The sequence below is a fragment of the Aspergillus chevalieri genome, chromosome 1, assembly GCF_016861735.1.
Source record: "Aspergillus chevalieri M1 DNA, chromosome 1, nearly complete sequence".
NCBI lineage: Eukaryota > Fungi > Ascomycota > Eurotiomycetes > Eurotiales > Aspergillaceae > Aspergillus > Aspergillus chevalieri.
In genome coordinates this window covers 4129993-5116745 of record NC_057362.1, presented here as the reverse complement: position 1 = coordinate 5116745, position 986753 = coordinate 4129993, and the positions used below count along the sequence as shown (strand labels likewise).

The window sequence follows — 986753 nt, the reverse complement described above, 5'->3', positions numbered from 1 at the left end:
GCATCTTATAGAGGATACCGTTGGGCTCAAGAACTTGACAAGTCTCTCTAGTGCACTCCGTAGTGACAGCAGCGAAAGAAGTTAAAAAAAAAATTGGGCATCGTCTAGCCAAATGTTGAGCCAGCACATCTGACCGCTGGCATCCCATAGTTGCCTCGTTTTATGGATAAGATATATTCAGGGCCTTGCCAAGGCCAACGGACATCTCCAGGGCAGCGACGACAGTTCAGCTCAGCAGAACGGACATACCCCTGAGTTTTAGCGCGGAGGATCGACACTGCACGAAGCGAAGGAATATTGACAAGAGGCACAGACCGGGTTAATATCCCCTCATCTGAATTGTGATATTAACTTGAGTCGCGATGATAGTAGAGGAAGGATCAGTACAGTAGGCGGTATGAACGGGCAAATTCACATGGGCGGTATGCTCGACAGACTACTTCCTGTTCAGTAATGGATTCATTATGACACGAGCTTGGAATCACTTTAGTCTCCTGTATGATGTCAGTGAGGAACCCACAGCTCTGTCAGCCCATGCACGCTATATGGGAGCGATCGTGTCGGATTATCCACTCATGAATGATGATGAACGGTCCCGATGCATGCGCATTAACCATTTGGTCTGCTTGCATGCCGCCGGCCGCTAATTAGGCTGTTATGGATCAAGTATCCGGAGTCTTCCGCCGCCAACCTGGCAGGATTATTGCCAGGTGTCGGTCATCGTATGCACTTGTACTCTGTACGGAGTAGTAAATGGCATCCCGAGTTATACGGAGTACAGCAGTGCCTCTCGGGAACTCGGTGGTTGCAAATGCCTCATGCTGAGACGAATCTGGTATGCCTATCGGTTGCCCTTATGCATTCTTCTGTTCACTCGCTTTTCTCTCTCTACACTACTGTACTACTGTATCTCGAGTTGGCACGGAGTTGCGAGAATTCAGGGTCAAATAGGGGGTAGGCACCGAGTAACTAAACTAACACTCCACTACCTCGAGCACAGTGTCTTGTCCCCTACTCCATACTACTCCATTCAGTAGGCAGGCTATCTGCTAAATGTCAGATTCTGAAACGCCGGAGGTGGATCCCCAAAGCCTCGCAACAGGAATGCACAGCCGCAGATTGTCACTGTCAGCGAGCATGCCTTTTTATGAATTGTTACAATTACAAAGTCTCGTTCTCGTTCTTTCCTGTCATGTCCATGAAAACAGGATAAACAGGATGATCCGTCAATGAGTTTCCATGACGCCATGACCCCGGGGCAAAGAAGAGGAGTAGAAGGATTCACCAGCCAGAATTCCCGGATCTGATCTCCAGAATGGGGGGAGAGGAGTTCTGAAAGGAATGAGGGGAGAACAGGACTCCGTACTCCGAAGTTCGCCAGAGAGTGAAACGGCATGGAAACGTTTATTATGTGCTGAAGATCGGGATGGTGAAATTGATTCAGAAACCCATAGTTCCAAAGTTTACTGTCTTGTTTATTGCATGGGCTAAACCTGTAGTGAATTTTTTTTTCAAGACCCAAAGTGGACCTCCGGATCTGGAGATTTGAAGAAATCAAACCCTTTTTTTTTTTCTGCCTTCTCCTTGGCACTTGTGATGGTTGTCGATATTATTTATTAAATCTGTCGCCTCTCGTGTTTATCCCATTCATTCCTTCAAGTTCAAGTCCTTCATCCTGACTACATACACTCACGCACTTGGCTATTCCACAACCAACTCGATCAATCCTTTACTGCCAACACATTCAAAGCCTCAACCTCCGCCACAGCCACATTTCCTTCCTTAGCCAGAACGAAATACTCTACACTCCGATACAAAAAACACCACATAACACCACATACAAAAACAAAGCAATATGAGTTCGCCATCAGTCCAAGTCCAACCCTCCGGCGCCACAGGCAACTCCGCCCCAGGCACAGCATCGAATTTTGACATTGTGCGCTGCTCGCGTTGCCAGCGATCGATGAGCCTGGAGAAAGACGAGAAGACACCGGGTGTGGTCCGATTCGGCATGAATTCCTATTACTGCAGTCGATGCGCCTCTATGGTCGGCTATCCCCGTTAAACAATGGAATTCGGCAATAGAGAATTGAGTGAAGGGAGGATGGTTATGAACAAAAATCCGACTGGCACACACTGATTTTTGCTGGTTATTACATTCATCTGTCTCGAGTCTCGACCACTTGTTTGGGTACATCTGTGCGGGCACAGATTTTTCACGTTTCTTTTTCGTTCGGGCATCGATCTCAGCGCGTTCCACGTTCCACACTACAACTACGATTGCGGGAGGGTACATATGAAAACTGACGATACGGTCGGTGTCTGAAAGAACTCGACAAGACACGGTCAATTTGGACATGATATGAAATTTGTGGTGGATGGAATCGAGGACTCGATGGGAATTTTTTTTTGGCATCTTTTTCCTTTTTTTTTTTTTAACAGCATATACCCATTTGTTCAATCGTTGTCATTGCATACTGGACATGTACCGAGTACGGGTCAGTGTTTGATTATTAGCGATCATTTCTAGCGGAATACCCAGTGAGCGTTGTTTCTCTACTCAAGAGTACTCTATTCTCAAGCTATGATAATACTATTGTTCCGTAACCGTGGATAAGGATGAACCATCGTCACTGCCGGACGGACGGACATGTCGATCATGATGTCTGTCTATCAGTCGGAGCCATTGAATAGGAGTCGAGGGTGAACCGTGTGGTTTCTGACTGACAGATGGGTCAAGATGAAACACTAGTTTAAGTCCACTAGTGGTTCTTGTACGGAGTAGTCAACAAAGTAAAGTAGCGAACTCCTTTCGACTACTCCGTACAAACCTTTGCTTGTATACAAATACCCCTCTATGCCCCTCCCCCTTTTACTAGTGATACTTGTGGTACAGACTATCCCCAGTATTTGATTAACAGAGATCACTGACCCCTTGGAGATCAGTGGAGATAGATTGTTCCTTCGCATCACTGACATAATGGAGCCGAGTGAACTTACGGGTACTCTATTGTACTTTGTACGGAGACTATCAACTGACTTCAGCTGAGTATAAATGCTTATATATACAAATGCAGAGGCAGTTACTAGTACTGGGATCGGACAGGGGTATGCATCTGACTGATCGTGTTGGTACAGATCCAATTCACATTGTTCAGAACAATATGATTCATACCCGATAATCAATAATATGATTATCCATGCCTGCACGACGGGGTTCATTTGGATTGTCCCTCGATTATTTCCCTCTGTACGAGGAGATCTGGCGGTGTGAGAGATCACGGCCACCATGCATCCCAACATCCCAGTCATTCCTTTTTGTAGTACTACAGATACTCCGTACAGCAAGCAGCAATGGCACGGAACACTAGGATTGAACCACACAGGCCTTCAAATTTCAATTCTTGGGACAGATCCGATCGATCCCTAATCAGGAACCATTCGTTGCTTTTGTATGATTTGTTATCTCCCGCAGGATCGCTGTATGATATATCCTAGGAGTGTCACCTACTTCCCATAACAATGCTACAGGACACAATAATATATTCAGCTCAGCAAGCCCATTTTTCCAGCCGCAGCGCAGACTGATATCAAATCGCAATGCAATTGCACCTGACACTGCCTCTTTATTCGTCAGCTGTTGTTGTTGAGCCGGGTTTTGCAACTGGGTTATTTCTTTTTCTTTCACTGCTCCGTTCCTTTTTAACCGCTGACAGCGGTTGCAACTGGGTCAATTGCTGATATTTGCTGTTATAAGTCTACGGTGTATTCTTGCATTACTGGGTCATATAACTCCGCTTTAGCTCATAATCTGTTCTTGTTCTTCATTATCCTTCTTGCATACCCTACGCTACAGCACTATGCCTACCCGCGAGAAATCACGCCCGAAACCTCGAGGATCCGACGAGGAATTTGTCCTCTTTCTTCAAGGGGTGAGCTAGCCTTGTGTTATCCTTCTCCGGAAGCCTTGCTGATGGAAGAAGATCCCAGCCCATTGCCGCTGGCAAGAACTCAAAGACCTCATCCGCCAGACAGCCGTTCATATCCGCCAGGCTGTGGTCTACGACGACAGTCATGGCTTTCCTACTGGGTTGGGACAGATAATCGTCAAGAATGAAGAGGAAGCGTGGAGGACTTATCGTGCGTTACCTCGTCTGTATACTGGTATACAGATTGACCGACGCTAACGCTGGTGTTTTCCGTATAGATCGACTGTCCGCCAACGGCTGGGAAGGACAGAGCATAGTCGTCACGCTCTCGAAAACCTGTGCCCCGACTCGTCCTATCGCAGGCCCTACCAGAGGTCCAGCGTGCGTGTTTCCTTCTGGTTATATGTCTGGCTACTCGACGCCGCCTCGTGTGACCCAGAATTTGGCCGCCCCCGGTTCTCCAGAGTAAGATGACAGGCTTCTTGATGCCTAAAGCAATTCTAATGAGATAGATCCCTATACCAGAGCCCAGAATACGCACCGATAATAGGCCTCCCTCAGCCACCGCCGTCATTCGTCCCCATGTTCCAAGACCCTCTATCTCCACCGACGGCTCCAGCTCCAGGTCCAGGTCCAGCCGTCGCCTGCGATTCTTCATTATACACCTTCATCCCTCCACCGACATACCAATTCCAACAAGTCCCTGAACCACTCGCACACGTCCCAGCGAAGCCTCTGTTCAACATCCCAAGCTACACCACCAACAACTTCTACACGAAATCCACCCGCCGCACAATTCTCGTCCAAAACCTCAGCGCAAACACAACACAAGCGAACCTGGCCTCTCTCTTCCAAGAAGCTGGTCCTATCGAGCGATGCCACTTCGACAGCACCACAACAACTTCCGCTTACACCCACCAGAAACAATCAGCCAGAATCACATTCACAACACCGGACTCCGCCAAACGCGCTGCCACACTATTCAACAACACCGCATTCATGGGGTCAAAGCGAATCCGCGTACGCATCGATCGAAACCCCAACCCCAACCCCAGCCTAGCACCGACCCCAGACTACAACCAGACCCCGACTGTGAATAATACAAGGACAACCAGCGCAGCAAGCACAAACTCAACAACACCCGCTTCAAGCCCTAGCCCTAGTCCTGGTCCTTACTCTTATTCATACGCTGGCCATAGCAGCGCTGGGACTAGTCCTGCGCATAGTGTTGCTGGCGGTTCTAGGCCTGCGTCGAAGGATGGACCTGCTCCGAGACAGTCGGTGGATAGGTGTCAGCCGTTGGTGGTGAATGGGTCTGGGGTTGGGAGGAATGCGGTTGCTGTTGTTGTTGGTTGATCCTTTCATATCGTGAAATTGAGAAGAAAACTTGAAAAGAAATTTACTTGTTTTTGTTGCATTTGTTAGACCATGGTTGGATGGACTGGGACTGGGACCGGGATGGTTTGGTTAGGTTAGGATATAGGTTAAGTTAATAGAACGCGTTGCTATTCGTCCTCTTAACACTCAGTAGCCATGCAATTGTCTAAATACATAAACCTCATCATATCATCTAGTCCCAAATCAGTCAGTCAAGTAATCATTCCTCATCAATCAATCAATCAAATCAGTAAACAGCGTCGCACATGCCATGTATGATAATAAAACAACGCCTCCAATGTAAATGTGTCAAAATAAATGCAATGTCAAGAAATCACAAACATAAATCATAATCATAACCCTGCAAAGCGGCTACTTAGCATGGTTCACCAACTCCGTATAAAGAGGACTGGGTATCTTGCGGACGATCAGGACGGTCAAGGCGATGATTTCCTTGGCGTCAAGGGGTGGGAATGAGCGTAGGATTTTGTTTGGACTATTCAGTATGTTGGTACCTGTTTTTTGGATCAAGGGGGAAAGAGACATACCTAGCGCTCTCGAGAATCGTATCCCTCATCCTAATCAACTGCGCAACAATACATAAAATATTCAAATGCGATCCGTACGCAAACAGAAAATCCCACAGATGAAGCACTTCAGGTAACGGAGGTGTGCACGCGCACAGCGTCAAAACAGACGGGAACGCGTACAGCTCTGCTTGCATCCCCTTGGAGAAGAGGTAGGCGGCTAATTTTGGCTCAACGACTTCCAGACACCGGTCGACAAGACGTAAGCCCCGATGGACGCCGTCCATTGCGCTGCGGATATATCCGGGACATTCGTGGGTGACAAAATGGTGAAAAAGCGCAAAGGCCTCAACTTCGCTGCGGGCGGCATAGAGGAACGGAGCACAGAGGACATTCATGCCCTGGACGTAGATGGCGGATTCGCTTACGTTTCCGCGAGCGTTGATATTATTGTTATTATCATTAGGAGTAGTAGCAGTAGAGGTAAAAGGAGTGGTGAGGGTGGTATTATTATCGACAAGGACAAATTCATCTTCGTCTTCTTCGGCGATGCGCGGCGGCGTTTTGATCAATGATTCCATTTCCCGTCTGCGAGACGAGGAAGGTCGTGACTTGCGACGGCGGTTGCCCTTCGCATCTTGGAGTTTCCACGCTACTGCGTTCAACAGTCGTATCAGACTCGCTTCCGTCACGCGCCGCTTGAACAGGGGATCCGTCGCCAGAGTGCGGAAGGTATCGTTGCGGATCTTGGTGTATGCCGGTGAACGGCCACGATGGATCAGAGAAAGATATTCATCTGTTGGAACGGGAGGGATATCGAGGAGGATGAGCCACAGGTATACCCGGTACGTTGACTATACGTCAGTCAGTCTTAGCCCGCATTTCATTTCATCGCCCAATCAATGTAGGGAACATACCATGCCATCAGCATCAGCTTCCACTCTCGTAGACAAAACCAAATACCTCAACTCCTGTAGCCCCTCTGCAAGATTCCCATCCTGTGGCCCATCTCTAAGATAGCTCTCCAAGAGTGACCTCTTCACCCCAATCCCCGACCCCGTCTTCCTAGCTGGTCGCCTCTTTCTCGGGACAGTAAGCGTTGCCTCCCGAGAGCCCGAATCACTATTCGACCGTCCCCGACCATGCGTCCGGATTCGAGCGGGTGATGCTAATTGCCGTTGCTGTTGTTGCTGGTGGTGTTGTTGCGTTGCTAGGGAGGATTCGTCGGTACCCGCGGCGGAAGTGATGGTTTGAAGGTCGGAAGACGTATTCGAAGAAAGTGTATGATGTGATTGTATCTTGCGCAGAGATCGCATCGTTCGCGGAGAGGGTGAGGGGGATGCGAGGGCAGCGAGGTTGAGCTGCGCTTGTGTTGTTGGGCGGGAGGTCATGTCGGTCGTTTTCGTTTAGTGCTTGTTTACCTCCTGTTACCTTTCAGATGTGTCGTTTCTTTAACGCAGATATAATCTTCTGGTGCTGCACCAGATGTAAAACATTTTCCTTGCAGTGCGTCGAGTATCAAAAAGTGCTGCAGGTTGGGTTCATAAGGCTGGTTAGGTGATGCAGAAGGAATGGAGAATTAATGGGATGGTGGGTATGCGGGACACGCGACGGACTATCGATAATAGAATGGTTTGGACATAGACATTTCATTTTGTTGATTATACTAGTAATTCATGGTATTCAGTTGAACCAACGTATAGAGGCGATCCCGAGACAGTTTGTCGCAGTTTCTGAGTTCACCAGCCTCCATCATTCAATCGTGCATCTATATATTCCCTACAATAGGCGCCCCAAGTATTGTATTGCAACATGAAATAAGTTAACCGCCAGTAATGTTCAATACCGCCCAACGCCATTATTCCAAGAAATAATAATAATAATAGAATATCCGTCCTATGCAATTCACGCAGTTTCAGCTTGCCGCCCATTCTCCGTCCCTCCCATGATCGAATCGACAAACTCCTGGTATTGAAACACTTCTCCTCGCTTCCCACCCCCTGCAGCCTTGGAGCTTTTCCCTCCAAAGACTCTGCGCCCGGTGTATCCACTCAACACCTCGTCTATTTCCCGTTCCGTAAGTGGGTGCTCCCCTTCTTCCGGCGAAGTGTGTAGCAGCGCATCCCGTAGTTCGTTCACGTCAACTTGACCGCTGTCGTCATCGTCAAAGGCGGCCAGGGCGTTAATGAGCTCCTGGCGTGATGACAGGGGGCTGACTAGGTCGGATAGTGTGTTTAAGAAGGTGGGAAAGTTGATCGTTTGAGGGCCGCCGGGTGGGAAGAATTGGGAGATCGCAGATGAATTCAAACCTAGATTGAAAGTAAGCCAGACAATTCTCGTATCTCGGATGTACTCCCAGTAGACATACCAATATTGACCAGCACATCAGCCACGTCTTCCCGGTTCACGGAACCATCATTATCCCGATCCAGTACCTGGAACGCCTCCCGTATCTCCCTTAATTGCGCCGGCGACAGGTTGGCTGCTGCGTCACTAGCTGCGTTCATCATGCTGTTGGACTTCCTGGTACTCAAGATCGGAGATGAACTGCCCAAATTGGCTCCCTTGGTTGGCGATGGAGGCAGTTCTCTGCTGAACTTGGGCGGAGGAATCGGCGCATCGTTAAGGTGATACCCTGGGGAATCTTCAGGGTCATCATCAATTGTGTATGACTGATTCAGTTTGCTGGGCGATGGGACCGGCGGGAGTCCTCGACCTGGGGAACTCCCGGGTGTGCTCGAACGACCCTGCGGCGGGGAATTTGGCGTTGAAGGTCGACGGAACGGCGAAGCTCGTGGGGAGCCAAACGACAGAGGAGAGGGCTTGAATGGTGTATTCGTAGGCATCTTGTGAAGTTCCCTTTAGCCAAACCGATGCTAGTATTGAAAGTCGGAACAACGTACTATGACATTAGATCTGGAGGTTCAGGTTCAAACAAATTGGAAACAGATCATATGCAGGTATATTCGAATGGCGCAGGATTAGTCTCGACTGTTCTTTTCTCCTAGCATCAAGCACATGCAGCAGTGTGATAGACAAGTTCACTCATAAGGCATGTATCCAAGTAAACAAACTCGGGATCCAGTCGGCCCGGCACCGGAGGCACGTGCGGGGAGCGGCTCTGCGATTCTCCTCGAGCTGCTTTCACGGATCCGATTTCTCCACGAGGAACAGCACAAACGGGGAACGGGATATTCCTATCATGAAAAGACCGGCATGATGTTTATTATCCGGGGATACTCGTCTGTCTCTGTACGCCCGCAGACGGCGCTTCCTGAGCAGACAGTCTTTGGCTGCACTGTCTGAGTCTGAGTCTCCCCCCGCTGTGGAGATTTGATGGTTGGTTGTGGCTTTTCTGGAAACCCCCTGAATTTCCCCCGTCGATCACCACCACCGAAACTTTGTGACCTTGGGCGAGTCGACATATAATTTCTGATTCATATCCTGGACTGGGAATGCATCAAACTGACCGACCTGTCTTCCTCTACTGTCACCAGCTCTGATTCAGGGTCTCCCGAAACCCTTGACCTGACTATGCGGTTGTTCCTGTGCTAGATCTACTACTGCCACGACGGAGTCCGATACCAGCATTCCTCTCTAACCCTCTTTTTGCTTTTCGAACAACTTCCTCAAATATGACGAGCACGCTGCCGTATCGACCATCCGATGATACACTCTCCGGATCCGGTGCGACGTCCAACCGGGCCAAACCAAGCGGGCTACCTCGACTGACTCCGTCCCCGTCCGTTCTCAAACGTTCCCCAAGCTCCCAAACGTTGTTGCGTCGTCCGTCCGAGAATGTATATGCGAATACCGTCGCAATCCCACAGAGCTCGAGGCCACGACGATGCAAATCACAATATCCGTTACACTCTCCCGAACGCCATGTAGAGTTCATTCTCGTGGCCTCCTTCCACATTGACCGCGGTCCGATCATGGAGCATCAGTATCCGGCTGCAATCAGTGGCGATGAGAGTATGTTGGCGGAACTTATGTTACCAGATCAGACCCACGTCAGAAGTCAGGATTGGACGATATTCTTCTTGCACAAGGATACAAGTGCAGACGACGATGATGAATCTCTGCACGAAAAGAAAAGGAGAAGGAATAAAGCAAACAAGTCAGATAATGGAGAGGATGACGGTTCAGATAATGGTTCGGCCGACGAGAGCAGTGATGATGAAGATGAAGGTGGTGAAGGGCCACCGCTGATGTATGTCCTGAATCTTGTGAATACAAAACAGGACAACACAGTCAAGCGGTATGCCCTTCCCGGTTACTGTTCTTAGTGGTAGAGCTAATGCGTTGCAGAGGTGCTGTTGTCAAAGCTATGGCGATCTGTACGCGACATTCATTCCTTCATATCTACAAGGTAAGCCTGCCATATCTCAGAAGCACGGGAAACGGTTCCAATTGACGAGTTAGCCTCTGCTCCTTTTGGCGCTGGATGATTATTTCAAGAACCCATACCCGGAAACACTGGCACGACTTTACGATGCTGTCAACTCCATGGACCTTTCATTGCTCCCGAAACTCTCCCTCCTCGAACGGCAAATATTACAAGCCACAAACACGAAGGATATGTTTATTGAGAAGTTTGAACAAATGGCACACCAACGTCTGGAGGAGGAGGGCGAAGCAGTTCCAGATGATGCCTCTCCGCCGTCGCCCAAGAAACTTGGACCTCGGTTCGCGCTTCCTCGAGATACCCACGAGTTCGAGTCCAAGGTGGTATACAATGACATTCCCATCCCCGTCAAAGTGCCTACGGTCATCTGGCCGGAGACGGTGGGCGATTTCTCTTTCATCAAGCTTATTCAGACTTTCGCCGCCCCTCATGCTACCTCGCCGCAACCATTTCCTCTTCATTCCCACTTGACGACGAGCGGCCCATTTACCCATCCGATTATTGTTCTGGTCAATGCAATGCTCACCCAGAAACGGGTCGTTTTCCTGGGCCATAACCGACCTTCAGGGGAGGTAGCTGAGGCAGTTCTTGCTGCTTGCGCTCTGGCATCAGGTGGAATTTTGCGAGGGTTCACGCGTCATGCATTCCCGTACACTGATCTGACAAAAATCGATGACCTTCTCAAGGTGCCTGGTTTTATTGCAGGTGTAACTAACCCTACTTTTGCCAACCATCCCGAATGGTGGGATCTTCTCTGTGACCTGCCCACAGGTCGAATGAAGATCAGTAGCCACATCGAGCCGGCACCGGTTACAGAAGGACTTTTGTTCTTCCAGCAACAGAGCCATTTTGTGAACAGCAGTTCAAGCTCACACTCAGACAGTGGTGATAACTTGTTTATGGAGGACATCCATCGCAGCATCACTAACCGCTATGGAGAAAATTCCATCCGAGCCAAGTGGCGTGCCTATATCATCAAGTTCACGCGCATGGCTGCAGCTTTCGAGGAAATGGTTTATGGAGCGTCGAATCTTTTCATAATCGGCCCGAACGAAGAATTGTCCCCAGACAGTCCGAGTAGCCAACAGGCGGATCCATTGGATCCGACGACGCTGCGGGGCCATGGTTATGTTTGGCCGAATGAAGCAATGAAGCAACGAGAACTGGCAGCATCCGTGTCGAGAATTGAAGGCTGGCGGACCACACGGTCCTATTATTCGTTTATCCAAGATATCGCAGCCTTGTACTATCCGGCGCGACCCATCCAAAAGCCAGATCTACACCACCATCACGATCGACTACGGTCCTTAAAGCTGTCGCACGCAGACGCAGGAGCCATCTACATCGCCTTTTCCCACGCCGTCAGGGATTACGCAGGGATCTGCCAACTCCTCACAGTGACGCCGGAAAGCCGGGCAGGCTTGTTCTACCTTAGCATGGGACTGTTCCATCCAGACCAGAACGTGCGTGAAGCCACGGTGGACCTATTGGAAAGAATCTCAGTTCACATGGCCGGACGGCATTTCTGGAACCAGCTTGGGCGGTTTGCGAAGCTGGCGTTTTTCCGTGTTAAACGCGAAAGGGATGCGTCGAGTCCTGTGTCAGCTGGATCTGGTTTCTCCTCTAAGGAACCCCAGAGTTTGATGGGGGTTGCCATGGGAGATGGACTTCGACGCAGCTAGTTGCGTGGCTTGTTTTGTCTTTTTTGAGCGTCTTTTACATACCCCTTGACGATATCGTAAACATCGAGCCATTTTGTGTGTTATACAGTTGGCATCTGCATTGCTTCTTACGTACTTTGGATATAGAGACCTTTGATTTAATGCGGTACGAATAATGGATGAAACTTGATTGAAAGGTTTGCATATTTTAAACATGCGCAAACTTTACAATTAGTATAATTGAGAAGAAGATAAATCGCTATCATAACCCATAACCATATCCATCACTCTTTTTCGAAGCGTCAAAGTACCAAAGCAAGCATGGCTCCCATCAACCAGGCCAAACCCGTACCACCCTCCAACGCCAACGCAGCACCCGACGTCTCAACCTTCTTCGCGGCCCCAACCGTAACATTCAAATCCGCAAAACCACTCCAACAATGCCTATCCACGACCCTCGCCGAAGGCAAATACGACTGCACAAGCGGCTGCCCATCAACCCTTGCAAACCCCTTGTACACACGCATAGTCTCCCACAGACACTTATTACACGTGGGGGTGTTATTATCCCAGCTCGCCTCATCATGTCCGTCGAGGGCATTTCCGAACGGGACAAAATACACGTCGTAGTCTGCAGAATTTGTCGAGTTTGTCGCAGCGTCGACGAAGCAGTAGTTATCCGTGGCGGGATTCTTGAGACACGAGGCGTGGTAGAGCGGTTCGTAGGATATCAGGTCGACATAAGCGTCTACGACATTCGGGTTGCCAAGTTTGTATTCCTGACCGCAGTTATCATCCTTGATCAGCTCCTTTGCCAAGGAGGAGAGTGTGCTGGTGCATTGCGAGACAGAGGCCGAGCAGGCAATGTCGAGGAGGTGCGATGTTGCTGTCGCAGAGTGCAGGGTGTAGAAGAAGGAGTTTGAGTTGCGGAGGAGGAGGGAGAGGGCGTGGCAGGATTGGAAGGAGGAGTCGGAGAGGAACTTGGTGAAGAACTTGGGGCAGGATTTCTTGGTGTAGTTTGTGCCCAGGCTTGTGTCGAAGGGGGTTGGGAGGTCTGTATCTGCTGTTGCTCGGGGGGTTATTGTGTTCTTCGTGTTGTCGTTGTCGTCGGCTGTGATGATTCCGTGGTGATGTTCAAAAGCACGTTCCAGCGATGTTGCAATCTCGGGATGATCGGTGATCTGCTGCTCTCCACTGAAGTCGCTACCATTGTGGACAACCGGGATGGCTGAAGAGATTGTCGCGATGATTAGGAGGAAGAAGTAGAGATAGGAGTAGGGCTGAGACATTGCGGAGTACTGGCAACCTGCCAAGATGTACAGGAGATTTTACAGAAAATAAAGAGCGAATAAACGAGTGACAAAGATAAACGAGTGACCGCCCAAAGGCTGGTGGTATTTCAAAGCGAGCGAACGACTGCAGGCATGGCAATCAATGAGTGGACTGGCTGGGGAGAGGACACAAGAAGAGCAGCACCCTTCCCACTTATTAGTAGAATTATATTCTTTCTTTGATGAAAGAGAGAGACGCGATTCAGGAGACACGAAGCAAAAGACAAAAAAAACGAACAAAAGCGACTATTTCTATTAATATCCGGCCGGAGATTAACAACAGCCCAAAAGAGCAAACGCAGCCAAAAGAAACTCTGACCATCCGTGGAATCAGTGCTCAGAGTCTGCTCTAGAGCCTATAATTACAGTGTTACCCGTGCATAGTACCAGGTGCTATGTCCATGAACGCCTGTTATTTCCGAAATGCAATAATTGCCTATAAACTGGCCTCTACTAGTTATACTCCTCCGTACTCCATACATACTAGTAATTCGGTAAATGCGCCGATTCATTGACAGGTCGCATAGTCTAGACCCGGCCAATCATCTTGCGGGGAATTTCTTTTCTGTCTATCAGCTTATGTAATGCCCCTCCATCCCGCAAGTTCAAATCCCACCGGTTCCATTACCGTTTACCATTATTTGTTCAAGTATCATTACTGCAAATCATTATGGCGTCGGATGCACTGGTCCCTGAGACGTCGGTGCTTGCGGTCGCGAGCCATGTAGGTCCATTCCTGTTTCTTGGCAAGGTGGTGCATACTGACAATCAATAGGTCGTGTATGGGTATGTCATATGCATGTGTTCTTTTTCAGCTTCCTATACTTGCTACTCCACCCTGCTGCTATTATGGACAGTCCTGATAGAGCTGTAGGTATGTTGGGAACAAAATCGCAACGATAGTCATGCAGTCTCTGGGTTGCGATGTCGCTGCTCTGAACACAGTCCATTTCAGTGAGTCTGATCTCCTTCGTATCTCAAATAATCCGGCTTACTGATAAACTAGGTAATCACACCGGCTATAGACAATTCAAAGGCACCCGGGCAACAGCCCAGGAGATCAGCGACCTCTACCAAGGCCTGTGCCAGAGCAATCTCACCGACTTTGACGTCATGTTGTCCGGGTATGCGCCCAGTGCTGCGGCCGTCGAGGCCGTGGGTGCTATCGGATTGGATCTGCAGCAGAAGGCCCAGAAGGCTCCAGGGTCGTTCTTTTGGGGTGAGTCTGACCATTCCCTTTGGGATATTTGGCTGAGCTGATGGGGCAGTGTTGGATCCCGTCATGGGTGACCAGGGCCGACTGTATGTCAATGATGATGTAGTGCCGGCTTATAAGAACATTATTCGTTATGCGGATTTGATTCTACCGAATCAATTCGAAGCAGAGTAAGCCTTGGCCCCCTTTGGATACATGGTAAAGTCTGACAATGAAAAGAGTCCTCTCCGGAATCAAGATCACCTCCCTCAAAACCCTCGCAGAAGCAATCACCGCAATTCACAAAACCTACTCCATTCCGCACATCATCATCACTTCCGTCCAGCTCTCCAAATTTACATCAGAAATCTCCTCATCACCAAACAGTCTCACCGTCATCGGCTCCACCACCCGTTCAGATGGTTCTCCCCGTCTCTTCCGCATTGATGTTCCCGCGCTTGACTGTTACTTTAGCGGCACGGGCGATATGTTCGCCGCTTTGACTGTTGCCCGTCTACGCGAGGCTGTTTTCGCAACTGGGCCTGACCTTCGGAATGTCAAGTCTTGGGTGTCGCCGGATGAGGTGGCTCCTACGGATCTCCCACTGGCCAGGTCTACTGTTAAGGTGTTGGAGAGCATGCACAGTGTGCTCGAGAAGACTCTTGAAGCTAGAGATGCAGAGTTGTACACTACTTCCTCGGACAGTGCAAGTGTCAGCGAAGAGGAGAAGCGGAAACAAGAGAATCTGCGACAGAGTAAGGCAGCTGAAGTGCGATTAGTAAGAAACGCACGGTTCCTCCGTGAACCAACAGCTAGTTTCCAAGCGCAGGAATGGAGGAAAGAGGATTTGCCGGAGTCACTTCAATAGAATCATGCATAAATAAAGCATAAGCATAATGCATATAGGAGGAAGGCATTGATACCCATTATTATCATTCACAAAGTCGTAAATCATCGACCATTTCTATACCCGTACCCATTTCAAACAATTAAGCACCAGTGCTTCCGAAACCACCCGCACCACGAACGCTCTCCTCCAATTCCTCAACGACCGTAACCTCAGGAGTATAAATCTGTCCCCGTTAGTATCGCCGCCTCATCATACATCATCCGAGAAAGAAAGAAAAAGAAACTCACCCTCTCCAAAACAAGCTGCGCAATCCTCTCCCCCTGCTTAACCGCAAAATCCACCTCGGAGAAGTTGAACAGCAACACCTTCACCTCACCCCGGTAATCAGCATCAATAACACCAGCCCCGGTATCAATAAAGTGCTTCGAAGCAAGTCCACTCCGCGGTGCCACGCGGCCGTCTACAGACATTAGCATTCCCTCTCAACTTTATCTCCTCTTTTTAACACGGGGAGGACATACAGCATCCCTCCGGCACAGCAATTGCAAGCCCCGTATCAACCAGCGCTTTCCCCTTGGCCGGAATCACAGTCTCCTTTGCACTGTAGATGTCGTATCCAGCCGCGAAAGCAGATCCGCGGGTCGGTGCTTGGGCGGTTTCGGTGAGTTTCTTGACAAAGAGGGGTGGGAGGGGTGTGGAGACAGAGGTGACGGCGGGAGCAGACATGTTCCCGTTGATGTTAGGTTTTGTTCGTTTGGCGAGAGGCGAGGCGGGTTGCGAGGGTGGTTCGTGGGTTGGTGCGCTTGTGTTGGTTGTGTTGGTTTCGGTGGTGGGAGGGGGAGTAGCCTCCTTGGTCATTGTCAATTCGAATTGTTCTATCAAAAGAGATCTGAGAAGGACTGACTGGTTATAGTGCAATTGCGGTGTGTTTTTCAATTGAACCTGCAGACGCGATCTGTATCAAGCACTTCGATAGACGCGTTGGCGGTGAGACGCGTAACCGCGTTAATAGGCTTGGCGTGTTTGAACCATTTGCCGTGAATGACTCAGCAGTATCTTCCCCAGCCGATCTCCGAGGTCTCCGCACTGGCTGTTCAGCCTCGGTTCGGTTGCTGCGTTGCCAGTTATCAGCTGGAATACCAGAGGCGTTGCCTCTTGCTTTTTCTATCGTTCATCATCAAGAGAAATACATTTATCCCAAATATAATTTAAGACTATCAAGAGGCACACAATGGCTGGAGAAGTGCGCCAACCAATCGATATCCCGTCTTTAGAGCGGTATCTGAACCAGAATGTTCCCGAAATTAAGACCCCATTAGATGTGAAGCAGGCAAGTCTAGCGCCAACCACCTAATGAATCACTCGACTAACAAGAACCCGTGCTATAGTTCAGCTTCGGCCAGTCGAACCCGACGTACCAAATTACCGGCGCCGACAAGCAACGATACGTCCTGCGGAAGAAGCCCCCAGGCAAGCTCCTCTCCAAGACAGCGCACAAGGTCGAGCGTGAATACAAGATCATCCATGCTTTGGGGCAGACAGATGTGCCGGTGCCAAAGGCGTATTGCCTATGTGAGGATGCGGATGTCATTGGGACACCGTTCTATATCATGGAGTTTCTGGACGGGCGCATGTTTACCGACCCTGCGATGCCGGGGGTAGGTGCAGAGGAACGGAATGCACTGTATGTTCGCATGCCATTGAAAAGGAGTGAAAATGGTTGCTAATTCGTTGCAGATGGCAAGATGCAGTCCGGACATTGGCCAAATTCCATCGAGTCGATCCCAAATCGGTCGGGTTGGAACGATTCGGAAAGCCATCTGGGTTCTATGACCGTCAGATTGCTACCTTCTCCGCCGTTTCCCGCGCGCAATCTCAAGCAGTGGATGTGGACACTAAGGAGCCTGTTGGAGAGCTACCGCACTTCACAGACATTGTGAGCTTCTTCTCCAACAAGTCCACTCAGCCGCGCGATCGAGGAACCTTGGTCCACGGCGACTACAAAATCGATAACTTGATCTTCCACAAGACTGAACCCAGAGTCATTGGTATCCTCGATTGGGAAATGGCGACAGTGGGACACCCCTTGTCAGACTTTTGCAACCTGACAAGCCCCTATTATATGGATGGCACGGATCATACGACTGAGACGTTCAAACCCGGGGTGATCCCTGGTCTGCCCATCCGCGAAGAGTGTGTGCGGTGGTATAGCGAATTGGCAGGCTGGGATCCGACACATGACATTCTCTGGGGCGACTCCTTCTTTAACTGGAGAAGCTCCGTGATCATGCAGGGGATCGCCGCGCGGTATGCCTTGAGACAGGCCAGTAGCGCCCGGGCTCAAGAGTATGCCAAAAAGACCAAGCCTTTTGCCCTGAATGCGTGGGAGCGAGTGAAACGGGCGCAAGAAGAGTCGCAGCAGAAGGGGAAGCTGTAGTTGACTGCAACCAATCGATGCTTTGTACATAGTCAGTTTCCAATCAATGATGCAAGCCCACTGTGTGTTATGCGCCATGATAATCTCGGACTCTTTCTCCGCGAGGTAGGTATGCGGAGAACCATCTGACCTGACTACTACTCTGTATATCCCTCATTGACGCAAGTGCAGAAACGAGAGGACACGAGTCAGTAATGCTTACCATGTCAATCATCCGTCTTATTTGATCATCTTGGCGTACTTGTACCATGTACTCCGTACTCCAACATGTAAGTACGGAGTACTCTCTAACCACCGGTTCTAATGACGATATCGTATGCGACAGTGCACAGATTACGGATATCCCGAACCAACCCTGCAGGACTTTGTCTGATTGAGTGCGGCTACCAAGACTCATCTCCATGTCGAGCGCATTCTGCAGACTTGGATACGGAGTACGGAGCAATTGTTTCCGTCCCACTTTTGGGTCCACCGTCAGCACATCCGTCACAGTGCAGGATGAACGGACAGCGCAATCACTGGATGAGAATGTACTGTACAGAGTAGCAAGTGGAATAATATTGCTTTGATGCACACATAGTCGCTCTCTTGTCGGAGATGTCCTGCCAAGAGTGCTTCCGTAGAATGTACTTCCATACAAGATCACGGGAGTACGAAGTACCAGAGTGTTCGCACAGGTACAATCTTCTGCAACATCAGCCAGCTAAGAATATATCACCACTGCACACAAGGTTGTACAACGGAGGATCATTGTCCGCACCCGTGAGATTTGCTTATCTGGAACGGGCCGCATTGCTTCTTTCTTTTCGTTTGCATCTTCTCTTTTTTCTCCCAAAAACCAAGGGAGGCTGGCCAGCTGGCCATCGGGAAAGGAAGGAATGTGACGATGCGATTGGACCACATTCTTCTTAGTCGGGGAAGCGGAAAGAAGCGGCGCTAAGGTGGATAGATTGAATGAGAACCCTGTCTGCTTTATGCAGTGTGACAACAAGTCCCTATGATGCTGTGGACCAGATCATGCGGTTTCGACGTATGAAATATCGGCCTACCTGTTTGGGATAGATTGACATTCCGGATGGATATTACGAGCGACTGGAGCGGGGAAGTTTCTGTCCGCCGTCAAACGGCAGTTTTTTTTTTTTTTCTTTTCCTTGGTCGATTATGTCCAGGATACGATATATTAGAGTCCTTGAGCAAAAAGATTGTTCGATGGACTAGACAGGGACAGTCATGGTATGGCAGGATATCTGTATGGGTTAGCTTAGAAAGGTCATGGTCCGTAGAATCCGAATCCGTAGCACGGACCGTTGAGAACGGCCTGAAGATATAAGCAGCTGAGACGGTCACTAGTGATTGACCCTTGTCGCGATGCAGATCATCGTACGCACGATAATAGAGGTCGCAGACTCCGGAATTGTTACTCTGCCCGTACTCCGCGAGAAAAAATGAGCGCGATAGTACAGCATTATCCCCGCCTCTTCATCATGGAGTGGGGGTTAGAGAGTCAGAATCCCTAGCTGGATGAATCCGTGAGTAAGTGTCTGCAACTCTCTTTGGACAGATTCCCAGCATGCAAGTGCGTAGTCATGGATAGAGTAGTAGCAGTGGTTGTAGAAAGCGTGGCTGTACAGAGCAAGGTAGCGGACGAATTCGCAAGTATTGACAAGGATGATGATAATAAGACAAACAGATACCACGCTGCAAAAAGGACCACAGCCTTGTTCTTTAATCGACGCTGACTGCGCTTGCATGGACGAAGCACGGACGTACTTGTAGAAGGAATCCTTGTCGCCTTAGGCACTAAGCGAAGGCATCCCACAACAACAGATCACAGAAAGATGGGGTATAAAGAAATGAAACCGATATACAGAGTGATGCTAGACTGAATCGAAAAATATGCATCTACCTGGGTTCTGGGACACGGTCGCCCATACTCTGTGTTCTGTGCCCTCTCAGAAAGAAGGACGGTTCAGTGCAGATGAATACTTCAGCCTCCTTTTCATTAGTAGCCAATTAAATATCAGGACTGCCAGAGCCGCACCCAACGTGCCTTGGCCGGTAAGTTTCCGGAGTCATGTCCCAACTCTGTGGCAAAGTCACGGTTTTGTGTGGCATTTTGATGTTGCTATCAAGTCAACCTTTGCCCTGATACTTGGCGTTATTGAACTGTCTCAAGTGCAGCTACGGAGTACTCCGTAGCAAGTCCAGGTCTGTGATGAATATGAGCGACTTACTCTGTATACCAGATGACGATGACCTGGTCTTGGACATCATATCCCTGACTCCAAGAAGACATGGCTAATACAACTCTTGCTGTACTTGTAGACCATATTTCTCAGGCCTCTCAGAATACTAGCCTGTCTGATCGCATGATCAACAGAGGATATAAATCCCGGCGTGTGACTTGGCAGTAGAGCGCCAAGGTGATCAGATCTAGGTGTTTTGAGAAGTATCATAGGCTCGCTTGGTGACAATCTTGAAAGCACATATTCATGCCTCCGAACATGAATTGAAATACTACCGTCTGTATATGTACTTTAGTGAGTGGCGGAACGCTGACTCTGTGCCGAAAGGTAATTTCGGTATGGTCAGTACCGTACCACAATCTGCCCGTCTCCACAGCCTTGACCGCCTGCCGGGATTAAGCCTCATCGCTTTCTCTCTCCGCGGGCGATTCTTCAATGATGGTTGTTATTATTATTTCTCCATCCGTCATCATCTGTTCTTTTCCCTCGATTATTATTATTACCCTTGCACATTCCTTCCGCTTCCTTTGTTGTATTCATCGTCATCCGTGGTTGTTGTCCCGGGCTTTTTATCCTTTTCTTTCCCACAACACCCGTCATCTGCGACCACGCGGATGGCCCGTTGAGCCTCATCCCGAGACTCTCCCCAGAGAAGCGGTTCTTCTCCATTCGAGCCGCACTGATTCCCACTCTCTCCTATTTAGGTGTGTGCTGAACTTTTTTTTTAATTCTTTCTTTCCTTAATTATGGATATTTCTGTGCTTTGTGGGCAAGACAAAAGGGCCAGCCCATGAAATTCCCCTATCGGATCACCTGATTTTGGTTGTCAACACTATCTTGCGTAGTGATTTATTCCCTTCCTGTTGAGCACATTTCCCCTCCCCCTTTGCCTTTGACCGGCAGCTGAGTTGTGAGCATGGAATGATGTGGAATTCTCTGTTCTTTGTCATGTCTGAGGCTGCCCAAAAAGCCCTTTGATCCACCCTCAACTCGTATTCCGGGCTGCACTAGAATCCTTTCGGGCTTTAAACCACGAAGCTCGCATCTGCCGTGATACATGCCACCTTTGTGTGTGTCGAAATGCCCAGCGAATCTACAGCTTGTTCTAATCCCATAAGCGGATTGTGCTTTCCACATTTCTATAATTCACTCGCGCAAGAACTAACGTGGACAGACAGGACACTTGGGAAGAACAGCCCAGTTGACGTGGCATTCAATCTTCGATGAGTCACGGTCTCCGACAAAATCTGTTACAGATCTGTGGGATTTCACCATTATCTGATCGATAAGAGCCAGAGAAGCGCCAGGAGAAGGAAAGCAAGCAGAGACTCTTAAGGGGTGGCGCACCTAATGCGCGTGAAACCACCGCCTTGATGTCCCACGCATATGATTCTGATGAGGGCGGCCGCTCTCCTGGTCTGGAGCCTTCAAAACCCGACTATGGGCTTGTTGATGAGCAGCCGCCTCCGTTCGTCGGGAATGATAAGGGAACGTCGCCAGACAGTTCCCGTAAGAGCCAGCCGAATCACTCTGAACCTGGTTTTAGCCATGGCAGTGCCGTGCTAATAGGTCAATTAGACGGAAATCGACCCGATATTAGAGAATATGAGCTCAGCCACCCATTTAAACGGGAGATCACGCCAGAAGAAGGGTTCAATCCGCAGAAGATTATTGCCAAGGGTGCATTGCAATTGCTGCAAAATGAACCGCCAGTGCCCAAGGACATTGCGCCCAATTATGATTTCCACCAGCAAGACAATCAAATCCGAGACACCAAAAGTGAGCAAGGACAGCAAGGACCACCTCCACAACTTCCACCGCCAGTGCCATCCATAGTCGGCCCTACAAGATTGCCACTTGAACTGAAAGCCTACTCCATGTTACAACCTTCGGAGACCGCGAGACACGATTTACTTCCCGCTATTCATCAACCACCTTCAGCGCTTCCAAAGTCACCGGAGAATCAACCAAGCCTACCGCCTCTACAATCCGCTTTGGGCGAACTCCCAAGCGTCAAGGAACCTCGGGTCAATGCCAGTGGTGCACCTTCTTACCCGCTTCATCCGGTCACAAATGGCCCGCCTCCACGGGTTGATATGCCGCGTGAACATCAGCTTCCGGGGCCTCCCCAAGTTCCTCTCAGTCCCTATTCACATTGGTCGCCCGCAAGCTCCAAGGATATATCAACCGTACCTTCACCCGTGTCGCATCCGCCCTGCCCGAGGCCTCCTCCGCACAAGTCCAACATACATTATGTTACTTCACCTTATGATGTACCGACGCAAACTGCGAAAAGCCCGGTAACATGTTACCCAACGCCCACAGACCCACCGACTGTTGGGTCATATGACAGGCCGTATAGTGATACGAATACTCCTTTGAATGGGGTTGCTACTGGCAGTTTCAAGTGCCACCATCCTGGATGTAACGCCCCGCCTTTTCAAACTCAGTATCTGTTGAAGTAAGTTATCGGTACTGCTGCCAATATGGCTGCTTTTGCTTACCAATTTCTTATCCAAACAGTTCTCATGCGAATGTACATTCGCAAGACCGTCCCCACTACTGTCCAGTTGAGGGATGCGTCAGAGGCCCTGGTGGTAAAGGGTTCAAACGCAAAAATGAAATGATTCGACATGGGCTAGTGCACAACTCCCCCGGGTATATATGTCCATTCTGTCCGGATCAGCAGCGCAAGTATCCACGACCTGATAATCTTCAAAGGTAATACTTGTCCCAGGAACGAGGAAGACAAAACTGGCTAATCGAAGAACAGACACGTCCGAGTTCACCATGTTGATAAGGACAAAGATGACCCCGAATTAAGACGGGTCTTAATGCAACGACCTGAAGGCAGCGGCCGAGGACGTCGTCGTCGGGCAAATAATTAAGCTTCTTGAAATGAACTGCTTATATTAATCATGCATCGCGATGCATTATTGCCAACTTACATGAAGATAACTTTCTCGGCACGGCCGGGAATGACGCGGTTATCTTCGAAGGATATCGATATATATTTTGCATATGGATTTATGAACCATCATGATTCGTTCCCCCTTTTAATGATACCAACGACACAAGAGTTATGATATGAGGTTTGATTTTCATTCGTTTGTTGTTATATAGTGTTACTGCTTCTGCTTCTCCATACTGGATTGAGCGTGGGATTCAAAAGGTCTGATTGACTCGAGGCCTATGGGCGTCATGTTTTCTGTCCTTACCTTTTACCTTTGTCTGATTTATGCGCTTTATTTTTATCTTTCATTTTCTTTCCTTGCATACACGGATTGGAAAGTCATGATTTTTTTTTTTAATATAATCGTAGCCTTGTTTCTGTCTATCAGGGGTACGAGTAACCTATTCCCAAATTGTCTATAGAGATCAAAAATCTCATCTAACGCCAACATAGTAACCAACATAGAGCGTGATCAAATATGAGCACTCCTCGACAAATGATCCGGCTCCGACAAGAGCGGAGTAATCAGACCAGGACCCCTCCGCTGATCCTTCTTCTCCACATCCCTGTAAAGAACGTAGTGTTGCACCATGAACAGCAAATCAAAAACAATCGAAACGTTAGACAAGAGGAGCTTGGCGGGGTTACCTGTGACGCCGCTCCAGTCCTGCGTGAAGCTCGAGTCGATCAACAGCTGGATGAGAGAGAGCACACCACCGGTGAAGTCCAATAGGATCATTTCGATGCGCCACCCGTCCGTGGACTTGCGTTTGTAGTTGAGCCATGCCTGGGGCACGTATTTGACGATGGTGATGAGTAGTTTCACGTAGGAAAGGGCGTACATCTATTCAGGTTTAGTACGAGTACTCGCGAGTACTCATCAGTCTTTTTCCTTGGCGGTAAAGGTACAGGTATAGGTACTGTAGGTACTTACCACGTCAATCCAAGCCCAGGTACGGGGGTCATATCCGCCATCCGGACTCGCAGCCAGAACAACCCCAATAACAACCCCCACGGCAACCAAACACCCCCAGAAAATCCCCTTGACCGGCTTACTCGCCCTCTGATGCCTCGAGACCTCAAACCCCCAGATCCTCGGGAAGAACTGCGAGTACAGCAACGAACTCAGGAAAACGGCATGCACCGCGAACGCCAAGTCATTGACGCGCACAGTCGGCTCTTCGGACTGCGGATGTCGGGCTGCATACTGGCTCCGTATCACAGGAGAGTAGAGAAAGGTGACTGTGTATACAGCGTAGGAGGCGAAGCCGAGGACATTGACGGTGGGGAAGTCGATGGCTAGACCGGTTGTTGAGCGGCGGCGGAAGTTGTCGATTGGTTGGGGGTAGAAGGATGCGGACCAGCAGAGCATACTGTGAGTTCATTGTGAGTAGGGCTTGATTTGGGGGATTGGAGTTTGGTTTGGTTGGTGGGAGCGTACTATATCCATCCTAGAAGGCTTTTGTTTGCTTATCAGTTGTATTCGCAGGGTTATGGATGGGACGGGACGTACCGGGATAGAGCCTTTATGAATATTTCATATTGGGATATCATGTTTGCAGGAGTAGCTCCTCTTCCTTTCGATATTGAAGGGAATTGAGGAATAAGGGTAAGAGCAAGAACAAGGAGAGGAGATATGTCGATGTCGTGGTGATGCGTTATCACGCAGTGTCGTTGCCAAATTAAGACTGATAAGATAAGCACGCGATCAGTCCCCAATTAGCAGGCGGTGCAGAGCCGCAGAATATGAGTCAGCGGCTGGTTGTCCTGGATATGTGTTGGCGCGCTAAACCGCAAACGGAAAACAGTTGATGCGCCGATCTGAGTGTCCCTGGCGGCTTTACGTGTTGGTCTCAGCCTCCTCTTTTTCTTCGGCCGTCGCGATCTCTCGCTGTTTATTCATCCTTTTTTGCCTTTTTTGAAAAACATTGCCGTTCGGACGGTGCTTGGTTCACTTTCACTTTGACAACTCATCACCCCCGTCTCACCCCCGCTTGTTTCGTCTACTATTCCCGGCGTTTAGGGCACTCTTTTCGTCAGCTACGTCCCTGGAGTTCGCGATCTCTTACCCTCCACATCAGTAATCACCATCGGCTGGCTACTGGAGTGCGCATACCGGATCGATCTACTCCGTTTTTTGTCAACGCATGGTGCATTCTTCGGAGGTGGGGATCGCATAGATCTCCTTCGGATTTCAACATTCCAGTTATCGAGATCGAAATCGTTTGAGGGAGATTTACGATTACGATTGATAAGAGGGCACCATGTCGCCCAATCCGGAGCTGTCTGCTCCTGGGAGCAGTACATACTCCTCGAATACTCTACACGTTGGTGATGGAACATGGGACTCGGGTCGGGATACATTTCTTTTGCCCAATTTGATGGGTCTGAATTTTGAAACAATGCAGTACAATGGTGGGTGCACGCGGACATTTTAGATGATTGGTATATATTTGACTGACTGCAGCAGGCATGGGAAATCGGTTTCGAGATATGCCCAATTACCGTACAATGATATGTGCCCATGGTGTTCTTGCGACGATCGCCTTTCTCGGCCTCGTTCCCGCATCCGTTCTAATCATACGATACTATTCGCGATGGAATCCATACTGGGCCTTCAAATTGCATGTGTGGTGTCAGGTTTTGACTTTGTTTATAAGCACCATTGTGTTTGTGCTCGGCTGGTTTGCTGTCGGGCCTGAACGGAGCTTGTCGAATCCTCACCATGGCATTGGATTGGCAATCTATGTGCTTGTCATTTTCCAGGTCATGTGGGGCTATCTGGTGCATAGGATTGAGCGGAACAAGAAGAGATACCATGTTCCCTTTAAGCTGGTTGTAAGTGCAGGCCTGGTTGTTCCATGCATTGATTTTCTCTTTGCTGACAGACGCTAGATCCATCGTTGGATCGGCCGTATTCTCGCTATCCTGGGTATCGTCCAGATACCATTGGGTCTCACTCTATACGGCTCGCCAAAAGTTTTCTTCATCCTGTTCGCAATCGCAGTCTTCACGCTCTTCGTCGCATTCTTCGTGCTGTCATACCTATATGATACAGAAGGTTATCCAGTGGTCAGCGAATACGATAGTCGGGCTAGCTATGTATCCGGGCCTTCAGCTTCCGAAGGACACCACCACGGCGGCAACCTTGGTCGAATGGCAGCCCTAGGAGCAGCAGGCGCTGGCTTGGCTCAGCTGTTCCGGCGACGCTCACAGAACAAAGGCAGAGAACACGATTATGATGACTCCCATACGTCGTACATGGACGAGAAGTACTCTGACGAAGAATCGCACCGTGACAGCGGTGGCTGGGGCAAGAAGCTACTCGAGCTAGGCGCAATTGGAGGTGCCGGCTTCCTCGCCAAAAAGTTCTTTGACAAGAGGCGCAACCGTGATGACGACACCGAGTCGGGGACTTATAGTCGAGCGCATACGCGAAGCGACAGCATGACCGAGGAGACGATGAGCAGAATGGAAGACGGCAGACGGCCAGAGCAAACTCACCGAACGCCTCTCTATCGACCACCAAGCAGGCCCCCGAGTCGACCACAAAGCCCTGGTTCCTCTTACTACAATAGCACCTACCTAACCGATCACGACCAGGACCGTCCAAACGCAGGCCGCAATGCGTTATTCGGAGCCGGTGCCCTAGGAGCACTCAAGAACCTCTTTGGCCGCAAGAGCAACGAGCAACGTCGTCTTGAAGAGATCCGTCGACAAGAGATGGAAGACGAGAGACTCGCGCGAGCAAACAGCAACCGACGCCGCTACACCGACCCACGACACAGAAGAGACGGCTTATACGCCGCAACTGACGTGACGTCCGATGTGACAAGACCACCACACGAGGAATCATTGCTCTCAGGACGCCCTCCCCGCCGCAACACCTACGACGGCCAACACTCCGACCTCCCACCCGCACCCCCCAGCCACCATCACGACATGCCCTCCGAAACAACCGGCTACGACTCTGAGCCCGGTGCCGCCCCAATCCCCATCCCAGGCCGCCAGCACCGCCGCAGCAACAGCCGCCAACACTCGGACCACACCCACGCCTCCTCCCCTCCAGTCTCCGTCGAACTGAAAATCCCCAGCGACGGCCGCCACGTCACTCTGCGGCGCCTCACAGAGGAAGAAGCCGCAGCCAACCGCGAAGCCCGCCGCCGCGAACGCCGCACCTCCCGCCGCCGCAACCAAAGCGCAAGCTCCCTCTCCGGCAACGAAGGCGGCAGCAACAACACCTGGCGCCGCGTCGAGGAAATCGAGCGCCAGCAGCAGGAGGAAATGGAGCGTCAGCAGGCCGCTGCAAGAGCAGCAGCAGCTGAGAATATACACTCCGCTGCTCCGAGCACGAATATTCCGCCGTCTTCGTATGCGCCACCGCATCCTTCGCGGATGAGCGGTGTTCCCCCTCCGCCGATGCGTCAGTCTCATCCTCCTTCGACGCTGCCATATGGGTCAGGGAGTTTTGCTTCGCCTGGTCCTGGGACGTTTACGGGGACGGAGGCTAGTGGGGATTATGCGAATAACCGCCGGCGGAGACGGGCTGAAAGAGCTAGGGCACGGGAGAGACAAAGTAGTGTGGACTTTGCTTAATTGTGGAAGTAAAGGTTCCTCTTTCCACCGGTTTTGCTCGTCTTACCCTAAGTTTCGCCTTATTTCCTTGTTGACACCTTGATATGCTGGGTGACCATGTTCTTCATGATGGACTGCAATTGAACATATGGGATGATGATGATGATTTCTTTTTCTGCTTTTCCTTTGTTTACTGGCGTGTTTTCCTTTATGACCTCGAACGTTTACTATCTGCTTTCTGTTAAAACTTTTTTGTATCACTTGCCATATGCCCTTGATCAGCAAAGATGAATACATCGAGTACAGTAATGAATATATTATTGTTTCCAAAGCTCTAATACTACATCTAACCAGAGTTGCGCTCCATGCGAAACGCCTTGAGCACCATGGCACGATATAGTTGTATATAAACTTGGCTATTTCCCGTCGAGTCAAAACCATGAGCGTGGCGTTCTCGGGCCTACCTTCCATCCAGAAGTCGCATTCAAACGAAGCTTGTCACACATCCATACGACCGTGATAACAAGTAAAACGAACAGCGCCGTAATAAATCTGACAATTGTCGTGAGACCTTTCGAAGATCCCAGACTTTGGGCGGTAGCAGTGATTAGAGAAATCGCGCGTAGCAACAAGACCGGCACAGCGAATCTCAGCCGTAATAGATTGACAGCATCGTCAACCGGAAAGCCCGAAATGACTCTTTGCTCACGGTTTGGAAAGTTCGAAGTCTTGAGTGGCGTTACTGACAATCGAAATCCCACTCGGAACAGAGAACTGGACTCCGACGATTGACCAGAATGCTCAAACTCATCTAGTGAGAAAGTAACCAAAGCAAGTTCGAAAACCTTCTTGCTGAGACATAGAAGTAAATTATCGCCCCGCTCATCACTCCTGTCCGTCTCTTGACCATCCAATGATCGATACTTCAAGCTTTCCCAACGAAGCGGTAATTTGTCCATCGTAGGAATAGGCATTGGAAAAGGTCTCTCCGGATCATCAATCAGTATCTGGTAAGTCTCCGCAGGAGTGCGATACGGGGCTGATCGTAGCGAAGGGCGCCAGATAATCTTCCTTGCTTGTCCTCGAGACCTACCAACCCCGGTACCCCCTTGTTTCCTCGTCGCTTGGTTAACATCCAAACAGATTTTGCGAGGTCTATAAGCACCAGAAGACAGCGGTAGTTTCGTATCCTGCTGGTCCTGTTCCGCACCCAGACCGGTGTATGTAGGGTATTGAGCATTCTCGGAAGGATTTGGCATAGTATCGAAAACAGTCGAGCCTGGAGCAATGAGGAACGACGGTTTTCGTGGCTTTGGCGGCTTCCATACTTCCGGGATACTGTTGAGACTGTGACTGTCGTAGCTGTCTTCCTTTAACCAGACTGGCTTCAAGTTGCTTGCTGTCCCTGAAGTGATGTCCAGCGAATCGAGGTCTAAGCGAAAGCGATTTGCACGATAGCTGACAGGCGACGGTGTTTTAAGACCGCTTGGTTCTTCCTTTGCATCGTAAGAGAAGGATTTGTCGATGGGGAGATCCGGTGATTTGCAGGGGGTGCTGTAGGCGCTAGAGACTGGCGGTGTGTTCGTTTCATTGCGCTCGTTTCTCTGTGCATCATTGTCTGCTTCTGATGCGTAGAGTCGTAATCTTCCAGGGGACACTCGAAGCTGCGTTTGAGCTTCGCTCAGAGAGCATTGGTGTAGGATGAGTCTCGAAGGCCGGGTGGGCGAGAACGGGCTTGACGGAGACGAAGGTGGATTCATCGTTTGGATGCCTGCTTTGACTCCAGTGAGTTAATACGAAAAAAGAAACAGAAAACAGAAATTGGTGGTTTCGTCTGGTGAATCTATCAACTGTTAGAAGGAAAAAGAGGGAGAATGAAAGATGAGGGGAAGTAGATCGAGGTGCACCATGTTAGGAAGGCGCAACCGTGGAATGTTAGAAAACCAAGAATCCGTACAAAAGCACAGAAGGAAAGTAAAAATAAGTAGACGTGACACAATTCTATTAGAGTAGCCTCTTAAGAGAATTGATTTAGTTCTACAAGTTCATGATCGAAGCTGCTGGATATGTACATCAAACATCTATTTCAGGAGAGACTGCAGGGTCTCCAGAACCTAGTAGCGTTGTCAGTATACGACAGAGATAAGTCTTTAGTCTAAAATGATCATACCTCAAGCTCAATCTTGGCCTCAGCAATGTCCTGCTCGCTGCCGTTACCGCCGGCAACCTTCTGCGCCTCAGCAACCTGAGCGCGGACAGCCTGTATTGAAATATACAATCAGCTTGGTCCTACAGGCAATTAGAAGTGGACAAATATAGAAAACTTACGTCAGCGCTGAACTGCTCAAGAGGGTAACCCTCGACGGCGTTGATGCTCAACTGAGAGTCAGGCTGGACAACGGCGAAACCACCGGAGACTAGAATAGCGACAAGTGTTAGCCCTGGGTACATCTCAATACCTAGCCGCGGCGCATTCGAATTCATTTTATCGCAAATCAAGGTCGAAAACTTGAATATCGGACATACGGAAGAACTTCTTGCTGGCGCCGCCCTCCTCCATAACCTCAACGAGACCGGGCTTGAGCTGCTCAATGGAGGGAACGTGGTTGGCGAGGACACCCATCTCACCAGACTCGGCGGGGATATTGACCTGGACACTGTTTCATCGGAAAGATTCATCAGTATACGTCTTCAAGTCGAAGATGTGGGGACCGAAAAAACATGGAGCGTGCGGGTCGAGGCAGGACGCAAGATTGACATACACGCCGGTCGAGTTGAAGATGGTCTAGTATCGCATATTCGTCAGTTAAAAGAACAATTGTCTTGCGAATGGTCCCGTGGGGACCCGGAGTTGTCGTACCTGGTGAGGGAGGGTCAGAGAAAGCTTGATCTTGTCCGACACGGCCTCAGCGTAGCCTCTGCGCTGGACAGGCATGCTGAAGACGGAGGGGCGGGCCCGGAGGGCAGAGCGAGCAAAACGGAAGGAGTTCATCTTGCAATAGACGGAAGCGCGGGGTGGTGAAGTTGTCCCTCGTGAAGCTGGGTTGAGGTGAAAGTCGCGAGGGTCGGATGCCGGTTGTTCCCTAGCGGCTCTGCGGTCACGTGCTGCGGAACTGCTTTGCGAACGTCGGATGGACTCACTTCAGTACGTACAAGTAGTACTACGATTCTGCTTAAATAATTACCGGGTGCTTTGACATACGACATAGCTGCAATGTGAAAGCGCGTAATATCTGGGAAGAATATATGCTATTACGCCCGACTGCCTTGTCTACGAAGCGGATGTTATGTCCCGACAGAGACGCATAATCAAGTCAATTGCCCTGGAGTTAAGAGTAATTGGAGTACCAGATTTCCGCCTGCGAAACGGCCACGACTGTTGGCTCAATTAAGTCTCCATCATGACAATCAGCAAAAAGTTGCATCGATCAATTCACGTGACATAATTTGATATCACGTGATTTTAACATAGATTGAGACCTCGGGTTCTTTTGCTCTTCTCTTAACAGATATTGCCTGCAGCTGGGCAAACGCTCTTCACGGCAAATCAGCACTATGAACTACAGTACGGAGTATGGAGTAGACTCTTAAGGACAGAGACAAAGCCAACGATGCCATGGCTCCAGATGCGCTTTGTCAGCATTGTCCCTCAAAGTTGGTCCAAAGTACAACTGTCAAAGACAGTATGAAAGAGTGCAGAAAATCAAGGGAGAGGAATATTCAAAAAGATTTAAAATACATCTCCATCTAGCAAAAGAACTAGAGTCAGAGAGTACTTGTACTCCGAGAATAGCACTGCATGACTGGCCTCTCCCACCCGCCGAAGCGTCCCCGTAAGCGAAATCCCACACAACGGCAGCCCTAGCCGAGCCGGACTTGGCTCGTCGGACCTTTTGCACAGCTGACGGAGAACCTCTTCGACAATCCGCCAATTCAACGTCCACTCTCCTCGTTGCGACACATTCCGTCAAAATGGCCAGTACGTGCGACCCTATCTGGATTACCCTATATCGAAATGCTGTTATGGGAATCTTTCGACAATGCGGTTTTTCTGAGGCGGAAGCGCTGACTTGACGTCCTTTTTTTGTGCAGAGTCCAAGAACGCATCGCAGCACCACAACAGCCAGAAGGCTCACCGTAACGGGTGCGTATACACATTTATTTGGTGTTGAAGATGGGTTTTCTGGGAATGGGAGGAGGGTATGATGTTGGGGTTTGGATGTTGGGGGATCCTTGGGGATGAACCCAAACCAACGCCTGCATGCAATACGCTTCTTTCTCTGAGGAAGACCAAACGAACGAGCAAAAAGAACAGCCCACTGATATCGACTCCCACAACAGTATCAAGAAGCCTAAGACCCAGCGTTACCCCTCGCTCAAGGGTGTCGACCCCAAGTTCCGCCGCAACCACCGCTACGCTCTCCACGGTACCATGAAGGCTCTGGTGCGTTGAACCTGATTCGCAATACCCATATCGATACAATTTCCGAGAGAACCGGCTAACAACCCCACAGAAGGAGCGCAAGGAGGGCAAGCGTGAGGTCGCATAAACGGGTATAAAAATAATGGAGAGCTACTTGGGTTGGTCATTTTAACGTGCGATGACAAAACACGTCGAACGTCATGTCGAATAGCCTGGCTGGTTTCGCGCGATGACGGTTAAATAAATTCATTATTTTTGTCTCGATGCCACGGCTTTTGAAAGGGGTAGCTGTTGCCTACACCTTGGTTCCTTTCTACGGTCAGGTAGAATCGCTTCCCACTATCAACAAAGAACCGGTTTTCTTCATTGGTTTTTTGATTCACTTGTTTTAGAGCAAGGCATATGTGTGTACAGCACCGCGTCATTTCAATGCGCGATTGCTGAAGGATTATCTAACGTGCCGAAATAAGACATGCCTCCAATTACCAAACACCCTTTGCCTACCCAATGGCCCCGGGGTGCATGGACGGAAGGCGACATCTGTAGATTATATAGCTTGGATTGTCATGATGAAGATAAATTAAAATAAATCTACCCCTTCCAAACAATCAGCTTCTTATCAAACCCACCACTAACAACCCACTCCTCTTTAACGCCCTCAACCTCAACCCATCCCGCCCAAATAGTCCTCACCTTACACCCAACATCATGCCCCATGTTCAACATACCCATAACCTTCCCCGTCCTTGCCTCAACCCCCCTCACCACCCCATCATCCCCATTAACCCAAACCCCAGACCCATCGGGCCTCCACACAACCTGCGGCGTCGAGTACGCCGTCTGCGGCGCAAACGTGTTCGCCTGAATTAGAATAGCCGCGTCTTCGCGGTTCTGGAGTGCCAGGGCCTCGAATGCTTGAGTGGCTTGGGTAATAGGTTCCATGGGTGGCTGGGGTTCGAATTCGGGGTTGAAGCTTTCTGCTGATGGGAAGAGCAATCGCACGATGATTGCTTTCATGTGCGGGAGGGATGATGTTGCGACTGCGAGGAGACCGGGGTCGTGTGGATGCAGGGCTAGGCTGGAGGGGGAAAACGTGACCCAGGCGTTGGAGTGAGGTGCCAGGTTCTGTTTTCCGAGTAGTCTGCATTCGTATGGTGTAGTCTGCCCCGTGGAATCAACTTGGTAGTAATAGAGATGCGTCGAGTCCCGTCTTGAAACAAGCAGCAGCGTATGTCCCAGATCAACATGCTTGACGAACAGCATAGTCTCCGGTTTAGTGTCCAGGTTGATGTACGCAACAGGCTGGTCCATAGCCACCTCCTCATCTCCTTCAGGGATGTTAAACTCATAAACGCAAATTTTCGAGTCCCAACCCGCAGTAGCAACCAACACCTTCCCCGAAGGATCCTCATGCGCAACAACCTTAACCGCATATTTCCCATGATCCTTCCTCTTCCCCAGAACCTCTTCCCCGCGCTGCAGAATAAGCTGGCCAGACATATTGGTCATGAAAACATATCTGCCATTGCGGACGGATACATAAGACAGAATGGGCGAGTCGGAGTGACCAGCAAAGGACTTGACGAGTTCATTCCCCTCGGCTGTCTTGAAGACATGGAGTTGTCTGTCTGCGCCTGTGGCGACTAGGCAGGGTGATGGGTTGTCATTTGTTTGTTGTTGCCATGGCTCAACAGATGCAGCTAGGAGGTTTGAGGATGTTGGTGTTTGGATGATTGTTGGTTTTGATGGTGCTGATGGAGTTAGTTATCTGTTCCTGTTCTCGGAAGAAGAGAAAAAAGACATACCTGGGACAGTCCATACATCCTTCTTCTCATCCTCGTTATATCGTTCGAAATTAACGCTTTTGTCGAATGCTTTCTTCTCTTCGAGCACTTCTTCGATGGTCCAGTCGTTTCCACTGTCGGTCTGCCCCACATCTGCTGATAGTCCCGCCTCGTGGATGAAAGTATTCAGGGTATCGCTGAAGTTGTTCGACCGCAGGAAGCGGGCGACTAGAGTACTAGCCAAAGAAGCTGATTGGGTCGTTGTAGCCATTGTTGTGGTTGGTTTGGGGAGTTTGATCTCAATCTAGGGAATTCTGGCCATAGGTCGGCCGGTCCAATCACGTTGACTGGACCAATTGCCTATTTGAAGCTATTCGCTGCAATGATATAAAAAAAAAATGGAATCAAAAATTCACGCTGGATATCGATTTAGGTATCTTTTCTTAGCAATAAAAGTAGAGATTATCAACATGATTATCTATGTTTTTTATGAATATCAACTCCGACCATGCCATGCCATGCCATATATCAAACTCAACCAAACATGTCCTCTGCCCTCCGTCTTGGGCCTCCTCGCCCTTCGATTCTGTTCGAAAACAGCTCCTTCCCGGCATTCGAGCTGTACGTGGACGGGAATAATTCCTTGACCGATGCTCCCTTGCCCTTTATCGACAGGCCATTGGAAGATCCACGGATTGAGAAGCCTTCGTCTCGCGCTGTCCCACGAATGCTGACACCACCGTTGTTGGAAGACTCAGGGAAGAGCTCGACGCCCCTGTTCCGTGAATCACCAACCGGAGCTGTGATTCTGCTCGACAGTGTCTCATCCGCGGCATCGATAGCGTCGGTCCGGCGGTGGTTGCTGACTTTGCTCGGGAAGAGTTCTTTCTTAAGGTAACTGTTTGTGGTTTTATTCGGGAAAAGCTCGCGTTCGTTGGATTCCGACTTGGTTGGGAAAAGCTCGCGTGCTTTTGATTTCGACTTGGCTGGGAAAAGTTCCTTCGCTCCGCTCCGACGGGGAGATCGCTCTCTGAATCGCCGTTCAGACCGATCCGATAGCAGTCGGTCACTCTCCAAGGTGTCTCGTCCGGGGGATGCACTGCGGTTTCGAAGACGGCCCGACGAACCCCCTTCGTCGGGGAACAGTTCGCGTCGCCCTCCACGTCTCCGCTCAGAATCACCAGCACCAGCACCAGAATCATCATACATGTCCGCGCTTATGAGCTCGTCATTATCACGGTCCCGCCGTCGTCGAAGCTCCCGACCGTCAAACCGTCTCCTCCTATAATCGCCATCACCGGAGTCCCCGCCTTGACGCCTCCTTTCTGAAAGTTCCATTCGCAACCTCTCCCGCGGGTCATGTTCCGGGTGCATAAGGTAGAACCGACTCGCTTCGTGCGCACGAGGCTTCTTCCGATCCGTTTTCACCGCTGCTCTCACCTGGAGGACAGAGTCGGGATGTGATGACAGGAGCTTGGCCGAACGCAGACGCAGAGGTAACGTGAATGTGTCCTCATCCTCCCCAACTTGTGTAAGGGCAGCTAACGCCTGGAGACCAACCTCCGGCGACGAGTAGATGATATTCGCGGACGTGTCATCGATCCATTCGATGCGGGTAGGCTGTTCGGTGGTGAAATGGTCGATGGCGAATTGTTTGATGTTATCTGTCGTTAGATCGTCGACGCCTCGGATGTGAACTTTTTCGTATTGCGCTTCTGCTGTTTGGGCGTCGAAAGCACCGTCATGGCCGAATGATGTTGTCGCCTCGGGCTCCTAGCAGAAGCGGCGGGGAGTTAGAAAAGTTCGACCGGGTTGGCGTCATATTCATATCGTGCGCACTCACAGCTTCAATTGGCTCTGGCTCTGGCTCTGGAAGGGGACCAAGATCGAGGTCCATATCAATGTCCATGTCCGTGTTGGCCGGAGCGGTGCCATTTGTTGCTTGTTGTTGTATGTCGGCGACCTCCATGATGGAGAATCCGCGTCGTAGAGAGAGTAGAAGTAGACCTTGATAATATAAGAAAAGTAATATGCTATTGAGTAGATGCCAAATGTAAAGCTCTGGGGAGGTGGGAAAGCAGGTGAGTTGTGACTGATGTTGATCGCGAACTCTGCGGCTCGCCTTTCAGACCGCCCGATTAGGAAAAGCGCGTGCGGAGTGACTTCAACGCCGTCAATCATCCTTCTTGGGCTCTTTTCTTCCATACAATCGAGAAAATCAACATAATGCGGCGAGGAAAAGTCTATAAACCACATTCGGAATCAGGAATGATGCATATATCAAGATGGCTACGTCTTCCGCAGGATCAGCTTCAAATTATTCAAAGTGAATGTTGGGAGTCCTCGACAAGATGTAGTATCAAAACTACCACATTTATTCAGTACTCCTCACAGCACTGTCTTTGGAGCTGGCCAGTATTTACTTCGGCATACACACTGTGGAAGTGAATGATGTAATATGAAGGGACAGCATTCAAAAGGATATTGAAACACTTCCACGGCAATACCTTGACATTATGTGATTGGCGTGGGAATATCTAAGTCCTTGACTATTCCCATGGCATGATCGTGGCCGGCAACCAACTCTGTGAAGACTACTACCGATTTGCTAAACTGCTTCACCCTAGGCAATGATTGTCTCAGTCACGGCACAGACATGGCAGACAGGCCTTTCCTCCCCACAAGGAAGTGGCTGGCGATAGTGATATTTCGATCTTGTGTGTACTGGTAGCTGATAGTTGAGCGGTGGATTGGTCAGCAAATCCTTGGCAAGTCGGACGAAACGAAGCTGAATAGCCTGTTGAAACAGTTCTCTTGAGATCTATTCTGAAGAGACTTTGCCGGGAACACACCACAGCTTGGTTTTTGGTTACCTCACGGAACGAGACTAGAGGAACTCGTTGGACCCTGGATAGGACGACAGAGACATGAGGCAACTCGGGAAAACACCCTACTAAATACTATGCTGGAGAAATTGAGGGCCCTGCGATCTCTCACGAGCACCGATCTGACATCCTGCTTTAACAGAGCCAAAGGCCACTCTATCTGCCGGGCAGACAGCATTTGGAGAATTCAAGACATTCTGGACCTCGGTTATTGTCCAGCCAATGCCTCTCCGAAGACATGGCCTCGCGGCTGGAGTACTTCATTCGAGAAAAAAAAAAAACTTTCTGGATCTTAATATGGGGTCACATCATATGGTGGTCCACAAGCATATGGTGCATATTTTGGAGGGCGCAAAATGTACCGAATAGAAAAAACTCAGGGGGGAAGGTAGCTTCAAATTTTGAGTTACCCGTTCTACGACAGATGGATTGACGGAGGAAGAAGTCAGAGAAAAGGTTCTCGTCAGCCTTTTTGAAATATACCATGACCTTGAATGGGACTTCGAGTCTTCATGAAGGGTCTTGTTACGCCTTGATAATTGGTCGGGCCTCCAGTACAGTCCAAAGGCGCCGACTCTTAGGGAGATGGCAGTCAATGATATAAATTTTACTAAAGTATGCTGAAAGTTCAGTTAGTCCTAGTACCCAGCGCTTGGTTTAGTACGGTGCAACAGGCATTGTGTTTGTTTTACTGCAATGATGGCGTCCTTCGCGTTTTCTATCCTGAACAGGTACAAACCTCGTCAAATCAATCACCCATAGAGGCGATGATCACATCCACGTTCAGGTCCAAAGGTTGGCCTAACTGGGTCTTTTCACTCTCCAGGGGCACTACGATTGACGTCAAAGTAGATGTTCGGAGACTGCGACCCTGCGATACCAACGGGATAGCTGCCAGTGAATCCCCTGTGTTCTTCGGAGAGGACGGATATGATCTTGTGCCAGATGCTCTGTCTTGTGTATATCGGATGAAGCCAACAGGAACTTTTGTAGTTTGAGCGGAAGCTTCCACAGGGTCATCGAATCCATAGAGTCGATGGCAGATACAGCGAATGGCGCAATATCCTGGGGAATGAGTGCAGCGTTCTCCGCACGATGCCCCAGGGCAGTGAACAAAATCTACGCGCGGCGCAAAAGCCGTGTCCAACCTATTTCCGAGCATCCAAAATGACTTGATTAACTAGCAGGAGAAAGACTTGAAAGCCTTCTCGGTGAGAAATGATTTCAATTCCGTTCAGTTGTGATCGGCTGCCACGCTGCAGGCAGTCAAACGAGTACCCTTCGTTCAATATGTCCCCCTAGATCTGCTTAACTTTTTTATAGTTTTTCCTTCGAAATATACCTTTATCCAGCCGATGGCCTAAAAGCATTTAAGCAGCATCTAGCATACTATCTAGCATATTCGAGAGAAGCTACATCTGTTCACAGTGTGGCAAAACCACGTCAATGCTGTGAGCGGCATATTTTACTGGTGCAATAGCACAATATTCTCTACTCAAGGAGTACAGACGCCATCACTATGGTAGACTTTGAGTCGATTGGTTGCCCATCTGGTGAAGTCTCTGATTTCGATGCGCTCCGAATCAGTTGGAAGGGACGATAAGTAGAACAGTAGAGATTGCTCAGTTCTCTAGGCGTGGGGCTATCTGATTGAGCGCCATAGGATGTTTAATCCATATCCTATTCCGGGAACGAGTCCTACGGATCCGTGCAATTGGCCTACTTGGAAGGTTATTTGCGTTCCTTTTGGACTATAGGGACAAGAAAAGATGCCGACATCCATTCTAGTTGTCAGTCTAAGTACCAGTTACAGTCATGTTATTGACATTAGTTACAACATTGTCAAGAATACAAGGATGAGCCTCCGTCATTGACTTGCCCTAAGCGAAGATATATATATATATGGAGTGCAAGCGAATGATTTGATGGACCGATTGATTTTGTCTATGGCACCCATGGTGAATACTGCGTGCTACCTGGCAATTGAGCATTACGCTGCCATACTTCTGGTAGTCCGAGCACTATCACACTTCCAGTCAGACGTCACTACCGCCATGACCTCTCGATCACGATCGAGCCACCCGATTAGTACATATTGCTTTTAGGAATGAGTCCAGACCAATGCCACCACCCTTTCTAGTACATTAATGACGTCTACAAACCCTGCATGTTCAGCTGAACCTCGCTTACATGCAAATTCAATAATATGCAGTAGTGCCTGTCCCAAACAGGAAAGAACTCAGCCGCGCCACAACAAAGCCACAAGTCACGCGTACTCAAGCCACAATCACCGAAAACGGAAAGACCAAAAATGAGCCCGTCGGAGGAACCGACAGGAGGAAAGGGATAGAATCCAACACGAACTTTACAACCACGCTTTTCCAACGGTCACGCGGCGGACAATAATGGGAGTCAGTCCACCTACCTTCTTTGTTCGTATCGCTTGAAAGGGGGCCATGATGAAGATGACGAGTATGGGGCCCCGTGAATTGGGTTCGCTTTCTCCGGCGATAAACCTCACACCTCAACCCGCCAAATTTCACTCCTCGCACTTCTAAACCGATTCTGGAAGGGGGCAAAAGGAAATTCTCATTAGTGAGTTTTCTGCTAGTTAGGGCGCAGGCTATGCTGTAAGGGAAATAAATTCCTTCTGGCCTCGCTGGCTGAGTCGGGGGTATGTGCAGTGCACGATCTTCAGCCCCGGCCGGGAATAGTTTCGAGATCTGAACCTGGTAACTGGGATTGATTAGGTTTTCCTTTTCTCTTTGTTATTTTCTTTTGTGAGGATAGGATTTATTCTGGTCTAGATTGGATCTGTAGATAGAAATTATTGATGCATGTCGTCTCGTGGTTATGGATGTCTTTTATGGCTGGCTAGCGCCATTTGCCCGAAAGAATGCTCAGGAAGACAGATAACGGAATTCACAGAGAGCACGCTCAACGCACCGAACAAATCCCGGAAAAACTCGCCTGACAGCGGGATATCCGTTTTCATCTTGCACGGACATCTGGATACGTAGACCACCGTGTACGGAGGAATCACGGCGTACCAGAGTACGGCAAGACATGTGGGACTGCTTTGCAACGCCCAGACATATGGGAGAGAAGCATTTCAGTAATCGGCGGTATCGAATTGGATACCAGATCTGGAGTGGTAGATGGAGCCCATCCCACAATAAACTCAATAGTTCGGTCGCAAGATGGAACGATCTGCAATGGGCATGAGGTTGTTGTGCGCGTTCGATGGGCCCGTCCCATGTCTTATGTCCCGAGCCAAGATCGAATGCTTCTGGGCTGGAGTAGCAATAGCTAGCTCCTGGGACGCTGGATGTGATGGGGTCAAATAACGAAACAATGTACAAGTCGCTACGAGATCGGATAATAATAGCACAAATAGATTAAGATAGTGTAGTCTATGGAGAAAGCACCAAAGTAGCGCAGTCATACCCTACCCTTCGTTAACAAAACAAATTGAGGCGTTATTAACATTTCCCAAGCTAATCCCCAAATAGGAAATCGGACGGATCACAGCCCGAGGAGAAGCCTCGGGAACCACCCGGAGACAAGGTCCCCGACGGGATACATATTGAATCCCGAACACTGTCAGGGATATGTACACAGAACAGATGCACGAGGAAGCTTGGTTGACCAGCACTCAAGGGCGATGACAGATGTGTTACTCCGCCTTGTACAGAGGTACAGGGCATAAGCATAAGCAAAAATGGACCGTTTACGAGAGACAGCGGAGGCCGAATCCTCGGAACCCCGCGCGAGGTACAGGCTGAGGTTGCACATACGGGAACATGCTCTATAGTTACTACTACGACTTCTTTGTTGGGGGTCCGCATTTTGCTGGAATAGGGAGATTACACATTTCAGTCTCATACAACGGGTGCGTGTCAAGTTTGCTGATGTGCATCAATCGTGGGGTCCACGTAATGGTTAACCTTGATGCTCCCTATACAGAACACTATGCGAATATTTGCCGTGAGTATGGGTCACCAGAATAGCCTAAACCTGTGTAAATAGCAAGCTAGGAGATTTTATTTATCAAGTTTCCTGGCTAACTAAATCTGCTACGGGGACGCTCGGGCCTTTGCCGTCTGTCTTTTGGCCCGACAGTCCGGAAACAACAGCCAACAGGCCCAGCAGACGCGAGAGAGCCGTTCGCTCCACTTTTTTTTTTTTTTCTTTTCTGTTCTGTCTGCGGTGCCGTTCACTGCCAGGGTCAGAGTATCAGCAGCATACGTAGTAAACCAAGTAAGCAGTCAGAAACGTGCTATTGCAGTTATACAACCTAAGATATAATATAAAATATACCCTGTCTATACAAGCATGCCCATGTCCCCATACATTCCTTGTCGAGATTGAATGTCATTGACAATGCCCGTAAGCGCTAAGCAGGGATTGACCCTGCAGGGCAACAAGGGTTCATCTCAAATACTTCCAGCGCCTCTGATTGGTCTGAAGTCCACCTTCGTTTCTCATGATCCATAGTGATCAGTCACTAGCTTGTAGTAGTTAAACGCGGGCGAATGACATAACGCGGTTTTATTCGGCGAATACATTGTATGAATACCGTATGTATTATACGGAGCGTGTCGTATCGTACTGATACATGGGTTCGTACCATGGGGGTGGGTCGCGAGGATCATGGCGTTGTGCCGGGATCGGGACCTTTTTCCTCAACAACGAAGGTAAGAAGAGAAATTCGACTTATTGAATCTTCAGCGACTCAGTGATCATACTATTGCCACATAGCATCATGGAAGAATTAATAAAGTAGAGAATCGCTCGGATACCCCATTCGGTAACGCACGAGCTATTCTCAGCTAGGAATTTATCTGTGTGTATGTGTACAAGCATGTGTATCTGTTACTCCGTATATCCTCCGAAATAGCAGTATTCAAATGTAGCAGTTACAAGGGACTCCATACAAGCGGGACAGTTGTGTCTTGGCCTGACATTTTGACAGACATGACATGTCCACGCGGGACATAAAACAGCTAACTAAACGTAACAACAAAACCTGCAAATTGCTCCATCCAAAACGTAGGACAGTTGAAACGACAGGCTGACAGACAACGACTCGGTCAGCGCCTCCGGGGCTCGCCTATCACTTTCTGTTTTCGGGAATCACAGAATTCCAAATACCTTAATTACCCAACCAATCAGGGACCGTGACCGGGGGAAAGGTTCGTCACATCGTTATCGTTCCCACTACTCTATCCGGAGTTTTCCATCGTCATCATCGTCATTTAATATATATTGTAGCGAGTTATGTTGTACTTAGCGATGTGGTGCGGGTTAGCATGCCGCCGGTCAGGGGCTGCGATGTACGGAGTATGTACCCTTTTTCCATCAACGTGGACTTGGTAGGATACCCTTGCTGTGCTGTACGTTTTAACTGTTGGACTACGTGGTCTTGTACATGACTCGTGTATGTACATAGGTGTTAGGCATGGAGGAATAAGCAATTAAGCCCAAGCCCAAGAGTATGGAGTCCCTATCCTGTATGCACATACTCCGTAGGAAGGTACGTGTCATTCAACGGTTTCAGTGGAGTCGCTAGATCCTTCTGCGGCGCAGCTGGGATCACCCAAATCGGAAAACCGCCAAGCCCATTGGTCGGAAGAATTAATATACTTCAGGTCGGAGGGAGACTAAGAATACTGTGGGATGCTCCGTAGTGACACGCTCGATTGCCGCACTGACGATGCTGTGCCGTATGACATTTAATTAATTTTTTATTAAGCGTTTTCTCGTTCAAGCTCGGTCTGGAGTAGCTGTGATGTTGACATTTTTAGCGCATCGCACTATTTACTTGTGCTCATTATGGACGAGGGGTCGGAGCCCGATAGCGTAACGCACGGATTACAGCCCACGATACAACAAGGATCATGCTTAATTGTCATTATCCCAGATGGCTTTCGTCACTGCGTACAATACTGCGCTAATTCGTATACACTAGTACCTGTCGAGCACGATTCTACCTCAGAAATCCTGGAGCTGAGCTAGCAGGGGTTCGGGAATGGGATGATGGATTAGGGACGGCAATTGGGATGGGATGAGATGGAGGGGCAAATCATGGATACTCCATACGGAATAACCCCTAATGATTGATCATTAGCTTTTCATGGCAGTTCTTCTGGTGTTCGGAGATCTACCAATCAGTGGCCTTGATCGAGGATCGCCGTAATCGCCTAGAGGACGGACGGTACAAAGTACACAGGACAACACCCAGGCACTACCTCCATGGCAACCAATAGACTTCGAAGCTATTGTTGTGACATTTTGACAGCAAAGCTACGGGGATGGAGTGGTCAGTCCTCAACAGCGTTTACTGTCAATTCGAGTTCAAATCGTGCACGTAGTCTAGACCCATGCACTCGATGCGAACTGAGTCAGTCAACTATGTACAGCGCTCACCGTAATATCATAGTCTAGAAATCACGCGACGGTAGCCATGCCAAAATGAGTCGTACAGCACTTGGGTTACCAATAGAGCAGAGAAAAATAAAAGAGGATGATCTGTGACCTGTCAAGCTTCTATCATGTTCCAGATGGGAAATGAGGCACCAGGACCACGCACCTGGAAATGGGAAACAATAATCATGCGATGATGACAATAGAGAATCATAATGGGTTTCAGGGAAAATGGGATGGGCGACGGGGGGAAGGGGAAAGGAAACGGTCAAGCGTGATGAGGCTGGCTGAATATTCATTATGTGCAGTATGGAGTATGGGTTGTGATATCCCAAGATCCTGGTATGTATATCGTAACTCGGGAATATGTACGTCTCCTTCTGTATAGAGTAAGACACAGCGAGCCTGATTTCGCTTGCGCTCATACCATGCACCGATTTAGTCTAAAATGCTTTGGATTCTAGGTACACTGACTCTGTCCTTGTATATACGCAAGTCAACCATACAGCCGTATCTCTCCTTGATCTGGAATCCCCACGTCGATCGTAGCCGTTTATAGGAAGTACCCAAAACTTAAAAGATTCCAAATTCCAAATCGCTTCTGGACGAATCACATCGCGCAATTCCCCAACGGCCCATGGGTTAGTGGGTCCATACCGATCTGAAAGGGAAAAAAAAATTACAGCCTCATCTTCCGTCCTCCTTCTTTGGGCTTCTTCGCCTCTCCTGAAATAATGACTTGAATGTGGCTAGCTGATAATACCTAGATCGAATGTTGATTGAAATATTACCAGAACAATGCGTAACTGATCAGTCATTCTTCAAGAGGCCCCGCCGAATATCTCGGTATGTCGTACTCTGTACTCCTGTACTCCATAGTGTGTACTATTTATTTTGTCTAGAATGGGCTTTTTTTTACTCCCACGACTCATGCGCACGCATGGTATTGGGTTTATTGGCTTCTCCTTTCCATGGTAAATTGAATTTGACATCCATGAATTGACCACCAGCAGGGCCGTTTCTGCCGCTCCCGTTGTCCTGTCAGGGCCTGAACTTTACCAGCATGGGCCACTCTGGACCCCGATGGATCCTGCTGGTTGGTTTATGGTTGGATTGCATAGTCGACTTGTGTAACTTTTTTTTATTTTTTTTTCACACCATTCCTAGTAATTCCTAGCAGCTGAAGAGATCAGTGTATCGCTACTCCATACATACTGAACCGAGCACTCCGTACAATGGAGATTCCATTACCCCTGTTGGGCCAGCACGATCTGACCCGTAAACCTGGTTCTTGACAACGAATCAATGGTCTCCTCCACACCAATCAATCTGCCACACGACCGGTCTGAATCCAGCGTAGTTTCCCCCCTATATCAGACCCGTGGTAAAATCGATAGTGGCAAATCTCCCCACGATTTGGCGAGTGCTATACTCAAATCAGATACTGCATAACAAGTTTTTTTTTTTTTTTTTTCACTGATAGTGGTGTTTTAGTGTTTTGATACTTTTTTAGGATACGAATCCACTCCACTATCCCACATACCGTAGTACCAGTGCACATAGCAAGGAGTATATTCAGAGTACAACTTCCCCAGTCAGGAAGGAAGCCAGTGTCTGTAGGGAACACTCTGGATGGCATCGCGCATGATTAGACTATTTAACTAACAGATGCTGATGGTCACCTGGTTTATGTTGGTGAATTAACAGGGATATCCCCACCGGTAACATACACCATATCAAACATACAATACGGAAAACATACCATACCGTACATACAGTATCAGTCCGAACTGTCAGCTCCGAGATCTTGGATCAGATCTTCCTTCATATAGCGTGGTGCACAGTGGAACCCTATTCCTTTTTTTTTTTTTTTTTGGACCCGTCTCCCTGGTCAATTTCTCGGGATGCGATACTACTTACCACTACTAGCGACTAATTCTGCTTGCTGTCGTCAGTCCCTCCTGACTGGCCCCATCGTATATCTACCGGACGGTAGCGGCGCGATCTTCGATTGATTCCCAAGTCCTCGGTTACGCTGGCCATTGCTTTTCTTCCTGTGCTTCCCTTCCTCCCTTTTTTTTTTTTAAATATTTTTTCAAGTTGATCATTCGCATAAATAATTTCGGTCTTCGCCGTCACCAGTCAAATCATCTCAAATCAAATCAGTCAATCTATCGATCCTCCCTCAATCGGTTTGTTGCTTTTTTGAATATTCATTATTTTTTTATTTCTTTTTTTTCTTTTCTTATTTAGGCGCGCCTGTACCGGTCCCTGCCGTCTATCTGTAAGTCAAGTCAGATCCGAACTTTCTTTTTAAACAGTGCCCACAATTATTTCCCCCGCCCTGTACCTTTTGGCAACCGGGTTTTCTTATTTAACTTTCTCTTGTCTCGCACTTCTGTCTCTTCTCATAATCCATCAATCTTCACTCTTCATTCTTCTTGACTCAAGTCTAACACTCCTCCATCAGACTTCAACCACCTCGACCACCTCATACTTCCTCAACCACCTCCACCTTCTATACCTTCAAACACACCGACCCACCCACCCACTTACACGATGGCTCAGACTCACCGTCGAGGTCCTTGGGTCCCCGAGGAGGACCAGTTGCTTGTCCAGTTGGTGCGCGAACAAGGCCCCAACAACTGGGTGCGCATCTCCCAGCACATGCACTACCGGTCTCCCAAGCAATGTCGGGAGCGCTTCCACCAGAACCTCAAACCTTCCTTGAACCGCGAGCCGATCTCCGCTGAAGAGGGCTTGTTGATCGAACGCATGGTGAACGACATGGGCAAGCGGTGGGCTGAGATTGCCCGCCGACTGGGCAACCGCAGTGACAATGCCGTCAAGAACTGGTGGAATGGCAGCATGAACCGCAAGCGGAGGGGTCTTTCGTCCTCTGCTACTACCACCACTTCCTTCTCTCGCACATCCTACAGCGGCCGAATCGAAGCACCATACCCGCGGGCTTCGACCATCAACAGCAGTCCCCTCAGCCGTCGCTTCTCTTCCACCTCGTCTTCCTACTCCACCGTCAACACTCCTAAGCAACTTTCGCCCATCTATACTCTTCCTTCCATCAACCGCCCCATCGAGACTCCTTTGACCTCGCCTGCGTTCTCGGAAACCTCCAATGCTCCCTCGCTGGTCTCGGATAACAACTCGATCTCTTCTGCTTCTCCCCGCACCGCCGCTTCCCCACAACTCCTGCCTCTTCCTATCGACATGCGCCAACACTACCACATGCGGCGCCAAAGTGTTTCGTCGCTGAACAGTACAGACGAAACCTATGCTACCGGATACCAAGGGCCCAAGGCTGTTGACAGCATTTCTGACATGACCCAAAAGTCCCGATGGATGCCCGAGCTCCCCAGCTGGCGCCAACACACTGCAGCGCTAACGCAGTCGTGGATTATGCCTCCAGAGGAGGTCCGCACACAACCATTGAAGATTGAGACCCAGACCGCAGAACGTGATTCGCGAATGGGTCTCAGCAACCTACTGAACTGAAGAAAAAGAGAGAAAAAAAAAAAAAACAGCGTTTCCTTTGTTCTGAATTTATTTTTACGCAATGATGTACACGCCACATTCCGACCCTGGTCTTTCTTTTACTGCACTATTTTTCCTTAACTGTCTTTCCTTTGTTTGAGTGTGTATATCTAATGTGTCTTGTTTATTCTCTGATTGCTTTTCCCCCGTCGATCCATTGCCACTGCGGGTCACGTGGTCACGACTATTTATTGCGTGGGGGGGTTCGGAGTTGTTTCGCCCCCTTTTGTTGTTGAGCGAAGAGCATTTACTGCAATTATGGGCATTGTTTTTGGAGATCAGGAGTGATGGTTTTTGTCTGGTTTAGAGAAAAGACCGCAAGTGATGGATATGATTTGTACATAGTTGCTTTCCTTTTGATTTGGATCGATGTGCTTGGACTTAATAATACCCCCATGAGTGTTGGTTGTTAATACAATTATTATGATCCTATTCTTTCCGTCTTAGTATTAGTGTCGGTTACCCATCACTTCTGGACTAAGTAGCAATAGTGCGATGCGGGTTCTGGAATTTGAAATACTTGTGTGCCGCACAATGATGTATACTAGTTTGCGCTGGACTCCTTTACGGAGATGAATTCCAACATTAATCTATCCCAATCTAAACAAATTGCAGGAACGGAATTGCTTTTTACCAACAATCCCATTATCTCGTACTCCATCTACTCCATACAGAATATGCGTACACAACTCAACAATTATCCTTATGCACCTGTATGCAGCATAATGCAAGATCCCCAACTACATATTGTGCTCCAAGTCTTAACTATGTAATCCCTGTCTTAGCAGCGTCGCTGTCGACAGCTAAACTAAATCATGTGAAACGGTCGCGCGGAGCGGTCTATCGCGAGTTCTCCGTGTGAGAGGCTCCGTACTTCGCTTAGAATATGCCTATAAGTAGCCCGATACGACAACCTCTTCATCTAGAAAATCGGTTTTACTACTAGGTAGAGTACGCACTCGTTGACCAGTGCATCGCCCCGGCCCAAATCTGGCCGGCCGTTGCGCGTATCGGGTGGTTCCGATCCCTGACATCACTCTACGATTTTGGATCCAAATTTTCAGAAAGGCGGGAAAAGGGAAAAACGAAAGAATTACTGGATTCGGTTACAGGTCGGTCGGCGTCGCGGCCAGGTCAGCTGAGCTGGAACTATGTACTAGTTAACCATGGTACGGAGTTATGTAGCTGTACTTATTGAGTAGGTGGATGGCTTTGGGTAGGTAGGTATTGCTACTTGTACTTGGTTGGCTACGATGTGGGATAGAGAATATGCAGAAGCAAAACTGACAGGGATTGCCTTGCATTCCATTGACTGTATTCGTAGTCCATCCCAGCTACCAGGCATCGCATCGGTATGTATCGTACGAAATAATACCGTACGTAAATACAGTACTCTGTATCATACCTCGGTTCGCAGTCGATCGATTCCAGCTCGAGCAAGAACGTTGAGATTCCCATGTTAAATTTTGATTGGTCCTCGGCCAATCTCGGTGCCCGTGCAGATCGCCGATTGCGCAGCGGTTACGGTACTGGTACCCGCCTTGCCGATCCGTGATCGTTGAACCTAACCAAGCCACGCCATGACTAAGACTCAGGGGTTGGAATTTTGGCAGTTGTCGGATTTTTGTTCATTTTATTCAGTGCAGTGTGGAAAAAGAAGCCTATTGTCTTTATTTTATTGTGATTGATCCGGTTGAGTGGTTCGGACTATGGCTGTGATTTTGTAAGGATTTGATACTGCGCTTGTTTACTGTTGATCCAGTCGGGTCCTCTATACGATGTCCAAATTAAGATAATTAATATACTTGCTGTTAATTAACAGCTTGGACCATGTCCATAATAGACATACGACGGGAGATACGGACGGACAGGGCGCGGCAACGGACAGATTCCTCGCTCTGACCACATGCAATTTCCTGTTCTGGATCTATTCAGCGAGTCTGACAACGTCGAGTACTCGATATTTGTCATGTTCTAGTCGTTATAATGAGGATAACAATAACGACCAGCTAGTTACTGACTATTCCTTTGGCGTGAACAGTAATACTCCCTATACTCTGTACTCCGTACTTTCTCCCTGTACATACACATACTCCATGAATGCATAACCACGTGGCCGCTGTCACATACCAGCCGTTGCAACCTTAACGTACAATACATGAAATACACCCTGTACAGTAAGTAATGATCAACGGTGAAACCTGCATAAGATTTGGAATAGAAGCGTTACATATGCAGGCGGAATAAGGTAAAAGCGATCTAACAAACCATATGCACAGCTAGCTTTCGGAGTCGCCGAACGTCGTCGATCAGCTTGCTTGTTACACCATCTTCTCTCTACTATGAAGTAAGTCGTCTATGCTATTTGATTCTACGAGTGTACTACCAGTGAGCATCAACTTATCGATCTATCCTCGCCTGCTTGCTTAGGTGTGTATGTAGTACAACACTGAATTCCAAATACTTGACGCCTGCCCTACCTGCCTATCCGGGAATACAAGTGCAAGTCATGCACATGCACACGCAGAGCACTTGTCACAGACCGCAGTGCATCCCGTTGCCGTCCGCTTATGCAGGTGCCTGTAGCTAAACGGGACTATCGGGTGGCTTTGGCGCTGGCGCCCAGGAACATGACATGCAACGGAGTTGACGGAGTATGGAATGTAGCACTGTACTTTGGGGGCTTGCGATATGCCGGATTTGATAATGGAGGGGACAAAGAAGTGGCTGTGTGTGATTGTCCAGCCGGGATTATCGATGATTGATAAGCATTTGTAGGGATGGCGTTGAGATGTGGCTGGATCTAGATCCCTTTGAGAGTCGTGCTCCATGCAGAGGAGAGGGGGGGGGGGCTAGGGCTTGAGCAGAGCTTGTTTTGGTGAGGTACAGATACTCGGTCAAATGAGCTTTGTTTGCATGCGCTGTGTCAATGGTGGTGTGCCCAAGTAACATACTAGAGTCTAGATGTATGGATTGGGTATGAAGTACAGTATTGCAGCATCTGATACGTGTAAAAGTCCCTTCTTGCTCATCGCGAACAAAGCACCGGATGACCTCATTCGTATGCAGTTCGATCAGGACGGACGATCCACGATAGACACAACACCGCAAGGTACCCGTCTACTCGTCTCGACCTTCTCAACTGGTGGCTGGGAGTCCCAACAGCATATCCTCGCTTCTCGTGCTACATCCATATAGACGCCGCCACCAAGCGCATCATTCAGATACTGCCCGGCCCAGTATATGCTTTCGTTCCTGCCGGACAGTCATCTGCAATGACACCATGGTCTGGATCTTGATTTTTCACGGGCATTCTTCTCTTTCCAGACATAAACCCGCGGATATATGTCACTCTGGCCTTCTCAGGCAACTGCAAGAGAGCGAGATGGCACTGTGTTGCTCGAGATGTGATGCATTCCCTCAAAAGAGCGCAGCATCACTGACAGGGACGCACCCTGCCAGACACGGAGAACATCTGTAAGTCCGGTACATTTGTATGCTGCATCATGCGGCGTTACAATGTCGTCGCCATCACTCAAGTCCACATATACCCTTGACCTTGATCACGGCAATTTGCCAGATTAGGAAAGTCATATCTTTCCACATCAAGTAAACAAAGCGATGCTGACAGACCCGACGACGACGCATCAAGTATCACTATTTCCTCTCCTTCTCGCATCTGCCCATGTCACAGTCCCAGCTAGTCCCAGCCAGTCCGAGAACGCTGTGCTGTGCTCGAATCCGACACATATGTCGCCGCGTACGTCTCAGGCGGTTTTAGAAGGCTGGTCTGGATCCAGATCACGAGACCGACACTTCATGCTGGCTTGCTTTTGTTGAATATGCAGTGCGACCGCATTGACTTTCTGATAAGATGCACTCTTGTTCGGTCAGGTGATCTTTGCTTTGTGCTAGGATGCATGCTGATGACGTGGGGTTTGAGGATTTTCGCTTGGGGGCCGTGCCTTGTGGGACAGTTTCGGTCCTATTCGCTATTCTGGGATAATGGTCGGTTTTTATTGAAATGTGCCGGGTAGGGTTGGTTTTCTTGGGCAATTGGTGCTTAATTACCTTGGGCCGTTTTGGAGCCCTATGTGCTTGCTCGGTTGTGATATTAGGAGTAGGGGCCTGTGGATTGGTTTGAATTTGGGTACAGTTGATTTTGGATACGGTAAAGTTAGTTTACCTCCCACCTAGGGGCGGTAAGACTGCATATGCAGTAATAGAACTGCGTGGACTCCAAGATGGAAATCAACCGACTTGCCGGAAGAGATATGCGTCGGTATACTGTGAGCTTTCTATTGCACCACCTTTCGAACAAATAGGGTGCTACACCTCTCCTATTCTGGGTGTCCAAATTGAGCTGCTTGCTTGTTAAGACTTAATCCATGAAAGGTTTGGAGCAGAGAATATCATCTCCCTATCAGGGGATCCCACAGGAAGATATACTTGCTGTGGAAGTACCTTGGTAAAGAGATTGACAAATCCGGTTTCGCACGCCAAGAAGTAAGGAAGAGAAGAACTGCTTGCACTGATCACAGAGGAATACCAAAAGGGTGTATCTGCATCGTCCAGAGGTTGTTGGATCCGATAGCTCCGTCAGATGATACCAAAGCGCAACTCTAATCCTGACAAGATGACATTTGATGTGTCGGTTGTCAAAAGCCTACTATATATGGTGGGTCAAAATCTGCTGCGACTATATCCATAGCTCAAGCAAAGATCAAAGTAATTCGTCCTCAACAGGTTTGGAGGGGTAACCACGAACTAAAGCTTCCAATCGAGCTTCTCTGATCTGGACCGCGCAGTTTTTTGACCTTACAAGTTCTCAGAGAAATAAACTACCAATTCCGGGAATCTATCCTGTACCTCCTCAACAGAGAGTTATCGCTGCAATCGCGGGATGCCCACACATCACTGACTGATGTCACAAAGTTCTTTTACCAGTGGCGGGTACGGAGTACATCTGTCCCAGATACCGAAGTGGTGTCTCACCGCGGGCAGGAATTCTTCAAGCTTTACCCAATGGGTCTCAAAAGTCCTTTGGCTCGAACCACGACTACATCAAGAACAGTATTAACTAAGTGAGTTAATCATCACAACTGTACAAGCTAACTTGCATGATTTTCCAGTATCCCGCATCCTCCCTGGCCCAGTTACTGACCCAAGCGCACAAGTCGCGGGAAATGGCCAGAATGGTATGATGATAGTTAAGAGGAGGGGAAGCCGGTCCAAATATTAGCAAGTTGTAGGATGAAGACAAGAGCAGTGGCTTCCGACAATTGGGCGCACCAATGCCGCTTCTGTTTCGTTCGTTCGCCTACACGGCACAGCAACCTTAATCTCCGTTGATATCTCTGTTATTAGAACGCTTTAACTGCTTAAACCTGGGTAAAAGATGAAATATAAGGGACCAATGGATTACGCACTGTGGTACGGCAACAAGAGAGTATGGAGGCAAACCTACTAGTCTTGAGACCAAAGCCAGGTGGAGCAACCGTTTGTGTCTCCCTCTTTACTTCACCTGTCCTCTTGAAAATATAGTAAGGAAGAAGCGAACGTTTTCACAAACCAACTTGTCATTAGGACTTGTCCCATTTCTAACGAACAGATAATGCACCGGGAACGACAGCATCAAACGCGCCTAATGGGCCAAAATGGATCATATGTTAATGATTTTAGACTTGACACATCTGCTGGAAATGCATGTAACGAGCTTGGGCTTGGCATCTACACAGGGGGAGTCCAGTTAGGCACTGAGTTATTGTTAGCCAGAGTCAGTGCATAGTGGTTTGTATACTTAAATTATACTTCCATATACTCTAATTGAGAAATACCACATAAGACGCCAATAAGATGAGTCTAAAAGCAATATTCAGGTCAAAGCCAAAAACAGGAATTCATATTCGTCATTTAAAGAGATAGAATATAGAATAGGTATGGAGAAAAATGAATCCTATCTTGACCAAGACTTGCATGGCTCAAAAGCAAGCTGAGGTTTCCGGACCTTCAGCATTATCTGGGCTCTCTCACCATCATCATCCTGACACCCGGGTCCCTTCGTGACAGCTTCGAGAACAGCCATTTTGATGGCTTCCAGCCCCTTTCGAGGGCAGCTAATACTCAAGCAGAGAAACTAAGCGCTACAATTATGGAGTATTCTGAGCTTCTACCCAGTCGTACCAGTAAGTGCTCATAGCAGTACTGTATTGGGACCAGAGTCAGCCCAGAGTTCAGCTATAATATACCATTTCAGCCAATGAACACGCGGGCATGACTGACTAATCGGACTAGAGTCAAGGGCCGTAATGAACCCAGAGTCAACTCTTCTTCAACTTTACTTCGCTTTCACTCACCTCAGGGCAATACCAGAAGATTCAAGCTCAGGTTCGCGGCATATGTCTCAACACCGACATTGCAAAACTTGAGCAGTGAATTGACACCGATTCGTCCACCCCGGTGGAAGACGGGGAGAAGCTGCCCTCGATCTCACTTCCACTCTCACGGATACCGGGTGTGCAAATTCGATACGTTGTCGGGAACGACGGCCAGAAGGATCATGTTTTTACTGTGGGCCGGGATAGTAATGTCGACCCGATAGAACCCCGGAACTGAGTCTCACTCGTCCATGGGTTGTGATCATGATGCTATGCTTGATTTCCATGATGGTTGCGGCTGCTTCTTCCATCGACGCTGCTATTGAACCTCAAGCCAGTCAAGGCTTTCATGTCAAAGATGAAGTTGGCACTCTAACGACCAGTATGTGTTTCCCTCCTTTCCTACTCCATATCTCTCTTTCAGACCCCTAACGGTTCTCAGGTTGCTATCTCTTTGGTTTCGCTATCGGATCCCTTCTGGCGGGTTCGTTCTCTGAAACCTTTAGCCGCAATATCGTATACATCGTATCGGGCGCTATCTTTATGATCTTCATCATGGCTAAAGCCTTGGCACCAAATAATGGCGCTGCCCTCGCTTTTCCGCTTTCTCGCAGCTTTCTTCGGCTCAACATTCCTGACCTGCGCCGGAGGCTCAATTGCCGACCTTTGGAGCCCCCTGGAAGCAAAATTCAGTCTGCCGTTCATGATGATCACTGCCTATGCCGGAGCAATGCTTGGGCCCGTGATTTCGGCCTACATGGGCGAGAGTCCCGTCATCAGCTGGCGATGGGTTGATTGGACCATGCCTATCTTCGCCGTTGTCGTGATGGCCTTGGTCTTGCTCTTTCAGCCTGAGGCTTATGAGCCATTTCTCCTCAGTTGGAAGGCTGCGCAGTTTCGCAAATCACGGGAGACAACCGATTCAAGACCGAGTCGGAAGCGACGCAAAACTCTTCTCTGTGGAATCGTCTTCGGACCAACATCTATCGACCATTCCTTTTCACATACACCGAACCGATCATCATGCTGTTTACCTTGTATTTGATCATCATCTACATAATTTTGTCAACTTTCTATGAGCAGATATCCCTACATCTTCCAAGAGATTTACGGAATCTCCCCGGGACTGACCAACGTACTGGGTGGCGCAGATTGTCGGTAATCTTTTTACTCTTCCCTTGATTCCCCTGTTATATTTCTGGATGAAGAAAGAGTTCCAAAAGGTTACGGCTGAGGGGAAAATCCTTGAAACCGGAAGTGTGTCTTTACTACTACTACTCCATGATGGGAGGTTCAATATTCCTTCCAGTCTCGCTCTTCTGGATGGGTTGGACTTGTTATGTATGCCTCACCCCGAATCCTCTAGATATTTTACTTTAGCTAACAAGCGATACAGTCCGACATAAGCATTTGGTCCCCCATTATCGGATCAGTATTCTTCGGATACGGCCTCATCATCGTCTTCACCAACACGTACCTCTACATCATCTTGGTGTACCAGATGTACTCCGCATCCGCCCTCAGCTTCATGACATTTGGCCGTTACATGGTCTCGGGGGCAATGACTGTTGGTGCAATTCCGATGTATCGCAATCTTGGGCCTCATTACGCACTGATCATCCTGGCTTGTATTGCCCCTGTGATGGCTCCTGTGCCTTTTCTTCTCTACCGATATGGTCATGTTATCCGACGGATGAGCAAGGGGGTCCAGAACAAGGATTGATTGGGATCATGCTATTCGATTCGGTGCAAGGCTAGATGTGATTGGCGTGCCGATTCTTGCAAGGGCCAAATAATGCCCGTTTAATATGTTTCCTTGGGACCAAGAAAATAGAAAACAAGATTGAAATACCAAAACTCGCTAATAATAGGAATTGCTTGCTTTGCCAGCAAACAAAAAGAAAGAAACATACAACAGCCGGGATTCGCTGGTGGTCGCTCACCCGACTACTAACCGGCCGGATGAGAGCGATTCCACCGCACCGTCGTGTTGATGAATTAACCACCTGGTAGACTAGGACTAGGACGGGGACAGGGCATGCGACACTATTGACGGATCCCGACAACGAGAACCACGTCCATGACTGGTATAACCGAATCAAGGAGCCCCAAGACTTAAACAGAGGATCACGACAACCCCGCGCCGGACGAACTGGGAATCCTCAACCATCCCGTACATATGACCGATGTCCCAGAGACCGGCGAGGGGGGGCTCTATCTGCGTGGAGAGCGCGTGGGAATGGGTACACAGAAATGCAGTTGGGTGAGAGTACATTGATCAGTTCAAGTTTGCTGAGGGCAGAGATAGGGCCAACCTGCATTGGGCCAATGCCAATTATGATGGCAAAGCAGAATTAAAGAATCGGAGCAGCCCACGAAGCCCATTGTCAGTACCCATTGGGAAAGTCGGGCCACAATGTAAGTCAAAAAAGCAAGGAATCATTATCATCATCATCAATTGTGACTGATTCATGTCCGTAGAGCTTCAAACTTATATGTAACTGGCTATGTCGGTTTCTTTTCTTTTCTTTTTTAAGACACTGACGATTGAAATCGGTCCAGCTTCCACTACTTCTGGGGCGGCTATAACCCAGGTCGCGATCCGGGCATGGACCGAATGATCATGTTGACGTGGACGCTACGCCGGGAGCTGGATGATCAAGTGGAGGAATTGAATAGTGTCATCCGAGAAGCCATGAGCGATGTCAATGGCGACAGGCGCACCGGTCAGGTGCACTGTGTCGATATCCATCGCGATTCGACGGCCACCGGTGGTGCGAGGAAAGGCCTTAGCACGTATAAAAGCGAAGCCGGCGCCTAGTCGAACAGCATGTTATTAATTGGAATGCGAGATTATTATTTACAGCCTGGCTTGTGATGGATGAGCGAACCAATTGACCGCCGCGGCTGAGAAGGTTGGGAGCTTCTCACTGTACTGATGTCCTTGATAAAATGAGGTGGGTGTTCAGTGATATGTTTTATATAATCAGGGCCAGGCAGGGTTTGGTACTCAGTAAAAGTGTCATGAGTCAAACGTGATTGATTCAATTAAATTTGCCCAAGCGCTCGAAACACAGACTTCGAAAAGGAATCCAATATAACTCATTAAGTCCTCAATAACTAACTTGGCACCGTCAGAGTGAAGCTCGCAGCTTTTCCCACTTTCCAAGAAACCTCTCCACAAACTTTGCTTTCTTCTCCTAGTATTGCTCCTTCGCGGCCAAATTCGCTTTTGAATCTGAAAGGGTGTCCGCCTTTAGGTAAAGCCCAAAGGAATACAGGTCAAGGAAAATCTGGGAACCCTTGGATCCCATGGAGTGCTTCCACTGCGGGATTTCGTCCCAGAAGGCCTCCCGAAGCTCGTCGGCCGCAGTTGCCCAGCTCTCTGACTTGGCTAATTCGAAAGTCGGTTCGATAAGAGCCGGAATGGTGATTAGGGCCGGGGCATGGCCAACAAATTCCCAGTTGATCATCCCCTTCAAAGTCGGTGTTAGTGATTCAGAGAATATTATGTTATGAAGACCAAGACCCCTATGCACGAGTGAGAGCTTAACATCCTCGCTGTGTATGCCATTTTTAGGCTTCTCTAGGAGAGACTCGCCAATACCGGCTGCAACTAAGTCAGCTAAACCCTGCATTGAGCTGCATGGTCTTACCAATCTTCACATCGCCCCTTTCAGTTATTAAAATATATTCACCTGTCAAGCCACCATGGCAGACGTCCAGGTCTTTGTGAAATTATCTGAGGCCTTCAAGGGTCTTCGAAAACGTCAGTTTAAGGCCTTTACATTTTTTTGTGGTTCATTTAGAGCTTACCGCCTGTTTAATTTCATTCAATGTGATCCCCCAATGTCCATAACAAAAGTAAACATTGCCTTTGGAACAAAAATTTCCCTGGCAATCAATAAGCTAGGGTGGGAAACTTGGGATAAATGATAAACAGGGATCTCTTTTCCTTCAGCATTGCAATGACTGATGTATCCAATTGGCGATCCATCTTGGAACTCAATGAAGTCAATTCCCCTCCATGAGCAGCCTAAACCGACAGACAGTCGATCATGCCGATCATATGGTGAGCCATGCTTAATGAATTCACATTTTCCATTGTCTTGCTGCACTAGAGTCGAGGAGAAGACTGTCCCGGGTATGATGGTTGACCTGCGAACAGGCAAGTCAAAATGTGGATCAAGCTTCTGTACTGGGGCCATCAGGGCAGCAAATATCCTTTTAGGCTTAGCCGATAGGCACCCAATCCATCCAACTATCCACGTCCACTAAAAAATTATGCAAGTCACGGGGATTACTATAATTAGTAAAAAGTTGAGTATTTCGGTAAATTTTTGGGTATACCCAAGGACAATTTCCAGGCCTATCGACTACACACCAAAATTCGCGCAAGGTCACGTGATACACTGCACAAACCCCGGAAACATTATTAAATATTCCAGAATTATCTGAAAGAATGCTATACGTACCTACTATAAAGTACAATATCGTGTTCCTCTGTCATGAGTTGTCACTGATGGATGTGTTCAGCGCTCATACCAGCGCTATTGAGCAAATGCATCCGGTGACCGGAACTGGGCATTTCCAGCTACTGGAAAAGGCTGCTGTCATTTTTGAATATGGATGCGGATATAATTCTATACGAGCCACAAGATCAGAAGAATGTATGTTTCCCGAAGAAGCTGCAGCCATTAAAGTCTCAGCATTCCTAGCCCTCTTGTCACTGCAAATTCCGATGTGTGGCAAAGCATTATGCTAAAAACAATGTGGAATGCAAGTAGACTTCTGCATGCAGTATTCTTTGCAGTATATGAATTCATATCATGGCCAATGTCTATAGAGTCATAAAAGCCCTCAATTGACTAGTTTGATTTACCTTAAAAACAGCATCAAATAATTCAAGTCATTCCACTTCGCCAACTTCTATACTTACCTCCCTTGTTCATTGTTGCCAAAGCGAAACAAGTATGTGTTAGATTTCTTCCAACAATTACCTTTTGACTAATCAACCTATACAGGTCAACATGTATTTCCGAACTGTGTCAATCTTAGCCGCTCTTATCGCTGCTGCTTCCGCAGCCCCTCCAGCGCACCCTCCAGCGCACCCAGTCCCGGCGCACCCTCCTCCAGCGCACCCTCTCCCTCCTTGCAAGCCTGGACACGCCTGGCCTGATCACCACGACTGCCACAGCTTCTTCGAGTGTGCCGCCGGGGGCGAGCCTGTTCGGAAAACATGCGGCCCCGGGGCTGCATACTGCTGGCAAGTTGGGGTTTGTGTCCCTGAGGAAAAAGTGCCAAGTTGCCCTAATGCAGGGCCTGCAGCCCTCCCTGGAGGCCATCGCCAACCTGGACCCAAGGGCCACCACTGAAGATGGCAGGGAAGATGATTTTGCAGTAATTTGTGATCCATGAAATGTTCCTCTATCACTTCTGAGCTGTTGATGGTTTGTCCTTGTTAATTTTTAGCGGGAATATGGTGGGTTTGTTCTGATGGTATTACCAATATGCCGTGCTTTAGGAGAGGCTTGATGTCTCGTTATCTGCAATCACTAGGATTGTATCTAACTGAAGTTGCTCCTTATGACGAGAAAGCAATCAACTACTCTTCTATATATGGTTTTCGCGCGTGTTTTGTCTACTCATGAATTGGTTATTGGTTTACTATGCCTACGTTATTGTCTTCTTCTAGTTCTCTTTGGCCCGTCACTCCGGTGTGACAAGGATTGTAACAGTTAGAAGATGTGAATATCTTCCTTCAAAATTACAAGGATTAAGTCATACACATGTTATAGTCAATATAGTAAAAGAAAGGCGAGAAGATATAGAAGAACTAAATTTTTGTAAGTATTGAAAAACCTCAGCCCGCCTTCGTCCTAACATTACGTGACTTACCAGAGGTGTGAAACGGATAGACCAATGAAGCGGGTTTTCTCCAACCACGATGCACACCAGGGGCGTCAAGAGAAGGAGAAAAAGCACTCGACGGTCTCGACGAGCACAATGTAATGGAAGTTGCCGACATGGGAGAAGCCCCGGAGGTCCTTGGGCTCCAACCGCACCTCCTCAAGAGTCCACCACCCACCAGCAACCACCAGAACAGATAAGACCGGTGACGCCAACGCAGGCTCAACACTTCCCTCACCCTTCCCCTGAGAACCAGCCTCTGCACATGCAGCCTGAACAGGATACCCCTCCTGCAAACCCAACCCACGAGTCCCCGGAAGCCAACTGTGCTTGGAGCTACAAAACCATGTGTCAGATACAGTGGCATCACACACAGCCCAGATAAAGGCTACAGGTGAAGAAGTCACAGGACTCATCTCTGTGGTTAGCCAGATGATCTCCATTTGGGAAGAGAAGAGCTTGCAAGGAGCTGCTTCCCTTGGCAAAGACATCAGGATCCTGGTCCTGAATTTCAGCAAAAACCTGGCAGAGGAACACACTGCTAGAAAGGAAGAGAATCAGCAACCCCCACCCTCCAAGCACAACAGCTATGCTGAGGCGACAAGAACCTCTCCTACCGGCCCCAAGACACACACCATACTGCCTGCGACCCCGTACAAGACACCACAACCAGAGAAACCCTCACGCATTTTCCTCCGCCCCCCAAAGACCACCCAAAAGTCAGATTTTGTGTGCGTCTGACGCGGTCGACCATTATCACGGAGAAGTAGCTCATGAATGCGGCCCGGCTGAGATAGCAGGCCTAGAGAAGGAGGAAGATGGAGCTGTAGAGTCCCAGGTCGTTGTACAGCATGAATTGGTAGTTGTTGACGACGAGTACGCCTCTCGACCGGCAGAGGAACTGTGTCAGAGAGCCGAACAGAAAGCGCTCTCGGTATGATGGGTAGCGGGAACCTTCCGGTCCTTTTCTGCAACTCTTTGTCGACGATGACCTTTGGGTCATCTGGTTCAATTCCTCGTGTGCGTCCAATGAGGAACATTGCAACATGCACCGAGCCACCCTGGACAGCACTCGATAAAGTGAATGTAAAAACTTGACATATAGCTATTCTCGTCAGGATGTCCGGGGAATGCCAACATACATGTCAACGCAGTCGGTTATTGAAGAATAGGGTTTGGGGATTAAGGTGTTCACCGCAGTGGGGTATGGGGTAAGTAATAAGGAACCCGGCATTTGCGGATCATGATTGACATGTCCGACATAAGCCAAGTCTTCATATGCAAATACAGTCTCTGATTTGACTGGGTGGCGGAAAGATGCAAATTGTACGATATACAGTGGCATACCCCAGCGTTTTGGCCCCGGAGATAAGAGCCAGGTATAAGTACATTTCCCCATTTCCCCAGACTTCCCCAACTTCGGGCCCTAGGACGTGCATCCGTCAATCGAAAATCATTAACATAATCCATAATAAATAAATAAACAGATAAACTTGACGCGACCAGAACACCAAACGGGGCGAGTGTCTCAATTGGGCAGTAACAATGCCTGCTTGGCCTTGACTTCTTGGTATTTCCTCCAAACACTTCCGTTCACTTCCTTCAGCGGGATATAGGCAGAATCGTAGTCGGGCCAAACCACCTTCTCGGAGCCGCCGCGCGTCTTACGGAGTCTTTCCTCCATGGACGTTCGCTTGGAAGCCCCCGTCCGAGGTGATCCAGAGGGAGGTGACATTGACATCATAATCATCAAGGTAGTCATGCCAGAAGAACCAGTTGTTGAAGAACTGTTCTTCCGATATTCTATGAGCTTTCTGGATCGTGATTTGAATCGGTATGAGCTCAGCCTTCTTGTCCACATTATTAAGACACAAAAGGATGGCATCAATCGCGGGGACGTTGTAGGTCCTGGGCACATATAAAGCCTTTTCATGCGAGAGGTTGTAGGACGGAAAATCTCGGAAGATGAACTGGGCATTGGCCCGATTATATCCAAACAGGAATTCCGGTGGTGACGATGGAGCGAAGGATGGCATTTTCAAGGAAATATCCGAGCACAGACAGGTTGCTGACGAGGTGCCCCATTGCTCTCATGCTATCTTCAATTGAAAATAGATACGTCCCGAGCGAAGCCAGCTCTTTAGTGACTGCTTCACGAACGGCGCCACAGATGCAATACCCAGTCCTATTTCTTTCATGGAAAACCGATGATCTACATGCTCTGGGTCAATATTATCGGGAACAGCTCTTTCAGTAATACAGGCTTTCACATATGATTGGTATCTATGGAATATTTAGCGTGCTATGATCAGTATTCGTAGCTGCAGAGGATCTACCTTGACCAATCCCATTCAGTGCACTTGTCTTTCATACGTCCTGTGAAGCGCTGTGCGTGTCGGATTATTCGACTAATCTTCTCGCAGGCGAGATTGAACTTGCCTCCTCTGATGCAGCTCACCAGCAACAATGGGTTACAGCCCGTGTAGTCCTCAACCTCATCCAGTGTGTAATCTCCAAGGGCCACGGCACTGTGGTGGCTCCACCAAGCGTCCATTTCAGCCTGCTCAAGCAGAGGAGGTCAGTTATATATTGAAAAGAAGTAGTGTCAGGTAATTGTAATCAACGTCAACTTACTCTAATGAACCCGCCATATACAGTGAATAGATCGTCATAATTCTGTCTGTGTCATGCGGTGGAAGAAGATGTTACTTCAAAGTGCCGAGTACTGTTTTCAACCCAGAGCGACATCTTTTGAGCCAACAGCGTACGTATGATTTTGTTGAAGCTTCATCTTCGTCATCTAGTCTTCGTCATCTAGGGCGTTCAGTTGGTCCATGACATATACAACGGAGGTGGACCAGTTATTGGCAATGAAATTGGCAACTTCATTCATGTCCTGCAGTTTAATAATTTCCTCGACCTTCTCAGGGAGATCACTCCAAGTAAACAGCAAGCATTTCTGCAGGTATCTCGTAGGATCTTTGAGGCATGTGCGGCAGTCTGGAAATTACACAACCCGATAGCCGTATGCCGTGAGAAAACATGTGAGGGTTGCAAGAAGGGTTGACTTCCTGTAGCCCATGAGGCCATATACCCAGACATTTGGATGGCCAAAACCCTCTGCCATTGAGTGGAAAGCATCAATGAGGCCAGAGAACACCTCCCGTCCCATGTAATGATAGTTTCCCTGGTCAATTGGAGCAATCTTATGTCTTCTTTCAAGGCTTCCCAATCATTCACTTTGCCATTCCATGTCAAATTTATTATAGTTGAGCAGCAGGGACTTCATTTACTCCTCTTATCACAACAGCATGATTCTCCTATACGTATTTATTATTCAGCAATTCAACACGTTGGCAAACGAATTTACAGAGCACCAATACATTCTCCCAGCGAAATTCGAAGGTTGGTACATCCCAGCAGACATTACACGTTGGTATAGTCTACCAAAAACGCCAATCATGAAGCGTTTTCCAAATGGAAATTCCGCTCTCAGGGCGTTTGAAAGTCTAGAGGCAATGACGGTACCCACCCACGATGCCGTCGTGGGCGTTGCCTTATTGTCGAATACTGGTACATTGTCTACATTGGTCTTAATACCTTGTCCGTTTCTCTTATATGTGATCCCATAGGAGCTTTCAGACTAACAGCCAAACAGAAAAGAACGCTACAAGAACACTTTATCCAGAATTGAGCTCAGCCGGGGATGACCCGCAATGGTATATTATCCTCGAATGAGAGGTATACGAGCCCTGAATTGCGCGACCCGTTTTCAGCGGAACATTTACTGCAGCTTTCGCGAACATGCGGATCTTCGACTGACGCATGACATGGAAAGTAAATAATATGATTTACTTTTTTCGAGATAATGGTAAAGGGATACTGTCCTCTTTATAACCTGAGATATTGTGCTTGAAATGAGCCTCTTCCATATCAAGAGGTTCCTCCTAGGTCGATTAGCTGCGCCGCCTTGTGATTTCTGTGAGATGGGTATTTACATTCAATTTTGATGCTGACGGGAAGTGGCCAAGGACAATGTTCACATCTACGTGGTCGCGCGCGAGGTAACACGCTTGCTGAAGGATTTCTTCTGAATGATGATGGCGCTGGTCGCTTCTTCAGGTTTGATTTGGTGGCTGACCCGCTTGATGTGGCAAACGCTTTCTTGGATAGCGATCTTGACAATGAAGTCTATGTGAAGATGCCTCCTGGTAGTCAGGCTAGCGTAACTAAGATTCTGGCCAGAGTTATGTCCACGACTACCGAAACTGTCGTTACGATTTCAACAGACCAGGGCGCATAGAGCATTAGGGTTTAGAAATGTGTCTCCCGACGTGCATTAACGCAGACTTTCTGTCAAATGCATCTTGAGAACCCAATCCAGGAGGATGGATTGAACAAGCGGTCTCCATAGTGGGAAAGAGATTCCTTAAACCAATCATCCGCCAGAATCTAGTCAACTGGACTTCTTCGCCCAGTTGAAGTTATCCCGCCGAGCACATTTCTTCCAGTCACACCGTCTCGTCTCGCGATAGAATCTCTCGAGTTCGCATCGGTCCGCTTGGTGCCGGATTCCCCCCCCCCCCCCAACATCTCCGTCTTGTTTTCGTGCTTGGAGACTGGCTTTGGAACGTATATCATTTCATGTCCCCTTCCAGTTCTCGACTGGCATGCTGCTCTCCTGCTCAAGCCAATGATCACGGGCTCAGTTCCATGCAGCTGGAGAACCTTTGGGTGGATTCGATATACTCAAGGGGGCATTGGAGACGTCGCGGTTTAACCAATATGAACACAGCTTGAACAGCGGCATTGTTGACAGAGTTCTATGATGCGCTGTCTTCTATATCCCATATCTCTAGCCGAAAAATGTGTTGGTACTCTGCGCAGCATCCTGTCCGCTTTGTGGCTTTGCAGTCTCAGACCTGGCAGATTTGCTATCCACACCTTGAACCGAAAAGTGGGCTATCTTCTACATGTGCATGACAAGGACACGACTATTACCACAGATAACGAGCTGTGCGTTGCATATCCTCTCTTGACGAACATTATCGTGTGGGTGAAAACGAATTTGCTCTTGAGCTTCGCAATACCAAATGACTGAACCTAGTGATCGAACTCAGACTGATCAAGTCAGAAAATCTGCTCATCCAAATCGCAAGGATAAAGCAAGTCTTGTCTGCCGAGATCTTGTACCATCCATCGATACTTGCAATCCAAGTCAGATAAAGACGGATACATTTTTACGCCCTAAACAAGGAGACGTACAATACATGCCGGTAAATGATCCTGGCTATGAAATTATCCATATTGAACCCACTCCAAAGTCAACCCTCGCTTCGAGGTGGGAGCGTCAGAGCTTAGCTAGAAACAACGGCTACCAGCGCTAACGGGAATCACCTCAATTGAGCCACAGTGCTCAGCTTCAATCTCCAGGAATACACCAGATTGTCTTGTCATCAGACAATGTCAGTGATTCAACAGGCCATTGCACGTCCAACTATGCACCACATATCATGCAAATTCGATCTCATTTACTCCCTGCCATATGTCACTCAGTCTGTTACTGAAAGATGGAATGTGGTATGTGTCTGCGCCTATCTTTCCATGCAACAGGATTTTAGGCATGCAAAAAGAGATACAAACGAGCTCGAATCCCGTATTGGGAAGTGGATTTTTATAAATAATAGTCGGTCTTCATATAATGCGTGGATGCTGGTGCTTGTACAATACAGGGAAATCACCCCTTCTATCCAATACGACATACAAGCCCAAGTACTTACACAAGTCAAATCCAAGCATTTATCCAAAAATGCAATGCAGAATACATCACATCTAAAAATCAAAGTAATCATACCAAAACGCCTACCCTACCAAGTCAAATCAAATCATGCTAGATAAACTATCCCAGGCCAGATTGGCTCGTCAACTCCGAGGTGTATCCAATTTCTGCGCCAAAACACCATTCCCCCTATCAAAAGAATCCCCAGAGTAGACCAACTTGCCCGGCCAAGAAATAACAAGATACAATGACGCCATATACCACATACCAATTTCAAAAAGGTAGATGAGAATCTCAAACCGTGTATGAATGACTCCCAATCGCCATAGCTACATGTTGAACACACCCAAGAACTCAAAACAAACTAACCAGAAAAAAGGAACAAAAAATAGAGGAAAGATGCTCAAGGGGTATAATCCAATGCCAATATCAATATACCAAGATCAAGTCAAGTCAAAATCTCATCATAACCAAATATCACCCTCCTCGCCCTCAACCCACCTCTTCCAAACCTGCTCATACGCATCCTCCAAATCGCGCACCCAACGCGCGGTATCAAACAGTCTGCTCCCTCTTCTTTCTGAGAAGATCATCTCGCGGAGGTCTGAAAGACGGCCTCTTGCGCGGCCGTTTCCGCCAGGCACGTACTGCGTGCTTGTGCATAGACGGATGGCTTTTTCTTCGTAGTCCTCGTCGGATGAAGCGATTAGTTCGGTTTGGGCTTGGCGGCCGAGGTCGGTGTTGGGGAGGGCGCTGCTGAGGATGCTGCTCGCCATGCGGGAGCACATTTTGTATTTATAGCGGGGGTATGTGAGGAGGGGGGTTCCGCTCCAGAGGACGTCAGTTGCTGTTGTGTGGGCGTTACATTCGGGGGTGTCGAGGAATAAGTCGAGGATCTTCGCTCGTGAAATGTGGGTGTTTTTGGGCGCCACATCTGTGAAGATGATTCGAGATGCAGTGTCTGGACCTGCCCAAGCAACAGCTAATTCCCGGAGATTCTGTTCTCCAGATTCGGGAAAGCGGAGCAGCCAGAGCACGGCATTGCGAATCTGTGCAAGTATACGGAGCCAAGTACGGAAAGTCGTTGGTTCAATCTGGTCTTGTTAGCTCTATTCAATCAATACAAACTGGGCGTACTCACTTTATACAACTGATTGAAGTTACCAAGAATAAGGACGTCATCCCTCAGATTAGGGAAGAGCTCCTTCCGCATCCGCCACCGCAACTCTTGCTCCTGATCCCAGTTCAGACCAGCCTCATGTGCATCCGGCGCACTTTGTCGGTGATCACAGCAGAAGAACGTATCACGGGTGTAGACAATCTTCTCCCCGTACACCCACCCTTCCATGTCTTCGCTATGATCCTCCTCAAGGAGCCGCTCCTCCATCAATGTCCTCCGTCTACCTGGGCTCAATGTCTCGGGGGGGATTGACAGTTCATCAGCAAGGATGTAGTCACACCACTCAGCACCAAGGGTACCTGCAAAACCCATGAAGGACATATGAATTGGTGCAGGTCTAGCGGCAAAGACCTCGTTTCGGGCACCCCGTGTGTACCCGTTGAGGTTGATGAGGATGTGAATTCCATCCTCAACGATCTGGTTGACAAGTCGATCAACCGGCCAGGCGCTGGCATCGTGGAAGACAGGTGCTTCCTTTTCAATTTGCTGACGATGAATGGACCGATCGCTTGGGGTGGTGGCGTAGCAGTACGCCTTCACCTTGGACGGATTATGCAGACCGAATACAGACTGCATCAAATGGGCAAGAGGGTGGTTGTTAAAGTCAGACGACACATACCCAACCTTAAGGTAGGGATTAGGCGGCGCTGGAGGCGGATAAACCGTGCCGGGAAGCCACGGTGCACGAAGGGTCGATGACGAGATACGAAGGCCGTTCCGCTGTGAGATTTGTCGCACCTGCTTCGCAGAAAGGGGGCAAGTAAACGTGTGGAACGGTAAGACGGTTGGCGCATTCGGCGCTGTAAGCCCGGCCGGGAGCTGGGGTCTTCTGTATTTGGTCCACGGATATTCCTTGCCATGAACGTAACGATCCTGGTACCACTGCCAAGTAAGCGAACGAATCGCACGCTCGACGAGCCGCACAATCCGGGATCCTTCCCATCTCTGGCCTGCCCATGCCTGCAGAATCGAAACCAGGGAGCCTTTCTGACCGGATGAGAGACGGTGACTGTCCACAGCTGGAGCCAGCTGCGCGCACAGTTGGTCCACCATACCCGGGGTCAGCAAGCCACGACCCCAGGTTTCACCCTCACGGAGTTGCCGATCCACAATATCAACCACGCGTTTAATCCAGCCAGCACCTGTATCAAGGTTGTACGCGTCACGCAGCATGCCCTGCTCATCGACATGCCATCGATCCCGGAAGCCATATCCATTGACGACGCCACCGCGACCAACCCAATTGCAGACCGAGTTCAGAGCATTGGCCAATCCGCACACTGCTTCCGCAAACTCGGGATTCACCTTCACAGCCCGCTTGTAATACACAATCGCATCGTTAACCCGACCAGCATCCTTGACCGCGTTCGCCAAGTTCGCCAAAGCAATGTCGAAGTTATTGTCACACGCAACAGCCTGTTCATACATTCGAATAGCTGCATGGAGCTGCCCGATGTCCTTGAGCAGACTACCAAGATTGGTATACAGATGCGCGTGCCGGGAATCAAGACGCAGTCCATAGTTGTAGTACGCCAGAGCAAGTGAAATGCCGCTTCCAGGAATCACACCGGGTATATCAGGGTGCTGAGTTTCTCCGCTGGAGCGAGCAGGGCTCTTCCCTGGGTTGTTTTGGATACCCGCAAGCAGGATCCCCACATTGTTAGCAGTCGACGGGCTTTGTTGAAGCGAGAGTGAAAGGTAGTAGAGCGCCAAGATGTCGCGCACGCCAGGAGCCGACCTTGGAGCTCCCGAAGAGGAGATACTAGACATGCCATCCTGGTAGATCTTTGCAAGGGAAAGCAGAGAGTTGCTGGTTGTCGAGATCGCAGCTTTCCGTGCAAGACCCTCCGCGACAAACTTGATCCCTGGCGGTGTACCGCACGGTGAGAAGACCAATTTTGACGTCTGAAGGGCCTTGTCGGGATACAGCAAGATCGTTTCCCCATTGTCATGCTGGCCCGACGGATAAGAACCATATGAGAAGGCAGCAAAGATTTGCTTGATAAGACCTCGAATGCCATGGAGTCTCCGCCCAGCCGCGATCAAGATTGCATCCTCAAAAGCCGCTGCGGCTCTCGCGTTATCACCCAGTGCATAAAGCATATTCCCCTTGGCGTGTACAAGGGCCAGTATTCTGCCATTGTCGGCACCGGGTATCGCATAGCCACTGGAGGCGAAACCCAACGGCCGGTTATCCGGAGCACATTGGTCGAACGAAGCAGGATGTCCAGTTGGATGTCCAAGGTCATTGTCGTAATCGAATGACGCCTTTTCATACATGCACATATCAGACGCACTTTCTGCATCACTCTCGGGCTCACTTGCATGCTCATCGGTCGTGAAACAGTCCCCGTCTTTCGGATGCCGCAGGGACGTTTGTACATAGTCGATGATGTTGACTGCTTCTTTGCCGCGGTGTGTGTTGCACAACAAGCCCACAAGGTGTTCCACGGCCTCAAAAAAGCTTGGGCGCAGCTTGACAGCACGTAGCCAGTGGTGCAACGCTTCTTCCCGGCGATCAAGGGCGAGAAGAGTCGCTGCAAGATTCGAGATAGCCTCAACATGCCTAGACACACAGAGTTAGTATATTATGTCAGATGCAGTACTACGCAGACCACTCACGTTGTATCTCTGGCCATAATCCTAGAGTACCATCTCATGGCCTTGTGATAGTCACCGAGACCATAAGCTAAGCAGCCTCCCAATAGCATTCCGTCGATCCATTCCCACCCACTTTCTATGCAAAGGTGGGACAGCATCTCAAGTGCTGATACAGCATTGGCGCTCGGGCTTTCATTGAAGGGGCCCGAGGGTAATCGGGAAACAGATGCCGTGAATCGTCCCGTATGGCGTAGTCTGTCGATCATCTGCATATCAGATGCGCCATATGGTTGCTGGAAATGGGGGCGACTCGCTTGCGAGAAATCTAGTCCAGGCTGACGGGGCGGTTTGGGGTAGATGCTGGGTTTCAGCAAGCGCTGATTTTGGACATCCCCAGTGTTGTTGGAGATGCTGTTCCGACGGGCCTGATGAATAGAAGCAAGAAGATCAACGTAAACACTGTGAGCCCACGATAGGACTTTCTCTTTGAACTCCGCATTTGTCGTCCGTGGATTGTGACCAGGCACTGGCTGCTGTAGGTTGGCCCACGGGGCGAATGGCTCATTGCTTGACGGATGCGAGGGGTAAGGTGCGGTATTCTGTCGTGAGTGACTTGGCAGGATCTGCTGATGAAGAGCAGAGTCAAGGGGTTTCTGGTCGGAGTAGCGCGGCGGAAAATTGCTTTTGACCGTAGAATCAAGATTCAGCATCCCTAAAGGTGCTGGGTTCCAGGCGACGGCTGCATCGGGGTGGTTTCCGGGGGGGATCGAATTTTGGGGGTTCAAAGATGGATCGTAGAATTGCATGTTCGGCTTCGCAAACGAGGCCGGGGAATTAAATCGTGAATCCCGTAGTGCCGCTGGACGATATGGGATGTACACCCCATCGGGCCAGTAGGGGCCATAGGGACCGCTGCCAGCAGATGCCGTTGGGCCGACGCATGGTTGGAGAGTAGCGGGTAGTACCGTAGGAACGTATGCACCATCGTGTAGATAGAACCGCTGTTGCTGCATGGGTAAAGTCTGATTGAGAATCGAGTCCATTCCAGGATCATAATTCAGCGAACGTACCCAGCCGGTTCCATTCGCATCCTGGGTCATATCTCCTGCAACTGCAACACCTCTGATCGCATCATTCTTGTTATATACGGGCGGAAAGTTCGAAGGCTTAGGTCGCGACGATTGATCCAGGACGGGTTGCTGCCAGTTGTCCATGGGGAAACCCGTCTGCGGGGAGAGGACCTGTCCCGCTTCCAACGACGACACCAAAATATGCTTGCTTGCCGGAGGCTGGATAGTGGTGTCCCCAGGGGTCCCATCATAGCCAGCTGAAAGCGTTCCATTTGGCGTTTTCCTCCTCAGGGCATGTTCACCGACGGAGGGGCTTGAGCTGGAAGTATTATCGCGCAGGTCGAGACGTTGGATAGGATGCGGGTATTGTAATCGAGTCCTAGGAACCGACTGGAGAGAATTCTTGGACGGATCATTTCGAGGGAGCGACGATGGAAAAGAGTTGAAGCCGTAGGACGAATTAAGGTTGCCCGGGGCGTGGTAATGGCTCATGTGATGATGTGGTTGAAGCGACGGGAAAGGCGCCACGGAAGGTAACATCTTGGCAACCTGAGTGGGGTAAATGCCTGTTCCTGCGTGTTCGCTTTTCACCAGATATAGAAAAGGGAAGGAAGGAGGGGGTTGAAAAAAGATTAAAAGAGGAAGAGAGTCAAGGAAACGAGTCGACGTCAACGGTTGAGGGGCGGTGGTATAATGGTGGTATTAAGTCGAGAACGAACAGGGGTATTTTCTCCGTTTCGAAATTCGATCCCTGCTGGTGAATCAACAAGAAGCATCCTCCTTGAAACGTTTCCGACACCTCATTATGGACCTGAACCAGGAACACTCGACATTCAACGGGACCCCCCACCACTGGTCCCCGGACGCGACATCAACACGAGCAGTGGTGGACGATTCAAAAAGGCCAAGCAACGACCAGACAGGGGTCGTGAGGAGGGATATAACGGTAAGGTAGCGGTGAGAATGTGAGCGATATGGTATCAGTTCGAGGACAGTCGAGATCGCTGGCGGTTCAGGGATAGAGGGGGTGTTTTCTAGAAAAGGGTGTACGACGCGCGAGAGGATGAAAGCCGTCCGAAGCGTTCCGTGTGTTCGTCGGAGGTGGCAGCGGGGAAGCAAGGGAGGAATAAAGGGATTAGGCCCGACAGACACAGCCCTAGTCAGTTTCTCGAGAGCAGCCCACACTAACGCAAGCGTCCGTCGCGATCAGTCGAATCCCGAATTTTGAGCTTGGCAGATATGCTGTGTCCAGTACAAACGGCGAACCAGAGAGCCGGCGCGAAATAGAGCGAGTAAACGATTCGATTTGGACAACCAAGATGTCCAGGACCAGGATCGCAGGGCTTTTTTTTCGCGATTCGGTGGGTTTCTTTGGGGTTCTATTTATCGATAAGATCGGACTGCATATAGGTTGACTCGAGGAATCCTGAAGAAAAACACAGGGAGACGGAAGAGACAGACTCGCGACGAGACCAGAAAAGAGATGAGATGAAAAGAGGAGAGAGTTTAAGTTGGGATCAGTAAGCGTGGGTATGCTGGTGAGGTGGAGAGAGGAGCCGAGACGCCAAACCACAAGCGTACTAGTGAGGAGTAAAAAAGAGATGGATTGATAGTGCCCTATTGCCAGCACACAAAAACATATGAGAATGCAAAGAAAAAGCAAGCCAACGGGGAGAAAAGTAAATGCAGACTCGAAGCGCGAATGAGAAGGATAGAAGAGGGAGTGTTGGGAAGTCTGGGGATGGGAAAAAAAAGAGATTAGAGTGGATGCATTGACAGGCCCAGCCGGAAACAACTGCGAATCGTCCAGCTCGACTCTGACGGTCTCTCCGTATTGTGGGGTCATCTGCGCTAGGGCCTTGGCGGGTTATTTTTATTCTTTTCAGTCCATAGTACTAGATAAGTACTGAGTACTTAGAGAAGAGTGTTTTTGTATCCATACTAGTATAATTCTATACGTTACTTGCTCTATAATTATACAAGTGATAATAGAAGACGAGAGAGTGTTACGGTACAAGTACAGGTCTCAACGTCACTGGTCTGGCGCGGATGGGGGGTGGGCCAGTGGGGAACGTTCGCCCGGTCAGGATCATCAATGGAAGATTTTGTATTATTCTGTTCCATGTCGAAGGAACACAGCGGTGAATGCTCTGGGAAATGAGCTGGCATAGATGTACATGTTCACTATGGCATTCTGTACAAGTATTTTGCAAGGTGTACATACATATATGTACTTATGCTATGTATGGGTATGGCACTCCAGGCATACTATGTACAGGTAGCAGCAATATTCCAGTAGAGGAAGACTTTTTGACTGAAAAAAAAAAAAAATGGGTATCTCGTACCATAGTCCACACGTGACCCACATGAAGATCGAACCGCCTCCACTCACCCGTACCTTGTCACCTCCCAGGGATAAGTGTCCTCGTACTACTAGTTACAGAGTATTCAATGCATCCTGTATAACGACCAACCGTTGCAGCTTCACCCTGTGTGTGTTATTGATGTGAGTGTGACCTGGCCCCTGTCTGGTCACATGCTAAGCGCTCGTATGCATTAATTCCGATCAGCCATAAGCCATACGAGGACGGCTCTGGATACAGGCACTCGCAGCTGAGCAATCAAGGGTCTCGACTGGGGTACAGACACGTGATGGTTACATAACACATTAGTGTTGGGTCTTGGCATCTTCGCCCTCACCTTTCAGATCGGGTTGCTCCATGCTAACAGTCATGATAGCCTCAATCAGGGCCTGTCCTTTGGGGCAGTTCCTCTTCCCAAAAACCAGATTTCGTCCCTTCTCTCTCTCACCACTACCAGGTCGAACCTTTTCTTCATCCACCTCTCCGCGTACGGCTTCCCTAGAGTCATCAGAACGGAGCATCCTGGATTACATGAACCAGAACAACTACGACAAATGGGGCTGGGTGATTTATCGCTGCACCTACAACGACGACGAAGCCTGGGCTCGATTCAAAGATACCGTGGGCCATCAAACACGTCAATCCATTGCCAAGTCAAAAGCACCTGAACTTGGCAACAAACTGGAGCTCACTTTTATCGAGAACCGCGGGACTCTGGACAATGCTCCCAAGGATCAGCTTCGCGCTCACTTCAATACATGGGCAGCTAAGGCGGTTCATACTGAGAATCCTCGACGGCCAAGAACGCTATATGACATCTATGGCATTCCAAGATACAACTACTTTGTTCATGTTGATGAGGGTGCCTTGCAGAGTGTAGTCTATCCTGGCCTACACAGTATTGGTTATGTGAATTTGGTCAAAGCTGACTGGGTACCCATGAGCGAACAACCAGCAGGTGGTAAGCTGTGTGATGAAGATGACTACTTTGAGGAAGAACAATATGAACCGATTGATGGGTGCTGCGAGGAGGATGTCGGTTGGATGAGACTGGCGGTGGAAAATCTAGGTGCAGGATTCTATGATTCTATGTTTTGCTTGGACGACATGTGGCATGTTTTTTATAAACGACCTCCAGAGGTTGTGCTTTATTAGTATGCGTATCCATACTAAGGCATAGCGAGCTAGTAGTAATAGGAGCAATGTACTCTCTAGCCCCTGAAACATAATTAATCCGATCACATGCCAAGCGCTGTTTACATGCGCCTCCCACGGTACTTCATCAGAGGAATCTGTCTTCGAAGTTGACTGATATCCCGCAGCACACTCTCAGCACTCTCAAGAAGACAGTTGTCTGAGCGCTGAAATCGCTCTTGGGCACAGTCCAGTCGGTCTCGAATTTATCACGCGCATATGTCGAAGCTTGTTCAAAGTAAAGATTGAAGGTGAAGCTCGGATACATACGAAATTCTTGCCAATGATCCGAAAAGCTATGGCTATACGCCAGTAACTTTCATCCTTCCAAGATTAATCCTTGGGTGTACAATTCGATGAGTCGCAACTGTTCTATCATTGACAGTTCCATTCACATTGAGACAAGGGGATGGTTGGTATATTCAAGTACTGCAACCATCTTTGCTAGCAGCGATATCGACCAATTTTGAAAAATTGGCCGTGTTAATCGGCGGTTGAAATATCTCTAGCTTTCCTTGAACAGCATTGACAGATGCTGTCCACAAACTGAAGTTATCTAGCTTTGTTCTCGCCTCAAAAATGCGTTGCGATGGCTGACGTAGGTCTGGAGACAGCGCTGAAACGCCAGGTAGTCCTGTATTACACACACTTTTCTCTGCTCGCAAACCACTTCCATATTAGGTTTCTACTCGGGAGATCTTACTCTGAACAATGATAGCTTTAATCAGGGCCGGTCCTTTTGGACAGCCGCTTTGGAATATTAGTTTCCGTCCTCCCTCCTTTCGCCAAGCTCGATAACGAGGCGCTTGCCATCTCTTCCCCCTCTCCCTCTGATAGCATCGTCTCGCAGTATCTGCGCTGGCATAAATGCGACAAATGGGGCTGGGTCATCTCTCGCTGTACCTACAACGACGACGGAGCATGGGCTTGATTCAAGGATATCCTGAACTGGCAGTCGCGTAAATCGCTATCTGAGCAACCACCTGAAGCCCATGAGAGCCTGGAACTTACTTTTATTGAAGATCGGGATACACTAGAGAACGCCACTAAAGACCAGCTGAGGCAGCTGATGTTGAGAATCCTCGACGGGTGAAAGCACTCATACTATGGACTTTATGGCGTCCCAAGATATAATTATTTTGCTCATGTTGATGATGATGCCCTGCGGAGTGTTTTATATAATGCTCCACAACCTCCTGGGCTTGATCTGGGCTGTGCTGGTTATGTGAATCTTGTCAAAGCGAATTGGGCTCCCATGAGTGAGAGTCTACTGGCTGCTGGGCACTTTCTCGAATACCTTGGCCAGACATATGAATTAATTGAGGGGTGCAGTAAGGAAGATGTTGGTTGGATGAGACTGGCGTCCGATAAATTTAGGAGCGGGCTTTTATGAGGCTATGCTTGGATGGGACGACACATGGTATGCCTTTTATAAACGGCCTCCGGAGATTGTGACTTGGTAGAATCTATACTTGAAATCACTTCAAAGTCACATCCACACCGATCTTTTCTAGTCCTCCCATGGATATTTCATGTCTGGAATCTGGTTTTCGAGTTCCAATAGATCCCTCTCTACACTTTCGCGAAGATAATTATCAGACGCTCTATATTGTCGTCGAGCGTAGTCAATTCGTCTTTGGAGCCAATTGCGCGCAAATTGCGAAACCTGTTCGAAGTAGTAGGGGTCTAGAGACTGTCAGATTTCCAAGAAACTCGTAAGTAAACCAGCGGAAACATACAGAATTCATTCCAATGGGCTGACAAACTGTGATTCCATGTCAATACTTCCAATCGCAGTCATTGAGATTCAGCAGACCTACCCATCACCACCTTGGGTGTGAAGTTCAATTAACCGCAAATCATCAAGAATACCACTGGCGACTGCATCCATGCGCTCCATCACCATAGGGTCCCGCAAATACTGAAACACCGCAACTGTCTGTAAAGATTCAAGCGTAAGTAACCCCCCAGTCCACACACAAAAAGACGAAAAGTCTCACATCACGAAGTGGCGCCATAAACGTCATCACGTCAAGTTCCGATCCATGCCTCCCAGCAGCCTGCCTAACATATCTCTCCCATACACTAACGTCAATTGGACTAGCAAAGCCCTCTAGTCTCCCCTTTATGGCGTTAACCGAGTCTCGAAGGAGGACGAAATGACTGGGGTTAGTATTCGAACCGATTCTTTCGAAAATGCGCTGCCCGGGCTGGCGAAGATCAGGTGAATTTGATGCCACGGGAGGTAACCCAGCAGGAAGACCAATAGCGTTGCCCCATACATTCTGCCAGAAAGGATCCGGAATCGCTCTGGTACGAGTGCGTCGCCCCTGCGGTACCGTGTCATCGACGGTCCGTATGGGCCTCGCTAAGGGGAGTCTGCCATGGTTTGCCGTTGCGGCAAATCGAGATACGATTAGTAACTATCAGGATTCAGCAAATATTCATCTCCCATCAAAGGATATTGGCTCTTACTGGCACAGGATGCTCAGTGTTACTCATAGCAGGAGGTGGATCGTTGATGTCGATATTCACCTGGTGCAGTCTGGGAGTCCCGCAAGTACGAGATCTAATGTCGAACCATCTATGCGCAAGACCTCGTAGATTCCGTCGAAGACGTCGCATATAATCCGTTGGTCCAGGATAGTACCTTGACCACTCGGTCATAACCAAGCCGGCCGTTAGCTTCCAGTGGAAATCTCTTGGATTTCCGCGCTTCTCGAATGTGTGCAGTTCCTGCCCGTTTTTATCTCGCGTTGATAAAGTGCCCACTGTGTCCAGTGAGTCGTCACAGAGGTTGTCTATGATGTTGCAACTTGTGATCTTGCAGGATATTTGTGGCGGTGGGGGCTTGGATACCTTGCAGCAGTTGGTTTTCTTTCGTCCCCCTATTGAGATGGTCAGGGATGCTAGGAGGATTGGGATTGGAGTTAAACATACACGAACATCTCATCCAGCCATCAGCATACCCATTGTTTAGAATTGCGACTTCGTCATCCTTGCATTTTGCGTCTGGACAATCTGGAAGGCTGCCTCGCCATGTGCAGTCGTGCAATAATGTATCAGAGGGACAGCAATATCTACCTGAATCTACTGTTAGTCTCCTTTCTCCGTGTTGCCGTGTCATTACTCACTGTGGGGATGGATGAGATTGCATCCATCTCGCGTTCTGGCAAGCTCCTTTTCGCCCGTTTTGCAGTCAGTGCCACTATAATCGCGTTAGTACCGCCCCAGGGAATATAGGGAGACTATTACCATTTTGTCCAATGACAGCCATGAGTAACTATTTCCCAGTTGCCAGCTTCGCAGCAGAATACTTTCGCTCCGCGGCTACATTTATGTGTGCTACTTTGAGCATGGAATCCACCGCCCCTGTACATCTATTACCACAGTTCGAGAAGACAAGCAAGGCAGCTCTTACCATGAGGACTTGAATAATGTGGATTCGCCAGCATGGCACTGCCCGTTGCAGTCGCCGCCACTACCACGCCCTGAGGAGTTAGCGGTCGTCGCGAATCAAAAAGTGTACAAGGAAATACGAACATGTACACGAATGTGGTGCAGAGCGTGTTGGGCAGCATATCAGTTTCCCTCCTGACTATACTCATTGTCAGCCAGCATATTTGATTGTCAGCAAAAACCGTGGGACACGTACCTTGCAGCCAGCCTTATCCCATCCCATCTTCTTATGGCCATTAGGGCATCGGACGATGTCAGGATCAACGCAGTCCTTCATCATTTCACAATCCTGGCCATTTTCTCCAACGTGATTCCGCACAATAGTAAGCTCCGACTGCTGAAGTGCTTTCGACGCAAGATCCGGATGAAACACCCTCTTCCCAGTAAATTCAGACATAGCACTATACTGTGAATTATCTGTATCAGAAGCCCAGATAAGCGAGCCCCCCATCCCAATACCATTCGCCCAATCAAGTTTCTGCTTAAACGTCTTTGCATCATCATACGAAACCCACTGGTTATTATCAAAAACGACATAATTCACCGCTGCATCCTCGTCATGAGTCGGCTTCAGAGCAGAGACTTGAGCTCCATCAGAGTCAATCGTCGGACGAGAAAGCTGGTTTATCATTGCCTGAATCTCATAGTGCATCAGAACTCCACTCGTCGCGGAGCATGGGCCTGGTTTTGCGCCGCCGCTAAACGGACATCCTGGTTTTGAGCATGTGGGGTCTGAGAGTTCGAAGGACCGGCCGTAGAAGCCGAAGCCTAGGGCTATTTGGGAGGGTTTTATGCCGACACGCCAGAGGAGGGATGCGGCTTTTTTGATGTCGGTTAGGTTGGTGTGGCCTTGGACGATGCTGCCGATGGGGTTGTTTGCGTCCCTAATCACATTAGTATGGGTTATCCTCTGAAGAGAGCATGATGGCTTACCAAACACCGTGTAGGTCGTAACTCATCAAGTTAGTCCAATCTGCATACTTCATCATGCCTGGCATATCGAACCATCGCAGATACCAGTACGAAGATGGGATCGTAAAAGATATTCCAAGCTCTCTAGGTGATGCATCAAACGTCGAACGAAGGGTCTTCATCAACGCAACAAAGTTCTTGGTGTCCTCTGGCTTTCCACCACGATCAGGCGCACCGGGATATTCCCAATCGATATCGAGTCTGTTGGTTAGCTTGCACCTCTACTGGCTTATTAGGATTATCAACACACCCATCAAACCCATAACGATTCAAAAACAGCACCGCCTTATCAGCAAACCTTTTCCTCTTCGCCTCTGTCGACGAAATATCACTGAAAATCGGCTGCGTGATGGTATCATTATCTGAGAAATCCCAACCCCCAACACTAACCCAGACCTTCAAGTTCTTGTTATACTGTTTCGTGTCAACTGTTTTCTGGAAGAGACTCTCAGGTATCTCATCCTTCATAGTCACCAGCTCATAAGACTTGGGGTCTATGTACGCAAACGCGTAGTTCAGATGCGTCATCTCAGTGACTGGGAGATCGCTGGGGGCGATTTGGTGACACTTTTTGTTGTGTGTCCAGGACTCGTAGTATCCGATTACTGACTTGTCAATGAATGTGCATTGAGTGTAGATATGTGGGTATGAGCACCTTTACTCTGCGTCTGCCCCTTCGCAGAGCCACCCGGCGGCTTCGGGTCCAACACGCAATTCGACTGACACTTGTGTTTTTTGGTGCAGAATTCCTACTCAAGTCAGCCCCTTCCCCAATCCCCCTCTTCATCCCGGAAAATAGAAAAAGACATACCTCCGTCGTCCCGCAAAACCCATACTGACTACAGCAAGTATTCAACGGACACTTCTTCCCCGCCGGCCTAGCATCCTTCCCACACTCCGCCACCGCATTGCAATTTGAGACGCAACCATCGCCGCAGTATGTCTTTCCGTACCCGCAGTTTCCGCTCGCGCCGCAGCATGCGCCGTTGGAGCAGGGGCGGCCGGGGCCGCAGGTATAGTCTTGCCGGCGGGTTAGGTTTGGGTGTGTGTATGAGGGGATGTCGTCGGGAATGAAAGTGTCTCTGGCTATGAGGATGTTTGGGGAGGGTTGTTTGGTGTTGTGGATTAGGAAGAATAGGAGAGTTAAGGGGAAGAGTACGATTGCGGTTTTTGTGAGCTTTTTCAGGGGGGTCATGTTGCTATTGTGCAGAGGATTTGGAATTGAGTAGTGCTGTTCTGTATGGACTTTGCGGAAAGTAATGGAGATGAGATATTATACTACGAGACGCCTTTCTGGATATGGCATGGTTATACGACGGCGATATTTGATACACAGCAACACTGAGGCTCATGGTGACTCTGGAAGCGGAGAATGTAGGGCAAAGACTGAAGCTCTGTCCAGGGGAGCTTGTAAATCTCACGGTATCACAGGACATGGCTCGCTTATCTGTAACCCTCAACCTTGATCTGTCTAGGTCCTCGTGCAGGGAAGCCTGAGCAACGGCATATCGATGTCCAATAAAGTATAGAAGTCGAACCAACTCAGTAAGCGGCACGTAGGCCGCTTACTATTTTCCTCCCCAATGTAACCATCCGCGGAAAGGCAGCAGTTACAGGTCATCGCACAGGAACGATCTATCATACGGTGTAAATCTCCCGGGGGATAAGCTGTACGCCCATGCATGTAACCCTATAGGGAGGAGAGTCTCATATCTATGAGCTGCTTAATGGATATACAGCATCTCATTCACTGTGCTCTCACTTACAATATTTTCAATTGACAAATACCTTATCAATCATGAAATTGATAGTCTCATTTCTCTTCGGCTCAGGCTTCTGGGTCCAAATTCTCAAAGCACAGGTCTTCGAAAATGGCAGGTTTTCCGTGGAGTACTCCGGCATCAGCGAAACCTGCAAACACGCTCTCAACACGACTGTGAAATGTCCTTCTTTTCTGGGAGATGTTTCAGAGGACAATCCTCGTTTAACTTCTGAGCAGTTGACTGAGCTGTGTACTTCGGGTTGTCAAACCTCGCTTACGGATGTGAGGAAGACGATTGCAAGTGGATGCGATAATACGGATGTTATTACTTTTGAGGGGGCGGACTGGCCTGGTAAGTTCTTTTTCTCTGATGACTTGAACGATAATATTGACCTTTGTAGCAACACTTATCATTGACCGCTTCTTGTATACATACCGTTTATCATGTCGAAAGGATTCGTCAGTTACCCTATTTCATAGAAAAGACAGATCCTGATAGATACAGCTCTACTGGCCGCTTCTGCGACGAAATCTTCACTTCATGGCTCAACCAATCTTACCTAACAGCACCCCAAAACTGCTCCGACTGCATGCTAGGCATGATGCAAAACCAACTCAACTCCCCCTTTGGCTACGACGACGAATTCGCAAGCGAGTTTAACTCAACCACAAAGAGCTGTACGGCAACAGGATACGCGTTCACATCGCCTGCGCCATACGCACTAAATTCATCTTCTACTGCTCCTTCTGATCCCAATCCTACTCCGCTTTGTGCGAACCCGTATCGTGTGCAGAAGAATGATACTTGTGAATCGATTGCGTTGGCGCATAATGTATCCACTAATGCACTTATTAGTGCTGGGGGTTTGAGTCCGGGTTGTGAGAACCTGCAGGTTGTGGGATCGATTTGCTTACCGGCGAAGTGTGATTTGTATCGAGTGGAGTATGACGAGAGCTGTGAGGATATTATCCAGAAACATCCTGGGTTGAGTGCGATGAATTTGCTCAATTGGAATCCTAACATCTACATGGTTTGTGGAAATATTCAAGCTCTTGTTGATACGTTAATTTGTGTTGGGTGAGTTTCAGCCATTCCTTGCACATATCCATGACCAGCCCTAACATGACCACCACAGACCCCCCGGCGGCCGCCTCCCCCAAAACACAACAACAACATCCACCCAACAACCGACAACCAGAGATCCCACTAGTATCCCCAAACCTACAAACGCACCCCCGGAAACCAACCCCCGGTGCGCAAAATGGTACGTGATCAAAGAAGGCGACTACTGTGACAAAATCTCCATCCGCAACGGCATCTCCCTAAAGGACTTTTTCTTCCTGAACCCGGAGGTGAACTCTACATGCGGAAACCTCATGCTTGATATCGCGTACTGCGTGCAGGCTGTCGGCGATATCTCGACGTATAAGGGGTATCCGACTACTAAGCCGGTGTACACTTTGCCGCCGATTTCGTATTCGACGACTACGGATGTGCTGCCGTCTGCGCCTGTGCCGCTCATTACACCGGTCACATCCCTCCCGCATGCATCGGGTACGAAAGCAGATTGTAAGGAATATGTGGAGTACTATCCCGTCCCGAGTCTGGAAGAGCGAGCTGCCGCGCAGAAAGCATTTGGGGTTACGGAGAGTATCAACAGTTGTGACTTTGTGTTGGCGAGCTATGAGGTGGATATAAAGGATTTCCTGGCGTGGAATCCGAGTTTGAGAGATGTGGAGCCTTGTATGTTGCAGAAGGGGTTTAGTTATTGTGCGGCGAATGTGACAGTTGGGAATACGACTAGTAGTTCAGGGAGCGGGAGCTCTGCGTTGCCTACCTTAATGCGGTTGGTTTATCATTGATAGGGCTGTATCTAACCTAGAAAATGTGATAAATGTATTTTTGATTCTAGCAAATGTATTGTGATTGCAGTAGTGTAGTTGATAAGACCTGATGGACATTTTAGCGATGGCATCAGCCATGCTCACGGGAAGCTGGGTCATGAATGTATTGCTGCGATAAACAAAAGACTTAGAGGAGGTCATCAATCCAGATTCGAATGTCAAAGCCTTTCGACTTTTGCTGGATTGATATCTTGTAAGTTCAGGACACTTGTATAGCAACCAGGAAAAGAGAAGAGCGAGTAGGGGAGTGAGAATAAAAGTGAGGTGGCATTGCCCATAGGAATAAAAGACATGACCTCTAAGCCTGTTTCAGTCAAATATCAATCTCACATAACTAAAATCACAGCAAATAATAAGTTGATGGGTGAATAATAGCGATGGGTTGAATATAAAGCAGTTTGATTGTCTATTTGGAGGAATCGCAGACTATCTTGTCAAAGATGCTCTAAGGCGACCATTCCATCCAATATTATCCACAATATCTTCAATATCAATTTGCTACTGCAGTTTAGAAAGAATATCGACATCGTTGAGTCACCTCTCTGATCCATAGTAGACTCGCGAGGCTGTGCCCCATGCAAGGCTATTCGTATAATTCCCTCTCATCCTCTCGCGCTATTCAAGCTTTCGAGAGAACAAATCGTCATGAGAAGAATTCATAATTACTATGCTCGGTCCGGAATATTGACAATGCAATCTGCGAATCCAAGTTGGGCTCGGTTAGAGCGAGTTATCTGGGAAGCGGCGTCGGGCATCCTCCATGGCGACCTGGAGCTGTTTGAAGTCGACTATGCGATTCTTAATGCCCTCATGTATATTCGAAGGATTTTAGATCCTACACTTGGAAGATGCCGGTCTGGCCCAATTGCTCAAGACATGCTATCCTGGTCTCGTTTTGACGGTTTGTAGCCAAGTCGGGGATGAAGGAATATGAAAGTGATTTATGACAGACTTGCCATGCAGAGCTTGCATAATGAAGATATACCTTGTATCATGGGTTAAAGAGGCCCAAAAGAGAGCTTGAGAAGAACAGCACTGAGAATTAAAGATAAATCAAAATTCTATGCAGTGTTTCCAACTAATGCTCAAATTCGCCCTTATCCAAAGACGTCCACAGAACCAAGGATCCAAACTCAGCAATGAGTGAATCTTTTTTCAATGGTCTCTGGCTCCAGATCTGGTGATTTACTCTACTCGGTAGGAAGTTTCCCGCTAAACCAAGGGAAATTGTCTTCACAAAATCAGTATCGTTTTTCTGTTTGCACTCCTTGCAATGCGAAATTGAACACGCATACTTTTTGGGTTCATGCTTCTGAATTTAGGCTTTCCGGGAATAAGGTCAGGAAAGTAAGGCCTGAACAACTTGACCAAGTGGTCATCAAACTTATCATTCTCTTCCTCATGCAGCCTCTGAACTCCATTTCTGATCCTGGAATAGCGACCTCGCTCAAGTCTGAACTGAAAGCATTAATAACAGGCATGACCTGCTTGATCATCTGGTAGTACATTTTCATTCCCATCGGGGCAGTGAGAATCGAGGCATCATTGCGCACAGGGAAACGCGTGGCTGTTGGTAGTACTTGGGCGTTGGTTATCCCGCTTAGAACCAATGCTTTCTCGAGCTCTTTCATCCGGTTCTCATTTGCTTGTTTTTCTTGCATGAGGTCTTTGATCAGGCCCTGCTAGTCGTCTATGTCGGATTTGTCGGACCGACTGTGACCGGCCACTGATAAACCTTGCTTCTTCTGCACTTAGAATGCGAAAGTTGAGATAAGGCAAAGGCGAAGCACTCACCTTCGAACCTCTCCCGCATACATAATGACATTGAGCATCAACAACATAGTCGACTTCAGCCGCTAGATATCTCCTTGAAGAACATCCGCTTTTCTCACCGCTCTGTCAATTCGGCTCAAGTCATATCCATCTTTGTTTTGTGGATTGCATCATCGGCTTTTTGGAAAGCTTTTGACATTCATTCAACACATCCTGGGCTGTATCCAGTACCTGCGGTGAGCACAGTTTTGCTTGGTCGTCTTGCCCCAAGGTGCTTCCTAACTGGTTTAGGGCATTGTATGTTAGGACGATGTCGCTGGAGATGGTTGGAATGTTTTGTTTTGCGTTTTTGACTCTGTGGTGGAAGTAATAGAGATTGATGGAGACTCTGGCGCCTATGTCAGCAATCTGGAGTATGCTGGCTACGATGCCGACACGGTAACTGTAAAATCTGCACTGAGGTCGACTTTCTGCAATATTTATATAGAGAGAGGAGAATTATATCAATAGCCTTGTCAGGGCTGTGCTCAGCGCGGCTGTGATGATTGACCGGGAAGATGCATGATGAGGGGAAGTCGGTCGTCGGCTTGAGTTGGTGAATATTGAGGGAAGTTGCCATCTACAGTTATGAACAAAACATAGAAGGCACAATATTCAAAATAATCCAATGATATTTTACTATCTCTACAAGCCTAAGCTTCATTATTCTGGGTAGCCTCTCATTGACCATGCCTTATCTCAAGGGCAAATCTGGCTACTTCTGCTCGTGACTCAGTGGAACTAAGAGCCTCAGCAGTGGAAAGCAAATTGAGGACGAGCTTGGGAAAGGCCGGATCTAGCTTGGTCCTCCCACGCATCCATCACCATCGTGAGAAAATGATGACGAGTCCCGTCCAAAACAACTAGCCAAGATCTGGATCATAGCCTCACGGCTGCGCCCCGCAAACAACTCGTATAACTCCCGCCCTCTTGAGCGCTCAACCCCAGCATGATAATCACTCGCAATCACCATGTCCGGTCTCGAAGCCGCTGGTGTCATAGCCAACATTCTGCAAATCGCTGAAATAGGCTTCAAACTCTCCGTCAGCCTCTACAACCTCTATCACAAACTCCAAAGCGCCAATCAGAACCTCCGATCCCTCTCGAGCGATATCTCATTAACATGCAATGTCCTGCAGCAATTAGGAAGTGCTCTCAAGCAAGATGAGCAGAAGAGGCTATGCTCGCCGCAAGCGCTGAGTACCGCGAAAGATGTGTTGGAAGAGTGTAAGCAGGCGTTTCAGAGGATTGATGATGCGGTTCGCGAATCGAGTGCATTACTGGGCATGAATCGGTTGGAGAGGGCGTTCAGGAGGTTTGCGTTTGTGTTGAAGGAGTCGGAGTTGGATGCGCTGCATGGGAATTTGGAGAGCTTGAAGTCGACGATGCTTTTGATGCTTAATGTTTTGATATATGCTGGGCAGATTCGCAGGTGGGTCTTATCGATCGAAAGTATGGCAAAGGATCAAGCGATGGCTAATGAAGCTACAGTCGATCAGCATCATCGGTTCTGCTAGTTCAGCAGGACCTGATCAAAGAACTTATACAAGAGAGACGAATCTACCAGATGCAAGAGTCCGAGCTTGCTAGCGCTCAGAATGCGACAGTACATGGTGATCATGGTCAACCGTACAATCAAGTTTCAAACCCCGACCTGAACCCGATAGTCGAAATGGAAAAATACTACCTCCTGATTCGGAGGATCTTTTCAGACATTGACGCCTGCAAGACTGATCTTGAGCGAGAGCGCTATCACAGAATCAGGAACGGTGTGGAATTACTACATTTGGGAGAGAATAACAAGTTTGATGCTGGTTTGGTTAAACAGCTTGAGTCACGCTTCCCTGATCTTATCCCTAGCAGGTATGTTTTCTTCCCCCTTGAGGTAAAACAGCAATCAGATGCTGATTCTGTGCAGTGCGGATTCCTTGCAACGCGAAACTGGTAACCCTCGCAAACGAGGGGCTGGCCATTCTACAGCAATGCCCATGGTAGCAAAAGAAAATGGACCACCAACTGACAGTTCCAAGAGGAAGAAAATCAGGAAACGCGTCAAGCAAGATCCGCTTGTTGCTGAGTTGATTATGGAGTGGACGACTTTGGATGAGCAAGAACTTGAGTAGACGGGGCGCTGGATGGAATCTTAAGGACTTGGAAAACACGATATTCGATGAAATCAATAATATATCACTATATAACTACAAGCCTACGATCTATCAAAGTATGTTGACCGAAAACATGGACCACTGTAACCACCAGGGCAAGCAAGCCTGCCACAGAGGTTACCGCGGTGAGTAGCGGGTCGGAGATTTATCTTCTTTGCGAAAAATAAGCCTATACCACGGGGGATAAAGGTCCAATCCAAGCCCGAAGGCGGGAAGGGACGGTAAGGGCCAGAGTGTGCAAAGGTTGGAACTGGGAAAGTTTGTCTCCGACACGGTTCAACTTGCACGGGGGCAGCAAGGAAACCATGAGAAGAGTTGATGGGATGATGGAAAGGGGAACAAAAAGGAAACGCGCCTGGAATTATTGTATCGGGAATCTGGAAGGTCATGACTTCGTAAAAACAACTTTTTGGTATCTCGTGTTTTGTGAAGGCAGTGTTCATATTCATCGTAACTAGCGCTGCGAGCAGCCTGAAAGCATGCCATCACAAACCAGACGAAAGACCACCGTTAATTAATTTACTCGGAGGGAACTGCAACCAATTAGAATCACAACCCTATAAACCGCGCAAGAGTCAAAACATACTATCAATCTCGCCAGCCTTGACGTCGTCAGAGACATCCTTGGGGCTGCGACCGTCAACACGGCAACCAACCGAGAAAGCGGTACCGAGGATCTCAAGGACGGTACCCTTGAGCTCCTTGGCCAGAGAACGGTGGCGCATGGTACGGGCGATCTCGATGATGTCGTCGAGAGGGATCGACTTGGTGTGCTTGATGTTCTTCTCCTTCTTGCGGTCACGAGGGGGCTCCTTGAGGGCCTTGATGACCAGAGAGGAAGCGGAGGGCACAACGGAGATGGCGGCCTGACGGTTCTGGATGGTGAGACGGACGGTCACACGGAGACCCTTCTGTAGAGCGCGAAGAGAGCGAATTAGTCTTTGTTCGTTCGTTCGTTCCTTTCGCGATCGGATTGCAGTGTCCTTACCCAGTCACCAGTGTTCTTGGCGATATCTTCACCGATCTTCTTGGGGGACAGACCGAGAGGACCGATCTTGGGAGCCAGAGCGGACTGGGCTCCGACCTCACCACCAGTCACACGCAGGTGACTAAACAATTGTTAGAAACAATTTTTCTTTCAAAAGACGCGATTTAATAGGATAGGGAATTTTGCACATACATGATCTTCACCTCATTGGGGTCGAACTTGGGAGCTACCCGGAGGTTACATGTCAGTCGCCAGCCATTATGAAGCCAAGGAGATGATACTTACGCATGGCGAGTGCGAAAGGTCGTCAATCGTCCTTGGAATTGTTGGTCGGGGTGGTATGCACGAGGAAAGAAAAGAAGTCCGTCGGAGCTTGAAAATGTTGGCGGATATTTAACTGGCTCCGCACCTCCACTAAGCGAGATCCAAATGCGGAATAGCCGCTAGGGCATATCGCCATCACATGATATTAGATTTCCAGATTAGGATATGATATAGGAATCGTTTCTAGACCGTTGATTTTACTTGAGTACTAGTTGCTATATCGCGAAACAAGAAATTAAAGAAAAGACTGAAATCACCGCTAAGAATACAAGCGACTGGAGAACTGATATTAGACCGCCCTTTACCTTCGTGATGGCCATTACCTCTTTCACATCTAGCTGGTTCCAGACACCGCGAGTCTATCAAAGCATGTTAGCATGGATCAGAATGAGTCTACGACTGACAAGCAACTTACTTCATCAAATGATCCATGAAGGTTTGCAAGGAGACATCGTCTGTGAAGATGGTCTGCGATGTCATGCCCCCGCCGTAACCTCCAGTGGTATGTGTGGTGGACGGGTTGAGCTTGGACAGAAGGAAACGTGCTTGAGAACCACCAGCATCGCAAACAATGAAACGAGGCAATGGGAAACGATCGGCAATGAGTTCCTGCGAGAAGAAACTGGTTAGCTTGTGACCCTAGAACTGGGAAAGACTTGGGGACATACCCTCGCGTCTTCCTTGGGTTGATCGAGAAGAACCTTCAGGTTCTCATAGCCCTCTTGTTCCTGGTACCCAGCCTTTCTCCATTCTGCAATGGTTTCACCGTGGAAAATGAGAATATGGAAGAAGGTGTCGAGGAGGAGGATGTGGGCAGGTTGGATAGAAGCAGAGTCTAGAAGAACCGGCTGGCTACCCTCGTGCTCCAAGGAGTACGAGTCCAGCGTGGGCTGAATCATAATGAGGGAATCGCCAGCATCTTCGTGGTTGATAACGTGTCTGTAGAATGCCGTCTCATCGGGGGAGTTGTTAAACACTTGCAAGAACTGGCTTCTGCGGAGATGGAACATGAATTGAGGGTATAGGGTGAAGTTCTTCTCCAACCGGAATGATGTCGGGTCATCCTTCCGGTAGTCTGCGAAGCGGGAGCACAGTCTGATGAGCATACGGTCAACCCATCTGAGCACGTCGGGGCCATCGTCGACCTCTGCCTTGAAGACAGCAATACGGGCCATAAGCACGGCAGCAGCCTCTTGGTCGAATGATTGTGCCAGTGTCGGGTCACCGGCCGGGCCACTCAAAGTCCGTGCAACGGTCGTAACTCTCAGGTGATAGTTCCCAGCAGCGTTTTGATAGTAGGTAAGGAATTGCATCATCCCGCGCTGAGGGCCCTGTTGCACAGCAGCAGGCCCACCTTGGTTCGCAATCTCGAAATAAATACCGTAGCTGGAAGCCGGGTCGATTCCGCACATCTTCCACGCGCATGTGTTACCAATTCCGCATTCCGTCTCGCCCACGGAACTCGACTTCTTGTTCAACGAAACGGCATGACCAATGAGGCCGGTAACCTTGAGTTCCTTGGTGGTGACCACTTCAAGGGCGGCGTTGAAGCCCATCAATAAGTTCTCGTTGGCATCCTTGTCGAAAACCCGGACAAATGATTGCTTGAATTGTGATGATGTGAAACTGTCCGTGAGGAGCATGTGACCACCAGTGTAGTTGGAAAGGTTCTTCATTTCCAAAAGACCAACTTGGTCAAGACATCCGGCGAAAATGTCGACAACATGGCCGTTGTTCGCAGCACGCTTTGCGAGGCTGTCGTAGAACTGCAATCAGTCAGTATGATGTGACGGTTTTGTCTGAAGTCAAGCCAAACCGTACCTTAACAGCCTTCTTGTAGTACTTGATGTTATCCCGGTCAATGTCGTGGTGAGATCGAATGGGTTCCTTCAATTCAGGACCAACAACGTTGCCCGGGCCTTCAGTCGCAGCACCGCTAGTAAAAAGCATAACACGACCACCGGTGTTCTGGAAGGACGTCTCGAGCAAGCTCACCGCAACGCTGAGAGCAACACCGGTACATCTAAGAGGACGCTTGTCGTTCGGAACGGGGAATGGGTCACGCTGGAGCTGCTCGAGGATATTGGTGATCTGGAATTCGGCCTGTTGGATCGGAAGGAGGAATCGCGCCGCTGCACCAAGAGGAGGACGAGCCGGTTGCGCGGGCATGTTGGGGCGCACTCCAGGGGCAGCCAAACCGAGCATCTCCTGGACCTGCTTTGCCGCATAGTCTTTGCTTCCCCGGAAGACGTAAGATTTGGCACATTCGGTGTAGCCAAGTTCGTGGATTTGCGCCTAGCCCCGAGTCAACATATCGCTCTCAAAACAGGGGTGTCCAGATAAGCCAATCCTACCATTGTACCATAGGTGATCAATCCAACCAGCGCATTTGCGGGCAGCAAGGACAAACTCATGATGAGCGAGTCCTTTAGGGCCTTCAAGCTGTCATCCTCTTGGCAAGTATCGACAACGTATACGAAGATCGGGGGTGCGGGAGCCGGGCGCGCCAGTTGGTACTCGATCGTCGTGCTCGATGGGTGAAGCTCCGGGGGAATCGCAGTCTCCGTGATATCCTTATAATGGGGAGGAAGAGGGTTGCGGCTAAGGCAGAACGGACAGATCCAAATGCGAGCTCGAACGTCGACATTGCTGTTGATTGCCTCGATCGTCAGTCAAAGAACAGGGAACCAGTCGCGGGGAGACGCAGCAGCACATACGCATAAGGGTTGAGAACAGCCCGACAGGGCGATTTACAAGTCACTGGTTCATATTGTAGCAATGGGGTGTCGGGCTTCTCCTTCAAGGGCGTATAAACGGCACCAATGGGGACAACTAATCGGGATGCTTCCTGAAGTAGGATTCAGTAAACAAGACCGCCAGACAGCCATTATACATCCAGGCACGAACCATGCGAGAACTGGGGAAAGTATTCCAGCTGAGTCTAATTCCATCGCGCTCCTCGATATCGCTCCATTGGTCCTTCAACGCCTCGTAGTCCATGCTGCTGGTTGATGAGCGTGTAACTGCGGTGATAAGAGAGGGGAACTGTTGTTCTGGGGTCGAGTCAAAGGGGAAGATCTCGTTCACTCCGTGCAATATATTATTCAAAAGTGTGTCAAGTTAGCATAATCCTGTCTCGAAACAGGCAACGCCAGTAGCTATAGTCCAGAGACTGGGCGTAGAATCCAGGGTGTACTCTATGTTGTGGGTGAACCTCCGCCGTGGCATAAGGCCAGGTTGCAGCGTCTTTGGTCACTATGCTCGGCCGCACCACTAGCGCCGCGGGCATTTAAATTTCGGCATTTCTCCCGCTAATTTTCTTCTTTCTTCATATTCTTCACAAAATATCAACGCCGACACACCCTACGTATAACGCTTCAGTCAAGCACCCCATGGTGAAGTTGTTGTCAGTCGGACGAAGAGAGACTCACCCGACGCTGGGCACCTGGGTTGGAAAGGTCGTTTTGATCCTTGAGGATGATCCGGGAATCAGCTGTGGTTACAAGTCTACGACTTCATAATTTTTTTCTTAGATATACCGTTCAAAGAAACAATTGTGCAGCTATATTCTTTCTTATTATACGTAATTGAGCTATACAAGAACCGATAATCGCTGAAACCCCGCGACGCCAAACCAAACGCCTGCCACCTGAGGTGGATGGAACCCAGAAAAGAACGTAGCCTCGTGGAACCGTGTCTGCTGCTTCTAAGCACTCTGAGGCGGAGCGTTTCTTCCCAACTGCTTCAAGAGGTAACTGCGCTTAAAATAGGTGTTGGGATGGACGATTGTGTCGAGATCCGTCTGGCTCCATGTCCCGTCATCCTTGACCTTCTTGATTTCCGATTTGTGTGTCCACTCGAAGACTCTGTTGCAAGCGATATGGTAGCGTGTCTTGCCAACGTCTTCCCGCACTCCTCGTAACACTTCCTTGTCGTTAACACCGGTGGCTTGAAGGAGGTTGATGAGATTGTCGACGGAGAAGTGACGGTACGGGCAACCGTGTGTCTGACCAGCGCCAGGATTGGTGTCGCTGAGGATCTTCTGGCACGAGTAAGGGGGGTATCCACGGCCTCTGCGGTTGACATCACCGCCAACATCACCATAAGCGTGCCGGACGTTGTACTTGTATCGGGAGTTGAACTCGTCGTCTGTGAAGCCCTTGAAGGACTGGCGCCAGAAAATGATACATTCCTCAAGCGACAGTCCAATACCCTTCAGGAACAGCGTATACTGAAGTCGACCAAAATGCTTCAAATGGTTGTTCTTGCGCAATGACATGTGTAGGCTGCGCATGCAAAGAGGGAAGTGTTGAGAGAGATGGTCAATGCTGCTAGCAGTAATTGGAGCTCCATCGACAAATCCCTCACCCTCCGAATACACTGACTCGGCACTTCCAAAGTTCTTCGAGAGGTGGTTTAGGATCGGGGTCAAACGGTCGTCTTCGTCCAAGCGCGGTAGGGCTCTACTTGTAAGCTGGAAAAGGTTAGCACTGTGCTAAGACGCAGTGTTGAGTAGACATACTTCAAGCGCACGTTCCAATCTAGCTGTGAACTCCGCAATGACCATACTCAACTGCTCCCTTCCAGGAACGTATGCCTTTCCCTTAGAAAGGAAGACGGCCCGCTTTTCAACCAATTCAGGAACTCTTTCCCAATCAACCTTATACCAAGTTTCCTCGTCAGCCCGGCGCAACCCCGGTGTTGCCTGCACCAACTTTTCAGACAGGGCACGTCGTTCGTCGTCACTGACAGGCTCCCAATCAAGACTTAGGCTCTCGATAAAGGCACGTCTCTCTCTGGAATCGTCGTGTTGGAAGCGGAATCGGAAAAGCATGGTTTCAGCTCGTGCGAACCGGCGACGGAGGTCCTCTGTACCCGAGAAGGCCAAACGGAGGATGAAATGCGAGTAGTGGTCTTTCTGGCGTTCCTTCTTCAATCGCGAGTCTGCGGGGCCGATCGACGAGGACGTGTTCGAGGAAAGAGGCAGGAACTTTTGGAGGAGAGGCTTGATATGTTCTTCGGTCTCGGCGGGCGTCTTATTCCGGTAGGAGCAGGCTTCAATTTCGGCCAGGACTTCACAATCATTCAGTCAGTTATGTACTCATATCAAAGCGGATCCCAACCTGCTTACTCTTTAATCTGTCGATAGCCCATTGCTCGAACTCTTCCAGCGTGATCTCTGCCGTTGGCGGGACGCCATAGAAATTCAATCGAAACGGGTAATCCTGCTGCTTGAATATCGGCGTTGCGAACTGCTTCTTCTTGTGATCCAGAGTCGTCCTCCGTTTAGGATCGATCCTATGGAAATCCTGCCGAATCATCTTGGCTTCCGTTCGTATAGTGCACGCCTCAAAATCGACCTGCTGTTCTGTTTTGCTAAATTTCCAGATCTTGAGTTAGATCCAGCATCTCCACGCCGACGCGAGACGCGCGCAGACACGCGCCCGCGGTGTAATTCACGTGACTTTACGGAGTTCAGCATTCTCACTAACCGAGGGACCACGGCGGATTACGGTAATTACGATGCGGAGAATCTAAATACAGGACCATACGGGCAGTAATACGACTGTCCAAGCACACCATTTGAAGTGTTGAATATGATTGCAATTGGTGAATTAGAGTAACACTGTAGAACCCTGACAGCCATCTGGGGGCCCTACTATGTACTTAAATACTACTATTGGCACCGAGCACTGCATGTGGTCTCGGTCAATGCCTCTCTAACTCACCGGCTTCCGAACACAGAATATCTCCAACCCCACAGAACCGCGTGCTTCCCCAATCTTTAACTTGTTGAACTGCGATAACGCTTATTAGCATAGGCTGTTGATCGCCTTTCTTGTGTTGCCCAATAGCTCGTTCTTCATTTCGGATCGCGAGGCCAAGATGGGGATTGAATAATTCCAGATACATATTTCATCTTCCCCACCTTCACACACATTGAACCGCCGATAACCACTGCAATTCAGCCTTTGCGCTTCGACATATATCACTAGATCTTATCGCGGACGATACTTGCTCGAGAATTTATATACTGAACGAAATGACATCCGCGACAAAGCAGCTCACCAAGGCTGCCCGCATCATCCTCGTCGGCGCCCCCGGCGTGGGGAAAGGAACACAAACCGAAAGACTCCTTTCACGATTCCCCCAATTAGCATCGATAAGCTCAGGCGACATCTTACGGGACAATGTGCGCAGGAAAACGCCATTGGGTATGTGTCCCAAAATATACTTCCGTCGCTCAATATCTCTGATCTAACAATGCACAGGCCTCAAAGCGGAGGCCGTCATGCAATCCGGCAACCTCGTCCCCGACTCAATGATGCTCGACCTGATCTCCTCCGAATTCAAGTCCAAGGGCTGGCTCCCAAACAACACTCTCTCGTCGCAACCCACCTCCATCTCCCCCAATGCCTCCTTCATACTCGATGGCTTCCCGCGGACCGTCGCGCAGGCCGGTAGCTTGGACAAGATCGTCCCCGTGAACTTCGTTGTGCACCTCCTCACACCGCCGTCTGTGATCCTCTCCCGAATAGCGTCGCGCTGGGTCCACGAGCCCTCAGGGAGGGTATACAATACTGGTTTCAACGCTCCCAAGGTTCCCGGGAAGGATGATGTGACGGGGGAACCATTGACGCAGAGACAGGATGACTCGATTGACACGTGGAAGCAGCGGTTGCAGAAGTTTGAGGAGACTAGCAAGGATTTGCTGGAGCATTACGACCGACAGGGGTGTTTATGGCGGGTTGAGGGGAATAGCAGTGATGAGATTTCGCCGAAGCTTTTTGCGGAGGTTGAGCGGAAGTTCTGCTAGTTTGGGGGTGCTTTGACTTGCGCTTTCTTGAACCTGTAATATTTTCTTGTCTATTGGCATTATGAATCGTCCTTTAGCAAGGCGCTCTTGGGACAATGGGATTACGTTGACATGGGACGGCTATGGGTTTGGGTGGAAAACTCTTTCGGGTGAAAGATTTTGGTTTATATTGCGTATAGAATGCTACTATACAATAAAGAGAAGATACATGGACAATCAACCTGTCATAATACATTGGCACCATTCTATGACTTCTATCACAAGCAAGGTCGTCACTCATATCATCATCAAATAGCTGTACAGTGTTGAATAGAACCAAAAGCAGCCAAAACAACCCAATCACCCCTACTTCCCTTTGTTTGCTTTCCCCTTCCCATTCTCTTTCTCTTTCTCATGTGTCACCTTAGCACCCCCCATCCTCGTCTTATAATCCCTCGGACTCTCCCAATCCTTCCCATCCGCGCTGAAATCCACCCACAGCCCCTTCTTCTTCCATTTCGCCCACCACTCTGCTTTCCGGTACTTATTTTCCATAGCCTCGCCACCAAACTCTGCCCCGAACTTCGCCTCGTACACAGTCGCTAGTCCGCGCTTCAGCATCTCATACGAGACGTCCCGTCTGCGGAACGGGATGGGGAAGTCTAGCGCGCGGCGCACGTAGACACTTGCGACGACGCGCTGGTATTGATCTTGGCGATGGACGTAGGCATGGACATTACGGTGAAGGAGGTAGGATGTTAACCAGGTATGTGCATCGCGGGCAAAGGGTTGTTCAGGGCGGCCGAAGTGGGAGAGTTCGGGGGCGTCAATGCCGGCTAGACGGACGTGCACCTACACCAGTCAGTAACCAGCTTCCAAACCAGTATTCCGCGAAATATGGAACAGGGTACCAAAAAAGAAAAAAAAAAAGAGAAAAAGGCAAGAAACGCACCGTCTTATCCCTCAGCTCCCTCTTCAGGGTCGGGACCTTCTTCCATGGCAACCACCCCCACCCTGTCAACTTCCCCCCAGGCGTATGATATAACCTGAAATTATCCCCATCGCCGACACTCGTCACCTGCCCATAAATACTCCTCCTCCTAAAAAACCACGGCGAGATCTTAGTAGCATCCGAGAAGCGGCGAAAGTAGCGGCGGTGAATGCGCACGAGAGCGAGGATCGATCCTGTTAGGATGAGCGTTGGGACGAGGGTTCTGGTTTCTGTGAATGCGGCCCAGTCGGTCGCGTTGAGTGAGGTATTCCAGTCTCGGGGTTTCGAAGGGGATGGTGAGGACGAGGACGACCAGAGCGTGGGGAAGTAGTGTTCCTGTTGTTGTTGATCGTTGTCCGGGTTCGGGTGCGATTTGTCGGAGGACCATGGCCATCGCATGGTGGCTCTTGTCCTCGTTTGGTATGAGAGTTGTGAGGGGTCCGATATATAAAATACCGGATTGTGTTGCAAATGGAGACTTGGTTGTTGGGGGTGTGTTGAGGTTATCGTGTTGCCTGTGAGGAAAATATATAAACGCAAGAGGATCGCGCTTTGCAGATCTTGGCAGTATGTACTACCACAGATTACAAATGAATGTAACATGGCAAAGGACAGAATTGGAATAAGATATTGGGAAAGGAAATGGAAGATATCAAAAAGTGGTAGCATACATGAATCTGGGTATTGAGCGAGTTGTGTTGAACGTATCAGCCTTACAACAAGGGTTACCCTAGTCCTCAGGAAAACAGGCATAAATATGGCATGTTAAATAAACATAGTGTCGAAGGATTATATACAAATGCAGATTTTGAAAGTCCATTTATATTTCCAGGTAGAGTATATGATGCGATTATATACCAGTACCATGCATCCTCACTTGCCTTGCAAAATCCTGGAGAAGATAGCTGTATTCTATCAAAGCCGTAACGAAAAGTGATAAGAAAACAGAACCAAGAAGATCATGTAACCCTTGCGCCGCAGACGAGCATAAAACAAAAGAAGCCAACATTAATCAAGTATAGTCGAACAGAATAAAAGACAGATTACCTCTATTTCAGTGTTGCCGGAAGGCTTGTCTTGGCCGTAGACGCGGCGCTGTCAATAGTCTTCTGTAGCTTCTTCTCCTTGAGATTGCGCAGGTAGGCAAAGAACATAATAAAGAAGAGCTCCATTCTATGCGCTGTTAGCAAGGTGTCGTAGCAAAGGTACTTCAAGTCAGCGAAACATACCTCTCCTTGGTCATCATCAAAAGACCCTGGACCAAGAGACCCTTCGTGATCTGGGGCCCAATGCCCTTGAAGAGTCCAATTGGCCCTTCTTTGTCGAGAATATAGCGCATTACTTCACCGAAGCTCTTGAATGGCTTGCCCTCCCGGCCCGGAGGAGGGCGAGACTGAAGGCCAACCTTGGCGACAATCAATGGCTGGGTTGCAATGGTTGCTAGTGACTTGGACAGTGCACCAAGGACTATACGGAACCTATTAGACTATGCATATGCACTGGCGGAAGTATGTTCAACTTACGGAAAGCCTCCCAGGGCTTGAGGTTGTTCTTTCCAGCGAAGAGAATGTCCTTCAGGCGCTGATAAGCACCATACGTAATCGCCGGGTTGACAACCAGGATCAAACTGGCCTTGAGGCCTCTCCAGAGACCAGAAACACCATCCTCACTGTCCACGACTTCCTTGCCAGTCTCCCAGAAACCTCTCTTGTCCTCCTTGGGCTGGGTCTGTTGCCTGGTGGTGATAACAGAGACGGGGATGGTGAAAATTTGGGCAATAGCACCCGCCACAGCACCAAGACTGAGCTCAGCAGCGGTTCCCGGGGGCTTGGGTACCTTATCCGATGCCATGTAGATGGTTCTCACGATGGTGTACCAGTAGAAGTAGGCGAAGTTGGTCGATGCGACACCCAGAAGCGATCCAGCAATTCCAGAATAGAGACCGCTGACACCTTCGCTATCCACGATCTTATTGATGGCGTCCATGGTCGACTTATATTGAACCGTATCGTCTGAGCTCTCGTTTTTGACTTGGACTTGGAGTTTCGTCTTAACACTGTCATCGCGGAAATCCATGAGTTAGCATGCTTTTCCATCATACCATAGTTTATGGCAAATTCATCACGAACAGATCAAGCGGATAGACCACGGCATTGGCAAGTACAGCACCCGTTGCACCCGCCACAGCGCTCTGCCAGGGGGACAGACGCATGGGTTTCGATTGACCCGTCATTCTTGGATCGAAGTGTATAGTAGTACAGCTTATAAGGTATAGAAGACAGAAAAAAAGAAGAACAAATGGCCACCGGGGTATAGAGAATGCAATTCGGTCTAGCCAGAGCCCTAGGAGAGGACGTCAAGGAAAAGGCCGAGTGGGGTCCTATAGAGACTAGTCGCAATTCCAACAAAAAAAGGTCGACAAAGGATACACTTGAATGCAATAGATATCAATGAAAAAGAAGTCACAGCAGTACACCCTACTGCGATCGTAAGGAGAGAAAAGAAAGGGAGAAGAATCATAGATTGTAGGTTCTTTACTTAGCACCTCGGCGCGGATATTCTGGAGCGCATGACGAAACAAGCCGAGGTCCAACTGGAAAAGTCCAGTCGATACCGTACTGTTACCGTACCGTCCGATACCAAATTACCATACGCCAGTCCCGTGTTTTCTCTCCGATTCGAGTAAGTCGTTCGCAATTCACCAACTGTCAGTGAACATACCTGCCTCCGGTACACATGTCGCTTGTCACTGTATAGCATAGAGCAAAAATAATAATACTAATAATAATAATAATAAGAGCTGACCTCGGACTAACTGCCTGACAGCAATTTCGGAGCGGTCTTCAACCGACGTCCGAGCACCAACCATGTTATTTGCTGCTTTAATCGACCGTTAGAAAGTGGAAGACTCCGATCCACGTTGTGTCCGATCAGCGTGGGGGTAAACACAGCGACAGATAGCGAGACCGAGTGAGAGGAAACCACCCAGAGTGCGAATATAGTGATGATCATCCTCGCTTCCTGACTACATACGTCAATCAATGCCACGATGTCGAGACCTAATGCTCCATCGCAAAAGTCTCTGGTGGCTCAAGCTCTGGTATTTCACCTATTCCTCTTTCCTAACTAGCTAAAGCCGAGACCCATCTTGCTGGTGAACCCTTGACTAACTGGTAGTTCTAGAAAGCTGAGCGGGATGTGTGCAATGCTAGCTCACAGAAGCAAGCTTTGGAGGCGGCCATTGAAGCCGCTGAGCAGTACATGAAGGCACTGAAACTGGCCGTATCTCCCAAAGATAAACAAGCATTGGACACAAAGTGCAAGGAATGGCTTACCAGGGCCGAGAGGATTAAAGGGGTTCGAGACTGGCAATCGGCAACTCCGGCGGATCAGAATGGCACACCAAGACTACAGCCACCGGTTTCTACACGGAAGCTCAGTACTCGTGAGGAAATCATTCTTCTCGAGGGAGCGAAACTGAACGGATTCATATTTCCGCCATGGGCAAGTGCCCCAAAGCCAGAGGAGTTCCAGCAAGATGGAGGAAAGCTGTTTCTGTATGGAAGCTAGTATTGCTGTCGAGTGGGCTGTCTTCTAATTGATCTCTAGGGACAAACCCGATCTTCACTTATCCAGCTCGCAAAGGGACATTTTTGCAGGTTGGAAACGACCTCAGGAACTACTGGCCATGAACTTTAGCAATAAAGAACACCCCTTGACCCCGACTATGTTTGTTTCAACAAAAACAGACCTCGTGCAGGACGTCTTAACAGACTGCTCGGTGGTTGCTAGTCTTTGCGCCACCACTTCGAGGTTAGAGCGTGGCCTAGACAAGGTACAATCCGTGCTTCGTTTAGTCTATCCGACAGTATCCGTTTACTAATTGTGAACAGCGATTCTCTCCAGTATCTTATCCTTTTGATGAACACGGAAATTCTCAAGAGACGCTTTCTGGAAAGTACATCTTTTGCTTTTACTTTAACGGATGCTTTCGAAAGGTGGTCATAGATGATCGCCTACCGGCATCCAAGACCTCGAGATCGCTTCACGTGGTTGACCGAAATAACTCAAACTTTCTATGGCCAGCTCTCGTGGAGAAGGCATATTTGAAGCTTCGCGGCGGTTATGACTTTCCTGGAAGCAACTCCGGTACCGACCTCTGGGTATTGACGGGATGGATTCCTGAGCAGGTCTTCCTCCACCAAGAGGATGTGACAGGCGAGCAACTCTGGAAGCGATTGCTCAAGGCCTTTCACTATGGTGATGTCCTTCTGACCATCGGCACCGGCGAATTGACCGAAAGGGAGCAGACTGAACTGGGCCTTGTTAGTGGACATGATTATGCCATTCTGGACATGAGAGAGTCGAGAGGACGGCGTCAGATGCTTGTGAAAAACCCGTGGGCGGGACCAAACACCGCGCGTGCACTCACGAGGACACGCAAGTCGTCAGATCCACGACACGATCCGCTTTCCCCGGGAACTTTCTGGATGGACCTCGACAGAGTCCTGCAACATTTCGAAAATTTGTACTTGAACTGGAATCCAGGGCTCTTCAACCATCGCGAGGATTTCCATTTCACTTGGGATCTTGCAAACGGGAAAGGGATCCCGGGTTGCTTCGTGAAGAACCCGCAGTTTGCAGTGTCTTCCGAGCTTGGAGGAACCGTCTGGTTGCTTTTAGGAAAACATTTCAAAACTAGTACAGGCTCTGAGACCCATGGAGAACTGGGTTTCATCAGCATATACGTCTTTAATGCGAACGGGCAAAGGGTCTCCCTAAGCGATGGCGCGCTCCACCGTGGCCCATACGTCGATTCGCCCAACACCCTCATGAGGCTTGAGATGCCGCCTTATACGACTTACACCGCGGTGGTCGCTGAGCAAGGTCTACCTGCCTTGAGCCAAAACTTTACCTTGTCCACGTTTTCTACCGCCCCCGCTAATATTGCTCAATCGAAAGAAAGACACACGTGCATGCGGAAGGTTCACGGAGCTTGGACGAGATCGACAGCAGGTGGAAATGCCGAATCCGCCAGATACCCACTCAACCCGCAATATGCCTTGCAAGTTCCGGAAATGACCGAGGTATCTATCCTCCTGGAATCCTCCGAGCCCGAACTAGCCACGCACGTCAAGCTTTTCTGGTCAAACGGGAAGCGCGTATCGAATGCCAAAAGCCGAGACATAATTGCAGACAGTGGAGATTATCGCCGGGGTTGTGCTCTCGCAGAAACGAGAGCTTTAGGCAAAGGACAGTACACCATCGTTTGCTCTACGTTTGCACCGAATCAGCTTGGCCGGTTTATGCTCTGGATTTCCTCTACTATCCCGTGCGAGGTGAGGCCACTTGCAGCGGAGGGAGCAGGTCAACGAGCAGTGCTCTCAGATGTTGGCATCTTACCGCCAGGAAAAGATCGGATGCTGGTTTCGTTGCAAACTCCGCGGATGACCCGGGTCAAACTTATCGCAAGAAGCAGACAGTCATTGATCGGAGATCGCGCGGTTGGCCCTTCGCCGATGCTGATGACGGTTGAACTTGGACAGGGCCCGTACAAGGAGACGTTGGCAGTCTCGGAGGACGGATCGTACAGTGATTCCTTGGCTGGAATACGGATTGAAGACCTCGACTTGCAACCGGGACTTGAACAGAAGGGAGGTGTTTGGATTGTGATTGAACGAATTGGTGGACCGGGAGGACAGGTGGAGGATCATTTGGAGGTGGAAGCTCTGGCTGAGGAAAGAGTTGAGATTGGAGAATGGATAGTTGAGGATGCTTGATTTTAGTACGATCTATGATATGGCGCTTTATTAGAATTTGGGATATAATTGGTACTAGCATGGCCTTTCGTTTATGAAAAATATCAACGGGAGTTACAATATTCAGCTATTTGTTATTATTCTGCTGTAGTTCGATTCCCGTGACAGGCTGCACGATGACACCGCGGCGATCGAGAGCTCGGCATCGTTGATTCCGCCCGAGAGCTCCATCCCCGCCATAGCTCTTCTTCAACCTGAACAGTTGCAGATATCTTTTCCCGGCACTTTCTTATACAGCCGCCCCTATGAATAATATTCCAGCCTCTTTAAGATCCGCAGACATCGGGCGCTTTGCTGCCAGAGCAGCCCAGGTTGAGCGGGTGAAGCCCGCCATTGCTTATTGGTGTGAGTACCTCAACGCCCCAGAACTTCATCGAACCAGTTCACTAACTATTGCTGGGTACAGGTAATTTCTGGATCGTAAACCAGATTATCGAAAAAGGCCTGCACACGGCAGACGACGAGACCAAGCTGTACACCACGAACCTCGTTGATAAGCTCGAACAAGTACGTTACGCATGCTCGATCGGTCGCTTGGGATGGGGATACTGATTCGGTCTGGTGATAGGTTAAAAGCGAGAATGCGGATAATGATACTATAACGGATAATGTGGCTGCACATGCCTACGTTGAGCAGTTTGCGCTGGAGGTCTTTAATCGTGCGGATACGACCATGGGCGCCAATAAGGTTACCAAGTACGTTTCTGCCACTATACCCGTGAAGACCACTTCCTAATTTGTGTGCAGACAAACGGCAGATACTTTTCAAGCCGCTGCTACATTCCTCGAACTGTGCCAGATCTGGAACGCCCCGGACGCCGAAACCGCCGCCAAAATCAAGTTCGCCAAATACCATGCAGTGAGGATAGTGAAAGCGATTAAGGCTGGCGAAGACCCGAATGCGACGAACCCGGTTAGACAACAAGAATGGGAGGATGTCGAGGAAGAGGGACCAGCCGAGCAGGATGTGCAGGCGTTCGATAAATCTGTTGCGCAACGAGCAGCGCAGCCATCTGTGGAGGATGCCCCTGATGAATCGACATCTGCATCGCCAAATCTCCCTTCCGCACCGCAAAACCTTCCTACTTCTTCATCGGCCGAGGAACCAGGTTTGAACCTGCCATCGGCGCCAGAGACATTTGGATCAACACCAAATCTTCCGGATACACCGTCGAACCTGGGGGTGTCTCAGCTGGCACCACCGCCGATATCGCCTTCGAACCCGCCAGACGTCCCTTATGATCCTAGCTCGTTCTACAATAAACCTCCTGCGAATGTTGTGACTCCCCCGCCTGCACAACCATCTCCGGGAATCCCTGCAGTATCACGCACAGTCCCGCAACCTGCTCCTGCGCCTGCGGCAGCTCCCGCACCCGTTCCTGCACCTGTGCCAATCCCTGCGGCAACACCTGCATCGGGACCGTCGTTGAACCTGCAAGATGCCGATGACCAGACCATTGCACTAGCGCAGAAGCATGCGCGGTGGGCTGTATCAGCGTTGACATTTGACGATGTCAACACAGCGATTAAGGAATTGAGGAACTCATTAAAATGCCTTGGGGCAGAATGATTTGTCGCTTGACATGGTTGGCTAAGTACGATTGTTGTGAGATCTAGCGATGTTATCTATTGCTTCTTGGATGTTGCTTTCATACCCTTAGTTCTCAATTATGAATGATGATTATGATTTATCCCCATAATGCGTACTTTGATAGTTTTGCATTGCATTCACTTGATGGTTTCGCTATATCAGTGTTGTAGCCGTCCACCAGAACCTCTTAACACTGACATTGGAGATATCTAGTGGCTCTTCACCAGACCCTTTTATCTCTACCTTCTACTCTGAATATCAGAGCTGCTTCACGGCAATGGTTACCGGAGTTACCTCTCTCTCTTCCCCAGTCCCTCTCAATATTCTTTTCGGCCTAACCATACTATTCCTACCGTCTCTCTACTTATATCTCTTGCCTCGATACCAACACCAACCCACCATGTCCAAATACGAACCCGCGCACCTCGATCTCCTCCCCTCAGAATCACAAACACAGCCCCAAGCATGCCCGACCACCCCATGAAACGCTTCCTCGACAATGGCGAGCTCACAATTCACAAGTGAGACAGCGAATTCACTCTCTTCCTGGACTTAGATGCTAAATATCACTACAAGTTCATCACAAAGTTCAACGACCATGTTCACGACAGGGGCTACGCGTGGCCGGATATGCTGGAGCAGGAGAATGAGCTGCGGTCTTGCGCGAGGGAGTTTGTGAAGAGGTATGAGAGGTTGTATTGGGGGAGCGAGGAGAATCGGAGGAAGTATCTTATGCCGGGTTCTTTTGTTGATTCGCCGGAGGCTATGGAGTATGTTGGTCTCTTCTGCGGTGCTGATAGTAGGGTAGGCTCTGACTAGAATACTGTAGGATTACCAGGGTTATCACGATTCTTCTGGAGAGAAAAGCGCGCAATATCCTCAAGGGCGGCGAGAAGTCCAAGAAGGTTAGTTTTCTCATCCCGCGAGAAAGCCCCGTGCTGACAGCGAAGGAATCGACCCGCGACAGCATCTTCCTCTCCTCGCCTCTACCCAAATCCGAGCCCCAATCGCCAACTTTCACCCTGTACGGGGGCAGCTCACCCCAAGCCCCTGGCATCCCTATCACCCGCGAGACGAGCGACAGACAGGTGAAGCGAAAGGCCTATGGCATATTCGAAACGCCGCCTCAAGTCCCGGTTAGCAATGGCGTGCAGATATCAAGCTCGAATAAAAGTCTCATTTCATTCTGCGGCATAGCTCTGCTCGATAAAGATGGACCTCTTCCCAAGAAACGACCCTCCGAGCCGCGCAGTGTATCGCCAACGCCCGCTCCCGCTGTGCATGTGATTGACGTGGACGTGAACGACATGCACGATGAGGAAAACGCCCCGAATATCCCTGACCGCAGCACTGTCCGGGAGGAATCTCAGACCATCTCTGTAGACAGTTCAGGAGACAAAGAGGACAGCAACATTAACACCAACACCAACGGCAATGACCAGCGCGCCTTTCACAAGCCTTACGCGTACAAATCCTCATTCCCCGTAAAGACCACGTTCCTGGTCTCCTCCAGCACACAACCCAGCATGGGTTCTGTCTGGGTTCCCTTCCGCGACTTTAACTCAGCCTCATTGTTGCTGTCCTATATGGCGGCTGAGTGTCACCCGGAGGATTGGCAGAGCCTAGATCTAGGTCAATCGCCGAGCAGGCAACCAAATAACGAGATTAGTCGCAATGGGGCTAGTTCATCGTCATCGCAGAATATCATTGCGGCGACCGTCAAGCTGGAATAGTCAGGTGTAGTGATCTGAGTGCGTCGCGGTAAGGACCAAGACTGTGGTTTTTATGCGTGAATTGCAGAAGGCGTGGGCGGTTGTCTCCTCGACCGCGTCGCAGCAAAAAAATTCGAATCCCAAGCCATGTACTCGGGATTTGAACGATGGGGGAGAGAAAGAGGAAGGTTTCAAGATCAGCGTCATGCTGCATATCGTGGGATAAAGAGCAGAGCAGAGCAGAGCAGCGGTGACCTATTTTTGGCTGCGTGTACGTCCCGCGTACCTGCGCACTGGGAATCTGGAGTCTTTGGGGGGTGAGGAAGACATAAATACGGTGGAAAGCTTGGTATGTATTGGTATGTTTTGCGCAAGCGGGAGGATGGCTAGGCTATCGTTTTTTTTTTCTGGTGAGCTTTGTCCTCTGTATGTACTCTGAATAATGCATTCGTACCCAGCACTGTCTTCTATACTACGGAATACTTAGAGTAGGTTCGGAATCCTCATGCGGAGCTTCCCATGAGCCACGGGACGAACCATGGGACACAGGTAAATCCCAGCCGGCTGAAATCCCCGAATCCTCGACGTCAGCATGTTCAGATCGGGGTTTTTCGGCTGGGGGGGGGGGGGGGGTGAAATGGCTTTGAAATAATGGATTTAGTAGGCCTTGGAGTGGACTGTGTCAATGGTGGCATCGCACGGTCAATGCCAGTGGTAGAGGACTCCGTATATTGCGAGCTGGACCGATTTCGGACCGAAAAAGAAATATCGTTCAATAGTGTGCTATGCGTGTGTCACTTTCTGACTGCTTCAGTTCGCGTTCAATTAATATCTAACCTCAAAAAGTACAAGTACTCCGGAGTGGGCGCCTCTTTGGTAGGGGACAATTGAGGGTCCAAACTCAAACTCAATGAATGGACCCGAAGATCATCGTCTTCATAATCCCATAATCCCCGGGACGATCGCATGCCCCTGCAAACAGCTCAGGACGGGGGACGGGGGACGGGGAACGGGGGACTCCGGAAAGGTGTTCGGTTATTAAGTGATCGTTGACAGAGATACACTACTCTGTACTCAAACCGAGCCAGCTTCTGTCGGTGAGCAAATCACTCAGCATTCCCTTATCGCCGAAATACTCTGTACCAACACCAGAGTTTGGCCGCCCCTCCTCACTTTCCTCATCCGTCCACTTGGACCGGGAGCTATGCCATCCCACAATGCACCGGCGTCCCTAAGAAACGGAGCCCGTCCCACAACGGGAGGAAAAAGAGGGGATGGTGCTTTGCAGGACCAGCGCAAGCGGCCGATGGAGGCCCATAACCGTAACTAGCCATTTGAAAATTCCAATTATTCAGGTCTTTTTGTTCTGCCGGTCATATTATTCGAACGGGAGCGCGCGAAATTGCAAACGGGATTTTCCACCGGCGAAATTTCTAGACGCGGCGCTAGGCTGAGATCGTTGGATTCTGAGCGGATCCTTCTTTCGTATTTTCTTTTTTTTTCTCTTCTGCCGCGGTTGTGTGCCCCTTTCTCCCACTTGCTTGTTCCTGATTATGAACAGTTCTTTGTCCTGACATGATATTCTGGAGGTGTTTTGCTTTCCCGTTCTACCGTCATGATTTCGGGGGATTGGCAGGGCCAAAGGTACTCTGTACAGACAACCTGTACTTTCTCAGAGGATCAACAGGGTAGGATAATGCTCTGTCCTCCGTACTCTCGGCGCTCGGAGCAATGGGACACGGCGAGTGAGTGAACGGCGTGTCCTAGTGAGAAAAGCGCACAGATTATCAATTGCCGAAAGTGGCAGTAGTTTTGCAGTCCGTAGTCATTGGTCATCAGTCAACGGCTGCTCTCGCACTTTTCTCGGACAACGGTTAGTTACTTCCTGGTAGCGCTGTTAAGGTTAACTCTCATCGCCATTCTTTGCTGGACTGCATCCGCCGGGCTGGGTCGATCTGTATGTGCAGTCTTACGGCGTTGTACGTAGTAAACGGAAGGTGTTTGTATGTATGCTGTGTGCTGTAGATACAGAGCACTTCATAGTAATGCTCAGTAATAGAGAGAATTGCTGACAGTATGTGTAACTTCCTGTTTCAACGGCGGGGGACCGGGCTTTTGACACGCACTGTCCATAAAAGCGTCCTTTAGTCTAGCATAACTTGCCTCTTTTCCTCTTCTGCTCCTCTCTTTCTCTCTCTCTCTCTCTTATTTCTTTTCTCTTAATTCTTTTCTCTCTCTTATTCCAAATTTCTCTCTCTACGCAATCCCACCTATACCCCCGAGCACTGTCGCGACTGATATCATCTTCATCGCGTATCCTCCTCTATACTCTTTCTCTATTTCCCCTATTCTCTCTCCCCTCCCCCTTTTTGTTCTCTTCGTCGTTTTTTTAAATCTCCCCGCATTCTTAACCAGCCAGGATTGTAAGCGCGGGGCGCAAGGCGACTTAGAAATAACCAGCAAGCTTACTACCAGTTGCCTTGTGCGAAGCAATTCGTCCAATTTACTCTATTCTCGCCACATCTACCTTCGATAATTTGCCATGGCTGAAGGAAAGAAACCAGCAGTCTTGATTGTCGGAGGATTGGGTACGGACTCTTCTTCCACTCTCAATTTCTTAGTGTGATGTGCTGGCTGACCTGAACTCTCCCCACAGGATTCATTGGTCGTCACTTCGCCCTGTACCTCCACCAAAACAATCTCGCATCGGAAGTCCGTCTCGTTGATAAGGTGCTACCTCAGCTGGCTTGGCTGGCACCCGAATTTCAGGAAGCCTGTTCCAAGGATAAGTTCGTTCAGGCCGATGCCAGTCGGGAACGTGAGTGGTACATCCTCCCCGATTTGCCGAGACGAATCAAACAAGGCTGATAAGGGCACCCATACGTTCAGAGCACTTCCCACGGATATTCGACCGAGCCAATGGCGAACAGTTCGACTACGTGATCAACTGTGGCGGCGAAACCAGACACTCCCAGCCCGATGACGTCTACGAGGTCCGTAGCTATGCCCTGGCCGTGGCACTAGGCAAGGAAGTCGCTCGTCGCGGGATCCGATCCTTCGTCGAATGCTCGACCGCCCATGTTTACAAGGGTGGAGCGACCCCGCGGAAAGAGGACGACAAGCTTCAGCCCTGGCACCGCTTGGCGAAGTGGAAAATGAAGGCTAGTGAGGAATTGAAGAAGATCCCTGGCCTCAATTACTGTCTTGTGCGCCTGCCCCACGTCTATGGTGAATACGACCATGGTTACTTCGCCATGGGTGTTTGCCTCGCACGCGTGTACTTGGATTTGCAGCGGGATTTGGAACTGCTCCACACCAAGGACTTGAAGGTCAACACTCTCTACGTTCAGGATGCTGCGAGTGCCTTGTGGAAGGCCGCTGAGTGGAGAGCCAGCACAACAGACTCCCCTCAAATGGCCTTCAACGTGGTCGACCATGGCGACACCCGTCAGGGTCATCTGGCAGAGGCCCTGGATGCCGTATTCGGACTCAAGTGTTCTTTCCTGGGCTCCGTGGCGTCCCAATTCGCCAAGTTGAACCTGGACGAAGTCGTCGATGACATGAACGAAGTCAGCTTGCAGGTCTGGGCTGAGTTACTTGAAAAGAAGGGCATTGAGCGCCCCGGCCCAATCAGCCCCTTCCTCGAACGCGACGTGCTTAAGGACCAGGACATGTCCATTGACGGCACGCTCTTCGAGATTACCACCGGCTGGAAGCCCAGCCGGGAACGATTCGACGCCGATGGTGTCCGCGCAATGGTCGAGAGTTACAAGCGCATGGGCTGGTGGCCATAGGCCGGACAAAAAAAATAAATCATAAACTTCTCAATCCCACAAAAAAAAAAAACCCAAAAAAGAGGTACTCTGGTCACGACAGCTTCACGAACCCCGTCATTCTTCATTCTCCTTCAGTTTTTACATGATCACGACATATACCCCACCGGAGTCGACCGATATGCATTCCTTCCTCCCCTTCGCGATGAATATCTCCTTTTTGTCCAGCATGAGCAGGGTTGGTGGGGTATATCATTTTGCATTTCTTCAACATCACCATCATCCATTTCATTCACCCTCCGGAGTCCGCCGAAATTCTTTGCTTATACCAACCAGTTCGATCGATTGATGTGAAAAAAAAAAAAATCGACCAAGTGTATAATTCATATGTAATTCACGTTTCCGGCTTTTGACTTCTCGGGGTTTGTCTTAGCATTGACATTGACTTGTCCTGTCTTATTATATCCCTGTGTTGCAATTTTTCATTGTTTTTATTTTCGGTGTTATATATTTTTCAAATTTTGGTCATGATTTGCATGTTTGTTCATATTAGTTTTTTAAACTTGACTTGAATATAAACTGCACATTGAGGCTTTTTGTTCAGATTCTTTCCTTGCAAGTATGGATGTCTATCGAGTAATGTTTCGAGAATACGTTATACACGTAGAGTTTCTATCCTGGAAGTGTTGAAATATCTCGATTTTCACGAAGCCTTAACCTTTTTTTGCTTATTTTTTTATCTTGTCCACCAATTCATCGGATCTAATCCCAATCGAATCCAATCCCTAGGAAGCAAAACAATACATACAAAGCGAAAAAGGAAACCGACCACCAATCACCAATTCTAAACAAGAATTGAATCGATAAAGGAATATGCTGCTATGCTATATACGGGTCATTTATCCATCTGTCCCACTCACCTTAACAGGCGAGCGAGCGGAAAAGGGAAAAGCGAGAAAAAACAAGCGAAGAAAATCAGTTGTATATGGTGTACATGTTGATGTGTTAAGGTCTGACGAAACGGTTAGAATTCCCAATCGCCTTCGACAGACTTGATGGCCCATTCGAATTTCTCGCGCAGGGACTTGGAAAAGAACTTCTCGATGGGGACGTTGAATTTCTTGGTGAAGACGGCTGTGAGACGAGGATCGATGTAGTTCTGTGTATGTTAAACAACGTCCTTCTTGTATCAATCAAGTAGGGAGACTTACGATCTTGGAAGTTCCCAGCGCAACCTCCTTGTTATCTTCCTTGTCCTGGGCTTGGACGGACATCGTCTCAACACGCTGGTCAATCTTGGTGATGGAAGTCTCGAGCTTGTCGACGCTAGGACTCTTGCCTTCCGCCTCGACCTTGCCAGTCTTGTTCTCCTTGGCGAATTTCTTCTCCATTTCCTTGGCGGCCTTGAGTCGCTCCTCGAGCTCGCTGGCCTTCATTTCCTTTTCGCCGTCGGCAGCGAGCTTCTCGTTGTCTTTTTCGAACTTCTTCTGAATCTTTTGCCGTTGTTCCTCAACCAGGAAGGCCTGGTGCTCCTTGATCCAATCCTGGTCGATGTCTTCGTCGATCTCGAAGAAGGCAGCCCCCTTCTTCTTTTTGAGAGTCGGGTCCAAATCGAGCATCATTTGCTTAAGTCGCCATTTCTGGTAGCGCATGCCCTTGATCTAGAGAGAGAATACCAGTTAGCATGTCGCAATGAACGAACCCTGGAGGAAAACCTACTCTTTCACTCATCTTCTCCATCTGCCCGGCGTGCGACGCAGCGACTGTCCGTTTGTGGTTACACAAAATGGCAACCTTGCGGTTCGCATCGTTGTACGCTTTGACCTTTTCGGCGACGGTACCCTCGGCCTTCATGTCTTTAAGCAGGGTCGCCATGGTGTGCGACGCGTTGTAAGTACGGAACACCTTGGCAGTCAAGCCAGGCATATAGTTCGAAAGATGCTTGTTGAGAGCGGACGTCTATCAGAAAGTTAGTTACTGACATCGTCAATTCGAATAAGGCGCAAACATACCGTTAGTCTATCGAAGATCTCATCACCATTCTTCTTCGGCGCCTTCTTGAAAATCTTCAGGTTTTTGAACACCTGATTGTCGACCTCGACTTCATCATAGAACCGGATACTGTCTTTACCCAAGAAGTCGAAAATGACCTTGTTTGGCGGCTTGAGGGTCACGTTCTCATATTTCAGAGAGCAGCAACCAACTGTCTCGGCCTCGTCTTCACCCTTCTCGTTACCAGCACGAAGCGCAAACTGGTCAATGAGATAAACCGCCGTAGCCTTTTGGCGCTCAACCATCAATTCGTTCTTAAGGTTCTTCTGGTAATCCTTGCGGATCTTATCGATATAATGCTTGAGCTCTCGGGCCTTTTCGAACTTCCGGAAATCGCTTTGGCCCTTGACATCGGAATTGGCTGCAAGCATCACGTATTTGTAGTTACCGTTGATGTTTTCCTGCCACATTGCGAGCCATGTGCCCTCTTGATCATGCTTCACCTCCTTCCAGCGATGACCCTCAGGTGGTGGGGGAACGGGGGCATGCTTGCCAATGTTGATCGTAATCTGTTCCGGTTGGACTCTGGTCTTCACGCGTCCAGTCTTGGGATGCTCGCCACGACCACGGAACAGACTTGGAGGTTCAACACGGAAGTTGCCCACTTTCTGCTTGCGGCCGTCCCATACGCAGTACTGGTAGGGGGCTTCTTCAGCGTCTTTCTCGGCCTTCAGCCGTTTCTTCTCTGCTGGAGGAAGATTTCTCTTCTCGTTGCGCTGCCCTTCATAGTATGCGAAGATGGGCTGAAAATCACATTTAGAGAAATCCTTGATATCGACCTTGTTGCCCTTGGAATCCTTTGCGCCACCGGTCTTCTTGAGGATATCCTTGAAGTCCATGAAGAAGTTCTTTTGAAAGGTCGGGTTCTCAACATGTTGTGTAGAGTTTAGCATGGTGCCAAAAAATCCGGCCACCTCCTCTGCTTCGGGTGCAAGAGTGATGGGAACACCGTCATACTTCATTTTGACGTTCTGAGGCAACGGCTGGTAGTCTGGAGGGAAAACGACACCGTTGTGCTCAAGGGTGGTCCATTTGACCGTACCATCACCCTTGGTAGGATCTTCCCACCATCTGTATTCTTCTTCCTCGCCGTCTTCGGCTTCGGCAGTCTCTTCCTTGACTGGAGTGGCCTTTCCTCTCTTGGCCGGAGACTTGGGCTCCGCCTTTACCTTCTTGGCGGCTGGTTTCTTAGCGGGTGCCTTCTCATCATCCGATTCCTTCTTGATGCCGTTGGCTTGTTTCTTGCGGCCGTTCGTTGCGCTAACAGCGGACTTGGCGGTGGTTTTCGCGGTGCCTGGCTTGCGACTGGCCTCTGCCGCCTTTTCCCCTTTCTGTTGAATCTTCTTCTTTTCAGAAGTAAGCTTCTTGTTGATGGGGACATCGGAATCGGATTCTTCGCCTATGGCTGTCTCTGAGGCTTTGGGGAGTTTCCTGCCATTGGCTGCTAGAGGAACGTCATCGTCCGTCTCCGGATCCTCGTGCTTCACTGACGTGCGGCGGCGCTTGCTCTACCGAACGGTTAGCCGTTGTAACCGAAAGCGACAGCAAGAGTGTCGCATAATATGGGAAACGAAGGGAAGGCATCCGCAAGGGGAAGGGCGCGTCGTACCAATGGTTGATCCTCCTCTTCGCTACTTTCCGGTTCCGCGTATGACTTCTGATCAACACTTGTCCGGCTCTTCCTTTTGCCGGCCAGAGCGTCGGATCCGGCATCATCCATTTCAGTGTCCTCGCTTTTGACCGGACCAAACCGAATCGAGATGCCAGGGTCGACATGACCATTTGCCTCAGTCGCGTCCTCCATCTTCACGTCATTGGGACCCTTGTCGGCATCTCCGGAGGGAGTAGGACCTAGAACCCATCAAACACGCAAATGGTCAACATTCGTCCAGGCTGGTAATTGGGGGATATGACGACATTCGGTAGATACTGAGGCGGAACAAGGCTGACAGTAATGCGCAACGTCGCGAAAGAAAGGCGACTAGCGCGTAAGCGGAAACCAGGACAACTTACCGGGCTTGCCATTCGTCTTCACTAACGGAGTGTCATCTTCAGAGGCACTCATGATTGCAGGCCGGAAGGCAGGGAAGTGTCGCGCTCGGGCGTAAGGATGTAGAGAGAATCGAGGTGGAGTGAAAGAGGGATTCGACAGTGGTCGCCTGCCAAGTCTGAGCACCCGAGCTGGCGCTTGAACGAACGATGAGGTCAAGGAGATATTGGCCAATGAAGAGGCAAAAACGAGACAATGGTGTCAAAAGGAAGGAGAAGACATATAAGTAGGCCAAAAAAAGGTGGTATAAGAAGCCAGCAGTGGCGAAAATGAGAGAGAATAAACAGAGAAAACAAAGCGAAAGAGAGAGAAGAGGGAGAAGAAAGGTTGGGGGTGAGGAGACAGAAGAAGGAATGGAATGGAAAACGAGGCCGGTCTTTTTGGAAGGCCTGAGGCGACTTTTTGCGACTCCGGGGTTTCTCCGGCCCGAGCTGAAGCTGACACCTGAAAAAAATTGCCTTGATGCCTGTAATACAAGGCAGGTATAGTTGCGTAACTGGTCTGTTCCGTCATACCCTCATAACATACCTGAATAGGCTTAGTGCGGCAATGTGCCGGCAGTCGGATGAACAGAAACAGGAGTTGAACGACTTCTTCCGTTTCTGCCCACTCGATTGACCTTTGCGGCCTTCCTGTCACCACAACTTGTTGACCTCTTTTCTCTTGGACTTTTCCCCCAGTCCGACTCTTCTTTCCATTGACAATGTTCTCCCGCGCCGCTGTTCGTCCGGCCGTCAAGGCCGGCAGTGCCGTTCTCACCCGGTAGGTCGTTGAACCTTTCTTCCGCTTGTCCACTCCACCACCACCACCAATTACCCCCCATATCGTTCGCACATACCAACCCAATTCCTGCTTCGAAAACCACATTAATATGCGGGAACATAATTGGGCTACTGAACTGGACAGGGATACTCAAGAATAAAATGGCTAATTATCTGGAAGCACTGCGCCCGCCAACGCCGCCAACTTCGCGACTCTGCGTGAAATTGAGGGCCGTCTCAAGTCGATTAAGAACATCGAGAAGATCACCAACACCATGAAGATCGTTGCCTCGACTCGTCTTACCCGTGCCCAGAAGGCCATGGACGAATCGCGTGTCTACGGTCAAACCTCCAACACTGTCTTCGAGAACGCCGAAACCAAGCCCCTCGAGGACAAGAAGACTTTGATCGTCGTCGCCAGCTCCGACAAGGGTCTCTGTGGTGGTATCCACTCCGGTCTGGCTAAGGCTACCCGCCGTATCCTGGGAGAGAACCCTAATGCCGAGATTGTTGTGCTCGGAGAGAAGGCCAAGGCCCAACTGGCCCGTACCAACCCCGAGCACATCGTTCTGAGCTTCGCCAACGTCTGCAAGGACATTCCCACCTTCGCTGATGCCCAGGCCATCGCCGACCAGATCGCCCTGCTGCCTGGCGAGTACGCTAGCGTCAAGGTCCTGTACAACCACTTCGTCAACGCTCAGAGCTACGAGCCTCAGACCATCGAGGCCTACTCTGAGGAAGCTATCACCCAGTCCCGTGAGTTCCCCTTGCAATTATTGCGGCCATTGCAATTTTAGTTAACGATTGATTGCGCAGCCAACATCTCTGCTTTCGAGGTTAACGACGAGGTCCTGGCCAACCTCCGCGAATACTCCCTTGCCAACAACCTGTTCTGGGCTATGGCTGAAGGCCACGCCTGCGAAATCTCGGTAAGTTTTCCTGTGATCAAATGAACTGAGAAAGCATTGTTACTAACTAGCTACAGGCTCGTCGTAACGCAATGGAGGCAAGTATCCCGGTGGCATGGAAATGCATTGACAGATGAACCAAACTAACCTAATTTTCTTTCTCGTACAGAACGCCTCGAAGAACGCTGGTGAGATGATCAACAAGTAAGCTCTGAAACCCTACTATTCAACTTTCGCAGGTTGCTAACCCTTCTGTAGGTTCCAGATCTTGTACAACCGTCAGCGTCAAGCCGCCATTACCGGTGAACTGGTTGAAATTATTACCGGTGCCACCGCCAGTGCTGACATGTAGAAGCTGTCATGATGCTTCTGTGGAGGAAAGTCGCCATGTGTGTAGACTTATCCGTGAATACCTAGACTTGTTCCAACATGTAAAATCAGACGAATTTACAATTTCTTTTGTTCTCTGTGATGTGACTTCTTGGGTATCCTGAACTGGCTCGATTCTGATCCAGCCCTATGTCCAGTATATCCAGTTTCATGTAAAAAGAATGAAAAATCAACGAAGTCCCATGTATATATGCTATTGAATGCCATTTGAATTCACAAGTCAGCGGCCTTGTAGGGCATTCACTGTCCAGTCAAACTCCCCTCTTTATTTCCCCGACAGGTTGTTTCTTTTCCTCTTGTCAACTCTCCTTTTGACAGCCCCCATTGTATCTCCTTGCCATCAGACAAATTCTTTAAACACAACTTTATGATTCCTTTGCTCTGACATCAGATTAACAGGGCATCATCAACTCAGCGTGGCAGCTCACTGTGTCTCAAGTCTTCGGGCACATTGCTATTGATAAAGAGTACTGTCCATAGCGCGAAATCATCTTTTACCCTCATCTCCTAACCTCCTTCTGTTCCAACAACAAGGAGTCTTGACTTTCGGTCTTCATGATGCCTACAACCGAAATAATCAATCACTACGAGGTCCTGGAGGTCCCTTTCCACGCAACCCTCAAGGACATCAACCATTCCTACAAACGACTCGCCTTGAAGCACCACCCAGACAAAGCGGTAGATGGCGACGTCGACAAGTTCCAACAGGTACGACCCTCATCCCTCCTGCCCATTCACCCATCAACCCTCAAAGCGAAAGCAACCCCTCAAGCCAAACCCAGTACTGACGAGAAATCATTTAGATCCAAGCAGCTGCCGAAACCCTCCGCGACCCCTACCGCCGCAAAAAACACGACCAGGACCTCCGCTCCCAACGCATCAGACAAGCCTATGCAGCAGGCCCCAATGCCGCAGGCCGTGGCGGCAGAGGCTTCTACACAAAATGGATGCCGCGCACCTTCGGGACGCAAAGTAAAGCGGAATTTCACTACATGTACAGCTATGCAAACAGCGTGCATATGAACCCTTACTCTAGGGAGTCGAGGGAGGAGATGGAGCGGATTGAGAGGGAGAAGAGAATTGATGAGATGTTGAGGGCGAGGGGACATGTTTCTGCTGAGGATGTGCTAAGGCAGTTTGAACAGAAGGGGAGGGAGGCTGAGGAGCAGCGGCCGGAGAAGAAGAGGAGGCATCAGGAGGCTTATAGGGCGGGGGTTGAGCGTGATCCGGATGAGTCTGAAGATGATGAGGGGCCGATTAAGGGAGAGGGTAAAGAGAAGTGTGCAGAGGAGACTAAAGAAGAGGATCATGGTGAGGAACAGAAGGTTGAACTTAAGGGGGAGTTTGGAGAACAGTATGAAGAGGAGCATGGAATCGAACATGGGGAGGAGCTTGGGCAGGATAAGAAGGTGCAGCAGGCTGAATCTTGCCCTGCATCACCTGTGGATGAAGCTGAACCCAAAGGCCATGGAAACGAGGAAGAAGACAACCGTTCCTCAAATTTCTCAGGAGAAGTGTCATCAGAGTATGGCACCGCACAAGAAAGCGAATACTTGCATTCCGACGAAGACGACGACAGTTCCTCCCACCACAAATCCACCATCGACGAAGACGATATCACCATGTTCTTTGACTGCGCCGAAGATAAATCCTCTCGAATCAACACTGCCGAAACCACCGATACCAACTCCTCCGAGGAAGAATCCGAAACGAGCGACGAGGAAGTCGAACATGAGGACAACCGCGTCAACGACTACAACTGCAAGTTCGCCAACACATCCAGCCTCCTGGGCCCCTTCATCCCGCACTTCATGGCCAAGCTCAACGACCCCAGCGGAAAGTACACAGAACAGGACCTTCAGATCGAACTCCGCGGCATAGTCATGGAAGCCTACTGCGGCTGGCTGAAGGATCAGTGTGCTACCTTTTCCGCTGCAAAGCCTCAGCCTGAGCCATCTCCTTTTACCGGTGCTTGTTTGCATCTCGGATATTGGAAGAAAGAGTTCGAGCGTCCCGAGTGTGAGGTGTGTCACCGGTGGAAGCCAATTTTCACGCTCATTTGTCCTGGTTGTGGAATCAAGGCGTGCGTGGGATGCAAGTTTCAGGGCTAGGAAAATAATTTGGGTTTTATCTGTCTTTTCGCTGGAGGAAATATGGATATGCCTTGGACTTTATAGGGTGGTTTTTCATTGTTCTGTCTTGCCATCTGGATTACAGGATTCGGCTTTTGATATTCTAAGTCTATTTTTACTAGTATTACGCAGGGTAGTCTAGAATAGGCTAGTATCTAGATATTTCAGAATCCGCAGGCTTAGTTATGCTACAAATCTACCGTAGGGTATACTCTATTTATCAAATCTAAATATAACAAGCTCGCGATTTCTATTTTCTCCAACCAAATACCTCTCATTCCCACAAATCCTACCCCCACCTGTAATCTCATATACCTCACCAGGCTTCAAAGTAACATCCGAAGACGGAGTTCTCACACTAAGGAACTCATTCAAAACAAAAGGCCACGCGAACGGGCTCAAATGAAGGCAGAAACCCACTTGAGCTTGTTCATCAATCGTCTCCGAGACGATCGTATACCAAGGCTCATCGCAAGCAGCAAAAGCAAGTGGTTTTGTTTGTAAGCCGTTGCTCCCACGATAGGGAGGGAATTTAACATCTGTTAATGTTCGTCTCAGACAGGGTCCTTCGCCAATTAAGGGGATACTGGTGATTTGCACTTCTGACGTCCATTCCGCCGGGCCAACGAGTCTGTCCATTGGTCCTGTGCAGATGTTCTCGGTGATTTCGATTGCTTGCGCGTCGCCTGTGACTTCTAGCCGTTGGATAGCTGGAAGGCCGCGCTGTCGCACGGAGAGAAAGCCTAGTTCTCTGAAACCCAGGCGGGTGACTTGTTCCGGGCCGGTGTCTTGACCGGGGACTCGTAGGCAGCCTGTCGGGTCTAGAGATGGTCGATATGAAGATGGTTTCGAGATATCCCATACCATGAGTGATTCGATGGGTGCGTCCTCATCTGCAGTGTATAAGCTGCGGTTGGGCTGCCATATGTATATCACGTAATGGGTTTTACTGTGGGAGGAAAAGAATCGATCTCGTTCGCTGAGCGGGTGGCCGAGGAACATAATCTTCCATTCATTCCGGGGTATCACTCTCCACCCACTGGTCGAATCTCCCTCTACGTCAAACGAGGAAGCAAAATGGCGATGTACACCGTCCGAGTCATTCAGCCAGTGGAAGGCTTTCGGCTCTGCCCATTCAACCACAAGGACCCGTTTCTGTAGACGCACTCTTCGTATCACCTTCCCCCTGATGATAAGCGGGACCATGAACCTCCTATCCGTCTCCAAGTCCACGAGCACCAGACAACGATCATCAGCGCTTAGAAGCACCAGCAGACCATCCTCATATGTCCATGAAGACTCGTAAAATAAATCGTCAACTCGCTGCATCAAGTGACTAGCATGGTTTTCCCACGGCTGCACCGGGAACCATTTTCTCTCGCCAGAGGCGCCGAAGTGATCGCTCAGTTTGAACTTCTGGGTCGATCTGGGATTGCCCCGAGCGAGATGGTCGTATCTGCAGGCTATGCGGTCGAATGTCGGGCGCCAGTAATCACCATCATCATCGACGTCCGTACACTCAGTATCCAGAGTTTGGTTATGTACTAGCTCCCGAACTTCCTTCGCCAACGGGAACCATTTCCGCATTAACGGAACCAGATTAGCAGGGTCTCTGAAGGCTTTGTTCCAGAAGCGAGATACACTGCGACAGCGGATGACATCTCGGGGCTCTAAGTAATCCAGGAGCATCCAGAATATTTCCCGGGGTAGGGTGGATATAGTATAATCCATTGGGGTGAAATCCATGGCGGGATCGGATTGGATCTATAGACAACGGTGGGTTCAAAGCTAGAGTAGAAATTGTGTATCATGTCGCAGCCCATGGCAGAATCATTGAGGGAGTCATTTAGCCTCCGTTTCACAATATATGTATGTGTTCGTTCCAAGCGAGGTACAGACGGGCAGGTGCGGGGACGACGACGACACGTGATGCATGCCCCGATTAGGATATGAGGCTTTTTTTGTCATTTTTGCTTATACGAGGTTGACTACTGTAGAACTTCTGTCAGGGTGCAGGGTCAGGTACAGATGTATATTAGGAATTGACAAACAAGATAAGTTACAGGTCAGACTATCTACAGGTGCATAGAGAACATGCAGCTCAAAGAGCTGCAACAGGATCAGTGCAGAGATAGTGATGAGAATTCAGATTGATAAATAGTCAGCCCCATTAGCATTGTGCACGCGAGTCATGGCTCGAACTTGGATGATTGAACACCCCGTATATTAAGAGCAAAAAAGAAAACATGAACCAAACCAGGGTCTCTTGATCACCTCGACAACAGATCATTGTCGCTTCAGGTCAATCCGAAGGTCTGCCCTGCAGCACGAGGCTGAGCAGCCTTGGTGAATCATGTCTAAGAGTATGTGATAAAATATCATAGATTTACCTATTCAACGTGGCGATCCCAGCACTGATCTTTGAAACGGAAACTTTGCTCTTCTAGCTCATGAGAAATGGAACCAAACACCGTGAGCCAATCGCCCTGGTCACCCTCATCGACCCAATCAATAAGCCAATCTTGGTATTGGCCATTTGGCAAGCTCAAGTACAATCAAATAGGAAGTCGTGAAAAAGACATCGAAGAATATGAACTTGGTGGGTTAGTATATTGGTCCTACTGAAAGAATTAAATCCTATTGAGACTAATCTACTACAGGGCCTGCCATTCTCTGGAAGAAGATGGCAACGAATCCAACACATTTCTGATACCACAATTTACCCCCTGTCTGCCTCAAAGTTTTGCCAATAGAGTACACCAGAGAAGAGGGCCAGCAGCGGGAATGGGTAATAGGTGTTCTCATTTGTGTATTTTGTGCTTCCATTATTCTTTTCTTGAACATCTCCCTGACCATTGCTGCGGTTGTCCATTCTTATTCAAAGTTTGAGGGCCAGGGGTTTATTTCTGCCATGCTTTACCACGGGGATTGTGACATTTCAAAAACTGGGTCCGTGGCCTGCATTTGCTGATAAACATCCTCAGTACAATTCTGTTGGCAGAAACTACATCTTTAAGTTCACCGTCTCTCCAAAATGTTGAAAATGCCCACACTCAGCAGAAGTGGCTCCATATTGGTATGTCTAGCACCAAGGATCTATATCTTGTTGGCTCGAGAAGATGTATATTACGGGTGATATTGCTGATTTCTTTGCCAATTCATTTAGTGTTAGCCTCAAATATCTCTTCCCTCATACCTAGTCTCTAACCGTGAAACTCAGGTACAATTCTGCTGTGTTTTCCGCTCTGGGCACACATGAATATGGTGTTGCCCTGGCATCTGCGGATTTTAACTTCAACAACCCGCCAAATAATGACTATGCAGGCTGCTCTGAGTAGGACTTTTAAATGAATGTGTCCACTTTCTACTCTGAGGTATCAAAATTTGAACGTCTTGGTACACAGAAATGCATCAATACCTACGCTGCCGACTACCTTTCAGAGAGGGAATTCATTCTCGTCACCAACAATATGAACGCGGATGATGCATCCTTGCGTTGGGTTGGTATGGGAAATTCACCACAGAAATACTTGTCAAATTCATTTTCATCGATATGTGAGAGTGAGCCGAGTTATCCTAACGTCACCTACAAGATAGACGACCTAACAAATTGTACGAGATATCCTTGTTTGAAGCATTACCTAGGCGAGCAATGCAAAGCGGAATGCCTTTGTGATTGCACCGCACTTTCCATACCTTGGTCAGCTCCTCTATTGAACATGGATCTTTCGTCGGATACTCCGTATGTCAGCTATAATGTCAGCGGAGACGGTGTAATGCCTGACCACACTACTTTCGGTGATAAGTCTGAGGACCTTTCGAGTCTCATTCATTTCTTACGAGGATATCCGCAGGCAAGCGAACTGCAACATTGTCTTAAAAATGTGATTCGCTGGAAGAACAGTTCATGGGCGGAGGATATTAGAATCCAGAATACAGGAATTGCGCATGCTCTGGAGACTGTGAACTCATCTTTCCCTGCCCTTTCGGTCGACCATTGCTTAAGCCAGGAAGTTGATGAAAGATGCCAACTGCTATTCAGTCTTTCTATATGCCTCACAATTATTATATGCAACATCATCAAGATTGCTTGTATGCTCATGACAGTCTATGATGATAGGAAGGAGATATTCTTGACAGTTGGGGATGCCATATCATCCTTTCTCAAAAGACCTGATCGGACAACTGAGCATAGGTCTTTATTGCCAAAGAGGAACATTTCAGAAAGGAGTCCCCAATGTTGGGAGAGGCCTGATAAAGAAAGATCACCACCTCAGCTTGCAACTTTCCGGTCTACAAAGAGAAGGTGAACAAGCGCTGCGGATGGTCCAAACGTAGGCGTGGTATCTGGCTTGTAGATGTTTCTCATTTCCTACTCTCTCCTCCCTCTTTTTTTTTTTTTTTTTGTTCCCCCCTGCAACTGACGAGTGCCTCTGACCTGTGCCCTGTACAGCTGCTTCCTACTCCTTGCGATGCCACTTACTTTCACTCTACTCAGCCTTACTAGCTTGACACGGAAAAGGAAAATATATCATTTCTGGCACTATTGGATTTGGGCTTTGGAAGTGTCACATCCTCTACAGTAATCAAGCTTTGTGACGATCCCAGCAACTGTTCAGGGATTATACCGATGGCCCTTCTTGCAAATACTCCGCAGGTCATTGTTTCAGTTGCGTACTTTTTCTACAACAGCATATTGACTGCCATGCTTCTCGCTGTCGAGTTCAATGACTACGCCGCGGAACGCAAACCACTGCGTGTCTCTTGGCCTAAAGGACACCAGCGCTCGACATATTTACCTCAGTCTCCCGTATCGATACAGTATTCCATTGCCGATTACCCACACAATACTATATTGGCTAGTATCCTAGAGCGTGTTTTTTGTGGAGGTTATCTTGTATGATATGACCGACAACCTAACCCCAGAACGTCTCATTGCATGCGGCCATTCGCCAATAGCCATCATATTTGCCGTTATTCTTGGTGCTTTAATGATGTTATAATTCTAGGCCTGGGATTCAAGCACTTCAAGAACAGTATGCCACTTGCCGGCAGTTGCAGCGCCGCGATTAGTGTAGCATGCCATCCTCCGCCTGGTGGCGGCGATGCACTCAAGCCTGTCATGTGGGGCGAAATGTTGAAGTCTCCGGTCAATAACAACCATACGAAGATCAGCTGTCAGGAAGATGATGGGGAGGACACGGTCCATACTGCATCTGGGTCGGGTACAAGAAGTGGCTCCGACGAGGAAAATCCAAACACGATTCATAGGCAAGGTAATAATTCTTACTTGCCGGGCAAAGAGAATGGATCTGAGTATGGTCATTGCAGCTTTTTTTTCGGCAGAAGTCACTGCCCCGAGCGCTGGGAAGCTATACCTTTGAGCATCCAATGGCCGACGAATAAACGGATCACTGGTGATAAGATATTTGAGTGGACATGGCAAGAATTTGAGAACTTTTTCTGAATAGTCTCTTTTGATAAACTCTATTGGCGTTCAAGACTGATAATGTGAATTTCCAATGCATCAATACCATACCAGACATTTGCAGATCTAGCTGTACTACTCTCTACAAAACCTGGAGGGCAGAAATTGCAGGAGGTTACACGCGACAGTCGTATTTGTTAAACGATCATTGTCTCATAGCTCATGGAAACACAGTGGTATTTCTAACAAAGCAAAATGCTAACTAGTCAAGACATCCACCTTAGTTTTCCCCTGCAGCTTGACGAGGATGAACCAGACACTCATATTCAGGCCAGACGAACCACGAACAAAATAAATCCCATTCCTGCTCTGGTCGCTTGAATTCGAAGTCAAAGGCACGGACAATCTGAGGAATCACCTTGCTCATTTCCAGTATGCTGATATTTTTGCCGATGCATGTACGAGAGCCAGCGCCAAACTGATAATCAATCAGTCAATTACACGTGATTCAGTATGCTTGGGCGTTGTTTTGCAGCAGGGGAGAAACCTACTGGAAAGAACATAGCCTCTCGCAATTTCGAGCCGTTGTCATGCTCGAGCCATCGCTCTGGCCGGAACTCGTATGGGTCTGGTCCATAAATCTTAGGGTCATAGTGCAAAACCCATGCATTTGCACCAACTTGGGTCTACGATATTTTGTCAACATTGCCAATGGCTGGTACATCATAGATGATTCTACTTACTCCAGCGGGAAAATAACGCCCTGCAAAATGTGCTCCTCCTTCCGGAACAGTTCTAGCTAGGATAGTTCCTACAGCAGGGTGCATCCTCAAAGCTTCCTTGATCACGGATTGAAGGTAGGGCATGTTTTGCGACTCCTTGAAGGTCACCGGGTCTGACACCTGACCGGTTGCTTGTCCTTGATCGATCTCTTGCCTCAGTTTGGCCAACTTTGTCGGGTTCCTGTAAATATAATACAATGCTGCACTCAGTGAGATCCCCGTGGTATCAGAGCCAGCGGCAATGTTGGCGCCACAAGAGTCAAGCACATTGATGCGGGTAAGTTTCTGAGCAGCTTCCTGCTCTAGGACCTTAGCGATGAATGGCTCGGAGCGTGGGTCACGCTTGTCTTTAAACCCGTCACTGCTGTGTTCCTCTATCTTCCTCACGAGGAGATCCTGGAGAAATCTTCCCGAGCCCTGCTTGCCGATGATGTCTGTGATCTTGACGAGTGCGCGGTGAACGTCCGGAATCAGTCCGTATTTTGCATGGTATACGAGTGAATCGCGGATTGTATCAATGAAGCCGGTGTTATCGCCTTCTCTTTCCATCATTCCAAAGTTCTCATCCACCTACAGCCATAAGCTTTCAGATCCATTTCGTTTTATTCCTCTGGACTTACCGTAATCTCCCCAATAACATCGAAAGCATAATACTGCATAAACTGCGGCACAGACACAGACCTCTCTTCCCTACCAATCTGTTCCAACTTCCTCAGACAAACCGCAGTCATCCGATCCACAGCAGACTCATAAGCCACCATAGTCGACATAGTATACAACGAAGCGACCTTCCGGCGTCTATCCGCATGATCTGCCATGTCCCGGACGGAGAAGATGTTGGTTTGGTGAGGGTTGCCGGAGGCCTCGTAGTACTCGGATTTGGGGAATTTGCTGCCGGGGGAGTAGATGAGTTTGACGTCTTCAGGGCGACTGAAGCTATAACGGTTTGGTGCTACTCGAACGACAGTACCTGACTCTTCTGTTAGTGGATGAGTCTCCTGTAAATAGCTGCGACGTACCATGCTTCTCATGTTGACGGACGAATTCCATATGCGAGTGTCCATGTTGAAGGACATGCAATTCCCAAAGCCTCGTAAAACGGGCCAAAGAAGGTCCTGGGATGGACCTCAACGGGGAGAAGAAGACATCATAGATGATCTGGGACACAAAGAATGCTGCGAACAAGCCCAAAACGGACCATAAAAGCTCCATTGTATTGAAAGTGCGATACCACCCTCAATCCCTTCGCCTTTAGAGAAGTTCTGCCCCTCCAGGGACCGCTTTGGGAGAAAGCCATGATTTATCAAACTGTATCGGCCCTCCACACTATATCGGATCCCCACTCGGTTCTCCACGTTTTGGACAAGAAATCCAGCGACGCTTCAATTATGGCCCCGAATCCGCTCGGGGAAATCGGACATACACCGTTTATTGCAAATACACCGACTCCGATTGTCCGTGTTCAAGATCGTCCTTGGCGTGAGGATCGCTTGACGGCATCGCCCGCAATAGGGCACTTGAGCGATGCTTGTTGGGTCCCAGAAGCCATAAAAAGAATGTATCACTGTTGATACCATGACGTGCAGAGACAGTTGATAATTTCGGAAAATATGAAGCTGAAATCATATAGTGTAGCTGGAGCATGAGGGGTGTCAATGTAAAGTACACTTTCGCAGGAACTTTCTTTCAATATGAATCGGTTTTTAATTTAAATAAAGCATATTAGGCTATTTCTAAGCTGCCAGTCCTCGGATGTGGTTAGATAGTTGTATGTAGGAAGACCATGAAATGCACAATGGTTGTATAGAAAGTCACATGCCAAGAGCTTCAGGCCACTTTGCCTTTTGCATCACCACAACACAAAAAACCTCATCTCGTCCACAAACAAATTTATTCTATAGCCAACTAAAATATCTTGCCTTCTGCTAGTACTGGCAAATTGAACAACAATGAAGCAGCCAATTCTCCTTGTCGCATCGCTGCTGGCCGCTCTCCCAGTCAGCGCCGATGGCATCTATACTAAGAAATCACCCGTGCTGCAGGTAAACCACAAGACATATAACCAGCTAATCGCTGATTCCAATCATACATCGGTAAGTCTCCCTTTCAATCGATCAATTGCGCAAATACTAACAGCCTGGCAGATCGTAGAGTAAGTTACCCCTCCTTCAATCTCCATCCCAAATTTAACATGTACAGATTCTACGCCCCCTGGTGTGGCCACTGCCAAAACCTCAAACCAGCCTATGAGAAAGCAGCCAAGAACCTAGACGGCCTGGCCAAAGTCGCAGCCATCAACTGCGATGATGACGACAACAAGCCTCTCTGCGGCCGGATGGGCGTGCAGGGTTTCCCAACCCTCAAGATCATGACTCCGTCCAGGAAATCAGGGAACCCTACGGTGGAAGACTACCAGGGTGCGCGGAGCGCAAAGGCGATTGTCGACGCGGTTGTGGATAGGATTCCGAACCATGTGAAGAGGCTTACGGACAAGGATTTGGATGCGTGGGTTGAGAAGGATGAGGAGCCGAAGGCAATTCTGTTTACGGAGAAAGGGACTACTAGTGCTCTTATTCGAGCTATTGCGATTGACTTCCTTGGGTCAATTAAGGTTGGGCAGGTCCGCAGTAAGGAAACCGGTGCGGTTGAGAAGTTTGGTATTGAGAACTTCCCTACGCTCGTGCTGCTTCCTGGTGGTAATAAGGAGCCTATTGTCTACGATGGCGAGTTGAAAAAGAAGCCAATCGTCGAGTTCCTTGGCCAGGTCGCCGCACCAAACCCGGATCCCGCTCCTGCAAAGGCCAAGGCCAAGTCATCTTCCAAGTCCAAATCCAGCAAATCCGCAGAGACTCAGTCTTCGACCGTCTACGATGACGAAGCAGAGAATCTCAAACCAACCGAATCCCCAGACCACAAGGTCATCCCGGACGACGCCAAAGAATCCAAACCCGCCAGCGTCCCCATCAAAACACCCGAGATCAAAACCCTTCCCACAATCGAAATCCTAGAGTCCCTCTGTCTGGGACCCAAATCCGGAACCTGTGTCCTCGCTCTTCTCCCAGAGCCTAAGGACCCTGACTCCGACCTCCCTAACCCGGCACAAACAGCTGTGTTAAGTCTGTCTGACATCGCGCACAAACACGCCCAGCGCCAAAGCAACCTCTTCCCGTTCTACAGTGTCCCGGCTATTAATACCGGTGGCAAGACTTTGCGCGCTGAATTGAGATTGCCAGGGGCTACGGAGACGGTTGAGATTATCGCGGTGAATGGCCGGAGGGGTTGGTGGAGGAGGTATGATAATTCCGAAAGCCAGGACTTTAGTGTTGTGTCTGTTGAGAAGTGGATTGATTCTATTCGGTTGGGTGATGGGAAGAAGGAGAAGTTGCCGGAGGGAGTTGTTGCTGGGAAAGAGGATGAGCATGACGAGCTGTAAAAGTGTCCACTGTTTGGGGGAAAGAGTACAGATCAAAGCGCTGCGCTTGGAATATCTAAATATTTTCATGCTGAATATCAAATAATACTAGAAAAATCTTATTTACAAGACACCCCAAAACACCATGACTGAATGCAACGTACAGCCCACAAATCAAACCGAAGTAAACAAGCTTTTTCTCTTAACCAATTCAATTAAAACCTCTTCTTCTTCCCCTCCGTGCCCTTCTTAATGATCTTCTGCCTCTTCGATTCAATCTCCGCATCGTAGATCTCCCGCGCAGACTCGCCCTTCTTCCGCTTAGACTGCTTCGCAGACTTCACGCTGACGGTCGATGCGCCTCCAGCGCGGACTTGCTTCTCAGCGTCTTCCCACGAAGCGCTACCGTTGTCAATCTCGTATCTGGAGACTGGGATCAGTTATTGTTCATTCTGATTTAAGATAGTGATGCGAAGCGAAGTCCAAATACAGGGAACAGAGTGGGAGGCTTACTTGTCAAGCGGCAGGGCATCAATCAGCGCCCTCTGCTTCTCACGCAGTTCATCGTCGATCTTCTCACCGCCTTCGCGGAGTTCATCTTCCAACCCGGTTTCCAGGGGCTTGAAGCGCTCATCGACGACTTCATCGTGTGCGTCGGGAGCCGGTGCCGAGATGGGGATTGCCTCCTTGGGCAGGGTATCGGCGACAGCACCCTCAACCAACGCGCGGAAGTACGTCGACATCTTGCGCATGATCTTCAGGAACATGGCAAGCAACTGCGACGAGGGGAGGTTCAGTTCCTTCTCGAGATCCTCGAGTTTCTTGCGCTGCAGGCCGATGGCCAGGAGGACGGATTGCTGGACGCCCGAAAGGCTGACCTTGCCGCCGAGACGGCCGGCGAAGTAATATTCAGCGATGGTTGGGACCATGTCGAGGATGACGTGGTAGTCGAGGAGATTGTTGGCGTAGCTGTCGAGACGCTTAAGGTCGAAGGGGGAGAAGGCGGCGTCGAGCTCAGCCTTTGTCAAGGGACGAGGGGCGATGGAGGGATCGAGTTTCTCGCCTGCGTTGGCAGATTCGCAAATACTGAGGGAGAGGACGGAAGGGAACTCGCGGAACTGGTAGGACAGCAGGGCGAGGAAGCGCTTGTGGTAGTCCCGTGCGAACGCGCCCAGCCAGCTGATGTCGCTGGATCCGGTGCTCAGACCGCGGAGCATCACGCAGGAGTGCTCGCCGGTGAGCTCGTTGGCAGTTTGGCGGAGGTAGACCGGGACGAAGGAGGAGCGTTTCCAGAATTTGTGGAGGGAGGGGGTAAGGCCGTAGCTGACGCCGATGTAGTCGAGGGTGTCTGGGCGGCGCTCGGTGAGCTTGCCGAAGAGGGGTGGCATGGTTTGGATGTCGCGGACGTGGACATTGTCGTCTAGGAGGTTGGAGTTCTCGAGCTCGGTGTCAGTTACTCGGACCATTTCTTCGGGCTGGTCGGTGACGTCCTCGTCCAGGCTGGTGAATTTGCCTTCGTAGAAGTCGACGAGGAGTTCGAGAGCGCGCGACCCGTAGCCCATGTTCAGGTATTCGGGGTTGGTTGCAATGCGGACAACTCGGGCACCGGAGAGACCGGCAAAGTCCTCGTCTTGGTACTGTTGGCTAACAAGCCAGGGAATCAAATCACCACCGGCTCTTTGGCCACGACTCAAGCTGTTCAGGACACTCTGGCGGCTGATGCGACCTTCAAGCGCAACCTGGATGACACAAAGGGGTTCCGGAAGTTTGGTAGCTTCCTCGTCGATCGGCGGTACAAGCACGTAGAGCTGGTGTGCTGGTGCATCACTCATGAGCTGAAGGTCATTAGGCGTGTTCTTGTAGTGACTAGCGACGTAGAGAGCCATCATTTGCTGCAGGAACTTCTCGGAGACAGGGTGGAAAGAGAAGAGGGTGTCTCGGTTGACCTGGAGCAGCTGACATTTCGAAGGGTGAGGGCATCCTTGGGTGTTCATCTTGGACTTGGGCAGAGTTGCATCAAGGCAAAGGACCTTGTTCAGCCACTTCTCGACAGAGTCGCCGGGGGCGTAACGGATGGGCTCGGACAATGTGATCTCCCTCAAGGAGCGTCCACCAAGACCCTTCTCTGCTCCCTTGGCTGCTTTCCCTGTAGATCGATCGGCGACATCGATATCTTCCTCTCCGTTTGCCTTCAAACCTCCTCTTGACTGCTCACGGAGCTGCTGGATCAGCTTCAGGGAGAGGGACCGGCCCGTTCCTTCGTAACCGTTGATGGTCGACGCCATGAAAACGAGGTATGGACCCATCAACTTCCGAACCAAAGGCAGGGGGATAGCGGCGGCTTCATCGATAACCAAGAGTTCGGCCTGGCCCAAGACATGCGCATCTTGAGGCTGGATGTACTGGATAGTCTGGCGGTGCTGGCGGTGGATGTTGACCCTGACAATGGCCTTGTTGAAGTCGGGGTTGGTGGATTGAAGAATAGTGTAGTCGACATGGTCGAGGTATCCCATAGCATCAAATCCCTTGAAGACAAATTCGAACAGGGTCTTCAAGTTCTCTGGGCTGGGCGAGGTAATGAAAATGTTGCTGTAACCGTGAGCAACTGCAGCCGCAATCGCAACACCAAGAGCAGCTGACTTTCCTCGACCTCTGGCAGCAGTCAGTGTAACAGTGTTCCGAAGCGTCTTCTCCGCAATCGCATCGACGAATGTGAGGAGCGCCTTGGCCTGGTCAACGGTCCGAGACAAACCGATCAATGAACCGACGGGCTGCGACTCTGCCAAGCTCTCCTTGATAGCCTTCAATTCCTTTTGTGTGCCCGATTTGGAAGGGTCGGTCGACTCCGCCGGGGGGAGCGGTTTCACGGACTTTCCTCCGGAAATAGGCAGGACGTTCAGCTCATCGTCGACGACCAAACACGAATCGCAGCTACCCAGGGACAGGATGAATCTCTCGTTGAAGCGCGCTACCACGTCGTCATGTGCCTCTGTCCTGTATCGCGAGTGGATATCCATCGATAATGTGTAAAGTTGCTTCAAGCTGTTCATGCTCTTCAAGAGCAGCAGGACGATACCTCCTCCCTCGACGGTCTCGACGGTGCGCGCAAGCAGGTTTGGTGTCATGGCTTCGAAATCTTGCAGAATACACATTCCATACGTATTTCCCAGAATCTTCTCGGTCTCCTTGTAGTAGACATAACGGATTTGGTTGAGGGTGATGAACAGTTCGAAAGGATCTTCCTGGTTCGGTTCTCTGATGCCGCGCTTGACCTCCTTCTTGATCTTTGCCTCACGCTTCTTCCGATGACTTGTGAATCCCAAAAGGTCCTTCTTATATGCCCACAGCACCGACTTGTTCTGCTTGACGTCTACGCTGGACATGATATAGTGCAGGTGCACGATCACATCCTTTGCGCGGTCTCCAACCACGACGAAGAAGCTCCGTTTCTTTTCCTGCACGCCATTTCGAATGAGCGCGGGAATGCGCGAATCGATCGCCTTGCGAGGCATGATTTCCGGAGTATCTCTGACCCTCGTAAGCCTGACTGGCTACGAGATATCTATCGTCGAGCTCGCGAAAAGTTCTTCGCCCGGGTCTTTCTCCGGGGACAATTCTTCCAGCGATACAGACCACCGGCCACAATTAGGTGCGTAAGTTGCAGCAATTGAATGAATAAGACGAAAGATATCCAGATCAAAAGACCGGCGGCTGGTCAAGAATGAAAGTGCTGAGCTTCTGGACCCTCAACCGACAAAAAAAAAAAAAAAAACGGCGCGATCAATCTGTCAATTTTTACCGCCTACTAATATAGTCACCGCCCAGGGCAGAAAGGATGACACGTGCCTCAAGCCCACATAAAGTATAGTCTATTCCAGAAACGGGAAAGCTAACCAAATCGGGATAGCAGTTCAAGATCCCGACCCCTTACCAATTCGGGAACACACTTTACTACTCTGTACGTACTCCTACATTTCAGCGCTTCGCGTTTTCCCTGTTTCGGTCCTCGTTTGGAACAGCCCACTGTGTAGTGAACAGAGAGGACAGAGAAGGAATGGCTATCTATCTAGCAGGCTTGCGGTCGTGATTGGACTGGGCATCCATAAGGGTTAGCCGTGCCTCTCACCACCCAACCGCCGACGATCTCACTATTCTGGCCGGTAATTACGGAGTACTGCTGCTTATCGACATGGAATCCGGGATATGGAGTTTTATCAGTTTTTCAGCTCAATTGCGCCTGTCGATTTCACCAGTCAAACGTTTGTTTCTGACGTATCCGTTGAAACAGGGAGTAACAAATATCGATCGCCCATTAACCAGCCATTGTGTTTATCATTTACTCGAAAGAGATTTACAGAGCTGCCAATCACTCGCGCTGTTGTCGTTGTGCGTTACGTGCTCTCCGCCCACTAATGGTATGGATTCTTATGCTATGACGGAGTATCATATCTTTGTTCTTCAACTATAGTACGAAGTAACTGACTACAGTAGAGTGCTGATAAACTTCTGCTGAGGCTATTTTTAACCGCCGTTTAATTCGCAGTGTCCCCGGCGTCACCACTCCGTCCCCCTGACGTCTCCACCTCCGATAGTCCAGACAAATTCCCGGAGAACTCTTTCACGCAGCGCAGTGACGCCCTTGGTGATTCGGTCGTTTCGGTCGCATTCAATCAGATTCGTTCACTTCACCGGCATTGTCTCTCCATTCTCTTTCCGCTCTTTGGCTTTTTCGCAACTCGTCGTCCGGTCCGTCCGCTGGGTTGTCGCGCACGCGGAGATACCATACTGTGAAGAGCACGGCACGGCATGTGGTGAACCAAATGGACAACGGCAACGCAGTGGGAAGGTTTTCGTTTCTGATTCGATTCACCGTGCCATAGCAGTCGTTTCAGATGGTCTCTTTATCGGCGGACACGGGGCTCAAGGCCTCTATGGGGTAATACTGCCTCTGTTGTTGCGATTTGCGATGAGAGACTCGGATGTCATGAAAGGCTTCTCTGGACAATTGGCTGATCAGATTCTATCCACAGAATCTTCCTTTTAAGCTGCACGTTTCTTACGACCACCTATGATACCACTTTCGTTTTTGGTGAGTAAAAGACCCAAGGTGCGGGGGAAGACATGACTGTCAGGCGTCAGGCGGCCAGCTAACGAATAATCCCATTGCTGAGCAGATCGTCCACTCAGTTCGATTGTGTTTGTGTGTCTACTATCTGGAATCTCTCTCATTATTCTAGGCAGATTCTTTCACCATATTCCGACATCGAAGTCCCTTTCGCAAAAAAGCCGATACTCCGTGATACCACTTGCCGAACCTGGTGAGAGTCCGCTGGAGGGATCCCTTTCGCCATCGAGTCCCATTAATACATCACTTCCTATCCCAAAGTCGCGCAAGTATGGCCAATGGATACGGATCGCCGCGGTGTCGGCCATTTGCTGTATACGGGTAGAGCTATATCGTCGGGTTACTATTCGCATCGAATGCGCGCCTACAGGATACGCAGTAAGTGTATCAACAAGGCCCGCAATAGACCATTGCTCATCTTGCTGTCCAGCACATAATTCCGTTCCTCGTTTCTCTGTACGATTACTGGCGCAACCAACGATCTCGACCGATTGGTCAACGGTCTTCCGACGATGACTTCGATGAGTCACCAACTGAACATCTTCGCAAAATAACTGCACTTTTTAAACGGGCTTACTTATATTTCAGCCGAACGCGCATAAGATATGTTATCCCTGCGGCTTTGCTCATGGTTGGCGGGATGATTACTTCGTCCTTCCACGATGGCATCGAATCGACACACATATGTCCTATAACATCCGGCCTAGGTCCACACTTGCGAGCACTTAGGGCTTTCAGTGCAATTCTCGATTCGGTGATATTGATTGCCGCTGCGGAAATGTTCCGGGAGGGGATTCGGACCCCAGAAGGGAAAAGGAAGCAGTCTCCTATTTCGTGGGGCTATTGCTTACTTGTGAGTCTAGTTTTTATTATTATTGTTATTATTATTATTCTTACTTGCAGGGTGTCTGACATTGATCCGCACAGGGAGTCGCTTTGTTCTGGTCGTTGACTGGCATTGGTTTGGCGAGAAGAAACCATGTTCCCATTCTTGATCCTGACACCCGTTATTTCCGGAGCGTTTTTGGACAGGCAATACTGGTAGTATTTCTGTTGGTATCTGCTTCTCAACTTGTAAGTCTGAAATCGCTCTTATTATGTACCATGCTGTTTGTGCTAATTGATGCAGCTTGCCTCCTATGGCATGGTAGGGATTTCGATCATGGCAGGCTTTATCGCTGGTTACTTTACATGGGCCTCAGCGTTGTTCAATGGACAAGAACCGTTTCCACTCCTTCCGCCTTCTCACGCTTTCATGGCCCTTGCTACCATATTTCTGGGAACGATGCTATTCCTCTGTGTGCGAACGGCTTCAGGGGAGGAACAGAAATCTCTCTGGGGATATAACATCTTCTTGCGGATCCTAGTCTCGATTATGGCTGGTATTGGACTCATTTTGGTCTTCAAACAGCCTGCCCTTGGCAGTCTACATCCGATTGATTTGCTTATATACGATGGTCGAGTCCATCATGACTCATGGCTTTCCCAGGCACGGGGAAGCAAAAATCTTGCAGGCGCTATGCAGGAATATCGCAGGCGATATAATCAGCATCCGCCACCGTAAGTGTTCAACTCACCGCAATCCGGCTTACTGTATTGACCCAAGACAGAGGATTCGACAAGTGGTATGAGTACGCAACGAAGCGGTCATCTGTTATCATTGACGACTTTGATCAAATATACGAGGACCTCCTTCCATTCCGCGCATTGTCACCTGAGCGATTGAGATCGCTTACGCATGAGATAGCTACAAATCCATTCAACGATGTCGGCGCAATCGCCATCCGTAATGGCTCTATTAACCTGCAGGTGGAAATCAAGCCCACGCACAGGTGGATGGTAGAGGGTGCCGCTAAGGTCATTGAACCATTCTCCCAATACCTCCCAGATATGGACCTGGTCTTCAACTTGAACGACGAGCCGCGCGTGGCCGTTCCATGGGGCAAAGCTGCCCAATTGAAAAGCCAAGGAAAATACCAGTCCTTTATCACCGAGAGCAACCTGGTCAAGGAGTGGTCAGCCGATCGTGATGCCGGATGGGGGCCTCTTGATCCAGCCGATCAAACGGGCTTCAGCATGTTTACAGACTTCTCATGGCAAAATGTTTACGATCGCTACGCCAGTGTTGCGTGTCCGCCGTCGTCCAAAGCACGGACTCAACGAATCTGGGATCGACACGGCATATGTTTGAGCTGCATTCGACCGCACTCGATGGGTCAATTCCCTGTGAGCTGGAATATCGCATCTGACATATGCCATCAGCCTGATCTTATATGGCTCCATGGCTTCATGCTCTCTCCGGCCTCCTTGAAAGTGTCACAAGACCTGGCACCGGTCTTCAGTCAAAGCAAGATATCCGGCTTCAATGACATCTTATTCCCAAGTCCATGGAACTACGTCGATAAAGTGAAATACGAACCATCGAAAGAGTTCCCGGACCCCAAGTACATGGACAAAGAAAACACCCTCTTCTGGATCGGCAGTACCTCCGAAGGAGTAAGCCGCAAAGGTGAATGGAAAGGCATGCCCCGCCAACGCCTAACACACCTAGTCAACAACAACACAAACCAAGTCTCCGTCCTCCTGCCCAGCCAAGACCCCGACACCTACTCCTACCAAATAATGCCCGGTAACGCCCCAGTCGAAAAACTCGGCCTAAGCGCCAACGTCCACCTCTCCGACGTCGTCCGCTGCGACGACTGCGGCGAACAACTCGATGAAATGCACACCGCTGAACACATCGAGTTCCAATCCCACTGGAACTACCGCTACCTCGTCGACCTCGACGGTGCGGGCTTCAGTGGCCGCTTCCTTCCGTTCCTCCGATCAAACAGTGTTCCCATGAAAACAGGGCTCTTCCGGCAATGGCTCGACTCCCGCATCACGTCCTGGCTGCACTACGTACCCCTTGACCTTCGTCTCCATGATGTCTGGAGTACACTGGCGTACTTCGCAGGTGTCAACGTGAGCGTGACAGACCCCGTAACCGGGAAGGAGAAGGTATGGATGGAACCGCATGATCTGCAGGGGAAATGGATTGCAGAGGAAGGGAGGAAATGGGCAAATAAGGCGCTGAGGAAGGAGGACATGGAGATTTATTTCTTCCGGTTGTTATTGGAATGGGGACGGTTGACGGATGATAAGAGGGATGTGCTTGGGTTTAAAATGTGATGATTTACGCTTTTTTATACGTGGGTTGGTGATTCTGAATACCCTTTTTCTTTTGGTTTGCTTTGCTTGTTTTGGTTATTTGTTTGCTATATATCGCAGATCTCATGCGTATAGTCGGGTGTATACGTTGATTCATTGATTGGTTTTAATATGCACATAACACGGTCATAAATTCACTCAAATTCCTACCTTGGCATGCATAAATAACGTAAAGCCACATACAGCTACAAAGCAATCCACACCTATGTACAAACAGGACAAGAAGGCACCCACCCAGACCCATCAGGGTTATAGAAATGCACCGGCTGATCCGCGCGACTCGCAACACTCCGCGACGGTCCCCCAATCGCAACAAGACACTCACGATGATACAAATGGCGACAGGAGAAGATAACAGCGGGACCAGGCGGTTCGGTATCAGGGTTTGGCGGCGGGAGGGTCTCGTCGTCGTCATTGACGACTGTTTTTTGATCATTCGAGGTCTGATTTGCTGCTGCTGCTGCGGCTGTGGCCGCGGCGATAGTTTGGGAAATGTGACGGTGATGCACGGCGGCTTTGCCCTTGCCCCGCTCGATGGCTGGGTCGTTTCGCACTGAGATCATTCTGTTCATTTTGAGTTGTGATTGCTCGGATTGTCGCTCTTCCCAGCTCTTCCAGTACTTCATGCCCAGGCCGGGGCCCCAGATCTTCTCGCGGCAGATCTCGCATGTTTGTCCGCGGGGCCGCCAGCCGCGTTGTCGGAGGCGGGTGACTTCGTCGACATGCACGAAGAGGTCGCGGTCGAGCATGCCGTTTGCCAATGACAGTAGAGATTTCTCGTACGTGTATGCAGAAAAGATGGAGGAGAGGACGGCGCGGAGTTCGAGGAGGGAGGGGGACCAGGATGCGGCGCGGGTGAGGAAGGAGCGCAGGATACGGAGGAAGGAGATGTCGTTTCGTTGGCTGCCGGGGATGGAGGGAGTGGGGGTTTTGGGAGTGGTGGGTGTTGTTGGCGTTGGTGTTGATGGGGATGTTGGAGAAGGGGAGGCGGAGGAGCCGCCTTTGACGGTGCTGGAGAGGAGCGCGGTGAAGATCTGTTGAACGAGGGTGCGGAATGAGGAGATTAGTTGTGCAGCATTGCTTCCGTATTGCGAGGGTGTTGGGGCTTGTTGGGCTTTGGTGTCGGCTAGGTCTTCTTGTGTGAGCAGAGTGAATACGTTGCTCGCTATCCGGACCACGGCCTCGATCAAGTCAAGCCAGAGACCCTCGTCAAATGATAAAGGCTGGTCTAGCCCAACCATGCTTCGTGTGCCGTTACTCTGGCCTCCGCCCAGTTGTCTAGCCGTTTTTGTCTGTCCCTGACACAGCCAAGTGCCTACCCGAGCATACTTGTTCAAAGACTCGACCAGGTCACTAATGGCCTCAGCCGTGCTCGCAGAGTCCGGACTTTCTCGTACACTCCGTAGGATCCCCACAAGTCCAGACTGCAGGGTTTCCAAATGCGCAAGAAGACGATCCATTGCACCGCGGACTTGTCCTTGTCTGGCTAGTAGAATTACCGCTGCATCCACGACGCCGCTTTCCTCCATAGGCGGGAGAAGTTCTTCGAGTCGCACGTCGCCGGTTTGCAAGTCGTCCACGAAATCTGCAACGTGCGACGGATTGTATTTGCAGAGTAGTTGCACGTACCGCTCCACCATCCAGGGCTCGGCGGCATCCGAACGTCTGGCTTCGACACCTCGCACCATCTGAGGTTCAATGATAACCACCAGATATTGATACTGCCGGTAGCTATCCTCCTCCAAAACGTGGAGAAACTTGTTATGTGTCTCTGGCGCAAGCTCCTGCATGGTCTGTGCAGCCTTAGTCACGTTAATTGCGGCAAGACTCTGTGCATTGTGCTGGACCACATCAACGACATCCCGTCTCTGCTTCTTGCCCAGACCCGATCCAGGCCGGAGGCAATCCTGAAGACAAGTAAATACCGCCTCCTGCTCGTTTGGATCCTCCAGGTACGTAAGTATCAACTGTGGGAACTGCTTCTCAGCGCGATATGTCGCTTTAAGAACACGGAAGAAACGCGCTTTTCGGAACAGCGGGATCAAACTCTGGATATCAGGCGGATGGTAAAAAGACAGCAAGTACTCAACACTAAGTTCACAGTCCTCGCCCATCTCAGGATTCGGGTAATGGCACAATCGCTCCAGAACGTTATGTAGCGTGGTTCCGGAAAGTAAGATGTACTGTGGGTATTTGGGAAGGTTGCGAGCAACAAACATGTCCAAGTAGATGGTATCAGAAGGCGTGAAAGACGACGACGCGGAACTCATAACCTGCAATAGAATCGTAATCAGGTACTGCCGGTTGATCGAGACGCCGACGCCCTGCGAAGACGCTGCTTCGTCCGGCTCCTGCTCGTTCAGGAAGCTGTCCTCGAACGCTTCGTTAAGCATACTCATGAAGCTGGGGGTATCGAATTGCAACATTTTCAGGAGGTCTAGGTACGAAGGGCTCCCTGAGAATAGATAATTGTACAGAGAATCCTTAGCCCGTGCAGACTCAGCCTCGTCCATGGCCTCTCCGGTCGGATATATGCGGCCAGTGAGGACAAAAGAGAGGTATGGGAACATTTTCACTGCGTTTGTGTATTGCTTGAGCACATCCGCAGACTCCCCGTTGGCAAATGACTCCACTGGCGGCGGTATCATTCCCAAGAGTTCCTGCAGCGGTCCGATGTATTCGCCCAGACAGCGGTTCCAGACGTATACATAAGCATCGTAGAGATTATACTGTTTGCATAGCGACGTAACTTGATCAATGTCCATCGTCGTGGTGTCCAACAGACAGATGATTTCCTCCAGACGACTCGCGCTGTGGTTCGTCGAGTAGTGGTTGATAAGCGCCTTCACAGCGGTAGGAGGCAGCGAGCGGACCGTTCCTTCAACGATGTATGACTCGAGAGCATCCAGGAAGATCCCCTGCGACTCATGTTCTTCATACCAGGTGAAAACCTCATCCCAGAGAAACTCTAATTCTTCCATACAGACACAAGCCGCAACAGAGGCCTCTGCGAGTTCTGCGAGTTGTTTACCCTCAAGTCGCTCATTATTCGCTTCCGCATTGCGGCCAAAGGCGTACTTGAGCGATGCGGAAATCATCTCCAACAGTCTCTCCCGAACAATCGGCTGTCTCAACGCGTCTTCTTCGGGAAGACCAACGGTGAGCTTTTCCGCACTGCCTTTAAAGTACGACGTTGCCAGCTTGATAGCTCCGATAAAGTCACCAGCTTCCATGAGAGCCAGTAATCTGTCCGCCCAATTCGACAGCGCACCCATCAATGTCTCATTATAGCCCAGCAGGAATAACCGGCCTTTGTACGAGCGGAAGCTCATGTAGAACGCATCAGCCACCACACCGTGCATGGAAGCATCCTCTTCGTGGAACTGCTCGACCAAGGAATGAAGCTGCCCGGAGAATAGATCTACATGGTAGATGTGTCTATTGAGAAGATCGATCGAGTCGGTTACGCGCATAGACCCATCTTCCAGTATAAGCAACTGCTGCGTAATCGTCAGCACAGCAAGGACCGAGCGACTTAGCCATTGAACCGCAACAATGGCCTCGTCGGCGACCCATCGACTGCGTGCTCTGAATGCGAGCTGGGGTGGCTGATCTCTAGATGGTGGTTCATCAGTTTCCATTTCCGAAACCTCAAGCACAGTCAACACGTTCGACCAACAATAGACGAGTTTCGTGTTCGAGATCTGCGCGTCTTTCCCTTTCAGTCGGATTGCCGGGAACCAGGCCAGTGCTCCCGTCATCGCACCATGAGCCGTAACCTCCTTCGGTCGTGGCGATTTATGCTGCGTTTGCGCCACGGGCGTTGTCGACACGATTACCAGAAGATATGGAGTAAGCATGGCGACCAAGCCCAGCGAGTCGGTGGGTTGCTCAACGTTGCCCAGTGGCAGGGGAGAGAAGGCGAGGACGGCGCTTGGTTTTCGCAGACGGCCAGCTTCTCCGATTGTCAGAGGATATCGGCCCAGAATGCGAGTGGTCTTCACGGTTCGTCCGACGGCACCCATACCCCGCGTAGCCAGGTGCGAAAAGGCCATCCCCCGCTTATCAGCCGACACCAGCGCCGTGCGCCTGGTACCCAGGAAACCAATGTGCACAACCGACAATCCGGATATGTGTCCATCCGAGGTTCGCGCATCAATTTGTTCTGAAGGGATGGGAGGGATCTGGAGGAACGGGCGCGCGGATCGTGAGATCTCCCAGGTGAATATGTCACCAGACGCATGGCCAGCCGCGACGGTCGAATGATCTGCCGAAAGAGCCAACGCCGTGATCGCGCCGCATTCGAGAGCCCTCGTGTTAGGGCCGATAATAGTCTTCAAGCTCTGCTGGTAATCAAACACCAAAATCACACCCTTTGACGTCCCGATCACGATGGACGTGGTGACCGCCATGCAAGTAGGATGGCCAAAGTTCCGCTTCCCGACCTCCGAAAACGCCTGTCCGGATATTTTCCGCAATCGAGTCCATCGTACCACATCCCAGGGGCCCTGCGGGTTTTCGTCGCCGGAATCTACCGTGCCCGGAGAAAGCTGGCTGACCAACGAGGAATGTCGCGAATGAATATATCCCAAATACGGCGACGATGTTCGCGAACCAAACGGTGATGAAGGGGAGGAGAGTCGCGACTGGAAGCGTAGATCGAAGGGACGATGGGAGGGGCTAGGACTGGCCCGGAGCGCGAGCAGATTGCCACTGGGCGAGGAGCGGAGGGAGCCCTGCGATGATCAGCGCGAAACACGCAAAGCAGAAAAATGAGATGAAAGTACCTGTAGAGACGGCGTATCATCCGGCGTAGAAGCAGTCTCATCGATACTCCCACGCAGCAGCTCCGGCCGGGGTGACGATGACAGGTCCACCGGCAGAGCTTCATCCTCTACCCCAGCCGTCTGCCCATGACCGTTCACCTCCGGTCCCGGTGACAGATCCTCCTCGACATGTGCGATTGAGCCATTATCGCGATTGACTGGCGATAGACCATTCACATTTCCATTCTGTCCGGGAGTAGCATCGTGCTGTGATTGGTCCTGCTCCTCATCTTGGCCCAGGTCGAGCTCATCCTCTCGTGCCCAGTCATGGCTGTCCTCGACCATGGAGCTCATCGGCGACAAGTTCGAATGACCATCGCCTTAACTCAACCTCTAATCCGAGAAATAACTATCAAAAGACAGCGACTGAAGGCGCTTGAAGGGAACGGCGAGGATGAGCGACGAGGTGGACAGGGCGGCGGGCGGTGATGTGGAGATGGAGATGGAGTCGGAAGATTAGATGGAGCCGTACCGACGGGGGATACTATTAATGTCCGAGTGAGTAGAATGGCATAGGCCGTGGGCTGATAGACTGGACTTGGCCAGAGGGTGTGGATTGTTCAGGTAAAGGCCAGAGCTGTCAGGAAAGCGGCATGCGGCTGTGCGGCAGTTAGTCGCAATTGGAGCAATAGACAACTGTGCTGTACAAGTATGTTGACGTCCGATCTTCTTTTTCTCGATTCTACTGCAGTTAAGTCACTTATGCTATCTAATCAGTTCTATATTGATCTCCATGGAGGTCACAGAATGCTGCATCGCATGGTTGCCGATATGTCAATGTCACATGATCGACACCTGAGGCAAGCACATATAGACGCAACCCTGAGTAGGATTCAAATAATAAGTTCATGACTTAGACACCCTTGAACATATGTGCTAAACCCATACCCATTTAAAAGCTTATATATGGCATGTGTCAAAATGTATCAGACTGGCAGATCATCTGATAAGACCGTATCAACACCTGAACACGTGCCAAGCACACCTTAGTATATCAGTCTCAGGGCATCCGGATCAGTACAACCAGACAAAGGCAAAACTTCAATATGTGTGACAGTCGCATGCGGCATCGTTCTTTGATGATAGTGAACGCCCAGGTGATTGCACAGTGTGACTATCCAATTCCCTTCAATATACGGAGTATATATATACCACCCTATCCCAAACCACAGAGTAACACTACAAATCAGATCTATATACCTCAAACTAGACCATAATGAAGTGCTTCATCTACCCAATCCTCTTCCTCCTCCTTATCCTAATAAATGCTCTCGACCCGCCTCTCCTGACCCTTCCCTACAGCAACCTAACCCTCCTCGGCGCCCATGACTCCCCCTTCATCGGCCCGCACCTAACCCAGAACCAAAACCTCAACGTAACCGCCCAACTCGACCTAGGCATCCGCTTCCTGCAGGGGCAGACGCACCGTGCCCCTGACGACGAAAACAGATTGCAGCTGTGCCACACGAGCTGTGTGTTGGAGGATGGGGGTTCGTTGGTGGATTTCTTGAGGATTGTGGGAGCGTGGCTAGAGAAGAATCCGGGAGAGATTGTGACATTGTTGTTGACGAATGGGGACCGAGTTGGGGTTGAGATGTTTGGGAGTGTTTTTAAGGAGGCGGGGTTGGATGGGTTGGTTTTTGTTCCTAGTGGTGGTGGGGGTGGGAATGGAGTGTTGCCGATGGATGAATGGCCGTCTGTGCAGGAGATGGTTGATATGGGGAAGAGATTGGTTGTTTTCCTAGGTACTTCTCCCATACCCTCTAATAGATGAATGCTAACGCAACAGACTACGGCGCAAACCCCTCCAGCATCCCCTACATCCTTGACGAATTCGCCTACTTCTTCGAAACCCCCTTCGGCGAAACAAATCCCTCCTTCCCGAACTGCTCCATCGACCGACCCCCCGGCGCCACCGCAGACAACCGCATGTACATCGTCAATCACTTCCTCAATGTAGGAATCCTGGGCATCAAGGTACCGGATCGGATCCGTGCACCGAGGACGAATGCTGTGCGCGGAAATGGGAGTATTGGGGCCCAGGCGGAGTTGTGTGAGGGTTTGCATGGAAGGGGGCCAAATGTGGTGTTGGTGGATTTTGTGGATCAGGGGGAAGTTATTGAGGCGCAAAGGGTGTTGAATGGGTTATGATGTTTTTTCAGGTTATAATCGTATCGTTCATAACAAGTGGCATGCGCTCTCATAAGCCTGGGCTACTAACTGTTTGAACCATAGTTCCCCAGGAATGACATGTAGCTAGCACCTCGGGATTATGGTCTGTAAGCCTGGGGAAGCGGTGATCAGACCAGCTGTAAAATTCTATTAGGCTCAGAAGACGAGGCTGAGGCTGTAAAGTGTGTCTATTATATGCAGTCATATATACACCTGACCAATCACAGGCCAAGCGGCTCAAAACAATCGTAAAACACGAGGCGAGGCTACTCCTCCAAATCAATTTGCATCTCACGTTCTAAACCAGTCAGCTGTCGCAATCCACAAGAAGGACGGAATACTTACCCCAAATCTTATTTGCCGACGCAACAATAATCTCCGCTTTGGCAAGTAACTTCGCAGAGTACCGCTCTGCCTCTGTTGGATGTAACTGGCTTTTCTGCGATTTCCGTGGGTTCACCTAATCTCATCAGCACTGTATCTCGTATTGACCGGACACCGAACATACCATCGTCAAGACCGGAACAAGATCCTTCGGATCTGCCTCCGCTAACGCCCTCAGCCCCTTAAACCCGTTCTCCCGCAACAGCCTCGCCGTCCACCCCTTAACATAAGTAACCTGTGCCATCTCCAAGAGATCTGCACATGCCCCTGCTTCCAGTCGATCACGCATATGGTCCAGGACAGCCGCTAGCATGCCCCAGTCCATGCGTTGACAGAACTTGACGATACCTGCGGCGAAGCCATGGCACTGCTGGGCTAGGGTTTGGACGGTACCGCGGGGGATGCGGTAGCGGGTAGCAATTGTGGAGAGAGGGACTTCGTTCGAGAGGTCGCGGAGTTGGAAGGCTGTGTAGGCGCGGCGGTAGATGCGGGCGACGTTGATCTGCTCAGGAGTGGTTTCTTTTAGGGTGGCACCGGATTGGACCCTGCAGGCGTGTTAGAAACTTGTTCTCGCAATGAGAGAAACACGAGGGAAGGATACGTACATGGTGTTGACAAAACCTGGCGAAACACCAACGAACTGCAGCGCACGAAGGCCACTCTCGTCAAGAAAATCCAACTGATCCCGGAATATCTGCCAATCGATTTGGGTGCTTGCCGCTACTTGCAGAGGGGTAAACATGTAGAAAATGTGCATATCGCCGTCCATAACGAAGGCCTGTAATGCTTTCTTTAGTTCTTCATATACGAACAGACCGTCTTCGGGTGCGAATGCGGATGCGACAACCGCTTGTCCAAGTTGTGTTGCCTCGTATGATTCGTCATCTGTGAGGCGCAGAAGTTTTTCATCGACTAGTTCTCGTAGTGCGGAATCCATGATGCTATATGCAATTTTCTTGTCCAATGTCCGGCAAAGGAGAGTGCATTTCACATATTCCTTAATTGCTTCGCAACCAGAAGCCAGCCTGGTTGCTACTGCTTCCAAAAGTGCCCTGAGCATGTAAGCAAAAGCCAGAAGAACATGTTAAAGGAGGATTACCTCTTGAGTCCCCGCTTCTCCGGAGCTAGACAGCTGGCGATGGCGGGCATATCAGCTTCCAACAGATCACATACGGCTTCTAAATCCGCTTTTCCACATATAAGGTACGTCTCTCCAGCTTCGTCCTTTCCTTTGCGTCCAGCGCGTCCACACATTTGTCGTCTATTCAGTTAGCCAAATGACATTCATTCGGGCGATTGAATACATACAACATTGCAGGGCCGACCAACTCGCGACCCATTCGTGCACCGTTTATGATGACTCTTCTTGCTGGGAGGTTGACGCCAGCCGCGAGACTGCACGTGGCGACGAGTACTTTCAAGGCACCTTGATCGTAAGCTTGAGCGATGGATTCTCGTTCTTCAGTCGTCATGCCCGCATCTAAACTTATCAGCTGATGATCACAAATATCCTGGCCAGATGCACGTACGATGAAAGCCAACTCCCTTGATGAGTGTAGTTTCAAGAGCCGGATCGAGACCACTTGGCAGACTGCGTAATTCAGCTAACAAGTCTAACCGTTTGCTCAACTCGGCTGGATCCACGTCAGTAGTTCCTGGCATAGCCTCGCCTATAATAGCCGCATGGAGCTGACAAGCTTGGCGACTGCCGCAGAACACCAACGCGCCGTATCCAGCAATGGCTGTGTGAACAGCTAAAGCGACCATTGAGTTTGTCATGGGATTCGAGAGTTCCCGGAACGTGGAACGCTCGATCATTCGGTGTGGGGGCATAGTCTTTGTCAGAGCTTCCGCTGACGCGGATCTTAGTTTGGAGATAGTCTGGAAGAGCTGTCTCGATGTTGCCGCTGGGTAGATCGCATTTTCGTAGATTAGATACTCGTCAATTGGAACTGGTCGATAAGTCGAGATGAAGAATTTGGCATTCATCCATTCTGCCAGCAATTCGGTGTTCTAGCCCATCAGCCATGTGTAGATTTCAATGAGAAGTTTATAGTCATACCGAAAGAGTGGCACTCATTCCGATTATCTGTATATCCTGTTGGAGCAATAGTAATTTGGTAACCATGAGTTCCAAAAGATAACCACGGTGTTCATCGTCCAGCATATGAAGCTCGTCCAGAACAACGACACCTAAATCGCCAATGCTGCATTCTTCGATGGCGGTATTGATCAAAGAATTGGCCTAGAATTGTTAGAACTGAATAAAATAGCGAGCATTTAGCCAACCTTTTCAATCGTGCAAACAGCAATATCCGTATCTGCCCAAGAGGCGGTGATCCTATTCCCACCAAAATAACCAGTAATACGGATAGACTTATGTTGCTTCTGCCAGTGCTTATAGGCCGGCTTCGTATCTGTATCATGATAATCAGGAACACGTTTGTCCACGTCCTGCACAATGCGCCGCAGCCACTTGAGCTTCTCCTGGACTAGAGCAACATAAGGCAATACCAAGATAGCTTTTTTGGACGGATTATCAATGATGCGTTTCAGCATCAAAACGTCGGCGACCAATGATTTTCCACCGCCAGTGGGAGCCGTGTAGACCAGGTGGCGCTCACCCGTCAGCAGCCCGTTGGCTAGTAGACAGGAAGCTTGCCATCCGTAGATACTGCTGACACCCAGGGCCGCGAAATTCGCGACCAATGATGATGGCAGACCATATCGGGAATCTTTGAGTGACAATAGCGGATTCTGGCTTGATGATGGGGGCGCCTGTTCCTCTATGCTGCGGTGGTCGTCCCCCGCTGCAGCAGTCATAGGATGGATCTCACTGGCGATCAGACGACCCCGTAATTGATCAACTGAGGGACGAGCAAAACCTACGGGAGGAGAAACTGAGGAAGCCTGATGATAGCCGGGATTTGGCTGATTGAAGGTATTCAGGCCATGATGGACGCCCGAGGTGGATGTCTTGGACGGCGGATCACCTGACGGGGACTCTGGAGGGCGCTTGTGACCTGCCAACGAAGGCACACTGTAAGCCTGTCTGCGCACGAGATCGATGGAGGTATTGAAGCCATGAGATTGAAATGGCTGTTGTGCCGACATGACGGAGGGGTGTTACTGGGTGCCTCCAGTACTATCGACAGGGAATCATTGCTATTTGCACTCTACCCTAGGAAGTACCACTTCCTCTCAAGAATAGATTTTAACCACTATTTCTTCAGTCCAAGTAATAACGATTCAGACCCCTCCATGGACGCGAACGCGGTGTACACTGACGGCCTCAGGCAATACTTACATAATCTGATATCTTCCAGCGAAGGTTCCTGGATCGTCGAAAAGCGGGCCAATCAGAAGCGTTGATCGGCAGGCGCGCTCCATCGGAATGGAAACGATCCAGCCGGTCGGACATGACACTTATTGGTAACAGAGCAGTGAGCACTCGTAGAATATACTTATATATAAGCGAAGAGACGAATAGTTGTACTTAGAGAGTTATCTAGATAGTCGGAGAATGGCACTGCCAGATATCTGCACAACACCCGCACGCTTCTCCATCGGGAGGTGGATCACATCCCTTGGCCCCTCACATCGTTATTGGAATGGTCTTGTAGAGATACTTTTGAGAATTTCTTTTTCTTCTTCCTTTTTCTTTTGCCCTTTTGTTGTTTTGAAGAGTTATTGATACAAGCAGCCAGCGTAGCTATTGAAATGTACCCCATACCCATACAATACGCAATAAATACAGGGGCTGACTAGGCATCATGACTTACTCTAAACGGACCGCAGACTATGATTGGCCGAGTCAATGGCGATAGGATCCAGATCCATGCCCGATTGGGTATAGAAAGACGGAGAGATTCTCGTAGCACGATTGGTAATGCCATTGTTGGGATAGTTTGGGAATTTAAATAGAAGAAGATTTAGGGAGAGTTAAGAGTGAGAATCTCCTAAAAGTATGCCAAAGTACACACGGAGTACTCCTGAGTGGTTCCGGCAGTCGTACATACAGGTGCAGTGCAGCCGGACAAATCAGGAATTTTCTACTGGTGGATCGAGTCGGTGGCTCGTAATTGTTCATTGTACAAGTGCGGATGCTAACAGAGCTGCATAATAAGATACGATACGGGCCATGGGTAAGCCACGGAATACTACTCCAGAGTAGTGTGGTAGAAAATGACTATCCAGTGGTGAATATCCCTCGGGTCGCTCGGTCCACCGTCCGGATTCCCTCGCGCTCGTTTGGAGGATGTGTCTTTTCCGCAGTGTAGATCACGACGTTGGTATTCAAAATATCACTCTTCCTCCAGAGTACATTTCCACGGAGAGTGCTCTGTTGTGTGCAGGGAATAGGAACATGTAGAAGGAGAGTTCTTGTATTACTCGGTAGAATAACTGCTGCTTCGTACTGGTACACGTACAATCCGGAGGTTGTCATATTAACCCATCGGGACTAACTTAGGGGCACACGACGGGTCGGAACATCCTGGAATAGGATATCTTGATGAATGCCTTCTTTGGGTCTCTTTCATTTCGCCTTCGCTCACTTCCACTTTTCACTTTCTTTCTTCCCTTTCATCTCTTCCATTTACAGTAACTCGACTCGATCCTGTATCTGGTCCCCGTCTAGTGTGGTTCTGCGCGTGTTTTTTTTTTTTTTTTTACTAGGCTTTTCCACCGCCGCTAAGGAACCGCATCATCATCATCACTCTATTCCTGTTTCTGACTGTCTTCTTTCCTCTCTTTCTCTCTCACACCTCTTGTCCCGTTGAATACCCAAGTCCCTTTTTCCTGTCTTTCCCTTCCGTATATTCATTGTACCTGCTAAAGCATATCCTCACATTCCTGTTTCCCCGATATTGCAAATCCACTTTCCCACCACCCAACATATCACCCTTGCCGAAAGGGAATCGAATTCCCTGCCCATAACGGTTTACTTCGATCCGGGGATCTCCTGCGGCCGAGATTTTTCCACTGACTTGCCTTCTTATCCTTTCACTTCCTCTTCTCATTTCCACTTCCTCCCTTTTTCCATTTTCTCTCACTGACTCGCCTCTCTTGTTCTTCCTTTTGTCACATTACTCGGCCAATCGCCGCTCCATGTCTTCTCTCGACGTCCGCTGCTAGTCTTTCTTTTTGTTCTTTTCAACCTGCCCTTCCCATGCGGGATCGTCCCGTCAACTGAGCTTTCTCGCATCTCCCGCGTCTATTCTTCTCTACTCGACTTTTGGTGTTTGTTTCCCCCATCGCAATCCGGACTACCAAACGCTTCCCACCTACCGGAAGTCTACTCCCTGTTTCTATTTTCTCTCTACTGTAGCGCCGGTTTTGGTGTTTTTCCTTTTTCATCTTCCCTTTCCCTTCGTCCACCTTGCTCTTCTTGTTTCTGCTTTTGGTGAGACCCTGTCATGTCCGCAGACAGCTCACCTCCCAACAAACTGCGGCAGCAACAGTCACAAGAGGGAGAGCAGCACAACGATCACCACGGGAAATTAAACAAGTCAGCTCAGCCCGCCACTACCACCACCACCACCACCACTACTGCTCAAGCTGCGAATGAATCGCAGCCTCAACCCATGACTGCCAGCGCATCACCCTCTGAGGCTCCGGCCTCAGAACAGCCGTCTAACTCTTCCGCCACTGCAGTTCCCTATGGCACGCGCTCGAGGGGTCGCAATGCGCCGCGTCCCAATTATGCAGAGGATCGCGACATTGACGTGGATCTGGAAGTCGCTCATCCCGCATCCTCCAAGTCGTCCAAACGCAGTGGTCCGGTGGCGCCAACCAGTAACGCCAATGGTTCCAGCAGCAAGCAACAGCAGCAGCACGACTCTGAAAAACCATCTTCGCGAAAAAATCCCGCGGCTTCAAACGGGGGGCCCCAGTCAGCAGCAGCCGCGGCCTCCGCCAAGGATTCCATCCCCGGCACTTCTTCCTTTTCCGCTAAAACAGAAGAGAGAGAGAGCAACGCCGCAACGTCAAATCCCTCGCGGAAGCGAAAGCAACCCGCCAACTCCCACGCGACCAATGCTAACGCCCCCAATGGTAACCCCGCCAAGAAGGTTTTTACCACTGCGCCTGGTTTCGTCCAGGGACAAACAGTATCTAACATGGTCCATTTTGAAAATCATGGCGCTAATCTCGTGGACGGTGTACTGACCGCCGACGACGGTGCCACCTACGCAGTCAATGGTAACCTTTTTTTTTCTTTTTTTCCCCTGTCCTTTTTGTATGAATAAATGCTAACTCATTATTAGACCATGTTTATCTCATTTGTGAACCACCCGGGGAGCCATATTATTTGGCGCGAATCATGGAATTCCTCCCCTCCAAAGATACGCCTTCGGGGCCGATCGAAGCGCTGCGAGTCAACTGGTATTATCGGCCGCGTGACATTCAACGGAGAGTTGCAGACACTCGGTTAGTGTTTGCATCCATGCATTCCGACACTTGCCCCCTTAGTTCATTACGCGGAAAATGCCAGATTCGGCATTTATCGGAGATCGAGAACTTTGACGAGTACCGCAAATCCCGGGATAGTTTCTGGTACGATAAAATGTTCGACCGCTACATTCATCGCTACTACGACGTCATTCCTACTAGTAAAGTTATCAACGTGCCCGCGAATGTCAAAAAGGTTCTGGACGACCGGTGGAAGTTTGTTCTGGTGGAAATCGGTAAGCGCAAGGAATTGACGGCTGCTGTCAAAACCTGCAAACGCTGTAGTCTCTATGCTGCAAAGTATGTATTTTCCTTCTTTCCTTCTTTTCTTTCTTAATTATCTTATTTTATTTACTAACGTTGTTTAGTACCGATTCGGTGGATTGTGCCGTTTGTCACAATACATACCACATGTATTGTGTACGGCCCGCATTAACCAAGAAACCGGCCCGTGGCTTCGCATGGGCCTGCGCCGCTTGTAGCCGTGCGCAGGAACGAAAATTGGAGGCTCGCCACACTTCCATGATCGGTGACACTCCGCCTGAAGGAGAGGAAGAGATTCCTGAGGAAGAGGAAGAGGACCCGAACGGTGTTGCCAATGGCACCAAGGGCAGCACGCCAGCGGCAGCCGAGGATGCAGCAATCCATCCGGCCACCGAGGAACAGACAGCACAGGCGCGGATGTGGCCTTTTCGGTACTTGGGTATTCATTGTGGGGTGGAAGATGTATTGGACTATGATGACCGGATATATCCGCGAGCCAGCTCTCGTCTTGGTCCTCGACACCAGGCTATGGTCAACCCATGGCCGGGGCGCCCTGTGGAGTATGTCAAGCCGACAGACATCAAGAAGAAATACTTGCAAAAGTCATCCAGCCGCAAGGATTCTAAGCTCGGAAAGGAAACTCTCGCGGCCATCGAAGCTGCCAGGCAGGAACTGGCCAACCGACCGAAATGGGTGATGGACGAACCAACTGGCTATGTCCGACGCGGGGAGGATGAGCCAGTAACGGTCAATGGAAAGTCAACCCGGACCTCTGAGTTGCTGTTCAAGATGCCTACCGCCAGTCAGATCCCATCGTCGTCGCGCGGAGAAGATGATGCTCCCGATTCGGACCTAAGCCCAGAAGAGCGCGAGAAGTTCATCGATGACTATATGGCACGTGCTAAGGAGATTGCTCCCACCATGGGACTCGAGAAGTGGTCCACCAACTTCCTGGACAAAGCCCTGGAGTTGCTCTACGCCCATAGTTTCGATGTGGATGCCGCGCTGGCCAAACTCAAGAAGTCTAACAAATACAAGGACCTCAAGGAACCTCATTTGCGCCCCGAAGAACTCAAGCTGTTTGAACAAGGCGTCAGCAAGTATGGATCGGAACTCCGCAACGTGACGAAGCATGTCAAGACCGTCCCACACTACCAGATCGTGCGGTTCTATTACGTTTGGAAGAAGAGCCCGCGCGGGAAACAGATCTGGGGCAACTATGAAGGGAGAAAGGGCAAGAAAGAAGCCAAGCGGGATCTGGCAGCCGCCAAACTGGCAGACGATGTGGCAGACGATCAGGATGATTCAGCGTTCGATGCGGATAAAGCGGCCGAAAAGAAACGTGGGTTTACATGCAAGTTCTGCCACACGCGGAATACGCGACAATGGCGCCGCGCACCAGCAGTGGCACCCGGCACGACCGTTCCCGCGGAAGCATCGTCCTCCAAAAAGGACAAGAGCTCTCAATTGATGGTGGCCCTTTGTCTACGATGCGCCCAGCTGTGGAGAAAATACGGCATCCAATGGGAGAATGTGGATGAAGTGGCCAGGAAAATTTCCCAAAGCGGTAACAAGTCATGGCGTCGACGAATGGATGAGGAGTTGCTGGTCCAACTTCTTATGACTTCCGAAACTCCGGTTACGATCAACAGTGGGACTGCAGCCGCCGCGGCCGCTCTTGGCGTCAATGTCAGTGAATCCACACCGCAGGCCCAGGAGCAACCATCGAAAAGAAAGGGTCACCATGTCAACGACAAGGAGAGCGCAGCCACCTCAACCGCCACGTCGGTGGAACCGGCGCCCGCGAAAAAGAAGAAGACGGCCGCGACCGAAAAGCCCGAGCCTCCGCCGATTATCCCCGATCCACCAAAGGCCCGAACGCTCCCGTGTGCTGTTTGCAACCGGATCGAGCCTGCGGGTAACGATCACCTGTCATGTCGCGATTGTCGCCTGACGGTACATCGCAATTGCTATGGTGTCAGTCCCACGCGCAACGGCGTCAAATGGCTGTGTGATATGTGCTCGAACGATCGCAGCCCGATGATTTCGACGTGTTACGAATGTGTTTTGTGCCCTGTGACTTGGACGGAACACGAGTTGATGGAGTCGCCTAAAGTCTCTCATAAAAAGAAGTCTGATCGTGACCGAGAAAAGGAGAGACTGGAGAAGGAGATGGTTCAGGAAGCCATCAAGCTCTACCGCCAACGACAGGAAGCTGTTGGTAAACCCGTCGGCCCTCGAGAGCCCTTGAAGCGGACGGTGGGCAACAATTGGGTGCATGTGATGTGTGCTATATGGACGCCGGAGATCAAGTTCGGGACCGCCAAGGAACTTGAGCCGGCTGAAGGCTTCGGTTTCATCCCCAGTGATAGGTACCGCGAGGTTTGCAAGATCTGCAAGTCCAACAAGGGCGCGTGCGTGTCGTGCCATCATAGTGGTTGTAACGCCCGATTCCACATTGGCTGTGCGTTCCAAGCGCAATACCGGTTTGGATTCGACATCACGCCCGTGAAGAGTTCCCGACGCGATTCCGTGAACAGCATGCGACTGGGACAGGAGACCGGGTCTGCAAGTGCTGCTATCTGGTGCCCTCATCACCAAGTGTCGGGTGCCGTTCACGATGTCGGCGAGATGACAGAAAAGGAGGGTGTTAATGCGCTGCAGCGATTTGTGCAAACTTACAAGCAGGCCGACCTGACGCTGACTGGAGCTGTTCGAAAAGCGGCGCATGTTCAGCAATCCATTGGAGCTTCACAACCTCTTGTGCTGGGTAGTGGACGACGCCCATCGGTCGCCAATGGTCCGGTCGTTAAAGAGGGTCATGAGGCGCCTGTGGACGAAATGGAGGTCGATTCCGAACCTCCAGCCCCATCGCGCCCAATTTCCGGGGACCTAGTGGAACGACATTGCATTCGCTGCTCGACGGCTTACAGCCCCAGATGGTGGTCTGTGGATAGATCGCGACGGATGACATTGATGGGTAGCCGCCCACCTTTGTTAAATGGGATTGGAATGGGTGGGCCGCCACCGTCCGCTATCAGCCCAACATACCATCAGGGTCCATACCCTCCGCCGCCCTATGGGCTGCCCATCGAACGAGATGAGCCGATATATGAATGTCACAGGTGCCACCAAAAGAGCCTTACGGCGCCAACCCCAGAGCCACGGCCTTCTGGCTATACGACGCCCACTCAACGACCGGTTTTGCCAACGCCTCGACTTGCCGAGTACAGCCATCCATACGCGACACCACATGCGCATCACCCGACACCTCTCCCTCCGACAGCATCTGCACCGCCGCAAATTCACCCCAGACCGGATTGGTACCCGGGTTATGATCATGGACCTGGTTACGGAGCACCCCCTACTGCACCACCGGCACCGCATCATCTCAACGGTTACCAAGCACCTCCACCTCCGCCTTCTTCGCACCCTTCTCATCCACCACCCCATGTTGCCGCTGGTCCACCGCCTCATTTCGCAAATGGAGTACCTCCACCGCCTCAACACTATGCTACGCATCAGAGTCCTTACGGTCCTGTACCAGCTCCGTCGCCACGTCAGACCCATGTGCCCGTGGCCGGTCCACGCCCGTACGCCTCGTCCGCGTCTCCTCCGGAAGTGCAGGCTACCATGGTACGCCATTCACCGCAGCACTCGATCAGCGCGTTGAACGGACCGCCGCCGCGGATATACTCTACAGATCGCGTTCTTAGTGCACCGGTGCTATCACCTTCGATGACGCAGGTGTCGCCAGCGGCTCCCCGAGTGGAGGATACACCGGTAACACTGCCGCCAACGAGCCGAGGCCGCCATAGCAGTATCAACGGGACCCCCGCGCCGCCATCAGGGGCGAGCGCGAGTCCATCGTTGAAGAACTTACTTTCTTAATTTTGATTACTTTTTGTGCATTTCATAAAGCATCTGGCTGTTTGGGCTTTTTGTTTGCTGTTTTTTTGTATGATACCTATCTACTTTAAATGCGACAAAACAGAAAAAGGAAAAGCACTCGGAAGGATTCTGCTTATGCAGTTTGTTGTTACGGGCATTTGACAGGGATTTTGAATTGGACGGGGACGGGGCGCACGAAGGTGCATTGGGCGGATTAATGCATATGTTACTCTTGGTTACTTATTGTACTCGGTAATTCCAGAAGGATTGTAGAAGCTTATATCACATGATGTGTTTGTGTTTGCTACCCCCACCACTGCATTGGTGTATATCATTGGGTACGTAGTTTCCTACATGCATACAAGTACATGATCGTCAAAACCAATATGCCAGAACCCCCTCCCAATCTCTCCACGCCCGAGGGCTGCTTCGCCACAACCGCCAAAAGAGCCTACTATCACTTCGACAACATCGTCATAAAAAGCACCCTCCGCCCCAGCGAATACATGACCACCCAGCGGGGAACCAAGCACGTCCCGCGTTTAAACAAAGAACGTTTCCAGAACGAGGCTGCTGCACTACGGTTCATACACCGCGTTTGTCCTGAGATCCCTGTTCCGAGGTTATACGGGGCGTTCGAGGTCGATGAGGGTTTTTTTTATTGATTACGGAGTATGTAACGGGCGTGGGCATGACAGGGTTCAGCAAGGGGGAGAAGAAAGTTGTTACTGAGGAATTGTTGCGGTACGTGGATATGCTTCATCGCATCAAATCGAAAACTACCGGTAACCCAGACCCCGAGGCAGAAGGTCCAGTCATCCCTCCCTACCGGGTTATGGCTGCAGATGATAGGAAAGACACTTGGCCACGCAAAACAAGTGACAAAGAGGAATACGTATTCTGCCACAACGACCTCTCACAAGCAAATGCCATCGTTGATGCGAAGACATTTCATGATCAAAGCGATCGTGGATTGGGAGTACGCGGGGTTCTGGCCAGAATGGTTCGAGATGCGCATTTGGAAGAGAGTTGGGCCGAGTGTGGCCCTGGAGAGGTTTGGGGAGAGGGATGATGGGCCGGAGGCGCTTGAGTTTCTTGATAGCTAGTCTCAAGTATACTTCGTAAATAGTATGGTGATGCTGAGCACTCGCATGCTCCGTACAGGGCTAATTGACGCGTGTCTATGGCCAGGATATAAGAACCGGGCAATGTGATAGGTGATGGCCACAAATGGAAACAGGAAAAATGAAATCATGGAGTTCACGCGCGAGGCTCGGCCAATCACGGAGCAGGGAAAGTTTGCCACGAGTGGGTTTTCCAGAAGGGTTGTCGAATATGCAAGCACTGTAGAGTAGTGCAGAATAGGTGTACTCCGGAGTACTCGTATGGGTACTGTATCTTACTAGGTAAAAAGAAAGGGAAGGATATATGGCATGGTATTTCTCAGAATTGTGTATACTTCGAACTCAAGTATAGGAAGCCTTCTAGAACGGCCCACACCTCCGCTCACGTACATAAGTAGTAGCATTTGTCTGCGTAGAGTGTAGTATGCGTAGTGGTATTGTACAGATAAATAAGTAGAGACATAATTATAGTATAGTATGATGCAGAATAGTATGATCAATAAGTACTACTGTGATACTCTGGTTATACAGGGAATGGTGGTACTGTGTTATGGGAATAAGGTAGCACTACTGTAGGACTGACTGTGGACTGCTTCCAGAAGGCGGCAGAACACAGCCCGGCGTCTTTTCTTTTTCTTCCTCTGATCGATTATATCATCGGAGGCTCTTTTCTCTCTCTGTACTCTACTCTATTCTTACTTGTACTCACTCATACCCATACTGTCCTGCTCTCTACTCTAGAGACATACTCATCCTCTCTTTCTCTCTCCCTCTCTCCCTCTCTCCCTCTCTTTCGCATCTCCTTTGTACATCACCTGACCACTTCTGCAACGCATCGCCAACCGGTCCACCATGACCATGGCCTAGTCCGTTTCTTTTCTTCGTTTCTTCTCTCTTCTCTTTTTATTCTCTATTTCTCTCTGTTCTCTATCATATCTTATTCTACTTATTATTCTACCATATCCATATCTCTTACATCACGTATAGTGGTGGCCATCATCGCATCGTGACATCGATCCGCCATCTCCGATTCGTATTCTCTCTTCTTGTACAGGTAGGTATCTTCTGTTCTCTCATTTATTGTGCTATATTGCTCCGGTTGTCTTGCATTCTCTTTGTGTGTCCTTGTCATTTCCTGTATCCTCAAGTCTCCCTCCTCCGTCAGCCCGCAGTGGCTACCCGCTGTCTCACCTGAAAAAGAAAAAGAATACTCCAATATCGACAAGAGACAGACACAGACAGACACACAAATAAGAACTGTCAGATTGGCGAGAACAGCCAGACAAAGCATTGTGGTCGAGACACAGGTTCTTGTCGAGGCCCGCCCCAATTTATGCGCTGGCCCCAGCGCCGGCTCTTCTCGCGCACTCCCTTTTCTCCTGTTCGCTCATTTCCCTCGTTCTCTTTCCTTCTCTACTCAAGCCACTCTTTGACGTCAATTTACATTCTTTTTGTTTCTGTCCTTCGTTTATACACTCTTTCTATTCTTTGCTTCAATTTTATCCGCAATTCCATTCGCTCTAATCGCCAATTCAACAGTACTACCCTCCTCGATCGGTGCTATAATTCCGTCTCGCTCGAACCTCCCATAGACACTCCTCTTCCCGACAACACCATATGAGACCGAGTCCAGATCCCTCTCTATTGTCGCTTCTTTTCTTCATCTTCGTGCGTCTCCGTGACCTGCCTGTTATCTGACAGTCTCGTGTGTCATTTCCTACTCTTCGATACGACTCGGCCCATACCTCGGACCTTCCCCGACCACCACCACCACCACCACCACCATCACCACCATGGATCGCGTCGAGTGTTCGGCCGTCTATATCGATGATCGTGTCAACTCGGAGGGTTGGGTTTCGCGGAGATTCTCCAGTGCCTCTGCTGTCGCGTCCGATTCCTCCATCTTATCCGATGTCCCTCAATCGCTGCGCTCCGATGTCCAATTATTATTACTCGTGTGCAAGAAAAGTAGGTTGCGATCCTATATGCAGGTGATCAATTGACTGACGTGGTGCGTTTCAATAATTTAGTCTATCTTTGCCGCTCCGGGACGTCCTTTGCGAATAAACTCGCAGAAATCGGCGAGTTCGGGGAAAATAACCACCCTGTGTTCGCCTTTTTCGACGTCGAACTAGGCAGAGAAGATTCCATCATCGCTCGCCGCAAGGCGAACCGAGCCTCGTGGCCCGATCTGGGGCCCCCCTCGCCCACCTCCCTGCGCCGCGGTTTCACCTTTTCGTCGCAATCGGAAGAATCTTACGGTCTGCAGTTATTATCCGGCCTTTCCTCCGATATCCAGCTGCAGGAGTCTCCGAGCCTCATCATACCCATTGCCATCCTGCGCACCTCCTGCGCGGAACACCCCGACCATGCCGTCGAACTGCAACAACAGAACCACCTCCTTCCCGACCCTCAACGAATCTCCAAATGCCTAGACGCCGGTGCCATCGACGTCTTGACTACGCCATTAGAAAAGGCCCGTGTACAAGGCCTGGTCGTACAGGCCTATCGCACCCAGAAAACTGCCCAGCGACAGCAATCACGCTTCCTTGCGCGCAGAAAATCGCGCAAGCATTCTTGGGTAGGGGTACATGATGAACAGCCATATGCTTATCTTCGAGAAGCAATGTACGTCCATCGTCCATATCTTTTTGAATCATGCTAACAATTCTCAAGGGTGTCCAAACTGATGAAAGGGATTTGCAATCCGGAAGAAACCATTGAAGACTTCCAGGACCGGTATGTCATGTCCATTCTCGTATCGCGCGTGATGCTAATGCCTCGTAGGGAACTGGATATCCGACCCGAACGAGAAGATTACGTCAAAGACCGCATTGGAAGTTGGGATTTTACGGCGCATGAGTTCACCGAAGATGAGCTTGTCTTTGGTGCCTGCGAGATGCTCCAGCATGCGTTCCGGATGCCAGAACTCGAACCGTGGCGGTTAAGTTCAACCGAACTACGAACGTTTCTCCTGGCCTGCCGTGCCGCCTACAATTCCTTCGTCCTTTACCACAATTTCCGACATGCCATTGATGTCCTACAATCGGTCTTTTGCTTCCTTCTCCATATTGGCGCGCTGCCTCCACATGCTCCGGTCGTGCAAAGTGGCGCCTCAAAATCTCCCATTGCTTCCCTCCTTTCTCCCTTTGATACCCTCACTCTGCTCATCTCCGCAATTGGCCACGACGTCGGACATCCGGGCGTTAACAACTTTTTCCTCGTCAAGTTGAACGCTCCTCTGGCACAGCTCTACAACGACAATTCCGTTCTGGAAGCGTTTCACTGCGCTGCGTTTTCGCAGATCCTCCGTCGTCATTGGCCCGCTGCGTTCAAAGACAAACAGCTACGAAAGTTGCTGATCAGTTCTATTCTCGCAACGGATATGGGTGTACATCAGAAGTTCATGGAACGGCTGGGGTCTCTGCAGGAGAAATTCCACGAGAACAACCGCAGCATTATCGGCTGGAAGTCTCAAGACATTGACATGTACAAGACGCTCCTCTGCGGTTTGTTGATCAAGTGTGCGGATATCAGCAACGTCGCCCGGCCGTGGGATGTGGCCGAACAATGGACCAAGATTCTGCAAGAGGAATTCGCAAACCAGGGTGAAATGGAGAGGGAAGTGGGCATGGAGACTGCGCTGTTCGGTGGTCCACCCGAACTGGGTAACACGTACAAGTTGGCGACTGGTCAGATTGGGTTCATGTCCATTTTTGCCGTTCCGCTGTTTGAAGGTGTTTCGGATATCCTTCCGCAGTTGAAGTTCACTGTCGAGCAAATTCGCAGCAATCAAAGTCGGTGGCATTATTTTGCGGACTTGGAGAAGCGGAAACAATCGCTTCATGATGGGCGACTGCTGGATGATGGCCACTCGCAGCGCTCTCCTCGTTCTCAGAGTCCGGCTGTTAGCTTTAAGACATCGCGTTCTGTGCAAGCGAAGGATGATGTGACCACACCGCAGCTGGCTGGAGAGGTTCTCGGAGCGGAGGCGGATGAAACAGAGGCTGCTGTCGCGGTAGTAGCAGCATCAGGGACCGTGGATGATAAACCGTCGGAAGAGGCAGAAGACTACTTCGGTCCATCTCCCATTTCATCAGTTCGTACCGCTTCACCAAGAGGGTATAATGAGAACACCATTAGCCCTGTGGTGTCTCCTGATACCCCAGGTCCGTCTATGGACATCACTGGCAGTCCGATGCCGCCTCCGGACGAGACCATTCAGAGATCTCCCGAGGATCCGGAATTCATATCTAGTCTGGCGAATGCCTCACGGCGCGGTTCGGGGGCTCAAAACAATGCCGATTATATGGAGCCGTTACCCGGTGCGGTTGATCGCAACCGCACACCGGCCGATCCGTCTGTTCTGGCAGCGTTGATCTTTGCCAATGCGTCCAAACATGATGGGGAGGCGCAGGATCCATCACGTTCGGGCGGTAGCGACGGTGACGGTGTTGATACGCCGTCAGGGGACCAACAACGGCCCGGTAGTTCTCGACATGGGCCTTTTTCCTTCCTAAACCGTCGCCGGCCTCATGCCAACACCAACTCGACAGGACGGACCTCGGGCCCGTCGACGTCGCAGCGGAACAGCTGTACGCGCACGCACAGCGTTAGCACATACAGCAACAACATGACTCCGATCTCACCCACGACGAACGCGACCAGCTTCCTCACGGTGGATAGCATGGACGATGATGACGACGATAAGAAGAGCGCGGGAAGCCTCAGTCGTAGCGAGCGTGAACCGGGTAGCAGTACGCGGCCATCAACCTCGGATCCATCGGCCGAGCCGGACAGCAAGGCCAGCGCAGACCCAGGCAGCCAGCTCTCTGCACCTGATAGCGGGCACAAGAGCAACTTCATGGCTAGTCTTATTGGAAGCCGGCCTAGCACGAGTCCACCACCGCAGTCCACAGCTACCACAAGGAGTATCGATGATCGTCGTCGCTCGCGTACGCCGCCGCCACAACTGTCGCAGCATCTCTCATGTTCCCGTTCGCCATCATCTCCTCATTCACCATCATCCCCTCATTCTCCTAATTCTCCTCATTCTCACGCTAATCAACATGGCGGGGAGCACCCGCCCCGCCGGTTACCGAAGAAACGGAGTCGACTCCGTTTGGCATTTTGGAGGCGCCGCAATCATCATTCTCATCAGCAAGAGCTGAGTGGTGAGACATAAGCATTTGACAGTTTTTATTTTGGTTCTAGTTTAATTCTTTCGAGGTGTTTGTGGATGCGAGGGGCGCAAAAAGAGATTTCTTTCGACATTAAAAAAAAGAAAAAAAGGAATTGGGTCATGGGCTCATGAATGGTTTATTTACATCGCTTGACGACATTGGATTCACGATGGATTGCATGATTTTTATGACCGGTGTGTTGCTTTGGTTAGTCGAGTCGAGTCTTGCCAGACTTGTACTCGACTTCCCCAAACTCATACCACAACCTTCCATTATCGTCTACTCGTTTACTTTCTTTTCTTTGTTCATCTTGTCTTTTCCTTCTCCATCTCTTTTCATCCTATCCTTATATTGCCTTGTCTTACGGAGACCAGTTGGATTAACCTAGGGGGGAACACAAATTAGACATGAAGGGCGTGCTTGGGCGTTTTTATACATTGTTTGCCTTGCTTCACTATTGACATTTGACATCTTATTCTAGCCATACCATAGTCAGTCCCTTTTTTCCTCCTTTATTGCTGTCTTACGTTCTTGTTTTATGTTATTTAGGGTGCATTTTTGGAGTGGCATTTTGATAGTTTGGCTGCCGGTAGGCAGGTGTTCAATATAGTTCTTTATTCTCCTCGCTGCTCTCTATTCTGATAGTGATATTTTCATCTTTGTAGAACTGCGGAATATCACTCCAAGTAGACTAGTAGTCCCTTTCTGGAAACGTGCCCTACCCTGTCATCAGGTGAATACAAGGCCGTTCGTGGTGACTTGCTCTTCTCTTTTTTTTGACTCCCCTACCTACACAAATCTTTCTATCTACCTATCCCAGGCGTCCTGCATAATCTTTGCTTACAGCCGCGCGTCCGCACCTTGTGCGCTCTGTTGATACGTTTCCGCTTCTACTCGTCCGCAAGACATGCTTATGACGAACGGAACCGTTAACCAATACCGCATTTCTTCGGTACGCCTTTTCTTTTGACCTGATTTTGCTCTATATACAAGAATAGGACTGTCTCCCTGCTTCTTTTCATGATCAGATCAGGTTCTGTATCAGGCTCAATGATTCAACCTGATCCATGAGATTTTTATTGCAAGGAGAGCTTAAAAAAAGTGTGCTCTCGGTGGGCCGAGGATCATACCGGTCTCGGTCTATCAGCATCATGCCCACCTCGACATCTCAGATACACCGAGGACATGGAACTCGCCCTGTCCTCCTATATTAACCAATGGAGCGCCTATCATTCTTTCGAACGGCTGATTCAGAAGTCCAGGGGTTGATAGCCTGCTGTGCAAATTCCGATATTCACAGGATTGATTTATGGGTATCCAGACACCTCCAATGAACAAACCCCCCCCGCCCCAAAAAAAAGGCAGATTGATGAAACGGTACTCGAATAGTTTCAGATTACGGCTCTACTTCCCTATTAATAGAAGCTGTGATCGTAATTGGTCTAACCCATTCGAGCAAATCCAAAAATCAAGATACACGTGATATCGAGGCCATTCCACGAGGTCGTTCGTTTTGCTTTTGGCGCTTTTGGCGCTGAACGTATGGAGAAAGAGATTTCGAAGTAGCTCGATACCTGGCTATCCTTATATGCGGCTTCTCGGGGGGGGGAAGCTATTAAGCTGTGAGTACCGGGAAATCGATCACATGGCTGGCTTTTTACATACATCCTTCCATCGAGTCATCTTCTAGTAGTTATGGCAGTGATGAGGACTCTCACAAGATTCATGACCAACAGAGATGCTGAAATTCTTGCAAGTGTCATTGGTGCCTCGGGATGATAGATTAACTGGATTGGGTCAAGCTTGGTGTGTCCCGGTCAGACATTATGTTCAGTCATGACAGCAAAGCTGTGACATTGTTCCATACACTCATTCCCGGTATCTACAAGTCCCATCCGGAATACATCCCGGATCACGTCTCTTCATTATCACCATGATGAGCTCCTGGATTGCGTATCTCAGTACTGCTTTGAACTAATACATGGTATTCTCATTGTAGGGGAAATTCTACGAGCGTGCCTGTGAGACTGGCAGAAGTGTCAGAAGACAGGCAAGCAGAAGTTTTCAAGCACCTTGTCATCGCTGCCGTCAATGGCACTCCCATGAAGAACGAGAGCCTCTCTACGAAATAATCTGGTACTTGGGGGATCTACAACCAACTTGTAACAGTTAAGCTGAGCCGCATTCGTATGTTCCGCACAGATATGCTCTTTTCCTACAGAAGTACGGTAAAACATGACTAACATAAAGGTCTGAACCAGAGAAAAGTACTCATGGCGGACTCGAATCTGCCCTTTTTGGGTCCAAGGGCTCATTTGGTAAAATAGGCAGATGCCGCGATATACAACGGAGCTCCCGGGGAGGAAAAATTGATACCACCAGTGATTGGCTGTGAGCATCGCCTGTAATAGCGAGGTCACCTACCATAAATACGACATTCAACTCGCCTCCGTCCTTCATACGCGCGATTTTAAAGTACGGCGCAGAAGGCAGAACTGCGAGTGAAATGGACATGAAAGAGCGTTTTGAGATAATCTGAGCAACAATGCGGTGAGAGCGTCTCGGCAGGCAAATGATCTTCTGAGATCATCCTCAAGTCCCTCATGTAGGAAACGATTTGATATATCCCAAGCGATATACCGCCTGGATGGAGCTAAATTTATCCAGATATCGCATTTTTCGATTGGACATCCTTCGTAATAACGTTAGGTCTGCAGAAAGATACAAAGGATTTCACATTCGCTATCCTGGTAATCAATAATCCTCCGTCCTGGGCCCGTGGAAGGATCTGTAATCCTTAACCGATTCAAATTGGAAGCTCCAAGGCGGTAATGTGCCATTTTGTGTTATCTATGCAATGTATGGTGACGCGATCACTTTTGGTTTGGCAACTACATGAGATATCAGTTACACTAGTACTAGTTAGCTACGCAAGGTAGGAGAACGGAAACTGGATAAACATGACTCTTGCTTAAGTCAGACCGAAGTGATCGATTCCTTGGTACAATCAGCGTCGACCAAGCTGCGAAAGAAGTGGTCATCATTCGAGCCTAGACTTACTTCTACATTCTGTTACCAAGCGAGAAAGAGCCGATGGCGTCCGGTTACTCACGCAGGATAATTGGACTCGACGAGATGTGAAAACTGCTGCGCACAACCCAGCCCTTGTGGCCAACTTCGGGATACGTCTCCTCGCGAAAAGGATTTAAGCAGTCAAAAAAACGCCTCGGGACTTCTTTTTTTCTTTTTTTCTTTTTTTCTTTTTTCTTTTTTCTTTTTTTCTTTTTTCTTTTTTCTTTTTTCCAGTTCCATTCCATGGATTATCCGGTTATGCGGCCATTGCTCTGCTTCAAGAGCGAGGTGGCTCAGATGCATTCAAACCGTGGTCTAAATATTGCGATGCAGCAGTACATAACGGCTCTCCGGAATTCAACCGGGGCCCAACTTGTATATGAAGCCACAACACGGAGATGAAGACATTAATGATGTTATTCGGAAAACACGGCCAGCCTCACATATAACCATCTTGACAATACTCCCCGAGGGGAAAATGTTCTACCAGATAGTTCTATAAATGATGGCCAATTTACAACTAGGAAAGAACACAAATGAGTCGTGAGTGCAACGCATGGAATGTTTCGCTATCATGTGCCGAACTTGAACGATCGACGCCTAAGCTGTGCGCAATTAATTGATAAAGCGGCGTGTATTCGCAGAAAAGCGATGCACGAAGTCGAGTCCGAGAAGGCCAAGATTTCACCCAAGAACGAGAAGATATACGCTGCAGGGCTTAACTGGCTGAAGCTGGATTTGGAGCATGTGCTTTTGCTCGTATTGGCCAGAAATGATGCGAGTATCGTTTGTGTTCCATCAAATATGCAACTCCTAGACAACTAACGCGTCTTGCTCTGCATAGGAATAAACATCTGTCGCAAAGGTTTTTATATCGGTCTCTCTACAATCATAGAAAACACCGAGATATGCTTCGATACTATGGACTCGGGCGCTCGTATTAAACGAGGCTTAAGTAACATGGATATTCATTCAATTATTCGACCCTTTGTAAAATTGGTAAGATCAATCGTCTTCCCTCATCGAGAAGAAGCCCACCGGACCATATCTTCGAATTTTCGGATTACGCTGTGGAAATCGGCGAGTACGATGCAGTGCTCCAAGTGTCTTACCCTACGACCCCAGAGAAGCCGCTAATTAGGAAAAGTACCGTGCGACACCGATGAGTCGTAGGCGGACCGTATTGAAATTTATGTCTTTAGTGGGCGAGATACTGCCTTCTACCGAAACCAGAGCCCGTGATATCTAATGCATCTTCAGCATTACTGTGACTTTGCAAGTTGATACCTTTAACTCCAGATACTAACAAGCGGCACACATTGTTCCTTTAAGCAAGGAATCCTATTACTTCAACTCAGAATAGGGATACGGACGATATGCCATTGCCCAGGATGTCGTGGAACCTCTATATTTCTGCTTCGTCATCACATTGGGGCAACAACCAATGTGCATTCTGAGCCTGACCGGCCAGAAGAAAATTCTCAAGTTGACCCTGTTGAGCAACACCTCAAACCTCAAGTTATCTCCGAGTGTGTATGAAGAGAATACCTTCGAGAGCGTGCGAATGACAGATAACTCGAATCACCCTCCCACCGCACAGCTACTAGATGCAAAAAAAGTTGTGATGCCTTTGTTGAAATCATCAAGTTCGTAAGAAAGCTCCTACACAAATAATAACACGGAGGTTATTCCTCTATATCGTTGAATGATTACTTAGTTGAGTGTCTTCCTCGACGTGGCATTCGATGTATATCCGAGGTTCCACATCAGCCCTCCACACCGGCGGCCCTCCACGAACTGCCCCGACGGGGGTACCCTGCTATTGTACTACAATCAGTTGCACAGCCCCATGAGGGGAATAAAAGATATAAAATAACTGCTTATGGCCATATCCCTCCGTATCACCTACGCACATCACCCACATCCCAAATATCCACAATGACCCACCCAGCCCTATACGTCGACGAAACCCTCACCTTCAAAGTCCTCCACACCCAAGAACCCCCTACCCCAGAAGATGGCGAACTGCTGATTGAAACACACTTCTCCGGCGCCAACCCCGCTGACATCAAGCATGCCACGGTCCTGGGTATCTACCCCACTGTTTTGGGGTATGATTTTTGCGGGAAAGTCGTACAGTCAGCGTCTGACAACAGCGCCTTTCAACCCGGTGACATCGTCGCCGGCTACACGCCTACTGGTATTGGTCGGAAAGCCAAATATGGTGCTCATCAGCGGCACATGATCTGTCCGGAGGATCTGGCGTTCAAGGTGCCGAGTAATCTGCCAAAACATCATGCTGCGACTTTGAGCGTTGTGGTTATGACGGCTGCAGATGCGTTGTATAATTTCTTTGGCTTTCCGCTCCCATCTCTGGATGAGGATGAGGGGAAGGGAAAAGTGGCCAGTCCGCTTCTGATCTGGGGCGCATCGAGTAGCGTCGGACTGGCTGCTGTGCAATTTGCGCGGGCGAGCGGTGTGCACCCGATCTACGTGACTGCATCGGCTGAGCGACATCCATTGCTATTGGAGTTGGGTGCTACGCAGTGCTTTAATTACAAGTCACCGACTGTCGTTGAGGATATCAAAACGGCACTACGCGAGTCTCAACAGGAACTCAAACACGCGTTTGACACAGTCGGAAGCAACAACTCCGCGAAACTCATGGCAGACTGCATCTCTCCGTCAAACGACACAATCCTCATCTCCGTCGTGTTTCAGGACGACCCCCGATTCAAAATGCCCTTCGCAGCGCCTGGCCAGGATGTGACTATCGAGCTACCCGGTACTCCTGGTAGGATTACTATCCCCGCGCGTCCGGAGGATTACCAGCACGCGCGGAATGCGTTTCTGTGGGCTATTGAGAATTATGGTGTGAAGTTTGAGATGCCTATGGTGAAGGTATTTGAGGGGAGCGCGGAGGCGTTGAAGGAATTGATGGCATTGGCAGGTCTCGGGAGCGGGTTTGGGAAGGTTGTTCTGAAGCATCCGTTACGGTAGGTATATTGTTTCTTATTTTATGTTCTTTTATGTACAGAGTGGAGATTATTGTATAGGGCCTGGACTTTACGTCGAGCACTTGAGGAATGGGTGTTCCATCAGTTCCTTTGCGGTCTTTCTTTCGGTTGGGATGAAGACAAGCACGCCCTTTACAAAATCTTAAAAATTTCAGCTTCTCTTCCTCGTCCAGAGAGGGGAGTGTATCTTCGAGTTTTCGAGATGGAATTAGGTAGTTGTATAGAAATTTGCCTGCTTGTGTTAACCGGACCTCTCATGAGCACCTATTCAAGTGACATCACTTACCATCTGAAAAACGGCCCATTGAGCATTGGCAATGCATTATGCACAACTGGTCCTTCCTAATGTCTTACTGCTAATGGGAACTCCTTCACGATCATCCTATCAGATGTCTCGACGAGTTCTTTAGGTGGTGGACAAGTAGAGCAATCATCTCCGCAAGATGGTCTCGTGCACAGTACGTGTCGTTGGGGATGTAATGTTCGAACAGTTCCGTTCGTTCGATGAAGTTCCATCTCTACGCAAGTACTTCGTAGTTCGAACTTTTTGTCTGGTTAAAAGGGTAAGGGACTTACAAGAGCACCCAACATCCATATATCAGAACTATGATCCCATCCACAGCCAAGTGTAGCTTCTGCTGGACGATTAGTGATCTGGTTGTTTGGGAAAGACAGCACGTTCACCCTTCTCAAGCCACATGGCCGATCCGAAGTCGACAATTTCAGGTGCCATGCTCTTGACATCTTCGAAGCTGTTCAAAAGTCCAAAGTCGTTGTCGCGCCTATAAACTGGACGGCCTGTAGAGTCAATTTTGTATTTTATTGTGTCTGAGATGTGCGTTGACGAATCTCTCGATAACGCCTTCGTTCTCGAAATTGATTAGGATGTTGTTGAGATATATGGCTATAAAGTCAATTCCCATCAACCGTAACCCAAGAAAAAAGGGAAAGACTCACCACCATGAGCAATCTTACAAATCGAATGCAAATATTCCAACCCCGAGAGTATTCCCATTAAATACGCCTTGATCAAAGGCAACGGAATGTTTCATCCACAAACCGTGTCTGGAAAAGCCAGAAAGGCTCTCTCATCGGTTCGTACACCAGGCAAAGATGGCTTTTTTCCTTGTCCTCTGGATGAGTAATCTCAAAGGACTCAAGATACGTCCAAACCGCCTCACAGCCTTCGTGCGAGGGGATCTTGTTTGGCGATATAATCTTCTAAGTCTCGCTCGTGCTCTGGAAAATCGGAACCACTGTTGCCGATCTTGAGGGCCACGTAGCGATTTCCTCGCCATCTGAATCTACACCGATTATTAGCAATCGAACCAACTCCGTCGTGAGTGACGGTAAGCATACCAATTCACATTCTTCACCAACCACACCGTCGAAATTGTCCCCCAGCCGAGTTTAACAAGCGCTTAGTACTTGCCATTTAGAATATCACAAGGCTTGACAGGGTAGAAGCTCTCGGAGTTGTAGAGGGGAAGTCTTTCCTCGTCTACGCGTTCATTCTGAAAGGTAGACGGGGGGATGAGGGAGGGTTAATAATTTTGTGCGGTGAGTGAAGAATGTTTGTCTTGGAATATGTCCGAATGTTATTCTTTGCATTTTGGCTTTCGATTGGATGGACAGGATAGACCTAGTTGGAGGGATGACATGATGGGATGTTTGCTGTACAAGTCATATGCTTCCTGAGTCATCCATGCATGAAGAGCAAACATTATCAACCGTTGGTGTTGAAATCATTCACCCTCGCCGTCATATACATACATCCGTTTAGAACCAAAGGCATATTTACTGACACTCCTCACAGCTCTCCTTTTCCTTCCCATGCACATTCGCATTGGCATTCCCACTCTCCATATCCTGACTCACCCCCGACACAGACCTTCTCTTTCCATCCGCACTCGTCTGCGTCTGAATCTGCGTCTGCGTAGGTACATTAGCCGCCCTCAGCGCCCGATCAGTATGTCCCAGCGAGCGCGAGGGGTCGACAATATTCCGCACCAGAGCTTTGAGTTGTTTTACCTCTGCTGCAGTTAGCACACTATTCAAACCGAGTAATCCGGAAGATAAAAGGGGAAGTACCTGGAAATCCCCCATTCGCCTTCCGATCCCAAAGCACCGTCTCGCTAGTCGTAAGCGTCTCATCAGAGGCATGGTACATGGTAACCGTGAAGACCCCGCCAGTGGAGGGGATTAGTGCGACTTCGCCGAGGTCAGTGTTGAAGGTTGAGAGGAGTTCTTGGGCGAACTTCGTTTTAATCAGCACCTGTGTTCTCTTGCACATTTGAATTATTTAGGGAGGTATACGTAGGCAGACCGCAACATCCATTTACACTGGGTGCAGTATTTGATGGTTATCCGGGGGAGATAGACGCGCTCGGCGGTGATGTTGTCGCTGCCGAGTTTTTGGTGCTGCTCTGTGGGCGTGCGTTGCTCGATTGGGGGCATTGGTTCTGTCATTTTGTCTATGATGTCTTTTGTGAATACTGGACTGATAATTCAGAGCTCGAAATTATTTGAGATGAGGCGGGATTATAAATGATGTCAGAGTAGTAGTTATTCTCCACTCCGCCTTATCGGGAATCCGACACCGGCAACGAAAAATTTATCTCCCTCAACAGTCATTCAAGATTATGTTCTGGGAAGTATTGCTTCAGCATAATAACCCTAATTACCATCAACACTAATTCTGTCTCAGTCTTGCGTGATTGCTAGCTTCTAGGATGGACGCAACTGCAGGAACACATCAAACATGAGGTTTCATACAACCACGCCATTAGTGCTCAAGCAGTAGACATTGAAAAGCATTGTATTTATACCGCAGTTTCGCAGTTAACCAGTCAGAAGCCACTGTCTCTTCTCCACGGCATTCACATATTCCAAGATACTGCTTCACTGCCTTGAAGAAAGAAGGATAGATCACTCAAATGGGCCCTTCTCTACTTCTTTCCTTCTCCCTTGTTCTCTCCTTCCAATCCACATCGCTCCATCTCAGAATGGATCGACCCCCAATCTCTGCACCGAATCCTAATCTGCTATGCCCAGATTACACAGCTTAACTAGCTGTACGCAAGCAGAGACAAGCTAATCACAAGACGAGACGGCAATCACAGCTGTCCTCCTTATCTGTCGCGTCCTCGAGAATCTCAGGATTCCTTAAGAACGATTACAACTTATGAATTGGAAAAAATATTCCTTACCACCTGGAAGAATGATTTTTTTGATACCTGTCCTCGAGGACTGTTGCAGCCTCGGAGCGAACAAAGCAAAATACACTCATTATTGCAGCAGTACAAGGCTGTGTCAGAGGACCTTTATGAGCTCAGCACAGGGCAGTCAAGCAGGAACCTCCGAGACGAGTCCGAGACTCGACTGAAGCGATGGCCAGAGAAATCTGGAATCTGGACGTGAATCAAGACTTCCTCCTGTGAGCATATACGAACACTACGCCGTACCGACTCTGGCTCGAGACGCTTCCGGCCTAGAATTACCAAGCAACCTCTACGAGGAAAACACCTTTGGAGATTGACACTGAAATGGATGATGTTAACCCGCACCAGACCATTGTCCTCGCGAGCCAGCTCCTAGACGCGAATGAACCGCGTGAGGCATCTTATCATGCAGTGTGCAGTTTATCTATATTGTACCAGAAAATTTGGAGTAAGCCAATTTTGTTGGTTAAAATGATAAAGCGCATGGAAGCCCAGGGCTTGGATGACGATGACGAGTGTGATCACAGCTGCTCCGAAAGGTGCCTGCGAGGAAATGTTCGAAGAGGGACTTCGGTGCGGCACAGGCTGCAAGGAACTTCCTTACTTTATGGGATACTGCATATAATTATTTCACTGCATGATAGTAAGTGTAGAGCAAAGTTGTTTCAGAAGCAAGGCTAGCAGATTGTAGGGTATGCGCTACCGGTACTCAACGATCCTGTTACCCAAGTGGGTACAGCAGTGGGAAGACACAAAAGAATACCATGGATCATATCAAGATTGAACCTTGCCTATACTCCCAGGATCTCTATTACAGGGACAGCCCAAGTGTCACACTTTGGGGTGTTATATGAATGTTCAGGCTTTGTAGATGATGTCAGCGGAAGTGGGCTGTATCGCAGCACATACTAGACTCGCATAACATTATTAGAGGTTATGTTAATCTATGTTACAAGAATTTTAATCCAGAATCGCACCGTCCCGAGGATCGCGGGAGACAATTTTGTTTCATCCTGATCCCATCGAAGTAGAAAAAGTAAGGTTGACATCACGGCAGGACAAAGACAAAGGACAGACACCAGAAACGAGATATCAATCGAAAATAACCAATACCAGAAAAAACCAAGGAAATAGAATGAAGACACAGTAAATCAGCGCATCCTCCAGTGCAGCGCGATAGACCGAACTAAAAATTAACAGCCATATTCACAGGTAAATGTCGGCCCGGCCCATGTAACCCAGCGCGCACTTGGCCTCACATTAATAACCCGGAATGCGCCGTCGCGCGATTTCCTTAATAAATAGGGGTATGAAACAAAAAGAAAAGTAAGAAAAGTAAAAGAAGATTAGGCGGAAGTAAGTCATGGCGATATAACGAGGACGGGAAATGAAAATCAGCGACGATGGACTGGCAGGTCGGATCCAGTCCATCCGAGCCAGAACGAGCATTGAGACGTCATGAGAAGCATTACATGACCGTGCAGCAGCCTCCCTGCTGCTGGGGAGCATAGGGGTCTTCGCGCTTGTCGACCTAGACACTATTAGACTGAAATCTCCTCGAGTATGGTAAAGACAATCGTACCTGACCCCATACGGAGGGAACCATAAAGTCGCGCGTGTTGTTGCAATAGTTAATCAACCTAGCGACGAGTTAGCTATCGGGTTTATCCGGTGACGTCGCATTGAATAGCCGCAGGACTTACGACATGGAAGCCTCGGAAACCTTGACTCGAGGACGGTCGAGGTCCTCCTTGAGACGAGCGTTGAGCTCTGTCAGTCGGCGGTACTTGAGGTCCGCGACGCTCTGCTTCTTGTTCTTGACGTCCCCCCCGGATCGCAATTCGTAAGCGGGCATTTTGGTTGGGTTGTGGAATTATGGTTTGCGAATAATCGTGGTATAAGGATAGGTGGTAAGATGTCGAGGGTAGTAGTAGTGGTGGTGGTGATAGTGGTGTGGTGCACAGTAAGGGGTGATTGGAGGATCGGATTGGAGATTCGCGCGCGTTTGAAACGGTCGGCTGGACGGAGAGCGTTGTGTGTGTGGAGAGCTTCTCAGGGAGGGAAAAGGACGGGCGCGACTGGCGGCAGCGGAAGAAGCGAATGGAATGAATAAAGGACAGTAATGTGTAAGATAGAGATGAAAGAAAAGGAGCGACGAGTGAGCAGAAGCACAAATTAGGAGAAAAAGAGAAGAGAAGAAAGAGGAGAAAGAAGGAGGAGAAAAAAGTTGGTCTGTGAGATCGAGTGGGAAATTAATACGCAGAGCCCCTGAACGAGAGTTTCTTCTATATGACTCCGCCGGGGATCACTCTGTGTCTTGTTCGCGCGCTTGATTGTACGAGTACTCGTACTTTATTCTGCTATGGAGTCTCTATAGAGTACAAGGAATAGCACTCGATTCGGAGTATATGCGTCAGAATACTCCTGCTCTCTTTATCCGTCGTGAACGCCTGGTCCGGAATTCACGTGACGCGCACCCGATATATCCATCCGGAAAGCCAAAAATGCGACGATAGCTCACAGAGTGTCGGTGATATATTACTTGCAGAATGCGACAATAATTCCATTGATGGGGATGAGGACGAATCATAAGAGACATACATCACTTGCAGGACAACGCAAGACAACGCAGAACGGGTTACGGTCCCGACTCCGACTCATCCGATGAGATGGATACGAGCACAGAATGAGACGAAAAGAGACTTAAGCACTCGAATCCTTATATTCCCCCAGCTTAAACAGCTTCTTTCCATTTTCCCTTCCAATCTTCACTCGATCAACCTCGTTTAACTCCGCCCCATCAAACCATTCACACCCATCCTCAAACCTCTCAAATGGGTAATCAATCGAGAACAAAACCCGATCCGCCCCAACCTCCGCCATACAAAAGTTCAACGTCGTCGTCGAGAAATGCCCCGACGTCGTAATCCACAGATTCTCCGCAAAATACTCTCGAATCGTCCTCTTACATGTCTCCCCCAGTCCCAGCACCTTCTTCCGATCTTCAAACCAGTGGTTAATCCGCCACATATCAAACGGGATATGCTCACCCAGATGGCCCAGGATCACCTGCAGACGGGGGTGTCTGTCGAAGACCCCGTTCGTCACCATCCCCAGGACATGTAGGCTGACGCCCTGCGCGAAGCTGAGCGGCGGGCCGATCAGCCACTTCCTGTCGGCCCAGAGCTTGTCGTAGATGGTTCCCGTAGGGTTGCGCGGGTGCAGGTAGAGGGGGACGTCGAGGTCGGTGCAGGTCTGCCAGAAGACGTCCCAGGATGGGTTGTCGTAGAAGATCAGGTCGTCACCGTCTGGGCCGGCGCGCTGGGTGTCATTTACGAGGGCGCCTTTAAAGTCGTATGTCTCCACACAGCGACGGAGTTCAGAAGCGGCTCGGGTGGGATCGTGCATGGACAGCGTCCTATAATTGCGTCAATACAGATACTTGTACAGTATCCCTATGGGGCTGCTGCAGGAGATGGACAGTCATACGCAAACGCCCCCAACCTATCCGGAGCCTTGCTAACACGCTCAGCGATGTAATCGTTGATCTCAACCGCCAAGGCGTGCGCCTCCTCCGGGTCCCAGATATCCTGCACACCCGGGGCCGTGTACGAAAGGATCTGATAGCCAACGCCGTGCTTATCGGCGTATTCGATCCGGAGCGTGTCGATATCCGTGATTTCTCGTACATGTTGCTCTGCGTCGGTGGAGAAAAGACTAGCCCACCAGCGAGTCTTTTCTTCAAAACGAGGCAGGGCAAAGGCTTCTTCGAGGGCGATTTTTCCGAGCATTGTGCAGACTTAGGTTGATCACAGCTAGACAAAGTTACTTTGTACAAAGAGCAGTTGTGCAGTACGAGAACAGCATTGTCTCCCTTTTTATACTTTTACAGAACGCTACGCACGCGCATTAGAATTTACAAACCACCACCACCACCACGGAAATATTCCATCCCCATAGCAAACACATTCATAATCAAAAGAGGAGAATGACCTCGGATACCACCTACCATGATATAATTGACGCAGTCAGTTTCCGTATAAATTGAGGCAAACCCGACCCGATATTCGTGCGGGTGCGGCCCGCGCACCGCTTATCGTCGGTGGATCAAGAGTCGATTATCTCAGTCGATTACAGAGTGCAGATTATTCCGTGCAGAACACGGAGAGTTTTGGTATGCCACATGCAGGCTATCAGGGTCGTGCGCGGGCCGCACACTGCGTGCTATGCTGCATGATGACGGTCCGGTGATTAAGTACTTCGGAGTAATATGAGACATGGAATGGGTATATAAGCCCCGAGTGTCCTGATGAAGAGTCATCTTCTTTCCATCTCATCATATTCTTTTCTTTTCTGAGAATCTTCTGCAAAACACAAAATGTCCAACTGGAAACGTCTCAACATCGGCGTGGTTGGCGGTGGCATCGGCGGCATGTCCGCTGCCATAGCCCTACGCCGCGCGGGTCACGCCGTCACCATCTACGAGAAGTCTGACTACGCCGGCGAAGTGGGCGCGTCTGTTTCCTGTGCTGCTAACGGAACAAGGTGGCTGCATGAATGGGGCGTTGATGTCGCCAAAGGTGACCCCGTTGTGTTGAAGAAGCTTATCAACCGTGACTGGAAGACTGGTGAGCCGGTCAGCGTGTATGATTTGGATGACTATGAGGAGCGGTGGGGGTATGTGTATAATATGTTTCACCGGCAGTATATGCATGCCATGTTGAAGGACTCTGCACTTGGTGAGGAGGGAGAGGGGACTCCAGCAGTGTTGAAGGTTAACCACCGGGTAAGTCAACCGCATCAAGAGGTGATTCGCACAGTACTAAACTCGTAGTGCCGTGATATCAACCTTCAAACCGGCGAGATAATATTCGAAAATGGAGCCATCGCTTACCACGACCTCATCGTCGGCGCAGACGGCATCGGCTCCGCCGTCCGCGGCATCCTAGGAATCCGCCCTGAAAAGAAACCCTCCGACCAGAGCTGCCTCCACGCCAACGTCACAACCGAAGAAGCCGTCAAGGCCGGCCTCGTCGACTACTCCCAAGATAGCGCACTTGAATACTGGGGCGGCCAGGAAGGCAAATGGGACAAAATTGTCCTCTCCCCTTGTAACGGCGGCAAGCTCCTCTCGTACTATTGCTTCTTCCCGCGCGAGCAAGGAGACTATACGAACCAGAGCTGGGGTGCAGAGAGTCGCAGCACGGATGAACTTCTGGCACCGTATCCGGCGCTTGATCGGCAGGTGTTTAGCCATCTGGCCATTGGAAAAGAGATTCAGCCGTGGCGGCTTTGGGTGCATGAGCCGTATCCGTATATTCAGCGGGGGAATGTCTGTCTTCTTGGGGATGCGGGGCACCCTATGATGCCGCATCAGAGTCAGGGGGCTTGTATGGCCATTGAGGATGCTGCTGCTTTGGGGATCTTGTTCAGCGGGAGATACTTCTCGGGGGATATCCGTCAGGCGCTTGCTGTTTATGAGGAGGTTCGGTTGCCCCGTGTCACCCGCGTGCAATCCGCTGCGGCTCGGGCTGCATACAATATCAACGAGCGAATTGGTAAGTCTCTGCCCTCGACTCGATATGAAAAGTCATGCTAACATGCTTCAGGTTTCTCATTCAACAAAGACATCCCCACCTACCGCGTCGAGGACCAGAAGAACGTGTTGACGATTGAGGAGATGAACGCGTAAGTACAATGCCCTCGTTACCATTCATCCTGCTCATACTGGTTTGTTTCCCAGGTACGACATGTACAAAGACATCGAGGAGAAGCTTGCGGTGAAGCAAGGCCAGCCGTACATGGGCAGTTTCCTATGCGGGCTGCCTCTTGGATTGGAGCTTCCAAGTGGTATAATTATTGGAGCAGCATGATGAGATGCAATGACTGTAAGATACCTGTGTAGATAGATAATGAGATTGTCGATATATAGCAACTGGCAACATGGCTTGTTTTAACAACCCCTGCCGGGATTGTAATCCTCATAATGCCACCAACGCAATTATGACGGACATGAGAATACCAGGTAGGTATAGACAGAGAGAAAGGAGTTACAGTCAAAAATAAACAAAATATCGTGTAGACCTTGTCAAGAAGTTGAAAGAATAATATCGTGGTCGTTTCACGTGACCATCGCTTATCGCCCCCGGCTCAGGTGATTCTCGCACAACGACGGCCGCCCGGCACTAATTCTTCCTCTTTGGCCCGACCGTCGCGTGGCAGCGTCATCTTTATTGAAATATTTAATACAGAAGACATAGCAAGGACTTATTGCGTCGCTTGTCGCCCTCGATTTTTTGCTGCCGCCCGCCCGCCGTTGACAGAAAAACCGCCAGCAAGAGGGTCGTTGGAAGTTTTTTTTTTTCGCCTTTGTGGATTCTACCGACTGCCCGCCGCCCAACGCCAGATTTCTTTTGACCCCAAGGGGTACCGCCCATCATGCCGCCGCCGCCGCATATCAAGCCCGAGAATATTCTCAAGGTATGGATTGGTTGGATAGGAAGATATAAAGAGGCGTGGGAGAGAAGAGTTGTGGCTGACGGATTTGTTGTATAGCGGGCTCAAGAACTCATCGCCGTGGGCCAGTCCCCTGCTGCCCTCAACGTCCTCCACGAACATGTCACCTCCAAGAGGACGCGCAGCAGCCCCATCGCCTCGCTCGAGCCGGTGATGTTGCTGTTCGTTGAACTCTGCGTCGATCTCCGTAAAGGAAAGGCTGCCAAGGATGGTCTCTACCAGTACAAGAACATTGCTCAGAACACCAATGTTGGAACTATCGAGGTACGGCTTAGATTATAAGGATACATACGTGGATGGAGCTGATTTGAATTATGTAGACCGTCCTGAAGAAGTTCATCGAACTCGCCGAAAAGAAGGTCACTGAGGCCCAGGCCAAGGCCGACGAGATTCAGTCTTCCCTCGAGTCTGCCGCTCCCTCGTCGAACGTTGAAGATCTCGAAGCCATCGAAACCCCCGAGACTATCCTGCTCGCCACCGTTTCCGGTGAGCAGTCCCGTGACCGCACTGACCGCGCTGTCGTGACTCCGTGGCTCAAGTTCCTGTGGGAAACCTACCGTACCGTTCTCGAGATCCTGAAAAACAATGCCCGTCTCGAGGTTATGTACCAGACCACCGCCCTGCAGGCCTTCCAGTTCTGTCTCAAGTACACCCGCAAGACTGAGTTCCGCCGTCTCTGTGAGCTCCTCCGGAACCACGTCCAGAACGCCGCCAAGTACTCTGCTCAAATGCACGCCATCAACCTGAGTGACCCCGACACGCTGCAGCGTCACCTCGACACTCGCTTCCAGCAGCTCAATGTCGCCGTCGAGTTGGAGCTCTGGCAGGAGGCTTTCCGCAGTATCGAGGATATCCACACCCTTCTGAGCCTGAGCAAGCGCCCCGCCAAGAACCTGATGATGGCGAACTACTACGAGAAGCTCGCCCGTATCTTCCTCGTTAGCGAGAACTACCTCTTCCACGCCGCTGCCTGGAACCGTTACTACAACCTTCTGCGTCAGTCTTCCGTGACCCTGGCTACTGGCCAAGGTAGCAAGAAGGACAACCCCTCCGTCTCTGAGGCCGACATGACCAAGGCCGCTTCTTTCGTCCTCCTGTCCGCTTTGGCTATTCCCGTTATTAGCACTTCTCGCTCTCGTGGTGCGTTGGTCGATGTTGACGAGGCCCGCAAGAACAAGAACACCCGTCTCACCAACTTGTTGGGTATGGCCACTCCCCCCTCTCGCTCTGTCCTCTTCCGTGATGCCCTTAACAAGGGCTTGCTCAGCCGTGCTCGCCCTGAGATTCGGGATCTGTACAACATCCTCGAGGTCGACTTCCACCCGCTCTCCATCTGCAAGAAGATCACCCCGATCCTCAAGCAGATCGGTGCTGATCCCGAGATGGAGAAGTACGTCCTGCCTTTGCAGCAGGTTATCCTTACCCGTCTCTTCCAGCAGCTCTCCCAGGTCTACGAGTCGGTCGAACTCAAGTTCGTCTATGAGCTCGCTCAGTTCCCCGACCCGTTCCAGGTCACTCCTTCCATGATTGAGAAGTTCATCATGAACGGTTGCAAGAAGGGAGACCTCGCCATCCGTGTGAACCATATCTCGGGTGTTCTCACCTTCGAGACTGATGTCTTCTCGTCCGCCAAGGCCCTGCACCACGGCAGCGCTGCCGGCTCCGCTGAGAACGAGGTTGGCTCCGTCCAGCGTCTGCAGAACACCCCCGCGGAGATCGCCCGTATGCAGCTCACCCGCCTCGCCAAGACCCTCCACGTTACCTGCATGTACGTCGACCCTGCTTACAACGAGGCCCGTGCGCAGGCCAAGCAGGCTGCCCAGGCCCGTGCTGAGGCTGGTCTGGCCAAGGAGCACGAGGAGACCTTGGCTCGCCGTGCCATTATCGAGAAGAAGAAGGAGGCCGCCACCGACGCCGTCCAGCGGAAGCAGCGTGAGGAGGAGACCCGCAAGCGTATCCGCACCCAGCAGATCCAGGAGGCTGAGAAGCAACGGTTGCTGGATGAGCAACGCGAGCGTGAAAAGAAGCGCCTCAAGGATGAGCAAGAGCGCATCCGCCAGCAGGAACTCAAGAAGCAGATCGACGAGCTTAAGACTGGTGTCAAGGGCATTGACCTTAGCGAAATCGACCTGCAAGATCTCGATGCTAACCGCCTGCGGGCCATGAAGTTGGCCCAGCTTGAGAAGGAGAAGAACGAGCTGAACGACAAGGTGCGCACCATTGGCAAGCGCATTGACCACTTGGAGCGTGCTTTCCGTCGCGAGGAACTCAAGCACATCCCCGAGGACTACGAGGCTCAGAAGAAGCGCGACTTGGAGTTGTACGAGGCCGTCAAGGCCGAGACTCTCCAGGAGGCTGAGCTCAAGCACAAGGAGGCCGTCGCTCTCAAGCACCGTCTCAGCCGTCTGGTCCCCCATTTCAGCAACTTCCGCAAGGAAGTCTCCGAGAAGCGCCACGAGGAGTTCGAGAAGCGTCGCAAGGGCGCCGAGAGAGAGTTTGAGGCCAAGAAGAACCAACGGATCAAGGAGGTCCGGGAGCGCCGCCGCCGTGAGCGTCTGGAGCGTGAGGCTGCCGAGCGCCAGCAGAAGGAAGAAGAGGAGCGCATCGCGCGCGAGGAGGAGGAGAGAACCGCCAAGGAGGAAGAGCGCAGACGCCGTCTCGCCGAAGAGAAGGCCAAGCGTGAGGAAGAGAGAAAGTTAGTTTTTCTTTACCCCAGATCCCAAACAGAAGACATGGCTAAAAGTCTTTACAGGAGACTTGATGAGACCGCCGCCCGCCAGAGGCAGCGTGAGGAAGAAGCAGAAGCCCGTCGTGCCCTTCGCAGAATGGAGCCTGCTGCTCCTGCTCCTCGTGCTGAGCCCGAACGTTCCGAACGTCCGCGTCTCAACCTCGCTCCTCGCACCGGTGGCGGACCCAGCTGGAGAGAGCGTCAAGCCGCCAAGGAAGCCGCTGGCGGCTCTGCAGCTCCGGCTCCGGCTCCCGCTGCTGAACAACCCAAAGAGGACGTCCCGCCTCTCCGGAAGACTGGCGGATACGTGCCTCCTCACCTGCGCGGTGCCGCAGCTTCAGCCGCTCCCCCCTCGAACGGTGCCCAGCTAGATCGTGAGCGTTACGTGCCCCGTCGTGCGGAAGCTCCTGCCCGCCCTCAACCATCAGACGAATCCAAGCCTTCGACCCAGAAGTGGACGCCCCGGTGGAGGCAGCAGCAATAGAGTTAACGTTGGTTTGCTTTGAGAACAGGTAGAAGGAAAAAGAAAAAGTTTCTTTCCTGTATGGCATCTCTCTTTACTTTAACCTTGTTGGCATAGTTCTTCTGTCCATTGTTACGTTACTTATTTCCTCTCTTTTATTTTATTCCTCCTCCCTTTGTTGTTATGAGTTGAAAATGAAAAGGGGAAAAGTTGACAGGGGTCTCAGTCCTCTGGGCTTTTTATGTCCCTTGATGTGATGATGTCTTCCTAGTTGCATGTCTCAGTAAATGAAGTTGTCATGTGTGGAGTGTTGTTGATGAACATAATGCCTTTTGATTCTTCCGGCCATTACTTCTTTGATTATACTTCTGGTTCATAGATTGCCATAATGATGATAGGTTGTTATTCATGTAACTCCAGATTCCCAATGCTAAAACAACTCGAATTTTGGTACAAAGAGATCCCCTTTCATTGACCTTCTGCGACAACATCTAGAGGACATCCTCCGGCCCAACCGGGAAATCCTCCCCATTCTCTCGAACATGCTCGAGGTTCTTATCGCGACTGCATGGTTTCCGCATATCATACGCATCCTCGCCCGTCTCAGACATCCCGCTAGGATCGTCACTGTAATAATTAACCACGCGACGGAACACAGAGTATCTATTTCAGTTGTCAGCAAGCGTCCACATAAAGCTGAAGGAAGTAACGCACCCCATTCCCTTATACATATCCACCGCGACCTTATTCCCAGCCCTCACGTACAAATCCACAAACCAAGCATCATTAATATCCGACCCCCGCTCAAGTCTCTCCGTGAGCCTTCGCGCGAAACCGAGCCTCCGCCAGGCAGGCGCAACAGTGAGGACGGTGATGTGCCCGTGCCAAGGGGTGTAGTGCTCGGAGTGGCGCATTGAAGGGTGTTGCTCTTCTAGTTTTCCCATGACTTTACCAATTCCGTTAGCACATTCCAATTCCAGTGTATTTATTGAGAAAAGGCGGGGAAGAGAGAGCGTACTGTATCCGGCAATGCCTTCCCCGCGGTCTTGGACGACGCTGAAGAGCGACGGCCACCGCATTAGGTAATTGAGGTAGAAACCGAGGTCATAGTTTTCGGTGAGGGGGTCGAGGTTTGTGAGGTTTAGGGAGAAGAGGTCCGTTGGGCTCATGCGACGGATGGAGGTCATTGTTGCGGGTTGGTTATTTTTGTTGTTGCGCGGATGCGTATTCGAGCGTGGGTTGGAGATATGGTTCATGCGACGTAAATAAACAATCGATCATCAAATGCAGGGGTATCAATATTCCAGACAAAGTAAAAACGCACCAAAAGAATGAAGATGCGAAGCTGGAGTCGACGAAAGCGGACACAAACTGCCCGAATCGACGATGGAAGCCATCATCATCGGCGGTGGGGTCGCTTTGGGGTTTTATCGGTCACGGGACCACCGTTTTCAGGCACTCCATCAGCCTCGCTTTCAGGGGACAGGCAAATAAAAACAAACGCTATTATTATTCGCCTAAAAGGGTCCTCCCAGTCCTCAATTATTTTGTCTGAACACCATTCGAGGACACGATTTGGCTTTCTGAACCTTTCTTAACCACAGTGTCTCCTGTTCACCTGCTGTGCCCCTATTATCGGCCATTGCGGAGTGACGTTTCACCACCAGAACTACATAAACAACTCCTTGCGCTGGACCCGATTCCACTCTTCTACTGGTTTTCTGGGATTCGTCGAATTACTCTCTTACCTCGTACCTGAAGAATTCCTCATTCAGGCCTCGTCAAGATCAACCTGCAGCATGCCACCGTCTCCCCTGGACATCCCTCACCGCCATACCGATACCAACGGCGACTTCGAGCCCCTCTCCCCCGGCACCTATGAAAACGGATTCCCTCACAGTTCCAGCCCTCCACCACGCACAGCAACACCTCCCACACCCGGCACGCCCCGCCAACAAGGCATGATGAACGTGAACGCCCCCCACCGCGGCTCCGTCGACGTCGACCTTACCGGCACCTCCGCAGATGCAGGCGGCGGTGCGGGCCTGGGCAACCTCGCAGATGAGCTGGCAGATGCATGGGAGGAAGAAGAGGGGTATGGATACGGGTATGGATATGCGTCAGGGCAGGAGACTGATAACGGCCCCGTGGATTTACAGCAGCAGGATGTGAGTGACGGGGAGGAGGATTATGATGTGGGAGGAGGTGCGAGGACGCCATCGTCGGGGTACTCAGTTGAGCATAATTCGTTGCATCCGCCGAGGCCGAAGGGGAGGAATGCGGCTCAGCGGCATAGGCGGCATGAGTCGCAGTATGATGGATCGGATTATGGGAATGATTCGGATCTAGAGGAGGCGGCGGATATATCGCCGAGTTTGGAGGGGCAGATGGCGGAAATTGAGAGTCTGGCGAGACGGGGGATGGAGAATAATGGCAGCGAGAACGACCATGTTATCAAGCGGGCTGTTGAAGCTCTTCGGGATTTGGGTGGTCAGAGTGGAATTGAGAATAATGCGATGCGGTATGTTCCTTCCCTTCCTCGCTTTGGCTCTACCGGGATGGATAAGATACTGACTTCTACAGACTCATCACAGCACACACCTCCATCACGTCGCATCTAACTCACCAAACCCGCACCCTCCAAACACTAACGCACCCGCTCCTCTTCTCGTCCTTTCCCCTCCTCTCCGAAGACGCCATCGACGCCCTCATCCCCTTAATCGACACCGAACTCCTCCCAAACCTCCCCTACCCCTTCCAAGGCCAAGCCCGCCATTCCTCAACCACAACCTCGACACCAGCAACATCCCGACCAGGCACCCCCCACTCACACTCACACTCACATTCCCGCTCTCACTCACAGCCACAATCACACCTTAACCCACTAACATCCCTCCAAACCCTCATCTCCCAAACCTCCGACCTCACACACTCCCTCCAAGGCCTCAGCGACACCCTCTACGAATCCCGCCAGTTAACATCTACTGCCTCGCGCCGTCTGCGCTCCGCACGCGAACTAGTCGCCGAGCTCCGCCGTGAGGAAGAAGGGCGCGAGGAAGGCTCACGGTGGCTTGAGCGCGGGGATTGGGATCGGAAGTTGAAGGAGAGAGAGGCGGGGAGGGAGTGCGGGGATGTGGTTAGTGGGTTTGAGGCTGTTTGTGGGGAGTGGAGGGAGAGGTTGTTTGGGGCTGGTGCGGGGGAGGTTGCTGCTGCTTGATTTTGGTTTTCTGGTCTGTATTGGTCTGCTGGTGATGTTGCGATGGAATACAGGACGGATGGATACCGGATACCTTGGATCGCGACATATACATACATACATGCGTGCACTGCTTGAGTATTTTTTTGAATTACATGCATACCCTTTACTGTATATAGATCTTTTATTTCTATGTTCTTGGTTTACTTCCTCGTTACGGAATTAGATCCAACCCAATTTTTTTGATGAACAAGTCAAGCTGAATTATGCATTCCATGCGATTTATGTATGTATGTATAGGATGCAATCCCAAATCGCTATCCCTCAAAACAGATATATGCAAAACAGATATATGCAAACCTGACCAAACCATTAAATCAAAACTTGCATGCTAATGCATAACCTCGTAGTCCATACTGAAACCTGGTATCATGAGCAGAACAACAAAACACATGCAAGAAAAGCAATAACTTTTAGGTATGCCCCGGATGCTGGAAACGATAACAAAAACGAGGAAAATTAGGCATTAGTAAAGGTGATAGTAAGGTTTGTTTCTTGCGATGCAAGAACTGTGGGGTTTTAGGTTTTTCTGTGGTCGAGCTTATGCTCGAGCCTTGAACGTGATTCCCGTGCGCATAAGTCGCAGCGTCACGAAAAACCCAGAAGCAGTGATGAGACAGCAAGCAGTGAACAGCTGCACACCCAGATACGACCCCGAGTCATTCAGAATAGCACCACCGATAGGAGTACCAATCAGCAATCCAATCGAGGTCACCGCAAAAACCATGCCCAGACGGGTTCCCAGTTCCCGGACGTCCTTGGTCATAGTGGCCATGACCACGGCAGGCAGAGAGACGAAACCACCAGAGCACAGACCGTACAAGACAGCCAGGACAATGATACCGGGGACATTGTGCACGCCAATCCAGGCAAAGGCCAGGATAGCAGTTGCTGTAGCGGCGGGAGTAAGCACGTTCAAAGGACCAGTGGAGTCAGCGACGAAGTTAGGGAAGATACGGCCGAATGTCGATCCGGCGTTGAGCATGGCGAGGAGGTAGAAGCCCAGTTTCGAGCCGACGATGCCCGTATCGATGGCGTAGGACTGGACGTAGAAGAGGAAGTTGTAGAAACCCATGAAACCCAGGAACATGGCGATGCAGAACATGACGAACTGGGGTTCCTTGAAGGCGGAGAGGATGAGAAGCTTGCGCTTCTCCTTGGGGGAGAATCGTAGTTTCATTGTGAGTTGGGAGATGCAGATGGTGCCCAGGCAGAGGAAGCCGACTGCGCGTGTTGCCCATGGGAATCCGACTTTCTGTTGCAGCTGGTTGAACATGATGGGGTAGATGACACCTCCGATACTGCTTCCAGAGGCTGCGATTCCGTTGGCCAGACCTCTTCTCTTCTTGAAGTATTGTGGTAGAATGGCGACGGACGGGACGAACAGACATCCACTGGAAAGCCCGATGACGACACCTTGTGCAAGGATCAAGTGCCAGTACTTGGAGGAGATACTGATCATCATCAAAGCGAACGGCATCATGATGTTGCCAAAGGTGATCAGATACCGGAAGTATCCAGCGTCGAAAAGCGGGCCAGTGACGACACCGAAAAGCATGAGAAGGAACGACTGCAACGATCCGATCCAGGCGATATCCGACGACGACATGTTCGAGAGGAGGTTCTGTTCGTAGTATGTTTGGAAAGCTCCCCATGTATTAATCACGCCCCTATACAATCAGTTTGTTAGTATACAAGTACTTCAGCAACCAGATCTGAGTCACATACCATGAGTTAAAGAACAGAAACCAGGAACCGAGCACTTGCATCCACGGCAGAAGGCCCGTATCGTAGACATGTTCTTCCTTTTCGTAAGGCTGCTGGCTTGTCTCGTTTTTCTCGATGTTGTCAGGAGAGGTCACGGCGGCCGACTGTTCAACGTCGACATTCGCACCCATCTTGTCCTGCCAAACTTGTCGTTTCTTTGCGAACTGAATGCTTCGTTGAAATAGCAGCCGTTTAGACGTTAACCCCAGATAACAGACAAACAGCAGACAACAGCGAACAACAGACAAAGAGAGAAGAAAATGAAATAAGAGAAAAAACTGCAAGCAGCTCTGACAAATCCACGGACCTAGCAGGACAAGCGGGGCCCTAAAAGGCTAAGCAGCGCAACTAACCATGGCTTTCCGACTTTTTCACCTTTTTCGGGGGTGTAAAACTATGCTGAAACGAGCGTCAGGTCCACTGATCATCTACAGATAAGTACTATAAGTAATATGTACTATGCTCTTCTGCTTGTGCTCTGCACTCTCTAGGGACTGGGCTATCTTGCTATGCTATATCTCTCGATGCCCGGAATACTCTGGCACCCAATGCACCCCGTATACCATACAATTCTGTACAGGTAGAACTCAGTGGGAGTCAACATTCTCGGTTATCTCGTAATCAGATGCAAAGCGTGCCGATAACCGATTACCCAGGCGGAGATAATAATTATTTTAGATCCATTCGGATTTTGTTCTACTAATTCCGATTTGGTTTTCTCCCCGAATTGCTGCTCTTCTCGGCGAAAGTATGGGTCTCGTTTCTGGGCGTCATAGCATGATTTGCTCGAAAAGAAAAACTCTAACGCATCCATGGATCTATGGAACGGAACGTCTCTGCTTTCCGTAGCCATGCCTGCATGGTCAAGGGACTGATTATCCTACGGAGTGCCGCTGGGGTTCCCCGGGATAGTAAATCTCTTAGCTGCTAGCATCAGTATCGTCGTCCTCTCTGTCACAATCATCGAGCCGAATGATCTGACGGAGATTTGTAGACCGCATACTTATTCTGTACGGAGTACTCTGCCTATAGTCCGGAGTACGGAGTAGAGGCCTCGGGACTTTGCAGCGCGCTAACTGCCGGCGGGCCGCACGTGCCTGGCTAGTCTGTTTTCGGAAGTTGCTCACCTACAGACTCATTTCCTGGCCATTCCAGCGTTGTACCGGTTTTGATATTGATCACTCCCTCAAACTACAATATTATTGGATTTAGCGGTATAGAGTATGTCGGTGTGCTGATGAGATGCGACAAGGTTCCCGGAAGTCTGGACTCGGAGAGACCATCCGCATAAGCAGCTGATTCGAACTGATGCTCATGAAAAGAAAGATCGTCTGGGATAGCCTATACAGAGTACAAGTCTACGGATACCCTGGGTATTTCTCACGTTATCAACACTCATTATAGCGAGATCGAGACATTCAACTAAGCCGTAGCGCAAACCAACATTTCCGACCATCCGAGCTGCGGCCCGGACCGGACCTACAAACAGCGTCACTGTCCTCAAGTTCTGGGACTATGCGTGAAACACAGTGGGGAGGTTAATGGCCAGTCCCAAACCAAGCCAAAGTAGAGCCCTAACATGAGAGCAATCTATAGGTGCATGGGTAGTTCTATCACGCTATATTGTAATTAATGAGAACTACTCCGTATATACAAACCACAGGATCATGTCCGATGCTCAGATACCTCTCTGCAGGGCGTGGGAATAATCGAATACTAAAGTTTGGACGGTGCGCCGCTTCGTGTTGATCAACGGTGTGCAAGCCAGGTTGCTAGTCCCTGGGTTTTCCGGTGATTTGACCGCCAAGTTGGGTATCCGTCTCCCAGTGCTGTCCCCATGGCGATATTGGCTATGGATTGTGGTCCGTATGTCACAGAACGCTCCAGGCCCTCGTGGTTGAGTATGGATGCGGATGTTCGTCGATTCTTAAATGCATGGCGCATAGCAAGATACTCCGTAGGATCATCAACGGACACAATCTGACCTCAAACCTCTCCTTTCTTCTTCACCTGGATTAGAGACGGTCTGTATTAACTTTTCATTTTCTATTCATTTTTTTCCAATTCTTCTTTTTTTTTTTCTAATGGTCTGCCCGACTCCCAAAACTCCAAACGCTATGCTCCAGATAAAGGAAAGATATGAACATACACACCAAACATGTCAAATCCCGAATAAGCCACCCGTGTCTTGCCAAATTAAAGCAATTCTTCACATGTCCAGTCCTCGTACCTAAGAAAGTCAGATAAAGCACCCTGGGTTCGAGCCAAACAAGCTTACCATCCATCTGGCAGATATCTCCTCACAATCAGAGGGATCTTCTTCTGGTTGAGTTCCTTAATAGCAATCTGCAGCGGGTCCGTTTCGCCTTCGAGGTCCACGAGCACGGGAGCATTCATACTGAGCACCTTATTAGCAAGAAACATTTCCCATCCGGTCCTATACCCAACGAACCTAATCTGCAAAGCCCTTGTACCCAAAACACGCGCTCTCTCGTACTTGGTCATGTACGGGGTAGTCGCCCGCTGCTCGTTAGGGACCTTCTTCTCCCGAGCTTGTTCCATGACCTTCCCCGAATAACCGGCATTGGGATCGCCTGAGACGACAACTTGGTCTCCGTTGACGTTTGGCGCATATGATTCGTAGCCTTCGCCCTCTTCCTGGCCCTCCATGTCCTCGGGGTTTACGAAATCTTCGGGCTCAAGGTCGTCGACCTCCTCCGCGGGCTCGTAGTCGTAACTAGACGCACGCAAGTCAGAAAAAAACCGAATCTCCCCATGACCTAAGAGGCAGTGAGACAGCGAGAGCTGTTCCCTCCAGAGTGCGAGGCTTGAAAAAAAGAAAGGTGGTCCTTACGTCTCCTCCTCATGGTCACCACCGTAGTCAGACATCGTGTCGGATTAATAGGTGGAAAAGCTCAATCGCAAGCTGCACAATAGTTCAATGGGTTCCTTTCGAGATTCTTCGTCCGCGAACGAGTCCAGTTCAACGAACGATGTTGCGACGGTCAATGGGTGAAGAATTCGCTGTCGCGACCACAAAAAGGCGGGCGGAAAAAGTTCCTGGGTCGAGCTAGTCCCGATCGGGATGGATCGGCTCACCGCCATGGCAGAACCTTTGATATCAGCAAAATTTACGATTTGGACTTCGATTATTTATTGATTTTTTTTTTCTCCGTCCTTCATGATACGGAGGATAGGAGGGCTCAATTGAGCCATGGGTCAGAAACGAAAGGCTTCTGCGGGAGCCTCGCCGCATTCAAAGAGGATACAAAAAGAGACTGTGCTGGACCACAATGGTAAGCTAGACTTATCTCTCTTTGGCAAAGAAAACATCTAATGAGATGAAATGATATGATAGATCCCATCTATGAGGAGACGCATCCCGATCCAGAGTACTTGTCTGAAAATGATAGCCAAAGCTTCGCCAGTGATATCCCGCTCGAAACCCCAGCGACACCAATCTCCGTGACGTCGAGCAGATATCCATCAGAACTCAAAACCCATCTCTGTCCCTATGAGGACTGTACAAAAGCATTCAACCGACCGGCACGACTCCAAGAGCATCTGCGCTCGCATAACAACGAGCGGCTTTTTACCTGCCCACAAGGTGGCTGCGACAAGACCTTCCTCCGAGCATCGCATCTCAATCACCACATCAAAAGCGCTCACACCGGTGTTCGAGACTACGTTTGCGATCGTCCAGGTTGTGGAAAGAGCTTCGTGACAGGCTCACGACTTCGTCGACATCTAGCAGCACACGATGGAAGAGACAAGTACCGCTGCACGGAGTATCCGCCTTGCAATGAGACGTTCCGGAAGCACACGACGCTCCAAAAACACATCATGACGGCGCATTTGAAACAGAAACCCTTTCCATGTCCGCATGTTGATGGAGCGACGGGGCAGAAATGTCCAATGGCGTTTGAGACGGCTGGACATCTCCGAGCGCACGAGAGCAGGCTTCATACGGAGAAACGGTTCACCTGCACGGAATGTTCTCAGCGAATGGACATCGGTCAGAACGAAAGCGACTCCGCTGTGACCTTTCCTACATACGCACTGCTACAAGCACACATTCGCACCGCCCACCCCCCACGATGTCCAAACTGTCTCGTCACCTGCTCTACATCCCGAGAACTGCGCCGCCATCTGGAAGTCGCCCACGGCGACGTCAGCGTCGAGGAACGAAAGGTCTTCCCGTGCACCATTCCTGGATGCGATCGCAGCTTCACGAAGAAAGGAAACCTAACCGTGCACATCCGAACCGTGCACGAGGGCGAGAAACGCTTCGCCTGTGGCGAGACCGATCTCTCCACGTCTAAGAAAGTCGCCGGCTGGGACGGCTTTGGCTGCGGAAAGCGATACGGCACGAAGCTCGCCCTGGAAGAGCATATCCGTACTGCGCATCTGGGCTTCCCGAATGCCAAAGCAGTACGCCGGCAGCGATTGGGCCAAGGGCAAAACCACAACCCCACGACCAACACCAACACCAACACCCCATCAACCCTAGCCGCGCTTACAGGCTCTGGATACGCGCAAGAAACAGGACGACACATCGCCTGCTTCATCGACTCGTGCGCGCACAGATTCCACCGCGATTACGATCTTTGGGTGCACATGGGCGGTAAACACGGTTGCTCGGAGGACGAGATTCGCGATCTCTTCCTACGACGAGCATTATTATCCACAAATGACGATGGCCAGCAGCAGCACGGCGCGGAGGTCTTCGGAATCTACGGATACGAGTTGGACCCTGATCCTTACGAGTCGTATATCCCTGCCCCTGCTCCCGGCGAAGCGATGCAGGACACACAAGATGCAAAAGATGAGATACCCCCTGATAATGACATGGCGCTTATTGACCCTGTTTTGGCGTACAACTTGATGAATTAGCTATTGCATGTGCAATGATCTTTCGGTCCGTGTTCAGTTTTCGTATATAGTCATATAATGCTTGACATAGACTTGTTTGAACTAACTACCTATCTACGCTGCCGTTTTGGAATATGTATCCAGCATGATTATGTTAGCTTGTTTTCGCGTTGTTCGAGTTAGTATGCCAGGCTTGACGTATAGATAGTCCAGGCTAGATCTGATCTGAGATTTTTCCAAATACTTGGTTCTATTTTAACATTTGAGCTTTCTCATCGTCAACCGGGTCTCTCGTCAGAGTAGTCATTACAACAATGAAGGAGGGAAAATACCTGACATCTTTATTGGGTTAGTCCCATGCCGTGCCATGAACCATTTCATGCTCCACGATCGACTTTGCCCTGGTGTAAATAAATATCAGGTTTCGAAGAAAAGTACAAAGAAAAATGGTATCTGTTTACATAAAAATATTCATGGAACCTGCTTTTCTGTTCTTCCATTCATATCCTTTTTCAAGTATGGACCGGTAACGAGACAATAACCGCCAATTTGATCTTCGAGCCTGAAAGATCTTCTTTCTAGAAAAAGCGAGTCCAAAACGCATCGCAATCAAGTGCGAAGAGAACATATCGTCGTCGACATGCCCTAGAAAAGCCGCAAAAAGATACCAAAGACAAAAAGCCCAGTCAAACGTATCCAATACGAAGACTACCGACAACGCGACGTCTTGGAATCGGAATAGGCCGAGAAAGAGGCAGAAGAGAAAGATGTTTGTTTTTCCCGACGATAGTGGCTTTCTTGAAGATCGAGCTTGAGTAGTCCTATACAATGCCGAATACCGATTTAGCCAGTCTGCTAGACACTCTTACTTACACAAGATATAGAAGGCGAGATGTTTACCGTGTAATCCAACTCCAGCCTCTTCTCAGCCATAACTTTTGAGCTCAATGTCATTTCAACCGACGCCTGCCCCAAATACTCCAAGACCTGTCCATCATGGTACGTCTTAACCTGTCCCTGGCTCATTCTCAAGCGACGATGGATAAGCGGAAGTTTCTGTGAAATCAAGGTAGCCGAGTCAGACCACTCCATCGAGGCAGCGCCAGATACCAAAGAGACACGGTCGTGGTCGTAGCTCAGATCCGCGATTGCAGAGAGATAGTCCGTATTCCTGCTCAGGACGGACTTGTCTGCGTGGGAAAAGGGCGTAGTGAGGCCGGACGTGATGCGTTCGTTGGGGATTCTGATCGCGGTGAAATGGTACAGGAGAGCGATGCGATCCCGGTCGGTGAGGTCCGTTGGTTTCTTAAGGGAGAAGGCGCGGACGATGTCGCAGAATAGATGCACGGCTGCTGCGCCGCGAGCGAGGCCTAGCCAGACTGCTATTTTCAGGATTAGGTCTAGTACGCTGCCTCGTAGCTCGGGACGGACCCAGTTGCACCAGGCTGTGGGCTGGGCGTCGGTGCGGCGGGGGAAATAGTCGGGGATGGGTTCGTGAAGCGGAGGGAGGAAGCCCAGAGTTCGCGCTCTGTGTGGGGAGGTCCGGATTAAGTGCGCTTTGTAGTATTGGTGGAAGGAGGTGAAGTGGAGGTCTGTTTTGAGAAATTCACCCCAGCCGAGAGAGGCTTTGCAGGCGTCGATGCGAAATTCGCGAATGCTGACTTCGGCTTTGTGGTCTTCGGGGGCAGTTTTGGGGGAGAATATGGTTCCTTATTTGTTAGAGGTAGCTTTACATAAGGTCAATAGGGTTAGCGTACTATCGTCATTGGCGTCCTGGATCTCAGCCGAGATTTCCTCCTTGAAGTGTTTAATGATGCGCATCGAGGTCTTCACCTGGTCGCACGAGTCATCAGGGTTGGTGAGTCGACTGCCAATCCAGTGGATCGGTCTGGGGTCATCTCCCCACAACGGCGAAAGCAGCTTTTTCAAAACTCCAAGCTCAGTCACGAACAGCCTATCATCGATACCACGAGCACGACCAATGCGATAGTATCTAGGAACCGGGTGTCTCTCGCACAACCACTTAAACATGGACAGCTGAAAGTACTCCGTCTGGTCCCAATCCTCAAGCAGAATGATCATGAGATGCGCATACGAGCCAGGAAACAAATCATGTCCAAGACGAGGAATCCATGTCTTCACATAATCCGGGAATGTAGCAGCGTCGAAACCCCTGGAGAAATTGGACACGAGCTCGCGGAGGCGCTGGGTGTCGTGCGCGGCGAGACGTTCTTCGCGGTCACGCTCGTCTAGGTCGAAGGGATCGGAGAAGACGGAGGTCGTGTCGTCGAAGGGATCCATCAGGCGCTCCTCGGGGGTGGGAAATCCTGACAAAGGGAAGATTTCCTCGGGCAAGGATTCTTCCATGGTGATGATTCCGCTGGGTTCCTAAAGGGGTAATGTGTTAGGGTTCTGGCGCGGGGCAGTTGTTTTGTTACATTTACCGTGAATACAAACAAAAGCAAGAATATTCCAAATATCAAGTAGGCGAAGAGTATCAAAACTGTCGAGAGCTTGCTGCTGGCAGCCCAGCGCTGAAATACGAGCATCCAAGTGCTTCTAGCGCAGCACTAACCAGGCCGGTTCAGACGAAAGCAAAGGAGAAGAGGAAGAGGGAGAATAGATATACATCGCCATGAGAAGATCCATGAGGGGGAGGGGTAAATCAAATGCTTATGCCTAGTGTAGTGAATGGAGTGCTCGAGTGAGCAGTGAATGCATCTCTAGAGTAGGGTAAGTAACAATGTCAAACGTTGAACCATTCGGGACGTTGGGTAGAAAGATGCTAGGGAGTAATTGGTACGACAGCTTCTGCCTGAATGTGTGACAGTCGATTTGCACCGTGAATCCATGAGTATAGCCCTATTGGTACTTGATTCGGCTTTGCATTTGCATCTGCATTCGTTCTCTCAGCTATTTTCATGAATATGTGTATAGGCCTGACTGATATTATCTAGCCGTTCCAACATCATTCGATCCATTCTAGCGAGATAATGGAATATAGATCCGTAGAATTAACTAGCATGAGCGAGCAGCGAAGCATAGACACAGATCAAATAAAATCACATGATAATATCACATGACCAGCTGATGAAGCGGCAAATCACAGCCACAGTTTTATGAGGAAGCTTCGTAGGCGAGCTTTGGTGCAAACAATAGAGTTGCCGTCGTGGCGTTCAATGGAGAAGCGATCGGCCGAGTGCGCGTCGGAGCTTTGCAGAATCTTCCGCTGCACGTATAGTACAGAGTACATGTATGGTAGAGTCAGGAGTATATGTGTACAAGTATGCTGGGTGCGTGTATTTGAGTTGACAGGCTGATATCGATCATAAGATCTGATACAGCTCATACAATCGCGTTGTCTGCGAGTGTCAGAAACTACTTTTCTTTGCCCCAGATGTATTACTATATTTGGCAACCGTGGAATGGGACGGTAATTACAGTACTGTATTGCAATACATCCTGATAAGGCGAGAATTCACATTCTTCGGATATCCATATACGAGAGTCCAAACTCTCGATGTATTGACTTCTACTTCTATTTTATAGAATATTCACTGTACTCCTGAGTAATAAATATCGTTACTCGCGGAAGAAAAAGCAAGTGAAACTGCGCAGTGCCGATCTCTAAACGACGCTAAAAAAACACTGTAGGATGACGCCAGCTTCCCCATAATACCGTACTTGTATACAAGTACTGGTAGAGATACATTCCGGCGGTTGCTGGTCAGCGGGAGTCATAACAACTCTTGTCATCTTTACACATACACTGTCTGTCTCTCTCTTCGTGTCTCTCATCTTACCAGGCAACCTTGGGAGACCTTGAAATAGACGGTCCCTGGAAACAGGCACTGCTGCGTCGGCCGTGTCACGTTCTACGGAGAAGACCCACGTTTACTTTTGCTTCATCTCCAACTCCATTTTCTCTTTTTCTCATCTCTCATCTTTCTCTCTGTTTGTTGAGATAATCTAGTAGTCTCCTCTACTGGAGATGCCTCATTTCTCACTGCTTATTCTTTCTCTCTGATTAACTCTCGTCCTCCATTCGACCGTTGATTTCGAGTGGTGTTGGGCGTCCGTCCGTCCTCCGCATTTCCTCCATCTCTTAACAAAGCGCAGTCTTAATCCTCCTTCGTTTCGCCATCATTACAGAAGTTCTACGCATACTCATATAGACTCGGGTTCAAGACAAATAGTCTTAGCAGGATCTGAGACTGTCGCCCGTTTCTGCAGCAAAAAAAAAAAAAAAAAGCACCGGCTGATCTATTAATATAACCTACGCTTCGCCTCCCACTTTCGCTGCTTCCTATAACGCCCCCTTCTTTCATTTCTTCTCGTCAAAAGACTTATAATATTTTCGTCGTGAACTAAATTTGGGTGCGGATTTTTTATCACTCAACTATATCCGAAGTATTGCGCAATAGTTGTCATTGGGAATCAGTGCTAGATTACTTTGAGATATCAAGCCACACATCATGGCTCGTTCGCGGGGTGAGTAAAATTGATCAAGTCTATAGGAATTTCTGCCGGAATGTGGACTGACCAATCTCTCCCTGCCGCAGTGATCTCGTTCATGTCTTCCTTGGGTCCGTCCCGCAGCAGTAACCAGGCCAATAGTCGCAAGCGCGATTCCTCTGCTTCGTTTACTTTAGAGTCACCATCGCTATCAGCTGCGAGCACCACTTCGCCAGATGCCCCGTCGCCGGTGGCCGAAGGTTCGTCGACAGGACCACTATCCAGAGCAGAGCGCCGTGCCTCTCGCCCGTCTTCAGCCGTCTTCTCGCACAAGCCCCCGCAATTGGACGTTTCGGGGGATACGCCTGCTGAAATCCAGCCGATCTTCGCTCTTTTAAACAGCCACGCCAACAAAATATACTACGAAGGTTATTTCCTCAAGCTGAATGATTTGGATACCCATGGCCGGCCTTGTCCCGACAGACAGTGGGTGGAATGTTATGCGCAACTGATTGGAACTGTTCTTTCGCTATGGAACGCCGCTGCGCTGGATGCAGCGCGAGATGGACAAGAGGTTCCTCCGACGTTCATCAACCTGGCTGATGCCTCGATCAAGATGGTGAGTCCCGATCATGTGATGTCTATTTGGCTGAAGACTGACAAGTAGTAGATCGAGACCCTGCCCATTAAAAATCAACAATCGCAGCCCTTGAAAAACGTACTGAGCCTGTGTTCCGCAGGTCAAAACCGATATCTTCTGCATTTCAACTCGTTCAATTCGTTAGTCCAATGGGCCTCTGCAATCCGGTTGGCAATGTTCGAGCATACCTCTCTCTACGAGGCGTATACCGGTTCCATCTTTGCAGGAAAAGGAAAAACACTCGCCAATGCCAATGCCATCTTGCAACAGACGCGATTCAAGCACGAAGACTGGGCTCGCGTGCGGTTTGGTGCTGGTACACCATGGCGGCGTTGCTGGTTCGTCGTGTCACCACCAGACGAGAAAGAGATACAAAAGGCACGCAAGACAATGAAGAGACGATCCGCCTATGATCGCTCGCCTCCTACGGTTAAAGGGAACATTAAGTTCTATGAGACCAAAAAGACCAAGAAGCAAAAGCCGATTGCCACCGTCACCAATGCCTACGCTGCCTATGCTATTTATCCCGAGTCTATCCAATTGATTGAGCAGTCCACGTTGGTCAAGATTGAAGGGCAGATTACAATCCATGCATCGTCCGAAGCGAGCACGGAAGGGTTTGTTTTTGTTATGCCCGAAACGCATCCGGCGGTGTCTGGCTTCGAGACGATGCTTCGCTTCCTTATTCCCACGTTCGACACTTTCAATCTCTACGGGCGGCCCAACCGTATTATAGCGGTCACAAATCACATCAAAAGTATCATGTTTGCTTTCCCCAGAAACCGTCGGCATGGTTACCTGGACAGCCTGGACATTGCAAATCTGATGCAGACCCCGGGTTGCCTGAACTGGGGTGAAGCGGAATGGAGGCAGCAGCTTAAAGAGGCGACTGCTCGTCGCATGGCCGCTGGCGGCGGTGGCAGCAGAAGCAGCAGTATCTCAAGCGAAAAACCGCGCTTTAGGGCTACCTTACCCAATCGACAGAGCACTATGCCCGTTGGTGGAACCCGCATGTTTTCTCCTCCTTCACATTTCCAACCAGCCTTAAACCAGTCCGTGGATAACATCATTCCCGAGGGATCACGAGAAGAGCCTGAATCCCCAAGCAACCATTCCCGGGCCCAGTCAGACACCGTTGGACTGTATGGTCACCTCGAACGGCCTCCGCGACTCCGCACAGATATGTCTCCAGCATCATCTGTTTACCATCTTGCAGAAGATGGCAGTGAACGGCCCGAGTCCAGCAACAATACCCGGAGTATCTCGGACAACGGACAGCAAGTTGATCCCCAAGCTGCAGCAGTTCGGGATGACCTCGTGTCTCCGTCCCCACCGGCACCTGTGTCGAGCCCTCCTGCGTTTACGCATGGACCGAACCACACGCCTTCAGTTCGGCCACGCCCGTCTGTTGATGCGAGAAAGGCCAGCCACCGCATGTCCAAAGCCACTTTTGCGCAGATGGCTGCTGCTAGTGGTGCCGGTTTAGCAGCCGGAAGGTCCACGACCAAGAGCACCGAGGACATGCGCCAACAAAATATGCCCGTCAATAATCCCTATGCTTCTGAACCTCGCGGTCTGGGTGTGTCTGATGTGAACTGGCGTGCCTCGAGCGAGGTGATCGCAGCTCCAAAATTCGTTGCGGCATCATCACCAAGCGCTAACCGTTCACCGGGTAGCACGCCATCGTCTGAACAATCATCTGCGCCATCGTCAATCAAAAACCGTCTGAGCTTGGACACCACCAAAGCAATTAAACGGAAACCCGTGGGTCAATCGCAGAGAGCGCAGTTTGGAGTCACCAGTCCGGTGGCTAGTACCGTGGGCGAGCCCAGTTATGATGATCTAAGACACACTGTCGACGAGGATGCACTGAACCAGGTCGGATTACTCCATGACCCCACGCCATCCCCCGCAAAGGATAGCAATCAGGATGAAGAAAGTGTCTACGACACTGTATATGATGATGCGTCAACGGTTTCTCCAGACTACGCCAGTACCCATGGGTCTGTTTACAGCAAGGCCTCATCTGTCCGACGCCCTCGGATGGGTGTGAAGAAGACAGTGGGAGGTGGCGAGCCGGAGAGAAACGTGGTTATTGGTGACGCCCAATACACTGTCGACCAACAACCATCCCAGTCCAACCCAGATATCCCACACGTGGACTTTGGGCCTACCATGACCTATCTCCCTACGACTGGTCGCCCGAGCACAGCAGACACATTAAAACAGTCTGGACACGAGCGTGGCGGCTCCGACTCTACGGAGAGAGGACGAATCAATGTGCCAACACATTCCGTGGATCTCTCCCATTCGAGAAATTCGAGTCGCGACGAACGTCGTCGAAGCGTCCCCTGGCAGCCTGGGATGCCAAATGGACGCCCTACCACCCCAGGCTCGAGCAGCACTCTTGCGTACGGACACGTTCCCACTTCTCCAGTGCATCCACGTCCCCAGAAACCCCCTGTGTCACCCAACTGGATGGCTCACTCCACCTCTAACATGCATCTGGTTCAGAACCAGCACCGGCCCCGTTCCCGCGGCGCTGGTGCCATGATGCCTCAGAATATTTCTCCCAACCTGTCCGCTCGCGAACAGGAGCACGTCGCACGCATGACCGGATCAGCCTTCTTCAACATGTCCTCATCTCGCCGACAACAACCACAAGCTGGTCCCAGAGGCCTCGTCGCAGAGATTGATGCTCGCGAGCGTCAGAAGAGGGGTCTGAAGGAGGGCATGTCGAACCACATGGTCCAGCATGCCATTGCCCAACGCCAACAGCACATGCAGTACCAACCGCAGCATGCTTCGTACTACGGAGGTGACGCTTACAGTAGCTACAACCTTCCGGCAGCTGGACATAGCCTTGGAGCGCTTAACCAGACGTACCGTGCTGATGAACCACGTCGGCAGACTTGGTACGGAAACGGGATGCAGCAGGCTGCGCCGGTTTACTACAGCCAAGGTCCTGGGCAATACACCAATATGCATTAACCTCTTCGTTCGATCTTATTATCTTTTCGATCTTTTCTACCCTGCTCCATCTTGATTATTTGTTTCCTTTGTTGCAGTGCTCCCTGGCGGATTTTATATATATCCTCTCATCTTTCACTTCACATCTCTTTCTAGCTTTTCTTTTCGTTTTCAATTCCCGGTGTCTCGAATTGCCCAAAACAAGCGTGTTTACTTTCGTTCACCAGACATTTGGTGTTAGAATAGGTCTGGCGTATCGGTGTCTGTTTTAACCCTCCTTTTGTTAGAATCTTCAATTGCAATCTTGCTCGATTGGGTGAAGAGAATGTTTCTTACCTGGACCACTTTTCCATAGAAACGTGAATATCGTACCCTAATGTATGAGATCACTAGACTTTGGCCTTGTAACTGATATACAATACGTTCCATAGCTATGAGAATCCGTAGAACTTTCAACTCAAATGCAAATGAATGCTAAACAACTTGATATGAAATAAAACACCGCAAACGCCTCGAGTCGAGTATCAAGCTTCCACAAACAGAAACTGCATATAAATTATGCTTCGCTTTTCTTTGTTTTCTCCAGCCCAAAACCCATTTAACTCGAATGAATCTTCTTCACCCTCATAGCCCCCTCATACAATCCCCGATCCACAGCCGCCGCAACAGTCAGCGTCCCGCCGATAATCGCACAAACACCAGTCAAGAAACCAGAGAACGTCTTCGTCCTCGCCTCCCGGTTGATAACTTTCATCGGGGAAATGTCATAGTTGAAGAACACGCCGGGGATGCCGCCCTGCGCGTGGATGCGCTCCTTGTGGCCTTCTGCCGCGTCGTTGCCGCCCATGAGTGCGCGCTTGTGCGATGTTACGGAGTACTGGTGCGTTTCAATAGAGCCCTGGTTGCCGTAGGCGAAGCCGTGCGTGCCCAGGGGGGCTTTGTCGTAGGTGTTGTGGATGGCGGAGGAGAGGAGGGGGTCCCAGCCGAGAGGGAGGTAGGAAGTTGAGACGACCTTGACGAAGTACATGAAGTTGTAGGCTGGTTCGTCGGTGATCTGCTTGGTGTTGTCGAGCGGGTTGGTGTGGTGGTGGTCTGTCCATTGCCAGCGGTCAGAGAGTTCGTCGGGGAGTTGGGGCCCGAAGCGGAGCTGGTGGATCTCGTGGGTCATGGTGTGGCGTTCGTTCTCGGGGAGGTCTTTTTCGAAGAAGTTCTCGAGGTCATGGGCGTGGATGTTACCGGAGGTGAAGCTGCGGCCGGGGGCGATGTGGAAGTTGCCGATGACTTTGTTGACGCGGATGACGCCTTCGAGGCGGCAGCCTTCGCGGCGCTGGGCGTTGATGCGCTCGGCGTAGCCTTCGCGGTCGCATTGTTCGATGTTCTCACCTTTGCCGAAGGCCCAGGATTTCTGCGCATAGGCTTCGCGGACCTCGTCGCAGGTGTTGCAACAGCCAGGTTTCATGACGCCCTCGGGGGCTGGCGCGCCGCCGCATTCGCCGCAGTAGTCAGGGGCGAGGTGTTTGGCGATTTCTTCTTGCGAGTGTCTGGATTGTCGTTAGACGGGTTTTATAAGGAATGGGATGGGGGAGGGACGTACAGGTCCAATGCCTGAACATCCAGGACTCGACCTCCCTCGGCCTGCGGGCTCAAGCGCACTTTGTTCACACCATGCGCAACGCCAACCTGCTGTTCGCCAGAGACATCCATCACATCAAGCGTAAGAAGTTCACATGGCAGCCGCGGAAATGTCACGTTCAGATGAATCTCCATTCTCTCCCCTATACCAGTATTAACCGAGGGTCGTCCATTCCAAGCATTATATCCAGAACCATACCTCGCGACTTATCAACCACTAGCTCAGGAAGAACCGTCACGCGCCTGTAGTCCACCCATTCTCCCCAAACCAACCACAGTATAACAAGCAGCGACGCTATGGTGACGATCCCGCCGGAAGTAGTGCGAATGCGAGCATCCTCGACGGTTTTGGCAAAGGCATCTAGCCTCGTGAAGCGCGATTTGGCAGGCATTTTCGAGATTAAGTGACGACCATAAGTGGAATTAAATGAGGGACAAGTAGTGTAGTCTGCAGATAGTGTCGAGTCGATCAGGTCCAGCCAGCGGCCCGCAAGGAACGACTATTTGTGTACAGATGACCTATTTTGGGTTAATTGGGTCCGTGACATGGAGCTTGGGACAATTGAGTGGTACACAGTTCACTTACACTGGCAACCACAGAGTAACAGCAGCTGCGTTGCTATCTCTGCTGATGTTTTAGAGGAATTGAACCAGCTGGCCTCAAAGTACGCGGAGTATGCGTACGTAGGCTGTATGTATGTAATGGTTTGTTTCGAATTGCCGCATCGCGTATTTGTATTACCGTCTCAGACAGAGGACATATTACAGGCTGTGATTGGCCAAAAGTACTCCGCCCCTCGATGCCTTACTGCCTGACATAAACTCACGTGTTTCAGGCAGCATCAGCGGCGATGACTCACGTGATGACCAATGCACGTCACTTTTTGCTTTTGCAGTCCTCGCTGGCCTCGTCCATTGTTCCTTTACCTCTTCATCCTCGACTTCGAGGTCAACGGCAGGCCTCGCTTTATATCTCCATTCTCGAGTCACTTCACCTTCATCGTCTTTCTTTATTTCCTGCGTCTCTCATTTTCTGAGGAGCCTCCATCAAGAACTCGAGGCGCAACTTCCGCTCCGCGAGTTTTTTTCCTTTTTTTTTTAATTTTTCTACTACCTTCTACCTACTCCCACAACGAAGACTCCCTCGATAACTTCCTTTATATCTCATCACTGCGACCTCTGAAACGGATAGCATGAGCAAAATGAAGGGCGGAAAAGGTTCTCGACGTTCTGGTGGGACGGATCGCGGAGGCATTCGCAAGCGGGGTGGTCCTACACGAGTTGATCGAGATGGTGATATGGATATGGATGCTGCTGGTGGAGGTGCTCGGGGTCGTGGCAAGAGAGCACGAGGCGATTCAGGCCGCCCCTCCGGCCCTCGGGCTCCTGCGGTCGATGCGATCCAGAAGGCGATCTCCGGCAACACCACCTCCCAGGTCAACATCCGACAGGGCGGCAAAGGAAGCAACCTCGAACAAGTCAGCATCCGTGGATGGAAACAAAGCAAGGCCGCCTCAAATCGCGACGGTGGCCACGAAAGCCTTATCACCTTCCTGGAGAAAAAAATCAATGCACCCGACTCGAAAGCTAGCTCGCGCGCAAGAATATCAAAGGTATGTGCAACATCACAACCATCAGCAGTCACCGACATGTATTCGCGACTTCGTCCTCTCCGATGTGTTCTCGTTTTCAGGGATGGAATAACTCCGAAACGACGATCGACACTCCCTGGGCTTTCTCGCGTTTGTTCTTTTGGGTGACTTTGCGGTTTCCAAGGTCTCCTTATGCCTTGCTAACGTTCAACTAAACTTAGTCGCGGATTGAGGGGGACACTCTAATTGTCTCGATCCGGCCGGATTTGCTGGACAGGATCCTTCATCTGAATGGTTTTTCTTTCGCTGGAGCTCCTCTCACGGTCGAGAAATTTGATGCGATGACGGATCAGCCTATGATTTCCGACATTGCGCAAAATGGAAGCTCCTCATCAGCCGCCGATACGAAAGCCAAATTATCGGCTATCCTCGCCAAACGTTATTTCCAAGATGCGAAATTACTCAACCTCTCGGCGCTCGGAACTGACCCTGACCTTATGGCTATGGGAATGTTCAACACCACATCTACCGAGTCCAAGTTCTTCCCGGCGCTGATGAAAATCTGGGAAATGAACTTTACCAACTCTGTTACGAAGCGAGAGGCCGTCAAGAGTGTTAGTTTGGCAGATAATCAGCTGGCCAATATCTCGGTGGTCACTACGCTCGCCCAAACATTCCCCGACTTAGAGAACCTCGACTTGTCGAGGAACGATTTCAAGGACGCACAAGCTCTTATCGCCTGGCGATGGAAATTCAGGAATCTTGAATTCCTCGATCTCACAGGGAATCCATTCAGTGCAGATCCCTCCTTCAAGGACACGATGCTCAAGTGGTATCCAAAGCTGCGAATCTTGAACAATACGGAAGTCCGCACGGCGGAGGAATTGGCTGCGCAAAAGAAGACGCCAATTCCCGTCCAACCGCCCTACTTCCAGGATCAGTCGCAGATTGCCGAAAACTTTGTCAGGGCATTTTTTGCCGGCTACGACACTAACCGTAGTGATCTCTTAAACAGCGTTTACGACCACAACTCCACCTTTTCATTAAACGTGAACGCGACTGCTCCGAGAGCCCAGCAAACCGAAACAGCAGGGTGGGACCCGTACATCAAGAAAAGCCGAAACCTCCTCAAAATCAATCATCTACCAGCTCGAATGTCTCGAGCCTACCAGGGCGTGGAAAAGATCCGTGAACTATGGAACTCGCTCCCGGCAACTCGGCATCCCGATATCGCGGCGCACCCAGAAGAATGGCTTATTGAATGTCATCCCATGCCGGGACTGCCTGATCCTGCTGGGCAAAGCGCCACAGGTGTTGGTGGTTTACTCATCCAGGTGCATGGAAAGTTCGAAGAAATGAGCACAGGGAAAGTGGAACTGCGCAGTTTCGACAGGACTTTTATTGTTGGCCCCGGGTCAGGTGCGGGTGGCATCAGGGTGAACAGTGATATCCTCTGCTTGCGGGCATACGGTGGACACGAAGCATGGGCTGTTGAAACTCCACCAGTGCCTCAATCGGTGCCTCAAGCAATGGCCCCAGTACCTCAAGTACCTCCAGTGCCTCAAGTGCCAGACGTCCAGGCCCCGACTCAATTGGTAGCACCACCCGCAACTCCGGCAGGCTATGGTATCCCAGCGCCTGGAAAGCCCGATGCGCAAGTACAACAAGAACAATTGGTGATGCAGATGAGCGCCAAGACGAATATGACTTTGCAGTACTCTGGAATGGCGCTTTCGGGCAATGGATGGAACGTGGAAGCTGCGTTGAAGAATTTCGAGGAACTTAAGGTTAGTTTAATGAATACATTCGAATCATGTCTATCATGCTAAGGAACCAAACAGGGACAAGGACAACTCCCACCGGATGCTTTCCTCCCTGGGACGGTTTAAGCCTCCTACATACTACTTCGTTCGATTTCGACGTTGAATATTCTCCTCTTTGCTTTACGGCAATGCTGCTTTCATTATACGGCAGCTCTCTACTACTTTTTTTTTTTTCCTTTTTGGGTTAGGATATATACGGAGTGACTTGCTTTGCATGGCTTTGGCGAATGGACGATGGCTTCTCAACTTGGAATTTACAATACTATTATTATCTCACTTCACACGGCCTCATGATCATGTCAATATAGATGGCTACCTTGTATCAATTGTACTAAACATTTTATCATCATTATCATCTTATTATTTATAGCGCTTCCATAGTAGAGTGTAGTTATATGTGGGAAGCTCATACAGTGACGGTTTCCACTGTGCCAAGCCTCCGTATTCCATCGCGTCGGAGCTCAAGTGCCCAACTTCCCCCTCGAGAACCTCTGCGGTGGCCGTCAATTCGTTCTATTGGCATATTTTTTCCTTTGGTTTGTCTCGCACACTATTCGTCGGAGCGAAGCAGCAAATATTGGGTCTTTATCGGCTCCGGAATCGCAGCGAGAGTGTCTAGCGTGTTCTCCGTACTCCGACGGAGCTACTAAATGGCATGTCTTCTACCACCGCAACCACCACCAACCATATGCCGTCGGACGAAGAACCGAGCCTTGATCCTCTAGATGCGGGTGAGATGCAGTTATTAATAAATCCGGGGTGCCATGGCTGATATGCTAATTACGACGAACCAGCCGACTACGACCCAATCGACCACCTAAACGCTATCTTCTCGCACCCCTCCACACTCTCATCCGTTTCCCGAGTCTCCCAAGCCCTCCAAACCTACGAAGATGAACTGGATGGCGATATCGGCTCCCTGGTGGAAGACCAGGTTACCTCCAACGCCGAAAGCGTGGAGCGCATCCAAGCAGCCAAAGCCGACCTGAGCGAGCTATTCAATAAGATTGACGACGTTCGCGACCGCGCATTGAAGACCGAACAGGCAATCACAGAGATGACCGCGGATATCAAGCAACTGGATAATGCGAAGAAGAATCTGACGCTGTCGATGACGGCACTGAAGCGGCTGCAAATGCTCACGACAGCATACGATCAGCTGCGCGCGCTGAGCCGGACGAGACAGTACCGTGACTGTGCGCAGCTTCTGCAGGCTGTTATCCAGCTCATGGCGCATTTTAAGTCATACCGGTCGATTGACCAGATTGCGCTACTGAGTAGGAATGTGGCGGATATACAACGGGAGTTGCTGGAGCAGGTTTGTGAGGACTTTGAGCTGGCGTTTGCCAAAGGCGAGGTCGGGCCGAAGAAGACGATATTGGCAGAGGGGTGCTTGGTTATTGATTCGCTTGGGGATTATGCGAGGGCGCGGCTTGTGACTTGGTACTGCAACTTCCAGCTGCGGGAGTATCGGCAGGTTTTTAGGAATAATGAGGAGGCTGGGTCTTTGGATAATATCTCGCGGAGATATTCGTGGTTTAAGCGGATTTTGAAGATTTATGATGAGGACTATGCTGGTATTTTCCCGGCTAGTTGGAAGGTTGATGAGATTCTGGCCAATGTTTTCTGTGAGGGGACTAGAGATGATTTCAAAGGTATTCTGTCCAGGTCGGTGCGGAATGGTCAGACTATCGACGTCAACCTGTTACTCTCGTGCTTACAAGAAACGCTGGACTTTGAGCACACACTGGAGCGCCGCTTTGTCAGTCCTCGGCCTTCCACTGATACCTTTGCCTCGAGCGAGGCACCTGTCTTCGGCCAAGCAATTTCGGAAGCTTTCGAGCCATACCTAAGCGTATGGGTGGAAGCTCAAGACAAGCAGCTGGCTGCCCTTATTCCGAAGTATCGACAACAACCCCTGAAACCCCCAGATGAGGAATTCGACTCTCACATTGTCATCTCCTCGTCCACCGAACTCTTCACCTTCTACAGACATGCATTACAGCAATGCGCCAAACTCTCCACAGGCGGCAGCCTTGCGGACTTGGGCGGAGTATTTGCGAAATATCTGGACCAATATGCGCAGCAAGTCCTTCTCTACTATATCAGCGAACGGCCCACAGGGCATACGCCTTCGAAGGTTCCGTCTCTAGAAGATCTTATTCTCGTTCTCAACACTGCGGACTACTGCTACACGACATGTACCCAGCTGGAGGAGAAGATTAAGGGCCGTTTGGACAAGAATCTGAAAGAGAAGGTTGATTTACAAAGCCAAGCTGATTCCTTCATGGGAATTGCCTCTGCAGCCGTACGGGGTCTTGTACGGCAGGTGGAAGTGGAAATGGAGCCTTGCTGGCGGGAGATGCGCAACACGCCTTGGAATCGTCTGGAGGCTGTTAGTGATGAGAGCTCTTACGTGGGACAGGTTCTGTCCAAGGCGAAGACGAAGGCTTCAGAGATTCTGGAGTTCTTGCATAAACAGCAATATGCAAGAGCTTTTACCGACCATCTCGTGGAGTTGATTTCGGGTCTGTTCATCACGATCGTCTTCCAAAGCAAGCCTATTTCGGAGACGGGGGCGGAACAGGTGAGTTTTCCAACGAGCTTGCGACTTGGAGATCCCAATACTTACGTGTATAGATGCTACTCGACTCATACACCCTCAAATCTGGCCTATCATCCCTCCTCCCATCGCCAGCCCCGGCAAGCTTCATCAAGCGCGTAAACTCCAGCTTCTCTAAAATTGAAGCCCTCCTCAAAACCGTCCAAGTCCACCCCTCACCCCCCGAAGCCCTCGTCCAAGCTTACCTGATCCACATTGCCGACCAAAACAACGCCAACTTCCGCAAGATCCTCGATATGAAAGGCATCCGCAGCCGTCAAGAGCAGAACCATCTCGTGGAACTCTTTCAGGTTCATCGTGCATCTGAACGTCACGCTCCGAATCTCCAACAGAGCAACCCCATCCTCGCTGCGCTACAGCCATCAGGTACATCTTCCTCTGGCTCTGTTTCTCAGGGCCTGGGCACCGCGTCTACCTCCCGGTTCGACCCTTCCATGCTCGGATCGGCTATTATCTCCGCTGCTAAAGATGGCGTTGACCGATTCGGTACACCTTCGAATGGTGGCGCCGGAGGTCCTGTAGCGTCTTCGTCCTCGGGGACTTTGTCTCCGTCTGGAGGGGACAGTAGCAACGAAGGGTATAGCTACGCTGGGAATCTGAATGAGAATCTGAATCTGAAGAATATTGGGAAGTTCTTCCGGAGAGATTTGGGTGGGTTTGGGGGGAGGTTTAGTGGGAGGGGCGGTGAGGATGGGGGTGGTTGATTTTGATGATTGTTATATAGACTCTTTTTATTTTTCCTTTCTAATGTGGTTCTTGTTCTATGCGCTCGTGTTTTTAGAGGCTTGGTCTTTAGCATGATATGGGTTTGATAGACTCCGTACATACAAGGGCACGTTTCTTGCTGTTCCCAAAAGCAGTACATAGTGAAACTTTATTAGGAAGATAGCGACGGCAAGGCTGAATTCAACTCTTTGAGGTAGATAAGTTCGCTAGCATGTTAATCAAGGCGCGTTGGTCTCTATCTTCCAATCCATAACCAACATTAATCTTTTACAACTGCATTTGCTTGATACAATGTCACCAAAGCCACTCGTACTCAGAAAATACAAAGCCCCCGATTACGAGTCGTTCCTCAACAAATGGGCCAACCGCAGTTTTCCTCTCCATCCGTCTTACTGCGGGGAGTGAGTGAGACGCATCTCATAACCCGATAGTCACACCGGAATTTGCTTAACATCATCATATTGCACTACTCATCCGAGCCCATAGCATACTTTTCCCAGTCAATTCGTAATCAACTCGTATCAGTTGACGCGCACCAGCCAATGATTGTCTAGAGTTAGACAGGTGATGTGTAATGCAACTCTACCTCACCAGACATATGTGCACCAGAAATCCACCGAACAGGTCTCCCAGAAATCACAGCAATCCTATTGCACCAGACAGCGATATCTAAGCCGCTCCGGCACCCCAAAATTACCATACTACAAGCAAACCAAACCAAAGCCCAGTATGCCAACGCTATATAGCAACGAAGCATCCGGTAACAGCTACAAAGCCCGCCTCCTAGCCTCATTCCTCGACATCCCACTCGACATAATTCAAGTCGACCTTCGCCACGGCGAGCAGCGAGGAGAGAAGTTCCTCTTCCTTAACCCCAAGGGCGAAGTCCCAACCCTAGTTGACGGGGACCTTGTCCTCACAGACTCCGCCGCAATCCTGGTCTATCTAGCGGGGAAGTACCACAACCCAGATGGCAATGGCTGGTGGTCCACGGACGTTATGGAACAAGCGCTCATCACAAACTGGCTCGCTTTCGCAGCTAGTTGAGTGCAGTATGGTGTTTTCACGGCACGCGCGATCGTGTCATTCGGCGGGGCATTTAACGGACTGGGAACTGCGAGTACCGAGCAGACGCTAAGGGAGGCGAAGATTCGCGGGGAGAAGTCATTGCAGATTCTAGATCAGCATTTGGAGAGTGTAGAGTGGTTGGTGTTGGAGCGGCCGACGATTGCGGATATTGCGGTCTTTCCGTATGTTGCGTTGGCGCCTATGGGCAATATTTCGCTTGAGCCTTTTGGGAACGTGAGGAGATGGATTGGACGGATTAGGGAGCTACCGCGGTTTATTCCTATTGATGGGTTGGATGATCCTTTGTATCGTAGGAGGGAGACGGACAGGCCTACATAGGGGAGACGGTCACAGGTACGGGAGTACGGTGTGGGAGTGTCGAATGATACGAGTTGATATATTCATGAATGTTGAGAACAATAAGATGGTTGGTTCAGGTTCAAATGAATAGTGTGAATTGTGAAATTCTAAAGAGCTACAATAAGCAAGACTACGTTAGCTCTAAGAGAGCTCGAAGTGCTGTAGACCAAGGCCATTGGATCGGTAACTGATCTTAAGAATTTCGTTAGCAATCATTCAATGCATTAAGTCAGAGTATGATGTGACAAAAGGTAGAATCAGTGCAAAGGAGTCAGCAAAAAATTAGAGTGTTGTTGTTGCGGTTTTTGTTCTTCAAAGCATCCCTTGGAAGGTATGCTACGAGTTAAAAAATTTCATCATTCCAATGCATGTGGTTGATTTGTGGTAAAGAAAGGAAAAAGGAATGCAAAACTCACCAACTTCATCAGACAAATGGAACGTATGTCTACGTCCACATCTAGATGAGTATCCGAGAAGGATTGTTGTATCCATGAACTTTTCCATTTCCAACCATTAACAGGTCATAAGAAAAATCTAATACATGGCAATCGTATTCCGTGAATCAGACGAGCGATACGCTTAGTCGAAAAGACCGAAGCCCATGTCCTCGTCAGACTCCTCTTCCTCCTCCTTCTTCTCCTCGGCGGCAGGGGCGTCACCGCCAGAGGGAGCGGCGGCAGCGGGAGCGGCAGCGGCATAGGCGTCAGGGTTGGCAATGCGGTCCTTGAGCTGCTCAATCTCGGGCCAGCTGTACTCAGTCTCGACGGCAACAGAGAGAACCTTCTTGTAGCCGTTGACAAGAGAGTGCATGACCGAGGGAAGGGTGGGGTAGTTGGTGGCCAGAGAGATGGTAGCAATACGCTGGATGGCCGAGGACAGAGTCTTGAGGAGCTGGTCCTCCTCAATGTCGAGGATGTCTGAGCTGAAGGTCTGGCCGTTGTCGTACACCTGGGCGACGGTCATACCGTAGGTGAAGGGCGAGATGTTCAGCAAGTTAAGGAGCGAAGCCTCAGAGGGTCCGACCTTGGTGCCAGCCTCAACGAGCTTGAGGTCCGAGGTAATTTCAATGGTACCACGAGCAATCTTGGTGGGGACACCGAGAGCCTGGAAGAAAGAGGTCTTACCCGGTTCCATACCAGTGTTACCGGCAGGAATCCAGACATCGCCAGGGGCAACAGCACCAGCACGAGCAGGGGCAGCCACACGGTTGGCGAGGATCTTGGTACGGGTCTCCTTGAGGTCACCGTTGGTGAAGATGAAACCAACGTTGCCTGCAAAAACCAGTCAGCCCAATTCCACCAAATTGATCGTAAACTATATCGCGACGCAGGAAACTCACCCTTAACGAAGGGAAGCAGACGCTCGTACTCCGGGTTCTCGGCAACGAAGCCCTTGATGGCACGGCGAACCTAAAATCACTGTCAATAGTTATTCCAGTACAACAGAGAACGAAAGCAAACTTACCATGGTGTTCTTACCCATCAAGACAACGCCCTCACCACGGAGACTCAGACGAATCTCGTGCATCTGCTGCGAGCTGACATTGTCGATACCGACAATGAAGACCGTCTTGTACTCATCAAGAAGGCTCTTGAGCTTCTCGAAGTAAGCGGTCTTGATAGCCGACTTGCCCCCCATGTCTCCTTATTTCGCTGAAGATAGGATGTTTAAGGGCAAGGAAATTAGTTTGAAAGTTGTTGATGTACGATGTCGAATCGTGACGTTGAAGTTCAAAGAAGGAAAGAAAAAAAGGAATTTTGACATTTTTGGGAAATCTTCTTGTGGCTTCGCCTAGCGAGCCGATCACGTGCTCCCCGCCCGCCAGCGGAGCCGCAAAAAGAAAAGGGCTTTACGGCGGCTGTATAGAGCCGTTTATGAGTGTTTGATTTGTTGCTTCTATTTTGTATGTCGGATGATTTTTATGAGAGCTAAATCATTGTCATTCCTGAATTCTCGATTTGCCTATTTCTGACTCGGTGGTATCCGGTCCTTTACTTGCACTATGGCCGGAAACTTCCAACACCCATTCCTTCGCATTCAGCACGTGGATAGACAGTCCACTGGCTCCCAGAACTTGCTTATCGCATCTTCTGGGCCGCGGCTTTATTCTTATGGTGCTGAAAGTGGAGAGCAGCTCGCCATTTGGCCCCGGAATGTAGATGCCGCGGAGGAGAATCAAGAGCCCCCAGAGAAGAAGCGAAGAGTCTCCAATTCTGAAGCGCCTGCAAATGAAGATTCGAAGTCTGTCGGAGAAGCTTGGAAATCTCTGGTTTCGATTACATGGTCGAGTATTCCCTTGCTGGTTGCTTCTTCTAGCGGCAAGCACGTGGTTGCCCTTACATCAGAAGACAAATGCATCCGTGTCTTCTCGGTAGGGGATGATGGTGACCTTGAGCAATTGAGTGCACGGTATGGAGATATTACTTTCAGTCACGTAGATTGAATGCTAACACTCTGGATAGAAACATGCCAAAGCGGCCATCCGCCATTGTCTTGGCTAACAACGATACTACCATTCTGTGTGGGGATAAATTTGGAGATGTTTACTCTTTGCCATTGATCCCCGGCGAAAAGCCAACAGCTATTCCATCCCGGCCAATTACCCAGACGAGGACCCAGCCCGCAGCGACATCCTTAACTGTGCACTCTAAGAAGAACTTGCAGGCTCTGGAACAGCAGAAACGGCAGTGGAATGAAGGATATAGACCAGAGGAGAAGACCGGGCCGGCATTCGAGCATCAAGTTCTGCTTGGTCATGTCTCTCTGCTGACGGATTTGATTTATGTTTCGTTGCCTGATAGCAAACGCTCTTATATCCTGACTGGAGACCGGGATGAACATATCCGGGTATCCCGTGGTCCTCCCCAAGCCCACGTCATTGAGAACTTCTGCTTGGGTCACACCTCATTTATCAGCAAGCTTTGCATTCCTCAGTGGGCGCCAGAATATCTCGTTTCTGGTGGCGGTGACAGCCACTTGCTCGTCTGGAAATGGGCAGAGAGTCAAATACTTCAAAAGGTTCTGTTGGTCGATAATGCTTCGGAAACTCCGGAGATCGCTGTTCGCGGCATCTGGGCTGTGTCTCTTGGAACATCAAATGTCATAATTGTTAGTCTTGAGGGGTGAGTGCTGTTCCATCTATCCTTAAAGATATATATCTAAACATCCATTACAGGTCCTCGCAACTTCTGTGCTATGTGCTGGAACCAGCCGGGACACTGAAAGCCCAGAACCCTATTCAGCTCTCTGGAAATGTTCTTGACCTGACAACAGCAAATGAGGCAATCTTTGTTTCTGTTGACGGCGTTCGCAAGACTGGATCGACCCAAGAATGGAGAGAAACTCCTGCTTCTCCCCAGACCCTCTTGGAAGCATTCCGCGTGAAGACTGGCTCAGAATCTCTGGAATGGGAGCCCATTCAAGAATTGGCGGAGGCGATCAACTCACAGGGCACTTCGGATATCATAGCAGCAGCAGCTGAAGGAAAGCATCGAAAGGAACTGGATGAGTCTACGTACAGCATGGCTAATCTTCGGAAGAGAAAAGGCGAAGATGATTGATGTGAAAAGAATGTGTACAATTGATTGCAATGATTAGGAAAATCTGTGTATAATAATCCATACCCTAAAAAAACATCACATCCTACAAGCTATGCAATTTTCTAGAATTACTTTGCGGGCAACATGCCGTAGAACGGACCCGCTGAGCGCCGGATGGGCCGAGACGCCGAGCTGATAAAATATCCCCGCCTCTCCAAAGTACTTTCGTTACAACGACAAACCATCCTCGTCAAAATGCAGAAACAATTCGAACCTCTCAAGAACGATCTCCTACTCAGAGCCGCAAGAGGTATTCGAATTGAAGCTTTCACCAATCATTGAGACAAACTGACGTAATTGCAGGCGAGAAAGTGGAACGCCCTCCGATATGGGTTATGCGGCAAGGTGAGTTTTCATCGACTCTGCTATCGATTTGAAAAGGCATGGAGGAAGAGACTGACACATTGGTGAATATACAGCTGGACGCTACCTCCCCGAGTACCATGAAGCCAAAGGCGGCCGCGATTTCTTCGAATGCTGCCGGACGCCCGAAGTTGCATCGGAGATTACCATCCAACCCGTTAGACGTTATGCCGGTCTGATCGATGCCGCCATTATCTTCTCGGATATCCTGGTAATTCCCCAGGCTATGGGAATGCAGGTCGAGATGGTGGATAAGAAGGGCCCTCATTTCCCCGACCCTCTCCAGTCGCCGGACGACGGTCAATACGGGAAGGTCATGAAGAAAGAGGTTAATGTCAAGGATGAGTTGGAATACGTATACAAGGCTATTACACTCACCCGGCACAAGCTGCAGGGTCAGGTGCCGCTAATCGGTTTCTGCGGTGCTCCCTGGACTCTGCTATGCTATATGGTTGAGGGCGGAGGAAGCAAGATGTTCGTCCAGGCCAAGACGTGGCTTTACAAGTATCCGCAGCAGTCGCAGGCATTACTGCAGAAGATTGCAGAGATCTGTGTGGAATACCTGGCTCTCCAGGTTTTGGCGGGAGCGCAATTGGTCCAGGTATTCGATTCGTGGGCTGGTGAGCTTTCTCCGGCCTCTTTCAAGAGCTTTGCTCTTCCGTATCTGCGGTATATCTCTGCCAACCTGCCGAAGAGGTTGAAGGAGATGGGATTGGAGCCGGTGCCGATGACGGTTTTCGCGAAGGGCGCTTGGTATGCGCTTGACGACCTTTGCGAGTCGGGCTACAACGTTGTTGGTCTCGACTGGCTACATGACCCGGCCGAGGCCTTCAAGATTGCGAATGGGCGTGTTACTATCCAGGGAAATGCTGACCCTGGCGTGCTCTATGGAGGCCGTCCGGCCATCGCGGAAGCCGTTAAGGCTATGGTTGATGGGTTCCAAAAGGGCAAACAAGGATGGATTGCTAACCTGGGACATGGTATGGCGCCCATTTATGTATATTCCACAAAAAGCTAATATATGCAGGTGTCACTCCGTTCGTTAAGCCGGATGACTTGAAGTTCTTCTTCGAAGAAATTCACCGGTTGACGACCTCATAAATCAATCGACCTTCATGCGAATGAGTACTTACAACGTCTGGATATTCCCTTTATGTACATGGCGGATGACCAAACTTTTTTCAATCACAACACCTACCTTGACCTGAACGACGAACGCCTGACCTAAACAGAGATATCCTCATTCCTAAAAATTTCGCGATTAGTACATTGCTGGGGCAACATGGTGAATCCGAGTTTAGAAGGATCACAAAAGGCCATTAGATCCTGTGACGTCTAGCAACTGGGAATTTCGAAAAAATATGGAAGACCTACCAGAGCCCAGGCTTCTCCTTGATGAACTTCTCCATCAAGTGCTTACACTCCTTATTATCCAACACCACAACCTCCCTACCCCGAGCGTGAAGATAATCCTCGCCACCAACAAAGTTCTTGTTCTCGCCGATAATCACCCGCTTCACCTTGTAGAGTAAACAGGCGCCGGTGCACATGTCACAGGGTGACAGGGTAGTATACATAGTAGCCCCCTCGTAGGCCGAAGCGGGCAGGCGGCCAGAGTTTTCAAGAGCGGACATCTCGGCCTACAAGTTTGACGTGAGCTTATTTTACGCCTTGCATGTAGAAAGGAAGGACTAACGTGCAGAATGGCACTTCCATTCTGAGCGCGCATGTTATGTCCCCTTCCAAGGATCTGGCCATCCTTGGAAACCAGCGCTGCGCCAATTGGCACACCACCCTCAGCGGCACCTTTCTTGGCCTCTTCAACGGCAGCGATAAAACCGGGGTCTTGGTCCATTGTGTTGATGATGTGGGAGTAAGTACAGAAATAAGTTGAGGGATCGAAGGTGAGAAAAGCAATCAAATCTACAGAATACAGATAACGCTAGATAACTACTCCATACTGTCATGACTAGCTCGTTTTACAGTCAAATTCCGTATGGCTCCGGATTCTGATAAGCGAGTGGTTAAGCGACGCCTTGGTGTCTGAGGCTTGAATACGGAAAATTTGTGCATAAAATCCCGCGCATAACAACTGAAGGACGCATTGCGGGCATTAACTTTATCTCTGGTATTGGCGCTAATTAAACTAAACTGACTAATATTGCCACTTAATACACCCTCCTATTCCATTGTTAGGCAAATTTTCCTTTAATATGATAGATCGAATTTCTATCAGATCTCTGCCTCTTCTCTGTGGAAGCGCATGGAAGAGAATACAATACCGTATTTTACCCGCCAACAGTAGGCAACTGCCACATGGAATACTGGAACCCTGTCACGGGCGCGTAATTACAAAGACCATTTGCCTCCATGGAAAGGCGGCGAAAGCGCTGGAAAGACGCAGAACCACATCGAAGACCGCCGGTACCAGCGCTCGGGCCATGGATTCGTTTCTGGACGGGCAATCGAAGCAGCCAGAATGCGCAGGTGAGAGAAGAAAGAGACGTGTTGGGTTTTTATGTGTTTTGAAATTGAGGGGGAGGAGAAGGTATTGGTATTGTTCTGAGGCGCTCTTTATATCGGGATTGCCCTTTCTTGTAGTTGTTTTAGACCATTTCTCGCTTCATCTTTATCTCCGGTATCTGGATTACCTACTGGTTGTGAAAGAAGCACGTATTACGACCTGACTTGGTGGTCCGTTGGTGCCTGACCCTGGTAATTAGGTTACCATATTTACAGGAGCCTGTATTACCAATACACCGCAGCCGCTGCCTATCGCCGCCGCGGTGATAATCGAAACATCTTCACAAAAGATCCTTCTTTCACCTTTTCCCCCATCTCCAATCCCACCCTCAAATATCAAAGTCGCTGGTCAAGAGACCAAGGCTGTTGTCTTATTCCTCCGGGCGTTTGATATCCTCTTCTGTTTTCCTTTTCGTCGTCCTTTTGCTTCGCACATTCCCGAAAAGTTCTTCGATTTCCCCTCTTTTCCGTCAGCTTTTAGACTAGACCCTCACAATGGTCAAGGACACCAAGCTTTATGACATTCTCGGGGTAAGGATCTTCTTGTTTCAAAGTTTTAGTTGGAGCGGTGAAACTGACAGGCTGGCGATCAGGTTCCCGAAACAGCCTCTGAGGCCCAGTTGAAGTCGGCTTACAAGAAGGGTGCTCTCAAGTACCACCCTGGTATGTTGGTCCCGGATCAAAGACGGGCTTCATTTTGGACTGACGATAACTTTGCGAACAGACAAGAACGCAGACAACCCCGAAGCCGCCGAGAAATTCAAGGAACTGTCCCACGCCTACGAGATTCTGTCGGATTCGGACAAGCGCGGCATCTATGATCAGCTCGGTGAAGAAGGTCTCGAGGGCGGTGGCGCCGGTGGTGGAATGGGCGCTGAGGATCTCTTCGCGCAGTTCTTCGGCGGCGGCGGCGGTCCGTTTGGCGGCATGTTCGGCGGTGGTATGCGGGACACTGGCCCGAAGAAGGCCCGTACCATCCACCACGTTCACAAGGTCAACCTGGAGGACATTTACCGCGGCAAGGTCTCGAAGCTGGCATTGCAGAAGTCTGTCATTTGCTCTGGCTGCGAGGGCCGCGGTGGTAAGGAAGGCGCCGTCAAGTCGTGTACCGGCTGCAATGGTTCTGGTATGAAGACCATGATGCGCCAGATGGGCCCCATGATCCAGCGCTTCCAGACCGTTTGCCCTGATTGTAACGGCGAGGGAGAGATGATCCGTGACAAGGACCGCTGCAAGAAGTGTAACGGTAAGAAGACTGTTGTTGAGCGCAAGGTGCTCCACGTCCACGTCGACAAGGGTATCAGGAACGGTCACAAGGTTGAGTTCCGCGGGGAGGGTGACCAGATCCCTGGTGTCATGGCCGGAGATGTTGTCTTCGAGATTGAGACCAAGCCCCACCCCCGGTTCCAGCGCAAGGATGACGACCTTTTCTACCAAGTTGAGATTGATCTTCTTACGGCTCTTGCTGGAGGCAGCTTCTCCGTTGAGCACCTTGACGACCGGTGGTTGAATGTGAACATCGCTCCTGGCGAGGTCGTCACTCCTGGTAAGTTTGCGTGAAGCTGTATGTGAGGAGAAATACAATGCTAACGGACATCTCCAGGCTCCATCAAGGTGATCCAGGGCCAGGGTATGCCTTCGTTCCGCCACCACGACCACGGTAACCTCTACATTCAATTTGACGTCAAATTCCCCGAGAAGGATCAGCTGCAGAACCTTCACCTCTTGGAGCAAGTCCTGCCTCCCCGCATGGAGCAGACCCACGCCCCCGCCGACGCCATGGTGGAAGACTTTGAGCCCGAGAACGTTGACTCGAGCGAGTACTCGCAGGCCCGGGCACAAGGTGCTGCCGGTGGCATGGATGAGGATGACGACGATGTTCCTCCGGGTGCTGAGCGGGTGCAGTGTGCTTCTCAGTAAACGACTCGATTTGGGACAGGATTTATGAAGTTGACGCTGCTGGGGCAAATGATGAAAGTTTATGATACCATTTCAGCCCCGGTGATTTTCTGGGTTTATTTTTTCTTTCCTTGCTTATGATTTGCTTTGCGCTGGCGTTCTTCATGAGATTTGGGAGATGACAATGGAATCTTTTTTCCTTTTTCCTGTTTCTTCCCCCATTCCTGTTATGATCTTTTTTTTTTTCTTCTGCTCTTTTAATTTATTCCCTTGCATAATGCGGTTGCTCATTGGGTTGCATGGGAATGGGGTTGAAGGTGATGAGATGAACGAGACCATGGTGGGAATTTCGTTAATTGTTTGAATGGGAATAGTATGGGCCGGAGCGTGTCGATGTTTATAGATCAATGAATTGGATTGCTTTGGATTTGCCTTGGAAGCAGAGCCCTCGAGCTCGAAATGTATAAAAGCAAAGTGGCAGAGGTCGGAATGCCGTAAGCGGGATTTGATGGTTTGGTTGAGAGTTGTTGTCTCAGATTAACCCTAAAACCAGGCCGAATGCAATGTTCGACCTGCGTTCCATGTTGAGTTCAATGCACCTCAGATTAACTACTACTGAGATATATTTATGCGAATTTGTATCAACTGACTGTTGGAGACGGTATTCTGAGTCTGCAGTCATCCATCGGTTACTCATGAGGTTCAAAGCACTGCACTTTCATGACCAGAGAGCCTTCTATCCGTATGCTCTCGCCTCTGATTTATGCCTGGTTCAGTTTCCCTCTATGCAGTCGAATCGTCCCCTTCCCAAGTCCGTGCACATTCCACTGAATTACCCTGGTAAATGAAGCTTTACTGCGCTGTTCAATCACCTGGGTCGAAGTAGCACGAAATAACAAGCCCAGCTGATACTATACCAACAGACGATGTAACCATGTCATCCTTCTCAATACTTGAACCGCTCGAGCCGCATCACTACTATGTGCAGGTGACCAGATCTAGAAGACGGTAGGTACATGGATTCACTTCCGTCCCGTGTACTTGTACGGAGTCGTACAAAATGATCGAGTATGAGGGATATATCTCTAGTGGTGTCCAGTCGAGTCCAGAGCCTTGGTCAGATCGTACGACCCTGCATGTAACAAGCTACTCTATGGAGTACGTTAAGCGAATATGCATGGTACTTTTGTAGAATGTGCTACGATATCCCTACTCCGTGAAATACTTCAACATTCTTTGCTTTTTCTTGTTCTTGTATTTGCACTCGCGTGATAGCAGGCCAAGCCAATGGTTAATGTAAACATAGCCTCATTGGTTACCCAATCTCTATACGGGCCCGTGAGTTTGGAAGCAAATAAGCGTAACTCTATATGAGATCATGGGGCCAAGAATGACATGACAGGACCTTGGATCCTTTTCATTTCCATAGTTAGTTGAGCCACAAAGCACGCACGGAGCACCCGGTAGATGTAAGTGAGGACGAAAAGAGGTGTCTCAACGAGAGATTGGCAGTGTCAATGCGAGAATTAAGGTTGAGTTCCTGCCAACGCTGCGGCAAGCCAACCCAAAGGGAGTAGGCCAAGCAGCGATAAAACGGATGATGTGATTTTGATCTGGATGGTGTTAGAGTGGGGTACATATTGTGTGATGCTGGAGATGCATGGATCTCTGTCTGTATGGATTGGAATACAGAGTGCAGATACGGGAATATTGAGCGAATATCATTTCAAATGGGAGAGTAATAGAGTCGTGACCAACACATTGATATACCTTAAACCAAGTAAGCTCAGCTACCCCGGACGTGCTCAAGGGCGAAAAGGGAACAAGACTTCCCAAAAAGGCAATCTTCAAGAACGCCCCACTGGCAGCCGTTCGCAGGTTTCACCATCGGTCAAAGCGATGGCGCGTTCTGACGCGGCTGTGATTGGCGCACAGCGATTAAAGGTGGAGGATCACTGCACGAGGCTTGTGGGGTAGCGCGGAGCTGGGTAGTTTTTGATTGGCCAGTGGGCAAGCCCTTACCCTAGCGGGTCTGGAACCGGAGATAGTGGCTTGGCGCTGACGGATAGAGTGACAGTTATACACGAGTACTTGTACACGCAGGAGCACATATCGAATGTATATATTTGTATGTATAGTAGTATCTAGTACGACTAGGGAATTAAATGTACGGAGTATTCTGTAGAGAATGTATAGTTAAGAATGCATAGTTAAAACACATGGACTGTACTACGGGACTGTCCCGAGATAAATAATTAACATCCACGGGCCCACGCCGTCGTCATCGGGCCCAGAACCTGCGGCAAATCCCAGACTTACTGCTAATTCTATCCTGACGATCCGTTTACTAGCAACTTGTCATCCGCATACGTACCTCTGCTTTATTTTTGACCAGCATTTCAACGTCTCGGCAACCTCTCGTTCAAAAACCGTCCTGTTCCTCTATTCTTTTCCTCTCAGTTTATCTTTCCATCTATCAGTCTGCGCATAGTCCGCGGCAAAATATCGGACTTCCTAGGGTATACAACGCCACCTCAGGAGCACGCTGGCTTTTCTTTTCATTTGCATATTACATCGTTTTGATTGCTTTCAATTCAAAAGTACAGGCCCTTGTACAGAAACAAACCCGGTGCTGCCATACCAGCTCGAGATCACGACATCGGGCTTGGCCTCCGATTGATTACATCCACTAGTCTATTTTTTCTCTTTCGCGATCTCGCCATGGGATTTATTTGAATATATCTTCCGCCATTGATATATACCCTTCGCCTCGACCTATATACGATTGATCACCATTTTCGCCTCTACCCCTTCTGGAAAGGGTTTTCTTCCTCAATTCTCCTCTACCCTCTAGAGGTCATTCGAGCCAGGCTGCGCCTTGTCCCATCCCCGTATCCCATCATGTCTAAAGACGACCTCAAGACCAAGATCGGCCATGGCCTGGCAAAAGGTCTTGGAATTCAAGTCGCCTATCGTGACCCTCTCAATGCCGACCAAGACCCGGTAACCCGGGGCGAGTCGACTTTTTCGGTTGGCACTATGGAAACCTACTCCTACCTCGAACCCGAACCTACATCTTACGAATGGATCAAAGAGCACACGCCCTCGTTGCGTGCCCTTGGTCTCTATGTCTACAGCCTCTTCCCTTTCTTGTCATGGATTACCCGGTATAACTGGCAATGGTTTATCGGAGACTTGGTGGCAGGTGTCACTGTCGGTTGTGTTGTCATTCCCCAGGGTATGGCTTACGCCAAACTGGCCGAATTGGATGTGCAATTCGGCCTCTACTCGTCCTTCATGGGTGTCTTGATTTACTGGTTCTTCGCTACCTCCAAGGATATCACCATCGGCCCCGTTGCTGTCTTGTCTACCGTCGTCGGTTCCGTCGTCCTCCAGGCTAAGGAAATCGAACCCGATATTGATGGCAACATCATTGCTTCCGCCATGGCCATTATCTGCGGTGCTATCGTCTGCTTCTTGGGTTTGGCCCGATTGGGTTTTATCGTTGATTTCATCCCTCTTCCCGCCATTTCGGCCTTCATGACCGGTTCCGCTCTCAATATCATCGCCGGCCAGGTCCAGAGCTTGCTTGGACAAACCGCGGATTTCAGTACTCGGGGTGCTACCTACAAAGTCATCATTGACACTCTCAAGTACCTTCCCAGCGCGAAGATCGACGCCGCCATGGGTGTTACTGCTCTTGCCATGTTGTATATCATCCGTTTCGCTTGCAACTACGGCGCCAAGAAGTACCCTCACCGGGCTAAGCTTTTCTTCTTCGCCGCCACTCTGCGCACCGTCTTTGTCATTCTGTTCTACACCATGATTAGTGCTGCGGTCAACCTGCACCGGAAAGACGATCCTTTGTTCAAGGTTATTGGCGAGGTTCCACGAGGTTTTCAGAACGCCGCTGTCCCCGTCGTCAACACCAGGATCATTAAGGCCTTCGCCAACCAACTTCCTGCTGCCGTCATTGTCCTCTTGATCGAACACATTGCCATTTCCAAGTCCTTTGGTCGTGTCAACAACTACACCATCGACCCTTCCCAGGAGATGGTTGCCATTGGTGTATCTAACCTGCTTGGTCCTTTCCTTGGTGCCTACCCCGCTACCGGTTCCTTCTCGCGTACCGCTATCAAGTCCAAGGCTGGTGTCCGGACTCCCCTTGCTGGTTGCATCACGGCCATTCTCGTCCTTATCGCTATCTACGCCCTGACGGCCGTTTTCTTCTACATCCCCAAATCGTCTCTGGCCGGTGTTATCATTCACGCTGTTGGTGACTTGATCACCCCTCCCAACACTGTTTACCAGTTCTGGCGCGTTTCACCCTTGGACGTTATTATCTTCTTTGTTGGTGTGTTTGTCTCCGTTTTCGCCACCATCGAAGACGGTATCTACTGCACTATTTGTATTTCGGCTGCGGTTCTGCTGTTCCGTGTGGCCAAGGCCCGCGGTCAGTTCATGGGCAGGGTGACTATCCACTCTGTTATTGGCGACCACCTCGTGGATCAACAAGGAAAGTATAGCCCCGTCAACGACCGTCCTTCCGATGAGCAAGACCAGTTGCACCGTTCGATCTTCCTTCCCATCAGCCACAACGACGGATCGAACCCCGAGGTCAATGTGGAACAGCCATTCCCTGGTATCTTCATCTACCGTTTCTCTGAAGGATTCAACTACCCTAACGCCAACCACTACACCGATTACCTGGTCCGGACCATTTTCTCGCAAACTCGCCGCACAAATCCCTTTGCCTACTCGAAGCCCGGTGACCGCCCGTGGAACGACCCAGGTCCGCGCAAGGGTAATGCGGCGCAAGATGAATCCCACCTGCCCCTTCTCCGCGCAGTTATCCTCGATTTCTCGTCCGTTAACAACGTCGACGTGACCTCCATCCAGAATCTCATAGACGTCCGCAACCAGCTCGACATGTACGCCGCCCCCGAGCGCGTCCAATGGCACTTTGCCCACATCAACAACCGCTGGACCAAGCGTGCCCTCGCCTCTGCCGGATTTGGTTTCCCTACCCCTGCCTCGGACGACGGCTTCCACCGCTGGAAACCCATTTTCAGCGTTGCCGAGATCGAGGGTAGCTCCTCCGCCGCTGCACACGCCGAGATCGTCAACAACCAACAAACGCAGCACACTGCCCCGACGCCCTCGAAAGGCGCAGACCTCGAACAGGGTCTCAAGGACGGATCTCACACCATCGAACACGAGACCACGCGTGACATCGAGGAGTCGTCTGACGGCAGCAGCAACAGCTCTAACGGGCTGCAGAAGGACCTTAAGTCTAGCAAGGCGTATCGCAGCCAGGGACCGCGCAAGGTGGCAATGGTGCAGGGTATCAACCGGCCATTCTTCCATATTGATTTGACCAGTGCACTGCAGAGCGCGCTGGCAAATACACCCGAAAGCAAACCGTACAACAAAGATGTTGTTGCTGACGATGCATGATCGATTGGTTCCCTGGTGGAGAAGGTCGATCTCATTCATCTTCTGTTGCTTTATGCTTTTTTCTTGACATGTATATCCTTTCTTCTCTTCTATTTTGCTTTACTTTTGAGCGATTTTGGATTCCACCATGGCTTGCATACGTTGTTTTAATGTTTTGCTAGGTATACCCCTGTTTGGATGGCCTTGGTTGGTTATGCTTTGTATATAGATAGACTTGACTTGATTATCCTCCTCTTTGGAGTACATAATAGACTACATCTATTCAATTCTTTTTCGTCAATTCCATACTTGGTCGTAGTTAGCTTCCATAAGAAACCCTTTAATCAGTGAATATCTTACTATGTCTCCATCATCAAGATTCATTTCTTCTTTCACTTACGTCCATCATTCTTCCAAAAACCAGGCTGCTGCATCACTTCCTCCAATACTTTCCAACTCTGCCCATCAGATACACGATTCTAACTTACCAGCTGCCAGTTCGAACGGCATGACCACAGGACCAACTTGTCCATCTCACGGGCTAACCAACATATCCTCCAAGAATTTCCTCTACAACTACACGACACGGTTACTCAACCCTTACGAACCCAAATGCTAACAGCAACGCCATTCTCACTAGGAATGAAATACCGGCAACAAGTCCCAGACAGAATAACTAGTTCCTAAACGATAAATCGGCAACAATATGCTTATCCTTCACGGCTATAAAGATTCATCTTACAATATGAGATGCGGTGGATAACAGCGAACCATTGAAAGGACGAAGAAGGGGTCCAACAAAGGAACCGATGATTGTCATGGCTCGGTATTCCGAATTAAGAAGACGGTTTTGTGAACGAAGAATACCTAGAAGGAGGCGCATGCAGAAACATGCATGTGGGGCTTTTAAGTTCTCCTGTTGGGGTTTCTCTTGAGAATGTCCCTCAAAAACTTGTCAACAAAGTATTGAAAGTTTCATTGACCACTCGACACTGGTGCTGGTGTCGTTTCCCTGAGAACTGTCGAATAATAGCATGATTGGGAGGGCCGAGGAGGGCTGTATGTCACATGCCCTCTAGTACCTTGCCTCCCCTCATCACAATCGGCCGATCTAATCATCTTATCCCTAAGTTATCTGTCCTTGCCGCCACTTTGATATGGTGCAAAAGACAGAAAGGCCAAGAAAGTTCACGAACCCAGATTATCTGTCTGAAAGAAGCTAACCATGTCGCACGGCATGATGGGATGTGTCTGCAAGTACAGAATACACCCAAGGATCATATTGTTATTGTGATCCACAATTGGATACTCACGGAGTATCTATTACCATACATGGTCGACTACTCGTCAGACCGACTCAAATGATGGTCGAGTTATCGGGCCTTGAAGACCATACGACCGGGAATCTATTGACAGATAAGCAAGAGATGATCATTTCCGTCGGTAGAACGAAACAACGTATAAGCAAAAGTATGTTTGTGGATTTTCAACGGACCTTCAGGAGATTCACAATCAATCTCATCCCATCAATGAAGGGCTGATATGATGATTCAACAGTGCTCCATTTAGTTTTCGACCATTCCACATGTGGCTTTATATCAAGCCAGTCGTGATATTTTCATCATAACATTTGATCTCAGCCCAATTGGCTTGCGCTTGCAGCTGGCAGTATTGCACACTTCAGTGCGCATATTGGACATGTACAGGCGTCAGCGGATGTTGTAACATGTATTGACAGCCAAGGAATAATGGGGAGTGGTTAGAACCCCGTGACGGAACTGCACTTGCAAAGAGGTCCTTATACCAGCTTTACATCAACTAGAAGTGATTGTGGGAAGCAACATTATACACATATGGCCAGTCAATGCAGTACACCGCATGCCTGATCACTTCATGCCCAGGAATTACAGGATCATGTTATCCCCTGAAAGATCATGCCTTGGGGTTGCAAGGACCATTGCTTTTTGAAAAGACTGATCTGCTGCTTGCTATATCAGTGTCTCTGATAAACCATTTTGCAAATGCCCTTGGAGCTGTCACTATGGGGCTTGACACAGGCAGCGACTGTTTTATCCGGAATTGTTCATAACGCCCACAAACAAACTGGCAAAATCGATACCATGTATGGAATTGCGACAAATGGGACAACCAAGTTTCTCAGAGCACGTGGAACTGTTCGTGGTTGATGCGACTGACTACTTCTGATGGTACAAGATTCCGGCTAAATGCCGAACGCTCGTCTATTTCGTCTGTTGTTGCCCCAAACTTTTTATACGACAACTAATCAGTTTCGAGTCAACTGGCATTATCTTAGGTGTGAGCACAGAAGCTTGTAGCGAACTGTGTTACGACAATCGAGCTAATCACGTGTACTCAGTTGGTATGGCTTACGTTTCTATCAGATGCACCGAATGTCGCTTTGGGTAGTCGGGCATGCTTGGGGAAGCTAAACGCCTATCATTATGGCACCATATACCTAATGCATTGCTGCTTTGTATTTTTCGCTAAACAAATGGCGCAGAAAGAATCTGAACCAAATAACACGACGATGCAGTTCATATTACACATGGATTAACCATGAAGCAAAGCCTTCAACCAGATAGATGTCCTACAAGCAACATAACCGAAAGCAAGTACATTCACTCACTCGATATTCAGTACCAAGGAGCTCAAATTACTCACCTAAGAGATCCACCAGAAGCTTTGCTCATGCTCCGTTGCTGATAGATGACTCTGGAAGTTAATGGCGCTGTACCTGCTAGCGCGAGAGCAGTTCATGCTCATGTGATATGACAGGTATGTCAGAAAATATCATCAGTATGCGTGAAATTAGTATCCTCAAAACAGCAATGTAATCCAAGCACACCAAATACAAATACATCATCTAAACCACTTGCCGAACCCAGTATCCCAATGTCTCAATCCCAGGCCACGTATCCCCTCATCCAGTAAAGACAATACAGACGAATCACCTAAGAACACCCCCCAAACCCGTCCACCCTAAAATAAACCCCGAAAGCGCCTCCCCAAGCACCCCACCCCCAAACCAAACATCCCTCCAAGCCCCCTTCCTCAACACCTTCCCCTGTCCCTGCGTCTTCCCTATCCTCCCATCCATCCTAATATCCTCAATCTCCCCACCCCCAGCACCCGGGAAAAACAACCCAGCGCCCTTTCCACCAGATCGATACAGAAGGAGAACGTGGAAGAAGCCGGAGACGATGATCGTGCCGAGGAAGTAGAATGCGAAGCCGGTGGAGGATTGGAGAGCGAGGATGCCCGCGGAGAGGCCGAGGAGGAAGGAGGTTAGGGAGTGGAGGTTTGAGAGGACCTTTTTTTGTAAGAGTGGTTAGTTGGGATGGTTTGGGGAGTTGGGGGTTGCACGGAGGGAGGGACGTACGCGGTTGTTGTGTTGGACGGATTCGGGGACGAGGGGGTTGATTAGGAGGGAGATTTCTTGTTTTGTTGGTGGCATTCTTTGTTTTGGTTCGTCGGTTTGTGTTCTTTTGTTGTTTCTGTTCTGTAGCTCTCGAGATGATCGGTTGGAAGTCGAGCGACGTCGGGTCTGGTAGGTCGAATGTATGCGCGCGTGGTATCAGGATGTTAATGTCAATCCAACCTGCTCTGTATATTATATATCTTCCTGTAAGATAGCAGTATGTATTGATAATGAGCGAGGAAGTGTGGTTGCTTGACTGCAAGGCCGGAGCTGCGGTGTCGTCGGAGTTGCGAGGTTGGCGGCCGGAACGGACCAATCAGATCACATGCAGCATCTGCCTACTATTACTGCCTACTACAGAGCAATTTACGAAGAACATGTTATACACCGATCCAAATCAATTACAATACCTCAGATCACATATCCTTACACTCATATCAATTGTAACATCACGGCATAGACATGGCCTGGTCCCCCATATCCAGTACATTGAGATCATCACCAGTCAACGGCAACTGACCAAAGTCCAATATAGTCAAAACATATAGATAAGTGAGACAAGTAGTAAGTACAAAGTTTTGTCCCTTTCGTCAGGAAGTAACCAAAAGAGAAGAAAACAGAAACTTGAATCAATTACTAAACAATTACCTTGTCAAGATTCCAATCAAATCGCTCATGGAGAATTATCGGATCCTGCCACTTATGTCCAAAGACAACTTGTCGTTAATGCAGTAAGAACGTTCAACAAAACAGCTGAGAAGAGAAGAGAAATGAATATATGCATTCAATCACGCAAGGTTCTCGAGTTTTCCATCCGCTTTGGCTTCGCGGACTTGTTCAAAGACCTGTGATGATATAGTCAGTTTCTGTTCGCTTTTAACAATTATTAGGAATCCTACCTTGAGCATCTTGTTCCGAGCACCCAGGGCGTTGACACCACGCTCTTCCAACGCCTTGTCATTGAGTTCAACCAGTTCGGTCCACTTGAGATCCTTCAAGTTATCGGTGTATTTATGCAAACGCAGAGACCTCAGCCAGCTGGGGATGTCCTTCAAGAGGTTCGGGTCAGTGGGGTCCTCCGGGGGCTTCGAGCTACCCCGGCGACCGCGTGGTGAGCGACCACGAGTAACCTCGGAGTGGTCGGACAGATATCCTTCGTGACCACCAAGGCCAAATTGTCCAATTCCAAGAGCACCCAATCCGTTACCCAAAAGAGCACTGTTGGGATCATAGGCCGTCAGGAATCCATTGTTCTGCGGTGACGTGAATCCCATAGGGCCAAGAGCGCCACCCTGCATGGCAATTCCGGGAGATGTAGGGCGCGAACGTCGCCCTGCCATGGCAGCTTGCTGTTGGGCCTGCAATGCAGCAAGCTGCTGAGGGTTCAAGAATTGCCCAGAAACGACGTTCGTTCCCGGAAGACCGGGACTGGCGAGGCCTTGCGACATGTTCTGGTTGTTGTTGTTGTTGGCATTCGTGTTCTTCCCTTGTCCATCGTTGGAGCGAGCCCGGCGGTATTTGCGGGCATCATCCAGCGCAATGCGATTGTTCACCGTAGACAAAGCAGCAAGCTTCATCGCGGTGGCGTTAGCCACCATATCAGCTTGCTGCTGAGGCTGCTGCTGTTGCTGGCCGCCAAAGGTGGCAGTCATAGGGGTGTTGGTCATGGATGCCCAGCTTGCATTTCCGACATTGTAAGGTGACAACAAAGGCGCTTCGATGTCAGGAGCAGGAATAGTGGCAGTCTGGGTGGTGGGCAGGGGAGATCGCAAGCCAGAAGAAGCGGACGGCTGGCTGAATTGCCCCATGGGCTGCTGACCAGACGAAGATTTGGGGCGAGCAATTGGCGGCTGGTCAGAGCCACCACGCTGAGTCCAGGGAGAAGAGGGCGGTTGGCCCAAGCCCTCATTGTTGTCTGGGGCGGAAATCGTAGGCGCAACAAACGACGTACGGTCCCCGAAAACAGCGCTGTTGCGGTTCGAGGGAGGAGCATTGCCAGTCTGCTGGGTAAACTCAGCCTTCTTCCGCGCAATGGCCGCAGCGGCATCCGGGAACATCGCATTGATGGTAGAGGAGTCGAGACCCGAGTTGCGCTTGGCACCTGGCGACGGCGGAGGACGGCCAAGGGAGCTACGCGAACTGTCGACGTTCAACTTCGACATAGCGTCATTCAGGCGGTTGGACATGGCATCTGCAGAGAATATCAGTCATCTGTCCAAATAAGCGGGAAGTGAACTCAACTCACCCTTTTCGCCAAAGTTGGCTGGCGACAACAAACCAGACATAGGGTGGCTCTTCGCCATCTGCTGCAGAACCTGGATGAAGAAACGAATCTGCACCTGGGTGGTCTGTTGCAACAGAGCGTACAGAGCAGCAGTCCTTTCAGCCTCGCTGAGGACCCGGAACCACTGCTCGATGGCACTGAGCTCATCCTTGAAATCCTGATCCAATGTAGCCGCCGCCATCTCTTCCAAAGTAGTCTCATACTGATCAATGTCGGCGAGCCACTGCTGCGACGCACGGTCTAGCGCATCCTCGTTGTTGCTTTGATTGTGGGACTGCTGGTTGTAGAAAACTTCCGACGACGGACGCATACTGCGGGAGGACAGAGGCGAGGGGAACCCGGACATATCGGCAGATGCTCGCAGCTGATGAGAGCCCAGGTTGCGAGCAGACGACGGCGGACGAAGGGTGGAATTGGACGCGTCAGGAGTGCTGTTGCGGTTGCCAATGATATGACTGGCCATGAAGGCGGATATCGATGGGATTCAATCGGAAAAGAGGTTCGATCGATCGGGATAATCGTGCGTCCTTCCTTTTCAAAACCGGCTCCGAGGTATAATAAATATCGATACAATATTACTGCAAAACACCTGCAGCTCCTGCTGAGTTTGCGTTGTTGTTGTGTGCGTGTGCGTGCGAAATCGAGTAGAAAGTTTATACCGAACGACAGCCTATGTCGACAAACAAAAATGCTGTATTTTCGAAATGGAATAAATGAAGGTCGGAAGCGAATTCCAAACGGCGCAAAGGATAACCAAAAAGAAGATATCTCTTGAGTAGAGAAACTCCGAGTAACCCAACCGCAACAGCTCTAGGCAAGATTCGAGATTGGGGGGAGAGGGGAGGCACAGACCAGTCCAGTGGCTGCACGACCTGAATCGACTGGCAAGAATAAGCTGGGAGGGAGAGTCAGTGGTGGCCACGAAGGCGTTGTCGTGTGCGTGAGTGGTGTGTAATTAGGAGGAGAGAGACTTGTGTGGCCGCTTCTTTTTTCCGTCTTTTTTTTCTGCAATTGCTTTTTAACGAAAGGATGTCAGAATCGACTGCGGAAGTGTGTCAAACACAGCAAGCAGAAGATCTGGAAGCATCAAAAGAATAAGAAAAAATAAAGAGAAGAAAAGAAAGAAGAGCAAAAAAAGGATAGGGGGGTAAGATGCGATGGATGGAGATGGGAGAAGAGGAGAGAGAGAATAAGAAGAAGAGACCAGAAGATCAAGAAGCGAAGGATCGGATTGAGACTTGGCCCGATTCGGCAACTCAGAGGTCACTGGACCACTCCAAACCTTTTCCTGTCTACTCAGCAGGCTGTCTATCACTGAATAGTTTCTTTAATCTATGCGATTTCTCATGAATAGTCTTTGTTCGCGACACCATTGACTTTTTTTTTTTCTTCTTCTTTTTTCTACGGGAAATACAGGCACATCCACGTTCTCCTCGTGCCTTGCTGGTACGTACTGCATAAAAATTTACGGCGAATACTGCTAATCTCGTGCTTAGAAGCAATACATAATTAATATTAATCGTCAAGGATAGAAAAGAAATAACCTGCGCAATGTTGTGATAGGCCACCTGCAGTCTGCTATGGACAGCGCTTGCAATAGATGACGCAGACAGTCGTCCAATGTAAATGAAGAGCTTCTTCTATTATTATATGCTGTCTCATTGGTGGTTATAAAGTATAAGACGCGTCGATATGGAACATCCAGATTGGGAATACCCGGAGCATCCTCTTACGGACGAGGTCCAGTACGCAGTGCAGGATAGCGAACAACCTGCTGCGGAAGATGAGTTCGACACATCGCTACTGGATCCCAGACTGTACGGAGGCTCGCTTCCCAATCCCTTGCAATACTCGGACCAACCAGCCGTCGAGGATGAATACTATGCTGAAGAATATCAGGCCGGGGATGACTCGGAAGAGGAATACGAGCTTTCCGGGGATGAGGACTCGTAAGTCGCATGTCTGAACTCCTTTACATTCCACGCTGACAAGGTACTAGGGAGGATGAAGAATCGCCTGATATGGTAGAGGAAGTCGCAGATTATGATGATGAATACGGCTCTCGCAGGCGTCGTCGTAGGGGTACCGGCAGGTTCTCAGGCCGGTATGGCGCCCGAGGTGGTAAGGGCATCAAAAGAGGACCGCGCAGACCTCTGGAACCCAGTACAGAGTTCAAAATGCTACATTCAGAAGCTACCTCTGCGTTCATTGACGGAGACTATGAACGTGCAGCAGAATTGGTGAAGCGCGCGATCCAGATCAACCCCGAAATGTTCGCCGCTCACTCCCTGCTGTCAGAAATCTTCCTGGCGCAGGGTGAAAAGGACAAAGCTTTAACCGCGCTTTTCAGCGGTGCTCACACGCGACCAAGGGATCCATCAGTCTGGGCCAAGGTCGCACGAATGGTCCTAGAACGTGCGGGCGACGATAGGCAGACAGCCTTGAATGATGCCCTCTATTGTTATAGTCGAGTAGTCGATATCGACCAGGGTAATCTGAATGCTCGGTTCCAGAGAGCGGCGCTCTATCGCGAGCTGGGTCATAATGGCCGGGCTGCAACAGACTATGAACGCGCCCTTAAGGACTCCCCGCACAATGTCAGGGCGCTTCGTCACCTTGCGGAAACGTACATTGATTTGAACAATGTACAGACAGCGTTTGACTATTGGTCTGAGAGTGTTGAGTACTATATGACAGTTGATCCAGACGAAGCTCCCGATTTCTCCTGGTCAGACGTCAATATCTACGCAGAGTTGTTTACCTACCTGGGCCGGTACGATGAGGGTCTCAAGGAGATTAAGTCATTGTGCAGGTGGCTTCTTGGTCGCGGTGATGATACAATGTGGGAAGACTTCCACGCAGACGATCGAGAATGGGATTCCAACGACTCCCCTCGACGTATCAAAACCGATGGCTACATTCCAAAGCAATGGCCACGAGACTCCTACGGTCTTGGCCTTCCGATCGAACTTCGAATCAAACTTGGTCTCTTCCGCTTGAGGATGGGATACGAACACAAGGACGAAGCATTGCACCACTTTGAATGGCTAAACCCAGAAGACAACGCCGAAGGCGCCCGACTTTACGATTACGGAGATCTCTTCCGAGAAGTCGCGGATGCCCTCAAAGAAGTTACCCTGTTTGAAGAAGCTCTTCGCTTCTACACGCCTCTCCAACATACAGGCGAGTATGCAGACGTCAGTTTCTTCATGGCCATGGGAGATTGCTATATGCGCCTCGGTAATCTCGAAGATGCAGAAAACTGTTACATCACAGTCGCAGAACACGACACCAGAAACGTGGACTCGCGCGCACAGCTGGCCAAGTTATACGAGAGTATCGGAATGACTGAACAGGCGCTCAAATATGTCAACGAAACGGTCCTTCTCGAGAGACAGGAGATGAGGAGTAATCGTCGCAGAAAAGACACCAGGCTAGAACAGCTCGCAAAGGAATTCAAAGCGGCAGAGATGGCCCCAGAAGAAGCTCCGGTTCCAAAAGAATATGAAGAGGAAACCCCAGAAGCCGAGGGGGTCGCTGCGACACTCACTGCTGCGCCAATTAGTAGGAAACAAGATGAAGAGGAAGTAGAAGGAGACCGGACAGAACATGTCCAGTACTTGTATTCAAAAATGCAAGTGTTTCATCCGCTGGTCAAAGAGGGCAATTTGGAAGCCACGGAAGACTGGTTGGATATTGCTGACGCTTTGCTGCGAGAGTTCCGGTCAAATCGGGTATTTTACCCGCTGCAACGACAGGTCTTCATGGGATATTCTAGAGAGGCGCAGAAAAAAGCTGGGAAGTCTCAGAGTCGGACACTCATGGATGAAATGGCTGAAATGGCAGGCCGTCTTCAGGAGTCTCTAGGTAAGAGCCATCCATAGTGATGTTGGTATTCCTCTAACAGGATCACAGGGAATGTTCCAGTCGAGCCGTTGCAGGATGCTATACCTACTGACTACCACGGAATTTCCTTCGACGATTGGCTCGACATGTTCCTCCAGTATGCTCTCCTCGTGGCAGAGCAGGGCGAACCCGAAGAAGCATACGAAGCCCTCGGGGCCGCAGCAGATGCAAGTGTCTGGTACAATTCCAAGCCCAAGACACGATTAATTCATGTCTGCTGGTTCAGTCAGTCTACTTCCACCCTTACTGCATTATTCAAACTAATTGAAAAAACAGCATGCGCCCTTCGCGTGCAAGACGAAGAAACTCTCGCCAACGAAGCCCGCTGGTTCATCAAAGAATACCAATTCGTAACAGACACCTACCGCCTCTTCTCCATGCTCAGCCATCTCAGCGGCGACCCGCACCGCTCCCTCTTCCACTCCTCCCCAAACATGAAATTCATGCTGCGTCAAATAAAAGCAATCGATTACACCCTCCCAGATAATAACCCACAAGTCAGACAGGGCAAAGCAGTTCGCGAATCCGTCTACCAAGAACGCGCATCACTCACCACCCGCGACGAATCCGGTGAGGCGATCCCAGCTGAGGAAATGGATGTCGCGCTGCTCGTGCTGTACGGACACATCTTATACTCGGGAAATAGCTTCTTCCCGGCGCTGAATTACTTCTTCCGCGCGTATGCGTTGGATGATGAGAATCCGGCTACACTTTTGTCTATCGCGCTGTGCTATATTCACCATTCGCTTAAGCGGCAGTCGGAGAATAGGCATTATCTTATCATGCAGGGTCTTGCGTTCATGCATGAGTACCGGCGCGTGCGTGAGAGGGAGGGGAGTCTTCAGCAGATGCAGGAGATGGAGTTTAATTTTGCTCGGGTGTGGCATATGCTTGGGCTGGCGCATTTGGCGGTGGAAGGGTATCATCGGGTGTTGGAGTTGGGAGAGCAGATACAGTATGCATATCGGAAGGCCGTTGAGGCTGCAAAGGGGGGTGATATGGTGATGCAGGATGCTGCTGCTGGTGTTGGTGCGGTAGCCACAAATACGCAATTCGTAGAGGACTTTTCTCGCGAAGCAGCGGTTGCATTGCAGATTATCTACTCACTTAGTGGTGACTTCGAATCCGCCAAAGATGTAACTGCGAAATGGCTTGTTATATAATCAATGCCCGCAATATTTGAATACAGATCTTTTGCAAAGTGCAAATCAGCCAGCAAACCCATAGTCCTTCCAATTCTCTTCCACCCTCTTCTGTACATCCGCAGGGAATGACCCCCGAAAAGACCCCTCCTCCCAACGCAACTCCCCATCTCCAAACTCACTAGCAAACATACAACACCTCACCACCTTCCGATGATGTCCGCTCCCCGTCTCAGGCTTAAACCCGTGCCCCATGTACGGGATAAGAGGAATATTCCCGTACTCTTCGAAAAGGAACTCGTTCGTAACAGCTTGACGCCGCGTAGCTTCAGCCCAGATTACGTCCTTCAAGTCGATAGGGTCGATATCCTCCCCGACCAGGTAGAGCTTGGGGATATACCAGCCAGGCTTGGAGCCGAAGACGACATGGCCGACTCTTATGCAGAAGTCTTTCATGTTCGTGCCTAATGCTCTGAGCTGTGTGAGATCGACCTGCAAGATGAACCAAGCACAGTGGGATTCAAAAGGGCACCAAGCAATTTTAATCGGAAGGCCAGCATTCTGACAGATAGTCAGCACTTCAGCTGCTATCATGGCACCCCAAACAGTATGATTCTCTTCAGTAGCTCGTCCAGCAACACAAACCGGCAGAACAGGATTCTGCCGGTAAGTAATAGCATTAACCCTTCGGCTCCTCAGGTGCAGTCTCCGTACTCGAAACCACCCCCTCAAGCTCGATCTCCGCGTCACCCGGAACCCGTATATCATTCGTTTCGCACTTAACAACCTCAACAGGCTTTCCTTCAACGCAGCGATGAAGTACGTCTCATTCGTCCATTGGGATATCGGCATTCCGCTAACCGTAATCGCAGCTGGGGGTATACCGAAGCATAACGCCCAAGGCATATCTTCTTTTTTGTCTTTCCACATCTGGTGGGTTACTCCTATATCCTGCTTGGGGATTACGGGGCTGACGAGTGAGCGTTTGCCGTGGACCATGCCTCAAGTGATTGACCAGTTCGTCCAGGCCATCTGGGGTTTGGACGATGTGCATGCCGAAGTTCTGCATAAACTTGCCGCCGTCATGCTGGTGAAGGATGGGACTGGGAGTGCAGTTAAACCAATATCATCACCGAATAACTTGTATTCTCTCACGGGTCCTGAGGGGACTTCTTTCGATAGTATGGGGGGGGGGCTTTTTTCTTCACATCGTTGATCTTCTGGATAATCACCTGGCCCGATGCGGTAGATAGGAGGCCAATAGACTTTGCAATCTGATCAAATTTCTGTCCGGGGACTTTACTTATGCCAACTGGTGCCCCGAGGATACGGAAGAGGCTGTTGTTCTTGGCTCTATCATGGCCCTTGAGGTTCTCGAATAAGGGAGTCTTCTCGTCATTCTCGTAGACTCTGCGGGTTATAGACCCTAACTCGAGGTGTGGATCAACTTCTTTAGTGATAGTGAGCACGTCGTTCTCGTCTTGCAGCTCTTGGAGGTATTGGCAGAAGCTTTTCGCGGCGGACTTATGGCCTTGAGGATGGGAGGTAGTAGCCAGTATCCGGGCTGAGAGATGGCGGATGGAGCGTTGTATGAGTGGCATACTAAGGATCGGGCTATATAAAATTGTAACAGTTGATATTAGAGCATTGTATTTTCTGATTTACCTGGGATAAGAATGATATGGTTTAATTTGGGGTACTTCGTGCTCTCGGCGGCATGAGAACATTTCCTAATCCGGTATACTGTGACATAATTCATTTCCAACCTCTCATACCCCAAATTGGGGCAGCATTTGACGGCGTTAGCAATCGCTATACCATAGTTACTCAGAGTTCAATTATCTATTAATTGATACGAGTATCAGACATAAAAACAGTACGCCAACGATGAAGACCGGTACATCCAGCGCCAAGGTTCATACCTCATCATGAGGCAACAGCTCAATTCCACCACAGATAAGAATAGCCAAAAGAACATCCCATTCCAACAGAAACATGCAAGATGTCCAGCTATGAGATGCACCTAGTAAGTCCACTCGGATATACCACCGAGAACTCACAAGTTAACAACACAAGCACGACACCCACCCCGACTACGACAACCTCCAACACCCAACCCAACACAACATAATCAACATCGGCCGCTTCACAACAACCCACAAACTAAACGAAAAAATTGTCCGCAAACTCCCCACCGACAAATCAAACCCCATAAACGTCCAAGCCCTCGACATCGAATCCCGCATCTACCATCATCTCGGTGAACACAAGCACATAGCGCGATGTCTACGGTGCTGCGAGGAGTATATTGATCTACGATATGAGCCATATGGGGATTTGCAGGCGTTTTTGAGGAGGGAAGGGGCCACTGGGAAGGTGGATGATGCGTTTAGGTATGGAGTTGCGAGGCAGACGATTGAGGCGGTTGCGTTTATTCATCAAAAGAACATCATTCATTCGGATCTGTCGGCAAGACAATTCCTCGTCGATGAAAAGAAAAACATCCGGTTGAGTGATTTTGGGGGATCGTCGTTACATGGCTCTGATGCTATGGTCATTGAGGGGCCTACGCATTACATGCCGAGGGGTGAGAGGGAGCCGAATAGTGTGCAGAGTGATATATTTGCGCTTGGGTCGACGCTTTATGAGATACTAGTTGGGAAAATGCCATACGAGGAGAAACCGGATGAGGACATTAGGAGGCTTTATTCAGAGAAAGTGTTTCCGTTAGATCAGATTGGGCATGAGGGATGGAGGGAGGCTGTGAGGAAATGTTGGATGGGGGAGTATAAATCTGCGGATTATGTGCTTAGAGATATGTCGAAGCATCATCATACTCTTACTAAGGAGCTTTCCAAGGTGAAGCATGCCCTTGAGGGTTGAATCAATATATTCGGATATCTACATCGACGTGCCTATATTCGACAGCAGACGCTATAGAATAGCAACCCCATTCGGAGGACTAGCAACGCCTCCAGGAACCTATCTCGTCAGCACATCAACAAAAGAGAGAGAAGAAAGGGTATACCTTCAACGGCACACTACTAAAGAAAAATGACCACCTCCCCTCCCCCTTACAAACCACACTCAACCTCTCCAAATCAAACAACTCCCCAATCGGCATCCCCCACCCCGCCAACAACCACTCGTGCAACCAAAACCTCTTATCCTGACATGGCCATGCCTCCATACTCGGCATATCCCCCGCCACAGCTGCAAACGCCGTCTCCCAAAGCCATCGTAACGTCTCCTCTGAGGACTCGAGTCCGATGGCGGGCGGCACAGGGATGTCTGCTAGGGCTTGGGCCTGGGAGTCTGAGAGATGAGTGTAGGCGCGGGTCCAGCCAGAGCGGATGAAGAGGATATCGCCTTCTTGTAGGGTTGTGCCTTGTGATTTTGCGATCTCTTGCAGAGTGGAGACTGTGATGGTTGTGGGTGTGAAGTGGTCGATGGGGATGTTGTTTGCGTCGGCCCAGGAGGCGTAGTCGAGGAGGACGCCGCGGCCGATGATGCCTCCTTTTTCAGCCCATGCTATGCACTGTCAGTATATATACGTCGCATATTGAATATATGCGGAAGGAGGCGGCACCATGAATCCCAATCCCCTTTCCCCCAAGCACATCCCCCAACGTCCTTCCACCGAAATAAACCCTCGCATCCTGATACGCATAATGCCGAAAACCATCCCACTGCGAACTGCTCTGCGTATTAAACTCCAACGTATCATCATTCACCTCCCTCGGCGCTTTATTCTTAATTGTCTGTTTGAACGGCGCGCGCCCAAAGCACGGTCTCGCCATCGCGTCCAGCGGCCAGTCTGTGGAGATACGGATTCCTTTCTGTATCTCTTGAGGAGCAGCGAGTGTCTTTTCTGGGGTTAGGAGGTTGAGCATTCCGCATTCGTCGGAAGGGCCGAAAAGGCCCCAGGCGTTGCCTGGGGGGCCGTCTTTCTGAAGGGGAAGGGAGTCGAAGGGGGGTTTGGGCATGATGTGTGGTACTGTTAGTGATTCGCGAGTCATTCAAGGATGCTAGCTGTAGATATAAATGGCTACGAGTTTATCTCTTCGGTATAAATAACCCCGGCTTTTTGAACTTTGGATGCGGGGGATCATCTCGGATATCATCATCGAAATCCGGAAATCCGAGATAACCCTAAGCTCGGATATATATACCCTTCCAGTAAGCGCTCTTGCAAAGATATACATACTATTATCACAGTCTTTCATTTGGTGAATTTAGACTCGATAAACTGGTTGCTGCTATGTTGGGGAAAAGACTGTTAGAGAAATGACTGCGTTCCCGAAGGGTGGGGAGGATGCTATGATTAGGGCTCCGATTGGGATGACTGAAAGGCCAAACAGGGGTACAGCAGCGATGATAGATTCAATTTGGTTATGAGAGAAAACATGGATATAGCGGAACTGTGACTAACAACAACTTGAGAATATCATGCTATCATGATCATGCTAGAGGCCAGGCTTCTCTGGCAATGTAAAGGACCTCACAGTCCTGATCTTCCTTCGAGAACATGAACATGTCGGTATCGTTCAGTAAAAACAATACAGTAGAGGCGATGCGCATACTCAGAAAGAGTGTCAGTTGAAGCCAATGATAGTGATGTGAAGAGTAATTACCTTGACGGGCTTTCGTCGGCCGTGAAACCATGAAATCCAAGATGATGTACTTTTCTATTTCCCTGGATTCTATCATGCTGTGGTACTGCCCTTAAGGTTCGAACCATTTCATATATTCCATCAGGTGATCACAGCCCCTTAGAAGTTCGAGGCCACAATTCTTCTGTTCGATAAAGAAGTCGATCATACCGCCGCCTTTGGTGGTTGCCCCAGTTGCAAACTCTGGGGAGAGCATAACATGGCCGTTGGGTATCGTTGAGTATCAGTATTAGGCAGCGATCAAATACTTTCTGATATTGATCTTCGACGGGAGATGTACTTGAGCCGGGGGCATCTGACAGCTGAGAGGGTCTGAAATGCCTGATGGCATCAATTGCTAGATCAAGTGGTCTACTGTGTTTGATTCCATTGTCGCGCTTTGCATCCATGTAGATGATGTTACCGTACCTAGATATCGGTTATCATTATCAGCGAGGCGGGAAAAAAAAAGGAGAGAAGGGGGGGGGGGGGCGCGGAACGGGCACCTACCACCAGTGTATTTGACTAGCAAATACATAGTGAGGTTCATCGTCTGATGTCCCTTCATGCAGCCATCCACTGCGACAAATGTATTCAAGAGCTTGTTTGAATCCCATATCTTCCTTGTTAGCTTCAGACTTCAAGAGACAATGGCAAAAAATAACCCTTCTAAAAACTCTGATTGCATCGCTCAACTGTGTCTCGTTGGATCTAGGCATGCCCCTAGCAAATGGCTGGTTAGAAAGGTGTTGGAAGAATAATCGAGGCCAGCCGAAGAGGATTCTAGCCATGGCCAGTCAATCAAGCATCCTGCCTTTCCACAGAATGTCGCGGATATCCTATTGGAAGATTCATGTGAGGGAATTCCATATCTGAATGATGAAAAAGAAAAAAAAAAAAGGCTACTATACTTACTGGTATACCACTTAGGGCACCTTGGAGGCTTATGAGTAATCCTATGTGCCCACCACTGAACGAAATCCAGTTCCTCCTTTACGTCCTCTGTCAAAGATGGATGTGGCTGCATTTGTTCTGTGATTAGTGTCACCACTTCCAGTGCTTTATCTCTGTCAAGCAGCAGATCAACTAATGTCAATAAAGATGCTTGAAACAAGTAATAATCTCCGACGTTTTCATCTGCTCATAGTGATTTCTGCTTCTCAGCAGCAAATATCAAGGGTGTCTTTGTATGCTTCTTTTCGCTGAAGCCCACAAAGCCCCAACCTGGTGAGCCGTCTGATGTGAAGAGTAGGATGTATTGGCTGACATGGCACTCAAGACGTTTGAAGAGATCCGCCCAAAGTGACGACTCTTGTGCCTCATCTATAATTAGGTAGGCCAGGTAGGTGAGCCGCTGATTACCATGAACGCCTGTTTCCTGCTCTAAGTATGCACCCCAGTTACCTTTTCCCCTAACCGTGCTCTCATCCCATTCTGTAATCATTCTGTAGGAACATAAACGGACCTTTCTTTGCCAGAACTCTCAAGTAACTATTGACCACAAGATTCATTTCAGTTGTTTTCCTAGAAGCTGGCGTGCCACCACTCGAATGATATGATAGTAATGGAGTCGATCTATCAACTCATTGATCAATTTCGTCCGAGGGTGAACCCAACTTGGAAGATCTATGGAAGAATGGGCTTACTTTCATGTACCTTTCAACAAGGAATGACTTATTGTAATGTATGATTATTCTCTTCGATCGATTATTGCCAGAAATGGTGTTATCAGAAGAAGCGTTGCCGGAGGGAGCAGAAGGGTCCGGGGAAGCTAATTTGTACAATAGCCATTGACCACAGGGCCTCACCTTATAGGAGATATGAGCAACTAACTATAGTCAAGGCGCGTGACTATTGGATGCCAGTATGCCTTACATATCTGAGCATCATTGAAATTCGAGTTGATGACTCCGGGGACGATTCCTTGCTTGCATGAACAACCGTAATCGCCATCTCCAAATGAACATGGACCTAGCATAATGAGAGCAGTGAATTGCCGTCTTGTGGCAGCAGCTAATGTAGGTGAGTCTGAGATGGGAGGCGAGGTGAAGATGGAGGGTAAAGGACTCTGACTCTGGTGAAGAGGATATCGAATCCATTTCGGGCATGTACGTTGGTGTCCAGCCAAATACAGCTATCCTATGAAATAAGCTGAGCCGTAAGGTGCTGATATAGCAAACAACGTCTGATGTTTCACATGACAGTTGGCAGGGATGATGGTCTCTTGCATTACTCTAGGATGCTCTGGGGGTAGCCCAGGACCCGGAGCAAGCTGGGGCTCTGTGGTGCGCGTCCTGGAGCGTTAAAGGACGAGAACCTCACAAAAGCCCATAACAGGTAATCCAGAGTAGCTCCTAGTTATGTGATAATAAGTGAAGGAAATGCGGACTATTATGAGTAGATAATATGAAATTCAATGCTAACGCTATGGTATCCTATGCATGATGTATATGATGAACGAAGTGCGAATTTGCCAACGACCCCATTCTATTTTGTCCAAGCCAAAACTCTACCCGCAAACTTACTCAGCTGGACCAACAGCATCTTCTTCACCGTAAATAGCATCGTCAAAGAAAACGGCAGATTGCCGTCGCATCTCCTCAAGTAACTGTCTACTTCCCCGACGGGGCGTGGGACTTGGAATACGAGAAGAACCAGTCGAGCCGCTTTCCGACGTCTCGACATACCGAGATTCATCCTTGTAGTTAGACCATCGCTCTGCAATTTTGCGGTTGACATGATTGACCATTGGATCGGCCGGTTCTTGCTCGCTCGACGTTTGACGGCGATGCAGGAGAGGGGACATTAACTGGTCACCGGTGCGAGAATGCTGCCGAAGTCCTTTGACGATCTCACCCTCGATTTTTAATCTGTTCTTGATGAATTGGATTTTCGGGAAGGCGCTTTGCTGACCCACATGGATCAGGCGTGCCAGGCGCTCAACGCTGGGATCGGAAAGAATATGGTAGAAGTCGGAGGGAATGCTCTTCGGCCAAATGGTGACGGTTCCGTTGAATTTCTGAAGCCAGATCTCGCTCCAGTCTTGGCCCATTGGGCGTGGCAGTAGCTCAAGGTGCCGGAGAACTCTAAGCCACTTGTTTAGGTCTAGCTTGATATACTGCTCAATAGCAGAGCCTAGGAAACCACCGCGCCATCCGCGACCCTTTCGATGGGTGACTGGTCGTCCCACTGATCCCCGAGAGCTGAAGAAAAAGAGATTAATGTGGGGATTAACCTAATTGCATGTTAGCCAATTCTCAATTTGACAATAAACCCGGGTTTCTTACCTGCGAAACGATGGTAAAGTTGACGTTGAAATGCAAATTCAATGCTTTGATCGGTATATCAGTCCGTAGGCTGCCATCCTTCCACTTGTGTCCAAAAGAGTACGGCGCAAGTGTGCCATCGCGCTTCTTGGTCATTAGGACCACAGGATTCAGAATACCAGGGACTGCCGCAGAAGCTAGCACGGCACTCCAAATGACACAATCGGGCGACGTGAGATAATTTGCAAGAATCGTAGGCGAGTGAGGGTCAGACGGCACACAGCTCACATTCAGAACACGTCCTGTTCTTTCATACGCTTCGCGAAACGTGGTAGAGCCTCTGCAGAACCAGCTGCATTGACGAGCCCAATCCAAAGTGTCGAACCGTGCACCGGTGCGCCACCAGCGGCGGAACCAAGTTGGAAAATTTTCGTGGCACGCTCTTATCCGATGAGCTAAGGCGGGAACAAGAAGTTGTTTCAACTCCTCATCTGTCCTTGTAGCGACCAATCCAGCGACCAGTGCGCCTCCTGAGGTTCCTGTGATGATCTCTGGAAGAACGCCATTTTCGAGCAATGCCTTGACCACACCGAAATGGTAGTACGCAAACGTAGCTCCCCCTGACAAGCAAAGCGCCGTGCGACCAAGATTTGTGTCCAAATGTTTAAAGTGCTGGTACTTCTCATCACTTGTAATCTGCTGGCTGTCCTCCACTAACCTGATACAAGCATTAACCTCGTCAACGTATTCCTGCACCAGATCCTTGGTCCCGGAGTACGTTTCACTGTACAACCGCGGGTTCTCAACCCCGGAGAAGTTGTTCTTGACACACGCTTCCAGAAGAATACACAGCTCTTCGATTGCAGACTCGCCCGTGCTCGTCTTCCCATTCTGCATCTCCCATTCCGCATCCTTCCTTGACTTCTTCAACTGTGCAACGACCTTGTTGATCGTAAGATGGTCGTAGTATGCGTATTCATCCACCTCCTTCCATCTCGCATTGCCCAGATACGCGTCAAGCGCTTGCGCGGCCTTCAACCAATCCGCATAATTCGTCTTCGTGGACAACTCGTGTCGTAGTCGTTGCCTTTTTCCCCTCCACGTAACCCACTGCTCATATATAAAGATATACCACCGCGTCAGAACGTATATAAAACTGAGCACGGAGATCCAGGCAAACACAGTGAAGAGAAACGGCCACTTCAACAGCGTGTAAAGAACCCCTTCCCTGGTCTCATCCTTGCTCCGTCGGGGCTTCCTACGTTTATTGTTTTTATTGTTCAATTTCCGGACTCGTTGGTTGATAGGTCGCCAATCGTTGATGGCGACCAGGGGAGAGGCTTCGGGGGCGTTTAACGCTTTCTCGAATTGTCGCAGATCATCGGGGTCGATGAATTCGTTGTCGTAGTCTGGTAGGGCGGAGGGATCGTAGGGATTGCGAGCGTCCGTTAATTTCTCCGCCGATGCCATTATTGTCGATGCATTGTAGTATTAATTGTAGAAAGAAGCCACAGTAAGTGAGAGTGCTGAGAATATGAGAACTCGATTGAGGTTGACAGGCACGACGTCATGCGCTTGTCAGCTTGGAAAGCGCTAAGCCACATTCCCAGCAAGTTGAGGACGGATATATGTGGCTGGTGTTAGCACTAGCCACACATGAAAACATTCGGCTACCCCGCGCTCACCGACGGTTTGTGAAACATCAATAACGCGGACAAAGCGGTTGCAGCGAACGGACAGCTAGGACGCAAGGTTTAGAAGCGAGACAATGCAACTATTCAGCGAAGTCAGACTCTGATGGTGGCGTCCACGCATGCATCGGCCGAAATTAGACTAGCAGACCGAGCACTCGGTGCTCCGACTGGCATTGAATTGGTTAGCGCTCGAAGGAGCCTTGGTATAGAATACCCCGAATGGAATACAAAAAATGAACAAACTTTTATGTCCATGTCGGTGAAGGCGAACAAAGAGAAATATCAAAATACCCGGCATGGGACGGCATAAATGTACCGTACCAAGATGGATGACGGATACGCTCGCAACACAGTAAATTGGGAAGATGACCTTGATGCAGCTGAATCGATGGCTTACTACATCTGGCATCCCGAGACGAATAAACCCTACGCGTTCTAGCCCATGCAAAGCTGCAATGACAAGCCCCCGATGCTCTCCCCGATCATGTCTCATTGAGTCCCAGCTCTCACTCAAACATCGTTGTCAGCTGGACCATAGAGATAAATGTGGTCGCGCAATCAATCCCTGGCCGTGCTCCCCTGGTCATCGGAGGCCCAGAGTATGCAAGAATTAAGTGAGATTGATATTGCATATACAGGAGTAAAGTCAGCCGTCGCTTCCTGGAAGCTTAAGATATTCGGTCTCTTGCAGTGAAGCATACTGTACCGATAGATTTGATGTTTCGCACGCCCTTCAATGGATGTTTAGTGTAATTGGCCAATGATAGTACATGACTACCCCACGATTAACATTGGTGGGGCTCCCTAGAATTTGATGTTGATATTGATTTCAGATAAGAGAGAAGCGGTCTTCAAAAGCATCGAATTCTGAATAAGAAGCAAACTACATCAATGGAGAAAGAAACAGGTCCGGACATGGACGGCTTGAAGATTGCTAACGTGCACCAATGTACTCCATATTTTAGCGTGAAAAGGCAACAGGGATTCAATGTATTCGATGATCGCAATGTCGTGCGATTATGTCAAAACTATGAGAAGCGACTTGTCTCGCATTTGCGTTGTCTTGCAGACACTACGAATATTACCACGAATCAGACAGACAAAGAACGCGCACATGGCAATATCCCTCATACAAGCATTCGTAGAATAAATCGCAACACACCATAACAGAAATAGAAACCAGCAACACAGATCAAAAAAGCCTGTTGCATTGCAGCAGCCACACGCGCAACCCTCAACTCACCCGCCCACCACCAAGCTACCAACAGCCGCCCAGATGTAAATGATTTTCCTAAACGGGTTTGGTTGAGTTGAACCGTGCTTCGTACAGTGGCGTAATACTAGCCCATAGCGCTAGTACTGCAGCGTGCAGGTGATGGGACGTAATAACCGATATGCCAGTGGGTATGTTGATAGGGTCAATTGCATAGACTATTCGGGCCGGGTGCATTGCGCTATACGCATTACTCGTATTTACCGGAGTTTGCTAGAAAAGAATTCTAGGTAAATTGTTCCCGTTTCAAGTTGATTCGATGGCGCACCCTTTCAATGACTTGAAACTTCTTGGTTATTCTGGTATGCATTGGCCTTTGTTCTTCGCCGTACTTGTACTCCGTATGTGCGTATGTACGTGCTCGCACTGACACATTTGGAGGCTCAAAATAAATTTTAAAATGGCGGGCCTCGTGTGATCCAAGCCACGCTTTGCATATCAAATGACCTCATCATCATCCCCAGTCACCGCGATTATTTTTATTTTTATATATGTAGCCTTATATCGTAAGCCTTATTATATACACCCCGTAGGAAGAATAGCCCTACCAATTATGCTGCGTAGTCGCGTTTTTCGAGTCATGGCTTGACTGCGATCAGACGGGAAAACGGTATCATGGCATTCGCGTCTTATCGATATCAGACGATTCGGCGTTCCCCACTATCAATCACTCGCACACCGCCTCTACTACTGTGTGTACTGACACTCGGCACCGGTACTGACACAACTCTGTTGATACGCTATTAACTACACTATCTATCTAGGCGGCAGCCCCTCCATCCCCAAGGGGGAAATCCTGGCATCATAGATCTTGTTGTTTCTACAATGACATGAACATGCCTGATCATACAATTGCCCCGCCATGTTCCTGTGACCGCCGGAAACGTCCACCATATGGTGGTTCGGATGACGTCCATACAAAGGCGCATAGAGCGGAAGTAAAATACGGTGTAGATAGGGTATGAACGGATGGTGGACGGAACCATAGATCGGGGCATCATCTCATCTTGCATCCATATCGTACCATGTTATGTTTTCCGTTCATACTACCGTGTCGGGAAAATCGGCGACAACCATGGATCGGAAGGTTCGGTATCCTTGGTTCAATCCTGTAGACAAGCTGTTTCGAATCTACAAGACTTGATCTTGCAGTAGGAATTGTATGATTCTGGAGTACGGAGGACAAGTAGGAGTTCAATCTATGTGAATGCATGTACGAGTATGCCGTACAGTAGCGCGCCGTAAAAATCGGATAAAGCCCACAAATTACAACAATTAGCGTCAATGCCATGTCACTGGAGGTTAAACCTACCCTCCATTCTTACCAACCGCTGACTCCGAGCCAATATGTATAGGGATGGATGGAGAATTCCTCAAGAGTCATTCAGTAGGCAATGACAGAAGCCAAGACTCACCTGACATTGATCATTTACTGATCGCCCACCCACTGTCCGTGCAGGGCGCTTAGATAATCCAATCCACTCCCGGTCCTCGGAGATCCCAAGCAGTCTCACGGACCAATCAGCGAAAGATCTGCGGCTCCCACCGTTACCGTAACTTTACCGTCGTACATGCAACCAATCAGAGGCGTTGGTGCTTGCAATGATATTGTGCTAATGGGATCATCGTCTCTTGGGTGTTATCAGGTGATGGTTTGTTTGTGTGGTTTTTTCTCCGATTTTTTTTTCCCTGCATGTCGTCTAATATTAGATTTTGTACATGGTTAACTAAAAGAAGCCCCCGCTGCAGCCCAGAAAATTAATGTGAAATTAATTAAAGTGCTAATTGACGAACATGGGTACATATGAAAATCAAGTCAAAAATGGAAACGTTTAAAGATTAGGTTAAAACTGGAGAGGGTTCCAGGTTTCCGTCCTCCCTGCGCTTATCGCGCGAAATAAAGGCTTTTATACTTCTCGCCGCTGGTAGGCCAGGAAGCTTCATCCGAATAGTTACTCTACGACCAGATAGAAGTGGTACTCCAGTCGACAGAAGCCAGTAGTGATTGTAATGACAGTCGCTCAATTGAAAACAGCAATGGCACGAAAAGCAAACATGCATATTCGTAACCGTACCTACTTGTAAGTCCATGAGTTCCGATGTCACAATACGAAATAATAGAACATGCTCATGAAGTACATGCAGTGTTCTTTGTCGGCAGCACCTAGCCCCTCGAGATTCCCGCGTAGTTGACTGCGGCACCGTTTCATCAAGCCTCTAGTGGCATGTTCTCCGGTGCTAAAGGAATTGGCCCGAACGCTAGTCGGGATATATGGCAGTCGGGTTAATGCATGGTCTTTTTGTTGTTCATCGTACCATTGCAATTCCTGCCTTTTCTTTTTATTGTAACGTTTTTCCCTACAGCGTTGTATAAGTGTGGTCTGTATCAGGGGCTGTCTTACTGAATGGTCCGACTTGACTTCGCTTACCCCGCGCATAATGTTTGATCAACACCGAGAATAACAGGCGGGGTAAGGTTGGGATTTGGACCAGGGTTAGAAAATACATAGTACGAATAGGACAATTGTACTTCGTAGTATAGAGTAGACACGGCATCTGTTCCGTGAGGTCAGAATTTAAATCTGTAGTTCGCCATGGATAGCATCCATTCCCTCGGGCCTGTACTTTGTACACTGTACGTATACACCAGGAACACCTTGAAACTCGATGGAACCGCAGCACTTTCTTATCGCATTCGATAGTCTCGTTACCTATAATGTACCCTGAACTGCACTTGTACACAGTTAGCGAAAAATGTACAGCCTCCGTACTCTGTACAGTTACGCAAGCAAGGATTTACGAGTACCCCTCCCTCTGCAGTGTCGATCTATCAGAGTGACCATTCAGATCCAGCCATGGTGGAATCATTCTTGCCGAGTTTGGAATTCAAAATATTCAAGTGTATCAGGGGGTATATTTTGTTAACAAGAACCGTTAAATGTCCGTCGTCCAGTGTACGGAGTATGGTGACTGTTGATTCTCTCTCGTCAACGCACATAAGCACGGTCGCCGTTGACATCAGAGGCAAACCGTAATCTCTTGGCCTATGTGCCATCCTCTATTTTTTTTTTTCCGAACTTCTATCCTGTACGACAGAGGGTGGTCGACTCGTTGGGTCACGTGGTAGTATTACCTTCCGTCCCGCAGCCGCAAGGGAAATAAATGTCACCAATGGACGTTGAAGACTCCGATAGATGGGATAGCGCTCACGAGTTGCGTAAAGTATGTACGGAGTAGACTTCGTGCAGGGTACTCCGAGTATTTATCTCTGGACCCACCCACACTTTACTTTTCCCAGACCCAAAGAATGACGCTTACTGGATGCACTAAAAAGGCGTTCCATTCGAGTAGCTGATATGACAATCCAAATGCCAACCAGAAGCCCACGATGAATCACTGAACCTTCTTTTTCCATTTTATCAATTGGGTCCTCAGCATGCCAGTAATTTCTCTGTATTTATCAAACAGTATCGGAGTATAATCAGGAGTATCATTCTGTGCATACTTCGTCCACTCTTTCTGCGTGCGCATGCTGTACTCTGTAGATAGGAGAGAAGGGAAAAAGAGTCACAGCAGCGCTAATCCACGCTAAACCCCTCCTACATAGTCGCCACCAAACCTGTTCTGGTATAGCGGCGCTGCAGTTTGTATGTATGTCTTCACAGCCTTTTCCTTTCTTTCCTCTTCGCTCGAGGACAGAATCGCGAATGGCGGGAAGGCCTGCACGAGGGAGAAGTCGAGTCAGGAATTAAGCGAGAACCAAGACATTTATATAATTCATGATCATAATCCAAATTCATATTAATTAAGGCCAGAATGATCCATCATCGGAGAACCCTGTCCTCAGCTGATTCGATCGTCTTTTTTTTTTTTTTTCCCTCCAGCAGCGCCTCGGGTGGTATTGCATCTGTAAAATTAAATACAGGCTCTATTATCAGTAGCTCCACTCTGGGACTCCCCCCGTGCCACCATTGCTGGGTCACATCTTCTGGTCCGCTGTTATCATTCCTTCCTACGCCCCCCAGGCAGCCTGTTATTAGTATTATTCTGATCCCTCTTTTCTCCTATCCTTCTATTCATTCATCGCATTTCCCGGTCTCCATCCTACGCCTCTCCCGCTCTATCCCACTGACTCTTTTCACACCGTCTATTTGAGAAGCTCTATCGATTCAGTAAGTAAAGAGATTTCATCCGAATTTGGAAGATCTCCGGCCATTCAGCACGCCTTGCGAACCGCTTCGTCCCTGACCAGTCACCTCGTTGTATACAAACACAGATATATATAAATTGATACCCTGTCTGGTATGTTCCTTTTCCTTTCCCCTGAGTCTTTCTTTTGATCCGTCGTGGGACAACCGACTTCTCTACGGAGGACAGTGTTGGGTGATTCTGGTACAACAAAAGTTCGATTTTGCAAAGAAAAAGAAGTCCTAGTTGCTAACCCTGGTCTCTTGTGTTCTTTCCACTGCAGGTCACATCGCGTCGCAAACCTGACTTTTTTCTGTCACCTCTTTTCCCTGCTCGTCCTCTTTCGCTTGTCTCCTTACAAGATGTCGACGCCCTTCTCTACCAGTTCTTGAGCGTCTCCCTTTCAGCCAGTTCGTCTGACTAGAGAATACTCCATCCGTCTCTGATAATTGGTTCCTCTCGGGTGAAAGCACCATCCGGAATGGAGAAACTAAACACTGAGGACGGACAACTCTTCATAAAGGTTGGTGGTTATCCTCTCAATACATTCGTGCTGATCCGGTATACTGATGGTTTGGTTCCTTGCTATTAGAATCTCGCCAGCTTCGTCCGCACCCATGAAAAGGCGCTAGCCAATGCCCTGCAGCTGAGACGCACACAATCCGCTCATGTCTCAACAACATCCTCCAGCTCGGGGGGTGCCCTCTCCTCGACCTCTTCGACTCTGGCATCAGCGTTGTCTTTTGGGGCATTGAAGCTTGGCTCCCAAGGCATCAAGCCCGCGAAACTTACACTGACCCCCCATCACCTGTTTTACCTCCTCTCCCGCTTCGAGGATCTCTCCATCTCCGTTGGTCCCATGAGTGTCCGACTGGAAAACATCCATAACGATGTATCCCAATCCTACGTCTCCTTCCTGAACAAGCCCCAACGGTCCAGAGGTGATAGAGACTCCATCCACTCAGTATCAAGTGTCCGTAGTGTCATGTCTGGTATGAGTGCCCTCTGGTCGTCATTTGGAATCTCCAAAGACTCCTCGACCAAATCCGAAAAAGCCAAGGCTGCCCTCGAAGCGGACCTCAAGTACCTCTACTCTGCTTTTACCAAGATACCCTGTTTGCGTTTAGCCCCTGACCACCGCGCCCGTCTTATCCGCGGTTATGAAGAATTCCCTTTTGACACGGCTGTGCCGCTCCATTCCTTCAAAAATTTGAGTGCGTTAGAAATTATTGATATAGACTACCGCTCCTTCTTTGGCTGGGATCGATTATCGGAGCAGCTGCGAACCCTGACGATCAAGAGAGCCAACCTCGAAGACCCTGCGGACCTGCTCACTGGCATCGTATTGGACGATATCGACAAGCGTCGTCGCCGGTCATCCAAAGCCCAGGGTCACTCCCCGACGCTGAGCTCCAGTGGAAATGGTCACTCCCAAATGGTCCGCCCTGAGTGGACCGGATCGCTTTCCGTTCCAAACTCCCCGGTCGCTGAGACGGCCCTTGGATCGAGCACGAGTCCGCAGGCAGCCTCTATGCTCCGTGTTGGGTCAGAAGGTTCCCAGGGCCGCACCCGCACTGAAAGCAATTCCCCAACACGTCCCGCCAGTTCGAGGCACTCGATCCAGCGCCATACCCGGCATTCGCGGATTAGGCGGACCGGTTCTGGTAGTTCTAATTCTAGCGAGAACTCGGGTCATTATCGAAGCTCGAGCTCCTCCAATCTCCTCCTCTCCACCACTCTTCCCCCCTCGAAATGGCGATTCCTCCGGCATCTGGGACTGCCGGATAACTCCCTGACAACCATCAGCACCAACAGTCTTGCCCCTGTAGCGAATACCCTGCATTCTCTGGATCTCTCATCGAATCTGTTCACCGATGTCCCCGACAGTTTAGCATCCCTGATCGCATTGCGAGCCCTAAACCTGTCGCATTGTATGATTGAATCCCTGCACTCCTTGTCCCGAAACCCTCTCCCCGCAATCACAGCCCTCAACCTCCGTGGCAACCGTCTCCGCTCGCTCGCGGGAATTGAACGTCTTCTTTCATTGGAAAGATTGGATCTGCGGGACAACCTGCTGACCGACCCAATGGAGATTGCCCGACTCACCTGTCTCCCTGAAATACGAGAGATCTGGATCTCGGGCAATCCATTTGTGAAGACATATTCCGGCAATCGTGTCGTTATTTTCAACCTGTTCCGCCGTACGCCGGGCTACTCGGTCGACATCATCATCGACGGGACCGGCCCTGGATACACGGAGAGGAAGCACTTGGTTGAACGAGTGGCGGAGCCGGAGGGCGCTCCGGTCATCCGGGCGCCTGTCGCGGACCATTCGGCGATTGTGAGCAAGTCCCCTAGCACTGCCGTGGCACAACAAGCGCCCGTCCCGGTTGCTCGACCGGGTCAAGCGCCGGAGGAAGTGCGAGGTAATGCATGCGACGTTGGAGCTCCGCGACGGAGGGCCAACCGACGACGAATCGTCGATGTGCCCAAAAACCACAAGGAGAAACCACTCAAGGATGGCAAAAGCGATTCAGGTACGACCGTGACTCCTGTCCTTTCCACCATCCAGCATGTCCAGGTACCCAATGAACCGCGACTTGCAGCGGCTTCAGACCGTCAATGGAAATCTGATGGTGGTTCCCAGGGCGGACATCACCAGTCCCAATCGAATCACGAGAGACCTGGTGATGCGGGCACGACGGCGCAAACGCCGCACCATGGTGCCGATTGGAACATGGAAGGGGACCTCTACATACGCCAACTTGAGGCTCTCCGTCAGGAGGTTTGGTTCAACGCGCTTGGTGATCGCAGCAGACCAAGGGAAGTCAGTATACCACGCACAGGAACGCCTCTGGACGAATCCACGAGGATTCCAGCGGACACTATCCCCAGGGCTTGCAGCAACCAGATTATCATTGGTGGTGACCGCACATAAAAAAAAAAAAAAGAGAAAGCATGATTGAGTTCGGGCCTTCAAGGCTACTTTGGCCGCCATTTTGGTTGGCCACAATTATATTTCCTTTTGGATATCTATTCCTCTTCCCGATCCAGGGCGTTGTTTACTGGTGACGGAAGTGCATTGTTTCAGGCGTTACACGAACATCCCAGATGCCGACTGGGTGGATGATCGTTATGACTTTTTTTTTTCCCCTATCTCTTTCGACCATTTCAGGCTGGTCCATATAATGGGAGGCATCGTGAAAGACCGTTGTTGTTGATATTTGATATTCCCCGTCTTTGTAGACTGTTTTGTATTGTTATTCATTGGCAGATACTGCGGCGTTATGGGTTACTATCTATTGGCGAGGCGTTTTGTTATTTCTTTTCATCTTCATTTTCTTCGACTTTTTGACCCCGCTCTTAATGACGCTTGTCTTGTTATGCCGAGATTGTGTCTTGTTTTGTGGCCAGTTGGTAGATGTCTGTTATGTTTCTACACGGATGGAAAAAAGGGCCGGATTTTGATTTCGGATATGAATGCATGCGACGAGATGATGGGAGTAACGTTTATATAGTGGAATGTGAGATATGCATGTTGATGAAGCATTGTCTTTCTACTCTGTACAAGTAACTATGTAGCCTCGCTGTCAGCAGAGCCGTTGAGATGCAGTCCTTCGGGGCGGGTTGCGCGTTCTGTCGTCGAGTGCCGACGTGCTCCTGCTGAGTTTGCAGAAGGATCGATCTTTCTCTGCTGCCAGATAATTCGTCTAACTGAATGCCTCTGTCTCTATTGTATCCTTCTCCTTTATTTAAGTAAACACTGCAGATAGTTATTTCTTCTCTACTGTTGAGCCTGGTGGTGGATTACTCTCCACCGCCCGCCCAATCCAGCGCCGCCCCAACTTCACTTTTCCCTCCTCGTGCTCTCGCTTTTTCTCCCTTTTTCTTTTCTTGCTTTTTTCCTCTTCGGATTCCGAGATCGAACCTGATTTTTAGTCGTCTGCCTGTGTTTATCTTGTCTGGTGAGCTTTTTTCAGGACCACCAGTAAGTGTCTATTATTCCCATTCGCGCCTCCGAGGGGGAAAAGAAAAACAAGAGGAAAAAAATTTCACCCACCTGGGGAGGGAAAAACTAAGGGAATCCCTTGATTGCCGACTCGCTTTCCTTTCTCCCTTTCACCACCACCTCATCCTAATCATCACAACACTATCAGCATCACCACAACTACTCCTACTGCTGCTGCTACTGTCATCTCCCCTCCTTCCTTTCTCGCCACTCCGAACTCACCTCCCGATTCTCGCCCACCGCCATCGGTGCCGCCGTCGTCGAGGTCCATCGCGTCCCCGTTGTCCGTTGTCATCAACTCATCGTCGCCAACTCTCTTACCACCACCACCGACGACGACCACAACAGCGACTCCTTATCGTCTGCCTCTGTCGCCTCTTCAGTTTCTCCTCTGTCTCGAGGTCTTCTTCTCCGAATTCATCCCAGACCGGGCGGGAGCCACACCCGGCAACAACACACCGTCCTGGTCATCGGCGCATCCCCACCGTCGTCGACGAGAAAATTTCATAACAAAAGAATTCCCTCTTTTGCATTTATTTGCATTTACTAGAGGCTGGTTTTCATCTTCACGTTATCTGGCGTAACTTGCCAGATCTCGAGTTTTCCTTTTTTTTTTTCTTTTCTTTTTTCTTCAGGGCCTTTGGGCCTGAATTCTTTTGTTTCGTTTTACTTGCATTCTTCCTCTAGAATCCTTGTTTGGTAAGTAGTGCAATCCCGTCTCTGCTTCCCTAGTCGCACTGAAAGAGGCACGAGAAAAATCTGTTAACGATTGGCATTGCTATCGCCTTTCTCCCTACTTGATCGCTTCTGATTGTTTCTAACCTCATCTTGATAGTCTATAGGCACCGCGTCATCTGTCATACCACGCCGACTTTTTCTTCGTCGCCAGTCGCCTCTGTTTTACTACCATCGTCTTTTTTGTTTTCCATTTTTTATTACTTTTTTGTTGTCCCATTAAAACCATATCGCCATGGCTGACCAGGAAGTGGATTTGGACTCGATCATTGACCGTTTGTTGGAGGTGAGGGGTAGCCGGCCTGGAAAGCAGGTTCAACTCTTGGAATCGGAGATTCGCTTTCTCTGCACTAAGGCGAGAGAAATCTTCATCTCTCAACCCATTCTGCTGGAGTTGGAAGCACCCATCAAGGTACATCATCCCTGTTCTGTTTTTTCAACACCCCCTTTTCCCGTCTACTCGGGGTCAGAGTGGCTGTGGGCTTGCTAACGAAATGGGTCCGTGCGACTAGATTTGCGGTGATATCCACGGCCAATACTACGATCTTCTGCGTCTCTTCGAATACGGTGGCTTCCCGCCGGAAGCCAACTACCTTTTCCTCGGTGACTACGTCGACCGTGGCAAGCAGTCCCTCGAAACCATCTGCCTTCTCCTCGCGTACAAGATCAAGTATCCTGAAAACTTCTTCGTTCTCCGTGGTAACCATGAGTGCGCCTCCATCAACCGAATCTACGGTTTCTATGATGAGTGCAAGCGGAGGTACAACATCAAGCTTTGGAAGACATTTACCGATTGCTTCAACTGCTTGCCCATTGCGGCCATTATCGATGAGAAGATCTTCACCATGCACGGTGGTCTCAGTCCCGACTTGAACTCGATGGAGCAGATCCGCCGTGTTATGCGTCCCACTGATGTGAGTTTCTTTCCTGTACATTGTTGTTGCACAGCACCCAAGTTTTCTTACTCCAAATACGGGGGAGAAAATAAATTCCTTTCGCCTGGCTCCTTGAAGCTCAAGGCTTGATCCGCTAACCGATGACCGATATAGATTCCTGACTGCGGTCTTCTCTGCGATCTGCTCTGGTCCGATCCCGACAAGGATATCACCGGTTGGAGCGAAAACGACCGCGGTGTATCATTCACGTTCGGTCCCGACGTCGTCTCGCGATTCCTGCAGAAACACGATATGGATTTGATATGCCGCGCCCATCAAGTCGTTGAGGATGGTTATGAGTTCTTCTCAAAACGACAACTCGTAACGCTGTTCAGCGCCCCCAACTACTGCGGAGAATTTGACAATGCTGGTGCGATGATGAGCGTCGATGAGAGTTTGCTTTGTTCGTTCCAGGTAGGTCGCAATCGCGTGCCTCAGTTGGGTCAGATCGCTAACATTCTCGACAGATCTTGAAACCAGCAGAAAAGAAACAAAAGTACGTCCACGGGGGCATGAGCTTCGGCAGGCCCATCACTCCTCCGCGAAAGCAAAAGAAGTAAGAATTCGTACGAGCTTTTCTTTTTTCCATGTGCAGCAGGTTCGGGCGGCGATAGAACATGTCAGCGATGTTTATCCCACAGCATCCACCACACGCGAGTCCACACAGTTTAGCGACACGAACGACGACATTCGAAAGGGACCCCATGTATTAGACGACGTTCGAGAGCAGACTCCCACGACAGCCACCGGAAGTTTCGTGAACATAAAAAGAAAAAGAGAAAAGAGGATACGCCGAGATTTCCCCTCCCCCCTCCCCCATGTGAAATTCCAGCGACGTTGAACTGTTTTGAGCGGAGTGCTTGTTTTCCCTTTTTCCTCTTATTATCTGGAACGGTACCATTATTCTGCTACTTGAAGGGGTTGGTCTTCTTTTTTTTCTTTTACATTTCGATTTATCCTTGATTATTTTTTTTTTCTTTCTTGTTTCTTTTTTCTGTTTTTCTCTTTTTCTTTTTCGTCCCCCTTCATTTTCCCTCTTGTTGTCCCGGATATCATTTGGAGACAGGAGGAAGGGAAAACGACGGGTTGCATCTGGTGTTGTTGCCTTTTTTCCCCTTTCTATTTAATCTTCCTGTGAGTGTAATGCCGAATTCAAAACGCAAGGAACATGTCTTTTGTCTCTTGTGTCTTTTCAGTACAGCAGCAGGCTTCTTGTCTGGATTCTACATACATACGCCATACGCCTGAAATAGTCCAGTCCAGTCGTTTTGACGAAATAACATTCGTTGTTCTTAGTATGAAGTCGATCAGGAAACAATTATTAATTGTACTGTTATGATTCGTTCGACCTTTGTATGGGGTATGGGGTATGTACAGGGGTCAGGGGAGGTCATTGCTTGCTTGCTTGCTTGCTTGGTCCCATAATGCCATTGTGCTCAGGACTTGATTTTGGTATCGAATCTTGTCTGCTTGGCTTGGCTATGTATGTGTGCGGATTGCATGCCATGCCATGCTATGTACGTCCCCTACTTACTGCGTATACTCGTACTTGTGCTAGCATAGCATAGCATAGCATAGCATAGCATACCGTTGGGAGATAAGGACAAGGTGAGGTGAGGGATGTTCAATCTGCAGAGTCCTGCTTTGTTCTAATGCTGTTCCAGAGACCGGAGTACCCCTGGTAGATATATCTCTGTAGACGCCAACCACAGCATGGTACTCTGCAATGACAATGTAATGTAGGAACAGAGACTAGACCCTTAGAACTATGAATTACTCTTATATTTCTAAATGAAAAAGAAAAGAAGAGAAACAACGAACATGACTCCCTAAAAAAAAAAAAAAAAGCTAACACATTGACATACATGCTCTAAAAAACAAATCCAGAACAAGGCTAATTTGGTCATTTACCAAAGCAGAAGCGAAAAAAGAAACAGAGCAAGTAACCCCCCAAAAACAGGAATCTTGAAAAAGCTGTTGAAAACTGCGGGGGTTGCATATGGCGTACGGCGTACGATGTATATTGACTTGGCTTGGCTTATTTTGTTGGGCTGTGTTGAGGGTATGAAAGGGTGGGTTGGATATATGGCATGGTATGAGGGGAGAGAAGCATCGGGATCGTTCAGACGTATTGAGAGAGCCATCTGATACCTTCACCGTATCCTGCAAAACGAAAGAAAAGAAATTAACCGCGAGTCCAACCATCTCAAGAACAAGGAATAAAGTGAACGTACCCTGCCTCATAACAACACTACACATAAAAACCTCAATCGGCCGGATGCCCTCCAACGGCACCTTACCCTTACCAGTAGTCTGGTATAGACCCAACTGATGTCTCAGCTCATCCTCGCTCACGGCACGCGGGTGGTCGATCTTGTTTCCGAGAACAAGGAAGGGGACCTTGGCGAGCTCCTCCATGGACAGGAGGGCGTCCAGCTCGGCCTTGGACTCGGGGAACCGCTCGTGGTCGCAGGAATCGACCAGGAAGACGATGCCGCTGACTTCGGGGAAGTAGTCCTTCCAGAGACGGCGGGCTGCGTATATTAATATTTGAGGATTTGTTGGAGGGAGGAGGGTAGGGACTCACCCTGCTGGTGACCACCAAGATCGAAAGTCGTAAACCGGTTGTTTCCGATAGCGAGTTCCTCCGATGCTGGACGTATGTCAGCCTGTGCATTCTTCCTTTCAAATATCCCATCCGGGGTATCCATCAAGTCCCGGGAAGCGAAAGTACATACTAGGGTGCGCGGTGGGCTGCAGAATTGCAACGCGATCGTTCTGTCCTCCAGTTAGCATTGTCCACACAATATATAATACCAGGAGAGAAAAGAAACTTACCTTCAGCATATGCAACAAGGTCGTCTTTCCGGCATTATCAAGACCGAGGAAGAGAAGCTTGGCGTGCTTGTTGAGAAGACCCAGCGAAGCCAAAAGGTCGTAGACTGATCGACAGATTCAGAAAATCAGCAAAACAAACTCATCAAACTACGATCCGATCGCAGTAATAGAATAGGAATGGACTATCAAGTCCCGAGTCGCAAACAGGACAAGAAACAAGACCAGCTGAAGAAATCCAGGCGCACTACTTACACCAGTTGATAATCCACATTGTGGGCTCTGGACTCGAAAAGAAAAAAAAGGGCTCAGGTAAAGAGCAGATATGTTAAGTATCAGATATAAACACTGAGAGGTTCCGAGAGCAAATGGAGAGCTGGCGAGAAGGAAGGCGAAAAGAAGCCAGGTTGCGGAGGGCGCTGAGGATGGGTTGACGTTGACGGTCCGATTCGCTTGCCCGACCGCTTGCTTATTTGGACTTAACCGGAAAGCAGGCCGAGTGGCAATCATTGCTATACACTACTCCGTATAGATAATATTACTATGCACTGGATGTCTTTACTGGAAATTATCACAAGTTAGGGGTATCTGTAATTCATTCAAGCGATGGTGGGTATATCTACAGCCCTCGACATCCAGCAAAAAAGGGCCCAGTCTCAACGGGTAAACACGAAAGGGGTACTCTAAAAACAGATGAGAAATATAAGCAAATATGTATAGTAGAAAGTAAACGATCGCCCTGTAAATGCAAGCAAAATGTCCTCTCTGAACAGTAAAGATTGATTCGCAAGAAAGAAGCAAAACAACCTCGACGATAGGGGATATATGACCAAGTAACGATAGCAATGCACAATCAAGAAAAGCGAGGGTAATCGGGAAAATTTTTGTTTTGACAAAAATAGTAGTAAAAAGAAAAAAAAAATTCTATGTACAAAAGAATGACTCGAATTCTATTCGGAAAGAGGGGGCTTAAACGGATAGGACGAGCTGGGCGTTCTCTCCAACGCCATAAGCTCTGCACCTCTCAGCAACTTCGAGGCCAAGCTCCTTCATCCGTTCAGCGCCTTTTCCGGGAATCGGTCGCCGCACCATCTGCTCTTTGGCAGCCCTGCGGCAGTGTTGACGCCAGAACTTTTCCTTTCGCTTCTGACGCTTTTTCTCGAGACCCTCGACAATGTCGATGGGCCCACGAGTGTGCACTTCACGTGTGCGAGACCCTTCGTGATCCGAAGAGTCATCTATGCCCGTCCACCGGGGACGCCATTCTTCTAAGCTAGCGAAGAAAGGGTTGGGAGTGCGAGGAAGCGACTTGGTCCGGGTCACGGATGGCCGCTGAACCAATTCACTGATGTTGACGCCCTGCGGGTGCATAACCGGGACCTCTTCTGAGGGCCTCCCGTCAATAGGAGACGGCAGCTTCAACTTCATGGCTGGGGGCGGCGGGGAGCGAAGACGCTTAGGCGAGGAGCGACCCTGACGAGGAGGCGGCGGCGAGACCATACGCTTGGGTGGAGGTGAGACCATCCGCTTGGAGGGAGAGAGACGGGGTGAGGTTCTCTGGCTCTGAGCGGCGCTAGAGCGGCCTCGAAAGGCTTCGTCCACTACCGACTCCTCCACCTCGTCTTCCTCGTCCTCATCTTGGTCTTCGGGATCAGAGGTGGGAAAGCTGGGGTCAATATCCTGGGGGATGACGACTTGCTTGGACAAGCGACGCTGCTCCATGCAGGACTTGTATGCAGCCTCTAGGGGACGATCCTCGTCCAACGTGCCACAGACGAAGTCCGTGCTGTCGGGGAGGTTCGGGGTGCCAGGGCGCATCCTAGGTGTTTTGGAAGATCGTCGACCAGGTTTCCCGGTCAGAGCCGGCGGCCAGTTTCGTTTCTCGTTATCGAAAGGCGAGTCATACGAGGCGTTCGACACTCTGCGATCCAAAGATTGACGAGGAATATCGATGGTTTGCGGGCTGGTCGCAGCTGTAGTAGTGCTCGGGGCCCAGAACTCATAATCCGAAGCAGCGTCACTGTCGTCTGAATCCGCGAAACCAGCCTCGTTGTCAGATTCGTTTCCATCGTCTGTATCCGAGTCATTGACAGTGGATGCATCCTCATCTTCGTCTGCAGAATCGTCGTCATCGTCCTCATCCTCATCGTCGTCGTCAAATTCATCCTCGTCTTCCAGGGCCTCTTGCTCCGCCTCTTCGCCAAGTTTCCTGATCGCATTTTCTTTCTTCATACAATCGCTCAAAGTGATCTTATTGGTATATTCACCAGCCTTGGCAACCCATTCGTCATCTTCCTCGACAGAGCTAGCGAACTCGTGGAAACGAGTCGCCTCCGACTCCTCAAACTTGCCCAGACCCCGGGTGGGAACGCCTCTCCGGTCTGTCGGCGTCAACTCCTGAGTGGACTCTGTCTGGGGAATGGCAACCGGTGCCGATGGCTCCTTTCCTGGCTGAGAGGCCCTGCGGGCGATAGGAGCAGGCGAGCATCGGGGTCTCGACCGGAAGGCTGTCTTGCGAACTGGCGAGCGCTCACGTGCGGGCTCAGGATTCCTTGAGGGACACACAAAGGTAAGGGTCGTCTTCCGCTTCACTGGCTCGGTGGGCGTAGGCTCGGAGTCCTTATTCTGCGCAATCAGCTTTGGCGGTGTAGAGGATTGCGGCTGTTGCTGTTGAGGCTTCTGCTGCCCCTCAGCCTTGCGACCACATGCAAAGCTAATGCACCTCTTGCGCCCGAGATTAGCCTCAACGGTACATTCACTGGGGTCGGCTGCAGCGTTTTTATTTGTCGTCGTCGATGGTCGTCTGCCTGTCAAGTGCGAAGGAGCGGGAGGACTAGGGGTGTTGGAGAGCGACGGGCTGGTCGTCATGCCGCCGTCACTGGTCAATTCGGCTGTCGAAACGCCGCTAACATTGCTTTGCGGGTAGGAACGGAAGGAGACGCGGTGACCGTAGGAAGGGTGAGGTTCTGTAGGTGAGAGTTCCGGGCTGTTCTTCAACGCACGGGTGAGGAGCGACTCTGGAACAGATGGGGACTTGACGTAGACGAGGGCATCGTCATCGTGGCCGTGCATTGGCACAGAAGGCAGAAAGCGATGATCGGGGGGTTCATCGACGTCCTCAGCCATATCTGTTGTATCTTGGCTTGCTGGCTTGTTGGACGAGTGTGGTGAGAGAAGCATCTTGACGATCTTGTGTATTGAGGAAAAAGGTCTGTCACCACCGCGGAAGTGTGCCATTCCTTCAGGTTATCGAGTCGACTCGCGTCACGACAATTAAATCGTTCGGAGCATAAGCCGAAAGGTATTACGAGGGAAAAAAAAAAAAAAAAGAACAATTAGAACAAAGAGATAATAGATCAAAGAGGAAGTAAGAAAGAAGACTCGAATAAGGTGAAAGGTGTGAAGTATGACGAAGGTGGTGGTGGTGGTGGGTGTGAATGGGAGGCGGATGGCGGAAAATAGAGTAGTAGTATCTTTGAATAAACGAAGACAAAAAAGATGCTCTCTCAAGACCGATCAAGGATGAAGAATCCAAACCGATCGACAGGGAGTGCGGAAGAAGTGGAAGTATTATAAAAAGAATGTCCCATAGAGGACGACGATGGTCATGATATACAGCACATGGCGTAGTTGCGCAGGAGGGAGAGGCAAAGTAAGGGCAGGAAAGTGACAAGAAAGTCGAGTATGCCCGCCAAGAGTAGGCGAAGCACGGCTCTTTTTTGGCCTGTGTAAGAAAATAAAAAAAGAAAAAAGAGGAATGGCGACTCAACGAGCGCCAGGAAGAGACGCGTCGAAGGAGTGCCCAAAGAACAGCTTATGGATGTGTTGGCAGAAGTGGATTGTAGAGAGGAGAGAGGAGAGGAGAGAAAGAGGAAAAGGAAAAGGGAAGAGGCAAAAGGCAAGAAAGAGAGAGGAAGGAATCAGAATTAGTATATGCTCGTTAACCACAAAGGCGGAGGTTTACTGTATGTAATTTTCGAGAGAAAAAAAAAATAAAAGAGGTTAGGCGTGTGTAATTTACAAAAACCTCGTGGTCAAGTCAAATTTACCGTCATCGAAATTGCCACACACAAATAGAATTCAAATTACAGTTTTTCTCGTCGTTTTCTGCAGTCAGTCAGTGTGTGTGACGCTCGGGCCAGTGACCCATAATGACCATACTAATTGGCCGATTGCCATTTCGGTTCCTGCGGTTACAGTACCGTACGGCTGAGTAAGTACAAAGTAAGTTAGTACCCGTACCCCGTACAGAGTGCAGGGAAACGGTAACAATGCATGGCAGGGAGAAAACAAAGTAAAAAATAGGAGTGGAAAAAAAAAATAAAACTGCAAGTAGCAAAGCAGAGCTGAGTCTAAAGGTAAAGGCAGAGCGATGTTCTGGCGTTGTTGGTGGAAATTCTCCTAGAACATGGACTGTCGGAGAAGACTATGAGGCATTTTGTTCTTAAAGGAAACCTGGGACCTACTCTGGAGTATAACTACGTGACGGGCTACTCGCTTCACTCAAAGGACCAGTCAAAGACACACACAATAATAATATCCCGTCTGACTGGCGAATAACTGCCCCCCGTTTCCCCTTAATAAGTCTGCATATTACCCCAAAATACGCGGGCCCCGGAGTACTTACGGAGAAAGAAAGTACGGAGTCCACCTCCCCAACCATGGATGGTTAGATTTTCGCTACCGCCAGGATAAAACGGCACAGGGCTTTTTCTCGTTGGCATTACTTTACTGGCACCACACAGATTATTTTCGAATGAGCTATACAAACTAACGTATTATCGGCAGGTCTACCACTGAGACAGCCGAGAGAAGAAAATGCGCCCATCAGTAGTAGGAAAGGAGGGCGAGAAACTCTATCCCACAGAAAAATTTGAAGCGCCTTGTGTGGGAATATGCCTTGGTGATAGGCCAAGAGCCATGCGCGCAGAGCGCGTGTATATCAATTGGATTAGACTTTTTGCAACTGACCCTCCTCATTTCGACTCCATAGTACAGAGTACAGAGTACACTTGATCTGCTCTCATGCTCGCTCTCAATTTGTTCAGAATGCTTGGTACTTGCTGCTCAACCGCTGCTTCTCTTGGCAACCTTGGCTGATTTCCCTTGCCTGCAGTTGAGTCTGGATTTGGAATGTTTAGATCTTGGCGGTTGAAGATAGCATGCGTGCTTACTGCTTGCAGAAGATAACGGCCTACTCTCAGTATGCTACAAAGTACCGATGATGCCGGTATATCAATTCTGGGGAGATCAATTGCATCTGTCAATCATGATAAATCCATCACTAATAAGAATGGACGGCTTTACATACATGTCACTTTGCTTGTTCCAAGATGCAGCAAAAGCAAAACCAAGACCCCGATAGGGCTATTCAGAACCCCAGCATTCTGGCCCATTGTGTAACCTGTTTTCGTATAGTGACTAGCTCGCTTGGCATCATTCTCAAGGTCTTAGGAGTGCTGCTTGTAGGAACATGTCTCCCCGGACTAAGAAAGGAATGCAAATTCTCACATTCCTCTTCTGACACTTCTGCGAGCGAAGTTCTCGACAACGCATCGAAATTTCTTGGAGAACTCCCTTGCTCCCAGAATTCCTGGGCTCTGGAGATAAAGATCTGATCTGGCATTGTGTGGAATGTGCAGTAGCCCCATACTCTACTCCGTACAAACTACAGTACGGAGAGTCGAGGCAAATCCCCCATACTACGGAGCACCCTATAGATGGCTTGTGCTTCAATAGATCGAACACAAAAACGACAAACAAGCAGATCGATCTCAGCCCATCTAATGCAAATAATCCAAACTAACGATTAAGTAGTACTTGTGCCTCCACTTTTTCACCCGCCGCTTTCGCTGTGGGTGCGCCACACCGATAGGATATTCACACCGATAGAATAATAATATCATATACCCTTATATGGATGTCTAATAACACATGTTATATTCATCGGTTTTTGTTTAAAATACTATCAATAGTTTCCTGGTCGGCATTTTCATCAATTCCCATCATCCATAGCTCCAATCGGTCATATCTGCGGTGAGTGGTGGCCAAAGAAGTCCTAATAGACTGTTCAAGTCGCCGCCCTTCCTTCTTTTCTTCTGCCTTCTTTCGGGCACCAATTCGCCTGTTGGCATCCTGCACTGATAGTACACCAGAGTGGCTAAGTCCAGGAACTTGTCGACGAGATTTTGGCTTAGATTGGTGTGCTGCAGCCTTGAGATATCGGTCCAACTCCATGGCTGTTTGATCACTGGATTCCGCCTGAGTTAGACCACCACTAAATATCCTCTCCAAACGCCTATTTAAGCCTGGTGATAAAGCAGCTAGATGACCATCAATCTTATCCAAGGATGCCCGAGCCTTAGAGATTTCTTTCCGGAGTTGCCTGATGGTTTTAGGAGAGCTCTGGGCGGAACCACTAGAGGTAGAGTCACCATCCCATATTTGTAGATCTGGAATGGGCTCTGCTTGTTTCTCCAGATCGTCCATAACAGGAGAGGGGTCAAAAGGGAAGACTCCACAATCTCTAAAGGCTGATTGGATAGTATGGGTCTTGAATGTCTCCTTCCGAATACCTGGTAGTACTGTAAGGAACTCCCGCTTCTCAAAATCACTCCATCCAAGTATAGCAGCCTCAGTGACAGCCTGCCCATGATAGTGTTTGTACTGTTTAAATGGCTTTCCATCTAAAGGCTGCAAAAAATGGGTTGCATGTGGTGGGAAGGAGTAGAGAAGAATCCGATTCTTCTCGCAGTATTCAATGAATTCATACGTGAGGTGAGATCCATGATTATCCATAAGAAGCAGCCGATAAACACCAGCCTATTTAAATAAGAAATAGTTAGCCTTGACTGCTATGTGATCAATAAAGAAAAGAGTCTAAACCCACACATCGCTGCTTAGTATGCTTGTCGAAATGTTTAATCCATTCAAAGGCTATTTCATCGGATATATAGCCATTTGGTGAGACGCCCAGTATCCAGTTTCCTGGCATATCTGAATGCGTATACCAGTCCTCTAGATGGCCCTTTCCCGGGAGAATGATGCAGGGAGGAAGGACCGATCCATCTGCAGAAATACACTCCACAACAGAGATTAAACCACGAGAAAAAGAGGCACCAGGATGTTGCGCTCTTGATGGATATTTAGTGATTACCACTTCTCCACGGCCCTGGCCCTCCATAAAGCCAATTTCATCGAAATTATAGAGGTCCTGGGGCTGGATCTGATACTGTTTAAGGAGGATCTCTAACCGATCATACCAGTTCTGAATTATCCCAAGATCCTGAGATTGTAGGCGCTTTGGATCCCTTGGCCTTTGTTTAAGCCGTGTATATTCAGGTCCTAAGCGTTCAAGAAAGCGATATGGCCATTCTTTGCTGACTTTTTGGGAGGGATAGTTGGGTCCGTATGGGCACGCTGTAGGATCAAGTTGGCACTTTTTTCTATCCTTTTAGCTGTTGGAGGCACTCCAGCTTGATCTAATCGCTCAATCCAGTGCTTGAGTGCATTCTCCTGATGCTTATCAAGTGCATAGTTAACTGGCTTGGTAGAATTTCGCCCAGGTAGCCCTTTGACGCGTCGAAGGAGCCGTTGGTAAGGCACATCAAATGCCTCTGCTAGAGGGCGAATTTTTTGTGATTTATCGCGTTCGTACGTGGCAATGGCATTTTTAATTTGTTCTTCGATATTTTCGCGTTCAGTAGGCATGGTAGACGATGTCTATTGAATAGTAAAGATGATGGGTATGATGAGATGGATTTTTATTCTATCGGTGTGAATATCCTATCGGTGTGGCGCACCCACAGCGAAAGCGGCGGGTGAAAAAGTGGAGGCACAAGTAGAGACTTTCTTTAGTTATTGATAATCGAAATGGAAGCTGTTTATTCTCCGGTCGTAATCGTAATACGCAAATTACAGAATACGAAGGAAGGAAGATATCTCGCGAAAAGTCGTCCAAGAGAGCAACAACAGCGCAGATCTGTCAATCCCAGTCCTCCGAAACAAAAAACTTGGGCATGAACTGTACGGAGTACGGAGTACAGAGTACATACTCTCGTAGCCACCAGGAACCGCAAGAGCAAAGGAATCGGACCCATGATCCAGGATGAACAAAACACCAGACCACGCTCCCGGCCCCCAAACCGTCATCCTTCACCCATTTGTCCATTCAACTGACGGACGCAACTGACTCGCCGCCTCAAGGCTGACGAAGACACTGCCCGATGATGAATGACAAGCGGTCAAGAGCGCCGATGGCCAAAAAGCCATGACCAAGAATAACAATGATAGACACACACACACAGACACACACACGCACTGACTTGGATCGGAATGGTTGGCTGGCTTCTCTAGCAAAGCGGGGTCTTTGGTTTCCTGCCGAACGTCTTCGCTTTTGTTTTACCTTTGTTCTATTCCAGTGGGATGGATGGGATGCATTTCGCGACGCGACAAAACATCATCGCAAGGCTTGATTTGATTCTATTGAGATGTTGAGGCTGGGATAAGCTTCGACTGAGTCAGGGATATCCCGGTAACTACCAGTAACTGCCGGTGTTGGTTTGGATCTGATATCGATATCTCCTCGGGGCGTCCTTGCTTGTATCTGGCAGTTTTACTACGAACACATGGTAGGAAGACCAGCGTGTAAATCGCCTTCAACGGAGAAGCTCGGACACCGACAATCGCATTGTGGACTCCTCACCTGAATTCTGATGAGCAACGAGGAGACGTTCAGCCATCTGGCACGAGAGCCGTACCCGTATGCGTGCTCCGTAGCCGTGGCGGGATATGCAATGTAATAGCAATAGCAAGTAGCTCTTCGTCCGTTCATCTGCCTCTACTCCGTAACAAGTACACTTATCGCATGCTCCCCGTACTCATGCAAGAGCTTTCCCCATTTCCTGTACAAGGGTACTTCTCCAGTTGGATTGTCAGTGGTGGATCTATAGCGTACTCCTCTGTCTGTTTCAAGAGGGCAAGCCGGTCGGGCTCCCGGTGAGCAAACTCGGGCATCGTGCATGCAACCATCAAAGTATGAGGCATTTAGTTCCCTTCTTTAATACTTCTTAGTAAGTAGGTGGTCACCTGCCATGTCGTTCTCCCCACCGCGACTGGAGAGTTCAGGTGTTTGGGATGCTGCATGAAAGGCCTGATTGGGAAAGTGTGGACTTGACATCTCGGGTATCGGATAGGCATGGACAGTTCACTCGACATGTTTCTGAGTTCTGATCCGGCGAGTTGGATCTTGCGTTCTCTCTCTGTGGGTGGGTGTGTGGAAATTTATCCGATTTTTTATCCTTTTTCTATCTTGCAGTAGTTACTTCGTACAGAGTATTACTATTTACCATTACTTGTACAGTCACACTCAGTTACCATCAATACCAGTCAGTAATATTTTCATATCCCCTTACCTCACACAAATCACCTCCGAGTATACATAACCTCAGCTCAAAACACAACACCACACCCGCCAAGACGTCAACACAACACCTAATCCCACACTCCCTCCCACAATACCCCATCCTCGTACATCATGATCTCCTGATCGACGAATAGCCTCGGACCAGAGTAAGCACAGGTAGCATTTCCGGCGGGAACCTACCTGCCTAGTCTACATTCCACGGGGAAGGAGAAGGTGGCAGGGGGGTACACAACGGACGCAAGGGAAAAGAAGAATAAAAACACACAGCCCAGCCTAGCCAAGAAACGATTAAGAAAGGAATAGTTCCGCCAAGGGGCCAAGAATCAGCCAAGAAGATAGAGCTTGGCGGGGGTGTACAGAACTATGCGGTGCTAGTGAGTGTGCTATGGAATGTTATGTTATGCTGCCAAGATCGATCTAGTAGTATGACCATGGTAGGCATCATTATAAATGTGTCCCGCTGAGTGTGTGTGTTTGTGTTCGTACTATATATGGCTATGCCATGTTATGCTATGCTTTGATACGTTCCTATTCCTGGTAACTTGGCGCCAAGGCTCACTCCGGGTTTCCTGGATCTGGATTTGAAATAACACTATCCAGAGCACAAATATGGGTGAAATGCACCGTCGATCCGCTGACCTTATTGTCAGAGGAAAAGGTCTTGGCGAAGAGTCATGATCCAGCGATTTATTCTTCAGCGGATTTGATAGCCTTCGTTTCTTGGCAAGTTGCTTTGGTTATGCTCATGTCAGACTCGATGGAACCGTGGTACATGGTGGTAGTATCTCAAATGTGAGGTCATATATACTTTTTTATCCCTGTATAGTTGTGTGAATAGGTTCGAGCCGTCCGCTAGTTGAATTTATTCGGGTTCGTGTTGTGTAAGATTGGATGATGGTATGCTACTTTAGATTTATTCGTACCGGTGGTGTATTGCAGTTTACACTGAACGGAAAATACAGATAGAGTACCATATAAGTAACCCCCACGTCAGATGAACATGAGGTCATGATAAGAGAGCTATTATTCATATGTCATCATCGATCACACACGCCTCCATCGGTTATCTTCGTAGATGCATGTGGCGCCTAAAATAGTAACTCCAAGAGGATGTGGGATGCGAGATCGTTTCAGATGGTCAATTGCATAGAGGACTATGCTCAACTGATGCTTGTATGAATGCAAATATAAATGCAAATAACGCCGTAACAATATGCAATACACTCCTCGCCGAACACCTGAAAGAATAGATAATTATACAAACGCCATTATTCGAAATTAAGCTGGGTTGCGTCTCGTATTAGCGCCCGGACCGGCCGGCGACGCTTCTGCTTCATTTGCCGCCATCCCCTGACAACAACGCCCTTGGCCCAAACTATCGGCTCCTCCATTTGTGCGACAACGGTGTACTGGCTGGAAATGTTGCTAGGGATCGCGACGGGCGAGAATCCCCCGCCAAGCTTACTGTACAACAGTAGCCGCCCGGGCTCCTTTGGAGGCGGACAGTAGTCGTGAGCAGAGGAATGCGACTGCACTGAGCGTGAAGTCACTGTTGACAATTGGCGATGTTGCGGTGGAGGTTGGTGTTACCAAGGTCGCTGCGATCGTTAGCTATGACTGCTTTAGTACTACGGAGAACGGATCGCGGGCTTACCGAATTGTGAGCTGCACCCCAGAGCCCGAAGACGAGAGGCCATTGTATCACCTCCGCTGTATTCAGCGTCTTTGCCGAGTATATAGCCCTGGTACTCATCGAGAATGCCTTCGTAGATCCGGCCATCCGCAAAGCTTGTACTGAAGTTATCCATGTGAACGCCTTTGAGCTGCGCCAAGAGAGACACCCATTGCTTCAGCAGCAGCACATATTCATCACTTGGCTCGTCTAATTCAGCGTCTGTAGCCTGTTCGTACCCGAATCGTGAAATAGCTTTCCGCTTGAGTCGCCCAATCTCTTGTCGGACATCTTTCCAGTCCACCAATCCGGGAAGTCCCCATTTGCTGACCAGTCTCCAAAGCAACGCAATGGTCTTCTCCCGATGACCGTCGACAATGTCCTCTGCAGCTACATCATGGATTAGCACATTAGTTCCGTTGTTGGATGCCAATGCGTTAAGCGCAACCTGCACATTGTACAGTTTAACCACTCGGCTCGTACACGGAAGCTTCAGGTGTGGCAACAGTGACCATTGCTCCTCATTCAAATGCGAAAAGGCCCCTTCATCTGGCAACGTCACAGTTGTGGTTGGTTCTCCATCGAAGTGGCCATAACAGTTGAGTAACAGCTCGGCAATTCGGGTTAACCTCACACCGTCTCTCACGTCTACGGCGAGGTTCCTGATGTGGTAATCATATTCTTCGATTTGCTGCTGCTCGTAAGACACTTGGCAATCTAGGTGCCCGAGCGATTTAATAATGTCGCCTGATGTCGGTAATAACAAACGCGCCAGGGCCTGAAGCACCGCAGCGGAAGACTTCAACGGCGATGACGTTACAAACAGACGGCGAGGAAGGGTCGTGCCGGAGCACATCCTAGCCTTGTCCAGCAGGACAATGATCATGATGCTGCGAAGGGTCGTGCGGCGATATGCGCGGCCGGCCGCGTCCGCTTCTTTGCCCGGCGTCTCCGCTCGCTGCACCATTTCCTCATTGCGCAGCAGGAAAGCTTCCAGAAAGCTCTCTATTCGCTTCTTCAAGATGTTTCCTTTGCCTGTCGTCGTGTATAGATGCCCGTCATCGTCATCGTTGGCAATTCTCCGACCAATAACAGTCTCCAGCGCAGCCCGCAAAGCCCGCAAATCATAGGTCTTCGTCCAAGTATCCAGAAATCTCCGCTTCAAACCGAGATCCTTTCTCAATCGCGACTCTCGTGCGAGAACGTTTTTGGGGATGCTCATGGCACCACTCATTAGCGACGCCTGGACTCGTCTGTAGAGCAGTGTAAATGGGTCATTCTGGTAGTGACCGAGAAGCTCGCGTCGGAGAGTAGCAGGGTCATCGGAACTTGCGTGGCCATCCGTTTGTTCGAACAGTTCATTAAGCGATTGAGTTATGACTACCTCTTGATGCGCCAGCCAGCTATCTTCGTATAATGCTGGGTTAGAAATGTTTTCTGTTAGTAGTGGGAACTGCTCATCTATTTTCTTCGCTTTGATGCTTGATACAGCAAGCTTGAGAGGCATCGTGTTCTTGGGCCGATTGAGAAAGTTCGACGTGGTTTGTTTCAACGCATCAGACCGGGTGCGCTCCTGGTCTGCCGGTTTTGGCTTGACAATGTCCTTTCCCTGACTCTTGTTGACTGCAGCTGGGCTCGTGTTGCTCTTGTCACCCAGCGCTGCCCTCGTTCGAGGCCTGGGCCGAGTCGCTGTACATAGGCCATCTGCTCGGTTCCCTCCAGATTTCAAGATGTTGCCAACTGCTTTTGACTTTGGTGGCTCAAACACAGGCATATCACGCTTAGAGCTCTTGTCCTTGCCATCGACGAGAACAGATCCAGGCGGAGTGTTCTCTTTTCCACCATTCTTCCCGGCAATATCAACTCGAATAGCACCTTCTTGGGCAATATTGTTGCTTGGTTGCAATGGTGTCTTCCGTGCAGAGCCTGCCATCGTTTTCTTCGCATGTCTTCTTCTCGCGATGCGCGCCTCCAAGCTATCGATCTCGGGGTCTTTGGGGATTTGACAATTGATAGTATTTGTCGTCTGCGATTTCAGTGGGCTAAACAGACCCATGAACACGCTCGCGACGGTCGTATCCTCAGTAGGTATGTAGACGGTTTCACGACGGACATCTTTTTTCAAGGCAGCGTCTTGCTCCAGGCCTCGCTCCTTCCCGTTGATCTGCATGAGCAGCTTCTTGTTGTCCTTCATCGCGTCCGCCTCTGCGCTTTTGTTTTGAGAATCAGACCGTCCCAGATGATGCGGGTTCGTAGATGATGGAGTCGTGGCGAAACTAACTTTCGGTCGAAACCTCTGTGCAGGCTGGGTAAGCAAGGAGGATTTGCAGTTGGAGGCACCCAGCATTGTTCTTGGCCTGTTAATCGATGGGGCTGGGCGTTCGCCACTATCATCATGGATCTGAAAAGACGAAACTGCCCCGGTCCTCCGCTTAGGTTTCGCTTGTGTAAGAACAGGTGCTTTGATTTCGGTTGTGAAGTCGAGGTTAGCGGTATCGTCGCAAGCATCAAGCCCATCTCGCCATAACCTGTCGAAAGTGTCGTGTCCATTACTGGATCTGGATGGACAAGGCGTCCCAACTTCGCCCAGGATACCAGACATCATAAGCGGTGGCAGTTAGTCTTTCTCTAGTCCATGTAGACCGCTCTTTCCTTTGAGTGGAGTGCGGTAGGAGGAGGGTGATAGACACAATCGAGGACAACTGAGTCAAGCTAACTCTGGTAGAGAGTTAATCATAAATAAAGCTGTTTAGGTACACTTTTGATCCAAGGAACGAAGTCGATCACGTTCGTCTGTTTCAAGAACGTGATGTTGACGGGCGATGGTTGCCGGTGCAACTGGTGGTGGGGCTGAGGAACCAAGGCATTAATTATGCCGTCACATGACTATGATGCGGCATCCTACAGTACAGTGTTTTGGACCATTTCTGTTCGATCCCATTAGGCACTATCTAGGAAAATAGCCCTTCGGCACTTAGGCAGTGAATAGTACTGGTCAGGTGGGCCTGGTCTCCTGGATTGCGTGCTTGTTCTCTACAGAATAATCCTCTGATACTCAGGATATATATACCACCAAGAATTCTATACTTCCTAACAAACCTACACTGGTTTCAACCAGTTCACGCACCAGGGCGTCCCAGCCCTTCAATCGTATACATCCTTCCTTTGCTACCCCCGTCATGCTGCCTCGAGCCGACTGACGGTGTCTCCAGATATTCTCTCCCTGCATCTGGCTCAACCGACAAAACAGGTCTGACCCGCACACAATCTGGAGAAAGATCTCCTTGATATTTGATACGTCTTCCGTTAGTGGCATTGCGCCGGTTATATCCTAAAAGACCAGGTTAGCAAGAGCTCAATAATAGGAAGAGTGGGGTACACTATACCTAAGTCTTGTCCGTCTGACCAGCCGCTCCGTGCTCTCACGGGCGCTATTCCAACATCTCGCTCAAGATCTTTATTTCGAGTAAAAGGCGTGGCTGTCCATCCCAACTCAGCGATGGAGCATTCTCATGACTTGTCTCTTTCTTCTTTGATCGACCTGGGTTCGAGGACGCATAATCAAACCCCAGAAGCCCTGCAATCGTTGCGATGATAAAAGCCATAAAGAGAACTGCCACAATGGCTGTGAGGCCGGCTTCAAAAAAGGCTTGGGCAAAGCGATCCATCCAGGAGAAATGCTTGTGATAGGACTCATCGTAGTCGAGGGCTAGAGGGGACGTTTATATAGCTCAGAAGTCGACTGATACGGCGCCAGTTCTTTCATTGAAAGAGTCATTGAAGTTAAACGTCCCTTTATATAATACTGTGGCTATTGTATCCATGTATTGTTTGCCATGCCACCAAAAAAAAAAAAAAAAAAGCTGTTGGGCGTTTATACGCTGTCAGATATCTAATATTGGTTGGCCGCGTTCTCGTTTGGCCGGGGTAGATGTATACCAGGAGGTTCTATATGGACAAACATTGTGGTTGTAGGTCTCTCAGCTTTTCAAAGGATGGCTGTACGGAGAGCACGTAGGAATAAGTGATTTCCATATAGTGAACTGTAGTATAAAATACAAATGATAGGTGACACGATGCTGGAAGCCATTATAGAACAAGGATATTAGCTTTTCCCACCGCGGTTACAGATTCTCAGTGGTATGTGATGTTTGCAGCATCTATGTGGCGCCGATGTCGTTAGGACACTGTACAGCAGTGCCTATGCAATTTCTGTTGTCCATGGCAGTGTATGAAGTGAGGCTCCCCTAATCGTATTAGGCTTAGCAGACGTGCTGCAGATGATCAGCATACCAGGGGTGACAGGTGGGATGCACTGGAGGGTGAAAACATGGGGTTATGCAAACTCTGACAGCATTACTATGGTTAAGCAATGGTCTAAAATATGTTCACTTGATCTGGTTCCTGGCTGGTCACAATATTCAGTTCCTCCTAGTTGGGATAACCTCCGTGAAAATATCCTCGGGATCCAGGTACCATGCGGGGAAGGGGATTCGTTGACGGTTAATCCAACGGATAACGGCCCATGTGAAATGAAATTTCTGTTCAATATGCATGCAGAGTGGGCATAAATAGAACGATCTCCTCGGTATGGAGTGTGCATTCGGCGGTATCTCCGGGTTCCGTAGAGCATTAAAAAGAATGAAATGCCCATGACCAGATCAGACCATCATCCAGCTTGGTAATTTAAAATGCTCATTCCATAAAATATAACATATTTCATACACTCGCTTTACTTGCATATTCATTCCTTTCGCATATGTCGAATCAATAATCACACACTCGCTTTCCTTTTCCGTGGGTCGCCACAAATAGTGTGGCTCAGCCTCACTATTCTGTTTCTTTGCCCCCTTCCCCGGAAACGACGATTACTACTACTACGGAGTCCATACGAGTACGACTATTATTACTTAGCTGTATGGCCAGACCATCAACGTGGCCCTCTTCTCATCATTTCGATCTGAGTCCATCTCGCTAGGTGTGTATACAAAACACTGCCAGGGACTGAAACTCCTTATATTACCTCATTTTACCCGTTGATATTTATCTGTCTGCCTGCCTGCACATCCTGCTAAATCGCGTCATCTCTTCTTCAGTGCTCGTTGCGGCAGCCCCCTTCCTCGCTGCTAAGCCGCCTCTCCGAATCTACCTCCACGCCCTTCTCCTGAAACTGATACGCCGTCGGGCCAGTGCGAGATGGACCATCAGTGACCAATTTGATTTTCTAAAACGTCCGATTCGTTCCTTAATTCCACCCTCGTTTCGCCATTACGGTTCGCAAGCTCTTGACAGCTGCTCTACACTTTATCGTGCTTATCGCTGGGTCAAAACGGAATGCACAAACATCATGGAATCCCTTGTGTATGAGAACTCGCCTTTGGCAGAATACCTCCAAGGTGAGTTCCCACTTGACTGCAATAGGTTTTTTGGAATATAAAGAGGCTGATATTGGGATAATGATATAGGAGAGGGTGAAAGCGACAATAACTGGCCGGTTGACTTCACAGAGAATGAGGATAGTGATATCGCAGATGCGACAATGGATTTTGCCCCTCGAGGGGCTTCGAAATTTCCACAGAGAATTCGCGATAAACTCCCAAATCCGCTAGATTCCAAAGTCGCGCACCGAAGTGAAGCATTGGGGAGATTCTATGACGCCTGCGCGGTATGACTTGCTGTTACCATTCATCTTCTACGAGGATATGCGAACTGACCTGTGCCATCTCTTCGACCTATAGTCCGCTTTAAATGCTCGCATCGGACAAAGCGACAACGCAAGGTTCCTCGAACAGTTCGGTTATGTGATCGTCGCGTCGCAGTTGTTGAACGAACATAGCGCCCCGTCATACACCTCCGCCGCAGATGTGCTGTCACATGCGCAACCCGCAGAACTCCCATCGCTTTCCACAACATTCGGTCTACAAGGTGCCATTGTCACAGGGGCGACTTCCTTTTCGATTGCATGGTTATTACACTGGAGCCGGCCTCGGTCGGGTACTGGCATAAACCCCCGGAAAGTGGGTATTCTTATGATCTTGGTGCCGGTTCTTGGAGTCTTGTTCTACGCTTTCGCGAAACGGCAGTGGCTCAAGTACCTGCGTCACCAAGCGGTTGATGCGGCTGCGAACTTCATCAGCAATGCGCAGGGCTTCGATTCGGCTGCCTCAGCATCAGTTGTTTTCATCCAAGAGGTTGAACTTGTCTCTAGGGGTTATCGCATGTAGGATTCATCTTCGCCTCCTAATCCAGCCGATATGGATGCTAATGTCGCTATAGAAGTACACCGATGCCCCCAATCAGCAGACTGGAGGATCAGGCTCAAATCCGACGATGCCTTCGACTCCGCCGGACGGTCTCTGAGTGTCTGTACTCAATGTTGGAACGATATATCCAGTCGCTACATATTTTACAACCGCTCACGGACGATGTAAATCTTGCTAGATACTACGACATCTACGATATCTCGCTGGAAGAACTTGCTGAAGCCGAGTCCAGCCTGGCTGAACGCTCGACGGATGATCAATACTCGTTGCGCGCCCTTCGAACTCTCTTCGGAAGACTGTATGGTATTAGGAAGAGTATCTTGTGCTGTCTGCTGGCTCTCAGTGCCGATGGTGGAGGTTCGGACATTGAGAGATGGAGCACAGCTGTGGAGCAGATGCGGAGTCTGGCTGATGTGACATCAAAAAACATCCGCAGGATGACCAATATCCTCAGTGAGGAAGACCGTGAGGTTATCCCTCCTTCGCCTCTACCCACAGCCTCCCCCAATAGGGACGCGCTTAAGGCGCAATATCGAAGACTCAATACTCTTTCACAAGGAATCCGGGCTTTGCATGCAAAAATGCACGTCATCCGTGAAGAGCCAACTTCCAATCTTGATGAAGCAGATACCAGCGAATTGGAGGCTACGCTTGTCGCGCAGTACGACTCAATCGGGACAGACATACGGGGTCTCCTCCAAGAATGGGAAGCCGGGAAGTCTGCCCTCGTCAACAGCTTCGATAGACAATCAGTCCTAGACCGCTACTCACGGCCATCGAGCACGTTGACGCCGTTGTCGCCAACCCCTAGTCTTAGCGGCGTAACAGCAGTCGAAGGAAGTCCGTCGGACGCGCTCAAGGCATTGACCGGCGAATCCCGCCCGGATATAAGCGTCACAGATGCTCCTGAGGAAGAGGAAATCTTTGAAGCCGTTGCACTTCCATCCCGCAGCAATAAACGGTCCTCTCTCAGCAGGGAAGAACGTATTGCACGTGTCAAGGAAGATCGAGCAAGACAAGCAGCCGCACAAGACCGGTCCACTGCCAACACTAGTATGCTGAGGGAGCTTGAAATGGTCATCAAGCAGAGACCTCATACGGCAGCCTCGAAGCGGGTCACGAGTATCTGATCCCGATGTTCTGCTCACATATGTTCTTATCGTTCACACCCTATATATATTTCCCTGGGTTTCTGTGCCATATGAAGCCATTGACCAAAATTTGCTGATTGATACCCGCATGTATAGAACGGACTGGCGTCGCTGGCGTTTAGCTGGTTTTCATTTACATTCTCACTTCTCTTCTATCTGTCTATATTCATTGATCCTACTTCTTCCTCCTTTTTTCTCGTCAAATTGCATTCTTGTACAGTCTGCTATGGATTGCATTGCTCTTGCCTTGTTTCAGTCGTTTACATTCCTTTTTCCTCTGCACTCATTGAGCGAAAACCTGTCTAATTTCCTTGTGTATATCGTGAAAATAGCTGGGTATCTTGTCTTTATAGATCATCACGGATGCTGGTAAATCAAAGTCATCTTGTCAGACTGTTCTGTGTTCTATCGAAATTTCAAGTTAGGCCCTGGCAAGGGGATATTGAATGCCTAAGGCACAAAACTACTCCAAGCGGTCATATCAGCCTCTGGCGCAACGCGACTGGACGCGTTTCGGTCCCCACCAAACCCTCGAACGCGAATTCACCTCGTTTCCTTTCTTCAATCTTTACACTTTTATAACCTCAACTTCCTCTACTGTGCGTTATCCTTCCTAGACCTATAAATCATCAAAAGATATCGATTAATAACTGTATAGCAGCTTCATTCCAGCATTCATCTGACGTCAATTAATTCCCACATTCTCGCTACACCCCTCTTTGTGATTTACCAGAACTCATATTCAATAGTGAGTGCCTTCGTTGCTGTTCTGCGTAAACGAGATTCTAACTGTTGCACAGTGTTAGAAGCACGCCTCGAACAAGCCAGTCTCCTCAAGCGCGTACGTCTACTCCAACGCATACTCTGGAATCCCAAAAGATGAATAATACTTACAATTGCTAGGTCGCCGACGCCATCAAAGACCTCGTCCAAGACTGCAACTTCGACTGCAATGACTCCGGAATCGCCCTCCAGGCCATGGACAACTCCCACGTTGCCCTGGTCTCCATGCTGCTCCGCGCCGAGGGCTTCTCCCCCTACCGCTGCGACCGTAACATCGCGCTGGGAATCAACCTGGTCTCGCTGACCAAAGTTCTGCGGGCCGCCCAGAACGAAGATATCCTGACGCTCAAGGCCGAGGACACCCCCGACGCGGTTAACCTCATGTTCGAGAGCCCGGAGACCGACCGGATAAGCGAGTATGATATCAAGTTGATGGACATCGACCAGGAGCACCTGGCTATTCCCGAGACAGAGTATGCGGCTACGGTTGAGATGCCGTCGGCGGAGTTCCAGCGGATTTGCAGGGATCTGAACCAGCTTTCTGAGTCGGGTACGTTCCTTTTCCCTCATTCCCTTTGATTCACAGTGTGACAGGCTTTGCTAACTCTGCTACCTGATAGTCGTCATCGAGGCTACTAAGGAAGGCGTCAAGTTCTCCTGCCAAGGTGACATTGGCACCGGTTCCGTGACCGTCCGTCAGCACACCAACGTCGAAAAGCCTGAGCAGAACGTCTCGATCGCACTCTCCGAACCCGTCGCTCTTACTTTCTCCCTCAAATATCTCGTCAACTTCTGCAAGGCTACAAATCTGTCTAACTCGGTGTCCCTGTGTCTGTCCCAGGAGGTTCCTCTGCTTGTCGAGTATGGTCTCGGAAGCGGTCACTTGAGATTCTACCTTGCTCCTAAGGTGAGATTTCCTCCAGATGTCTTCTAGGTGCTGAGCAGTAAAAGCTAACTTGTTATAGATTGGCGATGAGGAGTAAGATGATCACGATAAAGGCGACGAAAATGCTCAATAATAATGATAGGGGTGTGCGACGATTTTTCCGATATTTTCTCATTGTCGACTGGGCAAGGATTTTCATAGTTTCTTTATTCAAGCGATCTTAGTGATTTCAATATACCAAGCATGACTGGGCCTAGTCTAGTGGTGTTACGAGAATCTCCGTACTACGTAGACAGCGAGGAAGACAGCAAGAAATATTTGACGCCGGAAGTTGTATTGTGAATCATAGCTATCCTGATAGCTGCCCAGTCCCCATATACCAGTATTTTCCAGAGCCACCAAGGATCGACCACGGCAAATCGACCGAACCGCCCTAAGAGAAAACCCTCGACAGGCCCTCAAAAACCCTGTTCATTAGCCAAGGCCCATCAAGCCCTTTCCAGATCTCCCCCCACGACATATTCAAGGGAGGGAAGTATCACTGACCTAGAAAAAAAGAGATGAAGCGCCATCCCCACCAGAATAATCGGAATCGAATGATACCAATCCCCCTCCTTCCAAAAGGAAGAGGGAGCACGGTATGCTGCGTATTGCACTTAAGTGTCGCACGGCAAGAACCGCACACACAATCTTCGCAATGACTCTCCCATGGGGTATTTGAAGCCCCGATGTTTCTGATGCCAATTGCAGGTGTGGTTGTGAATTCACACCAGGCCCTCACGGGCAGTACCGGCTTTCTCCCTGAGGGGTCAAGCGGGTTACTGGGTGTGGGTTGAAGATTCCTCCGAATTTCTCATTTGCAATAAACTCGAATGTGAGCAGAACTCATCCCGAGGACAAGACAGGGCCTTGTCGTGTGTAGCAAAGAAACGCAGCATTGATGGGGATGGCGCTTGGAAAGGAAAAGAGAAGAAGAACCGAGGGGAAGAGAAATTTTGCTTTTGTGTCATGGTGCGGCCATGGGTTCACCGCCTTCCTGTTTCTGTTTCTGGAAAACTACCTGTTTTGGGGTTAGTGTGTTTTGGACGGTCGGCGGCTCGGCGCCTGACTCCTTTCCCGATGGAGGATCACTAGTTATGTTCACGACTCGTACTCGTGTGGTAACTCAGAATATCGTCAATTTGGACAGAGTACAGATCAGTAGAGATCTATTTGGTCAATCATAGTCGCTGAACAGTCGGGATATGGAGGGTATATATCAGGCAAATAGTACGGAGAGTCTTGACTCGATTCCTTCCATGCAAGGTGTCGGGCCGTAAATAGCACACGGTTTATTAGAGCCCCTTAGTGCAAGTGTCAGGAAAACAAAGCCCCCGCAGAGAGAGTATATCCGAGTAGGGCTCTAGGAAAGCAGTAATACCGAGTCACCATTTTGGCACGGAATGGCAACAGCAGTAATAATATAGGGATTTTTATTTGTTTCTCCGTGCCGCTGTGCCGTTCATCTGGTTATTCCGCATAGCACACAGGATTACTCCGGTTCACTACAAAGTCCAGATCTCCGGATAGTACTCCTTCAGGATATTCATGTACACGCAAATCGCCATCCTGAAAAGCTAATGGCCATATCCAAACCCTCTGGGAGTTCTGGCCCGTACAACAGTCTGGATGAATGTCCATCAATTTCCCGTCGCGGCGTGCCAGGGCTGGATCCACTCAGGAGAAACGATATTTGATTACGGGTTTCTTGGCTCTGTTGCGAGTCAACCGTGGATGCGACAGGCACAAAACAAGAGGTATGCCAGTCTCCTCTCAGGGCACTCAACGGTTTTCTGGTTCCAGCGGGGTGGAATTCCAGTCGAGAACTCGGTATTTATCGTCAGTTATCGTTTCTCATCTCATAATTCAATCCCATTCGTGGGAAGGTCAATCTTTTTGTATGCGTAGAGTAGACGATACAACCTGAACCGGCTGGGCAATTGCCAATCCCGCGCGGTGGTCAACTCCTCTCTGGCCAATTTCTCCGTCTCGTCAATCTCGCTCATTTTTTTTTTCTTTTCTCCTCTGCTTTACGGTTCTCTCTCCTCTCTCCGTCTTTCTCTTCCATTTTCTTACTTTTCACACATTTTTTCTACCATTGTCAGTCCTTCGTTTTTCCTTACCTACTTACCTCATTCGAATCGCTCGTTTCGTACTCGATCGTCTACGCACCCTACGTTGTTCCTATTTCCGTACTCCCTCGCTCCCTGTCTGTCTGCATGTGCGTCCTCAGCCTTACTCTGTACACCAATCTCCGTTCAAATCACCCAACGAACCGCAGCGTTTGATCGTTGGCTCAGCGCCTTTCGTACCGAGTCCTGAAATTGCCAGACGACCACACCGTTTCACGCGCTCTTGGCATTCCCGTCCTGATCGGCAACTAAGAAAACGACCAGAGAGGCTGAATTTCGGACAATAGAAACAGAACAAAAGAAGCAGGGAAGGGGAGATAAGCAGAGGTCCCAGGCCTGAGAGGCAACAGTGATCCCTTCTCTCCGCATTCTCTGGGTTTCCACATTTCCAAGGAGTAAGAGAGCTTGTTCTGTGGATAGGGACAGACAAGCGTGGAGCTGTCATTGTCTCAGATACCTTTGCAGCAGCAAACAATCGCGGCAATCTGACCTCCTGAAGGCGCTCTCCTTCCAGTCAGTCCTTCAAGAACCGGCGATCCAACGGTAGTCCCCTCTTAGTTGGCTGTTCCGGTGCTCCCGTCTGTTGCACACGACGCGACCCTTCGTTTCTTTCATTCACTCCCTCCTTTTTCCGAACCTACGGCATTCCCCGTTGCACACCGCCGCCCGGTGGTGAAACCGCCATATTGTATTCCAAGGCAGATCCTCTGGCGGACACAGGCTCCATCCTGGAGCCGATCGCCAAGATTTATTCTCACAATTCGCGGGCTTCTCTCCTCGGAGGGTCCTTTGATCCTTCGTTTCGGCGAGATACTGCTGGCGGTTTTCGACCGAGAGAAGGCTATGTCAACGTCCCGCCTCGTGAACGCAATCGCAAGATGTATGTTCCAAATTCGCTCTGGACGTGGTCCTTCGCCATCGTCACGCTCGTTCAGACTATCATCACCTTGGCTCTTGAGTGGTACGTCCTTCCCTTCATCTCTTTCCTTCATCGTGGATGATTACTAACTGGTGTCCCTCTGGTAGTTATGTCTTCGCCAACTTTCAACTTCAACTCAAACCAGAAGCCGACGGTGTCACCGCATCCAAAGCTATTCCGACGTTCTTGGCCCTGTATTGCTTCGGGTTCATCTACGAGCTGGTTCTCGTGTACGATGCACTGCGCATGAAGAATACCATTCAAATCATCGGGTTATGCGTTTGCAATATTGGTCTCTTGATCTATGGCGCTGTCCAAGTCCAGCAGATCAAAGAAGCAGTTAACAACGTCCTCGTCGTCAACCAGGTCATCAGCCCACTGGTATGGCCGGAAACAGAACCGTTCCTCATCATTATCCCATGTGTCGTGGCTATGGGGACTGCTTTGATGCTCATCGTTGCGTGGAAACTGTACGATGAGTTCGCGTGGTCTATCTACAAGCATATCAGCGCCGACCTGCGGATGAAGCGTCGGTATCTTACATACCAGGTTCGTTCATCAACTCAAGCCGGAGGAACTGTCGCACTGACCCTGCCTTAGATCTACATCGCGTTGCTCAAATTCGACTTTTTCTTCTTCCTCGGTTTTACGGTCCAATTTATGGTCATCGTGACAGGCAGACAGGATTCCGAGTTTGCCCTCACGTTGGCAGCTATTCCCGTGACGATATTGATTCTGGTGTGCGCGGCGATTTTTGTTCGAAGAGAGAGCACTGTGGGGATGATAATCACCATTGTAAGTGCCCTATATCTTCGCTCCGATTACAATCATCCTGACTGGCGTCTTAGCTCCTTTACTTTGCTGCCATGGCATACTTCCTATTCAAGCTCGTCCGAATGTACCAGCCCTACTTCTTTAAGGAATACCTCCCCGCTCGGCGATCTCTCACGTTCTTCGCCATCATCACCCTCGTTCTGATCGTGATGACCATCATCAATGCTTGCTTGTGCACGGCCAATTTCCATAAGGGCTTGAAGCCTCACATCAACAAAAAGAAGACTCGCGAAGAAGAGAAAACGACCGAGCTGTCCAGCAATGTCGCCGGTCAAATGCCTACGCGAATGATGATTGATTAAGCGAATTCTTTGAGCAGCAAACAGATACCCCTTGTTTCTCCTTTTCAGAATGGATCCTGGGACCACCTCTTTCCACTATATGATACCTTTTTAAGCGTTGTTCTTACCAATTTTTTTTTTTTTTGGTTGATTTTTGCTATTTAATTTCCAGGTTCTATATTATTCGTTTCGCAAATTTTCCTCCCTTTCCAAAGACACTGGCAGTCTTTGGAGACACGACATCACTCCCTCTACCTTTTCTTTCCTTTCTTGTCCTTCCTTTCAACCTGACTGGTTACGCTCAAAGTCACGAATGTGCATATATTTTTGTCATGTATACAAACTTTTACTGGTTAGCAAATAGACAAATGATACGAACGAGCTGGGTAGACATAGTAGTCGATCTAGGCGTACTTGAGTCATTGGGGGCGTTTTGTCATGACAACAGATTCGCTACCGGATTGAAGATGCACATACCCAGAAGACTTGAAGGATACGAATAGATTATTCCCTTTTTTTTTTTACGAGAAGACGCCCAGTTTTTATAAGTTAATCTGGTCTGGATCTTGAGATAAATACGGCAGTAGTATCGTGGTATTCAATACAAACTCTACGGTCTCTTATTGGCTTTATGAAGCTCGGGGTAGCCATCCGTGACCATACGTGACCATACGGAAACCGTGAGCGTGGCCTCTTTCTGGCAACTTTCCAACTTCATTTCCCCGATCAATTCGACCTTCTTTCTATCTTCAACCTCCTCTCTCTTCCTTTCTTCCTCCTGCCGGCCATTACCTTTTCAATTCGTCCTCTATAGTAATTGTCATCTTCAATTCACACTCTTTTTTTTCACCGTCTTTTACTCCTTCCTTCAACATAATGGTGAGTGCGACCAGATCATCCCAGGGAGGTGAGATCGACCTCAGTCGTCTCTCCTTCCATCATTGACACTTTCGCGTTCAAATACACCCCTCCCCCGCAAGAAAAAAAAATTGGCAATCGTCTAACTAATTCAACCAGGCCTCTCCCCGTCCCGCCTCTCCCCTGACCTCCGGCGCCGAATCCGGCCCCGACACCAAGTCCCCTGGCTCTGGCCCCGGTGCCTCTGGATCCGCCTCGTCCGTCAACCGTCCTGCCTCGCCCACTCCCCCCGGTGGTCCTCGCGCTGCTCTGCGTCGCCGCGCGGCTGCAGACCACAAGGAGTCTCTGCGGAATGCCAGGCCCAGCTCGACTCGCGCCGCAGGTGCCGGTGGTTCTTCGGGCACGATGCTCAAGCTTTATACGGATGAGAGCCCTGGGTTGAGGGTTGACCCTGTCGTCGTGTTGGTTCTTAGTCTTGGGTTTATCTTCTCTGTTGTGGGATTGCATGGTAAGATTTCATTCCATGCTGGAATTGGTTTTTTTTTTTTTTTTCCCAAGGATTTGGGCTAACTGACCACGTTGCAATAGTTATTGCCAAGATCACTCGCAAGTTCTCGTCGTGAGCGGGTTATAATCAGCGACTCGATTCGGCTCGTCTGAGATTATTGTTAGCCTTGCTGTTTGCCTAGCCATTCCGGGAATTGGTGGTTGGGTTTTTGACCTATGGCCCAACCCGGCCATCGCGAGGTCTCAGACGAACGAACATCCACCGACAAAACATCCTCTACTTCCTCTACCATTGAATTTCCTATACCCCTTTTTTCGTCTCTTCGCCGTTATTTTATACCGGAAAATCTCGAACGCGGTCACCAATTCGCAATCAATTTATTTGATTTTTCGCGAAATACGAGCGTTCCTTATCCATCTGCAGCATGGGTTTGGAGTGTTTTTTCTGTCGGTTATAGCAATTAATTGCTTTGTTATGTTACAAGTATGGGGAGTTGGGATGGAGAGTGCATTGTATAATAGTCTGTGTTTCTCCAATGGAATGACGTTATAGTATCCAAATTTCTGTGTCTGGACAAGATATGGAATATGTTTTTAAACGACGACTTAACATTGCGATAGCTACTTGTACGGAACCATACTATGTATATCTCTTCACACGCACGGCTCGAGGTTTCTCCAAATCAATCGAATTCTTCCCATCTGATATCCCATAAGGATTATTATAAGCAGCACAGCACTATAATTCACTGCACATTAGTGCCGAGTGAAGATTCCATCAGAGATACCGGAGACAGCTTACTCTATATATTTTTGTCGCCTTAGCCCCGGAATAAACTCATGGAGTATTCTCCACCAACAAAGCAAAGACGGCAAGACGACCCCTGGAGAAAGCTTACAAAAGACTTACATACAAGCCTGAGCTAATTCCTCCCGATAAATCGAAATCAATAATCTCTTCGCCCCCGGTCCGTCAACCGCTTATCTCGATAATCCGCCGCCGGGACCAATCGCCGCGATGATAAGCGACCATCAAAGATAAGAACGAAACAAGCCCTCCATCAACCAATGACAAGCCCCCAAACCTCCAAACGACGTCCTAATGATGGAGCAGAAGAGAGAAGGAGCTCGTTGGTGGTGGCTGTCTGGGGTTCCCGCAACCTTGAAGATGCTTGTCCTATTACAGAACGTGGTTCCTTATCAGGAGCGCGGCGTTGATCGCTTGTGGATTTCCTATCTTGACAGGGCAGGGACCCGTATATAGTCGGGATGAATGTCAAGATGATGATGCGAAATCGGAGGAGTGCTCCTTCTTTTTGTGAGGCTGGAGGGGGTATTTGTAGCTTGGTCTTCCTTGGAGTTTGAGATCAGTGGTATCGAGATCTGTTTTGGAGCGAAAACCATGGCGTCGAATGAGGTCAAGTTCGATGTGCCCCTTACGCAGGGCTTTGGATATGGTATTATCCTGGGTCTGGGATTTGCCTTTGCTTTGGTGATGATTTTTATTACTTGGGCGCTTAAAAGGTATGCCCTACTCTAAACGTTATACACATTTCGCTGACAGGGTGCAGATACCAACATGAAGTCCAAACATCTGAGATGTTCTCGACAGCCGGACGGTCCGTTAAGTCAGGGTTGGTTGCTGCTGCTGTCGTCAGTAGTTGGACTTGGGCTGCGACTCTTCTCCAATCCACTGCCGTGACATACAAGTATGGCATTTCGGGTCCATTCTACTATGCTTCAGGTGAGCTTTTACACCTGTCTCTCTATAGGGTGATGGAAGGCTTAACTGGCGCAGGCGCAACCGTCCAGATCATCCTGTTTACGACCCTAGCCATCGAACTCAAACGACGAGCTCCCAACGCCCACACCTTCCTCGAAGTCATCCACGCCCGATATGGAACACCCGTCCACGTCGTCTTCATCGTTTTTTGTCTAATGACCAACATTCTGGTCACCGCCATGTTGCTCACCGGCGGCTCTGCAGTCTTGACATCTTTGACGGGTGTTCATACCGTGGCAGCGTGCTTCCTTCTTCCGATTGGTGTTGTACTTTATACTCTGTTTGGAGGAATCAAGGCGACCTTCATCACGGACTACATGCATACTGTGGTCATTCTGGTAGTCATCTTCCTTTTTGCGTTCTCAGCCTATGCGACAAATGCGACCCTGGGATCGCCGGGGAGAGTATATGATGCATTGGTTGCTGCTGCTAAGCTTAACCCGGTTGAGGGCAACGCGGAGGGAAGTTATTTGACTATGCGGTCAAAGGAGGGTGGCATCTTTTGGATCATTAACTTGATTGGAAACTTTGGGTCAGCATATCGATGTCGATATAATTGTTCTGCAAATGCTGACCAGTGACAGAACCGTCTTCCTCGACAATGGATACTACAACAAAGCTATCGCCGCACACCCAGTCCATGCCTTTCCCGGATACGTCCTCGGTGGTCTCTGCTGGTTTGCCATCCCATGGCTATGCGCTACTACTATGGGAGTCTCTGCACTAGCCCTAGAAGGCAACCAGCGTCTGAGCTCCGAAGACGTGACTGCAGGTCTCGTGTTGCCCTTCGCCGCCGTCAAGTTACTAGGATACAGTGGCGCTGTTGCGACAACACTCATGATGTTCATGGCTGTGACGTCTGCATTCTCAGCGCAGCTGATCTCCGTTTCTTCCATACTGACTTACGACATCTACCAGGCCTACATCGAGCCTCATGCCAAGGGAAAGAAGCTGGTGTGGATTTCCCACATGGCATGCATTATATATGCGCTTGCCATGGCTGCGTTCGCGACAGGTCTTTACTACGCAGGAATTGGAATGGGCTATCTCTACCTGCTGATGGGAGTTATTATCTCCTCTGCCGTGTTCCCCGGTGCGATGACACTGCTCTGGAAGGGTCAAAACTGGATTGCTGCTGGTGTTTCGCCTGTTCTTGGGCTGGCCATATCGCTTATTGCTTGGCTTGTGACTACAAGGAGGCAGTATGGCAATTTGAACGTCACTACTACCGGAGAAAAGTGAGCTTGTCTTGATATATTTTCGATGATAGAAGCTTACAAGATTAGCTACCCAATGCTGGCTGGCAACGTCGCGGCCTTACTGTCTCCAGTGGTCATCTCCCCAATCCTAACCTACACCCTCGGCCCCCAAAACTACGACTACAAATCCATGCAAGCAATCCGGCAAGTCGACGACACAGAAGTCCTCGCAGCAGCACACGCCGACCGTGAATCCCTTCCACCAACCAACGTCCTCAACGCCGCCGACAAAACCAACCCAGCAATAACCTCACAAACTCAGCCCCAGATAAACCCCGAAGAAGAAGAAGAACGCAAACTCAACCGCGCAGCCCTCTACTCCCGAACCCTAACCATCTTCATGGTCCTCTGCTTCTTGATCCTCTGGCCGATCCCCATGTACGCGTCGTCGTACGTCTTCAGTAAGCCATTTTTCACGGGGTGGGTTGTTGTCGGGATTATGTGGCTGTTTGTGACGACAGGTGGGGTTGTGGTGTTTCCGCTTTGGGAGGGGAGGGATAGTATTGTGAGGACTGTGAGATTGATGGGGAGGGACTTCATGGGTATGAGCAGGAGGAAGCCTGTTGCTGATATTTCTGGGCTGGGGGAGGAGTCGGAGGAGGTTGTTGCCTATGGGAATGGGTTGATGGAGGGGACGGGGGATAAGAGGAAGGACGGGGGATAAGAGGAAGGACGGGGGATAAGAGGAAGGACGGGGAATGAAATGAGGTTATATTTGATTATGTTAGTATTTTAATGATGGACACGTTTATTGGTTTTCATACTATTCAATTGTCGCATGTGCTCTTGCTGAACGAGGCCTAGTTTGGGCTTGCTTAAGCTGGTCGCAGGTGCCGTTCCTCAACCTCAATTCTTGCCAAACTCGTCCTTTCACACGAGCTTCGTCTGGTGGCGTTAAGGATTATGAGGAGAGGGAGCGGATTACGGTTGTGAAGCTGGGAGAGAAGAATGAGATGCCGGAGCCGAGGACGCTTCCTGTTGCTGAGGCGGCTAATCTGCTTGTGGATATTGCGATGGGACACAGGGAATGGTAGCCAGATATAGAGAATTACAAGATAAATTCGATTGCTCTGAATACCTTAAGATATCAAATTGACTAGTATCCCAAACTAAAACTCCGAGAATCCCACAATTAAAAAAGCCAACAGAACAGAAACGAAAAGCAAATAAAAGACCCAGACGATCACTTCATGATCATCCGCTCACTTGTACCCGTAATTAGGAGGCTGCTCCTGTGGAGCTGGTGCTGCGCCAGTCGCTTGCGGCGGAGGATAGTAAGCCTGTGGTGGTGGATATGGGCCTGGTGGTAGATTTGCTGGAGGCCTTGTCTCGGGTGTGATATCAGGCCGGTCACTGAATGATATTAGTTCCTTTCTTCCCCTTTCCTTCCGGGGACGATGATTGATACGAACCGCAGGTCCTGGGTAAATCGACATGTGTAGCATGTGACTTCCTGGAGGGTGTTAGTCATGGCCTTGACTGGATTCGAGGATGTACGGTTTACACGGAGTACTTACCTTGTACTTATGCATTGCTAGAGGGATCACGGGCTTGGGAGAGGTCATGTCAGTAAGCTACCAGATCCAATAACGTAGAGATGCATACAATGAAGCAAATGGTGAAAAAAGGCCTGGAGAATTTGTTAATAAAAGATCGTCGTCTTTCTTATTTAGAGAACAACTCACCATCGAGTCAAACAGTGACCATTCCAGTGCTGACCTGTAGGCACATTAGCCGCCGATTCAGGTACCGAATACTCCGGACAAGGATAAACAACTCACAGTTGTAGCAATATGCCCTGACATTCTCATATCCCTCAAGCATAGAGGTGAACTCTGCACAACATTCGGTTAGCCCATGCCATCAACACACGGAATACTCCGTAGACATCTATACGGTGTACTCCAGAGTGGATAGATCTCATCGCGGTGGAGAGCACGGAGTTCAGGTACAGGAACGGGATGCGGTAAATAACACACCATGCGTTCCGAACGTAATGCAAATAGCCATGATCGAGACTCGGTAGCGATAACGGTCTTAGTGAGGAAATAGACTGATATTCAGGATACTCTGTCAACAGCGACTTTTGCCGTCTTTTTCAGAGGACGGAGTTAGTGACTAAAGAAGGGGTTGGCTCAAGGCAGGCGCTTTGTGAGGCGCCGCGTGACGTGTGGCGCTTGTGGCTTGGCACTTGGCGTGGCATAACTATGTTGACTATATACTATTACTGTATGCTATTCTTATGTTTACAGAGCATGGGTGTTCGTTCAGGGTTGGCTTAGATGGCAATCAATATTCGCGGGAGAGTAATCTTACTGGGGCTTACGCTTAGGAATGGAGGACCTTGTATGTGCTGGCATGGAGGAAAACCGACTAAATCGAGTCCACACTGTTTGCATGGCTATGGCAACTCTCTACCCAAAGGCAGTAAGATCGTTTACACATGTAGTCATGTCACTCGAATGTTTAAATTCGTAAACGCTTCAACAAGACAACCAAGAAATGAACAAGAGAAAGCGAAATAGAGGGAACCCGCTACCACAACGTAGAACGTCTCCAGGCCAAGTCAGCGGATAGCCCCCACGTCGCTCGTGTGTGTAGCAATCGAAGTATGTCGCCATAAGTTCCCCCTGGCGGTGAGATATATACGGGGTATATCATCTCCTGAGACCAGGCACAATGTCGTCTGACCTTGCGAATGAGATTTGAATGTGTGTAGTCGGTGTGTTTCTATTGTGTCTTGAAGAGCAGAATGGCGCAGTGCCCAAGGTAAAAGTAGATGAAGTGTTTCGTCTCTGCAATTTGGACGGTGTGGTTAGCAGGCGTTCTGGAAAGCTTTCGTCCCAATCGAGTAACTCACCATGCGTGACAAAACTGCCAAAGTTCCTTCCTACTACACAGTGCCATGTTGCTCCCTTGCGCGAGTCGAACTGTGATGTTGTGAGCGACGCGAACGACGAGAAGACAATGGGATGTGCGGACCTCTTTCTTGATGTACTGGGCGATGTCCTGGAATCTGTCAGCGCCTGTTCAATACACAGAAATGAACATTCAAGTAGAGTATCTCTTACTTTCTCAACGTGGTATTTGTCCATCGCCTCGATCGCTGAGAAATTAGTCGTTCGTCTCAACCCAGCTCGACCCGGAGGGTTTCCATACCAACTTCAACAGCCTCTTGTTGCATGTCCTCCGTCTATTGTCTAGTGAGCGCTATTGTTCTGAAATCGCCGTAGTGTATTCCTTACCATGTCGACGGACTTGATTTGCGCTATACATTCGTCAGTTTGGTTGTTTACTGGAAGGGCGACTCCTGATTTGGTACTCACGTTCCATCTTCTCCTTCTTATCCGTGGCCATATTTGTGAAATATCGTAGAGCAAGTTATATGGAGTTTAGATAGCAAAGAAATCAAGATATGCTTCAATCTTCAATGCAGTTCCTGTCGTACAGCGTCGTCATATGGTGGCCAGACGGAGTTGCGACAACAACATTGTCGGAGGCGATGCACGGGCCATGCCCACTTTGTCCTCACCGCCCTCGGCACTATTAAGACCCGCAGAAGAAAAAGAAGTAAAAAATTTTTTGGAACACTCTTGAGCATCTTCCATTTTTCTCCTCCATGGCACTGGAGAGATAATTGTGCCTCAGAATTTTCGTCATGGAGAGCTCAAGAGTATTTGTGTCTGGCCTTCCGCCGACATTCACCAATGATCAGCTTAAGAAGCACTTCGCAACTCGCTTCCATGTCACAGATGCCCATGTCTTGCCAAAGCGCAAGATCGGGTTTGTCGGGTTTAAGGACCCTGAGATGGCCAAGCAAGCTGCTGGCTATTTCAACAAAACCTATGTCAAAATGTCAAAGATCTCTGTAGAGATTGCTCGTCCTGTACGTCATTGCCCTGCGTTTGTCTCTGTTACAGTCTTTTTGCCATTGTGCACGCTGACCGATTAAGGTGGTCTTGAGACTGACCAAATTTGTTCTAGATCGATTCCAAACCTGATGCTAAGAGAGATGTCAAGGCTTCTGTGGCCAATGCTTCCACGGATGGAACTAACCTCAAGCGGAAACGTGACGAGGACCATGCCAAGCAAGATCCTCGACTGCAAGAGTATCTTTCAGTAATGCAGCATCCATCAAAGACGAAGACGTGGGCGAACGACGATATCCCCAGACCAGCTGAAGAACATGCACCAGCGCCCGAGCAGCCCGAGAAGGATCTTTCTCAGGATGCCGCCGCTTCGCAGAGGAAGAAGGCCAAGGTGGATGGCTCTGCGGAGGCCTCGCATGCACCCACGGAGCGGGAGCAGGCACAACCGGAACCGATGGTCGTTGACCAGAGTGGTAATGAGGAGAATGCTGAAAAAGAGCAGGACGCTTCTGAGACACCGGCCGAACCGGTATCCGACAGTGATTGGCTTCGTTCGAAGACAAGCCGTCTTCTTGGTCTTCTGGATGAGGATGAGCAGGCAGAGTTTGATGCGAAACCAGAGGAAAAGCCTGCTAGCCCTGTCACGGCGCGCGTTGACCAGAGCCCAATGCCTGGTGAGGAGGCAATCGAGGAGTCCGAGCCGCAGGACACGGAGATGGCACAGACAGAAGAGCAAGCAGAAGAGCACGATCCGAATGTCGAGCATGTTCGCAACTCTGCGCGTCTCTTTGTCAGAAACCTTCCCTACGATACCACTGAGGCGGATCTCGAGCCAACGTTTTCAACATTTGGCAAAATCGAAGAGGTTAGTTTTTTTTTTTTTTTTACTCACACCCCATACCTGGTACTCGTATACCAGGGTTGCTCAAATGATGATTCAACCTGATAGGGACATCAGATGCAAAAGCACATGATGGTAAACAGGAAGGAGAATTTTAGTAGATGCTCCGAAATCTGAAGAGCAATTCTGTACTTTGTTTTGCCAAATGTCGACAAGTCGATTTTCGGAAACTGATTACTGACGGTCACAGATTCACGTCGCTTTCGATACACGACAGTCCACCAGCAAGGGATTCGCTTATATTCAGTATTTCGACTCTGGTGCTGCTGTCGAGGCCTATAAGAACCTCGATGGAACAATCTTCCAAGGTCGTTTGTTGCATGTACTGCCAGCTGCCGCAAAGAAGACATACGAGATTGACGAAACGGAATTGTCCAAACTGCCGGTGAAGAGGCAAAAGCAAATAAAGCGAAAGATGGAAGCTTCATCAGCCTCATTTAGCTGGAACTCGCTTTACATGAACGTAAGTGTCTCTAGTTTATTATCTACATTCCGCCATGCTAATATGTTTTAACAGGCCGATTCTGTAATGTCTTCAGTTGCAGAGAGACTTGGAGTATCCAAAGCGGATCTCCTCGACCCCACGTCATCAGATGCTGCAGTGAAGCAAGCCCATGCTGAAACGCATGTCATCCAAGAGACCAAGGCTTATTTCACGGCAAACGGTGTCAACATCGAGGCTTTCAAACGGCGAGACCGTGGTAACACCGGCATCTTAGTAAAGAACTTCTCGTATGGTGTCAAGTCGGAGGAGCTCCGAAATCTGTTCGAGCCGTATGGTCAGATCGTCCGACTTTTGATGCCTCCCAGCGGCACAATAGCCATTGTCGAATTCGCTAGACCCGATGAAGCGCAGAAAGCGTTCAAGGGCCTTGCGTACCGGAGACTGGGCGAATCGATTCTCTTTCTTGAAAAAGCGCCCAAAGATCTCTTTGACGCGCCACCGTCTTCGCAGCTTCCCGCCGTTGAACCTAAGGGTGTGTCTCAGGGCTTCTCGACTGCGGATACTTTCGCGGCTGACGAGGTCGATGAATCTGTGCCAACTTCTACTCTCTTCGTAAAGAACCTTAACTTTGCTACGACTAATGATAAGTTTGTCGAGACGTTTCGGCCGCTGGACGGCTTTGTCTCGGCCAAGCTCAAAACGAAGCCCGATCCCAAGCGACCTGGACAGAAGCTTAGCATGGGCTTTGGCTTTGTTGATTTCCGAAGCAAGGAACAAGCTCAGGCTGCCCTGTCTGCGATGAATGGCTACACGCTTGACCAGCATCAACTGGTGATCCGGTTGTCGCACAAGGGCGTGGATGCCGCGGAGGAGAGGAGGCGCGAAGATACCGCCAAGAAGGTCGCCGCACGGAGAACCAAGATCATCATCAAGAACTTGCCGTTTCAAGCCTCGAAGAAGGATGTCAGGTCGCTTTTTGGGGCCTACGGGCAGCTTCGCTCTGTGCGGGTTCCCAAGAAGTTCGATCGGTCCGCTCGTGGTTTTGGTTTTGCTGACTTTGTAAGCGCTCGCGAGGCGGAAAATGCTATGGACGCATTGAAGAACACGCACTTGTTAGGTAGGAGACTGGTGTTGGAATTTGCCAACGAGGAGGCGATCGACCCCGAGGCGGAGATCCAACAGATCGAAAAGAAGGTAGGGGAGCAGCTGGACAGGGTCAAGCTCCAAAAGCTCACGGGCACCGGTCGGAAGAAGTTCACCGTAGGGGCTCAGGACCACGAGGAGACATGAAGTCCCTTTTCCCTTCACTCCTTGCGGATAAAGGAGCATCACCCAGCATGACCGCGTCGAACGGACTTGATACCCTTGGCCCCTTGCGTGGCAGGTCGGCCGCACGTTGCAATCGCTGTCAGTTGGATGTGCAGCCTCCTGCACAGGCCCGGTTATCGTGCATCAGCACTGCATCGTACCCTAACCGGGCCCGTGTTTCTATACTGCACATACTGCGTCAACCCAAATCAACGTCAAGAGGCGCCTTTTGTAAAGCTAGAGTTTTCTCCTTTCGAGTCTTGAGTAGGAACAGCAAATATAGGACCTAATACACGCAAAACCTGCATTCCAATGTTTTTGTCTTTGTTACTTCCAGACATTCTTCGTCTCGGCACCAGCATTCCTGGCAACCGTCCGTCGTCACTTTTCCTGCACCAATACTTTCTGCTCTGTTCCTGGTAGAGAAACGATGTTCGGTTCATGCATTGCAAAAATCTCCGAACAGCTTTTAACTGGATCGTGCCCCCCAATGGGCCCCTTGCATCCTGCTCGCTGGTTACCCTATCGTGCCTGTCCTCGACTCCTGATTCGTCGCGGCAAGGACGGACACTGTCTTCCTGTCCCTGTCACTGGGCTCGAGACGCGATATGTTGCGAAGGCGCGCGCCGTTAATGATGGAGGAGGATGCCCTTGGGGGCAGATGCTATCCAAACAAGCCAGCCAGTAATGTTACTAGGGCTACCTTGGCCCTCCCCTCCTCGAGGGCGAGGACTGTTTCCTATAAACACCATTGTCCGCTCCCGCATTCTCTTTTCCAGTTCTTGCATTCTCTCCAAGCATTTGCGTTCTTTATCTGTGGTGTGTTTGGTGACTGTGCTGCGTTCTTGCCAGGCCGTAAGCATCCGGCAGTCTTTCAACATCCTCCTTGGAATCTGTCATTCTTTTGTTGGATAACTATCCTTGGTGGTGGTCCGCTTCCCCATGGCTTCCGACTGGCACCCGGACTCTCTGGCCCAGAACCAGCCTGCTTTGGAGAGTGTTGGAGCAGCTCATGCGGATCGAGCTCTCCAGAACACCTCGGGCAACATACAGTCATATTCCGACAACCTTGCAGTACACCACAGCGATGCCGCTGGCCGTGACGAGCAGTTCCAACACCTGACGTACAAATATCCCCATCCGCCCCCAGCCCCGGCTCATCCAGTTCACGCTCCCGCCAACTTCCACCAGCAGCAGGCATTAGCGGCTCGGTTTCAAGCAAAGAAGCTTCGACGAATGAATTCCGTCGGTCCTGGTGCGGGTGGTGCTCGCCGGGCGAGGAGCTACCTCAAGTCTCAGAAGTACCTCGAGTATAGGGCACGGCCTCGGCGAGACACGGGCAAAGACGGGGAGGCAGTATGGTCAGATGAACTCGAGGATGCGTTTCAACAAGGTAAGTTTTTGCTTAACCCTGCAGATACATGGGACTACTTATACTAATAACGCCTTAGCCCTCGAGGCGAATCCTCCAATGGGACGACGCAAATGGTCTGAGCAGGGAAGGTCGCTTGGCCGCAATGAACTTATTGCCGAGTACATCTACAATCTCACTGGAAAGAGCAGAACCAGGAAGCAAGTTTCCAGTCACCTGCAAGTACTGGATTCGTTCCTGAAAGGTGACCCTGACTGTAAGTCTGTCGGTGTCTACTTGTCATGAAATAGGAAACTCATAGAATTACAGGGGAGAAACTTGTACGAGAGCAACCGTCAGATCGCACTGGTGGTACACCACAGCCAACCGGTCCCCAGTGGAGATCTTCGCTTCGATCCCCTGTGCCAAGCAGTTATCGTCCCCAAAGTCACAGCATCTACCACGACCCCTTGCGGCCGGTGCAGCCTTACCCTGGCGAGCTCCCCCCTCCGGCACACTTCACCCTGGGCTCAAATATTCACGAACCAGCGAATTCCCACACGGTCTACGGTTTCAACTTCGAAATGTGGGTGACCGCTCCTCACCAGGCGCACCAGATAGACAAGGCGTGGCACGAGTACACTCGCCTTCAAGGCGACCGGCACCGTCCAGGGGCTCCACCGATGCCTCTGGAAAACCTGTCGAGCTGGCGGACCGCGTTTCCGTACTTGTCATCGCTTAGCTCCGCTGACAGCGCCTTGGACTGTGACGTTATCTTGCTTGATGTCAGCCTCAAGCTTATGGACGATTTTCCTCCCCCTAGTTCACGGCTGGGGATCAATTTGAATCTGGACTTCGGCCACCCAATAGCGGGTGATATTTCGATGATTGGGCAGATGGGAAACTGGGTCTGCAGCACCTATATCTATGAGAACGGACAAACCGTCTTGGAGTCTCACCATGATCTTCCCAACCCCTCGTCAACGCAAGTGCAACCACTGTGTGAGTCGTCATGGTGGGCGAAGCGGTTTACCCAATTGACGCAGGATAAACGAATGGACGAAGATTCGGGGCGACACCATGCCACTGACGAGCGCACAAGACGGTATTTCCGCTCTCTGACAGCAGTGACGGAAATCCGGGCGACAACGCCCAACCGACGGATGTCCAACCAGCTCCATCCTCAAGGAGGCGAGGAAAAGAGAATGGCCATTGTACTTTGGAAATTTCGGCAAACACGACCGGGCGAGGTTGGGACGACCACATGGAAGAAGCTGGTCCCTCCGCCAGACCGCACTATTGCAAACAGTCCAAGAGCGGCGGCGGGGATCGATCTGCCCCCTCTTTCTCTGGACGGGCTTTCGATGCATAGGCCTGCTGCTACGAATGTCTACCAAGCCCCTGCTCCCCAGCCGCATGACTTGCTTCACGGCAACAGCTTGCCACAGCCCCACTGGAATATATACCAACCACCCCAAGAAATCGTCGGGAATATGTTCAACACGACAAACTCGTTCGACTTCCTGAACCCCATCAGCAGACCCGAGGACAGCCTTGCGGACAGACCGGCGGTGACATCAGTCCTCGATCCCTTCCCCGGTTTGCAACAATCGGAGACTAGTCAGTCAGCTAGCCTCAGCAGCTCTGATGCCCCCGTTATGCTGAACGCTCCTGATTACTCTCTACCTCAATCTCACCTTACGGGATACGGCATGGGCCATGAGAGCCATTACATCCACTCCCAACACCCTGTCAGCAACGTTCATGAAAGCAGCAAGTACCTGAACAGCATTCTCTCGCAGCCTATTGATGATATAGGCCATCACCATGCGTCGTGGGGCGCCCCATCAACATCGATCCCCGGTGACGTTGGAACGAGCAGCTATACCCACCTCCAGTTCCAGCCCTCCGACCATGAAGTGCCGGTATCCCGTGAATCATCGCACCAGGTCAACGGGCTTGAAGGTCTTGTGCCGCCGGAATGGTTGGAGAAGATGGTTTCTACTGACCCCGGCATGCATGGGGCAGGACCCGATCATGCCAATTCCTCCTATAATGAGAACATCGTGGAGGCGGTTTAATACGAAATACGAAATATACTAATGCAGGATAAGGCGATGTACCACTCTAATTCTTCGACGTTATAATCAATATTCGAAAAGTGTACTTTACTACTTACTATCCCTATTTGTTTCTTTCAATTCATCTTGGTTATGGAATTGGAGTTGACGGAGTGGGCGCAGATTATAGGGCCATGAGGGATGAGAAACTACCATGTTCATGTTGTACTGTATTGGATTTCCATGCCTTCTTTTTGCACTGTAGCATTTTCGTTGGATATAACAATGTTTAATTCGTAATGACCTTCAATCCTTGTGCGTTGGTACAGTACTTGTAGAACAATCGCTTTGTACGGATGCCAAGACCGGCGGAAAATGCCATCCTCTGCTCTCCAAATGAATGCACGAGTTTGCGATTAAAGAAAACACCAATTGACTAACTATGGCCGCTCCCCTCTCACGACTCGCAGCCCAGGCTGTGCACATTACGACAGACCCAATACCTCGCTCACTGACCGAGAGCAAACAGGTCCTTGCGGCGTTGCAGAAGTTCGGCGAGGTTGTCACCTTTCGCAACCTATGGGTATATATCCCTTCTACAATGTTGACAGTAGTTTCTAGTTGGACACTGGCTAATATAAAAGGACGGATCCAAACAGTACGACGCGAAGAACTCCTCTCCAGCACATGCCCGCCACACCGTCGCGATTTTCGAAACCCGCGATGCGGCCTCTCGCGCAATTGCGGCATCGCCGTTGACTATCCCTCTCCCACCTGCGAAAGCGAACTTGAACAAAACTACAACCACAAATATACCTACGTCCAATCCTCCCTTCTCCACCCCGGAGCAATCGCGGACCCGCTTTCTCAACTGTCGCATCCAGAAATCCCACCACAACCACGAGTCCGCCGTAAAGCGCAACCCCTACCACAGTTACTTCGAAGTCGACCGTGATACGACCCAGTATCGGGATTTGGTGAATTCGACGCAGATTCCACTTAGGGATCTGGCGGGTGGGTTCTTGGATAAGAAACAGGGGAAGAAGAGGATTTCTGTGGAGAATGAGAGGTGGGGGGCTACGTCTTTGTGGGGAATGTATGAGCAGGGGTTGAAGGCGGAGGAGAAGGTTGAGAATGGTAGTAATGATGGCTCGTCTTCGTCTGGGAAAGGTGAAAGACGGAGTGCTACAAAGGGAGGGTGAAGGATGGTGAGCTCAGTGAGTGGGTTATTGCCGCTTTCATGACGGTAACGCACTGTACCACGCTATGCCATGCCGTCTATTATATGATTACGATACACGCTCGTGGGTACATATTGCTTCCGCATGTTACCAATGGAGTATAAGAGCTCGTATCGACCCAAGGCTTCAGACCGGACAACGAAAGACTGGGATTTATTTACCTGGAACACCTGACGGAACCGAAGCCTAGCTGTATTGGATACGCACCGTTTGAGTGGTTTAATCCTACTGACGACTATATGATTTGGGAGCATATTGAGACTATGGGCAAGTTACCTGATGAATGGTAGTATAATTGGAGGCGTGGTTGGAGTGGTTTACTTAGGCGGCTGAAGCACCCTTAATATGTGAAGTGGGTAGGCCATTGCAGTACCGGTTTGATGATGGGGTGCAGCAGGGAGACTCTAAAATGGAGAGGAGGCGGCGGCTGCTATGTTTAGGATGACGTTGATGCTTCGGCCTGAGGAGAGGATAACTGCAGCGAATGGGATGCAGAGATGAGGTCTTCCTACACTGGGAGATATGTAAATAGTTACGCGACAGTTCGTCCTCTACGTTGCGAAAGAACTCGACTCTCAGATCCCGAAGAGCTAAATTACACATGAAGCTAGGGTATAAATGTAATAAGTATTTCGTATCATTGGTCGAGACATCAGATGCTTAGGTATAAGCTCATACGCGCACGAATGCTATTCAAGTCAGCAAACTATCCATCACCAAATAGTAAGAAAAGAGAGCAACTTACTAGCATCGATCTGCTTAATATGCGGTATCGCCAACCGCACCTTATTCCTATATACGGCCGGTCCTCTTGTTTGCAACGGATTACCCTCAAAGTAAACCGTCTCCAAATTCTTCTTCTCTCTCAGCTCGCGCTCGACCTCGTCGAAGTTCGATAATTGATTATTCGACGCCCATAGTTCCTCTAATTGCTCCAAGCTGGATAGGTGTTCGAGTTTGGAAACTTGGTTGTTTGAGAAGTCAAACACCCGCAGGGAAGTGTTGTTTTCTAGACCGCTGAGATCTATGATGGCGTTGTGGGAGACGTAGAGTTCTTCGAGCTTCTTGAGGGAGGAGAGGCCGGCAAGACTGGTGAGTCGGTTTGATTGGATAGAGAGGATTCGGAGGTTTGAGAGGTGGTCCAGGTTCTGCAAGCATCAGCATTGAGATCTGAGGTAATCTCCGATTGACACGTACCTTCATCTCGACGATTTTGTTCTTTCCAAGCCATAACTCCTCTAACGATTCTAATTTGTCGAGGTTCTCGATTTCCTAGATTGGTCAGCATGTGAGAGGCACATTAGCAAAAAGGGAAACGAACCCTGATCCTATTGCCACCGAGCTCAAGGTTCCTCAACTTCGTTAACGTGTCCAGCCCTTCAATCCTTTGAATCTTATTTTGCACGAAATAAATATCCGTTAACTTCGTCAGATGTGCCACGTTCTTGATATGCTTGATCTTATTGTAACTCAAGTCGAGACTGGTGAGATTATGGAAGTCATCCAAGCCCTTGATATGCGAAATGAGGTTATCGTAGAGATCGAGGTCGACCAAGTTCTTCGCGATTTCTGGAGGGAATGTGATTCGGTGGATTTGATTTTGACGGAGGCATATTCTCTATTCCAGGCAATTTGTTATTGACTGTTTTTCGATGCGCTTCGATTCGAGACATACCTCAACCTTAGGAAACCGTTCCAAATGCAATGCGGGGATCGAGCTTATGCGAGAATGTACGAGGTCGATTTGCTAGAGCACCCATAAGCTTGACTTTCCTTGTGCAGCACGGGCAAGATGCACCTACGTCGGTCTCCGGATCCTCATCTTCAAGTAAATCTGCACGAATCGTCAGCCCGCTCCATGCACCATCCACAATTCCAGGTACAATGACGTACCCTCATCGGCTTCGATTTCTTCAACAGGCGGCGCCTCAGGATCCGAATACTCGGGGTCCTCCAGAGCTTCCGGATTTGTGATTTCTGCGTGGGCTCCAACCCGTAGCTTTCCATCCCAGCCGTTGCTATCCTTCATGGTTTGTGAGGTGTATTTGTGCGTGGATTATTCGCAATCGGAGGGGCAGTGCGGACGTGACGTGACGGTGCGGGGAGCTTGAGGTTCGTACTTAAGTTGGAAACGAGGCGAAGTTGAAGAGGCAGTTGAGGAGCAGTTTAGCGAATATACGCGATTGGAAGATGTAACAAGTTCAACCTGTCTAAGACAGACGATAATGATAGGAGGAGCAACCGTCAATTTGGTGATATCTGTCGCGGAGTCGTTGGATATCACGTGACTATATGATCACTACAAAGTCACGTGACTTTATACCACGCCATGTTGGGAGTATGAACGGTTTTTCGAGTGCCACAAAAAAGATTGATCAGATAAGATTCTTTCTATTGATATCGAAGAATTATGTATACTACATCGGATATTAACTAAGATGAAGGACGAAATAAGTCACCTATTCTGGAGGAGTTCAAACATCTCCGATGGACCACTGCGGAGTCTAAGTCTATTCAGGAAGAGATGATTGCAGAATGCGTATCATATCTCGGGGATCCGTATGTCTTGTTTGGAAGCCGTGTTGCCCTAATGTCTTTATGGCGACTATGTATAAATATAACAATATGGCCTTCGGCTTGTCCCTTGTGATAGCAATTGATCGAGCAAGGAAGAGACACAATGGTGGCAGGTCTTTTTGTTGCCCTCTTGGGACTTTCAACTCCCCTAGTATCAGCTCTTGGCCCAGGCATTGAGCTCACCTACTCCTTGAGCCGCGCGACTCAGGGTATCAGCATCTCATCCGACGGCCGCAAGTTTCTCTCACAGCGCTACTCCACGAGCGACCCTCCGCAGGCTGTCGAGCTGCTTAACGACAACTCGACGAGACTCTATCCGAATGCTGCGTGGAACTCTTACAACTCCAGCAACCTGAACTCGAACCCTCGACAGACCTTTGTCAGTATCGACGGTGCGCGCATTGGACCTGATGGAAGATACTGGCTGGTTGATGGTGGATCGCAGGGGGTTAATGGTTCTTCCAAACTGGTTGGGGTGAACCTGACGACCGACGCCGTTGATAAGCTTTATTACCTGGATAGCATCATTGCGTCAAGCAGCAGCATTGATGATGTGCGATTCAATCCGGCTGGTGATGTCGCCTATCTCAGTGACACGGCTGGCGCGCTGTTGGTGCTGAACATGACCACAGGCCATGGCAAGCGCGTGCTTGCTAATGACGACTCAGCCACGGCCTGGTACCCCATGATGTACAACGGCACGCTGGTCCCCGGATACAGTCCCTCAGGCAGCACCCTTCAAGTTGGTCTGGACCAGATCGGAGTCTCCCCCGATGGCAACTACTTGTACTATCAACCCTGCAACGGTGGTCTCTACCGCGTCAAAACAGCCTATGTCGACGCAACACTGACAAACGCCACCCTGGCAACGACTCTTGGAGACTACGCTGAGCCCTTCGCCCTGACTCCCAGTACTGGCGGTACCACGATCGACGCAAACGGTAACATCTATGTTAGCGACACCAACTTGCTCGCCATCTGGAATGTCACCCTTGAGGGTCGCGCAACGATTCTCGTTCAGGACGATGATTTGCTCTGGACTGATTTTATGTGGATTACGGCTGACAAGAAGCTTTGGCTTCCTGCGTCCCAGATGCGTCCTGGTGCGAATGGCCTTATGGCAAAGGGTCCTAACTATGTCTTCACCTATCCTATCGAAGCAGGCCCTTCGCCTATTGATCATGCCTAGGCGGCTTGCTGTAGCTGTTCTGGAGGAACTCGGAGCTTGCTTTGTATAACTATATCACAGCTTCATGTATGCTAGCAGTTAACTTGTTGAAGTCATAGATTGAGCATTTCGGAAACCTGTTTATCGGGATGAATAGATGAATACATACATAAGGGTATCACCCTTTTCTGATACAACCAGAGACAGGATTATCGTTAAAGTCCCGATTGTGCATCTCACATGAATGAGACGGAAGTGAAAATGACGGCCAAGCCAGGTTTGGTCTCCAGCACCATGGCAATATTTCTCCATTACTTCGTAAATTTGTATTACAAAGTATAATACTATGCTGCCTGGTGTATTTTCAACGTTGAATGCCAATGATTAGTACTTAGGAGTACTTTCAAGCTTCCCCAGAGCACGGTTGACAGCCATGATGGCTATTTTAAGGAAAACTAAGTATATTGTGACCTTTTAAAAACCTCCATTTTCCACATTTGACTCCAGGCACATTTATCCTCTTCCAAAACAACGGTGATGTCCCTAAACACAGCAATGCGCGCCGTCCTTTGGACAGGAATCCCTTTCCAAATGAACGTAACTGACGTCCCAAATCCCACCATCCAGAACCAAACCGACGCCATCATAAAAGTCACCACAGCCGCTATCTGCGGAACAGAACTCCACACTTACCACGGGGTATACGGGAGTGGGACCGTCCCGTGGATCATGGGACATGAATGTATTGGTGTCGTCGATGAGATTGGGAGTGCGGTTGGCTCTGTAGATGTTGGGGATCGAGTTATTGTTCCTGATGCGACTTATGATGGATACGAGGGGTTTGGGGCTAGGGAAAATGTGGGATTTGGGTATGGGGTTGATTATGTGCTTGCCGGGGGTGGTTGTCAAGGTAGCACCGATGCCATTGGCCGTGTTTAACAGAGAGCTCTGAGCTAATCACTACCCCTGCTAGCTGAATACGTCCGCGTACCATTTGCTGATAACAATCTAATTCCTATCCCTGACACGAAAGACACCCAAGAACACCCTAGACAACGATTACCTCCTCGTGGGCGACATCTTCGCCAAAGCCTGGGCCGGCCTCGATTTTTCCGACTTTGAAACCGGCGATTCAGTCGCAGTATTTGGCTCCGGCCCTGTTGGCCTCCTAACCGCATACTCTGCCATACTCCGCGGGGCATCTGCAGTGTATGCAGTCGACCACGTTCCCGAGCGTCTGAGAATGGCAGAATCAATTGGTGCAATACCTATCAATTTCCGGGACTCTGATCCCGTAGGGCAGATACTGGACTACGAATCAAAAGGCGTAACACGCAGCATCGACTGCATCGGCTACGAAGCCGTTAACGCAGACCTCAAACACGAGCAAAATATCGTCACCAACAGCATGGTCTCCGTGACCGCGCAAGGAGGCGGTATCGGACTAATAGGCTAGTTCACTGCACCCGGGAACTCAAGCGGAATGCCTCCCGGAAGTACTATGTCGCCGACAATTGAGTTTCCCATCTCAGAATTCTTTGACAAGGGGTTGAGTATGCGTAGTGGAGCTGTGGATGTGCTGCCTTCGGCCCCGGCGCTGGTTGAGTTGATTGCAAGCGGGAAGGTAAGGCCGGGGCTTATTGTTAGCAGTGAGATTGGGGTTGAGGAGGTACCGGGGTATATGAGCGGTTTGATAGGCATCTGGAGACGAAGGTCATGATTCGGCTTGCGGAGGATTGATTATTCTCTGTCTGTAACAACAGTCTTAAAGCCATAGTAAGTCATATACTTGGGTTTACAGTATCTGCACTCTGTATATAACTCCCCCAGTCCAAAGTTTTCTCCCCTCTTTTCCTCCTCCAAGTCCCCGTTGAAACGAACAACTCCCCCGATCCCTTGAGCAACCATCCCCACTTCCTCACAAACGCCTCCGTCACCTCCCAATTCGACGGATCCCACGGTGATCCCCACACAAACAATGTCGCATTTGTATTTCTCGTATCCCAGAATGCCATAAGATCATGGCATAGTTCATCATCATCAAAATCACTGTTAGTAGCACAGGCGAGAATCAAAAGATCACGCATTCGCGGAAACGGAAAGAAATCCAGCCAGGGATGATGCGGGACAGTCCGCTGAATAGCCGTTGGCCGTAAACTCGGGGGAATACTCTCTTCCCCAGTCCCGTTCCCAGCTACAGGCTGAAGGAGGTTAAAGATCGAAACAGAATCATCACTTTTCATCCAATCCGAGTTCATCCCAAGTAGCTTTATATTCTCGTTAATAGCGCGGTGGACATTCAGCCGACTAAGGCTGATCAAGTGTTCCACTTGTGGATTGCCGTGGAGGTAGCTGTGACGGACCGTGGCTTCGAACCAGCGCTGGAAGGCTAGGGCGTTTGGTGGGGCATGGGCGCATTTGAGGATGTCTTCTTCTTCTTCTTTGTTTCCGTTGAATGGGATTACTTGGGATAGACTGGTGGGGTTTTCTTCTGGAAGGCTGATTCCTTTTCTCCTTAAACCTAGTTCCATGTTAGTGCCATTTATTCTAGAAGGTGCATAAAACTCACGATACGCCCTCTGATTCAGTCGGTTCTGCAACTTTCTCCTCTTTTTCTGATCTATAATCCCCCTCCAATCATCCTCGGGGTCCCGCATCTGATCTCGCGGATTAACATGCCCGGACTGTACCTGCGCGTCTGTATTTCCTCTTTGAGCAATCATTGTGATAATAGAAAACGCTCAGCTGACAGCAGGATCAAATTGCAACGAAGATGTGTGGAAAATCAGCATGGGGTCGATTGTAGTTTATGCAACTTGCTGACTTTGAAGCGCCATTGGTAATCGATTCCTTATTTGGTAAGTGGGTAGGCTAAGAGATTTAGCTATCAATAAGAGCGCTGTTATTGGATGATTGACTACGCTAATGCAAGATGCTTACGCGCTAAAATGATGTGGGTGCGGTTTATGGGTCTGCAGATTCGTCGGAGATACCGTGAAATCCGTGCCTGGCTTACAGAATAACTCCGGATTTGACTAAAAATACAGAAGTCTTATCCAGATAGCCCATCAACCATCGTCTCTGTCTTCTGTCCTCTACCCAACCAAAAATGACCGCCATCAACTCAGCAGCCTGGCTCCCCAGTCCCAAAACCAAACCCCTCTCCATCCAAACCGCACCCTACACCCCTCCAGGCCCCAACGAACTCCTCATCCGCAATGCCGCAGTCGCCATAAACCCCATCGACTGGCACCTCCAAACGAAAGCAACATTCCCCCTAACCTACCCCGCAATCCTCGGCCACGATGTCGCCGGCACAGTCGCCGAAGTCGGCTCCTCCGTCACGAACTTCAAGCCCGGTGATCGCGTCCTCGCGCACGCAATGAGCATGGCGACGCAAAGACCGCAGGATGGTGCATTTCAATTGTATACGACTGTGTTGGAGAATGTGGCGGCGCGGATTCCTGGGAGTCTGGGGTTTGAACAGGCGGTTGTGTTACCGTTGGGGGTATCGACTGCTGCAGCGGGGTTGTTTCAGAGAGATTTTTTGGGGCTGGGGTTGCCGAGTGTTGAGCCGGTGAAGACGGGGAAGACGGTGTTGGTTTGGGGTGGTGCGTCGAGTGTTGGGGTGAATGCGATTCAGTTGGCCGTTGCGGCTGGGTATGAAGTTGTTACGACGGCGTCGCCGAGGAATTTTGATCTTGTGAGGTCGCTAGGTGCGAGTGTGGTGTTTGATTATCGCATTGGGACGGTTGTCGGGGATCTCGTTACCGCATTGAAGGGAAAGGAACTTGCGGGTGTGTACGATACCATTCACACGGGAGGTGCGTTGCAGAATTGTCTGGCTGTCTTGGATAAACTGCAAACGCGCGTGATTGTTGTGACCGTGTGGCCTGTATCTGAGGACTTGAAGACGGAAGTGGAGGTCAAGTTTGTTTATGCAGTCAGTATCAAGGATAATGAGGTTGGTGGTGCAGTTTACAACGATTACTTGCCGCAGGCGCTGGAGAAGGGCAAGTTTGTTGCTGCTCCAGCGCCGCGGATGGTTGGAAAGGGACTCGAGGCCATTCAGATGGGGATTGACGAATGGGGGAAGGGTGTCTCCGCGGAGAAGATAGTTGTTAGTTTGTAGAATATACGTACGGAATACTACCCTGATACGGGAAGGGGAAGCAAAGAACTGGAGGGATCGCATTCTCCAATATGATAAACCATCTAGGTACATGACCAGCTTTATGATATGACCTGGTTACTCGTTGCGAACGAGCACACCTCTGTACCGCATCTTGCCCTCCCTCAGAATATTCATAGCCTCCTCGATCCCGGCAATGGTCAACGGAAAGGTCCTGACGGTAGGAGCAATGTTCTTCTTGGTAGCAAAATCAAGAAGGGTACGGATACTATTCCGCGAGGCGACCAAGGAGCCCTGAATACGAATCCCTTTGAAGCATAGCTCCAACGTGGGTATTTTCGAAAGCTCAAACGTAGCGGTCAATGGGTAGATGGTACTGGGCGTATCCATAAGGGTCAACAGACTATAAAACACCCAAGTGAGCCATGTTCCCTTCTACATCCAGGAAGAGAGAACACTAACGAAGAATAATCAACATCCCCACTCGCACAGAGCAACAGATGCTTTATAGGCCGAAATCCCTCCGGCGGTGCTCCACCCGAACGAAATACATGGTACTCCGACGCACCAAACTCCATAGCTTCCTGCCTCTTCATCTCAGAGGTAGAAAGCACAATGACGTAATATCCCAGCGCAGCAGCTAGCTTGATAGCTACATGACCCAGACCACCGACGCCCATGATGCCCACGCGGTCTGCAGCACGCATGCCGTATCTGGTCAGGGTAGTCCAAACCGTAGCAGCGGCACACATCAACGGAGCAGCGTGCACAAAGTCGAGTCCATCTGGGATACGGAAGACGCAGTTGGCGTCCCAGACGGCGCCGTAGCTAAAGCTCCCGTTGTCGAAGTCGTTCATGCCGTACTGTTTGACGTTTCGGCAGCACTGGTCCCAGTCTTTGGGTTGTGTTAGTATATCAACTACCGAACTTGCTGAGGGATGGGGGGCGGTACCTGTGACGCAGTTATCACAAGTAGAGCAGATACTATGTGTGAATCCAAATCCAACACGATCTCCAATCTTCACAGAGGTCACGCCAGGACCAACAGCTCTCACGAAGCCAACGCCCTCATGTCCGAGGACCTGGTTGCTCTTCAAGAAATGCTCGTCCGTTCCGCATATGCCAGAAGCCATGGTCTCGATAAAGACTTCATTGTGCTCGAGGGTTTTGGTGACAGTGTCGGCAATAACCCTGCCCTCAGGGGAACCACGGAAGACGTCGAATGTGATGCTCATATTGAGGTCCTTGAGAGAGTAAAGTGTGTAAAGGAATGGGAAGATGTAGGGAGCCGAAGGGACGACAGAATGACGCATTTATAGACCTTATTCGCGGAAGACCCGTCCTTGGGGCCGGAATACCCGTCCATCCGTTTCTCCTCTCGCCTTATGGAACTGAAATATGCCTCTCCGTCAAAGGGGACATGAAAGTGTCGGCATAGCATTCAAGAGGTCCGGTGGGCTGGCCGATCCCTGCTCATATTGACCAACCAGCAGAACAACATGTAGCCTCACAGCAATGGTGTCATTCGAAAGAAAAGCCCGCCCTTTCTCTTCCTCAGTTTTAGCGTTCTCTTTCCGTCAGTTGCTGATACTCTGTGGACTTGGAAGGATGGGATTATTTGCGACGTCGGGTTCTCCGTCACGAGGGACCCGCGCGTTTACATAAGGTCTGCCCTACCAGTTTGGATCAAGTAAAACTTTGAATATCGTAGTGTAATTGCAGATTAGAAATCGGGTATCGAGAAAGTCTCAATTCATGGAGTGGTCCAATTGGATGGACTTTCATTGGCGGAGACGGCGTTGGATGTTGGTTTGCCAGTTTTCAATGTCTGTGATGGCTAGTTGGGAGTATGGGGCATAGAGTCGGCCGACGCAGTATAGGACGCATTTGATCTCAGTATTGAATTTTGATAGCTCGAATAGGTGGGTTGCGCTGGTCATTCAACTCGCACTGCTCATCCATCAACCCAATCTGCCTGCCCAATAGAGCACTCAGCACCCGATCAACAGTGTAGATGCACCAGAAGATTATAGCCGCATTCCCTGACTCAAAGACAGACAGGTGACTACTCGAACATTGCGCTGTCTCGAGTTTGATGGGAGTTCCTTTGGCTGGGCATCGAGTAACTCAGGCGGAACCGCAAGATTTATCATTTGCTTCTGGATCAGGAGTATGAGAAATTTCCATCTGAACCTTCCGTCCCAGACCTGTTAGGACAAGTCTCGTGAAGAGTAACCTGCTAGACGGACCCAGGTATCGGAGGTCTACCCCGTTGACTGACTGAGACGAGCCCAATCTGGTCGGTGACATCGTGCAGTGAAGTGTCACCCTTGCTATGACCTCGGCTAGTGGTAGTAGCAGCTCTTTCAAGAGAACGAGGGGATTCAAGCGTCCTAGCGCCATTGACCATACGTTGATGGCTCTGCCCTCCGTCTACATCGACCCCCGGAGCATGTTCCTGGACAACAGACTAGCCATGCAACTTGTGCCTCAAGGTCGTGGATGTAACTGGACCGCGACAATCAATATGACACCGAACCCCACCAAGTCCACAAGTCACTTACTTTCGCAGGATATGGCGTCACGCGCCTTCTGGCAAAAGCTACAGGCTGGTATTCGGGCATCGTACAACTCATATCTGAGCATGTACAGGGGTATAAAGGCGTACCCTTATCTTCCGTTTCTAACAACGGACACACACCGCGCTGATTCGTGACCGTGTCTTAGCCCGGCATTGAGGGTGTTGTCATAGGCCCGTATCAGCCTCCATGCTAGTAACTCAGGTGTAAAATATTCACAGGTCTATTTGGAGGAACATATCAATATCAATCCTGTTCAAATACATGCTGAGATTCGACTGCATTTGTCAGCAGCCTAGTGGATCGGGTCTACTCCATACTCTATACATACATACAACAACTACTTTAGATCATATCCTATTCGACACAAGTATTAAGACACCAATAATGCTGTATTTGGAATGACGAACGCTTTTATGTACAGCACGTGCGCCGCACTAACCAAGTACATGTACATATAAGGGTCCCGACTTTCAAACATCCAGCCGAAGGCATGAGACAGTGCCCAAACCAGAGCCCGGACCAAGGATGTCAATGGCTAACCAAAACAAAAGAAGGAAACGGGATACTAGGGCAGTAACAGTGATTTGAATTCAAACACAAGGGGGAAATCAAGGAAATAAAAGGAAACAAGACAGCAATGTCGAGCCTCTCCAGGGCAGTGATTAAAAAGACCAAAAAGAAAGAATAAAGACAGAAAAGGAAAGTATAGAAGAGAATGTAAAACAGAGGAGCGTATACATGAGATCAGCATAAATGTAGGCTGATAACTAATACAGACGCCTGCAGGATGCAAAAGTAAAAAAGACAAGGGAATCTCGGGGCAAGGTATAACAAACATAAGGAAAAATCCAAGGAAATCAAGCAAAGAAAGGTTACAAAGAGTGCAAAGACAAGGTATCGACTCTCTAGGAGCACAGACAAAGGACCCGACAATTGATTGATGCAAAACGGTCAAGATCAATCTGGGAAAATGTCAGAAGATGCAACAAATACGCACGAATTGCTGACTGGAATCATTGGGATAATCGAGCAGGACCGGAGCAAGAAATCTTGCTTTTTCTTTTAGGAGAATTAAGCAGGGGAAAAGGGGAAAAGGAAAACGAGAAGCCAAGCCTGAGTCAGACTCAGTCAGATTCTCGCAGACAGAACAGAGAAAGAAAGTAAGTGGGATGGACGACGTTGAGACATCATAAGGAGATGTCAAGAACCAGACTGACATCTTGAACCTGGGTGCCAGCAAGATCTTCGAGAACAGGAATCAAATCGAGAAGCTCATTGTCGTGAGCATCAGAAAACCAGCTGCTGATGGGTATCGCATGTTGAGGATGGAAGATGTAAGAAGTCGGGGAATTGTCAATGATAATCGTCTCCCGAATATCACGCCCGATCTGGGAGAGATCCTTGACGTAGTTGCCCTGGTGATTGTAGCAACTGTCTCTGAATAACCGGTGGTGGACGACATTGTGAATGTCCAACTGGTCCAATAGAGGATCGCCGTATTTGGAGACAGATGCCGTAAAGACGACAACTTCGTATAATTCTCCCACTCGCTTCATGAACTGATCGACTCCAGGTCGCTTGATCACGTAGATGTTGTGGTATTGGCCTTCGATCTCTACCGGGATAGTAAAATCGGCGCGTTCGAGAACCTTGAAGCTACTGTGTACCAGTGTCTCGTCCAGATCGAGAACAAGACATTTCCGGTTCTGCAATGGAGGCACAGCGGGCGGCAACAGCCACTGCTGCTGAATGCCCTCTTGACTCGGGGGAGCCATCGGAGGTGGAGGTGGTGGTATTCCCATAGCTTCTTCGTCATGTGAATAATATTGAACTTCCTCTTTCGGATCGGTCTCAGCCAACGGTTTTGCCATTGCCTTGCTCGGATCCGCCACCGAGGAATCGTCTACGGATTGATCCCAAGTGACAGAAGGAGAGTGGACATGCTCCTCGGACTTCTGCGCAGGGCTTTCAACCTGTTCCGGCGCCGGGGCTGGCATCGGTGCCGCATCTTGGGATGCACTTGTCAAAGCTTGACCGTCGTGATCTTTCTGGACGGTCGCAGGACCATGATCGGGTTGAATTTGGTCGGAAGCCGGGGCCGTCTCATTGAATTGCGCATCTTTCTCTTGGAGCGCAGTATCGCGTTCTTCTTCAATTTGAGTTGGAGATTGATTGGAAGTCACGGTCGGGTTAGGCTTTTCTTCTCGATATTGATTTTGCTCCGTGGGTCCAGTTGTGCTCTGATCGGCAGGGGCGGGTTCCGTTTTCTCTGGCGTTGGCTGTCGGTTGGACAAAGATGGCCGCTTGATGGTCTTCTTAGCTGGAATGGCCGTGTCCTCCGAATCGACATTGGATGAGGAGCAGCAACTCAGGAAGGCAAAGATCCGGTAGGAAACCTTCTTCTTTTCCGGTTGGGGGGCTTCCGGACCGGTCGGTGTCTTCTGATTCTCCACGCTGGCCGAGTCTTGATTCTGCCGTCGAGACCTCCTGCTACTACCACTACTCCTGTCTCTCCGTCCCTTCAGGATGCTTCTCTTCGAGCCTCGCAATGTGTTCTCTGAATCATCATGGACCGTCTCCTGCGTCTTGTCGAGGGTTGAATGTTTGTCCACCTTGGACGAGCTCCGCGACGCAGCGGGCGCAAGCAGATGTTTCCTCGATCCATCGGCGAGATCTGCATTGGCGGTAGTACCGGAAGCTTCAGCAGATGCGACAGGGCCAGGGACCTGTTCGGAGGACTCCCCGGGATTGGGTTGCGAGAGCGATATATTGGTGTTATTCATCTGGATATGAGGCAGCGATGATTCAGGATCTAACGAGGGCGAAAGAAATAGGCGTCAGCAAACATTACCATCTATAACTAGTGAATAGAAGGAGACAAAGAAAAAAAGGGGAAAAACTGACTTTGTTGACCCGACGCGACAGACATGGATGCTTCTCCGTTGGCAGACTTCAGAGCGGAACCTCGCTCTGAGCTCCCTCCAAGCATTGAGGAATTGGCAGTAGCGGAGCGAAGATCACGAGAGGCGCGACGAGGTCAGCGGCCCAGGGGGGTGCGTGATGGCGTGGAGGAGAGATATAGCCACCAAGAGGGACCCGTCGAAAGACGTGAAGGAGGGACGAGGATAAGGGAGAGCAGCTGGTTCGGAGAATTGGGACGGCGGATGTGGTAGTTGTCGTGGTAGCAGTAGTGGTGGAAGTCACGCCTCCTGGACGAAAGTCCGGACCACCGCCTTTGGGACCAAGGCTCGTGCACGGCACCAAGAAAAAAGTTCGAAAAAAGAATCGAAGATAAAAGACGGATCGCAAGCGATTCTTAAGGTGCTGCAAGTGAAGTTCGAATGGAAGACGAAAAAAGAAATCAAAAGGGGAAGTAACCGGTCAGGACGAGATCATATGCAAATTGCGAGGCCAGCAGCGGCGGTCGTCGAGGTGGGAAGTCGATTAGACAGTCAGCAAGGTCACGTGGTCCCGCAGGGTTGATCCTTTGGAATGGTCTCCGTTTTATTTGAGCGGGAGCAATGGCCTGAACCTCGGTTTGGTCAAAAGAGGAGGGAAAAGGGGGAAGAACTAGATATGGAGTCAATACCCGTTAGAATCGACCACAATCATAGCAAATATTCAGATCAATGAAGGGGGAGGGAAAGAAGAGGAGAAGAAGAGCAAAAAAGAGGAGATGGCGGCAAATTCCAAGCGGAGAGGAATGCAGTGTTGATCTCTAGCAATGGATCGGGCAGCTTACTCTACGGGCAGACAGTGCTCCGTACTGCGATATAAATTTGAGATATAAACAAGGTGACAGCGACAGCGACGGTGACAGCGAGGATAAAGTAAGAAAATGAAACGGATTGGAAAATAAAAGATAAAAGGAAAGAGGACGAGGATTACGGGGGAAGCACACCCGGCGTTGGTCCAGACTCCAGACCAAAGGATGCCCAATGGAGCTTTGCCAGCTAAAGGATCACTGTACTTTCTTCAGGCAGGACAAAACAAGGCAAGCAGGTCTATTACTCGTACAGATATTGTTAAATATGAGTCTCTTGCTGGTGTGTGAGTCTTGTTTGATTATTGTTTTCCTGACATTTGTTTTGTGATTATGGTAGTAGGATGCTTCGACCTGCATGTATGGCGGATGTATGTATGCGTATGAAGGGCCGTGTACCGTGGTAATTCGGGTATTCCATGTGTAAATTATTATTAAAATTGACTTTCTTGAGCACAACTAAAGATATTTAATTGACAACTGAACTCCGTCCTCTATCGCCAATTGCCCATGTTTGCTTCGGAGATGGTGGTTGCCGAAGACATCTCATATGGGGTGCAAAGTACGGGGTGTTGTACCCCTGGAATTATTTAGAGACAACAGGGATAATGAGATCAGACAGCAACTTTGATATTCATTTTACTTGGTGCTTTGTGATATCCCCATACACCTCCTTCTCTACTCCGACAAGTGCAAATCATGCCATTGAATGCATTTCATGATCTCCAACTTCTCCAGTCTGATATTCATCCCTCGACCAATCAACCATGCTCTGCTGCGCCTTACCGCCTTCTTTTGGTATTTTGCCGGCAATAACGAATATAATTGGTGGTCAGTGCCAAGACTGCACTCTGTTGCCGCCCGGCGAAAGGTACAGGGCGCCAACTTCCTCGCTCTGATTGGTGGGTTTTACCTGGCCATAGTGCCAGGACCCACTTCGGGTTGCGCTAGGGCCACTCGGCCCAGGACGATCCCGGTTCTTTGTATTACGCCCTGCCGGTAACTTACAGTACGCAATACACGTGCAGATGTCACCTACAAGAAGAGATCGACTTTCCTCTTCACCTAATTATGCAGTGTACACCGTATAAAAATGCGTTTCGACTCGTGGCAGCCATGCGACAGTTCGTATACTCATACTTGCTAAAAACCAATCACAACCAGAAAGATCTTGTCGTAGCCGGTGCCCTAAATTAGAACTGGACCAGCAATCCTACAGTGCAGTGAATATGAGTTATGGCCAATCTGCTCTTCTGCAACTAGCATCCCTGCAACATTCACTTTGTCCCAAGCATAGGGTACTTACAGGGTGAATGTATGTACCGCATGGCTAGGGAATTCACAGATTTTACTCAGCGTGGCTCATACTCAGCCATGTTATGCATAGCAATTAGAATATACCAATGTGCAAGCCATAGCCCAGCGAGTTGCTGGCAATTTGTATTTGAACAAACAGCAAACAAAAGGTTTGAATATCTATTAATCTTGCGCTGCAACAAAATTCAATTTGACCAGAAATGGCGCGGCTCGCGCACATGATGACTATATGACAGCAATCAATTTGGCAGCGACATATCAGTATCTAACACAGCGGATTAAGCAAATGATGGGTGGCTTATATCGAAGCCCTACGCTTTCAATTATCTACAAAAAGGACTGGGGAATGATCAAATCTGCTTTTGGCCGCAGTGCAAGCTCCCCTTCAGTAGAAAGATTTAACAGCTTGCGCTCTACGAAAGCCCTGTAAGTCTCGATAAGTACGGCGTGTACTTGCACGGCAATCCGGTCGAGGACCGAAAGAATTTCTGGGCTGCGGTCTCCTTCATCAAGGGAAGAACACTCCCATTAGGATAGTGAAAACAGTACAAATGATAAAACAAGTTGTTGGAGCGAGAAAGAAAATGCACTGGCTCGCCTAGTTTTAGTATGACTTATCTGAAGGGAGCATTAGAAACAGGTGTTCCAGTTTGTCTGATAACAACCAATCCAGGCCTGAACATGACCGCAGTGATGACTACAACAGCTATAGGCTGAATGCTTGTCGAATTAATGGTCGACTAGATAGCTTCGGTCCCATTTGCGGCTCCTCTTTTGAAATCACTTACCCTAATTGAGATCCTTCGCGCAATGAAAACGATATTTTGGGCCGAAAATCAACGAAATGCTAACATACAATGAATTTTGCTGAGTTCTCTGGTAGTGCTGCCGGGATAGCATCTGTCAATTGTGGCATCACCAAGGATTCACTAATGAGCTCTCAGCTATATTGTGTTTCGATGAAGTGAGGATCCCCGTACGAGTTCAGAGAGGTAGACGATGATAGATGGTAGGTATGTTCATCATAGACGCCATATCGGTTGAGATAATAACAGTACCGTTCCTGCTTATGATATCCGGCATGGGTTAACCTCGTGATACGTTTTCTCATTCAGATACGAGTTGTTAACAAAGTACCTAAAGCTCCAGGGAAAAAAATTGAAAATTGGACCCAAGAGAATAAAAATGGCGCGACTTAGCAAGGTAAGAGTCTCATTTATTGCAGCTAGCACGGAGCTATTTGTCCTGAATAGCACTATTATGACTGTTGCAACACATTGCACCGAAGATCCGGATTTCTACGCATTCAATCATCGAGAAGCCCTTGGTAGTGGAAGTGGATAACTGCTGTGGTGTGTTTGAACCCATCATCTCTCCCACAGAAGATGAGACTGTTGACTTACTCTTTTAGGACTCATACAAACTGGCACAAATACGGGTATCAAACTTCTCCGTGTGGCTCTGTTGCCATGAAGAAACGTGCCACAGACGATGATTGCCCTTGTTTCATAACATGTTCCCATGTGTGCAGATATTCTCGTATCGTGGGTCCAAATCTTTAATTATGCCCAGTACTTTCCATACTCGTTTCGCGGTAATGATGAGCTACCGTACACAACTGATCGTTTCAAAACACAAGGACAAGCATCACTGATTTCACCAAATTTCCGGTCTCCAATAGTCCATTGATTATTTGATTCGAGAAGCTCCTTTTTTTCAACAACTTGCATGTTCGTCCTCAAGTACAGTGTGTACTTGCATAAGATCTCCTCAAAACAAAAGAAAAGAAGTTCTGGGCCGCAGCCTAGAGAAGGAAGATCGCGATATTTCGTCACAAATGATTGAGACTTAGGCGGAGGGGTTGGTTACATACGAAGTTGATCTCTCAGCGGTCAAATTAGCACCAAATGCCAGATACGCGAATGGCTTTAGCTGTCAATCTCCTAGTTAGATTCAACATTTTTTTGTGTACAACTGAAGCATGACATGCCCTCATGATCACTCTACGATTCGTAGCACGTGAGTTCTCCGCAATTGAGCCGAGGTATTCACATGAACGATGTCAGCATCAAAGTCCATCCCATGCTATGCCCAAACAACCATCTGCATTAGTCCGCCTTCATCTTCTTATTATTACTTGCGTCTGCTATTACTTGCTTGGATGAGCGATAGTTCTCTGAGGTCTCATCGCGGACACCACAACAACAACGCTTCTTTGCGCATCCCCTCATGGCCTTCGCCCCGGCCTAAAAGGATGCAAGCAAACTGCCCCAGAGGCAGTCTGTGATAAAGTCGCCTCAAGTCATTTCAAACACTTCCAATAATACTTGTACCACAGGGAACAAGATGGCCGCACAGTCCACGCTCCGGCCCAAACAAGACCGCCTCGCGACCCTCTTCACGCTTTACGTGGACCGCTTTCGGGCCCGACTACGCCGCTCCACAAAGACAACTAAATTCATCGCCACGGCTCTACTCCTTCTATCGATAGTCGGGTCTGGATATGGGGGTTATAACTGGTTTTGGGCGAGGGCCAAGGACCGCGCCCAGGGGAGACGACTGTTACGTCGGAATTCGGGCATTCGGGGCAAGGATGGTTCTCGTACCATTTACGTGCCTTATCGGAATTCTATGACCTCCAAGGTCAAGATCTATCCAACAAAGCCGACAACTTTCGATGCGCACCGGAGACTGTTCTTGAACCCGCCGGCGTCGGCTCGTGTCAGCGATGGGGAGGCAGCAAGTCAGATCCCGCCTCCGACGACGAAACCGGGCTTGAATCTTGCCTTCCTTCATCAGTTCCTCAGCCTGGGTAGTATCATGGTTCCAAGGTGGAATAGCAAGGAGACCGGTCTTTTGATGAGCCATGGTGTGTTTCTACTGCTAAGGACATATCTGTCGTTATTGATCGCAAGGCTGGATGGAGAGATCGTGCGCGATCTTGTCACGGGCAAGGGACGTGCTTTTATCTGGGGTATCTTCAAGTGGTGTGGCATTGGGACTTTTGCGTCATACACCAATGCTATGATAAAGTTCCTCCAGGCCAAGGTGGCGATCGCTTTCCGGACGCGTCTAACGAGATACATTCACGATCTTTATCTTACGGAAAACAGCAATTACTACAAGCTAATGAACCTTGATGGTGGCATTGGCCAGGGCGCGGACCAATTCATCACGCAGGATCTGACAGTCTTCTGTTCTGCGGCCGCTGCACTGTACTCGTCTATTGGGAAGCCGTTGGTGGATCTTTGCGTCTTTAATTACCAGCTCTATCGGTCTCTAGGACCGCTGGCTCTGAGCGGAATTGGTGCTGCTTATTTCAGTACAGCCACTGTCCTGCGTAAGCTGTCGCCGCCGTTTGGAAAGCTCAAGGCTGTCGAGGGTAAGAAGGAAGGTGACTTTAGAGGTCTGCATTCCCGACTACTCGCAAACGCGGAAGAGATTTCTTTTTACGGTGGTGCCGATGTAGAACGCTTATTCTTAACGCGGAGCTTTAAGGACCTCCAGCGATGGATGGAGGGTATCTATAGCCTCAGAATCCGGTATAACATGCTGGAGGATGTTATCTTGAAATACGCCTGGTCCGCCTTCGGATACCTGATGACTTCCTTGCCTGTTTTTCTTCCTGCGTGGGGCGGTCTCGGGGGCGAGATGGAAATGGTCGACGTGCCGGCAGCAATCGGTCGGGAACGTGGTCGCATGAAAGAATTTATCACCAACAAGCGTTTGATGCTCTCCTTGGCCGATGCAGGTGGCCGAATGATGTACAGCATCAAGGACATTTCAGAACTGGCAGGTTACACATCCCGTGTATATACCCTCATCTCTGCGCTGCACCGGGTCCATGCCAGCGCCTACTATCCTCCCCGGGGGTCTAGCGCAGAGCTCTACTCTCTAGCTGATGCTCAGGGAACCATTCACAACGGCTTTGATGGGGTTCGTCTGGAACAGGTTCCAGTTGTCGCTCCATCGCTTTACCCGCGCGGAGGTGATGAGCTCATCGAGTCGTTGTCATTCATCGTCCACTCTGGTGACCACCTCCTCATCTCAGGTGCTAACGGCGTTGGAAAGTCCGCTATCCCTCGTATTATTGCCGGTCTGTGGCCTGTATACCGCGGGCTGGTCAGTCGTCCTAGAGGATTTGGACTCGATGGCATCATGTTCCTTCCCCAACGCCCTTATCTCAGTGTCGGAACTCTACGCGACCAAGTCATCTACCCTCATACAGCGATTGACATGCAGGAGCGGGGCACAACAGATGCTGAACTCCAGAAGATTCTGGACGATGCTCGTCTCGGATACCTGCCCGCTCGCGAGGGGGGTTGGGACTCCCGTAAGGAATGGAAAGATGTCTTCAGCGGCGGCGAGAAGCAACGAATGGCCATTGCGAGATTGTTCTACCACGAACCACGATATGCCTTCCTCGATGAAGGCACCTCAGCTGTCTCGTCGGACGTCGAGGGCTTGCTCTATGAACAAGCCAAACATCACGGAATTACCCTGATTACGATCTCCACGCGCGCGTCCCTGAAGAAGTACCATACATATCACCTGGCGCTTGGTCTCGGGGAAGAGGAAGAGAACTGGAGATTCGAGCTGATTGGCACAGAGAAGGAGAAGCTGGGCGTTGAGAAAGAGTTGCAGGAGCTGCGGAAGCGTCTCGACAGGGTGGATGAGTGGAAGCAGCGGCGAGAGGACATTGAGAAGGAGCTGAATAGAGTCTGGGTTGAGGAGGGGGAGCTTGCTCCACCACCGTACGAGGAGGAAGTGAAGGAAGAGAATCAGACAGGAATTTAATGCACCAGAAGCATAGGGCTGGTTATAATTTTGGATAGCACATTTGCACATAGGAGTTGTTTATTCGCTTTGTGAGTTGAGTTGATATTACTATATTATACACCAACTATATCCCAATTTATTTCTTTTTATAATTCACAATTCCTCTAATCAACCATCAACTTGCCTTGTATGAAGTACTCCATTCACTTGCCCTCTATCGCTGTCACGGTCACATGACCATCCCCAGCAACGAGAAAGTCAACATCATTGTCAAAAGCCATACTTCCCACGCGTCAAAACCAACTCACAACAAAAATCACTCCTGAAAAACGAGTCTGAAGAAATTCTCAGTTTTTACACTACTTTCCAGAATCAAGTCGCTTCAATGGCCAGGTGATCCGTGCTGGAAAAGGTCAGCTCGCAATCCCTAGAAATCCCAGCGAGCTTTCCTTTCACTTTTCCGTTTACCTTTCTTCACTTCTTTACCAGATCACTCTCTTTCTTTGTTTTCTTGATTTTTTTGATACCTCAAAAGCACAGCATGTCTGCTCCGGAATCAATGTCCGAAGAGGATGAAAATACAATCGTGATCCCCATAGACCGGTCCTTCAGCGACGGCGACCCGGCACTATGGCCGAATGACCCCAAATATAAATTATGCAATGACAGCACTTATCGCGAGAAGCTTGCTGTGCTTTGGTTGAAGAAGATGGGGGCTTATGAAGAAGGTACTTCCCCCCCCCCTCCTTTTTTTTTCAGTGAAGGTGTTCACTGGTCTACAGGAATGAATTATAGTCTAGACAAACTCCCAGAAGGCTACGCCCTTCTTGAGAGACCTCGCATTGTCAATCCGGACATTGTAAGTTTTTGATTACGAATGTGCTCATGTCATATCTCAGTTTCTCATTCCTTCGTGGTATAGTATGACAGGTTCCTTTACGGCCATCCGGTTGGGCAGTATTTCCAGTCGACGATTCAATTCTTCCCCCATTTCTACTATCTGATGACGGGAGGAGCTACCCTGTGTAAATGCGCACTTTGTGAGAGATTGCAGAAGCAGAAAGCTCGTCGAGAAGGTTAGCATGCCGCGTCATGTTGAATTTGGTACTAGTACTGACTCCTATCGAATAGCGGGCATGCCACTTCGCGGTGGTCGACTACCAGGATCAAATTCCTCTCGAGGCTCGGGTACGAGCCCTCGGGGATCAAGTTTAGCTTCCCGTGGATCGGGTGTAGCCTCTCGAGGATCGGGTGTAGCCTCTCGAGGATCGGGTGTAGCCTCTCGAGGATCGGGTGTAGCCTCTCGAGGATCGGGTATAGCCTCTCGAGGATCGGGTATAGCCTCTCGGGGTAAGCTGCTTGCTAGAGCTGGTAGGATTGTAAGACAGCCGATCCGCCCTGTTGTTGATGGCGAAGGGCAAATCGACGTCTACAAGTTGGCTATTATGGAGCTCAAAGAGAATGGCCGGCTAGACAAGAAGATCAAGGAGAAGACCAGTATGGACTGGAGGGCTGAGAGAGAGAGACTCAGGGAATATCTCGAGAAGTTGGATCTGCAGCCTTCTTACATACCTCGGGCTGGTGAAATCGTTCTCTGGACATGTGAGCTTGATGGGGAACTACTGTGGAACTCAGAGACCTATCGCGTCGAAATATATTCTGCTGAGGAGAATAGATGGTTTGGGGTGCCGGAATGGCGAGCAGGAACCATTGGACAGGTTCCGGAAGATGATATCATGCTTCAAGACTTGGTCAAGACTACTCCGAAGGGAAAGGCAGTGAATTATTCGGGATTCCGCATCGAGACTTTTCCTGACCCTAACAGTAGCGATAAGAGCTACTCGTTGCAATCCAAATACGTTCCGCTACGGTGCATCAAGCCGTTTAATTCATTCGAGCTCTTTGTGCAGGGAATGCCACGCAAGGAGCTCCATCCATCCATTGAGAATGCCTTGACGGTCATGTCCTCATTCAGCTTGCTGGACAAGTACCATGTCAAAGGCACTTGGCCGAACGCATCTATATACTGCCGAGGGATCTTCATTGGCGCTGAGCTCTTAATTATCGGTGATGCCGTTCGACTGAAGCCAAAGGGTTACAACCCGAATAGCCTCCAGAGAGCAAGTGTGACAGACGTGATGGTCATTGACGAAATCCAAATGGAACTGATAAACTGCGAGGAAGACGTCAAATCCAGTCAGTTAGCAGAAGACTACCGCGTCCGCATCAGTGGTAAAATCTACACAACAAGCTCCGTCCGCGCACAAAAGGAAGCCGACGTCGCAAAACCTATCCACGGCTTATCCGAACAAGAAATCTCAAACACCTTCCAATACACCGACATGGGCGGCTACGGCAACTGGTACCATCTGTACACGGGCAAAACCGCCAAAGTCTCCCATGACATGATCCTCGGCCGCTGCTACGAACCCGACGCCATGCGTCTCCTCTTCGGCTCTCTCTCAATGAACCACGACTTGCACGGCGTGATTATGGCGCGGGAGTACTCAAGACAAGCCGACGACCGCATCCCTGAAGGCAAACAATGGTTCTGGGGCGACTTTCGCACGCAGACACTCGCCATCGACTCCCTCAACGGCGAGGACGTGGGCTACTACAGCGAAGCACGAGACATCAAGATGTGGCGCGCAAACCTCAAGATAATCGACGGCACAGCCTGTCCAGCAGATTACCGCGAAGCGAAACTCCCCGGCGAGGTAGGAAGGCCGTCTGCCAAGTCGCGGTCGAGCTTTGGAGAGGTTCGTAAGACTAGCTCATTAGTTAGTACGGGGTTGGGTGCTACGACTGATATAAGCAATACGGTTAGTTCTGCGGATGAAGGAGTTGCGCGTGAGGAGTCCTCGGAGGAGGATTTTACTGTTCCTATCCAGTATCTGCATGGTGGGACTGAGGAGACTGAGGAGACTGAGGAGGGGGATTATGTTCTTGAGAAAGAGAGGAAGGCGAAGCGGTCGAAACGTTGATCCTAGTGCTTGGGAGGCTGCCATAGAGCATTGTCTTTTGTTGAAGTGCATACTGTACATTACATATTCACTTTATCCTCTACTCTGGGAAAAGCATTCAATGTACAGTGGATTCTGGTTCATCATGGAAGGAAGGGACCTCGAGGCCTTTTCCAATTATCTATAATTGATTCTCTCATGTCCTTTATGAGATATCCAGACGCGCCCCCTGGAAGCTTGGGTCTAGCACTTCGTGCAGTTACAGACTTAGATCACTTGTTTATCATCCGCTTATTTATTTGCAAGATAGCAAGATATCTGCCAGCAAGAAACAAGATACACTTCAGCATGCGAGTGTCTACGACGTCTCCATGAGGGAGAAAAAAAAAAAAAGGGGGGGGGGTGTTCAACAAGAATGGTCCCGAGTTGCGAGGTGTCGAACAAAAAAGTTGGGATCTAAAATCTATCCGTATAAGGTGCCCGGCCATGCAACTCAAGTCAACCAATTTGGCGACTCTTGCAAACGTCCGAGACTCTCTTTGTATGAACAACATGATGCTATTCGATATAGCACTCAAAGAAGATCAACGAGAGATTTATAAACACCGTAGGCTCTGTGCCAGTCTACAACATTTCTCTGAGGAATCTTTATGCAGTTAATACTCCAATAATGGCATGAAACGGCATGACTCGAAAATACACTGACCATCACTAGATACCAACATTGAGCTAATGCAGATCTGTTTACCTGAAAGCCACACGACCAAAAAGCTACCAAAACAAAGATAGACCCTTAAAGCTCTGAACACGGACCCGATCTCATCAAAGTAAAAACAATTCCTCTTCGCGTCTCTAAGTCGATGCTGAAACTGCCTCGTGATAAGGGACGTTCAGAACCGACTGTGTTTGCTTCCTCGGAGCGCCAACGTCTTATCAACTCTAAACATTCCTTCGACATCATCGAATACGCGTGTCGAAAAATAAGAGCCATCGAGAACAGCTCCCAACTGCATGGATTACATCGCAAATTACCGCGAGGTGTGACCAATCGAATTACACGTCTCTGCGATAGAGTGCATGAAGGATTCATGGCTTGCAGTAATTCCAAAGGAATAAGCATTTTTTACTGGAGAGATCGATTCGAGCAAGCAGCCGAGTAACTTCCATCAGCTCAGCAGCGAGAATTCAACGCAGAGTTGCAAAGCAGCCTTGGGTGCAAACGCGGGCTATACATTGACCAGTGTTCTCAAGTTGAATGAACTCACTATAATCATAGAAGCGAAAGCTGTACTGTCACAGCTCATGTTCTAATAGTGGGGGAAAACAGAATAATCTTCTGACTACGGATGCCGAAAAGTATCTCCTTCTTGAGGGCCACAAAACGACACGACCAAGACGTTAAACTTGATACGACAAGGTTTCCAAGAATCATCTCCCGAACAAGGCGGGAAATACCGTCTTCAAAATTTCGGTTAGTCCTTTGACTGATTACAGATCAAGAGGGTTGAGTGAACAATGACAGTGAACGGGACGTTTTTGACCTTAAGGTCTGCCATTTTCCCTGGTGCACTGAGGATACATAGGACCTACTATATCAGCGCACTATAGGATATAGAAAGCATAACAAAACTAACATAGTAGCCTAGCATACTAGCCCATGACAATGTACAATAACCAATTATCTACTCTTCTCTAACATCAAACTAACTCAATAAGTCCTCTCAACGACCTCCCTCGCAAACTCCCCAAACACCTTACCTGAATCCACCTCCACAACCTCCCCCAAATTTGGCTGCGTAAACACAGCCAGCGTATTCCTCGCAATCCTCCCCTCTTCCCCTCTAGCCCCCTTGACAAAATGCGGCACAGCCCGAAACTTCCCCCGCGTAATCGACTGCAACGCCTCACCTGTCTGGAATGCAAGACAGTCCTTGGGGATGTTGACTTTGACAATTTGGTCTGTTCGCGAGCGGATGTACAGGCCTGCGCGGGGGTCTGGGGAGGTTATGAGTTCGGTGAGGGGTGGGGGTAAGGTTTCGTCGAGGAACATGGCTGATGTGAGGCCTGTAAGACAGCCATGGTCGAGGTGTGTTGCGCACCAGTCGTCGTCGTTGGCTTCGCTATCTTTAGTTTCATCCCCGCTGTTTGTATCATTGGAAGGATAGTAATGCAACAGCCGCGCCTTTGTCGTCAAACTCGTCCTAACAACCCTCTCCAAATAACCCCCCTGATACCCCTCAATCTCCGCCATCGCATACCGATCACAAGCCCTAGCAACCAGCGCCGCGGTGTCGATGATCGTCCTACACAGTTCCTCGACGCTCTCCCGGAACCGTGGCAGTCGCTCTGCAGCCGGCCAGATGTTGTCCGTCGTGTACTCGGACGCATCAGGGAAGCCGTCTGCGGGGGCGGACTGCAGGGTGGGGTTTTGGTAGAAGGCGCAGTTGATGTAGTAGGAGCCCTTCAGCGTGTCGAAGTGGCCGGAGCGGAGGGTTTCTTTGCCGCGGGACCAGCCGACGAGGTATTTCGCGGCTGGACTGGTGAGGGATTCTACTAATATTAGCTTTCCGAATACAGATAAGTAGGTGGTAGTGGGAAGTTACCTAGTTCGTCCTCAGGAAGAGCAGCGAGGGAGGATGCGTTCGAAAGTACCTCGGAGCGCAGTTGTTGGAATTTGGTATCGAGGTCTTTGACGATGATTATTCCTAGTGAGGAGGGGCCGAACGCTTCTGTCAGAGCGTCGAAGGAGACGGTGCCTGTGAATGGTCAGCATCTAGTCCGATGTACCGCTATGAAAAGTTTGCATACTCACCATCAACCAGTTCCTGAAGACTCACAGTTACCGCTTGGGCCTGGGATACCTCATTTAAACCCATTTTGTATGATTATAAGAATAATATTCAACAGACGAAGGATATAAAAGATAAGAAAATGAGGCCGGCTCCCCCGCAGACTTTGTTTGCAACGGCCCGCTCCGACGAGGTTATCATCGGCCTCTTGTATCACGATACAGCTATCTTCCCCGACTCATCTCTCAGAAACTGCGCAACCAAAACCTGCCCATCCCTTTTCGCAAGGACACCTGAATGCAGCGCATTTCTAATAACCCTGCGCTCTACATCCAACCCCAGTTCTCTGCAATGTCTCTCCAGCTGCTCTGCGTTACCCGCCGGGACCACTTCATCGGCACCAGCTTCTAGCATGAAGATCCTAGGTCGTTTGTGGTCTGCTGGGGCTTCTGCGATGCGCTGTGTCGATTGGAGACTGTCCCAGTGGGAGCGGACGAATGGGCTTAGGTAGCGATATGGATGCCATTTCTGGGGGTAGAAGGCGACGAGGAGATCGCGCATGTTTGTGAATGGTGTTTCGAGGATTAGGCCGGAGAGTACTACGCTTTCATCCTGGGGCGCGGGTTGTGACTGTGCTCGAAATGCATGTGGATCGTGTAGGTAGTTCGCTGTAAGGTTCGTAGCTACGCCCGCGCCGATACTCTGTCCCCATATCATAAGTTTCCGACGCCGCGGAGAATCACGAGAAAAGTATCTCTCCAGAACCCATGACAATGCAGCATCCGCATCTTGCTCAATCCCCTTCTGCGATGGGCTACCAGTTGATGTCCAGTAGCCGCGGTAAGAGACCGCCACAATGGTGATATTCTTCTTTAACCCATTTGCAATACTGAGCATGCCATCTCCATCTGCCATTCTCAAGACTCTTGAGAGATATGGTAACCTCGGTGGAAGTGAAGACGCGTTGCTGTATACCATCAGCTCCCAATCAACACCAAACATATAAATAGAGCCTTACCCTTGGAAATATAAAACCACTACATCCTCCCCTCCGTTTTCCACTTTACTCGTATCCTCATCTTTTGGGATTTCTCCTACGGCCAACGAAATCCTCGCCCCGTCACCCGTAACAAGCGAATCGTCTTTCCACTGCACAGGCCGACACTGCCCCGCATAATCGTCGATAGTCTCCGACCGCGAGTACGGCGGTATATTCGGCATGTAGATGATTTTGTTCTGGAGGGTGATCATCATGAGGCATTTGTAAGTCCAGAGGGTTAGGGATAGGCCTAGGAAGACGGCTGGTGGGAGAAGGATGTTGGAGACGTTTGTGGTGGTTAATTGTCGATAATGATACTTATGATAATAAAAATGACGGCGCGGAAGGATATTTGAGTTATGGAAGATTGATTTAGGGATTCGAAGGAGTCTAGTCATGGTGAAAGAGTTGATGACGATGGGAGATTGGTTGTATGTAGGTACATATCACGTGCATCATCACGGAGCCTTGCATAGTGAAGATTTGGCCTTACATACATAACCTCGTAAATGCAGTTTTTTACAACAGATCACGTAAAAATACACAGTACCATCCCAAGGAAACCCATCCTACGCCTCCGAAGCACCACCAGGCACAGCACCACCAGGCCGTCTAGTAACAACCCTCAAATTCCCAAACGTCAAAACATCCCCAATCCTCTTCGCTCCCGTAAAAAGCATAACAAGCCTATCAACACCGCATCCCCAGCCTCCCGTAGCCGGCAACCCCCACTCCATAGTCTCCAAATACGTTTCATCGATCTCGCCCTCCCCTTCCGCCTCCGCGGCTTTACTGTACCGCGCCTGCTCCTCGAACTTCCGCCGCTGCTCGAACGGCGAGTTCTCCTCCTCGTAAGTATTCACCATTTCGCGGCCTTCGATGAAGAGTTCGCCGCGCGCGGCGACGCGCTGGTTTGTGGTGGGGTGGGTGAAGGATTTGGAGAGCGGGGAGAGGCATTCTGGCGGGTTGATGATGAAGGTTGGGTTTGTGCAGTCTGGTTCGACGTAGGTGCTGCAGAGGGCGTCGAGAAGACGGGGAAGAGTTGGGTTTTCGGGGAGGGAAAGGGAGAGGTCGTGGAAGAGGGCGGTTGTTTGGGAGAGGGCATCTGGGGAGGAGAGGTTGGGGAGTTTGCGATTGATTTTCTCTTCGATGCCAGTTATGAAGTCGATTCGGTGGAAGGGGGTTGTAAAGTCGACTTCTGTTGGTTTTAGGGTGCCGTTTGAGTTGAGTTTGTGGATGTGGTTTGCCATGCCGGAGAGAAGGTTCTCGGTTGTTGACATGAGGTCTTCCAGGTTGGCGTAGGCGTGGTAGAATTCGCATGTTGTGAACTCGGGGTTGTGCGTTTTGTCGAGTCCTGCGACGTCACGTCAGTATCCACTCTATCACTAGGGTCTGGCATCAAAACGCACCCTCATTTCGGAACGAAGGGCCAATCTCAAATACCCGATCAAACCCTCCCACGACCATCCGCTTCAGCCACAGCTCCGGCGCAATTCTGAGAGATAATCGCCGTTCAGGAAACTCCGTAGCATTCGTATAGAAAGGACGGGCGACAGCACCGCCTGCAACCGAGCCAATAATTGGAGTACTGACTTCCATGAAAGACCGGTCGAGGAAGAACTGACGAAGGTACTGGATGATAGCGGACCGCGCTCTGATGATATCCGCCGTGCTGGGGTCTGCAAGGAACTGAACATGGCGAGCATAGGGAGAATTTTCGTGGCTTTTGGCGTCCAGCGGTACGTCGTGAAGACAAGGGGATAGCAACTGAGGCAGTTCCGTTGCAACCACGGTCAATTCTCCTCGTCCTGTCCGATGGGGTATACCTGTTATGGCTATGGTCGTTCAGCATGGCTGTCCATGGACAGTGGTGGCCATACATACAGAAAGCATCACCCCGCCTTAGCAGACGATAAAACCTCTTAAACTCTTCGGGGCTCGCCGTCTCCAACCGACGCTTATTGCACATAACTTGAACTTTTTGTCCATCTTGAACAACATCGAAGAATATCAATTTGTTCCCCGCAAGTCTATACGTGCGGATCCTACCTAACTAATCTAAGTATAGGAACTATGAATCACGAGGTAAGGCCGGCCTACCATGAACAACAACGCTGTCTTCTTCTACTGTTTGGTTATTTGCGAGGTGGCTGTATCGAGAACGGAACTCTGAACAGCTCACCGAGCGAGAGTCTGGTGCTAGACGGGGATACGGGTCAGGACAGGCATTTTGGATTTCTTGAAGGCGTTCTTTAAACGCTCGTTCTGGGGATGCAGTTGTTGTGCTGTTGCTGCTGCTATTCCTTATCCTTCCATTAAGGAGTTTAGTACTTGGGAATGTCCTCAAGGGACGAAGACAGCTGGCATGAAGGACCGACGACAAGCCTGCACTGAGCATTCATTATTAGCCAACAGTTCACTCAAGAGCGATGGCAGCAAAGATAGCAAAAGGCAGTCCTGTCAGAGAACAAAAGGGTAAGATTTAAAAGTACGTTCATTTGCCCTTGGGCATGACACTGCAGCGGTTCTGTTGCTTGGGTATGTTCATCATAGAAGATTGATTTGCACATTGAAACAGAAAAGAGGATGTCAATTCTTACCTTGATGAACCCCAACGAGGGCGAATCGAATGCATCTGGAAAGAATAAAATCCTACGAGTCACATTCCGGACATGAAGAGATATGTTTTGTGTGCGAAGAAAAGAGAAAGAAAAGAGAAATGAAAAATCGAGCCGAAGCTGGAGAAAAAAGAGATTTCCGGAGGCGGTGAGGGTCCTCAGTCCCGCCGACCTCACTCCGCCATCCTCAACTCCGAGAACGATACTCGATATTCTTATCTTTCAGGAGCTATTCAATTAACAAGAATATCATATTCCCGTCACAATGTCTTTCCTCTTCGGTGGTGCCCCCAAGATGTCCTCGGCAGAGAAGATTGCTGCCGCAGAGACCGAAGTCGAGATGGTCACGGACATGTTCAACCGGTGCGCTCAACTGCAATACCCATACGCATGAGGAGAGAATGCTGACTCCATTGGATAGTCTCACCGAATCCTGCACAAAGAAATGTATCCCCAACGACTACCGCGAAGGCGAGCTGAACAAGGGCGAGTCCGTCTGCCTCGACCGCTGCGTCGGCAAGTTCTTCGACGTCAACATCAAGGTCAGCGAGAAGATGCAGGGTGATGCCGCTGGCAGACAGGGCGGCATGGGTCTTGGAATGTAAGGGAATATCTGGCATAGAGGGCATGGCGAATGTTGGATGGGGAAAAACTTCCGTGGTTTAATGATATTACGGCCGTTATACTCGGACTGTCTGCTATGAGGAATTGCATTGGTACGGTTGGTTGACGGTTTCCAGTGCTATTGACTGGCAAGAAACCGCATTGTATCATTGATGGTTCATGTCTCGGGTTTTAAAAAGGTTATATTCTCTGAAATTATATGTACACTAGAATGTTACACGCTCATCTTTGGAGTCCTAAAAGTACAAGCATGATTATATCAAATCATTGCGTTGCGAACCCAGTCAGTCTACCGAACCATGAGAACCATGAATTGCTCTGTTTCTCTTCCTCGCCTTGAATTAGTGTCTTTACTCGCGCCTCCATCTCAATGATATGCCGTTCAAATTCCTCAACGCCGGATTCCACTTCCTCGACCTTGGACCCAAGGACGTTCAGCTCATAGTCGAGTTTGGCACCCTGGAGCTCCACTCTCTTCATGTAATCCGCAAGATACATGTGCTCATCCGTAAGGACGTCACTAGACTTGTCCCGGGTTTGCTGGAAATAGCCATGGTGCTCCAAATAAGCTGCATTGATATCTTCATGACGGTTGTAAAGTATTCGGTTCAGTTCGTCCACAGAGTCAACTTGTCTTTCGACCCAAGGGACGGTGTTTTGATCTAGGTCCAAGACTCTGGAGCAGAATATCCGTGCATCAGATGCACGTGTGTCTTCCTGAGAAATCGCTTCTTCGAAGGTGGCGTTGGGTTTGTCTTTCACGGACTGCTTACCTCCCACGCTTTCCCAGCCGAGGATAACCTCCTCAACAGTGCTGAATGACAGATGTCGGGGGAAATAGTTGTCCTTATGTCTGAAATCGTCCTCCGTTCTAAGATCGGTACAACTTTGGGGCCGCCGTAGGGTCATGAGCGCTTGTCGGGGTATCTGCTGGCCTCTATCATCCGAGGCATCACTAGATCGCGTTCTAAAAGGCATCAAGGTCTGTCCATCATCATCCGGAGGTTTCACTGGTGAGTCTAATCTCGGGGTTGACGCGACTGGTTCAACGGTGATCTCTGGAGGTTTGAGTTCGACCGACTTTCGCGGAAGTGATGATTCGGCTTGCTCTTCTTCGTAACGAGCTGTGTCCTCGAGTTGAATCCCGTCGACGGCTGTCTTCTGCACTTCGGATGCTTCGGTCTCGCTGTCTATCGGAGGAAGATAGGCAGCATCGCCAGCGAAGTCAGTTCCCTCCCTTGTCAACCGGTGGTGATGCGAGCGAAGGCCTGGTAATCCCACGGCATCCTTGAACCGGCCGAAACCTATTCGCGCATCCGAGACCTTGTCGCTGACACCCTTGAAGACCATCTTACTTAGATTCTGATCCTTCTCGTCCGGAACGCCTATCTGTTCAGGCGTTTTCATTGAATGCTCCGATGCTGGAAAAGAGCGATCCGTCGCGAGATCTTCATTTGAATGTCGCCTGCGAGTCGTCCAGATATAACGACCATGGTCATCTGTTGTGAACATCATGTCCGATGCTGGCGGACCACTTGAAAATCCATCATTAACACCACTCTTGCGCGGTTTCCCTCGCCATAACCATTTGGCTCTTTCACCTGTGACCAAATGCGGGAAGTTGTCAATATCGAGTGTTTCAATATCAGCAATACCAGCCTTGTCGCGTCCTCGCACCATGCCCATGACCATCTCCCCTCCTTGTCCGCTCAACTCTGCCATAGTTGACTTGACAGCGTCAGTCCATCCCTCTGCGTTTGCTGCCTTGGCCGTGACGCGATGTAATTTGTCCAAGGTTTGTCGGTCCAACCTCCTTGTTTTCTTCATCTTTTGTGATTTTTGAAATCGTCCAACTCCTCGCTTAAGGTTATGAATATCAAAAGCATCCTTTCCGACCGGTGCACCAAGAGCGTGAAGCCGATTCCGGGCACCTAGTAATGTGCCTAGCAAAGCGGCCACAGTGGTTGGCCCCATGACTCCATCATTAGGTTCAATATTATACAGATCAATTCCGATGTCGGTCCACCAGTCATTAATCGCTGTTTCAGTCACGTCGCAGAGTAGGCCATCCACATACTCTGGAGCCAATTTGTCAAACATCATCAACGCCATCTGGCACTGCTTGACCAGTTCCATGACCGCGCTGTAAAGAGCCACTCTTTCACTCGTCCGGTAAAGTTGGTGGAACTTCGCCTCAGTCGCTGGAGGCGGTTGTTGTAATCTCAGGCCTGCGCGCCCTGCACAGCCTAACCGTTTCAAATCCTCATTGACAATAAAATCATCTCGATGCTTCTTGAAATCCCCATCCGGTACGGGAATCACCGTGAGGGCAGACGGGAAGGTACTCAGGTCGGTAACCATGAGAGCTCCTAGTGGCGTCTCTATTCTTCGCGCATGACATTTGGTCACGGCACTGAAATATAGCTTTAGACGAGGAGACCATGTCGACTCATCCGTTGGGACACTTAGTATTCCCACCACGACCGTATGCGAAGGGTCTCCCGTATAGGTTGTGATAACGAATGTCGGATGAATCCTCGAACACGCCCATTGTTCCACAACGTAAACTTCATAACCTTGCAATGTCATCCGCCGGTGCAGTACGGTCGTCGAAGGGTCTTCTTCAAGGTAACGGAGGGCGACCGGATCAGTAAAGACGATTCGCTGATGATTGTGCAATGGTGGCAGCGGCGCATCAGAGTCCCCATTGGAATAAGACGGAATGTGCTTGGGACTGACGGTCGATTTGATGGACTCGCGAGGGGTCACTGTAGGAGGTGCGGTTGGCGCACCGTTCTGCGTAGCAGTTGGTGGCGGCATAGTAGACACGCAATATCACATAGGAAATGCTTCTTTTCAGACGGGGTTATCCAAGGGGTAGTCTCAAGATGATAAAAATGATCACCCAGCGCTCAAAGGAGAGATCCAGCTCTATAAAAGGAGAAAGAAACGCAAGTGCCCTTGACCCTCCTGAGGGTCACCTTGTACTGTTTGCCAGAGAACACGGTACGCAAGACATATCCGAGGCCCGATAGATCATAAACTGGATGGCCTTAGAAGTCGGGAAATTGGTGCAGCGATAGCAGAGATATAATAGTTGTCATGTCATCCTGAGAGCTGGTTGTATGGGAGAGAAAACATGAAAAGAAAGATGCCTGTGATCGAACAGCGCCTCGGCGACGTCACCAACAAGATGAAGAACAGAGCGGTGAGCACACTCGACAATGTGATTGGCCAGTAAGAAAACAGGGTCTTCATCATAGCACCAGACACACCGCTAAGCCTTGCTCTGCATCGAGAATGATCGGAAGATCGGAACAAAAGGCTAAAGTACAAACAAGTATTTGTTACATTTAAAGCAGTGCTACACTAGATAGATACGTAGTACGAAGTAGGAGACACCGTTCCCTTCTCTACAGGCCTCCGACCTGGGAGGCAACAGCAGTGAAAAGAAGACAGATCTTCCAAGCTCTCCATCCATCGGCGCAAGACCAAGGATGCTGGACTCCAAGACAAGCGAGGAGTCAGGGCAATAATGTTTCAAAAATTCCTGTCCGATCCGAAGACCAGGCAGAGCGGTCAAACTAGGTAGTTTTCAACTAGCAAAAACACAGTCTCGGACGAATCCTCACTGACATGTGTAAAACCCTTGCACTAGGATGGAGAAGAAAAGAAGAAAAGAAGTCAAACTGGACTTGGATGAGGCGCTTATTTATATCTTTGCCAAGACCAGGAAACGGCGCTAGTACAAGCGAGCCTCGTGCTAATATACTATTGGTCGACATTGTGAAGCTATTCCTGTTTGGGACATCCGATTGATTGCTTGCCACCAGAAGGAGTCATACAGACAACAGAGCGTACCATATGAGACACATAGTCCGGATGACTTGACTAGGATCATGTATGGAGTATTTGAGTACAAAGTAATTCCGGACTACCTGATGCTCGAATACTCCGGAGTACTCTGTACTCATGCATAGGGCGGAGGACTGAGCACAAAACAGCTTATCGCCAAGTACCTTCAGCTTCTTCACATCAACTCCGTAGCGACTAATAAACGGTTTCTCCGGATAGAGATCATCGTTCGTAGCGCCGTAAGAATGCACTCTGCAGAACTCTGTACCAAAACATCATGAGGGGTAGTATACCACCGCCCAAACCTGCACGTGACACATGGCGTAATGCTATCACCGGAATATGTGCCGCCCTCTCATTATCTGCTGATAGAAGCTGCTGCATGTCCCTCTGCCCGAATTGAACACTAATGACCGCTTGTGGTCTTCTGTGGGCTAACTCTCACTTAACTATCTTCATATTCCTCCTCCCAGTTGAAGCCATTTTGGAGCTTCCATATGGCTATCTCCATATCGGTTGATTATTGTCACTCCGCATCGGATTAAGAAGGCCCACCCTCGATCGAACGAATATGGACACCGTTCAAAAAGAGCACAACCGACTGCTCAAGAAGCTGAAAGGCTCGCAGAGTATTCAAAATGTGCAGTCTACGATAGACTTGCTTCAGTCGGCTCGGGATACGATCGCATCTGGTTTGTTCGCTCCGGAGTTGGAGGCCGGTGATATGCGCTGACATGAACTGTATAACAGATCCAACCCAGGCATCGATTACCATGGCGAAGCTCCAGGATCCTGTCAAATCATCATTCGATTCTATTAACGACAGTCTCAAAGAAAGTCATAGCAGTCTTAACAAATACAGCAAAGCGCTAGACAAGGTAAGGACACCACATGATATTTTGACCTGGGCATCGCTAACTTCTATAGTTCTTCAAAGACAGGCCACTTCCGAGCACCGAACATGACGCCCTTTCCTCCCAAGAACACCTGATTAATCGAGCCATCGCAATGCACCTTCTACGGGAAGGCCAGTTCTCTGTTGCTGCAACGTTCCTCTCCGAATTAGCCGAAACGAAATCCCGAAATTCACAACAGACGACAGAATATAAGCCCGCGAACGATGCGACGAGCCTCCTCGATATTGACGAAGCTCCGTCCGATCAAGTCCGGAAGCAGTTTGTCAAGATGTACAACATACTGCATGAGCTGAAGGAGAACAAGAACTTGCTGCCGGCCATCGAATGGACAAGGGAGAACAGAGACGCTCTTGAGACAAGGGGCAGCAACCTCGAATTCGACCTGTGTCGGCTACAATTCGTCTGGCTCTTTAACTGCGAACAATACCCCGGGGCACCCCTTTCGGCCGGACGGCAAGCGGCTCTGGAATATGCCAAGCGCGAGTTTCATGTCTTTTTGCCTCGATATATGCGGGAAGTGCAGCAATTGATAGGAGCGATGGCGTTTTGCCCGAACTTGCAAAGCTCACCTTACCGGAATATCTTCAATAATCCGACTGCCTGGAGCGACGTCTCCTTATCGTTCACGCGCGAGTTCTGCTCACTGATGGGCCTTTCGGCAGATTCGCCATTGTACATAGCTACTACTGCTGGTGCAATTGCTCTTCCAACGTTACTGAAGCTGCAGACAATCATGAAAGCCAAGCGGACCGAGTGGACAACGCAACATGAGTTGCCTGTGAGTATCCTATCCTGAGTTCTTCCTTCTGTCCAACGCTGCGGCTAACCTATTTCAGGTCGAAATCCCACTTCCACCATCGTATCTCTTCCATTCTATCTTTGTCTGTCCCGTGTCCAAAGAACAAGCCACTGACCAAAACCCGCCGATGATGATGCCTTGCGGGCATGTTATTGCAGAGGAGTCACTCAAGCGGCTGTGCAAGGGCAGCCGGTTCAAGTGTCCTTACTGTCCCAATGAGAGTCATCCTCGCGAAGCACGGAAGATATTCATGTAATGGCGCATCTTGGTTATGGCAAGGGCATACGGGGGGCTGCATACTCCTAGCCAGCATTCGAGAATTGCTATTGCGGTGTTATGGATTGGCGTATTGGGTTGGAATGGAGTTTTTGGTATATTATCACCTTACTGCACATAATAAATGTCCTTTCAACGGAGTACCAAGTGCTATGTACAGGAGTTCTTTGATGAAGTGACTCGTAACTTCCGAACATCCGGAATGGAACCCATCATATTTCCGTATGAGGAATCAGTTCGAGGGAGATATCTCCTTCTAATTGGCTTGCTGATCTCCGCTCCGGCCAAAATTCAAGCATCTCATTGGTAGATATCAATCCCGTGACCACGCGGCAATTTGGCGATGCACTTTACGCGTGAGATACAATCTTACGCGTCTTATCAGCTGCGAGAAATACATCGCTGCATGGAACACTGCTTGATCACGATGCTTCATGCATATAGGTATAGAGGAGAAATATGATGTAGGCAAATATTCAACTATTGTTCGCACGATGACTCGATGAGGGGTTCTTAAAGGAAAAACATGTTCCCTGCCGTTCGAGGACAAGGATCTTGGCTTCGGATACGTACGTTGTTTTGTAACTAGCAGTAATTACTGATAAACCTTTTGCCCCTGATTTTTCCAGGCTGTTCTTTTCTTTCGTCTTTTCTCTTTTCTTTCACAAGTACAGAGTGCACAAAACAGTTGTTCGAGGAAAGTAATAAGAAAGAAAAGAAAATGATCTCAACTAAGCGCCCACTGCCCCCAGAGAACACCTCCAAGTATCGCCCCGGCAAGACCTGCTCCCGAACTAGAAATCCCGTCCGAGAAGAACGAGAGTCCAGGCGACCAGAAAGGCGACACAAACCCAGTAGCCCACAGGATCGAAGGTACCCAACCTCCCACCTTTCCATTTCCAAGCAGAAAAGTGTTAACAGCATCCAGCCCCTCAGACTCCCCAATCGTAACCCTTAGCGTCGGTCCCGAAAAGCGCCTCTTCGCCTGCCACGAAGACGTCCTCTGCGCATCGCCGTACTTTGCAACCTTCTGTCGCGAGCGATTCGGTATTTCGGCAAGAGCCAAACGGATCGAGCTCCCTAATGAACAACCAGAGGTTCTATCATGTGTTCTGGAGTACCTGTACAGGGCCGACTATACGCCCAGACTAGTTCATAATGCGCGACGGGAGCAGTGGGAGCTGGAAGATATGGGGACAGACAGTGAGGGACAGAGCCATGGTGCTACGATGTTCCATCAGGCGGCTGGAGGTGTGATTTTGAGGGATACAGCTGTCTAGTAAGCTTCTCCTTCTCCCTGCTCCCTTCTATCAAGGAACCGATAGCTAACAGGAAGACAGCTGTGCCGCAGAAAAATACACTCTCGAGCCTCTAAAACGCCTCGCGCTACGCAAGCAGGGCCTCCACACGGGCATCCAATGCAGCACGATCCTCACCAGCGCGCGCTACGCCTACGCTAACACGCCCGATACCGAGTCGAAGCTTCGAGCGCACTATCTTGCGCTGATTATCCGGAGTCGGTCGACGTTTAAGAGGAGTGGGACTATGCAGATGCAGATGGAGGAGGGGGGAAAGTTGTTTTTTGATTTGTTTGTTGCGATGTGTAATCATATGGTTCGTATTCTCGTACTCTTGTTTCGTTTTGGGGTTATAATGAGGGTTTGCTGACTGACGGCGTTATAGGATGATCTTTCGGCTATGGCTAAGCGGGACCGTTGATAGACGGTGGAAGCTTGTTTATGATTTAAGGGTTTTATGTTGGTGTGGTTCGCTGCTTGTTCTCTTTTATTCCCCCCTCGCTTGTTGGGTCATGTTTAATACCTCTTTTGCCATGTTCTGTATAGTATATTTTGTATAGTATGTCTTGTATAATATGGGTTATTCTCTATCAGCTAGTATTATAATGATACGTTCGGGTGAATAACAGCAGAGACAGCAGCCTGCTACGTGTCTGTGCATGATTTAAAGAAGCGTCGGTGACCAGGGACAATAGTCGTGTATGGGGAACACATTATCAGATAGTACTGCTCTTGTCAATCCCATCGATGCTGCATCACCAATAGGTAGTTAGTGATACCGATTTTGATCCCGATGCAGCGCACTGAGCATATGACCCATAGTGTGTACGACGGCCATTGCATAAGTTATAAAGGCCAAGTATGTGTACCTTGTAGGTATATCTGGCGTGAACAAGTGCCTGGTCGCAAGTGGTGTTGCGCAGAAGCCGAGTATCTGCTTTACAAAATTCGTTGGGGACTTGTCTTGAAAGGCCCTAAACTCCTGTTCCAGGGAACGCAGTGCCACCCTTGCTCAGAACAACCATGCCGCGTTCACGTGCAATATAACCCTTCATAAGACCCTAATAGATGGTCAATGCTAAAGCATGTAGATCAGATGCTGCAAGACTCACCTTGTATATGAGATTCGACAGGAGACATTCAACTTCATCAATGTCGACGCGGACTCTGTCGGTTGCATGAGTACCAATCCTTACAGCTGCTGCAAATTCAGCGACAGGAACGCGGGTTCGTCGAATAGGAGGTTGATCATCTTTCGGTTCTTCAAAACCCCCTGCGACGAAGACCTTCCGAAATAGGTTCCGTAATGCGATATCGCGTCCCCTCTCAAGCGGGAGGTAGATACGTCTCTTGACAAACTCATCCTCCCCGGCAGACATGGCTGCATCAAAATTACCGAGGTCTCCATTCCTGATGCAGTCACAAAGTGGACGGAATAATTTCTCGAGCCGAGGGAATGGAGCAAGCAGTTCTTTGCTAGGCAGAGTATGTGTTGTGACGATATGACAAGGCACCAGATACATCAAGATCAATCTGTGCCAGTTAGAGAAGGAATAGATAAAAGACGAGTTTAGGGTGCTGACTCTCTGTTCTTGATTGCGTTCCAATGACATAGTTTCCACGCATGTGCCAGATGTTTCTCCGCCTGTCAATAGTTGTAAGAATCAGTGCCTCCACATAGTGTATGTACTCGTATATGCATACCTCTGCATAATCCTCATCCAAGAAGTGAATTACTCCGACATAATATTCGAAAGTAACGATGTGGGACTTAGGAAAAGCTTCCAATGGAGGAAGGTCTGCCGACGAAGCGTTCAGGGCGCGGAGTAAGCTCTTGCAGAGCCCAATCGAATTGAGCTACAGATAGAATTAGAAGTTTCCATCGTAGGCGAAGTGGTCATCTCGTACCTTGAAGTGTGTTTTGAATGTCAAACTAATCATGTTGTAGACACCCCATTTTCGCGATTCCTCGATACTAGGAGCCCTATCCGGGTCTCAGCAAAGAAACACAAGTAGCCGGATGACAGCTTACCTGTCATTGAGACAAATTGTGAAAAGCTTGTTAATCACACGAGCCGCCTCCTCAAGCTTTGCACTCTTCTCCGAGTCAAACGAGATATCATCTTGGAAACGATCGTTGAATGCAACCGAGCCTTGAGAAGCTAGTTCTGCGTCTGCTCTAATCGCGAACGTCCGGACGTATTTCCCAACGACATACAAGCATGGTATGGTCCACGCCTCAATACCTGCATTCGTGTAACCTCGGCCCAAGACACTGGATACCTGATTCCACGCATTGAATACTCCGACCCAGCTACCGCGTCCATCATCGAACTTCAGTATCTCCCCCGCAGCTTTCCAGTAGGCCGAGAAGATTTCGATCCACGCATTCTGTTCTTGTTTCGGAAGCTTCGGTCCATTGGCCTGGAAAAGAAGGTATCGAAGATCCGAATGAAGATTCGCGCCGTTGGAGCAAGCGTAGAACGACCGGAGACGATCGGGGTATTCGGGAGGTGCGACCGGTGTGAGGGAGGCTGCCAGGCGGGGACCCGATAATTCTTTATGGCCTTGCTTGAAGTCGTTGAAGATAGATGCCATTGTCGCGACTATTAGCGAAGATGACCAATTGTATCTGGTCACCCCAATAGCTACAGACCTGGAGACCTTCAATCGTCGAAGGCGGTGGAGGCGGGGAAAGATCGTTAGATAAGCAGATGGGGCTTGACAGCCCGTGATCAGCCGCTGTGGCTGAGCGACCGAAAGGGGAATAGGGCCAAAAAAACGCCGCTGGCCTCCACTCGCTTAGCTGAAGGGCGGCAACCCTAACCACAACAAGTTCACAAATCCTCAACTCCGGCAACCATAGTCCCCGGCACACCTTTCTCGCGACTAATCATCACAGCGTCGACAAAAGTAAGTGCTGCCTTTTGCTATTTTTGAAATTGAGGATTTGTTACTGACTTTAGATTGTCCAGATGGGTAAGTGAAATTTTTCAACCTGTCCCATCCCTTTTTCCCTTTCGATCGGCTGCGATGCGTTCCCCCCTGCGACGAATACGTTTGAAAAAAAAAATAAAAATAAAAGTGCTGGATGTTACCGGGTTCTCGAACGAATTTTGGAAGGTGGAAACTTGGTTTTTCGAATGAGTTTACAGGCTGATAATGGGGTGCTTGGGAGAACGAAATAATACGCATTTGGACCGAAAGTTTTCTTTCATCGCCTCATTCCGAATTATCGTGGAATCCGCAATTCGTGTGCATCATGTCGCACGCAGCCTACGCATCGATCAATCAGCTTTAAGCCGGAAAACACACAAGCCTCGAACGAACAATGACTGACTGGAGTGATTTATAGGGCGTCTCACGGAGTACCAGGTCATCGGGCGTCACTTGCCCACCGAGGCAAACCCCACGCCCAAGCTCTACCGCATGCGCATCTTTGCGCCCAACCCTGTCGTGGCCAAGTCCCGGTTCTGGTACTTCTTGACCCAGCTCCGCAAGGTCAAGAAGGCCAACGGTGAGATCGTCAGCCTCAATGTGGTATGTTTACGTTTTGTGGAGGTTCCTAAGTGGTGAGAGCGACACTCGCTGACTGCGTCCTCAGATCGCCGAGAAGCGCCCCACCAAGGTCAAGAACTTCGGTATTTGGCTCCGCTACGACTCGCGCTCCGGTACCCACAACATGTACAAGGAGTTCCGTGAGATGAGCCGTACCGACGCCGTTGAGGCCCTCTACCAGGACATGGCTGCCCGTCACCGTGCCCGTTTCGGCTCCATCAGCGTATGCATCCTATCCGACTCTCTGATTCCGAATCCACTGTCTAACCCGTTATCGCAATATAGATCCTCAAGGTCGTCGAGGTCGACAACGCCGAGAACATCCGCCGCCCCTACATCAAGCAGCTCCTCACCAAGGACCTCAAGTTCCCTCTGCCTCACCGCGCTGCCAAGCCTGCTGGCAAGAAGATCTTCGCCTACTCGCGGCCATCTACCTTCGCATAAATGTGATGTTAGGGGTTTTGGGAGTAGGAGTGTGTGGATGAACAATAATGATACAGCCATAGCATGCAATGAGGACATAAAGCACGCAGAGAACACAGCGTGTATTTACCACTCAGAAAATGGGAAGGATGGTTTTGATGTCACTCTAGTCCTCTGCAGCGACGGTTTTTCAAGTTTATATCACAAAAAACAAAACTTGGGGTTTCTTTTCTCGGTTCATGATTTTTCCCGGCCATGGTGTATACAATGTTTGAATGATGATGTAGCTTTTTTTCTCTTCTCTTCGATAAGTAGAGAGTAGATAGAGTGCAACCGTCTGTCTAGTTTGGCATGCGTGCCAGTTTTGCCCTGTATTTGCTTTTCCTTTCTTTTTTGCTTGTTCCCGTCAGCACTATGCCTTTAGTGGTACTATGGGCAAATGATATACATATGGAGCCTACGGGTATCTTCAACAAACATTTGCGAGATCTATCTACTTTGTTGCTTTGCAGACACATACGGCTACCGTAGTATTATTCATGGCGGATCTCCAGCATGCCATTGGCCGGCGCGCTGTTGGTGCTAGACAGCAGTGATATTCAGCGCCTCTTGTAGAACTATTGCCATCAACCCTCGTATTCTCTACAGGTACATATACATATTAAAAGATAGCTATCCGTATATTTATCGTACTTCATTGGCCTTGTTAGTAATATCGCGGAATTTCCCAGGTACCGATTGCGTCATTGGTCCCCGTCGGTCTTTCGGACGCCGAGCACCAGAGCCGCCCGCACAGGAATTTGTTCAACTTCATCCCTACTTCTTTCTTCTTCCTTCCTCTCATTCTCACTAATTGATACCTCCCCTTCCATTGACCATCAATTACACTTACAATGTTCGCACGTCAAGCTTTCAGGTGCTCGCAGTCCTTCAAGCAGGTAAGAAAGCTTCCCCTCTCTTATTTACTATTTGTCTCGCTCTTTGCCGGGGAGCATCCCATTTGAGGACCTCGGGATCGTGCTAAATCTCGTCGCAGGGTCTTCGCAAGTACTCTACTGAGGCCCCCAAGGGCAAGTCGTTGACTCCCATCTACCTCACCGTCGGTCTTGCGGGTGCCGGTATCGGATTCTACCGCTATAGCACCGGTGCTGCTACCGCTGAGTCCCCCAAGGACCGCCAGAAGGTTTTCGTCGGTGGTGACCAAGGATGGGTTGACCTGAAGCTCGCGGAAGTTGAGACTCTGAGCCACAACACCAAGCGTTTCCGCTTTGAGTTTGAGGACAAGGAGGCTGTTTCTGGCTTGAACGTTGCTTGTGGGTAGCCTGATTCTGACGTGTGGCCTCGCAAAGGATATATGTTAACTGGAAATACAGCTGCTCTTTTGGCCAAATTCAAGCCTGCTGGTGCTGAGAAGCCCGTTATCCGCCCTTACACCCCCACTAACGATGAGGGTAGGTCAAGCCATTCAGACTTTGTATGGAATTTGCACTAATAAATAAATCCCAGACAAACCCGGTGAGCTCGAATTCGTCATCAAGGCGTACCCCAACGGACCCATGTCGGAGCACTTCCACAGCTTGAACGTCGGCCAGCGCATGGAATTCAAGGGCCCCCTTCCCAAGTATCCCTGGGAGGCTAACAAGCACAACCACATCGCCTTGATCGCTGGTGGTACCGGTATTACTCCCATGTACCAGTTAGCTCGCCAGATCTTCAAGAACCCCGACGACAAGACCAAGGTTACTCTGGTGTTCGGTAACGTCAGCGAGGAAGACATCCTTCTGAAGAAGGAGCTCCAAGATCTCGAGAACACCTACCCTCAGCGCTTCAAGGCCTTCTACGTCCTGGACAACCCTCCCGAGGGCTGGACCGGCGGCAAGGGCTACATCACCAAGGACCTGCTGAAGACCGTCCTCCCCGAGCCCAAGGAGGACAATATCAAGCTCTTCGTCTGCGGACCTCCCGGCTTGTACAAGGCCATCAGTGGCACCAAGGTCAGCCCCAAGGACCAGGGCGAGTTGGATGGTGTCCTGAAGGAGCTTGGCTACAACAAGGACCAGGTCTTCAAGTTCTAAGCGAATTGATTACGTTTCATGGTTATGTGACATAGGAGCATGATGCTGTCAATTGAAAAGAAAGCATTGTTTTTTGGGCGGGCATGCGCCCGTGAAGTTGTACTATAGTGACCCGATATGACGCTGGATGGCGACAGTACCAAATGATATCCCTTCATTTTCAAACATTTGTTCTTTGCGCATGTGTTCTAAGACCTGCTGTATGTACCGGGGGTCCCGTATCATTGCACCACGGTACAAGCCCGTTCGCGGGGAAGCTATGCCAAAGTACGGGCAGCCCCCCCGCTACGGATGATGGTGACGCGTGGGATTTCTATGTACAAGTATATGCGTAGTGTGATACTTTTCTAACAGGTCATACAATTTGCTTGCTATTTCTTGTTGCTAATAGAATCAGTTGCTATGGTTATAAGTGATCCGGCGGGTCTCAAGCGCCGATATATATCTCGTCAACGCGGCAACATAGACGGCAACCCAGTAAGAATAAAACGGGACAATGAAGCATGATGTTATTGTTAATGGTTGAAGGCTTTCAACATGGTGAATGCCAAGCAGTAACCTTCTGTTTGACAGGTATGCGACAGACTCTAAATTGTTAGAACTTCAGAATTGGGCGCCTCAGTTGAAAGAAAAAATAGTGGTGGGCGTCAGCGGGAGCTCGCCTAAAGCTAGGTATTCACTGCCCCGAAAAAGCCGGTGGTTGGGCAGTCCTTAACCAGCTTAATCAAAGAATGCCCGAAGCCCAGGCCGACCGCCCCCCAAACCCACCAGCACCCTAGCGGCAGTTTGACGGCCGCCCCCTAAAAGACTAATAAGTCCCGAAAATTTCTTCTTTCTCTTCTCTTCTTCCATCTCCCACTTCCCTACGTTTTCGTTAAAACAACCCCCCAAAAATGGCCCCCAAGGAGGATAACAAGGCCACCGTGACCGTCAACATTGACGAGTTCACCAGGACTCGCGACAGTGTAAGTTTTTCTTTTATTTTCACTTGATTCGTCTTTTTTTCTCTGGTTTCTGGGTAAAATAAGAGTTTCTTTTCCCGCGCGTTCTCTCAGTAAACAGAGCTTTCTTTGGGCGGCCCTCCGCCCAGTGGCTTTACCTGCGTTTGGTTATGCACTCTGCATGTAGCATGTCATGCTTCCCATCTGGCTATTTTCCTTTTCTTATTCATGTTTATCATTGCGAACGCTTCCCTAAATTATTCTTTTCTGTACTTGACCATGTTCATCTGCGCGCTTCGCGTCGCGACCTCACGCATCGCCAGGTCCACTGTCTCCGTCACAACCCACCACAGCTAACACCACCAAATAGGTCCTCGTTAGCCTGACGCAACTCAACTCCGCAGTCGCAGACTTGTCGCGCGCCTACATTAACCACGCCAATACCGTCCTGGGTCGCAAGCCCGAGGACTTCGACCTGGGCATTATTAACAGCGGCATCACCAACGCCCTGTACCAAAATGGCATAATCACCCGTCCCTCCAGCCCCGGCGCCAAGTCCGAGGCTGGCGGTGACAAGAAGAAGCGCAAGCGTCACCACGACCCTAACGCCCCTAAGCGGGCCTTGACCCCGTACTTCTTGTACATGCAGCACAACCGGCCGCAGATCCAGAAGGAGCTCGGCGGTGACGGCGTCAAGCCCAAGGATGTTGCTGAAGAGGGTACTCGTCGTTGGGGGAACATGAGTGATGCTGAGAAATCTGTACGTTCTTTCTTAGATGGATCTAAACCATTGAGGATGATGCTAATTGATCGCACGCAGGTCTGGAAGAAAATCTATCTAGAGAATCTCGAAAAGTACCGCCAGCAAATGGATGAGTACAAGGCTCAGAAGGAGCAAAAGGCCCATGAGCATGACCAAGCGGCCAGCTCCCAGCTGCAGCAGGAGGCTATTGCCGAGCCGTCGCAGGCCGGTTCAGATGACGAGACTGATCAGTCCGAGGAGGAAGAGGGCGAAGAGGAAACCCCTCACCAGGCCCAGGCCGAGTCCGAGCCCGAGGAGGCTACTCCTGAACCCCCCAAGCAGCCATCGCCCCCGCGCAGTAGCAAGCAGCGTCGTCGCAGCGATGCCGCCAAGACCTCCAAAGCGGCTGAGGAGTCTCCCGTTGCGGCCAAGTCCCCCGAGAAGAAGAAGCGCACCAGTGCTCGCAAGGAGAAGGAGCAAGAGCCTCCTGCTTCTACTCGCAAGACTACCGAGACCAAGCGTCCTCGGAAGAAGAGAAAGAGCGATGCCGGCGACGAGTAATTTCGCCAATGATATAATTGAATCCTTGGTTAGTGGCTGCTTGGATGTACTATTGCTTATCAACATCTTGTGTTTTTATCTCGCGGGAGTTTCTGGGCGCAATGTAGTACTAGTTACTAGCGGTAGTTCGCAGAGAATCAAAAGTTGATGATGTCTGTCCCGAAAAGGAAATTGGTAACTCTTATCAATGACTAACGGCGATGAATTCGACGGCGGTTCTTATCAATTCGCATCGGCCAAATTCGGTGGAGCCTTTTTTTCTCGTGGATTCTTCAGTTCGTACCATGTATATAAGTCCGTGTCCGCTGTATATATCCTTGTAGTTAATAGTTTATTTGTCTCTTTTGCCGTCTCTTTCTATACATACCACTAACCTCTGTGCATACATTAATTGTGGAGTGCATTCACTGTACAGTGTACCCCACGTGACGCCAGCCAAGGATGCACCTCATCCCAAAAGAGGTACGTACTTGTGACATTCTCCTGTAAACATCTTCTATACTGACAAAATGAACAGCTGGACAAACTCACCATTTCCCATCTGGGATTTTTGGCCCAACGCCGTCTTGCGCGCGGCATTCGTCTCAATCATGCTGAAGCGGTGGTATGTGAACATTTTTCTACCCCTCCGAAGTCGGTGCTAAGTAGTACGCGGAAAGTAGGCCTTGATTTCGTCTAATCTACAAGAGGTACACCCCCTTCCCTTCCCTTTATTCAGAATTGAAGGAACAGAGTCTAATTGGTCAGCTCATTCGCGATGGCATCTACTCCGTCGCAGACCTCATGTCCATCGGCAAGACCATGCTAGGTCGCCGCCACGTCCTCCCCTCCGTAACCTCCACCCTAGTCGAGCTCCAAGTCGAAGGCACTTTTCCCACCGGTACATACCTCGTAACCGTGCATCACCCAGTCAGCAGCGATGATGGAGATCTTGAGAAAGCCCTGTACGGCAGTTTCCTGCCCGTCCCGCCAGCGGATGCGTTTCCCGATCCCGATCCGGAGGACTATCTACCCGAGAAGATGCCGGGTGCTGTGATTCCGGTGAAGAGCACGGGGGTTGTCCTGAATGAGGAAAGGAAGAGGATACGATTGAAGGTTATGAGTAAGGGAGATCGGCCGGTGCAGGTTGGATCGCATTATCATTTCGTCGAGGTGAATCCGCAATTGCACTTTGATCGGGTCAGGGCGTATGGTTATCGGCTTGATATTCCTGCTGGGACGTCGGTGCGGTTTGAGCCCGGGGATACTAAGACTGTTATACTGGTGGAGATTGGTGGACATCGGATTATTCGCGGGGGTAATTTCCTTGCTAACGGGACTGTCGACTTGAGTCGTGCGGACGAGATTGTGGCGCGGCTACAAGAGGCTGGGTTTGCGCATGCGCCTGAGCCTGAGGCGGATAATGCGCTGATGGCAACGCCTTGTATGATGGAACGCGAAGCATATGCGCGGATGTTTGGCCCTACGGCTGGCGACTTGGTGCGATTGGGATTGACGAACCTCTGGATTAAGGTGGAGAAGGATTTCACGGCATACGGCGAGGAATGCGCATTTGGAGGCGGTAAGACGCTGCGAGAGGGTATGGGACAGGCTTCTGCGCGGTCAGAAACGGAGTGCTTGGATACGGTGGTTACGAACGCTTTGATTGTGGACTGGTCGGGGATCTACAAGGCTGATATTGGAATTAAGAATGGCTTGATCGTCGGACTTGGCAAGGCTGGTAACCCGGACATTATGGACGGCGTTCATCCGGAGATGGTCGTGGGTGCTTCGACGGATGTGATTGCTGGAGAGAACAAGATCGTGACTGCAGGTGGTATCGACACGCATATCCATTTCATTTGCCCTCAGCAAGCGAATGAAGCGCTAGCATCGGGTATCACGACTTTCCTGGGTGGTGGAACCGGTCCATCCACTGGTTCGAATGCGACAACCTGCACACCAGGCTCAACACACCTGCGACAGATGATCGAAGCCACCGACTGTCTCCCCGTCAACATCGGCATCACGGGTAAAGGCAACGACAGCGGCCGAACAAGCATCGAAGAGCAGATCCGCGCCGGCGCAGCCGGTCTCAAACTCCACGAAGACTGGGGCTCCACACCAGCCGCCATCGACACCTGTCTCGAAGTCTGCGACGAGTACGACGTCCAATGCATGATCCACACCGACACACTCAACGAATCCGGCTTCGTCGAGGAGACGGTGAAGGCCTTCAAGAACCGTGTCATCCACACCTATCACACCGAAGGCGCTGGCGGCGGACACGCACCAGACATCATCTCTGTCGTGGAACATGACAACGTCCTCCCCAGTAGCACCAACCCTACCCGTCCATTCACAATGAACACACTCGATGAACACCTTGACATGCTCATGGTCTGTCACCACCTGTCCAAGAATATCCCCGAGGACGTGGCATTCGCGGAATCGCGCATTCGCGCCGAGACCATCGCCGCCGAAGACGTCTTACACGATCTGGGAGCCATCAGCATGATGTCCTCGGACTCGCAGGCCATGGGCCGCTGCGGCGAAGTCATCCTGCGCACCTGGCAAACAGCACACAAGAACAAAGCGCAGCGGGGACGATTGGCAGAAGATGAAGGCACGGAGGCGGATAACTTCCGCGTGAAGCGGTATGTCAGCAAGTATACGATCAATCCGGCGATCGCGCAGGGTATGTCGCATGTTATTGGAAGTGTGGAGGTGGGCAAGGTTGCGGATTTGGTGCTTTGGAGCCCGAGTTCGTTTGGAACGAAGCCTCTGCAGATTCTTAAGAGTGGGATGATTGCGGCTTCTATGATGGTATGTCCCCATCCTTACTCTTCATACTTTTGAGGAATGAATTTAGACTAACGATGTCAGGGTGACCCCAATGCCTCAATCCCAACCATCGAACCCATAATCATGCGTCCTCAATTCGCCGTAAGTCACCACTCACCCCCAATAAACCCTAACCCTCTCTTACAATGCTTGTAGTCCTTCCTTCCCAGCACCTCCATAATCTTCGTCTCCCAAGCCTCTATCGACACTAAAACCGTGCAATCCTACAAAATCCGCAAGCGCATCGAAGCAGTCAAGAACTGCCGCAACATCGGCAAACGCGACATGAAGTTCAACGACACCATGCCCAAGATGCACGTTGATCCCGAGAGTTACGTTGTCAAGGCGGATGGGGTGCCGTGTGTTGCGGGGCCTGCGGAGAGTTTGCCTTTGAGTCAGGACTTCTATGTTTACTGATGAATTGGATGTATGAGGGAGGTGTTTTTGCTTTCGGGTGGGTATATAATATGGGTATACTGGGTTTGTGCCCCTTCCCCCTGGGTCCCTGGGACGGAGTATATATGGGATAGTAGTGATCTGGTTACTGTACAGTACAGATGTTATCATGAATTGACGAATGTAACGTTTATTATGGTCATTACCATAGTCATTATCTAGATTATTATCATATCTCAATATGGTAGTGAAATCATAGCTCTATCTCCGGCTCAGTATGATTATTCCCCGCCGAAACAAGCGATATAGTATTCCACGCTTCATAGGTGTCTGCCTGTGCTGCTAGATACGCTGCCTTGCGACTGCGTCTGCGCGAAGTTGATGATTCCGCTGTTTTCGTCGTTTTTGGGTCATCCTGCTGTTCTAGATCCTGGGAAGAGAACGAAGCAAAGGTGGACTCGGAAATGGAGAGGGGATTTGTTTGTTGACTTTCAGTTTGGTGGGTGGTATCCGTGTCGAGGTCCATGGTGTCTGGGTTTGGAGGTGGAGGAGATGGGGACGGAGTGGTTGATGTTGGTAGGTGTGTTTCTATAATAATTTTGTTTTTGGAATCGCTGTTGTTTGCGTTTATGTCCTTGTTTTGCAGACCATCGTCTTCCTCTGTTGGCCATGATGATGGAAGTGGACCGAGGTGTGATGTGCCTAGCATGTTGGAGCGTAGAAAGTACCAAGCGCGACGGATTCCATCGCGCTTGGCTCGTTCAGTTTCAAGAGTTGGTTCAGGGACGATGAGGGGCTCGTTTGGATTGGTATTAACATGAGTTTCGTGGATCGTTTCCATGGATGAGGGAAGAAGTCCTCTTGATGACGATGAAGATGAGAAGTCTTTGGTGGAGTGTTTAACTGGGAAAGTTGATGGCTTTGGCCTTTTGACGTGTCTCTGGGTGCTGGCAAATGAATTGCTAAGGATAAAATCGCTATCCGCGAAGCTGGACTGTTGGCTTGCTTGCGGCGAGGATCCCTCATCGTAACGGGCTCTTTTCCTCGAACGAGGTAGCTCCTCGTCATTGGCGATTGCCTCCCGCATATGAGTATCGTGGGAGAAGTGGTCTCCAGAACAGAGGTGTCCGAAAAGGGACTGGATTGAGGTGCCATCATCCCAAGTTAGAGGGTCGGTTGTACAGGGGTAGACATCTTTGGGCCTGAATGCAGAGACCAGCTCGCATAGTTCGTTGTATGATGAATGGCGGGAGTAGGGAAATTGCTGTATCGGTTAGCTGGCGAGGAATGCAAGGGAACGGAATGACAACTCACTATGATGTTTGGAAGCCGGTTGCCTGCTTCGTCTTTCACGTCTGCAGACGAGCCTTTGTCCGTGTGGCCACGAGACAAGATGCTAATCAACTTCTCGAGAGGAATGTCCGTATCGTTTTTCATTCCGTAGTTATCCAGCGAGAGCGACTTGCTTTTCGATCGAAAGGCCGCGAATAGAGCATTCCTTGTCTGAGATAGCACCCGACTGTCATGAATTCGTTCCAGACACAACTTCTCCAACTTCTCTAATGAGGCCTGATCGGGCAGCTCAAGTTCATGCACTTGATAAAGATCGCCTGCTCCACCGCCAATACCAACCTCGGGCAACTGCGAACCATCCTGCAAACGGCCTACTATTGGTTCGATGTAGACCGTTTTCTCTGATCTGGCGATGGAGCAGGGTAAGTCACACTCGCAGCTGTGAATGCGCGAGTTTTCATCGTCAGTGAGACACCCTGGGACAAACCTGTTCCCAAGTTCAAAACCGCACAAAGCTGATACTTCGTTGCCACCGCGGGCGAGGCTGACAGATCGATAGAGTCCTAGTTGGTATCGATCCACGTGGATCTTTGTAATTAGTCAGAGCTCAGTTATAGTAAAGAAAGTACATACTTTGGCATTTAGAGCGGCGCTGAGAGCCATCCACACTTCTTCATAGCCAAACGTCCAAGCTCGGAAGTAAAAGACAGTGTCCTCCGGATAAGGGCTGACTTTTTGCAATAGCTCCGCCAGACCCTCAGCTTTGGATGGAAAATGATATTGGAGATTCTGTGCACGAGCAAAGGTAGTATCAAGGTATACCTTGTCCAGACGCTTTCCACCAAGTGCATATGGAACTAAGAGTGGGTTGCGGGCAAGACTGTTAACCCACCATGATTCCGCTATTTTGGTTAGCCACTGATATCTTATTGAAGGGCAGGGTCACATACCACGTATATCACCGGTATAGAGAATAGCTTTTTCATCGTCCTCTATGAGGAACATTACTGCACCAGTACAGTGGTTCGCATCAAAGAGAGTGACACGGATAGACAGCCGTGGCGTGAGTTCGATTTCCGTTGGTGTATTCAGTGGAATCGGCCTCTGCTTTGGTCAGTGATGTACTTCATCCTGTATGCTGGAGAAACCAACAAGAAGTTTGTATAGGTGCTTGTAATGCAGCCTCCTGGATTCTAGGATGCCCTTGTTAAAGTTCATACGGTGGGGATATTTTTCCATGCGTAAGAGCAGCTGTTCTGCATTAGCTCTGCGAGATAAATATATCAATTTATATAAGCATACCTCTCTTGTAGCTGCAGAGCAATAGATGAAAGGAGCACGGAAGGACTCCAGGCCCTGAAGATGGTCGCTGTGTACATGGCTGAGGAAGCAGGCAAGTGGCGGTGGCCTGTCTGGGTTTCTGCGAAAGTAGTCGACTAGCTGTTTAGCTTCGTTCAACTTTTATATGGAGCAGAGCTCACTTTGTATATAAGGAAATTCTATAAAGGTCAGTCTCGGGTCCGTTAAACTGGTAGTATGCTCTTACCTTGAACGATGCCATCAAATGTCGACATCGGTGTGACTGGGGGGTCTAACAGGACATGACCCTAGTTGATAATGATAGTATTTGACCGTATTCTGTATCTGACTATTACAGTACAAGTAGGATGGATGAGGCTCAAGAAAAGGTGAGCGGCGGATGGTATTGCACGTGACCGCATCGAAAAAGCTTCAAAGTTCCCTCTTTGGGAATTCTTAGCTGTAGACAGGTCAGAAAGCTACATACATACCGTCTCTTGAGAGAAGCAAACATGCCGATCTCACCGCAAGCTACAAGTCTATTGCTCTACTTTACTTCGATGATAATTAAACGGTGAACCAGACCACTTCCATTGACAACTAACAAGTACGAAGTTTTTTCTGGCCGGAGGAGAATCCGACTGGAAAACTGCATAACCCGCATTCTGACCAACACAGCTCACTTTTTTCTTGCCTCCTCCCACTTCAGCTCCTCCCGGCCATGCTGGCATCCACAAGTGGAAATGGCACTTTTCACATCTTTTTTCCAGCTGGCCCAGACGACCAAGTGGCCATGCGCTAGACCCGCCGGCCAGCGCTGAATCGGAGGACTTTTAGAGCCAGCCGGGGCGCGGCTGGACCGCCAATATTGAATCTGCGCGAATCGGAGGCATTGGATTATTTGATAGGACAAGACATTCGGCAATCATCATTCGCAGACGTGGGATTTCTCTCTATCCTTTTTTACATGCTGGCTGTGAGGGATGCGCTGGCCGGCATTCGACTCATTCTGCGCTATATATTGAATAAATCCCATCTGGAATATCATATCTGTCCTTCTGTCCTTCTGTCGTGTTTCTTTCTGCTTCAGATTGGCGGTTCGCATCAGTAATCAGCTGGAATCCCATGCGATGAACCTGTGAGATCTCTTCTCTTGCGCCTGTATGAAAGCGACCACGTCGGTATCGCAAATTTGAAGAACCATTGACATTGCGAATATTATTGAATTCCACCAAGTTCACTCCATTTATAAATATAAATATATATATATATATATATTTATATAAAGGTCCAGGTGTTTCGCCAGTGCTCCATCGCGAGTCGTTTAGCTGCCATTCAGTGGCCGAGGCTTTCACCCTTCCTGTCACCTCAGCGGCTTTTTTTTTTCCTTTTTCCCCTTGAGCTATTGGCATTATTTCTCTTTCTTTCTTTCCATATTCGACCCGTCTATAATAAACCTCTGAGACCGTCTCTTCTGTGTGGTTGTCCTTTCAGCTTGTCCCGCTGACTTCCCCAGATTTGACTATCGGTCGTTCTCCCCTTTCTGCATCCTTCTTCCTTAACCATCCCTCTTTCTCTCTTTAGAAAGGCCTGGGTTGCCTTCTCTGGAGTACTGGTTTTTTTTTTTTTTTTTGAATTACTTCCTCATATACTCTCTCCTCATTTCTTTTGAATTTGTTCCTCCCCTCGTTCATCTCTCTACTCTCTTCCCCTCTCGTTCTCCGCCCCGTCCACCATGCATAAACCATCCCTTGGCCAGATCGTCTACAACGCGATCTTCCCTCGTCCTCGCACCAGTGATCCTTCTTCATGGTCGGCGCACATAACTCGCAACCTAGTTCCCGAAGTCCGTATCGAAACTTCCACTTTTTACGGTTCGTTGGATTGCATTGAGGCCCAGTACCCGGGGTTGGATTATTCATATGGCCCCCATCGCATGCGCCTGGGTCGATTTCCCTGGCACCGCAGGTTGTTCCGGACTTTCGACGAGCTTCGTTTGACGGAAGCTGAGATCTCTTCTTTGTGTCGCTGGGAGGGCACCAAATCCGCGCGCGAGCGTTATGAGAAGGAAGCAGGGATCAAGGTTCAAGATACCACGGCCAACGGTGTTCGACCCGCGTCGCCCCGTCCCCTCCCATCCATCGAAGTTCATTACGAAGACGATACAGAATCCGCCGAGGACATTGAATCAATCACCGAATCCCAAAATGATATTATCATCACCGACACTGAGACCACCGGTGTGATCGACGATCGAGGGGTGGATTGTCCTGTGTCGCATCATATGTCAGAGGACGATTCCAGCGACGAGGAGATGGAGAGCTGCGGCGTGGAATTGAACCATCGTCTTTTGGCAGCGACGGCAGCGCGAGAACAAGGAGTCAATGTCCCGCTCGATGAAGACTGGGAGCAATGGCTGAAAGAAGCCGGCGAACGCGGTAGCTACGCCAACATGATCAACGCGATTCGTGCAAATCAACCACTGAGATTTGTGACTTATATCCCTCATTCTCCGCTGCCCCATTCAAGTCGGACCGGTGTCGCCGCGACATCAGCTCCATATCCGGGATCCTACATCCTTTCAGACCCGTCAGATCGATCAATCCTTCGACGTACCTCCGTGCACCCTCGAGCGCGGTGAAGTCTGGATATCGACAACGATTGCTCTCCTACTTTCCTGGCCCTACTCTCTTTTATTGCGATTCAACAGGCAGCGCCTGTTCTCCAGCCGTCATTTGATATGGCGGCGCTTTTCTTTCTTTCCTTTACTTCACAATCTCTTAGTATGAGATCTATTCCGGCGTTCCTCTGCATTTTACCAAATCCGATTTCTGGCTGTGTGGCTCTTTGCGTTCCTTGAGCATATTGCTGTCCTTTAAATACCCCTTCTTTCTCAATTCTTCGTTTGGTTTGGCCGTCTCGTTTTATCTTCAGATCTATTGTCAAATATAGCTATGGCTCAAACTTTTAACAACGCATAGAATGCTGTTGAGAGTTCTAATTAATTCCTTTTGCTAGTTATCTGCATAATTTCTAATTGCTAGCTTATCTCCGTTCTGATTCTCCGCCTGGGAGCTCCCCGCATATCTGCCGCAACCCCTACCAACTTCTTCACGTTACAGAGCCTCGCGCAATGACCATTACAAATACCATAATAAAGTGACAGTTGGTCCTGCTAGACTTACAACAATGATATTCACGTTGAATTCATTCCATAGCTTGCCATAGCTTATGCTGGAATCCAACTCAGATAACAGACCTTGAGCTTGTCCCGCACCATGATCAAAGCCATCTTCTACAGCAAATTCGATACCCAGGAGGGCAAGTCAACATTGTCAATTCTCGCAGTTGCAATCCTCATTAACACCAACAGGGCCCAAGGTCGTCCACCAAGTCCCCGATGGCGCCATCGTCCCCTCCGCGAACGCGCCCTCGCAACCCCTCTTTCTGACCTTCTCCGATATCTCCTTCTTCGTGATCCCACGCCAGGAACTCTGCGGAAACTTGATCCAGGTCTGCACGAACGGCCACCGCATCTTGGGCTATCCTATCTGCATCAAGTCGCAGCGATATGACCGCAATGAATTCATCTTCAACTTCTGTGTGGTGCTCGCGGAGGAGGAGGATTTCAGTACGTACAAGAGCGTGGTGCAGAAATTAGCAGATTTGATGCGGGAATTGGAGGAGCAGAGTGGATTTTTGTCAAGGGATCATTCGAAGAATGGAGAAGGAAAGGTTTATAGCTTGTGTGAGACTTTGATGGAGGATTTGAATAATTATTGCGAGAGTATGATTCCGATTGGTATGTGCACCGGCTTCCTTAGGCTGGCTGTTGGTTGCTAATGATGCGATGCAGACGATTTGAATACGCTGAATATCAAATTGTTCCCGGTTTATCCTGCTCCTCCGTCGGTTAAGGCGTGGCAGGTCCCCCTGTTTACCGTGCGGTATCAAGCGTTCATGGACGAGAATTGGGATCTTACCATGCAGCGCGTATGTACACTGCACTCTTATCAACGAATGAAGCTAACATCTCAGGTCGTTCCTTATATCAACGGTGTGAACAGCGTCCGCATCATCTCCATTCTTGCCGACACAGACTTCTCCCTCACCTGTCGCGCAATCAAACACTTACTCTACTACGGCTGCCTCCTACTCCTCGACATCTTCACCTTCTCCGCCATATACGCCCCGACGGCACAGTTCAGCTCCAGTATCGGCTCCGAGGAAAATATGCAGCGCGAATGTGCACGCTACGTGAACACCCTCTTCGCACCACAATTAGCACCCTCCCCAACAACACCAGGCCAAGCACCCGCAGCCCCCTGGTCCAGCGCTCGCAGCGACATCACCGGGCGACCAAGCAGCTCAGACACCACAGCCAGTGCAACAGGAACCGTCGTCACCGGCGGCGGCGGTGGAGGACCATTCCTCGACCCCGACGAAGTCTGGCCACCCATGGGCGACGATGCCCAACCGCCCAGCGATCCCAACGATCCATCCACTACCACAGAGAGCGCAATAGACAGATCACAACAGCACCAGGTCGTCGACGGCGTCGCTATCGTCGAGCTCTACGCAAGCCTGAAACAAGGCCAGAGCGTTAAACAATGGTACGCCCAGCACAGCCGGCAACTAGCATACATCGATATACGGCGCTTCATCACCTTTGGAATTATCAAGGGTTTCTTGTACCGCGTCCACAAATACGCGTATGCAACTGGATTCCCGAAGCATTCGCATCATCACAATCATCACCACCACCACCATCTCCCCAGCACCGGCACCAACAGCGGCTTCTCCTCACGAGGCCCAGGAACAGGCGCGAATACACCCAGTATATACGCTACGAGTGCAGGCGATAGCGAACCCCTCATTGGCCGACGAAGCGATGAGTACCAATACGGAACTTCTGCGCAGGGGAATCGGAGTTTCACATACGAAGAGGGTGAAGAAGAGGAGGATTTCATCGATGATAAGAGTTTATCAAGGTATTTGGATGGGATGCATTGTTTTGATCAGATTTGTACGGAGCTGGAGGTTGGTGAGAAGGTGTTGATGGCGAGGTTGAAGAGGTATCCCGGGGAGGTGTTGATTATACATCGGTAACTTGTTATTGGCATTGGGTTATGTAGATACTGAGATACCCTGATTCTTTCGAATGGATGGTTTGTATTGGTTGAGGTATAGAACAGCATAAAGTATAGTAATTTGAAAAGACCACCAACGCCGTCGCCAACCCATTCCGGCGTGTATACTCCGTTTATCATATCCATCGTCAAAGTTAAAGGCAAAAAATGCTGTACACGAGAAAGAGAATATACAAAGAGATGCAAAGAAATAACGAGTTACTCCTGCTCCTCATCCCACCCCTCAGCCTCCGCCTTCTCAAACTCCGCCATAACCCCCGGCTCAAAAACAGTCTCCCCAGCACCGGGAACACTCGTCTTACAATCCTGGAAAACAGGCCCAATGCAATCCTCCCACCGCTTTCTCCGATCCATAAGCGTCCGCGCTGCATCACCGATGGCAGGGCGCGCAGCGCCGATGTGCGCGCCACCGGCACCAGGCCGGTTTTTAGCCTGTGAGCCCTTTTTGCTCTTGCCGAGTGTGCGGCTGCGCTTCAGGTATGCTTGCTGGACCTGGGTGTCGAGGTCGTCGTGGATGGTGGTGTATTCTTGGTGGGCCATGCGTTCGCGGGCGATGTCGAGGATGCGGGCTTTGCGGGCGTTATTGATTATGATTTGTTTCTTGAGTTCACCTTGGAGGAGGCGGAGGCGTTGGGCTATGTCGTCGTCGTAGTGGGCGTCGTAGTCGGGGTTGTCGTCGGGCCCGATGAAGCCGACATGGCGTAGTTCTGCTTTGAGGCGTTCGTCGAGTTGGGCGTGGTCTAGTTTCGCTGCCGGGACTTTAAAGCCCGTTGGTGATGCGTCGGGGAAAGAGGTTGCTGAAGGTAGGGGTTTGTTCTCGGATTGTTCAGGGGCTAGGTTATCGAGGTCCATTGAATCGCCGCCGTTTAGCGCGCCATTGGTGGAGGGTTCCCCATTGACACCATTCGTGAGATTTTCGTCGGCCGGAGCGCGGTGCTCATATCGTAGAAGCGAATAGAGACGGCTGACCATTGGGCCAACCGATACCTGATCAGTTTCCGCAGTCTCATCTGTAACCTGGTCGATGCTGCCGCGGCCTTGGTTCAGTGGGAGACGGTCACTATCGCCGTTAGCCCTGTCGATGTTCATTGATCCGTCCTCTTCAGCCCAGATATCCTTATACTGTTTCTTTCCACGTGGGGGCATGATAAAAGGAGTTACACGATCGCCCTGTTTGGTTGTTAGCTTCAAATCTGCGCAAGAGCGGGAGATTTACTGACCTTCTCCTTGAGCCAAGCAATGTCCTCTTCCATTAATGGGCGCACAAAAGGTTCGATATACGCCTGGAAAGTGTTCGCGCTAACTTGGTTGGCCGGCTTAGCATTGCTAAAATCTTTGTCTGGCGGAGTGCCGGCCATCAGATGGCTTAAATCACTCCGAGGGAAAACAGCAACCGAGTATATCTCCTTCTTCGCATCGTCCGACATCTCAGGCGTTACCTCACGGATATGGTATATGGTCGGATCGTCGAATTTGATCGGATTCGGACCGAAGACCTGGACCTGGGGGACTGTCGGTGCTGGTTCGCGCTGATGTGAGTCTGCGCTGTGCTCAGAGCCAGGCGAGCCGGCTCCCGCGAGAGCTTCCGCGGTGGTCGTCGCAGCGTGTTCAGGGGACGTTCTTGAAGCAGGGGAAAGAGGGGAGCCCTCTGAAGCCGCATTCTTGGATCTCTTCGAGGCCGGAGAGGCCGCTGTAGAAAATTAGCATTCTGTATACACCATAGAGACAAATTCGCAACCGAGTGAATGCTTATCGATAGAACTCGAGGTAAAGATGATAGGCAGTGGATAGCAGAAGGGACATATTGAAAACATAGCAAGGTAAACTCACCACCCTCAATCTTGGTCTCAGCACCATCCTGACGAGCGACCTCATGCGCACCATGATTTAATGGACGTTCTTCCTTTGCGCTGCCTCCACGCTCCTTTCGCTTCTTCAATTTCCCACTTTTTATCGGTAAATCCTCATCGTCATCCACCTCGCGCTTCATCCTCGTACGTTCTCCGGAATCGCGATCCATTGGTTCGGGTTCTTCCGGCACATCCTTTCGTTTCTGAGACAGTTCTCGGATACCAGCATTGCAAACGTCTCCGCGTGTATCGGCCATTTGTGCGAGATTTTTGAGTTCTTCCACCAAGGATTCTAGCGACTTGGAGTCGGGGATGGGGCCGACTCCACCCATCCGCTCGAGGATCTCCGCATATTGCGACGACGGTATGAGTAGTTTGGAGAGGTCGCTGTCGACGTAGTAGGTAGGTGTAGGAGCCGACGCGGTTGGACCAGCGCTAAAACTGGAGCTTGGGGTCGTGTTGCGACTTCGCGAGGGGCGTGTTTCGCGACCTTTGCCTTTGCCTTTAGTCGCGGGCGCCATTGGGAAGGTCGATCACAGATGGAAGGAAAAAGGGACGAGAAGATATAGTATCCGCCGGGGGGGAGGTGCGATTTGAGAAGACGGGTGGGGTCGAGAAACAAATAGCTTAACGAAGGGTGTTATGTCGTGGAATGGTCGAGATCACAGGCACATGTTGTAGAGACAGGGAGCGAAGGCAATGTAGCCCTTATTCAGGAAGGAGTGAGCGAGAATGTAAAAAAAAAAAAATCAAAGCTACACCATCAGCTCAGGTACAGGTTACAGCTGTGTACAATATGGTTTTGATCAGAGAGTGTATGCGACTCGAGGTCGAAGCCAAACTTGGCCCAAAGAGGAAGAGAGAAGTTGGTGATAATTGCACGTGACATCACGTGATATAGATGAATCTGGAGAACCTGCATCATTGCCTTGTTTGTTTCAGTACAAACCAGGGAATTTGACAGTGAAGAATAATAGCTGATATAGAAGCTGACCTCGTGTAAATGGTGTGGTGTTACTACGTTGAGCTCCTCTAGCCCGCTGAAGAACCCCATACTAACCTCTGTAGGCCTACGTAGTATATGCAGCGCGAATCTGATACGTACAGGGCCGCCGCAGGCTCTGCAGTATATCATATCATACTATATCATATACAGGGGCATATAATGTCCTTCTTGCAATGTTCGACCGGATTCAGCCGCGGTATGCTGAAAACGTCAGTCCTTCGACTCCCTCTGCGAACGGCGCCCTCCTTCCGGATACAACCATGCATTGTGTGATCCCCTTGCGGTGCGAACAAGGGCTTCGTGCCAGCTTGATTCCCCTATCCGTGTGACATCCGGAGACGGATGCGTCCTGTCTGCAAGGCATTCTCTTTCTTTCTCTTCTTCTTTCTTCGACGGTTCTTCCTTTTCAAGGTGTTGCATTCCTCCCGAACTTCTAGGTATGGAAACAGTGGTCATGCTGGGTTTCAGCTTATCGCCGTTGGAGATTGATGCGGCATGGCTTGCTAGCTAGAGTCTTTAATACTCTGGTTCTCTCGTTACTCCTGCGAATGCAGGCAAATTTGTGCGTTTCGCTGCCTCGTTTTGGTTTCGATCATTATGTGTATGGAACCCTTCCCTGAAGCCATGGTTTGCCTGTCATTCCATCCCTTCGTCTGCTAAGAGATAATCATAATATCCATCTCTGATCCTTTATCGATACATCATTATCGCAGAGACTGACAATGGGTATAGCTGCCGATTCCCTCACCACGGCGGCCACGCTCTTTGCGGGCCCTGGGACGACAAATACAACACCATCCACCAATGTACGTGAGTTTATTTAACTTATTTTACTTTGATATCTGTGATGAAAGAAGACTAATATGGTGAATAAAACTCTCACTACAGAGTAGCCTGGATTTTCGTCTCGTGCTGAATGGCAACGTCCAGACGCTCTCCACGCATAACGCTCCGGAAAATGACCCGATCCAGGGATTACTCTTCGTCCCCAGCCTCAACCCCCATGATCCGTGTAACGATATAGCTGCGCCATTTGTCCCTCCCAATGTCACGCGGAAAGAAGACGTCTCGCCGTTTGGAAATCATTCCATCGCCTTGGCGCCATGGATATCCGTCGAATGCTCCCACTCGTTCCTAAAAGCTTCACGGCACGATGAACCCGATGCGTTGATATTCTTCCTGCCTACCCAAGACAATAAAGAGAAACCCCCTTCGCCAGATGATCCGACATGGGTTCTGGGCGACGGCGACGAATGGAAAAATCGAAATGAATATCCGGTATATGCGATTCCAGGACCGGATGGGGCGACGCTGATGCAGAGACTATCCTGGTATTCGGAGGATACGACTTTAACCTCTCCGCACGAAAATGACAGTAGTGCTGTTGCACCGCATCGGCACTATCATGAGGATGTGCGACTCTTTACGTTCATTGACCTGGGTAAGTCGTACCCGCCACGTTCTGAGTGATACACAAAACGGCAAGGGAAGTATAGGCAGCTGATATCTTGTCTAACCATGATTCTCTTTCTAGCCAAAAATGGTAAAAAGATGCCCAGTCTGTGGGGATTTGTCCTCGCTATCCTCGGCACTATATTAGTCCTCAGCATGCTCTTGCTGGTCTGCTATCAGATCGTGCAGAAAAGACGTCGACGACGTCTGCGACGAAGAATCGAAGCTGGCGATGCAGATCTTGAATCCCTTGGTCTTAACCAGATGAAAGTTCCACAAGAGATTGTGGACCAGCTCCCGAAATATACCTTTCCTGATGTCAACGCGCCGCCAGAGGCACTACTACCCAACAACACGCACTCGCACCACACGAAGTTCTTTTCCGACTGCCATGGATCAATAACTACCATTGAAGAAGAACCAGAAGACAGAGATGAGATTGACGCAGATCACGAACCTCATATCCAACGACCACAACCTGCCACCACCACTACTACCACCACCGCCAACACAACCACTACAACAGTAAACCAGCCAATATCAACTACACTTTCCGTAGACCGACTCAGCTACTCCCAAACCACATGCGCCATTTGCTTAGATGACTACGAGCCTGGACTGTCGATTGTACGAGAGATGCCGTGCGGGCATATCTTCGATGCACATTGCATCGATACGTTCCTGACGCAGAATAGCAGTCTATGTCCATTATGCAAGAAGAGTGTGCTGCCGTCGGGGACGCATCCTATACCCGTGACGAATATCATGGTTCAACGGGATTATATGCAGCGGAGGACGCGGTAATTTGTCATTCTGGTCTATCTGTAATTGTTCTTGATTGTGTTATGATACCCCTTAGCAATGTCATGTATCTTGTTGTATACATACAAGTTGCTCTTTCATGTAATGACTCGAAGCCGATGGTCAACATGCGAGTCGGCGTGACTTCGTAGTCAACAGAGTAACCTTGCTCTGTATAAGACCTATCCCGGCCGTTCTGTCTGACCTTGCCTGGGCCAGACTAAACCAGATAACGTCGGCTCAACACCCTCCCGAACCAATCTCCCTTGAAAGACAATCAAGCAAACTTATCATGCTTGCCCCTCACCCTAACATCCAACACCTCTTCATGGAAATTCCCCTCCCTCCTCGCCCTCCTCAACCTCTTCACCTCCGAATCCTCCAACCTCCTCCCCACAATCCCCTCTAACTCCTTCCGACTAATTTTCTCCATTGCCTTACTCTCCTTGTTCGCCTTAATGCGCGGTTTAAAGCGCGCCTGCATCCGGATGCGGATCGTTGTTTCGAAGGAGAGCGTGGTCGTGTCGCCGCGGATGTCGACACCGCCACCTTTATGTCCGGAGTCGCTTTCGCTAATCGAGAGGAAGGACTCTCTATCACCGCCGTGCGTTTGTAGTGCGAATGTACCGGGGAGGTCAGGAGAGGGGATGACGAGGAAGGATTCGCGGTGGGAGATGGCGGAGGATGTTGCGCTGGGAATGCCGTGGTTGTCGCAGCTTAGGTATCTGCTACCGTCAGTCTCCTATTTCCTATGTATATCGAGAAAAAAAAATACGAACCTTCCATGATGCCCCTTGAAGCTAAACCCCTCCGTCCCTGCGACTCTCGTCGCAACCCAGACCTGTCGCACATCATGCGGTTCCGCCGTCGCCGGATCGCCCTCGATCAAATTCTCCAATTCACTGGCGAAAACTTTTCCATTCGCATCGCTGGCGATACATGTAGGCTTCTCAGATGGTAATACTAGGACAATCGGACCGGCGAGGTCAGAGGGCGTGTCTGCTGAAACCCAGCTTTGGTCTTCTGTGTCTTCTTCCGCATCTTCGGGGCCTTGTTCAGAGTCCCTTGCGATCTTGGGCGGTTTGGGGGTGGAGGTGGAGGAGTCGTCGGTGCGGTGCTTGCGCTTTTTGGGCTTATCGCCTTTGAAGGTTAGTGGTTTGACCATTTTCTTTAATTGGCGTTGGTGGATGTGCTGTGTAGGTGAAGTGGTGACGGAGATGGGAAACGGTGATATCAGCGGAGATCTGTATTACTGCTATGGAATGCCTCAATCTCAACCCTCGACTAACTAGACTAATCAAAAACAATTGCAGCCTTAATGGCACTCTTTTTCCTCATCGCCTCCAAGCACTGCTCCCACTCCTCAATCTTGAAGACCTTATTCACAATCCCCTTCACCTTGACCTTGCCCGAATCCAAGTAATCAATCGCCGCCGGGAACTTGTTCATCTCCGAGAAGCTACCCACGATCGTGATTTCATCGCCAACTTTCCTCATCAGCACACTCAATCGTGAAAAAAGGAGTGAAAGGGAAACATACAAATCTTACTAGGCTTCCAAGCAACCCTCTCATTCTCCTTATAAACCCCGTACACAACCAATTTCCCACCACGCCGCACATAGTTAATCGCATCTTCAAGGACCCTAACACTCCCCGTCGCCTCGACAACAATGTCAAATCCATACGGATTATCAGCTTTTAACTGCTCGAATTGCGCGCTGGGGTTCTCGCGCGAGAGAGCGATGTACTCGTCTCCGGCCCCGAGTGACTTGGCCAGGTCCATTTTGAGACCTTCGGGGGCTGCGACGACCACGCGGCAGCCGCCGTTTAGGCGGAGGAGTTGGGCGAGGATCTTTTCGTCTCAGTGACTCTTCCAGTTATAGAGGAGAGAGGAGGGGAGATGGAAAAAGGGACGTACGAGACCAGTCGGTCCAGCCCCAAACAAGAGCACCGACGAGCCCATCTTCGGCGCAATCTTATCCAACCCATGCGCCGCGCACGAAGCAGGTTCCAGCAACGTCGCATCGACATCAGATAGATTCTTGATCTTGAAAACTCGCGCAGCTGCCAATTCCCCCTGTCAACCTTCCATCTGACAACACCGAGGAAGTAAGGACATACCAGGAAAAGCACAATACTCCGCAAATCCCCCATCTACATTAACCCCATGCGCCTGGAACTTCTCACAAAACAATTCCTCCCCGCGGCGACAATAAAAGCATACGCCGCATAGCTCAGAGTTATCAGCGACAACCCTGTCTCCGATTTCGAAGCCCGTGACATTGGGGCCGAGGGCCGCGACCTCGCCGACTGTTTCGTGGCCTGCTCACATTCGTTAACATCGTTCCCTTAAGAGAGAAGAGTCTAGAGGGAAGGGTACCGGGGATTACGGGGAACTTGGCGATGAATTCGCCCTCGTGGATGTGCAGGTCTGTGCCGCAGACGCCGCAGGCTTTGACCTTGATCTGTGCGGGCATACTGTTAGCCCTATCGCTGTTACATGTCCTGCATGAGTATAAGGAACGCACCAATACATCATTCTCCCGAAGCGTAGGGAGGGGAGCTTCGACGATACTATGCACTTCTGGCTTCTCGTATCTGTGGTCGTCAATCACATCTATACCAACCAACCATTAACTACACAAGACAGACAACGTACTTGAGAGCCTTCATAGTAAGAGGAAGACCCGTCGCCATACTTGCGAGCCAATTGATCCTGTTACTAAAAGATGATTTGCCAGAAGAAAGATGAAGATCGATTTCTATTCAATATTCAAGGATAGACAATATATACTCTACCCGGGGAATACAAAGCCTATAAATAACCATAATAGCCCCAGTCAAGATGGCAACAGCTGAACCTTTTCCTTGCGTCGATACCAAGATAAGACTGTGTACTGTGTACTGTGTACATGGTGGTGTACTCTGTACCGTGTGCCTGTACTCCGTCCGCGGCGCTCTATACTCCGGAGCCCCTATAACAACAAACATGACAGACGGGATGATAACCTCATCTGATTGATTGATCCCCGCCCTAGAAAGTCTTGGAATTGGACCGAATGGCATGATGTGTTTATTCTGGAGATTGCAATGTCGCAATTACTAGATGCAATCTACATACATACAAGTAGTCTTCCCACTCGGAATGCCGATCCTCGTCATTCCGTCCGAGTTGTGTGCATTAGGGCCGGCCCGAGAAGACAAAAACCACGCAAACCGGGACGCCGTATCATACAATTCCATACTTTGAATAAGAATGAAATTCCCTCATTGCTATAATCGGCTAGTGATACATCACTTCAACCCAAATCCCTCACTGTAAATCACCGCTTCCCACAGCATCCGCTCCAGCTTTTCCCGCGTGGGATATCGGTACAATCCCAACATATTGAAACATGTCCGTGCCACCGGATATCGCGGCGAGTCTTCTCCCAGGCACGCCAGTCGGATGCTCAGACTAGTCGCTCCCATCGCCGGAATTCGGTCACTACCTGTGATGAATGATAGGAGTTTCCGTTGCGCGGAGGGTTGCGTGTGCTCGAAGAATTCCCAAAACCACTGCACCACCGGCTCTGATTCCGGTTGTTTTGTTGGCCAGTTATCGTAGGTTGCCACAGCCCGGAGTGAGGTTACATCCAGCGGTTCTTCTGATCCGCGCACCAAGAGCTCGATCTCCTCGGGACGGAAGAGGGAAAGCGCATTGCCCCCGCAGACTGTAAAGAATCCTCGCCGGAAAGGCTGGAACTGTCGGGTCACAGTGGTGTCCAAAAGATATTGCACGTAGAGGTCTACAAACTCCCGTCGGTTCGCATTGGTCACCGGCCGCTTTTCACCTCCAGGGCAGAGAGGAACCTCGACTGTTTCCCCATAGCGGTCAACTTGCGCGACAAAGTCGTGGCAAAACGTCTCGGCCACATCACCTTCGAAATCCAACAAAGAGCGAAGGCCCCTCGCTAGAGCTGGCCGATATTCCCCCAGATCATCTAGCGTACACTTATAGCTGGACCGCGATGGCGTCGAAGTCGGAGGTGCGTTTGTTCCGCTCGGCTGCGGCGCGCCTGCCAAAAGCCTTTTGAAAGCGAATGGTGGGAGAGGAACGTCCAAGATAGTCGAGTTGTAGATGGCCAGCCCTAGCAAGACACCGACCAGGAAGAATTGCTCGGATGATTCGAAGCAATACGGGTTAAAGTAGCAATACTTGGAGTCCTCATCATAAATGAAGAGCCCTATCACCGCATTAGTGGCCACATATCCTAAGGTTAAAGATCGAACAAAGACGTACCATGGTTAGGGTCAAACACCTCCCGGACCAAGAGTAAAAACCATTCCTTACGAAGGCCTCCAGCATCAACACCTTCCTCACCAATGAACTCGATCCGCAGCCCCTTCTTAACCTCCTGTTGGGCAGACCATACGACTTCACTGACGCTCCGAAGGCTGTCTTCGACCAGGCAATCCCGACGTACCTTCAGTACTAGAAACTGGCTGACGGCCTTTCGGCTCAGAATGCTATTAAAGAAGGCTTCGCGCGCTTTTACCTCCATCTGTCGACGTGCATCATACTCCATGATATGGATCTTGGCCCAGATACTGAGGAAGAACGGATACTGGCAGAACGAGAACTTGGACATCTTGGTCTCCCAAGCCTCGAAGTCCGCCACTAAATCAGAGTAGTCCAACAACGTATTGTAGAACGAACTGATGGGAATGATATGGCCACGACGACTGGGTTGGTTTTTGCTCGCACTATCAAAGTCTTGATTTTCAGGCCTTCGATGCGTATGATTCGCTGTGAACAGTAACGACATAATTCGTGCTGCCACGCGAATCTGCCAATCATCCCCATACACCATTGGTTGGTCTTTCTTGTCATTTCCTGACTTGTTCTGGTTTCTTCCATTGATGGCAGCGTGTAGTTCCGCTGGCGTATTTCCATTGGGACTGGAGAAGCTGGGGATCAAACTGTTGCTATCGTCCTTCACAGACTCGCTGCGCTTACGTCCGTGTTGCCGGGTCAAGCGGTAAGTGACAAAACTGCCTATGAGCTCGACAAGTTTCTCGAACTGCCCCACCGAAAAACGTGAGAACCACGAGACCAGGTAATGATGACAATCATTAGGTAGGTTAGCCATCAAACCTAATATCCGCTTTACGATACCTGAATGCTGACCAGGGCCCCGGCTCCGATGCCTTGACGGATCTTTATGGGAAGATTGCTTCGTATCAGGAGGCCCCAGCCTTTGAGGATCTTTGCTGCCAGATGGTCTCCGTTCATCCCTATATGAACTGGAGGTCGGTCCTGACGAGGATGGGTGCAACAGAGGATTTGCCAAAAGAATGAGCAAAACCCGGGTATCTTCAGCCTTTTTCAATGGCCGCCGGGGTCGTTTGAGAAGATTCTCTGTGGCCTTGAGTAGGGTCCTTTGCAGATGGTACCGTGCTTCTGAAACTTCCCGTTCGACAAAGGCCAGATCCATGGATTCCCATCTCTTCTTCCTTACAGCATCGCCCTCGTCTGTTTCCGTCGGTTGCATAGCTGACCATTGCTCCACCCATGACGTTCCGGCCGTCATGATCAAGTGGTACCATTGTGAAACTTCCGCCCAATTGATTCGAGGGGTCCTGGAGCTAACCAGTCGATATGAACCGGAAGACTTGTCTTTGGAAGGTGGGCCGGGGCCATTAGCTCGAGCGCTGTCATGCATCCACCAAGACGAATTCTCTGCCAGGTCTCCAAGGAGGAGCGTCTTCGCATCAGGCTCAAACACCGCCTGAGTTTGGTGAGGGTTTGGTACTGTGCTTAATTCGGAAATCGGCTTGGCGAGGCTGCTTTCACCAGCTGGACGAGAAGGTGGTGGTGGCAGCTGTGGTGGTAATGTGATAAAGGATGCGTTTAGGCAGTCGCAGCCTTTGAACGAGGTAATGATGTAATCCTCGAGCGGCTTAAAAATCGACGGACGACTCGTGTGATCTTTGGCCTCTCGCGAGCGATCTGTTTTCGATGCACTTTGCACATCTGAGTTGGAACGAGCTCGTGGTTGAGAATCCCCATGGCTAGAGAATGGAGACAGATAAGAGGTTGGATAGCTAGATCCCTGCATCCCATCATTGGGTTTTGCCGGCACATTACTAGTGAGTCCCCTGGGACGAGATAGACCAGGATCTCGATTCGGTGACTGCCGTCTATCGCACAAAGGTCTGCCATTCAGATTTCCAATCGGAGGTGCCCTCGTCTCAGGCTCCAGAATCCGCCGAAGGTAACTCGAAACGCAATTATCGATGATGCCTTTCGTTCGATCGAGGGATAAGGGAAGTGCTAAATGGAGAAACAAATCAGCCTACCAACTGAGATGTGAGACGAGAACGTAGTATACCTTTCCTAAGAACAGCCGGATTCCCATCCTTGCCATGACCAGCATCGCCCGACTCCTTGTACGGTTCAAGATCATTCACCATCAAACACTCCGTGCACCGAAACGTCTTAAGACTATTCGGCCACCGCACTGTCGTACTACATGTCATGCACTTTCCCGTTACCAATTCCTCCCCACCAGGCGGCGGACGAGGCAGCGGTTTCCGGGGACTCGAAGAAAGCGGAGCCGGCGTGAAGGTAACCTCATCATCATCATCGGAATCCAAAAAATCCTTTTTCGAGATCGATTGGTTGCGCCGTTTGGTTATCCCCGAGAAGGGGTTATGGTTGAAGGGATGACTTATCGAGCGGGAATGGCCTCGTTGATGCGGCGGGGAAGCAAGCGGGCTTGTGCCATGGCTAGTGTTTGCGGCAGGCGACGGTAGGATGGGGATATCTTGGGGTATCGCACGCGGTGCACTCGTGGCAGGATTCGTGGTAGAGGAAGTCGATGAGGAGGGGAGACGGTTGGAGGGGGTGGAGATATTACGCGCAAACGACGACGGCATCGGGGCGCATTTGATCGTATCTGCTCAGACGAAGGTATGTCTATCAAGTCCTCGCACGATGGGATAGTATATACAGCGGATTAGTCGTATACTGTGATGAAAAGTCGTGAAGAAAGGAAGTGGGTGTCCGGAATTCTGCAGGTTATAAGGCAGACAAGTTGTAGATCAGGTGGGCGATAACCGGTTCCTGCCGGAGGAATGACCGTAAGACGAGAGATCGTATAGCCTCGCGAAAAGAATTGGCAGACAGTGAGAGAACAGTAAACGGGAAGCACACATGGAGAGAGTAGGAGAAGGAGAGAGAGAGAGATATGGATAGAATGAATGGATAATGGAGTCGAGAGTCCGCAACCAGCAAAAGTGGAAACTGCAACACTGCCCGAACGGGTTAAGCGGCAGTCACTAGTAGGTAGGCAATTGACAGCGATACTACTGTGCCAATCCAGGGGCAAGAATTCTAGATTCAAGTTTGACGATTGGAGAATGCTTCTTTTTGTTCCCATGGAACCCGACTCTGGGGACTATTGGAATGCTTCAATACTCGGTCACGTGGTTCTCTACAGCCCAACCCCGATGTCCTACTCTCCCATATTCCCGTACGTTGCATCCAACAGAACCAAAATAAAAAAGTCGTCATACTTCGTTATAATAAAACAAGATAGAGAAAAATTGGAATCCCTGTTCTTTTTTGGCTAACATCCGATTCAGAAGAATGGTTGCATTAGGCTCGCACCCTGATATCCACATGACATGATCATAGCAGCGAGTTGTGATTTGAAAAGAAACACACCCTCGAAAACAAAGCTTTTCCAACGCCAACCACCGTCCCCTTGATCAGCCCGATCAAGTTTAACGGTATCTCCAGTAAGACTGGGTGTTCTGGCGCTTCCAGGTGTGACGGCGGCCGGAGCGGGTGTTGTTGAAGAGGTGGCCCTTGTTGATACCACGCGACTTCTTGCCAGTCGAGGTGAGACCACGAGCCTCGCGGTGCTGTAGATAACTTATCAGTATTATTCCGTACTAAATTTCCTGGCGAGAAACAAACCTTGTGGACGGGCTTGGCGATCCAGTTGATGCGGGCATCGCGACGGATAGCCTTGTGCTGGGGGTCGACGAGGATAACCTCGTAGTACTTGTAGGTGGAGTCCTGGTTGATCCAGTAGGAGTTCAGGACACGCAAGTTGGCGCAGCGGCGGCCGACACGCTCCTCAGCGGTGGCACGGAGAGCGCGCTGGTACTTGAGCTGGTTGACACCCATGTTGGTAGGCTTACCTATATGGCCATTAGCTTCTGCCACCACTCTGGGCATTCAATGGGGAAACATACCGTAGGTGGCACCCTTGGGCACAGGCCTCTTACGGCCACCACGGCGGACACGGGCACGGTAGACAACATAGCCCTGCTTGGCCTTGTAGCCCAGACGACGAGCCTTGTCGGGGCGAGAAGGACGGGAAGCCCGGTGGATAGCGTTCAGTTGACGGAGCTATATTGATGCACTCTCAGCAAAGTTCAACGAGTGTATAGCAAGACACAACAAGCCAGCACTCCCGCACAGGACTCGTGTGCCACAGTTTTCATGGGCTTTGACATCTATCCGCCGGCGTCGTGTTCTCTTTCTCTCTCTTTTCGGGGATGATTGATCGAGCCGTCCAATGGAACCCCCCGTTCTTTTTCATTCGCAACGAACAAAAACGAATCAAGAGGTAGCCTATGGCATAGCACACGAGCACCCGGCGGGATGTTAAATGATCGATTAGGGGATTAGGGAAGGGCTTCTCACCTCCCAGCAACGAACACGCAACAGGAAGCGAATCACGTCGGACTGCTTCTTCTTCTGAATCTCTTCCACGTATTTGAGGGCACCCATCTTGAAAAATCCAACCGTTAGCTTTTTGCCCCGGTATCTCAATTCAGCCGTTCGTGACGAATTCGAATATCTTCGCTCGCAAATCGCAATCGGTAAAACGAATGTCGCCAGTCGAACAGTAACAAGCAGTGCAGGATTTAAACGTACCTTGTCGGCGTGGCTGGTCGGTTGGTTGTCGTAGTCGTCGCAGAAAAGTTGAGAAAAGATCTCTTTCAAGGAAGTTGTGTGTGGGACACTAAGCGATTAGGCGAGCCAATGGTCTCCACCGCCCGGCGGGTCAACCCTTGCTGCCTGAGGCCGTTAGTATCCACCTAAGGCATTAATTCGGACATAGTGGAGATAAGATCAAGGTACATAGTTCGCGACGCGTCCAAATAATACCACCATCAACAAACCCATTGCTTCTATTCCTCAGTATGGTGTCATTCGGCGCGGAAATCAGCGCAGGCAGAAACCCCAATCATGAGCTCACTCCTATCATTCGTGCTGCTATCCTCTCTGCCTCGATCTCGAAAAGTCACCAACCGAACTCGCAAAGAATTCAATGTCAGTCGATCAACAATCTACAAAACCCAAAAGAACTATATCGATCCAGTCGTCCTGAGAAACTGAGTCAATCAGCTCAGAGATATATACGTCAGACTGTTCGCCAGAATCCTGCAATAAGTATCAAAGTTGATGGCGAGCTGTCAGCATGAGGTTTCGGAGGCGACGATGAAGCGGGTTTCGAAAGGGGCTCGTCAAGATGTACAGGCCGAGAAAGATGCAGCAAAGGAGAAGTAGATGAACAATCCAAATGATACTGGGTTTACACATGATATAATTCACCGATTGTCTGCCTATGGAAGCCATCATATGTAAACAACTTGATGATGAGTGCTCCATCATGCTCTGTCCCAGACAAACCGTCGTTTATACGGTATTCTCAATGGTTTCCCATGCCGAGAATGCGCCCGTCACCCGCTTGGGTTTGGGCCCTGGCTGACTGTCAGCCACGGTGATAACGCTGCTTTGTTGGAATTCATTGCACAAGGGGCAGTTATCGAGGGCTGCGGGGTGTCGGTGAAAGCCGCTATCAGGAAGACGCTCGTTGATGCTCAGATTATATTGCCGGATAAGAAGGGAGCGGGAGAAGAGGATGACAAAGACACTAGAAATCTAGATGAATACTCTCCGTGCTACGTTGAATCCACGGAAAGCTCGGACCACCACGCCCATTCAGATCCGGACTCAGAGCCAGTCTTTTAAGTCGTTCAGATCCATTCTCTGGAGAGGATCGAGAGGAAGAGGAAGGTGAAAAAGTGATAATGAACTTGTAAGTCGTCATCTCAAATGTCATCTGAGAAATGCTAATACATAACCCCCAGGAATGGCCTCCCGAATTGCTCTATTTCCCCCACCAGCCCCTTATCTGCTGCGCTGCGCTAAAGGGCGACATATCGATCATGGAAACTCTCCTTGCCCACAGTGCATACCCAGACTCTTGCAACTTAATATATGAATCACCATTGATGATTGCATCCCGAGGAGGCCATGAAGATATTGTAAGGTTACTGCTGCAAAAAGGTGCTTTTGTGGATGCTCGGGATGATTTCCAACGCGGTGCTTTATCGTTCGCAAGAAAAGCATGAGCACTTGGGGCTTGTTAAAATTCTCCTAGAGCATAAAAGGTCGTTTTTGAATTATACTGGAGATTGTGATTAGAGTGATCTGCCAATTCTCCGGTATGATTTAGTTAGCTTATTATTGGAATCGTCAATGCAGACATATTGTTTGGGTTTCGGAATCTCTCAGGGAATGTACTCAGGGCTTGAGGAACATGATCATTTCGGCTTTTATAACCAATCAAAGTTCATGACAAGGAGTTACATCGTTGTTTCTTGTTAGAGCATACGTTACTATGATGGGTAATGTCATCCACTCTTATCTGCGGGGAGTCGCGGGGCTGAACATTAATGTTACCTAAAACAACACCTCCCGGAGACAGAAATACTGCTATACTCCCGTCAAGGCAGTGCTTAATTGTTCCATTCAAGGTCGAAAATGGCGCTCTCTTCAGTATCGGTGTTAGCAGCTATTGCTGTATCTCTACTTCTCTTCTACAAAGCCATCATATACCCCGTCTTCCTCTCCCCATTGTCCAAGATCCCGAACGCACACTGGTCTGTTCCGATAACGCCTGCTTGGATTCTCTGGAAGCGATTCAGAAGCCAGAATAACCGGACCACTCATGCAGCTCACAAAAGACTCGGTCCTATTGTCAGACTGGCACCAGCAGAAATCTCAATCAACTGCGTCGACGGCGGAATCAAGTCCGTCTATACCGGCGCATTTGAGAAACATGAATGGTATCCGAGGGTGTTCGGGTCATTTGGGTAAGGGAGACATCCCACCGTATTTCCGGTATAAATGTTAATGGGTGTCTACAGAACCATCAGCATGTTCACCATGACCGGGAACAAAGATCATTCATTCCGGAAGAGGATGCTGTCGAACATCTACAGCAAGTCGTTTCTGCAGTCATCGCCGCATATGCGACTGATCTCGGAGACCATGTTGTTTGAATGTTTCTTGCCTCTTATCCACGAAGCGGCAGTCTCAAACACCCCGATAGACATGCACGAGACCGGCCAGGCTCTGATTATGGACTTTGTTTCCGCGTATATCTTTGGTCTGGCAAATGGTACTAATTTCCTCGAGCACGAGTCCTACCGGCGTAAGATCCTCAGCCTGTATTTCTCCAGGAAGCCCTATGAATTCTATTACCAGGAGATCCCGAACCTGGTATCTTGGTTGCGTTCCTTTGGGGTCCGTTTGATACCAAGGTGGTGCGATGAGGCAAATGAAAGGCTTGATGCCTGGTGCTTAGAGCTGTGTGACAAGGCAGACCGGTCTGTCGGATCCACCAAATTGAAAGAAGAGCCGGTTGTCTTCAAGCGACTCAAGCAGAGCATCACGAAGCATCTACCGGAAGAAAAATATGATTCAGAGTCTCATGCAAACAGCGCCAAACAGCAACGCTTCGACATAGCAGCCGAGCTATATGATCAACTCACAGCTGGCTTTGAGACAAGCGCAGTGGCTCTGACATATCTCTTCTGGGAACTCAGCAAGAAACCTGATCTGCAGAAGGAGCTCCGTGAAGAATTCTTAACCTTAGATCCTAACATCACGTATCCTCGACCTACCGCTTCCAGAGAGCTACCATCGCCCAAGTCTATCGACTCTTTGCCTCTCCTTGAGGCAATCGTCACAGAGACACTGCGTATTCATGCACCGATTCCAGGAATTCAGCCTCGAGTGACCCCATATCCATCCTGTACTCTAGCCGGATATGACAGTATTCCTCCAAACACCCGAGTAAACGCCCAGGCATATTCGCTCCACCGCAACCCTGAGGTGTTCCCGGAGCCGGAGACGTGGGAACCCAAGAGGTGGCTTAATGACGCTAATTCTTCCGTTGATTTGGAGGAAAGGAAACGGTGGTTCTGGGCTTTTGGGAGCGGCGGAAGGATGTGTATTGGGAGTAATCTGGCTTTGCAGGGTATGTTATTCTGTGCTGTGACTGGAGAAGATGGTTGTGCTAATATCCGTGCAGAGATAAAGCTGGCCGTTGCTGCCATTTATACCAATTTTAGCACTGTCTTGATTGATGATGAGAACATTGAAGCGACTGACGCTTACACAGTGAAGCCAAAGGGGGATAAATTGATCCTGCGCTTCATGCCTCTCTAGTAATGAGATTATGTCTCGGTGTAGAACGCTGGATAGCCAATGACTTCTTGAAGATCATGGATTGAGCTTTTCAAACGTATCGCATATAATGTACAGACCAGCATATGGCAAAACATCCATATGCCCTCAAATCTAGAGCATAATCTTTTGATGTACCGTGAAAAAGGAATCCCAAACTCCGAAAATAAAACGTTCACCCTCCCCGCCATCCACTTAACCAAGAAGCATCGTAATGTAACCGTGGGTTCCGGGGAGCAATCCGACAAAAAGAATTCGTTTAACCAAGCTTGCCGTCCCTCTTCTGGGGTCCGACGACCTTCGGGTACATTCTCATAAGGTGGTAGTTGATGGTGTTCTTCTTCTCGCCATGCGATTTCTGTTCCCCCGAAAAATGGAATTAGCATATCCAATGTAATGTGTTCCATTAAATTCAGTAATACGCACCGGTTGATCCATACACTTCTTCAATTGTGATTCAATCGCCGCACAGTTCTCCGAACCGAACCCCGACGAAGCCCAACAGCCTATTGTCGCAAGTCAGCCCCATTGCATTCAACACAATATATCCTTTCCAAGCGCAACCCAATCACCAAGCGGGTGAGGTGTTTCGAGACGTACTTAGCATCGTAGACATCACAGTCACGCAGGGATTCTGCTCATGTTGGTTGGGACGGCGGACCCGGAGATGGGGAATCGTCTGCAAACGGACGGGGTTGAGACGGGTCGAGGCACCCTTGGCAGGCATGTTGGCGGTTATCGTCCGGCTCGACAGGAAACGAGGGGAAGTTGAGGGACAGCGACTACAGACAACCGGAAAAAAGCATCCAAATCAAAAGCGTCGGAAAGGCTTCGGAGATGCCAAGACATTGTCGGTGGCTGACATAAGCGGTTGTATAAGTTGCCGCTCGGAGCATAGCTCAACTCATTGAATTGCGCTTGACAGAGGCGAACCTTTGTTGTTTTTACTTTAGACGGAGCATCGTGGATATGAGTGCGAAGCATGTGTCTGTGTTGAATTTAACCAGGATTCCTGCCAGGTGCAGAGCTGTATATCAGCAGCGAACGACTTTCGTCCCGAGGAGCCTCTCTACATCAAACGTCCTGAAGCAGGACGGCAACAGCGAGAAGAAAGATGATTCATCCTCGCAAAATGAACCCCAGGAAGAGAGCGCCATGGTGCGGAGGCTGTCAGAAATGACAGAGGATGCAATGCTGGAAGGAGGTCGATCTGCGCGCAAGAATATACAGGAGGCGGGGTTTTCGGAGGATCTAAAGGCAAAGCTCGAGGAGAGACTTGCTGGGAGTACGTTCAGGAATGAGTATGCTGCTGCTCACTCCATTGTGGACATGCCGGTATGTTGCCTCAGATTACGGAAGTTATCTGGAATGATTGCTTACCGGTTCTTAGGAAAGCGCAGGACAAGGAACTCAAGATATCGCCGGATCCACGCCCTGGTCTGGAGCAGAGGAACTCCCCGACATCACTCTCCGAATGCTAGATGACGCGAAGCCGAAGCCAATCCGCACTCCCTATAAAATCCCCCAGCCAAATCCCGTCGACCTCCGCATCAGCCCCAAGCGCAAAGTCTCGCCCGGTGTCCGCATCGCAGAAGCCAAAGAGCGTACCGCCACTTACAACCTAAGCCAGAGTCCTGGTCTTACAGACAAAGAACGCCAAAAGGTACGGGAGGAGCTGCGCGAAAGATTCACGCCAGGTGCTCGACCAATGCCCGTGTCTCTTCAGGGCTTCGCGTCGCTTGCCAACGAACGGATCGAAGATGCCATCTCTCGTGGACAGTTCAGGAACATAAAGCGGGGCAAGGGTGTTAATACCGAAGTCGACCATAATGCAAACAATGCCTTCATGGATACAACAGAGTATCTCATGAACAAGATGATCCAGAGACAGGAGATCGTTCCGCCCTGGATTGAGAAGCAGCAAGAGCTCGCGAAGGAGGTAGATCGGTTCCGTCAGCGCTTGCGGGCTGACTGGAGGAGACATGCTGCGAGAATGATCGCAAGTGAGGGAGGGCCTTTAGGAGAGCAAATGAGGCGTGCTCGGGCACATGCTGCAGCAGAAGTTCGACTGGCTGAGAGGGCGAGGATCGAGAAATTTTTTCAGGAAGATAGCTCGGAACCCGAGACACAGTCAGTAACGGAACCGTCTTCTTCCACTCCAGAGACACAAGCCGAAAGGACTGATGACGAGAATCTACCACATTTACCCCCCCTCCGTGACCATCACTATCTCTCCATCGAACGCCCATACCACGAGGTCACAGTGAAGAATCTCAATGCACTAGCTCGCTCATACAACCTCCAAGCGCCTCCAGTCGCACAAAAACCCTACATCAACCTCGACCGCGAATTATCCTCCTGCTTTGCGGATGTAGCGCCAAGCCTGGCCGATGAAATCAAACGCAGGGCGATGGAGAGGGCACAAGGTCCCTCGACGATGGTCCATCAAAAGACGTCCTCGGTGATGGATTCGCTGAGTACTATGCAGACGTCTCATGTCTATGATGAGGATGAATCGAAGGGCTATGGGTTCAGAGAATTTTGGCGGGATTTGTTCTCGAAAAAGAATAGGTAGGCTTGGATTGTATATATGAATGGTTTGTACGATATGATTGATACACCGGACTAGATCCGCTGTATATTTGGAATATTATAGACAGGTGTACTAAGGATATCATAGTAATAGGAAATGAATCATGACATAAAATCGTCAACAGGATCCAAGCAATAATATCAATCAAGCCCGATGCTGCCGTTCCAGCCAGGAAGACACAATCATCGGAAGACTCTCCTCTATCATGACACTCTCCGAAACAATATCATCCTCCCCCAGCCAACGAGAAACGTCCCTCCAATCCATCCAAAGCGAATACGCTGCCCTAACCGAACAACAGAAACCAACACCAACCGCAACGGCCGCTACCACCTGCAGCAACACCAAGACCGAACCATTGAGTATCCCCAGTTGTCCGACATCCACAAGGGCTTGGAAAACAAGCAGAGAAAGCAGCAAGCCCGTAACGAGGGAGATAATAGCGATGCACGTTCGTATAGCATGTCCATCTCTGCGCTGCTTGCACTTTTCCATCCCATTCCCACGGATCCGGTTGTACGATACGGTATACCGTCTGAGAACCACCGGAAGACCAAAAGCGAGGACGACGAGGGATAACATAGCCAAGGCTGGTACTAAGGACGTAACCTGGGACGTAGGGCCAACATCACTGCCGGACGAAGACGACCGATCCCCTGATTGATCCCCTCCCTCCAGTCTTTCCGTATATCCATCGTCTCCGTCCCCCTCAACGAGTCCCCGCCGCTTCAAAGGAATGATAAAGTTATGCCAGGGAATCTTAGGAAAACCCCCATGCGGCCATCCAGCCTGGCCCATATCGGAGTCCCCGAACGGGAGGCGAGAAATGAGTTCGAGGTGACCGATCCAGATCTCGTTGATTGCGTTGCCGGGCTTGTAGTAGTCTTCTGATCTGACGCCGTGGATGACGGAGACTTTGTGGCCCATTTTGGTGGTGGTGTCGTGGAATGCGGGTGGGGATGGGGTTCGAGGCGAGAATGACTTCTGAGACAAGGTATGACAGTTACTTGGTTTGAACGCGTGACAGGTTATGGGCTGGGTTATCGATGTAGTCTGTCCCAGATCAGAGAAACGACGCCTGGTGCTCTGATTGGGGTTTTGTTTACGAGAATACAGGTTGGAATATCTATACATCGTGCCTTCTATATTTGGTTAGATTCAGGCATATAGTAATTAATGCCTTGTTTCAAGGCACATATATATCCAAATGCAGTTAGCGCATTTCTTGCCTACATGGCTATTCAAGCAAACCCTCTGAATCACAGCTTCAAAAGGACAGTTCCAAAGATGAGACCAAACATAAGGCCAGTGAATGAAAATATCGTAGTCGACGATTTCACGGCAAATTTAAACCCTGACGACGAGCATTACACTCACCGCCCGACTAGCTCGTCAATCGTCTTATATCATCGATATGGCATATGATCGGCTTCGCAATGGAATGAAAAGCATCCAAACGCTTTTCAAGTTCAATATACCGATGATCTTGCCCCGGAGCGGGTCATTCCATCTCGTTACCTCCCCAACGATGATTATCCAGGTGAATTGAAACCCCCAGCCCTTATCTCTTTCGTGCTCTTGCTAACGAGTTGAAGAGTATAGTTGGCTCCGCAGAAGATTACGAGGGCCAGCGAGAAGCAGCTTTATGATGACGGGACGGGCAAGAAGCAGTTGGGAGCGCACTTCAAGTCATTTTTTGATTCCCTCTCGTAAGTAATGACGAGGGGGAAGAAGACAATTCGGAGGATGAGGGTGACAACGATGACAATGATGATGCTGATGCCGCGGATGAAGACAAGTGCGAGCTGGTGTCGAAGGTCTGCCTGAGCGAGATGGTTCTTGTGCAATCTTCCAATGGGGTGATATGCACAGGCTGGCGCCCCAACCAGCTTTCACTTTGTAAGTTGGGCTTCCTTTCGTCATACCGTATTTGCCATGTCTGGTCTAATGATTTAGATGGGTGAACGAGCACCAGGTGAAATTCAAGATAGGTACGTCGGGAAAGCCCATCACTGTCAAAAACGACGGCAACATCTATATTGTCAAGGAGGTGGGGTTTCGTCGGCGCGAGCAGGCGAAGGTGCCCATCACCAACTACGACGTGAGAATCAGATCCGGGCAGGATGAGAGGAAGGACTGATACTTACATCTGCCTAGGCCAAACGCCGTGATGCTGGCGGTGTTAAAGCAAAAGGCTGGCCAGAAGGAGAAATTCACTTCTAGCTCAAGCCATGCCAAATTGCAGAGATGAGATATGGGAAAATAAAGAAGCATTCATCCTGTCGATCCATGGGACCCAGGTCCGTCTTCTGAGCGCTTTCGTGTCTGATTGTTGTATTTGTCCCTTTTCCATCCGTTCTTCTCTCCCTGTCTTTCTTTCTTCCTTATTCAATTAATTATTAATTATTTTTGTTTTATTTTCGTTTTTGCATTTTTGCCTTTTTGCTCATGACGTCGAACCATCCAATGTTGGCTTACCTCGCCTACCGTCCGTCGCGTGTCAGTGGCCAAAACCCGTGTGTGATGGGATGTGCCGTGCGTCAGCCCGGCGCGTATTGCACCAACGACACTCGCCGGAGCTGTGCTTGACGACTCGATGGCCCTCTCAGTGTCTGGCAATGCGTTCTCTCACATTATCACAGCCAATCGCTCCACAGTGACTTGGAGGTTATATCCTCTGTCATACGCGCCCCCCTCCAGGATGTTGTGTGCTGTTCACGTAGGGATTTGCGGCCTCGTTCCCAATGCTTTTTGTGCCCGTTGAGATTACCGGGTGATACTTAATCTCTCTTCTTCTGCGGATTACCCGTCCATAATGCACACATTTGTGTTGCTTGCGTTCCTGGCTTCTCGGGTCGTTGCGTCGTCGAGTATAAAGTCTATTCCTGCTGATCACAAGTTGGATCGGTCTCTTCTTGCTGCTCAAGTTGGTGGCCTCGTCGCAGCTTACGTGGGTTTCGTCGCGATTACTCTCTCTTTATTGCTCTTTGTGGGAAGACGTCTACGACGGACGGTGCACGCGTCGAACTATACGCTACAGGTGGAAATGATGAAGCCGTTCAAGCCTCCTTCCACCGTGGACCCTAGCCCTGTTACTCCTATCTCGCCCAGTCTGCCCAGTCCAAACCGGCCAAATGGTTTCAATCGATCGTGCAGTAGCCTTGGCAGAAGTGCTAGGACACTTGATCATCCATCCAACAGTGGCAGTGTGGCCACTATTGATGAAACGGTGGTCGCAACCGATCGACGTCGGGCACAAGAGCAGATGGAGATGCTATATGCTGCTGTGATGGAGTATGATGAACAGAAAGAGCTGGCCAAGGAAAGCGGCAGTAGTAGCGGCGGTCACAGTCATAACTACAGTTTGCAGTCACAGGAGAGTATAGTCACCAACCCGTTCACGGATCGTTCGTCGCGGATCCTCGAAGAGCCATCCCAGGCAAATGAAGTACTGGCCAGTCCACGATCGAGCAATTCTCGACTATCGCGGAGGCTTTCGTCGCTGTCTCTCTTTAGCTCGAACACACGCACGTCTGCGGGCTCGGGCAAAATTCGCTCACCACGGCTTCCTCTTCGGAAACTGTCCATCTCGTCTCCTTTGGCATCGCCAGATCCCACGACAAACACGTCGTATGGCGAGGATCAACCACCGTTGACACCTCGTCTGTACAACCCGCCACCTCCCCCAGCGCCCCCGATCCATGTCTCAGCTCCTCCTCCCGCAAAATCGTCAGGCATGAGACGAACACCAGCCCCTCCTCCGTTGAGTCTATCGGCTGCAAGCCATGCAGCATACTCGTCACGCCATGCGGGACCATCACAGGGCAGTTCATCGCTACCGTTCCGGGATGCCTATGGTCTGCAAAGCGCCCCGCCCACCAAGACGACGATCCTAGAACGCCCCGCGAAACAAATGAATGGACCTAGGACCGGAATGCCGACCCCATACAGTCCGTACATGCCATTCACACCGGTCACACCGTTGACGCCCAGTCGAATCGTGACGAAGCGAGAGCGGAAACGAGAGGGCAAGGAGAATGGGTTGCATGTTCTAAATGAGGACGATATGGTCAAGGATGATGGTGACATGTGGGGGTACTAATCCTGCCATACAATTGATTCTTTTAATTCACGTTTTTATATCCTGGCGTTATGGAGGTTGACGTTTTGATCTTATTGATTCCCCGGCATGCATAACGACCAAGCGTCTTCCAATCGGAGGATTTTTCTTATCTGCATACAAATATTACATTATTCCCGTTCCTGTACTCTGTAGATACTCTATCGCTTAGACATAGTAGTCTTTGGAGGCAACGAGTACTGTGGTCCGCCAAGGCTTATCTGTCGTCATTAGCAGCCTCAACCGCCGTCTTCGTCGCTGTTTCTTGCCGGATTCTTCCCCGATTCGTCTTTGGCCCTCCACGTTGACTAAAAGGAGAAAGAAAGACAGTCGATATAAATTGCTGAGTGCGTACTCCGTATTCATATATGCTGCCAAGTGCCCCGTTGTGTTTGCGCTTGTTCGCTGACTGGTGGTAGAAGAGGGAAGGAACGCCTCCGTCGATTTCTAGAAGAACAGCTGTCTTTGTCGAACTCTTCGCTTCTTTCTTTATTTTATTGCTCTCGTTTCTACCTACTATTATTCCAATTGACAGGAATCATGCCGCTTACTATCCTTTCACAAGCGCAGTTGCGATCTCTGCTGCTGTCGCTGACTCGCGAAGAGATCATTGAGCTGCAGCACAAGCTTGCAGAGTCATTGCGTGAATACAGTACCGGATCCCAAGAGCAGGGCTGTTCATCATCCTATCAGCCACCGAGAACTGCGATTACTCGAGCCAATGGCTGTACGACACTGTTTATGCCTGCGAGCACCGGCCAGACGATCGGGATGAAAATGATTTCACTAGACGACGCAGATAAGGCGGGATGTGCGGTGGAGAGCGGCTTGGAAACTTCCGAAAACGAAAAGGCCTCGACTCGGTCCCGGTCGCGCGCCGGTAGAGGCTCCATGGGTTCTACTTCTCAATCGTCCGACACGGATGCTCACTCGATTGCATCGTCGCAGGATGAAGATGACGGCGACAGTAGCAACGAGAATGACACTAATGGCTCGTCGAGCGGGCCGAGTCTCCGGTCGTCGATACAGTCAGGAACCGTCAACCAGCAGCCCATCCCGCCTAATGTGTCGGAGACGTTGGGAGCGTGGCCTGGGGCTGGTACCCGCGACACTTCACCACAAGGTAGTGTGACGTTGTTGGACGAAGAGAGTCTGCCGTTTGGATTGATCAATGCACATGAATTGACGCCCTTCCGCACGGCGCTGACGGCGCTCATGCTCTTCAACAAGCGGAACCGGGTGCGCACGCTGACTATTTTCGGGGCCGGCAAGCAGGCTTACTGGCACATTCGACTGGCGCTGACCCTGCGCGGATCTGAGATCAAGAAGGTGTACATAATCAACCGGTCGTTTGATCGAGCGGCTAGGCTCCTTCGGGACATTTACTCTCCAGAAAATGCTAGCTGGCGCGGGGACGTCAAGTTTTCGGCCGTCAGCAGTGAGTTTGGCAACTATACTCGCATTGTCGGGGACGCCGTTAACAAGGCCGATGCCATCTTCTGCTGCACTCCGTCCATCCAGCCTCTGTTCCCGGCCGAGCTGCTCACTTCCAACGAAGGTCGTCGCAAGGGCCGGTTCGTCAGCGCGATTGGATCGTACAAAGCACACATGGCAGAATTGCACCCGGACATCCTGCGTGACGAGGTAACGGTGCACACGTCACATCGCCATTTCCGCAGGCACGCCAAACGCAGCGGAGTCGTGGTGGTCGACAGTCTCGATGCCGCGCTCAAGGAAGCCGGCGAGCTCATCCAGGCGGATGTCAAGCCACACCAGGCCGTCGAACTGGGCGAACTGCTCATGGTGCGCGAGGCGTCTCGTCAGGACACGGGCGGCAAGGACGATACTAAAAGTCTGCGCGAATGGCTAGAACGGGGCAATGTGATCTACAAGAGTGTGGGATTGGGATTGATGGATTTGGTAACGGGAGGCGATCTGATCCGACTGGCTCGTGAGAGGAATTTGGGGACTACAGTGGAGGAGTTTTAGATGTGATTCAATCTATATTTCTTAGAATTGTATGAATAATGCGTGTCTACGAAGAGGGAAACTGGGAATAGCGTCAACTTTTCCCATTTTGTCACGCTGAGCGAACATGACATCAGACCCTCGCCTCTTGATTTTATCATCGTATAGACGAATTCAATTCAATCAGTCAATTCTCAATTCTCAATTGCATGACTTGAATCGTGCTCTGATGATTAAACACCCCACTGGCCGATCCCGAAGTGTCATATTGAAGGGGCCCATCATCCCACTTTCTCATCGCATAAAACCCCTCTTCCTCCTCTTTTCCTCCTCCCTTTTCTTTCGTCTATTTTTTCTGCAAATAAGTAAGAAAATCACTCTGCAAAATGCGCCACAGCACCTGCTACCTCCCAAATGGGCAGAGCTTCACTGTGACGCCCGTCTTCGGCGGCTTTAACTTCAAGAGCAACGACCTGACTCTCCACCACTCCGTCCTCCCCCCAGGATGGACCGTCGTCCTTTACACCCTCGATGAGGACGAAGCCTCCGAAAAGGAGGAAAAGGACCGCCAGCGCCGCTTCACAGACCCCACCCTCCGCAATGACTGCCTCCACATCGCATACACAGTCGACCCCTCCAGCGAAGACTTCAAACCCGCCAGTTCCCCGACGCGCCAGATCGCACTGCTTCTCTACATCACGCTATGGTGGTACTTCCACGAACAAGAGCCGGATCTGCATCTGCACACGGCGAATTCCGCGAAGACCCCGCTGTTGGGTAAGCCCAAGGGTGACTGGCGGATTAACATCAAGCGTGAGGGGATCTTCAAGAAGCGCAATTTGTTGCAGAAGCTTGAGCGCATGGGTCTAATTGCGACGGAAGATAGCTCTGTTGGGCTGGAGCCGAATGAGAACCAGGACTCTGGGGCTTGGGATAATATGTTTGTGAGCAGGAGGAGTTTCTGGCAGTTGGATCCGCGATTGTTCCTGTTTACGCTCGCGCCGGCGGGGATTCCGGCGTCGATTACGGGAACTGTACGGCAGCAGATCTCAGCGCCGACGACGGATGAGCAGGCGAGACTGGCGAAGGAGGGACCGTTTACATCGGGAAGCCATCTACCCACCTACTTCCCCCCGCCACCAACGCAGTATACCTTCACGAATGGCGTGAGACACCCGCTTCGTTCCCGGCCACCGCACCAAGGCGAAGTCGTCTATATCCGCTACATCCCAAGCGTGGGCCAATACCTCTCCTTCCGAGTCCCCTACTTCTCCCCCGCAAAACAGCCCCCGTCCCAATCCCAATCAGGAACCAATACCCCCTCCGGTTCCAACCACACCCATTCCCTCTCCTCCTCCTCCGCCATCGGCATGCAACAGCCCCAGCCCACAGATGGCCCAACGGACCTCGAAATCCTCCACAAATGGATGAACGACCCCCGCGTCAACGCCGCATGGGGCGAAGCAGGCCCCATCGAGCATCAGCAGGGATTCTTGCGCCACAACCTCACCTCGCGTCACAGCTTCCCGGTCTTCGGATGCTGGGACGGGAAGCCCTTCGGGTACTTTGAGATCTACTGGGCCAAGGAAGACCGATTGGGGCCGTTGCTGGGCGGTCTGGGTAATTATGATCGCGGGATTCATCTGCTTGTCGGGGAGCAGGAGTACCGGGGATCTCATCGGGTGAATATTTGGTTGAGTTCGTTGGTGCATTATGCTTGGTTGGCGGATTCCAGGACGGAGACGGTTTTGCTGGAGCCTAGGGTTGATAATGAGAAGTAGCCCTCCCCTCCCTATCTTCATTTCACGAGAAAGACGATGCTAAATATAACAGGGTCATAAGCTATCTGCAGAAATCAGGCTTCTACAAAGAAGGCGAGGTGACCTTTCCGCATAAACAGTCGGCTGTTATGAAAATCAAGCGTGATTCGTGGGAAGCGCCGGCCATCTAGTCGCTGTCTCTTAATGTACAAGTACTTCCTCCATATCGATCGACGATCAGCATAGAATGTATAGTCCTCTACGGAAAACACCCCCATCCAATCAACCAACCATTCCGCAGGTCTCGACCCGATGTACATGCGCATTCCTCGGAATACCCAACCCAGGATCCGCGTGGCTGTAACTGAAGCCCCATGCTGTTTTGTAACAGTGGCGCACGTCCAGCCGTCGACTGGAATGCTGTCCTTGCCATTCTGAAAACTCTATGTGGTCATCTCGCATACTGCATACTTGGAATGTCGGAGAATTGAAGATATCTATATTAAACTATCAATCGTCTTATAAATGCTATCGAGTTATTGTTAGTGAGTCATTCGATTAAGACTGTACCGTACATACGGATTTCATGAGCATGACAGACGAACGAAAGAGAGTAAGTGAAAAGAAAGACATAGCAAAGCGTAACATAGCATAGCATGTAGCGTATAGCAAAATCAATGACATGTAGGGAATCAATCATAACCAAAACAACGTCCACCAATCTCAACGCCGTCAATGCATGAAACAGATTTTGAATCAAGATAGAAAATAGGAAATAGGGTATTATAGATCATCAAGTCAGATCAATCTGAAAGCAAACATAATAAGACGAGACCAGCTCAGTAAAAGTAAAAAGACCGACACAAAAGAAACAGAACCTAAGTTCTCCCAATCCGTCCACCCATATACGAAGCAGACGCCAGGAATCTCGCAACGAGACCCGAACCCCCAGAGTGGTGACCAAGGCGCATCTTCTTGTTGCTCACGCCATCATTCGAAAGGGAGTGCGAGTGCGAGTGCGTCTTGACATCTGCCTTCTGGGACATGGTCACGTAGTTAGCGGTGCAGATATGGGGGCTGTTGCTGCTGTCTGCGACAATGACTTCGTCGGCCCCGTTGGATGAGCTTATCGATGCTGGTGTACCCCGCGAGGAAGTAGTCATGCTGGAAGCGCAGGAGCTAAGCGAGGTGAATGTCTCTGCGCGGGAGAGGGCAGGCACGTCCTTGATTGACGGGGGAGAAATGGAGCGGTTCGCACGCCGGTGCGTATACGGCGTTGCAACCATCGAGTGCCGCGAAGCAGGAGTGGGCGAGTGCTCAGTGTGTCGACGGGGACTGCCATTGCGAGACGATGTTGACGGAGTCTGATGACGAAGACTTTCAGGCGAGAGCTGCAGACGCGATTGTCTGTACAGCTCCTGCTGTCTCTTCTTCCTCTCATGCTCCTGAAGCTGGAACCGGCGACGAATCGGTCCCAGGAACGGCTCGAGGTGCTTGAACAGTTCATCTTCCGTAACACGAGTTTCCCAATCAAGTAGGAAGAGTAATTGCCGCTCCATAAGATTCACTTCGGGCAACGAGAATCCGAACCCATCATAACCCTTAACGACCGTGTACCTCGCCCAGTGCTTGTTCTTAGGACTCGAGTCGTTGAGGTTCTTCGCGGCCAGGATCAGACTGGCTAGGAAGATGCGGTGCACGGTGCAGCGCATGCCCTTGGCGACGGGTGGTAGGCGTGCGCGTAGACGCTCCAGGAAGACCAGGGAGGCCATAAGGGTAGGCACCTGGACCTGGGAGCGGGTGACGATGGAGGCGATAAAGGTTTCCACTGAGGGCAGCGGAGGCATGCCGCTGTTGTCCAGAGCATCGTCTGAGGGAGGTGTGCTGGGTGGTGTTGGTTGCTGAGGGCTTGCTGATGGTGATTCGCAGCGGATGACTTGTGATGCTTGATGGGCGAGATGGCAGACCATGTCGCGGGAGACAGGGAGCTTCACGAATTCGTTGAGGGCCGCTTGGTTAAGCGAGTTTAGGGTGGTGGGTTTGGGATCCATGGTGGTAGTGGTGGTTGAAGTATACGGATTCTGCTGGGTCATGGATGTAGGATGATAGATATAGATATGCCAACACGACGAAATATATAGCTCGACAGAGAGTGATGTATCACTTTTGCAGCGATTGTATGCAATGAGACGCGTTGTGTTAAGCGTGTTGTTTGGGGCTGTCAACACAATGTGCTTTGTCGGATTCAGCACAATCAACGCCTTCGGCTTTATTCAATAATGAATAGTTTCTTTATGGTTCCCGACCAGCAGGAAATAGTCGATTCAAACTGATAATCCGATAATGAACTCGAAGCGATGGAAAGCCGTAAGCAGGCAAAATGTAAGCAGTGTAAAGAGCGAGGGCAAACAGAGAAAAGAGGGGTATGTATAACCACAACGATTGATATCACTAGAAAAAAGAACCGAACAGAGAGACCGAAGAGAATGCATGGATGCTCTTATAAGACAGACATTCCTTCACAACGACGCGGGTGCATCGCAGGGCGGCTGGAGAGGCTGCAAGGACAGCGCCTGGCTGGCGACACGAAAATCGCAGCGGAAGCATGGATGAAGGGGGGATTGGCGCTGGAATGCATCCCTGTGTATACAGCACTATCGAATAGTTTGGTGTAGATAATCCCGCCACCTATTATGTGTACTCGCTCGATGCGGATATATGACTTCAATCCTTCTATTCTAGCATTTGTGATTGTTATCTATGCTATTGCAATTGATGCAATACCATTACACCTTCCCCTCCTATCCTATACTGTACCAGGAGTAAGTATCCAGGTCTATACATTCCTCCCTCTAACGCCCATCCAAGGACGCGACTCTCCTCTCTGCTCCCCTCTTTCATTACTCAGGCAGACGAATACTGCATTTGCTCAACTGATCTATATTTGTCTCATTCGTGCAACTAAGCGCCGTCTCTCCAGCGCGTACTATCCCGGCCCTCCGGCGCCTGGCCTGCTTCTAATTCGAGCTACTTTCTACCCAATGAGAGCGAACGTCATGAACTCAACATTCTTCTATGTACCCAGCGATCTGATTCATCGATCGGCCGCAACGGTCCGAGATTAGAGGCCGGCGCGTCGACTGTTTCGCATACACATCACCGGGCATGATCTAGTGGCCATCACGCAAAAGAAGCGTTTTTCGCAGGCGACTCGTGAGACGATCATCTCACCAATAGCTGTCCGTTCTTCATTAAGCTTTATTGCATTGGGGTGGCGGTACAAAGTACCCGTACTATGTATATACAAGTCTCACTCTCTCACATTCCACCTCCGTATGAAGCCAAGCGATCGCCACAAATAATTAGGCAGGAACCATTCAAGCGACAGTCACCGAGTAAGTGGATGTCGTGAACTTCGCGTCCGAGCCAGTGAATGGCTCCGTACCTGCCTGCAAATCCGTCAGGTACAGGCTCGACTGCAGACCCTGGTTCTGCTCCAGGTACTGGAAGAACTCCAACAAGTCACCCGAGAAGCTCTGGGCCTCCGACGAGGCAACAAAGCTGTACACTTGCATGTTGCCGTTCTTGCCCGACCACAGCTCGAACGAGGTTCCGCCAATCGTCGTGGTCGCGATGGACTGGCCTGTCGAGGAGATGGGGCCCGCGCCGCCCAGGGCAGCCAACCAGACCATGATCTCATACTCAGCGTCGCCGTCGGCGGACGAGGAGAGAAACATGTCATAGGCGACATCGGCCACGAGGTCAGAGCCGGTGTAGCTATTTCTGTCAGCTTTTCTTCCTTCTAATTGTTGCTTGCCGTTGCCTTACCTCCATTCCCACTTGGTGGTCATGCTCGACATGCTATCGAGCGTCTTTGCTTCGAACTGATAGGCCGCATTTGGGAAGCTCTTCACGGAGCCGTCGCCGCCTTCCCAGGACCAGGTTGCGTGCCATGAGATGGTGTCGCCGTTGACGGAGTCCAGCCCCGTGCACTGTGAACCATTGTCGGCGTTGTCCTTGCCCCAAGCATTGTTGTACAGAATGAAGTCGCCTTCGGTCGACTGGCTGTACTGGTCGCAGAGATCAGCCCGGCGGTTCAAGGAGTTGGGGATGACGGCCGCCGTGGTGAGCGAAAGGAGAGAAGTAAGAGCGACGATGGACTTCATTTTGTGAATGACGATACAAGAACCTGCTTGTGTTGACTGAATTCGAGGAAAAAGGAAAAATGAGCGTCTAGCAGAGCATTTATATCTTTTTTCAAGGAGCTCATCGGAACCAGGTATTTTAACCGGCTATCTTCATCCAATCTTGCTATCAATCAACTCGAGACTGCCCAATATAACCGACCCATCATGACACGGGATGAAACGGCGAACATTCTCGCGTTTCCTGGTTTGTTTGCTTTGAAGCTGTCAATATAGTGCAATATATTATCCGGCTTCATGAGTGCGGATTCTCCTGTTTCACACTAACCAAGAGCAACTGTTGGTCCGATGTTCTTTATGAATTAACCGGTGCTCTATGGAGACCTCTGTAGCTTTTATTAGCACTTCTGAAATCTTGATCTGTATCTTATAAAGTAGCAATCTGAAGCTTGTCTTCGGTAGCTCCAGGCTCCATAACCTCGGCTCGTTTCATCTCTATCGATCTCTATCGAAGCTCTACTGAAGACCCTCAGCATGACAGTAATTCTTGCTATGAGAATATCGCGACAATGAAGCCATGAACAGCGGAAAAAAAAAAAAAAGCTGAGCTGGCAGTCCAAATGGCAATGGTTGAGATGCTAGTTGAGAGGTGACCACCAATCAAGTGGCCTGAGCGGATGATTTTCTTACCGAGTTTCTTGCCGCCTCAACAATAACAGATCTTCTGTTTTTCTTTTCTATTTACCTCTACCTCTCCTCTTCTCTCTTTCATACCTCTCTGGAATATTAATTCAATTCCAACTTCGAAAATGCCCAAGGCTTCCCGTTCGCAGAGCAATGCAGCCAAGTCCTGCCGCTGCCTCTCCTTGCGCTGCTTGAGCATCCTCGCCATCTTCCTGGCTCTCTTTTCAGCTCTCTATTCCTATCTCAACGCACGTCTTGAGCAATTCTACATTTTCGAACCCGGTCAATTGCACGATCTCTCTCAGCGTGCCATTGCAGCTCACGGAAATGACACTCGCTCGGTTGTCAACTACATCGTCTCCGAGCTGGACGAGAAGGTTCCTAGCCAGTTCGTGAACAAGGAAGAAGAATGGGTTTTCAACAACGCCGGTGGTGCTATGGGTGCCATGTACATTATCCATGCCAGTAAGTTTCTTCTTTCTTCTTGCCCGTGTGTTGGTCCGGTTCCATGGATTAGAACCCACGGCCCTGGAAGCAAACCCGCGCATCCTTGGATCACAATCACTAACAGATCGCAATCGCAGGTATCACCGAATACCTGATAGTCTTTGGCACCGCCATCGGCACAGAAGGTCACACTGGCCGTCACACCGCCGACGACTACTTCAACATCCTCCAGGGCACCCAGCTCGCCTACGTCCCCGGATCCTACGAGCCCGAGGTCTACCCGCAGGGCACGGTGCACCACCTGCGCCGCGGCGAGGTCAAACAATACAAGATGGAGGAGTCGTGCTTTGCGCTTGAGTACGCGCGTGGATGGATCCCGCCCATGCTGTTCTTCGGATACGCGGACACCTTCTCGAGCACGCTTGACTTCCCGACTTTGTGGGCGACTTCGCGGATTACCGGTCGGGAAATGATTAAGAATTTGTTGCAGATGAAGCTGTAATGCGATTGCACAGGTTTATGAGTGGTTATGAGTTGTTATCTTGAGGAATGGTTCATTGGATATGTTGTCATGTATATTATGCATCGATGGCCTGGGTGCTATGGTATTTAATAATGTAATAGCAAAATGAACAGACGAATGTACACTTGACTTACTATATGCTGCCATTGCACAAAATTCGTGCTGAGTAAGCACAAACTTATGCAGACACAACAGCGGGGTCATCTTCTATCTTTTGATCTTCCCCAGAATTTTTTACTCACTCTGAATCATTATTACAACCACAAAACAGATTTAAAATGCCTCCATCCCTCTGCGCCAACTGCCAGACAGCCCGCGCCGTAATCATCCGGCCGAAAAACCGCCAAAAACTCTGCAAAACCTGCTTCCTGACCATCTTCGAAACCGAAGTCCACGAAACCATCACCTCTTCCTCCCTCTTCCACCGCAGCGAACGAGTCGCCATCGGCGCGTCCGGCGGAAAAGACAGCACAGTCCTCGCCTCTGTCTTGAAGACCCTGAATGAGCGCTACGATTACGGGTTACAGTTATGTCTGTTGTCGATCGACGAGGGGATTAAGGGTTATCGCGATGATAGTCTAGAGACCGTGAAACGCAACGCGGTGCAGTATGACATGCCCCTCGAGATTGTCGGATACGGGGAGTTATATGGGTGGACGATGGACCAGGTTGTCGCGCAGGTTGGCAAGAAGGGCAATTGCACGTACTGCGGTGTCTTCCGACGACAAGCGCTAGACCGCGGCGCTGCGAGACTGGGCATTAAGCATGTTGTAACGGGGCATAATGCGGATGACGTCGCGGAGACGGTCATGATGAACCTGTTGCGTGGTGATCTGCCGAGATTATCGCGGGGCACGAGTATTGTTACGGACTCTGGGGCGTCGGAGATTAAGCGCAGCAAGCCGCTCAAGTACGCTTATGAGAAGGAGATTGTGCTGTATGCGCATCATAAGAAGTTGGATTATTTCAGTACGGAGTGTATTTACTCGCCGGAAGCGTTTCGGGGGAGTGCAAGGACGTTGATTAAGGATTTGGAAAAGATTAGGCCGAGCTCGATTCTGGATATTGTGAAGAGTGGCGAGGATATGGCGCTGCTTGTTCCTCCGGAGGTTAATGGGGGGACCAAGAAACCCGCCGCCGCAGCTGTAGCAGCAGAGGACGATACACCTGGAGGCTGCGGTAGCCAAAACGGGCGCTCCAGCGGCGGCGAAATGGCCGAGATGGAGAAGAAACTCGCCGAAGATGAAATCGCAACATCCCGCGAAACGGAGATCCAGCTTCCAGCAGCAGCAGCGCCGAAGAAGAAGACCAAGAACCCCGATAAGAGCCGGACACCGAAGCAGGTGAAAGTGCAGTCTATGGGCAAGTGTGAGCGGTGCGGGTATATCTCGAGTCAGAAGATTTGCAAGGCCTGTTCGTTGCTGGAGGGCCTTAATAAGAATCGGCCCAAGACTGCCATTGAGGTTGGGGTTGGGATGGAGGATGAGGAGAGCAGTTCAACGCTTATGAGGCAGATGGAGCAGGTTCAGTTGACATCTGGTTAAGCCATTCTGCTTTTTTTCATTTGTCAGAAACTGGGCTTTTTTCGAGTCCATATCCATTCAACTATGGACAGAGCAGTTCACCACCGGACTGGCATATGAAAAGAACTGCATCAGGACTTGATACCATCAAGTCAGTCCAGCCAAATCCCACACAATGCGATATCCGTAACCATCGGATCAAGCAAGCAAACCAAAGCCACAGTCGAGCGAGAACTGCCTATATATCTGCATTGAAATCGGGACGGTCAAGATATGAATCTGCACTCGAATCTTCGATGCCAACAACCCAGAGCTAGCCATTGCCAACCTACATCATTAGATAGTGGATATTGATGGCAGATAATCATCAACGAGATAATGCATTCCTTTATGTCCGTACTCCAAGACATATCTGCTTTCACATGCAAATACATAACCAAAGAAACCCCATAAAAATTGATAAGAACATAATATAATACATGACCATAAAGAGGTATCCCAGCCCAAGCATTGATCAGTAGTACTTCAGCAACCATTATCCTGCAAACAGTATCCTCGCCGTCACCCCATAAACCTACCCGTTATCCCAAAATCACAAGATCATTTTTCTCCCCCACCAACAACCGGTAAATCCCACCCCACCCTCCTAGCCGTAAGCCTAATCCTCTCCTCCTCATCCATGCTCATCCCAGGATTATACCGTTCCAACAGCGTCGCATACGTCCTCTGCGCCCTCGCATAAACCGCCAACTGCTCCGCCTCCTGCAACCGTCCCTTCATCTTCTCCCATTCTTCCGTCTCATGTGTGTTTGGGTTTGTCGCGACGTTTGTGAATTGCGGCGTTGCCGCGGTGGCACGGAAGTGGTCGCGGAGGCGGGCGTGGAGGGGGGTTGTAGCGGTTGGGTTTGTTTTTGGGAGGGAGCGGCGCGGGTGTTCGCGGAGGAGGGCGCGGTAGGTCGAGCGGGCGTGCGGGGTTAGGGGCATTTTGGTATTTTCTTTTTGTGTGCTTTTCTGTTTTGTTTTGAGGTGAGGTTGACTGACTGTAAAGGGAGCGGGAGTTGAAGACGGAGAATGATCGGAGGTATTTATCACGTGATATGTACCCAGATGCAGTCCAGAGACTTACTGTCTTGTCTACCAGTTAGGTAATGCTGATTATTATGTATTCCATATGTACAAAGTACAATCGCTAAAACACTATCACCTCCCAAACGAAGAGCATAAAACCCATCCCATCGCGTCAAAAATCATATCGGCATCACAACTGTATGGTATAGATATGCGAAACTGAAACAAACCCGTCGCCGTCGCTTTAACTTTTCGTTGAAAGAAGTAAAATATGACAGTGAAAATACTGCTGGGGTAGATGAGGTAAAAAGAAGGGTAGGGTAGGGTAAAGGGGGAAAGGAAGGGGTCACGAGCGTAACCAGCCGAACTTCTTGCGTCCGGTTTCTCCACCGGCTGATGGTTCGACGTGCATGCTGCGCGCATACAGTTCCTGTATTTGTTAGTGACGATGTCAGAGAAGAAGGTTAGAGAAGGAGGTAGAAAGGTGGAGCATACCTCCTCATCACCAGCCAGTTTGATATCCAGAATCAACCGTTGGATGTCATCGTACCTGTGCATCTGGGAATACGGCGTCTTCTGACTCCGCTGGATGCACAACACGACTTCACCCATGACTTCAAACTTCTTCCAGTTGACCCGCGACTTGCCTTCGCCAATGAAGGTCTTGTTCCCTTCTTCGGCAGAAACGAGATCGCGACGGTGTAGTGGAAGAAATGGGATTCGTTCGGAGAATGAGTTGTCCCATGCCAGTCGGTAGGCAAAGTGGCTCTTCTGAGTTCCCATGAGGATAACCAGTCTCATGAAATCCTTTTGGACCTGGACGGGTACCTGGTCGCGGGTTTGCGAGAGTCGGTGGACCGGTGTACCGTTGATCCCGGCTATTACTGCTCCTAGGGAGTTGTAGTTGTTCAGACGGCGCAGTTTCTGACTGGTTAGTTTGCTGGTCGGGAAGAAAAATAATAGGGGAAACTCACCAACGCAATGTTCATGAACCTCTCCAGCGCCCTCGCCCGATGCTTAGGCTTGTCGCGAAGCAAAATCATGCTCGCAACAAAGAAAGCCAAATGATTAAACTGCTTAATCATTCGATTGACATTCTGCAGACTCTTAATCTTATCCTTGTCCGGCCCCGAGATGCTAACATGGCGCACAAGGTCCCGTGGCCGGAATGAATTGAACATAACCCAGTCGAGCCGTGTCAATTCCCGCGCAACGTCTTCGTCTGAAAAATCCATGAATTGCCGCCATATGATCTTGGAAATCGGAATCATTGGCGTAAGTTCCAGATGGTGAGCTTCTTTCTGTGCAGCCTCAGTACTCATTAGCGTAAAAGATTGGCTCACGATGCTGCCGGGCTTCTCAACCAGTGACGAGCTCGATGGTGGTCCAGACAGCTTCATTGATGGGTCCGTTAACCCCTCACTCAAATCCACCGCGCTAAGGTTGTAGATGGGATCTTCTTCTTCCTCCTCTTCCTCCTGCGGGGTAGGTGCTGGTGCGCCGAGGAAAGTCGATGGCGAGTTCCGACCCGAGCTGACCAACGGGGTATCCGGGATATTCAATTCTTCAATATCGGTGTCCGAAAATGGCCAGCCCACATCGTCATCTTCCGCCGGGATTTCAAGATATGAGCTAACCTCCTTCGCAGCAAACATGTAGAAATGGCTACGCTCTAGTGTCGAGACAAAATCAACTATCCGCTTCCGGGTACGGGGATGGGCCAAATCCCCTGGGTACTCCGACACCCATTGGGCCATGACATTTAGTAGCTGGAGCTGATCGGCAATGCGCGAGAGCTGGTCGGTATTGTTCTTTTCGTTCCGGTCGAACCGCTTAATCAGCGCATTGAGGAGCTGTGCAGGGGCCGCAAATTTGCGGTAAAGACACAAGAATATGGCCGCAAATTTTGAGTCCTGTCTTGACACCGGTTGCGACACCAGGCGATCAACGAGCTCGTCGAACGTGTAACCGACATCGCTGGAAGCCCCGTCGTTGCTCTTGTCCCTGCTCCCGTCAGGACTGGGCGGAGCACTCCGCGGTCCAACAATCTCCTCTTCCATAGCCAAGAAATTGTCGAAAGCATCCGAGCTACCACTGTTCCGCCACTCGGTATGTAGTCGTTGTTGTCGATTGAGATACTGATCCTTGTTGGGTGAATTCCCGTCCGAGGCCAAAGGGTCGTGCGGGTTCAATTGAGTCCCAGAAGGTGGAGTTTGCGGTCGCATAGGGTTCGAATTGCTCCGGGCGAACCTGGATAAGCCATGCGCATTATTTGAAACGGCGTTCGAGGTAGCACCGGTACTTGTAGCACCACTGCTAGTATTCAGCTGGTCCGTGGGCCCGCGGATCTCACCGCTTCCGTCTGCTCTTTGAGCTGGAGCAGTAGAACTAGTAGTTGTTGGGCCGCCAGCGGCTGCTTCTTGATTCGGACGAGCGTGATGAGGAAATCCGTGCGCGATGGGGGGATTCGCTTGCAACGAGGTTTGCGACGAGTTCCCTGTGACGGCTTTGTTTGCTTGGCCGTTATGCGAGAGCGCAATGTCTAGATCGAGGTGAAAGAACCGTCAGCACTATGATCAAATCCCTGAAGCTACGGGGATACAAATGGCTTTTAGTGTCGGGCCCATGCTGCACCACCACCACGTTTGATCGGTGGGCGAGACAAAGGGCCACGGTGCGCAGAGGGGCTTGGGGTTAGCTTCAGGCCGTGCCGCAGGTTAGCGCGACCATGGGTAGACCGCCAAAAAGGGGGGATTGTCCCAAGGTTCGCAACGAGCGTGAGAAGCTGCTTTTCTAGGAAAGACATGATGTATTGCGTGCGAGGTCGTAGATAAGGGCCAAAAAAAAAAAAAAAAAGACAAGCAAGCAATGCGGTCCAAATCTCCAGATTGCAAACCCGCGCGAAAGAACAGTACTTACCACGCTTATTGTTAACAACAGATCGCAACACCAGTGCTATACACATCTTTTGCGATCGCGGTGATTCCGGTGTTGCCTTGTGGATTTCATATCGTTCGAGGACAGGGTCACGGATCCCATTATGAGTTGGAATAACGTCGCTTTTGCTGGCAAGCACTACAAACGGAAGTGAAGAGGCAGCCACGGAATCTGCGAAGGCAAAATGATCCATCAATCAGCCACAGTACTCTTTGTTGACTCAAACGGTGGACAATGTGCAACACTCTGCCGGGGTAGGCAGATAACGGTAATATAGACGCACCTAATAGTTTCGCAGTTTCCGGGAAAGTCGACGGCTGGGTGATATCATGTAGGACGAGTACACCATCTATTGTAGGAGGAGCTGGGTCACTGCCAAAGCGAGGCCAGACAGGACCCTTGGGGTCAGGCATGATCTCCGTGGTTGACAGCTCCAATACGCGAACCAGATAGACGGATCCATCTAATGACATCTTCTTCGTTGTCTGTCGGCCCTTGAACGGCTGCCTCATATCTAGCGCACTGGTGATGAATGTCGTCTTGCCAGCCCCGTCACAACCGGCAACGGCAATTGTCACATGGGGAAGATCCGGCTTTACCAATGACTGTATCACCCCGAGATATCACAATTAGCCTAGATCCCCGTATGATACTCCTTCAATCCAAGTAAACCATACCTCGTCGCTCACACGCTGCGGGATGGCGGTGGGGCTCCCAGCAGTAGACAACATTTCCTCCTCCGGGACGGTTTGCTGTCGTACAAGTTTCTTCGGGCCGGCATCCTTGGTCGTCATAGATGTCATTTTCGAGGAAGAATCCAGTTGAAAGAGCGCCCCAACCGGAGCGGAATTGGTTCTGCTGGGGAGACTAGGACGTTGCGGAACGGAAACCGATGGCAGACCCTGGGCTTTGTCGCTGGAAGCACGCTCTCTCCGAATCTGCTGATAAGTCATGCTTGGGAGATAGCCCAAGGGGGAGGGATGACTGTGGCAAGTAGGAGAGAGAGGGTGGTAGGTGCTGGCAATAAACGATAGGTGGTATAGAGGAGAGTAATCTGCGCGGAACAGATGGACAGTGCGACGCCAGGGGAATCAATGGGAACGAAATCGAACGGCGAACAAAATCGGGAGGGCGCAAGTGGTGACTTGACTAGGTGAGAAATTGAGGCCCAACCGGCTTATCCATTGTCGCTCAAGAAATTTCCAACGTGGGAAGAGTTGAAGAGGGAGGAATATTCGCAGTAGTGGTAGCAGTAATAGAAGCAGTGGTTCTGAGCCGCAACTTTGTGGGATCAACCGGTCCCCGCGACTCGGGCTTTGATTTCTTTTTTCAGAGATTCTTTGACTGAAACTGAAAGAAGTCCGACGGGGAAACTGACGGGAAATGAAACAGAGTCAAGGTCAGCAATGAGCCGCAATTGAGCGAGACAAGCGGGAAGATGAAGTCTCACTGAGTCGGAAGCGAAAATGTACTCCGGACGCTGTCCCGGCACTGCACTCCGCAACGACAAATATGCAGTAATATAATGGCTGATAATGTAATAATAACAGCAAAAAAGTGAATATATAAATAAACCCGCTCTGAAGGAACGACGACAGGAAGGCAAATGGACAAATAGAAATACTGCACTGCAATAACAACAATAATAACATCCAGCTACTACTGTACTTGTTATCCCCACGGTGTGTCCGCCCCTACGGATCTTCGCGTGGAGCAAAATAAATGTTAAAGAAAGAGGAAAGTTGAGAGAATAAGGAAGGATATTCATGTGCTATACCAATAAAGATACGAAGGAAGGAAGTCTCCTTATGATGATACCCCGCCGCCCTTCACCAACCATATCTGCATAGTTAAGGCTAATATGTAGCAGGTGTACGGAGCAGGCTGAGAAAAAAAAAAAAAGAACATGATTGAGCTTTGGCTGAGATCGCCAGAGTTTCTTCGTCGTCAAGCATCCTCTTTCTTTCCCTCAGTCCGGACAAGATACTCCAGTGATGCTCCATCCTCGCTACTTGGTACGTGCATCTAAACGAGACTGCCTGCATATTCTCACTTGTCCACTGTCCACACAGAAAATCCGACTGTCCTGCGTGCTTTCACTTTGTTTGAACACCACTGCTCCGTCTTTCCGATTTATATAGACTCACAGTCATTGGCAGAGATGTTTGCTTGTCGGGAGCTGACGATGACCCTGTGAATTTTCTTTACTTTTTTTGCTCACCCGTTTTGAGAATCCTTTGCGGAATTTTTTTTCCCTCTCTTTCAAACTCTATTCCTCCCGAGTAGCAAATAAGAATGAAAAGAAAAAAAAAGTTCTCGTCTAATAATCTCCCAATCGCATTCGTTCCAATTAATGGACTGGCATACATCATAGTAACTTGAGTATGTACATGCTTGTACAGGGAGCAGGACACTCGGACCAGTTCGGGTTGGCCGCTGTATCTCTGAACACGCAGGATGCAGTACTAACTGTTCAAGTACTTCGTACTCTGGAGTGCTTTGGCGATTCCAAATCAGACAATCCATCACACGACTAACGAGTCAGAATCACTTATTCGGGGAATCCTCGACGGAGCACACCGCCGTCGTGATTGATGTCTAAAATCTAGCCGAAATCTCCAAAGACATGAGTTGGCCGAAACTGGGGCCATTTCTTTTCTTTCTAAGTGGGCGAAATCTATCCAGATCCAGGCCAGCCAACTGAACCGATCCCGAACCCATTTTTTCGAACAAGGAAACACTCTAATGCCGGGGTGGGTCGGGGAATACAAACCGGCAGAGAAGGCTCAGCTTGAGCAGAACTGGAATTGAGTCAATTGACAGCGGGCTGCCTGGCTTGGATTTGAGAGAATGTGGATCTGGATCCGAAATTTGGGGCTTGAAGATGTGTCGTGGCCTCTTCTTCATTTCCGTAGACACTGCCTTGACCCACGTTTTGTTTCTGTATTTTATGCGGGCTTTGCCGGTCTTTTGCTGTTGTGGCCTGTGTGCAAATAAAGCTTTACCAATGATCATCTTCAGAGCACATCTTCCGTAGCTTCATCAAATGTTGCCACCGCTCAGCAAACCCACATATAACGTAAATCCGCAGCAAAGCTGTCGCAGCTCGCCTTTGCCACCGGTCACTCCGTACCTGGAAAATAATAGCATGGCAGAGCTCTCCAACTGCCACGTGGTGATCGGAGTCCTGTAAAAAGAAACAACGTATCCCAGGGGTATCCATTTTCCTAATCCAGCCCCATCACGCCGGTTCCTGGGACAGCGACGGATCATCACCATTGCCACTGCCATTGACAAGCGCGACAAATCGCATGAACCCTTCCGCATCCTTCCCAATCTCCAGCCCAGTCTCACATCGTTCCCTATATTTCCTCACTTTCCCTAGACCCCGGTTGAACCCCTTCTCCCGGGTCCAAGGTCCCCGACTGCGATATCCTCCTCTCCCTCCTCTTGCATTCGCGCGTCCCCGGCCTGCCTGAGGTTGGTATTGGAGCTCGACCCATTCCTCCTCTAACGTGGTCTTGTACATATCGCGCAATTGCGCCCGAAGTTGGGGATACCGATTGAAGAGGGGTTCAAGGTCTGGCGATTTGAGCACTGCCGCTGGGTCGGGACGGTCGTCTTCATGCTTCTTTGATGCTGCGTCGTCGTTCGTGTCTGTTTCGGGTTGAGGAGGGTCATCGTTATCCGAGGGGGTCTGTTCCTGAGGCTTTGGTGTGCAGTATATCTTGTGCGATTGTGTGCAGCCAAGCGAGCAGCTGGTCGAGTTAGAGATGTCCCAAGGTACTGAATCTGAATTTTCTGCAAAATTGGTGAAGGAGACGTACCTCATGAGCCCGCAGGTAGGGCATCGATATTTGGATTGCTCCGAAGAACAAACCTCACAAGTAACCGCCATTTTGATGTCGAGCACTGATATGACTCCGTGGAGTGCTGGTTCGCGAAAGAAAAACCGCGTTGCTGCTTGTTAAATTCAGACCTGGCTGTCCATGTGCGTCAAAAGAAACCAGCAAAACCGGCTAGCTATGTAGTATCTAAGCTTGATGCCCTGCCGTCGAGATATCGTGCCAAAGTCCGAGCGTCAGAAATTAAGGTCCAGATCTTGGTTCCGCTTAAAAGAGGAATCTCTGCGATTATGTCACGTGAAGGATCGCAAAACATCGCCACCATTCGCCAATCGAGGATCGAGGGGAACTACGGGGTAAAACATACAGCGACAGGGATCAATTGAGTGATGTCTTTGGCCTGTTGACATAATTTTACGGGGTATGGAATGATGACCGATCTCCACCGTTTGAATCATGGGTGGTATTCCATTCAAATCAACCGGGTGCAATACCTGCCGGCGGAGGAAAGTCAAGGTGAGATTCCCCTGGACTACGGATTTATTTGCGGCGTTGCCGGTCTTAGATGCGCAGGACTAATAGTCAGTGTAGTGCGATGAGGCCAAGCCCGAATGTCTTCGGTGCGTCAAGAATGGCCATGTCTGCACCGGTTATGAAAGGCAGAGGGTGTTCATCCATAAGTCTGCTTCAACGGCCAAGGATTCGCAAAAGGTCGTCCAGAGGCCAAAAGAGAAGGAAATCGCGCAGAGGTCTGCTGGGGCAATAGTTGTGACCAATCCTATACAGCAGCTCCCTCGATTTAATGCTCGCCCCGAAGTGCGATCTCAATTATTGGCGTCTTTCATCAATAGTTTCCTACCCCCCGCGCAGTTCTTAAAGACTCATAAGAGTCTCTATGAGACTCTCCCAGACCTGGTCGGAGGCAGCCCGCTCCTGGATAGGGCAGTCATCTCGCTTTCCTCGGCATTTGTCGCAAAGAACAACCGTGACGATCGGTTGCTGCAGTACAGCACCAAGCTTTACAGCCAAGCAATGAAACTCCTCCATTCGAAGATCATGATGGGTAAGGGCTTGGGTAAGGACCTCTTATATACCACAATCATCTTTCAAGTATATGAAGTAAGTCGCGCGGGCTCGGGTTCTTGGTGTTGTTGCAAGGGTTGGTCGCTAATGATAAGCCAGTTGATCAATTGCTCTCCATCCGGATTTCCTGCATGGCTGGCCCATGTACAGGGAAGTAATGCCTTGATCAAGCAGTGCGATGGGCGAAGTAAGGAAGCTGTTGCTGAAAACCTATTCCTCCGTCAGCTCAGATTTGTCATTGTGGGTATTGTCATCTTTGTGTTTGCGGGTCGATGGCTAATCGTTATAGCTGTGCGATGCGATTGGGAAACGACAAGCAGCATGGCGCTATAACATCCCGACTCGATCTAGTGAGCCCCCGGGAGACAAAAACGCACTTCCACCTGAACCCATCGATATATTCCTCGACATATTGATCGAATGTACGGCTCTCATTGAGGAAGTAGACACTCTTCTGGACCAGGGATATATGGCTAGAGGCTCTCGACGAGTAGGAGAACGCTTGTTACACTCGTGTCTGTCGCTCGAGGACAGGCTGCACAATACTTGCATCTGGATGCAAGCCAAACTTGGTGTGCCGTCTTCACTCCCACGCGATGCCAGTATCCTAAAAGGATTTAGAACCGCCGTTCCAAAAGACTTCTTCCCCCGGCCTCTCAACTTCCCATCGCTCAGCTGTGCTGAATCACACCTGATTTATTGGACAACCCTTGTCTTGCTTTATCCCTTGATCAACCAACTGTTCGACTTCCTCAGCCCTGATTTCAGCCAGTCTGGAAGCCCTGTCTCCACAGCATCCCCATGTTATCCGTCCATCGAAACCGTCGAAACCCCGACCCCTCCTGCAGCCGATACACAGAACCGAGCCGACTTTATCGCTCTAACCGACGTCTATGCCACAGAAGTCTGCCGCGCCGCAGCATACTGCCTGCAACCAAGCATGAAAGCATTAGGCGGACAACTGCTCCTATCACCCTTAAGCCAGAGCACACAATTCTTCCAAGTCGAGCAGTCGAGCGAGAAGATAAAATGGTGTCAAGCGGTATTTATGTATCTGCCACAAGTGGGATTCGCCATCGGCGTGTTTCTGAAGGACATGGTCTGGCCACAGTATCGGTTGTCGCAGAAGAGGAAGTCGCCTAGTCCGCCTGAGCAAAATTCAAGATAATTCCTTGTTACAGTCATGTTGATGAGCGGTATTAACAGAATATAACAGCTGGTGAGGCATCTGCTGCATTTAGTTAACGGGAGTCGAAGTTGTTTTGATGGGTGTATGGGGTCTACGGGGTTGGTTTTAAACATGGCGTGGGTGGGTGGAGATGGGGATTGACACCTCGCACTCAGTGTCTAAACAGGGTTAGCTTAACATGGCTTGTGCGTGACTGACACCGGTATTTTTCGAAGTATGAGCGGATAAGCTGCCAATCAGTTTGATTCTAGTTGATTGTGTTTTTTGTTTCCTTAGTTTCTCTTGGGAGATATCATTTGCTGGAAAAGTTCAATATACTCCGTACCTATTATGTAACTGTACATAGCTCAGAGACCAAGGTATAGTGGATTGTGGATGCTCCATGTCCACCTTTATCAGATTTATGGCTAGAATAATAATAGTTTGTCTAAATCTGAGTACTAACCCATGCAAACCGGCCACATAATAGCGTCAACCCACCCTAGGAGTTTGTATCACATATCACTGCCGTAGTCAGACTCTATTCTACTTCCTGATCATCCAAGAGAAACACTCCTAAGTGGAGCATCGAGGTAAAACACGCTTCCTGCAGCTGGCACTCATGGCGTCTGTCATAGTCCCTGAGCACATCACGGATGGTAAGGCTGTCATTTTTAGAAACCTGCATTGCTGCAAAGCGTCTAGCGTAGAAGGTATCAATAGGAGCGAAAGCATCAATGAAGCGGAGGATCGCCTCTCGGTTTGAAGAACGCTTTGCCTCTAGCGAAGGCTCCCCTGCGCCATGCACATCATCAAGGAATGACTCCCACTCAACCATTCAGTGATGTCTTGTGGCCAAGGTGTGCGGACAAGGTTATTGTACCAGCACCGATGAAGCTTGCGAGCCCGGTCATAGGGAGTAGGTCTGAACTGGGCAGAGAGCGCCTTGAGTTTAAAGTGCACAGACCTTTCCACTGGATGAGGTACTGTTGCTCGGTAGCAAATGAGGCGTCAATGTAATAATCAATGCTCTCATAGTCATTCAGGATCTGATCGCCCCCCTATCTTCTTTCTCCCAGAAGAAGGCATCAGGTTCGTACTCGAGTTCTGCATCATTTTCGTAATCGCTCAATTGGGTGGGAAGGCTTGAATTCAGGGAGCTGTTCTGGTTTTTTCAAGAAAGAATCCATGTACTACCATCAATTATTTTCTTGGCCAGGCTGCGCAGGCCGGAGAATCAGAGACACCAGTTTCGGTCAGATAAGGATTTGGGCCGGAAATTCATTGCTCGATCGAATGATGGTTATTAAATGGCTTCAATGTATTGCGATGGAAATTAAAGAAGTTGAGGGCACAAAAGTGTATGGGTTGTGCTGTCCATCGGGAGATCATTTTTCAAAGAGGCCATTGTTACTCCGGGCTACGGGCGAGTTCTCAATGAGTTAGATGAATTGAAAAACGAGTTCCAGTTCGAGCTTTCGAGTTGAGTTGAACTCGACTCGTTTCGCGGTAGTAAATAGCATTGTTCTGATTGGCGCATTTGAATCCCGTTAGTCAGCATTAGATTCCCGCGGAATAGCCACTCACGTGGGATTTATTGCGTCAGAGTCCGGACAGGGCAAAAAATATCCTGAACTCACCCAACTCTCGCCTCAAAACAACTACTCATCAACTTTGTCACAAGTACATACAATCAAGATGCCAGTGAGCTCAGTATCCGGAATCATGCTCAGGCGGACAATCTTCAATACCAGACTGGCGGCCCAGCCGTGGAATGCCGCCGAGATGGCTTCCCGGTCGGTTAGAAGCCCTGCATTGGGCTCTTACAGAGCTGTCCACCAGTCGGCACGATTGCCTGCGATGACTGCCTCTGAGGCTCGACACAGACCGGCGCTGCGGCCCCGTCACCAGCCTGCCGCCCATTCCCGGGTTAATGGGCCCTCGCCGACTAGCAAGCGCACCATCTTTATTCAGACGGAGAACACACCCAACCCGGATGTAAGTTGTTAGCTTTGATTCTAACAATGGGAACTGTTGCTGATGAAGAGGCACTATTAGGCATTAAAATTCATTCCCAACCACCCCATTCTTCCCGAAGGTTTCCCGACTACATTTATCGAATACCTCTCTCCTCGGTCGACCGTTGCGCCTCCTCACCCCTCCCCACTGGCGGCACATTTGCTGAACGTCGACGGCGTCTCGTCCGTCTTCTATGGAAGCGACTTTATCACAGTGACCAAGGCGAGCGATGCGAACTGGGCGCACATCAAGCCGGAAGTGTTCAGCATGATCACACAAACCGTGACTTCCGGCGAGCCGATCGTCAACTTTGTGGAAAAGAGCGCTGCGGAACAAGGTCAGGAAGGCGGTGATGAAGAATCGCTGGCCTATAATGAGGATGAAGAGGAGGTTGTCAGCATGATCAAGGAGCTTTTGGAGACCCGGATTCGACCTGCGATCCAGGAAGACGGAGGCGACATTGAGCTTCGAGGCTTTGAGAATGGCATTGTCATGCTGAAGTTGCGGGGTGCATGTCGGACGTGCGACTCGAGTACAGTGACGTTGAAGAATGGCATTGAGTCGATGCTTATGCACTACGTATGTTTGTATCCTGATGGATACGGATGAATTCAGGCTAACAGATTGCAGATCGAGGAAGTCCAGGGTGTTGAGCAGGTCATGGATCAGGAGGAAGAGATTTCGATGCATGAATTTGCGCGTTTTGAGGAGAAGCTGCGCCAGCAGAAGGGGGCGGAGGCGACTGCGAGTACAGTAGGCAAAGGTAGCTTGGATACGGTGGCTTGATTCTCTCTCTCTTTTTTTTTTTTTTGTTTGTTTCATATGAAATATATACCACGTGAGGTTTTTGTTTAATCGGATAGAAAAATCACCAGACCAGTTGTACTATATTGAAGGAATCAACTGTCATACCCATTTATGCTACTTTTATGTGTATGGAATAACCGGGGCGCGGGCCATTCGCCGGGGATTGCATGAAGAAGCTGGTGCAGAGAAGAGGGGTAAGAGTGAATCACAAGAGACTCGGAACCAACTCTGATAGCAAACAATCCTTATAATCGCGTGCAATAAGACCAGGGTTCACTGATACATCAACCGGAGTCGCTCCAAAGAGAGTCTTTTTCCCCCGCCCCTTGAGCCAATGCAACTTGTTCACACAACGTCACAACTGTTTGCCCGGGGCGATCCGTGGACAGTGGCTGCCGACGTTACAAGCGTCCTGGGTAGATCCCGTGCTACTAGTACCATAGTATTTCGTACTCCGACACAGAAAGCAACAAGCTGGTAACCATGGGTCCGCGATGGCGATTATCATGGACTTATATTTGGGCACAGTGCATTGGGGATAATGTATCCCGACAGTATCGTATGGAGTACCGGCGAAAAGATGTTGTAAAGGAACGTAAAGGAAAAAGGCTGGACCGGGCTGGGCTGATTAGTCAGCTACACTAGAGCTTTCCCCGCAATTTGGTAATATACGGTCACATACGGTACGGATACGGCGTGGTACACAGTGGTACTCCGTACTAAGTGCATGGAGCTAGTTGGTAGTAAGGGAGGCAAAAGTACACCGATGGCATGACGTTCATGTACAGGCCAGAGAATGGATTATTTAACAAATTACTTGCAGAATTCTACATATAAGTTTCTGCTCTTCTAACGAACTCTCTCTGTGTCTCTGTATTGTACAAGAGTATAGGAACTCAGGTTCTGACCATTATTATCGACCTCGCTCGACCCGTGGCTCATCGTGTCTCCTCTTCGTGAACGAACTCTCTTCTCGCTGTACAACGTCTTCGTCGACTCTTTCTTTCTTTCTTTCTTCTTCTTTTTTTTTTTTTGCTCTTTACTTTATATACCACTCTCCTCCCCGTTTCTCCATCCAGCAATTTTCATCATCATCATCTGCAAGTACGCAGTACGGTTACATACAGTACCAGTACTACCCAACCACCACTCCCGATCGGACCCAGCGAAAGAGCTGCTGCGCCGCTCACTCCAACTCCGCACTCCCTCTCAAAAAGATCACTTTCCATCAGTGTCTTTTATTGTCTCGTCTTCTCTCAACTTTTTTTTTTTTTTCATTTCTCTCATTTCTTCCTTTTTAGATTTGTTTGCGCTTCAAGATGCGTCTCTTTTGAGGGTTGACCCTCGCCCCATTGATCAGACCACCAGTCCATTATCTTCTCAACGTCATCTAACTATCCCGTGGTCACGCTATCCGTTCTCTACAAGTCCGACAACGACTCTCCGGCGCTTAGTCGAACTCGATAGAATACGCTTTTCATTCTGGTCTTTGAATGGTATAGGACGGTAGAGATTGATAGATACCGGATATTCGAATACAAAGACGATCATCGAAGAAAATCCGGTCTCTATTACCGATTCATCCCATCTCGACTCTTTCACGCGACAACCACTACCTCGAATATCTTTGTTCGAACGGAAGCCTGGTCGCTTCTTTATCTCGATTTTTTTTTTCTTGCGATTTTTATGGGAAACGACGAACATTTTCTCTTTTGCGACTACTTGGGATATAGACCTAATAAAAGTTTCGACTAGACTGGTGAGTCTCGGGCGTATTCCAGGATGGGTTCAATTGACGACAGACAACTGACCGATTGGTATATGCTGATATAGACGCGATTACGAACCTACACTATTACTACACTGCTCTAAATTTGTTCAGGAACACCGTGATATCATCTATCTTTGTCTACGACGTGGTTGTCTATTTGACAATCTATATTCCGCGCTTCTGCTTTGAATCAACTTAGGTATGTATAGTCGTTTTCCTTTTTGCAGTATATCCGACAATTCTTTCATATCATTGCATCTGTTCGTTCAATTTACAATGCCGCTTGCCGCTTGAGTGCATCCACGGAACCAGACTACCAATGAAAGATCCCGGGCGGTTCTCCCATTCCTTTCTTCCCTTTGATACGACGCGAAAGGAAAAGCTACTCTTTTGTTTCCCCTGTTCGGTTGGTGCAAAGTCATTCAGGTCATTAAGGAGCGCATGTTTGCCACATCGTGGTGGCATGGTTGTATAGTTTCATTTCTCCAGCTCTCTCGTTGCCACTCCCGTTTTCACTTTCTCTCTACATCTATGCGCTCAATTCCATCATACCCTATTGTTTATGCTTCTGTTTCAGCCAAACTGACAGCTATCTGCATCGTGAAGTTATCCTGGCCTGTTTCTTTGCATGTTAGACTCAGGGCTTTGTGCTCCAATAGACCTCATCTTTAATCTGTTTGCTTTCTGTTTTCACTTGTTGCATTAATTCTGCAGCCTGATCAGCAGTGAATGTCTGTTGTTGTGCTTTTTTTTCTCCACATTTGACCTGAGAAAAAGATCACTCACACTCACCCACATTTTGCAGTTCCCCATACTTTTCCACTTTTCATGTTCTGACGTCAACACCCTCCAAAGGTAGGACAAAAAGAATTCAAGGTGAGTTCACACCGATTTTCTGGCTTTTTGATGCTTTGTCTATGTGTTTGTTTCTCCTCTTCTATTTCTTTTACTTCTATACGAATATCTGCAACTCTGGCTATGATATCGTATGACCTGGTCCTGGTCGCCAAACAAATAGCCCACCGTTACTAGTGCTTGCGGATTCTCCATGTTTTATTCAGTTGACGACCCCTCATCCAACCCACTTGCTAATGGCGGTATCTGCTGCAGTCAGGATTTGATTCTTATTAGCTCGTCACATCATGGCTGCCCCATCCAGCAAGCCTGTACAGGCGCCAAAATCCACTACCTCACCCGCTTCGTCCACCAATGCGACAGCTCGCCTCGAAAAGGCCCATCCAGGCGTTCGTCGCTCAACCCCCGACTCAGATGCTCTGGCTTCTTCGGATGATGATGGAGACCACTCTCAGCAGACGCAACCCCCGACCTCCTCTGTGTCCATCCCCAAGCCCGGTCGCCGTACGTCCTGGTTGAACGAAGTCCCTCCACACGTTACCCGCAAGTCTTCTTTGACAACTACTGCCCCTCTGTCGTCGGGAACCTCCAACCCAACTAGCCCCGCAACTGATCAGTCTGTGTGGAGCACGAGTCCAGGTTTGGGTGGCTCGATCGCGTGGAACCACGTTGGAGGTAGCTCATTCCCATGGGGTACGGGTATTTGGAATTCTGAGTCTCGCAAAGAACCACCCCCTCGCCTCTCAGAGATCGTTCCGTCTCCCACTACCTCGAATACTTATCTGGCGGATGAGTTATTGAGCCCGACCGCCCGCACTTCGTCCGGGGATGCGGGTATCCCATTTTCCATTCCTCTTCACCCAACTCCCAAGACCTACCGGTCCCAATCATACTCAGTGGGCCAACTGGACCCCGAATTTCTAACCCTGATGGCCAACAAGTCGGGAGCAGCTCAGGCGGCGCCGTATCCCAATGCGCGTCCTCGCAACAGTGTTAGCCAGCTGTCCGCCTTGCAGCATCGTTCATCGCGTCCCAGTCTTCTAGGTGAACTGGGCCACGACCCTGCTACGCTTGACCGTGTGCGTGAAGACGAAGATGATGAAGATGAGGGCAGCGCCAACGGCTCAGACGGCAGCATGAACTATACCGTCAACCAAGCGCGCACCATTGAGCAGCTTTCCAGGGAGAATGCCCTCTTGCGCCAGGCGGCTATGGACAACAGTATGAGGGACCGTCGCGGATCAACTGCATCTGCGAACGGTGGATATGCAGTTGGTGGCGCACCTCGTAACTTGCATGCTATTCGTGGAAACGTGCCTGAAGTGACAGATTTAGACGTTAACGAACTTGATGAGCTCCGCGCCATCCATGGATACAACAACCTTGGCGGTCCGAAGAGGCGCTTCTCCGAACACTCTGCTAATCTGGAAAAGCAGTTTTCTGGGCTTGCTCCTTTGGAAAACCGTGCTTTAGAAAATGTTCGAAAGGCTCATTGGCAGACTTCCCTTGGTTTTGACAGCATCCCAGAGATCCCCCAGAGTCGCCGCCACTCCTTTGCGGATATTCCCATGCGACACACCTCCATCAGCTCCGCTGCTGGTGATTCGCAGACCCCAGTGAACATTAGGACTGGATTAGGAGGCCCGGAGGACGAACACATCCATATCGCCGATGGTCCCCTTGTGAATGCCCCAGGACAGACCCGTGAGTACCACCAGAGCTCTTCCCAGATGGTCCCTTGTTTGAATCCCGAGGAGTTAGAGGAAATGAGATTGGAACAAATTCATTTACAAGCCCGTCAATTTGCAGCATCGTATTTTTCCCACGAGCAAAGCCTCCGCATGGCCGACGAGGCGCGTCACCCTACATCTCTACACTCGACCTACTCCCTCCCGCATCACGGCTATGGTCGCCACCAGCCCCCTCTTGCGCATTTCCACCAGAACCAGCTTCTCTACATTGTGACCTTCAAGTGTCACCGCGCGGATGTCTTTTACATTCAGGAAGACACCGGCCTTCAGGTGAAGCCGGGCGATCTGGTCATTGTCGAAGCGGACCGTGGCACGGACCTGGGAACCATCCAGCACGCCAACGTTTCGCTGCAAAAGGCCCGTGAGCTCAAGCAGCAGTACGCGGAAGAGCACTACAAGTGGTTGATGATGTTCTCTCGCCAGGGCCAGAATGGTGGTGCCAACGTCGTCGATTCGTCTGGAAACCTCCCCGGTCTGAATGGCAGAAGCGCTATTGGTGGCATGGGTCCTCATGGTTCTCACGGATCGCAGGAGGCGCCTGCTGACATCAAGCCGAAACTGATTAAGAGACTGGCCCAAAATCATGAGATTTTGACGCTTCGTGACAAGGAAGGGAACGAGGCGAAGGCCAAGCGGGTCTGCCAGCAGAAAGTTGTGGAGCACCGTCTTAATATGGAGATCTTGGATGCTGAATTCCAGATGTAAGTGTCTATTTTTGTGTCTTTTATTTCACGCTATGGGTTGCTAATATTGAATAGGGACTGGAAGAAGCTTACGTTCTATTACTTTGCGGACTCGTACATCAATTTCAACTCGCTTGTGACTGATCTTTTCAAGATCTACAAGACCAGAATCTGGATGTCGGCTATCAACCCCGCGTCGTTTGCTACTCCGCCTGGCGTTGGCTTGCCCTCTTCGGGTAGCATGAGCAATCCCCTGTACCAAGAGGCGCAACCAGACCGGCGTCATCAGCACGATGCACGCCCTTACGGCAATGGTCGAGACCGTGATTTCCTCGCCAACGAAATGCTGCGCAACCCTTACGCAGACAATTATCAGTCATTCGGCCAGGCCCCTCGCCATCCTGAAGCCGGCCTTGGTGGATTTGGCATGCAAGGCCAACCCGATCCGTTCTCCGCCTACGGCCCTACAGCCTATGGCCCGATGGAGACGGGGTTTGTCGACTATGCGGCTTCCCCTCGCATGCCTCCGGCCGCCGGTGACTGGACCAGCCGATTCCAGGGCCTGTCACTTGGCTCTTAAACGCTGACACACCCTCAGCACAACACATTTCCTTGTACAAATTGGCGTTTTATTTTGTGTGATATTCCTGGCTGTGCGGTGAGACAGGTACATGCTACTTATTAGAGATCTTTGGTTTGTCCTATTTTCTTTTTTATCTTTTTTAAACCTCTTTTAACTATTTTCGGCGTGGATGCGAAGCATTTGACCGGAAAGCTATTTCTTTGTATTAAATTCTTCCTGTTTTTCTTTTTTATTGTTTGTTTCCTTTTCTCTTTTCAGTTGCCACCCCCCTTCCCTCTTTTGTACCCCCCACTCATACGCACAGCACAACAACAAGAAGAAAGAAAGAAAGAAAGAAAGAAAGAAAGAAAGAAATTAGATGCTACTTTTTATCGTTTACGGGCTAGCAGATTCGGGTCTGTTATTATTTTTTTTTTTTTTGCAATGCCGATACCTAACTTAATAGACTGGACACGAAACGAATATACGGCTTGTTTTGTTTTCCTTTGCTTTATCGAGTCCCCTTCATGCGCGTGGCTATGTCTTTTCCAAGTTTTGTTTTTATTATGGGTTATGGATTCTAGATTTAAATTTGAAGAATTAGTTGGATGTTGTACTTTGATAATGCTGAAGACAGAATAGCACTCCGTAGACCAATATCAATGCAGCGGTTTTGCAGCCGAACATCTTTGCCATAGGTCGAACCTGTTCATGACCTTCTCCCAGTTCTTTCCTACTTTCAAGGTAGCATAATGGAGCATGGTGTATAGCCCATTGACTGCGATGTTCCTGCCCTATTCAAAGTCACGAATGCAAAGAAGTCAAGACACTAGAAAGCTCCCGGAGCATGGATAATCTAATATCCACGTCCATAAGCGCCTATGAATAAGCTGAAGCTCCGAACTTCATGTTACAACTCATCAACAGTCACAAGATGACAACCATCCCACCAAACGAAGAGCTATCTCCGTATTATACCATGTTTGAGTTCGCACCACAGGACTACCTTACAAACGTCGAAGGAGCCGTCCACGACCTCCCGCCTGAATACCCAGTCTACTACTTCTTCTACGGTATCTTAAAAACCCCCGCAACCCTGAAAAGAATTCTAGACCTCCCAGAAGGGGGAGAGCCAAAATTTCGACCCGCCAAGATCATCGGCTACGCGCTGGCTAAATGGGGAGACTATCCTGCTTTGATAGACGGTGAACAGGGACAGGTTGTCTCTGGGTCTGCATGGCTTGTACAGGATGTAGAACAGGCACGGAAGTTTGCGTATTATGAGACGAAGGCGTATAAGGTTTTCCCTTGTCGGATTCGCTTTACGGATGATGAAGCGCCGGAAGTGGTGTCTGGGAGGACGTTTTATGTATGCTGGGGATCAACAGACATTGCTGGAGCAGCGGTTTGATCGGAATCTTTGGGCTTTGCAGATGGTTGGGAGGTTGAGTTAGGGCTTGCAACTGTTTGTCTCACTGTTGAGTGACGTAGTTCAAATACACTTTACAGAGAGATAGAAAACTCTGTATAAACTGTAGTTACCTGCAGGGGGGGGGTGTCGTCTGTTTCCAGCGAGTGAATATGCTTCACGTCATGAAGAGCTTCTAATCCGCATTTGAGTTCGATTGCTCTTCCAACATCAGCAAAATGGACTCAGTCCCCAAGATCCAGAATGCGTTGAGGGTACGTATTTGAAAAAAAAAGGGGGGGGATACCAAATGACATTGACTGACAGAAACAGAGCCTATGGTGCTATATACGACTACCGTAAGAACACGCAAGGTCATTGTCCACAAAAGCCAAGTGATCAAATCAAGCGCCAGTCTCCATGACTTCGAAGCAAGCAACTTACAGTATATTGCCGAGCATCACAATTCCAATCCCGCGAGTCCATGAGTTCAAGCGAGATGAAAACGGGGCGCAGGTCATTTCCATGGATTGAATCCCAGGAACACATCTGGACAAGGCCTGGCCTAGCATGACCAGTCAACAGAAAAAGGACGCTGGCTCAAGAACTTCATGACTACATTCAGCAACTGCGCGACTTGAAAGGCGACTATATCCTCCGGGCGGTCTCATTACCTCTCGGTTATTCTTCCGTTGCACTATGGGGCTAAAGCTGTGGCCATGTCGTATTTGACCATTATATCCGATTAGTGCGGTTCTTACTGGTAGCGTGCCCTACATTTGTTTGTCTATACCCTTAGCAATGGCTGTGTACAGTTGTCTTGCCGTGAGGATTATTCCGGCGCGTTCAAATCAATACTCATTCAATCAATGACGACGCCTCTAGGTCCATCCCCGACTCCATCTCCGTCCTGGGTACAATACTCGTCGACTCTGCGATACTGCCTTGGACTAATGGAGGCCCGTTTGAGGAGTCTTAAGTCGAGAGGGTAAATAGCTTGATAAACATTTGAATGATGAATCTATTTAGAGATCTAACTGTTAGATGGGATTTGAACAGTATTTACAAGTTGAACAGTTTGAAGAATAACCAGTCAATCATGACGTCTCCAAGGAGCGTTTTTATCCAATCTCTCCCATCTTCGATCCCAACCCGTAACCACCTCATTCCGGGCATCATCATTCGAAATGGTCCAGAAAGGTTGCTGAGTCCTCAATTTTGAAGTAGTCGTAAGATCATCAGGCTCTGGACGCTCGTATCCCGAGAGCTCCAAGACCCTATCCGGGGTGGAGGGTGAGCTGTTCAGATCTGCATTCAGATCCAAGGCAAGACCATCCTTGTACCATTGACAAGAAGAACTGGCAAGGTCGTCCGAGGACGCAAAGTCAAGGCGGAAGACACCATCTACCACACCTACGTAGATCGTTGCTGATAATGCAGATGGGGAGGACATGGTGTATATCGGACCACGGTAGGAGGTGGGGTTGCCCCGGGAGCGCCCGCGGTTTGAACTTTTAAGTCCCGGAGGTGGATGGGATAAGAAAAGAGAGAAATCCTTCCTTGGGTACCTAAGCGAATCTTGAATCCCGTCCGTATTCATGTTGTCCGCGCTGGGCTCGACACTGGGATGCGAGAATGATGGATATCTTCCATTCAGATAGCTGTAGGGGTTGTGCATACGGAGATCGAAGAACTTGAGTACCGCATCGCCACCTGCACCGACGACAAAACGGTCGTGGCCAAATGGATGAACGCAATATATGGGGTTGTCATCCGTTGTGTCTCTGTACATGGCCTCGTATGGATTGCTTGTGCGAAGATCATGGAGTCTGAAGTTGTCAATTGCACGCTTTTATAGGACGTAAAGTGGAAAGGTTATTGCTGAAAACATACCTGACAGCCCTATCACCCCAAGTAGATAGGAAGACATCGCCCAGCCCTCCAGCTTGCCCAGTCAGTGGTGCGATAGCACTGACTTTATTGGTCTTCCGATTGAGACCAACTCGTTCCTCAAAGCCCAGAAATTCGGAGCCGATCTCCCGATATAGTGATACATTATCAGGCGTGATCGTGGAAATGGACAATGTGTTCTCGAGGCGCCCTGTGCCCACTGCTAACCGAGTCGGCGACAGGAATTTAGAATAGTTGTTGCGCGTGAGGCCTTCGCAGCCAAGCCGCGCAAAGGGGTAGACCTCGGGCTCGTCTGTCGTAGTGTGGTAAAGTGCAATGGAGCTATTCTCAAAGTGGGCAGCCAGAATAGGCTCCGGGCCATCACTAAGATCAATGCGTTCAAGCTCAGTTCCATGCGTCACAAACTCCTGTTCGTAGTCATGGGTTGCGTCGCCCGGCGAAATTGAGAGATGATGGAGCTCTCCACAAACACGACCAAAAATCAGATGCTCTTTGTCATCGGAACCTTGGAAATAGCGATCTGACTTGAGAAGGTGGAGACCACAGATATCATCGTAGCTGCTAACATGGTCCAAATCATTGAACACGACCCATTTGTCAGACGGGTGGGAACCGGTCTGTCTGACGCGGACGATAATTTCATCCGCAGCACCCCAGGCAAGAACCTCCTTGCGGTCTGGCCATAGATTACCATTCCAGACCTCATACGAGTCAATCGCAGGACGATACCCAAGGGTAGGAGTATCGGCTCTTGTGCCTCGGTGGGAACCGACTTTGATCGCATTCTGTGGCGGTACCACAAACCGACCTATCACCGCATGTTTATCGAGGGCTCGCGAGCGAGAACTCAAAGCACGGGAGGCATCTCGCCAAAATGGAGGTGTCTCTATCCAAGGGAAGCGAGTCTTCAAGAAGGCTCTGAATATTCGTGAATCCTCTGCCGCGATGAGCAGATGAAGATGTTGACATGTCTGGGAGAGGTTGGTCAAGCAGCTGACCGTCGGAAGGTGAAGTGCAATGTTGTAAATGATCTCTGCTGGTAGTTCCGTGAGCATTGCGACAATTGTTGCCCGGCCGGTGGCATAGAAATGACGTATGAGCAGATCTAGTGGAAGTAGGACGTCAGCGAGACTCTCGCAGATATCAAGTAATGGCGCAAGGGAAGAAAGCCGCAAACTTATATATTCTTGAGGTATAGAAGTAGATTTTGTCAAATGCTCGTACGGCAATTTCGATAGAGATCTGAATGTGGGATCAACCAGTGGCTAATGAGCCGTAAAACACAACCAGATATTCGCCTTGTAGCCAAGCCATGGCGTCTATTTATGGGACTCGGGTCTCGTATACGATAGACATTCTGAGAACGAGAGAAAATATACAAAAAAAGTTGAATTGGTCAATTCAATAGCCAGCCTCGAGATTTGATTCCTCATGTGGACTTATGTCATCCCTACCTTATCATCACATGATATCAAGCGATAAGGGTCTTCTATCTATGATAAGAGCGAATGTACCTGAGCTGAGCACAACAACCCTACGAGATATTCGCGATTTTTCCATAATACCACGCGTTACTTGCCATGCCAACCCACATATCCATCGCCGTCTACCGCGGCGACCCCATTGACACCGTCATGTTCCGACACACAGCGATCCATTTCACCTTTCCTGATGGACAACAAAGTGCAATGCACGTAGTCGGTGCACCGAGCATGTTCGACTTCGAAGAAGCAGAAGGTATAGATCCAACCAAAGTCACAGGTCTTGCGGGCCTCATCTATGTCGCAAGTGTACCAGATGTCATCGAAAGGACTTCGATCAAAGATGCCTGTGTCCGTACACCTGTGCGAAATGACCGTGAGCATCGGGATTGGAATTGTCAGAACTGGGTTGGAGAGGCTTTGACGGAATTGGTGGAGATTGGGTGTTTGACCCAGGAGGAACGGTCAGCGGCTCTTGATAAGATGATGGATGTTTGTCTTGAGGCTGCGGATGAGGACCTGGAGTGTAAGTACTTATCGTGCTCTTCATGGTGGGGAACAGCTCACTAATTCAATGTGCAGGAGAGGACGGTTCATGAGTTACGACTAGATGAAGGATATGACTTATACTTTCATGCGCATAATACCGAACAGCAGTGTTTTGATATAGCAGTTATAATCAGGTCATGAACTTTTGATTCTGTTAAGACTTATAATAAGACACCAAATAATAGGTTACAATAAAAGAAATGAGAAAAAGCCATAAAAGGAGAAACAAAAATGAAGTATGTAATTAGAAAGAAAGAAAATCCACCTTCAGCTCCATCTGCGCCTTGCTTGCCGATAAATTGAACAATACTATGAAAACCTGAATGAGAAAGATCTAACTCTATCTAAGCCGGTAAATCTTTTCTTTTTCAGTTTTTTAGACTGCCCGGAATGCACGCTGGCGATCGATGTATCATCGCAGAATGCAATTGGGCCACTTCTCGAATTTCCCTCGGAATCCATTAAGAAAACCATGGAAGACTGACTTAGTCCTCGAACTTGAAGGACTTTCCTCCGGTGATATCGATAGGACCACCGCGGTAAGAACCACGCTTCTTCTTATTCTTCTCTTTAGTGAATCCCTTGCCGCGAGTGACCGACAGGTCCTGGTAGGCCCTGTCTGCATAAGCGTAAGACATGTATGTGTTCGAGGGATGGTCGTGTGGCAGCTCGCTCAGGGCAGCGAGAGGGGTCTGGCGGGCACCGGTATGCTTTTTAGCAGAGTTGTTTCCAGTGACTGGGCTTGCCTTCGACGACGAAGTTTCCCGGGCATTTTCAATGGCCTTGTTGGCGGGCTTCTGCTCGTCAGAGTCCGAGTTTTGGAGGGTGTCGGAAGACTTTGATGACTCCGAAGACTTGTCGTCCTTCTTCTTGTTGTCAGAGGACTCATTGTCCGAAGAGTCATCATCAGAGGACGAAGAGCCAGACGAAGAGTCGCTAGAGCTGGAGCCTGACTCGGGCAAGGGTGTCTTGATAGCAGTCTTCAGAGTCTTCTTGTCGGCTTTCTTAGCGGAGCTCTTCTCAGAAGACGAAGAGTCGGAGGAATTGGAATCGGACGAATCGGACGAATCGGAATCGGTGTTAGAATCAGAATCAGAGGAATCAGAGGAGTCGGAGTCGGAGTCAGAGCCAGAATCAGAATCAGACGAATCAGAGGAGGAAGAAGAAGAATTGCTGTCACTCTCCGACGACGAAGAATCAGAGGAGTCAGAAGATTCGAGTTTTGCCTTCTTAGCCTTGGGGGCCTCCTTTTCTGATTCCGAGGAACTCGAGTCCAATTCTGAGGAACTGGACTCGGCCTTGCGCTTCATGCCGGTTGACTTAGGACCAGCGGCCGGAACATCGTCCTCGTCATCAGCGTCGCTATCGGAGCTCGAGGAAGAGGAAGAGGGAGAGGAAGACGACGAGCGGGAAGACTGCTTGGATTGCGCATCGCCCATTTCAACGTCCGAGTCGCTGGACTCATCGGAGCTGCTGTCGCTCTCACTAGAAGAGCTAGAGCTGGAGCTGGAGCTGGAGGACTCTTCCGACTTCTTGGTCCAATTGTGGAAGAGTTCGAGCAAAGACGGGGCCTTCTCCGAATCGGTCTGGGCAATTGACTTGTCGGCCTGCTCCTTTGCGAGAGCCTTACTCGTACTCTCGAAACCGTTTTCGGATAGGAACGTAGCGATAGAGGCGATTAATTGCGGAGGGGGGGGGGTCTATTGACAGAGGATTGTCAGTACCAACTACTCATTACTCTAGCTCAACCAACGCCTTTCGCAAAGACCTACCTTTTTGGTATTGGGAGACTTCTTCGGAGCCGAAGCTTTCTTGCCCTTGTGCGCTGCCATGGTCGAGTATCCTGCTTGAAATTGCTGTATTTCTGTTCGGCGTTCTCGTGAAGATAGAAAAAAAAAAAAAAAGCTGGAAGGCGCTAGTAAAAGCGGTCTGTGGATAATGTCTTTTTGATTGGTTATTCGGAAACGCTTGGCGCAGTACTCACGTGTCTGTGATAGTTAACTAACGTAACTACTGTTTATTCATGTTTGAGGCGTCATCATAGGACTCGAGGCCCTGGATTCAAGTACATAGTACAATTACTCTGTTTGGCTATGAAACATAATGGGTGATAGCCGGGCGTAAATCCATATTTGGCCAAGTGTGTCTGTATCAAGAAAGATCAAAGCAGAATCTAAAAAAAATTTGTTCTTTTCCTTTTTCTTTTCTTTTGGAGATATATATAACCAAAGGCATGCATGAAAATCACACATGAAAGTAGCATTTAAAATATAGAAGCAAGCCTTTTCCTTATGCAGTAGGCATAAACAAATTTACCAATGTTCGAGTAGCCTCAAAGCACCACGGCGGTACATTTGGCCTGGGCACGAGGCGTATTGGAAACGAGTATGCTCCGACCTTTGAATGGATTTGGTGACCCGGGATAGTCTGCAGAGAGTGTTCCTCCATCATTGCTGGATTCAAAAGATTCAAGTATAGCTTGGAAACCAAGATCCCGCCGTGCTTTGCGCCGAGGATTAGTTCTGAGCAAAGGAGAGACTTGTAGGATTGATTTACCCCGTGCAGCTATCATCACAAGGCATTATGATTTCACATCGTCGCGCCCAATCTTGTCCCTTGATAATCATTCCAGTTGCATGACAGCAATTAAGGATGAATAGCCAGTCACAGTCAGCGCGTGGAAGGCTGCGCTGTACCTCTTCTCAATTCAAAAATTGACCTGGTAGAGTACCGTTGGCTGCGAGTAAAGGCTTCCCCAATTCCGTGGCCGCAATAGTTTAAGAAGATTTTTCCTTCTTTTTGTCAAGGCTCCCTAGTATTCAGTGAGTTTGCTTAACAGCTCTGCCGTAGGATTCTCGTGCTTCTTCAAGAGAGGGAATGGAACAGCACCATAGTTATACGAGTTCTTGAAAACCCGCTCAACTTGTTCTGCTTTTGATTTCGGCCTTCGGATTCATCTTCTTCCCAGTAGATAGAGATGCGGAAGAGCCCATTGTGATCCTAGTAATCAGTATCTAGAAGTAGATGAATTAACGATTGCAGCCTAGGTCAGGCAGTGGTAGCTTCAGTACCATGATAAAAATATGAATCTACTAATCTCTGTATAATCCTCAGGCAGCTGTTCAAAGACAGTGTAACTATGCAATAGAGACGTTGATATTCCATGCGGCACTTTCCCCGAACAGCCACGCTATACCGCGTCGGGAAACCCACCCATTCTCCGTACGGAGCAGTGGCTCATGATCTAATCCGCACTTGACGACAACTTTCTCGCTGTGCCTACTCTCATCAAGCATTTAACCGTCTGTCTACCACGCGTTAATCGCTTTTAATCGCTTCCGCAGGGTGCTCTTACCACCGGAGTAACCCATTGTTTCTCAAAATCCCGTCTGCAAGGCCCGTTTTTCCGATTCTTCCGATGATGTCCCCTTGATCTTTGGCGGAGATCTCCTGAATGAACCAGGCCTGCGAGGAACACAAGAGATAAATTGCAATGATGAACGGCCAGCGCCCCCGGGGACCCCCTCCCGGCGATATGCCGCCGCCGCATCGAGAACCGCGTCGAGGTGATCCTCGCAGTGGTGGACCCGGAGATGCCAGCTTGTCGAGGGCCGAGAAATTCGAAGACGAGAAGAGACGAATTACGCAGAGCTGCTTTTCTAGAAAGGAAAGCGATGGTACTTGTATGTGGATAACGTTTACACCTTCCCCTTTTCAACAATGACAAGGTGTCATGCTTTGCTGCCCCGCGCTCCCAAGGATATAACTTGTCCCTTGCAAGGGAGATGGACGATTGAACTCTATTGTCTACATTTGATCGAGATAGCTTTGCGCCTACAGAGCTCTTTTACTAACTATCTTGCGATTTGGATCTGACAAACTGACTTCTCTCCTCAGTGGTCGAGTCCTATATAACACATGTGCGCATAACAGAAGATGCCGCATACCCTTCTACTCCTCCTCCCCCGAATTCGCCGTCCGAAAATAGAAAGGCTCGTGTGATCATTGTGGCCGTGAGAAGGTCGGGCAGAGTACGCATGCACAAGGGAAGGGAGAACAATGACGGGTCGTTTTCAATTGGAAAGACGTGGATGCTCGACGATCTCTCTGCGATCTTGTCATATTCTGCCTGGATGCCCTCAACACCATTAGAGCAGCAGCACAAACAGTGGGCTGGGAATGTTGGATTCGTGGTTACTATTGGAAAACCTTATTACTGGCACGCTAGGACCTCCAAGGAGAAGGAGTTCTTCATCGGCAGCCTGGTCAAAATTTACAGAAAGTACACTGGTGGTAAAGTTCCCAACCTTATAGGTTTCGATGACCGCGAACGCCAGATGCTTGTTGGGACTGCACCGGCAGGGCCTCCAGGTTCTTCAAGGGGTCCTGTGCCGCCACCTGTACGCCCGGAGGGACCGCCGTCTTCACACAGCAGTCGGCCCCAGTCGCCATACACGGGTCGAGCTCCTAGTCGCGATGGACCTCGAGAGCATAGACGGCCACCAGATGATCAGTCGCTACGAGCTCAGAAGAGTAGGGATCAGATGCAGAGACCTTCCACCGGCCAATCGGGCAAGGTTGCCACGCCTCCTCTTAGCCATCCGCCAGTCTTCCCTGAACAACCACCACCTCGTGCTGAGCGCCGCGCGGCCGATAGAGTACCCAAAACGCCACCAGTGCCAGCATACCAGGAGAAGAAATATAGGGACCCCGAAGAGAGCAGCTTGGCTAGTTCGCATTTCGACGCTCAGCCTCCGCCGTCGCGTGATGGGAGGATGCCGGAAGCAAGGCCATATCTTCGAACCCCAGGGTCGATTCCAAGTTCACCAGATGTCAAGCGCAGCACAGATGGTCTCCGACCGGCCACTCCAGGCTCTGTTTCAGGAGAGACTCGAAATATTCCACCAAGTCCTGCGAGCAGTCTGGGCCAGAAGTCACCTCTCAATGATGCGAACGATAAAGTGTCCATTCCAGAACCAAGCGGATTGTCCCGAGAAGTCGAGTCACCAAAAATCTCGACTGATATTCCTCCAATCGCTCCACTCGAGCCAGCGCCAGCAAACGACCATGCCACTAATGTGCCTGTGCAGACGACAGCAGCCGATCTTCCTCCAGTAGAGCCTGAGCCGAAGGAAGCTGCTCCAGAAGCAACTCCGCCGGTCGGACCTCCAGAGCCGGAGCCCCTGGAAGAGGAATCTGAGGCGCATCGTCCCGGACTTGGTCCGATGATTAAAAAGAAACAGACCAAGGATCTGGCAGGCGCTTTCCGGAAAGCTGCCACTGCATACGGAGCCTTTAAGCCGAGACCCGGGGGTGCTGGTGAGAGATTGATGGCTGCAGCCAAACAGCAAAGGGGCGATCCGGAGGAGCCGGACGGGATTACTGGTGTTGTTCCTGCTCCATCGCTCCGACCCAATGCAGCCACCCAGAGCCCAGTCAGTGAAGTTCCTTCAACACCAACACTTCAAACACCGGAGACTGAAGTGCCTCCTGTTTCAGTTAAGGAAACGCCACCTCCTCTGTCACCGGCCAGAGAGCCACCAACTCCGACGGTTGAGATTACGCAGGCTGTTGCCGAAGAGCCACCAACACCAACAATCGAAGTGCAAGAAGAGCCCAGAGATACTTCGCGGTCCACTGTGCAGGTTCCTGTCGATCAGAGATCGCGGTCAGCATCGCCATCTCCTCATGACCGTAACCGCCGGCGTCGTGAAGACAATACGATCAAGTATTGCCTGGCAATTGGAATTGATCCTAAAGTCCTGGACGGCCGTGGCGTCGACTTTGACGATATCTTGACTGATCTTGGCTGGAATGGGCGACTCAGTGATGAGAAGCGGATTGAGGATCTCGAAGCCGATGTCCGCCGTGAGATCGGACGAGTAGAAGCGACCAGCTGGTTGGGCAACCTTGAGCAGCAGGAAGGCAAGGTTGATCAGCTAGCCAAGCTGATTGACAAGACCATCGAAGAGTGCGATGAGCTAGACGGCCTTCTTACTTTGTACTCGCATGAACTTAACGTGAGCAACCTTTTTTCCCTTGACTTCCTTACGCTGCACAGTTCTAACAAAGGTTCAACAGACACTTAATGATGATGTGTCGTACATCGAGGCACAATCTCAAGGTTTGCAAGTTCAGACGGCTAACCAGAAGCTTCTACAAAACGAGCTACAAAACCTGTTGCGGACACTTTCCATCGCGCCATCTGAGTTGCGGTCATTGAAGGAGTCATCGCTTAGCAACCCATCAGGATTGAGGGACACCGAACTCGCTTTGTCGACACTATACAGAGCTATGCATACTATTGATTCTGATATTTGGCAGAACAAGCAGCGATTGGTCGATGCTGCTGGGCAGCACGGCAGTGTGGGAGTGTACGCGGACACAGAGATCGGGCAGATGCGCGCCATCAAGGAAAAGAAGGAGGAGTACCGCATCGAATCCCGGTCATTCTTGCAGCGACTTAGGCAGTTCATGGGTATTGCCTACAAGGTGGCCGAGCAAAAGAGGATTGATGCTGCTGCAGGCAGCCCGAAGGACCCTATGAAACTCAATAACAAGGCCCGCGATGCCTTCCGTCGCGAGTTGTGGGTGTACAACGCCTTGACACTTTTCGCGCGAGAAGTCAGTACATCAGAATGGAACGGATTGATGCAGCTGTATGAACAACAAGCCAAGGGACCGTACCAGGGAGAATTCCGTGACAATATCCAGGCGTGGAAGAAGGCTTCGAGAAAGCTCACCGGAGAAGAGCAGGAACTCCTCTTCACTCACCACGACAAGGAGAAAGAGAACCAGGGTGTTACTGGCATGGCGGCACGGAAATTAACAGTGAAGCGAGGCAAGACAATCAAGGCCGCAACAGGTCTCCGGCTTTCCTCTGGCGAGAAGCACCATGGGAAGATGGATCCGTGCGAAGTCTTCGCTGGTACGCTGCAAGAGACCTTGGACATGATTTGCGAAGAACAAAGTTTCCTTGTACACTTCTTCCATCTGGACTCGCTTTCCACTGTCGACTTCCCTGATCTAGTGGCTTCCGCTGCCCCTGGTGAGCGCAGATACCCGGACTTCAGCGTCAAACAGTCTCACGATCCCGATCGGGCTATGGCACGGAAGGTTGAACGCATCATGGACGAAATTTATTCCTTCTGGCCCAATGATATGCAGAACCTTGTGGATTGGGCCATCCAGGTTGATCCTTTGTAAGTGCCTTTTCCCGCTTCTGTTCAAGATGGATTGATCTAGCTAACGAAATCAATAGACAAGGGATTGGTATTCTGTTTGCGTTGGAGAAGTCAATGTCCGATCTTGATGATACGAACCAGGATTTCATCATCCATTCTCTCCAAAAGCTTCATTCCCGCTTGGTGGGACTGTTCAATCGATTTGTGGATGAACAGATCCGGGGCATCGAAGATACTAAGGTGAAGATCAACAAGCGAAAGGGAGTGATTTCATTCATGCGGGTCTTCCCCCACTTCTCTGCGGCAGTGGAGAGTATGCTGACACACCCATCGCAAGAGTTTTGCGATGTGCGGGTCAGCGTCAACGAGGCGTACAACCGCATCAACCGAGCTATGTGGGAGTCATTGAAGTTCATTGCTAAGGAGGCCCCTGGACCCCCAGGCGCTGCCGCAGTGGGTGGTGCCGGAGGTGATCCCGAGGACAAGGAAGCGCTCAACTACCACATCCTGCTGATCGAGAACATGAACCATTACATCGAGGAAGTGGATGTGCGGAACCTCCTGGTGCTGGAACAGTGGCGCGATCGGGCACACCAAGATCTTGCGGAGCACATGAAGCTCTACCTGGATGCCGTGATTCGACGACCGCTGGGAAAGCTACTGGAATTCGTGGAAACGGCAGAGAATCTGATGGCGACCAGCACAGATATTGCTAGCCGGCCTAGTCACTCGCGCTCCGTGGCGAAAAAGGTTCTGGCGACCTACGACACGAAGGAAATCCGACGCGGCATTGAATTGCTTAAGAAACGAGTAGAGAAGCATTTTGGTGATGCAGATGACCCGGGACTTAGCCGCAATCTGGTACTGAAGGTATTTGGGGAGTGCGAGCGCCGATATGAGGATGCACACGACCGCACGCGACGGCTGCTGGAGACGGTGTACGAGGGCCAGCTGGAGCAGGACTGGCGCAAGGAAGATGCAATTTCCATGTTCCGACGGACATAGTTTCTATAATTCTTTTCTTTTTTCTAATTTTTTTTTTCGTTCGAAAGTGCGAAGGCATTATGATACATTCATTGGGCGCATTGGACATGACTGGGATTATTGGATGCATTTTGTACACTGTAAGTATAGGTACGTATTCCAGACAGGACTCGTGTGATATAGGCCAGGTTCTACACCAATCAAGACGAAGAACATCTGGATCTGCAAAGAGGATTTCATAAACTACTCTGTTATTGCTCGTGTTCTGGACGATGGGGGACAGTGATTTGCCCGTGGTGGTTCAGGGGCAGCTGCTGGTCAGTGCGGATCATACATGGCCCTCATAGAAGACTAGTCCTGCGATATAAATACCATGATTGAAACAGAATCGCTAGAGCAGAAAAAAACAACAGAGAAGAAGAAACTAAGGGATAATCTGTACAGGAGAGGAACGTGGCTGCATCGAAATGCATCCGAATTGTATGGAGATTTGGTGGTGAGCAAATGGCTGGTTGATGCTGGCCAGCATACAATCCATGTTGCACACTTAATCTGAATAGAACAATAGAACGATAAATAGAGGCAAAGAATGGCTAAATATAAAACCGTTTCTAGTCTCCGAATCGACCGTTGGAATCCCAATTTGTTAGTTATTTGGGTTGGGGGTTTTTGTTGGCTTTCCATTCTGTTCCCATCCTTCGTCTTCTCTCTCCTTTCTCTCTCTTTTCTCTCCATTTCTTTCATCTTTTGATCTTCACTTTATTCTCTTCGTATTTTCTCTTTCTTTGTCTTTCATTATACATTTAGTCGGTACGTCCCTCTCCTTTTCTGCTCTCCTGCTTTCTCCACGGGTTCCTCGCAGTCTCCACCCAGCCGCTTCTAAGGGGCTCTGCGACGGTGATGGTGATGCTGCTAGAGACGCTGTGAGGACAGCGAGACCTTTGCCGGCATTCTGTTTCTTCAATGCTTTGGTCTTCTCACTAATACTGGTCATGATCTAGCTCGTTACTTTTATTCTCCGGTTCCTGACTCGCAAAGCTCGACCGCATTCCCCTTCCCTCCGTGCTCCCGCGACACGAAACGAACCCGATCTTCCTGCATGTAGCGATACCCCTCAGCTTGTCTCAACTTTCAGTTCTACTGTCCGTTCCTTTCTTCTTACGCAACTCACGGCCTACGGGACCCCTCCTCCCCCCTCCTTCCATTCCTTATATCGAACCGTGACGGACACTCTGCGGGGAGTCTACGAAACATAGTCGCAGAATATGCCCTGGCGGCCTCTGCCTCGAATCGCTTTCGCTGTCGCCATCTACCCATTTCAACCTTCCACTCCCGCCGACTTACCTCTGGAGCTGGGCGATGAACTCTACATAATCGAGCGCGGAGGTGTAGATGGAGAATGGTGTCGTGGCTATCTGGTGGCTCCGCCGTCCTTGCTGGCTGGTTTGTCCAGTACCAAGGGGCAGACACTCGAGGCTAGAGTCTTTTCTGGCATTTTCCCGCGCAATTGTGTTGAGATTCGAGAAGTTCTTGACGATAATGATATGCCCAGTCCGCGACTCAATGGGGAGCATAAGATTGGGGAGCCTCCACGGCAGCAGCAGCAACAAAAGCAACCGCAAGAACAGCAGCCGGTGAACGGAACCCGGGAGAAAGAGCAGAGAGATAGTCTACTAAGCTCGAACGATGACGACCAAGCGGTGACCGGCGAGGTATCGAACGTGGTCATCGCGAAGAAAGGAAAACCCTCACAAATCTTTATCACCAAGCTCGACGATGACAGTCAAGGGAGTCCCCGTTCGGCGAGCAGCACCTGGAAGGGTTCCCCGCTACCGTATACCCCCCTCCCCCGCGATCCTGATGCGCCCAAACCCGCTGCCCCTGTACCTATGCTCAAAATCGGCGATGAGACGCCCACTTCCCTGTCTGAACCGCTGGTCGACGAAATCGCTTCATGTCTCCGCGAATGGCATTCAACAAATCTGCATGAATTGCTCCTGGCACAGAAGTACAACTCTGTCGAGGAGCTATCGAATCTTGTTCGCGAGCTCGACTTCGCCCGACGGCAACTTCTTCACAATGTGCTTACTGGGCAGGAGAAGGAGGCGTTGCGGAATGAGATGGTCTGGAAACTGGTGCGCGGAAACAAGATGTTGAGCGGAGAGATTGTAGTCAGAGATCCTTTGCAGCGAGGCCGTCTCTTGACAGGCGAAGATTCAGCCGTGCATCTGGCAAAGCTACAATCGGAGATGTGCATGCTGGAGAGCAGCCCAATGCACCATTCTGACACGGCTGCTCTGCATCATCTGCTGCTGGAGGTCAATGCTGTCTCGGGCCATTCACCAGGTCCCGTCACGCTGGTGGCACAGCTGTGCTCCAAGTCATCGGATGCTAGTGCGCTGAAGCCTCTCTCGGAGACGTATTCTTTGGACATTCCGTCCCCGGACAAATTTGCTAGTATGGGGCAGAGCAGCAAGCTCAAGACTCTTTTCACCGAACTCTGTGCCACGGACCTGGGCGATGCGGCTGCTAATGGTAACAAGTTGTACTTGGTTATTTCCGCCCGCGCGCCAGAGACTCCATCGACTTTCAGCGGAATTTCACACCAGCCTCGTTCTTCCATGTCCAAAGATGAATCGTCGCTATCGGGGGCAGCTAGCAAACCACCTCAAGGGATCAATCACTCGGTGAAAGGCAGTCTGAAAACGCGACGCAGCATCATCTGGTCGTCTAAACCGAAAGGCATTCCCGGTGTTGACCCGCCCAAGGAGAGCCCCAAACCCCCACCGCAATCGGCAGGAAGTACCTCCAGCGCCAAGGACAGAACCACGACTCAGCCAGCGAAAGATGCCACGGCAATTCGCACGATTGGTGTTGGGCTTCTGGAGGTCTCTCAGGTCCTGCGGCAAGAAAAGGAGGCTGAGCACGTGGTTGTCAACATCTGGTCGCCGCTCCGGGATGGTGAAGAAGAAGGATTGTCTGAAGGGTTTGATGATTTGATCCGCACACTGCTACCCAGTCCCAGTGGGAAGTACATGCGGGCTCAGCGGGCGGCGCGATTACATCTCAATCTGCACCCGTTCGTGAGCACCGATGCGGATGACTTGGTTCGCAGGAACCCTACTATTATGCACAATGTTGTACAAACAAGACGGATGGGATTCTCCCAGGCCCCAACTACACCGCGGTCTGATATTTACGTGACCCTCACACAGGCTATCTTCCCTTCTGAAGCGCTTCTGTCACACCCGCATGCCGGCCAGGTGCCGGTTCCTACAAATACAGGCCTTCGTAACCTGCAGTTGACCCTGGAGGTACGGACAGCGTCTGGAGCGCGAGTCGACCGATGTGTTTACCCCTCGTCCTCGAGCAACACCGCGCACACAGCATGGCGCACGACTGTGTCTGAACGTGGCACGCCTTGGAACCAGACAATCCGACTCAATATTCCTTCCGATCAAATTCCTGGATCACATCTCGTGATGAGCGTTGCCGATGCACCCGAGTTTCCTTTTGCACTGGCGTGGATGCCGCTGTGGGAAGATCAAGCGTTCATGCGGGACGGCCCGCATTCTCTGGTCCTCCACGCTTATGACAAGCACACGTCAAACGTTGAGAATGGAAAAGGTGCCTACTTGTCTCTCCCATGGAATGCGCTTGGGAAGAATGAGTCTACCAAGGACGAAGCGGTGACTGGGCCCATGTCATCTTTGCGCCTGGAGACTTACCTTTGCAGCACCGAGTACTCTCAAGACCAAGCTATTCTGAGCCTGTTGCATTGGAGAGAACGACCTGTGGACGACATCCTGGATACCCTCCGGAGAGTGCTCTTCGTGCCTGAAATGGAGATTGTCAAGCAACTCAGTGGTGTCTTCGATTCACTCTTCGGCATTTTGGTTGAAAACGCAGGGAACGAGGAATATGAAGATCTTATTTTCCACGACCTTGTGACGGTACTTGGTATCGTCCATGACCGTCGGTTCAATTTGGGGCCGTTAGTCGACCACTATGCCGACAACCAATTCAATTTCCCATTCGTCACACCATGCCTCATCCGCAGCTACCTGCGTCTCCTTTGTGCCAACTCTGACCCCGAGCAGTCCCGAAATCTACGTTCCACTTTTAAGGTCGGACGGCATGTGCTTAAGTTCATCATCAACGCTCGGCAACAGCAGCAGGCCAAGGAAGAGGGTATTGGGATTACAAAGGTCGGATCGACTTTCAGCCGCGACATCCACACCATATTCCGATCGCTCGAGTCGCTGATGAAAAATCCGTCTCCCGCTATGGTTGGAAGCAAGACGCTTATCGTCCAGCACTTTCACACATGGCTCCCTGAGCTTTCCAAGGTGCTGCCCAAGGACGAGATGTTCATGCTCGCTCTTAGCTTCATGGACTCGTGCAAGGACGTTACCGGCATGTTGGTCCTCTACAAGCTGGTCCTGATTCAGCACTACACCCAGTTCGAGATCTTTGCTTCTGGGCAGGAACGAGAGAGTTTGATTTCCTGCTGTATCAGCTGGTTGGCTCCGTACTGGGGTGCAACTGGGCATGTTTCTGATCTATATCGGGATCAAGTTCGCCTGTGTTGCGCGATTGTCGCCCAGCTGTTGACAAAGCCGGAACCACAGTTGTACGAGTTCATGCCCAAGATCTTTGCATCGTATTGCTCCATTATCCCCGATGGTGTGGAGGAGACTGAATACTTGTCCCTGCTCTTCAGCAAGACCTTCCCGTTCCAGGTCAAAACGTGCAAGACGAAGCAAAAGTTCGACGAGGCTCTCGTGGAATTGGCGGCCGTCATGGCGGCTACGGCCAAGATCCCGAACCCGAAGCCGCTGGCGCTCAAGGACCTGGAACTTTCTACGTTCCTCACTCAGGCGTTCGAGGCGCACAATTCGATTCTGGACTGTGAAGCATACCCTGAAAGCTGGCTCAGTATGCATGTGTACAACCACCGCGCCACGGTGAAGAGTCTGGAGCATTTGGGCTCGATGATGATCGACAAATTTCTGCCAGCGCCTGATGATGCTGATACCTTCGACACTAAACTCTGGGAGTGCTACTTCATGACTCTGCTCAAGGTTGTTTCTAGTGATGCCTTGGCGCTGGAGACCTTCCCCGAACAGAAACGGCGTGCCGTGTGGAAGATCGCTGGCGATGTTCGAGAGCAAGGTGCAGATCTTTTGCATTCAAGTTGGGAAGCGATCGGCTGGGAAACAACGGACGAGGAGAGAGAACGGTACGGCTTGAGGAAGCTTGGTGGCTACCAGGTTCAATATGTTCCCAACCTTATCTACCCTATTATGGAGCTCTGCCTTAGCGTCCATGAAGGTCTGCGCCATGTTGCGGTCGAGCTCTTGCGAAGCATGATCCTGAGCGAATGGGATCTGAACCAGGACTTGTCTATCATCGAGACGGAGATCATCTCGAGTCTGGACAGTTTATTCAAGACCAAGCACATGAACGAAAGCATCCTCCAGAAACTGTTCGTTAGCGAGTTGCTCGGCCACTTCGAGGGATGCGAGACGTTTGATGAAGATCTTTCGAATGCAGTCAAGAGTCTCATCGCGACTGTTGATGAACTACTGGACCTGTTTGTTGCTTCTCAGAGTGGTTCCGTGACGGAAAGCTTCAATACGCTGAGATTGATGGAGTACATGAAAGACATGGGCCGAGAGGACATCTTCATCCGTTACGTTCATGAATTAGCCAATGCCCAGGCGGGTGCAGGGTACTCCACTGAGGCCGGTTTGGCTCTCCAATTCCACGCTGATTTGTACGATTGGGATCCCAACAAATACATTCCTGAGATCCTCAACCCTGCTTTCCCTGAGCAAAGCTCCTTCGAGCGAAAGGAATCCCTGTACTTCTCGATCATCCAGCACTTCGAAGATGCTAAGGCCTGGGCGCATGCTCTTGTTTGCTACAAGGAGCTGGCCCAGCAATACGAATACATCATGATGGACTTTGCCAAACTGTCGCGGGCGCAGGGCTCCATGGCCAAGATCTACGAGTACATTGCCAAGGAGGATAAACAGTTCAGTCGGTACTTCCGCGTCATCTACAAGGGGCTCGGTTTTGCACCTACCTTACGAGACAAGGAATACATCTTCGAATGCCTCCCAACCGAGCGGATGGCTACGTTCATCGATCGGATGCAACGGGAGCACCCGACAGCGCAGGTTATGTCATCGGGTGACATTCGCGATTACGAGGGCCAGTTCTTGCAGATTACTCCTGTCAGCCCTCAACGTGATATGAACCACCCTGTCTATCAGCGGACCAAGGTTCCTCAGTCTGTTAGGGAGCATCTGGTGATTTCTGAACCGTGCCGCTTCTCATCTACCCTGAGAAGACATGTCAACAGTGCGAATGTCGAAGAGCAATGGGTTGAGAAGGCCGTTTTCACTACCGCAGAGCCCTTCCCGAATATCTTGCGTAGGAGTGAGATTGTCTCCGTTGAGGAGGTCGCGTTGTCCCCATTGCAGACTGCACTGGAGCGGACATGGCGCAAGACACAAGAGCTGTCGCTGTTGTCACGTAAGGCGGCGGCCGGTGAAGACCCCAGCTTGACGAACCTGACAGAGGCACTTCAGCAATTGCTCGAAGTTAGCAGCTCGTCGCCTAGCTGTGTGGCGCTGTATCGTCAATTTCTGCCCGAAGCTTCTAAGAAGGATGAAGAAGGGGGTGATAGTGGGGACGAATCTGCTGAAGAAGACGCGACTGCAGAGACTCCCAAGCCTGTCGATCCCTTGGAAAGCGCTTTGGCCGTGGCGCTTATCGACCATGCCTGGGGTATCAAACAAGCTCTGTCCTTGTACGGCCGACCAGCATACCAGGCAACTCAGGCTGAGTTGATGCGCCGCTTTGAAGAGTCTTTCTCGCCGGAAATTGCATCTCTAGCACCAACTACTGTTCCGGAACCATCACCGTTGCCGTCTCAGCGCCAATCTCCGAACCCCATGGATTCCCGTCAGCAGCAGCCAGCAGGGCGGGTTAGTCCCGAGCAGGAGTTGATCCGGTCTTCGCGGGTTGGTCACAGCCGCAAGCACTCGACGAGACAATCTGTCAGTCATCGGATTGGCAGCATGAACCCGTTCAAGCGATCCCACCATGGAGCAACTGGCTCCGTTTCTACAGCAGTCGCTGAGACAAGGCAGGCGCTCGAAGGGAAGACAAATGGGATTTTGACTGAGCATGCGGAAGAAAACGGCGAGCCTGATAATGAGACTGCTACGATCAACAGCAGGACAACCAGTTATTCCCGGGAGACCCATTCCAAGCGCCGGAGCTTCTTTGGCGTTGACAAGCCTTACAAGCATGGCTCGTCGCTATCCATCGCCGCGGCCAGCATTACCACCGACGATGCACACAAGCACAGGAAGCAACCTTCACAAAGCACCTCTCGGGATACAGTGGCTAAGCCATCGCATGACATTCACATTCAGCCTGTAGCACAAAATGGCGGTCCCATGTCGCCTACCAGTCCACATGCTGGTTGGAGCACGATTCCCTCGGTGAGAGAGACGCCACGGCCGGCAACAGGACAACAGAGTGTCAACTCGATCAAGAGTCCCAAGAGTCCTACTTCGCCTAACGGTGCAGTGCATACCGGTGTCGGTGTCCGCGATTCTGTGATGAAGCGATTCAGTCTGCTCAAAGGAGTTGGACGGAAGAACAGCCGTCTTGATTTCAAGGCAGATACTCATGGTGGCTTGGTCCATGAAGAGTGAGGTCTTCTTTTTCTTCCTTTTATATGACAATTATTTCTTGCCTACATATCAATTGCCTCTCGTCTCCTCTATTGTTTATTGTTTAATGTCTGGACATTACCAATTCCCGTCAACGTTGGTTCTGGTTTGGTTTATTTACAAGCATTTCATTACCCCGTGTCTGTTGTCTTTCGCATTGTGGCGCTTTATCTTGTCATGGATGACATTCCTTTCTACTTTTCTCTTCTAATGTGATTCTTTCTGTCTGTTATGACAAAGGTCTCTTTCCTCAATGCTTGGACATTATATCCCTTTTGAAATTGTGGCGCTGATCGCAGCCGTTTCTTTTGTGTTTCACTGGTTTAATCTCTGTTGGTCTTATTGGATTCCTGTAAATTATTCAATTTATGCATTATACATATGTCAATCTATGGTGTCCTAGCTATGTAGCTATTCTACTCTGTACCTTGTAGATTATTGCCCCTCAACCGGCAAATCCAAATCCACTAACCAAGGCGCATTAACCGCATGATACCTAATCGTTACCACACTTGCATTTACAAACAACGTCTCCTCCCCAAACCTCAATCCCTTCCCCCCACCCTCGCTAGCATCAACATATAAGCACCTCTGCTCCAGCATATCCTCTGGATCGCCCCGAATCCCCTCCATCTTCTTCGTTTCCCAATCCATCCTCCCACCCCCATACGCTTCATGAATATGCCCAAACACATGCAACCTAGGCTTCGCGCGCGTTGTCGCCTTCAACAAGTGCTCACAACCAACATAACTCCCACTCGGAACCACCTCATCGTAAATCCCATATGGCGGGCCGTGCGTAAGCATGATATCCACCCCCGGATAACTGGGCACAGGATTCGGCGCTTGGACACCAAATTGTCCAACAGACACAGATGACTGGGGATTGTACCGGTCGATATGGCGCTCGTAGGGAAACGCCCATTGGCAAAATTCGGGGGTGTAGGGTGACGCATAGACCGTGAAGCGCGCGCCGTTGGACAATGTGAATGTGTACAGGCCTTCTTCTAAATATCTGATTCCGGCGGCGACTGCGTGGGGATTTGTGTAGAGGGCTTTGATCTCGGCGCAGTTCTCAAGTTGTCCATCCCCTCCCTCTTTACTGTCCAGCGCCGCTGTATACCCCAACTTCCGCTTGTGTCTCAAATACCCGACTTTATTGTAGTATTCCTCGTCAAGCGTGATATCGTGATTCCCTGCGATAACAATTTTTAGCTCCGCGTCTGCGTCTTTGAGCATCGCCAGCATTTCTTCGTGTTCACGTTTGTAGCCGACTTTGGTGATGTCGCCGGCGTGGAGGAGGACGTCGGCTTTCGGAAGCGGGGAGCGGTAGGCGGAGGATGTGGTTGACTGTGAGGGGGTCGGGGGGCTGGTATGGGTGTCGGAGAGGAGGAGGATGCGGGTCTTTCTCGTTTGAGGAGTCATCGTGGTTATGTTTCTTTGGTCGTTGGAGTAGGAAGGTGTCGGTGGTGTTGTCGTTGGCTGATAGTGGTATCGATATGGCTGATAGCGATAATGGGGTGGGTGTATGTGGGGTAGTTTATTTATAGGAGTAGTTTGCCTGGTGAGCAGAGGTAGCCTGGAGTGAAGATTCAGCATGAATTTAACAAGGCAAAAGAATTGAGAACTTATTGGGGACGAGGTGTCGAGTTGATCGAACATTCAGATGGTATACGCAATCCACGTGATGTCATACCGATCAGTCGACAATCTATAAAAAAGCTGTATTTGAATTGCCTATGCTATTTTTGTCTGTCAGCTAGGCAGTCGTTTCACTAAGAACATGTACAAAAGCTTCATCTAGTATCCTCAGGCCCTCCTCAATCTCCTCCGCAGAAACAGTAACTGGCGGCGCCAGACGAAAAACACCACCCATACCAGGCAAATTGACAATATTACAGGACAGTCCCCTTGCCATCGCCTGTTCTGAAACCGCCTGTCCAAGCTCTGGTCCGGGAGCCTTGGTCTGGGGATCAGAGATGATCTCGATACCTTGCAACAGACCCCGACCACGCACGTCGCCAATACACCAGTACTTCTCCTGAAGCTTCAAGAGACCACGACGTAACTGGTCCCCGCGATCTATAGCGCGTTCGCAGATATGATCCCGCTCCACGATTTCGAGGACTTTGTTTCCCACCGCCGCGGTCAAGGGATCGTTGAGATGCGTCGTGAGCCATAGAAACCCAGCCTCCTTGCAACCACGTTCGATCTCTGTGGTAGTACTGACACAAGCAAGCGGAAGACCACATCCCAGGGTCTTAGAGAGGGCAAGAATATCCGGGACAACGTCATCGTGCTCAAACGCGAACAAGCGTCCCGTACGACCGACCCCGGTTTGCGCTTCGTCCATGATAAGAAGCATATCGCGCTTCTTGCATTCAAGGCTCATGCGCTGCAGATATCCCGCTGGGAAGTCCAGGACACCGCCAGTGGAGAGAATAGGCTCCATGATAAATGCAGCCAGTGACCCCACGCTTTGTCTGTCAATCATCGACCAGCCAAATTCTAGCTCTGTTTCCCAGTCGTAAGAGCCGTCTGACTTCCGGAATGGAGAGCGGTACGCATAAGGTGCTGGGAAGGCGAGCTGGCCTGGCATGGCGGGCCCACCTTTTCTTCGACCGGCGGAGTAGGTCGCAGACCCGGCGCCTTGTGTTAGGCCATGGTAACTGGCTGCAAATGCAACGATCTCAAAATTACCGGTATAGCATTTAGCCATCTTGATAGCTGCTTCTATAGACTCAGACCCCGTGTTGAGGAAGAAAGATTTTTCAAGCGGTGCCGGAAGGAAGCGAGCGAGTCGTTCCGCTAGGTCCACGACAGGGTGCGTTATCATGTTGCTGAGCAGATGGTCGAGCTCTGCAGCATGCTTCTGGATGATTTCGACGATTTCGGGATGGGAATGGCCTAGGAGAGAGCTCATTTGGCCCGATGTAAAGTCGAGGATTTGGCGATTGTTGGCATCGTAGAGGCGGGTTCCTTTGGCCTTGGTGATTATCACAGGGGAGTAGGGAACACCAGTGCTCATTAGGTATTTATCTGCTCTGGAGAAGAATGTAGTAGCGTCTGATGAGGCCATGGTGCATGTCTTGTAGTCAAGTAATGGTGATAGTCTGAGGGGGAGGAAAGTGGAGAAAATATTACTCTAACAGGAGGCGGATCAAACAGTATTTATACGTATTTTCTAATAGATACATAATGCAGACTCTCTATCAGTCAATGAAAATTATTCCCGTTAGGGCTTCCGCGGAAGTCTTAACCAATCGCTGTGTACACCAGGTTGACCTCCGCGGAACAAGCTTTCCTTGATTTCAGCACAGTTTCCGTGAGAAGGCCAAAAGGGTCTCAAATGTGTTCGATGAAGGAAAGATGGCGAGTAACTCGATGACTACAGTCTGCAGAACATGGGAACACTGCCCGGGACAACAAAATGATAGCTTGTTTGGCCGTGTGCTCCCTCTCTCGACGCTTTCGTGTTCTCTCTTGCGTTGCTAGTGACAGCATCTTGAGAGCACTTTCTACTGGAACATGATAGATATGCATAAATGTTTCCGCAAGTGTCTTGTACCTAGAATTTGAGAAGCGCAATTTGGGGCCACATATAGTTGCCGTACGAAGAATCTGTAGAATCTGCTCTGAGAGTAGGCCTGCGGTGTAGATATACTATGACTCTCCTTATTTCAGCAACCTGTCTCAGTATTTATGAGCAAGTAATGGTTTTCTATGATGCTGAGGGCACCGATAGTTCCTCGCCGACTATCTCAGTGATAGCTGAGGGTTTAGTGACGAGACCTGTAATAGCGAATCCAATCATTTTGATCAGCTTATCTCCGATAGTTGAAAGCGTATATTTAGCTTTGTCGCGTTCATCGTGGAAATCTAGAAATAAAAGTCAAACCAGCGCTCATTGCAGCGATAACAGGAGTCCGCGTTGTCAACGCAAAGCCGTATGAAATCCCCGCACATAAAATTAATACACATCAGACAAGGCAAGTCCAGAGAGACAAGCCACATAACCGACAGTGAAGGGAATATTCGTCTGCTGATATTGAGGAGAAGGAGGGTAGTAGGGTTCAAACTATCGGGAGAGATCTTGAACAATCAATGTAAGCACTCTAGGAAATATCATATTGAACCCGGACAATCCATCCATATTCGTATTTTGCGCACTTGATGTCTCGGAATTTAACCTCACGGGTGGGGAGATTCTGTGCAAGCTCACGCATGATTCCGCTTGGCTTTCCCGGAAATTCCTCCAGTCTGCGGACCTTGCGTGTCCATTCTCCTGGACGCGACTTCCCTGTGAAAAATCACCTGTGCCTTCGCTTTTATAGAATAAGATCTTTTCCAAACTGGACTACCTGCTCCCTGATTAATGCTTTACGTATAGTGGTCAAAGTGGTTTTTCGTTCAACGCATCTCAGCAAGTTGCCTGCGTTCCGGTTTAGGACGTTTAACAGCCATGAGAGGCTCAGTTGCTTCTTTGAGGCTGACGTACCCAAACTCATCGCCTGATTTGATGACTTTTTCAAGGTATTTGGCGGTTGGCACAAGAGATTTAGTCCACACTACGCCGGCAGGTTAATCAATTTAGCGCAGCTCGGTTGTGTACAGGGGTACTTCAAATTGGAGCACTGCCAACAGAACATGAAAGCAGTAAGCGTCAACGCATGTGCCTCATAAAACTTTCCCATTCCAACAATTCTGGATTATGCCTTGCTTGAACCGAATATATGCCGGCGTTTGACAAACCGGAGTGTTGCCATTAAGTTTGTTGGCCGTAAATGGCTTGTAAGGATTTTGTCTTTTTATGACATCCATGGCATCCATTGTCAAGCCAGAAATATCAAGTGTCCTCTTGGACTCACACCGTTTGATTATTCCACGAGAACGAAGACTGTATTCAATTAGTCTATCAAGTGTTTCAAGTTTTTCTGTGTAACCAACACCAGGGTTGCTCGGCTTGAAGCTAGCCTTTTTGTAATGGTTCCAGTAGCTTCTCGTAAGAGACAATGTACTCAGTATAGTACATAAGCAATAAGATAGAATTGTAGAAATTGAATGTCAATGGGCGAGCTTCAGAGCTTGTCCATCGCATGCTGCTATGGATGAGAGAATTTCGCAACATCGTTCAAAAAAAGGGTTGTGTCAAAGACCTTCTAATGCATGAGCACTCTATAGAATATGTCACGCACAGAAGACAGAGATAGTGACCCAAGAAGTGTATGAGGTCGCAGATGATAACAATCGATAGATAAATATAGCGGAAGGACCGAAGAAGCTGGACTGCATTCACTATCTACCTACTTCTGTCGATTCACTACCATATAACTGAAGATATCCTTCTCAAACTTACCAAGATCTTGCGCGGAAAGCGAGATGCTCGACTCAAGCGTCAAACCTGGAATGACAGGCAATTCATCAAAAAGCAGTCCCAGTGAGAGAGACAAAGGAGCATCCGTGGCTTCATTGGCTGTGTTGTTAACCCGGATATGCTGCACACACTCTACCGTGTTGTCCTTTGATTGCCACACTTCGAACAAAAGCTCCTTGCTTTCTGTGCAGATGGCCATCAAGAGCGCAACCTTGGTCCCATGCGAATTTTCCAGCCATAGACGCGTATCCAACTGTAGCCTATGCAAGCAATCCATATCTCCTACCCCAACCACAAAAGAAGGATACTCATTGAGCGTCCTCGTTTGATATGGGAGATACGACAAGTCCGGCTGTATCTTCAGCTCCGGCAAAGACTGCATCGCCGCGCCTACTGACATGAGCACCTTTTCTTCGATCCCAAGCTCTGTAAGCTTAGTCAGAAAGGCATTGTGCAGCATGCCCTCAACAGTAGCATGTATATTGTCTCTGAACTTGATTATCATGGTTTCTTGCTCTCTGAAGAAGCGGACTCTTGGGGAATGAGGACGGATTTGCTCGCGCTTTTTGTTGAACTCTTGAAAAGACTTGTTGGTGACGTTCGTGATGGCAATGTACTGGGTGCCTCCCTCTATCACGTATTCCTGGAGTTTTGATTCGATGTGTTTGATGACATCGTTTACGTTGGTGTAGATGGCCCTGTCGTCAGAGTGGATTCTGTAAAGGTCAACTGGATGGATGTCCTGCATCTTGGTGGTTGATCGAGAATAATCTGCATAGAAGATGTGAGTTTCTCCTGTGTTAGTGTCGAGTGATGAAAGGATTTCTGTGTGAAAAGCGAAACGGGTTCTTTTACATTCCACGATTGCCTAGTCTCTTCCTGATCATAATGATGACTGGAAAATCACGTGTCATCCACAAATGGTAATGCTAGGGTTTTCTCCCCGCGGAGATTTCGGCCAATCGGCGTTGTGCCTTACTATCAACCTCCGCGGGGTTTCAACTCCATGGAGTAGTTATAGCACCTACTCTCCACCAATTCACCAATAAGCCCAATAAATATCAAAATGGAGACACCAGACCATAGTCAGTCAAATAAAAGTACGAGACCATACCGTTCGCGACTACAGCCAGCCTGCCACTCCTGCCGAAAACGCAAATCCCGATGCAAGACCACGGACTCCTCGAGCGCATGTGTTACATGCCAATTGCACGGGACGGAATGTGTCTATCCTCGGGTAACAGATGAGATTCCACAGCGGAGTCGTACACCGCGGACGTTGGCGGCCAAGGCGAGGCAGGATGGCGGTAATCGGCCAGCATCAACCCGGACCAGCCAGATACGGAGGACAGCTTCGAGCTCCAATTACAGTCCACAGCTGTTCCAACCACTTCCGGATACAGAAATTCACACTACTAATACGGCAGTAAGGCCTTCAGAGACATTAGGATCTTCTAAAGAGACCGGACAAGGCGGCCTATTCTCCAACTTCATGGGCATCGTGGCCGAGACCGGGGATGATAGCTCTCACATCGTCAGCCCGGCAGTCGCAAATGACAACGATGTTCTGGAAAGCTATCTATCTACAATACCCGGTGCTCGTAGGCGATGTCTGATCCGGCCTAGCTTCGACTCCGGAAGAGCTATCAAGCCGGTACTTTTCAATACCGTCTCGAGACGACCGCTAGGTATGAACACGAAGCAAACCCTAGCGGCAACGAAGTGCGAATATATTGAGAAATATCTCGAGCCGGGGGTGGCAGATGTTGTTGACTTGTAAGTATCAGCAAGTTGATGGTATGGGGCCAGTGTTCAAACATATATGGTGTAGGTTCTTCCAGAATGCAAACATATGTTTCCCGATATTCGACGAAGCATCCTTTCGAAACGCCTACCGCACGCATAAAGAAAAAATCTCACCAGCACTCCTTTGCAATCTATACGCCAATGCGTTAATCTACTGGGACAACTCACCCAGACTGCGCTCCGTTCGCTCACCTGATATCCGCTTCATCTGGAACCAAGCCAACGAGGCCCTCCATTCAGAGCTGTGGTTGTGCCCGGGGATATCAACAGTCATGGCAATTATCCTTAATGTCTGCGGCAGACCGAGTACCTCGATTTTTGGTAATGGAGGAATGATCGGGACGGCGGTTGCTTTGTGCAATGCATTGGGTCTCAACCGTGACCCTTCGAACTGGAATATATCACCGCTAGAGAAGAGGTTTCGGATCCGAATTTGGTGGTTGGTTAATGTGCATGACTCTTGGTATGTACTGCTGCTCACCATCATTTTTCCATCGTGCTCACTCAGTAGTACAGGTGCAGCTTAGCATATGGAACACCACCCCAAATCAACAGCGCACAACATGACGTCCCCTTCCCACGATTAGAGGACCTCTGTGAGGCCTCTTTCACATCAGAACGAAAAGCAGCAGCCTCCATATTCATCGCCCTAACGACCTTAACCGCCGTCCTGGGCCGCTACCTCGAACACATCTACCAAGTCTCCAAAACCAACCTCCCATATCCTCCGGAAATGCAATCTACTACATATTTCGAACATATCCTCAGCAAATGGGAAGAATCATTACCAGATGACATCCGCAGACTAGTCCTCCGCGGCACACATCTAAATGCACCAGGAGCAGCAAATTTCCGACTAGCTTATCTAGCAGTGAAGCTTCTCCTTCGACGCATCCAGCTTGACCTCGATACAAAAGACGCTGCCGTTCACGTTGAAGAAGACGCAACCACATCGCAATTTTATCTACAAGCCCAGCGAGCAGCTGAGGATATCGTACATCTAATCCAGGAACTAGACGAATCTCATTTCCGGGGGTTCTGGATCCCCGTTAATGCATTCTCGCTAACCTCAGCCACGACGTTTCTGCTACGCAGTGGTCTGCGAATGGGGACTTCCACGTTAAGCAGTCGTAACGCACCCCTAAGGATAGCCAGGGAGATGATCAACACACTACATTCCCATCGATTACATTTTTCGTGGGACCTTGCGGACCACTGTCTTGCTAGTTGTAGTGAATTGGTGGAGAAGATTAGTTCCGTTGAGGCAGGGGGTGATGGATTGGGGGATATGGGAATTTTGGACTTTGAGAATCAGGTTGATGTGGATTTATCGGCGTTGGAGGATTTTTTGGATGGGTTCCCGGGTTTTGTGGATGGGCTTGAGATGCCGATGCCTCTTTGATGTACATTATGCTAGACGAGGGCTGGGTGTGTTTTATTGGGGTCTTTCAGGCAGTCAGGCTGCTATTCTACTTAGGATGTATTCATATTGCCAGTTCGTAAAACAATGAATTCATACTAGAACAAGGAAAGACCCCCAGCAGTAAGGGCATGCAATTAACCGTCCATAGACCTTTTCCAAATTTTTTTGCCTTTAAACGTAAAAAACTAGGATCATTCCCATTGAATTGACAGCTCAGAGCTCTACAGACACGGATGCCCAGACCATAAAAATTTTCTGGAAAAAATTGCTGAAACTCCGAAACCACCCTTTTACAACGACCATTTCCATTTCCACTTTTTTACTTTCTGATCGCACGCTGGTAGAAAGCAAGCTCCTCACCCTCCAGGATGTATCCGTCGCAGCGACCGCTCTGGCCGGGGCGCGAGGCAACAACGGCGTACAGACGGCTGGACTCGAACTGTCTCTCGATGGTGGGCTCGACCTTGCCATGGTCAGCGAAGCGAGCAGCCTGCTTCTTCTGGACACTGTTGCTCTTCTTCTCCTCGGTGGTCTCAGTCTTGGCCTGGCGTCTCCGGCCGATGGGCTGGCCGTAGTGAGCCTCGTACCATTGTCTGAAGGGGGCGGCGTCAATCTGGACGATAGCCGACTTGGTGAGGGTGTTGGTACGGATCAATTCGTTGTTCGAAGGGTGGTACACGACACCAATGACACGGGTCTTGCGGGAGATGCCCTCAGATCCCCACGAGAAGTTACCGGAGTCGAGACGGAGGGCACGGAACTTCTGGTTACCACCACGGGTGCGGACAAGGTGGATTCTCTTGTTACCAAGACGGGTGTTGGAGGGCTGGCGACCCTTGTCGAACGCTCTGTATGTGGTCACCGGTAAGAATATGTTCTCTTCCATTTTGCTTCCAGTTTCCCTCCACTTCAAACGTGAACGAATCGGTTTCTGTCATACCTCTTCTTGCGGTAGAAGGCGCGCTTCGCACCGGTGGCCGAGCGCTTGTGACGCGAGTCGCGAGAAATACCCATGTTGGCGTTGTATGGAGGGGACTATTTCTTTTCGTCGGGAAGAATAATCGTTAGCGATATGAAACCAGACAGTAGAACAGAACGTAGTGACAACGGTTTTCTGTTCCGATGCTGCTGATTCGGATCCCGCCCAGTTCTCGATTAACCGTTATCTTTTTTTTTTTTTCGTTCTTCCTCGAGTATCGACAGATCAATTGCACAGGTAACGATCGCGTAGACAAGTTCTCATTCGAGAAGATGAAGAAGAAACGCAAGAGATGTGCTTGTTTCCCACCCTATCTCGCTAACGAAGGACCATGGCGCAAATCGAACAACCGAAAACCTCTCTCGACGGCCACACAACGGGATCGAAAAACCAGCAGAACAGAGCAAATAAAACCGGCAGCCACAGGAAATAAAAAAGAACTCACCTCTAATCCTGCAGCCTCACCAGGATCGCAGCGGCAAGTGTCGTTGGGTGGTCGGGGTGTTGGAGTGCTTGTCGTCGACGGTCGTGAATTTCGCAGTGTGGCTCGCTTGTCGAAGAGTTGCCCTACCCGATGTGCGCACTAGTCCCGATGCGGACTAGCACATCATGTGACTCGTTTGACTCCCTCGATAAGATAAGCTATCACTACACTACGGGGTATTTTCTTATTTGATTCTCATCATTGGCCGTTATTAATATGGAGTTCACTATCATCACAGACCCAATATTCACCTAATGCCATCACTTGCGATTCTCACGCTTCGTCTCCTCCTCCTTGACCATCCCCTTGATCCGTTGAAATGCCCCGAAGCCCTCAATAAACGTCGATGCCATCCATGCGAACCACAACCCCGAGAACAGAGGCACTCTATGAGGTCGCAGTCGCAAAAACGCCAACAATGCCGACTCCAACACATGAATCCCAACCATGGCGGGGAACAACAACGGCTGAATATCGTAGCAAAACTGCGTAAACGCGGGGACCTTCTCAAGCCCCAACAACTCGTAAATTATCGATCCGGGTAGGAAGTTGCTGCGCCGGACGAATCCAATATACGTAGCAAGACAAGTCACGAAGATGACAATTTGGAAGCCCTGGGGTGCTCGATACTCCTTGATGCCGATCTCTGACAGCCCCAGGCGCTGCAGGGAATCCTTGTACATGGCCACCACGCGTGAACGAGTGTCGGAGAAGTTCTTCATCGGCGGGTCAAAGGGGACACTGTAGCGGACACCACCGGCTGAGATGACTAGGTCTGAAAGACTGATATCCTCCAATCGAGCGGATTTGGCATCGCCGGCGGAAACGTGGCAGTATGCCTGGAGGTAGAGCACTAGCGAATCCTGGTGGTCCGCGTTCATGTGCTTGATGATGAAATCCTTGTTTCCGTTCAAGGCCATGGTGTATTTCAAGAATAGACCAGTTCGAGTACTACTACTTTCGCTCTCTCGTCTGCAATTCGGTCTCTGGATGGTGGGTGGATTCTGGTATTGTCACCGCGTTGCGTCCAGCGAAATGGATTCAGGTCATTGAGAAGTATATTTTCTTAGACGACAGCTTCTTGGAAAGTTGTGTTTTCCGGCAATGGACAAGAAACGAAGATGGTGGTAAGGGATCGCCTCCTATATCGGCATCGGCTCCGTCGATCAGCTAAACTCAAGCGATAACCTCGGTTTTCAAAGTGGACTCACTCTAACTGATGCACATGTGCTTCATGCCGTGCTTTCACTCTCTTTAGACGAATACCCACGACAGTTAATTTTGATGTTGCCGTAGCACTAGCTGGGGATATCAGGACAGAGATCCAGTCCACGTGAAAGTCGCATATCACGTGATTCTTATCCCTTCCCTTATTGGGATGAGACCGAGACCGATTCTTAATCCTCACCACCTCGATTCATCTCGAGTACGAACAAGCATTCAAGGATGTCACTACAGATTAGATTGCTGGCTAGGTAGGACTTTGTATTATCTGGTCTAGTTCAGTTAGGATACCTCCTGTTTTCTAGATTTTGAAGCCCTAATGATTATAACGAATAATATGCATAGCTTCATGAATACATGGTCTTTTGCGACCACCATAGTGTCGTTGATATAGTTGAGTTAGACAAATAGAAAGACTGCCCATTTTCTATCCTAGTTCGTAGTAGCTCCGTGCTCGAAATCCCATGTGAACCCGCTGAAAACGGTCGTTGAAATCAAAGAGCGAGTCCGGCTCATATCACACCGTTGGACCTTCGAAGGACAAAAGTCCGTCTCGTATTAGTAGGCCAGTTGATATTGATTGCAAGAGTTTCTGTGAAGCATGCGAGTAGTTCCTGAGGGAAGGCGAGGTTCCTTCGCACAATATCGCCTCGGACCCCAGCATGATCTTTGGAGAATATCTCGAAGCTACTTGTAGGGAGAACATTGGACTAATGTCCGAGCTTTATACTGTCTATTGGGTGTCACCCATGGAGTTGCCTTGAAATATCATGGTTTATGTTTGCATCGTCGCTTGAATAGACGAAGACCTCGTGAGCCCACTGCAAAGTTCTGTCCACCGTGTGACTGTAGAAAATGGGAATTGCCTCTACCGGTGAACATTGCTCAATAGATTCCTTTAGAAACAGATGTCGTGGAGTCTGAGTGTTGTCAATTACATGATCGTTTCAAGCGAGAAGGTCATTGTAACATACCGTAAAAATTCGCCCCCCCCCCCCCAAATTGACAAGAGGATATTCACCATCCTTCTGTTTAATGAATAAGTGGTGTTGTGGCATAATGGTGCTGCATTTGAAGACAGCGCGAAAGAACTCCTTTCACCCATGGGAACCCATAGAGGTCATATGGCCTCAAGCTCGAACATAAGCTCGCTTTGGTGGTAGCTATAAGCTCTGGGGTCTTGAAGTCATTCTGTGAGCCAGGGTTTCCGCATGACTAGATGAGTTGATTTCTCAAAAATACATGGCGTCCGCTTTTTCGCTGGACCGAATACCTCGCTCGCAGTCTGCGGTTGTGTCTGGAAGTGTGTTGAATCTCTCACAGTCGAGTGTGGAACTTCAAACGGGGCGAATGCGAATCTGATCAGACCCAGGATTGCGTTTGGAAGAGAAGATATATTCGTTCTCCTTCTATGGAGATTTTAGTTCATTCTCGATTGATAGCTTGTTCCTGTCACTTTTATGAGCGAGATATCACGAAAACACAGTATTGGCCTGGCAGATACCTTATTGCATGACGTAGAAGAAAGCATGAATGAAAAGCATGCAATTTTTGAATGAGGATAGTGTGAGGTTATCAGACTACATATACAGGGACTGGCAATGCACTAATTAATACCATTTACTCAATGTGCAGACGATGCAGTTATTTAGGCGAATATATTACATATACTCATCATTATCTCTAGCCACTAACAGAAGAAAAGACAAGACGGAGTTTATGAAAATATCATGAGAGAACAGTTGTTTTGCATCATGAACCGGGGCGTACACATTCATAATTCATGCACTACATTCCTCAGCATCTCATCCATCGGAAAATAAGTATTTTGAGCGACAATCCTTTGACATTAATGGAAGACTTACAGTAAAGCCAAAGTAATATCGCCATGAATCTGCGCCTTGAGCTCAACCTCAATATCTAGATTCAAATCCAACTTGAGTTTCATTCCTTCTTCATCATCTATGCTCTTCCCCTTCTTATGAGCAGCCTCAATGTTTCCCCCGGAGATATTGTTGCTGTTTATCAACTTTCCGTCTCTGCCTGTTTGATATGGCTGCATGGCATTGCCCTGGATGCCATTGTTGTCGGCATAGTCATCGTCGTCAGAGTACTCGTCGGAATACAGCTCGTCGGAGGTATAATCGTCATCAGAGTATTCTTCGTCATCGTCAACGTAGTCGTCTTTTTGTGTTCTGCGCTGTTGCTGCTGTTGTCTTCGCGACTGCGTTTGCTGGCTCAATTTTTGAGGCTGAGGTGCGAGTTCATCGTCGTCGGAGTATTCATAGCCATCGGTCTCATAATCAGCTTCGGAGTACTCCTCCGGCTGGAGGGTTGGCTGTTGTTGTTGTTCTTGTTGTCTTGTCTTCTCTGCTGCGGCCATTTTGGATACTGACTGGGATGTCGATTTGGTAATGACAGATGAAATAATATGTTATACAACAGTGAAGGAAGAATGCGATTGATGATAGAGGCCTTGATAGACGGAAGATATGTAATGAGTAGCAAATAATGTACACCAGATAACGACCGAAAGATTCCCAGGTGGGCAAGTGTACATTACTATAACCCGTCTAGAGGAACGACATCATTTCAACCGAAGCTCTGCCTCGACAATCCACATTTATGCCTATGACGTTGGCGGCGACAATAACATCTGGGGTCAATGTAAAATACAGAAGAAACATCACAGATCAGGCGACACTCCCGAGATCGTCATAGCCCAGCCAATACACCCGGTACTATTCTAAGATAGCCTACGCCATCACAAACCGGAAAATTTACCATTCTCGCTTGCATTTCCCGTTGTAGGGCGGCATTAATGAAACTGACCATGGTAATGCGTCGGTTGCGATAGGGCATGTTCCATGGATGGGCCGCCATGTGCCTGAGAACCGGCGTTTCCGCTGAGAATCGCAATGACTTCTGTTATAGACGGCATATTCTCTCACAATCCCGATGGTACCGACGATACCGTGCATTACGAATTCCGGGGTGGATAAGGATCCAAATCAAAGTTGAGATAGATTAATGGCGTCATTCCCTCAACGGCGCGTCAAAGTGGACCGACACGGCTCGATGCAAAATCCTCCGGTTCTACTTTGATTGGCCTTTGCATTCTTTACTCAATCATGCATCTTGTCTAATTATATTCAACTACTATATCCCAAATCAGATTGGTGGACGATCTTTCCAACGGCTTTGCGAGATAGAGAGCACGTCCCGTTCGGACGTCATACCGGGCCCTTGTTGACCCCATATCGAGCAAAAATCATATGGTTATGGCCAACTCAATGCCCGGTTCACATGTTTCAGATACCGCGATGACGCTTGTCTGTCTTGGGGGTCTGACGTCGGACGCTAAGATCTTGTCTCCATCCTTGCCTATAATATGCGGGTGATATAGGTGAATTGCTCTATACATTCTTTTCTTCTTTGAGAACATAAGGCCTCGCAATCGAGAACTAAGCACATATAACTTCTCTCATTTCTTTCTTCATGATGACAGATCAAGAAAACCAATATCAATCCCCCAACCCTAACCAGGGATCCCAGAACCAGGGCCAGAACCCCTCGGGAACACCTCAACAAGAGCAACCACAGCAAGCACCAGAGCCAACACAAAACACAGACACGCAAGAGAACCAAGAGTCTCAACCAGACACCGAAACAAAACAAGAACAATTAGAATCCGACCCGGAACCTGAACCTGAGCCTGAGCCTGAGCCTGAGCCACAACCCGAACCCGAGCAATCCCAACGCCGCAGAAAACCTCGCCCCCAACCACAATACAGACAAGACCCAGAAACCGAAAACATCGACCGCAGCGACATGAATGCACCTGTTGTAGCAGAACGCCCCCGTCGCCAACGTCGTTCTCGCCAACAACAGCAAAACGGCGGCGGGCCCCTCCCGGGTCTCGGGGGTGCAAACCAAGCAGGCGATCTTGTCCAGAACACCGCTGGGAATGCTGTGAACGGTGCGGGCAAGGCTGTTGGAGGTGTGTTAGGTGGTAATAGTGGGAAGGAGGAGAAGGAGGAGGGGAGGGATGAGCAGTTGCGGTTGAGGTTGGATCTGAATTTGGATATTGAGGTGCAGTTGAAGGCGAAGATTCATGGGGATTTGACCTTGGGTTTGCTGTCAGTATTTCTACCTCTTTTGTCGTATTTTTCTACTTGGGGGTTTGTGCTGACTTGCTTTCGTTTAGTAACTAATGAGTATCTGACTTACGACTTCGATTGGGTACATACGAGATGGGGCAGGATGTTGACTAGACTGGCATCCATTCTTATGTTTATTATAAGCACCTTGGATTCTTACGCAATGTATAGTATTGGCTACAATGATAATGACGTTGAACTTCATATAAATTCATCATCCTCTTCCTTGTATACCAACTCTAAATCCTATGCAACTGATAAAACAAAAGGATATCCCAAACGAAAAGGTATAAAGTAAACTAACAACCAAATATAACAAGATAAGAGGCGAATTCGCAAGGTAGTAAGCATATATCAACTCACACGACACGTCTAATCCCAACTCAATACCCAACTCACAAATCCAGGAAATCTGTAAGCGATTATAACCCGGCAATATACATCAATCCATATCCAACCGTAACGATAATGGCAAACGCCGCCAAACTCGACGGGATACCTCTTGTGAAGAAATGGCGGACCTTGAGGTATCGCTGGCCTGTTTGTGGGACTTCGGTCATGATGGCGGCTGTAATTTGTTAGTTAATCATATCCACACCAGCTAGAGGATTAAGGGACTAAGGGCCAAGACATACTCATATTCGGGAATCCACTGGTCGGCAACGCCATAGCCACCGAGCAGATCAAAGCACTCGCCATAACGAGCAGGTTCGGGTGTGGCTCATCCATGCTAACACCAATCTGCCTCACAAGCGGAAGCATAATGAGCGCCGCTACGGTATGTGAGATAAACGTAGCGACGACCAGAATCAAAGCCGCAAACACGATCAGTACACCATAGAGACTAAGGTGTTCGACGCGGGAGGTGATCTCCCCGGCCAGGGTGTGCAGAAGACCTGAAGAAGTGACTGATTTACCAAGACAGAGACCGCCGGCGGCGAGGATGATGATTGTCCAGAGGAAGTTGTTGAAATCTTCCTTTGTAAGAATCCCCGTACCGAAGAAGAGAACCATTGGGATGATGGCAATGACGCCCATGTCGCCAAAGACGTGCTCGAGTTGATGACTGACGCACCAGAGGGCGATAGTGATTATGGTGGTTATGGTGATGAAGTATTGCACGCCAGTGAAGCGGTCTTTCACGGCTTTGATAGGGACGATTGTTGTGCCGCGGCCAGGATGGAAGGTTACGAGGAGCAGGACCCAAACGCAGAGGATTGAGAGAATGCTCACGGGAATAGCGATGAAGAACCATGTCCCCCAGCTGATGCTCGGATGCATGTTCTGCAGGGCGATTATATTCTGCGGTGATGCGATGGGCGAAGCCATACCTCCAACGTTGGCGGCAAGGGCGATACCCAGCACCAAAGCTTTAGCGAAGTTCGAATCAGGAGGCAGGTTCCGCAGAAGAGGCTGAATGATCGAGTAACAGAGAACGGGCGACGCGACGTTGCTAATCCACATACTCAAGAACATGCTAACGAACATGTTCGTCAAAAGCACCACATGAGGCTTGGTTCCGGCTTTGCTCAGGACAAACATCGCCATCCGACGCGCAATATCGTACTTAGACAACGCAGCCGCAATGGTAAAACCACCAAGCAACAGCATAATGACCGGAGTCCACATGGAAGCAAACGCGGCGCTGGTCGCTTCTTTCGGACCCAATCGCTGGTGAGGCTTCTCATCCGAGGTCATGATACGGAGCAGGACAACGAGGAATGGGATGAGAAGCGACGTCACAAACAGAGGAACAACCTCTGTCGCCCACAAGAGACTGACGAAAATAAGCATGGCCAAGCAGTTCTGCTGCTCCGGTTTCTCCATGATAGGAACCGCGAGCAAGATGGCAAACACCACGAATATCAAAATAAGTGCCGCAAAACTCAAGCTGCACATCCATTGGGGGATATTGTAGCGGCCTAGAGGGGTGCTAACCTCCTTGGTCCGAATCTCCAGCTCATCACCCTGTCGCTGGGCTGCGGCTGGATCATCGTCCGCTCCTAAGAGGGTCCGGCGAATACCAACGTTCGCAGCCTGCGCCTTTCTCTCAATGCCAATCATCTCCCTCCAGACAGTATTCCTTTCCCAGATGACATGCTCCCGCAGATGCAAGCGGAGCTCCCGTCGCGCCAGCTGCAGGTTCCCTGTTGTGACCACATCCGCATAGATATGCTCAATGTGGTCGATCTTTCCTTTCAAGTCCTCAAGGACAGGATCGGTGAATGGATAGGCCGGAGAGACGGTAGAGTTCATGTAATCCCGTCGTAAGCTGCGGTCAAGAATCTTGTCGTACTTCTTCAACGCCTTCGAAAATCCAGTCCTGTTCAGCTGGATATACGATTTGAGCCCACAAAGACTGACATAAACATCGACCACCCGCTTCTTCAATAGGACCCCCGCGTTATGAAGCTCTTTAAGCTTGGGGTCCGACAAGAATTGATCATCCTGATCAAGCAGTCGACTAGACTGCATCATTCTCGAGTCTCCTAGAAACTGGGAGTCACCCAACTCGCTCGTATGGCCATCCCCGGGGTTCGTGGATTCCGCATACTGCGAACGCAATCTTCCTTGGGCCTCAGACGGAGCCTGATCGTCATCACTATCGGCATCATCATCTTCTTCGTCCCCGACAGTGTCTCTAATACCACTGCGACTCCGGTTATTGCGGAATATGCTGTCGGGTCGTCCGACACTCGAACGTCGAGCTTTGATCATGCTCTCGGTCACGGGATCTAGATTAACACCATCCGCCTGAGCAGCATAATTTTCCGCCTCTTTGGTGACATCCTCGACTTCATCGTAGATATCCGATTCCTTGAACTGGAAGAACGAGCATATTTTCTCCAATTCAGCATCGAGGGCTCGTCGGAATACCACGTCCGAATTCGACGAATTCGAATCGTTCAGTAACGGCGCGGATTCGGTATCAGTATATGGCTGGCCGTTTACTCGACGTGCTTCCTGTTCGAGCGAGTATATCCTGGTGGTCGATCCTGTAAGCTTCATGTCCCACCGCCGCATAGTGTACATTAGTTAACAAAAGGTGTAGCGGAATCAAACTCACAATTTCTTCAAATTACTATACGCAATATAATACGCACTCCAATCCGGAACCACATTGAACTGCAAGCTATGCGAGAACTTCATCGTGGGCTCCGTTCCGTCTCTGCGGTTTTGCTGCTGTTGTCGCAGTTGCTGTCGTTGTCGAAGAGCTTCACTCCAGTATTTCACCCGATCTGGTAAGAGATGCGGTAGCCGGAAGGTCTTTTCTTTCTCGTTTGAGCTCTCAAGGTTGCCTTCAAGCTCGGCCCAGCTGCCTAGTAATCTCCTATCAAGCGACCACCGGCCAATCGCCCGAGCTTCCCGAGTACCTCTTTCTGCTGGTGCTGGTGTTGGTCCCAACGGATCTGGCTCGTCTCGCAATAATTCCACTAACTCGATGCCCTCGTCAGAAACGTGGTCACGGTGGTTATCGAGGTCGTTGACGTCGTAGCGGTGACGGCGGTGGTGGTTGTCCGGCTCAGCGAAGGCACCCGTCGCAGACGCGATGTGTGCCACGTTTCGCCCGGCAGCATTCGACGACACGGTGTCGGATGAGCAGGAGTAAACGAATTGAAAGGGAAAGAGTGCAGAGAAAAAGACGGTGGGAGAGAAAGTGTGTACTTGTGGATGGAGAGTTGGCCGGGGTGGATGTAACTCGAATCACAAGGGTCGGTGCTTACTGTACTAATCTTGGCGTGAACACGCCAACCAGTGATGACAGTTCAGGAATGTGTTCAGCTAGTAATTATTGTTTAATGTATATTCATTTAAATGGCTATAACAAGCGCATATGACTGCAGTGCTTGTACGCAGTATATGCAGGTCCTGAGATCCTTGCTGCTACTACTCGGTATATGCGGACCATCGAAGAACTACAATGAAAAGTCAACATGGACTGTACAATGCACGTTTTGCTCAAGATGACCCTGGGACTAAAATTACACATAGAGAAAAACAGAAAAAAAACACAAACACCAGCAATTCCCCGTATATTCAAATAACATGACCATGACTTTCATACACCACCCATTTTATCTCCAACTTAACGCACCCTCTTTCCAAGATTGGCACGGCCTGCGACACCAAGCTTGTGCACTTGCTCGCGGCGATCCCACACACCGCTGCGGCCCTCTGCAACGGCCAGCAGTTCCTGAGCGACCCGATTGGCGAACTTGCTGTCGCGTCGCTTCTCCGAAGCATCGATGATCCATTGGATGGCGGTCCGGCGACGCTGTCTTTCCGACAGAGGCACGGGGATCTGGACGGCGGCACCACCACCAGCAATACCCTTCTGGTTACGGATCTTGATTAGAGGAGTAACAGAGTCCACGATCAGGGTCAGGTAAAGGACGGGATCGAGCGGCAGCTGAGGGGCGGGAGGGCCAGGGAGGAGGCGGCGTTTGGGGTTAACCTGAGGGGGAGAGGAGGTCCGCAGCGTATCCAAGATGTGGGCCATATTCTACCAAATTATTAGCCTTCCGCGCAGACAGATAGAACAGACTGTATGTATACCTTCTGAGCAAGACTCAGCTTTCCATCCTCCATAAGCAGTTTTGTGAACTGTTCCAAAAGCGGTTCATATCGTGATCGGAAGTTGTCGGTCTTAGCCAAGGGCTTTGGGGGAGAGAACTTGAGACCGGCGAGCTCGGCCGCCTGGAAATCAACATTGGCAACCATATCGGCAACGAGGGCAGCCGAGGCACCATCGGGGTTGGTGCCGTTCTTCTGTACATCCTGCAGACGACGAGTGGATGTCGAGAATGAGCGGCTGCCGGACGGTGTCTTCATCATATCCTGCATAACCTTGGGTGCATTCTTTCTGGCTTTTTCGTCGCGTTGGAGGATCTATAGAAATCATAGCTGGTCAGACAAAATGCATAATGGCAATATAGCAAAGAAATATACCTCCGAAATGGGAGTTCCCTGCTCCAATTCTGGCGTAGTCGGAATCCCATCACATCGCTTCTCCTTCGACATAATCCGGTCCGTCGCGGCGGCTTCCTCGCTCACATGAGGAAGCGCGTCCTCCGTGGGACCCTTCAGCCTATCTGCCTCCTCTGGTGTCTCCTGTTTCTTATCCGATCCCGACGAATTCCATCTTTTTTGTAGACCGACGGCGTTGCTAGACCGGTGCGGGAGGTTGGCGATAATACTCTGCCACGCGTTGACGGATGGGGTAGACGACGAGCGAAGGACAGGAATGGCCTTTCTGGCCGTGAAAAGATTGAGTCGCGGTGGCATCTTTCTGCTTCTTTTTTGACCGTCAATGGCAGTGATGATTGAATATTGAATCCCCGCCGAAATCGAGGCTGGTCACGGGACGACAATTTTCCGCTGAGTCATTAGTGCCAAGAATTTCTATAGGGCACTACTAAACCTACATCGTCTTTCTTCTAGTCCGTACTTCACTCCTTACCTCAAAATGATGGGCTTTCAGTATTCTTCTAATCTTCAAATATACTGATGAAATTGGAAACCGGCCCAGGTATCCTAGAAAAAGTCCCAGTATCATACGGATCAACCACTCTTCTCCCTATCTGTCTGATTCTTCATCTCCAACCGATCCTGCAAACCAAAACTCCCCTCACTAAGTAACGATGGATCTTCATCCCAAACAAATGTAGCCCCACGAACCCTAGTATCTGGTGCATTCTCAAGGTGCACGCAACAGCCCCTCAATCTATAGTTGTGCGACACATACTTCGCCAACCGATCCATCTCCTCTTTCGATGTCGCCTTGTAAGAACTTCTGAAACCCTTTGGTATGGAGTGTCATGACCTCCCACAATCGCTGGGAACTCGCTCCACATCTTTATCGGGTATTTGCCCATATAAGCAGCGTGAATTTCTGCTAGTTCTCCTGGAGGCAAGTCGAGGCTTTGGGCCAGGGTTAACGAATCCACCGGCCTGTCGTAGAAGAAATGGAAGGGCTTCGGGTCGTAGAGTCGGAATCTGGTTTTTTTTCTTTTTTCTTTTTGGCGTGCATGGATTTGTGGACGATAAGGGGGAGTGGTTTGTCATTTCCATCTTTTCGGTGGTCTGCAGACGCTATTTGATGAATTAGCTGAAGTACTCAGATGGGGTGTTGGATTTCGATATTACAATTCGAACGCCAACGGGCTCTGAACGTGAGATGTAGAAGAGATGGAGTAAGGACTGATGATATTTATCTACTTGATGGAAGATAGTTATGTGCATAGACATGTGACACTAAGCAAACAATATGCGCCAATACCACTAATATACCTGGCTGTTGTCTTTGCCAATTTACATGACACCGACATCCTTTCTGTAAAGTGTCAAACTATGTGACCAAAAACTCACCATCGCTTTCTTTTCTTTGCTTTTTTCTTAACTTTTGCCGCCTTGGCTAGCCTTGTGTTGGATTGTGGCGCTGCCATACAAGCTGGGGAGTTTCAGAAAGTAGGGGGTGTCCGGCTGTTTAGTCTTCTTTTCGAGCTGGTACATTACTTTACCGGGACAGACTTAAAAGCCACAGAAAAAAAAAAAAAAACTGAGATAATGAAGTACAGAGTAGATATGGAAGGCTTAAATCGTTTCACTGCTGATATGCAGTTGTTGTTGAGCTTTCACTGAGATGTCATGATCGTGATTCAAAATTCATATCCTGGTTGCCCCTCTTTCTCTCTTCCTTCCTATTCCTTTCCATCTTCAATAACACCCCCAAATCAAACCTCCCTTCCCTAAGCAGTCCCTCATCCGCATTCCAAACAAACACATACACAGAGCCCTCTCCCCACCCTTATCCCCAACATAAACCATAACCCCTTCTCCCGATACATCCCCGTCTTATTAAGTAGCTAGTTTCTTCTTACCTTCCTCGGACTTAACCTTATACGCCACGCCATCGATCCTCTTCCCCTCCGCAACCCCGTCCAAAACAGCTGGATAAGGTCCCCACATCTTCATTTTTGACCGACGATGTATGCAGGCCGGAGTTCAGGTTCGTGATCGAGGCCCAGGACGTGGCTGAGCATGGACAGATCTATGAGCGTGCCGTAGAAGAAATAGTATTTCTCAACGTAGGGTTTTGGTGCGAATTTGGCGGGATTGACGGAGTTCATGTTAAAGGTCATGAACTTGCGGTCCATGAGTGGGATGCTCTTGTCCTTGAGACTTTCGGGTTTCTTCTTCTTTCGGACTCGGCCATGTTGGCGACTCGGGTGTTGCGCTTGTGGACCCAGGAGGGAATTTCGAAGGGTTGTGTGTTTTCTGAGGTCTGGGGCAGTCTAGGGGTGTTCTTGTGGGTTTTTTGTCTATGGGATGCCTGCTTTTGCTGCTGTTATATTCCTGCCCGAAAATGTGTAATTTTTCCTCCTCTTTCATAACTCATGAATTAATGTTGTAAAGCATGTGACTCGAAAAAAGGTGGCATATGCCATGGTGATGACGCAAGTTAAGGGAATGTATTTCGAAAGGCTTGCCCTATACTCAGATTCGCTAGTGAACAGAAAATCAGAAATCCTCCAAAACTGATGCACATGCATCCAACATATACATACTAACACATCAAAGAAAGGAATCGCCAGCGACCAAAGCACTGCAGCGAGAATCAACTCGCGACAAAAGGAATCCAAAACGCGAATGAGCAGACTTCCCTCCCACAATAACCGAAGAATCCAAAGACGTAGGAGAAAAATGAAGGTAGGTGTATACGGTCATCAAAGATGTTTGGTTCACGATGTGTTCACGAGAGCATCCCCAACCGTATCACTGTCCGGGTAGACATAGAATGCAAGAGCAAGTATAATGTACATACCCAAGCACAGTCCACCCTCTAGATAGTTTGACTTGCCGTCCTGGATCAAGAAGGTCACGACCAAGCCCGAGATGAAGAAAGCGACGGTCTCGAAAGTCTGGAAGTGCAGCGTCAAAGGCACGTCGATAATCCAGCCAACAATGACCAGGAAGGGGGTGACGAAGAGAGCAATCTGCAAGCTGCTTCCAATGGCGACACCAATGGCCAAGTCCATCTTGTCCTTCCAGGCGACGACGACGGCCGTGACGTGTTCCGCAGCGTTGCCAACGATGGGGATGAGGACCAGACCGATGAAGGTCGGGGTCATGCCGGTCTTTTCAACGATGTCGTCGATGCTGTCGACCAAGTAATCAGCGCAGAGGGCAACCAGGATGGTCACGACTACCAACGCAACAGTGGCAGCCAAAGGACCCAGGACGCGTTCTTCCTGAGGCTCACGCGCCTCATTCTCTCCATCTTCCTGGCCTTCCATGTCGGCGGTGACTCCCTCGTTGACTTCTTCAAACAGGTAGGAGTGCGAGCGCAGCTGGAAGTAGAGGTACATGACGTAGAGAATCAGAAGGATAACAGCGGTTCCGTGAGAGACGACCAAGATGTTCTCCGTGCGCTTGGGTTGGTTCGACAACGACGAGTAAAGGGTAGCCGGGATAATAAGCGATGCTGAGGCGACAGTCATTAACGACGACATAGTCGAAGCCACAGTGCTGTTGAAGGTCTGCTCATGATACCGCAGACCACCAGCAAAAAAGCAGCAACCCAAAACCAGCAGAATATTTGACAGAATACTGCCCAGCATACTCGCCTGCACAACCCTCGTCTGACCGCGCGTCAAGGCGATAATACTAACAATAAGCTCAACGGCATTCCCAAACGTCGCGTTCATCAAACCACCCAGGGCCTGCCCCATCGTCGCGGCCAATTCCTCCGTCGCAAAACTCAACAGCGACGCCAGAGGAATAATCGCGAAGAAGTTCAGCGTAAACACAGCTGTGGCGTCCCATTTCAACACGCCCGCCATAATACCCAAGGGTACAAAGACAAGGAGCAGATTGACATAATCGCGCACGAGGGTCACCCATGTTAGATGCAGGACTCGCGACGGCCAGTGGGAGAGGTGACTGGCGACTTTGTATCGGTGGCTGTGTCCGTTAATATGGCCGTTGCCGTTGCCGTTGCCGTTTCCAAGGAGGGAGGTGTGTTCGTCGGAATCGCCGGAGTTGCTAAAGAAGGAGGGCATGGTGGTGGACTTCTTGGAACCCCAGGAGTGTCTGCGGAAGATAGAACGGAGTGGTGTGGACGCTGGAATTGGAGTCAATTAATACAATTGAGGCATATAATGGGTAGCACCGGACAGAGAAGGAATGAAATGGGCGTGCGTCGAAAGGGAAAGGAAGAGAAACGAGGAGTAAAGGAAGGTGGGTATAAAGGAAATAAAAGAGAAAGTCACTTACCCATGGAGACCAGGGATAGTCGATAGCAATCAAAGTAGCCAAGACTGAAACGAGGAATTAAGGACAAAATGAATAACGACGACCGTTCAGAGGGAGAAAAGAAGTTACAGTCAATTGGCTCCGGAACTGAACTTGATAGTTTATGATGTCGTACCGTGGCGCTCTTGAATTTGCACAGCCTCGTTTTGATTCCGGATCAGTGGGAATTGAATATCAGTGGGGCGATCTATTATATTTTTGATGATGAAGAATTGTTCAGAGCATTCAGCACCACGACGATTTATATGAGAAAGTAATGCAATGGACATTCTAGTCCCATGAATACAGTCAATACCTCACTGCACGCCGCAGTGCCCAACTCCTGAAAAGTGATTATCCCTGAATGTAACAGATTGAATCTCGACCTGCACTGCCACGCTCACTAACCACACCGAGCCAGCCACATGTCAAGGAATGCTGGTCCATGCACCAACAATGCATGCCAATAATGGCTAAAATGTTGGGGCACATATGCATTTCTGCAAGATCGGCTAAGACTACACCGTACTCAATATTTTGACAATAATCACGTAATACATTCAAGCCACCCAAATCTAACATAAGGAATCCCAGCCACGCCATGTATCGTATTGCTCAGCTCACCATCCCTGTTTACTCACGACATCCTCCCATACCTGTCACAGTCAGCCACAATCCACAGACATAAGCGTTAAGGAGACAAATACTCACCAGCCGCGAATGCCAAGTACCACGTACGACTGGCGCCTCCGTCAATTGAGGCGTAATCAAATCCATCGCGCGCAAAGTATTTCCACGAGGTAACTGGGTCGATCAACGCCAGGTTTGCATACAACACACCCTGCCAACCACCCTCAACTTTGTCTGCCGGAGTGCTGGCGTTCGATGCAAACAATGCGTTCCACTCCTCGGTCACGAATTTGCGGTTGCGTACGTACGATGACGCCGGGAGGAGGGGCAGCATATGAATTCTGCGCTAGTCAGCATACATCGCTGAATGGGCAAGGAAGCTCATCTTACCCATGAATGTACTCCATGTTGCCCCCAAAGTAGGTCGTGTGGTCCACCTTGTTCTCAAACAGAATACCAGTCACCTTGTTCGGGACAAACTCCGGCGGATGGTTAATATTCTCTTTCTCCAAAAGGAAGTAGTTTTGCAGACTGCGTCGCAAAACACCAAGCATCAAATTCCCACGCGCCTCCATACTCTTATCACCAATAGTCTTACCCCACATCTTGAGCGCGTAAGCAAACATCGTGTCTTCCGATGTCGACTCCTGGTCCTTGCCATCAAAAGACTCGAACAAGCCTTTGGCCCACGAGTGACCGTGGAACCAGTCAAACGCCCGCGAGAACGGGAAATTAGGGTCATCAGCCACCGGGTTGCTTGCATCCCGCACCAACGTGTTGATCCAATCTTTGCTGGTCTTCAGCCACTCGGGATCCAGCGTTCCGATAATGGCAGCAGCGTGGATGAAGTATCCGTAGTGAAAGTGGTGGTCATTGTACAGAGTGTTTCCAAAGTCTGCTCCAACATCGCCGCCATAGCTTGCAGATGATACGACGCCCTTCCACACGTTGTCGTATACCAGGGGAAATTGTTGACGGTTGTTGATAAACCGGGCGAAGCTCTTCTTCAGCTTATCGAGGGCATCAGCCGCAAGGCCCGGGTTTCCACCCAGTTCACTAACGGCGTAGATGACCGTAGCGAACTTGCTAAGTGCTTTACCGCTGAAATACATGCTGTTGAGGTCCGACTGCTTATCGATGTCCTCCCCAAGGTCCTTGGGCGCGATATCAAGGAGAACCTTTTTCGCCGATGGTGAAAGGTTGTTTCCATTCTGGACCCACGGAGCAAAGTCCATACTGATCGGCAGTTCTGACTCAATCAATGTCCATTGTTCGCCAATGACGGCCGTAGCGTTGCCTTTGGTGGTGGTCCGCAGTTGAATGCTGGTCAATCGGCCCTTGGTTGCATCATCGAACGATTCAACGTGATGAGGCAGCGCGAACATAATCAACGGCGTATCTTTAGCATATTTGCCCGCCTTTGCCCATCCCAGGTTGTATACTCCCGTATCCTGGGATACTGCCCCGGATAACACACCGTGGACTGCAAAAACACTGGCCGAGTTGTCATAGAGCTTTTCGCTGCTTGATCCTTGCGGGTTCTTCGCAACCTGAATCGTACCAGACCACCCCTGGGGGCCCCGCAGGTCAGTGTGCGAGTCAAGCTTGAAGTTGGGATCTTTGCCGTCGTCCGGAATAGCATAAATCAGCCACATATTGCCATCTTCCAGGTACGCTTGGTATTTGAAGATACCCGGCTTCGGGCTCCCTGCGGAAACGACCTTCTGGTATAGAACACCAGTCTGGACCAATGGTTGCAGATCAGTGTAGATTCCGGTCAAGAATCCCATGCCTTGAACGAGAGGGAAAGTAATGTTCTGGTGCGATCCGGGATGCGGGCGCAAGACAGCGTTAGCCGAAAATGGCTTTGGGTCTTCTGCCGTCAGAACCGTGCCGTCTCTCAATTCTGCTGCCGAAAGGATCATAGACTGGATTCCAACAGGATTCACATAGAAAGACACCGGGTGGCCTGGGATCTTATCATTGGGCGGACCCTCTGCCAGCACGTTCTTTTCGGTGTGCGAGACGGACATGCCATAGCTGCCAGCATTGCCGTTGCCCTTGGCCCACGCGATGTTGTACGGATGGGTAAATGTGCCGTTTGTTTGAGTTCCAAGGAACAGTCCGCTGTAAAACTTGTTTGTCTCTATTGGGTCCGTAGTGTTGCCCTAACCCATGTAAGTGATGTTGAACATCGAATACTGAGGGGAGGTTCTTACAATATTTGTCCTCGGTACTGGGTGGTCATCCCTGGCTATGATACTGCTCGGGATACCGCCAGTTGCGACTGGCAAGAAAACATCTTGTCCCTCCATTGATGGTCGTGGGAATCCAGTGGCTTTGGAACCTCCTTTCGTATGTGGCGCAGGCTCTCTTCCCTTCGGAGTTGACGAATACGATGGATTTCCGTGTTTTTCGGTGGTCGGTGCCAGCTTTGTGTTTTTTGTAGGCTCTGCGTTTTTGGTAGGCTCAGGCTTTTTGGTAGGGCCAGGATTTGAAATCGTTGTTTCTGGTGCAGTCGGTAGGCCTGTGATAGTAGGCTCTGCTGCTTGGAAACCACTGTCAGACAGAAACCAATCAATCAAGCCGTCAAATCCCAAATATGGCGTTCTCTCTGGTGAGACTCCACGAACGTCACGCTCAAGACTGGTTGGGTAGAACTGTGTTTTGTGTTAGTTCTGCGTTCATCGACAACCTAGAACACACTTACTCCTGTGGTCTCTGGAATGAGAAGTCTCCCGTTGTCTGGAGGATACTGGGTCTTGAATGAGGCGGTACTTGTCGGTTCCGTAACTGATCCCGTAGGTTTCGGAAAACATAAAGCTGTATCTGGTGCCAGAAGCCATATTAGCAGGGCCGTATAACCCCAATTCGCCTTCCTGTCCATTTTGGAGACCGTATCCGAGATTTATTCTGAAAACAATCAAAGCAAACAACAAATTTTCGCAATATTGAGGGGTTGGCCCAATATAAAGACCAACCGAGTAAGACAACAAAAGTAAATGAAAGACAGGGGAAAGCAATAATGTCTCAGAGAGCCCGAATAAACCAGCCAACGAGCACAAGCTAAGAAGAATGAAAGACCGAAATCAAGAACATGAAGTCTCAATTCGACACTTCCCACGAGGGTCCCAAAATGACAGGTTGAAGAAACGACAAAGTCCCACGAGGCCCAGAACAAAACCTGAGATGTCAGAAAGAAAAGTGAGAACTTACCGATGGCTGTCAACCAAATATAAACATTCCAGTCCGGTACTCGTTCAGGAATTCTCGATTAGTGAGCCAGGGTCACCGACGCGGCTCGGATACCAGGTGACAGGAAGGGTTTCGGGAAGGCAGAAACAGGTACACAGCAGATGCCGGCCTGAATCAAATGTCAGCACTGTAGGTCCCAAAGCAGAGGCATTTTTCATTTGCACGAGAAAAAGGGGACCCAGGGCAACAATGCAGGGTTGAGGAATGCTTACTCACCCTTGTGGTACTAGTAGATGGAGGAGTTCCCTACTATGACAGCGGAATCAACCGTTTATGAATGGGGCCCTCGACGTCAATGTCCAACATAAGACGATAATTATTCGAATCTGACTTGATCCCCTGACCACGATTCCGTCGTGGAAAGATATAGCGAGCGAAGGGGAAAGAGGGATGTTGGAGGGGATGTCGGGATTGCGTGTTGCCTATTGAGGTAAAAGTGACTAAACGCCCCACGTGATCGTCTACCCTGAGAGTCATGAATTTACTTTCCACTTGCTGTATCATATTGCCCGATATTGATCAAGAGCGAAGTCTATCTTGTCTCAATTTCTTGGTTGTTCCTGCCGCTACCAATTTCCATGGCTGGGTTGTTGCCGACGTGATAACATTCCATAGACCCGCGTCGGAATGTCCGATGATCTGGTAGCACGTGTAGTCTCTGACAGCCATGTGCCTTGCATTAGCCCTCTTTAACCTCGCTTGGGATGACGACGAGCATAAAAGAGTCCGGGGCGGCTGAACCTTACTGGATCCAAGACGTCGGATCTACGTTTCTGTGCTTCCTTCTCGTGCAACCATTGAAAGTCCCCGGAGAGGAAGAGGATATCCGGAGCAAATTACGTCTCTGGCCATGGTAAACTCGGCTCATAAGACTAAATCATCTACAAATTGAGCAATTAAGATTGGCCACATGTCGAACTGTCAGAATAAGAATCCGGGGTACCACCGGGGTCTCAAAACTTTTTATGACTCGATGCGCCGAGAATTACCTATGTATACAGACCACACCATCAACAGATATCCCAGAAACAAACGATGACGCGTCATCATAATGCCAATACACACGAAATTGAAAATGGAAAACAAAAAAAAAAACCCCATTCGTATCTATAACCATGCAACAAGAAACAATTGACATTGAAGGTTGGAAATATGTCGACCCCAGTCAAGCATGACCAATTCGAGATCAGACCATGGGCTTCTCCATGGGTTTGATGATACCCTGTTTGATCATGATGCGGGGCTTGGTGGCGTTCTGGACAGTCTCCTTGGTGGTCCATTCGGGACCGATGGGGAGACGCAGAGACCGTTCGTACTGCTGCTTGGTCTCGAACTGGTGAGGGAGTTGAGAAGCCATATACTTGTTGTTCTATAGCAAACTGTTAGCCTGTGATTTCACATGTAAAGTACGTAGATTCATTGAGCTTGGCTTACCTTCTTCTGGCGCTTCTCGTTGATAATGACCTTCGAGAGCTTCGCGTCCTTGCGCTGCTCAGGCTTCACGCCCTCAATTGTAGTAAGATTACGCTTTTGCCGTTTCTGTTGCTTCTTACTGACACCTTCGCCAGCCCAGCTTCCCCATCCGGGAAGCGTGTTGTCGACCACCTTGTCACCTTCGTCTTCGATGGTGTCTAGCTTTTCTTGCTCAAACTCCTGTACCACCTCGTCTCCGGCAAATGCCTTCTTCACGAGGTCATGGTTCTTCAGAAGGACCGGCACTTGGTCTTCGTCATCGCTGCCAGCATCTTCGGCTATTTGCGGCTTCTTAGCAGGTGGTGCCTTTGACTTCTGATCTTTGCTAACGTTGGAGGACTTGGGGGCGGGTGCGCGGGCGGGTGCGTCGTTGATCGAGATATCAACGGACTGGTTTGAGTCGTTGACATTCGCTTTCCGGTTAGTGCGGTTCGTCTGCACCAGCCATGGGTTCTCCTCCACTTCATCAACAGTTTCCTGCTGCTTCGAGGCGTTGTTTGAGATACGTGCAGGTGCTTCTTTCTTGGCTGGGCGTGCGGACGGCTTAGGCTTGCTGGTCTCCTGAGTCATCTCGGCTGCCCTTGACTCAACAGCATCTTCATCGTCCGAATCAGGTGCCTCTTCCAACTCATTCTTGCGGAATGGCTCCGGTTTTCGCTCTGGTTCCTCAGTCTTGCTCTGACCGAACTTCCGTCGGCCGACTTCCGACTCTGCCTCAGATTGTGACTCTTCACCACCTTGAAGGCCCCGACTTAGTTTCCGGAGCTCTGCGTCATTCTGTTCTTTACGTGCGGCATCCGCATTCTGCATGAACTTCATAGAGAGAAGCTTCGCATGTGGTCCTTTGTACTCTTCCCCTGCATCACCACCCTCGAGTGCAGAGATCTTCTTGCGGATCTTCTCCTTTTCAACATCAGAGCCATTTTCTGCCCAAGGATCCTCATCTTCAGATTCCGAGCTGGATGGATCCAGGTAGTCATCATCACCATTAGACACACGCTTGCCTTCAATCCTCTTCCGTAGTTCTTCTTCCTTCAATGCCTGACCAGCAGCGCCTAGACGGGCTTCCTCGTCCCAAGCTGTGCGGCCAGTTTGTCTGAGACTCTTCGCCCACTTGCTATCTTTGTGCTTCGAGCCCATGCGAGCCTCCGCTCGTTGCCGCTCCATCTTCTCCTTCTCTTCCTCGTCCAAGTCGACGCCAGCGTCAATAAGGGCCTGTCTTTCTTGCTGCTCCAGCCTTTCCCGCTCTTTCCGATGAACACGGCGGTAGGATTTACTTTTGATCTTCTTGATCCGCTTGGCACGTACTTCTTCCCGGAACATAAGTTCGCGGCGCTTGCGGAGCTCCGCTCTGCGAGCCCGGATCTCCTCGATGGGCAACTTCCGCCCCTCCAACTCCTCGAACTCCTTGACTTCATCTTCATTGGACTTTCCTTGTGTAGTTGCAAGACCACTCTCGACCAGGATGTTCTGGATGGTGGACTCAAGGTCGTTTTGTGGCTTAGGAGCGTCCAGTTTGTGTACCAGTTGTGCATCAGGGTTTGGAAGAGGGAAAACAAGGTGTTCAGCTCTCCGGTTCGCCTTGACAGTCTCAAGCCAGCGATCCATAGTCTCTTTGCTCTTCTCGTAAGCGGCTTCCCGATCCATTCGGTCCTGCTGGCGTTTAGGAGCGGGCGCATCCAATTTACCAGGAATACCAGATGACTGTTTATGATCGGTCGTGGAATCGACATGCTTCAATGAATTCTTCAGGCGGGAATCCGAAATCGAGGGTAGAAGGTCGGCCACGGTCAATTTCTTCGAGGATGTCAACCCGTATTCTGTAGGTTTGCTCTGTTCCTGCGCAGAACCTTTCTTTTTTGTTGGTTTGCTGGTGGCATCGGTCTCCATTGAATTTACAAAGTCTTGTAATCTCGAAAGGCCGTGTTCGTTTCCGACATCCGCATCGTCATCTGATACCGACAGGGCGTCGTCGTCTTCACTGGATTCATCGTCACTGTCTTCGTCTTGTGAGCCGGACTCCTCATCGTAGTCGTCAGTCGCGGCCTTCTTAGCCTTTGCGGCAGCCTTCTTGGCAGCTTCTTCCTCTGCTGCTGTGTTCATATCCCAAGCAGTCAGAAGATCGACGGCATCTTCTCCCAAGTCATCGTCCTCCTCATCGCCATCCTCTTCGTTATCGTTCATTTCTTCGTCCGACTCGTCGACATCCTCGGACAAATTGAGTTGGCGAGTCTTTTTCTCTTTCTTTTGTTTCGGATTCGGCTTCGACTTCGTGGTAGAGCTTCCGCGGAATGCGAAGCCCTCGAAAAGTTCATCATCACTCGAACCCATAGCCTCGTCACTATCCAGTTCCTCGTCATCATCACTGTCGACTTCGCCTATCTTCCACTCACGACCATCGGCATCGCTACCATCATTATCGCTCGAGTCGTCTTCGCCCGTTCTGCGACGCTTGGTATCCGGTCCGTCTGCGTCGTCTCGTTTGCGCTTAGAGAAATCGTCATCGTCGCCTACGCCTAGACGGCTTCGTCGGATCCGGGGGTCAATAGGGTATTCAGCCTCAGCGATGGCGAGCGCATCCAAGCCCTTTCCGGCCTTTCTCTTCGTGGTCTTGTTCTGCGACCTGTTCTGCGTCCTGCTCTGCTGCGAGTCTCGGTCTTTGGGGCCGCGCAACTGGGCCTGCTTGCGAGGCATGGTTGCGTTTCTTCTGAATTAATTAGATATGCTCTTCAGTGATACACTGAAATAAATCAAGAATAAAAACTTTTAAAACCGTGCATGCAATGACAGAGATGTAGAAAAGATGCGGAGTTGATTTTTTTTTTTTTACGGGCAGCGGAAAAAAAGTTCTCGGCGCGCCGAAGCTCACTAGCGCAGTCCAACTCTGGAAAAGACGGTCTTCCTCTCACCTCCGACACCACCCCTCGTTCGTCAATTACGCAGTATACTGTTTCTTCAGCAAGAGTCTGCTGAATTGCAGCCACGGTCAAAATGTTCAAGCCTTCGCAACCGATGATGGCGCGATTGCGCCTGACAACCAAGCAGGTCAACGGCGGCTACTACAAGGGAACTCGGAGCGGCTCGATGGGTTATTTCGCAAAGAACGGCTCTTATGTGATCGACTGGAAGAAAGTCCGGACATACGTTGTACCTGAAGACCTTGACCAGTTCAAAGTATGCCAGTCTTCCCCGGCTGTTCGGCAGCGCACAATGCGGGACCCGGTGGGATGGATGTGGACGTTGGGCTAACAGATGGAACTAGCTTACTCCGTTCGTGACCAAGGCCATGGCCCCGACGAAGAGCAGATACACCGCCGAGGTCGAGAAGGACGGCAAATTTGTTACACGAGAGAGGGCGTTTGGCGGAAAAGACTACCTCGAGTTATGGACATCGGATAATGGACAAGAGGTTCTTGAGATGGAGCGTCTTGAACGTGTGGAACCAGAGACGGAGCCCGCTCAATAGGCGGGCCTGTTATGAAGAGAATACGATGATGCTGAACGAGACTAAAAGGTTGGTACATCGCCCCGAAATAGCTTTGGACATCACTCTGACCGTGGCTACAGACTCGACTGTCCACATTATCATTCGTTTGGAATTCACCATGTTGACTAAACCCCCAGGATCACATGGCTTACCTTACCGTTTGTTTGCTCGCTGGTCGATCATATCTCATCTTCCGTGCACTATATGTACAGTATGTCTGGAAACGCGGCGCTTTGGACGACACGCTGCTTCTGCTGCTGGGTCCATCCTTGGCATTAAATGTGGAACAAGGCTGCCCAGATATCATATTAGGAGGGAAACTGACCTAGCTCGTGTACCTATGGTTGAGTCTTCGGACTATGGAGTATCAGCTTATGGCACAGTCGGCGTCAACTCCAGCCGTGATTTGTAATTTTAAATGACAGATACTTATGATAGAAATATTCAGCCCGAATTATCACCCTACTCGCTATCTTGGTCCCTATAGTGAATGCGTAAGCCCTCCTGCATGGTTTCACTGCAGTTATATATTTCCCCTGATAGAACTTCCTATGTCATCTGGTGCGTGGCACTAAATATACTATGTGTATTTCTGTGGCAATAACCTCCAATCGGAGTTGAAATGCGTGCACATAACTCACTGATCATGTGTATGTCATAGTCTGAATGTCGCCAGCTCTTCCACCACCAACTCTCTCTTTCGACTACAACCTTTTTTTTCCTCGTTGCCGCGTCCCTCTTGGCATGGAGGTGCGGTTTGACTTTTCTGCTACTTTCAACCTTCAGTGGCCTTTGCTTATCGACGTCCGAGCTCTGACTGGAGACAGGATATGTTTCAATCATTCACGGGCAACGCTCGCCGTCCGCGGCAGGTCAACCTCGGTGCCCGCAACACAAACCCATTCGCTGCCTTCCCCTCGGGACGAACTGGCCATGGCCCCGGCCCACAGAACACCCTTGCGATCGCCCAGCAGGAACGTTTAGCGAGACAACAGGAAAGGGATCGGTTAGGGGCAACCCGACTCGTACAGCGGGCATGGCGGGGCTATCGGAGCAGGAAGAACACACATGGCACGTGGAGGGTAGAATGGGATACTGTTGAACAGGAAAGGGCAGGGACTTCGCTACCGTTTGACGATGTGACAGGACAAGCGGGATTGGATGTTGAGGGGTCGGTCCCGTACGCATCGGCGGCCGGGTGTCTATCGCAGCTGAGACTCTTGGTCCAGTTTCTGGAACCCTGGGATAACGGTGATGTCGTGCGGTTGGTATACTTTGCCAACGCATTTCAGAAAACCTTGCACGAGATCCCGACAATTGCAACAGAGGGGGAATGGACTACTCCGCTTACGCGACTGGCAAAGGTGATTCTCCGGGTGCTGCGCTCGGCGCCATCGTCGAGGGTGCCGGCCTTCGCTTCGAGATATTTGCTGCAACTCCTGACTTTCCTTACAAACTTGATACCCAAGATGATGGCACTGCTCGCCCAAGAGTACTATTCTGTCATGTCCCTGTTGACGACAAACATCGAGCCCCTCCGTCGATCGAACCTATCTCCCGACCACCTTGTTCAAAGTGTCCTTGCTCTCCTTCGACCTATTACGTCCGAGACTCTCACTGCATACGAATGGTTTGCAAGGAACTATCTTGTTATTTCAGATTTACCTTCGTATTTAGGGACACTTGATGGATTGGCGAATAACATCAATTACAAACTGCTCACGTCGGCTTTGAGACCCCTGGATGCCCAGTTTAAGAGCCGTCTATCAAATGATAGGGATGTCGAGGCTCGACTCTGGCTACTCGCATACTTCATCTACTTCCATCGATACGCGTTGGGAAGCCAGGCGGGGGGGCATCAGGCACCGGAGCCTGGCTTTGTGAAGGTCGTCTCAGAATTGTTGAACTCGACAGCAGTACATGTCTCACAACGCCTGGAGCTGGAGGAAGCAGGTGACCTTGATGAAATTACGGCGAAAGAGCCACTGCCCCGGTTTGTCAAAGAGCAGCTATTCTGCCTTATCAATCAGAGCAACATCACTGGACTTCTGTCTCAGCTTCACTCAACACAAGGAGAATTGGCAAACGTTGACTCGGTCGCTTCTCACGAAGCCAAGACTCTTGCCACTTATGCTCTGACGCTCCTGAGAGTCTTTCCTCGACGTGGAGATGACATCCGCATGTGGCTCTACTTGGGTTCTGCTACGTCGGGTGAGTCAGGATCAAGGGTTCCAGCAATCAAGTATTTCTGGCATGCGTCGCGGTCTAGCAGGATATTTGCAGCGATTTGTCAAGATTCTACCAAGGTACTTCCTTTTTTGAAACCTACCAGCGAAGCGGATTCGAAATTTTCAGCAATCCCTCAGACTGAAAGGGACGAAGAATGGACGATTATCCTGCTTTTCCTTGAACTCTACACGTTTGTTCTGAAAGTAATGGACGACGACGAGTTTTTCTCCAGTGATTCCTCGTTCATAGCCTCTTCAAATACGAAGGTGTCATGGACCAAGGAAAGCGCTCTGCCGTTGAGGGAGATTAAAGACATGACCGTTTTCCTAAAGAACCTGGCTTTCACGTTGTACTGGAATTCAGCGGATCTAAACGAGGACGATACCAAGCAGTATGCTGGAGACATCCGAAGTTATTTCACTTCGTTAGCACCCCCGTCGGATCAGATTACTAGCACCAAGGATATTGAGATCAAGAACAAAGAAAAGGGTCTTCCTGGTGTCACAGGCATACCGCTTGACTATTTCAAGGGTCTTGTTACGGGATTGTTGAGAATGATCCACGAACGAGAGTATGTTTCATCTGATATGGTATTCCTTATGAACTGCTATGCTGACCTTTATTTTTCTAGCTCGAGACGCAAGTTCCTTCCCGATGACCATTGGTTGATGACGAATCGCTTCGATATGGAAGGTTTCATCCCGGCAGTCGTTGCAGAAGAAGAGAACCGGCATCAACTGCAAGATGACGAGGACGACGAGGATCAGGATGACTTGATGAACGAGACTTTTGAACCCTCTGGTTTAATTGGCACTGGCCGTGCTCAGCAGCCGCGACGTATCGAGGCTCTCAGACGCCGTCAGCAACAAGCCGCTCGCAGAAAGCAACTAGAATCAGTGGCACCTCGACTTGAGATACTTCGGAACATGCCGTTCTTCATTCCTTTCCCTACGAGAGTACAGGTCTTCCGGGAATTCATCCATCGAGACCAGATGCGCCGGAGGCACGGGGCTATTGATCCTGACATTTGGCGTATGACTGTTGCTCAGGCGTCAATGGGACGTATGGATGGTCGCGATCTAAGCCAGGATGTCCTGACCCGCCAACACGCAGATATTAAGCGCGAGAGCATTTTTGATGATGCTTATGATAAATTCTATGATCTGGGAGAAGGCCTGAAAGAGCCCATTCAGATTACCTTCATTGACAAATTCAACAACCCGGAAGCGGGAATCGATGGGGGTGGTGTGACCAAGGAGTTCTTGACTAGCGTTACTAACGAGGCCTTTAAATCGGACCAAGAGTTCCCTTTGTTTCAGGAGAACGATGACCACCTCCTGTACCCAAACCCCATGGCTGTTGAGCAGCGGAGAGAGTTGCTTCGACAGTCAGGATACCTGGAGCGCAGCACAGAGTGGAACGAACAGGTACGAGACTTGCTGCGACGGTATGAGTTCCTCGGGCGAGTTGTTGGAAAGTGTCTTTACGAGGGCATTCTTGTGGATGTTCACTTTGCGCCGTTTTTCCTGCTCAAGTGGGCTCTGACGGGCGGAACCGGTTCTGCACAGAAGGAATCGGCGTACCGAGCTAATCTCAACGACATGAAAGATCTTGACCAAGGTCTCTACCAAGGATTGGTAGGTCACAATTCTTCGTCTACATTGATCCCTATCCGTAACTAATCGCTTGTTCTTTTATAGTTGCAACTTAAGAACTATCCTGGCGACGTTGAGGACTTTGCGCTGAATTTTACCATCACTGATACCGTTTCCCTCCCGAGTTCTGGCAGCCGCACGATGACTCGCGACTTGAAAGCCAATGGATCGGATATCGCTGTTACGAACCAGAACCGACTGGTGTACATTTCGTATATTGCCCGGTACCGTCTTCAGGCACAACCAGCCCTTCAGACCAACGCATTTTTGCAAGGTCTTGGACAGATCATTCAACCCTCATGGCTATCTATGTTCAATCAGGCGGAGCTACAGACCTTGGTCAGCGGCGAGTCGGGTGATATCGATGTGGCAGACTTGCGACGCAACACCCTGTACGGAGGAGTGTATGTGATCGGAGACGATCAGCAAGAACACCCAACCATTAAGGTGTTCTGGGAGGTGATGTTCAACATGACGAACGAGGAGCGACAGAAGGTGTTGAAATTCGTGACCTCGACTCCGCGAGCACCACTTCTGGGTTTCAGTCATCTAAATCCCCGGTTCAGCATCCGCGACTCGAGTGAGGACCAGGAACGTCTTCCCAGCACCAGCACCTGCGTGAATCTGTTGAAGCTGCCGCGCTATTCCAATGCGGAGACGCTGCGGGAGAAACTTCTCTACGCGGTCAACTCGGGGGCTGGATTTGACCTGAGCTAACCGTTTTGCTTTTGCTCTTTCTTTTCTATATTGTTTGTTCTAAATACCCAGATGACTACTCGCATAGAGGTGGCGTTGTGCAGGCATTACTGGCATTGATACACTTGCATGAATAGTCATTATATGGACATTGACCATGCGTACATATAGTGAATATGTTCATTCTCATTCCCTCTCTGCATATACTGTGCCTTGTATAGTTATAGGGCTGTAAAACTCTGACGCTGAGTAATGACGTTGAAGCGGCGGGGCACACCTGCCTGATTTAGCCTAGGGCGGGCAGTTTTCCAGAAGCCCGTAAAGCGGCACTGGAATACTGCCGTTTCGGGCGGTGTCTTTTTTTTCTCTCCACCAAAACTTCTTTTTCTCACTTTTTTTCCCTTCCCTCTTAACCTCTCCTCTTCTGCATCTCTCTCAAAACCACTCCCTTTTCTTTCTTCTTTTTCTTCTTTCGAATCTTTATCGAAAAGAAAAATCCCCAAAAAAAACCGGAAAATCCAGAAAAAAAAGTGTCATTTGCTGACAAGCCCTTTTGATCCACGTCTGTGTCGACTTTCTGTGCGGTGAGTTCGCCCGCTTTCCTACTATCGCGTCTCTGCTTCCTTTTTTCCCAGCGTTTTGTTTTCTTTCCTGTGTTGTTGCTTGCGCCCGAGACTCGAGAATTGTTTATGGCGTTGTTCTGGAGGCTCTGCTGTGAGTCCTGAGTCTGTTAGAGCTGCACTGTTTGATTTGTTTGTGTCTGTTCTTTGGCTGGCGAAAACATCAGTTAAAAGGGATCTATACTGGCCTGTTGAAATCATTTATTCTCCTTCTGTCTTTTCTTACCGAGTCCGTTTCTTTGTGTGATTGTGCGAAAGAGCCCTGGATCAGTCCATTGCTCACACCTTCGATCTGTGACTGGAACACGAAAAAGAAACCTATTCACTTTCTCCATCCTGTGATTCTGTTGTTTCTCAATTTCCAATTTCTCCATTATATTGATACCTTCTTTCTTAGCAGTACCTATCGCAAAAATGTCTGCCGACGCTACCACCAACCCCGCCACTGACAACCCTGTCAACGGCACCCCCGAGACCGCTGCTCCTGCCTCCGAGACGACTGCGGCCGAAACCACCACCGTTGCCGCCAACCAGCCTCACTCGGCTTCCCTCTATGTGGGTGAACTCGACCCCTCGGTCACCGAGGCCATGCTCTACGAGCTCTTCTCCTCCATCGGCCAGGTCGCTTCCATCCGTGTGTGCCGCGATGCCGTCACCCGCCGCTCGCTCGGATACGCTTACGTTAACTACAACAACACCGCCGATGGTGAGCGCGCTCTCGAGGACCTCAACTACACCCTGATCAAGGGCAAGCCTTGCCGTATCATGTGGTCTCAGCGTGACCCCGCTCTCCGCAAGACTGGCCAGGGCAATGTCTTCATCAAGAACCTAGACAGCGCCATCGACAACAAGGCTCTCCACGATACTTTCGCCGCCTTTGGTAACATTCTGAGCTGCAAGGTCGCCCAGGATGAGTTCGCCAACTCCAAGGGCTACGGTTTCGTCCACTACGAGACCGCTGAGGCTGCCAACAACGCCATCAAGCACGTTAACGGCATGTTGCTCAACGACAAGAAGGTCTTCGTTGGTCACCACATCTCCAAGAAGGACCGCCAGAGCAAGTTCGAGGAGATGAAGGCCAACTTCACCAACATCTACATCAAGAACATCGACCAGGAGGTCTCTGACGAGGAGTTCCGCAACCTCTTTGAGAAATTCGGTGAGATCACCTCCGCCACTCTCAGCCGTGACCAGGAGGGCAAGAGCCGTGGTTTCGGTTTCGTCAACTTCTCGACCCATGAAAGTGCGCAGGCCGCCGTGGAAGAGATGAACGACAAGGAGGTCAAGAGCCAGAGGCTCTACGTTGGCCGTGCCCAGAAGAAGCACGAGCGTGAGGAGGAACTCCGCAGACAGTACGAAGCTGCCCGTCTGGAGAAGGCCTCCAAGTACCAGGGTGTCAACCTCTACGTCAAGAACCTAACGGACGACATTGATGACGAGAAGCTGCGCGAGCTCTTTGGCCCCTACGGTACCATCACCTCTGCTAAAGTGATGCGCGACGCCTCCAACGTCGAGCGCATCCAGTCCGAGGAGGAGAAGGAGGAGGGCAAGGAGAACGAGAAGGAGGCTGAGGCCGAGGCCGAGAAGCCCGCTGAGGAGCAGCCCGCTGAGGGTGAGGAGAAGCCCAAGAAGAAGACCTTTGGCAAGAGCAAGGGCTTCGGTTTCGTCTGCTTCAGCAGCCCCGACGAAGCCTCCAAGGCCGTCACCGAGATGAACCAGAGAATGGTCAACGGCAAGCCTCTCTACGTTGCCCTTGCTCAGCGCAAGGATGTCCGTAGAAGCCAGCTCGAGGCCAGCATCCAGGCTCGCAACACTATCAGACAACAGCAGGCCGCTGCTGCCGCTGGCATGCCCCAGCCTGTAAGTTTAAATACCCCTTGGATATTTCAACATAAACAACTGACCCGTCGACAGTACATGCAGCCCGCCGTCTTCTACGGTCCTGGCCAGCAGGGTTTCATCCCTGGCCAGCGTGGTGGATTGGCTTTCCCTCCCCAGCCCGGTATGGTTATGGGTATCCCCGGTGGACGTCCTGGCCAGTACCCTCCCTTCCCTCAGGGTGGTCGTGGCATGGGTCCCAACCAGCAGATCCCCCCCAACTTCGCTCAGGGTATCCCCATGGGCGCTATCCAGGGCCCTGGTGGCATTCCTAACGGCATGGCCTACCCCCAGGCTATGGCTCAGGTGCAGTTTGGCGGACGTGGTGGTGGTCGTGGTGGCCAGGTTCCTGGCATGCCTATGCGTGGTGGCTTCGGTGGCCGTGGTGGTCCCATGCAGGGCATGGGCCGTGGCGGTGGTCGTGGACAGAACGCCCCCGCTCAGCCCGCCGCTCAGCCCGAGGCCCCTGTCGCTGGCGGTTTGACCCCTCAGACTCTTGCTGCTGCTCCCGCCCCGCAACAGAAGCAGATGCTCGGCGAAGCTCTTTACCCCAAGATCCAGGCCCAGCAGCCTGAGCTGGCTGGTAAGGTCACTGGTATGCTTCTGGAGATGGACAACACTGAGCTTCTTGGCCTGTAAGTTTTGCTAAGTTTTGCCCATTGAAGTATCACTTTACGCGAAAATGATACTAATGATGTTTTAGGCTCGATGATGAGGAAGCTCTCCGCGCCAAGGTCGACGAGGCTCTCAGTGTTTACGACGAGTACATGAAGAACAAGGGCACTGAGGGTGAGGCTGGCGAGGCCAAGCCCCAGGAGGCTGCCCCTCAGGAGGGTGAAGAGAACAAGTCGTAAAGAGATTTACATGGACATGCCCGGCACGGAGATGTTGTTTCACGGTTGATGACTCTTTCTGGCTCCCCTTGATTTACGATTTTTCTTTTCTTCTTTCTATTTTTCCTTTTTTTACCATTTTACCCTTTTACCCCTTCTCTCCCGAACCTGATATCCCTCGGTTTCCTAAAAGTTCTTTCTTAGCGGTGTCTAGTGAACGACAGATCTGTTTCACATCCCTTAGCTTTTTCCTTTTTCTTTCCTTCTGTTCTTCAATTGCGTCCAGGATCGTCGGTAGCTTTTTCCACTCGAGGTGTGATGGATTTCTTGCAGGACGGCAAGGAGAGGAAGCATGGACAACGAGATTAAAAGGCATTGGGATCCAGCAAAAAAAAAAACCACGAAAAAAGACAAAGCAAAGATGGTCTTTCCCATGGGGAAGAGGGGGTTGTGGCGTTTCTCATTTCTATGCGTTTTATGGTCGTATCTTAGGTTGGGTATTTGACAGGAATGTAATATAGAGTTTATGTTTTCCTCGCGGGATTCCGTTTTTCTTTTGGTTTATCTTTCATGGGCAGCTGTAGTGTTACAATCTCAGTAACGAAGACATATTTCCCAACGCTCTCAATTCCAGTTGTCGGCATATCTGACGACATGGATATATATAAATGCCAAATGACCCCACGCGGATATGCGCAGCTTAAGAAGCTTATAAATAGCTCTTGACATTCAATCATGGTCATCAGATTTCATTATCTAACTAAATAAAATCTGACTGATATCGGATCCAGCATTCCTTGTCTTACGTGCGGGTTGGAATTCATGACCTTGCATATCCGGTAACCGCTATACCCTTACTCCACCTCAACAACCTCCTTCTCCTTCCCCTCAAACCCACTCAAAACATCATTCCGAATCGGCAATTTCTTCGACGCCCTCACAGCAGCCCTGATAGATGCCGATTCGCGGAAGATCTGATCGACTTCTTCCAGTGATCTGTTCTTGGTCTCCGGGTAGAAGAGGTAAACGGAGGGCGGAATGATGAGAGAAATAACGGCGTAGACGATGTAGTACTGATATCCGATTTGGGCGATCGCGGTGGGTGTTACCATTGCGACGACGAACATCCTGTATTATCAAAACAAAGCCCTTAGCCATGCTAAGATAAGAAAAGGGGAAGGAAGGAGGGTGTACCATAACCACTGATTCGCCGTCGAAATCGACTGCACAGCAACCCGGAGCCTGGCCGGTGCAACCTCGGCGGGATACAAAAAGTTCGCACCCAGAAAACCCAGCGGCAAGAAGAAGTTATACACAAACAGGAACAGCGCTGAGATGATCGACGCCGTATGATTCCCCACGAATGACGTCGAGACTGCCATCGCAACCATACACAGGCCCATGCCTCCACCACTGATCATGAACGCGGCACGACGTCCGATCCTGTCGATTATGAAGAATCCCACGAAGCAGGAGAGGAATTTCCATGTCAGCGCGCAGGCGGCGAGGATCTTGGCGAGAGTTGCACTGAGATCCAGATCGTCTTCAAATATTGTGGGTGTGTAAACGGAGATGAGGGTGCCGCCGCTCATTTGCTGGAAGAACTGGAGGGTCACGCAGAGAAGGAAGCGGTAAAGGAGTTTGTCTTCGTTTGCGGAGAAGACGTCTCGTAGGCGGATGGTGCCGTGAGACGATTCTTCCAGGGAGGTTTCGATTGAGTGAAGTTCTTGGAGGACTTCCGGGGAGGTTATGTCCTTTGCGCGTAGGCTGGCGAGGGATTGTTGGGCTGAGTCAGAGCGGTTGCGGAGAACTAGCCAGCGAGGGGATTCAGGGAGGAAGAAGATGCTAGCCATGATGGTGAAGGAGAATAAGGCTGGGATGGCTAGTGAGCCTCGCCAGGAGGCTGATTGCTCTTGGATATGGTAGAAGCCGAAATTCACCCATTGGGTCAGGGCGAACCCGAAGGCGATGAACATGCCGGTGAGGACGACGTTGCGTCCTCTTTTATTTGGTGGAGCGCATTCAGATTGCCAGACTGGCACCGTGGCAGCTAGCATCCCGACACCGAATCCTAGAATGACCCTGCCAACGGTGAATTGAGCCAGAGCATAAGCTGTACATTCCAACGCTTGTCCGATCAATGCAATGAGCGCCCCGGTGAAGATAGTGCGACGACGACCGAGAATATCACCAATCCAGGTGCAAATAAGAGATCCGAAAAGAGCACCGATCGTGTAAGAGGCAATCACCGCACCTTGCACTGTTGCATTGTGGGATTTCTGAGCCCCGGTCGTATTAACGGTATCGATTGCGGGAAATTGCCTGGTGCATGATGGAAAATCCACCAATCCTCCAACTCCAGATTGATTGTATCCGAAGAGAATGAATGACGGGCAAGCGACCAAGAAGATCTGGGCGATTCCGAGCCTTTCACCCTGCATATTTCCCATCGCTCGATCTTGTAAGGTTGAATCTCGCGTTTGATCTGAGAAATGTCAACTTCATGGCGAAGCATAGAAATAGACGGATCTGTCCCCAGTCTCGGTCAGTCACCGGACCCCGTATCGGCAATCACGGGGAAATTCGTCAATCTCGCACGAGGCCTGGGGATAAACACCCAAGTGTGGAGTCTAAGAATGCTTGTTCTATTACTTTGTTCGCAGAATGCAATCGCAATGTGGAGATTGGCTAGTAAATGCATCGGGTACTGTCCGCCGGAATCTGACCGAGCAAACAAGCTTTCATCCGGAGTGCGGAGGACGGAGTCGGAGAACAACTAGAAACTCGGGTATTGCTGTCCGAACAGATCGAAAAGCGAATCAAAATTCGATGGAGCCTGGAACAAATCCACCATGTTGAGGTCGAAATTTCCCACCCCGCTTAATCCCGGTCCTTGTCCGGGGTTGGAGGTCGTACCATCAGAGAAGTAAAAGAGACGATTGTTATCTGCTTCTGTGAAGCCATTGTCCGCAGTAGCAGCGTCTGCGGAGATAGAAGTGGGGTCGTACGAATTGACGAGTTCTTGATTCGGTTCCGGTGACTGAGAAACGGGATTGATTGTGGATTGTTGCTGCTGCTCCTCGAGATTGGGGTTAGGGACCAATGAAGGGCGCATCTGTTCTTGTCCGTCAGCGTAATATGAGGGATTATTGTCGAGTCTTCGCTTCTTGTTCGTATTGGTGGCTGATCCTTCGTCTTCAGCTCGGTGACGATACCCTTGCGGCTCCTGTGCCGACTGCCGTATATTACTAAATAGTAACGATAGTGCTGAATGGCAGTGCCTAGCTGTTTCCCATTGCGGAGACATAATATAGAGGAATTCCAAGCACTCATTTATCTCCCTGTTGTGGTTTGATGAGAATCATTACTAGAATGGATCATAACGCATGGGATGGACTTACTGTGAGCCCTTAGACAAGACATATTGCTTCAGTTGACAGGCAAAAGCGAGGACAAGGCCCGACATCCAAGCAGCAGAGAGAAAGCCAGGCCAGAACAGCTCCTGCTTTCCATCAACCTGGCTTCTCAAAGCCGCAAGAATTCCCCGAGCAGCTCCAATGCAGGTCTGTAGCGCAGAACAGAATTCCGGAGTAGATGGGGCAAGAGACAGGAAAGGCCGATTGATCAAGAGGATGAGATGTTGATAAAGTACAGTAAAAAATGGACCAAAGTCGAACGGCTTATCTGTGAGCGGCGATGCGGAAGACGGAGCGGCAGGAACGGTTGCGTCTGCTTTCGCAGGATTCCCTTGTAGTTCTCGTGGAAGGCTATTCCACCATCTATGGACGTCCGAAGCCAGAAAGAGAACAGAACTCCGCCGGATGGAGCGAACAAGGACTGATTTGTGAAATAGCTCCAGTGCTTGACCAGTGAGCTTTCCGGACTCCACGTAACTTGCTAGAGCAGCTTCCCTTTTGCGCTTGTCTTCTGTTTCCTGGTTTAACATCTTGTCCGGCCTTGTGCTTCGACTCGTGTTAGTTTCAGAAGGTGTCCTCCCAAATAAGAGTAAGCATTGGGTCCCATGAATCCCAGGAAGATGGATTTCTGGAGCCCCGGGAGGACAGACGTCGATATCTGAATCCTGAATACCAAGGGGCAGACCAAGAGCCTGACTCAGATACCGATCAATCGCATATGCACACCAGAATATCCTCTTACGTAGCTGCCTATCATGCGACGAGAGTTCCTTGTACCGGAACGGACAACGATGGAGTCCCGCGTGCAGCATGGATCGCAGGATGCAACCACCAACAGTCGACGCGGTTCGAAGCGACATTCTCGCGACCAGGTATAGCTGTGCTGCTAGTAGGGCTTGCAAGGAGGGAATATCATGCCTGCATGACAACGTACCCAGTAGGGGGTACATGCTACTGGGAGATTCGATTTGGGACTCCGGCGGCAGATGGAGATCAGGTCGCAGAAAACTTGCCAGGTTGAAGACACATTGAAAGATGGTAGTCCAACAAGCGTTTCGGTGATCAAGAAATGGCGTCTGGTTAGCGGCAGTAGTATCCGGCGCATCTTCCGAGTAAAGCAATTCCATAGCCTGCAAGAACGTCGGACCATGCAGAAAAGGGAACAGCGGATGCCAGACTTTGAAATACGTCATCATAAGCTCCTTTGCCATCCCAACCGGAGGAGCACTACCCAGATGTACAGACACTGCTGGTGCATATTTCCATGGGCTCATAGTCTCTGAGTCACCGGCCCTGGAAGGCGACGCTGCAGTTGAAGCCGGGGCATGGTGTTTATCCCGCGGCGAGTCTTCGCTGCCCACAAGCGTATCTTCCGGTTGAGGAAAGCCATGTCCAGATGGTGAAGATCCTGCAGATTGATTGAGATTCTGCGAAAAAGCCTGTCGGACTGTGTTGATGAAATAAACGCCACTGGAGCTGCCGACGAACTGGCTCTCTTCGTTGGAATGGGCTGTCAGGGAACCCGTTTCTGACGCACCAGGCACGAAATCCGACGATTCCATCCTGGAAGTAGCATAATGAGCAATGCAGATTTTCTTAAAGGTAGCTGTAGATAGAGAAAATAGTCTCATGAAACTGCGCGAATTGAAGTCGTGAAGATTTGGCGCTTAGTCAGCGGGTCGTTGACCAGGCTCAGATCTCCTCTAACCACTAACTGATTTCTCACAAATGAATGGGAATCACAGGCGAGCTGTGTACAATTACTATTTACTTGTACGGAAGCGTGGTAGCCGATGCATGCATGCAGGAAAACATCGTATATTGCCATCTTATCACCATGGAAATTCGATCACCATGCGGCCGTCCTGTACTTGGTTGGCCTCCATGAGGGCTATCATCTCGTTGATCTCTTCCAACCGAAACTTCCTCGGGTTAACCCTTGGAAGAATCTTCTTTCGAAGTGAGAAATCCAAGCATTTTTGTACTCCTGCTTGTCCGGTGGACCTGCATCCAATGATCCTGTTTCTTGTCAGTTAGAACTCGTACGAAGACAGCGTAGAAGAACATACTGAATCGCCTGGAAGGTAACTTGAAGAATAGGCAAAGGCAAAATCTCCAGAGGTATTCCAGCAGCAATTAGTTTCCCTTCCGGCTTGAGGATGCTCAGTCCCGCCTCATACGCAGCCGCAGCGCCGGCCGTCACAAGCGCAACATCAACAGTGCCACGTCCGCTCACTTGTGCGATCTTCTCCTTCAGAGCAACAGGGCTGAGGGAGTATGTGTTGATAACCCCATCCGCATATTCCTTACACGCCTGCAATTGGTCATCCCGCACGTCGAGTGCCAGCACCTTCGCTCCCAGCGCTTGGGCATATCGAACTGCTAGCTCTCCCAAGCCTCCTGCCCCGACAACCGCTACAGTCTCGCCGGGGCGGATATGAGCTCGCTCTAAACCATCCCAAACAGTAATCCCAGCACAGAACAGCGGCGACAGGGCTGCCGGCGGAGGGATCTCGACACTTGGGTCAACACCCGGGCGAGAAATCAGTGACGCACTCGCCGGGTCAATCAAGGTATACTCCGCAAAGTTTCCCGGACGAGTAATGCCTAATGACTCCCTAGTGGGACAGAAGTCCGGCCCGGCAGTCTTGCATTCGTTGCAATTCAAGCACATGTTGTGCCACAGGGATGCTCCGACAAGATCACCTTCATGGAATCCATACGGCGTTGCTTCGGGACCGAGTTTGTCGATGACAGAGACAGCTTCATGACCCAGGATAACGGGAAATATGTTCCTCACTTCGGCAGGCCCTTCGCCTGTTATGATGGTCAGGTCGGAATGGCATAGCGAGGCGGCTTTGACGCGAACTCGTATCTCGCGGCCGCTTGGTTCGGGAATGGGAATTTCCTCGATTACAAGGGGAGCTTTTGCCTGTTATTTGTTTTAGATATATTGACCTGTAAAAAAAAAGTAAAGGAAACACGCCTGCTTGCAGATTGCGGCCTTCATCATTCCGGCCATGGCGATTGAGTGCGATTGTTGAATGTAAACCGGGGGGGGCAGAATACGAGGTACAGCGGCCCTTCTTAAGAAAGAAACCAGATTTTTATAATCGGTTTTGTTAGAGGCCTTCTCTGTGGATACTTCGTATACGAGGAGGCCAATTGCAATGATGGGTTTCGTCTGGATGTCAGCAGTGCCACACGAAAGGATTATCGCCCCAGTTGTACAACGTAGGCGAATTGCAGCTTGGAAAGCCTTGTCATTTCTCATTTCTCATTTCTCATGTGTAACGATCTAAATCCATTTTATCTATGTGTTTTAAAATCCAGAAAGTAACCGCCCTCTATTGTACAGTAGATATGGTGAAACAGAAAATGAAGATGTCGTCTACGAGACAGTGCGGACGACGTCATCAATGGCCCTCGCGGTGTAGCACACGTTCTTGCTGTTCACTATAATAATTGTTAGGGGAAAGCTTATGCGACTGGATGATTGCTTGGACTTACAGCCAGACATGGAGATACGGCCGGATTGAAGCATGTAGATATGGTGGCGCTCGCGGATGGCAAGGGCTTGGCTCGCAGTCAATCCCGTGTACGTAAACATGCCAATCTAAACACAGTCAGTAACAGAGCCAAAATCATAATGGAAGATAAGCTCACCTGAGACAAAATGTGCTCCCATGTGCCCGGCGTACCCAAACGGATCAATTCATCGTACAAAGCCTGTCGCATTGCAATGATCCGTCCGCTCATGTGCTTCAAATCGCCATGCCACTTCTCCCTCAATTCCTTGGAACCAAGGACAGTCTTGACAATGTCCGATCCACCACGAGGCGCCATGCCGTACTCACTGCGAGCGAGAAGGTTGAGATTCGCCAGAACCGCCTGCGGGACCTTTCCAGTGTCACTGAGAGTCACGACATGCAACGCACCGGTACGCTGACCGTAAAGACCGAAGTTCTTGGAGAAAGACTGCGCGACGCAGAACTCGAGTTGGGGGCGGGATTGTAGGAAATGGCGAATAGCCCAAGCGTCCTCTTCGAGACTGCCGGATGCGAATCCCTGGTAAGCGAGGTCGAAGAACGGGAAAAGGCTCTTGGTCTGACAGAGGTTCGCCAGTTGCATCCACTGTTCTTTGCTCGGGTCAGCGCCAGTAGGGTTGTGGGCGCAGGCATGGAAGATTACAATGTCGCCTCCCTTGGCTTCGTTTGCAAGAAGTTGCACCGTCTCTCCGTAGTTGAAGCATTTGCCTTCGAAATCGTAATACGGATAGGTTTTGATCGGCACCTGCGCGAGCTCCCATATGGCGTGGTGGTTGCCCCAGGTGGGTTCGGGGATCCAAACAGTACGTGGCTTGAGAGAGCGCGCAAGGAATTCAGCACCCACTCGGTTCGCTCCAGTGCCAGAGACAGTCTGGATAGACACAATGCGGTCCTTGTCCCCGCGATGCAGACCCAGTTCATGCTCCTGGAAGCTGAAGGCTAAATCACGCGCCAAGGGAAGGAAGCCCAAGTCACCCTGAATGGTCAGATATTCGTGCCTTCCCTCGTCCCTCTCTTGATGCAACTGTGCCTCCGCCTCTTCAACGACGTTCAAAGGCCATGGGCCTCCATTTTCGGTACGATAGACGCCTATGCCCAAGTTGACCTTGTTGGGATGCGGGTCATTGAGGTATTCACTGTGCAGGGCGAACGGTTCGTCCTTGGGAAGGATAGAGAGAGAGTCAAAGCGAGATTCAGAAGTCGCAGCCTTGCCTAGAGAGTAAAGCTGCGGCGAGATAGGGCTGTCCTCGATCTGCGGTGCCATGGTGCTGGAATGAGTTTGAGAAACTTGTCAGTGGGAAGAGAAACGTTGAGGAGAGGAAACCTTTAGAGAATGCAGCCGGTATTTATAATCCTTATCGGAGGCTGCCATTCACTGGTCAATCGCGTCATATTATATTCACTGTCCACAAAGACAGTGAATGAAAAAAGAGAGACATCTGTTGCTTGGCCTAGGAGATGTTTGCATCAAACTGTCGTCCATGACGCCGACTCCACCATCCATGGCCGACATCGCAAGCATGTGGTACGTCATGTTTCGATCTGGATATTTGCTTATCGCGTACCTGCATGGAAAGAAAAAAGAAGCTGGCCGTATGCAGCTTTCCGAGTGTCAAACTGTTTCAGCGAATCCGTGCTGGATTCCGGAAATTTGATTCTTTTTCTTTATTTCAAATTATGAAAAAGGCGAAACATGCTTCAGAACAGACCGATTTTTATCTCCTGTCTGACTTCTGCTCAGACCGTATATTCTTCCGTGTTCGATCGCCAGATCTTGCATAGTGCAGGCTGTTCAGAACAGTGTAGGTACACCGACCGGCTGTCTAGACTCTGGGCAATCGTTATCCATGGAACGGCAGATGATGAGGCCCGTTCTTCTGTCAAAGCTTCCTCCTCGAGACTCCTTGTCTTCAAATGTCCGGTCTCCGTGGCGAATAAGTATCCTCGCCTGAAAGCGCCTGGAAACAACTATCAGAGCTCGTGAGAGATTTCCGAACAAGCATTTTATGTTGTCAAGGCAGAACATGGTCTTTCAGTGCTTGTTTTCGAGGGGTGAGATATTGGCGAGATAGGACATCACGGAGTATGTCTGGAAATGGAATCCGGTAAGTCAGCCCTGCTGTACAGCGTCACCATGATGCCCGGACATTATATATTGATAACATACCTAGAAACGCACCTTGATTAGGCAGGAGGCCGTTTCAATATTACTATCGGAAGGCTGGCTTCTGTTATACTATACAGAGGTTGAAGATGGAACCTGTGAAAATTTCTCGGTTAAACCTTCAGCCGACGTGCCGTTTTTGGCGTTACTACGACTTGACTTTATAATGCTGTCTTTCTCTACAGGGCATCTTTGGTAAAACTTGGATATACCAAGACAAAATCATGCCTCCCTCGAACGCGAAAAAGACGTCCCGGATCACAATTGCCTGCAACGCCTGTCGTTCGCGGAAGCAAAAGGTAAGCCTGTTGCAAGACGATTTGGGAATTGGATCTTTTGCTAATTTACTCATAGTGCAGCGGAGGAAAGTGAGTACTGGTATATCGATCACTCAAAATAGGCTATACTTACAGAGACAGGCCAGTTTGCACGCAATGTCTTGAACATAATCGCCCCTGTGATTGGCCGGAGCAGCTCAAACGGTACGCTCCAGTCGACAGGTAGTCGAGATCCGAAGACTGATCTAATGATTCGCAGAGGTCCCGCAAAAGGCTATATTGAAGTACTCGAAAATCGTCTACATGAAACCGAGACCGTGCTGTTAAAAGTGCTGTCGCAGATTTCGGATGCTCAATTGGCATCAACGCTGTCCCGAGATCAATCAAGCAACGCGAACGGCTATGCGCCTTTTTCGCGGCTGGGCAAAAAGGGAACTGAATATTGGATGCGGTATCCGTTGGTAACGGCTGAGAATGTTCGAGAATGGCAGCAGGATTGCACTCGGGAGATGTCTGGTTCGACAAATGAGCAGGGCAGAGTCCCGTCTGAGCCATCAACGAGTAATGCAATGAGCAAACACGCGCAAAGATACGAGTTAAATCAGAGCGATGTTGATGCTCGTGGTCGTTACGATGATTCTTTAGAATTCGAGCCCAGAACAGCTCCATCTGAGGCGTCTCTCACTGTACATACAGCTGCATCTCCACCCTTGCGTTTGCAAGAAAACCCAAGCACAGGCCAGTCTAGGAAACGTCAAAGAAGTACAGGAACATCATTGCATGAATCCTCACTACTAAATTCTCCGAGACAGGCAGGCACCCACCATACATCGCAAGAGCCCAGTTTATGGACCGGGGCTCCGCCAATCAAATTCCAGAAGCAATTTTTGTGGTGATGACAGCTCTACGGTTTCGTCTTTTCCTGATAGGAGACATGGCATCGCGGTACATGTCAACTTTTCACGCGAGAAATTTTAGCCGAGATGGTACACGTTCAACAGTTTTCTCTATATTTTAGTCCTTTGCAAGCCTCAGTCATTCGCCAATTGGAACAAATGTCATCTGTCACCGAACTCAGTCCGCGACGATCAAATTCATGTCGGGTTCAATCCGGTCCCACGACATGAGCCGCAAAGGGATCTTTGCGTTGTAAATACGAGGCATTCTAGCTGGCCCCTGCTATAAAATGCTAGTATTCTACCGTTCACCGGGTTGATAGTCAAAGGGCTCTCACAATGCCATTGAACAAGGTAAAGGACTAATCCGTGTCATACCACCACATCCTAACCCAATCCCAGATGATTATAGTCGGCGCAGGCCCCACCGGCCTAATCCTGGGCCTCCTCCGCGCCAAACAAGGGATCTACGTTGACCTCCTCGACGCCGGCGCAATACTCGACAAACAACCCCGCGCAGCACACTACGCCTCTCCCGCAGCCTACGATCTCGACCGTGCTGGCGTCCTCGACGATGTCACGGCCCGCGGGATCAATCACAAGAAAATGGTCTGGAGGAAGATCGACACGGAAGCAGTGGCTACTTTGCCTCTTGATCGTATGCCAAGGAGCGCAAACAACATTCGATGGTTGTGCTTCCATTGGGTCAATTGGGAGAGATTTTGTATGAGCATCTGCAGCGACAACCTACGGCAAGAGTGAGGTGGTCGCATAGGGTTGTTAAGGTGGGGCAGGATGGGGATAAGGCTTGGGTGGATGTTGAGACGGGAAATGGTAAGAACAGGTTCGAGGCGGATTACGTTCTTGGATGTGATGGGGCGAGTAGTACCGTGCGACGAGAGTTGTTCGGACCTGGGTATCCAGGCGAGACATTGAACGCACAACTCGTTGCTACAAATGTACGTTACTCTAACTCTCATCCACCCTAAGAATTTCTACTTGGCCGCCCGCATCACGAAAGATGGACTCTACCGTGTAACATACGGCGAAACCCCCAGCCTCACGCGCGAAGAATACATCGCCCGCCAACCGATGCGTTATCAGGAGATTCTCCCGGGAAGCCCCAAACCAGGTGACTACCAAATCACGAGTATCAGTCCGTATCAGATGCAGCAGCGGTGTACGCCATCGTTTCGAGTGGGTCGGGTGGTTTTTGCTGCAGATGCGGCGCATGTTTGTAATCCATTGTACATATTCCTTGGGACCCGGAAAACTGCAGATGCTAACTTGTGCAATAATAGCGGCGGTCTAGGTCTCGCCGGTGGCATCGCAGACGCAGGCAGTCTCTTCGACGCGCTAATGGGTATCCATCTGGGTCTGGCTGATGACGGCATCTTGGATAAATATAGTGAGATGCGGAGGAAGATTTGGAAGGATGTGATTGATCCCGCATCTAGAGAGCATTTTCGACGGCTGCGTGAGCGGGATGCAAACACAGCGCGAGAGAATGATGAATTTTTTAGGCTTTGTGTGAAGGCTGAGGGGGATGAGGTACTTGCGAGGGAATTGGCTATGGTAGGTTGATACTCCTTTGTTTGGTGTTGCTATCGTTAATGTGACTAGGGACTGGAGGTGCTCAGATATGACATGACCCAATACTATAGCAAGAAACAGGACAAAGTCAGCGTTAGGAGTAGGCTCTAACCATCTACACCGATAATTCGACCGTGGTTTAAAAAGTGTATAATCTATTCAATCTATACAAAAGGTATTAATGTTTAAAAACATACCATCGTCTGTCTCATTTACAGCATAGGCTTCAAGTCATCGGCAACCTTGAAAGGAGCAGCAGTCTTGCTGCGGATCTCATCAACCGAGACACCCTCAGCATGCTCGACGAGAGTCAACCCCTCAGTAGGGCTGACGTTGAAGACAGCCAGGTCGGTGATGATCTTCCACACGCAGCGGGGACCAGTAAGAGGGAAGGAGCATTCTGTATTACATTAGTTGGGAATTAGGGTGTGATGTGACACGATGAGGGGACTTACCAGGGAGGATCTTGGGGTTACCCTTCTTGTCGACGTGTTCCATGGTCACAACGACCCGGGTCTTCTCGGGGTTGGCGACCAGATCCATGGCGCCACCGACACCCTTGACCTTACCGGGGAGCATGAAGTTGGCGAGGTCTGCTGTCGTTAGGACTGATCAAATGGAAGAGACTCCAGGGTTACATACCTCCGTACTGGCTGACCTGCAGAGCACCAAGCATAGTGAGATCAATACGACCAGCGCGAATCATACCGAAACTCTCATGAGAGCCGAAAAGCGAAGCACCAGTGCCCAAAGTGACAGTCTCCTTGCCAGGGTTGATCAGGTCGGGGTCCTCCTCACCGGGCTGGGGGTAGCCACCCAGACCCAGGATACCGTTCTCGGCTTGAAGGACAACCTCGACACCCTCAGGGAGATATGAAGGAGCAATCAAAGGCATACCAATACCAAGGTTAACATACATTCCATCCTTGAATTCCTTAGCCGCACGCTTGACGATACGTTCCCGACGGGCAGTAGCATCACCAGAACCAGCCTTGAGCATCTCAGCGGGGTCCTTGGCAAAGGTAGCCTTCTCAATCATGGTCTTCTCAGTGCTCTGAACGACCTTGTTGACATAGATACCTTGCAAGTGGACATTTTCCGGAGCGATTTCACCGACGTCGACAACGTGTTCCGCTTCAACAATTGTAAACTTGGCGTTCTTCGCCATAGACTCGTTGAAGTTGTTCATAGCCTTGCGGAATTGGCAGTTACCCAGTTTGTCGGCCTTGTGCACCTTAACCAGTGCGTAGTCACCGAAGATAGCTTCTTCCAAAACGTATTCCTTGCCGTTGAAAACACGAGTTTCCTTGGGTTTGGACTTTTCCGCAACCGTTCCGTCCTTGTTATAACGCACGGGGAGTTCACCAGTTTGTATGATTGTTCCGTAAGCCGCAGGTGTATAGAATGCAGGGACACCGGCAGCACCAGAGGCACACTTCTCTGCAATGCTGCCTTGGGGAGTGAGTTCGAGGGAGAGGTCGCCGCTGAGATACATTTTCTCGAAGACTTTGTTTTCACCAATGAAGGACGCAATCATCTTGCTGATTTGACCAGTTTCGAGCAATTGCCCTGCATAAGTTAGTCTTCACTCTCTCTCACTATCTCCAATTCAAAGGTCACATTGACATACCGAGACCAGCACCGGGCATGCCCGCATTGTTCGAAACAACCGTAAGACCCTTAACCTCAGGACGATCACGCACCGCATTGATCAGGGTATTGGGAACACCGGAGAAGCCAAAACCACCAACCAGGAGGGTCGAGGAACCCTTCATGTCCTGGACGGCTTCGTTCGCGGAGGGGCATACTTTATCAATCCCACGTTTAGATGTTGACACGGAAAAATTCCGCCGCCAGAGCGGGCGGAATGCCGCAACTGCAGGGGACGGTCTCGTCATCCTGCAGTACTGTATTAGATGCTATATCAGAGGCAATTGAGATAATGAAGAGAAGAGAAGAGGAATTGAAGGTAAATTAAATCGAGAACCATATCGCCATTCGGCTACATCAGATAGAGAAGAGCCGACTAAGCGCTTATCCGGGCTGGTTATGGGACTGCTTTTTGCCGGTTCGGAAGCCGGTATTGTATTGTATTGTAAGCTATTTGTACGTTCATAAGATATCAGGGACATCTAAACTAGTAAATGCCAGTCAGATTATTTATTAGGTCTCTTTGACTCAATTTGATTAATATGGTCACTGCATAGATCGCGGTAATATCAGCGGAATAGCATCATGAGTGCTGTGCCTTGCAATAGACCTGTGTGTATCGTAATACCTTCCGATCGGGAAGCGCATCGGCAACAGACATTCGGCTTACCATCGGGACGAAATCGGCATAGACAATAGACCACAGGAGAGTACAGGGATAGTAGCAGTAGCATATGCTTGAGTGCTGCTACTGTATAAAGAGAGGAACGGTGTCATTGAGTATCTGCGCAATGCTATAGCTGCTTGTGTGCATCGTTTTAGAATTGTTCATCGTTATCAGATTAGATGTGGAGTTGATAATCCGGGGTACAAAGTAGAACTTCGGCGTAAACATCAATGGATGCTTTGTGCACAAGCATAGCGATAGTACTTCGGAGTACCATTTCACAACCACAGAGCACAAAAATGGCACAATTTCTGACACTTGCCTGGTACCTCCATATCGGCTCCAGCACCGGTAAAGAGCTCTCACGTGGGGCGGCCTAGTTGTATTTAAGCCCCACGCCACTCCGATCTCTCTTCCCTCCTCACCAGTTGTACACATACCCGCCACGAAAATGTTAATCAGAGGCGCCAAAGAAATTCTCACAAAGACACCACAAGATGTGGTCGTCCTGTCCTCCGTCCGCAGTCCCATCGGGCGCGCCTACAAGGGCGGCTTCAAAGACTCCTACCCCGAGGAAATCCTAATGCCCGTTATGCAAGCCGCCGTCAAGAAAGCCAACATCAACCCTGGCGATGTCAACGACGCTATGATCGGAAATGTCCTGGCTGAGCTGGGTTTCGCTAAGACTGGCCGCATGGCGCTCAACCACGCTGGTTTCCCTAACTCGACTACCTTCCATACCGTTAACCGTCAGTGCTCTAGCAGTTTGCAGGCATTGACGCATGTTGCGAACTCGATTTTGGTTGGACAGATTGATGTTGGTTTGGCTGGTGGTGTTGAGAGCATGACGCGGAATTACGCGACCCGGGCTATTCCTGTTGATATTTCGCCAGTGCTCAAGGACTCGCCGGTTAAGGATGCCAAGGACTGCATCCTTCCCATGTTGAAGACTTCGGAGAATGTTGCGGCACGGTACAATGTTGGTCGGAAGGAGCAGGACGAGTTCGCGGTGGAGAGTCAGCGACGGGCTAGTGAGGCGCAGAAGTCGGGACGGTTTGCGGATGAGATTGTCCCGATCAATGCGCGTCATATCAACCCGGAGACGAAGGAAGAGACAACCAAGCTGGTTGAGCATGACGAGGGTGTTCGCCATGGCGTGACTTACGAGAAGTTGTCGGGTCTCAAGGCTGTCCTTGAGGGAGGGGCCAGCACGGCTGGTAACTCGTATGTCCCTTACCGCATTTGAAGACTGGATGAAACTAACTAAATGAAAGGTCGCAAATTTCCGACGGTGCCTCGACAACCATCCTCGCTAGCCGCGCCTGGGCAGACGCCCACGGCTTGAAGCCCATTGCACGCTTCGCCGGTACTCAGGTGGCCGGCAACAACCCCGACGAAATGGGTATCTCGCCCGTTTTCGCTATCCGAAACCTCTACAGATACTGCGGCATTGAGCAGAGCGACGTTGGCATCTTCGAACTGAACGAAGCCTTCGCCAGCCAGAGCATCTACTGTGTGCGCGAGCTGGGCATCGACATGGCCAAGGTTAATCCCAACGGTGGTGCTATTGCCCTAGGTCACCCCATTGGTGCTACTGGTACCCGACAGGTTGCTACGTTGCTGGCGGAGATGCTGAAGCAGGATACTGAGATGGGTATTGTGAGCATGTGTGCTAGGTAAGCGCCCTGTATCAATTGCAGTGATGAAAACAGTGTATACTGACTTCTCTAGTACCGGAATGGGTGTAGCCTCGCTGTTCATCCGCGAGTAAACGATATAGATACTTGTACATAGGCATGACGATAATGATACCTGATCCACATAGCACCTGTCATTGTACCTATAAACCATCCTTCATTGCCAATCATAGTGCCATACTACTCCAAATACAGTTCCGCATACTCGGTCGTTCTCCGTAGGCCATTTTTCACCGCACGATGACAGCTCAGGCTCAGTTTTCTTTAATCTCTTAAACTGGACTTATTCTGGCCTTATACACCATTTCCTCGCAACGTCCTCGGCTATTATGTCAAATTTAGTAATCCTACGGTTCTTGCTGGCCTCGGTTATATCCGGTATCGTATGTAACTAGCTATACAGAAGCTTACATTACATATCCTTCAACTCTCCACATGAATATTATCGATCATTCCCGACAAGGCTAGCGCTGTACCGTAATGACGAGACCTGACCGTTTCTCAATCTGAACGCCAATCCTCCAACATTTACACGTTCTCCCCTCACTTTTTGTTCTTCACCTTTCTTCACCGTCGCTTTTCTGCTCATCTACTACTGATTATACTAATGTTTCAATTATCCACGATGCTTCCCATGCCTTGATCCAGTTTCTTTATCCTCCGCGGCGTCATGGTGTTGAAAAAGTGTACCATTTGTGATCGCCGGTTCAAGAAGACGGAGCATTTCAAGCGCCATGAACGGTCGCGTCAGTATTTGTTTAGGATTCTGAGTTGCGTGGTAGCTATATTTACTGACAGCTTGGTTAGATACGAACGAACGCCCGTACGAGTGCAATGTTTGCCATAAACGGTTCTCACGGAGGTGCGTCTCGAATCCTGACTTTCGGTCATTGCACGTGTCTGATTGAACGCTGGAGACAGTTCTAACACGTTGGACTTAGTGATGTCCTGAGTCGCCATGCCAAAGGGCATAATCCCCAGAACGCGAACGGACCGGGAAGGAAACCCTCCGCAGCCTCTGACCGCCGCCCTTCAACCATCACTGGAACCTCGCCCACCATCGCCCTCGATGATAATAGCCAGCAGCTACCTCATAGCACATCCACGAAAGGCGCAAACCAGTTCGCGAATGCACCAGTTACACCCCAAGAACTACCTCCTCTATCAGCGGCCACAGCCATCCCGCCTTCGTCCTTAGACTTCCTCGCAGATATCTCGGCCCATCAACATGCGCGAACCGAACCAGATGCCAATCCAATGATGGTGGATAACAGACAAGCCTATATGTCGTGGAATGGGGTAACACCGGAGCATTCTCACAATGAAGCTATGTTTGGCACCATACCCAATGATATCATGCAGCTGTGGCTGGAACCACGTGGGGATGCAAGTTCCCAGCATGGATCGTTGGATCTGATGCGGGATTCGAATCCTGGTCTGGCTGAGAATAACTTCTCCGTATATCCGGACCGTCAATATAGACCCTCCGCTGACAGCGTCAATTCCGAAAACATCCCCAATGAGCGCTTTGCCAAAGTACAGCGCTTCTGGCTTGCGCCATCCAATGCTGGGCGACGGCCGATGAACAACTTATGGGGAGATGTAGCTTGCAGTGACTTGGCAAATATATTCGCAGTGCCTACTGTTGATCTACTCGACAATCATTCAGATCGACTGCAGGGCTCGCGGTATGGGTTAGATGAGCAATGCAAGCAACGTCTTCAAGCAACATTTGGCCAATTGCCTTCCCAATCTCAGCAGAACAACCCTATCTCACCGACATCTTTGGATTCTACTATACGCACTATGCCATACTTTCCTCCCGCGGAAATCTTGGATATGGCGCTCGATCTTTACTTCCGCAACTTCCATCCGCTCATGCCTTTTGTTCATATCCCTACTTTTTCAGCGAAAAATACACGACTTCCGTTACTTTATGTGATGTGCTTCATTGGCATGATTATGCTGGGCACAAGAGGAACTACAAATTTTGTGATCAAGAACTTCCCATTTGTCCTCAATAGAGTAATGGCGGAATTGGGAAGATGCTCTAGTGGATTTGAGAACCTATTAGAGACGATATCGACATATGCAACTGTTCTTCTTTTCCTTAACCTTGCCGCAATGACCGGAGAAAAGGAACACCTCGAACAATGCCAGATGTTATACGTCAATCTACTCTCTACAGCACAGAGAGATGGGCTTTTTGCAGCGACCGAGGGCCAAATCTTGGACATGAGTCTGTTTGAGTCGATCGTTGACACAGATACCCGGTGGAAAGCTTGGAGTAGAGTGGAATCCGCGAAGAGGTTGATCACTGGGCTGTTGACTCTGGACTCTTGGTATTCTTCGTTCTTGAATACGAGTCCCATTATCGTCCCAGACTCAATTCAGTTCATTCTCCCATGCGATGAAGCGCTCTTCCAGGCATACGACTCGACGCGCTGGAATCAGCTAGTTCAAAGTGGGAAACGGATGTTGGCACCGACAGTGATGGCCCCATCAGAGGTGATTAATATTCCGACATTTGACAGCCCTATTGAAGATTTTAGCATGCATGGTATACTGGCCACAATCCAATTACGGCTTTCAGGCGCCTATCATCGTCTGCTATCCAACCGGGCAAACTATCCATTTGCACCCTGCCACACATACGCAATGGACGGTCGAGCCAGGTGCTTGCCCTCCCTGCAGCTTCAAGTAGTAAGCAAATACGGCGAAATACTGGAGCGGCTAAACCCCAATGCCGCCATCATGTGGCACAACATGTGCATGATGCTTACTGCAGATATTCAAATCTTCCACGTGGCCGCAGGACGTGCAGGTCCAGGGCCAGCCCGCCAAGCGCTCGACGATATCGCCGCTTGGTCGCAGACACCAGCAGCCCGGAGAGCATGCCTACACGCAGCACATATCTATAAAGCGATGATCAATCGCAAAGCATCAGATCACACGACATTCCATACCGTCTTCTCCCTTTTCTCAGCGGCCCTTGTGCTGGGCTTATACACATTCATGGTACCCAGTCCTAGCGAATCATCACAAGTAGGAACTGCCTCAATCGAGCTACTAGACGACGTCGACTGGCAGAAAGTGGGGACGGAAGGGTTTACAAGCTTCATGGAGCCGCGAGGCAGTTCGGCTCTCTCAGCCACCGATGACGCAGCTGTCAGCTTTATCCGGAACGGGGGTACAGTGTACCTTCGCGGGATACCGTTCCAAGGCGGGTACCAGTCTGCTCGACGCATTTTGCTGGATTATGCTGGCCTTTTGAAAGATACGGGGAAGTGGAGCGTGCGCAAGTTTTCGTATGTGCTTCATATCATGAGTGATGTTCTTATGGACGTGGAATGAGTCGTCGGTTCAGTTGGACCAGATGAAATTATATTCTTGTATATATAATTGAATGCGCTTATGGCGCATTATCTTTTTATGATTTAGTGATGTACAAAGTGTATGATACGGACATGGTCTGCTGTATATGATAGCGTTATCGATGAATGTTTACTCAATTATCAATGTACCAGAACCCAACGCCATAAAAAGCAGTCGGCTGCCATCCTACAAAAACGCAGAAATCATAACAAACTCCGATTCTCAACCCTCCTCCCCAAAACCTCCAACTCCTCATCCGACGCATTAACACTCAACGCATAACTCCCATCCTTCTCCAAAAACGTCGTCCCCCTCGGATCCCCCGCAAGAACACACCTCATCGATCCATCATCATGAAACGCCTTCGCATACCAACACGGCTCCTCAGTATCCGCATCATATATGCGCTTATCATCCCACGAGATCCCATAGTTCCCCGCACCCATAAAGTCAGGGTTGATGCTGATGCCATTGCACACGGCCTCGGGGATGTGCAGCACATCATGTAGGATGAGGGTGTAAGTGCTTGGATCCTTGGGGCTGCGCACGAGGTCTAGCTTGACGGTTCCGACGCCGAGGACTCGTGTGCGCCCGATTTTGCACGGTGCGCGACGGTAGGTGAGAAATGCAGAGCGGTTTTTGGCGTAGTGGTTCGTGCCGCCTACCATCATCCAGTCCCAGCAGCGTTGGCTGGAGGTATTGTTATGATTGTTACGGTTGCCGTTGCTGGTGGTGCTGGCGATGCTTTTGTTGTCGTCACTGGTGCATCCGTTGGTGCGGTTGTCGCTGTCATTGAAATTGTGGTTGTGATTTCGGGACTGGTGTGCTTGTTTCTGGCCATTGTGTCTTGCACGGCGCGATTTGCGTTGTTTCTTGCATTCGCTAAAGCCGCGATGGTGGTTGCTGATGTCGCTCATGGTGGCTTTATTTTGAGGATAACTAGAAGGGTGCAATAGGGTAGATTGAGAAGATGAAGTGATGTACTTCGTGGGCGTGCTAAGAAAACGGATTGAGAAGGCATATTGGGGCAGAAATGAGCGGAATTCGTAATTGAGGCGAGGATATGTCAGATCGTTGACGTGTGTCTCCCAATCGGCTGTCTTTTGCTGTGGACTCTGTCTGGTCGTTCCAAGCTTGGAGATTGTCTGGATGCGGGCGAGTGGATTTCTATTGGGTTTAGCGCCACTCCATGATCGACATAGCCTAGTCTCGGCGCCTCAGGCTACTATAATAGCTAACTAAAACTCCGTACGGTTACTCCGATTTGGTTCATCTTCTAGACAGGCTCTGTTCGGTAATAGTACAAGAAATAATAAACGGCCTATTCATATTGGGTCGAAGACTGGAAAGTAATGATATTGACATTGAGTACTATTTCAAACAAGTATCAGAACTCAAACATCAAGCAATGAAACGCAAGTAACCTCAGCTACCGAAGGTGCAGCTACAAACACGTCGCAGCGACAGGGAAGGTCCCTATCTTCGTAACTTCCTCGTATTATACTGCTGCGAACATATTCTCTGTTGTCGCTATCAGTAGTACCACTGCTGTGCTATCACTTTCAAAATCGACACCCCTCTCCTTTATGGAGCTTATGCATCTCTCAGCTATCCGGTTCGAGAAAATTCGCTAACTTTCTTAGTTCCTGCTATACCATGTCATTAATTCTTTTGATGGGTACCTCCACGGCCAGTAGCCGTTGTTGTGACTCGCGCACACTGGACATCAAGCCGTTTTTGAAGGGCCTTGAACAGACCCAACACGCCAAAAACGATAACTTTGAGAACGGGATGATTGCAAAGACACCCGGGAAATACCTGTACCCCCGCATCTCTCTTGCATTATGGCTGCTGCCAACATGTCTCCAGTCATCGATAGTGTTGATGCCATGGCAGTACTATCACTCTACAATTCAACCTTGTCCTCCTTCATAAGCTTATGTATCTCCTGATTTGAAACGAGTTCACCAGGGGTGACTTTATCACTATCTTCATAATGCGCAGGTGAGAACACCTCATCGACAGGCGATACTGATGCCCTGTAAGACCGTCTTTACTAGAACGAGGGCTAAAGAATTTGTTTAACTTTATGGACGCGGCTTCCAACTTCGCTGCCATAATCTCCTGTGTGGGGTAGCGCTATGGCTAGTAAGCCTTGCCGTGATTCCGCATTTATCATGGGGGATTTGAACAAGATCCAGCATGAGAAACATGCCGAGTTCAAGCAGCTGACATATTTAATGGACGAAGACAGGTTCTTTTGCTACCACACACATTTATAATGAATGCCTGTAATGTAAGACAGCTCTTCCGGGCACAATTGCATTATTTTTTTGGGGGGTAGAGGGGCGGGTAGTAATGCGAGAGTCGATATAATCTTCTTTAGGTGACCCGTCGGTAACATGAACGAGACTGCAGGCGTCTATGGTTCAGCAAATTTCTCGTCATAATCCGTATATGCGATGTTGTAGCCGTACAATAGCCATATCTCACTTGCAATCATAATAATAATGCCTGCGCTCGTCAACTCCGGAAAGGAGCTATCGCCGATCCGATTTGAGTAAAGGGCTGGAAAAAAAAAAAAAAAAAAGAGACATGCGAGCTGCATGAACGCCGGACACAGGACGGGAATAAGCAATCTGAAGCCGTTAGCCATGGAGACTGGAATTGAGACCTGTCCAGTGAGACGGCGCATAGTAGTTCTCATGAGATCGGCGACAATGCCAATTTCGTCCCGTTTGTCATCGTTCTTGTTCTTCGGCACCAGGACCCGGGATACATCCACTGGCAAACAAGAATGCAATCTTAATTTGTTTACTTAATTGAATGACGGCCAAGAACAGGCGCACGTCTCATCAGCATTGGTCGACCAACAACTGAAACCTGTCAATATCAATCACCAAGTTTCTGGCCGTTATCAGCTTCTCGATTCTCAAAATAATAGAGAAGCCAATTCCTTTCTTGACGCGATAAATAAACATGGAAAAGAAATGGGCACAGTGGATTGGCGGCATTGGTTTTCCGGATGATGTGTTGGACAGAGCCTGCTGGAATCAGAGATGGATGCTATATGTGTGATTCTGGCGTTGAAATGAAGTGAATTAATCTCCAAAAGCGTTTACATATTCTTTCATGTTGTCATAGTCAAGATTTAATGTTGTACTTTGGAAAAGTGAATGGAGTGCCACCGTCGTCAATGAGTTCTCAATGCCTCGAGCTACAAATGCCATAGCGCTTCTGAAGCAGTGAATGTAAAGGTCCTAATTGGTATCAAAAGCAGGAATTAGGGCCTATGAAAGTAAAAAATGTAGACCAGGAAATATTGGTATAAACGTTATCAATGTATCAACATGTATCTATGAGCCGGAGCCCAAATATTCATCTCCCATTCTCAATCAGCCGAGCTAATATTCCCAGATTCTCACGCTTAGCCCAAAATCTCAGCAGATAAGCCCCCCCAATCCCTCAAATACGTCACCCCCCGCGGATTTCCCTCAATAACAGCCCTACTGATCCCACCAATATATCTCCCATAAAACAACGGCTCCCCCGTGTACTTATCAGACACGCTATTGTCCCATATATCCACCAGCATGGAGTTATGCTGGCGCGCAAGCAAAGTGATGTTGATCCCGTTACAAATTGTCGTGGGCATATGCAGTACATTCTCCAGGACCAGGGTGTAAGTCTTTGGGTCTTTCGGGCCGCAGACCATCTCCAACTTCACAGTTCAAACGCCCAGGATAAGCGTTGGGCCGCTCGGAAAGGGAGATTGATTGATTTCACATGGGGCACGCTGGTAGGTGCTGAATGATGAGCGATTCTTGGTATAATGGCTTGTACCTGAGACCATTACCCAGTCCCAGCAGCGCGTGTTGTTTTTTTGTTCGCGCGGGGGGGTGGGTAGAGTTGGTGGTATTTTGGTAGTTCTCCTTTCGTTTTGCTTTACGGTTCTTTCGGCGACGATCCTTTTACTGCTCTTTGTGCTTTTGTAGCCACGGAAGTGCTCCCCGATTTCGCCCATGAGGATGGTTTGTTCTGTAAAGGTCGAAGTTTACAGTAATAATGGTACGAAGTGCTTCCAGTAGGCCTAGTGTCTTCAAATAAGCGGCTTCTCGAGACAGTAAGGCTGAAGTCACTCCTTGAGCAATGCAACTGTTTCAAAGTGACGGATATGTCAAGTTTTGAAGCTATCGTAGGTCGGAGGTCGTCTGAACGGACCGACGGGTCGGGTCTAACACCACCTCCAACCTATGAGTGGCTCAGGATACTGTTAAATACCATCCAGTTTCTGCCTTGCGTACCTCCAACAAATGAATCAGTAGACTAATATATCAAAATGTTGAACAGGCAAATGGAAAGGTGCTGCATGGGCCTGGCCTATAATCCCGCCATGTAGGGGGGTTCGTTAGTTCTGCCTAGCCAGGTTCGAACCCCTCCCTGCCTTTTTGCTTTCATTTTTGGTTTCTCATTTTTCTGATCTTTGATTCAAGTCCATATATGTTCATTCAAGGTATTATTTCCAAGCTTGTTTCTACCAGGAGCCGGTGGCAAATGTCCCACATGCGCTGAATTTTACTATGGATAATCTCATGAAGTGATATTATTATTATTATTATTATTATTATTGTTCGTACATGCATCTGTCAGCCCTATAGGCCGAGTGGCGGCAGGTCCTGCGGGGCGGCCGGGTAAGCCACCGTAGTGGTAATCGCTATGTACATCGTCGCTTTTCTACATACATCCTGATATGCTATTCCGCATGTTGTATGTCCCGTGCTACTGTTTTTGTACTGCTGTTCCCATGGCCACGAAGGTCCATGGGCCTGTTGGATACTATCTCGTTTCCTTCCCTACTTCTGCAAGCGTTTAACCTCGGCTGCACTATGCTGCCAGTTGCTTCGTGTCCGTTGTTGTGACTCGGTATGTGGTTGGTAGAGTCTGAGACTGGCTTAGGACGCCTGTGTCAAGCATAAAGCGCACTGCCTTTGGTACCAGGTCTGGCCGTGTTAGGTAGGCCCGGTAATCCAACTCCCGCCTTGACCCCTGTGTAAGATGGCACATCCGGGGGCCTGCCTGGTTTGTACAGTGGAGGAGAACATGGCGTATATCTTGACGACCACGTCCACAAGGTCATTCAGTTGATTCCATAGCGTTAAAGGTACCAAGATAACTAGCCAGCGCAATCTTCCCAGTTTGCATTTGAATGAGGACTGATGTGGCGGCTCTTTGTAGGCCTTGGTATAATTGCATGGGTGCTTTTGAGGGTTCTTTCCATAAACGACGGAGGGAGTTCCCGTGGGTGGAGGTAGCCCATTCAGACTTCCATGCGCTTGCTGCTTCTATGCGGAGGGCTCTTTGAGTGCTAGCCACGAGAGTGAGCTCCTCCACATAATTGGGTGCCGGGGAATTAGCAGCCTCTTTTGCAAGAGCCTCAGCACACTCATTGCCGTAGATGCCTTCATGACCTGGGAGCCAATACAGCTGTACATTCCAGTCGCGTTCCTGTAGGTGAGATGCAGTGCATGTAATCTCGCTCAGGATATATTGGCCAGAAGACCTTCCTGGAGCTGAACACGTTTGAATTGCCGCCTGATTGTCTGTAAAGATGATTGCTGTATAGGCCCGATGGGAACATTGTGATGTCGGTCCAAATATTTTGCATATTTGGGTGAGAGCCATCTCTATGCCTCGCAATTCCGCTGCATATACAGTATGAGTAGCTGGGGAGCCAATGTGAACTGCCTGGCGCCCTAGAGGTGAAACCACTGCTGCTCCAACTCCCTGTTCTGTCAAGCTGCCATCTGTGTATGCAATGATGTCAGCGCCGCTATGTAAGGCGGTTTGGTGAGCTGCTAAGGCATCTTCCTGAGTTTCTGCTATGTGGGATTCCAGGCCTGACCACCATGGTGAGGTCACATGTGGGTGTATAACCTCCAGTCTGTTCTGAGAGATCACAGTTCGCCGGCCCCATTGTTCTAGTGGTGATGTCAGGGGGTCTTGGTCTGGGTTGGTGAACCATCGCATGCGCCGCTCCTGTGCATTCCTTGGTGCTGGTCGTTGGCCAGAGCGGCGTATCTCAATGAGGGTGGCCATTAGGGGGAGGTGGCTATCCGGAGATATGATTCTTTAGCCGCGCGCTCCAGTGCAATCATTGGAGGAGGTATGTTGAGACATATCTCTAAAGCAGCTCGAGAGGTCGTTCTAAATGCGCCGGCAATCCTATAGAGGGCCTTGTGCTGGATAGATTCCATCGCTTTCCTAGCAGCATTTTCTGCCGCCGTGAAGCCCCATCCAGCCCGTATGAACCATGTGGAACTGGCAAAAGCGATCTGTGGCCATAAGACTGCTGTGTACATTTGGCGGAGATGGGATAGGGTGATACCCCAAGTTGATCCTGCTATGGAGCAAAGGGCTGCTATCATTTCAGTTGCTTTAACTTGGGCATGTTCAATTTGTTTCATGCCAGTGAGATGCTGGTCTAGCTGGACACCGAGGTAGTGAAGGGTAGGCACTGGCTTAACCTCTACCCCTTGCACTTTGACTGAAGCATTGGTTGAGCTCAAGGGTCTAGGAACGCGTCGGACCTTCCGCCACAGATGTATCAGACCATATTTTGCTGGGGCAAACTTGGAGGCATGTTGAGTTTCCCATTGTTCTGCTATTTTGTGTATTTGTTCAGGACGTCGGCAGTTAGCTGCAGCAGCTCAGCTCCAGACAAGTATGCACATATCATCAATGTAGCCAGTGACCATAGCTTTTCCAGGGTAAGCCTCATGTATTTGGTCGATTAAGTCTGCATTGTAGAACAGGTAAAGTATTGGAGAGAGAGGTGAGCCTTGGGGTATGCCAATATTTGTGGTAAACTGGCCTGTTGCACCCTCCATCAGTACAATATCTGTGATGCGGTGGTGTAGGAAGCTTGCTATCCAGTTGACAGCATTGATTGGAACCCTTCGTTTCCGGAGGTTATGGATCAAGCGTTTATGTGCAGCGTTGTCAAATGCACCACTAACATCCAGGGTGAGCAGTGTGGCTACCAATGCGCCAGTACGCCAGGATGCATGGACTCGTTCCAGCAGGAGGTGAATAGCATGTTTACATGATCCCCCTCTGCGGCCACCAATGTGGGTCTGTGGTAGGAGACTGTACACTTCAACCATGTAACTTATGCGGGTTGCGATAACTGCTTCTAGTGCTTTTCCAATTGTGTTCAGCAGTGCTATTGGTCTGTATGCCTTTGGATCTGCATAGTCCGGTTTGCCAGGCTTCCGCAGTACCACTGTAGTTGCTCATGAAGTGATAGTATCAGAACTCAAACACAATCAAACAAAAGTAGAAAATACCCTGTTCACTTCAATCACGACACTCGATGCTTAGTCTTCCGAAACAAGCTCTTCAAATCCTCATCCGTGGCATGAATACTCAACATATATACCGTTTCATCATCCATATATGTCTCCCCCTGCGGATCACCCGCAACAACAGCCCTAGCCAGACCGCAATATTTCTTTCCATAAAACAACGGCTCCTTTGTACGCGAGTCAAATACCCTCCTGTTCATCACATCATATTTGACGTGCAGTAAGGAAATACTGATTCCATTGCAGATCGCGGATGGTATGTGCAACACGTTCTCCAGAACAAGTGTGTAGGTTCTCGGATCATCGGGGCCGCGGATCATATTCAGCTTCACGGTTCCGATGCCCAGGACTTGGGTCACACCGGCGCCTGGGGAAGTAGAGAGAGTAGCCTGGCCGCGAGTGCGACGGTAGTCGCTGAATGACGAGCGGTTCCTGGCGTAGTGAGCGGAACCGCTAACCATCATCCAGTCCCAGCAGCGGCGGGTGTTCGGGGGTGTTCGAGGCGTCAGCTTTGTTGGTGTCTTAGTCTTCTGTTCTCCCTTACCCAGGTCTTGGTTTCTGTTGTTGACTGCGGGGTTGGGAGTAGGGGTGGTGGACGTGGTGTCATTCTGGCGGGTTGACCCTTGTTTCTTTAAAGCCTGCTGCTTCAGACGAATATCTTCTTGAAGTCGTTTGTACTCTCTGTAGGTCCGCCATAGCTTGCGTAGGCCCACCAGATCCTCAGTCGAAGCATGGATACTCAGGAATTTTATACCACCATCTGTCAAATACGTCTCCCCCTGCGGTCTGCCTGCAAGTACAACCCGGAACAGCCCGCAATAGCGCTCTCCATAAAACAATGGTTCCTTAGTACGCGAATCCCAGAACTTCATTCCCTGCATACCCAGCGAGCGACCCTCCTGAATCGAAAGCGTATCGATGCTAACCCCATTACAAATTGAGTCGGGAATGTGCAGCACATCATCCAGGACCAAGGTGTACGTCCTCGGATCATTTGGGGCACGGGTCACCTCCAGTTTCACGGTGCCGATGCCAGATACACGCACGGAGCCACCATAGAGGGAGTTTCTGATTTCACATCGTGTGCGACGGTAGTCGGTGAACGCAGAACGGTTTTTTGCGTAGTGGGTTGTACCCCCGACCAGCATCCAATCCCAGCAGCGGGTGCGTGGGGTGTTCTGGTTCTGGTTCTGGTTCTGGTTCTGGTTGTTGTTGGCTGTTGAAGGGTATGATATTCTGGCGGTTCAACTCCCTTACCTCTTTTTCGGCCTGTTGCTTCAGACGACGATCCCTTTGCTGTTTCTTGTGTGCTCTGTAGTCGCGATAATGTTCGCCGATTTCACCCATGGCGACGGTTTGTTTTGTATCTCTGAAGTAATGGGTGCAAAATTCTGCACCGGAATTTTCAGAGATCGACTTTAGTTCAGTGCCTCAGGCCACGAAGTTTCTGAAATAAGATCTATTCGCTCATGGAAGTACGTCAGAGGATTGTGTCAACTCGAAGGTGCAAACTAAAAAAAGTTAATGGCACTCTCCAGCCAGAAATATCTCTTGGTACGGATGAGTATTAGAGCTCCTATGCTATGGTATACATTAACAACGCGCTTATTAACCCTTTATTCATCATTCATATAAAGTCACAGTATTGGCTTGCACGGACAAATATAATTCAAGAAACGCTCAGTCCGAATCACGACCCTCAACCTGCTGTTGCAACATCTCCAGTTCCCTCACATGGAGCCCAAAAAGCTCAACATGCCGTATCCAACGCCCTCTGCCGAAGGCGGCTCTCCATGAGAAGCTCCTGCAAGCACCGCTCTGTAAAACCTGTGTATATTGTTCCATAAAACACGGTCCCAACATAATAATCCTTGAGTTGGCGTAGCTGATAGCATGCAGCTTGCTGTAGGAAGGTGAAGAGCGTTTTCTTCAGGAGAAGCGCATACATTCTCGGGTCCTCGGGGGCTCGCCAACTTGACTGCTCCACTCCCGAGCACTTCCACGGGTCCGCCTGGAGATGAAAGGGAAGCCGCCACCAGGGTATAGCATAGGGAATAAGCAGTTAGATAAATTAATCACACTTGTTCTTGTAGAAGACCCCGCTAAAGGCAGGTACGGCCAAGATGCCTCTCCAACAATCACTAATTATGGTATCCCAAATAGTCACTTATTTATTATAGTGTCTCAGGACATAATTCGTGCGGTATGGATGGTTTTATTTACAGAGTATCAAGAAAGTATGTATATGCAGTCAAGTAGCCGCCACCTATCTATACAGCAGACCCTCGACCATCTTTCCAATAGCAAGAGAGCTTGTTAACCCCGGGCTCTCAATTCCCAGCAGGTTAATAAACCCAGGGAAGCCCTCTTCCTCCTGTATAATGAAGTCCTGGAAACCCTTTCCTGTATTCACCGCGCCGCCGCGACCCAGTTTAGGCCGGATCCCGCAATAATCCAGATCAATGGCTTCTGGGTTGACGCGAGGAAGATAGGATAGGATCTCAGGTAACGCCTGCTGCAGTCGCGCCGGACTAGGTCTCAGGTCGGTCGGATCGTCCACCCATTCGACATCAGGACCAAAACGAATGCGACCACCCATGTCCAATGTAAGATGGGTTCCCAAACCGCCAGTACCAGGCAAAGTAGCCGGATACACCAGAACAGACGTTTTTGGTTGCGAGGCAGAGTAGGAGAAATAGGTGCCCTTAGCATAGTAGGGAATCCGGTGCCTCTCCTCCGGCAGAACCATATTGTTAATCCAGCACGCAGAGTTCCCTGCACTGTTGACCAATGTTTCCGCCGTGATGCTCGTCTCCTCTCCATCCGGCGAGACAGCCATAATCTTATACCCATTCCGACCACCATTCAACGCCTCGATTCCCGTCACGCTCGTCAGGAACGCGCAGTCACCTCCACGGTCCTCGAGGTCCCCTTGCAAGAAAGTCATCAGTGAGTGACTGTCGACAATTCCCGTTGTCGGACTCTCAACAATACCCGCCTCTGCGCGGACCTCTGGTTCTCTTCTTTGTGCTTCGTCGCGGCCCACAACCCGTGTCGGGACGCCAATGGTCTGCGCGTGTTCGTGGACGCGGAGAGATGCCTCCCATTGTTCTTCGGTTTGCGCGACGATCCACTTCCTGGTGTTAATGTGGGGAATTCCGCGTTTTGCGCACAGGTCGTACATCATCTGTTTTCCTTCGATACATAGCTTGGTCTTGAGGGAGTCGGCTCCGTAGTATAAGCCGGCATGAATGACCTGCAATAGACAACATCCGTGTCAGTATGCGCCTGCGCTTCTGACCAGAAAAAGGAAAACTGACCTCCGAATTCCGACTGCTCGTCTCTGTCCCAGGCGCATCATGTCGCTCCAGTAGAATAGTCGATGTCCCTTCCCTCGCGGCCAACTGGCGCGCAACTGCGAGACCTACAACACCTGCTCCAATAACCTTTCAAGTATAAGCGCATGGTCGCATGTGATTTGGGGAACCAGATTAACTGAATTCAGAAGTTTGGGAACAATGAGAAAAGAGGAGATAGGTACCGCATGGGTGACGTCCGCGGCGGCCGCTCTCGTGCTGGAGAAACAGCGATGCGAAGAGAACGACCGGGGAACTGAAAGACAGGCACGGGTCGCCATTTTTTAAAGGATGCAAGGTCTTTTTGTACGGGATTCGTGACTATGAGGAATTTTGAAAAAAAAAAAAGTTTCATTTGCACGGAAAAACACCAGGGTAGATGTTATTGCTCCCCGCAATGGCGACATCGGAACCCATAAATAAGCCAGTACTCTTACAGGTTACGTCCTACCAGGGGCATATACAACCGAGAAGAAACAACGACTTGTATCCAAATGTATTGTTGCAAATGTAGCTATATGTTAATTGGACATTGTCATCCCGCTTCAGCGCCCTGTGCGGGGTATGGGACCGATATTTACAGCAATACAAGTGTTATCGCTAAATGAAGAAGTCTATCAATGAATATATGCCGATAGCTAAAGACAAAATCGTATCTTAGAATAAGAAGAAGTCAGGACATACGCTCTAACCGCGTTTGCCAGAACTCTTGAGCATCTGCTCCAAATGCTAGAAAAGTCAGCACCGAAACGAAAGAAGATGAATAGGCGAAGACTGCTTACCTGTTTCTGCTCAGTCGCTAGTTTGCCTTGGGTATCCTGTGGCGTTGGTTAGAATCTTAGTAGAATAGAGGCTAACTGCTGCGGCACATACACTAATAATGGTGAGAATCAAAGAATAATTGTTGTAGAGAAACCGCTCTCTCCGTTTCGCGTCTCCGCCAGTCCGACTCAACTTCGCGAGAAGCGAATCAAACTCAGCAGTCAGTCGTCTCAGACTGTTGGACACCGGCTCGTCATCCCCAGCTTCGCTGCTGAGCACCAGGATTCCGTGCACTAGTTGGCCAAATCGCTGTGTAAGAAAATGAGGCGCTGTTGATCGGCTTAAATCATCGCCTCCTGCTAGGGAGAGGGCTGACACGGCACTCCGGCCTGTGTTTGCCGCCACTCGCTTGAGAGACTCATAGTGAGCGTCCATGATTACCTGGAAGCGTGGCCACAACTGCATGTTGATGCCGTTGATATATGAATCGGAAACGGGGACTTTGCGCCGCTGCAATTCGAAAGCTGCGTGCTGGTTGAGGCGAACACATAACAGCACGCCCAGCGAGTCCGTAGTCTGCTCGATCAATTGTTTTGTCATGCCGTACCCCAAATTGAAGACAGGTTCGAATATCTCCATGGCCTTGCGGGTAATTTGGTGGAAACTCAACGCCGAGAACATCTCGGTCATGAACGAATATTCAGCAGAAACGTTGTCCAAAATGGCAAGGTTGAAGTTGCGGAAGGGAACCTCTATCCCATGGAAGGCATTATCTTCCTCGGCTACATAAGAGGAAATAGCCATGGAATTGCCGTTCCGAAGAATGTCGATTCTCCGTCCTAAAGAAAATGGGTCGTGTGCTGCAGATCCAGCTCGGCCACCAGGAACGATATTTCCTGTCCTTTGCGCTGAGGGGTCTCCTCCAAGAACATCGTTCCGATCGCTAGGGTAAATCTTGATCTTCTCGAGCGCTAGAAGGTAACGGTTGAAATTCGACGAGTAGTACCACCTCATCGTGTTGGCGTATGCCTGCGTGAGCTCCCCTGCAAGTGTCGGATGAGCTCTTGATAAGTAGCTGTAGAGGTCCTTGAACCTAACCAGACGCTGTTGCTGGATCAATTGGGCATTGATATTCGGTGACCGCAACGCCCGGATCTGGGAAACGAGATAGTCTCTGATTCTTTCAACTGCCTGCGAGACATGAGCATTATTTCTTATGATAAATGGAAGAGTTGATTTACCTTGTTATTCAGATCGCTGAGAAGCGGACGAACATCATCGATGGACTTGGTGCTGCTAGAGCTGGATGCCTTTGCCTCTATACTTGCGGTTCGAGTCTCAACCTCGTTGAGAGCCTTGACCCAGTTGTCATCGATTGGACCTTCTGCAATAAGCCGAACCGCTTTTGGTGAGATACTGATTTCCTCTACAGCGGGCCCCATAAGCTGTTCTACGTTCCGCCTATTCGACAGCATGGCATTCAGCTGTATGGATCGAGTCTGGAGGCTTTCGATTTCCGCCGAGACACTCCCTAGTTCACTCTGGAAATCACTCAGATATGTCTCGACCGACTTGGATACATCGTCGCAGCCCGTGATCGCTAAGTGTAGTTCCTGGAACTTGTCCCTTTCCTTCTCGAATTGCTCGATCGTCTGAGCCCCAGCATCGGTGTTTTGAACCCTCCTCGGTCGGTGTTCGTCCTCCTTGGCGACGAATTCCTCAAGGCTAAGTTCCCCAAAGTCGATTATCTCTACCAGCTGTGAAGGCTTAACCTCCGGGTTCGATGCCGTTGCCTTAGCGGCGCTCTCCCCCTTTCGTTTGCTGAGAATACCATTCAGAACTTCGAGTGGATCGAGAACATCTGAGGGACGAGACTTGGTCGCATTCAGTCGTCCATTCGTATCGCGGGCCGTAGCAGGAAGGGACGTATTCGAATCATTCGGTGTCAACAATACTGATAAGGACGAGCCATGCCGATTCGAACCCGGACGGTTGTTCTGCGGTACTGGAGATAAATGAGAGGATCTTCGAGGGATAGGAGAGCTGCCGCGACTATCGAACCCAGGTCCAGGAGTCGAATTGCCTGAGATGCGGTCGAGCCACATAATGGGAGCGAGGTCAGCACGGGGAAGCGTGCAGGTACCGGACAGATTTCCCCGGCCTCATTTGAGACGCAATTGACCGATCGTACTACCCGGTGTCCGCAGCAACGTGGACACTTTCATTGGGGGAAGTTGAAAAAGCAGCCAAGCAGCGAATCACCGCATGAAATAATAACACACGGTCAACACATGAATATGGAGCTTCCTACTCCTACTCTACAATAACTGCCCGGCCATTCGTCACGAGACTATCGGAGACGGAGAATTAATATTCCGAAGCTAGACCCTATCAGGCTAGCGGGTCAGAAAAACCCCGCCACAACAAAAACCGCCTTTTTTTCGCAGTCGATTTGTCGATTTTTTTTCCTTTAATTTTTATCCTCCTCCGCTCTCTTTTGATATTTCAAGTCACTGTCATCCTTCTTCTTCCCTTCTTTTACCTTCTTTAAATCTACAAACACCAATCTTCACAATGGCTGACGAGGTATGTACCTCTTCTGAACCCCTGACTTTCTTGATAGAATCTCTTTCTGTGTTCTCGTTCGAGCCCCGCATCATCTTCCCCTCCTATTCTTGGCCACTTCTGAGCCTGGGAAGATGGTTGCACACACACGGAGACAGGGAAATGCCATTTCTTGATACCGTGGGATGAATGAGAATCGAATGGTATATGTTGTTTGATTCAGAACTTCAGAAAACTGACATGTGTGGGTATAGCACGAGACCTTCGAGTCCGCCGACGCTGGCGCGTCGACCACCTTCCCCATGCAGTGCTCTGCTCTGCGTAAGAACGGTCACGTTGTTATCAAGAACCGTCCCTGCAAGATTGTCGAGATGTCCACCTCCAAGACTGGCAAGCACGGTCACGCCAAGGTCCACTTGGTCGCCCTCGACATATTCACTGGCAAGAAGCTCGAAGATCTGTCCCCCTCCACCCACAACATGGACGTCCCCAAGGTCAACCGTAAGGAATACCAGCTTGTGAGTTGCCCCGGGAAATCGAACCGTCCAAGTGCAATTTACTTATGAGTCATGCAGCTCGACATCACCGACGATGGTTTCCTCTCTCTCATGAGGGATGACGGTGACACCAAGGATGATGTCAAGCTCCCTGAAGGTGAGCTTGGTGAGAGAATCCAGAAGATGTTCCGTGAGGAGGAGAAGGACCTCAGTAAGTAACTTGCTCTCTCGTTACTTTGGCTTAGTATCTGACTCGAAATTCTTTCTTCAGACGTCACCATCTTGACCTCCATGGGCGAGGAGTGCTGCATGGACGTCAAGGAGGCCCCTAAATAAATTCCTCTACGAATGCTTACGGATTTATTCGTTTTGTCGAACTTTGTTTTCCAAGGGAAATTCGCCAAGTGTCCTCAAGTTTGTGGATTACGACCCTTGAGTGCAGTCAGCGGCATGTCTGTTGTGTAACTCGTGTCCATTAATGATAGCCTTGGATGTGCATTGAAGCGACAGAGCATTAAAAAAGAATTGCTTTTTTTTTTCTGTTGGCAGCATCAGCGTGCGTTGTCAGAGAAATAGTTCTGAGTTCACGATTTTTTGACGAACAATAAAATCATTCAACGAACTCCTCCAGTTCAATATCTGTACTCCGTAGAGGCATGTACTCTGTAGACTCTAGACCCCGTAGATTGCAGATAAAGAGAGAATGCTTATCTATATACTCTTGAACTTTTTTTTTTTCCTTGTTTCAACCTTTCTCTGCTTCCGTGGCAAAGAACCATATGTCGGTTCAAGCGTATAGGAAAAAATTCTTTCCGGACACCAACCTATCACACACTGCATAATACTCACCACCACCATGCTGGATGTCTGATATCCAAATACCATGATCCACTGCGTAAATGGAATACACTATCACCCGAGGGGTCTGTGGGCAGGAAGGGTGCCGTGAGAGACGGTATTATCTCGACAACGGGCTCTGGTTCTGCCGGCGGGGTCACCAGCAAGAGGTACATCTATATCGGATTCTAGTTCCGACAACTGTCATTGAATATTATTGAATGCTGATCGTCCATTTAACCTTATTCAGGGCCGACAAGTCGAAGAAGATCCGGAAGATTATGGAGTACAGGGCAGGACGCACCGCGTGAAGAAAGATGTGGTTGAGAAGAGCCAGAAGAGTCCGTCCAGTGCCCTTTTCTTCGTTTCTGGTTAGTTACGTACTGATATTTGAAATAGCATATCGGGGCCAGAGGGCATACAGTCTCTTCTTGCAAATATACCAGTTGATCCTGTGGAAGCAGTCTCATGCCTTGGTTCATGACCGGGGTTTCCCTGCTCAGTTCGAGGTATACCATCAATGCTATACCCGAAAGAAATCAGCAAAGTCGGACTAACAGGCTTGCAGAATGTCATTCGTGATCTATGGGCTCTCCGTTTGGAAGGCTTCTCTAGCAAAATCAACACTAACATGTCTGAGACAGAGACCGAAGAACCGGAAGTCTTCAGCTCTCAGGCCGCCGACACTGACGATGAATCTGACAAGGCTTTCAAGCCCAGTGGAAAGCGCGTTCAATGGCCTCGATTGGTCGACTCGATTGCTCTCTGTTACATGGGTGCGCTGCTGATGAGGCTGCCTATTGGTATAGCCGACTTCCATAGGTTAATTTTCGTTTGACTCTGTGGATAGACTACTTTCTGACATGATGTTAGGATGGTGATGCAGGGAGACGTCCCATATCTTAGGATAATCAAAACCATTCCCCGTGAAATGCGAGACAAGCTTTCCCCGGAGTATCTTTCGCTTTTTGAAACTACGGTATGATTCCATAGCTTTGATGGTGTCCGTACAGACCTTCTGACAATCCAAAGAGATTACCAAAAGCAGAGCATTTTCACAAGGCGGCGTTGGAATTGATTCTCTTCTATCACCGTAGATCCGGCGTGCACTTCCCTCCTTTGAACGCTCCCCTCCTGCTCTTTCGATTCATCAAAAGACTTACACTCCCAAGTACGTCTCAATAACTTCAACATCTATTCTTGTTGCTAACGCGGTAACAGTTGACATATATCCCGCTGTAACGCAACTACAGAAACTCGTTGGGTTCACATTCACCTACCCACCAACCATCGCCGGTAAAAGACGGTCTCTTCATCTACCCGAAGTCCAAATGATGACCCTTATTGTCATCAGCACGAAGCTTCTTTTCCCATTCGACGACGTGAAACGATACCCAGAATCAGCTAGAGATCCTAGCACTCAGGCGATTGACTGGCAGCTTTGGGCGCAGGTTCAAAGACATTTTGATAATCGGGAGAAGTCTAGCGGCAGAATTGGGAAGGGCAATGAGGTGTTGGTTAACGAGAAAGACGTGTTCAGCATGACACCGAATCAGTTGGATGAGTACCTGGATTGGTACGAGAAAAGTTGGCTGGATAGCAGCAAAGGTAAGTTCATCCGCGATCTTGTATTCTTTGATTTCAACTAACTCTGGCCTCCGATAGGAGCCAATTCGCTAGCAGATCTGTTTCCACTCGGTCCAACAGGCGCGGAGAGTCAGCCTACCGCACCGCCATCAGAAGCAGACGATGAAGCGTCATTGGACTCGATGTTAGAAACAGTGACACGGCAGTTGAAGACCATGAAGGTTGTTGCAGACCCGGAGAGCGAAGTCCCGCGCCCGGGTTCATTTTACCCCCGTTATCGACTGGACACCGACCTCCCCGAGACGGTGAGGCCTTTCTACGAAACGGCTGCAAAGGTGGTCGGAATTCCTCTGTCTACCCTCGTCAAGACTGTATTCCAGACGGAAGTTAGGATGGGCCACTGGCAGGAAGACCGGAGACGTATGGAATATTATGGGGAAGTAATGGACATGGAATTTCCGGGGGATGCAGATGTAGACGACATAGAAGAAGCAGGAGAGATCGATGAATAGACATGCATACACTGAATTCGCACTACGAGTTTTCACTAAAGTTACTCATCTGTAGCAAATCCGTGTGACAGGAACATCAAACCAAAAACTTATCAATCAGCATCAAGGCCATGATAAAGATACGTAGTATGGAAACTGTGGAGAAGCCCAAGACGGCACTTGCGTCGGGGCGATGACCAAAGCGGAAGCAGTCTAGGGCTTAGGGTATCACCAGGTCGGTCCACCTTTGCTAAGCGAGAATTCCCTCAAATTACCAGTGTCTCTACGACGCCCGACCTTCCAGCGATCGTCAGCCAGCAACAACGAAAAATCGCAACCAGTACGTTTAATGAAGTCCCTTTTTACGGTTCCCGTTTGTTATGGAGAGAGATAAGCTGACAATATATTTTTCCCGGTTTTTACAGTGCAGATGTAGGTCTTTTTCCACCCACCCAAGCCCATCGAAAACGGTCCGCTCGGCAATAAAAAACGAACCGATCGAGAAAATATCTGGAATAATGAAATTCGAATCGAAAGGAAGGATGATGTGGCTGACATGATTTCTGAATCGCAGTTTCGTCAAGACCCTGACGGGTAAGACCATTACCCTCGACGTTGAGTCGAGCGACACCATCGACAACGTCAAGGCCAAGATCCAGGACAAGGAGGGTATCCCCCCGGACCAACAGCGTCTGATCTTCGCTGGTAAGCAGCTTGAGGATGGCCGCACCCTGAGCGACTACAACATCCAGAAGGTACGGGCTTCCCTTGAACAATGCGGATGAATGGGATATAAGCGCGCGGGTTCGCCACGGTTCGGATATACCAGAACTGTCGCGTTTTATGAAAGAAGAGACGGAATATATCTGGTCGTGATGGAATCGGTTGACTGACGGATGCTTTTTTGCGAATTTATAGGAGTCCACCCTTCACCTTGTCCTCCGTCTCCGTGGTGGTATCATCGAACCCTCCCTCAAGGCTCTCGCCTCCAAGTACAACTGCGAGAAGTCCATCTGCCGCAAGTGCTACGTACGTTCCTACCTCCCGATCCTCTGAACGGTTTCCGGATTTCACCAGATTACTGCATATGAAATCAGTTACTGACTTGTCGCGACTAATAGGCCCGTCTCCCCCCTCGTGCCACCAACTGCCGTAAGAAGAAGTGCGGTCACACCAACCAGCTCCGCCCCAAGAAGAAGCTCAAGTAAACGATTCGTTATTGTTACGGTTTTTCTGCGTTGCTGGAGAGAATGCCTGGTGGCCATGTATTCATTGCAACCTGGGAGAATAAAAAAGGCGTTGATATGATGAAATGTTATAGCCCAAGTTAAATACTTATTACTTGACTTCTCCTCGCAACGTCTTGCAATTGAATACATTGTAAAAAACTCCATTGCGCTCTTCATTTTCTTCCTAGGACAGGTATAGGTACAATATGAAAACAACCTACTTGACGGACTACTTGCTACCTGAGCAAGTCAAATGGAGGCGAGCAAATCCAGAAACGAGTGGAACTGATAGCGACATCCTCCGCTGGTCCTCTACATCATAAACATCCGCCTCTTGTCGTCACCATGGTCATCATCGTCGTGCTTGTTCTTCTTGGAGACGGGGCTTCCATGGCTGCGATTCAAATAGTTATTAATTAGTCTCTGTCCTCCCAGCCTGCAGAAAACGTTCCAGGACAGGGAAACTCACGCAAAGAAGAGGATCTTGATAGCAATCGCCAAACCCGCATGTAGCAGAATAACCAAAACCAGCAGAATCCTGCTCGCCTTGGCATCTGTAGCACTTAGGACGGGCCACAAGTTGCGCAGCAAGAAGAACACCGTCCAACCAAACCCAACCCCCACAAGAGCCCAGTTCAGCGCCGTCAACGGACTCCAACTGACCAGCGCAACAGCAATCCAAATCAAATTCGAGTATCCATACAAAGCCCAGCACTCGATCAAATCCGCAGTGGAGCTACCGAACCAGCGCAGCGCACCCCACAGCGCAATAGGCACAACACCCGTATACCCATAGATCAAACCGGCCGCGCCCGACAGAAGCGTAAAATCGTACTCGAAATGCTGGTCGTCGTTATTCGAGAGCCATTGCGAGATCGTACCCGTTAGGAAGAGAATCACAACTACCGTCGTAGCGATCCAGAACGGTCCATACAGGTCTGCGTTGCCTTCTAGGACGTCGAGGAAGTTGGTGCGCGGGTAAACTGCAGCGACGCAGCGGCGGAGGACCTCGTTCGTGTCGACGTCGAAGAATTGTGCGTAGTAGTGCAGCGACCACCAGCGGTGCTTGGAGGCGCTGCCACCGGGGGACCTGTCGCGGCCGCGGCCGTGCGAGGGGCCTGCTCCGCCGAGGAATGGTGCAGAGTCTTGTTGCGCTTTTGCGTTGCGTTGGTCGCTTTCAAAGTCTGTTCACGGTGATTGTTTAGCGCTGTTGTTAGGTATGATCGAGAGACAGTAACGTACTGGACGGATGGAATTCAAGGTCATCTTGGAGATCGGTATGCCCGAGGTCGCCCTATTGGATATAGCTCTGGTATCAGCAAGACTATTCATTCGAGAACAAGCAATGCGAATTATCTCACCTCTGCATCCACATCCACAACAACATCGTATCCCCGATTCGCCATTTTGGCTGATTCTGCTTGGATGTTAATGTAGCGACAAAAGCGACTGATAGTATGGGAGGGGAGGCTGTGGTACGGGGAAGATGTAAGAGTACACATCAGCGCGTGCCGTTATCAGCCACACACCAGCCACAATTTGCAATACGGAAACTTTGAGATTCAACGGCTTTATGGATTAGCCGCTCATAGCTATTTGTATTATTTGATAGAATGGCCAGATCAGAAATGTTAGCAAAGAATTTATTATTTTTTTTATTTGATCACACCTATATTACAAAGTCCTGTTGTATAGAACGGACAGTCCAGTCATTTTGACATGTTTTGGTTCGATAAGAAAAGAAATCAAATGGGCTATCTTAGAAGAAGCGATCCTGAAAAGCTGCCTTGAAGTTGCCGATGTACGACCAGATGGGTGCGTCCAATCCCTTCTTCCGTATCCAGATAGACACGGCACCAACGAAGACGGCGACGGCAACGGAGCCAATGGCCTTTCTGTGTGCCCACAAGAGCCCAAGTGCTTTCTTCCTCAGTTCGTCGTTTCGGAGCTGGCGTGTTTGTTGGTCAAATAGCTTTATCGCATCTTCCGCTTTCTGCTCCCGGAAAGGATGCCGAGAGCTCTTCAACACACTGCACGCCGGAATTTGCTTCCAGGCCCCGAAAGGCAATGATTCGGGTGGATAGTCGTTGAAAAGCTTCACGGCACTTTGGATGAGGCCGTCAAGGTTTAAGGGATATGGGAGTTTGGAAAGAGTGAAATGCAGCATCTCCGGCTCGTCAACCGGGATCTCTAACAGTTCCTTTTTGCGGGAGAGGATGATCGCTGCAAAGAGGTAGATCGGGACGACAGGTTCATGTGCGAGGAGGAAGTCGAAGAGACGGGCGATATCGCTGTACTCTTGGATATCGTGCGCATATAATGTAAGTGTAGCCGGGAGAGCGAAGAATGGTCTGACGTCCGAAAGATGCTGTCGCAAGCCTGGGTCCGCTCGTTCAATAATTGCTGGAATAATCTGCAGGTGTTTCAAGGATGGGTTGAGCGATGGAAGCATGTAATCTCGTATCCGGAAGAGAGAGACTTGGGTGACCGCTGGTGCTGCTTGCTTTTCTCCCAGTACCAGAAGCAAAACTTGTACAATGTCATGGTATCCCTGGAAATAGCAAAGATAGGGATAGTTCCGCAACACTTTCGTGATCACATTTGACAGTTCGTCTTTTTTTTTGGACAATTCTTCATCGGTGCCTGAATTTCCTGTTAGTATGTCACCTCTGGCATTTCGATACCAGGCACTTGGACACTAACCACTAGGGTAGTAGACAAATGACCGGTGTACGTCCAGTTGGACCTGGTCTTCATCTGCATGTCGTTGCAACTCGTTCCAATCCTTATTATCATCTCGTCTGCCTTGGTGGCACCGTAAGAGAATTGGCCCTGACCAATGTTACCACCTTGGACTCTGTCGCACCATAATGGCAGAAGCAAACTTACATGCTAACTGGCGCAGGTCATCCCGGAGGAAACCACCATCTGATCTCGCATATGAAACCAATGCGTCCAGGTCTCCCAAGTCGCATGCTCGCCGGATGGCATCCGCCTTCTCAGCCAGATGACTTTCGTCAAGCTCCTTTTGTAGTATCTCAGGTTCCTCATCCCGCGCGTCCATAAGGTGCTTTGATTCGTCATGGATGATGGCCTCTTTTGAACCGTTGTCGTTCTCATAGGTCGCTGTGGATGGATCCATTGCTGACACAAATCGGTATAAGGTCAAATATTGAGAGCCAGAAATTAATTTCCGGCCTGTGTTGTGGTGACAATTGTCTTTATAAGGCACGTTTTCTCATTCATGCATCAGATGGATAGTATGGAGTAGCTCCCACGGTACGGAGTAATCGACAAAGGATTCTTTCTTCTTCCTCTCTTTCAACCCATGCACAGCAAAGAAGGCTCTGAGAATCCTAAAACGACAGTTTTAATGTTTCAGCAGTCTGTTGTGTGACTTTCTGATTTGCTATCTGGCAAAGGTGAGGTTGATGGAAGTTCTTGGCCACTTCATCGCCGAAACGGGGTTGTTTTCTGCCTCAGGCCATAAATGTCCCGTGATTGCTGTGAACGCCGACCGCCCAACAAACAAGTCAATTCGCACGCTTCGGCTTCAGCTCAGCTTTCCCTCGAGGCAAGAAAAAGAAATAGTATCGGCAAGGACGGCTTTCAAAGTCGAGCCCTTGGCAGTTTGTTGGACATACACATCCGGGTTGTGGTTGCACAACAGAAACAACCATTGCAAGGCCATCCGTTAGAGCTGCCTGAATACAGAGGCGCATATACAAAATTGGAAATCGACATTTCTAGGGCTCGTTCTCTATTCAAGACTGATCATCAGATTCATCATTTCCTAGTTTGAACGGCTCCGTGACCCTGTCATTGAATATTGACGTCCGCATATACATCCAGGGCCAGTCTCCACATAGCAGCCAGTGTAACTGTTCTCTCTTCAAGGCTGGAGGTTCGTGGATCAAAGCTTCGTGATCTATAGTACATAGTCTAACACCGGAATACAGGCATTTTCCCATCTCGCATGGGCGTCTTTATTCCATTCTCGTGACTGGAAAGTGGGGTTCGAATCAGCCCAGCGACTCTACGGTGCACTTTCGCCTTTGCTGAACCTTAACGGGGCAATTGGCTTGTCAGCAGCCTTTGAAAGAATCGTGTTGATGCCACCCTAACCATGATCAAAAAGAGCTTGTCGGGTTTGCTTTTGCCATAGACTTTCCTTTTCTTCTCGTCTTTGCTGCTATTAGTGGGTGATTGATCGCCCTGGCTTCATACTTTCTTCACCTTGGACCATCAGCACCACATTCTGCATATATAATTATTGTGCCTTTTCTAAGTCTACGGCTGTGTATCTGACAGACTGGGGTGCATTCAGCTGTCAGTCTGCCGTGCTGTCCATTGTTTTGAACGTGACGCCCTTCATTCCAAAGAGCATTTGATAAGGTACCATGGCATCCCATCAAGATACAGATATCTTCATGGCCAATGCCCCATATGATATCAGGGAGTTTGTCAGACAACGGGAGTCCGAGAAGGGGCAGCTTTCCATTCCCTCCAAGCCAAGGGTTGGGCTGCTTTCGCATACAGTAGTGCCTAGTCCAACCATTCAATGGATACTACCAGCACATCTGAGGAGTCAGCGACACAATGATGTGGTCTTCGTCGGTGATCGTCACATACAAATTCGAGAAGCCGTTTCGGGGATCCATTTGGAAGATGTCACTTCGAAATCCGACTTCGATGCCCAGATTATGGCCGCAAAGGTGATCAACGTGGGCACGGAATTGCCATGGGAAACTCAGATGAAACAGGGTGCCGGTCATTTAGCAACAGATGAATCTCAGGATGATTTGCCTCCTCAGGTTTTGGTCATGAGTCTAGCCTCGAGAGAGCTGGTTTTCCTTTATTATTCGATAGCTGGCGAGGGCCAATTTGTCAGTTATCGACGGCCTTTGCCCAACGATGTCAATTTGTTCGAGCAGTTTGGGCGAAATGTCGCCGTGGAGCCACGGTAAGTTTTCCTTTCGAACATAGCAAGAACACTGCTCAATTTTCGCTAGGTCTCGCGCAATAGCAGTCAGCGCATCGTGTGATTACTTTGGCATCTTCATGCTCAAAGAACCACGAATCCTCCAGTCCCAGATGACAAACCATCAGCTGGATCCAATACTAAAGGTTTCTCTTGGATGACTCTGCCGCGTTCTCTTACCAAGAACGATTCTAATATCAATTCTCCCACAGGAACGGTTCTTCCGTGTCGACGGCGACATACTATTTATGGAATTCCTCTATCCCAAATCAGAAGGTGAGAACAAGATCATTCTACTGCTCCTAGTTGCCCAAAATCAGATTACCCATGCCATCTGCTACGAGTGGGATGCGAATATTCCTCTGCGAAATGCTCCACCACGGGTTACACGGAGGTTACTACCGTTTGAGGACAGACTGCCAACCATGGTCATCCCATTGACCAAAACGTCGTCGTTTATGCTCGTGACCCCTAGCTCAATGGCAGTCTACAAGAACAGGTTGGATCCTCGCAGGCAACCCAGCCGGTACCCATTGCCTATCTGTGATAAGCAAGCGCAACGGTCACCGCTCTGGACTCGATGGGCGAGACCTCTGCGCAACTGGATTTACAATCAGAAGCATGACGACATCTACCTGTGCCGTGAAGATGGCAGGATCTTCTACCTTGAAATCGGAAACGAGGGTGAAATCGAGAACCAAACCTTCCTTGGACTACTTGACTGCGACGTGGACGCGGCTTTCGATACGCTTGATATTGGGCACGAGGGTGGTGATCTTCTGCTAGCTGCAGGGAATATGGGCGACGGTGGATTATTTGTGCAAAAAGCGCGTGACCATCCGCGATGTGTCCAGAAGTTCATGAACTGGACCCCGGTGACAGATTCTGTGGTCGTCAAGTCCACAGCCCATGATTCCTTGGCGGCAGAAGTTGCCTGTGACCGATTGTTTGTAAGCTCTGCATCTACCTTTGGGAAAGGTGCAGTCTCTGAGCTTCGATATGGAATTGAGGCGCAGATTGGCCTGGCAGTGGCACTGGAGGGGCTATCCAGCACAAGAGACATATGGACCATGGCAGATAACGTAAATGGGGGAGTTTGCATTCTAACCACTGATCCTATTTCATCACTTCTTATCTATCTTCCCGCTGATTTCGGTGAGGAGATTTGCGCCATCGACGAGGAAGAATCAGGCCTAGACTTCTCATGCCAAACTTTGGCGGCAGGTTGCACTCAGTTTGGTGCAATTGTTCAAATAACTGAAAAAGCGGTGCATCTCGGGGCTGTTGCTGAATCTCCAGGTGTCCGCCATGGCTATGACCCTGCTGAAAGTGTTGCAACTGCAGCTATCAATGAATCGGCTGGGCTGGTTGCGAACGCTGTTCGTTCACATAAGGGGACACAACTTCACATTATCCGGATAAATTCGACGGGTAGCCAACACCAGCTGTCTGACATTGGTGCACGGATTTATGTCAATCATGAGCCTATTTCCATGTCCATTGAGCGCCTTGGCTTTTCTTGCTTTGCCTTCATAGGGACAGGTAGCGGAAAATTGCTGATCTACCGCGTTGTAGAGGAAACAATTACCTTCTTAATTGATATCGATATCAACGTGGAAGGGAGTGTCGACATTTCAAAGGCTATTGAGAGCCTCGCGATCATAAGCATTGCCACAGGTGATTCGTCAGAAAAGGCTATTCTATTCTGCGGTCTGCGAAGTGGAATTCTGGTCTCTTTGGCGGTGACCGTCGACAATGACAATATTAACTCGCCTATCAGTAAGTTCCGTGCGTCTGGTGTCAAAATGCATTGACTGACGAAATTTAAGGCATGCAGCAAGGCATTCCACAACGGCTGGGGCACACCTCCGTCAAGGTACAGAGCAAGGGAAATGCTGCATTATTGACATGTGGAGAGGGCTTCTGGCAGGTCTCACGTGTTGAAGATGGAGACCTACCTGAGTACACTCTACAACGAGTTTGGATCACTGACCAAAACAACGTAAGTCTTCTTAAGACCTTCCCGTATTGACCAAGGTGCCTGACTTTTTTGCAGCCCGCGTACTACCCGAAGAGCATCTACGGATTTACGACTAGCAATGTGGTCAATCCGAATATGGACGATGCCTTCAATTCACTTTTCTGCGTTGCAGATGAGCAATTGTTTATCTGTACACTGGACCGCGAGGCGAGGACAGTCCCACGACGAATTAATCTACCTGGAAGTGCCAACAAGCTGGCTTATTCAAAACACCTGAAGAGTCTTATTGTATCCTATACCCAGACTGAACTCGATACAAGCTTGGATCCTGTCAGACGTTCTACGCGTCCGATGCTTGAGTTTATTGACCCAGACTTTCAGGACTCAGCAATCAGCTTGCCTGGTACTGAAGATGGACCCCAATTATGGAGACCACAAGGAGCGGCTGGTGAGAAAATCACTTGTATTCTGGAGTGGACGCCTCGAAAAGGAGATGAAGAATACCATCTCATCGTTATCGGGACGGCCCGCAAGAATCAGCAGGAACGAGGCCGGGTCATCTTCCTGCAGACATCCCGGGATGCGTCCAATGCATCCCAGATCGAATGTTCTGTCAAATACGTACATAAGTTCGAGGGACCAGTATATGCCATTGCACCCTATGGTCCATTTACGTTAATGGTCTCGTCTGGTAATGAGATTATTCCATTGGAGCCCAAGTTCTCCCGAACACGATGGGGTCGAGCCGCAAGGTACTCAACAGTATCGCCGGCGATCTCTATATCAGCACACGAGCCATATGTGTACTTGTCGACAGCAAGAGAATCGCTTATGGTGCTCAAGGCCTCTGACGATAAATTGAGTATGTATGCGTACGACCGTCACCGACATGATGGGTTATCTCATGTTCACATTGGTGGGCCATTGAACCTCACCGTTGCCAGTAGCAGGGGCGGCACTGTCAGCGTGTTAACAGAGAGAGGAGTCACAGAAACAGACAAGATGATGCCACATTCTCTATGCGAGGCCCATCTTCCACTGTCCGTGATGAAACTAAGCCTTGGTTCCAAGCTGTCTCCTCTGAACTCTTCTTCGCGAGTACTCTACGGAAGCACAATCAACGGCACCACATACCGATTCTTGACTCTGGGGGAGAAAGACTGGCGACTCCTCCGTCTATTGCAGAACATGTGCGAGAAAGACCCTCGCATCTGTCCCTTCAAGCCAAAACGCAAGCGTCTACGCAATCCCGTGGAAAGCGAGTCTATCGAGTCTTCTCCTTCTCAGATGCATGTTGACGGTGACATTTTGAGTCGCTTGGTGGCCCACGGCGCTGGTTATCTGCATAGAATGCTGGTCTCTGGGGATCTCTACGATCCTTCTTCACACGATACCGGTACAATACAGGCTACTATGGAGCGGTTTTCTGTGTTGTCGGAGGATGTTCTGGGAAGGTCGACGAACCAGGTCGAGGCGGTTATGAAGTGGTTGAGGAATATGCTTCATATGCAATTCTAGTTCTACTCTTAGTGTAAAAAGTACATATAACAGCTGTCATTTGAATGAAGACGATATGTGAGTATTGTTTTGTGTCTAGTTCTTTTGCCCTGAGTTCGGAGTAGCAGAGAAATATATATGGCAGCATAAGCACACAACGTGCCAATATACCAGGACTTATTCTGCATTTTGTGCAAATGAACTATTTCTGTACCCGAGCAAGTAAATAAACCAATTAACCCATATATAAACCCCTGACACACGCAGTACCCCTGGTACTCCCCCATTATTCTACGTGAGCAATGTGGTGGCAACGGGCGGCGTACATAAGCAGCGCCAGCGGTCCCCCACCAAAAATCGCCGGCCCAAAATTCTCACGGACCACCGCCGTAAAAAAGCTCCTTCAACTCTCTCCAACCCCTCCAAAAGTCTGCCAGCCACCTGCAGTGAGGATATATATTTCCGGGGTGTAATTGTTACCTGAAATTTTGCTCTGTTCAGACCATTTTGGACGCCGCATCTTTGCCACTTGGCAGTCCACTTGCCGCAGGCGGAGACAAGGAAAACAATCGAGTATTGTTCGTGATACCCAGAGAGCTGAACGACGCATGTTTCATCCGTGGCAGGTTTTGATTAACGCTCAATCCGTTTGTTACAGGACTTGATTACCGTCCGACGATCACCGATTTAGAAAGAAAAGGAAAGGACAACACAACACCGCAATCATGGCGCCCAAGAAGAAGGGAAACAAGCGACAAGAAGAGGACTGGGAGGCAGAATTGGGTGAGGCCGCACCCGCTGCGCAGCCCCAGCCCGAGGAGCCTGCCGCCGATGGAGCAGAGGAAGAGACGGGTGGTGGCGGCGGTCTTCTCGCTGCGCTCCGGAAAAACAAGACCAAGAAAGCCAAGAAGGGGAAGCAGGTGAACGACTTCGTCGAGGGCGAAGACCCTACAGAGGAGGCAGATGGTGCTGCTGATCTGGCCAGCAAGGCACCGCAAGAAGGCTCCTTCGAGGATGAAGAAGAGGACGTTTTCGCTGGAAACCAGAAGAGCGCCAAGGCTGCCGCCGCCGCCGCAAAGGCTAAGAAGGCCGAGGAGCCTGAGGGGGGTGAGTTCCGTGTGAAGTCTAAGAAGGAGAAGGAGAAGGAAAAGAAGGAGAGAGAAAAGCAGCGTAAGAGGGAACAGGTAGGTTATCTTCCTGTCTTCTTTAATCGTGTCCCCGTGTGCATTGAAACTAATGTCTATCTCTTATTCCTAGGCCGCCGCTAAGAAGAAGCCTGGTGACAACAAGAAAGAGCCCGCTAAGCAAGCCCCTTCGCCCAAGGAAGAAGCCTCCCCAGAGCCCTCCCCCGCCGCTACTCCTGCCCCGGAACCCGCCGCCGGCGGCAAGAAGAAGAAGCTCCCCGCCCACCTGGTGGCTATTCAGAAGCAGCAGGAAGCCCTTCGAAAACAGCGTGAAGAGGAGGAGCGCATTCGCGCTGAAGAGAAGGCTCTGCTAGAGGAACAACGCATCCTTGATGAGGAAGAAGAGAGGAAGAAGGAGGAAGCTCGTCAGAAGAAGAAGGAGAAGGAGAAGGAAAAGAAGGAACAACTCAGACGTGAAGGCAAGCTCCTCAGCAAGGCCCAGAAGGAAGCTCAACAACGCAATGAAATGCGTATGAAGCAAATGCTTGCGGCTGGTGTGGGTACGGTTGCTGGTCTGGAAGCAAACCAGGCCGAGAAGAAGAGACCCGTTTACGACACCAAGAAGAAGAAGGGCCCGAAGAAGCAGGAAGAAGACCTTGAGGCTGCTGCTGCTCGTGCTAAGGCTCAGCGTGAAGCCGAGGAAGAGCGCCGCAAGAAGGAGGAAGAGGAGCGGAAGGCCAAGGAAGAAGCCGAGGCTGCTGCTGCTGCCGCACAAGAAGAAGAAAGTGAGGGCGAGGATTGGGAGAAGATGGCCGAGGCTGAAGATGTCAAGGACAGCTGGGATGCTCCCTCCGATGAAGAGGAGGAAAAGCCTGCTGCGAAGGAACCCGAGAAGCCCGCCGAGGCCGCCGCTCCCAAGAAAGCCGAACAGAAGGACGAATCCGAAAGCGAGTCGGAGTCGGAGTCGGAGTCGGACTCCGAGGACGAAGAACAGTCCGCTGCCCAGCGGGCCATTGCTCAACGGAAAGCCGAGGCTGCAGAGCGGAGAAAGAAGCAGCACGAGGAGGCCATGGCTGCCCGGTCGAAGGACAACCTCCGTTCCCCTATTTGCTGTATTCTTGGACATGTCGACACAGGAAAGACCAAGTTGCTGGACAAGATCCGTCAGACCAATGTCCAGGAAGGCGAAGCTGGTGGTATCACCCAGCAGATTGGTGCTACTTACTTCCCCGTTGATGCCCTCAAGACCAAGACTGCCGTCGTCAACAAGGATGGCAAGTTCGACTTCAAGATTCCTGGTCTGCTGATCATCGATACTCCTGGTCACGAGTCTTTCTCTAACTTGCGTTCTCGTGGTTCGTCTCTCTGTAACATTGCCATCCTGGTCGTCGATATTATGCACGGTCTCGAACCTCAGACTTTGGAGTCCATGAGATTGCTCCGTGACCGTCGGACGCCTTTCATCGTCGCTCTGAACAAGATTGACCGTCTGTATGGCTGGAAAAAGATCGACAACAACGGCTTCCAGGAAAGTTTGGCGATGCAGAACAAGGGTGTCCAGAACGAGTTCCGTAGCCGTCTCGACCACACCAAGCTTCTTTTCGCTGAACAGGGATTCAACTCGGAGCTCTTCTATGAGAACAAGTCGATGTCCCGGAACGTCTCCCTGGTCCCCACCTCGGCTCACACCGGTGAGGGTATCCCTGACATGTTGAAGCTGTTGACCACTTTGACCCAGGAGCGTATGACTAACGCTCTGATGTATCTCTCCGAGGTCGAGTGTACCGTCCTTGAAGTCAAGGTCATTGAGGGTCTCGGTACCACCATTGATGTTGTCCTCTCGAACGGCATTCTTCGCGAAGGTGATCGAATCGTACTGTGTGGTCTCAACGGGCCTATATCAACGAATATTCGAGCACTCTTGACACCAGCACCGCTCAAGGAACTTCGTCTGAAGTCGGCGTACGTTCACAACAAGGAGGTCAAAGCCTCCCTTGGTGTGAAGATCGCTGCCAACGACCTCGAACAGGCCATTGCTGGTTCTCGACTGATGGTCGTCGGACCTGATGATGACGAGGAGGACATCGAGGAAGAAGTCATGTCCGATCTGGAGCAACTGCTTAGCAAGGTCTCCAAGGACCAGCGTGGTGTCAGCGTCCAGGCTTCCACCCTTGGTTCGCTTGAAGCACTGCTGGAATTCCTTCGTGTGTCCAAGATTCCTGTTGCCAACATCTCCATTGGTCCTGTCTACAAGCGTGATGTGATGATGGCTGGAACCATGTTGGAGAAGGCTAAGGAGTTCGCGGTCATGCTGTGCTTCGATGTCAAGGTTGATAAAGAAGCGTATGCCTACGCTGAGGAAGTTGGCGTCAAGATCTTCACGGCCGACATTATTTACCACTTGTTCGACGACTTCACCAAGCACATGGCTGAACTGACTGAGCAACGTAAGGAGGAGAGCAAGCTGCTTGCTGTCTTCCCTTGCGTGCTCAAGCCCGTTGCTGTTTTCAACAAGAAGGACCCCATTGTCATTGGTGTCGACGTTATTGAGGGAAGTCTTCGGATGAACGCACCTCTTTGCGCCATCAAGACGAACGCAACTGGACAGAAGGAGATCATCGATATTGGCAGAGTGTAAGTCTTCTTTCTTTCTCGAATCTTTTAACAAGGCGCTAATTTGATACAGTGTGTCCATTGAGCGTGACCACAAGCCGGTCCAAATCACCAAGAGAGGGCAGCCTTCTGTTGCTGTCAAGATCGAGGGATCCAACCAGCCCATGTACGGCCGTCACCTCGAAGAGAAGGACCTCTTGTATTCGCGCATCTCGCGTGCCAGTATCGATACGCTCAAGGAGTTCTACCGATCCGACGTGTCGATGGAGGAATGGGCTCTTGTCAAGAAGCTCAAGCCCGTGTTCGAGATTCCTTGAACTGGTTTCACCGGTTCTTAAGTGGTGACTGGGGGAGATCCAAGACAACGATGCTGGACTTGTCCAGATCAAGTCGATTCACCCTTTGAAGGGGTGCACGGCAGTTGGTCGGATTTCCAAGCGCAGGGGTAGCCGACCCAGGAAAAGTTAGCGGGCGTGTTTTACACGTCCAGGGTAAATGAGACGATGACTCTGCCTCGATGGCAGGAACAAAAATGCAACTAGTTATTTTATTTGCGTCTTGCAAAAAGTCTTATGTCTGCATGAATGGCCACGACTTGCTTGATTAGATTTGTATACATGAACGTGGTCGATACCAGCTTGTTTGTTATTGTGATGGTTCAATGCGATGTTTTTCTCTTCCAAACTAGGTGCATATTATATAAAGTCGTAACTAGATCATCGACATTAGAATAAGTCATCAAACATTCGCTGTAAAAACAGAATCCGACGCAATCACCGCAATTATAGCAATCTATACGAGTTAGCCATCAATCAACGACATGAGTTGAAAGACAACATACCAAAGACAAGTCGACTCCGGGGGTGACAATGACATCCAAAACAGGGCGATAGTCCGCACGCGAACTGATTAAGGCCAACCTCTCGTTATGCTCGATGCTCTCGCGCACCTGGGCGACTTTGCGATCCCCATCGACGACGTCAAATAGCGCCAAAACATTTCCGTATTTCTCGATTTCCAACGAGAGCTTCTTATCATCCTCTTTCTTTGAGTCCGCAGCAGCAGCATTCCGCTCAATCCCAATACTAAAGCCCCCAAAAGGCTTATACCCAAGGGCCCGAATCCGATGCGATCCCGTCGCAAGCACTCCCCCATTACAACTACCATCCCCAAACCCACTACCACTACTACTGCTTGCACTGCTGCTACCAGGCTCAACCCCCGGCAACGTAACACACCACTTGTGCCTAAACTTGAACCAATTCCGATGCAGCTCGAATAGCGGTAGTCCCGAGGCATCGCGGAACTCGCGGCAACTTCTATTGCTGAATTTCCACCCCGTTACTGTGAACACTACTGCGCCTTCATTGTCTAGTATCTTGTATGCTTTTGAGGAATTGGAGTCGCCTTGCGGGTTGAGCGTGAGGACGGTTTTTGTGTCGGTGATGTATTCGCAGCGCAGGGCGATGGGGCGTTCGGGGGGTTTGAGAACGGAGCGGGCTTTGGGAACGGAGGAGCGCCGGGGGAGGAGGGATTGGGAGTAGGTGGACATTATGCTTTGCTTGTAATTAGTGGTAGAGGAGTGTTATGGATGTTAGGATGGTACGGAGTAGCGAGCAAGGGAGTAGTATGTAGTTGCGGGGAAACTTATGACGGCTTATGTAGCTATTTGTGCAGCATAACAGCTCACAGTGACGGTGACGGAATGCCAAGAATTGAGTTCAGCCCATGACGGACGTGAGCCCCGAAAATAAATTCTACTATAATTGGTTAGACTGGCAAATCTTCAAGGCGGATCCATAGGACTTGCCAGGAACCAACCACAGATGGCGATCTGATTGATGTGTCTACTGCATACAATCCGCGCAGTGCAGTCTTCACTCACAAACATTGACTAAGCTGACGCGTACTCATCGAGAAGCCTTGTCCAAATTTTCTGTCGATTCTTGTTCTTACCATGTTTTCCTCTCTCCGGTGACCCCGACAGAACCAGAACCATGCGCCGGTACTTGCGGAGGCTTAGATCGACTCCGGCCGTGGTGCTGCTCTTCCTCATCCTTCTTTTCCTTCTCCCTTATGACAACCAATTCAGCCCTCGAGCTGTGATTGTAAACGCAGTACCGGCTCTCTTCGAAAAACGTTGGTGGCTCATCAACACACCCGGTGCCTACCCGGTGGACTTCTCCCAAGACGTCGCGGTACTAGTCAAATCGGGCATTGGGACGAAAGAGCGGATTCCGTCTTGGCTACAAGCGCACGAGCACATGGAACTCTCCGACTTACTTCTTATCGGAGATTTTGCCACGTTGCCGGGGCAGGAGTACCAGTATCGTGACCAGCGATTGCCCGTGCATGATGTGCTGGCTTGGATGATTGGTAGGGGATATATGGCCGAGGACCTGGACCATCCGAGACTGCAGAAGTATTACAACTTGACGAGGGCTATTGGTCGTGAAGATATGGATGCTGCGCAGGAGATGTCTGGGTCTTTTGGGTGGGAGCTTGATGCGATGAAGGTACTTACCATCTACCGCGCATGTGTAAGCACTGTGCTAATTGCTTTGTCCAGTTCCTTTCCGGCATGGAACTCCTCTACAGTAGATTTCCTGATAAGAAATGGTACATCATGGTAGATGATGACACGTACCTTATACAGCCCTCCTTCAAGCGTCTCATCGAACACTTCAATCCTAACCGTGAACAATACCTCGGGAACCCGGTAGGCGGAGAGGACTGTCGCTTCGGCCATGGAGGATCATCCATAATTTTGTCGCACAGAGCCGTTAGTCATCTCACTTCCGACAGAGAGTACCTGGCTACGGCTTACCGGGAATCCCTGGACGAGACCTGGGGCGATAAGCGTCTGGCAGTTGCATTGAACCGATTGGAGATTTACATCTATGAAGAGTACGCTGCCTTTTTCAATGGCGAAAGACCTCATACATCCAAGATTACCAAGGAAAGACTTTGCACGCCGGTTCTCTCGTTTCATGGACTTTCGTCGTCCTCGGACATGCTCAGTGTCAGCCAGACCTTTGAGCATGTCACGGAGCAGGTTCTCTGGATCGACTTGTGGAACATCCCTATCAGTGACAAAAGTGACAATGCCCATCTACCCAAAGCTTCAACATCCCTCTTCGACGACCCAATGTATGACATTGGCCACGAGAACTGGGACTACGTCGGCCGACTAGACGAGTGGACGCAGTCAGTGGAAGACGTGTCCTCTGTCGAGGCATGCAAGCAGATCTGCCGCGAGGAGCGTCCGGGATTTTGTCTTGCGTGGACATGGGACTCGAATGAAAAGGAATGTCATATGAGTTGGTGGATAATCAAGGGGGATCAAGCTGAGGGAAGGACTTCGGGGCTGAATGTACCGGTTGTGAAGGGCCTTGTGAGGTCGTGCCGACCGTGATTCCTCTTTTCGTGTGCATACTACCTGTAATTATCTTTTATACTGTATACCAGAAAGTGTTCATACCAATACATAATACATAGGGGCGTATAATCTACAATACAAATTTGTGTAAAAAGCAGAGCCTCGTAACGACTTCCCCACAGTCTCCACCAGGGCTGACAAGACCCACCTGTCGCATGCTCAATAACCGTTTTAGGTATCTATATCGCTTCTTTTCTCAGTCCTTTATGCCACTTTTTTATGCAGTTTCCTTGTGCTATTCCCAGCACATACTGCTGCCTGCTATCAAACATATAAACAACTTAGCAGTAAAGCTCAACAACAAAAAGGGCGTGGAGCTCGGTAGGAAGAGCGTTTGTCTAGGTAGACACCAGGTCCGGGGTACGATCCCCTGCCTCTATTATTTTATTGGTTTTATTTTTGTACTGACACTTCTTCATTTTAGTATCATTCGCTTGCTCATCTGCTCATATAACCTCCCAGCTTTCCAGCTTGTTACTAGGACACACAAGGTCCATAGCAACTGCTCACGTCTATTGCCTCAAGCTCTTAACCTTTCGGTCGAAGATAAGAAACCCTCTTCTGTTTCATCCGAACAGTCAGCCTTCTTGAATTGAGCAGCCAACTATACGTTAGTACACGATCCCATTTCAAGTGAGTAGTCTCTAGATCGTCGTATAAATTATTGGCCTATCCGACATTTTGAAAAATTCTCGGCGCTCTCATTTGTTTTGTTTTGTTTTGTTTTGTTTTGTTTTGTTTTTTTTTGCGTGTTGAGCATAGTACGGACGGAACCAGAAGTGGGCACGAAATACCTTTTCCGTCCATAACTGGACTATGAACAGTCTGATTTGAGAGACCCTACAACAGGATGTTAAACCATATTGGTAACGGAACGGAATAGTTAGAGAGGCAAGAACCGACAACCCTATATATAGTTCCTCAGAGAAACTTCAGATTCGTGATCTTGATATTGGCGACACATTCAAACACCTTCTTTGACCATAAAAGGGAAAGCAGTGACACCCACAGTTAGCTGTTTTATTTTCCCTCAGAGAGGAAGCCGTACCAACTTTTGCTAAATTTTGTCTTGACCTCTCTTGACGATTGGATTACAATAGCTTTTGGTCTTCTCGCATCATCGAACAGATGAAAACATATTCCCCGGCGATGCAGTACAGCCAGTTGCAGGGGACCTTAAATATCATGCTGACTGGTAAAGAGGTGGCGGAGGATGCGACTGGGCAAATTCATGATTACTTAGTGAACTTGGAAGAGATTGCCAAGGCCATCACCAAAAATAAATTTGAGGAAAACCTGCAAGAGGCGAAGAGAGTGTGCAATGCGTCCGAGAGGAGAGACAGCTGTGCTCCTGGAATTCTGGAAGAGATGGAGAGAGACTGGGGAGTGGAGAATACATGGATGTTCTTCCACAGGGAAACCCGCTGGTCCATGTACTCTGCAGTTAGGAAGTCAGGGGAAGTCAGACGCCTAAGGATCGCATGTGATGAATTCACACCCGGGTTGGCCCCAGGTTATGTTGGATAGACTCGCCCACACTCCTGTTGGCGGATCCAAAGAAGTCTGGCCCACGGCCATTGACATCCGCTACTCAAACATTTAGTCATTAAGGATTCTGTTCCGGACATCGCACCTCTGTAAAGGGCCGAGACTCGCACTCGGGGGTGGGATACATTGGATCACAGCATGCTGCTTATGGACGCAAACCGCATCTTCACTCTATCCCCCACGCCACAAATGCCTTGCTCTGGCCCTGGCCCCCTCGCCACCACATGCAACACCAATGAAGAGGTGATCCTTTGACCATACAAAACACAGAGAGAGATACCACTCTCATCACCGCGACCCACGGAATAGCAAGCAAAAAACTTGTATGGACAACCGGTGAATACCAAGGGAGAAGAAAAACGTTTACCCAGACTTTTTTTTCCTAAAACGACTGCGCGACAAGGCCTTGCATCTAAAGGATTCGGCCAATTACGAAACATCGATGATAAATGCAGAGATACGAGCAGAATTGCTGTAGAAGCCCAAAAGAATGCAGGAAAAGAATTCTTTTCCACCAGTCAAGCAAGAGCGAAACATGAATTGATCTAAAGAGGATCCATAAACTCCAGCGACATTTCAAAGACGCACATGAAATGCCGCTATCCGCCGCAGATAACCGGGCCAACCAGTCTGTACACAAGACGGCTTTTTTTTTTTTTTTTACCAGAGGGGCTCACAGCAATGGGTATCACAGAATTAGAGACCACACTATGGGACGCAATGACTTTAGCTTTCTACTCATCCAACTTTCCGCATAGCACTGATTGCGTGCGAGGTCGTGTTTCTGTGATATATTACATGGACCCAGACTAGCCTAGCCAGCATCACAGGATGACCAACTTTGGAGCATGTTGCCCAATTCAAGACTGCGACTTAAGTCCCTAAATAACCATCAGCTGTATGGAGACGAGGTCCCTTTGTAACAGCGGGCTAGGGAAAAGAGCTGGTAGCATACTATCATCACATAACAGTTTGCCTTACATTCTTCAGTCAATGGCTTGCCAGACAAAATAAAACACCTGGTTGATGACCATCACCTTCGGTCGCGCCCTGGTTCATTGTTTGACCGTTGTATCTTGCATACACTGATGATCCCTAACAATCTTGAGATGGTAATAAATTCAAGCTGATCAATCTGACAGAGCTCCGATGTCTTGTTTTAGCCCCGCTCAGGGTGTTGACACCAGCTATAGAACACGCATTAGTATCATGGCCTTTCATCATGCGATAATTTGCTTCTTCCATGGGGAAATCTCAGAAGACTGCACTTGGCAACCTTCATGCTGCTGTCACCATGCGTGGCAACGATACTCACATGAGTCCATCACAAAGGAGGCAGAAAACTCTTAACACATACCACAGAATGCTTTGTCTGACGTACGATTGACAAGATGCTAGACGTACCATGGAGGAACTATGTACCTATGGACACAATGTGGTACTGGGGAATTGAGCAAGATTCACAGGTAGATGCCGGTCTCTATGGTTTTGCCCTAAGCAGAAGGGGCTCAATGGGCATTCAAGGTTGACAAAGAACCCATTACTGGAAACCATGCCTACCACTGACTCGAGTCTTGTTGATGAGAAGGGTTTTACTTTTAGAACTAATCCTCAATGTTTCAATTATAGTCGGAGAGTGGCGGGAGACGTATGATTTACTCCTTGGGGGGTTTGGATTAGGAAAATTTGAGGATGTTTACTCTCGAAGAACAAATATGGGATGTGCTGTCTTAAGGGACCATTACCATATCATAAAGCAGCTAGTTAGCCTAAATGGCCGACGCTTGCTAACTGCTTTCATTTTGATAGTATAATAATCGCATATGTACAATATCCCATCACCCCATCCCCTCAACTCAAACCCTTAATAGAAATCAATAATCTTCCCCCTCCCACTCCTCAACCTTCCCACCCCTCTTCACCCAATCCAACCAACTCCCATCATAAACCCCCACCCTATTAACATCATACCCCGCCTGCACAGCCAACTGCGCCGCCGCCCGCGCCCTAACCCCAGCCTTACAATAGAACACAATATCCCCCTCTCCCTCAACACCAGGCTTCGGGTATCCAAACCGCGTTTCGAACTCGTCGGGGGACAGGAATAGCGCGTCTGGTTGGGAGGCTAGCGGGACGGCGACGGCGGAGGGGAGAATGCCGCCTTTCAGTTCGGCGGGTTCGCGGACGTCGACGAGGATTAGGTTCTTTTGCGGGGTTTGGGAGGGGGAGTTAGGGGTGTCGGCAGGGAGGGAGGCATTAATCTTTTTGAATGTCAGTTTCTGTATTTAGTGTGTACTGGGGAAGGTGGGCGGGCGTACGTCTTCGAATTTCCATTGCTTCCAGCCCTGCTCGCTTTTGCCGCTGTTCCGGCGGGCAAATTCCTGGGGGGTGAAGTTGGGGCGCAAAGGCGCGAGCACACTTGTCCTCGATGATGTACAGAGAATCCTCTGTCCAGCACGGGTAGCTGTTAGCGCCAAAAACGGGCTTTTAATCTGCAATGTGATGCCGCTGCGGCGACAGATTTGAGCCGAGGAAGTTTGCGCCTGCTTGCTGAGGCAGGCGTTGAGGGTGGTGAAGGATCGTCGGAATGTTGGAGCGGACATTTTGGCGGAGAATTGTTCCGATTGACTAACAGATCAATTGTCTTGATCGTAATGCTTTTCGTTACTGGGAGATGAAGTTGATATATGCTTTGGGGGGTTCGGTTAAGATGGAGGTAATGTCAGGCTGCCGCAAGTTACCGCCTGCCAGACAAGGTAAATGGATGTCAAGATAGGTAGAAATTGGTCAAAGTCAATAACATATGTAAAAATCTAGATACAGGAAGGCATATTACAACACAATAACGCTTTTTTGGCGTGACAGAAACATGAAAAGCCTGCAATTATTATTAAATCTAAGTCGCGAGATCTAGAATGCAACGCCACCTTAAAAAAAAAAAAAGGGAATAAGAATGAAAATGAGAAAACGCTCCACTGACGATAACCAGTCGAGATGGACGATCCCACATGGGCCGTTGCAAAATCATACAGTTTCGGAAGTCCTGATCCCCAGTTAACAGTAGCTGGAAAAGAAGAAAAAATGAATAAAGAATAAAACCATCGCTATGTCAGGTCGCATCATCAAATCCCAAAGAAGACCCTAAATGGGCGGTAGTACTATAATCACGAGAAGGGAAAAAAGGTGTCATTGGTCGTTTCATCTCCAGCGTAGGAAAAGAACAACGGCGAGGAAAGTCTCACACCGTCTCAAGTGTCGCATTTCGGGTATCTTGGTTCCAACGTGAAATGCAACGCTTGATGCGAAACAGACCTCACCAGGCTGTTATTTGAGGGATAGAGAATGGAAGGTGTTTAGGAACGAGGACGGAAAGTGAGGAGACAGTCATCCTGGTAAATATTAGCAACTTGATTGATTGATGGAAACACAGAAGGGTGAACGTACCTGAGGGAAGATGGTGGCAAACACCTTGATTTCTTCGGACAGAGGAGTGGGGGTGTGCTCCCAATCCATCTCCATACTGGCCTTGCCAATCATAGCCATGAGGTTGAGAGTAGCGTAGTTCTGACCCAAGCAGTAGTGGGCTCCGGTGCCGAAAACCAGCCAGTTCTTGGACTGCTTCTCAGCAGTGCCAGTAACCCACCGGTCAGGGTCGAAAGAGTCTGCGTTGGGGTAGGCCTCTTCGTCGTGAAGAGCGGGCCAGATCGAAGGGATAACCATGCAGCCCTTGGACACGGTGATCTTGTCGGTGACGGGGAAGTCGCGCTTGGCCATGTAGGGAACCATGATGACGGGAGGACGGTAGCGGAGAGTTTCCTTGACGACGGCACGGGTGTAGGGAAGGTTGTCCAACAGATCCATCGAGAGGGGCACCGTGCGGTCACCGTTGCGAACGCGCAGGTTCTCCTCGCGAACCTTGTCCAGAACGTCGGGGCGGTCAGCCATAAGCTGGAACAACCAGGTGGAGGCGGCCGAAGTGGCATCCTGAGAGGCGAAGAGGAAAGTGAAGATAGTCTGGGCGATCTCGTAGTCGCTAAAGTCACGCAGAATTTGCGCAGGCTTCTCAGCGGGCTCACCTGCAGCAACCTTCGCACGGTAATTGGCGGAATCTTGCTGCGACTTGATCCAGGCGTCCATGATGCAGGAGATTTCACCGCCAGCAGCCATGCGCGCCTTACTCTTGGCGGCACACTTGGAAAACTCCTCCAGTACCATATCCGAAGCCTTCTTTCCATACCAGATCTTGGTGTACGGGAGAACGAAGGGGAAGTTGACCAATTCCAGCGCAGCCGTGATCAGGTAGTAATCATCGGCAATCTTCTGAATAGCCTCAGCGGTCATGTAGTGGCCGACAAAAGTGCGGCACGAAACAGCACACATGAGCTCACGGAACTCAGGCATCCAAGCGGTAGGCTCAAAGTTGGTCTCTTTGGACTTTTCGAGGAAGCGCTCGTAGTATTCGTTGTAGACCTCCTCCATGCGCGGGAGGTAGCAGCTGAGCGCGGCGCGCGTGAACAAGCCATTCAGACCCTTGCGGTATTCAACATGGTCTTTACCGTCCAAAAACACCCAGTTGGTCTTTCCGAGAAGCTTGTGGGCCGCATCGACGACACAGGGTTTGGCAAAGGCTGGCGAATTGAAGATTTTCCGGGAGGTGTCGCGAGTGGACGCGATAACGACGAATCTACGGTGATGGTCAGTTAGCTGGCACATACTAGCGATTTATTGTCGCAAACCAGTAGGGTGTCTTACTTGTGGAAGACGGAAACACAACTCAGCTCACCGCTATCCCATTTGGCTTTGTATTCGTGGAACTTGGGATTGACCGATTGAAGGAACGGGCCCATAAACGGGATCTTGAAAGCTGGACCGACAATGGAGCCTTTGAGGTAAAAGTATCGCACTGTAGGTTGACAGTTTTTAGATATGGTCGAGTTTTATCAACGCGACAAAAGATGGAGAAAAAAAAAAAGATGCTTACGTTGATCATAAACAACAGCACCAAGGAGCATTGTCAATAAGGCCTTCCAGACGGAGACGCCCTGGAACACAGAAGCGACCAGCCCCGAAGGCTCAAAGACCTTGGGGAAGATTGTGGCATCAGCGATAGGGGAGACAAAGCTCCCATTGACAGTAGCCATAACGGGCAGACCACAACACAACACGCTATTCCCGGGAGAGATGGAGTAAGGAGGAAGAGAAGGAAAAAAGAGAAGAAAGAAGAATGAGGAGAAGAGAGAAAAGGGAAAAGAGGAGAGAAGAGGAGAAGCAAAGGAATGAGGAGAGCGAGTGAAGTGAGTGAATGAATGAGGAAGAGTCGGAAAAGGGAGGAAGAAAGAAGATTCTCTGGGGGATCCTATTGGGGAATGGAGTGTATAGCACGTAATACCAATACGTACGGTAACACTCACCGTTGTAGCGGGCGGAGGGCCACGGATACAGTCAGCGATGCAGGTACCGTTCGATTAATAATCATACAGCGCCAATAACATTACTTTGAAAAAGAGACACAGATACAAAAAAAAAATCAGCCCTGGTGTGCGCGTCCTAAGCCGTGTTTCCAACAGGGTACAGCTAATACGGTAATTACGCTCTCAGGGACCGGGACGAAGAACACCCGGCCGTGTTCTGCGGTGGAGCTGCGAAATTAAACGGACGGAATGGCGCCCGGCGGTGTGTCTTGGCAGAAAAAAGAAAAAAAGGCAAGAGAACACCTGGGCGCATAGCATAGCATGAACCCCCTCACAACTCAGCATTATTCATGCATTGTCTGATGTAGATAGGGTTATGAAATGACCTACATTCAATTCATTCCGTTTAATAATAACACATGACGGCAATGGCCCGAACGAGCGGGTTAAGCCATCATCTGATTTGGCGCCAAGCTGACGTTTTGTTATCTGAGCTTCAAAAAAGCAGCTGATTCGGTTGTCCTCATCCCGATTGGTCAACTGCCCCACGCTACTTTCTTAAGGCTAACAGAATAGGGTCGTGGTCGGCACGTGCTTGTCACTTGCTGACTCATCGCTATGCTAGAATAACTAACTACATGAATCATGAATCCGACTTCACCGTCCAAAGCCAAACCAACCACGCCGGCTGCTCTTCTTCTCCTCCGGTGCCTCTTCGGCAGTCGTGCCCTGAGCCGGACCCTGATCCTCGCGTGGGTAGTCAATGTAGTTCCATGCAACATCCAGGAACAGTGGTTTCACCGGCACCGGTTGCAGTTGAGGGAGGGCAGGAACCAGATGACTGAGATCCAACCCATCACCAGAGTATTCATGCAGACGTTCAATCACAGGCCGCTCGCTAGCCAACTTGGACGCTTCTTCCTCTGACATCCGTTCCAAAGTGACCAGACCCCGGTACTGTGCGCCAAGGTCCCGGAGCGTGTTTGCGAGCGTTTGCGCTTGAGTACGGGAAACATCCAGTCGGGGTGGCCCCTCAACCTCCAATGTTTGAGTAGATGCGGCAGTCGATGCAAGTTTGAGAGCTTGTGCAAAGAGTGCCAGGGCTTCTTTCGATTTCCCGAGGAAGCCGTGAGATCGACCAATCGCAAGACACCTGTTTCAATGGTCAGAGAGAGTCTATCTCAGGGGGAAAGAGTAAGAAGATACCTTAAAGCCCGGAAGTAAGCCCGCTTGGTTTCCAATTCCGAAACAAGAGCGCTGTCAGCAACAACACCCGGAAGTTCAAACACAAAATCCAGACTCTGCAGCGTAGAGTCGTAGAGGACGACCCTCTCTCGCAGCTGTGTCAACTTCTTCCCATGGCTTTCCTCGCGTCGGCTATCGGCCTTGTTACCACGAGAGGCCTTCGTCAAGTTGGCGTCAGACGAAACATCATCCTGCTCCCCGCAAAGCACCCGATTGCGGCCAACGCGCCATCCTACCAGGGCATAGTTGACTGCGGTGCGAGTGATTTGCAGCGACTGCATCCTCTTATCACCAGGGTCAACTCCCTCACTGGTAAGATCATCAATGGCAGTCTTCGTGGCATCCACCGCATCCTGACTGGCGATGATTACATTATCATAAGCAGCAGCCTTGTCTTTATATGAAGCGGATTTGCCCGCAGGTTCTGCCAGCCATGCAGTAAGACGGGCTTCGGCTGCCGCAGCAGCAGCAAGTGCCTGGGAAATCGACGCATCCTCCAACGACACGGTTCGCGATCTCCATTCAATGGTTTCCGGGAGCTGTTGGACCTCTCCCTCAGCAGTCCGTCGGGTTCCTGCCGCATCCTCCTTCAGACAATTGGGATCGACTTTCTCCACTTCGGATCGAACTTCAGCATTCGATGGGAAATAATTGATAGCCAATGACGGAAGAGGCTTCGAGCGTGGGAGTTTCATCTGATACGCCGCATATCTGATACTAGGATCTACGGTACCGGAGAGAAGGTCTCGGAAAGCGTCCTTCTTGGCCATTTGACCAAGCATCGTATACACGATTCTCGCAACTGCGTAGTGTTGAAGGCACTGTTCCCATTTCCTTTTCTCCAAGTTCAGAGCTCCGCAAAGAGAAGCATAATACGCGCGCGCTTCAACAACATCGGTATCGGTAGCACCAGACGTGGACTGGTCTTGTAAAAGGTTGACGAGCTGCTCCGCATAGCTTGTGGCCTTGTTCAGTCGCGAGATGATGTGACGTCTAGCTGCACCGACGATTCCTTTTGCAGAAGGGTCCGCGGAGTGTGTGGATTTCACGTGCATTGCCTGTGCCCAGGCACGCTCCGAGCTGAGTAGTAAGAGATGCACGTAGCTTTAATACATACAGTCAGCACGGTTTCGATTTATATACTGAGCACATGAAGAAGGAAAAGGTAAGGACATACGTCACATTGTTTCCGATATCCTCTGCGCTCACTGGTGGTTTGGCGGTATATTTACGGCCTTTGGGGGTAGTCTGCCCGATCTTCTTGCGCAGCTTATGTAGTTTGCGCGTGGCGTGCGCTCGGTAGGCGTTGTAGTCCCCGACCACGAGAGACTCCTCTCTCTGATTGAAAACAAAGTCTGTAATCTCCATGCTGGCTTTGTTGTTGATTAAGAGCTGCTTGGGACACGGTGTCTGGCGGAGGGGACATGAAGTGGAAGTCCCCGGTCTCGGCCAAATAAATGCCCGGTCGCCGCTGCGGGAAACCTTAGTCTTTTTCCTGCCAGGCCTTCCCAAATCCCGTCTTTGACCATCAGTCATTACAATCATTGATATCTACTGCTTTCCTTGCTCTTCTGCTTGTTTATTGAGAAAGGCTTTGGGGTTTGAACATTGGTTGTTACGAATCCGCGGAGCTGGATCTGCGAGTAGAGCTCCCGCTCATATTTTTTCCCAGTGCGTCGCTTCTTCCTAAAATCACGAAAGCTCCAGCAACAAAGAATGAGCTGACTTTACTCATTGACTGCAGGCCGTCGGTAGACGATATGTTACGCAGTGTGATATATTTTGGGTGACTTCAGGGTATAACAGTCGAGGGTGATGCTTGAACGGGCTGCCGGATGCCTCGAGAACGCAGGACGGCGTTTCTTCCGGGATTCCAATGGCGCCATTCGACATTCAAGGTCACTATATCCTCTTATCGGGCACAATAACGGAGCGAGTGCAGATTTCCCTCCATGGCTTCTGGCCTTAGTACAGATTTCCGACCTGCGGGGCTCGCATAGTCTGGGCGCCACTTCAAATACACGAGCGCCGTTTCTCGACTTCCTCTACCCACCACAAACCGAGTCCTTTGCAGCCTCATGTTTATTTAACGCCTCGAAGAGAATTGGTTCGCGACGAAGGAGGAGAACGGTACCCGGCCTGTCCAGGGCTTACGTTTCAAAAAGTGCTAGTCGTTATCAGAGTGCCCAGGCGGGGCAGCGAGTGTTAGAGGAACATGAAAAGCCGGGTGGAGAAGACGAACGGGAACGCGCAAGGGACAGTCTTAGAGTGCTGTTCAACCAGCGGAGGCAGGGAGACTATGAAGAAGCTTGGACGCTATATGCAGTTGCCGGCCGGCCCCTCGATCTGAAATCGTCTCTTCTCGATTACCTTAGTCGTTCAGAACGGCCGCTCGACCGCAATCGGTTGAAACAGATATTTGACGAAATCCCTGTCGAACATCGCTCTGCCCACGATTACCTGCGCCTAGCTGAATCATGTGTGGCTGCTGGAACATTCCCGGATTTGAAGGGATTATGCCAGGAAGCTGTATCGAGTGGAGTGGGAAACCCATGCTTGGCTTTTACTATCGCGGCCTCAGTTAACAATGCGCAATGGGACATTGCTCATGAAATGTGGAATTCAAGGCCAAAATCCTTTGAGGACAAGCTGTCTCCCGACAATGAATGGTTGTGTTCCGTGATTTCCCAGGTGGATCTATCGTTATTCCTCAAGAATGCAGTTGGCCTAGCAGACTTTCTCAAAGGCCAAGGTGATGTTCGGCCTGCTCGCGAACTTGTGGGCATTCTTATTGACCATGCTTTCTCGTCATTGAGAGCCATCGAAAACACGTCCTCTAGAAATATTCTTCTCCTTCTACGCAGATACAAAGGACTCGGCATTGTTACCGCGGAGCATTTCTACAAATTGATTCAGACCTCCCAGTCTTCGGATCTTCGAACGACATTCATTCGGTCCATTGTCATTTACCGTACGTTCCGTTGGCAGCTGCCAGACAAGGTCCCCCCAGCGAAAATCATTCGTGCCATGATGAGGACTCTTGTGTCATTTAACATCACCAACGGTATGACGTATTTCATGGAGGAGTTCTCCCATTTCCATGGAAAACCTACTCCCGATGTGTATAAGAATGCTCTCGTTGCATTTTCAAGGGCCGGTGATGTCGCGAAAGTCCGCGAAGTCTTCGACAAGCTCGTGTCCGATCATGGACCGCCGCGCAGTCGCAGGCTGCTAACTCCGCTTCTTTACGTTCAGGCAAGGATTGGGAACGTTCGAGAGACCCGTCGGGAGTTTAACCGGATCCCAGAGGAATATGGCCTTCCGTTGAACACGGTGTGCTGGAATAATCTGCTCACTGCCCACGCGAATGCGGGCGATCCTAGCGGTGCTTTCCAAACTTTCGATGAAATGCTCAAAAGCGGAGTGGAACTGAACTCCCATACATTCGGTATTTTGATGGGCGTCTGTGCCAATAAAGGCGATATTGACAATGTGCGCCGTCTGCTAGCTATGGCCAAACAACGCCGGATGCAGATTACGGCTCCTATGATTGATCCAATCGTAGAGGCGTACTGCCGCAATGGAAAGTTTGACGTAGCTGAAAGCGTGGCCGAGACTTGCCTTGGCCTGGAAGTGCAGGGCTCGCGGGTACGGATGTGGAATATACTACTTTGGCACTACGCATTCAGACTCGACCTAGAAGCCGTTTCTCGAATCCGTTCGCGAATGGACAAGGCGGGACTTTTACCTGATGGCATGACATATGCCGCTTTGATGCTTAGCTTGGCGCTTATTGGCAAAACCGATTCTGCTCGCCGAATTTTCAGGTCTCTTCACCGAAATAAGCGCGTGCATGCAACCGAGTTTCATTATACTATCATCCTGTATGGTTACGTTCGAGAGCGGAATCGTGACATGGTACACATTGTTTTTCGTGAGATCAAGGAACGGTTCCAGCGACCGGGTTCCAGCTCAAGCCTTCTCTTCCTCAAGAACCAGCTTCAGAGAGACTTGCAATCCGTCAGGTCTGGTGGAAAGCCCGAGGAGAGTACCAGTGTACGCCTTGAAAACGCCGAAAAGTTCCTTGCTGAGACCATCGCGGACTTCGACACTACAAAACTGGCTACAAAGGAGCCAATGCCAGCCACTGGGAGACAATCCGCTATGGAAGCCTTCCCTAGTATGTTCTATGAATACGTCATGAATTCATATGGCACTAAGGGAGCGTCTCGGAAAGTACGGGAGTTATTCGACCAGTTCATCAGTCGGCAACAGACTTCACGCGCATCAGACAATGTGGAAGAACTTGCGCCTCTTCGCCTGCTTAACACCCTAATGCTCGCGCACTTGCGGGCTGACGAATATAAAGAAGTCGAGAAATGCTGGCGCTTGACGTTTCCTCGTGCGATCAAGTTGGCCACGCCTCTCGACATCGATGAATGGCTTTCTGCCCAATTGCCCCCGGCGGACAGCCTTGAACCTCCCCGTCCTTCTCTACCCCAGTCCCCACAAGGCAACCATGATTTGCTCGTGGATTCCGATGCTTCTGATTTGTCAGAGGAGCTCATCTCACAGAAAAACAGAATTCTCCCGTCTTATAAGTTCATGCTATCAAAACCGCTCTCTCTTTACTTACGTTCGTTGGCGTATCGCAATGAGGTCGAAAGGATTCCGGAAGTTGTGGCAGAAGTTGAGCGTGCAGGATTCAGCCTGTCCTCTTACAATTGGTCGAGTTATGTCCAGCTGCTCGCGACGTCTGCCAACCCGTCACGTCAAATTGAGGCGTTTGTCGTCTTTGAGGAGAAATTCATGCCTAATTTCCCGGGATGGAACTTTATTCGCCGTGGACTCAGCATCAAACCTTCAGGTGTTCCCCGGGCAATTGCACGGCTTGAGGAGCATAGATACGGGGGGCGTCGCGATCATCTCTTTAAAGAAGGGCGAATATATTGGAGTAAAATTCAGCCGGATTTCATGCATCCCACCTATATTTCCATGGTCTACCTCGCCTCTGCCCTCCTTGATTTTCGAGAGAGAAGTGTCGTCGAAGGAGGTGTTCAACTGCAGTCTTTGTATACCGAGGCCCCCAGAACTCTTGAGGCACTGGGTAACATGCCTTATCTCCGCGAGAAGTTCCAGGGTGTATTGCTCCGCTCTCGCCAACAGAAACCCGATAAAAGGAAAATTCCCCTTCAATGGGAGCCTTGGGTGTGGACTGGTGGTGTCCTTGATGTGGGAGGTCGTCCTAGATCTTCTGCTCTTGTTCTCTCCAGCGAAGCAGCGGCTAGAACCAGTACTGCTGGCGGATTAGATCAACACGTTACTGACACCAAGGCGAAAGCGAAGGCCTCCATCTCAGAGGAGGATGAACCTGAGGATTTCCCTCCTCCTAAGACTTTCGACCCTGAAGACGAGCACGACATCGAAACCGAAACAAGCTACGAAGAAACGAGCGGCCTTGTTGATCCCGATGATGAGTCACGGTATCTCAGAGAGCCTGATAACTTATATGTTTTCAGACTACCGATCGTGAAGGACGAGCAGGGTTCCAACGAGCTGGACGAGCCAGCAGAGGAATCAGCAGAAGAACCAGCAGATGGGCCAGCAGACGACGCATCAGAATACGATGCTGCGGAAGATGCTGAAAATGCTGAGGCAAACAACGAGGAGCAAGACCTCAAGCATACCGGAGAGAACGAGTCTGATGGACGGTCTTAGGTCTTGTATATTTTGTCTTTGAATTTCCAAATGTATAGATAGTCTTTTACATGTACGATCTACGTCCACTTTTTGTATAGTGCGCATTATTACGAAGCATGAAAAGCATAGAAGCATTATAGCGCGATGTATAGTAGACAGTCTTTATTCAATTGTTTTTTTGAGTCTCCTGAATCTTTTTCTTTTTAAGTTACTTTTCAAGCATCTCGCTGTAAATCACGTGCACCGTTGATTGGTATATTAGTCATCTATGAAAGGGCGCGCGACGCGTCCAGCGCCAAAAGACGCGTTCTAATTCTGCCCGATTGGGAAACGCGCGTCGCCGGCACCAAAAGAAAGATCCTCCGCTATCCCACTCCGCAGGGCAGCATAATTGCTATCACCCTTAACGACCCTAACATAAACTAAAACTATCACTATCTCCGGAAAAATCGGTAATCTGTCGCCTATTCCTCCATAGTCTCGACAACCACTTCCACCATGGACGACGGGGTGCAGCTCCGTGATGAGGCCGCTCAGGATCGAGTCCGAGCGGCCGTTGAGTTCCTTGATCCAAGTACGTTATTGTCTCTTGCTTTTACATTTGGTAGCTTTCCGCTAACTTGGAATTGCAACAGCCGATGCTAGAGCGCGCAGGTTCGTGAATTTACCATTGAGAAGCCCAAGTCCGGCGCCCTTGCTAACAAGCCGACAGTTATCGAGCGGATATTGTGTTGATGCTTAACCGGGGATTGCGTCGTCTTTTAGTATGAGGGCCTTACCTTAGGTATGGAGACTATGGTCAGCTAATTGGTTTTCTCTACAGGTTAGCATTGATGAAATCAGAGCGCATAACCGCGAACTTGCAGATGGGTAGGTGGTCACAATCTTTTCCTGCTATTTTTGACAGCTAGTGCTAACAACTATCGCCGATTAACAGGCTTCTCACCTCGCCCTTCGAATACTCGATAGCATTCGACAAAGCCCTGAAGGATGTAATCAAGACATTGCCGAACCGGCCATCAAGAGAAACGGGAGACGATGTGGTACGATATTCTCAGGCCCAGTGAACCAACGCATACAAACTTATAATTCTTTTCAGAACTATTACTGCGCATATGTCGGCGCATTCGGAGAATTCGCCTGCAATCCCAGAACGTTGGGGTCGATCCACCTGAACCGGATGATCTCGCTCGAGGGTATCGTTACGAAATGCTCGTTGGTCCGTCCAAAAATTATACAGAGTGTGCACTACAGCGAGAAGAAGGATAGGTTCTTGTCTAGGAGGTATAGGGATCAGACTATGACTGCTAGTGGGGCAACGAGTCTGAACGTCTACCCACAAGAAGATGATGAAAAGAATCCGGTATGCTCAGGTTGCAAAGTAAGGCACGTTGGCAATGGCTAATGGGCATTTTCCACCAGCTTATTACAGAGTACGGTTATTCGACGTACATGGACCACCAAACGATCTCTATCCAGGAAATGCCCGAGAGAGCACCAGCAGGCCAGCTTCCGCGCAGCGTCGATGTGATCCTTGACGACGATCTGGTCGACCGGGCTAAACCCGGTGACAGAATTCAATTGGTGGGAACCTATCGTACGCTGGGTAACCGAAACGCCGGGAATGGGTCGTCGACTTTCCGCACACTCGTCATGGCGAACAACATCATCCAATTGTCTTCGAAGTCCGGTGGTGGAATTGCACAGGCCACTATTACCGACACTGACATTCGGAATATTAACAAGATCTCCAAGAAGAAGAACGTTTTCGAGCTCCTTTCTCACTCCCTTGCACCGAGTATCTATGGACACGACTACGTCAAGAAGGCATTGCTGCTGATGTTGCTTGGTGGTATGGAAAAGAATTTGGACAACGGTACTCACCTGCGTGGTGACATTAACATCCTGATGGTCGGTGATCCGTCAACGGCCAAGTCGCAACTTCTTCGATTCGTGTTGAATACCGCTCCTCTCGCAATTGCCACAACTGGCCGAGGATCTTCCGGCGTTGGTTTGACTGCTGCTGTTACGTCCGACAAGGAGACCGGAGAGCGCAGATTGGAGGCTGGTGCAATGGTTCTCGGTGACCGTGGTGTAGTTTGCATTGATGAATTCGACAAGATGAGCGACGTCGACCGTGTGGCCATCCACGAAGTTATGGAACAGCAAACAGTTACCATCGCCAAGGCCGGTATCCACACAAGTTTGAACGCCCGGTGCAGCGTTTTGGCTGCCGCCAACCCTATCTACGGACAATATGATCCTCACAAGGATCCGCACAAGAACATTGCTTTGCCAGACTCCCTCCTGTCTCGTTTCGATTTGCTCTTCGTTATCACCGACGACATTGAAGACTCCAAGGACCGCATGGTCTCAGAGCACGTCTTGCGTATGCACCGCTATCGTCAGCCCGGTGTCGAGGAGGGCGTTCCTGTCCGGGAGCAGCTCAACCAGAGCCTGGGTGTTGGTCTCGAAGAGACCCAAGACTCAAACCAGCCCACTGATGTCTACGAAAAGTTCAACGTTATGCTTCACGCTGGCATTGCAAACATGAACAGAGACTCAGGCAAGAAGAATCTCGAAATTTTGAGCATCCCTTTCATTAAGAAGTACATTCAATACGCCAAGTCGAGAATAAAGCCTGTCTTGACCAAGGGAGCTGCGGACCACATTGTTGCGACATACTCTGCCCTGCGTAACGATGAACTCTCCGGCAATCAGCGCAGAACCTCCCCTATCACCGCTCGTACATTGGAAACGTTGATCCGTCTGTCCACAGCGCACGCCAAAGCACGACTGTCCAGCCGCGTCGATGAGAAAGATGCCAAGAGTGCTGAATCTATTTTGCGTTTCGCCATGTTTAAGGAAGTCGTTGAGGACGAGCGCCGAAAGAGAAGAAAGGTCACGACCTTTGACGATGACTCCGACTCCGACTCCAGTGATGAGGACTCTGACGACGATGACGAAACCCCAGCTACCACCACTCCTCGCAGCACCCGACGGGGTGGAACATTACGAACTCGCACACAAGCAACCCGCTCCAGCATCAACGACAACGCCGATGCAGAAGGCGAAGACATATCAGATGACGGCGACGGCTTATACGAAGCCAGCCCCCGCGGTCAACGGATGCGCTCGAGCCAGACCGGCCAGACACAGACACAACCTCAGTCTCAATCCCAGATGTCCGTGGCATCATCTCAGCCCGCATCGCAACTCATGTCAGACACATCGCAGTCCCAGAGCGCAGCAGCAGCATCGCAACCAATACAACCACCCCGTCTGACGATTTTCCGCCAGACTCTTGGTTCATTGATGGGATCACGGTTGTTTGCTGATGGCGACACGGCGGACGTTGAGGAGCTTATTGGGGCTGTGAACACTGCTGTGCGTACCGCGCCGGGCCTTGGTGAGGGCGCTGTATTCCAGAGACCTGAGGCGGTTCAAGCGCTGAAGGCTATGAATGAGATGAATCAGTTGATGTGAGTATTTTTTAGAACCTGCCCCATACCCTGATAGCGGCTGACATATCTTGATAGGTATCTTGAGGATGATGAGACGGTTTACCGAATTTGATTGATAATAGAATACGCCCTTCCTTTCTCATCATATAATTTAATTATTACTGAAGCTTCCTTCCTGTGCCCCGTGCACCCAATTCCCAGAGAAATGAGACTGGTCGTGGTGTCGGCTGGAAGATGAATGCCTGTAGCCCCGCTGACGAAATGAGAAATTCGGACGATCGCCTGTCACCCTTGTTCTGAGTTGACAATGGACATCATGGCCGTCCTCAGTCAAGAGAAAAAGCGCAAGCGCCGTCTTACAGTATAAATAGACGCGGTTAATTGCGCCTTGGTTCCGATCGTAGATCTGCTCTCCGTTTTGTCTTTGCACCACTAGCTCGTTCCTGTAGATCCCTCCACTGCGCGTGCCTCTGCAAACCATCTCGTTAACCAAACAACGTGTGAGGAAACAAGATTTGTTCGTGTGTATTGGGGACTGACGAACTTGGTTTCCTCCTGTTGAGACATTTGGCGTAAGAGAGTAGATTGGTTGCATATAAAATCACTGTCCGAAGCCCTGGTCTTAGCGTGGACAGTTTCTTCAGAAAAAGAGAATTTGAAAATGACTACATTCTACTTAGTTCTGCATCCGTCCAAGTCTAGCAGTTTCAACTCACTTTGAAGTATATCAATCTCATCTAGGATAGCAACGTTGTCCGCTTCGGAGGACATCTCTTGAATTGTGGTTTCCAGGCCGTCCAGGATAAGGTCGAATTCTTCAAAACAGTCACTTCTCTTCGCAAGACCCAGGTGGATGTAATTAAGTACACCTTGTTCTTGGATTCAAGAACCTAGTACAACCGATTCCACGGCGTTTCAGTCCCATCCCTGCGATTACGCATATCTCGAACAAGCACCACCAGCAAGTCTTCCAGGTCGTCAAGCCCGGTGAAGCTGTGGTGCTATTTACGCGCATAGTGATGGACTTCTGAATGCTGTCGACCAATTGAATAGGGAAACAGAGTCCATTGACGCTGATTGAGGTAACATCGTCCAAGACCAGAAATGAAGTAAATCCTAAGGTAGTCATAAGCTCACTACCCACAAAGGCAGTGAATGGAAGGAGTTTTGTTCCCATTCACCAGGACCGCGTAGGGTAGACAGCCCCTCCATCGCTCCTTCCCACTCGCACTTCTCACCCTTCCTACATTCTCATTTCACGCAGACAGCATGAAGGAAACGATGAAGCCGGAATGTTTCGGGAGCGATACCGACTGCGATTGGTGGTTTCTCGGATATTGCCAGCGTAGCGACAACCAGCACAGAGCAGGTATGTATGAGGGGCGGCGAAAAGCTCCGAATATCGAGCATGTACTTATAGTAAATAATGCTGATTATCATTGATTATTCTACCGACTGGGCTCCGTGCGTCACCTTAGACCCCCTTCCCAGTTCCCCTTCTTCAAAAAGAGCCTACCCTCAGACAACGAATAGATAACCAGCATGTATCAAATGAATACAGTCAGGGAGTGGTGGCATGTATTGGTCCCCAATGGAAACACGAATAGTCAACGTCCGAATAGCTATCCAACTGATCGAGTGTTGACAATAGAAGTTGGTCCGAAACAGATGTGGGCGAATCCTGGACTGCAACAGCGACACACACCTGGTTCGTATAACTAAAAGAGAAACGGATGGTGGTGCTTCCGGTATTGTAGGGGATGGGTTGCGGAGAAGGTAGGGCTGAGTCAGAACAGTGCAGTGGATGAAGAAATTAGGGACAAAAGCTCCAGATGGTGCTGGGAGAGGGACTTTTGCAGATATCATCAGGATCTTTTTGGCCGGAAGATGAGCAAGTCCATACCCAGTTTCCTTTCGCCAAGCATGTCTAGGGCCTTCCAGAAAAAGACCTAAAGGGGGTGTCAGGATATTCTCGTTTGAAGTTAGGCTGACGTCGTCCAATTTGTCATGTTGAGGGAACAAAGAAGAAGCATTCTGCAATCCTAGCCGCATGTGCTAGCCGCGCCAGACTATCGATATACGATTCTTATCCGCGCTCCGTGTTTGCCTTGCATCGTGCCTGCAGGCCTGAAGTTGAAGGGTGTGACGATGTTGCCATATGACCATATTGCTGCCTACAAAGTGAGAACAGATAGACCATCTACTAAGGACAAGAAACTGAGGAGTACGACTGATGGTGCATGGGTCTGTGCATGGCACGCCACGTTGTGGTTTGCTAACTCCTTCCCAATCGAGCCCGGCCGGGTTGAACCACAACCTCCTCTTTCTCTCTCTCTTTTTTTTTTTTTTTTAGAAAAAAAAATTCTTTCAGTCTGTCATTTCTTTCTTCACTCAACTATGTCTTCAAGTTCTGGTGATTGCTGTGAATGTGGCAATGGTCTCCTGAGCATCTGGATTGGCATGTGAATAAAGTGTCTGAACGGCGAATGTTGTGGTGTGGATTGCTGCGCCGTGGTGTTGTTGGATCAGGTCATCTCCCACGCCTAGGGCGCGGAGGCGGTCCTCGAGGTTGGTTTTGAGACCGCTGCAATGTCGAGTTTGGGGGCTTGCAGGAGACTTTTCGGAGCAGGTCTTGGATATTGTGTTCGTATTCTTTCTTGGGCACTGTGCTATCTGGGGCAAGTGGCTCGGGTGGGGTCTTTAGCCATTTGAACTGTATATAGGATGAAATACCCAGTATTACGGGGCTAGGGAAGCTAGAAGAGGATATGGGAAAGGACTGGCTCGGCTCCATGGCAATTCGAAGTTTTTATATTGTCAGCTGGACCATGATCTACACTAATTAGCTCTCATAGTGCTTGTGGGTGCATTTCCAGGTCCAGTTAAGTTAGTACATAGTACATACGATTCCAGAAGTCTATACAAGCTGGACAGGAAGACCCATGTTAAAATTAGTTCCATTATCTCAAATTAAACGTGTCACAGTGAAACCGCCTATATACCCCAGGCTGCTCAGTGATCTAAGGCATGCACATAAACATACAAAAAAAGAAAAGAAAAAAAAAGCATATTAGTATAACAATGGCTGCATGGAAAGACGGCCGTACATATGCACACGCAAAGAAGTGTCATCCTGCATTGCCCACTTCTCGAATCTCCGGAGGCACTCCCTCCCTGATTTGGGCCTGAGTTAAAGGCGACAGTCCATGAGGAGGAATAGTCTTGGAATTGCTCCTCTTTCGCCGCTCTGTGCCTGACGGCGTGGAGGACGGGGTTGTACTTCCTCGCCGCGGACGGCCGGTGGTGCCCGAGCGCGAGGGAGGACGCTCGTCCGCATCTACGGGAGTAGTGCTGCGAGAAGGCGTGCGCGAATGGGAATCCGAGCGTGTACCGCGACGCGTGGGAGATTTAAGGTTAGAACTCGAGCTATGATGATGGCGATGATACTGGGGCGTTCCCGTTGCTGCAGGCCGTCGACGCTGCTGCGACGGCGACGCAGGGGATGAAGACTTCCATGCAAAGCTCATCCACCAGAATCTAGCCTTATTTTGCTGTGCCTGTTGGCGCTCCCGCTCCTGCAGCTTTTGCCGCAGCTGCGCACGTCGTTCGTTTTCTTTATCCCAGAATTCCGCACGGTAGTCGTCCCAGTTCTCGCGGAACTCCGGAGAAAAAGACTTGGGCAAAAGGAGCAACCGAATATAGTCGCCTCCCGGGCTGAGGTCCTCCTCCACCAGTCCCGATTCATCGTCCACGCTGCTATAATACTGCGGGTAGTGCGGCCGACCCCCGCGCTTCTCGGATAGGTTTCGGTCAACGTAACGGAAATTTCCGGTTGGCGAAGGGAAGAACGGCGTCGAAAAAGGGAAGAGGAAGGACAGGTAGCCTAGTAGCTCCTGCCACCAGGGCCCGCGAATGACCACAATCTTAGTGTTCATCGTACGCAAGCCGCGGTTGGCGACGGCGAGCCAGCGCCGCGGCCAGCGAATTCCACGCTCCCATTGACCAGTACCCCAGACCAGTAGCGCTGTAACGATTCCTCCTAGCAAAGCGACCTTCTCACCCATCTCGACCACCCAGTATACGGATCCGCCCACGCCGCGGCCATCCTCTCGTGGCCGGAGGAACAATGCATAAGCAAAGTAGGTGATCCAGGCAGCCAGCAAAAGTAGGAAAAAAGTATTTTGCCGGCGACGTTCGCGTAATGCGAGATATTGAGCCCGTAGGGAGCTTTCGAGAATCAGAAGGTTCAGATAGATCTGAGGAGGGGAGGAAGGCAGGGTCGACAGCGGATCCGGCGGGGATGCCGGGGATGGCGATGATGAGGTGAGATCGGGCGATGCGGTGGGTGAGGATTGGGGAGCGAAGGATGACGAGTCGGATAGTTCGGAAGAGGATGAGGACGAAGGAGCTGGAGCTGAGTGTGTGTGATTAGAAGAGGGAGTAGATCCCTTGACCAACTGGTCGAGGTTGGCGGAAGTGGCCATTGTACAGCAGCAGCAGCAGCAGCAGCCGGGATGTTTGATTATAATGGACGGAATATAGAATCAAAGAGGGAACAGATAGAAGCACGGCCTTCGCGGCCAAATGCTATCTCATGGCATGGAAGAAAAGAGACAGAAAAAGGAAGAGAGCCTGTCCTTGAAAAAGAGTGGGAAGAGGAAAGGAGAAGAAGCCGAAACAGGCAAAAGATGAAGCTGTTGAGACGTCAAACAAGTACTGTTGCCATATGTTTTGCGGGGTCTTGATCTGTTTCTATCTCTATGCTACATACCCAGGGTATATATTTGTTTTCATACTGCTATATGTAATTGAATTATTCCTGTCCTGTATCGCTGTTCTGAATGTGACGTCGGATCAACGGTTTCTGTCGCGCCGCCAACAACTGACTTTCCAATTCCTGCCATCTTCCACTCTATTCCTCTCCGCCCCCTTGTATGAAATCTTCTTCGTGATTGCATCGAGTGACAGGAGGTCTCTTGCTCTCGCTGTCACTCTGCTCTTTTTCGCCGTGCGACAAAGTGTTCTCACTGCGACTTCCTTTGCTTACTCTGCAGGCCCGGCAGACCTCGTCCGTCGACTCGCCTCTTCGTCATTCCGCATCCTTCGCATCGTTCGGGCCAGTTCTTTCGCTGCGACAGTTATCCTCCATGGCGTCGGAATCGTTGGATTCATCGGAAAGTCATGCCCATAACCATGGCCGCCGCGACAGTACTCCGTATGCAGCTCGAGGTGGTCTGGCAGCGGGTTCGGGTTGGTTTCCCTTAGGATACAGAGAGGGCTTCAGTCAATGGGTACGTGCTTGTTTTTCGTGATGTGTCTGTAATACTTTATTATGGAATCAGGCAGTCACTGAAACTTACTGGGCTATCTCAGTGGGCTAGTATCCCGGCTGCTGTCGCAGAGCACAAGGTGCTCTCCCATCTACCGTACTTACAACGCACACCTCCGACACATCAGCAGACAGGTAAAACGACAGACGCGACGGATGGGACAGTCGACAGTTTGCAACATACAGATACCAGTCAGCAAAGCGAAGTGGCTGCCAGTTCCCTCGGTGATCCGTACGGTCCCCGTCGATGGAAGTCCAGCATGGTCGAGTTGAGCGGCAAGGATCGCGCGCTCAACGAATTCTCGGTTGAACGACTCGGGGAGGAGGCTGATCAACATTTGGTTATGCTGCATGGATATGGCGCTGGGCTGGGATTTTTCTATAAGAACTTCGAACCGTTGAGTCGGCTCAAAGGATGGCAACTACATGCACTGGACATGCTGGGCATGGGTCGTAGCACCCGTCCTCCATTCCGAATCAAGGCCAAAAAGCGGGAGGATGCGATCAAAGAGGCTGAGGACTGGTTTGTGGATGCTCTAGAGGAGTGGCGCATTAAGCGCAAGATCGAGCGCTTTACCCTTCTTGGCCACAGTCTTGGAGGATACATGGCCGTAGCCTATGCGCTCAAATACCCTGGTCGTCTGAACAAACTCATCCTTGCCTCACCCGTTGGTATCCCTGAAGATCCCCACGCTGTGACTGCTGAGATGCCATCAGAGTCGACTCTGCCCAGCGAGGTCACCCAGGATCAGCAGCGCACGACTACCGCAGCCGTCACCCCTCCTCTCCCGGGGGAACTACAGAAAGGTGATAACAATGTGCTTCTCAAGGGCCCCGTGAATGCTACGGGAGCCGCGGCCACGGCACCAGGCGCTCCACCTCGTCGAACGCTTCCCAAGTGGTTTGCCTACCTCTGGGACCAGAACATCTCACCTTTCACGCTCGTGCGCTGGGCAGGTCCCTTCGGACCGCGTATTGTCTCTGGTTGGACGTCGCGACGCTTTTCGCACCTCCCCGCCGAGGAGGCTAAGTCGTTACACGACTACTCCTACTCCATCTTCAGTCTTCGAGGCAGCGGAGAGTATGCACTGGCATACATTCTCGCCCCAGGAGCATTCGCTCGCAGTCCTTTGATCAGACGTATTCAGGACGTTGGACGACAGATGATTCAGCCTTCTTCATCCTCTCCGAACTGGGAACCGGCCGAAGTGACAGATGCCTCGCAGGCCCCATCTCCTGTGCCAGGCGCGAGCCAACCCAATGATGCGTCCACAGCCCGTGCCGCTAGCCAGTCTACGCTGGTCAAACGCGAGAACGGCATCCCAATCGTCTTCATGTACGGAGACCACGACTGGATGGATGCCGCAGGCGGGCTTGCAGCCAAACAAAAGATTGAAGAGGAGAGACGACGGATTCTACAGGATGCCACCGCGGAAGAACGCAAGGCAGATAATGGCTCAGCCAAGGTAGTTGTTATCAAGAGATCCGGGCACCATGTTTACCTCGACGGATATGAAGAGTTCAACAAGACGATCTTGGAGGAGATGGAGGATGTTAATCGGAGGGAGAGAGGTAGGAGACCATAAGTATAGATTGTACGATTTCAGGGAGACGATACATATGTGTTATGGTAATGAGTTGGAGTTGTAGTTTTGTTTATTTGGCTTTGGTCTGTTTCTATATGTGTACAGGATGCATACATAATAGAGGTGACAATAAATATGCTTCTACACAACATGCTGCATCCAACCCCTTTTTCAACCATCACTCTCGATCTCTTTTCCGTCTCACGTCAACAGGCGTTTCATCACCAAACTTAGCACAGCTTTCTAGCATGTACTCCTGCACTCCAACAGTCCTTGAGACTTAAGCACAGCCTCAACTGCAGGTATAAGGCTGTAAAGTTGATTCGTCGCCATGCTCTCTGACACAGGGTCCGAGTGCGATATTCCTTGCAAGCTGATCTGATTGTCCCTGAAGGCGCAGGCAAACTCTGTACACTGCATTCTCAGCCTTGTTTCATTGCTTCTCAGGCCACTGGTTCTTACACCCTCTGGTATGTCTTTTGCTCTCTCTGTATGCCTCCAAGGTTAATAACAATTCTGCTTCGGTCATTGCAACTTTTACTTCTTTCCAGATTGAGCTTGCGCTACGACAATGCGGCTTGACTGGGTGAACGATATCGCAACGGTTTATAGCTCTAGCCGCCCCAAGGCCACGCTGGAAACCAGCCCATCGCATCATGGGGACTTGAGTCCGCGACCGGCGTCGAAGAGGAATCACCAGACGATGCCATTACAACGAATGCGCCTCAAGGAATGCAGAAAGCCGAAGCAGTGGCATTAGTTTGGAGCAGGAAGGATGCTTACACAGCTTATGGCCTATAAGCCGATCAACTGCACTGCACTGCATGATCCGTTGACTGATCAATCTCTGCTACAGGATTTGCTTTTGTTCGATAATGCTTGTTCTGGAGTCGAATATCGACAGTACCACACCAACCTTTGACGCGACTGATTCGCAGGAGCAGACAATGTTAATCGTGCAGCAAGTGCTCAGAGAGGTTCTCAGATACTTGCAGCGCAGCTTCTCAACCTTTGGGGTCCAATGTAGGGTTCCATGATTTCCGGCTGCGTCTACCTGCTTGGAATCGTGGTCCTGACATCATGCAATGATTACACAACATATGCTGTCGGCGATACCTTCCGGACGCTTGGGTCTGAGACAATCAGCTGCATCCTCAGCATCTTCATCATTGATATCACTGAGGTCAGCCACAGAGGGCTTGCACTGGGCCTTACCGGCATCCCATCAATGATCAACCTTACCACCAAGCGAATAACCAGTGATCTATTTCTACAAGCGGTAAAGGATAACTGGTGCTTAACGTACGGGACTTGTGCCATCATAACACCCGTAACACCCTTTTCTTTAGTATGTGTCTTTCGGTTCTACTTGCAGGCGGCTAGGGCAAAGGGAGTTTATACACCAGCAAGATTCAGAGGCACTCAGTCAACTGCTCGTTATGTCTATGAAAGTGATTGTGCGTTTACCACATCGCTAATTGGCTTGACATTGCGTTTACAAGGCATCTAGTAACGGGATCTGTCCTACTTAAGGCGGTCTAGTTATATATTAATCCTATTATTTATCAATCTTGTGGGAAGTATCGACCACGTCACGTACGATTCTCCGCAATTCATCGCACTACTCATCATAGGGACTTATCTGTATGTGGGTTTTTCTTATGGGAAAGTTATGGTGCTCGGAATAGATTGCTTGACTGTGCAAGCCAGGGATCGCACTATTATCGGTGTTCTCATGTTCAACTTCATTCAGCAATTCTGTTTTCATCTTTATTGGCTTCTTATTCAAATGTTTGGCATTGTGGTCAAGGATCTCACAATATCAAACGCTCGCGATGTTGCCGACGTCGCCCCTGCTGTCGCGATATTGTCGAAGGCTGCTCTGTGTTGTCGTATACTCCATTCGGCGGTCTAAGGCTCTTTGCTTGTATTGTCTGCCTTTAATGATTCTCGGGTTCAGCCTAATGATCCACGTTGGTCAAAAAGGACGCAATTCGAGCATAGCATACATGATCCTGTGTGAACGTCGGGCTGGCCTTTGGAGCTCTGGAGGCCACCCAGACTTTGGCATTGACAGTGTCATCGAAGCGACAGTGTATTCCCATTGTGCTATTCTTGCTGAGCGCATGTTCCCTTGGCCGGGGCCAAAGTATCTGATGCAATTAACAGATCAATGTCTCTCCCCATTTTGCAAGACGTGCTCCCAGAGAATAACAAGTCTATCGCCCAGTCGCTCGTTGACGGTGGGATAAAGTGCAGACAGCATACCCTGTTGGGTCTGAGATGCGCACGGCTGTTTGAGTATGCATTGGGGATATGCATAGAACGGGTCTGCATATGCGCCATCGCTATCTCTCCTATTGAATTTGTAGCTATTGCCATCTGGAGAAACCACTATTTGAACGAGAAACAAAATAAAGGCGTGATGATCTAGACACAGCCTCATAGTTAACTTAGAATACGCATTATATATACCTCAGGCAACGATACAGAAATCACGTCACCGCCAACATCAACCATCTTCCAAAGCGCGTACAAAACTGATCTCAAGCGCTTCTAGCAAAACAAACGACCATGTCCCAAGGTGACAACCCCAGGAAAGAAACATACAATGACCATTTCCCCTGGGAATTAGGTGTCTATGATGCCCACTGCCACCCAACAGATACAATGGCCTCAATCGCCGAGATCCCGCAGATGAAAGCGAGGACGCTCACGGTTATGTCTACGCGCGGTGAGGACCAGGATCTTGTCTTCGATGTTGCCATAAATTTCTCAAAAGAGGATGGCAACAGCAATGTTGAGAACGAAAACTGCATCCTCCCATGCTTCGGCTGGCATCCATGGTTCTCATATCACATCCTCGACGACACCAACGCATCACCACCATCAACAACCGACGAAACAGACGAAGATCTGAAGAAAGCACACTACAAAAAAGTCCTCACCCCGTCCCCAAAAGACGACGAAACTGGTAATACTTTCATATCCTCCCTCCCACCCCCAAAACCCCTCTCCCACCTCCTCACCGAAACCCGTACCCGCCTAAGCACCCACCCAACTGCGCTCATTGGCGAAATAGGCCTCGACCGCGCCTTCCGCCTGCCCAACCCCTGGACAACTCAGGAAATCGAAACTCGCGATACAACTGTGACACCTGGGTCGCGGGAGGGACGGAAACTATCTCCGCACCGGGTACATCTGGAGCACCAGAAGGTCGTGCTGAGAGCTCAGTTACGGCTTGCGGGGGAGATGGGGAGGGCGGTGTCTGTGCATAGTGTGCAGGCGCATGGGGCTGTGTTTGATGTATTCAAGGAACTATGGAGAGGACATGAGAGGAGGATTCCGAGTAGGAAGGAGAGGAGGAGGAGGGGAAGTGTTGCTGGGGCACATGAGGAGAGTGAGGAGGAGGATGCCGCTAAGACATCTCAATCCAAAACAGAATCAGAAGAAAAGCATAAGAAGCCAGCGTTTCCCTTTCCGCCACGCATCTGCATGCACTCATACTCCGGTCCCGTGGAAGCAGTGAAGCAATTCCTGCATCCGGCCAACCCATCTGACGTCTATTTCTCGTTCTCGAATGTGATCAATTTCTCCGCACCGGGGGCTGGGAAGGCGATTGGTGTGGTTAAGACGCTGCCTGATGATAGGGTTCTTGTGGAGAGTGACTTGCACACGGCTGGGGAGGTGATGGATGGGCTTCTGGAGGATGTTGTAAGGAGGGTTTGTGAGATTCGGGGATGGGGGTTGGAGGAGGGGGTTAAGATTTTGGGAGAGAATTGGAGGAGGTTTGTTTACGGGTAGTGTTTATGGAGGGGTTGATGATGTTTATTACATATTCCCAGAACTTGTATTTATGGGAGCATTGCATATTAGGTATCTGTTGTGACGTTTTGGCGCCCCGCTAACCGCGCTTCTGCCGAGCCTTACCGCCTGCCGCCGACGGGAATACCATTGCCCTTTGCGGTATGACGCCTACCTACTGTGTCAGGGATAGCGCCGCATCACGCCGCTTTTAGGCCGCTCACATGCCGCCTCAACGCATCCGTTGCATCTATCAAAGCCCGACATATCTCCCTCAAAGGACCACGCACTTTCTCTTCCCTTTCCCTCCCTCCTGTCTGCCGAGCCCGGTGCACTGTTCTCTTACCAGGATGCCGCGTTACTTGACGATTGCCCTTTTCCAGTATGGCGCCGTCCACTCCCCTCGGGGTGGCCGACAGGAAATTCTGGAAGATTGAGACATTGAGACCTTGTTACTGTCGCTTCATTGGAAATTGACCTATCCACTTCAACGCTGATGCTGTGCTGCTGCTTACTATTGCAGTGATGGGCCCCTTCACGCGTCCGCCAGCTGATCAGCGACTTTTGAGTTGCTTCCAACCATGCCATCCTATTTGGACTTTTCCTTGAGGGCTTCTGGATCCTCAGCTGCCTTGCTTGTCGTCTCTTATCTGAAAATCTCATGATTGCTTCTTAAGCCAGGCTCCCAATATTCTACATGGGAAAGGCAACTTTCAGGTTATCTGGCTACCAGGTCTGGCTGTGAACCGGGTTGCGCCTTTCCCCCTCCACAGCCTTCTTTCAGCCCCACCAGGATCAATTCGTTTATGTATCCGTGCCCTGTTTACCAGCTAATAGTGAAATTGCTGCATCCTTTTCATATCAGCGTGTTTGAGATGCGAGGCTTGGAGCTGCAACGCGCAGATGCAATTGGCGCAGGGCACCAGAATCGGCCTCCAAGCATCACTAGTAGATGAAGATGGACACGTCAGCAGACTCAGAGAAGATTTTGAGGACAAGACAAATTTGCCTCATCACTTCTGCTGACGAGAAAGGCGGAATGGTGGGCTTGACGGACTGAGAGCAAATATAAGGAGGGCAATCGCGCCTGCAGAGGTTGCAAAATCTCAACTCAATTCTCCCACAACCAGCACTCTCCACTTCAGCTTCCACGGCCCTCCTCTTCCCTCTTTCCAATCACCTGTCTGTCATAATGTACCCCTAATAAATGCTTCAGGTTGGAGCATCATGAGCTCTATTATTATCATCGATTCTACAGTAATATTTGGAATCAGCTTTATTCCAGCACTAATTCAGATACGAGTATGGCGGCTGATTCCCCAGTGCCTTAAATAGACCCTGTATTTTACATGACGCGGGTGGGACCTCAACTTGCATATCTCACAAAACTGCTACACCCATGCTACCATTGAACAACTGGACGGTCCTGTCGTTGGTACCTATTCAGTGACTGACTGGGCATGTCTCTGCCTTGGGCACCATTGGCTTTCATTGCTTGTCTGTGCTTTGCCTGCGTTCATACGATTGGCTTTCACAGGGATATGAACAGGCTGGCTGCAGCGTGCTCCTTCCAATTGACCCCAGCCTAGGTGGCAGAGCTTATTGGCTTGCCTTGAAAAAAAAAAAAAAAAACCTCAATATTGATGTCCAAATTATTTATAACGGAAGACATCCCTGATATGCTGCGACATTCGTCAAGTTGCCCAACGAGTCAAGGCATTTGCACGAAGGTCTTGAAACATGGATAACTTTGCTGAGTAGAATATTGTCTATAAATCTACACAGAAACTAACAACTGTAGGGTTATTCGATCTCCAGAATTTCATTTTCTTGTTGGACATGATCATCGTAGGCTGTCAATACACGCTGGTCTTGTTCGAAATTTATCTTGCCCCTTGACGGCTCTCATTGATAATGGGTGCATGAAAGAGTCGCTGTCCTAAACTGCTATTATAGATGATTTGGAGGAGGAGATCATCTCATTTTGCGAGTTTGGTTATCAGGGAAAGTATACTACGCCTTGCCACAAAGACAATGAGAGTGGGGAAAATTTGAGTGCAGATGGTGAGCACTAGCCCCAAACACTAGCAGCCTGAAACCCGATCCTAATTCGCAGGTCAGGTCAGATGCAAACAAAAGAAAGTAAGCCAATGCCAGTGTCAGAGTCACATACCGTATCTACTTACCAATGGGGAAGGCTCTGTTAGCAAGAAAGATCGAAAAAAGAAGAAATCCAGTTATTTCTCACCTTCGCTAGAGATCGAGTACGCTAAATCAATCTACGTTGAAAGCCCCTATGATCGTTGAAGGGGTCAGTTCAGATCTCTTCGATTTGCTGGAAATGAAGCCTCTATTTCTTCTGACCTGGATCTTCTTGCTCATGCAAAGATATACATGTTTGCAACACGGTACCTTGTTGACTCACTGAGAGTTCAATGCCTGAAGTCACTTCAATATGATCTTTGCAATATCTTGGTCAACTCGCGAAGTGTATCTCACATCCTTGATCTGCTACAGTATATCTTCGAGCATACAGGCAGAGAAGAACCGGATGGTTGTCTTTCTCTCAGATACTTGGTCACTCACTATGCATCATGTGAGGCTCGGACCTTAATGGAGAACACTCACTTTCGACACCTTTTGGATGAGTAGGGGGAAATGGGTTCCAATCTCGTTGCAAAACTTGTTGCATGATGAGGTTTCTAGTATGTCAAATTCAAAAGATGCATGTCCGCACTATTATACTTGAAATCGCATTTGATGCCGTCTGATTTATTAGTCGGTGGTTGCAAAGCATTTGGGTATGGTTTCTTTCTTGTTGTATATTTTTACTGAAGGGAGGGGCTTGTTTTTATTCATTTCCCTGATATGGAGTGATACAGTATATGACTCCTCATCTGGATACCACTGCTTCGGTGAGGATACCCAGGGGCTTGCCCAGTGAGTATTTCTTATTGCATATCACTGCTCACTGAGCGCTTAGAGCCTCATGGCTCCATGGGTTGTTTTTTACCCGCCCTCTATTCTGTGCAGATAGTTCATAGACTTTTAAGTTGGCAGTTTGCTTCTTTGTACGGCTACACTTGTTTAAAAAAAAAAAAAAAAACTCTCAGATTGTCGCCCACCAAATGAAACCATTAAAGTCTACTGTTCCCCTGCGCCTGTATTTTCTAGCCTGAGTGCTCACATAATCGAGCATAGCAGATTTATCCTCTTCTGTATTGTCAATGGTACATGCAGGGTTGGATGGCGGCTGGTAATACTCTTTACAGGGGTTCCATGTTGCTTGTAATCTTCCTGCAAGCGTTGCAAGCATGGTAATCCCGGTTTCCCTTGCGGGATAATTGAACCCACTTGATGAACTCGTGGAACTTTGGGGCAGCAATGACCGGGACATGGTTTAAACCTCCTGGGCAGAAACGCGAATGAACAAGCGCTGAAAATTGAGCCATATGCTACCTCCACTCAAGCGAGTCAGGTGAAGGTTCCTGCAGGAGGACGTACATCTCTGACTCTACCAGGCATGGAAACGTTGGTAGCAGGCAAGTCGCAAACCTGGCGGGACTATCCTCCTCTCGGTCCGCGACTCCCAGCAGTGCAGATAGTGGAATATATGGCCACTCTGATAAGTTTCGCACCGAAGGCGAGAGCAATTCAGGATATGATGCTGCGGGTGGAAGCGGCGCTAGGCGAGTGAGCTCTGTGGAATAGAGAATGATGAACATAAGTGGGATGAAGACGGGTTGAAAGTTTGAATCGAGCGATTGGGCTGGTGGGACTTCATAGATGGGCGCACCGTGGCGGAGATTGTGTCGACCGCGATATTGGTGGGTCGAAGAGCTCTGGCGTCAGTTGGCGAAGCTTGTAGGGGACGGCGTGCCATGATCGTTGCTATGGAGGGGATGAGGCCATGTGATGTGAGTATGGTAATCACAAGAAGCTCAATGTCCTACGGCCGCCTGCTAATCATCACATCGTTAAATTAGATGTACTTTGAGCATGGCATCGATTGCTGGTCGTATTTAAAAATTAACCCCGAAATTAATAAAGACATAAAATTCATAAAACCAGTTTTGTAAAACCTTATTTACCGCCAAAATGCTATAAATGCGCGGTGCATTTGGTATGGTAACAGAAAAGTCCATACAACCAAGGTCTAAGACCAACACGCGCTATTATAATTAAAAGTGATCAATTGACAAGAATGAACGAGATTACCCATGCATCCACCCTCCATCCTGAAGAAGATCAGCCATCGGCATCTCCTGCCAATAAATCTGCCTCCACTCATCCTCCAACTCCGGAAGACCCTCGAAAGCCATAGGAACAGGTTGATCAGGGTCAGTGAACGAGAACAATTGTCTCCAATCCAGCAGTTCTCGTGAATGGTCGATCGGGTCAACAGGCGGTAGTGTTGTTGGCGGTGGAATCCAGTTGTCGAATTGTTGCGGTTGGTTTAATGTACTGCGTAGTTGGGATATGTCGGGTGTGGGAGGGGCAATGTTAGAGGGAGATTGTTCGGGGACGGGAGTGGAAAGAGCGTTGGGGTTGGTGTTTCGATTTCGTTCGTGCGATCCGCTGAATTGGCGAGGTCTTTCAGTTGTGGCTGTTCGTAAGTCTTCTTGGAGACGTTTAGAATCTTCGAACAAGCGGAGGATAGTGGCTGCATGAGCCCAATATTGAGAAAGCTCACGAAGCGAATGCGATGCTGAGTCGAAACGACGCAGTGCGTTGATTGCAAGAACCGGGTTGGAGAATCGGAGCTCCACCCGTACCTGGATCATGGCTGTAAAGAGGGTATGGACGCCAGAGTACCATAGGAGCTTCAAGCGGCTGTTAAGACGGAGTTCTTCGAAAATAGAAGCAATGACACCTGCAGCTGCACTGCAAATCTCTGCGTCATGAGGTCCATAGTCATCCGAATATGCTGATGCTCTTGGATGTGGTCGATGGAGAAGAATTAGAAAGTTGTTGTATGTTAAGTGAAGCATGGCAGACCACGGATCCATATCCGACGCACGAAGACGTAGGTTATCCGGCAGTTTTAGCGACCAATTCGCCAAAGCTTCGTCGGCTTCCTGGAGAGCCGCTTTGCGTCGTTCAGGGCTGACGCGCAGCCCGAATCGCTCACGTACGATGTGCGATATCATGATGCATAACTCTGAGAAATGGATCACGTACTCAATTTGAGCGTGGGATCCACAGCCTTCAAAATCGGCAGGGGTCAATGGAGACACATCAGAGTCCTCTAGATTGATAGCCTGTGGTCTACCATACGACAGCGATACCATGACGTCAAACTGTACCAAAATGTACCATAGCCTCCTCCACATGTGTCTATCTCGAGGAACGAATGTACTCGAGACAGGATTACGATGCATACCAAGGCCGGTTGCAATCCTAGCAGCGACACCAACCCAGTAATGTGCATTCGAAGCCACATCATCGTCGGCACTTTCCGTATGCCAGGTCATAAGAAGTGCAGCTTGAACCATAATGTCACGGTTGCGCTCAATTCGACTGTCAAACAGCCATTTTGTGCGGCGAAAGAATATCTCTTTGAGGGCATCTCGCTCAGCTTTCGGACGACTGACATGAGATCCTACCAGCAGAATGGCCTGTAAGAGTAGAACTGGTGGAGGATCTGCTGGATCTCGATTGCGATACTGGGCCATAAATAAATCCTCATCGATGATGGGATACCCCGGGTTGACGTATGTAAAATACGCCTGGACTAACTCATCCGCAAGAGCCTGCTCCGGTAAAGTCAGAGCGTCCATGACAAGCTGATCATGACCAATTTTCAGCTGTCGTCGCGGAATCTCATTCCCAGCAAAATGATACACATCGTCATCTTTATCCCGTTGCTGGCGAATCAAGAAGGACATGTTCGACAATTCATGTCCAACATAGATTGCCCGCACACCCCTCTGAATTTCCCGCCGCCCACTATCACCATCATCGATAAGATTCACCAACCGTTGCTCCAAGTCTGTATGGGCATCTGGATCACCCGCCGGGCCCGGAGTCGGTTGCTGCTGATACGCCTGACGCGCAGATATCGGAGAAGTCCCATGGTTATTATTGAATGCATTGGTATTTCCCGGCACGGGTGTTGTAAGAGTAGTCAGTTGCTGACCGGCGGAGTTCGGAGAGAGAGATTTCGCAGCAACCGATTCCGGTTCAGACATAGACGGCGGACGACAACGAATCGGGACGGGATCGAGAATCGAACGAGCGGCTAATCGCTTTTTCTTTTCATGGATACGGCAATCGGTCTTGCCAGAGGAACGACAGTTGGTGCAAGGTAGTCCGACTAAGCGGGCGTCGCATCGGACTTTGCGACGATGGCAGTGGACGCAAGCTGCGGAGGCTAAAGCGGAGATAGAAAGATATGTTAGTTGAAATACTGTTCTTGGGACTTTCTTTTGAAGGATCACAACTTCATACTCGACTTGCGCTTGGTCACGCCGTCACCGGAGGGCGGGCCGTTGTGCGCTGCGGGTGTCATCGCAAAAGCATGGGATTGTTGCAAGCGCGGATACTGGATGCTTCATCATGCAACACAGAGAGTTGGCTATTAGGAGCCAGCTGTAGAATAGCCAACTGTAGATTATGGAGTATATCGAGGCATGTCGGAAGCAAGCTGTGTAATACGAAGAGAAGAAGAAAAGGAAGAGGAAATCGAGGGTAGACATCGGCGATCAGCGCGGGACATCTGGGGTTGACTCACGTGCACTTGTGGAAATGCGTCGGGACCAATGCAACGTTCCGTATGCCGCGCCACTGTAAGATGGAGATAGAAGACTGTTAGGATGCAAGAGAAAGAACGGTAAAATTCACTGAAAACCATTGATAACATGTCGATAGCACGGCAGCCAATCAGATGACGCGCTGCAGCAGACCCGATAACAGCTATTGAAAAAAAAAAAAAAAGCCAAAGAGAGGATATCAAAAGACATAAAAAAAGACATGGAGAAGCTCAGTTGGACAATGAAGTCCTCGTATATGCCTCTATCTGTCAATCAAATATTTCCGACAAGAAAACCATTTGTAAGCCCTGGACATAATTACAGAAAAAAAAAAAAAACACCGACTCCGCACCCAAAGTACCCCGAGGTCGATTATTTTGTCTCTTTCAAACCATTGCGGGAAAAAGAAATTGACCCGAGCTGCTGTCTGAAGCGTAAAAGAAAAGGTATGCAGCCCTTATCGCATCCGTCGCTAACTCATAGAAACCCGTCGCATCATGCCGTCAGAACACTGCGTAGCAAGTAACCTCCGGAGACTAGTATATGACCCCCGCACAAGGCTCCAATCTATCTGCAGGGGTGTTCTGCGGATAACTGAGGCGTGCGCTGCCATGAGACACAGCCAGTTGGCCCCAGGAGAGCTGCTGGTTGATGTCAATGTCCCGCAGATGGCCTCGTTCGAACTAATAAGATTCTCCACCGGCTCCATTGTGAGGCATGGGTGGGTATCCGTAGGCCGCAGTGTCCTGCTCAGATGGATCGAGGGCTGGGTTGAGGATGCTATTGGCATTGTTGGTAGCATCGGGGAAGCTTCCCGAGGCGGCGGTACCAGGGCGTCCGGTTTGGGGAGCCGCACTGTAACCACTGCTCGGTGGCCGGCCCTGATTCTCTCCTCTTGCGGACTGGGTCTAGAAAGAGCGAACTAGTCAGAATCAAGCTTTTCTATATAATCGCTGGTAAAGCAAAGGTGGTATTTAAAGTTCTTACCTCGCGATACTTGGAAAGATAAATTTTGAGAGCCTCAGCATAGTTCTCAAACCCGAGCGACGTCATAGCGAACAGAATATCCTCGCCGTTAACGGTCTTGCGTTTCTCCTGCTGACATTTTTCGGAGGCTAGCAAACGCGTCAGTAACTTTGTCAAAGAAGCCAAAAGAAAGAGACCGGCTACCGACCTTCACTGGTGATAAATGAGATGAATTCGCTCACGCATTCTTGCATGCATTCCTTGGCCTCTTTTGCGATTTTCGCATTTTCAGGCAGAGCCGTCTTCATAATACGCGCAACTTGGAATAAGTGTCAGCATATTCAGGCGCAAGGAGAAGGATTTGTGGTGTTGTTGCGCGAAAAAACGGTAGTATCAGTGCTGACAGATAATTTCAAAACGACCTCGACGCGCGAATAAAAGAAATATGTCGCCAGAACGAATAGAAGCGCACGCGCTTAAAATCCATTCTCATCCAGACGTCTGTATGGAGGGACTAAGGAAATTAAAACGAGCAGTGCGCAAACAGCCGTCGCCCAGCAGTCGAACGTAAGGTACGCGCAAATCAGGGAGACCGGAAAGGCTGCAAGGAAAACGCAACTAACCATTTGCAATCGGGAGCCATCGGTCCTGCTCCTTCACCTCGAACTCTTGACCATGCGCTTGATCTGGATCCTTATCCATTTCTGCGTCTTCATTTGACTGCGCCTCCGGGTCCACCTCCGGTTCCTTCGAGGGAGAGGTCGACGACATGACTTTTCAGCTTTTGAATATAAAGATTTTCGGAAAACTCGGACGGATTAGGAGTGGGCTGTTTGATTGCTCTGCTGGCAGACCACGTCAGAGATGCGCGTGCGCGAAAGAATAGCCTGTGATTCCAAGCACTAGGATGTTTTGCGTCAGGGGGATGGATGGGGCAGTTCAGGGAAGATGCGCGTATCAGGCTGGGCAGCGACTCGCTTCACAGCAGCCTGAATGGATTGTGAAAGAGGGCAAAAGAGCAGTGATTAGTCGTGTGGGGGATTGACAAATGCGATGCCGATGCTGATGGGTGGATTGATTGGTATTGTGGCGATGAGCGCGCCAGTCATTTTATCCCAATTTTAGTGTAAAGAAGGATCCTTGGGGGTATATCTTCCAGCGATCAAAACAAAGGACTTGATACCCAGTCACACGGAGTATAGGGAAATTCAACGGGCGAATAAGATTGTATGGAACGGGAACAGAAGCACGTACACAAGAGAGTACCGAGTACCGCAGCAGTATAACGTCAACTATGCGCGCCCCCTGCTCGAATATCTGGACAGAAAAACGGGCGATAATGTAACGCGCGCAGTGGGTCAATAGTGTCAATATTGGTGGCACGTTGCGCAGAGCCAAAAAACCGAGAAACAAGCACGAGTTGACCAACGACAGAGAGGAAGCTTTGGGGGGGGGAGCAGGTCGCGTTGTCCACACAGAAGCGTTGCTGGCCGGTAAAAAAAACTGGAGGCCGCAATTGGCGAACCAGAGCAACAAGAGCCAGAAAGTGGTACGCGAGTCAATACAGCGCCCAATAAGACGGATATACAAACAACGCTCTGTTTGGTTCTTTGCGCGCAGTTCTAAGAGACGGATCTGATGAGGAAAGGATGATGATAGGATGGAAAGAGTCAAAAGAACTCCGGAGAATTAACAAGGCTATGATGGCGGCCTGAGGTGTCAATTACACCAGCCATACGCGTTTGTATCTTACGGATTACCTATTTGGGAATAAGCTCTTTGGGAATCGAGGGGTCACGGAACGAGATATGTATGTTACGGTAAGAAACGTGACCTTGAACTTGACAGCCTGAAACCGACCATATGGTTGTTTGTCATCAACTATCTGTTCATATTGACGCAACAAAGTGCGCCGCAAAAGTACATGGGACTGTTGCTTGGACCGTGTTCTGGACGATGCTCTCGTGCATGGCCGATAAGGCCGGACCCTGGTCTGTTCGGTACTCCTGGTTGCATACGTGAGAGGGCGAATGAGAACTATCAGATCGACTAATAAGTGCATACAGATGGATCTAATCTCAGAGATCACCTGCTGTTTGGGCAAACTTGACAAAGATACTACTGCATCAGGCATCGACTCCGTCTCCGCAGCCCAGAACAGGCCCCCATATATCTTACCGGACTAAGTTTGAGCTCGGCATGCTTTGGAAAAAGTACAAGGATGTGACAAAGGAAAACCATCGGAATCAGTCAAAAGTGGTTGGAGCGTGCTGCGGCAATATTTGCGCCCAAAACCAACCGGGGGTTCTCTTGGAACTGTATCCGAGATCCTGGTATGATCAATGGCTTCGATAGGACCATGTCTGGAGGCTTTTTATTTCGCATGGTTTACCTGGGACTTATCGACGCTGCCGGGAATCTGGGACCAATAGCAAACGGCATCTCTTTGTGGCGCAGTAGCTGACATGAAGGAATCCGAAGTAGAACCATGCTCCCTGTCAAATGTGTCATCCACCGGCTGTGATTTCCAAATTACAATGCGGGGATTTCCCGTCTATTGGCGCATCAGGCATATATCTCAAAGTCAACCGATGGATAGTCATATACGCAGTACGGACAAAGTACTTGACCTTGTTCGGTATCGAGCATGAGTATCACTGCCCAAGGCTCATATGACACAGGGCACCAATGCCAATGGACAGTTCGAGATTTCACTACTTGTCTTGCTTCCCAAAAAGACTTGATGTCCAGTAATTGATGCTAAAAGGCTTGGATAATGCCACCAATCAGATCTGTCTCCAACTAATTTGAAACCAGAATGTGGTCACAGCAGCCTTCCATGCATGGGCGTTATCCGGACCCGACACTGTTTGCCAACTCATTCGGACCTTACTATAGATTGCATTGAGGCACCTGTGACATTAGTACTAGTCAAAGGGAGCAAAGATACTGATGCCATATATAATTGGGATGTTTGATTGGTTACTAGTGAAGCTCTACATTGTTCGCCTCAGGCTGTTAAGTGTCGCCTGATATACTTGTCCAGTCTAGATCTATATATTTGGGCACAAGTGCATCTCAAAAACCTTCGCCTTATCGTTACAATCCTATCCTTGCACGCGCTCGCATCAACATGTCCAACCTGCTGACGTATGGAGTATCATGTCTGAGCCTTCCCCCCAAGTTCAAGGGTTTGGGCACGCCCGCGCTTTTGAACTTCATCGAAACGAAATAAGGCGAGGGCCAAGATGTTGAAAGTGATTCCAATGTTCAAGTTCTTTTGTGATTCCGGACACCCCATAACGCCGTTGCTGGTCTCAATCATACAGTGACCCAATGTGTGACTCGAAGAAGTACAATGAAGCGAGTTGCGATCATAACAAGAAAAACGTATTGTACCGTCTATGGCTGCACGACCTGAATGTTGTTCTTTTTCTGTAAAGCCAGCAGGTCAACATCACATCCTTCCGTAATACCATCTTGACTGTCGAGGTTAAACCTACCTTCCACTCATCCAGCTCTGTTTGCTTCGACTTGTACTGCTTCAGCATTTCCTCCAGCACTTGTTTCAATCCATCAGAGTTCGTTTTAAGGGCAGGGAGGACGTCTGAGATTGTGCGCTCGACCAGCACGCCGTTCACCATGCGGAAGCACTTTCGTTCTTTCGGGAGAGGTTCGAGGGTCTCAATGACAAGTCTAGGGAAATCAAGTATTAGCCCCGGAGTCAGGGAAGCCAACTGCTCGCGCAACCGATCTGTAGATACCGTGTCGTCACCAAGACCCCAAGAAGACTCACCTGTGCTCTTCTCCTTCTTGCTCCATATCACCAATCTTCTGTGCCATTTGTTGCAGCGTGTTCTTGAAGTTCGTGTATTGAAGCTGCAGCTCTGTTCACGGAGATTTAATCAGTCCCCGAAGCCCGTATGCCTCTACTCAAAATACCCAAGGGGAATAAACAAACCCTGCTGCTTCTTGGGGTTGATCTGCGGTTGGCTAGCCATGGTGTATTATTCAGTTATTTGCGGCGTGGAGCTGTCAACTGCGACGCGGGGCTTGATATCGGAGATGATGGAGGTCAACGAACTCGCCGGCGATGCCAAGGTTGGCCGATTCCACTGGAGGCGGTCGACAATGATATAAAAATTATACAGAACAAAGGTAAGTAAACAATTCCGAATAATAGAAGAGTGCAATATTGTCTCAAGAAAATAATATCCTTTTTGAGATCAAACCTCTATGTGTAAAAGTCGCACGTGACATTTATCATGTTTGCATTGTTTGCATATCAGCGATACGATATCAACTTCAACCTCCGAAGTTCATCACTTTTTCGGCGCAGACTATTAGTGGCCATTCTTGCCACCTGTATATCCTTCGTTTCCTCCGAATTAACATTTCACAACTATTCCTAATACTTCACCCACCATGGCTTCCGACGGCCCCCCAGCCAAGAGGCTGAAGAGCAACCTACCGCCACAGTTGCGCGACGCGAAGCGCAAAGACATTGACGACTGGGAAACCAATCGAATGCTCACATCAGGCGTTGCCCAACGACGAGATTACAATGGCGACTTTGTCCCCGAAGACGAAGAAGGAACCCGGGTCCACCTACTCGTCCACGACCTTCGACCGCCTTTCCTCGATGGCCGAACGATTTTCACAAAGCAGCTGGAGCCGGTCTCCGCTGTGCGCGATCCGCAGAGTGATATGGCTGTCTTTAGTCGGAAGGGGAGCAAGGTTGTCCGGGAACGGCGTCAGCAGAGAGAGCGGCAGAAGCAGGCTCAGGATGCTACTACTGTGGCGGGTACGGCGTTGGGGCATTTGATGGGAGTTAAGGAGGATGAAGGGGATAGTGCTGTCGCTATGCCCGTTGATGAGGAGTATAAGGGTGGGAATAAGTTTGCGCAGCATATGAAGAAGGATGAGGGGGGTCAGAGTGCGTTTAGTAAGAGCAAGACGCTGCGCGAACAGAGAGAGTTCTTGCCGGCTTTTGCAGTCCGTGAGGATCTATTACGGGTTATTCGTGATAACCAGGTTATTGTTGTTGTTGGTGAAACGGGCTCAGGAAAGACAACGCAATTAACACAATTCCTGCATGAGGACGGATACTCAAAGTTTGGTTTGATCGGGTGTACACAACCTCGCCGTGTGGCTGCTATGAGTGTCGCGAAACGTGTTAGTGAGGAAATGGAAGTGGATCTTGGCAGTTCTGTCGGATATGCAATTCGATTCGAGGATTGCACCAGCGATGAAACGGTCATCAAATATATGACGGATGGTGTCCTTCTACGAGAATCATTAGTTCAACCGGATCTCGACAAATATTCTTGCATTATTATGGACGAGGCACACGAGAGAGCATTGAACACCGATGTCCTGATGGGTCTTTTGAAAAAGGTCCTAACAAGAAGAAGGGATTTGAAGTTGATAGTCACATCAGCGACTATGAACGCGGAACGGTTTTCGCGCTTCTACGGCGGTGCGCCAGAATTCATCATCCCCGGGCGAACCTTCCCGGTTGATGTTCATTTCTCGCGCACCCCTTGTGAGGACTATGTCGACAGTGCAGTCAAGCAGGTCTTGGCTATCCATGTTTCGCAGGGACCAGGTGATATCCTTGTCTTTATGACAGGACAAGAAGACATTGAAGCGACGTGCGAGTTGGTTGATGAACGGCTGAAAATGTTGAATGACCCACCAAAGCTCAGCATCTTGCCCATATACAGTCAAATGCCGGCGGAGCAACAAGCGAAAATCTTCGAAAGAGCTGCCCCTGGTGTTCGCAAGGTGGTCGTCGCGACAAACATTGCTGAAACGAGCTTGACTGTCGACGGTATCATGTATGTCGTCGACTCTGGATACTCCAAATTGAAGGTCTACAACCCCCGGATGGGTATGGACACGCTTCAAATAACGCCGATCTCCCAAGCCAACGCCAACCAACGATCTGGAAGAGCGGGACGAACAGGCCCGGGAAAGGCCTACCGTTTATTCACAGAAATGGCGTATAAAAACGAACTCTACCTGCAGACGATTCCCGAAATCCAACGAACCAGTCTTTCCAACACAGTACTTCTCCTCAAGTCACTCGACGTGAAAGACCTCTTGGACTTCGATTTCATGGACCCCCCACCGCAAGAGACAATCACGACCTCCTTATTTGAACTCTGGTCTCTAGGAGCCTTAGATAACCTCGGAGACCTAACGCCACTAGGCCGCAAAATGACACCCTTCCCAATGGACCCACCCCTCGCCAAACTCCTCATCACAGCATCCTCAGAATACGAATGCAGCGAGGAAATGCTTACCATTGTCTCCATGCTCTCCGTCCCAAGCGTCTTCTACCGCCCCAAAGAACGCCAGGAAGAATCCGATGCCGCGCGCGAGAAGTTCTTCGTCCCTGAATCCGACCACCTAACCCTCCTGCATGTCTACACACAATGGAAGTCCAACGGCTACTCAGACTCATGGTGCAATAAGCACTTCCTGCATTCAAAGGCCCTGCGACGCGCGAAGGAAGTCCGTGAGCAGTTGCATGATATCATGGTTGCGCAGAAGATGCCGCTTGTCAGCTGCGGGACGGACTGGGATGTTGCTCGGAAATGTATCTGCTCTGGGTTCTATCATCAGGCTGCTAGGGTGAAGGGTATTGGGGAGTTTATTAATCTGCGGACGAGTGTGACTATGCAGCTTCATCCGACTAGTGCTCTGTACGGTCTTGGATATGTACCTGAGTACGTGGTGTATCACGAGTTGATTCTCACTGCGAAGGAGTACATGTCGACCGTCACTGCCGTGGATCCACACGTAAGTCATCTCCCCTCTCATCCTCTTACGCCCAATGCCTTGAACAATGACTGACATTCTTCAACAGTGGCTCGCCGAACTCGGTGGTGTCTTCTACTCCGTCAAAGAGAAAGGCTACTCGCAACGCGAACGCCGCGTCACAGAACTAGAATTCAACCGCCGCATGGAAATCGAGGCCCAAATCGCCGCGGACCGTGAGCGCGCCACCGCTGATAAACAGCGCGAACAGGAACGCAACGATCCCTCAAGACGAAAACGTGAGGTGGAGGTGGGTTCGTCAGTTGTGCGACGGCCTGGTGTCGGTGCTAGGAGGATTGGGGGGATTACTGCGTCGTCTTTGTCGTCTGGTGCTAGTGCTGGTGCTGGTCGGGGTGGAGGTGGAGGGAGTGTTGTGAAGAGGCCGCAGGTGAGGAAGAGGGGAGGAAGGGCATTCTAGGCATTCTCTTGTTAGACTCAAAAAAGTGCATAGATGTACACTGCATATACCTGTTCGGCGTTGGATATAAGGGTCCTCTGGATAGACAGAGGGTTATATGATTGCATGGCATTTAGCCGGAATTCATGACAACGCTTTTGATCCTCAATTGACATCTGACAGTGATATAACGCTCGTATGATACAAATCAATCAATGCGCAAAGCAAACGAAGAAGCCCGCGGGACGCTCATCAGACAGAACAGCAGGAACTCATGCATGAGACTTGAATCAACCAAACCCAAGCATAACCCTGCGACGAATTGACCTTATGCTTTCCATCCTACCATCTTGTCCAACCGCTTAGTTGATAAAGTTGACGCAGAAGAAATGCAAGATCACACTTCCGAAGACATAGTCCGCGAATGCCCTGCACCAGTTAGCAACATTCCTTACCTAACCTACCAAGGAAAAGAGAAAAGGAAGAACAAACCTCTCATGTGAAACCTCACCACCACTCTCTTCCTTCTCCTCCTCCGCAATCCTCACACTCTTCCCCTTCCCACCAGCCTTCCCACCCTTCCCATCATTACCACCACCACTAGTTTGCATCCTCAAACTCGCCGTGAGCACAAACTGCCCCACAGCCGCACAGAACCCACTCAGAAACGCATTAAACGGATAATTTCCCGCCAGCACACAGTACAGGAACTGCGATACCGCGACAACCGCCAGAAATCCCATGAAGGCGTCCAGCAGCATCGTGCGCTGCGGTGTAGTCGTGAGGTACTGGTTCAGCACATAGTGGGCGATTTCGAAAGGGGAGGAGTTGGATTTTAGGGTGGCTGGGCCGGAGGAGAGGGTAGAGGGTGTGGTGTTGGTGGTGGTTGTTGGGGGGGTGGATGGGGTTGTAGTTGCTGCTGCGTGTCGTTTCGGGGCCATTGCGGAGGTGCTGTTGTTGTTGGATTCGGGATGGAGGAGTTGTTTTCGATGGAAATAGATGAGTGCCAGTTGGAACTAGGAGCGGCAATAAGGTAAATTCGGGAATGAATTATGATCGAGACGCAGCAATTGGCGATGGTGTTAGCGTGGATGATGAGGTGTCGGAGGTGATAAAGCTACAGTGTACAATCTCCGAGATCACGTGGTTTCATCACACCCTTGATCACGATACACGCAAAATCGAAAACAAAGGTTCGAAAGTAATTTGAATGTTCTTGTTTTAAGTATATTGTCTATTTCAATAGGCTTGCTGAGACTTCGTCCAGAGGGGAGAAAGTGAGATGATTTTTTGCCGACGCGGATAGGAGTGTAATGATAGATGACAAAATGCGAGGGTATAGTACAGTGATGTGCCCCATAACCACAAGCCGTGGCATAAGATAAATATGAACGGACCTCACCAACATGTGGAATGTACAAGAAGCAAATATTCGCATAATTCGGGTTTGTACGTCGTTGAGGGGAGATCGAGGTATTATAGATTGATCATGAGATGGGAGATTATCGGCTTGGTCGTAACTTCGTAGTCGAGACGTGGTAGACACTCATGCGAGCCAGTCGGACATATTCCCAAACGGCTGACTATCCTGCGTTCTTTGCAGGTCCATCTGGAAGTCACGCATAACTTGATCCCATTCTTCCCAATTGAGTCGCGAATTCGACGGGACTTGTTGGTCGTCCATCGGTGCCATTGGGGCGTTTGGGATGCCAGCTGATGTGTCTGTCCTGATAACTGGTGACTGGGCCGTATGGTCAACAGCCAAAAAGTCCGTACCCGGAAAAAGATCGTTGATGACACCCATATCCCCCTTAGAGATATCGATATCACCAAGGCCCATGGCCGGCTGTTGATTATACGACACCTGCGACGGAGTAGGCATTGAAACCTGTGTGTCGAAAGGAGCTTCAATACGAGGCATGAATTGAGGAAGGCAAAGATTAGCACATCCCTGTCCCGATTGTGCTGGTGAGAATGTAGGGTCAGTTATCGCTGGACAAGCTGTTGGCTCAGTCTGCATTTCTTCCCGTTGTTTGGCCCGGACAGCAGCAGCTCGTTTCATCAACTTTGCTATTGGCCGCCACATCATGCCCTTCTTTTGCTTAGCATGCTGCTCTAACCTTCCATACACAGAATGCACTGCCAGCCACGCCCGATCGGTAATCGGACAAAGAGGACGGACACAAAGCTCGGATAGAATCAAAGCTATAGCATGCCAATGCTTGTAAGTGGTGAATAGCCAACCCCATTTGGACGTGTGCTCATTGTTTTCCAATAAGCGAGCAAATTCAATCACTTCGATTGAAGTAAAAAAGAGATTCTCTCGGGATGCACTTGATAATTTGGCCCCACGATCACCTCGGGTCATTGGATGATGGATGATAAGCCAAGTCTTCGCCAATATTAAGCGAGCAACAGTAGCGCAGACCCAATATATTGGAATATTCATATCACAATGTCTTAGATATCGCTCTTCCATGCGGTGGTTCACCGCTTGAAGCATGTTTCCACACGTATCAGGAGACGGTTGCGTATGTCCAAGGCGGTATCGGCCACCCGGACAATTATAGCTTACCCGACGAAGGACGGTGGTGATCTCAAAACGAACCAAAGAGAAGGTCATTTCTGAACAGCCTTCCCGCTCGACAGGAGGTTCCTGCATGTCAGGTGCTATATCATCGTCATTGACGTTCAGTGGGAGTCGAGTGTCGTACAGCTTTTCATGAAGTTGTGTATCAGTTCCGTGGTCTTCAGAAGTACAGATGTCCAACAAGCAGATGTGCCACCACAACCGTCGACGTATCTCTGTTTCGAAGGGTTTCAGACCGAAATTTGTGCCATCCCGATGCAGGCCAAGTCCTTGAGCGAGCCGAAGAACAACCGACGTCATGGCCCAGGCAAACTTCGTATCGTCCTCCCGACGCACACCGATAAGGAAAAGTACGGCTGCTTGGAGAAGCATCAAGTTTTGAGTATTCAGCAGATTCGCTTTGGACAATGCCTGTTCAACGGCAAACCGATAGCGGCTAACCACTGCTTCACGGCTTTCACCCAATTTCAATTGGCATTGTTCCTGCGACAGACTGACAGCGGTAACAAAGTATATCGTGACTACCAATGCCTCGGAATTTTTATCCAGGAGATCAGGATTCTGCGCGGGGCCATTGAAGAGGGTACTTAATGTAGGTCTGTGAAGAAGAGATATCACCGGTGCCACATTTTCCAGGTAGACATTCCAAAGAAAGGTAACCTGCTCTGGGGGTGGATGGTAACCCCTCAGGGAATGAGATAGCGAGTAGAAGCCAAATAAGAATCCGTCATGACCAGTCGAGCCTGTAGACGACTCCGGAGAAGGATAGTCTTCGTCTTCCGACGAAGAAGGATCAAGGATGTCCTGCAACTCCTCAATCTCGTCACCCATAGTTGCCCAAAACCGATTGCTCACATAACGACTCCGTCCTTCATCAATGACCAGCCGCCCAAATTCATTTTCCAGCTTCTGCGGTGCTAGCTTTGTGGGGTCTTGGTCAACCATAAACGGACACTCTTGGTGTTCTCCTCCCACAGCTTGTTCTTTGCCTTTCCCAATTGGCTGTGGTTGCTCGTTGGCTGCATTCGCGACACTTTCGACGGGAGACCGTGACGGAAGTGACACATTGTCGGTCTTATTATCCTTGATCTGCTCGATCATGCCCTCCAGACGCCTTAGCCGCGACAGTAATTCCGGGTCTTGTTGCCGTCTTTGCTTGCGGGGGGCTCTTCCGGGAGCAGGGAAGACGCATTCGATCCCCGCCTTCATGCAATTCGAGCATGGTGACCTTTTATTGCAGCGTACCTTTCTCCGGCGACATGTGACACAGCTATGCGAGTTTAAATGTTCGTGCGATGGTTGTGAAACAGCGCTGGGATTGGAGGCAACGTTATAGCTACCAGACAAGCTTCTGGGATGCAGTGGACCCGCGTTGGTGGGAGTTTGCGACGGAGGATTCAGAGGTGCGGATTCGAGTGGCTGGAATGGCATGATTGCAGATTATCTCCCTTCAGGTACATACTCCACGAAATTCCTGAACAAAGGAGCATTGAGAGACACAATCGAAAAACACAAGGCCGCGAAGAAAAGAAATTCTTATCAGATGCAAATCGCGGGTGCCGTCATCGAGTCATAACGGGGCGATGGGCGATGGGCGGTGAGCTGTGATTGGCTGGACTAAGGTGATGACTGATTGTTTCTTCTGGGCCCTCGAATAGTCTTGGCGTTTTTAGACGGATCCCCGGCCAGAAAGGGTAACTACCCGAACAATCATATTCACTCTTGATTACGCGTTGCAAAGTGAGTATATCTTACTTACTATGGATTCAGTACGTTCAATAGTTATATACTGTGCTGTTGTTGCTATGAATAAGGCTTCAGGGCTGATAAAGATATCACCGCTTCAGACGAGCCTCCAACAACACGGCCTGCTGCGATGACTCAACCTTGGCTTCTTCAGGCCTCCAAATATTGACCAGCTCAAACCCAGCCTCGCTCAGCAATGCCTTGAATTGCGCCTGCGTCCGCTCCAACGCCGCATACGAAGTCATCATCGCTAGATCCGCCACGACAGAACACAAGGACCGGTTTGTCTCCGGCACCAGAACCTCGTTGATCAGCAACAAAGAATCTGGAGTCATGGCCTCGCGGACTCGAGCCAGGATCTGAAGAGCCTGCATGTCAGGCCAATTGTGCAGGACTGTGCGCAAGTAGTATGCCTTCGCCCCCTTGACGGGCTGTTTGTCGAAGAAATTGTATCCTTGTACTTCGACCGGTGGCGTCGTGTCTTGGACTCCTTCAACAACTGCAGGCAAATCTTGTAGTATTATCTTTCCAGGCAAGTGAGGAAACTTGTCTCTGAAGGCGAGAGTATCCTCGCCCTTGCCACCGCCGATGTCGACCAACAAAGGAGCCGTTGAGTCTTCAACACGTAGTTTCTCCTTGACTGGAAAGAAGCTAAACCAACTCTGGCCCTTCCTTCGAAAAGGAGCAGTCATAGTAGTATTGAATGCTTTCTGATAGTATGGTTCTGATGACAGAAAGTCGAAATAGTGTGACTGAGTACCCATGGCGAACTGGAATGGACCGTCGTCCGCATCATCTGGACTCTTCCATCCTTTTTGTGCATAGAACTCGGGAAGCTTTGAGAGAATGGTAAGAAAGTGGGTTCTGTACCAGGTTAGTCGCGGAAAATAGTTCTGCGTGTCTGGAAGAAGCATGTACCCATGAATCACAACTGCTGCAAGAGGCGAGTTCGAGACGAAGGCTGCTGTCGATGGAGTTGAGATGAAAGAGTCTTTGGAGGCCTCTCGAACAATTCTCATAGTGGCCAAAAACTTCATGATACGTGCTGGTGAGCAAGTCAGTAAGTTATTCTCTAGCCTTATCAGATGCCGACAACTGCATACCCAGAAGCAACGGTTCTGCACCCGTTTCATCCGCAAGTTGCTGGACTTTGACCTCCCCATTCGTGCTCTCGTCTGACAACTTGACCACAGCATCGAATAGCTTTAAATCAATCCCCAACCGAAGCACAATCGCTTGAGGACTCTAGATGTTATCAATTATGCATATCTCGTATAATAGAGTCCAGCACACATACGGAGTAATACAACCGGGTGACAATATCCAAAGGTGTCTCATATGCACTCCGTAATGTCTCACAGGCCTGAAGCAGTTCCTTGCGTACGTTGTCGTCCACCTTGTTGGAATTGGTATTGGCAGCCGCCGTGTTGATAGACTCGATAAGTCTGGAGAGACTCATTGTTTCGGATAGTATACTTCTGGACAGTGATGATCGAATGTCAAGTGTATTTGTAGTTGAATCAAATGAAGCAGTGAAATGCCTCTTTTATAGTATCAATGGAATCCCAAAATCCCCGTGATATACCGAATAACCGTCTCTATACATGTTGGGTTATGCCCGAAGTTCGGATTATTGCTGATGAATAGACCGAGGTTGGTTTTGTTTATCCCCGTAATTCGGGGTATTCAATACCAGTACCGTAATTGGCTTCTATGCTTTAAAACATTGGCGATGGTGCAGTAATTCCTACTCGCACGAGTTAAGAGGACTATCATGAATATGAACACTCTGTGTGCCCATGTTGTACATCTGGGTCAAATTGTGACGAGAAAAGGAAGCATGCCATAATGTAGTACATATCACAGTTTTTATATATTAAAAAATCATCACTAATATGCATAATGAATAGTAGAAATAGATATCCAGCAACATTCTAAATACCAGCCTTGATAATATCCGCCGCACGCTCGGCAACCGCGTAGATGGTGCTCTGCAAATGTCCGCAGACCTGGAAAGGAAGAACAGAAGCATCAACGACGCGAACATTAGAAGTTCCATAGACCTTGAGCGACGTGTCAACAACTCCTCCAATTTCTTTTGGCATCATGGCTGCGGTAGAGATGGGGTGGAAGTTTGAACGGTCTATAATCAATGTTAGCTTATGACTCCGCAAACAGAAAATGGGTTGCACATACAGCCTGACTTGAGGAAGTCTGACCAAGCCGCATCAACAGCATCAGCAGAAACAGTGGATAATCCAGGGCTGATCTCAACCCCAACCTGGTCCGCGAACGGCTCGGTGCTGTACAACTCACGGATGAACCGAGACACCTGGACCTGAGACTGGAAGTCAAAGTCCAGCATGAAATACTTGGGGTCGATAGTGGCAGCAGCGGTGGGGTCCGCAGAGGAGATGTGGATGTTTCCGCGCGAGAAAGGGATAAGAGACCAGTATTCAGTGTCGAAGATGTCTCCAGATGGCTCGATCAGGACTTCGGCCACGGGGATCTTCGATTTGAAGATCAGATTCCACTGGATCCTGAAAAAACGCTCGAGATCGCTGGCCTTGGTGACGTTGCCGTTGGCCGAGGCGACCTTGGCAGCGTAGCTGGGCAGCTGCTTGTACAGACGAGCGCCGATTTGGGAGGAGGTGTTGGGGAAGAGCTGCGAGATAGTTGGGTACGAGATAAAGTCGGGGAGCTGGGTGTGATTCTTCTTGGAGTTGTATTCAATAGCGTTGTTCATTTGATCTTGCAGGTTTTCGCCGACGGTGGGGAGGTCGACCTTGGTCTTGATGCCGTACTTGGAAAGAATACTGTTTCATTATGAGCTTTAGAACTATTGCTTGGGGTTTGAAGACTCACGCTTTGTTTCCAATACCGGAAAGCTCGAGCAGAACAGGCGACTTCAATGATCCTGCGGAGAGAATGACCTCCCGGTTCGCACGAATGACCGTTGTGGTGCCGTTCGCCAGTATCACCTCGACGCCATCAGCAGTGACATCCTCATTATTCTTCCATGTCAATTTGTTGGCGTGCGCGTGGAGCAGGACATGCAAGTTCTTCCGAGACTGGTACGGGTAGTAGTAGGCGCGTGCAGCATCCTCACGAATGTTCAATTTCGAGTCCACGGTCATCGGGTAAAGACTGAATCCAACCATATCGCCTCCATTGAGATCCTGGTTGTAGGGAACCGGGACATCCAAGCTCTGGTACGTCTTGTTCAAAGTCTGTGCGAGACCATCGTTCTCTTCCGCAGGTGGCCAGCCAACCTTCAACGGGCCCTCGTATCCATGGGCAGCAGAATCGTAGGTGACGCCAGAGCCCTGCAGGAAGGAGTAATCACTAGGAACCTGGAAGCCTTCACTCTTCTTGAAGTATGGGAAAAGGGTCTCCCAGTTCCAACCCTTGTTCCCAATGGCCTCCCAGGCGTCAATCTGTGCATCTTGCGCACGAGCGTAAACCATGCCGTTGATAGTACTGGTTCCACCAAGGGCCTTCCCGGCTCGCAGTGTCTGTGGCGATCCTCCACCATACTCCTGGTCCACGGTTTGGTATGCCCAGTCTATAGTGGTGCCAAAGGCGTTGCCGTATCCTGTTGTGTCGGTCACATTGGTGTTGTTGTATACGGATCCTCCAGCTTCGATGACCAGCACGGAAGTGTTCCGATGTTCGGAGAGACGGTTGGCAACGACCAGACCGGCGGTACCTCCTCCAACGACGATGTAATCGTAGCTTGACTGGGTATTTTGTGCAACGCGCGCTGGAATGGCGGCTGCAAAGGGGAGAAGTGCGAGGCCAGCGAAGCTACGCATCTTGTGAGGCGAAGGGAAGAAAAAGGAAGAAATTGCTGGATGGATAAATGATAGGCTTCAGGAACAGGAACCCTGAGGGTTTATATACTCAAGAGATTGCCCAGCCCACGAAAACCATCGTAGGCCGTCGGCATGCCGATGCAAGAGAAACATCCGATCCGTAGAGAAAATTATCGGCCAACAGCCATCGAGCTCTAAGCCGTCACGGCATCAAAATATGGATCCGATGTCGGAAATGTAAGAGATAGCCAATCACCCAATCTATGTGGGACGCAGCTTAGATTGCTCAGTGGATCCGATGGGATGACAGACCCTGACAAATGCACTCTGGCTCTGCGGAAATCTTCCATATTGCCATGGCCAGATGCTTATATCAGAATTTATAAGAACAGTTACATCCCACACTAAGCTCATCAGGGACTAGGGCCAGTTGTGATAGGAATGTGGACCGATTCTGGAAATTCTCGGGAAAAAAGTGGGTTTGTCAGGAACCGATTTGAAACCGCCCCGAGAATGGAAATACATCTACGGAGCATGTCCAAATTCAGAATAGAGTAAAAACATTGGTAATAACGCAAGCGATTAGTTGATGATGTCCTATTGTATTTGATGTAATTCTACTTTCAAACTAATTTAGGTCACTGCTGCGACTTCCCTGGCTTCCTTGCACCAACGTAGTTCAGTATAGCGAGCGGACTTCATGTATTCCAAAGTAATTGGATCCTCCAGCCTGTTACTCTTCCGTATCTTCCAAAGCTTCTTAATCGCAGCCTCCACATCGCCTTCATTATACACAGCGAGGGCCATGGCGGCTGCCAGACATTGGGCGGGCTTGCGGTAGTATGGGGATTTCTTGCCGTTGGGATGGATCTCGACATGGAAGAGCCGAGACCCAGTTACCCTATCGAAGAAGTTCTTGAAAGTGGTAGTCTCATACTACTCAGCTACTCGGGAGCCGATGCATTCCTAAGATCTTCGCATACTGGTTGGCTTGTCTGTCCATTCATTTGGAGTCTGGATATCAAAAGTTGGCGCAATTGTAGCTTCTTTACATCATGCAGAGCACCATTGTAGAGTTCATTTGCAGAATGCATAAGAGCCTGGTGCTCCATGGCTTGTTCTCTGGGCTTGCATTGCAAGTATTGCCGGATCAAGTAATTCATGGTTGAAAAGAGCAGGCCCCGCCTCGTCCTTCCGTAGGTGCCCGTGACCTCTGGGAAATCCTCGTCGAGAATCATTGGATGCTGCTTCTTCCAGGCGAGTATTCTGGCGTCATTTGCGTCTACGTATCCTGTTTCAAACCTTTTTCGATCCCTCTTCGAATGGAGATCGGAGGCCGGCGCAGTCGGAAGCTTATCATAATTTTCCTTGTAGTTGTGGAGACTATACCCAGTCCTTTTCCAGAACTTTTCTTGTAACGTCAGGTCTGTAAAACAGGTGAAGATCCATAACATTGTTGAATTTTGACAGGCAGAGTTAGTACATCTCTGCTATCAATGCGGTTGTCAATTCACGATACTCTCTGGAGGCGCCTTCGTCTGGTAAAAGAATCTGAGCACTTTGATACAGTTGTCGACAAAAACAGATCCCCTGCGTGTCCCTGGCATTGAGACCAGGCGTAACTGAACGAGTCTTCTTCCGTTTCCGCTGCAGCGAGGATCACCGACTTCAAATCTCTGCCCTTGAACTCCGTCGTTTCGACCCAGTGACAGGAATAGTATGAATTCATGTAGATGGTAGTCTTGACGTTAGGATACTTCAAGAAGATGAATGTCATGTGAGATGGTTTCAAAAGCCGGTTATCTTCGAGCGTGCTTGTTACGTCGATACCAATGCACAAACCACCAGCGGAGTCAATCTCCATGAGAGAATATCATAATAAAGACTCTGTCATCAGACTTCGAGGCATTGGCCATAGACTATCTTCTGAGACTCGAATGAATTGCCATGAATGAGCCTATGCGTTCATCGAGATTGTACTGGTTTGGTTGGCTCTGTCGCGACTTTGTCTTGTCCGTATTTCTGCACGAGATATCAGGGGTCATCGATGTGATCCATTCTTAACCTGTTCCCACGCCTCCTAGAACGTGCATCCAAAGCTAAAAATCTGATATAATCCAACCGTTACCTAGCGAGTGACTTGCTGCAGTCGAAGCACCTGTAGACTCATCGACCCTAAAGACGGAAATAATCCGTGTTTGCGGCGTGACATTTGGGGGACTTTGCGTGTCCCTCGTTGGAATTGCAGGTTCAATCTTAAGCCGCTCTCTTGCTAATTTGGCTACATGCATGCGTCACCGGCTTTCTTCATGTTTCCGTGATTGATATGAAGCTCACTTATGGTATGTGCTCTATCAACATTATAATTTTCCATGAGCCGTCGCGTAAGATACTCGCTTTTTGCGCCTTCCATGCTGCGTTTATATTCTTTGTGCAAGTCATTCTGGTTATCGTCATTATCAAATTTCCTGCATTCCATCTCCGGGTCAGTTTGAATATTTTGGAAGCTGCATCTTTCGACAAGTCCGTCCGGCTATATTTTTAGGTCAACGGTATTTATACCACACAACAGGCCTATGTCCATGAAGCAGTTGAAGAACAGCTGACTTGTTTCTAGGGCCCTGTTTCTCGAATATCACTATATAAATCTCGCCATGTATGAACCAGCAGCTGGCGAAAGTTATCGAGATCCGGATGCAATCAGACAGCAATATTATACACTCCCAATGCCCGACGTCCAGCCCCACTCCACCCCGATTGGCACAATCCGTTTGGAAATCGCGATCAAGTGGATGACTGTAACACACCAACTCCTTAATTGCTTCATCAGCTGCAATACGGACACGATGAGACAGATCCCAAATCTAATCTACACGCGAGTTGGCACAGCAGCATTGTTTCTTTTAGAAATCCATGCCTCTGCAGTATCCAAAGACTTTGGGGTATTCCTTCAATCACAGGATGTCAAGGTTAATGTTTACCTGAATGCAATGGTGAAGAGACTAGCAGAGGCGAACGACGGTGGTACGCATGAAATACCTAGTCGCTGGTATCATGTTATAGCCGTCAAAGGCCGAGATTGGTACGCTCGATTCCAGAAAGAGCGAGTTCAACAAGACGCAGCATCGTGACCACAGTGAAGATAGGTCTTGTGTACATAGTTCAGGTCTCAATTCGATACACACTTCGTACTGCATCTGACCAGTCCGTTGTCGTCGAAATGTACGTGAAGTATATATTAGTATCCCGCAAGAGCTACATCAGGATAGGGCGCAAAGAGCTGTTTAAGGTTGCCCACTTCTAAATTTGCATGTGATATCACACTAGATATCAGACTTGGAATGCATTTCAGTGCTTCAATAATATCAATGCGATCCACATCTTGTCAATAGGTGCTCGGGATTAGACCCTATTCCGAAGGGGATTCGCACACCCCTCATGTTGACTGTGCGTAGCTATAAATGCCGACTCTGCGATTCTCCAGCAGCTATTTGCCGGAGAGGTCGAGTAATCTGCTTATTCAATTCTCTAAGCATCTTTGTGGTTGCTGCCATTGGGTTGCGCCGCTACACTCCAACCATGTCCATCTCCGCCTTTGACTCGCGAATCTTCCGCAATCTGTTCGGCACAGAGGAAATCCGTCGCATTTTCACCGATGAAGCCTACGCTCAATATCTCATTCACACTGAAGCGGCGTTGGCTCGTGCCGAGTCCATGGTCGGATTGATCCCTCGTGACGCCGGACCCGCCATCACGGCCGCCCTTGATACGGTCAAGTTAGAGTATAGTCAGACACCCCGGAATCACTTGGACGATACTGATGCGATATGCTTAGCTTCGAGAGGCTATCACAAGAGACCGAGATTGTGGGATACCCCGTTCTTCCGCTAGTCATGCAGTTGGTGCAGCACACCCCCGAAGCGATGGGGAAATACATCCATTGGGGTGCAACCACCCAGGACATCATGGACGTGGCCTCAATGCTGCAAATGAAGGAAGGATTGAAGTTGGTCGAGAGGGAACTAAATACACTCATTGAGATCCTGACCTCCTTGTCGGAAAAACATCGGGACACGTCAGTGGGCCATCCCCAGACATAAAAACGTCAGTTGCTAACCCTCATGCCATCCGGTTGTAGTCCAATGGCTGGTCGAACCCACCTCCAGCACGCTTTGCCCTGTACCTTTGGATACAAATGTGCCGTCTATCTTTCTAGTATTTTACGACACAAGGACCGACTTCAACAGCTACGAGAACGGTGCCTCTTAGTCCAGTTCGGAGGCGCGGCGGGCACGCTCGCCTCTTTGGGAACTGACGATAGTGGGCTACGCGTCCGAGCACAACTAGCCAAAGAATTAGGTCTAGAAGACCCCATAATTACATGGCACGTGGCTCGCGATAATATCGGGGAGGTCCTTGGATATCTGGCCCTGATTGGGGGAACGCTGGGGAAGATCGCCCTAGACCTCATCATTATGTCCTCGAACGAGATGGACGAGGTCTCGGAGCCGTTTGTGCCTCATCGCGGAGCATCTTCCACTATGCCGCAGAAGCGGAATCCGATCTCCAGTGAGGTCATCCTGGCTGCATCCAAGTTGCTGCGATCGCATGCCTCATTGGGGTTGGATGCTATGGCGGTGGACTTTGAGCGAGCGTCGGGTCCCTGGCATCTGGAATGGGCCGCCATCCCCGAAGCATTTACCGTGGCAGTGGGTGCGCTGTACCAGACCAACTTTGCTCTCGGAGGACTGGTGGTTAAAGAAGCCTCGATGATGAAGAATCTCCTTTTTACTAGAGGATTGATTGTTGGAGAAGCGGTAATGATGAGCCTAGGTGAGTTCATCGGTCGGCAACAGGCCCACGACGTAGTCTACAATGCATGCAAGACGGCTATAGAAGAGGACCAGGCATTATTGGATGTTCTCAAGGCGGATCCCAGAGTGGTGGAACACTTGGGAGAACACAAGTTGGCCCAGTTGTGTGATCCGTTGAATTATCTTGGGAGCTGCAAGTTGATGGTCGATAGAGTGGTCAATAAGGCCAAAGGAAATAGAGTATAACTCAAATTGAGACCAATGAATGAAATTTGCATCTGCAATTATTCAGTGTCTGCGTAGAGAGAATCCCTCCCATTTCCTCAGTTCTTCAAGATATCTACTCTCGACTATTTGAGTTTTCACAGGATGAATTTGCTTGTACGCTCCCCTGATCATACACGTTTTCGTGGATACTTCCCCATTTGGCTCAGTTGAGCAGGTTTGGGCAGGTCGGGGCATGCTGGTATGCCCAGTCAGGAATAGGTAGTCCGACTCCATGAAATCAACCCTACAAGGAATGCCCAACCCCAGATCTTGGTTCCCCGATGCAAAAGTTTTGATAGCCGTCATTGTGCGCTACAGTAGCACGTTTAGCACCCGTATTATTACCAATTCTAGCTTTACAAAACCTAGTCGCTTCTCCATTGAAAAAAGACTCGGATGCTGATATCAATTCGACTACCAGACAAAACAAGGAGCAGAACAGCTATGGCGCAGTGAAATAAATATTGCTGAATCTTGTAATAGATGGTATCAATCAACTGTACATCATGCCATCATATTACACCTTAATTCCTGCACCATTGTCCAAGTTGCCGTCGGCAATAATCATGCCCTTTACTTGCCTGCACCTCATCGCCGACGGGAGCAGGAAGCATAAGGACTGATGACTGCGTCTGCTATACCAAGATTATCATTTTGTTTCGCTTCTGTAATTGCTCGTGACCCAAAGCATACAGTGACAATGAGTTCAGCCAAACAAGACTTACTATATTAAAGCCATCACTGGCCTTGATGGTACTGGACTTTAACAGAATCCTGCTGAAGCTGGCTATTTGCTGACAGTCCTGGTCATTACAAATCTGTCATGCTTCTGGGGGTTTGTGAACTCAGAGTGCATGACATTCAACGCAGGCGACAGCTGAAAACCCTTAAACCCTTTACTCAAAGACTAGTCACGACGCACAATTACAATGTCAATGGGAAAAATATGTTGGTTATAAGTGAACCGAGATTCCGTGCCTTTTCTCCTTCTGCCAGCCCAGCAACCCCGCCGTCTCCCAGCCCTAACAATAGGGGGATGCTTACCCTTGATACTGCTCCTTCCAAACCACCAGCCAGTGACCAAATTATCACTCAGTTAACTGCGACAGTGAGTCAAGTCTAGCACATATAATGAGATTTGCTGTATAAAATTTATGACTGACACTGATGGCACCTACTGCATCAGCGTAGTCGCTGAGTGTTTGAGAAGTGTGATACTCGGAGGGAAAAGAACAAAGAAAATGAAAGAGACAGTAGAATGTGAAGAACACTAACAGTTCTTCAAAAGTAGTTTTTGAATTTAGTGATTGGTCTTCAATCAAGAATACATTTTTCACTTTACTCTCAACCTCAACATGCCGGGACATCTTCAAACCTTATTGTGCCAGGTGACAGCCCAATCATCAAGGATATTCAGGTTTTCTGGCCACTCATCCCGCCACTCGCTCAAGATACCTCCTCAGGGATGAGAAACTGTGGTATACAGAAGTTGTGGAACCACCATAAGTGATCAGTTCCCTGTATTCCCTACTTCACTCCAATCATTGATTCTAGATACCAGAGACCCCAAAGCAAAGAACTCATCCATTTCTCATTGCTTGCAATATAAAAACAAGGAAGTCTTGTCCAGCACTCGGCACTCCACCCCCAGATGCCGTTGACCTCCAAGGATGCTCACGAGTGCTCCAGCTCACACAACTGTGGTAAGCATATTATTTTGGACGGCGTTCTCAATGGGGTACATGTTACTGATGTGGACCAATCTCGGCTTCTATCAGTTCAGAACTGGCCCCGTCACCTGGGGATCCCCATCTTCTTTTCTCGTGTATTTGCATTATCTATCTTATTCATGCCCGAGTCTCCCCGATGACTAGTTCGACAGAATCGAGTATAGGCGGCGTCCGCCACTCTGGCAGCGCTCAAGGATGATACGGAAAATTCGACCCAGGCCCACCGAATCACCGCCATGCAGGTATCTCTGGAGGGAACCCGACACATAGCAGCGTCACTGTTGGATCTTCTCCGCATGGGCGAAGACCAATTGTTGTATCGTTTTGGTCTCTGCAACCTCCTCCAATTCTATCAACAAACGCCGGGCGGAAATCTGATCTCGGACTACTCAACTACGATATTCGAGTCTGGCTTGGGAATAGATTCGGAAACAGCTCGTATTCTGAGCGGAGCCACCCTGATCTGAATGTATCTTTCTTGCTTTATAGGGTTCTTTGCCATTGATCGATTTGGACGCCTCTTTGTGCTCCTATATTTCTTCTATCCGGAAGTAAGCTATCTCGGTTTCCCTGCCTGATTTTTGTTCAAAAACTGATTCTAGTAGACCACGAGGCGAAGCCTTGAAGACATCGTCCGAACGTTCCGTGACAGCCCGAGCGTGTTGTCTTGCGTCAAGTACATGAAGGAGACCGATCAGTCCGTTATGGGTGATATGGACGAAGAAAGGAAGGTGGTCGAGCATCGAGAGTCGGTGTAGCTAGTATTTGTTTCCTCATGACTTGGCGATTGTTTTCAAGATATATAGTTTGTTTCTAGCACACATTTGTACTTTCTTATCCTGTGTAGTTATTTGCTAAGTCTGCTTTCACATTTGCCTCTTGCAATATAATGCGTCTGGAAGATACTTATTATATCGTATATCACGTATGATTATCGAGTAGAACAAAGAGCACTTTATAGCATACAACCCAAGAGCCATGGCGGCGCTGGTCTACGCCTCGAGTTGCCATATCATCGGCGACATGGAGGAGACAGCAGAGGAGTTTATCATTGGCTGTCTAGCAGCAGAGGTCAATGAAGGTGTTCTCCACGCGGTGAGTGTGGTCAAGCGGATGAACGGACGATGTACGATGCCTTAGGGTCATATGATGCCTCAGGTTACAAAGAGCCGGAATAAGCGGTTATCCCGTTATCCCAACATCTAGCGATACACTCACGTCATCCATACCGAGGATATCGATCGCTGCGGTGATGCATCATGGTCCAGGTTTGGTACGTAGGGCCTCATTCCCTGTCTTACATCGGGGCTAATCATCTATATTCCCCCGAACAGTGACCGGTGCAGAGTGTAAGTCAAATACCGCTTAATATGGACTGCTCGGCATTGACATTCTTCTAGAAAACGGGTCAAATGTGACGGCCAACAACCGAAGGTAAGGCATTCTTTACTATCTACCTGCACACCTTATTCTAACTGGCTGGGGATGTAGTGTGGCAAGTGTGAACGCGCAGGCGTCGACTGCACCACGTCGGCCAAGCTGCGTCGCAAAACCACTCCTCGAGGGTACCTAACTTATTTTCCTAACCTGTTATTGATTTCGCAGAGTACTGAGCGTCTATTAGTTATGTTGAACCTACACGGGAAACTATCCAGCAGCTCAGGGGTGAGTTGCAAAGGGCCCACGATCAAGTACGCGATGTATCAGCGCAGGTGGAGGAATTGCGGGCCACCGTCGCCCGCCAGAATGAGGAACTAGAACAACTGAAGCAACTGAGTTCAAATATAAACAGGGTTCCATCATCTCACAAAGGCTCCTCCCAAGGCCCCGTGGTCGGTCACCTAGGACGGCTGGTCCTTGGGGACAGCAATGCGGAATTTTTTGCAGGTTCCACGACCGGCGTGCATTTCATACTATCGGCCCAACAGCAATACCAAAGACGCTTTCAATGTCCTGACCATTTCCCTGAAGGTATCTTCCGTCTGCATATTTTGAAAGTGTGTCATGGAAGGGTTCAAATGAGTCCGAGCGAGCCTTACCTGCACTGGATTGAGCCCCAGTTTTTGAATCTTCCAAAAATTGAATACGAATTCCTGTCTCAGCAAGATCTTACCTCTTTTGAAGCTGTCTTTGACCGGTTCCAACACTGTTGGGGCATGCTGTATCCAGTCCTCCTGTCAAAGCAATTTTTCGCGGCTCTAGACCAACTTTTCCGGGGTATCCGGACGTCTTCTGACGTCTCCTTCTTACTTCAAGTCTATGCATTGCTTGCCCTCGATGCGTTCAGTCATCATAGAACTCATTCCGGCGTCTTGCATCACACCTTGACACAGTCACATTATGACAGGATGTTGAGCGACCTCTTTGGACGAATGCCAAATCGCGGTGACCTCACAACCCTCCAGGCACTCTTGCTCTATCTGCTTTATCTACAGTCCACATCGCAGCACTCATTGGGCCTGCGAATCTGTGGGATGACGGTCAGGCTCGCCCAGTCGCTTGGCCTTCATCGTCATTCAAGACGCTTTCGCCATATTCTGGGTGAAACAGAGCTGCGTAAGCGGCTATGGTGGTGTGTGTATATACTTGATGTGTATGGACTTATTTTTCCCGCTTTCAATCATATCTGGTACTGACAGACATCAGGCAATCAAGTGTATTGTTCGGTCTACCACGGACTGTTCAGCACGCCGATGTCGACGTCGATCTACCTTTCAATGCTGATTTCGATGATCTGCACTGCGAGCAACTATCCTATCCTCTTCCCGGAGAGACGACCCGTGTGGAACCATTCATCCACTATATCCAACTCTCTCAACTATTGTCTCGCTGCTTGCAGCAGATGTACACAACGACGGACCGACGCGGTGCGGTCGGGAAGATTCAGCATCTGCAACGGGAGGTGGATGTGTGGGGGCAGAATGTTCAGTCTTCCCAGTCTGATATAGCTCTGATGGTAGACATAGGAAAGGATAGCTCTGGAGAGACGTCCAGATACATCTCGCTATGGCTTTCCTTGCTGGCGCAATTCACTAGCATCCTCATTCATCGCCCAGCCTTGACCTTTAGCCCGGAGGAGCCACAGTTTGGCAAAAGCCTGGATGTCTGTGTGGAGTCAGCATCACAGATCATCGCTTGCTTCGAAAATGGAAGGGACCATCACCTCTTGCCTCGAATGTGGCCAGCTGGGTATCATCTTTTGTTTCAAAGTGCTCTAATGTTGCTCTACAATTGCTGGGTTAGAGGACCGCAGGAGGCTTCTACATCACAGCCATCATCGCTGAATCTCGCCACTTCATCGGACTCAATGAAACCGGTTCAAACCGCTATAGAGCTTCTCAAGCCCAAGTCGACAACCGCCCACGATATAGCTTCAACACCGGGAGATTTGAATTCGGGATTATCACCAGAAGCGATAAGCGAGCTAAGCCAGGCCTCTTCCTTTCTACAACACTTGTACAATCAGTCTTTGTGGACTAACTCGAGAAGCATTGGACAACCGCTGTCTTTGGCACAGTCACCTAGCCTGCCTATATCGCATTCCATTTTCACTAGCTCGCCGGCGCAAACACCTCGCTCATTCGACTATTCCAGTGTGCTCGACCCGATGAGTATAGCGGCCGCTACGTGGACCCCTTTTTCAATTGATGAGGTAAATCAGATGGAGCCATTTGAATTCACGGATTCATTCTTAGTACCATGGGGGAATTGATTGGATATCTATGCTCTAACCCACCTATCTGATCACGAAGTAGCTCTCACATCAGATAGTCCATGTGAAAAAGGCGAAGTGTAAATAATCGCAGAAAACATGTACAATCATAGAGACTTGAGACCCAAAAGGGATAAATACCGTATTGTAACTACGATACAACCTTCCCCGCTGCTTTGAACCGCATCGGACTCAGACAAGTGACGAAATAAAGTCTTGTATACCTCAGGGGTATAGATCCTTAATGAGATAACCTATCACAAGTTCATTGACCCCTTAAACTGCTGGAGGTGCCCTGCGTGGATCAGAACAGCCCTACCGTCTCCTTGTTGTACTCGGAGTAGACGCTGTATCTCCGCGATTGACGTGACGGGGCGATTCTCGCTGCTTGCGGTGCCGAACTGAACCAACGCCTCCCGGTCGCAGACAACCACTACTATTCTTCCAACCAGGCCGTAGGGGTACGTCCTGAGAAATAAAAGAAAAACCACTTGAAAGGGCAGATCTTGTCCCTTCCCCATTGATCACTGGGCTAAAACAACCTCTTTGAATGTCCTAGGTATCGGCTATCTTTCTGCCTTCCGGTGGTTGGTCTACGGCCCCTTCTGTTCGCCCCCCTTTTCCAGAGGCGAGGCCGCGTGGCCAACGGTTCTATCCTCCGGAGATATCTTTCAGGCTGTCCGATGATTGCCATCAAGGACTGCACGGTCAGGTACAGACGGAGCCCGTCATAGCTCGTACCGGAACAAAAAAGCACGGATACCACCCGAACCGTGTACATTGGCACGGATGGTCAGCTACGGATCGCACCCGGAGGTAGACAAGGAACGAAAGAATATATTGCTTGCGCTTGATTGGAATTCGCATACGTTCCTTTACGTCCGCTACGCCCATGAATAATGACCTCTACCTCAAACGCCGCAACTGATCGGACCGTCGATTTGACTGCTCAGTCTGGGGATCCGCCGGGAGACGATGCGCAATTGCCAGGGAATAATGTCGATAATGAAAAGGAGAATGTGAATCCGCGCGATTGGATACCGGGATATAAGCCGGTTGCAGAGCAGGATGGACGGGACACGACACAGCAGGACGAGGTAGATGACTTTGGGCTTCCGATTCGAGCGCGCCCTCGGCCACCACCGCAGCCCGCAAGTGAAGCCTCGGATGATAATGAGACATTTCATGATGTGGAGAATAGCTCACTGGAAAAAGACGGCAACGCTCAGCTGGAACGTCAAGGGGGCCCAAAAGCTGCGGAGAACTCAGAACAACCAAACGAGCCAGAGAAAGAGTGTGAAGCTACTGCGCATAAGCCTGGGGCCTCTGGCGACTTAACACAAGGTAGTCAAGAGAGCCAAGCAGCACAATTGCCCGCTCAAGCGCCAGTATCGGACAAGAACGAATCTTCAGAGAAAGACCCCATCGTTTCACCACAAAATGAGACACCAGCCACCCCTAGCGCACCTACACAAGGTGTCCAAGACGCGAATGCCACGCCAAACGCAGAAAGCACCATTGCCCCCAAACCCGGAAGCCAACGTGAAAAACGCCCAAATCTCAAAGCTTCGGAATGGTCACATCAGCGACTTACCGCAGCGGGCCAAGACTCGGACGACGATGAGAGCGAGGAGGAAGATGAGGGTGAGTGGAAGGAAATGCCTGCCCTTGGGGAGTTCGACGAGTACGACGATTTTGGTCGGTTGCTTGCTCGAGGAGCCAAGAGACAGGAAGAAGAAGAATATGCACAAAAGGGTTATAGTGGCGCTGGCAAGGGCTACACTCGTGTCCAGCTCGACGAGGATGCCCAATCAGCGACAAGCTTGGACGAGGACACGAGCTACCTATTCAGAGAAGCAGCAGGCAACTCAGCCGGCGTAGAAGGAGAAGAGCTGCGCGATCCCGACAGTCAACTTCAGGCTACGAAAGACATCCTGACCGAAGGCCAAAGGATAGCATATGTCGGAGTAACAAGGCTGTCTATACACGAAATGTCATTAGATTTGGAGAATATACCCACGACTAAAGGCGCGAAAAAGGCATTGCAGAAGGGCAGAGACGCCACGAAGATGTGGGGACAAGCGATGATGGCACGGCTTTATGCGCACATGGAAATCGATGCAGCAGAGCAGATCATGATTGAGCAGTTGGCCCAACATGGCGTGCGGCCATTGGATCTTGTACCGCCGTTAATGCAAAATGCGCGAGTCAAGAACCCCATTGCAGAGGAAGACGATCCCTCACGCCAGTCTACATCCTCCGTTACCTCTCCCGGCGCTAAGGACAGTGAAAAAGGCAGTATCTCTACTGAAGTAAATCGAGATTCAGCGTCGACGTCCCCTCCTCCACCGTATGAGGCGACCAGCGGCGGAGATGACTTTCCAGAGGTTCAGTCCCCATCCGATATGCCAACATCGGCAAAGATCGATATCGACCTCCGATGGACAGTCCTTTGCGATCTCTTCTTGGTTTTGATTGCAGACTCAGCCTATGATTCTAGATCCCGGAGCTTGCTCGAGAGGGTTGGTCGAGCTATGGAAGTACCATGGCTTCAAATTACTAAGTTCGAGAAACGAGTGATGGATGCCCTTGAGATGCAGGAAGCAGAGAATAACCAGGAGCAATGGGACGAATCAGACCATATGGAGAAGCGTCGGAAGTCGGCCTTGAAGCGCAGATATATGGTCATGGGTCTGGCTACTGTAGGAGGTGGACTAGTCATTGGTCTCTCAGCTGGGTTGCTGGCGCCAGTCATCGGTGCCGGTCTTGCTGCTGGCTTTACTACAGTCGGGATCACAGGCACCAGTGCTTTCCTGGGAGGAGCAGGTGGTACGGCTTTGATCGCGTCCGGTGCTACATTGACTGGAGGCACAATCGGGCTGAGAGCTTCGCATCGCCGAACTGGCGCTGTCCGAACATTTGAATATCGGCCGCTCCACAATAACAAACGAGTCAATCTCATTATTACGGTGTCTGGTTGGATGACTGGCAAGGTTGATGATATACGGTTGCCCTACAGTACCGTCGACCCTATCATGGGTGATATATATTCCGTTTTATGGGAACCTGAAATGTTGCAAAGTATGGGTCAAACCATCAACATTCTGGCTACAGAGGTAAGTTCAATGGTTATGTGACATTCATTGGAAGTATGATCGTGGCTCACAATGCACCAGGCGTTGACCCAAGGTCTTCAACATGTTCTCGGAAGCACCGTTTTGGTAGCTCTTATGGCATCGCTACAACTGCCCCTTGTCCTTACAAAATTATCTTACCTGATCGATAACCCATGGAACGTCTCCTTGGCTCGTGCGAACGCAGCCGGGCTTATCATGGCCGATTCCCTAATGGACCGCAACCTGGGTAAAAGACCTGTAACCTTGCTCGGCTATTCACTTGGGGCGAGGGTCATCTTCTCATGCTTGAAGGAACTCGCAGATAAGGGAGCCCAAGGACTTGTCGAGAACGTCTACATGTTCGGATCACCAAACGTGGCAAACAAGGATGAGTACATCAAAGCTCGCAGCGTGGTCTCTGGGCGCTTCGTCAACGGCTACGCTTCCAACGACTGGATCTTGGGATATCTCTTCCGTGCGACAAGTGGTGGAATTATGCGTGTGGCCGGCCTTGCGCCAGTGGAAGGAATCCCTGGATTAGAGAATTTCGATGTGACCAAGTTGGTCAATGGACATATGGATTATCGCGCAGCAATGCCTCGGTTATTGAAAGAGGTTGGATGGGAAGTGCTCAGCGAGGAATTCGCCGAAATCGAAGACCCTGATCCGGAAAGCCATGGCGAGCGGCAGCGGGAGTTGATCCGGGAGATTGACGAAGCCCGCAAAGAAGCGGAGATGAAACCAGAGAAGAAGCGATTTGGACTGTTCAAGCGAGGGAAACTGGCGCAAAAGAAGGGTTGGGAGACATACGACGTCGAACGCAACAAGTCCATATCTCGAAGCTCGACTGACAGTTCCGGTACCGGGTCGGTTCTGTTTGACATTGATGCTATCAAAGCCGAACTGGCTTCGGAGGCCATTGAAGTTAAGCAGTTGGAGTCGACCCTTCCTCCGATGAAGTTAGATTTGAACTCTCCAACCGGATCTCCTACTACACCTTCATCCTCTGATGTGAAAGCGAAAGAGAAAGAAACTCCAAGCGCAGGACCAACTCAGTCAACACCAGAACCAGCTTCTAATCACAAGTCACCGCTGCCTGATTTGCTCTCTAATCCGCACGAGGAAGAGGGAATTGAAATGACCTTTGATACTTCCTACGACGAGGACACGCTACAACGTTCGCACTCTGCGTTCGAGCCAACACACGGCAGCAACCATGACCCATATCCTACGAGACCAGAATTGCGATCCTCTGCGACGATGCCAGTTGGTGCTGGTGCGGGCGTTGGCGCCGGCGTCGGTGCCAGTGCTCTGGGTGCGTTAGCCTTGGAACCTAATGCTTGGGCGGAGCATGATTTTGAGGGTGGCGAAGAAGGTGAAATGGAATTGAGCTTTGAGTGATCGTTTTACATTTCAAGATATACATCTGTTATATAAGGCACACGGTTTTCTACGGCGTTGTGGGGTTACGCTTGTTTGATGTACGTCTTGAAGCATGATGCTAACACTCAGTATTATATTATTTCGATTTTATTGTATCATTTCATGTCTTTGAGGTACTCCATAATGGCGTATAGAGTCGGAGAGTCGGCGCCGGATAGACTTGCGGCTTAGTAGAGACAGAGCTGGGCTTACCAGTAATCGACTAGTAGAGTATCGATTTCTCGCCTTTTTAACTTCAAAATTATAAGCTCAACCGAGATGATTTCCTCCATTTTCCCGTTTAACTCGGTCAAATCGCAATCTCGCCCGTTGAGCTGTCGGATCTGATCTGCCGCTGCGGAGAAACGCCTAGCTCGCGTGTCACGCGCGTTCTCTCTCGTCCCTCTCTACCTGCACAAGTCAGCCCTGCACAAGCCACACCTGAGGAGAGGCTGACTGAGCGTCATCTAAAACACTCTTCAAATCGTCAGATTTTTTCTGGCTTGTCCTACTTCTTTTGGTAGTCAGCGATAAGCACTAATCATTCCCAAGCTAGGTGAGACCGCGCGGTGCTCCGACAAAAGCACCCTACGGCAGTACTACGACCGAACTACGTCTCCTCGACCGGAAACCAGGTCTGTCAGCGGCTATCGAGCAATTGATTATTTTGCTCGGACCTTCAATACTCCGGTCCTCGTACGGCGTTGTTTCCGCGATCACCAGTCATTCACCATGGGGACCCGAACGAGACCAGACTCGAGCTTCTCAAGAAACTACCTTACGGCGAGGAACTTCACAGGCAAACATCTGTTGTCGACGTTCAATAACGAAACAAATAAGCTGCCCAAACCAGAGAGACCTGAACCCGGCATCGACGATGCACCGATTAGTTCCAGCGACGACGAAGTGGAAGCAGGAGATCAGGATAACGTCAATATATCAGACCTTGAGGAAGATAGGGAACTGAATACTCCAGTGAAACAGAGTCTGGAGGATAAACTCGCGGAGAGTAGTGCGCCGCGACGGAGTGGAAGGGCGTCGGTATCAAAGCAGGACGGAGGGGATAAACCGGAGGTATCGAGCTCTCAAGAAAAGAGCCGGGCGCGGACTTCGAGTGCTATAGAAGACCCTGAGACTTATTATCTTGAACTATGGGGCTCGTCACAGAACGGCAAGAGGCGGAAAAATGCCCAATTTTCGAGCCAGAGCAGATTTTCCAGTGGACCTTCATCTCAGGACAACAAGTCAGCATCGAAGCCCCAGAAGGACAAGAAAGGATACGTGAAGAAGTCTCCACAAGAGAAGAACAAAAAGAAAGAAGAAAGCAGCTTCCAGATGCCGAGGGAAATCGACATGTCTAGCCCGCCTCCGTCTAAGACTCGTGCGAATGGAAAGACCCCCGAGTTCAAGAATCCGCCCGCTCTTCCGAACGGCATCTCTTCGGATAATGAGCCTCAGTTTGCAGACGTTTTGGATTCATTGTCACAGGACGATGCATCACCGCTTAGCTCCCCGATCAGCACCCCGTCACCTCCATCATCAGCATTTAACTTCGAATTTTCGCAGGCAGATGAGGAGATCATGCAACCCAAAAAGGCTTTATGCCCTATGTGCAAGGAAGAAGTCGACCCCGAGGCTCTTATGAGATTCGAAACACAGCCAAAGCAACGATTCCGCGATCAAATGGGATTCTGTGAATCACACCAGACCTCTACAGCCGAGAAGGAATGGAAGAGCAAGGGGTACCCGAATATTGACTGGGATGCTTTTGATGAACGGATCCGTGGTCATTATGATGATCTGGCAAAACTCTTGGTTCCTGAGTGTTCGTCGTATTACAGGAACCTTCTTAACAGTGCTATGAAATCAGGGAAAGCGAAGAATTTCCGGCTTACTTTGTCCGGTGGTGGATTGGAGGATATTTCATGCGGCTACTATGGGACACGAGGATCTGGTAAAATGTACTGTTATATATCCTCAACTTCTACTTTCAGAACATGGCTAACATAGTGGATATAGGTTGCAAGCTGTGACTACACATTTTGCTCCTCAGCTACGTCGTCTCGCAGCCGCCGATCACATTGTCAAGACGGCTGGTGTTGCTGGCTACGCACAAGCTGTCCTTGTCCCAGAATTGGCAGTTCGACTCGTCAAGGAAAACATGAAAATCGACGACGACCAATCCGCTCGACAGATCCTACGTGACAGCATCGGTATTGGTGAGAAGTTGAACGCCCAATTGAACGACGTCATCCCAGTTCCCGAACTGGATGAGGATAAGGAGAACGTAGCCGCGTGAAAAAGCATTTATTGTTGTTGATTGAGCATATACCCCATTTTACGTTATTTTCATGGTTTGTCGTTAAATATCGGGACTCGGAAATCTTTTACTATCTTTGTCCGGTGGGCTTCTTCTAGCTAAGTGTATATAATTGCTTTCGAATCGCAGGATATGTCTATGGCCAATTGGGTGGATAGAGGATAAGTAAAGCAATTGAAGCAATTCCAGCTTCCTAAATCGTACACTCTAGAGTACGGAATATTCCGTCGAGCACGGACGGTAGTGATAACATTTGATAAGGCCGGATCACATCAGCGTCTCCGCATCTCCAACTCCTCCCAGCTCCGCCAGCTCTCTACTCCTTCAACTTCGTCTATGCAGTGCCATTTCAAGCCATTCATCTTTAAGCTGCTGTAAGTTTCTTTTCCAAGATGAAGGAGAAAAAGACGGCTCGTTTGGAGTCCTCGCCCCTCCTTCTTGTCCATGTCGCTCCGCAACAACAGCGATATCCCCACAATACCTTACGTCGTATCCTCGGTTTACTTCTCTCCATCGCTCTCGTTCTATTCCTGGTCCCGGATTCCTTTTGGTCCTATGTCCCTGGTTCTCGCTCAATTCCACACTCGTCATGGCCTCAGGGCTACGGCCTTTCCTACGAACAGCTGCAAGCAATCCTCACGAGCACTCCATCCGCGGTCAAGGCACGTGAATGGAGTTCGTACTACACGGCCGGTCCTCACCTCGCTGGAAAGAACCTGAGCCAGGCGCTCTGGACTCGCGAGAGATGGCAGGAATTTGGTGTCGAGGATACCATTATCGAGGCTTACGAGACCTACCTCAACTACCCGGTGGACCATCGCTTGGCACTACTAAAGAAGACCGAGACTGGCGCCACTGAGGTCACTTTCGAAGCGTCGTTGGAAGAAGATGTTCTTGAAGAGGACCACACGAGCGGTCTTCCCGAACGTGTGCCTACCTTCCACGGCTATTCGGCAAGCGGGAATGTCACTGCCCCGTTTGTTTTCGCCAACTTTGGCACATACGATGACTTTGAAGACCTTGTCAAGGCGAATGTCGATCTTGAAGGCAAAATTGCGATTGTCAAGTATGGTCGCATTTTCCGTGGCTTGAAGGTGAAGCGGGCGCAGGAGCTCGGTCTGGTCGGTGTGATTATGTACGATGACCCGCAGATGGATGGCGAAATCACAGAAGAAAATGGCTACAAAGCGTATCCCGAGGGTCCCGCCCGGAATCCTAGCGCTGTGCAACGGGGTAGTACGCAGTTCTTGAGTGAGTGCACCAGGACTCCTCAAGGTACTAGAGAACTATAAGCTAACAATACTGTCTGATACAAAGGCTTTGCTCCTGGTGATCCAACGACGCCTGGATATCCATCCAAACCTGGCTGTGAGCGTCAAGACCCACATGACTTTATTCCTTCGATTCCCTCCGTCCCAGTCTCCTACAAGGAAGTGTTGCCTCTCCTGAAGGCTCTCAATGGCCATGGACCTAAGGCATCGGACTTCAACCAATGGTGGCAGGGTGGTAGACTCGGTTACAAGGGCGTCGAATACAATATCGGACCTACTCCGGAAGACGTGGTCATCAATCTCTACAACCAGCAGGAATACGTGACGACTCCATTGTGGAACGTTATCGGTACTATCAAGGGTATTATTCCGGACGAGGTTGTGGTCCTGGGTAACCACCGTGATGCCTGGATTGCAGGTGGAGCTGGGGATCCGAACAGTGGTTCTGCCGTTCTTAATGAGGTGGTCCGCAGCTTTGGTGAGGCGCTCAAGGCAGGATGGAAGCCTCTGCGGACGATCGTCTTTGCCAGCTGGGATGGTGAAGAGTATGGATTGCTGGGTTCGACTGAGTGGGTGGAAGACAAGCTTTCTTGGCTCTCGAAGACGAATGTCGCATACCTCAACGTGGACGTTGCTGCTAGTGGCACTGATTTCAGTCCACGGGCAAGCCCGCTCTTGAACGACGTCATCTACGAAGTTACTGAACTAGTCCAGTCGCCCAACCAGACCGTTGAAGGCCAGACCATCCGGGACGTTTGGAATGGTAAAATTGCGACCATGGGTAGCGGAAGTGACTTCACTGCGTTCCAGGACTTTGCTGGTGTCGCCAGTTATGATCTGGGCTTCGGTCGTGGACCAAATGACCCGGTTTATCACTACCACTCCGACTACGACAGTTTCGACTGGATGGACCGCTTTGGCGACCCCGACTGGCTCTACCACGAAGCTGCCACCAAGCTGTGGGCGCTGTCTGCTGCCAAGATCGTCGAAACTCCTGTCCTGTCTCTCAATGCCAAGGAATACTCGCTTGGTTTGCAGACATATCTTGAAGCGGCCAAGAAGACCGTAAAGAACCTGCCGGTTGGTGCAGACTTTGACTTCGAGCCCCTGGACAACGCTATTGCACAATTCCAGGCCGTTGCCGCCGCGTTTGACGCGTACGCTGAGGGGTTGTCTTCCAAAATCGACGAGGATCTTCCTTGGTACCTGTGGTGGAAGAAGGCCCAATTGTTCCTGCAGATCCGCGCTGTGAACAACAGATACAGGGAGATCGAGCATCAATTCCTGTATCAACCGGGCCTTGATGGGCGCAACTGGTACAAGCACGTCGTGTTTGCGCCTGGTCTCTGGACTGGATATTCGGGCTCGACGTATCCTGGTTTGACGGAGAGTCTGGAGGCGGGAGATGTGGCTAACGCAAGGGTACGTATATACTCTTTTCTTGTTGATTTGAAAATTGCTAACAATGGTCTGCAGAAATGGAGCTTCATCATTGAAACGCGGATCCAGGCCGCCACTGAGCTGTTGCAGTAGAATATTGTTGCAATGCGCTTTCTTGATGTAAATGTGGAACGATTCAAACGATGGACTATAGCATGCATTCCCCTCGCGTCCTGTCTTTTGGGCAATTGAGATTTTGTTCATGATTAGTAGGAAATAACATTAAAATTGGTTTTTTTGTACATTTAGTAGCCATCCCATGGGACAATTCCGGCGAATCCACAGGAACACAACAGTATCCGCATGCGACAAATAGTTGGTCGCCTCGCTTAGTCTGATAGGCATACGTATATAGGCCACCAGGCCACCGATGCAATTATGAGTCTCTTGTAACCGTCAGGGCCGGGCCGATGGGTGAAATGCAGTCTAATCTTGTGGACCGATATCGACTCCGATTTGATGTTACGTCCGAGTGATCTTTTGATTTATCGCTCCTCTCCACTGTAACTCCGACTATCCGCTGACAAACCCTTGCGTTGACTCGAGCGCTCGTAAATATTTTCATCTTTTTTCTCTTCTCTTTCTCTCAAGCGCATATCAGCAAAAGTTCATGGTCTATCCGGCTTGTACTGGTTTAGTTGCTCCCTCCATGCCGACTTGAAATCTTTCTCTTTTTCGGCTCCAACAGGGTTAACCGAAAATGTTGGAGAGACGGCCGAAACTGCCCGTTCAGCAGCTAATTGTTCTCTGTATGTCTATAATATTATTTTCCTTTTGTCTTCGAGGCTAATAGTGTTGCAGCAATATGTCGTTTCGCGGAGCCTGTCGTCCTGACTTCGGTCTTGCCTTATCTTGTATGTCTTCGACCTTTGATTTTCATGACGATCCTCTTCCTAACACTCGAGTCGCAGCCTGAAATGGTCGAACACATGGGCATCCCCAAAAACGAAGTCGCAAAATGGGTCGGTATCACCTCCGCCATCACCGCCGTCTGCCAATGCGCCATGGCCGTTCCCTGGGGCACAGCCTCGGACTACATCGGCCGAAAACCCACCATCCTCGCCGGCCTCATGTTCACAATGATATTCTCGCTGGTATTCGGTTTCTCGCGGGACATGGCGACGTTACTCTGGGCCCGTGCGTTGTTGGGCTTGATGAACGGAAACGTTGGGATTATCCGAACAATGGTCGCGGAAATGGTTCCGGAAAAGGAATTGCAACCTCGGGCTTTTAGTGTTATGCCGCTTGTGTGGACGATAGGGACGATCTTTGGGCCGGCGTTTGGGGGGTCGTTGGCGAGGCCGGCGGAGAAACATCCGAGTATTTTTGGGGGATCGGAGTTTTGGGAGAAGTATCCGTTTCTGTTGCCGAATTTGGCGTCGGCGTGTCTTTTTGTTGTTGGGATTGCGACGGGGTTTTTGTTCTTGCGGGAAACTCTGCAGGCAAGGCGGGATAAACACGACTATGGTCTTTTACTGGGTCAGGTGTTGACGCGCCCATGCACTTCACGCAGAAAGACCATCAACTCTGAGGCCGAGGATGATGAGAGAACGGCTCTGCTTGGTGAAGATGATGACGACCAGGCAGTCAGACAACCGAAGCAGAAGCCCGCCAGGCGAACAAGTTGGCGCGAGGTCTTTTCCACCCAGTCCATTTTGGTTCTGATGGCCTACGGCATGCTGGCAATGCACAACATGGCCTTCGACTCGCTCCTCCCAGTATTCCTTCACTTCCCCGAGCAGGAAATGGACGGAAACCCAGATGTCCAATTGCCCTTCAAATTCATCGGCGGCTTCGGCGTGGACTCCCAAACAATCGGCTTCTTCTACACTCTGATCGGCATCTTCGGCATGTTCGTCCAATTCTTCTTCTTCCCCACCGTCGCAAAACGATACGGCGTCCTCAACATCACCAAACTAGTCTACCTTGCTTTCCCGGTCGTCTACTTCATAACGCCCTTTACAGCGCTCGTCCCATCTGCAATTCGCAATTACGTGGTGTTCCTACTTATGCTTACGAAACTGTCCGCGACGATTTTCAGCTTCCCGTGCTGCACGATCTTGCTTACGAATTCTGCATCGAGTCTTAGTATTCTGGGGACATTGAATGGAGTCGGGACGAGTGTTAGTGCGTTGGGGAGAGCGGTGGGACCGGCGATTGCGGGAGCCACGTTCTCGTTTGGGGTTAAGAGGGGATATGTTATTATCCCTTGGTGGACATTGTGTGTTATGGCTGCTTTGACGGCGGTGCCGACGTTCTGGATTGAGGAGACGGATGGGTTTAAGGGACATGATGCAGACGAAGATGATGACGATGCGGAAGAAGGGGATTCAGAATCTGGGGAGCATGACCATACAGATCAACAGCATAGGTGATGAGTACTGCTAATGATTGGCATGAGATTGGTCGCATTATCTTTTCACTTTGCACATCTGCAACGTGAGATGGCTGGGTCAACCTCATGTTGTGTTTTCATGATTGTTATGTTATGGAAGATTATGATATATTTAGTATATTTATTGAATAAAATATACTAACTATAAGATATAGTTAACTATTCTAGTACATTTATCAAGTTTCCTATCCGATACTGGTTATACTCCATTTAACGATGTGACGGTTAGCAGGCGGCTTAATATTGAACAAGGGTATGGCTTGCTTACTAGCCACTCTATAGGCTCTATAAAATATCTGAATGAGGAGGTAAAAGATACCAATCAACGATTAGACAGAGCATACGATCAACAAGAGTGTCAATATCCAAAGCAAACAGCTACAGCCTTGACCGACCAGCGGCGATGTCACCAGGTTTTCAAGATATCAAATTACGAGGGACAAAAGGACATCAATCCCAAACGAGTACTAGGAACATGCCGGTGGGTCTCACAGAATCCACAATATATTGGTTGGTGGGATAGCTGCGGCAATGACCTTCTCTGGATATCAGCCGACCCTGGTTGTGGGAAGTTTCTCCTAGCTAGATCACTTATTAATTGAGGACTTTAGAGTCTCGACTTCAACAGTGTCGGTTTGTTACTTCTTTTTCAAGGAGAATGAAGAGTAGGACAACCTTGCTACAGCACTGTGTGTTCATCAGCTTTTTAGCCGACAGCCAAACGCCTTACAACATGCAATACCATCATGGGAACAAAACGGGGACAAACTTCAGCACGAGGTACATCACACAAAACCATTTGTGTTCTTGACGCGCTTGACAATGTCGTATGGACGATCAGCAACAACTACTTCAGAAACTCAATGATTTATATAATCAGAGTGTGTATAAAACCAGAAAACTTGGTTGAAGTTGCTGGTTACGAGCCGTCCCTATGATGAGATTAAAACCAATTTCCGAGAGACCACGGATTCATTCCCACATATCCATCTGCAAGGCGAGCATGAGAATAACCAAATTTATAAGGAGGTCGATCTTGTGGTCAAAGTCAGAGTACAAGAGCTGGTTGAAACAACAAATCTCTCGCCTGAAGTGCAGCAGAAACTGTAGCAACAGATTCTTCAAATGGAACATCGCATATATCTCTGGTTACACATAGCTATCAATGACATCCGCTCTACATTTCAAAATAGCCTTCGACCAGCTGATGAGCCAATTCAACTTATACCTTCATCTGTGAACGCTGCTTATGCAAGAATCCTCGACCGTGTTCCGTCCAATCAAGTTGATACTGTTAAAAAGATTCTTGAGAGCATTGTTAGTGCGCGACGTCCCTTGACAATAGAGGAAATTGCCATGGCCTTGGGGTTGGCTACTAGACCTATATCAAGAAATATAGCAGAGGCTGGGCTAGATTCAACGGGTCTTGGCGATAAAATATGCCGATTGTGCGGGCTCTTTGTTTTCATCAATGATTCAAGGATCTACCTTATCCACCAGACAGCCAGGTAGTTTCTTCTCAGAAAGGAGGTTGCTAGTAATTCATGTTCTGTATACTCCTGATTTATTTGTGGCTATGTGCAGATGCCAAGACAGCTCGGTCTTTGAAGTTGGAAAAGGACAGGCAACGATCAGTGGCTGTAGCATGCCATTAGATTAGCAGGATTTCAAAAGATTGAAATTGTGCGGTGCTGCGTGATGTTGGGTGATGGCTCACCCTCTCTATTAGCGCACTCACCCAGACTCAACCCTGGTCGCGCGGCCAGAAGAAAGCAGCAAAGGATAGTTCTACAATATAAACTAGTACATACGACCATAGGGTGTGGAAAACAGGGCTTCCCGTCCGCTCAGCCGTACTTAAGCCACACGCCGGCCGGTTAGTAGTTGGGTGGGTGACCACCAGCGAATCCCGGCTGTTGTATGTTTTCCTCTTTTTTTTTTTTTTGCGCTCGAAACGAGCAGTATGCTAATTTAGCCACTGGCCAGTAGGCACGACAAAAAGAATATTTTTGTCTTACGTGCCGAGATCCAGGAGGCCTAGCTAATAAAACCCATGCGGTCAAAGTTCAGGGATCGAGATAAGTGACGAGTCCTGTGTACACTAAATTCACCCAAGCAAACCAACAAAGGTCTATCGTACCGACTTCCGGATGTTGAAGACAGCAAGACAAGAAGATCCCCTGATCACTGCAGAATGGATGGGATATATTTGTTGACTTCTAAAACAAAATAGAGCACATGGACTCTCTTAAATTCGACGTTATGCAACCCGGCTAGAGCAAACTATCATTTTGGAACATGCATTTTCATATCAAACACCCAAGCGCCATGAATGTAAACCCGAGATTCGAACGTCAAGAATCCTAACAATGGTTTCATGTACAGCCCCTCATAAAAAAGTTTTTTTGCCCTTGCTTAGATAGTGATCTTTGTCAAGGGTACCCGGCTGTCGAGGGCATGGACATACGTGTTGCAGTTGTTCGTCGCTGCATCATAGTGAGGATGATCCTTAACATATTGCTTGGCTATAATAGGCCGTTAACGTCCGTTCTAGGTAATCATCGGATGCATAGAAGATTGATCATTGGCAACTTACAGGTATCCCCCAGTTTCTTCACTACCTTCTCAGAAACCTCGCCCACAAAATGCAGATTTCTCTTATCCGAGGTAGGGTTCCACTTCTGCGTGGCATAAGTGATGGGGTGATCATTCCCGTCTTTGAACCCCAGGTCCCATTGCATGGATTCACCGAAGCCCAACTCCTCCTTCTTGTTCTTTCCACCACCCTTCGTAGTCTTCGTGACCTTGCCAACGCCGTAGTAGATATGCTGATAGCCAAGCTGCTTTCGTGCCTCGTTAATATGAGGTGCCTCCTCTTTTACTGGGGGCGACTTCAAAGTGTTGGTGATGTAGAAAGCATAGTATTTATTCGGTTGCAGGTTCTTGCCAACCTTTGCCACGGCCTTGTAGGTATTGCTTTCTGTTGTGGGGAGTTCTGTGCTGCCTTTTTCCTGACTTGTGGCAGGCTTTTTTGTACCTCGCTTGTCAAGTTCTCCGTCGTAGAAAGGCCGAGAGACAACTCCGTTTGGTACTGTGATAGCGCCGGGTTGGTCCAGGGGAATTGGGCTGGCGCCAACTCCAACCGAGAGAGCTGCCAGGAAGATAGAGAAAACAGTGGAAAACTTCATTTTGAGTCAATGTATTGAGTTATTATTGTGTTGGTGAGCAGTGAGGAAGTAGAGATGGCTGTCGATTGTAATGGCTTTATATCTTTTTCATTTGAGATAGACCCTGTTCACTTCAATTCTACTCCTGGCGCAAGGCATTCTCAAGGCTGCGGGCATTTGTTTGTGTGCTGTAGCGGTATTCAGTGTTTGAAGTCAGCCATACACCCTTCTCAAGATAAAATTTGTAGGGCAGATCCGGCCCCAAAAAGTGCCTGAATATGAAGGCCAAGCAAGGCAGATCGCAGCCTTTTGCACAGCCACCGCGGCTCATGAAACGCCAGATAAGATCATACAGATTTTATAATAGCTCCTTATCCTTGATCTAATTCCTGTCTCAGTATCTCAAACAGATATCTTCTTTTTTTTTTTTTAATACATTCTTAGCCATTTATACGATAGACACGCGACAATGACATCCAGCCCCCGGTTGAACTCTTGGATCGCAGAGGGTGCCATGGACCATAACTGCATCCTCCACCGAGTAGGCGAGAGGATGACGGATTTTGGAAATGCAAATGATGAGGAATTTGCTCAGCTCAATCAGAATTTCCAGTTATTCGGCGCAATTGACGACGGGACACCGCGTCTTGGCCAAACGGCCTTTTTGTCTTTCCTTCACAGCCACGGAGCGCTTCCTTCATCTCTTACAGAAGCAGGATCCATCCTGTACAACATCTTGCAGTACCTCTCACAAGCTCCCTTTTCTCATCGACAGCCACTGCCAGAAACTTTGACAGCTGAGGAGTTCCTTCGAGCTCTGACGTGGACCCACTATGAGAAAGCCTGCTGGGTCAACCGCGAGGGGAACTACTGCCGGGGGCGCACTCCAGCTGATCATCGTCGATTGCTTTTCCAGAGTCTCGCAACATATCGTGACAGCAGAAACACCCCCCTGGATGTGAAAAAGTGGCGACATCAGGCGGAGCGCAGAGCATTTGAGCTCCCAGATTCCCGTCACGCAGGGATTAATTGTGATGAGGATGGGGATGAAATGTACCATGATGTCTTGGATGTGGTCTTCTCAACTCAGCCAATAGTCAGCGAGGCCTTAGCACCGGTTGAACGGGATGAGTTTCGATCCATCGCCAAGGAGCTGCATGGGAACGATATTCGTCTTCATGAGCTTATGATTCCTCCTGGCAGACTTCATGCCTTGGTCAAATTGCTTCTTGTCGCTCGGTTTGGGCACTGTGGTATGCTTCCAGACGAGCAGCTCCCGGGGCTTGACTGTGTTGCAGGCTCTATTGTGAAATCATTTCATCGCATTACAGATTCAGGAATCACTTGGCCAATGTTTGATGAAGCTGCCAGAACAGTAGTATGTTAAACTTTTACAATCCTCCATAAAGAAGCACTGCTAACTCCCTTCCTTAGCCATTGCTTTTCGACACCCTTTATACTATATCATCCAACCTTTTGGGACAGCCGGAAACTTTTGCCGACCTTGAACAGGTCATCCCTGAGTCAGGAAAGATTCTTACATTTCCCAAGCTAGCCAAATTGGCTTCTGTGCTCGACTGCAATTTTGCCTGGGACGACCTTCGTCCCTTTTGCCAATACGACCCTGCCGACAACGCCAATACAGCCTCAAGCCTTGCCGCAGCCATTGGTACCTCAGAAGGTCCAATTCTTCTTCTTGTATCTGGCAAGATCTCACACGAAAGTGCAACCCAAAATGCTGTATTTGGGGCTTTTATTGCTAATACTACCTACGACGGCACTGAAATTCAGCCGAAGCCCCAGATAGACCAGGATAGTACTCTACTGTTTCAGCTGAGCCCCGTCCATGACATCTTCCGAGGCAATGTCGGATGGGCCGGTTGGTCGGTGGTCAGAGAAGAACTTTGCTTTGGGGAGAGAGACGGCGGCGTAGCATTGGTGTTTGCGAAGGACCTGAAGGGAGCGACAGTGGTGCACAGGCTAGATGGGGAAGATAAGGCTGTTTACAAACCAAGCAAATGGCGGGGCACTTGGAGTACACAGGTCGAAGTCAAGGCCATTGAGATTTGGAATCATCCATACTGATGTACTATAAGTGGTCAGATTCCTATTACTATAATAGTCTGCAGTAACTAATTCATATACCTTATCACGAATATTTTGGTTGAACTCAATAATGTCGTTTACCAGGCCAGTGAATGCAAGGGATTCAAGCAATTTCATCTCAGCTTCCATGATGCCTTCAACCTGCGAGCGTGTTCGCAACTCTCAGGATCGAGAGCCATTGAGCGGCCATTGAGCGGCCCTTGCCCATTTTCTTTCCTTTCCTTAACTGCAAGATATCCTTGTTCCACAACTTTATCTCAATGGCTTGGTAGAGCGTGGTCATGGTCTGTGGTGCACCTCCTGAACCCAATCCCTTGTACCAACTGTAGCATAGTGCATCTAGCTGAATCGGAATTTGCACAAGTTCCTGAATCACCCAATGGCTCTTAATAAATGCCCTGATTTCTTCCACTGTTGTTTGGTCCTTCACAACTTTAGCCAAATAGTCATGCACTTGGGCCGGTGTTACAGACCTTGTCGTGTCAGACTCACGTGATGACGCGGGGAGTTAAGAAAGAATTATTGGATGATGGTTGATGATGGATATGCAGGAAGCAACAGGGATCAAGTTGATATCCGAACAGGTCACGTGATATGGTATATGGTGTCGGAATATAGAGGTTCCTTACCGAACAATACCAACTGATGCCTGGTTGATGCCTGATTTATGTATCATCTGAACAGGCAGATCATTCATTCTTTTACCCAGTTAGCTGCTCTATTCACTACTAGGGCTCACAAGATCGCTTAATTAGGTCTACTAGATGGATATTCGCCTTATATAGTGTTCTAGATAGATCACGGCTAGAGAATCAGAGACCTTACCCTTATACGCCCGATACGTACTTTCGACCCTGACTAAGCCTTTGATTTCGACAGTTATGAGCCCGGATTGCCTCTAGAAAGTCGTTGAGAGCATATAAAACAGCTATAGGAAGTCTCCTACGCATATAGACGTCTTCCTGCGACCGCCGTACCGCTACCCCTGAACACATTCGGAAATCGCCTATTGAACTACACAACGCTGCGTGTTGTTCAAACGCCTGGATAGCAAACCGCTTCATTGCTACCCATTCGCTGCGAAGCTCTTAGCTTATAGAGCTTCATCCTGCTCCGAATACCCTCAGAGGGAACGCATCAGCACTTGCCTACGCTTCCACAATGTCCGAATACGCCAAGGTCTCCATCGTGCTGGCTAAGCCAGGCGATTGGTGGTTCTGGATAAAGCAAGTGGAAGATATAGCCACTGCCCGAAACATCTGGACGTATGTAAATCCAGATGGAAATACGCCTGAGCCTCAGCCTCCTACTCCACCTAGACCCCAAGACCTGGGAGCTGAAAATCTTCGTCAGCTTCATGATCAAGGCATAATGGATCTTTGGAGGGAATACCAACGCCAGTATGACTTCGACCTCCGACGCCATGATAAAAGTCGCAAAGACTTCTTAGCCCTTCGTACCACTATTCTTGAATCTATCCCTAGCAACCACAGATTGGGACTGGATTCAAACCTGTCTATCCGAGAGATCATTAGGACACTGCGTTCTAGTTTCCAACAGTCTGTGCAATCCCGATTCCTGGAGCTAAACCAGAAGTACGAGCTCCTCAAAGCGCCGAACAAGAATAAGTCAGTTGAAAAATGGTTTCAAGAATGGAGGGATTTCCTCACTGATGCAAGGAATTGTCCTAATTACGCTGTTAACAAGATGCAAGCCTTGATCCACTTCCACAGCGCTATTCAACCAATCATGCCTATGTTCGCCGCAATTAGGAGTGCCGCAACTATCAACTGCTCTGAGGATCAGATAGATTTATCAAACGAGATCCACCAGTTTGAGCAACAATATGCCATCCATAAGGCCCAATTCCCGAAACAGCACAACGCATTTGGTATTTTCCAGGGTCACTCTGAAGGAAACGGATCATCAAACAGCAAGGCTTCTAAACGCGCTGATAAACGGACCAACTGCTTATGTGGTGCCAACCACCGCTTCACTGGCTGCCCATACGTGAATCCTGCCTCAAGACCTGCTGGATGGACTCCTGATCCAGCTACACAAGCCAAATTCAATCAACCTAAGCACCCAGCACTTCAGGCTGCTTTGGATCATGCCCTTCAAGAGACTGGTAATAGTCAACTGCCTACTCCTGCACCCGCGCCGCAAGCAGGACCGCCACAAGGAAAAGTACATACATTAGCCCTCCATACCTCGCTTACTATTCCATCTTCATCTGTCTACGAACTCCGAGATAGCTGGATTGCAGATACAGGATCTGATGCGCATGTGTGCAACAATCTGAGCCGTTTTCAACATCTAGAGGAAGCTATGGATGGAAGTGTATTGCGATTTGGAAACAGTATGACGCCAATTTTGGGCTTTGGGACTGTTCTAATTTACGGAACTCTTCCTGAAGGCCAAGTGACGTTGAGACTGCAGGATGTCGCCTATGTGCCTGGCCTTCATACCAACACTGTATCCATGTACAAGGCAAAACAAGCAGGAATTTATTTGAATGGTAGACTCAATTGCCTTGAGGATGGCCAGGGCCAAATGATCTGTCAGCTGCATTCAAAGTATGCCCAAGATGTGATTGAATACAACCCACGAAGCCCTGCTGATGAGGCTCCTATCACTGCAAACACCTTCGCGACCGCCAAAGAAAGAAGTTCTAAGAAGTCAGAACTTCCTCCGCATTCAACTGCTGATGCTGAGCTATGGCATGCACGTTTAGCTCATGCAGGAACTGCTGCAGTTGATCACCTCACTGCTGCTACCGAGGGGGTCTCATTACCCCCATGTCGTCATAAAAATGTCTCTGCAAAGTGTGAAACATGCAACCTCGCTAAATCACAACGCCAGATCTCAAGAAGGTCTATTCCGCCAGCAAATGCTCCATGGGAGAAGGTCTATTTTGACTTCTTCAGCAACTCTCCTACTGCTTACAATGGAGATCGCTTTTGTCTGCACTTTATATGCAGCGCCACTGGTTGGCATATAGCTGTCACTATGCCAAACAAAGATCAAGTTCGCCTAATCAGAGCCTTTAAAGGATTGGTTCATTGGGCAAAGACACAGCTAAACACCACAGTCAAGGTTTTCTTCTCCGATAATGATGCTACTCTTGGCCTTGATTATGCCCTCTTTGCACAAAATGAAGGGATTCAGATTCTTCACTCAGCCCGCTATGCTGATTCGCAGCATGGCAAGCCTGAGAGAGCTGGGGGGGTGATTCTCATGAAGATGAGAGCCATGATGATTGCTGCTAGATTGCCCGAAGTGCTTTGGCCGCTCGCTGTGCAGGCTGCCACATATCTAATAAACCGAACACCTGCATGGATCGCCACCACTGATGGATCGCATGTTTGGACGACGCCACATGAACGCATGCTAGGCACAAAGCCAAATATAGCCAATCTTCGAGTTTTTGGGTGCCGTGCCTATGTCAGGGATGCACGGGTTCCCCAAGGTAGAAAGATGGCTCCTCGAGCCTGGATTGGCTACCTTGTTGGATTTATAGCTTCCAACATATGGCAGATATGGAGTCCACGCCATCAAGAGGTCTTCAATGAGCGAGATGTCGTCTTCGATGAATCTTTGTTTTTTGATCCAGATCTACCACCACCACAGGATATACCAGTTAACCTGCCACCGCAGGTAGTTGAGACGATTCAACTACCACCCGCTGTTCAAGAAGCCGATGCCGAGTTGGATGCTGAACCAACTTTTGATGATTTGTATGAAGGAAATCGCGAGACACGTCCTTCTATTCCACATACTGATTCACACACTGAACCGACTGTACATGCTGAATCCAATGAGGATTCATCTGACCCGAAATTGGATCACCATGATGTGTCACAGCTGCTTATGACACCAGATCATACGCCAATGCCTGATTCTCCACGGAATGATAGCCGAGTGGAAATTCCAGGCGCCTTTGGAGATTCATTGCCGACCTCACCTGAACCTGCTCAAATGGACGCTTTCTTCATCCCATCACCCAGCGATAGGGGTCCGCCTGATGGTGATGACGCTGATCCTGATGATGCAGCAGCACAACTGTCTTCTGAACTTGAAGAAAGCAGCAACCCACCAGCTGCTGTGGGGGGTGAAGTAGATCAGACAGATCAGCCTAGCCGAGGTCAAAACACTGCACCGCGAGCTAATGAGATCTCTGCGGATTTCAATCCCGGATCTATCGTCACCGGAAAGCGCAAGAGGAATCCAGTGGTCCGTGATGTCTTTGCTATGTGCCAGGGTTTCTCACTAGGATGGGAGAAAACACCAAGGCCCTTGAATTTGATGGATTCATTTTCAGATTCTATCCCGACAATTCGACTCCATCGCAAAGACCTGCCTGACGCTCCGAGGAATTATCGAGAAATGACAAAGAATCCGCTCAGCAAATGGTTCATTGATGCGATGGAATTGGAATTGAAGACACTAGAAGACAAGGGAACCTGGACCAAAGTACGAAGACCACATGACGCCTATGTGATCCCAACCATATGGGTATATGCATATAAATTTGATGATGAGGGGTTCCTTAAGAAAGTCAAAGCACGATTGTGTGTGCAAGGAAACAAGCAAGTGCTTACACATGCTGAGACTAGGGCTGCTACCCTAGCTGCCCGCTGCTTCCGAACCTTGATGGCACTCACTGCCGCATTTGGCCTGGATATGAAGCAGTTTGACGCCATCAATGCCTTTGTTAATAGCCGATTGGATGAGATGGTTTATGTGGAGATGCCACCTGGTAGATCACAACCTGGCTATGCTTTACAATTGCTTCGAGCTCTATACGGACTCCGTCGATCTCCACGATTATGGCAAAACGAATTGACCCAAACCTTACGCCAGATCGGACTAGAACCAGTCAATGAAGAACCATGCTTGTTTACAGGAAATGGAGTTATTCTATTGGTCTATGTTGACGATCTACTGTTTGTCTACCATCCAGACAAGACACAGGAAGCAGAACGAATCGCCTCTGCCTTGCAGGCACGATATGAGCTCCGCTATGAAGGAGAAGGCGATGTCTTCTTAGGCGTTAGGATTATCCAAGACCGGGTCAACCAAGTGGTTCATCTGAGCAATACTGACTATATAAAGAAGATTGTCAGTCGCTTCCATATGGAGGACAAACACGCCTTAACGCCTGCCGTCAAAGCGCTCACAACCTATAATGGCACTGCTTCTCTGAAAGATATACATCATTACCAACAAAAGATTGGATCAATCAACTATGCTGCGATAGCTACTCGTCCTGATGTTGCAAAGATAGCATCGCACTTGGCAACATTCATGACAAACCCTGGACCGGAGCACTTTGAGGCCGCTAACCGAGTCCTAGCCTATCTCAATTACACACAGAAAGTGGGAATCAAGTATTCAGCTACTGTGAATAGAGATGCCACTGATCCATCCGAATGCTTTGTTAACTCAAGTGACGCTGCTTTTGGTGATCATTCAGACCGTCATAGTTCTGAAGGCTATCTAGCCACCCTATATGGGGGTCCAATTGATTGGAGAGCATCCAAGCAAAAGACGATTACTACATCATCTACTGAAGCTGAACTCCTTGCTATTTCAGAAGCCGGCAAGACTTTGCAATGGTGGAAGCGCTTATTCAATGCCATTGGATTTGATCCCAAACATCAGCTATCTATCAAATGCGACAATATGCAGACTATTCGAATCCTTTGCAAGGATGATCCAGCCATTCAGACGAAGCTACGCCATGTTGATATTCATCAACACTGGCTCCGTCAAGAAACCCAGTCAAAACGCGTCCTCATTGATTGGATTCCAACCTCTCGTATGCCCGCTGATGGCCTGACGAAGATCATGACCGGCCAGCGATTTCACAACTTCATTCGATTGCTTGGGCTTACTGAATTCGTCTAAAACAGCCTGGCTTAGCAGCCAGCCTGGGGGGGTGTGTCGGAATATAGAGGTTCCTTACCGAACAATACCAACTGATGCCTGGTTGATGCCTGATTTATGTATCATCTGAACAGGCAGATCATTCATTCTTTTACCCAGTTAGCTGCTCTATTCACTACTAGGGCTCACAAGATCGCTTAATTAGGTCTACTAGATGGATATTCGCCTTATATAGTGTTCTAGATAGATCACGGCTAGAGAATCAGAGACCTTACCCTTATACGCCCGATACGTACTTTCGACCCTGACTAAGCCTTTGATTTCGACATATGGTATACGGTATACACCGTGGCACATGAGCTGGTATACAGGCCCAAGGATATATAAGGACGCTCATTCATGTACTTAGCTTAGTTCTTCGCGATCAATCTAGTTAATCAAGCATTGGTTACCTTCTAGTTTCTGACTCGTCCGCACTTAACCAACAACCCAGTATACGTACTCGGTTGGCCTTGTTTCTCTATTCGTTACCTTTACCGTTTCTACTTGTTGATTATCTTACGGAGCCTGGAGGGGGCGATATATCCATCGACGCATACGACTTACTGAACCGGACCCGGAGGGGCATTGAGCATACGGATATTTGGAAGACACTTAGGGTAAGTGTCCAGTCTCGAAATACAACTAACTAGAACCCTAGGTACGATACGAGGGAAGCCAGGTTGTGACAGCCGGGCGGAATCCAATTGTTTCCAATTCTACATCAAATAAATTCAAATTGGGCGAGCTCACTGCGTATGGCCGAAATGTAACAATGACATTCTGTTGATTTAACAGGTCCTTAAACTTTTCTTTTAGGTCAATTCCAGAAAACTGCCGCTCCCCAGAGATTTCATCAAGGCTGTCAAGGAGTAACAAAGTTCTCTGGTCGGTCGGGTCAAATATAGCCTCATGCAGAGCTGAAACTAGACAGTCTCGTTCACCTTGCAATGCAAAATATTCGCCGTGAAGCAGCTCATTCAAACTTTTTGTACCTTTGAGACTACGCAAAGGTATCCAGAGGATGCGGTCAAAGTACTCTGCCCATAGCTGAGCATGCAGAAAGTCATGGATGATCTTCTTGCACAAAGTTGTTTTCCCTACTCCTGCACGTCACCGTATTAAGATCCGCTTGGGTCGAGACTCGGTGCCATCAGGGCATTTCCGCTTTTCAAACAACTTAGGTAATTTCATGCTGTCGTCTGTATTCGATTTCTGAACATTCATGCGGCTGACAAGGGTAAAATCTGAAGGTCCTGTCTCTCTGTATCTTCTGATAATTGTTTGTCATTCTCCCATGTGTGCTTGATGATGGAGATGTTGATGCAACATTGGGCCATATCCAGTAGGGCTCCGGAAAGGCGTCTAATTTCAAGGCGCCCTCCTTTGCTGTAATATTCACGGAGCAGAAGATCAGCATAGAATATTTGGGCCTCTCTGCATATTGACCATGCTCTGTCTAACAGGCCTGTTGGAAGAGTGTCCATGCATAGGTATTGCACATTGAAGCGTTGTAGTTTACTGTGACATTTCTTGTTCTTCCATCGCCTAAAATAATGCTGTCTTTCCGCGATGAGACCTGTCCAGCGAGCCTGACCAAGTGTAGCAGCAACCAGTCGAATCCAAGCTTTGACATGTGAAGATTGCAATTTCCCTTGAGGAATGGTTTGTTTGATCTATAACTTGGGTTTTTACTGTTGGGTCTCCAATTTCCCAAGCATTTTCAAGTTGCGCATACAAACCGCACCAGAAATACTCTTCCTTATAGTACGGCTGCTTTTCTATGGAATGTTGCAACATTCGGAACGCTTGGGCTTCAATCAACAGGCCGGTGTACCGAAGAGCCACGTACCATCATTTGTTCTTTGATAAGTATCCCATGCTTCCAACCACATTTCATATGTCTTGGGATCCAGTGTAGGTGTCGTGAGTTGCATCAACCAAAGATTTGAAGAGAGTGAGCAACTTCATCACGTCAGGAGCAGCATCAACGATTTTCATTGGGTCCATTGTTGGAATGGCGCCAGTAATTTAGCCGTTGCCTGGATGAGTGTGCTGGTATGGAGCAGTAGTGCTTTGTAAGGAGTCAAGGACCCTCATCATCAGGTACATGACGTAGAGCTTCATATGCATATTATTGTTTAATCAAGTTTATTGTCCATACCGAGCCCTAGAGCTATGACAGACCATGATTCATGGACCCGAGGCCAGCAACTATTTTACAGTCTCTTGTCCCTAGCCTATCATGCAGATGCCAAGATTGCTTGGTGTTTTGAAGTTGGAAAAGGACAGGCAGCGATCAGTCATCGTAGCATGCCATTGGATTAGAAGTATTCCAAAGGATTGAGACTGCGGCGCTGCGCGATGTTGGGTGATGGTTCACACTCTCTATAGTGCATTCACCCAGGCTCACCCCTGGTGTCGTAGCAACAAATCAACCGGTGTTGCAATAAAAACTAGTACATACGACCATAGGGTGTGGAGAACAGGGCTTCCCGTCCGCTCAGCCGTACTTAAGCCACACGCCGGCCGGTTAGTAGTTGGGTGGGTGACCACCAGCGAATCCCGGCTGTTGTATGTTTGTATTTTTTCTTGCTAAGCTTTTTTTCTTTTTTCTTTTTCTCGGTTGTCGCTTTAAGGGTGGTTATGAGTAGGCGAGCATGGCCATGTGAGCTGAGAATCCCGTGCAATGCACAGAACCAGATCTGGAGGAATTTCATCAAAAGAATACTAGGACAGAATGAGAAAACAAAAGTTACCAAGCTCTTCCCAACAATTCTGGATAGCGATGCTATTCCTCACAAACAAGATCAAGTCTTTGATAACCTGGAGCCTTTGGTTGATGGACTCCCAGAGGCCAAGCCTGACTCCTTTGATGGAACGTCCTCGGCCCAAATGGACTCACACGTATTTCAGGAACTGAGTCGTTTCATAGTACCTTCTACATGGGATAGTGTGCCCGTACTCCCTAACTTTGCCCTTGATGCCAGTGGGTCCGGAAGGTTATCCAAGCGGCGAGCTCTCTATAACGGAACCTTAAGCCCCAGAGCAATACATCAAACACAGTATTGCCTTCAAGAGCCCTTATTTGATGGCAATGCTTACACTATATCTGTCACTTATTATGACGACATATTAAGGTTTTGCAACACACCCTAGTTTGCATACAGGATCGGCGCACTACTATACGAACCAAATTTATGCATGCTTATTAGATGACTTACGGTCTTTTAGACGGGGTCTTACGGCCCTACGCAACGCCAGATTATGGACAAAATAGCAAAGAGAAAAGTTTCTCGACACTGCAAAGCAGCCGGATAAATGTCACGACTCTCAGTCGATTGCCGTCATCTTCTGGAACCTCCAGTGACATATTGGCTGACTGTCAATCGGCCGACGGGATCGTTGAGTCCGATGTAACCACTACCAAGCAAAAGCTGCAAGAATTGGAAATGCAGCCGGCTAAAAGACTGAAAAGGCAATGAGCTGACGGTTGGAGGGGTCTGTAGGGGTCTGTAGGGGTCTGTCCCGTGTCGTCCAGTCTGCTTTTTTACTAAGCCGGATAGGTAGTTATACGTATGTATCGCATCGTTTACCTCATGGGTTCTGCATCTTCTACGTTCCTTACTGTAGATATCACTCGAGACGAATGTAGTATAAGGTATGATCAGGTGTGCTTAATTGAAGTCCTATTTGTTTGCACCTGCAGTACAGTCCCATCATGCCTCTACATCAAAGTAAATCATACGACCAACCCCAATAAACCAATCAAGCCCTCTTCCCCAAAACCTCCTTCCCAAAAACCACCACACCATACGTCGCCAAAATACTCAACCCAACCGGCACCATCTTACCTCCCGTCTTAATCGCCCTGGGCACCGAGCTACCACCCAACACCACCGACGCCAACAAACTAAGTTCTTCGCCGAGTGTATCGCCGTTCCGCAGCCGCGAGTAGCTGTACATGTAGAGCGCGCCAACGGAGAGGCCTGCTGCGATGGAGGGGATGGAGCCTGTGCGGGCGTAGCCGATTACGCCGCCGAGGGAGGTGAGGAGAGAAAGGGTTAGGGCGGAGTTTGTTGGGAGGGATTGTGGCTGAGACTGGCGGTGTGTTAGTTGGAGCTGAATTAAAAAAGGGCAGAGACTTACCATTTTGTGCTGTTGTATTCTTTTACACTCTTTGGATGAGGTTGAGGTAGAAGGGATCTACGATAAACAGTGGAAACGTGGAGAGTGTCATTGACGAAGATCGGATTAGTAATTACTGAGCTAAGCGGAGTTAACTAACGTTAGTTAGGGCATTTCCATTTTCGAAGTACTCCGTAGGTGCTGTGTATGGGATAGTGACTGCTCGCCTACCAGATATCTCTCACTCTTAAGTCATTCCTCCAAAAGAACAGGCACTCCTAACCGTCAGTTAATTTTACCAATGAACGCACTCTCGTCATTTGCTGTCTGTCTCCTGGCTAAAACTCTCGCGGACGCCATGTCGGTGCTGTCTCTATGCATGGTATACACTGAGTTCGTCAACCCAAGCCCCAATATCCTGCGCATGCCAACCTCGTTATCGCTTTAGAACCTGGTCGATATATCACTCTTAGGCCGATTAGACACGCATCTAGGACAACTCGCAGCCAGAAACCTTATCCTTCGCGGAGAAAGCCATGTTTGCGTGACAACTATGACAGATGTCAGCATATATGCTGATTACACACTCTGTTATGGTTCCGCTGTCCCAGGCACAAAATTATGAAGGTCGATCGAGTGTTGTCGAGGCAAAGCAGAAAACCAGTTTTAGGGCCGGCATCGGACAAGCTATCGAATATATATGTACATTGTGCGGTTATTGTTTCTGTCACCAAGCCTACCGTTTTGTGGTTGGACTTCAATGAGAGAGCCAGGTCCTATAAAAGACCCATCAAGGATTGCCAAGGCAATATACGGCATGGTGTCTGATGGAGTTAACTGGCAATTCTTTGCCTAGACGGCAATAATTTACAAAGCTCAGCTCGCCGATCAGGAATTCTAGAAGATGGCTGATAGAAGGTGTAAGTGCGATTCTGTTTAACATATTTGTTATTCTAATCACCACCAGCTACCGCTTCGTGGACGCGACAGTCTGCGCTGCATGCTTCCTCACTCCACGATTCCCAGCGACGGAAATAGAGCTTCGAGTCAGCATACCTCAATACCGTTTCTTTCTGGAACACTTATTTATTTTGTCATCTCCGGGTTTGATCAAATGCCAAAGGTTTCTTTTGAATTGCTTTTTATGACAGTTTACAGACACTTCAACGAGTTTGACTCTCTGCACCTCTCGACGGCATGCATTGGACATTAGACAGCATGATAAGTGAGCCGAGAGCCAGTTGACCCAACCATTGCAGTAGGATTCTTGAGACACAGATACGAAATTGACCAAATTGTTCTCATCATTTGATCGCCAGCATCATACGGGAGTGTCATTTAATCCAATGATATCACATTTGAGACGAGGGGGTATTACAGGAGCGGAAAAGTTATTAAACATTAGCATGTAAAAACTCAATCGCCCCCGGAAATCTCCACTGTATCCCCAAACTCCGCTACCAGTCAATCCAGTCGCCGAACTTAAAGAGGTCCTATCTTTAATTCCATGCCATTGTGTATGAGGCGAAACATAATGATAATATTTGGGGTGATAGTGCTCCATACTGGTTACTAGGGATGCTGCCTTTATACCATAACCGACTGCGACATTGCTAAGGCATCATTAAAGACCGAAGTTAACTACGTACCCGTACAGTCCAAACCAAAGCGTTTATTGCGTATCTTACAACAGTGCAATTCAGAGTATCATTCCGGTGGCCTACCTTTGCAACGCGAGATAAACTTACAGCTGAACGAAGCAAGCGACTCATGCATGCGATGCAGAAAGGTATGTGCAGGACTGTCTTCCCGATAGCAACGTAGTACTCGCACACTTCGAATAGATAAACGCAAAAAATGTTCGAATCTTCCTCCCATCGACGATCAGTCTCCTTCAGAAACAGTTGATGACCAACTCACCAGCGAACACTGATCATGGCCAGGTCTTTTTGTTCCTCGTCGGATCGATGTTTTTGGTCGCTCGGGTGAGAAAACGGTACATTGACTGGCAACGCCAGCGAGAATGATGGGGTTAAAGAGCCTGTTTCAAGAAGCTGAAGCAGCCTCTCTTGTTCTTCTCTTGCAAGCAGCACCGGGTTTCGCCAAACTACTGACAAATCAGGGCAGAAGGTAGACAGGAAACGGAAAAATAAACACACGCTCACATGAGTCCAGAGAAATATTAAATAGAGAAACAAGGAAAAGAAAAAGTCATAGCTAGAACTGACGTGTCGAACTTAGCTGGAGTCCGTGGTCCATCTCTGGTTCCGGCCAAGATCATGGACCGGTCATTGTATTTGAAAAAGTTCATCCACTTCCATAGTTATCTCGATTGACATCGATGCGATGTTTAATCCGTTGGATCGAGCGTCGTGTTATCCGTATCTCTTATAGTCCCGACGATTGTAGACGGGGGGGCCGTCTCCACTGTTGTCTCTCCCTGGCGGTTGGGAACGAATGCGTACCTTGACAACCCAGCCATCTTTTCCTCCGGACTGATCTCGTTATCAGAATACACCAATCGGGCTTGCTTCGACTTGTCTTTCTTGGTGGGTTTCTCCTCCGAAGCTTCTGCGGGCTTGGCGACTTGGTCGTCCGGGGCGGCTCCGGGCGTTGGTGTCTTTTCTGCACCGGACGCTCCAGGTGGTGTCGGCACAGGGTGGCCCATATGCATCTGCTGCATCTGGTAGGAATTGACCTGCGGAGCACCGAAACTGGGTCGTTGGGGGAGGCTGGGAGCTGTCGGAAGGCTACCGGACCGTGGCGTAAATCCTGGCGTAGTTTGCGGGGAGGCGATGTTCTGGGGTGCTTGCGGTTGCGGTTGTTGTTGTGAGAAGGGGGAAGGAGTAGGAGTCGTTCCAAAAGCCGGGAACGCTTGGCCAGGTGTTCCGGCTTGGAAGGACTGCGGAGTATATTGCGCTGGAAATTGCGGTTGGCCTCCAGGAGAGTAGTTCTGGTAGACCGGACTGGCTGTCTGCTGATAAGGCTGATTAGCAGTAGCAGTAGCAGCGGCGCCATACGGCTGCGGATATGAGAACTGCTGGTTGGCAACGGCGGGACTCTGCGGTGATTGACCCTGACAAGTCAGTATAACAGTATCTCGAAAGGCGGAGGTAAACTCACAAATCCACCCGTAGTAGGCGTTTGCCCAGCCCCAACCGGTGTGCCTTCAGCACTACTCCCGTTTATAGCCTCTGCCCGTTTCGCCCTATGCTCCGCCAAACGCTTCTTCATCTCCGATACACTCTCCACCTTCGGTTTCTTCGCCGACGGCTGGCCTGTTCCCGTTCCCGGCGGCGGGTTCCCCGTCACAGCCTGCCGTTCCGCCTCCGCCTGCTGGAACTGCGTCAAGACGCGCTGGTTATGGCTCTGGATGATGTCCTCGGGAACACCCTCCATACCGAAGATCTCAACGTCCAAACCCGACCGGTTGGGAAGCGCATTGTCGACAGCGGAAAGTTGTTCCTTGTGGACTTGGCTCATGTGCACCGAAAGTCCTAATTACGTAGTTGTTAGAACACGCTCACAATGAAGCCGGAAAGAAAGAGGGAAGGAAAAACCAACCTCCTGCCGTATTTAGCCTTCTTCCGCATCGTTCACATTTAAAGTGCTTTGCCTTCTGATGCGATATGAGAATCTTGAGATCTTCAAAGTCGCGCTCGCAGTAATAGCACCACGGGCGAGCCAGAAGCTCTTCGAGCGTCGGTCCTCGTCGCTTCTTTCCCATTGCGGTGGCGAGTCTTCCTTTTGTCTGAAGCCGAGCTTAAGTTTCGAGACAGACGGGGGTCGATGGTATGGTGCGATTGAGAGAGTACAGGGGCGGCCGTGACGTTCAACGCGTGGAGGAATCGGACTGAGTCGCAAAAGCGGATGGCGAATATCGATTGGAGTCACGTGATGATTACGTGATGCCATTGGCCCTAGTTAACTAGTTAGTAGTTATATAGAGAGGAAAATATCATCAATTTGCCTAAATTGGGTAGCCAGCCATATCGGCCTTGTGCAGTACAGATTGTTGACTTCCCAATATGATTTTCTCCGTCATGGTTTTGCTCCATCATGCTCCGGGAATTACTCAATTGGGCTTATTTCTCTAATCATTACTTTATTGATTTACTTGTCTCACAGAGCCTGGTGGGGGCGACATACCCAGCCACACAATATCAGTATGAATATTTGAACCTGCACGATTATTGGAACACCACACGGCATTGGCGGATACACAGTAAGTGCACCGCACTCTGAGACTTAGCTAACTAGAAATCTAACGTGTTATGGCATGCGCCGCACAGCCTCTCCTGCCCGATTCGTGATTCCTGCCTGATATATATGAGAGCAGTGTGGAGCCCCTGGATCTACATCCTAGTCTTTTGCTTTTAGTGCAGCGGTTCAGCTTCTGGATGCTGCCAGCGGTCGCGCCGTGACGTAAGGTGTCACGGGCTCGAACTGGTAGATACTAACGAAATGATATTCCTATCTGAACTAGTGTAGCCATCAACGAGAATTTCGAGTCTGAGAAGAAAAGAAGAGAAATCTAATCAGGCGATGAGCGGTCTTTATAGACATCTGTGCGACGAGAGTTAAGCCCTTGTTTGCCTACATTGCTTCTACGGCGCTGGTTTGTCAATATCGGCTGTTTGTATGGCGTTGAGCTGTCAAACTGTCCTTGTGCAGATACTGAAAGAATGTACCCAGCCATCAAAGAACTATTATCTCTGCCACATCATCCTAAAATTTGTAAGAGGGTAGCATTTGTGCAGGTATGGTAATATTTGTGCAGTGTGTGATGATGGTATTGTTGAAATGGAGCACCTCAACTAGTCAAAAACTGTAAATTGATGTTGCTTGAGGGAAAATTATCCCTGTTTATCTTAGACTCTCAAATGACAACATTGAGTATTTGCCCTGTTTATGAACAGTGAGGAACACCTGTTGTCTTTGCTCTGATCTCCCCTCTTCGTCGCATTGAGCAACCCTCCCTTCATTCACTGTTATCTCATCTTCATGCCTCATCTTCGTGTCTCAACCTCACGTCTTCTCTCCTCCAATTTTGCATCATCCCAGGAACTCCCTTAGTCTCATTTCATTTCATATTTCGCCACCACAGCAACTCTAACGCATTGCTGACGACAGGGTTTCGAAGAAGAAAAACAAGCCCGCCCCCAGCCGCTCCTCCAGCCGTCCACCCAGTGTCCAATCCAACTCCTGTAAGCCTGTCAGAGTTGGTGCTGTTATTCGACCCATCACCAGATCTTATCCCACGTCGTTTTTCTGCTAACGCAACCCTTATCAGCCTAGTTCTTGCATTACTGAGACCCATCCCAGCGGCAAAGCAGTACAGCTCGATAATACACGTACTCAACGCTGTCGGTGGCTTCCGTGTCGCGGGTTGGTATCGCAAAAAAAAAAAAAAAAAACAGGAAAAACAAGTGTACCATAAGGTGGTACCATAAGGTGGTCGGACTGGTCAAGGAGCAGAAGTGGGACAAAGCCGAAAATGCAGCAAAGGAATTCCCGTTTGCCCCCGGTTTTGCCGAGCTGGAAAATATTGATGGAATAGATTGAATGGGGACACTTTTTGTGAACGACTGATTCAGAGAACACTCATATTTATGGTTTTTTAAGATACCGAAATGAATTTCATTGGTGCGATGAATGGTGATTCGCTATCAACTTAACTGACTTAGTTACCCATGTTATCTGCTCAGTGAGCTAAAAGCGGCGAGGACTGAGCACTAACACGGAAAGAAAAAAGCGCCCAGAGCTCGAGAAAATCGATTTCGTATGTACAAACACAAGATTAAAGAAAACAATAATCAATACTACTACTCCCCCTTTTTTCTTTTTGATTTCAAGTGATAATCACTCACGCAGGCCGTCTATGCCCATGTCCCGGCGGCGGTAACCCAGCATTCCCAAACGGAATAAAAAATCTATCTGGCGGATATGGGGTTTGATATTGTGGTTGCGGTGGTGGTGGCTGGAAAGGGCCGGATGGGAAATGAGCTATCCCTCGAGGATCGATATGGCCAAATGGCGAATATGGTGTCGTGTAGCGAGGTGGATGCGGGGCGAGAGGGCCGCCGGGACCAAGAGCGTGACCGGCAGGCGCTGGGAGAGGGAAACCAGGGTTGGAAGCTGATGGGTGTGCTTTTGGATGCCCGTGTGGTGGTGGCGGTGGTGCTTGAGACGGTGTTGGTGCAGGGAGAGATGTTGGAGCTGCCGATGGCGCAGGACCAGGGCCTGGCGGCGGGCCTGGAAGAGCACGAACTGGTGCGGGACCTGGGGGTGGGCCTGGGGGTGGCAAGGGTGCCGGTGCGGGAGCAATACCCGGGTTGGCCATTGGAGGGTTGACACCAGGGACTGATGGTGACTTCTTCTTCCTGCCACCAATTTTCGGCGGTTGAACTGCTTTCTTGGCCGCTGCTGCCACGCGGTCAGCCTCGATCTCGTCCTTAGACCGCTTAGGCTGTCGGATACGGCCTGCTTGGTTGAACCGGGCCCAGTGGTTAAGCATGGCTTCTGTGCGTCTAGGATTCTTGGAGTTAGCAATCTTCTCGGCGCGAGCTCTTTCGCGCCGCTCCACCTCAGCAGGGTCAAGTTCATCCGGTAGTTCTGGTGTTGTGAAGGGTTTCGGAGGTTGCATGGTCACAAAACCCCCATTCGGCATGGGTTCGATGAACGCCAGCTGTGACGGACCAGGAGCGAGAGATGTCGGACGAGAAGAAGGTACTGGAGTGGCAGTGGGCGATCCTTGCTGCGGTGTCCCAATGGGCGTAGTGGTTGCTCGGCCTTTACCTCTACCACCCCGGGTATTACCACCTCTTGTCCCGCGAATAGCACCAGTACCTCTGCCTCTGCCACGAGTAGGTGCTTGACCGTCTGGGGTAGGTGTTTCAGAAGATACTCCTGGGGCTGTGCTTGCACCACCCCGGCCACGTCCACGTCCACGACCTTGTCCGCGTTGTCCACGACCACGACCAGTGCCCCTTGTGGATGTGGGCGTTGAGAATTCCTGGTCGTCCATTGCATCAAGCGCAGCACGGCCCCCACGTGTTTGCCGCTTCGTTGCAAGTTGTAGCTGTTCCTCTTCTTCCTCAGCGGCAGCTTGACGAGCTGCCTCATCAGCAGCCGCGGCCGCTTCCATTTCTTGCGCCTTGCGTGTCCGTGTGGCCTTAGAAGGTATATCTTCCGGAGGTGGATCCTGATACTTGGGAACGTATTCAATGCCAAACTTGCGGAGAGTACGCCATCCGTCAATGTTTGGCGTGGTGCCCGGCTCGACCTTGGCGGTCTTCATGGCCTTCCGTGCCTGAGTCGGGGTTGGCCGGAAACCACCTTGAATCCAAGGGTCCTGGTCCAAGCCTTTCTTGTGCTTGCTGGCATCATACTTGTATTGATAGAGCGTTGCCTCTTTCTTTGCAGCCGTGACATCGGGGTCCTCGACCTTCTTCCGCGGATCAGGAGCCAATTTCTCGTACTGTCCTGTAGACAGCTTGTACAGTCGATCCACAGCGAAGTACTCATCTTGCCATGTCGAAAGAGCACGCGCAACGTTTGCGGTGATGGCGTAGAGCTCCTCCGGCGAGCGCGTTTCAGGGTCACGCAGGTCGACCAGGAAATCCTCAATTGGGGTAAGTTCAAGAAATTTGCCTCGATCAACCCGCGCTTTCTTGTACGGATCCGGGCGTTCTGGTAGTTGCAACGAATTGCGCTTCTTGAAAGGCTTGGCCACTTTAAATGCATAATCCCAGTCCTGTTCCAGTTCGGTTGTGGTGTCATCATAGTTTCGGGAAAAGCTGCGAGCATCATGGATATCCCAGCGATTCAAAAGGCGCATTTCTGCTGACAGAAACTCTTGTTTGCCTCGGGGGATATTATCTTCTGCCCCAAAATCTACCTCGGAGCCGGTCGCGGTCGCGGTCTCGAGGACAGGGCCCTGGTCGTTGCCATCAACGTCTCCGCCGGCCTCTTCGCTGGGCTTGTCGAGATCTTCGACCATAGCATCGTCGTGTTCTGGCGCCTCGTCGCCATTAGCAACATCGTCATCTCCGTCAATGTCTTGCTGTTGCTCATCGTCTTCCTCATCAATGGGTTCATCATCAACATTTTCATCTCCCTCTGCCATTTCTTCGTCGGCCGCATCATCATGAGCTTCCGATGCCCTGGCGAGCTGCGGGTGCACAGTGGCAATGTGCTCTTTCAGACCATTTTCCTCATTTGATGCCTCAAAAAATTCACCACAGTCTGGACATTTGTCCTTGGACGCGACAGGCGCAGGAGACTGGGCAGTTGGTGTTGATGTTGATGGTGCATGCAATGGTTCGGAGAATTGTCGGCGCAGGGGAGAATCCTGGCCCGAAGTACGACTCTCCGCGTCAATATCACTTTGGGCGACGGGCGCCATAGTGATGCGGAGAATGAAAAGTAGAGAGGTGGAAAAAAAAAAATAGAAATGCCTCTCAAAAAAATATATAATGGCACACTCTACCCAGCAACTCAAAACACGGTAACAGCAGAGTCGGATCTATCAAAGCGTCAGTTCGGGTGGGAAAAGTTCGGTTGCAGCGCCAAGACTGTGTGTAGGAAAACCGTCGCCACGAGTGTTTAGGATGAAAAGAGACATATCGAAAGGAGAGGAAGAATAGTAAGAACAATCAACAGAACGATGTGAAATGAACAGAGGACATAACGTGCATTGGCATAAAAAGGAGCGTCCTCTGTAAAATTAAGAGAATGATAAAAGACTGATCAACCATGACATACCTCGAGAATGCAAACACGTCCGTTTAAATGAATGGAGAGAACGTGATTAGCAACACGATCAGTGACCTTTGGAGATCTATTCCCAATAAAGAGAGCCAGGGCTGATCCTGTAAGTCGGGAGAAAAGCTGATGGTGGAGGAAAAAGGCGAACAGGGTCCCAGGGATAAACCGTAGTAGTAAGCGTGACAGGAAAGCAGGAAATATAGAAGCAAAAACAAGAGATGATTGAATCTCCCAGACAAAAATTCGAATAAAGTCAAACAAATTAAGAGGCCTCTGCCAGAAAAGAAGAGGATTGAGGTGGTGGTTTGACGCCGAGGAAGCGTTCCTGGATGAGGATAATAGATGCACTTGTGCTCACGGTGGCCTCGACCTCCGGGTCCACGGAGAATCAGAAATAGAAATGATCAGAAGAAAAAAAAAAGGTGCAGGTAGAAATAAGGAGATGATTAAGTATAAAAAGGAAGGCCGCAGACTTGACAGGAGGAGGTGGAGGAGGAACTGGCAAAGAAGTATGTATGAAAAAGATCTGATTTACAGTAGTAGAAAAGAGGACGACGGGGATGGTCAGTGAGGACAGCGATACCTGGACAGTGCACGCACAGTATACACCACAATGACCCAGTATAAACTTGTCCTTTTGATTGAGACCAGCCTGATTGGCACTTTTTCTTTTCTCAGCCTGCCAGACTGGGAATGATTATTCGGTGGTGGTGTTGTTGTTGCTGTGTGCGGCGTCTGCTCTGTAGAGTTTAGATTACGCGCCCTTACCGTACCATACCGGGTGATCCACTCGGCAGGGCGAATCCGCTTCCCTGCGCCGCCGGAAAAAGACTGGTTCCGTGAGTAGAGCCAATCAGAACGAATGAAATTTACCATCAGGAGTACACGATATACAAAGGAAAGGAGATGGCAGTTCTTGATGTATTCGTGTTAAGCATGAGAGGTAAGGAATTATGCTGCTCATAATCCGAAAATTAGAAACCCCGTATCATTATGCAAGTGACAAGCATCGGAACAAAGACACTGCCAACTCAGACGACATCCTCCGGCATACTGTAATATATCGTATCAGCGTAACGCGATACCTGACATCATCCACTACATAGATCTGTATGCACTTCAATCGAAGTAGTACAAAGGCACACTGGCTTACATACAGCCATGTCTAATTCGACATACTCACCGTAGAATCCCCTACTCGTATCCGTTGGCGCCACCCGAAATGCAGCTTTCCGGACGTGACAGACCGGTAGTTCCTCACCCGGGAAGTTTTCATTCCTCTGCAACGAAAATGAGTCACGAAGTTCAGATGAAGGGATACCAAGGAAGGAGAAAAGGTGACATGAAGATCAGACAGATGCCGTCTAGTGAGGATAGTGTGTGTGCTGTGTGCTTGATAGGATAGCAGCGCTTGCGGCATAGGAGGCTCTATATATACAGGGTACAGGGATAACTGCAAAGCTCGGTGTGACCAGAGCATATATTGCACGATTGATGACTATATTGAGCAGCGTAGGCGATGTAAGTCCTCAATTCTTTGCTGCTCTCTATAGAGTAAACATGTGGGATACAACCTAAGGATTGTCTGAAAATAGACCAGGTTTGAGATTGCGAATACTTGCAGAGCTGTATTCCAGGTAGCTTAATTTAACTTAGTTATTTAATCTAAAAAGATTTACTTGCATTTTAATATTATTTCGATCTCATATCTGTGGTTCTATATTTATAAGGTGGAGCGTGCCATATGCCATTCAGATATACGAGCAGCTTTACCTACAATGATAAATAGCCATATCAAGGATTCAAGATATACTGTCCAAATGATTAAAATCAGATTGCAGATTGCCTAGTGATTTCACAAGACTGCGATAATATCCTCTCCATGTACAAGTATATACGTATCTGCATAGTTCACTGCAGGTCTTGGCACAGGTCACCCGTCTCCACCAAACAAGCACCCTTTGATTAACTCAACTGATACCTCGACATCCTCATCTTCAACTCCCATACATTGACAGAGAATTGTTTAACATGCCACCCAAAAACGCAAAGCCAACCAGCGATGAACTCCTCGCCCAATTCGATGACCTGGGCATCGATGCCAAGCCCGACGACCAGAAGCCCGCGCCCAAGCCGGCCGCTACCACGTCTACTGGACAGTCTGAGCAAGACATTCTAGCAGAGCTGGACAACCTAGCTGCCCAACGCCCGAGCAGCGGCCCCGGTACTCCCCGCCTGTCGTCTACGGAACCTCGATCATCCACCAGATCCCCCAGGCCCACGGGTCGCACCAGCGAAGACAAGCCCCCCGTCCGCAAGTCTGGGGAGAGTGGCCGCTCGTCGCGTACGGCGAACCGCAATGCGGCGCAGTCATTGTCGAGTACGGAGAAGACTGTGAATGAGGAAAGTTCGCAGAGTGTTAATAATGATGGCGGTTCTGGTGGTGGATGGTGGGGAGGTTTCTTTGCAACTGCCAATGCTGCGGTGAAGCAGGCTGCTTCTCAGGCTGAGGCTGCTGTTAAGGAAATTCAGCGGAACGAAGAGGCCCAGAGATGGGCTGAACAGGTGAAGGGGAATGTTGGGGCATTGAGGGAGCTGGGTAAGTGATTATGGGAGACAGTTCTGGGAAGCTGTACTGATTAGATCTCCATCTAGGTGGTGGACTCCGCGACATGGCTATCCCTACGGTAACTTCTCTTATCCACACGCTTGCGCCTCCGATCTCGTCCCACGAACAGCTCCAAATCCATGTGACCCACGATCTATCTGGATACCCCGTGGTCGACCCTTTGATTTACTCCGTCTTCTCGCGCGTAATGGCCCAGGTGGAGGGTGGTGACCTTCTTGTTCTCCAACGTGGACAGGAGTCCGCCCCAAAGCGCGGGCTTGACTTTGGCTATCAGTCCTCGCCCGCAGGCTGGCGGGACGGTCCTTGGTGGCGCACCGTTACCCCTGGAACCCCGCGCAGCATCTCCGCCGTGCCAGGCTCTGTCGAAGGCACCAAGCTCGCTCGTGCCAGTGCCGAATCCTACGGTACTGAATACTTTGCCGCCAAGGGTGGTATCGAAGAGGCAGCCAAGCAAGCAACCCAGGTGCTGAGTGAATCGAACCCCGTCCGCAGCAGTGATATCTTCCTGGCCATCCAGGCGATCAGCCAGGCTTCCTCGACCGAGCTCTTCCAGGCAGGGCCCACCACCGAAAAAGCAACCCCGCCGGGTGTGGTCGACGTGCCCGATGCGACTGAAGGAGAGATCTCCTTTGCGCTATACCTACACGACCCCATCCACGGCATTGCCTTCCACACCGTCTCCCAGGCTATCCCGCAGAAGTGGGTGGACTGGCTGGACTCTGCGTCTCCGGCCCAGGACCCCAGCGCGGAGGACGCGGATGCACCTCAGTTTGTAGTCCCCGAGGATATCGCAGGGATCATTGAGAGCGGTGGTGTCGACCCTCGCGAGTGGGTTTCTGAGTGGATTGAGGATACCCTTTCTTTGGCCGTTGGAGTCATTGCGCAGCGCTACGTTGCGCGCAGAATGGGTGTTGGCGAAGCCGGTGCAGCCAAGGGTAAGATGCGCGCAGAGCAAGCGTCCGTTGTCGACAGCAATGCGGGTGAAGCTGCCAGAGGCCTGTAATTTTTTTTTTGACTTGTGGATTTATGTTGGAACGTTTGTGATACACCGTTTACGTTATGCTTGTTTCAAATGCTACGGCAGACGATATCCAGATTGCTAAATAATGCAATAATGCAAGTTCATTAATCATGCTCCATACTTTTGCCTCGTTTTAGTATGCAGTGAACATGCAAAGGATAACTTTTGCGGGTATCTACAATCGACTTTCGTCAAGCAAGCAGTCCGTCAACGCGTCCATAATCAAGCATCAATATCCAAATGTCCCTCGAGACCAGGGACATGCCAGAAGTTCGCCAGCAGGGGAGTCACACTGGACCGTTAGCCGCACACACAAAAACGTAGTAAAAGTAGGAAGTAAACTCACCTAGTACACCCATCCAAAACAGTGTGCGCATCCGTCCCCTCCTCACTAGCTTGCAAAGCCTTCTTCATATCTGACAACTCAGCCGCCCATTTGAAGTTGCGCTGCTTCAGCGATCCCGATGTGCCACTGACAACCTTCTTAGTCTCAGTCTCAGCCTCAACATCATGCCCCGTCCCATTAACACCCTCCTCACCCTCCGCAATCTCCTTATACAAATACCCTTTTTGCCAATAATACGGCAAAGCTCGCGTATACCGCACCGGCCTCTCCTCCACATCCCCGCGCATAGGGATATTCAGGTTATACAACTCAACCCTTTCATCCCAATTCCGAACGAGATGGCCAACAACACGCACGCCCAACCGCGCAGCGGCTTCAATCACCTCTGCAGGCTGCGGATCCTTACTCCCGAAGGAGATCGCAATCCCGCGCTTCCCGCAGTTCGCAGCCTCCAGCGCACCACCGACTGTCCCGGAGGAAAGGTTGTAAATCGTCGACGCATTACGGCCGTGATTCGGTCCCGAAATGACAAGGTCGATGGGCCCGCGCTCGTCGGGGAAGAGGTTGAAGAGGCCTAGTTGGACGCAGCTGGCCGGTGTGCCGTTTTTGATCACCACCCATTCGGTCTCGTCGGTAGACGACTCGGGTGTTTCGTCCCAGGTACCATCGTTGCGAAAAGCGGAGGACGGAACGTAGGTTGCTTCGAGGGAGGCTTCGATTAAGTGCGCTTTACCGATCCACGAGCGCGAGGCTGCCGGGATTGCGACGGAGACGGTGTGGCCGGCCGCTTGGAGGGCGGAGACGAAGGGGTGGACGTAGGGAGAGAGACGGGCTGATGGGGGCCCATCGTCGTTAACGACCTGTTCGCATTAGTATTAGCATCCCTTTTTTTTTTTTAAGTCTCTCTGGCGCGCGGAGTCTACCTACCAGGATATGCATCTTGCGAACTGACCAGACACCGGAGTATGCTTGGCGAGGTGAAAAAAGAATCGAACTGAACTGAACAAAACAGTGCAGAGAACAAAGGCGCAAGTCTCACATCTTTATACGGGAGTGCATTCCTGGTATGTACCCTTCGTCCGTCCCGATCGCGAAGACATCCCGGAAGCCGTTGCGAAGTGCCATCGCTTTTGCTCGCGGTGAAGCTGTTTTTGGTTGCGGGGAGGTTTGAGGTTGGAGATGTATGTATGTATTGACGGTGTTAATACCGTGTATTACAACTTTTTGTTGGATGAATAAAGGTAAATGTATGGTAATGACAATATATTACCAGACCGCGGCAAACCAAAAAGAGTCTGCGGTGAAGTCGGGAATTGGGATCGGGAAAAGCTGGAGGCAAGCCGGAGATAATTATTATCGTGATTCAGAGACATTGGATTGAGAGATAGAGAGTCATAGTAAATACTCTGATGGTAGTAATATTCTAGGAGGGGTTAGTAGAGAACACAGAGTTGATCTACGGCAGCCCTACAGATCCATGTTCAGTAAACGAAAGCCAGTGAATCAAACGTAGCCCTACGAGTATGCCTATAAAACGTCATCCCGTCCACGTGGAGCCAACATGGCACTCCATCTTTCTTGCCTCGGCTTTTCTGTGCCATTTCTGGGTGCTATTACTTGAGGATAGCCAGCAATCCAGTGTTAGTATTACTTGAACTATACTGTTACTTATGTGCATACACTTACAAGTATGTTGTTGTCTTTTATCGCTGGGTTACAGTTGATGGCTAATCACTGGTTGCAAAGAGGTCGTAGACAAATTGAAGGCATTCGATGATTTCTTCATCAGTTCTTCTAATCCTCGTGCTGTAATAGGCCAAGAAGGTTCTCTTTGCACCTTATCAGGGAAGGCTTTCAGTAAATGGTACCGGCCGTAAGGTGTAGAGCACTTTTTGAATTGCTTTAGAAATCTCTGGGATGAGTGGTTCTATACACAACGCTTCAAACCATGAACTTCCTTGATGTCAGAACCGAAGAAGATGCGAGTCCAGTACCTTGGTTCCCAAATGATCTCTGGTCACGCAGTTATCCTTCTGAGACATGCAAAACATCCCAGAGAGCTTGGTAAGACGCTTCCAATTGGCCCAAAAATGTGCTGTGATGTTCTCTCCAATTGGCTTATTGTCTGCTATGGAGGGCATGATTTTGATTGTTGAGGCCAATTCGAACTCCTAGTGAGACCATATCTTTTGAATCTTGGTAAACGAGTACCATAGCAAGGGAGTCCAGTACAGGACTCAATCAATGATCGTTCTTGGATGAGAGTGGGATATCGTGGATGTCAGTGGAGACACCATGCGTGTCGCTCATCAACTGAATAAAGCATGACGCCATGTTGGGATACTCGGCTGCATTGGTGTATTCTGAAAACTTAATACCTTAATTTTAACAATTACCGAATGGGGCATCCCAAGGAACCAAAAGTTGACTTGACTCGAAGCAAGCCACTGCCGCTTTTGATTGTTAGGTTCGTTTTGAATATCCCGTGTAGAGACTTCGTTGTAGACTGCTCGTCAGACATCTATGTAGAGGGAACCGATTAGCATATGTTAGACATACATGGCGCAAGTATTACGTATTGCAGTTGTATTGTTGCCCTTGGCAGCCTACGTAGTACTTAAAATTTTCCCCCGGCTACTTCAAGATCCATACTTCAAAATGGCAGAACATTTGATTGGTTCAATCCAGGACCTCCGATCTAAATGTGAACCCTATGATTCTGCTTTTGATCCATTCAAGAATAAACATAAGAAGCTACCATCTTACCGCGTCGATCGAGCTCTTGGGGCCTTGGCCAATGTCCTTGTGTCCGAGAAATCCGAAGTGTTGCCGTTGTGGCGCGCATGACTCATGATAAACTCACCCTCACTATAACAGCAAATTCTTACCTGAAGGAGAAGATAATCAAGCATATCCAGCGTATATAGGATTGTCTGAGCTACCTTGGAGACGAATATGCTCGTATGTAACGACAGCAAAAGTGCCCTCAGACTTATGATGGCGATGATGAGGGAGGATGATGCTCCCCTCCAAAGCAATCAAAGGAGGGGGAGCTATTCAACGCCCAGAGGTTGATAGCCGAGGATTTCAAACGATAGTTACATGTATGAACACTCTTTGCAAAATCTACTGCAACATCTACATGGAGGGTTGCCAGGGAATACTGGATTTGAGTCTCTCAAGCTCGCCAAATAATAGATTACTCTCGAAAACAAACACACACACACACACACACACACACACACACACACACACACACACACACACACACACAGAGCAATCAGTAGATGAAATTGTCGAATGTCTTGATGATGTGGTTGAACTTTTTGCTGCCTCATCCAACAAGCTACCCCAAGGAGAAGATTTGGTGACTTCTCTCCAATTCTTGATATAATCGATATTTTAGTCAGTGACATGTTTGACAACTGTGCTGATGAACTTCATCATCTGGACTATTTTTCCAATTAGTTGAGTTGCCCATGGACATTTTGATTAAAGCTAATCAAGTACAAGTACCCAAGTAACTCGCTACTCCAGGAAATCACCTCTCTCACGAGCTCCATTGATATTTTACTCACATACAGTCTCTCGCAGCTGGAGCCTGAAGATTACCAGTAAATTGCAGAACCGGAATTTACATCTCAGATATCATATTGGGTCAAAGAAGGAAGTCCCGGGAACATGATGCAGCACTACCACATGAATCTGAATAGCGCGCTAGTCATCCCTGCACCTGTGCACTGTGAGTGTGCTCTCATATCATTTCTCCTGAGAAGGAATATCTCGCCTCCCCATTCCCTACATTGGAATTTCAAGGCTTCCATGTTTGCCCTGCTGGAAGTTTCTTGAGTGCCTGCGTAAGGACCTCAACATGAACTATCAAGTCCGAGGGACACATAACGAGAGCCATTCGCCATGGACGTATCCAGACATCATGGGGGGGGGGGGCACTTCTTTGTCCAGGCAAACAAAGAAAGTTCAAAATTCTTTCTATGGGGAAATTGCACGTCGATATACAGAGTGTGTCTTGAGAATCCGCCGGGAGAAAGAATGAGAAGCTGAGAAGGAAGAAATCGATATATTATTCGCCGAGATGCGTTCAAGCCACCGAGATACGTTCAAGGAAGCGACATGTGTGATATTCTGATTGAGTGTTGTGAAAATATATCTAGCAGCATTTGCATTGCAACTCAGATATAAGACAAAGAAAAAAGAAAAATAAAAGAGAAAACTCGGTACACAATGCCATTGTCCATGAACGCGCTGACCCACTCATCCGATTTTATGGAACTTTTCATAATTTTTCATAATGTAAAACAACCATTAAAGTCCGATACAAGGAGCTCCCGTGGCGCAATGGTAGCGCGCAAGACTTCTATATGGATTTCCGCACAGCGAGAAACCGGGCTATGAAAATAGTGCGGAATATATGTAATCTTGAGGCTGCGGGTTCGAGCCCCGCCGGGAGCTGACCAACATTCTTTGTGAGACTACAATTTTTTGATAATAGAGAGGAGAGAACGGTATGTATTTTTATTATTGCCATTTGGCTGTGACGAAGTAGTTGCTCGTTTTACTTCCAATTATTGCTTCAATAAATCCTTTCCATGTCTGCTCCGAAGCGCGGGGAAGTAGGGCTTATCAAAGGGACACGGAAGAATAGACGAAACATTAACCAGCATCGCATTAATCATTACGCTGCAGTGGACACCTTCCCAAAGAAAATGCCCAGCGTTCTCCCATCTCATATTGGCTGCTCGAAGCACTTGTGTTGCTTCTGGTTCACTCCACAATTTCGATGATGTACGCACTCCAGGATGCAAACCTTCAGTGATCGATTCTACGACTAGCCTTTTATCAACGCCAGTGAAAACTTCACCATCCGCATACGGGTGCGGCGATCTACATCGCGACATGTCGAACGGCATCATGGCCAGTTTAATTGGGGCAAATCATTACTCGGCTGACAAACCGGTGCTATGAAAATCTATCAACGTTGCGGAAGTATCTCAACGGTAATACAGCAAATACAAATTAGCGACCAGATGCTCAGTGCATGCTTCAGCTACCCAGCATTGGTACTGCTGCTTTTGCGTAGAGCTAGATTCTACCGTTATTTGACATTGGATCAATCGATATTGTGTTGTAGATCCCAACTCGATCCGCTGTTTATAGACGAGGATGTGATTTGGTTCAACGTTGGTGTCGATCAACGGGATCGACAGTCTTTGTTTCATGACTTGTAGAGAGGGCATAAATCAAATCAATACGAGTGTTTGATGGTTCGCGGAAGGCAATGCCCGAAATTAGCCGTCAGGAGTATAGTATTGGGAGTGGTGTTAGTATTGCCGGAGAAGGAGATGATTGGAGAGAAGGCACAAAGTTGCTTGCTCAGCCCTATCATATTTGAATGCTCGACGCGACATGGCTTGTTACTTTCACATCTTAATAATTTAGATTTTCATTCCAAGTCTAGTCCTGCATTTTCTTTAACCAAATTACACACCATGAAATGCCTCATAACGGAGGACCCCGAACGCAGGCGACCAACTAAATTAGTACACAGCGTGCAAACTAAAAATCTCCGCCATCGGGCAGATACAGATAATAATAAACCAGGTAATCTGGCATATTAAGGGTCTAGTGGCGCTCAGAGTTTGTTAGTGGCCTGCCGGAGATTGCATTTCATTCGTATTGTGAGTCGGGGCCAATGGCCGGTGGTCTGTCCGCATTCCTTCATTCACTTTCGCAAAGGGGCAATTTATGGCTTGTTTTTTAGCGTCGCGTTCTCCCTCGTGTCCGGCATTCTTTTCTTTGCTTTCTTTTTTGCTATAAAAATTTCCTTCGCTCAGTCTCTCCTTCTTAACCACTGTCGCTCTTTTAAACAGTCCTTACTTTCGGTCTTTACTGTCTCTCACTTCAGTCTTTCTTTCTCATCCGAGTCAATCGCTATCGTTTTCATCTCTCTATCTTCCACAGCAAAAAACACAATGCTCTTCACCAAGACCGCCATCCTCTCGGCCATGGCCGCCCTGGCCTCTGCCTACACGCAGCCGGACTACAACCAGTCCCCCTCGGGTAACGCCATCACCAAGCCCGGCCTCAACGACCTGGTGACCGCCGGCAAGCCCTACACCATTGAGTGGGATCCCACCACCGAGGGCCCCATCTCCCTGGTCCTCCTCCGCGGCCCCTCCACCAACGTCCAGCCCATCGACACTCTGGCCGAGTCCATTGACAACTCCGGCCACTTCGACTGGACCCCCAGCACGGACTTGGAGCCTGACACCACTCACTACGGTCTGATGCTCGTCGTCGAGGGCTCCGGCCAGTACCAGTACTCCACCCAGTTCGGCGTCAAGAACGAGGAGCACGGTGCCGCCTCTTCCTCCGCCGCCTCCAGCAGCACTCCCGCTACTACTGAGACTCCTGTGAGTAAGGGTGACGGACTCCACACCATCTATTCGACTGAGGAGTTTGTGACTACTAGATGCCCAAAGTGCTCTGCTGAGGCCTCTGCCGCGTCGGCCTCTGCCACCTCGACCTCTGCCACGCCTGCTACCACTCTCTCCAGCATCCCTGTCTCCGCGGGGACCAGCAGCACCGCTGTCTCGTCTTCCTCGGCCTCCGCGACTTCCTCCTCTTCTGTTGCCGCTGCTACTTCCACCAAGGCGTCTCCCAGTGACGCCGCTGCTGTTACCGGCTCTGACTCTGGCTCCGCTTCTGGCTCTGCTTCTTCCAGCGCTCCCACTTCTGTGTTCACTGGTGCTGCGGACCGCAACGCTGTTGGTCTGGGCGCCGTGGCTGCTGGTATGTTGGCTGTGTTTGCTTTCTAAGCGTGACACCGTGTGCGCGCGAGGTGGATTTTATGTGATAGATCTCTGATCTTTCTTTTTTCTATTCCATTCTTATTCCCCTATTTTAATTCTCTTCTTTTCTGTCAAGAACAGAGTCAATTGTGTTGAATAGTTGTGGTACGTGTTACTTGGATGGTTTGGAGAACCGTTGGGCAAAAATGGTAGACAGTTCAGTTACAATAACGAGGTTATGAAAATATCGACAACCCTAGCTTTTTCTTTTTTTTTTTTAAAAAAAAAAAATTTTTTTGCCTCTTTCCTCCGTAGTCTCTTTGTTCTTATCTTTCGCCACTCTTCGTTCTAATGGTCTCTGACTTAGTTCAACTAAACTAGGGCATGCTGCAAACCCCTAAAATAAGTTGGAACCCTGTCTTGTATACGAAGGATATGCCGTATTGACCCACATGCATTCCGTAGAAAAAAGTACACATTTAACCCGATCGGTTGGCCTGGTTGCCTGTCTGCCTAAAATCTCCACGGCGCACGTGACGTAGATAACGACAGAAATCTCCGATAAGGATTTTCAGCCAAACATCGGAACTTCACCAAAACGTTGTTTGTCATTGCTGCTGGCAGCTTGCGTTTTCTGCATTCTATATTGTTTCTTTATATTGAGTCCGTCAAAAGACAAAGACAAGAGAGAATGGCTCAGGGATTGCTTAAAAAGGCAAAGCCTAGCACCAAGTCCAAGCGGTAGGTTTTTTTTTTTTTTTTTCACCATCGAGCAGGAGCACGTTCTACCTCCGTCCACATATGCCATGCCATGCCATACTATACCCAATTGCTACCCACCATATGATATCTGCATACCAATCCCATCAAATAAAACATGCTAACGCAGTCCCAAAATCGCAGCCCCGCTGCTCTCGGCCCCAAGCCCGGTCCGCGCCAAATCGCACCTAAGAAGAATACGCTTGTTAAGCAGCAGAAGATGACCAGAGTACGCCTTCCCTCCCTGTCTTTCCATTTTATAGGGTTTTATAGGAATCGAAAGTGGACGGAAAACCCACGCAATCTATAAAGAACGGTGCTGATTGACGGGTAGAAACTCACGGCTGGATATACGGCGAAGACGGAGAGGAGTCTTGCGGCTAAGGCGGGGCATTTGGAGATGTTGGCTGGTGGGAAGAAGGATAAGAGGGATCAGAAGAAGTAGTTAGCTTTGTATACTTTGTATGGGGATGGTGTGGATATATGATACCCAGAGCGAAAATTGACCTTGAGCTGAATTAAACCGAGATTTATTTCTTCTATCCAAGTCGGGGCTGTACATGCTGCTTGTACAACAGACTGGGACCATGTATCAAATGTAGAATGTAAAATGTCAAATGTACAAACGCAAATCATAAATCATAACCAAAAATCCAAGACTCCATATCACGCTGTAGGGTATCTCATAATCCATCCATATCCATATCCATATCCAATCCATCCGCCATTTCCTTTGTGTTTTATGTGTTTTTACCGTAACTTCGAAATCTTACTGGGCACCCCAGCCTGCTCGATCAACTCCGATCCCCGTGCCATCCAGTTTTGGAATCCAGCGTCACTAGGATCCAATGGGAAATCGTCCCAAACCGCATTCTCCGAGTCTGCATACGTCGACCACGTCCCCTTGGGCACATCCGACGTCGACCACGAGGGCAACTTCGCAAGAACACACGTATAGTAGACATACAGAATCCGGCAAAGCAGTTCCACACGATCCACATAGTGCTGCTTGCTAGGGTCTGGCTCGCGACCTCCGTCACCCAGACGCTTCCACCACGAGACGCGCCAGCGGAGCGACAGGAGGATGTGGCCTAGTTCGGAGAGGAAGCGCAGGTGGGTTTCGTGGGAGATTTGCTTCCATTTGATATTGTAGAAGTCGCGCTCGAGTTTGCGGAAGCCTTCGACTTCGAGCATGCGGCAGAAGATGCGGGAGAGTTGGGCGGCGAGCAGGATCTCGCGCCGGTCCTCGGGGTTGTGGATGTCCATGGGGCGTTCTTGGCCGTTGGGGTCAAGGGGGACGAAGCTGTATGCTGCGCGGCTGGGCATGTTGTTCCACTGCGAGAGGAGGGACTGTTTTTGTTAAGACTATCGCTTTCTGGAGGGCATGGAAGGACTTACGTAAACGCTGTTGATGGGATCGCAATCCCTGACGCAGGTCAACCAGTTCTTCGATTTATCTTTCGACTCGACAATCCGTCGGTCAATGAACTCAAGGAAGCTCGACCGGTTGTTGCCATTGTATTCACTGAGACCCTTCAAGAACCTGTAGGTCTCTCCTAGGTCAAGGACGTAAAGTGACCCCCATGCTTGACTGGCACGGATGTTGAATCGCCCTTGGCGCTCGCCAAGGAACGACAGAAGAGAATTCAAATCGAACTCGCTGGGGATTTCCAGTCGTACGCGACCGGATCTATCCATTGTCGGGTGGTTGACGGCACGTTGCGCTATACAAATTAGTACTAGTCGTCGTAAGTTTTCAGGTGGGGAGACATACAGATGTAGTTGCACGTGCCATATTCAACGATATTAGCGAAACAAGCACGGGCGCAAGGCTGTTCATGGAGCGTAGGGCGGCAGGCATCACATGGGGAATGGCCATCGCACTGACAATTAGCAACTGCAATCATCACGAATATGAGGAATGTGGCATACCTTCCGCTTGTTCAATCGACACTGAACACAAGTATCCTTATTCTTCCTCCGCATACCAGCGTTCGCCCTTCCAGCCATCGACAGAGGTCCCTTCCGACGAGCACCACGGGGAGGCGACACGAAGTCTGCAGAAGCGATAGATCCGCCTTGACCGTCTTCCTGCACGATCTGCAACGGCTTAGGCTGACCCTGATCTATGGACATGTTTGAGCTGCGCGGCTTGCGCTTGCGTACTGTAGCCGCCGATTGCAAAGCAAGCGGCGTCCGATTGTTGGACGGTCGCTGTGCGCTAGATGATGCTCTGGACCTGGAGGGACCAGTGACAATGTACGAGTCGGCCGGGGTTTCACTGACCATGAACGCGGTCGTCTGCTGCGACTCGCCCGCGTGGTCCTTGACATTGTCCAGTTGTCGTTCCGCGAAGGTTGGGATCTCCTCGCTTGTTGCGGAGAACGACTCGTGGACTCCCGGCACATCGTCCGACACGGAAGAGCTCTCTGAATTGTATTGGAATCGGTCCTGTCCCTGAGCACTCGGATCCAGGGGCATCATGCCAAAGCCGGACGAGGCGGACATATCAGCGGGCAGCTGAGCTTCAAGGGTATCCAACCAGCGCGATTCAAGTGACCGCATCGAGCCGTGGAAGTCGCGCAATGGTCCCATGTCCTTCGAGGCCAACTGGGACTCCATCGAAAGAGGCATCTGCGGTTGCGGTAGATGAACATTTTCCGGTACGGCGTGGTTAGACGTCTCAGACCACGGCTCCGTAACAAGCGGATAAGTCGAAGGCGCATTGGGAAAGGGCATAAACTGCTCTGACTGGAACTCCGGGGACGAGAACCCTTGACCGTTGGACAGGTCCCCGACACCATCATCCACAATCACAGTATTGTTCGAGGCGGTCGATTCCTTCGCATATGGATACATCATAGACGGCGGCTCAACAGACATCGCAGCCGTAATCGGATTAAACAACTGAAACTGCGGCCATGATTCATCCAAGTGGAAATTATCATCGGCGGACGACGGAAGCGTGCGGGGGCTGACGGTGTTGCTGCTAACAGTGCCTTCGACAGCACCATCAGGAACGCTGAATTTCTCAGGCGAAGTCGAAGCAGAGGTCGAAGTCGAGTCTTGGTTACTACCACAGACATCCATCAGCATTGTCCTTGTCGCATTGAAATGACTCAATCAAGAGGATAGAAAATACCTGGGATGATGATGATGCAACCCATGTCCCATCAAAGGCGGCGCATTGGGATGACGCTTGCCAAGGGACCCCTGAAGAGCCCCCAAGTCCACCAGGTCTGCAGCATCAGCCTGACTCGAGTCTTGGCTGGTATCCCACTCGGGCGGATGTTCCCACGATGCAATGGAGAAAGCAGAATCGGATTGCCAGTTTTCGAGGATCTTGGGGTCGATGCCCGCAGTCGTACCGGCACTCCCGGAGTCCATACAGTGTAGATAGACGGCGTATAATGGTTATTGGAGCAAGATGAGGGATGAGGGGGTTGATAGTAGACAGGAGGAGGACCGCTTGAGCTGGCAGAAAAGGCTCTCAAGCGCGTCGATAGGCGATAGCGGATGGCGGTCGCGTCCGTTGTCCGGAGGGATGAGGAGGTCGATATATCGGTTACTGTTGAGCGATGACGGCAAAGTGGTGAAGGTGAAGACGAAAAGCTGAGCTGAGCTGATGATGATGGAGATGGAGATGGAGGTGGTGTTTTAATCAATGGCGTCTTGGTCGCAGGTGACCTGAGGACTCGGTTCCCCACCACGTGCACGCACTGGGTTTGTGTGTGTTTTACCAAATCATTTCCTTAATCTTATCTCTAAAAACTTTGCTTTTGCCTTTTTTATACCAAGGTCTTGGTCGGCCAATCAAAGCCCCTGCCCGCGTTAAAATATGGTAACATTTTGATTATCTGTTCATAACTTATGCTATGTATTATTACCTACGCTGTGCCTGTACTTGTACAAGTTATCTGTACCTGTCTAGCCTCATTGGGTACTTAGGGTCATCTGACCCCCAGAATAAGCAATAATGTAAAGCGATAATCATACAGGATTCGATGCCACTCGTATCGTATCCCAGCCGTGAGATTTGTAAAAAAGATTTGTTCTCGAAGATGCAGAAGCTTCATTGCGGCAGGTACGCTACGGAGCCTCGTACTCCGTCTAATATCACGTGATATTTGCGGGGTGTACCGTCGGCAAAGTTACTACTATGGTTTAAGTTCAGGTTCAGGGATCGTATTCCGTACCTGCAGAGTACAATGTTAATCCTCGAGAAAGCGCCAAAAAGCAGACACCCATAATGCACAATAACTGTTACCAGGGGTAAAAACAAGCAAAATCTCACAAGAGATCTTCCGCCACGCCCAGAAAATCTCGGTTATCATCGCTTATCCGCGCATACTCCAGCAAAAGCCGATATGTGTAAATCTGCATGTCCTCATGCCGGAGCACTTTCTCCGCCCACGCCTTGCCATCCAGCGCAATCTTCCGGGCAACCTCATCATGCCCAGTCCCGTTGGTATATCCAATAAAGTACTCCATGATGCCGTACATGTCCAGGTAAGTGGAGTCCATAGGAACAAAATGTGCCCAGGGGATGAGGCGGGAGTCGTGCCATTCGTTGTAGATGGTGGATTTGATGGGGAGCGAGGTTGAGAGTAAGAAGCCACGATATCGGCCGCTGAATGAGTTGCCGTCGATATCGGGGAGATATTTGTTCGCGTATTGCTCGCCCATGGGCATGCCCGGGGTTACTGCGAAATATGGATCTGTGTAGGTGCAATGTGGATCTGCGCCGTCGAACTCACAAGGTCCGCCTTCTTCATCGCAGGGGAAGCAGATTAGATGGACGAACCCTGAATCGACATGCTCGTTTAGGAAATCGGGTAGATGGCCTTCAAGACCAGAGGTCAAGTTGTAGTAGTCGTAGCTGGGAAGGATAAAATTCAAGAAGCGGGCGCTGTTCTGTTCCGCAGAAGCAACGGATGTCGCGTTCAACATGGCCAGTAGACGATGGCGCTGGAATCCAGTCCAGTTCTTAGGTCTATTCCGGCCTCCCGTTGCAGAACCACGCCAGGCAAGAACATCTTTCTTCAATTCCCACTCGCCCCCGTGCACATCTCCCCCCGAATACCACTCATTTTCAGCCCAGTACATCGCCGGTGGAATCAAGATCTCATTATTGACGCCAAGCTTGGACCCTCCAAATAGAGGAAACAGTTCACGTGTCGTCGATACGGACAAGGGCTCAATAAAGGTCCCAAACAGGGCCTGCAGTTCAGGCCGGAAACAAACGTCCTTGGCCTGGGTCCAGTTTCCTACATATCCATTCTCTGATTGCTGCATGAAATTGTCCATTCCCATTGACAAAGCCAGGTTTGTATCTGTAATCCGGCTACCATTGCGTGCTGGACTTTCTGGTGGACATCCGACACGAGCCATATCCCAGAAAGGACCATCAGCTGGGCCATAATACCTAGGCATGAACGGCTCGAACTGTTCCTCATCAGACAAGGCAATGTATTGTGTTCGAAGTCGTTTGGGATTCGAATCCATCATTTTATGTCGACTGGACCGTTCCTTTTCAACATATTCGCTTATCGTCTCCCACGGAGCGACAATCCTCGATTCATCCATGGAGTTAAACGGCATATCAAGATCCGGCAGATACCCCTCGACAGAACGGACAAGATCAAGCCACGCATCCAACCAGATCGAACCACCCCCTACAACAGCATCCGCGGTACGATTGCGAACCCTAATGCGCGGTTCGAAGCTCCTAGCCTGCCGTCGGAGTTCCTTCGGCTCAAGACCCCAAAATGGACTGAGATCATGGTAGATCTGATCGAAGAAGTCCTCAACTACCACCGCGTCCTTGGACTGGGCAAATTCGAACCACTCAGCAAACCCAGGTGGGGGATGTCGACCCCGACGACGACGGTATTCTTTGGCCGCCACCTTTGCGGTTTTTGTTTCTTTCTTCAACAGAGCGCTCCATTCTGCATTGGCATTTGCGACCAAGTCGTCGATAGGATGCCAAGAACCCTTGTTGTCGTTGCTAACCGGTACACCAACGCCATATTTCAACGGAACATTGCTGCGACCGGTATACAGCGACGAGAGACTAAACGTGTAAAAAGCAATCGAACAAACAGTCAAGAACGCAGCGAGATATAGTAAGCGCGTTAATGACGACGAGCGCCACAACCACAACATTCTGAACGAGCGGAGGTCTTGAAGATAGGAAAGTGAAAGTGACCTGGCCAGGTCTCTATTCAGCATTACGCTTTACCTATCTCGGATAGTTAGAGATCGGCACGTGCTAAATACGGGATTGATCTGCACCAACCAAACATGTCTGAGTTGTAGGGCCAAGGATAAGATGGCTACTACTCCGTACTCCGTACTGAGTGAATTGCACGACAATAAGAAGTAAAATCCAGCATGAATTCTTCACGGACAGACTGCGACATGAACACCAATAATGGAACTTCAATCCCATTCATAACTGGTAAGCGCATTCCACACACTCCACGTCTGGTGATCTATGGTAAGAAAATTACCACTGACAGATCCTCAAGTAACATGCACATTCCAAGGAGGAATTTTAGGCCAGATGTTTACAAGTGCGTTCGTTACACATTAATACTTTTACTCCTTACATAGAGAATCAAGGCGAATGTTCGCTATAGAGTAGCAATATCAACCTCCCTACTCCGTGCTCCGCCCAAAGTCCAGCGGAGCTCCTGCCCAGACAATCATAGCCCAGTGCCGAGCAGATCGTCCCTGTAAGCGCCGCGGCAATTGACCTTAGCGTTCGCCCCAAAAGCCTTATGTTTCAGTCCCTGAATTTTTCTTCCGACATTTGACCGATGCTGTTGCGAATTCGGAGAATTTTTTTGTATAGGGTTCCGTGGTTGGAGTGGTTGCATTGGGTTAGTTGGATGGGTGGGGAGGTTGTTACTAGGTCTTTTTGGGCGACATTGAGTAGAGGCCATGGTACAGAAGTCTGCGGAGTACGGTTGAGAATAATGAAGGTCAATAATTTGATTGATACAGTACAGTCTGATTTGATCAACATAGCACGATGCAGAAAAGGATACCTCGTTAAGATCATCCGGGAAAGACCCTTTAATCTTGGGACAAATCTCCAGTGGGAAAAGAGTACACCCTGCATAGAACATGAACAACTAAGCCGCTATATAGTAGTCGCGGCCGCCCGAGACTTTCTCAGTTGTTGCTGGTCGGTATGATATATCTTAGAGGTTGAGCTGTCGTCCGGGCGATGCGTGAAGAGAGTGGGATGCGGCTATCTGCACCATCCAATGAAGATCCGTTCATATAAGCAAGACCTTGAACACGAGTAAGGTCATCTTGGTGCCGGAACACGAGCCAGCATGTCGAAAACCAATACATATCGAAATAGGGCCTTGAACACGGGCAAGGTCACCTTATCAAATGCTTCCTTGGGATATTCTTGGACCTAAGCACGAGCCGGCATAACCGGAACGAGGTCATCGGTGGCGAGTATAGTTGGTAGGGTATTGTAGTTGCTGGTATATCCGCTCTCGTTCGTGGAAGAAAAGGTGCGGGTGCGGTGCTAATACTAATATTGGCATTCTGTTGATGTTCTTGATGTTGTTGCCGCTGATGTCGCCGCTGTCATTGCCGTTGCCGTTATTGTCATTATAGTAAAGTAATGCTGCCGCTGTCATGTCGTCTTTAGGCATAGTGAAGATTGGTTATTATCAGCATATAGTCATCGTATCAATCATAGCCTGCAGAGCCCTACCCATGCAAGGGCCAGAATAATCCATTTCCATGGGCGCTCCACTGTAGAGATCAAGGATACCCAGATAAGCTCTTCCTAAAAATCCAGCACCAGTGCTGGGATGCCCAAACACTCTGGAGAAAGAAGTCTCCTGGGCAAGTTTTGTCTGGCACACACACACACACACACTCTCTCTCTCTCTCTTGTAAAAGATTGCCGACCTCAGCTCCATTCACGCTTAATAATCCAGTAAGCAGAGCCTGGAGAATAGAGTGCTATCCAACAGTACTGTCCTCGTTTATTCAGAGTTGTTTGACGCTAAGCTGAGGAACTCGGCAAAGGACAGCCAGCAGATCATCCTCTGATAGGGCAGTTCGTTCGAGGCTGAGCTCTTGCAGTTGCCTGAAGATATTCATCGAAGCAAGCTGTCTCATAAATTTCTTTCCAAAGAACAAGTCGAAATATATCCGCAGCTTATGAAGAGATAAAGCGTGCTGGATAAGGGTTATCCCCAGTTCAACAATGGCCCTGGAGTTCATAGTGCAGTTGAGTGTCAATTCCTTCATGTGCACCATTGCAGAGACGAAATTTGTCTGCTCATGGAGAACTGGCAATAAAAGAAGACATTCGAGGGAAATCACGTCTAATCGTCGGTAAGAACTTCGACTTAGTCTAGTTGGGCAAGCGGCCCAGCAGGCACACGGGTCCGGCTGAACCGCCGTGTCTCGGAGATTTCTTTTTCCTGTAGCTCGCGGTTCGAGTCTCGATATACTCTTCTTTTTTACAAGCAGTTTTAATTCCGTCGTTTTTGACCCTCCGGGTAGGCGCACTGTGACTCAGGCTGCCAATATAGCAGCCTACCGTGTCCCAGGGTTTATTGTGTTTGTGTCTCGTAGGTTCGAATCCAACTTGGAGACAATAAGTGAGTTAGTTATAGTTTTTTATTAATTTATTCATTTATTTATTTTCTCTTTCTATTTGGAGGACCAGGGTAGTCAAGTAGCCCTAACAAAGACAGGGCTCGTCACAACCTTCTCTCCACTCCATTCCTGTCCAACGAAATAGATTGCACGCTCCTCGCCGCGCTCTGTAGTGAAAGAAACGCTTCCTTGAGCCCTACGCGACAAAGAGACTTCTGGAATAGCTTCCATACGAATGAATAATTCACATCCACCAGAGATTTCAATCGACTTTCCACCAGACGAAACGACCTCGTCCCAAGAAGCATCAAGCTGGAAGCTTGGCTGTGGTTTATGTGGATTTCCGGTTAGCGCGTCGCCAACCTTTACATATCCGCCGATAGTACCTTTGATCGAGATTTGGGATGGTAGGGTTGAGGCTGGATCGAAGTATACGTGCACGCCATCCACGTCTCCGCTAGTATGGCTGTGAAATGCAATAGATTGAGCATCTCTCTGCACCACTTGGTCTTCAGGGTTGTCTTCCAAGCCTCCAAATGGTTCGACTCTGGTGATGGCGCTTTGCGTTTCGATCGTGCCAGTCCAGATGGCTTCGCGATAGCGGTCGTATAATCTGGCTCCGCCCCAAGTTATCCTGAGGATCGTGGGTGTCTTCTCGGTTTCAGACCAGAGTCGGCGTTCCCATATCTTACCTGAAGCATCAAAGGCCTCAATTGAACAGAAGCCTCTGTCACCCAGGAAATGGTAGTCAAATTTTAAGGGCTCGTTGGCAGAATGGTCAATCTCATCTCCCTGAATCGCAGTGCCATTCTTGGTCGAGATCAAGCCAACGAGACGCTGACCCGTAGTTGCAAAGGTATGCCTCGCCCGCAAAGCCCGCGCAATGTCTGCTCTCTCGAGCTTCGAAGACAAGATCCCCGTGAGTCCTCCCCGGGTACCAAACACAGCGGATCCAGGAACACCCCCACCGCATCGTCCACGGTGCTCGTCGGAATTAGCACAAACACCCAATTTCCAGCCCCGTCGGACGGCGTCTTGAAGCAGCCATTCAAATTGACCCCATGCACTCCCGATTTCTACCAGTCGTTCAAGTTGTGGATGATGCCAGGCCAAATTACACCGCCGTCCACCAACATGCGGGATCAGAAGATGGCTATCCGCTGTATGTGCATACGTCGCGTACACTTCATCAAGTGGCCAAGCGCCAGGAACAAGATCCTTGGGACCATCCTCGGACCATTCAAAAGACCTCGCTACATTTCCATGGCTATCAAAAGGGAATTCAGGTGGATGAGTTGCTGGATCTGCCAGAAAGACGACGTTGTGGTCACCTCCAGCGGCGGAGTTCCCGCACCATTCTGTTCCCGGGAAGATTACAAATTGGCCTGGTTGGTTGAATGATTGAATGAGCTTTAGTGTGGATTCCCAGCGCTCTTCAGTGATTTGGAAGTCGTTCGCTGTGTAGCCCAGGACGTCTAGACCGGCGATTTCACGTCCGTAGGAGAAGTTATAGACTGAGGATCCCGTGCCAACTGTGTCATCGGAGTGGACGTGGAGATCTCCGAAAAGAATTTTGGGGATAGAAAGATTGGATAGCACCGTGAGGTGCGTTTGCTGCGATGCAATGGTGTCTGTGGCTGACCTAAGCTCGACATTGATCAAATAGTCCCCTTCTTTGTCGATGATGACATCCGAGAAAATGTTGTTCGTCCACCCGTCAGCAGTAGCTGCAGCTTTGTGCACAACCACTGGTGGATTGCTGTCATTGTTCCCTTGTTTTTCAATTTTCAGTTTCCAGTTTAGATCCGGGACATCACGAGTGACATTTCCCCAGATATCCTCGGAATGGACATGGATCGCAAACGGGGTACCGCTTTTGACAAGCCGCGGTGATATCGCTTTCACCTTTGCAGGCGCTCCTGGAATGATATCCCAAGATAAGTCCGGTGTAATTGGGGCAAAACGTCTTCAAACAGTTAGACAATTTGAGGCCTGTAAGACCGACATAATGCTACTTACGATGTCCCAACAGGATCAATATAAAACCGCCAACGAAATCCTGATTCAACAAACGTCTGCGCGCGAGTGCCTCTCGCGCCAAATCTGCGATCACCAAGACGGATAATAATTTGGTCCCCGGCATTGAGATAACCATCGTGAATGTCAATTATCACCGCTTTCTGAAATGGTCTCTCATGCCCCTTTTGATCAAAGCGGACACCTAAAGACTGCACAGTCGCTGGTTCCTGACCAGGTAGTAGGGGCTTGGGCACGTATTCCGCGCTGACATAGTTATCTTTCGTTCGATCAGATGTTTGGAAGAGAGTCCAGTCCTGTATTCAGGTTAATGGATTAATTGCATTGAGATAGACAGGTATGCTAACCGAGTAGAATTTAAACGTCCCCTTAATCCAAGCCCCATCAGCCAGACCCGATGCACCAACCTCGTAGACGATATTTATCTCCGTCCACTCTCCAGCCACAAGTGTCCTCACATCACTTGTCACAGTTCCCAGGAACGGTAGGGTTTTGGTGTACTCATAGTAGCCCTCGGGAGCATAATACGAGCCCACTATTTGATGTCGTTTTTCCGCGCTAAGGTATCGCATGCTACTCGTTTTCTCGCGTCTCAATGAGTTCTCCTTTCAGTGTCTTGATCTAGTCAGTAACTGGGGATAACGCACCATCTCATATGCGTCGTCGTTTTAGACGACAATGGCGTGATCGAGGTGATCATTGCGCAATCACGACATGGGTCTTGCTCGAGCGTTGAACCCTAATGCCAAGGTGTTAAGACACGCTGCTCCCTGTTGCCTTGAATATAAGGAGACAGGGAAAGGAGATGGGTTATGCTAAGCAGCTTATGTCAGGCAGAAGCAAGAAGGCTACCAATAGGCCAGTTACTAGAACAGAAACATTGGGGAGGTGCTCTGAGGCCCACGCGATAACCGGTTGAACTCACGTTCGATCCAACCTTCTTTTTCCTTTTCTTCTTATTTTTTATTGTATTTCTATCTTATCTTTCTATCTAGGGTATAGTTGTATAATTAACTTACGGATATCAGATGGATTCCCCACAAAACTGTTACCCCCACATGTAACTTACCGTCTTGGTGCAATACCTTCCCCTTTGGGAATAGTGGTCGATCACGTGTTACGCGGATCGGACGTCCCAGATCTGTTTGTCAAACGTCCAATTCTATTCCTTCTTTAACGCCAGTATCCGTGCAGAATATGGCAATATCTCGGAGCCCTTGGCAGCCGCGACCGCGACAGCGAAAACGCAATGGTCTAATTGCGTTGGGGCTCGTGACTATCTTCACATGGCTATTTTTTTCCCACTCCGGATCACGAACGCCATCACAAACATCATCATCACAGGCCAAACAGCATGACGATGCGCAGTACGATGGCAGCACGTCCGTAAACGGAGAGCTCTGGCAGACACTATACCCCTTCTTGACGGATTATGCCCCGCAATGTGATCCCCCGCTTCGGCAGGGCAGCGCAGAGTCCGTGACTTTCGATCCATCGAATGCGAAGCATCCACCCAAATTGTTGGACATGTCAGGGGAGAGCGTGGGCGCTATGAGAGAAGCGCATCGCTTGTTTGTCAAGGCTATTAAACGCGATATCCCGACGTTGCCGCATCAGCCAAGTACGCGCGGGTTGGTTTCGACGGCAGGTGGAGAATATCTGCCCGTATTGGTGGCTTCGCTCCGGATGCTGCGCAGAACTGGCACCAAGCTGCCCATGGAGGTCTTCCTGGCTCATTGGAATGAATATGAGGGGTATATCTGCAATGTGGTCCTCCCATCACTCAATGCGCGGTGCATCGTACTTTCGGAGATTCTCGACTCGATGCCGGGCAGTCACACCATGATCCAAAAGTTCCTGTACAAACCGCTTGCCATGCTTTTTTCTTCTTTTGAGGATATCCTATTCCTCGACGCAGATGCGTTTCCTATATATAACCCCGAAATCCTATTCAACAACGACCCATTCACCTCCAAAGGCCTAGTCACCTGGCCAGATTTTTGGGCCCCCACAACAGCTCATCAGTTCTACGAAATTATCTCTCAAGATAGACCAGCTCCGAATCTGCGCCAATCAACTGAATCAGGCGCAGTACTCATCTCCCGCAAAACCCATATCCACACCATCCTTCTCGCCACGTACTACAACTTCTGGGGTCCATCATATTACTACCAGATCTTCTCACAGGGCGCTTCCGGGGAAGGCGACAAAGAAACCTTCCTTGCTGCCGCTACAGCACTCAAACAACCATTCTACCAAGTCCGTCAACCCATCCGCGCGCTGGGCCGCCATACACGGAACGGGCTCGCCAGCTCAACAATGATCCAATACAACCCGATAGACGACTACTTGCTCATGACAAAGAAAAAGAACATCGGGGAAATCACAGCTCCTGTTCCATTCTTCGTTCATGCAAACAACCCCAAATTCAACCCCGCCACTATCTTTTGGGTCAACGGCCCCGTTATAAAAGAAGACGAGAGTTATACGCGCGCGTGGACCGCGCCAGAAGATGTGGTTGAGTCGTTTGGTACGGACCTCGAGCGGCATTACTGGACTGAGATCCGCTGGACGGGTTGTAGGCTTGAGGGGAAGTTGATCAGTTGGAGGGGGCAGACGGGCATTTGTGAGAGGCTGGAGGATTATTATAATTCAATATTTGCGTAGAATTTAGAGTACATATACCCTTTTATTGTACATATTCATTGTACCCGTTCCGTTGCTTTCGGCAACATAATGCAGCCGATTGCGACTACACCGGGACGACGACGATGGATACATTAGACGTGTGGTAGTAGTAAATAGAACTTATTCAACGCGATGCCACCCTTTTCCATGCCATTAATCAAAAGAAAAAAATTGAAAGTATACTACAGCCGAAATTCACCGGTCGGCGTGTGGCTTCGAGGTGCTGATCAGCACAGCCTCAGACTGCATATGTGCTTCCTATGAACTCTGACTCTTCAACTCAAGCTTATCCAATTCGTCTCCCTGTAAATACAAGCGCAATGGCTACAATCCTAACCGCCTGCACTGCTCAGGTGCCTGCGGCCGTGAGCTTCATTTGCCCTGTCCCCTCTGTCGCATGAGCGGATTTAACTTAGTCTAGGTCATTAACCACTTCCTGGAAGAAAGCCTCCAAGGCTGCCCATACGCCTTCGACCACTTCTGTATCCTCCAAACACCAAACCAAGCGGAAGTTGACAGAAAAGGAACCAAGCCAGACATCCAGGACTCCCCCAGTGGCTTTCAAGGCAAAACCGAGGATGGGAATCCGCCATCTCATCTACGAATGGATTTGAAAGAAATGGTCGGTCTGGTGGGATCGATGTTTTCATTAAATCACATCAGCATCCTTTCATATTTGTCAACTTTGATATCTGTCCTCTAATACTACCTTATACGGTGTGGTCTTGTATAATGAAACACACTACTTTTGGTAATTTTAGGACCGTTGCTTGCACAATGATTCGAACCGGACTAAGCTACTGAACGGACTTAATTTACAGGTATGTATAGACAGTATTGATGCCTCCGGTGATGACCGTCTTGACTGTCATGTAGTCCTCCACACCATACTTGCTACCCTCACGGCCCATGCCAGAATGCTTCACTCCGCCAAAACTGCATCATAAATTAGTACGTTTTAAATCTTGAGGTAAGGGTATCCTTGGCTTACGGTGCGGATGAGTCGGATATGACTCCGGTATTGAGGGCAACCATGCCAAACTCTAGTCTCTCTGTGACCCGGTGGGATCTAGCCAAGTCACTGGTCATAACATATGACGCCAGTCCGACATCGCAGTTGTTAGCCCGATTGATCACCTCATCCTCAGTCGAAAACTTGAATAGCGCTGCAAGAGGGCCAAAGGTCTCTTCACTAGCCACCTGCATTGTGTCGTTGACGTCGCCCAGGATGGTTAGCTCATGGAAGTTTTTTCCCAGGGATGGCAGTCGGTTGCCTCCAAGAAGCACTTTTGCTTTTTTGTTAACAGCGTCCTTGATATGTTCCTCCACCTTGGAAACACCGATGGTCATGGGCCCGTGGGTCACAGAGCCATCCTGAAGCCCATCACCCACATGGAACTTCTTCACTTCTTCCAAAAGTCTCTGACAGAATTCATTGTAGATCCCTTCCTGCACATACAGCCGGTTGGCACACACGCAAGTCTGCCCAGTCACTTTGAACTTGCTACCAAGTGCGCTAGCAACCGCCACCTCAAGATCAGCGTCATCAAAAACGATGAATGGAGCGTTACCTCCTAGCTCCAGGCTTAGCTTTTTCAATGTACCACTGGACTGCTGCATCAGAAGCTTGCCGACTCTTGTTGACCCAGTGAATGAAATTTTCTTGACGATATCTGACTCACACAATCCAAGACCGATCTGGGGAGTGTTTTCCAAAGCAGTCACCACATTCAAGGCTCCTCTGGGCAAACCTGCACGCTCACACAGCACAGCCAAAGCATTGGAAGAGAAGGGGGTAACTCCATCTGACTTGAGAATCACAGTGCATCCTGCAGCAAGGGCCGCAGCCACTTTCCGCGCTCCCATTGCAATAGGGAAGTTCCACGGGGTGATCAACCCACATACCCCAACTGGTTCCTTGATCACATGGGTCCGGCTGGTTGCATTGCTGTGGGGGATCACATCACCATAGAGCCGGGCAGCCTCTTCAGAAAACCATTCAAAGAAACTAGCTGCAAACAAAACCTCTCCCTCAGCGTCTGGCCTGGCCTTTCCATTCTCTGCTGTGATTATACGGCCAATGTCCACCTTGTTTTCCACCAAAAGATCGAAAACCTTGCGCAGAATTCGTCCGCGCTGCCGGCCGGAAAGGGCTTTCCATGTAGGGAGGGCATTTGATGCAGCTTGGATGGCGTCGCTCAAGTCGTCATTTGTTGATTCAGGGCAAGATCCAATGACTGCGTCCAAGGCCGGGTTCGTCACGTTGAAGGTTTTGTTCGATTTGGACGTAACCCATTGGCCGTTGATGTAGGATTTCTCAACGAAAAGGGCCGAGTCTTTCAAGGAAGATGAGAAAGAAGATGCCATTTTCGGGAATTGGGCGTCTCTTCGTTAATGCAAACAGATTTCACAATTCACTGGTTCTTCGACTTCAGAAGTCTGAAGAGGCCGCTCGGGGGAGGGGGGGGGGGGTCCGTTGAAATAACCCCAGGTATCCCGACATTCCCGCTTCTTTCTTTTCTTTTCCATCACGGGACGTGGAGAACTACCTCATTGCATGACCGCGGGAATCAAGATACTTCTGCGGCAATTTTCAAGAGGGGTTTCTTTACAAAAAGAAAGATTGTGCTTGAAGCCGCAATCCCTGTCCTCGGGATGATCGGGTTGGCCCGAGATCCCGAGATCCCGACGTCTCTCAACCGCCTCCGATTCTACCGCTCTGCTACTCCGCAATGCTCCATGTCTTCTCGCTCGCCTGGCTCTCTCCCCTGTCTTCCGGTCCCAGATCCAGCCCTCCTAGAGCCACATTCAGGGCAAATATACACGCGGTTCCTTGGCGTATGGGAGTACCGATTTGCATTCAGGCACAGAATCCGACGTCGTACACCGCACCTCCGCCAGCGTTCGTTCACTATGAATACCACGGCGCACGGCTCCAGCCCGTCCTCAGCTGGGCCAGTCAAGCTTTTTTCGATACTGAGAAATCAAAGCTAGTGGCTTAATGCTTGGCAGCTTAACATTCTTGTTACCATGAACCTTTTGCAACATAGTAGTAGCAGTAGTAACATTCATGCCCGTTCGGTGTATCGGGCCTAGATGCCGGATTCTATCTAGTCCTGCCCTAATCGGCCCGAGACGGGCAGCTTTGTAGACATATTCTATATCCTCTATAAGAGTATCTATATAGTAGTATGCACAGGATTAACGCATCAACAGATGAATCTGACAAGTGAAAATCTCAGTTTAGGGACATCTTTTGAATCGCTTTGCTCTTGCTTCGAATGACAGCTCCCTTCCAAAGCAGAATAGTAGGTGCCAAAGCCAACGCCAGCGCGATAAATGCGAGCAAGGAACTAGCCCACTGAAACCCAAGCCGGAGATACATTGGTTTTGCAGCCAGCGGCAGAAATGCTGCAAATGTATTCTCACCAAAGGCGACGGCTGCAATTGCACTGGCTGCATATCCGGAGTAGGAATCTGTGACATAGACGGCAGCAGCAATGACAATGCACATAATCCCAAATCCAATCAGCACCAACCCAATGGTCGGGACGATCCAATGAGTACCATTGACTGTAGTCCATCCATACATGAAAAGACCACCTGCAAGGCCGAAAACGGTACTCGGAATTGAGAGATGGAGGATACTCTCCGGTACTGGAACACCTGGTTTCTCAAGGTTGTGGGCTGCACTGCGAACGTATATTCTGTTCTGGTACAGAAATGCAACGATTCCTATAGCCTCTCCAAGTGCAAGCGCTGTTTGGACAAGGCCTCCACTGTAGGTTGGCCAGTCATAAACCACAGAATAGACAACGGGGACGGATTGGGTGGAAATAAAGACTAGACCGAATGAGAATGCAGACCAGGTTGTAAAGGAAGTTACCGTTGGCTCCGTGATTAACAACATTGCTGCCCGAGAAACAGTTTCCTTCAATTCTTCCAGGGCAGCAGTCTTGTCGGTGACTTTTTCAGTTTTGTTGAGCTTGGACAGAATGACTGAACCTCTGGTCTCTTTCAGTCCATAATACAGTACAGGAATGGTAGCACCGTTTATAATCAATTGTAGCCAGAATACCCTGTATTGATCAGCAATTTTTATCTATGCCCGATACAAATTTTTAGTCCACTTACCATCGCCAGTCCAGCGGTTTCAGTAGAGCGCCAAAAACGGGGCCAATGGTGACACCAAACATCAGGGTGAATGCATATAGGGTCAAGGGCAGAATCCTTTCCTGCACCGTGAAGAAGATATTTGCTGCAATTCCATCTGCCGCATTCTGAATTGTACCACCAAAGGCACCTGCAAAGGTACGGCAAACGACAAGTGTCGCAAAATTCGGAGCTACACACTGTGGGATAATAAAGATGACAAACAAGACGTAGGCGCTCTGTCCTAATTAGCCAGTACTCCTTGATTATTTGCAGTAGAGCTTTGTATACATACAAGATAACCAATCCGGAATCCGAATGTCTCCATCATTGGCAATGTGGCCAGTGGTACAATTGCTGCTGCGGCATTCCACGAGGTCACTGCAAAGAAGCTGTACTCAAAAAAGCCATTGCTAATATTGAACTCCTCCGACAAGGCATCTGTTACCGTTGTGAACGAGGTTGCGTTTATCCCGACCAGAATAGCCACCCAGTAAGCAACAGCCATGGTCATCCATTTTTTCCACAGAGGCCAATTATAGGGATTGCGAGGATCAGCATCGTAGGAGGGTTCAACCTCTGAAGCAATTTTAACTTCTTGCTCCTTCAAATCCAGAGGTTGCGAGGAGCTGGAATACGATTCGGCTGTCATTTGTTTCAATGCGACTATCCAGCTCACCTATGAAGAGGCAACTGTTCCGGTGAACTAAGAAGGGCGGGAAGGAAAAGTTTGCCAAAAATGCTGTGCAATTGTAAGCAGTATAGAAAGCAAAGCCCTGGAGAGAGAAGTTAGAAAAAAATCAAATAGAACAGTGGAAGAGTATAGAAGATTTAAAGAATGGTGTTTCCTGCCTAATAAGGAAGGCCAAATGAGAAGCATCCTGATTGGTCAGTGAGCCCCGGGCAGATCGATGCCCTAGTCGGATACAAATTGTCCATGATTGGCTACAAATGGATCACATCAGCAATTAGTTCTCGCTCTCCGTCGGTTGCCCTTATTCGATTGAAGCTTGTTTGTTTCTTTTTCTCGCCAAGGTTTCCTACACTACTACGGAGCACGTAGACATTTCTCCCCGACAATCCATGTAGGCGGAAAATAATAGAAGTATTTGAAGTTTCCGAAATAGGCCGAGAGTTCCTGGGAGGTCACTCCATTCTTGATGCATTTCTGACTCAACAACATAGCGATTCTCAACAGCGTGAGGCTAGTCACTCTTCGTGCTTAGATAAAGTGCGTCTTCAGTTTTCAATCACACGCCACTACAGGCCTGCTTCTCTGGACTCACACGGAGTTCGAGTTATCAGCGCAGGAAAAAGCAGCCGAACCCCCTGATTCCCTATAAGACACCATTATCCCAGTCACAGATCCATACGTTCCCGCAACCGTCAAAAAGCACCCTAGAACTATCAAAAAAATGCTGAAGCAGACCTTGAAAAACCAGCACCACCAATTGGGCGTCTCCTTTCCCTTGTGCCAGTTATCATACAACCACATGCAGCCCATGGGCTGGAAACATGTGAGCGTACCAAGCAAAGAGCCAACCAGCGAAACCAGTGAGTCGAAGACAGGAATGGCACTGGCAATTATGTATGCAATTGTAGTGACCCCGAAGGTACAGCTGAACCAAGCAATCCAGTGGGTTGGAGTGTTGCTGGATAAATGTCTCGAGCCGCGGAGGGCGTTCACAAATATGTATTTCGCTGGGATCTGTTTATACAAAAGGTGATTTGTTAGCTAATTTCTATTCCTTTTTTTTTTTTTTGGGATTATGATTGCAAATTTCTTTACATGTGTGATGATGGTTGCAGTAACAATCAACCCTGGCAATGCAAATCCATAAGAGATTTTCTTCACATTTCCGCCTGCTGAGCCAAGGGCTGGTGATGAGACATAAGAGCCACAGTAGTGGTAAATGACGCAGCCAATTATGATATATATTATGGCCAGAGTGGACTGGCAGATGAGCAGAGCATGAGTATACTGATGGGGATTGCGCATTTCGGACACAATTGAGAAAAAGCCCGGAGTACCAGAGAATGCGAAGACAATGGAAGATACAGCTGTGATAGCTGTGGTAAAGGACGGATTGCCAATGAGTTTGTAGTCAGAGACCCAGACAGTGTCAATCTGCGGTGCAGCAGCAGGGCGATCTTGGATGCCAACTGCAATGATGACAATGAAAACTGGAGGAATGTGAGAAATTGTGCCAAGGTTTGTGTACAGGAAAGCTTACCTGCAACAATGATACACGGCAGCCCAATCCATGCAAGCCAGGTGATTCGACCCAGTGTCCGAACACTGGCAAGACCAAATCCTATAACAGCGGAAATGGCGACAAATATAGCAGTGCATGCGCCGTGAGTCGAGACTGCATTGAGGCCAATCGATATCCCAAGAATACCCGCTCCAGCATCGAATATAAAATATGCGCAATGTCAGTAAGGCACTTCAGTATTCGAGAAGAGTAGGTGTACAGAAGCAGAATGCAGTCGCAAGAACCACACGGCCAACTTTGCCAAATATTAACCCCCCGGCGTCGTCGATACCGTATACTTCTGGATGGCGAATCTTGAAGGTTCCAACAACATAGTTGGTCCAGGTGGTAATGATAGCCACAGCGCATAGACAAATAACACCTGGTACCATACCCAAGACATTAAATGCAGCTGGAATAGAGAGGACACCTATGCCAAGCTGGGTCTTCAACATGAGAATAACAGTTCCAGTAAATCCCACCTAGTGAATTGTCAGATTCCTGGAAAGCTTTGAATGTAGGCGTAACCATACGTTGCGATAGTTAGGCCCTTCGTCTATGATGTCTCCAAAGACAGCGTCATAGGTTTCAATGTGCTCGCCACCCATATTTAGTCTCAGGTGCTTCGGTTGAATCCATTTTCGGAGTATGCAGAGAAGCGCTGAATAGCAGTTTCCAGGGATTAGCTGGAGGATGGGCCTTCTTATACCTGACATCTCTGGAAGCTTGACCAATGGGACATTCTCAAGTTCTCCTGAGTATACATTGATCCGGGCTGTCTAGTAGGTGTAGGGCAAGCCTAACGCGGCGCCCCGTATCTCCGTGTCTGTACAGTTGCCTGTGCGTTTGGAAGAGAGGAACGGGATCCTTAGCGTAGACAGGCTCCTTAGCGTTCCGGGGATTTCCTTTTTATAATAATAACCGCCAAGCCGAGGCTACCCTAATAGATGCTTCACTAGCCATTTCTGGGAAGACATCAGCTGGGGTCCGAAGAACCCGATATCTCTCTCCCCCATATTAGCCATGCCTTCTGTGTTATTTCGTTGAATGATAGGCAGTTAGATATGATTCTTTTGCTGGAGATAAATACTGAAAGTCAAACGTTCAACTCAATACCTACGTGTACAGTAAAATCTCGCTAGTCCAAAGTATTCTAGCGATGGAGGGGAGCGGGGTCCCTGAGACAAATATAATTGAGCCTACAAGCTAAACACATGACATGAAAGTCAATAGAATCAATTTCATGCTATCTTGTACATCGATAATTCACTTTGTCGCGGTAAAAGCTTGATTGAACACTTTCCGAATCCCTATCATGTCGGTTATGGCGCTCACCATGTGAAACCCTCTGTTGGCATACTCCCTCGCCTGCTCACCGGTATCGCAGTAAATCCCTGTAGCCTTACCAGCTGATTGCGCAGCATCGTGAATTGATTGAATGGCATCAACAAGCTCCGGATCCATCTGATCCGGACTAGAAATAGGACGGCCAATATTGATGCCAAGGTCAAAAGGGCCAATAAACAAAACATCAATGCCTGGAACAGCAGCAATTTCCTTTACATTCTCCAAGGCAGATTTCGTCTCGATCTGTACCGCTATAACCAGCGAGTCGTTGGCTTGCTGTGCATATTTCGCGCCGGTCAACTGTTTAACTTTCCCGCCGTGCGGATGCTGCTCAACAAGCTTCTCCACTGCAAGGAGACTCTCCAAACCTCGAGTTCCAACAGGTGGTAGCTTTGAGTACTGCACTATGTTCTTCGCATCTTGCACTGTCTCCAGAACGGGTACAAGGATTCCGTGCGCACCAGAATCCAGGGCACGCTTAATCATCCAGGACTGACCCTCGGGGACACGAACGATGGGGGAGACGCCGCAGGCTGCTGATGCGGCCACTATCTCGTGCATTGAATCGTCTGAAATGTTGCCGTGCTCTAAGTCGACAAGGAGCCAGTCGGGACTTGGTGACGATCGGCATATAACTCTGGCGAGGTTCGTGCCAGGGAGCATTTGCCAGGCTCCGAAGGCGGGTTCTCGTTTTCGGAGGGATTTCTGGAGACGATTTGCTGCTTGCATTGCGAGTGTTTTCAAGTCAATGGATTGGAAAAGGAGAGGAGAGTGAACAGAGAAGATAGACGATTGTGTAGGGGCTATGATGTTTGTCTGAGCTATCTCTGAAGGTAAGGGAATTTTTTAAAACGCGGAAAGTGTTTTCTTTATGAAAATGGAAATATTATAGATGTCCTCAATTATGGCTCTCGCTCTATAGTCGGCTGTATCGGGTCTAGCTTCGGATTGCCCGTCCGAAGCAGATAAGAGCTCCCACCAGTACGCTTGCCTTGTAAAAATTGGAGAAGACATTCGTGACCTCAAGCGGGGTTCGGATCTCGCATGAATCGGAATGGATTCTGGCTCTTGCTGAGTATTGGAAGGCGAGCTTTGATTCCGAGAATGTATACCAGGGGAAAAAAATCCCTCACATCCAAAGTCGTCTGCGAGCCTTCTTTCCCGCCGAACAGTATATATAGCATTTCCAATATTACATTTCTTCTTTATTTTACTACAATCTCATTCAAACCATAAATATCATTGGAACGACCATGCACTCTTCTGAACTTCGCGGAATTGCCACTGTCTTGCGTACCGCACGCACCAATCGGACACCTATCGATCCTCCCACGAAGTCATGGCCTACTCTCGACGCCGAGAGCGGCTTCGAAGTCCAGCGAATTGGTGCCGAAGAAGCTGTGAGAGAAGGTGACCGCCTGGTAGGGTACAAGCTGGGAAACATTGCAAAAGTTATGCAGGCGGCATTTGGCCTTGACCACCCCGATTATGGCTTTCTCCTTGCCAGTACCATGGTATACGAGGGAACAAACGTGGCTCGAAAGAACTACATCAAGCCATATGTTGAGCTGGAACCAGCGTTTGTTCTCAAAGGTCATTTGAAAGGTCCGAACGTCACCGTGGCAGATGTAATCAATGCCATTGATTACGCCCTTCCTGCAATTGAAATGATCGATTCGAGAGTGAGAAACTGGGAAATCGGTCTGGCAGATACCCTAGCGGACAATGGCTCTACTGGAACAATTATCCTGGGCAGCACCCCCAGACGACTGACGGATCTGAACCTGAGCAACACCCGGGGCACTCTTCATTTCAATGGTCGCGGGGTAGTATCGGGCAACACTGGGAACATTCTTGGGAATCCAATCTCCGCTGTTGCATGGCTGGTAAACCGGCTCAGTGCTTACAATATCGAGTTCAAGCCGGGACAGATCATCATGCCTGGTAGCTGTCTGGAGGCGACCCCGATGGAGGAATCCGGACACTGGTCTTGCACCTTTGAGGGCTGGGGAACTATTGAGTTTGACGTTATTTAGACCATCATAATCGTGTATATTATAGGTAGAATAAATCAGAATGAAGCATCTCCCCTAATATTCTAGCAATTGGCCTTTTTTTTTTTTTCCGGTTGAAGTTAAAAGGCGTAGCTGCATGAAGTTCCGATACTCCCGAGCGGAAAACTCGCGCTCGTTAGGGTTTCCGGGAATGACGAACTGATAGCCTCGGTCTGCTCTAGTCAGAATGGCAAGATTGAACATTGAAGTTCGAGGCGGAAAAAATTGCCTTCTTCCTTTGGCAAAACATGACAGCGAAGATAGAATTAATTGATATGCCGGTACTGTTGGATACATTTGGTCTTTTTGGCATAGCGCTGCAACCCCGGGGCACAGTAGATAGCTCATGCCTCACAGGCCCTGTCTGTCTTATTCCTTTCTCTATGCTAGTATCAAGTAGATAGTCTACTAATATATTGTTATTGATTGAGCTTGTCATGGAGTTTACGATTTCCCAATGAGACACAAAACAGATATACATTGTCTGACAGCTTAGTAGAAGCAGATTCCATCGCGTTGAAACTCAAAGCTAGATACATAAAATGGCAATCCAAGCAATGCAACAGGGTGGATAGATAATAGAAAATGTTACTCCAGGAGCTCCGCAATAGTAGACTCCAGGAACTCTTTCTGCTCAGTCAAGAACTTCTTAGCAGCCGCGGGGTCGAATGGACGGTTTGCTTGGTCCCGTCTTAGTTCCTGCTTTTGAAAAGCTCGGAATCGCTCTTGGAGAGTCTCGATTCGGTAACCCGTGTATTGGGCATATAGCTCCGACACATTGCTAATCGGACGCACCCCAGTAAGGACGCTCTCGTCCTTGACAAACGGGGACTTTGGTCGGAATGAGGTGATCATGCTGATACGTTCGCGACCACCGAGTGCTTTCAATGCTTGATGCTCAATGTATCTTCCTTGCATCACAACAGCAGTACCCTATTACATAGTTAGTAGATTTAATTATTATGATCCAGAACAGGAAACAACATACCATGGCAGGGCCGCGCACTTTCATAATCTCCCCGCTGGCTGTCTTCAGCGCAGTCTCTCCACCGGTCATGCCGGTGCAATCAGAAAGCATGGTCACACAGACAAATGGGTAGCTATCATGGTGCCATGCAAAAACAGGCAGACCATCGTCGTTCGGCGCGTCGTCCTTTTTGATTGTCACGGTTTGATCATTGACAGAAATGTTGATAGCGGCGATCTCATAATCCATAGCAGGAATGAGGTCGATGCCAGCCACTTCCGAGATTTTGGCAAGAGCCTCTGGAGAGTTCCATACATCGCAGGTAAATGGAGCTCGTCTGCTGAAGAGTCAGTTGAACTGGTGTTAAGTGAGTCAGGACCTAATTCGACTTACGCAGGGCCCATTCCCCTGATGGTGTTTTTCACAAAGGCTGACGTGTACCGACAATCTCGCAGGACTGGCTCGCTAAAAATTTCGGCTCTCATCTGCCTAATCGCTTCTGCAGTGAAGAGTTGGAAAGGCGCTGTCACTGCGTTGGGGGAAACGCCCCGCCCTTCAAAGCCAATCTCCTTCATTGTGTAGATCTTGCTAGGGAATTCGAAGCTAAGATGCTTCTGTGGATCGAAGGACTGCTTGTCTGCTATCTGAGCTTCGTCGAGTAAGAACTGAGGCAGGTTGTTGGTTGGACGAGCCGCTTTTTGCATCGTAGAATGGAGCACCTTGGGCGGAGCCATAGGTGTGATGGTTGCCGTCTGGGACATGGTTGTTGAGCAGGATGAAAGTCCTTTGATATGGAATCAAATAGATAGTCGATGGTCGTGAGCTGATGGCTCAAGTGGTCAGTGGAGATCTGGGACATGATATGGCTTAATATACCGTGACTTCTAAGGATGATCCGAAATGTCCCTTTGGTTGAACACTCAAAGAACCAACATGCCCTATTCCCGCCTGGCAACTCAAAGTACTTACATCGGGAACGGACCATAGTCGCGGACAAGTTCGTAACTTCACGACTCGCCTCATATCATCCGATGCCTCCGATCCTAGCATCAAATTTTCTTCTGGTTAATCAATGTATCGGGAACGACGGATCGCTCTTTCTTTTCTTTTTTTTTTTACGGGAGAGGAAAATAGGGCCTTTTTGGCGTGTTCTAATTCCGACAAACCTAAATGGTTGCCGGTAGTATGACAGACTACTCTGACGCCATCGTTGCAAGGGGCATGAAGTGAGAAATCTGCAAACCCCGTCTAATGGAATGGTTTCAAAAGTTTCACTTGGACAGTAGACTTTACGGAGAGTGCAGGGAATCTAGACAAGTCTGATCGACTCTTGTGAGGTGTTATTGGTCGCAGCCAACTGCACATAGTGATTACTCAAAGACTAGGTATAGAGAGCAGAATATCGACTAGGACTGTTTCCCAGTCATCTGCAGCCATATGGCAAGGGCAAATTTCGGCAACACCGTGTTACTGCTACTATTCACGACTTTCTACTAGCTGCCTTTATTGATATCTGCTTTCTATCCGTCTGGTCTATTTCCGTTAGATGTTCGGATTTCAGCCTCCCTATACCTTCCCATCCATTCTCCTTGTTGCTTTGGACGGTCCAGGGTGTCCTCTATTGCCTCTTCAGGGCTCAACAGTACCAGAGGATCTCGTGAACACATTTTCCTGTGTGGACTGAGGATTGTCGCGGATATCGGAACAACTGCGGGATGCTCTGACTGAAAGGACCCGAAGATTCCGAGATAAGCAGGGATCGGACGTATGCCCCGAGGCCTTATCGAGATCGATTGGCAGGAGACTGGACTCGATGATAACAGCCGGCCGAGCACGACGTTGGTTTGACATCGCCGCCATCTGGATAGGTGCTCGAGTATTGGCCCGCGTATTGCCACCAGTCGTGTCGTTTACTGCAGTGACATTGAACTATCGGGAGATTTTTTTATCAAGACGGGTAATTCATACCGTGTCGTGGAGGATATGCATCACCGCCAACTTCCTATGTTTTTGCGAATGGAATCATGTTGAATAAAGCGCCGCTCTCAAAGTCCACTAGTGCGATAATGAGTCGCCAAAGTGCGGAGTTAGATGCGGAGTTCCAAATGGACACTCCACGATGAGAGCCCTTGTCTCACCATAGAACCCCCACCTGACTGCTCTTTGAATTGTTTCTTCTCAGTAATCCTCGCTTTACCATTGCTGAAATAACAGAGATGCAAACCGAACGTCGAAAAGCAAAAAAGACCACAAACGCGTAAGCGACCCTCTGCCCATCTGATCATTCGGAACTATGAGGCATGACCTGAAAGGTTTGACAGGTGCATTGCCTGTCGGCACAGCAAAATCAAATGCTCTGGAAGGGAGCCATGCGATAACTGCCAGCGACGCTTGGTAAAATGCGAGTTTACGGAAGGGGTCAACAAAGTCATTGTATCAGAAAGGTATGCCCCATTTGTTCTCAATGTAATGATGCTCAACATGATGCCAATAGCGCAGATACCTTCGTGATTTAGAGAGGCAGGTCCAAGATCTTAAGTGTGCAGCTTCCACAGACAATATCTCTCCGCAGAGTGGAGCCAGGTGCAGTTGCACAGCTGATGCTGCAGGGATACCTTTCGATACTGCAGGGTCTCAATCGGAAGCTTCCTCATCGCCACAAGCAATTGGTTATGCGCGAAGCGTCTGGACAAGCCCGTTTACTTTACCGTCGACGACTATCAAGAATACTGAAAACAACAAAAGAAGTTGGAGTGAGTGAGCAATGCTTGTTCTTCCTGGTGTAGAATTGACGATGAAAACAGTTTGGCTAGCTCCGTCGTCAATGTGGTCGTTTACTGCTCGACTTACTGTCATGCTGACGGAGAAGTTGCACCATACGTTTCCCAATAATGCGCCTACTCTTTTAAAGAGGGAGGTCTATCCCCTTCGATGGACCTGTTGCGCTGTTGATGAACCACCCGATGTCAACGGCCTGCCATCCCTCGACTATGCTATGCATCTCGTCAATACAACAAAATTTCACTTGGGCCAGAATTATAGGCTCTTCAATGAAGATGTTTTCATCAGTCGCCTTCTGGGGTTCTATCATGGTGATGCTACGAAGATAGCAGCTGAAGATCGCCTATGGTTCATTCAACTTCTGTTAGTCTTCTCATTCGGGATTGCTTTCCGTTCAGGGTCGAAGAATTCTCGAGGTGCTCCAGGTTCAAGCTTCTTTATTCGTGCGATGTCTCTGATGCCAGATCATGCGTCACTTTGGAAATATAGTGTGCCAGCAATTGAGACTATGGCACTTGCCGGACTATATCTATACTCGGTTGGAGAAAGGGAGTCAGGACATATATATGCAAGTCTAACACTTTTGGTCTGACAATGACTCGCTGCTAACATTCCTCTTATATAGATTGGCCAGGCAGTGAGAATAGCGCAATTTGAAGGTTTGCACACTCATCTACCAGAGGATCAGCTTGGTGCTGAAACTATGTCCCGGTGTCGCAACCTGTGGTGGACTTTGTACACCATAGATAGCCACTTTTCCTCTTCTGTGGGACTGCCCACGACCACGCAGGACTGGAATATCAGCACCCCAATCAATCCGCCAAGCACATGCTCACACCAGGATGTCATTCTCAGCCTTCAAGTGAAGCTGTCACGCTTACAATCGTTTATCATTGCCAGTAAGTCTAAATACCAGTCCTAATTTCCTACCATGTGTCTCACACTCTGTATCTTAGCTGTATACAAGTCAGAAAAGACACAGCTGGGCGCGTTCCTTGAAACAACAAGATCAATATTACATACACTGGCGGGATATGCGGAGGAGGTTGAAAAAATAATCCACGCCAAGTTTCGAAATTCTGTTGACAGGACGCCTAATGGGACGCGACATATCACATTGCTATATCATCAGGTTGGTGTAAACCGATCCTACAACACTTCAGATTCTAATGTGATCCGCAAAATAGTGTGTGATCGCTGCAACCCGGCCACTTCTCTTATCCGTTCTCAAAGAGCGGCTAGACAGCCTTGACCACGAGACGGAGAACTGGCAAGACTTTCTAGTTTTGACAAAGACATTGATTTCCATCAGTATCAAATCGGCTGAGAAAGCTCTTCATATATTATCTGAGGATGATGGCCTTCTCGGTAAGGCAACGCTTGCCTCCCGTTGATATCGAAGAAAGGCAGCTGACTGATTATAGAGGTATTCCTGCCATACGACCTCGAATATACATACTCATCCAGCGTGCATCTGGCTATTGCGAATGCACTTTTTCCGAGTGTAGTCGATGGCCAAACATACAGCCAGAAAGCACATCTGATTCTTGATGAGATGATAAACAAAGGAAACAAGGTTGCTGAAGTGCGAAAAGCAGAACTGTCTCACCTTGAAAGCCTACTCTTAGAGCTTGCCGCGCGCGCAGAATTACAGGGATTTCAGCCTCTTACGCTATACAGCCCCAAGCAGTCAGGGACGACATCCAGAAACGACAGCATGGTGGAAGAACAACCAAATAGGGAACCTGTGGCTGATCATGATATGATGGTTACGCCAAACCCCGAGCCTCCACGGCCTAGAGAGGCGAGCCTGTCAGGTGACATTGAGTTTCTCAATGACATTGGCGTTTCTTCTTATGAGTTCTACAATATTGTGGATCAAATAGCCAACTCGGACCTGTCTTACAGTATACTAGATTCTGCACCGAACTGAGAAGAATCATGAACTATATTACGTATATATACAGTGAAATAAGATTGATTGCTCAGGTCACCCAATTCGATTTTACGCTTTCCGAGAGATTTCGTTTTGAATTTGCTGTTAAAGGCGCCATTGCAAAATAAGCACTCAGCAGAAGAGACGGGCCTTTAGTCTAACCCACCGTCTCCCTGGCTCTCATTCGCCCTCGGGTCTCCTGTTTCTATAAGCACCATTAGATAATTATCGCCTTGATAAATTGAATGCCAAAATATTTGCATCTTTTGTCACACAGTGGGTGTGCAGGACAATTGTGCGGAATGTTGATAAACCCAGTGATTTTCTAAATTATCAGGCGAGAAGTCCACCAAAGCCCCAGTCCATTGCCGTCCAGTCTAACTGACGCCCGGGAATGTCAAAGTCCATTCCCGTATCGATATCATGCCCTTCTGCGCCGTACAATAAGCCGAAGCCGTAGTCACCGAATCCCACTGGTGTCGACATGGGTAAATTGTCCATGCTCATACCCGAAGCAGGCCGTTCTTGTTCGTTATCTGCACGTTGGACATTTTGCGTCCTTTGCGCTATAATGTCTTTGACGAATGACACAATCCTTGGTACCGACAATTCACCTGAATTTCCAGAAATAGCCGCACGAGCATCCCAAGCCGGAAGAACAATCTTGGCAAAGATGTTGAGAAAGGGATTATCCCCTCCTTGGCCTAGAGGAATAATAACACGGGCGTCGAAATTTTCACTCATAGCCTGCCAGGCATCTTCAGCATATCTGCAGACAGGCCGTCGTCTCAGGTCTTGAAGAATGTGTATATATGCGGGGAATGGGAAGTAGAATCGAGTTAGCCACAGGTAGCCTTTGCTAAGAGGTGAATTTATGATTTTTGTGTCGGATGAAAGGATGCTGAGGGCATGGCAAAGGGCGACATCGCGTTGGGTATCGGTAAGATTCGTAGATGAGTTGGAGTATCTTAAGTAGTGCTCCAGGAGTCGATATTTAGCAAGATAGGTTCGCATCGTCCAGATCGTCATGTAGTGGAGGGGGTTCTCCGGATTACAGAACTTGAGGTATCTTTCCTCGACCATCCTCTCGAAAGTGTCCAGCTCGATGTCTTCGTGAATAGATCTTTGGTCCTGTAGATCATGCTTTGCAACAGGCAGACTGGCAAAACCAAGATGACCCCTGCTGCGGCCGACAAACTCGCCTATCTCACTGCGCACCACAACAAAAAGTACCTCGCTAGATGTACCCTGAGATGACGGTAGGTCTGTCATCTCCGGTCTTAGATCAGAATCATTTACGTTAAGAGGTATCCTGCAGTCCCATGTGGGTGCTAGCGCGACAGTCTTATAATCTGCTAGTTCGCTGATACGGGTATCGAAAAGTTTCATAGACCACCAGAGTCTGCGGCGCATCTCAGCCTCGAAAGGGGGGTGTTTGATACAAGCTGACTCGCTGTGAATGCCCATGCGGTATGCAATGCGTACCGCAACTCCGAACATGGACGATAGAGATCGAGGATCTGTACTGGATCCGACCGATATCTATACCAAATGAATCAGTAAGCATGTACAAGGCACTTGACATGGAGCATACCAGGAAGAGATAGAATGCAGTCAAGCATTCACGATCACTTGTTCGCAAATAACTACAGTTCAGCAGAGCTTGCTGACAACCAGTCTGGTATTTTGCCAAAAGATCATCCTTCGATGGACCGAACATGTTCTGGCATTCATCCACTGCGAGACTCATAATTGTCACAGAGTATATGCTGAACATAAGCGCCTCTAGTATAGGACTGATGTTCGTTAAATCACTAGCAGCTTCGATGATACGCCCCTGTAGGCTCGGAGTGTGGGTGACCTTGAGCAACGGATCAATGTTACCTAGGTAAGTCTGCCAGAGCTTGAATATCTGGACCGGCTCGGGATGAAGAGTAAAAAGCTCGACAGCTGTCCTGCGCGAGCCGAAAAGGAGGTTGTCGTTATCTGGGAATACTTGATCCCAGGCCTTTCGAAACCCGGTCTCACTCACGCTGTCGTGCGAGGATTGCCTCATGGCTTGCCAGATATCCTTGGCCTCAAGCAGGTCTCTAGGATTTCTAGATGCCACAGAAGGATGTGACTGATCATGCTCCGAGCCATAATCCCCCGTGTTAGGAGACTCCGACCCCTTCACCACATCACCATCACCATGAAGCGGCTTGAACTTAATACCATTCCGCCTTAATAAATCTTCGTATTTCCGAATACGATCAAGCAATTCTCGCTCCGGGAATCTTTGTCTCCGTCGACGAGGCGCGGCCGCAGGCACACATTGTACCCTGAATTTGGTGCAGTTGGCGCAGGGAAACTTGCGATCGCATTTGACCTTGCGCTGCTGACAAAGAATACATGCAAGGACTCGCTGGGGTCTCGAAGGAGACGAAGATGTGCCAGCGGTCGTGGACATGGCTGGAAAAGTGAGCAATGAGAGAGGATGTTGAAAGCTCGGGCGGTACTAACGCCCGAGAAGTTGGTCATGTGACCCTTCGGGCTTTAGTACAACCCGAAGTATTCTTCTACGGACCCGATATCAAAGATTTCTGAATAAGATTCCAGAATACGAAGATTTTTGGTGGTTATAAATAGGTTGTGGCTCTCCTTTATCCAGGATGGCAATTTATTCCTCCATACTAAAACCAAGAAGTGCCCCCAAACATCAAGTTCGATCTACCCATACTCCGTCTACAATTCACATCTTTGGTCCCAACCCATTATGTCCCCATATCAATCAAGGATCGCCATTATTGGCGCCGGCCCTGCTGGCCTGACTCTCGGTCTTCTCCTCCACAAGCGTGCTATCCCATTCACCATCTTCGAACTCCGCGAAAGGCCCACCGATGAAGAACTAGCCAAACCATCCGGGATGCTAGACCTCCACGAAGAATCGGGTCTCGCTGCTATCAGAGAATGCGGACTATTCGACCAATTCCTGCAGCTTACTGGCGAATGTGCAGAAGCGCAAAAGGTCGCAGATATGCATGGCAATATCCTCCATACGGATGACGGGGAGTTGAGTGAACGGCCGGAGATTTCCCGCCATGCACTCACGAAGCTCTTGGGCGATTCTTTACCGGTTGAAAATGTTAAATGGGGACATAAACTTCTCTCTGTTACCAACCTCACGGCAGCAGCCGGCAACGACACCGTGCTTGACTTTGGTCCCCATGGTAAATATGCGTTCGATCTAGTCATCGGAGCCGATGGTGCGTGGTCTCGAGTCCGCAACTTATTAACGGACGTGAAGCCGCATTATACAGGAACACAGAGCATCACCACAACTATTCACCATATCACGAACAAGTACCCGCACCTGGCAGCACTCGTCGGCCACGGCAGCTTCTCAGCACTAGGCCTCCGGCACGGCGTCATGGCGCAGCGTGGACCGCAGGACTCAGCCCGTATCTATATCTTCCTAACGACAGCGGACGAAAACTTCGCCATTTCATCAGGAATAGCAGGACAGACAGCCGCGGACGCCAAGAACCGTCTTCTAAGCGACGACACGCTGCTTGGTCGCTTTGGTCCCGTCATCAAGGAGCTAGTGAGAGTCGCGTGCGACGAGGAATCTATGGACAACCCGGGTGCGGCTGTGGACACCAAGCCGCTGTATACGCTGCCGATTGGGACTTTATGGGAGCATAACGATAGCGCAACGCTGATCGGGGATGCGGCGCATTTGATGTGTCCGTGGGCTGGCGAGGGTGTCAACCTAGCTATGTTGGACTCCCTCTTGCTATCCCGTGCTGTCATTAAGGCACATGAGACTGCCAGGCGTAATTCTGTCTTGTTCAAAGACACACTAGATGCATTGATGAAGGAGTTCGAGAAAGACATGGTGATGCGCTCGAAGGAAAAAGCGGAAGAGACATACAGCAACGGGCAAATGCTGTTTGGTGAGGACGGGGCGAAGGCTTTTGCTGATTTTTTCCTCGTGGTCTATCAGCACGTTGAGGGGTTCAGGCCACTTCCTAGGCAATTGTGAAGTTTGATGATGAGGTCGCGCTGCCAAATTCAATGCCAGATCCAACACATAAACTCAGTGTCTATCGGTCATTCGCCCAAGATACGTGTCCGGTGCGACACTAAAAACGACAGTCAATTCGAGCTCGGTGATCACCCTATCAGTCGTGTCCAGAATTAAGAGCTTGGTAGACATAGCAAAGCATCAAGCCTATGGCCAAGGTGAACTTGATCTCGGGGGGGGAGGGCGACGAGGCTTTGGTAATGGATATCAGGCGGATGAGAAAATAAGTGAGAATTGTTTGGACGTAGAGTTGGATACTTGTTGGCCAGTTCGATGGGAAGATGGTCCCGGGGAGATTCATGGCTGGTGTCCGGACAGAGGAATTTTAGAAGGATCTTTGGATATATTAAATAGATTTAGAATAATAACATTGTAAGTTTTTTGCATGAAGCCCTAAGATAATTGTTTAATGATTCAATGGTACTATCAAATACCTCGGAGTCATACTCGATCCCCTCCGTCCGATGGTCCACCCTCGGTTGCCCGAATAGGGGACATCTGAGTCACTTACACCCAGTATGTGCTTTAACCTTTGTATTTCCACGGTCACGCGTTCTCCATTCTCAATATTTGGAATCGGTATGCTGCGGTGAAATTCGATTGTGACCCTGTCTCTCTGCCACATAGCTACACACACATTCTTTCTGTGTCTTTTTATTACTGTTCTCCTGATTATGGTCAGCCGCTCAAGATCGAATATCCCATCTAAGCTCTTGCAGAAAGGATGTCCAAGCGCTGGCCAACTATTCAGTGCAAATCCATCACAGATTCCCTGACAAGGGGCGCCCAATCTTGCCTGATGTGGCAAGAATATGCGATGTAAATCTCAGCTTAGGCTACCCTCCCTGCTATCCTTCTCCTGCTGTTCGGTGTACTTTGTGATGATCTCTGCAGGCCGTTAAGAGACAAGTACAGACGCTTGCTAGAGAGTCATAGGTTCGACTATGTTCTCTCAATATGACATTCGTCTTGATTGAGCCGCTGAGTGTGAGAGTTGAAAGTATGTGCTCTGTGATCGTAAAGTATGGGTGATAAACGCCACAATGAAAATGTATGTTCTCGCCTTCTGCACTATAATTTATCAACGAGGACAAGACCCGCTACGGGGTCTTTACAGTCTCCATCATGAGCTCATTGCCTACAAGCAGTATGGCCTTTCTTATATGTAGACTAGAAGCTTTTTTCTCCAATGCCATCTGCAGAAAGCCTTCTGAAAGGTATCACTTAGCACATGCGTGCAGAATTGCTGCCACTTGTTCATTGGTAGTCATCATATGGGGGAGGATAGTCGATAGTCATCATTGGGCAGAGGGTTTGCTATAGCCATAGCCAGTCTTCGGTTTTCAGGAATGACTGGGCACGTTTTCTTTGTACAACCTCTGCTGTTGTGAAACCACCACAGGGCATCACTTCGTTTGGGGAGAAATCGTTTATCCCAATTCGGTTCCAGCACAACAAAAGTGCCATACTTGGATATGGCTTTTTGTTCGCATAAAGAGCAAACCTGTACCCATCAGAGCACAATCATACGATGTACAGCTGCGTATGACGCCTGGGCCTCTTCTCGGCGCATGTCGAAAATGAGAGCCGAACGGAACTAATATTCCTCGGAGTTGTTCCATATCTCTCTTATAAAGCGGACGCAGAGCCATATAGGCCAGGCATTTTGCTACCCCGTCCAGCACCATTTCTGTCATCCTGGCTTAGATTTGACACTTGCAAATTCGGATGTCATATTGATGAACGGCATAGGTTGCGAGGCATGATGTGGTAAATCTAATTAATGCCCAGAATATGTTAGTCGTGCAGTAAGTCATGAGCAGAAGAGGGTGTAGCTTCCTCAAGATCGGTATCTTTGCCATGACGATAGAGATGTGGTTGCAGAAAAGAAAAACGTGCAGCCCTAGTAAGTTTACCTCCAACAAATACTTCAACAACTCATTATTCACTACGCACATCAAGTCACTAAGTGAATACCAACAAATAACACATATAAACCCAGGGTATCATTCATTCATCGCTATTTACAACTAATGCCTAGGCCGCAATACACACCCTGCAAAGCTGTTACAACATAGCAAACTCACGGCTCCACCCAAGTAACGGTCTTCGTCTGCAAAAACTCCTCATATCCCTTTGTACCACCAAACCGTCCAAGCCCACTGCTCTTGTACCCACCATGCGGCAACACAGGTTCATCATGGATAGTCAACGAGTTAATATGCACAGCGCCAGACTCGATCTGTCTCGCCACGCGCAGTCCCCGGAAGAGGTTACCCGTGAACACCGCAGAGGTCAGGCCGTACTCGGAGTCATTGGCCAATGCGACAGCGTCGTCTTCGGTGTCGACTTCGATCAGGGAAACGGTGGGTCCGAAGGATTCTGTCGTGTAGAGGTCCATGTCCTTGGTGACGCCGTCCACAATCAGGGGCCTCATGCTGTAGGGGTTGGTTTCGAAGGCGGCGGGGTTGCCGAAGAGCACGGAGGCGCCCTTGGAGACGGCGTCCGCGACGAGTTTCTTGTTCCTTTCAACTGCGGCAGAGGCAACAAGGACGGGCGCGGGGGCGTGCTGGCCAAAGACCTTTTCGGCGGTTTCGGCGAGCAGTTGGCGGAATTGGCCTGCGATTGAGCGCTGGACGATGATGCGCTCCGTAGACATGCAGACTTGGCCGGACTGGAATCTGTCAGAATTATATTCACGTGTTGGTTGGGGTTGGGACACTCACATGCAAAAATGCACCCAACGTGCAAGCCATAGCGGCCTGCTCCATATTGGCATCATCCAAGACAACAGCCGCGGCCTTTCCACCCAACTCCAGCAGCACCGGCTTAATATATTTACCCGCAGTAGCAGCAACAATCGAACCAACATGGCTGCTTCCAGTAAAGTTGATCTTGCGCACAGCCGGGTGCGCGATAAGCGCATTGGTCACAGTCGCAGCATCAGAGGTCTTGTGGTAGACGACGTTCACGCAACCAGCGGGAAGACCAGCTTCCCGGTAGATATCGCCAAGAGCCCAGAAGCATTTGGGAGAGAGCTCAGAGCCTTTGAGGACGACAGTGTTTCCGGCTGCGAGGGGAAGGATAATGGAGCGGGTTCCGAGGATATACGGGGCGTTCCTGTCGTTTCGTCAGCGGGTCGGTCTCAAGTCTTAACAAGAGGGGAAATGTAACGTACCAAGGCGCAATCCCCAAAATCACACCATACGGCTCCTTAAAAACCATTGCCGTCTCCCCATTCTCCGACACAGACGGAACAGCACCCTCAATCGACGGAATCCTCCCCGCGGTATCCCTCATGAATGAAACACCCAAATCAAACGTCTTCTCCGAGAACAACCGCCCAGCACCCGTCTCCTCCATCTGGTACGCAATCAACTCCTCCTTCCGCGACTGCATGATATCCGCCGCGCGGAGCAGGATGTCGCGGCGGGCGTAGGGTGTAGTCTTGCTCCAGGGCGCAAAGGCAGCCTTGGCTGAGTCGACGGCGCGGATGGCATCGTCGACGGTGGCGCCGACGCAGAGGTCGGCTACTTGGTTGGTTCCGGGGTTGTGGACGCTGAATTGGTTGTCTGTTACGACGGATTGGTTGTTGATGAGAAGGGGAATAGGGGTTTTGCCGGTGCTGGTGGTGGAAGTGGTGATGGTGGCACCGTTGGGATTGCTGAGGGGGACGATGGTCATGTTGGATAGATGATTGCTGTATGATCAATGAGCAGGAAAGGCAGGATAGGACGAGGCTTATATATATACAAGCAGCAAAGCAAGGGCCAGAGGCGGACAGAGGGGAGAAGAAGAAAGTGGAAGGGGAGAAGAGAAGGGGGAAGGCCGATCGAAAAGTCCTTGACTCGTTGGGGTAAATTACTCCCACACTACTCCCCTTAAATACCCCCAGGGGCGTCGTCCTTTCTTCATACGTGTTGGAGAAAAGCTTGGCGCCTGGAACACCAAAATCAGCACCCAAGGAAAACACGTCTTTTTCACGCGTCATTTGACCGATAGGGGCCTCTAGGCACCTATAAACCACCATAGAGGCACAGGAACTCTGTGGTGGTGGTATATCGCACGCGTCACCCCCCGGAGTGGACAACGTGGCCTCCCAGTTCGCGGAAACAGAAGATATGCCAGTCACCCCAACGCCAATCCGTTGGCGATCTGGAAACATGATGCAACCTGAATTCAATGAAGGTAGCATGGAGAGTGCAAGCATGGATGAAAATGAGGGCCAGGAACACTGGCAAACCAGAGGATCCAGCAGGGCCCCCAGCCGGGCCCCCAGCCGGGCCAGTGAGGCCAGAAGCGGAATCAGGCAACGAAAGAGTCTACAAAAGACATTGATTGGAAGGCCAAAGCATCAAACCTCTTTACTAGATGTGAGCAAACACGCCCAGGTGTTGGTGGGTGCTTTGGAAGCAGCCCAGAACCAACAACAAGAAATGTTTCAAATGGTCCAGGAACAGGTACAGGCACACCTAGCAGAGGAGCTGTCCAACTGGAGAGCAGAACAGCAGGTTCATGAAGGACTCTATCTAGAGCGGGTCACAAAGCTGGAACTGGAAGTTAGCAAGCTTCGCACAGAGCTCACAGAAGCCCAGAACACTATCCAACGAATCAAACCAATGAAGCAAGACACACCAACAACAACCAATGCCCAATCAAGCCAAACGAACCAACACAATAGCAGCAAGGTCCCCAAGATAAGGGAAGCAACAAGCCAAAAGTCAAGGCAACAACCCACATTTGCAGACCTAGCTACGCTGCTTTCCACTAGACCTGGAGGGCAGGAATGGCAGGAGGTCACCAAAAAGCAGAAGAACCGGCAAATCCAAGCAGTTGCTGCAGTTAGCCAGCCTGATCCAACCAAGCTTAAGCCAGCCAAAGACACCCCCAAAGAGGCACGGAGATTCCTATTTCGCCGGGAGGGAGGCAAGGCTGCTGTCACAACCTGGCTTCTCTCGTATCGTACCTAGGGTTCTAGTTAGTTATATTTCGAGACTGGACACTTACCCTAAGTGTCTTCCAAGTAATCGTATGCTCAATGCCCCTCCGGGTCCGGTTCGGTATGTCGTATGCGTTGATGGGTATATCGCCCCCTCCAGGCTCCGTAAGATAATCAACAAATAGAAACGATAAAGGTAACGAATAGAGAAACAAGGCCAACCGAGTACGTATACTGGGTTGTTGGTTAAGTGCGGACGAGTCAGAAACTAGAAGGTAACCAATGCTTGATTAACTAGATTGATCGCGAAGAGCTAAGCTAAGTACATGAATGAGCGTCCTTATATATCTTTCCTCCATATACTATCCTTCTACCTTCAAGAGGTATATCCAGAGTATAGCCAATCAGTGCGTCGTACTTCATATACTCAGCGGTATACTTTTCCAAGTAGTCAGGACGGTATACAGTCACGTGATATGGTCGCTGATTATCATCCCGATCCCGGTTTTCCGTGCGACTATCCTAGTCCTTCCTGCGCCATTCTCTCATGAACTGATATCCAATGATTCTGTCTTGACCCCATACCATCACGTGAGGCTGATACGTTGGGTTCTGTAACAGCTGCCCCAAGATCAGAGAGAGAGGATATCATTCTGACCATCAACCAAGCAGTAGCAAAGGCACACTTCCCAGCATTCATCCGGGTAGTGGACGCAGGATATACCAACACTGGAGCGATCACAATCCTTTTGGAGAAAGGTACCCTAGGCTCTATGCTCCTACCTGACTATAAAGACCTATTGGTCACCGCAGCTCGGCAGGCGGATCCAGCAGTGATATCAGTCGAGCTACCTGAGCAATGGTACCGTGTCAAGGTCCATGGGGTCCCAATTAAACGTTATCTCACCTGTGGCCTGGCTCTGGCCCGTGAAGAGATTGAGCTGGGGACTGAATACCAGCTGAAGAGGAACCCAACATGGCTCCGGAGCTCAAAAGAGCTACACACCAGCAACCAAAAGTGCTCAACTATTGTTATTACAGTTGGCTCACTAGAGGAGGCTCGAAGGCTTCTTATCAACGGCATTCGCTTTGGGGGGTCCCGATATAAGACGGAGCAATACTGGGAAACAGGAGTGGATACAGTCTGCCCCAGGTGCTGCCAGCTAGGCCACCGAAGCTTCAAGGCCTGTGGTGACCACCCACCGTGCTGCTTTATATGCGCGGGGGCCCCATGAGGGCACTGAACATGTCTGCCGGGTGGTAGACTGCCCAGCCAAACCAGGAACCGCCTGTAAACACATCCCGGCCAAATGTGGCACCTGTGGAGGCCCACACCCCGCAACAGTAGGGAATTGCCCAGCCAAGCGAGCAGTGAGGAAGGAACTGAGAAAGAGAACTGTGGAATCTAAGGACATATCCCAACTGGCTGAGAGACCTCAGCAAATGACCAGTGTGGAACCAGCTATTCTGAGTTCACCAGGATTCGCTTTCAGTGTGGTCAACCGAAACCAGCACCAATCACGACCATGGAGCAGCTCAGCTCCTAACAGCCCCCAGACCCAGCGATATCTGGGGCCCAGCTTGACAACAGGCCAAGAGGACACTGAGATGAGGGGCACTGACACCCCAGGGCAGTCAATGGCCCACTAATGCGACTACTCCAACATAATTGCCGCAAGACTTATGCAGTCACTGTTGCGGCCTTGGAGGCAGGACTGGAGCTAGGGGTGGGACTAGCATGTCTACAGGAACCATATATTGATATGGAGTTCCGACATGGAGGATATCAGATATATTGGCCAGAAGCAGGATCTCTTCGAGACCGGCGAGTGGCAGTAGCAATCCGGCGGGATATATTGAATGAAATGATTGTGGAGGCCCGAACAGATCTCCTTGATCACCCATACCTCATGGTAATGGATGTATGGGAGTTAAATCGGGCCCGGGAAAAAGCACGAAGAACCAGGATAATCAACTGCTATGACAATTGGTTAGGAATCGGCCATTGTGTCACAACCTGGCTTCTCTCGTGTCGTACCTAGGGTTCTAGCTAGTTGTATTTCGAGACTGGACACTTACCCTAAGTGTCTCCCAAGTAATCGTATGCTCAATGCCCCTCCGGTCCGGTATGTCGTATGCGTTGATGGGTATATCGCCCCCTCCAGGCTCCGTAAGATAATCAACAAGTAGAAACGGTAAAGGTAATCGAATGGAGAAACAAGGCCAACCGAGTACGTATACTGGGTTGTTGGTTAAGTGCGGACGAGTCAGAAACTAGAAGGTAACCAATGCTGATTGACTTGTATTGATCGCGAAGAACTAAGCTAAGTACATGAATGAGTGTTCTTATATATCCTCCCTTTTCCTGGTATGATGTTTTCATAGTATACTTGTATACCTATACCAGGCTGATGGTATAACATCCGTCTTGTATATTAGTATACTCCTGTCGGAATATAGAGGTTCCTTACCGAACAATACCAACTGATGCCTGGCTGATGCCTGATTTATGTATCATCTGAACAGGCTGATCATTCATTCTTTTACCCAGTTAGCTGTTCTATTCACTACTAGGGCTCACAAGATCGCTTAATTAGGTCTACTAGATGGATATTCGCCTTATATAGTGTTATAGATAGATCACAGCTAGAGAATCAGAGACCTCAACCATATACGCTTGATACGTACTTTCGACCCTGACTAAGCTGTGATTCCAACAGTTATGAGCCCGGATTGCCTCTAGAAAGTCGTTGAGAGCATATAAAACAGCTATAGGAAGTCTCCTACGCATATAGACGTCTTCCTGCGACCGCCGTACCGCTACCCCTGAACACATTCGGAAATCGCCTATTGAACTACACAACGCTGCGTGTTGTTCAAACGCCTGGATAGCAAACCGCTTCATTGCTACCCATTCGCTGCGAAGCTCTTAGCTTATAGAGCTTCATCCTGCTCCGAATACCCTCAGAGGGAACGCATCAGCACTTGCCTACGCTTCCACAATGTCCGAATACGCCAAGGTCTCCATCGTGCTGGCTAAGCCAGGCGATTGGTGGTTCTGGATAAAGCAAGTGGAAGATATAGCCACTGCCCGAAACATCTGGACGTATGTAAATCCAGATGGAAATACGCCTGAGCCTCAGCCTCCTACTCCACCTAGACCCCAAGACCTGGGAGCTGAAAATCTTCGTCAGCTTCATGATCAAGGCATAATGGATCTTTGGAGGGAATACCAACGCCAGTATGACTTCGACCTCCGACGCCATGATAAAAGTCGCAAAGACTTCTTAGCCCTTCGTACCACTATTCTTGAATCTATCCCTAGCAACCACAGATTGGGACTGGATTCAAACCTGTCTATCCGAGAGATCATTAGGACACTACGTTCTAGTTTCCAGCAGTCCATTCAATCCCGATTCCTTGAGCTAAACCAGAAGTATGAGCTTCTCAAAACGCCGAACAAGAATAAGTCAGTTGAAAAATGGTTTCAAGAATGGAGGGACTTCCTTACAGATGCAAGGAATTGTCCAAATTACTCTGTTAACAAGATGCAAGCCTTGATCCACTTCCACAGCGCTATTCAACCAATCATGCCCATGTTCGCCGCAATTAGGAGTGCTGCAACTATCAACTGCTCTGAAGATCAGATAGATTTATCAAACGAAATCCATCAGTTCGAACAACAATACGCTATCCATAAGGCCCAATCCCCGAAACAGCACAATGCATTTGGCATCTTCCAGGGTCACACTGAAGGAAATGGATCATCGAACAGCAAGGCTCCTAAACGCGCTGATAAACGGACCAACTGCCTATGTGGCGCCAACCACCGCTTCACTGGCTGCCCATATGTGAATCCTGCCTCAAGACCTGCTGGATGGACTCCAGATCCAACCACACAAGCCAAATTCAGTCAACCTAAGCATCCAGCGCTTCAGGCTGCTTTGGACCGTGCTCATCAAGAAACTGGTAGTAATCATCCACCTGCTCCCGCGCCTGCCCCGCAAGCAGGGCCACCGCAAGGAAGAGTGCATACATTAGCTCTCCATACCTCACTTACTATTCCATCTTCACCTGTCTACGAACTCCGAGACAGCTGGATCGCAGATACAGGATCTGATGCGCATGTGTGCAACAATCTGAGTCGTTTTCAACATCTAGAGGAAGCTATGGATGGAAGTGTATTGCGATTTGGAAACAGTGTGACGCCAATTTTGGGCTTTGGGACAGTTCTGATTTATGGAACTCTTCCTGAAGGCCAAGTGACGCTGAGACTGCAGGATGTTGCCTACGTGCCTGGTCTTCATACCAATACTGTGTCCATGTACAAGGCAAAGCAAGCAGGAATCTATTTGAATGGTAGACTCAATTGTCTTGAGGATGGCCAGGGCCGAATGATCTGTCAGCTGCATTCAAAATACGCCCAGGATGTGATTGAATACAACCCACACAGCAACGCTGATGAGGCTCCTGTCACTGCTAACACCTTTGCATCCGCCAATGAAAGAAGTTATAAGAGGTCAGAACTTCCTCCGCATTCAACCGCAGATGCCGAGCTATGGCATGCACGCTTAGCACACGCAGGGACTGCTGCAGTTGATCACCTCACCACCGCTACTGAAGGGGTCTCATTACCCCCATGCCGTCATAAAAATATCTCTGCAAAGTGTGAGACTTGCAACCTCGCTAAATCACAACGCCAGATCTCAAGAAGGTCTATCCCGCCAGCAAACGCACCATGGGAGAAAGTCTATTTTGACTTCTTCAGCAACTCTCCAACTGCTTACAACGGAGATCGCTCTTGTCTGCACTTTATATGCAGCGCCACTGGTTGGCATATAGCTGTCACTATGCCAAACAAAGATCAAGTTCGCCTAATAAGAGCCTTTAAGGGATTGGTTCATTGGGCAAAGACACAACTCAACGCCACAGTCAAGGTTTTCTTCTCCGATAATGATGCTACTCTTGGCCTTGATTATGCCCTCTTTGCACAAAATGAAGGGATTCAGATTCTTCACTCAGCCCGCTATGCTGATTCGCAGCATGGCAAGCCTGAAAGGGCTGGGGGGGTGATTCTTATGAAGATGAGATCCATGATGATTGCTGCTAGATTGCCTGAAGTGCTTTGGCCGCTTGCAGCACAGGCTGCCACATATCTAATAAACCGAACGCCTGCATGGATCGCTACCACTGATGGATCACATGTTTGGACAACGCCACACGAACGCATGCTAGGCACAAAGCCGAATATAGCCAATCTTCGAGTATTTGGGTGTCGTGCCTATGTCAGAGTTGCACGAGTTCCCCAAGGTAGAAAGATGGCTCCGCGAGCCTGGATTGGCTACCTTGTTGGATTCATAGCTTCCAACATATGGCAAATATGGAGTCCACGCCATCAAGAGGTCTTCAATGAGCGAGATGTTGTGTTTGATGAATCGTTATTTTATGATCCAGATCTACCACCACCACAGGATACACCGATTAATTTGCCACCGCAGGTAGTTGAGACGATTCAGTTACCACCTGCTATCCGAGAAGCCGATGCTGAGTTGGATACCGAACCAACTTTTGGAGATTTGTATGAAGGAAATCATGAGACACGTCCTTCTATTTCGCATACTGATTCACATACCGAACCGACTTTACACGCTGAATCCAATGAGGATTCGTCTAACCACAAATTGGATCACCACAATGCCCATGACTTGGAACGAAATGATCTGCTGTCACAGCCGCTTATGACGCCAGATCATACGCCCATGCCTGAATCTCCACAAGGTGCCAGCCGAGCGGAGATAGAGCAGATTCCAGGTGCCTTTAGAGACTCATTGCCAGCCTCACCTGAACCTGCTCACATGGATTCTTTCTTCATCCCATCACCCAGCGATAGGGGTTCACCTGATGATGATGATGTCAACCCTGATGATGCAGCACAGCAACTGTCCTCTGAACTTGAAGAAAGCAGCAACCCACCAGCTGCTGCGGGGGGTGAAGTAGATCGGACAGATCAGCCTAGCCAAGGCCAGAACACTGCACCACGAGCTAATGAGATTTCTGCGGATTTCAATCCCAGATCTATCGTCACCGGAAAGCGCAAGAGGAATCCAGTGGTCCGCGATATCTTTGCCATGTGCCAGGGTTTCTCGCTAGGATGGGAGAAAACACCTAAGCCACTGAATTTGATGGATTCATCTTCAGATTCTATTCCAACAATTCGACTCCATCGCAAAGACCTGCCTGACGCTCCGAAGAATTATCGAGAAATGACAAAGAACCCGCTAAGCAAGTGGTTTGTCGATGCTATGGAACTGGAATTGAAGACACTAGAAAGCAAGGGAACCTGGACCAAAGTACAAAGACCAGATGACGCCTATGTGATCCCAACCATATGGGTATATGCATATAAATTTGATGATGAGGGGTTCCTTAAGAAAGTCAAAGCACGATTGTGCGTGCAAGGGAACAAGCAAGTGCTTACACATGCCGAGACTAGGGCTGCTACCCTAGCCGCCCGATGCTTCCGAACCTTGATGGCACTCACTGCCGCATTTGGCCTGGATATGAAGCAGTTTGACGCCATCAATGCCTTTGTTAATAGCCTATTGGACGAGGTGGTTTATGTGGAGATGCCACCTGGTAGATCACAACCTGGCTATGCTTTACGATTGCTCCGAGCTCTATACGGACTCCGTCGATCTCCACGATTATGGCAAAATGAATTGACCCAAACCTTACGCCAGATCGGACTAGAACCAGTCAATGAAGAACCATGCTTGTTTACAGGAAATGGAGTTATTTTATTGGTCTATGTTGACGATCTACTGTTTGTCTACCATCCAGACAAGACTCAGGAAGCAGAGCGGATCGCCTCTGCCTTGCAGGCACGATATGAACTCCGCTATGAAGGAGAAGGCGATGTCTTCTTAGGTGTTAGGATTATCCGCGACCGGGTCAATCAAGTGGTTCATCTAAGCAGCACCGACTATATAAAGAAAATTGTCAGTCGCTTCCATATGGAAGATAAACACGCCTCAACGCCTGCTGTCAAAGTGCTCACAACTTATGATGGCACTGCTTCTCTGAAAGATATACATCATTACCAGCAAAAGATTGGATCAATCAACTATGCTGCAATAGCTACTCGCCCTGATGTTGCAAAGATCGCATCGCATCTGGCTACATTCATGACAAACCCCGGACCAGAGCACTTTGATGCCGCTAATCAAGTCCTAGCCTATCTCAATTACACACAGAAAGTGGGACTCAGATATTCAGCTACTGCAAATAGAGATGCCACTGAGCCATCTGAATGCTTTGTTACCTCAAGCGACGCTGCTTTTGGCGATCATTCAGACCGCCATAGTTCTGAAGGCTATCTAGCTACCCTATATGGGGGCCCGATTGATTGGAGAGCATCCAAGCAAAAAACAATTACCACATCATCCACAGAAGCTGAACTCCTTGCTATTTCAGAAGCCGGCAAGACCCTGCAATGGTGGAAGCGCTTATTCAATGCCATTGGATTCGATCCTGAGCATCAGCTATCTATCAAATGCGACAACATGCAAACCATTCGAATTCTTTGCAAAGATGATCCAGTCATTCAGACAAAGCTACGCCATGTTGATATTCATCAACATTGGCTTCGTCAAGAAACCCAGTCAAAACGCGTCCTCATTGATTGGATTCCGACCACTCGCATGCCTGCTGATGGCCTGACGAAGATCATGACTGGCCAGCGATTCCACAACTTCATTCGATTGCTTGGGCTTACGGAATTCGTCTAAAAACAGACTGGCTTAGCAGCCAGCCTGGGGGGTGTGTCGGAATATAGAGGTTCCTTACCGAACAATACCAACTGATGCCTGGCTGATGCCTGATTTATGTATCATCTGAACAGGCTGATCATTCATTCTTTTACCCAGTTAGCTGTTCTATTCACTACTAGGGCTCACAAGATCGCTTAATTAGGTCTACTAGATGGATATTCGCCTTATATAGTGTTATAGATAGATCACAGCTAGAGAATCAGAGACCTCAACCATATACGCTTGATACGTACTTTCGACCCTGACTAAGCTGTGATTCCAACAACTCCTTGCATATCACGTGAAACACGTGATCATCAGGTGCCAACACGCCGAATATCAATTTGATCCCTGTTCCTTCTTGCATATTCTCCATGAGCTGTTATCCAATGAGCCTGTCTTAACTCTGTATCATCACGTGAGGCTGATACAGTGAGTTCTGTAACAGAAGGGACAACTACCCACCCTGGCTTTGTGGACACTGTGAGATGCTGGCAAGCTCTGAAATACACAAAGCCCAGAACAGCTACAACTACGCCAACCCTGCATGGACCCCAGGGGCAGCTAGCCAGCTCCCTTGAGGAAAAGGAGGCCCTAATTCGGGAAACAGCCTTCCCCCAGGTACCAGGAGATAGCCAGGAAGTTGAGATCTCCCAAGGGTCCTGGCATAGTCAGGTGGATGAAGAAATAGTGAGACATGCTCTGTTTCACCAGGCAGTACAGAAGGCTCCAGGAATCGATCGTTTGAATTTTCGAGCCCTCCGGCTTTTGTGGGAATGGGACAGCCCTAGAATTGTTGCTCTGGCCCGACAATGTTTCCGGTTGGGTCTACATCCACCAGTATGGAAGGTAGCGAAGGGTATTCTGTTAAGGAAACCTAATAAACCAGACTACACAGCTGTGAAGGCCTACCGGGTGATTAGCTTACTAAACTGCCTAGGGAAGGTGGTTGAAAAGATAGCGGCAGATGCTATTGCCCACCACTGTGAGACTATGGGAGTACTACACCTAGGACAGATGGGAAGTCGCAAGCAACGGAGTGCAATTGACGCAGTGGCATGTCTAATACAGAACACCCATGAAGCCTGGAAACTCCAACAACTTATGGGAGCACTATTCCTTGATGTGAAGGGAGCATTCGACCATGTGAACCCAAGCCGACTGATAGCCCGACTGATTGAATTCAACCTAGATGGGGATCTGATCCGATGGGTACAGTCCTTCTTGACCGACAGATGGGTGCAACTACAGATTGACAACACACAGTGCCCAGCACACCCAATTAACTCAGGGGTGCCACAGGGCTCGCCAGTGTCACCAATTCTCTTCATTATCTACCTCAGCGGTGTATTTGATGCAATTGAGAGGAGAGTGAATGGTATCCAGTGTCTCTCATTTGCAGACGACATAGGCCTGCTCGCTCCAGGATATTCAGTTAGAGAGGTCTGCAAGAAGCTGCAAGAAGCTGCCAAGGTGGCCATTGAGTGGGGGCATGGTAATGTGGTCCAGTTTGATGCGGGGAAAACAGAAGCAGTCCTACTTACTCGCAAACGGGGCCGGGAACTGAAAGATCAGATTCAACGAGCACAAGTGGAGGTAGATGGCCACTGTGTGCCCTTCAACTTAGAGGCAACGCGATGGCTTGGTGTCTGGCTTGATTCTGGGCTGAATCTCAAAGCCCACTATCAGACCTGTATGCGCAAGGCACGGGCTGCAGAAAACAGAGTACAACGCCTATGCCAGAGTCATGGACTGGCCCCAGGGCTAGCTCGTCAGGTTCAAGTAGCAGCAGTGCAATCAGTAGCTCTGTATGGAGCAGAGCTCTGGTGGCAGGGCCAGAAGGATCGGCTAGTGGGTATACAGCTCATGATCAATCGACAGGCCCGTGCAATTACCGGCATGTTGAAATCCACTCCTGTAGGGCCACTAGTTCATGAAGCGGGCCTGGCACCAGCAGAGGCCCTGTTGGAGGCTCGACAATTGAAATACACTACCCGGCTGCTCAGCTTACCGGAGAACCACCCAGCTAAGGAGATCCTCCCAGTGAGCTTCCGGGAAGGGGATCAGCACACCCAACCTGGGGAACAGACCCCAGGGAACCGACAATGGGCTGAGAGAAACAACCAAGGCCCATGGTCCCTGGGACAACACCTTGCTCGACAACTAGCCAATATTCTACCAGTGGACCCATCTGGGGGCTTTGAGAGCACAACACAGACAACCAGTAGCCAGTTTCCAGGCCAAATAGAGATGCTACCAGGTCCAGAGGCCCTAGCAGCGGCGCAATCTCTCCCTCCAGAGCTAGCAATCTGGTCAGATGGATCAAGATTAGAGAATGGCAAAAGCGGGGCAGGGATTGCTTGGCAAGAGCCAGGAGGAACATGGAGGACCCGGGGGTTCCCATTAGGCAAGGGATATGAGGTCTTTGATGCAGAGCTTCTGGGCGTTGTGCGAGCACTCCAGTTAGCAGAGAAAGTGGGGGATCAAAGACCAGTCACTATCCTGTTGGACTCCCAAGCTGCCATTGCAAGGATGCGACACACCCAGCCAGGTCCAGGCCAAGCATTAGTGATCCAAGCACATGCTATAGCCAAGAGACTACATGCCCGAGGTTGCCAAACCACTATCCAATGGGTGCCGGGACATGCAGGAATAGAAGGGAATGAGAGAGCTGACCAGGCAGCAAAACAGGCAGCCAGTAAGCCACCAGGAAGAGGCCCAAGAGAAATATCCCTGGCCTTCACCTGTAGAGCCCAAACAGAAGCCATTATAGCACAAAGGCAGAGATGGCTCAACAAAGAACTTGGACAGCGATCCCAACAAGGTCAACGAACATACAGGCCACAGAGGAACTGGCGGCTCGACCCGGCAGCTGCAATAGCTCCCAAACACCTAGCAAGCCGTTATTTTCAACTGAAGTCAGGACATGCCGCTATAGGAACATACCTACATCGGATCCAGGTCCGGGAGGATGCAACCTGTGAAGGATGCGGTATATCAAGGGAGACAATACACCATCTTCTCTTTGAGTGTCGGGAATGGCGACACCAACGAAACAGGCTCTACAAGGACCTAGAGACTGACGGAGTCTTGAGACCCACCACTGCAGAAGAATATCCACAAGGACGACTTTTAGGTGAGCCTAGAGCTACCAGAGCGCTGCTGCGATTCCTAGCCAGCACCAGCATAGCTCTACCCCGGGCGCACCTACGGCAGACGGCAGAAAGGGCCCAAAGAGATGACGAATGGGGACTGGAAGCATTGGAGGAAGCAGTTAGAACAGGAGAGGGGTAGCAGGGAGGGTAGCCCAAGGCTGAGAGTCAGCCTAGGCCACACCCATCTTGCTCCAAAACACAAGGAGAGCACTGTGCTCAAAAGCCCTGCGCATACAGGCGGTCTGGGGCGAGGAGAAGGATTGGAAAGATGTTAGAAGGGGGCTAACGCCTCAGGAACCTATGGGGACAAGAGACTGTAGAATAGCCACTGACCTCGAGTCCACGAATCATGGTCTATCATAGCTCTAGGGCTCGGTATGGACAATAAACTTGATTAAATAATAATAATAATTACTCCCACACTAATGGCTCTCAACACTCAATAAAAGTGATAACCATTGTGTTTGCTTACAGGTGAACTAATCGCTACTAAGTAGTAGCTCGTATTACTGTGGTTGCTGTATGCACTCAGGATGCACTGTACTCCGTATAAGTACTATGCATTCCCCACGGCAAATAAAGTTGACAGCAGCCGAGCGTTGCGCTAGTCCTTCCGTTCGGAACTCGGTTGTCAGAACTAACAAATAATACCTGGTGGCTGGCCATTCACCTCATTCAGTCTAATTACTCTGAACACTGTTTTGGAATGTTTCCCTTGTTAAGGGCATATAAATGTCTCTTGAACACAGAAAATAAGGTCAGGGATAATGCATTGATCCTGATGCTTCCACCAATACGAATAAAAGTGGCTCGTGTACCCCCACCTGTGTATTATGCAAATTCTCATTGGTTATGCTATACGACTTTTAATGCATCTTTCCATTTGGGGTAATCGGTTCAGATACTGTACAGGTTGAGTATTATGCTTCTACAATCACGACCAGAACAATAACGCTAAAAGAAAAACACCCGACGCCATGCTTTACTTTCAAAAAAAAACCATCTACTCCGCCCATATCTTCGTCTCCGTACCCGTATCCCCCTTTGATGCGCCCGTAAACGGACACACAGGGGACGGCGCTATCGAATGCGCAGACGGAGCAATACTACTCTTTAAACTCGACCGGTCGTCATCAATCGAGCTACCTGATGTACTCCCTTCCCCGAGAATCTTCTTATCGCCGAGGTACCCTTCTTTGTCGTCGAGGATAACCTCGGACATTTCGTCCGCGAATTCCTCGCCGTCGCGGACGCGCCATTTGGCAAAGAGGTCGTTCTGGATCCAGATAATCTTGTTGATTGCGCGGAGGAGAGCGGTTTTGCGTTGGAGGGAGAGACGGGGATGCGATATGAGGGCTTCGGTGAAGATATCTTGGATGTAGCCGAGGCAGGCGCCGATGTGGATGTATTCGACGTTGAGCTTGTATAACCGTTCTTGACCGCAGTGCATCATTCTAGTCAAGCGCCAGGGTCAGCCATGGTTGCACAAAGCAGGCATATTGTGATACTCACCCAACTTTATTCAGATACCGCCAGAATTCCATCTGTGTCGGGTCCGAGCAGATCTTGATCAAGTACCAGCGGAGGAACATCTTGCGCCGTTTGATCTGCGGGCTCTCCTCGTTGAAGAAGTCTTCGATGGGTTTTTCGTTCGAAGTGTCGTATGTCATGAAGACTCGTGCGGTAATGTCATGCTCGAGGAGTTTTTTATAGACCATGTTGACGACAGCAGGGATTAGTGCTTTGATGTATTTGTTTCCGGATTCGAGGGCCTCGATGTCATCTAGATGTTATTAGGATTGAGCCGTGAACCCTGTCAAAGAGAAAACATACCAGTGTTGAAGTCGAGAAAGCTTTTCAGATAATCAATTCGAGCTTCCAGTCGAGTATAGATGGCCTTCCGGCTGACATGCTTGATAGGCCGGTCCGAATCAAAAAGAGGGTTCATGGCGCAAACACAAATCAAAACAATGATCTAAACAAGGCCTTTTTTTTTTTTTTTCTCGCGAACCACCGGGGTTTTCAGGGTCTTCTTCCTTTGACTCGTGGTCGACAGGGTCTGGAATAGGAATCCGAAATACAGCGAACCAACAACCTTTATATATGGCATCCAAGACGGGAACACCCAGTCCACAAAACCGCAAGGCCACCGTCATCGTCAGCATCATCGTCACCCTCAATCACATCTCGCCCGACCCGGCTCCGATCTGAAGGTGGTCTGACTCGCTGAGGACGAGCATCTCCATCACCGAATTTGAAACACATAGTACCGTGGTCACCGGACGAAAAAGAAAAGCAACCCAGGCCGCCGATAACACCTAAAATGACAGGGATGGCATGTCCATCTATTTTCGTTCGAATCGGATTGGAGCGATCGGTCCACATACATACGGAGTAGTACAGTATACGGTTTGTATTAGCGATGGACGGGTTCCGAATGGCTAGACTCGGCCGAACTGGAACCGATCGATTTATGATGGCGCAGTCGATAACTACTAGTTAGTACTGGACGGAGTAGCTCCCGAGTCGAAAACTGCATATTCTCCGTACGGAGCACTATGTACGATTTATGAGGGAAACTAGTGGGCTCTCTCGTGCATTGATAGTTACGCTCCGTGTCTAGCGATAATAAAAAGTCAGGGACATGGGGCGGTCTCGGGTGCGTCCTTGAAACGTCCGTTGGACGTTAAGCCGCTGCCATTTTTATGTTTATTAATTGCCGTGACTTGGCCGGGACTCTTTAGGGGGGATACTGGGCGTCCATCGTCGATCATATATTGACCGAATTATATAGGAAATGACGCCTTAACGTCTGTCGCCAGTATATTATTACGGATTCAGTACTCCGTACTTCGTGCCAGATCCATATCTCCCGCGACAGCAAGAAACAATAGTTCATCCTGTGGAGATAGTAATCCGGTGGAATGATTGTGGAGACGGCTCACGAGAACACATACCAACCGTAGCAATATGCATTCATATGGCCTGATCGTGAAAAACTTTGAAAAAACCGGTTCTGTCGAATCCTTCAAACTGCACGATAATGGGGCAGGGAAAGACATTCCCGGGCATATCCTTTTTGGTTCTCGAGGCACTGGATGATGTTTCCGATCCGTCCTCCTCGGTACGGAGTACATAACCTTTGGATGAATAATTTATGCGACACATGTCAACCACACATCGTCTTCAGGGAGTGAGAAAATGACAGCCGTTGGTATCTCCACATATTCCCCTTCGCTTGCGATTCTGTTTCATCTCCATTGTTCATAACCTGGGTGCTTGTAGAGACATCTTGGGTTGTTCGAGAACGTCGGGCCATGGTGCTCCAGAACTTAGTGCGGAGATTTCTTCGGTTAGTCGTGTCGCATATCGAGTGTTTGTATGGTGCAGAATCGATCGATATCTATCAATTAGAATGGCCGTGATCTCGATCGAAAATGCACATCGCGATCCCTAATGTACCAACAATCCAAAAACCTGCCATGATCAAATTAAGTAACTAGCGCTGTGGCGTCAATGGCCGAAAAAAAAAAGCCATTCTGCGCGCTGAATGGCTCGGCCTTTGGAGTTTCTCAAAACCCGAACACGAGCGCCACATCTCTTTGTTCTTTCATTGCTTCAAGTGAGGAGAAAGCAGGAGACAAGATGCACCGCAACAACGCGCGCACCCAGTGACTGAATGCGCAGTGCGAATGCATCAGCCTTTGCCTGTCTGTCTTGTCTGGCCATAATATCCAATAATACCAATACCACTACGTCAAGAATAACATTGTGACCCAGTTCGGATATCCTATTGTATAAGCAGGAATGCAATTTGTTTCGCAGAGCGCATCCCGGCCCCCAGAAGCGAACATGGATGCTCCTCCCCCCGCGGCGGCGCAAGGTCCACTGGGCCCCAAGGCCCAATTGACCTGTGAAATGTGCAAGCGACGCAAGATTAAATGCGATAAGCTGCGTCCCTGCACGGCCTGTCGGAATGCAGGTACGATTTGTGTTCCTGTCGAGCGTGCGCGTCTCCCGCGAGGTCGGTCAGGGGGAAGGAAGAAGAAGAATATTGCTGCTGCAAATTCCAATGCCGAAGCCAGTGCCAGTGCGAATGTAAACCATGGACAGAGCGATGTGAATGGGAATGGCAATGGTGCCGACGATCTAAAAGAACGTGTGTCGATGCTGGAGCATACCGTTCAAGGCTTGGTGCATAGCGGGCAGGCGTCTTATGGTTCGGCTGAGGATGGAGGCATGTCGGTTCTTCCGGGGTTTTCGCTATGGGATGTTGGCATCGGGCTTGCCGAGAATCGCCTTCTCAATGAGAATAGCCAGCAGGTGAGTTGCCTTGACCCAATAATACTCCATACATCTCCGCTAACCTCTCGCAGACGGACAATCATGTGGATTCTTGGTTGAGCGGGATCTCTCCCATTCCCGAGCCAGAGGACTGGGACAAAGAGCTGCACCACCGTAGACAACTCATGTCGATATATATGGAGCGAGTGGACTCCTTCCTCCCTATCTTTCACTGCGCATCTCTTGGCGACTATCTCATTAGCAGAAAGCCATATCTTGATTATAATGTCGACCACCCGGCACCTGCAGCACTGGCTTGGGCTGTGCGCTACCTCGCTATCAGCAGTATCAGCGATGAACAGTGCTTCCAGATGTTCGAGGTGGGAAGACAATCCCTCCTTGCGAGATATCAGAAAACCACGCAGTCTGCACTGGAAAAGGCGGATTATATTAGCACGGATGATTTAACGACTTTGCAGGCGTTTGTGCTGTTTTTGGTATGATTTCCTTGGTTTTGCTGTATGAATCAGTGTCTCACGGGCTTGTAGTTAGCTATCCGCGCTCATGATCAGGGTCGACGAGCCTGGACGATGCTAAGTCTCGCGCTACGCATTGCCCAGTCTCTTTCCCTCCACGAGTCGGAACCCCCATTCCCGGTGAAACCGTTGGAGCGCGAGATGCGCCATCGCCTGTGGCATGTCATTGGCATCCTAGACATCCAAGCTGCTTTTGACCGAGGTTCCGAGCCAATGCTGCGATCGAACTGCTCCATGTCCGAGATATCATCGCCCAGCACAGGCGATCCCGACTCTCCTTTCTCCATAACGCAACCTGACGATGCCGCCACTCAGTTCCTGCACACAGACACAAGGTTCCTCGCCATCATGGCAGAAGCCCAATGTGCCTTCCGAGCTCTTGACGTATCAGAACTAAACGCCTCCGAGGTGGCCACGCCAACCAACTTCGACACCAAATCCCGCCAACACGTAGCAACAACCTTCCGACAAAAATCCCTCGCCCTCCTCCCAGACCCCCAATCAGAGCTCATCACAACAAATCTCGACTGGTGCCTGCGAAAACTAGTTAACATCGTCCACGCCTTCCTCCAACTGCTCTCCTTCCGCCCAATACGCAGCGGCAATAGAAATCCAGACTCTCCACCAGTAGCAATACCGCGCGGCTCAGGCCTGCTCCTCCTAACGGTCAAATTCCTGCAAGCGCTCGATCAATTCCGACACGACGAGCGCAGCGAGCCGTTCCGGTGGTTTATTCGACTATTCGTCCCCTGGCATGTGCTTGTTGTTGCGATTGACGAGGCGGATGCGTGTGAGGATGTGCTGTTAAGGCAGAACTGCCAGGCACTGATTGAGCGGTTTTTGGTCTCGTTTGAGGATATGTTGGCGGATGTGCATCGGGCGATGTTGCAGGGGTCTGTGGAGAGGTTGATGGCGTTTGGGTGGAATGTGCCGACTATGAATTCTTTGAGGGGCTCGTTTGGTGAGGGCCAAGATGTGTCGCCTAATTCGTGAGTTTGATGAGAAGAGGTATGCCCTTGCTCTCGTTAATATTTACCTATCTATGGATGTGACTTACTTACACGCTTGACCCAGATCCTGTAGTACATTTTCCCTTGCAATGCATAACGGAGGAGCAGAAATCAGTGGCTCCTGCCCAAAACAGCATACTCGGCCTTCCAATACCACGGCACAGACTGAAACAACAACCCCCTCAAAACCTTCCCCAACACAAACATCGGCCTCTCCGCCCTCTGACTCGACAATCCAATGCCAACGGCATTGTCCGCAAACTTCAACCCAGGAGCCAACTGCACAAACCCCTCTGCCAGATCCTCATAGGACACGGCGATATGCGCGAAAGCAGTGCTAATCACGCTTCCGGATGCTGCTTCTTTAAAGAGAACGGAGACGAGCGAGGGAGTAGCACAGAGCATCCGCTGCCGCTTTGATTAGGTCATCCTAGGGCCGCGCGAAGGCATGCCGGATCATCCAGTTTAGCAGCGTGGGACGGGTCGCTGCGAAGTGCGGGTTCCATGTCCCTGATGAGAGGAGCAGGAGGTGGGTGTTCTTTTTGGCTCTGATGATGAGGTTTTGAGCGACGATAACGCTGTTAGGATTGCTCGCGCTGTCTTGTAGCACGGTGACTCCAGGGATGTTCTCGTTTTCGCCGAGGATGCAGACGATCGTGTCTACCTGGACCAGACAATCGCGGATTAAAATCTTGTCGTTGAGACTGCCGTGGAAGATGGCCAGGTGTGGGTAGGAAGAGATGGATGGGAAGAGGGATTCAAGCTTTGTCCTGGAGCGAACGTAGACGTGGTTATCTATTTCTGCAGCGATTGGCTCCTGAAGTAGCTTGTGCAGGATTCGGCGGCCTGTACACCCCGTGGCGCCCAATAGGGCCAGGCGTCTTCGTTGAACTTTGCTCTCGGGTATGGGCTCCTTTATGGGTAGTATGGGAGGTGTCCGGAAATGAGGAACGTGATTGAAGATCCCAGGATATAAAGAATTCTTATTGTGTTGTGCTATTCCATATTTGCAATATAAGCCGACAAACACCGACAAGAGCCGATAGCTTCGCATGTCTAATTACAATTGTAATTCAGAATACGGAGAAGATAGTCTCTTGGGTAGCGAATTCTGGTCATCTCCAAATATTATAATTAAAAGAGTATATCATCGACTTTAAAAAGAGTAAGACATACATGTATACACGAAGTGCTGAGTGTTGCAGGCAACTCTTGCCACAAGTATCTATTGACGCAGGTTGATACATGTGTTATTAACATCCTATTAGGGTGAGTTAGTGCTCCTATTTTGATATAGTCGTCCATAAGAGTTCCATTTCCGCTGGATGATCGAACTATCAGATGCCAAGTTTAGTATGCCGGTTTTTGTCGGGTTTTGGCAACTTGCTTTTTTATATGCACTGCATGCACTCCGTAATGCAGTGTAACTTGAAATGTGAAATGCCCCTCTTCTATTTTCTTCTTTCTCCCCCACACTCTCGCCCTACCTCTTTTCGTCAATCGGTCAAAGAGGCTCGCATTCGAGATCATCCATCCCATAGTGCCGGAATCAACAATATCACAACCATGTCGAGTAACGAAAAAGCGGCAGCTTCGGCTGTACGCCTGCCACTGAGTACCGACTAAGGGCGCTGCGCCCTGGCCCGGTGCTTCAGGACGGCAAAAGCAATGAACGAGCAGAGACCCTGCGTCGGCTCCTTGAGAAGGGCCACGCCGCCGTGGGGCACTACTGCGCGAACCCAAGTTGATCCTTCATAGCCACCTACCTCATGCATGTTCCCATCCATTTCTGAGACATGACTATATTTTCCTGACAATTGCAGCTTCTAGGGTCGGCTTATTTTCTTGGTGCTGGCGTTGAACAGTTGGAAGAACTTTATAAGCATGAAATTTCAGACGCTAGTACCAATTGATGGGACTTTTGTCAGGGGCGCTGTCATCACAAGGGAGAACTGGAGGAAATTTCTAGGCTGGAAACCGTGCGTTTTCTAACTGATCTTCGTCGGCTCTCTCATGATAGTACGGTCATACTGTCGCTTATGTGGATTTCTTTGATCAGGAGGTTGAGCGCAATGATCGGGATTGGGAGAATGTGCTTCGAGATTATCTCTTCTCCGGACCAGAGTCTCTTATCAATGGCTTCATTGGCGGTCGTAAGCCAGAGATCCCTATCGAACCAGAGCGAGAAACTGGCAAGTCGAGACAGTTGGTCATCCTTTCATCCACCTCTCCTATGCCTGGGAATTGCAGTCGCCCACGGTGGCCACAGAAGCCTTGTCCTTGGGATGTACCGAGTACATCGAGCTGCATGGTCTTCTAGACCAATATCCCCCTGATAACTCGACATATAAATACACCAGTTTAGCAGATATCATTAAGCGCGTGCACGACGACAACCGCTTCAACGACCTATTCACAGACCCCAGCATCACCAACATGGGACCCTTGCTGCAAACCCGCTTCGAAGCGCTTCTGGAGCACTGGAACGCATGGCAAGTGACAGATCCTCTTCATCAACTAGAGCAATGCTGCGACGCATCCGTCCTGCTGGGTATTGGGGCCGGCGACCGAGAGCGCAAATTCGACTTCTTCCTGATACACACGATGAAGGTGGCGCACGGTCTCCGCATCCTGTGGCATTTATTCCCCGAAGATCAGCGGTCGTGTATATTGAGGCAATGCGCGCTGTTTGTTATCATGATATACATTTGTCAGCTTAGGCCTGCGTTCGGCGTTGGCATGATTGATTCAATCCAGACGGTCAAGCTGGATGATCATTGTTGGGAAGCAGTGATAGACCGGACCCTGAAGCACAGGTGGTTCAAGGACTCGCATTTCTTCAAGATTGTCCGTGCGCCAAAGGCGTTTGAAGACTTATGGGAAGAAAGGTGACTTCTATTTCAAGGCAGCTGTTAAGTTTCTTACTGAGTTCGATGCTTGGGAGGGATTCGGATTTGGTATTGAGGGCTTCGTACCGAGTCGCGATGGATATAGGCCTGAGTAACACCGCGGACTATGCCTCTGTATGGTAAAGTAGTGTCTTGTGCGCTGATAATCTGCCGCAGAGCGCGTGACAGGTCATATCACAACCAGGGTTGTTTCTCTGGACTGATCCGTAGAGCCGAAAATCACCGGTTTCAGTTTAACCAACAATCAACAAGTGTAACAAGTAAATGGTTACCTACAGAACAAGGACGTTCAGAAAGGGTGTGGATAGGTGGTGGGTGGTTATTGTCTGCATCCGGTAATACACGTGACTGTATACCACTCCCTTCCTTCGACGATACGAACCTCCACCACGAGGTTACCAGCTGACGTCTTCTCCTTCAATGATCCTTTGTCATCCCTGAAGAAAAAGTGCGGACTTCCGTTTGCAGCGCGTCCCACCAAACACGAATCTACAGAATGGCACATTCCAGGAATCACCCGACAGGGTGGGCTCCTGCTGTACTAAGCACCTCCTGTCAAGGGTGACATTGAGCCCCAGTCTAGTATACTACCATGTCCTTGCAAGTGGACTTACACGTACCCTTCCCCCCAGAAGACCCCTCCCCAGCCTGGTCGTCACTACCAAATAAGACAATTCCTAGCGGCAGGTGCGGTTCAATTGGCAATGGCACTGCTCCTTCCCTGATTGCGTGGAAATCTGACGGATGGGGAAGGCGCGTGCCTGTCAACATTCCTCGGACCTCGCGCCCGCCGTGATCTGAGATTTAATTCAACCTTACTCCACGATCGCTGCGTGGAACTGATCCAAGCTGCCATCGCCTTACTCCACGACAAGTGCTCCCTTCCTTTACCCAAGAGGAGGTAGTGCTCCTTTCCTCCACCGAGGCTTGGGACTCCATTGTTACATTCGTTATATATCCGTTGCTGCTTTTGTCCTGCTTTCAGCTTGGCTTACGTGCTTACCCCGGACGTGTGTTTCCAATCGGTCAGCCAGGCGAGCGTGTTGCTTCTCCGGAGTTTCGAAAACAGGCCGCATTTGGACGGACGGAACCCTGGTACTGCAGGTCTGCTTTGTCTAGATTCGACCGGCTGTCATCGTCGTTGTCCAGCGATTTTCCATTTAAGTCAGCGGATTCCTCGTTCGTTCGGTCTCACGATCATTCTCAATTCCGGTCGTTTTACACGTGCTTGGATCATTCGCCATGTTTGCCAAACTCTCGCGTAAGGCTCTCCTTACACTGTCTGCTCTAGCAGCAGTGACAGGTGCTATTCCTGTGGGTGTGCTGTAAGTTGCTCGTACGCTCTGGTTATTCCGTGGTTACTAACCCCCTGTCTTAGGGACGAGATTCATGCCCCCTCGGTTAACTACGACGCCGACAAGATTCGCGGCGTGAACATTGGCGGTTGGCTCGTGCTGGAACCATGGATTACCCCGTCTATCTTTGATGAAGTTGGAGACGCAGCCGTTGACGAGTGGACACTCACAAAGGTTCTGGGCAAGGAGGGTGCTAGGAACAGACTGTTGAAACACTGGGAGAGCTTCATCAGCCAGGCAGACTTTGATGAGATTGCCGCAGCTGGATTGACACACGTCAGGATTCCTGTTGGCTACTGGGCTGTCATCCCGCTCATCGATGAGCCCTATGTCAATGGTCAGCTGGACTTCCTTGACCAGGCGATTTTCTGGGCTCAGTCCGCTGGTCTCGAGGTGATAGTTGATCTTCATGGAGGTATGTTGACTTTCTTTCAGGCGCAATTGAATTGTGGCTGACGATATGCGATTAGCCCCGGGCTCTCAAAACGGATTCGACAACAGCGGCCGTAGAGGCCCTATCGAATGGCAACAAGGGGATACTGTTGAACGGACAACCGCCGCAATCCAGGCATTGATTGATCGATACAGTGAATATCCCAATGTCGTGTTCGAGGCTCTCAATGAGCCCAGCATCCCCGGTGGTGTGGACAGGGGCCTCTTGAGCCAGTACTACGGCGACTTCGAGCAGAGAGTTCATAAAGCGACGCCGGATGCTCCTTTGGTCTTGCACGATGGGTTCAACCCGGTGGACAGCTGGAACGGCTTCCTATCCGAGAATAACGTGGTCATCGATAACCATCACTATGAAGTTTTCGACAACTCGCTTCTGACACAGGACGTCAACACGCATGTCTCAAACGTCTGTGCGCATAGCTCTGGACAGCTCCAGAAGTCTGACAAGTGGGCTATCGTGGGTGAATGGACCGGTGCCATGACCGACTGCGCGAAATACCTCAATGGCAAGGGAGTCGGCGCTCGCTACGACGGTACCATGTCTGCTGACTTCAGCGCCGGTTCATGCGATGGCAAGTCTGTTGGCAATGTGGCCGACCTTTCCGACGAGGATAAGGTGAACACTCGTCGCTTCATTGAAGGCCAGCTGGATGCTTGGGAACAGAAGAGTGGCTGGGTGTTCTGGACGTGGAAGACCGAGGGTGCTCCTGAATGGGACATGAGGCAGTTGCTTGCCGAGGGTGTGTTCCCTCAACCTCTGGATGACCGAAAGTTCCCCGGTCAGTGCGGCTAAGCGGGGTGATGATAGATTTCAATTTTTTTTTCCATTCTTTCCATATCTCCGGTCTTTCTTTCGATGTTCCTTTCACGGCACCATGTGCCTATTATTACTTATTACTAGTGCCTTTTATATTCCCCGGAGCTTGATATTGGGTATTACTTTGTTTTAATCGTGATAGACGATAGATATACAGTCGAATTCATTATTTTTCATTATTTCATATCTATAGGGTATGTGTAATATGTAACTGATATCACTCATAACTTAGTAAATGCAGCAATCGAGTATCTCATCACATGCACCTGATGAAGCCCAAGCGTCGGCGAAATCAAAACAGCCCCAAGGCTCCAAAGGCCGCAACAACTTCACGATCAACATTCACCAGCCATTCCTCCTGAAACCGCTGCTCCCCACCACAAGCAACAATCAACGCATGCAGCTTTTGGCGGACAAAGTCCCTAATATTAATAGTATGAATAACATCCGAACTGTCCCATTGCCGTCTCCGCTCAATTTCCGGCGGCTCATTCTCAACATAAGTCCCGGGCTGCGGCTGATTCCAGAAAATCAAATAATCACCCGGCAAGCTAGGATCCTCCTCCGAGCCCTCCGCCAGCTCAGTGACGATATCCGTCCACACACTTAGGTACGATTGCAGGTGGTTCAGGATATAATGCGGCGGTTGGGCATCTGGGCCGTCTAGAGCGAGGAGTTGAGTGAGAGCCAGCGCGTGGAGTTTTTTCTGGTTCACGGAGCCGATGTTGTCGTAGTGCGAGAACCATTCTGTCAATATCCAGGTGAGCGTTGTTTCCTCGGAGGTTCCTGTTGTAGCTGCGGCCGCGGAGGCGAAGATCTTGGGGTTTGCGAGGGCCAGGCGTGCGAGGACGGAGAGGTAGTCTGTTTCAACCATGCCGTAGACTTGTGTTTGCTTGCGGTGGGGGCCGGTGGTTTGGCTTGCTTCGTAGGCGGAGTGTAGGCCTTGGAGGAGCCCCTCGAGGAAAGAGCTGTCGAGTAAGGAGCGCGCGATGACTTGGTATGTTGTTTCGCTGCTGGCGGGGTCGACGGTTTTCGCGCCGCGGATGAGGAGCTCTACGAGGCGGGGGACGGAGCCGAGGCGTTGCTTGGTGGTTGATTTGAGAAGGGATTCTAGGGAGGTGAGGAGGGGGAGGCGGGTGCGGTCGCTGAGGGCTTCTTGGGGGGCGAGCAGGATGTAGGATTCGGCGATTTGGAGGGCCATGGGGAAGCTGTCTGTTGCGTCTTCGAAGATTTGGAAGAGGGCGGGGAGGAGGGAGAGGAGCTCGGGGGATGCAGGGGCGGGGGTTTGGACCATGATTGAGGCCCAGAGTTCCAGGGCTTCTTCGAGGAGGTAGATTTGGGTTTCCTTGGCTCGTTAGTCTTGGTTTTCTTCACGGGTATAGAAGATACTTACAGAGCCTGGCTCGACTGAGCTGCGGATCAGAGGCAGGATAAGCGGGTGGTATTTGGCTGAGTCCTCCTTCAGCGAATCTATCAAAGATGAGAGTAGCGTAAGGATGGCCTGCTTCATCAGGTGTTCCTCTCCTGATTGTTCCCATAAAGGAGGCAGAAGTGCTAGAATCTGGTCCGAGAAGGGTGTGATCTGCAAAAGATTAGCATTATTGCACCAAGAGATATCCGAAGAGGGACACTTACATTATCCTCCATCTTGACTACTATAGCGCGAACCGTGTCCAGAAGCGCCATCCTGGTTTCGGGAAGCTCAACCTCTTGGATGAGAGCCATGAGGTCCGAAAGTATGGACGGTGCGTATGGTATGAACCCAGCGGGGGAAAACTCGTATGGGTCAAGGACACTTCGAAGTTGCCGGCCAGCGGAGACTCGTACGACAATATCGTTCAATGGGTCCTGTCTGCTAAGCAGGTATTGGAAGATCTGGTATATGGCGTTCCTGTTCAGTTCGTCCGGCTTCACGGGGACCCATTGGCCGAGTAAAATGGCAATCCTTCTCCGGAGAAGATTGTATCCCTGTTCCTGAATCTGTACTTCGGGTACAAGTGACGATTCCAAAAAGGCATTGAAATCCAGATGTCGGTCTAAACATGCTGCAGCCAATCCGATAGCCGAGTACAATGAGTCTTTCAGCAGAATATCACGATTCTCAGGGCTGGAAAAATTATAGAACACGCTCAGTAAACGAGGAATAAGCAGTTCTCTGAAATGAATGACGAGATCAAGGAAGAGTTTCTCGGAGCAGGAACGGATAGAAAATTCCCAAGCCTCAGCGATTTCGGCCTCTCTTTTCTCCCATTCTTCAGGCTCCTCTTCCCACTCTTGAAAGTCACCCTTCCTGAACCTGAAGAACTGGGTAACCAGGAGCTCCATGACGTTGACCACGAAGTCTGGCATGAAGAGCTGGACCTTAATAAGATCAACTGCCTGTTTCTTCTCTTCTTTATCTTGCGGTGTTTGGTACTTGAATGTCTGAACAGGGTTAAAAGCCATCTTCGCACAAGCTCTGATCAAGAGAAGTGCTCTGAGCCCGGTCCTTTCCATCAACGATTTCCCTTCAGCTTCAAGCTTCTCGTAGTCCTCCCCAAGCTTGACGACCAATGTCCAATAAGATTGCACAAGGACGATGCTATCTGGCAGCAAGGAGAAAGAAGCGGGATGGGTCTTGGCCATTTCAACGTGTAGTTTCGATAACTGTAGTAAATGTTTCTCGATCGCCCTGTGGAGCTGTTCAGGTAGTGTAGTGTGTCCCTGCACAAACGAGAGGAATCGGCTGAAATGGGAATGAGTGAGGCGCCAGAAGTCCTGGACCTCTTTATCGCGACTCGGATGTTCAAATCCAGCAATAATGAGCCGTCGAAGAACCTTCATAGAAACTAGACTTTGTTCAATTGTTTTCAGCAATGCCGCCTCATCAACACCTCCCTGCTCCAAAAAGGAACCCCACTCGTTCACCTTGTCCACGTATATGCTTCCCAGAAGATGGAATATCTCCGGAGAGGCCGACTGGAGGTGGGCGCGTGTTCTCTGCAAGCGTGCCGTAGACAGCTCCTTTATGATTTGTAAGAGGATGGTGAGGGTTCGCGGTAATTGCAATGGATTCGCGCCGGGCTGCGTAGAGGATCGAAGGAAAGCGATGATCGAAGACATGCCATCAGGCCTTTCAGAGTGTTAGCAAGCACCGGTTTAAGCATTTCTTACATATATTTTGCGTACCATTCTTGCGGGAATTCATAGCGAAAAACTTTCGCAAGCATCAATGCGTTATGAAGGGCAAGAACCGGGACGGGTTCAACGACGCCAGCTTGCAAAGCTCTAGTCTTGATGTGGTCTTTTTCTTCCTTTTTGATAGCACTTTTCCGGCGTTAGTCTTGAGACATATCGCATTATAGGTGTTTTGACGGTGCAAGCGTACTTGGTTGCGGTTTTGCGCCAGTATTTGTCGATTCCATTTTTCAATTGGATGATCGCGAGGTACCGGACTTCGAACGGGACAGAATAATCTAGGAAGATATCCTGAATAAGTTAGCAAGGCTTCTGGACGCCAAAAAAAAAAAAAACATTAATCCAACATAGGACCGGGCAACAAAAAAAAGAAGTACCTGAACGAACGAGTAGTAGTTTGCTTGTTTCTCCCAGTTCTGCAGCTGCTGGGCACCGGTCTGCACTTGCTGCTGCGTCGAACTAGCAGCCAACATGAGCGCATTGAGAACATTCTGCAAATCCAGGGGATTTGCCTCCCCAGATAGCTCAAATGCCATGATGAAGGCGCTCGGTGTTAGACTTGGGCGTCGAAGCTGCCGGGGATACTATTGAATCAATTCCAAGCAAGATCAGGACGCGTCGACGAGTTCAAAGTCCATGAGATATCCAAATTCGTTTTCGCAACCAATCGCAGCAAGCAAGATAGACTGCTGAGCTTCTGAATCAGCTGCTATCGGACTCTGTGTTATCGTTTTCTCAGCAAAGACTCCCCGCCTACCCCGTCGGAAGATCTCATTATTCCTTCTCCGAAGTACCCTAGGATCGAACCCTATCTAACTCCTCGATATGGAAGGCGGTGTGCATAGGGCTCTGCGCCGGATTGTAGATAGTGATGAAGTCATTGTTCTATGGCTGAAACCAGACCTTGGAAGAATAACCAGCTGTGCCATGGCGTACAAGTGGACCAGATCTGGAGTTTCTGCCCACTACGAACAGTGTCCAGATCATGACTCTGCTTTTCCGTGGACCCTTTCTGGGGCGCCAAACCTCCCAGATGGTGGGTAATTGACATCGCCATGATGTAGAATGATGCAACAACTCCCAGTGTCCCTGATGATGGGAAATGGCTCTGGCGAGCACCCATGGATATATTTAGCCTCTCAACAATGAACTACTCTCTCCTCTTCTTCACATTCAACTCATCTTCTCAACATCTTTCCTAACGACATCCCCGAATCTACACAAAAATGGTGGAATCTGATGCATTACGCATGGCTGCTCGCGCTGAGCAGGACCTCAACAGCTACCCGGCCAAGCAGGGTCTTGGGCCCAAGAGTGACTCGAGTATGTGTTCACGTACCTTCTTTCCTTCCTGAGGTGATACTAACCGCAACAGCCCTCGAGTCCGGCGTGAACGAGTTCGTCGACAAGAAGTTCCCTCAAGAAACAGGTGTCCGCACCGGTAGAGAGGCAGGCCCTACCGGCAGTGACAAGAAACCCATCCCTGAAGACGAAGGAGGCAGCCGTGATGACCGGGGCAGGTGAGTTACCCCCATACTACGCTCTATCTTATACAGGAAGCACAACATGCTAATGCCATCCGATCGTTGCAGATTGGCACCGGCTGGCGAATTCCAGGGTAAGGGAGGTCCCGAGGATAAGGCAAGGATCCAAGGGGAGCGTCGTCCTGGTGATCAAGACACGCTTAACCTGCAAGACTTGAAGCGCGAGGGTATCGCCAAATAGACATTATCCTACGATTATATGATAATAAGTGATGATGTTTAATGACTATATCTTGAGTACCATCTACATCGTATTGCGATATCAATCACCATCAATACCCCTTCTCAAGGCGAGGGTCTCGGTATCAATGCCTCTCGGGGCGAATGTGCCCTGGTTGAAGCCAGGTATCAGTACATCGGTCTTTGTATATCTCGCAACTATAATTGTATGGGCATATAGCCATAAGTACACAAACAGAATGCCTGCTCCTCTTGCAGCTATGCGGAATATTCTAGATAGTGTCTCCTTTATGCAATGTCCTAGAATATGGCCATGTCGCCCTCCTGTATTCTAGTTCTTATTATCATCTCAATCTATCATCATTTTCTCCATCCATCTAACATTTAGCCTCTGGCGTCATTTTTTTGTATTCTCCATCTTCCACGAATTGGTGGTTTAATTGTTAGCGCATTGCTATCACGACTGCCTTTGTTCTCGTTCATGTTCCACGCATGGGACGAAACAGCGCGGATATATATTTCAGGGCCTGCGCATGTTTTCAAATCTCGTTCGAGACCCAGCTGCCACAAAGCACCATGCGCAGCATCGAGAGTCAAAAATACAAAAATGAGAATGAAGTGGGAGATTGAAATAAGAAAGAAAGATAGATCCAAAGGAGGCATGTAGAAAGGTAAAAATAGATAAAAAGCAAAAAGAAATCTCCCCGACTGGGAATCGAACCCAGGTCTCCCGCGCTTGCAGTTGTTAAGCTGACAAGCGGAAATCATGACCACTAGACCATCGAGGATTTATTACTGATGAGAGTTCAACTTTATGGTTTCTATGACAAAAAAAATTGTACCCCTCGTTGCACGGAATAGCAGTGCATTGGATTCTATACAACACTGGTCGGACATCGAACAATACTTGTACTAATTTATTTAGTATCATTTTGATCGACCAGACAATTAATATAATAATGTACATTGGGAGGATAGTCAACAAGAGTAAAACAGGATGATTTCACGCTGGAAAAAACCAAAACGGTCCAACAGGGTATCGTTTCCAAAAACTGCAGAAAAGGGACCAAAAAATAAAACCAACCTTATTATATACAAGGCAAGGGGGTCCAAAAGAGTCGTCATGTCTATGCACTCCCATAACTACGGCCACTCAACTCAACAAACTCCTGTTCCTTCTGGCAGCTGGTACAGTATCGACCATACCACTGCTCAACGTCGTCTGTCAATTCGGCAAACACGGTGTCCACTTGCACCTTGGCCTCTTCATTCTCATTGTCTTTGCCAAGGAGAACCTCGACCTGGTGACAGCGTCGGATTTCCTGCCGGAGCCAACGCTCCCATTCGCTCTGGATGACTTCTCGTTCGATACTGTTCACCACGCGAAGAGCCACTAGGAGATTGTGCCGGTACGTGGCGAGACGTTCACGCGATTGCTGAATTCGTTTTGTTGCACTCTTGGTCACGGCGTCTCTGGGGCCTGTTGCTCCGAGGGAGAGCGGAGTCGCTTGGTCGCGCATCATTTGCTCGTGAAATGTAAAGAAGCAATCGCTGACATTTTCAGGGCTTTGTCCGATTGTAGAGTTGGCAATTGCTTCATCAATGTCTTTCAAATAGACCGCTTTGCTCATGACATTGTCCGGGTGAACCCCAAGACGCGCCATGAAGTTTCCTGCATTCCTCTCATGCCACCACTCATATGCAACTTGTGACGAATAGAGAGTATTAAAGAATACACTCGACAGCAACAGGAACAATATAACCTTGTTCGCATTCACAGTCTTCCACGTCCAGCGCAAAAAGGCGAATATCGACATGAACACTGACGAAATCGCGGTCTCCCCAAAGGAAGTGAACATCTCAAACAAAAGTTGAACCAGACTCCTTTGCTTTCGGGGCTTGCGAGGTTCCAAGGCCATGTTGGATCCATTTGGTGGCAATTCAGACGCCTGGTTCTGACGACCCACATGACCGAATACCGAAATGGCCTTCTTCGTGCGACCATGGGCGCCAAGTTTTCGCACTTGCTCGTTGACAAGATCAACGAGATCCAAGGCATCTTGCTCGAGATCGCCAATCGCTTGGTTATTGATGATACCTGGGACTATTAGCAACGATTCAGTCCCGAGTAAACACTAAACAAGGGCTCACCTTGCAAGCCGTAAGGAGTCCACAGCCACTCGACCTTGGTGTAGACAGCAAGTTTGCTCTTTGATTTAGAGATGAAGGTAATCACGACTTTGCTGACCAACCTAAACGAGCGTTTGAATGGCAGATGCCAGGGAGTTCGCTTATCAGTGACGACGTAACACAGATGGTCATTGAGCACATCGATAATTTGATAATCAGAGATTTCTATTCCTTCGGTCCGTCCTATCAAACAAGACGGTTAGCTGAAATGACCCCGAACGATTCAAGAGAAGATTTACCAATTAGGTCTGCCGTTTCTATTTGGAAGGTCAATTGCCGTCGTAGATGACGCGAATCATTGCTAACCCACGGCCCTTGTTTGATATCTTCAACCCTAGTTAGCCAAGTCCCGTATCTCACTCATGTTATTACAGCTTACCTCGAGCCTGCCTTTCATGTAAAAGCAGCTGCCAAACGCCGCTATTGTCACCAAAGAGGATATGAAACAACGCTTTAGCGCTGATGTCAAAGGTCCTCTCGGCCGCAAGCGTAAGGTTGCCTTGGGGCACGTAGTTCACCGGTTGGGTCGGTAATCTGACCTTCGCCACATCCCTACCGTTGCCAGCCTTTGGCGGGTTTATGTCCAGATCTTTTTCAATATATATTGGCGCTCGGAGTTCCTGTTTGGGTTTATGATCGATGGATCCATCGATGGCCCTGTCTGCACCAGTCATATCCTCCCAACTATCTGAGCTAGGGTCCCGTGCTGGTCCGTCAGACTCCATCTTCGTCAAAGTCTTGAGAATATCTTCCAATCCCAACGGCTCGACGGCTATCGAATCCTGAATCAAGAAATTGAGCCGCCTTTGAAGAAGTTTAAGCGGTTCCAGGAACGTCTTGACAGTGCCCCGACCAGGCGTGTCAGTCCCTATGGGAGGGACAAAATGAAGGAACAAGAAGTCGCAATCTCTTCCAGGAGCAGCAGTCACCTCTTTAATCGTATCCAAAGCAATGCTGGTAGTCAACACCAATCCGAAATAGTTGCTGTAGAAGTATATATTCTGATTTGTCACGTAGGCCCTTCCAGGGAATTCCTGCTGGTCATTGGGGCTCCATGTGGCTCTGAAAACCATAACCAAAGGCTCTTCTCGCTTAACATTAGGGAAGAACAACCGGAACTGAGCATCCTGGATCCTTAGCTGTAGAGGGTAGTAACTGGGGTGTTCAAACGCAGCGACCGGCTTTACAACAGTCGGTGAACTCCCATCAAGACTTAGAGTCTGCCTATGTCCGGGCCCATGTTTCGGCTTTGTAGATATTGGGGTATCCGCATCTGCGCCAGTATGCTTGGAAGAATCGCTCATAGCAGTAGACGGTGGCTGTATCTCCGGGCTAGATCCCGTACCATTCGGTTGACCTAGTCGTTCGTGTTCAAATCTGTTCACGAAGCCCCAGTTGGAACTGCCCCACAAATTCGCCATCAACCCACTAGGCATTCCTCCAGTGCTATCTGCTTGCCCTAGGCCAATTCCTCTTTCGTTGCTCACAATCACCGCAGCCTTGCTCATGCTTGTAGGAGCAGGCGGGTTTGCCAGTGTGAAAGGCGCAAGAGTTGTGTAAGGTGCGTTGCGATTAGACAGACTGCGATTGGTCAGGCTACGGCCCCTAGTCGAATCGCTATCTGGTACACCAATTGGCATAGAGGGAATAGCATTATGACTGGCAGTGATAAGGCTTGCTATGCCGCCTCCAACAGAGGGAAGAGGGCTAGCCGACTGCGCAGCGTTGTTTGACTTGCGATGAAGATCCAATTTCTGGATAAGCCGGGATGCATGCTCTCGTCCCGAATTCTCCGAATCAGGACCGGTAGACCGCCTGCTCCCAATTTCAGTGCTGGCTCTGAAGGCGAATGGTTCCCGTTCAGGCAGGGAAAGGATCCCACGATCAGACGAGCCTTGTTCATCGCCGCTGGGAGTGAGCGATTCAGATGGGTCTGCAGAAAACTCGGGGGCAGGGGGCTGCGAGATTGAAAACGCTGGATCTTGGACTGTCATCTTGCCCGAGACCGAAAGGTCGGTGCTTGCTGGGTTCTCCAAGGCCTTCCGTTTAGCAGCCTCAAAAGAAGAGATCCATTCCAAAAGCTCCTTCTGTGTCTCTGCCTGCAACATGATGCTGTTGCTCTTGGTCTTAACCTCGAAACAGAATCTTCGCTCCTCCTGAAAAGCCGGTCGAACGTTGCAAAGCAGGACGCCTATTCTTTCGCTCTCCTCTACGCCACCAGTCCGGGAACCTTGCACCAAACAACCGAAGATCCCATTCTTCAAGAAGACCCAGCGCTTTATCCAAGTCGTCCGGGTAGGTTTCCCTGTAAGTGTCCGGAGATTGACCCACCCCTGCTTTTCCGGTTTAGCTTCAGCGGTCATATTCTCTCCAGACAAAGGACGGGAGCCAAGATATGGAACCGTCGATATGGAGTAGTCTTCCAGCTCGCGAGATGGCCTAAATGCAGTCTCTGCAGTTTCCTCGATCTTGTCTCTAGCAGACAGTAGCTCCCGGCGAGACAGTTTCTCGCTTCCTTCCATTTCGTGTATCCAGCCCTTTATGCGATCCATCTCCTGACCCCATTTCCCAAAGTTTGCGCCGTTGTTGTTGTGCATGGTTTTGAACTCCCGCCATTGGTCGAATGAAACCCGAACCAGTAGTCTGTCGAGGGCGTTTCGCACTTGCGGAGCTCGTACGGAAAAGTCCAATGACGCCTTCAGATACGCTTTGCGGGCCTCGTGGAGTTGGAATGCATCTTCGCGTATGGCTGACGGCTCCTTCGACTTATTATGCGACGAATATCTGGAGTGGAGATAATCATATTGTTTCTGCGTCTGCTCGAGGATTCGGCGAGATTCCTTGAAACTTCTCAAGTCGTCCTGGATAAACCCCCTGATCGGCTCTGCAACAAACGTCTCTAGCTTCCTAGTACTGCTGACCAACCCATTCCAAAGATCTCTGGAGCCGTCACCACTCCTCCTCATCGACAGCAGAGTATAGTCATGGTCGAGGACAGCTTCGGACACGGCAACGGGATTTGTAGAATAGGAGAGAAAGCTCCCCACGGTACTCTCAAGGGCCGCAAGCTCAGAAGTGAGCTTCGAGGCGGATTTTGCGTAGCCATCAAGCCATCGTTCGAGGAACTCGATCTGGTCAGAAAAGTGCAAGGTAGTCGCTCGGAAGGTCGGGGAGTCGAGAGCAGCCTCCTTGAGCCCAACGGGACTAATAATCATTATTAGCGAGAACTTTTAAAAAATTTCTAGAAAAAAGGCCAAATGTTGTTCTTTCCCCTGAACTTACACCACGCTGACCAGCTTCCCGATTTGGGGCAATGGAACTTGCGGCTGGGTCGACATCTAGTGTATGCCTGCGGCCATACACTTGATGCGAATAGGGAAGATTGACGGTGAAAATGAATAAGCGAGTCGCCAATGGGATACACAATAGAATACTTGAATAGAATACAACAAAGCAATGTCCAAAAGGGGAGTTAGGGGCTGGCAGCTGTCATGGCTTAGGGAGCTTGGATCCTCCGCCGGCGCTTCTGGGGGCAATACTGAACACGCCGCTGATCTACCGCGACGTCAGTGACTCGGTTTTGGTGCCTGGTTTATCAGGCGGTGGGCATAGGGCGGTGAGGCATCGAGATTTTTCTCTGCCAGGAACAGCACTAGCACCGTCAATTTTTTTTTTCTTCGTCTTTGGTGCAATCAACATACAATTGTCGAAGACGAAACTTTCTGTTGTTCATTACTGCAGAGTTCCGTTTCCATTAGACGAACATGGAGCCTCCATCGAAAAAGGCGCGCAAGCTGCTCGACGACGACAGCGACTCCGGCAACGAGTCTGGCGGAGTTCCCATTGGCAAGCAGTCGGATGCAGACTCCTTCAAGATCAATGAGGACTATGCGCGTCGCTTTGAACATAACAAGAAGAGAGAGGAAATGCAGAAATGTATGTGGAGCAGTTCATAATCTACGTATATCCATTGGGAAACGGGCTGACATTGGCTGTTGCAGTGGAATCAAAATTCGGAAAAACCTCTTCTCTTGGAAAGCGCCGCGATCGTGATGAAGACGATGGATCTTCAGAGGAGTCATCGGATGATGAAGATGAAGACGACGATGCAGAACTTGCTACCGAGGCACTTGATGCCGAAATCAACGCGACCCTGAACGCGATTCGATCCAAAGACCCTCGAGTGTACGATTCGAACGTCACTTTCTACTCTCAACATGACGACACCCAGCCGGACACCTCGAAGAAGCAGGAGAAGCCTATGACACTGCGCGATTATCACCGGGAGAACTATCTGAGCGGTGCGACCCTGACAGAGGACAACGATGCACCTCAACCGCCCAAGACCTACGCTCAAGAACAAGAGGAATTGAAAGATGCGGTAATCAAGGAGATGCATGCAGCAGCGGATGATAAGGATGCGTCGGCTGACGAGGAGGACGGCGATGAAGACAATTTCCTAATTCGCAAGTCTGCTCCTGAGCCTGCACCAAAGCCGGAGGTCAAGTTGGACGTTGAGAATGCGGACAAGGATCCTGAGAACTTTCTGTCGAATTTCATGTCATCGAGGGCATGGATTCCCACAAACAGGGAGCTTCACCCATTCGAGTCGGAGGATGAGGACGAGGATGAGCGCGCAGAAGCATTCGAAGAAGCGTACAACTTCCGCTTCGAGGATCCAAACAAGGCCAACGAGAGGATCACTACCCATGCCCGTGATGCTACGAACCAGCAGTCTGTTCGCAGAGAAGAAAAGAGCAGCCGCAAGAAACATAGGGAAGCAGAGCGCTTAAGAAAGGAGGAGGAGAAGAAGGAGCGCGAAACCGAGAAGAACCGCCTTCGCAAGCTCAAGGTCGACCAGCTCCAGGAGAAGGTCAACCAGATTAAAGAAGTCGCTGGTTTCCGTGCCTCCAAGTTCACAGACGAAGATTGGGCTAAGTTCCTGGACGATGCTTGGGATGATAAGAACTGGGAACAAGAGATGCAAAGGCGCTTTGGTGAAGACTACTACGCCGAAGAAGAAGGAGCCGGGAGCGACGACGAGAGTGGAGGCAAGAAGAAAAAGCCCAAGAAGCCCACATGGGATGACGATATCGACATCACAGACATTGTTCCTGACTTCGATGCGGAGAACCCGAAACCTAGCATGGAAGAATCTGACGCTGAAATGGACGACGCCGCTGATGGCGAAGGATCATCAAGCAAAAAGAGCAAAGCCCAAGAGAAGCGGGACCAAAAGCGCGATGCCCGAAAAGAACGAATGCGCATCGAAGAGGCCGCAGACCGCAACCTGGACCTGGACATCAACCTCCTCCCTGGTGCGACCAAGAAGAACGCAACCCGGTTCCGCTACCGTGAAACGTCGCCGCAGAGCTTTGGTCTTAGCGCCCGGGATATTCTGATGGCCGACGATTCTCATCTAAACAAGTTCGCCGGTTTGAAGAAGCTGGCTTCGTTCCGGGAAGAAGAGAAGAAGCAGAAAGACCGCAAGAAGTTGGGCAAGAAGGCCCGAGTGAGGCAATGGCGGAAGGATACCTTTGGTAACGAAGAGGGCCCGGAGTTTACATTTGGCGGCGAGAAAGACGCAGCCAAGGAAGGGCAAAAGGGTGGTGATGTTGATATTCGTGAAGGTGGCAGAAAGAAGAAGAGAAGAAGGACCAAGAAGAACTGATTTGTCGTGTTTTGTATATTTATACCTCTGATCGTTCATAAATTAAAGCCTGATGTACTTTTCAAACCATGAATAATCCAGCTGAATCTGTGTTATAGCTGTATTGTTCTACAAAGCGTTCCAATTTGAATTGATTACCTTGCCCTTATCTTTACGGCTGAAAACTTGGCAAACGCGCCGTTGGATGCTCTGTTATCCGTGCGCTGCTAGAATCTGGGGCAGATCTTCTGGGCAATCAGACACATCCATTGACAGCTGGCGCGTGCAATACTATACTCTGTAATAAAACACAATGACAGCACTTGCAGCGCTATTAAAAATTTTTTTTTATTCAGATTGCTTGTACAAGATAGGTGCAAGGCAAGTAAGTGTTGACCTGCTATTCATTGCGCCGAATGCGGTAATCCTGGAATTCTTCGCACATCCGGATATACCGCATACTACTCTGTACAATGCCCTCGATATCGATAGTACAATACTACAGCGCAGAGTACTCTACATTGTTCGGCCCAGGGACAATCCTTTTGATATGTAGGCGTACAGATCTGTAGTAAACTAACGCTTTTGACAAGACCTGTGGAGCGTGGCAAGCAGTAGCCTGTAACCGGACATACGGAGTATACGGAAGTGGCAACGCAAACCTTTCGCGACAGGATTACTTGGAAAAAAAAAAAGGAGAGAATAGGAAGGAGAGAAAAGGTTCGACAAATCACCACACCGAAAGATTTTGTCCAAGGGTTTCTGTACGAGTGCATGAGCGCTCTGTATGTAGGTGCATATCGCGCACCATAAGCTTTGGGCTGCTTTCGGTGTTACAGAGGAGTAGGGAGATACACCCCTTATACAAGTACTCAGGGTCCTCATAAACCGGCCATTGTGTTCTCTTAACGCGATCAATGAAGAATTGGCACAGAATTGTTCCAAAATTGATACACATCTACTGTATTCAGGACTCTTGCTGCTACAAGTAGTAAGGCGTTCTGCTGTACCCCTCCAAGCACATGGAATCGGCATCAAGATCCGAAGTCCCGTGACACGCATGACCGGAGGCTGTCGGTATGGCGAAATCCGGCATTTCCTCTTGGAGAAGGCGTTGGAGTGAGTGTATCCTGTAAGCAAAAGTCATACATGTGTGGTCAATTGAAATGAAGGAATTATCGTATCCAATGGTCATGATCGATGGTGTTCAGCGATCCAAAGTTCTTGCTACCGGACACTCGGAGGAAACAATGGGAAAGGCTGGGATAATCCCCCGGTGTGGGCGCGCAATCGGTGGGCGGGCGGAGAGGCTTTACCGGGTGACAGCCCCGTAGAACAACAAGACTGGAGTGCATTTTTTTTTTTTTTGGTTGATATGAGAGTGATGAATGAGTTTCATGAATTTTGAGTGAATCCATGTATCAAAATCTCTCTATTATTATTCCACCGTTTGCTTGATACAGGTTGATACAAGTGGAAGTACAGTTGATACTTGCATCGGGAGATATCGGCTGCGTTGCCCGGGCCAGCACTAGCGCCGGAGTCGAAATTTTCTCCCTCTGTTTTGTTCTCGGACTAAACCTGTTTGGGTGTAGTGTGGCTCCGCTCGCTTCTTCCCGCTTACAAGAGCCCTTCGCTCGCTATTTTTTTTCCCTCCCTCTTTCTTTTTTTCTCTCCTCCCATCCCCTTTTGAAGTGTCTCTGTCTTGACCTTCATCTCTCCATCTCCCCTCTTTTTTCATTTCCTTTTATCACTTCCGTCATCATGGCCGACAAGAAGGGTGAGGTTAACCAGGGCGAGAAGTCCGTCCTCGGCATGCCCGTAAGTTGCTCCTCTATTGTGCTCTGCTGCTGAGCTGGTCGGTTTTTCTATTCGTGCCATCCCGGGTAGGACAGGGTCTTCTACAATACCTTTTAGGTCTGTAGAGACCATTGGATCTATCTGGGGCTGGAGAATAGGAATTGGCTAGTTGTGGTTAGCATACTTAACGCTTTGAACAACGCACTGATAAAATTTTCACAGGGTTTCGTCGTTGACTTCCTGAGTATGTTCCACTAAACTCCCACCATCAATAATCGATCGATATATACATTCGACCAAGCGACTCAATTCTGGAGAATCGTCGATCGAAACAGAATATACACTGAATTGATACTAACTGTCGCCTAGTGGGTGGTGTCTCCGCTGCCGTCTCCAAGACTGCTGCCGCCCCCATTGAGCGTATTAAGCTCCTCATCCAGAACCAGGATGAGATGCTTAAGGCTGGCCGTCTTGACCGTAAGTACTCCGGTATCGGTGACTGCTTCAAGCGTACCGCCGCTTCCGAGGGTGTCGTCTCCCTCTGGAGAGGTAACACCGCCAACGTCGTCCGTTACTTCCCCACTCAGGCTCTGAACTTCGCCTTCCGCGACACTTTCAAGTCGATGTTCGCCTACAAGCGTGAGCGTGACGGTTACGCCAAGTGGATGATGGGTAACCTTGCCTCCGGTGGTGTATGTTTCTCTGACCCCGTCTTTGGCATTTGAACAATCAGACTAATTTTGACACAGGCTGCTGGTGCCACTTCCCTCCTCTTCGTTTACTCTCTCGACTACGCCCGTACCCGTCTTGCCAACGACGCCAAGTCCGCCAAGGGCGGTGGTGAGCGTCAGTTCAACGGTCTCGTTGACGTCTACAAGAAGACTCTCGCCTCTGACGGTATTGCCGGTCTCTACCGTGGTTTCGGTCCCTCTGTTCTTGGAATCATCGTCTACCGTGGTCTCTACTTCGGCATGTACGACTCCATCAAGCCTGTTGTTCTCGTCGGTCCTCTTGAGGGTAACTTCCTTGCTTCGTTCTTGCTCGGCTGGTCTGTCACTACCGGTGCCGGTGTTGCCTCGTACCCTCTTGACACCATCCGTCGTCGTATGATGATGACCTCTGGTGAGGTATGTATCAATTATATAACCCTTTATCTCAATCAATTTCTAACATATTTTTCTACAGGCCGTCAAGTACAGCTCTTCCATGGATGCCGCCCGCCAGATTGTCGCCAAGGAGGGTACCAAGTCTCTCTTCAAGGGTGCTGGTGCTAACATCCTCCGTGGTGTCGCTGGTGCTGGTGTCCTGTCCATCTACGACCAGGCCCAGCTCCTCCTCTTCGGAAAGAAGTTCAAGTAAACGATTGATTAAGTTCGAATCGTTGCTGGGGAAGGGTATGTAAAATTGGCGTCTGGCGTAACTGCTAGGTGCTGAATGTTGTGTGGAGGTCTTGATAGAAATATCGATCAAGGGCGCTTTCGGGGTCTTGATCATAGAGCCATGTGACATTTCCTCTTGTACCCGTTGTACTTTACTACTGTCTGCAAGCAATTTTCCTTTTTTTCCTTCTGAATCTGTATTTTTCTCGGTATGCAATTAAAATCTGGGTTCAACTTGTCCTTCGAAGAGTTTTCACCAGCGTAGTGTGATTGGTGGGTTGGTGGTCACGTGCAAACATGTGTGATGACGTCGTATCATCTCGAGCTTTATCTACCTTGGCATTGCCTTCAAACATCCAGCTCTCCAACCATGACCCTAGTCTACACACCAGAAGGAGGTGGTGCAACTGAAGCCACAGCAACTCCATCTTCCAAGCCAGACAACGACCAAAAACAACAACTCCCCGCAACGACCTCCGTAACCGCAACCGTAACCGCTCCATCCTACTCCCCCATATACAGCGCCGCCCAGCCAGCCAGCATGTCCTCCCTGCCTGCGGCCACAGAATCTGTAAGGGGTCAGCAAGAGCCACAGACACAGCCGGAGTCACTTCCAGAACCAGAGCATTCAACATCCGTCTATACGCCGTCCGAGACAACGAACCCGACACCAGCTACGACAACGAGCTCTTCGCCTCCGCCGCAGCCTGGAGCTGTTCCTGTTGCTGGCGCGCAGGGACAGGGCTTTGGATACGGACAGAAAGAAGTGCAAGGACAGGGCGTTCCTCCGCCACCAAAAGTCGGAGAGGCTGTTGCACAGGGCGGTGTTGCTGAGGGTGCTACTCCTGCTGCGACTGCAACTGCGAGTCCGAACATCAACCCGGGCATCCAGTTTCCTACGCAGCCGTATGGCTATGGATATGGTTATGCCTCCCAGCAACAGTACCCGCAATTCCAACAACCACCCAACGCAACAACAACGCCCTACAACACCGTCTACCCTCGACACCCATCAATCTCGTACCAAACCCCTTACACCATCCCCAACAACAACAACATAATGCAAGACGAGCTAGATACCGGCGAAAAGGGACTTCTGGATATGGCGAAGGGGTGGATGCAGACTGCGGGCGAGAAACTGATACAGGTCGAGGCGGAGGTTTGGAGGAGGATTAATGAGGCTCATGATGGGGAGCAATAGTTTCTTTCCGGAATACGAATGGATTATGGGTTTGGGGTCTTGATCACGGATAAGAATAGGTATGGGTACGGTATGGGTATGGATTGTATATGTATTGCTGGAATACTGGCGTTCGCTATGGGTCGTTTACTCTGTATAAATAGTGGTATGAAACGGCTGTATTAATAGTAATGTCCAAATTGGCCAACCTAAAGGAATACTTTTCTAGAACACAACCGTGCATATTCATTCTATCTAAAGCCAGTCCTATTGGGTTAACCCCTGTATATCAGACGGTACAAGTACCACTCTTCTCTATGCGGTGGTATGATTGATGTACCCGTACAGTGGAGATCATACGCTGTACGCATCCACGAAAGGAAATCGCCACAGACAACCGAATAAACTCAGATATGCTTAATTATCCCTTTGCCCCTGATCTAGTGGATCTAGGATGGAAGTATGAGCTTTTGCCACCGGTGCGGAATATACGAAAACTGAATTCCTGAGTAGATGAGATATATATGTAAATTATGGGTATTAAATGCTATATGTATAACTATATTCAGTCATGAGATGACGTGCTTTCCACAAGTGCATGTGCAAAAGAGGAGATGTACCAAATCTGGTAAAATGCGAAAAAAAGTAACTGGCTTTATGCCAAAATGATCTGTTGAAGCCCTGAAAACATCCAAGGGCGCATCACACCCTGCTTCCCAAACCTAACGCCATCCGTCCAATCCCAATGCAATCCGTGCTAGCGGTCGATCCAGTCGATCCCTGCTCTTGAATATGTATGCTAGCGTCCTAAAAAAAAGACCAAACAAAACCAACGCCCGCCAATATGATCGTATCAAATTTACATAGAGCCAAGTCGTAAAAGTGCTTCCACGGCAGCACGCTCCTCGCGATCGCCAACGACACCCTCCGGTAGGGTGAATCCAAGTTGCTGGATAGGGATGTTGTTGGGGAGGGATTTGGCTAGGGTGGAGGGAGCAGGACCGCCACCACGCGGCTGCTGCTTCGCATCGAGGAATCCACCGCTGGCGTTCAGCGAGCGCGCACGGAGAGCATCAGCACCGATTTGCGCCCAGTCTTCTTCATCTGTCACGTCCTCCTCGCCCCAGTCTTCGTCCGGAATCTGGTCTTCCGGCGCCTCGGACGAGGAGGCGTATTCACGCTCGTCTCCATCGAGGGACATCTTGTCCGCTTCGTCTTCGAGCATGCTGACGTCCCTGTGTCGGCCGTAGTCCGCTCCCTCGGTATAAGAGAATACGGCGGAATCAGCAGCACTGGTTCCGTAGGGACTCCAGTTCTCTCTCCGGGAGGGGATCTGGACGCCACGTTGGTGGAAGGAGTTGGGAAGACTGGAGGGTGGCGATGGCTCGAGGTGTTGGTTGTGGCGGGATGGTTCGCCTCGTCGTCGTGCGTCCCAACGGCCCCATCCCACCTTCTCAAAAACGACATCGCCATCAGAAGCACTTCCTTGCTCACAGCCTCGGCCCTCGAGCGCGGCCACCACCAGTCTGCGGGCCTTTGCTGGAGGAATCCTGGAGAAACCAGGGACAGATGTAGTCAGATAGCCCATGACATGACGAATCGCCAAGGGGCCTTGGTGCAGCATGATCTCAGGCAAGTGGTGTTTGGCCAACATGCCCGGTGTGATAGCACCTGTGCTGTCCAGATCTCCGGCATCTCCCAGGTCGAGATCGGAGTCGGGGTGGGATGTGGCCAAGGGCGAGGTACTCGCGAGGTTGACGGACTGCTTGTGGCCAAAAGAGACGTGAGGACGGAGGGTAGGAGAGATTGAGTTGGGAGGAGTAGGCAGCATGACAGGGTGAGCGGTATCGCGAGCAGCGGTGAAGTCCGAACGAGGTTTGGGGATATCGACAGAAGCTGTCTTGCCAGCAAGAGCCATGGCGATGCTAGAGGGACCAGTTGGACGAGACATGATGTGTGTGAGAGTTGTATTCATGAGAGAGTGGTGGTGGCTAGGCTTTGGGGTTTCTTTTGGTTGAGGGTTGAGTCAGCACCGTATAGAACAAAGGGGGGGCGATTTGTCAACAAAGCAACCCTGGGGAGGTGTGAGGCATAAAATAAAGGAAGAAAGAGGAGAAAAACAGAGAAAACGACAGAAAAAAGGACCAAGCACGAATCGACTCACGTAACACTGGAGAGCGAAAAGAGGAGGAGCGATTTAATCAGCCGAGGCGAAGCTGACGGGAGGATGCGACGCGGGAGGTCAGACGAGGACTTCGGAGGTGAGTGTGGGAGTACTCTGTACGGAGTAAGGGATTTATTATAGAAGATTATAGAGAATATAGAGAGGTGTTAGAGAGATGCAAGAATAATAGAGAAATAGATCAGATGAAAAGGAGACCGAAAGAACACTTGTAGTTGCTCAGGCACAGGAATGCTGCAGGCCCAAACTAGTTTAGCGCGGTGAGTACATTCACCCCCCGCGCGGGTTATGGATGCTTTTTTATAAGTGTTCAGCTCGCTTGATATCGAGTTTCTGTGCGCGTTATTTCTTGATTTCCTATTGTTATCTGAAATGCAACTCTACACTATCTCTCCCCAGCCAACCGTCGCGGCGCGTGGGCCCCGTGATTGGCGTCGTGGAGACTCGCCCGGGTGGTCCCGGTTGGGTCTGTACCGGAGTGCATACTCCTACTCCGATGTACAGTACAGTCTATCTACTATGTGTGTACAGAGTAGTGTACAATCTATTGTAATATATAGAAGTATATAATAGATATATAAACAGATATATAGCAAGATGCCTCTGCTATTCTCACAAAACTATACATCCACTATCCGTGTAGTGTGTGCCCAGGGCAGAACCCTATTGTCAGCACGTGTTGGTCTCCCGAACACACATGCCCTCAATCACTGGCTGCCAGTTGACGGCTGACGTCACGGCATTCGCCAAGGAAGTCTCAACTTCATACGGCTGAACACACTCTGCACTCACTATGCAGTCACTCACTGTCTACAAGTAAAATCCAGCGGCCAGAGCACGAACTCTCACCCCGCAACTCCTGCCGCCAGGGTTGCATTTGCCGAGAATCCCACGAGATGACTTACAGCTGCATCACGGCATGATCCAATCCCAACGGAGGATCCCGTATCATGTCGAGTCCTCTGTAGATCTAAATGATAGTCACGTTACACTCTTTATCACCAACGCTCTTATCATCACGTGAAGATATATATCACGTGCCATGGTTTGCTTATCACCACTTGTGCAGGTATACATCCGATCTTATCGCTTCCGAAGCTCCCCCGGCCCGTCAACTTCTTCATCGGATCTTTTTCTGTTTCTCGCGCCTTTGCGGGGTTCCTTTTGCTCTTCTCGTTGCTTCAGTGGGTGCAATTTTGCCTCTGCTTTCCCTAAATGGCAACCCTTTCAATGGCCCGAGGACATCCACCCGATCCGACAAGGGCTCCGGGTGTTGACCTTCCACATATATATACCGCTCCAATTTCTTTTCATCCTTTAAAGTTATATAAAGGAAGAAAGGTGATAAGTGACAACTGATAATGGCCGATTTAGAATCATACTCCCCGACCCGCGAGGCGGGTCGCATCTTCTCCCTGCTATGCGACCAATCCGAACGCTTCAGTTTGCCTCCTCAAGTGGTTGAGAACCGGGACAAGGTCTCGTTCTACTCCTCCCACGACCAAATCTACTATCCAATTCCCTTCAAGGAGACCGAAACCTTGGCTGCGTTGAAAGGTGTTGAAGGTTCCGTGGCCGCAGCCCTAGCCGATTTGCGGTATGGCGCGCCGTCGCAGAATATCAGGGTTAGTTTGGAGAAGGCTACGGCGTTTGGTTGCCAGGCGTACATGGCCAAGTTGGATGGGTTGTCCAAGTTGGATCCTGCTGTTAAGGCTAGGTTGAAGGGTATGTGAAGCTATTCAGATGAAATGGGATTATAGCTGACTGGACAGACACGGATCTTTTGGCCGCACAGTCGAATGGGTACCGCCGTATGTCTGCCAACCTTTATCGCACCAAGAACCCTGGCGAGTTCTTCCACATTCACGGCTCACTGGAAGCTACGACGACATTGGATATGATTGGTTTGGAGGGTCATCGGCCAGATTTGACAGACTACGAGGAGATTATTAAAGTGATCGAGAGCCATGTGCAGAAATATGGGGCTGCAGAGCTGGAGGACATGAACCGGGAGAGGAGACAGGCTGGTGTGACGGCGTTCAAGCATGAGGACTTTGTCAAGACACCTCATGTAGGTCATCCAAGTGCCAAATATAGCTGGAGATACTAACGAGCATAGGGCCAAGTTAACATGCAAGAACCGTTCTGGAAGGTGTCACGCTTGCAGGGCGACATTCCTCCAACACCATTCCCCGCTGGCCGTTCCGGAAGTAAGAAGATTTTGGAAGGAATCAAAGTCTTGGAACTCTGCCGTATCATTGCCGGTCCGACTGTCACCCGGATTCTGAGCGAATACGGCGCCGATGTTTTGAAGATCACCAGCCCCAACCTGTCGGATGTCCCGTTCTTCCAGGTCGACGGAAACATGGGCAAGCATGCAGCCGACCTCGACTTGAAGTCAGAAGAAGGCCGACGCCAATTCGAAGAGCTCATCGCGGATGCTGACGTCGTTGTCGACGGGTATCGCCCTGGAGCTCTGGAGAAACTGGGCTACGGTCCGAATGCTCTTGCCGCTTTGGCTGAAAAGCGCGGCAAGGGTGTTGTGTACGTGAATGAGAACTGCTTTGGCTACGAGGGTGAATGGGCTGGACGACCGGGCTGGCAGCAGATTGCCGACTGCGTAAGTCTCTCAGAGAATCCTACCTGAATTATACTAACTAAACAGGTCACCGGCATTGCCTGGGCCCAAGGCCAATTCATGGGCCACCCCACCCCCATGGTCCCCCCATTCCCCATCTCCGACTACGGCACCGGCTGCATGGGCGCAATCGCAGCGCTGACGGGCCTCTACCACCGCGCCAAAACCGGCGGTTCCTACCACGGCAAAGCCTCCCTCATGCACTACGACCTCCTCCTCTTCGCCGTAGGCCAATACTCCGCCTCAATCCAGGAATCCATGCGCGCCGCGCAACCACCCGAGTTCTTCGCCCTTCGTCACTGTGACAGCGTCGACCGCATCTCATCCACCGTGCTGAAGATCATGCAGCAGCGGTTCCCGCATTTGTATGTGCCCGAGGTGCTTACGGAGAAGTGGCACTCGGAGGCGTACAAGGCGGATATCGAGGTTGTACGGCCGGTGACAGAGATTGAGGGGGTTGAGAATGTGTTTGAGCGGGGGAGTCGTCCGAATGGCGTGGATCGGGCGAGTTGGGAAGATTTTAGGAAGCAGGAGGGGGATTACAAGTATTGATTTCCGATCATTCGGATGCGGGTCTTATCTAGCAATAGCACTAGCATCTAAGGGGTATTGTATAGCATCTAGACATGATCCATGCTGCTGTAGCTGAATGCACTGTTTAATTCTCACATTCCTCTTTTTCAATATTACGGTGTAGTTCGCCAGGATAGTCGTGCTCTAAGTATCGTCGTCGGAATCTACTTGTAACCGTTGAGCCGGAACACTATCGGAAGCGAACAATTCTATCGGACCGAAGCCCCTCATTATATCATCGAGGATAAACACACGAGTACTACTTCGAAGTACATATACAAGTCTTTTATTTCTTAGATTCTCAATTCGCAATCTCAGAGACTGCCTCAGCACAAAAAGGGTAAGCCCAAATTCATAGAAATCACCGCAATTGACCTAAACCCCATAACTAACCACATCTATACAGACCCTTACATAAAAGGTCTATACAAGAGAAAAGAAAACAAGACAAAATGTCCTACGAAATCATCTCCAACCCCTCCGTCTCCCCCCAAACAACCTCCCGCATCCTCTCCTTCCTCTCCGCCTTCTACCAGACCAGTGACACCGAGTCCGCACACGACAGATACGTCTCCTCGTTCACCGACGATGCGACTCTGATTATGGGCTCGAAGAAGGCTGTTGGACGTGACGGTATCCCCTCCCTGTAATCTCTTCCTTATATTTATACTTAGGGCCAGCTAACGTAATCCAATCCGGTACAGAGATTCGAACGCTCCGCCACGGCCTCTGGACACACGTTGCGTCGCGGAAACACGCGCCTACGAAGGTGTTTTTCGGGGGCGAGGATGAGGTTATGTTGTATGGGACGGTGCAGTATGTGCTGCGGGCTGATGCGGAGAAGAATGAGGTTGAGGTGCCGTGGGCGGGGAGAGTTGTTTTTGCAATTGACGGGGAAGAGGTGAGGATGAAGTTTTATCAGGTTTATTTGGTACGTTGTCCCTTGTATAGTTGGTGTTTGAAGTTGGAGGTGCTAACTGATGACTTAGGATCCTTCGGCGCAATCGGGGAAGAAATAATTTACTGCATAGTTTACTAGGAAGTGTAGATAGACATACAATCATTGAATCGTACTCCCGTACATTGATTGGAAGCCCGGAAACACTATCATGATGAGTGCCCGGTTCTCCCAAGTCCTAGATTCGGAGATTCTCCCTCCCTAAACCAGTAGATGAAATTTGAGGATCGCTCAACCCAAGCACCCATCCATTTATTTCATTTCTCCCAGGATATTATGACGGAACGGAAAAAGGAAGAGGTAAAGGACATAAGGAAACACATGAAGAAGAGAGAAGAAAAGAGATGGCAAGAGAGATAAGGAATATGCAACTTTTTATAGAATTCGTGTTTTGCTTTCCTTTCCTTCTTTACTCGTCATCCTCCTCCTCCTCGTCAACGGTGGTCTTGGCAATACGGTCCAGATCCCGCTGGCCGCTCTCGGTGATGCGGCGGCCACCCTTGTCCTCGTCGTGCTCAAGGACACCAATCTTCTCAAGGGACTGCAGGACCTTACGGTCGACGGAGCCCGAGGCGTCGACGTGGTGGGCGGGGCGGTTGCCGCGGTTCTTGGTCGAGCCGTGGACCTTGCGGAGGCGGTTGACACCGACGGTCTTGCGGAGGTAGATGTGACGGGCGACGGCGGCGGCGCGGACGTAGTACCTATCATTTTTGTTAGGTGGCGGTGCGAGTTTGCTTTGGTTATATGGTATCGTACCAGTCGGCGTCCTGGGGAGGGAGCTCGTTCGAGGCAGAGGTCTTGACAGTGTCAACCCATCCGGGAATGGGGAGCTTTCCCTGACGCTTCAAGAACGCAGAGTAGGCAGAGATGAACTTCTGCGCCTGTTTGGAGAATATCCGTCAGCATGCGCCCTTCACTCCATAACTGTGTCTAATGTCCAATGCCCGATGTCCGATCGTGGTCTGGTCCTCTTGAGAAATGAAAGCGTTCCGATCGTCGAAAATCCAGTGAAGCCCTTGCACTTTGATGTTGTTCCTCCACACATATCGCAAATCCTTCTCTTAACATCCAATCCTTGCAGTGCCAAATTGCAGATATCGATGGCCGCTATCTAGACGATCCAAGTCGAATTGTGTCGCTTTCAATTCCTCCCCTCGCTCTCATAGCATTTCAACCTTAAATTCCATATCCACTCGTTTCGCTCGATCGTCCTTCCCATTCATCAAGAGGACCAAAACCACCAGACCCTAGACCAGACCGGACACACAAAACCGAAGCAACGACACGACTTACTTCCACATCGCGAACGGTGACACCACCCATTTTTGCAGGCGACTTGGTTGAACCTGGGGAGAAAGTTGAAGAGGTTGAAGCCGGAGGGATGGTCGTCGTCGGAGGGCGGGTTGGTCGAAAACCTCAAAAGGTGCGTTTCGTGTTTTCTCGGTTGCGCGAAAAGGGCGGCCGGTTCGCTCTGTGTGGGCGGGCTTTTTTCGCTTAGCCTGTTTGGGTTAGACTTACCCTAGTTGCCTGAGGCATAATTTCCCGATGTATGGACCGTACATACATACTACTACTGGGCACTCTGGAAAAGGTTTTATGATAAGTTATAGAAAGAGAAATGATTGTGAAATAGTAATATATATTGTACACTCTATCATAACTCATAACTAAAGACCACCAACGCCAGCCAATTACCACGAACCCGAAAGCATATGAAGTATGAACCTGACTATGAACCGAACTATGACTACAAAGTAGGCGCCCTCTTCAACCCAACACAATACCTCACAAACAACGTATCCAGAAAGTGCCCATGTCTAATTCCTGGCGGTCGCCTCCTCTCAAACTCATCAATCGCCTCCTGGACCCCAAACCCCCGTCTTTCAATCAAATAGCAAACAATCAAGAACCCGGTCCGATTAAACCCATAATGGCAATGCACGCCAACTACAGGACGGGGCAAATCTCGTTCACTTTCCGGACGTTTCTTGACAAGGTCCGTGATTTCGGCTTGCAGGCGATCGACCAGTGCGATGAAGTCCCGCGTCTCATCTGGTGTTGGCGGGATCTTGGAGACGGTGGGGTGCTTGTGGTAGTGGATGCCGCCCTTGTCAAGCGAGGCTGGGTTGTAAACGGGATTTTCGTGGGAGATGTCGATGACAGCGTAGATTTTGTTATGGTGTTGCTCGGAGAAGTGGACGGGGTTGTGTTGCTCGTCAACTTCGCGGAGCATTTTGAGGGCCACGAAGGTGTCTGCTAAAGGTTGCGAGACGGGGGGTACTTTCTTCCATTTGGCGACATTCTTGACGTCCCATTTGCCTGATGTGTTTAGATGGTGGAGTTGCCAGCCAAGGCTTAGGCGGTGGTCGATGTGCGAGACGAAGAAGTCTTGGATGATTCCGGAGACGGTGCGGTAGGTTGCGCGGTCATAGAGGAGGGCGTGGGAGGCTGGGGCTGGGAGAACTGCAGTCTTAACAGGACGTTTGCGCTTGCCCTCTGAGACTTTTTCAGATTCCTCTTCACCTCCGTATTCGACTTCGTGCGTTTGACCGTTAACAGGGATCTGGATTTGATCTTGGACCCTAGTAGCATCAGGTACGACACTGCTATCGGGCTCAATCTTCTCGTCTGGTTTGATATCTCCAAAGAACCGGAGAATCTTCTTCAATTCTGCCGCTTTGGTGACCGCGTCGGACTCACCAGCGATGAGCAGGACTGGAGATTGTATCCCCGCCCAGACCTCCTCTCCTGGCATACCTCCAATCGGCTTATCGTTCTCATACTGCTTTGGGAGTGTCCCCCACGCCATGCGCCTCCACACAGCGGTCTTGCTCTGCTTGTTAAAGCGGACTTGTAGTTCCCTAGTCTCCGGATCGGCATCAGGACCAACGAATCGAGTGACGCTGGCACTGTTAGGACCACCACGTCGATCCCAAGTACGCCACAGGTTAAAGATGGGGTTTGGAACGTAAAGTAGTCGGCGGAACATGGTAGTATCCTTGGGAGGTGGCGGAGATGCGCGGGGGCAAACGGAAATAGTGCCGATGATGTGCTCCTTGACCTGGGTTCCAATTGGGGATACAGACGAAGCCAGTAGCGCTGACAGAGAGCATCCCAGACTATGTGACACGAGCACAACTCCCTGGCCTGCTTCGACATCACGATGTTGCTCAATAGCAGTGGCAATTAGTTCCGCCAGTGCCTCAACCGTGTATGCATCCCAAGAAGTTGGCTCAAATGTCGACAAACCACATCCTGGAAGGTCAATTCCAAAGCAAGGTGCAATGTTTGTCAAGCTTGTGAGCAAATGATGGAACTGCGCCAGGGACCCGCCCAGGCCGTGCACAAACACAAGCATCGGAATTGGTGATGGTTTGGTAGGCAACTTGCTCATCTGCGGATGCGGACAGAAGAACGTCCTGATAGACGGATAAGTCGCAACGGATGTCGAGTAGGAGAGGTACGAAGAGTACTTCTTCAGGAGACCTGGGTCGGTGGTAAGGGCTGCTTTCGTTCAGTATCAGATCACAGCGCAATAACCAACACAAGAAATAAGACTGACCTTCCACCGATTGTTCACGGTGCTGACCCGTCGCATCCTTTTCAGAAAGAGAGCTATCCGTACCAGGGCGCAAAGACATATTGCTATCATACTCGTCCTCGTCAGAAGAGGACATGGCCCCAGCGGAGCTCTTTCGGTCATTTTTGCGAGCAGAACGACCAAAGCGCCTGCCACGGCCATCAGAGGGCGGCTGCACGCCCCTGCGCCGCAGCAGGGAAGACAAGAATCCACAGCCCGCCATTGCGACGAAGCACGTAGTCAGAAACACAACCTGGCTCCAGTTCACAGTGCCATTGCGATAACGGTCCAGTGTAGAAGAGATGACGGAATCCCAGATGCGCAACACACCCTTGACATCGGACGGGAAGGTAAAAGTACGAGATAGGGAGGAGGGAGACGGAGAGGTAGGAACCAACGAAGAACCACCGGTTGATCCCATGGCCGGGGACAGGTGAAAATAAGTTATATCTCGGGGACGATCAATCAGGCCCAGGTTTCCCGCGATCGCCTCCCCTTGCACAGTGGCCTTGGCCTCTGGCAGTAATCATGCGTTTCTCAGAAAAACAATACCCGGCACCACTAGCACACAGCGCACAACACTGGACAGTCGGTCAACTCCCTATCCAGCAGAGATCCGGATCCACCACGTCACCCAAAGTTCGGAAAGGCAATTTTCTCCAACAGGGATACCCCAAGCAATCGGAAGAGCGCCGTGGGACTTTGTTCTAGAAGTCCGAGCTTAACCCACGCGAGGCAAACGACGACGCTCTTTGGCCGAAAGTCAACGGGTTCAAACTCCTTTGGGCACGGAGGATAATCGAATGGATTATTGAAGCGACCAACAGATGGTGACTAGTGACTGGTATGCAACCGGACATGCAACTATTTGCGCATCACTTGTTTTCCGAACTGCGTTTCTGCCAATGAAAATAGCCGAATCGGCACGTTGGACGGTCGCTGGAGAGGATCTCGTCTGACAGTTCCACTCTGCACGTCGACGACTGAATAGTTGCAGTACTCTTAAAGATAGACGCAGGCAAGTGGTTTGTTGTTCGGTGTCTTGTTGCGATTCCGTGGTTGAGTCTTAGGAAGATTCGCGACAGGTCACAACGAAGCAAGACTTGGTTGTTTGATGGTTTTTTAATTGGCGATGCTGTATGAGATACACGACGTCAGCTTGTGATCAATAATAAAAGCTAGTATAGTTATGCGCTGGTCAAGCTGTCACCGTCGCAATGTAGGACAGGAAAATTTCTCCAAATAAGCTGGAGAAGCTGACCTGAGCTCACCAACTCAACCGTTTCGAAGCCGGATAACCTGGAATATAGTGCATTACCTTTTCTGAAGATGATCTTCAAAGGGTCACTTGGCAAGCCCAGCGAAATGCGAGTAGCGACTAGTGAGCAGGTGGTTGTATGGGGTAGAGTTGAATCTGCGGATGAATCATCACCGCCCACTCATAACGTCAGTCGGCAACCCGTGGACGGCGTTGGACATGCCGAAGAATTGGCTAGGATGAACCCGAGAATAGAATTGGAAGGAGAGCCAATGTGCTTCGGTAGACTTCCTGATTGGATCGAGATTGATTTACTGCTACGTTTTGCCTTATCTTTGGGTCTGTCCAGCTATAGTCTCCGTTCTGAGTACGTAACCTATGGCAGCATAAACCAACTGGTGAAACATGGATCCATGAATCGTTATCATTCCAACCTGTAGTACTCGTACAGTCTCAAAACAAATCCGTCATCGCACCATGCGATGCATCCCCAACCAACCGCGCATACTTCGCCAACACACCACGAGTAACATGCGGCACCGGGGGCTTCCACTCCCTCAAACGCTGCTGAATCTCCTCCTCAGACACATCCATGCTAAGCGAATTGCTCTCCGCATCGATCGTAACCACATCGCCATCGCGCACAACAGCAATCGGACCCCCAACCGCTGCCTCGGGCACAATATGCCCAACAATAAACCCGTGACTAGCCCCTGAGTACCGGCCGTCTGTGAGCAGGGCCACGTTCGTGAGCTTGGCTCCCATGAGTGCCGCGCTGGCTTTGAGCTGTTCCGGCATTCCTGGGCCGCCCTTGGGACCTTCGTAGCGGACGATGATCACTAGGTTCTCGCCCCGGGGGATCCTACCCTGGTTCAGGGCGTCGTTGAGTTGGTACTCTTTGTCGAATACGCGAGCTTTGCCTGTGAATCGGGTGCCCTCCTTGCCGGTGATCTTGGCTACGGCGCCACCGGGGGCTAGGTTGCCGCGTAGGATTTGCAGATGACCTGTCGTCTTGATGGGGTTGTCCAGTGGGCGGATGATGGCCTGGTCTTGCGGGAGGGATGGGTGGGATTCAACGTTCTGTGCTAATGTCTTGCCGGTTACAGTGGGGATGTCACCGTCGATGAGACCAGCGGCGATTAGCAGCTTCTGGACGGATGGAATGCCTCCAATGTCATAGAGATCTGCCATGTAATACTTCCCGCTGGGCGCAAGGTTAGCGATGAAAGGGATCTTGTTGCTAACACGCTGAATGTCATCGATAGTCATGTCCACGCCCGCAGTGCGAGCCATAGCAAGGAAGTGAAGCACGCCGTTGGTACTACCACCAAGAGCCATGGTCATAACAAGCGCGTTCTCGAACGACCGCTTCGTCAGCAGATCCCGGGGCTTGATGTTCCTCTCCAAGCATGCCTTGATGGCATCCGCAACCTTGACACACTCGCGCATCTTGGACGGAGATGTCGCTGGCGTGGACGACGACCCGGGAAGCGACAGACCCATCGACTCGATAGCCGTGGCCATAGTGTTGGCCGTGAACATACCGCCGCATGCTCCAGCACTGGGACAGGCATGTCTCTCCAGGTCATCCATAATCTCATCCTTGTTCTTGCTGGTGTCACCGCCGTCGTCGGGCTGGCGCAGAGTGTCATAGACATAAGCACCGGCGGCTTCAAAGCACGAAGAGACATTGATAGGTTTGCGAAGCAGGTCCGAGTATCCGATCTGGATTGTTCCACCATAGATCATGATAGACGGCCGGTTGTGTCGAGCCATACCCATCACCACACCGGGCATATTCTTGTCGCAACCGGGAATCGCAATACAAGCGTCATGGTACTGCGCGCAGGTAACCGTCTCGACACTATCGGCGATAATCTCACGAGTCTGCAGCGAGAATCTCATTCCTAATCCATCAGCCCTCATCCATCATTCGTATCTCCAGCCCGACTAACCTTCACTACCCATGGTAATCGCATCTGACACACCAATGGTGTTATACTGCCACCCAATCATGCCCTTCTCTGTCACAGACTTCTTCACCGTCTTGCCCATATCCAACAGATGCATATTACACGGGTTTCCCTCCCACCACACCGACGCAATGCCGACCTGGGGGCTCTTCGTCATAGCGTCTCGATCGGGGATTCCAGCAGCGAACAGCATTGCCTACCAGCAGTCTCGAATTAGCAATTGACCTGGAAACATAGGGCGAATGAATCATACTTGTGCACCGGGGAAGTCATGCCCCCGGGTAATAGTCGTAGAGTGTCTGTTCAACGCCGGCGAGCCATCCTCATGCTTCGCATCGTCGGGGAGACTGGGGAAGTCGATGTACTTGGCCTCACCCAGGGTACTCACCGTGGCTGGCCTGGAGGGATCCATGTTGTCAATTGTATCAATTGTAGTATACCACTGCCTGTGTGGAGATTGAGAAGTAGAAGCTGGGGAACGATCTGAAGAAAAGTAACGACTGTGCGGCGCAACTCCGACGATGAACCGAGAGCCCCTCCACAGTCAATCTCCGACGGATTCATCTCCGTGCGGGGGGATCAATGCTAAAGTGGCCCTGATTAGTAGCGGACAATCTCGAGCTTTTGATTGGATGATGGGTGTTTAGCCGGGATGTCAATGATGGAGTCGATTTTTCCATTCTGGGATAATGCTATTTACAGTAGATGACACTGCCAGTAGCACATTTGGAGCTATGCTAGAGAGTAGAACTGCCAATCATAGTAGAACGGAGGCGACATATACGTCATGCTGACTCCAGCCGTCACAGCCCTATATATGCCAACCGCTCAACACTGTATCTCTTCCACAATACAATCAGCCATAATCATAACAAGCAAAACAACAAGCAACATGTGTACATCCAACTACTACATCCCAACAGCCCAAGCCATCAGCATCCTAGGCTGTGCCCTCCTCTCAGGTACCGCCATACCCCATAACCCGCTCAACACCCCCCCAACCAAATCCATCTACTAACAAGCAACAGGCACCCTCCTCTCCCTCTCTCTCTTCACAATCCCAACCCTCACCCTCCCACCCCGACCATCACCCTCCTCCCCAATAAACATCCATCCAACCCCCTTTGCTCCACCCCCTCATCTAACCCACCAATGGCTCTATACCTACAAAAACACCCAACGTATTCTCTCCCCACTAGCCACAGTCACCTTCACAGGCTACACATACCTAGCCTGGTGTCTCCGGAACGACCCCACTGCACGAGGCAAATGGTATCTTCTCGCCTGCGCGGTGATGGTGGGTATGTTTTTCTGGAATCATGTGGTAATGAGGGGTGTTAATGGGAGGCTTGAGGGGCATGCGAGGAGGGATGATAAGGCGAGGGCGGAGGGGGCGGAGGGGATGAAGATGAGTGAGCAGGAAGTGGCGAAGAGAGGGAGGGAGGATACGAATGCGTCGAAGGGGTTGAGGTTGTGGATTTTGTTGAATGGGGTTATGGCGATGTTTCCATTGGGTGCGGCGGGGGTTGGGTTTTGTGCTGGGATGTAGGGTGGTGTGTTGGTTTTTGTGTGTATATGAATTAACTTGCGAAGGGCTGGCTGCTTGCTGAAAATGCAATAAATATTGGCCAGTGGAGGCAACAGAAGTTCAGTCTCAATCTCTATGTTCAGTTATATCATCTTGAAGTAATAAATACATTCCCCGAATAAAATGACAGATATTAAGTGGGTATCTCTGATAGCTCGTATGCCACCACAGTATAATGCATGAAAGATATTACGATCCAGGGCGAAACCGGCCAGCGAGCCCGTCGAGGTAAGCATGGACATCAAGGCAGAATCACATCCTAGCTCATGCCGCAGCGGCCTCATGATCATTCTCATCAACAGATTCCTTGTCGACCGATGTCCACTGCTTGGAACCCTCGAGCTCGTCCTGTTCCTCGGATGTATTCTTAGCATCCTCTTTTTCATCTATGGCAAAGCCAACAGCCTTTCCTGAAGTTGTTTGCGGACGCACTTCTTCGAGCACATCGCCATTCCACGGTTTGCATTTCTTCACAATCTCTCCGCAACGGAGGCAGACCCAGCCTTCTCCTTCTTCACCTTCCAGCTTCTGGACTAGACAAACAAAACAGTATAAGCAGCCGCAAGGAACTGTCTCGTAGGGATTGGTGATATCCGTTTGTGCAGAGCCAATCATTCCACCCGCCGATGCTGATGCTGCCATCACGTCACTCTCTGATGTGTTTGCTGGGTTCTGATCCTTGTAGCAGATGGCGCATGTCCTCTCGGGGAGGAATGCTAATTCACCTCGCTTCTCTTCGGGCTCATTGTCGTCACTGCTGGATTTGAGCGTTGCCTTTGTCTTCCGCCACGCTCTAGATAACCATCTGCGCCACCGGCTTATCCCGACAAGAGGTAGCAAGAAGAGGAGGAATTCGGTAAACGCGTGCCACACAAGCTGTCGATTCAGATATTCGAACGACACTTCGCGGCTGGCTTGGGCGGATGGGGGTGTTAAACGCATACGGAGGATTCGATCGATCAGAGTCCGGTACCGGCCGTTCACCAAGAACACGAGGAAGGAAACAAAGGCTGCGACCGAGTGTGTTGTCGAAACTAGATCCGTTATGCGCCCTAGAAACTGCACTCCCCGCGAGGGCTATATTCGTGAGCATGGGCACTAGAATATAGACGAATTGTAAAGGCTAACCTCTTCATAACCATCGCTTTGCCCGACCAGCCAACTCTCCCACTTATCCCACGCGTAACGACCGCCCACGGTGAGAAAACCATACAGACCCTTCTGCCATTTCGTCGGAGTAGAATGAATAGGACCCTTGCTGCGAACATCGATATACTTCAAGTCTTGTAAAGCGGCGCCGTAGGAAGCATCATGGTCCCATATCGAAAGCTTGAACAGGATGGCTCGGAGGACAAGCTGAATCTCATGCGACCAGTCTTCACGCAGATGAGGCTAATTAAGAAAACCAGTTAGCAATCAACATACCACCAAGGTCCTCAGAAAACGCAGATAAATACCCCGTAGTACTTCAACGCCTCTCCAACTTGCCCCTTGAGCAAGTCCAGCAATTCCTCATCCAACAGCTCGGCATCTACCTGTCCAACCCGAAAAGCCGGCCGATTCCCTTCACGGCCTGTCAGAGAACCCCATAACCAGCTAGCAGATAGAGGCAATCTGTTAAACGGAAAGGGGAGTCGTTGGATGGCGGCATTATTAACCGATGACGCCCGCTGCTGATCCGCAAACCGGGCGCGAGATTCCGTCTCACGCAGACGTCGGCGTTCTAGCACGCGCTGTTGAGCAGCAGCAAAGTTGGTCGAACTCATCGTAGGATCATCGTGCGATTCAATATCAGCAGCGGTAGAAGGAGGAAAATAGGAGGGGAAGGATTGAATCGAAGAAGTGAGGTATCGGTGTAGACGGAAAAGGAAGCGCTCGGGAATTGATAACGATCCGAGTTCCCCAGATCAGGCCGAGGTTGACGCGGCGCACGTGACTGTACTTTGTTTATGGAATAAACAACTCGTACAGTTCATGGAATATTAATAGTTGAGCATTGATAGAGTCTATTAATTGATATATTTGTATTGTTGTTGTTCTCAGGTTATCTTAACCGGTGTGGACGGATATAGTAATCTACGCTCTTGAGCTGAAGCATAGATGCTTTGGAAGAACCCAATTTTACGCCTGGGAAAAGATCAATTACACTAGGGCATACCTGATGGCTATTGTATGTATTATGATCTTAAGTGATTGACAGGTCTAGACTAAGTCGTCCATGCATCGCAAGTTATCCTCAATGATAGCACTGGTGCTCGGCTGACCTTTACGCCCGAGGTTCCTGCATAATGTACTCCGTACCTTATTTATGGCGATGGTCTCGAACAGCTGGACTTCTTGTTTATCCCTCGCCTGTATCTATAGCTATTCGAATTATATGAAGTGACCATATCCCGAATGCGATAGCGGATAAAGTCCGTTTTCTTACATCATAGACCCAAGGTTAGGATTATCAACTGATTCCCCAGGGGCAATAAGCAGATCAATAATATACATGGATGTCTGTATATGAATGAATTGGCTAGATCTGTCAGCCATCAGAATGCGCATCCAATCTCATACCGCACAAAGCACCAGCATCAGCCTTAGAAGAACGATACCACAAACACTACAACCCGGTTACCATCTCCCCCAACCCCCCAACGGCCTCAAACACAACCGCCTAATAATCGGCATGACCGGCGCAACCGGCGCCATATACGGCATCCGCGCCCTCCAATTCCTCCGAACCCTAGGCGTAGAAACCCACCTCATAATGTCCAAATAGGCGCACGCAACTATCAAATACGAAACCCCCTGGACTCCCGAATCCATCGCCAACCTCGCCACAGCCCGAAACTACTCCGTCGTGACCTCTCCGCGCCCATGAGCAGCGGCTCCTGGAAATCCGACGGGATGCTGATTGCGCCGTGCAGTGTGAAGACGCTTGCTGAGATCGGGGCAGGGTATGCGGAGGATTTGATATCGCGGAGTGCAGATGTCTGTATTAAGGAGAGGAGGCCGTTGGATTTGGGAGTTAGGGAGACGCCGTTGAGTGCGATTCATTTGGAGAATATGTTGGCGTTGGCGAGGCTGGCGGTTGTGAGTTTTCCGGCTGTGCCGGCGTTTTACACGAGGCCGAGGGCGTTGGATGATATTGTGGACCATAGTGCTGTGAGGATGATGGATTATTTTGGGATTGAGTTGGATGGGTTTATGCCTGGGGAGGGGAAGAGGGAGGGGTTTCAGAAGTAGCTTGCGTTTCTTGTGCGGTCCTTATATAGTTGGTGGCTAGGTAAAGTGTGTATATAGCAGACAGAAGGAATGGGCGAATTGAGTCTGTATATACCAATGGCAGAGTACATGTAGGCTGTGGTCATCTATTGCAATTTCGATGTTGTTTGTCAAATAATGTTGATTGTATGCAATTATGTACAAGTCGGCATGATCCCATGCCTATCACGCTATCTATAAATTTGTCTTATCTGGGTATCTTGTTAAGATGCCAAAATACCAAAAAGATATCACAAAGGAAAAGAAAAGAGAGCGATGCATATGTGCAGTTGAATGCTTGGCGCATATATATAGACTGACCACCATCGGTAGGGGCCCTTTTCTCCCAGCAATCGGACGGTCGCTTGAATTATTTTATCATTTCAATCATGATCGTCTTCCATGCATAATTTCGTGATCTCGAATTTGCTCATCCGAATCATGGTCGGATTCGCGAGACCGGGCAGCCGGGCCGGTCACGACGGGACGGTGGGACTATGCCAATGCTAGGGCTGCGGCACCACCAAATTTTCAGTTTCTGGAAAATTTCCAGACATGCAGATGCGGTAATACACATCCGCGTTTGGATATATGAGTAGTCGTGCATGTATGGAATCATTCAGCGTTCCGATCGAGCTGTTGCTGCAAGAACGCCCGGCCCTCGGCATTGACGAAACCTCCAAGTCCAAAGGCTGGAATGATTCGACACATGCGAATCAACGATGCACCGATCCAATCTCTGCTAACGCGGTTCAATCGGTCCTTCAGGGGGAGTGGTGATTGACGGTTATACAGATCCAGCCCGAAGAGATGGATGGGGGTGCTGATCAGTTGGATCGATGCGGGGATACCCAACTGCGCGATAAGAATCTTTAGATATTCCCTCGAGGCGATGGAATCCGGAATCCATGCTGAGGCCATTGCGGGCAAGCTGAAGGATCCGAAAATTGTTAGACCGTCGCGGAGAAGGAAGGCTGAATAGGTGGCCATGGGAATAGAGCGGCTGACGGACCGCACAATCTTGCTGGCCGGTGCACCGCCAGGCACGCTTTTGGCTTGGTTGGCTGTAGAAGAAGACGCATTTGTAGCTGCTTTGGCGGTAGTGGTGGCTGTAGTGTTGTTGCTGTTGTTGTGGCCGAACAGCTCGGCGAATTTGACGTCCTTCCAGATGCCGACGGAGGAGTTAACTAAGAATGTCGAGACGAAGGTCGTTGTCCCAGCTATCGCGTGGTCAATCTGGGGAAAGACTTGACTGAAAATCGTTTCTGACACATTGGCTGTTGCAAATGTCGCGGCATACAGAGACCAGACCAGCAGGCTCGGGCGTGATGTTAGGAACGTAGCGGGTTGAGTAATGGAATACCACAGGTGTCTGCGAAATGCAGGTAGGAGAGGTTGATTGTATGATGACTTCTCCACGACCAGTCTGCATTTCTGTATCAGCCGTGCCAACTCTTATCAATCATATCGATAAGAATTACCTGTCGAAAATCATCACTGCTGGAGTGATCAATGTTGCTGAACCAGCAGCAACAAGCGTGTCGGCCGCCAGCAATTCGGCCAGGCGATTCCGCTTAAAGCCAAATGGCAATGGTTGCTTGATATCCAGATCCTGTTCCATAGTTTCTTGCAAACGTGTGTATTCAACGATGTTCGCTCAGCCTTAGTGTAGTATCCGTATTATCATAGCCCAGAAGACGGGTTCTATCGCTTCGCTCCGTGTTCGTTTGCGCTTCCGATATATACGCCGAGTCGTCTCTTCGCGACTTATTTGTACATTCGCAATGTGCCGTGCTCAGTCGTTAAGGAAATGGAACGTCCCCTATTTCGTCATTAGATGCGGCCGTGGGGTTTAGGGTTACCGTATATAGTTCACCACTCACTCACCTTGGAAAGAGATGTACTTGGGACGAACTTGCAGAACTGAGAGATGAAATGGCTGCAACCTCGAGTAAGAGTGGATATGAAGCAGTAAAAATACCACCCACACGAAAAGAACACGCAGAACCCCGTCTACGCCCAACTATACATAATAATACAGCGGCCTCCGGGGAGTACACGATTTCGGCGGCTACAACCAATGGGAGCTAGTGACCGGGCCGGGAGGCCGGGAAAGTGATAGGCGCATCGACCGACACCGACAATTGGCTGGGCCCGGAGTAAAGATACAGGGCATTGCAGTTATCGGGGGCACATCAAAAAGACAGATGTAAGTGCGGCGTTGGTGAGGCAAAGCGGTCTCAAGATTGTCATTTGTTGGAGAGAACATCTCTTGTAGATTTCCCCACCGAAGGACTTGTCTGCAGTGCCTCCATGTTCGGCGCTGTACAACTCATGGACGTTCAACCCCCCCCAAGAAACCATGGGATAGGATCAAGATTATGCGACATTATGTATTCTAAGACAACGCACTCAACGTTGCAACCGTTTCAGGTCAGCAAACTTGCAACATGACAACACGGAGTAGTGAAGTGCCCGATGAGCAACCACGCGTCCTCGGCGAAAGTTCTTCTAAGCTTGCTCCGGATGATCATTGGATCCCAGAACAAAACGGGAGCGTCGGGTGAAAGAATAGGGAGCTGAAAAAAAAAGAACGAAAAAATGGATTGTAATAGGAACGCGATGGTCAAAAAGCGAAGAAAGAAAGAAAAAAAGGAAAAAAAAAGAACTCCCCGACTGGGAATCGAACCCAGGTCTCCCGCGCTTGCAGTTGTTAAGCTGACAAGCGGAAATCATGACCACTAGACCATCGAGGACTTGTTGTTAAACGGTTTTTAACTTTTAATCAATTAAGTTAATTTAGTTTAAACCCGTTTGTGATAAACGGTAATTGCAACTTCTCAGTAACATCCAGGTTCGGGAAGGATGATATAACTCAAATGGGAATTTTGAAGACGAGATGTAAGTGTATTTTGCGCCGGTACATGGGCCTGACGATATGTTTAATGCGAGAACGCAGATGAGTATGAGATTAAAGGTTTTGTGTATACCCCAGAAGGATTAACTAAAGGATGTCCTTAGTTAACAAACTACAAACGGAGTTAGTTCACTCTCCAGGGCCTGAGGAGGCTTACAACACGGTCCCCCCATTTGAGCGACGAAGAAAAACCGGTTATGTCCAAATCGGGCAGGTCCACGCTGCGCAACTTCAGCTCCCGTACCTTGCACCAATGTCTTTTACCAGATGGGTGATACGTGTCGCCTTTTCCTCCGATGCGAAAGCTGATGAGGACAAAGGGCACTGGCTTGAAAGGGATGAAGGGAAGCGAAATGGATTATTCAAATGCCTTCGGATGCTTCGCGATGGAAGCCAATTGTCTTCCTTCACAGCTTATAGCTCCATTCATTATCTAACTCAGTAGTATTACTGATTATCAACTTAATACACCTGCCTTTATCAGGCTTCCACTCATGCTCTCTCATTTCCCCATATCATTTATATTACATATTTCTTGTGCTATCATTGATCTTGTTTTCTTACAATGAAATAAGGTCTCTAATCCAACGCCAAGTACAGTATTGGTACAGCTCTTGACAGTTGAAGACCTGTTCAACTCAGAGAATATCAGGCTTTGGTTGGGATCATACTCATTATCCAGACTGAGTTTGCGGGTGACTAGCCCAACTATATCTTGCTGAGAGAGTCCTTTGCTCATTAGGGTTCCCCAAAGGGACCTACCGAATTTGTTCATGGGGCTCACCGAATCGGTTGATTGTCCAGTGTCGCTATGAAGCCCTTCGTACGCTTCATCCGCAAACGTACTTATCCAGTACTGATAAATATATTGGCTCGAACAAGTCTCTCGGCTGGGAAGGTTCCTTTTAACTCGGATCGAATTTCCGCTGCAGGAGCAAAACTGGTGACACGGGAAGTCGTGTCTAGGAGTCCGAATATCCTATACTGTCTACTCTTTATGAATAGATCTGCACACATCCAGACAGAAAACAACCACGGGCCCTGGCGAGTGGTCCATTGACGTTATGCCCTCCGATGAGGAAATACAATCTTTGGCAAAGCGTGGCGAGTCACGGGCATTCCGAGGATGGAATAACCTTAACCGGCCAGAATTGGATGGAATACGACAAGAACCGAGATAGATCATGATAATTGAGTGGGTAAGCAGCAAATGGGATGAGTGACATATGAATGAGGAAGGAGGCTGTTAGGGCTGTAGATAATTGTGCGGGTGGTGAATACGATGCGATTGCTACTCTGTAACCCTCTGCTTTCCAACACCGGGGTATGTATCCGTAAACGCCTATGATAAATGCTATTGAAATTTGAGATGCTTTTTCAATTCTGCCGAGGCTTCACAGCACCTTCCTGGACCACATAGTAAACCACAGTCCCATCACCGCCCATATTCCTGTCCACCATAGACAACAGCAACCGCTTCCCACCCCACTCCTTCGTAGCCCGTGCAGATTTCCGATACTCCAGGTACTCTGCAATCTTAGCCTCCTTCTCGTCCCTCGGCTGCGATCCCTCTCCTTCTCTCCCTCCCTCGGGAGCCAGCGAAGCCAAACCCTCATCGACCTGCGGTAACGAGTCAAAAACAGCCGCCATCTTCCGCAAACTCCACGACTGCCCTTCTACAGTGGGAAGAACAAACGTGCGCTCCGGATCAATGTCGTTATCGCGAAGACCGCGCTCGAGCATGAAGAGTTGTTCGTCGGGGTGGGTGTAGATTCTGTTCGGTGGGACACCGGATATCACGAAGGCGGTTGTGGCTGTTGATGATGCGTATGATACATCGGATGAGGTCGATGGTGCTTCCGGGAGGGAGAGACGGTGGATTTGGAGCGAGGTCCAGAGGTGTTGGTGCTGCAGATTGTGGAGGACTTGAAGGGTTGCTGCGGAGAGGGAAGTGGTGGGAGAGATGGCGGTGGAGATGAGTGTGGTCAGCGCGGAGGGCTCCGGGTATGTCTTAAGGTCATTCGAGGATGGTGGTGGTATTTCGCTTGTCATTTTGGTTGTCTGCTTTATTCTATTTTGATTCCTGGCGGAGGGCGATGCGGGCGATGCGAAGTAGGATGGTTGGACGATACTGTTGCTTAAAAATGCATAAGTATTAGTATGCAGGTTTCTTATAAAAATCATGGACGGTTTAGACCTCCTAAATGACTTACTTGATCCTTATAGAGACAAGAGACAAGACACTGATCAATTACAATCTTCAGTTCTGCGGAGAATATTGATTCGAGACAAACTCCGAGGGCGGTCAACACGGAATATTTCCAGTCGCATATCAAGGTGGGAAGAACACATATCCTCAACTCTGATCTTTTCAAATACCCACGGCGATTGCTAATTTCGATATTAACTGATAGCCCTTCGTCGCTCGAATTGCCCGACATTAACTGCTTGTCCAGAGGAACGCTCTTCTTGTCACCCGTTCTCCCTTGAGCGAAGTACCGTGTGCCGCATAGATGGCGCGACAGAAACAAACAGCGCCCCTACAGCGGTCAACGTCCTCGGAATTGATGCATATGCTTCCAGACGATTTCAAGGCCAATGGGCAAGCGAAGGAACGGAATGCCAGAGCCCAAAATACAGAAAAAGGCGCGGCGCATGATTCCGCGCAAGAGACTCCGGGGTTGATGCAGCTGGTGATTTGCGTTTTGGGAATCTACGCTTCATTGTACGTTCATCGCTCAAACGGATGGCACTGAAACAGTGTATACTGACGATTGAAGCCTTTCATGGGGTGTCCTGCAGGAAGCTATTACAACCGTCTCTTACCCCATCCGGCCGGCGAGCGCAATAGAGCACGAACCTCCCACGGAACGCTTTACCTTCTCGATCGTGCTGAACACAATACAGTCCTCCTTTGCTGCTATCACGGGCTTTCTCTACCTTACCTTCTCGACACCCAAGGGCCAAAAGGTTCCGTCGATCTTCCCGACTCGCAAGATCCTCTTCCCATTAATCCTCGTCAGCATCACCTCGTCTCTCGCATCGCCCTTTGGCTACGCCAGCCTGTCTCATATAGACTACCTGACTTTCATTCTCGCCAAATCGTGCAAACTTCTTCCGGTTATGTTTCTCAATTTGACCATATTCCGCAAGCGCTATCCGTTGTACAAATACTTGGTTGTCCTCGCGGTCACGCTCGGAGTCGCAACCTTCACCCTGCACCATCCTGGAACGAGCAAGAAGATGGCAGCAGCAGCAGAGAAGAACCAGTCGGGCTCCTCGCTGTGGGGGATATTCCTGCTCTCAATTAACCTACTTTTGGATGGCCTCACGAACACCACGCAAGACCACATCTTTACCTCCCCGCAGGTCTACACGCGTTTTACTGGGCCGCAAATGATGGTGGCGCAGAATGTCCTGTCCACTGCCCTGACCACTCTCTATCTGGGTATTATGCCGCACCTGTCTTCCAGCGGCATCCTTCATGCTATTCTCCCCTTCCCCATTCCGCCATCCACAGAGACGGAACTGTCGACCGCCATCTCGTTTCTGTCTCGGCATCCCGAAGCGCTGAAGAACGTGCTCGGATTTGCCGCTTGTGGTGCCATTGGCCAGCTGTTTATCTTCTATACGCTCTCGCGCTTCTCGTCCTTGCTTCTGGTTACCGTCACTGTTACGCGGAAGATGTTGACCATGCTCCTGAGTGTGTTCTGGTTCGGTCACTCGTTATCCGTTGGACAGTGGCTGGGAGTTGGACTTGTCTTTGGGGGCGTTGGCGCTGAAGCTGCCGTACAAAGGCAAGAGAAGAAAGCTAAAGAGCAAGCGAAGGCTCAGGCTAAAAAAGAATAATGACTTGCTTCCTTTCTCGGTATTGGTCTATTCTGTGTCAAGAAGACCCTTGAGACCCATATTTTGTCACTTATCCATATATATATATTTATTTAAATACACTTCTCTGAGATATCCAATACCTTTTTGTTTGAGTTTCATCATCTTTCATCATTTAAATACGCCTACTGCCTGCAATAAGTTATCAACCACCTTACGCGACAACCCTAAATTTACAAACTCCAAACAACCCTGGAGACCAAGGGCCAACTCAACAAACCCAAGATAGAGTCCGAGTTAAACAGAAGAACCCCATCGATAGGCTACCTATGGATGATCACGCGAAGAATGATTGAAGAACTGGGGGTCCTTGACCACGAACGAGGTTACCTTCCTAATCTCGTGGTACTTATCTATAACCGTTATTCATCCATATTATTCTAAAGATATCTGACAAAAGATTCTAGGTCGACTCTTAATAGTATCGTCAAGAACCGGCAAGGAGAGAACTTCAATTTAGTTCATATGCATATATTCAAATATACTCCTACTTTCGTCTCGTCATCTTTTGCCATCTTTATATGCTTGCTGCCGGCAATGAATTACCGCTCATATCTTACCACCATTCTGCGTCAAATTCACGTCCACCCATCAAACATCTACATTTCTTATTCCTAGTAACGAGGAACAACCCTCAGACCTCTAACGTTGAAAAGATAACGCCAGAGCTAATCGACAAACTGCGCGTTTTTCACCATGACAAAGGTCTACTTCCCCAATATCAAAATGAGTTGATGGCTACAACTGTCAACATCTTCCCTTCGGAGCTATAATCTAATAAGATACATATTTTCAGGTCAACTCCTCTAACCTCAACTGGCTAGAAGAAAACACCGAATACCTGGGGATCTCGGTCGAATACTGCACCAAGACGGATGAGTGCTGTGCTAGGTTTGCGAACTCTGCATCCCGTGCAGTCTATGCTAACGTGCTTTCGCGCTCTTTTCAGCGGGTAGCTAACAAATTGGAGGGCTCGGAGGAATTTTATGGGGTGGTGGGGATTGTAGGTGTTCTACGGTGTCAGATCGCCATGTCAAAGGAAGGAAACTACCTACTGACTTACTACAATTTTCCGTGTAGATAGCGGTCATACTATAAAGATGAATGCCGCACTTGTAGACTTCTCCCAGGAAAAGCCAATTATCGCACTAGTGGTCGGAGTGACAGTCTCTTGAGGTTCTTTTCAGAACAGCGAAGACAGATCCTTTCAAAGCCCTACGGCAAGACAGAAGCTGTGATAATAGCCAGAATATCCAAGAAACACCGTGACACCGAAACTGGGACCCCATGGGGCCTCGAAAGTGTCGATAACCTTGCCCAAAAGGTCAGGAACGGATCGCTTCCAGAACACATCGTACAGTACCAGATGATAAAATGTAGCCGCTTGTGAGCTGGTCTACTGTTTACATACATATGGCTTGAAGGCAGGGAGCGCTTCCTCCTCCCCGCACGCGCAGCCAAATTTCTTCTGGGAAAAAGGTTTGGGCCAGAGGGTCGTAGCATATTGATAAAATACTACAACGATTTGTTTGACATGGAATCAAAGCTGGCGATCCCAGGATATGGATTTCGCTTTCCGTTCAATAAAATTGTTGACGGATTGGATAATGCTATTCCTCAAGAAGAGCTGCGGAGGGCATCGCTGATTATGCAGCGGTATGGTGACTACTTGGATAGTTGGGTTCCCTGACCCTGCCTACCTCCAGACGGCTTCTTATGTTTCCTACTTTCTACTAGTTTGTTACTTTCTTGATTTGCTTCTGCTCGTTGTATTAGTGTTCGCATGCTTGAATAAAACAATCTACTTCCTCCCCTCAACCATAATAATATGATATCCAAACCCCGTCTTCACTTCCGCATACTTCGGACTCCCCGTCGAGCTGGGCTCAAGTTCATACGCCGTCTTCTCAAACGCACCATCCAAACTGCCCCGTGTTTTCCAGCCGAGAGAACCGCCTGCCACATTTATCAGCACACGCTCTTCTTGAATATACCAAAGGGCGGAATGAAGAGCGGGTGGTACTTGTACATACCCTGTCTAGCCTTATCCTCCGAAAACTCCCTCGCGACATCATCAAACTTGGACCCGTTGCGGAGCTTCTCTAGTGCTTCTTCCTTCTTGGAGTATTTTTCGCACTTCATTCCTATCAATTTCCATTCATATTCAAATTCTGTGGGGGATGGATGCACGTACAAGAATATGCCGAACGTTAATCGCAGTCGCAGGCTTCAAGCCACCACCACCACCACCTTTCCCTCCTTTGCCGGAGTCATCGTTATTGCCGCCTCCTTTGCCTTTGTTTTTTGCGCCCATTTTTGTATCTTTTTGAGGGATATGGAAGGGAAGGTTTGAATGAGGTTGTTGGTTTTTGATGTGGTAATACCGTGATTGATGATGGTTGGTGGTGGAACGGTTGGTGGGGGTGAGCGCCTCAGGCAGGAATGCAATAGGAGATCAGTTACTGAGACTCTTCGTTTGTTGTTTTGATAGCGAGGCTGCACGATGGACGATGGTATTGATTTTGATTTAGAGAATGCTAGGATCGCATCTCTACCAGGGACAGGATTCTATATAGCTGACTTCATCACGGAAGATGAAGAGGAATCCCTCATTCAAAAGGTATCTAACTTCCTTCCATTGATTTCCTAGTAGACATCATATCTAACTGACTACGAGATAAAATCCGTTCCCCGTCCCCGCTGGACATACCTCTCCCATCGTCGTCTCCAAAGCTGGCCATCAGCTCTAACAAAGTATAACGCCCTACTCGAATCGCCCTTACCACCATGGCTCATCTCGCCGATCGTCCAACCACGCTTCGACAAAATGGGTATTTTTGTTGACTCTCCACACGGCGCGCCTAATCACGTTCTGATCAATGAATACATGCCGGGGCAGGGCATTATGCCGCACGAAGATGGAAGCGCGTATTACCCGCTCGTGGCTACTGTTAGTCTTGGGGCGCCGATTGTGTTGGATTTGTATACAAAGCGGAAGAGCGAAGGCCAAGAGGGACAAGATGAGGATGGAGCAGAAGAACGGCGGCCGCAATTTCGTATTTTGCAGGAAAGACGTAGTCTGCTGGTTACCACAAGCGGACTTTATACGGACTTTCTGCACGGGATTGCGGAGTCGACGAGAGAGAAAGGGTTGGGGCCAGAGTCGGTGTGTAATTGGGACTTGTTGCGGGAGAAAGATCGGTATGAGAATGGGTGGTTCGACAGGGCGACGAGGATTAGCTTGACCTATCGGGATGTGATCAAGGTTGCCAAAGTGGGAAATAAATTCAAGTTCTTGAATGGGCGGTGAAAAAGCGGTGATGAACCGAAGCTATCTTCAATAGTTCTCTTTATTTCCCCACACACTTTATTAGTATGTTCCAGGAATCATCTTCCATTTTCCTCCCACCGAATCTTTGCCGAATTTCTGTATGTACCACTCCTTGCTGATCCCAGCAGTGACGCCTAGATTCACGGCAACGAAGGCTAGACACGAGAGAAGCGTTTTGTTAATCATCTCTCCCGATGGAGCGGCCAAAAACGCCAACGATAAGTATATACCACACTCAGCCGTGTAATGCGGCGAGACGATCATATGGAACAATGGGTGAGTTGGAAGGGTGTATTTCTTGAGCGAGAAAAGATAGTGGTGGCAGTCATGCTGGAGACCGGATGCGAGCAGGAACAAAGGCAGGCAGATAAACGTTCGTAGTGAAGGAACGTTGGTGATTTTGACTTGATCCAAGGTAAGCTCGTGAGATCGGAGGGCTCCTAGTAAACCAACGTCTTAGTTCGTGATGTAACCTCAAGTCCCGTATATTGTAATCCTACCTGCTCCCTCAATCCAAATCGCCACCGTCGCTGCAAGGTAAAACGAGATCCCTAGAAGCCAATGAACAAACCACATCCGAGACGCAGATGGCTTGAAAAAGAAACAGCACTCGGCAAGGCGTCTTGAACTATGTACGACCATCAAAACCCAGCACAAGATGGTCTGGTTCACAGACATGGAGCTCTGCAGATGTTCTGGACTGATTCTAGCTGTAATAGCCTGGAACACGGAACCTCGTAGGAGCAACTGGGCCAGCCAGAAGATCGACGATAGGATTGAGACCACATAGAACTGCGTGAAGTAGCTATGAGGTACCTGCAGACTCTGCAAGAAGTCGAGAGCACGCGTTATTAGGGAGGCTTTTGTGCCATTGCTGGACGGCTTTTCTTTCTCTGCGGTCGTTGATGACGACGAAGCTGCACGGGCGCCATAGGTGATGAAGCGGGCGCGCAGAGGAGCAAACAGGTTGAGGGTGAGAACCTGTAGGTCAATCCTTGATAAGCTGGTGCCAAATGGTTTTTGATATGATCTATAACGATCGAAGATCCTTATGATGGAGATAAATGATAGCGATTATGTTGCTATGACCGTACCGTGCAGGCTGCAAATAGGAAGAACGCTCTTAGGGCGTCGACAGCGTCTGAGTGCGTGGAGGCAAGAAAGCCGTCCACAAGCGCTGAGAGACGATCCATCCCGAAGATCCGTCTGCTAAGCAAGCGGCGCTGAGGTTGATGCAATGTGGGTGTTTGAATCGAGCACTATGCAGGAGAGAGGAGTTGAGGAAGAGGAGAACCTCGTATCTGGTGGTGTTGGCGGCGATGGCCACGTTCCGGTATGGCAATACGCGTAATTTACATAGCGATAAACAGCAGCTATAAGCCGCTCAAAACAATTCCCGTTTCATTTAGCTTATATTATTATCTATATTATCTACACAGAATACACCAGCATAGTAGTATCATATCATCTACCATATATAGAGGATTGATCAATGATATGGTGGTGACTGCATCACAATACATGATTGTATCAATATGACACAGATCACGAGCCGTGCTGTAATTTTGCCCTCACGCCGTCAGAGACTATTTTAGGCCAAAACGCCTCCAACCAAGGAAAGGAGGCGAGCTATCTGGATACGAATATCTCATTGGTTTAAATCAGAGATCGCTGGCCGCTAAGTGGGACTCGCAGCTTTTCGGGCGACCGGCTAGTCCGGATGTAGTAACGGCCGACCAATTATGACATGTGATTGGATAATGACTGGCTGGGCTGCCTTGTGGTGGCCTGACAAATTTGAGATACTAAAAACATTACGTTACATACAGTACAGATCACTACGCCGAGTATTCCCAGTAGATAAACCACATCAAAAAAGAGACAGAATCAACGAACAGAGAACACAACAAAAGAACCATAATAATAATGATCCCACAGATCAAGCATATTAAATCTATGCACCAATAGTGGTAGCGTATCAGGATTTGCAGTCGACCGCTGACTCCACCCACCGGCAGAATGCGCCAATCAGCAAGCGGGTGGCCAATACGTATCTTTTAGGGGAGGTCACTGACTTTCTCTTCGCGCTCTCTCTCTCTTCCTCTTCTCTTCGTTTCCTGTTCCATCGCTTCCTTCCACGTCCTCCTCTTTTCTCTCTCTCTCTCTCTCTCCTCTCCTCCTCTTATAACCTCCGTCTCTTAGTTCTTTATATCTTCCTTTTCTTATTCTCCCTCTCTTCCTTCTTCTCCTTTCTTCTCTTCCCATCCTCGACCTTCCGTTCTCATCATCTAAAGCTACTACCACGACGCCGTCATTCTTCTTGACCTCTTTTAACCACGATATCCTAAAACGTCTGTATCGTTCAATATCTGCCGTGTCTCATTACGCTCTCACGCCGTATCTGTCGACTTTCGCCATTGTTGCCTCATCATATCTCAGTCCAAAGCACGTGTACGACAAGCGTGGTCGAGTACCGGCGCCCGCGCATCTCTGCTGGTGCTTCTGATCACCACCTCTGCCTGCCACGGCCCCCCAAAATGACGAGCAGAATCCCCGGAACTCGACCGTTACCGCTATGAGTGATGTGGACACCATCTCTTCCCTACCAGCTGCCCTGGATGCCGGTCAAAGCGCTCTTGCAAACAACGTGAATAATCACCAGTCCCCTTCTGGTTCTTCATTCCCCAAGGAGGCGAACCCACAGTTGTTCCAACCCAAGGATTCGGATGTTGCCCCCAAGAGCAAGGTGGATTCTACCGACGAGGCCAATCAGCCATTAAGTCCAAAGGCTGACTCGGAGGCGGAAACCATAATCCAGTCGGGCCGTGAGTCTGTGTCGCCGGAGAAGAGGCGGAAATACATCAAACATGACCCGAAACGACATGATGAAGGAAACGACAAACTGGAAGAACCCGAGGAGGGTGAATTACCGCCTAATGATTTACAGGTGAGGAAAAGGAAGCGCTTGGGCGATGATGCCCATGACGTCCGCGATTTCGACCCTCGCCGGTCGAGGAGCCCCGCTCGGAGTCCCCGTGTCGCCAGAGAAGTGTCCCCGTCCGTGGTGAAGACAGAGAAGCCCGAGGATTTCCCATCGCTGCGAGCAAGCCGTGAGGATTCTGTACCTAGGTCCGAGAAACCTCGGATCTCGCGGAAGCGTAGCTTTAGCGAGAGTGTGGATGGTGACAGTGCCCGTCACAACCGTTCAGCTGCTAGGGATCTTCATGGGATTTCCTTACCCCCTCCAGCATCAAATGGCCGATCGGTTTCGCCCGTGCGCCCTTCTCATAAACGGACAGTCTCTGGCCCTCAACTGAGCGAGGCATCCAAGAAGAGGAAGGCACCCACCCCACTGACTGGTTTTTCGAGGCAAGGCTCAGAGGACCGGCAATCAGTCTCTTCTTCTACCAGTGGTTCCCCCATGCCCAGTGCTCATATCCGGAAGCTTACCTCGCTTGATGGCACCTCAGCATCCCCCGCAAGGACCCTGGGCCCGAAGAAGCAGCGTGATCAAAATGGCAGAACACGACTGGCACGTGCTTGCGCAGCGTCGGAGTTGGAAACGGCAATCGCTCGACACGCAGAACGCCCCGAGGATCTTAATGTGGCAGACAATGCAGGCAACACCCCGCTCCAGATTGCTGCTCTAGAAGGTTGCGCACCAATTGTGGAATTCCTTCTTAGCGTGGGTTGTGAAATCGACACGAAGAATATCGACAAGGATACCCCGTTGATTGATGCCGTGGAGAATGGACATTTGGATGTGGTCAAACTTCTCTTGGATGCCGGAGCGAACCCCCGTACGGTAAACGCGGAAGGCGATGAGCCATATGAGCTTGTTCCGTCGGATTGTGATGAGTACGATGAGATCCGTCGTGTTATCGCAGATGCCAAAGCCACACCACGAACTGCCCGACGGTCGGAAGAACGCAAGGATCCTCCATCGCAGCGTCCTTCTGCCACCAGTCCTCGAGACTCTCCACCGGTGCATGGAGGACGGAGCCCTCCGCTCTTCAGCGGCCATTCCACTACTAAACGGAGGACTGTTCGCAGCGAAGCGACTCGAAACGACTTGTTGTGGACAAAACCGACTTCTGAAAATCTCCAAGCGTTTGCTGCGAAAGGTGACATGGCTGGAGTCGTTACTATTCTCAATGTAGGACAGAAGGCGGATCCAGAGTCAATGATTGCGGCCGCGAAGGGTGGCCACGATGAAGTATTGTCTTTAATGTTGGGAATGGGATTTGCAGACCCTGACCCAAACCCTGTCACCTCATCCGGTCAAAAATCAGGATACAACACTCCAATGCTTGCTGCAATCGGGCGTGGTAACTTGGAAGTCATTAAGCTTCTTCTTGATCAGCCAGGTTTCAACCCAACACGTCGCCTTTTTCGCGACTGCACCTACTTTGACCTTTCTCGAGAACGCAAGGGGGAAAATTGGGAGGATGAGTATGAGCTCTTGAGGGACGCTTATGATGAATACTCTAGAAGAAAGTCACGCAAACCTGACCTTTCGTCGCCACGGCGGAAAGAGAATAAGCGACCTACGCGCAGGGAATCACGTTCCCCCATTCCTCGACCCAAGAGACTAGCCGGAAGTCCAACTCGCCGGGATTCTGCTCTCAAGGAAAAGCGACGGGATGGTGTTGCTCATCCCAAAGAAAAATCGTTAGCGGCTCGTTCCAAGGCTCCTCGGAGAGATAGCAGCGACAACGAGACCGATGGACGGTTAGAGTCACCCAGACGGAAACCACGAACATCATCAACCACGGACGGTGAATCTGGAACTACATCCCGTGGAGACGAGCAGCCGAAAAGGAGACGACTTATCCCCGGACGACCACCCCAGAGACGCCTCAGCGTTCTTTCATCGGATTCTGTGTCTTCTGGGCCGGAAGGCACAAAGCCTTCTGAAGCTGTGCTGTCTAAGCGAGGTCCGACATTGAAGCGTATTCGCTCCAGCGAAAGCCCTCCACGATCCCGAGATACCACAGACGTTGAAATCCATTATCCCGAAACGCAAAAGAAAAAGCGACGCGTTCTATCAGAAGATGGTGCGCCAAATGTCAGTAACGGAGCCGTTAAGAGAAGCCATGATGTCCCAGCGGATGTATCCAAGTCTCATGCTCCTCCAAGGAGTATCGAGGATAAGGATGATGATCTGCCTCGTGAACATGGACGTGCTGCATCCCAAAAACTAGGCCTAGCCTCGCAAAAGGGCGTTGCCGTCCCTAGAATATCCAGCAATGTTGTAAAAGAAGAACGAGACAGGCGTGACGTTCGTGACTTGGAGGAAATTCCCATGGAGGACTCAGTCAGCAAGCTAAGGAAGACCGAAGCCAAAGCGGAAGACGAACGTCGTCAGGCAGAGAAGATCAAAGCTGAAGAAGAGCGTGTTGCAACTGAAAAGCGACGTGCTGCCGAAGCGGAACAGGCTCATCAAGCCAGAGTGGAAGAAGATGAACGCGCTGCTTTCCTTGTCCAGGAGAAGGCCGAAGAGGATCGTAAACGGAAAGAGGCCGAGCACCGACGGCTCAAACAAGCGGAAGATGATCGCCAAAAACGACTCGAACATGAACGACTGCGTATGGTTAAACTGCGCAGAGAACAAGAGGAACAGGAACAACGGCGTCGAGACGCTCTTCCCAACAGGCTTCGGGTTGCAGCTGATCTGGTCGGGTCCAATGATCCCCGGGCGAAGAGCCATGCTTGGCTAAAGCGGTTTATGCCCTTGGTGACAGCACAAACGAAGCAGCTTGATCCCAACTGCGAGGCCGACGTGGCGAACGAGAAATGGATTCCGAATTATCTGGTCGCCCCTTTGCTGGCTACGAACGACCTTCAGCTTTCTCAATACGTCAGCTGGGAGAAACGCATCGTGACTCCGACCCAAAAGGGCAACCTCTGGCGTGTCACGCGACGAATGCTGGTTCCAGCGGATGACACCGAGCTAGCTGGCTCCATGGGACAGGTCATGCAGAAGGATTGCGCGACAAGACCAAAGTACTTCGAAATGGAACATGTATTCTGGGTTAAGGTAAGATTTCCTCCCCTTTTTTCGTGACTTTTTGGGTGTTGGATGCTAACATTCTCTAGCTTTCCGACTTCATGGACCTCGTTCCTCATATTCCGCACCTGCACGGACTTGACATCCAGTTTCTCCAGATGCATATCGACAAGGAGCCCTCGGCCGAAGAGCCAGTACCCAAGCCGCAGCCTAATGGGCATCATGTTCTAGAATCTCCGCACGTTAATGGTCTTTCCGCCGGCACCGGAAACCTACCTAACGGCTTTGGTCATGCACGACCAAGTACATACGTTTAATTCTTCGGCGTTTGCTTTCTTAGGAGTATCTTATTGACGGTGATGGAGCATAGCTTTGCGTGGTGTACAGCTGGATTGCTTTCCTTGATTGTATGACTATGATACCTCTGTTGTTGATGTGATGATGATTCTTGGCTAGCGATTATTGGATAGCCTTTGATTCAGGACAATCCATAATATTTGCTATCAATGTATGTTTCGTAGTCGTAACTGTTGTACTACCAAACACGATCACGTGGTGATTACATAAGTAGGGCACACGATTGCGGCGGAATTTTAGCGAGCGGAGGAAAAATCGCCAGAAAAATAGCTTCGACTCTCCGGCCTTCCAGACTCATAAGCCTCAGCATTGTCCACCACGACTCTTTGAGGAAAATCCGACAATAATCAACACTACAGACAAAATGGTGCGCCACCATACCCCTCTCAAATCCACCATCACCGCACAGCTCCTAACAGAATGAATTGAAACAGTCGGACGGAGAAGAGACCCAATCCAACCCCCCCGTCGCCGCCGAGGAGGTCGAGGTCAGCGCTGATGCCGGCACCTCCGGCCAGATGTCCGTCCTCGATGCTCTCAAGGGCGTTCTCCGCATCTCGCTGATCCACGACGGTCTTGCCCGTGGTCTCCGTGAGGCCGCCAAGACCCTTGACCGTCGCGAGGCGCACATGTGTGTGCTCAACGAAGGCTGCGAGGAGGAAGCTTACAAGAAGCTGGTTGTTGCGCTCTGCTCGGAGCACAAGATCCCCTTGATCAAGGTGCCTGATGGCAAGATGCTCGGCGAGTGGGTTGGTCTCTGTACGTGCTCCCTGTACCGCTGGAGGAGAATCGAGACCTTCGATATGTGAATTTTGTATGGATGGATTGGGCTAACAGGTTTACAGGCCAGCTCGACCGTGAGGGTAACGCCCGCAAGGTCGTCAACTGCTCTTGCGTTGTCGTCAAGGACTGGGGTGAGGAGTCGCAGGAGCGCTCTGTCCTCCTTAACTACTTCCAGACTGAGCAGTAAGCGCCTCGCTTGCTTGGCGGTGACTCGGTGGATTACGATGTGATGGGTTATGGATAATATGATGGGGTTGAGTGGGACTGGGATGGATTAGTTTTCAGGCTCGGTCCTATTTGGTTTTGTCCGTCTATAGCCCGTCTATCTAACATTGGGTTTGTGCGTGTCATGATGAGTGGCATTGCATGTCTTTTTACAACAAATCATTCATGATGAACGAATAAGTGCTCTATGGTTGTAGTGGAAGTAGAAAGAGTGATCCGTATATTCTAACCTAAAGTACACTATTTTTACCAGATGACCAAATATGTAAAAGAACGAACCTATAGCACAAAACACCGATATATGCAAAATGGCTAACTCCAATCCTTGCCTGTCCCTGACATGTAACGAACGCCTGAATATTGACGAAAAGAAAGAGGGTACTTATGTATAAGTAGTTATCGAAACTGGTACGATGGAAACACCATTTTGGTGTCCTCTGGCTTCAAAGATAATTGCTGATATGGTGAGCTCCCCGGATCATAGTAGAGGCCCTCGATGTGACCGGTCTCTCGGCAGAGGGAGATGTAGTAGAATCCGAAGATCGTGAGGCCTTGTCGGGAGTCGGTGGGGGTGATAAAACAGCGTTCTAGAAGACATACAGTAGTTAGCGCTGAAGATCTTAGGCAGACGTACGAGAAAGGGAAAAGGGAGCACACCTTTCCAACGCATCAAGATCCACCCCTTGGACAACTCCTCTGTGATCCACTTCCGGCTCACGAGGTTCCTGGTCATTTCTTCGTCTGTTAGGTTTTTGAATGGCTGCAGTTCTCGCCAGTATGTGCTGTCGATTTCGGCGTCTGCTTTGAAGTTTTTGGTCTCGAGGGTGTGCTTGTTGAAGTCGATAATTTCGCCTTCCAGGAAGGTGACAATGTGTGCGTCCTGAGAAGGTGAGGTCTTGTCGGGAATATTGTAGGCTTCCATTGTCCCGGACAAAGTCATGTCCTCGTGATTGATATCATGGATGGTGACTCGCACTGGCCAATTTTCATCTCTACTGTTCCCAAGACCGTACACGGTGTTGGCTAGATATCGACGACCGCTGGTGGTATACACATTTATCCGGCCACTATTCTCGCTGCTACCATTCACGATTATCGGGTCATTCGCAGAGGATTGCGGAGGACTGGATATGCGTTGTGGAAGGAGAGTGCCAGGACCAGTGGCGGCTGCTTTTTGTGACCCTGAGAATACCATTCCCGGTCTTAACCAGGAGCAATGCGGAGGCGGGTGTATTGACCCTATGTCTAAGATAAAGTCGTCGTCATCCAACGCCCACTGAGTAAACCCTCCTCCGGCTGCAGAAGTAACGCTCTCTTCGAGCGAGCTCGAGTCCCGCAGGCGCTCAAGGTACTTGATCGTCTCTGTTAACCGCGGGCTGGGTGGGTTATCTAGATGCATTTGCCGGTGGGCACTGATCCGCGCACGCAGATCATTGTGTGTGAGGATTCGATGTGTTTCACGACTCGTTGGGAGAAATCGATATGCCCTCGGCGTCGGTCCCTGGCGTTCTCGACTCTCCTCTGCATCCCGATCTGCTCGTTCCCGGTCAAGAAGATAATTCTGAAGTGTGCGAGTCCGTGAAAAGCGTGGTTGTCGTCTAACCGACTGTAACAAAGCTTCTGCCATCGACGTGGAAGGGTCTATCCGGTGGCGATCCCCTTCTGCAACGCCCTCGGCAAACGTTCGAGCGACGACCGAGTCTCGCTCTCGCTCTCGCTCTCGCGCATGATGTCTATGCCCAGGTTGGCGATCTGATAGCCGGCCAAACCACGACGAAAAACCTTCTGGCAGCGGATCGTAGGCCGGTTCATCGTTCTGCTCATCCTCCTCCGACCCAGGGGCCCATCCGTAAAGCGACCGTACGTTTGTACTCCGTCCTTCGTAGTTCGGCATATGGTTCGATTCGTCCCGTTGGCGTCGCACGATAGGTATCCGGCGGCTAAACTCTGACGATGTGCGCGGGCCATCGACATCCATGGGATCTGGATCAAACTCGGAGATATTGTGCTGTTGTTGCTGTCGCCGCCGGCGTTGGCGACTTAGCGAGGAAGAAGAGTCCGGGGAGGAGCGCACGCGAGACCGGAGGAAACTCACGTTATCATCGTGGGCATCGTTATCGATGGCCGGGGTAGGAAGGGTCGAGATAGGGATCGGAACAGAGCTTGACTGTTGAAACGACAAAGACGACGATGCTGGAGCCGCGGGCGATAAAGCGGGGGTATCTTGCTGCATTTTGTGGAGGTCAGGGGCAAGGAACAAAAAGCAATATATAAACGCGCAGGCAAACAGAAATAAGAAGCCGCTTAGACAGTAACAGAACAAGGATATGGATTCTGAGGCGCCCTTACCGACGGAGAGTTGGCAGGAGGCATGATCTTCTTCTCCTACGATGTTGTTCCTGCGGAGGTAAACCAGCGGAGGGAGTTTGGTGGCGACGGATGCATGCGATGGCGATGGCGACAGCGATAGAGAATATGCGATAAGAATAGGTAGTTGCGGCAATAATTGGTATAAAAGGATGGAAATAGAGAATATGAAGAAAGTAGAAGAGGTTAAGAGAAAGACTGAGGAGGAGAAACTCGAAAGATCAGATGAACGGCGGTTGATGGGAAGTGGGCGATTGAAGAGCTCCTCTCAGCCGGATTGATAATAACAAACACACACCGCAGTTGCGAGAGTCATGACTTGAGATTTCGCTAAACTCCTGGTTGTATTTGAAATTGGTTCTTGTTGCAAAGGAGATAAAGAAGAAGAGAAGAATTGGAGTTGAGGCTGAGTGGCAATGCAAGAGAGTGCGCCAAGAACAGACATGGCCAGAATAGGACGTTTTGAAGCTATTCAAAATGCACTTTGCCCATTGTATAGGGCACCTGATAACAAGGCTATTACTTTTTTACGGTAATTCCTATACTTTCCAGAAATTGATTGGACTCGTCATTATTACTGGACTTTACGCGCGGTGACTATCATCTCCATGGCATCCCACACACCGGAGGTATTCTCTACTCTATACGAATGGAATGAGAAGACGTCGGTAATTCGGCTGAATACACGCATAAAGCGGAGCAACTCCGACATTCTACCGGTTTTCGATATTAACATAGAGAGGACTATATAAGGTATCCCAGATTCCTCTGTTCTGCCCCGGACTTCATCTCCGTTTCCCCCGCATCACAACATACTACTACAATACTCCGGAGTATACCCAACATGGCCAAGATCAAGTCCATTGAATACTTCCGTGTCCTCCCCAGATGGATCTTCGTCAAAGTTACAGACGATGAAGGTCAGTATGGATGGGGCGAGAGTACGCTCGAAGGGCACACGGAGGCCATTGAGGGAACCCTCAACTCGTTGAGCAAGCGCTTCCAAGGCTATGAGGCAGAGTAAGTCACAATACCAGAACCAATCATGGAAAGACACTAATGGGCATTAGCAACATTGAACACATCTGGCAAATGGTCTGGCGTCTCGGTTTCTACCGCGGCGGTCCGGTCTTCATGTCCGCCATCTCTGGCATCGACATTGCCCTCTGGGACCTCAAGGGCCGTCGTCTGGGCGTCCCGATCTACCAGCTCCTAGGCGGAAGACTCCGCACCAAGGTCTCCGTCTACTCGTGGATAGGCGGGGACCGGCCAGCCGATGTGGAGGCCGCGGGAAAGGCCCGCTTAGCGCAGGGTTTCAAAGCCATCAAGATGAACGCCACCGAGGACATCAACTGGCTGGATTCACCGCACGCTCTGGATTCCAGCGTTGAGCGTTTGAAGACCGTTAAAGCGCTGGGTCTGGACGCGGCGCTGGATTTCCACGGGCGCTTGCATAAACCCATGGCGAAGCAGTTGGCGAAGGCGCTTGAGCCACACCGGCCGCTGTTTATCGAGGAGCCGTTGCTTTCTGAACACTCTGAGGCGATTAAGTTGTTGAGTACTCAGGTTTCGTGCCCCATTGCTCTGGGTGAGCGGTTGTACAGTCGCTGGGACGTGAAGCGGTTCCTGGAGGATGCGAGCATTGATGTCCTCCAGCCGGATATCAGTCACTGTGGTGGGATTTCGGAGATGCGGCGGATTGCGTCTATGGCGGAGACGTATGATGTTGCAATTGCGCCGCATTGTCCGTTGGGACCTATCGCGTTGGCGGCATGTATTCAGTGCGATCTAAATACGCCGAACTTTGTCATTCAGGAGATGAGTGTTGGTATGCACTATAACCTCGAGGCGGGTGAGTATGATATCACGAGTTATGTGAAGGATGCCACTGTGTTCGAGGTCAAAGATGGGTATATTGAGGCGTTGACGCGGCCTGGATTGGGTATTGAGGTTGATGAGGAGGTAGTGCGGCGTGTTGCGCAGACTACGCAGCCTTGGCCCTGTAAGGAATTCTATGGCCCTGATGGTAGTATCAGGGAGTGGTAGGCTCTAGATAGCTATAGTAATCGTGATCAGACATTAACGAGAGATGTTATGTACTGAGTAATAAATCACGCCTTCCGGGCAGCGTTGTGATCATCTGCCCGCTGGAGACACTCCAGAATCAGATTCCAAAAAGCATCCAAGTCCACTCCCCTCGGGATAGCAACCCCCTTTACTTCCGCGGGCGCAGCAATGGAGCGGCCAAGTTCGCCCGTGGTGGCCACATCCGTCCCATGGAGTCCATCCGTCACGATCTGAACGGAAAACCGCTCTCCACCGTTATCGTCGAACTTTATAACCTTGTCCGGATGCAGGCTTGCAAATACAGGGTTGAAGTTTGACAAGACTGCCGCAACAGCAAGAGGGTCGTGTAATGGAGGTCCTGAGCTCAGACCAAAAACAGTGTCGTAGGTCGCGGCGAAGAAGACAAGGAGATCATGGTAGAGTCGACGAAGAACGGTTGGGGGCGCTGATTGGTCGTCCGATCCGTGCAGGACGCGTGATTGCACAGTAGGAGAAGCGAGGACCTGGTGTGTCAGGTCGAGAGCCATGATAGCGGTCTTAGGGGCTACGATGGGATTGCTGAAGATGGACTGGGAAGCCTCTGGATCACACTGCATCGCAACGTTAGTGACTAACGGAAGGGGATGGAAAGGGCAGTACGTACGTAGATATTGAACTCCGCATATGGAGTAATGTTCCCGATCCTTGTATGTTCTCCCGGCAATCTGCTCATGGGAGCACTGGTGAATCCATTCCCAACCCCACCTCCCATAATAGTCAGACCTTGAATATGCTCTGCCACTTCAGGGAATGTCGCAAAAAGGAGAGCGACGTTAGTAAGGGTTCCGGTTGCGACCACCCACGGAGTTCCCTTGGGCTGCGCGAGAAGCGCATCGCGCATGGCAAGTATAGGATTCTTGTCCGTAATCGGTGGCACCGTAGCCTTTGGCAGAAGATCCGTGCCGTCGAGACCCGAGTCGCCTAGACAACATTAGTTAACAGCCGATGAGCCAAGATGGACCAGATTTTCGTACCATGAATGTTTGGGGCATGGATAGCAGGTCGACAGAAAGGCTTCTTACTGCCTGGATAGACAGGGATTTCTGGACGGCCAATGGCTTCGAGAATGCTGCCGGCGTTGGCGGTGGTATTCTCCAAAGATGCATTGCCATGGATGGTTGTAATGCCCAGAAGGTTCAAATACGGGTGATGAGCAGCAATCAGGATTGCAAATGCGTCCTATAGAGCAGAGAGCTCTGTTGTTAAGAACCAACCGTACGCGCTCATATGCCGGAAGATAACTCACATCGTGACCTAGAACAATGCTGTCAGTACCAGAATTAGCTTGAAGGGAGAGGGTCCTACGAACCAGGATCGCAATCCAACCACAGGGGGATGGGGGTAGGTGTCTCTGCCATACTGAAGTCCTTGATGCGCAATGTTTTCTGGCTTCTATCTATGCATTATGAGGGGAAGTCCTGATAAGCCTTATCGATTGCCAGCTCACAGCCCTATGCCCTAACTGCCCTATATGGATACCATCGTCATCCTATCCGTCGCCGTTGACCAACTCCAACTCTTTCTTGTCTCAGACATTCCTCACCGTATGTGATATTTTCTTCCGAGAATTATTTACACTACGATGAGATGACAAGCGACTCTCATCGCCCTGGTCTACACCCGCTTTCGCATCTCAAAGCTGGCCCGACGACCTCCAGCTCCAAATCGACCGCCCGACCTGCATCTTCGACTGCGCAGTCATCCCCTCAAACTTTCTCCCGACCACGTCTTTCAAAGTATAATTCTATTCGCGATGATAATTTAGACAAGATCAACGACAAAACAATCACAAAACTTATACGTCGTGTTCTTTGCCCCCAGGCGAACAGCTCTTCCTCCTTGGAGGAGCTTTTACCTCCCCTCACGAGCTCCAACGATGTAGACCATCAGCTCTACGCCATTATCGCTATCATTGTCAAGGAATTCATTTATTCGTGGTATACGAAGATAACGTCCGATCAGATCTTCGTCAATGAGCTTCTCCAGGTCATTGCGCATTGTACGCGTGCGCTCGAGCAACGGTTGCGACAAACTGATGTTTCCCAGCTGGTTCTGGATGAGATTCCTGCTCTTGTCGAAGCACATATAACCTGTAATGATAACATTTCTTTGTTAACTGGTTGCTCGGTCTATTTTGTATCATTGAAAAGAATACTAATTGCGTTCAAAACCTACAGCATACCGGCTGGCTAAACAACAATCGACCCCCTCTGGATTGCCAACATCGACTCGCACGATATATCATGCATTGAACCCACATCCGGGTCTCTCGCCCATTCCGGATCCTGCTCATCCCCAGAGTATTGCTGAGCAACATGAAAATGAAGCATCATACCGACAGTTACTGGTGTACGGGACGCTGGCTGTTCTTCTTCCCACGGAAGACCTTGAAAACAGCTGTCTGCGCACCTTGCTAGGTGACATTCTGGCGGATCTCATCTTGGGAAAAGAAGTGAGTGGAAGAATATGCGAGAGATGGTTCTTGTGGGAGACAATTGCAAAACTTGTCGAAGTCAGTCAGCAGAAGCCGCGCCATGACGACAAGAACAAAGCCCAGGGACAGCCAGAGGACCGATTGAGGAAATTCGGCTTACTCTCGACTGAGGAAGAAGACCGCGATTTGTCATACATTTCTCAATCTCGAATCTCCGTGTGGATCTGGAGTGTCCTTCAATACGTCTACGTAACTTTTCTTGCTCTACGTTTTATTGCGACGGGGTTATTTCGCGTTGCATCACGACCTCAATCCACTACTTCGCGAATAAAGAAGGCCTATACTCCAAGCGCGACTGCTAGTCCAGTCAATCAGCGTCCGGTACTGGACTTTCGGCTGTTTAGCATGGTGTCGGAGCTATTGGCAGTGCCCCAACGAATGCCATGGTTGGGAGGACTTTTGGCGCTCTTTCAACATCTGGTACTGGCGGGTCCAGGGAGATTAGGAGATGCTGACAGTGTCCTTGATAGGTGAGTACTATTTTTGCCCTAGTGACCTTCCGAATTTTGTCTAGCCCTTCTCAGCCAACCACTGCCTGTTCTCTGTCTCCCTTTCATTCTTTCATTCCCCTCACCCGGCGGTGGAGCAGCGGTACGGTTCGTCATCCGAACCCATGATCTACACGGCGCTGTCAAGTACGCCCTTTGTCTCCTCCAAGCAAGAAGACATCCCAGACGGCTGCAGGAGATGGCTGCATTGCTCGCATATGGCGTCGGTCACTTGATCTGACCATGACTGCACGGTTCATCCTGGGCGTCAGGGATGTGAGCACGCTCATTGGCCATACCGTTTGTGACCGGCGCGTACTGTTATGATACGGTACCCGTATGGTTAATAACTTACTGGTAACGATACCAGTAATTACCGTTCGGGCTTTCCGTCATTGTCTTTTCTGCTCCCCGATTGTGTCGGACAGACCGAACTCCAGTTTGAGCACAAAGACGGGGCCCCTGTCAATCAACCCATTTCGACTTTCTCCAACCTTTCCCCGATTGTCGCTCTTTTTGTCTGTGGATAATGCGGTCATACCTGACCTGGACCGGCCCTTGCCGTCTCTTTCTCCAGGTTCCCTTGGGCAAATCTCGCTTCCTGGTCTTCAGGGCTTCCATTGGCGCACAATGGGATGCCCAAAATCCACACACAAAGACGAATGAAAAATCCCTCTCTTTCTCAACCCTGCCACATTTACACACAGACATCCATACGGTCAGCACAGGCCAGGATGATACATAAAATGACTGGCGACGATCACCCACGCATCAGCGGGCAAACGGCCATGCGACTTGCAAAATTTTTCGCCGTGATAGGGCCGAAAATGGCCTTTTCGCACGAACCAGCCAATCAGCGAAATTCCTGCCGTACAGGGCTTTTTGGAATTCCGGTCTGGCCTGAAGCCCCGTCAAGGCTCACTAAACCGTCTTCGGCTATATGCACCACTACTATTGATGCTTCTTATCCTCGCTATCGCCCTGCCTCTTCTAGCCAAAGAATTCCCGGGCCATACATGACAAACAATGCGGTCGATCCGCCTGGATTTTGTCATCTCCAGTTATTGGAGCATCTACTCTCGCCGTTATGATTGGCTTAAAGCTCGTGGAGGTCTGGCCAAGCAGATCTCATTAGCTCCGTGCTCGCAAAAATCTTTTTCGCTCATGCTCGAGTCAGAAAGATGCATGTCGAGCCGCCCTCGCCGTCTCCACCTCCTGGGCTAAAGTACCGCTCTCGATCGATTTACCACACCGTCTTCATTGGCGCTGTTCATTTTCGCCGTTGATTTACTATTCAATAATTTTTTTTCTTTGCTTGCTAATCCTACCAATTCGCACTAGGTTCCTGTATGAGACCATTCAGGACTATGTGTTGACCCCCGCTCTGTTGCCCCGTCTGCTTCTCGCGTCGAGGACGGCGCTTTTTCCAGTAAATGTTCCTGCGCCGCAGGGAGCGGAGCCTGGTCGAGCAGTTCAGACCCCGTTATCAATGCATCCCCCTACGTCATCTGCAGCGGAGGGCGGCAATACCAACATTACTAACAAAGGGAATGCGAATACGTCGTCGGCCGAGAACACTGGCCCATCAGTACTGGAAATCGCTGCTATCAGGCGACATTGTGCGGTCAGCATCTTGGCATTGATTCCGCAGCCAGTTACGCGGCGATTATTTGGTGCTGCACACAATAGTAGTAATAATAACAACCGCCATACCATCTCGATCGATAATAACGATCAACTCAACGGCCACGGCTATAATAACGGTTATAGTGGGCACAATGGCACTACGAATGACTCGCAGAAGCGACAAAAGTCAGAGCCAACCGTTGGTGGATCTGACAAAGAAGAAACGATCCTCATTGCGGCCATTGAGAACGAACTGCTTGATCTGCTGGAAGATGAGTACTGTAATAAGCATCTTGTGTATTCGATTATTGAGACAGTTCTGGTTAGGCTTGTTCCTGAGTTGGGTGAACGGTCTGTTGGGGAGTTGTTAGAGGATCGCGGGGTCTTGTTTTCGAGTGTTTGATTACGTTGAGGTCCTCGGTTTATAGACATGTCCATACAGCGCATTATTAACTTTACTAGTTAACCTAACTAGTTGACTACATTTATTTTGTTTCTTAGTAAGCACTGCCGTTCCCTACCGCCGCATCGACATGACATCGACGCTAGACTTCCGCAAACGAACGCCAAGCTTTCCACCCAACACCAATCATCATGACGAAAAGTGAAATGTGAAAAAGGCAAATGGTGGAAGCGTTTACGCAAGGGTCGTACTTCGCAGGCCGGTACGTCGACCGGACATCGCGACAGGGAGAACGAAGACCAGAATGGGCGTGACGGCGACGGCCAACAACAAGACTCCTGCTTCGTAGCACAACGCAGCAAGACAGTTGTCAACACAACCACGCTCCACAGCAACAGGACAATTTATCATCATAGCAAGGCCCTCAAGAAGACAGTCCTCAACTCAAACACTCTCCGTCACAGCAACCGGGCCCTACCATTGAAAGACAACAGGCCGTTTCCCACCGTGCTCAGCCAGATGTTGATAAAGATAGGTCAGATAGCCGATACCTCCAGTTCCAGCTTGTATTGATATTATCCCAGTGAAATGAACCGACTCGACGAAGAGAGAACGCTCCGCCCTTCCGATCTTTTTCGTCAGCTAGCACGTTTCATGAGGGAAAAGGATGAACAATTGTTGATTAGGTTACCCGCTCACACCACCTGGGGCAACGGGTTTGTGCAGCGTATGAGTCTCTCAAAGACGGACGAACCGATATTTTAAAGCCTCCTGGGACGGGGAATAGAAGAGAGTTGTAACGAATGACACTCCAGCTGAACAAGGAACCCCCTGAGACCATTGCCAGCTGTCAATTAGGAGCAACATATCACTGTTGGAGGTGCGAGCTAAACCATCGACTCTGAACGAGGAGGGCCGCGAAGGACTCGGAAAGATGGCCCGCGACGTAGCCAAAGAACCGTTTTGAGAACCGTATGTGACCATTCGCTCAGAGTTGGCGGAAGGCCACCTTCCCCGAATGAGGGGAACCCTCACCCTGCGAGGTGTGGATGACATTAACACCGACCCAGCGTGTGAACTGGAAAATATTCCCATGCTGCTGGACACCGGCTGTCATAGGACTTGATAACGGACGACCTTCTGCCTGATTCATTCAAACAACATCTGAATGACCCTCTTCATGATCCATACAGAAATTTTGACGAAGAAAAAGGACTAATGACATTGCAAGTGAGTTGTGATGTCGCATTCACGAATGCTATGGTGTCTGTGGAAAGTATCACAGTCATTGTTCCTCGATGGATCATGCCCAACCAGAGGTCAGGGGGTTCTGTTCGGTCAGATTGGTTGTTTTGACAGACTGAACGTACAGTGCATGCCTCGCGAATTGTTGAAAACAAAAGGGGAGGCATCGAGGAGGGAATTTGGGGGGATATTCTGTTTAAAGAACATGTAGACATGGAACTCGAGGCGTATTCTATTCAAGGAGGATGTAGGAAGTGGATTGAAAGGCAGTCAACGTTTCTCAGAGTGCAATTTCATGATACCATGTCAAGAATCAGCATCACTAGTTGAGGAGTATACTTTCATTGTCCTTCGGTGTCGGATGGTAGAGAAGTTGTTTTCTAGGCCTTTTGTTCTTTTCAAGTACATGACAACTCAGCAGTCGGTGATAAGTGAAGGAAGTTTGTAGGGCATCAAAATTACCATTGATGATAGAACGCAAAAAAAAAAAAAAAGTCGAAATCTCAATCACAGATACCTAGGACTAGCAGATATCACGCATTGAGAAGAATCCCCAGAAGCAAATTCAGATGGGTTTAAGACCGCAGAAATTTCTTTTGGGATTGTGGCGGAGATGGTCTCCACAATGAAATCGCGTCTAATAATGACCATGAGCAGGTACTATACTCCGTATACGGGATTATTATATTAAAATCGCTGTCTCCAGTAATGCAGGGGAGATATAGGTATCTGCGAGGTGCCCTCGAAGGAATGCATAAGGAATGAAGCTAGCAGGGTTCGTTTTATTGGGGCTGGGATCGGGATGCGGTGCGGTGCTTAGGGCAGGGATACATCTCTATTCGAGACACGTTCGGGTCCGGAAGATTATGATTTACTTGAGTAAAGAGTTCAATTTAAATAAATCGACGTTTATTATGTGAAAATTAAGTGCTCGCGCTCCATAGTATATAATAACTCGGTGGCCGACATGAGGGGCAAAAAGAACGACACGAGAAAAAGAAATCATTCCTTTCGCTTCGCTTTGGTTTATCGACATAGACAAACAAGCGGTGTGAAATGGAAATTAATATGATGAAATGAAAGACAAAAAAAAAAAAAAGGACCTCCATTTTACTTTTCATTTTTCGTTCCCATCCAGGGTATCCATCCATATCCATATTCCATATCCGTACACGATTGTCGGGTCCATCAGTCCATTCATGGTTCAAACCCCGAACGGAAATGAAATGATGTAAAGATGCGATTGAAAACAAGCACAAGAATAGTCAAAAAAAAAAAAAAAAGGTTGTAAGCAAAGGACACATATATGCAAATCAACCCAGCCCCAGCCTCAGCGAAAGGCAGAATATCGGCAGTGTCAGAATGTCTCAGAAGAACGAATCGAATATCATGTTCGAGTCGCCGTCGCACCGCCGAGTCAGCCGCTTAAGCTTCGAAAACATGACGCCCCGTATGTGGTTCCAATCCATAAATCGACCATTATCGGGAAGCGTGACTCAGTTGCGCGCTTTTGGGAAAATATCGCATTTGCAGTAGCACGGGAGGATCAGTTTTCGGCCGGCTTTTTCTGCGGTTCCCCGAAAGGTTAAATTCAACGGCTGTCGTCCGTCTTTGTTGATTGGTTTTAACGAGACGGAGCTGCGTATGTATAGAGACAGAGATGTAATAGGAGAATTGAAGTGTGTAAAGTATGGTAAGGAACAGGGTGGAGAGAATGTAACAAATGGAAGTGCCTTCGCAGAAGGCGTATGTATATACGCGTACACAGAACAGAGCAGAACGGGAATGGGGAATAATAAACCGAAAAAACCAAAACACAAATCGAGAACCAAAACGAAGACCAGTAAACATGAGAAAGGGAATATGCAATGTTAGGTGCCAGCCCTAAACGAGACCATGGATGCTCCTCTTCCTATTCATTTGGGAGGCCGAATCGTCGTGTTCAATCCGAGTGAATCCGCCGGGAAGCATATGGGACTGGTTCTTAGCCAAGTCCAGTCGCTCCATCAACTTTCCCATAGTAAAGTATTCTTGCGCACACAGCCCTGTTGGTTGTTGTTGGAAGTAGTTCATAACCAGCTCCAGAGCCTGTCGCGCTTCATCCTGTGTGGGGGATCCAGGAGGGCTGATTGGCGAAACGGTGGCTGATTTGGAATAAATGGCCGGATAGATTGGTCTGGCCTTGATTTCAGGGTGACTGCGATTGCGCTTGACTGTATTTGAAAGGTCTGTGACATTGTTTGTGTTGTGCTCTTCGAAAGGCGATTCGAGAATCGGGAGGGATAGCGGATGGGGCTGAGCTTGTTCGAGGGGTGACTGTTGATGCTGCTGTTGCTCGGATATCATGTTAGGATCTACCGTGCCGAACGGAAAAGTTTCGCTCCTCGGTTTGTTGGCATCCGTGGCAGAGGAAAATGGATCCGACATCAAGGATGTTGGGCTAGTCACGCCAGGCGAGAGGGAAGATGCAGTCGTATCCGGGGAAGTCATAGCCTTGTTGTTTCTTTGGTATTCTGCCAGATCGGCGAGGCTCTCTGCCAGATTCGTCTTGATGTTCTCGTGACTCTGAGTGGGGGACAAGGACGTTGGTGAAATGAATCCGGTAGGCGAGGTGGGAGAAATCAAGGTAGGAGATTGCACGGCAGAAGCCAAAGCGGAGTTGATGCTGAGACGAGTTGGACTAGTCGAGTCACTCTTGGCGCTAGCAAAGGAACTCTTTCGAGACTTAGAGCCAAGAGTATGCTTTTGCTTGAATTTTTCGAGCCATCGCGTAGTCAAGACCTTCTCTTTCCCATCAGGGCTACCACAGGTGCTTGCGAAGAACATGGCTTTCTCCCGGATTTGCACATCAGTCAGAGGGAAACCTTGCTTTTGATAATTCCTGGCCCAGTTGGATAGGGCTTTTTCGATGTCGGGAACCCTTCATTTGGTGCGCTTAATGGGAGATCGTGTTGTATCCTCTGCATTCAGGTACTTCTCCTTTTGGCGCAGAACCTTGGAAACCGTACTTTAAGCTAATGTTAGATCATGTGCTTCTCTTTTGTAAGCGGAGATGACTCTACCTTCTTTCCACACCAAACAAGGCTAGTTATCATGTTAGTCATAGTCCAATTACAAGGGCAAGGTCAAGCTTACCTCCAATATCCGTCTGCTTCGCCGTCTTATGCTCCTCATGATAAAGACACATCCGTCGACGGTCCTCATCCGTAAGCGTCCTCCGCGGCGCAGCACTACTAGTCGACGACTTACGTCCCGACTGCTGAGGCGCAACCTGAGAAACACCAGGAAGAGCAGGATGCGACGAGAGACCAGAATCCGGGAAATGCGATTGCGTTGCGATCAAGCTGGGCCATTGGTGCGACGGGACGGTCAATGGCAGCGAGGCGTATGGCGGAGGTATTGACAGGCCGTATGATGAGTCCAAGGGCATGATGGGGTGAGAGCCATAGCCCATGCTGTGGAAATCAGGAAGGGTGGGCGAGTGCTGGGAGGAATTCATGTCTCCGACTTCCATCCAAGAGGGAGGGCCGAAGTTGTTGCTGCTGTTGTTGGTATTGCTGTTGGTATTTGACCCTTGGTGGTGGCGATCTGTGTCCATTGTTTGTTGTTTCTTTCTTTGAGAGAGAAGTCGCCGAGGGTTGTGAAGAAATCAAACAAAGAGTAGTGAACAATCGAGGAGGAAACGGGGTTATTCAAGGGTAGTGAGCAGGAAGGAAAGCAGATGTAAAGCTTTACGCTGCAGTGGACAGACCAAGATGCATATTCAAGCAAGCAATGAGAGAGAAAAGATGCAGGAAGGAATCCACAAAGTCCACCGATCTTGGAAGGATTGCAGATGGATTGAATCCCGTGAGAATAGTCCACTGCAGCTGAGAGGAAGAGAGGTAAAAAAAAAATGAGAAAGTAAGAAAGAAGAAGAGCGGAGGAAGGATGTAACTATACAAGAGGGCCTGCAGGAAGAGAAATCGGAGGCGAAAAAGAAGGGGAGCAAGCAGCACGACTCGGCGGGGCGTGCGGTACGTATCTGTATGTGTATGTATCTATACGTATGGTATTATGTATGATGATCAGAGGTCAGTACGTGTTAGGCCAGTACTTGGTACGAAGTAGACAGGATGGAGAAGGCATTGTCTGTAGTGTTGCGACTTGTGCTCTAATACGGTAATATTTACATACAGAGATACATACAGGCATACATAACCGGTACTGTACATGACAGCACGAGACAAGAAAAAAAAAAAAGAAAAACACAAAATCAAGCAGAGCAGAAAAGATGGGCGATACGGGCACTGATTGGCCAGAGCGTAGATTGGGGAGACGACTGGGGTCTTTTTTAGGTTGGAGAGGTCTAATCCAATCAGAGCGCGAATTGCATACTTGACTGAGATGGACTAGTCTGGTATTATCGGGATCTGTAAGACCCTGTTCGAGTACTTCGTACAGTATTAAGAGTAAAAAGAATAATGAGACAATGGACGGAATGAACTGAACGGAATATAAATTGGGTAGGCGACTCAATAGTCAATGGATGCCCGATCTTAGTGGAGCGGAGCCTTGAAAACTCTTCAAAGAGAAAAAAAGCAATGAGTCAAGTGAAGCGTTGAGGTCCGAATCTTTTTTTTACTAGCTATTGAGTAACTCGGGGCTACTGACAGATTCTTCACAAACGAACCAATTAACCCGTTCAAGCCGCGATCCTCCATTGCCGGACGGGGAAATCCTCCAGCAAGCCAAGACGCTGTTGGAGGATGGACGGAGAGCGGATCGATGAACCCGCTGAACCTAAAGGCGCATGACATCCTGATCTAGCCAGCCACAACGGTTGCCGTACTTGTACGCTACAAGTACAGGTACTCTACCATGTGAAAGACAGATCAGGGGAAGGAGACGGAGGATATCTGTACTCAGGAATCCAGCATCAGATGTAGATCTTGGTCTTCCGGATCTGTATCGGAGATGAGCAATACTCCGAGTACGTCGAATCTGACATTGGCATACAAGTACGGAGTACTCTGCTCTGTAGACTTTGTAGAATACTCCTCAGTACAGAATTTGTACATAACTCGTCAGCCGATCTGCATGTACTTTGTAACGCAAATGACAGTCCCAGATAGCCTCCAACCAATCACGACCCTCATCATGATTTCATTTTCGTTTTTGTTACATTGGTGCAGACCAGAACCACCAATCACCGGCCATAAGCGACCATAACTGTAATACATAGCGGTAACATTACCCAGACTAGAGAAGCTAGGACCCCCGGGTGCCCCACCCCACTGCGCAGACTCCACCAGGACCCACATCACGGCCCGGCACCCTAACCCAGTCAGTCTGTATGTACGTACAACTCCAGTTAATATCGAGAAAGGAGAGATTTACTTTTGACTCTGCCCGCAACTTAAGCAGATCGAGTTTGGGAGTTTTATTGGTTGGTGCAATTGGTCATTCGATTCGCAGTATCCTCTATGTGGAAGGAGTTGTATAGTCTTCCTGTTTTGAGTAATAGTTTTCTCTTTTACTTTGTACATACTGTACACACTCATAGTTACAGCAAAGAGAGTATTCATTGCGATGCGCAGATTCGACATCCAAGCACTCGAGCTACTCTGTACCCTGCACGCCCATCATGCATGTACAGCCTTACTCAAAATAACACTAGTACCAGTCGGGTAATACGCGAAAACGTGATCGCCCCGCTGTTCGGACTGCCACGAGGCCCTCTGGCGTATTACGTATCTAAAACCTAGTAGTATTTACCAGATGTTAAGATGCTATGAGTCAGTTCAATTGATCGACTAGCAGTTGAGAGTTACCTTGTAGATGAAGAAAAGAAAAGGATTGATAAGAATATGGAGTTAGGCATACCGGAAAAGAAATAAAGAAAAGCAAGCGTCAGGAGCATTGTAAGAAAGAGTAGCTGTCTTATCCGCCGGGAGCGCCAGAAGGAAGAATGGCTTTTCTTTTTTTTTTTTTCATATCCTCGCCCCGTTATTGACATGATCAATCTTTTCTTCTCAAAGTGACATCAAGAATTGAGGATCCTTTCCTATTTACATCTAAAAATGGAGGTGCCGTCCAGTCCGTATCAAAACCGCACTCATTCCGCCCGTTTATGTATTCCAAATCCACACCCCGCAATGCAAATGCAAATACCAATTCCCCAAACAAGCAGGTTGCAAGTAGTACAGCGATACCGTATTTGGCACTTATTCAAACACAGCTGTCAGGTACGCTGGGCTTACTGCAGAATCGATTTTGTCTTTCTTTGAGGTTGGGTAGACCAGCACTGGTATGCATAGATAGTCAAGCCGGTCGGTTAGGGTAAAATAGTCACGTACCCTGCTCTGCTCTGTATCAACAGAGTATCAGGGTTGTTACAATAGTATTGCTTCTTCTGTCGGCAGTCTCGGACTTGCGATATTCATCTACTTTTTCTTCCTTTTCTACGTATCGACAGACGTAAAGAACAAAAAACAAACCATGAAAGACGAGGGATTAGATCACGATACCCGGATAGATTAGCTCCGTCTCAATCTTGAGACTGCAGAGTGAATCTCAAATCGCCGGGTGCTCGTATCATACACACACCGTACTTACTGACGTTTTTTAAGATGAAGATTCAGTCGCACTGTGTGTTTGGTGGTCTTTGCTGAACGATCTTCGCGGAGCTGTCCATACTGCCGATGCGTAAGTCACGGGTATGCCGAAAAAGAAAGTTCTTTTTTCAAATCTCTTAGCCGGCAAACTAACAGCTGCATTAATTAAGCGAATGAAGGAGTAGAAGAGAAAAGGCCGAGTACAGAGGAAAACAAATACAAGCACACACAAGTAAAAAGTACAGGCGAAAGTAAGTAAGCACTATAGTCGCATCTTCAGCAGCCGACTCCATAAAGGGCAATGCAATTTCGCAAGCACCCGGCATCGGTGCCATGGCAGTCACCTGACACAAGAAAGAATTTTCATAATTCCAATTCTGCAGGGCTCTATGTGGAAATTCCTTCCTGGAAATGAAATCTGATTGATCGATTCCGGCTTAATATATTAGTGTGTGTTATTATATTAAATCAAGCATGGTTTGGTATAGGTCAATGGAGGTTGCATTACATTGCAGTGCATTGCATTAATCCATTTAATCCAGGTAAAGAGGCTGTGCATTAGCATAATACACCTGGTATTTATACGAGTATGGAGTAAATACGAGTAGTCCGTACATACACAGACCAGGATCACCAGTCTGTACAAGTACATGTACAAGTACAGGAACTCCGTACGATTATCCTTCGGGTAGATCGGCGTATTGCGGATGATGCTCAGTGATATCTCCGCACAGCTCCGTCTATACAGTACATACTTGTAACAACTCGGTACGGTACTGGTACATAACAATACAGAACAGGTCCTGTACGAGTACTACTGCCTATTAAGAATAGGATCATCTAGATAACCTACTAAACCGCCAATAGTCCACTTCCTGACAGCTCTCAAGCCCGCATAGGCCGCTTCTTAATGATGTGCCGTGTTAATCAAGGCAGGTCAGGCCATTTATTGATCTTAACTTGGAGGAGTATAGTTAGGGATATTATACGGAGTAGTATCTGTACATAGGACTCGATCAAGGAGTTATGCCATGTTCTCACTGGCCCCTAACTAACCCTGCTGCTTTTCAGCATAGATATTATTACTAATAGTACCAAGTACTACAACCTATCAAGTATTACTACCACTGGCAAACCGTGTTTTACACAAAGATTACACAAGAGCCGAGCCTATACTCGATCCTCGCACAGATTTCGAGTATCCTGGGTGTCATTGCAATATGGATGTCAGGGCACGACGGACCTGCCCCGAATCCCGATCTAGAAATCGAAACCTACGCGTCAGGATCAGACATGTCAATACAGCCGTTGATGATGGGCCCGGTCTAGAATTAGGGGCCCTTTCCTTTTTCCCTTTTCTTGCGTGGACGAGGCTGAGTCTGGATAAGGAGAAATCGTACGGAGTACTTGTATGGAGTAGAAGATGGATCCGATTGACTTTCAGAACTTTTGTTTCTCGTTTTCGTTTGGAAGCTATATATGGAAATCGAAGTCATTTGGTTTCTCAGATGACCTCAAAAGGAAAACACGCCAGTCCCTCAAACAAAAAAAAAAAAAGGGACGTTACGAATAAAAGACGACTGGACATAAGTACATACAAGTTAATTCATCATTTCAAATCATCCCTATCCCGAACAAGTAACTATGCCATGCCAGCTTGTTACTGGCTGCATAGATAACTCTCCCTGTTCCCCTCCTCATCAAACTCTGTCGCACTTTCTTTCTCGCCGAGATCAATCGCACAAGAGCCGGGCCTGCTGGGCGCTGAGGTTGGTCGAAGAATATATCCCGCGAGACACACCAGCACGGGTTCCCGGAGAATCTCCCTAGAGCGCGATTGGCCCGCGGCTCTCTCCGGGTTTTGGAAGGTCAATTTCGAGGTCTCCCTTTACCGCTTGATAATCGACACTGCGGCCAGTTAGCATCCTCTGTTTTACTGCTCGTGCATGGGATTACCCACCGATATCCTCATCAGCAAGTTCGTGCGTAAGTCCGACACGCTGCGGTTGGTGCTTGACCGAGCGTCCGTACACAATCGCTTGCTTGAACTGTTCCTTGATCGACCGATGGATGGAATTACACTAGCACGTAGTCAGTATTACTCATCACAAGAACCCCAAGCCGCGAGGTACGTACAAAGTCTTCGACTGTACAAGCATTGGCCCGAAGCACAACGGGTGCCGTGTAATCCGGCGCCTTGCCCTTGGGCTTGGTGTAAATTCTCCGCAAATTGAGCTTCTCCCACATCTGTTCCAACAATTCATCGACGTTCCAGCCGTGCTCGGAACTGATGGGGCAGGCGTTCGGAATACGGTAAAGAAGATCCAGCTCCTCGATTGTGATGGAGTCAATCTTGTTCAACGCATAAATTACGGGGATGTAGCTTCGGCTCTTGGCTTCCAGGACGTCAATCAGGTCGTCAATGGTGGCGTCGCAACGAATGGAGATATCGGCCGAGGAAATCTTATATTCGTTCATGACAGCTTTAATTTCCTGTGAGAAAGCGAATTAGCCGCTGCAAAACCCGCAAAACCCGCAAGAAATGAGCCACTTACGTCGTGATCAATATGGGTCAAGGGAACGGTGCTTGTAATTGCGATACCACCCTTGTCCTTCTTCTTGAAAACAATGTTGGGAGGCTGCTTGTTGATACGGATACCGAACCCTTCCAATTCGTTTTCAATAACCTTCTTGTCGACTAGAGGCTTGTTGACGTCGAGGACGATGAAGATAAGGTTGCACGTCTTCGACACCGCAATAACTTGCCGACCACGACCTTTACCATCCTTGGCACCCTGAATAATACCCGGAAGATCGAGAATCTGAATTTTGGCGCCATTGTACATCACTTGTCCAGGAACGGTAGTCAAAGTTGTGAATTCATAGGCGGCAGCTGCAAGACCTAGTCAGCTAACCCTACTTTCCGAATGAAAATACCGTTGTTTCGCACTAACCTTCGGAGTGCTGGCCTGTTAATCTACTCATCAGAGTACTCTTTCCGACGGACGGGAAGCCAATGAAACCGCTGTCCAGGTCAATATCGTTCGTTCGACTAATGCGGGAATTTCAGAAATGACCTACACACTCGCGACACCGGTGCGGGCAACATCGAAACCAGCTGAAAATCGCGCCCGTTAGCATATGATATCGGATATGTACAATGAGAAGCACGTACCGCCACCTCCTCCGCCGCCTCCGGACGGGGTCAAGAGTTCTCTCTTTAGCTTCGCCAGCTTAGCCTTCAACTGTCCTATACATCCCGTCAGCTACAATCCGGTTTTGTTCTTTTGAGTCCGTGCGCGCATACCCAAGTGGAAGGAGGTGTTCTTGTTCTTTTGAGTCCGAGCCATCTGCATAATAATTAGTACGCAAATTCTTATGCGCGCAATGGTCGAATCGCTTCGGCACGAACCTCGTCCTCGATTTGCTTGATCTATAGGAGAACATGGTGTTAGTCAAACTCCTCCTGCAATGCTTTTCGACATTCGGGCGACTGAAAAAAAGACGAGGTGAAAAAGAATGAGCAACCTACCTTATCCACAGTGGTCGACATCTTGACGGTATGGTACAAGGGTCACCCTCTGTCTCTCGTATACAAAGATGCGATAAATTTCTTTGACTCTTCAAAAGCTGGCTTGCAATGCTGCGCAGAGCCCGTACGTCAGTTTTCAAAAATGATATGGAAACTTTGATTGTGGCCGCCACTTCCATTCGCCGGTTTAGTCAGGCGGAGTGGCGTGCGTGCCTTGTCGCCTCAGGCTTCAAGGCCGCATCAGGCACCTTATCGCTTATCTTCGGATGGCGTGCGAAGTCGCCGTTCTCTCCTGAAGACGCCGACCCGATCGGACTTTTGCGATATACTTGCTGCTACATCTCCTACATTCTTTTAGCTGTATACTCTCAGGAGAATCTACACCGCATTCATTTGTCTGTATCACTGCTGGGGAAGGACCGGTGTGACGTATGTGCAATTTGATCCTCGATATAAAGCGCAATTGACCTTGTGGTCTGGCTCTTCGCAGTCCTTCTTTCCTTCCGTCCTTCTGCTCGATATACTCCGGACCGCGTTTATCGGCGATCTCATTCCTGAAGTACTACTCTATCGATAACCATAAATACCTCGAACATCTATACAACCTTGCGCGAAACACCTGAACTTATCAAGTCCCTACAACTGTTATCGTCTATCAACATGCCCTACATCAGCAACGGATCCGTGTCCCCTCCATCCATCCCGAACCAGAATCCTACTCCTCCCCCAGACACTGCTTTCGAGAAGCTCGTCCACGATCTTAGCGCCGCATTAGGGCCAAGCTCGGGGCTTGATTCGGATGATGTCGACCCACTCGACATCCAGCGCCTGATGGAGGACTATGCCTCGAATTCGGAAGAATGGGCACAATATGCTTTGGGGGATATCAGTCGGCCGTACACAAGGAACCTCATTGACGAGGGGAATGGGAAGAGTAACTTGGTAAGTGGCACTTGACGACCGAGGACCAGGTGGTTGAATCAGCTGTACCACTGGGTCACATGCTAATGCCTCGCTTTCACCAGCTTATCTTAGTTTGGAGTCCTGGGAAGAGTAGTGTAATCCACGATCATGCTAATGCGCATTGTGTCATGAAGGTAGGCATCGCTTGTCGAACTCAGAGCACCTTGGTCTAACTGACGTTTATAGATCCTCAAAGGGACCCTCCAAGAGACCCTCTATTCGTGGCCAGATCAGGAGAAGGTCGAACACGGACAAGTATCACCTCCACAGGTGAGGAGGGAGACTCTTTATGGCAAAGACCAAGTCACCTACATGTCCGATGAAGTACGTATCTCTACATCACTGGTATCTTAATTGAAAATTAACTTGGTCCAGTTGGGGCTTCACAAGATCTCCAACCCCGATCCGGACAACTTTGCCGTCTCATTACACTGTAAGTATTGCGTTTCTATCCATTTCCTGTCCGGTACTGACCGTTACAGTGTATACACCACCTTACGCTGCTTTACACGGTTGCTCCATCTTTGACGAAAAAACCGGCAAAGCAAAGCATATCAATCAGAATAACTTCTACTCGGTACGAGGAGTGCGAAGCTAGATGGATCGTGCCGCCTAACGATATTATCCGCCGACCACTTGATGTTGGCTACGGCTGTCCAGCGATTGAGCGCTCGACAGCTTCTTCGTGGACATGATTGGGAGACATGGAAGATTACGCCGTAACGACTTTCGTTTGCTGTGCTTGGCGAATATTCATTTGTATATGCTTATCTCTTGGATGGCGCAGTCACTGTTCAAGTGAAAGCAATTCTGTTGTGCATTATTCTTAATAGTTAGTTTTGCCTAGAATGGATACCCACCTTATCGATTCTCATCCCTTCATTGCCAAGTATTCTTATGTCACTTTGCAGGCCATATCTGACTAGTCCCATTTGCATGTCTCTGTTCCTACGTTTTTCCGGACTAGTCGTTTGCCTGTCTCTGGATACGGAAGGTTCCAGGATCAGGCAGATTCACAGCGGTACGATCACTAGGGCATAATTATCGCCGCCTTCTTCCTCAAACCATATCCCACGTTATATGGTTTTTATTGAATGTTTCAACTAGGCCACCTGATTATATATAACGTACTCCACATGCGAATGTAACACACGGGCGAATGTAACACGAAATCGCTCCGACGCGACTTCCGATTTCTACTACAAATTTCACCACACCCAACGATGCCTCAGAAACATGATGAAAGCCAAGTAATATTGGCCCTTCAAGCTATGCAAAATGATAAAAATCTAAGCGCTCGAGCCGCTGGCAGGATCTATCACGTGGATCATGTGAAGCTTAGTCGCCGCCGGCGTGGCATGCAATCACGATGCAATATATCAGCCAATTCACGGAAGCTCACTGATCTAGAGGAATCAACGATTGTCGAACACATACTTGATCTAGATTCCAAAGGGTTTCCTCCTCGGTTGTCTGGTGTGGAAGATATGGCCAACCGACTACCGACTACTCACAACGCGCGACGCGGGACGCGTTGGGGTAAACTGGGCTAGCACCTTTGTCAAACGGCACCCAGAGCTCACAACTCGTTTCAATCGGAAATATGACTATCAGAGGGCTCTATGCGAAGACCCAGAAGTTATTTGTCGTTGGTTTACACTTGTTCAAAACACAATTGCGAAGTATGGCATCCAGGAAGCAGATATCTATAACTTTGATGAAACTGGGTTTCAGATGGGAGTGATCTCGACTACAATGGTTGTCATAAGCTCTGAACAACATGGAAAGGCAAAAGCAAAACAGCCTGGCAATCTTGAACACTGCTGACGTCCTTACAAAAGGCACGAGGAAGATAATGCATAAGATGGATTTGATGGAAGCAGAGATTCATGATCTTCGGGCGGCAAACGAGGCCCTTAGCAAACGCCGGAGGGCTAAAAAAACACGTCTAAGGAAAGGAGGGTCGCTTTCAATACTGGAAGCTCAGGAATTAGGGGATCAAATGGAGGTTGAGGTGCAACTAAAGGAGGAAACACGCATTAGGGCTGGTCGGCGACCGCGGACTGAGACACGCGCGCGGCGCTGTGGCAATTGCGGAAAGGCCGGACACAATGCGCGTTCCTGTCAGATAGTAGTAGAGACGTCTGAGGAAGATGATTCTGAATAATTTTAATGGAATTTTAGTGCATTGGTGGAGATGTTGGAGTTAACATCGCGGCGGAGCGATTTCGTGTTACATTCGCCCGTGTGTTACATTCGCATGTGGAGTACGTTATTATTATTATTATTATTATTATTATTCATACACGCATCTGTCAGCCCTATAGGCCGAGTGGCGGCAGGTCCTGCGGGGCAGCCGGGTAAGCCGCCGTAATGGTAGTCTCTATGTACATCGTCGCCTTTATACACATATCCTGATATCTCATTCCGCTTGTTGTATATCCCGTGCTGCTGGTTTTCGTGCTGCTGTTCCCATGGCCACGAAGATCCATGGGATTGTTGGATACTGTCTCGTTTCCTTCCCTACTTCTGCAAGCGTGTAACCTCGGCTGTGCTATGTTGCCGGTTGCCCCAAGTCTGTTGTTGTGACTCGGTATGTGGTTGGTAGAGTTTGAAACTGGCCTAGGAGGCCTGTTTCAAGCATGAAGCGCACTGCTTTTGGTACCAGGTCTGGCTGTGTTAGGTAGGCCCGGTAATCCAGCTCCCGCCTTGATCCCTGTGTGAGATGGCGCATCCGGGGTCCTGCCTGGTTTGTACAGTGGAGAAGAACGTGGCGTATATCTTGAAGGCCACGTCCACAAGAGCATTCAGTTGATTCCATAGCGTTAAAGGTGCCAAGATAACTAGCCAGCGCAATCTTCCCAGTTTGCATTTGAATGAGGACTGATGTGGCGGCTCTTCGTAGGCCTTGATATAGTTGCATCGGTGCTTTTGAGGGTTCTTTCCATAGACGACGGAGGGAGTTCCCATGGGTGGAGGTAGCCCATTCAGACTTCCATGCACTTGCTGCTTCTATGCAGAGGGTTCTTCGGATGCTAGCTTTGAGAGTGAGCTCCTCCACACCGTTGGGGTTGGGTGCTGGGGAGTTAGCGGCTTCTTTTGCAAGAGCATCAGCATACTCATTGCCATAGATGCCTTCATGACCTGGGAGCCAATACAGCTGTATATCCCAGCCGCGCTCCTGTAGTTGAGATGCAGTGCGTGTAATCTTGCTCAGGATATATTGGCCAGAAGACCTTCCTGGAGCTGAACATGCTTGAATTGCCGCCTGATTGTCTGTAAAGATGATTGCTGTATAGGCCCGATGGGAACGTTGTGATGTCAGTCTGAACATGTTGCCTATTTGGGTGAGAGCCATCTCTATGCCTCGCAATTCCGCTGCATATACAGTATGAGTAGCTGGGAAGCCAATGTGAACTGCCTGGCGCCCTAGAGGTGAAACCACTGCTGCCCCAACTCCCTGTTCTGTCAAGCTGCCATCTGTGTATGCAATGATGTCAGCGCCGCTATGTACAGCGGCTTGGTGAGCTGTTAAGGCATCTTCCCGAGTTTCTGCTATGTGGGATTCCAGACCTGACCACCATAGAGGGGTCACATGTGGGTGTATAACCTCCAGTCTGTTCTGAGGGATTGCAATTCGCCGTCCCCACCGTTCTAGCGGTGATGTCAGAGGGTCGTGTTCTGGGGTGGTGGCCCATTGCATGTGTCGCCGTCGTTCCCATGCATTCCTTGGTGCTGGTCGTTGGCCAGAGTGGCGTATCTCAATGAGGGTGGCCATAAGGGGAGAGGTGGCTATCCGGAGATATGATTCTTTAGCCGCGCGTTCCAGTGCAATCATTGGAGGAAGTATGTTGAGACATATCTCTAAAGCAGCTCGAGAGGTTGTTCTGAATGCACCAGCAATCCTATAGAGGGCCTTGTGCTGGATAGATTCCAAGGCTTTCCTAGCAGCATTTTCTGCCGCCTTGAAGCCCCATCCAGCCCGTATGAACCATGTGGAACTGGCAAATGTGATCTGTGGCCACAACACTGCCGTGTACATTTGGCGGAGATGGGATAGGGTAATTCCCCAGGTTGAGCCTGCTATGGAGCGGAGCGCTGATTATATATATATATATATTCTCTTCTTTATTGACACTTCTCATGATCAACATCTTCACTATACTATACTTTATCCTGAAGCACCCAGTTTTCAAAAATCACCCAAAGCTTCAATGACGCCAATATGAATGCCAATAGCACGGAAAATTCTCGGTAAACCCTCTCTTCCTGTTTTTCCTGTTGACACTTTCCAGCTAACAGTGCCTGTTTCTAGTAGAGTTTCTCTTGCTATATAGTTTCCCGCTGCAAAAGAGACTGACTGCCAGACTGTGGACGGATCTGCTTGCCGACGTTTTTCATACGATACTCGATGAGAATGGATCGCTGCAACAACGATGGTGGAACTGTGCTACTTTTGTGCATTATATATACAACGTCTATATACAAGGGAATCATCTTCGCGGTGCGCGTTGTGGTCTGTTCGGCTGTTCGGCTAGGAGTGGTAACAATGTGGCCCTCAAGTTCGATCGCCTTGAAGATCCTCCCGGGGAGCTCGCAAGGGAATTGGGGAGGATGATGACATTCATAAGATCGAACTACTTGGTGGTTCTCTTACTCGTGTCTTCTAATGGTGCTGCACGCGCTCCCAAGGCGAAATGCTAGCGAACGCGATAGAGATCCTCTTCTTGGAAGCAGATGACAACCGACTCCAACATCGCTCAAAGCATACTCTGTGCGATATTATGCCCGGCGAAGTGACCACATACTGGAATTTACTTTTGAAGACGAATCACCGCGATCTGTTTGAATGGCCTGACATCGTGGGGACCGGGTGGGCCAGGCGTTTGCAACCTCTTGGAAGGCCAAGATGGTGTGTTGACTGGAGCCTCTGGGGGAGCCCTGTAACTGTTGTCGGCTAAGGCTAACTATAACTACTGGGCAGAAAGCGAGGACGGTGAGACACGTGACCCGCTGGGTACAGTTGTTTGTGATGAAAGTAACGATGGATTAATAGTCCCGGCAGGTGGATGAGATTCTGCGCTCTAAGTCAGGAACAAGGGATCTCCATGGATGGTTGCAGAGATCTCACTTTTACAGCACGATATGTCCGGCACACTGACCTCAAACCCACCAACCCAAAAAAAAAAATCTCCTCTTCCTCTCCTTTTTCACCTCCTTCTCCCCCTCCTCCCCCTGAATGGATATATAGTGCTGGTTATGCAGCCCAAGAGTTTTTTCAGCAAGTTCCTGCGAGGGAGTCTTCGCCAGTGTATGATAGTATTAGCCTATCTGGTAGCTAGGCGGTTTCGCTCCGCCCGTCATATGTTCCGTTCCGGGACCCCCGCGGCACGTGATCTTATTTGACACGTGACCGAATTTCCGACGTAAAATAGCAACTACTACTACTACTACTACCACTACTATTGCACTACTCATTCACTACTACACTACTACTCAACCATCGGTCACTTCCTCAGACGAGTAATGCCGCCTGTCACCAGGCACTCGGCCAAAGGCCACGCCTCAGGCGGTCCCCGCTACGGGGATAGCCCCCGGGAACAAGGCTTAGCCGCGCTAGTGAAAGCCCGCGAACACCGAAAACTCGAAAAGCCAGATAACCAGATGGAGGGAGGCACAGGCGAGCCAAATGCCTCGCCTCCACCCCCAACACCTCTGTTCATGGACTATGAAATGGCAACCCAGATGTCATCAGCTACGCCGGAGCCACAATGCCCAAACAAACAACTCGACTTTGAGCTTGGAAAAACCGCCAGCATCGCCCTACAAGCCCGGGCCAAAAAAGAAAAAGAGGAAGACAAGGAGATACTGGAGTTCCTCAACCTACTGGACAAGAAGCTCTCCTCTATGAAACAGAAAAGCCTCCCCAGGGCCTCCTCTTTTGGCAAGGCCCTCCAGACCTTCGTGCACAACTACTTCACCCAACCCGGTGCCAATGCAAATAACCAAGGCCACACAGCCAACCCAGCCCCAGCTACGCCCCCCAAAACATATGCAGACGCTATCCCCGCGCCCAAACTGAACAACACTACTGAAAAAAAACCTGTGGTCTCAGCCCCTAAGCCAGCAAGACCTCTTCGCCTTTTCCTTCGACTCCCAACAGACCACCCTGCCCGACATGCCAGCCCGCATGCGACTCTACAAAAGCTTCGCAGTAGCCTAGATCCAGCAGTCACTGACGCTATCAAGGAAATACAACATGTTCCCACAGGGCTCGCTATTGGGCCTAAAGATGTCCAAAATGCAGAGATCCTACTTGTCAATAAGGATGATATACAACAGGTAATCCAAGGCTCTAATGCTGAGTTAGAACAGAGATGGGCAATCTTTGTCATCCCCGGTGCCATCAAACAATACATTGGCTATGATGGTTCTGTTGTCACTATATCAGAGCAAGCAGCAAAGGAAGAATTTAAGCTGCAGACAGGCACCATGCCCCTAAAGCTACACTGGTCCAGGAAGAGCCAAGAACATTCTCTCAATACAGACAACACAGCAACAATGGTCCTGGCAGTGCCAGAGACTTCTGCCCCCAGGATCCCACCTTGGGTCCATTTTTTCGGCAAGAACCTCCGCATTAGGCGCAAGATCATAACCCCCAAAGTCCAACAATGTGCCCGGTGCTGGGACTACCATAACCCCCGGACCTGCACCCGACGACCCAAATGCCGGCTATGTGGAGCTAAAGACCACACTGAAGAGGGTCACAAAGAAAGCACCCAACAATGTGCCAACTGCCTAAGACCTGCTCCTGCTGACCATGCACATTGCCCTGTACGGCCGAGTATCAAGCAGGGCATTTTGGTCCGGGTTCCCAAGACACAGGTAACAGCTATTCGACGAATTGAATCTGGTCGACAACAAGTTCTGCCACCCAAAACTACAGAGGACAGCAACCAGGATAAACAAACAGGCACTGATGCCTCCTCTGTGAACCCTGCTGTGGAAGCAGTTCCCAGTCCCACATCACCCCAATGAGATATGACAAATCTCTCCCACAACTGCAGATCCTCCAGGTCAACGTGGCCCGGAGCCCATCCCCACATGAAGCCGCTCTGCAACTCGCTTTTGAACAAGGCTACCACATTGTTCTCATCCAAGAGCCTTGGATCTCCACCTTCCGCGCACGACGCCTCTCTAAACACCACCCTGCCTTCAAGCTATTCACACCAATAGAAGACTGGTCACACAAACCACGTACCCTTACATATACTCGCAAACATCCACAGCTTAAAGCAGAGCTTGTGCCATATGGCCCCCAACCCAGCCGGGACTTGACAGCAGTCCAGGTGGGTTCAGGAGACCAACAAGTGACACTAATGAATCTGTATAATGCTCCCCCTGGATCTGTGGATGCAGGGGAGGGGCTGAAGCACCTCCTAAGCCAGTCCCTCCCTACCAGGCCCTGTTTGGTTGCAGGGGATTTCAATCTCCACCACTCATCCTGGCAGACCAATACAATCAACTCAGCAGGAGCAGAGCATTTCCTGCAATGGGTAGATCATCAGGGGATGACCTTGATGCTCGAGCCAAACACCCCAACACATGATAACAACACCATTGACCTCACCTGGGCCAATAGGCCTCTGGTCTGCTTAGGAACACACACAGAGCCAGCACCAGGGTTCCCAGTCCTAGCAGACCACATAGCTCTGTCCACAACTGTCCATTGGCACCCTATCAACAACACAAAGCCTGTGCCGCCCCTCCGAATGGCCACCATGCAGGAAGACATCTTTCATTCAGTCATCCATAAGGAAGCAACAGCTTTGGGCAAACCGCCACCAGCACAGCTCGACCTCACACCTGAAGCTCTAGACCAGTACACCTCTGCAATCACACAAGTAATCACAAATGCCCTGGAAGCATCCACAAAAAGAGCCCATGCTCACCCATCAGGCCATAGATGGTGGAATGAGGACTGCCAGGATGCAACAGTGGCACTCCGAAGAGCCTCACGAGACCCAGATAGCCCCCCAACTGAATTAGAAATGGCACAACGAACCTTGCGCCGCACAGTACGCCAAGCAAAACGGCAATACTGGCGAACACAACTGGATAACTTCACTGACAGCCAGGATGTTTTCAGAGCAATCAAGTGGAATAGGACAGTGGGATCCTTCCCAATCCCACCTCTCAAGAATGGAGAAACAGTCCACACCACTCCTGATGCCAAAGCAGAGCTCCTGGTAAAAACCCTCCTCCAGAAGGCTGCCTGCGCAGATGACATCCCCTTTGACAATAGTGACAATCCGGAGGCAACCCTCCCCTTTCCAACCATCACATCTGGAGAAGCATACCAAGCTATCTTCCAAGCCAAGAGCAGCACACCTGGGCAAGACGAGATATCCAATGCAGTCCTGAAGAAGGCCTGGCCTGCTCTTGGCCCCCATATTTCAGCTCTGTACAAACATTGTGCTGCAACTGGATGGCACCCAACTCCCTTCCGACAAGCCCTGTTGATAGCCCTCCCCAAGCCAGGGAAGAAGGACTACAGTAGCCCACGCTCATACAGACTAATTGCTCTCCTCTCTACCTTGGGGAAAGGACTGGAACGCCTTATTGCCCGGAGATTAGCTTGGACAGCCATCAAACACAAGGTCCTCCACCCCCAACAATTTGGGGCCCTCCCCTGTGTCACAACCTGGCTTCTCTCGTATCGTACCTAGGGTTCTAGTTAGTTGTATTTCGAGACTGGACACTTACCCTAAGTGCCTCCCAAGTGATCGTATGCTCAATGCCCCTCCGGGTCCGGTCCGGTATGTCGTATGCGTTGATGGGTATGTCGCCCCCTCCAGGCTCCGTAAGATATTCAACAAGTAGAAACAGTAAAGGTAACGAATAGAGAAACAAGGCCAACCGAGTACGTATACTGGGTTGTTGGTTAAGTGCGGACGAGTCAGAAACTAGAAGGTAACCAATGCTGAATGACTTGTATTGATCGCGAAGGACTAAACTAAGTACATGAGTGAGCGTCCTTATATATCCTTTCCGATCATATCAGTGATCTGTCGCTTCATATCACTGATATGGTATTTCGTAGCCCTGCTATGTTGTTTCATATCATCGCTATGCGGAAACATATCACTGATATGCCGATCACGTGACATGGCCGTCAAATATCAGTCTGATCCCTGTTCTCTCCTGCATATCCACTAATAACTGTTATCCAATGATTCCCTCCTAACCTGGTATCATCACGTGAGGCTGATACGACAAGGTCTGTAACATTACCTCCCCCTCTTTCAGGCTTTCGTCCTCGAAAGTCATAAAGCTGCAGCATCCTACTGGTAAGCACCTGGCTGCCCAACTTTTTCTTATCCTTTGCTGATTTCAACATGTCATCCAGGGTTTCCAAAACCAAATCCTCTTCTGCCCGAAAGAACAAATTGTTGCGCAAGATTTCCGATAACGGTTTTGCTATGGTTTTTTCTTGTACTCGGTGTGCTCGTCTGGGTAAAACCTGCGTCAAATCCGATGATTCCGATCGTTGTAGCGAGTGTGTTAAGGAAGGCGGTCGTTCGCGTTGTGTTGAAATGAAACCTTCCTATTCTGATGCTGAATGGCGTCGTCTTGTTCGTGCTCAGCATTCCATCAAAGATGAAGAAGAGGCTCTTCTGGCGAAACTCCTTCGGTTGCGAAAGCAAGAGCGTTTGCTTAGGGAGCGTGCGAATGAATTTATTTCTCATGAATTCCAAGCGATTGAAGAATTGGAAGAACTAGAAAGAGAAGAAAAGAGAACTCATGAAGAACAAGGGAAACTTCAGAAACAAGGAGAGGATGTTGAGTATGACACTCAACTAGCACCAGCGTCTGATGATCCTAGTTTGGCTCAGATGATGAATTCCCCTTCCTTCTGGGAGAACTTCGACTCTGCTGTTGCTGGTGGTATTCCTTCACCAACTGGTGGCAACCAGTCAAGTTCGCAATAGGTTCCCATGTGTTCTCAGAGGTATCGTACCCTTTCCATTTGATCAGGTAACATGGTCGTCCATTGACTTGTCGGTAATCCAGAATTCGTTCAACTTCATATTCATCATCATCGCTTTCGATTTCGATGTTTTCTGTTGGTGTGGCGTTTTTTGGTGCTGGTTCCAATAGCGAGATGTGAAATACTGGGTGTATGCGCTTCATTGATTTTGGTAGTTTCAAGCGGTAATTCACTGGTCCTGTTTTTTCTTCAATGGTGAAAGGTCCAATCTTCTGGTGATCGAGCTTTTGACTTGGTCGTTTCGTTTTGATATTTCTGCGGAGCAGGAATACTTTCTCCCCCCTCTTCAAGGTAGGTCCCTCTCCATGGTGCTTGTCGTAATATATAGCCGCTCGTAGGTTCATGAAGTCAATATCTCTTGACAGTTGGTGGTGTAAGTTCTTCAGCTTTTGAACTGTCTCATTTGCCGCTTCTGATGTGGACTCCTGTGGTCGTGGTTTTTCATATAGCACTGGGTGGTATCCATAATTGGCGTAAAGTGGCGTCACTTTGAGTGTTGAGTGTTCTGCGTTGTTGTATGCAAACTGTGCCATGGGTAGGAATCTAACCCAATCATCTTGTTCATAGTTGATGTAGTGCCGTAGGTATTGCTCAATCGTTTGGTTGGTTCGTTCAGTTTGACCATTTGCTTGTGGGTGGTAGGCTGTGGTGAGGCGGTGTTCTATACCCATCAAGTTCGTGAGTGTCGTCCAGAATTTCGAGGTGAACAGCTTGTCTCTGTCTGATGTGATCTTTTGAGGCATTCCGTGGTTGGTAATGACATGCTTCAGGAATATCTGTGCCATATCTGCTGCGGTCATGGTTCCTTTGGCTGGTACCAAATGGATGTATTTGGTCATTCGGTCTGTGATGACTGTGATCGAGTCATATCCTTGTGATGTCGGTAACTGTGTGATGAAGTCGATGGTAACCCATTCCCATGGATGTGTTGGAGCATCTGGGGATTGCATTTTTCCGTAGGGTTGATGTCTTGCTGCCTTGTCGCGGATGCAAGTTTCACAGTTCTTCACATATTCTTGAACAACTTTTCGTGTGTTTGGGAAGTAGTAGTTTCTCATGATTTGTTCAGCTGTTTTCTCTGTTCCCAAATGTCCGTGGAGTGGAGTGTCATGGTGCATGCTGATGATCTCATTTCTCATGCTTTTTGGCACATAGATGAGATTGTGCAAGTACACTAATCCATTGTCATCAGTGGTCAATTTGTCATTTTCTGCTGAGTTTTCAATCATATCCTGGATCATTTTGTCTTTTTGTGTTTCTTCAACAATTTTCTTTTCCAAAGGTTCGTTTGAAGTATGCATTGTTGCTGCTAACACCTGGTGGTTATAGCTGATGGTTCCGTCTTCATTGGTTTTCAATATCGCTGGATTGATTGTTCGGTCTTTGATCTCATAGTCTGGTCGTCGACTGAGTGCGTCTGCTTGTCCATTCTCATTTCCTTTGCAGTGGATGATCTTGAAGTCATATTGCGATAGTACTTCAGCCCATCTGGCCTGTCTTCGTGTCAACTCTTTGGTTGTTGTGAAGAAGGTCAGGTTCTTGTGATCTGTTTTCACAAGTACAGTGTGTTGTGCTCCTTCCAAGTAAACTCTCCAAGTCTTGAATGCTACCACTATAGCTAGCAATTCTTTGTCATGGATGTCATAGTTCAACTCTGCTTGAACTAGTTTTCTTGAGTGGAATGCAACGGCTCGTGGTTTTCCATCTGGTCCTGGTTGAGTCATTCTCATACCAATGGCGTAGTCTGATGCATCTGTTTCAATTGTGGTTTCCTTTTCTGGGTTGAACTGCACAAGTGCTGGTGCAGATACAATTCTTTCCTTGGCTTGTTGAAATGCTTGTCGTTGTTCTGGTCCCCATTGGAACTCTTGTCCCTTTTTCAACAATTTGAACAGTGGCGTCATGAATTGTGAGTAGTCCTTCAAGAATCGTCGGTAGTAGTTCACAAGTCCTGTAAACTGTTGGATTTCCTTGGTGTTTTTCAGTTCTGGCCAATCCAATATTGCTTGGACTTTGTTCTTATCCATCTGGATTCCCTCTGTAGTGATCCAGTGTCCTAAGAACTCGGTTTCTTGAACATGGAATTCGCACTTTTTCAACTTCAATCGTAGCTTTGCTTCCTCAAGTTTTTGCAGTGCTTTCTTGACATGCTGCATGTGTTCTTCAAAGGTGTTGGAAAAGATCAGAATATCGTCAAGGTAGGCTATCACAAAGATATCGAGATACTCTCCGAATACCTCATTGATGAATCGTTGAAATGATGCTGGTGCGTTGGTAAGCCCAAATGGCATGACCAAATATTCATAATGCCCGTATTTTGTTCGAAAGGCTGTCTTCCATTCTTCTCCTTTTGCGATTCGTAGTCGGTTGTATGCGTCTGTCACATCAAGTTTTGTGAACCATTTCGCTCCTCTGATTCGATCTTGCATTTCATCAATTCGTGGTAATGGATGTCGGTCCTTAACAGTGATGGCATTGAGTGGTCGATAATCCACACATAATCGTAAGCTTCCATCCTTTTTTGGAACGAATAGGACTCCATGTCCTGCTGGTGATGTTGATGGTCGGATTGTTCCTTTCTCCAGTTGTTCATTGATGTATTCTCGTAATGCCTTTGACTCTTTTTCTGACATCGAGTATATTTTCTTGCATGTTGGTTCCTTCCCTTCCATAAGGGGCATTCGATGATTGTGTGGTCCATGGTCCGGTAGTTCAGGTTGTTCAGGCTGTTGGAACAAGTGCTGAAACTCGATATACTCCTGTGGAATCTGTGGTTCCTGAGTCGTCGCAGCTAGCTCCTTATGGTAGATCCATTCCCATGAGCTTAGCTCTGAGTCTGACGCTTCTTGGTTGCTATCAACTCTTTCTGAGCGATACTCCTCAACCGATGCTGATCTCTTGGATGTATCCTCGTCCCTCAAGTATTCGCAATACTTCTGGGTCGTGTCCGGTGCCCATCCGGGTAAATTCATCAGCCAATGTCGTTCTGAGGCCCTGGTGGCTGCTAAAACAATGTTCGTCGCTGTGTCATTCATTTCTCTGTTATTCAACCCACCTCTCGGTTGCTTCACGTATCTACCAGGTCTCCTGCCTGTAGATCGTGGTGAGGTCCCGGCCTCCCGTTGACTCGGTCCTTTCATTCTTGGGCAATCACAATTCACAAAGTTCATTTGTCCAGTTTTCCAGTTAATTTCCGGGTTGTGATTCCTGAGCCATGGAATCCCCAACACTATATCGTATTGTCCCAGCGGTGTCACGTCGAAATTGATCCTTTCTTCATGTTCCGCTACAGCCATAGGGACAAATCCCGATTCGACCGTCAGGTGGCTTCCCAAATTTTCACCATTCAGTCCTGAGATAGGCTCTGGCTGCGCCTTCTCAATTCCTAAGATCCCCAATTGTCGCTGGAATCTTGGATCCATGTAATTTCCAGTAGCTCCTGAGTCAACCATCACTCTGGCTAGTTGATTGAGAACTGGTGTCATAAACTTCAAGTGGTATCCTCGCTGTGTCGCTGATAGGCTCGCTTGCCATCTTGGTTGCCATAGACGTCGTGGACTTGGGTAGTAATCCTTGGGTTCAAAGTGAACTATGCAGTCGTCTTCATAACAAGCAGTCCAGTGCATACTTGAATGCTCTGGATGCAGTAGATATCCTCTGCATGCACAGTTCCAATCCCAACAAGGACAACTGTCGTCATATTTCCTAGGTCGTTCTGGGAAATAATGCGCCATTTTCTTCCGATCATAGTGTTTTCCACATGCATGGCTATAACACACAATCCAAGGTAATTGGTTGTGCTTTGGGTGCTCTCGATAGTGCACGCAGTCACACCAATCATACTTGCATGAGCTGTGGATGGGGCCTCGTAGTCGTTTGGTTGTAATGTCTCGTAAGTATCCCCATAGTTCTCCATTGTTCTGTCCACAGTAGTGGCATGTGTATGGATGCTGGTCGCATTTCCGTAAGTGTTCATCCCAAGTTTCATTCGTTCGTTCCCAACATTTCAGGTTCTGATGTGGGCAGTAGGTATTCAATTCATTGAATAATTCCTTCAATCCTTTAGAGAGCCTCTTGGGGTTCTCCTGGAGTGAGATAACAACATCATCAATGAAGTACGCGGCAACGTCGGTATTTGTTTCTTCGTCGGCTTTTCGTTGTTCCATATATCGCTTGGACCATAGCTGTTGCTTTGAGATAGGGCTATACACACTGGACTTTGTGTATCCCTCATTATCTTCTGCCAGATTCTGTTCTTCATGTTCTTCATTTTCGGGAGTTGCGTTCTGAGGTGTCTCTGGTATCTCATGGAGTTCCTCCACGTTGGGATCGTGGCCATTCCACTGAGCACCGTACTCTTCGTCAAGGAAATCATTAACTGGCCAATCTTGGTTGGGCAGTTCGCCGAGTGATTTCTCCTGAACTGGCTCGTTGATGGCTTTTTCGGACCCATCCGTCCTTATATGGGCTTTGTCGCTTCCGCTGTCGGATCCCACCATCCGTTCATTGGGCCAATATTCTTCTTCGCTTGAACTCATGATCTCATCAATTTCCTCTGTCGTGAGGGTTGTCTGTTCTTCCATCAACCTCCTCAATGGGCTCAGGTTGGGTACAATCATAGTTCTGGATCTCCATGGTCCTCCATGCTCATCCAAAGCCTCTTGCATGTGCCATCCAGAATCATTCGTTGCTCTGAGTTCAGGGTTCACAATTTCTGTGGTGTCATACGCTCCTCTCTCCTGGGTAGCGTGCAGTTGCTTATTATCGTTTCGTTGTTGCTGAGGCCTAACGTTCTGTCGTTGCCTGCATGCCTTCGTCATGTGGCCCGGCTTTCCACATGTGAAGCAAAGTTTCTCTTTCCTTCTTCGTTCTCTTTCCTTGTCGGATATGAAGGGCCTATGCTGTGTGGCATCCAGCTCCATTGGTCGTGGTCCATAGGGATCTTCATACCCTTGGCTTCGTGGTTGAGCTGGTCGTTTATCGTTCGATCGATAGTGGCTCGTTCGTGGGTTTCCTCTGAAGGTGTTTCCATATCTTGACTCCTTCTGTCTGACTCTAAGGTCATACAGGGTGTTGTCAATCTTGACGGCTCGTTCAAAGAGTTCGTTCAATGTTTTTGGTCGTTCCATCCAGACCAGTTTCTCCTGGATCTCCGGTTTCAACATTTCCTCGAATTTCGCAATGTACATCGTTTTATCCCAGTTCAGATGGGTGATGATCTGCTGGAAATCAGATACCAACTTGGCTACTGATCCTGTCTGTTTGAGTCGCCATAGCTTCCGTTCAGCGTTCCGTGTGGCGTCAATATCTCCAAATGTTCCCTGGAGTCGTTTCTTGAATTCAGTGAAGCTGCTGAAAACCTCAGTGGTATTGTCATTATGGTATTGTTCATCTTTCTCCTGGAAGTCGCGCAAGGTAGGTTCAAACCAATCAAATGCTGGTCCAGTTAAATAAGTTGCTGCAAGTAGGACTTTGTCGGATTCGAAGATGAGCTTGCTCCGGTTCATGCGGACATACAAGTCCAACTGAGTGATAAAGGGTCGCAACTTGTATCGGGTACCATCAAAGGGTTCCGGCGGTCGAACTTTGATAGCTTTGGCTGACTGTCGTTCTTCCAAAGTAGTGATGCTTTCCTGCAGCTGGCTAACCATTCCAAAGAGCTCTTCATAAGTCGGCGTTCGTCCTTCAGATCCGCGAGAGGATCTGGGAGTGGTGTTGCTGTTACTGTTGTTGGACATGGTTGCAGTTCGTGTTTTAAGTCAATATAGTCTCGAAACCTGACTCGTACTGACTGGCGATCAATGTGTCACAACCTGGCTTCTCTCGTATCGTACCTAGGGTTCTAGTTAGTTGTATTTCGAGACTGGACACTTACCCTAAGTGCCTCCCAAGTGATCGTATGCTCAATGCCCCTCCGGGTCCGGTCCGGTATGTCGTATGCGTTGATGGGTATGTCGCCCCCTCCAGGCTCCGTAAGATATTCAACAAGTAGAAACAGTAAAGGTAACGAATAGAGAAACAAGGCCAACCGAGTACGTATACTGGGTTGTTGGTTAAGTGCGGACGAGTCAGAAACTAGAAGGTAACCAATGCTGAATGACTTGTATTGATCGCGAAGGACTAAACTAAGTACATGAGTGAGCGTCCTTATATATCCTTTCCGATCATATCAGTGATCTGTCGCTTCATATCACTGATATGGTATTTCGTAGCCCTGCTATGTTGTTTCATATCATCGCTATGCGGAAACATATCACTGATATGCCGATCACGTGACATGGCCGTCAAATATCAGTCTGATCCCTGTTCTCTCCTGCATATCCACTAATAACTGTTATCCAATGATTCCCTCCTAACCTGGTATCATCACGTGAGGCTGATACGACAAGGTCTGTAACACCCTGCCGTTCAGCTACCGACCTGGCGGCAGCTTTGGTGCATGATATTGAAGAATCTTGGGCCCGGGGTCTCAGCGCCTCCATACTAACTCTGGATTTGAAAGGCGCATTTGATGCGGTCCTGTCAGGCAGGCTGAACCATCGACTCCGCAGACAAGGATGGCCTGCCACAGTGCTCCGCTGGGTGTCAAGCTTCACCCAAGACCGAACAGCAGCTATACAATTGGACGGGCATCAGAGCTCAACCTTTGCAGTCCCAGCAGGCTTGCCTCAGGGCTCCCCAGTCTCACCAATCCTGTTCATGCTGTACATTGAACCTGTCTTCAAGATAGGTCCAACAATCGCCCGCAGAGGTCGTTTTGGATATGCAGATGATATTTGCCAACTAGTTGTCAGCAAGTCCCTTGAAGAAAACACCACCAGGCTACAAAACATCACAACAGACCTGATAGCTTGGGGCCGTAGAGAAGGACTCACTTTTGACCTGGCTAAAACAGAGCTCCAGCATTTCACCAGAGGTTGGAAGAGGAACAACCCCACCTGCTCAATCCAAACCCCTGAGGGCACAGTGGAGATTAAACCTCCCCCTACTCAATGAGGCGACACGCTGGCTGGGAATCTGGTTTGACCGGAAGCTCAAATTCAGAATACATACCCAGACACTGGCAGCCAAGGCAAAACTGGCCGCTAATGGCATACAAGCCCTGGCCAACACTGTACGAGGAGTCAAAGCCCCCCTACTGCGGCAAGCAACAATTGCCTGTGTGGTCTCAGTCTTATGCTATGGGGCTGAGGCATGGTGGCCAGGACGGCACAGACCAAGGCAGAGCATTTCAGGTGAACAAAAACTGGTATCTAATGGGGTAGCTGCACAGCTAGCCTGCCTGGATCAGGTGCTCCGCAGTGCGCTCCTAGGGACCCTCCCAGTTTACAGGACCACCCAAACAGCAGCACTTCACCGGGAATCGGCTATACCGCCTGTGGAACTCCTCCTCAACCAGAGACGGCGCGGCCTAGAAGTCAGAGTTCAACAACTGGATGCCCGACACCCTCTGTACCGCCGGGCCATGCACCAAAAAAGCCGACACATCAAAACCCGCTTCCGCCGGGCCATCGACCCGGCAAACATCCATCTCGTTGAACAGATAGATCCACTACTGATGAGCCCCTGGGATATAAATCCAGAGCCCAAAGAGCGGCCAATTGCAATTCCGAAGACACAGTCCAAAGAAGCGTTTAAAAAGTGGCTAGAGAGCATCCCACCTTCAGCAATGGTCATATACACAGATGGGTCCAAAGAAAAGGAGGACACTGCTGCAGGCGCTGGCTGGGTAGGCTACTGGGGCACCAGTACGATCAAGATCCTCTGTGGGCACAGGAAGCTCCCCAACCAGGAGGTATTTGATGCAGAGGCCCACGCGGCCCTGCTTGGCCTACAGGCGGCCCTCAAAGACCCCAGAACCCGATACGCAACAGACATATACATCTGCCTAGACAACTTGGAAGCAGTACAGCAACTCCAAGGCCAACCCAAAGGATCAAGTCAATCAACATTCATGAACTTCCAAAAAGCCGCCCAGATTTGGCCACACTGCCCCAGAGCACCTGGCATACAATCAGGCACAGTACAGGTGAAATGGGTCCCTGGACACACAGGCATCAAAGGAAATGAAGAGGCGGATAAGGAGGCCAAGTTGGGCTGCCATGCTCCCTTTGAGTTCCCTCTACCACCTGCCTCAATAGCAGCCGCCAAGCGGGCAGCCCAGACAGTGCACTGGCAATGCTTTGCACAATTCTGGGCAGAGAAGGCCCCCAAACGATATAAGGACCTTGGTATAGGAATAGAGAAGCGGCCACCAGAGCTCCATCTTCCCCGAGCAGCTCTGGGCCGCCTCCTAGCAGCCAGAAGCGGGCACGGCGACTTTGCAGAGTACCATGAGCGCTTCAAACATGACAATGCCCTGTTGACATGCTCATGTGGCCGCAAAAAGGAGCCCTCCCACTTCTATTTCTGCCGAGAGGGTCGCAAAGCAGCGGCACATCCTTGGGGCCAACAACGAGTAGTGGATATCCTCACCAAAAAGACCGGTTTCACTGCATATGCAGATTGGCTGGATAGATCACATTTCTATACTGCCATCTGTAAACGCCATTAAGATGCTAAATGTGTCAAAGTTGGGAACCTCTAGGGCTTACCTCTGGTTCCCTCCTGTAACGGGCTAGGCCCGAAAGGCACCTCGAACCATAAATGGTTCTCGATTGAAGCTATTCACAAGAGCGTGCCGAAGTCAGGTGATCGTAGATCACCTGATCACGAGTATATAAATCCACCGCCAGCGTGTCTTTCTTTCTTTCTTTCTTTCCTTTCCCCAACGAGTTCTTTTGTACATATCTATATATTAGATAGCAAGGCTTCGGCCCATTACATTAGAACTCGTTCGCCCTCATCTATCTACTTATTTATTGAACAACGGATTACGCATCGGATTGAACGCGCAACGGATCGTACATCGCACACTGGACACACTGGACACACTGGACACACTGGAAACACTGGACACACTGGACACATTGAACGATTGGACATACCGGATAACTGGATACATTGGACATCGGATATCAGACATCGAAATTCACGGATAGTTGAGCTATTTACAAACAAATCAATAGTCAAGTCAGTCATATGACCACATTTTCAGCGGAAATCAGCGACCACGAGTCAAACGACCAAACCGACGGCAACATGGGAGACAATATACACTCAGGAGGGACCACCACTCCTGTCCCACAAGATCTTGTCGCAGTTATTGCAGGACTTCAACGACAACTGCAACAAATGGAAGAACGGCGGATTGAAGATCTTCGTCGTCTCAAAGAAGAGTTGACGAGCCCACCCAGAGAGCCCTTGCCACAACCGACTATTGAAGAGATAGCCCCCCAACCAATGGCGGACCCTGTTAGGAGACCTCGACCCAAGCTGACAGACCCAGAAGTCTTTGATGGTCGAAACCGAAGTCTCTACCGTCCGTTTCGAAGCAAGCTGCGCGCTAAACTTGAGGTCGATAAAGAAGCCTTGGGCAATGCCTATGATCGTATGTGGTATGCTTTTGGCCGTCTAACAGATGGGGCTGCTATGCAGGTGCTGCCCTGGATGGAGCGGTTTGCTAAGAAAGGAGCTACTGAGAGCCAGCTGGACGGAATGCTTGATCAAATGGACTTCATCTTTCTGGACCGGAATCTGGAGGAGAAGGCTGTACGAGACCTTGCAAGCTTGAAACAGAACAACAAGCCCTTCACAGTCTTTCTCACTGAGTTCAACCGACTACTCATGGAAGCTGATGGCCATAACTGGCCTGAAAACACAAAAAGGTCCTACCTAGACAATGCATTAAACCGTGAGATGAACACACGCCTTGAAACTGTTGAAAAGAAAAATGGATTTGAAGACTATTGCCGCCAGCTACAGCAGATTGCGGACCGGATGGAGAAGAACCAATTGCGGTACTCACGGAACAATAAGCATACCACCTCAACTTCTCCAGCTCACCCTGTGAATACCACCCGTGCTTCCTCTCCACCCCAAGATATGGACTGGGAACCCACAACAACAACTTCTGCACGCAGCCAACCTCGACGCGTGGCTAAGCATGTATCACGAGAAGAAATGGAACGCCGCAGACAAGAACGACGTTGCCTTCGTTGTGGTGACTCCACGCATTTTATCTCCCATTGCCCCTACGACAGTCCTAGGAACAGTACCCGCATGGCTCGCTCACACATTCATGGGCCGGAACTCGAAGATGAAGAAGAGCAGTTGAGGGAACAACCCAAGCTGGGAAAAGAATAGCTCCTGCAAAAAGTCTCTTGCAGGAGCACCACCAGCAGTTGATGGATCTACCTACATGGCGACCGGCCCCAGCAGCTCAGATAGACCTTCAGAAGGAGTGGAACGACTTCCGAAAAAGAGTCAAGTTTGACAGACCTGAATTCAGAGTATCCGCATTAGTCAATGGAGAACAGGTCAGCAGAACGTTAGTGGACACCGGTTGTACTACATATGGTATGGTTTCTGAGAATTTTACCCGAAAACATCAACTGGAGCGTGTAACCATCAAACCACGAACTATCGACGACTACAAGGGCCCAACGGATGATTGTATAAGGGAGGTAGCGAAAATCTCATTGAACGTGGGGGAAACCACCAAAACACTGCATGGCTGTATGTTGTTCCTAAACTGGGTAGGGGACTCGACATGATTTTAGGCCTTGCATGGATAGACGACCAACAAGTGTTTATCGACCCGAATGGTCCGAAATTGCGCTTCACAAATGGCATTGTTGTTAGCAGCATGGAAGATCAACCACAAATGGATATCCAGCCCATCGGGGCGAACGCTTTTGCACTATGGAACCGACAAAAGAAAAAGGACAGCAGCGTACAGATTTTCGCCGCAAGTTTAAAGGACATTGAGAAAGCATTACGACCCAAATTGCTGACAGACCCCCGCACCAAACTACCACCTCATTACCATAAATTCCTATCAGTATTTGACCGGAAGGAAGCTGACAAGCAACCACCATATCGAGGACCAAATATCGACCATAAGATTGAACTCAATAAGAACGCTGATGGAACGACCCCTGAACCTCCATGGGGCCCCCTTTATAATATGTCAAGGGATGAACTGCTTGTGCTACGGAAGACATTGACAGAGTTGTTGGAAAAGAACTTCATACGTGTTAGCAATTCGCCTGCTGCAGCACCTGTATTGCTTGTCAAGAAACCTGGTGGAGGCTTGCGATTTTGTGTTGACTACCGAGCACTGAACGCCATTACAAAGAAGGACCGCTACCCCCTACCACTAATTAATGAAACATTGGAAAGAATTGGGAAAGCAAAATGGTTCACCAAGTTGGATGTTATTGCTGCTTTTCACAAGATTCGTGTCGCTGCCGGCGATGAATGGTTGACCGCATTCCGAACTCGATTTGGGCTGTTTGAATGGCTTGTAACACCATTTGGACTAGCCAATGCACCGAGCACCTTCCAACGCTATGTTAATTGGGTCCTACGAGATTTCCTAGATGAATTTGCTTCTGCTTACCTTGACGACATCTTGATATTTACGGATGGAACATTGTCAGAGCATCAAGAGCATGTCTGCAAAGTATTAGGCCGTCTCCAAGAGGCTGGCTTACAGATTGATATTGATAAATGCGAATTTGAAGTGAAGTCAACAAAATATTTAGGATTCATTATTGAGGCAGGAAAAGGTGTCAGCATGGATCCAGCAAAGGTTGAAGCAATCATGAACTGGGCTGCCCCTACCACTGTGAAAGGTGTCAGGTCATTTTTGGGATTCGCGAACTTCTACAGACGTTTCATCCGAAACTATTCTGAACTTACAACTCCACTAACAGCGTTGACTCAAAAAGATAAACCCTTTGTGTGGGATGATAAATGCAAGGAAAGCTTCCAACAGTTAAAAAGGATGTTTACAACGGCACCAATCCTCATGCAATTTGATCCAGACCGCGAGACTGTCGTCGAGACTGACTCATCAGGGTGGGCCACTGGTGGCGTACTTTCACAGTATGATGATGATGGTGTATTACGACCTTGCGCGTACTTTTCCAAGAAAAACACTCCTGCAGAGTGCAACTACCAGATTCATGACAAGGAACTTTTGGCGATCATCAATGCATTGAAAGAGTGGGAATCAGAGCTCATATCAGTGGTAAATTTCCAGATACTGACAGACCATCGCAATCTCCGTTATTTTACTACCATGAGACGACTGAATGAGAGACAGATGAGATGGGCAGATCTATTGAGCCGATACAACTTCACACTTCATTACCGACCAGGGAAGCTTGCAGGGCGCCCTGATGCACTGTCTCGACGAGAGCAGGATGTTCCTGTATTGGGTGATGAACGGCTAAAGCATCGCGAACAACGACTATTCGATCCTGAGATCCTCAAGGACGGACCAGTGGAAGGAAGCAGCAAAAGAGGACTAGTTGAAGAACCCCATCCTATTAATGTGTCCCGGATCCTTCTAGCACCAGTCGGCATGGAGCCCTATAACAGTGAGCCAAGCGCACCTCAAGGATATGAACAGGCGAACGAACCTACCAATCTCAATAGTGAGCGACCATCGTTGGAAGAGCTACTGGATATGACTCTTGATGAACATTGGGCTCGGGTAGAGCCACTAGATGAAAAGTATGGTCGTATACGAGAAGCAGTGCAAGTAGGAGCACATCAATTCCCACGTGAACTGGGGATCAAAGCCTCAATCTCAGAATGCTCTATTGAACCGAACAACCGCTTGTGCTACCGAGGCCGGCGATGGGTCCCTGACATTGAATCTCTGAGGACAAGGTTGCTACAAGAAACACATGACTCAGTACTTACAGGCCATCCAGGGAGGAGCGCAATGTATGCTATCCTGGCACGAAGGGTCTACTGGCCTGCAATCTCTGAGGATGTCAGACGATTTGTACGGAACTGTGACAAATGCAGTGCCAACAATGTATGGAGAGACCGCCGACAAGGCCTACTGAAGCCTCTACCAATTCCAGACCGAAAATGGAGATATATTGCAATTGACTTCATCGAGAAGTTACCAATCTCAAATGGTTATGAAAACATCATGGTTATTGTCGATCGCCTTGGAAAAGGTGTCATCCCCATACCCTGTGAGAAGATCGACACCTACACAGTAGCACAGAAGCTTATTCAGAGTTTCATTGGCTATCATGGCATTCCAGCCAGTATTGTATCAGACAGAGGAAGACAATTCACCAATGAGATGTGGAAGCGTTTTTGTGAGCTACTGGGGATCAAACGACAATTATCAACTGCCTACCACGCTGAAACCGATGGCCAAACTGAGCGAATGAATGCTACTATTGAACTATTCTTGCGCTCATTCTGTGATCACACACAATCGAACTGGGCGTCATTGCTACCAATGGCACAGCTTGCAATATGCAGCCGGGATGCTGCCTCCACAGGTGTCAGTCCATTCTTCCTTGACCACGGCTACCACGTCGATCCCTTTCAGTTAGAAGAGGATGTTGAAATCAACCTTTCAGCACCAGACCTGGGCACCATGCGTGAACGAGGTGAACGAATTGCAGCCAAGCTAAGGGGAGCTCTTGACATCGCCACAACAGAACTGGCTGTCGCCCAACAGAAACAAGAAGACTATGCCAATCGTCAAAGAGATGTCGCCCCTGAATACCAGGTTGGGCAGAAAGTCTGGCTTGACCTGCGCAATATACAAACAGAACGCCCTAGCAAGAAACTGGGAAGCAGGCAGGCAAAATTTACTGTGTTGGAAAAGATTGGATCCCACGCCTACCGCCTCAACACACCAGGCACAATCCACAACGTGTTTCATACAGCGCTCCTCCGCCCAGCGGCAATGGATCCCTTCCCTAGCCAACGGAAAGATGACTACCAACCTCCTGCAGAAATGATCAATGGGAATGAAGAATATATGGTCGAACGAATACTAGATGAGCGTTTTCGACGGTGGGGACGAGGCGAAAGACATGAGTTTTTAGTCAAATACATTGGCTGGCAGGAACCGGAATGGAACGATGCGAGGAACATGGAGGATACCATAGCATTGGATGACTGGGAAACCTACAAAACGATGAATGGGATTGTTGTCCAATCGGCCTTGAGTATACCAAATGAGCCACCCCACGCCGGGGGGCGATCGCGGAGGCGACGAGGAAGGGGGGTAATGTAACGGGCTAGGCCCGAAAGGCACCTCGAACCATAAATGGTTCTCGATTGAAGCTATTCACAAGAGCGTGCCGAAGTCAGGTGATCGTAGATCACCTGATCACGAGTATATAAATCCACCGCCAGCGTGTCTTTCTTTCTTTCTTTCCTTTCCCCAACGAGTTCTTTTGTACATATCTATATATTAGATAGCAAGGCTTCGGCCCATTACACCTCCTCTCCTTTCCTCCTTCCCCTCCTCTTCCCCTTCTTCCCCCCCCCTCTTCTTCTCACTTCTCCTTGTTTCCATATCAAGAAAACTCGAAGATGCCTAGATTGCTTTTAACAGCTGTGAAAACCCAAGCAGCTCCCCGCGCGGGGAGCTACCTGTATTTAGATGATAGATGGTAGTTTAGCTAGGAGATAGGCAGTTCCGATCTGCCCGTCGTATGTCCCGCACCGGGACCAGGGCTTTTCCGCTTCCGAGGCTCCCAAGGAGCCGTGGAGGCGTGGAAAGACCCGACCCTCGACGTTAAATAGAGACACACACACACACACACTACTACTACTATTGGGTCGCAAAGCAGCGGCACATCCTTGGGGCCAACAACGAGTAGTGGATATCCTCACCAAAAAGACCGGTTTCACTGCATATGCAGATTGGCTGGATAGATCACATTTCTATACTGCCATCTGTAAACGCCATTAAGATGCTAAATGTGTCAGAGCTGGGAACCTCTAGGGCTTACCTCTGGCTCCCTCCTCTCCTTTCCTCCTTCCCCTCCTCTTCCCCTTCTTCCCTCCCTCTTTTTCTCACTTCTCCTTGTCTCAGTTTCCATATCAAGAAAACTCGAAGATGCCCAGTTTGCTTTTAACAGCTGTGAAAACCCAAGCAGCTCCCCGCGCGGGGAGCTACCTGTATTTAGATGATAGATGGTAGTTTAGCTAGGTGTGTGTGTGTGTGTGTGTGCTATTTAACGTCGGGGGGCGAGTCCTACCGTCGAGGCGGTGAGGCTCTGGTCCCGGAGCGGGACATACGACGGGCAGATCGGAACTGCCTGTTCGCTAGCTAAACTACCATCTATCATCTAAATACAGGTAGCCCCCCGCGCGGGGGGCTGCTTGGGTTTTCACAACTGTTAGACAGCGAATTGGGCGTCTTGGGGTTTCCTTAAGGAAATCAAGGGAAGGAAACCAGGAAAAAGGGGGGGATGAACAAAGGAAAATGGAGGAGAAAGAGAATAGGAGGGAGGGGGGGGAGGGAGCCAGAGGTAAGCCTAGAGGTTCCCAGGTTTGATGCACTCAGCATCCTAATGGCGTTTACAGATGGCTGTATAGAATTGTGATTTACCCAGCCAATCCGCATATGCAGTGAAACCGGTCTTTTTGGTGAGGATATCCACTACTCGTTGTTGGCCCCAAGGATGTGCCGCTGCTTTGCGACCGTCACGGCAGAAATAGAAGTGGGAGGGCTCCTTTTTGCGGCCACATGAGCATGTCAACAGGGCATTGTCATGTTTGAAGCGCTCATGGTACTCTGCAAAGTCGCCGTGCCCGCTTCTGGCTGCTAGGAGGCGGCCCAGAGCTGCTCGGGGAAGATGGAGCTCTGGTGGCCGCTTCTCTATTCCTATACCAAGGTCCTTATATCGTTTGGGGGCCTTCTCTGCCCAGAATTGTGCAAAGCATTGCCAGTGCACTGTCCAGGCTGCCCGCTTGGCGGTTGCTATTGAGGCAGGTGGTAGGGGGAGACCTGGGCGAGCCTGGCAGCCCTTCTTGGCCTCCTTATCTGCTTCTTCATTTCCTTTGATGCCTGAGTGTCCAGGTACCCATTTCACCTGCACCCTGTCTGGCTGTGTGTTTGGTGCTCTCAGGTAGAATGGCCATGTCCGGGCGGCTTCTTGAAACTGTTTAAAGACTGATTGGCTCGATCCTGTGGGTTGGCCCTGGGATTGGAGTTGTTGTACTGCTTCCAGGTTGTCCAAACAGATGTATAGGTTTGTGGAGTGCTGTGCATTGGGGTCCTTAAGAGCCATCAGCAGTCCAAGCAGGGCCCCTCTGGCCTCTGCATCAAAGACCTCATGGTTGGGGAGTTTCCTGTGTCCGCTGAAGATCTTGGTTTTGCAGGCACCCCAGTAGCCCACCCAGCCGGCTCCTGCAGCGTTACTGTCTTTTCCTTTTGATCCATCTGTATAGACGACCATCGATCGTGGTGGAATAGAAGTAAGCCACCTATGGAAATTCTCCTTGGCCTGTGCCCTATTGATTGCAGTTGGCTGCTCTTTGGGGATTGTGTTTCCATCCCAGGGGCTTGTCAGCAGCGGGTCTATCTGTTCAATGGTGTGAAAATTTGATGGGTCTAAGGCCCGGAGCAGGCGGGTGTTGATGTGGAAGCTTCTCTGGTGTGTGGCCCGGCGGTGTAGAGGATGTCGGGTGTCTAATTCATGTACTCTGATTGCCAGTCTGCGGCGTCTTTGATTGAGGAGCAGCTCCATTGGTGGGATGGCTGCTTCTCGATGCAGTACAGCTGTCTGTGTGGTCTTATAGACCGGGAGGACTTTTAACAGTGCACTGCGGAGCACCTGGTCCAGGCAGGCTAGTTGGATGGATGCCCTATTGGAGATGGGCTTTTGTCTGCCTGAGCTGTCTTGTGCTGGTCTATTCATTCCTGGCCACCATGCCTCTGCTCCATAGCATAGGACTGAGACCACACAAGCTATTGTTGCTTGTCGCAATAGTGGTGCCTTGACCCCTCGTACAGTGTTGGCCAGGGCTTGGATGCCTCCTGCTGCCTGTTTGGCCTTGCCTGTAGTTTAGCTAGGTGATAGGCAGTTCCGATCTGCCCGTCGTATGTCCCGCACCGGGACCAGGGCTTTTCCGCTTCCGAGGCTCCCAAGGAGCCGTGGAGGCGTGGAAAGACCCGACCCTCGACGTTAAATAGAGACACACACACACACACTATACTACTACTACTACTATGGATTAATAGTTGGTCCGATTACTGAAAGCGGCCTGATTACCGAAAACGGAAGAATCCTTGTACATAAATCGGGACATCATAGCCATACGCTTTAGATGGCTAAGCACTCATTCTATTATCAAGGTGTCTATAGATTTTAATATCATATCGTTCTAATTAAGACTCTTTGTCATATAACCTCGTGCAGTCCGAATTATCGACTCCCCGATTCCCCGATCCTGAGCTACCCGTTCTTTTCAGTTTGCTTTGTTGTTGATAGCAGTGTCTCCTCCTTTCCCCCTTTTCTTCTTTCCTCATGTTGATTATTCTCGTCAATAGCTACCTAGGTAGAACACATGAGTTGATGTTCTGTTATCCTGGCTGAGCTCCGTGACACATTGAGAAAATTTCTCTCAAGTAATTTAGATATCATTCATAAGCATCAGTATTCTCATTGTATCCGCCTTCATCGAGTGTCTCCGGATCCCCAGCACATCTCTCCCCATATTAAACAGCCTCTCAACTGCAACCTCCGAGGCTGGGATAGGTAGGAAATCCCGGGCAGCTGCAGCCATCTGAGGCAGTTCATCTTTATGTACGCCACCAATTGCAAAACCAATGTGGGTCTGTTGTATCAAGCACACTGACACAAGAGCTTTCAAAATACTGGCTAATATCAGAAGGTGGAGTTTTTGGTTGCAGTCGCTGAAGCATCCGAGATTCCACATTGCTGCGCTTGATTTCCGGAGTGGATGGTTGAGATATACCGTATCTTGGTGATTCACTCCCTATAAAAGGGTACCTTTGGTGGAGATTGTTATGGATGGCCTTTAAAATAGGGTCACTGTCACGGAGAGCAGGCGCTCACCAGCAGTATGATATGTTTGACTAATTTGGCCTTTTTGGCGTAGGACATTCACTGGGCCTCGCTTAAACCCCTTCGCACACACCATATAGCTCAGTGCTGGCAGGCCCAACCTCTTTCCTTTTCTTCATGTTAGTATTCTATCAGATAGTCTACCAATAGATTCATATTGCTCGAGATCGTCACAGTGAATTGGGCGCTGGCACAGCATACCACTAGAGGAAGCAAGACAACATGGACACACAAGATTTTGGCACGAGCGAGGCATTACCTAAAGATGTTTTATCTCTCATCCGTTGTCCAGGTCCTCCACTGCATCGTGCATCAGTCGGCCATAAAGGAGGTTGTCATATAATTGCCCTAGATTTATACTCCCAAAATATTTGAAACTCCAATTATTACTCGCTCGAAATGGTATTGACATGAACAACGCCGTTCCTGCTTCAAATAGCAGAATGAAATTCAACGATCTCCCATAAAATACCCAAGACTCGAATCGTCAAAACGTCATTCATTTGTTTTTGCCAGCAGGATGATACGCTCCGCCATCCCATTTATAGGCATACTCACCAACATCAAACCCCCGGGGCCCAACAGCATCCTTGCTGCCTTTTTTGCAGATATCTTTTTCCTCCTGAGGCGAGCCATGCTGAAGCGCATGACAATAAGGGCTGTAATCACAATTAGATTGACGTCGTCCTGAAGAATTATTGATGAGTCCTTACCCCAAGTTTCCATCCCACTTGTCAATCGTGAACCAACTCTTGTCTGAATCACAGCTGTTCTCTTCAATACCATGCCGCCTGTAGAATCCATTTATAGTGCCACCTTGCGAGTTCTGAGCGGCTTGATTGACAGGGATGAGGAACGAGCTTTAAACGGCAGTCTAGTCAGCATTTGTTCAAGCAAGGACTGTTGATTCTTAGACATACTTGTATCCTCCTTGCATAGTCGAAGCAAAGGGGAATTCTTCTGGAGAGACAAATTTTTGCTTGCTCCATGACAAATGGGCAGGCGGGACTTTGACCTCGGTGTCGTCCTTGTTCCGGAAAGGGCCATTGCCCCCATGGCCCTTTATTGATACGCCATTTTCCTTCCGGTTGTCATCAGCTTCCTCGCTGTTCTCGCGTCAGCTGCGAATGACTTAGAGTCAGATGTGTGCTCCATTTGATTCACTAGGTGACAATGTTTGACAGGAACTCACAATACAGTTGGTGCACCCGCGCACAAAATAGCCCAGCAGTCAGCATCAAAGGCTAGTCAGCTCTGCTTGTCGACATTCATAGTTCCCTTGATGGGGTTGTTCTCGCTGTTTCCAGGATTGGCGCGCTCAACGATATCCCGGGAATCGAGCTGGGCCGGGGCACCAAGTGCGTCCTGGCTACTGGTGAGGCACAGGGCTAGGGTAAAAAGAGGCTTTGAAATGTACATTGTGAAAGGTTGATGGTTGTTATTGCTCGTGTAAGTATAGAAGGTCTGGTATTCTGTAGATTTATTGATTTCATTTTCATGATGCCGCTCATCTTCTACATCTTATATCTTGTCCTCTTTTCACCTTGTCAGACTCGTAGGCTATCAGTGAGGCACATTTGATGTTGCCCAGGCTCTCCATCTTACGGCTCTACAGGGCAGGAAATGAAATCGCCCCATGATCAACACTCCACCTAGCATGCGCACAAGCCAGAAAATGAGACCGTAACAGTATAGTGAAAAGAATAATTCGAGAGGTGCGAGGCTTTGTGTATGTGAATTTGGGCCCGACAGTGATAATCGTGTATGCGATGCAAAGTACCACCTACCCAAAATAGTAAATGATCAATAATGCACTCCGCCTCCTTGAGCCTGATCAACACTGCCTCAGGCTGAGTTGACTTCCATTTGCTTCTAAAAAAAAAAAAAAAAAAGAGTAGTTAGGTTTGCATGTGTTTTCTTTAAGGTATCCATATCCATATCCACACTGCTTATTATCCATCAGCTCCAAGTTTACACAATATTTCTCCCATACAAGCAAGTATAATGGCTACAATTCTAACTGTCTGCACTGCTCAGGTGCCTGCAAACGTAAGCCGCCTCATTCTTCCTTTTCCATAACTTGATCTCTCCATTAGCGAAGTACGAGTCACGCTAACTTCAAGTTCAGGTCATCAACCACTTCCTAAAAGAAAGCCTCCAAGGCTCCCCATATGCTTTTGATCTTTTTTGCATCCTCCAAACAGCAAACCAAACAGAAGTTGACAGAAAGGGCACCAAACCAGACATTCAGGATTTCACCAGCGACTTCCAAGACAAAACAGAAGATGAAGTCCGTCATCTCATCCATGAATGGATTGAAAGAAATGGTCGATCCGGAGGTATTTCCAATCGCTGGATTGCTGTTCTAGACAGCAAGTCTATGGAGGATGAGACACTTCTGATGTATTATGCTACAAAGAAGTCATACTGGGATGAAACGCATGAGCAACTGGATGTGGATGCCAGTATCCCTGGCCATGCTAGGGTCTGCGAGGATGGGTATATCTGGTGGAAGTGGCGTGTTCCATTCCGATTTGGGTTTTATTTCTGGAACTCCATCACTAGCTGTGGTATGGAGGCGTTGGAGTTGTATTGTCGGCCTGAGTATCTTCATGCTGATGGGTCTGTGGATATGGATACTTGCAGTAAGATTATTGATGGAGATATTGAGGACCCGATGGGCAGGATGTAACTTACTTTCTTGTAAGCTAGATTGCCACAGGGCTAGCTTTTACAGAACTGAGACCTAACAGCAGAACTATATATTGCCTTTTCCAACATCTGGATGCTCGCAGTATTGCTCACGGAACTATAACACATGCGATAAACCAAAATGTAAGCCTATTTTCGCCGCATGTCATCCAAAGTCAATGTTGTCTACCGCAGTATCAAGTCTTCCAGTGTATCATCCATTAGTTCCTCAGTATGGGGCAGGCAAAGCGGGGGATGATCTGTTTTGTGGGGATTACAACGCCAGAAGTTATTTGTGTGGAAGGTGGGTAGGATTCGGGTGCAGTGTACTTAGAAGGAGAAGCAAGAGCAAGTGTGACAGTCTCATTCAATAATAATCTACTGGTAGACTATCTGACGAAATACTAACATGAAGGAAAGAAAAGACGCTGGGCCTGCCAGCGCTGAGCTATCTAGTGTGTGTGAGAAGTTCCTGCCCTATATCCAAACAGGTTGAAGTAATTAAACATGTCATGCCACTAGCGAGCGTCCATGCTCAGTAAATGCCCTACTCAGACAGGCCAAGGTAACCGAGCATGCTATGCATATAGCGAGCGTTCACGCTCTGTGACAGCAGGTGCAGATGCCAAGTAGTCTGATTTTTGAAGTTGGGAATTGTCACGGCGCTCTACTAGGATAATGGAACATCCAACTCATGAGTTCTACCTAGGTAGCTATCGACGAGAATAATCAGCATGAGGAAGGAAGAAAGGGGGTGACGCCGTATTTATCAACAAAGCAAACAACTGCATCTCACGTGATAGCCAGCCAACGTGGCCAGGCCGTCACAATATATAGTTATATCATATACAGGATACTGTTTGTTGCCTTATCACAATGCAAGAGGAACTCCAAGCCTGCAAAGTCAAGACCATCAACAAATTTATCTGTAGAGAAAATTGGACTACTTAAGCCCAGCAGATTGAATACCTTCACATCAACATATTTCTCGCGCGCCATATAGAAGTGTGTAAGACCATGGTCTTCATCACCCGCTTGATCTTCCCTGCCTGGGAAAACATCCATGACATTGTAGGAATACTGCCTAAAGATGTATTTTAGAAAGCACTCACAAATAGCCCTTTTTCATTCCAGACTGTCACGGCGCTCTACTAGGATGATGGAACGTCCAACTCATGGGTTCTACCTAGGTAGCTATCGACGAGAATAATCAACATGAGGAAGGAAGAAAGGAGGTAACGCCATATTTATCAACAAAGCAATAAAGCAAACAACCACACCTCACGTGATAATTAGCCAACGTGACCAGGCCGTCACACAGACGCAGTCTGAGCTCTTTATAGATGCATGACAACTGAGAAGCCCACTTAGCATGTTTTGGGAGTTGAGCGGCATTGATATAACCTATAGTTCCAGCCGAGCAGCGTCGCAGTCTTTTCTGCTAGTATGCATCCAAATCCAGAATATGTTGATTCAATAATCTGGAGTCCGGTCCTGGACTAGTCTCTAGCGCTTGTCATGAGTCCAGGGATGGAAAACCCGCATTGTGGATCTATATGTATTGGTGAGTAAAGATAATCTGGTAAACAAAACTGAGGGTTGGATGTAAAGAGCTGTGAGCAGTGTGCCCACATCCAAATTTGATAGAGCAGTTATCAAAATGCAAGATTGTGACGGCTCACATATGATAGCTCACATGGCGGTTCAACACTACGGCAATGGATGATACATCACAAACACCATCCAGTCATGTCGCCAACAATCCTCTTAAAACCTCTTCATGACCTAGATAGATTTCCTCCTCTTCTTTCTTCTCCAGATTCGATATTCTCGTCGATGGCTACAATAGTTTAGATAGGAATTCAGTTCGTTATTATCTACTATTCCGAGCCCGTGACAATGGGCTGGGCCTTGCCGCCATGCATCGTCTTCAAAGGATCAGTCCATATTGAGGGCTGGTATCAAGATTCGAAGCTACCACACAACTGGAGGATCGAAGTTAGTCCTAATGGATGGACATCAGACCAAATTGGACTCCGCTGGCTTCGAAAGGTCTTCATTCCTGAGACTACTAGCCGCACAACTGGAAAATACCGCCTCTTAATTCTAGATGGCCATGGTAGCCATCTAACCCCTGAATTCGATAAAGTATGCAGTGAGAACGATATCATTCCTATTTGTATGCCACCTCATTCATCGAATTATTGCTAGCCTCTTGATGTGAGCTGTTTTTCACCCTTAAAGGGAGCATACAGATCCTGGGTTGCAAATCGGATGCGGCAAGGTTTCAACCATATGGATAAACTTGACTTTCTTGAGGCGTATCCAGAAGCTCGGAAGCAAGAATTTACTCCGGATAATATCAAGAGTGGATTTAAAGCTACTGGCTTGGTTCCATTCAATCCAGAGGAGGTGCTTGGGCGTTTTACTGTCCAACTTAAGACCCCTACACCACCGGGCAGTCAGTCAACCAATTCAGCACCAACGACACCTTATAACTTGCGGCAACTGGAAAAGCAGGCATCTACAGTTAAAACTCTGCTTAAAAGGCATACAGGAAGCCCTATATCTCTTCTAGAAATGCGGTTGGACAAGATGATCAAAGGTCATGAAATGGCTTTAAATGAAGGTATTCTTGCTCGTCAAGAAATTCGGGAATTGCGAGCTTCACATGAAAAACAACTTCAAAAGCGCAAGAGATCTAGGAAGCAGATCACTGCTGGAGAAGGCCTTTCTATTCAGGAGGGTCAGGCTCTTGTACAGGGAAGGAGCCAGGAGGAAGAAGTCATGCCTACTACATCTACGGAACCAGCGCCCATGGCAGAATACCACTCTGCACGGGCACCACCACGATGTAGTGATCGCAATATTTTAGGACATAAACGGACTCATTGTCCTAATCGCAATGGTAATTAGATTTTATATAGAAATACATTTTTTTGGTGTTGAAAAGACTCTTGTTTTCTGACATAGGTCGGAAGTGCGCAGCTCGCTTGTGGATTACTACGGCGGACTGAAAGCGAGTTATGGCCAAAACCTTTTTTTTTCGAAAATGACTTATTGCCACAGGAAATACAAAATTCCACACATTCATATTAATTCATAATCGTTGTATAATTCCCAAGATTCTGCACACCTAGACAAACCTACCAAGACACTTCACCTGCGATAATTAACTCGTTAATGTGTATTTAACTCAACGATTGATTAATTTTGATGACTGGTGACAATTGAGTCGAATTAATAGTAGGTCTGATTAGTGAGGTGGGTAGATTCTTCATAAGGAGACACTGTAGTCATATGCTTTGGATTTGGATGGCTAAGCAGTCATTCGATTATCAATTACGGTGTATATAGTTAATATATCATTCTCTGTGATATAGAATTTCTCCTTCATATATAGCTTCCATGCAGTCCGGATTATTGACTCCCCGATCTTCACCTGAAGCTTCAATACATCCGACCTATCCACTTCAGATTTCTCGGTTAGATAATGCCAAGGCACTAGTATAATCTCACACTCAATCTCACACTCAATAAGTTTAGGGCTCAGGTAACTTAACAATCACACTCTACATGTATACACAATATGTCAGAGCCATGGACGCCATTCTGTCGCCGGAAAGAGCACTTTGAGCATGCTGTTCATTGTGCTGATGATATTTCATGTCCATATTGTGGTATGACAAACCCTGACACTTCTACTTCTCAGGACATTATTTTTCTACCACAGACACCTACCCAATCCTCTGGAAAGAGAAATACTCCAATTGAAATATCAAGCAGTCCTCCAGCACATCAAAGTACATCATCAACCTTTCCTCAGCTTGATCGAACTAGTGAGATTGCCCGGCAGCAGTCAATTCAGCGAACCCAACAAAGTACACAAATACGACCTCATGCTGGCTCTAAGATATTGTCAAGCCGTCCACAAGTAACACGAACACAAAGAACCCATTCAGCGCAACCTACTCTTCAAAAATTTGGTGTTACTGTTATTATCTATACTGGATTCCTATATGACTTTGATTTGGGATTTGGCGACCGGTGGAAATGCAGGAGTAAGTTAAAGAAAGCTGCAACATTGATTGTGATGTTTGATTGCTAATATATTCTCATTAACTATATTAGCATCTTTCGGAGCCTATTTGACACCTGCCGATACCTATGAGACAGAAGATGATCTTATTCCTATCCTTGCACGGAATTATCAACGATGGGATGATCTTCTTAGAAAATACAATCCAGTCAAGATTATGATTGCAAAGACATTTGAAAAGGGCATTGGACAGCCGCAGATTATACCAACAGATGCAATCAAATTGCCAGTTCCTCATATCTTGACTGAATGCTTTTCTGCAAACAAAATCTTTCTCTTTCTTGGCTGTGAAGAGGAGTTGTCTGATGTAGAGGATACTCAGGATACATCAATGAAGATTAAGAAAGAAAAGGGTCAAAAGGTTAAGGAAGAAAAGGGTCCTAAGATTAAGGTATAGGTCTCTATGTATTAATACTATCTTCATGCTAACACTACTTAGAAGGAGCAATCTATGCCTCAAAAACCCAGACAAACATATCAACGGAAGCGAAACCATTCCCAAGTATCCCCCCAATCAAGCCAAACAACACCACTACGATATGTACAACCTAGGGTTGCTCTTAACAGGAACAGCAAGAAATCTGAATCGCCAGAACATGTTAATGATTCAACTGAGGCTGAAGACCAAACCACTCTAGATGGGGTATATGCAGAGGAACAGGAGCTACTGGAGATACAGGAGCCAGAGGAACTTCATCTGGATGCTCCAGCTGGGCGTACTCGGCAACGGTTGCAACAAAATTAGCCTTTTGCAGAAATTGTAATCCTTAAAATTGACTATCCAAATCCCCAATGAAGTTATTATCATCTGCAGCTATGTCTTTTCCATCCCCAGTGATGTCAACACTATCAATATCATCTGGTTCTCTTCTAATCATGGTCATGTCCTGTTGTATTTCAGAGTTCCAATCCCATGCACCTGTTGGCTTTGTACATAATGAAAGGTGTGGCTCTAGCCCAGATGTAATATGTGTATTTAAAGCCTCACGAAGCCTTAAATATACCTGGCAATGTACTCTTGATCCATCAGGAAAGTATTCACTAGCATCAACTCTGGTATACCGGTGACCAAAAGCTGTTGTGACGGCCTGGTCACGTTGGTTGATTATCACGTGAGGTGTGGTTGTTTGCTTTATTGCTTTGTTGATAAATATGGCGTTACCTCCTTTCTTCCTTCCTCATGTTGATTATTCTCGTCGATAGCTACCTAGGTAGAACCCATGAGTTGGACGTTCCATCATCCTAGTAGAGCGCCGTGACATAATAATCAACATCCTCCTTTTATACCTTAGGGAGAGAAATACCAAAGGCTTCTCCCTTCAAGGGATTCGCTGGTGCCGCAGTTCGGGAGCTGGCCAGGCTATAACAGTGTCTCCATTCAAGTTTCCATCCTCAAGTTCATCCTCAAGTCAAGTCAAGCGCTGCTTCAGTTAAGTTTCTAGAGCTCAGGACTGAAACTTCTGTTGTTGGCATATTCAAGTTCAACTTTCAAGAAGTCCAGTGGTTGCGACTATGCTGGCACCCCTTCAAGTTCTCAAGACTTAAGTTTTTCAAGATTCAAGCTCACGATCCCTTTCTTAAAGATCATGGACCCCTTTCAAGAACTCCGAAACGAATTTTCTTCTACGATCCGCGCCCTCCAGAATGAAATCGAATCCGTCAAAAATGAACCCAAACCACTTCAACGACCAAAGCCATGCCTCCCTGATCCCGAGAAATTCAATGGCCAATCTTTGAAGTTTGATACCTGGCTTGCTTCGATGAAGGCTAAGCTTAGGATTGATGCTCCAGCTATTGGTGATGCAGTGGCTCAGTTCTACTATGTCTATCTGAATCTGGAAAGCAAAGTCCAAGCTCTAGTTCTTCCCCAGTTATCTTATGCAGAAGACACCAACACCTGGGATTACAACACCATCCTTGATCAACTATCTCTGGTTTATGACAACCCCAACAAGGTTCAAGAAGCTGAAGATTATCTACTAGTCCTAAAGCAGGATAGTGGTGAATCTGTGGCAGCCTACATCGCCAAGTTTGAGAGGATTCTTTATGAGGCAAAGGGCAAAGATTGGCCTGATGTCACCAAGATTTCAGCGTTCAGGAAAGGCCTCAATCCTACTCTCCGAGGACGTCTCAACCAGCAGTTGAATCTTCCAAAATCATACACTGATTTCCTTCGTGTGGTTCAACAATTGGGAAGTCATTCTTTCAGCTCAAATTCCACCAATGTTTCCCACTCTCAATCACACCAATCTGGCTCTCACACCAAGTCTGATCCTATGGACCTCAGCGTCATCAATATCAACTCCCTGTCAGCAGCGTCCACCTCCCTAGATGAAAGGAACAGACGACGACAACAAGGATCCTGTGTGAGATGTGGCTCCTCTGATCATTGGGTGAAGGATTGTTCCATGAAGGCACACAAGGAATCCAATAAAATATGGAACCAGCAGATGATTGCAAGGTTAGAGGCAAACCGTCTTGATGACCTTAATGATCTCGATGATTGATTTTTGGAGATGTTTGGACATGTTCATGTGTTTTTCTTTTTCAAGTGTCTCATGTATTGTTGCCTTCTCATGTTTTCTTACCTGTGGGTTGACCATGACATTGAGGACAATGCCTATTGAAGCCGGGGGGTAATGTGACGGCCTGGTCACGTTGGTTGATTATCACGTGAGGTGTGGTTGTTTGCTTTATTGCTTTGTTGATAAATATGGCGTTACCTCCTTTCTTCCTTCCTCATGTTGATTATTCTCGTCGATAGCTACCTAGGTAGAACCCATGAGTTGGACGTTCCATCATCCTAGTAGAGCGCCGTGACAGCTGTGAGCTTCTCATTACACCAGTTCTTTGTCTCTGATGGGAGGTATTCATTCAAATCTACTCTTTTAGTCAGTATATTTAGCAATAAGGTAGTTTGTGTACCATCATACCATAGCTTGCAGTTTGATCTGTCAGTTCTTGTAGTAACTGAGGATCAGGCTTCAATCCATAGTTCTGAATACAAGGATCTTGTGGATAGAAATAAAGCATAATGGGCTTTCCATGGACTGCATTTGGTCGATTAGGCTGCTTTCGGATAGTGTGCATATTCCACATTCGGGCAAAGGCCTGGACCTCTTGTCGGAGAATAGGAATATATATTGCAAGAAGAGCAATCTTGTCAGCCAGATTGTCAGGTTCAAACAAATGTTCACTATGCAATCTCTGGAAATAGTCCTACAATTATGAATCAAGTCAGTAACCTTGCAATCAATATAGCAATCAGAGTCAAACCCACCCTCCAGCGGAAAAGTAACCCTCCTGTTAACTGCCCCCACCAAGACTCAATTCTTTGATTCGCAGTACTAGTTCCATACCAGTAACAGTCTCTAAAAGAGATATCTGCAACATGTCTTTTCATAAAAGCATGTTGAGCAGCTGCAAGCAATGGTGTTTCTGTACCTCGATCTGATCGTATCCGCTGTGGGTGAACACCTTCCTTCTGGAGAGTTGTCAAGAATTGGACCAGAATACTGATAGCTGTACGGCCAGAAATGCCAATATAAATCCATGTGATGTATCGAGAATATGCATCAATAGCTGCATATATTTCAATGCCATAGAAATTTAGTTTGCAGTGACCATCGATTGACCATAACCAATTTGGACCAGGTACAATATACTCCCCACGATGACGCTGGAGATCATTTGCCCGACGGTATACTCCATCCGGATCTAGTTGCTTTACTGCTGCAAAGAGCCGATCCCTATTAGTTATAGTATTAGCACTCAAATTGGTCAATCTAACACTCAACCTAGCAGTTATTCTTACCTTGAGATGCAGTGCATCTGGTTTCGGAAATGACTGTAGAGATAGCCTCGTCCGTAACCCTCAATGGCACCCTTGTCAAGCTCCTTTTGAACTATATTCAAGAGCCTTTCATCTGCTTCTTCACGATTAAAGCGAGAGACTCGACGTGTAAGGCCTAACCGAGCACGGAGTACACTTAGACCATATGAGGATATCTGATAGCCCTCCTTCTCAAGGATATATATGATCTCCTTGTCACTGGCACAGTATTCAAAGAATAAAGCAGAAATTCGAGCGCGTAGTTGTGGTGTATCAGGTATTGGAAACCGTTGGGTACAGCCCCATTCCTTGAGGCGGCGGCGAACTGTACGGGCACTGGTTTTCATATTATATTTTTCATGAAGAATACCTTGGATATCATCAGGTGAGTATTGCTGGTGAAATAGCTCAATTATTTGATGTTTCCAATGATCAAGCGCAATTCCAGGGCGAGGCATAATAGGCAACTTGGTATATTATTGGTAGGTTCGCCGGAAAAAGTGTCACATTCAGTGTAGAAACTGATTGCTAGTCATTCCAAGATTCTGTCCAGCTGCCCTGGATATCCCTGTGGGTCATGTGCTCTCATTTAGCCGGATAGGCTAGTCTCCTTCAAGGAACCTGAACCCTAATCCTACTTCAGTATAGTAGAGTACACGTCCATTATCTTATCTAATATATATCGGCCTTTCTGTGCCTCAGTCCCTAGGAAAAGCTTTCAATCATGATAAAGATAATTCTAGCAACCAACCTAGCAAACATAAAAGCAGGAATATCTGAATACTATTTGGTAATGATGACAGAAAAACAAATCAAGGCAAAAGCTCTAGTAGCCCCATTACCTCATCGATAAGCCCTCCTGCATTTTCTGGTGCCTCCTTGTTTTGTATAATGTAGATTCCAAGTCGATAGAGTGCCTTTGCCTCTTCTTTAGATGCAAATCCCCAGAACTTTGCCAATGACTGGCAAGAGTATCCCTCCCACCAATCAGCTGGGCCAGGGAGAGTTGCCCATGGATTGGAACTGATACTACTCATTATTGACCATGCAGCGCGTTCCTCTTTCAAGAAGACCTTCTCTGGGAGAATGCTCTTGAGACAGAATGGTATGCCATTATAGTAGAGAGGGTCATGGCATGACTCCATCTTTCCAAGAATCTTCAATTTCATGTCAAGACTGGCCAGACTGCGTAGAAGGGAGAGTCGAAAGTGACCCCAAGTGATGGTATGCAGAGTTTTTATCAGCTGTCCTGTAGCTGATGATTGTGCCGCTTCAGCTTCCTTGGCAGTCTCAGTGGTCGGAATGGTCTCATGAGAAGCAATATCATCCAGCTGTGCATGATAACACAATTCTGTATCATTTTCAAAATCCACAGTCTCCCAGACACTACTGTCAATGCTCTCTCCTTCCAGCTGATCCAAGAAAAATTGGGCTGACTGGCCCTTTTCATATCTGTATCAAAAATTAGTTTTATTGCTAGGTTGACTGCAAGATTAACATACCGTTCCCTCATCACTTGATCTTTCAGTGAAATTTCTAATATTTCCTGTTCTTCCATAGTTGCTTCCTGCCAGCTAGTACTCGCCCGGAGTTTCAGACGGGCACTGACAAAGGCTGCCCTATCATTATTCTTCCGACGTATCACAGCCTTTTCACTGTCACTCTTGCTTGCCAGTAGTTCACGGCCTCGCATAGTGTGGGGATTCTTAGACAGGTCTTTGTCCTGCTTTCGCTTTTTGCCTGGATTCGCACCAGGTTTGGGGCCTGGGATTCCAGGTTTTCTGGTCATTATCTGTATAAGTCAGTATAAATCTCAGAGTCAACCTCACAGTCAACCTCACAGTCTAAGTTTTATCACGTTGATATGTTTCTTAGAAGAAGCGAATGGAAGGAGGAGAAGAGAAAAGAAAAGGAAGGGCTAAGGAATCAGTATTTGATGAGTCAAAAAAAGGGTCAGATGCCATAATTATGGAAAGTGAATCAAAAGTGAATACAAACCTCTGTTTAGAACACCTCTTTATTTTTTGTTCTTCTTCCTTTCCTTCTCAACTCTCTCCTCTTCTCATTATTTGCTTGAACAAGATTCTATCAAGTATCCATCAATTCAAACACCTCTATTCTTCACAAAAAAAAAAAAAAAATGGCTCGTGCCACTGCAACTGCTCGCAAATCAACTGGAGGAAGAGCTTCCCGCAAACGTTTGGGTGCAAAAGCAGCCAGAAAGACCCCAGCCAAGAAGAAGGGTACCAGAAAGTTCAAGCCTGGCAGTAAGTGAACTGTAAAGTTTATTGTGAAATCATTTTCATGCTAAGTAACCAAAAGCTATTGCTCTGCGTGAAATCCGTCGTTACCAGAAAGGCCATGAACTTTTGCTCCCCAAGACCCCCTTTCGACGTGTCGTGCAAGAGATCACCAGTGAGATGATGTTTGAAAAAGACTATCGCTTTCAGTCCAGCGCCCTGGACGCACTGCAAGAAATAAGTGAGGCGTTCCTTGTAAATGAATTTGAGAGTAAGTCATCTACTTATATTAGCAATCAATTTTGCAGTCAACTAACCATGTGTGCTAGTGACAAACCTATGTGCCATCCATGCCAGGCGTGTCACCATACAGGCTAGAGACATGCAGCTGGTCCGGCGACTGCGGAAGCATATGGGCCTAGATCCTGTTGGAACTGTGTAGTCCTTACGAAGAAGGGAGGATTCTACAAAGTACCGCACATAGCTCTTTTAATCGAAAATTTTCAGTTGCGGCTATATTACTAAGCATCTGGATAAGAGCGTGTGGAATTCAGCCTTTCCCGTAGTAATACATCAATACGGAATTTTACACGTTTTGGCCATAACTCGGTTTCAGTCCGCCGTAATTACGTTAATTGGCGACGGAAAGGACCAATGATTTTATCCCACTGACCAACTGGATGCAAGCTTCCTAATCTTGTAAGAAGATCATTTCAGACACCCCAATTGATCTGCTGCAGCAGAAATCAGAACCATAGAGCCCAGAAGACACAATGAGCCTCGATCTAAGCGATAAAATCATGGATCCCTCAGTCTCGATTCGGGCCGCTCCGTTTCCAACGAGAATGTACCTTGTATGCTATATGCTGTCATACTTGAGTGATCTACATAGGCGAATCGCCCGTACGGTATAACGTTAAATAGCACCCACTCATCGAATCGCCCAACTTGCGCATGGGCCTCGCTGGCTATGACCGCATAAGACGTGCATGCGGCGCTGTATCTTCTTGCTATGTTATTCGATGGGGAATACAGCTATGCAGCCAGCATTTCTTTACTAGGGTGAGTGCATAGTCAAGCCATGCGGCTTGCATTATTTTTGCCTTAGATGTCGTATTGCCGCAGCGCCTTTTGGTTTTGCATTCAAGTGGAAGGGTGCCAGATTGTCTATAAATATTCTTCTTTGACCAATAGCTTTCTCACCCGAAAATTTTTTCTATTGACTCCAAATAGGTCCTAGAGTATCATACTGCGCAGCTGTAATCGTGTCAAGCAGGGCAGTCTCCGAATTTCTCGACGGCTATCTTTTCTTCTTGCTGTGGGAGCCCAACAGGATACTTCATTGGTGGCCAAGTGAATAAACTGAGATAAGGACAATAGAATGTCAATGCCGCTGTTGAATTGGGATACGTCAAAGTGGTCGACAGCGGCGAGTTGGTGCTTATCTATGGTTAAAAGTGTCTCAGGCCTAAAAGGCGTCGAAGAGGTGAGCGTGAGCACAAACTGCTCAAACAAACCCCCACCCCCCTCTCCCCCCCAAATCCAGAGAATGAATTTGGTTCTTTGTTTCTGCTCACATATATCTCATTTTTCTCCAACATCTAACATTCCATTTGACAGGACCCCACCATGGCGAAGGACCCTATCCTTGAACTGGCCTTTAATCATGTTGTCTTGCCCCCAAAGCTCCCCGGGAAACAGGACAGTAATATTGAGGATGTCGACAAAAAACTGCTTTCACTTCTTTTGCGCGCAACCAATGCGATGAAATCTTGCGCTGAAGACAACGACCTTTTCATATGGCAGGATATCGAGAAAGCCCTACGGACCTGCGGGCTTGTGAACGAAGATAGATATATAAACCAAACGGCACTCATGAACATTTTCCGCCACTTTGAGGATCAAAATGCTGTCATCTTGTATATCACGGAGCAAAACGCCGGCCTTCTTATTCGATCTGTGGGGTAAGTGGAGATAAAAATTTGTTTTGGCCTGTCCTAACGGAGTGTGTATACAGTGAGGACGTCATTTTCGAAGCCTTCGAGGCTTCACCCACCACTGAGGAAACTCTGGCATCACAAGGAGCCATGCAATGGGATTTCCCCACCATTGCTGCATCCCTAAACCGTTCCGTATTTGAGAATCCTGTCTTTCAAAAGAATTTAGTCTCATTTCTTGAAAAGGCAAGTCTTGAGCCGCTGGATGAATTCGCAGCCAAGACCTTCAAAGCTGGCGTAAAGATCTCTGAAACCCGTGATACGGTTGACCCTACACTCATTACGAGCTTCCTCATGACCTTGTTGGAAGTCAACGGCAGCCGCATATATCCTCCCATTCTTCGGAAGCGCATCAAGGATGATGTGGTCTGGGATAATGCGGAACTGCCGTGGCGACGAAGTCCATTCTGGCTTACACTACGCGTTGCAGCTCAGCGCTTACTTTGCTTGAAAATGGGGGAGGAGAAGGGACGAGCGAATTACAAGTTCCTGATGTGTTGTGTTCTTGTGGAGCTGCTGCGAGACTCCATCAACCACCTGAGTGTCGAGTGGTGCACTATCCTCAGAGCCAAGTTATGCTGTCGTCTGGCCAAGTTGGAAAATGAGAAGAAGGCAGCTGCAAGTCTCTCTACTGCTTCTGTATATACCAAGCTTTTTGAAGACATTGGTCCCCTTTTTCGAAACACTATGGAGACTGTCACATCCGCGATTGAAGCCCAGTGGAACGCTTTCAAGGCGGAGTGTCAGCGCAAAATCCCACCCCTACCGCTGCGTGCTCAGAACAGTGAGCTCTACTTGACTCTTCCGAATTGCGGATCTTACCTCCAGGGAGTTCTTAACCAAGCTCGTCACCAGAGGTTGAGACCAGTGCTTGTCGATCCAGCTGCTCTTGGCCCCAATTCTAGCAAAACCACGACCGAATACTTCAGCTCCATGACTTCGCGTTATTCCGCGCTGGATGAATTGGAGATAAAAATCGAGTCTGCAGATTTTAGGGTCCCTAAATCCAAGGACATGTGTTCTCGGATTTGCAAGGATCTTGCTGCTGAGATCCGCGGTTATCTGGAAGCTGTCGGGGATACCTATGAAGGCAATCCAGAGCAAATGAGTACCTTCATTCTCAATGTATCTGAGCTATGGATGCGTATGGACAAATGTGCTACTGCTGTTCATCCGCTGCTGCTTGAGTATCACCCCTTCATCGAACCAGAAATACTCGACGTCTTGCTGCTATCACGTCTTCACGATATGCGTCGTCTTCAAGCCATTCAACAATATCTCCACGGCAGATGCCTTCAGGCTAAAATGCATATCAGTATCTTCGCGGAAACCCAAGCAAATTGCTTTGCTTCTCAGTATTTTATAAAGTGTGACAAATCTGAAAACATGGGGAAACTGTACGAGCTTCATGACCACATTGACGCTGCATCGACGAGAGCACGAGATTCCAAAGAGAAGGAGCTACAAAAAGTTAATCAGGAATATAGCGACCGCACAGAGAAGATGGTACAAATCCTCTGTACACAAAAGCGGCATCCAGATGGCTCACATGATATTCGAGGCTGCACGCACTGCTGGCATGTTCGCTCTCGCCGACGTCTGAAGATTCAAGTCCATGAAGATTTTCTGCCAAAAGATCCCTATCAAAGGCGTATAACTCTGTTTGAGCTTAAGCCTCCTCCGACGTTCTCAACTTATCGCAGTGCCACTTGGGAAATTATCAATTGTCTCTCTCCTAAAATTGCGTCAAAGCCCGACGAAGCACCGGAAGTACTCTTGGGTAGCTATTCTCAGCTCAAGATCTATAATATGAAAAGTGAAGCTTTTTCTTTGGCGTCAAAGACAAAATCTTATTTAGGGACTCATTACAATTTTAAAAAGCTGCCCGCTAGCGCCTCAAAAGTGCTATTGCCTTTGGGGCTGAAGTTCTCCTACTATGACTCGCGACGTGGTACCTGGGCCAAAGATTTCCCACAATCATTGAAATTAGCCCACCATTTTGCCATCAGTATCCCGAAAGAACTCGCGTTCTCAGGTCTTTACTCCTCGCCAAGTTTTGCGGCAGACGGAAACGGCCCTTCTTCATATGAGACCGTTGCGAGCATCGCGGAATGTCCACCGGAATTGACTGTCCACGAATACATTGCTCACCAGGGTCTAATGGCAGGAAGAAACAGACGGTGGCTCTCTATGCTTGCTGAAATGGCGTCGTCGAATGTCAATTTCAGTCTCCAGGACACCACGATCCTCTTCCATCATCTTGCCCTTCAAGCGGGGCCCAGACTGGGCCACGACGACTTACGGGCTGTTCATGTCATATTCAAAGATGTTGCATTTTGTTTGGCACTTTTTGACCAGATCGTGCGACACACGGAGGCTATTTCCGCGAATTGGCGTGAGATCAATTACATGGAAACTATGCTGACACTAACCATTCGACTGTGTATGCTGGGCTCCCGGAAACCATCCGCTCGAGCTAATCAGATTTTGTTGAAAATCCGTCTTACTACGCTCAATTGGATCAGTCGCCTTCGACAGGAGACAAGGACCACACAAGAGGCAGACGTTGCAGAGAGAACTGCGCGATACGGATTCATGTCAGCTTTGCTATGTCGCAGGACATTCGCACCCCAAGCATACAATGGCACAGAACTCGATTCGGAATCGTTCAAGTCTTTTGTGGAGGCCACGCTTGCCATGCAAGAGAATCTTGTCGTTGACTTGAGCCGGTTCTCGACAACGACGCGAAATATGCTGGTCCGCGATATCAAGATGGCCCATCGGATGAGGACTATGATACTTCGTTTAGCTGAGCGATACCCATCCAGCCTCCAGTCAGCGATTGACACTGTTTGGCCAAATCCAAACGATGCCCCTCGACAGTATACTAGTTGGTCTGTTCTGCCGCCACCATATGAATGGTGGATGACCTCGACAGTGCGAGCAACTACGAGATCTGCACCCCAGACAGTGCACTACCATCTTCTCGAGGGTCATCTTCTGATTGATAGCAAGCCACTTGGAAAGCTTCCTGCGGGAATAAGGGATTCGAGTATTTTGAAGAGTCTTTTTGGAAACCAGCGACTTGTTGCATTTCCATCAAGCCTACCAGGAATGAGCTACATGCTGGGGATCCCAAAAAATGGATATTACATTCATTTAGGATATCGAGGCCAGCAGCTAATTATTCAAGCTCAAGGAGCAACTACTCTGCTCGAGTTGATTCCCAAAGATGTCTTTGGCGACAAATTTAATTTCGACCTCCCGGGGTTTCTGATACAAGACTGCGTGCACTGGCTCGATTTGAATTCTGGAAATCTCGATGTTCGTCGCCAACCAGACATCTGGAAGAGCAAACCCAGCAACTGGATAATAAACATTCGTACTCGACAAGGGAAAAGACGAGATTCCTTTCTAGTCGACCCGCACAGCAAGACCTTTGAGTTAATGGCACAGATATTCCGTGATTTTGCGCCAGCGCATCTGTTGACGGTTTTTCAGCCTCGCGGAAAATTGGCGGTGGAATTGAAAACCATGGACCTCGACTTTTATGTCAACAATAATCACATGCTCCATTGCAGGAAGTTAGCGTCTGAGATCGATCCCGATCAAGATGTCGGTGCCTTATATGGTCTCCGAAGCATGATTGTTTTGAGAGATGCGGCCAATCCGCTGCAGCGCAGTGTCATCACGACGTTGGGAACTTTGCGATATCGACGTCATGGAGTACATGTCCATGTGAAGATGGAAAATGATGGAGATTATGCTAAGTACATGATTGACGACATACTGGGGCGATTGCACTGTCCGCCAGAGCCGCGCCTTCTATACAACAAAGCTCAGTTACATGCCTTCACATCCTTCATTCTCCCAGATCCTCTCACAGGTCGGACCGGGACTGAAGAGGCACTACGTTGCCTACAGTCGGGGTTATGTCAGCCATGGAATACCATAAATACCGGCTCTATACCAATTCTCAAGACAATAGCGAATTTGTCGCCACGGAGGCACTACTATCCCAAGGAATTGAAACGACAGCAAGTCGTCACCTGGGATCCGCATTTGACCGTTACCATTCAGCACGATGCGTTTAAGTTGGTTGTTGATTCAATCATGAAGAAGCTAGAGCGGCTCTCGTTATTCCAGGAAGATGTTTTAAAGGCTCATGATGAGGATGAAGTGTGGACGATTCCACACCTCCGTGAACGGGCCCACTGGCGTCGATCTATCTACGAGCGTCCAGAGATGATGGTTACTGCTGCCCTCGCGCCTGCTGACAGGAAATATGTGTCTCGAGGGGCGTTGAACCAGTCAAAACGGACATCCAAAGCTCGGGAGGTCCTGAAGTTACTTTGCTCACGGCCTAGGCTAATCAACACGACCACAAATCTGAAAGATATTTTACGGAAATGGCCCATAATCGGTGGTTATATCGGCGAGTTCGCGCCAAATCTTATCAGTGACTGTCTTGGGGCAGATTTGGGCGAGGAATGGGGTGGTCTGGTAAAGCTCTGCCAGAATTGCGAGCCAGAAGACGTGTACAACCTGATGTTTTGGGTGGGACTGATGGCGTTTCGCGAGAGTGTTGATATGCGAATACTAAAAACAGCTGTTTCCTTTTTCATTCTCAACGATCTCAAATACCTTGACCTCCCCAGATACGCTTCATTTGCCGGGCCTGAGATGGATAGGAGCATCACCGTACAAGATCTATCTAGCATGATCAGGCCCTATTGCAAGAAATATCAGAAGCCGCCAGTTCCCAGACGTTTAGTTAATTCTGTGAGATTTGAGACCGACAAAAATGATCACGAACAAAAATGCACCGACGAATCCATGGACTTTGCAAAGTTCTTGCTCAAGCAATGGCCGGCTCCTTTGCCTTTGAAAGCAGGCTTCGATGCAAAATACGTCGACTTGGATGATGCCCTGGAAGTGATTACGCCTTATTGGCAGAGAATATACACTGGCTTGCAGCTCTCAAGGCACGTCGCTGAGGTGCAAACGATTCTCAATCGGTACTTTGTCGCTAAAAACGCTAGTGATCCGGAATTGATTATCCCGGAATCGACAATATTTGGGCCACCACGGCGGGGGAATATAAAAGCGATCCCTCATTTGGGAAAAGATCTTTTCATTAAACCAGGCGAAAAAATTGGTAGAGTGCCTTTCAAGTTGCCGAGCATTGCAAAGCCCAAATTCGAGGAAATCAATCGCCGGGTTCACTATAAACTAAACAGGCAATTGAATGCACTGTCTACGGGAGTGAAGCCAGATTCGACGAGGGAAATTGCTGAGCTGGAGAGGATCATTGGTCGATTTCGCCATTCGGACTGTCCTGTGAGGTCGATATACGGCAACGACCTAGTCCAGAGCATCGATGCACTCAAGAAAATGAATAAAACCTTAACAGCGAAGCCTTTGGTGGATATCAACCTTGATTTCGAGATTGGTAAGGCTTATAGGGCTCTTGAACAACGCTACCAATCCCTAGTCAACGCACTTGTAGTTGATGATCCGAGATGCCCTTGGCTTTTTCAAGCAAATCTTTGTCCCTCCATGACGCCAATATCGCTACTTGAATACCTGCGGTCTAATTCCGATTTCTCCATTGGCAAATATATGAAGATAATGGTCTTTGAGTACGCCAAATCAATTGTCAAGGTGCAGCATCTGCTCCGGATGAAGGATGCCTTGCTGAAAAATGATGAGGGGAGGTTCAGACAAGAGTACAACAACCCCGGCCACGTTAATTGGGATCCATTCTTCTTCCCTGACTGGCTGCTTTTGGAAATTGACTCGAACATACAAATTCGAGAGGACCAAGTTACAGTCGCACTGGAAATGATCTCACCATCATCGGGCACCAATTCCGTTTTGCAGATGAACATGGGACAGGGGAAAACTTCAGTAATCACCCCAATGGTGGCATGTGTCCTTGCAGATAGGAAGAAGCTCACCAGGCTTCTGGTCCCCAAAGCGTTGCTGTCGCAGACGGCGCAAATCCTCCAATTGCGACTCGGTGGCCTTCTGGGCAGAGAAGTAACCCATGTACCGTTCACGCGTCGGACACCAACATCACAGCAACACATCCAGGAGTATCACAATCTTCACAAGCATATGATGCAGTCAGCCGGTATTATGCTGGCTGTACCAGAGCATGTCCTGTCCTTCAAACTGTGCGGTCTGCAGCGCTTGTCAGATTGCAAGGCCTCTGAAGCGCACCAGATGGTGGTCATCCAAGGGTGGATGGATCGGGTGTGCCGTGATATTTTGGATGAATGCGACTTTACCCTCGCTACAAATACTCAACTCATTTATCCAAGTGGTGCACAGTTAGCTGTTGATGGACACCCGCACAGATGGAAGGTTGCCGAGACAATACTTGGTTTGGTCGCACATCATCTGAGAGATCTGGCGCAGGAGTTCCCCCAGAGCATTGATGTGATAGAGCGAGAGGTTACGGAGTTTCCTGTTGTATACTTCCTGCGAAGTGATGTCGAAAATACTCTTATACAGAGACTTGTGGATGATATATGTGCCGGACGAACGTCTATAATTCCCACTCGAGACTGCACGAAGGAACAGCGGCAGGCAATCCGAGTCTTTATCTCACAGGAAATGGTGGAACGACATACCATCAACGTGGTCTCGCAATTATTCCCTGGTGCACCGAATACCAGAAAGATGGTTTATCTTTTGCGTGGTCTCCTCGTGCATGGCATCCTTCTTCTCTGTCTGAAGAGACGCTGGAACGTGCAGTACGGACTGCACCCTGGTCGAGACCCTGTAGCTGTTCCTTTCCATGCAAAAGGCGTTCCTTCCGAGCAAGCTGAATGGGGTCATCCCGATGTCGCCATCCTATTCACATGCCTTGCGTTCTACTATGAAGGACTGAACAAAAAGCAGCTTCGAGAAAGCCTACAAGCCGTTTTGAAGTCGGATGATCCTACTACCAAATATGACCAGTGGACGCAGGCCTCAGCCTCGCTTCCGGATGCCCTGCGCCACTGGAATATTATCAACGTTGACGATGAGGGACAGGTTGAAGAGATATGGCGCCATTTACGCTTTTCAACTGTCGTCATCAACCATTTCCTTAATCACACTGTTTTTCCAGGTCATGCAAAGCAGTTCAGCGTCAAACTCCAGGCATCTGGATGGGATGTCCCTCTGTTCTCCGTTAACAGACAGTGGGCAGATGAGACCGGTAACAGGCCGGGAATTACGACCGGTTTCAGTGGCACAAATGACAACAGGCGCCTACTTCCAATGACGATTGAACAGCATGACCTGCCGGGCCTATCGCATACCAATGCCGAAGTACTGACGTATCTTCTCCAGAGTAGAAATCGGGGCTATGTGTTGTTGGCCAAAAGACAATCCTCGGAGTTCGAGCTTCTTAAACATCTTTGTGAAAGGGAAACTCGTGTTCTCATCGACGCTGGTGCATTTATTCTGGAGATGGATAACCGGTCCTTGGCTAAGGCATGGCTGCGGGTGGATACTCAAGCCCAAGGGGCAGTCTATTTTGGACCTGATAACAAAGCCTGGGTTCAGTACCGGGCTGGTAATACGGTTCCATTAATTGCGACCCCCTTTGCGGAAAATTTGGACCATTGCTTGGTTTATTTGGATGAGGCGCATACTCGAGGCACGGATTTGAAGTTGCCGGCTGAAGCCAAGGGAGCATTAACGCTAGGTTTGAACCAGACAAAAGACCACACTGTGCAGGGTAAGTTACTCTAAAGTTCTTCGTGATAGAATGAGATACGTGCTAATGCATAGCAGCTGCGATGCGGATGCGTCAATTGGGAACAACGCAGTCCATAACCTTCATCGCGCCCCCGGAAGTCCACCAGAACATTTTGGACGTCTGCAAGAAGAGACCATCAGATAAACTCGACTCTACCCATGTGGTTACCTGGTTGCTCGATCAGACATGCACTAACAACCAGGATCTGCAACCACTTTACTTCGCACAAGGAAGGGACTTCTGTCGGCGTACCCAGGCGGGAAGGACATGGAACCAGTTCTTGTCTCAGGTCAAGCATCGAGACGCGTACATGGCAGTCTTGCAGCAAACAGAGCGACAAGGATTAGAAGAGCTATATGCAACGGAGGCCTCCTTTAATCTCACGGAGTTGAACTCCGGCTCCGTTACGTTATCTGGTGAACTCAGAGACTTTGAGAAAAATATTCAGTCCCAGCAGCATCAATCACAGCACTCCACCAGCTCAACTAAAAGCTCGGCTCTTGAAGAAGTCGAGCAAGAGCGGGAGGTTGCTTTCGAGATCGAAGAGGAGAGAGAAGTGCAGCGACCTTGCCGTCTTCCGGCCCTCAAATTTCCGGGTTTGCACAAATCAATCCGTGAATTTGTCGTTACTGGCTTCCTGGATGGGAAGGGAGGTTATTGCAAAGCATCTATGGCGCTGCATATGACCCAGTTGAGGCAGAAATACTGTATTCAGCCCTCTTCGTTGCTGCGTTGTCTCTACATTTCGCAGGAGTTCCTGAGGACGGTGAAGACTGCCAACAAAAGAATACTCGATGACTTCACGGTATAAAGCCCGTCTACCCTACAAGTTAAACATGCTAACGGCGACCAGCGGCCGGTGAACTGGGTCCTTTGGAGCACAGTGTCTGATACAGCACTCGTCATCATCCCAGAAGAAGCCGAACTCTTGATCCCCCTGCTCCGAACAATTGGGATGCCAGTCGTACACCTCCTAGTATATGCCGCGCCCGTCACCCGAAAAATGCAGGAGTTCAATCGTCTCGACTTTTACTCCATCCCCACTCTCCCGGAGGACTGGAAACCGCCAGCATGGTTACCCCTCGAACTCGGAATCCTTGGCGGACGACTTTACTTTGAATTCGCCGAATACCACCACATCCAAAGGAGTCTACTCTTTAGTACACAAAGAAATGAGTTTGGCAGGGATGAACACGAAGACGAAGATTCCCAGACCACAGCCAAAAACACCCTCGCCTTCCTTGGCGAATGGCTCTCCCTTCGTCGCCAGGGACAGGATATCACACAGACACCCATGGGATACGTTTGTCAGGGTTGGCAGCTGCGTGGTGATCATCCATTCTTTATGCAGAGACTCGTCAATATCAACGTTTTGAGTGACGGTCACGTTTTTCAATCAAGCAGCCAAAACGAGAGTGACATTGACAACGACGTTGAGAGTGAAGACGAGGATTTTTTCTTTAATGAGGAGGAAGGGAATGAGAATGAAGATACTGAATTGATGGAATAGTTTTTTTTTGGGGGGGGGGTTGTTTGCCTATTTGGTTTCCTGGCTTTGACAACTTGGCGTTGGCTACAGAAGACTGGGGTTACTTGTTGGAATATTATTTTCCCGTGTTGGAATTGTAAGACCATGTTATTACTCCATACTGCATGGGCAAGTGGCTCAGTGGTATGGAGACTGAGCCTGGCTAGTTGCCTTGTTTTACTTGTTTTGTTGCTAGATAACTTACTTCTTTAACTGAAGTGACCGGCCGGACGTGCCGCTCGCTCGGTGTCCGATTACGTTAAGGTATGGCCTTCCCAGCCGATGAATAGGTCAAAATCAATTATTGTGCGATCATAGACTGTACATTGTAAAGAACAAAAAGCGCTTTAAACCAGAATAGAGATTCGTCAACAATCACTGAGAATTGCTTGGATTACTCTTCATTACGATGGCACGAGTCCAGCACTCCAGCTTGGTGTTGACATTCTGATGCTAGCCTAGACCTCGAAATGGTCCGATTCAAGTTCCAAAGGTCGGAAGCTCGAACCTGAACCTGAGTCGGGTCGCGGCTCCATCAGGTTCGACTCAGGTTCGAACCTGACAGAAACTGATTTGCATAATTCTGCCAAGGGTTTCCTTTTTTGGTTGCATAAAAATGTTGATTCATCTAGATTTTTTACTGTAGTTTATCGCTGTTTTGGTCATTACGTCCAGGAACAGCGTAATGTAGCCATATTCCTTGTGAAATTATATGAAATAAGTCTGTATACAGAATACCTAGCGTAGGAAACATTATATCCGATTAGACTTAATGGCCCCCATCCTCTTAAAAGGTGATTCTAGTAGAAGTTGTCATTGACCTTCTATATGATGTAAAATATATAGTTATATGAGCTTCATTTTGCGAACCAAATGCGTCAATGTTTTCAATATTCCCAATGTAATTCAATAGTCACAATCGATGTGACGGTTCCGTTCAATATGAAGCTTATTGGTGAACTATCTGGCGAAATACTAGCATGAGGAGGAAAAGAAGAAAGAACGCCGTGCTTGCCAGCGCTCAACTATTTACTGTGCGAGGAGCCCTGGCCCTAAAGCAGAACAAAGAAATCAACACAAAGACATCAAACATGTCATGTGACTTAGCGAGCACTCATGCTCCGTAACATGTTGGGTATTGGGTATTGTTAGAGAGATATGCGAAATGCTAAGTACAATCAGAGGTTTTCAAACATAGATTTCCATAGGGGACCGGGGGTTATGACATCCAATGTTCAAGTACACTTGTGGAACCCTTTTTCTCCGCCTTCTTTCATAGAATTGTGGCACATGACGCCACAATAATGTAAATATGTGGGATAGACTTAAAGGGTGGGCTGAGGTCTGCGGTCGGGTGGCCTCAACTGTAATCTGTTCCCCCGTCAAGTTGATATTCTTAGTGATGAGGATCGATCGGATAAATGGTTGGCCCGAGTAGCAAGGTCAGGAGATTCTTACAGTCGACGTGGGCACACACACATATAGTAGATTAAGCACTCAATCAGCTACGTACGCGCACATACGTTCGATAGACAATATAACTCTACCTTCCGCCGGTCCTCTCCATACAGACCTCGTTAGTCCGGAATAAATCGACTCTCCGATTCCCCTCCGAGCTACAATCCGAGAGACCCCGCTTCACGACGGATAAATACGTGACTAATAACCATATACCATAGGCTTGGCATTGGTAGATGGTATACGACTACCACAATAACTACCATTGGGATGGTAGTCCCCTATGGTATACAGACCAGGAGATATATAAGGATGCTCATTCATTTACTTAGCTTAGTTCTTCGCGATCAATCTAGTTAATCAAGCATTGGTTACCTTCTAGTTTCTGACTCGTCCGCACTTAACCAACAACCCAGTATACGTACTTGGTTGGCCTTGTTTCTCTATTCGCTACCTTTACCATTTCTACTTGTTGATTGTCTTACGGAGCCTGGAGGGGGCGATATACCCATCAACGCATACGACATACCGAACCGGACCCGGAGGGGCACTGAGCATACGATTACTTGAGAGACACTTAGGGTAAGTGTCCAGTCTCGAAATACAACTAACTAGAACCCTAGGTACGACACGAGAGAGGCCAGGTTGTGACAGATACTACATTTGGCTGATGGGCAACAACACTTTTATAACACTTTGCCAGTATGGATCATTTACTGTTGTTATCCTAAGCAGTAAGGCTTGATGACAATTGGTTCCATGGCCTCAATGATTCCCACACGGCCTTGCTTGCTCCTAGGATTTTTCAGACTCCTTGGAGCTATTGCCTGGATCCTAAGATGACTGCTCCTGCTCTTGAGAGCTAGGAGCATACTCCCCAGACCTGTGGTAATCTCTGGAGCGAATTGAATCTTCACGGGAGCAGTTGGCATGGTAAGAAGCGGAGCAGCAGGAATGATGACCTCAATTCCCTGTTCCATGGATGGTGCCATCGCTATGTTGAGGGGGGGGGGGATCAAAGCGGTGACGGTCAAAAGTGCTACGAAGAAAAGTGGACACAGGTGAAACGCTAGCGCGGTGCGTTTTATTGAGGCTACCTTAGTCAGGCTACTCACCCTCTGCTCAATCTCTACTCAGTGATCAGCTCAGGCTGCTCAGGGCGTGCTCAGGGCATGCTCAGGTCTACGCAGTGAGCAAAAAGCGGCGAGGGGTGAGCACTAAAACGGAAAGGGAAGGCCTTTGAGCTGTCCAGAAAATCAAGTACGTATGTACCGAAAGGGATACTACGCTTTCCTCCGAGTATATTGTGCTACAGGAAGTCACATATGGATGATTGTCGCTGCCGTTACAGAATATTGACCAAGTATGATCAAACAGTATGTGTGCCTTGAACTACACCTTCAAGGCGTCGCCAGTATTGCATCATTACAAAGACCCCCATTGCACCGCCGAGTCCCTCAGCGTCCGAGAAGCGATCGTGTACAAGGCGTACCTGGCCGACAAAGGCGAAGGCGATTCAATATGCCCCATGAAAGTTGGATAAACCTTGTGAGTAATCGCTAACATCCCGGAGCCTTCATTTTACCTAATCCTAGCCATATTCTAGACCAATAGATCATGGAACCTGCCTGCAGCGGGTAGCAGGGAGCGACACTGAGGTTCACGACTGCAGCGTTTGTTCGCGGGTATGCCATATCTAGCATTGACATGTCCTCAATATGCTCAAGTATAATCAGTTGCGCGGTGCGAAACCCCCCGTTCTTCGTCACGATATTCAATGGATGAGATCCGTAGAATCCGGGGACAAGTAGTCCCACATGCTTAAGCTGTTAATCAGTCAAACAGCGTATCCACATGCGCTTCATGAGTATAGTCCCTATCCGTGAGACGGAACAGGCTCAGATACTCCTCATCATCAAAGTATAGCAGATTACCAACGTTCTCGGGAATAGACCCACAAGATCAGGACTTGCACTTAGGACTTGATTGACCATGACTTGTGAGTTATGGCTGTGTCCTACTTTTATCGGCGCTTCGATTTTCAAGGTGACAGTGCTTGGTCCCAGGGGTCCTCCGGGCAAGGGCGGATTCTTCAGACACCATTCTTCTGGAGTTGGGTCTTGCCGGTCCTCTTTCTCTGGGTTGAACAGTGAGCTCGAGGCCCCGTGGGTAAGGGTTTAGAGGCTTCATGTTCTGGTCTTTGAGTAGAGCATTTACTGCTAATTTCACTGCACATTGGTGAGGTTTGAAGTTTGCCTCGGATATTGAGATCAATGATGTAGGATGAAGGAAAGAGAACCGTCATGTGACTGCTGCTGTCTACTGCAGATACTCTGCAGAATGAGATAAGAGAGATCTACAAAGACTGAACGACCAGGGAGTACATATTACAAGCAAAATCAGCACCATTACATCGTTTTACTCAATGCTCAGACTGAAGACTAAGATAGGAATAGACGGCAGGCAGCAACACAATCCGAATCATGAATATCAATATCATCCCGTTCAATGAGTATATAAAACGCCGTAGCAATGTCTTTATCACAATCCAAATGGGTAATGTAAGCAAAGGGGAAAAGCAAACGGAACCCTCTTTTTCTCGTTTCGATAATCTCTTTTCCCATGCAATGGCAATGGCGCGAAGGGAACAGAAGAAGAAAGAAAATGGAAGGGAAGTAAAAATAACACATCCCGCTTATACTGCCTGGCGAGGAGAACGAAAAGGAAAAAGAAAAAGGGGAAATAGACATATGAAATAAAAGAAATTAAAGAGGAAAAAGAGGAAAGGAAAGAGAAGAAAAGACAACGCCCAGTCTATAAACATCAGCCGCAAAGCAGTCGCAAAACATGCAATGCACACCCGGGGGGAATCATCGCAGGACATGGCACCATCATCCAATCAATCACATCACAGAATCATAGAGAGAAACACATAAAGTCGAATTAACCAAAGGATAAACAGACTTTTTCATACCCATGTCTGTCGTGTCCTTTTTTTTTTACCTTTTTTTTTATTTTTTTTGTCGGGAAGACGGTCACCCAATCGTACTGTCTGACCGTTGGGCTTAGAATGGGAAGCCACCGAATCCACCACGAGGCTGGCCACCGCCGAAACCGCCGCCGGCAAATCCACCACCACCACCACCGTTCATCATGTTGAACAGGATGTTGGGGTCGATGTTGATATGGGTACCCCCCATACCACCCATACCTCCCATTCCGCCCATTCCGCCCATTCCTCCCATGCCGCCCATGCCACCCATGCCACCGCCAAACATGTCAGCAGGGTCGATGAGGTCGTCACCGTTGTCATAGGAGGCACGTTTTCTGTAGACAGGTATTAGCAAGTTGAATCATAAGATAAGGAATTGTAAGGATAACATACTGAGGATCGCTGAGGGTCTCATAGGCTTCACCAATCTCCTTGAACTTCTCATCACCGGCCTCACCGTCACGGTTCTTGTCAGGGTGGTACCTGACGGCCAGCTTACGGTAGGCCTTCTTTATATCCTGTTCCGAGGCGTCCTTCTCAATGCCAAGGATCTTGTAATAGTCTTTGCGCTGGGCCTTCTTGAGCTCGAGCTCAGCACGACGGATCTCCTCGTGGATGCCCTTCTCGCCTGGGTTGACTTCCGCAACGGCCTTGTAGTCCTGGAGAGCCTTCTCCCAGTTGCCAGAGGCACCGTGAGCCTTAGCACGCATCTTCTGGGCCTTGGTGTACCCGGGGTCGAGCTGCAGGGCTTCGTTGCAGTCGTTGACGGCGCTGTCATACTCCTTCAGGTTGATGTATGCCTGGGCACGGTTCTGCAAAATCTTGGAGTTCACGTCCTTGTTCTTCGAGTCAACGGACAGGGCTTGCGACCAGAGGTCAATGGCCTTGCGGTAGTCCTTGGCCTTGAAGGCGGCGTTTCCTTCTTCCTTGGTCCGGGTCAGTTTCTGCACCATACGCAGCATGACCATGGCCTTCTTCATGTCGGGGTCCAAGCCCAGGCAAATCTTGAGGTACTTGAGAGCCTGGTCGGTGTCACCCATGCCGTAGAAGGCCCGGGCGCGGATGAGCAGAGCATCGGGGTCCTGGTTGTTCTCCCGAAGCATGTTGATGGCAATATCCTGTGCCTTGCCATATGCGTTGTCGTTGGCCATTTTCAACTGTGCCTCTGCGGTGAGCAAGGTCCATTTCCGGGGCTCCTTGACACCGGCACCGAGCATCTGGCGGGCTTGGTCGAGACAGAAAATCATCATAGATACACCGCGGTCCTGAGTGAGAATCTCTTCGGCCTGGCTAATAAAACGCAGCATCTTCTCTGCGGGCGCACGATCGGCAGCCGAAGCAGGGGGTTGGATTTGCGAAAGAACATTCAGAGCCTCAGCGGGACGACCCAAGCTGGTCAAGATACGAGCCATACGGTACATGACCTTGGTGTTTGCCGGATCTAACTGCTTGGCTCGTTCAGCATCTTCCAGGGCCTCGAGGAAACGATTTGCTGCCATGTAAGCAGCAGCACGATTCGAAAGGAAGACGGGAGAGTTGGGTTCGATTTCGAGGGCTAAAGAGTCAGCACGGGGCACCAATCTCAAAGAATAAAACAGTACACACCCTTTGTGAATTCCTCGATGGCACGGCTGTAGTTCTTCTCCTTGAAGAACTTGTTTCCGGCCAACTTGAACGACTCCGCCTCACCACCAGAGCGGTGCGGCGGTGGAGTAGGGCTCTTCCCTGCGGAGCCATTGGCCCCGTTCTTGTTGTCGATGTCCATCGCGTTTACAGATTCGTCGCGGGCAGCAGCCATAGCCGACAGACGACGGAGCTCGTCAGGTGGAAGGTTCAACGGATGAATATCCTGGTGTCGGGAGTGGCGATTGGAAGCCGAGGAACGAGGCGAAAAGCTAAACCTCGAGGACGAAAAGGAAGGAGGAGGGGCTTTTTTAGGCGGATATGAGGAAGAACGACTATGCGCGTGTAAAGATTGAGAGCGAGATGCGGCGGTAGGTTTAGTGGGAGACGACCTATGGCGGGGGGAAGAGGTAGCCGATGTCGACGTAGGAGGGGAAGACGCCGGCGAGGGAGTAGCGGACGGAGAGACTGAGGAGGCGGAGTTGTGAGAACGCGAGTGAGCGTGATGAGAGACGGTCTTGTGCCTGGGAGGAAGACGATGGAGCGGCGGCGGCGGGGGTATTTCAGGTTCCGCAGTCGCAGTCGCAGTCGTACCAGAGGTAGAAGACGGAGGGTGGCGAGGCGACGAGGTACGGAGACTGGTCGCTCGATCAAAGGATTTCGGAGGTGGTGGCGGAGGAGAGTATGGAGGGGGACGAGACTGCGGGTGAGACTGAGGTTGAGACTGAGGTTGTGGTTGAGGAGCTGAAGCCTGTGGTGTAGGCTGTTGAGGATGAGGTTTGCGTTGAATATGATTCACCGGCGGAGGAGAGGAAGGTTGTTTAATAGGATTCACCGGAGGGATAACAGTATGCTTGGGTTTGCTCTTGCTCTTCTTCTCGTCTTTTCCCTTGTCTTTGGCCTTGAATTTGTCTCGTGAGAAGAAGTGAGGGAGAACCATTGGAAACTTTTTTTTCTTGTTTTTTTCGATCGAATCGGGACGAAGGCGGTGGAATTGTGCGGATGGCCGGAGTCGGTATACAGTGAGATATACGCAGTGTATAGCACGTTGTATAGCAAAAGAGCTCAAAAGAGACGGTGGGAGTAGTAAAAACACATTAATCCATGATCCAGTCAAATTTCAGGTCCAAATTTGGTGGTAATAGTTGTATATTTTGGTTGTTGTTGTTGTTGTTGTTGTGACGGTGGCAGTGGAAAGAGTTGAAAAACCAGACCGCTCATATAAACCCGGAAGACAGCTGATATATAACAGGAAATACCAATCTGAACTGTTCGCTGGCCCGTCGATCTATTCTGACAGGCCAGAATTAAGAATCAATAAGAAAACACGAGTGACGAAGAAGGAGAAGAAAAGACTGCAAGCAGAAGGGGAAAAAAAATCATGGAGGCTGGACGAGCTGCTGGTCTGTGTTTAGCGCAGTCACAGTGGGATTGTCGGGCCGTGTAAGTACTGGTTTTTTGGTATTTTACAGAGAAACTATTGGAATAATCATTTCTACTGCAGTATTCGATGTTTAGAGTGTAGTTTACAAGGTACATAGTAGTAGTACGTCCGTAGATGTGTGGCTATCCGAAGTCTGTACCAGAGTACGGGGTTCCGAAAGGACATCTGTACCGATGTTTGCTCCCAACAAAAGTCCAGCAATCAAACCATCAATCAAATCTGTCCCCCTATTACTCGTTCTCATCTTCCTCTTTAATAGTCTCCAGCGCGCGTCTCTCGCGTTGTCCATCATCACGTCCACCCCCCTCCCACGGACCACAACCATGACTAGTAGCAGCTGTACTCCGAGCAGTAGCAACATCATTCAACAGCCCATCAAGCCCAAGCTCCATCTCAGCTTCCCGGACCACACCCGCCGCCTCCCGCTTGATCCGGGCCTGACTCTGACCCGAAGACGCGAACTGCTGAACCAGCGGGGTGATGATGCAAGTGGTGTAGTCGCGTGTTGTCTGCTCCGTGAGTCGCGTGGTGATGGAGATCAGATCGTGCTCAATCTTGTCCAGCAGCTTGATCAATTCGGATTTAACTCGGTCGGTGCTGTGCTGGAAGAGCTCGATTCCGGTGCTTTGGGTACGGATGTGTTCTCGCATCCGGTGGAACATGCCGGAGCCTTTTTTTTTTTTTTTGTTAGTTTTCATTACTTTAACTTTAACGGTACAAGGGGGACAATAATATTACCATTTTCACAGGCGCATTTCAGGTACGCAGGATACAAGTATTCTTCCACGCCAACGGCAAATTCTCGGTTGATTCCGCGTTGCTTGCGTCTGGCTCTGTTGACCGCGTAAACCACATCTCTCTTCATTACCTTGTACTGGATCTTCCAAATATCTTTGAGCTCGTCCTTGATTTCGTCGGAGAGGACGATCTCGGCGGCTGAGGTCGCTTGGGCATGAAACGCCTGCAGATGAGTCTTCATCAACTGGGTGAACCAGTCGACTTCCTGTAAAATTTCAATTTCAAAAGCACTTTACAGGTTAGTTATTGTAGAGATAGCAGCTTAGGATAATTTACTTTTTCCAATCGTGCATCAACGGTTCGATGACAAGATTGGCCCTATACTGTTAGAATCGCCGGGACACCAGATATCAACGTAACTTACAACTCCTGGTTCCAGTTCTGTGGCAGTTAGCGTGGTCACTCGTCATCAGCGACATTAGGGACTAACATGGAATCGAAAAACACCCTGTCGGCAACAGACGGCTTTGTACGTGTTGTAGTTGAGGTCGTTCCAGTGCTTGACGGTCTCGTCGCATTTCTCGCTCGCCAGAGTCGAAGCATGGCCTGCGCCGTCAATTATGCCTTCGCCCAGTCTCGTCCAAATTCTGGTGACTTACCAAAATTTCGAATAACATTCAGAGTCAAAATATCGCAAATGCCCTGCATCAGTCCCTCACACGTCCTTTCCACCTCCTACAACGAACCGGTTAGCCACATCCTATCCCAACCACTCAAAACAGTAAAACGACATACCCTCTTAAAACTCTCCTCTGCAATATAAAACCTCGCCTCAATCTCAACCTTCTTCCCGTGCGAAATCATAACTCCATCCTCCGCCCCAGCCCACAACCCAATCGAACTCAACACCCTCCGCAAATGGAACAAGAACCTTAAGGCAGACGCCTCCCTCGCCTGCTCCGTCACCGCAATACAATGCGCTTGCAACTGAGAAATCTCCGTCTGCTCGAGAGCGTTGAACCCAGAGACGGGCGCTTCGCGACGCAGCCGGCCCTGGAGTTTCTGGTATGCGCGGGTTGAGACGCAGAAGACGGGAAGGTCTTGCTCGAGGGCGTGGTAGTAGCTAGGGTCCTGTACGGAGGTGGGTGGGTGTTGGAATGTGTTGTGGAAGGAGTGGATTCCGCGGGCGAAGTCGTGTTTGAGTTCTTTTTTCGAGTAGGCGTTGCGTGCTTGGATGCATTCGTGGATGAGGCTAGTTTGCAGGTCTTGAAGTTCGTGCTCTAGGGCTTCTTTTTGGGTTTCCTTGGCGTGGCGCTCGGTGGAGAGGGTTCGTTGGTGGTTGATGAGTTCTTTGCGGCGGTCATTGAGGGTGCGGACGTCGTCTTCTGAGACTGATCCCGAAGCAGAGCTTGAATCCGACTGCGCCCCAGAGGTATTGTCGAGAGCAGGCTGCTGCGCAGAAACAAAGCTGTCCCTCTTGCGCTTACCAGGCGAGCTACCCTGTGAACCACAACCACCATGCAAACCACCTTCAGAACAAACCTCGAGCTCCTCCAATCGCTCAGCAACATCCAAAATCTCACTCTTAACACCCACCAACCACTCCTCAAGCTCCCCAATCTCCTCCTCCAACCTGCCCAATCTCTCCTCCCCCAAGCCTGGCGACACCGAATCCCTCTTCAGCAGCGACTCCTGCACCTCACTCATAGAAACATCATCCGTCTTGGTACAAATGAACGTCAAGTCATTCGCAGCGCCGTCCATATGCAACTGCACCCGCATGTTCCGCCCCAATAAGTCCTGCGCGACTTTATCGTCGACGGCACGGTTGATCGGTGCAACGACCCAGTGCGCGCTGCATTTCTTCATGTACTCCTCTGCAACGGCAAAACGCGCGGCGTTGGAATCGAAGATGCCGGGGAGGTCGACTAGGGTTGCGCCAGTGGCGAGGGCGGGGGCTTTGGTATAGATTCGGACGACGCGGACGAGGGGCCAGTAGTTTGTTGTCGTGGTTTTGGTTTGGGTGTCAAAGGTTGTTCGCATGGGTGTTTTTCCTTGACCTGTATTGTTTGTGGCAGTGGTCTTGGGACGTTTGCTTTTACTGTCGGTGTACACGGCAAGGTCTCTCGCAAACGCCTTGGGATCATCACTTTCCACAACGACAGTCCGCCCAAGAACATCACAAACACCACCCTTGCTCAAAAGCTCCTTAACATCCAAGTTCTTAATCTCCTGCACATTCAACACCGGATATACGGCGCGAATCTTCTCCATAGCCACCGCAGCCTCAGAGTTCCTGGCCATCGCTTCACCACGAACACCTGAAAACGAAACCGAATTCTCACCATCATCCCTCAAATCCCCAATCAGCGCCCGAAGCTCCCTCTCCCATTCCCCTCTCTCAACAAACTCCACCTCCGCGCGATACTTCTTCCCAGAGCGATAATTATACGCAATCTCCGTCGCCACGGCCGTGGAGGCGCGCATGCAGTTCGTCCCCAGCAGATTCTCCTCGTCGATAATCGCGTTGATCAGCGAGGACTTGCCGGCGCCCGTGCTACCGACTATCCCGATGACAACTTTGGGAGGTGCGGCGTATGTTTTTATCTTGGTGATTTCGGAGAGCCAGTCGGAGACATCGCTGCTTTTGAGCTCGGTTTTTGAGTTGGTGAGGAAGGTGTGGAGGTGGGTGAGCGTTTGGACGCCTTTGGCGACGGCGATTTCGAGGCGGGAGAGCATGGGGTTTGTTGTGGCTTTGTGCCGGAGACAGGGTAGCGGTTCTTCTGTAGAAGGTGGCTGAGTGTCCATTTCGATGTCCTGGTCTTCGAGTTGAGGTTTGTCATCGACAATCACCCTTCGTCCGATACGTTTACCCAGCAAGGCGTCGAATGTAGTCACTGTCCTCATCAGCCTGCCATTAACTCACTATCTCTGTCAGAGATTTTGTGAATAAGAAAGAAACATACACGACATAGCCTCCTCACCCTGCACACCAACACCATCCCCCTTTCCTCTCGCCTGATAATACCCCGTATAAATTTCTATAAAGAAATCCTCACACTGTGACCCATCGATCGGCATTCCATGCTCCGCCAAATGACCCAGATACCGTGCTCTCTCGACGTAGATATCTTGCAGTCTGGGTGATATGTGCGACCACGACCGGTCAAAGGTTAGGGTTGAGGGTTCTGCCTCGCCTCGTTAACTATTTTGCTTTCGTAGAGTAGAAAGAGGGAAAAGGTACCTGTATCACTACCACAAGGATACCAAGCGCGGATATTCTGCTCAGATGTGTAGTGGAATCTAGCGATGTCTTGTTCCGTACTCGTGCTGGTTAGATTGCGCTGCGATGCGTGGGTTGGTGATAGATCCTTTTTTTTTTTTTATCGTCAGCGTTCGTTTCGCTCCATTTTATTTGTTTGCAGGTAGATGGCTAGGCGCACCTGGAGCTCAAAAGATCCAGGATCCAGATGCGGATCAATCTCTGATAGAGGCATATATTGTTCTGTATCCAACGAGCAGGGTGTAGAGGAAGGAGTACGTAGGAGAGGAGGAGAAATAGAGGCAAAGGAGGAATGAGAGGAGTAGTAGGAAGAATAGGAGCATGGTTTGTTTATTCTTTTCAATTCAGTGTCTGGTTTTGGCGTTGAATGGGTATAAGCCAGGTTTGTCGACGGAGATGTGTGTTGTAGTGAGGTGATGGTGGGAGAATGATAGAACAACAAGAACAAACATAAACATTGCAAATAGGTATCTCAACTAGAACTTAATGGAATATGATACAAAAGACAAATGCTGAAAACAAAAAAACCACCAATGCAACCAACCCAACCAAACGCCATTTCCATGCATATCATATACAAAGCACAATATCCAAATTAATACCAAGCCTGAGTACCAGGCGACCGATTCATCCGTCTCGCGACAGCACCCCATCTCGACACCTGTCCAGGACGACGATTCTGATACGGATACTGGCCGTGTGCCGACGACATCGGCTGCGCAGCGAGAATCCGATCATAGTAATGGCTCTCGTACGGAGGTGGCAGGTCATCACCGTCCATATACCGGTCACGATTCTGACTCTGGCTGTGACTCTGCCCTAAGCCCCGCGAGGCTGCGTGGTACGATTCTGCAGACTGGGACTGCGGGATTGAAAGCGCGGGTGCTGTGTTCCCCGGCGCATGGCGCTCCAGAGCAAGCCATGTCTTTTGGGCCTCGCACCAGACGAGGGTGTTTCTGCGTTGCGTGCCTGCGTGGTTTGCCAAATCCGACTCTGAGACGCGGTATCCGTTCGACGAGGACGAGGGCGGATGAAGGAGCCCTGGGGACTCGTCGTTGTAACTCCTCCGTCTGAACTGGTATGTCTCTGCATTCTGGTCTTGGCTTCGATGGTATCTGCGCAACGCGGTGGACCCGGAAGATGCCGGTCTAGGCGGGTAATCGTCATAATTGAGCGACGGTGTTTGCGGCCATGTCGATGTTGATGGGGTAGGGTCGAGGTGTATCCGAGGAATCTCCGTGCCACGCGGAGACCAAACGGAAGTACGGACATTAAAACTGGAATCTGGAAGTGGAGGACCTTCAAGCGATGAAAGATCCATGGTATATGTCTTAGTGGTATGAAAAATTGAAAGTGGATATATATTTGCGAACCATGGGAACGACCCTGCGCAGTCGCCGGGTGTCATATATATAGGAACGATGGTGAATGAACCGCGTGGAGTAAGGTAAGCAACATCGTATTCCAGAAAGAACGACACGACACCGTATTGAAGGCGGTGCCATGATCCTTTCATCCTTTGTCGGGCCTGAAGCCAATGCGTTGCCCAAATCGGTAAAAGGTCACCTTACACCTTTGTCAGGCTCTATTCTTTGAAGAAAACTACTGCAAGAAAAATTTCCTACATACTAGGGACAAACTAAATACGCCTAACCAATCAATGACGATCAAACAAAGGATTGCGGGCGAAATTTGTTGAAGATTCGGGCAAAAACCCTTGACACTGCCACGCGATATCCTAATGTTATCGCCCAAGCCTCGAGATCGTACTCGTTTAAGGTATACTAAGATCAGCCATAGCATCGTGATCATGAAGTAGGGCTGAATCACGGGGGCCAAATGTACGATGTGAGCAATATAATACATATATGGGTTCGTTCTGCCCCATGGAAGGATTGCTCTGCTCCACGGTGTTCGCTGGTCAGCCCAGCGGGGGAGACGAGGCGTTCCCTACGGACCCAACAGGCTTGTACAGTTCGAAGTACAGGCTACGAACTGGTCGCATATAGAGTCGTAAATAATTACAATGCATAGACTAAAGATAATATACTAAAACACGGAGCATCACAAAGGAAATAAAAAACTGGATTACTTCGAGAATTTGCACCAGATGTGAAAGCTTTCATGAGTTACATTAAATCGTACTCAGCCACCAAGCGCTTCACATTAATATAAACTCCGAAGCGATCCAGGAAGCCCAAGAATAAACAAAAAAGGTATAGAAGAAAGTAAAAAAAAGGGGATATAATGATTAACTCTCCCGAAAAACCACAAAACTAAATGACAAACCCCACGACGCTTCAACCATTCACACCAGTCCACCGGGGATCAAGTTGAACCCACCCAGGCAGTCAGAGCGACCGGGGCTACATTATACACAAGAAGGGAATAATTTAAGCCAGGAAGAAGGCCATGGCGGCGGCGGCACCAGCGAAACCGAAAGAGTTGCTGACGGAGCTGGCAGCACCGGTGAAGAGGGAAGAGGGAGCAGAGGTGGAGGCGGAGGCGGAGGCAGAGCCGCTGTTTCCGTTAGCATATATTCAATATAGATCAAGAATATTAAAGTGAATAGAGAGCTTACCTAGGGTTGCCGGCAGCACCCTGGCCAGAGGGAGCGGGGATCACGGGGACCGAGCTGGTACCCTTGGCGGCAGCACCAGAGGGACGGTTACCGGCGGGACCAGCGGGGGTGACGGGCACCTGAACAGTCGAGTAGGTGACGGTGGGGATGCAGGTGGTCACAGGGATAACCGAGGCGCTGCTGGTGGGGACCTGGACAGGCACAACGGGGCTGGAGGGACCGGCAGCAGGGCTGGAAGGAGCCGGGGCGGGGCTGCTGCTGGAGGGAGCCTCGACGGGAGCGACGGGGCTGCTGCTGGAAGCAGGAGCAGAGGGAGTGGCCACCGCGGGGACGGAAGAGGAGGTGACAGCCTCAACAGCCTGGGGAGTGGAAGTCTGACGGCTGGGGCAGTCGGTGACGGTGGGAGCGCACGAGGTGATGGTCACATCCTCGGTCGAGTAGACGGTCTCGAGGTCACCGTTGGGGAGAGCAGCGGCAATGCCGGCGAAGAGAGCAACGGAAGCAGCGGTGAAACGCATTTTGATTGATGTGGTTTTGGTTTTGTGGTTTTTAAATAGAATGTTAAAAGAGAGTGGAAGATAGTTGGGATATCAAAGGATTGATATAAAAGAGTGACTGACCGAAGTCGAACGAAGAGAGAACGGAGAGAGAAAGACTTTGATTTATGAGCTTGGGAGAGAACAAAAAGAAACGATGAGAAAACGGGATCCGGGGCCTCTTTGTATGGGTTGGGAGATTAGCCCTGAGGATCGGCAGTCGACAAAAATATCCTCAAAAAAGGAGAAGTGGAGCGGGGGTAGTCGGTAATACGGTGAGACAGTACTCCGTAGTCAATGGTCTGTGGCGAATGTAATACAATACACTATATTCATAGTGTGGGTTGATCCCGTCATTCGTTTACTGTTTTAGGAATCCGAGCTGACAACTTCCCGGCGTCTAGCCAATCGAGGTCTCATGGAACCCCTGAGTACACGTAGGTATGTATTGTAGACTACAGAGTACTCTGTAAGCATCTGTCTATGCGATATACTCCGGGATACTTGCACACTCATCATGTACCTACTATCTATTCTGTACTAGTACTACTATGCACTTTTCCCTGATAAACAAGTACCCCTGGCCAAGCCACACCGTTTCAGTTCCTGACCACCACACTTCCCCCACCAATCAGAGACATTGAGCATATGCGCGGTTTCTTGGCAGTGGGGCTGTTCCTGAAGCGTTAGACCACTCAAGCCTTTTAGAGTCCCGCGGTGGATTTATCACTACCAATGAGATAATGAAAGGTGGATACAGACCCACTTGTAACATTGGCGTGATACCAACTTTAGCCTCGTTCCTTTTTTCGGCTTTTTTAATTAATTATTCAGGATGATTCAATGCGGTTTTACCGGCCAAACAGAGCCCTGAACATGCCAATGCCATCTCTTTATCAAACCTTATGCATTGAACAGATTCATTGAATACTCCAGAGTAAGGAGTTCTATTTTCAGACTACTGTGCTTGTAGTGCTTGTCAAGTTCTAACACTGCCAATTTATGTACGGAACACATACACTTGTCATCGTATCGAGTACGATCCAACCACATGTTATCCGACACCCCGGAGGAACCACGGCAATTCTGCATCGCTGAAACTACTGTGAATGTCCAACTTTCCGAGGGAATCCCTCCGCAGGGTCCGAGCCACTGTGGCTAGTATCCTTTAGTCGCACTGAGGGATGATCTGTGGGCTCGTGCCCTTTCGGCATACCCTACGGAGTCCATCAGAACTAGTACTGAGTTCAAGTCGATATTCAGGAGTACGCAGTAGTATAGAGTACTCCGTAGAGCTGGTCCAGACTATCAGCTCTCTGATTATCAACTGTTCGACTATTAAACATTATATTCTATGGGGCTTCTTTTCGATGACTGGACTTGAAAGAAAGTATCAATTCTCGTACGGGGTACTATAAATACCGTCAGGGTCTCAGTCTTCGATGCTATTCTTAACCTCTCCTTTTCGGAGCTCTACACCTTGTATGGGGATAGGAGCTTCGGAGGACTCCAGAGTACGGAGTATCCCGACTATGCCACAGTATCCAATAGGCTGAACTCTGCGAACCTTGTCTTAACCTTTCAGAATGACTCTCTCTCGTCCTGATGTGTGCAGAATACGGAGAAATATTCGCTTCTAAGAGACTGAAGACTAGAGCCTCGGTCCACCGATCAACAGGGGAACTGTACAAGAGCAGCAGAGGATCCTGTAGATGCATATCCAGCATGAAGAACTGCACTCGGTAGATGTACGAGCTTAGCAGCATAGAGTTTGCATTTTGTATAGAGCAGAGTAGATTATGTTCTCCGTAGAGCAATGATGCATCCTCGACTCCGTATCCCGTTGAGCCCCGTAAGATATGCTAAAATATGCTCAAGATCTTTCCCTGCATAACACTAATGTCAGCTCTACTCTGGAGTAATGTTTCTGAGTCCATGTCTTATCTGTTTCTTTCTTTAGCATATGCAATCATCACAATGTCCCGTACTGTACATATATCCATCACTCTGGGTGCGATTGTGGCGCTTCACAGCCTCAACCGTCCAAACTGTCACTATTTTTGCTAACAGTGGGTCAAAGCTGTGCTGAACATGTCAACTCTGTATCTGAAGATAGAATATGATCGCATTTGATGCAATGCCATCTTGAATATATAACTACAAGTACAAGTACTGCTTGTATATGTCCAGTCAGTTACTCAGTAAATGTGATGCCTGCCAGTCTTTAGGCGCCTACAAACCGCCGCGGATCCACCCCGTGACCATTGAACACGCCATCCGCCATCAACAACCAACTTTTTTTTTTCTTTTCTCCTCACTCAACTCGGCTTTCGAAATTTCTCTCGTTTGGTGCCTTCGTTTCTATTAAATCCATCTCTAAAGGTGCGTTTTTAGCGAGGCTTCTTACTCGACAATGCGATGCTGACATCTCACAGCTGCCGCGTGTTCAGCCTGACCCCACGGCTACAGATCTCCTCACTCTCTCTCACTCTTTCCCCTCTCTTATTCAGTCGCTATTTCATAAACACCATCGCCAAAGTGTCCTCCAACAACACCGCCGATCTGGCTACTGCCGCTGATCCCAACGAGTTGTTTTTGCCTGGTGACAGGCAGAACAACCTCGTTGATAGTAATATGTCTTCCTCAACCGCCGCCGCACCTGTCCCTCTCCTCCGACCGCCCGTACCAGGAAGGAATCGCAGCAACAGCAATGCTCCCAAGCCCAAATTGACGTTGGGAATTCCGCCATCTCCCAACACTCGTCCTCTCGTTAATGGCAATCCTGTCCCTGCCAGCCAGGCGGCTCCGCCCCAAATCCAACCTCCTCGTCCCGCAAACCGCCCGGCGCCTCCGCAACTGCGACTCGCAACCCCAATGGGCAGCAGCTCTGAAGTACCACAAGAAATGCCTCGAATGGTCAACGGAAGACCTGCGCCGCCGCCTCTCGTGACTACCAATGTGAACGATGCGAACAATCATTCCGGCAATTACACCTACCTCGACGGGAAAGCCAGTGGCCCCGCCTCCGCTTCGTCGTCGAATTACTCGACCCTTTCATTCGCTATGGGTCTCCGTCAACCGCCTGGCGGTACACCAGATCCTTCGTCCGCCATAAGCTCCGTTTACTCTGATCGCGAAAACGGGGTACCAGAGCGCGACAACAGCAGCGTCAACGGGCTCATCCCCGATTTGGACAAGTTGAGTCTGGAGAAGGGCAGGCCCCTTGATGTTGATGATCTGGATGACGAAGGGTGGCTGGCCGCTAGTGAACAAAAGAAGATCGTCGAGCTGGGGAGTTTGGGTGAAGGTGCCGGTGGTGCAGTAACAAGGTGCAAACTCAAGGAGGGAAAGACTGTGTTTGCATTGAAGGTTGGTTGGATACCATCGCTTGGTTTCTACGTGCACATACTAATGAAACTAGATCATCACTACGGACCCGAACCCCGACGTCAAAAAGCAAATCGTTCGAGAACTCAATTTCAACAAACATTGCGCTTCGGATCACATCTGTCGCTACTACGGTGCATTTATGGACAAGTCGACTGGTACCATCTCGATCTCTATGGAATTTTGTGAAGGTGGGAGCTTGGACAGCATCTATAAGGAGGTCAGGAAGTTGGGTGGTCGCACTGGTGAAAAGGTGCTAGGCAAGGTGGCTGAAGGTGTTCTGAACGGTTTGACATATCTTCATGGGAGGAAAATCATTCATCGAGGTGCGTCCTCTTGTACCCAGAGACAACTTTGGCCATGACTAATTTGCGCAGATATCAAACCATCCAACATCCTCCTATGCCGAAACGGCCAAGTGAAGCTGTGCGACTTTGGAGTTAGCGGTGAATTCGGAACCAAGGGTGATGCCAACACGTTCATCGGAACCTCGTACTATATGGCACCGGAGCGAATCACCGGTCAATCTTATACCATCACATCCGACGTTTGGTCGCTCGGTGTAACCCTGCTCGAAGTCGCACAACATCGCTTCCCCTTCCCTGCCGACGGCACCGAGATGCAGCCTCGCGCCGGTTTGATCGACCTTCTGACCTATATCGTCCGCCAACCGATTCCCAAGTTGAAGGATGAACCGCAAAACGGTATCCGCTGGTCTGATAGTTTCAAATACTTTATTGAGTGCTGGTATGTATTGCGCAACCCCCCCCCTGGTTGAATAACTGAAGTCTGACCGATTTCAGTCTTGAGAAAGAGCCTCCCCGCAGAGCCACTCCTTGGCGGATGCTGGAACATCCCTGGATGGTGGACATGAAAGGCAAGAAAGTCAACATGGCCAACTTCCTGAAACAAGTGTGGGACTGGAAAGAGTAGAGATTCGACATGTCACTCTGCCCGTCTCAGCTTTACTGCATCACTTTTCTTTCGACCCCGTGCCCGATTTACGTTTCATCCCAGCGATGAAACTCCTTTTTTATCTCGATCCTTCCTATAATACTCTGCATATGTCACGGCCTCTCCTTTGATGTTCATACCTCACGACAAACGGCAGGCCCCATCGTTGACCCGGTCGTCAACCCAGCATGAATCGTGATACGACGACACTCCTTTACCATCACAGCGTCTGTTTCTTGTCATTCCTTTGAGGACGTGTTTTAGGACCATCATCATTTATCATCTCTTTCACGTCTTTCTTTGATTATATTGGGCGACTTTTTTACACATATCTCTTGCACTGCAACCTCATGTTCAGGACATGGTTTTAAAAGCAGGAAACGATCAGTGGTCAGCAGTGCTGCGAGCTGATGCAATTATTGTTGATTTTGTTTTTTGTTGGGTACATTAAGGTTCTGGAACTGGTTACATTCCGTGGTGTTGTTGATTTCCTCTGATTTGATTGTATCTTTTTTCTCATGCCATGTTGAGGTGCAGGACAGGTACATATATATGAATCTATTGCTTCTATATCTACTTGTATACATACATACTCCTCTGTTTGGTCTCGAGCCAGTGTTGAGAGTATGTATCGCCATACTGCGATGGGATGAGAGCATGGCGAGGTTGGTTGACTGAGAGTGGGATTCATGGATCAAGGCCAAGTATGCGTATAGTGGAGCAACTAGAACAGATCAAATACGCAGAGTGTATGGCTGAGCCTCATCATATTTGGTTGTACATATCCTTGTTGTCCACGAACCCTTTCATAGTTTCAAAAAGGTTACAGCAACCATTCTTCAAGTTGCATGATACACCACACATTATATCTTCATGAGTCTCAAGAATTCGGCTTGATGCACCTCTCTCCATGGCCTGCGCAACGCAATACGAAGAGCGTGCGGCGGAAAATTCATCTCAGAATATTCGGACTCGCCCTCGCCGAAGCATATACTTTCTAACCACTCCTTTCTTTGATAGCTTTCGTTCACACATCCCTATCCACCGTATTGACATCCACCGATTTCTCCCGTACATATATCCAGCGCTGCCAAGTACAGATCCTTGCAAATTGAATCAACCAACTGTACAGAACAATCCGGAGTCTGAGCCATCGAGAGAAGTTTGTTGAGGCCGAATTGCACACTTCGATTGGATCAATCAAGGGATCTGCTCATGGCAAGACAGACCGGTTGAATTGTTCATGAAAGTCAAACAGGAGCATGGCATTCCAGTCGAACACGAGGAGTACGCAGAGTTACTTAACCTGCTTAGACACTATCGCTATAACAGAATCAACTCATAATAATTTCTTTCTCATCGACCTCCGCAGGCTCCATGGAAGTCCTCCTGATGAATTGTGTGCGTGTTTTTGAGCTCCAGTATGGTGATCAATTTGATCAGTTCGCCTTGATCCGTGTACAACGACCACTGGGCGTCAAAACGACTCCGATCCACCGAGGCCGCAGACGAGGACCACGCCAGGCGGGGCAGATTTGCTGCAGTCTCAGATTTAACCGGGGTATCAGCTGAAGAAAAGTTGCACCCATCACATCTGCCTCTTTCTCGAGACAGTATGTGGCTCCAAGACAGACATGGCCATGCGCAGAGAGGGCTATTAGGGCCGGGCCGCGGCAAGAGTTTCGCCGTGGTATCTCAGAATTGCTCAGGTGCGCTGACACTCTGCATTCAGCTCTAATTACACCACCATGTGTCGTTCAGTGTTTCCATATTCTCGTATTAGCTAAGACATGAGTTGGCGATTGTTACAATGGTGAACGTGGAATTGCGATTGAGGGGACGAGAAACGCCGACACGTCATGCCTAAATTCTCAGATGTAGACAGGAAGTCTTCAGTTCTCTCTTTGAGATAACGAACTTCAGCTGTCCTTGACCCCATTTGCTTGAGTTGCGAAGCCCTAGATAGAGGATTTTGTGACATTGCATAAATAGTTCCTTTGAAATTGTTATCTTCCTTGGCTGGCTTGAATTCCCCTCTGGTGCTTTTTCCCCAGAGCGCTCTCAAGGACCATCAAATCTCAGTTGGTCATTGATCTTGGCTTACTCGTTGCGAAGAGAAGTACCTCCGGCTTGACTGGCTTGTCTACCTGTTGCTGCAGGAAATATTGATGTTGGAAGGATCACGAACGAACAAATCTATCTGTCTCTTTGCTCATTCGCAGCACTGAGCTCATTGACTTACTGACCCCAGAATGGTTCTCTTTCCATGGCGTGACATACAGACTCTGACCGTAAATCTCTCCGCAGGTTGTAAACCAGAGGGTACGCCTGGTACTCCAGTGTTGTTCCAAGCATCCGAATTCATTCCATTGTTTCCATAGAATCATGTTCCAGGGAGGTGCTTGGCTCATATCTGTGCGTGTCATGTCTCGAATGGTTGAATCGAGGGTGAAATCTGCAGGGCATCACAGGTGGGTAAACATCGTGGATCTCGCATGTGAAATATCATTGCGCTTGTCTTGCGCATTAGATTATCTTAATGCCGGTAAACAGCTGGATTTTGCAGGCAAAAGGGGGTTTTCTAAGCCACTAGGTCATACCGTCTGGCCAGCCAATTATTGATGCGGGAATGGTTTGAAACTGGCAACCTGTATCCACGGCTACTATTTTTGATAAGGCCTAGCCCATGTTGTAGAAAATGCGAAAAGCTTATTGTCACAATCTTCATATCTCCTCTCGACTGGGTACCCGTCTTCTCAACAGACGCCATTGCCTGATGTCTATACAGTCTTGGTTGATACAGAAGCAAAACGTATACCATAACCGGCAGGATGCAGTCGCAAGCGTAGCGCGTTGCCAGGTCGAATCTGAATCTTCAGATTTCTAGAAAGAGCAGTAGATCCTCTCTCTGATCTTTGTGGATAATCCAAGCTCATGGAAATCGAAAATGAACAATGCGTTCCAAACGAAGGCTCCTATGCTTGAGTGATGGGCTCGGGTGCTGGCTTTGAGATATCTGCTGGTGCAAGCCAACTATCTCTTTGGATAAAGAGAACGCAGACCCATGTAAACCACGAACTGTGCTATGACATCCTACACTATATCACCATTTTTAGCTTCGAGTACTATGAGTGAGTTAGCCTTTCATTGCGCGGTCGTCGCACCAACTGATGTGGTCTGCCTCTGGTTAGATAACTTTCCAAAGGCGTCTCACAATTCTTGAATCTCAGGTATTATCCGTAAGCGAAGAGCACATCCACGAAGCTCTGTGGCTTCTGGCTCAACATCTTCGACTTGGTGCAGCAGCACTAAGTCAATTGATTAGGCAGGCTGATTGCGTTTTTTTTTTTTTTTTTTGAGCTTGTTCCCACGGCGTCCCGGTATCAGGGCTAATCTGCTGATGATTGGAAAAGCATCATATGAGACTTCTGGTTTTGAATTTTTTTGGGGGGTTTTCAAACTCGATTATTAGGAATGCAGAACAATTGGGAACTGCCTCTAGAGTATTCGCTAAGAAGCGAGGAACAAGCCAGCGTCATATCACCCACTGAACGTAGAATGTTTCAAAGTTCTTCAATTCCAGATATCAACCCACCACATGGGTATACCCTCGAACGCGAGACAAAATGCATTGAAAGCGCCATCGCTGTCTTTGAGTTGAGGGTGGTCAGTAGCATAGGTGTTGGATTTGAGGGTGGTGAATGGTGATAGGAATGGAAAGAAGCCATAAGGCTTTTACCAGTGAATGCCTAGATTAACTGTCTTAGATTGACCACACGTTCTGGTAATGTTGAACGAACCTGGCCGCTACCTGCGTTAGGACCAGGCCTTTACAGATCAATAAAAGGGCAACCTTGAAATCAGAAAGCGGAGTATTAAAGATTGGAAATGTCTAATCCATATTCGTGCCTATTAAGCTCATCAATAAAATACAGGATGTATACATAGCACATAAAAGCCATTCCATAGCCAGAGTATATAAGATCCAATTCGCCCGTTTACCACGTCATGATCCTCATAAACCAAATAGACAAAAAGAAAAAAGATCACCGACTAACCGGCTGAGCTCCCAACACCCATCCAATCCCACTAGCCAATCCCCCAGTCACCATGTTACTAACAACATCTCTCTTGCGCATCCGGCCTTCGCTGTCTGCTTCATGGTCATCATCGCCGTTCTTATATTCATGACCCGCGGGACGAGATGTCGACGAGCCAGCCGCCGCCATCCCGCGGAGAGGAAGCGTGTTCTTGTGAAGGGCCATGGCGGCGCCCCGGGCGACTTCGAATAGTCCCATGGGGGCTTCTTCGTGTGAGCGATTTTGCTGTTGCTGTTGCTGGTAGGCTCGGGCACGTCTGGCGTGCTGCTGTTTTGTTTCGAGCGCGTCTTGTTCGCTGTCACTGGGGCCGAAGCCACCTGGGACCATGGAGACGGTGTCGCCCTTTGTGTCCCAGATTTCTTCTTCTTCGGTTTCTTGGGCACGGAGGACGTTCATTTCCTCGTCGCAGCGGCGCCAGGCGCCGAGGATTTCGGGGAGGGGGTCGGGGTATGGGACGAGGACTAATGCAAGGGAAAGGAGCTCCATGCGTTGGGAGAGCTGGTTAATTTGGGTTTGGAGGTTGGGAGATGATGAGGTGGAGGAGGAGCGGTGACGTCCTGCATTGTAGACTGCACGCCAGGAGATGTCGTCCTTGATAGAGGTGGAGGATGAGGAGGTTGGAGTAGCAAGGCGTGTGAAAATGTAGGAGTATGCGGTGCCAAGATCATCGGATGCGAGGGCAGAGGATATAGCTAGGGAAATGACACGTCGTTCGGCAATGACAGGCGCGTCCTCTTCAGAAATCGGAGTGTGCTCGTGCGAGTCACTGTCTGGTAGTATAGGCGGAAAACCTGCTGCAACAAGGTTTCGCCCAATAGAAAGAAGATCATCCAGATTCGTATACCCCTTAGGATTCTGATCGAGTACCTTTTCAATCAGAGATAGAGGGTCTTGGTGAATGCGGATGCTGACGGGTTGGAACGGAACCCCGTGTTGTAGTGTCAGTGAGTAGAATGACAAGGCATGTGTCGCTGAGATGAGAGCCTGAATCTGCTTGAATGATACAGAGTCGGGAAAGTGTGGCTGGAAAATTTGCAGGATATCGTAGGCCTTTTTCATTCCTCCTCGTGTTCGGTTACCATTACTGGCATTGTCGTAAGCCGTAGTGATGGCGTCCTTGACAGCGGCTTCAACCTGCGACGCTTGCAGTGGCGTCGTCAGATCTGTGTATATGTTCACAGCCAGCTTGTATTCTACGGGGATTAGTACCGATAGTTCCAAATTTTGTGAGCCGTGCTTACCCTTGACCTCCAGCAATGCCTTCAAAATTTCTGTCTCCACAACATCCCGCGGGACTCTCCAGAAAAGACCGTGGTAAGGTCGCTCCGTCTGCGCTTCTTCCACCTGCCAGTTGTGGAGCCAGAGTAATTGCTGGCGGATCTTCATCCAGTCGTGACCTGATCTCGCATTCCTTGTGGTAGAAGCTATGACGCTGCGCAGATCCAAAAGCTGCGCGTCCTCACTGTTATGGAGGCACATGTTTGCGGCTGCGCGACAGGTTACAGGGTGACCCAACTCGCTCAATATCTCAAGAGAAGAAAGGGTGGCGCTGAGGAATGATATCGAGGTGGCAGAGGGACGAGTAAGTGTGTTTGAAGACACTAATAAGGCATTCTGTAATAACGACGCTCTCGACGTCGACGCGATTGTATTCGTATCATAGGTAACCGTAGGAAGTGGTGAGTCGGGTATGGATCCTTCAAGACCCAGCCGCTGGGCGATTCGCGTGACGATTTGTACGCAACCTTCCAGGGTCGGCCTACTGGTATCAGAATTCGCATAAACCACGGCAAGACCGCTCTGGCCATGTCGGGCCTGCAAATCCGCCAGCTCATCATCCTGGTATTGCCCATTTACATCCCCATAACCTCCAAGGTCAACATCCTGAGGCCCATTCCAGTCAGTATAGGCACCCACAACACTTTCCAAATCTACCAGACTCCGCGACAACAGCCATTCGTTTACCGGTCCCCATGCAGCATGCGAAGCTGTCCGCGGCCGATACGGTTCCTGAGTAATCGTGACAGATTCACGCTCCGCTGCTTCATTGAGCCTCCGTCGTTTCGACCGATTGCTGCCGTGGATCCAAGGACCAATGAGCCCGCGCAAGTTCTTAACTAGATCCATGTTGTCGCTGTGAGATCCTGTCATCGAAAGGAGTACATTGACAGCCGTCTGATCGTCCATAGACTCAATCACATCCAGCGTGAACGACCCATCTTGGTCGGGATAGTATTCGTAGTTCAAGCGGAGTAAGGGTATCAGGCTGGATATGAGCCACGTGCGTAAGACCGGCGAGCGACCGTAGAAAGGCAATAGGAGATCGAGAATAAAGGGTTGAAGAGAGGTTTCGGCGTCTATCTTATGCGCGCGATGGATGAGAAATTGGGCCAAAAGGTCGGTAACGTCACTGTCGTCGTCGTCGCGATATTTCAGAGGCAGTAAACGAAGCTTCCGTACACGTTTCCTCGCAGCTGGTTCTGACAAATCCTTGACGGACGACAAATCAATATCGTCCTCCGACAGCGCAGAAAAAGACAAAGAAGTATCAACAAGCTCCTCAAGCACAGGCGTGTAGTGCTGAGGCTCTATACTCTCGGGAAGGAAGGTCAAAAGGAGACGTAGAACACGCTCTAAAGGAAGGTAACCGGGAAACTGTGCCTGGAGTCGCGGAAGGGCAGCAACCTGGCCGCTGGCACAAAGATGCGAGGCCAAAAGAATCGCGTGAGCACCAGACAGGCGCGCGAGCACGGCCATGTTGAATTAAATCGTAGACATTTGAGTATTGCTTGTAGGGGGCGATGTGGCCGGAGACGTCAAGCGGCGGACGCTCGGACCAATCAACAGCCGAACCTCCGTCCGCAATCCAACCTCAACTCCCTCTCTCACGCTTCCCGCGCTGAAAGACCCCTCCGCTGTTGACAGCTCTCCGTGTCTCTTCTCAGTTTCATTCATAATGGCATCTGGTTATGGTCTCAATGGCGGTATGTTGGGCTTCGTTTGTTTTACTCATGATCGATTTCCTTTTTTCAGCCGGTCCTAATGGCCGGATGTGCCGCCGTGCCGGCTTCTGTTTCTCCCCGACAAGCATCCTAGAGGCTAACAGTACGAATCATTAGGTCCTTCCCGCTGCTACGGTTTCTGGCAGGAGGTCCTCGGTTGCTACGTCGTCAATTCCGGTGAGGGCGAGACCGGCAAGAAGAAGTGCATGCCCGCATTGGAGGACTACTACGAGTGCCTGCACCACAGAAAAGAGGTACGCTCCGATATCTGGCCCGAATGAATAGAGATGGATCAATGGATACAATGCCCGTAGATGGCTCAAGATGGAAGATCCGGGGAACGCGGGGAAATGGACAATTTGTGCGGAATGGATTCTGACGACGGATGTGATTACAACAGGCTCTCCGCACGATGAAGATGCAGGCCGCCTACCGCAAGGCTGAAGCCGCACACCCCCGGGAGAACGCGCCCAAGGCGGAACAGATTCGCAGTCTGGGATTGTTAGGGAATGAAGAACAGACGGCAGATGTGTTGGCGAAGGCGTCATGAAGGATGCGCATACCCGGGATACTGTGGATTTGTTTCTTTATGATTGCGTGTCTTTGTTTTTTACTCCATGCCATGGATTATGGGACTGTATAGAATGGACTATTCAATTTCGAACTGCACGAGGTACTCTGTAGGGACTGGATATATATATCTGGGGCGATGTTACATTGCTGGTGATCAGCTGCGACCAGCAAGTTAATACGATTGCAATAATTGCTTAGATATTCTTTTCTAAGCCACTGTGGTATACTCCGTAGACATTGTACAAGTCGCTGCGCTGTAAACATCATGACGGCATCAGAAATACGTGAGGCCTGATTGGGACGTTGCTGGTTCCTTATGCCTAAGGCATAAATTAGACAACCTAAGGCAACAACATACTCGAAGTGTACAGTACGCTAGAGCTCCATGCGGCTGAACTTGGTGAGCTGAACAGACTAATCTTTGCTGGAGTATGTTCATGATTTCAGAGCAATGCATTTGACTATTTTCTGCAGGATAATCTTCAAGTATGCGTCCGTGCTGATGACTGGCAATATCTTGGCATGCAATGCTTCTTTTAAACAAACAGTGATAAACCTTACCTGTATATTTAATAGTACCCCGTACACTCATTAACTACAGAGCACTCTGGGTAATTAACAAACAAAAGTGAGCATAGGTCGATCACGACAGGGATGGTCACGTGCCACAGGAAAACCTTTACGGGGCGTGGGTCACACCTTACCCAAAGCAGACTAGCGCGCAGGGCCCAAACATGGCGCCGACGCAGGCCCCAATGATATAAACCCGGCGGCGTGACCTCGAACGGAGCAAGTCGTTGTTGACCTGCGCGCGCGTCTCTTGGCCGGTTTCCCTATTAACTTATCCCTGCCCGCTCTCTGCGTGATTTCACGGTGGTATTTTCCTCTCGTGTTATCATTGCTTATCTGGGCGTTGAATTTGTTCCTCCACTTTTTATTAAAAATTATTTTATTCCTTTAACCCCCTCGTTTCCGATGGCTGCGTCGTGGGTGTAACATCCCCGGTATACATACTTTCATACCATACATACGCTTACCTCCTACTGCTTTAGTGTCTCTTACTTAATCCTACGGACTGACTGACCCGTTGATTATCGGGAGGCACTTTTTGTTCGTTTCGTGTCTTTTTATTTTCTGATTGATACCCCGTTACTTCTGTCCTTGTAATATATTTGTTTTTTTTATGCTTGACTCGCAGTGACGACCATGACTTCCAGGTATGGCTTTTCCGTCCGTCCAATCCCGTTCTGCCGTCATGTCGCGCTAACCCGTTTCCGCTTAGACTCGATCGTCTCGTCACGTGAGTACCCGTCGCTCACCCTTTCCACAGCTGGCCAATCAGAATCCACTAACCACATGATCACAGATTACTCGAGACTGGCAGCACGCCGGTTATTCGCAACACAGCTGCCCAGCAACTGGCTGATGTCCAGAAACAGCATCCAGATGAGCTTTTCAACCTTCTTGGGCGCATCCTGCCATATCTCAGATCCAAGTCATGGGATACCCGGACAGCTTCCGCCAAGGCTATTGGCCTGATTGTCTCCAACGCCGAGGTCTTCGATCCCAACCAGGACGACGGCCAGGAGATCAAAAAGGCGGATGAGGATGTGGACGAGGTTGTGATAAAGTCAGAAGACCAGTCGCCTACAGATGATGGGTTGCTCCGGTTAGATCGCTTGGATCTTACCTCGATTCTCAGATGGGGCCACCGGTTACTGGGCAGCGCGGGCAAGGAGTACGAATACTCGTTGGCATCCATGGACCCGGCAACCCGGTTACAGCACCAGAAAAAGACACTCACCTCCCGTTTGGGACTCGCGGGCGAGTATATCGAGGAGGACCTGATTGACGACAATGATCTTGTCAACAAGCCAGCACCGACTCCCAAGATTGACACGAACGTCCCTACCCTCCCTAGAGACAACAGCTTGCAGAGTGCAGTCGCATCACCCAGTGAACCTGCTAACGGGGAAGAGGCCGGTCTGAGTAAACGGCAACTGAACCAGCTCAAACGGAAGAATAAGCAGAGTGCCAAGTTGGGAGCCAACAAAGTCCGCGTGGTTGATATTTCGTCCTCCCGGAAGCAGTCAGATAGCGCCCCTACTCCGACAGTGTCAACACCTCATCCGATCAAATCCGAAAGCAACGGGGAGGAGAAAAATGGCGACACCAAACCCGACTACTTCTCGCTCGATCGAAGTGGCGATGATGATGACTCGAAGATTGTCACGGAGTTCAAGGGCGTCGAAACACCGGAGAAGCCTCTATTGCAGCCGGAATTGGCGGAGGAGGGCACCCCAGTTGGATGGCCATTTGAGCATATGTGCGATTTCCTCATGATGGATATCTTTGATCCGAATTGGGAAGTCCGTCATGGTGCGGCTGTGGGTCTTAGAGAGGTTGTTCGAGTCCAAGGAGCCGGTGCTGGGCGTTTGCAGGGAAAGAGCCGAGTCGAGAACGATGTCTTAAATCGAAAGTGGCTGGATGATTTGGCGTGTCGCCTACTTTGTGTTCTCATGCTTGACCGCTTTGGTGACTACATTTCGGACAACGTTGTCGCTCCAATCCGGGAGACTGTTGGTCAAACACTGGGTGCGCTTTTGTCTCAATTACCCCCGCGATCCGTCGTCGCTGTTTACCAATGCTTATACCGGATCATCATGCAAACCGACGTGGGTCTCGAACGTCCCATCTGGGAAGTCTGCCATGGTGGAATGATTGGTTTGAGGTACTTGGTTGCCGTCCGCAAAGATCTGCTCGTGAAGGATTCCCAGCTTATGGATGGCATTCTGCAAGCCGTTATGAAAGGACTGGGCGATTACGATGACGATGTGCGTGCTGTCAGTGCAGCGACCCTCGTCCCCATGGCGGAGGAATTCGTTACGTCCCGCACAAGCTCGCTGGGCCTATTGATGCACATCGTCTGGGACTGTCTGTCGAACTTGCAGGACGATCTTAGTGCGAGCACAGGTTCCGTGATGGATCTTCTAGCGAAACTCTGCACATTCCGTGAAGTCCTTGACGCCATGAAAGCAAATGCAGCGGACAATCCAGAGTCTTCCTTTGGCAAACTGGTTCCCCGTCTATATCCCTTCCTCCGCCACACTATTACCAGCGTCCGTTCCGCTGTTCTCCGAGCTCTCATGACATTCTTGCAGCTGGAAGGTGAGGGCACAAACGACTGGGTAGACGGCAAAGCACTACGTCTGGTATTTCAAAACTTGCTAGTCGAGCGCAACGAGGGCGTTCTCAAGCAGTCTCTTCAGGTCTGGTCGGAATTGCTCAAGGCTCTTGAAACCCGTGGATGCTTCAAGTCAGAGACAGAGTTGTCAAGTAGCATTCAACCCCTCATCACATTAACAATGGGACCATTTGGTGTCCCTCGATACCCCATTCCTATGAACGCCTCGCTCTTTATCAAACCCTCCGGCTTGCCCTACCCGATGAGTGCCGCCGCTCCCGCAAAATCGTCTCCAAGCTCGAACAACACAGCTGCCGAGCCCAGGGGGCGTAAACGCAAACTCGAAAAGAAGGAAATACCCCCGCCACCTCCGACATCTTCAGCCCACAATGTTGATGGCCATATGCTTCAGGGTGATATTGACTTGGTCGGTGCGGATACGATGCTGCGATCCAAGATCTACGCGTCCAAGGCTCTTGGCGAGCTGCTGTTCTTCTGGGACAAATCTCAGCTCTCGAGTTTGTGGCATCCAGTCATAGAAGGTCTGGATCATTCCGCTTCTACCTCGCAGCTCTCAGCGGCTATGGTTGTGGAGGAGTATGCGCGATTCATGGGACCAAGCAGCAAGTACACCGAATCGATATGCGAGCGTGTGCGTCCGATTGTCGAGGGAGATCGCCCGGCGTGGTACAGCGATGTTGCTTGTTACCTTCATGTGGCGCGAGCTCAATGTCACTCTCTTCTCAGTGCATTCAGAGACCATGCTCATGTTCCATCATCGAAATTGCCTGTTCTGGCGGTGATTGTTCAAGGCGATACCGAAGCCGGTCCGAATGCTTTCTCTTTGGCTGATGCGGAGCGGGTTATCGGTCCTGATTTTGAGCGACTGAAGAAGGGCCTGGCGCCTGCTCAGCGCATTACGGCTCTTCAAGTTCTGAATGACACTCGCGCAACCACGGAATCTGCTATCAACGAGGCGAGAGATATCAGAGAACGGAGAGACTTGCGTATCCGGGCCGCGGCTGCGGGCGCGCTGGTCGCACTCCGCGATATCCCCAAGAAGCCTGGTCATATCATCAAGGGCATGATGGACAGCGTGAAGAAGGAAGAAAATGCCGAGTTACAGCAGCGCTCCGCTACCGCGGTTGCATCCTTGGTCGAGCACTACACAATGGCCGCAAAGCGTGGACCAGTCGACAAGGTCATCGGGAACTTGGTCAAATACTGCTGCGTCGACACTTCCGAAACCCCCGAATTCCACCACCACGCACATCTCGAGAAATCCATCTTATCACTCCGCAAGGAAGAAGACCGACGCGACCATCCCGATGCAGCCAAGTTCGAAAGAGAGGCCAGGGAAGCCCGGATTATGCGCAGAGGTGCAAAGGAGGCCCTCGAACAACTTACAGTCAACTTTGGTCCGGCACTTCTGGAGAAGGTTCCCAACCTCGCATCTTTGATCGAACGGCCGTTGAGAGATGCTCTTTCTGGGGAACTTCCGCAGAACATCCGCGATCCGGAGAACGAACTTGGTCAGGAGGTTGTCGATGGATTGTCCACTCTCCGTGCTCTATTGCCCAAGTTCGATACCGGTCTTTACCCATGGGTTATTGAGCTTTTGCCTATCGTTGTCAAGGCGCTGCAGTGCGAGTTGTCGGTTATCCGGTATGCTGCCGCCAAGTGCTTTGCCACGGCGTGTAGTGTCATGAACGTCGACGGTATGACGATGTTGGTTGAAAAGGTTCTTCCGTCTATCAACAATGCGTTGGATATACACCACCGACAAGGTGTGGTAGAATGCATTTATCACCTTATTCATGTCATGGAAGATGGAATCCTGCCTTATGTCATTTTCCTCGTCGTGCCCGTCCTCGGAAGAATGAGCGATTCCGACAACGATGTGCGCTTGTTGGCCACAACATCATTCGCAACGCTGGTCAAGCTTGTTCCCCTCGAAGCCGGTATCCCCGATCCCCCAGGCTTCTCCGAAGAAATGCTGAAGGGACGTGATCGGGAAAGAAAGTTCATGGCGCAGATGCTCGATGTCCGGAAGGTGGAAGAATTCAAGGTCCCTGTCGCGATCAAGGCAGAACTTAGACCTTACCAGCAAGAAGGTGTCAACTGGCTGGCGTTCCTCAACCGGTACAACCTCCACGGTATTCTGTGTGACGATATGGGTCTTGGCAAGACTCTGCAGACCATTTGTATCGTCGCTAGTGATCACCATATGCGAGCCGAGGAATTCGAACGCACACAGGCAAACGATGTTAGGAAATTGCCGTCTTTGATTATCTGCCCTCCATCACTGTCTGGACACTGGCAGCAAGAGGTCAAGCAATACGCTCCGTTCCTCAACTGTGTCGCTTATGTTGGTCCTCCCGCGGAGCGTTCGAGGCTGCAAGACGAACTGGCAAAGGCGGACGTCGTCGTAACTTCCTACGATATCTGCCGGAATGACAACGATGTGCTTAACCCGATCACCTGGAACTACTGTGTTCTGGATGAGGGTCACTTGATCAAGAATCCCAAGGCGAAGGTGACGTTAGCATTGAAGCGTCTTACGAGCAACCATCGCTTGGTTCTTTCTGGTACTCCGATCCAGAACAATGTCTTGGAATTGTGGTCGCTGTTTGATTTCCTGATGCCCGGGTTTCTGGGAACCGAGAAGGTCTTCTTGGAGCGGTTCGCGAAGCCTATTTCCGCCAGTCGGTTTAGCAAATCGTCCTCCAAAGAACAAGAAGCTGGAGCGTTGGCAGTCGAGGCTCTCCACAAACAAGTCCTCCCGTTCTTACTCCGTCGTTTGAAGGAGGAAGTCCTAAACGATCTGCCTCCCAAGATCATCCAGAACTACTACTGCGACCCCAGTGAACTCCAAAAGAGACTCTTCGAAGACTTCACCAAGAAAGAACAAAAAGAACTGCAGAATAAGGTCGGCAGCTCCGAAAAATCCGACAAGGAACACATCTTCCAAGCCCTGCAGTACATGCGCCGTCTCTGCAACTCGCCCGCTCTCGTCGTCAAAGAAGGCCACAAACAATACAACGAAGTCCAAACATACCTCACCAAGAAACAATCCCAAATTCGCGACGTCGCGCATGCCCCCAAACTTTCCGCCCTCCGCGATCTGCTCACCGACTGCGGCATCGGCATCAACCCACCCACAGAAGGCGAACTCAGCACCGGCGCCAGCTACGTCAGCCCCCACCGCGCCCTGGTCTTCTGCCAGATGAAGGAAATGCTGGACATCGTGCAAAGCGAAGTCTTCCGCAAACTGCTTCCCTCAGTGCAATACCTGCGTCTGGACGGTAGTGTCGAGGCCGCGAAGCGCCAGGACATTGTGAACAAGTTCAACTCAGATCCTAGCTACGATGTGCTGCTCTTGACGACGAGCGTTGGTGGTCTGGGACTGAATCTGACGGGCGCTGATACGGTGATTTTCGTGGAACATGATTGGAATCCGCAGAAAGATATCCAGGCCATGGACCGCGCTCACCGTATCGGTCAGAAGAAGGTCGTTAATGTCTACCGGTTGATTACGCGTGGTACCCTCGAGGAGAAGATTTTGAAGTACGCCCCTTCCCCATTCCCCACCCCTCAACCACTAGAATCGCAATTAACTAACAGTGAAAAAGTTTACAACGCTTCAAGATCGACGTCGCAAGCACAGTCGTCAACCAACAAAACGCCGGCCTCGGCTCCATGGACACAGACCAACTCCTCGATCTCTTCAACCTCGGCGAAACAGCGGAAAATGCCGAGAAACCCTCTGCAGACAGTACCGCCGCGGCAGGCAACGAAGTCGACATGGTTGACATCGATGGCGAGGTTAAGGAGAAGGGGAAGAAGGGGTGGTTGGATGATTTGGGAGAATTGTGGGATGAGAGGCAGTACCAGGAGGAGTATAATTTGGATTCGTTTTTGGCGAGTATGAAGGGGTGACCTCGTCTTTTCAACTCCAACGAATGGATTGGGTTGAGAGCGGAGGATGAAGAAAGAGGAAGAAAAAGAAATGATGCTTATGAAACGAATTGCAACTAATTCTAATTACAGCCCCGAGGATGAGCGAGGGCAGGGGAACAGAACTAATTACCAAGGACAAGAAAAAGAGATGGAAATGAAATGAATGTATGCCTCTGTGATGTCTTTTCTTGCTTTATCAGTGTATTTTTACTTTTTTACTCCTTTCCTTCCTATTCTTTGTACATAGGGTTTCCACGAAGATGAGCTTTTGCGAATGTTATGAATGGAATGTATTCTACCTGCAACCATTTCCTTCTTTTTGGTGTGATCATGTTAGTATAATCGACATCTACGAAAGACAAGACTCCATGTCGCAAAATAGCCTATATCATAACCATCCATCGAATAATTCAACAATTCAATAAGCCAAACCAGAATTCAATTCATCATACTCTGACATGCACAAGTGGTTATCAAGATTCGAATGTCGGCTCGACTCGATTCGTCTGGCAATCGAGGATCGACATCCCAAGACGAACAAAACAGCTAAAATTAACGAAAAGAAAAAAAAAAAAACGCCATCATCCCCGCATATCGGATGATATGACCCGTCCAAGCGCCTGCGGTTTCAAAAGAAAAAAAAATGAAAAAGAAGAAAAGCGAAAATGGTGATAGATACAATACAACGCACTCAGCCAAGCCCGATTCCTAAATGGGATGGACTGACCAGCGTTTCAGAAATGTGTGGAAATCTATGTGCAACTCCAGAAATGCAATCATGAATACCGAATTAACGATGCTTCGGCTGCGCCAACATATTCAAGCGACTGCTCGTCATAAATCGATTCTTCCTCATGCTCCCGGGCGTACCAGTACCAGTGCCGGTACGGCTCACGCTTCCAGGAGCGCCGCTGGGACGGCTAACCTTGCTGGCAGAGCGCAAAGGCGTACCCGCGGGGGCCTTGACAGGGCTAGGTGTCGGCGGTTGATGGCGTTTGACGGGGGTGTTGGGTTTGACGCGCTTTGCGCTGCGTTCGTCGGACGCGTTGGCGTTTGTGGTTGAGTCGGCTGGAGGGACGTTCTCGGTGTCTGCCTCGTCGGGTTCCACACGGTGGCGCTTTTTGTTGTTGATGCCGTGCATTACGCCCGGGACTTCTGGGATCAGGGACTTGTCTTCGGTGACAGTTGAGGGGCGGACGTGACGGATTGAGGGCGTGCCGGGGTTTGAAGTGGCGGCCTTTTCTGGAGTCAGGGCAGGAAGCGTAGGATAGGTGATGTCCGAAGCGGGACGTGTGGATGTAGGGATTTTAGACGGGGATGGCGAGGCGGGAGGCAGGTCGTTTGGAGATTTGACGCTGGGCGAGAAGCCGACGCGTTTCTTGGGCGAAGGCGTCTGTGCAACATCCTCCTTGTCACCCTCGCCGTGGATACCGCTGAACAGGAGATCGGGAGTAAAGTCCGGCGCCGCAGAGTGCGTTCCAGCAGCGATCTTGGCGGGGTCTTTCGAGAACAAAGGTTCACGACGACGGAGGATTGACTTGAGATTGGCGAAGCTGGGCAGGTTGGTCTTGAGGCGCGGGTTGAACTCAGTCTGAGGAGTACGCGGGGCAGCAAGAGGTTTGCTGACGGGAGACTGCGTTGGTCCCGGGATCATCGATGGCTTCTTGGGCGGCTTGACGCTAGCAGATGATGCACGAGCCATCGAAGATCTGGTGGGGGTCATCAAAGAGCCGCGGACAGCGGTACGGCGTCGCAAGGGATCGATAGTGCGTCTAGGAGTAGTGGCAGGTGCAGTAGTGGCCGGGGCATCCTCCTTGGATGGGCGACGAGTAGAAGCATCATCAGTCCTATCATGCTTGACACGCTTCGCACCAGCCGCAGGAGCAGGCGAAGGCTTGCAAAGCGTAGCTTTCGACGGCGTAGCCTTTGAAGGCGAGTTGTTCTGACTCTCAGACTCATCAAGGCGCGCCTTGGACTTGGTCCTCTTCAGGGTCTTAGTAGCATCCACCGGCTTGAAACGACCAGGCGCAGCTCTAAACGCAGACGCATGTCCAGCAATAGAATCCATCTTCTTAAACTCAGCCATGTGAGCATCATCGTACCGACCCGCTCTGCCCTTTGGCTGCGCGATCCTCCTATCGCCCTCATGCGTGTTGTCTCCAGACTGCTCCTGCGCTTGCTTGTCCTGTATCATCTGCGCCTTGATCCTCGCGACATCCTCACGCACACTCTCCATAAGCTTCTTCGCCTCATCACTGAGCTCGGACTCTTGACACGCAAACTTGAACTCGAATCCGGGCGTGCCGTACTGGCTAGCCGGAGAAGCCTTGGCTTTGGTAGGAGTATTCTCGACAACAGTATCCTTGACAACCTTTCCATTCGCGTCTTTCTTCACGGGGTTGAAGCCAAGGATTAATCCGGAGTCGACCTTCTTGGTTGTGCTTTGGTGCACCTTGCTTGGATGCATTTCGCCCATCGGGGGGCGCGTGGCGGCGGTGCTCGTGGGAGTTTTGTGTTCGCTAGGCTTCTTTTCGGACTTGGGTGTTTTGTTTGGTGTTTCATTCACGGTAGAGTTGCGAACTGGCGTCTTTTGGACGGGTTCTGGGGGTTGGGGTTCGTCGTGTTCCATGACTGGAGGTAGTTTCGTCTCGTTGTTGGTCGCGTTTTCGTTTTTGTAAATTTGAGGAACAGGTTCGGTCTGAGGCTCAGGTTCCTAGCAAAGAAACGCGATGAGAAAGATATCCAAGATGTTGAATGTCACAAGCAAGGGAAGGTAAACGAGTCTGACATCGTGTGGCATTCCTGATTACTCACCTCGGATGACCTGGCGCGTAAGCGAGCGGAACGGCGGACCGCCATAGCGAAATAAGTTTCAAGCAGTCTTTGTCGTGGAATAATAGTAGTGTAGTATGTAGAGGGGTGATTCACTGCGTGTTGTGGGAGATCCGAAAAGGGAGGCGAGTATAAACAAACACTGAGTATAATAGGCGGTGAGCGGTGATGTCAACTGAGGTCACTCTCCATCCGACTACTAAGGTCATTCTAGGGTACTTTCACTACAGGTGTATGAGTATGACTTCAACTATGAGGGGAAGAAACAAAATATGACAGTCTTGTTCTATGTCTAAACACCAAACGGATACGTCTCCCCCTTCCCCAACGGCGTCGCCGGCTGAATTCTCTCCAACTCGCGCACCGCCTGCGTTCGATCAAACCACACATACGCATCAAACTGATCCTGCAAAAACGCCTGCGAATAATGCGAAATCCGCTCTGTCTCCGGCCTATAAATCACCCCGATAAACCTCTCCAGCCGTAACGTCTCTGCCGCCATTGCCTCCCTCAGCGCGGGGTCGATCTTGTCTTGCCTGAGATCAAGGACGAAGCTGGGGATACCAGTCTGATGCGCGAGCATTTCCCAGGAGTCGTTGCGGGAAGGACGCACGTCCATGACTTCCATATCATCGTCCCATTCGTGCGCGGCAGCGACGGTACCCGTGTGTGTCCCGCAGCCGAGAATGGCGACGTGCTCGCGGCCGAAGTTCTCGCGGCACAATTGCCCGATGTTCAGCTCGTTGCGGCGGCTTCCCATGGATGTATAGCGTGCATCGCCAACGTGCGAGTTGTGCGCCCAGACAATCGCCTTGCCTGTGGGATTATGCTGGAACAGCCGCCGCAGTGTATCGAACATATGCGTATCGCGCAACGTCCACGACGTCGCGGAGCTATAGTACATAGCTTTATAGTACCGCTCCGCATCACGCACAACATACGCATTCTGCTCGCCACTATGGAACTCATCGCCATCGCGCTCCGCATTCTCCCTCGCATACTGCACCCGCCGCTCCAGAATATCCCTCAACATAGTCATAACCTGGCTCTCGCAATCCTGCAGCCCCCGTAACGAAGCCAGTCCATATGCCGTTGGATCATCAACCCACGGCTGCAGACACCCATACCGCCTGCGCGCGTCCTTGCCCGCCTGCGGATCAACATGATCCAGATAATCAATCACAGCCCGGATCGATGCCCCCATACTATACAAGTCCAGCCCGTAGAACCCCGCCTTCTGATTATCCGGCAGCTTTGAGTTCCGGTCCCGCATCCACTCACACAGATCCTGCATCTCGCGGTTGCGCCACATCCACGTCGGGAACCGCCCGAAGGGCTCGTAGTCTGTCGTGTGGCCGCCGACGCCGGCTTTAGGACCAGGTCGTTGGCGCACGTAGCGGTCGACGGCTTCCGCGTCGGGCCAGTCGGCTTCCACGGCGACCATTGTGTAGCCGTGCTGCGCGATGAGGCGCTTTGTGATTTCCGCACGCGCGGAGTAGAATTCCGAAGTTCCATGACTTCCATCGCCCAGTAGGACAACCTTGTACTTTGCAAAGTCGTCAAAATGAGAAGCGAAGCTGGGATCGCTGATAGCTGGTAGTGGCTGCGCGGCTGCGGTAAAGAGCTGCTGGATTTGGGCCATGTTTGTGGTGAATGTAGAAAGCCTAGACAAGCTAAAGGGGAGGCGCATTGAATTAGTACAGTATGAAATAAGTAGGCGGATAATGCAACACCGGCTAGAGGGATGGCTGCGTTATATCGTCGTAAAAAAACAATGAGATCACGCCCCCGTCAATCGCCCCAAAGTCATTATGACTTCAGTGCCTCTTTCATAAACCATACATAGTACCTCACCAACCACAACCATAGATAAAAAAGCATGCTCCTATCCAATCCACTCGGCAAACTCAAACCCCTATCACGTATCAAGCCCTACGCTCACACCCACCCCCGTTATCACCACCACCACTACTACAAAAGCCTGTATAAGAATAAAACAATGGCAACCCCAATCTACTCCCCTTCTCCGCGCCTCGACCGCTTCCAGCAATCCCTCGAATCCATCTACGGCCCCTTCTCCAGCATCCCAGACCCAAGCACATGGACACCGCCGCCCAAATCCGGCGGCCACCGCGGCCGCTACCTCTGGACAGATGCCTACGGCGTGCTGAACCTGCTCACCATGCACCGCGAGTACACGGCCACTCTGGACCTCACCACTAATACTTCCGAAAAGGAGAAGAACCGGTATCTCACGATGGCGGAGCGGTTGGTGGAGACGGTGCATGAGGTGCTCGGACGGACGAGGGATGGGAAGAGGCGCTTACCCGGCGCGAGCGAGGAGAATGTGGTTGGTGGGGGGTTGAGGATTGGGAAGGAGGAGGAGAGCGGGATGGATGGGGATGGGCAGTATCATCATTATTTGACGGTGTGGATGTTTGCTTTGAACAGGTTGTCCATGGCGACTGGAGACGGGAGGTATAATCGGCAGGCTGTGGCGCTGGCGAAGGCGATTCATCCGCGGTTCTTTGTGAATCGGAAATCGAGTCGGCCAAGGATGGTGTGGAAGATGGCGATGGATTTGTCGGCCCCGTTGGTACAGTCGGAGGGGAATTTGGATCCGATTGATGGGTTTGTTGTTTTTAGGCTTTTGCAGGCTGCTGCTGTGAAGTTTGATGGGGAGGAGAGTGAGGGGGTGTTGAGTGAGGAGATTGATGATTATCGAAGGGTGATGGCTCGTAAGGGAGAGCATTTTGTGTCGAGTGATCCGTTGGATTTGGGGATGACGCTTTGGACTGCGCATTGGTTTTCTGAGCGCGAGGAGTGGGCGGCTAGACTCGCGGGACGGTGTTTTGAGCAGCTTTGTATGCCCCTCCTTTCTTTTCCTTCCCCCATTTCTGCCATCCCAGCTAATGAAGTAGACGACCTCTTCGAAATAAACCGCTACCTTGAACGAAATGTCAAATACCGGCTCGCCTTCCGCGAATTCGGCACCGCTCTCGGCGCGCAGTGCCAGTCGCATCAATCCACCGAGAAAGACCGTGCCGTGGATCTTAAGAACTACGCCGATGCTATTATCACCGCGTGGGATCCGTATATGGAGTTGACGCTGGGGTCGGATTTGATGCATGATGATCTAAGGCCGATCACGAGGGTTATGTATGCCACTGCTTTGGTTCCGGGAGGTGAGTTCTTTCTTTCTATTGGAACATTGGAAATGCAGGGTTAGTATGCTGACTGATGTGTAGCTTTTCAATATGGGTATTTTGGTCCGGAGCCTAAGTCAACACTTGAGAAATAGCAATTGATTATGTTGAATGCTTATTGTACACGATTCATAGTAGACACAGGATCACCGTGAGCCTGTATATAGAAATGACTTCAAATATTAGCATGTGCACACCCACCCCATCGAAAGACTCACCATATATGTGCTCAAACACCCGGCATCCCAACAACATCCCTCCACGCCGGCACCTTTCTCGGCAGGAAGTAAATGCCATACAGCGTACCCAACGCAATCGTCAACCCAGACCACTGTCAAGTCAGCACCTCCATAACACCCAGTCGAGAGGGGAAAAAAAGGCAAAGCAAACCTTCTCCAACCACGTATGAAACCAAATCGCTGTCATAAACAACATCCACCACCCCAACCCCGCGACAGCAAGCACAAACCTCAACGCCCAAACGCGTCCTTGCTCAACATCCCCATCCTTCTCCTTCCCATCAGCCTCGTCTGTTGCAGACGATCCCAACCCCAACGCCCTCCCCAAAAACGAACCCGCAACACCAACTCCCTCAGCCCCCAACACCCCCGTGACAACAACCAACATAAAAACATGTCCACTAACATCATGCCCCCCGGCCCACTTCCCTCCAATAGCCTTACAAGCCGCCGCTGTCACCACACTCTCCAACGCTGCGACGTCTCCTGCGCCCGTAGCCGCCTGCGCAGCACCCGCAACACCACCAACAACGCGCTCACATCCACCGCCCGTAACCACAAAACTGCGATCGATCACCGGCGGCCCAAAGAACCACTGCGTCATCAGATACCAAGCCGTTGTCGCGAGTGCGTACCGCAAACACGCTTGGGCGATCCTCCTCGAGGAAGTGGCTGTTTGGCGATACGTTGGCTGCGAGATGAGCAGTGAGGCAAATGCGAGCGTGAGCCATAGCCAGCCGATTTTGACAAAGTAGACGTTGAAGATGTTGTCCTTGCGCGCGAAGTAGTTCACGGGGCTTTCTGGGGGCGAGGAGAGGTTGATGTCTGCTGCGAGCGAGGGGGCTAGTGGTGCTGGGTGGGCGTGGTTCGGGGCTCGGGCGGTTGGGGAGATGGAGGAGTAGACGGAGCCAATTAGGAGGGTTATTGGGTAGATTAGGAGGGCGATTTGGGGGAGTTGGTGGGAGGAGGCATGTGTTTTTGGTGGTGTTGAGGAAGGGGGTGATTTGTCGCGGGTGGTCATTGTTGTTCTGTCGTTCGTTTGGGTACGCGTGTTATTCTCGGTTGAGTGGGATAATTGAGTAAAGAGTTCATAAGAATTGGATAAGTGGTCGTGTTGGAGTGTATAGGTGTATAGGTGTAGAGGGATTGATGATTTTATCGTTGGCGGAGTGACGTTCTTTTCCAGGTTGTGATTCGGCCCGATCGGGAAAATGACGTCGCCGACAGCATGTGCAAATACAATACAATGTTCTACTTAACTATAAATAGAAGTGTATACAGTGTTAAGCAACAAGCCAGGATTATTGTATGAAATAATGTATTAAGCCAAGCATATACTACGGCTAATCATACTGTACATCAATCGTAAACCATAACTACTGCACCCTCGGCAGTGAAGCCCGCAGCGGCAGCTTGCGCGACGAGCTCCCTACAAACACCTTCTTAGGATACTGCGTAATAGCCCAGTCCTGCGCAGCAACGTCCCAATTGGCAAGGTCGCGACGGGTAAGCGTAGTCGACCACACGACTTCCTGCCCAGGCTGCAGTGTAATGCGGTCAAAGTTGCGCAGGACAACCTTGGGCTCGTTGGGGCCGCCCAGAGAGACGTACAGCTGAGGCACTTCGTCGCCGGCGAGCTTGCCCGTGTTTTTGATGGTCGCGGAGACGCGGAAGAGCTCGTCGTAGAGACCCGGGTTGCCGCCCTGGCCGCCGCTGGCGGGGAGACGGGGCTGGGCAGAGCCGTCCTGGGCGTTCTCGGGAATGTACTCGGAGGTCTCGAGGCCGTATTCGGGATCGTTGGCGGACTTCTTCAGGTCGGTGGAGTTCAGCCAGGGGTAGATGAACTTGGTGGTGCGGTCGAAGCCCTTGGGGAAGACGTAGTTCGAAGGCTTTCCGGCTTCGCCGAGAGTTTGTGCGGCGCTGGTTTTGCCGGTGGTGGGAACGTACTTGGAGGCGTTCAGGGCCTTGACGTGGAGGTTGGAGTACTTGAAGGTGGTGTAACTCAGACCATAGCCGAACTCGTAGATGGGGGTCTCGTTGTACTTGTCGAAGCGGCGGTAGTCAATGAATTGACCCTCGGTGAAGTCGACCTGGGGAGCACCGATGCCGTTATTTGTCTCGGTGAGGATCGGGGCACCGTATGCCTCGCGGCTCTTGCCCCAGGTGAAGGGGCTCTTGCCACCAGGGTTGACACGGCCGTAGAGAACGTTGGCAATGGCGTTTCCGGATTCCTGTCCAGGCAGACCAGCCCAAACGATGGCGGTGACGTTGGGGTTGTCATACCATTCGTCGATGACGACGGGTCCGACGGTGTGCATGATCACGATGGTGTTGTTGCAGTTCTCGCTGACAGTCTTGATGACGTTCTCGCCGTTCTTCCAGAGAGTGATGTTGTTGCGGTCACCCTCGTTGCCATCCACGACGAGGAAACCTTCACCAGCATCGGCATTCACAAAGACAAGAGAAACTTCGGCTTGAGAGGCGACGGAGGCCATCTGGTCCAAAGCCCAGTTGTCGGTGACGGCGAAGACGGGGTGCTTGACGTCCCGGTTGAGAATCTCGTTCTGGATAGCCTGCTCGGGAGTAACCAAGTACGGAAATTCGGCAGAACCGCTACCCCAGGCCATGGCAAGAGTACCCTTGTCGCATCCACGGTCCTCGCAGCCGTTGGCGCCTTGGGGGTTGGATCCAGCATCTTCACCCAGAATACCGACCACATCCTCGTCACCAGTCAAGGGGAGAGCACCCTCGTTCTTCAAGAGGACAGTGCTGGCTTCGCCAACCTCACGGATAATCTCGGAGTGGTTGCGCTGGACGTTGATGCGCTGGTTGACTTGCTTCCAGCCCTCCTGAACGGCGTAGTGGGCGTAGCTGTACTCGTCGGTGGTCCAGGAGCTGAAGTTGGGAGGCGTGCGCTGGCGATCACGGCCAACCTTGTAAAAAGCAGACATGATACGAACGGCCATATCGTCGACACGCCACTCGGGAACGGTACCGTTGAGAACAGCAACGGTTAGGTTGGAACCAAAGTACGACATACCATCGTCGAACGAGATATCACCGGGCATCGACATATCGGTACCAGCAAGGGTGGAGGCAACACCGCTGTGGTGAGCACCCCAGTCGGTCATAACGAATCCCTGGAAGCCGAGCTCGTGCTTGAGTAGCTTGTTCAGCAAGTGACTGTTCTGGCAACCGTAGCTGTTGTTGATCTGGTTGTACGAGCACATGACGGAACCAACACCAGCACGAACAGCATCGGCGAAAGGCCATAGGTAGAGCTCGTGCATGGTCTTATCGTCGATGTTGGAGCTGACCGTCTCAGTGATGTTGTAACCATAGTCGAGAGCCTCAGAAACCTGACGGAAATGCTCCTGCTCGTTACCGATGAAGTGCTTAGCAGTAGCAATGACACCGGCATCCTGAATACCCTTGATAGTCTCAGCCATGAGCACACCGGTCAGGACCGGATCGGGGGCGAAACCTTCCCAGTTGCGACCACCGTCGGGAGATCTGCCGATAGGGCCAGCAACGGGACCCAATTGGACGTCAATTCCTTTGTCGCTGTACTCCTGACCCATAGCCTCACCGCGGAGGTAGGCGAGCTTGCGGTCCCAGGTAGCAGCGACATTGAGGCCAGCGGGGAAGCCTGAGCTGTGGTCGCCGTAACGGATACCAAGAGGCGAGTCCTGCAGACATATACCCCAGATACCAAGTCTAGGAACACTACCAGTCTGACCAACACATTCTTCCAATTGCCAGCTATATCTGTATCAGCGATGATCCGATATCGTTGATTCTTGTGTAACGTACCCAGTACCAGTGGTCAAGTTGACCTTCTCAGCCAAAGTCATGTTGGAGACGATCTCAACGGCACGTTTGTACGCGTTGGACCAGTCGGCGGGTTGACCATCGGCCCATGGCGAGGGATAGTAGGGGGGAGAGTACGCAAGGTCCTAGATTTAGTTAGAATGTTAGACAGTCATTAAGCAGCGTTGAGATTGAGTATACCTTAGCCTGGGCTACCGAGGCCGTGGCCGCAACAAACTCCAACCAGCCGAGCTTCATTGTTGCGGAGAGAATTAAAAAAGCCGCAAAGGAGATGGATGAAGAACAAAGAGAAAGAGTGCCAGGAAAGCAGGGGACACAGGGGAATAAATAGTGCGGAACTCGCGGTCCAACAGTGGAATGCCTCCGGAAACCAAGAGATTCCCGTACTAGGCAGGAGCTAGAAGGGATGGTGAAGGCACCGGAAGGAGTGACGTGAGGTTGATGGACTAACACCAAGACATGCGGGATTAATCACATCCTGGGAGTAATTTTAGCATGTCTGCTGCTTAGTGAATACGAACTGTTTACCAACCGTAGTATCCCAGTACAAGTATATTCAGTATCTGTGTTTGTGGGGTTAATTACAGATCAAGGGGATCCCCGGTTTTGATCCCGGTATTACCGTACATCCACGGTTCTAACCACATAGGCACTACAGGCTTGCACTATTACAAACAGGCACAAATACTGTGAACATGGCAAATAGAATTAAGATAGTCATACTGTATGAGATACATCCCTATCAAGTACTCCCCATTCCTGTCTCATCCCTCACAGCCGTGCTATTCATATCCAAGTTACTCCGTACCGGCCAAGAATAAACATCCCCATTGAAGTAATTCCCGGCAGATATTCGGCTCAAATTGTATTCTTGAACCTGCGTGGGATCAAATAATCAAAGGTAGCACTCCGGAACACTCAACGGCTTGCCCTTGCAGCACCGTGGTACAGGCTCGGCACGACTATCACCTGACACTGGCCTAACCAGCACGGTTTAATTTCGATTGACTCAATCAGACCACGCTCAGTTGTGTGTGGGGAGATTCTGTGCTGTTTGAACAAGTACAATATGGCGAAGCTAAATGCGATCATCGAGACATTGCCGGTTCTGGTGCGCATGGCCCGAGCCAGTTACCGTATTGGGCTAAATTGACGCTACCTACACTTCCCGGACAGTGCTTGCTTGCACTGTTGTTGAGTATAGCCCATAGAATTCATACTCTCTCTTAATCACAGTCTCATTCAATACTTTGTCTGTATACCTCACATCATATTCCGGACTTCACCCGAAAAGCTTTCTCGTAAAACTGCAGATGCCGAAATTTAGCCACGCCTATATCGGCCGGGATTAAACGCACTTGCTGCACTCCAGCTCCCCGCATGAACCCGGAATTTCCCCGTGTTCTGCATCCAATCCCCATCCTCTCGCTTTTTCTCCGACGTCACTCCACACGACCATCTGTTAGGGTTCTCCAGACACTCACCACTTCGTATCTGGAATCGGCCTATTCCGGATCTCTCACCTACACTTGCCGTCATTCGGTCCCCTCACCGTACAGTATCCATTCTCAGTCTGCAATACATGCCCGACAAACTGGACTACTGCCTGAGTCAGTGAAAATTTTTCTACGTCGTTTCTCGGCAGATGAATCCAGTTACTTTCCTTCTCTGTGCGAAATGAGCACAGACACGGCCCGACTGTGTAGTCCGGGGACGAGAGTTTAATCACCCCTCCAGGCGAGAACATTCCTTTGGCGGTTTTCCGAGGGCCCGGTGGCATGTCGTTGTCCGATGTTTAGCCGTTGGCTGGGAATTTTATCCTCCGGGAGGACTGAATTGGGGATGTATACGATGAGGCCTGAACTCGGTAGTGGTGTGAGAATACGTCATGGTCTAAGAAGGAAAGCTGTTTCCATAGTATTCTGTACTCTAGAGAATCCTTTTGATCGCGTTTCAGTAGTAGAGGCTGTGTGCTGCTCTGTAATGTGAACCCAGGGCATGGAAGTCAGAGGATATCTGATTGGTGGCTTGCACTTATTATGATTGGCTTTTGCAGTTTCTCAGTTCGTCCTTTTGTCCTACCAGCATACTCCAGATTCTCCCTCATTGAGGTTCACAGTAATTGCTCACATCAGTGTCATTTATGTGAGTCTCTGCCCACGACCAGGAGAGTACATAGCAGGAGGGATCGTGTATCATGCTGCATTACCATGCGCCTTCTCAAAGGATGAAGACAATTTGGAGTCTTTGTTCTAACGGGCTGGTCTTCTGGAACGAGGAGCCACGCTATCTTTGAAGGTGTATCGTATTGTAGTAACTCCAGTATGAGTGGTGTACTCCTAGCCGCAGGGAGGAACTACATTTCCGCACAGGCCCAAATGGCAGTGCTCATAAAACCCCCATTTCAGACCAGCGCCGTAAATCTGATTTTGATAGCAATATTCAACATAAACCACAATCAGACCTATGACCCGTAAATCACGCTGGCCGCCCAGCCTGCAGAACCAAAACATTACCCACGAAGCGCGCTTCAGTCCGCACCATGACCTGCCCTACCGCGCCTAGCGCTACGCTTACGCCGTTGTGCTCGCAGCCTTCAATTTCTTCCTGCGATGGCGTCTCAGCCACGCGGCTGTTGCGCCGGCCTACGATGACCATGTTCCCTGCCTTGTGAGGGGACTGGCTCATTTCGTTTTGTACGGTGTGCACCGCCAATGTGGCCGGGTCGGTGTCGGGGTTGGGGTTTTTCGCACTTACACGCTTGAAGACCACGCGCGACGCAAGGGCCTCGGGAAGGGAATCGCGCATTATATTAAAGAATGTCGTGTCCGACTCGGCTTCGCTGGGCAAGGCTTTTTGCACAGTAGAGTATGAGCCGGGGCCGGCGGGATCGTCCGCCACCGAGGATGGCACGGCGAGGTGGACGATCGTGGCGGTCACCTGGTCGTTCCTGGCGAGTTGCAGGACGAAGCGCAGCGCGTAGCGGTCATCCTCGCCGCCTAGGAAGGGCAGCACTATGTGGTGCGACCGCGTGGCTGGTGGTGGGAGCACGCTGGTGTCCCACACGGAGCTCTGGACGCTCATCCCGCTAAGAGATGGCTTGCCCAGGAGAGCTGGGGGTTGCTTCCGGGTCATGGTGCGCTCGATGAGGACGCCCACGTTACACGTTGTCTGACGCAGGACGGTGGAGACGAAGTCTGCGAAGGGCGCGTTGGTGAACCGGTTGGCTTCGTCGATTCCCATTCCAAGCCCGCTCTGGTGTTCGGTCATTGTTCCTGTCTCGCTCCACGGGAGGAGGAGCAGGTCGGTTGATTCCTGGTGTGCCATGCCCACGACCGTGTCGGCGTATGAGTGCTCCGGCACGACTGACACTCCTGCCATGATGGAGAGGTTGTGCCACTGTCCGAAGGCACGGAAGGTGTTGATGACGGGGTCCCAGAGGGTGTATTCGTCGATCTTGGACACCTTCATGACACTGGAGTCTCGGTCGGTCAGTTCCATCAATCGCACACCGTGCACTTGAAGCTTGGGCGCTTCTTCCTCCTCTTCTTCCTCTGTCGCGGCAGATTCGTCAGCTGCGGGCTCCGGTGATGTCGCCTGCTTCTTCTTTTCGGGGTGCACCTTTGGCGCAGGAGGCTGGTCGTTAGGGCTGAGTAAAGCTGCCAATGTGCAGATGCTGGACAGTCCGTCCAGTCGCAGATAAACAAGCAGCTTGCGCACGGCGTTGGTCTTCAGCTGATCTTTTGCGGCTGCGACGCTGTCATGGCGACTGGCATCCTGGGCTGAGTTGCCGTTCCAGTCAATCTCTCCACGGCGCCAGCGCTCAACCTTGATCTGGTACCACTTGGGATACAGCAGTGTAGTCAGTGGGGTGGTCGCGAAGGTGGTCACAAGGGCCATGACAACGAACATGGTGAACGTGCGGGTACTGAGAATGTGTGCTTGTAATCCAATGTTCTGGACGATCGTTAGCCGGAATTAAGCCCGGAGCAGTTGGGGGGTCATACCAGGACAATCAGCTCGACCAATCCTTTACAACTCATGAGAACTCCAATGGAGAAGCTCTCGCGCCAGAGGAGTCCACACAGTCTGGACGCCAAAGCACCTCCCGCCACTTTGGCAATAAACGCAATCGCAATGATCCCAACGACATATCCCCAGACGGTCCCGTTGTCGAGCAATCCCAGATTGGTCTGCAGACCGGAAAGCGTGAAATACAATGGCAGGAACAAGGCAGCCACCAGGTCTTCGATCTTCTCGGTCAGCTTGATGGCAAAGCCGCCCTCGTGCGGGCAAAGAAGACCAATCAAGAACCCGCCAAAAATAGCATGCACGCCGATCACTTGAGTGAAAAAGGACGAGGCGAGCGCAATGAGTAACGTGAGCGCTACAACTGACTGGCTGGGACCCTTGGCCAAGCTCCCCGTCCTTTTCAGGAAACGCAGGAACAGAGGACGGAAAATCAGCAACAGAAACAAGACATAACCAACACAGACGAGCAGCACCCAAAGAGCTGTCAGCCCGGTTCCAGCATTGACCAGAGCGACGCAAAGGGCCAGCAGGATCCAGCCGACGACATCATTTCCTACGCCTGCAGAAAGCACGATCACACCAACATTGGTTCCTAGGAGTTTTAGCTCAGTCAGAATACGACAGAGCACCGGAAATGCCTGAACAAGTCAGCGCCCATGATTAGGAAGTTGGGAGCAGTGGGGGTGTACTACCGTAATGGCCATGGCGATACCAATGAACAGCAGATAGGTACCAAAGTTGATTTGGACGGTGTCAGGTTCGTCGCGAAAGGAGCTATACAGGCCATACGAGACGGCGCTTCCAAGGCCAAAGGGTAAGATCATGCCGGCCGCCGAGACGCTGGCCGCCACACGCCAATTACTGATGAGGAAGCGCAGGTCGGTCTCGAGGCCGACGAGGAAGAGAAAGAGGATCAAGCCCAGATTCGCGACGAGGTTGAGGTTGGGAATCGAGACTTCTGGAAAGATAGCATCTGTAAAACCGGGGATGCGACCGAAGACAGAGGGGCCCAGCAGCACGCCGGCAATGACTTCGGCGATGACTCGCGGCTGACGAATCTTGGAGAGGGGCCAGTGTAGTAGTCGACAGAAGATGATAATTATAGACGCCTAGCGAGGTTGGCGGGGGAGCTACCATGTCCCTAGTTAGTCCGGACTCACCTGGATGATGAAGATGACAATGGGATTCTTTTTATCGTAGTACGAGGGATTTCCTCCTTCGAGGATGCCGCCTTGTATGGGGACGACGGGTGAGTTGTTGGAGGACATGGCAGTCTACCCTCAGGACTGCAACAGTAGATATACCTTTTCGGACGAGGGTTAAAGGGGATATTAAACAATGGGAGCGGCGGAGATGAAAGATGTCAGTGCTGAAAACAGCTAGCGTGGCAGCTCCCGTTACGATGCCAAGTACGGCTATACACGCATTCTATTGACATTGTATCGACATATACATTTATTTATTGTTCATACACGCATCTGTCGGCCCTATAGGCCGTCGACATATACATATACACCCCTTTCCACTCATGTATAATTTACACACTCTATCCAAACATTGTCATCTCCCATTATACTCCAAGACGGAAAGATTATAGCATGACACCCTTGTTCTGTTGCTTGGTAACCCGGTAGTTCTTCCAGATACCGATGGCGGGAATCCCCAACGCCAGAATTGCAGTGGCAGCAATGGCGCCATATTTCTGGCTAGTTCCCCAGGCGTGATTGACAGCGTTGCGCTCAGGAGAGCCCAGCGGGTATTTCTGCTGAACCAAATAACCATCACCGGATATTTTCGCCGCCTGCGACTTCATGTCGTCCGGAAGGGCTGTCTGCAATGCTTCAATAAAGACGTTATTGTAGATGGCCGTCTGGACAGCAGCGCCCATGGAGTTACCCAAGCTGCTGAAGAGGCCGATCAGAGATAGCATCATAGGCACACCTCCACGGTCAGCGGAGGCCATGACGCCCATCTCGTTACCGATGACCAGGGTGCCACCCCCAAAAGCGATGAAGATCTGGCACATGATGACATAGTTAAGATCGCCTCCGCCCTCGCCGCGGAACTTGATCAACAAGCCAGCGCCCAGAATCAAGAGTGGGAGACCAAAGCACAGGCAAGTGTACTTGAAGTGCTTGGTCCAGCGGATCCAGACACCGACAACAACGCCCCAGAAGCATGAGCCCACGTTGTAGATCTGCGTCATGTAGCCGGCCATGGCCGAATTCAGGTTATATACAACCATGCAGAAGTAGAGGAAATATAGATCCCAACAACTGAAGCTGAAGTTCAGGATAAGAGAGCAGATGCAGGCACCCAGGACGGTGCGCTTCTTGAGCAATTCATAATCGATAAAATGTGCCCGGGCGAAGAACTTCTCCCAAGCAGCAAATAAGAGCAAAGTGAAGAACCCAACGACGATCATGGCGATGAAAGTGGCACTGTTGTAACCGGCTCGTCCGGCACTTGTCAAACTGAACGGCAGGAGAAGAAGGACCCAGCCAGCCATCAAGATAAGGGCACCGATAACTGATCATATTAGTATTTCTTTTTCTTTTTCAGCAAAAGACGAAAGATGCTGCATACCATCAAATTGATGAAAATAATGCACGATTGACTGGATAACGGACCGACCGCTACGCTCTTGCGTATATATGCCCAGCTTCATTCCTTTCTTCTCATAGTACTTGAACGCGATACCAAGAGGCAGGAAGACAAAAGGCATGATGATGCAGAACGCACCATAGGCCCAGCGCCATCCCCCCGTGCGCTCTACAAACGAGTTCCCCGCCAGCGGACCAGTAAACGCGGTGCAAATGAAAGGCGTAGACGCAAAGGCAAGAGTGAACGCTCGGTTTCGCAGACCAGACGTGTCGGCGACGAAAATTTGTAGAATGAGATATATCGCATCATATCCCACCAGGAAGAGCACATAGCCAGCTGCATAGGAGGAAGGACCATTGCAGGCAGCCAAGATAATCATACCTACAAGGTATACTATGACGGAGGCGCACAAGCCTTCAGCACGGCCCCAGAGGTTCAGGGTTTTGGCGACGGGCAGCTTGATCACACCACCGATGATGGTAGACAGGATGTTGGCAGTGCCAACTGCAGGGGCGGCCGAAAACCCGGCGAAGGCTCTGGCTTGGGCAATACCACTGATCGAGAACTGCAGGGCCAACATAAAGAACGATACCCAGATCCTATACTTGTCCCATAAAAGTAAGCCATGTCTCATGATACGACAGACAGGAAAAGAAGAAAAAGAAGAAAACAAACGGAAACTCACCATGCATAAATACCAATGAGCGCCTTTTTACTCCATACCAACGCAGCAGCTTCAGCTTTTTGCACACCCAAATCAGCGCCCTCAGTAACCTGGTCTGGGTGCAACTCGATTTCTCTCTCCGCCCGTGCCTCCAAACTTGATCGGTCATTTGAATCACTGTCTGGGTTTTTCGGTTCGCTTTCCCTGGGCTGCTGATCTTGATGCTCTGTGACCTCAAGACCGGACGCCACAATAGTGTTATTGCGGCCTCGAACCAAATCAAGGACACCCATGATGTGCGGCCAGGTGCAGATGTAGATGTCACTTTTCTTAATTAATGCGATCCGATTCCCCGAGAATGGAAGAAGTTCAGAGTGAGAAGAGAAAATAATTTCTGACAGAAGCCGGGGCAAGTGATGGCGCTTAGTGTCAATCCGAAGATGACAATCCCACGCGTTGTTAAGGGGTTGTCCTTAATTTGGTCAGCGAGAATAATTAGCGATATGGGTTTACAATTCCCCAGTTGAGATGGACATAAAGCCGTGATTGGACAAGACAGAGGCCGTGGGATGGGTTCACTCGGACTATCGGACTGCCCGAGGTCCCAATTTGTGTGTATCCGTGCTTCCTACGGTCGCATACACTTTGTTTGCTATCTGATAAGATCTGATTGATTGATTGTACTGATAATCATCTCTTCCCCAGTCTTTCCGGGCAACGATGTCAGATCCGGAGGCGAATTGTATGCTTACGGGGTCTGGCGGATCGTCGACCTGGCTACCGAAACGCCGCAGTTGCAACCGGGACTGTCCGATGATTCATTGATTAGTGCATACGACAGCTGTTGATTCTTATACCATTAACCTCACGTCACACTATGCAATGCTCAACCGGTCCTATCAAATGGATCCGATGATGGAGAGTATATCCCATCGGTGAACAGGCCAAAGGGGTCAAAGATTGTTTCGATGGTCCCAGCGGTAGACACTACTCCTTTTGCCCATCACATAATCTCACTATTTCACTTCACAAGCAACTCCTCATTCTGGACGTTTAATCAGACGGAGACAAGCCCCTTTCAGGGGAACGAACAGCGGACATGACCCACAGCCCGCTGGAGAGCGCTGGGCCGTGTCTGCTGTGCATTGACAGGGGCGATGTTCTTGGGCTTTCGATTTTCTATATCCCTGAAGGCTTGACGAATTGATTGAACTAGGCACGAGCCAATGACTCTCCAGTGAAGAAGCCATGCAAGGGGTTCGATCTGATTGGAGGCACCAACACGGTTGAGTAAGATGATCGATTCTGATGGTAGGAAAGTGACAGCAACGGCAAGCAGACATCAGTTAATTGCAACCATGCGCGGGCCTTCCCGGTGTTGACTCGAGGGCCAGCAGAATATCCGAGCCAATAATATGATATGACAGTATCAACCTCAGATCCCAGAATAGAATGGCGGCGCATCGACGCCGCTCCGGAGCCCAACGTACTGGGGAGTTGAAAGTGTATGACGTGTGATACAACTAGTTAGTCGTCAGTCTTCTCACTATTCTAGCTGAACAGCTCTAACAAAGATCTCAGCTGAGACATGGAGACTCTTTTAGCCGCATCAGGACGCTTCCCCGTCCATGGAGTGAGGAACGCTAAGAAGACATGCAAGCTGGATATGGGTCCATCATTCAAGTTCCAGCAGAGGGTCATATCCATTACTTCCCGGTTTACGCAAAGTTTGCTCCATGGAAATGTGATATGTCCAGGGGGTTGATGTGAAATGTGCAGGGGGCTGACCTGAATGGACCTTTTGGGTGGACCAGTGACTCATCCAGTGACAATCGAGTTCATCATAACGCCTTGACAGGAGTCATAGGCGATCTATCTCGTGAGAGGGAATTGTCAGGTCTAGGTTTAAAAAGGAGAGTATAAAGGGGTCGATAATTGTCCGAGTTGTTAAGAGTCATTCATCAAAGCCATTCACCAGATCAAACAAATCTCCCAGGAGACCTTACATCATCTCGTTATTCTCCAACACGCTGAACCCAAGCCAAGATGTCAAAGAAACTTGCCTTGTGGTCCTTCGAGGGAAAGGATCATAACCTAGAGTCCCTCGATTCGATGCCCCATCCAGACCATGGCCATGGGGGCGAAGGCGAAAAAGCGGAATCGATTTTTATGGATAACAAGGATCATCGTGAGCAGGTCCCTGAAGCTCAGTTCGCAGACGGTGGAACATATCGCTGTAAGTTGAACTTTTTTTCTTAATGTCCATTAGCAACAACAGCTGATGCTTTCCCCAAGCCATCGTCAAGATTCAGAGCCTCCTTCCTAGGACCGATCGGCACCTTGGTCGGCACGGCTGCGGGAGGAGTGCTCGGTGCCCTCTCCAGGCCGGAATCTTTTGATACCCACGAAAAAGAGAAAGAAGAGATCTACGAGACCGCTGCCCAGCGAGCCCTCCTTCTACCTTGCAATCCATCATCCGGCTGGACAGGTCCAGAGAGTTGGGTCAAGTCTTCAACAAGATGAAAGAGATTTGGAAGGAGAACCATGTGAAGGAAGTAGGCAACCTTCACTGTCTACTCAACCCAGTGCTTGCAGACAGCGTATTCCGCCTTGCTATTCAGAATTGGTATAAGGGGGTCGATCCCGACCCGGAATCCGAACCCGTCGAGTTCGGAAACCCAGAGTCCGAGGTTAACTCCGATAGGGCTGAATTTATCAGTGAACTCTTTGAGAAGAGCAAGGAGGAGTCTTTTAAGGATTGGATCGGCCCTCTTATGAAGCAGGCGATTATCAAGGCAAAACCACTTGTTTTTCAGACCCTCAAAAAGACTATTGATAAGATCATTAAGCAAATTGGAGAAGACAGTCCGAGGGTTTCCTGAGCAAGAAGGCACAGTCGAATCGGTTCTTGAACGTGCAATGCTTGCAGACTGTGCTCTTCAGGCTGTAGAGAAGCTCCCTAAGGCTACACTCCAGAAGCTGAAGCTCTTTCCCAACCATGACGGAGAGGAAGAGGGCATAATTGACTTTATTAAGACACACCCAGAGAATTGGCCCCATCGTTCTCAAGTACGGCAAACAAGCAATCAAGAAGGGTCTCCCACTGCTTCTTCGCGAGCTTGAAAAGCAACTCGAAGACAAGGACAAGGCAAAGGGTACACTTAGTGCACTTAACAGGAAGGTTTTCATGAATAATCAGGCCCATACTTCAATACTTCGATCAATACTGCAGCACGTCAAGAACCCACCAAGTTGAGTAATGGCGCTAGTATTTGGGACCCAACGTGCGACAACCCCGATGCCCTTTTCCTGAGCCAGAACCTCCGGTATCTCCCGATTCGAAATAGAAATAGCATGGATGGATTCTTCTTTGAATCAAACACCTACTCAACGCTGGACTTGGTGGTTAGCAAGCCTGGGAAGAGAGTTTGTTTCAACGATGATCAAGATGTTATTACTAGTTTAGGTCGATAGCTCGGAATATTTACAATGCATTGATTACTGTGGCTTATGCATATTTGTTCGACAAGTGTCTCGAGGGCGAGATGGAATGGAAGTTCTACAGGTTCAAAGAAAGTTATATTACTGCTTTGTTTCCCGACAGACAGGACGATCATATCGGCCAAGGAGACCAAAGAAGCAGGTAGAAGAAGGATTTATTTCTCTGTCAACTTATTCTTCTGTTTCTTAGTAGTAGAGACACTGTAAACTACTGGCACATCTGAGCAGGAAAGGATTCAGAAGATCGAGTGGACAATGTAAGACCATGTTTCTTGGTAGGGCTTGTGACCCGTTCGAGAAATATGCCGATGCAATGAATTGTTTTCTATTAGGTGACACCGTTACTGTGTATGAGACGAGTCCAATTGGTTGAGATCTTGTGTCACGGGCTCGGAATAGTAGATAGGGCCCTGGTGTGAAAGCTAACACCAGATGCCATTAATATAGGGTCCTCGACGACATCTTTGTCAACTAGGGAGGAACACATAATGAGGAAACTCCTAAATCTATAAGCTGTCCCGTCGAGTGAAAGGTGGCCATCAATAATCGGATTTGGCAAAAGACTCCGGATAAGACCTGGTCTTCAAGCCTGATGCGTACTGGCAGCTGGTAACAAATAAAAGAGAAGGCTGAACATATTGTGCGCTATACGTATAAAAAAAAAAACGAAAAATGTATGGCTTCTTTGAGTTGTGCTCAAATTCGCCTAGCACAAGATATTGGCGATTGATATGATTGGGCACCTGTTATGGCTCAGCGACTTAGCGCTGCTATTGACAAACGATGTGGCAAACGATGCCATACAGACAATCAAGACAAACGGTGGCTTAGCGACACTGCACAACCCCTATTGATTCTTTATCTAAATTGGCTTTTCTCCTTCTTTCCTTTTCTCCTCCAGATTCGATATTCTCTTTTATCTACTAGCTACCGAGCCCGTGACAGCACCATTGCGTACTTTTGTGGTTCGTTTTTCACAACGCGGGGTAGCTAAAATCAATTGATAAACGCTTTAAGTGTCTTACAATACCTCATACAAAGGACTTATTCGATCTGTGTTGCCATGACATGGTGTGGGATTTGCAGCCGTTCATTTGGCAGCGAGGAGGCCCTCGACCAGCATATCCGGGACTCGCCCGCGCATGGTCTGTCATATGATTGTGGGATCTGCAACCGTTGTTTGGCAGCCAGGAGATCCTTGACCAACATACTCGGTACTGGCATTGGCTCCAACCAAGCACTTACCGACCATAGGAAAGCGCCTGGCCAGGCCATATAGGCTATAACAGCTGATGCCACCAATTCCGAGATTGCTCATCTTCTCTTCAGAACTCTTATCGATGCCTTCGCTCCGAATAGTGGGAAGCCGAAATACTTGCGTCTCAATGTCAACAAGCCTATCCGTAAAGCTATCGATGGCAAAAGCTCGAAGACTATGAGAAAGTGGTGGACTTGGATGATAGTGGAGCTGCTAAAGTATTGGAGGATGGCGCTGAAGAGTATATCGAAGAGGTCAATGCTGACATCCAGAAGTGTATCGATGCCATTCTGGATAAGCATTAGGTTTCTTGATTTGCTCCTTTTGGTAAACTCTACTTATATTTGCCATTATACCCAAGGAAGATTGAACATGTCCATTTGACGAGCTTGAGATTCTCTTTGCTTTAATATGTTAATCAGTATCAACTCGACTACGGCGCATATTCATGTTGCTCATCGCACGTATTTGCATTCATTGTATCGTTCTGCGGCATGTGAATCATCCGTGTCAAGAAGCTAGAGTTATATTTGTCTTTCAGTTCCGTTTATGTGGCGCTGGTAGACCTCAATTGATAAATTCCTACTCCTATTTTTTATCTCTTCTCGAGAATTCCAACCACAGCGGCGCCGCGACCAGCGTAAATGCATCCACTTTACCATCCAGGAAAGTCTTTTCAGATTGCCCAGGCGCGAAAGAAATGTTGAACCGTGACAGCAGGTCTGCAGTGACGCGACGAATCTCCATCAGTGCCAGACGTCGCCCGACACAGGCGTATGATCCTATACTCATCAGCTTATACTCAAAATAACCGTGCGTAATAAGACACAAACCAGTCAAAAAAGGAATAAAGTTGGAACGATCCTTGACCAACTCCGGCTGCGTCGTCCATCTCTTGGGAATGAATTCATCTGGATGGTCAAAGGCACGTGGATCTAGGCATTTATTAGTAAGCAGTCCATTTAAATTAGGATCAGGGAGTACTTGCCTTGGAAGACAGTGTGAAGTGGAACTTGAACGAGTGTATGGCCTGGTATGTACGTCTCACCGACTGTGATACCTTCCGCGGGAGTAAGGCGTTGGACACCAGACGGGACGGCAGGGTGAAGACGGAGAGATTCATGGATGATGGCATCAAGTAAGTCAAGTTCGGCGAGGGAGTCGTCGTTGTGGTTGGAGAGTGCGTCTAGCTGTCGTTGGAGCTCTTCAGTGAGTTTCTTATTCCGGGCAAGATGGAAGAATAGATGAGTCATGGTAGCGGAGGTCGTGTCACTAGCTGAATTAGCATGTATAGGATAGTATCTATAGGCTATGTTTGAGGGTTACTTACCTCCCCGCCACAACAATCAAATACCCATCACCATGGAGGTTGAGCGTATCCTGCTGAGTCCGAGGCCCCTTGAGATACTCATCAAGGATCCAGGCGAAAACATCCCGACGATCTCCTTCTTTCCATGACTGAATGCAATTAGCGGATGCCTTTCAGTCAAATTTTGAGAAGATAACTACCTCAATTCGCTCCGTCATGCGATCCTCAATCCACTTCCAAAATGCCAGATGGTTAGCATTCACCAGCGGTGTCTTCGCAAACAATGGAAACAACCAGGGCTGGTGTTTGAGATAGCCAATCACACCCATATCAGTGCGAATTGTCCGGAGGAAATATGATTCCTTTCCATCACGGATCATATCAAAAGTTTTGCCAAATGCTAGATTGCCCATCACGTCGAAGGCATAGTAACTCAGCCATCGTGTGATGTCAATGGGCTGGTCAAGGTCGCGGTCAATCACATTGGCCAATTGATTCGAGTACATTTGCACAACGGGCTCGTAAGCGTGGAGGGCTAAAAGGGTTAGTTTGCTATACAGTGATTGCTTTATCCATAGACTCACCCTTAGTACTAAACCCCCGATCCCAGACCCTCCGTCGACGGGCGTGGACCTGTTTATCGCGCGAGAATGACAAAGAAACACGCGGGTCGAGCAGTGTATACCATGGTCCTTTGGTAACGGGTGATGCATTGCTGTAAATTGCTTTGACGGCGTCCGGATGGGTGATAGATAGCTCGGAGGGGCCTGTCAAGTTAATATTATGATGACTGCATTCAAGGAAGACATGATTACTCACCCACGCGTACAATGTCACCATATTCCCGGTGCAGAGCCTGTACCTCTTCATACAGATGCAAGTTCTTGGCCGACAGCCTCGTAAGGTAGAAATTGGACAGTCGTGCCAGGAATGGCCCGGGGAATTGGCATAGACGGTGGAAAAACCCACGGTAGACGAGCATGCTACTGTACAGCCCGAGTAGGTAGTAACCTCCAAGCTTGCAGATCAAAAGCGGCGAACAGCTTTGGATAATGCCATACTGTGCGCCTGCATTACCGATTGACAGCAAGAGCAGGTGGCACATGACAACAGAAGGCGATGATGTATCCCATTCTCCATGGCGAAAGACCAACAAGTGAAGGGAAATGCCTGTAACCACAGCAAGAGATGCCAGCGTATTGTCCATCTCGAGGTGATTCGGGATCACTTAGAGAAACGACACTTCAAACAGAACAAAAGTCAGAGCTGGGTCATCCAAAGAAAAATTGTAGGAGGATACCTTAGCCCTCGGCTCCAGAGAACTAAAGGCGACAAATCAGTTGTGGATTTTAGGTCAGCCAGCCACAACAGAAAAAAGAGAAAATTTGACAGTGGGAGCTGAGCGATGGAAAGTCGGTGTAAATTCTATGGTTCTATACATATGTGCATGGAGTATAGATTGGCACGAATATACCTCATCAGGCCAACATATAAAACTCTGTAGCATGCTCATAATCCCACCCACCCAATTCGATTTATGAATCGTGAATACAAATACGCAGTACAATATGGCTGCCTCAACCACTCTGGAAACCCGCTTGTTCATCAATGGAAGGGTATGTGCGGGGTAAATGCACTCCAAAGCTGAATCACTAACAAAAATTCAGTATGTCGACGCCAATTCCACAACTCGCCTCACCTGTCACAGCACCGTGAACGATGAAGAGATCGCCTCCGTTCATGTCGCCAATATTACCGATGTGGATGCCGCTGTGGACGCCGCTCAAGCAGCGTTCCCTGCTTGGTCACGACTGGACCCAGGCGAACGCGCTAAAGTGCTGCTCCGCTTTGCAGACCTGCTCGAGGAGCACGTTTCTGAAATCGCGTATCTTGAGGCTTTGTGCAATGTCAAGCCCGTGCGTCTCTTTCGCGAATACGAACTGCCCCAGGCGGTTGAGATCTTCCGATGTAGGCTTGCCTTATATTGCCTCAGTTTTGATAATGTACTAATGATACGGTCTAGACTATGCTGGGTGGTGTGGAAAACTCAGTGGAGAATCCTTTCCCGTGAGCAAAGGCTTTCTGAAGATTGTGCAACGAGAGCCGCTTGGGGTTTGCGCGGGCGTCACGGCATTCAATGCGCCGATCATGGGAATGGCGATGAAGGCGGCTCCAAGTCTCGCAGCTGAAAACACAATTATTCTCAAGGCGAGCGAGAAGTCTCCACTATCCACCCTGTATCTTGGGAAGCTTGCCACCGCCGCTGGAGTCCCATCAGGCGTGATGAATCTCCTCTCCGGCGATGGTGTTACCGGAAGCCTGCTAGCATCCCACATGGGTATCAACAAGATCTCCTTCACCGGCAGCGTGGGCACAGGACGCAAGATTGCCCAGGCAGCCCCACAGAGCAATTTTAAGCGAGTCTCCCTTGAGATGGGTGGCAAGAGTCCCAGCATTATCTTTCCAGACGCTGATCTAGACGAGGCAGTCAGTTGGTGTGTCAGAGGCATTCTTGTCCTGGCGGGACAGGTCTGCTTTGCCAGCTCTCGTGTATACGTGCACGAATCAATCAGGGAGGATGTGATCTCCCGGATGAAGGCCGCTTTTGCGGAAATCTCCGCTGTTGCGGGGAATCCTCTTGACGACGCGACTGAGTACCCCCCTTTGGTGGACCAGGCGCACTACCAGCGAGTAGCGAGCATGATTGAGCAAGGCAAGGCGGAAGCCACCTTAGTTGCTGGTGGAAATCGCCTGTTCAGCAAGGTGGGGCTGCCAGGTCATCGCTTCTCCTCAAACTTTAAGTTACTGACTCCTTCCCTAGGGTAACTGGATGCAGCCTAGTATCTTTGTGGACCCAAGTCCCAACGCAGCCATCAATGACGAAGAGGTCTTCGGTCCTGTGGTGGTGATCTCCGGGTTCATGGAGGAAAAGGAGGTCGTGGCTCTCGCTAACGATACTCCATTTGGATTATCTGGCGCGGTGTTTACGCAGAATCTGCAGCGTGGATTGCGGGTGGCGGGTGCCATTACTAGTGGAACGGTGTGCATTAATTGCTGTGCCATGTTGGATACGCAGGTGCCATTTCGTGGTTGGGGTCATAGTGGAGTGGGATCGGAGCTGGGCAAGGAGGGATTGCTGGAATACACACAGACGAAGACGGTGTTTGTGAGGTAGGTGAATCCAATCTAAATCGTTGAGGCTGGCTGACCTGTGGAGGATGGGTGAAAGTGGAGTGTAGAAACCGAGTGCAAGTGGATATTTCTTCAACTGGTCATGTACAGTCGTAAAAAACTCATGGTATCTATCTCTGAACAATACCATTGGCTTGAATAGCTCGAAGTGGGGCCCATAGCATCGACCTGGTGAATTCTGAATGTGACAAATAGTAGTACACCATACAATGAAAATACATGAGGATCAAAGTTCAATATATTATGCATCGGCTAACACAAGTCAAACGCTAGCAGAAGTCCCTGGCCAATGGTGTCTCAGTGCCTGGGGACAAAATGGAAAATTTTATTGGCTTGGAATCAAACCGATATCGCCCAAGTCTAATAATCTATCGCTGACGCTCATACATGACTGCCACCAAATCATCAAAAATTCCCCTGTTCAGACCCATGCTACCTATCTGCGTGATCTCTTCCTGCACAGTTGCATGTGCCGTCTTCGCATACTCCTGGTAAATCCGTGGAATCTGGAGGTCGGTCAAAACGTTGAGGACTTTCTTGACCTTAATGGGATTGTCACGGCCGTAGTTATCCTGTAGAATCGCCCACTGCGCCGGACTCGCCCGTACCAGCGCCTGTGTGATAGGCCACGTGCATTTTCCATCCTTAATATCGCGGCCAATTTCCTTGCCAAAACAGTGCAGCGTTCCAAAGCAGTCAAGATAATCGTCGTGGTACTGGTAGTCGCGGCCCAGGGGGATAGCGATCTTGCGGGTTTGCTCGATCGTCTCGGGCGTGGCAGCCCCTCCCAAATACAGACCCAGAAGGATGGGCGCATAGACAGTGTAAAAGGCAGTCTTGCTCTCGGCGATACGCTCACATTTGGCCACTGTAAACTTGCTCAGATCCACCTTGTCGCGCCGGGCGCTGATGAGATCCAGCATCTGACCTAGTTCCGTTTGAACGGTGGTCTCGTGGAAGAGTTCGACCAGGTTGGCGTAGTAAGGTAGGTGACCAAAGTATTGGCGCAGCAGGACGTACAACGTGCACTTAAGAAGACAGGCATCATTGATAGCAATCATGCCCACGTCCGGCACCATATGCCACGAAGGCCGGTCACGACGGTACTCGTCGCCATCCTCGATATCGTCGGCGACCAGGAGGGATGCTTGAAGCAGTTCGATCAGCCAGCCCAGCTTGGCGGCCTGCTCGTACTCATCTTTGGTGGGTTCACGGCCTAGAACGTGAGCGTAAGTGTTTATGACAGCCATGCCACGGAGACATTTTCCGCCAAGGACATTGTATTCCAAATTCTGAAGAGGTTAGACTCGAAGGAATTATAGCTGAAGACTAAACAGACCTTTCGTAGCCATTCGATTCCTTCGTTTGGGGTGTTGTATCCTTTGGCATGTTCCAGCATGTCCTGGACCAGTATAGGGTAGACGGATTCAAATCGAACTCTGTCCAAGTAGGCCATTTTTGTCCAAGTATTTGAAGATTAATAGATGGGCTAATTTCTGTCTGGCAAAAAATAGGTTTTATATGTGTCCAGAAGCAAGTAGTGGGTCATTGGGAGGCAGCGCTGAAGCGTGGCTGAAGCTGAACATTCAGCTAGAGAGTCTATTTCACCAGTACCGCTCACTGCATATCTCCCTCTCGTCTTGCTTCCCCTCGTTTTGCTCTTCCAATCTTGTATCATCCTTCAATTACCCCGTCTTGCCTCCATGATTGCTGGTCTTTCCAATTTTCGCGATGTCGGTGGCCTTCCCACACGAGCCGGCACCGTCCGACGGAACAGACTCTTCCGCAGTGCTCAGCCAGGACAGATCACCCCTGGAGGTACAGAGAGCCTCCGCCAGTTAGGCATCACCACGATGTTCGACCTGCGTTCCACGGTCGAGATATCCAACTATGACTTCATGCGAGTCAAAGATATTGATGGAATCCAAAGAGTTTCTGTCCCTATCTTCACCAACTCAGACACATCGCAACAAATATTAAAACGCAGGAATTACGCTTTAGGGCAGCCAGTAACTATCCCCTTCTCTTTCTTCGCCTCCTTATCCATTCACCAATCACAGCCATACTGACATCTTAGGGCTTCAAACAAGAATACCGAGGAATTCTGAAAAATGGTGGTTCTGCATTCACTCAAATCTTAAAGCACATTCGTGATCGTCCTTCCGACGCATGTCTCATTCACTGCTCGCTTGGTAGGGATCGAACTGGAGTCTTGATAGCACTTCTTCTTGCGCTGGTAGGCGTGGATGATGAGACAATCCTCGTTGATTATGAACGGTCCGAGGAAGGATTGGCAGGCTGGAGGCCAAAGCTAGAGAAGATCTTAGTTGCGGACGATCCTTGGTTGGGGGACAATCCAGATGCCTTGAATAATATGCTCAGTGCGAGGTGAGTCTATACATATTCTTGTTTGTTGAACGTTCATACTGACAGACGAGGAAAGGGGGTCAAACCTTCGTGGGACGCTGGAGTGGATGCGTACAGAATATGGAGGACCAGAGGGGTACATTAAAGAGGTGTGCGGCCTTACCGAGGGCGATTTGCAGTTAATAAAAGCTCATCTGGTTGATGGCCCGTGAGTGTTAGATTACCGTTGTCACATAGTCGATGCCATTAGATGTTCAGTATGTCCGATAATTGTTGAGATATAGTTACATAGTTATATTCAAGTAAAAACAATTCAGTGGCGACCCCCCCCCCTCCCCCACCTTCTGAGCGAGTTTCCGCACTGCGGAAAACTTGAATCTTATATTTAACTTCACGCAAAATCGATTGATACTACTTTCAACGTTGTTCTCCCCAGCTGTCGCTGACAATGGGGGATGCAAAGAAGAAAGGGGTGGTCGGAGCCGCATCTCCGTGGCCTAACCATTTGGTACAATCATAGAGACCACGACGAAAGCGCCCATGCAGCTGCCATCCTCGCAGAAACAGCAGAACTGAGGCAAATCGCTAACCGGACCCAGGGACTGCCGCCCAGGGATCTATTCATCCGGGTTTATGAGTTCGGTCGAAGACCTCGCAACAAAGGTGCGCGACCGCGCCAGCAACAACGGCAGAGAAGACCATGATGGCCAGCAGAAAGTGCTTCGACAGATCCAAAGTATGTTTGATAAGCAGACAAAGGAGATGAAAGCCCTACAATACTCAATGCAGCCCTCAAAAGTGATCAACAGTCCCCCAGCACCTAATCTTTCTGGCCATGCGAAATCATATTGGGATGTGACTCTTGTATATATGTGGGAAAGAGTAGTTGATTGGGTGGTCGGTCGTGCTGTAGTAGTAGTAGTAGTTGCTATTTAACGTCGAAAAAGAGGTGGACCGTGCGGTAATCACGATCATATATGGCGTACAGAAGATGGAGAGTTTAATATGCGCCGAAAGGAGTAATATTGAAGTCTATGGTAACCACACATAGAACAAGTGCTTGAGTGCTTGACTATCTAAATACGTGGAACTCTCAGTGCCCCAAGCACTGGTATTGCCCCAAGAGTACTCAGGCAGACTCGAAAGCAACGCAAAAGCTATACCCAGCGCCGTGGTCAAGAGTCTGATGACGAGCAAAGCCAGTACCACCCCAATGAAGACCCAATGGAGGAAGAACTGTGATCAATGATGGATCTTAAACGAATTCGAATCCTGCAGGCCAACTGCTGGAAATCACGTGAGAAAGTGATGGTATACCTCTTTGGTGAGAAAGAGGTGCGCGACCTAAGGATCCTGGCTATCCAGGAGCCCTATATTAACAGATACACAGACCAGGTAACCACATATTCACAGATGATTGGAAATCGCTTTCACCTCCTGATCAAACCTACTAGCAGGGACACTAATGTGGCTAATATGCCACGGGTATGCCTCTTTGTTAGCAAGGCACTGGATCCGACGAAGTGGGCGATCCAGCATCATCTTGACAAGAGACAAAGGCATGGCCACAGTGTCCGTCAGATTGGTGATGTCAGCGCAATGCCAGGGGGGGAGAAGGATTAGTGGTGAGGAGCAATACAAGGGAAAGCAGACATGGGTTGAAATCCTAGCGTGGTGCATTTTATTGAGGCTGCCTTACTCAGGTTGCTCACCCATCGGCTCACCTCCTGCTCAGTGATCAATTCAGGCTGCTCAGGGCGTGCTCAGGGCGTGCTCAGTGAGCCAAAAGCAGCGAGGGGCGAGCACCAAAACGGATAGGGAAAGTCTTCAATGTGTCGAGGAAATCAAGTACGTATGTATGCAATTCTGGCATATCTTGTGTAATATCGTACGGTACATAACGAACCAAGGTCAAGGAGTCATGTCTCCATTCATGAGGCGAATCAGAAATCTTGCTCTTTGTACCGCCTCTAAGACCCATCATTGCTCCAGCTCCATGTACCATAGCTGCCTATCCGTCTTTTGGTGAAGGACACAACGGACGACCGATGGAAGGATCTATTTCTGTTTTAATATTCTGAATGGAAAATTGTGATAGCGCCCACTCCGTCTAGGGCAGAGCATTATTCGTTTTTATTTGTTAATTTATCATTATTATTATTTTTCATGAAAGTAGGCGAAAAGTAGGAAGCATCCAAAAAGAGAAAGGTCAGCTATGACTACGAAAAGATATCAGGTGAATGAATTCTTCTCTAGACTAGGTACACTTGGGTTCAAGAACGGCGCCCGGGTCTTACACTTTCTGATTGTTTCCCAAGCCCTGTGCCAAGAGGCGCCAAACTACTTTGGCTGGCGCTCCGAATGGTCCGAGCTTATGTGTTGTATTTTACAGTATCAATACAGTCAAGTCTCACTATAACGGATCACCCCTATAGCGAATTCTGGCTATAACGAGCAGATTAGGCTGTCGAGACACGTTCGTTATAGCGAGACTTTACTGTATGTTCCATTACCACAATCATGGCCACAAATTTATCCAAAGTTCGACAGGAGCGGTCAAGCGACCGTACCAATGTGATTGGACGGGCTTGACGGCTACTTGGGCCGAGTCAGCCAGCAGAACCCATGAACCGTGGATGTGTCGTTCAGCAATTGTGGTCTACTGTTAGATTCTCTTATTAGAATAATGTATGGTTTCATGGTGAGATTTTCGCATGCATTCAGTTTTTCTCTAGACTGGAGATGATTCCGTAGTACGCATAGGCATGGTAAAAATGTCAAGGTCAATGATTAGTTAGTGACCATGTCCCCGCCTTCAGCTGCGCCAACACATCAGGGACCAATCTCAAAATCAAAGCAAGACCACGTCCACACCTGTTGAGAGACTGAATGTCCAACAAGTAACCATAAAAACTCTTTTTTATTCTTCTTGTGGAAGTGGACAGTCCAAAAACATTTTGAGATGCATCATTTGAAAAAGCTATTCAACCATGGTAAAGAGCAGAAAGGCAGTGGCCCCAACAGACCCAAGAAGGCCCAAAGCGCAAATCACCCGCCTCATCAACACAAGATTCAAGCAGACGACTGGGTGTCTAGATCCTCAGTATCAATACCAGCTCACCAACCCAACATAACAAAGATCAAGGGCTCTCCTCCCCCTCGAGACTTGTGGAAATCCGCCTATGATAAGCTCGACCAGAAGGAACAAGATATATTGTCAAAAATACCAGTTCTTACCCAACCAGGAATTGAGGAGAAGAAGCATAAAACAAAAGCTATCATTGACAAAGTTGTTGAGACGACAAAAGAGCAGTATGAGAAATACCAAGAGGGTGGTCTAAAAATTCAGAGGTCAACAGGCAATGATATTGACCTGAGGAAACTATCTCACAAGATAATCAATGCTGCGTTCTCCTTCAAGGAGATCATAAGCACTGTTGTTGGCTTTGATCCTACTCATCATGCAGCAAGCGCTTGGGCAGTTGTCTCAATTGGACTGACTGTAAGTCGTCACAAACATGCTTTTAAGAAATTGTAACTGACATGCACTTTTAATATAGATGGCCAAGAACAGTTCCGACCTGCATGATGCTTTATTTCAGTCTTCAGAGTACATGGCAGACATCCTTGCACGACATGCCTATATTGAAGAAAAGTTCTACCACCAATCTGGGGATTCTGGGCAGAATGCCCAGACTGGGCATGCCCTTGTTAAAGTTTACAAAGCGATTCTTCAGTATGCTGCAAAAGTGTTGGCCGCTCAAGACTCTAATGTTGGAAAGTGGATGCTGGACAGTGTTACTGGCATTACCAACCAAGATCTCATGGAGCTCAAGAAGTCTGTCAAAGACCAAGAGCAGGAGTTGCATCACTGTGTTGAACGTGAACAACATTTGCATCATAATGAACAAGCAGAGCAGCTTCTGACCCAAGGGGACCAAATAATGCGTTCCTTTCAAGCTCTCATCCAGAAGTTCAATTTACCTATTGCTGAAGGAGCATCTTATGACTCATTTGATAATCAACATGGAGAGAAGTGCCTTCCAGGGACCAGAAAGGAGCTTCATTGCCAGATTGCAAACTGGGCTGAAGAATTAGACAGTGAAGTTATATTCTGGTTGAATGGCATGGCAGGGACTGGAAAGTCCACCATTGCCCGGACAGTTGCACAGTCCTTTGATGAGAAGGGGCTCCTTGGGGCTAGCTTCTTCTTCAAACAGGGCGAAGCAGATCGGGGCAATGCCAAAAGATTTATATCAACCATCACAAGACAATTAATGACCAGTAACCGGGAACTAGCACATGGCATCTCAACAGCAATTGAGGATGATCCAGATCTTTCAACAAAAGCTCTCAGTCAACAATTTGACAAACTTCTCCTTCAGCCACTACTCAACTTAGAACTGAATGAGACTACATCTATGGTGATTGTGATTGACGCATTGGATGAGTGTGAAAAAGAAGGCGACATCAGGGTTATACTGCAGCTTTTGCCACAGTTGCGAAAAATCAAATCCATACGTCTGCATGTATTCCTGACAAGCCGACCAGAGCTTCCTATTCATCATGGTCTCAAGCAAAGTGATGATCATCAGGACCTAGTCCTTCATGAGCTTCCCAGTCCAGTGATTGAACATGACATACGTCTCTTCCTGGAGAACAGGTTTTCAACAATCAGCAAAAACAGAGAGATAAGAGACTGGCCTGGGAAAGAAACTATAGATGCATTGGTCAAGATGTCTTCTCCATTATTTATATTTGCAGCCACAATATGCCGCTTCATTGAGGAGGATTATGAGGTCCCAGAAGATCGTCTTGATGCAGTTTTCCAATATCCAGCATTGACATCTTCATCCCAGATGGAGAGGATTTACCTACCAGTATTGAACCATCATGTTAGCAAGTCGAGTGGGCTTATGAAGGACTTCCAGGATATAGTTGGAGTTATCATTCTTCTTGCTGCTCCACTCTCAGTTAAGGCTCTCTCACAGCTCATTGATATTTCAGAAAAAAAAGCCATTGCTCGATTGAGTGCATTCCACTCAGTCCTTAATGTCCCAGGAGATTTTGATACACCAGTTCGCATTCTGCATTTATCATTCCGGGAATTCCTTATTAACACAAAAAGTGACTTCCATGTGAATGAGACACAGACACACAAAAAAATAATGTTGCAGTGCCTCCGCATCATGAACTCCAGATTAAAACACAACATTTGCAGTCTATCAAGCTATGGAACATGTAACGGGCTAGGCCCGAAAGGCACCTCGAACCATAAATGGTTCTCGATTGAAGCTATTCACAAGAGCGTGCCGAAGTCAGGTGATCGTAGATCACCTGATCACGAGTATATAAATCCACCGCCAGCGTGTCTTTCTTTCTTTCTTTCTTTCCTTTCCCCAACGAGTTCTTTTGTACATATCTATATATTAGATAGCAAGGCTTCGGCCCATTACATTAGAACTCGTTCGCCCTCATCTATCTACTTATTTATTGAACAACGGATTACGCATCGGATTGAACGCGCAACGGATCGTACATCGCACACTGGACACACTGGACACACTGGACACACTGGAAACACTGGACACACTGGACACATTGAACGATTGGACATACCGGATAACTGGATACATTGGACATCGGATATCAGACATCGAAATTCACGGATAGTTGAGCTATTTACAAACAAATCAATAGTCAAGTCAGTCATATGACCACATTTTCAGCGGAAATCAGCGACCACGAGTCAAACGACCAAACCGACGGCAACATGGGAGACAATATACACTCAGGAGGGACCACCACTCCTGTCCCACAAGATCTTGTCGCAGTTATTGCAGGACTTCAACGACAACTGCAACAAATGGAAGAACGGCGGATTGAAGATCTTCGTCGTCTCAAAGAAGAGTTGACGAGCCCACCCAGAGAGCCCTTGCCACAACCGACTATTGAAGAGATAGCCCCCCAACCAATGGCGGACCCTGTTAGGAGACCTCGACCCAAGCTGACAGACCCAGAAGTCTTTGATGGTCGAAACCGAAGTCTCTACCGTCCGTTTCGAAGCAAGCTGCGCGCTAAACTTGAGGTCGATAAAGAAGCCTTGGGCAATGCCTATGATCGTATGTGGTATGCTTTTGGCCGTCTAACAGATGGGGCTGCTATGCAGGTGCTGCCCTGGATGGAGCGGTTTGCTAAGAAAGGAGCTACTGAGAGCCAGCTGGACGGAATGCTTGATCAAATGGACTTCATCTTTCTGGACCGGAATCTGGAGGAGAAGGCTGTACGAGACCTTGCAAGCTTGAAACAGAACAACAAGCCCTTCACAGTCTTTCTCACTGAGTTCAACCGACTACTCATGGAAGCTGATGGCCATAACTGGCCTGAAAACACAAAAAGGTCCTACCTAGACAATGCATTAAACCGTGAGATGAACACACGCCTTGAAACTGTTGAAAAGAAAAATGGATTTGAAGACTATTGCCGCCAGCTACAGCAGATTGCGGACCGGATGGAGAAGAACCAATTGCGGTACTCACGGAACAATAAGCATACCACCTCAACTTCTCCAGCTCACCCTGTGAATACCACCCGTGCTTCCTCTCCACCCCAAGATATGGACTGGGAACCCACAACAACAACTTCTGCACGCAGCCAACCTCGACGCGTGGCTAAGCATGTATCACGAGAAGAAATGGAACGCCGCAGACAAGAACGACGTTGCCTTCGTTGTGGTGACTCCACGCATTTTATCTCCCATTGCCCCTACGACAGTCCTAGGAACAGTACCCGCATGGCTCGCTCACACATTCATGGGCCGGAACTCGAAGATGAAGAAGAGCAGTTGAGGGAACAACCCAAGCTGGGAAAAGAATAGCTCCTGCAAAAAGTCTCTTGCAGGAGCACCACCAGCAGTTGATGGATCTACCTACATGGCGACCGGCCCCAGCAGCTCAGATAGACCTTCAGAAGGAGTGGAACGACTTCCGAAAAAGAGTCAAGTTTGACAGACCTGAATTCAGAGTATCCGCATTAGTCAATGGAGAACAGGTCAGCAGAACGTTAGTGGACACCGGTTGTACTACATATGGTATGGTTTCTGAGAATTTTACCCGAAAACATCAACTGGAGCGTGTAACCATCAAACCACGAACTATCGACGACTACAAGGGCCCAACGGATGATTGTATAAGGGAGGTAGCGAAAATCTCATTGAACGTGGGGGAAACCACCAAAACACTGCATGGCTGTATGTTGTTCCTAAACTGGGTAGGGGACTCGACATGATTTTAGGCCTTGCATGGATAGACGACCAACAAGTGTTTATCGACCCGAATGGTCCGAAATTGCGCTTCACAAATGGCATTGTTGTTAGCAGCATGGAAGATCAACCACAAATGGATATCCAGCCCATCGGGGCGAACGCTTTTGCACTATGGAACCGACAAAAGAAAAAGGACAGCAGCGTACAGATTTTCGCCGCAAGTTTAAAGGACATTGAGAAAGCATTACGACCCAAATTGCTGACAGACCCCCGCACCAAACTACCACCTCATTACCATAAATTCCTATCAGTATTTGACCGGAAGGAAGCTGACAAGCAACCACCATATCGAGGACCAAATATCGACCATAAGATTGAACTCAATAAGAACGCTGATGGAACGACCCCTGAACCTCCATGGGGCCCCCTTTATAATATGTCAAGGGATGAACTGCTTGTGCTACGGAAGACATTGACAGAGTTGTTGGAAAAGAACTTCATACGTGTTAGCAATTCGCCTGCTGCAGCACCTGTATTGCTTGTCAAGAAACCTGGTGGAGGCTTGCGATTTTGTGTTGACTACCGAGCACTGAACGCCATTACAAAGAAGGACCGCTACCCCCTACCACTAATTAATGAAACATTGGAAAGAATTGGGAAAGCAAAATGGTTCACCAAGTTGGATGTTATTGCTGCTTTTCACAAGATTCGTGTCGCTGCCGGCGATGAATGGTTGACCGCATTCCGAACTCGATTTGGGCTGTTTGAATGGCTTGTAACACCATTTGGACTAGCCAATGCACCGAGCACCTTCCAACGCTATGTTAATTGGGTCCTACGAGATTTCCTAGATGAATTTGCTTCTGCTTACCTTGACGACATCTTGATATTTACGGATGGAACATTGTCAGAGCATCAAGAGCATGTCTGCAAAGTATTAGGCCGTCTCCAAGAGGCTGGCTTACAGATTGATATTGATAAATGCGAATTTGAAGTGAAGTCAACAAAATATTTAGGATTCATTATTGAGGCAGGAAAAGGTGTCAGCATGGATCCAGCAAAGGTTGAAGCAATCATGAACTGGGCTGCCCCTACCACTGTGAAAGGTGTCAGGTCATTTTTGGGATTCGCGAACTTCTACAGACGTTTCATCCGAAACTATTCTGAACTTACAACTCCACTAACAGCGTTGACTCAAAAAGATAAACCCTTTGTGTGGGATGATAAATGCAAGGAAAGCTTCCAACAGTTAAAAAGGATGTTTACAACGGCACCAATCCTCATGCAATTTGATCCAGACCGCGAGACTGTCGTCGAGACTGACTCATCAGGGTGGGCCACTGGTGGCGTACTTTCACAGTATGATGATGATGGTGTATTACGACCTTGCGCGTACTTTTCCAAGAAAAACACTCCTGCAGAGTGCAACTACCAGATTCATGACAAGGAACTTTTGGCGATCATCAATGCATTGAAAGAGTGGGAATCAGAGCTCATATCAGTGGTAAATTTCCAGATACTGACAGACCATCGCAATCTCCGTTATTTTACTACCATGAGACGACTGAATGAGAGACAGATGAGATGGGCAGATCTATTGAGCCGATACAACTTCACACTTCATTACCGACCAGGGAAGCTTGCAGGGCGCCCTGATGCACTGTCTCGACGAGAGCAGGATGTTCCTGTATTGGGTGATGAACGGCTAAAGCATCGCGAACAACGACTATTCAATCCTGAGATCCTCAAGGACGGACCAGTGGAAGGAAGCAGCAAAAGAGGACTAGTTGAAGAACCCCATCCTATTAATGTGTCCCGGATCCTTCTAGCACCAGTTGGCATGGAGCCCTATAACAGTGAGCCAAGCGCACCTCAAGGATATGAACAGGCGAACGAACCTACCAATCTCAATAGTGAGCGACCATCGTTGGAAGAGCTACTGGATATGACTCTTGATGAACATTGGGCTCGGGTAGAGCCACTAGATGAAAAGTATGGTCGTATACGAGAAGCAGTGCAAGTAGGAGCACATCAATTCCCACGTGAACTGGGGATCAAAGCCTCAATCTCAGAATGCTCTATTGAACCGAACAACCGCTTGTGCTACCGAGGCCGGCGATGGGTCCCTGACATTGAATCTCTGAGGACAAGGTTGCTACAAGAAACACATGACTCAGTACTTACAGGCCATCCAGGGAGGAGCGCAATGTATGCTATCCTGGCACGAAGGGTCTACTGGCCTGCAATCTCTGAGGATGTCAGACGATTTGTACGGAACTGTGACAAATGCAGTGCCAACAATGTATGGAGAGACCGCCGACAAGGCCTACTGAAGCCTCTACCAATTCCAGACCGAAAATGGAGATATATTGCAATTGACTTCATCGAGAAGTTACCAACTTCAAATGGTTATGAAAACATCATGGTTATTGTCGATCGCCTCGGAAAAGGTGTCATCCCCATACCCTGTGAGAAGATCGACACCTACACAGTAGCACAGAAGCTTATTCAGAGTTTCATTGGCTATCATGGCATTCCAGCCAGTATTGTATCAGACAGAGGAAGACAATTCACCAATGAGATGTGGAAGCGTTTTTGTGAGCTACTGGGGATCAAACGACAATTATCAACTGCCTACCACGCTGAAACCGATGGCCAAACTGAGCGAATGAATGCTACTATTGAACTATTCTTGCGCTCATTCTGTGATCACACACAATCGAACTGGGCGTCATTGCTACCAATGGCACAGCTTGCAATATGCAGCCGGGATGCTGCCTCCACAGGTGTCAGTCCATTCTTCCTTGACCACGGCTACCACGTCGATCCCTTTCAGTTAGAAGAGGATGTTGAAATCAACCTTTCAGCACCAGACCTGGGCACCATGCGTGAACGAGGTGAACGAATTGCAGCCAAGCTAAGGGGAGCTCTTGACATCGCCACAACAGAACTGGCTGTCGCCCAGCAGAAACAAGAAGACTATGCCAATCGTCAAAGAGATGTCGCCCCTGAATACCAGGTTGGGCAGAAAGTCTGGCTTGACCTGCGCAATATACAAACAGAACGCCCTAGCAAGAAACTGGGAAGCAGGCAGGCAAAATTTACTGTGTTGGAAAAGATTGGATCCCACGCCTACCGCCTCAACACACCAGGCACAATCCACAACGTGTTTCATACAGCGCTCCTCCGCCCAGCGGCAATGGATCCCTTCCCTAGCCAACGGAAAGATGACTACCAACCTCCTGCAGAAATGATCAATGGGAATGAAGAATATATGGTCGAACGAATACTAGATGAGCGTTTTCGACGGTGGGGACGAGGCGAAAGACATGAGTTTTTAGTCAAATACATTGGCTGGCAGGAACCGGAATGGAACGATGCGAGGAACATGGAGGATACCATAGCATTGGATGACTGGGAAACCTACAAAACGATGAATGGGATTGTTGTCCAATCGGCCTTGAGTATACCAAATGAGCCACCCCACGCCGGGGGGCGATCGCGGAGGCGACGAGGAAGGGGGGTAATGTAACGGGCTAGGCCCGAAAGGCACCTCGAACCATAAATGGTTCTCGATTGAAGCTATTCACAAGAGCGTGCCGAAGTCAGGTGATCGTAGATCACCTGATCACGAGTATATAAATCCACCGCCAGCGTGTCTTTCTTTCTTTCTTTCTTTCCTTTCCCCAACGAGTTCTTTTGTACATATCTATATATTAGATAGCAAGGCTTCGGCCCATTACAGAACACAGCGCACAGAGATTGACCAGCAGGTCATCACTGAACATCTTCCACAAGACTTGCAATATTCCTGTCGTTACTGGGTATACCATCTAGAGCAGAGCAAGCATCTTTTTGCTGAAGAAGAAATCCTGGCTTTTCTAAAACAGCATTTCCTTCACTGGTTGGAAGCAATGAGTTTAATAGGTGCTCTGTCAGATGCTGTTGGCATTATAGATGCACTGCAGTTACATATGACAGTGAGTTTGAGCAACCCAGCCTGTATATTGACTAACATTGATTTTATAGAGCAACATGAGCTCTCAATTTTCAGAGTTTGTACATGATGCAAAACGATTTGTTCTCAAACATGCTCACATTATCAACACTGCTCCACTTCAACTGTACAGCTCTGGAATTGCATTCTCCCCCATGAAGAGTGTTATGAGAAATACATTTAAAGAAGATCGATCCAGATGGATACATAGCCTGCCACAAGTGGAAAATTCATGGAGTGCGGAACTACAGAACCTGGAGGGCCATTCAGGCTTGGTCTGCTCAGTGGCCTTCTCCCCAGATGGCCAGAGGGTGGTCTCAGGCTCTAGAGATCAAACTGTGAAGCTATGGGATGTGACGACCGGCGCAGAGGTGCAGAGCCTGGAGGGCCATTCAGACTCGGTCTGGTCGGTGGCCTTCTCCCCGGATGGCCAGAGGGTGGTCTCAGGCTCTGAAGATGGAACTGCGAAGCTATGGGATGTGACGACCGGCGCGGAGGTGCAGAGCCTGGAGGGCCATTCAGATCATGACTGTTCCCCAACTTCACATAAGTCTGGCTTTCAGATATCTGTAAACGCTGGCTGGGTAGCATTCAGAGGCGAAAAAGTATTATGGCTGCCTCTAGACTATCGTCAACCCAGCTGTTTTGCCATTAAAAATGATACCCTTTCTCTTGGGTATAGAGACGGGCGCGTTTTGATTCTGAGGTTTTGTGCACTTTTGGATTGACGTTTCTCCATACTATATTCTCTAATATCTAATCAAAAAGAGTCTGGGATAGATGGATCTTATATAGCTTTACTATTTGTCATGAAATCTTGAGCAGCTCTCCTTAGTTCTAACAGGTAGTGGCGAATCCCATCAACCTAAACAAAGTACCACCACGCCCATGACAGCGCACCGTTTGATACTGTACAAATACAATTTTGGAATATGGTTATTCCGCGTATTTACTATATACGGATTAGTGTGCCTTGGCTGGGGTTTGAGAAACAATCAAACAATTTGAGACCCGGGCGCCGGTTTTGAATCTGAGTGTAGACTAGCGATGAGGATATCAAATCTATACACCATAGTGACAAATACTAGCACCTCAAACTCACATCATGCCCCTGTTTCAGTTCCGGTAGAATTACATCAAAATCCAATAAATATGAGGTTTGCTATCGTCCCATGACAGGCGATGCCGCAGAACGACTAGAAGGTGAGGTACGTAACTGAAACGAAACCGGCAAATTATCTGACACAGTAGCAGTACCCTTCTCAGGAACCTATTCTAGATCCATATACAAAAGGAAAGGATCGAGTTACAACGGTTCATCCGTGATTGTAATGAAGTAGGTAATGTAGTAACAAGAATTAAGGGTCCAAAATGGATTTCTACCATATCAAAAATGACATGTACTATAATATTACGGTAAGTTATTCTGTCGCCATTACTTCCACCCTTGGAACATGCTGTTGAAATTGATTCTACCGGAGTACTATGTTTGTGTCGAAATCGATCAGAGATGCTACCAAAAGGCCATATGGGGAATCTCTGTTTTTCCTTTTTCTTTTCCGGACCATCTTGTTTCTTCAGCCAAAATGGCAAGTTCAGTTCTCAATCATACGTCGACGAAGATAGGAGAAGCTTGAAAGAGTAGTAATAGCCCTCTACAACCTGAAACGAGAAATGTTTTCCCGGAGACAAATGTAGATTGCTAATAATCACATCACTCAGGGCATTAAATATTAGTTCGTACAGGAATGCATATTATTCATTGTTAGACCCACATCTGCATGCTACTTCTGCACATTGCTGGATTAGGGTTGTTTCTGCTGCATGGGACCTGTCACGGCATATGGCACACAGAATGTAGGACAATCTCGGGTATATGGAACCGAACTACGCACGATTGGCAGGTACCTTTACACTTCACATGTGCTGTATCATTGCACTCCACTTATACAACTGGCTGAAATATGCATTGTACCGCCAAGTTGAATCAGCGCTATGGAGTTATCAGATCCACCATCAACGCGAACTTCTCATATCACCAACCGATATGTTGACTAGTTGGATTAATAACTGTTACTGCCGGGCTATGTGTATTAGAGCTTCATTATGAGTAGCGATCTATTTCAACTCTCGAAGTTGTAGTTGGGTTCATGGAGTATTCCCCCTCGAGTTAACTAGATGGATTTTACAAGTTTCTACTAACCAAATGTCAGTCAGTCATTAACCATTGACTCATGGCCGTATGTACAAGTGCACAGCCTTTTGGGCATCTGCGGGCCCAGTATCGACCCACCCAAAGGACAGTGTTCCATGCATGCATGAACGTCTCGTCCACACGTAGAACCGACTGCTTCCTCAGTAATGGCACTGGTATCGTAGCTATCCACAATCTACTCTGGTTGAAAGATAGGGCGCCATGTCCTCTTGCTTTGGCAGGCGTTGCCACCAACCTCGAAATCACCCACATTCTCTTCCGCACTCTTCTCACCGCGTTTGCCCCGACCAACGGACAGCAAAAATACTGGCGTTTCAATATTGAGGGAACGATTGAGGAAAAATATGATTACAAGGGCGTGGGAGAATTGGACGATGTCAAGGCTGTCAAAGAATTAGTGAAAAGGGCTGCGCGACTAATACCATCAAACGAGGATGACCTCCCTCTGGAGACATCATTGGTCATTCCCGACTCGTATGACGAACCTGATGAATCAGATAACATGTGAGGTCCATTGTGATAAAGAGCAACTTTCAGGCAATACCCTGCACTTCATATCGTGCCATCAGATTCCTCATGAACTAACAGTGCCAACATCTCATGCTAGTAGAAAGTGTACCCCAAGTCCTCTCATGTAAAGAACTGGCCGTCTGGGTACAGCCAGATGTCGAAGAACAGTCGCAAATGATCCTTGAATCAGGCTGGTCAGAAACTGGTTGCGTCTATCAATAAGCAGCGCTTTCGGAGTCCAGCCGGTCTTGATATGTGCACCGGTAGTCATCCTAAGTAAAATTAATATATGCTTATAGATACTATGAGAGTCCTTAATTCATACAATAAGTCAACCCTGTAGATAGTATGCAGTAGACAGTTTTATGGATCCTCATATATGAACAATATTTGTTCCTAATATTTCCTAGTATCTTGTCACAATGCATACTTACTATTGCCTATGAACTGCCCATCTGCCACTGTTATCAAAGCTACCAATGGCCGATAAAATCAGGCATGTGTCTCGGTTTTTCGCGCTGTAACGTCAAGCGTTCAATGACTCGCTTGTCTTCAAAGCGTCTATCCGTAAGGGCATGTATAATGAAAGTGGTAAGTAAACTCCCGCGCTTGATGATACATATGTTGCACCATCTCTGAAGTGTCACGATAGAATCCGATCAAAGTGGGACCTCGTGACTGTGAAGTAAATCTTTTTATCCGTCTACCGCATATCAACGGCTAAAAGCCCAGAGGCTCTGCAAAGGACGTGTCGTACCTGACTTCTACGGGACGATCACAAGCATACAGCTGGCAGTTTGGTCAGGTCTGGACATGTTTCTGGAAGATACGCTACCCAGTGGAGCATATTCCCGACATGCAGCAGATAGATCTCTCCAACTTCTCAAAGATCGTCTGAAGGCTTTCCGTAATATTCTCGATTATATGCACCAGGAAAGGTTCTGCATGGTGATTCGATGCCGAGGAACATGGTGGTCGCTGCAGATAGATGCCTGGATCGATTTTGACATGCGCAGACGTTTCCAGACGACTTCTCTTACCAGAACAGGAAATGGGGGTTAGAAATGAGAATGGATTGATAATGAATTTGTTGACATTTGGTGGATCTGCTCGTTTATGGCTTCAGCTTGGAGTATAGGCTGATCGTTATACCTACAGCCGAGGATCATGCAGATGGTTATAGTATTATGAGGACTCCGTTTTACTATCAAGCTAGAAACAACTAAACCTAAGAACAACTATCAGACTAGAAATCAATCGGAAACAAGGCTCGCTCTAACGGAATAACTTGCTTGTGGTTCAACCGTCAACAGAGAATGCGGGATTTGTGGCCAAATTTGACGACCTTACAAACACGATGGGTACCTCCAGGTAAGATGACATGCGACAAGCCGAACTCTTGGCAAAAAAAATAACCGTATAGGGAATTTCCGCGAAAAATAGCCAATTTGTCTGGGATATTAAAGTACTAAGGCGAATACGGGTTAGAGCCGCCACGGCTAAGCGAGGTTGGAGCTGATTGGGCGCCAAAGACTCCAGAATCCGCAACCGGGGACGAGAACAAGCAGTGCTAAGGAGACGATAAGAACAGTAATCACGACGAGGCTATACGGGGTACATATACGGGATGGTACTATGCTTTACCACGTAGCACGCCTGGTACTACCTAGCTCTAGTTGTACTATACCTATACTATATTATACTATATCTATACTTTTTGACTATGCTAGACTAAGCTATAACTATGATATAGTCATACTACAAGTACACCAGTGCATACCTCTATACTATTACAGAGACTGCACAATGCGGCAACACGCGGGGAAATCCTTTCACGCTTGGCATCTTGGCATCTTGGCGGATCTGGGCGGTCTTGGCATCTCGGAAAGCATGACGAATCCGGGGAGTGGAGAGAGATGAGGAGAGATGAGGAGAGACATAATCTGTTCCTCTTTTGCCCCTTCCGGCTCCCCACCGGAGAGCCCTCCTTCCCCATGACATCGAAGGCTTTTTTCCCGCCAAGGTGTCTACACACAGACCCTGGTCCTTTTGTTGATTTTTTGCCGACTCCGGCTCTTTCCGACGGCATAACTGACAGGATTTGGGAATAATTTGGTCTCCGTACAGGTACACCGATACACAGATGCACTATGACCAGGCTGTCAAAGGATCGAATTATTATGTTTTTGCCTGCCTGATTCATTTATTACCTACCGCACGGAGTACCCGGTCATTCTCTTTCCCCGGCATCGGGCACACCGGGCGTTTATCCCGGCCCGGAAGCCAAGAGCAAGACCGCATCCAGTGTGTGAAAGTTAGCCGAGAAATGGCCGTTTTAGGCCTGAGTCCGAAATGGCTCGATCCGTATAATGCCTTCCGTGCGCTGTGCCATGTGTGCACATGCACCTGTGTGTAATCATGGCTGTGTTCTCGTTCTGGGGTCATCGGGGTCGCCCCCGGAAGTCCCTGGTGCATTTCACCCGGATCCAATCAGCTGCTTTGCCAAACTGTTGGTTGTACACATTACCCGACCAAGAATAACTCTTAGCGATTCTTACATGATGCCATCCACCGAATCCTTTCAATCTTAGTTTCTTGGGTTCTGGGTCCAGCCAAGACACGCGCTCCGCCGCTAAGTCATGGGGGGGCGTGAATATGGAGAGCATATAAGAGATTGCTCCATCCGGGAGTAATCCACTCTCCTTTGTCTTTTCCTCTCCTCTGTGCTTTTTTGATTTCCTTCCATTGTCCTCATACCGTCAACATGTGGACGACCACCTCCGGTTTGAAAGGGCGGACGCTCCGGCTGAGCATCACCATCACCGCCGTCATGGGTTTCTCGCTCTTCGGCTACAATCAGGGCATGATGGCGGGCCTCCTCAATGGCAAAGAGTTTGTAAACTCCTTCCCAACCCTCAAAATGCCCGACAATGCGAGTGATTCCGAGGAGCACTATCTCAACGTCATCCGTGGTGCTGTCACATCCTGCTATGAGATTGGCTGTTTCTTCGGCGCGCTGTTCTCAATGTTCTTCGGCGAGAAACTCGGCCGCACTCGCCTGATCTTCTCTGGTGCCAGTGTCCTGACCATTGGTGCCTTGCTTACAACGGTCTGCTTTACTGGTAAGTGGGAACTCGGTCAGTTCGTCATCGGCCGTGTTGTATCGGGCATTGGAAACGGCATGAACACGGCCACAATCCCGGTCTGGCAGTCGGAGTGCTCCAGCGCTCACAATCGTGGCTTCCTGGTCTGTTTTGAGGGTGCGATGATCGCCGGTGGCACCTTCATTGCCTACTGGGTGGTCTTTGGTCTCTCCCACGCCGAGGATACCGTCCAGTGGCGATTCCCCGTGGCGCTCCAGATTTTCTTCGCTCTGATCGTGGCCAGTGGTGCCCTTATGTTCCCGGATTCTCCGTCGTGGTTTGTAAAGAGAGGACATGACAGGGAGGCCTGCGAAGTTCTCGCTAAGCTCAAGGGCTCCACTCCTGACTCCGATGACGTCCTTACCGACTTCAATTTCCTGAAGACGGACATGGAATCGTCGAAGAACGCGACATCAAGCTGGAAGACGGTATTCACATTCGGCAAGACTCAGGAATTCCAGCGTCTTCTTATTGGTTGCTCCGGTCAGTTCTTCCAGCAGTTCACCGGCTGTAACGCCGCCATCTACTACTCAACGCTGCTTTTCGAGGAAAACCTGAACATGGATTCATACTTGTCTCTGATCATGGGTGGTGTCTTCGCTACCGTTTACGCCCTTGCCACCATCCCGTCCTTCTTTATGATTGAAAAGGTCGGCCGTCGCAAACTGTACTTGATCGGTTTCCTGGGCCAGGGACTCAGCTTTGTCATCACATTCGCTTGCTTGATCAAACCCAACGAGGAGAACGCCAAGGGCGCTGCCGTTGGTATCTTCCTCTTCATCACTTTCTTCGCCTTCACCCTCTTGCCGCTGCCTTGGATTTACCCACCGGAGATCAATCCTCTCCGTACCCGTACAGTGGGCGCCGCGGCGTCGACATGCACCAACTGGATCTGCAACTTTGCCGTTGTTATGTTCACGCCGCTTTTCTCTAACGAAAGCGGATGGGGCGTTTATCTCTTCTTCGCACTGTTTAACTTTATCGGTTTTGCACTCGCCTATTTCTTCTATGTCGAGACGGCCGGCCGTGAGCTTGAGGAGATCGACATCGTCTACGCCAGGGCCCATATTGAAGGCAAGATGCCGTTCAGAGTCGCCAACGACATGCCCAAGCTCAGCTTCGAAGAGATCGTCCAACAGGCTCGCGAACTGGGCTTGGATACCAATGATCATGGCGCGCCTGAGAAGAACGAGCTCGGTCTCAGCAGTGACAATGGTCAGGAGGTCGAGGAGGTTCAGGAAAAGCGTTAAAAAGATAAATAATAAAACAAGAGCTGTGCTTCTGATTCAGTTGAAGCCATCCTCCTGGCGACGCGGGACATGGCTGGGTTGGCTCCTTTGGTGACGTGCTATAGCAGTGACGAAGGTGATAATGATGATGTTTGGAATGGATGGATGCTTTTTTTCTTTTCTTTCTTGGTCCTATTTTTTTTTTTTTATTTCTTTCTTTTGTTGTGAACATCTTAATACTACAGTTAGATAGTAGAACTGTTAGGAGTGCCCAGCTGGCATGTATAAATACCCGAGACAATAAATGTGGATGTTCCTTAGATTCCAATTATTCTTTTCCTCTTTCTCTTCTACTCTCTACTGTAGTTCCGATCGTAACTGAAAAATGCGGTCGGCAGCGGATATTTGTGAGATAGCATTATTTTTTAAAGCTAAGGAATATACAGCCTAAAGCTGCTGAATGCTGTCTGTTGTCTAATCCATGTACATGGCGAGTATCACGTCGCGCCCCGCAAGACTCCCTGGAGATATCTATATATCCTGCCCACCCCTCGTTCGCGTCGTTCAACCGTCCACCCCGGTGCTTGGAGTCGATGCCAATGACCAGTAGCCTCAGCAAGCTCGTGGCATAAAGAGGATTGAAATAGGCGGCACTGCGTGACACTCCAACTATAGTGCACTCACCGGGGCTCCTGAACCTCCCCGCCGGCGCCTGGTCGCGCACGACATTACCCTCTAACTTTCTCCGAAAGTGGCCAGAATCCTCTCCAACATAATGCCTAGCACATATGACCATAGGGTGTGGAAAACAGGGCTTCCCGTCCGCTCAGCCGTACTTAAGCCTAGGCTGCGGCAGCATCCAACAGATCATATGATATCCAACTATCACATCCGCAGCGATGAGACTTGGATGTCTAACTCGATCTGTTGGATATCTGTTGGATATTGTCGGAATCCATAGCTCGGAGGTGGACTATCTGAATTGCCAATTGTTTTGTATTAGTCAGCTTACCCCCATAACGTAATCGGACACCGAGCTGCGCGGTCGAAAGCCGCTTCTCCTGAATATGATCCCATATACTACTTTTCTACTGCCATATTCATCATGACTGAAATACCGAAGGAAAAACGTCTAGAATTGGCCATTGAGGCTTTTTATAAAGGCCAATTTCCGTCAAAAACGGCCTGTGCAAAAGCCTTTGATGTGCCTCCAAGGACCCTCATGAGTCATGACTCGCCTCGATGGGACTGTCTCTCGCCAACATACAATTGCAAATTGTCGCAAGCTATCAAATACTGAAGAAGAATCCCTTAAAAACTGGATTCTAGACATGGATAAACGTGGTCTACCGCTTCAAGTATCAAATGTACGCCATCTTGCTCAGCTTTTATTATCCGCGCGGTCTAAGCCATCAAAAGACATCTCCATCAGCGAGAAATGGGTCTCCCGATTTATTCAACGCCATCCTGAGCTCAAATTCAAATATACCCGCCAATATGACTATCAGCGTGTCAAATGTGAAGATCCGGAGCTTATAAAAGGCTGGTTTAATCGTGTTCAAGAGACTATCCTGAGATACGGCATTGCAGAGCAGGATATATACAATATGGATGAAACTGGCTTTCAAATGGGTGTGGCATCAACTGCAAAGGTTATTTGTGGATCAGAGACAAGAGATAGCCATGCCAAATCTATCCAGCCTGGAAATCGCGAGTGGATTACCATAATAATTGCCATAAATGCCTCTGGACATGCTCTACCTCCGCAAATCATTATGGCTGGGAAAAAGTATCAATCTCAGTGGTATTCAGCTATTCCAAAGGAATATAGAATCAGCTTGAGCGATGATGGCTGGACTAATGATATTCTGGGATTTGAATGGCTTCAGGAGATGTTTGAGAAGCATACTGCTTCTCAGACAGCTGGCAGATATCGTCTTTTAATTCTTGACGGCCATAGCAGTCATGCCACTGCTAGTTTTGATCAATTCTGCACTGAGAGAAGGATTATTCCATTATATATGCCTCCTCATTCATCTCATCTACTTCAACCGCTTGATATAAGCTGTTTTGCGCCATTCAAGCATTATTACGGCCAGAAAGTCAGAGAGATGGCAGAAAACGACATCCATGCCATTGATAAACAAGACTTCATATCTATCTACTCCAGCATCCATGGCCGTGCATTCTCTAAGGGCAATATATTGAGTGCATTTGCAGCTGCTGGTCTTATTCCTTTTAAACCAGAGAGGGTGCTTGCAAAACTCAACATCAAGACACCGACACCACCTTCTTCCTCATCCAGCAACCAATCCTTTTATTTATGAAGAACACCAGTCAATCTCCATCAGTTGAATCAACAGAAAAAGCAGATCCAAGAACTTCAAAGCCAATCCCTATCTTCAGTTGTTGCAGAGCAGATGCTTGAAAAGTTTATAAAGAGCACAGAAGTCGCAATGCAGGATGCTATTCTATTAAGACAAAGATTCCATCAGCTCCACACGTCAAATAAGCATCAGAAAGGGAAGAAGAATATGACACGAGCCTTTATTCAAGATGGAGGTAGCCTAACTGGCTCTGAAGGTCAGCAAAGGTTGATTGAGAGGGAGGCGATACAAGAGCCATCAACAAGGCCACGGCGGCCAGCACGATGCAGCAACTGCAATGAAGAAGGCCATAATAGGTTAAAATGTCCTGCTAAATAGTAGTAAATTTAATAGATCGAATACAGTTCAATGTGGCATTTATTTAACTAGGTTGATGAAATAATTCGTATAGAAGAGTTAGTTACTCGCCGCCGCCGCGCAGCTCGGTGTCCCGCCCTCTCCAAAGCGAGTTCTCTTGAAGCTTAATATCCAACAAGAGACTCCCACACCACCCTCGACATTCCATAGTGAGCTTCCCTTTGGAGCCAGGAAGACACCCATCAATATCTATCAACTGGAGCAGCAGAAGAAGCGGATTAAATTCATTAAAGGGGTTGTATCGCCGTCAGTGGTGGGAAAGGCTATGGAGAAGATAATTAAAAGTGCAGAAATGACTATGCAGAAGCCTTGCTTTTACGGCAAGAAATGAGCCACCTTCAGTCAGAAAACCAATATAGAAAGAGGAGAAGAGAGAGAACCAAGTAATTTATTCACATTGGAGGGAGTTTAACAGCTACAGAGGTTAGAGGGCTGGCTGCTCAAGAAGTTACTCAGAGAGAGGAACATGAGACATTCAAGGCCTCGCAGGCCACCAAAGTGAAGTAACTGTGATGCTGTTGGACATAATAGGCTAAAATGCACCATCAGATAATATAGTTATTTTTAAAGATAAAAAATAGCCAGTTTAGTGGTGATTAAAGGCGTCAAAACTCTTGGTGTTGAGCAGCGAGTATATCTCGTGGATTTCGGAGCCGCTCGGTAGTTGGCGCCGCTCGGTAGTGGGTTACGTTATGTTACGTGAACTTTGATGTTGGTTCTAGATCACAGTAACGACATCAAGAAGCAATAGTTGGGCTGCCGAAATCCATGTTTTTCTTGGAGCTTTCAGCATATTTAGTTTTTTTCAATCCCATACAACGAATGATCTTATCCCGGCTATTACATCCAAAAGTCAAGCGACTATTCCAGTCCGGCCTGAATTTACCGATCAATTCGACTCTCTTCCAACAGTTATGGCTGAAAGCATTACCCCCCTGAATCCTGGCGTCGTGCTTGGCCATCCCAATGTGGAGAGGAACTGGCCTAGGGAAGCTTCGAAACTTGCTGTCAACAGCTTTGACACCGGCGTATTTATTAATGAATTGGCGAATATTGAACTGTTGCCGGGGAAGCTCGAATCCCTCAGTGACGACGAGAAAAAAGCCTTCGCGCAAAACCCCGAGAATCTGAATTGGAAAGCCTCTGAACAAGGGCCTGCTCCAATTAAGGAAGGCACATATCGGGGGACTCAGCTGGCGCTAGTCAAGATCTATGATCTTATAGAACAGCGGTACTTTGTATCGAATCTCTTTTCGCTCCTCGGAGATAGCTAATGCGCTCGACAGTTTTTCATCCTTCATGGATACAGCCAACTTTGAACCTTTAGTTCCATCGCCTCTGACCCGAGAGCAGAAGCTCAAGTTTTTCGCCTTCACAGACAGCTCAGACAAATACCCACCGCATCTGAACCTTGCTGGCAATGCGGAAGCAGCAGAGATGGAGGAAGACGAGAACCACAAATCAACTCTTAGTCCAACAAAGATTTTTTCTTTGATGCGCCTGCTTCAGTTAAGCTCTCTCTTACCCGGCGTTGTACCAGACATCATAGGAGGTATTGGCCGGGGAGCCGCATGGGTTATATTTGGCTCTATGGACACACCCGATAAAGGGGAAAAACTCGCAGATGTAGAAAAGTTCAACAGGGATGCTCGCGGACGCTATAGGTTTCAGCGTAAAGATATATTCGATCTTCCCAACGTGGGCGATTTGAAAGATTGGTACAGCGATGCCCGGTTTGCCCAGCAGCATTTTACAGGGACCAATCCTACAACGATTGAACGGGCTTCAGATGATTGGCTTCAGCATTTTATCCAAGCCGCAAAAGCACCAGAGGATGCAGTGGCTAAGAAGACCATCGCCGATCTCAGTCGCAACTGTCGAGAGTCCTTGTACATGCAGGACTATAGCTACTTTCGCGAGGCTGCTGGGATGGACCCGACTGCTGTCATTAAATGTGAGTTCGATGAAAAAGATGACAAGGGCAAGACCACAAAAAGCTATCGGTACGGTTGCGCATCGGTGTGTCTTTTCTATCTCAATGAGAAAGGCCAGCTTTACCCGCTAGCTATTATCATCGACTGGCGAGGCAGTGCTGAGAGATCCGTGACGATCTACAACCGGGAATTGATCAAGCGGACGGACCTTCAGTCAGGAAGCGACAAGCATGACCCAAAACAGAAGATCACCGATGAGGCTGATGACTGGGCTTGGAGATACGGTAAATCCTCCCCCAAGTCACGTCCCTTACGTGGTGCGCTGACTTGTCGATTCCGATCTAGCCAAGACTTGTGTACAATGTAGTGACTGGCTTCGGCATGAAGTCACTGTGCACCTTGCTAATACTCATTTGGTTGAAGAGGCCGTTATCGTCGCCTCTAACCGACAACTCGATCCGGATCACCCTGTGATGAAGCTGCTCTATCCGCACTGGCAGAAGACCTTGGCACTCAATGCGGCTGCCCGAACCACTCTCGTTCCCCATATCATTATCAAATTAATCGGGTTTCCGGAAGAAGAAGCCTTCGCGTTTATACGGCACGCGTACAAGAACTTTGACTTCAAGAAACGCTACGTGCCAACAGATCTCAACGAACGTGGATTCCCTCCAGAGCAACTTGACGACCCGAAGTTTCACAACTACGCCTACGCCAGGTGCATCCACAGCATGTGGTATAAGATCAGGAACTTCGTGCATTATATGCTTGGGCTAGACTACTCAGGGCCTGATGCCGACAACCAAGTCCTGCACGACGAACGCATTCAGGCCTGGTCTGCAGAGATGCGGAGTCCCAAAGGTGCCGATTTGCCGTCCTTCCCGACCATCAGCACATTTGAGGAGCTGGTTGACTGTGTGACCATGTGTATTCACATCGCATCGCCACAGCATACGGCTGTCAATTATCTACAGAATTACTACCAGTCATTTGTGGTCAACAAACCCCCCTGTCTTTACGCTGAGCCTCCAGCCTCTCTGCAGGACCTGCTCGGCTATACCGAGCAACAGCTTGTCAAGGCGCTGCCTATGAACCACACTCGGGAATGGCTTCTTTCTTCGCATATCCCATACCTACTCAGCTTCAAACCGGGTGATAAAGAAAGCCTGATTGACTACGCTGCTTCAAAATATCATGTGTATGCCAACAAAACCTCACGGAAGGACCTATGCGTCGCATACGCAGCGGGACAGTTCTACGAGGCGCTCGTTGATAGCGCCAAGGAATTTAAGGATTTCGGACAAGCGACGGATGATTGGGGAACTATCCCGTACGAGGTGCTGAATCCCGAGTGGAATGCAGTGTCAATTTTGATTTAGCTATGTCAATATGACTGGCATGTATTCATCATCTTAATTCACCAGACACGGCTTGTTACGGGCCCCGGCAAGCCCCAGCTATCTACGAGACGTTCGCTCAATGATGGGCCACTGAGAGCTAACCAACAAATATCTGCCTACAACGAAGGACTAGATATAACAGGACACTCATTCCGGCATGTATTTGATTCTTCGTGATTAATTCCTAATCGTTACTCGTAAAACCACCTTTCGGACCTATACTGTTCACTTCAAGACTACCCACTCGTCCTCTGTACAAATATGTACATAGGGGAGCTATCTTAAGACAACTGACTTGGCATGATTTCTGCTATATTAAGGGTCTAGGCAAATCACTATCCTGCTGGACTCCCAAGCCGCCATTGCACGGCTACGACATACCTATCCAGGGCCAGGTCAAGCATTGATGATCGAATCACATGCTATAGCAAGAAATTACATGCCCAAGGTCATCAACTCACTATCCAATGGGTTCCGGGTGATGCAGGGGTAGAAGGAAATGAGAGAGCTGACCAGGCAGCAAAGCAGGCAGCCAGTAAGCCTCCGGGAAGAGGCCCAAGAGAGATCTCTCTGGCGTTTGCCTGTAGAGCCCGAACAGAAGCTGTTACAACACAGCAGCAGATATGGCTCACTAAGGAGCTCAGCCAGCGAACAAGGTCAACGAATATACAGGCCGCAGAAAAACTGGCGGCTTGACCCAATAGCTGCAATAGCTTCCAAGCACCTGGCAAGCCGCCGTAGGTAATCGCTATGTACATCGTCGCTCTCTACACATACCCTAATATGTTATTCCGCATGTTATATACATCACTTGCAACTCCTGTTTAGAGCTCGGCACCGCCCGCCCATGGGCGGTAGAAGGCCGCCTATTTTGGCCCATTTGGTGCATAATTTTCCTAATTCGGAAGCATAACTCGATGATTCAGCGGATAAATTAGTTACCTGTTTTCTATGCCGGTTCCAGTTTCGTCTATACCAATGTTGGTATTTATATACCACCACATTGAAATATAATGGCTAATGCTTGTATTCAGATTCTGCGTACATTTACTATACTAAACATCTTCTGGTTTCAAGGATAAATGATATTGGTGGTTAGTTATGTACTAGAGTGATAAAGATACTGAACTTCGCGCCGAAAGTATATTTTCACTATGGGTCTCTACCACCATCGTTCCATTCTAGAAATCAACATCAAAACCCTTAGTTATCCTAATTTTTCAATTGATTTGAATCGCTGATAGATAATTCAATATTAGAGATTCAAATTTATCACACCAAAAACTGTCCAAACACCTGTTTCTTTATCTCTTGACTTTGCACGTAAGGCAAATACCGAAAATTACTGATAAAAACGGCATAAATAATGCATGTCACGGGCTCCCTTATGTTTGCACTGTTTGACAGCCCGCCGGGCAGGGGAAGATCGCCCACTGCCCCATGGGCGGGCACGGGCTGAGCCCGGCCGGGTATGCCCAGGGCTGTGCCGAGGTCTACTCCTGTTATTATTCTTCTTCCCCGCGCACCCTTCGGCATATATTCCCATACGCAATCATGGTTTACGAATATTCGAAGATTACAACCATCGAGCATCTTCGAACTTTGTTTTTTTTTTTTTTGCCTTTTTTAGTTATTTGATTTTGCTGGCATTGCTGGGCTTAGAACAAGATAGATCTCGCCCACTGATACATGAACTCCATAAATATTTTCATATACTATAGATAGGGCGTTGATATATGTACTAGAAATGCGTCTATGGTTGCCAACACCTGATTCCTTGGCAGTGGCTGTGATATACGTGCGGCTGTGCCTCGTATATAATCATCCGCAGCCTTGTTTACGTTTAATAGACAAAGGCCTGCTATTTTCTTTGAAGAAACTTTGTTCTCGAAACATATCATATAAGTTATTTCGAAATATCGTCCTTACAGGTAAAACACCAACAAGATTGAAAACCAAGTGCATATACAATGAAGCGAGCAAGCATATCTATTCCCCCATTCCCCAATCACCGTCAATTTGGAGACAACCACCAAGAAACCATAACAGTCAAAGAGTGCGTGTCCCATCTGAAACTCCTCGCAGCAATTGCCAAACTGCGACACGACATCAGCACCAGCGACAGACTTTTCGGGATCAATGACAGCGAGGCTTGTGAATTTTCAGGAGAAAAGAGAAATCTCGCCAGGGCCAGGATCAGGGAGAAGAGGTGGGCAGTTTATGTGTCTAAAGCGGTGGATAGATTTATGGCCTGGTGGGAGAGTTGCGTGCCTGTTAGTGAAGGGACGGCGGAGATTTCTTGGACGGTTGATACATTACCACCACTTGGTGAGTCGTATTATCTCCGTATTGGTCTAAGTGTCTAACTATATTCTAGATGTACTCATGGTATGGCATTCGTACATGCTCCACCCCCGATCCCTTCTCGCGGACTGCATGCGGTTATCCAAAATGGGATTCTGGACTTCAGGACTACCCTGGGAAGCTGTAGAATCATGCATCGAAGAGAAAACATACCGCTACTACCTAGGAGACAAGGCAATCCGGCACTTCGAGGCCAAAACGGGCCATTCATGGGATAACCTCGAAGGCCCTCCTTCAAAGATACTAACGTGTCTACGGTGCAAAGGAAAGCTTGATGCGCCATGGACAACCGCGACGAGTATTGGTTGCGATCCTGATGTCGCCTTTGCCCATTGTACTGGATTCGCAGACAAGTCGTTCCGGGTTCAATGTCCGGCGTGCAAGTTTAGTATCACGCATGCCAACCTTCAAGTATCTTATTTCCGGCACGATATGAAAGCTTTGTTAAAAGATGGGACTCCCATGCCAGGCACGCTGCTCAGCTTGCGTGGTACTCCTGCAGAAAAGAGTAACCGGGATAGTTCGTTCCCCAATCGGCTTATTACGAATGGAATCAAAGTTGAGCTGCTGCAATTAACAGACCCCGCGGGGAGAGGGGACAACAGCATTGAAAGTATCCGCAATCTATTAGAACGGTCGTTGAAAAACCGCCGCTTGCTGCGCCAGGTGAACGAGACGGTTCTACCCACAGACCTTAGTAGCGCTGAGGGTATTTCTATCCGCCGGATGATGTCGAGTTACTGGGATAACGCATCACCGTTTTCGTTGGACTTAGTTGGGGCGGTTATCAGACAAGGAGCGTTCATCGAACAGATGGAGCAGCTCAACTGGATCCAGTCTCCAAGTCTTTTATCGATCTTAGCAAACCTTATCGAGAAATACGGCGTATTTTGGGACATCATGGTCAAAAACCCAGACCATGTTGTCGTCCCAACATTGGATGTTGATCTCGCCTGGCATACTCATCAGCTATCACCAGCTCGCTACTACGCATTCTCGACGAATCGAATCAAGAACACCTTGGTCAACCACGATGACAAGGTCGACGAGAACAAAATATCTGATGCCTTTGAATGGACGTCGAAGCAATATGAAAAGTTGACTGGCGGAAAGATCTACAGCGAATGTACCTGTTGGTACTGTGAAGCCGTCCGAGAATCCCAATTTCAAAGCTTGTCGTCTCTCACGTCGATATCATCTTCCTTGGCGGCACGGGCAAATGCTTCGAGCCTTGGTACTGATGTTCAAGGTGACACGAAACCTCATATTTCCTCCCACAATTCAGTCCACACTTTAGGCCAAGCCTCACCCCGTGCCTCAGAGATAAAAGCAGACAAGCTAAAAAAGAACTGGGAGAATGCAAGAAAACGGAACCAAAAAACATCTCGCAGGCTGAGCAGAGAGCCGGCAAGTCAAGAGGTTGAAATCCCATCCCAGGTCCGCATTTGGGGTGTCCTCTGCGATGCACCACAATATGGCTCCTACATGCGCGACCCGGGGGTTCATGGGGACATCTACCCGTTTGATCCCTTATACATGAATGTAGCACCAGGTGCGCCGGGGAACTGCGTTGCGGGGATAGGCCGAGAGAGCGTTGGGCGAGGTGGATGCGTGTCTGCGGCGACGAGGGATGAAGCGCCTGGGAAGTATCGCGGTGGCCGACCAGGCTTTTGTCAAGGCTTGGGCGGTATGGATTCAGGTGGAGGGGGGATGTTCTGAATATGCATGTCCGAACTCAAATAGGTTTTTATATAATTGTGTCAGGTACTTTAATTCCTAAATCCTAATACAAAAGATCCTATTAACAAAACATTACCCTGTCGAATTGGGTTAACATTTCCTAGTCCCATGGAGTTGGCCAGGTCTAACTCCAGCTTCTTAATCCCGCAAAGACCCTGATGAACTCATGTGGACATACAGCTTCAATACGAAGAGTAGTGTCTTGATTACTTTATTCCGGCCGTCTCGGAATCGAAACTTTTCTTGTATATTTAGATATGTAATATTCACTCATATAAACCTTCATGATGCTTCCCTAGACTAATCACCGGCAAGCCGCTGCTTCTCTGCGCTAGTATTCGGGGTTTATGGTGTTGTGTTGTGGCACATTTAAGCCACGTAGTTAACTAGTTAGTTAACTAGCTATAAACTCCCGAAACCGCGGGGTTACGCTTTACAGACTCATTCATCACATTTTTCCCCGCAGTCATCGCCAGCCAGTTCTCAGTTTCGCGTACTCAACCTGGAGTTAACCTTTACTCCGACCCGGGAAGTGTTGTGCAATGTCATCCCAGATCAGTTTGTCCGATTCCTTGAGTTGAACCAATTGCTTGTTCTCCAGAGAAGAGAACCGAACGCTTTTCGAAGATTGCCTTTCATTATCCTCAGCATGAGGAGATTCGATGTGGGTTGAATTTGATTGTGATGCAGCGAGTTTGGCAATAAGCGACTGGGAAAGGTCTACTCGATAGAAGATATCTGGACCACAAGCTCGCAGTGTGGGTTAACCTTGAATTGGTATCGGCTCACGTGCACAAAATCTGGAAGGGCTGATGCTACTTGCTGATTGTTATTCACTGTAGACAACACAGACGCAGATACCCTTCTTTGCTTCAAGCCATCTTCATCACTGGTCTTACGACAGACTGGCCGTTTCCGCCGTCTTGATGTATCTTGATGTACGCTTTTTTATCCAAGGCCGGCACTTTTGACTCTGAAATGTAGTCATCGCTTGAATCACCAGAGCTGGATGAGCCATCTACTTCCTGATTGTTGTGGCGCGGGATCTCACTTCAAACAGATTGACGTAAATTGTAGCGGAGGCGATGAATCTTTGCCTGTTCATCTGTATTGCTTGGTCAATGAACAGGGATCGCAACAGAAACCTGTGGGAAGGTTTTCAGGACGTTGCAGGTGGAGGGTGTGCTTGACTGGCGTACTGAGCTCTCTCGGCCACAGCAAGCGGTTGGAGATGTCTCATTGTCAATAGGTTGATAATCCTGGGTCCTCTTTGCAGCCGCGTCATCGGCTAATCCAGATTCATCTTTGATAGCGCCGCCACGTCAACCCGACAAATGAGGTGGGACTCGGAATACAAGTTATTGACGGGATGCCTCAGTGCGAAGAGTGCCAATAAGAATGGTTGTCGAAGACCAGATGATCCGGTGCTGCACAGCTCCACTAAGATGAATGGCCAGAAGGCAGGCAGGCTTGTCCTTTCATCTCCTCCCGAAGAGGAAAACGCAATGAATCTGACATCGAGCACGATGGGGAAGTCATCACAATCAGCAAGCGATAAAGTCGGTAAGCACGAAAAACGCGAAAAGGTCAGTGAATTTCGATCACCTAGGAGAAATTTTCGTAAAGGGCCTCGTCCTGTGCCAATAATATCCATCATTCGCTGGACACCGTGGGAGTACAGACTGTAGCGGATGAGATATTGGAAGGATCAGGGAAGGTCATGGGACCCCAAAAAGGGGGAGTAGGATCGAGTGCATCGATGTGTAGCTGCACCCCCTTCGGTGACCCTGAGCAGCACGCAGGGGAAATGAGGGAAGGTCGTGGGAGAAAGGAAGATGAAGTCGTGCACGTTGGTCGAGGAGGTCGAACGGTTTATGTAGTCCGAGGCGGTCGACCAAAAGCGGCGAGCATGCGCTATCCCCAAAGCGAACACACCATTTCCAATACTGACGCGCTAAACCAGATCGGAAGCGGCAGAACGGCCCAGGCGCGAGGCAGTAAAGCGCGGATTGGTGGCCGTTTCGGGCGCCCCGTTAACCATGTCATCGTATACTCACTGTACATCTCATGCCTTAGGATCAATCATCAGCAGTTATAACTAGTGGACATTTGTATATTGCTTAAATGGTCAGCTTGTGGTGATACTACTGCTGCTGCTATTGTACAGAGTCAGGACAAAGTCAGTGCTCAAGACAACAGGAACAGTGACTATCTGTCCCCCTATGTTCCGAATCTGTAGATTGGGATTCGTCACGGTGCCAGCCCTGGGTGTGAAGCAGGTTGCTCAGGTTCGGGGAATCGGAATTGATCCGGACTGTACGAGGATATACTGATGAGAAATTTTAATTACGCGGAAAGGTGATATAGAAAAGCCATTAGATTGGAAGGATTTCAAAGGATTGAGATTGTGCGGTGCTGCGCGATGTTGGGTGGTGGCTCACCCTCATCTATAGCGCACTCACCCAGGCTCACCCTGGTCGCGCGACCAAAAGAAGAGCTAAGAACCGCCTTGCAATAAAAACAGATACATACGACCATAGGGTGTGGAGAACAGGGCTTCCCGTCCGCTCAGCCGTACTTAAGCCACACGCCGGCCGGTTAGTAGTTGGGTGGGTGACCACCAGCGAATCCCGGCTGTTGTATGTTTTTGTTTTTTCTTTCTAAGCTTTCTTTTTTTTTTTTCTCGTTGTCGCTTTAAGGGTGGTTATGAGCAGGCGAGCATGGCCATGCAAAACAAGATCGCTTTCTCTGCGGCCTTGATTGTCCTCTTTATACTTATACTTGCCCTCGGTCCGTCAAGTCCACCTTTCCACCTTTCTCATCAGCAGAAGCAATGAGGCAAATTTCTCTCGTCCTGAAAATCTCATTTAAGACTGCTGATGCGTCTATTTTCATCTACTAGTGACTGCTGGAGGCTGAGATCCGGTGTCACGGAGCTCAGCCAGGTTAACGGAACATCAACTCATGTGTTCTACCTAGGTAGCTATCGACAAGAATAATTGACATGAGGAAGGAAGAAAGAAGACAACGCCGTATTCATCAACAAAGCAAATGTTGGAACCAAGGATGTAGTGGACATATGGCCAACCGACTACTCGCAACACGGGACGCGGGACGCGTTGTGGTAAACTGGGCTAATACTTTTGTCAAACGGTACCCAGAGCTCGTTCTAATCGGAATAATGACTTTTAGTAAAATCTATGCAAGGGCTCACAAGTTATTCGTCGTTGGTTTATGCTCATTCGAAGCATAATCGCGAAGTATGGCATCCAGGAAGCAGATATCTTAACTTCGAGGGAGCTGGATTTCAGATGGGAGTGATCTCAATTACAATGGTTGTTACAAGCTCCGAACAATATGGCAAAGCAAAAAAAAAAAAAAAAAAATAGCCTGGCAATCGCGAATGGGTCGTAGTGATCCAGGAATACATCCTTGCGAAAGGCATGACGAGGATAATGCATAAGATGGATTTTATGGAAGCAGAGATTCATGATCTTCGGGCAGCAAACGAAGGCCTTTGCAAAAGCCAGAGGGTTAAAAAAACATGTCTAAGCAAAGTAGGGTCGCTATCCACACAGGAATATCAGGAATTAGGAGATCAAATGGAGATTGAGGTGCAACCAATGGAGGAAATACATTAGGGCTGGTCGGCGACCGCGGACCGAGACACGCGCACGGCGCTGTGGCAATTGTGGAAAGGCCGGACACAATGCACGTTCCTGTCAGATAGTAGTAGAGATGTCTGAAGAAGGCGATTCTGAATAGTTTTAATGGAATTTTAGGTAGTGGTAGAAATGTTGGGGTTAAAGTCGCGGCGGAGCGATTTCGTGTGACATTCGCATGTGGGATACGTTAGCTATAAGTTACTAGTTTTTAGCCCTCCACGACCGATTATCATGTTGTTCTATGTGTTTTAGAGATTTCATTTTCACAGACAGGAATAACCATTGATTTTGTAATTTATGCGTATACATAGAATCATTACCACGTCTGTAAAATTTTCTTAGGTGTGTTCTCAAATGCGCTTAGTGGTTGAAAATGGTTCACCGCTTAACGTCACTCACAAGCGAGTTAGCTATAATTTGCTTATACAGTATCGCCGGGCTTTCTTTTCCGTATGGCATTGACCCATCCGACCGTCTTGAACCACAGCGAAGTGATTAACAAAGGCCAAAAATGATGCACGGGGGAAGCGACCATCCAGTAAAACTGATACACTCAATACAAGTAGCCCATTCCTGATTACCTGGCTGTATAACAAGGGTTTCCAGGAAGATCAGCTCTAGTAACACTTCAGCAGTAGCTACCAGGGCCATAGTGAATCGAGTTTTGTCAAAATGGTATTTATCTTCCATCGTAATGCCTTTTTGCATTATAGTAATGTGTACTTCTGAAGCAAATAATTAGGCTTTAAATATTATAATCACTTATTAACCGTCTTAGAAGTGATAAGAGCCAAAAGTGGAGGCACAAGTAGCTGGCCATTCTGGAACCAACACCAACATTGCTACCTTTTGCATCTCCTTGCAGGGGTGTTCATTCGGCCTCGAAGTTTGTGTCTGTATACGCTTTACTGTGTTTAGACCACACCGTCAATTGGCCGCTTAATCTTCTCGCTCTTGTGCTGGCTCTACCAGTTATGCTCTACTTATCTTCAGTCCATCGTTCGACTTGCCTTCATCAAACACCCCCCGCCTGCCATCATCCACAACCTCGTCTTTTCTGCGATGACCTCCTCATCTCCCAAAATCACTGCAAGGGAGCGTGTTCGCAACTTCCATAAGCCTGATAGTCAACCCTCGAGGACCGTACAAAGCTCAAGGAAGCCCAGACAAGCTAAACTCTATCAGGATCTGGCATGATTATATCATTGAGAAACGTGACCTATCGGTTGTAAGCTGAGCCCTTATGCTTTTTGGTATCACTCACAAATGGCTGGAGAATACTGATGATGTTGATTATCCCCTCCTGACCGTCTTCAGTGGTAAAGATTGCATCGTCAACCTTTTTCACAACATGGTAGTTTCTCAATTTCAACAGTTGGATATCCCGATGGTGTGTATCATAACCCTAATCCGGTCAATTCCTGACTTGGGCCGTCTTTCTGAAGGGGGAAAACCGGACCTTTGGTCTTGTCTTCAGAGACCCTTCTTTGTTTTCATCAGCAAATGCCTTCAATGCGCTTTCCGCACTTCCTTCTGCCTTCGGTAGAAACGTGGTCATGAATCTTTCAGAGGCCAATAATTGACGCCAATCTTCAGGTCTTTGGTCAATGCTCTCTCGCAGTAACTGAATTGTGGTGGCTCCGGAGCCCAAAGACCACCGCCGACATACGACGCTCCTGGATCCAGATGGATGTAGTAACATGCATATGGTCTCTGTCTACCCGTCCGCGAGAATGCCGCGGAAAAATGCGTCTAAAGGACAGTGGTGTCACAGGCTGCGCCTGTAGAATAAATGATATGTTATTCGGAGAGATGATCGGAGGGGTTACCAGACTACCTACCCCGCACGGCGTACATTTGTATATAAAGCTGTCCGATCGGACATCCGTTCTCCTGTTCTTCAACGAAATCTTTTGTGTGATAGCTAGTCATTAGCACTACGGGCTTAGCCCTTAACAAGTGGTGTTGAATCAGCACATAATCACTTCCCACGGCAAAGGAAATGCAACTAACCTTGTAGGGTCTCTGGTCCTTGCTGAAGCGAATGTCTCGATATATGCGAAATATAAAATCTTTGGGTGGTAGTTCAGGGATGTTGGAGTCGAAACCGATAACCTTGGGCGTTATGGTTTCTACAAAGGTCTCCCAATCTTTTAAGGCACGTCTGAACTCCTTCTCGTGACCTTCTGGTGTTAGTATAAGTCTATATCCCACTAGCCAGTACTTACTCTTGAACCAAGAACGTCTGTTATTGACCCTAAGGTCTTCCAGGTATAGCAAAGTATTCTTATGTATTTTGTGGTCTGCGTATTCAACACCATCGAGCGGACGTAACATTTCGTGAGGAATGATAGTAACCACCCTCTTCTTGTCTTCCTCTTCGTCCGTATCTTCTTCTTCCTCTTTGATATCTTTCTCGGACGCACTTATTTCTTCTTCATCGTCTTTCTCGCTCTCGGGGTCCTCCTCCTCGGACCTGTAGTCGTCATCTGTACTGTAGAACGCATTCTCATCAGTCCCATCCAACAAAGCATTTTCATCGTCAATGCAAGCTACAGCATTGAGCTTCCTAGGTATGTGGGAAATTCGCCGTGGTCGGCGCGGGTATTGCAGAGACGATGATGCGGCGCGCTTGCGGCTGGGCATTGCCGTCAGATTTTCGATTCTATTATTGGAATGCAGATTTGGCAACGCTTGGGAGCAGTATAGAAGATGAGTTAAAGAAGATATTGGTTTCTTTTTTTTTTTTTTCAGCGACATTCACTTTAGTAGTTTTGAGGAGCGAAGAACAACACGGCAGCATTATCCATATCCAAGTACCCACCCGCCAGGTATTTGGTCGCGTCTTTGGCAGTACCCTCTGTGGAGACTCTAGATTCATAGAGGATTGCTCTCGCTGATCTGCCGCCTTTAAGAGGCCATCCAATCACAATACTGGAGATGGAGTATAACCCACCACGCTAATGCATTATCTTCGCAAACTGGCTGAAAAAGGAAAGTGGGAGATGAGAACTCCTTGGCAACAGAATAGCACGATGGCGCTGGACGTTTCTTCGCGGCAATTATTAATGGCAGAAAATCGACACGCGGGCGGCCTTGCAATCCACGTGTAGACAATTAACTAACCGTAGTAATAAATGTTCACAGTACGTCCTGCACTAACTAGCCTTTTATGGGGCTATGTCAATCCCTCCGAGAAAAACGCCTATTTCTTATTGGCCACATCGCGAACCCAATCTTCTGTTGGTCTTCAGCTGAGGTGGTGCTATCAATATTCCTGCGCAGAAGTTCCCACTCTTCTGTATAGATACAGCTCCGCCATCTGCTTAGAAAACCACAAGGTTGCCTATGAAACAGGACTCTTAAGTCAATGATGCACCCTTTCCAGAGTTGGATTATAGCTCAGCAGGCTCCACTCTGTTTCCCTTAACTAAACCAGGCTGACAGTATAAAAACTCAATCCATAGCATTATGGGGGTGGCCCTACTATGCACCTCCACAGTATAAAGGGACAACAACACGCGAAATAATCAAGAATAATCAAAACAGTTCTGTTCTTACCAACATCTAGGAATCGTCTGCAAGCATGACTCCATCGATGAGACCATAAATTCACTCCGTCACCCCATCTGCGAAGGACAAGAGGCTCGTCCCACGGTGACACTTGGCGCTATCAATAGAGATGTTACGAAACCTACAAAATTCCCTCCTCTTTCTTATGAACAGTTGCTGTTTGCTGACTGCAACCTATTAAGGTCCTTTCCACCGCTCATGACTCGCTATCACGAGCTACAGGGTAAACTACCCCTTGTCCAAGCGTACCCACGCAGATTTGCCTCTCTTGATAAGGATCTATCGGATAAATAGTTGGCCCGAGTAGCGAGGTCAGGAGATTCTTATAGTCAACGTGTGCACCGGGCCACACATGGCGCCCATAACACGCCATTCAGTCAGAGGTATAGCCTCCGGCTCGGCCCTTCACCGGGGCCATCACCGGGCGCAAGTTATAACCGCATCTGCGAAGACCCACAGGCACCGTAAACCGAAAAAGCCAGATAAACAGACAGAAGGGGATCCAGGCGAGCCAAACGCCCCGCCTCCAGCTCCAACGCCTTCAAACATGGACATGGAGGTGGAAACTGAAGCCTCAATGACCACGCTAGAGCCCCAGAGCCCAAATGAGCAACTAGATCTCGAGCTCACAAAACACGCCAGCATCGCCCTACAAGCCCGGGCTGAGAGAGAAAAAGAAGAGGACAAGGAGATATTGGAGCTGCTAACTCTACTTGACAAAAAAGTCTCCTCTATGAAACAGAGAAGCCTAGACAGGGCCTCCTCTTTTGGCAATGCCCTCCAAAGCTTCGTGCACAACTATTTCACCCATTCCGGCACCAGTGCACGTGACCAAACCGCCACAGCCAACCAGGCCCCAGCTGGGGCTCCCCAAACATATGCAGCCACTGCCACCGAACCCAGTTCAGACAACAAAACTACAAGGAAACCCCATAACACACCCCCTAAGCCAGAAAGGCCCCTACGCCTTTTCCTCCGGCTCCCAACAGACCACCCAGCCCGTCACGCCAGCCCACATGTGGCACTACAAAAGCTACGCAGTAGCCTGGATCCAGCGGTCACTGCTACCATAAAAGAAATACAACATATTCCCACAGGACTCGCCATTGGACCTAAAGACGCCCAAAGCGGACAGATCCTGCTCAACAAAAAGGAGGAGATACAACAGGCAATCCAAGGCTCTAACGCAGAGCTAGAACAGAGATGGGCAATCTTTGTCATTCCCAGTGCCATCAAACAATACATTGGCTATGACGGTTCTATTGTCACTGTATCAGAGCAAGCAGCAAAGGAAGAATTCAAGCTGCAGACAGGCACCATGCCTCTAAAGCTACACTGGTCCAGGAAGAGCCAAGAACATTCTCTCAATACAGACAACACAGCAACAATGGTCCTGGCAGTGCCAGAGACCTCTGCCCCCAGGATCCCGCCTTGGATCCATTTTTTCGGCAAGAACCTCCGCATTAGGCGCAAGATCATAACCCCCAAAGTCCAACAATGTGCTGTTACAGACCTTGTCGTGTTAGACTCACGTGATGACGCGGGGAGTTAAGAAAGAACTATTGGATGATGGTTGATGATGGATATGCAGGAAGCAACAGGGATCAAGTTGATATCCGAACAGGTCACGTGATATGGTATATGGTATACGGCGCGGTATACAGGATGGTATATGGTATATGGTATATGGTATAAGGTATACACCGTGGCACATGAATCGGTATACAGACCAAAGGATATATAAGGACGCTCATTCATGTACTTAGCTTAGTTCTTCGCGATCAATCTAGTTAATCAAGCATTGGTTACCTTCTAGTTTCTGACTCGTCCGCACTTAACCAACAACCCAGTATACGTACTCGGTTGGCCTTGTTTCTCTATTCGTTACCTTTACTGTTTCTACTTGTTGAATATCTTACGGAGCCTGGAGGGGGCGACATACCCATCAACGCATACGACATACCGAACCGGACCCGGAGGGGCATTGAGCATACGATCACTTGGGAGACACTTAGGGTAAGTGTCCAGTCTCGAAATACAACTAACTAGAACCCTAGGTACGATACGAGAGAAGCCAGGTTGTGACACATTGATCGCCAGTCAGTACGAGTCAGGTTTCGAGACTATATTGACTTAAAACATGAACCGCAACCATGTCCAACAACAGTAACAGCAACACCACTCCCAGGTCCTCTCGTGGACCTGAGGGACGAACTCCGACTTATGAAGAGCTCTTTGGAATGGTTAGCCAGCTGCAGGAAAGCATCACTACTTTGGAAGAACGACAGTCAGCCAAAGCTATCAAAGTTCGACCGCCGGAACCCTTTGATGGTACCCGATACAAGTTGCGACCCTTTATCACTCAGTTGGACTTGTATGTCCGCATGAACCGGAGCAAGCTCATCTTCGAATCCAACAAAGTCCTACTTGCAGCAACTTATTTGACTGGACCAGCATTTGATTGGTTTGAACCTACCTTGCGCGATTTCCAGGAGAAGGATGAACAGTACCATAACGACAATACCACTGAGGTTTTCAGCAGCTTCCCTGAATTCAAGAAACGACTCCAGGGAACGTTTGGAGATATTGACGCCACGCGGAACGCTGAACGGAAGCTATGGCGACTCAAACAGACAGGATCAGTAGCCAAGTTGGTATCTGATTTCCAGCAAATCATCACCCACCTGAATTGGGATGAAACGATGTACATTGCGAAGTTCAAAGAAATGTTGAAACCAGAGATTCAGGAGAAACTGGTTTGGATGGAACGACCGACATCATTGAACGAACTCTTTGAACGAGCCGTGAAGATTGACAACACCCTGTATGACCTTAGAGTCAGACAGAAGGAGTCAAGATATGGGAACACCTTCAGAGGAAACCCACGAAAGAGCCACTATCAATCGAATGATAAACGACCAGCTCAACCACGAAGCCAAGGGTATGAAGATCCCTATGGACCACGACCGATGGAGTTGGACGCCACACAGCATAGGCCCTTCGTATCTGACAAGGAAAGAGAGCGAAGGAGGAAAGAGAAACTTTGCTTCACATGTGGAAAGCCGGGCCACATGACGAAGGCATGCAGGCAACGACAGAATGTTAGGCCTCAGCAACAACGAAATGATAACAAGCAATTGCACGCTACCCAGGAGAGAGGAGCGTATGACACCACAGGAATTGTGAACCCTGAACTCAGAGCAACGAATGATTCTGGATGGCACATGCAAGAGGCTTCGGATGAGCATGGAGGACCATGGAGATCCAGAACTATGATTGTACCCAACCTGAGCCCATTGAGGAGGTTGATGGAAGAACAGACGACCCTCACGACAGAGGAAATTGATGAAATCATGAGTTCAAGTGAAGATGAATATTGGCCCAAAGAACGGATGGTGGGATCCGACAGCGGAAGCAACAAAGCCCATATAAGGACGGATGGGTCCGAAAAAGCCATCAACAAGCCAGTTCAGGAGAAATCACTCAGCGAACTGCCCAACCAAGATTGGCCAGTTAATGATTTCCTTGACGAAGAGTACGGTACTCAGTGGAATGGCCACGATCCCAACGTGGAGGAACTCCATGAGATACCGGAGACACCTCAGAATGCAACTCCCGAAAATGATGAACAAGAAGAACAGAGTCTGGCAGAAGATAATGAGGGATACACGAAGTCCAGTGTGTATAGCCCTATCTCGAGACAACAGCTATGGTCCAAGCGATATACGGAACAACGAAAAGCCGATGAAGAAACAAATACCGACGTTGCCGCGTACTTCATTGATGATATAGTTATTTCACTCCAGGAGAACCCCAAGAGGCTCTCTAAAGGATTGAAGGAACTATTCAATGAATTGAACACGTATTGCCCACATCAGAACCTGAAATGTTGGGAACGAACGAACGAAACTTGGGATGAACACCTACGGAAATGCGACCAGCACCCATACACGTGCCACTACTGTGGACAGAACAATGGAGAACTATGGGGATACTTACAAGACATCACGACCAAACGACTACGAGGCCCCATCCACAGCTCATGCAAGTATGATTGGTGTGACTGTGTGCACTATCGAGAGCACCCAAAGCATAACCAATTACCTTGGATTGTGTGTTATAGCCATGCATGTGGAAAACACTATGATCGGAAGAAAATGGCGCATTATTTCCCAGAACGACCTAGGAAATATGACGACAGTTGTCCTTGTTGGGATTGGAACTGTGCATGCAGAGGATATCTACTGCATCCAGAGCATTCAAGTATGCACTGGACTGCTTGTTATGAAGACGACTGCATAGTTCACTTTGAACCCAAGGATTACTACCCAAGTCCACGACGTCTACGGCAACCAAGATGGCAAGCGAGCCTATCAGCGACACAGCGAGGATACCACTTGAAGTTTATGACACCAGTTCTCAATCAACTAGCCAGAGTGATGGTTGACTCAGGAGCTACTGGAAATTACATGGATCCAAGATTCCAGCGACAATTGGGGATCTTAGGAATTGAGAAGGCGCAGCCAGAGCCTATCTCAGGACTGAATGGTGAGAATTTGGGAAGCCACCTGACGGTCGAATCGGGATTTGTCCCTATGGCTGTAGCGGAACATGAAGAAAGGATCAATTTCGACGTGACACCGCTGGGACAATACGATATAGTGTTGGGGATTCCATGGCTCAGGAATCACAACCCGGAAATTAACTGGAAAACTGGACAAATGAACTTTGTGAATTGTGATTGCCCAAGAATGAAAGGACCGAGTCAACGGGAGGCCGGGACCTCACCACGATCTACAGGCAGGAGACCTGGTAGATACGTAAAGCAACCGAGAGGTGGGTTGAATAACAGAGAAATGAATGACACAGCAACGAACATTGTTTTAGCAGCCACCAGGGCCTCAGAACGACATTGGCTGATGAATTTACCCGGATGGGCACCGGACACGACCCAGAAGTATTGCGAATACTTGATGGATGAGGATACATCCAAGAGATCAGCATCGATTGAGGAGTATCGCTCAGGAAGAGTTGATAGCAACCAAGAAGCATCAGACTCAGAGCTAAGCTCATGGGAATGGATTGACCATAAGGAGCTAGCAGCAACGACTCAGGAACCACAGATTCCACAGGAGTATATTGAGTTTCAGCACTTGTTCAAGCAGCCCGAACGACCTGAACTACCAGACCACGGACCACACGATCATCACATACCCCTTATGGAAGGGAAGACACCGACATGCAAAAAGATTTACCCGATGTCAGAACGAGAATCGAAAATACTACGGGAATATATTGAAGAACAATTGGCGAAAGGATTCATCAGACCATCAACATCACCAGCAGGGCACGGAGTCCTATTTGTACCAAAAAAGGATGGAAGTCTACGACTATGCGCAGATTATCGACCACTCAACGCCATCACCATCAAGGATCGACATCCATTACCACGAGTTGATGAAATGCAAGACCGAATCAGAGGAGCAAAATGGTTCACCAAATTCGACCTTGTAGACGCCTACAATCGACTACGGATCGCCAGAGGAGAAGAATGGAAAACAACCATCAGAACGAAATATGGACATTATGAATATTTGGTCATGCCATTTGGGCTTACCAACGCACCAGCATCATTTCAACGATTCATCTATGATGTACTTGGAGTATATCTCGACATCTTCGTGATAGTCTACCTTGACGACATCTTGGTCTTCTCCAGCACCTTTGAAGAACATGTGCAGCATGTCAAGAAAGTACTGCAAAAACTTGAGGAAGCAAAGCTACGATTGAAGTTGAAGAAGTGTGAATTCCATGTTCAGGAAACTGAGTTCTTAGGACACTGGATCACTACAGAGGGAATACAGATGGATAAGAACAAAGTTCAAGCAATCTTGGATTGGCCAGAACTGAAGAACACCAAGGAAGTTCAGCAGTTTACAGGACTTGTGAACTACTACCGACGATTCTTGAAGGACTACTCACAATTCATGACGCCACTGTTCAAATTGTTGAAAAAGGGACAAGAGTTCCAATGGGGACCAGAACAACGACAAGCGTTTCAACAAGCCAAGGAAAGAATTGTATCTGCACCAGCACTAGTGCAGTTCGACCCAGAGAAGGAAACCACGATTGAAACAGATGCATCAGATTACGCCATTGGTATGAGAATGACTCAACCAGGACCAGATGGAAAACCACGAGCCGTTGCATTCCACTCAAGGAAACTAGTTCAAGCAGAGTTGAACTATGACATCCATGACAAAGAATTGCTAGCTATAGTGGTAGCATTCAAGACTTGGAGAGTATATTTGGAAGGAGCACAACACACTGTACTTGTGAAAACAGATCACAAGAACCTGACCTTCTTCACAACAACTAAAGAATTGACCCGAAGACAGGCCAGATGGGCTGAAATACTATCGCAATATGACTTCAAGATCATCCACTGCAAAGGAAATGAGAATGGACAAGCAGACGCACTCAGTCGACGACCAGACTATGAGATCAAAGACCGAACGATTAACCCAGCGATATTGAAAACCAACGAAGACGGAACCATCAGCTACAACCACCAGGTGTTAGCAGCGACAATGCACACCTCGAATGAACCTTTGGAAAGAAAAATTGTTGAAGAAACACGAAAAGATAAAATGATCCAGGTTATGATTGAAAACTCAGCAGAAAACAACAAATTGACCACTGATGACAATGGATTAGTGTACTTGCACAATCTCATCTATGTGCCAAAGAGCATGAGAAATGAGATCATCAGCATGCACCATGACACTCCACTCCACAGACATTTGGGAACAGAGAAAACAGCTGAACAAATCATGAGAAACTACTATTTCCCAAACACGCGAAAAGTTGTTCAAGAATATGTGAAGAACTGTGAAACTTGCATTCAAGATAAGGCAGCAAGACATCAACCCTACGGAAAAATGCAATCCCCGGATGCTCCAACACATCCATGGGAATGGGTTACCATCGACTTCATCACACAGTTACCGACATCACAAGGATATGACTCCATCACAGTCATCACAGACCGAATGACCAAATATATCCATTTGGTACCAGCCAAAGGAACCATGACCGCAGCAGATATGGCACAGATATTCCTGAAGCATGTCATTACCAACCATGGAATGCCTCAGAAGATCACATCAGACAGAGACAAGCTGTTCACTTCGAAATTCTGGACGACACTCACAAACTTGATGGGTATAGAGCACTGCCTCACCACAGCCTACCACCCACAAGCAAATGGTCAAACTGAACGAACCAACCAAACAATTGAGCAATACCTACGGCACTACATCAACTATGAACAAGATGATTGGGTTAGATTCCTACCCATGGCATAGTTTGCATACAACAACGCAGAACACTCAACACTCAAAGTAACGCCATTTTACGCCAATTATGGATACCACCCAGTGCTATATGAGAAACCACAACCACAAGAGTCCACATCAGAAACAGCAAATGAGACAGTCCAAAAGCTGAAGAACTTACACCACCAACTGTCAAGAGACATTGACTTCATGAACCTACGAGCGGCTATATATTACGACAAGCACCATGGAGAGGGACCTACCTTGAAGAGGGGGGAGAAAGTATTCCTGCTCCGCAGAAATATCAAAACGAAACGACCAAGTCAAAAGCTCGATCATCAGAAGATTGGACCTTTCACCATTGAAGAAAAAACAGGACCAGTGAATTACCGCTTGAAACTACCGAAATCAATGAAGCGCATACATCCAGTATTTCACATCTCGCTATTGGAACCAGCACCGAAAAACGCCATGCCAACAGAAAATATCGAAATCGAAAGCGATGATGATGAATATGAAGTTGAACGAATTCTGGATTACCGACAAGTCAATGGACGACCATGTTACCTGATCAAATGGAAAGGGTACGATACCTCTGAGAACACATGGGAACCTATTGCGAACTTGACTGGTTGCCACCAGTTGGTGAAGGAATACCACCAGCGACAGCAGAGTCGAAATTCTCCCAGAAGGAAGGGGAATTCAGCATCTGAGTCAAACTAGGATCATCAGACATTGATGCCAGTTGAGCATTGTACTCAACGTCCTTTCTTTGTTTCTGAAGATTCTCTTGCTCTTCACGAGCCTTACGTTCCTTTTCAAGACGTTCAGATTCCTCTTTTTCTCGACGTTCAAGATCTTCCAACTCTGCAATCTCCTTATAATCGCGAGCGATAAAATCACCGGCACGAGAACGAAGCAAAGACTCCTGACGCTCAAGACGCATCACCTTAGCCAGAGCATCTCGCCGTTCCTCAGCAATTTGTTGTTGAAGTTTCACCAGTCGCCGCCATTCAGCATCGGAATAAGTTGGTTTGGACATTTCGCACTTTACCCCACTACCACGAACACACTCGCTACAACGATCGGAACTCTCGGACTTGAAGCAGACCTTATGAAGACGCACACAACGATCGCAAGGGATAACCGCACGAAAACCTTCGGATTCAATACGTTGACGTAACACGTTCTTGCGCACTGCAGTTCTGGAGGACATAATGAATCAGCAAAAGAAGGTGAAAAGAAGTTGGGCAGCCAGGCGCTTACCTGAGGGATGCCGCAGCTTTATGACTTTCGAGGACGAAAGCCTGAAAGAGGGGGAGGTAATGTTACAGACCTTGCCGTATCAGCCTCACGTGATGATACAGGGTTAGGATGGAATCATTGGATAACAGTTGATGGTGGATATGCAGGAAGGAACAAGGATCAATTTGATATTTGGCAGACCTATCACGTGATCACCAGCGTATCCGGGATACGCCAAGAACTTATCATGGCTATGAAGAGAACATATCAACGACACGCTCGGAGCGTATCGAGGATCAGACCCGAGCATATCATGGATACGACCAGGAAGGATATATAAGGACACTCATTCATGTACTTAGCTTAGTTCTTCGCGATCAATTTTCAAGTCTTACAGCATTGGTTACCTTCTAGTTTCTGACTCGTCCGCACTTAACCAACAACCCAGTATACGTACTCGGTTGGCCTTGTTTCTCTATTCGTTACCTTTATCGTTTCTACTTGTTGACTATCTTACGGAGCCTGGAGGGGGCGATATACCCATCAACGCATACGACATACCGAACCGGACCCGGAGGGGCATTGAGCATACAATTACTTGGAAGACACTTAGGGTAATTGTCCAGTCTCGAAATATAACTAACTAGAACCCTAGGTACGATACGAGAGAAGCCAGGTTGTGACAACATGCTCATGCGGCCGCAGAAAAGAGCCTTCCCACTTCTATTTCTGCCGAGAGGGTCGCAAAGCAGTGGCACATCCATGGGGCCAACAGACTGTAGCAGACATCCTCACCAAAAAGACAGGATTCACTGCATATGCAGAATGGCTGGGAGAATCACTCTTCTATACAACCATCTGCAAACGCCATTAGGATGCTGAGCGCATCAAGCCTGGGAACCAATAGGCTTACCTCTGGCTCCCCTCCTTTTCCTCTTTCCCCCACTCTCCTTTATTCCTCCCCCTTTCTGTTCCTTTCTCTCCCTATTTCCTTCTCAGGAAAACCTGATATGCCCAGTCTGTTGCTTAGCAGCTGTGAATACCCAAGCAGCCCCCCGCGCGGGGGGCTACCTGTATTTAGATGATAGATGGTAGTTTAGCTAGAGAACAGGCAGTTCCGATCTGCCCGTCGTATGTCCCGCTCCGGGACCATGAGCCTCACCGCCCCGCGGAAAGGACTCGCCCCCGACGATAAATAGCACACACACACACACACACGCATATAGTAGATTAAGCACTCAATCAGCTACGTACGCGCAAATACGTTCGATAGACAATATAACTCTACCTTCCGTTAAGGGAATACACAGCTCGTAGTCTCTGCAGAACCTGATCTCGCAAAAGGCTATCGGAGCTCTTCAGCTCCGATCCGGCAGTGAGGAGCGGAAGAGACTGGAAGTTCAAATAATTCGAGGTCGTGGGAATCTCAAGGAGAAGATGCACAGTTTCCGTATCATATCGCTGGATTACGGTCTCCAAACTAAGCTCTTCCAAATCCGGATTAGTAAATAACTCGTTGTGTCCGCTGACTCGATAAAGAAATATGAGGCCGTGCTTCCGTAAAGCCTCGTACAGCCGCTCTAAGGAAGTGTTGGCAGAGCAGGCGTTCCAATTCAAGAGCTGCTGCTCCAACATGGCCTCCCGAGCATGACTGCGTTGCGGTGAGTGGAGGACCAGTCGACAGTAACGGCCCAATTCCGCCAATACGAAGAGAAGCTCTGTGCAATATCCGTACATTGGATGGTGCCATCGGCCCATTCTTCGGACAGCGACGGACAAGTCTATTGTGTTTAGCTCCTGCTCTTCGTCTGGGTCCAGAAGAAACGCAGTACACATATCCCAATAGAGATACGCCCCAAAACATAGTCGGGATAGGCTGTCATGCTCAGAAAGACAAGAAGTACGGCGAAGTAGTTTGCCAATCAGGATCCGAGCCGCAAGTAAGTGTTGCTTTCCAAAATCAGTCATGTCGTAATCAGCTCCGTGTGACAGTGCCAGTAGCATAACAGTAAGAAGAGATGCCTGTGGGGTTGTCTCCAACCGGCCTATCTCGTCTCGGAGGCATACCAGGGCTCTGCCTCTCTCTTCGAGGGCAATTATTGAAGCTTGCGCAGAGAAGTACTGTTCATGACGGGCGCTGATTGACTGGATTATATGCACCAATGCGCACGACTCTGTAATATATTCCAAGACAGGGAAAGAATAGGGGTTGTTATCGGGGTCGAGCACCATCATCTGGCTCACTCTTTCTAACCAATATTGGAAGAGCCGTCGGTTGATGATGGTGCCCATCCGGGACGAGACCCAGGCCGTCTCATATTGCCATGGCGTCAATCGCGGGGTCGAAGAGCAGATCAGACCTTGGCGCCAACAACGGAGGCATACTGGATATGTCTCGTCACATTTCACCCGCTTCGCTTTGCATTGCCGACAACCGAGTTTACTTTTCGATTTCTGCCTCGAATCAAGCAGCCGCTCCTGCAATGTCACGGGCGATGTTGCGTGCCCTGGCGAGCAGGTGATTGGTACGAAACGCACGCGGAAGAACGACATCTTCTCACCGAATGAGAGGTCCCATGCGATATTAAGTCCTCCTGCTCAGATCTCTCACCTATGATGGAAACGACCTTTTAGTGGGCAAGAGTAGTTGATTGGATGGGGTGGCCTATCGGCTCAACTAAACTATATAACTACCGGGCAGAAAGCGGGGGCGGTGAGACACGTGACCCACTGGGTACTGTCGGAATATAGAGGTTCCTTACCGAACGATACCAACTGATGCCTGATTAATGCCTCACTAATACCTTATGGCACAAGCAGCTTATTTACTCCTTTGCCCTTGATGCTATTAAAACCGCACAATCGCTTGATATACTCTATAAGGTAGTCAACGATCTTATATAGGATCCCAGATAGCTTCATTTTACAAGAATCAGAGACCTCGACCATATACGCTTGATAGTTACGTCCTTTGGACCCTGACTAAGCCGTGGTTCCGACAGCTGAATATCATCCCGATCCTCATTCCTCCGGTAACATCCTTGTTTCTTTCCTGCATCTTCATCGTAGTTTGCTATGCAATGATCCTACCTTGACTCCCTGCATCATCACGTGAGACTGATGCAGTAAGTGAAGCGGGGTCTCTCGGATCGTAGCTCAGAGGGGAAATCGGGAGTCGATTTATTCCGGACTAACGACAAAGCAGCTGCGGGTTACCCCACAATCAAAGCGCTGGTGGGGACCAGAGATTAGAGAGGCTCATAGAGCCTACAGTCAAGCAAGGCGAGCGTGGCAAGGACAACAAGTCTCTACAGCAGAACTAAGAGAGCTCTGGAATAGGTACTATCAAGCTATCCGACAAGCAAAGCGTACCTGTTGGGAAACCTTCCTGGAAGGGTCAACAGACCACCCAGGCCCTAGGGACACTGCCAGGTGCTGGAAAGCTCTGAACTACACAAAGCCCAGGACAGCCACAACAACACCAACGTTACATGGACCTCAAGGGCAGCTAGCCAGCTCCATTGAGGAAAAGGAGACCCTAATTCGGGAAACAGCCTTCCCCCAACACCAGGAGATAGCCAGGGAGTTGAGATCCCCCAAGGGTCCTGGCATAGCCAGGTAGATGAAGAGATAGTGAGACATGCTCTGTTTCACCAGGCAGTCCAGAAGGCTCCAGGAATCGATCGTTTGAATTTTCGAGCTCTCCGGCTCTTGTGGGAATGGGACAGCCCTAGAATTGTTGCTCTGGCCCGACAATGTTTCCAGTTGGGTCTACATCCACCAGTATGGAAGGTAGCGAAGGGTATTCTGTTAAGGAAACCTAATAAACCAGACTACACAGCTGTGAAGGCTTACCGGGTGATTAGCTTACTAAACTGCTTAGGGAAAGTGGTCGAGAAGGTAGCAGCAGATGCAATTGCCCGCCACTGTGAGACTATGGGAGTACTACACCCAGGACAGATGGGAAGTCGCAAGCAACGGAGTGCAATTGATGCAGTGGCATGTCTGATACAGAATACCCATGAAGCCTGGAAACTCCAGCAACTTGTGGGAGCACTATTTCTTGATGTGAAGGGAGCATTCGACCATGTGAACCCAAGCCAACTGATAGCCCGACTGATCAAATTCAACCTAGATGGGGATCTGATCCGATGGGTACAGTCCTTCTTGACTGACAGATGGGTACAGCTACAGATCGACAACACACAGTGCCCAGCACACCCAATTAACTCAGGGGTGCCACAGGGCTCACCAGTGTCACCGATTCTCTTCATTATCTACCTCAGCGGTGTATTTGATGTAGTTGAGAGGAGAGTGAATGGTATCCGGTGTCTCTCATTTGCAGATGACATAGGCCTGCTCGCTCCAGGATATTCAGTTAGAGAGGTCTGCAAGAAGCTGCAGGATGTCACGAGCTCAGAATAGTAGATAATAACGAAATGATATTCCTATCTAAACTATTGTAGCCATCGACGAGAATATCGAATCTGAAGAGGAAAAGAAAAGAAAGAAGAGTCTATTTACACAAAGAAGTCTTATATATGTGTCACAGGCTGCGCCTGTAGAATAAACGATATGTTATTTGGAGAGATGATCGGAGGGGTTACCAGGCTACCTACCCCGCACGGCGTACATTTGTATATAAAGCTGTCCGATCGGACATCTGTTCTCCTGTTCTTCAACGAAATCTTTTGTGTGATAGCTAGTCATTAGCACTACGGGCTTAGCCCATAACACAATCGGCAGATATAGGCTGCTGATCCTAGATGGACATAGCAGTCATGCTACAGCAGAATTTGACAGATTCTGTACGGAAAGGAAGATTATTCCATTATATATGCCTCCACATTCGTCTCATATTCTTCAGCCATTGGATGTGTCATGCTTTTCACCTCTGAAATATCTATACGGCCAGAGAACACAAGAGAAAATTCAGGATGAAGTCCACTCGATCGGGAAGGAGGATTTTCTTCATATTCATCCAGCAGTCCATCAAAAAGCTTTATCCTCATCAAATATTAGAAGTGGCTTTGCAGCAACTGGCTTGATTCCTTTTTCTCCAGAGAGAGTTCTCTCTAAGTTGAATATCCAACACAAGACGCCAACACCACCTTCTTCATCCCATAGCAATCAGTCCTTTGGAGCGGGGAAGACACCAGCCAATATATACGAATTGGAGAAGCAGAAACAGCGTATTGAATCTCTCAGAGGCGTTGTATCTCCATCCACAGTGGATGAGGCTATGAAGAAAGTGATCAAGGGCGCTGAAATGACTATGCAAAATGCCATTCTATTACAACAGCGAGTTGATAAGCTTCAGTCAGAAAATCAGTACAGGAAAACAAGAAGGGAAAGAGCCAGACAATTCATTAAAAACGGAGGGAGTTTAATGGTTGCTGAAGCTAGAAAGAAGGCTCAAGAGCAGAGAGAGGAAGAAGAACAGACAGAGAATCAGGTACAACAATCAAGGCCACGCAGGCCAACAAAATGCAGTAATTGTGGTGCTTTTGGTCATAATAGGCTTAGATGCCCTAGTAAATAGCTTCAGTCATTTTAGATAGAAATTAAATCCAATTTTGTGGTGGTAAGAAGCATTGAAAACTGCAGCGTTGAGAATTCGTAGAATTCGGAGCCACTCGGTGGTCGGCGCCGCTCGGTGGTCGATTACGTTAATATAAATGGGAGACAGGAAGATGGCAGGATGACTGGAAATTGAGGGACGAACATAGGAAGAGGCCACAATAAAAGAGTGGGCGCCATGGCAGCCTGGCCTCTAATACAGTGCCATGAGGCCATTTTCGGCGCCGTCACAGAATGGCGACTGCAGCCGTGATGGTGAAGCAAAAGGTGAGCCTTCATCAAAAGACCGAGGATGGGAACGCCCGCAGTGGCCCGTGGGAGCCCTGAAGCAAGGAGTCGGGGTCGGGGTGCGTGGTCGTAAACACACATGGCCGTGGTGAAAGGCATGAATCACGTGTTACCAAATGACGGCCGAAAATGGCAGCCATTTGGTAAACACAAATTGTCAGACTGCAAATTTGCGGATTTGCCGCAGCCTAATCACACTACATTCAGTTATCCCCACAGCCACATAAGCATAAGCGTAATCCCTGTTCCTAAAATTAACAACAGTTCATCTCTGGATTATTGGTGTCTGTTTGTCTCTCACCTAGACTGTACACTAATCTGTCAGCTCGCCCGCTGCAATCTTCGCATCCAACTCAGCGATTCTGTGGTCGAGTTCCTCACATATTTCGTCCGCTGCCACAGCAATGACAGTCCCATCAGGATTTTTTATATAGTGGCCATTATTAACAGGATACAAACTGGCAGCCGGGTTTGCCAGTTGGATTTTGGCAGCTTCATCAAGGGTAGTGAAGATGCAGACACCCTCAGGGATTGGGTCCTTGTAGCGAGTGGTTGACATTTCTGGATTCTTCTCACAGCAGAGATTGGGAACAAAATCAGTGATGGGCAACATAAAATGTAAAGAACAGCAATCCATCAATGCCCTTTTATAATACAGCATTGCATTCATGGACGTTATGTGATGTCAGCCCAGAGCCCAGTTCTACTTTTCAGGTGGCCTGAACTCTATTTCGAGTCCATGCCACCTGTGACGGCTTGACACATGAAGCCGCCATAGTGGCTGATATAAACAAACGCCGCTATCCAAGCAATGTGATAGCTCAACTGTGAGTCATTAGACGGCTCAACGCTGCAGTAACAATTGATACATCCAATCGCCGCTACTCGGGCAAGCAGCCATGCTGTCAACAAACCCATACAAGAAGCCCTTCACTACCTAGATAGACTTTCTCTTCTCTTCTCCAGATTCGATATTCTCGTCGATGGCTACAATAGTCTAGATAGGAGTTCAGTTCGTTATTATCTACTATTCCGAGCCCGTGACGCCTCCCAACGACTTGGTGGTCAGGTTCTCGGTGGTTGGTGGTTGCAGATGAGTGTTTTTTTTTTTTTTTGTTTTTTTTGCCGACAAATAATGTGAGAACTAGGCTACGCCTAGAGTAGTACTCGGAACAAGTCCTCGAAAGCACGTGGCAATTCTGCTGGATGCCCGATGCGTTGGGCATACATTTACGCGGACCTTTATATGCTAGCTTCCGACCTTAGCAGGCGTTCTTTCTTTCTTTCTTTCTTTCTCTCCCTATCGAATCCTTCCTGTATATGGCTAGATAATAGCTTTGGGGGTCTAGCCCCTTACAAATAACTCCCATGGGAGTCCCATGCCACTTCCGCTCCCATCAATGGGACTCGGGAGTACTCCCGTCTCCCGTCTACCCCACTCCCATAGGACCCCCATCACGGAACTCCCATGGGAGTTGTCAAGGTCTAACTCGCTTCACAGAGGGTAGGATATCCCGTAGCATACTTGTATATGCTCATTCTTCTAGAAGCTAAAGATTATGGTAGAGATATATGGATTCTGCTAAGCATCGCGCATGAAAGTGAGGGACTGCAAGAGCTGTATTCTGACTGCGGTCAGACCACCTCAACCATCATATGTCACGTGGCGCTCAGCTGAAGACGATCTCAGGCCAGGCTGGACAGAACTCGCCATTGTTCACTCCAAGGACAACAAAGGACATCGAAATGCAATGCCTGTCTCTTGCTTCGGAAAAAGCTTCATACAGAGCTTCAGAAGGATATTCCAAGAGAAACCTCCCGACAAGCCGGATGACAACCAATCGGATGATTGCTCGCCGAGCGCAGGATTGCCTGTTGTCACTCAAGTCGCTCCCCAGCAAGCAGAAGATCCATGGTTGAGAGCAGAATGGCAGCTCAAGCAGAATGAAACGACGAACAAAATTTTAACGGCATCTGTTGAAATCCTTGAAATCCACTTCGGACTGAACGTTCAGACACATGGGATAACCGGTCGGGAACTCTGTGGTTTCCTGGATACTAAAACTCGCGAGCTGGAAGAGAAAAAGTGGGTGGTTCGCTTTGGTGGTCACAAGCTCGGAGTTGAGGAACAGCTCACAAGAGCATTCCAAAATATCTTGATGGTCAAGGACGTGTATAATACGGCCGCTTCTGCAAGCCCGCCAGCTGCAATAGCCTGCGCCGGTGTTACTATTGGTCTTCTGGTAAGGCTTCTCTTGCCCCAGTCAATGTTGTCATTCAATTCTGAGTCATCCGTAGTTTGTTGTGCAAGCTTTCGAGCAACATGAATGTCTTCTACAAGGCATAGACTTGACTTCTGCTTTAATTCCTCGCCTCCATGCCATGGAAGACATTTACGCGCATTCCGATAAAAGTTCCAGCATTCATTTAGAGGAAAAATTCAAGGAAAACCTCCTCTCCTTATACTCGAAGATACTGGAGTTCCAGACTCGAGCGCTGTGCTATCTATATAAACACACCATCTCTCGAGTTTTCAGAGATATGTTCAAACAAGATGCGTGGGACGGTTTATTGAAGGACATCGAACGACTTGAACATTCAGCACAGAGTTTCACCTCCCTGATACGAGACGCAGACATCAGGCAAAAACTTGTTGAGATTCAAGATTCAGTCAATCAGAATCAGATCTGGAAACTCTCGTCAGATCGAGATGAGAGGATGAAAAACCTCTTCTACCGGCTCTACACCTGCCCTTACCGAGACCGCAAAGACCGGAATGATAAGCGCGTGCCTGGTACATGTGACTGGTTTACCAGCCATGACCAATTTCACAACTGGGAGCAGAGCAATCACTCCAGCCTTCTATGGGTTTCAGCCGATCCAGGGTGCGGGAAGTCAGTATTGACAAAGTACTTGGTTGATGAGTTCCTACCAAACCCTACAAGAACAGTTTGTTACTTCTTTTTCAAGGACGACTTCGCCGATCAGAAGTGCGCCTCGAACGCATTTGCCGCAATTTTACGCCAACTTTTCATGGCGCAGCCACATTTGCTATCTGATTTTGTCTTGAGAAAGCTGGATACCGACGGAGACAAGTTTATTCAATCCTTCAGTGACTTATGGGATATCTTGATGACCATTGCAACTGGGCAGAATGTTGGTGAAATCATCTGCGTCTTGGATGCCTTGGACGAGTGCCAACACGATGACCGCATGCAGCTCATTAAAGCTGTGAGAGACTTTTACTCGACTGACATCAAGAGGCACAATCTCAAGTTTCTTATCACGAGTAGGCCTTATGACCATATTCGCCGCGGTTTCCACAACCTGGAGGCTCGACTGCCCACAATCCATTTAAGCGGTGAAGGCGAAGTCGAGGTCGAGAAAATTTCAAGCGAGATAGACTTGGTCATCGAAAAGCGGGTTAGGGAGATCGGTGCGCAAAGGGGTCTAAAGTCCAATGAGCTCAAATCTCTTCAGAGACAGCTCACCTCTGTTCCCAATCGCACATATTTGTGGGTCAGCCTTACAATGAATGTTATCGAGAAAGACTTGATTGGAACCACAGACGGGGATATCCGTGACGTGATCCATCCTGTGCCCCAAGACGTCAACAAAGCGTATAACAGGATCCTGAATCGAAGTCCTAACCCTGAAAAGGCTAAGAGACTACTGCACATTATCACAGCGGCAAAACGACCGTTGTCTCTTGGAGAAGCTTCTGTGGCTTTGGCTTTTAGTGCAGGGTCCCATGATTCTATTGACGACATCTATGATCACATCGAAACGGACGACAAACGAATCCAAACGGCCATCAGAGATCTTTGTGGGCTCTTTCTGGTGGTCGTAGACTCGAATGTTTATTTTCTCCACCAGACCGCTAAGGAATTCTTATTGCAGAACAACTCTGCAAAAATTGTGGATTCTCAAAGCGGTGAATGGGAACATTCCTTACTGCCCGAAACATCTCACCGGATTCTCGCAGAAGCCTGCACATTATATTTGACTCAAAACATCACACAAGGCCCCTTCTGCACATTCCTGGACTATGCAGCACACAATTGGGTATTCCATTTTCGTGCAGCCAGCATACAAAGCAAGGATCCAGTGGTGAAACAAGGACTCATCCTCTGCGAACCGGGCTCAAAGATTTACGAGACATGGTCTAAGATGTTTGAAGCTCCAGACTTCATATACCTACGGAATCAAAGCTCCATTGTCATTGCATCCTATTTGGGGCTTGCAGCAGTTGTACATCGGCTCCTTGAGATTAGAAAAGTGGATTTGGACTCTAAGAATTTCATTAGAAAGAGACCTTTATCATGGGCAACGCTGCTTGGACATGAGGCAGTGGTGAAGCTGCTACTTGATTCTGGAAAAGTGGATGTCAACTCAAAGGATTCTGATGGTCAGACACCTTTATCAAGGGCAGCAAGATTTGGGCGTGAAGCGGTGGTGAAGCTGCTGCTTGATTCTGGAAAAGTGGATGTGGACTCAAAGAATTATTATGATCAGACACCTTTATCATGCGCAGCAAGATTTGGGCATGAAGCGGTGGTGAAGCTGCTACTTGATTCTGGAAAAGTGGATGTCAACTCAAAGGATTCTGATGGTCAGACACCTTTATCATGGGCAACGCTGCTTGGACATGAGGCAGTGGTGAAGCTGCTACTTGATTCTGGAAAAGTGGATGTCAACTCAAAGGATTCTGATGGTCAGACACCTTTATCATGCGCAGCAAGATTTGGGCATGGAGCGGTGGTGAAGCTGCTACTTGATTCTGGAAAAGTGGATGTCAACTCAAAGGATTCTGATGGTGAGACACCTTTATCATGCGCAGCAAGATTTGGGCATGAAGCGGTGGTGAAGCTGCTACTTGATTCTGGAAAAGTGGATGTCAGCCCAAAGAACTCTGATGGTTGAACACCTTCCAGCAGAGAACGGATTTGAAGCAGTGGTGAAGCTCCTCTGTAATGCTAAGGAAGGCGCATCTCAGTGGCGAACCACTAGGAAGTTGATACCAGTACATCATAGCCTCATAGGCGATAGGCAAATACTATTTATATACTGAGGACATGAATAGTTTGAATCTACATTCAGCTCGATGGTAGGAAGTTTATGCCAACATGTGAGGTTGCGTGAGCCCTCGAAGAAGCACTAAGTAGAAGAAAAGTATGCAAGTATGCATCTTTGCCGATGTCTGTTTCGGGAAACAGTATCGGAGGGGTCACAGTTGGCTCTTAAATTATTGAAAAGAGATTTCACTAGGTATTTATCAGTCACACTATGATGGATGTCGTAGGCCCCGGGCTTGGAAAGTCGTTATATAGAGCTCGCCATATAACACCGTGCAGATGGTATGCAGCTTTACAGACAGGTCTGCCATGACGAGTGTAATCTATATGCGAGAAGGTCTACAATGCCCCAATCTACGATTCCCGTGCGAAAGAAATCGAAGGGTTGTCCACTACAGTTACCAGTAGCCGCAATCTGAGTAGATAGATAAGTCACAGGCTCGGACTAGCAGATACTAACGAAATGATATTCCTATCTAAATTAGTGTAGCCATCGACGAGAATATCGAAGCGAAAGAATTTCTCTAAGGAAAAACCCGATCCGTCGCCCCAGACCTTGAAATTATTCGCTGGGAGCTATATTGCAACACAGAAGAACGTTCCTTCCCAGAAGTCAACTTGAACATAATCTAATCATTTTTATTTCTTGCTGGGAGCGAAAAACAAACCGAACACTGTTTCTTGACGTTAAGAAAGATGTTCTGAATGTATAAATACACAACGCCACCAACTTTTTATAGAGATGGAGTCCGCTGACACAACTTCAGTGTATACAGACCGAACTTCCGCGAAAGTATGGACTGTCTACCGAACCAGGAGAGCGGTCCCCCGTGACAGCCAAAGATATTGATTACCTTCTTTGCCATCTGCTCAAGAATGATGACCACGATTATTCACATGAACGAATGAGAGTTCAGATAGGTTCCGCACTGTCTCTATTCGCTGGCTCAAGGGGCAGGTGCAGCTGTTAAATCGAGCTCTTACCGTAATACAAATGAGTGTAAGTCATGTCCCCCTTAAAATTGTGTATTCCGGGGACACACAGCAATTCAGAAACGTTTCCACACACCGAACCAATCCATTGGTCGGCTACAATCACCTGATTTCGCTGATCTGATAGCGGACTTTGCTCCAACTTCAGGCATTGGCCCGTGAGATCGAAGGTTTCAGCTAAAAATCGCCCCCAAAAATATATACCATACCAAGCTGACTCATCCTATGCAGTCAGCGTCATTTTGGGGCTGTGGGAGGCGGGGAAGGGGGGGGCTTGTTCTTTCCTATACCATCTTATCTCGACACTATCTGACACCTCTCTACCATTCACTCTCTATAATGGCCGACTTCAGCCCCTTCTCCCTCAGTTCATTAGACCACGCCCTCTTGGCCGTATACATCCCCCAGAACCTGTGTTTCCGCACATCAGACCACCAACAATGCCTGTCGCGTCTACAGGCCGGCATCAACCTTTTGCTGACTCGTCTGCCCTTCCTTAGCGGGGAGATAGTCCCCCGGACTGACCATGGCGCCAAACCGGGCGAGCTGCGTGTCCAGCCGGGAAATACCTTTGATGCGATTCCCATGTTGACAATCAAGCATTTTACGGATGTCAGCCTGCCTCCAGTGCTTATTGGGGGAAGCAATTCATTGAAAACTGACCACGCCGTCGCGAGTCTTGACAGTCAGTTTTTTCCGCTGCCGCTAATCTTGCCCCCCTCGGAGCCACGACCGGTCATGCGCCTACAGGCAAATGTCGTGGCTGATGGGGTGATCCTGTCCATGGCCTTCAGTCACTCAGTTCTTGACGGAACGGGCACCGGTGTCGTTCACGAGATGCTGGCTGAGTGCTGTCGTGCGGCAGCAACAGATAGTCTACCATCCCTCCCGACCGATGGCGACGAAGAAGCTGCCTTGCGGAATCGTTTGACGACAGCCGGCGATGGGGGGCATCCGGAAATTGATCACTCGGGGGAGATTGGGCAGAGCTATGCATACGAGAGAAAAGAAGAAAACGAAGATTGCAAAGAAGGGGGCGAAGCTAGCAAACCAAAGTCAATACAGCTACTCGAGGCTGGCCTTCAGACGCGGGCGTTCATCTTCTCCCCGGAGAGGTTGGAGCGTCTTCGAAAGGCGTGTAGCGGGTTCTTGCCTCTCTTGTCCCACCTGTACAGCCAAACAGCAGACAGCACGAGGAAATGGCCCACGTTCCTCTCGTCCAACGATGTTCTTACCGCTCTGCTCGGGGTCTGTATCGAAAGGACACGGGGGAAGAGCGGCGTCGACGTCTCCTCTCCGTCTCGCCACATGACCTTCGCGGTCAACTTTCGCAACCGCCTTACGACACTTCCGGACCATTATCTAGGCAACGCGGTGTTCCCATCCCGAGTGTACTTCAGAATACCCGTCGATGAGCCTCCAAATCTTGACTCACTGGAGAATTTGATCGATTTGCACCGGCTTCAAGGATCTGGAATAGACGCCAGAAGTCTGTTAGAGATCGCCAACCAAGCCTTCCAATCCCGTGCTGGGATTCTGGCCTACGACGACGCATTTCTGCGCAGCTGGATGGCCTTTGTTACTATGCAGCCGGACTATGAGTCCATGAACCTGCGCTATGGAGACACCATCGCCTCTAGCTGGCGTGATTTGAAGATCAACTCGCTGGACTTTGGGCCTGGACTGGGCCAGGTTGACAACTTTGAGCTCAACATCGGCGTTGCCGACGGGGCGTGCACCGTAATGCCAGAGACAAGACTGGACCCTTTGGCGACAGCTCCGAAGGCGCCGTGGGATGTCCGCATTTCTCTCAAGACGCAGGAAATGGCGGCGTTTGAGCGAGACCTGCTGATCGATTGGTTGGCTGACAGGGTGGTATAAACTTACATACATCAAGATAATATATACATATGGGTGGAGTATAGAAGGATTCAAAGGAACGAATCATTTTATCAAAACTTCATCGATTCAGAACTATGTTTAGCGTTTGCCTTTTGTATTGTTTCTAGTATGCCACCTGGGCCATTACTGTATGTATTCATCGCAACAGACCTGAAACAAGGAGCTTTGGTGCGGGATACAATGACAACCAGGCTATATATTTGATAACAGCATAGTAGTTTCCTGCCCGCCATTTGACCAGAGAAAAGTGGGTGCTTTTTTGAAGTGCTTCAACCGATTCAACTGGCTATAGAAATAAACTACCATGCCTATTTGGTGGCCGCAATATTCCGGTGATTACGCATACTATTTTGCTGAGGCAGTCGTAGGTACACGCTATTTTGGTGTCCACTCATAAGCTCAACATGCAGAGGCTCTACTGGAGGCTCGACAGTTGAGATATACTACCCGGCTGCTCAACTTACCAGAGAACCACTCAGCCAAGAAGATCCTTCCAGTGAGCTTCCGAGAAGGATATCAACACGTCAGCCTGGGGAGCAGACCCTAGGGAACCCACAATGGGCTGAGAGAAACAACCGAGGCTCATGGTCCCCGGGACAACACCTCGCTCGACCATTAGCCAATATCCTCCAGCAGACCCATCCGAGGGCTTTGAAAGCACAATACAGATGACCAGTAGCCAGATCCCTGGCCAGCGTAGCTTTACCTCAGGGATATGTACAATGGGCTGTGGAAAGAGCCGGGAAAGAAAAGGAATGGGGACTGGAAGCATTGGAGGAAGCAAGTAGAAGAAGAGAAGGGTAGCAGGAGGGTAGCCTAAGCTGAGAGTCAGCTTAGGCCACACCCACCCTGCTCTGGAACACAAGGACAGCACTTTGCTCGAAAGTCCTGCGCACACAGGTGGTCTGGAGCGAGGAAAATGGTCAGAAAGGTTATAGAAGGGGGTGCCACCTCGGGAACTCGTAGGGACAAGAGGCCAAAAACAGCTACGAGCCTCGAGTTTATGGAATATGGTCTGTCATAGCTCTAGGGCTCGGTATGGACAATAAACCTTATTAAATAATAATAATATAATAATAATACCTTTTACTGCTTCTATCTTCCTACTAGACAGTCATCACTAGAGCTCCAGGTCGAGCTACATGCATTTACTAGATTTAAAATATACAGTTCTATACTGAACAGATGTTATCTGGCTTCAACAAGATTGCCTTAGCAATCATGTATAAAGGGGCAAGTCATACTATACAAGACATAAACGATTTTGGAAACAATAAATATTACCATGATTTGTATCATCATAAACGAAGACTAATCTTACAATATTATATATGGAACAACCCTCAAACGACATCATTTGTCTCCGCAGCCGCAGCCTCCCAATGAGTGTAGTATGTCCGGAGCAGCTCTCGCCTAGGCTTGACGTTCAAAATTTCCGGAGAGTCCGCCAACGCCCGGCGCAGATTTGTGGTTTCATACGTGGACATCCCGCCTGTGGTATCCCACCAGATCAGACTGTCCGCCAGTCGTTCTTGGAGCATCGGAGTCGCTACTTTCATACCCTGTTTGCCTCTTTCTCTAAAAATCTGCAGCCACTCGGCCGATGAGACTGCTCGCAGCGGACTAGGGCAGCAGTCGCTCAATAGCTCGAATGTATCAGCCATTGTGATGGTTTCATCTTGATCTGGGAGAACGACATTGAAGGCATGGCCGTGATTCTCTTGAGACTGGGAGATATGCAAGATTGCTGCACACACATAGTCGACTGGGACGATCTGGTTGCGTTGCGGAGGTGGGATGGGGAAAGCTCCGAGTTGGATGCAGTTGGTCATGAGGCGACTGAACAGGTCTTCAGGCTTGTCGACTCCTGTGCCGCTGTGACCCGTCACAAGCCCTGGGCGATAGATGGTTATAGGGAAGCCGTTGGCGATTGCATTCCACACAATACTCTCCGCAACAAGCTTGGTTCTGGTATATCCAACATGCAACTCAAAGAATTTGCGTTCAAGCATGACCCTTTCGTCCTCGGGGATAGTGCCACCGGAGAGATACGCTGAGGGACCGCACGCTGCGATACTAGAGCAGTAATTCAAAGGCTTCAGACGGCCAGCATTGACAAAGTCTAGCACATTGAGAAGTCCAGTGATATTAGCATCACGATGAGCAGAGTAAGGAAGGGTATAGTTGACATGGGCTGCAAGGTGGAAGACAACGCTCGATGTCTGAGCGTGGTGGTCGAAGTCTTCCTTTGACATTCCCAAGTTCGGATAGGCAATACTGCCAGGGACCACAGTGACCTTGCTCAGACCATCGAGGGGCAGGCTGTATCGGGAAAGTGTCTTTTCAATCCGCCGTTTGCCTGACTCGGGATCAGTTGTTCGAACCAGACAAGTGACGCTCTTTACTTGCGGGAGAGCAAGGAGATCCAATAGGAAAAATGCGCCCAAAAATCCTGTTGCACCAGTCAAGAAGATTCGCCCTTCGGATTCGGAGCACCAGTCAGGGATAGGTCCAGGAAGAGGTCGCAAGTCACTACCCAGCTTCATGTCCTCCAAACAAACTTCCAATTCATCCGGTTCAGCCGAGGATGGCGGGGTATTTGGACTGGAAACTTCTTCTCCATCACAGTGTTTCTTGCGCAGCGTCTTCACCGCAACAGTGGCAAGCCCTCCAACGGTGCCAGCATTCGATATCTCGACCAGGGAGATGTCGATGGCGGCGTTACGGCGAAACCAACTGCGAATTTCAATGCCCATTAATGAATCGATTGCAATATTGGCAAGCTCCTCTTTGCTCATGTCCTCCGAATAGGCAAGATGAGCAGCGACAACCTTACCCAACTCGACTGTAATCTTGTCATGGGTGGATTGCTCATCCAGCAATTTGGGATTTTGTTCAATTTCGTTCAGAAGGGAGCGTAACTCGTGGGACCTAGAGACAGTTGTTGCTTTGCCGCTTACAGCAGCATTCCGCCAACGGCTGAAACGACCCTCCTGCACCATAGGTTCCACACCGGGAGTCGCTGTTCCCATGCCCAAGAGGAGTTGCGATGAGTGGTGAGGGAATTGAGAGAACACGGAAATTTCTAAAGCTTGAAGTAGATTTCTTTCTCCGAGGATCTGACCATCGATGGTAGTGATGGCTTTCAACGTTTGTGGGCTTTGCTCAGCTGCGTAACCGATATCTCCCATGAAACCAATATCAAGTACACTTGCTGGTAGTCCTTGCGAGTGACGATATGTGACAAATGAGTCGAGGAACGTATTGGCTGCAGCGTAATTGGCCTGGCTGCCAAAACCCATGATACCTGTGACAGAACTGAAGAGAACAAAGAAGTCAAGTGGGATGTTGTGGAGCTCGAAATGGAGATTCCATGTTCCTTGAACCTTGGGCGCCAGGACGGCTGCCCATTCCTCGTAGGTCATTTTAGAGAACATTTGATCCCTGAGTACCATTGACATTTGGAGTACGCCTGCGATGGGGCGTTTTGCTGCAAAAAGAGCCCGCTGGACATCTCCATTGTTGGAAACATCACCAGTCACCACAGTCGCGCTGACCATGCCGTGGCTTTCCAGGTCTTTGATAAAGCCTTGAGCATCAGGCGACTGAGCACCGGACCGAGAGAGAAATATGAAATGGCGAGCGCCCTTTTCGACCATCCAGATACTCACAGCTCGACCAAGTCCTCCGAGCCCACCGATCAACAGGTAGGAGGCGTCCGATCTGAAGATTGAAACGGGGTCATGTATCTTGGTGATTGGCAGACTTTCTGGGTCCTCGGGCATTCTCACTACAATCTTCCCCATGTGCTGGCCCGTTTGCATGTGACGGAATGCTTTGACAATATCACAAGCGTCGAACACCGTCACCGGTCTGATTGGTGCCAATTTCCCCTGCTTGAAGTAATCGGCGAATTGATCAGCCAGGCTCCGTAGCGCCATCGGATTCTCAAGCGATAGCATTCTGAGATCCACGCTAGAGAAGGAACGGTGGTTGAGGAAGACATCCATGTCGAGTTTGCCGTGGCCCAAAAAGTCTCGCTTTCCGATTTCGACCATCTTGCCGAATCTGGCGACGCATTTCCACGAGGCATGAAGGAGTTCACCAGACAGAGAGTTCAGCACCAGATCAACACCGCGTCCATTTGTCGCCGTAAGCACGCCCTGCAAGAATGATGTGCTTCTGGAATCAAAGATATGGTCTGCTGGGATTTTCATGACATCAGTGAGATGGCGAACCTTATCACTTGTCCCAACCGTGGCGTATATTTCTGCCCCGATCATTCTACAAACCTGGATTGAAGCCAGTCCAACGCCTCCGCAAGCTGAGTGGATCAGGACCGATTGGCCCTTTTGGAGGTTTCCAACCGTGATCAGACAATATATCGCCGTGGCGAAAATAATTAATACGGCCGCCGCATCTTCCATGGACATTTCTCCGGGGAGATGATGGCAAAGAACAGCCGGGACCACTACTTTCGTGCTGAAGAGCCCATCAGTGAGACAAACGACTCTGTCGCCGACTCGCAAATGCTCAACAGACGATCCTACGCGGCGAACAATTCCACTGCCTTCGAAGCCCAACTGATCCGTATCTCCCAGAAAGCCCATGGTGATCATCATGTCCTGTGCAAGTTAGAAAGTGGCCAATGCTATACATGTTATAGAGCAAGCTCACCCGGAAATTTAAACCAACGTATTTTATATCCACTTCAACTTCATCTTCTTTCAATTCGGGTGGTGAGATTGGCGACATGGACATCGCCCACCGTAAAGAATCAAAAATTCCATTGAATTTGATATCCAATGACCTTGGTGCCGCTCGGTGTGGCAGGCCAGCCAGCTGTTGATCCAATGAAGACCATTGAAGCCTCGGCAAAAGAATCTTGCCATCCTGGAGAGCATATTCATAATCTGCATCCAGCCAGGGCCGATCGGATTGAACCCTCGAAGCCTCAAGGATCTTGAGAACGGAAGCGACGGCAATGCCATCAAACCGGTCAATTTCCATAGTCGCAAACTTGTGACCCAGTTCTGAACGCAGTGTTCGAGCCATCCCCAACACCAATGAAAAACGAGGATCTTCACAAGTGATTTGGACACTCCTTGTGATCCAAAGGAGATGATTACCAGCTAACTTAGATACGTAGCTTTGAAACAGCAAGAATTCATCGGCTGACAGGTGCTCGAAGAATGGGCCTTCAAGGTCGATGAGAGAAATAATATCCGACCCAGACCGGGGTGCGTCCTGCAATGTGTGCCATGTCACCGCATAGCCTGCAAGGGAAAGCGCTTTTTCGACCTCTCGGCCCCATTCTGAGATATGTGACAAATAGAGTAATCCAATTTGCCCCCCTTCCTTATTCATGTCGACAGTTTTGGCTCCCGACAGGAACACCCCTACGTGGCTCAAGCGTCTGTCATTGGCATATCGCACGGCGTCCACACCGGTGAAGTTTGCCTTGATCAACTCTTCATGCCACCGCTCTTCAGACAATGCTGGACCGTCAATGCGACCGTCATTCTCTCCGAGCCACCAGCCAGGCAAGACCCCCATGAGGAAATTGATCAAAGGAACATCCCCACTGAGCTCTTGCATGAGTAGACGTCCACCGGGGGCCAGAAGCTTGCGGACATTCTGTAGTGTGCTGGATATCTGAGGCGTTGCATGAAGCACATTGCCAGCTAGGATCAGATCATAGCTTTCCGGAGTAAAGCCCTGTCCTTCTGGATCGCGGGTGATATCAAGGGTTGCGTATTCGACGGCATCGTACTCTTGAAATCTCTCTTGAGCATCTCCTATAAAACCCGCCGATATGTCCGTGAATGTGTATTGGGAGTAAAGCCGGCCACTGGCTGGACTGAGAGCCTTGAGGGCAATCGCTGTCAAGCCACCGGTTCCAGCGCCAATCTCGAGGATCCGAAGCTTTGGATTGGATTGACCCAGTAATGCGAGGAAGTCTTCACAGGGTGAAGCCGTAGCCATGGCGTCAAAGAAATCTTTCATCCCATCATCCTGCATGAGGAGTTCGAGGGGACTGGTGCGACCTTCCAAAATGTCGTGCAGCGCAAAGCAGAGTCTTTCGGCGAGTCGGTGAGAAATCATCATCGCAGGATGGATTTCGCGCATTTCTTTGCGCAATGCATCGGCGTAGGGACCGTGATGGCCAAGGACAGAAACATCCACTTCCCTCATCTCCGGGACCAAATCAGATGACTGTTCCTGAATCTTATGATACAGATCTTTCAGCCAGGTGTGATATCTCTTGAGATGATCCGCGGTGGGAGTCGACTGCCTTGTGCGACGATATGCTTCAACCACATATCCACTCGTTGCCCTTGCCCCCAGCTGCCCGTTGAAAAGTGGTTCATGAGGTGGAAGCTGCTTTTCAAGGGGGATATAGTCAATATGTGGCATCCAGTGTACATTTGATGCCAGCAGCGCATTTGAGCCATCCGACTCAGAATCATGAATGCCGAAGAAGAAGGCCCCTTCCAAACGAAGATTCACCATACAGTCTGTGAAGAGAGTCGACGATCCTTGTATGGTACCACCGGTGGTCTCGCAGACAACGTTCAAGTCCATTGGCCCACGGCCTTCACTAATGTATAGAGACTCGATGGCAGTAGGAAGACACATCTTTGTCATTCGACGCGAGATGCCCTGTGTCGCTCCTATTATAAGGAGTTGCAGACATTCGTCAATCACGGTCGGATGGAGAGCATAGTAACTGCGGGGCGGCGGTTCACTTCCATGTACAACTGCAGAAGCCTGGAGAGTAGTTGGACTGGCGGTGATCTGCTCAAGTCCCCTGAAATGGGAGCTATAGTCCAAGCCACGTTTTTTCACCTCACGGTACCATTTGTCGGCGTCAACCTGACGGGAATAGATCTGCCTTCTGGGGACATCATGTTCCTGGTCAGGTCCTCCGCGAACCTGGCCGACGACATGTTTCTTCCATTTTCCGTTTTGATAGGCCGAAATGGTAAAGTCGAACCACACGGAGTCGACAAGATCTGTGAGTTTCACAGGTCGCAGATTTGTGAATATCTCTGCAGTGTCCTCTAGAATCAGTGCAGTTCGGATGAATACATTCCTCAGGGAGAAGTCCGTGGATCCAGTCAATTGCCGCACAGCTTCACCTGCCATGGCAAGATAACCAGCAGCAGGAAAGACAACATCAGTGCCAAGTACATGGCCCATCAACCACAAGACGTTTTCTATTTTCAGAACATTCCGCCAAGATGGCTCCAAATGGTTTGACTCGAGTGTCCGCGAGCCTAGCAACTCGTGGTGGGGAAATTGGCGATGTCTCCAGTCATGAACAATACGAGGCTCATCCCAATATATCTCGTTGTGCTGCCACGAATATGTGGGGAGTTCTGTCACGACCTTGCCTTGTGGAATGAGAGAATGAAGACTGATGGATGCACCGTGCGTGTAGAGGTTCCCAGCTGTGGCCAGAAGACTTCTCCATGGTTCTTTGCCTCTGACAATAGTCGGGATATAGCGGTGCTCTTTGGTATTAGCCTTGGCTAGTGACTGCCGGATAGGGCCAGACAGCGCTGAGTGTGGTCCAATCTCCAGGAAGAGCTTTGACTGGTCGTCGTCTTTCAGGATCCTTTCGATTGCTGTGTTGAAGAGGACGGGGGATTGAAGGTTTTTCCGCCAGTACCTGGGGCTCAGAGTTGACGGGTCCGATACGATGGTTCCGGAAACAGTAGAGTACATGGGGACCATTGAGGGCTGGTATGAGAAATAGGGAGAGACCATCTTCTCATACACTTCCCCAACGTCAGCCATGTGGTGTGAGTGGTAGGCCACATTCACGGCGAGTTTCCGGCAGAATGTACCCTGGTCGTCAGCATGGATATCATCCAAAACCTCATTGAGGGCATCGATGTCGCCTGATAGCGTGACAATATCCGGACTATTATCGCAGCCGATGACGACGCCCGGCTTCAGGAAACGCCGTGCCTTTTCGGAGCCAAGACCAACAGCTGCCATTCCACCCGGACGCTCAGAGGACAGATTCTTCATCGCTTGGCCACGGAAATAAGCGATGAGAATCGCCACCTTAGCGGATATTGCACCCGATGCATAGGCGGCTGCAATCTCTCCACTGGAATGCCCTACCACTGCATCAGGCGTAATACCCCAAGTCCGAAGAAGATTAACAAGAGCTATTTGAACGGCTGTACAGAGGGACTGTGCAAATTCCGCTTCTGCGACTCGACTTTCATCGTCGCATTTCAAAAGCTCGTCTAAATTTAAACATTATTAGATTTGGTCTTTTGATACAGAGTGCAAGCATACCTTCAATAGACCACAACGGTCTGCTCTCTAGCCCTTGTAAGACTCCATCCATCATCTGAATATCTTCCCGGAAGGTTTGGATTTGTTGGATCAGTTCCCTGCCCATTCCAGGCCACTGGGCACCTTGGCCGGTAAATGTGAAGATGATAGGTTCCTTGACAGACGTGGACCTTTCAAACGACGAGACTTTCCCGTCCCCGTCTGCGAGCGCAAATGCCCGATGCGCCATGTGTTCTCGTCTAAAACCCAAGGTATATGCAACGTCGCCCAAGGATGACTTTGCCGTCTCAAGATACTTCTGGAGATTCTCAATCTGGCCATTCAATGAATCTTTTGATTTTGCAGAGAGAACCAGAAGTCGGAGGCCCTGGTCATCTACATCTGTAGATATGGCATTCTGTTGCAGGGAAGAAGCAGAATCAAGGATAACCTGACAATGTTAACTTTTATACTTCAAATACAGAGATCCATGGGAGGCAAGTTACATGAGCATTTGTTCCGCCAATTCCGAATGAATTGATGCTTATTCTTTCGCTTCGGTCCGTTGGCCAAGGGGTAGGCTCCACGGCCACCTTCAACTTTGCCTTTTCAAACGGGACTGGTTGGTTTCGGTTAGTATTCAGACTTGTAGTTCTAAGCTAGCTGGGCTAGCAGGATGGCATACTGTTCGGATTTGGATTGTGGAAGTGAGCATTGGGCGGAATTGTCTTATTCTCCAGCGCCAAAACACTTTGTATAACACTCGTGATTGCAGATGCACCTTCGGCGTGTCCAACATTGGGTTTCACCTTTATTTTTCATTAGCCTATGGCGGGTTGCAAACGCTGGTCATGGTACATACCGCTGCAATGTGAATGCCTTTTTCCCCAAAAATCTTCGCCACAACAGATGTTTCTGCTACATCTCCGACAGTCGTCCCTGTGCCATGGCACTCGAATAACGCAGTTGATGACACTTCAAGTCCTGCCTTCCTATACGCTCTTCTGATCAACCTCTCTTGCGCTGCATGCCCAGGGGTTGAAATGGTAGGGGTCTTCCCATCGCAGTTTACCGCGCTGGAGCGAATAACAGCTCGGACAGGGTCACCATCCCGAAGAGCTTTATCCAAAGGCTTGATCAATATAGCATTGATGGCCTCTCCTCTTCCATAACCTTCTGCTGCCGCATCAAACGTCCTGCAAAGACCACTCTTTGATATCACCATATTATCTGACATTGATGTCGACATGGTTGGTGTAAAGATGAGATTGGTGCCTGCCACCAAGGCAGAAGAGCATTCACCAGAGTAGAGACCCTGGCAAGCCTCATGCAGTCCTACCATGGACGATGAGCAGGCTGTCTGAATCGTCACACTTGGGCCTCCAAGATCGTACTCATACGAAACACGGTTCGAGAGGGCATAGGGGCCGGCTCCAACAACCCGATACCGGTCATGATCCTGGGGGTCCCTTATCTTCACGTCCAGCCAATCCTCGCCAAAGACACCGACATAGCATCCGATGTTCTTTCCTCTCCATCCCGTTTGGCCCCCATTCTCCATACACTCCCAGGTAACCTCTAGTAACATTCTTTGTTGCGGATCAAGCTTTGCAGCCTCAATCTTACTGATCCCAAAAAACTCTGGGTCAAATCGCCTGATGTCATGTTCAAGGAAGTATCCGTTCTGTGTTCGAATCGCACCCGGTCTAGAGTCTTCATGAAAAGCATCAATGTTGTATCGGGTATCTGGAACTTTGCACATCCCATCGCGTTTATTGATCAAGAAGTCCCAGAATTCCTTCTCGCAGCTCACGCCCCCGGGCAGTCTCATGGCCATGCCCACAATTGCGATGGGGAAGGGAACGTGAGTGTCGTCGGTATCGGCGTCATCTGGATGGGGTGGGGTTCCCTCGTCGGTTTCGAAGTTGCTTGCAACAACATTTCCCGGTGTTTCATTCGATGATTGATTCAAAGGCACTTCCTGGGTGAGCGCATCACTGATAAATTCCCCCATTTCTGTGTTGTTCGTTCAGGGTGAAGAGCCGACAGGTGGGATAAGTGTGTGAAGGCAACACTGGAAATATCAGGAAGCGATGAAGAGGGTAGAAATTTTGACTTGTGAAAGTACCGGAAATATGGGCGATGCAACAAACCACAACAGATTAATATAGCTGTGAGTCTGTAGATCGGGTTCGGGAGAAAATCAACACACAAATTGAAATTGACTGGCTGCATCAACTCCGACTATGCAGGGCCTTCCCCACAGAGTCCCATTTTAATTAGCGTTCGTAACCTGGGCATCTCCACACACCATTCATATAGTAAAACCATTGCTTTTATCTACCGCATATCTCTGAATTATCACCAATTAGATGCAATCATCACTTTTGACAAGGGATTCCTTCCTATATACTATTTAGTCTAAATGCATATGCACCATGTAATAGTACTCTTTACATCTTTCAGCTGCTCATATTCCGACTGTCTATCACACACCGATGGTTTTTTAATCTCCGTGTTGGCGATGTTTGTATTAGTCTTATCGTATTGTTTCGCAATACCCAAAATTGTGTGTGTATGTGGAATCAGAAATTTCTCACTCTTGCATTCTAAACAAATTGACATAGAGTGGAAGATATCGCGGTACTGGTAAATCTCTCTACCCTCAAACGCGACACGCGGATGGATCGACGCATTATTGCTCTCGAGTTGACCCTTCACTTTGATGGTTAATGGTTCTAGGGACTCTATGTCGATCCCTCATTATTGAACTTTATGAAGAAAGTGAACAGCTTTCTTGACTAAATCTATGCTTACGCAGCTTTCAGCTTTCAGCTTTCAGAACTAGTTACGGCATGCATGTGGCTGGTGGGTACACTGGTCTTGTCGCTGGGCCTATTGAAGTGATATGTTGATTCACTTCTCTATCAATGGAAAGTCCACATTGATTGTACCGAATACTACTTATCGATGGCCCATTCTGTTGATTATTTGATCGGTCATTGGAGAGGACGCTGATGGTAACTGGTGGTTTACGTTGCGTCTGAAAAGGGAGGTCTAAGGGGGAATCGAGGGGAAACCTGCAGGTATGAACAGGTAACCTCTCTTTAAGTGGTTATGTTTGCTAATATTGTACTGGCGACGACAATCCTCGTTTCAATTGATGGCTAGTTATGATAAGATATTACAGGGTGAAGTAATCACGTTTCAATATTTACAGCCATGTGTTTCGAACTCTCGAAATTCAATTCATGGCCAAGAAATGGATAAGTATCAAACAGATCAATATCAAGCAACATCAAGAAGGCCTAGTAAAGCGAGCTCTTTCCGAAGACATCCTATATTCGAGCCTTATCTACTGTCATGTATCCGCCATGCCCCTCATCCAGCCGACAGGGTTCAGGAGAATTTCGCAATTGCCTTATCGAATTGGTCTCCGAGAGTCTTGATAGGGCCATCGAGTTCTGAATGGTTCGCTGCTGGAAGCTTCTGTTTAGACATGGTCTCAAAATGAACCGATTGACCAGCGAAGGTTCGTAAAAGGACTTCCGCGATCATGGTCAGACCCGCTTCGTCTATACTATCGGCCTTCATTAGGGTCAGCATATCATATTTTAGTCCGAGAGACTTGTCTTTCCCATACCTTTGAAGATACGGTGTTCAAAGCATCACCAACAAGCACATGCATATCATGGTAGTGGTCCAAGAAAGCCTGGACTTTATCCGCTGGGAGAGAATCCAAATCTGCAAGCTCTTTATTCGAGTTGGTGCTGCTCGTCAGGAGGCTGACCATATCGTAGCCGCAGGTCAAAATCTGCACGACGCCGCCGTTGAAAGACTGGAAACAGTCACGGGCGGAGGAGACTCGTTTTTGCAAATTCTCAAAGTTCGAGAAAACAGTGTCCGCGTTGGTGGCAGCCAAAGCAGCAGGGGCCAGAAGGGCCGATACCAGGACCTGTTTGACCAACATTGTAGAGGCAATTGTGGTGTTAAGTCTGGTGTACCTCGAGTGCAATCTGTTACCTTATGCTCTTATAAGGCCCCAGAGTATATCATGCCCAACCCATGACAGGGGAGGGGATAATCACCAGCTGCGTGGGTACGAAAAAGGAAATACGGTGGCACGCCAATAGTTCGGGTGATCACATCCCATCTTTTGCATAAGGAAAACCTAATCCCAGGCGCGCAGGATGATCGGAACCATTGACACCTTGATATTATCACCAAATGGTGTCTTTTTGAACGGGCAGTCAGCTGAAAACAGGTGGTATACGGACTACTGCTTGGATAGGAAAGTAGGATCCAAATAGGAGTGGAGCAAGTCCACTGTGGGGTAAACAGGGCAAACTATGTATTGAGCTGGACCAGGTCAAGTCCTCTGTGAGGTCTCCGGCTGAACGGAGAATCATCAAATTTATGAATGCTGCACACGATCATGTCTTGTCTTAGAGCACTACATCACTGTATCTGAATATGGTTCGTCATACAATGGCTATCCTGTACTTATTATCATAGAATAACCAGTACAACTGAAAATGTACTTGAACATAAATTTCATCCAAAGGTATTCTACTATATATTCTCAAAGTTGAAAAATCTGTCCCCGACCTGATAGATTTATAACTGATAGATTAGGACAGATGAGTAAGTGGGTCACCTCTCCGACCGCAGTTGTTAAATGAAGCAATCCAACCACAAAGAAAATATATTTTTACATAAAAACTAGTTAGACATAATTGCGATCAGGTCATTATCTTTGTGACAGTCCTATTCAATAAAATATATTGGTAGACTATCTCGCGAACTGCTAGCATGAGGAGGAAAGAAGAAAGAACGCTGTGCCTGCCAGCATATTGCCTAGATCACTTCCTATTTGAAATCTCTTTCTAATGTACCTGCCTATGAATCCTAGTGTTTTTCAGCAAGCAAAAAGCTGAAATTACATAGTTATAACTAGTTAGATTTTGCATAAAATATGCCTGTCATGGGGATTTCTATGTTTGTCTGTTTCTAAGACACTGTTCTTAACCGGACCACACTGGTGCAGTCCTAAGTGTCACGGGCTCGGAATAGTAGATAATAACGAAATGATATTCCTATCTAAACTATTGTAGCCATCGACGAGAATATCGAATCTGAAGAGGAAAAGAAAAGAAAGAAGAATCTATTTACACAAAGAAGTCTTATATATGGTTGTGTGTGGCCTCGCTAAGCAGCTGTTTGTCTCGATTGCTTTCATGGCATTGTTTGCCATGTTGACAATGAATGTTCATGAAGGCACTGAGCTGAGCCGTCACACTAAGGTCCCATTTGGAAGCTTAACTGTCCTCCTGGTTTCAAGCCCTCTGGTTTATTCTGCCCAATCTGCAAACAAGATAGATTTTTTCATAAACTGGCTGATATCCTTCGCTCTTTCTTCCTCCTCCTTGAACAGAGTCCATTCATCCGAGGTTTTCACTTGGCTCGGCTGGTAGGAAGTGGATTGCATCCAATATGGGCACTTTTTGATGACTGTAACTGCTTCTGTATGCGAAATCTGAACCATACCACACATAGCTTCAAGCAATCACTACAGTAAATCCGTATGTTGCGGTGCTTTAGCTCTGCATTACATAGTGCCTCCACACGAGCAGCTTAAGGGATGGCAGGTAGATCAGAAGTAGGATAGATTGGCAAGCACCGCCGGTTACATTCCAAGGACCATTCATAATAACGCCGCTGAATCGGTTTAGTGATATATCCAATCTTGATAAACCCTTTGTTGCCCTCAACCTCATATGCGTATACAAGACCTTCCGCTCGTTCTTCCTTTTTCAATGAGGTAAACATGATTCTCTGAATTTCGGTAACGGAGGACTTGTAATCATTCGGTCGCTCAGGCATGGAGATGATGTTGAACCGGGAAGTGTCATATTCCTCCAGAGCCGGCGTTAAATACCTCGAGCGACCTTGGACTGATGTTCTTGGGCTTTGTACACCCATTTCAGTATTTGTTCTGCCTGAGAGTGCTCTGTCTTCCTTACCAGGCTGGGTTATGTCTGGTGCTTTACCCTCAATAGACGTGATGATTTCTTCTGATGATGGCTGTGTTGAGTCCATCTTGCTGCGGATATGCATGATCGCTCGCTTCCAGGTTCCCACTTGTTTGAGACCTTGACTTTCGACGTGGTTATGACAGAACCTATTCTCTCTAAGAAATTGAAGAAATCTCTCAAGCTCATCATTGTCGATATAGCATTCTGGATTCATAATGTCCTTGATTGTTTTTGTACATCTCTGGACCTGTCGTCCACGAATTTTCCAGCAACAGGGTTCGTTCTTCCTGTTTATTTCAGCGCAGTAAACAGAGATTTCGCGCAAAACTTATTCAATCTGCTCCTCAACTGATGCATTATGTGTGAGATTGCCGTATCCAGGAGGAAAAGCTATTGCCCACTGGTCAATTCGATATCACCGATCTTTGTCACCCCGGTGGAGAACACAGTGTACAACTTTTGCCAGCTCATGGAGCTCGGTTCGGAGGTTCAGTGACGATTGTGTTAGGGATATCAGGGCCTCCAGCTTGGAGTTAACATTCGCTTCTTCGCATTTTACAGGCACCCTACAGGGGTTTCCTGTTGTTTTTGTACGGGATCCACATCTCCCATTCCCAAGATTCAAGCCAATCCTCAGGCTCTGAACATCCAACTGAGGCTTCTTTTCCAGCACGACATGTTGCACGTACCGCAGAGGACTTGGGCGGTGTGGTGAGCCGGGGAGGATCGGTGCTTGAGGAATCGAAAGTATCCTTAGAGTTTGTAGGTGGGTATCGTAACATCGATTCGGAGGCTATGTGTTCTTGCGTGTACAAGGGTGTGAATGTAAAGATCCTGGGAGATACAAGAAAGGTATAGCAAAAAAGTAATTGATGAATATCGGTCTACTAGACTGAACAGTATTTGACTGCTGGGCAGCATTCTGGGAGCTTTATCATCTCCTGCTTACGCTTGGAATAATGGAGTGGGGTATCGGCGATTAGCAGGATTTGTTGTCACGCAGGAGCCTGACTATGGAGGAAGTCGCAGCGCTGATATGCCATATAACCTGACAACAGAGCGCAGCTGCCGGAACAGAAGTCGAACTTTGGAAATTCAAGATGGATCTTCTTGGGTGGTGCCGAACAAATGAAAGGCTAAAATCATGAAGACCGACAATTTCAACGGTTGATTATATATCTTTGCGCCTTAATTACCGTCGCCCTGCAATAATGGCTTAGCTGATGAGGGTAGTGTCGAGTACCTTGTTGATTCTTTCTTCAGTCAATTTCTATAGTATCTACTTGACACAATCCGAGCTTTGGGCCATCCATGAGAGAAAAAGGCAAGAAGAGTTCGTTTTTCTTGTGCTCACTTACTTTGTCAAGGGGGCAAATCTGTTTGTGGCTATGTACAGATGCCAAGATAGCTCAGTGTTTTGAAGTTGGAAAACGAGTGCCAATTATCAGTCGCTTTAGCATGCCATGAGATTGGAAGGATTTCTGCGCGATGTTGGGTGATTGCTCACCCTCTCTATAGCGCACTCACCCAGGCTCACTCCTGGTCGCGACCAACAGCAACCAGCTAAGAATTACCTTGCAATGAAAACTAGCACATGCGACCATAGGGTGTGGAAAACAGGACTTCCCGTCCGCTCAGCCGTACTTAAGCCACCTAATCCGCACGGTCAATAGTTAAAAGAACCGTAACCTCAATATTTTTCTGGAACCAAGAAATGGGGCTGGTGTGGGGTGATAGGGTTGCGATGCAATAAGGAAGTCCTCGCACTGGGAGTGCTCAAAAGGAAAAAACGGGTTCATTATCATAGCCCAGCCAGGTCACCGTATGAGAGAATGCACACCTCGTCGTGAATGCATACCCACCTTCCTTCTAAGTAGCTAATATGTATATCCACCGATGTATACAGTCCGGGCTCCTTGGGCAATTTGGAGCCAAACACAGTAAGGAAATAGGTCAGGCAAAGCACTTAGGTCTCTGGGTAAATAGCAGCTAGAGGGCCTGGGCAGCCCCGGATTCTCAGGACTCTGAATGGAGCCGGGCCATGTACTCTGTACAATAACTTAGGTATCATGGTGGTTGCAGATGACGAGGCCTCGTTTTTTGGGTCGCGTGTCACGTTCCTGCTGATTAATGGCCTTGGCGGTCATGTGACTAAAATACAGACGGAAACGGCCTGTGTAAAGTTTCAGTCCGCGTCACTAATTTCAACTACCTTACATGACTTCCCTATCCATCGAAACGTCTATGGATTTAATAAAAACCAATGTACATGCGATTGGAATATAGATTCTAATCAATTGATTCAGAGGTGCTATATTTGGTACCTGTATGAGACAGCCAATAGCTACCTGAAGTTGTTTGCCGGCAAAAATATATATATTTGTTGCGGAATAAATTAGGGTCACAAATCTCACATATAGATTGTTCTTCAGCACTTGCTGGCTACTGATAAAAAGATACAATGGAAAAATAAAAGGCAGTGAGATGATGAAGGCTCAACATTACTATATAAACAGTTTCTGGATGCTTGTTGAGTACTTGCTAATCAGTTTGCTGCTGTTCCTGAATTTGAATCCGCTGCCTCATAAGTGTAACGGGCTAGGCCCGAAAGGCACCTCGAACCATAAATGGTTCTCGATTGAAGCTATTCACAAGAGCGTGCCGAAGTCAGGTGATCGTAGATCACCTGATCACGAGTATATAAATCCACCGCCAGCGTGTCTTTCTTTCTTTCTTTCTTTCCTTTCCCCAACGAGTTCTTTTGTACATATCTATATATTAGATAGCAAGGCTTCGGCCCATTACATTAGAACTCGTTCGCCCTCATCTATCTACTTATTTATTGAACAACGGATTACGCATCGGATTGAACGCGCAACGGATCGTACATCGCACACTGGACACACTGGACACACTGGACACACTGGAAACACTGGACACACTGGACACATTGAACGATTGGACATACCGGATAACTGGATACATTGGACATCGGATATCAGACATCGAAATTCACGGATAGTTGAGCTATTTACAAACAAATCAATAGTCAAGTCAGTCATATGACCACATTTTCAGCGGAAATCAGCGACCACGAGTCAAACGACCAAACCGACGGCAACATGGGAGACAATATACACTCAGGAGGGACCACCACTCCTGTCCCACAAGATCTTGTCGCAGTTATTGCAGGACTTCAACGACAACTGCAACAAATGGAAGAACGGCGGATTGAAGATCTTCGTCGTCTCAAAGAAGAGTTGACGAGCCCACCCAGAGAGCCCTTGCCACAACCGACTATTGAAGAGATAGCCCCCCAACCAATGGCGGACCCTGTTAGGAGACCTCGACCCAAGCTGACAGACCCAGAAGTCTTTGATGGTCGAAACCGAAGTCTCTACCGTCCGTTTCGAAGCAAGCTGCGCGCTAAACTTGAGGTCGATAAAGAAGCCTTGGGCAATGCCTATGATCGTATGTGGTATGCTTTTGGCCGTCTAACAGATGGGGCTGCTATGCAGGTGCTGCCCTGGATGGAGCGGTTTGCTAAGAAAGGAGCTACTGAGAGCCAGCTGGACGGAATGCTTGATCAAATGGACTTCATCTTTCTGGACCGGAATCTGGAGGAGAAGGCTGTACGAGACCTTGCAAGCTTGAAACAGAACAACAAGCCCTTCACAGTCTTTCTCACTGAGTTCAACCGACTACTCATGGAAGCTGATGGCCATAACTGGCCTGAAAACACAAAAAGGTCCTACCTAGACAATGCATTAAACCGTGAGATGAACACACGCCTTGAAACTGTTGAAAAGAAAAATGGATTTGAAGACTATTGCCGCCAGCTACAGCAGATTGCGGACCGGATGGAGAAGAACCAATTGCGGTACTCACGGAACAATAAGCATACCACCTCAACTTCTCCAGCTCACCCTGTGAATACCACCCGTGCTTCCTCTCCACCCCAAGATATGGACTGGGAACCCACAACAACAACTTCTGCACGCAGCCAACCTCGACGCGTGGCTAAGCATGTATCACGAGAAGAAATGGAACGCCGCAGACAAGAACGACGTTGCCTTCGTTGTGGTGACTCCACGCATTTTATCTCCCATTGCCCCTACGACAGTCCTAGGAACAGTACCCGCATGGCTCGCTCACACATTCATGGGCCGGAACTCGAAGATGAAGAAGAGCAGTTGAGGGAACAACCCAAGCTGGGAAAAGAATAGCTCCTGCAAAAAGTCTCTTGCAGGAGCACCACCAGCAGTTGATGGATCTACCTACATGGCGACCGGCCCCAGCAGCTCAGATAGACCTTCAGAAGGAGTGGAACGACTTCCGAAAAAGAGTCAAGTTTGACAGACCTGAATTCAGAGTATCCGCATTAGTCAATGGAGAACAGGTCAGCAGAACGTTAGTGGACACCGGTTGTACTACATATGGTATGGTTTCTGAGAATTTTACCCGAAAACATCAACTGGAGCGTGTAACCATCAAACCACGAACTATCGACGACTACAAGGGCCCAACGGATGATTGTATAAGGGAGGTAGCGAAAATCTCATTGAACGTGGGGGAAACCACCAAAACACTGCATGGCTGTATGTTGTTCCTAAACTGGGTAGGGGACTCGACATGATTTTAGGCCTTGCATGGATAGACGACCAACAAGTGTTTATCGACCCGAATGGTCCGAAATTGCGCTTCACAAATGGCATTGTTGTTAGTAGCATGGAAGATCAACCACAAATGGATATCCAGCCCATCGGGGCGAACGCTTTTGCACTATGGAACCGACAAAAGAAAAAGGACAGCAGCGTACAGATTTTCGCCGCAAGTTTAAAGGACATTGAGAAAGCATTACGACCCAAATTGCTGACAGACCCCCGCACCAAACTACCACCTCATTACCATAAATTCCTATCAGTATTTGACCGGAAGGAAGCTGACAAGCAACCACCATATCGAGGACCAAATATCGACCATAAGATTGAACTCAATAAGAACGCTGATGGAACGACCCCTGAACCTCCATGGGGCCCCCTTTATAATATGTCAAGGGATGAACTGCTTGTGCTACGGAAGACATTGACAGAGTTGTTGGAAAAGAACTTCATACGTGTTAGCAATTCGCCTGCTGCAGCACCTGTATTGCTTGTCAAGAAACCTGGTGGAGGCTTGCGATTTTGTGTTGACTACCGAGCACTGAACGCCATTACAAAGAAGGACCGCTACCCCCTACCACTAATTAATGAAACATTGGAAAGAATTGGGAAAGCAAAATGGTTCACCAAGTTGGATGTTATTGCTGCTTTTCACAAGATTCGTGTCGCTGCCGGCGATGAATGGTTGACCGCATTCCGAACTCGATTTGGGCTGTTTGAATGGCTTGTAACACCATTTGGACTAGCCAATGCACCGAGCACCTTCCAACGCTATGTTAATTGGGTCCTACGAGATTTCCTAGATGAATTTGCTTCTGCTTACCTTGACGACATCTTGATATTTACGGATGGAACATTGTCAGAGCATCAAGAGCATGTCTGCAAAGTATTAGGCCGTCTCCAAGAGGCTGGCTTACAGATTGATATTGATAAATGCGAATTTGAAGTGAAGTCAACAAAATATTTAGGATTCATTATTGAGGCAGGAAAAGGTGTCAGCATGGATCCAGCAAAGGTTGAAGCAATCATGAACTGGGCTGCCCCTACCACTGTGAAAGGTGTCAGGTCATTTTTGGGATTCGCGAACTTCTACAGACGTTTCATCCGAAACTATTCTGAACTTACAACTCCACTAACAGCGTTGACTCAAAAAGATAAACCCTTTGTGTGGGATGATAAATGCAAGGAAAGCTTCCAACAGTTAAAAAGGATGTTTACAACGGCACCAATCCTCATGCAATTTGATCCAGACCGCGAGACTGTCGTCGAGACTGACTCATCAGGGTGGGCCACTGGTGGCGTACTTTCACAGTATGATGATGATGGTGTATTACGACCTTGCGCGTACTTTTCCAAGAAAAACACTCCTGCAGAGTGCAACTACCAGATTCATGACAAGGAACTTTTGGCGATCATCAATGCATTGAAAGAGTGGGAATCAGAGCTCATATCAGTGGTAAATTTCCAGATACTGACAGACCATCGCAATCTCCGTTATTTTACTACCATGAGACGACTGAATGAGAGACAGATGAGATGGGCAGATCTATTGAGCCGATACAACTTCACACTTCATTACCGACCAGGGAAGCTTGCAGGGCGCCCTGATGCACTGTCTCGACGAGAGCAGGATGTTCCTGTATTGGGTGATGAACGGCTAAAGCATCGCGAACAACGACTATTCGATCCTGAGATCCTCAAGGACGGACCAGTGGAAGGAAGCAGCAAAAGAGGACTAGTTGAAGAACCCCATCCTATTAATGTGTCCCGGATCCTTCTAGCACCAGTCGGCATGGAGCCCTATAACAGTGAGCCAAGCGCACCTCAAGGATATGAACAGGCGAACGAACCTACCAATCTCAATAGTGAGCGACCATCGTTGGAAGAGCTACTGGATATGACTCTTGATGAACATTGGGCTCGGGTAGAGCCACTAGATGAAAAGTATGGTCGTATACGAGAAGCAGTGCAAGTAGGAGCACATCAATTCCCACGTGAACTGGGGATCAAAGCCTCAATCTCAGAATGCTCTATTGAACCGAACAACCGCTTGTGCTACCGAGGCCGGCGATGGGTCCCTGACATTGAATCTCTGAGGACAAGGTTGCTACAAGAAACACATGACTCAGTACTTACAGGCCATCCAGGGAGGAGCGCAATGTATGCTATCCTGGCACGAAGGGTCTACTGGCCTGCAATCTCTGAGGATGTCAGACGATTTGTACGGAACTGTGACAAATGCAGTGCCAACAATGTATGGAGAGACCGCCGACAAGGCCTACTGAAGCCTCTACCAATTCCAGACCGAAAATGGAGATATATTGCAATTGACTTCATCGAGAAGTTACCAATCTCAAATGGTTATGAAAACATCATGGTTATTGTCGATCGCCTTGGAAAAGGTGTCATCCCCATACCCTGTGAGAAGATCGACACCTACACAGTAGCACAGAAGCTTATTCAGAGTTTCATTGGCTATCATGGCATTCCAGCCAGTATTGTATCAGACAGAGGAAGACAATTCACCAATGAGATGTGGAAGCGTTTTTGTGAGCTACTGGGGATCAAACGACAATTATCAACTGCCTACCACGCTGAAACCGATGGCCAAACTGAGCGAATGAATGCTACTATTGAACTATTCTTGCGCTCATTCTGTGATCACACACAATCGAACTGGGCGTCATTGCTACCAATGGCACAGCTTGCAATATGCAGCCGGGATGCTGCCTCCACAGGTGTCAGTCCATTCTTCCTTGACCACGGCTACCACGTCGATCCCTTTCAGTTAGAAGAGGATGTTGAAATCAACCTTTCAGCACCAGACCTGGGCACCATGCGTGAACGAGGTGAACGAATTGCAGCCAAGCTAAGGGGAGCTCTTGACATCGCCACAACAGAACTGGCTGTCGCCCAACAGAAACAAGAAGACTATGCCAATCGTCAAAGAGATGTCGCCCCTGAATACCAGGTTGGGCAGAAAGTCTGGCTTGACCTGCGCAATATACAAACAGAACGCCCTAGCAAGAAACTGGGAAGCAGGCAGGCAAAATTTACTGTGTTGGAAAAGATTGGATCCCACACCTACCGCCTCAACACACCAGGCACAATCCACAACGTGTTTCATACAGCGCTCCTCCGCCCAGCGGCAATGGATCCCTTCCCTAGCCAACGGAAAGATGACTACCAACCTCCTGCAGAAATGATCAATGGGAATGAAGAATATATGGTCGAACGAATACTAGATGAGCGTTTTCGACGGTGGGGACGAGGCGAAAGACATGAGTTTTTAGTCAAATACATTGGCTGGCAGGAACCGGAATGGAACGATGCGAGGAACATGGAGGATACCATAGCATTGGATGACTGGGAAACCTACAAAACGATGAATGGGATTGTTGTCCAATCGGCCTTGAGTATACCAAATGAGCCACCCCACGCCGGGGGCGATCGCGGAGGCGACGAGGAAGGGGGTAATGTAACGGGCTAGGCCCGAAAGGCACCTCGAACCATAAATGGTTCTCGATTGAAGCTATTCACAAGAGCGTGCCGAAGTCAGGTGATCGTAGATCACCTGATCACGAGTATATAAATCCACCGCCAGCGTGTCTTTCTTTCTTTCTTTCTTTCCTTTCCCCAACGAGTTCTTTTGTACATATCTATATATTAGATAGCAAGGCTTCGGCCCATTACAATAAGTTCCAGCTCTAATTGCTCATTTTGAAGCTGTTTCAAGCGAACTTCTTCTTCTTTCCTTTTGACTTCTGCCTCCAGGTCTCGTAATTCTAATTCTTGACGGCGTTGTTCAATTGTCAGTATGTTTGTTGAAGCCACTCGGCGAAGATTCCGTGATGAGGTTGTAGATCTAAGTAGTTATCAACTAGTCAGTAACTGCTCAAGAAGCACTTGACATGAAAGTATACTTACTCATTATCAGCAACCTGAGAAGAAGAACCTCTTGAATTTTCATGTGAGATTTCAAAATTTTGACTGCTTGCTTGCCTCTCTGATTCAGCTGTTGAAGATAATCGCTGACGTTTATGGCCTCTTCCTATATTAAATTAAGTACTTGTCAATTACTTAAGAAGTACTTATATAACTTACTTTCCCGACTCATGTGTCGCAGATAGTTTGCCTCCATTGTAGAAGCTCGATATGAATGATGAATATTGAACTGCTGAAAATTATGATATTGAAGAATATCATCTTTGTCAAGTTTTGCAGAACTAAGATAGTTAGTGTTGTATCAAGCAGTTGATGAGTAGTTGGTAAGTACTTCCGAGCTGCTTCAGCCAAAGTCAAATATTTCCCTGAAGCATATGATTTTTGGTGTGATTGCTCAACAGCATTTGTATGGTTTCGTAGAATATTAAAATAATGTGGCTGAATTTTTGAGCATGATTCATTTAGACCTGCCTTAATAACTGCACTCTTTTTTTGTATGGCCCAGGTCTGGACTGCTGGCGATTCATATTCTATTCGATAGTTAGCAAGTACTTATTGAGTGGTTTATTACCACTTCAATACTAACGTATCAGTAGTTTAATCAACTCATCATACTCAGCCTCTGACTGGCAATCTAGGAGACTCATCATGCGACTCCAAAGGCCTGATCCTTTATTTTTAGTCCCAATTGCCTTTAAAATTGAGCGTTGAAAATGAACACGACAGAATATGATAATATGCTGTAACTGCCATGTAGGATCTTGGTGTTGAGGATCAATTTCAGAAAGATATTGCCCAAGCCCTGATTACTTAGTAACTGCATCAAAAGTACTTCAGGAGTGCTTACCTGTGTACTGTTTTGTGTCCATATCAACAATAATACCATGAATCCCAGATCCATGAATTGGATCAAATAGAACTGGTCGTCCAGAAACCTTCTCAATAAGATGGAATGCTCGCTTGAAAAGTAAATAGTAACCTTCAGTAGAATCCTCACTGGTAAAGACTCGAAGTAAAGTTATGACTAGTTGCCAAGTGGTTAGCAAGTAGCTCTCAAGCAGTTATGCAGATACTAACTTTTGCATTGATCTGGCATGAATGTTGCAAAAAGAACCTCATTCATCTCTTTGGATCGAATTCGCTTGAAAGACATATCAATTTCAAATGAAGATAAAGTTGATAATAAGTCAATCTGATCCTTGAAGGCACAAAATACCATTGTACCTTGAGAATCATGATATTTCTCTTGAATGTATTCCTAGGCACTTCATTAGCATTCTAATAGTCATTCAATGAGGCAATGGATGATTAGAACCACTTACATTGATTAGCGAATCCCGGTTCTGTAGGAATAGCAACCCATTAATATCCTGTCCATTAGGGTATGAAAGAAGTCGTTGTTTCTGGATAATTGTTGCAATTCGGTCTTTATTACAGAAGCTAGAGTGGATCTCTGCTAATGTAGAAGCACCATACTGCTGACAAAATGCCTCTAGTTGTGGACTTCGAAGAAATTGTGCTAACACTAGTTAGTATGTATTATTCAATCACTTGAGAACCAACCACTTACCTGTGGTCAAACTCGGGTCTTGTATTTGTTGGATAATCCTTTTAACCCCTTGTAAAATTCGTTCTGGTGCCTTGCTTGGTGGTGGAGGTGGATGCTGGTGAATTCCATGGGATGTAAAGAGGATATATGGACATTCATTGATATCAACTGGCACTAAAGCAGTAAAAATAACACCACAGGAAGTATGCTGTAGTCTGCCTGGCCCCTGAAGGTGATCTCGATCTTTAACCAGTTAATAGGTGATTGACAATCACTTAAAAAACACTTACCGCAATACTTTCGTCGGGATGCTAATGATTCAAAAACACCACATTCTTCAGTTGGTGGCATAATATCATGATTAAAAAGGTCCTCAAGGAACTGTAGATCAATTGATGTATGGCCTTGAATAGATCCTCGATGATGTTTTGTTAAAAACTCATTGGATCCATTACTACAGCCAATATATGGTGGAAATTCACCATGGACATTCTATGACTAGTTAGAAATCACTTGGAGCATTGTAAAAAGATTTAACCAACCATTTGGGTATGCCGCTTAAAAACTGGCTTGCAAGTTGGAAGCTGGTCAATGCATGCATAACCCTTATTGAAAAATTCATTTTTTGACCGATAATAGCTAGAAGTACTTAGTAATTGCTTCAAAGCTGTTTAGGAGATGTTTAAATACCTGTATGCATTTCGTTTTCCAATATTTGCCTCCAGGATTTGGATATTCCTCTGAGTATTTCGAATCACATCCCAACAATCCTCATCAACAAATGTATGATGATAGGATTGAAGAAATGGATTCAAAAATTCACATGCGTAGATACCAGAGCATTTCCAAGTCCATCTTTTAACTAAACAGTTGAAAAATGGGCATTTGACTGGTCTCCTTGGTCCATGTTGTTGACGCCGTGAGTATTGAATCTGTAACTGATTAGCAAGCACTTTAAAAGCAATTAGAAAGTACTCAACAGTACCTCATGAACAAGCTGCTCCATTTCATTCTGTGATCGCCCTCTAGATGCAACAACATATGAATATCCATGAATATGACTTGTCGGATACTCTGGTAAGTCATCAATATATTCAATTTTTGATGTCTGGAGAGAATGGCTTTTTGAATTTGTGAGTTGTACAGGAATGCCCTATTTCCGCATTGAGCCGTTAGCAATCAGTTAACAAATACTCAATTAAAATAAATACCTCGACATTGGGATCAGTCTCTGGACTTGATGAAGTAAAATCTTCTAAATTGAAGATTTCAGGCTGAGGATCCATAGTAATGAGAAGATCAACGTATACTTTGAAATCACATACAACTGTAACATAAGAAGAAAATTGAAATTGAAATTCAGAGTAATGGGTATTGTATTTGAATAAATCGCGTGTCACGTCCTCGCTGATTAATGGTCTTGGCGGTCATAAGTGTCACGCGTCCACGTTTTTGAGGTGGCGTGATCTGTGGACACGGTATCATGTCCCGCCGCTGGAATGACGTATGATATAATCAACCAATCAACCAATCAGCACACTAATATCACATGCTCACATTCCTTGGCGGTGAAACGAGCGGGTAGCTCAGAAATCGGGGAATCGGGGAGTCGATAATCCGGACTGCACGAGGCTATGTGGCAAAGAGTCTTATTTAATCAGAAGGATATGATATTGAAACCTATAGACACCTTGATAATAGAATGAGTGCTTAATCTTCGACATGTATGGGCCAGTCGACCATATATATATACGTATAGTGACCTCGCCACTCGGGCCGACTATTTATCCATCCGGCCTTTATTCAGCTTTCGTCAGGCGGCAACGGCGGCGGCGGTAGTATATTCCGTACGTCTTCCTTTCCAAACCATGCATCTCTAATGATCATCTTGTTCTCATCTTACTACATCCTATTCCCTGCCAAGTCCTTTCCCGATTGACTTGAAATAGTCCTGAATAGAAGACTAACACGTGTCGCTTGCCTGTATGTGTAACAAGGCATCAGCAAGCCTCTTCTTACAGTATTGTCTGTCAGGCAGGTGCATTTCTCGCCCTTATTAGGCAGGTGCAATCCTTGTTCTCGTCAGGCAGGTGCACTTCTAGTCCTTATCTTACAATGGCCGCTGCCATCACCAGCTGGGTGCTCAACCCAATCCAATCTTTGACAATGTCTCGACCACGTACTCGCAAATTATGGTGCGCTGTCCCTGGCAATCTTAGGCGGCCATTCTCTATAGAGTGTGTTGCAGACCAAGACGATATTGAGACACTCATGAAGAAGATTTTGGACCATGCACCAGCACATGCCAAGAAAGATGCATCTGACTATGGCGATCTCATCCTCTACAGCCCTGTGGTGCAACTCAATCATGAAGAGGAGTTCAGGATTGATGATGGTGAATTCTTACATCCACGCCGAATGATCACGTCCAACCCACTCTTCCCCGAAAGCAAGGATTCAGATGTGGATATTGTTGTTGTTGTGAGCGGAGATACCACTACATGGAAACGGAAGCGCTCTGAATCACAAAGTGGTGAGAATATCTCATTCTTAATGATCTTTTCATGCTTATATTTAACAATCACATGCAGTGAATGTACCTTGGACACATCCCATCACAGAGAATCAATTGATATGCCCTCGAGAGCGTACAGTGTCGAAACTTGCGGCTATTTTGGATGAAGTGAATATAGTCCATGTGCGTGGAACTCCAGCCAGTGGGAAAACACGTCTCTCTGAACTTTTGAGAGACTACTATCGCAAAGAGGGAAGAAAGGCTTTCTTAATCAAGAAATGGGAGGAACTTGACTCTGAAGATCCTTGGGGCAGTCTTATTGAGCTTGTCAAAAAAAAGAATAAGGAACTAGAAGGTGTCTCCACTAGTTTCCCTGTGACTTCATCAAAATCTGAACATGATCTCTCTTGGGTTTTGACATCAAACACTGTTATTATTGTGGATGAGGCACAGGCGACCTACAGTGATGATACGCTCTGGAACACAATCCTCAAAGAGAGACAGACTCCTACCTATATTTATAAATTTCAACTATGTCTTTTCTGCTCTTACGGCAGTCCGGCAGCAGGTCCAGATCAAACATTCTTCACTCCAGTCAAGCTTGCTAACCAACAATGCATCTCACTGACACCACAAAGCCAGCAAGACTCACCACCTATTGGTCTATTTTATGACAAAGAAGAGTTCAAGGATGTCGTTTCACGGTTGCTTACATTTCAATATGAAGAGAGGTTCAAATTCGATGAAGGTGCCCTGGAGTATATATTTGCAGTATCAAGTGGCCATCCAGGAGCAGTGACATCCATAGTTGATGTAGTTTATGAGGTATGTGCCAAATGTCTCTACAATTATTTTATTAGCTGAACTTCCCCGGGAATATTGGGCGTTTTGAGAGGCCATATTTGAGCAAAGAAGCTAACAGTTTCAGACCTATCGCCACGACATCAAGCGTGGACATATAAGGACCTTGACAGAAGATCATGTCATCTGGTTCCTGGAGGACACTGCCACAGTCTTTGAGAAGCTAAGCATCAAGCCAGTTAATCGCTCCTTTCCATGTATATCAAGAGCCACAAATGGAATCTCCAACACGTTGTGCAAAATCGCAGAAGAAGGGAGTATTCCATTTGATATCAATGATCCAAGCATCAAGTTCTGTTATCAGAAAGGTTGGATTCACAGGGTAGCTCTGGATGGTGATGATATTGCAGTTCTGCCATCACGCTTACATGAAAAGTAATTCTTCTCGCATGCCCCTATTGTTGTTCTAATCTGACCATCTTAGATACATCGAATATTTTATTGGCACAATTCCAATAACCCTGCCTGCCAGATTTGAGTCACTACCAAAATTGTGTAAAGAGATTCTCCGTGAATTCTCCATCAGGATCTTGAGGCGTTCAGCTGAGGGCAAAAAAATATCAACTGCATCACAACCCAGACCTGTGGAAGCCCAATACCAAGATGAATTCTACAGTGGATTCACCCGTGTAGCAGGGCGAGGTGTATCGATATCCAGTGAATGGTCAAGAACTAAGGATGGTCGAGTGGATTTCTATATCCCAGAAAAGAAATGGGCGATTGAATTGTTGAGAGATCATGATAAAGTTGATGAACATATCTCTCGATTCAAGGAGGGTGGCAAATATCATGCCTGGCTGAAGGAGAAGATGATTGAGGATTGGATCATAATTGACTGTGCGACTTCTCTACCAACCAAAGGTATGTTCTTACTCAGTGTCCAATAATCCAATTCAGTATCCATGATTTCATATCACTGACGACGTGATAGAGTTCTCTGAGCCTAAGCTGTGGCATGCTGTATTCATCAATGATTATTCTGAATTGCAGTTGTATAACTATCAGAAAGTTCTTATGATGTCTGTGCATCTAAGAAATTGACAAGAGGCAGGGATAACATGGGTTATTGTATTGTTTACTTGCATCCGTCTTTTATTGTGGTATCTCTGTTAGCTGTAACCAACTTATCAACTTTCAAGCAATCAGATGAATTCACCTGGTTTCCTTTGTCTCGCCCCTGTGGCTTCTTCTCCTTCTCTTTACTCTTTAGGGCCAATATCCTCGCCTTATGGCTACCTTTTAGATTGAAAATACTATCTCATTTCATCTACTAGGCTGAGCCCGTGGCAACAGGGTACAAGTGGAAATAGAGAAAGCAAAAGTTGTATCTGTCATTTCTGTTCTTTCTCTTTTCCTTGTCATTGATACACTTTTTTGCCCTAGAGCAAACTAAGTTAGTAACTAACTTTGAGAAAGACGCCTTGTCAGGTGGTTAAAGTAAATGAGCAAGGACAACGGCAAAACAGGAGAGGGTCCCATAAAGGTATGTGAAACTGAAGCTGACTGCAAAGTATACCAGCCCTAATCAAAATATGGCAAGTGTTGCCCATCAAAGTCTCAGGCAAGGATTACAGTCAAATAAGGGCAATACGCACAGGTCAGAGGTGAGTTGACCAGTGAGGAGGTAGACATGTATCTGGAAGTAAACCTGAAAGATCTTTTATGGACACTATTGACAAGGTGCTTATTCAATCAGCTCTGATACACCAAGCCTTTGGGGAATAAAGTTATAAAACTAGAGATTTTCGAAGATAGTAGCTATACCTCCATGGTTCCGAACTAAATCCTGATTTGAGGGTTGTTCATGGGAGCCTTCAATCTCCTGTGGATCTCAGCCTAGCTCACAGGATAGTCGGTTGTGTTCCTGCGAGCCTTGAGCAAGCTCCTTGGACCCAGATTGATCCCAGAAGCGGACTGGAACTTCACCTTCAATTGACCGTCAGATTGATGATGCCAGCACTTGGACCGGGGTAGAGAAAGGAGGTGGGGTTCGCACCGGGTGTGAGTGGCCGTAGAGTATCGCAACCCTCTATAGAGCGCCTACGCTAATCGCGCGAGCGCCAAGAGTTCGCACCATCTCACACCTTTTAGAGGCACCCACCTAACTACTATCCATACATAAGCCACACGCCGGCCGGTTAGTACTTGTTTGGGTGACCACCAGCGAATCCCGGCTGTTGTATGTTTTTATCTTTTTTTTTTTTTTTGGCTGCTCTTGTACAGAGTAGACCAGGGGTGGATTTTTCTTATGAAAGAAGCTGCATTCGTTCTTTTAAGTCGTTGAAACATAAAGCTCACCTGATTGGCCGATGACATCCGCCGGCTTAGCATTCCTCCGGTGCAATATCCCGAACGTTCAAGCTTCACTTTCAGAGCTTGCACATTAACAATCATTGCTTTTGCTCATATTACCAGAGATTCCCTTACCAATATGGAATTTGCCACTGATCAAAGGGTGCAACCCCCCTCCCCAAGACCATATCTTTTGCCACAAGCTGTCAACTAACATATCATAGAAGGACAAACTAGCTCGGATCCGCGAGAACCAGCGCAAAAGTCGTGCCAGAAAGCAAGAGTACACACACGAGCTGAGGCAGCAACTCGCTTCGTTCAAAGAACTAGCTCACCAGAAAGATGTTCAACATCGACTAACGGTCCAAAGGCTAGAGGCCGAGAATGCACGGCTGAAATCTCTTCTGACTGCCGTGGGTGTGCCGTCTAGCGTTGTTCATGGCTACTTGCAGGCGACTGGGGAGTCTGAGATGGCGAGGAAAGTTGCGATTCCGGCTTTGAAGCGAGCTGAGGGAGCACAGGGGCAGGGTGCTCGCTCTTGTTCTTTGAAAAAGGAAACGAATGGCAATGCGGTTTGTTGTGCGAAGCCGGATGGATTAGTTTCTATCGGTGAGCCAGGGGTGAGCCCTGATAATGGGACGGATATAGCTCATCAATCCGTGTCTCGGAGGAGCCGTATCTGCGGAAGTGTGGCGGATGATCGGTCATTCCCAGCTAACGAGGATGTTCTTAATACCACTCTTTGTGCGATCGCGGAGGAGCTTATCAACCAGTATAATACCCGTGGGGTCGATCTGGCAGAAATACAGAAGAAGCTCTGGGCTGGCTTTACGAAGAGCTGTGCTACAGGGGAAGAATGCAGGGTGCAGAATCATATTCTTTTCCAGGTTCTGGATGAAATAAGTGGCGATTGATTTCAATCGCGACGTCAACTCATTGTGGAGAGAATTATTATTATTACAAGATTCTGGTGATGTTCTAAAACTAGGCCTCCCACTGCCTCCGCCTCCCAAGCCACTTTACGACATAGACCAAGCTTAACAGCACTGGAACCTCGATGAGAGGTCCAACTGTCGCGGCTAGTGCTTGGTCACTATCCACACCGAAAGTTGCGATGGCCACCGCAATCGCCAGCTCAAAGTTGTTGCTCGCAGCGGTGAAACTCTGCGTGCACGACAGTCTATAGCCGAACCCGCACCGGCGCGTCACCAGCAGCGTGATCAAGAAAATAACGGCGAAGTAGACAACAAGCGGCGCTGCTACTCGTACCACCGACACAATCTGATGCACAACTCGCCCTCCCTGAGAAGCAAAAAGCACTATGATCGTGAACAGGAGTCCGATCAACGACAACGGACTGATCCACTTGACGAAATTCTTCTCGTACCACTCCTTGTTGACCAGAAATATCAGCATGAAGCGGGTAACAATGGCTGCGCCCAAAGGGATGCCGAGGAAGACGCCGACGCTTTTGGCGACGAGCGAGTAGTCGATGTCAAAGCCACTGTCTGCGCCGCCGATGACGCGCACGAAGAAAATCGCAAGGGGGGCGAATAAGATCATTTGCAGGATCGAGTTGATGGCAACGAGGATGGCGCAGTATTCGTTATCACCGCCGGCGAGTCCTGTCCATACGAGGACCTGGTGGTGTCAGTAGACTTTCAAGGTGCAAACGGGGAAAGTCAACCAACCATTGCAATGCATCGTGCAATGCCAACCAAAATCAAACCCTCCCTGAGACCTCTTTCGTCTGGGAGGAACGCCCACGCCAACGCAAGCTGCAAGTCTTAGCACAGACATCTCGCAAATGAGAATATTGCTTGCCAAGTCTCACCATGAAAAACGGAGCAATGATCCAGTTCACCACAACACTGAACCCCACCTGAATCCAGAGCGCTTTCTGACGAAATGACCGGTGGAGCGTCTCATACCGCACATTGCACAGGATAGGATACATCATTACCAGCAGGCCGACAGCTTTTGATGTTAGCCATCTTTCACCTTCTCTCTTTCCGGTATATGGACATACCAATAGGTATAGAAACCCCAACGAACTTTCCCCGCTCCAACGCTCTCGCGGTATTAGGTACGAAGTTCCCCAGGATAATCCCTATCGCCATGGCGAGGAATATCCAGAGGGCGAGGAGCTTGTCGAGGAGTCCCAGCTGCTTGAACGTAGAGCTTGGGCGTTGGCATTCTAGAGAGTCATGTTCATTGTTGTTTTCTTTGGGTGGGGTGCAGGATTCTGGATCCTCTGTGGAGTGCTGCTGCACTGTTTCTTTTGCTGGAGCCATCTAATCAATCAGACTTGATTTTAACTTAATCTGATGAATATTCTTGGTTGAGTCTCTGTCATGGCTGCTATAGATTTCTACTTTTACCGTGTACTTGAGATTTACAACGGGTTGACCAATCAGCGTCGAGCAGTGACATTCATCGGTCACGTGAATGTCCACTGTTTGAGTAGATGCTTGAGGCAGGGAAGTGTTTGCCTATGCCCTAGATCCTAGATCCTAGGCCTTCTTTTCACCTTTTCTCAGCTTCTCATTTTTTGAGATAGCGTTCTATACCACTACTGAACAGCCAATGCGCTGCGTTCCCAATTTTCTAACCATGCGGAGAGCCACGAGTCAAAATGTCCGCTAAACAACGTCATCTCCCCATCAGCGCATGAACTTCCTCCCGAAACGACTCCACGCGCCAATTTCCCAGCTTTCCTACTCAGTCACTCAGGTAATCACTTTCAGCATATGCCTGACCATTTAAAAAGCCAGCGCAATGGTTTCAACGCGTCAGCAAAAGCGAGACTTCCCTTCTCCCCCGCGCCGCTCCCCTTCCCCTCCTCGCGACACCACCACCACAACCACCACAAACAAATGGGTCCACACCCCCTCAACCGCCATAACCCTCTGGCTCATCTTCTCAATCCCGCTCGTCCTCTGGGACTCCGGGTACGTGCTCCTGCGCCCGCACAGCATGCCCGGCAACAGTCTGCACTCCCCGTTATGGACACCCTACGCGCTGTACGGTACCATCGACTATATCTACGGCTGGCCAGCGTTTAATGCCCGAAATGGTTTTACGGCTGCGCAGACCGTGTTGAATTTGTTTGAGTCGGCGGGTTATTGTTATTATCTGTGGGTTGTTTATCGGTACGGGGTTTCGGTGTCGGCGGGAAGTGCGGGTGGGAGGGGACGGGGGAAGAGGGCGGAGAAGGCGGAAAAGAAGGTTTTGGGGTTTTTGAAGGAGGAGAGGGTTGTTGCGGGGAGGGTTGGGGCTACTGCGCTGCTGATTGCGTATAGTGCTTCTGTTATGACGTTGGGGAAGACGGTTTTGTATTGTGAGTGTTTCATGTACCTGGTTGGTCGATTATATTGTGGACATATCGCTGACATGAGTAGGGCTGAACGAGGTTTTCTCTGGCTTTGAGAATATTGGTCACAATGACATTTTTACGTTGATCTTCTTGTGGATTATTCCCAAGTATGTTCCCTTCCTCGTCCCAGCTCCTTGTAGTTGCTGACATGGATTAGCGGTCTGTGGATTATCTTCCCAAGCTACAATATCTACGTGATGGGATCGGAGATTACGGCTTCTTTGGAAAACTCGTCTGTCAAGGGTAAACGGTCAAAGTCTTCATAGTTGTATGCGATCAGATGGCAGACATAGCGATGACCTGTGATGTGGAAGAGTGAAAATGCAACAAAACTGCTCTGAATATAGTCATCACTGTTACATTACGATATTTACATCGCGACGCATACAGTCGTACTAGCATGTCTACTAATTCACTGTCTTGTATGTGTGATTGACTTTCAGGGCAACGTCCCTACAAGTCCGATTCATACTTTCCAATACTTCTGAAAGGATACTTCCTGGGCGTCTGTCAATCCATTTGTCTAGCCCATTTCAGATTTCTTTTCCTAACAATCATCAAAATCGCTCTAGAGCTTCTCACGAAGCAAACCGCCAACTCAAACTGCCACGAAAGGACTACTCGGCTTACCTTGAGCCCCAACTAAAACAGCCAAGAACCAGAAAACTCCAGCGACAGACTGAAGCTTTCATCACTTGATCCGGGCGTTTCATACAGCTCTTGATTATAACGCCTCAAATAATCTTTTCAGTTGTCCAGCTTCAACTCGAAGGAGCTATAGTTCTTTGGTTTGGAATCACTGTGCCACGTCTTGGTTTAGATATCAAAGCCAAATACCTGGCCTGCAATCTCTCGTGTCAAGTCCTTGAGTGGACTTCCTTTGGGGGAAGCTTTGATTAACAGCGATTAAAAAGGGCCGTGATGGAAGCAATATAGGGTCATCGCCCCATTCTCCTTCATTTCTGCTGCTTTCCCAGTTTACCTTACATCCTCTCCACCAGCGGTCCTCTTTGCCCTCTGCATAGTGATCACTTTCTTGTGGATCATCTCATGTAGGCTGACTGTCTTGTTTCACGTTAGGGAACGGAATAGATGTCGCAATGCTGGGAGTCGCCGGCCTCGCAGGCTTTCAGCATCGCATGGGTGCTTTATTTCATCTTGGGGGTTGGATCCATGATGTGATAGAACGAAGTACGGGTTAGCAAAGGAGGATACCTAGACCGCTATCATACTAAGTACTACGTATTATCGAAAACATTAGTTGTCATGTATTCTATACGTATCCTTCTGTTGTCTTCTACCATGAGAAACATTGGAAATATACCCTTTTCTGACGGCCGAGAAGAACGGGATTAGTAATCCTGGCCGCCGAGCTGCCTCCGGGTTCCCCATATTATCCACCCGCACCATTACCACCGACCGACTCAACCCGTCGCTCTCTCCCCAGACTTTTCATAACCTGATCTACAGAGCTAGAATAGCTCCCGGTTCGGGATTTAATCCCATTTCGACGACGCATATTCCCGCCCCTCCCAACGATGCCCCCGGTGTTGTCGTTGGGGTATCCGAACCCGTCATGATTCCACCCGAATCCGAAGAATCGCCCTTGGGCTTCACAGGCGCCCCAACGACGTACAGCCAGCACGACGACGCCGCCGCCCAGGTCGAAGATTTTGACTCTCAGAGTCCCGCGAGCTCGCGCGACCCCGGCAGCGTCCAGACCGTAAACGACACCGCAACAACAGCCCCCGAGCACCGGGATGACGCACAGGGTGGCAGCAGAAACACCGCGCAGAGTAATAACCAGGAAAGCGATAAGCCCGCGTGGAGCGAGATGAAGACCAAAGCTGGGAAGGAGCGAAAGCGCTTACCATTGGCTTGTATCGCATGCCGGCGCAAGAAAATTCGCTGCTCGGGCGAGAAGCCCGCGTGCAAACATTGTTCGCGGTCTCGCATTCCCTGCGTCTACAAGGTTACCACGAGGAAGGCGGCCCCGCGGACGGATTATATGGCCATGTTGGATAAGCGGTTGAAGAGGATGGAGGATCGTGTTATTAAGACGATCCCTAAGGAAGAGACGAGGGATATGACTGCTATTGGGCGGTCTGTGGTTAGGCCTCCGGCCCCCGGGCAGCCGACTTCGAAGAGTCAGAAGAAACGGTCTGCGGATGAAGCTTTTGCGTCGGAGCTGGATGACTGGACTCGTGAGGAGCGCAGGGCACCGCAGGACACATTTCCTATGAGCAAGTCGGGCGATGGCGGATCCAGCCTTCTGACCGAGGGAGCCGAGTTTTTGCCGTCCTTGGAGATCCAAGAACATCTTGCAGAAGTATTCTTCGATTGTGTATACGGGCAGTCGTATCTTTTGCTTCACAAGCCTAGTTTTATGCGCAGATTACGAGCCGGGTCCGTTCCTCCGGTATTGAGTCTCGCTGTGTGTTCTGTCTCTGCTCGATTCTCGACGCATCCGCAGCTCAACTCGGAGCCCCCATTCTTACGAGGGGAGAACTGGGCGAATCCTGCCGCTGCCATTGCATTGAGTCGCCATGACGAACCGAATATCACCATCCTGACTGTCTTCTTATTACTGGGATTACACGAGTTTGGAACCTGCCATGGTGGGCGAAGTTGGTCTTTTGGAGGCCAGGCTCTGAGGATGGCATACGCCTTGCAACTTCACAGAGAGCTTGATTATGATCCGCTTTTACAACACAGTAACGGCAACGGGTCACAGCTAAGCTTCACTGATAGGGAGATTCGACGGCGTACTATGTGGGCCTGCTTGCTGATGGATAGATACAATTCGTCCGGGAGCCAACGGCCGCCCATAGGAAACGAGAAGTTTTTGCATATTCAGCTTCCCATAAAGGAGTCGCATTTCCACATGGAAATACCAGGACCGACGGAGGACCTGGACGGAAATGTGCCTAACCCGGTCCCAGATGACATCGGACAGCTGTCTAATGCTAAGGAAAACATGGGTGTCTCGGCCTACATCATCAAGACCGTGGTCATTTGGGGGCGCATTGTCGACTATCTGAATCTTGGAGGGAAGAGGAAAGATCCCCATCCTCTGTGGTCTCCAGAATCTGGCTACACGCGCCTCAAACGGCAAATTGACGAGTTCTCTGCAAGCCTCCCAAGCCATCTTCTATTCACCTACGAAAACCTCCAAATACATGCGGCAGAACGGATCGCAAACCAATTCCTCTTTCTTCACATAATTATCCACCAAAACATTCTCTTCTTGAACCAGTTTGCGATTCCACTGTCTCCCGGAGGGCGGCCTCCCAGGGATATGCCCAAAGCTTTCTTAAGCAACGCAGGACGAGCAGCAGTTGAAGCCGCCCATCACATTTCTGTTCTCATCGACCGTGCATCGGCCTACCCACTTACTGTACCATTTGCAGGGTACTGCGCGTACTCTGCCAGTACGGTGCACATCTGGGGGATATTTTCCAAGAACGCACAGCTGGAAGCTCGGTCCAAAGAAAATTTACGGCACACCTATCGGTACCTGAACAAGATGAAGAAGTATTGGGGCATGTTTCACTACATGGTGGAAAGTGCCAAAGATCGATACCGGCAATTTGCAGACGCTGCCATCAAGGGCACGGTTGCCACACATGACGGCGGCAAAATCACTGCCATGTTCCAATACGGCGATTGGTTTGACAAATACCCTCACGGAGTGTCGCGAATGCACTGGGAGGATCCTGGCGCAAAGCAGAAGGAGACAGGCGACGATGCGGTCATGGGTCAGAAACCAGACTTGCAGAGCGTGGAAGACTTCTTCGCAAGTCTTTCTCCTACGCCCCAGACCGCAGTTCCTCGCAGATCACATTCAAGGAAGGCTAGCCGCGTCGATAGCGCCAGCGCCGAGCAGCCACCTCAACCACAGTCAACGGTCGACGTGAACATGGAAAGCTCGCCCGGGATGCTGGGGACATCTGGAGCTGGATTCCCACAACCAGCCATGTACAACCACGGCCGCGCGCAAGCATTCGGGCCCTCCCCACTCGATTTCAACATCCCATCCGACCACCTTCCCCAACTCGATCGACAATTTGTCTACGGTTCTTTTGCTGGCTTCGACCCGGCTTCCTTCGAAGCACCGCCACCGCCCCCACCAGCAAATAACCCACCAATACTCCCGTCCGCAACCAACGGCGTGGAGCCCCAACACCATCAAGACGCCGCCATTTTCACGGGCCAACTCGACCCGACCGCACCCTCAGGCGCAGGCGAATATTACCAGCCCAGCGCATGGTTCCTGCCATTTAATCTCGAACCCATCGCCCCAGCACCGGGTATGGAACATCCCCCCGGCGCCGGCGGAGGCGGCGGTGACATGTTCGGGAATACGGGTATACCCATGGGGACATACGATTTTGGTATGGGTGGGATGAAACGAGATCCCTAGGTACGATTCATTGTTTCTTTACGTTTTTCTACTCTGTACAACTGTGCTATGTGATATTGATATGGCGTGTTTTGTTTTTGATTGATCGACTACTACTGTTTGTATAAGGGGTTTCCGGAGCCGGAGCTGGTTGGACGGATTGGAAAAGACTAGGAGTTTTTTTATGAGCTCGCATGCCTTCTGTTTGTAAATTAGTTTTGGATATCATCGCAGTAATATATGTTGATGGATGCTCTCTCCTTCCCGTGTCTGCTATTCTGACTGGATTTTGCATATTTACCATGGGGGGTAAGCTATAGCCTAATAGATCAAAATTCCGCCAAATTTCTCAACAAGTAGCATCGTTGGTCTAGTGGTAGAATTCGTCGTTGCCATCGACGAGGCCCGTGTTCGATTCACGGACGATGCATTTTTTTTTTTGGCTTTATTTTTTTGTACTTCTGTATCTTTGATTTATTATTTTTATTTTTTTTTCATCAGGCCTTCCGGTGTTATGCACCAATCCTTTATCGCTTAATGATACTGTCCTGGTGCAGTGTAATGCAACATGACTCTTTCGCACGAAATATATAATTCGGGAATAGGCACCATCAGGCAATTAAGCAATGAGCCAACGATGACTAGATCATCTGTCGCCTGTCTTTTTCAATTCTCAAAACACTGACCATATAAGATATATTCCCAAACTCACGGATAGCCCAATAAATATCAACCAACCATCATGGAGCCCGCAAAGGACCTAATTTTGCAACCTCTCCTTGAGCTCCTCTGCACCTGGGGAAAAAACGGACAACCCGTATCAGACGAGCGAGTATCCGCCAAACATATACACAAATGGCCAAACTTCGCGCAAGATATTCAGAACACAATTCAAACACTGAAGCTCGCGGGCAACATCCCGACAGAGTCAGGTGGAGACTCATCCTCAGCACTACAATTTTTCTAATAGGAAGCAAGCAGATTTGCCTAGCGAGATTTCCTAAGCATGTATTGGATCCAGTGTTGAAGGCTCTCCGAGCTGCAAAGTTCACTGATCTTAAGTTCTGAGATTTACACGCTAGGCAGCCATACAAGGATACGTCTCCGGATGTGGTGTTGTTTAGGCTTCAGAGGCAGAATTACAGGGCGAAATCACTTGCTGTTGGGAATCTGATACTGCTTGGAATTTAGATCTCACGTGGTATCAACGGAATATATAGTCTATCCGAGCTCTCGAGTCACATATCGGTACGTCAAGCCATACCAGTAGCACATGGCTAACCAATGACTAGGCCAACTGGTAAAGTACATGGGAGATGACTGCCTCAGGTATAGCCTCTTATCTACCTATGAGTCGACTATCTTCATCCGACGAACGGAAAATCACCGTTTCGAACTCTCTCCTATAATCGGCGAGAAAGCGATCAATCTATCTGTTCGCGAATGTTTCATGGCCTTTTGTGCCTTTGCGTCCGGGGATGAGGGTAATCCATCGAGGAAATAGTCATCGCCTGGTAAGCTGCTTGCTTGCTTGCCTTATATGTGAGACTAATAGCTAGAGTAGCTGCGCGAACGCATCTATACACCTCGTACACATTACCGTAAACTACACCCCGATGCATCTGAGCCAGTGCATGATATAAAAGGACATAATAACAACAGAGATAATCCTCTTTGGGGGGGGAGACGATACCACCCGCTCGTACGTGAACATCGTCCACAGAATCTCGGAAACACTATTCAGCAAATACGGCCCAAAGTTTCCGCCGATAAAAGTTGTATACGAAATCACGTGGAATGGTGTCCCGGTACTAAGTGCTGGAGCAAGTACCTTGTTGAATGGTGTGTAACCTTACCAAACGAAGGAGGAAGAAGGAATCCAAGGTCTAACTTTCATTACCACCGCGCAGCTACGGCTCAGAAGCGTCCGTATACGAAGTCTCCCACGAATGGAAACCCGAAGGCTACGAGTTCTTCGCCTCAAATGCTCGCATACGGCGAGAGAATCTGATCCTCCAAGTTTCCCTCAGGTTATATCATCATCCTCTCCAAAGTCAAAGGAGAAAAACTCAACCATTACTGTATACGAGGTGAACTGTCCACCTGAAGGAAAATTTCGTATATACACACAGTGCAGGAGGGATGTAATTTTTCTGCGTGTGATGGGTGTCTATGCTTTGGACCGTGGACCGCATAATGTTTTGTACTGTCCGGAGACGAAAGATGTGACGATGGTTGATTTTGAATTGACAGAGGTTACAGAAACAGGGAAACAGCAGAGGGGGAATAGGCTGGAGTTGTCTGCTCTGTTTCATAATAATGTTTATGAGTTGTAGGAGATGCTCACGGAGAAGGGGCAACGGGAGATTGTGGATCTTGTCAGTACGCTTTCTCCTTCGGATTAGTTACGCATTTTGGATTGGTTCTCTAGCTACGTTAGGTTAGTTAGGTGAGATACCCGTGTTCTACTGCAAAAAATAAATCATAATTGCTCATTCGTACTGCGCTCCTAAGATGAAGCATGAGTGTCATCACAGCTGACCTCGCCATGATGTCTTTATTCAACCCATTGTATACAATTGTATTCCCCAAGTATTTCCTTGTTAGTCGAACGCTTATTATCCAATAGGAACTACAAAATTTGATATCCAACCACACTCATCGTGACGTCCCTGCATCTACAAACTTTAATACACCATAGGCCCTATTCCTATATAGCCCAGCCCTCCCTACTCAAAGCCCTGGAATCAAAAGCGCCATGATGACCATCCGATTCCTCAACAAGCACTTCTTCCCTCCAGTCTCAGCCCCATTGAAACGCACTGTCACTCACTCACCAATAATGGGCACCCCACGCATCATCAACGCCATCAAGCAAGACCACCGCGACATTGAGTCGTACTACGACCGCATCATCAAGTCTACCGATAAGACCGAGCAGACTCAGTACCAGAATCTATTCACTTGGGAGCTTGCCAGACACGCCATCGGCGAGGAGCTGGTTGTTTATCCGGCGTTCGAGAAACATATCAAAGGCGGCGCTGCCCTCGCAGATAAGGACCGAAAGGAACATCAACCCGTAAGCCCTACTCTTATCCTCCCTTGAAAAAAAAAAAAAAAACCAGAAATGAAGAGAACTAATACTCACCTTACTCGCAAATGAAATAGATAAAAGAACAACTTAAAAAGTTCCAAAACCTCAAACCCACCGACCCCACCTTCCTCCCCACAATCCAATCCCTCATGAAAGACCTCTCACAACACATTCATGAAGAAGAAACGTCCGACCTCCCGCAACTCGAAGAGGCGCTCTCAGATGAAGACAGCCGCAGTCTGAGCAAGACATTCGGGCGAACAAAGATGTTTGTGCCGTCGCGTAGCCATCCGAGTGCGCCGAGTAAGCCCCCGTTTGAGACAGCGGTGGGGCTTATGACGGCGCCGATTGATCATTTGGCGGATATGTTTCGGCAGTGGCCGGATACGGCGGCGATGCCGAACCCTAGTACTAAGTGAGCATTCTCTGGGTTGGGAGTTGAGTGGTGGGTGTAATATGTCGGGGTATTTTGAAGGACGTATGCTTATTATCTAATTCTGAATGATCAATTTCTATACTCTCAATGGACTAGTCTAATTGAATAATAAACAAACCAGCCCTAAATATGCACGGAGAGATATTCCGTAACTGACATGCCTTACATATCGGGAATGTGGATATTTTTACCGAGTCAACCAATGACATTCGTGAACCCCGCGGAAGCTTATCTTGGCAGCTGCTTATTTTGTCACCATGTCATAATGCCATATCAAAATAAGTATACGTTGATACAAGAGTATATTTCCACTACGGTGTGGGTGCGTGAAATCAATAAGTACTGGCATTTACTATGAAAAGCCCCGTACCGAAATAGTTAATTAGAGGGAAGGTATGATTAATCGGAACCTGACTATGTTCCGTATGGTGATATCACCATGAGCAATATCAATCTAAAGCTTGATTTCAAATGTACAATACCTCAATGGCCGTTAAGCGTAAGTGTACGAAGACGGATCGAGAACCAGCTGCATGGTCAAATTCTGAAACGCTCAGCCGAACGCTTGGTTCAATGCGAAATTGGCTCATCTGAATGGCAGGCCGGGATTGACCTACCGTCACAAATTTTGCTAGCATCATTGGTGGAATGAATTGATAATATCGAACCCCGATTTGCAGGAGTTAATCGAGCATACCGCTCACGCACACAAATGTCACCGTGACGCCTCCCCGCGTCATCGCAACGTGCCCTGTAATCTTGTCATCCAAAGTAGAAACGTCAATAACCCCATTAACTTATATTGTCCTCGCGCTCAATTGACCGCATCTTCTCTCCAACAAACAATTTCTGTAAACTCAATTGAAACAATGGCATCCGTTATCGCTGGCGGCCTGCACAAGGCCCAAGAAGCGGTGCAGAACACTGCGTCCAAGAACAAGAAGATGGTCGATCTGCAGCAAAGCACTGCAAACATCCACACGAAGCTCCCCGTCACCACCGACCATGGCACGAAGATGGAGAATGCCGATAACTGGCTCAAAATAATGGATGATGGGAAGAGGACTGGGCCGTCGCTGTTGGAAGATCAGATTGCTAGAGAACGGGTATGCAACCTTCCTTATGAAATGTGATAGGGAAGTAGAGGCTGATTTGACTAGATCCACCGCTTCGACCACGAACGTATCCCAGAGCGTGTTGTGCATGCTCGCGGCACAGGCGCGTTTGGTAACTTCAAGCTTAAGGAAAGTATTGAGGATCTCACATATGCCGGGATCTTGACGGATACCTCGAGGAACACGCCTGTTTTTGTGCGCTTTTCCACTGTTCAAGGGAGTAAGGGAAGTGCGGATACGGTTCGTGATGTTCGGGGTTTCGCGGTAAAATTCTATACGGACGAGGGAAATTGGGATATTGTTGGGAACAACATCCCTGTTTTTCCTATTCAGGAGGCATTCAAATTTCCGGATTTTGGTATGTTGGTCCAATTATTTGGTTCGGAGATGATAGCTGACAGTAGTAGTCCACGCGGTCAAGCCAGAGCCACAGAATGAAGTCCCCCAGGCGCAGACTGCACACAACAACTTCTGGGATTTCGTGTACATGCACCCTGAAGCCACGCATTTCTTCATGTGGGCTATGTCTGACCGCGCGATTCCACGGTCTTTCCGTATGATGCAGGGATTCGGAGTGAACACTTTCTCGCTGATCAACGCGCAAGGGAAGCGCCATTTCGTCAAATTCCACTGGATTCCTCACCTGGGTGTGCATTCGCTCGTCTGGGACGAGGCGCTCAAGCTCGCTGGTCAGGACCCGGACTTCCATCGCAAGGATCTGATGGAGGCCATTGACAACAAGGCGTATCCGAAATGGGACTTTGCAATCCAGGTTATTCCCGAGGAGAATCAGGATGATTTTGACTTTGATATCCTGGATGCTTCGAAGGTTTGGCCGGAGGATATTATTCCCCTGCGCGTTATCGGAGAGTTGGAATTGAATCGCAATGTGGACGAGTTCTTCCCTCAGACGGAGCAGGTTGCTTTCTGTACCAGCCATATTGTTCCCGGGGTTGACTTCTCTGATGATCCGTTGCTGCAAGGACGGAACTTTTCCTACTTCGATACACAGATAAGCCGTCTGGGAATCAACTGGGAAGAACTACCTATCAACCGTCCCGTGTGCCCTGTGTTGAACTTCAACCGGGACGGCCAGATGCGTCACCGCATCACGCAGGGAACGGTCAACTACTGGCCCAACCGCTTCGAAGCCGCGCCGCCAGCCAAGCCCGGCGAGGGTGGCTTCTCAAGCTACCCCCAGCAAACCGTGGGTATCAAGAAGCGCGGCTTGAGCGACAAGTTCCGCGAGCACCACAACCAAGCCCAATTGTTCTACAACTCCATGACGCCGGTTGAGCGCCTCCACATGAAGAAAGCCCTCAGCTTCGAACTGGACCACTGTGACGACCCCACCGTCTACGAACGCCTTGCCGGCCACCGTCTCGCCGAAATCGATCTAGGACTCGCACAGACAGTGGCCGAGATGGTCGGCGCCCCAGTCCCCTCAAAACAACTCCGCCAAAACCACGGCAAGACAGCCTACCATCTCTCCCAGACCGACTTCACCCCGCAGAAGCCCACCATCGCCAGCCGCCGCATCGCCATCCTCATCGGCGACGGCTACGACCCCATTGCGTTCTCCGCCCTCAAAACCGCCATCCTCGCCGCCAGCGCCCTCCCCTTCGTCATCGGCACCCGCCGCTCCGCCATCTACGCCGAAGGTGAAAACAAAACCACCTCCAAGGGCGTCATCCCGGATCACCAATACGACGGCCAGCGCTCGACCATGTTCGACGCAACTTTCATCCCCGGCGGCTCGCACGTCAAGCAGCTCCAGAACAACAACCAGCTGCGCTACTGGGTGCAAGAATCCTTTGGGCACTTGAAAGCGATCGGGGCCACGGGCGAAGCGACGGATTTTGTGAGACAGAATCTGGCAACGGTGGATGGGTTGCAGGTTGCTACGCCGGCGAAGGCGGAGCCATTGGATTGGTATGGGGTTGTTACTGCTAGGGCTGTGCAGAAGCCGGAGACATTTAGGGAGGGGGTGAGGATTGCGAAGGATGCGACGGATTTTGTGGGCAAGTTTTTCTATGCGGTTGCGCAGCATCGGAACTTTCCGAGGGAGATGGATGGGCTTAGTACGCAGGTTGCATTCTAGGCCGATGATTGTCGCTTTAGGTGTTTTGGTCTGCTTGTAGTTAGTATAGTAATTCATAATAATGCAGATTGAGCATATCGTCTTTACGACTGCGGAAAAAGCAACCAGGATCTCATGGCCATAGAAACTATACCCAGTATGGAATAGTTGGCCCGATGTTCTCCGAGATCCCCAGCGGCTGAGTTTTCCGTCCTGGAGGACTGATTTCCAAGAGATCTCTCGCTATTCGGGGCACAGCGCTCATTTATGTCGATGACCATGCAGAGTATCGATTGAGGGGTAACATGTAAACTATGATATTCCGAATTCCCAAGCGCCTCGCATGTCATCTCAGCCGTTTGCTGTGCAGGCAGTGCGAGTGCGCCTTGTCAAGAGGTCCACAAAGTCCCTCCATCCACTGTGGAAAAATGAGAGTCGTGGCTTGTCAACCGACGAATGACACATATACCGGCGCATTGATCACGACCATCGTATTCTTATGTGGAATTGATCATCATTGTGGTATGGATCCGAGTCAGTCTTGCGACTAGGGTCTTAGGGGAAAAGTTAAAGCTCCTTTCTGTCCTGGGAGCTCGATTCCCTCTTTAATTATCTTCAACTGATTATTCTTCTGTTATTCTTTTTACCAAGGCGCCAAGATGTTACTGCAGAGATCATTTCTCGCGATTGCCCTTGCATGCACCGCTGCTGCTGCAAGTGAGCGGACTTGCTATTATCCCAATGGACAGGAAGCTTCGGGGACTGTGCCGTGTACAGATAGTCTGTATACCTCGTGCTGCGGCGAGAGTGCCATTTGTCTAAGCAATGGGTACTGCATGGATGTCGAGAGACAGCCCTATACGATGTCGCGAGGTGCCTGTACCGATAGCAGTTGGGGCGCTGATTGTCCCTCGCAATGCGCTGGCTGTGAGTACAGCACTTTTCTGCCATAAGTAACCAAGTCCCGTTGAAAAGGCTAATGAATGCAAAGCATCCGACTACCCCAACGCCGGCTGCGCAATCGTCCTCTACAAAGCCAACGGCACCCAAGCCGACTACTGCTGCAACGCCATCATCAACGACGGAACCGACGCCGGCTGCTCAAACGGCCAAACGCCCTTCACAATCCCCGACGGCAAAGTCATCATCGGCCGTGCGCTGCTGTCGAACTCCAGCACAACGAGCAAAGTCAACGCGACTTGCGCGTCGCCTACCGCGGTATCTCCCTCGAGCAATAATAAGAGAGACGTGGCCATTGGTGCCGGCGTTGGCGTGCCGCTTGGCGTGTTGCTGCTGACGGCAATGGGTTGGGCATTGTTTGAGCGGAAGAGGCGGTATACGATGATGAGTTCGGCTGCTGCTGCGGGTGCCGCGGGTGTACCTGGCGTTTCATATTCTGCGCAGATGCAGCAGCCTGTGTACGGACAGATGGCGGGTTATCCGGCTCCAGGAGTGGAGGGGCCGCGAATGCAGGAGTTGGATGGGGCTAAACATGTGCAGCCGCAGGAGTTGGAGGGACGGGCGCCTAGCTGAGAGGCTATTCTGGAAGGTTTGATTTGTTTGTTTGTGCTCTATACCCTTTATTCGCTGATGAGGTGCGAAACTTTTGGCTCTGGACGAATTGTATATAACGCCGTTTTACTATTGGTCATACTATTAATGACGGATTAATTAAGAATAGAGACTGACAAGTCATCGATGGGCAATTCTTCTTCTCTCTGCAGCGATGTGTACAGGAGTAACGGAAACTTTTTTCTCGGATTCTGAGCTAGTCTGTCGCCCCTGCTGCATAATGAAGATGCAGAAGCCAATGTGTCAAACGTGATTCGGTCTTGTAGATGGGTGACATGCACCGAGCGGCAGAAAAAATAGCGCTTCAGGGCACAAACAAATTCAATCGGGAGTTCTCGGGATTCGACCTGCAACACCTAAAGTGAGAACTGACTATTCCCGGGATACGCTGCTGCTCACATGTTGTCTTTTCATCAATGCATGTAGGGTGCCCTGAAGGCTAAATACGGTTCGCCGTACATAGCCTGCTTCGGATTCTGTGCGAGTCTGCGGATGAGGTTGTGCCTCCCGTCGAATGCAAATGCGAAAGGTGAATTGGGCCTGTTTGCCCCGAAACATTGCAGCAGGGCGCAAAAGGGGGGGGGGGACACAAACCAGCAGCCAGTCATCCTTGGATACAGTTTGCACTCCTGGAGATTTGGAGTAAGTTGCTCCCAGATAGATACCCTGTTGTTGACATGGGACAGCGTGTCTCATGCTTGCTTGCTTTGTTCGTCTCATTCTGTATCCCAAAGAATAACGATGAATACGGTTCGCTACATACACCATCCTTATTCGGAGATGAGCGACTCGTCTGCAGGATAGCCACACCTCGCAGAATGGCATAGAATATTCAACAGACGCATCAAGCGTGACCTGGTTCATGGGACAAGGGCACAAACAAGCATGACCAAGCAATGGCGCGGCATCTTGACGCAGTCTGCAATGCCTGAAGAGTTGGCTGATTCCCTGTCAATACCCCAATGCTCCCATAGCCAGCGTGTCTCTGCCTGCTATGCTAGCTAATCAATAGCCGTAACTCTCGGTACTTAGTCGATGTGCCTGCAGATCGCTCGATCGGGATGCCGACCAACTTCCCTCCCCGGCAAGTGGGGGAAATAAAGCACCTGTTATCTCTTCCGGATCATTGCTTCTTCCGAAGTATGCCCAATTCCCCGCGATCGCCGAGTTGGGCTCATCTTATCTGTCGTGCTGACATGCGTATTCTTATATATGGCTCTTGTTTCTATCGAGGAATGGCCTCCAGATCAGATAACTTGGAAGAAATCAAACTCGTGAAAACGTGAACATGCTGCAGCCGATTTACGCCCTCCAGACGGGACCACCACACTCCACTCCCCCGGTGCCCGAGTGGGGACATCTTCCGTTGGACATTTACATGCTGGTGGGTTCGGCTCCACGATAATCTTATCTTTCCGCAACCATTGGCATTAACTGGGTCTTGGGTCCAGGAGCAATGGCACGTACCCCATCCGCATTCTGCGTGGGAGACTGTCCAAGGGCGCTGTCGTCGCTTGGCACGCCAGTTTATGCAACTCGGGGCGATTCGCAGAGAAGTAAGTCTGTTCTTGGAAGAATGCGCGGACGATGTTGCTCATAGACGTGGTACTCCGTAGCCCTACATCCGACGCACTGATCCCCATTCTCCACTCTACTCCCCTGCACGCCCGACAGAGGAACAGATCGAGCATATCCTCCGCCCCTACCGTCCAGATGGCCTCCGCCGTTTTGCTCTAGCGGCGGGCATCAATCCTATCTGGATGCGCATCTGCTACGATGCCGACAGCCCAGACGCGCACGACGCAATCTGGAGGGAATTCATGTGCGAAAAATACCAAGCAGCATGTCCCGGCTCGCTTATCTTCAACGATCCCACCACATTTGGAACCGATAACGTCGACTTGGCGCTGGAGGCTTTCCCCGAGCGAGTAATTAACACCTCCAGGCCTGAGTACGCACACGTACGAGAAGCTGCGCTGCAGTGTTTACGCGGGGGAGACACCAGTCGCTGGACGAGACTCGAAGGCCAGTACGAAGACATCCTTGATCAGGATGAAATCGACGCAATAGTTATTCGGGAACGATTTGTCTCATACCATATTGCTTGTATTGTGACGTATATCTTAGTCGAAGATATGGGCACTCTGATGGGTGACGGAGTGTTGCTCGTTTTCCTGGATGACATGGGGAATGTCGTGCGCCAGGATCGCATGAGTCCGGAGCAGGTTGACAATTTTGAGATCAAATGGAGAACTGGACGGTGGAAGTATTATGCTGAGAGATATGCTCAGGAGGTCGGCCCGGCTTATTTGAATGGAGGCGTGCGTGGTCCGCCGTACTGGTAGTCGCGACGCCTCTTATTCTTTATTTCGGGTTTCTGTTTCTCCCCTCTGTATTTGTAAATTGCCAAACATCATGTCCAAAATGTCGCATACATCCAATCTACATTATTGCATCAGTAGCCATACAGAAATGCACAGAATCGCTGGATTCCAAAGCCGTGCTAATACAAACAAATAATAGCGATATACCAGCCAAATATCACCAGTCATCGTCATAATCATTCGAATTCTCCGTCACCCAAAGTTTAAACGGATATCCCCTTTCCTCTACCCTCTCACACTCTTCCTCTGTCCACGGCAAAACAACATCAAACTTCTCCACTTTGACACCCTGCAATTCCCTTAGCACTGGTTCCCACCAGCTCGGCTGAGATGGCTTAGCAGTAAAAGTGAGCCCATACAGATAGATTGTAATTTCCTGCAACCCCTCAAGCCCCCCTCAGTATTTTACAGGCTGCTTCCCATGTCCTCAAGCCATATGGAGCTGGGGAGCTATAGCCGGTATAATCCTGAAATTCCATCTAAATCTGAGGTAGCGGATCTGATTGAGCCGTCGGTGTGGAATGGAAAGCTTCATATATATCAGTGTATCGAGATGATTGATATAGGATACATTCTTCTCATACAAGAAGGGAAGCATATCAGTATAAATCAACCGACACGTCCGCAACAACGGAAGTAGGTTTATCGGCTTGCTTGAATGAGATATTAGAAGAGGTCTGCCGTACCGGCGATCTCTGCCGCGCCTCGCCTTCAATTGGAAGAGATTATGCTCGGTTGTGGTATTCCAGCAGTTGCTGGGCTTGCGATTAAAAACGCAATCATCGTCATTGTTATTACTGTTGAAGCCTTCGGGATATGCAATAGCGACGAGTCTCTTCCGTGCGTGCATGATATGCAGTACATGCCCGCTTAAGACTTCGAGCCAGATGATCTCGCGGATTTCATATGGTAACGTGCGAAAAGGGATTTAGACTGATTGTGTGTTTTCTGGCTTCTTTTGAATATTTTGAGGAATAATGAAAGTGATGTTGGTTTTTGTGGGACTGGCGGTGGTGGGAGGGGAGGGCGGCATATTATTATTATTATTATTATTTAATCAAGTTTATTGTCCATACCGAGCCCTAAAGCTATGACAGACCATGCTCCACGGACTCGAGGCCAGCAGCTATTCTACAGTCTCTTGTCCCTATGAGTCTCTGGGGCGATACCCCCTTTCTACAATCTTTCTGGTCCTTTTCCTCGCCCCAAACCGCCTGTATGCGCAGGGCTTTTGAGCAAAGTGCTCTCCTTGTGTTTTCAGAACAAGATGGGTGTGGCCTAGGCTGAATCTC

The 986753-nt window shown here is 49.3% G+C and overlaps 329 protein-coding genes and 4 non-coding genes across 333 annotated transcripts; 172 read left to right on the top strand and 161 right to left on the bottom strand.

Moving 5' to 3' along the window:
• Positions 1–3860: 3860 nt before the first annotated feature.
• Positions 3861–5285, top strand: ACHE_11762A (RNA-binding protein; the record flags this gene model as incomplete). Its single annotated transcript, XM_043276367.1, has 4 exons — positions 3861–3932; positions 3984–4140; positions 4208–4394; positions 4442–5285. The coding sequence occupies 4 exons, from the start codon at positions 3861–3863 to the stop codon at positions 5283–5285; spliced, it is 1260 nt and encodes a 419-aa protein (XP_043132882.1).
• Positions 5286–5678: 393 nt separating this feature from the next.
• Positions 5679–7224, bottom strand: ACHE_11761S (uncharacterized protein; the record flags this gene model as incomplete). Its single annotated transcript, XM_043276366.1, has 3 exons — positions 5679–5802; positions 5855–6687; positions 6751–7224. The coding sequence occupies 3 exons, from the start codon at positions 7222–7224 to the stop codon at positions 5679–5681; spliced, it is 1431 nt and encodes a 476-aa protein (XP_043132881.1).
• A 514-nt stretch (positions 7225–7738) lies between these two features.
• On the bottom strand, positions 7739–8679 carry ACHE_11760S (putative calmodulin; the record flags this gene model as incomplete). Its single annotated transcript, XM_043276365.1, has 2 exons — positions 7739–8142; positions 8202–8679. 2 exons carry the CDS (start codon positions 8677–8679, stop codon positions 7739–7741), a joined length of 882 nt encoding a protein of 293 aa, XP_043132880.1.
• Positions 8680–9468: 789 nt separating this feature from the next.
• On the top strand, positions 9469–11923 carry ACHE_11759A (AFI1/MesA family protein; the record flags this gene model as incomplete). The annotated part of the gene is made up of 3 exons (XM_043276363.1): positions 9469–10094; positions 10145–10205; positions 10259–11923. 3 exons carry the CDS (start codon positions 9469–9471, stop codon positions 11921–11923), a joined length of 2352 nt encoding a protein of 783 aa, XP_043132879.1.
• Positions 11924–12204: 281 nt separating this feature from the next.
• Positions 12205–13191, bottom strand: ACHE_11758S (uncharacterized protein; the record flags this gene model as incomplete). Its single annotated transcript, XM_043276362.1, has 1 exon — positions 12205–13191. The coding sequence occupies one exon, from the start codon at positions 13189–13191 to the stop codon at positions 12205–12207; it is 987 nt and encodes a 328-aa protein (XP_043132878.1).
• Positions 13192–13903: 712 nt separating this feature from the next.
• Positions 13904–15296, top strand: BUD16 (pyridoxal kinase; the record flags this gene model as incomplete). Its single annotated transcript, XM_043276361.1, has 6 exons — positions 13904–13957; positions 14009–14019; positions 14108–14187; positions 14240–14452; positions 14502–14619; positions 14669–15296. The coding sequence occupies 6 exons, from the start codon at positions 13904–13906 to the stop codon at positions 15294–15296; spliced, it is 1104 nt and encodes a 367-aa protein (XP_043132877.1).
• A 1213-nt stretch (positions 15297–16509) lies between these two features.
• Positions 16510–17715, top strand: ACHE_11756A (phosphotransferase family protein; the record flags this gene model as incomplete). Its single annotated transcript, XM_043276360.1, has 3 exons — positions 16510–16608; positions 16667–16962; positions 17016–17715. 3 exons carry the CDS (start codon positions 16510–16512, stop codon positions 17713–17715), a joined length of 1095 nt encoding a protein of 364 aa, XP_043132876.1.
• A 3619-nt stretch (positions 17716–21334) lies between these two features.
• On the top strand, positions 21335–22849 carry ACHE_11755A (uncharacterized protein; the record flags this gene model as incomplete). The annotated part of the gene is made up of 3 exons (XM_043276359.1): positions 21335–22422; positions 22485–22682; positions 22735–22849. 3 exons carry the CDS (start codon positions 21335–21337, stop codon positions 22847–22849), a joined length of 1401 nt encoding a protein of 466 aa, XP_043132875.1.
• A 537-nt stretch (positions 22850–23386) lies between these two features.
• On the bottom strand, positions 23387–24468 carry ACHE_11754S (putative L-cystine transporter; the record flags this gene model as incomplete). Its single annotated transcript, XM_043276358.1, has 4 exons — positions 23387–23758; positions 23849–24287; positions 24356–24373; positions 24428–24468. The coding sequence occupies 4 exons, from the start codon at positions 24466–24468 to the stop codon at positions 23387–23389; spliced, it is 870 nt and encodes a 289-aa protein (XP_043132874.1).
• Positions 24469–25178: 710 nt separating this feature from the next.
• Positions 25179–27510, top strand: ACHE_11753A (uncharacterized protein; the record flags this gene model as incomplete). The annotated part of the gene is made up of 3 exons (XM_043276357.1): positions 25179–25329; positions 25385–25752; positions 25810–27510. 3 exons carry the CDS (start codon positions 25179–25181, stop codon positions 27508–27510), a joined length of 2220 nt encoding a protein of 739 aa, XP_043132873.1.
• A 410-nt stretch (positions 27511–27920) lies between these two features.
• Positions 27921–29249, bottom strand: ACHE_11752S (uncharacterized protein; the record flags this gene model as incomplete). Its single annotated transcript, XM_043276356.1, has 1 exon — positions 27921–29249. One exon carries the CDS (start codon positions 29247–29249, stop codon positions 27921–27923), a length of 1329 nt encoding a protein of 442 aa, XP_043132872.1.
• Positions 29250–29570: 321 nt separating this feature from the next.
• Positions 29571–30481, bottom strand: ATP16 (F1F0 ATP synthase subunit delta; the record flags this gene model as incomplete). The annotated part of the gene is made up of 6 exons (XM_043276355.1): positions 29571–29603; positions 29660–29749; positions 29818–29906; positions 30016–30146; positions 30252–30274; positions 30350–30481. 6 exons carry the CDS (start codon positions 30479–30481, stop codon positions 29571–29573), a joined length of 498 nt encoding a protein of 165 aa, XP_043132871.1.
• Positions 30482–31461: 980 nt separating this feature from the next.
• Positions 31462–32039, top strand: RPL29 (60S ribosomal protein eL29; the record flags this gene model as incomplete). The annotated part of the gene is made up of 4 exons (XM_043276354.1): positions 31462–31468; positions 31582–31633; positions 31831–31933; positions 32004–32039. The coding sequence occupies 4 exons, from the start codon at positions 31462–31464 to the stop codon at positions 32037–32039; spliced, it is 198 nt and encodes a 65-aa protein (XP_043132870.1).
• A 464-nt stretch (positions 32040–32503) lies between these two features.
• On the bottom strand, positions 32504–33967 carry ACHE_11749S (uncharacterized protein; the record flags this gene model as incomplete). Its single annotated transcript, XM_043276352.1, has 2 exons — positions 32504–33663; positions 33718–33967. The coding sequence occupies 2 exons, from the start codon at positions 33965–33967 to the stop codon at positions 32504–32506; spliced, it is 1410 nt and encodes a 469-aa protein (XP_043132869.1).
• A 263-nt stretch (positions 33968–34230) lies between these two features.
• On the bottom strand, positions 34231–35665 carry ACHE_11748S (NCBP3 domain-containing protein; the record flags this gene model as incomplete). Its single annotated transcript, XM_043276351.1, has 2 exons — positions 34231–35469; positions 35540–35665. 2 exons carry the CDS (start codon positions 35663–35665, stop codon positions 34231–34233), a joined length of 1365 nt encoding a protein of 454 aa, XP_043132868.1.
• Positions 35666–45566: 9901 nt separating this feature from the next.
• Positions 45567–46517, top strand: flbD (putative MYB family conidiophore development protein FlbD; the record flags this gene model as incomplete). The annotated part of the gene is given in 2 exon segments (XM_043276350.1): positions 45567–45656; positions 45672–46517. The coding sequence occupies 2 exon segments, from the start codon at positions 45567–45569 to the stop codon at positions 46515–46517; spliced, it is 936 nt and encodes a 311-aa protein (XP_043132867.1).
• A 7739-nt stretch (positions 46518–54256) lies between these two features.
• ACHE_11746A (uncharacterized protein) lies at positions 54257–54656 on the top strand (the record flags this gene model as incomplete). Its single annotated transcript, XM_043276349.1, has 2 exons — positions 54257–54274; positions 54330–54656. 2 exons carry the CDS (start codon positions 54257–54259, stop codon positions 54654–54656), a joined length of 345 nt encoding a protein of 114 aa, XP_043132866.1.
• Positions 54657–55404: 748 nt separating this feature from the next.
• On the top strand, positions 55405–55754 carry ACHE_11745A (uncharacterized protein; the record flags this gene model as incomplete). The annotated part of the gene is made up of 2 exons (XM_043276348.1): positions 55405–55430; positions 55496–55754. 2 exons carry the CDS (start codon positions 55405–55407, stop codon positions 55752–55754), a joined length of 285 nt encoding a protein of 94 aa, XP_043132865.1.
• A 379-nt stretch (positions 55755–56133) lies between these two features.
• On the bottom strand, positions 56134–56571 carry ACHE_11744S (uncharacterized protein; the record flags this gene model as incomplete). The annotated part of the gene is made up of 1 exon (XM_043276347.1): positions 56134–56571. One exon carries the CDS (start codon positions 56569–56571, stop codon positions 56134–56136), a length of 438 nt encoding a protein of 145 aa, XP_043132864.1.
• A 1335-nt stretch (positions 56572–57906) lies between these two features.
• Positions 57907–58351, top strand: ACHE_11743A (uncharacterized protein; the record flags this gene model as incomplete). Its single annotated transcript, XM_043276346.1, has 3 exons — positions 57907–57910; positions 57958–57965; positions 57992–58351. The coding sequence occupies 3 exons, from the start codon at positions 57907–57909 to the stop codon at positions 58349–58351; spliced, it is 372 nt and encodes a 123-aa protein (XP_043132863.1).
• Positions 58352–59275: 924 nt separating this feature from the next.
• ACHE_11742A (uncharacterized protein) lies at positions 59276–59584 on the top strand (the record flags this gene model as incomplete). The annotated part of the gene is made up of 1 exon (XM_043276345.1): positions 59276–59584. One exon carries the CDS (start codon positions 59276–59278, stop codon positions 59582–59584), a length of 309 nt encoding a protein of 102 aa, XP_043132862.1.
• A 923-nt stretch (positions 59585–60507) lies between these two features.
• Positions 60508–60879, bottom strand: ACHE_11741S (uncharacterized protein; the record flags this gene model as incomplete). The annotated part of the gene is made up of 1 exon (XM_043276344.1): positions 60508–60879. One exon carries the CDS (start codon positions 60877–60879, stop codon positions 60508–60510), a length of 372 nt encoding a protein of 123 aa, XP_043132861.1.
• Positions 60880–62304: 1425 nt separating this feature from the next.
• On the top strand, positions 62305–63146 carry ACHE_11740A (uncharacterized protein; the record flags this gene model as incomplete). The annotated part of the gene is made up of 2 exons (XM_043276343.1): positions 62305–62416; positions 62875–63146. The coding sequence occupies 2 exons, from the start codon at positions 62305–62307 to the stop codon at positions 63144–63146; spliced, it is 384 nt and encodes a 127-aa protein (XP_043132860.1).
• A 1940-nt stretch (positions 63147–65086) lies between these two features.
• On the bottom strand, positions 65087–70013 carry ACHE_11739S (UDP-N-acetylglucosaminyltransferase; the record flags this gene model as incomplete). The annotated part of the gene is made up of 3 exons (XM_043276341.1): positions 65087–65716; positions 65764–68368; positions 68425–70013. 3 exons carry the CDS (start codon positions 70011–70013, stop codon positions 65087–65089), a joined length of 4824 nt encoding a protein of 1607 aa, XP_043132859.1.
• Positions 70014–72193: 2180 nt separating this feature from the next.
• On the top strand, positions 72194–72991 carry ACHE_11738A (uncharacterized protein; the record flags this gene model as incomplete). The annotated part of the gene is made up of 1 exon (XM_043276340.1): positions 72194–72991. The coding sequence occupies one exon, from the start codon at positions 72194–72196 to the stop codon at positions 72989–72991; it is 798 nt and encodes a 265-aa protein (XP_043132858.1).
• Positions 72992–74540: 1549 nt separating this feature from the next.
• Positions 74541–78656, bottom strand: ACHE_11737S (uncharacterized protein; the record flags this gene model as incomplete). Its single annotated transcript, XM_043276339.1, has 15 exons — positions 74541–74716; positions 74770–74795; positions 74851–74969; positions 75031–75453; positions 75506–75599; positions 75681–75918; positions 75971–76114; positions 76165–76238; positions 76452–76521; positions 76574–76628; positions 76686–77373; positions 77423–77682; positions 77744–78066; positions 78117–78210; positions 78273–78656. The coding sequence occupies 15 exons, from the start codon at positions 78654–78656 to the stop codon at positions 74541–74543; spliced, it is 3168 nt and encodes a 1055-aa protein (XP_043132857.1).
• Positions 78657–79259: 603 nt separating this feature from the next.
• ACHE_11736A (LysM peptidoglycan-binding domain-containing protein) lies at positions 79260–81086 on the top strand (the record flags this gene model as incomplete). Its single annotated transcript, XM_043276338.1, has 4 exons — positions 79260–79575; positions 79625–79682; positions 79729–80301; positions 80360–81086. 4 exons carry the CDS (start codon positions 79260–79262, stop codon positions 81084–81086), a joined length of 1674 nt encoding a protein of 557 aa, XP_043132856.1.
• Positions 81087–83911: 2825 nt separating this feature from the next.
• ACHE_11735A (uncharacterized protein) lies at positions 83912–85063 on the top strand (the record flags this gene model as incomplete). Its single annotated transcript, XM_043276337.1, has 3 exons — positions 83912–84372; positions 84432–84803; positions 84859–85063. The coding sequence occupies 3 exons, from the start codon at positions 83912–83914 to the stop codon at positions 85061–85063; spliced, it is 1038 nt and encodes a 345-aa protein (XP_043132855.1).
• A 561-nt stretch (positions 85064–85624) lies between these two features.
• Positions 85625–86382, bottom strand: RPL12 (60S ribosomal protein uL11; the record flags this gene model as incomplete). The annotated part of the gene is made up of 5 exons (XM_043276336.1): positions 85625–85638; positions 85692–86016; positions 86094–86214; positions 86286–86319; positions 86379–86382. 5 exons carry the CDS (start codon positions 86380–86382, stop codon positions 85625–85627), a joined length of 498 nt encoding a protein of 165 aa, XP_043132854.1.
• Positions 86383–86751: 369 nt separating this feature from the next.
• sec23 (GTPase-activating protein SEC23) lies at positions 86752–89417 on the bottom strand (the record flags this gene model as incomplete). Its single annotated transcript, XM_043276335.1, has 7 exons — positions 86752–86776; positions 86833–87026; positions 87086–88183; positions 88239–88712; positions 88772–89066; positions 89135–89265; positions 89325–89417. The coding sequence occupies 7 exons, from the start codon at positions 89415–89417 to the stop codon at positions 86752–86754; spliced, it is 2310 nt and encodes a 769-aa protein (XP_043132853.1).
• Positions 89418–90123: 706 nt separating this feature from the next.
• ACHE_11732S (DNA primase subunit PRI2) lies at positions 90124–91738 on the bottom strand (the record flags this gene model as incomplete). Its single annotated transcript, XM_043276334.1, has 3 exons — positions 90124–90891; positions 90940–91490; positions 91549–91738. 3 exons carry the CDS (start codon positions 91736–91738, stop codon positions 90124–90126), a joined length of 1509 nt encoding a protein of 502 aa, XP_043132852.1.
• A 722-nt stretch (positions 91739–92460) lies between these two features.
• Positions 92461–93234, top strand: ACHE_11731A (adenylate kinase ADK2; the record flags this gene model as incomplete). The annotated part of the gene is made up of 2 exons (XM_043276333.1): positions 92461–92632; positions 92690–93234. The coding sequence occupies 2 exons, from the start codon at positions 92461–92463 to the stop codon at positions 93232–93234; spliced, it is 717 nt and encodes a 238-aa protein (XP_043132851.1).
• Positions 93235–93579: 345 nt separating this feature from the next.
• LCL3 (thermonuclease family protein) lies at positions 93580–94603 on the bottom strand (the record flags this gene model as incomplete). Its single annotated transcript, XM_043276332.1, has 2 exons — positions 93580–94065; positions 94166–94603. 2 exons carry the CDS (start codon positions 94601–94603, stop codon positions 93580–93582), a joined length of 924 nt encoding a protein of 307 aa, XP_043132850.1.
• Positions 94604–95253: 650 nt separating this feature from the next.
• ANT1 (putative peroxisomal carrier protein) lies at positions 95254–96437 on the bottom strand (the record flags this gene model as incomplete). Its single annotated transcript, XM_043276330.1, has 4 exons — positions 95254–95377; positions 95434–95671; positions 95728–96260; positions 96334–96437. 4 exons carry the CDS (start codon positions 96435–96437, stop codon positions 95254–95256), a joined length of 999 nt encoding a protein of 332 aa, XP_043132849.1.
• Positions 96438–97253: 816 nt separating this feature from the next.
• Positions 97254–99984, top strand: RIM13 (calpain-like protease PalBory; the record flags this gene model as incomplete). Its single annotated transcript, XM_043276329.1, has 4 exons — positions 97254–97304; positions 97388–97761; positions 97814–98039; positions 98098–99984. The coding sequence occupies 4 exons, from the start codon at positions 97254–97256 to the stop codon at positions 99982–99984; spliced, it is 2538 nt and encodes an 845-aa protein (XP_043132848.1).
• A 284-nt stretch (positions 99985–100268) lies between these two features.
• ACHE_11727A (uncharacterized protein) lies at positions 100269–101593 on the top strand (the record flags this gene model as incomplete). The annotated part of the gene is made up of 4 exons (XM_043276328.1): positions 100269–100368; positions 100430–100530; positions 100592–100719; positions 100771–101593. The coding sequence occupies 4 exons, from the start codon at positions 100269–100271 to the stop codon at positions 101591–101593; spliced, it is 1152 nt and encodes a 383-aa protein (XP_043132847.1).
• Positions 101594–102244: 651 nt separating this feature from the next.
• On the top strand, positions 102245–103347 carry ACHE_11726A (uncharacterized protein; the record flags this gene model as incomplete). Its single annotated transcript, XM_043276327.1, has 3 exons — positions 102245–102384; positions 102444–102519; positions 102565–103347. 3 exons carry the CDS (start codon positions 102245–102247, stop codon positions 103345–103347), a joined length of 999 nt encoding a protein of 332 aa, XP_043132846.1.
• Positions 103348–105868: 2521 nt separating this feature from the next.
• On the top strand, positions 105869–107120 carry ACHE_11725A (NAD-dependent epimerase/dehydratase family protein; the record flags this gene model as incomplete). The annotated part of the gene is made up of 3 exons (XM_043276326.1): positions 105869–105914; positions 105983–106144; positions 106216–107120. The coding sequence occupies 3 exons, from the start codon at positions 105869–105871 to the stop codon at positions 107118–107120; spliced, it is 1113 nt and encodes a 370-aa protein (XP_043132845.1).
• Positions 107121–108123: 1003 nt separating this feature from the next.
• On the bottom strand, positions 108124–111216 carry TOP1_1 (DNA topoisomerase 1; the record flags this gene model as incomplete). Its single annotated transcript, XM_043276325.1, has 6 exons — positions 108124–108258; positions 108311–108760; positions 108819–109058; positions 109112–110659; positions 110761–111002; positions 111165–111216. 6 exons carry the CDS (start codon positions 111214–111216, stop codon positions 108124–108126), a joined length of 2667 nt encoding a protein of 888 aa, XP_043132844.1.
• Positions 111217–111904: 688 nt separating this feature from the next.
• On the top strand, positions 111905–113222 carry ATP3 (F1F0 ATP synthase subunit gamma; the record flags this gene model as incomplete). Its single annotated transcript, XM_043276324.1, has 6 exons — positions 111905–111963; positions 112144–112718; positions 112779–112891; positions 112948–112968; positions 113040–113074; positions 113129–113222. 6 exons carry the CDS (start codon positions 111905–111907, stop codon positions 113220–113222), a joined length of 897 nt encoding a protein of 298 aa, XP_043132843.1.
• A 593-nt stretch (positions 113223–113815) lies between these two features.
• Positions 113816–115371, top strand: ACHE_11722A (DnaJ domain protein; the record flags this gene model as incomplete). The annotated part of the gene is made up of 2 exons (XM_043276323.1): positions 113816–113968; positions 114064–115371. 2 exons carry the CDS (start codon positions 113816–113818, stop codon positions 115369–115371), a joined length of 1461 nt encoding a protein of 486 aa, XP_043132842.1.
• Positions 115372–115708: 337 nt separating this feature from the next.
• On the bottom strand, positions 115709–117138 carry ACHE_11721S (F-box protein; the record flags this gene model as incomplete). The annotated part of the gene is made up of 2 exons (XM_043276322.1): positions 115709–115750; positions 115813–117138. The coding sequence occupies 2 exons, from the start codon at positions 117136–117138 to the stop codon at positions 115709–115711; spliced, it is 1368 nt and encodes a 455-aa protein (XP_043132841.1).
• Positions 117139–121100: 3962 nt separating this feature from the next.
• Positions 121101–122814, bottom strand: ACHE_11720S (cytochrome P450; the record flags this gene model as incomplete). Its single annotated transcript, XM_043276321.1, has 5 exons — positions 121101–121298; positions 121372–121506; positions 121564–122172; positions 122223–122572; positions 122622–122814. 5 exons carry the CDS (start codon positions 122812–122814, stop codon positions 121101–121103), a joined length of 1485 nt encoding a protein of 494 aa, XP_043132840.1.
• Positions 122815–123551: 737 nt separating this feature from the next.
• On the top strand, positions 123552–125035 carry ACHE_11719A (putative disulfide isomerase; the record flags this gene model as incomplete). Its single annotated transcript, XM_043276319.1, has 3 exons — positions 123552–123695; positions 123747–123754; positions 123802–125035. The coding sequence occupies 3 exons, from the start codon at positions 123552–123554 to the stop codon at positions 125033–125035; spliced, it is 1386 nt and encodes a 461-aa protein (XP_043132839.1).
• Positions 125036–125229: 194 nt separating this feature from the next.
• Positions 125230–128526, bottom strand: KRE33 (ribosome biosynthesis protein KRE33; the record flags this gene model as incomplete). Its single annotated transcript, XM_043276318.1, has 2 exons — positions 125230–125437; positions 125528–128526. The coding sequence occupies 2 exons, from the start codon at positions 128524–128526 to the stop codon at positions 125230–125232; spliced, it is 3207 nt and encodes a 1068-aa protein (XP_043132838.1).
• Positions 128527–129906: 1380 nt separating this feature from the next.
• Positions 129907–133310, top strand: ACHE_11717A (putative capsular associated protein; the record flags this gene model as incomplete). The annotated part of the gene is made up of 7 exons (XM_043276317.1): positions 129907–129950; positions 130045–130103; positions 130189–130517; positions 130570–130992; positions 131067–131213; positions 131269–131699; positions 131750–133310. 7 exons carry the CDS (start codon positions 129907–129909, stop codon positions 133308–133310), a joined length of 2994 nt encoding a protein of 997 aa, XP_043132837.1.
• A 242-nt stretch (positions 133311–133552) lies between these two features.
• Positions 133553–138469, bottom strand: VPS8 (CORVET complex membrane-binding subunit VPS8; the record flags this gene model as incomplete). Its single annotated transcript, XM_043276316.1, has 2 exons — positions 133553–138085; positions 138137–138469. The coding sequence occupies 2 exons, from the start codon at positions 138467–138469 to the stop codon at positions 133553–133555; spliced, it is 4866 nt and encodes a 1621-aa protein (XP_043132836.1).
• A 2144-nt stretch (positions 138470–140613) lies between these two features.
• ACHE_11715S (DEAD/DEAH box helicase) lies at positions 140614–143845 on the bottom strand (the record flags this gene model as incomplete). Its single annotated transcript, XM_043276315.1, has 9 exons — positions 140614–140645; positions 140693–140807; positions 140856–141276; positions 141337–141783; positions 141831–141992; positions 142040–142211; positions 142261–142744; positions 142794–142976; positions 143021–143845. The coding sequence occupies 9 exons, from the start codon at positions 143843–143845 to the stop codon at positions 140614–140616; spliced, it is 2841 nt and encodes a 946-aa protein (XP_043132835.1).
• A 2303-nt stretch (positions 143846–146148) lies between these two features.
• Positions 146149–151336, top strand: SNT2 (DNA-binding E3 ubiquitin-protein ligase SNT2; the record flags this gene model as incomplete). Its single annotated transcript, XM_043276314.1, has 3 exons — positions 146149–146932; positions 146998–147481; positions 147550–151336. The coding sequence occupies 3 exons, from the start codon at positions 146149–146151 to the stop codon at positions 151334–151336; spliced, it is 5055 nt and encodes a 1684-aa protein (XP_043132834.1).
• A 691-nt stretch (positions 151337–152027) lies between these two features.
• Positions 152028–152408, top strand: ACHE_11713A (uncharacterized protein; the record flags this gene model as incomplete). The annotated part of the gene is made up of 1 exon (XM_043276313.1): positions 152028–152408. One exon carries the CDS (start codon positions 152028–152030, stop codon positions 152406–152408), a length of 381 nt encoding a protein of 126 aa, XP_043132833.1.
• A 1845-nt stretch (positions 152409–154253) lies between these two features.
• On the top strand, positions 154254–157645 carry pdeB (3',5'-cyclic-nucleotide phosphodiesterase PDE2; the record flags this gene model as incomplete). The annotated part of the gene is made up of 4 exons (XM_043276312.1): positions 154254–154428; positions 154491–155088; positions 155137–155199; positions 155248–157645. The coding sequence occupies 4 exons, from the start codon at positions 154254–154256 to the stop codon at positions 157643–157645; spliced, it is 3234 nt and encodes a 1077-aa protein (XP_043132832.1).
• A 5008-nt stretch (positions 157646–162653) lies between these two features.
• On the top strand, positions 162654–163715 carry ACHE_11711A (zinc-binding alcohol dehydrogenase family protein; the record flags this gene model as incomplete). Its single annotated transcript, XM_043276311.1, has 1 exon — positions 162654–163715. One exon carries the CDS (start codon positions 162654–162656, stop codon positions 163713–163715), a length of 1062 nt encoding a protein of 353 aa, XP_043132831.1.
• Positions 163716–165529: 1814 nt separating this feature from the next.
• ACHE_11710S (SelT/SelW/SelH family protein) lies at positions 165530–166201 on the bottom strand (the record flags this gene model as incomplete). The annotated part of the gene is made up of 3 exons (XM_043276310.1): positions 165530–165765; positions 165824–165989; positions 166049–166201. 3 exons carry the CDS (start codon positions 166199–166201, stop codon positions 165530–165532), a joined length of 555 nt encoding a protein of 184 aa, XP_043132830.1.
• A 2220-nt stretch (positions 166202–168421) lies between these two features.
• On the bottom strand, positions 168422–168808 carry GNG1 (guanine nucleotide-binding protein subunit gamma; the record flags this gene model as incomplete). The annotated part of the gene is made up of 3 exons (XM_043276308.1): positions 168422–168484; positions 168536–168593; positions 168657–168808. 3 exons carry the CDS (start codon positions 168806–168808, stop codon positions 168422–168424), a joined length of 273 nt encoding a protein of 90 aa, XP_043132829.1.
• An 848-nt stretch (positions 168809–169656) lies between these two features.
• Positions 169657–170744, bottom strand: ACHE_11708S (amidohydrolase family protein; the record flags this gene model as incomplete). Its single annotated transcript, XM_043276307.1, has 2 exons — positions 169657–170371; positions 170443–170744. 2 exons carry the CDS (start codon positions 170742–170744, stop codon positions 169657–169659), a joined length of 1017 nt encoding a protein of 338 aa, XP_043132828.1.
• A 587-nt stretch (positions 170745–171331) lies between these two features.
• ACHE_11707A (FAD-dependent oxidoreductase) lies at positions 171332–172826 on the top strand (the record flags this gene model as incomplete). Its single annotated transcript, XM_043276306.1, has 4 exons — positions 171332–171739; positions 171788–172511; positions 172563–172641; positions 172697–172826. The coding sequence occupies 4 exons, from the start codon at positions 171332–171334 to the stop codon at positions 172824–172826; spliced, it is 1341 nt and encodes a 446-aa protein (XP_043132827.1).
• Positions 172827–173391: 565 nt separating this feature from the next.
• tif32 (putative eukaryotic translation initiation factor 3 subunit EifCa) lies at positions 173392–176681 on the top strand (the record flags this gene model as incomplete). The annotated part of the gene is made up of 3 exons (XM_043276305.1): positions 173392–173433; positions 173509–173733; positions 173790–176681. 3 exons carry the CDS (start codon positions 173392–173394, stop codon positions 176679–176681), a joined length of 3159 nt encoding a protein of 1052 aa, XP_043132826.1.
• Positions 176682–177151: 470 nt separating this feature from the next.
• On the bottom strand, positions 177152–177916 carry ACHE_11705S (peptide alpha-N-acetyltransferase complex B subunit NAT3; the record flags this gene model as incomplete). The annotated part of the gene is made up of 3 exons (XM_043276304.1): positions 177152–177323; positions 177375–177606; positions 177679–177916. The coding sequence occupies 3 exons, from the start codon at positions 177914–177916 to the stop codon at positions 177152–177154; spliced, it is 642 nt and encodes a 213-aa protein (XP_043132825.1).
• A 543-nt stretch (positions 177917–178459) lies between these two features.
• Positions 178460–179877, top strand: ACHE_11704A (uncharacterized protein; the record flags this gene model as incomplete). The annotated part of the gene is made up of 2 exons (XM_043276303.1): positions 178460–179181; positions 179244–179877. The coding sequence occupies 2 exons, from the start codon at positions 178460–178462 to the stop codon at positions 179875–179877; spliced, it is 1356 nt and encodes a 451-aa protein (XP_043132824.1).
• A 580-nt stretch (positions 179878–180457) lies between these two features.
• On the bottom strand, positions 180458–181814 carry ACHE_11703S (MCT family MFS transporter; the record flags this gene model as incomplete). Its single annotated transcript, XM_043276302.1, has 2 exons — positions 180458–181586; positions 181645–181814. 2 exons carry the CDS (start codon positions 181812–181814, stop codon positions 180458–180460), a joined length of 1299 nt encoding a protein of 432 aa, XP_043132823.1.
• A 2065-nt stretch (positions 181815–183879) lies between these two features.
• RPB6 (DNA-directed RNA polymerase core subunit RPO26) lies at positions 183880–184572 on the bottom strand (the record flags this gene model as incomplete). The annotated part of the gene is made up of 4 exons (XM_043276301.1): positions 183880–183913; positions 183962–184081; positions 184136–184420; positions 184538–184572. 4 exons carry the CDS (start codon positions 184570–184572, stop codon positions 183880–183882), a joined length of 474 nt encoding a protein of 157 aa, XP_043132822.1.
• Positions 184573–184897: 325 nt separating this feature from the next.
• On the top strand, positions 184898–186576 carry PZF1 (C2H2-type zinc finger protein; the record flags this gene model as incomplete). The annotated part of the gene is made up of 2 exons (XM_043276300.1): positions 184898–184979; positions 185042–186576. 2 exons carry the CDS (start codon positions 184898–184900, stop codon positions 186574–186576), a joined length of 1617 nt encoding a protein of 538 aa, XP_043132821.1.
• Positions 186577–187241: 665 nt separating this feature from the next.
• On the bottom strand, positions 187242–189104 carry ACHE_11700S (uncharacterized protein; the record flags this gene model as incomplete). Its single annotated transcript, XM_043276299.1, has 4 exons — positions 187242–187376; positions 187456–188264; positions 188313–188943; positions 189000–189104. The coding sequence occupies 4 exons, from the start codon at positions 189102–189104 to the stop codon at positions 187242–187244; spliced, it is 1680 nt and encodes a 559-aa protein (XP_043132820.1).
• Positions 189105–191030: 1926 nt separating this feature from the next.
• Positions 191031–194641, top strand: ACHE_11699A (PH domain protein; the record flags this gene model as incomplete). The annotated part of the gene is made up of 3 exons (XM_043276296.1): positions 191031–191046; positions 191118–191629; positions 191681–194641. The coding sequence occupies 3 exons, from the start codon at positions 191031–191033 to the stop codon at positions 194639–194641; spliced, it is 3489 nt and encodes a 1162-aa protein (XP_043132819.1).
• Positions 194642–195218: 577 nt separating this feature from the next.
• Positions 195219–196644, bottom strand: ACHE_11698S (retrograde cargo receptor ERV46; the record flags this gene model as incomplete). The annotated part of the gene is made up of 3 exons (XM_043276295.1): positions 195219–196161; positions 196215–196395; positions 196452–196644. 3 exons carry the CDS (start codon positions 196642–196644, stop codon positions 195219–195221), a joined length of 1317 nt encoding a protein of 438 aa, XP_043132818.1.
• An 801-nt stretch (positions 196645–197445) lies between these two features.
• On the top strand, positions 197446–199733 carry MEX67 (mRNA export factor mexA; the record flags this gene model as incomplete). Its single annotated transcript, XM_043276294.1, has 3 exons — positions 197446–197865; positions 198066–199631; positions 199686–199733. The coding sequence occupies 3 exons, from the start codon at positions 197446–197448 to the stop codon at positions 199731–199733; spliced, it is 2034 nt and encodes a 677-aa protein (XP_043132817.1).
• Positions 199734–200322: 589 nt separating this feature from the next.
• VPS53 (putative GARP complex subunit Vps53) lies at positions 200323–202392 on the top strand (the record flags this gene model as incomplete). The annotated part of the gene is made up of 2 exons (XM_043276293.1): positions 200323–200398; positions 200462–202392. 2 exons carry the CDS (start codon positions 200323–200325, stop codon positions 202390–202392), a joined length of 2007 nt encoding a protein of 668 aa, XP_043132816.1.
• A 1353-nt stretch (positions 202393–203745) lies between these two features.
• On the top strand, positions 203746–204063 carry URE2_1 (glutathione S-transferase family protein; the record flags this gene model as incomplete). The annotated part of the gene is made up of 1 exon (XM_043276292.1): positions 203746–204063. One exon carries the CDS (start codon positions 203746–203748, stop codon positions 204061–204063), a length of 318 nt encoding a protein of 105 aa, XP_043132815.1.
• Positions 204064–205023: 960 nt separating this feature from the next.
• On the bottom strand, positions 205024–206082 carry RPP0 (60S ribosomal protein uL10; the record flags this gene model as incomplete). Its single annotated transcript, XM_043276291.1, has 3 exons — positions 205024–205715; positions 205784–205853; positions 205909–206082. 3 exons carry the CDS (start codon positions 206080–206082, stop codon positions 205024–205026), a joined length of 936 nt encoding a protein of 311 aa, XP_043132814.1.
• A 364-nt stretch (positions 206083–206446) lies between these two features.
• On the top strand, positions 206447–208004 carry trm82 (putative tRNA methyltransferase; the record flags this gene model as incomplete). Its single annotated transcript, XM_043276290.1, has 3 exons — positions 206447–206853; positions 206907–207566; positions 207620–208004. 3 exons carry the CDS (start codon positions 206447–206449, stop codon positions 208002–208004), a joined length of 1452 nt encoding a protein of 483 aa, XP_043132813.1.
• Positions 208005–208238: 234 nt separating this feature from the next.
• HEM12 (uroporphyrinogen decarboxylase HEM12) lies at positions 208239–209507 on the top strand (the record flags this gene model as incomplete). The annotated part of the gene is made up of 4 exons (XM_043276289.1): positions 208239–208293; positions 208347–208388; positions 208463–209386; positions 209434–209507. The coding sequence occupies 4 exons, from the start codon at positions 208239–208241 to the stop codon at positions 209505–209507; spliced, it is 1095 nt and encodes a 364-aa protein (XP_043132812.1).
• A 123-nt stretch (positions 209508–209630) lies between these two features.
• On the bottom strand, positions 209631–210261 carry FCY1 (cytosine deaminase; the record flags this gene model as incomplete). Its single annotated transcript, XM_043276288.1, has 3 exons — positions 209631–209652; positions 209781–210046; positions 210103–210261. The coding sequence occupies 3 exons, from the start codon at positions 210259–210261 to the stop codon at positions 209631–209633; spliced, it is 447 nt and encodes a 148-aa protein (XP_043132811.1).
• A 1163-nt stretch (positions 210262–211424) lies between these two features.
• On the top strand, positions 211425–212849 carry YDJ1 (type I HSP40 co-chaperone YDJ1; the record flags this gene model as incomplete). Its single annotated transcript, XM_043276287.1, has 4 exons — positions 211425–211460; positions 211523–211592; positions 211654–212475; positions 212533–212849. The coding sequence occupies 4 exons, from the start codon at positions 211425–211427 to the stop codon at positions 212847–212849; spliced, it is 1245 nt and encodes a 414-aa protein (XP_043132810.1).
• Positions 212850–215729: 2880 nt separating this feature from the next.
• Positions 215730–218285, top strand: SUL2 (SLC26/SulP family anion transporter; the record flags this gene model as incomplete). Its single annotated transcript, XM_043276285.1, has 1 exon — positions 215730–218285. The coding sequence occupies one exon, from the start codon at positions 215730–215732 to the stop codon at positions 218283–218285; it is 2556 nt and encodes an 851-aa protein (XP_043132809.1).
• A 2947-nt stretch (positions 218286–221232) lies between these two features.
• On the bottom strand, positions 221233–221739 carry ACHE_11688S (EMC6 family protein; the record flags this gene model as incomplete). Its single annotated transcript, XM_043276284.1, has 2 exons — positions 221233–221595; positions 221665–221739. 2 exons carry the CDS (start codon positions 221737–221739, stop codon positions 221233–221235), a joined length of 438 nt encoding a protein of 145 aa, XP_043132808.1.
• Positions 221740–222491: 752 nt separating this feature from the next.
• On the bottom strand, positions 222492–224450 carry VTS1 (RNA-binding protein VTS1; the record flags this gene model as incomplete). The annotated part of the gene is made up of 3 exons (XM_043276283.1): positions 222492–222548; positions 222603–223894; positions 223949–224450. 3 exons carry the CDS (start codon positions 224448–224450, stop codon positions 222492–222494), a joined length of 1851 nt encoding a protein of 616 aa, XP_043132807.1.
• Positions 224451–225679: 1229 nt separating this feature from the next.
• On the top strand, positions 225680–229056 carry TFC4 (tetratricopeptide repeat protein; the record flags this gene model as incomplete). Its single annotated transcript, XM_043276282.1, has 4 exons — positions 225680–225936; positions 225987–227854; positions 227903–228118; positions 228170–229056. The coding sequence occupies 4 exons, from the start codon at positions 225680–225682 to the stop codon at positions 229054–229056; spliced, it is 3228 nt and encodes a 1075-aa protein (XP_043132806.1).
• Positions 229057–229101: 45 nt separating this feature from the next.
• On the bottom strand, positions 229102–229491 carry ACHE_11685S (uncharacterized protein; the record flags this gene model as incomplete). Its single annotated transcript, XM_043276281.1, has 1 exon — positions 229102–229491. The coding sequence occupies one exon, from the start codon at positions 229489–229491 to the stop codon at positions 229102–229104; it is 390 nt and encodes a 129-aa protein (XP_043132805.1).
• Positions 229492–230186: 695 nt separating this feature from the next.
• Positions 230187–230636, bottom strand: ACHE_11684S (uncharacterized protein; the record flags this gene model as incomplete). The annotated part of the gene is made up of 1 exon (XM_043276280.1): positions 230187–230636. The coding sequence occupies one exon, from the start codon at positions 230634–230636 to the stop codon at positions 230187–230189; it is 450 nt and encodes a 149-aa protein (XP_043132804.1).
• Positions 230637–231037: 401 nt separating this feature from the next.
• ACHE_11683A (uncharacterized protein) lies at positions 231038–231918 on the top strand (the record flags this gene model as incomplete). The annotated part of the gene is made up of 2 exons (XM_043276279.1): positions 231038–231061; positions 231112–231918. The coding sequence occupies 2 exons, from the start codon at positions 231038–231040 to the stop codon at positions 231916–231918; spliced, it is 831 nt and encodes a 276-aa protein (XP_043132803.1).
• A 51-nt stretch (positions 231919–231969) lies between these two features.
• Positions 231970–233021, bottom strand: ACHE_11682S (uncharacterized protein; the record flags this gene model as incomplete). Its single annotated transcript, XM_043276278.1, has 3 exons — positions 231970–232017; positions 232064–232566; positions 232625–233021. The coding sequence occupies 3 exons, from the start codon at positions 233019–233021 to the stop codon at positions 231970–231972; spliced, it is 948 nt and encodes a 315-aa protein (XP_043132802.1).
• Positions 233022–236208: 3187 nt separating this feature from the next.
• On the bottom strand, positions 236209–238423 carry ACHE_11681S (patatin-like phospholipase domain-containing protein; the record flags this gene model as incomplete). Its single annotated transcript, XM_043276277.1, has 2 exons — positions 236209–236922; positions 236975–238423. 2 exons carry the CDS (start codon positions 238421–238423, stop codon positions 236209–236211), a joined length of 2163 nt encoding a protein of 720 aa, XP_043132801.1.
• A 6166-nt stretch (positions 238424–244589) lies between these two features.
• Positions 244590–247046, top strand: ACHE_11680A (leucine-rich repeat domain-containing protein; the record flags this gene model as incomplete). The annotated part of the gene is made up of 2 exons (XM_043276276.1): positions 244590–244631; positions 244701–247046. The coding sequence occupies 2 exons, from the start codon at positions 244590–244592 to the stop codon at positions 247044–247046; spliced, it is 2388 nt and encodes a 795-aa protein (XP_043132800.1).
• Positions 247047–249087: 2041 nt separating this feature from the next.
• On the top strand, positions 249088–250347 carry glcA (type 1 serine/threonine-protein phosphatase catalytic subunit GLC7; the record flags this gene model as incomplete). The annotated part of the gene is made up of 4 exons (XM_043276274.1): positions 249088–249264; positions 249365–249766; positions 249902–250201; positions 250255–250347. 4 exons carry the CDS (start codon positions 249088–249090, stop codon positions 250345–250347), a joined length of 972 nt encoding a protein of 323 aa, XP_043132799.1.
• Positions 250348–251909: 1562 nt separating this feature from the next.
• On the bottom strand, positions 251910–252896 carry sar1 (Arf family GTPase SAR1; the record flags this gene model as incomplete). The annotated part of the gene is made up of 6 exons (XM_043276273.1): positions 251910–251950; positions 252022–252321; positions 252375–252440; positions 252526–252565; positions 252626–252729; positions 252878–252896. 6 exons carry the CDS (start codon positions 252894–252896, stop codon positions 251910–251912), a joined length of 570 nt encoding a protein of 189 aa, XP_043132798.1.
• Positions 252897–253591: 695 nt separating this feature from the next.
• ACHE_11677S (DUF2457 domain-containing protein) lies at positions 253592–255859 on the bottom strand (the record flags this gene model as incomplete). The annotated part of the gene is made up of 1 exon (XM_043276272.1): positions 253592–255859. One exon carries the CDS (start codon positions 255857–255859, stop codon positions 253592–253594), a length of 2268 nt encoding a protein of 755 aa, XP_043132797.1.
• A 7648-nt stretch (positions 255860–263507) lies between these two features.
• On the bottom strand, positions 263508–266323 carry sha1 (putative calmodulin-binding protein Sha1; the record flags this gene model as incomplete). Its single annotated transcript, XM_043276271.1, has 2 exons — positions 263508–263644; positions 263701–266323. 2 exons carry the CDS (start codon positions 266321–266323, stop codon positions 263508–263510), a joined length of 2760 nt encoding a protein of 919 aa, XP_043132796.1.
• A 2742-nt stretch (positions 266324–269065) lies between these two features.
• Positions 269066–271111, top strand: ACHE_11675A (vezatin family protein; the record flags this gene model as incomplete). The annotated part of the gene is made up of 4 exons (XM_043276270.1): positions 269066–269114; positions 269184–269383; positions 269457–269938; positions 269995–271111. 4 exons carry the CDS (start codon positions 269066–269068, stop codon positions 271109–271111), a joined length of 1848 nt encoding a protein of 615 aa, XP_043132795.1.
• A 768-nt stretch (positions 271112–271879) lies between these two features.
• POL30 (proliferating cell nuclear antigen) lies at positions 271880–272898 on the top strand (the record flags this gene model as incomplete). The annotated part of the gene is made up of 5 exons (XM_043276269.1): position 271880; positions 271933–271973; positions 272036–272465; positions 272536–272822; positions 272881–272898. Coding segments are annotated over 5 exons (777 nt in total).
• A 2952-nt stretch (positions 272899–275850) lies between these two features.
• On the top strand, positions 275851–277027 carry ACHE_11673A (uncharacterized protein; the record flags this gene model as incomplete). Its single annotated transcript, XM_043276268.1, has 4 exons — positions 275851–275933; positions 275999–276440; positions 276492–276686; positions 276740–277027. The coding sequence occupies 4 exons, from the start codon at positions 275851–275853 to the stop codon at positions 277025–277027; spliced, it is 1008 nt and encodes a 335-aa protein (XP_043132793.1).
• An 855-nt stretch (positions 277028–277882) lies between these two features.
• On the top strand, positions 277883–278487 carry SBH1 (SEC61-beta family protein; the record flags this gene model as incomplete). Its single annotated transcript, XM_043276267.1, has 3 exons — positions 277883–277885; positions 278024–278372; positions 278453–278487. The coding sequence occupies 3 exons, from the start codon at positions 277883–277885 to the stop codon at positions 278485–278487; spliced, it is 387 nt and encodes a 128-aa protein (XP_043132792.1).
• Positions 278488–279773: 1286 nt separating this feature from the next.
• Positions 279774–282077, top strand: ACHE_11671A (sodium:solute symporter family protein; the record flags this gene model as incomplete). The annotated part of the gene is made up of 5 exons (XM_043276266.1): positions 279774–279895; positions 279943–280115; positions 280170–280686; positions 280739–281392; positions 281441–282077. The coding sequence occupies 5 exons, from the start codon at positions 279774–279776 to the stop codon at positions 282075–282077; spliced, it is 2103 nt and encodes a 700-aa protein (XP_043132791.1).
• A 74-nt stretch (positions 282078–282151) lies between these two features.
• On the top strand, positions 282152–282447 carry ACHE_11670A (uncharacterized protein; the record flags this gene model as incomplete). Its single annotated transcript, XM_043276265.1, has 2 exons — positions 282152–282167; positions 282218–282447. 2 exons carry the CDS (start codon positions 282152–282154, stop codon positions 282445–282447), a joined length of 246 nt encoding a protein of 81 aa, XP_043132790.1.
• A 168-nt stretch (positions 282448–282615) lies between these two features.
• Positions 282616–283423, bottom strand: ACHE_11669S (rhodopsin family protein; the record flags this gene model as incomplete). Its single annotated transcript, XM_043276263.1, has 7 exons — positions 282616–282766; positions 282826–282866; positions 282931–282963; positions 283019–283043; positions 283099–283132; positions 283195–283248; positions 283393–283423. 7 exons carry the CDS (start codon positions 283421–283423, stop codon positions 282616–282618), a joined length of 369 nt encoding a protein of 122 aa, XP_043132789.1.
• Positions 283424–284143: 720 nt separating this feature from the next.
• Positions 284144–284597, bottom strand: DYN2 (dynein light chain DYN2; the record flags this gene model as incomplete). Its single annotated transcript, XM_043276262.1, has 5 exons — positions 284144–284208; positions 284274–284343; positions 284396–284422; positions 284485–284519; positions 284573–284597. The coding sequence occupies 5 exons, from the start codon at positions 284595–284597 to the stop codon at positions 284144–284146; spliced, it is 222 nt and encodes a 73-aa protein (XP_043132788.1).
• Positions 284598–285071: 474 nt separating this feature from the next.
• Positions 285072–287918, top strand: mrd1 (RNA-binding ribosome biosynthesis protein MRD1; the record flags this gene model as incomplete). Its single annotated transcript, XM_043276261.1, has 4 exons — positions 285072–285299; positions 285398–286147; positions 286374–286646; positions 286701–287918. 4 exons carry the CDS (start codon positions 285072–285074, stop codon positions 287916–287918), a joined length of 2469 nt encoding a protein of 822 aa, XP_043132787.1.
• Positions 287919–288878: 960 nt separating this feature from the next.
• Positions 288879–291368, top strand: abaA (transcription factor AbaA; the record flags this gene model as incomplete). Its single annotated transcript, XM_043276260.1, has 3 exons — positions 288879–289329; positions 289388–289564; positions 289618–291368. The coding sequence occupies 3 exons, from the start codon at positions 288879–288881 to the stop codon at positions 291366–291368; spliced, it is 2379 nt and encodes a 792-aa protein (XP_043132786.1).
• Positions 291369–291789: 421 nt separating this feature from the next.
• ACHE_11665A (uncharacterized protein) lies at positions 291790–292549 on the top strand (the record flags this gene model as incomplete). Its single annotated transcript, XM_043276259.1, has 2 exons — positions 291790–291930; positions 292007–292549. The coding sequence occupies 2 exons, from the start codon at positions 291790–291792 to the stop codon at positions 292547–292549; spliced, it is 684 nt and encodes a 227-aa protein (XP_043132785.1).
• A 711-nt stretch (positions 292550–293260) lies between these two features.
• SDS22 (putative protein phosphatase PP1 regulatory subunit Sds22) lies at positions 293261–294617 on the bottom strand (the record flags this gene model as incomplete). Its single annotated transcript, XM_043276258.1, has 7 exons — positions 293261–293277; positions 293334–293736; positions 293786–293860; positions 293910–294206; positions 294264–294335; positions 294391–294422; positions 294482–294617. The coding sequence occupies 7 exons, from the start codon at positions 294615–294617 to the stop codon at positions 293261–293263; spliced, it is 1032 nt and encodes a 343-aa protein (XP_043132784.1).
• Positions 294618–295268: 651 nt separating this feature from the next.
• Positions 295269–296354, top strand: ACHE_11663A (uncharacterized protein; the record flags this gene model as incomplete). The annotated part of the gene is made up of 1 exon (XM_043276257.1): positions 295269–296354. The coding sequence occupies one exon, from the start codon at positions 295269–295271 to the stop codon at positions 296352–296354; it is 1086 nt and encodes a 361-aa protein (XP_043132783.1).
• Positions 296355–296888: 534 nt separating this feature from the next.
• On the top strand, positions 296889–297789 carry ACHE_11662A (uncharacterized protein; the record flags this gene model as incomplete). Its single annotated transcript, XM_043276256.1, has 3 exons — positions 296889–297243; positions 297307–297320; positions 297367–297789. The coding sequence occupies 3 exons, from the start codon at positions 296889–296891 to the stop codon at positions 297787–297789; spliced, it is 792 nt and encodes a 263-aa protein (XP_043132782.1).
• Positions 297790–298114: 325 nt separating this feature from the next.
• On the bottom strand, positions 298115–299056 carry ACHE_11661S (bZIP transcription factor; the record flags this gene model as incomplete). The annotated part of the gene is made up of 2 exons (XM_043276255.1): positions 298115–298854; positions 298903–299056. The coding sequence occupies 2 exons, from the start codon at positions 299054–299056 to the stop codon at positions 298115–298117; spliced, it is 894 nt and encodes a 297-aa protein (XP_043132781.1).
• A 386-nt stretch (positions 299057–299442) lies between these two features.
• On the top strand, positions 299443–300465 carry ACHE_11660A (zinc-binding alcohol dehydrogenase family protein; the record flags this gene model as incomplete). The annotated part of the gene is made up of 1 exon (XM_043276254.1): positions 299443–300465. The coding sequence occupies one exon, from the start codon at positions 299443–299445 to the stop codon at positions 300463–300465; it is 1023 nt and encodes a 340-aa protein (XP_043132780.1).
• A 117-nt stretch (positions 300466–300582) lies between these two features.
• Positions 300583–301700, bottom strand: ACHE_11659S (NAD(P)-dependent alcohol dehydrogenase; the record flags this gene model as incomplete). Its single annotated transcript, XM_043276252.1, has 3 exons — positions 300583–300868; positions 300928–301360; positions 301418–301700. 3 exons carry the CDS (start codon positions 301698–301700, stop codon positions 300583–300585), a joined length of 1002 nt encoding a protein of 333 aa, XP_043132779.1.
• A 1100-nt stretch (positions 301701–302800) lies between these two features.
• ACHE_11658A (uncharacterized protein) lies at positions 302801–303181 on the top strand (the record flags this gene model as incomplete). The annotated part of the gene is made up of 1 exon (XM_043276251.1): positions 302801–303181. One exon carries the CDS (start codon positions 302801–302803, stop codon positions 303179–303181), a length of 381 nt encoding a protein of 126 aa, XP_043132778.1.
• Positions 303182–304234: 1053 nt separating this feature from the next.
• On the bottom strand, positions 304235–306036 carry psrA (putative general stress response phosphoprotein phosphatase Psr1/2; the record flags this gene model as incomplete). The annotated part of the gene is made up of 2 exons (XM_043276250.1): positions 304235–305859; positions 305952–306036. 2 exons carry the CDS (start codon positions 306034–306036, stop codon positions 304235–304237), a joined length of 1710 nt encoding a protein of 569 aa, XP_043132777.1.
• A 4437-nt stretch (positions 306037–310473) lies between these two features.
• pxa1 (putative peroxisomal ABC transporter (PXA1)) lies at positions 310474–312924 on the top strand (the record flags this gene model as incomplete). Its single annotated transcript, XM_043276249.1, has 1 exon — positions 310474–312924. One exon carries the CDS (start codon positions 310474–310476, stop codon positions 312922–312924), a length of 2451 nt encoding a protein of 816 aa, XP_043132776.1.
• Positions 312925–313447: 523 nt separating this feature from the next.
• Positions 313448–315890, top strand: ACHE_11655A (uncharacterized protein; the record flags this gene model as incomplete). The annotated part of the gene is made up of 4 exons (XM_043276248.1): positions 313448–313634; positions 313689–313765; positions 313829–313982; positions 314038–315890. 4 exons carry the CDS (start codon positions 313448–313450, stop codon positions 315888–315890), a joined length of 2271 nt encoding a protein of 756 aa, XP_043132775.1.
• Positions 315891–317577: 1687 nt separating this feature from the next.
• On the bottom strand, positions 317578–318745 carry ACHE_11654S (uncharacterized protein; the record flags this gene model as incomplete). Its single annotated transcript, XM_043276247.1, has 3 exons — positions 317578–318419; positions 318473–318625; positions 318682–318745. 3 exons carry the CDS (start codon positions 318743–318745, stop codon positions 317578–317580), a joined length of 1059 nt encoding a protein of 352 aa, XP_043132774.1.
• A 126-nt stretch (positions 318746–318871) lies between these two features.
• On the bottom strand, positions 318872–319912 carry ACHE_11653S (alpha/beta hydrolase; the record flags this gene model as incomplete). The annotated part of the gene is made up of 2 exons (XM_043276246.1): positions 318872–319625; positions 319677–319912. The coding sequence occupies 2 exons, from the start codon at positions 319910–319912 to the stop codon at positions 318872–318874; spliced, it is 990 nt and encodes a 329-aa protein (XP_043132773.1).
• Positions 319913–320266: 354 nt separating this feature from the next.
• Positions 320267–322332, bottom strand: ACHE_11652S (putative lysyl-tRNA synthetase; the record flags this gene model as incomplete). Its single annotated transcript, XM_043276245.1, has 5 exons — positions 320267–321051; positions 321107–321532; positions 321582–321746; positions 321798–322087; positions 322298–322332. The coding sequence occupies 5 exons, from the start codon at positions 322330–322332 to the stop codon at positions 320267–320269; spliced, it is 1701 nt and encodes a 566-aa protein (XP_043132772.1).
• Positions 322333–322580: 248 nt separating this feature from the next.
• On the top strand, positions 322581–322920 carry TIM10 (Tim10/DDP family zinc finger protein; the record flags this gene model as incomplete). Its single annotated transcript, XM_043276244.1, has 2 exons — positions 322581–322678; positions 322737–322920. 2 exons carry the CDS (start codon positions 322581–322583, stop codon positions 322918–322920), a joined length of 282 nt encoding a protein of 93 aa, XP_043132771.1.
• A 283-nt stretch (positions 322921–323203) lies between these two features.
• ACHE_11650S (putative Sin3 complex subunit (Stb2)) lies at positions 323204–325759 on the bottom strand (the record flags this gene model as incomplete). The annotated part of the gene is made up of 1 exon (XM_043276243.1): positions 323204–325759. The coding sequence occupies one exon, from the start codon at positions 325757–325759 to the stop codon at positions 323204–323206; it is 2556 nt and encodes an 851-aa protein (XP_043132770.1).
• A 1606-nt stretch (positions 325760–327365) lies between these two features.
• Positions 327366–328766, top strand: ACHE_11649A (ubiquitin-protein ligase RMD5; the record flags this gene model as incomplete). The annotated part of the gene is made up of 4 exons (XM_043276241.1): positions 327366–327486; positions 327545–327672; positions 327722–328489; positions 328548–328766. 4 exons carry the CDS (start codon positions 327366–327368, stop codon positions 328764–328766), a joined length of 1236 nt encoding a protein of 411 aa, XP_043132769.1.
• A 741-nt stretch (positions 328767–329507) lies between these two features.
• Positions 329508–330505, top strand: ACHE_11648A (BTB/POZ domain-containing protein; the record flags this gene model as incomplete). Its single annotated transcript, XM_043276240.1, has 4 exons — positions 329508–329659; positions 329715–330065; positions 330127–330400; positions 330470–330505. 4 exons carry the CDS (start codon positions 329508–329510, stop codon positions 330503–330505), a joined length of 813 nt encoding a protein of 270 aa, XP_043132768.1.
• Positions 330506–331058: 553 nt separating this feature from the next.
• On the bottom strand, positions 331059–332682 carry csn12 (the record flags this gene model as incomplete). The annotated part of the gene is made up of 6 exons (XM_043276239.1): positions 331059–331145; positions 331197–331617; positions 331668–331729; positions 331789–331941; positions 331993–332068; positions 332117–332682. 6 exons carry the CDS (start codon positions 332680–332682, stop codon positions 331059–331061), a joined length of 1365 nt encoding a protein of 454 aa, XP_043132767.1.
• An 831-nt stretch (positions 332683–333513) lies between these two features.
• RPL20 (60S ribosomal eL20 domain-containing protein) lies at positions 333514–334387 on the top strand (the record flags this gene model as incomplete). The annotated part of the gene is made up of 2 exons (XM_043276238.1): positions 333514–333624; positions 333689–334387. 2 exons carry the CDS (start codon positions 333514–333516, stop codon positions 334385–334387), a joined length of 810 nt encoding a protein of 269 aa, XP_043132766.1.
• Positions 334388–334958: 571 nt separating this feature from the next.
• MCR1 (cytochrome b5 reductase family protein) lies at positions 334959–336140 on the top strand (the record flags this gene model as incomplete). Its single annotated transcript, XM_043276237.1, has 4 exons — positions 334959–335003; positions 335102–335378; positions 335439–335516; positions 335572–336140. The coding sequence occupies 4 exons, from the start codon at positions 334959–334961 to the stop codon at positions 336138–336140; spliced, it is 969 nt and encodes a 322-aa protein (XP_043132765.1).
• An 893-nt stretch (positions 336141–337033) lies between these two features.
• Positions 337034–338384, top strand: ACHE_11644A (uncharacterized protein; the record flags this gene model as incomplete). Its single annotated transcript, XM_043276236.1, has 3 exons — positions 337034–337105; positions 337452–337841; positions 337902–338384. The coding sequence occupies 3 exons, from the start codon at positions 337034–337036 to the stop codon at positions 338382–338384; spliced, it is 945 nt and encodes a 314-aa protein (XP_043132764.1).
• Positions 338385–338825: 441 nt separating this feature from the next.
• Positions 338826–341624, top strand: URE1_5 (urease Ure; the record flags this gene model as incomplete). The annotated part of the gene is made up of 6 exons (XM_043276235.1): positions 338826–338846; positions 338902–338988; positions 339047–339073; positions 339132–341189; positions 341250–341309; positions 341364–341624. 6 exons carry the CDS (start codon positions 338826–338828, stop codon positions 341622–341624), a joined length of 2514 nt encoding a protein of 837 aa, XP_043132763.1.
• Positions 341625–341856: 232 nt separating this feature from the next.
• Positions 341857–344135, bottom strand: ACHE_11642S (putative DNA repair protein; the record flags this gene model as incomplete). The annotated part of the gene is made up of 5 exons (XM_043276234.1): positions 341857–342867; positions 342918–343484; positions 343530–343798; positions 343847–344000; positions 344049–344135. The coding sequence occupies 5 exons, from the start codon at positions 344133–344135 to the stop codon at positions 341857–341859; spliced, it is 2088 nt and encodes a 695-aa protein (XP_043132762.1).
• Positions 344136–345930: 1795 nt separating this feature from the next.
• On the top strand, positions 345931–346836 carry ACHE_11641A (uncharacterized protein; the record flags this gene model as incomplete). Its single annotated transcript, XM_043276233.1, has 1 exon — positions 345931–346836. One exon carries the CDS (start codon positions 345931–345933, stop codon positions 346834–346836), a length of 906 nt encoding a protein of 301 aa, XP_043132761.1.
• Positions 346837–347473: 637 nt separating this feature from the next.
• NPR2 (nitrogen permease regulating protein NPR2) lies at positions 347474–349304 on the top strand (the record flags this gene model as incomplete). Its single annotated transcript, XM_043276232.1, has 4 exons — positions 347474–347516; positions 347569–347997; positions 348052–348188; positions 348234–349304. 4 exons carry the CDS (start codon positions 347474–347476, stop codon positions 349302–349304), a joined length of 1680 nt encoding a protein of 559 aa, XP_043132760.1.
• Positions 349305–349543: 239 nt separating this feature from the next.
• On the bottom strand, positions 349544–351716 carry NGG1 (histone acetyltransferase NGG1; the record flags this gene model as incomplete). The annotated part of the gene is made up of 3 exons (XM_043276230.1): positions 349544–350515; positions 350566–351035; positions 351176–351716. 3 exons carry the CDS (start codon positions 351714–351716, stop codon positions 349544–349546), a joined length of 1983 nt encoding a protein of 660 aa, XP_043132759.1.
• Positions 351717–352798: 1082 nt separating this feature from the next.
• ACHE_11638A (E3 ubiquitin-protein ligase RNF103) lies at positions 352799–354457 on the top strand (the record flags this gene model as incomplete). The annotated part of the gene is made up of 4 exons (XM_043276229.1): positions 352799–352802; positions 352934–353007; positions 353090–353642; positions 353736–354457. The coding sequence occupies 4 exons, from the start codon at positions 352799–352801 to the stop codon at positions 354455–354457; spliced, it is 1353 nt and encodes a 450-aa protein (XP_043132758.1).
• A 274-nt stretch (positions 354458–354731) lies between these two features.
• Positions 354732–355619, bottom strand: ACHE_11637S (uncharacterized protein; the record flags this gene model as incomplete). Its single annotated transcript, XM_043276228.1, has 2 exons — positions 354732–355179; positions 355234–355619. 2 exons carry the CDS (start codon positions 355617–355619, stop codon positions 354732–354734), a joined length of 834 nt encoding a protein of 277 aa, XP_043132757.1.
• A 128-nt stretch (positions 355620–355747) lies between these two features.
• On the bottom strand, positions 355748–357152 carry ACHE_11636S (zinc-dependent alcohol dehydrogenase family protein; the record flags this gene model as incomplete). Its single annotated transcript, XM_043276227.1, has 7 exons — positions 355748–355941; positions 355995–356307; positions 356374–356519; positions 356577–356777; positions 356836–356920; positions 356984–357053; positions 357115–357152. The coding sequence occupies 7 exons, from the start codon at positions 357150–357152 to the stop codon at positions 355748–355750; spliced, it is 1047 nt and encodes a 348-aa protein (XP_043132756.1).
• Positions 357153–357749: 597 nt separating this feature from the next.
• HUL4 (HECT-type E3 ubiquitin-protein ligase) lies at positions 357750–361376 on the bottom strand (the record flags this gene model as incomplete). Its single annotated transcript, XM_043276226.1, has 3 exons — positions 357750–358681; positions 358738–360771; positions 360830–361376. The coding sequence occupies 3 exons, from the start codon at positions 361374–361376 to the stop codon at positions 357750–357752; spliced, it is 3513 nt and encodes a 1170-aa protein (XP_043132755.1).
• Positions 361377–362225: 849 nt separating this feature from the next.
• RPL15 (60S ribosomal protein eL15) lies at positions 362226–363243 on the bottom strand (the record flags this gene model as incomplete). The annotated part of the gene is made up of 4 exons (XM_043276225.1): positions 362226–362366; positions 362422–362648; positions 362703–362859; positions 363157–363243. 4 exons carry the CDS (start codon positions 363241–363243, stop codon positions 362226–362228), a joined length of 612 nt encoding a protein of 203 aa, XP_043132754.1.
• Positions 363244–365286: 2043 nt separating this feature from the next.
• Positions 365287–366978, top strand: ACHE_11633A (cytochrome P450; the record flags this gene model as incomplete). Its single annotated transcript, XM_043276224.1, has 3 exons — positions 365287–365618; positions 365673–366787; positions 366842–366978. 3 exons carry the CDS (start codon positions 365287–365289, stop codon positions 366976–366978), a joined length of 1584 nt encoding a protein of 527 aa, XP_043132753.1.
• A 277-nt stretch (positions 366979–367255) lies between these two features.
• On the bottom strand, positions 367256–367723 carry ACHE_11632S (mitochondrial 37S ribosomal protein mS37; the record flags this gene model as incomplete). Its single annotated transcript, XM_043276223.1, has 3 exons — positions 367256–367354; positions 367423–367502; positions 367597–367723. 3 exons carry the CDS (start codon positions 367721–367723, stop codon positions 367256–367258), a joined length of 306 nt encoding a protein of 101 aa, XP_043132752.1.
• Positions 367724–367965: 242 nt separating this feature from the next.
• Positions 367966–369571, top strand: ACHE_11631A (DnaJ family domain-containing protein; the record flags this gene model as incomplete). Its single annotated transcript, XM_043276222.1, has 2 exons — positions 367966–368331; positions 368387–369571. 2 exons carry the CDS (start codon positions 367966–367968, stop codon positions 369569–369571), a joined length of 1551 nt encoding a protein of 516 aa, XP_043132751.1.
• A 162-nt stretch (positions 369572–369733) lies between these two features.
• Positions 369734–370516, bottom strand: ACHE_11630S (uncharacterized protein; the record flags this gene model as incomplete). The annotated part of the gene is made up of 1 exon (XM_043276221.1): positions 369734–370516. The coding sequence occupies one exon, from the start codon at positions 370514–370516 to the stop codon at positions 369734–369736; it is 783 nt and encodes a 260-aa protein (XP_043132750.1).
• Positions 370517–371003: 487 nt separating this feature from the next.
• Positions 371004–371812, top strand: ACHE_11629A (uncharacterized protein; the record flags this gene model as incomplete). The annotated part of the gene is made up of 5 exons (XM_043276219.1): positions 371004–371129; positions 371192–371298; positions 371384–371488; positions 371546–371690; positions 371747–371812. The coding sequence occupies 5 exons, from the start codon at positions 371004–371006 to the stop codon at positions 371810–371812; spliced, it is 549 nt and encodes a 182-aa protein (XP_043132749.1).
• Positions 371813–372404: 592 nt separating this feature from the next.
• On the top strand, positions 372405–373691 carry ACHE_11628A (uncharacterized protein; the record flags this gene model as incomplete). Its single annotated transcript, XM_043276218.1, has 1 exon — positions 372405–373691. One exon carries the CDS (start codon positions 372405–372407, stop codon positions 373689–373691), a length of 1287 nt encoding a protein of 428 aa, XP_043132748.1.
• Positions 373692–374249: 558 nt separating this feature from the next.
• Positions 374250–375698, top strand: ACHE_11627A (putative proline utilization protein PrnX-like; the record flags this gene model as incomplete). Its single annotated transcript, XM_043276217.1, has 1 exon — positions 374250–375698. One exon carries the CDS (start codon positions 374250–374252, stop codon positions 375696–375698), a length of 1449 nt encoding a protein of 482 aa, XP_043132747.1.
• A 365-nt stretch (positions 375699–376063) lies between these two features.
• On the top strand, positions 376064–377628 carry ACHE_11626A (GNAT family N-acetyltransferase; the record flags this gene model as incomplete). The annotated part of the gene is made up of 2 exons (XM_043276216.1): positions 376064–377454; positions 377511–377628. The coding sequence occupies 2 exons, from the start codon at positions 376064–376066 to the stop codon at positions 377626–377628; spliced, it is 1509 nt and encodes a 502-aa protein (XP_043132746.1).
• Positions 377629–378315: 687 nt separating this feature from the next.
• Positions 378316–379530, bottom strand: ACHE_11625S (cyclin family protein; the record flags this gene model as incomplete). The annotated part of the gene is made up of 1 exon (XM_043276215.1): positions 378316–379530. One exon carries the CDS (start codon positions 379528–379530, stop codon positions 378316–378318), a length of 1215 nt encoding a protein of 404 aa, XP_043132745.1.
• A 1284-nt stretch (positions 379531–380814) lies between these two features.
• On the bottom strand, positions 380815–381603 carry xgeA (putative endoglucanase; the record flags this gene model as incomplete). Its single annotated transcript, XM_043276214.1, has 2 exons — positions 380815–381214; positions 381266–381603. The coding sequence occupies 2 exons, from the start codon at positions 381601–381603 to the stop codon at positions 380815–380817; spliced, it is 738 nt and encodes a 245-aa protein (XP_043132744.1).
• A 788-nt stretch (positions 381604–382391) lies between these two features.
• Positions 382392–383215, top strand: erg2 (C-8 sterol isomerase ERG2; the record flags this gene model as incomplete). The annotated part of the gene is made up of 2 exons (XM_043276213.1): positions 382392–382731; positions 382851–383215. The coding sequence occupies 2 exons, from the start codon at positions 382392–382394 to the stop codon at positions 383213–383215; spliced, it is 705 nt and encodes a 234-aa protein (XP_043132743.1).
• A 2144-nt stretch (positions 383216–385359) lies between these two features.
• Positions 385360–385743, bottom strand: ACHE_11622S (LYR motif-containing protein; the record flags this gene model as incomplete). Its single annotated transcript, XM_043276212.1, has 1 exon — positions 385360–385743. The coding sequence occupies one exon, from the start codon at positions 385741–385743 to the stop codon at positions 385360–385362; it is 384 nt and encodes a 127-aa protein (XP_043132742.1).
• Positions 385744–386173: 430 nt separating this feature from the next.
• Positions 386174–389276, bottom strand: ACHE_11621S (putative Ras guanyl-nucleotide exchange factor RasGEF; the record flags this gene model as incomplete). Its single annotated transcript, XM_043276211.1, has 5 exons — positions 386174–386257; positions 386323–386751; positions 386802–388369; positions 388747–388935; positions 389048–389276. The coding sequence occupies 5 exons, from the start codon at positions 389274–389276 to the stop codon at positions 386174–386176; spliced, it is 2499 nt and encodes an 832-aa protein (XP_043132741.1).
• Positions 389277–392005: 2729 nt separating this feature from the next.
• Positions 392006–392662, bottom strand: ACHE_11620S (zinc finger HIT domain-containing protein; the record flags this gene model as incomplete). The annotated part of the gene is made up of 2 exons (XM_043276210.1): positions 392006–392522; positions 392592–392662. The coding sequence occupies 2 exons, from the start codon at positions 392660–392662 to the stop codon at positions 392006–392008; spliced, it is 588 nt and encodes a 195-aa protein (XP_043132740.1).
• A 403-nt stretch (positions 392663–393065) lies between these two features.
• On the top strand, positions 393066–394860 carry ACHE_11619A (Zn(II)2Cys6 transcription factor domain-containing protein; the record flags this gene model as incomplete). The annotated part of the gene is made up of 4 exons (XM_043276208.1): positions 393066–393125; positions 393201–393728; positions 393792–393932; positions 393982–394860. The coding sequence occupies 4 exons, from the start codon at positions 393066–393068 to the stop codon at positions 394858–394860; spliced, it is 1608 nt and encodes a 535-aa protein (XP_043132739.1).
• Positions 394861–396558: 1698 nt separating this feature from the next.
• ACHE_11618A (NifU family protein) lies at positions 396559–397665 on the top strand (the record flags this gene model as incomplete). Its single annotated transcript, XM_043276207.1, has 3 exons — positions 396559–396858; positions 396919–397458; positions 397510–397665. The coding sequence occupies 3 exons, from the start codon at positions 396559–396561 to the stop codon at positions 397663–397665; spliced, it is 996 nt and encodes a 331-aa protein (XP_043132738.1).
• A 2934-nt stretch (positions 397666–400599) lies between these two features.
• ACHE_11617A (uncharacterized protein) lies at positions 400600–403326 on the top strand (the record flags this gene model as incomplete). The annotated part of the gene is made up of 3 exons (XM_043276206.1): positions 400600–402016; positions 402122–402764; positions 402822–403326. 3 exons carry the CDS (start codon positions 400600–400602, stop codon positions 403324–403326), a joined length of 2565 nt encoding a protein of 854 aa, XP_043132737.1.
• Positions 403327–404242: 916 nt separating this feature from the next.
• ACHE_11616A (uncharacterized protein) lies at positions 404243–404719 on the top strand (the record flags this gene model as incomplete). Its single annotated transcript, XM_043276205.1, has 1 exon — positions 404243–404719. The coding sequence occupies one exon, from the start codon at positions 404243–404245 to the stop codon at positions 404717–404719; it is 477 nt and encodes a 158-aa protein (XP_043132736.1).
• A 1090-nt stretch (positions 404720–405809) lies between these two features.
• ACHE_11615S (uncharacterized protein) lies at positions 405810–407682 on the bottom strand (the record flags this gene model as incomplete). Its single annotated transcript, XM_043276204.1, has 2 exons — positions 405810–406545; positions 406610–407682. The coding sequence occupies 2 exons, from the start codon at positions 407680–407682 to the stop codon at positions 405810–405812; spliced, it is 1809 nt and encodes a 602-aa protein (XP_043132735.1).
• Positions 407683–408207: 525 nt separating this feature from the next.
• ACHE_11614A (uncharacterized protein) lies at positions 408208–408692 on the top strand (the record flags this gene model as incomplete). Its single annotated transcript, XM_043276203.1, has 2 exons — positions 408208–408634; positions 408691–408692. Coding segments are annotated over 2 exons (429 nt in total).
• A 450-nt stretch (positions 408693–409142) lies between these two features.
• On the bottom strand, positions 409143–410489 carry ACHE_11613S (nucleolar and coiled-body phosphoprotein 1 family protein; the record flags this gene model as incomplete). The annotated part of the gene is made up of 2 exons (XM_043276202.1): positions 409143–410357; positions 410430–410489. 2 exons carry the CDS (start codon positions 410487–410489, stop codon positions 409143–409145), a joined length of 1275 nt encoding a protein of 424 aa, XP_043132733.1.
• A 1661-nt stretch (positions 410490–412150) lies between these two features.
• Positions 412151–416846, top strand: ACHE_11612A (GTP-Rho binding exocyst subunit SEC3; the record flags this gene model as incomplete). The annotated part of the gene is made up of 4 exons (XM_043276201.1): positions 412151–412340; positions 412555–414677; positions 414739–415859; positions 415919–416846. 4 exons carry the CDS (start codon positions 412151–412153, stop codon positions 416844–416846), a joined length of 4362 nt encoding a protein of 1453 aa, XP_043132732.1.
• A 1244-nt stretch (positions 416847–418090) lies between these two features.
• On the top strand, positions 418091–424561 carry ACHE_11611A (guanine nucleotide exchange factor DCK1; the record flags this gene model as incomplete). The annotated part of the gene is made up of 1 exon (XM_043276200.1): positions 418091–424561. The coding sequence occupies one exon, from the start codon at positions 418091–418093 to the stop codon at positions 424559–424561; it is 6471 nt and encodes a 2156-aa protein (XP_043132731.1).
• Positions 424562–425014: 453 nt separating this feature from the next.
• Positions 425015–426178, bottom strand: ACHE_11610S (metallophosphatase domain-containing protein; the record flags this gene model as incomplete). The annotated part of the gene is made up of 1 exon (XM_043276199.1): positions 425015–426178. The coding sequence occupies one exon, from the start codon at positions 426176–426178 to the stop codon at positions 425015–425017; it is 1164 nt and encodes a 387-aa protein (XP_043132730.1).
• Positions 426179–426338: 160 nt separating this feature from the next.
• On the bottom strand, positions 426339–427658 carry ACHE_11609S (aspartate aminotransferase family protein; the record flags this gene model as incomplete). Its single annotated transcript, XM_043276197.1, has 1 exon — positions 426339–427658. The coding sequence occupies one exon, from the start codon at positions 427656–427658 to the stop codon at positions 426339–426341; it is 1320 nt and encodes a 439-aa protein (XP_043132729.1).
• A 2224-nt stretch (positions 427659–429882) lies between these two features.
• ACHE_11608S (uncharacterized protein) lies at positions 429883–430701 on the bottom strand (the record flags this gene model as incomplete). Its single annotated transcript, XM_043276196.1, has 1 exon — positions 429883–430701. One exon carries the CDS (start codon positions 430699–430701, stop codon positions 429883–429885), a length of 819 nt encoding a protein of 272 aa, XP_043132728.1.
• Positions 430702–431019: 318 nt separating this feature from the next.
• On the top strand, positions 431020–433161 carry ACHE_11607A (uncharacterized protein; the record flags this gene model as incomplete). The annotated part of the gene is made up of 3 exons (XM_043276195.1): positions 431020–431729; positions 431785–432222; positions 432276–433161. 3 exons carry the CDS (start codon positions 431020–431022, stop codon positions 433159–433161), a joined length of 2034 nt encoding a protein of 677 aa, XP_043132727.1.
• Positions 433162–433501: 340 nt separating this feature from the next.
• RPS8A (40S ribosomal protein eS8) lies at positions 433502–434196 on the bottom strand (the record flags this gene model as incomplete). The annotated part of the gene is made up of 2 exons (XM_043276194.1): positions 433502–434030; positions 434123–434196. The coding sequence occupies 2 exons, from the start codon at positions 434194–434196 to the stop codon at positions 433502–433504; spliced, it is 603 nt and encodes a 200-aa protein (XP_043132726.1).
• Positions 434197–434905: 709 nt separating this feature from the next.
• ACHE_11605S (DUF2470 domain-containing protein) lies at positions 434906–435565 on the bottom strand (the record flags this gene model as incomplete). The annotated part of the gene is made up of 1 exon (XM_043276193.1): positions 434906–435565. The coding sequence occupies one exon, from the start codon at positions 435563–435565 to the stop codon at positions 434906–434908; it is 660 nt and encodes a 219-aa protein (XP_043132725.1).
• A 2085-nt stretch (positions 435566–437650) lies between these two features.
• On the bottom strand, positions 437651–438252 carry ACHE_11604S (uncharacterized protein; the record flags this gene model as incomplete). The annotated part of the gene is made up of 2 exons (XM_043276192.1): positions 437651–437657; positions 437735–438252. The coding sequence occupies 2 exons, from the start codon at positions 438250–438252 to the stop codon at positions 437651–437653; spliced, it is 525 nt and encodes a 174-aa protein (XP_043132724.1).
• A 1115-nt stretch (positions 438253–439367) lies between these two features.
• On the top strand, positions 439368–440083 carry ACHE_11603A (uncharacterized protein; the record flags this gene model as incomplete). The annotated part of the gene is made up of 2 exons (XM_043276191.1): positions 439368–440008; positions 440077–440083. The coding sequence occupies 2 exons, from the start codon at positions 439368–439370 to the stop codon at positions 440081–440083; spliced, it is 648 nt and encodes a 215-aa protein (XP_043132723.1).
• A 368-nt stretch (positions 440084–440451) lies between these two features.
• PHO91 (putative plasma membrane phosphate transporter Pho87) lies at positions 440452–443179 on the bottom strand (the record flags this gene model as incomplete). The annotated part of the gene is made up of 3 exons (XM_043276190.1): positions 440452–440597; positions 440665–443012; positions 443097–443179. The coding sequence occupies 3 exons, from the start codon at positions 443177–443179 to the stop codon at positions 440452–440454; spliced, it is 2577 nt and encodes an 858-aa protein (XP_043132722.1).
• Positions 443180–444116: 937 nt separating this feature from the next.
• ACHE_11601S (mitochondrial 37S ribosomal protein uS7m) lies at positions 444117–445315 on the bottom strand (the record flags this gene model as incomplete). The annotated part of the gene is made up of 3 exons (XM_043276189.1): positions 444117–444533; positions 444587–444919; positions 444980–445315. The coding sequence occupies 3 exons, from the start codon at positions 445313–445315 to the stop codon at positions 444117–444119; spliced, it is 1086 nt and encodes a 361-aa protein (XP_043132721.1).
• Positions 445316–447000: 1685 nt separating this feature from the next.
• ACHE_11600S (uncharacterized protein) lies at positions 447001–447186 on the bottom strand (the record flags this gene model as incomplete). Its single annotated transcript, XM_043276188.1, has 1 exon — positions 447001–447186. One exon carries the CDS (start codon positions 447184–447186, stop codon positions 447001–447003), a length of 186 nt encoding a protein of 61 aa, XP_043132720.1.
• A 585-nt stretch (positions 447187–447771) lies between these two features.
• On the bottom strand, positions 447772–449091 carry ACHE_11599S (uncharacterized protein; the record flags this gene model as incomplete). Its single annotated transcript, XM_043276185.1, has 1 exon — positions 447772–449091. One exon carries the CDS (start codon positions 449089–449091, stop codon positions 447772–447774), a length of 1320 nt encoding a protein of 439 aa, XP_043132719.1.
• Positions 449092–449956: 865 nt separating this feature from the next.
• On the bottom strand, positions 449957–452840 carry ACHE_11598S (glucan endo-1,3-beta-D-glucosidase; the record flags this gene model as incomplete). The annotated part of the gene is made up of 5 exons (XM_043276184.1): positions 449957–449979; positions 450035–450294; positions 450344–452121; positions 452173–452613; positions 452664–452840. The coding sequence occupies 5 exons, from the start codon at positions 452838–452840 to the stop codon at positions 449957–449959; spliced, it is 2679 nt and encodes an 892-aa protein (XP_043132718.1).
• A 1554-nt stretch (positions 452841–454394) lies between these two features.
• ACHE_11597S (UTP14 family protein) lies at positions 454395–457375 on the bottom strand (the record flags this gene model as incomplete). Its single annotated transcript, XM_043276183.1, has 2 exons — positions 454395–454577; positions 454643–457375. The coding sequence occupies 2 exons, from the start codon at positions 457373–457375 to the stop codon at positions 454395–454397; spliced, it is 2916 nt and encodes a 971-aa protein (XP_043132717.1).
• Positions 457376–457672: 297 nt separating this feature from the next.
• On the top strand, positions 457673–458147 carry ACHE_11596A (mitochondrial 54S ribosomal protein mL41; the record flags this gene model as incomplete). The annotated part of the gene is made up of 2 exons (XM_043276182.1): positions 457673–457855; positions 457944–458147. 2 exons carry the CDS (start codon positions 457673–457675, stop codon positions 458145–458147), a joined length of 387 nt encoding a protein of 128 aa, XP_043132716.1.
• A 765-nt stretch (positions 458148–458912) lies between these two features.
• On the top strand, positions 458913–462769 carry ACHE_11595A (HECT-type E3 ubiquitin-protein ligase; the record flags this gene model as incomplete). The annotated part of the gene is made up of 4 exons (XM_043276181.1): positions 458913–458918; positions 458996–460968; positions 461029–462034; positions 462098–462769. 4 exons carry the CDS (start codon positions 458913–458915, stop codon positions 462767–462769), a joined length of 3657 nt encoding a protein of 1218 aa, XP_043132715.1.
• Positions 462770–463782: 1013 nt separating this feature from the next.
• pab1 (polyadenylate-binding protein) lies at positions 463783–466100 on the top strand (the record flags this gene model as incomplete). Its single annotated transcript, XM_043276180.1, has 3 exons — positions 463783–465228; positions 465283–465881; positions 465950–466100. The coding sequence occupies 3 exons, from the start codon at positions 463783–463785 to the stop codon at positions 466098–466100; spliced, it is 2196 nt and encodes a 731-aa protein (XP_043132714.1).
• An 833-nt stretch (positions 466101–466933) lies between these two features.
• Positions 466934–468529, bottom strand: ACHE_11593S (sugar porter family MFS transporter; the record flags this gene model as incomplete). The annotated part of the gene is made up of 2 exons (XM_043276179.1): positions 466934–467207; positions 467274–468529. The coding sequence occupies 2 exons, from the start codon at positions 468527–468529 to the stop codon at positions 466934–466936; spliced, it is 1530 nt and encodes a 509-aa protein (XP_043132713.1).
• A 326-nt stretch (positions 468530–468855) lies between these two features.
• ACHE_11592S (transcription factor domain-containing protein) lies at positions 468856–471057 on the bottom strand (the record flags this gene model as incomplete). Its single annotated transcript, XM_043276178.1, has 2 exons — positions 468856–469420; positions 469481–471057. The coding sequence occupies 2 exons, from the start codon at positions 471055–471057 to the stop codon at positions 468856–468858; spliced, it is 2142 nt and encodes a 713-aa protein (XP_043132712.1).
• Positions 471058–471327: 270 nt separating this feature from the next.
• Positions 471328–472517, bottom strand: ACHE_11591S (alcohol dehydrogenase catalytic domain-containing protein; the record flags this gene model as incomplete). Its single annotated transcript, XM_043276177.1, has 3 exons — positions 471328–471514; positions 471565–472427; positions 472482–472517. 3 exons carry the CDS (start codon positions 472515–472517, stop codon positions 471328–471330), a joined length of 1086 nt encoding a protein of 361 aa, XP_043132711.1.
• A 369-nt stretch (positions 472518–472886) lies between these two features.
• Positions 472887–474307, bottom strand: ACHE_11590S (putative aspartate aminotransferase; the record flags this gene model as incomplete). Its single annotated transcript, XM_043276176.1, has 3 exons — positions 472887–472951; positions 473006–473111; positions 473162–474307. 3 exons carry the CDS (start codon positions 474305–474307, stop codon positions 472887–472889), a joined length of 1317 nt encoding a protein of 438 aa, XP_043132710.1.
• A 1124-nt stretch (positions 474308–475431) lies between these two features.
• Positions 475432–476283, top strand: ACHE_11589A (Zn(II)2Cys6 transcription factor domain-containing protein; the record flags this gene model as incomplete). Its single annotated transcript, XM_043276174.1, has 5 exons — positions 475432–475506; positions 475562–475575; positions 475627–475689; positions 475745–476171; positions 476224–476283. 5 exons carry the CDS (start codon positions 475432–475434, stop codon positions 476281–476283), a joined length of 639 nt encoding a protein of 212 aa, XP_043132709.1.
• Positions 476284–476720: 437 nt separating this feature from the next.
• ACHE_11588A (FAD-dependent oxidoreductase) lies at positions 476721–477143 on the top strand (the record flags this gene model as incomplete). The annotated part of the gene is made up of 2 exons (XM_043276173.1): positions 476721–476735; positions 476784–477143. The coding sequence occupies 2 exons, from the start codon at positions 476721–476723 to the stop codon at positions 477141–477143; spliced, it is 375 nt and encodes a 124-aa protein (XP_043132708.1).
• A 195-nt stretch (positions 477144–477338) lies between these two features.
• Positions 477339–478085, top strand: ACHE_11587A (uncharacterized protein; the record flags this gene model as incomplete). The annotated part of the gene is made up of 3 exons (XM_043276172.1): positions 477339–477628; positions 477683–477956; positions 478005–478085. 3 exons carry the CDS (start codon positions 477339–477341, stop codon positions 478083–478085), a joined length of 645 nt encoding a protein of 214 aa, XP_043132707.1.
• A 101-nt stretch (positions 478086–478186) lies between these two features.
• Positions 478187–479872, bottom strand: ACHE_11586S (3-oxoacid CoA-transferase; the record flags this gene model as incomplete). Its single annotated transcript, XM_043276171.1, has 4 exons — positions 478187–478374; positions 478430–478567; positions 478617–479543; positions 479605–479872. 4 exons carry the CDS (start codon positions 479870–479872, stop codon positions 478187–478189), a joined length of 1521 nt encoding a protein of 506 aa, XP_043132706.1.
• Positions 479873–480742: 870 nt separating this feature from the next.
• Positions 480743–482062, top strand: ACHE_11585A (thiolase family protein; the record flags this gene model as incomplete). Its single annotated transcript, XM_043276170.1, has 3 exons — positions 480743–481515; positions 481566–481967; positions 482023–482062. The coding sequence occupies 3 exons, from the start codon at positions 480743–480745 to the stop codon at positions 482060–482062; spliced, it is 1215 nt and encodes a 404-aa protein (XP_043132705.1).
• A 596-nt stretch (positions 482063–482658) lies between these two features.
• On the top strand, positions 482659–485342 carry ACHE_11584A (FTFMHR domain-containing protein; the record flags this gene model as incomplete). The annotated part of the gene is made up of 3 exons (XM_043276169.1): positions 482659–482734; positions 482796–482850; positions 482930–485342. The coding sequence occupies 3 exons, from the start codon at positions 482659–482661 to the stop codon at positions 485340–485342; spliced, it is 2544 nt and encodes an 847-aa protein (XP_043132704.1).
• Positions 485343–485566: 224 nt separating this feature from the next.
• Positions 485567–486280, bottom strand: ACHE_11583S (uncharacterized protein; the record flags this gene model as incomplete). Its single annotated transcript, XM_043276168.1, has 1 exon — positions 485567–486280. One exon carries the CDS (start codon positions 486278–486280, stop codon positions 485567–485569), a length of 714 nt encoding a protein of 237 aa, XP_043132703.1.
• A 6443-nt stretch (positions 486281–492723) lies between these two features.
• Positions 492724–494074, bottom strand: ACHE_11582S (uncharacterized protein; the record flags this gene model as incomplete). The annotated part of the gene is made up of 2 exons (XM_043276167.1): positions 492724–493929; positions 493985–494074. The coding sequence occupies 2 exons, from the start codon at positions 494072–494074 to the stop codon at positions 492724–492726; spliced, it is 1296 nt and encodes a 431-aa protein (XP_043132702.1).
• A 919-nt stretch (positions 494075–494993) lies between these two features.
• ACHE_11581S (NAD(P)/FAD-dependent oxidoreductase) lies at positions 494994–496364 on the bottom strand (the record flags this gene model as incomplete). Its single annotated transcript, XM_043276166.1, has 3 exons — positions 494994–495983; positions 496048–496173; positions 496269–496364. 3 exons carry the CDS (start codon positions 496362–496364, stop codon positions 494994–494996), a joined length of 1212 nt encoding a protein of 403 aa, XP_043132701.1.
• Positions 496365–496770: 406 nt separating this feature from the next.
• On the bottom strand, positions 496771–498950 carry ACHE_11580S (putative GARP complex subunit (Sac2); the record flags this gene model as incomplete). Its single annotated transcript, XM_043276165.1, has 4 exons — positions 496771–496812; positions 496866–496901; positions 496957–498036; positions 498087–498950. 4 exons carry the CDS (start codon positions 498948–498950, stop codon positions 496771–496773), a joined length of 2022 nt encoding a protein of 673 aa, XP_043132700.1.
• Positions 498951–499419: 469 nt separating this feature from the next.
• Positions 499420–500243, top strand: TIF51_1 (Eukaryotic translation initiation factor eIF-5A; the record flags this gene model as incomplete). The annotated part of the gene is made up of 4 exons (XM_043276163.1): positions 499420–499431; positions 499665–499928; positions 499986–500118; positions 500179–500243. The coding sequence occupies 4 exons, from the start codon at positions 499420–499422 to the stop codon at positions 500241–500243; spliced, it is 474 nt and encodes a 157-aa protein (XP_043132699.1).
• Positions 500244–500806: 563 nt separating this feature from the next.
• RRN7 (TFIIB-type zinc finger domain-containing protein) lies at positions 500807–502843 on the top strand (the record flags this gene model as incomplete). Its single annotated transcript, XM_043276162.1, has 8 exons — positions 500807–500914; positions 500995–501085; positions 501144–501253; positions 501313–501566; positions 501618–501723; positions 501777–501915; positions 501966–502352; positions 502410–502843. The coding sequence occupies 8 exons, from the start codon at positions 500807–500809 to the stop codon at positions 502841–502843; spliced, it is 1629 nt and encodes a 542-aa protein (XP_043132698.1).
• A 1520-nt stretch (positions 502844–504363) lies between these two features.
• On the bottom strand, positions 504364–505457 carry ACHE_11577S (Yip1 family protein; the record flags this gene model as incomplete). Its single annotated transcript, XM_043276161.1, has 4 exons — positions 504364–504445; positions 504521–505235; positions 505294–505345; positions 505413–505457. 4 exons carry the CDS (start codon positions 505455–505457, stop codon positions 504364–504366), a joined length of 894 nt encoding a protein of 297 aa, XP_043132697.1.
• Positions 505458–505810: 353 nt separating this feature from the next.
• On the bottom strand, positions 505811–507193 carry ACHE_11576S (TBC domain-containing protein; the record flags this gene model as incomplete). The annotated part of the gene is made up of 3 exons (XM_043276160.1): positions 505811–506694; positions 506755–506883; positions 506941–507193. The coding sequence occupies 3 exons, from the start codon at positions 507191–507193 to the stop codon at positions 505811–505813; spliced, it is 1266 nt and encodes a 421-aa protein (XP_043132696.1).
• A 1258-nt stretch (positions 507194–508451) lies between these two features.
• Positions 508452–512531, top strand: thtA (the record flags this gene model as incomplete). Its single annotated transcript, XM_043276159.1, has 5 exons — positions 508452–509014; positions 509064–509178; positions 509245–510811; positions 510862–511034; positions 511089–512531. The coding sequence occupies 5 exons, from the start codon at positions 508452–508454 to the stop codon at positions 512529–512531; spliced, it is 3861 nt and encodes a 1286-aa protein (XP_043132695.1).
• A 704-nt stretch (positions 512532–513235) lies between these two features.
• ACHE_11574A (putative mitochondrial translation initiation factor IF-2) lies at positions 513236–516564 on the top strand (the record flags this gene model as incomplete). Its single annotated transcript, XM_043276158.1, has 3 exons — positions 513236–513694; positions 513768–516268; positions 516321–516564. The coding sequence occupies 3 exons, from the start codon at positions 513236–513238 to the stop codon at positions 516562–516564; spliced, it is 3204 nt and encodes a 1067-aa protein (XP_043132694.1).
• Positions 516565–516985: 421 nt separating this feature from the next.
• ACHE_11573S (uncharacterized protein) lies at positions 516986–517799 on the bottom strand (the record flags this gene model as incomplete). Its single annotated transcript, XM_043276157.1, has 2 exons — positions 516986–517039; positions 517089–517799. The coding sequence occupies 2 exons, from the start codon at positions 517797–517799 to the stop codon at positions 516986–516988; spliced, it is 765 nt and encodes a 254-aa protein (XP_043132693.1).
• Positions 517800–518244: 445 nt separating this feature from the next.
• On the top strand, positions 518245–519662 carry ACHE_11572A (uncharacterized protein; the record flags this gene model as incomplete). The annotated part of the gene is made up of 2 exons (XM_043276156.1): positions 518245–518763; positions 518817–519662. The coding sequence occupies 2 exons, from the start codon at positions 518245–518247 to the stop codon at positions 519660–519662; spliced, it is 1365 nt and encodes a 454-aa protein (XP_043132692.1).
• Positions 519663–523108: 3446 nt separating this feature from the next.
• On the bottom strand, positions 523109–523837 carry ACHE_11571S (rhodanese-like domain-containing protein; the record flags this gene model as incomplete). The annotated part of the gene is made up of 2 exons (XM_043276155.1): positions 523109–523495; positions 523553–523837. The coding sequence occupies 2 exons, from the start codon at positions 523835–523837 to the stop codon at positions 523109–523111; spliced, it is 672 nt and encodes a 223-aa protein (XP_043132691.1).
• Positions 523838–524587: 750 nt separating this feature from the next.
• erg5 (C-22 sterol desaturase erg5) lies at positions 524588–526375 on the bottom strand (the record flags this gene model as incomplete). Its single annotated transcript, XM_043276154.1, has 4 exons — positions 524588–524623; positions 524679–525918; positions 525987–526137; positions 526216–526375. The coding sequence occupies 4 exons, from the start codon at positions 526373–526375 to the stop codon at positions 524588–524590; spliced, it is 1587 nt and encodes a 528-aa protein (XP_043132690.1).
• A 927-nt stretch (positions 526376–527302) lies between these two features.
• On the bottom strand, positions 527303–529258 carry ACHE_11569S (signal recognition particle subunit SRP68; the record flags this gene model as incomplete). The annotated part of the gene is made up of 3 exons (XM_043276152.1): positions 527303–527798; positions 527852–528994; positions 529068–529258. The coding sequence occupies 3 exons, from the start codon at positions 529256–529258 to the stop codon at positions 527303–527305; spliced, it is 1830 nt and encodes a 609-aa protein (XP_043132689.1).
• Positions 529259–529705: 447 nt separating this feature from the next.
• On the top strand, positions 529706–533608 carry ACHE_11568A (putative translation regulator (Cya5); the record flags this gene model as incomplete). Its single annotated transcript, XM_043276151.1, has 1 exon — positions 529706–533608. The coding sequence occupies one exon, from the start codon at positions 529706–529708 to the stop codon at positions 533606–533608; it is 3903 nt and encodes a 1300-aa protein (XP_043132688.1).
• Positions 533609–534088: 480 nt separating this feature from the next.
• MCM3 (MCM DNA helicase complex subunit MCM3) lies at positions 534089–537166 on the top strand (the record flags this gene model as incomplete). The annotated part of the gene is made up of 8 exons (XM_043276150.1): positions 534089–534164; positions 534226–534244; positions 534303–534354; positions 534414–534460; positions 534528–534633; positions 534690–534953; positions 535013–537072; positions 537130–537166. The coding sequence occupies 8 exons, from the start codon at positions 534089–534091 to the stop codon at positions 537164–537166; spliced, it is 2661 nt and encodes an 886-aa protein (XP_043132687.1).
• A 3016-nt stretch (positions 537167–540182) lies between these two features.
• Positions 540183–541538, bottom strand: ACHE_11566S (Spo7-like protein; the record flags this gene model as incomplete). Its single annotated transcript, XM_043276149.1, has 1 exon — positions 540183–541538. One exon carries the CDS (start codon positions 541536–541538, stop codon positions 540183–540185), a length of 1356 nt encoding a protein of 451 aa, XP_043132686.1.
• Positions 541539–542201: 663 nt separating this feature from the next.
• On the top strand, positions 542202–543969 carry ACHE_11565A (putative alpha/beta hydrolase; the record flags this gene model as incomplete). Its single annotated transcript, XM_043276148.1, has 2 exons — positions 542202–542345; positions 542428–543969. The coding sequence occupies 2 exons, from the start codon at positions 542202–542204 to the stop codon at positions 543967–543969; spliced, it is 1686 nt and encodes a 561-aa protein (XP_043132685.1).
• A 2574-nt stretch (positions 543970–546543) lies between these two features.
• ACHE_11564A (TatD family hydrolase) lies at positions 546544–547773 on the top strand (the record flags this gene model as incomplete). The annotated part of the gene is made up of 1 exon (XM_043276147.1): positions 546544–547773. The coding sequence occupies one exon, from the start codon at positions 546544–546546 to the stop codon at positions 547771–547773; it is 1230 nt and encodes a 409-aa protein (XP_043132684.1).
• A 4214-nt stretch (positions 547774–551987) lies between these two features.
• On the bottom strand, positions 551988–553964 carry ACHE_11563S (fungal specific transcription factor domain-containing protein; the record flags this gene model as incomplete). Its single annotated transcript, XM_043276146.1, has 1 exon — positions 551988–553964. One exon carries the CDS (start codon positions 553962–553964, stop codon positions 551988–551990), a length of 1977 nt encoding a protein of 658 aa, XP_043132683.1.
• Positions 553965–555208: 1244 nt separating this feature from the next.
• ACHE_11562S (uncharacterized protein) lies at positions 555209–556262 on the bottom strand (the record flags this gene model as incomplete). The annotated part of the gene is made up of 4 exons (XM_043276145.1): positions 555209–555433; positions 555513–555640; positions 555700–555810; positions 556115–556262. 4 exons carry the CDS (start codon positions 556260–556262, stop codon positions 555209–555211), a joined length of 612 nt encoding a protein of 203 aa, XP_043132682.1.
• A 2631-nt stretch (positions 556263–558893) lies between these two features.
• ACHE_11561S (putative prefoldin subunit 2) lies at positions 558894–559492 on the bottom strand (the record flags this gene model as incomplete). Its single annotated transcript, XM_043276144.1, has 4 exons — positions 558894–558926; positions 558995–559187; positions 559288–559378; positions 559453–559492. 4 exons carry the CDS (start codon positions 559490–559492, stop codon positions 558894–558896), a joined length of 357 nt encoding a protein of 118 aa, XP_043132681.1.
• Positions 559493–560315: 823 nt separating this feature from the next.
• On the top strand, positions 560316–562734 carry PRP16 (putative mRNA splicing factor RNA helicase (Prp16); the record flags this gene model as incomplete). The annotated part of the gene is made up of 2 exons (XM_043276143.1): positions 560316–562298; positions 562366–562734. 2 exons carry the CDS (start codon positions 560316–560318, stop codon positions 562732–562734), a joined length of 2352 nt encoding a protein of 783 aa, XP_043132680.1.
• Positions 562735–563075: 341 nt separating this feature from the next.
• Positions 563076–563654, bottom strand: OST2 (putative oligosaccharyl transferase subunit Dad1; the record flags this gene model as incomplete). The annotated part of the gene is made up of 2 exons (XM_043276141.1): positions 563076–563142; positions 563206–563654. 2 exons carry the CDS (start codon positions 563652–563654, stop codon positions 563076–563078), a joined length of 516 nt encoding a protein of 171 aa, XP_043132679.1.
• A 605-nt stretch (positions 563655–564259) lies between these two features.
• Positions 564260–566734, bottom strand: ACHE_11558S (putative C6 transcription factor; the record flags this gene model as incomplete). Its single annotated transcript, XM_043276140.1, has 1 exon — positions 564260–566734. One exon carries the CDS (start codon positions 566732–566734, stop codon positions 564260–564262), a length of 2475 nt encoding a protein of 824 aa, XP_043132678.1.
• A 404-nt stretch (positions 566735–567138) lies between these two features.
• Positions 567139–568508, bottom strand: ACHE_11557S (uncharacterized protein; the record flags this gene model as incomplete). Its single annotated transcript, XM_043276139.1, has 4 exons — positions 567139–567913; positions 567968–568094; positions 568153–568294; positions 568347–568508. The coding sequence occupies 4 exons, from the start codon at positions 568506–568508 to the stop codon at positions 567139–567141; spliced, it is 1206 nt and encodes a 401-aa protein (XP_043132677.1).
• Positions 568509–568983: 475 nt separating this feature from the next.
• Positions 568984–570864, bottom strand: ACHE_11556S (GMC family oxidoreductase; the record flags this gene model as incomplete). The annotated part of the gene is made up of 3 exons (XM_043276138.1): positions 568984–569192; positions 569246–569865; positions 569915–570864. 3 exons carry the CDS (start codon positions 570862–570864, stop codon positions 568984–568986), a joined length of 1779 nt encoding a protein of 592 aa, XP_043132676.1.
• A 633-nt stretch (positions 570865–571497) lies between these two features.
• Positions 571498–572318, bottom strand: ACHE_11555S (uncharacterized protein; the record flags this gene model as incomplete). The annotated part of the gene is made up of 2 exons (XM_043276137.1): positions 571498–571794; positions 571848–572318. 2 exons carry the CDS (start codon positions 572316–572318, stop codon positions 571498–571500), a joined length of 768 nt encoding a protein of 255 aa, XP_043132675.1.
• Positions 572319–574443: 2125 nt separating this feature from the next.
• On the top strand, positions 574444–575924 carry ACHE_11554A (class-II fumarase/aspartase family protein; the record flags this gene model as incomplete). Its single annotated transcript, XM_043276136.1, has 3 exons — positions 574444–574646; positions 574700–574939; positions 575003–575924. 3 exons carry the CDS (start codon positions 574444–574446, stop codon positions 575922–575924), a joined length of 1365 nt encoding a protein of 454 aa, XP_043132674.1.
• A 2729-nt stretch (positions 575925–578653) lies between these two features.
• ACHE_11553A (uncharacterized protein) lies at positions 578654–578815 on the top strand (the record flags this gene model as incomplete). Its single annotated transcript, XM_043276135.1, has 1 exon — positions 578654–578815. One exon carries the CDS (start codon positions 578654–578656, stop codon positions 578813–578815), a length of 162 nt encoding a protein of 53 aa, XP_043132673.1.
• A 119-nt stretch (positions 578816–578934) lies between these two features.
• Positions 578935–581387, top strand: ACHE_11552A (uncharacterized protein; the record flags this gene model as incomplete). The annotated part of the gene is made up of 6 exons (XM_043276134.1): positions 578935–578948; positions 579010–579024; positions 579076–579109; positions 579167–579240; positions 579300–580268; positions 580322–581387. The coding sequence occupies 6 exons, from the start codon at positions 578935–578937 to the stop codon at positions 581385–581387; spliced, it is 2172 nt and encodes a 723-aa protein (XP_043132672.1).
• An 899-nt stretch (positions 581388–582286) lies between these two features.
• ACHE_11551A (uncharacterized protein) lies at positions 582287–585904 on the top strand (the record flags this gene model as incomplete). The annotated part of the gene is made up of 2 exons (XM_043276133.1): positions 582287–584503; positions 584564–585904. The coding sequence occupies 2 exons, from the start codon at positions 582287–582289 to the stop codon at positions 585902–585904; spliced, it is 3558 nt and encodes a 1185-aa protein (XP_043132671.1).
• Positions 585905–586657: 753 nt separating this feature from the next.
• On the top strand, positions 586658–588224 carry ACHE_11550A (RTC4 family protein; the record flags this gene model as incomplete). Its single annotated transcript, XM_043276132.1, has 2 exons — positions 586658–587886; positions 587945–588224. The coding sequence occupies 2 exons, from the start codon at positions 586658–586660 to the stop codon at positions 588222–588224; spliced, it is 1509 nt and encodes a 502-aa protein (XP_043132670.1).
• Positions 588225–588637: 413 nt separating this feature from the next.
• ACHE_11549A (M28 family metallopeptidase) lies at positions 588638–591049 on the top strand (the record flags this gene model as incomplete). The annotated part of the gene is made up of 3 exons (XM_043276130.1): positions 588638–589496; positions 589563–590938; positions 590993–591049. 3 exons carry the CDS (start codon positions 588638–588640, stop codon positions 591047–591049), a joined length of 2292 nt encoding a protein of 763 aa, XP_043132669.1.
• A 607-nt stretch (positions 591050–591656) lies between these two features.
• On the top strand, positions 591657–593331 carry ACHE_11548A (MFS transporter; the record flags this gene model as incomplete). The annotated part of the gene is made up of 3 exons (XM_043276129.1): positions 591657–591705; positions 591758–591810; positions 591868–593331. 3 exons carry the CDS (start codon positions 591657–591659, stop codon positions 593329–593331), a joined length of 1566 nt encoding a protein of 521 aa, XP_043132668.1.
• Positions 593332–595766: 2435 nt separating this feature from the next.
• Positions 595767–596539, bottom strand: ACHE_11547S (uncharacterized protein; the record flags this gene model as incomplete). Its single annotated transcript, XM_043276128.1, has 2 exons — positions 595767–595876; positions 595948–596539. 2 exons carry the CDS (start codon positions 596537–596539, stop codon positions 595767–595769), a joined length of 702 nt encoding a protein of 233 aa, XP_043132667.1.
• A 448-nt stretch (positions 596540–596987) lies between these two features.
• Positions 596988–598603, top strand: ACHE_11546A (uncharacterized protein; the record flags this gene model as incomplete). The annotated part of the gene is made up of 2 exons (XM_043276127.1): positions 596988–597896; positions 597953–598603. The coding sequence occupies 2 exons, from the start codon at positions 596988–596990 to the stop codon at positions 598601–598603; spliced, it is 1560 nt and encodes a 519-aa protein (XP_043132666.1).
• Positions 598604–608320: 9717 nt separating this feature from the next.
• Positions 608321–608704, bottom strand: ACHE_11545S (TMEM14 family protein; the record flags this gene model as incomplete). The annotated part of the gene is made up of 2 exons (XM_043276126.1): positions 608321–608653; positions 608702–608704. The coding sequence occupies 2 exons, from the start codon at positions 608702–608704 to the stop codon at positions 608321–608323; spliced, it is 336 nt and encodes a 111-aa protein (XP_043132665.1).
• Positions 608705–611030: 2326 nt separating this feature from the next.
• On the bottom strand, positions 611031–612407 carry ACHE_11544S (putative C2H2 finger domain protein; the record flags this gene model as incomplete). Its single annotated transcript, XM_043276125.1, has 3 exons — positions 611031–611756; positions 611804–612177; positions 612245–612407. The coding sequence occupies 3 exons, from the start codon at positions 612405–612407 to the stop codon at positions 611031–611033; spliced, it is 1263 nt and encodes a 420-aa protein (XP_043132664.1).
• Positions 612408–614546: 2139 nt separating this feature from the next.
• ACHE_11543S (uncharacterized protein) lies at positions 614547–617087 on the bottom strand (the record flags this gene model as incomplete). Its single annotated transcript, XM_043276124.1, has 1 exon — positions 614547–617087. The coding sequence occupies one exon, from the start codon at positions 617085–617087 to the stop codon at positions 614547–614549; it is 2541 nt and encodes an 846-aa protein (XP_043132663.1).
• A 2393-nt stretch (positions 617088–619480) lies between these two features.
• ACHE_11542A (DUF5427 domain-containing protein MTC1) lies at positions 619481–621081 on the top strand (the record flags this gene model as incomplete). The annotated part of the gene is made up of 2 exons (XM_043276123.1): positions 619481–620048; positions 620105–621081. 2 exons carry the CDS (start codon positions 619481–619483, stop codon positions 621079–621081), a joined length of 1545 nt encoding a protein of 514 aa, XP_043132662.1.
• A 240-nt stretch (positions 621082–621321) lies between these two features.
• Positions 621322–622384, bottom strand: ACHE_11541S (5'/3'-nucleotidase SurE; the record flags this gene model as incomplete). Its single annotated transcript, XM_043276122.1, has 3 exons — positions 621322–621391; positions 621446–622305; positions 622373–622384. 3 exons carry the CDS (start codon positions 622382–622384, stop codon positions 621322–621324), a joined length of 942 nt encoding a protein of 313 aa, XP_043132661.1.
• Positions 622385–625787: 3403 nt separating this feature from the next.
• Positions 625788–625915, top strand: ACHE_t10028A. The gene has a single exon. It is a non-coding gene; the product is annotated as a tRNA-Arg (tRNA).
• Positions 625916–627435: 1520 nt separating this feature from the next.
• On the top strand, positions 627436–628281 carry ACHE_11540A (GPI anchored serine-threonine rich protein; the record flags this gene model as incomplete). The annotated part of the gene is made up of 1 exon (XM_043276121.1): positions 627436–628281. One exon carries the CDS (start codon positions 627436–627438, stop codon positions 628279–628281), a length of 846 nt encoding a protein of 281 aa, XP_043132660.1.
• Positions 628282–628945: 664 nt separating this feature from the next.
• Positions 628946–629458, top strand: ACHE_11539A (DUF2462 domain-containing protein; the record flags this gene model as incomplete). Its single annotated transcript, XM_043276119.1, has 3 exons — positions 628946–628995; positions 629158–629242; positions 629348–629458. 3 exons carry the CDS (start codon positions 628946–628948, stop codon positions 629456–629458), a joined length of 246 nt encoding a protein of 81 aa, XP_043132659.1.
• A 305-nt stretch (positions 629459–629763) lies between these two features.
• On the bottom strand, positions 629764–632400 carry ACHE_11538S (uncharacterized protein; the record flags this gene model as incomplete). The annotated part of the gene is made up of 5 exons (XM_043276118.1): positions 629764–630363; positions 630412–630737; positions 630788–630896; positions 630946–632086; positions 632156–632400. 5 exons carry the CDS (start codon positions 632398–632400, stop codon positions 629764–629766), a joined length of 2421 nt encoding a protein of 806 aa, XP_043132658.1.
• Positions 632401–633303: 903 nt separating this feature from the next.
• Positions 633304–635178, bottom strand: ACHE_11537S (uncharacterized protein; the record flags this gene model as incomplete). Its single annotated transcript, XM_043276117.1, has 1 exon — positions 633304–635178. One exon carries the CDS (start codon positions 635176–635178, stop codon positions 633304–633306), a length of 1875 nt encoding a protein of 624 aa, XP_043132657.1.
• A 2550-nt stretch (positions 635179–637728) lies between these two features.
• On the bottom strand, positions 637729–640262 carry ACHE_11536S (uncharacterized protein; the record flags this gene model as incomplete). The annotated part of the gene is made up of 3 exons (XM_043276116.1): positions 637729–639619; positions 639673–639986; positions 640038–640262. 3 exons carry the CDS (start codon positions 640260–640262, stop codon positions 637729–637731), a joined length of 2430 nt encoding a protein of 809 aa, XP_043132656.1.
• A 625-nt stretch (positions 640263–640887) lies between these two features.
• Positions 640888–642357, top strand: ACHE_11535A (alpha-mannosyltransferase; the record flags this gene model as incomplete). Its single annotated transcript, XM_043276115.1, has 1 exon — positions 640888–642357. One exon carries the CDS (start codon positions 640888–640890, stop codon positions 642355–642357), a length of 1470 nt encoding a protein of 489 aa, XP_043132655.1.
• Positions 642358–643193: 836 nt separating this feature from the next.
• Positions 643194–644745, bottom strand: ACHE_11534S (NAD-dependent succinate-semialdehyde dehydrogenase; the record flags this gene model as incomplete). Its single annotated transcript, XM_043276114.1, has 2 exons — positions 643194–643314; positions 643370–644745. 2 exons carry the CDS (start codon positions 644743–644745, stop codon positions 643194–643196), a joined length of 1497 nt encoding a protein of 498 aa, XP_043132654.1.
• An 871-nt stretch (positions 644746–645616) lies between these two features.
• Positions 645617–647182, bottom strand: ACHE_11533S (uncharacterized protein; the record flags this gene model as incomplete). Its single annotated transcript, XM_043276113.1, has 3 exons — positions 645617–646457; positions 646513–646769; positions 646826–647182. 3 exons carry the CDS (start codon positions 647180–647182, stop codon positions 645617–645619), a joined length of 1455 nt encoding a protein of 484 aa, XP_043132653.1.
• Positions 647183–647780: 598 nt separating this feature from the next.
• On the bottom strand, positions 647781–649393 carry ACHE_11532S (uncharacterized protein; the record flags this gene model as incomplete). Its single annotated transcript, XM_043276112.1, has 6 exons — positions 647781–647806; positions 648058–648238; positions 648320–648714; positions 648765–648935; positions 649006–649267; positions 649319–649393. The coding sequence occupies 6 exons, from the start codon at positions 649391–649393 to the stop codon at positions 647781–647783; spliced, it is 1110 nt and encodes a 369-aa protein (XP_043132652.1).
• Positions 649394–650051: 658 nt separating this feature from the next.
• On the bottom strand, positions 650052–650861 carry ACHE_11531S (HpcH/HpaI aldolase family protein; the record flags this gene model as incomplete). The annotated part of the gene is made up of 1 exon (XM_043276111.1): positions 650052–650861. One exon carries the CDS (start codon positions 650859–650861, stop codon positions 650052–650054), a length of 810 nt encoding a protein of 269 aa, XP_043132651.1.
• A 524-nt stretch (positions 650862–651385) lies between these two features.
• On the top strand, positions 651386–652168 carry ACHE_11530A (2-keto-4-pentenoate hydratase; the record flags this gene model as incomplete). Its single annotated transcript, XM_043276110.1, has 1 exon — positions 651386–652168. The coding sequence occupies one exon, from the start codon at positions 651386–651388 to the stop codon at positions 652166–652168; it is 783 nt and encodes a 260-aa protein (XP_043132650.1).
• A 606-nt stretch (positions 652169–652774) lies between these two features.
• On the bottom strand, positions 652775–653914 carry ACHE_11529S (uncharacterized protein; the record flags this gene model as incomplete). The annotated part of the gene is made up of 3 exons (XM_043276108.1): positions 652775–653119; positions 653175–653490; positions 653547–653914. The coding sequence occupies 3 exons, from the start codon at positions 653912–653914 to the stop codon at positions 652775–652777; spliced, it is 1029 nt and encodes a 342-aa protein (XP_043132649.1).
• A 1638-nt stretch (positions 653915–655552) lies between these two features.
• Positions 655553–657867, top strand: ACHE_11528A (fungal specific transcription factor domain-containing protein; the record flags this gene model as incomplete). Its single annotated transcript, XM_043276107.1, has 7 exons — positions 655553–655597; positions 655648–655906; positions 655958–656502; positions 656560–656833; positions 656891–657066; positions 657122–657302; positions 657359–657867. The coding sequence occupies 7 exons, from the start codon at positions 655553–655555 to the stop codon at positions 657865–657867; spliced, it is 1989 nt and encodes a 662-aa protein (XP_043132648.1).
• A 2758-nt stretch (positions 657868–660625) lies between these two features.
• On the top strand, positions 660626–661894 carry ACHE_11527A (FAD-dependent oxidoreductase; the record flags this gene model as incomplete). The annotated part of the gene is made up of 1 exon (XM_043276106.1): positions 660626–661894. The coding sequence occupies one exon, from the start codon at positions 660626–660628 to the stop codon at positions 661892–661894; it is 1269 nt and encodes a 422-aa protein (XP_043132647.1).
• A 2125-nt stretch (positions 661895–664019) lies between these two features.
• ACHE_11526S (aldehyde dehydrogenase) lies at positions 664020–665620 on the bottom strand (the record flags this gene model as incomplete). The annotated part of the gene is made up of 3 exons (XM_043276105.1): positions 664020–664610; positions 664663–665056; positions 665115–665620. 3 exons carry the CDS (start codon positions 665618–665620, stop codon positions 664020–664022), a joined length of 1491 nt encoding a protein of 496 aa, XP_043132646.1.
• Positions 665621–666057: 437 nt separating this feature from the next.
• ACHE_11525A (uncharacterized protein) lies at positions 666058–666906 on the top strand (the record flags this gene model as incomplete). Its single annotated transcript, XM_043276104.1, has 1 exon — positions 666058–666906. One exon carries the CDS (start codon positions 666058–666060, stop codon positions 666904–666906), a length of 849 nt encoding a protein of 282 aa, XP_043132645.1.
• Positions 666907–678841: 11935 nt separating this feature from the next.
• ACHE_11524S (protoglobin family protein) lies at positions 678842–679786 on the bottom strand (the record flags this gene model as incomplete). The annotated part of the gene is made up of 3 exons (XM_043276103.1): positions 678842–679292; positions 679351–679621; positions 679672–679786. 3 exons carry the CDS (start codon positions 679784–679786, stop codon positions 678842–678844), a joined length of 837 nt encoding a protein of 278 aa, XP_043132644.1.
• Positions 679787–681645: 1859 nt separating this feature from the next.
• On the top strand, positions 681646–683651 carry ACHE_11522A (Zn(II)2Cys6 transcription factor; the record flags this gene model as incomplete). Its single annotated transcript, XM_043276102.1, has 3 exons — positions 681646–682161; positions 682215–682619; positions 682671–683651. The coding sequence occupies 3 exons, from the start codon at positions 681646–681648 to the stop codon at positions 683649–683651; spliced, it is 1902 nt and encodes a 633-aa protein (XP_043132643.1).
• Positions 683652–683779: 128 nt separating this feature from the next.
• On the bottom strand, positions 683780–684073 carry ACHE_11523S (uncharacterized protein; the record flags this gene model as incomplete). The annotated part of the gene is made up of 1 exon (XM_043276101.1): positions 683780–684073. The coding sequence occupies one exon, from the start codon at positions 684071–684073 to the stop codon at positions 683780–683782; it is 294 nt and encodes a 97-aa protein (XP_043132642.1).
• A 2031-nt stretch (positions 684074–686104) lies between these two features.
• On the top strand, positions 686105–686560 carry ACHE_11521A (uncharacterized protein; the record flags this gene model as incomplete). Its single annotated transcript, XM_043276100.1, has 1 exon — positions 686105–686560. The coding sequence occupies one exon, from the start codon at positions 686105–686107 to the stop codon at positions 686558–686560; it is 456 nt and encodes a 151-aa protein (XP_043132641.1).
• Positions 686561–687819: 1259 nt separating this feature from the next.
• Positions 687820–689178, top strand: exg1 (glucan 1,3-beta-glucosidase; the record flags this gene model as incomplete). Its single annotated transcript, XM_043276099.1, has 3 exons — positions 687820–687902; positions 687956–688347; positions 688403–689178. The coding sequence occupies 3 exons, from the start codon at positions 687820–687822 to the stop codon at positions 689176–689178; spliced, it is 1251 nt and encodes a 416-aa protein (XP_043132640.1).
• A 316-nt stretch (positions 689179–689494) lies between these two features.
• Positions 689495–692915, bottom strand: ACHE_11519S (putative importin 11; the record flags this gene model as incomplete). Its single annotated transcript, XM_043276097.1, has 6 exons — positions 689495–690547; positions 690596–690784; positions 690838–692314; positions 692371–692508; positions 692570–692670; positions 692757–692915. 6 exons carry the CDS (start codon positions 692913–692915, stop codon positions 689495–689497), a joined length of 3117 nt encoding a protein of 1038 aa, XP_043132639.1.
• A 690-nt stretch (positions 692916–693605) lies between these two features.
• ACHE_11518A (uncharacterized protein) lies at positions 693606–694104 on the top strand (the record flags this gene model as incomplete). Its single annotated transcript, XM_043276096.1, has 3 exons — positions 693606–693702; positions 693755–693899; positions 693972–694104. The coding sequence occupies 3 exons, from the start codon at positions 693606–693608 to the stop codon at positions 694102–694104; spliced, it is 375 nt and encodes a 124-aa protein (XP_043132638.1).
• A 699-nt stretch (positions 694105–694803) lies between these two features.
• ACHE_t10027S lies at positions 694804–694891 on the bottom strand. Its single transcript has one exon. It is a non-coding gene; the product is annotated as a tRNA-Asp (tRNA).
• Positions 694892–695230: 339 nt separating this feature from the next.
• Positions 695231–699631, bottom strand: SIP3 (putative transcription factor SipA3; the record flags this gene model as incomplete). The annotated part of the gene is made up of 5 exons (XM_043276095.1): positions 695231–696201; positions 696255–696476; positions 696533–696619; positions 696673–699497; positions 699576–699631. The coding sequence occupies 5 exons, from the start codon at positions 699629–699631 to the stop codon at positions 695231–695233; spliced, it is 4161 nt and encodes a 1386-aa protein (XP_043132637.1).
• A 426-nt stretch (positions 699632–700057) lies between these two features.
• KRI1 (KRI1 family protein) lies at positions 700058–701964 on the top strand (the record flags this gene model as incomplete). Its single annotated transcript, XM_043276094.1, has 2 exons — positions 700058–700229; positions 700295–701964. 2 exons carry the CDS (start codon positions 700058–700060, stop codon positions 701962–701964), a joined length of 1842 nt encoding a protein of 613 aa, XP_043132636.1.
• Positions 701965–703707: 1743 nt separating this feature from the next.
• Positions 703708–705102, top strand: ACHE_11515A (putative mitochondrial ADP,ATP carrier protein (Ant); the record flags this gene model as incomplete). The annotated part of the gene is made up of 5 exons (XM_043276093.1): positions 703708–703764; positions 703966–703987; positions 704113–704435; positions 704493–704870; positions 704929–705102. The coding sequence occupies 5 exons, from the start codon at positions 703708–703710 to the stop codon at positions 705100–705102; spliced, it is 954 nt and encodes a 317-aa protein (XP_043132635.1).
• A 324-nt stretch (positions 705103–705426) lies between these two features.
• On the top strand, positions 705427–706323 carry ACHE_11514A (uncharacterized protein; the record flags this gene model as incomplete). The annotated part of the gene is made up of 1 exon (XM_043276092.1): positions 705427–706323. The coding sequence occupies one exon, from the start codon at positions 705427–705429 to the stop codon at positions 706321–706323; it is 897 nt and encodes a 298-aa protein (XP_043132634.1).
• An 838-nt stretch (positions 706324–707161) lies between these two features.
• Positions 707162–708277, bottom strand: STB3 (uncharacterized protein; the record flags this gene model as incomplete). Its single annotated transcript, XM_043276091.1, has 1 exon — positions 707162–708277. One exon carries the CDS (start codon positions 708275–708277, stop codon positions 707162–707164), a length of 1116 nt encoding a protein of 371 aa, XP_043132633.1.
• Positions 708278–709845: 1568 nt separating this feature from the next.
• Positions 709846–711674, top strand: ACHE_11512A (CAIB/BAIF family enzyme; the record flags this gene model as incomplete). The annotated part of the gene is made up of 4 exons (XM_043276090.1): positions 709846–710209; positions 710257–710555; positions 710604–711104; positions 711150–711674. 4 exons carry the CDS (start codon positions 709846–709848, stop codon positions 711672–711674), a joined length of 1689 nt encoding a protein of 562 aa, XP_043132632.1.
• A 473-nt stretch (positions 711675–712147) lies between these two features.
• Positions 712148–712714, top strand: ACHE_11511A (uncharacterized protein; the record flags this gene model as incomplete). The annotated part of the gene is made up of 3 exons (XM_043276089.1): positions 712148–712328; positions 712400–712626; positions 712685–712714. The coding sequence occupies 3 exons, from the start codon at positions 712148–712150 to the stop codon at positions 712712–712714; spliced, it is 438 nt and encodes a 145-aa protein (XP_043132631.1).
• A 348-nt stretch (positions 712715–713062) lies between these two features.
• Positions 713063–713976, bottom strand: RPS19 (40S ribosomal protein eS19; the record flags this gene model as incomplete). The annotated part of the gene is made up of 3 exons (XM_043276088.1): positions 713063–713354; positions 713410–713534; positions 713947–713976. The coding sequence occupies 3 exons, from the start codon at positions 713974–713976 to the stop codon at positions 713063–713065; spliced, it is 447 nt and encodes a 148-aa protein (XP_043132630.1).
• A 424-nt stretch (positions 713977–714400) lies between these two features.
• On the bottom strand, positions 714401–716654 carry ACHE_11509S (RNA 5'-triphosphatase domain-containing protein; the record flags this gene model as incomplete). Its single annotated transcript, XM_043276086.1, has 2 exons — positions 714401–716157; positions 716216–716654. The coding sequence occupies 2 exons, from the start codon at positions 716652–716654 to the stop codon at positions 714401–714403; spliced, it is 2196 nt and encodes a 731-aa protein (XP_043132629.1).
• A 1290-nt stretch (positions 716655–717944) lies between these two features.
• Positions 717945–719876, bottom strand: ilv3B (putative mitochondrial dihydroxy acid dehydratase; the record flags this gene model as incomplete). Its single annotated transcript, XM_043276085.1, has 3 exons — positions 717945–719398; positions 719447–719660; positions 719718–719876. 3 exons carry the CDS (start codon positions 719874–719876, stop codon positions 717945–717947), a joined length of 1827 nt encoding a protein of 608 aa, XP_043132628.1.
• Positions 719877–720356: 480 nt separating this feature from the next.
• Positions 720357–721013, top strand: ACHE_11507A (uncharacterized protein; the record flags this gene model as incomplete). The annotated part of the gene is made up of 2 exons (XM_043276084.1): positions 720357–720426; positions 720493–721013. The coding sequence occupies 2 exons, from the start codon at positions 720357–720359 to the stop codon at positions 721011–721013; spliced, it is 591 nt and encodes a 196-aa protein (XP_043132627.1).
• A 303-nt stretch (positions 721014–721316) lies between these two features.
• PEX2 (pex2/pex10/pex12 family protein) lies at positions 721317–722818 on the bottom strand (the record flags this gene model as incomplete). Its single annotated transcript, XM_043276083.1, has 3 exons — positions 721317–722129; positions 722181–722444; positions 722510–722818. 3 exons carry the CDS (start codon positions 722816–722818, stop codon positions 721317–721319), a joined length of 1386 nt encoding a protein of 461 aa, XP_043132626.1.
• Positions 722819–723917: 1099 nt separating this feature from the next.
• Positions 723918–724286, top strand: ACHE_11505A (uncharacterized protein; the record flags this gene model as incomplete). The annotated part of the gene is made up of 1 exon (XM_043276082.1): positions 723918–724286. One exon carries the CDS (start codon positions 723918–723920, stop codon positions 724284–724286), a length of 369 nt encoding a protein of 122 aa, XP_043132625.1.
• A 633-nt stretch (positions 724287–724919) lies between these two features.
• ACHE_11504S (uncharacterized protein) lies at positions 724920–725925 on the bottom strand (the record flags this gene model as incomplete). Its single annotated transcript, XM_043276081.1, has 2 exons — positions 724920–725730; positions 725786–725925. 2 exons carry the CDS (start codon positions 725923–725925, stop codon positions 724920–724922), a joined length of 951 nt encoding a protein of 316 aa, XP_043132624.1.
• A 1047-nt stretch (positions 725926–726972) lies between these two features.
• Positions 726973–727060, bottom strand: ACHE_t10026S. The gene has a single exon. It is a non-coding gene; the product is annotated as a tRNA-Asp (tRNA).
• Positions 727061–728598: 1538 nt separating this feature from the next.
• On the bottom strand, positions 728599–729273 carry ACHE_11503S (uncharacterized protein; the record flags this gene model as incomplete). Its single annotated transcript, XM_043276080.1, has 1 exon — positions 728599–729273. One exon carries the CDS (start codon positions 729271–729273, stop codon positions 728599–728601), a length of 675 nt encoding a protein of 224 aa, XP_043132623.1.
• A 461-nt stretch (positions 729274–729734) lies between these two features.
• Positions 729735–731070, top strand: HUT1 (UDP-galactose transporter HUT1; the record flags this gene model as incomplete). The annotated part of the gene is made up of 2 exons (XM_043276079.1): positions 729735–729946; positions 730002–731070. 2 exons carry the CDS (start codon positions 729735–729737, stop codon positions 731068–731070), a joined length of 1281 nt encoding a protein of 426 aa, XP_043132622.1.
• A 2007-nt stretch (positions 731071–733077) lies between these two features.
• ACHE_11501S (peptidylprolyl isomerase) lies at positions 733078–733423 on the bottom strand (the record flags this gene model as incomplete). The annotated part of the gene is made up of 2 exons (XM_043276078.1): positions 733078–733245; positions 733304–733423. 2 exons carry the CDS (start codon positions 733421–733423, stop codon positions 733078–733080), a joined length of 288 nt encoding a protein of 95 aa, XP_043132621.1.
• A 513-nt stretch (positions 733424–733936) lies between these two features.
• ACHE_11500A (uncharacterized protein) lies at positions 733937–734419 on the top strand (the record flags this gene model as incomplete). The annotated part of the gene is made up of 1 exon (XM_043276077.1): positions 733937–734419. One exon carries the CDS (start codon positions 733937–733939, stop codon positions 734417–734419), a length of 483 nt encoding a protein of 160 aa, XP_043132620.1.
• Positions 734420–734479: 60 nt separating this feature from the next.
• On the bottom strand, positions 734480–735633 carry ACHE_11499S (putative 3-oxo-5-alpha-steroid 4-dehydrogenase; the record flags this gene model as incomplete). Its single annotated transcript, XM_043276074.1, has 3 exons — positions 734480–734880; positions 734941–735421; positions 735535–735633. The coding sequence occupies 3 exons, from the start codon at positions 735631–735633 to the stop codon at positions 734480–734482; spliced, it is 981 nt and encodes a 326-aa protein (XP_043132619.1).
• A 1382-nt stretch (positions 735634–737015) lies between these two features.
• On the top strand, positions 737016–740767 carry HOS4 (putative histone deacetylase complex subunit (Hos4); the record flags this gene model as incomplete). The annotated part of the gene is made up of 2 exons (XM_043276073.1): positions 737016–740480; positions 740540–740767. 2 exons carry the CDS (start codon positions 737016–737018, stop codon positions 740765–740767), a joined length of 3693 nt encoding a protein of 1230 aa, XP_043132618.1.
• Positions 740768–741171: 404 nt separating this feature from the next.
• On the top strand, positions 741172–741777 carry RPS12 (40S ribosomal protein eS12; the record flags this gene model as incomplete). Its single annotated transcript, XM_043276072.1, has 3 exons — positions 741172–741174; positions 741242–741566; positions 741653–741777. 3 exons carry the CDS (start codon positions 741172–741174, stop codon positions 741775–741777), a joined length of 453 nt encoding a protein of 150 aa, XP_043132617.1.
• A 434-nt stretch (positions 741778–742211) lies between these two features.
• On the bottom strand, positions 742212–744188 carry ACHE_11496S (GID4/VID24 family protein; the record flags this gene model as incomplete). The annotated part of the gene is made up of 3 exons (XM_043276071.1): positions 742212–742402; positions 742473–744042; positions 744165–744188. 3 exons carry the CDS (start codon positions 744186–744188, stop codon positions 742212–742214), a joined length of 1785 nt encoding a protein of 594 aa, XP_043132616.1.
• An 838-nt stretch (positions 744189–745026) lies between these two features.
• Positions 745027–746228, top strand: ACHE_11495A (uncharacterized protein; the record flags this gene model as incomplete). The annotated part of the gene is made up of 2 exons (XM_043276070.1): positions 745027–745202; positions 745253–746228. 2 exons carry the CDS (start codon positions 745027–745029, stop codon positions 746226–746228), a joined length of 1152 nt encoding a protein of 383 aa, XP_043132615.1.
• Positions 746229–746293: 65 nt separating this feature from the next.
• URH1 (uridine-cytidine N-ribohydrolase) lies at positions 746294–747646 on the bottom strand (the record flags this gene model as incomplete). Its single annotated transcript, XM_043276069.1, has 5 exons — positions 746294–746839; positions 746893–747209; positions 747263–747467; positions 747535–747542; positions 747598–747646. The coding sequence occupies 5 exons, from the start codon at positions 747644–747646 to the stop codon at positions 746294–746296; spliced, it is 1125 nt and encodes a 374-aa protein (XP_043132614.1).
• A 229-nt stretch (positions 747647–747875) lies between these two features.
• ACHE_11493A (PXA domain-containing protein) lies at positions 747876–751299 on the top strand (the record flags this gene model as incomplete). The annotated part of the gene is made up of 3 exons (XM_043276068.1): positions 747876–748380; positions 748466–749252; positions 750612–751299. The coding sequence occupies 3 exons, from the start codon at positions 747876–747878 to the stop codon at positions 751297–751299; spliced, it is 1980 nt and encodes a 659-aa protein (XP_043132613.1).
• Positions 751300–754428: 3129 nt separating this feature from the next.
• On the bottom strand, positions 754429–755370 carry ACHE_11492S (uncharacterized protein; the record flags this gene model as incomplete). The annotated part of the gene is made up of 1 exon (XM_043276067.1): positions 754429–755370. One exon carries the CDS (start codon positions 755368–755370, stop codon positions 754429–754431), a length of 942 nt encoding a protein of 313 aa, XP_043132612.1.
• A 96-nt stretch (positions 755371–755466) lies between these two features.
• On the bottom strand, positions 755467–756142 carry ACHE_11491S (uncharacterized protein; the record flags this gene model as incomplete). Its single annotated transcript, XM_043276066.1, has 3 exons — positions 755467–755551; positions 755607–755628; positions 755680–756142. 3 exons carry the CDS (start codon positions 756140–756142, stop codon positions 755467–755469), a joined length of 570 nt encoding a protein of 189 aa, XP_043132611.1.
• Positions 756143–761028: 4886 nt separating this feature from the next.
• RBG1 (GTP-binding protein RBG1) lies at positions 761029–762693 on the bottom strand (the record flags this gene model as incomplete). The annotated part of the gene is made up of 10 exons (XM_043276065.1): positions 761029–761048; positions 761101–761221; positions 761277–761633; positions 761696–762033; positions 762095–762165; positions 762222–762258; positions 762316–762390; positions 762448–762490; positions 762553–762573; positions 762673–762693. The coding sequence occupies 10 exons, from the start codon at positions 762691–762693 to the stop codon at positions 761029–761031; spliced, it is 1104 nt and encodes a 367-aa protein (XP_043132610.1).
• Positions 762694–763332: 639 nt separating this feature from the next.
• Positions 763333–764233, top strand: CDO1 (putative cysteine dioxygenase Cdo1; the record flags this gene model as incomplete). The annotated part of the gene is made up of 5 exons (XM_043276063.1): positions 763333–763614; positions 763698–763769; positions 763822–763959; positions 764011–764068; positions 764118–764233. The coding sequence occupies 5 exons, from the start codon at positions 763333–763335 to the stop codon at positions 764231–764233; spliced, it is 666 nt and encodes a 221-aa protein (XP_043132609.1).
• Positions 764234–782767: 18534 nt separating this feature from the next.
• Positions 782768–783931, top strand: ACHE_11488A (uncharacterized protein; the record flags this gene model as incomplete). The annotated part of the gene is made up of 1 exon (XM_043276062.1): positions 782768–783931. The coding sequence occupies one exon, from the start codon at positions 782768–782770 to the stop codon at positions 783929–783931; it is 1164 nt and encodes a 387-aa protein (XP_043132608.1).
• Positions 783932–786740: 2809 nt separating this feature from the next.
• On the top strand, positions 786741–787850 carry ACHE_11487A (uncharacterized protein; the record flags this gene model as incomplete). Its single annotated transcript, XM_043276061.1, has 1 exon — positions 786741–787850. The coding sequence occupies one exon, from the start codon at positions 786741–786743 to the stop codon at positions 787848–787850; it is 1110 nt and encodes a 369-aa protein (XP_043132607.1).
• Positions 787851–792157: 4307 nt separating this feature from the next.
• ACHE_11486S (uncharacterized protein) lies at positions 792158–792595 on the bottom strand (the record flags this gene model as incomplete). Its single annotated transcript, XM_043276060.1, has 3 exons — positions 792158–792317; positions 792372–792518; positions 792579–792595. 3 exons carry the CDS (start codon positions 792593–792595, stop codon positions 792158–792160), a joined length of 324 nt encoding a protein of 107 aa, XP_043132606.1.
• A 311-nt stretch (positions 792596–792906) lies between these two features.
• Positions 792907–793077, bottom strand: ACHE_11485S (uncharacterized protein; the record flags this gene model as incomplete). The annotated part of the gene is made up of 1 exon (XM_043276059.1): positions 792907–793077. One exon carries the CDS (start codon positions 793075–793077, stop codon positions 792907–792909), a length of 171 nt encoding a protein of 56 aa, XP_043132605.1.
• Positions 793078–793662: 585 nt separating this feature from the next.
• ACHE_11484A (uncharacterized protein) lies at positions 793663–794350 on the top strand (the record flags this gene model as incomplete). The annotated part of the gene is made up of 2 exons (XM_043276058.1): positions 793663–793707; positions 793787–794350. The coding sequence occupies 2 exons, from the start codon at positions 793663–793665 to the stop codon at positions 794348–794350; spliced, it is 609 nt and encodes a 202-aa protein (XP_043132604.1).
• Positions 794351–797938: 3588 nt separating this feature from the next.
• ACHE_11483A (uncharacterized protein) lies at positions 797939–799193 on the top strand (the record flags this gene model as incomplete). The annotated part of the gene is made up of 3 exons (XM_043276057.1): positions 797939–798410; positions 798481–798839; positions 798888–799193. The coding sequence occupies 3 exons, from the start codon at positions 797939–797941 to the stop codon at positions 799191–799193; spliced, it is 1137 nt and encodes a 378-aa protein (XP_043132603.1).
• A 2156-nt stretch (positions 799194–801349) lies between these two features.
• ACHE_11482S (integrase catalytic domain-containing protein) lies at positions 801350–802279 on the bottom strand (the record flags this gene model as incomplete). The annotated part of the gene is made up of 3 exons (XM_043276056.1): positions 801350–801667; positions 801729–802197; positions 802263–802279. The coding sequence occupies 3 exons, from the start codon at positions 802277–802279 to the stop codon at positions 801350–801352; spliced, it is 804 nt and encodes a 267-aa protein (XP_043132602.1).
• An 813-nt stretch (positions 802280–803092) lies between these two features.
• On the bottom strand, positions 803093–804069 carry ACHE_11481S (uncharacterized protein; the record flags this gene model as incomplete). The annotated part of the gene is made up of 2 exons (XM_043276055.1): positions 803093–803732; positions 803783–804069. The coding sequence occupies 2 exons, from the start codon at positions 804067–804069 to the stop codon at positions 803093–803095; spliced, it is 927 nt and encodes a 308-aa protein (XP_043132601.1).
• Positions 804070–804420: 351 nt separating this feature from the next.
• Positions 804421–804962, top strand: HHT1_1 (histone H3.1; the record flags this gene model as incomplete). Its single annotated transcript, XM_043276054.1, has 3 exons — positions 804421–804547; positions 804603–804791; positions 804850–804962. 3 exons carry the CDS (start codon positions 804421–804423, stop codon positions 804960–804962), a joined length of 429 nt encoding a protein of 142 aa, XP_043132600.1.
• Positions 804963–806149: 1187 nt separating this feature from the next.
• Positions 806150–815783, top strand: ACHE_11479A (uncharacterized protein; the record flags this gene model as incomplete). Its single annotated transcript, XM_043276052.1, has 4 exons — positions 806150–806484; positions 806538–814252; positions 814309–815078; positions 815127–815783. 4 exons carry the CDS (start codon positions 806150–806152, stop codon positions 815781–815783), a joined length of 9477 nt encoding a protein of 3158 aa, XP_043132599.1.
• Positions 815784–820324: 4541 nt separating this feature from the next.
• ACHE_11478S (DnaJ and TPR domain protein) lies at positions 820325–822814 on the bottom strand (the record flags this gene model as incomplete). The annotated part of the gene is made up of 3 exons (XM_043276051.1): positions 820325–820586; positions 820645–821806; positions 821857–822814. The coding sequence occupies 3 exons, from the start codon at positions 822812–822814 to the stop codon at positions 820325–820327; spliced, it is 2382 nt and encodes a 793-aa protein (XP_043132598.1).
• A 734-nt stretch (positions 822815–823548) lies between these two features.
• Positions 823549–827553, bottom strand: ACHE_11477S (uncharacterized protein; the record flags this gene model as incomplete). The annotated part of the gene is made up of 10 exons (XM_043276050.1): positions 823549–823988; positions 824057–824346; positions 824393–824434; positions 824481–824497; positions 824547–824662; positions 824716–824791; positions 824852–826953; positions 827023–827244; positions 827301–827427; positions 827500–827553. The coding sequence occupies 10 exons, from the start codon at positions 827551–827553 to the stop codon at positions 823549–823551; spliced, it is 3486 nt and encodes a 1161-aa protein (XP_043132597.1).
• Positions 827554–827934: 381 nt separating this feature from the next.
• On the bottom strand, positions 827935–828660 carry ACHE_11476S (uncharacterized protein; the record flags this gene model as incomplete). Its single annotated transcript, XM_043276049.1, has 1 exon — positions 827935–828660. One exon carries the CDS (start codon positions 828658–828660, stop codon positions 827935–827937), a length of 726 nt encoding a protein of 241 aa, XP_043132596.1.
• Positions 828661–829732: 1072 nt separating this feature from the next.
• On the bottom strand, positions 829733–830438 carry ACHE_11475S (GPI anchored serine-rich protein; the record flags this gene model as incomplete). The annotated part of the gene is made up of 2 exons (XM_043276048.1): positions 829733–829859; positions 829921–830438. The coding sequence occupies 2 exons, from the start codon at positions 830436–830438 to the stop codon at positions 829733–829735; spliced, it is 645 nt and encodes a 214-aa protein (XP_043132595.1).
• A 2652-nt stretch (positions 830439–833090) lies between these two features.
• MKK1 (dual-specificity mitogen-activated protein kinase kinase) lies at positions 833091–834776 on the top strand (the record flags this gene model as incomplete). Its single annotated transcript, XM_043276047.1, has 4 exons — positions 833091–833825; positions 833878–834169; positions 834221–834590; positions 834647–834776. The coding sequence occupies 4 exons, from the start codon at positions 833091–833093 to the stop codon at positions 834774–834776; spliced, it is 1527 nt and encodes a 508-aa protein (XP_043132594.1).
• A 4067-nt stretch (positions 834777–838843) lies between these two features.
• On the bottom strand, positions 838844–841654 carry ACHE_11473S (secretory pathway Sec39 family protein; the record flags this gene model as incomplete). Its single annotated transcript, XM_043276046.1, has 2 exons — positions 838844–840090; positions 840139–841654. 2 exons carry the CDS (start codon positions 841652–841654, stop codon positions 838844–838846), a joined length of 2763 nt encoding a protein of 920 aa, XP_043132593.1.
• Positions 841655–841853: 199 nt separating this feature from the next.
• ACHE_11472A (uncharacterized protein) lies at positions 841854–842449 on the top strand (the record flags this gene model as incomplete). The annotated part of the gene is made up of 3 exons (XM_043276045.1): positions 841854–841881; positions 842017–842153; positions 842300–842449. The coding sequence occupies 3 exons, from the start codon at positions 841854–841856 to the stop codon at positions 842447–842449; spliced, it is 315 nt and encodes a 104-aa protein (XP_043132592.1).
• A 1229-nt stretch (positions 842450–843678) lies between these two features.
• On the top strand, positions 843679–849595 carry MOT1 (DNA-binding ATPase; the record flags this gene model as incomplete). The annotated part of the gene is made up of 4 exons (XM_043276044.1): positions 843679–843689; positions 843755–843772; positions 843839–849223; positions 849289–849595. The coding sequence occupies 4 exons, from the start codon at positions 843679–843681 to the stop codon at positions 849593–849595; spliced, it is 5721 nt and encodes a 1906-aa protein (XP_043132591.1).
• An 811-nt stretch (positions 849596–850406) lies between these two features.
• Positions 850407–852475, bottom strand: ACHE_11470S (uncharacterized protein; the record flags this gene model as incomplete). The annotated part of the gene is made up of 2 exons (XM_043276043.1): positions 850407–852329; positions 852431–852475. 2 exons carry the CDS (start codon positions 852473–852475, stop codon positions 850407–850409), a joined length of 1968 nt encoding a protein of 655 aa, XP_043132590.1.
• Positions 852476–852740: 265 nt separating this feature from the next.
• On the bottom strand, positions 852741–854090 carry ACHE_11469S (putative erythromycin esterase; the record flags this gene model as incomplete). Its single annotated transcript, XM_043276041.1, has 1 exon — positions 852741–854090. The coding sequence occupies one exon, from the start codon at positions 854088–854090 to the stop codon at positions 852741–852743; it is 1350 nt and encodes a 449-aa protein (XP_043132589.1).
• Positions 854091–854447: 357 nt separating this feature from the next.
• Positions 854448–855749, top strand: ACHE_11467A (uncharacterized protein; the record flags this gene model as incomplete). The annotated part of the gene is made up of 2 exons (XM_043276040.1): positions 854448–855633; positions 855697–855749. The coding sequence occupies 2 exons, from the start codon at positions 854448–854450 to the stop codon at positions 855747–855749; spliced, it is 1239 nt and encodes a 412-aa protein (XP_043132588.1).
• Positions 855750–855883: 134 nt separating this feature from the next.
• ACHE_11468S (putative inositol phospholipid biosynthesis protein Scs3) lies at positions 855884–856914 on the bottom strand (the record flags this gene model as incomplete). The annotated part of the gene is made up of 2 exons (XM_043276039.1): positions 855884–855985; positions 856045–856914. The coding sequence occupies 2 exons, from the start codon at positions 856912–856914 to the stop codon at positions 855884–855886; spliced, it is 972 nt and encodes a 323-aa protein (XP_043132587.1).
• A 355-nt stretch (positions 856915–857269) lies between these two features.
• On the bottom strand, positions 857270–859961 carry ACHE_11466S (beta-glucosidase; the record flags this gene model as incomplete). Its single annotated transcript, XM_043276038.1, has 3 exons — positions 857270–859655; positions 859707–859849; positions 859905–859961. The coding sequence occupies 3 exons, from the start codon at positions 859959–859961 to the stop codon at positions 857270–857272; spliced, it is 2586 nt and encodes an 861-aa protein (XP_043132586.1).
• Positions 859962–862202: 2241 nt separating this feature from the next.
• Positions 862203–865024, bottom strand: KHA1 (Kha1p; the record flags this gene model as incomplete). Its single annotated transcript, XM_043276037.1, has 4 exons — positions 862203–863681; positions 863732–864394; positions 864449–864865; positions 864917–865024. 4 exons carry the CDS (start codon positions 865022–865024, stop codon positions 862203–862205), a joined length of 2667 nt encoding a protein of 888 aa, XP_043132585.1.
• Positions 865025–865347: 323 nt separating this feature from the next.
• On the bottom strand, positions 865348–867317 carry SIT2_1 (siderochrome iron transporter 2; the record flags this gene model as incomplete). The annotated part of the gene is made up of 3 exons (XM_043276036.1): positions 865348–866285; positions 866343–866959; positions 867046–867317. 3 exons carry the CDS (start codon positions 867315–867317, stop codon positions 865348–865350), a joined length of 1827 nt encoding a protein of 608 aa, XP_043132584.1.
• A 1753-nt stretch (positions 867318–869070) lies between these two features.
• ACHE_11463A (uncharacterized protein) lies at positions 869071–869423 on the top strand (the record flags this gene model as incomplete). The annotated part of the gene is made up of 2 exons (XM_043276035.1): positions 869071–869260; positions 869320–869423. 2 exons carry the CDS (start codon positions 869071–869073, stop codon positions 869421–869423), a joined length of 294 nt encoding a protein of 97 aa, XP_043132583.1.
• Positions 869424–869543: 120 nt separating this feature from the next.
• Positions 869544–869906, top strand: ACHE_11462A (uncharacterized protein; the record flags this gene model as incomplete). Its single annotated transcript, XM_043276034.1, has 1 exon — positions 869544–869906. One exon carries the CDS (start codon positions 869544–869546, stop codon positions 869904–869906), a length of 363 nt encoding a protein of 120 aa, XP_043132582.1.
• Positions 869907–872371: 2465 nt separating this feature from the next.
• Positions 872372–874197, bottom strand: ACHE_11461S (cytochrome P450; the record flags this gene model as incomplete). The annotated part of the gene is made up of 7 exons (XM_043276033.1): positions 872372–872565; positions 872617–872718; positions 872832–873055; positions 873114–873241; positions 873293–873627; positions 873677–873859; positions 873912–874197. 7 exons carry the CDS (start codon positions 874195–874197, stop codon positions 872372–872374), a joined length of 1452 nt encoding a protein of 483 aa, XP_043132581.1.
• Positions 874198–874660: 463 nt separating this feature from the next.
• On the top strand, positions 874661–876267 carry ACHE_11460A (aldehyde dehydrogenase family protein; the record flags this gene model as incomplete). The annotated part of the gene is made up of 4 exons (XM_043276032.1): positions 874661–874708; positions 874760–875060; positions 875116–875855; positions 875914–876267. The coding sequence occupies 4 exons, from the start codon at positions 874661–874663 to the stop codon at positions 876265–876267; spliced, it is 1443 nt and encodes a 480-aa protein (XP_043132580.1).
• Positions 876268–876652: 385 nt separating this feature from the next.
• On the bottom strand, positions 876653–877740 carry ERG20_1 (FPP/GGPP synthase family protein; the record flags this gene model as incomplete). Its single annotated transcript, XM_043276030.1, has 2 exons — positions 876653–877576; positions 877624–877740. The coding sequence occupies 2 exons, from the start codon at positions 877738–877740 to the stop codon at positions 876653–876655; spliced, it is 1041 nt and encodes a 346-aa protein (XP_043132579.1).
• A 247-nt stretch (positions 877741–877987) lies between these two features.
• Positions 877988–878863, top strand: ACHE_11458A (tyrosine-protein phosphatase; the record flags this gene model as incomplete). The annotated part of the gene is made up of 3 exons (XM_043276029.1): positions 877988–878293; positions 878362–878672; positions 878728–878863. The coding sequence occupies 3 exons, from the start codon at positions 877988–877990 to the stop codon at positions 878861–878863; spliced, it is 753 nt and encodes a 250-aa protein (XP_043132578.1).
• A 13367-nt stretch (positions 878864–892230) lies between these two features.
• ACHE_11457A (uncharacterized protein) lies at positions 892231–892635 on the top strand (the record flags this gene model as incomplete). Its single annotated transcript, XM_043276028.1, has 1 exon — positions 892231–892635. One exon carries the CDS (start codon positions 892231–892233, stop codon positions 892633–892635), a length of 405 nt encoding a protein of 134 aa, XP_043132577.1.
• A 2766-nt stretch (positions 892636–895401) lies between these two features.
• On the top strand, positions 895402–897030 carry mfsA (glucose-inactivated glycerol proton symporter STL1; the record flags this gene model as incomplete). The annotated part of the gene is made up of 1 exon (XM_043276027.1): positions 895402–897030. One exon carries the CDS (start codon positions 895402–895404, stop codon positions 897028–897030), a length of 1629 nt encoding a protein of 542 aa, XP_043132576.1.
• Positions 897031–898238: 1208 nt separating this feature from the next.
• Positions 898239–899336, top strand: ACHE_11455A (uncharacterized protein; the record flags this gene model as incomplete). The annotated part of the gene is made up of 1 exon (XM_043276026.1): positions 898239–899336. The coding sequence occupies one exon, from the start codon at positions 898239–898241 to the stop codon at positions 899334–899336; it is 1098 nt and encodes a 365-aa protein (XP_043132575.1).
• Positions 899337–900667: 1331 nt separating this feature from the next.
• ACHE_11454A (putative lipoxygenase) lies at positions 900668–903066 on the top strand (the record flags this gene model as incomplete). Its single annotated transcript, XM_043276025.1, has 3 exons — positions 900668–900984; positions 901040–901971; positions 902033–903066. 3 exons carry the CDS (start codon positions 900668–900670, stop codon positions 903064–903066), a joined length of 2283 nt encoding a protein of 760 aa, XP_043132574.1.
• Positions 903067–905057: 1991 nt separating this feature from the next.
• Positions 905058–907170, top strand: ACHE_11453A (uncharacterized protein; the record flags this gene model as incomplete). Its single annotated transcript, XM_043276024.1, has 2 exons — positions 905058–905415; positions 905465–907170. The coding sequence occupies 2 exons, from the start codon at positions 905058–905060 to the stop codon at positions 907168–907170; spliced, it is 2064 nt and encodes a 687-aa protein (XP_043132573.1).
• A 1355-nt stretch (positions 907171–908525) lies between these two features.
• ACHE_11452A (uncharacterized protein) lies at positions 908526–908879 on the top strand (the record flags this gene model as incomplete). The annotated part of the gene is made up of 1 exon (XM_043276023.1): positions 908526–908879. One exon carries the CDS (start codon positions 908526–908528, stop codon positions 908877–908879), a length of 354 nt encoding a protein of 117 aa, XP_043132572.1.
• A 3148-nt stretch (positions 908880–912027) lies between these two features.
• Positions 912028–913502, bottom strand: ACHE_11451S (DUF2461 domain-containing protein; the record flags this gene model as incomplete). The annotated part of the gene is made up of 4 exons (XM_043276022.1): positions 912028–912075; positions 912121–912261; positions 912870–913039; positions 913085–913502. 4 exons carry the CDS (start codon positions 913500–913502, stop codon positions 912028–912030), a joined length of 777 nt encoding a protein of 258 aa, XP_043132571.1.
• A 1279-nt stretch (positions 913503–914781) lies between these two features.
• ACHE_11450A (uncharacterized protein) lies at positions 914782–915981 on the top strand (the record flags this gene model as incomplete). Its single annotated transcript, XM_043276021.1, has 1 exon — positions 914782–915981. The coding sequence occupies one exon, from the start codon at positions 914782–914784 to the stop codon at positions 915979–915981; it is 1200 nt and encodes a 399-aa protein (XP_043132570.1).
• Positions 915982–922379: 6398 nt separating this feature from the next.
• On the bottom strand, positions 922380–922982 carry ACHE_11449S (uncharacterized protein; the record flags this gene model as incomplete). Its single annotated transcript, XM_043276019.1, has 1 exon — positions 922380–922982. One exon carries the CDS (start codon positions 922980–922982, stop codon positions 922380–922382), a length of 603 nt encoding a protein of 200 aa, XP_043132569.1.
• Positions 922983–929192: 6210 nt separating this feature from the next.
• Positions 929193–929438, bottom strand: ACHE_11448S (uncharacterized protein; the record flags this gene model as incomplete). Its single annotated transcript, XM_043276018.1, has 1 exon — positions 929193–929438. The coding sequence occupies one exon, from the start codon at positions 929436–929438 to the stop codon at positions 929193–929195; it is 246 nt and encodes an 81-aa protein (XP_043132568.1).
• Positions 929439–930630: 1192 nt separating this feature from the next.
• Positions 930631–933802, top strand: ACHE_11447A (uncharacterized protein; the record flags this gene model as incomplete). The annotated part of the gene is made up of 2 exons (XM_043276017.1): positions 930631–931122; positions 931178–933802. 2 exons carry the CDS (start codon positions 930631–930633, stop codon positions 933800–933802), a joined length of 3117 nt encoding a protein of 1038 aa, XP_043132567.1.
• A 1484-nt stretch (positions 933803–935286) lies between these two features.
• On the top strand, positions 935287–936828 carry fgaAT (fumigaclavine B O-acetyltransferase easN; the record flags this gene model as incomplete). The annotated part of the gene is made up of 1 exon (XM_043276016.1): positions 935287–936828. One exon carries the CDS (start codon positions 935287–935289, stop codon positions 936826–936828), a length of 1542 nt encoding a protein of 513 aa, XP_043132566.1.
• A 1364-nt stretch (positions 936829–938192) lies between these two features.
• On the bottom strand, positions 938193–947158 carry ACHE_11445S (type I iterative PKS; the record flags this gene model as incomplete). The annotated part of the gene is made up of 6 exons (XM_043276015.1): positions 938193–941474; positions 941527–945113; positions 945166–945595; positions 945651–945763; positions 945830–945953; positions 946007–947158. 6 exons carry the CDS (start codon positions 947156–947158, stop codon positions 938193–938195), a joined length of 8688 nt encoding a protein of 2895 aa, XP_043132565.1.
• A 1385-nt stretch (positions 947159–948543) lies between these two features.
• Positions 948544–949114, bottom strand: ACHE_11444S (uncharacterized protein; the record flags this gene model as incomplete). The annotated part of the gene is made up of 2 exons (XM_043276014.1): positions 948544–948732; positions 948788–949114. 2 exons carry the CDS (start codon positions 949112–949114, stop codon positions 948544–948546), a joined length of 516 nt encoding a protein of 171 aa, XP_043132564.1.
• A 5127-nt stretch (positions 949115–954241) lies between these two features.
• ACHE_11443A (uncharacterized protein) lies at positions 954242–955405 on the top strand (the record flags this gene model as incomplete). The annotated part of the gene is made up of 1 exon (XM_043276013.1): positions 954242–955405. The coding sequence occupies one exon, from the start codon at positions 954242–954244 to the stop codon at positions 955403–955405; it is 1164 nt and encodes a 387-aa protein (XP_043132563.1).
• An 8044-nt stretch (positions 955406–963449) lies between these two features.
• On the top strand, positions 963450–965751 carry ACHE_11442A (ATP-binding protein; the record flags this gene model as incomplete). The annotated part of the gene is made up of 5 exons (XM_043276012.1): positions 963450–963867; positions 963926–964674; positions 964778–965085; positions 965135–965571; positions 965642–965751. 5 exons carry the CDS (start codon positions 963450–963452, stop codon positions 965749–965751), a joined length of 2022 nt encoding a protein of 673 aa, XP_043132562.1.
• Positions 965752–967141: 1390 nt separating this feature from the next.
• On the top strand, positions 967142–967916 carry ACHE_11441A (bZIP transcription factor; the record flags this gene model as incomplete). The annotated part of the gene is made up of 2 exons (XM_043276011.1): positions 967142–967165; positions 967227–967916. 2 exons carry the CDS (start codon positions 967142–967144, stop codon positions 967914–967916), a joined length of 714 nt encoding a protein of 237 aa, XP_043132561.1.
• Positions 967917–967986: 70 nt separating this feature from the next.
• On the bottom strand, positions 967987–969296 carry ACHE_11440S (arsenic resistance protein; the record flags this gene model as incomplete). Its single annotated transcript, XM_043276010.1, has 4 exons — positions 967987–968643; positions 968694–968780; positions 968837–968979; positions 969032–969296. The coding sequence occupies 4 exons, from the start codon at positions 969294–969296 to the stop codon at positions 967987–967989; spliced, it is 1152 nt and encodes a 383-aa protein (XP_043132560.1).
• A 484-nt stretch (positions 969297–969780) lies between these two features.
• ACHE_11439A (uncharacterized protein) lies at positions 969781–970644 on the top strand (the record flags this gene model as incomplete). The annotated part of the gene is made up of 3 exons (XM_043276008.1): positions 969781–970342; positions 970404–970485; positions 970536–970644. 3 exons carry the CDS (start codon positions 969781–969783, stop codon positions 970642–970644), a joined length of 753 nt encoding a protein of 250 aa, XP_043132559.1.
• Positions 970645–971954: 1310 nt separating this feature from the next.
• On the top strand, positions 971955–974801 carry ACHE_11438A (putative C6 transcription factor; the record flags this gene model as incomplete). The annotated part of the gene is made up of 1 exon (XM_043276007.1): positions 971955–974801. One exon carries the CDS (start codon positions 971955–971957, stop codon positions 974799–974801), a length of 2847 nt encoding a protein of 948 aa, XP_043132558.1.
• A 338-nt stretch (positions 974802–975139) lies between these two features.
• On the top strand, positions 975140–975210 carry ACHE_t10025A. The gene has a single exon. It is a non-coding gene; the product is annotated as a tRNA-Gly (tRNA).
• A 2328-nt stretch (positions 975211–977538) lies between these two features.
• Positions 977539–978293, top strand: ACHE_11437A (hemerythrin domain-containing protein; the record flags this gene model as incomplete). The annotated part of the gene is made up of 2 exons (XM_043276006.1): positions 977539–977859; positions 977949–978293. The coding sequence occupies 2 exons, from the start codon at positions 977539–977541 to the stop codon at positions 978291–978293; spliced, it is 666 nt and encodes a 221-aa protein (XP_043132557.1).
• An 886-nt stretch (positions 978294–979179) lies between these two features.
• On the top strand, positions 979180–981526 carry catA (catalase catA; the record flags this gene model as incomplete). The annotated part of the gene is made up of 3 exons (XM_043276005.1): positions 979180–979416; positions 979471–979783; positions 979833–981526. 3 exons carry the CDS (start codon positions 979180–979182, stop codon positions 981524–981526), a joined length of 2244 nt encoding a protein of 747 aa, XP_043132556.1.
• A 638-nt stretch (positions 981527–982164) lies between these two features.
• ACHE_11435A (uncharacterized protein) lies at positions 982165–983038 on the top strand (the record flags this gene model as incomplete). Its single annotated transcript, XM_043276004.1, has 2 exons — positions 982165–982432; positions 982497–983038. The coding sequence occupies 2 exons, from the start codon at positions 982165–982167 to the stop codon at positions 983036–983038; spliced, it is 810 nt and encodes a 269-aa protein (XP_043132555.1).
• A 1327-nt stretch (positions 983039–984365) lies between these two features.
• Positions 984366–985422, top strand: ACHE_11434A (uncharacterized protein; the record flags this gene model as incomplete). The annotated part of the gene is made up of 3 exons (XM_043276003.1): positions 984366–984461; positions 984529–984633; positions 984694–985422. 3 exons carry the CDS (start codon positions 984366–984368, stop codon positions 985420–985422), a joined length of 930 nt encoding a protein of 309 aa, XP_043132554.1.
• Between the last annotated feature and the right edge of the window lie 1331 nt (positions 985423–986753).